Source organism: Cylas formicarius, unplaced genomic scaffold, assembly GCF_029955315.1.
Source record: "Cylas formicarius isolate icCylForm1 unplaced genomic scaffold, icCylForm1.1 PGA_scaffold_12__32_contigs__length_19106922, whole genome shotgun sequence".
Taxonomy (NCBI): Eukaryota; Metazoa; Arthropoda; class Insecta; order Coleoptera; family Brentidae; genus Cylas; species Cylas formicarius.
The window spans coordinates 17,615,409-18,755,713 of record NW_026844225.1 but is presented as its reverse complement, the minus strand read 5'-3'; the positions used below and the strand labels follow the sequence as shown (position 1 = coordinate 18,755,713).

General features: G+C 35.9%; 98 protein-coding genes and 3 long non-coding RNA genes across 201 annotated transcripts; 66 read left to right on the top strand and 35 right to left on the bottom strand.

The window, feature by feature from the left end:
* Positions 1-61,101: 61,101 nt before the first annotated feature.
* Positions 61,102-75,964, bottom strand: LOC132695549 (fibroblast growth factor receptor homolog 1-like). Of its 3 annotated transcripts, XM_060659860.1 has the most exons (13): positions 75,826-75,959; positions 72,010-72,176; positions 65,499-65,593; positions 64,993-65,132; positions 64,552-64,933; positions 64,049-64,236; positions 63,236-63,380; positions 63,060-63,180; positions 62,888-63,005; positions 62,605-62,830; positions 62,245-62,549; positions 61,957-62,194; positions 61,102-61,576 (listed from the first exon to the last, which is right to left on the bottom strand). In XM_060659860.1, the coding sequence occupies exons 3-13, from the start codon at positions 65,569-65,571 to the stop codon at positions 61,284-61,286; spliced, it is 2,229 nt and encodes a 742-aa protein (XP_060515843.1). In that variant the 5' UTR covers positions 65,572-65,593; positions 72,010-72,176; positions 75,826-75,959; the 3' UTR covers positions 61,102-61,283. The 3 variants fall into 3 exon arrangements, with proteins under 3 accessions (XP_060515843.1, XP_060515842.1, XP_060515844.1); XM_060659859.1 differs by lacking the exon at positions 72,010-72,176 and having other exon boundaries at positions 75,826-75,964; XM_060659861.1 differs by lacking the exons at positions 64,049-64,236; positions 72,010-72,176 and adding an exon at positions 63,655-63,821 and having other exon boundaries at positions 75,826-75,964.
* On the top strand, positions 75,394-76,181 carry LOC132695550 (uncharacterized). Its single transcript, XR_009617847.1, has 3 exons — positions 75,394-75,506; positions 75,565-75,644; positions 76,051-76,181. It is a non-coding gene; the product is annotated as an uncharacterized LOC132695550 (long non-coding RNA).
* A 10,754-nt stretch (positions 76,182-86,935) lies between these two features.
* Positions 86,936-95,019, bottom strand: LOC132695611 (synaptojanin-1). The gene is made up of 14 exons (XM_060659965.1): positions 94,754-95,019; positions 94,335-94,695; positions 94,119-94,283; positions 93,902-94,046; positions 93,425-93,847; positions 93,217-93,369; positions 93,006-93,162; positions 91,950-92,563; positions 91,752-91,889; positions 89,805-90,180; positions 89,566-89,747; positions 89,386-89,515; positions 87,715-87,981; positions 86,936-87,663 (listed from the first exon to the last, which is right to left on the bottom strand). The coding sequence occupies exons 1-14, from the start codon at positions 94,878-94,880 to the stop codon at positions 87,542-87,544; spliced, it is 3,360 nt and encodes a 1,119-aa protein (XP_060515948.1). The 5' UTR covers positions 94,881-95,019; the 3' UTR covers positions 86,936-87,541.
* A 462-nt stretch (positions 95,020-95,481) lies between these two features.
* LOC132708742 (protein cortex-like) lies at positions 95,482-98,223 on the bottom strand. Of its 3 annotated transcripts, XM_060681295.1 has the most exons (8): positions 98,148-98,223; positions 97,062-97,311; positions 96,820-97,010; positions 96,552-96,766; positions 96,157-96,498; positions 95,877-96,044; positions 95,670-95,817; positions 95,482-95,614 (listed from the first exon to the last, which is right to left on the bottom strand). In XM_060681295.1, exons 2-8 carry the CDS (start codon positions 97,277-97,279, stop codon positions 95,508-95,510), a joined length of 1,389 nt encoding a protein of 462 aa, XP_060537278.1. In that variant the 5' UTR covers positions 97,280-97,311; positions 98,148-98,223; the 3' UTR covers positions 95,482-95,507. The 3 variants fall into 3 exon arrangements, with proteins under 3 accessions (XP_060537278.1, XP_060537277.1, XP_060537279.1); XM_060681294.1 differs by lacking the exon at positions 98,148-98,223 and having other exon boundaries at positions 97,062-97,358; XM_060681296.1 differs by lacking the exons at positions 95,482-95,614; positions 98,148-98,223 and having other exon boundaries at positions 95,709-95,830; positions 97,062-97,358.
* LOC132708535 (uncharacterized) lies at positions 97,470-99,931 on the top strand. Its single transcript, XM_060680883.1, has 3 exons — positions 97,470-97,899; positions 97,955-99,104; positions 99,911-99,931. The coding sequence occupies exons 1-3, from the start codon at positions 97,727-97,729 to the stop codon at positions 99,929-99,931; spliced, it is 1,344 nt and encodes a 447-aa protein (XP_060536866.1). The 5' UTR covers positions 97,470-97,726.
* Positions 99,932-100,080: 149 nt separating this feature from the next.
* LOC132695670 (uncharacterized) lies at positions 100,081-101,317 on the top strand. Its single transcript, XM_060660076.1, has 3 exons — positions 100,081-100,300; positions 100,511-100,727; positions 100,786-101,317. Exons 1-3 carry the CDS (start codon positions 100,170-100,172, stop codon positions 100,990-100,992), a joined length of 555 nt encoding a protein of 184 aa, XP_060516059.1. The 5' UTR covers positions 100,081-100,169; the 3' UTR covers positions 100,993-101,317.
* A 1,134-nt stretch (positions 101,318-102,451) lies between these two features.
* On the top strand, positions 102,452-121,336 carry LOC132695852 (serine protease nudel-like). The gene is made up of 12 exons (XM_060660385.1): positions 102,452-102,730; positions 112,422-112,545; positions 112,612-112,755; positions 112,820-113,036; positions 114,792-116,518; positions 117,884-118,051; positions 118,103-118,238; positions 118,294-118,503; positions 120,189-120,323; positions 120,405-120,691; positions 120,748-120,945; positions 121,014-121,336. Exons 1-12 carry the CDS (start codon positions 102,623-102,625, stop codon positions 121,256-121,258), a joined length of 3,699 nt encoding a protein of 1,232 aa, XP_060516368.1. The 5' UTR covers positions 102,452-102,622; the 3' UTR covers positions 121,259-121,336.
* A 1,887-nt stretch (positions 121,337-123,223) lies between these two features.
* Positions 123,224-132,343, bottom strand: LOC132708565 (uncharacterized). The gene is made up of 7 exons (XM_060680937.1): positions 132,116-132,343; positions 129,866-129,993; positions 129,658-129,812; positions 125,151-126,229; positions 124,931-125,094; positions 124,504-124,875; positions 123,224-124,447 (listed from the first exon to the last, which is right to left on the bottom strand). Exons 2-7 carry the CDS (start codon positions 129,963-129,965, stop codon positions 124,104-124,106), a joined length of 2,214 nt encoding a protein of 737 aa, XP_060536920.1. The 5' UTR covers positions 129,966-129,993; positions 132,116-132,343; the 3' UTR covers positions 123,224-124,103.
* Positions 132,344-136,581: 4,238 nt separating this feature from the next.
* On the bottom strand, positions 136,582-162,009 carry LOC132708566 (aryl hydrocarbon receptor nuclear translocator homolog). 12 transcript variants are annotated; one of them, XM_060680945.1, is made up of 9 exons: positions 161,576-162,009; positions 161,218-161,266; positions 148,381-148,461; positions 142,715-142,872; positions 139,717-139,791; positions 138,682-139,002; positions 138,428-138,622; positions 138,037-138,339; positions 136,582-137,966 (listed from the first exon to the last, which is right to left on the bottom strand). In XM_060680945.1, the coding sequence occupies exons 1-9, from the start codon at positions 161,601-161,603 to the stop codon at positions 137,116-137,118; spliced, it is 2,061 nt and encodes a 686-aa protein (XP_060536928.1). In that variant the 5' UTR covers positions 161,604-162,009; the 3' UTR covers positions 136,582-137,115. The 12 variants fall into 12 exon arrangements, with proteins under 12 accessions (XP_060536928.1, XP_060536927.1, XP_060536932.1 ...); XM_060680944.1 differs by having other exon boundaries at positions 142,715-142,876; positions 148,382-148,461; positions 161,576-162,005; XM_060680949.1 differs by lacking the exon at positions 139,717-139,791 and having other exon boundaries at positions 142,715-142,876; positions 148,382-148,461; positions 161,576-161,967.
* A 736-nt stretch (positions 162,010-162,745) lies between these two features.
* Positions 162,746-166,637, bottom strand: LOC132708694 (uncharacterized). Of its 6 annotated transcripts, none has more exons than XM_060681197.1 (11): positions 166,499-166,637; positions 165,799-166,002; positions 165,334-165,744; positions 164,865-165,010; positions 164,484-164,805; positions 164,255-164,430; positions 163,914-164,200; positions 163,623-163,851; positions 163,337-163,564; positions 163,121-163,283; positions 162,746-163,070 (listed from the first exon to the last, which is right to left on the bottom strand). In XM_060681197.1, exons 2-11 carry the CDS (start codon positions 165,946-165,948, stop codon positions 162,918-162,920), a joined length of 2,265 nt encoding a protein of 754 aa, XP_060537180.1. In that variant the 5' UTR covers positions 165,949-166,002; positions 166,499-166,637; the 3' UTR covers positions 162,746-162,917. The 6 variants fall into 6 exon arrangements, 5 of the variants coding, with proteins under 5 accessions (XP_060537180.1, XP_060537181.1, XP_060537182.1 ...); XM_060681198.1 differs by having other exon boundaries at positions 166,161-166,623; XM_060681199.1 differs by having other exon boundaries at positions 166,463-166,623.
* Positions 166,638-167,000: 363 nt separating this feature from the next.
* LOC132708813 (3-hydroxy-3-methylglutaryl-coenzyme A reductase) lies at positions 167,001-173,177 on the top strand. Of its 3 annotated transcripts, XM_060681408.1 has the most exons (13): positions 167,004-167,435; positions 168,828-169,013; positions 169,163-169,277; positions 169,530-169,617; positions 169,669-169,859; positions 169,923-170,029; positions 170,411-170,550; positions 170,704-170,808; positions 171,205-171,392; positions 171,444-172,020; positions 172,085-172,369; positions 172,429-172,742; positions 172,887-173,177. In XM_060681408.1, the coding sequence occupies exons 2-13, from the start codon at positions 168,846-168,848 to the stop codon at positions 173,162-173,164; spliced, it is 2,556 nt and encodes an 851-aa protein (XP_060537391.1). In that variant the 5' UTR covers positions 167,004-167,435; positions 168,828-168,845; the 3' UTR covers positions 173,165-173,177. The 3 variants fall into 3 exon arrangements, with proteins under 3 accessions (XP_060537389.1, XP_060537391.1, XP_060537390.1); XM_060681406.1 differs by having other exon boundaries at positions 167,001-167,435; positions 171,205-172,020; XM_060681407.1 differs by lacking the exon at positions 167,004-167,435 and adding an exon at positions 168,495-168,767 and having other exon boundaries at positions 171,205-172,020.
* A 197-nt stretch (positions 173,178-173,374) lies between these two features.
* On the bottom strand, positions 173,375-174,358 carry LOC132708815 (DNA repair protein complementing XP-A cells homolog). The gene is made up of 4 exons (XM_060681409.1): positions 174,217-174,358; positions 174,054-174,162; positions 173,871-174,001; positions 173,375-173,813 (listed from the first exon to the last, which is right to left on the bottom strand). The coding sequence occupies exons 1-4, from the start codon at positions 174,330-174,332 to the stop codon at positions 173,378-173,380; spliced, it is 792 nt and encodes a 263-aa protein (XP_060537392.1). The 5' UTR covers positions 174,333-174,358; the 3' UTR covers positions 173,375-173,377.
* Positions 174,359-175,142: 784 nt separating this feature from the next.
* LOC132708738 (ras-related protein Rab-32) lies at positions 175,143-178,719 on the top strand. 3 transcript variants are annotated; one of them, XM_060681288.1, is made up of 5 exons: positions 175,143-175,490; positions 177,519-177,735; positions 177,793-177,974; positions 178,239-178,382; positions 178,442-178,717. In XM_060681288.1, the coding sequence occupies exons 1-5, from the start codon at positions 175,488-175,490 to the stop codon at positions 178,547-178,549; spliced, it is 654 nt and encodes a 217-aa protein (XP_060537271.1). In that variant the 5' UTR covers positions 175,143-175,487; the 3' UTR covers positions 178,550-178,717. The 3 variants fall into 3 exon arrangements, with proteins under 3 accessions (XP_060537271.1, XP_060537270.1, XP_060537269.1); XM_060681287.1 differs by lacking the exon at positions 175,143-175,490 and adding an exon at positions 175,695-175,916 and having other exon boundaries at positions 178,442-178,719; XM_060681286.1 differs by lacking the exon at positions 175,143-175,490 and adding an exon at positions 176,501-177,039 and having other exon boundaries at positions 178,442-178,719.
* Positions 178,720-178,877: 158 nt separating this feature from the next.
* On the top strand, positions 178,878-181,367 carry LOC132695527 (protein brown-like). Its single transcript, XM_060659826.1, has 12 exons — positions 178,878-178,941; positions 178,997-179,099; positions 179,204-179,252; positions 179,310-179,359; positions 179,412-179,689; positions 179,745-179,986; positions 180,040-180,219; positions 180,270-180,378; positions 180,433-180,654; positions 180,707-180,842; positions 180,897-181,103; positions 181,169-181,367. Exons 1-12 carry the CDS (start codon positions 178,939-178,941, stop codon positions 181,354-181,356), a joined length of 1,767 nt encoding a protein of 588 aa, XP_060515809.1. The 5' UTR covers positions 178,878-178,938; the 3' UTR covers positions 181,357-181,367.
* A 340-nt stretch (positions 181,368-181,707) lies between these two features.
* LOC132695643 (mitochondrial outer membrane protein SLC25A46) lies at positions 181,708-185,677 on the top strand. Of its 8 annotated transcripts, none has more exons than XM_060660022.1 (6): positions 181,708-181,824; positions 182,052-182,231; positions 182,300-182,403; positions 182,920-183,098; positions 183,154-183,210; positions 183,263-185,674. In XM_060660022.1, the coding sequence occupies exons 2-6, from the start codon at positions 182,069-182,071 to the stop codon at positions 184,023-184,025; spliced, it is 1,266 nt and encodes a 421-aa protein (XP_060516005.1). In that variant the 5' UTR covers positions 181,708-181,824; positions 182,052-182,068; the 3' UTR covers positions 184,026-185,674. The 8 variants fall into 8 exon arrangements, with proteins under 8 accessions (XP_060516005.1, XP_060516008.1, XP_060516011.1 ...); XM_060660025.1 differs by having other exon boundaries at positions 182,281-182,403; XM_060660028.1 differs by having other exon boundaries at positions 181,719-181,824; positions 182,062-182,231; positions 182,281-182,403; positions 183,263-185,675.
* Positions 185,678-186,091: 414 nt separating this feature from the next.
* LOC132708842 (histone demethylase UTY) lies at positions 186,092-213,338 on the top strand. 2 transcript variants are annotated; one of them, XM_060681462.1, is made up of 13 exons: positions 186,092-186,289; positions 186,382-186,448; positions 186,510-186,672; positions 186,729-186,840; positions 206,603-206,778; positions 208,157-208,835; positions 208,892-209,607; positions 209,663-209,900; positions 209,961-210,396; positions 210,456-210,598; positions 210,654-211,283; positions 211,347-211,473; positions 211,535-213,338. In XM_060681462.1, the coding sequence occupies exons 1-13, from the start codon at positions 186,204-186,206 to the stop codon at positions 211,736-211,738; spliced, it is 3,777 nt and encodes a 1,258-aa protein (XP_060537445.1). In that variant the 5' UTR covers positions 186,092-186,203; the 3' UTR covers positions 211,739-213,338. The 2 variants fall into 2 exon arrangements, with proteins under 2 accessions (XP_060537445.1, XP_060537446.1); XM_060681463.1 differs by lacking the exons at positions 186,092-186,289; positions 186,382-186,448; positions 186,510-186,672; positions 186,729-186,840 and adding an exon at positions 188,451-188,719.
* Positions 213,339-213,513: 175 nt separating this feature from the next.
* LOC132695580 (COP9 signalosome complex subunit 2) lies at positions 213,514-216,173 on the bottom strand. The gene is made up of 7 exons (XM_060659911.1): positions 215,988-216,173; positions 215,574-215,894; positions 214,827-215,169; positions 214,629-214,767; positions 214,386-214,576; positions 214,172-214,313; positions 213,514-214,107 (listed from the first exon to the last, which is right to left on the bottom strand). Exons 1-7 carry the CDS (start codon positions 216,033-216,035, stop codon positions 213,963-213,965), a joined length of 1,329 nt encoding a protein of 442 aa, XP_060515894.1. The 5' UTR covers positions 216,036-216,173; the 3' UTR covers positions 213,514-213,962.
* A 19-nt stretch (positions 216,174-216,192) lies between these two features.
* On the top strand, positions 216,193-218,941 carry LOC132695579 (protein ABHD8-like). 3 transcript variants are annotated; one of them, XM_060659908.1, is made up of 7 exons: positions 216,193-216,610; positions 216,713-217,161; positions 217,246-217,504; positions 217,755-218,005; positions 218,054-218,227; positions 218,281-218,491; positions 218,543-218,941. In XM_060659908.1, the coding sequence occupies exons 2-7, from the start codon at positions 216,785-216,787 to the stop codon at positions 218,654-218,656; spliced, it is 1,386 nt and encodes a 461-aa protein (XP_060515891.1). In that variant the 5' UTR covers positions 216,193-216,610; positions 216,713-216,784; the 3' UTR covers positions 218,657-218,941. The 3 variants fall into 3 exon arrangements, with proteins under 3 accessions (XP_060515891.1, XP_060515892.1, XP_060515890.1); XM_060659909.1 differs by having other exon boundaries at positions 216,193-217,161; positions 217,252-217,504; XM_060659907.1 differs by having other exon boundaries at positions 216,193-217,161.
* Positions 218,942-219,176: 235 nt separating this feature from the next.
* On the bottom strand, positions 219,177-220,506 carry LOC132708810 (electron transfer flavoprotein subunit alpha, mitochondrial). Its single transcript, XM_060681398.1, has 3 exons — positions 220,342-220,506; positions 219,652-220,285; positions 219,177-219,596 (listed from the first exon to the last, which is right to left on the bottom strand). Exons 1-3 carry the CDS (start codon positions 220,366-220,368, stop codon positions 219,265-219,267), a joined length of 993 nt encoding a protein of 330 aa, XP_060537381.1. The 5' UTR covers positions 220,369-220,506; the 3' UTR covers positions 219,177-219,264.
* Positions 220,507-221,296: 790 nt separating this feature from the next.
* On the top strand, positions 221,297-227,959 carry LOC132695548 (la-related protein 1B). Its single transcript, XM_060659858.1, has 13 exons — positions 221,297-222,238; positions 223,469-223,525; positions 223,581-223,982; positions 224,198-224,328; positions 224,414-224,603; positions 224,664-224,829; positions 224,881-225,169; positions 225,225-225,441; positions 225,500-225,625; positions 225,686-226,477; positions 226,531-226,664; positions 226,721-226,890; positions 226,959-227,959. Exons 1-13 carry the CDS (start codon positions 221,624-221,626, stop codon positions 226,970-226,972), a joined length of 3,303 nt encoding a protein of 1,100 aa, XP_060515841.1. The 5' UTR covers positions 221,297-221,623; the 3' UTR covers positions 226,973-227,959.
* Positions 227,960-229,095: 1,136 nt separating this feature from the next.
* Positions 229,096-230,909, top strand: LOC132708672 (UDP-N-acetylhexosamine pyrophosphorylase-like protein 1). Its single transcript, XM_060681151.1, has one exon. It carries the CDS (start codon positions 229,193-229,195, stop codon positions 230,666-230,668), a length of 1,476 nt encoding a protein of 491 aa, XP_060537134.1. The 5' UTR covers positions 229,096-229,192; the 3' UTR covers positions 230,669-230,909.
* A 1,742-nt stretch (positions 230,910-232,651) lies between these two features.
* LOC132695704 (cell adhesion molecule Dscam2) lies at positions 232,652-288,359 on the top strand. Its single transcript, XM_060660133.1, has 31 exons — positions 232,652-232,701; positions 234,934-235,012; positions 250,624-250,795; positions 258,728-258,870; positions 263,334-263,492; positions 264,250-264,399; positions 264,750-264,870; positions 264,924-265,134; positions 266,413-266,653; positions 268,021-268,174; positions 268,285-268,436; positions 269,201-269,356; positions 269,406-269,668; positions 269,737-269,872; positions 269,936-270,055; positions 270,186-270,356; positions 270,912-271,056; positions 271,529-271,715; positions 271,957-272,117; positions 274,018-274,766; positions 274,852-275,090; positions 275,978-276,227; positions 276,605-276,793; positions 278,143-278,322; positions 278,372-278,665; positions 280,936-281,092; positions 282,892-283,085; positions 283,621-283,824; positions 283,892-284,204; positions 287,703-287,846; positions 288,021-288,359. The coding sequence occupies exons 2-31, from the start codon at positions 234,982-234,984 to the stop codon at positions 288,070-288,072; spliced, it is 5,838 nt and encodes a 1,945-aa protein (XP_060516116.1). The 5' UTR covers positions 232,652-232,701; positions 234,934-234,981; the 3' UTR covers positions 288,073-288,359.
* Positions 288,360-290,068: 1,709 nt separating this feature from the next.
* LOC132708687 (uncharacterized) lies at positions 290,069-308,356 on the top strand. Its single transcript, XM_060681181.1, has 16 exons — positions 290,069-290,294; positions 298,344-298,533; positions 300,435-300,687; positions 300,745-300,894; positions 300,963-301,033; positions 303,203-303,354; positions 303,421-303,611; positions 303,674-303,717; positions 303,772-303,936; positions 304,176-305,285; positions 305,714-305,809; positions 305,864-306,057; positions 306,571-306,796; positions 306,980-307,417; positions 307,472-307,670; positions 307,757-308,356. The coding sequence occupies exons 1-16, from the start codon at positions 290,243-290,245 to the stop codon at positions 307,913-307,915; spliced, it is 3,690 nt and encodes a 1,229-aa protein (XP_060537164.1). The 5' UTR covers positions 290,069-290,242; the 3' UTR covers positions 307,916-308,356.
* A 140-nt stretch (positions 308,357-308,496) lies between these two features.
* On the top strand, positions 308,497-311,340 carry LOC132708639 (ionotropic receptor 21a). 2 transcript variants are annotated; one of them, XM_060681088.1, is made up of 8 exons: positions 308,497-309,042; positions 309,091-309,290; positions 309,429-309,548; positions 309,601-309,759; positions 309,814-310,055; positions 310,108-310,441; positions 310,492-310,690; positions 310,743-311,340. In XM_060681088.1, exons 1-8 carry the CDS (start codon positions 308,884-308,886, stop codon positions 311,136-311,138), a joined length of 1,809 nt encoding a protein of 602 aa, XP_060537071.1. In that variant the 5' UTR covers positions 308,497-308,883; the 3' UTR covers positions 311,139-311,340. The 2 variants fall into 2 exon arrangements, with proteins under 2 accessions (XP_060537071.1, XP_060537072.1); XM_060681089.1 differs by having other exon boundaries at positions 308,749-309,042; positions 310,766-310,795.
* Positions 311,341-311,932: 592 nt separating this feature from the next.
* LOC132708773 (uncharacterized) lies at positions 311,933-366,835 on the top strand. 2 transcript variants are annotated; one of them, XM_060681335.1, is made up of 19 exons: positions 311,933-312,303; positions 326,500-326,618; positions 330,783-331,030; positions 331,087-331,236; positions 332,950-333,148; positions 334,036-334,160; positions 348,397-348,597; positions 355,017-355,157; positions 356,176-356,849; positions 356,922-357,135; positions 357,202-357,416; positions 357,474-357,609; positions 357,676-357,972; positions 358,365-358,464; positions 359,482-359,669; positions 362,628-362,791; positions 363,420-363,630; positions 364,240-364,523; positions 365,082-366,835. In XM_060681335.1, the coding sequence occupies exons 2-19, from the start codon at positions 326,603-326,605 to the stop codon at positions 365,329-365,331; spliced, it is 3,813 nt and encodes a 1,270-aa protein (XP_060537318.1). In that variant the 5' UTR covers positions 311,933-312,303; positions 326,500-326,602; the 3' UTR covers positions 365,332-366,835. The 2 variants fall into 2 exon arrangements, with proteins under 2 accessions (XP_060537318.1, XP_060537319.1); XM_060681336.1 differs by lacking the exons at positions 311,933-312,303; positions 326,500-326,618; positions 330,783-331,030; positions 331,087-331,236; positions 332,950-333,148 and adding an exon at positions 333,303-333,399.
* Positions 366,836-368,970: 2,135 nt separating this feature from the next.
* Positions 368,971-478,997, top strand: LOC132708587 (protein trachealess). Of its 3 annotated transcripts, XM_060680983.1 has the most exons (13): positions 368,971-369,276; positions 392,711-392,743; positions 399,852-399,899; positions 458,697-458,935; positions 468,139-468,203; positions 471,657-471,746; positions 474,527-474,689; positions 475,557-475,678; positions 475,737-476,037; positions 476,094-476,241; positions 476,298-476,422; positions 476,638-477,309; positions 477,368-478,997. In XM_060680983.1, the coding sequence occupies exons 1-13, from the start codon at positions 369,050-369,052 to the stop codon at positions 477,769-477,771; spliced, it is 2,637 nt and encodes an 878-aa protein (XP_060536966.1). In that variant the 5' UTR covers positions 368,971-369,049; the 3' UTR covers positions 477,772-478,997. The 3 variants fall into 3 exon arrangements, with proteins under 3 accessions (XP_060536966.1, XP_060536969.1, XP_060536967.1); XM_060680986.1 differs by lacking the exons at positions 368,971-369,276; positions 392,711-392,743; positions 399,852-399,899 and adding an exon at positions 419,817-419,852; XM_060680984.1 differs by lacking the exons at positions 368,971-369,276; positions 392,711-392,743; positions 399,852-399,899 and adding an exon at positions 455,665-455,941.
* Positions 478,998-479,840: 843 nt separating this feature from the next.
* LOC132708586 (transportin-1) lies at positions 479,841-486,778 on the top strand. 2 transcript variants are annotated; one of them, XM_060680981.1, is made up of 13 exons: positions 479,841-479,890; positions 479,961-480,111; positions 480,220-480,768; positions 480,897-481,199; positions 481,252-481,579; positions 481,634-482,133; positions 482,197-482,304; positions 482,364-482,709; positions 482,761-482,856; positions 484,106-484,181; positions 484,771-484,945; positions 484,998-485,117; positions 485,166-486,778. In XM_060680981.1, the coding sequence occupies exons 2-12, from the start codon at positions 480,007-480,009 to the stop codon at positions 485,103-485,105; spliced, it is 2,694 nt and encodes an 897-aa protein (XP_060536964.1). In that variant the 5' UTR covers positions 479,841-479,890; positions 479,961-480,006; the 3' UTR covers positions 485,106-485,117; positions 485,166-486,778. The 2 variants fall into 2 exon arrangements, with proteins under 2 accessions (XP_060536964.1, XP_060536965.1); XM_060680982.1 differs by having other exon boundaries at positions 479,853-479,890; positions 479,988-480,111.
* A 378-nt stretch (positions 486,779-487,156) lies between these two features.
* On the bottom strand, positions 487,157-503,610 carry LOC132708706 (beta-arrestin-1). 4 transcript variants are annotated; one of them, XM_060681227.1, is made up of 11 exons: positions 503,146-503,610; positions 499,833-499,960; positions 498,570-498,600; positions 497,882-497,942; positions 492,111-492,501; positions 491,764-492,045; positions 491,347-491,490; positions 490,897-491,040; positions 490,284-490,370; positions 490,009-490,158; positions 487,157-489,944 (listed from the first exon to the last, which is right to left on the bottom strand). In XM_060681227.1, the coding sequence occupies exons 2-11, from the start codon at positions 499,865-499,867 to the stop codon at positions 489,854-489,856; spliced, it is 1,416 nt and encodes a 471-aa protein (XP_060537210.1). In that variant the 5' UTR covers positions 499,868-499,960; positions 503,146-503,610; the 3' UTR covers positions 487,157-489,853. The 4 variants fall into 4 exon arrangements, with proteins under 4 accessions (XP_060537210.1, XP_060537213.1, XP_060537211.1 ...); XM_060681230.1 differs by lacking the exon at positions 490,897-491,040; XM_060681228.1 differs by lacking the exon at positions 491,347-491,490.
* Positions 503,611-503,899: 289 nt separating this feature from the next.
* LOC132708686 (ras-related protein Rab6) lies at positions 503,900-506,610 on the top strand. Of its 2 annotated transcripts, none has more exons than XM_060681179.1 (6): positions 503,900-504,089; positions 504,401-504,459; positions 504,922-505,081; positions 505,142-505,347; positions 505,405-505,471; positions 506,283-506,610. In XM_060681179.1, exons 1-6 carry the CDS (start codon positions 504,020-504,022, stop codon positions 506,351-506,353), a joined length of 633 nt encoding a protein of 210 aa, XP_060537162.1. In that variant the 5' UTR covers positions 503,900-504,019; the 3' UTR covers positions 506,354-506,610. The 2 variants fall into 2 exon arrangements, with proteins under 2 accessions (XP_060537162.1, XP_060537163.1); XM_060681180.1 differs by having other exon boundaries at positions 505,573-506,610.
* A 1,533-nt stretch (positions 506,611-508,143) lies between these two features.
* Positions 508,144-509,897, top strand: LOC132695621 (ubiquitin-like modifier-activating enzyme 5). The gene is made up of 5 exons (XM_060659976.1): positions 508,144-508,523; positions 508,576-508,908; positions 508,973-509,159; positions 509,218-509,346; positions 509,405-509,897. The coding sequence occupies exons 1-5, from the start codon at positions 508,387-508,389 to the stop codon at positions 509,795-509,797; spliced, it is 1,179 nt and encodes a 392-aa protein (XP_060515959.1). The 5' UTR covers positions 508,144-508,386; the 3' UTR covers positions 509,798-509,897.
* A 37-nt stretch (positions 509,898-509,934) lies between these two features.
* On the bottom strand, positions 509,935-511,103 carry LOC132695622 (pleckstrin homology domain-containing family J member 1-like). Its single transcript, XM_060659977.1, has one exon. It carries the CDS (start codon positions 510,918-510,920, stop codon positions 510,282-510,284), a length of 639 nt encoding a protein of 212 aa, XP_060515960.1. The 5' UTR covers positions 510,921-511,103; the 3' UTR covers positions 509,935-510,281.
* A 54-nt stretch (positions 511,104-511,157) lies between these two features.
* On the top strand, positions 511,158-512,960 carry LOC132708755 (alpha-soluble NSF attachment protein). Its single transcript, XM_060681311.1, has 3 exons — positions 511,158-511,339; positions 511,397-511,593; positions 511,657-512,960. The coding sequence occupies exons 1-3, from the start codon at positions 511,251-511,253 to the stop codon at positions 512,244-512,246; spliced, it is 876 nt and encodes a 291-aa protein (XP_060537294.1). The 5' UTR covers positions 511,158-511,250; the 3' UTR covers positions 512,247-512,960.
* Positions 512,961-514,774: 1,814 nt separating this feature from the next.
* On the top strand, positions 514,775-517,459 carry LOC132695536 (serine protease inhibitor 77Ba). The gene is made up of 7 exons (XM_060659839.1): positions 514,775-515,458; positions 515,627-515,724; positions 516,065-516,467; positions 516,530-516,744; positions 516,798-517,004; positions 517,062-517,200; positions 517,254-517,459. The coding sequence occupies exons 1-7, from the start codon at positions 515,443-515,445 to the stop codon at positions 517,382-517,384; spliced, it is 1,209 nt and encodes a 402-aa protein (XP_060515822.1). The 5' UTR covers positions 514,775-515,442; the 3' UTR covers positions 517,385-517,459.
* Positions 517,460-517,484: 25 nt separating this feature from the next.
* On the bottom strand, positions 517,485-519,939 carry LOC132695535 (uncharacterized). Of its 2 annotated transcripts, none has more exons than XM_060659837.1 (5): positions 519,669-519,938; positions 518,946-519,594; positions 518,646-518,892; positions 518,185-518,329; positions 517,485-518,094 (listed from the first exon to the last, which is right to left on the bottom strand). In XM_060659837.1, the coding sequence occupies exons 1-5, from the start codon at positions 519,771-519,773 to the stop codon at positions 517,720-517,722; spliced, it is 1,521 nt and encodes a 506-aa protein (XP_060515820.1). In that variant the 5' UTR covers positions 519,774-519,938; the 3' UTR covers positions 517,485-517,719. The 2 variants fall into 2 exon arrangements, with proteins under 2 accessions (XP_060515820.1, XP_060515821.1); XM_060659838.1 differs by having other exon boundaries at positions 517,929-518,094; positions 518,181-518,329; positions 519,669-519,939.
* Positions 519,940-520,161: 222 nt separating this feature from the next.
* On the top strand, positions 520,162-521,922 carry LOC132708553 (WASH complex subunit 1). The gene is made up of 3 exons (XM_060680918.1): positions 520,162-521,049; positions 521,103-521,501; positions 521,564-521,922. The coding sequence occupies exons 1-3, from the start codon at positions 520,309-520,311 to the stop codon at positions 521,750-521,752; spliced, it is 1,329 nt and encodes a 442-aa protein (XP_060536901.1). The 5' UTR covers positions 520,162-520,308; the 3' UTR covers positions 521,753-521,922.
* Positions 521,923-522,177: 255 nt separating this feature from the next.
* On the top strand, positions 522,178-529,103 carry LOC132708551 (protein phosphatase 1 regulatory subunit 37-like). 5 transcript variants are annotated; one of them, XM_060680914.1, is made up of 11 exons: positions 522,178-522,523; positions 522,586-522,754; positions 522,885-522,992; positions 523,834-524,430; positions 524,492-524,589; positions 524,644-525,058; positions 525,120-525,394; positions 525,461-525,649; positions 525,702-525,821; positions 525,885-526,067; positions 526,133-529,103. In XM_060680914.1, exons 2-11 carry the CDS (start codon positions 522,619-522,621, stop codon positions 526,391-526,393), a joined length of 2,382 nt encoding a protein of 793 aa, XP_060536897.1. In that variant the 5' UTR covers positions 522,178-522,523; positions 522,586-522,618; the 3' UTR covers positions 526,394-529,103. The 5 variants fall into 5 exon arrangements, with proteins under 5 accessions (XP_060536897.1, XP_060536896.1, XP_060536899.1 ...); XM_060680913.1 differs by having other exon boundaries at positions 522,181-522,523; positions 522,579-522,754; XM_060680916.1 differs by having other exon boundaries at positions 522,182-522,523; positions 522,579-522,754; positions 524,038-524,430.
* Positions 529,104-530,092: 989 nt separating this feature from the next.
* Positions 530,093-551,252, top strand: LOC132708550 (SLIT-ROBO Rho GTPase-activating protein 1-like). 4 transcript variants are annotated; one of them, XM_060680910.1, is made up of 13 exons: positions 530,093-530,440; positions 539,592-539,775; positions 546,018-546,183; positions 546,237-546,458; positions 546,511-546,639; positions 546,699-547,196; positions 547,260-547,530; positions 547,589-547,801; positions 547,871-548,195; positions 548,252-548,322; positions 548,377-548,557; positions 548,599-548,773; positions 550,470-551,252. In XM_060680910.1, exons 1-13 carry the CDS (start codon positions 530,368-530,370, stop codon positions 551,154-551,156), a joined length of 3,195 nt encoding a protein of 1,064 aa, XP_060536893.1. In that variant the 5' UTR covers positions 530,093-530,367; the 3' UTR covers positions 551,157-551,252. The 4 variants fall into 4 exon arrangements, with proteins under 4 accessions (XP_060536893.1, XP_060536895.1, XP_060536892.1 ...); XM_060680912.1 differs by having other exon boundaries at positions 530,317-530,440; positions 548,617-548,773; XM_060680909.1 differs by lacking the exon at positions 530,093-530,440 and adding an exon at positions 537,718-538,007.
* Positions 551,253-553,462: 2,210 nt separating this feature from the next.
* LOC132695682 (lactoperoxidase) lies at positions 553,463-556,493 on the top strand. 2 transcript variants are annotated; one of them, XM_060660093.1, is made up of 8 exons: positions 553,463-553,711; positions 553,829-554,212; positions 554,265-554,809; positions 554,862-555,083; positions 555,140-555,337; positions 555,392-555,696; positions 555,751-555,971; positions 556,023-556,493. In XM_060660093.1, the coding sequence occupies exons 1-8, from the start codon at positions 553,575-553,577 to the stop codon at positions 556,411-556,413; spliced, it is 2,403 nt and encodes an 800-aa protein (XP_060516076.1). In that variant the 5' UTR covers positions 553,463-553,574; the 3' UTR covers positions 556,414-556,493. The 2 variants fall into 2 exon arrangements, with proteins under 2 accessions (XP_060516076.1, XP_060516075.1); XM_060660092.1 differs by having other exon boundaries at positions 555,140-555,696.
* A 490-nt stretch (positions 556,494-556,983) lies between these two features.
* On the top strand, positions 556,984-558,650 carry LOC132695700 (odorant receptor 45b-like). 2 transcript variants are annotated; one of them, XM_060660119.1, is made up of 6 exons: positions 556,984-557,078; positions 557,182-557,935; positions 557,990-558,089; positions 558,146-558,244; positions 558,296-558,451; positions 558,505-558,650. In XM_060660119.1, exons 1-6 carry the CDS (start codon positions 557,033-557,035, stop codon positions 558,553-558,555), a joined length of 1,206 nt encoding a protein of 401 aa, XP_060516102.1. In that variant the 5' UTR covers positions 556,984-557,032; the 3' UTR covers positions 558,556-558,650. The 2 variants fall into 2 exon arrangements, with proteins under 2 accessions (XP_060516102.1, XP_060516103.1); XM_060660120.1 differs by having other exon boundaries at positions 557,043-557,078; positions 557,142-557,935.
* A 197-nt stretch (positions 558,651-558,847) lies between these two features.
* LOC132695701 (palmitoyltransferase ZDHHC2) lies at positions 558,848-562,046 on the top strand. Of its 4 annotated transcripts, none has more exons than XM_060660121.1 (8): positions 558,848-559,045; positions 559,099-559,321; positions 559,378-559,499; positions 559,552-559,899; positions 559,956-560,085; positions 560,145-560,274; positions 560,759-560,839; positions 561,684-562,046. In XM_060660121.1, exons 2-8 carry the CDS (start codon positions 559,189-559,191, stop codon positions 561,793-561,795), a joined length of 1,056 nt encoding a protein of 351 aa, XP_060516104.1. In that variant the 5' UTR covers positions 558,848-559,045; positions 559,099-559,188; the 3' UTR covers positions 561,796-562,046. The 4 variants fall into 4 exon arrangements, with proteins under 4 accessions (XP_060516104.1, XP_060516105.1, XP_060516108.1 ...); XM_060660122.1 differs by lacking the exon at positions 561,684-562,046 and adding an exon at positions 561,380-561,490 and having other exon boundaries at positions 558,849-559,045; XM_060660125.1 differs by lacking the exon at positions 560,759-560,839 and having other exon boundaries at positions 558,849-559,045.
* An 808-nt stretch (positions 562,047-562,854) lies between these two features.
* On the top strand, positions 562,855-567,466 carry LOC132695636 (dual specificity protein phosphatase CDC14C-like). 4 transcript variants are annotated; one of them, XM_060660000.1, is made up of 8 exons: positions 562,855-563,109; positions 563,377-563,462; positions 563,522-563,787; positions 563,839-564,364; positions 564,436-564,574; positions 564,705-564,980; positions 565,035-565,163; positions 566,273-567,466. In XM_060660000.1, the coding sequence occupies exons 2-8, from the start codon at positions 563,384-563,386 to the stop codon at positions 566,613-566,615; spliced, it is 1,758 nt and encodes a 585-aa protein (XP_060515983.1). In that variant the 5' UTR covers positions 562,855-563,109; positions 563,377-563,383; the 3' UTR covers positions 566,616-567,466. The 4 variants fall into 4 exon arrangements, with proteins under 4 accessions (XP_060515983.1, XP_060515982.1, XP_060515985.1 ...); XM_060659999.1 differs by having other exon boundaries at positions 563,370-563,462; XM_060660002.1 differs by having other exon boundaries at positions 563,370-563,462; positions 566,115-566,415.
* A 285-nt stretch (positions 567,467-567,751) lies between these two features.
* Positions 567,752-572,080, top strand: LOC132695694 (BOS complex subunit NOMO3). Its single transcript, XM_060660112.1, has 13 exons — positions 567,752-567,947; positions 568,003-568,102; positions 568,151-568,434; positions 568,487-568,652; positions 568,707-568,940; positions 569,002-569,167; positions 569,244-569,502; positions 569,559-569,734; positions 569,789-569,967; positions 570,022-570,738; positions 570,795-570,988; positions 571,043-571,295; positions 571,350-572,080. The coding sequence occupies exons 1-13, from the start codon at positions 567,802-567,804 to the stop codon at positions 571,953-571,955; spliced, it is 3,480 nt and encodes a 1,159-aa protein (XP_060516095.1). The 5' UTR covers positions 567,752-567,801; the 3' UTR covers positions 571,956-572,080.
* Positions 572,081-572,149: 69 nt separating this feature from the next.
* On the bottom strand, positions 572,150-581,365 carry LOC132695830 (protein capicua homolog). Of its 4 annotated transcripts, none has more exons than XM_060660337.1 (12): positions 580,952-581,084; positions 579,872-580,745; positions 578,425-579,325; positions 577,992-578,366; positions 577,837-577,940; positions 577,432-577,782; positions 576,743-577,377; positions 576,190-576,689; positions 575,593-575,913; positions 575,226-575,532; positions 574,883-575,166; positions 572,150-574,824 (listed from the first exon to the last, which is right to left on the bottom strand). In XM_060660337.1, the coding sequence occupies exons 2-12, from the start codon at positions 580,175-580,177 to the stop codon at positions 574,469-574,471; spliced, it is 4,440 nt and encodes a 1,479-aa protein (XP_060516320.1). In that variant the 5' UTR covers positions 580,178-580,745; positions 580,952-581,084; the 3' UTR covers positions 572,150-574,468. The 4 variants fall into 4 exon arrangements, with proteins under 4 accessions (XP_060516320.1, XP_060516322.1, XP_060516319.1 ...); XM_060660339.1 differs by having other exon boundaries at positions 576,277-576,689; XM_060660336.1 differs by lacking the exon at positions 580,952-581,084 and adding an exon at positions 581,258-581,365 and having other exon boundaries at positions 575,593-576,689.
* Positions 581,366-581,435: 70 nt separating this feature from the next.
* On the top strand, positions 581,436-586,232 carry LOC132695833 (gelsolin-like). The gene is made up of 8 exons (XM_060660343.1): positions 581,436-581,577; positions 582,077-582,314; positions 584,111-584,185; positions 584,247-584,315; positions 584,676-584,912; positions 584,968-585,145; positions 585,208-585,872; positions 585,924-586,232. Exons 2-8 carry the CDS (start codon positions 582,099-582,101, stop codon positions 586,086-586,088), a joined length of 1,605 nt encoding a protein of 534 aa, XP_060516326.1. The 5' UTR covers positions 581,436-581,577; positions 582,077-582,098; the 3' UTR covers positions 586,089-586,232.
* LOC132695831 (cullin-4B) lies at positions 586,134-589,958 on the bottom strand. 2 transcript variants are annotated; one of them, XM_060660341.1, is made up of 6 exons: positions 589,912-589,958; positions 589,226-589,454; positions 588,020-589,099; positions 587,132-587,937; positions 586,925-587,077; positions 586,134-586,866 (listed from the first exon to the last, which is right to left on the bottom strand). In XM_060660341.1, the coding sequence occupies exons 2-6, from the start codon at positions 589,347-589,349 to the stop codon at positions 586,771-586,773; spliced, it is 2,259 nt and encodes a 752-aa protein (XP_060516324.1). In that variant the 5' UTR covers positions 589,350-589,454; positions 589,912-589,958; the 3' UTR covers positions 586,134-586,770. The 2 variants fall into 2 exon arrangements, with proteins under 2 accessions (XP_060516324.1, XP_060516323.1); XM_060660340.1 differs by lacking the exon at positions 589,912-589,958 and adding an exon at positions 589,510-589,887.
* Positions 589,959-589,961: 3 nt separating this feature from the next.
* Positions 589,962-592,488, top strand: LOC132695832 (protein hook). The gene is made up of 2 exons (XM_060660342.1): positions 589,962-590,448; positions 590,512-592,488. The coding sequence occupies exons 1-2, from the start codon at positions 590,100-590,102 to the stop codon at positions 592,047-592,049; spliced, it is 1,887 nt and encodes a 628-aa protein (XP_060516325.1). The 5' UTR covers positions 589,962-590,099; the 3' UTR covers positions 592,050-592,488.
* A 900-nt stretch (positions 592,489-593,388) lies between these two features.
* LOC132695615 (palmitoyltransferase ZDHHC16A) lies at positions 593,389-595,595 on the top strand. The gene is made up of 8 exons (XM_060659968.1): positions 593,389-593,673; positions 593,722-593,869; positions 593,924-594,115; positions 594,167-594,284; positions 594,454-594,659; positions 594,881-594,989; positions 595,048-595,240; positions 595,299-595,595. The coding sequence occupies exons 1-8, from the start codon at positions 593,606-593,608 to the stop codon at positions 595,393-595,395; spliced, it is 1,131 nt and encodes a 376-aa protein (XP_060515951.1). The 5' UTR covers positions 593,389-593,605; the 3' UTR covers positions 595,396-595,595.
* Positions 595,596-595,648: 53 nt separating this feature from the next.
* On the bottom strand, positions 595,649-598,544 carry LOC132695614 (serine protease snake-like). The gene is made up of 8 exons (XM_060659967.1): positions 598,242-598,544; positions 597,319-597,471; positions 596,906-597,049; positions 596,690-596,850; positions 596,489-596,601; positions 596,167-596,417; positions 595,944-596,107; positions 595,649-595,884 (listed from the first exon to the last, which is right to left on the bottom strand). Exons 1-8 carry the CDS (start codon positions 598,324-598,326, stop codon positions 595,720-595,722), a joined length of 1,236 nt encoding a protein of 411 aa, XP_060515950.1. The 5' UTR covers positions 598,327-598,544; the 3' UTR covers positions 595,649-595,719.
* A 5,145-nt stretch (positions 598,545-603,689) lies between these two features.
* Positions 603,690-607,346, top strand: LOC132708699 (sodium- and chloride-dependent GABA transporter 1). The gene is made up of 10 exons (XM_060681213.1): positions 603,690-603,865; positions 604,740-605,204; positions 605,258-605,359; positions 605,410-605,593; positions 605,650-606,021; positions 606,079-606,203; positions 606,259-606,503; positions 606,565-606,768; positions 606,820-606,987; positions 607,044-607,346. The coding sequence occupies exons 2-10, from the start codon at positions 604,814-604,816 to the stop codon at positions 607,128-607,130; spliced, it is 1,878 nt and encodes a 625-aa protein (XP_060537196.1). The 5' UTR covers positions 603,690-603,865; positions 604,740-604,813; the 3' UTR covers positions 607,131-607,346.
* Positions 607,347-608,221: 875 nt separating this feature from the next.
* On the top strand, positions 608,222-609,632 carry LOC132708534 (uncharacterized). Its single transcript, XM_060680882.1, has 5 exons — positions 608,222-608,645; positions 608,700-608,917; positions 609,010-609,101; positions 609,160-609,353; positions 609,429-609,632. The coding sequence occupies exons 1-5, from the start codon at positions 608,478-608,480 to the stop codon at positions 609,630-609,632; spliced, it is 876 nt and encodes a 291-aa protein (XP_060536865.1). The 5' UTR covers positions 608,222-608,477.
* Positions 609,633-610,448: 816 nt separating this feature from the next.
* On the top strand, positions 610,449-621,289 carry LOC132695506 (monocarboxylate transporter 13). Of its 2 annotated transcripts, none has more exons than XM_060659791.1 (4): positions 610,449-611,321; positions 614,336-614,575; positions 617,042-617,809; positions 619,916-621,289. In XM_060659791.1, exons 1-4 carry the CDS (start codon positions 611,183-611,185, stop codon positions 620,704-620,706), a joined length of 1,938 nt encoding a protein of 645 aa, XP_060515774.1. In that variant the 5' UTR covers positions 610,449-611,182; the 3' UTR covers positions 620,707-621,289. The 2 variants fall into 2 exon arrangements, with proteins under 2 accessions (XP_060515774.1, XP_060515775.1); XM_060659792.1 differs by lacking the exon at positions 610,449-611,321 and adding an exon at positions 614,186-614,224.
* Positions 621,290-621,379: 90 nt separating this feature from the next.
* Positions 621,380-622,494, bottom strand: LOC132695507 (UPF0547 protein C16orf87 homolog). The gene is made up of 3 exons (XM_060659793.1): positions 622,239-622,494; positions 622,019-622,186; positions 621,380-621,959 (listed from the first exon to the last, which is right to left on the bottom strand). Exons 1-3 carry the CDS (start codon positions 622,287-622,289, stop codon positions 621,738-621,740), a joined length of 441 nt encoding a protein of 146 aa, XP_060515776.1. The 5' UTR covers positions 622,290-622,494; the 3' UTR covers positions 621,380-621,737.
* A 421-nt stretch (positions 622,495-622,915) lies between these two features.
* LOC132695521 (THO complex subunit 7 homolog) lies at positions 622,916-623,751 on the top strand. Of its 2 annotated transcripts, none has more exons than XM_060659816.1 (2): positions 622,916-623,013; positions 623,075-623,751. In XM_060659816.1, exons 1-2 carry the CDS (start codon positions 623,004-623,006, stop codon positions 623,656-623,658), a joined length of 594 nt encoding a protein of 197 aa, XP_060515799.1. In that variant the 5' UTR covers positions 622,916-623,003; the 3' UTR covers positions 623,659-623,751. The 2 variants fall into 2 exon arrangements, 1 of the variants encoding a protein (XP_060515799.1); XR_009617843.1 differs by having other exon boundaries at positions 622,923-623,019; positions 623,075-623,215.
* A 243-nt stretch (positions 623,752-623,994) lies between these two features.
* On the top strand, positions 623,995-625,816 carry LOC132708851 (nischarin). 2 transcript variants are annotated; one of them, XM_060681484.1, is made up of 5 exons: positions 623,995-624,289; positions 624,446-624,523; positions 624,576-624,767; positions 624,821-624,988; positions 625,043-625,816. In XM_060681484.1, the coding sequence occupies exons 1-5, from the start codon at positions 624,083-624,085 to the stop codon at positions 625,619-625,621; spliced, it is 1,224 nt and encodes a 407-aa protein (XP_060537467.1). In that variant the 5' UTR covers positions 623,995-624,082; the 3' UTR covers positions 625,622-625,816. The 2 variants fall into 2 exon arrangements, with proteins under 2 accessions (XP_060537467.1, XP_060537466.1); XM_060681483.1 differs by having other exon boundaries at positions 623,995-624,523.
* Positions 625,817-626,073: 257 nt separating this feature from the next.
* Positions 626,074-653,989, top strand: LOC132695525 (phosphatidylinositol 3-kinase regulatory subunit alpha). Of its 2 annotated transcripts, XM_060659824.1 has the most exons (8): positions 626,074-626,471; positions 626,575-626,646; positions 626,789-626,860; positions 629,583-629,630; positions 634,474-634,577; positions 649,545-649,679; positions 649,924-650,780; positions 652,350-653,989. In XM_060659824.1, the coding sequence occupies exons 1-8, from the start codon at positions 626,285-626,287 to the stop codon at positions 653,740-653,742; spliced, it is 2,868 nt and encodes a 955-aa protein (XP_060515807.1). In that variant the 5' UTR covers positions 626,074-626,284; the 3' UTR covers positions 653,743-653,989. The 2 variants fall into 2 exon arrangements, with proteins under 2 accessions (XP_060515807.1, XP_060515805.1); XM_060659822.1 differs by lacking the exons at positions 626,074-626,471; positions 626,575-626,646; positions 626,789-626,860; positions 629,583-629,630 and having other exon boundaries at positions 633,853-634,577.
* A 4,268-nt stretch (positions 653,990-658,257) lies between these two features.
* On the bottom strand, positions 658,258-663,150 carry LOC132708750 (procathepsin L). Of its 3 annotated transcripts, none has more exons than XM_060681307.1 (6): positions 662,721-663,150; positions 660,888-661,037; positions 659,776-660,023; positions 659,065-659,200; positions 658,849-659,003; positions 658,258-658,785 (listed from the first exon to the last, which is right to left on the bottom strand). In XM_060681307.1, the coding sequence occupies exons 1-6, from the start codon at positions 662,832-662,834 to the stop codon at positions 658,593-658,595; spliced, it is 996 nt and encodes a 331-aa protein (XP_060537290.1). In that variant the 5' UTR covers positions 662,835-663,150; the 3' UTR covers positions 658,258-658,592. The 3 variants fall into 3 exon arrangements, with proteins under 3 accessions (XP_060537290.1, XP_060537289.1, XP_060537288.1); XM_060681306.1 differs by having other exon boundaries at positions 658,259-658,785; positions 658,843-659,003; positions 662,721-663,146; XM_060681305.1 differs by having other exon boundaries at positions 658,260-658,788; positions 658,843-659,003; positions 662,721-663,138.
* LOC132708751 (rhodanese domain-containing protein CG4456-like) lies at positions 660,155-660,961 on the top strand. 2 transcript variants are annotated; one of them, XM_060681309.1, is made up of 4 exons: positions 660,155-660,279; positions 660,386-660,525; positions 660,586-660,751; positions 660,824-660,961. In XM_060681309.1, exons 2-4 carry the CDS (start codon positions 660,396-660,398, stop codon positions 660,897-660,899), a joined length of 372 nt encoding a protein of 123 aa, XP_060537292.1. In that variant the 5' UTR covers positions 660,155-660,279; positions 660,386-660,395; the 3' UTR covers positions 660,900-660,961. The 2 variants fall into 2 exon arrangements, with proteins under 2 accessions (XP_060537292.1, XP_060537291.1); XM_060681308.1 differs by having other exon boundaries at positions 660,189-660,279; positions 660,362-660,525.
* A 1,805-nt stretch (positions 663,151-664,955) lies between the features above and the next one.
* LOC132708753 (uncharacterized) lies at positions 664,956-666,508 on the bottom strand. The gene is made up of 3 exons (XR_009620017.1): positions 665,983-666,508; positions 665,201-665,927; positions 664,956-665,026 (listed from the first exon to the last, which is right to left on the bottom strand). It is a non-coding gene; the product is annotated as an uncharacterized LOC132708753 (long non-coding RNA).
* On the top strand, positions 665,838-689,159 carry LOC132708749 (transcription factor EC). Its single transcript, XM_060681304.1, has 6 exons — positions 665,838-665,995; positions 669,616-670,132; positions 685,906-686,083; positions 686,568-686,809; positions 687,979-688,209; positions 688,264-689,159. The coding sequence occupies exons 1-6, from the start codon at positions 665,838-665,840 to the stop codon at positions 688,549-688,551; spliced, it is 1,614 nt and encodes a 537-aa protein (XP_060537287.1). The 3' UTR covers positions 688,552-689,159.
* Positions 689,160-690,332: 1,173 nt separating this feature from the next.
* Positions 690,333-692,382, top strand: LOC132695483 (uncharacterized). The gene is made up of 3 exons (XM_060659756.1): positions 690,333-690,399; positions 690,467-690,697; positions 690,753-692,382. The coding sequence occupies exon 3, from the start codon at positions 691,015-691,017 to the stop codon at positions 692,290-692,292; it is 1,278 nt and encodes a 425-aa protein (XP_060515739.1). The 5' UTR covers positions 690,333-690,399; positions 690,467-690,697; positions 690,753-691,014; the 3' UTR covers positions 692,293-692,382.
* A 184-nt stretch (positions 692,383-692,566) lies between these two features.
* On the bottom strand, positions 692,567-694,335 carry LOC132708796 (protein jagunal). Its single transcript, XM_060681371.1, has 4 exons — positions 694,043-694,335; positions 693,848-693,989; positions 693,550-693,789; positions 692,567-693,417 (listed from the first exon to the last, which is right to left on the bottom strand). The coding sequence occupies exons 1-4, from the start codon at positions 694,150-694,152 to the stop codon at positions 693,283-693,285; spliced, it is 627 nt and encodes a 208-aa protein (XP_060537354.1). The 5' UTR covers positions 694,153-694,335; the 3' UTR covers positions 692,567-693,282.
* A 143-nt stretch (positions 694,336-694,478) lies between these two features.
* On the top strand, positions 694,479-697,818 carry LOC132708691 (katanin p60 ATPase-containing subunit A-like 1). 4 transcript variants are annotated; one of them, XM_060681188.1, is made up of 6 exons: positions 694,479-694,960; positions 695,027-695,199; positions 695,253-695,458; positions 695,557-696,029; positions 696,089-696,267; positions 697,119-697,818. In XM_060681188.1, the coding sequence occupies exons 2-6, from the start codon at positions 695,032-695,034 to the stop codon at positions 697,698-697,700; spliced, it is 1,608 nt and encodes a 535-aa protein (XP_060537171.1). In that variant the 5' UTR covers positions 694,479-694,960; positions 695,027-695,031; the 3' UTR covers positions 697,701-697,818. The 4 variants fall into 4 exon arrangements, with proteins under 4 accessions (XP_060537171.1, XP_060537174.1, XP_060537173.1 ...); XM_060681191.1 differs by having other exon boundaries at positions 694,483-695,199; positions 695,557-695,724; positions 695,782-696,029; XM_060681190.1 differs by having other exon boundaries at positions 694,486-695,199; positions 695,554-695,724; positions 695,782-696,029.
* A 1,048-nt stretch (positions 697,819-698,866) lies between these two features.
* LOC132708533 (trithorax group protein osa-like) lies at positions 698,867-733,801 on the top strand (the record flags this gene model as incomplete). Its single annotated transcript, XM_060680881.1, is given in 14 exon segments — positions 698,867-698,900; positions 698,903-699,468; positions 701,185-701,589; positions 717,603-717,732; positions 718,672-719,012; positions 721,327-722,020; positions 723,268-723,455; positions 723,796-723,840; positions 724,429-724,617; positions 724,815-725,181; positions 727,352-727,642; positions 727,747-728,208; positions 729,379-730,925; positions 732,233-733,801. Coding segments are annotated over 14 exon segments (6,030 nt in total), but the record flags the coding sequence as incomplete, so codon positions are not given.
* A 665-nt stretch (positions 733,802-734,466) lies between these two features.
* LOC132708504 (elongation factor-like GTPase 1) lies at positions 734,467-759,276 on the top strand. 7 transcript variants are annotated; one of them, XM_060680829.1, is made up of 4 exons: positions 734,469-736,351; positions 736,418-737,371; positions 755,641-755,828; positions 759,075-759,276. In XM_060680829.1, the coding sequence occupies exons 1-4, from the start codon at positions 734,758-734,760 to the stop codon at positions 759,258-759,260; spliced, it is 2,922 nt and encodes a 973-aa protein (XP_060536812.1). In that variant the 5' UTR covers positions 734,469-734,757; the 3' UTR covers positions 759,261-759,276. The 7 variants fall into 7 exon arrangements, with proteins under 7 accessions (XP_060536816.1, XP_060536814.1, XP_060536815.1 ...); XM_060680834.1 differs by having other exon boundaries at positions 734,949-735,087; positions 735,143-737,371; XM_060680833.1 differs by lacking the exons at positions 755,641-755,828; positions 759,075-759,276 and adding exons at positions 754,955-754,993; positions 755,083-755,280 and having other exon boundaries at positions 734,467-737,371.
* Positions 737,391-749,908, bottom strand: LOC132708505 (uncharacterized). Its single transcript, XM_060680835.1, has 5 exons — positions 748,891-749,908; positions 740,312-740,425; positions 739,278-739,418; positions 738,465-738,618; positions 737,391-738,404 (listed from the first exon to the last, which is right to left on the bottom strand). The coding sequence occupies exons 1-5, from the start codon at positions 749,365-749,367 to the stop codon at positions 738,226-738,228; spliced, it is 1,065 nt and encodes a 354-aa protein (XP_060536818.1). The 5' UTR covers positions 749,368-749,908; the 3' UTR covers positions 737,391-738,225.
* Positions 750,417-755,083, bottom strand: LOC132708506 (protein giant-lens). The gene is made up of 4 exons (XM_060680836.1): positions 753,853-755,083; positions 752,694-752,902; positions 752,469-752,634; positions 750,417-752,406 (listed from the first exon to the last, which is right to left on the bottom strand). Exons 1-4 carry the CDS (start codon positions 754,045-754,047, stop codon positions 752,179-752,181), a joined length of 798 nt encoding a protein of 265 aa, XP_060536819.1. The 5' UTR covers positions 754,048-755,083; the 3' UTR covers positions 750,417-752,178.
* LOC132708507 (uncharacterized) lies at positions 755,882-758,726 on the bottom strand. The gene is made up of 5 exons (XM_060680837.1): positions 758,485-758,726; positions 758,275-758,423; positions 758,140-758,217; positions 757,989-758,087; positions 755,882-756,186 (listed from the first exon to the last, which is right to left on the bottom strand). Exons 2-5 carry the CDS (start codon positions 758,396-758,398, stop codon positions 756,020-756,022), a joined length of 468 nt encoding a protein of 155 aa, XP_060536820.1. The 5' UTR covers positions 758,399-758,423; positions 758,485-758,726; the 3' UTR covers positions 755,882-756,019.
* A 229-nt stretch (positions 759,277-759,505) lies between the features above and the next one.
* On the top strand, positions 759,506-761,783 carry LOC132708806 (sorting nexin-17). The gene is made up of 6 exons (XM_060681393.1): positions 759,506-759,717; positions 759,769-759,961; positions 760,018-760,369; positions 760,429-760,798; positions 760,852-761,160; positions 761,331-761,783. The coding sequence occupies exons 1-6, from the start codon at positions 759,658-759,660 to the stop codon at positions 761,475-761,477; spliced, it is 1,431 nt and encodes a 476-aa protein (XP_060537376.1). The 5' UTR covers positions 759,506-759,657; the 3' UTR covers positions 761,478-761,783.
* Positions 761,784-762,590: 807 nt separating this feature from the next.
* On the top strand, positions 762,591-763,371 carry LOC132695486 (translocon-associated protein subunit delta). Its single transcript, XM_060659762.1, has 2 exons — positions 762,591-762,976; positions 763,042-763,371. The coding sequence occupies exons 1-2, from the start codon at positions 762,731-762,733 to the stop codon at positions 763,300-763,302; spliced, it is 507 nt and encodes a 168-aa protein (XP_060515745.1). The 5' UTR covers positions 762,591-762,730; the 3' UTR covers positions 763,303-763,371.
* Positions 763,372-766,390: 3,019 nt separating this feature from the next.
* LOC132695504 (ATPase inhibitor mai-2, mitochondrial-like) lies at positions 766,391-767,256 on the top strand. Its single transcript, XM_060659789.1, has 3 exons — positions 766,391-766,547; positions 766,638-766,779; positions 767,006-767,256. Exons 1-3 carry the CDS (start codon positions 766,504-766,506, stop codon positions 767,141-767,143), a joined length of 324 nt encoding a protein of 107 aa, XP_060515772.1. The 5' UTR covers positions 766,391-766,503; the 3' UTR covers positions 767,144-767,256.
* A 533-nt stretch (positions 767,257-767,789) lies between these two features.
* Positions 767,790-779,296, top strand: LOC132695663 (syndecan). Its single transcript, XM_060660054.1, has 4 exons — positions 767,790-767,992; positions 775,448-775,607; positions 776,450-776,641; positions 777,862-779,296. The coding sequence occupies exons 1-4, from the start codon at positions 767,927-767,929 to the stop codon at positions 778,029-778,031; spliced, it is 588 nt and encodes a 195-aa protein (XP_060516037.1). The 5' UTR covers positions 767,790-767,926; the 3' UTR covers positions 778,032-779,296.
* A 283-nt stretch (positions 779,297-779,579) lies between these two features.
* On the top strand, positions 779,580-782,134 carry LOC132708655 (very long-chain specific acyl-CoA dehydrogenase, mitochondrial). The gene is made up of 7 exons (XM_060681121.1): positions 779,580-779,837; positions 779,902-780,115; positions 780,170-780,751; positions 780,817-781,146; positions 781,200-781,556; positions 781,611-781,823; positions 781,881-782,134. The coding sequence occupies exons 1-7, from the start codon at positions 779,776-779,778 to the stop codon at positions 782,016-782,018; spliced, it is 1,896 nt and encodes a 631-aa protein (XP_060537104.1). The 5' UTR covers positions 779,580-779,775; the 3' UTR covers positions 782,019-782,134.
* A 190-nt stretch (positions 782,135-782,324) lies between these two features.
* LOC132695598 (sodium/hydrogen exchanger 6) lies at positions 782,325-785,949 on the top strand. Its single transcript, XM_060659950.1, has 12 exons — positions 782,325-782,730; positions 782,781-783,073; positions 783,325-783,614; positions 783,668-783,814; positions 783,902-784,208; positions 784,279-784,390; positions 784,446-784,599; positions 784,662-784,713; positions 784,777-784,806; positions 784,922-785,140; positions 785,190-785,279; positions 785,351-785,949. Exons 1-12 carry the CDS (start codon positions 782,502-782,504, stop codon positions 785,381-785,383), a joined length of 1,956 nt encoding a protein of 651 aa, XP_060515933.1. The 5' UTR covers positions 782,325-782,501; the 3' UTR covers positions 785,384-785,949.
* Positions 785,950-786,096: 147 nt separating this feature from the next.
* Positions 786,097-787,351, top strand: LOC132695599 (uncharacterized). Its single transcript, XM_060659951.1, has 4 exons — positions 786,097-786,506; positions 786,582-786,778; positions 786,829-786,942; positions 787,156-787,351. The coding sequence occupies exons 1-4, from the start codon at positions 786,360-786,362 to the stop codon at positions 787,319-787,321; spliced, it is 624 nt and encodes a 207-aa protein (XP_060515934.1). The 5' UTR covers positions 786,097-786,359; the 3' UTR covers positions 787,322-787,351.
* Positions 787,352-855,326: 67,975 nt separating this feature from the next.
* Positions 855,327-856,190, top strand: LOC132708532 (forkhead box protein L3). The gene has a single exon (XM_060680880.1). The coding sequence runs from the start codon at positions 855,327-855,329 to the stop codon at positions 856,188-856,190; it is 864 nt and encodes a 287-aa protein (XP_060536863.1).
* Positions 856,191-872,538: 16,348 nt separating this feature from the next.
* LOC132695555 (neprilysin-4) lies at positions 872,539-879,976 on the top strand. The gene is made up of 13 exons (XM_060659869.1): positions 872,539-872,639; positions 874,256-874,392; positions 874,460-874,918; positions 874,968-875,149; positions 876,429-876,764; positions 876,818-876,997; positions 877,048-877,259; positions 877,338-877,421; positions 878,611-878,749; positions 878,809-879,148; positions 879,202-879,518; positions 879,570-879,745; positions 879,850-879,976. Exons 1-13 carry the CDS (start codon positions 872,572-872,574, stop codon positions 879,947-879,949), a joined length of 2,730 nt encoding a protein of 909 aa, XP_060515852.1. The 5' UTR covers positions 872,539-872,571; the 3' UTR covers positions 879,950-879,976.
* Positions 879,967-881,820, bottom strand: LOC132695556 (tRNA modification GTPase GTPBP3, mitochondrial). The gene is made up of 4 exons (XM_060659870.1): positions 881,561-881,820; positions 881,330-881,506; positions 880,284-881,277; positions 879,967-880,227 (listed from the first exon to the last, which is right to left on the bottom strand). Exons 1-4 carry the CDS (start codon positions 881,652-881,654, stop codon positions 879,981-879,983), a joined length of 1,512 nt encoding a protein of 503 aa, XP_060515853.1. The 5' UTR covers positions 881,655-881,820; the 3' UTR covers positions 879,967-879,980.
* A 179-nt stretch (positions 881,821-881,999) lies between these two features.
* LOC132708645 (tax1-binding protein 3 homolog) lies at positions 882,000-883,101 on the top strand. The gene is made up of 3 exons (XM_060681099.1): positions 882,000-882,182; positions 882,286-882,399; positions 882,454-883,101. Exons 1-3 carry the CDS (start codon positions 882,126-882,128, stop codon positions 882,640-882,642), a joined length of 360 nt encoding a protein of 119 aa, XP_060537082.1. The 5' UTR covers positions 882,000-882,125; the 3' UTR covers positions 882,643-883,101.
* Positions 883,102-883,405: 304 nt separating this feature from the next.
* On the top strand, positions 883,406-884,797 carry LOC132708644 (3-ketodihydrosphingosine reductase). The gene is made up of 2 exons (XM_060681098.1): positions 883,406-884,318; positions 884,401-884,797. Exons 1-2 carry the CDS (start codon positions 883,554-883,556, stop codon positions 884,593-884,595), a joined length of 960 nt encoding a protein of 319 aa, XP_060537081.1. The 5' UTR covers positions 883,406-883,553; the 3' UTR covers positions 884,596-884,797.
* Positions 884,798-884,861: 64 nt separating this feature from the next.
* On the top strand, positions 884,862-893,140 carry LOC132695530 (kinesin-like protein Klp10A). 3 transcript variants are annotated; one of them, XM_060659827.1, is made up of 12 exons: positions 884,862-885,069; positions 885,217-885,279; positions 886,940-887,121; positions 887,694-887,825; positions 888,898-888,937; positions 888,997-889,133; positions 889,187-889,341; positions 889,440-889,706; positions 890,273-890,832; positions 890,896-891,215; positions 891,271-891,445; positions 891,926-893,140. In XM_060659827.1, the coding sequence occupies exons 2-12, from the start codon at positions 885,219-885,221 to the stop codon at positions 892,060-892,062; spliced, it is 2,166 nt and encodes a 721-aa protein (XP_060515810.1). In that variant the 5' UTR covers positions 884,862-885,069; positions 885,217-885,218; the 3' UTR covers positions 892,063-893,140. The 3 variants fall into 3 exon arrangements, with proteins under 3 accessions (XP_060515810.1, XP_060515811.1, XP_060515812.1); XM_060659828.1 differs by lacking the exon at positions 887,694-887,825 and having other exon boundaries at positions 884,863-885,279; XM_060659829.1 differs by lacking the exons at positions 884,862-885,069; positions 885,217-885,279; positions 886,940-887,121; positions 887,694-887,825 and adding an exon at positions 887,855-888,242.
* A 464-nt stretch (positions 893,141-893,604) lies between these two features.
* Positions 893,605-896,316, top strand: LOC132708652 (BCL2/adenovirus E1B 19 kDa protein-interacting protein 3). 4 transcript variants are annotated; one of them, XM_060681115.1, is made up of 3 exons: positions 893,605-893,812; positions 894,819-895,108; positions 895,182-896,316. In XM_060681115.1, exons 1-3 carry the CDS (start codon positions 893,767-893,769, stop codon positions 895,443-895,445), a joined length of 600 nt encoding a protein of 199 aa, XP_060537098.1. In that variant the 5' UTR covers positions 893,605-893,766; the 3' UTR covers positions 895,446-896,316. The 4 variants fall into 4 exon arrangements, with proteins under 4 accessions (XP_060537098.1, XP_060537096.1, XP_060537095.1 ...); XM_060681113.1 differs by having other exon boundaries at positions 894,819-895,117; XM_060681112.1 differs by having other exon boundaries at positions 894,789-895,108.
* A 1,086-nt stretch (positions 896,317-897,402) lies between these two features.
* Positions 897,403-899,313, bottom strand: LOC132708797 (uncharacterized). Its single transcript, XM_060681372.1, has 4 exons — positions 898,313-899,313; positions 898,131-898,260; positions 897,744-898,078; positions 897,403-897,688 (listed from the first exon to the last, which is right to left on the bottom strand). Exons 1-4 carry the CDS (start codon positions 898,933-898,935, stop codon positions 897,511-897,513), a joined length of 1,266 nt encoding a protein of 421 aa, XP_060537355.1. The 5' UTR covers positions 898,936-899,313; the 3' UTR covers positions 897,403-897,510.
* A 740-nt stretch (positions 899,314-900,053) lies between these two features.
* On the top strand, positions 900,054-917,810 carry LOC132695839 (histone-lysine N-methyltransferase, H3 lysine-79 specific). Its single transcript, XM_060660356.1, has 8 exons — positions 900,054-900,321; positions 901,233-901,273; positions 909,260-909,398; positions 909,785-910,090; positions 910,520-910,957; positions 911,018-911,242; positions 911,298-913,851; positions 914,673-917,810. Exons 1-8 carry the CDS (start codon positions 900,244-900,246, stop codon positions 915,365-915,367), a joined length of 4,476 nt encoding a protein of 1,491 aa, XP_060516339.1. The 5' UTR covers positions 900,054-900,243; the 3' UTR covers positions 915,368-917,810.
* A 149-nt stretch (positions 917,811-917,959) lies between these two features.
* LOC132695840 (F-BAR domain only protein 2) lies at positions 917,960-924,248 on the bottom strand. 6 transcript variants are annotated; one of them, XM_060660358.1, is made up of 15 exons: positions 924,109-924,248; positions 923,945-924,025; positions 923,171-923,262; positions 922,900-923,116; positions 922,252-922,705; positions 921,797-921,970; positions 921,226-921,327; positions 920,462-920,567; positions 920,253-920,410; positions 919,570-919,929; positions 919,182-919,509; positions 918,971-919,126; positions 918,781-918,913; positions 918,528-918,730; positions 917,960-918,473 (listed from the first exon to the last, which is right to left on the bottom strand). In XM_060660358.1, the coding sequence occupies exons 2-15, from the start codon at positions 923,975-923,977 to the stop codon at positions 918,137-918,139; spliced, it is 2,853 nt and encodes a 950-aa protein (XP_060516341.1). In that variant the 5' UTR covers positions 923,978-924,025; positions 924,109-924,248; the 3' UTR covers positions 917,960-918,136. The 6 variants fall into 6 exon arrangements, with proteins under 6 accessions (XP_060516341.1, XP_060516340.1, XP_060516343.1 ...); XM_060660357.1 differs by having other exon boundaries at positions 923,945-924,246; XM_060660360.1 differs by having other exon boundaries at positions 921,890-921,970; positions 923,945-924,246.
* Positions 924,249-925,905: 1,657 nt separating this feature from the next.
* LOC132695511 (E3 ubiquitin-protein ligase SIAH1A-like) lies at positions 925,906-928,470 on the bottom strand. The gene is made up of 4 exons (XM_060659799.1): positions 928,368-928,470; positions 927,936-928,302; positions 927,155-927,859; positions 925,906-927,092 (listed from the first exon to the last, which is right to left on the bottom strand). Exons 3-4 carry the CDS (start codon positions 927,835-927,837, stop codon positions 926,912-926,914), a joined length of 864 nt encoding a protein of 287 aa, XP_060515782.1. The 5' UTR covers positions 927,838-927,859; positions 927,936-928,302; positions 928,368-928,470; the 3' UTR covers positions 925,906-926,911.
* Positions 928,471-928,583: 113 nt separating this feature from the next.
* LOC132695510 (adenosylhomocysteinase-like 1) lies at positions 928,584-932,474 on the top strand. Of its 2 annotated transcripts, XM_060659796.1 has the most exons (11): positions 928,584-928,724; positions 928,937-928,981; positions 930,149-930,233; positions 930,386-930,532; positions 930,587-930,759; positions 930,818-931,016; positions 931,070-931,373; positions 931,423-931,588; positions 931,641-931,887; positions 931,945-932,065; positions 932,121-932,474. In XM_060659796.1, the coding sequence occupies exons 1-11, from the start codon at positions 928,629-928,631 to the stop codon at positions 932,125-932,127; spliced, it is 1,590 nt and encodes a 529-aa protein (XP_060515779.1). In that variant the 5' UTR covers positions 928,584-928,628; the 3' UTR covers positions 932,128-932,474. The 2 variants fall into 2 exon arrangements, with proteins under 2 accessions (XP_060515779.1, XP_060515780.1); XM_060659797.1 differs by lacking the exon at positions 928,937-928,981 and having other exon boundaries at positions 928,585-928,724.
* Positions 932,475-932,955: 481 nt separating this feature from the next.
* LOC132695646 (solute carrier organic anion transporter family member 74D) lies at positions 932,956-944,244 on the bottom strand. 2 transcript variants are annotated; one of them, XM_060660032.1, is made up of 8 exons: positions 943,857-944,244; positions 936,868-937,568; positions 936,266-936,546; positions 935,418-935,699; positions 935,201-935,365; positions 934,857-935,049; positions 934,268-934,803; positions 932,956-934,073 (listed from the first exon to the last, which is right to left on the bottom strand). In XM_060660032.1, exons 2-8 carry the CDS (start codon positions 937,479-937,481, stop codon positions 933,973-933,975), a joined length of 2,172 nt encoding a protein of 723 aa, XP_060516015.1. In that variant the 5' UTR covers positions 937,482-937,568; positions 943,857-944,244; the 3' UTR covers positions 932,956-933,972. The 2 variants fall into 2 exon arrangements, with proteins under 2 accessions (XP_060516015.1, XP_060516016.1); XM_060660033.1 differs by lacking the exon at positions 943,857-944,244 and having other exon boundaries at positions 936,868-937,066; positions 937,122-937,254.
* A 2,221-nt stretch (positions 944,245-946,465) lies between these two features.
* Positions 946,466-956,211, bottom strand: LOC132695499 (phospholipase DDHD2). Its single transcript, XM_060659783.1, has 9 exons — positions 955,959-956,211; positions 951,409-951,810; positions 949,344-949,714; positions 948,833-948,956; positions 948,442-948,776; positions 948,204-948,351; positions 947,568-948,149; positions 947,321-947,515; positions 946,466-947,271 (listed from the first exon to the last, which is right to left on the bottom strand). The coding sequence occupies exons 1-9, from the start codon at positions 956,098-956,100 to the stop codon at positions 946,727-946,729; spliced, it is 2,844 nt and encodes a 947-aa protein (XP_060515766.1). The 5' UTR covers positions 956,101-956,211; the 3' UTR covers positions 946,466-946,726.
* LOC132695500 (uncharacterized) lies at positions 953,378-956,013 on the top strand. The gene is made up of 9 exons (XM_060659784.1): positions 953,378-953,500; positions 953,555-953,690; positions 953,747-953,980; positions 954,407-954,652; positions 954,706-954,925; positions 954,985-955,256; positions 955,312-955,485; positions 955,537-955,863; positions 955,940-956,013. The coding sequence occupies exons 1-8, from the start codon at positions 953,486-953,488 to the stop codon at positions 955,686-955,688; spliced, it is 1,449 nt and encodes a 482-aa protein (XP_060515767.1). The 5' UTR covers positions 953,378-953,485; the 3' UTR covers positions 955,689-955,863; positions 955,940-956,013.
* A 163-nt stretch (positions 956,212-956,374) lies between the features above and the next one.
* On the bottom strand, positions 956,375-962,489 carry LOC132695554 (uncharacterized). Of its 3 annotated transcripts, none has more exons than XM_060659868.1 (5): positions 962,414-962,489; positions 960,875-960,936; positions 960,630-960,819; positions 958,509-958,595; positions 956,375-956,844 (listed from the first exon to the last, which is right to left on the bottom strand). In XM_060659868.1, the coding sequence occupies exons 1-5, from the start codon at positions 962,426-962,428 to the stop codon at positions 956,497-956,499; spliced, it is 702 nt and encodes a 233-aa protein (XP_060515851.1). In that variant the 5' UTR covers positions 962,429-962,489; the 3' UTR covers positions 956,375-956,496. The 3 variants fall into 3 exon arrangements, with proteins under 3 accessions (XP_060515851.1, XP_060515848.1, XP_060515849.1); XM_060659865.1 differs by lacking the exon at positions 962,414-962,489 and adding an exon at positions 961,139-961,536; XM_060659866.1 differs by lacking the exons at positions 958,509-958,595; positions 962,414-962,489 and adding an exon at positions 961,139-961,536.
* Positions 962,490-962,927: 438 nt separating this feature from the next.
* Positions 962,928-976,353, bottom strand: LOC132695553 (uncharacterized). Of its 2 annotated transcripts, none has more exons than XM_060659863.1 (2): positions 975,601-976,353; positions 962,928-964,901 (listed from the first exon to the last, which is right to left on the bottom strand). In XM_060659863.1, the coding sequence occupies exons 1-2, from the start codon at positions 975,647-975,649 to the stop codon at positions 963,694-963,696; spliced, it is 1,257 nt and encodes a 418-aa protein (XP_060515846.1). In that variant the 5' UTR covers positions 975,650-976,353; the 3' UTR covers positions 962,928-963,693. The 2 variants fall into 2 exon arrangements, with proteins under 2 accessions (XP_060515846.1, XP_060515847.1); XM_060659864.1 differs by lacking the exon at positions 975,601-976,353 and adding an exon at positions 967,938-968,161.
* Positions 976,354-1,009,767: 33,414 nt separating this feature from the next.
* On the bottom strand, positions 1,009,768-1,052,827 carry LOC132695808 (E3 ubiquitin-protein ligase HUWE1). Of its 4 annotated transcripts, none has more exons than XM_060660297.1 (28): positions 1,052,732-1,052,827; positions 1,025,148-1,025,440; positions 1,024,522-1,024,761; positions 1,024,197-1,024,460; positions 1,023,876-1,024,147; positions 1,023,334-1,023,814; positions 1,022,780-1,022,881; positions 1,022,218-1,022,719; positions 1,021,082-1,022,151; positions 1,017,394-1,021,029; positions 1,017,164-1,017,341; positions 1,017,081-1,017,095; positions 1,016,822-1,016,998; positions 1,016,127-1,016,768; positions 1,015,933-1,016,070; positions 1,015,773-1,015,850; positions 1,015,617-1,015,715; positions 1,015,473-1,015,565; positions 1,014,470-1,015,416; positions 1,013,151-1,014,398; positions 1,012,757-1,013,090; positions 1,012,566-1,012,699; positions 1,011,919-1,012,504; positions 1,011,671-1,011,859; positions 1,011,290-1,011,611; positions 1,011,066-1,011,231; positions 1,010,813-1,011,003; positions 1,009,768-1,010,688 (listed from the first exon to the last, which is right to left on the bottom strand). In XM_060660297.1, the coding sequence occupies exons 2-28, from the start codon at positions 1,025,409-1,025,411 to the stop codon at positions 1,010,586-1,010,588; spliced, it is 12,471 nt and encodes a 4,156-aa protein (XP_060516280.1). In that variant the 5' UTR covers positions 1,025,412-1,025,440; positions 1,052,732-1,052,827; the 3' UTR covers positions 1,009,768-1,010,585. The 4 variants fall into 4 exon arrangements, with proteins under 4 accessions (XP_060516280.1, XP_060516278.1, XP_060516279.1 ...); XM_060660295.1 differs by lacking the exon at positions 1,052,732-1,052,827 and adding an exon at positions 1,025,829-1,026,117; XM_060660296.1 differs by lacking the exon at positions 1,052,732-1,052,827 and adding an exon at positions 1,025,621-1,025,748.
* LOC132695750 (uncharacterized) lies at positions 1,026,881-1,037,680 on the top strand. Its single transcript, XM_060660204.1, has 7 exons — positions 1,026,881-1,027,152; positions 1,032,877-1,033,126; positions 1,033,182-1,033,454; positions 1,034,768-1,036,461; positions 1,036,511-1,036,872; positions 1,037,178-1,037,310; positions 1,037,372-1,037,680. Exons 2-7 carry the CDS (start codon positions 1,032,914-1,032,916, stop codon positions 1,037,376-1,037,378), a joined length of 2,682 nt encoding a protein of 893 aa, XP_060516187.1. The 5' UTR covers positions 1,026,881-1,027,152; positions 1,032,877-1,032,913; the 3' UTR covers positions 1,037,379-1,037,680.
* LOC132695809 (voltage-dependent calcium channel subunit alpha-2/delta-3) lies at positions 1,038,091-1,051,409 on the top strand. Of its 2 annotated transcripts, none has more exons than XM_060660300.1 (23): positions 1,038,091-1,038,434; positions 1,040,211-1,040,292; positions 1,041,997-1,042,107; positions 1,042,658-1,042,880; positions 1,042,932-1,043,063; positions 1,043,226-1,043,515; positions 1,045,111-1,045,221; positions 1,045,276-1,045,468; positions 1,045,686-1,045,822; positions 1,045,880-1,045,960; positions 1,046,019-1,046,099; positions 1,046,199-1,046,273; positions 1,046,331-1,046,450; positions 1,046,508-1,046,579; positions 1,046,666-1,046,807; positions 1,046,861-1,046,906; positions 1,046,962-1,047,152; positions 1,047,214-1,047,295; positions 1,048,831-1,048,929; positions 1,048,980-1,049,599; positions 1,049,654-1,049,927; positions 1,049,982-1,050,180; positions 1,050,239-1,051,409. In XM_060660300.1, the coding sequence occupies exons 1-23, from the start codon at positions 1,038,313-1,038,315 to the stop codon at positions 1,050,338-1,050,340; spliced, it is 3,585 nt and encodes a 1,194-aa protein (XP_060516283.1). In that variant the 5' UTR covers positions 1,038,091-1,038,312; the 3' UTR covers positions 1,050,341-1,051,409. The 2 variants fall into 2 exon arrangements, with proteins under 2 accessions (XP_060516283.1, XP_060516282.1); XM_060660299.1 differs by having other exon boundaries at positions 1,049,651-1,049,927.
* Positions 1,052,828-1,062,214: 9,387 nt separating the features above from the next.
* Positions 1,062,215-1,063,637, bottom strand: LOC132708711 (ras-related protein Rap-2c). Its single transcript, XM_060681237.1, has one exon. The coding sequence runs from the start codon at positions 1,063,409-1,063,411 to the stop codon at positions 1,062,866-1,062,868; it is 546 nt and encodes a 181-aa protein (XP_060537220.1). The 5' UTR covers positions 1,063,412-1,063,637; the 3' UTR covers positions 1,062,215-1,062,865.
* Positions 1,063,638-1,068,298: 4,661 nt separating this feature from the next.
* LOC132695819 (uncharacterized) lies at positions 1,068,299-1,069,435 on the bottom strand. The gene is made up of 3 exons (XR_009617891.1): positions 1,069,234-1,069,435; positions 1,069,043-1,069,177; positions 1,068,299-1,068,416 (listed from the first exon to the last, which is right to left on the bottom strand). It is a non-coding gene; the product is annotated as an uncharacterized LOC132695819 (long non-coding RNA).
* Positions 1,069,436-1,080,082: 10,647 nt separating this feature from the next.
* Positions 1,080,083-1,086,775, top strand: LOC132695534 (gamma-1-syntrophin). The gene is made up of 9 exons (XM_060659836.1): positions 1,080,083-1,080,380; positions 1,080,448-1,080,658; positions 1,080,709-1,080,868; positions 1,080,926-1,081,051; positions 1,081,107-1,081,450; positions 1,081,509-1,081,667; positions 1,081,723-1,081,947; positions 1,082,004-1,082,207; positions 1,082,270-1,086,775. Exons 2-9 carry the CDS (start codon positions 1,080,461-1,080,463, stop codon positions 1,082,375-1,082,377), a joined length of 1,524 nt encoding a protein of 507 aa, XP_060515819.1. The 5' UTR covers positions 1,080,083-1,080,380; positions 1,080,448-1,080,460; the 3' UTR covers positions 1,082,378-1,086,775.
* A 500-nt stretch (positions 1,086,776-1,087,275) lies between these two features.
* On the top strand, positions 1,087,276-1,096,781 carry LOC132708824 (microtubule-associated serine/threonine-protein kinase 3). 2 transcript variants are annotated; one of them, XM_060681426.1, is made up of 13 exons: positions 1,087,276-1,087,658; positions 1,088,988-1,089,243; positions 1,089,294-1,089,393; positions 1,089,449-1,089,925; positions 1,089,982-1,090,715; positions 1,091,332-1,091,402; positions 1,091,454-1,091,909; positions 1,093,033-1,093,313; positions 1,093,372-1,093,908; positions 1,093,964-1,094,293; positions 1,094,351-1,094,807; positions 1,094,868-1,095,182; positions 1,095,236-1,096,781. In XM_060681426.1, the coding sequence occupies exons 1-13, from the start codon at positions 1,087,508-1,087,510 to the stop codon at positions 1,095,676-1,095,678; spliced, it is 4,608 nt and encodes a 1,535-aa protein (XP_060537409.1). In that variant the 5' UTR covers positions 1,087,276-1,087,507; the 3' UTR covers positions 1,095,679-1,096,781. The 2 variants fall into 2 exon arrangements, with proteins under 2 accessions (XP_060537409.1, XP_060537410.1); XM_060681427.1 differs by having other exon boundaries at positions 1,089,297-1,089,393; positions 1,095,236-1,096,780.
* A 433-nt stretch (positions 1,096,782-1,097,214) lies between these two features.
* LOC132695882 (CREB-H transcription factor homolog let-607-like) lies at positions 1,097,215-1,100,292 on the bottom strand. The gene is made up of 5 exons (XM_060660440.1): positions 1,099,859-1,100,292; positions 1,099,237-1,099,427; positions 1,098,976-1,099,178; positions 1,098,491-1,098,920; positions 1,097,215-1,098,432 (listed from the first exon to the last, which is right to left on the bottom strand). The coding sequence occupies exons 1-5, from the start codon at positions 1,099,955-1,099,957 to the stop codon at positions 1,097,712-1,097,714; spliced, it is 1,644 nt and encodes a 547-aa protein (XP_060516423.1). The 5' UTR covers positions 1,099,958-1,100,292; the 3' UTR covers positions 1,097,215-1,097,711.
* Positions 1,100,293-1,100,641: 349 nt separating this feature from the next.
* LOC132695881 (eukaryotic translation initiation factor 2-alpha kinase) lies at positions 1,100,642-1,104,491 on the top strand. Of its 2 annotated transcripts, none has more exons than XM_060660438.1 (12): positions 1,100,642-1,100,886; positions 1,100,945-1,101,065; positions 1,101,412-1,101,562; positions 1,101,618-1,102,093; positions 1,102,151-1,102,334; positions 1,102,393-1,102,528; positions 1,102,579-1,102,872; positions 1,102,932-1,103,072; positions 1,103,172-1,103,661; positions 1,103,713-1,103,851; positions 1,103,915-1,104,108; positions 1,104,306-1,104,491. In XM_060660438.1, the coding sequence occupies exons 1-12, from the start codon at positions 1,100,771-1,100,773 to the stop codon at positions 1,104,423-1,104,425; spliced, it is 2,562 nt and encodes an 853-aa protein (XP_060516421.1). In that variant the 5' UTR covers positions 1,100,642-1,100,770; the 3' UTR covers positions 1,104,426-1,104,491. The 2 variants fall into 2 exon arrangements, with proteins under 2 accessions (XP_060516421.1, XP_060516422.1); XM_060660439.1 differs by lacking the exon at positions 1,100,642-1,100,886 and adding an exon at positions 1,101,174-1,101,355 and having other exon boundaries at positions 1,100,978-1,101,065.
* Positions 1,104,488-1,113,641, bottom strand: LOC132695883 (chondroitin sulfate proteoglycan 4). Its single transcript, XM_060660442.1, has 10 exons — positions 1,113,363-1,113,641; positions 1,113,000-1,113,306; positions 1,112,795-1,112,924; positions 1,111,507-1,112,736; positions 1,109,896-1,110,450; positions 1,107,561-1,109,745; positions 1,107,351-1,107,506; positions 1,106,886-1,107,292; positions 1,105,322-1,106,831; positions 1,104,488-1,105,265 (listed from the first exon to the last, which is right to left on the bottom strand). Exons 1-10 carry the CDS (start codon positions 1,113,433-1,113,435, stop codon positions 1,104,919-1,104,921), a joined length of 6,900 nt encoding a protein of 2,299 aa, XP_060516425.1. The 5' UTR covers positions 1,113,436-1,113,641; the 3' UTR covers positions 1,104,488-1,104,918.
* Positions 1,113,642-1,140,305: the final 26,664 nt, after the last annotated feature.

Here is a 1,140,305-nt window from a genome sequence, read left to right as displayed (position 1 = left end):
GTTTATTGCTCTGCGTACACTGAAAAAAAATGTAAATAAAAACACAATTATTGTAGAGTCATTTTCTATAAAACGAAGTAGAAATAGGGACGATAACAATTTATTTATTTCGACAAAAATGTGAAAATAGATTTACATCAAGCACACTTATAATTGGTGTAAAATATTTTATTCGAACTTAAAGATTTTTTGGTTTCTATTCAGAGCGAATTTACAGGATTGCCAAATTCTCAGAGGTTTAATATACAGGATCGTTTTTAAAAAATTAGGATAGTGTATTTTAACTCACAGTTAATTATAAAATAAAACGTATAACAAGAATAATCTAAATTTTTTATTTTATATTTTTAAATATTTTGACAACAGAAAAATTTATCAAAAAGTATTGACCTTTTTTATCATTGTTTTTAAGTTCATTTCTGATTATTAATGCCACTAATTTGTTCCGTAAAAACTCTCTGCCTTCTCGGTAGCCAGTCTTTTTCAGTGTTCCCTCTTCCGTGGATTCTATTAAGTTCTTGACAATCTAAAAATCGATTTAATTTAAGGATTTATTTTACTGAAAAAAAGCAACTGAATCTACTTAGGCCAAATAAATTAAATCTTTCTAAACAAACCATTTAAACATTGGCAATAAAAAATAATTTCCTCTTTTTTGTTCCTAACCCATGCTCTGATATTACTTGAACTCAAAGTTAGTCACTTAGACAAGCCAATACGCCATAATTTTCAACCAGCATCTCCTGCATCTCCTGCATCTCTTCCATTATCAACAAATAAACGCACCATAACGATACATCCAATACAGAAGCCGCAGAAATAGTATTCACATGTGAATCGCATAGGGTTATGGAATTAACCGATCAATTTATTGTGTCAAAGAACGAAAAAATTTTAAAAACACCATGAAATTTATATTTATTTATTTATATCGCGTCTGTATAAGCTTTTCTACGTAATCAAGTAAATTTTAAAATAATAAGCGGAAACCACAAATTCAGGCAACAACGCCATAGAACCTAAAACATTGTCCAATAAAATGTTACAATTATGGGAATATTCTTAAACAAAAATAATTGTGGAACTGGGTTCAATAATAATCATGAACGGTCAGTTACAATTTGTGGAACCAATTTCTAACATAGTAGCAACAATTTTCACATCCACTGTAGGATTATCTTATACAGTTTGCAGTACATTTTTATATTGACAATAGGAATAATGCCAGGAATCTATTAGGAACGAATTTTACAATTACTATATATTAAATTACTAGTTTCCTGTTAAAAAATGTTCCATTACTTGCAACATTATTCCCTATTTTATGAATCTATGAATCTACATTTATGTGAAAGATGTTTTAAGGGTGACGTGGCATTTTTTCCTACAATTATTACAAAATGTTTAACAAATTGTGGAAGAAAAATTTACCCACAACATTATAGCGTCAATATTCAGACTAATTTTTGTATCTTTAAGTATTTATAAAACAGAAAATATAACTTGAATTTTTTAAATGCAATGTCCACACAGTTGAAATTCGTATTATAATATAAACACTTTCTCAATTAGCGATATTAAATTAATTCCTTCGAATTTACTATATTTCCATAAGCAATAAAAATAAGCAACGTTTCTTAAACAATAGAATAAAATTTTTGAGGAGGCTCGTTGCATTGGAGACATCGTGACCAAATATTATCCCAAGACTTTTTGTCAGTTAATAATTCATCAATACGTCCTTTTTGTCCTTCCCGAAATTTATAAAAACAAATTCGGGAACCGCCTTTTGAAATAAAAACAAGATTAATGGTGGAGTCTGGTGCTTCGGCATCGGTAAAAAAAAATTGCTTTTAAATTCTATCCGGCTTGCGGAAAATTTTCTACGTAACTCGGAGACGGTGGCATTTTTTTTCTCGGCTCATTAAAAACGCTTATTTCGCGTCCGGGCGGTAAGCCAAGGGATCTATTAAGAAAGTATCAACAAACTAACTGAAGAAGTAATTATGCAGATATGTACACAAAAGAATTCGCAGTGTTTCCAGCGAACAAATTGCAGGTCATTCACTTAACCGTCGTAGTTGTCTTATGCTGGATAAATTATTTAAATTTCGCGGTCAGTGATAATCGAAGGGCAACATTAATGACTGTCAGGCATTTATCTACCTTCTAATCTTAACAAATGGTGCCCGGATTCCTTTTCCCCGAAGCGATTACCGATCCCTTTATTCACATACCTACTGTGTCGCCTTTACTTCGCGTTTGTTAGTTTCAATTAATCGCACTCTACAAATAAAGACGAGTTAAGAAAACAAAAATTTAGTGCAAACTATTGCCAAAAAATTTCCTTTTCCTAATTGAATTTAAAGTGAAATTAAGCTTTAGCTGCGTTGTTAATCAAACCGGTAGGTGTTGCAATATGAGACGTTCGTTAAAGTTAAGCTTTTATAATTCGAGAGGAATTGGAAAAAATCTCAACCATATTATCTCCCGTCGTAATTCAATTTGCCGGTTAAAACCGCGTGTTGAATAATGGCTTTCTTTACAAAATTAAGGGGAGGTTTTGCCGCGGACGGGTAAAACGAGATGTTTTCAAACAAATTTCTTACGAATAATCACGAATCCGATTATCGGATGTCCCGTAAAATAACACTTCGCGATTCGTTTATTGGTTGGCCATTTTTTATTCCGAATCTATAAAAGATTCAGCTTTATGCGAGCGACACGGTATTTGAAAAAGCACACCGAGTATTTGGATATAGTGCCTTCACGGATAGATAGTTTTGATCTAATGACTTTATACAGAAATATTGTATATTGTGTTTTTTTATTTCAATTTTAGAAACAACGCTTTTTTTAAGTCGAACATTTCACCAATCATCCTGCTGGGATCAAGCGATAAATGCGTTTTCTTTAATTTTTCAAAGAAATTTCCAAAGTCTGTTGGCTTCGTCAGAATTTGACCGAAACTGTTTCGCATTTTACTCTGTACCCGCTTATATATTGTTTGAGGGGGGGCGGAGCTAAATGAAGGACATAAACACCATCTCGGATGATTGATTCCCATATTGGTGACAGGTAAAGACCTGAATCGCGGTTAAGATTGTTAGGTTATTTATATATTTCTATAGACTCCAAATTTTCGTTGGTAGAAGAACTGATTACATGCAAGAATTTTAGTTTTATCTAATAAAATTTGATGAGTGTGTTCGGCATCTTATCGCATTTATCGTTTGATGCCAAGCGAATTGTAGATATTGTTTATTATTCTTCACTATCTATTAACTTGATTATATGCTATTTTTGGGTTTACTTTCACCACCTTATATATTGTCTCAACTTTTCCAAAGACCCTGTGTATATCTGTCGGTTTTATTCTATTTCGAAACAGGTTAGCGTAACATCTGCTTAGGGGCTCCACGGAAAATTTTCGGTATAATATCTTTGTCCGGCGGCCTCGAATGATCGAGCACTAATGACCAGTAATCCTTAATTAAATTGACAATTAAGAACGGCGCGTGTTCGTTTAAACCAAGCCTAGAAATTTAATATATATTTGATTTGGATCGTTAAACGTTCGTCTTTTGTGTAAGATGCCGAAAAGAGATGGAGAATTAAGTACGAGTCTAAATTGAATTCCGAGTCGAAAATAAAGTAAAAGAGACACGGTAGCAGAATCTAGCATTAATCAAACTGATAGCGGCTGTCTCTTTGAAACGCATTATGGTTTAATCTGTTACTTATCATTTTGATGAAGTGTTTGGTTAGTTTTTGCAATGCGACTCTATACTTTGTATTTGTGAATTTTCATTAAATTACCATCCCTCCATTACCTAATATTCCCTTACTTTATGGCGGTATAACATCGATCGTTAATAATTGTTAACGAAACATTATCTGAGGGTCTAATATTATTTGAAACACAGGTTAAAATGGAAGGGTCCGACTTTGACGCGGTTTTGATGTATATGGATCCACAACAACCTAATTAATTTTAGAAATGCTACGTTGTTAACCCGATTTCTCGTTTGTATTCTGATATTGTCGATACTGAATTTGTTTGCTCAATTAGGAGCAAAATATATCATATCCCCTTACATGCATATCTTTTACCGACTGTCTAGCGGTAGATGGTATAAAATTATTTCATTCTTACTGGGGTTTCGTTTCAGTTCCCGCTTCTTTGTATCAAGCTATTTTTTGCATAGGCAGATTATTAATTGTACGATAATCTCAGCACAATTCTCTTTGTAATATTAGACCGTCGAATAGTCTCTGTCCGGGGCTGCTTGTAAACATGGCCGAGATAACTGGCTTTAGAAGTTGGTTAGTATCTTGTTATCGTCCCTATTAAGACTGAGCTTCCATATTCTGGGCCTTTCGCCGTTTAATTTGATATTGTTGCGGACCCGCTTTCCGTTCTATACGCCTGTCAAGATTGATTTACTTCGGAAGACAAACATATTACTTTCCGCTTTAGATATTTATCTTTTAAATTTTTAATAAACAAATACTTCTCGGAACACCAATACTTCCGAACATTATATTGTCGTTATCTTGTTTATTTCCCTTTTCGTATAAATTTTTTTGAGTTTTTTGCCCACTTTTTTCATAGTAAACAACAACTTTGTCAGAGTGCTCTAAATAGTCATGGAATGTTATACTTCGAAGCTGATGGAAGGTCTCTGAAGTTAATGTTCCTTCTAAATTTGTCGTTTTTGCTCTTTTGGGTGAAATCATAATTTTTCTAATTGCTGTTAACCCTATAAAACACCAAATTTTGTTGCGACTGGTGCCTATTTCTTTGATCGAATCGTACTACCGGTTAACGAAAACCTTCGGAGCAAAACAACAATAAATTTGGTAAATTATGTACAAAGACAATTTTCCGTATAAGATAAATATCTTCCATCTCCCATTAAACGTCAAAGATTTACGGGCATATTTGGAAATGCCACCGTTTTAGCCGGATTAAAATATTGCCCTCAATATCATCTTCCCTTATATACGAGGCCAACTTACGAAATAACAATAAAAGTGGGGTGTCGTCTATCAGGGACATGTAAAATGATCAATAAATATTTGTGAAATCATCAATTTATATTTGTTTTTTCGTCCATATTCCACCGATAGTTTTTTCTCGCAATGACTTCTTCATCTAAATCGTCAAATGCTTTATCAATTTTGATTATTTACCAAGCTCGCAGAGCAAAGTTTAATAATTTTGAGGCCGGCGGCATGTAAGTACAAATCTTTCGTTGTGTAGAAAATGGAGCCACGTAGGAAACAGTTATAAAAGACAACGAGAATAAAAGAAAAGTTTTCGTGCCCCGCACAGATATCAAAACTGTTGGATGGGGAGTTGAAAGATACATTCATAACTGACAGGCGTAAACAATAGCTATACATAAAATCGTCTTGTATTTTTCTTTAGTCGACGGAACAGTATTTTCGGGCTATAACAGGGAAATGGTTCGAAAAGTAAACTAGGAAATCAAAAGTGGTGGCGATAGTGCGACTTTGATTTATATCTTTGTTTTTGTTCGGTTTCGTAGAGCATTAAACAAAAAGTTCTGGAGTCGGAACGAAAAAAATCCCTCAAATGTTTCCTAACGCTAGAGAGCATGTCACTCCATATATCAATTTCGGCGTAATTTATTACGATTTAGTTTTTAAGTGAGTTTCCCGCAACTGAATTTCGCACTATAACTTTCACCAGAATTCGCATTATCGCCGGCAAAGTAAGAAAAATTACCCGCCGACGTGTTTGTGATATATGTTCCCTAATGTTGGTCGTAATATTTGAAAATTCGGCCACAATTTTAATGAAACTGTAACATCTCTTCATCAATTTCTTTCTTTTCTTTACTTGTTTGTTGACAAGTATAGTCCAACACACGATAAATATCAATGATTTGCTTGGTCTATTATAAACGGAAGGCCTCAATAAACCCAGAAATGAACCAAGCAAAAGCCGATTTACAAGTATTTATCAATACAGGGAGGTATTTTTATTTTAACAGTGTCGATATTTTAGAAATATAAATATCATTAGTGGTATCACAGTCATTATTTGTTATGTTTAGGCTGCGAATTGAAGAAAAGTATTCCGTTTTTTACACAAAATTTTATGCAAATTCTTTGTTCGATTTTTTTATAGCAGAAAATCGCCGAGCATACGAAACACGTCTAACGCACGTGCGCACCAGCATAACAAAAAAATATAGAAGATGGAATGTACGTAGCCCGCCCAATTACACCTTACTTTTTGAACGCACCACGTATAAAGTACGCTATACAACAGAATGCATTCATATATTTTGTGTTCCAATTGCCTTATTACTTTAGCTAGAGATATAGAGGTCTTGCTTAATGACCATTTATCGTGTGTCGGACTATACATGCGACTGCTTACCTGCAAAATGTCGCATTGCAAAATCCCGATGAGACATCAGATATCAACCTAGCAAACAGGGAGAAAAACAGGGAAAAAATTATTACCTATAGAAATAGAAATATCACCCGAAAATAAAAAATCTTTAGCTAGATATATAGAGGTCTTGCTTAATGCTGATAATATAGAAACATATGAATCAGTTGTGAACAAAAATTTAAGAAGCCACATTCACATGCGCATGCGCGAGATTTAATATCTTGCTTTTAACCAATGAAGCGATATTCAATAAGCAACATGGCCTTTGACAGGTCATCAATAAGTTTGGATGCGGCATTTTTGCGGCAGTACTTTTATTTTATCTAGTATATATTAATATTAGAAAGTTGTTACTTCAATTCAAACAAATTTTGTCTCTGAAATTTGTTGATATTTTTAACCGATTTTGACATATGGTATCATCCTATAATAAATATGTCGCCCTGTACGTAACATGACGAAATATTGCATTGCCGGCGTATGCGTTTCCGATGTATATTATCCGTAATATCCACATCGTCTAAAAAAAAAGAGTTATTCCGGATTACAACTGACATGTCAATTACGATTGATCCCTATCAGTTGCGTTGATGATTGATGGAATAGCCGCAACGCGTGTACGCGATTCGAGTTTTTTGAAGCGATTTATTTTTAGTGCCCCGCAATTTCAGTAACTCTTCCCTTTTTTTTAGTCTTTGTCGACGGGGACGAGGAGTTACCAGTTTGAGCACCGACTCCAGGTGTATTTCGACGTAGCGAAATGTGAAAATGGGAATTTATCCCTTACCGTTCAAATTAACGGCCAACATTTTGGCGCTGTTTACTTAAAAAACGAAGCTCCAGCTATAAAAGCCAAGGTATCATCACAATCGCGAGACAATTCCTTTTTACGATAGAGTCGGAAACAAGTTTTATATTTTTGTCTCCATTTCGGGGGGTAACGATCCGTTTAAATCAGCAAAAACTCAACCGGAATATATGACAAAGTTCCGCGGATTGGGGAGACCACTTAATACTCGAAGTTTGCATTTTTTTGAGGGGACGCTTTAACTGGGGAACGATTTTGTTCCCCTTTATTGGAGAGAGCTACCTCGGCTGGGTTTTGGTTTTTTAGTTAGCGCCTCTAAGCGACGGATTTTCAACCCTTTGAAATAGTAGCCCGGATTATTGTGACGCGTCGACGAAAAATTAGCCTGAAAGTTCCCTGGAAGTTTCACGATACCGGGCGACCGATTTTGAACGTCCTTTCGCTGTAATCGGGAAAGTTATAATCCGTTTTAAATACTTTTTTTAAAATCTAATTACGTCTCTTCGTTATTGTGAAATTTTCATTGGAAATTGCTAATTAATATAGACGACAAGACAATAAATATCCTTTTGGAATACGGTTTGCGCCTACTCATTTTAAATTAAAATTGCATACTCGTCCCCGCCTTATTCGAGCAGTAAAACAATGGTTTGCTCTATAGTTTTCTTTTCCGCGGCATTATTTCCTTTCCCTCACCCATGTTTTCTCACAACAACGTGACAGGTTCGTTAATTCAATCGCTTTTGGATTCGTCGGCGGGGTTGACGAAAGTTCCTCCGTTAAATTTATGTAATAATTCATTTTCTTTATCGGACACACCTCGGAACGGTCGGTAAGTGGTCATTTGTGACTTGAAAATTTTTCATCAGCCAAGTGGAGTGGTTTTTCTTTCCGCAGTACGGTCTTTTACCCATAAGATATTTTAGAAGAAAAATGCGTATTTTTCTCGCATCGATAACTCGTTTGATTGTGTCAAATCGTTTCATGGCCGGTGCCAACGGAATATTATTCGATAAGTCCCACACATTTCCTCCTATTTTCTTATCCATTTTGTTTTTGTTCTGTTCCTTTGTGATTTGTGATTGCAATTTTGGGATCTCTGTTGACAGACTTCGTAGATCTAAATCTTATTACAAATGAGACACCTCTAACGTTTATAGTAATCAGAACCTGAGCTCCCATTCCATCCGAATTTTCGGAATAAAATAAGTATAGTCCAACGCACGATAAATGATCATGATTGTAATGTTATTAACATTACAATTAACATTACAAGCATGGCCCAATAAATCAAACTGACCCAGGGTAGTAGTGAGAAAATTTATACACAAAATATACGAATACATTATGTTGTATATAATTGCAATGTTATAAGCAATAACTACATATTAAAAAGAATTTGTCGTCAGACTAGTTTAAATCTGTGCTATCTCCATCATCCAAGTTATAATTAAGGGTTTTAGGTTTTCTTAACCTTTTTTATAAATATTCTCCACTTCGAAGTGTTCGAAGTGTTTTCGGATCTTTAAAATTTTTTGCCCTTAGACGACACACCCTGTATATAGTTAATTTTCGAAAAAATACTTATTTTCTGGGCGAGAAAGGGTGATTTTCAGCCGGATTTTTCAAATATCTCGAACTGGGTATGTGATAGACGGAAATCGTAAATAAAAAAATTGTAGCTATCAATGGTCTACACTGCAAACAAAAAAATCAAAAATTTTAAAAAAATACTTTGCGTTATATGATTGCTCCAAAATTCAATAGTTTAAATGTGGGTGCGGACTTCTACTTCTTTGCCAAGTGTGAATTCGGTAGCTGCAGCTTGCTCTGGATCATGCTTTTGAACATATCCAGACCGATTTAGTTGGCCTGTTGGTATATTTCATAGACGAGTGCATTTATTTTCTTATTTTGAGAAGTTGTGCTTATTATTATCTATTGCAGATTTTCAAAGAACGTTCAAAGGCATCGATGTAGTTTTGCATGGTTTCCAAAAGTGTGTCAAGTTCGTTTAATTTAACTACTTATAACGTAATTATGAAAAAATTGATGTTGTTTTCTCTCACTTTGAGTTGTGACCATGGCAACCATTCATTTTTAAGTACTGTTCACCCCATTCGTCCGTATTTTGGCATCACAACAGCAATTTTAGGGTTAAATCTTTTAGTAGAACACTGTTATATTGAAGCCGTTAAAAGAGCTTTTTTAAAGTAAATTCAAGTATTATAGTTTTACATTTCGGTGTACCTTTCGATTTTGCATAAAACTACTATTGCAATTTAATGTTTTTAAGGTTTCTCAATAAATAAACTACTGTAATAAGATGAAATCCCGTATAGCAATCGAGAAAAGGCCTGACGCGAGTATAATAAATACTTCAGTTTGGTATTCCGGAAATGAGGGCGTTTAAAAAACGAAATTGGAGTATTTTACGTTTACATCGCGTTGTTAACTCGATGCGATCGTATATAATTAAATTAAAAACACTTGCTTAACGATGCCTTCGGGAGAATTCGCGGAATGTTGAATTTTAGGGACAAGCGTGTTCTTGAGCATGTACGTTGACGACGAATCTTTAAGGCGAATGCAAATGAGACACATCAGTTTATGTTAATTTGACGCTGCTGATGTTATTACGGGACGCGATGAAACGAACACGTTAAATTCGAAAACAAAACATTCGCAATGCGATTTTTATTGCCGTCCCGAAATGGGTTCCCGACTACATTTTATTTTTACCGACGTTGCGAACGGTTTTGTTTAAATTTTCATTCCTTGTCGCCACCGGATTGTAAAATTTCAACGTTTACTCCGAAGAGGAGGAGACCGTCAGACTTCCCACCCGAATCAATCATAAACTTTCAGGAAAAATTAAATGCACTTGCCCGCATCGGTAAAATATTATCGTCGTACTACCCATTTAAATTAAAAAAACTGTTTGAAAAGTAAACTTTTAGTATAACATTGCTGACCTACTTTCTCTACGTCTTCTTCGTTTTTATATTAGCCATTGGGTCTGTTCTTGTCCCATCTCGTTTTAGTAGTTTCAATGCGTCTTTTAATGTGACACAATCAAAGACTTTAGTCAACTTTAAAGCACATGTAAGCCGGATTGTTATATTCATTGTCTCACTATGAAAATAGCATCTATTGTTCATTCATTAACTTGCTCTTCTTAACTTCATTTGAGTGTTGATGGTAATTGCTAGGATTCTTCTTATTGCCTTTTTTATATATTGCTATTATATTACTCGGGTTTCATTGGTCTAGTACACGCTTGGAATGTTCAATTTGTTTTATGATTTATGATTATCGTTTCCCCTCCATATTTTAAGCGTTCTTTGGGTATGCCATCGGGTCCTAGAGCTTTTATGGGTTCTTGTTTTGTCGCTCTGTTTTTTTTCCTCTACACGTTTGTTATTCTCTCCATTATAAAGTTTTTCTACGTACGCTGTCCATTTTCTCCTTCTATTTTATTAAGGTTTTTATATTCATTTATTTCTTCTTTCTTCACGATGCGCTCCATAAAGGTCGCCGTCTTTTTTTCTAATCAGGTTGCGTAGCTTGAATTAAAATTAATTAAATTATAAGAAAATGGTCGATTAACTGGAAGTCGTAAAGCAAGATGGAGCCGATTTCTGCACAAAATCGAATTTAGAAATATTACAAATGTGGCCAAGTTGCACTAAAGAGACCCAACGATTGGTAAAATGGTGACAAAAATCTTTAAAACAAATCCACAATTTTAGCACAGAAAAACGAAATATTTGTACACTGTGGCTCGAGGAAAGGTTTTGTGCCAAACGCTTTGCTTCAGTAAAACATTAAAGGTTGTTCATTAGACTACCATCACGAGATAATTGAATTATTATTACGCCTCTCTGTCGTACATTCGATGACACCCATTATCGGATAATTATAGTAGTTTCCACTACACAACATCGTCGCGTTTTGGACAACTGCTACTGATACTCGAAAGGCCGTTATTAAAAGTTGTCAAAAATTACAAAAAAAACTTGCCGTATACTACAGACGAAATAATTGCCACATCAAGTTTAAAATTGTATATCAGTGCAAAATATGTTTTAATAAAAATATTGTATTTCAAGCCGGCACGATGATACTGCAGGTGTATCTGTTTGGAAGGCACTTCTCCAGACAGTTACCAAAGATAATTGGATCAGTTGAAAAGAAGAAGAAGAAAAGAATACTGGGAAAAAGGAAAGACATCGATTTTTGTTTGTAATGTTGTAAATTTTTGGACAGAGTTTATTTTGACAACAGTTTATTCAACAAATTGACATAATAGTCACCCTCATTTATTATTACATAGAAAATACATGAATCCATCTTTGAGTATGGGTGTACTAGTTAAATTAATAAATGCCAACTGTTTTGCATTGATCACATAGGCATTTAGGACGGAACAACATCTGTTGAAGTATAAGTGGAAGCAAGATGCACAATCTATTTTGTTCTGTCTGGCACTTTATTGCCATCACAAATCGTACCGACTCTATTTAGTAATATTCCTAATTCCTCCTCTGTCGGTTCTTGATGTGTCGAATGTGCTTACGTTTCGACAATCATTATGTCGTCTTCTTTAGATACTGAAGAAGGAGGAATTCAAATTTGTGACTTAAAATTGCTTATTATGATATGGCTAAAAGAATAGTTGAAAGGATTGACATAATTCGTGTAAACTTGCAAACTTTGCCATTAACAATCCAATCTGTAAACAACAAACACAATAAACAATTTAACTAGAAGATTCTAACTGAATTTTTCATCATTCTTTCTGTGCAACTAACGTTAGGGTAAGTTATTAAAGATTGGCGAATAATTAAAGTCGTCAGAGTAGTGCTTTTTTATGTTACATATTCTTGCGTTTTATAGTAATTTTTTAAAGCTCATGCGGGCAGCAAGCAAGCATTTATTAATTCGTATGAACGACAACCTCTGCAAAATACCATTATGGCAAAAAAAATTCCTATCAGTTTTTTTGCTGTACGGTAGATATTTATTTAAAATAATTTATTTAGACACTTCATACCCATAGTGTTTCGATCTTCCTATCCAACATTTAAAGTTGAAAACGGTAGGTGCCACAGGTTTTTAGTCCTACCGTTATACACATGCATACTGCATCTCTTAATGATACTTTTGTTATGATTTTTTGTGACCATTTTCATAGAATGGATATAAAGACAAGGAAAAGTTAATAGATTGTTGTGATTGTTAATTGATCGTTTTTTTTTTGTAAATTAAACATTGAGCTTCCCTGAATCACCAACCCATAAGAGATAGTAGATTGTATAAGACCACAATATATGAATTTTAAGATACCATTAGAGACTGTGTCGCATATTTTTCAATACAGAACAATTAATTTGCCTATATCTTTCATTAGTCTTTTATCAGAATGATACCGGAAGTCCTGTGGCCGTTAGAGGTCGCGAAAAACGATTCACATACACGTCAAAAGCAACCACATTTTCGATTGATGCGTTGATTTTTAAAAATCTCGAGAAGGAAACAACAAAGATTTTTAAATTACAAAACGGAGCTAATTAATAATGTATGCAGTGGCAAGTTTACATATACATATTATTCAAACGCTTTTGCCTGCAGCGAACGTCTTGTTGTTTATTTTACCTAAAACATTTCGTTTGGCGAACTTTGTGCAACTTTTTCTGGTATTAAATTATTAAGGGGCGTCGAGTATCTAGTAATAATGAAGAGATTTTCGCGTTTTGATTTAGTGGGGATTAGAACAAAACATTTCCGAGTGTTATTAGAAAAGTAAATCAATTTTATCCGTCAGATGCTCGGGGCGAAACTTAGCCATCGCCGGGGATTAGTTTTTCGCGATATTGAGTAAGTAAACTAATCAAATTAAAAACGTTTCCGTGTATACGCCAGTTTGGGCGGTCTTTCGGGGGGATTTAAAATATACACGGGGGCCAGAATAGGCGATTGAAACAAAGAACCGAAGTCTTAGTTCTAATTGTTTTCCGGGTGATGAGGTCCAGGTTTCATTTTAAATTTCCTTGCCTTCGCGTAGAAGAAAATTATGTGCCGTAGCATAAAGAAAGCCCGTCTCATGAAAAGCGTTTACTTTCGCACGGTAATCTGTGTAGCGTTTTTCCGGCAAAATTGACGGAGGACATTTCGTTTTTGGACGACGCCTGTCGGCTTCCCAATCATAAATTCAAAATTTACCTTGTAAATGTAAAAAGCGCAGCATACGCTCTGAGTCAATTTGTGTTTAAAATTAGTGTTGTCGTCCGTACTGTTTTACACAAATGGATTGAACAAAACATTTGCATACGCATACATATTGCGGTGGTGCGTTGTCACCATTACCGACGGATTTACGGTTATTTATACCCAGGAAGGCTTTTTTTTTTGTTTTGGTCGACAAAGAAACACGCGGCGCTGCGATAGAAAAAAATGATTAAGTTGTCCCGCGGCGGGCACATTTTTTAAACGGTATTGTTTTACTTGAAAACTCGGAGCGAAAGGTGTTCTAAGCGACTAAATAAATTAATTGTCAGGGTTTTGGTAACAATTGTAGTGCCAGTAACTGACGCGTTCATTATCATATCATCATATGCGTTCAGCTTTTATTTATTTATATTTTTATTTCCAAAAAAATACCATCTCAATCAGTCTCTCAAAAGTACTTAAAAAAAAAATACCGTGTCCAAGGGTCCACAAAGAAGATCATTTTTCGAAAACCGTTTACCAGACCGAACAAATTCTTGAACCGGAAGACGCAGAAGTTGCGGCTCCATAAACTTTTATTGTTGATAATTTTTCAAAAATATACAGGGTGCGCCGCAAATTTAGAAAAACTGATAATTGGGTCCCCCAATTATTGAAAATTGGCTATAACTGAAAGACTATGATTCAGATGTCATTTTTGTATTTAAGATTTTCGCCTATTGTGCAGGGTGGTCCCGATACTCCGTGCTATAAAACAAATGTGTTAAGTGTCCTAAATTTGCAGATATCTACTTCAAATTTAGCAGCGAAGTCCGTGTTTCGCATTTAAACAGTAGAAATTGGGTGCAATCAAATTTCATCGAGTATTTTAATTCCTCCTCCTGATTCCCAACCATAGTTCTTATTTTTCTCTTAATACATTTTGCCTCATCCAATCAATATTCTTTATCGTGTTTCATGCAGATCTATATTGGCCGGAAAAGCGTTGGTGATATTTACGTCGAACTTGTCGAATTTTCGTAGTTTGAATAAAAAAGGCAAATTATTTCATGTTTTTAATATTCCGAATAAGCCATATTTTATTTTAGGAATTGTAATTTATCGTGGTGACACTATTAGTGTCTGTTAGAGAACCGTCAAAACTTGCAATGTTCTGTTTTAAAGGTCAATGTTGAAAATTAAATTCTACTTTTGTATAATATACTCGAATAATTTCAAAAACGACTAAATCAAATACCGACGAACTATATATTTTTGAAAGGGAATTTGACCGAGTAAAAATATACAGGGTGTTCTATTAAAAACAGTAAAGTACATTCAAAAGATAGAGAAAAATCATACAACTTTTGCTTAAAACGTTTTTACCTATCCCTTTAATATGGGTGTCAAAATATAAATAACACCCTGTACATCCCAATCGTTAATATTTCAGTGGAGGAAAGCATCGAAAATTTAATAAGCTAAAAAGGTGAAAAAAAAAACGAAAGAAAAAAAAGTTATCGCGACTAATAAGACAAGGGGAGGATAATCAATATCCGCGATTACGGCCACTGTCCTTTAATTTGGGGATATCCGCTGTCGACACGTTGTTGAGACACATCGACCGTGTACAGGGCGACTCACGTTAAAAATTTTGTCTATCCGGTCATAATTAGGTAATATTTTCACAAACGCTGCTTGGTTAGACCTATACACGCAACCCCCAAGTTCTAAGGGAGCTTTGTTAATACAGGATTAGAAAAAATTACTAGATAAATAAAATCTCTATTCCCGCAAGTGATTCAGAAACAACTTTTGTTGTGAAAATTAATACCGGTGTACACTGTTTTTTTTTTGGTATCTGTCCCATTCGAAATTCTAAAATTATCATTGATTTAGGATTGAAAACAAAACCAATCAAACTTTTGGCGGAACGCTCAACGTGTAGCACCCCGTATAGGACCGTTAGTATGGCCAGGTGTTTTAATTAATTTAAAGAGTCGAAGGCGACTAATTTATCAAGATGTAGACGAAAGTAAATTTAGCGTAAAAAGGACAATGATAGATTGAACGTAAAATGACTTTTTCGCCCGTCGAAAGCGACGCAATGCTTTTAGTCGCCCCCACCCCCCACACCCCACGCGAACCCTTAGCCCGTGTCCTGTGCATAATTACGTACCGTTAACAATTCCTAATTATGCCATTCAGCTGCCGTGGGGCGGTTCGTTTTTTACCCCGCCAGCGGCGATTTCTGCACTCATCGGCTCCAGGGGCGTGCAAAATCTCATAATGAAAAACGATTACAACTTCTTCGGGTTTACTTACTTATCCGGTTCATCGCTAGTTACTAATGCCTTAAAAATACATCTAGAGTAAAGTAAAGTATAGGGAAAAACATAGAACTCCTAGGCAAATTCAAGTAACATTCCTGTAAATCATACACAAAATATTGAATTGATTCCATAATCTATTGTTTAACTTAATAAGTAAAGGTGTTTCTGGATCACTTACTGGAGTAGATAAATTACATCTTAATTATCCAGTAATCTTATTTTAAATTGTATCTTACTTACTTAGCATACTTAGAGTTTTATTTGTTTTGCAAAAATATTTATTTATATTTAATTAAAAAAATGTTGCTTTTGATTCCAGTCAAGTGACTAGGAAAGTCTTTTATATCTTGGCCACTGCTCACTCACTGCACCAATATTTTCGGGAATGTAGTACAGATGTAAGTGTAAAAGGTGTAGTTTTATACTCATATTGCATCTCATTTCCCTAAATTTCTCTAACATGTTTTCTACACCCTCTTTGTAATTTGGATATTTGTTGTTTCCAAAAAGACCTTTTATAACATCAGTAAATGAAGGCCATGCAACTTTTTCAGATTTAATTATAGTCACAAAGCCTTGATCTTCCATTAATCTCCTTATTCGAGGACCTACAAAAATTACTTCTTTTAATTTTGCATCTGAGCGAGCTGGAATTTTTCCACATAGTTATTTACAACATTAACATACTGCTTCATCAGTCCTAATTTAATATGCAACGGTGGTAAGAGAATTTTTCTTGGATCAACAAGACTATTGTTGTGCGGTATCGAAGGACCAGTAAAAATTTTGAGAATTTCACGTTTTTTAATGGATTTATTGCGAAGAACAATAAATGAGTACAATCGTACCTGTAAGTATCGCTGTTGTTATTGCACTGGCGGGAGCTTAACGACCCGTTATCCTGTTCGTTTTCGTTCGGGAAAGTTCGGTCAACACAGTTGTCGGTCTGGGCGCTTAGCGCGTGATTTAAAATTTGAATTTAGTCACATTTGCACTAACATAAGTCGCCCCCCTTGAAACACTCCAGTGTTTCAAAAGAAATAATGTCACTGTTACGAAATTAGTCTTGATTGGGTAAAACACAGCACTTTATCACTGGTCGTTTCAGAACACCTGAAGTTGTTTGAACAGCAACAGTCCGTGTGATTGAATGACTCTTCCCAGTCTCCATTTCAAGGGTGGAAGTCCATCCTCCTTTATGATCACTAGGGATCCAGCCTTTAGTAGTTGTGTTTTGTTCTCTCGCCATTTTACTCGCTGCTGAAGTTCTGATATATATTCTTTTGACCATCTCGACCAAAAATGTTGAGAAAGTTTTTGCATGCGTTGAAATCTTGAGAGAGTGTTCTCCTCCAACTTGGTGAAGTCGCAATATGGTATGGTGTTCATTGTTTCGCCAATTAGAAAGTGCGCAGGGGTTAAGGGGTTAACGTCGTTAGGATCTTGGGTCATAGGATAAAGTGGTCTGGAATTTAAACATGCCTCTATTTGATAGAGAACTGTGCAAAATTCTTCAAAATTTAACGACGCGTCGCCAATTACTCGCTTTAAGTGGTATTTCACCGATTTAACACCGGCTTCCCAAATGCCTCCGAAGTGGGGCGCGCGTGGTGGAATGGATTTCCAAAGAATGCCATCATTCGATAGAGAATCAGAAATCTGTTTATTGTTAGCGTTAAAAAATTGTCGAATTTCGCTGTTCGCGCCTACAAAAGTAGTGCCATTGTCAGATAATATTTGCGAACATTTACCACGTCTTGCCATGAATCTCCTAAGGGCTGCTAAAAAACATTCTGAAGTTAGGTCAGAAACAACCTCTAGGTGGGTTGCCTTTATAGCAAAGCAAACAAATAGTGCAATGTATGTTTTGGTTGTTTTGAAATTTCTTCCCTTTCTATCTCGAAGTAAAAAAGGTCCAGCAAAATCGACGCCAGAAATAGAAAAAGGACGAAAAGGAGTTGTTCGTGTAGCAGGCAAATTTCCCATGATGTATTGTTCGGGTTTGGCATTGAAACGAAAACATCGTATGCATTCATGAACAATGTTTCTCTTATTGAAGCTAAAAGAGCTTGGGGTCCAGCATGCAATAAGGCTAGATGTTCATGAAGTGCAACCAGAGTAGAAAAATGATGATTGGACGGTAATACGAAAGGGTGTCAAGTCAAATTGTGAAGAGTGAAGTCTTCTCGTATAGTTTGAGTGATTGAATCAAAAAACGGGTTTAAACTTAAAAGTTTACTTTTATTGTCAAGTTTGGAGTTCGAAAACAGTCTTTGGTAATCGTCAGGGAAGCTTTCAATCTGTACCAGTCGAATTAAATGGTTTAAAGAATTACATAATTCGGAAGGCGTTAAAGAACCAAAAGTACGTGTATTTTTTTCTTTACGAGTATTGTTTATGAATCTATGTACATAGACAAATACTCGTTTGAGTTTTAACAAAGACGAAAATCGAGAAATGGGAATGATTTTTTCATAAGTCGTGGAAATTAAAGTTTTTTGCCGCAGCTCTGGCAAAATAGTTGCCCTTTTACAAGGTATTTGTGTGGGCCAATGATTTTCTGATTGAATTAACCATTTTGGGCCATGAAACCAAATTTCTGATTCTGAAAGTTATGTCGGTTCGATGCCTCTGGAACAGAGGTCAGCGGGATTGTCAAATGTATTTACATATTTCCAAGAATCTGGAACTGTTAAAGCCTGGATTTGTGATATTCTGTTGGCCACAAAGGTTTTTAGTAGAGAAGGAGATGTGGATATCCATGAAATAACAATGGTCGAATCGCACCAATAAGTTACCCGTTGGAAAGTGATGTTGGTTGATGAAATTACCCTTGATGCTAGTTCAGCTAGCAACAACGCACCACAAAGTTCCAGTCTTGGAATGGTAGTTTGTTTTAATGGTGCAACGCGGGTTTTGACAGTGTAAAGTTTGGAAGTTACGTTTCCAAATGTATCTGTACAACGCAAGTAAATACAGGCTCCATAAGCCTTTTCAGATGAGTCCGAAAAGCCATGTAACTGGATAGAAATTGGATTGATGCAAAGTACATGTCTTGGAATTTTTACCTTATTCAGGTGAATCAACTGCGAATGGTATTTTGACCATGTGTAATAAAGATCAGTGGGTACTGATTCATCCCAGGAAATTTTTAGTTTCCAAAGTTGTTGTAGTATGATTTTTGCAGAAATCGTTACTGGCGACAGAAGACCAAGGGGATCAAAAATTTGTGAAATTATAGAAAGAATTTGTCGTTTAGTTACTTTGACATGGTGTCGTGAATTGATAACATATTGAAGATTGTCGTGTTTTGAATCCCACAATAATCCAAGTGTTTTGTTTTGCTCTTCTCCGATGTGAAGAATGTTGGATTCGAACTTTGACTGAACTGATGTGTCATTTGATGACCATTTTCGAAGTGGAAAACCATAATCATTCAAGAGTTTGGAAAGTTTATCCTTTATTTCTTGGACTTCTTCTTTGGTGTCGCCACCAGTTAGAAGATCATCTACATAAAAATCATGAAGGATGATGGAGCAAATTTTTGGTAAATCGTTTTTGTGCCGATGAGCAACCTCGTGTATGGCGAGAAATGGGGCAGAAGTAGTACCGTAGGTTACAGTGTTAAGATTGTAAACAAGACACTCGTCATCGGGGTTAAAACGCCAAATAATTCTTTGTAATTTGCGTTGATTGGGTGTTATGAGCACTTGTCTATACATCTTAGCAATGTCTGCGCTTAAAACAATGTTGTGTCGTCTAAATCGCAGAAGGATGTTAAATAAATTGTCTTGTATGGTTGGACCTACTAACATTAGATCGTTGAGTGATATACCTGATGAGGACTTGGCAGAACCATCAAATACAACTCGTAACTTGGTCGTTGTTGAACTCTCCTTGAACACACCATGATGAGGAAGAAAGAAACCTGAACTGTCTTGTTGGTTCTCATCAAGTAAATACCCATTGATGAATTCATGATATTGAGTTTTCAAAATGAGGTTTTTATTTAATTTACGTTCTAAATTGAGAAATCGATTGGTTGCTATTGCTCGAGAATCTCCAAGCTTTGAGATGGAGTCCTTCAATGGCAACGTGACTACGAAACGACCGTCATCATTTCGAGTGGTGTTTTGTTTGAAGTGATTTTCACAATAAATTTGTTCATTGGAAAAAAATGTTGTTTTTGGATATTCTTCTAACTCCCAGAATTTCGTTAGTTCAGTTTGTAGAGTTTGATCAGTTGAAAGGTGACAAAAATGTGTTTGAGAAGTGTTGAACATTTTAGCTGTAACTATTGGACCGGAAATTATTCAACCCAACTTAGTTTTCTGTAATATTGGAGCATTTGTACCTAGTTTGATTTGACCAATGCACAAGAGGTCCCAAAATGTGTCAGCACCAATCAGTATGTCTACTGGAGCAGGTTGGTGAAAATCAGGGTCAGTAAGTGTGAGATTATTTGGAATTGTTAATGTTTCCCGGTTGATTGGAAACGCGGGAATATCTCCGGTTATGCTGGGCAGCACCAAGCATGAAAGTGTTCTCCGAAAGTTGTTTGTTTTGGAATTAACTTCAACAGAGACCATGTAATTTACGGGATAATCCAAGATTCCAAAAATCGAAATTTCAACTTTAGTTTTGGGTAGATTTAAAATGTTACAGCAACGTTGTGAAATGAAATTAGATTGACTGCCGTTGTCAAGCAAAACTCGGCAATCGTGTGGAGTTCCAGATCTGTCAAAAATTGTCACGACTGCAGTGGAAAGTAAAACCTGAGTATTGATTGATGTGTTGACGGTCAGTGTAACAGAAGTGCTGCTGTTAGTAGAAGTAGCACTGTCGCTATCGTTGGCTGTGGTTGTGGCAACAGTGTTTTGTGTGGAATCCTTGTTTGGGAAATGCAAAAGCGTGTGATGAATATTACCACACTTTCTACAACCTGTAGACTTACAATCCTTTGTAGAGTGTGTTGTATTTAAACAGTTTATGCAAAGGCGTAAACGTTTCGCTGCGTTTAACCTTTCATTTGGACTAAGTTTTGTAAATTCAGAACAATAATAAATTGTGTGGTCTTTTTCACATAAAGCACATTTTCTTGTTGACACAGCTACCAAAGATTTTGAAGATTTGATAAATGCTTGTTTGTAAAATTGTTGTTGTTTTAAATCGTTTGATTCTATTGATTCTAGAATCCTGCATCGTTCCTTTAAAAAGCTAGTTAAACAATCTAAAGTTGGTAATTTATTAGTACTGTTTTGAAATTCCCAAGCGCGACGGGTAGAGTTGTCAAACTCAAATAATCAATAAATCAAATAAATTAATAAATCATCCCATTGATCGGTGGGGCGGTTAAGAACATTTAAAGCGCGTAGGTTTTTTTTGCATTCCATCTAAAAGTTGTTGAAGTAAGTGTTTTCGAAACTTTCTCGTTCAGGAGCGTGTAAATTGTCATAATTGGTGTCACAATTTTCATCGGCAGATTCGATCTGCAGTTGTACGTCATTAAAATCATCTAATAATTTTTCAGCTCTGTTCAAACGTGTTTGTAACTCATCTAAATTTGTTTCAGCGTCTTTTATAGAGTTAAAATGGTTTACAAATCGCGTAAGAGAGCTTTTAATTGCTTTTCGTTTGTTTTTGTTTGCATCAGCCATTTTTTCAAATGCAATGCGGTATTAAAACGATCTAAAATATCACTAACACGTGTAATTGCGTCAAATACAAACAAAGAGAACGAAATGTTGATAATAAAATGCAAAGCAGTTGTCAAATAAAGGCGTTAAATTGCTAGGAAGCGTGAAAATGGAACGCACTTACGTCGCAGGCTGTATTCAAACCTGGTGCAGTGGTTTCTGGCTCAAGCCGTTGAAGATGATGTCCAAATCGCCCAACGTAAAAACGTCGTAATTGCCGGGTCGGCGGTGCGTCGCTGAAACGTGAGCGGCGCCGTGAAGTCGGGAGACGGAACAGGGAGAAAGGCGACTCGGTGTAGCGGCAATCGCTTTTGCAGGAGCGCAGCAATCCACAGGTTTTTCACTTTTTTAACACTTGTTGGTGGTTCAAAATCCGGTTCGGAGGAACCAAATGTTGTGCGGTATCGAAGGACCAGTAAAAATTTTGAGAATTTCGCGTTTTTTAATGGATTTATTGCGAAGAACAATAAATGAGTACAATCGTAGCTCTAAGTATCGCTGTTGTTATTGCACTGGCGGGAGCTTAACGACCCGTTATCCTGTTCGTTTTCGTTCGGGAAAGTTCGGTCAACACAGTTGTCGGTCTGGGCGCTTAGCGCGTGATTTAAAATTTGAATTTAGTCACATTTGCACTAACAACTATCGTGAAGAATATTTTTTGATCTGAAAGTTAAATTAACTCTTTTCGGCCAGAGATACACTGAGATACACTGAGATACATATTTTGCATAATTCGCACACGATTCAACACACGCTGTATTACACACGAAATAAGAATGATTACTAATAAACTTAAACTAAGTAGTATACCAAACCAAAGAATATTAAACACAGGCAGGTATAAAATTATTTTACCTGAATTTAAATTCCGAAACTTTAGGTAATAATCTTGTTGCATTGTATGTTAATGGCCAGCCTTGGATAATACCATTCAAAAGCAATTGGTCATTTTCTTATATCTGTGAACAGACCATATCTTCTTGAGCATCGGATAAATGTTTTTAAAATTTTTAGTATGATATCCACGAATATTGCGTACATCATGGTGATTTGTTGACACTCTCCATATCATAGGTATTCCAAAAGGTAAGGATCGATTGGTTGCATTATTCCAACCTCTCAAACTTTCTTCACAGCACCCGACTAAATTATTTTTCTAAGATCTATTTTCTTTTTTTAAATTTTTATTATTTTATTTTTTGATTTGTAAACTAAGTTTCATGAAAAAATTGCATGAGACAAAAGAGTTTCTAATAAATTCGTCCCTTAAGAATCGAAATCGATAAATACAAGTTATAGTGTTAAATTTTTAGACAGTCTGCAGGAATTGGGAATTAGGAGACCCCACGTATAGCAAGAAGAAATGTTTTTCTAATTAACAGCCGACTGTGTACGAGCGGTCGGCCCTGATGGCATTTTAACGGTTTTCTTGTGCCTATAAGGGGGCACGCTTGAATGCGAATTTCCGAAAAAATATTACCGTCATTTTGCCGTAACGTCGATTTTTATCTCTCTTAAAGTATAGGAATGGAAAGGCGATATATATCGTTCATATAATACTCGTATGATGCAAATCTGGTTAAGTTTTTAACGCTTAAGTGCACAAAGGCGATTGCAAAAATAACAATAATTAGGGAGCCCTCCAAAATCAATCTAACAAAATTTATTTATTCCGGGTATTCGAAAAATGTTACCGAAATTCCCATTTTCCGGTTTTAAATAAAATTGAATGTAACCCAACTAAAACATCGACGAGGGCAATTTAATAATTGTCGGTTAACTTTATTACTTTGCGGCTAATAACGCGGGACACGCTGTATATCGCGCCAAATTTAATCTCGATGCCGGTTTCGGCCGTCGCCAATGGACGCTGTAAAGTTCCAACCCCCCCTTTTTTTTAGTTGTAGCCTGACTGTGTTCGATATTTTTGTTTAATCGCCGAAAGTTTCTTTATCCAACGTTTAAAGTTTGTAAAACCGGTTTGCATCCGACCGACCCTTATTTATTCATCTTTCTCCGAACCTCGGAAACTGAGAGCCAAATATTTGACAATGAAAATTATATATAGGGAAGTTTCGTAATCTCGCCCCGGCTATAGAACGTAATTGGGATATCTTTGAGCGCGAAAGAAATCGGAGTTTCCGCAATGGGGTTTTCTCCGCATTTGGATCGTCCTCATTTAGTCCGGATCGCGCCTTCGAAAAGCGATTAAACATTCTTGACGCCGTTGTGTCGTTGATTTTTTTTTATTTTTTGCCCCAAAAACCTATTCGCCTCGATACGACGTTGATATTTCAAAAACAAATCGAACGTATACATAAAGCGCGGCTTATATCCATAAATCCAGAAGTTTCGCAGTGCTTTAATCGGTGCCGCTCGCTCGTTATGACGAAATTGACATGGAAATATTGTTGCGACTAAAGTAAAATCCAAAATTTTTCATTGGCCATTTATTGTTGAATTAACCCAACTAGCACTGACGTCGTCATAGGCGACCCGACGTCGGCAAGCGACGCCTTGTGCAGTACTTGGTACTCAATCTGTAATAATTTCTGTATTTTATATAAGGCACCAAAATAACGGAAGCGAGGAAAGGCTTCAAAAAATAAAATATAGGTTTTAGTTTAGTTAAGAATAAGTCGGAATTTCTGAAAAACAAATTAGAATTTCTCACAGAAGTCTCATATTCATACATTCATTCTTTTATAAAGTATCAAATTTCCAGTATGCTTGACTCGACTCGAAAGATAAAAAAATGTTATTTGATTTACCTAAATATATTCGTGAAACTATATGATGCCCTCAGAGAACAAAATCATTTTCATAAGAAAAAACACAAAACTGACAATTTTTATTATTATACCATAAGGACTTCAATTAATGAAATAATCTAGAATAAAATGAAAACATTGAGCTCAATCATTTTGGTGTCTTGTATCTCCACTTTAGAGATCGCCCATTCTTTATGAATGCCCGTTATTTTTAATGTTTCGATTCTCAATGTCCCTTATAAATTCTGATATATTTTTTATAAATTTTGACAGGAGCGAATAAACGATCGAACGTCTGGACGACGATAACGTATTGGTCGGTTTATGACGTCCGTTCAACATTATCGCAAAATACATTTTAGGTATGGTTAAAGTGTAACTGACGTTAACACTTAACTCACATAAAATCCAAATTGTAATCAAATGCACCATCGGGTTGGGTAAAAGTGTGGTCGCAAGTCCCAAGAAAAATGTCAATAATAATAATACTTTTATTTGCCGTGCAGACAGACTTTTTAACAATTTGTGTAGGAATTATCAAATAAAGCCGATGATTATATATATATATATATATATATATATATATATATATATATATATATATATATATATATATATATATATATATATATATATATATATATATATATTGTTTATATTTTGTTTTTTCTTAGACCTTCTCTATATTTATGTTTAGCTTTTGGTTCTTGGGTTATAGGTCTTTGTATTAAAAGCGATTAAAATTTTTTTTGTCCATATATTGACGTTTCGGTCTTCTATGACCTTCTTCAGAAAGGGGTACAGTCTAAAATTATGTTATAGTACAGTTCTTTTTTTTTACATATACACAACGGAATTACAAAGAACCTTACCAAAAAGAGACAAACACAAATCTTAAAATTGAAGAGGTAGCATCATATGAAAGTTTATACTTTAAAAGCGTTTGGTTTTGTCATAGTGCCTAGAAATATTATTGTTTTGGTTTTTTCCAACTATGAGAATAAAAAAGTCATACCCTTGATAAAAGATAAAAGTCCAACAAAAAATGATTTGTATACGGCACTCACACACATAATACACACAAATTTAACGAAACAGTTAAAATATATATAAGAGTTTAAAATAATAATAATAATAATAATAATACCGATACGCGAGGTTTGCTCGCGTCGACGTTACTGTAAAAACATCGTACGATGCACGATTGTTTTGGTGCAAGGTTCAGAGGATATACAGAGTGTTTTTGTTAATTTATAATTTTTTTCTTTTATTTATTTTAAATTATTTTTATATATTATAATTTTATATTAATATATCCCTATGTTGTTACTTCCATTGTTGTTTTATTTCAGAATGTTGCAATATAACTTACTGAGACCAACAATCTCAGTAAGTTATATTGCAACATTCTGAAATAAAACAACAATGGAAGTAACAACATAGGGATATATTAATATAAAATTATAATATATAAAAATAATTTAAAATAAATCAAAGAAAAAAATTATAAATTAACAAAAACACTCTGTATATCCTCTGAACCTTGCACCAAAACAATCGTGCATCGTACGATGTTTTTACAGTAACGTCGACGCGAGCAAACCTCGCGTATCGGTATTATTATTATTATTATTATTATTTTAAACTCTTATATATATTTTAACTGTTTCGTTAAATTTGTGTGTATTATGTGTGTGAGTGCCGTATACAAATCATTTTTTGTTGGACTTTTATCTTTTATCAAGGGTATGACTTTTTTATTCTCATAGTTGGAAAAAACCAAAACAATAATATTTCTAGGCACTATGACAAAACCAAACGCTTTTAAAGTATAAACTTTCATATGATGCTACCTCTTCAATTTTAAGATTTGTGTTTGTCTCTTTTTGGTAAGGTTCTTTGTAATTCCGTTGTGTATATGTAAAAAAAAAGAACTGTACTATAACATAATTTTAGACTGTACCCCTTTCTGAAGAAGGTCATAGAAGACCGAAACGTCAATATATGGACAAAAAAAATTTTAATCGCTTTTAATACAAAGACCTATAACCCAAGAACCAAAAGCTAAACATATATATATATATATATATATATATATATATATATATATATATATATATATATATATATATATATATATATATATATATATATATATATATTCTCACGTATTGATTCACGGATGGAAAAATGTGATGACACTATATTCCGGGATATCATCCGTTCGCTCGTTGAACTCCGACTGGAATCCTGCATCCGACTGGAATCCTGCAAATCTTGCATCCGACTGGAATATATATATATATACATAAGGGTAAGTTAATGGAAAAAACAAAATTTTTGTTACGTGACCAACAATTTTGACAATTAGAATATAATATAATGCTCCCCAACTTTGACTGTAACTGCCTAGGTAAGATTAATCCTATATTGTATGACTGATCTGTTTATTAAATGTAATTATCAGATTATTTTATTTTGAGGAAGGTCATATTGGACCGAAACAAAAAAAAACTGTTTACAGTGTAAAAAGATTTTTGCAGTAGATACTGTGTTAATCTTATTTTAAAAGTTGATTAAAGACTTGCAGCTCCAGTATACAGGGTGATCTAGAGTAAATTTTATATTTGACAAATCTGGTGTTAAAAGAATGAATATCTTTATTAACAAACTTAGTAAGGTCAGGATACTGTATTTATTAAATAAATTTCTACAAGAATGAGAGCTCGGTACCCCAGCAGCACAACGAATTGCTCTTTTCTGAGCTAAAAACACTTCTGTCGATTGTGTAGACCAACCCCATAGTATTATTCCGCATCGTAGACGAGATTCAATGCGAGAGTAATATATTTCTAATAATTGTGACTCCGTCAGTACAGCGTGCAAATTGCTCAACACGTAAATATTCGAGTTCAAGCAAGAACTTTTTTTTTTTTATGGTTAAGATCTTTGTGGATCCTAATACTTAAAAATTTAACACTCTCAGACTGAGTTACTTCAAAATGAGACTAGAACATATGTTCTGCGATGGTGGGAATCTAAAACATGTTGCTTATTTGAATTTAAAAACAAACTATCAGTTATTCAAGTTGGTCAACATATAGTTGCATTTATTCTGCAATAAAAATTGTAGCCATCTGAAATGAAACTGGAAAAGTCATCAATATATAGCGTGAAAGATGAATTTGTAAAAATGGTTTCTACATCATTGATATAGAGTGTAAATAGGACAGAACCTAAAACCGATCCCTGTGGAACACTTATATCAATATCAAGTATAGACGAATTAATCTGACGACAGAGATTATCTTTATTATTAAAACTACTGACAAGCTGCTTGCGCTCCTGCAAAAAGGAGTCTATCCAGTCAAGAACAATATCTGCAAAAGAGTGCGGTCATCAATTCAGTCAAACGCTCTACTGAGATCACAAAAGATCTCAATAGGGCACTCTCCCGATTCCGCAAAACGATGTCACTGCCATTATAGACGACATTCCACTGTGAAATCGAAATTTCAAGAAAAAGCATCAATTCTCTCAAAAAATGCATATTCAAATACTCTAGAGAAACTTGTCGATAATTTTTAACACTACAGTTACTTTTTTGTGTGTATGGGATCTACTTTGCCCGTTTTTAACTGCTAGGGAAATTGAGCAGTACAAAATAATATGTTCACTATGTATGTCAGCGGTTTTATAATGTATTATAATGATTAAAAAATTTGGTGTGCTATCGCTACCGGAAGACCTCTTGTTTTTTATTTTTTTAGAAAGTATGCTGTATAATTCCTCCTCGAAGAGAGCGAGAGTTAACTTGTGTACTTTGTTTTATTTTACTTTAATGTTACTTGGGTAAACAGTGGTTTAGTCGATTGCGAGGTCCTTTCTCGGCCCGCTCCTTTCCTAGAGAGAAGGCGTTGTCGGGATGCAGATAGGGGAACGAGAAAGGCTTATATTATATAATCAAAATTTTGTCGTTAGCGCCTGCAGCAAGTAGCTGTAACGGCGGTGATTATTCCAATATCCCTGTATGTAAACATAAAATAATTAAATGCGCCTTTGGAACGGGATTAAGTCATCCCTTTGACCTTAATCCTGTCGGTAAGAATAGGGTAGGCGAGGGTGGTGGTGGTGGGGTGATATCGCCCACCCAGTCGACGATATTATGTTGCCGAAGTTAGATTTGGATTTGGATTCGGATTTGCAAATATTACAGTGGACTAGTTCGTTAATAATCTTAATTTAAAAAACAAATTCCTGTGGGCATCCTGGATAAGTACGCTTGGAAATTATGTAAGGGAATTCTCAAAAACCATATCCAATGTTGCTATACAGAAAATAATCCGTTTTCCGCTCGCATCGCCCCAAATAATAATTTAATTAATATTTTGCAACCTCGAAAAACTCTGACGTTGTCGGAGAGATTCAACCAGACCATTGAAGAGCCACGTAGGAGAGCTTCAAAATGATGTAGTACTCAACCACCTCGAAATGGCTGGGAAGATATAAAACCACCCTCAATAATGAAATTCCCATATGTTCGTTATTTCATTTCGCAATCTCAAAATCATCTGAGGTTGTCCCAGATATTGAATTAGATCATTAAAGACCCACTTAAGAGAGCTTCAAAGTGATTTATTTCTCAACCACCTTGAAACCAAATATTCGTATTATTTATTTCGGAACCTCCAAAAAATCTGACGTTGCCCCAGACCATTAAATAGCTACTGAGGAGAGCTTCAAAATGGTGCATTACTCAACCAACTTGGTTGTCATATTAAAAAAAAAAGTTGCACACCCTGTATATTTTTATCATGTTTTATTGCTATGATTAATTTTAAGTTAATTTTCAAGAGGTGTATATTCCTGTCTCATATTGTTTTTAAATGATTTGAAAAAAAATGTACAACCAGCTTGATAACTATTGCTCCTAATCCGGAAACGATTCTCTCAACGTCATCAAGTATAGAATTTAGTCCCCTGTCGAATGTTAGCCTTTCCTATACTGGAAATATTTTATAATGAATGGCATTAATAACAATTGCATAGCATAATTGTTATTAATCCCAAAAGCTCAAATTGGTGCACAAATGTCGTCCCAGAAAACTTTTAAAAAACGGCTAAATAAATATAAAAATGAAAAGTACAAATAAAATTAAGAAAGTCTCCGGAATATCGCGAGCATCCATGATCGATGGATGTGTCTTTGCGAGTAAATTTCGAGTCAAAAACCAAATCTCTTCTTTGATAATCGCGATTTTTAGGGTAACTCTTCATTAGGGGTAGTTTTATATCTTCCCGACCGTTTCGAGGTGGTTGAGTAATACATCATTTTGAAGCTCTCTTCAATAGTTTATATGAACATCAGGGACAACGTCACTTTTTTTGAGATTCTGAAATAAATGAAACGAATATTTGGTTATTTCATTATTGGGGGTAGTTTAATACCTTCCCGGCCGTTTCTAGGTGGTTGAATAGTACATCATTTTGAAGCTCTCCTAAGTGGCTTTTCAATGGTCGGGTTGAATCTCTAGGACTACGTCAGATTTTTTAGAGATTGCGAAATATTAAATAAATTTTTATTTAAGAAAAGGGGTTATTTCCAGTATTGCAACCGTGAATGTGGTTTTTGGGAGGTCCCTCACAAAATTTCCGTGCTTACTTTCCCGACATTTCGTAATAACGTACTGGTCCACTGTAATATTCGCAAATCCGGATCCAAATCTAAATCTAACTTCAGCCACATGCCGATATTCCTGCTGAAATCACATTCTAAACGCACATCTATTATTTACGCATCACCCTTCGGAACACGCAAACGCATTCGCTTCAGGTAGTAAACTCGAAGGTAATTTTACATTTGAGATTTTAAGCATTTCATGAAAGATTTGCCTGTTTTAGGAAAAATACGATCGAAGGCATTGAATCTGGGGTTTTGCTTCGTCGGCGTGTACGCATTTTCGGACTTAAATAGAATTTCAATTTCGCTTTAAACTGAACCGGGTGCATTGAAATCCGTTTTAAATAGTTAATATTTTATAAAACGGCAGACATTAAAATTGCTTTCGGCCGAAAGTCTATTCATCACGCCGCGAAGCTGGAAATATTCTTTTAAAATTTATTCCCTTTGCCGAGAAAAATTTACACAGATTTAATTTAAAGTTTTGAAACGATTTATGCGGAACAACCGTTGCCGGGGCAATGATTTTTTTCCTTGACAGAACGCGCTTGATAACAATTAAAACAATTTAAATAACTCTCGTAATGTTAAAAATAATGAGCATTAAAAGTTGGGAGGGACGTTTCGGAAAGAAATACTCGAAAGAATTTTTAAGTGATTTGCGTAGGAGTGAAAGCGAATTTGAGGATACTTTAAACTTTAAACGAGATGAGAGCGTTCTGTTTAAATTCGGTTTTTTTCATCGCCTCGCTAACATCTAACGTTACGGCCAAACGAATCGAATTGTTTAATTGAAAAAGCGGTTTTGAAAAAAAGGAAAATAATAATCAAGATCGAACATTTTTGAGGTCTTATACCATTTTTTTTTATTGCAAATCTATAATAAACATTCAGAAAGCATACATACATATACATACAAATTATTAAAATTGGAAATGGGAACACTCTATAACTTTTAAATTGGTAATGATAGAGGGCACGCTTTGTTCTATGCGCTTAGATATAGTACAAATTTAGGCAACAACTCATCAAAAAAATATAAAACTGTTACTTTTTGGATATTTAGATATTTTAACGTTGGCACTCAATTGGGAATTGTAAGAGTTTTTGGCTAAAACTTAATTTAATTTATTTTTACTTGCTTTCTTGTTCATTTTCTTTTGTTCTGAAATATTGTTATTTACTCATTTGAATTATGATAAATGCATTAATTGTTTGTGTACTAGAAGATTATTTTACGTAAAATAGGACGGTCTTTCTTTTTTTTGTTTTTTTTTTTAATTTTTTCAAATAGCACCCTAGTGAGAACAAAAACTTTTAAAAACCGGTACTCTTTTTGCAACATTTTGCCACCAAAGAGGAAAAAACCGGATAAGTAAACAGATTTTTATAAAAACCAAATATTACTTAGGTGGCTTTGCTTCTATTCATCAAGTCGGCATGATTGAAAATTATGACAGTTTGTACATTTTTATCTGATTATCTATTTTGTCGTGTTATCGATTTGGAATATCATGTAAAGCAATAGTCAATTTACAAATGAAGAAAAAGTTGATATGTTTCTGATATACGGGGAATGCAGAAAAAACTCTAGAGACGCCGGTGCGTTTTATGCAGCCCGCTATCCGGGAGGTCGCCTTCCTGCATTCTCTGTCTTTAGAAAGCTGGAATTGAAAATGAGAAATCCACAAAATAATCGACATGATAATTTTATTTTTTAAGTAGCATTAGAATTTGATATTTCAAGAGAATCTGTGTGGAAAAATTAAAAAAAAAAAACATGGTTACCATTTTTTTAAGTATAACCTTCATCAACATCTTTATGAAGCTGACTTTGTACGAAAAATTCGATATTGTAATTATCTGTTAGATAAACATGATGGGAATAATAATTTTGCTAACTTAATATTGTTCACTGATGAGTCACGATTCTCAAATAATGCTAAGTTTAACCGACAAAAGAACAGATACTGGTCTTTAAATAATCAAAGAATTATTCATACCGGACAGTTTCAAAACGGTCCGGAATCAATGTTTGGGCAGGAGTGACAGGAAGACGAATTATTGGACCAGTTTTTTGTCATGGTGCCTTAACTGGTGCACGATTTTACAATTCCTAAGAAATGAAATTGAATGTGATAATTTGTGTCAATGTGAAACTTGTCTTACAGTAACACACGTTGATATACCACTCTCAAATCGATTCTACCGGCATTGTTGAGGTTTTATTTTCAAACAGATTTTCAAAATATTGTGTTGAATTATTCCAAAAGGTGACAGATTTCAAAAGAAAAACCAATATTTCTATCTTCTTGTTATTTTGAGTTTCCGGTAAAAAGTACTTGTAGCTTATGACGTACTTATACATACAATACTTACGTTAGTTTTTGGCTGTATCCCCGTATTCCAAAAGCATATCAACTTTTCGCCATAATAAAACAGACCCAACCAAAAACTTTTATCGTTGAATCTCAGAAGAAATTCTTCCGTGATTTTTTTTTTTTAAATACTAATCTGTTTTTTTCTTAAAAGTGCATGTGCTTGTCCAGAGTTTTTTCTGCATTTTTAATCTTACCGACTTGACAATTAATAATGCCAAAGCCACCTAAGTAATATTTTGTTTTTATAAAAATGTATTTGCTTATCTGGTTTTTTCCTTCCTGTTAGGTTACTTTTTAACGCATTTTGAAAATTTTGGTTTGGGCGACCCGTTAAATCTAGCCAATCAGCGTTGATCGCCTCCGATCGCCGACTTCTATTAGTCTACATAATTTTGAACGGGATTAAGTAACATTTAGGCAATTCTTGGGTGTCCCATTTCATCTATCGTTAATATCATTTAATCCTCCTTTTAAAATGGCGGGACAACAGGATCAGGAAATATTTGACTTTGTCCATTGTCGCATCGGAATACATTATAGTGCGATGTTTATTAAAGAAGGTTGTTATGAAATTTGAACCGAAACGCCATTAATCATAATTTAATTTAGCGACCGCACCCAAAACCCACCACGAACTATATATTAGCACGACTTTTGTCCTTATAATCCTCATAATAGGTTTTTTAGCAGGGGGTGTGGCCGCCGCGTCGCGACAACAAAATTCTCTTGGTAACCGCACGTGAACAAGTGAAACTGTTTTATTTAAATACTGCGATTTCTCTCGACTTTGATGGATTAGGTCTTGCGGTGGCCGAGCTATTTTACGCACGCAATATCAGTAACTGGAGGTAAAGGCTCGCTGATAGTGTCACACTAAAAGCACTGACGCGAATTCCCTCGGGATATTTTTTTAAAGGGCAAAATTGACGATTAAATTATTTATTACGGACTGGCCCCGTTTTCGTAGATAGTTCAAGTGAAGGATTTATACTTAGACACGTTACGGACACTTTTTCGCGGGACATTTGATAATCTTTGAGAGGTGAAAATAGTCAAAAATAACATGAGAACTTTGTCATGAATATTGATCGTTCCTGCGTTACGAAGGGGTGCATTTGTTGTGGCGCTCTGCACGAAAAAATCGGTCGCATACTTCGAAAGTGTGTGGAGCTGTTGAGTTTTTTGAAAATTTATAATAAATCGTTCGCAAACGAATACGAAACGCAATGTAAGGCAGTATTTACGATTCGCCTTATAATTAAGAGCAAATAAGTTTAAAATTTCAAAACGGTCGGGCGATATATTAGCGGCTTAAAATTAAAATAAATAAATTTAGAAACAGGGCCGTTCTTTAATCTGAAATTGCCATAACGTAGAGGATAATTGCTATCATTTTGCCTTTAGGCGAGCTTTGTAAAATAAATGCCTCTCGGGGAAAAAGGCAAGATATTGTTATTTGCTACGAAAAAAAAGGGGCTGTTCGGAGTTTACATTTCAAATTTACGACTAAATTTATGTCGCGAGGATATAAAGGGTCGTATGCAAGTATTTAAATTAAACATTTTGTTGTCGCTTTCGAAATATAGAATAATCTTAATGGTCGTCATTGGAATGATCAACAACAATTTTAAGTTGTTTTTGAGCAAAGCTTATGAAGCATCAGTATAAAAAATCGCGGCACATTCCCATTTGAGTTTACAGGAAACGTATCGTTAATGTGCAAAACACAGAGAATTGTACCCAATGCAGTTCCTTGATAACTTGACATTAATTTTAAGATTACCCGCATAAATCCTATACCTTCTAAAATATTAATCAACTACTTGGAATTTTCGCTGTAGAAAGTTTTCTTAATATCTAAATAAATACAGAGTGATTTAAGATTTCGATCTGATTTATAGATTTTTTTTGTCAATGTAGTAATGGCACCTTGAGGGATTTGCCGTTCTGGAACCGAAATTGATGGTGGTGTGTGATTTAAATTTTTTAAGGTAATCCTGGTTTTTAATATTTTTTTGTGAGCAAGTGGTCGGACTACAGCTTTTTAAAAAAATTTTGGGAGTATCCCTTTATTTATAGAGTTATTTAGAATATGACTTAGAGGTTTGACGATAAAATCTGCCATCATTTTGAGTGTTTCCGCCAATAATGCCAACAAGTCCAGGACATGTTTTGGATTTTAGATTTAGTACTGTGCGTCTGATTTCGCTGTAGTCGGCCTAATAGAGCATGGAAGTATATAGAGTTTGACCGGTATTCTTTTGCAAAAGCTATTAGGTTCTTTTATTTCATTGGCCGGTTCTTGACCGATGCTGATAAAGTATTCGTGAAGTACATCAGTAATATCTTTTTTAGCGATAATTCCTGCTTTGTGTCATTTATCTCTCGTACATTTTTCCGCACCCCTCTATAACTCTTAATTGAATTAAAAAGAAAAACATTTTTTTACTTTATTAATGAGTTTGGGCAGTTTGTTTTTATTTGCTTTCTAACGGATTTTTAAGTCATGGTCATGGTATAATTTATTTTTAATATTAATCGCTTTTAAAAGTCCGTTTGTGGTTATTTTTTTTCTAATGATATCAAGTGGTTTAATTTTCCAGAAAAAATATTGTCCATTAAGTGGGAAATAAACAGGTCGTTAGATTTTAGTTGAGCTTTGTATTCGGATATCATAATTACTAGTATTTATTAATTATAAGTGTTTGATTCATTGTAGTTCCACATTTCTTATTGTTTTGTTCGCTCTGTATTGCAATAGAATAGGATAGATGTTTTCCTTTTTTAGAGATCGTATTTTTTTGGTGTAGTTCTTCTGGGCATTCTATAGCATTTCTCAATTCCCACTAGTAATTTCTTCTAGTGTTTTCGTTTCGTTTTTTTGTCCTTTCGTTCTGAGCCGGTAAACGATACATCAACGACCCAGATGGTCTTATTACTTTGAAAGCACTTTATTCCAAAGGTGTTTTTTACGAGAAACCCAATTTTCCTTGTATGTAATTGCTACAAATCTGTGAACTTCCACCGAACTACGTTCACACGACCTTTATACTTTTTAAAACCGTGATAATTCGTAACTCTGACGTATTCATCCGGTTTGCATATCGTATATTATGCATTCTGCCCACGAGGTGGTGGGATTATTCGACAAAACGTGCTTAATTCAATTCCACACGTCCCTTGATCCACTGGTTTATTACAAAAACTCATTGTTTGTAGTCAGACGAATATTTTTAGACTGCTTGTTTGACGCTATCAAGTATTTTCGGGACATTAAACAAAACGGCGAATTCAAAGTTGCAGAAGAAAATCAGAAAACGAATCGAGAAGGGATTTGAACAATTACCATGGTTTTCACTTTTTACCTACCCGTTTCTTCCCAGCTATTATCGTGGAAGCGACTTCAATAAAAGCTTTGTTGGCATAACTTTAAAACAAATTAACTTAATCTTGCATTAGCCGTAAGGAAAGTGGTTTCCATGCAGGCTTTTAAGATTAACGTGCATCCTCAGACGGGCAAAGTAACGCGCTTTATTGCACTAGACGCAGAATAAACTATTTCCTGTTAATATTGATTTAAACTTAAGCCGTTTGTTAAATTTTTGAATAATTCCGTCCGTGGCGGTAGGAAACGCTTGTGTTGCGTTTCTTTAATTAAAGGGGAACGGTTTTTCTACAATAACATCGCAGCGAATTGACGTTTTATTTCCTTCCGTCTTCTTATAGGACAGCACGAAAACAACTTGATAATCCGTGTTAAAAATTTAAACTTCGCACATCGCGATAATTGGATAGAGATTTTGAAAGGCGTATTTAACGCTAGCGTTTCTATTAAAAAAGTCGCTTGTGCGTTAAATTTGCTCGTTCGCTACCGTGTTGGAACATGAGTTAAAAAGTATTATAATTAAAATGATGAAGCTAAACTCAGGTTGTGACCTAATTTTATTTAATAAATTAGTACATTTATCACTAACTACGTAGTGTGAGCTTTCTAAAAATGAGAAAATTATTATTCCCAAAAATAATGAATAAAATAATTTGTACACTATATATCAATAAAATTTTATGTCCGGTTTAGTGATTGTGTTCGGCAACTGCTGATGAGTTTATTTTTCTTAGTCGTAAGGCTCTTTCATATTCTTTGAGAATAGTTGATATTTTTCGTCCGGTCTCTCCAATATATTCTTTGCCGCATATCGAAGATGTTGAAAGATTTTTGGACAACTGGTAAACTTGGTTTTGACTTAATATTTCTTTAGAACTTTTGATAGGTGGTCCGTGATGTTTTGAATGTAAGGAAGGACCACAGTGGCAAGTGTAGCATTGCTTTCAGCTTCATTGCTATTGGAAGGTTGTGGTGATGTGAAATTAAAACGAAATGGTCGATTTGCTAGAAGTCGTGAAGCAATATTGCTCCGGTTTCTGCACAAAATCGAATTTAGAAATATTAGAAATATGGACAAGCGTAGCTGCATTAGAGAGACCTAACGATTGGAAATTTATGTTCTTTTAGACCAGACGGTTCGAAATCCACGACCTAAACTAAACAAACTGTCAAATTTACACTGTGGCTCGAGAGAAGGTTGGGTGCCAAACGCTTTGCTAATTCCATCAGTAGATGACTAGTGAACTTTTTGAAAATTGAGTAAAAAAAATCTCTTCTTCCAAATATCCCACCAAGAAGCGTAATAGTTAATGATTGTGTTAGTTATCACAGCACTTTGGCTAAAAAAGTAAAGTCTGCTCACAGATATAAGAAAATGACTAACTGATACGAAATAAGGAAAGACCCGGGCAAGCTTAAGAACGAAATATGGCCGAGCAGGTCCGTACTTTGCTTAGAATTTAATTATTTGGGGTTTTGTTAGGGAAGATACTAAACAATATTTATTTATTTATGTATGTATTTATGTTTATATCTAAAATAAAATTACAAATTATTTTATATTACCTACTTAAATTACTTAAAATTATTCACATAATATATCAGTATCGCTATCGCTATCGCTATATTATTTGCAATATGGATATACGATTGTTTTGCTTTTTCTATATGTTTAACAGAATTTGCCCAACTTTGTGGAGGGATGTTGAAAACTTCGGTTTCTATAAGTTTGGGAAAAACATTGTTACGACGAATGGCAGATTTCAGTTGATATTCAATGGTATTAAATATACAGTGGTAAGGCCTTAAAACTGTATGCCGTACCACCTATCAGCAGCATGGAAAAAGAGTTGCAAAAGTTCCTTAGTCAGCATGAAGACGAAACATCCGAACATACCCCTTAGATAGCGATTTGAATACTATAGAAATGACATGGTCCGAATTAAAAAACAAAGTTAGACGCAATAATAACAAACAAAAATGTATGTCCATATAATGTATGTAATTAAAAGTTAGTGTGAAAAAATGTGACACTAATTTTGGAAAGATTCGAATTAAACATAAGCATTAAAGAAAATTGCCAACATTGTTACTATAACTAGTTTTCTCTGTGGCACACATTGTGTTATTTTTGGAATATCGGAATAATGATTTCTAAATGCTTCTTCCCGTGAATCGATAATTGAAAATGGAAGTGTCGTCGCTGTACCTACATAATATTACAATTTCCTCGGGGGTATGAATTCCAAAGTGAAGGGAAGTTTTGTGTGGTTTCGCGCGTGCGTGTGGAAATAGTCAGGCGAAGCCAAGAACAAATAAAATCGGGGACCGGAGTTCGCATCTGTCAACAGCAGTCCCGAGAAGCATTAATTGGCTCGTGGCTGTTTTTCCTCGCAAAAATCCCAATCGTTCTACCCGACTTTATAGGATTAACCGGCGAATGCCGCAAGTGTCACTACACGTATTCCTCAAACCTCGATATTGTACACCTGATGACTCGCTTTTCTCTAATGGTATTTAATCGATTTGCCCAAAATAGAAGTTTTCCAAGCTGCCGAATTTTTGCTTTTCAATGTTTGCGAATTTATTGCATTCCATAAAAAAAGTAAACTAGGCATAGCTAGTTGGATCAACCAACAATTTTACAATTACCCCTCTGATGAAGGCGTTTTAGGCAAGGAGATAGAGCTTATCTATTTTCCAAGACGGCCCTAACTGAAATATTTACATTCGAAACGTCCCGCAATTTGTGGGTAAGGAGCCCTCCTCTTTAAGATAAAGTAGATAATCAACCCTTTCTCTTAAGGTAACTACCACGAGGCTGGGCAAAAATTGTTCCGTTATTTTTCAGCGGTTTTATAATTAGTAGCGGCGAAGCCCCGGGATGCTTTAAATGATCGAAAATAGCCGGAAAACGAGTGTCTATCGAATTTATGAGATGGGTCCAAAATTTTTAAAAATAGCCCCGTCGCTTATTATGTAAACACGATTTTCATTATTTTCTCCACACTCATAAAAATGCTTTTATTGTTTGATACAATATTAATCACGTATTAATAAATATAAACACGCCAGCCTATAATTAAATTTACGCTAGCATATGGATATTTTCCCATTGCCGCTCTCTTGGTATTTTAAATTCGGTTCTCACCGAATAAAAAGAATATAATTATGCAAAACTGGGGAAAATCTAATATGATTTCCATATACAGTGCGTGCCAAGTGTCTATGGTTTGATTTTGATTTTTTTTTTGTTGAAAAGATCTTTTCAAAATGCACTAAAACATTGCTTGAACCTAGAGTCATGAAAAACGGGGACTATTTTTTCATGCCAAATATCGAGATGAGCTATTTGGGATTTGTTTATTTATGGTTCAATTTTGATAATTCTTGTTGCTTTCGAAAAATCGAATGGTATGAAAAATGTTATATCTGGGCAACGGTAGGCCCTAGGGGACCATTGAGAAATGATTACCGTTGAGAAAAAAATTTTTTTGTCTGTTTGTCCGTTCTCCGTTATCTGTTCTCTTTTTAACGGTCCAGGCGCTGAATACGATATGCCAATGTCAATGTCTATCGAATTGAAATTTTGCGTACATATTGAGCTTAGTTCCTTAACGGAACCTATTGAAATTGGCGGGGCTGAGGTGTCGGGAAGTATAGTAGTAGCGATCTAAAAAATTTTCGAACGAGGAAACTCGCCTATTTTAAATAATTTTGTAGTAGATAAAAAAAAGTAGATAAAATCTTCCCCTATATTCAGGTGCGAGAAAAATTTCCACTAAAATTCATCCGTTGCCATTTTCATCAAAATAATTAAGAATTATTTTGCGACGATATTCGCAACTGTACTGTGATCAATATTTCGGCCAGGATATCTTCTATTAAACTTTGCAGCAGCTTCAAATTATCAAACCATAAACCAAGATTTTACAACGGTGTATAGTTTTTAAGTGAGACACACCGTACACGAAAAAATAAAATTCTTGAATTTTTATTTTGTCAAATAGGTAACCTCTGATAAATAAACACCCGGGTATTAAATAGATTGACTTCCCAAATAATTTTCATCGAAAGCCCGTGTAGGTATGTTTATATATAATATATGTATATACCATATATATACACGTCATTTGCACGCGTTGAACCAAATTTGCGGCTCACCTCTCTCAATATTGACTACCCGGCTCTCATTTAAGTTTATGCATAAGGGGAACGTACGTTGGGAAAGTACATTTCATAAGCAAAATATTTACAATAATGTTAATTGCAGGCGAACTGAGAACTGGGTCAGCGGTCGTTAAGGATTCATGCCCGAATAACTAAGCTAAGCGATTTCCAAATCGTATAAGCAACCACCCGGCACTCCGTCACTGATAAAGCGATTAAAGCTCCTCCTTTCTTGTATGACGTTTTTCCCGTATAAACCAGTAATATTTTCGTTATTTCTTTGTCGAGTTGCGCGTCTACGCCGCTGGGTAATTGGCCGTCGGTTAATCCAGAAGGCGCGGGTAAACTCATAAATATTCGGATTTGTAACATTTTTGGAATTAAAACCGCGCTTTACAAATTGGAATTTTTCAAGTTTTTTTGCGAGATTTACATTACATATTTAAGCGTTTCCTCTATCATGTGTTTGCTCATTTACTATCCAAAAATTTTTAAAAATATTGTATGGTGGGAGTTCAGGTTCGCTAATATGGACCTTCATAGAATTCCTCAACTTCATGTTCCTCTTTATCCCACGTTGGAGCATAAACTTGAATGAAGTTAATGTCTTAGCGGATTAAGTAAATTAATGCTATAGTAACCCAGCTAGTACAGTCTCCGGAGCCCATTATGCTATACATAACCTTTTTATTTCCTTAATGGTGTCGTGGACTTTACCTTCTTCGAACAGGTTTCTGATGCTCCACGTGCCAGTTTTCCAAGCTTGGTTTTCCAAAGAGTTATGAAAAGGAACAAATAAGACTTCAGTGTCTTGGGTTCAACTTGAATCTGATGGAATGGAATAAGAAATAGGCCAGGAGGCCACCAAAAACTAACTAAAACTGTAATAAAAAGAAAATTGTTCGATTTTTCAAAGAAACTTCCTTAGGCTACTGTAATGCTATTTACAAAACTTCTGGATTGCTCAGAGCTTGACTGAAACTCACTAGCATTTTACTCTGTGCCTGCTTTCATATTGTTTGAGGAGGACAGAGCTAAATGAGGGACATAAACAACGTCTCGGATGACTGATTCCCATATGGGTGACAGGTACAGACCTGAGTCACAGTTAAGATTGTTAGGTTGCTTATAGATTTCTATAGACTCTCAGATTTTTCGTTGGAAGAAGAATTTTAGTTTTGGTTAGCTGATGAGTTTATTTGTCTTAGTCGTACGGCTCTTTCGTGTTCTTTGAGCCTAGTTGATATTTTTCGTCCGGTCTCTCCAATGTATTCTTTGACGCATATCGAAGATGTCGAGAGATTTTTGGACAAGTGGTAAACCTGGTTTTGACGTAATATTTCGTTAGAACTTTTGCTATGTGGTCAATGATGTTTTGAATGTATGGAAGGACCACAGTGGCAGGTGTAGCATTGCTTTCAGCTTCATTGCTATTGGAAGGTTGACAGGAACGAGGACCCGGAAGGAGAAGGAGAAGTCACAACTATTTCGCCGCGCTCTTAGCAAAGTTAGTATAACCGTAACGGTCGTTAATATCAGGAACACATATGGACCTTAAATTTTCTTATTGGAATAATTTACAGATGTTAAAACAGATGAAATTACTATAAAACTGTCACCATTACTCTATTTAAAATGCTAATTAGTGATTTTCAATGAAGCCGCAATTATATGTTCGCCTGAAAACTCTGGAAGAAAGCTCGGGTCAAGGGTTTGGGTATTATTGCGTTCCAACAAAGTAACAGAAGTGTAACGCGTGAAAAAATTTATGGAGGATAATAAATCAGGGTGCGCGGGCCTGACCCAAAATGTCCGGCGTAGCATTCTATTAGTCGCTCGCCTTATTGTCGCTTTTATTAAGCGAATATGCAGAATAGCACATTTTCCTCGGTCGAATTCGGGAAAAACTATAGAAGATTTTTCTGTTGTCGTCGTGGCACGGTTTCCAAATTCTGAGCTTGGAATTTTGAAACAACTATTTGCTGTTTTTCGTAATTTTTCTAAAAAGCTCTTTTTGTGATATTAAAACAGTATAAAATAAATAAATAAAATTAATAGAATATCATTATTGAGCGCATGGAGAAAGGTAAACATGGATTGCAACCCAAATCATTCTAGAACAATCACACAGCAACACCATAAAGGGTGAGATGAATGAATACTTTCGCAAAATGAATGTTATTTTATTATGCGCACACCCTGTGTGAAGTGAAAAATTTGTACCAGTAATAGAGATTTACAATAATATTTTTATTGACATATCTCGCGCACCCTGTATAATTAACATGAACTGTAAGCAAAAAATTTGTAGCTCTCGACACAGTTTACGATACTGCTTAAACCAAATACTCTTATCTTTTTACGTTTTTCATTTAAAGCCAATAATTTAAATAATTTAAATACTTTCCGATCACCTAGCTCCCCCCAATTTCAATAGGTGGAGTCACGGATCTAAGCTGCATATATTTGCAAAATTTGAAGTCAATTGCTTCAAATTTCGAACACTTACCGTGTTTCATAGCGATGTCCAAAAAATCAGTCGAAAATTGAAAAATAAAATTACCGCCCAGGTTTGACCGCGGCCATTTTTATACATCTTGTGTGGAATGTTGAAAAGGAGCAAAAGTTGGACTGTCTAGCTTCAACCCTGCGGAAGTTATGGTCGAAAATGTGTAACAGAGAAACGGAGAATGGAGAGGAAATAAAAAAAAATTTTTTTTTTCGACGCTGATCATTTCTGCACCAATCTCGAGTTCAGTGAGGAGAGCGTATGTTTTCGCAAAGAATCGATTTCATCTATTTTGCGACAGCAACAAGTCCCTTATTAAAGCACTTGGTAAGACAATTGGCATGTAGTAGAAGAATTAAGGACTCCAAAATGGATCTCTGAGGAATCCCACACTCTATCTCATGTATTTCATTGTGTTCTACCCTGCAGGGAGCAGTGAGACAGGTCTATGATTCTCTTAATATTGTTTATTGTCCCTTTTGTATGTAGGAACAACTTTTGAGAATTTAAGGGATGTTGGGAATACTTGTTCAGTTAAAGACCTCACAAAACTCTCCCACAGACTTTAATACATTTGTTGCAATGTCATCAAAACCCGATGAAAACTTATTGAGCAGGCCCATAATTAGTCTAAATATTTCCTGTCGACTGGGTTAAAGTAGATTGTGGGTGGGTCAGACATTTCTTTTCAAAATAAATTTAATTCTGATTAGCGGAAGGTAAGATGCTCACAGAAGAGTTTTGAGATTTTCTGGTAATCGTTTATAGTACTTTACCAAGCTCAAAAGAAAGCGCTACATAATTATGTTATTGTTAATACCTCTGCGATATTATTTTCTGTCTTTTTTGTCATTTATACCCGCTCGCTTTGTGACACGTACTGTATATATATATATATATATATATATATATATATATATATATATATATATATATATATATATATATATATATATATATATATATATATATATATATATATATATATTCCTTTTTGTCACTAAAATTTATCAAAAATTAGAACTTTATACGGATGATAGAACCTTGAGAAATTGACCACGAAAGTATCAATGTCCCCTATACAGGATTCAAAATGTTTTTTCTATACATTGGTGAGTCTGCAACTTGCAAGTAGGTATCTAGCACTCCAAAAAAGATTTTTTCAAAAATCTTTTTTTTTAATACGCTTGAAGTGTTTCGAAGCCGAAATAGCTTTCGACGGTGGCGTATTTTAAAATCGTTGCCTTCGTAATGTCGTCGGACAATAGAGACGATTCGATAGGGGTCGTTGACGGGGTTTGAAAGGGGGAAAGGGAGAGTCGGTTCTCTATCGGAAACGTCTTTCGCCTTAAGTCCTTTTACGCCGGTCAAAGTAATAAATATGTATATCCGTTCGGGTTCGCAATCGGCCAAGTCCTCTTGTTTTAATCAACTGCAATCCTCGCAACAATCTGCCCAATTACTGGTCCGAGTCCCTCGAAACTCTCCGGGTTCATCGTGAGGGACCATCAACTTGCAACTTCGCCGGGCTATTTCCTAAAAAATATTGCCCTCTCTCGCCTCCTTTCATCGTACGTATATCAGATTGATCTCGCGCTAAAATTGGTTTTTACGACTTCTGACAATACTTTCATTACTCATCCTTTTTTAGCGCAACCCCCAAAGGAATTCGGTTTGCTAAATAAGATTTTGGAGGGATCCGGGAAACCAATTAAGACCGGAAATTGTCTAAAATCTCTTGCGTTTTTCGCGCAAGTGTAATTTAGCAAAAAAATTCGCATATTAAAGTCAACAAAAAATAAACTTGTCTAGAAACAAATACAAAATGGACAAATAAAAACTTTTGAGACCTGCTTCGCTACACTGTATACATATGCAGAATTTGACTGTCAATAAATTTGCTCCAATAAAATAGGCCTTGTCTTAAAAAGATCTAATAGTTCATATTTTCGTATATTAACATTGAAATCTTCCTTAATAATTCAATTAACATACTACTTAAAACCATTAGGGTCATGCAGAAATGTTTTTAGAACTAAAAAAATAACTCTAACAGGTATTTATTTAATTAAACTGTTAATTTATATATGCATAAAAATAAACTTTCATTCTTAATCGACAAAAATGACTTGCAATTAAACAAAATTGTAACTACTAAATAAAAAAACCACCTTCTTTTTCCGAGAAAACATAAAATAATATACTTCCCGCCGTTTCTCTAAAGGCAGAGAAGGATTGATTCTGGGCAATGTTATCGTTTCGGACCTCCATTGTCTAAAAACAAGGCACTGAAACAACACAACAATATTAAGGTACTTCCAAGCTACCGTAATTCTAAATACCACTTATAACGATGACAAAATCGACAAAGTATTAACCACTATACCTGTACGGCTTACGGCCAATTACAAGTTCCAGAAATTCGCCAACAAGTGAAGAGAACGCCCTTAAATCAGGAAGATTATTTTGTAAGTTTCGACATAGGAAGTCTATACATCCCTAGCGATTATTAGGATCAAGCTTCAAGAAGATTCAACATTGTCAAAAAGAACCCCATCCATCCAATCCCAACTATTGGATTGCGGTCTGCGTAATTCGTATTTTCAATTGAAATACAATGGCTTGCCGATGAGATCACCACATTCTCCGGTAGTAGCAAATATTTACATGCAATGGTTCGATAAAAAAGCTATCAAATCAATAACTAAAAAACCTAAGCATTGGTTGAGATACGTTTGACGACATCTTCATAATATGGGACAAAGACAGGGAATAGCTACAACATTTCCTGGGTATATCATTTCGTCTATTAAATTCACCTCCGTATGTAGATAACCACACACAGGTCAATACTTAAACGCATCATCCAACCACTCACCAATAGAAAGTTCAACATCTTTAGTCACCCAAGCGTAGAAATCCCAACGCTGTAGCAACATTTGCTGTCACGCACACTTTGGCAACTTTGTGCTGATTTCCCTGCTGAAATCAGAGACGCAAACCAACAGAAATTCAAAAAATGTTTAACATTTTTACTTACAATAAATGTTTTTTTAACCTGTTTTAAAATGAAAATCACACGAATAATAAATTAAAATAAAAAAGTTTGTATTCTATGGCACTTCGGCAACTTTGTGCTGGTTTTCCTGTGGAAATCAGAGAAGCAAACCAGCAGAAATTCAAAAAATATTTTACATTTGTACTGACAATAGATGCTTTTTTGACAACCTGTTTTAATTTGATAATCACTTGAAGAATAGATTAAATTGAAATAAGTTTGTATTCTATTACACACTTTGCCAACTTTGTGCTGGTTTTCCTGCCGAAGTCAGATACGTAAACCAGCAGAAATTCAAAAAATATTCAACATTTTTACTGACAATAAATATTATAATCTGTGTTAATATGAAAATTATATAAATAATAGATAAAAATAAAAGTTTGGCAACTTTGTGCTGGCTTTGGATGGTTTATCTTTTCACACAGTATTTTCTTTCTTTATTTCATATAATATTTTTGTCTTTATAATGTTACAAAATATCTAGACACTGTTTTGCCTGATCAGACTTTCCTTTGTTATATTGATATTAGTGAATAAATGTCTACTCTGCTCTACTAGTACTAAATTCTGATTCGAAAGCGTCTGGAGTTAATCCTATATTATTGAAATAATCCTTCTTAAAATTGCATTTACTTTATAAAAAAGAACTATTAAAACTTTGAGGATTAAATTAAAATTATATATAAAAAACATAAATTTCCAGGGACTTTAATTTTCTCATCAAAACTGAAAGTTTTACGTCCCGAGAGTTATTTAGTAGTGCCCTCCTCCTATAAAAGATTTAGACGCAAGCGGTGGAATTTCCTCATTACGAAGTATTTAGAAATCCTCGTAAATGGATGTCCTCAATGACGTAGTGTAGAAATTCACTTTTTCCACTTATATATAATTTAATTTGTATTTATAATTATTCTTAAGACGAGAGAAGGAAACCGGCTAAATTAGACGCCAAAACCAGAACGTTTTTTTTTAACGAATAAATATGACATAGTGATTGACGTAGACATTTTAAGTTGTTTACAAAAAACGTTCGAAATTATCTTTTTCGCCGGAAAATTATTATTTAATGTCACGTTACGACGTTGGTAGGGCTCGAGAAAGCTGCGTACCTAATTCTAAAAGTTGATTAATTAATTTGCTCTCTGCAAGGACATTTTTCGCGAACGTTTTACGGTAGACATTTTTATGTTGTTCCCTACCAGTAAGGGCCTAAAGCCAATAAATTCGAAGCAGTTTTCGCATTAATTCTTGGGGTGGCGTAAAAACTACCTACGCCATTTATAAACATGCCGGGGTGCGTGGACTAATATTTGACACTTTCCATTTACAGGGATAAGCCATGTTCTCGCATAATCCTTAGACACTCGGTATGTTTATGCATGCCTTTCGCATCGCATCGGGGTATATGGTGAGGGTGGACAAGTGTCACATAAATGCGGCTTACAAATTGATAAACTATTCCCTCGGGAAAACGCGACCCCCCTGTGTGTATCACTACTGCATCCATTGAAATTTCTCTTGTCTCTAACGTTCAACCCCCATCTCAGTTATCTTACCCTCTTGCTAATAAAATTGCCTTTTTACAGTTTTTCGTTAATTCGTTTTGTTCTCTGATATCCGCTTCACTTCTGGATAAATATATGAAGAGCATATTCCTATCTCAGTCACTTTGGACAACTGAAAGTGTCATATTTATTACACTTTGCAGGAAATAGAATTTCTATATATCTTTAATAGACGATCCATTAAATTTTGGACAAAAGATAAAGCAACTTTTAACAAAAGTATTTCGAAAAAACAAAAAATATAACTAACTGCATAAAAAATGTTAAAAACGATGCAAGAATTTTAACCTCAATATAGTAGACAATACGTAGGATTAACAATAGACGTACAATTAAAATGGAATATACACTTACAAACAGTGGTAAACAACCTAAGGCTACTGGTTAGTGCAATCCCGTTTACAGTATCGTATTTAGGGATGGGGAATAGTACTGGAAATCCATATTAAAAAATTATGAATTATGCAAAAATATGTCCTAAAAATCATCTTTCAAAAAACTAGAAATGAAAAGAAAAATAGAGGAAAAAAAAAAGTATCAAATTCATCGTCCCCCCTATTGTTATTAATGTTCGGCAACTCGAAGACGGTCTATATAGGATTGGATATCGGGCTTGGATAGGTTATACGTAAATTAGGAGTACTTGGATCGTTCCTTCATTATATTCTTATTTTTAAATGTTAATGCAAGGGACTCAGATTGGAGTTGAACGACGAATTTATTATTGATCAAATAATATTCCGAATCTGAGCTACCATTTGGCATTTTTAGATCGTTTTTTCAAAACAAAATAGTCTTCTTATATTATATTATATTTATCATGAGAAGTTATTTAAATTAGTCTACAATTTTTTTAATCTATTTCTTTTAATTAGATCGCGCTCCAATTTTTAGTCAGTTAAATTTCTAAAAACTACCATCAATGGACTCGAAATCAATCGCCGAAAGGCGACGCGCAAACAAAACTACGCGAATAAATTTCATTCAGCGGCCCTAAAAAACAACCTTGCAAGGTTTAAATTGCGGCCTGGCATTCTGCAGCATTTTCAAATTTAAATTTAGTTCCGCGTTTCAGATTTCGAGTTGATATTTCCTCTTTCTGATTATGTGATTGATGATATTCAGACGCCAAAATGCATATCAGCCTCTATATTTATTCAAAAGCCGAGTCAACACGACGTCAGGATGATATGAGAAATTTACCCTCCTACATTATAAAATGAACGGTTCACTAATAGAAGCAAAAAACTGAAAATATTTCGGGGCAGGGGGCCCATTAGTAAATCCCCTTATTTTTCGAAACGAATTTCGTAATTGAGCGACAGACATAAATGAAGAGACTCTTTAATTATTTTCTTAGCTTGGAGAGCTCGAATTTGTAATTAATTAGTTAATTTGTAATTTGTAATAAATAAATTAACTTTCAGATGCCTAAATGTTAAATAACAATTTAGTTGGCACTAAAGCAGACGCGGTCACACCTTATTGGGATATTTATTTGAATTTTTAAAACAGTAATTTTGCTGTTATCAGCGGACCTTGACAGAAAGCAGGTAAAACGTTTCTTCCTCGGGCAATTTTTAGTTTGATTTAATATCTGTTATTAGGTGTAGCATCCCATTCAACGTCGAGTCTCTTCAAGTCGACTAAACCAATCTAAAAGCGACTTATTGCGAACACTGAGGCCAATTAGTCGAGTTGTGAGAGGATTCCTAACACAAAAAACAAAACCGTCCAATATGTCGTCTGAAGCTGGCCAGTAAATTGAAAACTTCCAATAATGCTTCCGTTCCAAAGACGAATCGCTTCTTTAAATATTGTCGCCGAACAAACAATTCAATAGATAGGAAAGTTCGGTGCCATACGAAATCGTAGCACCCGATCATCCTGTATAACACGTTTTTTTTGTTATAGCGGTTGACTGAAAGGCGTCAATATCGTTGAAAGAGGTCCACTGGATCATTAATATCACTTTATCACCCTGTGCCCGACCGGCATGGAATATTATATAGGTTTGCGCCAGGGGCTTCACTCAGTGTTATAAATGTCAAACGGAGTCATTATTGACTACCACAGAACGGATTTGTTGTATGAAACTATGGAAAGGCAGAGGATCATGCACGTTTTTCTATATACCGAGTTTTAATAAAATTTATTTTGCGCCACGCTGATGTCTTATAAATACTGGGTATTTTTTTACCACAAACCAAAAATACCTTTGATTGAGTCTCAAATATTTTCTACCGGGTATCCTATTTTGAGTACTTTTGATAAATGAAACTTTCACTTTCATACATAAAGTTTCCTGTAATATTAAATTCCGACTTCGGAATTAGTATACAGGACCAGGTCAAAAAGCTATCGGGCTCGTTTGTTTAAGGGAACACCTTGTATATTTATAGAACATAAAAGTATACAGTATAACAGTATGCACTTTTTCTCAAAAACAAGGAAATAAATGACAATTTTCGAAAATTAAATGCATAATTGGGCTATAGGCTCTAGCTTTTCTTTATGACCACAAACAACAACAAATGTTAAATATTCTCGGCGATTTTTGGATCGAGTTAAATTTATTTATTAATGCCTGCTTATGAAGATTATTATTACCTTATGATATGCGGTATGTTTCATATTGAGTATTATTATTATTATAAATTTGTGCTAATTAGATACTCAGAACAAAGACAACCTTTTTTGAGATATTTTTGCAAGTAATGGACTGAGTTTTCCATAATTAATCCTAGAATATTATCTCTTCTATTAATTACATCGATAGGTGGACGTCAGAGGAAACGAGAATAGCATTAGGGGAATTTTAATAACTTTAACCTTGTTAACTAGTTCCAAAGAATGTTGTTAATAATTCTCAGATTCAAAGCAGTGTGGGATGCTATAGTATTTATTAATCTTCTTGAAAGTTTAACCTATACTGCTGTCACAAAAGAAACTACGGGCCTAATTGGCATATCCTGGGTGTATAAATTAATTAATGTACATAATGTTGGAGCTTGGAGATTCATAATTGTCAGTATGACTATTTCATGTAAATGTTGAACTTTTATGTTGTCAGTTGTTACGTTTATTAAGGTATTTGTGGTCTCAGTTTCATTTGGGAAACTTCAGTTTCAGAAATAATTTAAAAAAAAACGTTTTTTTTTTTGCGGCCCCTATAGAAGCCGGATGCTTGTTCGGAACCATATTCGCTAATCAAACCGAAGTTACTTTTTAATAATCTATCTGCACTAAATATTATACTGTACAATATATACAAAGCGCAAACAAATAGCAGATTTATAAAATATGGCGCATTCTAAACATCAAAGTGCGAATTTCAACCTCATCATCTAGATTGACTTTTGTCGTCTGGGGAAAACACCGGGATGTATATCAAGCAGAACATAATCGTGGAGGTAAAATTTCGTTTGATGTAGACGAGAAGCAAAAAAAAAACCAAATAAACGTGCGTCCCGTCCGTGCCGATAGATCGAACATTCCAATTTGTCAGACGCAATAACTCTTTATGCTGGAACTTAAATTGACAGATCCCCGTTCGGTTAAAACCGTGGTCGAAGCGAAATGGGAACTTCAGGGCAAGTAAGGAGACGATTATCTTGTTTACTTAATTGCAGATGTTTAATGAACTTAGATTAATAGTAATCAAATACATTCACCGACAAAATAAGACCGATGCAATTTATCACGCGAGATTGAGGCTTTTTGTAACTTCGTGATAATTCCGAGACCAGTATACTTCCGGAATCATAGTGAGTCGAAAAATTTGGAACGGCTATTATCCATATATTTATATATAGGCCCGCTGGCACTTTCTTCGTCTGTTCGTTATGTGAACTTTCCGCGAATGTCTTTTGTACAAATTTACATTAGGCGAAATGCGACAGACACTGGGTTCGGCTTTTGTACGCTGCCTGATGAAAAATACCATTGTGTTTTAAAGTCTTTTATGCGGATGAAAATGCCTCAAATTACGCGCAGTTTTGACATGTTCTTTGCGAAGGATATCAGTTGGAACAAATGGCCGACTCATTTTCTTTTAATGGCTGCTTTTTGGTCGCGATAAAAATTGGAATTTTCCAGAGTTTCTCTCTGCTATACTACTTTTATGGTTTAGAAAGAGACTACCATTTTCATGTTGCTTAAATAATTTCCTCCAAATCCGTTTGGTTCGTTTCATCCGGCACCCGGAATAAATGAGTTAGATAAAATGATATTTTCTTCATTTAACATTCCAAGTTAACCAAATTCGGAATCCTAGGTAAACGGCTGCTGTGCTTTGCCTAATTCTGTTTAATCCTTCATTCAAGTGGTCACGCTATACCTCCAATTATATCTTTGCCGTATTTCTGTTTACGTTGTTTGAATTAAATGCGAACTTTGAATGGGAGAATATGGAAATTTCGAAGATTACAGAATTTGCGTAGAATTAATTCCGTTTCGGCGATGCGAAACAAAGCACATATTTCCGGTGTGGCGGTTTTAATGTACCAAACCGACAATTTCGGAAAATATTCGGATTTAATTGCACAAAAACTCGCAGCGCCGCACAGCGGGCCATAGCTACTTCGAAAGTTTGAAAAAAAAATTAATTTATAGAGAACATTAGTTACAGTTAAGTGGTTAGTTATAATGACACTATTTTATCACTCATCTCCACAAAAAAACGGCAACGATGCTGTGTCACTAACTGTTATTATTAATTTATTTGGGTATATACCAAGTGATACAATTTACTAACAAATATGTTTATTATCCCTATGGCATAATATTCAGTTTGAAATTAGCGGTAAAATATCTTTTACTTTAATTTATGCAAGCCAACGGTAATATTAATGTGAATGTGTTCATTTCTTCAATGACGATTGAAAAAGGGAGAAAAAACTAATAGTGAATTGCGTTTCAATTTAGTGAACTAATGCTAATCTGGGCGAAATTGATACCTACCGATGTAGATAAATATCGCGGAATCTGGGCGCATTTCGAGACTAATTGACGTCCATAAATATTCAGCACGATTGGTCATTTTTGCGATAAGGAAACGCGGAAATTAATCTTATTAATACGTCACCTCTGGGGGACAGGTGACAGATATAACAATAGCTTTTGGTGACAATATCTGCGACACTTCTCATTTAAATGGATACCTAATGCCTGCAATAAATTTCAACCGAACTCAGTCGCGTCGACCGAAAGGGTAAACCCACTTAAAATTCCGTTAATAAAAGGCATAAAATGTGCATTATAAAACTCTCTATTTACTTGACGAAAATATCATTTTCAAAATAACTTTTCGGAAATATTACGAACAAAATATAACAAATGTCGATGTTTTTTTTAGTGCGAATCTTGCCAACGAAGATACGGAAATGAAATTGGCAAATTTTAATATTCGAATGGAAAATCCGATTTAGAATTCATTGTTTGCCAATGCGATACTCGGAATATTTGGACTATTCAATAAAATATACCAAGCGAGTTGCCCCGAGTTTTACGTCGGATTTCCGAAAGACTTTCTTTTAATTAAAGTCTTGTTATTAGTTCCCTTTCTTCTTAACCTTCGTATCCGGACGTTAATGTATAATGATGTTTGCCATTACACAAAAAACCGCTCCTAAATCCACTCATTTATTTAAAATTGCAAGCCTAGAGTTGCCGCACAAACCCGCTTTAGTATCACAGTTTCAAGTGGAACACTCCGAAACTTCAAACGGAATTACCTCACTGTCGTTATCGACTCAACAGCGTGTCTTCCGAAGTTCTAAATAAAAAAAAAGGAGAGGAAAGGAATATTTGCGAAGAACCTACAAATAGAAAAAAAATATTTTTTCTCATTTTTTTTATTTGTCTCCTTGTAACTCTGTTCCTTTCTCCCAGCGCTTGAAGGTGTTGTTTTGGGGAGCAGGTGTGTTATGCCTTTGGTCATGAAGTCTGGTATTTTTGCTCGTCCTTGTGGAATTATTATTATTATTATTATTATTATTTAATAACTCTTCAGTGATTATTTACAACATAGGTGTCGTCCTCATCCTCTATCTGATTGCGCAGAGCCGGATATATTATAATATCTTGCAGGTGATGAGTCCGCAAAAAAACTCTTGGTGGCCGGCGTACTTGTGAACGGCACCCTATCGCCTATCCAATATTGTTGGTTGCGGCATTCGATTACGAAATTGGGGTTCACATCACTACACCAACGACAATTCTTGGAACATACAACACCATTAGAGGTAAAGGTTGCCTCGCCACTGAATTGAATTCTCCTCGAACCGTATTCTTTATTCCTTCCAGTGAAATATTTGGATTTTCTGCAACCGCTTGTAGCACTTGTAACTCAATTTTTTTACAGATCCAGTATCTTTAAATTTGGTGACGATATTGGCGACAGTAACGAAGCTAATATGTTTGTTTGGGTGTCTCATCAATAAGAACTATTTCTATTTCATTGTGTGTGTTTATTGTAACTAAGAAGCTGGGAAAACCTTTTTTTAACAGACAGTTCACATTTTCAAATAGAAAGTATAATTTCCAAACTCTCAGTCCACTACCAAAACGTCTGTTCTGCTAGCAACAACCATAAATTGTTTCAAAGCCGATATGTGTAAAATATCTTCCAAAATCTGGAATTTTTCTGGGCTTTAAGTTCTTTTTCTCATATTTTGGGTAAGGAAAGAGATATCTGTGTTTTGTTATTGAAAAGTCATATCGTTGCGTATTTTTTAATTGGAATTATGTAGTAAAACTTCATCTAGTGGCAAATGCAAGCAATAATTACAAAGTTTTCTTCAACAACCCCAAGTTTTTTAAACCCGTTGGGCCATTTTAAAGTTACCGATAATTATTTACAAAATTGTTCGTACACTCCCCACCACATTCCGTACAGAGATAGAACAAAGAGGTTTTTACAAAATTTACTCGAATTTACCTCCATTTTAAAATGACACGCATGTTAGCTCTCTTTAGTTCGTGAAAAATTCGTTAAAAAACGTTTTGCTTGGGAACATCATGAAAACTTGAAAATAACCCTGTATGTTCAACATGCAAGTAATTTTGTGCAACTATATTTTCTCACCCGGCAGGATTTTGTTTTTGTCAAGTTAATATACAGGGTGTCCCATAAGTTACATGACAAAATAGGAGATTCTTTATGGTACTTCCTGTACATTTGACACTTCTTAACTTTTTTAGGCATTAGTATATTCAGATTTTGAATAAATATCTCACTTCTTATACCTTTTTTACACCAAACCCTCTATTAATCGTGGATTTGTATGGTTCCTAGAATAGAACCTAATACGGAAGAGAGCAGTCCTGTGTATAAAATATACACGAAAGTGGCTCTTAAGCGGAGGCTAAATAATACAGGCATTGTAGTTGGCACAGAATTTATGTGTCAGACATTCGTCAGCTGCGTTTTACCCAAAACCTTTTAAAATTAATTTGAGACGGAACTCCGGGCCGATTGAGATTTTTATTTAACTCGCGTCATTGAGCATTATTTCTATTTTTTATAACATTTCGCGGTCGCGTTTTATTTTATAACACCCTTGAAGTTGTTCAAATCGTGTAATTATTGTAGCCATCGAACACAATTTCGAAATACCTTCGTCATTTGAACAAACACATTCGAGAGTTAGCTGATGTTTCAAAGCACACAACTCGCGGTTTATATTGATTAAAACTTAACCCGCAGTTCAGATCAAAACCAACTTCCAACAACCACGCCATATAAATTCTTCGAACGAGTCAGGCCTTTATACAACCGTCTAATAGTAATAATTAAATTCTGTGTTTCGTTGGCCCAAGACGCATATATGCATACAATACTCCAAAAACAATGTTATGTTTATCGTTCCGCTTTTATTATGGGGTTTATATAGCGGGTTATATATTACAACTTTGTAAGTTAAGAACATAACTATATTCGATATTGCGGCAGTTATGAATACGAGAATATAGGTAAGAACTCTTAGAAGAAGCAGTCGTAAAACAGAACGTTTCTGTATTCTGATACATGCGACCAAAATTTAACAAAACAACTTGCTTATTACAGTAAAATTCCCTTCTACGTAGAATATGGTATGTAGAAAGAATATTAACGCGGGTTCAAATCAAATTAAAAACAGGTTTAGTCCAACAGCTTTCAACTTCCGCGTAACAAATTGGTAATGCGCTTTAAGCAAAATAATTAACATGTAATTACTTAAATGAGTATATGAAGGCGGGGCGTTTTTGAGGAGAGAAGTTTAAAATTGAACGCGGAAGTTTCGAATGGGGTCGCCAGAAAATTGGAGTCGAACTTTCGCATTCAAATGCATCCCCTGTTTTGTTTTAACTTGGGCAACTTATTATAATATCGGACGAAAATCTCGTTCCCCTCTCCGGAATGGGGGACAGAACGGCGATTTTTAATTTTCGCAATTGCAGTATATTACCGCAGAGGTGGTAAGAAGAAAGCAGAGAGCTTTCAACTCAGGATTTATGCGGAGCGCGAACACACCCTCTTAGTCCGGCACTATTTTTAAATTATACCCATTTTTCACCGGCACCTTATTGACTTAAGTCCTGTTCGGATTTTTACTCTTTCGGGGTTTATTCAAATTGATAGTCGACTCCCAACTAACATTTTTTCTGGTATAGTGCTATCGTTTAGGTTTCGATGATCTATTTAAAAAAAAACCGAAAACATCAATTGTTAGTTACTCTTATAAAACTCCTCTAGCAATTTCATAAAGGTATGAAAGTAATAAAAACTTTTACTCTCCATTTGTTTGTAACTATGAGATTTATAACCGCAAGGAATACATTTTCATTGCCGGACCTAAAACTAACCAAAATTCAAAATGCCTTTTAAAATTGTGGAAATGAGTTTGGAACAAAACTGAGCTTGTGACTGCCTTAAGAAAATAGTTATTAAATATAACGTCCTAATATGAAAAAGTTTCTTACCGGGCTATTAGTTTTATAACATTCTGTATGTTTCAGGGTAGCTGTAGAATATCTATTTAGTGATTTACGATTCATAATTATTTTACAGAGTAAGGTATAAAACTTGAAGAGTAAAAGTTTTATAATAAGTTTTTCAAAAACGCTTTTTAAAAAACCTCAAGAAATCAACACCAAATGTTTAGAATAGAATACAATAGAATTTATTTCTCCACTTCAAACGATATAAATATGCTGATTCGTGACCACGTCAACAGAAAAAATAAAGTATAAATGTTAGGATCTACATATAAGCAGAAAACAGATAATATAAAAAAATATATGTTTAAGTAATAGCATTTTTAAATAAGAAACGTCTTGGATTTTGCTTTAAATAGCCAATGCATGAGGTTTAAATTTAACGTGTTGTCCAGGCTCACCATTTTTTAAAAATATTTAATGCCGTGGGTTTTGCTTAAATTTTGATAATGGTTGAACTAGGTTTGATTTACTCCATGCATCATAATTATAAATTTCGGTGAAGGAAAAGTATGTGTTTTATAGACGAAGTATCGGAAACTATAAAAACTCTTATAAAAGCTAAGATTCCTTACAAATACCTTATAAATATCCCTCGCTTAAATGTAAAACCTTCATAGATAAAGTAACGGAAACGTATTGGATCCGATATTATTCAACTTTTAAAATATTTTGAATATTATAAAACTTTCTTATAAAACTATAAAAATTTCTATAAATACCTTATAAATATGCGTTGCCTTATAATAAAACATTCAAAGTTACGGAAACGTGTTTGATCCAATATTATAAAACTTTTATTATATAATAAATATTATAAAAGTTTCTTATGAAACTATATCTAACAAATATCGTAGCCTTATAATAATAAGCTGAGCTGAAGCAAATTTTTTTAAATAAAATAAACCCTGTGCTAAAGAAACTGTTGAAAATTGTCACCACTAGATATCATTGCGAGTAAAAGTTTCCTCATTCATTACTAGAATGAATTTAGTAACACAACTGCATTGTTTGGGGTGGTCTTGTTGCATTAAGGGATGAACTTGCTGCACGTCATACAGCATATCAGTCCAACCCCAACCGAGAGAAATCCAGAGAAATGTGTTCCGTGCTTCATCGATAAATAATAAAAAGTAATAACTTCTATTTATGGCATGTTTTATGGCTTCTCTAAGTTTTTGATACAAATTTTCGCATAGGGACTTATTTGACTTCTTTGCTTCGCCACATCTCCTGTCTTTTTGAGTTTTCAAGAAAAGCGTTATTTCAGAAATTTGCTTCTTTAGTAGTTTCGGTTAGTTTTAGTTATTTAACGAAGTCTCATTTTTGAACATATTGTAGATTTTTCTCCAATTTGAAATCTAAAAACAAATTTTCAACCCCCGCCGCCCATGTTCTGCTTATCGCAGTCGAAATTATCCCTCCGAGTTGTCTAAACAGAGGTTGTTGCCGAATGGTCCCAGAGGGGATGTTTTCCTTAAAGATTCTAATGAAATTCTGTCCATTTTTCCAAGGTAAATTTCCCACCGACGCGACGTGGTGAGCCCGGATTTTCGTTCAAAGGAAATTTTATGGAAAATATCCCCTATAAGATATCGTTTTTTTTTTTCGTTCATATTTCAATCGCAATTTTCTACACGTTTCAAACACAATACGCCTTACATGTAAATAAGTATTTATTTTTTCATCTTAGTGAAATTTTAACAAAAAGGGAATCACGATTGCCAACGTACCATTTTCCGTTATTATCGACATTCACGCTCAAATAAATGATTTGGTATATGAGGAATTCAATTTCCGATAGTAGCATTCTTTTGATTGTCACCCCTAGAAAGCATAGTAGATGCCGGCGATTGTTTAATTTCAAGCTTTCTTTGCGTATAATGGCGGGTTTTATGGCGGTGAACAAGCTGAGAGTGTAAAAGAGGCTTTGTTTAGTTTTTTTATGACACTCCCGGGACACCTAGTAAAATAATTTATCATAAAAAAGATCGGCGATGTCGGTGCGCTATATATACATTCGGAACAATGCGCCGGGACTTTGAGTGCAAGACGAGGCGGCGTGCCACGTTGCCGTGTCCCAGAAAATAACTTTGAATAGCTGCGTCAGAAGGTTCCCGATTTTATTATCCTTGACAAAGGACTATAGCGGTCATAAATTCGGCGAGATAACAAGAAACTTCTTAACACTAAAAGTAGTTCCAGTTTCGCTGAGAAATAATTACAATAGCCACTTGGGAGGGAAATCTCAAATATTATGTAATTGAGATAATCAGTTATCAGCATTTGCGTTTTTCTTTTTGGAATACTTAATAGAGTTTGCAGTTTAGGAAAATAGGAAAATTCCATCCAGTTCCGTTCAATTTGAGCATAAACAATAAAATTATAAATCTGATACTAAGAAATAAGGTTCCGGCAAAACGAAGTGACTAAGAATAGTCCAAATTGGAGGCGAAGAGAGCTTTTTAAAAGAATGTTTGCTAACCTTAAAATCACTACAAAGCTATCAACCAGAATGCTGATAATAAAATCATATCTACGGTATTTTGGAGAGAAGAAAAAAAGGGGTGGAGAGAGAGAGAGAGAGATAGAGCGAAAAATTTACGCAAGCTAGCATTCATGGCGCATACAAAAGACTCCGATTTCATCTTCGAAAAATATTGAATTTGGAAATAATTTATAAAATTTATAAAATAATAGGAGATAACTGATGACATTATTTTGATGGCTGATTCTCTTTCATTTAATTTTCTCGTTATCATTACATTAGAATCAGCGAATAACGCTTTGACTCGTACGGCTTCTAGAGATCTCGGAAGACCATCAACAAACATGTTAAAATAATCAATTATTTAGTGGACTTGTTACGTAGGAGTTCCTGCAACGCCTTTGTTAAAAGGGATGTTTTCCGAAAGATTAAGATCAACTGCCGACATAGACTAACGAACTTAGTGAACCAATGCCATTTTGACATTACCATTTTTAAGCAACGTTATACATTTGTGAAAAAACGACAACATCGCATTTCAATAGCACTTATGTAGGACGTGATGTATCTTGTTTAGAATACACGGTTAATAAGGGTGTAACGAGTAGAGAAATGCAAGTGCTCGTTTTTTAAAAAGTAGAGTCGCGCAAGACGAGATGATATAACAAAAGCCACTTGCAATCGCGTAGGCATAATTAATTTTCCGTAAATATTGAAAGGTTTTAAAATTCACGTCACATCTTTTGATATTCGTTCGTTTTAAATCCGCAGAAGGATTCGGTATAGATTTTCCTTTTTGAATTGCACACGTCGCGATTGTGGCGCCTCAGTTCACATGATTCTACTCTAGAAAATTCAGCGTATTTCCATGTTTCTCTCGCTACGCCGAATCGCCTACACTATCCTCAAAGTGCGTCCAACTATAGATAATTCATAAAAATATTATGCCGAGAGAAATTTGTGAACTGAAATGTTTTTCCGAGATAGAATTTTCGCACTGAATTTTATGCTACGTTATAGAGAAAAAACCTTCTAGACGTCTGCCCGTCAGGAAACTGTATTATGGCGAAAGTTTCCATTTGACCGAGAAACTCCTTATTAAGCGGCAAATGTTGTCCGACCATAATTCATAAGGCAGCCTGCGAAGAATACGTGTTATATATATTACAGAACTGTATCGTTCTTGTCTTCAAAGCAAAGATATACGTGAGAAATTACGGCACGGGGCAAAACGTAAACATTCGCCTTGCTATTAAAAAAGGCATGTTGTTGTATACTCGCTTGTATTTTTACAGCTCTCTTCCAGCCGCTAAATTCCGCTTTTATTGTAAATAATTCTTTACCTGACAGAATAATCATCCGCGAGATTATCACGCTCCCAAATTCCATTTCCTGCTGCTATTGAGTTTTGCACGCCTAAACCGGGATTCGTTCCTAATTCACTTTTTTATTTATTTTATTACTAACACACCTGCTTTCGCAAATTAAAGAATTACTCTATCCTAGCGCATTCGCCCTATACTTGTCACGAAGAAAAACTATTTCATGAATTTCGATCAAACAATGTAAACTAACGTGTTCTTTTATATATTTTGAGGCAAGTATATAGCATTATCACGTAGTCATAAAATATTTTTATTACCTTCATACAATTTGAGGCGACTATACCCTGATTTGAGAAACTTAATGAACTTTTTTGTTCATATATAAGCGCGGTTTTGATGGGCGCCAGGTTTTTGTTAGGAAAAAAGACTGATCTTTGACTTTTTCCCACGTTTGAGATTTTTCGCTTATTCCTAGTTTTGGTCGGTACATTGTTTAACAATTTCCGTACCTATGTAAAGCATCATTTTATCGGTTCTATAGTAGTTGCCTTTTGTTTGCTATCGACGGAATTTGCTTTACCCGCCAGCTGACCCTTTAGCGGGTAAAATGAATATAAATTTCGTTCGTTTATGAAAATATCTGAGGCATTTTAATGTGATTATTTTACAGGAGAATTCGACTACGAGGGAAATTTATTTATTTACCACAAAATATGTTACAAAATAAAAGTTTTAGCGGTAGCTGTACAGTACAATTTTCAGGTCCTCGGCGATACGGCAAAAATATTCTCAAAAAAAAACTATATATCAAATAATTGACATATGGCGGGTGTGAGGTATTTTTCTGGTACATGAGTACGAGGTTTCTTTATACAGGGTATCTCTTTATGACGCGATTTTTAAAAATTCCCGTTATGGGTCATGCTTTTCCATAAAATGTTAACGAAAGGTATTTATTTTATTACTTTCTTAATACTGTTCACACATTATTTAAAGAGGGCACGCCAATTTTATTATGTACAAATAAAAAGATTATAATCAACCTTGATAAAAATAAGAAGCAACAACATTATATACATGTTACATACAATTAATCATTTTGCCATTAGTGGTCGGCGTCTAAATAGACAATTGGCTTAATCGTGATATATATGTATATATATATATATATATATATATATATATATATATATATATATATATATATATATATATATATATATATATATATATATATATATATATATATATATATATATATATATATATATATATATATATATATATATATATATATATATATATATATATATATATATATATATATATATATATATATATATATTCCTTTTGTTCATTGAACATACACGTTTCTACTTCCAACAATTCAATCTACGGTTTCGCAGCTGATACGTTCGAGTCTGATAAATATTAACATAAAACGCGGTAAATCACAAGAAGCTGCTGTAAAAATGACTAGTTTTTGACATTATTGTGGGAATGGAAAGTCTTCGTCGCAACTGGACTCTTGACTCGAAGGAGGCGTGTCGAGTTGCGGAAGACCCAAGTCCAGATATTCCTCATTCGCCGTGATCGTTAAAATCCTGTCCAAATCTTCTACCAATTCGGAAAACACCGGCCGTTCTCTGGGCTGATAGTTCCAACACTCGCGCATTAACATGTAGATTTCCAGCGAACAACAGGGTGGTTTTTCCATTCGATGACCGTTGCGCAATAGTTGGTAGAGCTTTTCCACGTTGGGAACTGACGGATACGGGGTGCCTGAAACGTAAAATGGCGAAGGTGTAAAATTAATTAATTTCGGTGGAAACCGAGAAACCCGTGGACAATGGACGTTTCGCACCAGATTCGCACTTAGCTAATAGAACTAATTTTACACGTGACGCTGTCGAAAATCTCGATAAAACCCATTTCGCTCGCTTTTGTGACGTGGAGAGTGGACATAAAGCATCGCGTTTCGTAATAAGACCTATTGTAAACAAAACTGGGCCGATATGTCACTGGTACATAATTAATTATCGAACCACGTCCATATTGTATTTAGTAAACACTGCGCCCTTGAATCGAAAAATTTGAAATTATTAGATTATAATACTGGGGCGACCATATCAGTGTATCTAAAGATTTTTTTTTCAGCATACCTCCGAGAGTCATTATTTCCCATAACAAAATGCCATAGGACCAAACGTCGGATTGAGTGGTGTATAGCCTGTGAAACAGCGCTTCCGGTGCCATCCACTTGACCGGCAGTCTGCCGTCTGTGGTTTTTCTGTAATAGTCGTGGCAATTGATGTCCCTTGCTAACCCAAAATCGGCAATCTTTAGAACGTAATCGTCGCTCACTAGGACGTTCCTGGCGGCTAGGTCCCTGTGGATACACTAAAACAGACCTAATAAAGCACCGAATGATTAAGTGCATTACATGGTACCCTTCTGGATGACAAGTAGTCCATGCCTCGAGCTACTTGGTAGGCGAAAGAAACCAAATCCTTTTGGGTTAAAGTTTTTTTTTCCTTCTGTTCGGCACCGACGGCCACTTCGTATCCAGACGAGGGTCTGTGTTGCCTCAAAAAGTCCCTGAGGTTTCCGTAGAGCGCGTACTCAACGACCACGTATAGTGGTCCGCCTTGAGTACAGCATCCGATCAAATTAATTATATTGATGTGCTTGCCGATCATTTTCATCATTTCCATTTCGGACACCAAGTCCATCATCTCGTTGTCGCTGTTCCCTTCTGTAAATAACACGTCGCATCAAATTCGAATCGAGAGTTTTTAGGAGCAAATTACCTTTTAGCATTTTAACTGCAACGACACACTTGTTATCGGGCTTTAACAGATTTAGGGCTTCTGCTTTGACAACTTTTCCGAATGCCCCTTCGCCTAGGGTTTTGCCCAAATGCAGCTTGTCTCTGGGTATTTCCCAATCGGAATCCATCGGAAGTTCGTATTCGGAGATCATCCCGTCGTTCGTCGCTTGGGCCTTTTGTTTTTCGATTTTTACCACCGGCATCAACTAGAATTTTCATATCGATAATATTTACGCGGTACCCGTCGGTATCCGGGAGGTTACCAGTGGTTCCGAAGCGTCAGACGTCGTGTTCATTTTTTCGATAATCACTTTTTTCGTCCAGTGCGTTATGATGGCAGCTCGAGCGGTTTCTACCGCTATCATTTTCTCCCTCTTTTCCCTAAAACAAATCCAGTAAGACAAAAATCGACGGATCGAGCCAATAATCACGCACCTTTTGATTTTTTGACGGTAGTATAGACAAATGAAGACGATTACGAACATGACGAATACTATTACGACGGTCACTATTACTGCGACCTTCATGGCGACATTTTTCAATTCTTTCGGATCGGCTGGAAAGATCGTTCCATGCGGGATATCGGTCAGTAATTTGCATAGTTTACTTACGAGGTTCTTCGTCTATTACGTGGAGATAGGCTGTAGATATAGTCCGGCCTAGGCTGTTGGCAGCTAGGCACGCGTACCAGCCCTCATCGTCGTGACTTACGTTCGTTATTTCGTAAATTTCCGGCGTCAGGGTATTGCCGCTTTTCTAAATAATCGGTTTTTGGAAAATTTAAAATCGAAACGTGCACGAGCTAAAACTTGTGACCAATCGGACTAATAGCGTTTGGTCGGCCGAAAATAATCATTTTAGTTATTCTTCTAGGAACGGGAACGTTAGTTAATGACTATATGGCGGCCGTTGTTTGTCATGCTGCATGCGGAACAAATGCCGAGGTTTAAGTGTAACCTTACTCTTAGTCGGGTTCAAAGTTTAACGTTAGTCGATTTATTAATAAAAACGTATATGAAAAATAATATACCTGCACCACCACGGTATTGTTTTCGAAATCGCTAGAATTAGTATGGGTCCAAGTAATAAATTGGTGTAAGTCAGACACGAACTCGCAAGCAAACGAAACGTTGGATCCAACTGTAACCGTCATGTTTTCTAATTTCTGTGTTATTATCGGCTTGTTGTGATACCTTTCTAGAAATGAAGAAAGTGACGAAATATTACCATCACCACGTTGAAACATCGACTACAACAAGAATTTATATAACATTAACCAATATTTTGTTAGTAGCGTGAATTGTTCAGATAGAGTCAATCATCAAAGGTTGGTATTTGACAAACCACCACCACCACCAAAACCACACGTCGGTTCGAATGAAAATTCCGCCACCCATACCCCCGAATGTTCAGTTTCGGTATACCTGTACTATTACACCATCGGGACTTTCGTCTTTCATATCGGTGGCGTTTATCGGTATTCGTATCCATTGAATGTAGGGTTCCAAATCGGCAATGACTTGGGGACACTCGAAAATGGCCGTGCTGTTGACCATTATGGTCAAATTTTGAGGATATCCGTCTTTTATATACGGTTTTGAGGGGAATCGTTCTGCTCATCGAAAAATTGTGTTGAAATAACCGACATGAATTTAAAACAACCGAATTGCCGAAGAAAGTTTGTAAACTAATGCGGTTAGTCCGTCGTATGGCGTTTATCAATAGGCTCCTCGTAGATTCGCCGTTTACTTCAATCATTTTTCGCAATTCGGTTGTTTTCGCATTTTTCGTTGATCTCGCCCACACGTGTGTCATTTGGATTATATGAAAGGATCCGAAACGTTTATTATCGTATAATTAAAGAACTGTTTATCCTCGTTTCCTCAAAATTTGGCATAGGCGTTCTAAAAATAAGAAAACCACTTACCCACGACGTCTACGTTATACGTAAAGTTGATACAGCCCAACACGTTGCAAACCACGCACGTGTAATTGCCTTTATCGTCGGTTACCAAATCTTCTAACGTTAAAGACCAATGGTTGATTTTAACTTCGCCAAGTTCACGTTTTGGCGGTTCGTCGTCTTTGTACCACGTTATATTGGGGGTGGGGTTGCCGTTGGCTTTACATTTCAAAGCCGCCATATTCCCAGCGGGTTTTATGACCAGTTTTTGCATCTTCTTTAAGAAATACGGGAATTCGTACACGTCTAGTTCGTAGGTTTTCACTTTTCGGCCCTTAGAATAGCACGCGTAGGTTCCTTTATCGGCGGCAGTTAAATTTCGAATTTCTAGTATCTCGTAAACCGACTGAAAAAATCGATATTAAGTTAATAAAACGTACGATCAAACGCGTCTAAGTGACCGACCAAAGTTTTGTTTTTGTTTTCCAGCAATTTCCATTCGATGTTTTCCGTTTCTGGACATTGGAACGTCACAGATCCGTTAATACGGCCCACCAAATTTTCAACCGCTTCCGATTGAGGCGGTTTCGGGTAATCCAAATACTCTGCAATCAGAACGAACAACAAGAGAAATGAAAAAGGTCTCTTCAACTTTGAATTTCGCCGGATGGAAAATATCCTTCCCTTTATTATAGGATCGTTTAGAATTCGCCATTAATATGCTGATTGTTAATCAACGAAATCTGGCTCGAAATCTGTTTAATTTAATTTAAGATTTATAATTTCCAAGTAAGCGTCAGGGGCGTGCAAACCGTCTGGGACGGCCGCGTGTTGTACGTTGAAGTTTTGAATTGAAGTTAATTTGCCAATTACGCATAATGGAGGCCCCATTCTTTTTATTTAGACGTCTCGTCTTGGCGCGTTATTTATTTTATTTCGTGTTGAATTCAAGCAGCGGCAGCGTGATTTACCTGTGGGTTCCACCGTTTCCGTTCTTATGACGTACGTCGTCATTACAAATATGAACCATAGCTTTTTCGTCATTTTTCCTGCAGCGCAAAAAAATCTGAAAGGAAAACACATATTTAAGGGGTTTTGCGCTTTTAACAGTTCGTGGTCGCTTGTTAATTTTAGCGTCACGCTGTCAATAATCACGTTCCCTTTTTTACGACACGGTTGCCATCAAATTAAAGCGGCGAATTTATGGGGTTTCGAAATTGAAAACGTGATAATCGACGCCAAAACAAAAACTATTTTTAGATTTTAAGACTTGTTTGAACATCGACATCGAACATTTACAATTACTGCGTCGAAATTAGAAATAAAATCGAAAAATAACAAATACCTAGTCGCCAAATTCAATAAACGTCCGGGCATTTTTAACGCGCAACCCCCAGCTAAAAATAGGGGGCGTGATGATTGCGAGTAGCGCACAATGCGTGGGCGTGGTTAAAAAAATATTTATAGCAATTAAACAAAATGTTTACCTTAACTAACTTCGATTTTCGATAAGCAAATGATTCAGATGCTTTAAAGGAAGCTGAATTTATTTATCTAAACAAATTTCAATTGTGAAAACATTCGATAGGTTTTGCAACAAAAGTCAAACACATAAACCTCGTCCTTTCCGCATTCAAAAATTCTTTAAAATAAATTAATAAATAAATAGATAGAGTCATTGGCTCAGGCACACTCTTATACCAATACCGAAGCCGTAAAAGGGATCTGTGTACCCTCTGACGCTACAGTGGCGGCGAGTAACAGTTTTGTGTGTTGGATGTACATACCTGAGGGCCCTAGGACATTCAAAAATTGATTCGTCATTGCTTTCGTCACGTTTTATTGTAAAAAAAACAAACAAAAAACAAAATATAATAAATTTAATAAATTGGTGAACGAAAAGTAGGTATCTAAACGTTTTGTTCGATATCAAAATATATAAGTATATCAAAAATCAATCAAACAAAAATATACACAAATAACTATTTTTTATCAAAAATTAAAAATTTGTCAATTATTGCAAAAAATAAAAAACTAACCAAAAAGTTTCTCGTCTAGGTTTGGATTAAGGGCTATGTAATGTAATGATTTAAAAATAAGGCATTCCTGTCCTATATAGTTTATCGTTAATATCATTCTTATACAATTTTATTAAAATGTTTACTTTCTGTTGTAAATCGTCCTTATGAAGTTCAATGAGTCGGGTTAAAATCGATCAATCCATAAAACTGTGCTTATCTAACCTTTTTTGCATTGCGTTATTACTTGTATCTATAATAAAATAAATAAAAGTTAAAATCAGAATTTTCATAAGGTGCTATGGAACTGTTGTCACCGAGATCAAATCAGAGCGTTATTATTTGTGAATGAGATGTGGATGAGCAATATACATTTATTTGTCTATCTGTTCTGGCCAGGGACGAATCTACATATACATCTTCATCTTGAATTTGAATATCTTTAGTTTGAACTTCAATATTGGTTTCATTTTTAGTTTAGTTCGATTCTTCTTTAATTCTTTAAATAAGCGAAGAAACTGATTATACTAGTACTTTGACTATGAAACTAACTCAATAAAATAATTCTAAATATAAAAAGCCTTTTTAAAGAAAATTCCCCAAGCTACTCTAATACTATTTTCAAAACTTCTGGATTCCTACGTCGTTTGTCGAACCCGAGTCACTGAACCTAGAATTGCAACACCTTACCTTTCTAATAATTTTCACATTAGAGATATTAAGCGTTTCATAACAAAATACACTTCACCACAACCTTCCAAACCAAAGACAAAAGTTCTTAAGAAATATAAAAAATCTCTTCGATCCGTCAAAGACAAAATCCCGTTTGAGATACCAGAAGTTTGCAGGATTCCATGCATATGCGACAAGGACGAAAGAGCCTTAAGACTTAGATACAATATTAACCACGACTCAGATCTCTACCTTTCCCCAATATAGGAATCAGTCGCCTAAAACAATGTTCATGCCCCTTCTTTATCTCCGCCCCCTCAAACATTATATAAGTATGTATTTATTATTTGGAAAATATCGCTGTATAAATTCATAAAAAGCGGTCCCAATTTTTTTCGCCTATTGTGGCTCTTTTTCATAGATTAAAAAAATAAATAAAAGGATTGCTGTGTCTATTATTTAGTAGTTAAAATTTTGAATAATGATTAGCTTTGATTTAGATTGGGTAGCACCTAGGCATACAATTTAAAAAGGAGCAACAAAAAAAAGTAATATAACACTTTTATTTTAATTTTTGTACGCCTTAAGGCAGTTGCCCCTTGGTGCCTTAGCGCAAATCAAAGCGTGAACGTTCGCCATTATGCATGGAATGCAAATTTATTTTCATTTTTCGAAATTTTAATGCAAGTATATGGAAAGCTATTAGCTTCAACGTCATTAATTAATTAAACTTTCGAATTTATCGTAAATTTCCTGTTCTTGTAACGACACTGAATGGTGTTTTAAAATTACACAGCACATGTGTTTCACACGTGCGATTGTTTCGTGTAGCTCCATAGCTTCGGGGCAACGGGACCCCCGCAGACCTCACTACCTGCGTTTATTTTTCCACCACCGGCGTGTAGTTGCCAAATATTACAAAAAAAAAAACACAGTGAAAGTGTCGAAATCTCGACACATCCGGCGATCATCTTCGCGCAGAAACAATGTTTTTATACGCAACAAATATACCCCTCTGTCGTATGTAGGATGTATCCAGCGAGCTGTCAAACTGTCATTCTTCCAAGTCACTAATTATTACACCGAAAAAGATACGCCCTGGAGTGGAAGCAATTTATCAGTTGAAAATTTCGAAAAAATGACGGTAATTAAAGGCGTCTTTTGGTATTTTTAACGTCGATGCGGCTATTAATACGGCGTTTTTCTCTTTTCTCCCTCTCTCTCTAGCGTTTCGTTTTATTTTCGAAAATGTTCTTTTTTGTCGAAATCTAACAGGCTCGTTGAAAAAAATTGATAACGCTTTTATAAAACGGACATTGGGCCGATTTTGTTTGATTCCCTAAATAGCTCTCTCATCGCGTAAGAGCCGGGATAAAAACATCCGGCTATATGTGGATCCGCCTCCAGAAACGTCTAGTTTATTAATATTATTTTTATTTATTTACTCTCAGAACTATCTTCCTGTACGGCGTTGCGTTTTCTGGTTTTATGATTCACTCCATGCCAGACGATATTTTAGATCAACGAACATACGTAGACGTATTTGTATTGTGCGATGCGACGGTTAGTAGTTTTAATTTCTGACCGTAGATAAATTAAAACAAAAATATTACTTTCAAAATTAAATCGGAACAGTGACCCGAAAGTAAATCGCCTCCAAAATCATGCGGCTGTTTACAAAATTCACAAAATTAGACCTTGTATCTTTGCCAACACTCAAAATTGCTAAGAAATACATCGATAAAGATACCAAAACGGCTCTAATTTTTTTATTATTGGTACGGGCACGGGTGTCATGTAAACAAACTTACAATCACGGGAGATTTACTATATGGTTCAGATAGAAACAGTTAAATAATTCCAAGTTTCCTAAAAGCCTTTTAAGACTTTAAAAGTTCCGCGTTAAAGTAACGACCCTGCTGGAGCGGGCGGTTCTGTTAACTCTTTCAAAAACCCTTTCGTAGTTTAAAAATAGTAAATTGAATGTTGAAGATGAAAGAATAAAAATCGTTTATTTTTAGTGTAAATTAAAACCTTCCAGGGATTTTTCCAAACATTTCTTAAATAACGAGTTGGTTCAATCATTTTTGGGAGGCCATAAAATGGCTGTTAAAATGAAAAACGTAATTTAATAATTCGAATATCTAACAGTTGGACACCCCTCTGATTTTGCTGTTTTTTCTTAGTGATCTGCCCGAATATATCTCGAATGGCAAAGTTTTCCATTATTGGCTCGATGGCATAATAATTATGCTTTCTGAATTAGCTGACGTCGTAAGAGTTTGCATTGGAAACCTTTAAAATCACATAATATTCACTGCAGTATTTGCTTCATATTTCTTTTACCCATGTTCATAAAAACAAAGCAGTATTTGACTAAAATTTTATATTAATCGACAAGAAAAGATAACTATTTGACCCAGAAAGTAAGACAAGTGGATTGAAATGAGGAAGAAACAGCCAATATTTGACCCAGAAACCGAAGTTTTAAGTTGATGATAATAAATATTTTATTGAATCGCAAATATTTGCTGATTTACTTCCCTATTATTATTATTATTATTATTATATTAAAAAGTTAAAAAAACAGCTTAAGACATTTTCATCTAACAAAAAAAATTAAAATATATTTAGATTAATTCCTATCTAAAAATACAAGAATTCAATAATTTGCCGCCTATTAGAACAAGATAGCGTATCATTTTATTTTGTAAATAAAATGTTTAAGTACAAATTTTTCGGGTGCATTAAAAATGACCGCGCATACAACTTTTATCTCCTAGTGGGTTTGAAAAATTTAATAGAGATTTTAACAGAACCCCGGCAGAAGTCAGTACTTCACTTTGAATTGATGACTGCAGGCAGCCAGTCCGAGATACTTGACGACTTATAAATTATTGCCGCCTGTTGGTTTTCAAATATTTTAACTTGAGATGCGTATAGAGCCGCTCCAGAATCATAAGAAAGTAACAAAAACGGATTAAAGAAAGGAAACACGGCATAACCACTTTAGAATGGAACGTAAAATATTTTTTCGGTAAAATGTTCTCACAGAAGTTTAAAATTCATTTTCATAATTTTCAAAAAGATCAAAACAACAAAAATTTATGTAATTTTTATTAATTTATCGTATTTTATACTATACCATTTCCAGAGGGCTTTAGAATAATTTACATAGGTTGACCAAAGTTTAAAAACATATTGTTATTCCCACATTATTAATCGGCATTTTCTTTCTTAAAATTTATGGATAAATCGTATATAATTAGCCCACCCCCTTTTGGGATGGTTTCTATTATTAAAAGGAGAAGCATTAAATAAATGAATTGCCTTTCAAATAAGCACGAACTTCAAGGTCATGTCAAACTTTGCTTAATATAACAATTTGTTAAATGTGTTATATATACCTTACACCCTGTTTGATATACATATATACATACATATCAACAACACTGGCATCTCTTCAAGCATTTTTTTGTTAATCCCTCCCTAAAATGCTAAAATTACTGGCTTAAACAAAAATCGTATGACAAGATTTGGTGTTCTTCTATCAGCTATAGCTTCAGGAAAAAAAAATTAATAAAAGTAATTTTGTTAGTTATTGCACTGAATATGAATATTGAATTAGATGGTTTGTCCTTTATGACGGAGATATTGATAATGCTATGGTACCCGCACGGCAACTAAGATAGGATGCTAATTACAAATTACTCAGTTCAAACCAAGCTAACAAAATGTTTTAATAGCTTTTACTGGCTTCCTGTAGTTACCAGGGGAAGATATATAATATCATCAAAAATAATATTATAATATTTGTGAAAAAATTAAAATAATATTTTCTAAGATTTTTTTCATTGAATTCAGGTTTTTGCTAAGTTTTTTTTTCTATAAAATATTAAATTTCTATTGTCCTTTGATTAATGTTTAAGTGATACAGAGAGGACACAAATTCAGTCGCCTCTAACTTTGGTACATAGCAATGAAATTAGGGATGGTATTATATGAGACAAAGTGTTACATGAACCACTATTCCATAAAAAAAATAAACCGAGCCTATGTAAAATGGAAATGTCATTTTCAGCAGAAAAAAAATGAGAATTGTCTCGTATTACAAATTCATGGCAATATGTCAAACGACTTTATATCCTCACTTTATATTACATGCCACCTGACAATACATAGCTTTTGCGTATTTTGAATGAGTTTATAGACAGCTGACAATTTCGCTTTTTTTCCTTAAAAATGGAAGAGTGTTAATTCCCACAAGACTAACATTTTTTAGAAAACTATTTTATTTTGCATTGGCCCGATATAAAGGTGATATAAGAAATATGCCCCGATGTCGAACGAAAGGTTGCTCTGTTTTAAATTGTCAATATTTCATTACTACTATGTCATTCTGGGGCGGCTATACCTGGAGATGATTGACGATTGAACATTTCAAAATGCGCAAAACTCAGCAAACCTGAACTGACTCATCGACGTCAAACGCATAACAATTTTGTGTTGCATTATGCCCGTGCCTTTTGTCGCTTCCTACGATAAGTAATTAACACGCCTTTTGTCGCGTTGCATATTCGTATTTTATTGTTAACCATCACAATCCCGTATTTACTAAAAGCTTTTTTGTAGTTCCGAGCTGGAACGTACAGTTCCTTTCACGAAAGACGACACGGGACATTTGAAAAACTTTCGACCCTATTAATAACGTTTAAGAGTTAAACTTTGTCATGTCCTCTAGACATGTGGGCTTTTTATTTTATTAAATGCGTAATTTTTATTCGTTACTTACAGCGCGCTTTACGTCGAAGAAACACTATTAACGATACGTTGTGACGGATCACCTTGTACATCAGCACCGAGCAAACAAGGGTTTTACGACGAGAAATCTGCTAGACAGATTTTACCGTTCATGCCATCTGTGTCGAAAATTTAGGGACCAAGATGGCTTTTTTACACCTAAAACGAGAAAGTTGCCAGAACTAGCCGAATGGTACATCGATAAAATAACAAAACCATATAAATTCCCATATCGAACTAAACGATCTTCGTAATTATCGAAAGATAGGCATAACATTTAATTTAATTTTCGCGTAATGGACCATTTATGAGAGATGTCTTCCAAGTTCGAATCAGTTCAACGCTTTTGCGATAATTATTTTATTGGTACTAATTAAATTAGATTTATTTATCGACTCATTTCTAATCGATGCCATTTAAAATATTTCGCGGAAAATTTCCACATTTAGCACGTTTTTTTTTTGGCAAAAATTATACTTGATTGATTCAAATTCTAAAGCGTTGCGTATTGTAATTTTGGTTCTCTTGGAAATAGCAGGATATAAGGGGAGAGCGCGCGACAATGATATTCAATTTAAATCGATTTACCCTGGACCCATTACTCAATCAAAGAAGCTAGTTAAGCTTAAGTTGCATTGTATTTCTGACCTGCACGTTTATTTCTTTATATACCATGTGGGTTCGAAATTAATGTAATTATATCATAAGTAGCTCTTAATACTAGCCTATGTCAATCGTTTGTGCAGTTTTGGCAGCAATTTCGAATCTCGAATAAGTCTGGTAGATATCAATCGTGTTTTAAATAACGGGTCAATGTCGCACTAATAATAGACCCCTATGTCGAACGCAAACATTAAAAACGCTTTACGGCTTTATAGAAACTAAAAGGTGTTAAAACAATCTTAACTAGTCAGAAGGCATTAATAGGATTTTTAAACTAACAAAAGATCCGTTTATATTTCTTTACTAGGAACTCTCGTAAACAGGACTTTGATATACTCCGTCTAGTTAGAAGTATCAGGTTGCTGTATGGCGTTGTCCAAAAGACTGTGGGAATTTTACGCGGAATTTGTATTAGAAGAAAACTGATTGCTTTTTTTAATGTAATATCGTAATTAGTTGTAATGTATTAAATCGCTTTAATTTCATGTATACAAACCATCAAATTTAATGGAACCGTTAATAACTTGTGGCAGACTAAACACAACAAATTTCCAACGTTTTTCGTCCGTTTCGTGACCATAAAAATATAAGAATCGCATCGATTTTTTCTGAATGCAATCTTCAATATCGACAACCCTTAGAATATCAGTCAACTATGCTGTCGGCAGATCACAACCTAATAGAATGCCGGATATCGTTTAACAAGCTATTCGAATCGAAGCTGCATAGTAACAAAGAACAACTTTGCAGTAGTAAAATTAAACGTGCTCTTAGTTCTATAACATCGAAGGTTTTAAGAAAGTGTAATAAATGTAAAACGTCCGTTATATATAAGTTTAACTCCGAAACATCTGAATCTTATTTTTCTTGTACTCTTGGCGAGTTGATATAAAATTAATTTGTAAAAAAAATCCAGCAATTAAAATGGTCTAGGGTTTTTATTTTTTTTTCTTTCTGTGAGATCAGATTAACGTTTTATATTTTCGAAAAATGGTCGCATGCTCTGGCATATATTATGCAGAACCAAGTATCGAAAATCTTTCACGAACAAATCGACGTGTAGCCGGTAAATTATAAGCGAAATCTTGGATCAAACACCGGATGTCACTTAACAACCAATTCGAATCTCAGCGCTTATTAAGATGCAACAGGGTTCGTACATGCTTAAGCTAACTCTACTTAATATGCCTTCGGTATATTGTTGTGTACCTTCGACGATGAATATTACAACAATGGCGGCTGAAAAATAACTAGCTTGTATTCCAGGCACGAAAACAACGGTGACGATTTATTGTGATGTCCGGTTTATATCAATTTTTAATTGCCTAGAGTAAGTCACTGTAACGTTTATTTCGCTTAGTTTTTGGAAAATATTTTTTTACCAATCACGGGCAAATGTTTTGTAAACAATTATTAGCGAAGTATCTTCTACCATATCCATTTCAAACGACTTTGTTCCAGGAAGGTGATTTACCACCCAACAGGGGTCGTTGACTATCTCCAAAGAACGTTTATGAAGTACCAGTACCTTGCAGCACTTACACGTCAAATGTTAGTGGTTTTATATCAATTTTAATATGAATCACTCCGTACGTTAGTCGAGATCCAATCAATGCAGTTAGTTCAAACAAACATGAATCACGATTCAATCGGCAAATTTGCATTCATCTCAATTGACCAGCAAAACTGTAAACAGATAAGGCTGCAGTAAATGAATAAGATTAATTGCGCGGTTTAGGGATTCAAACATTCGAAATGGAAACAAGTTTTATATCGGTGCTATTTACATAGTTATAAAATACTCTGAAGCATTTAATCTTGCGCCGATTAAAACTAGATCATTTAAAACACACGTAAAATCGGTTGTTAAGAACCAACGACAAACAATGTAGTCAAACAAAACAATGGACATATTTGTTTTAGTCTGTGATTTATAATTCATAATCAGTGCGCGTATTTTCGGCCGTACGTTTTATGCCGCATTAACAAAAATACATATTTCACTCTTTCAATGCCAATCAAAATTAAAAACGTGACTAATAGGCCTGAAATCGAGCTTTTTAAACAGTGGTTCTCAAAAATCGGTTGGGTTTGAATAACCGGAGCGTTAATTCATTTTTCTGCGTCGCGTCGCCTCAATTATTTTTATTTATATAATTTTTTGATTTGGACATAATGATAATAACAGCCTGGATCGGTTTTTATCAGTTCTTCAAATATTTGTATTGTCCCTCTGCAGATAATACGCCGTGTGCTTTGCCATCTCGCAAGGCCAACATTTTTTTCCAAAGCATGATTAATAAAAATATTAAGGCGTAAACTCTTGAATATACAAGGAAAGGGGAAATCTAGAAACTACCCTTTATAGCTGTCGTTAGGTTACGCGATTCAGGGTACTTGGGTTGGAGAAAAATGAAAAATTGTGCCTAAATATGTATCAATTTTAACAGAGACTTTGAAAATTTACTTCCCGTGTGTTTTTATCTGTTTTTCATCCTCATAATTGTCTAAGATTTGGCGCAAATATCTGTCCTGTAACTATATCGTCGTTAAACTATTGAAAGAGGAACTGAAATCGCGTTACTAATGAAAATATGATCTAAACGTCCGTGTTTTGTTTTCTGCAGCGATATAAGTCTGTTTGTGAATGAATGTTGTGGGCAATTCGATACACTCCCTTCTCATTTACGTGCCGTAAACCATATTGTTTGATCTTGAACTACATATTCTACATTGTATGCACGTACAATAACGTAGTGTTCAATTTTAGAAATACGTGGAACATATGGGTTCTTTCACTTTGTTTTGCGTACGACATAGTTGCAGGTAACTGGCATTGAATTTCTTATTTGTTCAATTATTCAATAAATCTTTCTTTTTTTAGATCAGTTGAAGGGAAGAAACTAAAGCTTAATCCATCAAATTTTGTTGTAATTTTGTAATTAATAACGTGAGATGTTCGAGGTAAAGTAAGCTTTTCATTAAGCCCGTTAGCAAAATAATCAGAGCGCGCTAAAAATATCGCGAAAAATTTTGCGAATAAAGAAATGCGCCAAAATAGACATCGCTAGGTGAACGTGTATACAAAACACAGCGATTCAGTCAGTCGCGTTTCGATAAATCGCGACGGTATCACTGAACTTACCTCCGAAAATCAGTAACGGGTTCAAATATACAGTCAGTTTTTTGGAAGCACCGAAATCACCGTAATTAAAAAATTCGTTCGCACTCGAAATGAATCGAAAACATCATTACGTAGAATATATACGGGTATATCTGTGAAGCGCGGCAGACGACTGGGTTTAGGGTGGGCACCCAATGTGACAGTCCCTTAGAGAACGGCCCTAATGGCTCAAGCTCATCTTTTTAGGTGGGAGTACTACCACGTTGCGACGCTGGCGACTGGCGGACTTCTGGCCGGCAAGCTCTACCGATCCGCGTCTATTTTCTACCGCGGCACTCGAATGTGTGGTGCACATTGCCGTTGCTTCTGCAAATAATTATCATCAACCGCGGCTCTTTCCAGATGCTGTTTATAGTGTGTGCTGTTTCAGTCTTGACCTTAGTTTTCAGATAATTTAACACTAACCGCGTGTATTGACCGTTTATACCATTGATTTTATAGCGAGACCTCTTAATTCATCGCTTTAGTGGCAATTCGAAACATTTGAGACGAAAAATATATAAATAACAATGACATTAGCATTTTTATTGTTAAGGCCAACCGCACCACTGGACTCCCTACTGCTTATAAGTTCTTCGGTTTGAATTGAATCAAATCTGCAAGAACCACAGGCTTACTGGGGGTTCGGAAATTATAATATTAAATATTATACCAAATTTCACATAAAACCGTTAATGCCTTGGCTGCCCACGGCCTTCAGAAAATGTTCTCAAACTTTTTTATTTTTAATTAAATTAAATTTATCATTAAAAAAAAAGTTTAAACATAAGCTAAAATTAATGGGCATCGGCAGTCAAGACTCACTGCGACTCAAAGGATCTCTCTATAGCTGCAGAGCCATCTCTCGATTGGCCCTCAAATTGGCCTAGCACCTGTGTGCATAACTGTGTTTTACCCTTGGCAGAATTTACGTTCAGTGTTTTGTTAAACTTCCATTAGAATTAGGTGCCTCTTAATCCGGCACTTGCTGGTCAAATTGGGAAAAACTTTCATATATTTAAATAAATTTCAACTCGTTTATTCTCTCTCTATTTACACAAGTTTTGACCGAAATATGTTTTAAGAGAAAGAAAACTAAATCGAATACAAGCTCCATTAGGCTACTCGGTTTGTTTTATTTTCTTAATTTTAGGCGTAAAAACGTTACTGATATCAAAAAACTACTTGCTCATTAGTACTATAATTATTTTGTTAAGTTTTACCATTTTACAATTCGCAAAATTTCATTTGAATGTTTTACACACCTCAACAAAAATTTTTCGATTATCCTTCTCGTTGACTTGAAGATTGTTCGTTTGATTATGTACTCCCTGACTCCCCCCTCCCCCACCTCGTGCCGAGTAATTTGTTCATTTGACATCTGGAACAAGTTGAGGCCGATGAGTATTTATTGTGGTGAGACAGTGTTTTTAATATTTCAGTACTGCCATATTCGTCTTGCGTGTGTGTTGATTTACTTTTTAATGCGGTTCGGGGCCACCCCTTGTAAGATTTATCAGACGCCCTTGCTGCGGATAGGTTATAAGAAAATGCATTTGAATTTTAAAATAGGACCAAAAATTGTGCGTTGCGTCGGCGTTGTCACATTAATTTTACACGTAAATTTAACGTCGACAGCGGCGTGACAAGATTAGATGCATTTAGAAGTGTAGCGAACAAACCACGAGCTAAAGATATAGTCCTATGGGCACCAGATAGACGTATATAGCAGGTAATGGCGGAGGCGTATATATACACGGTGTGTCGTTAACCGCTGATGACATCGGAAGTGGGATTGTTTCGTTAAACATTTTTTTTTTCAGAACAACAAAATTATAAACCTATAATTCTGTGGAAGACGGCTGCCATATTTTATTTGCAGACTATTAAAAAAGCTCGTTAACATAAAATTGAAGGAATTTATGTATTATCACGTTTTTACTTGATCCATACGCGGACGACATTTAATCCGGTCTCGTGGCAGCCGGATCTCCCTTAATTTTTTTACATTTTTGTCGTGCTACTAAATTTTCTACCCAGTGTGCGTGGGTTTGCTGACCAAAAATAATTTAATTGTAATTATACCGTATACATTTCGTATAGACTGGCTGGGGATATCCAAATAGACTAACCCGGTTCAAATAAATACTGACCCAAAGGTTTATTTAACCAAAGGCCATTTTTTTGCGAGTTATTTTTATTAACTGACTGACACGAACCAGGTGATTCTCGGGCTAAATAATACTGAAATTTTACATCAACAAACCACGTCCACCCACTCCACACGTAATGCCACCATATACAACTGGCCAATTTTTCAATGTAATAATAATAATAATGACCTGAAGCCACCGAAATTAAATTATTAGAGGTGGATTAAGAAATATTTTTGACAAATGAAATTATTTCATTTTTGTATTTCGTTCCTATTTCAAAATGAAATTCTTCGGTATTCTACCAACCTAATTTTATAATCAGTACTTCATGTGTATGTTACTAAATTAACTAGACAGGGCGAGCAAATAATAATAATCTTTTTGGTTCATCGCATTGAATTGTAAGGCACTTTTGAACAAATTAGGTTTCATTTATGGAGATTAAGGGGGAAACCTTACTTATTCAGAAAAAACATACCTGTAACAAACTGGTTTTCATCGCTCCCTCTAGAGGGCGCCGATTCAAACATTTATGGTTGGTTTAATGTTTCTCCGAATGTTACAATTATTTCAACATTAATTGGCAAGAAAAAACATTCAAAGCGCATATTACCAGAAGAGCATTTTTAACAAGATTGCTTTCGAAAAATCGACGGTTGGCAGGGCCAGTTCGCAGCGCGTAGCGCGAAGCAGCTTTGTATTTTGAAAAGAAATCGCTTCGCAATTTCTTGTCCTAGAGAGTATGATTTTTTCCAATAGAGTCAGTGGTTTTCAAGAAACTACTTGTTTTCTGACACCAAGCAGTATGTGGTAATAGATTGAGGGCGAGAAATGGTGATTTTCATTTGAATTTTTCTATCTGAATATCTCCATGATAGAGGAAAACCAATTGGCCATATTTCCCATGAATTTTGATTTACGGTTTTCAGGGTCTTTTAGATTTTTGTCTATAATTGAAAAACACCTGTATATAATGGAAAAAATGCCTGAAATAAAAGTTATGTAAAAAAAGAGCAACATTGGAGCCACTTAGTTTAAACGGCTCGAGAGTTATTGAATTAAAACCCGTGACACAGAGAACGGAGAACGCAGAAACAGAAAAGAAAAAAGTTTTTTTTCGACGCTGATTCGATCTATACCAATGGCGGTCCTGTAGGACCTAAAACATTTCCAAGTTCACCTCTGATAATTTGATTTTTGTAGCTTCATCCCATTTAACATACCTACTATATGTAATTGTTTAAGTTGACCATGCAATGGCAGTGTAAAAGTGGCCACCACGTATACGTATTCCTTTAAAATTTGGAGTTATTGGCTCAATAAAACGATTTGGTTTTTATTTTAACGCCGTCACGGGAATAAAGTTTTCCGCTTGGTGTGTCGAAGACCAAAAACCATTAAATCGCTTTACTGCCATGTTGAGATGGAGAAATGTTGTTTCTCCATCAGGACCAATACGAATTTATCGGTAATAAAAATTCAATTAGATAATTTTTTTAAGAAGCTGGGTTATATATATAATACTGAGTCCGCCCCATTTCTTCCCATTCGCGGTTCGCTATTGTGAAGCTAATATGTGTGTGCGTGCGCGTGAGTGGCTATAATGGTTAATTATCACAAATAACCCTGCACTTTGTCGTAAAATATACTCGCAATATCAAAGCAACATTTCCATGGGACTTTAAGCCGTATGTATATACGAAGACTCTCGGAAATATTAAAATGATCAAAGCGGTATGGGTGCACTTTTTAGTCGGTAAACCCATTTTGCTTTTATTCGTATATCGCACTCTATCACAAAACGCGAACTCTGTGGAGGCATCGTGCCAAAAGTTAATAAAAGTACAATCTACCGTGTCTCCAACTGTTGAGCATCAGTGTTAAGGTTAAAATGCCAGGTGGACATTATACTGTCGTCAGACCTCTTCGCTTTAATATGTAGGCCAGCCATACCTTTTGCTTGTTTTGTTATAACGAGAGAACACCTCTTTTTCTAGGACTGTCAATTATTTATTGGTTCATTCTTAAGTGTTTTCATTTCTGCTCGTGCTTAACTCGTACAACGTACTTTGTTGAGGAGCGCAGATCAATTTTTTAAAAAGAAAACTTTATTTTTTTATTTACTATTTAGTTTACTTTTTAGTTCCTTCCAATTTTAGATGGAAACTTAAATTTGTAGGAGTTTTTTCGAAAAAAATCTGAAGAAATTATTTAATTAAATGGGAAAACTTTTGGTCGTTTAAATATAATATGAATTATGTAGTCTTGTATGTGGATCAATATTATCAGAACCAAAGAAACTGAATATCGGAGCTGACATTGTATGGTCCTCTTGTTTGCCCATTAGGAATAAACAATATTTTTGACATTTTAAATATCAATTTGAAAGTTAAAATTTGTCTGTTTTGCCATTTTGTTAGTTTTATCTCCCTATTAATTATCGTTTTAATCTCCAACGTCGCCGGAGACTGATGTGATTGCAAAGGGTTCATAAACCTAACGCTTTCAAAAGTAATTTAAGAGCATGACACGACCTTGATCTCCATCTAGGCATAAGCGAAATCGATCTGAACATTATTACTAAATGAGTTGGTGACAGAATTCCTCTTGAAAGAGGCAATTGTGAGCTGTTGGTGAGTACTTATTTAATATTAATAATTTATTTCCAAAACAAAATAATACTCGCATTTAATGACATTTAACTTGTTGCATTAAAAATGTTAATATTTTACAGTTTTGGTTGGTTTTGGTTAATTGACAAACTGATTTTGAATTTTAGAACCATTCAAACAAGTTGAAAAATTTTGTTAATGTTCCAATTTATTAATAAAGAGTTATTTATTAAAAGCATTTATTAGTGTAATTTAAAACTGCGCTTTATCATTCTTCAAAGTTAAATTTAAAAAATTTAAATTTGAATACCAAATGAACATATTACTTATTCCAAAAGATATTACAAATTAATCTAATGTCCTTTTTATAAATGATATTCATCTATTTTACTTCTTAATTGACTAATGTTTTTTATTTAGGAGATTACTATGTATTGTGTGAAAGAAATAATCAGAAAAAAAGAGAAAAACAAATAAACGATTACGCACAAAATGTGCACCTTGTTAGTGGGCTAGTTACATTATAGTTGCTAGAAATTAATTATCACCAATATTACTCAGTTTGAAAACAAACTAACATACAAAAAAAAGACACAATTCAAACTCCCAACCCTGTTTTAGAAATTTATAAAATTAATGTATAACTTGTGTAGTATTCCGGATAGTCAAAATTTGCAATAAAATGGACAAACTTAGGATATTGAATATGGCGTACAATACTTTTATATCAATAACTGATTTATTTTTTCTCTCTTAGAGTGCCTAGCAACCATTGTTTCAATTTTACTTTAAGTGGTTTTAATTTAGTTATTGTTTTGATTTGGTTTGGCAATTCAGCGTGTATTTTGAAACTTACATAGACAAATGACCGTTTGGTTAGCGACGTTTTAACTGTCGGTAGGCAGCCTGTGTGACTTTTTATTCTCGTATGGTAGGGGAAAATAGTTACCTTTATCTAAAATAATTTTAAGTAGTCATTTCTGTGCAATTTCGAATTGTTATAGCTGAGATTCCAAAACTCCACCCCAGGCTATTATACCGTAGGTAAAATGTGGTTGTATGAGAGCTGAATATAGAATTTTTAAATATGTTACGGCAAAAAATTCCTTTAGTTTTTATTTTATTTATGACAGTGTACTGGAGCATTAAATTACAATCAAAATAAAATAATTATACAATTAGCTTAGTGTATTTTGTATGTTTTTTAAGATTTCGCGCAGTTTATTTTCAATTAGGGTCTATTATTACTCCGAGATATTTAATTTTGAATGTTGGATGTGTTAATATTAATAATGAGGGCAGCGAATCAGAATAACAACCAAAAGGCATGAAAAAAGTTTTATACATGTTATGGTTAGCCTTAAAATATTCTAGCCAGATCGGTTTCCGTTTTTTCTTTGAAAGCAGCCCAAGTGCCACTTTTGTAAACAATAACGGAGTCATCCGCAAAACATAATGAAATAAATTAAATAATACTCGTGAGATTTCAAACAATCATTAATTAATTAACACCGTTACATTTCCGTATAAATAATGCAAATAAACCTTTCCAAAATTTGGAGAAAACATTTGTTTGGTTATTATCAAACAAATATTTTTGTAAAATAACTCCAATTCTTTTTTTGTGATAAAATGCATCAGTCATTTAAAATTTTACGGTGAAAGTGCTTTTAAATGGACCATTCATTTCCTGAGTGGTTAGTGATTTGGTTTATTCGCCATTAATTTTTACTGACAATTACAGATTCGCATTTCCTTACGGAACTGTGATGAAGGCGGTTATTTACAAACCCAAAACAGGAAGAGTATAACGTATTTTTACGATGTGCCATTGTTGTATATAACCTTTAAGTACGTACGCGTGTGTGAACCAAGAAAGAATTATGTCTTCCTTTTAACTGTTGTGATAGGAATAACAATACGAAAACATATAACGCAGGTGCACAAATACTGCTCGGTTTAAATGGTTCGTCCATTTTTCGCGGTGGGTTAAAATATACTTATTATATACAAATATAGTACGATGTTTCCACTGGTTTTTATTGGATGCGACACGCAGAACATAGTGAAAATTTAGCTCGTGTATTTATTTACGCTCAAACTCATTCTGTTGTAGCGGCGGCATTTTAATAACATCTGTCGCTCTAGGGACCCTTCTCTTTGCATTTCTGGAAATTACCCCAGACTAGGAAGTTCGTATTAAAACTCAATGCCGTAAGTGCAATAAAATTTATTAATAATTTGACTTTAACGATCAAACCACGCGTATCGTGCGGTTGCTTTTGTTATGTATCCTTGAACTTCCAAATTTGTTTAAAGTATTCTAATAGAATCCAAGTTACAAGTGTCTGTAGTCTTTATTTATAATGGTACAGTATTTTTAACTTTAGTCAAAAAAATGTAAAAAATTATTCTAATATAAAACAAAAATTTAAATGGTTCTTTAAATGTCTATAAGGTTGACGGCACGACTGCAACAGATGCTAATAATAATCTTTATTTACAATAGGAGGTGATTTGTTTACGATTGTTGGCATATTTGCGGTTAACCGCAGCGTTAGATTGTTTTATATAAAACCGACGATCTCATTGAGATTGAAATGATTTTTATCGGGGGTTCATTCTGAGCGTATTGGAAGTACGCAAAGTTTGACGTTTGCGCTTCTGTAAGAATGTGCATAAAAATATTTGCACAATTACAAAGAACGTCTGTGCTGACGTATGCCTATGATAATTTGATTGATTCCTATCGATCGATGTTTTGCATATAAATTAATACGACTTTTATTAATATATAGCGCAAGCCGGTAAGCATTGTCTGCCATAATAGAAATACGCGTGTCTCGGATTCCTCATTACTATTTAAAATGGCCATGGAGTACGGAAATAAAAAAAACATACCGCAGCGAATTAAATTACAATTTCAATTTTAATTGATGAAAAGTCTTTACTCATGCGTATTTGCACTTGAGATTTATCTGTTTCTAAATTTAAAACTGAATGAAAATTGTTTTTAAACTTCCGCCCCACTAATTCGCGATAATCTCAAATTTGTTGGTATTTTGACCGGAAGTTTTCTAATTTAAAATCAATTTGAGTGCAATTGCTTCCAGCAAGTACAATGTTTATTTGATTTTTAAAATGTCTGCGACGTTTGCGGTACCTCCATAGTATTCGCCATTGTGGAGGGGTTAAGGGGTTTAACTTTATAGTCGAATTTGCCTTACTTTGGCCATTTTACGACTGGTAAACTTAATAAAGAACCGTTCTGTCGTTGTTTTACTTTGCTGCCGTATTTGATTGTTAAATGCTTAATTGCGGACTCGAATGTCTTTAATTTCATTATATTTAGTTAGTTGGTAACGGTTTAACAGGAATTTCAATGTACGTCACACTTTGAACACATTAAAAGTTTTCGTTTAGACCTAAATCGTCGAGAGACGCCAGAAAGCACATTATTCGGGCGTAGGAAATGGGTAGATGTGCGGCCTGATAATTAACCAAGTAAAAACGAAGCCGTTCTCTAAATTTAAACCCAAAATATTCCGTCCAATTTGCATCCAATCGAAACGAATTGATAGTTACAGACAATTAGATTATATTTATACATTTTTTAATTGACGCGTAGAAGAGAACAAAAATTGTGGAGAGGAAATTTTTTATATAAAACGTCATCATTTTATTAAATATTTTTAATATAATTTCTATCAGAATAGGAACAAGCAAATCAGGCTTGTATGAAATTTCAAGTGCAGTTAATCATCTGGGAGGAAAGAATTTGCGTTGTAGGAGAACAAAAAGATTTAGGAATAATCATTGTCGAATATTTTAATTGCAGAGCTATTTCTAAAGCCCTACTATGCCGAGGGCAATAAAACATTGGGAACGGTACAGAGAAGGGCGATTAAGCTACCTCCGTCATTAAAAGACGCCCTGCGAAACTATACTTCAAAACTAAACTTACCCACCCTGTACCGAAGGTGACTAAGTGGAGATTTAATTGAGGTATACAAAAATATTAGTGGCCATTACAAACGCAATCTTGCGTCAAGCGTATTACAGTCTTCTTCAGTTCCGACGCCATAACAGAAAGCTGTCTGAAGGGAAATGTGTCAAACCACTATCAAGGATTTTTTTCTCTAATAAAATGGTTTATAACATATTTGATCAGGAAATGAATGTTTGGAACAAATTATTTATCCACTATTTTTTGTAAATAAATAGAACTCATTGTGCTAAAAATTGTGACTGTGATAACATGCTTACACAACAAGAAATCTACTTTTATTTATTTTACTTTAATTACTCTGATAAAAAAATGAGGTGTCTGGTTAATTTAATTTAACGATAATAAGAGATAAGAGAAGAGATAATAAGAGACTTTGTGCAGTATTATTCGACTTAACTAAATTGTTTGACACCATTAACCCAAATAGGTAAGTGAAAAATTAAAAACATTAAATAAATAAATGCTTTAATTCTTTTCTTACCAATCGAGAATTTAAAATCACAATTGTAAATACTCTATCACAGTCTAGAGAGGTCCCCTGCATGAATGTTCAGAGTGATGCAGAAATAATAAACTTATAATCAACTTGACAAAAGCAGTCTTAATGGAATCCAAAACGAAGCTTCGTAAACCACTTCAAAGTTCCAGGGTATTTCAGTGGACATTCACTTTGAGTGGAATTTGTAAATTGATATGGTTATTACATAAAGAATTCGTTGTGTGGATCTAATCTTATTACTTTTAACTTTGACACCCTGTCTCACCCTGTTTCTCGGTCAACTTTTGGACTAAATCGTAACATTGTACTTAAAGAATCTCCTATTTTGCCATCTACCATTATTTACGAGACACCCTGCATATACAAAATTCTGGTTCATGTTCACGACCAGTATGTTCGCATTAAATAGTGATGATGAATTTATAAAAAAGAACACGTAATTATTCTAGCTGCAAATTTTTCATCATACTGCCTAAAACCATTAGTGAAATACTGCAATATTCAAAAAACAGTTTGCTGCTAAACAAGACATAGATGAATTCGAAAACTACTTGCTGGGTAATCCCTGAATGTTTATCTTTGTCTTTTATTTATACGTCTTTTGTTTCCTATATCTTAATTAATTAGTGTCTTATACATTTATTATATTTATGGTATATATATATATATATATATATATATATATATATATATATATATATATATATATATATATATATATATATATATATATATATATATATATATATATATATTGATATTTTTTAATTGTTTTTATTTTAACGTTTTTTTTAATTGTTACGTACTTAATATTATATTAACTACTCTGCAGTGTCGCTGGAAGGATGAATAAATTATTATCTGTTATCATAAACTAATGTAGTAATTTCCTCGGTTTATCTCTTATCTTATTATGGGTTTCAAAAATAATAATATTTCATTTGATTAAAAAAATAGTGTCTGGTAACATTTTTTCATGAATACGTCCCTGTCGCCATTCGGTGCTCACTTCCTTAGCTCGTACGTCATCGTGTGAATTAAGAGTAACATTTACAAATTATAAAACGGTTCAAAATTTAAAAATGGAAAAGACAAAAAATAACGCGTCCCCGAAATAGAAAATAATAGCGGAAACAGGAAACGCTCTTTTAACCTGTACATTCTCTGAACCCGAAATGTTCTAGCCTAGTCCGACGGTAGTGGAGATCCCTTATCAAGCTCAGATTAAATCGTTATACACGTCTTATGCATATGTAGGGGATCCGTCAGTCTCAAATTAAAACCCTTTTCCTGGGTGGTTTTTACTTGCGCCGAATTAATACTAACTTGGTTCTGTGACGCGTAATTTTAATAAACAGAATTTCACCGTAGGTACCCATTAAATTCTCGTAAATTGCGAAGGGGTCGACAATTCGGAATCTGCATGCGGTCACATTCAAATGCGTTCCAGTTTGGTCAAGTTGGATTATAAACATTTACATTCTAATTTCATTGACTGTAAATTTAAACCCAAACCAAACATATTCGAGTGCCGGAGTACAATAAATCGTTCGGTCACCGATGCGGTTTACAGAAATTTCCGGAAAACGTTCGATTTTTTAATAATTTAACTATTAGTGCGTAAGTTTATGCATTCTCGCAATAGACGATCCTGAATTCTTTTAAGCGTCACTTTATTTAATATTTTGATTATTATTTCATATTCATCTTTTTAAATTGTAGTTTCTAGTGTTTGGACGGAATTTTTTGGGCACCAAATTAAAACAAAACTCGTTTTTCTTAATGACTATAATAATTTATTAATAAATAGTCTACCAAAAAAATAAAACCGAATAAATGTGGAACAATAGCTTTTGATTTTCCATAAAATTTCTAACAGCCAACTTTTTCTAGAATTTAATTTACACTAATCATATTGCGAATTCCTACAAACAACTGGGTATATACAAAAAAAAATAAATGCTTTTGACACCGAAATTGGAATTTAGGTACAACATGTACATCACTATCATATAAAGCATATATTAAATTTTCTAAATGCTAGAGAATGAGTAGTCGCGGAAGTGCGTCTCAGTTATTTTTCGATGTTTTCTTTTTGTGATTCGAGTAGCGCATAAATCCAGATGATAAAACCTTCCGCGTTTCGGTCACTTGCCCCTAATGTCAGGTGACAATTGAGAATTATTTTTAATAATTGCATTGACACGCAAAAGGCAAGAAAACAAACCTGATAAATTACCCCTAATTGAATAAATAACCTATAATTTACTGTTATATACTGTTATCAATTTCGACCATTAATTTGGTAAGGGAGATCTTTGCTATTGAAAATTATTTGCGACCTTTTTTTTCCTAATTACACGATGCGATTGATTAAAAATAAACGGAACTAAGAATTAAAAAAAAATGTTGACTAGTACATTTAAGACCGCGGTCTCGCCGGCAATGGGGGCGGGGGAGCGGACCTGGCTGGAACTGGCGGTGGGCCTCTGGAAGCGGGTGCCGCTATGGCAGCTTCGGGCCTCGGGGGTGGCGGTGGCGGCCCTAATTGTACAAGTAATTGAAATCTGGTGAAAATGCGTGTCAATAAAATACCCTTCGGTTCAGGAATGCTGTCGATGTCGTCATTTATTTCTTCGTAAATGCCACCCTCTTGGTCCACAGAAGGCATAGATGGTAGCTCGGGCGGCGGCATACTTGGCGGCGGTGTTGATTTACACGGTAGCGTAATCACACCCGCTTTCGGCACCGTCTTCTTTGCGGTCGGGGGCGGAGTTGCTCTGACGGCCGGCGGAGGTGGTCTGGAAGGAGGGGCGGGTCTTGCCGGTACGACCCTTTGATTTACCTCCGGTATACCCAAGCCTATTCGCGATAGTATTAACACATTAACAAGCTTTGACGCTACGTATGGCATATAAACGTTCAAAATCGTAATTATCACCTGTCTACAATTTGGAAATTAAACGCATGTTGTAGTGGCAAACTAACACGTAATTTAAAAATAAATAAATTTAATTTTTTTTTTTTAATAGCTGTTTGAACTTGCTAATTCAGCACTTCATATCACTGACAATAAATATGTGTGACGCAACAATAATAAAATGTGTGCATATAATTAACACGTTTACTCTTATTATTCATTATTTTGATGTTGCATATGCTTACCTTAAAATAAGTATTGCCTTAATGTGAGCAAAATGTGAAAAATCTTTTTTCATAGGTATGGATCAATGACTCCGTGTACAAAACAGAAAGAATAGAAGGTTGGAATGTAGTAAATGGAAACATAACCAATTCAGCTTTAAAGAAAACTGGCTTAATCGAACTATTTTCATGCAAAAATCACACTAACCAAGAAAACATTTTATTGCTAGCAATAGAATAGCTAAGAAGTGAAAAATACGGAGCAATTAGATTTGCGGAGGAAATAGGCTACAAGGCAACTGGAAAATACAATATTGCTAAGGCCATCGCAAAGTTGCTTAAGCTTTAAAAAAGCATACAGTTGAAGAAGCGCTTGCACTGTTCGTCAAATTAAAATTGACGGAAAAAACAATACGTATTTTTAGGAAAGAATACTCCTTATTATTTAATGCTCAGGCGAAAACAAAGCGTCTTCCAGAGAACGAAGCTATAACATATAAAAGTATAAAGTCATATATAAAAGTGGAGCTGTGATGGAAACGGCAGTCATGCTCTATATAAACAAAAAATTGTTACCGAAAACTATTCAATAATGTAACGCTTCACAAGATACTAATTCATGGTGCTGATTTTAATAAAATTAATCATTTTGCCTGTGGGGCAATTATCTGAACTAGCAATTAAAGCTCGTCATAAAGATTATACAGGAAAAACTACACGGAGAGACACAAATAAAGATCTTTTAAATTTCTGATCCTGTGATTTCCTGTTTAAGATAACTTCCACTGGCAAACAGAAAAAAAATCACTAATGAAGTTCTTCCTGTGATCAAATTTCCCTACTGTAGATTCAGAAAATAGCGATAGTGATTCAGATTTTTTTAAGGTTTTTTTTTTAATTAATTATTTTCATTTCAATTAAAACATACATGAAAATTCTATTAATTAAAATTATTTTAATTTAATTCGTTAAATTATCTTAATCTTGGGTTTAAAGATTTACACAGATTTTCTCCAAAATTGTATTAGTTTGGTGTAGTAAAGCCATTAAAAAATTAATTAAGTTCTTGATTAGTTCAACCCGTGGGTTTTTCGGAAACCCCGTCCGAGTCAAGAAACTCACAATTATAGTCAGATTGATTCGTCGGTGTGAATAGGGGTACCGTGTTGCTGGAACACAATCCGATTTCTTGTTTGGCTTGTTCAACCCAGTCGGGAGTCTTTAAAAATAAACTGAGCTTGTAACCTAAAATCTGAATCAGCAAATTACATACGAGCTTCAAATTTGAAAGACCCTCTTTACTTCTAGGGTTCCATTAGTTTTCTTTAAGGCATCCAAAGCGGACTGTCCCTCTCTGAATGTAATCCACATCGTTTCCGAGACAAATCTAATTAAAATGGTCTCGCCAAATTCGCCAAACAGGTCAACCAAAAGTTTGACCATATCGTCGTCAAAAATACTGCCATCCTCTAGTTCGGCACTATCTACAACCAGGCGGCTCCATTGTTATGAACCGCTGTTGATCCCTTTATCAAACTCACCTTCATAGTGCACGATGATCGTCGCGTCCGGAGGTCCCATGTCTTTAATCACTTCGTAAAACACTTTATTTCGCCTCTCTTCGTTGAGGATTCTGCATTCGATATCAATAATGGCGATAACGGGTCTATGATCGCTCTGTTTCAATTCGGCCCTCCCGTAATGGACCAAACGACCGGGCGACCAATTATCTACAACTCCGTTGACTTCGTTCGAATGCTTTCGCCTTTTCCAAAGTACCCGGTCGGTCCAAGCTGGTGCGCGACATTTCTCACTGGTATCGTAATCGTCACTGAATAAGTCGTATTTGTAAGTCGGTGGAAACGTTATCGTACCTTCGATGAAATTCTTAAACACGTTACCATCTTGCTGTTGTTTCTGCAAAACCGTTTAATGAATATATTAAGTTTAAAATTGTACTTTAAACTAAACGTTATACCCAAAAGGCACAAAATATTTGAATACAGTTTGCTGCAAGGTACACATAAATAAATATAACACCAACTTTTATATAAAACGATGAAAATCAATTTGGTTCCATGAGTTTACAGAATTTTTAACAGAACTTGTCGACACATATCGCCCCAGACCATAATAGAGCCACCTGCACAATGAACAGTTTCTCTAACATTTTGGCTAAGTCTTCACCATATTCAAATTTATTGCGTCCTGTTTGTGTGGATATTCGATTTTTTGGGGAGTTCCGCGCCATTAGCGCTGTATCTTGAATAGCCTCACTACCATCACTACTTCCATTTGATTTAAATGTCTTCTTTACCAAGACCTATGCATATTGGATATTCCTGGTAATTTGGTAAAGGATAATCAAATTGTTTTGCAGCCGTCAAATATCAAGTTATTAGTGCGAAAAATTCTGGTGAATATATTTTTTTACTAAAAAGAATTTATCGGATAATCTTATCTTTAAAAATTTATTTGTGCATATTGTAAATGGCAACAAATATTATATTAGGATTACTCAAAAAGTAATAAAAATAAGTGTTTTTAAAAGTGGTCCTTATTCCGTTTTAACTAGTTTAATTAACATCATTTAGTGATTTACTACGTAGTCTTAAAGTCATATCATCCGCATATTAAAACCCAGCCTTGGGGATAGAGTAAACTTGAGTTCACATTAACAGATAGGAACCAATAATAATTAATAATTAAAATAGATCCAAGATTATAGGGTACATCAAATACCGAGAGATTGTCTTTATACAAGATGTTCGAAAAAAACGTGTTAGTACTAATATTTTGATACTAAGATTATAGTGACATTTTCAATTTCATTTTCATATTTTTTATTTTTTTGGTTTATTTGGACATCTCAAAAGTAAAAAAAAATCCACTCTTAGCGGCTTATTCAAATGAAAATTAAGAAAAATTGCAATACAGTCAGTGGCCTACATCTCTTTGACAAGACACATCCCATAACGGCAATGCCTTTATTCAGACACAAATGATATTTTAAATGATTTTTCCAAATATCAACAAATATGTTGAAAACTAAGCATATCCTCACTTATGTTCATGTAAACTTGTTTTTTTCTATGACGAATTTTTTTCTGAAACACCCCGCAGTCTTAGAATTAAGATTCTACACTTGTTAACGAGAGTGATACAACTGTGTGTACAAATACTAACTTAGTATTTTTGCTTAATGATAAACAATGTTAAATGGTATCTAACGGGCGACATTTTTCACTGGTGTCGTAATCGTCACTGAATAAGTGGTATTTTGTTCAAAATATTCCACATTTTTTGCTTCACTGCATGTTACTAATATATTTCAAAGCAGACCTTAAGTAATTACAGAGGCCGCCCCAACTTTTGTTCTAATTTTTTTTTTAGTAAATATTAAAAAAAATATCCCATAGTTAACACACCACATTCTGAATTTATTTACCTTTATGGAAAAGTTTTCTTGTAAACTACATGGAGCTCACCTTAAGTTGATCAAATTCGAGTATGGAGTCGAAATCTCCTTCTAAGACGAGTTGCTTGATTTCGTCTTTAGCCATATCGACTCGGTAATTAAAATCACCGCACCAAAACAAATATTCGTGCGAATTCAGAGAACGACTCTGAAAATCAATTTTTCAAACGTTAGGTATCACGAAATGTATCCAATATGGTTCAGTTACCATGGGAAAAGTGATTTTTCTAGTAATTTCATTGTAATCGGCGTTTCTTTCGGCCACTTGGGTTTGGCCGGCCGCAAAATGAGCGCAGACGAAACATAACGAAGTCGCGTGAAATACTAATCTTATCGCCGCCGCCCCTTTGTTGCCGGTATGGCCCCCCAAGCCCGTTTTCACACAATCCACCGCCACGTCCCTTATGTACGGTATATGCTCGGGCCTAACGAAAACGTACAAACATACTCCAACTAACTGCTGATATGTAATTAAAACGTAGGGCGAATCGCGTGATAAAACTTTCTCCAATTCCGCAGCCCATGCTTTTGCGTTTTCCGTACTGGAGTTCATAATGTTTGCGGCGTTGAGATCCACAATTTCTTCGAACCCTATCGCATAAATGTCGGCGGGTTTCGTGACGTTCGTGTCGGTACCGCTAGTGTCGATTAAACTGCGATTGTTATCCAAAAGCCAGTCCGACAATTGGATATTTTTAAATACCACACTGCGAAAATGCTTTCCGCCATTCACGTTGTAGGTTCCAACTGCTACCCTTACCTCCATTGGTTCCGTATATTCAGAATATCGTTTACATACTTCTCTTAAAACATGAGGAGGGGCTAAAACAAAATCAGTAAGTAGCCAAACTTAGTGACGTCATTTTTTAAATGATTTTTTAGGATACTTAAAGAAAAGACGTCATAAAAATGGTTTAATTAATCTGGTGGTTCCATTAAAATTCGACCATAGAGTCAGAAGCTAATTAGATTAAAATTATTAATAAACGTGACATCTTAACCAAATCAAAACTTATTATTTCATATCTCTGTTCCTTTTCGCGTTAAAAAACAAACTTCGCTAACGCTACACTTTGGATTAAAAAAATAAATCATTAAATAGCAAAACCATCCATTTTGAAGTTGCTTAAACCAAAGTGCCACAGATTTTAATATGTTTCATAAAAAAAATATTTAAAAAACGATGTTTTGCTTGTATCCTCTTGCCTTTAAATCACTCCCTGGCCACATCCTCTATATAGAAAAAAATTACTTATACACATACCATGGAGTGTGTTGTATGGGAGCAAATTCCTTGCTCTATCTGCTAATTCTGATGACAGGGTTGACCCAACTAATAAAATATCTATAGCTTCCTGCTTGGAATTGTCCAATAAGTTGTTCTGTATGGTTCTTGCTGCGGACCTCGCCCCGTCCATGATCTAAAAACAATAAGTAGTAACTTTTTCAATACGTTCAATTGTAGAAGGATTTACTTTGGATCCGCCTTGAATGGCGCCCGTTCCCGCGTAAATTTTGCTGATTTCGTTGCCATTATTCACCCACATCTGCTTGAAAACTTCTTCAAAGCGAGATATAGTTTGCTTTTTGTCCACCAATTGCATAGCCTGAAGTTGTTTGCCTAAAATCTAAATTGAAACGAATGATTTAAAGTAAGCACTATTTCCAAACTTACTGACTCACTTCTAATCCAAAAAATGTCTGTACACAGTTCGTCCTGTCCAAACAGTCCAAGCAATTGGTACGGATCGTCCCAGTTTGCAAACTAACTACTTTGGTCCCTTCTGCTTGATAAAATGAAAATTCTTCGAATTGTTGTTCAACTTTCGCTTTTAATTTGTGCAAATTAGATTGGTTACCACCCCTGCATTCTTGATGGTAATCAAATACTATGTGAGCCACATCAGTGTGGCTAGAATCTTTGTGATGTTTCTGAAATTCTTGACTTAGCATAGCTTCCCCCTCTTTACTCCCTATTAAACTGGTTCCTAACAAGTTCACTATAACTTGTTTGCCATACAATTGTTTAATCATAGACATGTGTTTATTGAAAGCAGCTTTTGCCGCCTCGTAGCCTCTCGATATCCGAACCTTGTGGGATCCAACCTGAAATTGATTAAATGCAATTTAATGTCGCTAAGGCTTATACAACTGGTCAACCTGGACGCCGGGTTGCTCCCAAAACAAGGGGACAGAACCTCTTGTTTGCAAATAGGACGTAACATCGTTTTCCAAGTAAATCACTTGTTCAGTTTCGACGAAATTTGCGACATGGCCCTCATCATTGGTGCCCCTAACGTTAAACCTGTAAAATAAAAAGAATACATTTTTGTGATTATGGCGAATGCGCTGGTTTTGAATTAAGAATGTAACTTGCCTAGTTCCTGCCCGTTCACAACTTAGTCTTGATATCACAGCAGCTAAAGCTTTTCTGTGAGCAACATACACAGTACGAATTTCTACAGAACCACACATTGCACGTACCAACCAACTATTGCAGTCCACCCCAAACCTTAATAGGTGTACATAAAGCATTCTATTCCTGAAACATTCCAGTTGATAACTTTTGCATGAACTGAACATTAACACATACCAGAAGAACCTGTGATCTGTTGTGGTCGTTTTTTGAGCGCGCTGAGCACAAAGAGTTAAATCTAAAGGGACATTTCCAGGTGGACCTGAGTACCATGAAAAATAAAATGTTCCCGAATTTAATAATTTTCTGACCTCTGCTATTCGGTCTTCATTTTGCGTGTAATGCAATGGTACAAGATGTGTTTGTGTTATTCGGAATATTTCAGAATCACCAATTTTCCCAATAGAAAAACAACCAGTTATCATAACTAGATACAGTAAAGTCGATTCTCCGGAATTAACTTGAAGCACCCCTAGACACCCATAGGCATCCAGAATTTTACTGTATTGCTTTTTTACTGCTTCTGTTTCTTGAGAAGCTAAAATTTGCAGTTGCCTTGCAAAAGCGAAAGTCTTTCCAGGAATTCTGATACTCACAAAGAACTGCCACGGCATGAGCTTCAAATAACAGAGTGGTTTCCTTAGCTTTGTGTTCTAATAGAACACTGTGGTGTGTTGAGGGTATACACTTTTCCAGAACACGAAACGCTTTTATCATTGCCATGACGAATTATGTGATTATTCGATTAGAATGTTATCTAGGGGTCTTACGAGCTACAGTTTAGGGTGACATGAATTGTTTCTATTTGTTACTTTTTCGAATATATTTGGGACAGGATTTAACACCCCCCTTCCGAAAATCAATTTTGACACTGACATACCGGTAGATCTTTAGTTGCTCGTTGGGAGCGCCTCGTTCGGTGTCAAACTCGGTCAATGTTGGTTGTATAAGCTTTGGGTATATCTAACTGTTTCAGTAGCAGTAATTGGAAATTTCTTAGGAAAACATCTAAATCGGTCACTGTTGGATACCTAGTAGTGAAATGAAATTTTGTACGATTTTAAAAAATGCGTTAAAAATTAATATTCAATAAATAAAACCAGCAATATATAAAACGAATACATCAGTCAAACACACACATTTTCTTTTCTGCTAAGGCATTATTTGAAAACTGGGTAAATCTAAAAGTGTTTATGCAGCTAATATAATTGAATAAGATTTCTTACGAAATTTTAATGGTGAAGGTAAAGTGAAACTTCTGTACGATTTTAAAAAATCTAATTCGTTAAACATTAATAAAAAATTAAATAAAACCAACAATATATAAAATAAAGTGAATAGCAACGCAATTTATCGAATACTGCAGTCAAGCGTACTGCTTTTTCTTTTGTGCGAAGACGATTTTCTTTTCTCCACGAAATCCGTTATGCACAGGTTCTCATCGAATCCCGCAGTTGCTGTAAAATTATAGAAATAGGAACGTTTTTTTCCGATTTGTCCTCTTAAGTTTACCCAGTCTAGAGCCAGTGCCATCCCAGAGCAGAACTGGAACCTTGTCGCTATGGTAGTAAACTTGATCTGTAACTGTTTTAAAGTTGCCGAAAACGGTGAGATAGTGAGCGTAGTCTTGCGTTTCGCGGTTTTCGTAATAATGGCTAACCTGAAAATTCGTACTAGGATTCGTAACTTAACATAAAAGTATATCAAAAATGCATTTACCACCAATTCCGCTGTCAGTGGACAAAATGAGATGGCATATATCATAGTGTAGGGTTGGACAACTTCGTAATAGTCGATACACTGTTGGGAATTCAAGTCCCACATCAATATTTTTCTCCTGTCTGCGACTCCTATTATATAATCCTTCCAAGGGTGCCAAGAAATCATCTTTAACGTTCATTTACGTTACGATACATTACTTTCGGTTGTTTTTATTAGATGAAAGAAGTGAATGAGAGCATTTAGGCGAAGGAACAATTTTTGGTTATGGTATACGTACTTGAACAATCGGTCGTTGTTCCGCCCTTAATATTTGCATTTTTTCAAATGTGTGATCGTCCGTGTCGAAACCATTTACTCGATAAATGATTGCGTAACCATTTATATTGCTCAGAGCCAAAAAGTTTTCCTTGCAGGAAAATTTCATGTGCACTATTGCGGATTTCGTTAGCGATGTTGTTACTTTTACCAGAACGTAGTGATAATCGTGAATTTTTCGAAAAATTGACATATGCCCGGAATTGCACCCGGCCGTCAAAATATCCTCATTTTTCCATTCCAACACCGTCAGCAGGCATTTGTTATTTCCATTACAACATTCGTCGCGAATCAGAAAACCGCCCTGAAAGTATCAAATTTTCCAACGCTCTTTTTCATAGCAAACCCGAATCTTACAATTTTTTCATTAGACGGATACATAATCTGAATCGACAAGGGTTCAACAATCACCGCCAAATATGTTCCCGACTTGTTCCATTTCGCGCAAAGTCCAACGTTTTCGTTTTGCGCCGATATTGCGATAGTGTTATCAATTTCGGACCACAAAAACACTTCCGTTTTGAAAATGGTCGCTATTTGACCTTGTTTGCCCCAATCGATACGATGGCCCACTTGGAAAAAATAAAAATGTAATAATTAATTTCGGAAAGGGGTTTTCTCTTACAAACGATCGTAGTTATATCCGGCAAGTCCAATAAAATGGTTGGCGGACCAATGCAAGGTCTTTTCCTCGGAATCACCGGCCAAGTTGCCTTAAAATTTGCACGCTCCGTGTTTTTAGACTTTTCCGATTGGTTATATTTGAAAACCGAGCCGTTTATGTTATTATCCCCGTTGAACATCACCGACCATAGTCTACAAACGCACAATATATATTTAACCGAAACCATTAAAACTTACACGTACGCATTTTGGTAGTTTTCCTTGCTTTTCATTTTTTTGGCGATGTTTAAAAATGTCGGGTTGCCGCTTCGGGCTTGATCTCTCGCGCTAAATTTTCCCAAATCTTCGAATTCGTTATCGTTATCAACTGCGTGGAGTACCTTCCAACTGGCTGCTTGGAAATTAATTTTGCTTCTCGTGGGGATGAATCTGTCGGGGCAGCTGGTTCTCTCAGCCCGCATTGTTTTGAATTGCTTGCGTATCGTGCATCGGCCTCAAACAAACAAACCGTCGGCATTTGTCAGTTTTTTTTGTGTCTGGTACCGCGGACCAAAAAAAATTAATAAATAAAAAATTCCGGTCACTTCTACCTTTTTACCGGCAAATTCCTAAATATAAGAAAAGTGAAATGTCGGGGTATTTTTCGAAACAAAAAAAATCTAGCGACATTTCCTATTCAGATCACATATTTGTCGTGTAAATAAAAAACGAACAGTAACCGATAATATAGGGCAGTGGAATCATTAATCAAAAAAATACATAGCTATAACTGTACCGTGGATTGTGAACCAATTAGCACCTGTACACGTTAGATACGTAAAGTAGGGAAGAGGCTGAGGTATCTTCTTATCCGGCTAAATGATAACAAAGCAGTACCGAGCCGCATTTCGCCTTGCAAATATCTTCAAATGGATTATGCAGTTTTTATATTAGCATTCGCTTCGCTCGATTTGATTGCGTGTAAAAATATTGCCCGAAATGAATCTGCGGGTGTTTTGCAATACGCAAAAGTGGCACGCTGGGGATCCAATGGTTCGGAGGAAATACGAAACAGCAGAAATACGCAGTACCAAAATCACAGGCAAGTATTGACAGGACGGCAAGTAGTTCGCATAAAATTAACTAGATTTCTTTAGGTTGAAATTAAAAAATTCCAAAAGGACTCCGGGGGTGGTTTACCAATACCCAGTCTATCCCGCTTCGGCTTCGAAGGTAGAAAAGAAAATCGAACACGTTCCTGGAATAGGCGAAGTGGTTATCCAGGATCGATTCGAGGCAAGACCGTTGTTTGTGTATAAGAATAAACAACAGGCCCTTTCGGATACTTACGGGGCACCCGCTTCCGGTTCCAACCAGCAGCCGGCGACGGCACCAACTCCAATTACGACTCCGAGGCCGGTTTCCAGTTTCGATACGTTTCCGGTCTACAAACCGCCTTCACCGCCCCCAATTTCCTCGTCTCAATCGTCCGAAAGCTCATACAATTCACCGTTTAGTTCGTATAACCCGCCGAATTTTATTCAAGAAGACGATTCAAATTTTCCCGACTCTTATCCACCGATCGAAGATAAAGCGCCATCCAGCGAGGCACCCAAAAGTAAAAAACCAGAATCGTCGATGACGTTAGGGCCACCACTAGCGATGAATAACGAATACGATCACCCTCCTGCGCCCGATTATCAGGATCACCAGCCACAAGATCCTATGGCGATTTACAAGTATCACGATGACGGGCCGCCACAATACCCGCCCCAAAGCGAGGACGACATTTTTTACCCGCCGGATATGCCTCACGATGTTAAAATGCCTGCTAACGCACCCCCTAAGCCTGCAATGTCGGCTATGGATGCTCCCAAAGGCAATAACGGACCTCCGGCGGATGATACGATGGATTTGGCACCTCCTCCTAACCAAGGCGACCATCAGGATTATTCATTTCCTCAGTACCTTTATGATCAACACCATTTCGACCATCACGTTTACGAGGAAGTACCTCATACCACTATGGCGCCCGTGAAAGAGGACAAACGAGTTAGCTCTACGCATTACAGCTATTACTACTTGGGCAGGAAATTGTGGTACATTCCGTTGTACTTTAGTATCTACTTTATCATTTACGTCACTGTCCTGATCGTCAAGTCTATCGCCAGGCATAAGGTCAGACTAAAGTACACGTGGGCAGAAGGGGGATCCGCTAGCAGAGAATCAAGAACTATGACTTTGGCAGAGGAAAGAGACGCCAGTATTCCAGTTGCGTATCAAAATGTTTCCGTCGGTATTCGCAATGCGACTCAAAAATATTTGAAAGATGTTATATTAATGAAATAAATTTGTTTATTTATATTGTTTCTGGTCATGGTCTGTCACCCAATGTTATTTGATGCGCCAAGATATACGAGAGCTCAAATGATAAGAGATTTCCGTTGATCTGCCTAAAATGTGTGAAAGTTTCCTCCCACACAAATTTTTGCGATCACTATTATTTAATTATAGTTCGATGATCTCAGTACAGCGGCCCTTCATTACTGTTTATCCCAAATCCCCACCGATGTTGTCTCATCATATGAATTTAGGTTCTTCCTGTCCCTGTCACTGTTTAATGGGAATTGGAAAATTAATTAATTTATTTGACAAAAAGAAAACAATGTCATACCCAATACCCAAGAAGGTCACCGAAATAACCCTTTATACTACTCTCCGTGGGAGTACTCAATAAGAGGTAGGGTTTTAGAATAGCTCGGAAGAATGGAATTATTGGAAAAAATGATAAACTGAAATAATTTTCTTCAATAAGAAACATGATATTAATATTATCTGAGTCCATTGAAATAACTAGTATGCAGATATTTTTCATTTAATAAAATTTTCTGATATACTTGTGAAGTAGAACGGTGAAAGATTTTTATTTTATTAGCTAAGGGTATATTTGAGTTTATTAAGAAAATTAGTATGTGATTGATTTTAAAGTGAAAACGTATATATTAAAAATTTTTCGTATAGAGGTGGACACCTTGGTAAATATGTCAATAATCGGTCGAAATGAAATTGGAACAGCTTACGATAAGTAAACATTACCGAATTTGTTGCTCTAGATTCCGGCAGACGTGCGTTAGCACAGAATGATCGCTCTAATATTTGTTTGTAAATTATTACAATAATGCACGTCGTCCGTTAAGTTAACATGTGCTAAATTATATTAATTATCACAGGATTTTCAATTGTGAGCTGCGCGTCCCGATAAGTGTCACCATCGATTTACAGTTGAAACATCCTCTGATAATATTGCTTGGCCGGAGGTGTGCATTTTTGTAAAAAAAAGTGCTGCTGTACCTAGTTTACATTTTTCAAAATATGTACAGGTTGGTGATTATTTGTTGTGTTCTGTACAAGTTTTGTTTTTGTGTAACGAATACGTCTTCGACCGTCGGGAATTTTCCGGTCGCTACCACCGAAAAATTTAGTGCAACCCCGGAAAAGACCAGGTAACATTGTAGCATTGTAACATGTGTAACATGTGTAATGTTTGTTATGTCGTTGGACAGCTTGTTTTGCATCCCAATTTTTTTTATTTTTCTGTGGATATTTAATATTTCTTTTAAATTTTTCTATTATTTAGCTTTAGCAATCAATCTTTCGCTGTTTCGGTGAATTCGCCAGAGGATTTTGCAGTACATTTGGGGGATTATTTTTAGGTACGAACAAGGTTTGGAGGATTATGATGAAGAGCAACAAAGTATGAGGCAAAGTCGAGGAATGATGATGGAAGATGATACCATAGACTATCACGATCACCACCACGAACACAAGGAAGAAAAAGAGAAACCAAAGGCTGTAGCAGAGGACCCCTGGCAGGGTTACTACGACTTCATCATTAACGAGGGATCGTTTAAGTTTTGGGCCGTATTTCAGGTTAGCGAAAATATTAGAACTTTCATCCGTCTTTTTCGTAAATTCAGATTGTTTTTAGTTGGTGACGGCGGCTTTGTTGATTTATTCGGCATTCGCAGCCGTTTACTACGCCAAATTCAACGTTATCACTACAGATTACGATTATTACGACGACTTTTACGGACGAGGGAGGTCCAACACGGATTCGTCCAGTATATGGTCCGGATTATCGTCGCAGACGTTTCAGCGAATAATGGATGCGTTGTCGTCGAAAAAATATTCGTAAAATTATCGAAGAAGAGTCAATTACTTTGGTTTCGAGTTCCTATAACGGGATGAAATACGTAGGTCGGTATAGTTTGCTGAAAAGTGTACCAAATAATTCGGTTTTCGTTTCGGCAACTGTACCGACTGCAGCGTTTAAAAAAGTCGTTTAAGTGAAATTAGAAATGTTTTAACTTCATTTGCGACTATTTCGCGTTTTATTTGATTTAAAAATAAATTAAATAAATCATTAGTAAGTAAAATAAAGTAGCTTGGCTCTTCTAAGGCAAACGATAGCAGTGAGTTGTGTTTTGTTTCTATACTCACGGTTCTTCCGATTCTAGTATAGCCCGATTGTACATATTTGAAGTCTTGTTCAAAATGGCTTCGGATAACTCAAGTAAAACGAAAGTAAATCGTAAAATATTTTCACAGTGTGTTTTTGTGTATTAAATGCGTAAACGATTTGTAGGGCAAACAATATCCACGCCCTAATTTAGCATAATATGAGCTGGTTATTCTAAGCGCGAGCCAAAGTGATGTGTTAAAAGCAGCGGAGGACAAAGTCGATTTTAAATGAACCTACTAGGGTACAGAGAGTTCAATGCCCAAGTAGACAAGTAACCCGACAGCGTATTACCGAATGAAATAAGTGGTTATTTTCTTTGGTGCTCTGGAGATGCCCGGTTAGAACTTGGATGCATTTAATGTAGTTTTGGGCATTAGAAATACTTAATTAGGCAATTTCAATAAAGCCGTACTGTATTCCTATATGTATATGAGGCTGTTGTTCATTTATATTCGATTAAGTGCCGCCAAAAATCTGGTTTTCTTCCGGCAGCGTTCTTGTCAATGTTTCGGCGAATACCGATATTCCTGTCTGATTGTGATATCGATTTCTATCGTTCGGGTTGCTCGATGTCATATTTTGCAACTTTTTTAGAACTGAATGATGTACCCAAAGATAAACTCATCATTATTACAATTAAATTAGAACAAAACATGTTCAGATTTTCACAATTTTTAATGATTTATCGGGCCTTTATCAAATAGTGTTTCCGAAAAATATCTGAAATTTTCTTCTTCTAATTGAATTTTATTAAATGTGTTAAATTGAAGTTACGAAAACCCTAAGATGTCACCAAATTTCTAGCCAGCTATTATACAAAATGTTGTTCAAGGAAGTTCTAACACAGATTTGTATATCTAAGCTCAAGTATGAACATTTTTAATTATTTAATCGACTTAAAATTGCGTAATTTATTGTAATTGACGAATAAGTTCGGATACTTATTTATACGTATAGGTATTTCGTCTAATTTAATCTAATTGCAAAATGGCCGCAATAATATTCGTCAAGTTATGACAGCGGTGTACGATTTACGCGGTTGGTGACTATGTGTGCCTTCGTTCGCTTAGGTGAGGAAAGAAGATCCCCGAGATTTACCATGCAATGAGACTCGGTAAACAGATAGCAACCGTCTTCGTTGGCGGAGTCATCCAACTCTCTGCGGCCGCGCTTCTTATATTATACACGCATCGGAGAATTCCGGTCGTTGTTATTTTTCAAACGCGGGAATATACGAAAATGTTCCCCGTTTTTCGCGTACGTTCTTAGTGCCGTTGTGTTTAATTCACGTGTATACTGGATCATGGAAAAAGTCGTCTACGGTACCACCGGGTTACCGTCCAAGTACCGCCAGAATTTTTCCAACAATTTCTATCAGAATGTTCCCAGAGGAACCCTCCGACCCGTCGCGGTAAATATTTTATATTTCGATTCGATTCTGCTGGTTTTTCGGTGTGCGCCGAACCAGCGCAAATATCTCTATATATAGACAACTTTTCTTTGTAACACTTTGCGTATATTTATTTGTTTTGCTCGGAATACTTCAACGTGTCGCCGTCTAAATTTGCTAAATTGCTAAGTTTATATCGTTTACCGGTATCTCATTCCGTTGGTTTTGCTGTTTTATATTAGTTCCGATTTTAAACTCACCTCCAGTAACTTACAACGATTATTCCGTCGGCCATAGTTCTCAAATTACTGAGACCTAATTAGTGTATGAAAAATCGATTTAAAAATCTGAAAAAAAATTGAAAATAGTACACTTTATTTACTACGATTAGGCAGGCTTGAAAATAGTTCATGCAGACGTTGAAATTGCTTCAGTTATAGGGAAATAATTAAACTAAATCGTCCAGATAATGGGTTGAAATACTGCGTTTTGCTGTACACTACATTTAGCTGACGGGTAACGATACATTACGGTATTTAAAATAGCAAAATGTTCCCATGCATGCATTAATATCTACTACAATCAGAATGTGAATGAATCCACGAGAATTTATTTCACGGTAGTTTTAAACTTTTAAGCACCTAAAGTGTTTTGCTAGTTTTGCCCTATAAAAATTTAGTACATGCAAATCCTCGGCCGCGTATCATTTTTCGTCGTAAACACAAAAAGATGCATCTTCACTGGTTACGGGACTTCACCGGTTCAATTTGCTCCTTTGCTAACCAAAATTGCGTTGGTCAATCAAATTTAATAATGTGAACAGTTAAAAATATTCGCAATTTTTACACTTCGTTCGTTCTCGGTCGTTTAATGCTTTAAATACCCTCATCGTTGGTGCGTTTATATACAAAAATTTAGATACCCCATCGCACGGAATTAAACGCGTTATGAATATAATAAATTATTACGCAATTACGCATTTATTTCGACTATAACCGAAACTGTTTCAAGATTTTAAACTTTTCGCTCGGCTTAACTCGGAAAGCTTTTTTTTCTTATTAACGGGATAGGTAAATCTGGAGAAGAATATTATCTCCAAGAGAGTTCTCGGAAAATGCGGAAAAATTAAAATTCAGAATGTGTGCTTGCGCAGGAAGCGCCTACCATTCGCTTTGGTAAAATTTCTTTGTACCAATTTTGTAGCCTGTTCAAAACTGTACACGTTATTTGTTCGGTGTCGGCCTATTCCAACGTCGGTATGCTTATACGTAGCTTCAAAAATTCATTAGTGACATAAAAGGCACTAAAACATTTGTTTTTAATTTATGACAGTATCCAGATTCTTTGTGTGAAAATATTGGGATATTTATTGCGGCATTTTTTTTTATTTAAAACATAATATTTTTATTTACAGATCTTACAGGTTTCACGTATTTTGTAAAAACTTGGTATGTACACTTGTCTTGTTACAGTACACTTTTCGTCTGAATTTGGTGAATAAAAACGGCGTACGATTAGAAAAAAAATAGTATTCTACACAAGATTACCACGTCAAATTTTATCAATGTATAAATTATATTACGTACGCACCTCTTGCTTTGTATAATATGTTCTATCTGGTTCATTTTTAATAACAATCTTAAATGTGAAATTTTGCACATTAACTAATACACTAAAAGTCCAAAAATCAGAGAAAACAATAGAGAAATCAGAAAAAACAATATATTGTAGATTAAATGCCAATTTCAAAATTAAAAATTACGATTATATTATATGTATTATATAACTGACAAAAAGCACATATTCTAGGGTACAAAAATTCGGGCTGTTTTCACCAAATTTTAAACCCAAAAAGAAGACAGTGTAAACTTTCTACCAAGAACATTGTTCTCTTTTTCCCCTTTTTAGTCAAAACACTATTTCAGTTCCACCCATAGGAAGGCCTCGAATATTGTATTAAAAAATAACGAGGAAGACAAGCATAACAATTTTTTTTGTGGGTCTAAAAAAAATTAATAACAATAACGCGGATTTTTGTGTTTCTTTATTATTTCATTTTTATAATAAGACTATCTCAAAACACTAAAATTGTTATCAAAAATTTAACAAGAAAAAAATGCAAAATATGTCTTAAACTCTAGAACATGTGGTACGAAATTGCATGAAAATGTCACCTAACAGGATAATTATACACAAACAAGTTGAAACAAAGTATGTGAGAAATTGTGTAAGAAAGTTTTATAAATAAAAATGTTATTACAAACTATATTGTGACTACGCAATAGAAGCCATCATATGGTTTTGGACTTTAGAAAACAGTATACATTTTTTTTTACCCATTTCGAGCGGACACCAGTTTGGTTTTACCAATTTACTGTCCGCAGTAACGAGCGTGGTCCAAAGACTAGAAATGGACAAAAGTAGTTCCTCGAACAATCGCATCGACCTTGCAAGGTTCTTACTCCCATCATCATCATCTTCTCCGGAGGATTTTTTTGCATTTGTCCGGTAAACGGCGACCGGTTTAATTGCGATATGGGTTTATTTTTCATATCGGTACACTTATTTAAATGTACGAACGCACTGCAAGCAAACGTCATATGGTCCAAAGTAGGATTTTAGACCAGTTATGCGCGGTATCAAATCCGTTTGGGGATAATCTTCAAAATGCAGGAAAGGAAGGCGTTAGAAATCGTTCTCTAGGCTTCAGATCGCTTTTCAACTCTTTTAATAACGAGGTACGATTGCTACCGGTACCGTTATTTTTCATTGCGAGGCAATACAAAGAGTTTTGCATGGCTCCACGGCGGCGATCATTTTAACGATATCCGCGACACTTTTCAATTCTCAACATGTTCCAAGATCGTTTATAAAATATACAGTGTGTTTCAAAACGAATGGGCCATCGAATAGCAGTATATTCGTTGTATCAAAAAATTTCCATTTTTTAAATAATTTTATTTTTTGTTTGTTACTTACGTTCATAATTTTAAAAATATTTTTCGGGAATGAGAAATCAGATAGTGTAATGAGTTTTGCAATCATTAATAGGTGTCGCGACCTGCATAAATGTTTTTCCTAAAAATACCATCATAATTTTCTATATATTCTCAAATTTAATTTCTGATAAGTCATTTTCTAGTATGTTCTAAGAAAAAAAGGTATCATTGTTAAATATCCGTATTTTACGTCGTTTATACGGCGAAAATATTATTTTCCACCAATGGTTGCCAGTGAATACTAAAAAAGAAGAAGAATTTTAAGATAAAAAAAATAACCTACTGGGTTTTCTATTACTAATTAAACTAATCAAAATAAGGAAAATTCTGTTAGACAGAATTGCAATGAATCAAATTTTATTTTGATATATTGAACAATAATACCTTTTTTACGTAAAAAATACCTAAAAATCACTTTGTCTACAAAGAATATACTGGTATTCGTTTTGAAACAGCGTTTTTATTATTAACAATCCGACGAAATTAATTATTTGTGTTATTTATTATTTCTTATTTTCCTGGCTGTGCTAGGAACGACTCTCGACATTCGGACTGATTGAGCGGAAGTTGTCAATCTAAATTATATAAAAAAATTAAAGCGAAATAAATTTTCTTTGTTCCCACGGTACTGTATTTAAACATAATAAGTATTATAAAAGTACTGTTCTGTTTCAACGGGCCTGTATACGTATTTGTTGGAAACTCACTGACAACAGGCTTAATAAAAAGCAACGAATAAACATTTCAACTGCCATCAAACTCCGTCGGTTCGCCCATATAATTTCTCAACCTTGTTAAACCTTTCTTTAATTGGGTCCTGCATAAAAACATTGCATTTATTTTTATTTTATGTTTATAAGGTCGTTATTACGTCCGTAAATTTTGAACCTTTCTATGGAGATTCAAAGTTTTCTTGGCATAAATATAATTATTAAAAAAAATTCAAATGCAACCTTCCATTTGACGTTTCAATGCATGCGATGCACACCCCAAATAGCAAAAACGCAAATGCAAAATTGATAAATTTTATATAATCTTCTAAAAGGTGTGTCCCCATGCAGGAATGCTATCATTAAAATGGGCCGCGTATCATTTGCTTTAATTGTGGTAAAAACGCCAAATTTGAACTGGCGAAAACATGGGCAGGCTCTTAAGGCTTTGCGACCACCCATTAAACTATACAGGGAATTACTAATTATTGTTCCCTACGTTCTTGACATACCTTCATTGGCCAGTCTTTAAAATACTCTTCAGGTATTTGCTTTTCATTAATACTGCGCCGATTTGTCAAGCATTTTCATAGAATTGCAGTCGAACGGATACTTGGCATTTGTTAAGATCGTTATAATTATCCTCCTCTTATTAATCATTCGTCGCATGGTAAAAACGTTTCAGTATTTTTCGAATTCTTTCCCGTTTTGGTATTCTTAAAGGGTTCGTCTAAATGTTGTTGCACTTCTGAGACGACACAGATCTTTCAACTTTTTCGACAGTATTTTATATTTCCGCTATTTATTTTTCGTTAATTTTCGTTTACTCGTTGGAGTATTTTTTTTTGCCTGACATTTGGACATTTAAATGTAACATTAAACAACTTGTTTTTTATTGCACAATTTCCTTGCTACGTGTATTTTTAACCCGGATTCTTTTGCTAACAGTATTTTTTCGTAACGAGCTGTCGTAGCCTAACGGTACGCAAGTTATAATAAGCAACGCATTTATGAACTATATCGGTTTACGATGTTTTTGCGGGATTACTATATACCAGTTTTGTATTTCAGTTGGCCTAACGGGGCACAAATGGTTCGTTTACCTGAAACAATCCGACTTTCGCCACGATTTTATTTCGCCTGATTCTAAGTTGAATTCCGCGCAAGTTTTATTAATTGCCGGTTGAAATCTGGCCGTTGCTTGTTTATATCAAAGGGTACATCCTCAAACCACGTAAAACACGGTTTCCCATATCATTACAATAATTTAAAACAACAAAACAAACAAAAAAGTCTATGGAATTAAATAATTATCGAGTTCCTTCAAACAAATGTGTGTTTACTATGGAACGACGACGCCTGCATTTAAGTTAATTTAAAAAATCATTTATTGGTTTTAAAAGAAATTATTTCACTGAAACAAATAGTTTTTATTGCAAATTTAAATTGAATTCCAAAATTTCATTTAAGGCGTCATTTCTATTTTATCATTCACGTATTTCGTATATTAAAAAGAGCTAATTACTTGTAAAAACGACGAATTCTATATACAAATAGGAAATATTTAGCTAATTATATATTTCCGATAAATGAGCTTGCAATTTACAGATTCACCTGACAAACAAGTAATAGTGGGAACGGGATCAGTTGGTACCGCCAGATATATATATTTATTGGACCAGACTGATCTAACATTACGTTCTAATTAATCTGCTTTTTTTGATTTATCTAGGATCTATACTTATTTGGGTAAATTATAATTAAAATCTTCAGTCTGTAAAAATAGTAAAATAACTACGCAAACATTATCAGTAGGTACATGCTTTTGATATTTGCACATGCAACCACCAATAACGAATAAATTTGAGACGAGATTATAATTATTATGTTAAAAATATATTACTTAAATGGATGTAAAAAAATATCATAGAAATACTTACACACAATAACGCGTTTTACCACAAACCGAAACTCAATTTTACGTTGTCGCGTCACCAAAACTACCCGTTTCAGCAACACGTCGATTCATATTTTTACACAAGACCTTTTGATTCAGTAAACTCACCAAATTAGCAAAAAAAAAGTAACGTAAAAAAGTATGTACAATAATAAAGATAGATAATTAGTGATAAGTCATAAATTCAACAAGCAAAGCCTCGAATTCGTAATTGACTTTCGATGCCTGCCGAATCCTTAACGATACTAAAGTCCTAAACTTCAGTTTTAAAAGTAAAACACATCTCTTTAGCTCAATACCTACTTCAAAAGCCACTTAAACCATGTCCTAAGAGGAACCCTTGTCTTCGGTCATAAATTAATAAAGTGTTCGTCAGGCCGATCGTTACCATCAGTAAAATCATAAACTTCGACTTTTGAATAGGATTGAGAAAAAACACTGAAATTCCCATTATTCTAAAAAATACCACAAAATTGTTCCCTATAAATATTTACTGGCTCTAACATACGTACTCGACGCGCGTTTCGCCAACCAAGTTGGCATCTTTAGGAGAAGATTAAAACTTTTTAATTTTAATTTAATCTACTCCTGAAGATGCCAACTTGGTTGGCGAAACGCGCGTCCAGTAGGTAAAATTGAGTTTCGGTTTGTGGTAAAACGCGTTATTGTGTGTTAGTACAGTGCCGAAGATTCAAGTCAAGAGTTTGATAGAAATACACTCACAGACACTCAGTACTTTAGAATCTTAACTGTGCTTATGCGAAATAAATCTATGACTTCAAAAGATTGCATTGTGCAATCATATTTAAATGTTTGAAATATTAGGATAATCTAATATACCGGGTGACACAAGAAAGTGATAACATAACTTTTAAACGGCTTGAGACAGCGACTTGAAATTTGGAAGGGTTAATATGGGCTGAATGTCCCATTTTTTTGACAATATGTAGTCAAAAATAAAATTCAAGGGAGAATTTCTTCTGAGATTCAGCGATTAGAATCAATTGGACGTAGACTACGTCCAACATCGGAGATGGAAGGACCTCTGAAGAAGCTCGCCACTCGTGCTAGCGAAACGTTAGGAAGTAATTCCAATCGACGACGGCCTTTAAACCCGAATCAAGATAATAGCTTTCATAGAATGTTTTCAAATGTCCTCCTTCTTGTATAGGACACTCCCTGTCTCTAGAAATTAAATTCGCTGTAACCCTTCCTAACAGTTCTGGAATTATACTATCAAATGCAGGCGATATTCTTCGCGGTAATTTTTGTAGGTCGAACACTGGTCTTTCACGTACCCCCAAACAAAAAAATCTAACTGTGTCGTGTTGAGATTATTCGATGCCTATAAACATCACGTAGGTGTTCAGTGACATCTCTAAAATTGTGGTGAGGCGCGCCGTCCTGCTGAAAATACGGCAAGACGTAGATCTAACGAGTCTTCAATTTCAGTTCTTAGGAATTGTAAATATCTTGCACCAGTTAAGGCACCATGAAAAAAAAACGGGTCCAATAATTCGCCTTAACATCACTCCTGCCCACACAATGATTCCAAAGCGTTCTTGAAACTGTCCGGGACGAATAATTCTTTAATAATTTAAAGACCAGCATCTGTTGTTCTGTCGGTTACAAACAAATTGAACAATATTAAGTTTACAAAATTATTGTTATGTTTATCTAACAGCAATTGCAGTATCGAAGTCTTCTTACGCAGGAAGAACCACAATCGTTTGATGAAAAAGAAAAACCAAAAGAACAATTCCAAACTTCGGGAAATCGAGATTTTCGTCGTGATTGCAGAACGCCAGATGTTTGGCAGTGTTTTTTTTTTAATTCTCCTCATAGATTTACGTTGACGTATCCTACAATATTTATTTCCATTTCTTCACTTATTATTATTATTATTAATTATCATATCGATTATTTATCATTTTCAATTCCTGCTTTCTAAAGAAAGAATGTCCAGGAAGGCGAGGTCCCGGATAGCAGGCTGCATACAATGCAGGGGCCTGTCGAAAGTTTTTCCTGCATTCCCCATATCTCAAAAACATATCAACTTTTTCTCCATTTGTAAATTGATTCCTGTTTTCCATGATAATCAGATCATCAGATAATCAGATAAAAATGTCCAAACTGTCAGAATTTTCAATAATGCCGACTTAATGAAAAGAAACAAAGGCACCTAAGTAATATTTTGTTTTTATATAAATGTATTTACTTATCTGGTTTTTCCTTTTCTGTGAGCTTATTTCTTAACGCATTTTGAAAATTTTAGTGTCAAAATGTTGCCGATTTGAAAAAGTTTTTGACCCCACTAGGGTGCTATTTGGAAAAAGTAGGTTATCGTAAAAAATTAATAGTTCATTACATTAAATGCTATTTGCCATTAGATTAGTGAAGAAAAGTTTCATTTACAATGTTTCCCATAATCAGGTGACCCGGTAAATAGTATTTATGATGGTCACAGCCTCCGAGACACAATATTCAAAAATCAAATAAAAATTTAAAAAACAAGAAAAATTAGAAAAACCGTCCTACCTCCTGAAACCAAAAATGCAAAGAAATATACTCTAGTAGTAAACTAGTCGTTTCCGCTCAAACGGGAAGTGCAACCATTGACTACATATTGTCAAAAAATTGGACATTCAGTCTACATTAACCTTTCCAAATTTCAAATCGATATCTCAAGCTGTTTAAAAGTTATATTGTGTTCCCACTTTCTTGTGTCATCCGGTATACCGAAGTGGGACACCCAAAAATTTCTCCAATTTTCTCCTTATTTTGACTCGTTTTTTTGTTTCTATTTTTCTGCATATATAAAATAAGATTAAAGGATCTGTTAGTATTTCTTTCAGAGTTTACACTTTATGTTTACAATTGTCCTTATTTGCATAAAGCATCCTTAAATTTGAAAACGCCTTTTGACGTCACCTATTCAGAAAAATTCAGTTTCCTGTCAATATACAATCCCAATGATTTCACACATTCTTTTACAAAACAGCTCTTCTTAACGGGCAGTGTATAAAAATAAGCCGTCCGTTTCACAATTTTAGTTAATTAATTTTATTAATAATCATGTGAAACCATGTAGGTACCTTCAATTTGTTTTAATTACCTTCATTTATTAACTTCGGTTAGGTCCAAATAGTACTGATACAACGTGCTACCGCAATTTTATTCCTCGCATTTCTGACTGAGAAAGTCTTTATTTCGATTAAAATAGTCCAATTATAATAAAAATTTCAACTTCCAAATTTCAGAAATCTGTCCTATTTCAAGTGAATTACCAAAAAACTTGAACTACAATGCAGGGAATGACGTCACGAATACGTCGATGCCTTGTAAGGCCTTACGATGTTTGAACTTAAATGACTTCAAAATGGCGAAAGCTAAAAGCCTGAAATTTTCATAGTATGTTTTAATGGTAAAATGGTTCCGAATTTGGTGAAAAAATAATCGCAAAAGCAAATGTTGAGAACAAGCATATTGCATGTAAGTTAAATACAGAGCTTTTACACTAAATTTGCACAATTTGTTGAGTTAATCTAAATGGATACTTAGTTCTTTCAATTATGAGTGTGTCAAATAAACAATTTATCTATGTGAGAATTTTTTCTGTAAATGGAACCCAGAAGCTTTAATTGCCTATGGATTTTAGGAGTGCCTGGTGACCAAGCGGCCGATTCCTACCGAATTTTTGAGTAACCCCGGCGGCGTTTTTATACCAATAACACACGAAATTACCGGGTTTCTCGGTAATTTCAACCAAATTATTGTGCTTAACCCTCTCATATATTAAAATGGCCTATAGTTAAGGCCGATTCGGCCAGTATATCCCAGAGCGTATCTCTCGCAAATCTTTATGTCCGTAACGGAGGAGAGGACCCGCACACATACGCAGGTACCACCGAAAAAATTGTCCACGCCGGGAACGAAAAGCAGAAATTGCTCAAGGTGTCTTATTAATTCGGAAAGAAATCTTTTACCGTGACACCGACGTATAAAGGTTCGCTTCGAATTTAAAGAAAAAATTTGCATAATTCCAGATCGACTATACCTTACCAAATTGCGGTGGTACTCGGAGATCTACATCGATCGCATCCATCTCACATACCCATCATACCCTCTGGCAGGAGCGATATCAGCACGGTACTCCTATGTCATGCGCGGGTTCGTCAATTTCTCTCGGTAGAGAAGGACAGCGTCAATTTTAACGACAATCGTGATATGTTGCAGGGGTGGAACGGAAACAATCGTCGAAGGGTAGAGTGTGTTCGATAGCCTTAGCCGTAGCATCGTTCGTAGTATTAATAATCGTATTAGCCATAGCCGGATTAGCATTGTACATGGGGATATCCCAGACAGATTCGCCATATAATGGTAATCGACGTTCTTTTATTGTTACACCATTTCTATTTTTTGGTTCATCTCTTTAATATTGCAGCAATAATATCGTTCAGCGGGAGCGCGAAAGTGCTGAGAGGGGACCGATTTCTAGGCGGTCTTGAAGAGAAGGCCAAAAAATACAGACGGCAAATAGATATGCTCTATCAAAATAGCGCCTTAGGGCCCGCTTTGGCGTCCAGTGCCGTCGATGGTTTCGGCAAAGATGGATTCACCATTTATTTTCGATTAAGTTTCAATCGAAAAAAATTATCTGAGTAAGTATGCCCTCTTTGCTTCCAATTTTAGCACCCGTCCTTTAGTTCAATTAAAAATAAACAAAAATAATAAAGTTCATAGAATAGAACCATAGAATTTGTCTTATATAAACAGATTCAGAAAAAATGTCAAAAGTAGAGAAGTGCTAGAAAGCCTGACTTCAGTAACTTCAAATATTTGTTGAAAATACATTTTTACTGACCACTCCGTGAATGGCAACATCTTTTTGTCTGACTCTATTTTGAATGAATTAATTCAAGATTACGTCCTGTAAAAAATCGAAAGGTTTTACGGCTTATTTCTCTGCTACAACAATAAAAATAAATTTTAGAAGCTATGTGGGCTACATTTAAAATAAAATCCCTTACAACCGCAGACAGTTTTGGCCACTTGTGTCAGTTAAAAGTTAATCCTCTGTTCCGTCCGTGATCATCAATAATCAGTCGGAGATATGTGACGTTTCTGAGATATGTCATTTGTTTGCGAAGTTCTTTGAAATCATATTTATTGCACCGCGGACTAACAGTGAATACCGTGCCTCAGCTCGTACGCCGATCAACTGTGACTGAAAGGCCCTTTCTCTAAACAAAAATTAATTACTCGAAGTCTTAACTCGCTTGATCCTAACTAGAGCGGTGCTATGGGATGTCATTTCGGTTCAACAAAATGGTTCACAAATTATCGTCCAATTAGTAAGCTTTGTGTATTCCTTCAAATTTTCGAGAAACTTTATAAATAGATTTTTAATTTGGTAAAGAGGCAAATTATTCCAGAAGATCATGGTTTTTACCCAAATCTACCAATTGCATATATCAAGTACCTAGGCGAATGCATGGACAATTATATTCAGGTTGACGCAGTCTACACCGATCTAGGGCTTTTGATAGATCGACCATAAGCTGCTGCTAGTTAATCTGGCTGAGGTCGGAGTGGGCGGGGTGTTGTTGGAAAGGGCTGAGTCATATCTGACGGATAGAACATTTTAAGTCCGTGTCAATGGTCAAAACACTTTGCCACCGCCCTCAAGGTTCCCATTTGGGGATTCTGCTGTTTATAATTTATAATAATATTTTCAGCATAGCAAATTTTAACAAAATAAATAAGAATTAAAAGTTCAGATTTTCACGAAATTATATATTTTCACATGACAATTGTTTCGACAACACCGTGCCTTTATCAAAAGTAATATTTTTAAATGTTCTCAAATCTCTTTCTTTAAAGTTTTCTATATATTTTAAAAGCTTAAAAACTAGAAATAGCTTAAAAACCGTTTTTGTTATAAAATAAGCCTTTTCAAATAAAATTCCCAATTTACATTTCCATACAATGAATTAATGGCGACTAATTTTTGTTTATGATTTATACTTTCACAACTTGTTTCAATGAAAAACGGCCATTTTATTGTGGTGCAAACAGAGAGTGATGTTTAAGAGCTTGTTTAATGATCCTCAATAATATGCTTTGGAAATTTGCAAAAAAGTTTGACGACATTTTCTAAAGATTAAAAATACAAAAGATTATTAGTCAGTGGACCAAATCTAAAGTTATTAGACAAACTAAAATGAAAGTTGGTAAGGAAAATTCATAAAAAAAATTGTTTACTCGCTTTAAATTTGTTGAGTTTTCTATAAAATTACTATATGAACTTTATTCGAGTAGCCCTTAATTTTCTGGCTTATCATTTATCATTACACTGAAAAACTCTGGCTGGGCCCAGATTAATAGTATCGACGAGTAATTTTTGTTGTTTTTAGCAACTTGACTAACATCGAGAAAGCTCTCAAAGATATACTGCTAAGCGACGCGCTATCAAAGAAACCGATTTTCAAAAACGTGAGGTTCGATCCAAGAAGTGTGGTGGTTAGATTGACACCGGACGGTTCCAATGCGTACTCGCCTCCATCGCACATTACGTCAGCGTCAAATTCAAAAAGTTCATCGAAATCGAAAGGGGTGGTGTTAAAATCGCCTAAAAATATCACCACCAGTCCCAAGCCCTTCTTGAAAGATGAACCGGATTTCAACGAAGAAGATTTGCCCGTGATTCAGGGTTCTTTTAAAATTAGCAAAACCGAAGCGGATATTACAGAGAAGAAGACCGATGCGGCTACCACAAAAGCGAAAACGTCTACTACTAGCACGACTACTATGAAAATAACTACGGTTAAGGAATCTTCTACGACGAGCGCTTTTTACAAAATTACCACCGATAAACCGAAACCGACCACAACTACGGCCGTAACATCACCGTTACCACGTAGTAGCGAAGTTCCTCAAACCACGTCGAAATTTATAGGCAGCCCTCAGTTGTTCGGTGACGCTCCCTGGGTGCCCATTTTGCCGAATACTCCTGGGTTTTTGAGCGAGGCGGCACCTGTCGTCGATCAACCTACTTACACGAGTTTCACAAATCCGGGATTATCGTTTAATTTCCAAGATGCCGAAAAATTGGGATCCCAAAACTTAAAAGGCCACCCAATTCCGATCAACAAAATTCCGTTTACCACCACCAACGCAGAGGACGACCATTTCGTGAAAGTCGATACTTTGAGGTACCCTACGACCGTAAAACCGAATACCGAACCAATGAAAAATATTTCCGCGATATTTCAAAATTTGGCGTCGACACTGGAAGAACCGTTTTACGACGACAAAGAGGAAACGAAAGAAATATCGGGTCAGGGACACGTCGAAGTTGTCGACGTCGACGTCGAAGAGTTGCTAAGCCACACTACCAAGATACCATTGGTGACGTTACTCCCGGTCAGATCGAATTCGGGTATCGGTCGACCCTTTCGAAAACGCTTAGGCGACGGCCATAACGTTTCGGTGGAAAATCGCAGTTTTCCGGGTGAAACGGCTCGAGTTGGACAACCGAAGGAAGCGACAAGCAATTACCAAATAATGGGAGTACTAAATTTTGCTACCGAAACGTACGGTTTGCCCGAAACGCGAGACCAGCACGACATCGTACGATTCCCCAAAATGGAACAGGAGAATTTCGATTCTGTTAACCACACGGCGGTTCCATCATTCTTCACTAGCGGCGTCTTGAAAGGCAACGCGTTATCAGTCGAAAAAATCAAACAGCTCGCCGAAATCAGTAAAATCAATACCAACGACACGGTTATCGTTAACGAAGCGAAAGCTATTTCTTCTAGCTATTCCATTAACCACGACGGACTTAAAGTGCTGACCAAAACGCTCAACAAGGCTCCTAATTCTTTTAGCAAAAACGATACCACCATTTTTTCCAAACTTGGATCGAATTCTTTGCATAGGGACGTCGATTGCGCGTTCAAATGCGGAGACGGGAAATGTCTAGCGGAAACCACCAAATGCAATCAATTGATGGACTGCGCGGACGGAAAAGACGAGGCGAATTGCACCTGCGCGGACTATTTAAAATCGCAATACTTGACGAGTAAAATTTGCGACGGAATAGTCGACTGTTGGGATTTTTCCGATGAGAATAGATGCGGTGCGTATAGGTATGCTTTGCGATCTCACAAATTATATTTCAAAAAGAAACTTGCTGACGTTTCGCCATTCATCCCGTTGGCCTCTTCGGAGGTTAACTGAAACTGGCTCCCATTCTGTTCTGTTCTATTACATACTGAGGGGCTGGAACTATAGATTCTCGATTTTTTTTTTTGATAGAAGAATTGATTTGAGTTGATTTTTCAAAGAAACATCCACAGAATACTGTAATGCTTTTTACAAAACTTTGTTTAGTCGAAATTGCTGACGTTTCGCCAATCTTCCTGTTGGCTTCTTCAGAGCTCGACTGAAACTGAAACATTTATAAACAACCGACGCCGCAGGAATCCAGAAGATTTGTAAATAATAACACTTTAATTATTTTTGAGATCCCAATGTATGTATACTAATACTAATATCGGCCAAAATATGCAACAAATTCATTTAAAAATGCTGGCACATGTCAACACCATCTTTTTAGATCCATTTTCGAATTCTGTGTCAAATTTCACGCATAATTCATGAGCAAAGGAATAAAAAACAAAACTTCATTTTGAAACGGCGCATCTAAATGAAAAATGAGAGAAAATATATACAAACGGGGCATGTAAAAGATCATCTAGAGCCAAATCGTACAAAAATTAAAGATAACACACGATTAAATATTTTATTAGAAGTCGAGGATAATGTTCATCATACATCTTCTCAAGTAGCTTCAATACTACGGGAGCTGAACGAAGATTATTCGTACCTTAGACTACAATTTTGTGAAAGTGTGATGGGAATGTGCAACTTAAATCCATTTTAAATAGTTAGATACTGTTTAGCGATGAAGTTACGTTTTTTGTTTCAATGGAATGATAAATAAAGTTGCAGCTGTGGGACTTATAAATAATCCCCGATCATACACAAAAAATAAATGTCTGGGTATGGATTTTGAATAACAAAACAATTCGACCATATTTCTTCGATCAAAATTTTACTGGAGCCCGATATTTACAATTTCTTCAATACGCCAGATAGACAGATTAGTTTCCTACAGGATCGTGTTCTGCGGTATTTAAGATGGTTGGATGATTTAATATTTAGAATTAGATACGAAATAAGGCAAATGTGGAAGGGTTTTTGAATCGATTGGTTTTCAACATTTTCAACACCTAATGAAATTATTTGTTTGATGACACAGAATTCCAAAATGTATTTTAAAAAATGATGTTTTAAACTTGGTATCGAACTCTACTTTTCGACTCAGCCTGTATATTTACTGTTATGATGTACGTCTGCCAGCATTTTTCTTGAAATCCAATACTCGATTTTAATAAATATTTTAGCCGTTCACTGTATGTATATGTATTATGTCGTTCAGATTGGTGCGAACCGAACCAATACGTGTGCAGCAACTCCAAGGTTTGCATCGAAAAAGAAAAAATCTGCGACGGTTTAAGAAATTGCCCGCAAGGCGACGACGAACGCCAATGCGTAACCGTCGCACCCGATCTTCGAAAAGCCGATGAGTTTCCATATTATTCTGACGGTAAGCGATCATTTGATTTTAAACCTTTAAAAAAATGTTTTTTTTTCTCAGGCTACTTGATGGTTCGAAAACTGGGTAGGTGGGGCAAATTGTGCATAGACAATTTCGAAAACGTGGTATCGAATTCTCGTATATCGTGGGAAATCGAAGATCTCGGAAAAGCGATCTGCAAGTCGATGACTTATCAGTAAGAGCGGATTGACTATGCTGACCGGTGGGTATATATGGGTGCTGATTTTTAGATACATGGAAAGCATCGTGGGCGCCGAAGAATCGGAAAACGAACGGGAACAGATGTATTTCGAGCTGGTATACACAACGCAAGACAAATCGAAGTCTAAGTCGAGTTTATCGTTTAAGGAGACTAGTTGTCCAGCAAAGAAAGTAGTAAAAGTTTCTTGCCAGTCCTTAGAGTGCGGCGCTCGGCCTCAAGCTATCAAGCATATTGCTAGGCGAGTTTTTATATTTGAAAAGTGTATTTAGGGTTGATTTTTGCCACAGGACGCTGCCCGTCAAATATTATTATAAGTTTGTTCAACCCCGCTTCGAATGGCTTAAATTCTCATTTTTTAATTTATTTATTTAAGAAGAAAGGCTAACCCATTACAGAAATGTCTTCACCTAAATAGTCTAACTGAAGACGTTAATAATTATACATAATTAAACTATAATAGACTTAGGGTAGACCTGATAAATAAAAATTATTGAAAAAGGTCATCACAAAATGCAACTAGTTTAGTAAAGAGTTCCCGCAGTGATTTGTGTTAACCTTTCGATGGAGAAAAGTTGACTCGGCCTTTTAGTATAGGTTTCGCGTTTATGAAAAAAAAAAGCTACGAGGAAAGCACATTTAAAATTATTGTTAAGACACTTATATATAAAAACTATATCCAGATATTTCCTAGGATCTTTTGGACCTTTTTTTTATAATCGTACTTTTTCAACTTGGTTACTATACAGTCAGTATACAGTCAGTCATATTAGTGTGCAACATATGAGATTTTTTGCTACTAACTGGACAACTAAAATACTATATCATAGAGGGTGGGACAAATATACAAAAATTGTCCAAAAGTAAAGTAGCTTTATTTCAAACAAAATGTTATTAATCAAAGTTGTTTACTATTAAATGGTATGCCTTAATATCAAAACAGAGATTAATCAATTAATATTTTTAAATACTTTCGCAAATTATTCAAAATCAAAATCAATCAATTCATAACAAAATTAGCAAATTTTTGTTCCAATTCCATCTTATTTGTCAAATTAACTAAGATTTTAATTGCTTTAGCAAAACACAAATTTTATCTTGCTTGCATTTTAAGAATTGAAATAGCATTTTTTTTATTTTTAATAGTTATTATAACAAAAATCTGCTAATGTAATCGCAAATAACCGTAAAACACTAAGTAAAATAAACAATAATACACAATTTAACAAAATAAAAAATAAAATAAATAAATAATAACAAAAAAGGGCTTTTTTGACATCCGTATAATCCGAAATTTCTTAGGTGGATCTTTTGGGGTTTTCATCAACAACTTGAAGTACTTTTAGTTTAGTTTCTTCATTACATACAGTTTGAAGACGTTTATTGCTAGCTTATTTATTCCCGTGAATTTAAAATGACTTAAAATCCTACCAACAGTTGAATAGTGAATTTGTTTATTCATTGAACATCTCTGCTGCTTCATGCGGTGATTTGTAATTATCTCCACGTATCAGAACTAACTCTGCTTTCTTAGATGATGTTACCTGGCTTGAAGGAGGCATTTGAAATAAAGTTCCATAATTATGCAATTATGATTTGACAATCAATGTCAATAGGCTATCATAATGTTTACTTTAGAGTCTCGTCTCTTAATATCATGAATATCGGCGATTATTTAAATTTCATATTAGCCATATCCTACGTGGAATGATCTCCTGAATCCAAAAATGCAAAAAAATATATATTGGGCCATTTAAAATTCGAAAGTTACCGTCGTTTAAGCTCAAACCGGAAGTGCAACCATTGACTACATAGACTACATAAACCCATTTTCAACCACTTTGTATAAATAAAGCAAAGCGGGGGCTGAGTGACCTTTCTCGTCTTGTTTTATGTCGGCGGTTGCATAAACAGTGTCACTTTTAGGGTTGTCGGCGGTGGAAACGCTGGTCTAGGGGCGTGGCCGTGGCAAGTAGCGCTTTATAAGGAGGGTGAGTTTCAATGCGGGGCAACGCTTTTGTCCGATCGCTGGCTCCTGTCCGCCGGCCATTGTTTTTATCGGTAGGTTCGTTGATTGCTTTCGAGTTTAACGATAGCATAAGTGGAGGGTGATGGAGAGGTTTAAATGTACATAATTGGTAGTTCGTCGGGGGAACATTGGGTCGCGCGTCTCGGCGCCTTGCGTCGCGGCACCAATCTGCCGTCGCCTTACGAGCAACTGCGAAACGTCATCCGTATAATCGTCCATTCCGGTTATCTAGATTTCGGGTTTATAAATGACATATCACTGTTGCAAATGGACCGTCCCGTTGTTTTCAGCGATTACGTCAGACCCGTTTGTTTACCCCAGCCCGATCACAATCTTGAAGACGGACGCCTCTGTACCGTGATCGGCTGGGGTCAACTGTTCGAAGTCGGACGTATCTTTCGTAAGTAGTTAAAAGTCATTTTCTAACTTTCATTTTTCTAAAACGCGATGTTTTAGCTGACACCCTCCAAGAAGTACAGATCCCGATCATATCAACCCTCGAATGTCGAAAGCGAACGTTATTTTTTCCGTTGTACAAAATCACCGACGACATGTTCTGCGCAGGGTACGAAAGGGGCGGACGGGACGCTTGCCTAGGCGATTCTGGCGGACCGCTGATGTGTCCCGAGCCTAACGGCCGTTGGACTTTGTACGGTGAGGATTATCCGGCGCAATAATCAATTTTTTATTCGAAATATAAATATTTTCAATATTATTCGCAGGTATAACCAGCAACGGATACGGTTGCGCGAGAGCTAACCGCCCGGGGGTTTATACGAAAGTGGCTAATTACGTCGAATGGATTTATGCGTACGTTAACGGGGACGCAAATACATTGAGGAATACGACAAAAATTGTGACGTCCTGCTCCGGGCATCGTTGCCCTTTAGGCGAGTGTTTACCGGAACGTAGATTGTGCAACGGTTTTATTGAATGTAGCGACGGGAGCGACGAAAAGGGTTGTTGAGGCCACCGGATAGCTTTTTTCTCAGACGGTGTGGTGTGGTGTTATAATATAACAAATTGTGTACATAAAGAAAAATGAATCCCGTTTTCAATGAGCTGTTTTTTTTATAATAATAATAATCTTTATTGTCTAACCGTTATAATATCCAATGACTAAACAATTAATTCGCCGTTACCAGGTCAACAAAAACAAATCATGAAAATACAGAATACCGAATATGTACTAACAAACAATAAAGAAAAGAACAACTCAAACAAAAGCAATCATATAAAGAACTTTATATGTATAAAAAAAAACAAAACTCGAAACCAAAAAGAAATGACACCTGAAACGTAACAACGCAGCTTTTAATGGCAAAGTAGGCAGGCAGGTTCGAAAAATCCTGAAAGCCTTCTAGAGCCGAAATTAATGTTCCCAAATCCCCTATTTACATAGTATTTACTATTTTTTATTTATTTATAATGCTTTTAAACTAATAGCTTAATAATTATCAACAGAATAATATTTTTTTATGCACAGTGAACGACTGAAATATGAAACAAACTAATTTAAGAATCGGGGATTGGATTGCAATGCAAATGCAATTGAAAATGTCCATTCATTGAAAAAGTGGACCAAAAAAATTGTAGAGGGTTTGTTGCCCAACTTCAGGTTAGATCTAACGTAACTGAAGTAGAGTGCCTTCAGTGCTTCTTTTTTTTCAAAGAAACTTCCACGGGCTACTGTAATACTTTTTACAAAACTTATGGATTCCTCCTGCGTCGGTTTTTGCTGACGTTTCGCCAATCATCCTGTTGGCTTCTTCAGAGCTTGACTGAATCTGTTTCAGAAAGAAACATTGAACTTCCCATGCTGAACTTCTGCTATTAAATTTTTAACCTGATACATTGACCTCTCGAAAGCCCTCGCAAAAGGTGCTAATATAGTTATTTCGCTTTTTAAAGAAGTAGCCTCCTTCTAACTATTAGGCGATTAGTGGGAAAAATTTACAGGTATTCTGCAATTCTTGCAAAAACGACTTACCTACCTTTCCCAAAAACGGAGAATTATTAATTTCCTCAATTATTTGTTCAAACATTTCTTTGCTAGTGTCCTTAAATATCGAAGAATTTTTTAGGTGCTCATTTAGAGTTGTATTTAACTCAATGTGAAAAATTAATAACTCCACGTCATGTCATTAAAAGGTAAGACAAGGGTTTGAGCAATAGAAACACACAATCCCTAATCAACAAGCAGGACGACAGTACAATTTATTCTTTGATATTTTCAATACTTGCCGTACTGTATCATCCGAAAGTGTGATTATAACAGTGCATGACTACTTTGCCCAGAGGCCACAGGATGACTTAGCCCAGATGGTGCAGCGAAAACACCACTAAAATAATCGGCAAAAGAGTTTGCTATTCCAGCAGGATCGCCATCTTCAAGCGTGGGGATTTTTCCAAATTAATAAAAGACCAAAACTCACTTGGGTCATTAGATATAGAATTCTCAACTTTAGCTAGATAATGATGCCTATAGAAGGGCAATGTTAATCGGTGTCTTAATATTGGAACGTAATTTGTTGTACTGGCTTTTATAAAATTCAAGTTACCGTATTTTGGTATCTATTTTGGTTTTTACTTGTGTTCATTGTCAGTAAGAGAAGATACTTATTAACGATCTGTCAGAGGCCATGTTGGTCGGACCTTTTCAAAAATTTTTTCGTAGTAGCTTCATAAGTTCCTGTTTATCGGCATAGAAGGGCCTGTATATCTCTAGTATGGTATGAACAGATGTTTCACTCAATGAAAATATGTATTTGTTGCTTTAACAGACATATGTATTAAACCCAAATGACGAAAGAAGAAAACGTCGATATCTCGTATATTATGTGATTATCTCTGACGTTTCGTTAAATACTTACCTTGTATTGGTTTGAATAAATTAAATAATTAGGTCTGAAATAACAGGCATACATTCGTTTAAGGTTGCTTTATTTTATCACAGATAAAATTTTTCGTGGAAAACAAAAATAACTTTCAACATTGCTTGAATTAAAAAAAAAGTTGTATATCTATATCTAGTGTATATCTAATGTAAATAATGTGTAAATTTCCGATGGATCCCCGTCAATAGTTTGCAAGCAAAATTACGACGAAAGAATAATATTAACAAACACGCAAAATCAATAACGAATATAAAATGGCTATCAACAATAAGCTACAAATAAAATAAACATTATCCCCAGCTATCGATTAGTTCAACTCGTTTCGTTTATTAAGGTAGACGCACTTTTTTGATGATCTTATTCGAACCGGTAAAAAAACATCATCAAACGTAATAGAGCTTTTCCGGGAAGTTTGTGTTTGAATTGTCGAATGATTATACGAAATTTTACCGTCGGTTAATCTATCACCGTCAAATTCGTACGCGTCTTTTTAATTGGGTCGGTTTTAAAATTGTCAAAAACATAATTTTTGGAACTGTACACTAAACTAGCAAACTCGAATTTAGGAACATGCACGCGCAAAAATAGAAGTCTCTCTAAATAATTTAAAAACTTGATATCGTTCAATACTGATTGAGAAAGGGAATGTGGCCCCTATACGGAGTGTTGTGCATTACGATCGCAGCAAATGGAACTTAAAAAAAAGTGTTGCCGATGCCAATTCAAATAGTTTTCAAGGAAGGACAATTAATTAAATTATTATAGCATAGAATAGAAGGCACTTCATAGAAATGTTAAACTCTAACCAAATGCGTTTAATGCAATTTGAGTGTATTTTTGAAAATTTCACCATTTTTTTCAAATCCCATTTGTTCCAAATATGACACCCCGCACAGTATATACCGAGTGTCGCCTTCACGCTTGCGGCTTGGGCGTCTGCATTTCTGTCTCTTCGTCTTCGGTCGTCTCGTAAGCTGGATTACACATGGAATCCTCGTATCCCACGGGAGGTATGTCGTGAACCGGCAACGTTTCCGGTGTGTTCCTCAAGTTGATATTGTCGAAACCGTCCGGCGGTTTGCTTTTGTCCTTTTTAGCGATGTCGGTGCCTTCGGAAGGACGGTGTTTCATGTACAGGTGGTAAAAGGCGAAATATATCAACCCGGTCACTAATGCTAGTAAGGCGAACAGCTGGAACGTATGTCGGATACCGATAGGTTTGATCAAATAACCGCCGATGAAACTGCCGACGCCCTTTCCTGAAATATTACCCAGTAGCACGCGTAAACCAGTGCGCAACACTTTTGTTACGTACCCACTCCGTAGTAGAGACCACCGAGCATTCCTTGGATACTCGTATCGGTCGTCACTGTTGATAATTTCGCTGCGTAAGTCACTGCGGCGGTAAAACTAAGACCGAATGTGATACTTTCCATTGCTTCGAACACGAGACAAAGCCAGGGGTTGTAGATCAGCGAGTAGCCGAGCAATCTTATCGCGAAAAATATGAATCCGACGAAGATAACGTTGGCGTGACCTAGTTTCTTCACTATAGGGCCGGAAAGAACCAACAGAGGAATACCCACTATTCCGCCAACTGTTATGGTGAGACCCATTAACGATTTCGAGCCGCCCAAGTCTTCCAGAAGCCAGAACAGGAAACTTTCGATGAAACCCCAGGCACTGCCTGGAACACACATTTTCCCTAAGAACAAAATGGAGTTTTCGGGGGGCGGATTTACCTAAAACCAGGCAAGAAATGAACAAAGCGATTAATTCTAATTTCTTCAGCACTTCGATGACGTCCGTTACGATGCTTTTGGCCGCCTTCTTGAATTCTAAGTTTATGAACAACATAAACACACCGCTCACGATTTTTAAGCCCGCGTATAGGAAGAAAATTGGTCTGAAACGACAAGTTTTTGCAGATTATGCAAACATAATCTAAGCGGTCAGTAATACCTGAAATCGGTGTATCCTTTCCCTCTGCTGGCGTAGTCAATCATATATCCCGAAATCGGTGAGCTAATCATGCCACCAAAATTGGCGTATATGCGTTGCAAGCCGTAATCTGCCTTGTGCTCCCTGAGAATTGCGATGACGGCCCCTTCGAACATGGCGAACGAGGTACCGCTGACGATGCCGACGAACACACGGATAACCAAGTAACTCCAAAACGTCAATTGCATATCCAATTCCATGACGGTTTTTCGATTGGAACAAACTTGATTCCGAGGACTGGTGACGAGACATTTCTTGGCGCAACTCCCCAAATCCAGGTGTCGTATTTTCGAATCGTTATTGCCCTTCAACGGCACTGTGACGATGACTTGTTTTCGCGACAGATTTTCGTTGGTCAAGCAGCTCACGTTCTGTCTGTTTTCCACTCGATTTATGAGGAAACTTCGTCTCCGTTCTTCGAAATCGTCGTGGGATATTTCTTCCACGGCCAGGGTCGCTTTGAAGGTCGCGTTAATTTTTTCGAAATTTTTGAAATGGTCACCGTAGCCCATCATGCAATCCGCGCGCCCTTCGTCCCCGATGTCGCAGGAAAAATTATACAACGATTGCGACGGAAAATATATCACGCGTTCCGTAAGCTTTCTGACGGACGTTAAGTATCTCTCGTTGTTTTTCAGCGTTTTGTGGTTTCTGGATTTCGAAAGGATCTCCGGCTCGTGAATATCGTCGTCCTCGGGCGTGTAAGCGTAGGACAAGGAAGATTGATCGGATAAGTCCGTTATCTTGATTTCGTATCGTTTTGTGTTTAAAATCGCGTTGGTGTAATTATCCTCTAGAATCACGCTGCAAGCAAATCCGCAGGATCGCAAAGTTAGTTCCGCTTCTATCGAATTGTTGTGGGGGTTTAAAGTTGTACACGAATGCGCCTCGTTTAGCGTCAACGAAGGAACCGAATTTGGAACGCAACTCAGGCCAAATATTACATCATTGGGGAATGTAAGTGTTACACGTCCAACAGGTACTAGAAGCAGCAACATCGCCGATGCTCCTCCGACTACTGAGAATGCAGACAGTAACAGCTAAAACGTCAGGGTAGATTTCCTCAGTTTTCAACTCCAATTTGATTAATTGATTATTGGGACGAAAGTTTGGTCCATTTCAAGGCAACCCACAAAAATTATGGCATTACTTAACATTTCGTACCTTTGCAAGGTTTTTATTTTTTATTTGGTTTCCAAAAAATACTTGTAAACAGTAAAAAAAAAATAAAAAAAATAAAAATCCGTCGAATGGTACCCGCAAATGGTCCGCGAATTACTAGGAACACTGTGTTGCTGATTACAGACGAGTAAAGATTTTGTTTATATACCTCAGACGTATATCTCTGCAGAGACTACCTGAAGAACGTCACAATAAGGAATTCATGGCGAAACATCAAAATATAATAAATGAAAAGTCCAATTTAACTTTTGTATTTGACTTTTTGTTCAATCTCTTCTAATTCCTGGGAGAAGGTAGCGATGCCTCATACATAGTACATACTTTGTATTTGATATTCTTTTAGAGAATTTACGGTGGTTCTTAATTAAAAAAATAATATCCTCTATACTGGCACAGATCCTGTACTTTGACTTAGTTTTGTAATACCCTTGCCCTAGATAAAATTCATAAAAAAATTAATCAGAAATATCAACATCAAACGCCTACGAGCGGACTCGTTTGTTACGTAAAAATCTTGGTATATTCCTGGAAGCGTCCTAAAGCAAAAATAAAACAAAAATATGAATAAAACATTTTTTTCTACTCCCGTCTAATTACACACCGACTTAGAGTGCGTGAAGCGTCGCTTTACCACGTCAGTTTTGTTTCCCACGAATGCGGATATTTCCGAGATTTTACCGCACGGGTTTGGGAGCAAACGGATGTTTTCGGAAATATTTCCCACGGTTTGAATTTTGACGTTTGTCAATTCTGTCAGTTCTGTCAGTCTGTCTGTTTGTCAGTGAATGAATTCGTATTGTTTGGCGAAAATGTACCCAAAAACTAACGGATGTAGAAAAAGTATAGTATGCACTCGTTTATTAAACACTCGCTCCGCTCGTGTCAAATAAACTCGTGAGTCAAATGCCGTTTACCGCACTTGTTGTATAATATACTAATCTGCACCTGTTTTATCTAAAAATGAACCAAATAATGGTTACCTAATAAAGTGACCGTGCATAATAAACACTTGACGTTTGTTTTGCGATGTTTTATAGTTCGCTGGTCGGTCGGTAAGCGTGATCGTGTGTTACCCGTTTTTCCGAGAAAAATTCGTTTAGTTTTAGTGCCGTGAAGTTGTCAATTATTGCCGGTGAGTAAAATGCCGTTATTTATATTTTATTATATTTATTTATGGTTATTTATAGTGTCGGTTTAATGGCAAACGCAAAATATTTTACGACGTTTTCGATAGGTATCGTGCCCCTGTTTTTTGTATCGACTATTGTGCTAGGCAACTTTTTTATGATCGTGTGTGCGAAGGCACGCACTACGGTTTTTCGCTCACGTTTCGTAGGACCATTTGGTAATATATGCGGCACAAAAACAATTATTTAGTGCTAGGCTCCGTTATCATGACTTCATTTTGCCGTTCGGAAACAATGCCTTTGTTTGAATAGGCAATAACGTTGCCAGGATATGGACGGAAACGCCCTAACCGTGTCGCCACATTTGGGCCTATATAAAAAAAAAATTCTTAATTTCGTGGTCGCTTCGTTTAGCCTACGGAGATTGTCTCAAAAAACATGGTTTATATAGGCTTTTATTGAAATTTCCTAACATCATTTATATATACGTATTCTAACGAATAATATTATTCAAGATATGTACGGCACTGACTTTTTTGCAATTGTTATTATTTACTTTGGTGCTCAATTTTTTTCAAGCAAAGAAACAAAAATCAGGGGCAATGATGGCCAAACGTTTTTCTTTTTGTAAACACTTTGGTTACAGAAACCAAAATGAAGACCAAAGAAAATGTTGAAAATGACTACCATCAGCTTAATTTCAGTTGTTTTTCTTTAATATTGAACACCCCGTATCTCGTAAACCTCGCATTTCCTGGCTTACGTTTATTTGAACTTTTTTTCTATTTTTTTCGATCGAGAAACGTTGACGCGCGCTTTTTGAATCACCCTGTACATAGATCCGCAAATTTTAATAATTAGCAATAATTGTCAACCATTTGGAGTTTTTTTTTTATATATTTTCAATTGAAATGTTACTAGTGCGGGAAGTTGGTTGGTTATATACAATCTACAGGGTGTCTCAGTAAATGCAAAAAGGGGCGTTATTAAGGAAACTGACGGTCTTAGGAAATTAAAAAAAAAAAGTAAATCGACCACGAGAAAATGCTGGAAATTATTTTTTACTTTCTGAAATGGCTACCAGGCTAAAAAAAAAAGCTGTTATTTGCTATTGTTAAAGTGAGTACTATTTTCAGAAAAATTGAAGGCTGTTTCTTCTATCTCAGGAAGTAAAATGATTGAGGGTGTTTTCTTTAATAAATTCCTATGCTATCAATCGTACTATGACAGCTCAACAACTCTCAAATAGTGAAACCGCATGTCAATTTCTTCATTCTAACGTAAAATAGGAATAAAATAATTTAACGCCCGACTTTCGGTAAAAATCTCCAGTTTGTTGGTTTGGTTGGTGTCTAACAATTCATTAGTAACCGAGTTAGTGATTAAACCCAATTTTTAATTAAAAATAATAAATGTTTCAAAACCGCTGGACATGTTAAAACGTAGATGTTAGTTTAATTACTTCAGTGCACTTCCAAAGGATTGTGAAAAAATAGTAAAAAAATAACATCTCATTTCAATTTTAAACATCACTTGGCATACTAAATAAAAAATTTGCATTTTATTTGGTAAATTCGGGACAATTGACATTAAGAAGAATCCGTAAAGATTAAATTATCCCCAAAATCCAATTTTCTTTCGAGCTTTCTTTTAAAATTATATTTGTTGTGTTGTTATCTAACAATCTAATGACAATGAAAAAGTCATACCCTTCCATTTAATCTTTTTTCAAATATTTTATTTTGCGATTGTGGCAGAAAACGACCTGGTGGCAGGGCAGGGTAAAAAATATTAAACTTCGTAAAAAATGTGGACACTTATTTAGTAAAATATTCACTCTCCTGTCAGAGATAGAGCCAATCAGAATTAAACAAAAAAAGATTTGAATTTTTCTGAGCGTAGTTTAACTATAACAAGATCACAATTAAGCACCCTGGTGGCCATTTCAGAAAGTCAAAAATAATTTCTAGCATTTTCTTTTGGCCCATTTACTTTTTTTTTTAATTTACAGGCCAAGTCGTTGCCAAAATAACGTACCTTTATTGTAATGGTACTTACTGTAAAAATATTTACTCACTCACTGACAATCTTTACACAATTTGTCGATTTAGTTTCGGTTTGGGATTTATTGTTAGTTACATATGGCGTTATATACTCACTCGGAAATTTCCAATTTTATCTGCTATCATGCCGGCTAATGGTGGCATGAGAATTGCCACAGCGGGTGTTACCCCTGACATTATGGCTGTTTCTTCCGCGTTAATTCCCAATTCTCTCATATGTATCGTCAAATACGGATACAATACCAATATTGCTAAAATGTTACGCCGGTTTTGTTTTGAGGTTAGTTTAATGATACTTACTTACTCGAAGAGTGCATGAAAAACAAAAGCTTCAAGGGCAAAAGCTCTTTTTGCTTGAAGTCTTTGGCGATTCGGTGAAAAAATAGTTTCACGTATTTGTTCATGTTGTTGTTTTCGTTTTGTCCATTAATTCTGCAACAAAACAAATACCGGTGGGCTTTTTTTGTAATACTGATTATTGTTGGGGATCATGGGAACCACCCGTTACCAATTGCTTACAAATTGTCCAAATTATAACCAACTATTATAGAAAAACGATCGTTAGTTATATAGTTAATTATGCAGATTGTAATATTTTGCAACCCGGAGTGCATAGTTTGCTTCTAATTGATTTAAGCAAAACCGGTAAGCTGCAGTACTTTCGTATTTGGCAGTAACAAAATACTATACGTTGCGCAAAATTCGAACACTATTAAACTTACTGCGATTGCGGCAAAACGCAATCAATGCCAAATATTTGTAACTTAATTACTCGTTTTAAGACAAACGTCATAGGATATGGCGGAAGGAACCTTGTCCGCTATTACAGGTATATTAACGGTTTGTATACACGAATTGGAAAAAATGTTCGCCGTCCGTATTGTATAATCTGTAAGTCAAATAAAAAATTGACGACTGTAGCTGTATACCGCTATCTCATTAAAATCAGTTTTTTCTTTCTTCGTCGAACAAGTTTTGCGAAGACGAACGTCGTTCGTATGAAACAATGTAGGTACCTAATTTTCTGCATATAACAATGAATCATCAGAAATAATTCCTTGTATTTATAAACAGGTAAATTTTGCCCGAATTGTCCTGTTTATTGACTTTGCATATCCATTTATTCAAGGCTCCATCATTTAGCGTTGAGTCGTCGACGAAATTTGTCTAGTCCCACTTCGTATGATTATCTCGTCTATTAGTCGATAATTTTTTGAATGCAATCAGCTTTCTCATGGGTTCAAGTATTTTTGCTTGTATTCCACATTAGAAGGAGACTGTTAAAAAACGAAAAAGACTGACGCACATCGAAAAAAATGCCATTGTTCAAGTGCAAAGTTAGGTATTTGATTCAGTTCTCTGTGAATTCTTACCTTACATAACAGCGATGTTGCAAACGAACCTATTCATTTCGTATAAACAATATTAGAATGTTTGCGATGTCAGCAAAATATTCGTACGATGACATTTTTTATTATTGGCTTGATAGTTTTTCCTAATGGATTTATCGCTATGCGTCCTCTCCTCTCTGTTCTTTTCCCAGCAGAATGGAAACGCTTTAAGCGAAATAAAATTGAAGACGATAATAGTTTCAAGGTAATGATGACCTTTCCTGCGATTGTGACGTTTTATCGGGATGAAAGTCGTTTTTCGCGTTCGCTTTGTAGATTAAATTTTTTAAACGCGTAACGCCAAAAAGTGTTTTGAGTTTGGATTTCGCTTCTCGTTGTTGGCACGGTAAATAAAGCAACTTTAGTTGATCAAGCCGGATGATTACCGGTTTGGCAATATTTTTTTACCTATCTCGTTTTGATTCTTCTCATTTTACTGCCGCTTATTCAAGGATTTGCCGCTTCTCCACCTTGAGTGCGTTATATGAAAAATGCTTTAATTATATTATTTTTACTGCTGTTTAAGGCTGCGTAATATTTACATTGTGCCTTTGCAAAAATTAGAGAAAGGCGGATCGTTTCTTAAAGCATTAGGAGTGCATTAAGGAAACGGGAAAATTCCACGTATTCTTTAATTCGGGTGAGAGGTCAATCATACTTTCTCATTTTCAAATACAACGAAAATAAATGTTGGATCTACCGATCGGTGATTTCACAACGTGTTAATTTCAAATGAAATATAAATATTTTCGTGGTGTCATGTAAGTATTCAGTGTTTCTTTGACATTTCAGATGTTTTTCTTTATATTTTAGAGATGCAATATTGCTTTCTAATTATTTATTTATCGGAATTGTTTCCGCATTGCGGCTTAGTATTTTCCGGGTAAAAATGTTAAATATGTTGCTGAAGTATAAATCAAGCTGTATTTGTTAATAAAGGTAAATAGGAAGAAATCTACGCTAAAGTTGTTGATTAACAGCGGTTTATTTACGTTGTTTTTAGCGCCATTTGCGTAAGCGGACTCGAGGAGTTTTTATTTTTCATCTTGTGGTCAACAATTTATTAATGAAAAAATTTTTCCTATAACCCTATAGTTACGTTTTTCGCCTAAAATCTCTAGTAATAATATTATCGACACCTTAGTAAATAAATATGTACTTACCAAAAAATTATTGGAAACAACTATTGGAAATAAATCCCACCGGGCACAAGAAAATCAACTGTTTTTCGCACGACACGCATGTAATTAAATCGATTGACAAAATTAAAAATATTCATAAAATTAAAGTCTGTCGACTTGAAAAGCCGGATCGGCGTAAAACTAACGTGTACGGTGGGTTCGTTCTATTCTGAATTTGTCGGGTGCTCGACCATACGACGATTCAACTGCGAGTAAGTAACTAACTCTCGGCTAAAAACTGGGGGGCAATTTCCAATTTGTTTATCGAGTAATTGCTCGACCGATCATCGTCCACTGACGATTTTACCTTGCTTGTTTTTTGAAAAACGATTTTCCATTTTTCTCGACTCGCATTTGAGCGTGTTCTGTGTTGGGAAATTATATAGACATCGCTGTAGTTGGATGAAGAAAAATTTTATATATTTCAGTATGTTTTTTTACCTTTACTACGTGGGTTGGCTGTAAGTTTCGGTTGTTTTTTTTTTAATAAATTTTTATGGTTTTTTAGTTTTTGATAATACTCGGAACAAACATAAATAAAATAATGTGTATGAAGCCAAACCAAAAAGCCCTTTTTGAAATTGAGATTCACATGGGCAGTATTATTATTTTATGAATTATATTTCGGCCTTCTGTTAATGCTTTATTAAATGTTAAAGTTCTCTGTCTGGCACGTCCACCAAGTTTTAAAATAATACTGAGAAATAGCGCAAACAGGATTTATAGCGATTTTCCACATATTTTTGCGCTCTACAATAAAGCAATTTGCGTTTATTCAAAAACTTTTTCAACAATTACGCTGGGTTTTGAGAGCACAAAATAGTGAATTGAGGTCCATTGTGACAGTTTTTCAAAGGCTGCATTTGTAATGCATGCAACGAAAGATTAATAATCCAACGGAAACTTATGATTTGTATTTTGGGGTAACGGAAAATCGACGACCGATGTGAGCCGACCGGTTTTAGTACCATCTGCTAATTATATATGGAAATACTAGATTTTTTTGAATTTCCACCAGAAATAATTAGATTCTCTTTAAACAAGTTGCTAGATTTACTAAACTTCGGTCTGTTTAATGAAATTTCTTTACATTTTTTGCTCACGGAATAAGAAAACTTCGTTAGCTAGTTAGTGGTAAAATTGTATGCAGGGATATACTTCGACCAGGAATATAGTGCTTTTACAACCGACGCCGTGATTAACTTTGCCTACTGTTTGTTACTCCAAAACCGCAAGTCCTTATAGAACACCCTACCGAGCAGACCCTTACCCGTAGCCATTCCAGGACCGTCCTAGGAATTTGTCTATTTACACTAACAAGCGGGTATAAGTATTTCACCGAGCACTTCTTGGAACATGTACATAAAAAATTAGTATAGAGTAACAATTCATAAATACGTACAGGTACATAAATACGTACTTACTGGAAGGATCACAGTCAAATACCTCCGTAATATATACGAACATATTGCAATTTAGAACGATTCATATCACCTGATGTTAAAATAAACGCTTCTACTTATTCGAAAATACCTCGCAGCATCAATGCTTAATCAAATTTAAACCAGTCCATTTACGTTTCCAATTAAAATTTCAAGTTTCTACAAATATTCGTTACGGTCCACCTCAGGCAAGATCTACTTAATGCAGAATAAACATCTGTTGGCATGGGTTTTACCACGATCCAGCGAAGGTCTGCACTTAAGGTACTGTAAAATACTTAAAACGTCAATGCAATAAATGCACTATATTTTTGGTCGCACAATATACCCCTCTTTAACCCAAGATAGCCAACCCGTTTAATCCATCAGTTTTTTTGTGGTTTCAGAACTCCAGGTTGGATTTTAGGATTGGTTAAAAAGAACTTATGTTCGTTCCACTTATAGTATCAATATATCTCGAAGCACGGACACTTGAACAGTATAGTTTTAATGTCAGGTTGCAGCACTGCAATATTCTTATTATTTGTACTGACGAATCTATATTCATTCACTCCTGCAGTTAAAATATTCAACCGAAAAACCACTCATTACTGGAGCTGGGAAAACAAGATTACTTTCGAAAAATCGTCGGTGGGGCAGGCGAGTTTGTCGCGCATAGCAGAAATATTTCGAAAAGAAGTCGCTTTCGTATAAAGTGACTTTCACGTCTCGCCGAACTTCAAAGGCAAATAACGATTTCCAATGATATTTTTTCAAATATCTCGCTCACCCGGTATGGTGGACCAAACCTGAAAAAATCCCTCCACACAATTTACGATACTATTCAAATCAAATTATCCCATCTTTAACAGTTTTTCAATTATAGCCAATAATTTACCCATAAAAACAGATGTTTTTGGGATCCTTTAGATTTTTTGTTCATAAACATATCTTGTATATAATCCGAACAATGTTGGAAATAGATGTTATAGCCCTGTAGCTCCCAACGTTTCCTGGTATATGAATTTTTCCAATAGATTAAATAGTTTTCGAGAAAATACTTAAAATGCTGAAAGCATGCAGTATAGTAATAATAACTGACGTCATGACGTCTAGATTGTGGGCGAGGAATGGTGATTTTCGTTTGAATTGTTGCAAATATTAAACGGAACAGTGTAAGTAATAGCTGAAAACCGTAAATACAAAAATTGTAGCTCTCTATGCGGCCTATAATACTGTTTGGAGAAATTAGAAATATTTTTTACGAATCTTTTAGATTTTTGTCCATAATTAAAAAACCCTGTATATAAGCGAAAAAATGTTTGATATAAAAGTTATAATACCGGATTTTCCGCGTCTCTTGGTTAAAGAATTTTGACGATAGGATTAATAGTTTTCGAGAAAATATTTTTTTCTGGACGCCAAAATAACCAAAAAATTTTTAAAAAATACTTGACGATATTTGACTTTTATACCTCTTGTAAATTTGAAGTCGATACAAACTGAAGACATTTGTTACATTTATTAATAGAGTACGAAATATCTTGAACACCCTATTTGAACCGATTGGCCATATTTTTTACGAATTATGATTTGCGGTTAATAATTTATTCCCAAAAAGTACAATTTTCACGGTCTTTTAGATTTTTTTCCACAATTGGAAATCCCTGTATATAATTGATAAAATGCCTAAAATAAAAGTCATAGCGCCAGATCTCCCGCATTTTTTGGCTCTAAAATTTTGCCGATCGATTGAACATTTTTTGAGAAAATCGTGTTTTTCTGAAAGACAAAATCAAAGAAAATTTTTCAAATTTTTAAAAAATATATTTGATAACATTTCATTATGCTCAATTTCTACTGTTTAGATATGCGTACTGACTTTTACTTCCTTGCCAAATTTGAAGTCAATGAGTAAATATTTGAAACATATATGATTTTTTAAACTATAGCACAAAATATTCCGAACACCCTGTTAAATACAAAAGTTTTAGCTGTCCGGACGGGCTATATAGAAATGTGAAAGAAACTGACAACTGAAGCACAGCCTTGAAATTATGGTCAATTAACATTATAAAGGGACCCCAATTTTCAGTTTTTTTGCGCATACCGGTCATATCCTGTACATTTTTTAAAATTATAAGGAATAAAGTTTTCTATAATTTAATTTCGCGAATATTCTCGTTCACAATCTTTTTACTTGGGCCCCTGCAAACGTGATTTTCAAATTTTTCAAAACACTTCCCGACTCGCCAGCCCCCCCAATCTCGACAGGTTCCATTAGAAATGCAAGCCCTATACGCAAAATTTCAATTTGATAGATTCAAATTTTCAACACTTATATACAGCCGAAAATTAAAAAAAAGAAAAACATGGTCGCTAAGGTTTCATTAGGGTCATTTTTAGAAATCCTGCGCACCCTGTTAAAAAACAGCAAAATTTTAACCGTCTCTCTCAAACCGTTCGGAAGTTATTGTCGGAAAAGTCCAGGAACAGACAAAAAAAAATTTTTTTTTTCGACGCTGTTTCATCGATTTTCCGAAAGTAACACGAAAAAGGCGATTGAAATTAACATGATTTCGAAAAACAAAATTGTACGCTCCGCATTTTTTGAAGGTAATTTAAATCCTCAGCGGTATCTTCAAGAAAACTTTTTTCGGGGGGTACTCTTAAAGGCCTAGTGCATCCAGACTGCATGCACTCCATGTACTGCCCAAAATGGAGGATATATAGAAAGAATCTTTTATTAATAAGAATTATTTTCATTTGTTTTAAGTTCACGTTAGTAGATTTCGTTTCTTATAAAAATGTTTGTAGGTTCCATTTCATTGTTCATTTGCTTTTCATGGTAATGCTAATAATATAGCCGTAGAAAATATGAGATCCTGACTGAGGTCTGTCTTCTTTCCTAGACTGTAGAAGTTTCAACTTATCTTCCGTTCTATTAATGAAGAAACACTTTTTCACTATACCGTAGACAATTTTGGAAATTGGTGTCAATAAGAATACGTAAGTTCTCAATGGTGATTTATTGACTTTAAGTTGTAGTTTTGATGTTCAAAAACTTATAATTGCCCAACGAAACGAAAAATCGAGGAAATTACAAAAATATCGATCGCGTACAACTTGTGGAAACCAAGGTGATTCATAAAAAAAAGGGAGAAGAACATTACTGTTATCTTACAAGATATATTAATGAGTATTTGCATCGCATTGCAAATCCCGAGGCGTTCATGTACAAAAACATTTCGAACACGTTCAAAACTTGGAACGAAACCGCGCCTTACAATTTTATACATCTTAACAATTTCTTATAAATAAATGGATATAGTTACTACTTGACAATTAATGTGAGTATAAGATATTATACATTCTGGACGCCACAACACTTACAGTCACTTTTGGAAAAAAATGTCCCGTTTCAAACTTATCCGTGCGAGTCTCGGCAAACACTTAAATAAACTAACACCATACGTGTCCTCGCAAGCGAATCGTGTTTATATTACACTGGGTTTTATACAAAAATATATATATATATATATATATAGGTTTATTTATAAGTTATTCAAAAGTGGGATCGAACATGTTCAAATCCCCGAACGTGGCGGCCCCGCCTCCATCCAACATTTGTAACATGTCCGATAACTCGTGTTGCGGCTGAGTGGGAGGTCCCGAACCGCTCGATCCTGGTCCGGCCTCAGACGTTTGAGCCGCTCCTTGCCAACTGGTCCATTGGTAGGATGCCGTCGGGGGAGGTCCGCCCGATGCGGATCGCGAACCTCCGCTTAGCTGAGTGTAAGTGGGTCCCGGCGATCTCGGGCTCGGCTGATTGTACTGATATCCGTCGGGCGCCGGTTGAGCCTGTCTTAGACTCCACGGCGCGGCCGCCGGTGTCGGACTAGTCGTACTTCCACCACCTTTGTTGAGACGTGCCAAAACGCCCGCGTTTCCCGTAGTAGCTGGGGTTTGCGATGGCGAGCCGTAGCCGATCGGGGATTGCGTCGTTTCGTAGTTGGTGTAAACGTTTTGGCCGCTAGCGGGACGTTGAGCGGCCGCTTGTTGGGGATCCGCTAGTAAACGCGGGAATCGTCCATCTTCTGTCCGATCGGTCGACATGGGAAGGTACTCGTTTTGTATGTGCTGTGACGGTAACATGTGGGTGTAGAGACCGGCGTCGCGCCTGTAATCCAGTCCCGGCTGTTGGTAGCCGACTTGTTCGCTCGTCGTTTCGGTGCCGCTCTCGCCACTCGAATGCAACGATTTCGCCGTCGTGTTGGTGCAGACTATGTATTCGACGTCGTCTGTATAAGGATTTAAAAAGGAAAACGCGCTCGTTCGCAGCCACACCCACTCTCGGTTTTTGGCCCTGAATCGATACATCACCGACAACACTTGTCCCTTGAGCTTCAAAACTGAAAGGACGATGACGACGGTCATTAAAAAGCGTGCGAGTTGGTTACGCGGTGGAATAACTATAGTTACCTTGTTCGAAACTGTCCTTCATATGTGTCTGATCTTCGGGATGGAAGAAATCGAAACAGCTTTTGCCCAACAGTTCGGGCGGCGAATAACCGAGTAATCCCATCACCCTCTGGTCGACGAAGGTAAATTTGCCACCCTCCGTCGAATGCCTCGATATGAATTCGGCGTTGCTGGTCGAGCCGGACATGTCGCTCGTATTTGGCGTCGATGTCACTTGCAGTCGCCCTATGGCCACCAAACTACAATGGGACGCGTGCATATCGTCTTCCGTTTGTCTGTCTATTTGAACCCCTGCGAACATATCTGATATTTCCAAATATTTATTATCGACTATTATTACAGAGCATTCGATATGAAAGTAATTTCATATGAAATTATCTGCAAAACTAACCTGTCGGGGGCCAGTTTTTAATATAACCGGTACAATGAACGACGGCATAGTTTTGACCATCGCGTCCTGGTCCTAAGCTATTTCTTTGTTTAAGGCGATTTAAATGCCCCACGGCCATGCTTTCGGGCGACATATTTCCTATTTTCATGCGACATATAAAACCTCGCCGCGTCCCCATGCACAACCTCATCGACGCTGAAATGAACAAATCCCGTTCGAGTCGTTTCATGAATAAATGTCATTTATCTACTTACATTGATGTCCCTCTTTTTTGACCGTGCCGCTCTTCAAATCCAGTATTCGACCCGTATTTTGCGGTTCCTGCGTCGACAATTGTTCCCTAACCTTTTCGACGTCTTCCGGGTGAATATTGTCGTAGATACACGAGCCGTACCAATCGGTCTGAGAATAGTTTAGAACTGGTGCCACGGAATCCGAAACGTATATAACTCGACCCGTATCGCAGCTGACAACGAATAAGAATCCATCCGCTGCTTCCAGTATCAGGTGTTTGAGTTCTTGGTCGGTGAGAAATGACGGTTTATATGTTCCGTCGGCGCTGGTGTTCCCGGTGCCTGGAAAAATCTATGTTTGAACACGTACGTGAACGCTATAATGATGATTGATTCAGTTGTAATTAGCATTTATTTACTCTCTCTAAAAATATATATTGGCAAGTACAAATACACCCTTTATTTTCGTTGAAATCACGGGATGTACGCCAAACTTACAAAACAAAACATATTATTTTCATTGTTTATTCTCCAGCGGCGTATTCCTCAACATCACAAAATGCCTTGACACGCTAATTACTCAACACAAATCGTCTTTAATATTTCAAGCAGGTATTTTATTTTAAATAAATTTTTTTACTTGCGTTCTTAGAAGAACGTATCGGATATGCAAAACGCATCGCGCATAAAAATGAAGCGAGAACAGTATTCTGATCTAAATGACATTCTTTGCGGGTTATTTTTGGCGCCGTAGACACTCTGTTGCTGTGAACTATCCGTTTGGGCTTTTAATTAATTAATTTACTGATATGGAAATAGCCAATAGGAATTTACTATCACGGGTTTTGTTATTGTACTCGCCAATAAAAGTCGAGGACGACGCCAATTTCCGTGGGGATTGGCTGGCCGTATTTAAAATGTTTGAAATATTTTCAACGCATTCTAAGTCGAAAAACATTAAATTTTACAAAATTGCAAACGACTTTTTACTTTTTTGAAATTGACTTATTAATTTCAGGTGAGGGAGCATGCAAGACTTCTTGTCCGGCACTTTACCGTTTGCGCGCAGGTAGGATTTTCCAACACTGACTGTTTCATCCGTGGGTATCTTCCCGCAGGATAATTCCTCCTCTGGAAGAGGACAAAGAAGATAGAAGGTAAGCTGCTTGAGTTATTTCTATATTATATAATATTCAAATTTCCTGGCATAATTCAAACCTCTACCTGCGCTTTTACGATATACTTTACAGAACTGATTTTAATACAGTGACCTAAATAGACAGCCAAATAGTTTTCAACAACAGCAAAACGCAACGTTCTGAACGCGAAGCAGACTATGTTTAGTTTTGGTTAGTTTCAAATACAAGAATTTGTAGAATGGAGACTTAAGGCATAGGTGAGAGACAGGAGCGCGTGCTTAAGCGATACAAGAGATAGACGGAGATTCAGACGTAGGTAAGAGACGGATTCAGGAAAGAGACAAACACCGGGAAGACTCAAACCTAGTTGAGAGAGAGGCGTAGGGTAAACCAACTCAGGAAAAAAGAGACAAAGGGGAGAGTGAGTAAGAGTGAGAGAATAAATTTGTTGTGAGAATGTGTTGCGAAAAGTCCTATGAGGATCTCTTGTGTGAGAGCACCTGTGAAGAACACCTGGGAGTATCTTGGGAAAATGATTTTGGAAAAAGCCTCGTGAGTGTATCTTGTTAGAATGAGGACGCATTGTTAGAATGTCTTGTGCGACCGCCTTGTGAGAGTGTTTGGCAACAATTTTATTTCGGTGTCTTGTGAGAGTCTCTTCTGAGAGTGTGCACTTGTGAGTGTGTTCTCTGAGAGTTTGTTCAGAGAGTGTCTTGTGAGGGTGTTCTGTGAGAGTCTTGTGAATGTGACTCATGAAGGTGTCTTGCGAGAGTTTCTTGGGAGCGTACTTCATGAGGCACAGACACCTCACAGACTTCGCAAAATATAAAATTTTCACCAGACAACTATTACTTAGCAGACACCTCACAGGCATCTTCGCAATATAAAATCCTCACCAGACACTTCACAGACATCGCCGTCAAATATAAAGTCATCACCAGACACCTCACAGACATCTTAGTAAAATATAAAGTCCTCACCAGACACCTCACAGAGATCTTCGTAAAATGTAAAGCACTCACCAGACATCTTCAGACATCACCAGACACCTCATGGGCATCGTCGCAAAATATAAAACCCTGACCAGACACCCCACAGGCATCGTCTCAAAATAAAAGCCTCACCAGACACCTTACACATTATATAAGCCTCAGCAGGCACCTCACAGGCATCTTCGCAAAATAAAACCCTCGCCAGACACATCACAGACATCTTCGTAAAATATAAAATCCTCACCAGACACCTCACAGAGATCTTCGTAAAATGTAAAACCCTCTACTGTCTACAAATGTATGATTGGTGATTTAGACATGACAAGTCGTTCTCACAAAACATTCTCATAATATGATATCCCCACGGCTATCTATCATAAAAAGACACTCTCGCAATACTCTCGCAGAATATCCTTACAAAAGACTCCGCAAGACGCAAAACTAGCACCTTTTCATTGCGGCCATTATTTAGACATTATGTAATTTACTTTCGCGTCTATTTAAGTGACTGTCGTGATTCGGCCAATTCTACAAATTGATGATTTCGAAAAGCTGATGATGTTGACATGAAAAGTCGTTCTCAGAAAATGATATACTCACAGACCATCACAAAGACATCTTTGCAATTTTGCTCTAAAAATTGATAATGTTGACCATGACAAGTCATTCTCACGAGAGGCTCTCACAAAACTATAAGACATTTTCATAACTTAATCTTACAAGATATTCTCACATGTGATTCTCACAAGTTAACCTCATAATACTGTCACAGAGATATACAGACAGATTAGACATGCAGCTACAGCACCTTTTCCATGCGGCCATTATTTAGAACCGACCTGGCGATGTTCAATTTTACTTTCAAAAATACTGATGTTTAAAAGGTTTTTGTTTTTTAGGGTTTTTGCAGTAGTTTTGCTGAAATTTTTGTTAGTGTTGTTAATGATCTTTGTTGATTTGCTTGACAAGACACAGAGCCAGGCAGACATTCACCGACAGACTCTCACAAGTCGTCTTAGAAGTCTTTCTCTCTCAAGACGGTCTTAAAATCCACCTCAAAAGAAGTTCTCGGACGTCATTCTCAAAAAATGTATGATGGTTTTGCAGTAATTTTGCTTAACGTTTTTGACATAGATTAACCGGGATATCGAAAGAGATTCACACACAGGTAGACACAAACAGAGGGAATGACGGACAAACATTAATATAAATAGACAGAGAAGTAGACACATATATTATAAAAAAAGTAAATAACTAGTTTTGATTAATTAAAGATTAATTCAAAAAGCAGCGCCCACACACACATACAAAACATTAAGCCACACACACGGTCAATTACCAAGATGATAATAAAGATTTGGATTGAAAAAAAAAAGATCACTCGGTTTGCCGTGCCTCGCAATAAATGAATATTATAAAAAATGCATTTCTAGCACTACCACATATGTTTTTAAGCGAGGTTTAAAAAAAATTAATGTAAATTCTTTCAAAAACTGCAGAAACGGTATCCAACGTCACGCGCAATAATTCACTTGGTACAGGCGTTCCGGATCCCAAATCGGGTGTAACGGTTACGAATATATAACTCAAATCGTTCATATACGGCAAAGAAATCTTTCCAATAAAGAACGCACGCAAAAGTTACCAAGCCACCTCTGGTACCACCGACGACGAGCTTTGTAACGGAGGTCTGGTCTCAACAGCCGTCTTTTGGTTTTGCTTGCTGCGATGCTATCGATCGTTAGTTATAGCCTACAGAATGCCTACTCTTCGCTAACCAGAATTAATGTTCTTATTATTTAATCCGATTCAGAGGTTCTCTATCAAATTAAACGGCGATCCGCGTTATCTAGACCGCGTTTTTATTCGCGCAACAATACGTACAACCTTTGACCAAACCAAATGAACCGAAAAACAACGTACCTCTGAGATTTTTCATGTGGGCTACGGCCATTCGCAAAATGGTCAACTTGTCCGGTTTTCTGGCCAACGCGCTGCATGTTGGTACCATATCCGACAACTCTGTAATATACGCCGTCATCTTATTCCGTCTCCGCCGTTCGATTTCGCAATGATTCTCCCTACAGTAAGTCGCAAAGAAAAGCCAACGGTCATTACAACATTTGTCACACCGCGTTCGTTCATCGACGCAAATGCGTTCTATATATAACGTTCGTTTTACACAAAACTCTCCCGTGAAAGACGAATATTCCGCTAAATCCGTTTGAAACAGAAAAGAAAACGGAACCAAATTGAATTGCGAGGTTGTGACGAGTCAACAAATCGCTGCTAGTGAACTACATGACATAAATGGCGGTGGTTCTCAGGGGCTCATTGCGGTTATCTTTTTAAGATTCAGTAATAATGGCTAACGTCCGCTGAAAACGACCCAACAAATTACGCGAGCCACGCCGTTACTTTATGACTTTGACCCATGAAAAATAAAGACCGATAATATCATCATCATTATCGTCATAGTGTCTAGGAATGGAAAATTGATATCCTGCAAAACTGGCGCAAACATTCGCGCAACTAAGAAATAATAATAATAATAATAATAATAATAAAGGCCTTTATTCAAAAAAGAAGGGCGAGATAACTGCAAGTCTGTTCTTACATCTAACCCAATCAAGAGGATGAACGCAAGAGCAAAATTACCATATAAGTTTTAACAAATTCAAAAAAGAAATTATAATAACACGAAAGACAAAAGCTAATAACTCGAATAATAATAAAGTGACACGTACGAACGACAAAGTTTTTGGTTACATAATCTGGAGGCGGTAGACAATTATTCAACAATTATATAAACATAAGGAAAATAAGGAATTTGACAACAACAAAAAAATTATACGTGTTAATATGGTTATAAAATGTTCGTTTTTTTTTTCATAGAATTTAACTGCCTCACCTTGTATTAAAATATCGAGTTTGAGCGTATTTTCAAAATCTTTTATTTCAATCTTCCTGCCAAATATCATTTATTTGGATTGAATTGCAAGGAGTGTTTTTTGGAGAATTCGTTTAAATTTTCAATATCATAATTAAGGGAATCAAGAGTTTGAATGCTTTCATCGGGACTAAACGACAGGTAAAGCTGCGTGTCATCAGCGTAAAAATGTTGGGTACATGACTGAAAAATAGAAGGGAAGTCCGACACATAGTTTGAAGAAAAGGAGGGGGCCTAGAATAGAACCTTGAGGTACACCGGCTGTAATATTTAATGAAATAGAAGTTTTTCCTGCATAAGTCACAACCTGTGATCTATGATCGAGATAATTTGCTATCAAAATGCGTCAGTCCTACATAGTTCAATATTGAATTCAAGATACTATGATTGAGAGTGTCAAATGCCTTACTATAATCTAACATAATAAGAGTTTTTAGTTTATTTTTATCTGTAGCCGATAGTAAATCATCAGTAATTGTTGCCAGAGCTGTGGAGCAGTTATGACCATTTTTCCACTCTGTTGGGAAAACAGAGTTTTTTAAACAAAAATGTATGACATGAGTAACATAAAGCAAGAGAAAAGGTACACACAATTTGATTGTTAAAATTTTAATATTATCTAATCCAATGGAAGTACTTTTGACACTTGAAATTATGGTAGGAACGTCATTTTCTGAGATTTCCGAGAAAGGAAGAGTAGAACGTACCGTATCCTTTAAATAATTATTATAGAAGCTTACTAGAAGTGTTTGAACACAAAAAAAAGAAAAAAGAAAAAAAAGCAAATAGCTTTCTACTGATACAAACACAAAATGAAATGAATAATAATAATAATAATAATAATAATAATAATAATAATAATAATAAAATAAGCGAAGAAAACTAAGCAATACACCTAACTCATCGTTTAAATTTAATTAACGCGATAATAACGAAAAAAAGAAAACGCAACCCCGTGGCGTTATTTGTAACAAATATTTTGCCTAGTACGTTCATAACAAAACAGAGGTGATTTGATTAATGTAGTTACTGCGAAATCATCGGCGTGTGAAATCATAAACTTACCGTTAGAATTAACGTTTAACGCTGAAACTCATGAATTTATTTTTTTTTTTAACGCGGCCATGACTTGTAAAAAACAACACACTCGTACACCTCCGCCGCGCATATGTAATTTCAAGAACTTCTTAAAGCCTTAAAAGCTCATTATGTTATTTGAAAATAAAACACACGAAAAACTACATGTATATGGAAATTGTTTTCGGGGGTCGACATATAAGTAGATGATAACGTCCCCCACAAATGTCGAGATACAAAAATCCTCTTGTCAGTTTTAATAAATTAACCATAGTCGTTTACGCGAGATACTTTACCTGATTGAATTTCGCAAAAAAAATGATCCATAAACTTATGCAAAAACGCGGCGATAGCGTGGGCCGTCTCTATATATACCCAAATCCCTGTCTAAATATATATTTTTTTATTATTGAAGCACTTTAAAATTCTACCAGCTTCTAGTGTAATCATAAATAATGACGTATTACGTAAATTTTCCAAATCTATCCACAACTAAAAAGTCCCATTCCGTTCAGTACGAAACCATGGGTCTGATACATAATTGCGATACGGTAATGAGGGGGTGCTTAGTACAAAATAATAGGAATTTGGCCGGGGGTGATTATGTGTCTCTCTGTAATCTCCGCTGCGGCGACTGAAGATCTATTAACTGATCTCTGGCCTTACTTTGAACATCCCGATGCGATGCCAGTGTCGTGCGCGGGTAACAATATTTATATAATCAATGATACGATAGAAATACTAAAATGATGTCGAACTTCCATTGTCTTTATTTTTAACTTACACAACGTTTCGCTACCCGTTATCAAGTGTAAACAATAATAAGATGCCGCTAAACAGTGGAAATGTAACGTAAGAATTGAAACCGAATTGTTATTATTGAAACTCAAATGACAAAAATTGGTCAAGCAACAAATTGTACGTGTTGACTATTAACAACATAATAAATAGGAAATTAGCATCAGGCATTACACTTAAAGATAGACTGCAATACCCTTCCAACTCAACCAAAAGAGTAAAAAAAATATTGCAGTCCAAAGTTTTTTTTTTGCTGTAATCCTTCGATGATGTTGATTTAGAAATGTTTAATCTTCAACGACAATTAAAAATCATATATATTGTTTTACGAATTACACTTTTATTGCTTTAAATCCGCCACTGATATCCGAGGTTCTCCAGTCTCACGTCTGTTGTCCCCCACATAATCATTGCGATTTAACCTTACCTCAATTCGACTCAATTATTGATTATTCACTTCAATTGTGTTATTTCCTAAGAGAATCGCACAATTATTACCGGCCCGGTGGACCCGCCGTGAAAACATGGTTTTAGTCTCGCAATAAATGTATGTGTGGGTGTGTGTGTGCATCAAATCGATTCCAAAATGTTTTTTTTTATCGCATCCCGTTATTAAAAAAAAAAGAAATAGGCCTCAATCCTTGAATTTATTGACCCGTTACGTTACGAATCGACCGCAAAAGAATTCGCCATGGATTTTGCCGTACTCCAATTCAGCGGAGTTTTTTTTTTTTAAATTAATTTCATAGAAACGTACAAGTTCATAACGTTTACGGTTCCGTAGCGCGATTTTCTACAGAATGTATACCGAAAGACCGCGTTAAATTGTGTACTTTACCGGCTGTTTTTACTCTCTCTCGCTCATCGAAACTCACCCGTTCACATTCGCAACAATCGAATCGACGAACGGTTATTGAATAAATCGCATTTGTACTTTACTGTTTAACGATAAAAAAAACCGAATCGGATTATTGACGATTAAAGGGAATAAAGGAGGTGTTATAATACGACCAAAAATATAGTGCACTTATTTTGCAGTACCTTAACCCCAGACCTTCACAGGACCGTCTTAAAACCCATCCCAACAGATGTTTATTCCGCATTAAGTAGATCTTGCCTGAGATGGACCGTAACGAATATTTGTGGAAATTTGAAATTTGAAAAAAATGTGCATATTTGCGCTTCCTTGGCCCGTGGCCGATATTAAAAGGGAGCATCCATCGAAAAGCGGACCGGCGGCGGCGTCCGAGCCGCCGGTCGTGTTCCCGAGCAGTCGTGACCGCCCGAGGGGGGCGCAGTGCTGGGACATAGAACGCGACCGTTCCCACGCTGCCGCCGAGCCGGAGGCCCCGCCCGCGCCCGCGCCCTCGCGGATCGACGGACACCTTTCGCTTCTCTTCTTCTTTCTTCGTTCGTAACGGCCCGCGAAACCGAAGCATCGCGCCCCGCAATCAGGGGGGAAAACCCATCTCGAATACGATAACTAAGTTCCCGATGCGCCAAGAAGAGAGCCGAGATGCAATAAAAACAGAGGAGAGGAAGGGTAATTGAAAGAGACCTGTCGAATGGAAATGATGATAATGAATGAATAAAGGAGAGGTGTAAAAGGTGATGACAAAAAGTACGATGAATAGAGAGAGTGACACAGGAGAGAGGGGGGAGAAACAGTGAGAGGAAGAGATGGAATGAAAGGGAAAAACGGAGGGTGGAGAGAGAAAAGGAGTAGAAACAGGAAAATATACGAAGAGAGGTGGGAGAAATATTGTGAGTAAAGCTGTGGAGAGAAAGAGAAGCCCTTAATACCCATTATTAGGGGAAAAGGTAACAAATTGTCCAATGCCACTTTTTATAATAATATATTTAGGAGGCGAAAGTTTCATCTGCAATTATTAGACTTACGATGAAGGAATGGAGGTCCTTGCCCATAGAAGGTTCTAGAAGTTGCTTCCTGCTACTATCTCATAAAGTTATATTTAAAATTTTAAAACAGTCATCTGTCGGCTTTATTTACATTTTTCATTGCGGTTAAACTTATAAGTTTATGAAAACAAACGCTTTGCGCCGATTTACACTTTAATTTTATCTGCCAAATATTGATTGATTTATTTCCTTAAAACCACTTGGCCACCGAAATGTCAACGAAATTTTTGCCGCAAAACGCGCGAACAGTTTAAAACTGTCAAAACGGGTTCGTGTGCCACTTCACCGTCGACATCTCTAAATTCGTGTCGAAATTCTTTCCGCAATTACGAACTATAACGTCGTAGAATTAGCATAACAGCTCATTATGATTCACGTAGGACGGTCGGAAAGCTTACATGACACGTTGATATAGATACTACGTACGGCCGCATTAAGTCGAAATAACAGAAAAAGAAAAAAAAGAAAACGAAATTTGAATATATCGGCCGAACATCGTGGGCTATTAATTTCAATGTTTTAACAAAATGAACCCGCAATTACGTAATTTTTAAAACTAGGGAGCCCGAAGAGCCAACATATTATTATGCACCGCGAATACGTTCCGTACATATTATCGGGAAGATCTTTTAAATCACTGTGGGAAAAAACTAAAAGTCCACCATATACAGGCAGCAATTTAAATCTTGTAGCTACATCGAATGGAGTACTTTCAGATCGTGGGAAATTGAAAAAAAAAAAACAAATTTGTATTTGATAAGTACGTCGCAATATTCGCGAAAATTGCGCGGCGGAGAGGCTTTTGTGCAAAACGAAAATTTTATTTGAAAGAATTGATAGATACCTTGCAAAACGTTCTTTGTCCTGAATACTATCGTCTTCCATTCTTGGATACTTGCTACCACTCGGGTCGTCTTCATCTGACCTGTAACAATATACACAATTTATTCCATTTTGCTTTAATAATCTGTTGAGCTAGAGAAAATGGGAAACAAGCGAGGCGCACATCTTATTTTTTATACGAATGACTCAAAATCTAGCATACCAAACTACGGAATTATGCAAATTTCCCGGAACTGTAAGAGAGAGATAAACACAAAGCGATGTACACCACCGCAAATTATTCATTAAATAAATTACACAACGACTAATACATTTTTCCAATCAACGAGCAGAAGTAATACATTTTTAGAACTCTTTTTCCACAACTATGATTTTATATTGTAGATCTGAACAAGAACCACAAAAATTGTTGAAAAATTCACAATCGATAGTCACTTCCGAACACAACGTGGTCTACTTTTAAAAAAGGTCATTCGTTAACCTTTTCAAAAATGAACAAAAAATGATCCTTTTTGCAGTCTCCATCCTTTTATAATTATTTTTAGTCGCACTATCCAATTTCCGTTCCCTGTTCGAGTACGTTTTACGACAAACCTTGCTACTTAATAAATGAGCGGGTCAACAATGAACCCCGATCATTTAAACAACAAAAAAGGAAAATCAGCGTGTTATATTGCCCGACTGTTTATTGGTTTTGTAACGGAGCAACAATAGACCGAGGCTATATGGATTTTCTAACCTACATAGTTCCGTAGAAAGTACAACTCCATCTACGAATTATGCGCTATTGAATAGTCGTAAAGTTTAAAATCTACACCTATTTTAAATACATCTTGATCTAGTTTGTGGCTGTATTCTCACGCCTACGTCGCATATAATTTCTGCAACTTATGCCCCTCACGAGGGAACGGCGGTTGTTTTTAAATTTCGAGCGATTTACGGTAACTTAAAAAATAACCGACTATCCGAAGGACAACAGTTACAGTTACGCGTAATGCAAACAATTATCAACAACGTATACTGTGACAGCTCGTGAAATTGAAGAAAATTCAATCTTTACCTTTTTCTAAACATAAAACACCCAACTTGTGGATAGTTTTTCTTCGAAACCCGAGCTTAATTGCGGTTTGGACATTTATTTAAAAAAAAAAAACAAAACCAAACCGTTTAACAAACAATTCGTTCCACGGTTGGTGCATTTACGATAGCCGTCCGTTTATTATTTTACATGCCAACGCAAACGAAAACCTATTTTTTTTTCTTAACCCACCAGAAATAATGGCAAAAAAAATATGATCACTTGTCCGAAATATATGCATACAGTTAGTTCTATCTCAACTCGAACTTATTCGCTATATATTTTGAGTTTGATAAATTACAATCTTATAACCATTAAAACAAATCATACCGAAATATAGCCAAAGTTGATCTTAATTGCCTCGGGTGCGAATTTTATTGTCGAAAAAGTAAATGAATTGCAGACTCAATGACGTATATTACTGGCATTTTGCATCTCCTTCACTATAAATACCAGACCTTCGTATATTTCGAAAGATAATAAGCTTGTTAATTTATTACCATTGTGTGGCATTTGCGTGTTCGTTTAACATTCGATTGAAAAAAAAAAAGAAAATTTCACTTTCCGATCATAAGGCTCTTTGCCGCCTGTAACTTAAAAAGGAAACATCTAAAATTTAAATTTGAAGTCTGGCCATGGCGACATTGTTTTCAAATATGCAACTACTCTTAAAGGGCCAAAAACTGCCATAAATTCGACTGTTTAATATGAACGTTCCCTGTAATAATATCAAAACCAGTGTGTAACAAATTACCCGCCAATAAATTTTTGAAATTTTACGCCGCCAAGCTGACCTGTTAAAGTGACCGTGTAAATATTAGTATCAAGTTACAACGTTTTCGATATCGAGTACAGGTTGTAATTTATATGACTAGCCATATATGCCACACTTTGTTTCTTCTTATTGACGCGGAAGCCATTGCACCGTTACAATGTTAAGGACTCGACTAAGAACGAAAAATAGACGGCGGATCTTTATTTATATTTAGTATTTTTTATGCAATATTTTTAGCCACGTTCTTTTGCACGAAGAGACTATAGTATGGTGAAACGTTTTTTAATTATTTTCAAGCTTTATGTATTTTAAAAAAAGATTTTTTTACCTATTTTTTCTTTAAATTACATCTAAATTACTTACAAAAAGTTAATTCAAAAATAATAACACAAAATATTCATTTATAAGTAACAAATTAAGTTACTGTTATAACATACATGTAGAATGAGACCCAAAATATATTTCGCTGCATCAAAACATTTTCTTCTGTCTTTGTACAATTCCAATTATTTTCTATTATTTTATTAACACTTCTAAAAAAGAAATAAATTTACCTAATCCGACCGTGTCTTTCGAAGTTTTCGGTAAATGGGGGAACATTATTAATTATTAACTTTAACTTAAAAGTCCCGCTTAGTGAGAAAATAAATTTGGTTGGAAATACAGGGTGGCTTCAAAAAGCACCGGGTTTACAATTAACAAAAGACGTTGGCCATATCTCCAAAACCGAGAGAAAATAGTAGTAAAATATTCGCTAGCAAAACGTTTTTAACAAAGTTTTCACGAACCAAACAGCTAAAATGCAAGTAATTTTAAAACAGCGGTAAGTTCGACGCTCTTTGCTTTATCTCTTTACGGAAACTGGCGGGGAGTGTACTAACGAGTTCGCAAATAATTATCAGCAACAATATACCTTAACGGATTTAAACAACACGGCACAAGAGGGCGTTTTCGTACATAGCTACAAATGAGTAATACAGCAATATGATTTATTTTTATAACACAGTGAGGGCCTAACACGAAAGTGAAAGCCGTATCTCGATATATCTTTTCTAATTTAAAACATGAGAGGACAAGAATTTAAAACTTTTGGACAAACAAATATAAATACCTTGTAAATTGTAATAAATACTGTTTTTGTCCATCATAAAAGTAAATATCTTTAGAAGTATTTTTATTGAGTTTTTGTTAATCGTTCTTATTCCTCACGTCTTTACGAGCTATAGTCATCGCCTCTTGTTAATTTTAAGCCAGATACATTTTGAAGACACCCTGTATGTTTAATATACAAATATTCTTGTAAATTGCAAATTTATTTTGGCATGAAGCGGGACTTGTTAAGAACAGGCGCGCATTAGGTTTGTAGATTGATATGGACATGGATCATAAAATAATTAATTTTATTTTTTTCCAACTTTAGGCAAGAATTTAAAGTTTAAAAGTCAATATTTGACTTTTGTTTTGCAAGAGTCTTTCTATGTTGATAATAAGAATTAAAAGATTTTTCTTACTCTATACTCTAAAATATTCGTGGGCTCGTATTAGAATCCAATATTATTCTCAGGGATTTCCGCTTTATTTCCTAAATATTGCCGTGTATTTCCTAATATTTCTCCGTATTTCCCCATATTTGCTCGTAAGTTCCCATAACAATGTAAGTATTTCATATTTGATTTCAATTGAAATTTTTGGTTTAAAAATAATTTCTTTTCTGTCAGCACCGATTAGGCAGGTCGTTAAACTCTCTCGACGAGATGACGTTGACATAATTTTATCGCGGGCTAGTTTTATAAGTGTTAAATAATCGATCGAATACTTTGGACCCGGTTCTCGAAATATCTGGCGATAGTAGTTGAGTAATCGAATGAAATTTTCGTTCGAATCTCAGCTCAACATTAGTACAGGCAGCGACCAGTCGAGAGAGCCGAAGGCATACGGCGGTCAGGTCAAATCGGATTCGTATCTCGCACAAGTTTGAGAAGCGCTGGTAACGTGAACGAGAACCCCCTTAACGCGGGCGGCCGCATACATTTTTTTCAAAATGGATAACCAAAGCCGAGGAGTCTTTGACCTGGCTTGAGGCCGTTACTTCATTGTTTTTCGGTGTCTAATAAATCAAACGAATATCCGCGGCCGTTCGAAACGCACACAACGCGAGCGTTGTCGTTTTTAACCTAATAGCGGCCAGCTCCGTCAAATCAAAATTTAATTATTACGAAGAATGTAGACTAATTTGGTCACTGATAAAGTTATTTTGGGTTAACTATCAAACAATTCCCCTATACAGTTCGGACGACGAAAACGAATACGATCCGGAACAATTAACGGGCAATAAAAACCGAACGGGTCCGGTACAGACAGACGAATGGTTTAACGCAAATGAACATTACGTTTCCGAACAAACGATAAACTGTTTTACGACGTAAATAAAATCTAGTTATTCGCGTTTTCTTATGGAACCGTAAGGTAATCAATTAAGTGATTACGATATGGCACGATGCCAAAATATAATATTACCATTGAAATTTTACAAAATCTAAGCGTTAGATACATACTTGTTATTTGAGATTAATTTTAATATTCGGAATAATAAATAACCGAGAGAGTCGAATTGATGTTTCGGTTTTTACATAACGCAACCTAACCATGAATGAAAATATGAATCAAATAATTGGCACAATTAATTTTTATTATACCACTCTTAATTTTCGTATTCAGTTTACAGGGCGTTGAACTTTATTTAAAAATTAACGTTTTTATAAATAAACCTGTCAATTTTTCACATATTTTGTTGAATCTTGGTGTGGTGTTAAAAATAAAAACTTCATACTAGAAAAAAAAGGGGCGTCTTGTACACCAAAATAGTCCTGTTTCTTTGGAGACGCTGGCCGTAAATACAGATTTTTGAAGTCCAAAGAGACTCAATATTATTTGGAGAAAGGCGTCAAGAAAGAAGACAGACAGAAGATCATAGAGCAGTAACGGATTCTTAAAAATAACCCGACGCTGCCTCCCCCAAAGATTAATGATGAAGTTGTGGATTGTTTGAATGACTCGACCAACAAAATAGATTTTTGGTTGGAGTTTGGTGAAAAGTTTGGGAAAAGTGTCGAGAACAAAAAAAATTAAAGAAGTCTGGTAATGAGTTGAAGAATAGGTTTTCCATCTATCTACACCTGTCCTTCAGGACCGTCTTCAGCCGGACCATCATCAACGACACCATCAACCTCTACTAGCATCTCACAGGGCCCTTCTTCAAATAATTCACCATTTAGAAATTTTATTATTATCACGACTAAAGGACATAAAACCGTAAAAATCGCTAATTTATGTGTATCTTCAAAAGTTAACAAAAGCGGTACATAAATGTGTATCACATTTTCCAGTAAATCCAAAATAATAAAAAAAATATTTTGGATTTGTATTGCCATTTTTGTTAAGTCTATAGCATGTAGATTACATCGCAGAAAACATACATTGGAAATACTACATTGATTATGCTTTATTTTTTTTTAATATTTACTGGTTTTATCTGTGAAACAAAACTTTTGTTATTGCAAGTCTAGACAAGTCAGCGCATGTAGAATAAACATCAAACAATTAGCGTGTTCTTTAGTTTTAGTTTGTGCCTTGTGCAGTGTACGTTACAGTTCGTAAAATATGCCATTTCCACAGTATTTGACTCAAAAGGAATTAGGGGCGGCAAAAACAATGAAAGTCGTAAATATTATTTGCATTTTGGTATTCTTATGTATTATAGCATTCCATTCCTTGTAAATTTATGCTAAAAATAACTGGAAAAAATATTTACAGAGCATATTGACGCGGTCTATATTCCACCCGATGTGGACACCTTGACTGGCGAAGAAGATATGAACGATAACATAAATCTACAAGAGTTTAGGGAACCAAGCGATATAGTTGGAACTTTCGAGTTACATCACCGAATGATACAGTTGTCCTTCAACAGTCCTGTAATTCATCAACTACTGAACCTGAATGGGACTAGATGATGATGATGATGTTTTTTTGTATCAAATCAGGTGCTATTTGGAAAACAATCTACTTTTAATTGTTTTCTGTCGAATTTGAACTTTCTTTTGTATATTTACGTATAAATTATATGTTACATCTTATGTGCCCCAAAACATTATTTAACGTTTTTTCCCAGTTGATTACGCACCAGTATTTTTTTGTATGTTTCGAGTTTTTTTTTGAATGTATTCTTAAATGCAACAAAATAAATAATTTCAGAGCAAAAAAGCATTTTTTTATTTTTTTTTATGCTTGGGATAATATGGGTTAAAGGTAACAAATGAAAATTCTCGCAAAAGCCTAGTCACATTGTTATTCAAAAGCATTTTCGGGTGTTGATTTAAATTTATTGAAAAAATCTGTAGCCGAGAGAGCTTTTGGACATTGGTGCAATTTTTAAATGTTTGTATGATACCGGTTAATTCTTATCGTCATTTTTTCGCGCCCCCAAACCGAATGGGAAAAAGAGGGAAAGCATTGAATCAATATATATATAGTAGTTTTTTATAAAATCTTTGAGAAAAAATAATAATATACATGGTGCGCCACTTAATAAAATCGAGATTTTTCAATTTAAAATGATCCAATTATATTGGTTTATTTTGAACACTCTATAGTAATTTCAAAAATAAGTGTGAAAACTATATTTTTTTTGACAAAAATTGAAATATTGAAAAAACTATTAATTTTAAATTGTGCATCCTAAAGATTTTTGATACCAATGAGTTAATGATGTAATGTATTTTTCAAAAATAATCTTCAAGGCCATGTATTTTACAAACCGGGATGACCAATAAACAATATGTAGCAAACCGTATAAGCATTGGATTAGGGACCAGTTAAGGGTGAAATTGTTTGACATTTTTTACCAAAAATGTTTACTTACGCAATTTTAAAGAGTCGGGGATGATGCATTTACAAAAAAATCGGGGGTTCAACGAGGAGTACCGGAAAAGAGGGAACCGTCGCGTCGAGGGCTTTTCCCACGGTCCCGTATCGGGGGACGGGTAATTTAGGAACGTACTTCCCCCGTAGGGGGTGGATGGAGGACACTATCATCCGATTTACGGTTTACTAATGACACCTTTATCAGGCGATCGCGGCACGTAATACAGATTTAGAACTGCAACATCGAGTAAACGCCCGACCACCGCAAACAACCGCAAACAGAAGCGGCAAATGTCATAATTAGATTTAGGTGCCGTTTAAAAGTTGAGAACCGAACACTCGTATACTTTTTATTTAAACTAATCGGCAAATAAACAACTAAACGCTGTAGAATCGAGAGGTGCGGCAAATCGTCAAAGCTAAAAAAAAATTACAATTGTTTATTATCATTGTACTGTGAAACAAAAACATATGAAACGGAAATAATATAAATTAATATTTCGTTTACGTTAGTGCCAATATACTCCAAGGGGATATTTCACAATTTATTTACATAAGCTAGAATAAAAACCGATTGTTTTACATAACACGATGACTAAGCGTCGACATGCTGCATCGACAATATACTGTCGTAACATCAAATGTTTCGAAAATATGACATTCGATACGTCAACCCGGCACCGAGCCGTTATGGACGAAAACATTGTTATTAGTAGTATTGCCGGGACTTAGATTAAAAAGTTAAAAATATCAATGATAGCTGTAAGGAAAAACGGCACCTTTTGACCCGGGAAACAGTTACTCGGCAGACACGGCTTAGGAATATGTTAATTAGACGAAATTTTGCAACTTTAAGAAGACGCTTTTTTTTAATAAATAATGTGGACAAAATGTATCAAAATATTTGACTAAAAAGCTACGGAAAATGAATACCTCATAAAGTTATCGCGGCACGGTCGTCGCATTTGCAAACTCTCATTAATTTATGCAGTTTATTTTTCATTGTTCGTTCAATGTTATTTGAATAACTTAAAATTTTACGTATCACGCTAAATGATACCGTATGATGCAAATCGATGTCGTATCATAAACGAAAACGCCGCGGGGATTCGATATCCGCAAATTACATATTTTCACTATAACTCGAAGACATAAAATAATGTGTTCCGCTCACTATGTAATAATAATGGACGCCCCAGCTCGATCGGATCGGGGGGGGTGAGTACTGCGTCTCCCTCCCCCATCTCCGAACCGAAAAAAATTATCAGAAATAAATCAACGTTAGAACCCGCTTAGATCCTCACCTAAGATAAATACCTCCACTGTATATTTTTGTCACCCTTACAATTCCCGGTAACAACCCTATAAAGTGATCGGCTGACAGCTAACACAACACGTGCTGGGCTAAAATTTGTTGATCGTCTGTCCCCTAAATAGAAACCCTCGTGCCGCGTCGGCCTAAAAATCTTGCAGATAATGTAAGAATCTGCCGATTCTATACAGATAACTGCCTCCAATGGAACTTCAAATCACACCATTCGGTGCACTATATTAAAATTAAAATTATAAATATTAATTTTATTTTAAATAAAGCCAGAACTATTTATTTATAGTTAAATATATTCTTCAGAAATCCCATAATAATTTTTCTGTTTGAAAAAATATAAATCAACCAAAAGAAATCGTAAGAAAAGTATTTTTTGTTCATATATACACAATTAACAGTTACATAATGTTATTTGCGATTATAAAAACAAACTTGCACAACATGCAATTGATGATACGATTGATAACTAAATATTTTTCAAAATTTCCGAAGAGAAAACTGTATACTGTAAATATGTTTAAAAATGGAAAAACTTCGCTTTCGATTTAAGCGTTATTTCCAATATACACATTCGAAATTATTGAAATTGCCTAATTACTGATACAATTTTTTTTTATAACCGCAGCACTAACAGTACCTGAAACTTGCTTGCAATCCATCCCAAACTAATTTATTAAATTAAATTAAAGAAATAGAGGTAGCCACAATTTCGTGAGTGCTGTACTACTGTACTATTTTTTTTTTCACTTTTAGGTGAGAAAAAATAATTGTTGCATTTTTTAGAGCGACTGAAGATGACTTTTTCAACTAATTAGCGAGTTATTACTGGTTGCGGTGGTAATTGAGTATTTGGACACGTAAGGGTGCCTTTTTAATTGGTCCCTTATTCCCATTCCGCCACTCTATTGATACTATGAGCCAAACAAGTAACGTAAATTAAGTTAGAATAAAATAGTTTTAAAATTTGGACTGCCTTAACCATATAGGATGCCGCATCCCATAAAAGGAGTACGAACTTTTCTGTTGGAACACTCTTCGGCAAAAAAAGCTGATTTATGTTTTTTGAACAACAAATCTGGTTGCCCTTAAATTGTTGTTTTTTACCATAATCAATAGATTCATTGGTTTCCCCTAAAACTAAACTCGATCTCACATGAATCGGTTGTTTCGTCAACCACACGATAAAAATAATTTTCACCCACTTTTTTTTTAATGTCATTTAGAGTTTGCTCGTAAATGACGTCAACATTACCTTTACGTACAGTCGACTCGTCCGGGATGTTAAATTTACAATATTATGTCAAACATGATCGTAAATTGGGGTTGCCCAGTTTTTTATGTGGTATTTTCGGCAATAAAATGCAATAAATTTCCTATTATTGCAATAAACGTATATTTTGCACACAACAGACAAAAAAATGCCTTTTGCATGTTCCCCGCTTCTTGTAGCGGTCCAGAATTACACCAAATTTGTCAGTGCTGTGGATCTCTCAAAAATTAAAAGAAATTAGTTAAGAATAACTAAAAAAATTAGTGTGTAGATTGCAAAACTGGGCGATTTCGGCGTTTACGTTCTTAAGCTTTGTTAAATTATATGTTTTTCCTACACCATAATTTTTGTGAAAACCGTGCAATTTTACGACGAAATGGTAATTGTTTGTTTTTGATCGTGAAGCGTAAAGCAATATCGCGACATTTTTTCGTATTAAGCATTTAACGTGGACGAAGATGAAAATCGAAAACGGAAACTAAACGGAATACCAAGCGACGAACGTATTTTATATTCCGTCGAGATTCCCATACAAATTTACCTTCGTTTCTTGGAATAGTGTGGCATGGGGCTCGTTTCTTGGCCCATCGCAACAGGTGCCACTTGCACGTGGTGGGTTGGCGGCGGTGGAGGCGGATGGGGTTGCAAATAAGTCGGCGGGGGGGCGTAGTGAGGAGGCGGTCCGCCTCCGGCGTACGCGTACATATCCAGTCTCTATTTTTTATATTTTTATTTTTTTAACAAACACGAACTTATTGAATCATCGTCGTCACGAGCGATCCACCGCACTTTCAAAAATGTGTTTCTGACACTTTTCCCGAAATTCCCCCCACATTTACGCGGAACATCAAACCGCGAACAATGTAAAAAAAAAGAAACTAATGATGGTAATAATGAAAAAATAAAACTGAACGGACGCCGGCGTCGACGTATTTAACGGTGAGCGAATAACGGGAGACACAGAATATGAATCCAAGCACGAATAAGACCGCAATGCCGGGCCCACAGCTCCTAGACCCGTACTCTGGGATCGCTGCCGTCGATGCCTGGTGGTGGGGCTGTTGTTACACCTACCATTATGGTTATTGATGGTGGATGATACTATTTATTCATTTTTTCTACTAAGTACTACACTTTACGATCATTGGTTATTTTCGCTGAACTGATACCGGCATAAGAGATCTCGTGTGCTCGCTATGTTGCGTCTTTACAGAAATTTGTTTAAGGCGCGTACTTGTTACAATATTTTTAATATTCCACAACTAAAATCGATATCGTAATATATTTTTTAAAACATCGCCTATAACTAACTTCCCTTCGGAACATGAAACCGACAGCCACTTCTGTGCAGGTGAAAATTGACATAAATTTTTGGTGTATACCCACAAATTCTCAATTCAATAGCCATTAAAAAAAACAAAAGGACTTCGTGACCCGGGCGTTAACGTTGAATAATTCAAACTGAACCAAACACGTGTGCAGAGAGTAAAAAATAATTTCGAATTGGACTGAGGCGACTTTTACTTCATAAAAATCCATTTAACGCGATTAAATTAGAAAAAAAAAAATATTCAGATTTTCAAATATATTTTTTTGTATTTGATGAAAACTGTGAAAATCTGAACATTTTTTGTTCTAAATAATTTCGCGTCGTTTCCAATTCCGGGGGTCACCAAGAAAAACCACCAATTCGAATAACAATAATCTTTCAACTGTTAACGCTTATATTTATATAACTGGATATACCGTATCTAGCATTAAATTAGTTTTCGGAAAATAAAAACAGGCGTTTATGACATCGTAAATCTAAAATTGCGAACCCAAAAAAATGTCGTCCTAACAGTTTTTAATTCTTAGAAGGAGTGATTGATGACGTATTTGTTAAGAGCGGTTTTATGGCCGCCTTTCCAGGAATATCCTCGCAAAACGGCACCATTTAATGCGTGTATGCCGACGTAAATTTCTATATATAAAAACGACACAAAGTGAAAAAAAAAAGAAAGATTTTCAATTTATTAAACGGAAATGAGGAGATTAAGTCCAAAGACGTCGTTCTCCACGACCAAAATACAAAGCGGCATCCGGTTTCTTTTGTTAAATTAATATTATTATCAACGCTCTTTATAGTGAACATATTCATAGAGTCGGCGGACAATAAAATACATTTATCAGCAAATTAACGTGACCGCCAATAGAAAGCGAAAAGAACACTTTTCGTCTTTTCGCGTTATCCCAAAAACATTTTTTAAAAAAGCGACGAACGTATGTGCAAGGAATCGCTTGAAAAATTGACCCCATTAAAACGCGTCGGTTAAAGTTGTTGTCATTTATAAGGCTTTAACTTATCCCCCAATATTTTAAAATCCCGCAACTACATCGTCAATCTTCATACACGCCACTGAATGTCTAATGCCTTAAAGAAGGTGAGCATCCGGGATAGTAATTTTTATAATTTTCCAAGTCTCTAGGGTTCTGATTTTAACAGTAATTCGCTATAGTATCATTTAAAACAGAAGCCATATAAAAGAAAAAAAAATGCTCAATTGTGGTCGATTGGTCATTTCAAAGAGTTAGCCTGTGCACGCCTCACGTGCCCGTTTCAAGTTTCGCGATAAAAAATAATTTGTTACACATTTTATGGGACGGTAAACATTATACTTATCAACGTTGCCTCAATTACTCACGTTCGCAGATAGGATTTCTTTTAAGGAAATTTGTATTGTCCAGATATCAACAAACAAAACTCCATACGAATTCCTCAAAGTCAATAGATAAAGTTTACATTTATTCTATATTTATACCGACACAAAAAATTAAATTATTATTATTGCCTAAAAATTTTTAAACAAATGATTTATGTCATAATCCTCAACCTCAGAAGAAAATCCTAAAACGATAAAAGATAATGTATTAACTTGCATCAATGACCTGCATTTTATGCGTACGTTTTCGAGTAAAACAATGGTTCATTCGCTGTAGCAATGACTTTGAATGACTGAGCTAGAAATCAACCGTTAGGGTTATAAACACACAACCAACATAAAGAGTATTAATTATGCATATTAATACCTGCAGCCTATCTCGTTTTATTTGTCAGCAATTTGGAACATATCTTGCTAAAGCCGCAATTCAATGTTAATACATTATATCGATGCCACGGTATCCTAACACTCCCACCCAAGTTTGTATGTCTATAGAAATTTAGAGAAAGTATGCAACCCCTTAGTAAATTGCAAATGCGAAAACAACTAGTAAAATAAAAGGTGTATGGAAGAGGGAAAAAACATTAGGAAGCTACTCATTAACTGATAAGAAGCCATATTTTCAGTTTATCCTAATTGAATCTGTGAAACGGGAGCACATTTTCTCATTTGCATAAATATTAATAGCTGATATACAAAACTTTGTGGCTTTTAGAAAATATTTAAGTATATCGGGAGGTGATTGAGATAAATATACACTTACCCTATGCTAACAGCCCTCCGTTTTGGGATGCCCTTTGTGGGATCAGCACCTAGAAAACACGAAACAAATGCTTTAATGAATTAAACTCTGTACAATACAAATAAGACGCAACAGACCATGGTTAGGTAATAAGAATATAACGACGGAATTGCACACAATATTCTTTTTTCTTGCCAACAAAAAAATAAAAAACAAACAAGATAATTACGAGTTCCTAAAAGAGACAGAAAAGCGCGGAAATATGTAAGATCTCTTTTAATATTGACAAAAACATGCTCTTCGTTTCAAGAACTCGCTAAATTTTGCATTGACACAAGGAATTAAAAAGCAAAAACTATCCCCATAGCCTACTACTAACCTGACACAGGATGTGTAACAGCTGACATTTGAATTGAAAACCATGCGGTCTGAAAAGGCTTTCCGATAGCAAAATCACAAAACACCAAAACCGAAACACATTACGGATAGTCTTATTATATAAATGCCATTTAAGCAATCCACAAACTATGTTTACAACAATACGGCAGCCATGTTATGAAAAGCAAGGGGGAGGTGGGTCACAGATGACAGATACGAAAACATGATTATAAATAAAAAGTAATGTCTTTTTGAAATTGATAATTCAACAAATAGCGACATGAGAATATTGAGTTAATACTGTATTTGTACGGGTTTTAGAAAATTTCCCCTAGGTCATTTAAAAGAACGAGAATAATATCCGGCAACCTATACTGATACTTCCATCTGCAGGTCAAAGCTCGCACTACCCAATGCGCCAAACAAGCCACATGCGCCACAAGTAAGAGTTGCGGAACCGCTGTATGAATTTTTTGTTCTTGGCATTTAAAGTGCTATTAAAATAGCCCTGGGAATTGAAAAAGTTACTTAACTTATGACTGACGTTTTAAAACTTTTTAGAACTATTGAACACTAAACACACTCGACTGCGCCATCTCAATTGCAGAGAACGAAGTTTGTCAAAAATCAGCGGTTCTTGTGAATTCCTTATATTATAATCACAGATTACCAAACTATGTAGTCTATGAGATAATTAATAAAACCAGTTAATTAGCAGTATACCTGTAGTTTACGTATTTAAAAAACTCCAAACCTTCTTCTATTTACCATTTGCGAATAAAAGATACAAATTATTTTTGTAATGACTTAAAATAAAGTTCAGCGCTCAACGCAGTGGCGCATCCGCCGGGCAACATAAATTTTCATGTTGCTAACTGTTAAATCTAGAATGTGCACATTAAAGGCAAATAAAAATAAAATTCTTTTCTAAATGTTTCTATAAAGATATTAAAATAAATCGCGGATAATAAAAACCTTTTCAACTTTGTTTATATAGTGCCTAGAAAATTATAAAATGTCAATTAAGTTTCCGCTCTTTTAAACCAGTGTTTATAAAAGTATGAAATGAAATAACCAAATAAATAACAAGTCGTATAATTAAAAACACCCTCAACTATAATAAAGTGGTGTTTAATTATAAAGAAAATAAATTAATAATACTGATAAAGAAACAATGTCAGCTTTGATAAAATGTGTTAATAAAGGTAGAAAACCAAACAAATAAATATCAACTGAGAAAAGAGAAGCCTTAACACTAAGGAAACAGTATTTCTATTCTATGAAAATGATAAAAAAAAGTTTCATAAAAAAATGTAAACACTAATAAAACAAAAAAAAGGATTCTAAAGGTGAAATTTAAGACAATGGAAAATTCTATAATTATTATACCCTATTTTTTTACACAAAACGTTCACCTCTGGATATAATTTAAAATTAAATTGTGTGCGGATATATACATTTAGTTCACGGTCAAAGTCTGTCAATACTGCTAACGACTAAAAAGAAGAAAATACAAGATTTTCATTAGGAAACGTGTCCACCTTACTTGTTCAGTAGTTTTTTTTATATCAAAATGGAAACCGCGTTGCAGTAGCGCAGTTTCCAAGTCGGTAAGAGTTTTTGGATCACAAGACTTTAAGAGGTGATGTAGGAACTTTATATCCTTAACCTGGATCTTAAACCTTGAATTGTTGTCTTGTGCTTGTACACTGAAATGTTGTTACGTAAATGAGAGCTCCATAAATATTTCAAAAGTATTTACCACAAAATAATGTCAACTTCCACCTTTTCACCTTCACAATATTCACATATGATCGCTAAAAGCAATTGTTTACATGACGCGCACACGCGGGTTGCAGTTATTTCAAATATTGCATCAATATGCACTTGTCCCATAACCAAGGCCCCCATTGGCAACTCTTCGTGGGATCCAAGGGGAGTTAACCGATTCTTATCCCACCAGTCCCATGTTCTAAGGTCTGTAAAATGCCTAAAAATGATTAACAGATAATCCTGTCATATAGAACACTGCAATATCAGTAACTTACAGATTAGGACTTTGAAATTTTACTGGGGGTTCATATTCTAAAACTTCTACATGGGTAAACGGAGTCGATTTTAGATATTTACCAGATTGAACTTTGACGTTTTTAACTTTAACTTTTACCGAGTCAACGAGACATATGCCATAAAGAAAATTATTGAAGTCAGAAAAATATAGGTCAATATACAAATTGTCGACGCCTTTAAATGTCAATGTCACCTGGTACCCATTGACTATGAGATAATATTAAAATATTAAACATTTGAAAAATGAAATAGATTGAAGAATAACCTACCGGGGCAACCGAACCACTTAAGGTTATGTCTTTTTGTACTATAGCGACCTACATATTTGTTTTCTTTAAGAATTTTTCGAGAGATTGTGCCTATAAATGAACACACGCTATTATTCTGTGTTGCAACAAATTCTTGTACCTCGATTAATGTTTTTAAAATGGGGGTAGCCAGATATTGTGGTTCCTCGCAATATTCTTGAAAGATAGTACCATCGGGTACAGAGTAGCTATGCCTACCAGTCCTCATACCATAAAGCTCTGGCATTGAATACGTTTTTATTTTCCGTCTACAAAGATTATTTTTAAGAAAACCATATTTGATAATATGTTTAAAAACGTACAGCGGTGTATCGTGATAAATCTTATACAAAAAATGTTCAGATAGAAATGGGGCTACCTTTAGATAGTTGCCTTCTAAAATCAAAAATGCCCAGTGCTGTCTGGTTTCACTAATGGAAGAATTCAAAACTACTATTTCCAGAAAGACCTGTAAATGGTCTCCAGTTTTTATAACAGGCTACAATAAAACCATATTTTAGTATTAAATTAGCATGTGCTTGAAAGGGATACCAAGCTTTTTTTACATATTTGTATTACAGTCCTATGAGTTTTTGCACCACTTATTGGACTCTCAGGCGATAGGTACAAATTGTCGACGCAATCGCCATCAAGTTTTGCCAGGGGCGTTACATTGTTGAAATGCAGTAACAGGTATTGCATATTTCGTGGCTCTTCAGTCATAAAAATCTCTGAGAAAACAGTCCACTTCTTGATATGTACTAATTGATTGTAGAATTTTGGCAAAAACATGTCATCATGAAAAGCAACTGGTATATTGACTTGCCCATCTTTCAACACCACCATTCCATGTTCTTCGCTCACGGATAATACACTAATCGTGTAACACCAAACGTGTCTAGATTAATACAACTGGTAAAAAGGAATACTCACCCCATCAGTACTTCTACCACAGAGCCATTCACCAAACTATGATATGGGCAAAATAAATATTGATCCATAAAACCTTTATATAAGTTTGAACTTTCATTAATGTAATTTAAATCAACTGGTGTTTTAAGAACATTAGGAACTAACATCTGTAAAAGGGAGAGGAACAATACGACAGGGTAGTCCACTACCATGTATCTCCACAAAAGTTTGTTTTTGAAAAATTTCAAACACAAAAGTTATTTGTATGGAAGCATTACATGCAATGAAAATAGTTACCATTATACAGTCTCTCACAGCTCCTAACTTCCCTATTACAACTGGATCAGATTTAGAATGTAATGGGATGCACTATCATACAGTACAATACAATACCTTCTGTATCTTAAATTTTTCAATAAAACAAACTCTTATAGAGATATAAAAGAATTCGGCAGTAATGAACCCCTCCTATATAATAATACATATTTACCTGAGTAGCAGACGCTTCGCTAGCTGGTAATTCAATACTAGACTTCAAAACACTTATCAGCCCTTTGGCGGCGATGAGGTCATCAATTTGGAACCTAGATTTCATTATGCGGTAAACCTTATCAAGCACAATAAAATCTTTGGCACCAAGACTCTTGGATCTGAGAGCCTTCAAATAAATATCATTCTCATCTACAATAACCGAAAAAGCAGCAGATGGTTCTATGGAAGTTTCTGAACACGTTATAATAGTATCATCGCGAAAAATAAGTCCTTCAGTATTGTCAATTATAAGGGTCGATCCTTTAGCCGGTAATTTGACAGGTTGGCTGCCAATTATTTGAGGATACACTCTGTACCGTTGCTCAATTTCATAAAATAAAATATTTTTGTTCACCAACGTCACACAACCCTAAAAATGGCAGTTTTAACAAAAATAAAAACTTGAAACACACAACAAGTAAACCTTAACAGATTGCAAGCTAGGTAATCCACATAAATTCATGTTGACAGTGTTACTGAAAGCAAATGTTCTAAAACAGATCACCACAAAATACCAAAAGAGAAAACTGATTATGGTTTGGTTTGAATTGGGACAAATGGGACTATTGTACATAAACTCCCTGGACCTTCACCTTCCTTCTCTTCCCTATTGCTCAGGAGGCATGACCTACAAACATTTTGTTTTTGTTAAATATTGCAAAAAGGAGATTAATGATAATGAAAAACTAAAATCCTTAAAAATTCCTGTTACATGTTTAAATCTCAACTTATACAATTTGGCTGATGTAGAACAAAATCATGCAATACTTATACCAAACTGGACACCTTAGCATAAAATTCCAATGAATTAGTTCTAGCCCACATTGGAATCATTCTGTTTCTGTACTTATCCAATAAAAAAAAAAACAAAAATTCAATAAAATTACGGACAGCCTGTACATATAGAACCCGTTAAATGTTTGACTTGAGTCCATTGTTGCTAAGTTATGTGCTGCTTCGATGTATATATTTGGACCACGGTCAGGCATTTAACACCTTCTTAATGTTTGCCCAAATCCCATATTGGAGGAATTTAAACAAATTTGCTTCACTTCGCTTTAAGCTTAGTCAACATATGATTTAAGTACCTAACCCTAAAAATATCCCAAAAATTAATATGGTACCTGCAATAAATCGACCCAAAAATATCCATAACACAGAGGAATATAATTATTTATCTAAATAACTAGCGGCTACCGCCAAAAACATCTTAGGTTAGGTGCGATTGATGTGGTGGGCTAGTGGTGCCATCTTTAAAGCTGTGTTACATTAACCTCGCTGAGCTAAGAGTTTCCTATATGAATGACCGGACCAGAACGGTTTGATCATGGTTGCAGTTCTTTACGCAAGCTTAGCGCGATTTTTAAAAACAAAATGCAGAGTTTGATTTACTAATTTATCTCTTAAAAACTGCGAAAATGTGGTGACAGAAATCTTTGTTCCAATAACTTTTCTCCTCGAATTTTGACCGACCTCCCAGGGTATACGATACAATACATGGAGAAATAAAAAAAATTTAAATGGGAAACTGTCGGTGCCGCATGGCACCTATTTGTAAAATTGTTATTTAAAACTTGACAACCTTCTTTGACAAAGTTCTCCCCTATAACTGCGAAAGGCAAAGTTAAATATAAAGAACAAGTCGTCGATCATTTTCCTTCAAATAAATTCCCCCTATCTACTGGTGGTAATAATATCAGCGCTAACGGACTAACCAAAACTAACGTACGTTAATATCAAAGTCGTCGTAGAGACTTCAAAATTTGATGCGTTACCTTGAAACCCAGAGCAAAAACAGCGTAGTATTACTTGAGTGTTTTATTTAAAATGAGCGCTATTAAAGCACTATTTCAGGAATGTATTTTAACAGACAAACGCTCCGCACGCGTACATGCCTTAACCCAGTCCAACTTATCGAAACCAATCGAAATACATCCATCCATCGATCGTACCATCGCACTCTTTCGTTTATTTCAGTCGGTTATAGTGATCGCGGTTTGATGTTCTAGCTTTGAGAATTGCAGTTTTTGCTTTTCGTGTGAAACCTCTACCGTTACAAAGGTAAGTCATATTGGTTGTATTTTAATTCTATGGTTCAAATTATAAAAGTTTAGATTTCTAAAGTGTGCTTTATTCTAAAAATCCGCGGCTATTTAAATAAAATATTTTGATTTCCAGAATAAATGAGAGTTTGAGATAAGGGCAAATTTGTATGCGATATATGATTTCTGGAAATAATTTTCTTCGTATAAATAGTCGATTATAAATAGCATAAACACGTGTATTTAAATTTTCGTCGAATCAATGGGTTTCTGCAGTGAAGGTTTATTTACTCTTTAGGAATTCCCCAGTTTTAATAGTGTTCAATAGGAGGATAATATAATTAAATGACGATTTCTAAATTATAATTTTGGCTTAATGTATTCCCCAAGCATTGAAATAGATTTCGTCGTTTGGTAAGATTGCGTCATATATATATATATATATATATATATATATATATATATATATATATATATATATATATATATATATATATATATATATATATATATATATATATATATATATATATATATATGCGTAACTTTTTTATTGTTTTTCATGACCTTACATACACTTTCATTTCCAATTGGAAAATACAACGAAATTCAATTCAGCATTATTCCGTGTGGCAACGAGTTTTAAACCAATCGGTGAGCTTTGATCGACCTCTATATCCATTAGAAGGACACATTAACAAATGAATTAGGGCCATAAATAAAAAAAAAAGATATAAAATGTTTTGGTAAAAGGCAATTAAGTAATCACATTCGTTGAATGTGGAAACGGTATGCTGCAATTGTATTTTTAATTGTTCCCAATGCAGTGAAAGCCTAACAACCTTGACAGATATACCTAGTCTTACATCTATATAATTATCTTCTTCGCTGTTAAGTCCCTGACATATCTGTAATACTAGCGCGCAAATTTTCGTGAATTAAATGCGCGTATAGTAGAATATGAAAGTTACTATAAAAAAAAAGACCACAAAAGTTCATGAACCAGGATTTTCTAATGATTAGGAATTTAAAATGTCATTCTGGGTGAAGTGTGTCAGTCGGTTGAGGCTTAATTTTTGGAAAATTTTAAGTACTAATAATGGAGTAACTTTTCCTGGAATCAATATTTTGATGAATTTACTCCGTCCGTTTGTAAAAGATAACTAACGCGTTTAGTTCACTTAATCGTTGTAATTAATTGTTGATAACTATTAATGTGTAGAAAAAAAAGATTTCTCTTAAAAATCCTAGATTAATGGCGACAATTATGATAGGGTAAATTAATTATTAAGACTTATATGAGCTCGTTAATGTTGTCAGCCAAATTTCTGGAGCTGGACTTCAATCATAAGTAACTATCTAATATATTTCAAGAAATAAAGAGGAGAATATGGCTTTTTTTTTCTTCCAGGTTCACTTAAGTGTAAGTATGGCGAATTTGTTTCGAGCACATGGTGAATTCTGTGCCACGCATCCCTGGGAAGTAATAGTAGCTACTGTTACATTGACGGTGTGCATGTTAACCCTCGATCAACAAAACCCCGTTCCCCTTTCAAAGCCTTCTGGTTTCAAATTATGTACGGGATGCATACATGAGGTGAGTCAAGTAACCCTAGCTTAACAGAGGCATATTGTACATATTTTGTTCTCGAGTTGTGCATATTATTTTTGATGATGGAATGAGCCAAATTTGATAGCAATGTTTGGCAGCAATTATGTCATAAGAATCGCTTTCTATGGTTTTAGGCAGAATATAACGCCGTCGATTTGATAGCAATGACTTTAGTGCGTTGCGTTGCGGTCTTGTATTGCTACTATCAGTTTCGAAAATTACATAAACTTGGATCGAAATATGTACTCGGTAAGATGATTGGAATTGTTTAATTTTTATTTAGCTACACGATCCATCAAACTTTTTAAATACGTAACAACAACAAGAGTAATATTATATAGATGCAAGCCCTTACTGATATGGATTACAACTTTCTCCGCAGTCAGAGATCGTACGGGAATTCATACGCATATTACATATATCGAGACAATGACCTTGATTGACTTTCACTTGCTTTCCTATGAGTTAATTAAAAACCACAATACAGGCGATTTTTTTCAGGTATTGCTGGTTTGTTTACTGTATTCTCGAGCTTTATATTCACATCGACCTCTCTCAATTTACTAAGGATACACGTAAGCGATCTTAAGTAAGCAATTTTACGCGACGAAATGAAAATGTTGATTGGTACCAATTTTAGGGACGCGCTTTTTTTCTTTTTGTTGCTGATAGATCTAAGCAAAGCCGCCACACTGGCTCAAACCGCTTTAAACGCTTCGAACCAAAAAGAAGCTAGGACTAATATAGCCAAGGGCCTTGCGGTCTTGGGACCTGCCATAACTCTCGACACCGTTGTCGAAACACTAGTAATAGGTGTTGGGACACTCTCAGGTAATATCGGGTCTCTCATACCTTTCATTCATTCGTCATTCAAAAATGATTTCGTTGTTGTAGGAGTCCAGAGGTTAGAGATGTTAGCATGGTTTGCTTGTTTGTCAGTAGTGGTTAATTATGTGGTATTTATGACGTTTTATCCGGCTTGCCTTTCGCTGATATTAGAGGTAATTTGGGTTGAAAGGGCGATTCCGGTGAAACTCGCTGGCTTTCGTTATCGTACCAATAAGTAACCAATTGAACAATATAAATTTCTAATAAAAATTTCATATACATATTAAGCAACTTTTTCTAATATGGGAACTACATTCGTTCAAGAAATGTTTGTCTGTGCGTACGGAGGACTTTCACCTCTGGTACTCGCAATTTTTCATCACCCCGTGAGGCAACCAAAAACAAATTTAGACTTTAATTTAAGCCATCAAGTATGGAACAATAAACACATCAACGCGGAAATCGCGGAGAATATTTGTTTATGCGTTAGCACTTGTTTTTTCAATTTAACAGAAATCTTAAATATTATAACTCGGCGGCTCAAACGTTTTCAGTTGTCTCACTCAACGCGCGAGCAAACTAAAGAGTCTCTCATCGTTCTATTCAAAGAAGAAGAAAACGCGAAGGCGAATCCAGTAGTTCAACGCGTAAAACTGATTATGTCTGCTGGATTGATGTTAGTTCACGTCCATAGGTAAGAAGGAAAATTTAAATATCATTCAAACTTAAAATAACGTCTTTAAATATTTCCAAGGTCTTTCCTTTATTTAAGTTATTTTTGTTGGTGGCTTCCAAAGATTGTTTGAAATCCGTACATACATAAAATGATGTCTAAAACACTTTTCAGTCGGTGGCCGTTGGGTGAGGGCGCAGTGAACAAAATCGCGTCTATAGTGGAACGAACACAAAACGGTACAGAACATGCCAGTTTCATTCATGGATATTTATTAAGGTGAATATATTTACAATAATGCGTTTAGGAAAGGGAATCTCGTTTTCTTTAATTATTATGTTAAAGTCGACAATTCTTAAGGTCGGACACTAACACAAAAACTGTTAATAGCGTACTTCTCAACATCGTCCGTTTATGTTCGTCGACGAAGACGAAATACAAATTTAAATTATCCTATTGACGTCAGTATTACGTGGTTTGTGAAATATTTACGCGTCCGACCTGCACAAATCGGCTCACCCTTACCGAGATTAGATTTCAAAAATCCAGCTTAATTACATATACATATATAATTAAATATACATTTCAATTTTCTAATCAAAAAAGACATAAAGATGAAGCTATTACTTTTGCCTTTGGTTCCTTACTACATCTCATAGGTTTGGAATGTTTGAGGTGGATGACGCTCGGCGCTGACCACATCGTAATACTAATCCTTTTGACGGCGCTGATAATAAAGTTCATACTGTTCGAAACCGAAGAAGACGCTCCGGATCATTTGCACGCTCGTTATATGTCTGAGAAGTCGGCAAATGTCAGGAAATCGTCCCAAATGGCGCCGTTGGACTTTATTATATCCGAAGGTAAACGCATTACTTCCGAATGGCGCAAAGGTAAAACATTTCCCAATTCAGAGACAACACTTCAAGACAAAGAGGTGCAAACGATTTCCGCCGTAGAAGTGGCCAGCGATCGCTCCTCCGACTCGGTTTTGATTTCAAAAGTCTGCAGAAGCCTTGAGGATTGTTTAAAGATATATAATGATCTCGATTTAGGAGCCACGGAACTGTCAGATGAGGAAATAATTTTGCTGATTAAAAACAAATACATTGCTTCCTATCAGATTGAAAAGGCGGTGGACGATCCTGTAAGAGGGGTCGGAATCCGAAGGACTATATTAGGAGGGGATCTCATTAAATTGCCGCAAATCTTGGAAGATTTACCATACAAAAATTATGACTATTCAAAAGTAATGGGCGCTTGTTGCGAAAATGTGATCGGTTACATACCGATGCCTGTCGGATATGCGGGACCGCTTATTCTAGATGGGAAAGAACTTTATGTTCCCCTAGCTACAACCGAGGGATGCCTCGTGGCGAGTACCAACAGGGGTTGTAGGGCTCTTAAGGAGTGTGGCGTAACGAGCACCGTGGTCGGGGATGGAATGACCAGAGGTCCGGTAGTGCGATTTCCATCTATACTTCGAGCAAGGTAACCATTTCGGTTTTACAGTAAGTGCATCGCTGTTATATTGATGTGTGTGTCTGTGTCGCAGTAAAGCCCTGAAATGGATGGAACAGGCGGAGAATTTTGAAAAACTTAAAACCACTTTCGATTCCAGTAGTCGATTCGCTAGGCTCACTAGAATAACGACAAGGATAGCGGGAAGATTTTTATTCATAAGATTCGTCGCCAAAACGGGTGACGCGATGGGAATGAACATGCTCTCAAAAGGTACCGAATATTCTCTAAAACGTGTTCAGAAGGAGTTTCCGGATATGGAAATTTTAAGCCTTAGTGGAAACTTTTGCACCGATAAAAAACCAGCCGCGATAAACTGGTAGGTAATCATTTTTACCCATGGGCGCATCGCATTAATTGGTTGTTATCTGTTGCTAGGATTGAAGGTCGAGGTAAATCGGTAGTTTGCGAAGCCGTTGTCCCATCTCGAGTCGTATCCTCAGTATTAAAAACCAACGTTGCTGCCTTGGTCGATGTGAACAATTCCAAAAACATGGTGGGATCGGCGATGGCGGGCAGTATAGGAGGATTTAACGCCCACGCCGCGAACATTGTTACCGCCATTTTCATAGCGACCGGGCAAGATCCTGCCCAAAACGTCGGAAGCAGTAACTGCATGACTCTCATGGAACATTGGGGACCAGCTGGAGACGATTTGTATATCTCTTGTACCATGCCCTCAATAGAAATAGGTTTGTTCTCTTACTTATTATTTCGTATATTGTGTTACCTATTGATTGGATTATAAAGATCATCCGTACTCGTCTATGATGTAAGCTTAACTTACTTATATATTCTTTTTCATTTATAAATTTTGCAATATATTTCTTGGACAGGTACTTTAGGAGGGGGTACCATGTTACCGGCTCAAAGCGCTTGCCTAGAAATGCTCGGAGTGAAAGGTTCCAACTTATCAGAACCTGGCGCCAACGCTTGTCAACTGGCGAAAATTGTATGCGCGACGGTTTTGGCAGGAGAGCTTTCTTTGATGTCGGCGTTAACTGCAGGCCACTTGGTAAAAAGCCATTTGAGGCACAACAGGTCCACTACGGTGTTGCCGCAAATTGACCGCAACCAAAATGTGTTGCTACCACCTTGTCAGGACAACATGTAGAATTAAAATTGTATTAGTTCATTGCAAAACTCAGGTTATTATGAATTGTTAAAAGTTGGTGAGCAAATTTGTGTTGTCAAATTAGGAAATTCCAACATCATGCAGCAATTCTACTGTGATGTATAATTGGTGTAAGATTTAGATATTTTTATAATAGAACTTGTAAATAAAAATCAATTTATTAATTAACGTAAACCTTATTTGGAAAACAATTCAAATTTTTTCAAAGGTTTCCTCATAGGGACAAGTGGTACAGCATCTGGTGTAAGTATCTTCCTGCTCATTGTAGCTCTCGGGTCCAAATTCATGAGAGTGAGATCTTCCAGAGGATTTATCATACAAACTACTTCTCATATTCATCCGTAATTCCTTCAACTGTTTATTATGCTTCTTCATTTTTGCTTGGACCTTCTTTTCTTCCCTTCGTTCCTTTTCTTCTTCGATTTTCTCTTCGGTTCCCCAAATTTCGATAGCCCTTGCTTCCACTTGAATTTCAAGATAGAGTTTCATCTCTCCCCAACGAACATTGTGTGGATTTTTACGTTTGATGCACTTTAATGGAGGCTCTCTTTTATCAAAATCACAGTCTTGCAAGAGATACTTTGTTTTTGCTTCTGTTTTTGTTATAAACTTGTACTTTTCCTGTTCTCTAGTTTTATGAAGCACAATATAATAAGATCAAAACGCAAAAATACTCAGTACCTACTTGCATTCATCGCAGCATCTACAATCAAATTGTTCAAAAAGCCATGATGTAGCAAATGGTTTTGCGCATTCTACACATTCTGGACGATCCGGTTCAATTATTGGCGCTTCTGCTTGTACCAAAGGATACTCCTAAATAAATTAATTAAATATAATATAAATTTTGCCACATTAAGTTATTTACCGATTCTTCAGGTTCATTTTCATGTTCTTCCAACAAAAATCCTCCCCCTGTATCTTTGAATTTCGTATTTCCCACGGTTATTGTTGTTTTATTGACACTGGACACATCTCTAAAACATTTTATAATTCTGTATCTATTCAGATCGGATTCTCGAAAACCTTACCCTTTAAAGTACGGATGGCATACTAGCTTGGTGTTTTTCAGAGCAACTGCTTTTAGTCGATTTTTTTCTATTCGTTTACGCAAATAATGCGGTAGATCTTCGTCTCCAGCAGACATGTTTAAACTTTAAATTCCACAGATAAATTTACATGGCCCCCAGTTATAAATGTCAATGGCATACCATAGATGATGAAGTTTGGTAAGTTACCGATGCAATTTTGCGGGACCTTGAGCGATAGTTTGAGAGAAAATTTGAAAATTGATTTTTTAACAGAAATTGCGAGAAAATATGGAAAAACTCAAAATATTTATAAACGTTGTTCAGGAGGCATATTTTTCATTTCACCCAGGTTTACACCAAAGTCATAGAGACATCTCACATTATTGATTGCTAACGTTCGTTCGTTCGTTCGTTTATCCATCCAGGAGAATGAACTTAAAACACATTTAATGTTGCATACTTAGTGGCGTGAACCATAAATAAAATTGGTTGATTAATGTTCAGCCCGCACAATTCTCCTATCAGGTCTAAACAGCAGTGTAATTGTCAAACTATGAAGAACTTAAAAGATATTTTCAATTTATGAAATAAAAATAACTTCCTTATTTTACTTATTCAAATTTATATTTCTGTTGGAAGTGCTGCTTTCCTGCTACTATCAGATATAAGCGAGGGTTAAAAACCCAAATAAGAATTACAATCAAAATTGTATTATCTAAGGTTGTAATTAACTTTTAGCTTAAATTAATAATTTCCCAAACATAAAAGTAAAATAAAGATTTTTTACGATTATAATACATATGTATGTATGTATATATAGAGGTAATGTTTATAATATAGAACGAGACCTTTCACGTTGATTCACAGTTAGATTGGCAAAATCGGCAACCGAATTTGTTACTATTCCAAGCGATCAGTGAAAGTTATAGACAAAAAGTGAACCGAAGTCCGCTTGTAAGGGTTCCCATATTAAAAAATTCTCAGTGCCGTGAATAATGCATATACTTCGATGATAGTAGAAAAATAAACGTAAATCGTTGTTAATACTTTATCACAAACACAGCGTTATCAGTCAGAAGCGTTTAAGAGTGAGTTGTAGATAAACTTTACGAAACTGAAACGAAGAAATGTATATTTTTCTTTGATTTCGATGAAATCTTTCGAGTATAAGAGAAACCCCTGTATCATAAAAACAAACCGAATGTTTCCGTGATACTTTTGTCAACAAATGTTTTTAATAACATCCAGAGCACGAGTCGTATTGCTTGGAAATGGTAAGTACTTAATGTTCACTAGTTATATATTTTACGGGTTTAAAAACTACAATCGTTTTAATGAAAGAAAACCATAATTAATTTCGCCAATAGATTTCGAGCCGATTTATCCATACACAAAATTTTATGGACGAGATAAATAAAGGTTAAGCAGATTCGGGATTTATCTTTTTTTTGGCCCGGCAACGTGAGTAAATACGCAGCGTTAGTTTTAAAATAATGTTAGACGACGTCAGAAGATTAAGCCGAAGAACACGCAGAGAAAGAAATAGGCGAAGGGACAGATATTTGTCGTTGAATGGTGTTAATTTAAAAACGTCCGAAAGTCCTTGGTCGGTATTACGCACGTCTTCTGTCGAATCGCTGTCCCAAAAAGAACTGAAAAACCCCACCAACGGTCGCAGGGATATGGGAAATAAAACGACGGTAGATATATTTCTAATTATATTTTTTTTAACCTTGCTCGTATTTGGATGAAATTAAGGTGGCACCAGATACCGTTTGTTTGGCTATGTAAATATTTATTCGTGTTTAAATATCATTCACATAATGAAATTTATGGAAGTTCCGTGCGGTGGGTACGGCTACCTGAAAGCATGGCGGCAGAATAAAAAATGATGGAATTTTTTCCAAACTTTAATTTGAATAACTATTTCCCTTAGCGTTGAATAAATAGGATTTTTATTGCCTCTACGACAACCAGGCGGTTAGATTTAGCGTGGGTAACGTTTTGAAATCATCCCTGGGTTGACTTGTCGTTAATGTTAATAAGAAACCCCCGTAAACGGAACAGAGTAGTAAAAAGCTACGGGGAATTGATGAAACCGCCAATATTCGTTCCTACCGTATACCTTTAAGAATATAATCTTGTTACAAAATAATAATATGAGTAACTTTCAATACTAGCCCTCTTTGGACGATCCCCGTCCCCACTATTAGAGTTAATTAAATTAATATTGTATTGTCATGTGAAACCAAAGCGATTCAGTTTACGGTGAACACGGTACTCGTTCGCGATGCAGTAAGAGGCCGGCTTTATAACTATAAAATGAAAAACGAACAAGAAGATGTGAGCAGCAAACGCGTCAAGAAAGTCGTATTGCCGCCGAAATCGCCGAAAAGTGTAAAACTTAAGCGTGCCGCGTCGTTGATTAAAAAACTGAAATTAAAATCGAAAAATCCGTCGGGAAATAATCATCCGGATACTGCGTCGGATATACCGCAGTTTCCGCTGCCCGCTACTTCGTCCGTCGAAGATTCGGATCCTACGGAACGGCAGACGCCCGAAGGGGTTGAAAATTTCGTCCTGACTAAGTCGGCTTCCGAAGCCAATTTAAAAGAAACCTGGAAAAGTTCAGAGAGGCTCGACCAGGACGGTTTAAGGTTGCCGTCTACGCAAAGTGCGATCGCCGTTGAAAACACCGACTTTTTTTCGAATCCTGATAAGAAAGTTTTACCGGAACGTACAAAATCGTTGGATAATTTGAAAACTATGCCCGCATACGGGGAACTCATCCTCGATCCCGCTTCCGCTAATGCTGCTGTTATGGTAACGAATCTTTTATTTAAATCTGTTGTGTATATTTTGCACTACGCGTGCAAATCAATCCGCACCGACACGCACTGGAAATATAGTAATTACAACGAAACTCCACTTATCGTTAAAAAAAAAAGCCATTTATATTACAGCCGAACTATTGACATGAACAATCGCATTTATTTATTTCGTTGCAGACGTTGACCCCACTTAAATAGCCAGGGTAATTTTTGATAAATATTCGGAAAATGTATTTTCATCGCCATTTTTATCGGCGTTTATATCCAATCCAAAAAGTGTTCAATAATACCTGTGTGAAACGAAATATGCCTTGCAAGGTTCCGTAAATCGATATCTGAATTTAATACTTTTTCCCCTGAGGTGTAGGTATTACTAACTTGATCTAGAATATCTTTATAGTCTCTTTAACATTGGAATTAAATCGAAAAAAAAACATACGACTGGGTATCAATTAATTGAAATTGTTTCAGTCAAATGCAAATCAGTCGTCGAGCAAACCAAAGGATCATTTATACAAAATTCTGGTTATCGGCGATCTGGGCACCGGGAAAACGTCCATTATCAAACGTTACGTTCACCGATTTTTCACGCAACACTACAGGGCCACAATCGGTGTTGATTTCGCTTTAAAAGTTCTTCACTGGGATGAAAACACACTTATACGGCTTCAGCTTTGGGATATAGCCGGTAAATTGTCGTGTCCACGTACGTACTTGACCATATACTTAATTATGTCTTAATTAGGTCAAGAAAGATACGGCAATATGACTCGTGTCTACTACAAAGAAGCGGTAGGAGCATTTATAGTATTCGACGTGACGCGAAGGAACACTTTCGAATCTGTCACTAATTGGAAATCCGATTTAGACTCCAAAGTTCAGCTGCCCAACGGAGCTCCAATACCATGCGTCCTTCTGGCTAATAAGGTACTCAATGACATTTTTTTTGTGTCAATTTTGTACTATTGTGGTCAAAGGGTCCAAAAACCTCACGAGTCAAAAAGTTGTACTGTTCTTGGCTTATTGAAAGTAAATAACAAAAATTGCAAAAAATTAGTGGTCATCTCTTTGACAATACTAATAAATTTGAAAAAATATTTAACATGTCACTGTTGGAAAGTTAATATTTCCGAAACTACCTAGCCGGATGTTTTTTGAAACATCCTATATATAAACGCTATCGTGTTCCAGTGTGATCAACAGGAGGAGGGTATCATCACCAACCCGGGTAAAATGGACGATTATTGCGCAGAAAATGGATTTACGGCATGGTTCGAAACATCGGCCAGAGATAACATTAATATTGATGAGGCAGCGAAGTCACTCGTAGAAAAAGTATAAGCATAATGCGAAATTGTCGAAACGATCTTCAAATATTGACTATTACGTTTTAGATTTTGGAATTCGACAATGTTATAAACAACGACGTGAGAAAGGGCGACCAGTTTTCCCTAACCAAGGATTCCACGCAAGCGAACGGGAGAAAATTTTGTTCATGTTGATGAATCGAATAATTTTGGCGGCTTCTTTTTCGTTATAACGAATAAGTACTATTATTTTTAATTTCTATAAGATAATATATAGGTGGTATTATTTGATTTGTTGTTCGTGAATATCTGGAAATTTTTAATGAGCCCAGCAAAAATCCGATATATTATGTATTGTTTATCACTTTGAGAAAAAATAAACATTTTCAATTATTTAAATACGTATTTTAATGGCCGGTGTTTGCTTACTTTTATTTCGCGCCACTCGCCGTTTTCTGTGTTAACTTTATTTAACGAATGCGATAAGATAATAATCTTGGAAAGAAATTTGTCGAATTTAAAAAATAAAACGCGTTTGGTCGCTAGCTACTCCTTCTATAATGGTGTTTAGAGAATAAGTCAAGATGGTAAGTTGAAGGGTGGTTCAAATCATCAACACTCTATTCTTTTACACATTATTAGACACAGTTCGTATTCAGTTGGGAAAATATCAGTTACACGGTGGTGGAGAAAACTAAGACGTTTTGGAACACGATCAACAAACGAAAAACAATTTTAGATGGGGGTAAGTCAAGTTAGAGTTAGAGGGGTTAAAATTCGAATTCAATTATCAATCACCAGCAGTGGCAACAAGTTAATTTGCTAAAGAAAATTACCAAATTGTTGCAGTGTCTGGCGTGGCGACTTCGAATAATCTCATAGCCATAATGGGTTCGAGGTATTAATTCGTACATTGCCTTATAATTTTCAATAAGATTTTGTTTTCGTATTTCAGCGGATGCGGAAAGACAACCCTACTCAGTATTCTCTCTGGACAAAAAATAGGTAGGTAAAACAAACACGTACATGACAGTTTGGTACAGGCAACAAAACTTAGGAAAAACTGGTTTACTTAAACTGAACGACAAGATTATAACTGAAAAAACGATGCGAACCAATTCGGAATATATGCAGCAAAACGATTTATTTCTGGAAACCTTCACGGTCTACGAGCACCTCAAATTCGTAGCGGCCATGTCCCTCAAAGCGACAAAAAACGAGCGAGTGTTAGCTATAAATCGACTTTTACGAACTTTAGGCTTGGAAGGCCAAAAATACATGAGGATAGAGCACCTATCGGGAGGTGAAAAAAGGAAACTATCTCTAGCGGCGAAAGTAAGTTTAACACGAGAATAAGAAGAGGATAAGCATACGAAAATTGCAATTTCAGTTATTGCCAGATCCGTACTTTTTATTTTGCGACGAACCCATATCAGGCCTAGATAGCTTCAACGCAATCTCAATAGTACGACTTTTGGAAACTATAGCTAGCAGCGGAAAAATTGTTTTTATGACTGTTCATCAACCGTCGTCGCAATTATTCGATCTGTTTGACAATATCATTTTGCTTTCCGCCAACGGCGGACTGGTATTTCAGGGTACGAAAGATAACGCCAAATTATTTTTTGAATCGTAAGTTTCGCAAAATTTATACATAAGGCGGATAAATGTTAATGCTCCTTTAGGCAAGGCCTGGTTTGCCCCGGTTCCTTTAATCCCGCTGACTTTTACATTAAGTCTTTGGCCATTAGAGTGCCTGGTGACGAAAGAAGAATTGAGTTATTGAGAGAGGCGTACAGGACTGAATACGCCGTCAAATACGACTTTGCCGGAAAAGGATATAACGGTTTGCTGCTTAAACACAAGTATTTAAAATCAATAAAGAAATTTCTGAATTCATTGAATATCTTTGCAGGCAGCATAAGCAAAATTTTTTCTTGGAATTGGGATGGTTGATATGGCGCACTCTGATCGATATGAAAGGAAATATCGGCATTCATATGAACACATTTCTCCTAATTATGGTGCCGGCCAGTTTTATATTTTAACTATAAAACAATTGTAATGACTAATTTTAGCTAACTGCTTGCATTATAGGAATGTCTTATACATATGTGAGTATTGGCAAAACGGGCAGTATTCAGAGCATTCAGGGTGCGTTGTTGCTGATCGTTTCCGAACTGGTTTTCGATCAAATGTATTACGTCATATATACATTTCCAAAGGAAGTTCAAATTTTTACTCAAGAAAAGAATTTATATTCGCCTTTCCCATATTTCTTGTCGAAATTACTTTCACTCGTAAGTAACGTGTAGACTGGAATATGCGCGTTTTTGAAAACAAGTGTTCTAGGTCCCCTTTTGCCTTTTAAACACGTTGGGATTTTTAGGCATATACTTCATATTTTTACCGTTTTTAAATGGCTTTCAGTTATTCCTGGACATTTTTTTAATATTGGTAATTACGTCTATAGGAGGTAGTGCTTTGGGTTAGTATAGTGCTTACCTACTTAAATATTATCTAGTGTAAATTTCTTTTTTAGGTTTGTGTTTATCGGCGCTGTTTCCATCGATCGATACCATTAATCTAATAAGTGTTCCATTTGAACTTTTATGTCTCACTCTGTCAGGGATGTGGATCCGACTCGACACATTGCCAAAGTTCTTTTCGATAGTTAAATATTTTTCGCCGTTTTATATGAGCTACGAATCAGTGTGTATTGCGTTTTGGGGTAAAATTACAAAAATAGGTAATGCCTAAGCTGTTTCCTTGGATTGGGAAACCAGAATTGTTATTTTTATTTTACCGCTTCAGAAAACTGTACCGCTGCGGAAGAATTGCCTTGTTTCGAAAACGGAGCACAAATTTTGGAAAACTATGACTTCGCATCCAGCAGTGAAGAAATACAAACAAATTTAATATACTTGCTCATATTAATAGCGGTGTATTGTTATATAGGATACATTGGAATTATCAGAAAAAGAGCATTGTACACCGTGTGATATGTGTGATAGCAACGATTGTGTAATTAAATTTCCTTTTAATTTTCACTGAATTTTAATTCCATTTCAACTTCCCAAGTATTGTAGAAGTGCTATGCAAGGGGTGACAGCGAAAGAAATTTCTGATCAAAAAGTATCTACAACTTTATTGATTCTTTAAGAGTTTTTAATTTTATCTGAAAATGGGAGGTGTTCATTGTTTAGGGTCCTGTCTTGCTAACCAAAACTAACCAGCTACAGCAATTTTGTCGGCGTGAAAGAAAATCGCAAGATATCATTTGCTACCTATCACTCTCATACCCACTATTTCACAGATTATTCCAAATAAAATGTTGATAGTTCAGTGGGTTGCCTACCTTCGGAAACTGTGAATTTGTGGTTAGTGTTGGGGAAAAGGCGAAAAAACTGGGTTGGTTTTATTGGAGGAGTTATTACTTTGTTAAAGGAAAAAGGTTCCATTTTTTGGAGGTAGGATTTCACTGCTAAATCGTAAATAACACTCATGTACACTCACACCTATAGGCATTAAACCACCGGTATAGTGTTTTCGGCGGTGACACATTTTAACCAAAAAGTTATCCTTGGGTCTTAAAATTGTGGCAGATAAATATTTATGAAAAATTTTGCGTAGTTATTTAAAGGAAACAAAGCCTTTAACTATATGTCCTAGTTATAATAAACAATTTCTTATGAAGCTTCCTACAGACGAGCGATGGCAGAACAATGTATAGAGGGATCCGGGCATCTTCCATTACACAACAACTACTTTGATATTCCGGATATAACGAGCAGACTTTCAGCACACGATGATCACCCAACGAATCGTGAACGTTTGGTACAGTATCCCGACCTTAGAAGGTATCATAGCCATGAAGGTAATTTCAAATTTGCGCCACAGTAACACATAGGTATATACACCTACAGGTTCAACCTTTGGTTGCAGAAGCTAATGTTAAGGAGTATGTGTGGTCTGGAGTGAGCTTGATAAGTCTTGTAGCTGAAAATATGCTTAGTCACCCGTTCTTAGTATTAAGGAGACAATGTCAAGTAAATATATTTATTCATTCTTCAGAGTTCTCAACAGCATGTAAAAGTTAGGATACTCCTAAAAGGTATCCCTGAAAGTCATGGGGTTTTCGTTATTGGCACTAAAAGTCTGGTATTTCTAATAACTTGAGGCAGAAATACAGAAATTTTATTTATTTTCTTTAATTTCTCACTTTTTTTTGTATAATTTCGTTACTCGCGGTGTCACTTAATTTTGGTGGAAAATCATTTTTTATTTTATCATGGTGAGAAATTTAAGAAAAATATGAAACTCACGTCATCCTTGAGAGAATTTATTTTTAACTACTTTTTACATCAGAACTTAAAATTATGTTGTTAGATGGGGGAAAGCTTATAATAAAAGAATGTTCTTTTCTATTTTACTTATGGGCGAGTGTCTGAACAATGTCACCTGCAAATCAGGGAACATGAATAAAACTCGGGGAATCTTAATTTCTCAAATTGATGGGAACTCTGTTTTTGCCTATAATCCAATTAAGGTAATTGTGTTTAAAGGTGCATAACAATTCTGCGAGGTATCATTTGCTACCTATCACTCTCATACCCACTATTTATCACTTACATCAACATCAAGGACTAACAACTCTTTGGAAAGGATTAGGTTCAGTCCTTTTAGTTCGTGGAATGCAACTAGGAGTTGAAGATATAATTTTGAAGTTGACTTATTGGCCAAAGTAATATGCAAGCAATTCTCAGATGTTCATCTCTAATGTTAATGTTCCTTTTCAGGGAAATAAATGTGCATAGTTCGTTAAAACAATTTTTTAACCATATTCTGTTGAAATGGTAATGTGTGTTAACAATTTCTCATCATAGAGCCTATAAATTTATATTTTAGCCTTACTTTCGTCATAGTAACTCCTTTTTACTCAGCTTCACTAGTGGAAACTGTACAAAGTGAAATAGCAAGTGAAAAACCAGCTATATTAGATGTATTTCGAGAGGGATTTGCCAGATTACTAAATTGGGGAGCTCCAACAAAAGCAAGAATGCTACCAATTTGGGCTCTGATAGTCCCTACGGCAACACTTGGTGTAACTAAATATTTATTCTCTAAAATAGCGAAAGCCACTGCAGTTCGCTTCCTCCAGTTAACTAATAATAACAAACAGAAAGAGTCCCATGGTGGCGATGTGGGGAATGTGAACTTGTTTGCTTATTTATTAGCTAATTTTGCAAGTGATGCGATATTTTATCCATGTGAAACAATTGTTCATAGGCTACATTTACAGGTAAATCTCATATTTTCAGTTAATAGGGTTATTATTAAATTTGTTATATCAAAGGGCACTAGAACTATAGTCGACAATTTGGATAATGGAAGGTCAGTGCTGCCTATCTTGACAAACTATTCTGGACCTGTAGACTGCTATCGAAAATGTTTAGCTCAGGAAGGTAGAGCCGGATTATACAAAGGATTTGGCGCCCTGGTGCTGCAGTACACTGCTCACATTGCCTTAATTAGAGTTTCTCATTTTATTTTGAATGAAATTTTAAAGCTGTTTAAGAAATCTGATCCAAAAATAGAAACCACTGTAGATACTTCGCCTCCCGCCCTTTGCAACATTACCATGTCACCTAGATCCTATTTACTGCCTTAATATGTAATTGTCTTATATATATGTATACTTTATTATATAGAATTTATTATTTAATGTAATAAAATTTACATTCTCTGAAAGTTGTTTTTTACTATAAAAATCCAATTAGAAAAATTGCAGTGTTCAACCATATCAGGGAAGGTTTTCCGATTGACTTTCCAGCCCTAACAAGGTATAACTTCCTTGATAGAATGTTTTAACACTGCAGTCTTATTTATCAGATTTGTCATGGATATCTTAGGCATTACATTTGAAAAGTTCTATACAATACTGTGGTTTATAACCGTTTATTGCAAGTGACTCCATAGCTTGTTCAGTTGGCCTCTTCTGGGTATCTGTAGAAAGGGCAGTTCCCGTAGGGTTTCAATAGCTGCAGTAAGCGTCGGGGAGTCGGTGAGCTCTCGAATCCTGGGTGAGAGAACTGGCAGTGGTCGGCTTGCTCCGGGAATGAGGCAAGCGAGGCTTATGATGGATGGGTCCGCCATCCCTCGGACTAGGGAGCTGCTTGGACTGACCAGAAGGGAGTAATAGAGCACTAACAGGGGCTTACACAGGACATTGCAGGGTTAGGAGGCATCTTTGCTTGCTAAGCATTGAAGACGACCCAGAGTGCAGGTGGTGCATGGAAGGGGAGGAGAGCCCGTATCATCTGCTCGCCGAGTGCCCTGCTTTGACAGGGGCAAGATTTGGAGTCTTCGAAAAGGCCCTGATGGATCCGGATTCAGTGCACGGTATTGGGCTAAAAGAGTTGCTGGCCTTCTATAGGAGGGGCGGCATTCTGGACGCCCTCTAGCCCGGTCTGAGGGCACAACGGGCCTATCTGGCGGCCTAAATGCTTGGACGCCTGCGGGGGCGCCCCCCTTTAATACCAATACCCTAATAATTCTGTCGTGAGCATGTCCCAGTCTTATGATCGTGGTCCACATTTGCTTAGGGCTCAGCTAGGTCTTACTGGTTGTCTGGATCCTTCATTCTATATAAGGATTGCTGTATTTGGATTTACCTTGCATTAATCTCAAATATTTCCAATATTTCCTGTTTATTCTCCATCCGGAATTATTTGTCTATAGGGTTGCTTGAAAGATCTCAGACAGACCTAAGGCTATAGCGACAGGATGACCAGTAGGTGATGGACTAATTTCGTCCACAGGCACTTCCCCAGGATTCCGGTTTTAACTTTCTAATTTTAACTAATATCTAGCTAAGTGGGCACATTAGAGCTGTGTATTAATTTAAACTTTCAGACCTCTGCTGATCCCTTCTCGCGCTTTTATCACTGGGATGTTGCTCCATGCCCCAGGCGGTTTTAAATTTCTTCCCGGTCATGACTAGGTAGTTTGCTCTGAGTCATCTTTCCTTTGACTCGGATAATTTATGCCCATGAGCTCCATCGATGAGGTTTTTGCATCTCAAAAAGCTCACTTATAGGCAATAATTGTTCAACCACGGCACGTATACTCCATGCTGCGACAAGGGTGTCAGCCGATGTAAAGCTCAAATTCCCTGCTAGAGCAATATCTCGTTATCGATCAGTCATGCGTTGAATTTGTCTACTATCACGGAGAAAAAGGGGCCAATTGAAAGGTGAATAGACATGAGCGACCGCGCTTTAATGGGAAATGAAGAAGACTGTTTCCTGTTAATGCCGAGTCTGTAGAACTCTCTTGACTTTGGCTCCCTTGTAAAGAAAGGAAAACAAGTTGTACTTATTAGTCCAGTTTTTGATCTATCAGCGGAAACACCGTTACTTTCCAATTGTATTTAAAGTATAAATATCATGCAGAATGTACTTAAGCAATTTCGTTTATCTTTACTTACGCTTAGGAGTTTAAATGGCTACTCTATATGTCACAGAACCTCCGCAATTTCAGGAACTGATTTGCATTTTGTTTTAAATCTTCCATTAAAAACAACCAACCGCCGACATTCGGTGGCGACATCTGTCATAATCGTATGTAACATCAGAACTGGACGGGTAAACAGGAGTGGGGAATATTTAAGAGTTCTGTGTGGGTATTGCTACTACTTTATATCCAGGCTATAGTTAGTCGCTCGTAGATTACGTACTTGTGTTACGTGCTAGTTTCTATTGTTGAAGTGGGTTGCTATAAATTTATTTGTACGGATTTAACTCGGTTGTCCTATCTCTTTGCAAGTCGTACTAAATCTCGCAATAAAATGAGCAAAACAGTCGATGACAGTGAGGATTTAGATGATATCACTATGACGGCTCAAGAATTACACATTTTATCAGAACTTGATAGGTAGGTTAAAGTTTTGTTTAAATAAATTAGGAAGTGTTTCTCTCTTTGATTACTTTGTTTAATCGTAATTGTAAACGTTGTTTGCATTTTAGCCGACAGTATGGGTATCTGCTATTAAATCAGCCACAAAATGCTAAAAAAAAGGCGCTTGTGCAAAAGGTACAAAATTAACCTAAAAATAAATGTTTCATGGATATACACAAATTGTGATTAATTTCAGGCGGTAAAATATTTACAATTGATGGTAGTGCAAGCTAGAAGACAACAAAAAGTTCAAAATGAAAATGAAGCAAATAACTGTCAAACTAAACAGATTTGTATAGATCCAAAAACATGGGTTAAACTAGGACATTTTCATCTTCTTCTGGAAGAACATAGAAAAGGTAACATTAAGTTTTAGAAAAAATATATTGCGTTTGCAATATTTATATCATTTTAGCGCTGTCGGCTTATCAAACATTTTACAAAACACAAGCAGAAAATCATTGGCAAGATACAACATTTTTATATGGATTGGGATTAGTTTATTTCCACTTTAAATCATATCAATGGTAAGTTCGTTTTCCTTTTTTTTGTGGATAGTGTCATCATATTGAAATGTATTTTATTGTAAACATGTAATAATAAAAAATGCATTTAATTTCGCTTGCGAACCGTCAGATGGCGCTGTTAAGTCTATATTTTGGTTTCAAGTTTATGGGAGACCCAAAAACTCCTAATAATTATGCAGCCAACACTGACTAATACACTATTAGAACAAACGCCTTGTTACCAAAAGGTGGGAACACATGAAGATTTTTTTTAGTATCTACCTAATTCCGAAATCAAGGTCCCTTTCGTTATAAACTTAAAAGCGTTTATATTCTATACGTGTCATCGGGATTGTCTCCGCTCGAAAATTATTTAAAAATCTCTTATCGAACAGAAAACGGAAAAGGGGCTTAAAAAACTTACTACCATCCGCGAAGGATACTTCCGATTTCGTTACGTGACTTATAAAGGCATAATGGGTATTGTTTCAGTTACCCCACTGTGAATGACACACTCACGCAATAAAGTCATTAAAATTCTAACCCATATTTTTTTAAGTATATATAGGTTTAAATTCTTGACCGCCACATCTGGGTCAATCTGATAAACGGGGCGCATTATTTTTCGCGTTAGCGTTTTCTGATTATGAAAAAACTGCTGTCTGTCTGTTGAAACACATGATGCTTGATGTGGTGGATACAGTACTTCCGCGAGGAGGGGATGAAAGTGGTTCTATTAGAAAATATTGTTTCATTTCCGTTATGCAGTACGACGATAATGTAAACTAGGTCCTGCTGCTCCTGGGAAAATATACTCGCCCAAAGGTTGATAAAAAAAAATCTGTTTTATTAGTTGATAACGAATATCAAGGAAATGGTGTCCAAGGTAGCCGTTAATCAAGGGAAAACAGAAAAGAGAGGAAAACAAACAAATTTTAACATGTGACCAACCAAGTTAGTCACACGGAATGCAGTTTATTTATTAACGTATAGCATTACGTTGCAGTCGTTGCGTAATACCCAATACAAGTGCAATATGACGTTGTTGCCAAACTTATCAAAATGTATCAATGTCTTCAATCAATAGAAGGGCCCGTTAATGCAACAAGCCCCCGGATGTATTTGCTCCATTTAATGGAGTAGCGGTTGATCGCTACAAAAATGGTTCTACTGTATATACAGCAGTGAAATTCTAAAAAAAGAAAATATTTGCCTTGTATAGTTCCCGTAGGGGACAGAAACAAACGGTTTCATGAAATTGAAATTGAGTACGAAACAAGAAATCGAACGAATGTGAAATTAGAAACATTGGCAAGCCAAGCGCATCTCTAGCTTGTGACGTAATAGATGCACTTATTGCGATTGCCTAGGCTGTTAGACGTGACAACATTGAATCTGTAGAGTTCGGTTTCTAGTACAGTGTAAAATCAAGAATGGACGAGTCTACTACATCGTTCCCCCTTGAGCCACAATATCGAAAGCGTCCGAGTTTGTCCGAACGCTGTCGCTTATCGAGCTTTGCGAAAAGCGACTCAAAGAGAAGGACCGTTTAGGGACAAAGATGCATGCCAGTCCCCCGCACTTCGCCGTATTATATGCCCCTTGAATCAACCGTAGTTTTCGGGCTTGGGGTGATTCCTTTTCAGTCGGAAAGAGGTGTGTGTGTGGATCGGGAGCGGAAGTGCTGAGGAGGCGCGTGAAGCGGACTTTTTATTTGTTTGTTTATTTTCCACATATAGTGTTCACTAGAATTTTAGTGTTAGGAAATACCAACAAGTGCTCTTGTACGTCTCATGGCAGGACTCAAGTGCTTATCTCGAATGTCACGTCAATTTCACTATGTTGTTATATTATAACAATAATATTTACTGCCTCGCAGCAGTTAAGTACATCGCAAACGGTAAGTTCTTAGCTTAATCATCGCTACACCTAATTGCTATTAAAGTAACGTCATCGAGGATACGCGACCTGTCCGTTGACGCGATTAAACGAAAATCTCGAACTGTTTTACAATTGAGGATTCCGCCATATTGCCGATGACATATATCACGTCAACCCTGTTGTTGCTTCCGGAACTTCTGATGTCACAACATTATTAAATACCCAGTGCTCGCAGCACAATCGAATATTGCATCGCTCCGAGTCGTGACGTAATTGTCGAGTTTTTTCACCTACGCGGACACACCTTCTCTATAGTAAAGTAGGTATAGCTGCAAAACTAACATAAAGTCATCGCTTGTTACGTCGTCCAAGGCTAACTTATTTGTTTACTGGAACTTTGCGCTCGTTATCCATAAATCAATTTTTCCTAAAATATCTACGGACGATGCTTGAATTCAATTAGATTTCTAATTTTGCACTAGTTCCCCAAATGAATTAGGGAGGCGGGTCGTCTGCACTGTACCGTTTCTTTGTGCCGTTTTGCAATTATTTCTCGTCGAGTTGAATAACCCCCTATTGAATTTAACTTGCCGATATTCATTAGCGTTAATAACGGAAATACTTGAACTGCCAGTCATTTTCAATTTGTCAATTTTAATCCGCATTTTCGGTATGGGTAGAATATATATTTTTTTAAATTTAATGTCCGAGTTCGTATTTTTTTTTTCGTTGTTTTTCTCCTTTTTTAATGGCAGTCTGCATAAGGAGACGCTACGATAATGTTATACCACCGCTCTGCGATATGCAAGCGTCGAGTCTACAAACGCACTAGGATAACTGTGCAATTTGCGGAAGGTCAAGTAAAAAAATGTAAATGTATTGTGCCGATACCGATGGCGCATATATAGAGGGGCACTGGCCTGAGGTGTGGTTGTGTCCGCCGAATCCAAAACGCAGCAAGAGATGGCATCGGCCCGACTTCGTGTAACCTTGGTTTGCAGTCAATGACCGCCTGGCTACCTGCTGTCCAAACTGCATGCCTAGCTGACGATCTATAAGCATTTTTTCTCAACGAAACACCGCCAATTTAGTTCAAAATCGTTAGCCATATTTTTTTTTGAAAAAGAATTATGCACCCTTTCGATTTCCTACCCAATGTTCATATACCTGGATGACCTACAGCTTGGCAGGTAATACGATATATGAAACGTGAACAATTTAAGATTATTTAGGGAAAAAATTTAGGTACCTAGCTACCTGGTTTTATTGCAGTTTTGTGCCTCAACATTTCACGGGTCCTAGTAGGATATTGACTTTGTATTTGTGTTCGTAGTCAGGCTCAAAATTTGATAAAGTTATTTTGCTGTTAAATGGTTCTACATTTGCGTATTATCCTAAACAATTTGTGTTGCACCTTTATGCACCGCACGAAAGCGTGGGCGAATAACAATTCTAGATGAGAGAACTAGGTTAATTTTAATCATATTTATATGGCGTGCCTTTGGTCGATAACACGGTCGTGCCGTTGAACGCGAAAGAAGTGCAACACAGTAGCGATTTCAACATTTCAGTCTAAAGTATTTTTATCATTGCGTGCTGTAATGTGGTCATTGGCCGGAAACAACGGACTGCATTAGTAGTTGACGGAGTGTAATTATAGGTACGAGCATTCAAAAATACTCGAAACGAGATTGATAAAAACTGCAAACTTTCTAACATGATGATGACAGTTTTTTTTTTTTCATTTGTATATCGGCAATAGGGTTCGAAAAAATCGACAGGTAGTATTAAGCTTTTGTAAGAAAAGAGGATCCTAGCAGATGTTAAAACAGCTGGCCCAATATTACATCTGCTTCCGCACATGCCTCCCGATATTATTGGGACCTGACCACAGAATTACCTACTGTACTTCGTATTACTAGTGTATACAGGGTGTTCCGAAATTAATGCACCAATTTTTTTGGAATATTCAACGTTCTAGTTTCCTATATGAACTTATTTCAGGAAACGCTTCCTTTCCGAGATACTAGATATCTCATTGACACTTTGTACACTGCTTTCAAGCATCAAGTCATTTTTGGATTCGAAATATTAAAAAAAAACATATTTTTGTTAGTGTACAAAAAAGAGGTTTGATGGTTTTAAAAGTTAATTGGCTAAAGCTTATTTCGCAATTTCGTAACACCCTGTATATTATCAAAAAGAAAACGTGCTTCCAAAAGCTCTAAATATCGAAATTGTGCAATGTAATAATCAACTCGATCGACGAATCTTCACACAGTGTTAAGCCGGCGACGCACTGCCGAGCGATAATATAATTTCCGTCATAGCATCGGTCGCAGTGCGTGGTGAGTTTCCGATTTTCTATGCGCATATTACCGATACGTCAGAGTACCGGCAGACTAGAGATTAGAGCTTATCATTTTGCGCTCTTAACTTCGCCACTACATACAAGGTCTAACCGATACAATCAGGTGTTTATTTTGTAAAACAAATTCGAAAAAAAGGACTAACAAAGTAAATATGTCCATTGTCGTTGCGTTACCGCTAAGAAGTGTATAATCGCATTTTTCTTCTACTAGCTTTATGCGAGTGAGTGAAAAAATTCTTTTACTTCCCTGCCGCTGCCCGTTGCTGAGTAAGGCCACGCATCGTTATGAGGAAGAAATTTTATGAATTATATATTAAATGTAAAATATTACTGCTGGCCAAGTACCATGAACCAAGTTATACCCATCCCATACTTATTACATATTTATTTCTATACCAATAATCTAGTTTTATGTGCAAAATGTTTTGAAATTTTCAAAAAGCATGTTTATTATTTTTTATCAAGTATTTCAAAATATGTAAGTGGGAATAATTCGTGTATGAATCTAGAAATAATACAACTAAAATATAAAATTATAAATCTTTTTTTTAAATAATTTTAAAAACCAATTGAATTTCGTACAAGCTCAACAAAAAGGAAGCAGCTTTGAAAAAACGTGGCGTGTACAGAAATTTCTCTTTCTCATCTGACTGTCGTTCGTAATTTTGGGTTCTTTAAGAACACAGCTGACATTGAAAGCCAGTATGCTCCGTCAGACTCGAAAACGAACAATTACCAAAGAAAAATTTTATTACCTGATGTACTTTACGCGTTGCCTGTGCTACGCTCACTGCACATCACTAATTCGCTAGTAGGCAACCGTGGATAGATAAATCAGTACCGTAGTGACTGCTTCGTAAAATATTTTCTATCGCTAAATTATCATCTCATGTTGTTTGGAATCTGAAAAAAAAAACTAAATAAAATTTTAGAAGTTTAAAAACAGTAACATAAAAATCCGTGCTAAGTTAGTAAATGTAGGCAGCACCTTTTGAGAGCGGAGTCTCTACAAGAACTTCCCTTTCTTGACTTACTTTTGGGTTCTTTAAAAACACAGCTGACATGAGAAGCCAGTATGCGCAAAGTCAGACCCAATAGCGAACAGTTACCAAAAAAATTACCTGATATACTTTTCGCGTTGGCTTTCACTGGACATCACTAATTCGCTATTGGGCAACCGTGGATGAACCGGTACCGTAGTGACTGCTCCGTAAAATATTTTCTGTCGCTAAATTATCAGTTCGTACAGTTTCAAATCTGGAAATATAAAATTATTTTAAAAAAAGTTTTAGAATATTAAAATTCGTGCTAGGTCAATAAATGTAGTCAGCACCTTTTGAAAGCGGAGTCTCTAGAACTCCCCGTTCTCACCCTAATGCCGTCCTTGATTTTGGGTTCTTTAAAAACATAAATGACATTGAAAGCCAGTATGCCACGTCAAACCCGCAAAACGAACATTTACCAAAGAAAACAATTAATTACCTGATGTGCTTTTTGCGTCGACTTTGTTAAGACGTCTCACCGGAAATGTAGTGACTGCTCCGCAAATTATTTTCTATTTCTAAATTATCATCTCGTAATTGTTTGGAACCTGGAAAAAACAAAATAAAATTTTGGAAGTTTAAAAACAGTAACATAAAAATCCGTGCTAGGTCAATAAATGTAGTCAGCACCTTTTGAAAGCGGAGTCTCTAGAACTCCCCGTTCTCACCCTAATGCCGTCCTTGATTTTGGGTTCTTTAAAAACATAAATGACATTCAAAGCCAGTATGCCACTTCAAACCCGCAAAACGAACATTTACCAAAGAAAACAATTAATTACCTGATGTGCTTTGCGCGTCGACTTTGTTAAGACGTCTCACCGGAAATGTAGTGACTGCTCCGCAAATTATTTTCTATCCCTAAATTATCATCTCGTGTTGTTTGGAATCTGAAAAAATAAAAAAAATTTTAGAAGTTTAAAAATAGAAACATAAAAATCCGTGCTAGGTCTGTAAATGTAGCCAGCAGCAGTTGAAAACGGAGTCTTTAGAACTTCCTTTCTCACCATAATGCTGTCCTTAATTTTGGGTTCTTTAAAAACATATCTGACATTGAAAGGCAGGCAGTATGTCACGTCAAACCCGCAAACGAACATTTAGCAAAGAAAAAAATTAATTACCTGATGTGCTTTTCGCGTTGACTTTGTTAAAACTTCTCACCGGAAATCAATAATTTTCTAGTAGGTAACCAAAAATGAATGTAGTGACTGCCCCGCAAATTATTTTAAGTATTGTTCCAAATCTGAAAATATAAAATAATATTAAAATAAGTTTCAAAACATTAAAAAAGTTGGTAAATGTAGGCAGTACCTTTTGAAAGCGGAGTCTCTATAAGAACTTCCCTTTCTGGACCGACTGCCGTTCTTAATTTTGGGTTCTTTAAAAACACAGCTGACATGAAAAGCCAGTATGCGCAAAGTCAGACCCAATAGCGAACAAATACCAAAAAAATTACCTGATATACATTTTGCGTTGGCTTTGTTAAGCTCATTGCACATCACTAATCCGTTAGGCAATCGTGGATAAATCAGTATCGCAGTGACTGCTCCGTAAAATATTTTCTATAGCTAAATTATCGGTTCGTACTGTTTCAAATCTGGAAATATAAAATTAGATTAAAAAAAGTTTGAAAATATTAAAATTCGTGCTAGGTCAGCAGTGGTTGAAAACGGAGTCTTTAGAACTTCCTGTTCTCACCCTAATGCTCTCCTTAATTTTGGGTTCTTTAAAAACATAGCCGACATTGAAAGCCAGTATGTCACGTCAGACCCGGAAACAAACAATTAGCAAAGGAAAAAATAATTACTCCGCTATGCCAGTCCCAAGCCTGGGGTCCCATTGTACTTCTGGAAAGGAGGAGGGGGAGGAGTAACAACCTCGTTAAAAAACCAGAGTTCATCTGGCCCGGATGATAGCACGCTGTAAGGGCTCCTGCTAGGATAGGGCCAAGAAACTACTGCCTTTTAGTGGGATGATGGTTCATCAAAGGCTAGAGGAAGACAACCTTGAGCACAAATCACCTGGTTCTCCTGGTAGGGGGTTGAGACATTGGGCCAATTCCCCGTTATTCGTAAAAACTTAAATCTGTTAAAAAACCCAATCGACAACCTCGAAAAGGACGGAAATCTTACCTTACGACGATCAAAGCTACAGAAAAATTTTGGTACCTGAAATGTCCAAGGAATCTCCAACAAAACAAACGAAGTAATTTATGAACTCCAGAGGCTAGAAATACAGGTGGCAGTGGTAACGGAAACTAAGAAGAAAGGACAAGGCTCTGAAAATCTGGGACACTAAGATCATTTCTATAGTGGCGTGGCCAAAGACAAGAGAGAGCGAAAAAGTTGCGAAGATTTATAACATTATGGGAAGTCATTCTTCGTGAATGCATTATCAAAATGAACTTGACACTGTTTGGACTTAGGCTAGCGATGGTCGGGGTGTACGCAGTCAACGACGATGCCCCAGTGAACAAAAATGACGGGTTCTTCGAACAGCTGCATCAAGAAATATCAAACATTGGGACCTTAAGAGAGGTCATAATCCTTGGCGACCTAAACGGAAGAACCGGATCCAAACTAGTCGACAAAGTGGTGGGTAGATTCGGCGAGAATGTAATAAACGACAACGGCCGCGAACAAAACGAACTTAGCATGGCGAATGGATTCTTCCAGCACCCAATGATCCATAAGTATACATGGGAACAAAAGTCAAGAAATCTACGATCAATCATAGATTATACGATTGTCCGACAAACTACATCGATGAGGACGTATGACGTTAGAGTGCTTAGAAGTGCAACATGTGGCAGCGACCATAATTTACTCAAGGCCAAAATCATCTCACTACCAAAATCAAATAGAAAACAAAGACAAGAGACCCAACTAAAAGAAGACCAGGATACTCAAATGAGACAACCCCGATATAATCTTGAGAGCTTTGAGCAGGAAAGTACGAAAGACCTATACAAAAAAAGACTTGACCAGAAACTCCAGCCACAACACTTTAATAACAATACAGAGCATTACGAATATATTAAACAGTGCCTGAAAGAAGCAGCCCAAGAAGCGATAGGATACTGCGAAGACCGGAAATCTAAAAAACCCCATTGGTGGGACGAGGAAATTAAACAAGATATTGAAGATAAAAGACAAAAGTACCAACACTATCTATCCAGCAAATCAAGCTACCATAGCTACCAGAAGAAAAACGGGAAAAAAATGCAACAAAATAAATACCTACCTGGGAGGAACAAAAAGTAATGAAAGCTGGAAGCTTCTGAAATCTCTACGCCAAAACACAAAGAGAGAGATAGAACTCCCGCCACAACGAATAAATGGGATGAATATTTCCGTAAGCTTTTAACAGAGGACCGAGAACAGTTCCTTGAAGACGACAGCCCTAGCATAATACAGGTTTCGGCTTCACCGACCAGAATCAGCATTAATGAGGTAGAAAATATTTACAAACTTAAAAAATAAAAAATCACCAGGGCCAGGTAATGTTCCCGCAGAATTAATCAAACATGGATTACACAAACTGTATGAACATCTAGGAAAGCTCTTTCGAAACCGTATTAACGGCCGAGATATCCCAGAAGAATGGAAATTATCCTTCCTTACCCCTATCCACAAAAAGGGCAACAAGGAAAACTACGACAACTATCGAGGTGTCGCAGTGACGAGCTCAATCGGTCGGGTTTACGGTAAGATATTAAAGGCCAAAATAGAACGCGAATACACAAACAGTGAAGCAGAAGAACAAGCGGGATTTCGCGCGGGAGGATCCGTCGTTGACCATCTGTTTTGCGTCACCCAGCTTATCGAGAAAATGTCAGCCTTCAATAAGGGGATACATCTCCTGTTCGTGGATCTGAAGAAGGCATGCGATAGCATACCGCTAACAAAACTTTGGGAGGCATTAGACAAGACAAACCTAAGCGTCCACATAATAAGATCATTGACAAGGGTTTTCTGTATCCCCCACCCTGTTCAAAATATATCTTGAACAAGCGTTAAGGATATGGAAGCAAAAATGCAGAAATATGGGCATTCCCTAAGCTTCGCAGATGAATAAGTCATAAGGCGCAAGACTACGACGATGTAGACTACATGATGCGAAAACTGATCGAAGAATACAAGAAATGGGGGTTGGAAGTAAACTTACCAAAGACAAAGTATATGTGTATCGGTGGAGCATAACGCGACCTCCTCTTAGAGGATGGTCAGCCTGTCCAAAGCTGCGAAACCTACAAATACCTGGGAATGTACATATCCAGCAGTGGGACGTTAGACTACGCCATCAAAGAACGAAAAAATCAAGGAAAAAAGGCCATTACTATGCTGAACACCTTCTTGTGGGACCAAAAATTCACGAGACGAAACAAACATCTAATATACAATACGATCATTAAAAGCATAGTCACATACAGCGGTGAAGTCTGGCCGCTAAAAGAAAGAACCATGAGAACGCTGGAGGCAACAGAGATGGACTTTTGGAGAAGAGCGGCAGGAAGGTCACACGATTTCAGACGAAATAAGAACAAAACAGTTAAAGTGGTACAGGACGCGTCCAAAGAATGGAAGAACAGCGACTGCCTAAACAAATACTCACCTGGACACCCACAGGAAGAAGGAAGAGGAGAAGGCCGAGAAAGAGCTGGAGAGAGGGCATCGATAGTGAAATACAATGCAGATGACTGGACGAGGACCTATGGAAGGACAGAAATCGATGGACATTGGAAATCGGACGACGTCGGAGGACGTTTTAAAAATCGATAGATATATAATATAAAAATAATTACCTAATGTACTTTTCGCGTTGGCTTTGTTGAAAAGCTCTCTGGATAACATTAATTTTCTAGTTGGTAACCGTAGATGAATGTAGTGACTACTTCGTAAAATATTTTCTATGGCTAAAATTGTCAATTGGTATTGTATCAAATCTGAAAATATGAAATAATATTAAAAAAGGTTAAAAACGCTAAAATCTAGGCCAGTAAATGTAGTCAGCACCTTTTGAAAGCGGAGTCTCTAGAACTTCCCCTTCTCACCCTAATGCCGTCCTTAATGTCGGGTTCTTTAAAAACATAACTGACATCGAGAGCCAGTATGCAACGTCAGACCCGAAAACGAACATTTTCCAAAGAAAAAAATTAATTACCTGATGTGCTTTTCGCGTCGACTTTGTTAAGACGTCTCACCGGAAATCAATAATTTTCTAGTAAGTAACTAAAAATGAATGTAGTGACTGCTCCGCAAATTATTTTCTATTTCTAAATTATCATCTCGTATTGTTTGGAATCTGAAAAAAACTAAATAAAATTTTAGAAGTTTAAAAACAGTAACATAAAAATCCTTGCTAGGTCAGTAAATGTAGTCAGCAGCAGTTGAAAACGGAGTCTTTAGAACTGCTCGTTCTCACCCTAGTGTTGTCCTTAATTTTGGGTTCCATAAAAACATAACTGACATTGAAAGCCAGTATGCCTTGTCAAACCCGCAAACGAACATTTACCAAAGAAAAAAATTAATTACCTGATGAACGTTTCGCGTTGACTTTGTTAAGACATCTCACTCTAAATGAATAATTTTCTAGTAGGTGACCAAAAATGAATGTAGTGACTGCCCCGCAAATTATTTTCTATCCGTAAGTTATCAATTCGTATTGTTCCAAATCTGAAAATATAAAATAATATTAAAACAAGTTTCAAAACATTAAAATTAAAATCCGTGTGAAGTTGGTAAATGTAGGCAGCACCTTTTGAAAGCGGAGTCACTATAAAAACTTCCCTTTCTTGACCGACTGCCGTTCTTAATTTTGGGTTCTTTAGAAACACAGCTGACATGAGAAGCCAGTATGCTCAAAGTCAGACCCAATAGCGAACAACTACCAAAAAAATTACCTGATATACTTTTCGCGTTGGCTTTCACTGGACATCACTAATTCGCTATTAGGCAACCGTGGATGAACCGGTACCGTAGTGACTGCTCCGTAAAATATTTTCTATCGCCAAATTATCAGTTCGTATTGTAATTTAACTAGTCGCGGGACGTTTTGCCTTCTGACATGGCCTGCCCATCTCAGTTTTTCTGACTTTATTATTTTGACGATGTCTGGGTGATTGTATATTTCTTCCAATTCCCTGTTCGTTCTAATGCGATACTGTTGAGTGACATCGTCTTTGGTTGTTCCGTTCATGCCCCTTAAAATTCTTCTCTCTGCAATTCTTAGTCGGTTCTCATTTTGTTTTGTCAATCGCACGCGTATGTCATAATCGGTCTTATAATTGCGCGGTACAGCTATTTTTTCGTGTTTCGAGATATATTTTTCGATTTCATTACACTTCGCAATGCAAAACAACGATTGGCACTCTGTATTCTATTATTAATTTCCTTCGTAATGTTGTTGTCTGAGGTGATGGTCGCTCCCAAATATGTAAATTCCTGGACCCTCTCAAAGTTGTATTGGTCTAAGGAGACATTTTGGCCTATTCTGTCTCTGCGCTCTGTTCTTGTGGTTACCATGTACTTTGTTTTGTCTTCGTTAATTCATTCTTAGACCTAGTCGCTTGGCAGCATTTTCCAATTTGACGAAGTCCTCTTTAACATTGATAGCTGAGTTACCTACTTAGACGGCGCCCCTGGTTTGTAAGTAGCAGTGTTTTTCTGTATTGCCTTTTCGTACTATGCTTTCTAGAGCGATGTTGAACAGTAATGGTGATAGTGCATCTCCCTGCTTTAACCCGTTGTTGACTGCGAAGAAGTCTAAGATTTTTTCCTCCTACTCTGACGGTACTTCTCGATCCCTCCTCTCTCTCCTCTTTGTGAGATCGATTAATTTTTTTGGTATTCCCAATTCTGCCACAGCACCCCACAATTCTACTCTCATATGCCTGTTTGAAATCAATAAAGAGTTGGTGTAGTATTTCATTATATTGTTGAACGATTTTTCCGAAACCCCGAACTGTTAGTCGCCTATTTGGTATTCGACGTAGTGAGTTTTTCTATCATAATGAGGGAGAGAACTTTATAGCCTGTATTGATAAGAGATATACCTCTGTAGTTTGAGCACCACATTTTTTTCCTTCCAGCTTGATGGGGTGTTTGTTCTTTTGTCCATATTTCACTGGTTAATTTGTGCAAGGCTAGTAGCAAAGCCCTACTCCCATTTTTTAGACATTCTGACAGGTGCTTTGTTGTTTTTTTTACTTAAGGGTTGCTTTTTCAACTTCTTCTATTGTTGGTGCTTCCACTAAGAGTCCTGCAGCGTAGTAGGCAAGTTCTTCCGTTGTATGATTTAGCTGAATATTCAACAGATTGTCAAATTATTTATTCACAGTTACAAGTTTTCCGTGATCATTCTGAATAAGTGTTCCCTCTCGGGGTCTGTAACCCTTCTTTATTTTATTAATTTCCTGGAAAAAATTTCTCGTGCTTATGTATCTCAATTTCCTCAATAAGGCTCTGTTCGTGTGCCCGCTTCTTATTCCTGATGGTTGTTCTTGCTTTAGTTCTTAGATTCTCGGTACTGCCGTGCATGTTGTCCTGTTGGATTTTCTAGTATCCTTTGTCGGGACACGTTCCTTAGTATCAGTTCTCGTTCACAGTCCTCGTAAATGTCTTTGCATTCATTTTACTCCAATTATTGATTTTATCATTGTTTCTCATATTTTGTCAACGTTTTCCTCATTTTCTATTGAGCTAAATGACGCCATTAGCGCCTTTTGGTATTCTGTTTTCTTAGGCGTCAGTATCCCATTTAGGGGTTCTTTCCGACCTCATATCCAACTGGCAAGAGATTCTTGTGCGTACTTTTGCCGTTACCAGGAAATGGTCACTGTCTGCATCCAACCGTCGAAGACTTCTCACGTCTATAACATTACTACCATGTCTTGCATCAATCAGGATATGATCGATCCGGAGTCCATTGTCATTGCATTGTTCACGCAGGCTAAATTTACCAATGGTGGGTCTAAAAACCTCCTCTCTTCCTATTTTGGCATTAATTTCTCCGAGCACAAATACCATATCTTGGTTTGGTAGAGTAGCAAAAACTCTTTCTAGTTGGTGATAGAATGAATCTCTAGTTGGGTCATCTTTGTCTTCTGTAGAACTTTCCCTTGAGTCTTATATAGCAGATACGTTCACTTATTGGCTTCAATTCAATAACAGATTTTTGTTATGCTGTTGGTTAGGGTTTCCACTATGGATTCACTAATTTTGTGGCTCCCGTTATCTGTCCATCGTATTTCCTGTATCGCTGTAATATCCATGTCGGCTTTTTCAAGGTTTTCCATAGTTTTAGCAGCTACTGCGGCTCGATAACAACTTAAGACATTGAGGGTTCCTATTTTCACTACCTTTTTCTTTAGCCGGGGTCGTCGTTTTATATCAGTCCTGATCCGAGGCATTTCGTTTGTTTTCATAACAAGGGTGCTTTTTACGAGATAGGGTTGTTAGCATTATGCTCAACCATCCTCCTTTATCCGGGCCACTCATTCCATCCAACCAGTACCACAGACGGTGTTAATGTAGGAATGTAGCGACTGCTCCGTAAAATATTTTTTATCGCCAAATTATCAATTCGTATTGTTTGAAATCTGAAAATTAAGAATAATATTAAAACGAGTTTGAAAACATTAAAATTAAAATCTGTGCTAGGTCAGTAAATGTAGGCAGCAACAGTTGAAAACGGATTCTTTAGAACTTCTCGTTCTCACCCTAGTGTTGTCCTTAATTTTGGGTTCTTTGAAAACATAAATGACATCGAGAGCCAGTATGCAAAGTCAGACCCGAAAACGAACATTTACCAAAGAAAAAAAAATTACCTGATGAACGTTGTTAAGACATCTTACTGGAAATCAATAATCTTCTAGTAGGTAACCAAAAATGAATGTAGTGACTGCCCCGCAAATTATTTTAAGTATTGTTCCAAATCTGAAAATATAAAATAATATTAAAACAAGTTTCAAAACATTAAAATTAAAATCCGTGTTAAGTTGGTAAATGTAGGCAGTACCTTTTGAAAGCGGAGTCTCTATAAGAACTTCCCTTTCTGGACCGACTGCCGTTCTTAATTTTGGGTTCTTTAAAAACACAGCTGACATGAAAAGCCAGTATGCGCAAAGTCAGACCCAATAGCGAACAATTACCAAAAAAATTACCTGATATATTTTTCGCGTTGGCTTTGCTAAGCTCACTGCGCATCACTAATTCGCTAGGCAATCGTGGATAAATCAGTATCGCAGTGACTGCTCCGTAAAATATTTTCTATAGCTAAATTATCGGTTCGTACTGTTTCAAATCTGGAAATATAAAATTATATTAAAAAAAGTTTGGGAATATTAAAATTCGTCCTAGGTCAGCAGTTGAAAACGGAGTCTTTAGAACTTCACGCTGTCCTTAATTTTGGGTTCTTTAAAAACATAACTGACATTGAGAGCCAGTATGCACCGTCCGACCCGAAAATGAACAATTACAAAAAAAAAAAATTAATTACCTAATGTACTTTTCGCGTTGGCTTTGTTGAAAAGCTCTCTGGATAACATTAATTAGTAGTAGGTAACTGTAGATGAATGTAGCGACTGCTTCTTAAATTATTTTCTATGGCTAAATTGTAAATTCGAATTGTTTCAAATCTGAAAATATGAAATAATATTTAAAAAAGTTTAAAAATGCTAAAATCTAGGCCAGTAAATGTAGTCAGCACCTTTTGAAAGCGGAGTCTCTAGAATTCCCCGTTCTCACCCCAATGCCGTCCTTGATTTTGGGTTCTTTAAAAACATAAATGACATTGAAAGCCAGTATGCCACGTCAAACCCGCAAAACGAACATTTTCCAAAGAAAAAAATTAATTACCTGATGTGCTTTTCGCGTCGACTTTGTTAAGACGTCTCACCGGAAGTCAATAATTTTCTAGTAAGTAACTAAAAATGAATGTAGTGACTGCTCCGCAAATTATTTTCTATTTCTAAATTATCATCTCGTATTGTTTGGAATCTGAAAAAAAACTAAATAAAATTTTAGAAGTTTAAAAACAGTAACATAAAAATCCTTGCTAGGTCAGTAAATGTAGTCAGCAGCAGTTGAAAACGGAGTCTTTAGAACTGCTCGTTCTCACCCTAGTGTTGTCCTTAATTTTGGGTTCCATAAAAACATAATTGACATTGAAAGCCAGTATGCCTTGTCAAACCCGCAAACGAACATTTACCAAAGAAAAAAATTAATTACCTGATGAACGTTTCGCGTTGACTTTGTTAAGACATCTCACTGGAAATGAATAATTTTCTAGTAGGTAACCAAAAATGAATGTAGTGACTGCCCCGCAAATTATTTTCTATCCGTAAATTATCAATTCGAATTGTTCCAAATCTGAAAATATAAAATAATATTAAAACAAGTTTCAAAACATTAAAATTAAAATCCGTGTTAAGTTGGTAAATGTAGGCAGCACGTTTTAAAAGCGGAGTCACTATAAGAACTTCCCTTTCTGGACCGACTGCCGTTCTTAATTTTGGGTTCTTTAAAAACACAGCTGACATGAAAAGCCAGTATGCGCAAAGTCAGACCCAATAGTGAACAATTACCAAAAAAATTACCTGATATACTTTTCGCGTTGGCTTTCACTGGACATCACTAATTCGCTATTAGGCAACCGTGGATGAACCGGTACCGTAGTGACTGCTCCGTAAAATATTTTCTGTCGCTAAATTATCAGTTCGTACAGTTTCAAATCTGGAAATATAAAATTATTTTAAAAAAAGTTTGAGAATATTAAAATTCGTGCTAGGTCAATAAATGTAGTCAGCACCTTTTGAAAGCGGAGTCTCTAGAACTCCCCGTTCTCACCCTAATGCCGTCCTTGATTTTGGGTTCTTTAAAAACATAAATGACATTCAAAGCCAGTATGCCACTTCAAACCCGCAAAACGAACATTTACCAAAGAAAACAATTAATTACCTGATGTGCTTTGCGCGTCGACTTTGTTAAGACGTCTCACCGGAAATGTAGTGACTGCTCCGCAAATTATTTTCTATCCCTAAATTATCATCTCGTGTTGTTTGGAATCTGAAAAAATAAAAAAAATTTTAGAAGTTTAAAAATAGAAACATAAAAATCCATGCTAGGTCTGTAAATGTAGCCAGCAGCAGTTGAAAACGGAGTCTTTAGAACTTCCTTTCTCACCCTAATGCTGTCCTTAATTTTGGGTTCTTTAAAAACATATCTGACATTGAAAGGCAGGCAGTATGTCACGTCAAACCCGCAAACGAACATTTAGCAAAGAAAAAAATTAATTACCTGATGTGCTTTTCGCGTTGACTTTGTTAAGACGTCTCACCGGAAATCAATAATTTTCTAGTAGGTAACCAAAAATGAATGTAGTGACTGCCCCGCAAATTATTTTCTATCCGTAAGTTATCAATTCGTATTGTTCCAAATCTGAAAATATAAAATAATATTAAAATAAGTTTCAAAACATTAAAAAAGTTGGTAAATGTAGGCAGTACCTTTTGAAAGCGGAGTCTCTATAAGAACTTCCCTTTCTGGACCGACTGCCGTTCTTAATTTTGGGTTCTTTAAAAACACAGCTGACATGAAAAGCCAGTATGCGCAAAGTCAGACCCAATAGCGAACAAATACCAAAAAAATTACCTGATATACATTTTGCGTTGGCTTTGTTAAGCTCATTGCACATCACTAATCCGTTAGGCAATCGTGGATAAATCAGTATCGCAGTGACTGCTCCGTAAAATATTTTCTATAGCTAAATTATCGGTTCGTACTGTTTCAAATCTGGAAATATAAAATTATATTAAAAAAAGTTTGGGAATATTAAAATTCGTGCTAGGTCAGCAGTTGAAAACGGAGTCTTTAGAACTTCCCGCTGCCTTTAATTTTGGGTTCTTTAAAAACATAACTGACATTGAGAGTCAGTATGCACCGTCCGACCCGAAAACGAACATTTTCCAAAGAAAAAAATTAATTACCTGATGTGCTTTTCGCGTCGACTTTGTTAAGATGTCTCACCGGAAATCAATAATTTTCTAGTAAGTAACTAAAAATGAATGTAGTAACTGCTCCTCAAATTATTTTCTATTTCTAAGTTATCATCTCGTTTTGTTTGGAATCTGAAAAAAAACTAAATAAAATTTTGGAAGTTTAAAAACAGTAACATAAAAATCCTTGCTAGGTCAGTAAATGTAGTCAGCAGCAGTTGAAAACGGATTCCTTAGAACTTCTCGTTCTCACCCTAGTGTTGTCCTTAATTTTGGGTTCCTTAAAAACATAACTGACATTGAAAGCCAGTATGCCACGTCAAACCCGCGAACGAACATTTACCAAAGAAAAAAATTAATTAACTGATGAACTTTTCGCGTTGACTTTGTTGAAAAGCTCTCTGGATAACATTAATTTTCTAGTAGGTAACCAAAAATGAATGTAGTGACTGCTCCGCAAATTATTTTCTATCCGTAAATTATCATCTCGTGTTTTTTGGAATCTGAAAAAAACCCAATTAAATTTTAACAAGTTTAAGTTTTAAGTTAAGTTATTAAATGTAGGCAGTACCTTTTGAAAGCGGAGTCTCTATAAGAACTTCCGTTTCTGGACCGACTGCCGTTCTTAATTTTGGGTTCTTTAAAAACACAGCTGACATGAGAAGCCAGTATGCGCAAAGTCAGACCCAATAGCGAACAATTACCAAAAAAATTACCTGATATACTTTTCGCGTTGGCTTTCACTGGACATCACTAATTCGTTATTGGGCAACCGTGGATCAACCGGTACCGTAGTGACTGCTCCGTAAAATATTTTCTATCGCGAAATTATCAATTCGTATTGTTTCAAATCTGAAAATTAAAAATTATATTAAAACAAGTTTGAAAACATTAAAACAAAAATCCATGCTAAGTTAGTAAATGTAGTCAGCACCTTTTGAAAACGGAGTCTCTAGAACTTCCCCTTCTCCCCCAATGCCGTCCTTATTTTTGGGTTCTTTAAAAACATAACTGATATTGAAAGCCAGTATGCAACGTCAGACCCGAGAACGAACAATTATCAAACGTATCAAAAAAAAACGTATTACCTGATGTGATGTAGGTAAACCGTAGATGCATGTAGTGATTGTTCCGTAAAATATTTTCTATTGTTAAATTATTTTTTCGTATTTTTTGAAATCTGAGAATATAACATAATATTAAATAATTTTAAAAATATTAAAACAAAAATTCGTGCTAAGTTAGTAAACGCAGGCAGCACCTTTTGAAAGCTGAGTCTCTCCCCTTTTTCAGCCGACTGTCTCTCGTAATTTTCGATTCTTTAAAAACATAGCCGACATTGAGAGCAAGTATGCGAGATCACATCCGAAAATGAATAAATTGATGTACTTTTCCCGTTGGTGTTGTAGAAAATCACCCTGAACTTTACTAATTGGTTGGTATTAGGGATAATTCCTTGGCGTTGTTTTTGACGCACTCTCGACCTTATAGACGATACGCTGAAAATTAATTTTAAATGGCCGGTAAGTTTCAGTGAAATGATAATTTTGGGTGATGGCATGTGTAGGCAAGTTATTCAGAAAGTAAAATATATATATTTACTTCCACGTGCTTTGCTTCGTTTATTTTGGGCTGATAATTAACACTACTGATATCAAAAAACAGCGTGTCAAAATAAAGCCCTGTTATTTGGGTGTAAGAAAAATCACTGGATGCCTACTGCCAGTATGCACTACTAGACCCGAAAACGAAGTTTCCAAAAAAAATTATTACCTTATCTATTTTTTGCGTTGCCATCGTTAAAAAGCTCACTGAAAACAAATAGTTGGCTAGTAGGTAACTATATAAATCAGTATTGTAGTGACTGCTCTGGAAAATATTTCATATCAATAAATTATCTTTTCGTGCTGTTTCCAATCTGAAACTATAAAAATATTATAACAAGTTTAAAAATATTAACATCCATGCTAGTGTATTAAATGTGTGCAGCATTTTGTGAAAGGGCAGTTTTTATAAGAACTACCGTTTCTCAGCCCAGTGCCGCGCTTAATTTTGGGTTCTTCAAAAACATAGCCGACATTAGAAAATCGGTATGCAGTACCAGACCCGAAAACAAACATTTATCAAAAAATTGCCTGATGTACTTTTTGTGTTGACTTTGTTAAAAAACTCACTATCGATTAATCAGTATGGTAGTGACTGTTTGGAAAAATATTTACAATCCCTAAATTGTTGTTTTCAATCTTAAATTATAAAATAATATAACAGATTGAAAAATGTTGAATTTCGTGCTAGTCGAATAAATTTACGCAGCATATCAGTCGACTGCCTCTCTTAATTTTGGGTTTTTTAAAAACATAGCCAACGTTGAGGGCAATTATGCGAGATGAGATCCGAAAACGAATAATTACATATATATAATATATGAACAGTGTATAGATCTAAATTAGTGTATTCTTGCGGGCACACGACAGCAGAATATGATTTTTGTTCTAGGTCCGTAAAAGCATTCCAACAGTTACTATACGTCTCGCCGGGATTCCAAAGGGCAAACGAAGTTCACTTGCGTTTGGGATTGATGTTCAAAGTGACACAGGAATATGAATTAGCCCACAAGCATTTTCTGTTAGCTCTCGTGGATGCAAGTCCCTGCTCAACGCCCAAAAACATTAGTAAGTACCCTCGTACAACCATTTGCCAAAATAAACTCGGAATATTTAAATTGCGAAAAAACAAATTTATCTTAGCCGCCGAATGAGATTAATAGAAACCAGTTCTGGGGATATCATTAAGGTTTTGCAATAGGCGTAATGCAATTCGTTCGCTTTTCAAAGAAACCCGACCTACGCCAACAAAATTTACGTCGACTAGTAGTAACCTTCAAATAATGTCTTTGTCCAGTAACGAATTTGAGCAAAAAGTTTATTTTTTAAACAGGTTGTCGACCTCATCCACTCTCCAAATTAAATAGATAGCTGTGGGGTCCGCAAAGCGTCCTTGAGCGTTACGCTGGGTATCTCCCATTTGGGAATTACTATTATCTTAACAGATTTGGTTGTTTGCGATCGAGTGCTAATAATGCCAGATTGGCTAACCAACGCGTATCCAAAACCTTTGTACTTATTGTAGTGCATTCTTGGTTGTAAATTCCGTATTATCGTTGAAATCATATAAGCATAAAATCACAGCGCTAAACTTACCTTTGAACCGACAATTGCAGATTTGTATTAACGATTTACTTAAAAACTCAAAATTCATCTACTAGTTGGAAAGAATTTCTTGAAAATAGAACGCAAGATTGAGAACTTTCTAGAAAGCAACTTACTTTCGGGATTGTTTTATCGTCTAGGCAAGTTTTACTACAATTAAGATGCGTATCAAACCATATCTAGAGACAAAAAGAACATTCGAGAACAAAACCAATGTTACCACTTCCCGGAAATGTCAATTTGTCTGTCAAATTGTCTATTTGATGTCAATCGGACAACGGCAATGGCAAAATCGCTTTTTTCCTATCTTGAAACGACACTCGTACACATATAGATATAGATATAGATATAGGTGCCCTGCTTATCCTACTAAAACAGTAATTTTTGAAGCCACATATTTTATTTATTTATCGGCCATTTAACATGCGCGTGCGCGGGCATTTGGAGTGTCGCTTTCAACCAATAAGACCTAGCGGCGTTCGACAACAAACATGGCCGCTGACATTCATTAATTTGACAGTTGTCAGTTTGAATTTAGCATTTTTACCGCAGTATTTTCTCAAAATATGCACAGATTTCGTTAAATGTTCTGGGAACGCTAATTAAACACGCTCTTTAGAAAGAAAGTCTAAGTCAAGTATACGTAGGTTATGGATGAAATTTTAGAGGAGGCATGCTCATTCCCATCTCTACGAAAATATCATAGCCGCCCGAAGCTGTTCTATTTTTACGGTACTAGGACCACTATATTTCTAATAGCTAGATGCTTGCACAACATCCAATAATTGTCTTGTATGCTGTGACACTGGTCCGTATTGAAATTGATTGAAATTTTTTTCAGTCAAATTTCACATTGCTCACTTATACGAGATTCAAGGCAAAGTGAAAATTGCCAGAGAAAGATATGAAGCGCTTCTGAAAGAAAAATCAATAACAGTCTCGTTAAAAGCAGAAGTTTTTAGACAACTCGGTTGGCTCTATCACAGTCACGAATCTCTAGGTGAGAAAAACCAACGGATACCATTAGCCATTCAGTACCTTCAAAGAGCTAATGAAGCTGATCAATATTCCAACGGCCAAACACTTTACCTCTTGGGCAGATGCTACGCCAGTATAGGCAAAGTCCATGATGCTTTTATCGCATATAGGAACTCCGTGGAGAAATCTGAGGGAAATGCAGATACTTGGTGTAGCATAGGAGTTCTTTATCAGCAGCAGAACCAGCCGATGGATGCACTTCAGGCCTACATTTGCGCGGTACAGTTGGATAAATGCCATTCAGCTGCCTGGGCCAATCTAGGAATACTTTATGAAAACTCTTTGCAAGCTAGGGATGCTTACGCTTGTTATTTGAATTCTCAACAAGGTTTGAATAGCAAAGGCAATAGTGAAGACGCCATCACCAACAAACTGCCCAAAATTAGCATTACTACCGTGGGAATGAACCCACATTTAACACAGAGGATTAATTTTCTTCAGGCACATCTAGCAAATGCCCCAATGCCTAGTATTACGTCGCAGTGAGTTTATTGATTGACTAATCTATATTCCTACATGTAATAATTATTTTTTTTAGGAGAAGACAGCTGCTTTCTATTGAAGAAGCCTGGAATCTACCAATTTCTGCTGAAATGTCCTCGAGACAGCAGCAACAACAAACGCAACCCTCTCGTACAGGTTCACAGAGTTTTCAAAAGAATTACAGTGCCTCGACACCACAAGGACCTCCTCCGCCTTATCCGTCCCCAAGCGGGGCCCTTAATAAGCAATTTAAAGCAGAACCAGATGCAAAGCTTTCCCCTAATACTTTGCCTCAGCCCAGTTACGCTTTAAATCCGCAACAGATACAGCTACTTAATCATTTTCAACAGAATGTCAATACGCTGACTCAGCAGCAGCAGAATATGATGAAGCAACTACAGCATCAGTATAATATTATGCAACAACAACTGAGGAGTAATCAGAATAGACCTATACCTTCCGCCAATGCAACATCAAGGGGTGGTTTGACACCACCTTACACTTTAGGACAAAATGGATCTCCCATAAATACCACCAAAGGCTGTTCTCCAAGTAGTGGTGAAAAACTACTGCACAGTCAACCAAATATAGTACCATCATTCGTACCAGGACAACAGACCCATGATTTGGACGTGGAAGCAGAGTTGAAAGACTTACTTTCACAAAAAGATCTTGCCACTACGTTAGCTGAAAATTTATTGAAACAATTTGGATCAGACGATATTGATGTTAAAGAAGAAGCTGATTCCACAACACCAATTCCTCATGCAGGTTGGTCCTTCAGCGTTTAGGTATTTATTTGAGAATTATGATCTTACATTTTCAGAAAATGTTAACGCAAATGCAAACACTCTTTCATCCGGTCCATTTTCGCCTTCCATTATTGCACCTAAATTGGAAACTGAAGCAAAGAAACGTCGAATTAAATCACCGGTGCAGGAGAGCATCTTAACTGTCAAATCTGAGCCTCCTTGGGACTTTGAATCTCTCAGATGTTCAGAAAAAAGGCCAAACATTGATTACAACATAGACATGAATGCGGAAACAATAATTCAGCTGTGCAAGTGAGTTATTATGCTTTAATTTCCTTTTACTATAGAAATTCGCAATGACGTTTTACGCAGAAGTGAAGTAGTCAACGGTGACATAAATGGCTCTATAATATCGGACACCGCCCCACCTCCAGCACCACCTGATCCACCCACAGTAAAGCTAACTCACCAACAGCTCATACCAGCGACACCATCTGTCTACTTAGATAATAAAAAGCACGCGTTTAGTCCACAGCTCCAGGAGTTTTGTTTGAAGCATCCAATCGCTGTTGTTAGGGGACTGGCATCTGCTTTAAAGCTTGACCTTGGGTTATTCTCCACAAAAACTCTGGTGGAAGCTAACCCAGATCACAGTGTTGAAGTTAGGACTCAAATTCAACAGCCATCTGATGAGAACTGGGATCCCCAGTCTGGAAAGAAAGTTTGGGCCTGCATTTCCCACAGGTCTCACACAACAATTGCGAGATATGCTCAGTATCAAGCATCAAGCTTTAAAGAAAGTTTGAGGGTATTATATTGCAAAAATCACCCGTTTCGTCAAGGGTGGTGACTTGAACTTTATTTCAGGAGGAGCGGGATAAAACAGCTGCCGGTCTCTCAGATTCTGATTCCAAAGACTCAATGCAATGTGGCGCAAAGCGAAGAAAAATGAATTTTTCTGTCACTCCATCTTCTATCATTAAAAACTGCAAAGAACAGAAAACACTCAAGTAAGTTGCGAAGTAGGTGCGTGGGAAAAATTTTTTACCATCTATGGGTTTCCAGATTTGGTACAAACGTTGATTTATCAGACGAACGCAAATGGAGGCCACAATTACAAGAATTGATGAAACTTCCGGCATTTGCTAGAGTAGTGTCGGCGGCTAATATGCTGTCACATGTCGGTCATGTAATTTTAGGCATGAACACAGTTCAGCTGTACATGAAAGTACCGGGTAGTCGAACACCAGGTCACCAAGAAAACAACAATTTTTGTTCTATTAACATCAACATTGGTCCAGGAGATTGTGAATGGTTTGCTGTTCCTGACGCTTATTGGGGAGCAATTTGCAAGCTTTGCGAGCAGAACCAAATCAATTATCTTCACGGATCATGGTGGCCCGTGTTGGAAGATTTATATAAAGCAAATATTCCCGTCTATAGGTTCCTGCAAAGGCCTGGAGATTTGGTGTGGGTCAATGCCGGATGTGTGCACTGGGTTCAGGCTGTTGGATGGTGCAATAACATTGCTTGGAATGTTGGTCCTCTTACTGCACGACAGTATCAATTGGCCATAGAGAGATATGAATGGAACAAGCTTCAGAGTTTCAAGTCCATTGTGCCAATGCTTCACCTATCATGGAATCTTGCCAGAAATATTAAAGTCTCTGATCGGAAGCTCTTTGACTTAATAAAGTAAGTTTAGATTTCCCGTGGAGCATCGGTTACCACTCCTCATTTGTGTATGCTTTTTTGTAGGAACTGCCTTCTGAGGACTTTAACGAAGTATTGCAGAACTCTAGAATTTGTCAAAACCAGAGGCGTAGAAGTCAAGTTCCATGGAAGGGGAAAAAATGAAGCTTCCCATTATTGTGGGCAATGTGAGGTAGGATTAAGGGCAAAAGTTTTTATTGATTCGGTTTCCAAATGGATAAATCTATTTTCAGATTGAAGTATTCAACATATTGTTTATTCGCGAGCAGGAAAAAAGGCACGTGGTTCATTGCATGGACTGCGCGCGTAAACAATCACCTAATTTGGAAGGTTTTGTATGTTTAGAAGAATACAAGATGCAGGAACTGTGCGACGTTTACAACAATTTCGTGTTGCACAGCAATGTGTCCTCCGCGGATCAGTATAGACTGATGTAGGTACCGGATCTATGGTAAATAGCCGCCACTGCCACTTGTAACTGATGTACAACATTATAAAATAGGTTTTGATTGTTATATATGTGTAAAAAGAAATGAAAAGTGATATTTGTGTAAAGAAATTTAATGTAAATAAAATCCTGTCCATATTCTATTTGAAGGATCGTGTGGTTTTTGATGCCGTTTAGTACATGGTAAGCAGTGATCTCAAATATTTAGTTGACCCAACCTGTATATATATTACAAGAAATTATTTATTTTACCATTGACGTTATACAATTAATTTCTCAGCATTTTATTTTTTCCTTGTTCATAATATTTTCGGTAAATTGGTTTCCCCAAATAATCTGAGAAGGATTTAATGTCCATCATTCATTTTTTTAACGGTAGAAAGGAGGAAATTTACTGTGGATCTCAAAATCCTTGTCATGTTTTTAGGAACTTTTGTGCTGCTTTTAGCTCGCTTGCGAAGACAAACTTCTCAATAGGGATAAAAAAATGTCCACTTAATTGGAGAAATGTACAAGTCGAGTTTATTATAAACTTGTCATTCTTCACATTAGTCTTCACGAAGGGATTTACCAAATCTGCTATACATGATTATATTACAAGGTGCACCATCACTCATGATTTTTAGTTAAAAGTTGGTAAAAAAGAGGTGTAGCTCAAAGCAAATAAATAATTACCACAATGAACAATAAAGGCTCGTTAAGCTTGTAAATTAATATTAGTCAAAAAACTGAAAGCAATTGGAATATTACATAAAAATTTTTTTAGTTCAATACTGCATGGACAGGCAGAATACGAATTAATAACGAAGCAAAAAAAAAATGGAGTGCTTGCCTGAACTATTGAACTATTTCATAAATATTAATATGGAGTTATGGCTTTCCCTTCATTTTTTTACGTAAAACAAAAAATATGACAAGGTCGCACGGAATATGTCACTTCTTAGTTTAACACAAGACTTATTTTGCAATTAAGTCCTCTAATTCCTTTTGAACTGAAAACTTTTCAGTTTAATATATTTTTATATGAAACCGAAAAAACTGCCTTCACATAAATCAAGCAATCAATAATTGTCATCATAGAGGTAGAATACCTATCAAACCGATTTCTCTTTTGTATTAGAGTAAGGTTTGACTTTTGTGGGAGTTTTATCGTAATGCATTTAAAAAGATATATTTTTCCGAAGCGTTTGCGAAAATCTTCAAAAGTGAAAAAATAAGTTGAAGTGTTTATATATAGAATTACACACTGCCATTTTGTGATAATACTGCCGGATAACCAAAATTATGTTACTAGATGGAGCCTGGATTTAACAGTGCCTTCTCCTGTAATCTTCAAAAAGCTCATAATTGACAAAAACCAAAATATATTTCGCATCGGTAACCAAATTAACTTAAACATCATGTAAATATAACCGATTAGATAATCCAGGAAATCTAGCTCAATTTTTCTATGTAATTTGTAATAGGATCTAATGAATTCTATTAAAAAGTGAAACATGTTTTTATCATTATGAAGTCTGATTTTGAATTGTCTTACATAACATTTAATCCCTAATTGTAGGTTGTATTTATATATGCATTAATAAAAGAGTAAGATTGATGGATTGTTTTTATTGTCCCAACCTTTGTGGATCCTTTATTTTTGTTCTAAAATATGAATTTTTCTTACAAAATTGAACCAGGGAGTAATAGGAATGTGGATAACACTGGACCGATTTATTAGATCAAGGTTAGAATGATAAAAATTTCTTAAATAAATTTCTATTTATTAGAAAATTGGTTAACAATATCAAACACAGTTATGATGAAGGTAATTTATATAGCAACCATTTCAGGCAAGTAAATTCATGAAAACTTAAATAGACAAAAGTTATCAAAGTAGCCAATTGATTGTCTGACTATTAATTTAACAGAAATCTTGTATTCCATATAAATAAAGCCTAATTTATAAACCACTCATACAAGAAAATATAGTCGCAAAAAAGTAAATAAAACAAAAGTAATTATTTCAAGTTCAACTTCAGTGTTGACAAGAGAGTTATGTTTCATGGAAAATATGTTTGTTGTGGGATTCATACTAATGAGAAACGCATCAGTCAATATTAATTGATGATAACTGTGTTGTTACACAAAAATGTATAACAATAAACCTAACAAAAGGCGCTAAGCGCTATCACTTCTTCCACGTCTTCTGTTTCTTCATCGAGCTCATATCAGGCCATTTTATTTACAATAGAAGAATGCAATGTACTCAACTGGGTCGCCCATCTCTCCAAGGCATTGTATCTGGCCGTGTTTATGGTGGTCCTCTCCAGAAACAAAACTTGGTTAACCTGGTCTATACGACCTTGAATTGTGCTACAATAACAAAATATATACAGTATTTTTAGGATCTCACTATATTGTATACTTAGATGCTTACTTATCTAATATACAAGCTACTAGAAGACTTTCCACTTCCTGGACATCAATGTTCAGCTCATTTGAAATAAAGGGTATTTGAATTCTAGTGTAGGGTTTAATAAGTTTGATCAGTACTTGAGTCCTAATATTCCTTAACAGATCTAAAATAGACGTTGAGCAACTATTAGAATTCCTAGTTCAGCATGGACTGTAAACAAAGAGCTTTTCTGTACCTTCAATATGTTCTCTAATAAAGGGATCATCCATTATGTTTTGCCTATTTTCTTTCAAAATAATTTCAAATTCATTAATATCATTATTTTGGTATGCATTAACTAAATTTGTCATTGCCAATATTTCTGGATCATTTTTATATGGTTTTGCTTCTTGGGAGTCAAACGGATTTATTCCAGATTTCATCAACCTAAAAAAAAGCTTTTCTCAATGGGAAAAACTTCAATCGACATTAAACTTACATATTGGCTAACACCAAATATTTCAAACATGTTGTTCGCCTTGGACTACCAGACTCATCGTAATTTTTAAAAGCTTCAAAAAAATCCGTATGGGCTTTCTCAAATTCACCCTCCCGCAGATGCATCTTACCACCACACTCTAAAAATTATTTTATATATATATATATTAATTGAGATTGACGACTAAGTACATTTTACCTCTAATAACACCCATTATTAATGGATGGGGAATAGCCGATTTAATGTGCAAGGATTGTTCATACAAGGTCTTAAGTTTTTTGTTATTTTTTTGAGCGGTGTACATTTGTATTTCTAATGCATATATTTCCAGCAATTGGGTTCCTTTCTTCAGGTCATCTTCTCCATCATCAGTCTGGCAGGACTGGTGCAATTGTTTTAATATCTTTGCTAATTTATTGAAGTCCCCTCGGTCATAATATAATTTTCCTAATTTTGTGTTTGTCTTAAACCATAATCTATCATTTTTGGCATCTTTTAATGCTTCTAAAGTAGTTTCATAAAAATTTTGTAACAGTTCCATCTGAAGTAAACAATTCCAATAACATTAAAAAATATATATGTTTGTACAGCGTGTCCAAAATTAAGGTGCACAAAATAAGGATTTTGGCATTTCTTTGTCCCTGCCATAAAATTATGATGAAAAAGAAAATAAAACAAACCCTTACGAATATATTCACTGAGTGACGAGTGATGTGATCATTAGAACTGACAAATATCAAAACACCAAGGGTGGCTAAAATCTACCAAAAAAAAAACTATCTTTCCCAAAACCTGTGACTAAAGTTCCAGAAATGTCTGAAGTAGCTCTCGAACGTGGGTAAAGAGGCTGATGTCTAAAAGAGATATTCTTGACACACGATAATTTGCTTTGTTTTTCAAAGATGCATTTTGGACACACTGTATATTATCCCAATAATAACTTACATTACGAGATGTTGAAATATAATCCAAAATAGAATTAATAGACTTTTCGCTATGGTTTCTAGTGACTGCACTTTTAATATATGTTAACAGTTGTTTGTAACGAACCATCATTTCATCATAATTGGCGAGTTTAAAGTTAATTTTTATCATCTGCTTTAAAGCCTTGAATCCCCATTCTCCCTTCTCACCACCTTCTAGGTCCAGAACCTTTTGAAATGATACTAGAGCAGCTCTTGGCTCTTCCTCTTTAAGGGCTTTACTGTTGTAGTACTGATTTTCTAAATCAACGTCTGGCTCCGAATTACTATCTTCCGAATATTCCTAATAAAATAAATAGGTAATATATAAATCAGTATATCTTAGGTTAGCTCAAGCTATTTGAAAATATTTAAAAACAAATATTATTATACGTACTAAGCCATAATCTTCTTCATCATCACACATAAAATCATCATCAGACATTTTATACAAAAAATTAGAACCCCCCCGTTCTGAACTTTTGCCTTTTAAAAGCACCGAAAGATATACAATAAAAAACTAAACCAAGCCTGACCGAAATGTCACAAACGTCAAACCGTACAATCCATGCTTTAGGAGCCGTTGTCAATGTCAACGGGCTTGCACATGGCGACGCGTGCATCTTAGCCATAAAATTTAAGTAAACATCGAACATTAGAAAACTTCGTAGTTAATCGTTAGATGATTTTTTGTTAACAGTTCAAAGCCCGTGCCTAAGCCCTAGTTTAGTGTTATCAGAAAACACCAGTTTGGCTCATACGTCACATTAGTTTAATATCGTGACGGCCAGTCGCATTAGTTTTTGCAAATTGAGTAAAAATTTTTAGAGGGGCTAATGAATGAAAGTCGAAATTATGTGAGGTTACTGATCAGCATTGTATTTTTACTCCGAAAACAAGTTATTTTTGGATGCCAGCATTGACACCCCCCACCCTCGACCTTCATTTATTACTATGCTATAATGTGCACTCTACCCCCATATTTTAATGTAATGTGACAATAAGGTTTAATAAGACAATGTAAGTTTTAATGATAAATTTTAATTATGAAATACACCTTACAATCATTACTGCCAAAGAACTTGTCAACATATTTGTATTTAAGAAAGTGTTCTTGTGTAGGCAGTGGTTAATAGAACGCTTATGAAACAATTAGCTAAAAGACTTGCAATGGGTGTGACATAATAAACAAAAATGACGGAAGAGACTCCTATACAAATTAATGGTTGCATTCCTAAAGTTGTGAATTCTTGGAGGTCACGATTAACTACATTAAACACTGGACACCGAATTCACCCTTTGGAACCAGTACCAGCGAATAACTGCGAATATATTGTTATTGATTCAAAAATTAGAATTAGGGTTATTCACGTCAGTCCTGAGAATCAGAGGAAATGTTTTACAATCCCTAAAGAATTTTTATCCAAAAGAAGCTCACTTTCTGAAGAATATTGGTTTACTCACAACAAACCATTGCGATCTGCAAATTGCAATTGCTCTTTTAGAAGGTCTCTTAGATATTCGGTCATATCCAATGAACCTGTTCCTTTAAATGAGGCTTTCAAACAAAGGTAAGATTTTATTAATAAAATCAATGAATTAATTTTCATTTAAAAATAATTTCTTGATAAGGAATATTTAATTTAATACCAAAGTTACAGTTTAAGAAATCCTCAATGGCCACCAACAAAAATTAAAGATGTAGAAACGTTTGTGCAACACTTAATTCAAGAGACTTTTTATGAAGCCTTTCAAGAATATTACGCAAGACATAAAGAGAGTGGAGAAGTAAATGCAGCTTATGAGACAACCGAAGCTGACGGAATTGTTACTTTGTTGAAAAAAAAGACACCAGTTACAGAAAAGCCTCAAGGCAATGCAAAGAAGCAATGTGTTCATAAAAGAAAAACCCAGGTGTGTCTTATTTCATTTTAATACCTTCTGCAAATATAGTTACTACCCCCCACCCCCCTTATGATCTCTTAATGTTAATTGCTGTCAGTGCAGCATATTTTCTTATCTTGGTAAAATCAAAGACGTTGTTGAGATATTTATCAGTCATTCTTAACTATTACTCGTCTCAAATATGGACAACTTAGTTCAATGTGTCTAAAAATCTAGAGAAGCTAAATTTACAAAAAATTTATAATTTTTTTTCTTGTAGAAACAGTTAATTTTTATGTTGCATGGGATTGGAGCGTCTGCGGAAATTTGGAGTGCGTTGATTTCAAATTTATCTTCTAAAGGCTTTGAAGTGGCAGCACCAGATATGCTGGGTCATGGTTACAGTTCAGCTCCGAAAAAGTCCAGTTATTATACATTCAAGAATTTGCTTTTGCAATTAATAGAAATTTTTGATTACTATATGGGAAACGACAAGAAACGAAAATGTATTTTAATAGGCCACTCTTATGGGTAATTGTGCTACAGGCTTTCTGGCAAGTAAATGTATGCGTTTTGTAGATGCAGCTTAATAACAGCGCTATATCCTCATCGAGCCTTACAAATATCGCAACTTATCCTCCTCAGTAGTGGAGGACCGACACCATTGGCCCCACCAGCCGGTGTTAATCAAATTTCTCCCTACGGATGCGTACATAATGTCTTTTATCCCTTACTTTATTGTGGATTGAAACGGTGTGTTAACCAACTCTACATTTTGATTATAATTTATCGTTCCTCAATTTCAGGAGTTTTTTTTACTCATCCAGAGGAAAACACTTCACTAATTGTACAAAAGAGTCCGCGGTGCCAAATTATATATTAGATTTTTTTATTAACGGACAAAATTGGCCCGAAGGAGATGCCGCTTTTCATAGGAGAATCATGGCTCCCACTTTGTTGGTGCACGGATTGCAAGATACAAAGATAAACCTAGTGCAAGAGTGCGAAATGGAGAGGGTAAGAGCCGCGTGAGGATAATATTTTCAAAATACAAAGCATGTTTTTTAGACTATTCCTCGAGCTTTTCTGGAGTTGATCCCAAATGCAGGACATTTGTCGATGTTAGAGACACCAGAACAATTAACCCACATGATACTCTGTTTTCTGGATATGTTTAGCTGACAGCTTTGCACCAATTTTTTACAATTATTTTACCAAATATAACCCATATTCATTCTTACTATTTGATTGATTTCAAAATAATAAAATTATTCTAAATGAAATTAGTTGTAAAATAGTACTGGACTGTGATGTAATGTCAAAATTTCCTTACTATTACATTTTTAGACTGAATTGTCGTAAGTTTATATTAGATTTAAGAGTGTTGCGTCATTGTTTTTATTTGCTTCCTCCTCCGTCCATTTTTTTAAATTTTAGCAACACATTTGTTAGTTCTATTTTTAAATACACCTGTTTTATATTAAATTGTATTATTTATTTTTTAATATTTGGGATTTGGATTAGGGAGCGCGTTTATTAGAAACAAAAAAGAATGTTTTCGGCACAATAACAAAATATCAAATTAATATTGTTTTCCTATGGGCAGATTGCGCTCTGTATATATTCGGTTTTGCCGCGTGTGAAGGCGGTTTTTGGTATTTTGATATTTTCATAATAATGGACCATTTGAATATCTTTTACTTTTATTTTATACAAGAATTTTATTATATAAACCTTCTGATATATACGGAACAATAATTGAAAATCAATAGGAATCAGATTCACTCTTGCTACTTCAGTTTTTCGGTTAGTTCTGGTACAGCTTTAAACAAGTCCGCCACCAACCCGAAATCGGCTACTTGGAAAATAGGTGCTTCAGGGTCCTTGTTGATAGCAACAATAGTTTTACTATCCTTCATTCCCGCCAAATGTTGAATGGCCCCGGAAATTCCAACTGCAATGTACAAATCAGGAGCTACAATCTTGCCTGTCTGACCAACTTGCAAGTCATTTGGTACATAGCCGGCATCTACTGCAGCACGAGAAGCTCCAACCGCGGCATTCAGCTTATCGGCAAGATCATACAAAAGCTTGAAGTTATCCCCAGACTTCAAACCTCGACCTATAAATGATATTAATTTGCACCATCTTTCAATTAACAATAAACGAAGTTTTACCTCCACTAACTACAGTTTTGGCACTAGTCAAGTCAGGTCTATCTGATTTGCTCAGTTCCTGGCTAATGAATGTTGTTAATCCTGTATCGCATCCTTCAGCAGATAATTTTTCAATTGCTGCCGATCCTGACCCTAATTTTGAAGCTTCAAAACTTGTTCCCCTTACACTTAAAATTTTAACAGGATCTTTGGCAACCAGCGTTTGTATTGCATTGCCTGCATAAATGCTTCTAACAAATGTATCTGGAGATTTTATTTGAATCACATCTGAAACTGGTGATACATCTAATTTAGCTGCTACTCTTGGTAGAAGTGATTTTCCAAAAGATGAAGCAGCTGCCAATATATGTGTGTATTTAAATTGAGTATGGGTGGTGAGGATTAATTGTGTAAGGTTTTCAGCTGTAAACCCCTTAAATATATCACTTTCAGCCACCAAAATTTTTGAGAGACCCTCAGCCTTTAATAAACCTTCTACAGCAGGTTGACATTTGGTCCCTGCAACCAGTATTGATATGTCGCCTCCTAACTGTTTTGCAGCGGTTAAAGCATTTTGGGTAATGGGTAGAAGTCCCTCATTGTTGTGCTCCGCAATAACGAGCGTACTCTGGCATCTTTTTAAATGATTTGAAAACTGAAAATTGATAAAAAATAAGCCAAGAGAATATCATAAATGAAATTTTGCCATACTTGGGAGGTGATTTGACGAAAAAACATAATAGAAACTATTCAAACGATTAACTCAGCAACACTTTCAAACTTAACTGATTAGAACTTAAAAATTGTGAGATATATGCTAAAAACAAAGAGTTCAAAGTGCAAAATACAGGACCAAAACACAGTGACTTAAAGCAGAGTATATCTTCTTCTTTTCATTAGTTTTTACAAACAGTAAGGCAATAATACTATGGCCATCCGCCCATTAACAGAGGTGATAATTTTGATTTTCAGAGTATAAGATAGAAGGGATGGTCGCGTATACCGTTACGAATGCCATATAATATTTGCGACCGAGTACTAAAGTACTGTCATGGCGATTTGCGATTGCGTCACAGTACTATACTATAGTAGCTTGTAATGGATAACAGCACTTTATTTATATTTTAATTAAAAAAAAAATAAAATTATTTTTTTAAACATTTTACCTTTCAAACGTTAAATTAAATTTAATTCATTGAATTGATTGAATTCATGGCTGAACACAATCACTAGAGGCGTTGAAACTCGTGTACGCTTTTTAACTTTGCCACTAACGGGAGCCTTCCCTTCTATCTTATACTCTTTGGTTTCAATTGCATTCAACATTCAGCAAATACATTGTGATTTATCATGGTCACAAAATCCATACGCGCAGCGTGTACATGTTATTCAGCGCAGTTTCGCAGAGTCTCCACTATATTTTCGATGCAGTGTTGCGTTACGTATACGTACAAAGGTGTCAACCCGGCTAAAAATGTTGGGTAATGGAAAGAAAATAAGATAACAACTCTCGATTAGAATTTTTTAAGCAAACGTGCTGTAAGGAGAAAAAAATTAGGTGGTTGGTTCCCACAGGGTTGCTACTGTCTACGCTTTAAGATAGCGCACCAGAATCTCACGTACGTTATGCATACAAGTTTAGCACACTGACACTTAATTGTCAACTTCGTGAATGTCATCGGAAAAAACAGAAAAAACGCATGTCCCTAGGGAAAAGTATGCGAAATAGTTATTAGAGTGACAAAAATTTGTGGCAGTGAATGAAAATACTATAAAGTGTTTCGCGTTTAATGTGTAGTGGTTTCGCGAAAAACAGTGGTACAATTTTATTTTATTATATAACGCATTTTGACAGTTTGTCACAACATGTTGGTTCTGTTATTTTAAGTATAGTGTGTGGTGCCATGCTTTATTGAAAACAACATGGTTACACTCCATATTGTGCATTTTATTAAATATTGTTAGCATTTATTTTACTATATAACAGACTACTATGGAGACGCAGGTACCGGCCGGGTTAAATAACCCAGATTATGCAGATGACAAGTCAGAACCTGGCACGTCTTACGCATTAGCGGTTCTAAAATCCAACCAAGTAGCAACTAACAATAAAGAAAATATTAACGATCCCAATACCGGAAATTCACCGCCACTACCACAGACTGAAAAAAATAAACAAATAGGACCTGAATTAATTGATGATGACTCTACATTTACACCGGTAGTCAGTCATAGTAGAAAAGACAGAAAAAATGAGAAAAAAAAACAAAAACATTCAAATGGTCTTATTGACAAGCTTGATAAGCATCATGAAAAATCCCATGACAAAAAAGAAACATCCTCTATAAAGGTTGAAAAGGAGAAGGATCTTTCAAGTTCCAGAGATAATCAAGAAGAAAATGATTCCAAAACCACCAGGAAGGTTTTCGTAGCAGCCCCTTTGCCCAAAATAAATCCGTGGCAGGTCAAGAATTCCGTTAATCAAGATATCGAAACACATGCGCCTTTTATATCAGATAAAAGAGTATTGCAACCCAAACAAGAAGTTATTGTTAATGGACAAAATGCAGCAGCTACCAAACCACTGAAGGAAAAAACTCGTCAACGGGTTAGAGCCTTTTTTTTCTGTAATTAGTTTTTCAATCCAATAATTTTTTTCATTGTAAGAAAAAACTCTAAAATTATTAGAGCCTTTTTTTTGCAATTATTTTTTTAATCTAATAATTTTTTGTGATTGTAAGAAAGGTTTGAAAAAATATTAGCCTACTTAATATTCATGAATGCAATTAACATTTTTCAATTTCAGTTACAACTCGATAATGTCCATTAAAAAAAAGATTAAAAAAATTAAGATGTTGTAAAACGGTTCTCTGTTATCTATATCCTTTTCTCATTCAATTTCATTTAGATACAAGAGAAGTTATTTTTAAATTATTTACATTTTTTTGTCACCTACAATGTTATCTGAAATACCGAGATAACAGTCTCTGGCCCTAACATTACTACAATATCGTTTTGATTTTTTAGCCTTTAGAATCGTTAATGCTACTTGACGAAGTTGAGAGGTTTAGTTATATGTTAATCATTTAGCAATATACAGGATGTTTCAAAACAAATGCGAAAAATTTAAGGTGGTGATTTCTTGGTTAAATTAAAGAGTAGTTTGTTACATAAACGTTTGTTCAAAAGCCAACTATTAGGGAGATATCGCGCTGCGAATATGGCGGAAAAAATGATTTTTTTGTTTTAAAAACGAACATAAAACAATAAAATATGAAAAAATTATTACTTAAATTTAGTAAAAAAAAAGATAGGGTTAGTCTAATTCAATGTCCTCTACTCAGATAATGTATTTCTATAATACTTTCGTAATATTTTGTTGATCTATTTTCGTTTTTAAGAAATAAAAAACATTATTTTCCGCCATATTTCTAGGGCAATATCTTCCGAATTAGTTTAGTTTTAGCTTTTAACTCGACGTTTATATAACAAACTACCCTTTATTTTAAACAGGGAAATTACTCAAAACAAAATTTAGTTTTAGTATTGCAAAAGTACTTGGCAAATATAAAAAAATAATGGTACATAAGTTTCTCTGTTTATCTAGGATTGCGAAAATTCTACTCAATTTCTTAGACACTTTGGCGCCTTATTATATATATAATAACAAAATATCACACCGCTGAGCAAAGACTGGATTTTTTGTTTATTTAGATTTAGAATCTGGATTATTTTTAACTAGTTTTAATAATAGACTCATCAGGTTTTGATAAAATGTGCCAAGTAAACAACGATAATGTTAAGTTAGCTGTTGGTGCGACATTTTTGTTTGTTTCAGGCTAGCGATTTTTCCGATATTTGCGACTGGCCTACATTAGGCAATCATCCGCAAGAGGTTAGTTGGTTTCTTAAGTTATTTTAGGCCTTTAAAGATGTTCAATATTCTCTAGCCACAAAGAAGGTCGTCTAGCCCCTCAGCCACATCCGTGCCTTCTCCTAGAGAGAAATCCTTAACGCGCGAGGAACCGATGCAACAAGATGACAAAAGAAAACCTTCCAAGCACAAATGGGTACCTTTAGAAATAGATTTAACCAAGGCAAATAAAAACGACCGAAGAAGAAATAATCATGGCGGTAATGATCATTCAGGCGATGCTCAATCGACGGTCAGCGATGGTGACAGGGATTGGCGGGCTGAAAGTTTAAATACTTACGGCGCAAGACAATTAAGGCCAGCCTCTGCCGCACCACGTGGTCGTTGGCGGCAAAGGGGTGGTAGACGCGTACCTTTCAATAGGCCGGCAAACAGAATTCCCAGTGATCCGGAATATCCTGATATTGCCAATTCCAAGGTGCGATATTTTTGCTACAAGTGGTGTCCAGCGACCTAGAATATAGTCGTTCAAATTAAATTCCATAAGTAGAATTTTATTTTGTGAATCGCTGGACACCACGGTTACTTCTTAAGGGAAACTAAGATGCTACTAATTAATTGAGGTTCCATTTAATTTTCTTATGAAGTATTGCTGGTCGCGGAATGTAAATGTGGAATCCTGTTCCCTTTTAGTTATCAAAATTCGGGGGATCGTTGGACGGCCAAAATTTTGTGGTCCCTTATATGGGTACCTATTATTTTAACAGCAACAATTATTTGAATTTAGAGGGTCCTATGTTGAAGGAATACATTCGCAATCAGATGTAAGTAGGAGTTTTCCTTATACACTCATTATTTTCATGTGTGGATTGGCAACATTAAATATGTATTAATTTTATTTGCTTTTAGCGAGTACTACTTTAGTGAAGATAATTTAAACAGAGACTTCTTCTTGCGAAGAAAAATGGACGCGGAAGGATACTTGCCGGTGACTCTTATAGCGTCGTTTCACAGAGTTCAAGCGCTAACAAATAATGTAGCACTGATAGTGGATGCTATAAGCTCATCTGATAAAATTGAAATGTGTGAGGGGTTTAAAGTAAATACTAAAAAACATTGGTCAGTTTTGTTTTTATTACAACCGCAATCATTGTTTTAGGTAAGACCCAAAAATGATCCGAAAAAATGGCCAATTTTAGACAAAAATGGCGAAAAGGAGGAAGACGTGATATCAAAACTAGTACCTCCCCCTCCCGTTCTTAGAAATTTACATCAGGCCGAAAATCTCAATCCGGATGTTGCTGAGTTTATTCCAGTTGAGAAAGGTATTTGAACATTTCTGTTTTTTTTTTTTATATTTGCAAGAAATATTGTAGATAATAATATCGTTGTTAACGGGCAAGTAAAAACTACGAACCAGTTTTTGGATAAAGAAAATGAAAAATTGAGGAATTCCATAAACGAGGGTGCGAAGAGCGCGAAAACAAAAGCGGAGGACGAAGAGGAAAACTGGCTGGAAGTCAAGAGAAAAAACAAAGAAAACAAGGTAAAGAAAGAAAACAAAGCAAAGAGTTTTGACTACGAGCGGGAAGAACTGGAATTTCACTTTGATGAAGAGCTGGAGAATGTTCCAATTGGACGCCAGAATACCTTTTCAGATCAATGGTACTTGTTCTCGCTCGCGAAATAGTTTTAAGACTGCGCTACCAATAATTTGCAGGGTTTATGAGGAAGAAGATTCAGATGAGCTTAGCGATAGAGATGTTAATAAGCTTCTTATTGTTACCCAAGCGCCTTCATCCCGTGTGCCGAAACATGAAGGTTATGACCGCACTGGAGACTGGACTACTCGTGTAAAAATGTCTCAAGACTTGGAACAGGCAATTAATGATGGTCTCTATTACTATGAAGAAGACCTTTGGAACGACATAGATTTTGTAAAACGCAACTAGGAGGAAGAGGTCGTGTTTCATTGTAATGCTTTCTCCGTTTCAGGATCGTGGTTCTACCGGAAGTTACAAAACTGTTACAATAATCAGCCAAGAAGATTTCCAAAAACTAGCTCCCCCGGCTCGCAAAGTACAAAACCCGGAAGTGCCACCGCCACCGCCCCCGCCGAAGGTGTTTTCCTTCCCACGTCCACCGAAAAAGTACCCGCGGCATAATTGTGTAATTTTTCAGATCGAAACCGCGTCGAAGCCTTCCGGAAGCAAACAGACTAGCCAAAATTCCCGCAGCAGAAGTCGTCCGAAACCCCTTCACCATAGAAATGTGCCGAGATTCTACGCGGTTGTTAAAGACGATAGACCCGACCCGACCACTCCCAGGAAACGGAAAACGAGACACTCGAACAATCCGCCGATGGAACAACACGTCGGCTGGATTATGGATGTTCGAGAGCATCGGACTCGCACGACATCAAGTGGCAGCTACGGAACGAGTCCGAACGATAACCAGTTGGCCACAAGCTATGGGAGTGTGCCTCAATCGCTGCCGAATTTCCAGCATCCGTCGCACGCGCTGTTGAAGGAGAATAATTTCACCCAACAGGCCTATTCCAAATACCGTCAAAGATGCCTTAAAGAACGCAAACGGTACGGGATTGGTCACTCGAACGAAATGAATACCCTCTTTCGTTTCTGGTCGTTTTTCCTAAGAGAAAATTTCAACCGCACCATGTACAATGAGTTTAAGATGTACGCGTTAGAAGACGCGCAGGCAGGATACCGTTACGGTCTCGAATGTCTATTTCGGTTTTATTCATATGGGCTCGAGGTAAGGTTCAGACCGCAACTGTATCAAGATTTTCAAGAAGAGACCATTAGAGACTACGAAAGTGGCCAGTTGTACGGTTTGGAAAAATTTTGGGCGTTTTTGAAATATTACAAGCACGGCAACTATCTTACCGTTACGCCATTGCTAAAGAAATACTTGTCCAAATTCAAGACGATCGAAGATTTTCGCGTAGTCGAGGTAAGTTAGAGGAAGCGGCGGCTTACGGACACCGTATCAACTTCACTTTGCAGCCGAGAATTAACGAAATATTCAAAAGCCAGGGCAAGTACCATCAGAAAGGACGTAATAGGACATTATCTGAAAGCCAAATTACGTCAGGACCAAGTACTTCGCGCGATGACGGCAGACGCCCTTCCGCTTGCAGGTAAACGTTGCGCCTGGTGGTTATGCGACGATGATTTGCGAGATTTTTCTTTTTAGACCCGAAACTTTCTCGGCCAACCATTATCCACAGCCTGGAACAAGTGCCCCAGCTGGAACTGGCTTCAAGTATCCCAGATCTCGTACGCATTCCTTCGGTTCGGGTCGTAATAAGAATATCCATAACGTCCAACGAGGCGATTCGTGGAAATCCAAAGAGAACCTTGCAGGTAAGATTGCCGATGTTCCTGCTTTCTTCAACTTCCCACTGATTAATTAATGTGCCCTCTTTTTACAGGTAAATCGGAGTAAAGCACATCCGACATCTAAATGTCCTATATATAATAGTGTAGTATATAAGGTAATACGTCATATTTCGCGAAACATAAGTAGCCTTTGTAAAAATGTAATTAAAAAGTAAAAAAATATTTGGGTGCCATCGCGTTGCATTGAAAGAAATCTAATTAAAAAAAAAAATCACAAAACGTTTAATATTTTTCTAGCGTGTGTGAGGGCATGTTTTCAACGTCAATTTTTCTTACGAAAATCGCAAAATGGATACGGTTTATGTAAATATTTAGGTGCGCTATCCTAACATCAAAAATACTCGCATGTTGTGAGGCTGTTCATTTTGCTTTCGCATCGTTAGTCAATGGTATATATATATTGTTAAGTGTGCTATTGTCATCAGTTTCTTCTATTGTAGGGTTAGCTGTTTGTTTTACTTATTATTCAGTTTCTGTTTTTTTACAAGGGGGGCACATATTGTAATTTTAATGGATCGATCGGTGATAGTTCTGACAATTTATTATTTTATTGCAATCGAGTTTTAATAAAAATTTGGGAGCTACACGCGAAAAAATATATCTTCCGATAACGTATTAAACTTGGGATTATCATGTTATTTAGGGTTGTTTTTATTTTGTACAGTTAGTAGTCTGTTTGAAAACAAGTGGCAAGGAGTTTTTTAATCCTGTACCGGTTTTGTTATGTATTTGTTTTGCGCTGGCGGAGAGCATTTAATATATATTTACCTAGAAATTTATATAGTATTTTGTTTATTGTTTTGGTGAAATTTAATGCAGTAGACAAAAACGAATATAAAAAATTGTGATATTTAACGGTTCATAATAGTTTGCTCAACTCCTTGCATTTAAGAGTACCTAGTTGTATGATATAGTGATAAGTTAGCTATAGCGTCATGTGGAAGTGTGAACTGAGTTGTCTTCCTATGAGCCTAAAAAATTAAAAAAAAAAAAGAATAAAAGCCGCTAAAACCAATTAAATGTGTTTTGCTACCATTCCCGTTAACCTATTTAAAAGTCATCTAATCTCATCTCAGATATTTCGTTTAACGTTTAATGCTTCTTATTAATTATGAAATTGCATAGGGTATTCGCCAAAATCGAAAAAAAATTGAGGCAAGGAAGTGAAGTTTGACCTTGCGCTTTCGAATTAATGGAAGCTTTCTTTCGCGGCTAAACGGCGTTGAACATTCATTGGCATTTGTTTAAGACAATTTCGAGGTCGCTGGGTGGAGGAATGCGTTGAAAGGCGAAAACGAGTTTTTTTTTATGAATATTGAATGTCAGTGGGAGACCTTAATACGTAATTTCTAATAACAGACTTTCACTTATTATTGCTGGGAGTGATAATTTAGCGATTTTCTACGAAATTTGTTAAGTCCCTTAAAACGGAAAACGACGTCAGCTGTTTGCCACTTCCAGATAAGATTCCGCTATCTTTCGAATTTTGTTAATTTTCGCAAAATATTTACAAAAGTTATACGACGGTTTTAAACCCTCTTTTGTCCCTGAAAATCGGAAATATTATTTATGGGACTGCCTATGATTGAGCGACCCGTTTGCGCAAATGATGAATATGAGAAACAACGAGAAAGATGTTCTTTTTGCACATAATCACTCCTGCAAAATGAAAGCAGGAAGTTAAATTTTTTATTGATTAGAACCTTCATGTAAACGTGCTATGCGCCGCTACAGTTTCTCTCGGTGTTGACACGATTTATGAAGAATCCTGATATGTGAAACATTTAGTAAGCTCTCCAAATGACACAAGAGTTAATTTCTGATTAAAACCGTACAGTTTTAAATCATTTTTTTAAACACTGAATTAAAAAAAAAATTGTTCCAGATTATTTATTGCTCATAGTTCTGCGGTGAAGTATTACTATGTCAAAAAAGAAAGATTATATACAATAAAAACTAGAAATAAAAAATGCTTTCAATTAAATATCAACCGAAATTTATTGTTGGAATTGTTGGTTTGGAATGTACGTAAATATAGGTATTTTTGCCCCGTCGTCTGCTGACTAAACTGAAATACTCCCACTACAGTAAAAAATGACCGGCAACGCTGTACGTTCATTTGTGTTATGTACTCAAGATTAGCGACTAAAACACCAGCTGATTGGTGAACGGTCTCAGTAAGCGTGGCATTTACGAGGCAATAAACGTGGATCCTGTCACATTGTTAACAGTCCTCGCGTGCGTGCCCAACTAAAAGAACCGTACGATGATTTCGCTCGATGCGGTCAAGGAATTGCTCGAGAAAACTCAACAGACTCAGCTCTTAAGATTCTGGGATCAACTCGGCGACGAAGAAAGGTCGTCGTTTTTGGCTCAACTTTCGACGATCAATTTGAAAAATGTCAACGAACTGTTCGGAAAGGCGCGAGACACTTTGCGCGAAAACGTCGTCAAGTTGGACAGCCGCATGAAGCCGGTACCCCAAGAACTGTTCGGGGCGGAACAAAAAACCGACGACGAAGAATTGGACTTGTTCAGGGGTGCGGGTTTAGAGGAGATCTCTAAAGGGAGCGTCGCCGTGTTGTTGTTGGCCGGCGGAGAGGGCACGAGACTCGGGGTAAGTTACCCCAAAGGGATGTACTCCGTCGACCTGCCGTCTGGAAAAACTTTATTTCAAATGCAAGCGGAAAGGATTCGACGAATTTTAACTCTGGCCAAAGAGCGCACGGGGAAAAAAGGCCGCGTTTGCTGGTATATAATGACCAGTGGCCGAACGAACCGGATCACTCGGAAATACCTCGAAGCAAACGATTACTTCGGATTAGATGAGAACGACGTGGTCCTATTCCAGCAGGGTTTGCTGCCCTGCTTTGATTTCGAGGGGAAAATTCTGTTGGCGGAAAGAAATTCGGTAGCCCTGGCACCGGACGGGAACGGCGGCATATATCGCGCCCTGGACGATAATAGAATTCTAGAAGACATGGAAAGGAGAGGGATTAAATACGTCCACATCCACAGCGTGGACAACATCCTCGTCAAAGTTGCGGATCCGGTATTTATCGGTTATTGTATAAAAAAGCAGGCCGATTGCGGCGCCAAAGTCGTTAGCAAAAACGGCCCCAACGAAGCCGTGGGGGTCGTTTGCAAAGTGGACGACAGATTCCAAGTGGTGGAGTACAGCGAGATCACGGAAGAAACGGCGAAACTGCGCGACTCCGCCGGAAATTTAACGTTCAGGGCGGGCAACATTTGCAATCACTTTTTCACCACCGAATTTCTTCGACGCATCGTTAAACAATACGAGCCGGAACTCAAATTGCACGTCGCCAAGAAGAAAATTCCATACGTTGACGAAAGCGGCGACACGATCGTGCCGTCCGCGCCGAACGGTATTAAAATCGAAAAGTTCGTCTTCGACGTTTTCCAATTTACCAATAAATTCGTTATTTGGGAAGTGCCCAGGTTCACCGAATTCAGTCCATTGAAAAATATCGACAGCGTCGGAAAAGATTGTCCCAGTACCGCCCGCCGTGATTTGTTACATTTGCACAAATATTACGTGGAAAAAGCTGGAGGAAGTGTCGGAGAGGATGTCGAGGTTGAAATTTCACCGCTTTTGTCTTATGCTGGCGAAAATCTTCAGACGATAGTAAAAGGCAAATCGTTTAACTCTAGCACGGTTATCAAATCCGATGACGAATGCAATAACACTGCGAACGGACACTTTAAACACTCGCTATAAACACAACCAAACCAAATAAATTTCGTTTATTTGGCGACTGGCAGGTTGCAATAATTATAACAAAATAAATTCAAACCGTACGCTTTCAATGAGTATTCCGTAAATTACGACCGTAGATATTTAAGAAGTATCTGAAAAATGTGATATTTGTACTTAAAAGTTTAAAATTGTTTCGTAGTAAAATATATTTTTGGAAAACATTTTTATATATTATATGTATATATTTAAACCATGGTGAAAGGTTATAAATAAAGTTTCTTATAAAGTAAAAATGACTCGTTATTTTGGTGTAAAAGGGCGGTAAGCGAATAACATATCATAGGATTTGCAATTAAGTTTTGATTTTTGTCGAATGCGCCGCGCCAATTTTGCCAATTTTAAAAAATCGAAACTTTGGGTACTTTAAACGTTCTGTATGACGAGATATTAGAAAAATTCCTCATTTAAATTATGATCACACTAATTTGCATACAGAAGAAAGACGAGATTATTATAATAATAGAGATGGGCAGACAATTGAGATATTAATTATTCTAAGATCAAGTAAATGGAAACGTAAATCGAAGTAAAAATAATATGAAAATAGAAAAAATGTAAATTTTTAAATTTCAGTCATCATGTTTCGAGTAGTCTGATGAACTGTTGTCGTTGGAGTCCAGAGCAATAATAAGGGCCTCTAAAGTGTTTTCTAGCATGTTACCACCTTCCCAAAAACGTTTTTCACATTCCACTGTCTTCCACCGTGATTAATTGTTAATCTTTTACCGTCGATGCTTTGCCTTACGCTTTTTAAATTTTTATCCTTCCATATTTTACTAACGGTATACCAACGTAGTATTTTTTCCCTCCGATACTCTCTAACTGTCCTCAAATATCGTCGTTACTATCAAATAATTTCGTCTTTCTCAATTAAAAGTGATTTACTGTTGTGAGTTTTTTCGTAACTACGAAGTTCTTCTTATCCATAGGTGGAATGAAATCTTCCTGTTGCATTTCATATATTATTTTGCCAAAGGTATATTAAATTAACAGATTTTCTAGTGTTAAGTTATTTTGACTATTGTAGCATTTTGTGTGGCTTATGCTTACATAAAATTGACACAAATGTAATTGAGAGAGTACAAAAAAACTGTTTATGGTTTATTTATGGTATAATAAGAATATATGCACAATAGACGTTGTTATTTTTTAATAGTATTTTTAATAACAGTGCAATTCATTTAACAAAGAAAATAACATATAAGCTGGAATCTTAGATTTAGGGGTCTTGTCCCTCCACCACCGCACAAGACGTCTTTTTTTCAAAGAAAAAAACTTTGTAATACCGCTGCTCCTTCTTTAAAAGCCTTATCACCATTAATTACAAAGATTATGAAGAGAAATGTTTAGCCAACATGCAAAATGCAAGTGATTCTCGAGCAAGTTCAGTTTCAAGCGTTTTCCAAATAGCTGTTATGTATTATTTCATAGTGAGTCAAATTTGAACAATTTTTACAATCGCTCTCACGTCCATTTTTGCAATTTATGGTATTTATCGTATCGTTAATTGAACATCGCAGAATAACTGTAAACAAAGTTTAAAAACATCTTGAGCTGCTATTGATTTCTGGCTCTATTATTACCTTTTAGATCGCATGGAGATTAGCTGAAACAAATTCACCGCCAAGTCGATTAGTAACGAGAGGTAATAAAGTCAGTTTTCCCTTTTTTCCAGAGGGCGAAATAAAAATGTTAACCCACGTTAAACACCGAGTTCGCGTATTCGGTCGATCATGTGTCGCCAATAAAACAAATCACAAAAATGCAATGGTGGAAAGTCGAAACAACTTTCCACGGGATGTCGATTAAGTCGATCACGATTTGCAAAGGAAAATATTTTAGGGTGTATTTATTTGATCGGGGAATAGACAAGCGCGATCGGGGCGCTTTTCGGGTGAAAGGGATGCGTTGGGATGCTGCCCTGACGGTTTAGTCGCGTCGGAAGTTCGGTGCGAGAAAGATCGTGAATTTTCGATTCCGAAGAATTACACGTGGTGAGTTAGGCGTCAAACTCTCCACCAAAAAACTTTCTTCCCCCGCCGGTATTTACTTTAGATTGGCTACCGCCTAGGTTGGGTTTCTTTGTTTCGACTCGTTTTTCGAAAAGCCGTTAAAACTTTCCGCCGCTTGAAGTTAGATATTCCCGTCGAAAGTTTTGTTCTGCACTAGTTTTTTTTTTCAGTGTAATCGGATATGCTTTCGTTGCCGTATATAAGACAATATACGACCGAGATTTTGATTTATCTTGTATTTTTCGCTTTTTATTTACCTCGTTTTCCACGTCATTTGATTTTAACATTTTTGATCAAATAACGTCGTGAATGTAAACTTCCATGTTTTAAAATCGTAGAGATATAATCTTCACCCGATACGCGCAAAATTGAAGGTATTTTTCTATTGGAATTATTTCGGACGGATTAGCGAATTAATCAATCAAACTCATTTCTGAAATTAAATAAACTTAGATGAGTGTTTCGTCGAATCCGCTTGTCAAACGTCGAAAGCTTCCTGTTATCAATTTTCGATAATAAAAGTGGCATTTTAAATTTTAAATACATTTCAGATTCGTTTCCTGTCGATACGCCGACAGTTTCTTAAGCATTTCGGGTTTTCGCAGGTAGATGAATTCTATTTTTGGTTTGTCGCCTGCTTATTTTGCATATGGCTCATTGCTTTATTTAAATCGGGAGACGCCGTTCGCGTTCGACTTAATACAAACTTTGTTTGGGTTAGATGAATTTAAATCTATGATAACCGAAAGTTAGATTCCGCATGACGATCGGGATTAAATGGAGAGAGGTATTTTCGATTGCACTCAGTGAGATGAACGTATCGATTGGTTTCCTGTGGTAATCTGTCTGAGTTACGGTCAGAATAAACTCCATGAAATTTAAACCTTTCCGATTCTTATTTTTATCACGTCGATTCGCAGTTCCTAGTTTTTCGGTGCACTTAATTTCGTTACGAAACTTTTTTATTTACTTATTTGCTTTTGCGAAATACCCTCCGCGTCTTCCACCACTAGCGTGTTTCGCTTTAATCTAAAATGATATTTTACTTTTAAAAAAACAAGTGTTTGGTTCGCGATTCAAGTGCACGTTAAATATCTGAAGCGGTTCAGGAAACTACTCCGATCTTTCCTACGCATCGCGGCAACCACAAAAAAAATAAAATTATGATTATTTCGCTATATTAAAGGGTTTGCTGCTTTATGTACACCGTCAATTAAGATATTTTTCGTTATCGGCTTCAGATTCGGTTTCCGGATGTCTGCTATGGTTTCCATTTTCAAACGACGCAAGATTTATTGCATATAATCTTGTTCCTGAACCGGCATATCCGAGGGAAAAATTAATTTTGCAATATTGCGGAAGCCTAGATACTTGGGCCTTTTTATCTTTCATTTTCTTGAACCAAATATATGGTTCTGCAATGCAGCTACAATTTCGAAAGTATTTTGTGATGTTTCGACGTTTTATTATTACTTTGCCTTCAGGCATTAAACTTTGAGAAGTAAAGTGGCATTTTCTAGCAATCAATCAATGTCAGTGGGATATGACCCTTTTTGTTTTACTCCAAGTGCGCTTCTTCTTATTTTATGATTTTCCAATGTATCGACTAATACAAATATTTCAGCAGGAAGGAGCGCATTTCTTGACCGTCGGTGGATGCGCTCTGATATGAGATTCTTGTAACGAAACAAACGTCATTTCATTAAAATGTGTAAACGAGTGACATTTGATAGGAACTTTTTAAACTTTAAACGTTTCCGTAGAGAGGAATCTAAACATTTTTGAGTGCTTTTAGTGGTGGCATAAAAGGGAACGGAAAACCGGGGGAAAGTGTATAAGTCGGTAACTCAATTAGAACTGATTTGCTCCACTACATTCATTTCCATATAACAATAAGACGACACCTGTTGCGTTTAACCCTGGGGTGGTTGACGGGATCGCGGTGGTGTTATGGTGGAATATTATTCCCGCTCTTCTCGTTGTTCCGTTGCTTTGTCCGCCGGCTAAATTCAGATTTTATGTTTGCCCCATTAAAATGACCGCCAATGTGATTTATTATAACGCGAATTTTTTGAAGTTGTTGCTTCTTAATCCGACCCTGCGCTTAGTTTTAGAAAATTCCTCGTCGATTTCCTTTTTCTCTTTGATTTCACGAATTAATTATTTTCTATGTTGTGGACAATATCATCAAACAATATATGTATTATGTTTCAGATTCCGCCGCAGGGATATGATGGATAGGGGTTAAAATTCGTCAATCCGATGCGTGCCATTTTATTTTTCTTCATTATCGGTGAGTGTCAAGTGCAATCCCGTTCGGTAGCAGAGACCACGCGAAATTATTATGTGCACTCGCATGTGTTATCGTCGCTGATGTGTATTATACGACGGTAGACAGTTTTCCGACCAACAATAGCTCATCAGCGCAAAAATATTTGATAACGATAGCACTATCTATTACGAACGGCTTCAAAAATGATAAGAGACTAACAAAAGTGCGTGATCGAACGCGGTCGACGCTGATTGGCTAGATTTAGGGGCTCGTCCGAGGAGGCCAGCGCCCAATTTAAACGATAAATCCATCTTGCATTTTTCTCCGCGTTACACTGTTGTCATGTCATTCTAGTAGAGCTGTTATAAGCAAACAGCATTTTTCTTTATTCTCTTGTGTTTATGCAAAGTATTTAAAGCATTTTTTCCAATTATGGCGGAATCACTTAGAAAGGGTTCATCAATCAAATCAAATCAGTCTAGGTAAACACAAAATATATGAACACATTCTGTTGTATTGCGTAGTATATAATTGTAATTATATAAATAATAAATACCGATTAAATAAAATTAGTAGTCAGAATAATTTAAACCTGTGCTGTCACTATCTTTATAGCTATTTTTATAATTATTTTCCACTTCACACACATTCTCTCCAATTGCTCTGTGATATTCGGACAATATCATTTCTATAGGATTCAAATCGCAGTGTCTACGATATAATTTTTATCGTACCATTTGGTTCTTAAAACTACAACTAGTTGTTTTTTGAGAAAGTGTCTTCAAAATAAAGGTCATGCTAAGTAAGGAACTCTTGCAACACCTATTTTTCGCTTCTAACCGTCTCTCGGGTCACAGTGTAAATCTGATATCCTTTTTCCACTACATGCAGATACATTAAAAATGCAGTTCGATGAAGAATTTTGCTACTCTTTCTTTATAGTGTGCTGGGTGTCGAAGCCAGCCTCCTCTCCATATATATATTTCGTTTTTCTACGAGAAATTGATGAATGTGACTTAAATATTTTTGTCTCCATCAATCGCTGGACCTCATTAGTACAACTACGCTTGTCAATATTTTAAAATCAAAAATCCATTTTGTGCAGTAAATTGGCCATTTCCTTTTAATTTCTGTTGCAATAATTCAAGTGAGGGAATCTGATTAGTCTGATACATCGCATACACTAAGTACTTATTAACTATTGAGGAAGGCAGTATTCATTTTGCCTTGAATGTTATGTAATTTATTGTTAATGTATTTTAAAAACCTAATGTTTAAAAGAAAATCTGGCAATGGCGCCAACTTTTAACGCAAACTTTTGAATTGCCAAGTGTAAATAGGCTTCGAATTAAACGAACATACTATATATAGCTCATAAAGAATAAACTTTCATTCTCGTCATCAAGCTCGGCCAGCCCAGCGTTGCCATCACATGCAGATTTTCCATTAACCAAAGTATTTTATATACTTGCAATAAAAAAAAATGTTTCGAAGCTTGCTTTTATAGATATTTATTAACAATTTAGTCATAATAAAAAAACACAACAGTAACGTTCAGTACCTTTATGAACCTGAATGAACTATTAGGTGATACGGAGCATTGTCGACAACAATGGTAGATGGTTCACTCAAGTTCTCCAACAGCTGATTTTCAAACCATCCAAGAAAGTTTTCCTGGTTCATTTTCACTTCATTTATTTTTGGCATAAACTTTGGTTAGTTTTAGCACGTCCCCGGTTGTTGTCTTGCCAATAGTACCATTTTGAAAATTCAAACAATAATTTTGGATTAAAGAGTCGGTAAGTATACTAGCTGAAAATAACAAAAAAACTTATTTGGTATGACCTATGCAATGTATCCCAGAATCGCTTCTCAATACGGGGATTTCCGCTTCTTATTATACCTACAGCAATGGTCAAATGGTAAAAAAATTGGGAAAATTCTAGAGGATAGTCTACAGATTTACGATCGGTCAATTGGTTTGGGGAATATCGGCGAAAAACCATAAATGGCGGACTTCAGTTTTTGGCAGTAAATGCAAAACGATTAAACTGACAGCTGTCACAATCTGACATTATTGAGACATTTTTTAAGACGAGTGTGACGTGTTCCATCGTCTTTTGTTATCTGAATTTATCGATTTTTGAAAAGAGCGTAAAATTAGGTCGTAAATATTTTGTAAGTAGGTCATGATTTTATTTGTCACCTTCTTTCCATCTAAAGAGTGTTATGACTTTGACATTAAATAATTCAAAGTATGAAAGTTGTGTTTTAATAGTTAGCACGTTTTCTCTCATTTAAATCAGAAATGTAACAAACAAATTGTCTAAACGTGTTCCAAATCTATTCAAATGAAGAAAAATTTGACATAGTAGCGTTGTACTTGCACTTGCACTCTAACCGAAGACGAGTTTAGAAGAACTCGATTTCAACATGATGCATGCCCAACTGCTCAAATTAGGAACAGTTTGATGACAAAACTATTTCAGTAAATGGTCCAATATCTTGGCGTCTTAGATCCCTGACTTTTGGAGTTACTCATACACACACACATACACACAAAAAATGATGCCTTTATTTGACTTTAGACCAAGCGTTTCACCAAAACAGTCACCAATCATTCAGTAAATATGTATATTAATAACCAGTTATTAACATAATTAGATTCTACATTACATTACTTGTAAATTGTTTGTGTCTCGATTTTATTTTTCAATTCCTATTGAACTTATAGGTTGTTCAAGTTTTAATTGAATTATCGACTTTTTTGTGACTGTTTATCTTTAAAAAACATACAGTTAGTAATTTCCTCAAAACATTCAATGCTTTTATGCGTTTTTTTCTGTGTTTCTTATTAATAAATAAATAAATAAATAAATACTCGTAAACTTTACGAAGTGTATCCTTTGTATCCTTGACAGACATCACTAAAATGGAAATTTAACGCTGGTTGCGAGAGAACAAAACATAATTGAGACATGTCATGGTGCCTGAATAACGTCACATTTTGACAGCTGTCAATATAACCGTTTCGGATTTACTGGCAAAAAATGAAATCCGCCATTTTCGGGTTTTTGCCGGTATTTCCTAAACAATTTGAGCGATCGAAAATATGAACTTTGCTATCGAATGCACCAGTTTTAATACAAAACTTTCCCCCACTTAACCTTTGCTGTACGTATTAGAGGTTTTAAAAGTTTCCAAAATTGTTTAAATAAAGTATAAAATAAATAAATTAAATGAAACAAAGGAAAGGTGTATTATTTTATCTTTAGGTCGATCAAATGTTCCTAAAGAATATCCGTCTCTAAACACGAAAATATTACTAAAATGAAAAACGGAACGAAAAAGGTCTGAAAGCACGTCTAATATTGATAGTGGGGCCACTGTAGAATACCATGAATAAAATATCGTCTGTCGACTGTTTGCGTTGGCGCAATGTTCTTTCAGATAAAGGAAAAGACTTTTCTAACGATAGATAATATATCAATATGCGTTTTATTATTCTCACGGAAATACGGCGTTTTGCTTGGTTTTTATATACGTTGTATTATTGACTGGTTCATGCACACCGATATTTTTGGTTTTCTCATTTTCCCACCCTTCGTTTCAGTTGCTATCAAAATATGCTTATTTAATAATTATTATCTATATTTAATATATATAGAGTCAAAAAAGGAGTGCGAATGACATTAGAATTAACCGTTGAGCAATCGAACGAATTTATAGTCCAAATTTAAATTGTTTGTTTGTTTCAATAAGCATTACAATCTGAAAAATAGATAATTTATGCGCGACAGTGATTTATATTTTAGTATTTCATTGTTATAAAGGATTATTTACTGCTTTGAATAAATGAAAAAACAATTATTAGCGAAAAAAGTGAACATAAAATTGTTGAAACGTACAAGAGGCGCAATACAATTCGAAAATGTTTCGGGTACTTTTATGACATTCTTGTTTCAATTCGCAATAAATTAGCGGCTGCAATATAATGCAGTGGCCGCTGCTAAAATGAATTGCCCACGCTCAATTCAAAATGAACAAGTGTACGGCCTCAGTTTGAAAAACGTAAAGTTCATTAATCTGACCGCGAAAATTAATTAGTTCGACTGTCCCTGTCGCATGACCGGTTTCGCATAATAAATACTTTTTAAAAAGAAATTGAAAAAAAAGCGAAAAATCAGTTTGTCCACGAGATGGTGGAGTCGCGTTTTTAAATGTTTTGTTTAAACGAATGTTGCTTTTCAGGTCAAAGTTTGCTTTAATTTCGTTTTGACAAATTTGCTGGCAGCAGCCGCAAATAACGTTACGAGATTCTACATGAACGAATAAGAAAATGTTTTCATATGAAGATATAGAGTGTCAAACTTAAAAAATCTTGTTTTGCTTTCCAGAAAAAGAAAAAAGAAAACCACTTTATTGCATTTTTTGTTAATATCTTTGACAACCGTTATCCAGATTCCTTAAAATTTGCCAGCTTTATGTGAGTGTGATAGGATGCTAACTTAGCCAATTAAGGACGTGCAATAAATTGTTTTTTTTTTCTCGAAAACTAAGCCAGATGCGAAAAAAATTTAAATGACAAAAAAGTCAGTGGCGCACATTTTTTTGGCAAAAACATTCGGTAGGGTGTCTCGCAAGTTTCGAAATTTATTATACTCAAAAAATACTCGATACAATTTTAAACGGAGTTTGTAAAGTTGCCCAAGAAAGGTATAAGCTCAAAGAGACGAATATAAAGAATTTGGGTGATCAACAATACCTTGTACAGAGTTTTCCATTTCCCGAGGTAACTTACTCGGTTGATATGGTTGTATGCATGTATGCAAACAATGTTTTTGCCACTTTTATCAGCGAAAGTCTTCCCTAGTAATAACGATGGGGATGATATTCTCAAAATAGTTGATGAGGATACCACTGAGTCTGTAGATTTTAACTGATGTTTCTATTAATTCTGCTTCGCACACCTCTTTCATGTATTAAGGATAATTATCGAACCATTGTAAGGAAACCAGTAATTAAAAGAAGGGATCCTAAAAGTGGCAAAGAAGATTATTAGGAAGACCTTCGAAAGGCGAAAGAAGAAACAAATGAAGAATTCTACTCTTACCTATTATTATGGTATTACTGTGGTATCACTACCATCTATGGATATAATTATTATTTTTATAATTATGTTCCACTTCAAGTACACGATTATATGGGCGGATATTTTTGCGCATATCATATCTATAGGATTCAAATCGCAGTAAATAGTCTAAGAGATTTTTTTATTATCTCGTCTATGAACGATTTGTTTTTTAAAACTTCAGCTAGTTGTTTTTTTTTAATAAGCATCTTCAAAATAAAAATCATAAATAAATATTTTAAATCTTTATAAATAAGACACTCTTGTAGATCGCGTACACTTTCTTGCTATTCCAGTCTGCATCACTATTCCTAAACACTTTCATGATGCTCTTGCCACATCGTTCCCTCCCTTCTAGTAAATAATTATTAAAGAATCGACGCAATGCTGACCTTGAAATGCCAATTAACGCTACTACCCTCGCAATGGCAGCTTTCACGTCCTCTTACGTTTTTAGAAGGCTTTCAGATAAATGTTGCATTAAAAAATATAAATTATTACCAGATTTTTTTTATTTGCCTTGTTAAAGTTTCGGGAATCTTATAGTAAACGTCGACTGCCTTTTCAAACAGTTTTTTAAAAGGTAAATAAGTTAAAAAGTATTTTCAGTTGTACAATAATAAATTTATAATAAATTATACTTTCTTTTTGGTTCGTTACTCTCCTTCATGGAAATTTTCTTCAACCCATGGCCTAAACATAACAAATAATAACTGTAAAAATGATTTCCCTTTATGATACATATTAATTATATACCAAATATTAGAATAATTGATCCATACAACAAACTAGCTGGTGATACTAACGTAAAATGGCAAAAATTGTTGATACTGATATACAATTGCGTTTTAATGCTAAAGTCATTCTCATTCTCATCAACATTCTCATGTTTATAACGAATCGTGCCAATACAAGATCGAAGCAAGATCTTTTACGGCAAATAATAATAACAAATTTTTTAAGAGTTATTATTATAGCGATCTACCACTTTAATTTCGAGTATTAGATCAAATATGATATTATCTTGTAGAAGAAGAAGCATGGAAAAGATACTTATATGTCATTAATTACTAAAAATATTTAAAAAAATTCTAACCAAACTAAACTAAACTAGAGATGCATTTAAATTGTCGTTAAAAATTAAATATGAATTGAATTGTGATTGTAAGGTGTTGCCACTACTAAAATACAAATACGTCGACTTTTTATTGGTTTATTGCTCGATTTTTTGAGGTTAAAGGACCCTTCCATTTATGATATACCCGACAAATTAACCTTCTCTCGATTAACTTCCTGCAGGCAATGCCACTGCACTTCATAATTTTAATTTAATTAACAATAAATGAGCCTCTCATCACGAGAAAGAACACTTCCAAATTTCTACAATGTTCATGAAAAAACTACAATAATAATTTCAAACTTTATTTATTATCCAACAATTTTTCATGATTCCTTTTTAGTTTTTATATCTAGATGTATTGTGAGCTTACTAGGTTGAAATCGGTGTTAATAATATCTAAGAATTATTATTTATTTATTAGAGACAAAATTCATAACTATCAATATGTTTTCATTTATTGTTCCAGTATTTCTTTTTTGGGTTCTACCGAAATTGTAAAATTTTCTTGATGGCTACAATTTGGTAGTTTTAAGTGATACTGCAGGTAATAGTATCCTGGAGAAGTATTTTGTATGTATAGTCTATTTTAATACTGTATTTATGGTCTTTGTGGATGTATTGGATTGGGATTATAACATTGACAATAAATGCTATAAAATAATTATAATAAAAAATCAACTCTTATATTTTTTTCAATTTGCAATGGGCTGGGATACGTCGACTGCCGTCGGCGAATGAAAACGACACTATCGATACCACATACGCATGGTACAATTACATTCGCCACCAAAACCACCAAAATTAAATCAGAAATATCTGAAAATGGCGTAGACGAATGGTTTAAATTTTGATATTTGAGTGGTGATCAACTTGAATTCGGGTTATATATAGGACCAGAATGGACACAGGAAATTAAACAATTCAATTAATATATATTATGGATGAAGCTCCCTTAAGTGAAATTCCTTGTTACTGCGGTCTATACTCCCCCGTCCGCTACCAGCACCGAGCCCTCGCATGGTTTTTATTTATGGCGAACGATCGACTTAATCAAATGCGTGCAAGCATCGCATGTATTAATTTGCGCCCGCAATCATTTAATGTCTCTAGAATTTCATTGCATCTCTGCTTCCCCGCGTTATCGACGCTCGTGATTCGGCCCGACATAGTGGGAATGCCACAGGTTTAAATATCACCCAAATGATTTCTCGGGCTAACCGTTCCACGGCCAGACTCACCTTCGACCCATCTAAACGTCGTTCGGAATTTCCTTTATAGAAAATTCTTCTTCCATTATCGTTTATAATGTTTTTATTTCGGTATCGCGTGATCGATTAGAAATTTGCCATACAGTAGAGTAAATAAGTACATAATTATTGTGTAGAATATAATTTTAATATAGGAAATCGGTAAGACCTTATTATAACCCAAATCCCGATATCAAATTGGAATTTGTGGTAATTAATCGACCTACAAGCACTATACGGACACGCATTGGAATTCGTATTACGCCAAATTTTGGATCTCTCTGCTTACATGCGGATTAATTATTTCAATTAATCAGTAGATAAAACAAATTTTTAAATAAATACTTATCCTGATTTGAGGCCGTTTATGTATACAGGATGAATCCAACCGTTAATAACAAGTTTTTTGTGTGAAAATATTGGGACTTTAATTTTGCCATTTTACATTTAAAAAACTTATATAAAGCTGCCATATTTGGAGATTATTTTTAAGTTTCTTAAATCTAATTTTTTGGGAAATAACCTTATATTACACATCTTATATTACAATTCGATTCTTTTTAATTAATTAATTTAATTATTTTTGAATCATCTCTTGAGGGAAACTGATGTGGGACATTTTCGGAAATAAAAATTAAATAAATAATTTCAGAAAAACTGAAGGCATTTGTCAAACTTGGAGTTGTCGAACAAGGCACGTTTTAGGAAATTAACACTTTCCTAAGCAGATTGATTTAGATTATCCGTATCGCAGCCAGAGGGCGTTTTGCAACATCACTGAATAAAATCACTTTTATTTCGACAAAAGATAGCCAAATAAAAGTCCAACATGCCAGCCTAACCTAGAGTATCAGTAAGAGAAATAAAAACTCGAACTAGTATTCCTGCAATTATTAAATCTTATTAATAATTGTAGCTCAAATAATTCATTTTTAAAAAATTTAATTGACAATAATAAAAATTAAGTATTTTAATACTGAAATAGTAATTTTAAATGTTCCATGTATCACCCTCTACAAGTTCTTTTTTGTTTTATTTATTAATTATTATTATATCATATTTATTAATTATAAATTATTATTTATACTAATACCAAATTAAAATAAATTATTTAAATAATTAAAATAAATAATTAACTATTAAATTAAATTAAAATAAATTAAATTAAAATAAATGAACGATGTTGTTTAATAATGGCAATTTTTTACCTAAAATTTATACCTCAGAAACTACAATTATCAAAATTTCACAAGAGAGAAAAAAATTCAAAATTTGAGGTTTGTTAAACCAAATAAATCTTCAGACCATAGACGTACATCGAGAAAATTTGAGCGGTAATAGGGTACAAGAACCACTGCTATTGTATCGCTTATATTTACAAAATAAAAAGACAATCATATAAGTCTCAATAAAATATGTGAAACACTGGGAGATTTATAAATAAAAATGAATAACAAAGGATCTGCCACCTGTCATTAATTCGACTCACTTTGTCTAAGCTTAGAATTTGATTTGGTAATAATCCATGTCATTTGGACCGTGCCTTTATTAAAACGTAACCGGATACAATCTGCTTAACCAAGAAATTCGTTCGCTGACTTCTGCATTCCATCAACTTTTTGCTCCATCGATCTTAATAACAGAGGACGAGGCACGACAGACATATCGAAAAGTAATCAATCATTTTCGATGTAACATTTTCATAGAATTGACGAATATTTTGTTGAACTAATTTGAAATTTTTATTCTGGAGCGAAGACGTACAAAAATACGCGAATCGATATTAAAGTTTTTCGTATCTCCTACTTTTTTGGTATTTTCGAAAAGAAGCTATGGCCCTCTTAAAGTTAAAGCAGTAAATAATGGGTGTTTTTTTTCGATGTATAGAACTTTAAGTTCAAGATGGCGACCGATTTAACAGCTGCCAAGTGATTTGTTCTCAGTTTGGTTTGGTAATTCATCATGAATAGACTCACACCTGAACAACGCTTGCAAATAGTGCAATTTTATTTCGAAAATAATGGTTTTATGCGGAATACGCATCGCGCACTACGTCCATTTTATCGTCGACAAAATCGTCCATCAGAGCAATTATTTCGATTAACCATGGAACGTTTTCGCACCACCTTTGCTCTTATTGATAACTCGCGTCCCCAGAGACGCCGTACGGTGCATACAGAAGAAGCTTTTGCTGCTGTAGAGCGTAGCATTGAGGAAGACCCGAATGAGTCCATCCGCCATCGAGCACAGGAATTGGATCTGTGTCCATCCACTTTATGGAAGATTTTGCGGAAGGATCTTGGTTTACGTGCTTACAAAATCCAACTCGTGCAAGAATTGAAGCCAAACGATCATCAAGTAAGGCGTAGATTCGTCGAATGGGCCCAAAACGAGATTGCCGTTGTTCCCGATTTTCATAAGCGAATTTTGTTTAGCGATGAAGCGCACTTCTGGTTGAATGGCTACGTCAACAAACAAAACTGCCGCATTTGTATGTCGAAACTGTCGACTGTTTGGTGCGCTTTATGGGCTGGTGGAATCATTGGTCCGTACTTCTTCAAAAACGATGATGGCCAGAACGTTACAGTCAATGATGATCGGTATAGAATTATGATTACTAACTCTTTCATTCCTGAATTGAATAACCATAATGTCCAGGAGATGTGGTTTCAACAAGACGGCGCAATATGTCACACAGCTCGTGCCACAATCGATTTATTGAAAGACACGTTTGGTGACCGCCTAATTTCACGTTTTGGACCTGTGAACTGGCCTCCAAGATCTAGTGATTTAGCACCGCTAGACTACTTTCTGTGGGGCTACGTAAAGTCATTGGTCTATGCGGATAAGCCACAAACGCTTGACCATTTGGAAGACAACATTCGCCGTGTTATTGCCGATATACGGCCACAAATGTTGGAAAAAGCCATCGAAAATTGGACGTCCAGATTGGACTACATGCGCGCCAGCCGTGGCGGTCATATGCCAGAAATCATATTTAAAATGTAATGCCACAAGATTATCTTTCGGATAAATAAAATTCATGTCAATCGAATAATCCATCGTTGTTTTATTGCAACTTAAAGTTCTATACATCGAAAAAAAACACCCTATGGGGTGTTCAAAAAATATGCCGTATAAATGTAGATTCGGAAATGCATTGTTTCCAAAATAAAGGGCGTGAAAGTTTTTTAAATAATGTTTTATAATTTAATTCATGTCGCGTTGTGATAAGGTTCTGATTTCGCCCTAACTAGATAGAAATTAAACAGGACCGGGGAAACTTTATACAATTTATTGATAAAAATGTACGCCAATGACTTTTTAATTTAGATACTTCCCAGTGGTGGAGAGACTGGAACTACTACTTTTGCGTCTCTTGAATTTTCTCATAAGTTTACGGGATAAAAAATTAAATATTTTTTTGTCCATGTCCATTTATCATAAAAATATTGCAGCCGCCATATTAATTTCATAAGACCTCTACCTTTTCCAAAGTAGTAATCTAAATCAAGGACTTTAGGTGCAGCGTAATTAAATCCGGAGTTTGTGCAGACTACAATCCAGTAATTTCCGTATCATACTGTCCAAACTCAACCTTACTCAAAACGCGTCATCGTACATAAACAACATTGCATATCTTTTTGTCATTCATAGGTCCTCCAGAAATCCAGGAAGCGTGTGTTCCCAAAAGTTGCTATACACCTCTCCGAGAAGGCTTCCCGGTAGAAATACCACAATCATTCAGCGAGAACTGATTGTAAAAGTGATTTCTTATTGCATTTCTTCTTCAATCATCAAATTACCCTTGAGAATTTCCATTACTTGAATTTCAAACCCGAATTTTCTTCATTAATGTTCAACACATCATCTTCCAGTTTTACCGTTCTTGCTGTTCTTGGCTTTGCTTTGTTTTAATGTTCCCGTTTCATGAAGGCGTAGATGAATGATTTCGGGGCTATACTACTAAGAAGATTTTCATTTAATTTAATTTAATTTAATATTTATTTAGTTAGTTAGTTAGTAGTTTAGGTCAAATCAGCTCCTTCTGACAAGAAACAACGCCGTCAAATTTCAAACAAACTTTAACACCCTGTATCCTGGAAACAATGCATTTCCGGACCTAATATTATAGGAACTTATTTCATAAATTGATCTGAGAAATCACCCCCGAATATTTTATAAACACCATATATATATATATATATATATATATATATATATATATATATATATATATATATATATATATATATATATATATATATTTACCACCGTAACTTTAAGAGGGCAATAGCTTCTCATCGAAAACACCCTGTATATTTTTTACTATTTAACGAACGCATTTGCGTAAATTATGAAGGAAAGAAGCCTAATCCAGCTTATCTAATGGAAATGGCAAATGTATATCGCCAGTCCATTACAGTCTACGACTGGTACAATACATTCGACGTGTAAATTTCATATTAACATGTTTAATCTAGCATGGACGGTCCAACGACACAGGCATGGGCTAACTGGATTACCGCATGCAAATTAGTGACTGATGAGATGAAGGTCTATGTATAGCAAGTTTGCCAACATAGGATACCCCTCTTGCACCTACCCACAAACAAGCAATTATAATTCTAATACCTACCTGTTATTTGACGATATTGATAACTGCCAACTGGCTAACGTCATTAATGTTTTACCTACTTCAAATTTCCTAACGCAAAACTTTAAAATAAATGGTTACTTTCGTCCTACAGTGTAGGTTTTTTGATCAACGAAAGTACATTCCGGAAAAATATCACCTGTAACCCACGTCTTACGGTATAATATTCAAAACAAATGTAACGTCTCGCCTCTGGTTGTAAAATTTATTATCCCGACAAAACCGGCATATTGGAAGAGGCAAGAGTTGCGAATAGGTGAAATGCGGATCAGTAAATTTTTCATACGTCGAATGCTTTCAGTGACACGCGGGATCCGCGGAAAATACAAGAATTTTAAATGTGACGCGATATCAAAGTTTCGCAGTCGAGATGTCGCGTATAACAATGGTCGAACGAAAATAAATAAATGACAAAAAAACAAAAAAGGTATAATTCCGCCCCGACCCATCTAGGTCAAAAAAGGTGAACGCAAATTTAGGGTTCGAATCGAATTTGCTCGTTTTAAAACATTTAATTGCTTGATTGCAAATCCTGATACTCTGTCATTTAACTTGAACTCCAACTGGGGAACGGAGCTCATATTCCATGCAGATACCTTCGTATTCCGCATGGTTGCCGAGGTAGATAATAAAAATCCAACAATATTATTTACCCGACGCAATGTCTGATATACTCCCAGCGTTATTATTGTTATTATTGGTATTGACAATTTCTATTGATATTTGAAGACATTTGTCGTTCCTGAATAAGCCCTCGGCGATGCTTAAAAGGACGAAATAAAATTCTTCATAGAAATTGGAGATTCGCTCGTCCGTCGAGTGTTCAGTCACTACGGGTTTTTATTGATGCTAGAATTCGATTACATTTACAATAGTTTGGTAGTAAACCGTCTCGATTAAATTTAAAAAAAAGCCCAGGCCTGGAGAAAGGTAATTCAATTTTATAGCAGTGTGGAATATATCGTTTTCCATCCTTCTTTCGCTGTTTTTAATATCGGACCATGCCACGAGCGGAACCGAAAATCGAACTTCAAAATCTTTTTCATGTCGCGCGTTTGTTGTTTCCGTTTTGATCGGCAAAACGTTTGTCACTTTTTACGGATTCAATATACAACATTGTCTATCGATTAGGAAGAAATAATAATAAACCTGATTGCGATGAAAGTTTCGAATGAAATATGGCAGAACAGGTCCGTACTTTGCTTAGAATTTAAATATTTGGGTTTTTGTTAGGAAAGATACTAAACAATATTTATTTATTTATGTATGCATTTATTTTTAAATCTAAAATAAAATTACAAATTATTTTTATTACCTACTTAAATTACTTAAAATTATTCACATAATATATCAGTATCACTATCGCCATCATCATTTGCAATATGGATATACGATTGTTCTGCTTTTTCTATATGTTTAACAGAATTTGTCCAACTTTGTTTAGGGATGTTAAAAACTTCGGTTCCTATAAGTTTGAGGACATTGGAGTTAACACGGGGAAAAACATTGTTACGATGAATGGCAGATTTCAGTTGGTGCCAAACATGTTTAAGTGGAAGCCTTAAAACTGTATGCCCTTTTGTAGGTTCAAGTTTTGTAGAATCTCAATTAATTGCTTTTTGGTATAATCTTCGTCAAAATAAATGTCGTTATTATACATGTAGTTTTGGATTGTTGCTTTTGTGTCACATGAGGAAAGGGTTTTGGTCAACTGTATACTGTGAGAACTTGCATTGTCCATTATAATGACGCCATTATGAGGAATGTTTGGAACTAGTTTGTTTTTAAACCAACTTTCAAATAAATCAGTGATGGTGTCTTCATGCTAATCCAGAGAAGAATCTTTAATATTTTTCGCAGACAGAGAAAGTCCATTTGTAATCCAACCATCTTTAGAGCCAGCATGCAAAATAGTTACTCTTTTACCTCTTTTTGATGACGCGTTTGTTTTACACTTATCAGTTGAGTCAACCCAACCTTTTTTCCGGGGTATCATAAGTGTCGAACCTTGTTTCATCCAAGTAAATAATTGGCCTTTGTTGTTCTCTGTCCTAATTTTTTCTAGATATTCCAGTCGCCATTTCCGAATTCTAAAAGATTCCATTAAAACTTGCCTTTTGTCAATTTTTTTAAATCTAAAACCCATGTATTGAATACACTTCCATAAGGTAGTTCTGCGACATTTAACACCGGTTTCTTCTTTTTCAAGCCTCCTAGTTAAGATGTCTAATGTAGGCACGCTTTGTTCCTCGTGTAACTGGTAAATTTTATGCCGTATTATGTCTTGATCACTTTCATCTACACTCGAGGAAATGTCAGCTTCGCTTCTTTTTTTCCTTACTGAAATGGGATTATTCGCGATTTTCCATACAGTTGATGTTGGAATTTTCGTCAATGTGGCCGTTTCTTCTAAAGATGCTTGCTTGCTGGCACCACGTTCAATGAGAGTCAAATAAACATTGTTTTTAACTTCCTTAGTCTCAATAGAATAGTGTTTTCTACATTTGGGCTGGAGCATCTCCTGAGATACACTAGACTCGCACATATTTTGCATAACACACGCTGCATTACACACGAAATAAGAATGATTACTAATAAACTTAAACTCTAGTAGTATACTAAACCAAAGAATATGAAACACAGGTAGGTATAAAATTATTTTCTATGAATACAATTTTACCTCAATTTAAATTCCGTATCGTATCTGTCTTATTTCCTGTCGGTCGTATTGCTGCAATATTGTGGTATTACCACTGTTTACACACCTCTTATCGGCTACAGAAAGTTCAGAAAATTTTATATCGCTTTAGTTCCAACTCACGGAAATTTGACCATATATCCGAAGCATTTAATAAATTAAATTGGTTAAAAATAACCAATGTTTTCAAGCACAACTTGCTGTGTTGTTTGAAATGTGTGGTAAATTCAAGCACTCCTAAATATTTGAAAGACAAATCAGTATTTAGGAAATCAATTCATGACCCGAATCTTAGACAGCGAGCAACACTCACTATGCCGTTACATAGAATTGGAAAATGTCGATGTTCTTATATCACGATCTTATATAAAAGTTGTTGTTAATTAATTAATGTTATAATAAGCTTCTTCCCCGATATGTACATAATTTGTTGTTATATTTTCATGCTTACTTTTACTCGTAATTTGAAATGCGTAGATTGTATTTAGATATGTTTTAAGCCAGACTTTTCTCATGTAATCTTAATAGGGACTAAATAAATAAATAAATAAATATACAACACTCTCTATCGATTAGGTAAAATAATAATAAACCTAACGGCGATGAAATACGTTCAAGCTTCGATATTAACTTCCGTGTGAAACTTTCCGTTTTGTTTAAGTTTGTGTAAAGTTTCTTATGCAATAGTGCCAAGTTTTAGTTTCCGTAAATTGAGGCGTCTCATAACTTTGTTACATATACTTAGGAATAAATAATATATTAAGTTCATGTTTTTTTAGGGGTCGAATCCCACACTCACGGGCCAGTGTATTTGCTGGAGCCGCCACCTCGACTTACATTTTCAAACACCACCGGGTCCCAAGTAAGTTGTTCAGCCCATGGTTCTCCGAACCCTCAGGTCGAGTGGTTGCTTCACGATGGAAAAAGGGTCACCGCCGTTCCTGGCCTCAGGTAATTGAAACGCGCCTGTTACATCTTGTTTGTCGACTTGCTGTAACGAGAACTTTCCTATTTGTCGAAAAATAATAATACCCAATACAAGTGTTATGAGAAAAATTGAACAAGTTGGCAAAAGAAACCCTGCAGTCGATTGATCCTACGTTAGTTCCAAATTTCACCTTTCCTCGTACGTTTTTACTCTTGCAAAATAATCAGTAAATCGTAAAACTGCAAATTACTTAACGTAATGTGCCGGATTTTGCAAAATATGGAAGTGCGTTTTAAATTGAGTGTCAAATTGAGTTCAATTTTAATTGCTCCCTCGACTTGCTTTTTATAAAACGAGCTAGACAAAGCGACAATTTTAATAAATGGAAACTAGAAAATGTAAATCGCCCCTACGCAGTTAATTTAGCTCCAACAATGGATGATAACATGATGCCATCTGCAAACAACGACCGATATACTGGCAGAACGATAATTTATGTAGAATGGGTTGATTTGTTGATTCAAAAATGTACGCGATTATTATACGTATACTATATACGGCGCGTTCGTAGATGTTAATATTTTTAACTTTAAACATATTAATATTGGCATAAGTAATTCTAATAAAAATGATGTTCGAGTTGTTTAAACAAATATAGATTATTTACAGAGTATTAAATATCTAGTGAACTAATTTATTGTATCCAGGGCACCGATAATATAATATACAATGTAAGTTTCTTATAAAAAGTATTGAAGGCAGTATAAAAATTAAAGACAAAAATCATTTCGTGAATGCATTATTAATTCGACGACTGGAGATACTTGATTAGTTGCAACGTTGTGGAAGTAAATAATAAAGATAACAAATGTCCAAAATATCTCATTTGGGAATACTGTATTCACCTGAGAACGACTAGAGATATTTGATCAGTTGAACCACAGCGGAAGCAAATAATAAAGATATTATAAGTTGAAAATATCTCATTTTATGAATAATGTGTTCACCTCACGACGACTGGGGATACTTGATCGGTTGAAACGTTGTGGAAGTAAATAATAAAGATAACAAATGTCCAAAATATCTCATTTGGGAATACTGTATTCACCTGAGAAAGACTAGAGATATTTGATCAGTTGAACCACAGCGGAAGTAAATAATAAATATATTATAAGTTCAAAATATCTCATTTTATGAATAATGTGTTCACCTCACGACGACTGGGGATACTTGATCGGTTGAAACGTTGTGGAAGTAAATAATAAAGATAACAAATGTCCAAAATATCTCATTTGGGAATACTGTATTCACCTGAGGTCGGCTGATCAGTTGAAACGGTGTAGAAATAAATAATAAGTACAATACAAGTTCAAAAACAATCCATATCTGATATCTTATATCAGTATTACGAAAAGCAAAATATTTTTTTTTCATGAAATTGATTACAAAACATACTTCTATTCGCCCCCATCCTCTATCCGTACACATATTGGGTGCCAATAAAATACGAATCCGTGTCAATATTATTCATCAATTAATATGCTAAAGAGCTTGTTTAATTCCCAACCTGAAAAAAAAAACTATCAAAATTATTTCCTCAAAAAAGACACGTTTGACTTTGTAATACACTCGAATGTAATTAACGCTGAATTGATCCAGAATCCAGACTACCATCTGCGTTTTATTAGGTCAGGGGCTAGTAGCTTAACAAACATATCAGTTGCTAAACGCGATTTCCAATTGGGTTTCGGTTGGGAATGCAAACGGAGTTTTTGTTGACACCACCACATCCAAGTCGTTTGTGCTTACTTAAACAGAGAAATTTAGATTCATTTGAGAGGCCAACGCCGACGCAGTGGATAAATAGACGAATTAGTCGGGATTGCTATTTGCGTTTCGATTTGTAGGGGGCTTAAGGGTAAACTTCAGTTATGTCGGAGGGTAAGGAAAGCTTTGTTACAAGAGCTTCATATCGTGATTTCCTCCCATTTGTTTTTTTTAAATCTCATAAATAATGATCCAAACTCCAAAAGGTTTCCCGTTCTTTGCGGTCTTCGGGTAATTTGTATTTTTCTGTAATTGTTACCTTTATTTCCTGTTTCGAACATGACGTCTGCAAACAGTTGACGTTAAGAATATATACCGGGAAAATATAAGAAGCAATAGCAAAATATTTACAACTGGAACTCGGATCCATCCTTACAGGAGTTTCTTATTTCCACAAATAACGGATAATCGTAAATTCTTGAAAAAAGGAAAAACAACATCGGCGAAAGAAACCGAGAAACTCAAGATGCGGCGATGAATTATCCCGAGTGGTATTTTAGGAGGTGGATTGTTGGTCGGGCGTAAGTGATGCGGTAGGCAGCAACGGCAACAGTTTAAGTAGAAGTTATAGGCGGCGGTGGTGCGGTAGGAAGAGAGGAAGAGACCCCTAGAGAATTAAGAGCCTCAAGTATCGAACTCCAGAGTCGACGACGCCATCCTATTTATCGTAAGTTGGCGTTTGCCGCCAACTTCAATTAACTTCTTACGTTAATTGACCATTAATCGTTTCGTTCCCTTTATAGGGTCGTACCTACGTACGTTAAATAAATAGAGGTGCGGTTTTAATATTATTATTATTGTGATCGTCCCGAAAAGTTTCAAATATGCATTACAAAAGTGTAAATAAATTGGACAACGAAAAAATGCCATTTAGCGACTGTAAATACCTAATATGAAAAGCAAACTGTGAAAGTTATGTTCTAAAACAATTAAAATCAGTGTTAAAAATCGAACGCCTGATTCGGCTTTATTTTGCGAGGCTATTTGTGTCTCATAGTCGTAGAGGTTATTTAAAAATATATATTTTAATTGTACATAGTTTAAATACTTGTAGTTCAACCTCCGCACAAATACTTGAAAATCAAAATTCACTGTGCGGTGTCCTCGATGTGTAGGTCCATTACTTTTTAATAACTCCCCAAATAACAAAAGTACTTTGCGAATCTTCAAAGTTATTTCAAAAAAAAATTTATATCACAAAAAAAAACTTTCCATGGTATAGAAGATTATTACAAATTGTAGCATAGGGCCTGTTTTGGTTTTTTCTTTTAGGTTAATTTATAACACACCTGTTGTATATTGTGCTCAACTAATACTAAATTTCTACGTCCTGCGTTATCACTTCTCACTGCTACAAAGCGCTTTTTAAAAGTTATTTTTAATTTTGCCACCTTCCCCAATTTCATAGCAAAAGTCGTAAATTTAGCAATGAAGTAACAACGCGTTAATTATATTTTTGTTTAATTATTTTTAGCCTGAAGTACTTTTTTCGAGTCAATTTTAATTTAAATAATAATAAACATACGACTAAGGTTATGAATAATATCAAATCGTGTTAATTAAATTAAGTCAAGTTAATAAATTTGAATGGAAAATCATATGGAGAATCAAACAATGTCAGTTCACTTTAACACCATGTTTTGACGGTTTTGTGAAATCAACTCTAACGATAACAAGACTTAAAGATAAAAAAATCGCTTTTTAATTGATAGGGTTATAACGTGACTTGTTTCTACCCAACAGGCCCTCGCTTTTGAGCATCCGGATTCCCGTATTACAGTGTAAACAATGCAAGAGAGAAAGGCAAACATCATTAAAATCAAGACATAAAAGACGCTAAAAGAGTCTCGTAAATTACTACGGTTACTCTCTGTAGCACGTTAACATCCGCGTTCCCATTATATACGGTCTCCGGTCATGTCGTTGATCACATTTCTATAGCTGGCTCAGGGTTTTGTTTTAAAAACTTTTATATAAAAGGGAATAATGGATAAAAATGGAGAACACACCGGAGTAACGTGACCGAAAAGACGAAACAATAGACTGTCGGAATAACAGGACCAACTTTAACGGACTAGATATTAACGCACAACCGCGTGTGCAGGCAATATTGATGATGCTTAGCAGGAAGGACGTAAATACGTTCTAATTAATCGGCACGTGGATCAAAAGAAATAGTACGTCGAATTGTTTAACCGGAAACATATATAATAATATAATATAAAATATATATATATATATATATATATATATATATATATATATATATATATATATATATATATATATATATATATATATATATATATATATATATATATATATATCGATCAAGCTAAACCAAATAGACCGGGCATGCAATAGCTTGGACCGATTGCAATAATATTTTGGCATCAAGTTCGCAAAAGTAGGAAAGATTATATGCCAAAATCAAGTAAATGATTTTATGGAAGAGTTAATCCAACCCAATCTAGTGACCTGTGCAAATATCTCTCGGCGCTGCATTATTGCCAGTTAATTCTATTTATTTATGTATGTGTTTACAATTACCAGGTTCCGGTAGCAATTACGATTAGTCGATAAACGTTGGAAATTGGATGAATATGAAAGGCACATCCGTTGCGCCGACTTAAATTAAAAAATAAAACGGGTCTAATTTATAATTGGAAATTAATCGAAAACTTTGCCTTATGAAAACCACACCTTTGCAAAATAATACATTCGTATATGGGTTAAATTTAAATTCGACACAATTTATCGTATCTTAATTGATTACACGTGCTAACTTTAGTTTAACCTTCAACATGCAGTTAAAAATAAAAAGAAATGTGTTTTGAAATTATGATCTATTTAATTAATTCGTCCAGGTTAATTATACAAGAAAACACCAGTGTTTTATGTTTTATCGGCATTCATAGAGCACAATTTCACAATGCTGGGGTTAGAACAGAAACAACTGGGAAAACGTTTTGAACCGCCCTATGTTCTGTTTCTTAATGCGAGATACTTATAAAGTGTAAATTAGCATCGACAGGGAAAAGTTAAAAGTTATATTTCAAAGTACAGATAAATTGAAATTATACTTTCGTATTTCAGATTTTAAGACCCACACACCCCGAATCGTTCCTAAATTAGGTTAGGAAAATAATGTGAATGCTATCAATTTATCCTACGTTGCACCAAAAACTTAAATAATACAGAATACAGATAAAAATATTATAAAACGTCAGTTCTGTGCTAGTTTGGTCTCCTGGGTACAGTTGTCATATTGTAAGTTTTTCAAGTATGTGTGGTATAAGTATAATGCTTTGTACTATAGCCTACCTGTTAGTTGGACTTCATGCCTGTTAGGTAGACTTTTTCAAATAAACAAATAAATAAATAATAAATGTATATATATTAGGGAGTGATCTACAACTGTCGTCGTTTCTCGATTCCCACTTTCCATAAATCGCGATTTCACCAGTCTCCTTCCTTAAGACCTCTTTGCTCCATGGCCTGCGCTACATCGTCTCTCAAATCTATTGGCGGATGGATGGATGTTCCATTGCTTCTTCTCCAGTAGTCCATCTCCACCGCCGGCACTTTATTCTTGCCTCTTTTGTTTAATCGATAGATAGAATAATACGTAGTTAATGTTACTACGAGGATGTAGTATTTTTTTTTTTTGCTCAACTTTGGAGCATTAAGCTTAAGCTGAAATGTCTAGAGCGCATTGACCAATTGTGGAAGATATGTGTTGATAGCTAGTGACCGTTGTTTGCATTTTTAGTATCTTCAAGTATTTGTGAACCGATTTTCTTGTTGGATTAAGGGGTAGGGTTTATTTTTTAAAGTATATAGTGAGTATATATATAGTATATATATATAGTGTATATATATATATATATATATATATATATATATATATATACATATACATATATACTATATATATATATATATATATATATATATATATATATATATATATATATATATATATATATATATATATATATATATATATATATATATTATATATATATATATATATATATATATATATATATACTATATATATATATATATATATATATATATATATATATTGCAGGATTCCAGTCGGATGCAGGATTCCAGTCGGAGTTCAACGAGCGAACGGATGATATCCCGGAATATAGTGTCATCACATTTTTCCATCCGTGAATCAATACGTGAGAATATATATATATATATATATATATATATATATATATATATATATATATATATATATATATATATACTATATATATATATATATATATATATATATATATATATATAATATATATATATATATATATATCATATATGGACCGTATAAAGTTTAAGCATTTTTTTTTTCATTCGTACGTCCTCCAGAAATCTCAAAAGTTGCTATACACCTCTCCGAGAAGGCTTCCCGGTAGAAATACCACAATCATTCAGCGAGAACTGATTGTAAAAGTGATTTCTTATTGCATTTCTTCTTCAATCATCAAATTACCCTTGAGAATTTCCATTACTTGAATTTCAAACCCGAATTTTCTTCATTAATGTTCAGCACATCATCTTCCAGTTTTACCGTTCTTGCTGTTCTTGGCTTTGCTTTGTTTTAATGTTCCCGTTTCATGAAGGCGTAGATGAATGATTTCGGGGCTATACTTTTATATATATATTTATATATTATATACTATAGAGCAGCAAGGAGATCAACATTGTTGGGAAGCTTTCGGAAATTTTTTGGCCTTGACAGAACTATATGGTATGATGACAGCGCTTACTGATTACTCTAAGATCAAGAAAATAAAAATTTAATATAGAAGTAAGAATAATATGGAAATAGGTAAATTGCCATATTTTACCAAGGGTATATTCTTCGTCTACCCAAATTTCGTCCTGATAGTAGATATTCCCGTTTTCTACTAGGTATTGTCTAACTGCTCTCAAATATTGATGTCGAAGTTTTCCACAATTTTTTCTTACCGATGGGTATTTCAAGTAGATATTTCTTTTTTTTTAGTAAAACGAGTATATTATTGTTCTGATAACGGTTCGTTAATTCTCATTTATTACAGTTTCTTTTCTTTCGGTACTTGTCTTGCACGAGTCGGTGTCTTTTTCACTGTCCAACTCCAATTATATTCGAACACATTTCAACCATTTCTGCAATTCCGAATATAGAGTTTTGGTGGCGGAGTGCTTCGAATACATTGAAAAGAACAATTTTCTTATTTTTAAAAGCGCAGTCTTACTAATCTGTTTCTCAATAATAAATAAATTCAGAAACATAAGCCTACAATAAAGTCCAGTCAGAGGCATTGTGCAGGTGCGCTATGGCAGTATAGCTAAGACATACGGATCATTTTTGCTTACGTAACTGCACAACTGCAGTGACTGGAGTATACTACGCCTATGGATTATGGCTAAGATCACTAAATTTTACAGTTAATGATTTATAATTCTCTTGCATTACGGAGCAGCGCATAATTCCGTACCCAAGTTCTATTAGTCAATAACCATATCTGAATATATGTTTCATTCCCAAGCCCCGGCGTAATATTGGTTTTATTGGGGCGTTTTTAATTTTCACGCTAGCCAACACGAGAAAAGTATAAGTAGAATTTTACTACAATAAAGAAGCCCGAGATAAAAATTTAATAAAACGACAGAAGGGCCGTGATTGATGATCGAGAAATTCCCTATCGTTCTTAAAGCGAGAAATTTAATCATAATTTTGCGGTTGAACCGTCCTATTTAATCCGCAAGTACATGTTATATATCGTAATTTGGCAACCGTTGCCATCGAGCAGGGCAAACTCTAGTTTTTCATCAGCGCCGCGGCTCTAGAGCAATCCAAACATAATCGAGAGTAGATTATATGCAATTCGATCACTTTTAAAATGTAGGGACAAAATTTATACGGATCCCGATTTTTTAATTTCGACGCTAGTTGAAAGTAAATATTTAAACGTATAATTTGGAACGCCGCACGAGGGTTTGAATGACTTAAGCTCGTTTCGGGACGACGTCCTCTGTAGACATCAGAAACCTATAGAATGAATTAAATGCGCACGAGGAAGAGCGGGAAATGGAAATTCAATCAGCAAATTTCTTGATTGCAGACAATCATTGGGCAACGGTACGTTGTATTTTCCGCCGTTTAGGGCGGAAGACTACAGGGCGGATGTCCATTCGACAATGTATAGATGCAGGGCGTCCAACATAGTCGGAACGATATTGAGCCGAGAAGTGCACGTACAAGCGGGTAAGTTTTTAACGTTCCCCCAATGCTCTTATCTAGTCTAGAGTTGAGGTATATCAATGAAACAAAAATTCTTATAATAAAACACTTAACATTTAAGGATTTAAAACTAAATGAAAACACACAATGGTTTTCTTAGAACACAAAATGTTTATTAGCAGATTGACGTGCTTTCTGTCTCTCCAGTCCTCTTCTTGTAGATTTCTTTGGGTCATTGCGTTTCTTATACCGTCTACCCATGTGTCCCAATTCAATATTTTTTTTTGGCCATCTATCATCCTGCATTCGACATACGTGGCCGTACCATTTTAAACTTTTGGCTTCGATAGTGTCAACAATGGTGGTGTCTATCTTCATTCTTTGTTTTATCTCATTGTTACTTATTTTGTCTAGCAGTGTTAGTCCACAACAGCGTCTCCAGTAGTCCATTTCCATTGCCAATAATCTTTTACGTAAATAATCAGTCATTTCCTATACTTCGGCCCCATAGGTTGTAATACTACCTACAATGGTCTTATAAATCCTGATTTTCTGGTCGAATTTGGGTACTCCACAGTATTACATTTAACTGCTTTGTCGCATGTTTATTTTTACTGTTTACAAACTTCTGGTAACTGCCGATATATTGTTTGAGGGGGGCGGAGCTAAATTAGGAGCATAAACATCATCTCGGATGACTGATTCCCGTATTGGTGACAGGGGAAAGACCTGAGTCGCGGTTAATGATTGTTCGGTTGCTTAATATTTCGATAGATTCTCGGGTCGCTAGAAGAATTCATTACATGCAAGAATTTTAGTTTCATCGAATAAAATTTTATGTCCGCTTTTGTGATTGTGTCTGGCAACTGCGGATGAGTTTATTTGTCTTATATTCTTAAGGCTCTTTCATGTTTTTTGAGCCTAGTTGATATTTTTCGTCCGGTCTCTCAAATGTGTTCTTTGCCGCAAATGCATGGAATGCCGTAAACTCCTGGCTTCTCAAACGAAATTTTGTCTTCGACGGATCGAAGATGTTGAGAGATTTTTGAATAAGTGGTAAATCTGGTTTTGACGTTATATTTCTTAAAAACTTTTGATATGTGGTCAGTGATGTTTTGAACGTAAGGAAGGACAACAGTGGCAAGTGTAGGGTTGCTTCTGAACCCATTGCTTTTGGAAAGTTGCGGTGAAGTATATTTTGTGATGGAGCGCTTAATATCTTTAATGTGGAAATTATTGGAGAGAAAAGAAGAGGTAATTAATTTTAGGTCTGATGAGAAAATCAGATAGAAATTGATAAGAATATATGGGAATGGGAGGTTATCATTTTATTGATAGAGTGTATAGAGCTTAAATGTCTAAGAAAATCTAGTAGGGAATCTTGACCATGAGACCATAATTTTGGTTTTAGATGGAAGGTATTGAAAGCCTTCTCCTCAAACGGTGATAACGGAGAACTCATAGCTGTTCCCTAAGTCTGTTCAAAAATTTGACCGTTATGAGGAAAGTATCTTCCAGACAAGCATTTTTCAATTAAAATTAAAATAAAATAGTACCAGATTCGTGGAATTTAATTTACCTGAAATAATAATAAGAGTTACAGAAATAGGGACTACCTGGAAACTAACCAGAATAACCTGTGATCTAATGTAATGCATTTTAATTGTGCAATGAAATTTTAGTATAGAAACTAGAAATTTTTGCTAGAGAATATGTTGGAGACAATAGGTGGAAGGAGTAATGCTGGTTTGTGAATCTTAAGGAGTCACGGGGATGATTTTTTCAAGGAGTCCGAATCTTTTTTAAGTTGACCATCTGTAAGAATATCTTGAATCTTTTCCGGATATTCATTTGTGTTCATGACCAGCGTAGCATTTCCTGCTTGCTTTTGCGATGTCGTGATTAGATTTTAGCGATTTGTGTTTTGTCAATGAAACATGTCACTGCTTGTAAATTTATGCGAATGATCTAGTAGACATTTTGTTTACAAAAAGACATTATGGAGTATTGGCTAAAAAAGGATACAATGATGCTCCCAAAAGTCCATATGCTGTATATAATTTTGCTTCCGTAAGAAGAAAAGAAAATTGTTTTTTTAGTAACATCGATATGGTCGAAAATATCAAAACATACCGTTCCGGCCGATAGCGGGTAAAAGCTTTAATTGCAAAAACTCGCGGGAAAAGGAGAACGGACCTGCAAAGTTAAAAGTAGAACTTAGAATCATCGAATGTGTTAATTACACTAAAAGCTTAGCCCGTGAAACATTAAATTAATTGGCTAAATCCAAACTCGATTAGCGTTTTCAAGTTTACGCACACACCGAGAGAATAAAAATTGAAAAAAAAAAGATATTTTCCAAATTACCAACGTACGAATAACGTCATCGCCGGCAAAAATAACCTGGATCCCAGCTGTTTCGTATTTTATATCTAAATAGATGTGACCAAGCAGTGTGTATACGGAGGCACCAAGGGAAATCAAAACCGCCAAACTTCTATTATTCAGTCGAAATTGAGCCCGATCGCACTGCCTAAAATGGTTTTACTTCGTTGTTGGTATTATATGTGACATTTTCATGTTGCAAATACATACGAAAGCAGCGAGATTTCGCCACCCGGTTGGGAGACTAGGAGCACTACCAATGGCTACGACATTTATATATCGACAGACCAATAAACATGTCATCTATTTATTTAGCATTACTTACTCAAACTAAAGAAAACTCACAGAACACGTTGAAGTATCCGGGACAAATATGTAAATGAGTACGCCTTTGCTCAGCACTATTTTCTAGGTTATAAGATTTTCGAATCGTGTGGAATCTGTATCAAAGAGAAATCAAATTCGCGCCCTCAAAGAAACCAACGCGTTGAAATTTGTATTTGATGATGTAGCGTCGGTTTAGATTCTGCTTGCTTAACGGATTAAATCTAATTTTAAAGGACCGAGCGGGAAATCCGTTTATCTGCCATAATATCTGTCAAACGTTTCTAAATATAATATAGGCATAATTACATGTATATATAATTGTGGTTTTATTTCCTTCGATTCATTAAAAATTTGTTCAATCGCGATAATAGGGAATATCTGACGTTTCAAAAGCCGAAACGTCAGTGTGCGTCCTACCAGCTTCGTCATAACTTTTTTAATTAAATTAGCAAACTTAGCGATTTTCAGCGAAGTTGTTATCACATTAATTACTTAATTAGCACCAGTTGCCGCATGTTGAACAAATTCGCTATATCGTTATATTTACTTTATAGTTTACTTCATCCCTTTCAACCGCAACACAATGTGGTATTGATAGAGGCGTATTAAAGGAAAACATATGCGCAGTGTTAAATATGAAATATTAGCTGAACAAGGAAAATTGATTTTTCTAGACGCGTTAGTATTGAAGCGTCTAAATGATATTTTTCATGATAATTTCAAGGATTTGTTGATTTTATTGTTTTGTGTGGATTCGCATCGACATTTTGCTTTTTTTTTTAAATCTGTCGGGCTGAAAAGAAGGGAGATGCATAAAACATTTTTCACACTTACTGTTACGATACGAAAGTCGAATCTCCGACGGTTTTCGAGGGCGACCGATATACAATACCGAGTAAACATAAGGGTGATGTCGTTCAATAAAAAACTGATGAATGCGGAATATGAAAAGAGTGCAAATGCAACGTTTTTAAAAGGGTCGGTATAAATATGCAAGGGTGATGCCGCATCGGATAGGTTACGGTCCGCTACACACCCTTTCTTTCACGCCAACTGATCAACTAACTCATTATCTATAGACGACGCGAAGCACAAAACATCCAGATTTTGCACACCACCGCCGTTTCAAACTAAAATTACAAACATTGTCGCACTTGCCCCTGAATTAACTTTCATGCGTCCCTGTCTGCTATATAAGCACATTATTATTCATAGCTTCTTTAGCGCTCGTTATTCCAACCTCGTTAATTATATAAAAAATACTTTGTATTTTCATATCGACCTTCTTAACCATATTGCATTAATGGCGTTGGATTGTACTTCGTGTCCCTGAGTATTACTTAACTATTCCCACTTCGGAATGTAGCTTGGTTAAAGTTGCCCCTCTCTCAGTGCTTCGATTCATTAAGATTAAGTGATGTTATCCAGATTACTAATATTTGACAACATTCTCAAGCAATTAAATAAATTTAACAAGGGCGTGTCTCGCATAAATATGCACTCCTAATGAAGAGTTTAATTAAGTTGAAAACATCAAACAATCCGGGTTTGTTTTGGTCCTACATACCGACGAAATGGGAATAGTCATATATTCCTTGCTAATAATTTTGTGTGTGTTCGAATTTCCAAAGACCCACCCGACACCAAAAATCATCGCTTTAAACTATTCTATCGACTTTCGTTGATTTTAATCATATAAATTAATTAATCGATATTCTCTTCGCCCGTTCAAGAAGCACATTTAGAGGGGTCTCCTTTTTTTAAAACTGTTCCAGTGGTAAACGAGCACTACGAAGTAAACGTGTATCACAGCCACGTCATAGCAGGAAATACTGCTGTTTTAAAGTGCGTGATACCATCGGTGGTGAAAGAACACGTAACGGTTACATCCTGGTCGAGGGACGAGAGTATTTTACTTCCTGGTCCCAATATGGGTGAGTAAAAAATTGTCGTTGTTCAGATAGACGTGCATATCAAAAGAATGACAATAATGTTTGTCCGAGATTGTTTACTGCGATTGTGAAAAAATAAACATTTAACCTATTATTCAAAGCAAACTTGTTGGAGGCAATCGATTATACTTTAGAGAGTGTAAAACTTAAAGTTGCGTTTCCATCGAACGAGAGGGATACAGTTCTAACTAGCAACTTTGGCGTAAGTGTAATTAACGATATTTGATATTGTTCTCGGGTATCGTATTACTAACGTCATTTCTGGGAAGTGAAGCGGCGGAAAGCACTTTGAAATGTATCGTTTACAGCCCTTAACGATAACATTCCACCAAAAATATTTGTTAAACCCTCTGAGGTCTTAATCGACGTTAAATAATAAAAGTATAAAAATATTTGACGACGTCATCGGGACTGGTTGACGCGGTAATTAATATCAACCCACAATTATAATTTCGCATCGATGTACGGGATGTAATTAAATCGTTAATAATATAATTAATATTGGACGTTATATATCCCAATTTTATGTAAAAACAACTCTGAATAACACGTTTCCTGATGGAAGGGATGGTGAAAAAGATACATTTATGTTTAATATCGGCATAGAGTGTGACATCAATTATTATTTCGATTTAGGGCACATCGAAATTATGTTCAAACATTTCCGGTTGATATTAGGAATATTAATACGTTCATTGTGTATGCGCGGTTGTCACGTTGACGTGTTTTTATACTCCAGGTGGTCGAATCGTTGTGACGTATGGATCAGGGGATCTTCTGATACGTTCTGCAAGGGCCGATGACAGCTTGCCGACTTACTCTTGCCTAACAATTCATTCACTTACTCAAGAAAGGAAGAGGAGCGTCACAGCCAAGTTATCTGTGATAGGTTATATGTTCTTCTCTTTCGTCCAACGTAGATGTTTAGTTTTATGAGTCTCGAATTAATTGTACCAATGGCGCCACCTTTAATTCGAGATAAATGAACTGGATAACCGCTGACAAATAATAATAATTAGGAGCCTTTATATATTCAAGTTTCTCACAAAATATGATTCGCCTACCGCATGCAAAATAACAAGACGAAATATCAAACGGCTTCCGTAGACATATAGATTGTGTGGAATCTTTTGCTTTATAATATATATTTGAAGGATGGTGTTTGCGTATTTCTGGATAAGTACGGACGAATCCGATATTTTCTCATCGTCCTTTCATAAGGAAGTTTTGCGATTACAGAATCAACGAGAAGTGTAGCGCCTAGATTAACCCCGACCGTCCTAACGGCACTTACTACATATCGAGAGACTGATATTCATTTAACTTGTACTGCTCAAGGAAATCCGCCTCCTAATTTTGGGTAAGATCGCCCCTCCCTTATTTTGCAAACTAGTTGCGATTGGTTTGGCCTAGGTGGTTTCGCGATACCAACGGTCATTTGCAACCGGTTCAATCATCGTCGCGATTCGAGCCATCTCAAGACATTATGCTCATAAAAAGACTGAAACCTGAAGACTCCGGAAGGTGGACTTGCAAGGTGCACAACAGTTTCGGAGAGCAGAGACTGGACATACATCTAACGGTAGTTGCGCATCTGAGCGTTCACGTGCTGCCCCAGCTTCAGGTGAGGTCAAAATTAATACGCATCAAAAAAGGACGCAGACGAGAAATGGAATTTCATTTTCGGATTATCCTCTCCGGGGACTAAACGTTTGCGTCAGCATTACGCTTGACTTCTTTGAGATATGCCGTGGCGTTGTATTTTTATTTATACTCCAACCCTATTACCTATTTCTGTTTTGTGTATTTCGCTAAGCGTGGTAAAAATGACTTCGAATTTTCATAATCAACATGATATATAACATCCGCGAACGAAAGTATTAATATAACGTAAATTGAATTAAACCAGTTTGCAACTGAAAATGATCAGGTATCAATGTGCGTTCGCAATACTGCGATATTAATGATTTATAAATATTTATATTTATTTATATATTTTGGCAGTATCTGAGTCTTGGCTTACAAGAGTGTGTATCTAATAATGAAATTCAAATTTTTTTTTTGTTTTAATTTTTGTAAGCGAGGAGAAGGTTGTCTGGGCTATAATGGGATTGAAGTAAAATTACGCTAGAAACGGTAAAACTTCTATGTCGAACAGTACTGTCTATTTTAATTCAACTGTTTAATCTATGTAAAAAAAAAATGTATATTTCCTGCGATGTGGTTATACCGTTACTAAGGTTGAGTAAGCCTAATACTGTTGCCGATCTTTGACCTATTAACCTGTTGCCAGTGCTTTCTAAAGTATTTGAAAAACTGATAGGTAAAAGGAGCAGATAAGGAGGAAATATCTTCTTTGTTGTTATTAGATTATAGTAAAGCTTTCCATACCCTCAATCCTGCTGTGCTCGCTCTGTTCCAAGTTAAAATTCTACGGATTTAAATTTAAGACGAATCATCTATGAGCCCTGCTTGGATGTTTTGACAAAATCAAAATTACAAAGTTCCTGTATTCGATTTATTTAAAACCTTAAACGACGAGATCATGAAAGTCATAAACTTTAGAAATCGCATTCATTTCCATAGAACTCGTTTTAATTGTCAGCATGAAATACCTCACATTAATTAAGAGGCCCATGATTGAAAGCTGGTCCTCATACACATCTATGTGCTGCTTAACAAATATCCTCAGATTAGCTAATCGCAGAATATCTCTCTTTTACGAAGATATGCCTATACAATTAAGCAATTTCCCTTGATTTAATATGTCTTTTTTTATTGTCCCAAGTCTTCAGTTCAGCTGACTTTCACCGAGCTTAAAGTAAAGGCGGTTTTATTTATTTATTTTATTTGAATTTTTGGAAAACAAAATCCGCGCTAGGAAAGAAAATTTCGCTCCTAGGTTATCAATTCCGGAGATACCGCAATTTTCAACTGCACCGTTTCCGGAAGCCCCGTGGGACGCGTACAGTGGTTGAAGAACAGCGAAATGATTCATCCAGATGAAAATGGAAAAGTTAAATTGTTAAGCCCTTTGGTGCTCCAAGTGAGTGAAGTGACCCGACACGATAAAGGGATGTATCAATGTGTCGTCCAGAATGAGAAAGAGAATGCCCAAGGCAGCGCCGAACTTCGATTAGGCGGTGAGTTTTCCCCATTTCCTTTCGAATAGATTTTCTGGATAGAATTCGGATTTCCTATATTAGAAATTTATTTTTTCAATTCCGTCATCGTCAGCCCTTAACCCGTTTTGAACGGAACTCGCTTTCATCGCGCAGGGAAGGGGTGGAAGGGAGGTTTTTTATGACGAATTTCTAGAAGGCAGGGTGAAAAAAGCGTTGCATAAATAAATAAATAAGAAGTAAGCGGTCTCAGATCGCGACAATCAATTACTTAGGGATGACAGATTATCGAATGTTTACGGCAATAAACGACTATTTTTTATTACCAATTTGCTCGGTTTCTACAATAATGTCCTCCGTACAAGTTCGTTTATTGCCGGCAATAAGAAGCAAGCTCATTAGCTGAGTGTGGTTTTATGTGACTCCAAAAAATTCCTCTCCAACTCGAGTAAACAATATTAAATAAAAGTACATTCTAGGGGTTCAGTTTGACCGATGATACATTTACAAAACCGCTTAAGGCAGAGAAACATTTACATTAACATTAAGGAGCCCACATCTTTTGTAGAATTAATAACCCAAACGAGGCCGTATTCAACACTTACGATGAAACGGGACCCAGACAGCAAGAGGGAAAAACCACCCCGGAAATGAGTTCCAACTTCCGTCAACAGTAAATCACGCGAAGGAACGTTTCTCTCTTTTCTCATAAAATAATTTAATACTCGATTTCGGGGCGGCCAGTTTATTCCCAACCTCGCTGGTCGGTGGCGAAAGAAAAGAAAATAGCATTAAAAGTTTTCGATGGGTAATTAATTAAGTCGTCCATCTCCAATTCTGACATTTTGCTACCACCAAATCCCGACATTAACTAATAATTAACGTTATGAAAATCGAAACGCGGCTGCGTTTTATTTTGAATTCATTTCACTCAACCATTTCCACCATTTCGATCGATAACCAATCTAGTATCGAAACCGAAAGTTTTCCTTCAGAGATTATAGGAAACTTTTTATAGGATTTGCTTCGCACACTCACGCCAAATATCCACTTGTAGGATTTATTCTGATGAAGTAATGCGATGAAGCTTCGGAGTATATAAATATTTATCAATTTGGAACAGTTTCTTTATTTACGCCTGAGAATGATGACGATTTCTTACTTCAAGTTTCGATTCATTGTTGACGTTTCATCTCCGGGGATCCTCTTGGAGGGTTTCGATTTAATAAAACGAGGATTTCACTACAGACGTCGAAAACAACACTTTCATTAGTTTATTCGAAGGTCTGTTTAACCGAATTCCGATACAAACTACTAATACTTGGTCGGAGCTTTTTCACAAACCCCCGAACTCACTTTAATCTATTGTTCGTTGTTTTTTGTTCCAGACACGATTCCGGAACTGCAGTATAATTTTATCGATCAGGCTTTACAGCCTGGACCCCACGTGTCACTGCGGTGTTCTGCTACCGGATCACCACCACCTCAGTTCAGATGGTTACTCGACGGTCAACCCCTTTCCGGTATTACTCACGACAATAGGTGAGAATTTTGCCATCGACGGTCCCAATTTTCACGATCCTTTATAAACCGAGAACATTGGTTTTTGTTAGGCAGATTATGTTATTTTAGGGGGGTTCTTATCGTTTCAGATATGCCATAAGTCAATATCTCGACTACGTGGGGGATGTTGTTAGCCACCTAAACATAACGAACGTCAGGGTTGAAGACGGTGGCTTATATAGTTGCGTTGCTTCCAATTCGTTGGGAAGCGTCGAACACTCGGCAAGGATCAATGTGTACGGTATGTTTTATTCATTGCCGTCAGAAGAGAAAGCCCATTTTATGTATTATACGGGGAGGTTCTTCAGAGGGACCGAAACGACAGCCTAAAAGGCACTATAAAACCTTTTTAATAAACGTATATGACCGGGAATACTCTTCTTACAAAGGCTGGTATGGTTCACGAGACGGTTGCCACGTTTGCGGCGGCTTTTATTTAAATCAGGCAGAAAGATCTGCGCCAAATCCACATACTTAACTTTATTACTTTTTGCGAGGCGTTTGTTTAGCAGAAACTTCGTTTAACCGTTAACCGTTAACCGGTCGCGTAATTACGATCTTGGGACTTTTTTTTAAAACTTCAAGTTTCTCGATTGAAATTAAATTCAATTTTGAAATTTTGCGCGGGGGAAACCGGAGACAAAAGCTTCGCAAATACGAAACAATGGAGTTTTCTCCGGCTCTTCTGCCGGATTTAATTCTTCCAATTTGTACATAATTTGGCGAAATTCGCGGTTTTTAGTCCGCCACTTAATTAATTAATTTATTTATTTATTTATTATTTATTTAATTAATTAATTTCGCAGGAGGTCATTTAGTTTCGGGACGGCCGTTTAGTGATTTAAATTCCGGGAATCGATTTATTCATTTATAACGAAAGCTTTTTCCTTTCGTCTTTTACGGCGGAACATACATGTGGCGGTGCCGTTTTATATATATTCGAATTGCCTACCATATAAGAGGGCATTCGTCGAACGGGCCATGAATAAAACATGTCGGTTGTAGGGCCCCCCTTCATCCGATCGGTGGGCCCTGCGAAAGCGGTAGCAGGAACAGACGCGGTCCTGCATTGCCCTTATGCCGGTTACCCGATCAAGTCCGTAAGATGGGAGAGACACGGCCAGGAGCTACCGCAGGACATGAGACATCACTTGGACGAAGGTCCGTCGATACGTCGCGCCATTAGTTTTATCACGCGGTGCCGTTGCAGGAGGAGCTTTGACCATTCTAAGGGTCGATCAGAATACGGACAAGGGTTTCTACACCTGCTACGTAACCAGCCGCGAGGGACACGTGGCGCGAAAAGAAATAAGGCTTATCGTTAACGCTCCGCCTGTGATGGAACCGTTTGCGTTTCCTGCGAGTATGCAGGAGGGCGGCAGGGCTCAGGTAACGTGTACGGTAACCTCGGGCGACTTGCCTATCCACTTTTTTTGGTATAAAGACGGAGAACCGATTTCCGCCGCATTAGAGGTAAGCGAATAGTTTTTCCATTTTACTTCGAAACAGCTGAGGGGCACCGGCATACTTTTCCCTTCTAGGTGGAGGAAAGGGCGGCCGAATTTTACAGCATGCTGGTCTTCAAAGAGGTCTACTCTAGACATAGCGGTGCGTATACGTGTGTAGCTAGTAACGCTGCCGCAAGGGTAAATTATACGGCTCAGCTGATGGTGAAAGGTATCAAACCGTAGCGTTATCTATTATGCGCATCCCGTATTTATTTATTTATTTCATTTCTAGTGGCGCCTCAGTGGATTATCGAACCGCAAAACGTTTCAGCCCTTTTGGGAAATTCGATACTTATTCAATGTTTGGCGAAAGGTTTTCCGGAACCCACCATATCCTGGCTAAAAGGCCAAGGTAAATTTACTTTTCGCCCCACTCGGACGTATCGGATATGCGGCGAAAATTTTACTTTTCTTTCTTTTCACTTATCTCGATTATCGTATCCACGTAGAACGGAAACTATCTGTATCTTTAACGTTTCCAGGAAAAGGACCAACTGATTACCGGCCGATCAACTTGCATCGGGTCAACCCGATGGCGAACGGTTCGTTATGGTTCGACTCCGTAGTTTCCCAAGCCGAAGGTCATTACTTGTGCAGGGCTACGAACGGCATAGGGTCCGGGCTGGGGAAAGTGATATACGTAGCAGTGAACGGTAATGTATTCAGTCAATTTTATATGTGCATGGTATTATCCCCGGGGCCCGAGTCCTTTTGACTTCACCGTCTTAGCTTGGGTCGTTAAAAGGTACGGTTCGCCATTTTAGTATCCGTCGTTCCTCACTTCGGAAAATTTACGCAGGATGTTTCGAAAAACTTCCTAAGGTTAAGATAAAGATATGCTGTTTTTACTGACTCGTTGGGTCGTTATTGAAAAGAAAATGATTTGTTTATGATTTTCAGAAAGCGCTGCCTTCTGGCAAAGTAAACAACAATCGCAATTGCCTCGCTCATAGCGCAAGTGCTCCTAGTGCGTAGGAGAAGCCCTTTTTAACGACTTCATGTTTATTAAAATGCGTTGAATCCCCTTTCTACATTCCATTTTTAGTTATTTTAATCGCAGAGCTTAGTCCCGAAAGCAGGGTATAATTAAATGCATTTAATTACGCTTCAACCCGTGGATCTGGATTGAACGTTGCTATTCGTAACCAAAACGCTTAGCGTCATTTCTAAACATCTAAATTAGAAAATTGCAAATGAATTGTTTTCAGAGCCGGCTAGATTCGAAGTGCCGAACAAAAACGTATCGGTAAAACGAGGCGCAGAAGTCACTTTATTATGCCACGTTCATGGCGACGTGCCCATCGAAGTGATATGGATCTTCAACAGCAAACCTCTGGATCTTCATAAAATAAGGTAACGACGTATGCATCGCATTCGTTAGTCGTAGTCGTTGCCGTTGCGATTTTTCAGAGGAATATTGAATAATATAACTGAAAATCGGATTTTCAGACAAACCAATCGAATTTCGTTGGTGAAAAAATTTTCGTACGCCGCTAAAATTTTGCACAAACGCCCTTTTGTACTCGTTTTATTCAGCACCGATATTATGCGACGAATTAGTTGCGTTGGAAATAAATTACGGCAAAAATTAAAATTTCCAATTCGATTACATCGTGATAACAAAGCCCCGCGTACGGCCGACCGTCATAATAGGGATATGAAAACAATTTCAATCGAATTTTGCGTGCATTCACAGGGTGTCGTCTTTATAACGACTAGCGCGGAGAACGCTGTCGTTTGACAGTTTAAAGTGAGAGGCTTTATCGACGATTTTTCATCCCGCTAAACGTTTTCCGCCGTCCCTATTTTCGAAAACCAATTACAGATATTCGCACGTCAGTTCGAAAGACGAAAAGGAGGTGAAGTCGCAAGTAACAATCGCCCGCACGGATAGAGAAGACTCCGGAGTCTACAAATGCTTAGCCGAAAACGATTTTGGCAGAAGCGAACACACTATTAATCTTGCCGTACAAGAGAAACCCGACCCTCCTTCTCATTTAGAAGCCGTCGAGGTAAATCTCGTTGCAAATTTTCGATTGAGGTCGCGCGAAAACTCCGCGAGCACTTTTTTTTCGTTACCGTAACCCGAAACGCTGTTGAAACCTTTGTACATTTTTTTTTGTAACAGAAAACAAAGCGAAACGACAATCATCATTAACAGTTTCAAATCAAAGTTGTAGACGAGTTGCGTCTGCCGTTTTTTTTTTCTTTTTTTTCTCATTCGAAACCGCGGATTACTGTTGTTGATAACAGGTGTCGAGCAGATCTGTCAAACTATCATGGCGTAGATCCTTCGATGGAAACAGTCCCATTATAGGCTACATCGCTCAGTACAAAATTCTAGACAGCATCCGCCCCAATTGGGATCAGAGCAACGTCCTAAACTTGACGCTGCCGTCTGGTACGACCTCTGGGTACGTATACCGACGTCATTTTTCCTATAGGCTATTTCAGAAGAGTGCAGAGTAATAACATCTGAAATTAGGTAAACTTTCGTAAATCAGATACTAATAAATAGTCTTTGTAGTCAACCTTCTTAAATTGTTGGGAGAGAGAAAGATAGGAGGTCTTAGAAGTCCCGGCTAACCAATAAGTTTTTGATAAAGACAGCAATTAGAAAAAAATTCACTCGTTTTGTTAGGACCACTTTAAAACTTATGGATTTTACCTGGGAAAAGCGTAACCGAAAAGCAATTTTATTGGAAAGCGATGAAATTGTTTGCTGGCGACGAAAAACGCGCAAAGTATAAAGCAGTACCGAAAATAGTGGAAGAGACATTTTTATTTGATAAGACGTGGATTAGTGAAGGTTACATAGTACCAAAAGTGAAGGGAAGTTATTTATTATTATTATAAAAGCAGTACAAAATGTGAGATCTTAACTATTTGATCGCGTTAATTATAACATAAAAATATTATGATTTTTTATATATTCCCTATTTCACAAAATATATTGGAAGGACGTTATATGTTCTGGCGCTGCAACCAGAATGCTTCTCTACACTGAAGTAAATTTTACAATCAATACTGGCATAGCCTGACTGATGCAAATCTGGTTTTGACTGAATGGCTGATTGTTTATTTACAAATTTGTTTAAGACTTAATAGTCTGATTTTGTTGATACTTGGTACTTTCGCTTCAGTGAATAATATTATTCAAAACACTTTACTGGCTAATTCCTAGCCGTTGAAGAGCCCTATCCGTTGCACCACCCCAAACATATACCATAGGAGAATAAAATGGATACTACCAAATATTTATATATCCTAATAAGGGAACTTTTTGACAAACTTTGTCGTAATATGTAAAAATTATGGAATAACTTGCCAATTTGACGATGAATTGACGTGCTCGTTCCATTTTAGGTTCTCATCAAAAACTACCCCTAAATATTTTAACTTTTTGGTGAAATTTATGCAAACATCGCACTGACAATTCCTGTCATAGCTTCAAAATTAAAATTATGAATTTTTATTCATTGGAAATGAATTGGGTTTTCTCTAAATTAAGTGACAGCGAGCTATAATCTAGCCATTTTTTTAACAGACTTAGTAATTCTTCAGCCTTTGCAAAGGTTTCTTTGCAAGTGTTTTTAACAATAATCAATGCCGCAACATCCGCATAGCAGACAATACCTTCCTTTAGTAAAATAGAAAATATTCCATTCATATATAATGTTGGCCCCAGAACCGTGCCCTGTGGCACACCATGCTCTATCGGAAGAGAGCAGCCCGAGGTGTCACCTAGTTGAACCTTTTGCAGTCTATCTTGTAGGTATGATTTAATCAGTTGATCAGAGTGATTACTGTTGAATAAGGTTCCTTTTTAAATCGTTTTAATCTAATTTATTTCAATGCACCTTTTAACGACTTTACCTACACTGTATACTAGTGAAATTGGCCTGTAATTCGACATTTGGTTAGTTGTCTATATAATGTTTACCCCAGAACCGTGCCCTGCGGCACACCATGCCCTATCGGAAGAGAGCAGCCCGAGGTGTCACCTAGTTGAACCTTTTGCAGTCTATCTTGTAGGTATGATTTAATCAGTTGATCAGAGTGATTACTGTTGAATAAGGTTCCTTTTTAAATCGTTTTAATCTAATTTATTTCAATGCACCTTTTAACGACTTTACCTACACTGTATACTAGTGAAATTGGCCTGTAATTCGACATTTGGTTAGTTGTCTATTTAAATAAAGCGTAATTTTTATTCTGCTAAAACAAAGAGTATCCTACAGCGACGCCTTTGAGATTTTATTACTCTACACATTACTGAAATAGACTTTATTTAAATAGAAATTTTCTCGAAAGATCGACCGAGAACGCGATAATCGGCGCGCTTCAGCCGGCCACGGTTTACACGATAAGAATGCTGGCAGTGAACGGCATCGACCACAGCGATTTTACCGAATCCATTGCGGTCAAGACCCAAGAAGAACGCCCTTCGGAAGCACCGAAAGACATTAGGGTCGAAGCGATCAGTTCGACGGATTTGTTTATCCAGTGGTCGCCACCGCCAAGGCACGGCTGGAACGGGGAACTGCTGGGGTATAGTATATCTTGGCGAGAACACAGGGGTTCGAAAAATCAAACCGGCACCCAGACAATCAAAGGGTGGGCTACGAACAAATTCCAGCTAAGCGGGCTGAAAAAATACACCACTTATGATATCACGGTGAGCGCATTTAACGGTGTCGATGCCGGTCCCGCTTCGCCTACCATTATTGGGACTACCAAGGAAGGCATCCCAGAGGCCCCGCCTCAAGACATTATCTGTTCGGAAGTGTCGTCGCAAATCATCAAAATATCGTGGAAAGTGCCGCCTCACCACCTCCACGGGGGTCTAATACAGGGCTACAAGATTTTCTATCGTCCCGTTTCGGGACTTTTGTCGGAAGACGTCGCTAGCACCACCGGCGAAGTGAAACGTACGCAGAGTACGGAAACGTATCTTCACGGACTTCAAAAATTTACCAATTACTCGATCAGGGTTTTGGCTTATACGAGCGCGGGCGACGGGATCGTCAGTGACACTCTATATTGCTGTACGGAGGAAGATCGTAAGTTGTTAGGGTTAAGATTTTTTTAATTTCGGTACACGGACGAATGATTTATCAACAAACGAACTACGGTCGGTGATTAAAGTTCCAGGGGCGCCCGCCAACATAAAGGCTGCCGCTTTGACGGGCGAATCGATTTTGGTTTCGTGGTTGCCTCCCACGAAGCGAAATGGTCACATTATCGTCTATACAGTTTACTGTCGAGAAGCTGGACGCGTCGGTCAACACAAAAGTTACAACATTCGACTGGAGGATATTCCCGAAGAGCACAGTCTCAATTACGAGGTCAGGATATTGCAGGAGCATCAGCTTTATGAATTTTGGGTGAGAATAAGCATTCGCTTATTGGAACGAACCTGAATTGAAATTTTAAAATGACACCGCTTCTACAGGGTCAGTCGAGAAGATTTGTCAACTGGATAATAAGAAATTGTTTGCGCGAAAGCGATATTATGCCATTAACCATTTTCGAGATTTCGAAATAACAATGAGCGTTTTTCACGATGAGTGCCTATGGTCTAATAAATTATTTCATTTAATAAATTTCTTACTCTCTTTTGTTAAGAACTGCAGCTCTTGAAACATTTTTTGTTACAAAGATGACAATAAAGAAACACAGAATTGCAAATTACAAGTATAGGCTTTCGAAATATTCTTCTTAATTTTTTCTTTAAAAAAACAATATAAGAAACCTTGTCAGGGGTAGAACTTTCATAAAAATCCAGCATTCATATTCTATGCCAGACTAAAAAAATTAAAGAAGCTTCTTTGAAGATATTTGTTGTTGTGGGTTTAAAACTTAATGAGACTTATACTTACCTATACTTAAGAATTTTTTGTTATTGTCAGTTATTACTGTTAGTTATTTACTAATGTACAAAATATCAAAAATTGTTATTGTTGATTGTCCATAGTCATAAAAAATAGATAGTAGATAATTAAGTATACCAAGAAAGTTTTTACGAAATATGTGAAAAACTGCGCGATTTGTAAATAATAAATTTAATTTTTTAAATAAATGATAAACAGCGTAGTAAAAGTTCCAATTTAGATCATTTAGATCTTTTTGACTCACCTTGTAGATCTTTACGTCAAAAATGACATTCGGGAATATTGAAACATCAACCGCCCGCTGATTAATATTCCGTTTTGTCTGTAGCTGGCGCCCTCTGCTCGAATCACCGCGTAATCGCAATTTTCACCCGTTACAGGTTTCTGCGACTACGAAAATCGGAGAAGGTGAAGCGACTTCGATAGTAGCGCAGGCGACGAACTCCCGCGCACCATCTAGGATCGTTTCTTTCAGTCAAATTTTACACCAGCCCAACAAGTCTAGAGTCCTGCTACCGTGTCTGGCCGTGGGCAATCCGAAACCTCGAACGAGATGGATCCACCAAAATAAACCGATCACTTTTAGCACGTTCTTCGCCGTTACTTTGAAAGGAGATTTGAATATACACAGTGAGTGTTTAATGTTTGGAAAAAGTTGCGTCGTAAAAGAAAAATTACTTTTTAAATCTAGGGCGGTATTATTTTTGAAACCGTTTTGTTTTTATTAATAAGTTACCGCCTACGCAACTGAGTGACCTACTAAACCAATTTTTCCGACTTAATTGCATTTAAATTAAATTAATTTGTGGTTTTAATTGCAACAGAGGATGCTAATAATTCATTCGATTTCACAAAACGTAATAGAGTTGCAAGTAATACGGCATAATTAGATTGTTTCAAAACGTACATTTTGTGTTATGGCGTTAAATATTTGACGAACGCCAATGCGTCAAAAGAACATCTTTTGTTCTCTCAATAAAATAAAGCATTCGTCTTGGTTCCCACAGATGTGGACATATCGCTATCTGGGAACTATACATGTTCGGCTATAAATTTATTCGGCGAAGATGAAATCACGTACATGCTGGTGGTTTTGATGCCACCGAATGCACCCCAAGTCGAGGTACAATTCGTGACATCGAACAGCATACGACTAAAATGGACTCAACCCGAGAACGGCGGAGCGATTATTCAAGGTATTTTACATAACGTCGTTTGGAGTTTTCCGCTTTTAACGTAAAACGCGACTTCCTCTTCTAATCGTTTAAAAATTCCGAGTAAAACATTCCGTCAAAAATCGACGCGAAATTTGCAACGCGCATTTGTTAATCGGTCACCCTTTTTTTTTACATCGTCACTTTTACTTTTGTTTGACGTTATTGTTGTCGATGAATGTAAAAGAAAGTCATCAATTTTTATTCACAAAAAGCGATCGTTATTTATTTGATTGCACGGTTGTACAGAATAGTCCCTAAGCGGCCAAAATAAATGGATGGAAATTATTGTTAAATTTCTAAAATGATCCTCAGGGGGCGTAAGCGCTTTCTTGAATTTTAAATACTGTTGTATTATATGTTGGGAGAGAGATATCTTTTTTTGCATAAGAAATGATAGCGTTTCAAAGCGTCCTCTAGCGGCGATAGAAGGAATCGATATCAGTCCGCTCAGGACAGTACTAAGAAGGGTCCTTTTCAAGTTTCTGAAGTTATTGACATTTATTTCCGAAAATAACCGAACAAGTGGAACAAAACAATTCTAAAAAAATAAGCGAACTGATCCCAAGTTTAAAACGGTGCTCAGTTTAGTTATCTGTTATATAAGATTATTTCTCAAAAAACGCGATATGCCCCTGGCGGCCATTCTAGAAACTTATAGCCTTTTCTCTTGTCTTACAATCTTACAAGTTGCAGAAAAAACTGCATCGTGACGAGATCTTCTCTTGTTAAATAAGTTGCTGGTTATGTGGCGATTTCCTAAAAAACGAGCTAAAAACACTTGGCGAGTTGCAATTGACTTACGTATTGAAAACTTTAAACTCTTTGGCTGTTTGCTATAAACTATATTGCAAAGGATTATTTGAATCGACTTCATTCATCCTAGGTTTCTCAAAACGCTGCAAAATGAGTTTTACAAAAAGCGCCTACCCAATTCTATACAAAAACGAAATTAATAGTATCATCGTAAAACGAATGGATTATGTCACGGATTTGAAACTGAGCTTCAAGCAGGATTAGAGAAAGCATTTTTGAAATATCAAATTTTAAAAGCTTTTTTTTGTAATTTATTGTAAAACAAATTTGATTGCCCGAACTATTGGAACAACTTGTGTTGCTCATTTTATTTGCTAAAATTGTATCAACCCACAGAATAGACTGGATATTTTCCTTTCGCTATCATTTTGAGTTATGTACTTTTTGTCCTTTAATATTAATATATTTCCTTCTTCTATAAGGTGCATGTATTTCCCCCATCGCCAAGTGGTTTCGGCTGTTTCATGGGTGTTTTATAGATAACTCGCATAGCAAATTTCCCTGTAACGTTTCAGGTTATATATTGAATATTAAAGACGAATCGCAGGATTGGTCTTCGATGGAACTATCTCCCGAATATTTGCAATACACCGTGGAAAATTTAAGGTGCGGCTCCCTTTATCACATTTACTTGATGGCGCAAAACAAGGTCGGACGAGGCAGTCCCAGCAAGATAATCAGCGTCAGCACCAAGGGTATCGTACCCATATGTTAATCGTCGAATGAAAACGACAATAATTTCAGGCGGCAGCCCTCAACTACCGAAAGAGGACAAAATAATAACCACGAATTATTCAGTGATCACGCTAAATTTAAAAAATTGGCCCAACGGCGGCTGTCCCATATCCCAATTTTCGGTCCAATATAAACCGTACTCGTCGTCGGAATGGTTGCTGATAGCCAACAGCGTGTCTGAGGAGGAAATAACCATTCAAAACTTGGTACCGGCCACTTGGTACCAAGTCAAAATCAGTGCGCAAAACGACGCGGGACTTATATACGGTTTATTCAACACCGCAACGGCCACAGTCGATGGAAGTATGTCCGATTTTGAATCGAATAAAATTCCGCTTCCGCATCGAATCGATTGCTCCGGAACAAATGCGCTTTGGGAAACGTGTTATACTTATGTAAACCCCGATAACGGTTTATTAATTTACGTAAAAATGCAAAAATACCACCCGAAGTTCTTGTTGGTTTCTGTTGTACCGCGTGCCCAATCGATTTCGAATAAATAATTAATTTGCATTAAAATTCGTCCGCGTTTCGTAACTTTCGAATTAAAATCGAATTCTACACTTGAACGTTTCGCCTTCCGCTTTTCGCGTCCAAGAATGTTGACATTTCGCCTCTGAATAATCGATAACATTGTCAAAATTGAAATCTATTTCGGGATTCAAAGGCTTGCGCGTTTGGCATTTTGGCACTGGATTATTGATTTTTAACAAATGTTGTGGTTTTATCTGTCATTTAGGGTGCTTTTTGCCTATTCGCCATAATTACCTCTAAAGCAAGGGGTTTAATGATCTGTGTTGACGAATTTGTCTGAATTTGCCAGAAACATAGACAGTACTGAAGGTTAAAATTCAAATTTGGAGAGTTAGCAATTGGCTTCGCTATAGCTATACAGGTTTATTTAGGTTCGTCTCCCTAGTTACACTCCAGCTTCAATAATAGCTCGCTGCCTCTGATTGGTTAAGCCCAGCAAATCGAAAAGCACTATAGGCCTTCGCATTGGCATAGCACCTATAGTCGTCGTTAGACTTAGATGTCCATGGCCTTTCTTTTGTGTCTTAGCAGGTCTGCTATAAACTTGGCTAATGGACTTATGAGGAATTCCTTGGCCTGCTGTAATAACGCTGGATGCGCCGTTCTAACCACCTTCTAACAAACTGTACGCAACTGACCCGGTCTATGTCTTAGTCTTTCTGTTTTCATCACATTATTAATAATACAGCTTAACACTTTGCCCTGGCGCGTGTACCGTTGCCATTTTTTGATGGCCGACTTTGCAACGGGTGTAGCCATCCCACCAAAGGGTTCTTGTCGGCCTTGGTACCCTGCTACTATTACTATTCTGTGGCTGTGACGTGTAAATTGTGTTCGGTCCACCATGATTTCCTGTACCACATTCAACCTTCCAAGGTATTTGGCAATGTTATCCCTCCATCAGAGTCGGGGACAACCCAGTGATCTCTTACCTATTGGGGCTTCCCCGAAGAAGACCCACTGTAGTCTTCTCGACTTAAATCGGCATTTATGGTAACGCTTCCGTGCAGTTCTTCCAATTCTCTGTTGGTGAGTTTATAGATTTTCCTTCCATACATTACCAGTAGGTTTTACACAAAGACATTTTTGTCGTCTGGTAAGTAAAGAAAAAAGAACACCTGTTCTCTGCTTGTATTCTGCAGTTTATATCTTCTGTATTTTCGGCACTTTCCATCACTGTTGAAGCCAGATATTTAAGTTGTTTGATTATTTCGAAGTTGTATTGATTCCTAGACTTGGTGCCCACTTTATTCTGACTTGCTATTAAATGCTTTATTAGCTTTTATTGCCACGCCTCTGTATCTAGATGGCAATTGTTTATTTACTCTTGCACATTGTTCCGAGAACACTATTACTTGCTTGGCGATTTTGACTCACACAAATACATTGGAGAATTTCAAAATAATTTCAATTTCATTCATATTCCATGTATTACGTATATTCATAGCGATTACCAATTAATACTACAGAATTGTGTGAAATATTAAATGGATGACTTGCCTTTTTGACAGTCACGAAACGAATGATACGTGTTTTTTTTAAAGCGATTTTTTTTCCGTTTTCAAACGCGTAAACTAGCCTTATAGCGGGCAGTTAAATTCGGATCGCTCGGCTCGATGCTGTACTTTCCAAAGCGTTCCACATTTTTCTCCTTCCTGTTGCAACGCGGCACGTAGTCGCCGGGTACTGCAAAACTGGCGCGTATCGTGTAATCATGCCTCGTACAGAGTGTTATGTAATCGCGGACTAGAAACGGACAAGGTCGCTATGTGGAGTAAAAGACTGCCTTGGACCGTCGTCAAATTGGCTCAACACCCGCCTCTTATATTTCTATAAAATCGACGCCCGCGGTGTAATGTATTTTCGGTCTCGTTTTGCAGTTCCGGGTTGCGGTCGAAAAACTAATGAGGAATATAAAGAATAAAGAAAAGCCTCTTCGATATTTGAAGAGCATTATCTTCGTCCGCAAAATGTCAGGGATAATTTAACAGGGAGCAATGCGAATAATACAACATATAACACTTTTATTGAATTTTTAGGTAGGGTACCCAAGCCCCCTAAGCTTCACGACGAGAATGTCACTTCCGACAACAGTATGTTATTTAGAGAATCGTTCTTCTTAATACCCGCGTCGATTTTGGCGTCCTTAATCATTTTCTTACTGATTTTTTGGTTTGCCATTTACAAAAGGAAAAGGTAAGGAAAACGCGTGTCTCCACCTACCTTTCTCCAGCGCTTTAAATCCAATTTCTTGATATATTTACATTGTTGTTACGATATTCGAAATCTGCGTGAAAATCTGGTTTAAATGATGTACAGGATGTCTCACATATACTTTTTTCTCAACCTGTAACACTTGTCAAGAAATGTTAAATCTTAAAAATTAGTCGAAAACGCATTTTTTGCTCGTTCTCTTTATAGAAACACAAATTAAATTCAATTATCTAAGATAGAAAAATACAACAATATCGTAAACTTAAACAAATACTTTAAAGAATAGCATTTTATAATTTGCTTCGGATTACATCTCCTGCAGCACCAGTTTGCTTTAGATAACTAATTTCCTCTCGAATAAAAAATGATAACCAATATAATTCTAGACTAGAAAATCGCGAGAATTAATTAAATTTTTCTTAATATGTTCAAAATTATACTAGTTAGCTTAATATCTATTTTGTGGGCTTTTCTTATTAGGTGGATTTTTCAATAACAACTCACATAACTTTATTTCCTATATTTTATTTCTATATTTCCTAAAAATAGGACTGTCTGATGAAAGTTACCTTTGTTTTTTTTTAAACACCAAAGTCGATACCGGAGAATTCGGGCACCCTGTAGAATCCAAACGTGAATAATCTAAATTTTACTTTTGCTTGTTTGTGAAAAGTATATGGGTCACCTTGCGTGAGACACACATGTTTCCAAATGGCAAACTTTAATTGGCTACTGGGCGTTCCGTTTTGTCATAAAAAAGATAATTTGATACCGAATAATTTTTAATAAAAATTAGAGATTGAGGTTTGAGAGAAACTGGAAAAAAACGTAATTTACTCGACGAAGAGCACCTATGCTAATCCTAGCACTAGCCCACAAAGAAACTAAAACCAAGCACTTTTGTAAGTAAAATATATCAAATAGAGGATCCCTCCAGGAGTGTCCTGCGCTTTATTGCTATTGATGCGTTTTTAATATTTTTCTCTTTATCTTACGTTTTTAATATATTTTTCGCTATTTTGCATTTTTTAAACTTTTATTTATGTTTTTTCCCTGTTTATTTTTTTAGGCGAATCAAAAAACAACTCGAAAGGTGTTGTAACCTGAGCTCACTGCCCCTCTTCTTTATATTTTCAATCGTAACCTCTCTTTAAGTTCTCGGTTGCTTCTCTCATAGCATAATCTTAGTTTCCTCTATTTGACTTCTTTAAATACAGAGTAGTAGTTCACAGTACTTTTCTCTGTCCTACGGTATATTATTATCACAATAATTCTAAGTTGAAGTTCGAGGTTGTCTCAATAAGAAGTTGCTGTAGTCGACCATTGTGCTGACGCACAAAATACAGTTTCAACAAAAAACCAAGTTTTAAATTATAGCAAAATAGGCTAGATTTACAGACAACTTCATTTTAACGAGACTTTCATGTATTATTCAGCAAAAAAATATGTCAATAAGATTATATCAAAAAAAATCAAATCGGCATATTTAAAGTTGTAGAAAAAAGTAGGGGGGTGCAGATTTTGGAATTTCGCGAGAAAGATCGTGCAAGTTTGATAAGAAAAAAAAATGCGTTGGCCACATCACTTCCCGGTTGCCTTGAACAACCTTCTCGTTAAAAACTTGAACTCTTTACGTAGCAACCGGGCCAGTCGAGGATTTTGCACTAAATGTCAATGAAGGTTCGCCGCGGGTCCCCAATAAATGATGTTATTTATAATCGAATTGACTGAAATTTTGTTAAATTCCGAAATAAATCCCTATCCTGGTCGAACGTTTGTAGGCAACACGACGAAAATCAAATAAATCGCAACGAGGAAGTAGCTGAAGACGCGCAGAACACGCATCGTCACCATAGACGCCACCCCCGGCAGAGGGAGGAAAAATTGGCGGAAAGGCAAAATAACAGTAACACGCAACAGGTTTACACTTCATCCCCCGTCAAAGCGGGGGAGAAAGTAACCGAAGAGATCTCTGGTAAGATAATTTCATTATCTCGTTAAAATGCCGTTACTGTAGATTACATAAGTGTGGGAATTGCAGTAACGTACGAGTCGCATGATATTTTATTATCTTTTACGGCCAGTTTAAAAATGATTGTAATATCGCAAAACTTTTATTATTCAAATATCAAATCGACTTGCGGTTTTTAATTTCGAGGTCGTTCGATTATTTATTTTTTGTCGAGGACAGAGGAAAACCGGAATTTTGAAAACCAAAAAAAAATTACACAAAATTAAGTATATCGGGGAGTAACAATTCAATAATTATACGATGTTTTAAGTTTACTTACTAAAAGTAATTGTTTTTTCTTGGCGCTCCTTATTTATGAGATTAGTTGTGCTCTTGCTTATCTTATTTTTTCGATATTTTTTCTTTTTTTTTTTCTTGTTTTTACGTACTAATTTATTAATGGCGGGGTTTATCATGTTTCTGTCCCAAAGAGCAAATAAACACATTCATAAATAAATAAATGTATGGTTTTAAATAATTCCCAAGTTTGATTTTTAAGGAACCTATGAAATAACACCGTATGCGACATTTGTAGTGCCAGCGTCTAATAACAGCGATTCTATTGATAATCTAACTCTAGATTACACCTTACAATTTAAAACGTTCGGCCATATCGAAGACGGAGAACATAGCAACATTATATTGTCGAAAAACGCTTCGAACAAAAGCGCCTGGCACAAGAACCATTTCTACCACAACGACGGTAAGGGTTTCCGCGTTTCCCCGTCTCTAGACCCGGACTATCATTCAGTGTCGGTAACAATTTACAGCGTCGTTACATCCACAAACTACCCAATTTTTATACCGGCCCCAAACGCAGAACCGAGGTGATTCGGAATCGGAAGATACCAGCGGTAGCGGCAGATGCTCGAATATATCGCCCAACTCGGCATCCACCAGTTATAGGACGGAACGGCAACCCAGAAAAATCGGTTACACAGGTTACGAAACGTTACTAGTGACAGATTTATATCGACGAGATTCTAGCACGGAATCTAACGAGGTGTCACCATTGGCGGAAAGGAAACAAACGCCCAGGCACGTGGCAGGCCGAAGACACTACAGGACGGCTAGTAGCAGCAGGTAGCCAAGGTACCTTAATTTATATATTTGGTTTCTTAATACCAGAGAGTAATAAAATGTTAATTACCGTAACGTTCAGATAAATTCCGTATTTCAGTTTTTAAGACTTACACACCTAGAATCGTTCTGAAATTAGGGTACAACAGAAAGACGAGTTTAGTGAATGAAAGTGAGGTGGGAAAGTAATTGGGATATTGATTATTGTAAGATCAAGTAAATAAGAACTTATATAGACGATAAGAAAATAGAAAAAGTGTAACAAGCACTATTTAAAAAAAATCTAATCGCAATACAATTTCATTTGTAAATTTGAATTATCATATTCCGAGAAGTGAGCCGTTGGAGTCCCGATAAATAATAAGGGCCTCTACAGTTTTTACGAGCATATTATGAAATTCCCACATTCTTTCTTCTATTTTAATTACATGTTGAACGAATTTACTCCATTTTCCACAATCTACTGTCTTCGTTCTCTCTTGCACGAGATTTAAGTTCCAAAGTAAGCCAATGAATGGTGGCATTTTCTTTCCAAGAAGACGTGGTTATTTTTTTTTTTTAATTTTCTTCGGTGGTAACTGGGATTATCCATAACTATAACAACCGCAGGAGGAAAAAGATCTAGCATATGCTGGAAGTACTCTTCAAAAGCATCAGCATAATAAATAAATTTTTGCTACCCGTGTGGGTAATTATTAATCTTTTACCTTATCCCAAGGATGCTTTTATTGTAGTGAAAACTTGCCTCGCGCTTTTTAAATGGTTATCCTACCACTTTTATCTTTCATTTATCCATATTCCTGTATTCTCTTGGAAACTGTCTAAGTGTTTCTCTATTAACAGTGATTTCCTGTTTTGAATTTGTTCGTAACGAAAATTCATTTTCTTCAAAGCTTTTCACAATTTCTTCTCATCCATGGGTGGAATGAAATCCTCTTTTTTCATTGCAGATATAATTTTCTCCAAGGTAGGTACAGTGAATGCTCCATATAAGTAACTCATTTGAATCAATTTCAATAAAAAAATATTTCTTATTAGGAGAAGTTGCTAGGAAAAAGAGGAAATTAAAAATACTTACCGTCTAAAAAATATTTTTAACTTATTTTTACAAACTAAACTGTGTGGAATAAAAAAATTCAGCTTTATTTTGCGAGAGAAACCATTTTATTATTATTATGATATAGGCGTAGTTATTAATTATATTAAAAAAAATTAAACAATCAACTTTTAATAAATCTTTGGTTTAGTGCTGCACGAATTTCCAAAACAAACAAAAACAATTTCATGATTGCTTTTTCTCTTATTATTTGTAACAAAAGAACCTCATTGCAGGGTAAGTCATTTTCTTTTGCCCATTCTATCACCAAATTCTTCAAACATCATTGATCTACTAAATTACAATAATTAAATATCGAATTCTACAATCTTGCCAACGGAATATCATCTTCTTCTGAAAAGTGATCACAAGGAATGTTGTATTGAATTTCATCACTTGACGAAAGAACATGTTTAAATGAATTTTGTATAACTGACACGGAAATTCCATTCCATGCCAGCACCACTAAATAAATAATATTTTTCAAATTTTTTTTTTCAGTGCTGAAACTGTGCCATCTTTTGTAGATGTTGTTTTAGTGATTTTATCACATTTTGATCTAGTGGTTCTAATTATCCATAAATTTGAAGCAACGAGGAGATTTCGATTTCCCTATCATGGTGCATGGCGCAATTGTTACTCTTTCTTTCATTGCTTTTCTTCCTAAAGTTAACTCATATATTTAGCTTTAAAAAAATAAGTTGCTTATACTGAACAGTTGAATTAAAAAAAGTTGCTGGCATAAATGTTGCTTATAAAGAATGTTGCTTATATAGAGCGTTCACTGTATTTCCTTTTTAAATGTAAAATGAATGTATTATTCTTCTGATTTTAGTCTTTTCGTCCTCATTTGTTCTTTTTCTTCCTGTATTTCTCTCCGCGTTTATTTTCGGACACCAGTCAGTATATTGTTTACTGTCCCACGCCAGTCATATTCGAACACATTGAGGAAAATAATTTTTGGAAAACGCAGTTTTACTAATCCGTTTCTCGGCAACAAATTCACACAACACAAGAACCAACTTTGCCAATAAATGCCGGAAAGCAACTATAATTCTAATTTCAAACTCTAAGTCAACCACCTGTCACTCTCGGGACCCTTGACAATAATCATAGATTCAATGCTACGTCTATGGAATACGGTGAAATTTTACATTTCAATATGATCTATAACTCTCTCGCATTAAGAAACAGATGATAGGTATATACAATTTTGCGTTTTTCAAACTTATTTCTAAACGGTCATTTTTATCGACGCGGTTTTAATATCGGTGGCCGATTTACGAGACAGTCTACGCCATGTATCGATAGGAACTTTAAACGGCTCGGCGACCGGTGAAAGGATTGGAAATGTGTTGTATATTAGTATAACGCGTCAGGTCCGGACTGGCGTCCGCCCCAATCGCGTTTCTCTCTCTTAGTCAATATCGTCATCGGAATATGTCACGCGACACCCCTGGCCTCGATAAAGGCGCGCCCTTTGAAATATCAGAAAAAAATCGATAAGAAATGCGCGTCAATGTGTAATTAAAAGCGGGAAACTGTATCGATCCAAGTACCCAAGATGGAAAAAAATTATCAAACCATTCCGATGTGGCTTAGAAAAATCATCGTCTGAATGTCATAAATCAATGCGACGTTATTGCCTCCGTACCGATGCCCGCGAGGGGGTATTAAATTATCCGCGTTATCAAGATATCTTGAAACAAATCCATAAAGGAGTTTGCGTAATAAAATAAGAGAACCTGGTCCCGTAAAATAGCCACGTCCATAGAATGCTGCCCAAGTTCAATTATCTGCCGCCTACAATGACAGCCGCAATGTTCGCCGATCATTTACCTATATGTACAGGGTGGGTCACCTTCTTATTAATCTGCCGTCTCTGATCGTCCAATATGATTTTGGAAACTGCTGCTCTAAGAATACCAATTGATGAGCACGCAAACTTAGGTCTTTGAGCCATGAATTGTGTCTTGTGTATTTCATACTTTCCACGTTGTATTATATGACCTACAGCACATCAATTCTTTTGTTTTATGCATGCCCCATGATTGGATAAAGTGTCCAACTTTCGCAATAATAAAGTAAAATGGAAAGTATATAACCCCTTATCAGTTTTATACCAAGTCCATGAGATCCGACCTTATAAAAACTGGTTTCATACTATTAAATTTTCGTTCTTCGGTCATTTTGTTCGTTAATAATGACATCTGATTATTTAAACGAACCTGCTCACAACTTTAACTGCAAGCAGCAATTTTGTTGGACCAAAACTGATGTTGGTATCTGAGGCCCAATTTTCATTAAACCCGTAATGGATATCAGGGGTACGGGGTGAAAATATATATAAAAAATACTAATTAGTTGGGTAAGGCTTATCTGAGAGCTTTTCTATTAAATTTCAGTTCGGAAGAGGACACCCCACAAAATATGAAAATCCAACCGCCGATTAGATTTTCCGACAGCAAAGAACTCAGCGAGGCCGAATGCGACAGAGATTTAAAACTTGCCGAACTATTCAACTCTGAGCTCGCTGACATAGTAGTTAGGTACTGTATCTTATCTTATCCGTTTTTGTTGTTTTTCCAGTACGCGACGACAAAGAAAAAGCGTAAACGATTAAAGAAGCGGTAAAATTTGGTCGATTCTCCTTTGTATATACTCCACCTTTAATCTGCATATAATGGTACGATTTCAATACCGACTTTTTGATTTTCTAACAGATACCAGCAGCGCAAAGAACAAGAACGGAAAGAATTCACCATTCACGTTTAAAGGAAAACAAAGAGAAACCAGCGGATGTATCGATCACATCTTCCCTCAAATTTATTACGTTCTTCGTTTCCCTTACACATATTTCCGGGGCCCTTCATATTCCAATGGTGCGCTGAATCGACCTAGATATGACGTACCTACTTTGCAACGATCTTCTGTGTGCTAATTTGGTAGGCAGCACAGAGAACTTTGTCCGCGTATCATCCAATGCGCTTTAAACGTTTCTTCAATATTGGATGTGCCGAATTATTGTCTCCCCACCCTCTAAAGTCGGATATTTACGATCGCCTTCGATATTTAATGTATATGTAAATAAAAAATTGTGTAATTTACCTTCTAGAGCGTTTTATTTGTCGACACCCACACGGTACATGTTTTCGCTAGTATGTATGGATAAGGGCGGTCTTGGTTTATTGCATAGTTGACCCAACTTAAACATAGCCATTATCATCTCATTCTGGGTATGTTTTTAATACACCTGGTAAACCCAATAATTTTATATGTTTAAAATTTCCTACTACTCGATTTTATCGTCGCCGCTCGCGCCAGAAAAATGTTACGCCCACCGACACGACTGTGGTCTAGGGTACAACACAATCCTTGATCTTAGTAAAAAATCCTTCTCCTCCCAAGCGCCGTTTTTATCAAAAACCTTGCTTACAACATCGTCCAACAATTATAAATTACTTTGTGTCCGGTTTTTCAAAATAAATCATGAATATGCCACTATGGGTGATTGTGATCGCGATTTCGAGGGATACTGCACGCTTGCCAACGTTGCCGCCCCCCTAAAATCTCTTTAACTATTAGGAATTACTTAATTACCCAAATCGAAATAGAAACTAGTGTTAAATCAAGAACTATTCTAAAGAGCTCTAAGGGGCACTATCGGTTATTCCATTTTTAACGATCGAGCTCCATTTTCAATCGGCGAAACGTGGCAACGCTGTAACACGCGGCTGACAACGAGATACGGGCGACTTATACTTTTCCTTCCTATCGGGCCTTACCTAATGTTACCCCGCAACACGAAGAAATATTTTTTCAAAAAAAATGAACCCTCGCTAAGTAAAAATAGCGAATTAATTGCCTTCGTTTTTCATTAAAAAGGAAACCGAGAAATTTCGCAATTTCTCGTGTTGCGCATAAGCCGAGACCTCGATGGTAGCATCTTGATATAAAATTTTCTCAAACACCGCAACGTTAGATAATCGACCGTGTCCTTTTTTTGAATTAAAAAGGAAACGGATCTTGGGAGTTGTAAGGCCAATTAGCCTTGAAAATTAACAATACCTACGAGTGTAAGCGAGGTATAAACATGAACATGAAATGTGGGCGATTCCTATATGTACGAGTGTTAATCCGGTTCCGTTGAAAGGACTAAATAAATTTTCCATCACCATTCTCATAATTGTACGAAATATTGTAAAATACAAATAACTTTCGCTTAAACGAAAACCGCAACAACAACGTCAAAATGATGTAAAAAGTCTTCTATTGTCCGCGCATTAAAAATAAATGAATTTACTACGGTTCGCTGAGTTAAATTGTTTCGCTTATATCGACGGTATTCGCGAAATATCTGGAATAGGTCAACCTCATTTTGTATATTATTGCTAAATATATTCACGTTTCGCCTTCGGCGGTATGCTGAGATTCAAATCGCAGGTTAAATTCGCAACGTTTAAATAAATAACTCAACCAGATCGAAAATTAAATCGATCCGTTTCGCACAATCTCAAATCGATACAATACAAAATGCATAATCTTTTTATTTTTTTATTTCGTTACTTATTGTCGCGTCAGGTAATTCCGGTAGAAGATTTAAAGCCAAATTTGACTGTCGACGATACGAAATAACAAGGCGAAGGAGGTAGACCACGAAGTGAATGCTTCTGTCATGTTAACTCCGACGCCGCTGTACAATTTCCAAGTGGGGGTTCACTCGGGTTTTCATGCACGTTCCCCACTTTATCAATTTCACTTAAAGATTAAAGTACCACTTTTATTCCTTTGGCAACCCAGTCAGTGCATAACCGCGTTCTGTGCTGTCACATTTGGGGAGAATTTTTCGTATTCTACATGGGTGAAGTGTATTAGCTCCTGCGTGTGATCAGTGTTCCTGGGATAATTTCGGTGGATAGTGGAGAGAAAAAAATCGACGAAAAACATGGTGCCGTACGTTGTTATGGCCGTCCTGTTTGCGGTTGCTGCGCAGCTGGGTAAGTCCGCGATCATCGACCCTCTATCTAGGACGACGGAGACGCCTGAAGACGCCTAAACCCTTTGTAACCGTTAAGATGTATGTGTAAGAGGATTTATAGCTGTGCACGCATACATTTGTCAGTGCCATGCTATTGTAATATTCGTAAAACCATTAAAACTATCGGGGTCAGACATGAAAATAACAAACTTCAGTTGAAATCTGTACAAAAGCAGTTCTTTAACTGAGAATGTCAGACTCATTGAATTATGTAACTAAATTATGCTCATATTTGGTTTATGAGAGTTGATTGTACCCCGCCATACGTTAAGTTTCTGAATTGAATGATTATTATGATATACATTGGAAATGTCAAATAAACGACCTTTTACAAACATATATTTGTCGTATTTAATCAACACCGAATATCAAATTTTTGTTTTTATCTTTGACCATTTTTTTTTTCAAAATTTTCAAAAAGTGACATCGGGTTGAAAAATTATACAATTTAACGCAGAAATCCATTTGTAAATATCATTTAAAATCATCAATTGTCCATAATTTTTGACTGTCCTGTTTATTTTCGTCTTAGTCTTCAACTAGTGTTATTAGTTCAATGTTAATGCCCATAAAATTATTTACTAATTCAAATCTCTCCTGTAATATTATTTTTGGCACTTGATGGTGAAACGTTTTATTCGAAATTAATTTTTCTGGCACATCGTAATTCCCTGTTTCGAATAAGCGCGCTCTCAAGGTTTTCATCTCTCGTCTAATCGCTTTGACGCAATAATGAGACCTTTAAACTCTCGAAGCGTCAATTCCGAACGAAAACCTGAAAAAAAAAATCACACGACATTACGCCATTCCATACACAAATAAGGCATAGAAACTTAACTGAATTAATCACTCGTCGCTCTCCTTATCCGTCCAAGCTTTTCCGCTGTCCATATTTAAAACGGCTTGTAAAAATAAATAAAATATACTGTTTTCGGTCAAATTCGAATATGTCAGTCGGAGGTACGTGTAAAGTCAGGTCCGAGAATTGCAAAACACGAAAATAATTGGACCATTGATAGAAGGCTAGACCATAAGGTGAGAGGAGTGTGGGGGTGCTCAGCGACGCATTAAATTTCGCAACATAGAAAATTTAATACCCACTACTGTCGTTCGTTGAAAAGAATCTGGTATCTCGGTTGCCTCATTTGGGATTAAAATTGAGCCGAATATTATAGGCCCCTACATGATATCCATTAATATAATTACACAGCGATTGGTTTCGCTCCCCTTTAAATTAACCGAATGCTAACTATATACAGGGCGTTTCCTAATCTCTCTGACAAAAGGATTTTTTTTTTTTGAGTATCACTTCGACGGGCTGGTGAAAAAATAAAATTTGCGTGGGTTTTCTTCTCATTATTAATTAGCGTTAAGCGATATTCTAGTGATATTTGGTTTAGCTAATAAGTAGTACTTTATTTTGGGCCCATTTTAAGATCCTGGGAGCTTCTTACAATTACTGCTGTACTTACCTTCGTAAAAACCGACAAGAGCGATTAAAACGATTTCCTACTATCGTAATTTTTACATTAAATAAATTATAAAAATATTCAAAAATTTAAAATGTATATGGCACCAAATGTCACTGGAATATCGTTTACTATTAATTAATTATAAATATAAATCACATTCCGAGAAATTTATATCACATTTTCGTCTTGAAATTAAGTGAGAATATTCTCCTCCTTATTTTTGTCAGAGAGGTTAGGTAATACCCTGTATAATAAACAGGAGTTGGCCCATTGCAATATTTACGGTGCTGTTGCGTCTATCAGCATAAGGAAGCGGACAAAAACGAAACAAACGAGTTAAAATGGTTCGCTTTCACTGTATACGCTTTGCGGTCGGATATTATACGCGTTGCCAATATAAATAGGCGTATAAGCATGTCAATTATTAATAGCGCCCTGAAATAGTGAAACAATTCATTTCTACTGATACTATTAATAAAATTCAAATCGCTGAAAAAGGTGAGGAACCAAAGAATTCTTTTAATGTCGACATCCGGTTTTAGCGCCGTCAGGAAATCTAAGACACATCCCGTATCTATTAAGATATAATTTGTACGGTCTACTTTCCTTTTTAATAATGTCGTTCTCAATTACAGATCATCATCACAGTCTATTAGACTGATGGATCTGCTCGTCCTTACCGATTTCACAAGGAATTGGGAACAAATTGTTACCGGTCATGATGGTTTAGTTTGTAATAGAGTTCTGTTAGGCACTCAACATCTGTCGTACGATCACGAAAGTTATCGATGCAGGTCGAAAATCGGGATCGTAATGAAAGCAAGAGCAATTAAAGCCGTTTAGGTATCCCTCGCAACAAACCGTAATATAGAAAGCAAGGCCACGGTCTAGAAACTGTTGATTAATTCTTTTTGCCATAATATGTCAAGGACTTCACTATTGTGTGCCAGATACTAAACGGTTTTTACATCGGTTTTATGCTTAATTAGAACGAAATCAATCATACCATACATACACCATAGCCGAGCGAAATAAATAAAATCGGGCGATAGTTTTACTCTTAAAATGTTATTTTTGGTCGATTTGATGTAAAACGGGGTTATTTTTTATTGGTGCAGCGTCGAAGGTTCCAGCGTCCAGTTTCATAAAATGCCAGGGTCGAATACGACGAAAAAAAGAGTCACCTGAAAGAGGGAAACCCATCCGGTTCATTAACGTACCAATGCCAAATTTCGTAATGAACTCGACCTGTACATATCGACGGTGAAGTTATAATAATTTTAACAATTTGAAATATTCGGAAAAAGTCGGAAGATATTCGAATAAACGTGAAAATATTGAAACTATAAACGAGGCAGCGACAGTAAACACTTTCTCACTTTCATTTATTTAAAAATGTTTGTGCGGTCGTAAAATAGTGGACCGCCGCAGACCTCGCGAGTATAAAATTTTCGAGAATTTGGTTCAAGGAACTGCCATCACAGTTCACTTCACTTTTGTTCTGCTACCACCACGCGCGCTTTCGTTGTTTTTTGTTACTGTTACCGTTAAGATCATTGGCGTGTCGAATAAAATCGAAGTCGAATAAACGTTCCAAGTTTCGATCGAAACTATAGCCAATTAAAACCCGATTAATAGTCTTTAAACGACGCCGATGTTCATCTGCGTTATACAATACCGCTTCGAGCTTTTTTGATTTTTGATCTCATTCCCTCCAACGTGGCCTCAATTACTGAGAATTTTCTACAAGGTTGACAGCGTGAACGAAAATCGGATCATAATTTCGTTATTAGTAAAAATAATTTTTGCATTTACAGAAAACGACGTTAAACATTATGTAACTTAGGTATGCATACATATACGTAAAAATTTAAAGGTCAAATGACGTATCATCATCTCCAGTACAAGACGATGTTATTCATGTTTGGTCGTTGATTAAAACCGTACACTTATGAAAGTGGCGAATCATTTTATTACTTAACATCTAAAGGTCGAGAATTTCGTATTTCTCGCGTTTTATCCCAGACAGGTGACAACGGACATTAAACGAACAGCACTTTAGAAATAAATTGGCGATTAATATCCCCAAGGCTGCAGCCACTCCTATGATTGCTGATATTTGACAAATATACACCGCGTATCTCGTGCGTGCATGAGAAAAATCGAATGCAATGAAATGAATACAATAATTTATGGCCTTGAAATTGGACGGTCAGTGGCTTGTAACGAAAGGCTTTTACATTGCCCCGAACTGCGTGTTTTCTATTGTCTCAACAACTGGACCGCTTAACCGTTGTATAGCGCACGATTGTAGTCTCCAAATTATGTTACGCAATCAAACAATCACGGCAGTGAAAATTGCATACTGCGGTGTCCTTCGAAAGCTTAAATTGAAAGTATTACGAGGCAATGACCCAACTTGCGTCCTGATTTACCTATTTCGCCGCATGCACGCGTAGGTTACCCAATTATTTTGCGTAATGACTATTTTTCTATAGTTCTCTACAGATGACATAATATAACTCTGCGTTCTATAGGAGGTATATAGGTTACCGTAACACATTAAAATTCCATGCAAATCGCGCAATACACCTCGTCCGAGACTAAAGGTGGCTTTAAAAAAAGCGAAAGTCGTTGCAGTGAAAGTGATAGATTCGTGTTTAGTTGGATAAATCAATTATTTAAAATTGCCACCCGCACGCAAACACACGCACAGAGATACACCATTTATTAACCATATAGGAGCTCCTATGTTAAACACAATAGATTGAATACCATCGTGTGCGAGAACCACGGAAATGGCCGTCGATAGGACATATATCTATCAAAGGTTTCCATTAATTATAATGAATAACCGTTATTTAGTTTTGCAACGTTTTCCATATATCGCGTTATATAACGCAAAATGGTGGTAACCGACAGTCGAATACCCAACCATTGTTGTTATTAAACTTTTCACACAGCCTAGTGGAAATTGTTGTGAAATAAAGTGCATCACTAAGAAAAATGAAATCTACATAAATGACTTAAGAATATATCGTAAATGGAGTTTTCAAATATGGAAACAGAAATGCGGCTAGAAGTGTTCCCTTTAATTTCCACTTAAATCTAAAACATTTCCTGTGTACGTACTATTCGCAAAACATGAATGGATTTTGTCAAAAATAACAAAATTCTCTGAGTTTCATCCATAAATAAAAAATTGAAAGATATTACCGAAATATTAATCGAAGGCCCGAAATCATAAGCAGAGCTTAAAAGGAAATCTTAAATTCCAGAAAATTCCAGAGACTGTCTAACCTTGCAAAAACAAATATTTCACCAGAAGCCCATTAACTATAAGAAAGTTATACAATTCCGCAAATTAAATTTAGAAATTTTAAAAATTGTTGCCATTTTTTCCTAATGGTTTCCACATACCTCGCGATAAGTGGTTTCGCTGATTTTACGGAATTTTCATTGTCAACTTGTCGCCATTAGCATTTAATTAAGTCCAGAACATATTAGTGCAAAGTGCGTTGGGCACTTCCATTATTCAGACTCGTGAATTCGCGGAAAAGGGTTTTTTAATGCCAAAAAAATAACGCTTTATACGTAAGCCACGCATTTCTGAAACACGTGAAACAAGCCTTTCCCATTCTCTGGACTCTGTAGAATTAAATTCCATATTTATGTTTATGAATAGTGACTGCTTTTAACAAGGCAATTAAATAAACATGTGTGACTTTAAGGTTCTATTAGATATTTGAACATAGCTATAGTGCATTTTTAACTATACTTTTATTTAGGTTAATTATATCGTAATTACTATGGGTAACAATTAAATACTGAAATGAACAATTTGTAACAAGAGTTCCCATAAAAATGATAAGAGATTTCATAAAGCTTACAGAAGTGTCGGCATTAATTGCAGTAGGAAAAAATGTCGACATTTAAGAATTTTACGTGAGAATTGGTTTTGTAATACGTAACCAAAATTGGCGGTTATTTAACAGCATGTCCAAACAGGCAGTTAAATTATTATTGAAAATTTTAGAAAAAATATATTTGTTGGCGATGGAGCGGAAGTATCGTGCGCACAAAGTAGAAAACGTTCGGATTGTATTAAGTAATCCACGAGGCGTGGCATATCACGAAAATCCTTGGCTCATACAAATTTTTGAGCCAATAGATGAGAAAGTACATATTCCGAGCGACCTATTCGAACTCTTAGCAAATGTTAGATATAACCGTATACCCACCAGTAAGAAAAAGGGATTGTGATCGGAGCTAAGGTTTTTCCCGATAAAAATAACATTAGATTTTTTTAATAGCAAAAACGATATGAAATGTGTATACGGATATGCTTGGCGAATGGAAGGCCGTCGGAGAACCACACCTAATCAAGCGACCTTGATCACAACATGCAAAAATATTGTGTTTATTTGCAGGCTCAAAAATATTTTTTCCGGTTTTTGAAATGCCAGGGGGACTCTGCTAGAAGTTTAGAACTAGAAAATCTCGATGTTTGGGAGTACCGGCTCCGATTTCATAACGAAGGCTATCTAAAATTATTCAAACTATTTGCACAAGATAATTTCTGTTTTATGCAAGAGTTGTTATTATTTTTCTTGCTAATGATATATTTTGTCAGCAGCAATTTAACAACAATAAACGGCCACGGTATTATATAAAACGAACGTGTAATGTCAATTTAATATAAAATATCGGTTAACACATTTCCTAAGCAGGACCGGACCGACAACTTTCAGTTATACCCATTTATAGTATGGAATATGAGACATTGTACTTTTTGGCGTGTCTTTCTCAATTGGCACACTATTCCCAAGAAAATCGAACTTCGGGGTCACATTCTGAAAGTGGACGGCAATGAAATAAACATTCTTAAATTTCTCTCAAGTACGCCCGTTATTAATTACTTGATTAAATACCAAACGAGAAAAATTAAATAAAACTGAACATGAGATGTAAATGGAAATATCCGTTAATTAAATATATTTTAACCATATGTTTTTTTAGACACTCGCTCCGCTCGTGACTAAACTGTTGAATATAATGTTTTTATATATAATTAATTTGTTTTGGTAAAAGAAAATTAAAATTGAAATAAAATTTTTTTGGTACTAATGAAGTTTTAAATACATATTTTTGAGTTTATTATTATTATATATTATTAATTTATATTTAATTATATTTAAAAAAATAAATAAAATGAAATGTGGCAAATATTATTTTGTATTAAAAATGTAAGTAAAAAGATTTCTTTATTCGTAAGATGTTTGGTATGTTTTTTTAGACACTCGCTCCGCTGCGCTCCGCTCGTGACTAAACTGTTGAATACAATGTTTTTATATATAATTAATTTGTTTTGGTAAAAGAAAATTAAAATTAAAATAAAAATTTTTTGGTAATAATGAAGTTTTAAATACATATTTTTGAGTTTATTATTATTATATATTATAAATTTATATCTAATTATATTTAAAAAAATAAATAAAATGAAATGTGGCAAAAATTATTTTGTATTAAAAATGTAAGAAAAAAGATTTCCTTAGTCGTAAGATGTTTAGCATTTGCTGATAACGAACGAAATTTTTGCATCTAAATCTGAAATAATTGTAAATTTTAATTTTGATAATCCAGACCACACGAAAGAAAAAAACTAAAATCATCGGGCATCCACCATTGCGTGAACAAAATTGACCTTTTCTAGAATTTGAAATGTTTTGCATTAATTATAAATAAACTCTGATGAAATTAGTTATTTAAATAACTGCAATCGAAATCTGAAATTTTTCTCATTCTTTTCGTTACTTAGACACAAATTACATCGAAAATTTATTAAGGACAGTCCTCGTGAAATAATTTTGCCACCACAATGTGTAAAAAACGTTTTCGATAATTAAAAGTGTATAAATATAACCGAGAAATCGAATTTTCTAAATCCACCGCAATGATGGTGTTAAATTTGTTTTGGATTCGTTATGGCGGTTAACTTGGTTTTGGAGTTTTCGTCTGAAAGGGTCTCCATTCTAGCCAAATAAAAACTCCACCGAAAATGTTTTTTATCTCATTATTCTGCACCGAATGTAATTGATTACAGAAATTTCAGTCTCACCTAATTTTCGTAACGTAACGAATACGAGAGAAATTCCCACGATACGGTTACGTGGCGCATCCTTTGATTAATTAGTTTAATTAGGTCGAATTTAATGTTGGAAATGTTATGTCGAGGTCGAATTTTGACGTTTACCGTTTCAGTACGGGACGATAAGATCGCAAGTAAGCGGGACGCGACGTTGGGCAATATAATTCCAAACCATTAAACTGAAAAAAAAAACTGAGCTGTAATCGCTCTCATTATATTTTAATTTCCATCGATTAATTGACTCCTTTTGTTTTTTCGTCCGCCTTTCGTTGCCAAACCAAAACGCAATTCATTCTGATTCGGCGCCGAAAAGTGTGTCAGTTGCAATTCTCATTAAACACTTGTGAAAATATAAATCATTATTGCATCGACTTGTTTTCACTTTCAGATTCGACGGAAGGTCAAAGGAAAATCCCTAAAGCAAGCGCCGCCATTTCGGAACCCCCCAAAGAACGGGTGAACTTTGACTGTCCCGAAGAATTTGGGTATTACCCTCACCCTAGCGACTGTACTCAATATTACGTCTGCGTGTTTGGAGGAGCCTTGTTGGAGTCGTGTACCGGAGGTTTGATGTACAGGTAAGTACGGTTAATTCTTTCAAAAACGTTTGTTCATAATTGTCTTTCCTTTATTGCCATGCAAAAATGAATACGGTTTATATCATCATTGGGTTGCCGATGTTGTAACGTAGCAAACCTGATTTCTAACGAGTCGTCAACTATAGATTATGCTACCTCCAGATCTCTATCGGAATGCCTTAAAGAATTGTCACTCCTACCTTCTTATCTTTCTTTGGGAATATTTTGTCTGATTTTTTCTTATGGTTAAAGCGATACTTTTGTTGTCACTATAACAATTATTTAGATGCAATCTTTTATTTTCTGAATACAGAGATGACAGAGCACTCGTGTCAAACTGACATGTAAATAGAACGTGTTTTGAAAAGTTTCTGTGCCCGCTATCAAGGCTAAAAAATAACAAACTTTAACAGACATATTACAATAGAAAAACGTTCGTATTTCGGAAGCAGTATATAAAGTCGCCTTAATTTTTAATGTCAAATCGGATAAAATTATAAAAAGAGAGGGTTTCTATTTGACAAAATTGTGTTGTTAAGCTTTATGCAATTTAATTTTTGCTCACCCTGTATTGATTTATATCAAAAATATCCAGAAATATCCAAGGAGTCCATTCAAAATTAAATGATTAAGGCTGCCTTAAAGGACAAATTGTTAATTACAGACGTCATTTTTGACATAAAATTTGAGATTTGTTGAAGATGGTTACACTTAGGTGTAGGACATTTTGAAATATTTCTAACAGGGTTCTAACTTAGGAGCATTACTATTTCTAATTTTTATTAATGACGTCGTTTCAAATGTCAATGATACGCAGAACCTGTTATTTGCGGATGACTTAAAAATTTATACTTCCAGTTCCAGTATTGCTGATTGTGTTACATGGCAGGAATCAATAGATACACTCTTTGACTGGTGTATCTCAAATGAATTGAGTCTTAACGTAGGTCTATCTATTTTCAATATAGAATCTCAAATATTGTTCTCCGACGTGTTACAGTTACTAAAGATCTGCATAACGAGCATTGTATCTGAGGATAACTCTAATTAAGATTTTACCGACATTGCTGCTTTGAAGGCCCTGTATTTTACCTACGTTCGATCTAAGCTTGAATCCGATTTACTCTTGTCATAGTTGGGCGGTCGATGGTGTACAAAAAAAGTTCCTGTTCAAAACAGAAGGTGCGTATCCACCGAAAGGCATAAACTACGAATTTTACTTGGAAAAATTTAATATGATTAAATAGCCTGGAATGTAGGTGGAAGTGTCTGTCAGTTTTCTTTGTTTATAAATTGCTACACAACATTATAGATAGTCCGAATCTACTAGAGTATTCAGATATTTGTGTACCACGGCTCAATTCGCCCACCAAAGTCACCTTTCACTGTGTTCTTGCAAGAACAAACCTATTAAAAAATTCGCCTATAAATATAGCATGTTCCAGTTATAATTGTGTTCCGGACGTGTGTAACATATTTAACTGGGGACTGAGGGAATATATGTTTGATGTTTAGTCGTCGGTAGCTCGAATCAAGATCTATAGTTATTCTAATTTCTTTGGAGCTCACTTTGTCAACCTGGTCGAACTACTAGCCAGAATAGGTTAGGTTACATTATATTACATACTGTTTTTTTTTTTTTTGTTACTATACATTGCTCTGTAAATCGATTGTTTTCTGTTGAGCAATAAAGCTAATATTATTATTATTATTAAAACAAGGAAGCTGATATTTAGCCCAGATGAACGGAACACCCCATATGTATTAAAATTAAAAAACCTAGATGAAATTATTTAACTTCTATTAATTTTTTTTTCTAACGTTCGTGGTTTCTGAGTAATGGGGATAGGAAAAATTATTTCGGACACGCTGTACGTTGAAAAATAAATTTACATCGACAGTCACGAACTTCAAACGTGCGATTGGCCACGGAACGTTGGATGTGACGGACTGGAACTGCCAGTACCGCTTCCGTCGGGATCGAGTAGTAGCAGCAGTTCGTCTTCTCTGAGAAGCAGAGAACGCGAACGGTCTCGCGACGACACTAGAACCAAATACTCCCCGCAACCCCCACCGCCACCCGCACAACCCAAAGCAGTGGTCACATCTAGAGGACAACCTAGACAGTTGCATCAGAACCAAGAAATTATTAAGGTAAATACATGCTCACGTTTAGAGGAAATATAACGGACGGTTTTACTTTTCCAATAGCAACAACTCTACGCGGACGTCGAGGAGTCGTTGCCTCCAGCGGAAGAAGTTGAAAATGATAGACAACAGCGGGTTTATCGCGGTCAGCCTTCCACGGTTGGTCAAGTTCAGCGCGACAGAGACGGTTATCGACACACAAACGCCCTGCCGGTAAGTGACATTTTATTTACGAAATCATGCGATCTGCGTCTTTATTTTTTCTTTTTTTTTTATTATAGTCATACAAGGACCGTGGAGAAAAAATCGGAGTCATCTCGTTCGGAACGCAATCACAGCTCCAACATTACAGGTAAATATAGCGCTTAGACTCCATTAAAGTTACTTAAAGTGACGTAATCTACAGTAACGCAACTGACTTGGACGAAATAACTAGTAATGACTTGACTACGAAGAAAAGACGAAAAAGACAAGCACGCCGAAGGTAACCAACCATTGACCGTACACGTCGACTGTTATACTAATACTTATGAATACTTTCTAGTAGATTGCGAAAAGAAGCGCGAGCTTGGCAAAGAGATAATCGTAATAGATATCCGCCCTATGCGGACGACCCCATAGAAAAAACGCGGCTCGCTTTACAGGAAAGCGAAGACGAGTTTAAACCCTTCGTTCCTCATTATAAAACGGTTCGCGTGGCGGCTGCGGCTTCGAACGAAGTGCCCACGTTTAATCCCAACTATAACAATCTTTATGCAAACCCGTTGTCGTTTCACCTGCCGAGGGGGGATAAGCAACAGTCGGGTGCATATTACACCAACTTTCAACCGATTCGTCTGGCGACCGCTAATTCGGACGTGGTGGCGAATCGCGTGAAACACAAGCGTACAAAACCGACAAACAAGCCGCGGGGCTTTACGCAAGCGATAACTAAGGGGTATCAAGACGATACTCTGAGAGAGGAGAACAAATCCCAGCCACTTTACGAAGTGAATGAAAAGCACGAGGATCAAAAGCCTAAGCCCACGCACGGTCGCGAAGAGGAACGAGAGGGTGACGAAAACGAACGAGATATTGAGCGTGAAAAAGATTCCTCGAAAGAGGAAGAGGTCGAAGCTCCTCAGAATAACAACAGTAACGACACGAATACTACGTCTTATGAATACAATTACTATACGCCTGAGGACGACGGTTTGGGTCCTCCGCCCTCATTTTATAGCAACAAAAACAAATACGAGGACATCTACAATCCATTTGAGGATCCTCACTTTGATTTCGATCAATTTTTAGAGAAACTAGGCTCTACCACTACTACAACTACGACTACTACCACGACCACTACGACGACGACTACGACACCCAGACCACCTCCTATACGAATACCGCAGGTTAGGGAACATAGGGAAGAATCTAGGCCGGTTAACACGAATTATTTAAAAAACGTTAACAACTACCAGCTACATACAGTTAGGCCGATAATCACAACGAACCCAAATCCGGTGGCAATTAGTAAAAATATTTATTCCGCAACCCCTAAACCCGTCAAAGTCGTAGAGGACGATTACGAATACAGTGAGGACGAGGAGGAGGGTGAAGGTGATGAGAAAACAATTGCACAAGAACCCAAAAAAATATACTCCAGTCAAATTAAATCCGATACCATAAAAAACGTCGTAAAAAAACCTCCTCCTCCTCCGGTGGAATACGAATACTACTACGAAGAGTACGACGATGTCGCGGAACCAGCCGTAAATAAAACTGATTCGCCCGAGAAAAGCGAGACTAAATATTCCGCGAGATACCAGGAAAAATTAACCACGCCGAAACAGGTAATCCCAACGAATGAACCTGCTGGTTTCAGTACCACCCACGGCTCGATCCCGTTAAATTATTCTACCCCTTACATAAGGCCACAGCCCACGGTGGCACCGAAACGGGAAAGAACCACACAAAGGACGACTGTACTTCCAAAACTTAAACCTTTAACTGCCAAATACGAACGTGATTCCAAACAAGAGCAAACGAAATTTGTAACCAGGTAAAAGTAAATTTAACTCAAGTCACAAGTCCGAATATGCGTTTCAGATTTTCGAATTCGTTTGGGTTGTTTGATTTTACCTAAGCGCGGAAACGGTTTGGGTTTGTTATTAATTTTATTCAATCATATGTATAAATCATTTTAGTCTCTTTAATTATGGGCATGTTTTATTGACTGCATGTAACTAATAGTGTAATAAAACTAGTTAATACAAATACTCCTGTTTCCTTTCAGTTAGCAATTGACAACCTACCTAGTAATCGTCCTGTATATAACTCACTAATGTTGCGACAATGTAATATACTCCGTGTACAACTAATAATATTTTGCCTAACCTTGTGTCCACGACATCGTCGATACCTTTGGACCGTTCCGGAGCAAAATGCGATTAACAAGTGTCAATTCTCTTCTTAAGAGTAGACTAGTTGCTCTTTCAAGCAAACAAGCGAAGTTTTCTTTGTCTTTACGCAAATTAAATTGTAGCCAGGAAAAAAGCAGCGCGCAAACTCCGAGTGCTTCCACGGCTACTGCGACAGCACGCACACTGTACAATAGTAGCCAATACAACAATAACGATAATCGTTACGATCCTTATTATGCCCTCTACGATGATGTCGAATTGTATCGAGATGTCGGTGAGTAAATCGGAGTCCAGAATGTACTGCAGTACCGGTACATTGCATTTCAAATTCGTTTTCTAGATTACACACAGCAAAACGGTTACAATACAAATGGCGGTAGCACTAGGTCCGCTTCGTCTGGATATAGGGGTTCCCAAGCTGCCGTGCGCGAAGAAACGCCTAAAAGGGGTACCACCGTTTATAACGTAGTCAACCAGGATATTTACCAACAACCGTCTACCGTTACAGAGTACAACGATAACGCATATCAGGTAAACGCCTGTTGCACCACACTACACTACTTACAATGTGGTACATGGCGCGATTGTTGCAGGAAGATGACAACGCCTACAGACAGTCCAACAGACAATCGTCTAGGTGAGTATAAAACCATTCTAAACCGCGAGGGAATTATATGTTGTAAAAATAAAGCCTTAGGGGAGACAGGAATGAAATATACGATGTAGAAGACGTACCTACCACTAAAAGAACTAGTTCAACCTCCATAAGAAAACTCACCACTTCAACCCCCAGAATTACTACTACCACGACGCAAGCGCGAACTTTCCCCCCTAAAAAGAGCACAATCACGCCAAGGTACTACAAAATAAAAGCATAAGCTTGCCAGACACGTCATACGCGAATAGCTTCGCTAGCATTTTTGTGGTATCTTTTTGACATCTCGCGCGTCCATCCTCGAAATTAACACTCGTACCGCCAAAATGGCGCACATCATCGCATTATCATTTAGCACGTAATATAAATTTACGCTAACACTTACATAACATTTATATATTTATAGTTCGAGATTTAAAAAGAAATATCGTTTATTTTAGCGCAGATCCTGTCAAAGCGAATGAAACCCACACACAAGCACTGCCAATAAATAATACAAACCCGGGACACATATTCGCTGATCCTGATCCCGGATTCGATCCTACGCCGTCGACCGTGCCTATTTTAACGCCCATTCCCGACACAACCATAGACTCTACTTTGCATGAATCTTACGCTGTAGTTAAGGAACCAACCCCGTTTGTCCCTCCCGAGCACATAATTAGCGATAAATCTGCTTTTCACTTTGATATAAAGGCGCCCAAGTCAACTCACCAGATCTCTAGCACTGTCAGAACTTTAAACGACATCCGCCTTAATAAAACGATTTTGACGAATGTAAAACTTAGTACCCCAAAGTTTGAAAATATTTTGCCGACGACTTACTCGCCCCCGAAGTACCTACTTCAGTCGATTTTGCCTAAAACACCTCTATTTTCATCTCCAGCATTAAGTTTTAGACCGATCAACAGAAATCATTCTAGAACCGTTAGACCTACACCCAACTTACAGAATTCTTACAAAACAGTAAAGCCAATAGTAGTACGAAAACTTATCAATCCTGTAATTGTTAATCACGAATTGTCCGCTCCGGGCGGTGCTACTCTCGAATCCGCTGAAAAATTTGCTGACGATTATGAGGAGAATGACGATGAGGATTATTTCGACGGCGATGAAATGACATCTTTGAATGCCGCAAACATTTCTAGTGAACAAATGTCCACAACAACGGCGGAACTCACCGTTACTACCAGCAAAACCACTATCAATCTCAGGGTACCAGCTGGTTCTACACTGAAACCGGACACTAATGAGAATTTGAAAAATCGTTTATATTCCCTGTTATCTAGAGAAAAATCGAATCGATTGCCAAATTCCGCGCAAAAGAGCAACAAAACTTTGAATTTGAAAAAGAAAAAGTTAGTCGACGACGAACGTAAACCAAATTTGACAACAGACGTTAAAACTGACGTTCCTGTGAATACCTCATTCCCTACTAGAGTCTCCCGGGTGAACATGGCCATAAAATCCCTTATCGCTAGTGGTGGGACAAAAGGAAGCTCGAAATGTTACGAAAACAGCCCTAAGTGCAAGGTCAATGCGAGACAGAGGTACATCTCAGCTGTCCTGATTTGCATGGTCATTGCACTGAAATTATTTTCTCTGGTTGCACATTTCTTTTTAACCGTATTATAAAAACACGCTTGAAGTAAAGAGTAGCCGGTACAGTAACTAAATTTAGCGAGACTGGAAGTTGACTGCGGACCTTTCATCCCGACATTTAACACACCCTCCATTTAACACCCACATGCCGTCACACATTCACAAAATATCGTGGGGGTAGTTACACGTTAATTAGCAAGTAATCACGTAATTATTAGAATTATTAAAGCTTGGCGAATATATTTGATTTTAACTAGAGGCTGAAAGCAAACTAAAAACTGCGAAGTTCCCCACAATGCATGAGAATATATGGTGGGATTTTTTTGCCGTTGTACCGACCACTCGTGGTAAGTAAAAATGATTCGCTTCGTTCTAGAACGAATTCTCGAGGGCGCGGAACATCTCATTACTCCGCCGGTTCGGTTGCCAACAACGAAGTGACAGTGAACACTAATAGAGGAACTCCGGCGCCGTAAGTCGTCTTTATGTTCGTTGGCGCGATATTTCTGACCCACGAGTATTTCAGTCGATCTAGACCGACTCTCAAGCCATCTACGTCGATTGTATCGAAGGCTACGGAATTCATCGATATCTACAGATATCCGCCCAGACGTCCGGATCCGATCTATCCTCAACCACAACCCGACAAAACTGCGGCTAAATGCAGAAAAGACGTGTGCTTATTGCCCGATTGTTACTGCGGCGGCAAAGATATTCCCGGTAAGAACTTGAGACCGTTCGATACAAATTGACATGGTTGGTATAGTTTCTTTGTCGAGAATCGTTTCCTTATTTCAACTATAGGGGAGCTGCCGGTCGAGGAAACGCCGCAAATGGTTTTACTGACATTTGACGACGCAGTTAACGATTTAAATAAACAGTATTATATAGATCTATTTGAGAACGGACGCAAAAACCCCAACGGTTGCCCAATATCAGCTACATTTTACGTGTCTCACGAGTGGACCGATTACAGCCAAGTACAAAATCTCTACGCAGATGGCCACGAGCTGGCCTCGCATACAGTGTCGTAAGTGGCCTTTGATTGGCCATTTGGGGGATGGTACTCGTTTCCTCTACACCTTTTTGTCACTTGTTTTAATGTTTATTTCTTGTTGCGTTCGTTATTGTCGCGTTACGACATTACGGTGACGATAACGTAACGTGTCTAGTTCTGTATAAAACGTCAACTCATAATTCTTTCTGTTTCCTGCTGCGCCTACTAACCAATAGGAGATATCCCGGTCGAACAAGTACCACAGATCGTACTGCTTACGTTCGACGATTCCGTAAATGACCTCAACAAAGGTTTATATCAAGATTTGTTCGAAAGGGGTCGAACGAATCCGAACGGGTGTCCAATAGCCGCAACATTTTACGTATCTCACGAATGGACTGATTATAGTCAAGTGCAAAATTTGTACGCCGACGGTCACGAGCTAGCATCCCATACAGTTTCGTAAGTCAACAGTCGATTGCACCCAAACAATATCATCAGTTGCACTCACCACCGCCCTTAACTTTTTCCATTAGATACTCGCTTGATTCTAATCATAACCGCTTCATTTCAAACCTTTTTAATGATTGCACGTGCGGCATCTATTCTCTAGGGTTCGCGATTAATTAATTTCGTTCGCTGTAGGCACAGTTTTGGGGAACAATTTTCCCAAAAGAAATGGACTCGCGAAGTTGCCGGCCAAAGGGAAATCTTATCCGCCTACGGGGGCGTCAAATTAGAGGACGTCAGGGGTATGCGAGCTCCTTTCTTGTCAGTGGGCGGTAACAAAATGTTCAAAATGTTGTACGATTCAAACTTCACGTACGATTCGTCGTTGCCGATTTACGAAAACAAACCTCCGAGTTGGCCGTACACGCTCGACTACAAGCTCTTCCACGACTGTATGATTCCACCGTGTCCCACCAGGTCATATCCCGGAGTCTGGGAAGTGCCTATGGTGATGTGGCAAGATCTGAACGGTGGTAGGTGTTCCATGGGAGACGCTTGCAGCAATCCTCCAGACGCCGAAGGAGTTGTGAAAATGTTGCTGAAGAATTTTGAAAGACATTACACCACCAACAGGTTATTATGCACAGTCTGGTAAACTTCTTCGTCATGTAATTGCTTTGTTTGTAGAGCTCCATTTGGCCTGTTCTACCACGCAGCTTGGTTTACGCAACCCCACCACAAAGATGGCTTTATTCAATTTGTCGACACCATTCTAGCTATGAAAGACGTCTGGTTCCTCACCAACTGGCAAGCAATTCAGTGGGTTAGGGATCCTACGCCGAGTTCGAGATTAAAATCTTTCCAACCATTCCAATGCGATTTTTCGGTAAGCAATCAAACTAAAGTTGACGTTCGTATAAGGTATATTGCTTCTGCCCCGATGCAAACAATAAAACATTTTTATTTTTGCAGGATCGTCCGAAGAGGTGTAATAATCCGAAAGTATGTAACCTTTGGCACAAATCCGGGGTGAGATACATGAGAACTTGCCAGCCTTGCCCCGACATCTATCCCTGGACCGGTAACACTGGTATCCGCAGCAGTAGAATCGACAACGATATCGAAGATTAAAGAAAAGCACGCCGAAAGGTGATCATCGTAAATTTAAATTATTTTTAGGCCATTCGACATTAATTTTAATGTTGGTATTGTTTAGGGGAGATACCCAAATTATTTATACGGAAAATTGCTGATGTTAATTTGGTGTCAAGTTTACGTCGAGTAACTTCATGCCTGTTTAACATCCAGACTGTGGCCTTAGTTAAATTGTAAATATTTTCAGCTACAGTTACCTAATAATAAAATGATTTAGTACTGCCGGAAATAATTTTCTTATCTGATAGGGGTTGAGTGTTGAGTAATCGCAGATGTTCTGCCATTACGACGACAACAATTTGCAAAGGGACATTCAAAAACGTATTTAATTTATTGTAAAACGGATTTCAATTCTGTTGTGTGTATCGATTCAAACGTGTGACCCAGCGAGTGACGAATTGCGCAATAAATTCTTTTCCTACCTCACGTTTTATTACCTGACCTCAAACACCTGCGGCTGATTATTTATTAAATTCAATCAAGACTGGATCCCCCATAAAGATCCAAATAATAATTTCCGTTTGAGCATTTCGAATATGAGAGCTTTGCGGGTAATGTGTCTCTACTTTCTAATCCTACACACAAGAACGACAGAGTATCGCAAAGGCGAAAATGAATTAGTCAAAAGGGCCCTACAGAGGTCTCACGAGAAGTCGCAAATCGAGAAACTCAAAGAAGCATTCCTCGGTAAAGAGAAGTTCGACCAAGATGCGTCTTTGATCGAGTTACTCAAGACGATTGCCAACGAATACTTTCTCGGATGCACGGCGATCATTCTGTACGATAATTATACTCAAAAAGACGATAGCTTGTTTTTGAAGACCCTTTTCATAGAGTATCCGCTATTATATGCGCATGCGCTGGTTGCCAGCGAGCAACACACCCGCAATTTTGTAGGGAATAGGGAGACATGCGTAAACTTTCTGGTATTTATCAAAGATGTGATGAGATGTCAGAATTATATCGGCAAAAGAAAGGAAAAAGTTGTTGTTGTAGCCAAATCTTCGCAATGGAGGGTAAAGGAGTTTTTGGCCAGCGAAAATTCTCAAGATATCCCCAATTTGGTAATAATTGCCAAGTCGGATCAGATTATTCGTGACACGGTAATATATCGGTTGCCGATATCCCAATTGTTCGGAAAGTCATTTTAGGGAGAATCGCCGTACATACTATACACGCATAATCTATTCGTGGACGGTTTAGGTTCAAGCAAGCCAATGGTGCTGACTTCGTGGTATGGTGGAAATTTTACTCGGCCAATGAACCTTTTTCGGCCGAAAATGAGGCACGGAGTATCAGGCCACAGATTCGTTATATCGGTGGCCCACCAACCACCGTTCGTTATCAAACAGTAATATTTTCGACTACGCACATCGAACAGCCGACAAACGAGAGTTCTCAGAAAGTCAGCAATAACAAAAAATAGAAAGCGCGTTTTTCGGTTGTTTGAAATTGCTTTTTTGAAAATAACCCTTGTTTCGACGAATAGGCAAACAAACAATGACGAACAAGAATACGAGGGCATCGAAATTAGGTTAATAGAGCTGCTTGCCGAGATGTACAATTTTACGATAGATTACAGGGAAGCACCAAACGCGAAGCTCTTAGGGTAACCGAACTGGGATTGTATCGTTTTCTGGAGTCATTCGGGCGAATTTTAGAGCTGCAGAAGCGGTCTTAAAAACGATCGAAACAAACACCGTTAATTTAGGACTTGCTGGGTTGTACATTACAGATGACCGCTATAATTCGGGAACATTTGAGTGGCATTCTGAAGACTGCGCCGCGTTCGTATCCCTTACATCCACGGCACTGCCGAGGTTGCTTTCGCAAAATTTAATAACCAACACAAATTCGAGACCATAACATTTTAGGTACCGTGCTATAATGGGACCATTTAGATGGACCGTATGGTTGACTCTAACTTTGGTCTACATGTTCTCCATTCTTTTGTTCTCGTTTTCCGATAAACTGACGTTGAGGCATCTGATAACAAACCCCGAAGAATTAGAAAACTTATTTTGGTATATGTTCGGCACGTTCACCAATTGTTTTACCTTTACCGGGAAAAATTCGTGGACAAAGGCAGACAAATTAACCACAAAACTACTAATAGGTAGGAGAAACGTTGCCTGCTAAAACCAAAATGCAGTCCGGCCATGTTGCAGGAATATATTGGATGTTCACGATAATAATAACCGCGTGTTATACAGGGTCGATCATAGCTTTCGTGACCTTGCCGGTATTTCCAACGGTCGTGGATACTATTGACCAGCTTATAGCCGGTCGATTTGATATAGGGATGTTAGACAAAGGAGGCTGGCAGAACTGGTTTCACAACTTAACAGACGCGAGAAGTAAAAAACTTTTACAGCAGCCTGATTATGTACCGAACGTCGAAAGTGGATTCAAGAACGTGACTAAAGCGTTTTTTTGGCCTTACGCCTTTTTGGGCTCTAGGGAACAGTTAAAATACATCGCCAAGACCAATTTTACTATAGAGTGAGCGAATGGATTAAATCGGCTCCTGCTCTAACATTGTTGCTTTTTAGGGGCAAACGAAATTTGCTTCACATCAGTTCGCAGTGTTTCGCAACTTACAAAGTCGGTATTTTAATTCCGACGGATTCAGTATACAAGAACCTCGTCAAGCGAGGAATACGATTGGCTTTTGAGTTTGGACTTGTAGACAAAATGAAATCCGATGTTGAATGGAAAATGATGCGCAGTTCAACCGGAAAACTGCTGGCGGTAATAATGACTAAATTTTGTTATAACATAAATTAAATTTAACGGTATTTAGGCCAACTCAAAAACGGGCCTTAGATTTCTTAGCACTGAAGATAGAGCTTTGACACTAGACGATACTCAGGGAATGTTTTTGCTACTCGGAATGGGATTTTTAATAGGAGGTGGAATTCTGATGTCTGAGTGGTTTGGTGGTTGTTTGAAGCTATGTAAGAAGAATAGCGACGGAAGCTCATCAGGTAACAGCTCCATTCCCAGCAATCCCAGATTCCATGAACGACAAACTCCGAGAGCACATAATTTAAAGTCTGAATCAATTGAACATCTAATAAATGGAGACTCGTTAGTTGAATCGACGGACAGCCATTCTGAGTCTAATTACAGTGAAGAAATAAGTAAAATTTTCGGCGAAGCATTACAAAATCACGTGTCCGAAGACGATACAGAGTAAATTGTTACAAAACTTTGCGGAATAGCAAACGAGTCATAATGTCTCACTTTTCTCATTTATTTTGTGTTTAAAACCACCTAATCAATAAATAAAAAATGGTACTTCAATAAAAATACGAAACAATTTATTTCGAATATAAACAACGAGAAAGGATTATTTAAAATTTTGTAGTAAACATTTTTTAGGCCTTTATATAGGCAAATGTATAGAGTTAAAAGAGATTTCAGTGATATTAGCCGTCGTGACTAGTTGGGTATCCGAGACAAAGATGTCTCTTGCTGTAGATTATTGAATTCATGTAAACTAACTATAAAACTGTCACTAGAATAAATATTTTGTGTTTAATAACTGGGATTTATTCATCAAGTTTTACGTTTTGTTTTAGCAACATAAAGCTTTCTTATATGCATATCAAAATAAAGTTTTTAATTAAATGCTTAACAAAGATTTGTTTAAAGAATAATTTTTTTCTACAAAAAAATAACATTCAAGAATTTGCAACCACCTTAATTTCCAGGCCTTATAAATTATTTGAGGTTGCAAAGTAGTAAGTGTAATGCCCTGGTTTGAACACCGATTTATGTTTAAAGCACACCAACAATAATAATTTTGGCAAATAATACTGAAACATTTAACAGTCATAGTGTGGGTAAATCAACGAAGACCTGTTTTTTTCGCTTCCGAGTATTTCACCTCTTGCTCATAGATGGCAGTCAAACGAGAAGCGGAAAACTTCCATAAGCGGTGCCATGCTTAAGTATATTTTAGTCTCTGCTTGTTCCTAATCGGCTCATTCATATTTTACAGCAAATCGTTGCGTCAAACAGTGTTGTGTAGTTACAAAGTTTATGTCTCTGAAGACGGACTCGGTCTAACGTTTATTTACAAAACTACAAAACAGTTTAACGACCTGTTATTAACTCTAAATTAGGTCTACCTAGTTTATTCGCGGTATATTGATGAACGAAAAATACAGATTATTATTTTTTAAAAACGATCCAATCTTAACCTAACCTAACATTGGTCATTCGGTGCCTGCTTGGATTATGAATGCAATTTTTGTTCCAGTGCAGGTTTTGTTTATATTGTTTGGTGTTTTTCAGCTAGTGGAAGAAAATCGACTAACATGCCTTCGTGAACCGTTGTTGGCCTTCAATATTTGTTGGTAAGTTATGATACATTTGTTTTCACCTCAATCTTAATAACTTCATTTTTCTGAGTACATAAATAAGTACGTCAAAATTGATATTTTTTGAAATAATTAGTGAATTCTGATAAATTGTACAGTAGATGATTCCACAGGTCCTTTTTTAAATTTATTTTTAAGCAAGTGAGGCGGGTATTAAGATATTAAATCAGATAATGTAAATCTATTCCGTCACTCAATCTGAATAAATGGATTAAACAATTTTATGAGACGATTGCTAATACAGGTAGCATTGATTTTCCTCAGGCCATATTAAGTGTGCACTGCATTTGAGAATAAACGATAAAAACTGTTGCTAGCAAAGCAAAGAAATAGAAAAAAATCATTCTTACACACACTAGCTGGGCGTTTTTGCATATCTAATTCGAAAGAAACGAGTTTTGTAGAATAGTCCATCGTTGGAGTGACTTATGAATAAACAATTTAGATGGTTTTCCTGTTTAGGAATGTGCTATGATGCTTGTGTTATGTAAGATAATCCATATTGTCGCGGCCGTGAAAAAATATTTTCTAGGACAAATTTGTGCGAATTTATAACGGACGCCGGTCCCTTGTAGACAAAGCAATATCTTATAGGTATCGTAAAATGATTGTTGTAAGATACCGCCCACCCAACGTCCGTCAACTTAAATTCAACAAATAAACTAAGTGAGAGAACGAAAGCAAACGTTGTTAATTTGTCACTTCTCGTCTCCGATTGACCATTACATATTCGTAAAAACCAAAATTAATTGATATGCTAAAGAAACGACAGTTCTACGAGAAAACACGTTCTCAACGGGAAAAAGAAGACTTGAAGCAGACAAGTAAAGTACCAGTACAGTTACCCCATCGTGTATACGACTTTAATTGACTGCTATACGTTCACTGCAATTCCCATTAAAAATTATAATCTTATCGGAATAAGAAGATCATACGCGATTTTCGATGGGTGGTGCAATAGAAATGAAATTAATCGAAAATATATATATCCTTAGGGACAAAATTCGACACAGACTGCAAACATATGGTATGACTAATATAAGTAAGGGGAAACCAAATATTGACTGCTAGACACTTGACACGTCTTTGCTATAAGGGGCAACGCCCTCAATATTGGCGTGTTTAGTCTAAATTAAGGCCGGCCTGACTATATTGTAATTATTTTTATTCATAAAGAGAGCGAATTAAAGAACTTTTGTCATGCTCACCAACCCTTCACATACTGAGTTACGCGAAATATTTGTATTTTGGGAGACGAATATTTAGATTGGACTCAGTGCAACTTGAAATTCTTCTCTCGTTTGCTACCTGACCCCGGTTTGAAGTTTCTCTCATGCCGATATCTCTTTTGCGACTGTCAAAATCATACATAAACGTCTTGTTTCAAGTCCAAACATTCCCGTGCAAGAACATTTTCATTAAATAAGGCTTCTTGATGCCGATATAACTAGCCTCATCCCGACTATTTGTCAAAGTGGTCTTGTCTGATGACTAAACTTGTTTTAAACAGGACCTCGAGGAGGATGGTCGAATTTGGTAAAACAAGATGGCGGAAATTATGCTTTCAAGTTTAATCCGTCAGAGTGATTTACAATTCGATTGTGGGATGATCTTTGGTTTGTATTTTTCATCGGTTTTCTTTGGACAACATATGACTGATTGTTCTTCCTTTATCATGTCGATATTCCGTTGCGAAATTTCGTTCATTGAAATGTTCATTTAAATTCGAGTCACCTAACGTGCGAATGCTAAATTCGTCGAATCATACGCTGGTCTTGATGATTCACATACGTACATGTAGACTATCGTGCCAAGAAAAGACCACAACGTACAGCAGCAGTAATTAGTTACGTATACAGTTGGACAGTGTCGACTAGTTTTTCTACACAACTTATTAAGCTTGAAGATGCTTTAATGTGTATTAATAATTCTAACTTTCTCGTTATAAATTATCGTCATGTTTTTTTTCTTCTGAAACTGTGTGAATTATGAAGAGGAAGGCTGAGTGAAAAAATCATCTTGAGGAGAGAAAGGACGGTGATGGGACGCAAATGATTGCCACTAAAAATTGTAACCTCTTGCTCGGGGTGCCGTGATGTCTGCACGCGTTTAATTGAATGGGCAATTAGATTTTACTTACGTTGTCACGAAGATTCATATACGTACTCTTAGGGTATCGAATTTGCAGAGCGATCGCGATTGAAAGTGAAATAATACTTCTAATTTAACTTATTTCCAAGATTCTTGTGTGCTGTGGTTCTTTTGTTGGTTGGTGTGGTAGTCTAAAGCAAAACAGGTAAATAAGTGAGTGAACTCAATATATTTAGTCTTTATTGGAAGTAAGGTAAGATCTAAAACTTGCTTGTTATAGCTTTCCATTGTTTTCTCTGATATATCCCAAGAGGAAGTGTAATACTGCAAACTACTATTTTTTCAAACAGCTTATCGAGCTTATTGTTCAGACTAGATTATAGCTTTGACTGTTGCGAGAAAAAATATATCTACTTACATATTGTTGGTTTGATTATTTGGTGGCATTTTAGAACTTAGGCAACTATTGTCGCACTTTTGTTTAAAAAAATTCAATTGATTTCAATTATTTCGATGGTTTAATATTTGTTAATTTATTTTCTTCTCAAAATATATATTTTTTGCGTAATTTTATTTATAATACGATGTTAGAATATTAATGTTTTTTTTGTTGTTATAATTTAAAATAATATATCAAAGATTTAAATGTATTTGTTTAAAAAAAAGTTATTTCAACTAAAAACTAGTGACACACTAATGATTTTAAGCAAGGTTCCCGTTTACCTACTGCTAGTTTTTCATATTATATCGTACACACTTTCGTCTTGTGATTGTAGAGAACCGAAACGAAACCTGAGCTAGCAGTTAATGCAAAGTGTTTATCAAGTTTTTCTATTAGACCTGAGGTTAAATTGCTAAGCGTCGAATCTATTTCAGCGAAGCTGCCCTCAGCGACACTGCCGCTGGCACAACGCGAATGAATTGCAAAAACCATTATTTGTCGGTCCCGTGAGCAGAATTTCTGTTGGGAAAAATGCTGCAGCCTTACTTCAGACGGTTAACGTTCAAATGGCGGGGCAGTAAATCTGTAAAACGATCCCTCTGTATTATAACCGATGTTAATAAAAGGCCGGGTTTCGCAATATTCGCATAATACCTAATCAAAATTTTAGCACTTGTTAGTTCCTTCGAACGTGACTCGCCATAAGAATGAGTATTTAAATGGCCGGTTTTTAAATTATCAATAAGCTCCAGTATCTGCGCGTTTTTCCGCGACCACAATTTATATAAAGTATTCGCCCCAGTTATTCCTTTACGGTTTGTATATATAAAAATAATCTCACCCATCGGTCTTTATTGTTTATGGTGCTTGTGCGTTATACATTGACCTATACGTCGCAATATATCTTGAAAATGTTAACATAAACAAACATTTGATGGTTTCAGAGCGATTAGCTTTTTCATTTGCGTGTACTACGATCGAGATTTGTAGAAAACGCGAGAAATCGGAACTACTGAATTAGATTAGGGAAACCGAGTCTTTCAAAACATTTGTTAAACGCGTGCCAAATAGATAAAACTAAAAGAACTGGGTGGTCAAGGATTATCGGCCTTAGTGTTTAATCTGAGCGGCCTACATTTTTGTTGTAGGTAATCGTTAATAATAGCACGTTATTTATTAAAAAAAAAAACAAGAATTTACTCCTTTCACTGTTTGACAAATTTTATGTTGGTAATAAAAGCTACTCAGGAGATATGGGGTGTTTTTCTAAGTCTCGGTATGTAATTACGGTGCCTGAGAAAAACGAATACTGTCCACGTCCTTTAAAACATAACGACTTCCTCCGTTGCTTCTTGGCAACGGATAATGTGACATCCTCTATTAACGCAATATTTTTGAAGCGATTTTGGTATCGCGGGTAAGTAAATACGGGGAGCGGCTTTCATTTTAAACGAAAAACGTGAGCTGGAAATTTATTAATGATGTGAAAAATCCGATTTGCGTTTTATTGACATCTCAGATCATACCTGGTAACGGTTCATTTAACAAATACGTTGAAATCCGGCCCAACGGTTATTATTGTTGTTGATTCGATTTCACATAATAAATTATGTCAAACTTCTCGAAATGGCTTTGATAATTTGAACGCGAGTTTTTGCATAACTTGTTTATTAATCAATTGCTTAATAGTTGATACATATTATAGTTTGTTTACACTTTTTGCTTGGTTAGAAGTTTGTTTACTTGTTCTTGTACAAAATTGACATTCAAAATTCATTACTAATGCAAATTATATCTTGTAGAAATCTATAGAATTGACATAAACAGAGTTCTTGTTTGTTTTTCTGTCGGTACGATGACCACGCGTAATTAACTTCGACGAGGTAATTCATCGAATCCTTACCAACAAATAATACATAGTAGGTATATGTTATATTCTTACAGATGTGATGTTACTATTACCTCTTATGTTTCGTTTCTCGAAAATGCCATTAATGTCGATTTAATAGAAATCTTAAACGGTGAAGAAAGTTGCGGTAACGATTCTTACTTCTGGGTATAGATTCTTCTCAAGTAAATAATTACGATTTTAATCAAACAAAAACCCAAATGCAAATAGCGTGCCGTGCGTGGGTAAATAAACGTTGAACTTAAATTTATTTTTGCCGATTATGCCGAGTACACTTGGCCTTCACATTTGACCAATATTTTATCGCGCTACGAACGATCTTTAAGGCGTCCGTGTAAACGAGTTTATTTTATGCAAGTAGATTTCGTTTTTAGCCATAAGAAGAAAGCCGCTACTAGCTGTTATCGAAAATTTATCAGGGAAATGTCTTTACCGCCATAGACCTACATACGCAAGAAAACAAAAACAATAGAATGCTATGTATTTTTGTCAACCAAACGCGGTAACGCACTCACACTACTCTCGAATGGTGGACAATATAATATTTTAAGTTTTTTTGATATCTTTTACAGATTCTGGAATGAAGTATCATCCTAAAATCAACACTCCACCGTGTACATAAAATACCAATATGGTAACAGAGAAAATATACTAGCACGTCATTATTTACAATGTTACTTTTAAAACCCAACATCGTTTACAGTTAGCATCGTCGGTCTAAACTAAACAATAAAAAACTAATCCAGTAGGAGTCTTTAATTGATTATGTTTGTTGTTCACGTCAATATTACGAAATACGTAGTTCAAATTGACCGAAAATGAAAGCATTCGATCCTCGTATCGTCGTTATTACCGAAGCCTCCATCCAGTCGAGGCGACGCGACTGCTTGACTTTAAATAATAGATTTTCTTTAAATAATAAATTGAATTTTAAACGTTGATGGACGGGCCGTAATATTTTATTATGTTTATAAATGACCTTTTCTGTGTGATTTCATTTTATGCTCTTGTCTTAGCTTTTGACGTTTGCTTCACGCGCTCACCGTGTAACAGAAAAATTCGACATGGGCACGATTATATACAGGGTGGTCAAAACAAAAAACTCAAAGGGGTTATTCCTTGTTTAAAGTAAACGGTAGTTTGTTATAGAAAAGTTGGGTCAAAAGATAGCCATTAGGGAGATATCACACTACAAATATGGAGGAAAAATAATGTATTTACTATTTATCTTAAAAACAATAAAATACCACGGAGGTATTACTATTATAAAAACACACTTTAGAAAGAGCGGGGAGATCGAATTAGAGTACCTCTATCTAAATATAAGGAAAACCCCATGCAGTGACTTAAAAACATATATATTTAGAAAAAAATTTCCTAATATTTACCGATTCAAAATAAAAACATACAACACACACAAAAAAATGTATTAGATACAAAACATCTGGCGGGCTGCCGTCATTGTTTAAGGCCTTGGTGATTGCTCTATTTGAAACTGCTCAGTTGGTTTGAATACAAAATAAGATTAATAAGACTAACTTCATTAAAAAATGATCACCTAATCATTTTATTGTACGATAATAAGAGTTCAAATTTAATAATGGTGAATTACACCAATGCAGATTTTTTTTAAATATATTTTGTTCGACATTTAGTGCTTTACATTTCATTTTTTTATTTCGAAACCGCAAGTTCTATGAAAAAATTGCAGGAGACTAAAAAGCTTCTAGTAAGCCCGCCTATTGACTACTTTTTCTTTTAAAAAGGTATAACCGCTTGAATTTTTTGCATTTGTCTCGATATTTTTTATTGTTAATAATTCATTTAGGCTGTTTCAAAAATAAATAGCCAGTGCTCTTTTTTTAGTTTAAAGGAAGAATATCTTTTTCAGTTAAAAAAAGTTAAATCCTCTACAACATTTTATTGGCAATAATTTTATGATCCAGCAAAAGTATTTGTTGGCTAAATATCGCGTGAATGATGAAATATTGTTGCTTTCTTCAAATAAGGCAACAAAAAGTACTGCCAAGTTTGCCTCGTGTGCCGTAAGCCAAGTCTTTTCCGTATAGCGTGACTATAGACACTACTGTCACCGAATACCGCCGAAATGTATGCTATAAATTGTTAATCTGGGAATTTTGTAACAGTATTCTAATGCCGTAAAGCTTTACCACGGAAACTGCTATTCGAATTCGCACGCAATCGTCCCCGATTATTTTTCATACGGCGTCAAACTCCTATATACGGCAAAAAGGAAATAGTCCGCGGTGTTTTTGACTTAACTGCACTAACAAAAAATTCGAGACGAAATTGCACAGTAGTGCAGTAAAGGTTGAGTTGAGAATTCCCTGGCCAAGGTTAACCACCGGTGTCTTGCTCTTGAGCTTACTGATTTGGATGCGCCTCGAAATGCAATCGCTAGCTCGTAAGTATCGAAAACTATATATCAATCCTTATCGATTGTTACGATCTATAATAGAATGAGATTTTTAAATAAACGCGCGCGGTGGTATAACCTCGTCTCTTTGCTTATTTTTATGCGTAATGTAATGTCTCAAAATTGTTCTATCGGTGCGATTACACATTTTCTGTATTTTTCAACGTTTATACATTCAAATGACTTAAGATCGAAACTTGAGCTCCCGGGGAATTGTTCTATACGGTACGATTTTTTAATTTTAAGATATATTACATCGTCATTGTTCGTGATTGTTTACCGGAAATGCATATTGCGTTGGATTTTATATTTTAACTTCATTGTTAGCAACTGTCTAACAATATTCCGGTAAACTCGCTACGTGCTGAACGTCATATTATTATGTCTAAAGCTTAAAGGTTTGGCCAAACGAAAGCATGAGACATAATTCCGGGTATTAAATGCGATGTCTTAACATTCAAAACAAAAAAATCCTAATCCAACCGAATTTTTATCTTATCGGGCTTTAAGTGTGCTTAAAAAACATTTGATGGTGTTGACAAACTGGTTGCTGAACTTTCTTCACCGTTGAACTGTTTCGTAATATGTTACAACTAAGGGCATGTCGAGAGTTGAATATTATTTTTATTTTAATTTAATGGGGAAGTACGCTGACATTGGCATTATTTATTATACATATGTTAGATGGGTTTATGGTCAATTTATATACTAATAGATACACGATAAGGGGGATATTATCCGTTCGTTTATTTAATTCCGATTAAGTTGAAGTTAAATTAAAGTACCGTGTTACACTTAATATAGATCGAAGAATGAAGATTCAATAGAAGCTGGAGTTAATTTAAGTAAATCAAACAAATTAATCTTAATTTGTTTCTTTTGGTAACGCAGCGCCACAGCTTCGCAATAATACCAATTAATCTTTGGGCATTATTGTTGAGCCACTTCTATTTAAACTTATTTATTAAATTAATAACGTTTAATGTGAGCCAACCCACTGATATACGTTTAAATCGCCTCGAGACTATTTAAATGGTTCGTTTCATAGGATATCAGAAATTCGATCTCGAGCTACAGAAATTTAGCTAAAAAATCATTTCACGTTTATAATAATGCGCGCCATTGCAACATGTCGTTGCAATGGCGCGAAAACTATACCCCGTAAAATGAAAAATCATCATTTGATATAAAAACCAAATTTTATTTCACGACTCAAGAAATATGTTTTGCTAAGTTTTGGGGGCGTTGTCAACTAACTATATTAACTTACCAAAACTAACCAAATTTTATTTCACCACTCAAAAAATACCTTTTGGTATGGGGACGTTGTTAACTAACTATATTAACTAACCAAAACTAACCAAATTTTATTTCACGACTCAAAAAATACCTTTTGGTATGGGGACGTTGTTAACTAACTATATTAACTAACCAAAACTAACCAAATTTTATTTCACGACTCAAAAAATACCTTTTGCTATGGGGACGTTGTTAACTAACTATATTAACTAACCAAAACTAACCAAATTTTATTTCACGACTCAAAAAATACCTTTTGGTATGGGGACGTTGTTAACTAACTATATTAACTAACCAAAATTAACCAAATTTTATTTCACGACTCAAAAAATACCTTTTGGTATGGGGACGTTGTTAACTAACTATATTAACTAACCAAAACTAACCAAATTTTATTTCACGACTCAAAAAATACCTTTTGCTATGGGGACGTTGTTAACTAACTATATTAACTAACCAAAACTAACCAAATTTTATTTCACGACTCAAAAAATACCTTTTGGTATGGGGACGTTGTTAACTAACTATATTAACTAACCAAAACTAACCAAATTTTATTTCACGACTCAAAAAATACCTTTTGCTATGGGGACGTTGTTAACTAACTATATTAACTAACCAAAACTAACCAAATTTTATTTCACGACTCAAAAAATACCTTTTGGTATGGGGACGTTGTTAACTAACTATATTAACTAACCAAAACTAACCAAATTTTATTTCACGACTCAAAAAATACCTTTTGCTATGGGGACGTTGTTAACTAACTATATTAACTAACCAAAATTAACCAAATTTTATTTCACGACTCAAAAAATACCTTTTGGTATGGGGACGTTGTTAACTAACTATATTAACTAACCAAAACTAACCAAATTTTATTTCACGACTCAAAAAATACCTTTTGCTATGGGGACGTTGTTAACTAACTATATTAACTAACCAAAACTAACCAAATTTTATTTCACGACTCAAAAAATACCTTTTGGTATGGGGACGTTGTTAACTAACTATATTAACTAACCAAAACTAACCAAATTTTATTTCACGACTCAAAAAATACCTTTTGCTATGGGGACGTTGTTAACTAACTATATTAACTAACCAAAACTAACCAAATTTTATTTCACGACTCAAAAAATACCTTTTGCTATGGGGACGTTGTTAACTAACTATATTAACTAACCAAAACTAACCAAATTTTATTTCACGACTCAAAAAATACCTTTTGGTATGGGGACGTTGTTAACTAACTATATTAACTAACCAAAACTAACCAAAACTAACTATATTAACTAACAAAAACTAACCAAATTTTATTTCACGACTCAAAAAATACCTTTTGATATGGGGACGTTGTTAACTAACTATATTAACTAACCAAAATTAACCAAATTTTATTTCACGACTCAAAAAATACCTTTTGGTATAAGGACGTTGTTAACTAACTATATTAACTAACCAAAACTAACCAAATTTTATTTCACGACTCAAAAAATACCTTTTGGTAAGTTTTGGGGGCGTTGTTAACTAATATAAATTTCAAGATTGCCGTTTACGACCGATAAATAAATATTGAACATCTAACGGTTTTACGTCGCTTTTGATTAAATAAAATCAAATATTTCTCTCTGGCCTGCCAAGTTTATTAAATCGTCGCGAGGTTATTTTCACGTAAAATTAACACAGTTTGCAGCCTCGCTATTTGTTATTTTCACCTTAAACGTCAATGTTGAAACGTATTATACAAAACAACCCGCGTTAACATATAAATGGACGATGAATCAGCAATGTTGTTCTCCTAATTTAGGAGTGCATTACACAGGGTAACCCATTATTTACTCCAAACATTTTATCCGTAAAAAAACCGTTTTAATGTTATTGATGGAAATATGAATGTCTCTTAAAATACTAATTTGGGTTAATTTCTGGTTCGATATTTGGGTTTATTTTTTTTTTTAATTACCGACTTGTGGTTGACCGATTTTTGAATAAGGTACTGCGCCGGCGCAACTATTTTCGACATTCTCCTCATCGACGGGCGCAGCACATCAGCAGGAGACGCTGTAGCACCACCATCGGAGAATTTTTACGGTCAAGCGATTTCATTGAATTTTACAGATGAGAAATCAGTGACTTTGGATCTGTTTTATCGTCCACCTGTCTAATGGATCATTGATATTTTACGTTTTTCTTAGGCTTTGGAAATAATAACGGGCTATAAAATTTGCCCCTTCCAAATTTAATCAAAAGTGAAAATCGCAATTGTAAGGAGAAGAACTTATCTAGCTATTTTTAAATGAATAAGCTAATATAACCTTGTAACGCGAATTACATCAGACTTTAACGTTATTTGCATTAATGTTATTACGTATATTTGTTTACTTTTCATACGCGAACAGTGACATACGTACGTATACCTACCGTTAAAAGCGATGTCCTTAATTAAAAGACGATTGCTGAAAAATTCCTAACTACGTTAAAACTAACCGAATGGAATATTGTGGATCAATAACTCGTTTGAATTGTTTCAATCGAAGGCTGATGTTAAATGCCCTGTCTGGTTCCTCCTAAATGCGTATATAAGACCATAACACGCAGTGTGACAACTTTCAGAATAACTTTACAATTACTTGCACCTAGATTGTCGTTAATTAAACGATTTTAACGGTTGAGCAAATCGATAGAATTATATAAATTCTTGATAACAATTGAATTGTTGCAGATTGTTATCGTGGGTTAAAGACTTTTCAATTTGGCTTGAAGAAGGGTCGAATAAGCTTGCATTTATTGCAGATAGGAAAGATTTCGCATCTCGCTTGCCGATGGTTACGCAATTTGAAGAATTGAATATTGAGACACTTTCATTGTTTATCCGCCGCATCTCCGTCTTTAATATAAAACACTTTGGCGAAAGTGCACTTCTCTTCAGTGCCTGCGCCCTGTGATTTTACAAACCGAATTACTGCATTGTGCATCGGTTTCTTTTTCTATTTCGTATATCTCAGAAGTTTTTGAGAACGATTGTTCGCGATTAAAACACTGAATTGTAGCACGAAACACCCATCGTAAATTAAAGCATTATAACCACTCATTACTGATAAAGTGATTGATTAATTACGTTCCGACGTTGAGAAATTATATTTACCTAAACATTGCCGCCAGTTAAAACGTCAAATTATAATTAGCCAGGCCTAATCGATTTTTCAATTTTATTCGAAGACTCCGCTGGTACGTGACAAAATTGCCATTTGCATATCAACAAATGGCAACACGAATTTGGATGCTATTGTGTGCTCGGTTTAACAGTAAGCTAATCGGGTCGATGATGGCCGGCCATATCTGGGATATTGGTATGGTCTGTTCATAGATATAAGAAAGTGACCAATTGCTTTTGAATGAGATTATCCAAGGGTGGTCATTAAAATACAATGCAACAAGATTATTACCTAAAGTTTCGGAATTTAAATTCAGGTAAAATTGTGGTCCGTAATAAAAAATAATTTTATACCTATCTGTGTTTAATATTCTTTGGTTTGGTATACTACTTAGTTTAAGTTTATTAGAATCATTCTTATTTGGTGTGTAATACAGCGTGTGTTGAATCGTGTGCGAATTATGCAAAATATGTGCGAGTCTAGTATATCTCAGGAGATGCTCCAGCCCAAATGTAGAAAACACTATTATATTGAGACTAAGGAAGTTATAAACAATGTTTATTTGACTCTTATTGAACGTGGTGCCAGCAAGCAAGCATCTTTAGAAGAAACGGCCACATTGACGAAAATTCCAACATCAACCGTATGGAAAATTGTGAATAATCCCATTTCAGCGAGGGAAAAAAGAAGCGATCCTGACATTTTCTCGAGTGTGGATGAAAGTGATCAAGATATAATACGGCGTAAAATTTACCAGTTATACGAGGAAAAAAGCGATACATTAGATATCGTAATTAGGAGGCTTGAAAAAGATGAAACCGGTGTTAAATGTGGCAGAACTACCTTATGGAAGTGTATTCAACACATGGATGGGCCCGCCCTTCCTCGGACCAGGGAGCTGCTTAGACTGACCGGAAGGGAGTGTAGAGCACTAACAGGGGCCTACACAGGGCATTGCAGGCTTAGGAGGCATCTTTGCTTGCTAGGCATTGGAGACGACCCGGAGTGTAGGTGGTGCATGGAAGGGGAGGAGACCCCGTATCATCTGCTCACCGAGTGCCCTGCCTTGACATGGGCAAGATTGGGAGTCTTTGGAACGGCCCTGATCGATCCGGACTCAGTGCACGGTATTGGGCTAAAGGAGTTGCTGACCTTCTACAGGAGGGGCGGCATTCTGGACGCCCTCTAGAGCGGCCTGGGGGCACAACGGGCCCATCTGGTGGCCTAAGTGCTTGGACATGAGTTTTGGATTAAAAAAAAATGATAAAAGACAAATTTTAATGGAATCTTTTAGAATTCGGAAATGGCGACTGGAATATCTAGAAAAAATTAGGATTTACAAAGAACAACAAAGGCCAATTATTTACTTGGATGAAACCTGGTTGGACGCTTACGATACCCCGGAAAAGGGTTGGGTTGACTCAACTGATAAGTGTAAAACAAACGCGCCATCAAAAAGAGGTAAAAGAATAACTATTTTGCATGCTGGCTCTAAAGATGGTTGAATTTGAAATGGACTTTGAGTTTCAGTCAAGCTCTGAAGAAGCCGACAGGATGACTGGCGAAACGTCAGCAATTTCGACTAAGCAAAAACCGACGCAGGAGGAATCCAGAAGTTTTGTAAAAAGTTCTACACTTGTATTTTCTTGTATCTTATATGTTGTTTCCTTTATAGTGTACATTGACGTTTTTGTGAGCAGGCAGGTTAAAAACTTCTTATTTATTGAATCCCCTAATCTGACACGCTATTTCGACGCCACATAATTGAACAATTGGTGAAAAGCTTTTTCGAATTTTTATATCCAAAATATCTTATAAAATGTGTATTTACTTAATTAAAGACCTCTATTATTATTATTCATCGTACAATGATCGTCCTGCTATCGGCTGGATAGAACGATCAATATATTTGTATTTATTAATCTTCTCGTTTCTTTTACACTTGAATCATCAGGAATGGATATATCAACTAGGAGTAACATTTTCTGATGGTACTGCCAGTTGTGATTGGGCAATCTCACGTGTAGTACTTTTCCGTCACCTGAATCCCAACATCTCGGTATATTCAAATACACCCACTTCTGCGAGTATACTCGTTTAGCACAAGTGTTGAACACCTAGCAATTATGTGACTTATATGTTCTTTTGGCCACGTTACACGTTCTACATCTTTTAACGAAATTTTCCTTAAGGACGTACTTCTGGTAGTATCTATTCTTCAGGACTTGATCTTGAGGTGCTATTATTAGATTTTCAGTTTCTCCCTTAAGGCCTGCACTACGCCACCAGCCCATACTTTTACCGATGTTACTTTTTAGGGGTACTTGGTAACTCAATAATGCCAAAACTATATGTTATGATGGGTACAACCAAGGTGTTTATTGCTGTTATCTTTTTTTTTACACTTTACTTTGTTTCAAATCTAGCGTATGCGTCGGTATTATTATGTATAATACATATTACATTGTTAATATATTTGTATGGCTCAGTCAGGTCTAAATTTCTTCTTTTTATTAATGTTATCATTATTTTTATTATTATTATTATTATTATTATTATTATTATTATTATTATTATTATTATTATTATTATTATTATTATTATTATTATATTTACTTATATATACTTATATATACTTTGAAACACACTGTACAATAGAAATTAATTCATCAGTTTTCATGATATAAAATTAAAAAAAGTCATTATGCTTTTTCGCTATAAAAATGCCCTATATAAATTGTTCATATGTATTTCCTAATCAATTTCCTAATCAAACAACAAGTATTGACGCCATTCTCACATTGTATAAGCGCCTCATTTTAATATTTTGTTACAGAAATTCAAAAATATTGGAATGGAACGCATCGTAAAAGTACTGAGGCTATAAATAAACGCAGCTTCGGAAGGAAGACGGTACTGCAGAGACTGCACCGATAATAATGCCAGTTGGGATAAGTACGTATTATATTAGTCCGTTACTAGTTAAAGTTTGACCCGCGTCGTTCTCGTCGTGTATGGGTACGATTCGCATATTTGCCGACGTCTGATATTATTTTTACATTTGAAAGCAGTTATTCCACAAAAGAAAATCTAAACTTAAATCCAATAGGTCGCATTTTTACGCAGCCATTTGCTTTAACCTTTAGTGGTAAAGTTGACGCTAAAAATATTACAAAAATGTGCACAACAAGAGTCCCCGGTTTGCGTTTAAACGGGAAAGCGTCACTGTCATAAAGGTCGCATCCAAAGTTCACGATCTTTATTGAGTAGGTACCTATCGGTCTTTTCAACTAACAATCGCTCGGGTATTGAATTTCAAGATCGGTTTAAGTTCCGACGTTGGGAAATAATCCAAAATTTACCGCCACTTTTATGGGCGTGGCATCGCTATCTTGCAAATTATATTAGCTATGTGTATGCAAGTTAATTGCGGTGTGCGTAGCCGTAGATTATCCGCAGATAATTAATTCGCATTCCATATGCGGCGTAATTTTAATTCAAAAGTAAGCCCGATGATAACAGCAGAAAGATTACGGAAGGCTGGTAACCGATCAGGGAAGCTGCGCTTAATATAGGGGAAGTGTCGGTGAGTCATACTATACACTGGTCTGGCATTCACCCTGAGCTTACATAAAATCTACTGGAATCAAAAATAAACGTAAATTTTGATAAACTATTATAGTGGTTCTGCCAAAATTCTCTAGACTTAATTATAACCGATTCCATAACCTCCAACGCATAAACGAACTGTCTTTTAATAGAAAATTTCCTGCAGAATGACTGCTAAGGGTGGACTGGACAAAGTTCATTGAAATTAGAGTAGATCGAAATCTAAATTGAGAAAACCATTCTGACACTTTATCAACAAAGCAACTTATTAACATATCTCAAGCCAAAATAGCATGTGCCTTGAAACCTTATTAGCTATGTTTTATATACGATTATACTTATGTTTTTGTTTTTTGAATTAGAAAGTAATTCTAATTCTAAACGTATCCAATATTTTCTCTTCATGGTTTCCAAGAAATTTAAACCTTAGACTTCCGCAAATATAAAAAGGTTGAAGATCAGCATTCCGGGCTCTCGACCGTTTCTGAGTATACGCGTGCACATAATGCATAAATCGTATGATCATTTACGAAATTAACCAGTTATTTGAACTCATGAGTACGCGCCAAAGGATAGTTGCAGCGCCGGGGTAAGTATCTGCCCAGAAATGAATCAGAACTCGCGAGATTTCAACGAACCATAACACAAAATATTACCATAACCTGAATGTGTGCGCGCGCGCCTTTTTAAAAATTCAGAAATAGATTTCGCAACATGAAATTATGTGACCTAAAAGTTCATTATATCTGAGTAATTCAAAATGGGTACTCTATAAATAATCCATTCCGGATAGAACGCGGCGATCCGGTTTTAAATTTAACTCGAACTGGCCGTTAAATTTTAAAATGTCCATTACAAACGGAACGCGCGGCGCATGAACAGGATAGGCGAAAATAATAATTGAATGGAAATAAACGGTGAAAACTTTGCGACCCGCCCCGCGACTTATAATAGATAATTAATAAATGGCTTATTAGGGTTATTAAACATCATCTGCCGTACACGTATGTAACACCATTGCTAATTTGTTTCACGACGATGTCGAGGCCTCGAAGTTAATCTATCCTGTAGTCATTTATTGACGCTTTTATTGACTTATTGATGAAGCTTTTTAATAATTCGATAACTTTTACTTTGAAAGTAATAACCATCGGGCATAAATTGTTACTACAAAAATGACCGGTTTTTTACCTCGTCGGCAGGATCCTTTGCAATCCTAAAAAAAATACTGGATCGACAAAGGGTGGAACAGAGGATAAATTCTTTAAAAAAATTAATAAAGTTTCTTAATTAATTACTGTGAACATGTGTGACCAATGATAGCATTAACGAGAGCGAATGGAAATTGTAAGGGTGAAAAATATTAGCTAGAATATTTGTAGTTTTATTTGGCAATAAAACGGGTGTCCCAGTAACGGCCGGTTATTATTTTATTATTATTATAGTTATTAACTGGTTATTCTTGGACAATTGATTAGTTTTGATTAGTGTACTATGCGTAATTATTAATGGAAGAATAAATGATAATAATAAATATTTGAAAACGGCATGTCAAAAAAAATTCCAAAAATGCAGCATTTAGTTTTCTTTGTTCATTTTTAGGTTAGGTGTTCACTGGGTGGTTGTGCCTTATTTGACTATCTAACAACATAAAAAAATATACGGTTGCATTTATTCTTTTTTCGGAAAATATTTTTTTCCGATTGTATCAGAAAAGCATACCTGGTGGTAAGGCACTCATAGCTTCAAATTTCTAGGACCAACAGTTTTCCTAACACAATGGACATTATTTTGTTAATTTTTTTCCCAATTATTTTCTTGATAAGATAATAAAATTTTATGCATTGTGGGTTTGCGTAATGTAATATAATATTAAACAGTAAATAATGTTATATGTGGTGGTAGTGGTTAGTTTTTTGCGATTTTTGCTTACTCCTTATAAATATTTAGTGAAGAACAATAACGTATTGCCTTAATCGGGAATCGCTAAACCTTGCTAAAGCGCGCGACTATTTCTTTCTGTCGTTCTCATTGGAATTCCTCGACAAACTATTTACCAGAAACCAAATATTTTTGTTTGTTTTGTAGTTATTAATAAAGTGCGCCAGGATGCGCTTGGAACTGAGATTAGACGCTTAACATTCTCGTTTCCACTAAAGTAAATTTAGGAACGTATTTCTTTTCGCTCTGGAGACATATTTATAGAATTTTTAATTTTAGTCCTCTAGCCTTTAGACGTTCACGAAATGTAAAAGTAAAGTAAAAAAAGTAAAAAAAAAGTGAAACATGTGGTGGTACTGGCTGTCCAGAAAAAAATCGTTTTTCTTTTGTTCTCTCTTTGAGACGCCACTGTACGATCCGTGATGTTTTGAAATTCCTTATACAATTTTCCTTACGTTCACTGTCACTCTTAGAAGCGTTCTGCCTATTTTCCGTAAATGGAATTATTTGTAGCAGCTTTCAAGAGTCCGCCATTTTGTTTTAATAGTATCTGGGTCAGATATTTTTTTTAACATACGAATTGTATACTGAAATGGTTAACAGCCTCCTTGATCTTACACGGTCACTCGTATAATCTTGATTGATTTGTCTCCTTTCTAGGATTTGACTTTATTTCTTCTAGTTATATGGAAAGAATCTTGTTTTCGTCCGAATTCGTTTCCTAGTTTATCGCTTTGCAACCTATTAAGACGACGCCATAAATGCAATCATTGTAGATCGATATAGTTAGCGTTTTCGCTCCAATGTAACCATCATCTTTAAGTATCCCTCCGATTTATTGAAAAATTACAATAGCTCATACAAATGCGATGCCTGCTTAGAGTAAAATAAAATGACTTCCTGTATACGTTGTGCGAATAAATCGTTAAATCATTACTTTCCATTTTAAATACACCCGAAAACTAAGCGAATTTTTAAACAATTAACTGAGAACGAACGTTTAACCCGAAGCTGGAGGCTGTGTCGTGCCTAAAATACTTTCTTTAATAAAAGTAAATCATTTTTAAGTGGCAAATTCATAATCAAATGGGAGAATTAAATTATCTTTAAGGCAATTTCACTCGAGCCGACGTGATAATGCAAAGTAATCAAGAAAAAAAATCCTAAACTGAATTTAATAACAATGTAACGTAATTCTTTGAAATGGCACAAATTAAGAATAGTTTTTGTTGACCTTTGCGGGACTCCAGAACAATTTCTCGACAGTTAAAAGCACTGCTTCGAAAAACATTGATGTTTTATAAGCCTCATTCTGAATACATGGCATATTACTACGTATATGGGTTTATAATTAACTGTCTCCATTTTTGGCCGTACCTAATAACGAGGGAATATTACCATTAGAACAGTTATCACAGTATCAAGGTTATTAATAAAGCTGCATAAAATTATTACAGCATTTATAAATTGAGGCGGATGATTTAAGCAAACCTAATTATTTCCTAGGGAATCGTAGTAATATGAAAAAATTAATTCTTACTAGTGAAAGTAAGAATGAAATTTTTTTAGGTTTCGAAAATTCGTGTCTCAAGAACAGTTTTTCTCTGTCGTCACTGCAAGGGCCAAACGAAACCACCCCCGAAAAACAGGCAGTAAAACCGAGGCCATACAATAGTTTGACGAAAAACAGAGTCAAAGCGACAGCTGTTAGAAGATCATGGGGCAGTACCGCAAGCGACCACCGAGAAGAATTTTGGTCCGTGTTACAGGCCAATTACAACTATATAATGGATAATCAGCTTATCGATAAGTGTCAGGTGAGTGGTTTTCGGTCTTTGCGTAAATCAACAAAACGTTCACACGCTTGTTTCAGGAAGTAAACGGTGATCTCTCGTTACACACTGATACTTGGACGCTGAAAGAATTCTATGCCCAGTTCTCTGAACTCTATTCTTGGTTAAATAGCGTTCAAGAGACGATTTATGGAAAAGAGGAAAATATTACCGATAAAGCTCTAAGAGCTGTAAGTAGCTGAATTATATTTGTGTGTGATTGAGTATATATTCCCATATTTGTGGTTATGTGCATAATCAAAAAACAAAACAAAGCAAAAGTGTTTTCTATGCTTTAAGAATAGTTTAAGACCAGCAAATTTTCCTTTGTACGAGACAAAACTAAAAATTTCATTAAATAATTAATTTTTAATGATAATATGATATGCCAATGACTTACGGCAGTTACCTTGACCAGTTTTGCCCACTGCGGTATAAATTTGTTTGAATTATTAGTAAATATAATAAAAATAATAAAGGAACCCGTAAGTTGGAAGTTTTTGCAAGTCTGAATAACTAATATCTTGCTGTGCTTCTATCCCCGACAATCGTAGCCACGAAACATCCCCCTTACGAAAGAAATTGCAATGTTGGCCAAGAACACTGAAAAAAGCGCCATCTATTAGCTGACCGCTTAAGTTTGACAAAGAATCCAGCCGCTAGCAGCAGAGCGGGATCTTCATATTAATTCTGTAATAGAGGGCTCCAGGCGGCAATACCTTGAATCACTTATTTTACCTTTAGTTTTATACGGAATTGGCGAACTTTTGGTAACAAGTATGATTAATATCTATTAACTTGCATACAAAAAAAAGAAATCGGACATTTAACGGAGATTATCAGAATTAAAACACTTTAACACAAAAATACTTTTATGAAAAAGAGCTATTTGTTTAATCAATATAGTTTTACTCTATTACTTTTATTTCAAAACAAGCATAATTACAAAAACTATCCCGATATCTGCCATTTACGTGAATATCGTAACGGGAAGTAATTAGCTGTGCTGATAACGGAATGACGCATCTTGGACCACGGACTACACACTTTTACAGATTTAAAGCCGCTTCGCATATACGCTCTCGTATACTTAAAGTCTTCGTGTTTTATTACGTAGCAGTTCTTATTTGCGCGGCGCATCACTTTACTTCAAGCGACTTGACGCGTCCAATTTCCCATAGGCGTTTCCACGCAACAAAATAAGGGTATAGAGGGCAATGATATTTAAAATTTTTAGTTTATACTAGACTAGATACTTGCGGAAGTAGCCACAAAAGCAACGCTCTAGGTGGAAGACAGGAAAGTTGAACAGATAATATTATTAGTTTGGGAATATGACACAGCAAGAACTGTTGGAACTGTTCGTACTAAGCATTTCTGGTTTCGCATGAACTGTCCTGCCCTGACGATCCGAGTTGAAGCTTATATGTGAATTCGTCTCGCTAAATTAATGGTTTGTCGCGAAGCCAAGTGAGGCGTAGCCATCATCTAAAGACATTCAATTATAAAACCAAAGTTTCCATAAGAACCAACAAGGAAGAAGAATCACTGAAGAAACTAGAAAATAGTCACTGATCTGCACTAGGAGCCTATTAAACAAACCCCAATATTCTTTGCTTGCGAAGGTCTTTTTATCATCACAATTATTTCTCTTCCGGATTTCCCATTATCATACGACCTATAAATTTAAAAATATTTTTTTATATATATATTGTTTTCTTCATTTTTTCATTACCCTCAAATGAAACCATCAAATTGAACATGATTGAAATTGGTAAAGATTGGTTTCTTCCTAGATTGCTGGAATAATCTTGAAAGTGTGAAATAGAATAAACTTTGCATCTCTTGTTATGGAAAAAGATCCGTGTTTAACAATGTTTAGATTAGTGCAAGTTGTTTTTCAGCATTGTGTGAATAAAGTCCTCGAGAAAAGTTCTTCGTTGAAGCTGTTTAACGATCAAGCTAGTCAACTCGTGCAATTATATCCGGAGGTACAAGAGGAAGTGGGTTGGAGGACTACTCACTTAAACTCCAAATGGGACTCCATTTTGAGTATTCTAGGGCCCTCGGATTGCGATATATGCGATCAGGCCACGTGTCTAGGTTAGTAATGCCGTTTTAATGATGTTGTTAATGATGGTTGCCTATCCATTGTGTCTGCTCGTAATCGACACTGTTGGGTTGCCTAAGCAACGGTACCAAAAGTTCGTTGTCTCTTTAGTGAGAATCAAATCCTCGAAGGTTTTGCAGATTCGGTTTTGCGGAATACTAACTGCTGATTGTATTAATCGAATTAAATTTTGCCTTGAAGTGTTATTAGTACTAGAGGATGTTGTTTCTTTAAGAGGGAAAAGGTACACTAGTTTTTCAATAATATGGTAAGGCCGTTCCTGGCCTTGAAATAGTGATTACATGAAAACAGATAGCACAAATAAATAAGTAGAATTATTAATTTGATATTAGAAGCCGTTATCGGATACAGTGTATTAATGAAACGCGGAATTTCCTGTAATTTGTTCCGTCCTTCTGGTTGTTGTATATTTTGTTTTGAAATAATTTAAAACATTTTACTACTTCGCGAAAGTACGTTTTTCAAATAAAATTAAAAAAAAATTATTGAATGAACGTCCGATAGCGATATCGACCGTTTTTGCTTGTATTCCCGAAACAAAATACAGTTATTTTTGTTATAGGAATTTTGTTCTTATTTAACGCATCGCTGACTCAATTTCAAATTGAAATTTAGTGTGCTAAAAATTGTTTCGTGGTATTTATCGATAATATTTGTGAACTGCGAGGGAAGTCCATCCCTTTATTCTGTTTTTGAATGTTATCCGATAAACTGTCTTAAGCCGATAATATTTCATTGGATTCCATTGGCTTCTTTTTGTATGTGCAACCGGCTACAACTGCTAGAGTGAACTGGTTTCGTCAGCGTTATTCCCTTTTATTGGTTCGGGTTTAATTATGGTTTGTCCTGTTTTTTCCAGATATCGATCACGAACTGAAATGTTTGCGGAACTGGTTCAAGATCATGGAGTCCTGCCTCCAGCCCTTGGATTTTAGAGCCAAATATACCAAGACTGAAATCGAAACGAAAGCTTTAGAATTAAATGTAAGTACATTTTAATTTTTGTTAATTTAAAATAATAAATGGGTGGTCATTTGGTCGTGAATTCAAGCGGCGTAGTTTAAGCCTAGATTTAATTGTTTGGATCTTACATGCCTCAAAAAATTATTCACGTAAAACACATGCCAGATGGGATTGAAGCGGATTTTATGAGACTGTTGCCCCGAAAATGCAGTATCAGTTTACGAAATTTATTCGAAGAATTACAATACAGTGTATAATATATACAGGTTGGTTCAAACAACATGTGCCATCGCTAGAGGGAAGATTCCTCACGTAAAATTAATACTTTTTTTATATCAACGTGCGTCCGATTCTGCTTCGTTTTGTAGCTACAGGGTGTTAAAAAATTGTTTTTTTTTATTTATTTATTCCAAATTTATCCAAAATGACTGTAGGAATGCCAATAAAATTTGGAGGGTAAAAGTTATTTAAACTACAAACTGCAAAAAGAGTTGGGACAACTTGATCACTGCCGTGCGCATGGGCAATCATACCAATCCTTTTTGAAAAAAAAAAACTGCGCGCCACTGACTTTTTCTTTCTTTAATAGCAGAATTGAGAAGGCTTTTTAGAGCCTGTTGAAAGTTACTCTTGATCGTTCGTCGATTTTGATCTCTCTAATGAGATAAATGCAATGCAGCGATAGGCCTCGTCAAGTTGTCGAAACTCTTTTTGTAGTAAAATAGTTTAAATAACTTTTGCCCGTCAAATTTTATTGGAATTGCTACATATTGTAGTTACGAATGTTGATATAAAAAAGTCTAATTTTTACGTGTTCCCGCTAGCCATTGCACTTTTATATATACCGGGTGTCTCAAATCAGTCCCCACTGGCATCTCGAAGACGATGGTATTAAAGTTGTCTGCAAAAGTGAACTCAAATCAATCAAAATCAAAATCAATGAGACTCCCATCTCTGTTTCGACAGTGTGAGTGGAAAAGGTGACTCGTACCGTTAATGACAGATTTTTTGTGTGAAAATGTTGGGATATCTTCTAACTATGCCATTTTTCATTTTCTTGGTTTCATTGTCTTTAATGCAAGGCGTTAAACTTTATTTAAAAACTAACTTTCACATATTATATTGTTATAATATATATTATATTATATTAAATTTTGTAAATAGAAACGGCATACTAGCAAAAAAACGAGGGTTCTGTACACTATCACCTCCCCGAATTTTAACAGTGCACGCCTATGGTCTTGAAATTAGGCTAACTTTCATTAAATTTTAAACCATGAACAAAGGACAGCTTAAAATGTCTTATTTCGTTTTTTTTTTCCTTATTAATATTTTGCATTTTTATGTTCTACCAATAAAATGTCTGTCTTGTAATATCTAATTTTATACTTACGGTTTGCATTTGTTAAAAATTAATAATACCAATAACAATAATATGCATTTTTGCGTGTGTTTCTTTATTATTTCATTTTTACATTGAAAATATGTCGAAAACTGCACAAAATGAACAAGAGGGAAAAATTACATTAAGAAACGGCTTCGCTAAAGGAAAGAAGCACAATTATACGTAAAAAATTGGGAGTCTCAATATTTTCACACGAATATCTTCTCGACTCACCCTGTATGTTCATTCAGGATTAAATAATTTGTTGGTAATTCATTTTCGAACTGTTAAATTATTGACCACACAACGCGATTTCCATCCACCGTTAATGATATAAATTCGTTACGCCTTACTGAAGCCTTGATTGATAGCGGCCCGTGCGCGTATGATGCTAAATGACAATAATAATTATACCCGACACATTTTCAAATAAGGAAATTAAAGTGAATTTACCAGAACTGATAACGTCGTATTATGTCGCCAGACGTTTTCAAAAAAATGCCAAAACATTGTTATTAATTTGTAGGAATCGTTTTATCGGATTTATTTTCCCGACCTGTAAAAGGATTGATCAGCCGTTTGAAATTTATTTAATATTCTGTTTCGAATGCGTGCGTGATCCTCGCTTGAATAATAATTTATTCCCGCGTACAGAAACTGGTTTTCGCTGTTTCGAGATGTGTTAATGATGTCATTATATGCAAATCGTTGTTTATATGGAGCAGTACGCGAATTTGGCCATATCGCGATTAGATAACCTTGTTGCAATGAGGATTTGGTAGGAAGTTAAGTTATTTATTGATTTATTACGTTTTGGACTGAACGGAAAATGTCATCCGAAACGGGAAATGTGTCACCGGCGGATTAAATTAAGCACATTGTGTTCGAGATGGACGATAATAATTGTATCTACGCGCAGCATGGCCATTTTAATGTTTTATTTAAACTGGATCGTTATATTTTTAGGATCGCATTAGTAATGTCATTCTTTCTCGCTGTGTTGCCAAGTCGAGTATTTTATACCCATTAGCTGTTAATGGGTAGAAAATAAGAATGCCAATGCTTGTAAAAAATGTATATTATTGGTGGTTTAAAAACTGCGTTTCAATAGTATTTCACAACTGACTATTTAATCTGAATTTAACTCACTCACTCGTTTACAAGAAATACCAAAGAGTATCTCTCTCTCTCTCTCTCTCCCCCCACACTCACCCACTCTCTCTTTATTTAAGAAACAACAGTTTCATTTATTCATTCATTTCAACATTTCATGTAATTTTTGTAAATAAAAATGGTATCCTGGTGGTCTCTCGTATTAAATAATAAATAATTCCCACCAATAACTAACATTTACAAATGATTCTTAAGGATAAAAAATAAGGTCCACTTTCAACCCAGACAAAGACGGCTGGGTGATGACAGTGACGACAATCAAGATCCATTTAGAGTGTTGGTAAGGTTTGATTTTTAACGGATGTCATCTTGTATCTTATTTAATTCCTAGTATCTATTTGTTCTGTGACAGAACACACGAGTAAATTTGTCTACACTTGTCTCATAAATGAAGCATGAAAAATGTGGAGACATAAATACAAACATAAAAACAAAAAAAAACCTGATAACTATATATGGTCTTTTGGTTGGACTGACTGACCTCCTCAATTATCTCCGTGACTTACGAGCCGCCCTGCATAACAAAGAAAAGCTCGCGATCTGTCGCGTGAGACGATCAACCAGCAAATGGGGTGTCGAAATTTGCAAAGACCTTTAGACATGTAGAAAAATGAGGTATAATTTGAAGGGTTTAATGCTCAATAAAAAATACTCAGATGTTTATCTTCGTCTTACTTGACAACCCCGCTTTTGTATTCTCGAGTAAATCGCATGAGCTGAAGCGGTCTAGTTTAACAAGCTCGGAAACGGTCGGGTGTAGTCGTCGAGTCGCTTAACTCCCAACTTAACCGTCCCGGGGTACCATCTGTATAGTCACGGTCGGCGTGCTCTTGCCCACAATGAAACAAATCTAAGCAATATCAGTCGGTTTTCTGAACAAGCCGCGCTTTGTTGTGTCTATATTGCTCGTAATTCCATTTAATATTCAACAACGAAGGTGCTATACGACGAAAATGTTGGAGTGAAGGTGCAGTGTCCACCACCCTTAGCCATCTAAGTACTTAAGCGGCAACCAAACGCAAGTTAGTACTTGTTTCTTTCTTTGTTTCCCTCCCTTTTCAATTATGTTTACCGAAGACTAACACTATCGTCGTGAGTTTTTGCCTAAATTTAACGATTTCCATATTAACGAAATATAAACATAACATCGTCTTCGAATAATATGAGGTTATGTGCGGTACGTTTATTTTTTGCACTTGACATTTACGCCGGCTACCGTGGGTTCTTCTTGAAATACTTCGAATGTTTTTTCTTTCAGAGCGATCTTTTTGTTTAATTGTATTTTAGAACTCTAGCCCCAGCGAAAAAGTAGTTGAATATCGTTCCTAAAATTGTAGGAATCTGTCAGTATGGCATGGATTCGTGACTAATGAACGATAGAATTTCCACTTGTAAAATGTTTTTCTGATTGTCGATACCTACGTTATCAAACTGTTTGTGTTAAGATAAAATACATACAACACAACAACGTTACCTAATTGAAATTATTGCTATCAAAAATCGATAAAACTGTTATCTCTAATTCGAATATAATTTTTAAGTTTATGAGGATGATGTCGCTAACTTTAAACTTATTTCGGTATACAAAAAAAAACTAAGGACAAAGTATGTATACAAAACGGCAATAATGAAACTGACGGATCACAAATTGTACATCTATTAATAATAATATTCTTTTGTTCGTCTTGTAGAACAAACGTCATCCATGTGCGTTAGTCCTTTCGTAGGCCGATGCCGAAGTCGTAACAGACTTTCTAATAGAAAATTTTTTAATTTCCTATTATCGCATACAGTAGAATCAAATTTAGCTATATAATAAGTTTTTCAATTCGCTTGTAATTTATAAGAGAATTTTTGATTAGCAAGTGGTCGTAACTAAGGCGTGGCCCTCGATAACCACCGCTGAAGAAATGGCTGGTATTAAGGCTAATAAACATATCCAACTACATATGAATATGGAGAATCGTTCTCATTGCTACCTAAAATGGAGTCGTATTATTAATCGTAAAACTTACAATGTTGCGGTCGTGCATGTAGTAGTAGTAAACTATTTTCATTAGTTCGCATTTTCTCTTTTCTTGAAATGTTACGCTTTGTTCCTCTTCTTTTTTTTTTTTTCACTCCAGAATTCGTTTCCTTACGCGAACACGTGGACGAGTGTAAAAACTGGAACTTCCGGGAGTTTAATGGTTTTATATTCCATGCCTTAACCGAGGCACGTTGTCTCTAGCGAGTAAAATATCTTGCTTAAATATCGTGGTAGATGTAATAAATCATTATGATGAATTATACAGCGAATTACCTCATACGGTACATTATCTAGTCAGAAATCTCATATCGCTACCACACAACGATCTATTCTTTAGCTTTTCCTCATTGTTTACGGTTTGAACATTGTCCAGATTTAAACCTTTTACGTCATTTTTTTCACGTAAAAGTCTACATTACTAATAAAAAAAATTAGCGCTCAACAAAGGCAGGTGTTAATTTCTTATCCCAAGTCCGTAATATCGATCGTTTCAACACTCTCAAGCAAATGTCGGATTTATCGGACGCACGGTGTATCTCATTCCACGACTTGGATGATGACTTGAAAATTTAACGCCATCTTCCCGCGAGAAAAAATTCACGACAATCATTTTGTCTATAAGTTTAGTTATTGATATTGCCGCGTTTCGATCGCCGTGACGGGCAAATTGTCAGTTATCGGTAAAATTTCTATTAATAAAGTGATTGACAATCGATTAAGTCGAGTCAATTTTGACATATTTTGTGCCTTTTGTGACTTCGAGCATCGAGGTAATTATAGAACCAGCTTAACTATGGGTTGTTAGAACACGCGAGAGTATTTATAAACGCCAATATTCTCAACTCATAAGAGAATGTGTCGAATTAGTTTGAAGTTTCCTAAATTTATCGCCGTTATTAACAATTTTTTCGTTGGAAACTTTCGACGGAGACGCACATACGTACATATCATCCTACATAAAACTGTCTTATCGGAAAAGAAATGCAATAAAACGTCCAAGTTCGTCTCGGTAACCGTAAATAGTAATCAATTAGTATATCTGACCATTTCTATCGGCTCGTATTTGGTCATTTGTTTTCTAGGGTAACACAGAAAACCTTACCCGTGGCTGTCAATTTTAACGGCATCTTGTAATATCTATAATATCGATGACCTTCTGCTAATATCGCTGAGATAGTATTATTACTTCGCTATATAAATTCATATACAGGGTGGTAGTTCCGTACTTGTACAAACTTTACAGGGTGACTCGTTCGCAAAAGCTTGGTTGTTGAAATACCAAGCTCGTAAGACTACTGTTTTATATGTTTTTTTGATTTCATTTTTGTTCAGTAACAGGGCAATTAGACGAAATTCGAGATACTGGGTATATTGATGAGGAAAATTAGAAATGTTAATTTAATTTTTTGTTTTATTGTCGTTACGGTGTTGTTCCTCAATTTATCAAGGCCGAGATCGATGCACACCAAGCTCCCCCACACTTATTACTCCTCTAACGGTTGGATAGAAACAGTAGGACAAAAATCCAGATTTCAATACTTTAGAATATTTTCCGTGGAGTCACTTTAAGTTAAGTCCAAAATGAACGCGATCTAAGAAATAGGATATTAGAACCGTGTGTTGTTATTAGTCGGACGTCCGGTATATTCGAAAAGGATCGTAGTGTATGTTAGTAAGTAGTGTATTATTTTTCAAAAACTCGAAAATGATCCAACCTGAAAAATTTCAACGCGGGTTTAACCTAAAACCGCCTTTTCCACAAAATGGCAGCCGTCAGCCACAATTAGAAAACCTGCATTAAAAATAGAGTAGGTTTGTCCAATCAAAAATGAGATACCGTGCTACAAAAAGTTTCATTTAAACACTCTATCAAGATTTGAAAATGGAATCTGATGTTCCAGCTATACCACCTCTCTAGCTCAGTCTGAGTCTTGCTTTTTGTTACCCCTTGAGTACTTACTTGCCTTGGTAACCTGCTTTCCTCCGTTCTTTGAACGTGACATCTAAGATGATTTATTTGAATGTCTTCCCTTAATTCTAATTCATTCGTTCCTTCAAAGGTCACAATGCTCGTAAATATACTACCATAAATTCTATTTACAAATCTTCTGGATTCCTCGTCGGTCAGAAGATTTGTGCAGTAGTATTAAAGTAGCCTGTCAAAGTTTCTTGGAAAAATGAAAATATAATAAGAGATAATCAAAAAATAAAAGAAAAAAGTTTTTTGCAGGCCCTGTATCTCGCGGAATTTTTTATCGTAAAATTATTCCAAGATTCACCCTTTTTTCTCAATGAGGGATATACTTTTTCTAGTCCAATTAACAAGTCGTCCATAAGACCATAGCTTCATCATTAAATTATTGTAGGTCTCAAAAATAACAAAACAAGCCCGAATTGCGGCGAAATCTTTTTATGTCAGGTAATGTGTAATTATTTATTTATTAATTTTGCACGAGGCGCGGTACATCAATATTAAGGAGGGCGAAGAAAGAAATCGAACGAGAAATTTACTTAAAACTTGGCAAGCTTTTTTTCGCTTTCTTTATGTAAATTCGAACGCGTTCGCTGTATATGAATCTGGATTTATACTTCGACCTGGGCAAACGTGTTGTTGGGTCTCGTAAAAATTTGGAAAATTTACGAAATTTACGAAAAAACACCAATTAAATTTTTACTTCGTATTGTGTTATCATAAGAAATACAGTGAACTCCGGTTATAAAGTACCCTCTAGGGACCAGAAAATGAGTACTCTATAAGCGGTAGTGCATTATAAAAAAAAAACAAAAACAATTATGTAGGTACGCATATACTTTTATTGTACATAAAAATAGAAATCTATATAAACTTTACAACATACAAGTGAAAATATATACTTTATTCTTGTAACAATTTTCGTGGCACAAAGCGCTTCAAAATAACTTGGTACTTCGTCGTGTTGAACATCATTGTCGCTTTCGTTGTCAGCGCTTTGAGGATCATTTGGCTGTAAAACTCCAGTGATAATATCATTATGCATTACTAACTCCGTCGTTATTAAATTATCACCATCATTTGGGAAACTATCTAGCTCAGGAAGATACATTTCAATGTTAGTTAGATCTTGGCCGCTGTTGGGCAACCAATTACCTCCCAGTCATATTTTTGTACTTCTCGAACCACTGAACCAGAGGTAAGTCATCGCCTGTATCAAACTCATCTTCCGATTTTATCAAACCTGCATGTCAAAAGCAGTTTGAAGTAACATCATACCAACATTGTGCAAGTAATTTTGTGGAGTCTAGGATAGTGATTTTGAAATTATTTGCAAATGACTGGATCAAGCACTACAAAAATATATCTGCGGTAATATGCCTTAAGGCCCTGATCCATTGGTTGTACGACTGAGGTGCTGTTTGGAGGCAAAAACTATAATCTGATATTTGAAAGGATTAGATTTTTTGGATGGACTGCACAATTGCCAACCAGAAGCAATATTTTTCTATTCTGGCGTTTTTAGTTTTCATCGCAATCCTCTAAATAATTATAAAAAATTACTGTTTTGACATATACACGACAGGTAAATTTGTCATTTTTCATGCATCTCGGTCGTTCATATTTACCAATAACAAGAAGTTTGCATTTTTCGCTTCGTATCATATTTGCACAAACCCAAACGGCGTAAATCAACTTCGACTGTTTCCCATCCAAAGACTCCTTTAAATTTAAGGGTACGATCTGGAATCGTCTTGTAAAATAGCCCAGTCTCGTCGCCATTGAAAATGACCTCAGAGCTGTAATTTTGTGCAATACTGGGCCACTTATCCTCCAACCAGTTCAGCACAGCTTGTTTGTTAATGTCTCCTGCTTCACCAGAAATTTTTCCGACTAATTCTTCGGCTTTCGACTTCAGAAGTGGACCAGTTATTGCAATATTTTCAGATCTTAGAACTTGAAATCATCGTATCTACATCTGAACGTACAGGATTTCTAGTTTTTTAAATCTTGCTTTCTTGTCCTTTTTGAGATTTCCAAATTGTAGATATTGTTTTTGCCAATTTCTTTTGTCTAGCAATTTCCGCTTTACCGATGCCACTCTCAATACTTCTGATAATCGCTATCATTTCTTTTACGGTTAAAGACTTGCACCGATCCGCCATTTTAACCACAAACTCAAAAAATCGTGCTAGCGCACCTTTCCATAAAACAATAAAGTAAAACTGTCGGCCGGACATGCACGTTTCAGACAAAACCTCGCAAATTATTACTGAAAAATCCTCGATAATCCGGTTTTAGCGTACACTCGTACTTTATAACCAGAACAATAGTGAAAATATGATACTTTATAACCGTAGTAGAAGTTATATATGGTACGTAATATCCAAGAGTATTTTGGTCGGACCAGTAAAATATGTGGGTAATACCAATAAGTACGTTGTATCCCACGTACGTGATAATCGGAATTCACTGTAGCGACTAGCGGATCTTTTAACAATAACCTTAACTGCTACGTGATTGATTAACTAGTTTTTTTGTGTTCTAGATTTTTATATTGGTCGTCTTAGATTGACGGAGATAAAAATGATGCGCTTATTAGGCTAGATATAAATGCGATAGGAAATTTAACACGGTACGTAATATAGAGATGGAGAGAAATCTACTTTGACGTACAATATAATGTTACGCCTTATACTAAAATAAGATCGATTCGATGCACCAATAAAACTATCGTTCAAAACATCCCAGTATCAGATAGCAATAAGTCGATACACCTATATTTCTTTTATTGTAAAAGGCAAGTTGTCTTTCTAGCGTCTTGCATCGTAAAACTTGTTTTTCATTTTCTACTTAAAGGAATCAACATTTTATGTTAATTATTAAGTTCATAGCGGGTGACCGTTACAGTCAGCACACAATTAAGTATAACCGAAGGGTAAACTGCTAACCCAATACGGTAAACAAACTCCGGCCAATCCAATATAAAGAACAATTCGACCAACCGATTCAATCGAGATGAATTAACCAATTAAGCCGATAGTTAATAACTTTTGACGGAGAATTCAAAAGATGAATGGACCAATGCAAAAGTTAGTGAACGTCCGAGATGTTGTTGGGGTGTTTAAATTTTGCTCCATCTGCCTCTAATATGATGTTTGTCGTACAATTTACCACTCTCCTCGAATTAGTCATTCCAGGTGCCTCTTCCGTTTCTTCTAAGCGTCATCCACCTTATTTAATTACTGTTCTCCAACATAGCATGGTGCTCATTTTATGTACTCCTGTTAGCAGTTTCACTTGCGTGCTACTCGTATATCAACTCAACTTAAATTTTATTTTTAATCAGTTATCTACAGATACGCAAGCGGCCACCTTGGCTGGAAGCTGTTTTTAGCAGCATCGTCATTCGTTTCGTTTGTCGGGTAATAAATTAACAGTTGCAAAGATTGCGCAATTGGCAAACACAATAAAATTACCAAATTGTTAAAATATTTTCATTCAAGGTAACTCAGCGCCGAAGGCAATGGCCGGCCAACACATTACATTACGTCATTTGGGCGGAACTAATCTAAAACTCAAGATACGCTCATATCTTCATACGATTGCAATTTCGTGTCGGTTCGCTAATAGATAGTTGAGAGTGTGTGTCTAAAACGAACAAGGGTCACAAAGCAACTATACTAAGTTGTGTCGTTTCTCCTTCGGCATTCTTTCCACGCGTTTTTGACCAATTAATTTCAAAATCCGCTCACCTATATAACGGCGTGAAATTTTGATGTTTTTCCCTAGCGAGCACCGCAGGTTTCTAAATCGCAATTTTACACTTTCTTTTTGCTTTTTACCGTTCCAGCGTTGTGTTTCCGACGCTTTTTCGATAATCATAATTTTGTTTGTCGGCCACTTCATTTTCGCCGCTATGTTTTGCCACGTTTCATCACGTTATTTTCAGGTGGCTCACTACATATACCGCAATCAGTGCTCTGCAAATTATTTTCGTCGGAAATTCACTATTTTAGTTTCTATTTCCGAACGCTTTCCTCACGTAAATATTTAGTTCGTAAATTTTATTAGAGGGAGGAGTTTAGTAAAACACGCGGCACGAACTGACTGGAACCATAACATTAAAATTTATTGCTGGAAGATGTGGTAGTGCATTACTCGAGACACACCGAACACTATTTACCTTTCAAGAATTCAATAACCAACTCTTAAGAGTCTCGAAGAAAAAAGCAAAAATATGAACGTCCCCAAAAAACGAAAGTTTTCACAAACAAATATCCAAACAGCGGCATTGTGAATTTCTCAATTTAATTATATTATTTATGTTGAGTACATCATTAAATTTCCAACGTTTCTTTTTCATTGTCGGTACATATCATTCCGTGAATAATCAAATGTTAATCTGCCGTAATAAACGAGATGTTTTACTGCGTGTATAAACAGCTGCGGAAGGTAATGAAGTAAATAATCGACTAGTTGATTAGATGATCCAGTTTCAAATAAAATTAACACGAACGTCTGACGCAGTCTTTTCAACGTTCACACCACCAATTTCTATCTTTTGTTTTTGTTGAAAATGACTGTGTCGTTAGTACAGTACGAAACGATCATTAGACCCAATGCACTATCCACTATCTGGCATTTAGAGTAAAAACTACGTATAGCAGAACATAATTATTCTATTTTACGGATGTTCAAATTTGTAATCATATCTGTTTCAGTTCAATTACGTTATTTGCTAATGCTAAATCGTAAAAACGCTATTAAGTATTGAATTAATACACACTTAAAATTAATTTAGTGGCAAATCACTTCGATAAGTTCCATGTTTTACAGCCACTTCTATTTTTAACTAAAGAAAGAAACCTCGCGATCTACACTTAATTATGCAATACTTATAAATAATCTCGTAATTGTTTTAATTTCGTTTCAAACTCGCGTGTCCATTATACCTCGCTTTTTAATTTCCCAGCAACTTTCATTTGTTTCGAATTAAATTGAATGTAAAATTCGCTTGCACCATTATAAGTCGAAAAATTAGACATTCTTGCACTTTACTGTGGCGTATTATTTATTGCTATTGAAGTTTCCGTAATACAACAACAAAAAAGGGAAAATATTTACTCTCTTCATGGACGACGTTTTCATTTTTTTTTTTTGGGATCAGGCTTCCTGAAAAATTATTTTGCAATTATAAAGCAAATTGTCCTCTCTTAAATAAGTAGGTATCTTCAAATATCACGGATTTGCACGCAATGCAATATCATTTAAATACCGTTCGATTATCAATTGGCTGCCATGTTGCTGTCATCGAAGTCCGACTTCAACATACAAATGTCAGAACAACGCCTAGGTTGAAACAATAGAATATTGGCTAATAATAAATTTAATTATCGGCATAGTCAATGCTTAGGTTGCTTTATACATAAATAAGTCAGGCGCAGCCGATATTTCTAAATTCGAAAAAAGCCGAATCCAAGCGCCGTTTTGATTAGCGTACGTGCTTTTTTTGTCATTAAATTAACCTACGACCACGTAGAAATTCCCAAAAAATGTCACATTTCGAAGCTAGTGGGAGGCACCAATCGTGAGCTACTGCTTTCAGATCGATCCAACCCACGCATAGAAACTTCATAATTAGCAGGCCAATCAATAAAGCCCTAATTAATAAGGCATTGTAATCGATTTTTTTAGAACAGCAGACATATTACACGTTCAAAATCAATATTAATTCGTCTTAATGATCGAAAATTAGCATGCACTTTGCATGCGGTCATCTAATTTCCAAGTGTTAAAAAGTATTGTGCCGCCATAGGCGTGCTAATGGGAAATCGTGTTAAAATAATAATATTTTGTCAATATCAATTGCTCTAGCGGGAAATAAAATTTACTTTCTTGAGGCCAGTACAGAACATAGAAACGTTTAAAAAAAAATCTAAAACTGTTGAGATGTACTGTACTTTCACAATGGGAACGACAAAGTTACAGGTCGAAAATGAGGAAGCGATTACGCCCACATGTTACTCACATTTTAAACGAGTGCAGCGTTTTCTTCCCAGCAAACGTCACACGTCATCGAGACGAGCGGTCTGCCTTTTTATTATATTAAATCATTTAGTTAATAATAAACAGTAATCGTTCGATTGTTGTCGAACTTTGTAAAATTCTTAACGTACATAAATAGTCGTAAAAGTGTGATTGCATCATGGCGTACTTTCAGGTAGCCCGTTCAATTTTCTACAATACCGCGCCGTAGGTGTTCCTCCAATCAAATGCTATATGGGTAGGTGCGTTAATTGTGGTATAACATCATCCGTTCGGTGTTATTAAGTGCATATTGTATGCAGCTAATTATTCGCTTATTGTTGGAGAATTCCCTTTCTCTCGATGTTCATAATTTACAGCTATTTTGCGATAAATCAGAACATTCGAACGTTTTTTTACGGTTTGTTCCAAATGAACCGGAGAATTCATTAAATTATTTTCAATATCGATACGTTGATTTATCGTTATTTACGTTCGTTGTTATTTCTACAGCAGTTGGCACAAAAATAACTGGCCTAAATTCTAGACTCTCCTATTTGCAAGCGTACCGCGCAGAAATTATAAATCGCTCCTCCGAACGCATTATAAATATTCCAAGATTTATATAATAACCCAAAAGTTTTGAACTAACCGCAAAACTGGGGCACATCTTTTAACACTACACGCCAAATAATATTTACGCTGCGATAGTTGGTCCCGCATCTTTTGAACGTATCTGCCATGGCAGATTAAATTTGTTTGTGTGTTTAACAAATATAAACAAACAGTTTGCGAACGAAGATATGTTCAATTAAATGCTATTTTGGTTGCCATTCTATGCTGCGTGTATTTACGTTTCCGCATAGTTTACTAAATTGTTAATTAACTTAGGGAAAGCTCGTGTTTTGAAAATTCTCGTTGTTTGTTGAATTATTTGCATTGAGATTGTCATTGTAAAGTGCAATTCTTTCAAAATTTCAATCATCCGACTTTTTGATTGCAGTCGATAAATCTTTGTTACACTGGTCATTTAACCCCAGTCCGGAATAAGATCTCATGTCAACCAAGAACCGCTTCTCAATTATAGTGACCCGATCGCCAAAGCTCAGCATTATTCTTATTAACTCGTTTGGTTTTAAGCACCATTGTGGTAAGTGCTTATTGCACTGAAAAAAAGTCCCTCTCAATTTTCATTATACGCTGAGCAGGAATTGTTTGTGACGAAACCGGGTACCTAATTGATGTGCCTGTCGTTCTCTATACCAGAGCTGCAGGCCCGTTTATATATGAATGCCCCGATGTTTTAAACAAAGAAGCAGCTGTTACGTTAATTTCTTTCCTAGTAAATACAAGCCTCGCACAAAATGTCACGGTTCGTTCACACAAAATTTTAACGCGTTATAGCCAGCGCAATGTTATTAAGTTTCAGTATTAAAGTTCACGGCGATATAAGGAGAAATATGTTTAATAAGTACTCTATCAAAATACAGTTACGCATCCGTCAAAAGACTTTTAGCGTCCCAATCTGAATTCTAAGGATAGCGCGTGCCTTAAATTTAAACAAAGTCAGCGCTTCTCAGATTTCTGACTCAGCATCATCGTTCGATCTCCTCTGTCGGCGAGTAAATTGCACGGGTATTAAATATTGTGATCGTTCTTATTTTGGTTTCAGGTGCTGCATCGTGATATAGAAAATCACGGGAAAATAGTTGGTTCGGTGGTGAAACTATGCAAAAGGCCTGATGCGAAATGCAACACGGCAAACGCGAGACGCATTGCGAACGGTCTTGAGCGACGCTGGCACCTTTTGTTTCTACGATCTTTGGAGTGGCAGTGTTATCTAGAATCGTTATCCAAACGGCAACACACTAGGGTGAGTATTTTGCAGGGCAGTAATATTGAACCGATGAAAATGAGACCCTGTCGCTATCGTAACTCGCAACTGAAATATCCCGAGATTGCAACGATATTCGATCAAGCTGCGCACAGCCAATCACGTCGACAACTGAACGACGTGTAATTATCCATCGGGAAAACAAATATTAATAACGTCAAATATAGCGTTTCATTTCGATTTGATTATAGACGAAGGTGATAAAGCTATATATTGGAATAAATCACATCATTGGTCGTAGCCATTAAAATTGAAAGCTTCCTAATATCGGACAATAAGGAAGTCGTTTGCGCTAGAGTCGATCGGATCGTTGCATAGTTTACTTGGAAGTTAATAATTTTTAGCGCCGAAAGTAAATTCACCGTTAGATTTAGATAGATACTACTAATTGTTATGATTTATAATAGTTTTTAACCCGAGGTTCAAAGAAAAGGAAATTGAATTACCGCCATTATCTGCCATCGATATAAATGTCGTATAGTCTACGCCGCGGCACTTTTAAAAACATTTCGAGAACTTTTCAAATGCTGATGGGGCACGCATAATTTTTTCGAAGGTTTCGCGTTCATGCTTTCTAATAACAGGATTTAATGTCGTATTATTTAGATACGCACTTTCGGTTTCCAGCTATCCACTAATGCATTTATTCGCGCATAATTTATTGCAAATTCTGTTGCAACGAGGCAAATCAAATCTTAGAAATTTCTTTGGGCCGATTATCCAGTTGACTGTATACTTATATTAAATATATAACTGTCGTAAAAAATGTACAATTAATTGTCAATCAATAAAAATAAATTTTAACACCAAAAAACAAAATCAATTTTGTAAACTTCAAAAACGATTAATAGCATCTTAAATAATAATTATAATAATAATAATACATTTATTGTTATAACCATCAAAGTTTCATAGAAATAATTACATAACCAAAGTTAAATAAGTGAAATAATGATCAACAAAAAGCCTTGTTAGGGCAGCCATCTAGAAATTCTAGATACTGTTCAGGCCTCAATTTAACAGCGAAAATATAATAATAAAAAATTTCATAGAATTTATTTGAAAGCGCCAAGCGTAGGTACACATAATTCTAAAGAAAAGAAAAGTGAAGAAACGGAGGGGGAAGGAAAGGAAAGGGAAGGGGCACATGTTTTGTAGAAGAGCTTAATATTAGTACGTAGGTAACAACTGCTTTTTGAAATTATTCCTAAACGTTGAATATTAAAATTAGTAATAGAGTTAATGCAAATGGCTATATTATAGCCATTGCGGTGACGGGGTATAACTAGTCGGTGTCTTCCACGCAGATTCAAATTGTGTATTGATATGTTAAGAGTAATTTTTCTGTAAAGATAAAAAGGTAATTTTGTTTTAAGGATGTTGAAATAAAGGGAACTCATTCGTAATTTGCATCGAAGGTACGAGGAGATATGATCTCTCCTCCTTACCCAATAAATTAGCCTTCGACAGGCGTTTCGAACCTTCTGGACACGGTAACGATCGGACGCATCCAGGCACGGTCCGTACACAGCACTGCAGTGATTAAATTGTGACAGAACACAGCAACTTACGATTTCCCTGACAATTGGCATAGGCAACCCTTAGTTTATTAGTAATATGTTCTCTGAACCGCAACTGCGAATCAAGAGTGAGACCCAAGCTTTTGCATGACTTAGAGAGTGGCAATTCTAACTTAACACATATCCGCCACTTATATAGAGTAAAAAAAATAATCCATAATAATTGTTCTCCGATTTTTTAAATATTTTGTGAACAAGCCATGCAGACGGCGAATGAAATGGCAACTATTTTAAAACGCTTCGAAATGATCATTGATAAAACCCTGTACATGTCGCCGGCAAAACGGCCGCGGTGTCATTGAAAACTGAAAATAGTTCGAACTTAGCGGAAGCCGGTCGAACTTAAAACCGCCTTTAAATGTAAATATAGAATTGGTAAACACCAGCATTTTTTAGACCTATAAATAAATGAAACCCGCGGATAGGTCGAATATGACTTTTTTCGTATTCCTGTTTCATTATTGAGGCGGGAAAAACGTGTCAAATTGACTAAAAATAACCAGACTTCCAGTAAGGTCGTTGGACAATCCTCGCGATACTATCCGAAAACTATTTATTTGATTTTTTATCTGCTCATTTTGGTGAATATTGCTTTATTTCGCTTTTTGCTTGGTTTTCCGAAATTGTTACGATACTCGAGTCACTCTCCTTATCCTGAATTTCAGGGCTTAACAATTTTTATTTAATCAACTAAATCCAAGTATCAAAGGACCGATTGGCCCAGAACTCCGTTAGTTATACTACTTGCAGACGTCAGGGTCAAACAGCGATTTCGACCGATAAGTTAATTTCAGTCAGTTTTAATTATAGATTCATTGAATTTCGAGATGGTCCGAAGATTATTTATAAAAAAATATATTAATAAAAAACAAACCGTGGTGACACGATGTGTACTTTTTCGACTGTCGGTAAATTAGAATCATATTCAATCAATTTCTTTGCCCGTTCTACGGTTAAAAACGGATACTTTCGTGTGGCGATGACAACAAAAATGGCGTCAAAATGTCTAGAGACCGGAAAACAAAACTAAATGATGCGAATATCGAAAAATGATAATAGTGAAAGTGTTCGGCTTAGATAATTTAAGATAAACGCGATTTAACTGAATTATAACCCAAGGCTTTTGCATTTTTTCAGTTTATTCGTAAATAGAACGCGTTGCCCGATTGCGTTTTTATTCGAGAATCAGCTTAGGCCTTTGGAAATGTTTTGTACCGTAACGCAGACCGTAAACCGTTCGCGTTAACGCAAGCTTTAGGCAAACGTTTCGTCTTTTACTTGTTTTTTTTTTTTTATTAAATATGGCGAAACGATAATGTGTAGCGGTCGGAGAAATTTAACCTGGAGTCGCGTTGCGACCGAAAGTTAAGTTATAAAGACGTGTACGAGTTGCCTTATGAAACCGCCAAGTCAAAGGTTAATTGCACGTAAACATGAAGAAAATGCTTTAATTGTTTTACCGCTTCAAACGTTGACTTTAGGCAAATATGAGATATAAGCAATTTATATTCAATTTATATTCATTTATACAATCCCAATGAATAATTATGTTTGTAGGAACGAGCTAAATCAATCGATCCGGCGATTTTTATAAAAAGAAGTAACGAAAAGTTATTCGTTTGTTTTAATTTGCCAACAAGCGGGACGGACAAGTTCAATTAGTCCGTACAGTTATACGCAATGACACTAGAGCAGCTTTACGAGGTACATCCATTAAGTGGTTGACCGCGAAACGGTGGCACATTTTTTTGCTCGTTTTACAAGCACCTCTAACACATCGAATCGAATTTATCATTATTTTAATGTCTTTTATTGTCGGAATCGAATGCTTAACGCGGAAGACCGACCAACAATAGATCTTAGATTGTTGATTACAGTTAAAAGCAATCCCGGAATCTCTTGGTAGGCGAACATAAAAAAAAACCAAGGAGCGTATCATAAGAATCGTGAAGATCATAATGGAAGACTGCTTGCGTAATAACGGCTAAAAGAAATTGGAAGGTGTGCTACAAATAAATGAGTACGCTGTAAAAAAAATGGGCAGTGGCGCATCTTTATGGAAATACCTATTCTTCGAGGAAGTTCGGTACCATGTTTTTATTTCGATCGATACGCCTCTGTCAAAAATCTTAGCAGTCTTCGGGTGTTGTATAAAATTATACGATTCAACTAACCAACCGGTGAGAGCCAACATTTTTTAATTATAGGCTGTCAAAGTAAAACTTGAAAAGCGTTACGTGTTGTTGGTATTGCTTTATGAACTAAATTTCCGTCGAAATTTTAGAAAAATTGGTTTAACAACAATCTATATCTTCTTTCCTCGATAAATAGAATAAGACCAGACACCATACTGTTGCTTTGCCAAAATTAATCATAGTCAAGTAGATATGCATGTATAATATACGCAGGTTCCTGTCGAGAGACGAGAATTATACACCGTTACAATGAGATCATCACTATTAAAAATCACTGACCGGATTTTTCTAACTGTGCAACCATTTTTGCTGGAGGGTAATCTATATCGCAAAACCAACCGCGGAATTATCGGTAGACAATTACATATCGAAATATTAGTGAAAGTAGTGTCTTTTTATTATTTATGTTCGTACCTCCCAGTCAATAAATAAATACGTACGTATCTCTCGCAACAAATTGCAGCGAATTCAGTACCCATTTTCTCATTTTGTACATCTATAATTGGCCATTGTGACGGGGCTTTTTGATTGATATTTGATCTTTGGCACCGGAAAAATTATTTAGCACATTTTTAAAGTTTAAAAAAAAAAGATAGGATGACATACTTTTAAATGTTCTATACGCCATTTGGCTACAGCCCATGGGCGACGTGAATAAGAGCAATTCAGTTTATAGAGCGAACTTTTTTGTTTTTCACTCTTTGGGCGATTTAACGTTGTAGAGCAAAACTAAACAAACCACTTGACATATGGCCGGTTACTTCTCGCCTTTTCAGCGCTTTCTAAACTACTAGAAGCCATTTTGAGTTTGAAATTGGTATAATTTTGAAGAAAAAATCTGGCAGCCTGCAACACTGGTATGATAATAATAGGCAGTTATTATCTACATGTTTATCTCTAGCAATAAACTAACCAACGAGCGTTAAAGTTATTTTAATGGGAGAGTATATTGTTACAACTTTTTGTAGAAACGTGGGGCATGTTCCGTTATGCATTTAAATATGATTTAGATAGATATATCGGCTAAAGGAGAAAACTCAATTAAATGGCCGCATCATTAATTGCAGATACTTATATAAGTGCTCTGTTGATATTTTAAAAAGCGAACGCCGCTCAAATTGCTCCTTAAAGGCAAATTTTCTAACGCGTCTGGTAGGAAAATGGAATCGCTCACATCCGGCGGTATCGATACGGAAAAAAAATTGCGGAAGCGCAATCGATCGACCGTTAGTTCAAAATTAAAATATAAAGTCGCTTTTAATTCGTAAACGCTGAAAAATTTATCGCTTCCCGTATTATATCGGAACGTTTCGTGTTTATAGAGCAACGGATTGTACCAAATGCACACCGGATATCCTTTAAAAATATACCAACGTGTTAACGCGACCCCTTCGCTTTCGTAATTTTTCTATTGAACAACGTAAAAACACTATGGTTTCTATGTTTAATGTTGGTAACTCAAACGATACAACGATAGATTTGCATGTACAGTCAGAGTAATGAACTTTTAATGACACCCCGTGTGTCGTTCGGCTATCAAAATATAGGGGCTGGGGGAATAAGGTACTCTGTTTTCCGTGCGGTTCGATGCGAGTAAGTTCGTTTGGTGAGCACGCGTATATTTATTTATCAGTATTAAGTATTGATTAACATATTGAAGAAATGCCAATAATGCGCTCGTTTTGCCTATTACGGCACTTAATCCGCAATCGCGAGTCATGCATCTATTTATCTTCCTTATTAAATGTTAAACATAAGCCGCCACATTTCACTTTTGCCCGAAAGACATTCAATTAACTCTTGCGCTTTATTCAGATGTGAGGTATTCGTTTTCTCTTTGTTGTGTATTATTAGATTTAATTTTCCGTTTCTACGTTCTACGGTACATCTATATTTATGTCGCGTTTAGTTGCTATTAATTTGACACTAATTCGTGTTTGTTGTGCGCTTCGGCGAATGATCTGCTATTAAATGGTTCGGTTACTTTGGCGCTATGGACTAAGTTAGGTTAGGGTTAGAAGGTTATGGGCGCGGAAAAAGTTGATACCTACGTGGGACCGGTGGGTTAGGTTCATCGAGAATGTGAATCTGCATTAACAGGCGAGACCCACACGTAGCGACGACCGATTTTAGTGCATTTATTAGCAACTAATCTCCAACAGAGATAGATAGCACTCCGCGTGGGCAACTTTCTTATGGTTGTGCCTAAAAACGTGATGTGTATGTACATTTATGGTCGCGATGATGCAAATTATGCATCCCGTGGATAATGAGAATGGGTGCCTATATCATAAATCTTATCGATTTCACGCCAGAATTGGCCAGTTCTATAGCTTACTTTCAGATTCTGATGAAAAACTTACATTTCGTCGAATTTCCGAAACAATAAAAATAATGAACTGCAAACCCTTATCGCACCGCAACGATAAATATTCGAAAAACGGATAAACTCAGATGACGTCGATTAAAATGCGGATCGATAGATAATTTTGACGAATATACGCCGGAAACCGGTCGGTTTCGATTCCTGATTAGCTTAGAAGCGACTTTGTTGATAAAATGGAAGCAAGGCTGTTCGGTATTTCGTATTTGTTCTTTAGTAACTCTCCGTGAACTTTTACAGAATTCTGCTACTTCATCGGATGAATCAGACAGCGATTGCTACAGAGAGCCAGTTTCCAAATACCCTCGACTGAGCGGCAAAGGTCACCTAAGCAAATGCGATCGCAGCCCCGATCAGTTCGAAGATTCTTATTCCAGTGAGGTAAACAAATAACATCTCTAAAACACGAAAATCCTTAAATCCATACATTTACCCGTCGGGTTGCGTTGTTTGGGCGTTTTCTTAACAACTGTCATATCCGTTTGAATTAATTATCTATCATGATCACGTGAGGTTTACCTTATGGTAATGGTATGGTATTTTTTTGATGCAATGAATGCGCCGTTACATGGATGATAGACCTTTCTTGGACATCCTAGTATATTTTGGTTTCATGGGTGGTAGTAGTAGTAAGCAAATAAGAACGATTTTTTAGAAAAGTTATTTGCCAAGTCGGAAGAAGAACAATTAGATTGAAGGGAATTAATTCTATTTAGCAGCCGAATTAGTATAATTAAGCTAATGGTAGATGGTCAGATTAAACCGTTTTTTGTTGTCTACAGCTGAAATCATTTACTACTTATTACAGATAACTACGACATACGGTTCGAACTGATCGGGCATATCTGAAAAGTGTCACGTACCTGGCCCGAAGCAGATCGTTAGATTAAACCGTTTTTTGTCTAAAGTTGAAATCACTTACTTACAACCGGTTGCACGTATCTACGAGATACGGTTTGAATTGATTTGGCATATTAGAAAAGATGAGTGATTAACCTGTTGTGTGTTTTCCTAGATGAGGATTTCAAATCTCGGTCCGACCGACCCAAGTTTAAGACACCTCTTACTGTTTATTGGAGTATTATGCGGGAAGACGGCTTTCCTGTGTCGATGTTACATCTGCGGTTCTGATTTATAGGGACAGATATAGGGGTCGGGTGATTTCTTATTAATTGTACTAACCAAACAAAAATCTTTCCTATGGTTATAGGAAAGATTTAGCCCAACTTGAATTCGACAATAGCAACAGTTCTTGTAGATTTGAAAAAATTATTTAACTTAATTCGTTTTAACTGCGCAGTTTCTATTAATAAGTAAGAACAAAAACAAGTAGAGCGTCCCATTTGCTTCCCAGTATTTTTCCAGAAACTCACTTGTCTGTCATTCCTTTTTGTTGCAGGACGACGACGTCGATGCCATAATAAATGAAGGCGTGATGAACGAGAACATTTTAGCCGAAACGAGAAGCGGAATCGAAGACGTAATAGATGGCGCCGGTTCACTAAGCGCCGATTCGTCCCAATTTACCCAATCGAACAAAACCGCTCCCAATTTGGCGACGTATTATTTTAAACACGAGGACACAGATTCTGACATGGACAAAGTCGAAAAATTTAACGCCGGGATGGAATGTCAGACGAGTACGCTGGACGAAACGTCGGAGGAAGAATGGACCTTTACGAAAACGACCGATTACAACGACCGTCGAATCGAATGCGCAGAAGAAGATATCGCGCCGAAACCGAAAGCGATACCGGAAGACACGATCAGAATGTTGGTCCAAAGGGCGGAAGAGCTAGTTAGTCCAGACAAGTGTAGGAAGGAACGAAGCAATTCGTTGAAGATGTCGAGGGTAAACAGGTGGTTGTGTTTGGAGAAGCGGCCGGATGATAGTTGCGACGCCAGCGGCGAAGACGACGAACGAGAGTCGCAGACGTCGGAAGACGTCGATACGAGCACCATGACGTTGAGAGACGGAATCGGTTCGGGTTCTCACAACGCGTCGAATTTGGAATTAACCGCGAATAGGGCGTGGTGTAGATCCTGTACGACGCAACTGAATCAAACCGCGGGGTAAGCAAATGATCCGCTACCTGTCGTCGGGATTATTCGTTTGGTTTGTATGCGGCGTTCCTTCCTTTGCAGGATCAGCGGTTTCTCGATATCCGAATCGGCGTTGCACGAAATGAATCTCTCGCCTAAATTGTTCGATCGATTCGCCACGACGAGCTGCGCCAACGGATTCGGCGTCAACGGGAACAATTCCACCTCGTCGACCGTCGAGGAAATTCCGACGATGGTCCTAGACAAGACGTCACCAATGCGAAGGAAGAAGTCGAGGGCGAAGAAAAGGCCATCGGTAAGCATACGGTCGTTCGCGTTTCTCTGATTTTCAATAATTTTTTATTGGACCTGTCGCTTTCAGTTCGGCAAATCGGACAGCTATCTAGCGGCGAGCTCCGGTGTTATTAGAGGTCCGTTGATCAAGTCCGGTTCGTTTTCCGGATACAGTTTGAAAGCCGTAGCGGCGCACGAGAGGCATTCGACCAGCGATCCGTCAGCCGTCCATCATTGTCCCCACATCTGGTGCGAAACTTCTACAACCAGCGGAGCTGAAAGCGACGAGGACGCTCGGAAAAGGTAAAAAGAAATACTGACCCCCGTTCTGGACGGATTTTGATCCCTTTCCGCATACAGAGTGTCAAATTCAAAGTCGAGCTTCAAGTATCGTTATGTGGCGCCCCCTACGGATATGCGGGACGAGAGTCCCGGCAAGTGTAGTCTAAACGCAACGGAGTCGAGTTCGTTATCCGAAGCGTGGGACAACTACCAGGTGGGTTACTGCGTTTAGTTTCGGTTAATCGAAAGTCCAAGTCATCTCGTTCGTTTCAATTTTCAGGAAAATTATTTGTCGGAACCGTACAGTGAGTCTCACGATTCGGATGCGGCAAGGAGACTGCTCAACTTTGGCGAAGACTATCGGAATTTCATAGACAGCCAATCGGATTGGTCGGCGTTTTCCGATATGTCGCCCAAGTTTAAAAGGAAATTTTTGGCGCCCGTCCAACCGACCGCGGAATCGAATAGCGACGAAGAAAGTTTAAAGCAACTGATTAACGAGTCACGGAGTGGTTTCAAGTACGCTCAAACGGTTTTCGACAATGTCAAGGAGGGACTAATGGTCGCTAGCGAGTTGGTAAGTTTCTAGCACTATCGTCCCGCTGTTAATCAATTTATGGTAGGAACGTAGATAAGATGGCAGAGGCGGCTAAGATAGAGCTCTTTCTAAGCTCTACGAATATAATCACTATGGCTATCTAGCTAGGGAACAAAGATGTCGGGTACTTCAGATAAATTAATCCAGATTATATGCTAGGGACTAAGGCAGCTAGTTAAAAATGAGATCGATTACATACTCGGAATATAAAACAAAAATTTTTATTCTCTACTGCTTACACCGATATTTCCGCCAAGAACCATTTCCCTTCTTGTGTGCTGCTCGTGCTGCCTAATGTCCACCCTTTTGAGATCAGATTTATATATCGGGGATAATGTGAAGTACCACTTATTGTCTACAATTATTTCCAGGACGCACTCCTGCCAAACTGTGATCGGCACCTTCTGAACCATATCACCGAATCTTCAGAAGAATATAAGATGTGCGCGGGGGACCAAGCTATCACCACAGGTAGGACATGGTTTCCAATATTATTCTCCTGCACTTGGACTTCTCTGGTGTCTTTTTTTGTTAAGAAAGTCGTAGAGATTATTGTACACGTAATGCGCAAATTTAAACGTATTCGCAAGTTAAAAATAACATAGACAAATTTTTCCATTCTGTATTTTAATTCAAACATTGTGATAACGATATTAGTAGTTATGTATAGTTAACTGGCATGAATTTATTTGTTTCCGTTGATTTTATATGCCACTTTTTTTTGCTTATAATAGCATGGTTTTGCATTAAATGTTTTCTGCTTAAACCGCTTTTTATAGTTTTCCGACCTTTCTCCTATTGATTAAACCGCCCGGAAGATGATATTTTAGAAAATATTCTAGACCCGATTATAATAAAGTAAATCTCAAGATTGCTTGCTTAGTTATCCAAAATATACGATCGGTAAGTATTGTAATATTGCAATAGTTTTATAAAAAATCAAATTTTTGAAGTTAGAGCATTTAGTTTGTACTCTGCCTTTGTTTTTATTTTCTTTATTTTATATATAGAAACAAGATAAACATAGTTCGAAAATTAGTGCGTCCCGGTGAGTACCAAACATAATCTTGTGCAACTTGCAAGCGTAAACTTACAGTAACTGACTCTAACAGCCATAAAACACATTAAAAAATAACGTGGGATTAGTTGTGACGTCATCAGTGACCGGCTGCTACGAAAATAATTTACCAAAATTGAGAACTCCTAACATAATTTGGCTCATAATCTGAAATACATATCCTCTTCATAATTTTTTATGTAAAATCAGCCACCAAAGTTTAACAAAATGATTTCTTCACGCCCGGTATAAAAATTACGATTCAGTTATTAATTTATTCTCGCTTGTGTGGGTTTGGAGCTGGGAGAAACGCTTAATAATTTTGCTGAAAGTCTGTTGGCTTAAATGTAAATTAATGTTATTAATATTCGTTGGAATCGAAACGTTAGCAGTCCACGTTGTCATCTTGGACCGTTGTCTATTTATTACAGGATTATCCGGCCAATGGAGAAGTGCAAATATGACAAGTGCAAAAACGCAAGAGTATAAGAAACTGCAAAAAGAAATATCTGAGTTAAAAGCGTTCATCGTGTCGTTGGGTCTGTCAGATACTACCGAAAGAGAAAGTAATACAGATGGCCCGTCTGAAGACTTTGATAACGAAATCGAAGTTTGGAAGGTAAGTGAAACTTTTTCTACAAGGTTTTATTTATCCAAAACGAACGGTCCTAGAAATTTGAAAAAAAAAATGATATAATGAAATTTAAAATTCGGTTTCTACAAAAATTTATAATATTCAAATTAATATATTCAAATCTTTTTTTTTAATGCTGCCTTCTCTACCTGGTGGGAGCAACTTTCTTAAATAAATCATATTTCTAATAAACTTAACCAAATTTAATAAACTTGAAGTCGTTAAAAAAAGCTTTTTCTGGGCTATCCTTCTCGCTATGTGTGACGCGATTACTTTGCCATAATAGCAAAAAAAATAATTTTCTTTAGTTCTATTTTTTTAAGTCATTAGATAGAAAAAATAAAGGCGCAATAACCCAGCGAGAACCGCACCTCACTATCTCGATCCTAACTTAACTTTCAAAAAAAAGGTTGATACGTTACAGGTTATTATTAATGTCCAATTATCCCTAATTTATCAAATGAAACGTCAATTTATTGTTTAGGATGCCAAATGATATTTAAAGTAAAAATAACCAAATTACCCCGTAAAGAGAACATTTTTGTCCAAAATCCAGCTTTTTTTTTTGAGAGTTCTTTTATTCATATTTTACGGTTTTCATTGGGTTGTTGGGTCCATATTTAACTATCTAATTACATGAAAAAAGTCATATGTCAAAAAATGCTTTCTGGTGGCAAGGTAAGCTCTTTTTTTTTAGAATAACGAAAAACTGGAAAATATTTTCCAGAATATTCTCTTACTTATCTTTTTTTAATTTCTAGGATCGCACGGTTCCCTAATACCGTACTTCGTTGTCCTTACTTGGACACCTAGTACAGTTAAAAAGAATTTTCCCGGTACTGTGGCAATAACTCTAATATATGTCGACAAGCGACATTTTTTTCTTGCAAATTTAAAATTTCAAAAATAATTAAAGATGTCTTAAGTCACGCCCCTAGGAAGCAAATGGAAAACCAATAGGAAAATGAGTATGTCTTAAATTAATAAGTAAACCTTTGCTTCTTCAACGAACGCGATTTTTAAAAAATCCACAACAAAAAGTGTGATAAACACGCTTTTTGAAATCTGCTAAGTTTATTACAGCATGGTGATTACTTTATGTCTTTTATAAAACGATTTTCGATTATGCCATTTTTTTTATCAAACTCCTACTACTATTTGTTCCTTATCGTATTGAATCGCGCTGGTACGTAAACGACACTATATACAATCTTCCGAACAAAAAAAAAGAAAAATCGAATTAAAAGTTTGTCGGTACCCGTTACCGTTTGAAAATGATCGTAACTTCCGTAATCTCGCAAAGTCCTTAAACTTGTAAGAAGTGATACGGCCCTGTCCCAAAAACCGGGATATGCGGACAGCATTTGTACTCCGTATCCGCGGTGCAAGATTAAGACCCGGACGTGTCCGCCATTCCAAGTCCTGTCACGTACACCCTGCCCCGGCAGCGCCCGACACGAGTCTGCTTTTACCACCCCACAGAAACGCAACATTTCTGGGAGTACAATATACGTAAAAAAATAATCGTACTTTTCCTTGAATTTCCAAACGTACTTGAATCACGTCAACATTTTTTTTAAGGAGATTCCGAACCAAATTCTAACTTTTCTACATAAGATAAAACCGAAATTTGCTTTCTTCGAGAAAACAAAGAAATAGGCAAAATGGCGGATTGAACTGAGGTGGCTTTTACCTGATGAAAATCCATTTATCAAAATAAATAAGAACTGAAATCAGGTGTCTACAGGTTGAAATGCGGATCTTGTCCTAAAATTTATATTGGACAAACGGGTAGATCGTTTAAGAAACGCATTAATGAACATAAAACAGCGTTTAACACACTTAAACACAGAAAAACACATTTTTGAGGACAATTTTGATATTTATTTTACATACAGCCACAAAAAGTAGAAAATTAAATTTATTGGAAGCCATGGAGATTAACAAAATGAGACATTCAAATGTATTGCTTAACGATCAATTAGATTTAAATACCTCTCCTTTATTGAAATTAAATTCTCACAACAACATTAATTAAGGTTTTATGGTCATTTTTTTTTTTGTAAATATTACATTTGATAAAGACACGGTGTTGTCGAAACAATTGTCGTGTAAAAATACATAATTTCGTGAAAATCTGCTTTTAATTCTTATTTATTTTGAAAATGGCGGATACGAATTTTTGTTCATTTCAAAGTAGACTGCAAGATTATTTTTACGACAAAATCATCGAACAAAAGTGATTCTGTCGTTTTTTTCTTTTTTTAAATCACAGCAAATCGAGCGGTTCCATCTCATCAGTGAACCGCACGCCACTGTGCGGATCACAGATTTAGTTTTCTAAATTCCTGTAACGTACGTTTGTATGCGTATGCCGGGTATTGCGACGTAATCCTATTTGCAATCAACGGACAATCAATTGATCCGAATTCGGCACAGTCGCGTACAAAAGCATATATATACTTTCCAAATCGTCTAAATAGCACGATGAACTTCGAAAGTAACATTTCTGCTGGACCAAGTCGTAAACCTTGGTAATTTATATACATACATGCGGACGGTAATATAATTCGGACGAAATGACCGGCAGTTCAGTTGGCCTATAAGATACTCTTGAACTTGGAAACTCTCCCGGGGGATCGTCGGGTAGTTTGCCGACAGCCGGAAATGCAACTTGGCTCGTCAGCCGTCTAAGAATAAATTTACGCCCGGCCTGCATATTTTATAAACGTATACGCTGGACTGATACATACAGGGTCTTCGTATATTTTTGCAATCAGCTATAAGTGATAAAGAAAAAGGCGGTAACTACGACCGTTAAAGCAAAACCCTTTTCAATGATAGAAATAAACGCGTTCTATTACTGTTGCATGAATTTTTTAAGAACTTTTCTAACGTTTGCTATCTTCCGAGTAATAACGCCCGGGTTGGGTTGTTTTACAGAAAACGTTAGAATTGATCAAAAACCAGTCGGCAAAACTGGCGTCTCTCAACGCGGTGGTTCACCGATTTCAATTGGAAAATCAAAATTACGACGATTTAACCAAGTCCACCTTAAAGTCGGACATATCGGAACTGTACGAATTGTTCGATAGTGCGAAGACGAGGTGAGCGAACAAAATGCTGTTAATGTGCATAGCTACGTCGGACATTTGGAATAAACATTATATAAAAAACAGATTTAACGCGATTTTAAAATCCCAAACACGTCAGTTTTGGGTGCAGCTGCCGTCATACAGTCGGAAAGATATCCCTTTAGAATACTAATTGAGGAATTGTTTTATTCTACCTATCGGATTTACATATTTTATAACAAAAACATTTTCGTTTCGGAAATGTCTAAACGCGGCAGCTTCCAAGATCGTCAGTTTGGATACATACGCTTTCGGAATTATGAGTTCACGCGAAAATTAACCGAGGTAGTAATTACATTTGAACGCCGTTCAACGTGTGCAAAAAACCATACTCGAATACATGAATGAATATAACGGGACATCGAAATCATTTTCCGACGGTTGTACGATTAAGTTTCCTCACGATTTCGGACGGCGACGTGTTTAGTAAATTTAAGACGTCCAAAGTACGTTGGCCAAATAGAAAAAGCACGGTAATATGTATGTACCGTGCGTGAGAGTCGATTGGTATTCCAAATGTCCGCCGTTCTATTGGATGTTGAAATTCCTCGATTGGGTGTCGGATAATGACTTAACGCGCAACGTTCGATTTTGTTTTTAGGGCGTCGAACAAACTCAGCGAAATCGAGAACCTCTTGCCGGCGTGGAAAATGCTCGAAGACCGTTTGGAGCAGTTGCAAAAGGATCTGACGGAAGACGGAAAAACGATACGTTTGTTGGATGCGGTACTGACGAACGGTCAATTTACGGATCAGACGGCGACGTGCGTGCGGGACGTCGCCAAACTCTTGTCCGAATCCAACTCTTACCAGGTAATTATTTTTAGCGAAGACGAAAGAATCGACTGCCACGGGGTTATACGTTTCCGGATCGTTAATCGCGACTCCCGGAATTTTTCACTTTCCGATCACGTCCGCGGCAATGTTCTACGGAATCAGCGTAAAAATACAAATTTAATATCGGATCCTCGCTCCGTATCCCGAGGGTTCGGCTACCGTACTCGGAAGGAGATAGTCAGATTATTACCGGTCATTTTTGTCCCGGTTCCCCCGGGGACTTATAACGCATCACCCTGTCTGCGTATGTAGGGCAAACCTATAGAATAACATTGGCTATTCGCGACTTAACGGTATAACTACAACTGCGGATTCGACGAAATTAACGATTTTTCTTTGCTTTCTGTTCCGTGTTTGCTTTTTTTTTTTATTGCGGCCACGGAAAATGCGAAACCTGGCAACGCGGACCCGAAAACGGGATTCACGGAATCAAAAGTGCCCGACGCCGTTGCTACGTTAATGAAAAGCGTCGCGACGCATACCAAGTAGTCGACGGTCCTTATTTGTCGGCGACGCTTCCGACTTAGACGCGTTTAGTGCAAAAATGTTATATAAAAAAGGCACACCGGTCGATCTTGGTTGCAGGGTTATCCGTTGCCCGAATTGCTTACGGAAGGTTCGTTCTCTGACAGCGGCATATCGGATGAAGGTTCGGAACACGAGATCGGTGAAAGACAAGGTCGTTTGGCGGCTATCCGTAGACTGGTACGGCAATTGGAAGTGGGACTGTCTCCCGACTCCAAAGCCCGACTGGTTATGAGAGAAAAACTTAACGCCACGGAAGAAGAACTGAAAGCGTTGCAACTGCGTTGTAGAAGTTTGATCGTCCGGACCGCCGCTTGTTCGCATCCGGTTTTAGAAAGGCTCGGGTAAGTTTATAGGAATGCAAATCACATTTCGAATTGCTATAAAAATCTCGAAAACTAATCGGCTGATAGATTTTTTACGAGGAGAGATTGTGTGCGTTACAATGTTGCGCGAGTAGGAAAATTTCGAGGGAACGTAAAAAGACACGTTTTGATGGTAGTCCTTTACTACATCCGGTGAAAAATAAAAAGCGTCTACTCTCGCGGAATAATAATCAATCTACAACTCGACGGCCTTTATTGGACTACACCGTTGCGTTCACTTTGTTGCAACCTAAGGAAAAGACTAATTTTTGAGAATACAATTTAAATGTTATCAAAACATTCTCTAGACTGGAATCGAAGGCTTATGATAATGATATGCAAACACATGGATTCCGCCGCAACTATCGAACGCGGTTTATGAACATAAAGTTGATGGGTCTAGAAAACTAAATTTATATCGTCTCTACGTGTCTTGAATGTAGACCCTGAAATTTAAATGACGGGGTGATTCTAAACAACCTCCGCGGTTTGGAAACAATAATGAATAATGAATTGTATGCATGATTTTTTTTTCAGACAACATCATAAAGAGAAACAGGTGGAAAAGCTGGAGAAGCCAGACGGAGATGGTGATGATCCAGGCGAAGATCCGGACAAATCGACTTGGTTCAAGCGTCTTTTCAAAGCGTCTTTGGCATTTCAAATCGTTATATTGACATTCGTTTGTCTGAGTTGTCTATACGAACCGCAGTGTTGCGATTATATGAATAATTATTCGTGGTCCATTAGCCCGAAATTGCACTATGAAGGCCGACCACCCATATAATCGGAAACTAAATTATAATAGTATTTTATTTACAGTACTTAAAACAGTGGAATGTTTTTACACCACTGGATTATTTTCACGGTTAATATTTTTCTGTAGAGTGGGATTTATTTTTAAATTAAATAGGACAAATCAATGATAAAAGAATCTGTGCAAAGCATATTCCGCAATAACCGCCACACTTAAAATTACTGCCATTGTTTTTCGCGATCTCTCAATCGTTCCGGATTCTTTTGTTTGACCTTTGACATAATTTCGTTTCGCCTTAAGGTAAAGCATTTTAGATGAATTTTGGGTCATTGTTATATTTTTAAAACTCTGTACCAAAATAGCAATTTAATCGGACGCTTAAAAATAGTATTTTTAAAAAATAGAAACATATGATGTAGCATATTGCTACTTGGTGTATATAAAGTAATGTTTTTGTTTACAAAATAAGTTCCTGAATAATTAAGTAACAGGTATGGTTTAATAACCAGATTGAAAGAAAATGTCCAGCAGTATTTTTTTTAAAGAAATGGACTCAACCTAACATAATTTATTGTTTATTGTTTTCTTTTTATAGATTTTAATGCATTTTTATTATATCTTTTGCGTTTGTGTTAAACTACGAACACAATGTAAAAACATAACGCTACATTCGGTCAAACTATCCGTGGCCACGAAAATCAAACGATGAGTTCGGCTCATCGAGACTGACACTTAGAAGAGGTTTTGACACCCGCAGTTCCAATTAAGTTGTTAAACATGGAACTTAGAACAACAAGATGACTTAACGTTTAACGCGGTTTTTACTGGTTAAACTTTCGCGTATTTTATAATTTTGCGATTATTTTATAATATATTTACAAGCATGCGATAGCAGAAATAAGTTAAGTTATGTTAACCCCCATTTTTAGTAGTCAGTCGATCATTAACATGTTTTATGATTATTTATCCAGCTTTTGCATGTTCATGTATTTAACTAGGATTTATTTTTTGTTATTTTGAATTGCGTCGGCGATTAAAAAACAATCAACTAGAGATATATTTATGACAATTATTCTGCGCCGACTTATTTTTATTTCAATCGAGAAGCGAGTTAAAGTAATGAACAGATTGAAATTAAATTAATAAAATTAAAATCCCCAAAATTACTTTAACCTGCATTTTGTTTTGTTTTTTTTTTTTTAGTTGTACCTTGTTTTTATTCCTTTAATAGTTTGATTTACTATACACAAATGCATAGTGCCTTGAGCTCTGCGGCCAAAATTTTTTTAAGTTTTGTACATACGGCAGAGTATTATTGTAGACACCAGTTTATTTTTCTAAATGCATGCATTTTTATTTCTATCGACTTAATTTTAACATTAGTACTTTATACTTTTATAGTATAGATTTTTAAGAAACTATTTTTTAAAAAAGAGACAGAAGGAGAGCAACGGACATTCTTCGTTCGCCAAATAACAACTCGTTTGTAATCCGCCAAATTTATGTGGAGTAAATAAATTAATAAAGGATTTTGGTTTTATTGTCGAGTTTCATTGTTAACGCCCCGTCCGAAATAAAAAAACCTCGTGACGCGTCATATTTAAAAACAATCGTTGTCCGCGACCGCTCTGAAGATGCTACAGCCCGGCTATTTTATCAGCAACGGTCGCCATTGCGTTCGACGTCGGGGGGAGCGAGAGGAGAGAGGCGGCACGACCAACGTTCGGGACAGAAGTCGACCCTTGCATACTAAACACCACGGTGGACGTGCGATATACGTAGACACCACCGGGTTTGCCTGTTCTCGGTATTGTCGTACATCGTCCTTTTGAATTGTTGTGTCACTGCCACCGGATGTTGCATCTAATGGCCAGCGATCAAATTTACATATATGAGCGGTCAAATGTTTTATTCAAAATGTACATACGTATATTATAAATTTCAAAAATTGATAGCCGCAGTGTATTTATTTTTATTTTTGACGGTAAAGTAAATCAAAAAAAAAAAAGTCGACGTCTAGGGCTCGACATCTGCGAGTCTCTCCGGGGAAATTACTATTCACGCTTATCTCACGTTAACCCACCCCACGCACTAATCTAGTGACCTACATACTTGGGGGATGCTGGCTGCATGATAATGGTCGATTCATTTGCCGATCGTGCCACGGCATTTCCGATGGACCAACGACGAATCGTAGAAAAGAAACGGCATTTTGCGCACCACGGAAAAATTATACGATTATGCGAAAACCAATTTTGAGGACCGGAAAATACGTATGCAAATTTCTGTTCGAACGATCTAACAAAAACAAAAAGTAATAAAAAAAAAGATAAACCGCAACTCATGCCTATAAATAATTCGGGAGAGACATCAAAGAAAGGTGAGGGTTGAGGCGACTCAACAAAGACGTAAGTACAGGCGGACGAATTTCAGTATGCCGATGGTGTATGAGTGGAAAATACGCCCGTAAAATTTTTAAGTAAGCAAAATGAATTTATTATTTACGTTCGCTACGACGATGGCGGCCGTGGCTTCGTTTGCCAGTCATTGACGTCGAATGCGGGTAGATAAGCGACTGAAGAATTACGACATTATTCAACGAACGACAAATATCGTGGGTGTGGAAATGTTATAGGTATATTAATGCCACCGAAACGTCTATGACAGGCAACGAGCTGCGCTTATAAGCTGAGAAGATGATATTGTACGGTCCGGACTAGGGAACACGAGCTGCATTATCTTGATAAAAGGAAACGAGACAGTCGTAAAACAAAAATAATTTAGACGGGAGACCTTTTTATATCGCGCGGGAATATTTTCATAACGAGCTAGACAGCGGCATTGTGCACGACGTTAAATTCATTCATGAAGAACCAGCGGAAGGTGAATGGAAAGCGGCAGAACAAGCGTAGACTAAAAAAAAATTGAGGAGTGGGCGTCAACACGATTGTCGAATTTGAAACGACTTAAAACGAATGATAAAACTCTTTTTTGATATAGGTTTTATTAATACTCCCAGAATCTCCCAAATAGTAGACTTGCCCAATTGCATAACTCACGATTCCATTTTTTGAGTATGGGGAAAATATCAAAAATCTCCCAATGATACATAGGCATTTTCTCACGTCTTCGTATATTGAGCGATGTGTCTCCATCACACTTGAGATTGTTGTTTTCGTCATATACGCTAACGTCTGCGTTCACTGAAACACCTAGACGAAAATTCCAGATCCAAGAACTTTACGCAAGCTTTTGGTCTGCTCGAAGGCGTTTAAATCTGTATCCGAACGGTCCGGACACCTCGGAATACCATTTTAAGAGAGATCCCAGCCGTGATACGGACACCGGAAATCGCAAACACAAGAACGCGCTGTCAAATGATCCGGGGGGACCGCAGTGTAAGAACGACGTGCACGCCGCGCTTGGGGTCGACGTCGGGCGTCGTTGCCGTCACGACGCGCGCGCCTCGCCATCCGAAGAGGCGGCCCCCGGCGGGCGGAGCACTTACGGTCACGTGATCGGCGATATACCTGCGGCTCCGCCCCGCGGATTTCGTGCTCATTGAGTTCCTTCGTCGGCCGCTGCCCATCAATGGCCGTGAGTCCGCGTTCGTCGTAACACGGCAAAACGTCCCCACGTCCGATAGTTCTATATCAGTGTGAACGCAACTTGTCTTCGACCGCCTCACCGGTGTCGCCGCTCTGCTAATGACAATCGTCGAGAGTGCACGTGAGTGTCCTAGTGGCCTATGCACCCTAGTGCGTCTGTGAGTTCCCGGTGCGGCTTCGAGCTGGATCATCCGGGAGGTTTCGGCTCATCGCCCTGGGCCGCCGTCCTCGGGCACCACCACACGGCGGCGGCTGCAGCGGCAGCGGCTTCGATCATGCAAACCGGGGAACACCACGCGTACGGTGCACCGCACCACCCCGCCACGCCGATGGATTTGCACATGCCCCAAGCTTTCCCCTATTACCGGTAAGTAAACGCGCACCACCTTCTCCTGCATCAGTCGCGGCGGTGCCCGCGATATCATTATGAGGATTGATGATCGGTACGTCGAATTCGCGACGACCACTTGTTGCGCATTTGTATTTAATAGGCCGCCACGTGATAAATATGTCGTTATGGGCACGTGCGAACGGTCAAACCATTGCCATAACGTTCCTATACTATACGCCGTTTCGAAAGCTCGTTCTTGCTTTTTGAAACTATCGGCAGATCTAATGCACCGTAAAATCATACATATTTCCTCCTCTTTCTCCTCTGCTTTGGTCACTTTTACAATACCCCAAATGTAACACTAAGAAACTAGTCCAGAGGAATTGCTGGTTAACTAACTAATGACGGCGTTTCGTATTAAATTTCCTTACTGATCTTCTATTAATTGTATTTCTGCAAAAAAAAATCTATAAGAAATTCAAATCGGTTATTCACCGTAACACCGTTGAGATTTATGCACCTGCTTATCTTACTTCTTAGAAAACTTAAACTTAGAGTGGTGTTAATTATTTACAATGCACAAACAATACAAAAACAACAAAAACAAGGTGGTGGCCTAATCTGGCGGAAACATAGATAACAAGACCGTATTGATAATATTTTATTTCCTATTTTTAATACGAAACGCGGAACAACCGACTTCGCATCCGTGAAATTCTATCTATTAAATAAAATCGTCCGACCTTATCCTATTTCAAATTTAATTAAGGCAAATTTTAGCGCCAGCGAACTCTTAGACCACAGACGTTTACCGAATGAATTTTATGCGCGAGCAGTTGGCGTAAACAACCGATCTCCATTAATATAAAGCGCGCTATTATATAATTATTCTCCGACTAAACCGATCGGATACGCGTGCGTACGATACGTGGAAATTTTTAAAACGGCTAAACTACGTTCCAAACACCATAATTTAAAAACGAATCATACTCCCGCGGGAACCTGCTTCGTAATAACGAAGAAATCCGCAGAAGATATTATGATTTATGCATAGCGAAATTCCCATTTGACACTCACCGCGGTGCATTATAAAAAATCGGAGGATATTCATGAGTTGAGCGGGGAAGCACTTACTTACCCGCGGCGTCGATGTCTTTATAAACACAACAGCAAGATAATCGATACACATAAAAAAAAATAAGAACTAAAAGTTCAGATTTTCACGACACCGTGTATTTATCAAATGTAATATTTACAAACTACCTGTTACTACATATACCGGAAAATGAGAATTGAGAATGTGAGAATTTAAGTTCAATAAAGGAGAGAAATTTAGTTGATCGTTAAGCAATGCATTTTGTTAATCTCCGTGGCTTCAAATAAATAGAATTTTCTACCTTTTGTGGCTCTATGCAAAATATCAAAATTGTGATCAAAAATGTGTCATAAACCTTCACACGCGGACATAGTCATACATAACAGCTCAAATCACCCTTATACGCACTTTTTACACAGACTTCTTAATACGCCACTCTCAACAGAAAATTACAACAAAGAACTTAATACAGACAACAGTAAACTCTATTTGTCTGAAACCTAATCGGTTTAAAACAATTACCTACAAAGGAGAACCTAGTGAAAAAGTTTCAAAACATTTGTCAAAATGTGGTTTAAAAATAGCTTTCAGAACTAACAACACAATAGGAAAATATTTAAAAAACAATAAAACGAAATATCCAAAATCCCAAAAATCAGGTGTCTACAGGTTGACATGCGGATCTTGTCCTAAAATGTATATTGGACAAACAGGTAGATCCTTCAAAAAATAGTCTAGATTCTAATTATGCTACACACTTAAACACAGAAAAACAAATTTTTGACGACAATTTGATATTTTACATACAGCGACAAAGGGTAGAAAATTCAATTTATTGGAAGCCACGGCGATTAACAAAATGATACATTCAAATGTATTGTTCAACGTTCAATTAGATTTAAATACCTCCTCTCCTTTATCGAACTTAAATTCTCACAATAACATTAATTAAGGTTTTATGGTCATTTTTCGGTATATATAGTAGCAGGTGATAAATGGATTTTTATCAAGCACAAGCCACCTCAGTTCTAAAATATTTTTCTTTGTTTCTTATTGTATCACCACAAATTTCAGGATATACTAAGATATAATAACAGCAGGTAGTTTCAAACAATTTTTAATTTCAGTTAGTGCATGATTCACTTCAATATCTTCATTTTTTAACAGATCTAATTAAAAAAATATATTACAATTCCATAAGTTTCCATTGTAAGAAACGTTAAGCTGCAACTTACAACTGGTACTTGGATATTTTAACTACAACTAATGAGTTCCTCAAAGTTTTCATTAAATTCCTGCAATATTTTAAAAATTAATAATAAATTTATTTATTATTAATTTTTATTTGATTTGGTTTGTTTTTTTTTGTACCAAAAATGGAAAGCGTGAAAAGAAATGGCATATTCGTGGTAAACTGAACTTTTCTAAAATAACCTAATTTTTTATTAAAACGTCCATTTTGATTTATTTATTATTTTAATTTAATTTGCCAAAACTCATCAATTTGGTGTTACTGTCGATATATGAGAGCGAAGTGGCAATAAAAGTACAATAAAAATAAAGTTTTTTATCATATTGGGTCCAAAATTAATTCACACCCTTATGATGTGCAAAAGGGTTACAGATCGACTCATCAAATATTTAAGCAAATTTCAATGTTTGCAGATAGTACCACCAGGGTATAAATCAATTTATGGGTTTTGACTGACACTGAAAATGCTCCACTACTTTCATGACACGCTGCACTGCTTCGCGCCAGTTCCCAGATATCATTTCCTCAATGGATTGCTCATACAGTAACCTAAAGTTTTTCATTTTGAATGTTGCTATCAATCCTTTCACTTTCGTAGAGTTTAATTCGCAATGATATGGTGGTGACACTATGTTTTTCTGCTATATCTTCCACGATATTTAATAAAACCATATTTGTGCTATATGTAATCTTTCAATTCAATATTTTTGGTTGTTAACCAGTCGATATTTTCTTGTTTTCCCACGATAGGGTTGGAGTCTTCTCTATTCGTTGTGATTCATACTAGATCAGCCGGGAGATTTTTATCACATCAGCAAAATAGTTCTCATGTTTACCTCCCGTATGTTGGCTTAAACTAGCAGTTTCTTCCCATTTCCAGAAGACCCCTTAATACCCGTTGACAGGTCTTACTAGTTACGTTTGTTTTTGCCACATTCTCTTCGGCACTTCTTTATTTACTACGCCAGTAAAAAATTGAGCAGAGAGAACTGGATGGAACGTGCCGCTTTATTTCTGAAATAACTCATAATATATCAAATTCCAATTTCAAAAAAGTATTTACGATAGATATTCATCACGATATCGATTAGTTATTTCGCCGGCGATTGTCGATTTCGGAGGGGGGCTCTAATTTTTTTTTAATCGCGTAAAATTTAAATTAAAAAGGGACCAGGGTCGCCGTTATTTTTCAAATGACATTCGCTTAAAACCATTATTCCCCGGCGTTCCATAAACCCGAACCGATTGTCGGGTATTTAAAATTTATCGCTCATCGAACGCCGAGAAAAGTCACGGAATCGAACGGCGCGGAGGGGGTGGGGTGGGGGGAAACGAGAGAAGAAGAAAAAAAAAGCGGCGAAAACTAAAGGCTTACAAAACGGTCGCGCCCTGTAATTTGCCCTTAAAATAATTCCGTGCGACGCATTTTTATTTGCGCCGGGGCGGGGGTCCGGTCGAGTTTTTTAAGTTCAAGGGGTGTAAATGTAAGAGGCTAATGTCTTTACGGGCTGCGAAGGGCGCAATCGAAAATTTGCAAGTATGATTTTTTTTCGGCAGCATGTCGTAAAGCAACGATGGGGGCGCTACCGTTCGCCTGATTATATTTTAAAACACTGGATTCTCCATTCCCCTCGTGCCCGCCGACACTTTGTTAAAGTCATCGAGTCAAAAGTATCGGAGTTAATTTGTCGGGGCAACAGTTTGTCGCCCCACCGCCCCGCTATGCGCAGGCGCGCCACACATTGAGACAAAAGCGGAAAAAATATCAATTTACGCATTTTGTTTTAACTGTAAAACTGTAAAACTGTATCAACCATTTATACATTTTTTTTTAATTAAGTTGTGTTAAATGCCGACTTTTACTTTACGAGCCCAACAATTGCATATCGGCTCATCTCAGGATTCTGGTCTGAAGATTTTTTACCAAAGCCATGATTGCAAAATAAAACTTTTAATATCCTTGCCTTAGAGTATTATAAAATCAACTTCTAAGTACTTCATTATGGTAAAGTGTAAAAACAAATAATTTAAAAATTGGTTTGTGAAAAATGGCTCCAGATGAGGCAACTTTAAAGAAAGAGATGTAATCCTTCAATTTATAGGAGGGAACTCATAGAGACGTGACATCCGAATGGAATGAATATTGCAGAGAAATTTGCATACAGTGGGTTCATAAGAGTGGTATTGAATTTTATAAAGTAAAACTTTAAAGGTCAATTGATTTTAAGGGTTTTAGGCGAAAAAAAAGCGATAATTTTGGTGTAAAGAACACTGGAATTACACAAATGGAACAGTTAAAGCAGAGAAGTATCAAAAATTACTAAACACAATTCAAGAATGTTGTCAGCAGAGAGATTTATTATTCAGCAAAGTGGCGCACCATCCATACGGCCAAAACTACCCAAAATTGCTCAAGGTTTAAGGTCCAAAATTAAGAAAGCCTGGGACTTAGTAAAACCTCATCATATCATATTACCTCATATTAAATTGTTAAATTGGTCTAAATTACATAAAACATTTATTTTATTTTGTCTTTATTCATTATTATTTGTTTATTTACTACATATTTCTAATTTATTTTTATTTATAATAATATACTCAGAAGTTGTTTCTATAATAATCTAAGACGGGGGTATTAAAACTTTTAATATTTTGCAATAACGGCTTTAGTAAAAATTATTTACACAGAAATCCTGAATTTCCCGAATATAGAGGGGCAGTATATCTATAATTGTACTGTAAATGTACCCGATCGGATTTTGTGTTTAGCTCCGAACCTGTACTCATTTTATCAATATCTGTTATTACGCATGAGGAAATCAAATGTTAATTTTTTTATGCCAAACAGTTAATGATTAGAACGTCTTCGACTAATTTTAAAGTAAAACTATATGTTAAAGCAACCAACCGTTTTGTCTTCTTGTTTCTTTTCTGTTTGTTTTCTTGAGAATACGAAATATTTTTATTTTTAAAATTACAACATCTCACAATTTATTGGTCTGAAGAAAACGGAATCAAAAATACATGAGCCTATTTAAAAAAAAATGTTAACACCTTACGAGATTTTTAAGCCCCCCCCAAATATTTATACCTTCGCTAAATATAAAGAAAAACACACAACCTTTTGCATGGAGCGTTTTTTTCTGCAATATTCTGTGCTAAACAAATGCCTGACTAACAATTCTCTTGCGGAAAATATTGGGTTGTCTAGGCCTTCTGAGATGCTCTATCGATCTAGATGGTTTTGGTGGTTAAGCCAATGGTGTTTTCTCATTTTAATTCAAGATATCAAGTAGATTTAATTGACTTCCAATCACAGCCAGCTTATAAATTTAAATTTATATTGGTACACCAGGACCACTTAACAAAGTTTGTCATTCTTAGAGCTCTTAAGAATAAGACAGACTAACCTAAATTTTATTTTGAAATTCATCAATTAACGCTTTGACTGCAGTTGGTTAGTAACTGCAGTTACTAGTTACAAGTGTTCATTCCGATAAAATGGGAAGTGAATGTATGCATTGGCTAGTAAATGTATACATTGACTGGAATGTACACTTTGACTGCAACCTATATATAAAATTACAACGAAGTTGTGGCTTTTAGATAAAACTAGCAATACTGCTTCGTTGAAAACATTTTTGCTCTACTGGCCAAGTCGGAAAACCTTGGCAACCAAATTTGCATGTCCTGTTTTATATAAATGACAAATTATTCCAATACATCAAATGTATTAAATATATGCGCTAACTTGCACGTTGCACAAGGATAATTTAAGATGTTTTTGTAAAAATATACCATACCAGCCCTTTCTGGCCCATTGTGCGCCGATGAAGTTTCTTAATTGTCCGTGACACTTTTAATTTTTAACATTTGGTCAAAAACGTTCTGATAACGTTATCTAAACATTTTCGTTTTCCCGAAAAGGATCCCGCAAGTATACTGCAAACAACGTTGACCCAAAGAGTCGTAAAGGAAAAAACTGTACAGTTGAAACAGGTGCCGTATACGCAAGTTCGATTTTATTAGTCGCGGCTATTGTACTATTTGATTTGGGCAAACAGTAAGTTTGCTCATGTCTATACAGAGTGATTAGAAAAGATGCGCGTTGCACTCCTTACATTGCATAATGTTTTCTGTCTTGATTATTTTTGATAACGAATTGTAGTTTTTGAAATATTTTTGTTATAAAAATGAAATAATAAAGACAAGCTTGTTTGTATTGTATATATTTTAACTGTCTTTGCTCTGATTTTAAAATTAACTTAAAGTAGATCTAATCATTATACTTTAGAATCTTTTGTTACTTTCAGTTATATAAATAATGTACAATACCTCAAAAACTAGAATTGTTTCCAACAGGGGAGAAAAAATTATCCCTAGTATTTAATATCCATGAATAAATATTGGGGTGGTAATAAAGTACGCAACACTTCTATTTTCTGCTGGTGGTTGCAAAACTTACATGAAAACTGCAATGTAACAATGTAAAATGTAATGCCATGTAAACAACGCCTCTATAATAATGTCGTCCCTGCCTTTTTCATCATCATCATTTTAATGAGTTCACTAATTAGACATGTCCTAGCTATTTAATTCTCCCTCTTCTGATTAGAAAATCTATGTTTAAGTCAAACCTTTGCAGAACTTAATAACATGTGAATTTGGCTATTTAACCCAGTTTTCTTGTATTTTCAGAAAAAGAATCTATCATTAGTGGATCGACGCATTTTTTCGCGTCACCCTGTATATACCGATCCCGGCAGGCGACGTCGACAAACGCGCAACTAACGAACAAGCACCAAATCGATCGTTTTTTTTTTGTTTTGCTCCAAACAGCCTCTCGGCTCAAAGCCGAAGGCCGAAAAGGTACCATCCGGCAAGAAATCTCATCGTTTGCGCATCTACACACGCCGAAGTCAAAGGTGACGCGCCGCGGCCTCAACATAGCGGGTTCTCATGACATTTTTTCGTAAGCAAATGACCTCTTAGCAGACATGTTTGCTACGTTGTAATTAGAGTTGTTCTTTTTGACTAATTCCATTTAATTAGTTGTATACGAAATGTATTTTCTTTGAGGGACGGACGCGTACGAACCGATTCTCAGGGTAATCGTTGCCTCTAGGTCTTTTTCAATAGTTTTATCAAGTTACCAACACCACCAAATAATTATTAAATAACGCAAAATTTACGATGATAACAAATTAATTGAAAACGGTCCAGGATATCCCACGTAGTAATATCAGATACTTGTGCGAAATATATTATGGAAAAAGTGAAAGATGAAAACAAAGCTTTATTTTGCATATGGATCGTTCTAGGGCAGTTAAATGTCAAATAATCATTCAATCAATCAATAATCTATACAAGGGTCTATTAGACAACTTTCGTCCCACTGGGAATGATTTTCCGGTTTGAGATTTTTCGTAAGGAAGTTTCTTTTCCTTCAAACTTTTCCTCAATTTCTTCTTACCCGTGGGTGGAATGAAATCGTGATTGTTCATTTATTGCAGTTTCTTTTCTTCCTGTACCCGTGCCCCGTTTATCCTCGTGCACAAGCGGTATATTGTTAACTGTCCCACCCCAGTGCTATTCAAACACATTTCAACTATGTTGCTTAGGAGCAGTAAAAACTAATACTTTAACCAATAAATCGGTAAGGGTATGGGAAATGAGTTAAATGAACCCTAATTGACACATGAGACCATAAATCGCTGTTCTAGTGAAGGTACTGTATATTGTATTTCTTAAAAAAATAACCTAAAAGTAAATCTAAATCTACAGTTAAACTGTTCAAATTGTTGTTCTGCTTAACGTATTAAGTAATATCATTCAGTGGCGTTTCATACATCTTCCATTGTGTGATGCTGATTTTTGGAAATTTGATGTTGAAAGAAGTTATCATGTACTGATAAGACGGGATAAAATCTGTTCATAGACATAAGAAAGTGACTAACTGATACGAATTAAGGAAAGACCCGGGCAAGCCGTAAGAATGAAATATGGCCGAACAGGGTTTTGTTAGGAAAGATACTAAACAATATTTATATATTTATGTTTAAATCTAAAATAAAATTACAAATTATTTTTATTACCTACTAAAATTACTTAAAATTATTCACATAATATATCAGTATCACTATCGCTATAATCGCCTGTTCTAATGATTATTTGTTCTATATGATTTGCAATATGGATATACGATTGTTCTGCTTTTTCAATATGTTCAACAGAATTTGCCCAACTTTGTGGAAGGATGTTAAAAACTTCGGTTCCTATAAGTTTGAGGACATTGGAGTCAACACGGGGAAAAACAATGTTACGACAAATGGCAGATTTCATTTGGTGCCAAACATGTTCAATGGGATTAAATATATAGTGGTAAGGTGGAAGGAAGCCTTAGAACTGTATGCCCTCAACCTCAATTCATGGCTTTTTGGCATAATCTTCGTGAAAATAAATGTCGTTATTACAAATGTAGTTTTGGATTGTTGCTTTTGTGTCACATGGGGAAAGGATTTTAGTCAACTGTCTACTGTGACAACCTGCATTGTCCATTACAATGATGCTATTAGGAGGAATGTTTGGAACTAGTTTGTTTTTAAACCAACTTTCAAATAAATCAGCGGTGGCCATGGTCATCCAGACAAGAATCTTTAATATTTTTCGCAGACAGAGAAAGTCCATTTGGAATCCAATCATTCTTAGAGTCAGCATGCAAAATAGTTATTCTTTTACCTCTTTTTGATGGCGCGTTTTCCGGGGTATCATAAGTGTCGAACCACGTTTCATCCAAATTTTTTCTAGATATTCCAGTCCCCATTTCCGAATTCTAAAAGATTCCATTAAAACTTGCCTTTTGTCAATTTTTTTAAATCTAAAATCCATGTGTTGAATACACTTCCATAAGGTAGTTCTGCCACATTTAACACCGGTTTCTTCTTTTTCAAGCCTCCTAATTAAGATATCTAATGTAGGCACGCTTTGTTCCTCCTATAGCTGCTAAATTTTAAGCCGTATTATCTTGATCACTTTCATCTACACTCGAGAAAATGTCAGCGTGAAATGGGATTATTCACAATTTTCCATACAGTTGATGTTGGAATTTTCGTCAATGTGGCCGTTTCTTCAAAAGACGCTTGCTTGCTGGCACCACGTTTAATGAGAGTCAAATAAACATTGTTTATAACTTCCTTAGTCTCAATATAATAGTGTTTTCTACATTTGGGCGGGAGCATCTCCTGTGATACACTAGACTCGCATATTTTGAATAATTCGCACACGATTCAACACACGCTGTGTTACACACGAAATAAGAATGATTACTAATAAACTTAACCTAAGTAGTATACCAAACCAAAGAATATTAAACACAGGTATGTATAAAATTATTTTCTATTACGGACCACAATTTTACCTGAATTTAAATTCCGAAACTTTGTTGCATTGTATGTTAATGGCCACCCTCGGATAATCCCATTCAAAACAAATTGGTCACTTTCTTATATCTATGAACAGACCATACCCAAATGGTCATATCTAGGTCGGCACGCTTTTTCGGTGGCGTTTTTGGAGTTCACAACGTTACGAGGGGTCATTCGGTCTCAGCAATAATTATATATAATCCCCGTGCACTCGGTAGTGTTGGAACGTAAATTTCTAGCCGACCGTGAAATTAAAGTTGAATTAATTATTACAATGAGTAAAGTAATTTTTTTAAACAGAGGTTACTGCATTTGTTTACGTGGCGTCCGGTATAATAAAAAAAAAAAAACGATTTTCAAGACGTTACAATGAAATTCAAATTACGTAGCGATGTTTAGCCTTGGGCGGCTCTTAAAAGGACTAAGGGCGCAACACCTTCAAGTTTGCATCTTGGCTCCCTTTAAATTCTTTAATCAATTTCTGTTTACATTTCATTAGGTTCTCCTTAATAAAACAAACAAACGCAACTTTAAATCTGGTTCCCAATCAACCTTCCCTAGATATACCTAAACTACGTAGTCAAACGTAATAATAATCGGGAGACTTTTTCATAAACTGCGTGCATTGTTCTCGGTATTATATATTTGTAGTATACAAATTGGATATTACGTTTAGATTTGCCGTGTACGTGCCATAAATCATGTTGAACTGTCTCCTAAGTTGACAGTGATGGACCGTACCCCGACGCTGCACCATTTAAAATTTCGTATTCAGCGTTTGTTCTACGCTCTGCGCCCATTCTGTGTGTTTTGGGGTGCTTTAAAAGCCCATACAATTTTTCATCTCAAACAATTAGATTAAAAGTAACTCTCTCCCGCGTATCCGACATCGTGCCATTTTTCGTATCATACCGCGGCTAATGTTTTATTTATAAACACATTGAAACAATAGTTAATAAATCGTACCGAAACTTACGGGTTATAATGCGAGTTTCAAAAAATTTCAACAATTTAAAATCCGTGAGTCTTTTATACAGAGCGTCTTCTTTTTAATATGGAAAAAGAAATCAAATAACAACCTGAGGGAAAGCTGATAAAAATCAACATCTAAACTAGTTAGTTAACACAAACTGTCGACTATCCCATTGCGAGTAAAAGTTAATAGAATTAATTTACTAAAATTTTCATTGTGGAAGTTCTGCTGTAAAAGCCTCGTACAAAACTGCACTCTTTGGGTACCGTCTTGAGGCATTAAGTCCTGAACTCGCTATATGTGATACGGATGAAGTTGATTTTCACGTAAAATACTCCACAGTAATTAATACACATCGAGAAATGTGTGCCTCATTGGTAAATCTAAAAAACGCAAAACCCTGTTTATGAAACTTCTTTTGTTACGGATTTATACGATTTACAGGGTTCTCGAGGTTCCAGCTTCTTTTTCGTATTAAAAAGAGTTTTGATTTTGATTTTATTTTATTTCTTTATTGCTCCCTTCTTTCTGAATGTTCCAGAAAATGTTATTTGAGAAATTTGCTTCATTTATTAACTCCTGCCTCGTGTTGAAAGAAAAGCCCAACTTAATATTTACATATTGATTTGATATGATACTTTAATTTCCTGTTTTTTGTTTCTCTTTTCTTGTTTCTTATTAAATGTTCATGTAATTCTTTTTCTAATTATATGTACTATGTAAATTGTAAAGTTATAAATAAATATCGGGACAGTAATAACAACTTGCACTGCAAAAAAGGAGCCGAAATATGTTAACTGATCACGGTTCAGCCACTAAAATGAATTAAAAATTAAGCATCATATTTACAAACCTCAACAATTAATCAAAAACGAAAATACATGCACAAATACAATATTCCGGGCATATTAGTATCAAAAATTTTTTTATTTTATTTACCTAATTTTTTTTGATGCATTGTTTTAGATGTTGTTTGTTTTATTCGGAAAAAAAATTGCAGGAGACAAAAGTGTCTAAATTAACCATAAAATTGTTAAAAGGAATGCCACACCTATACCTCAGAGGGTTCGTCCAAGCTCTTCTACAAAGAGATATCAAATGCTTTACGTTTGATTTTTTTATTTGAAAAGTGTAAGTTTTATAAAAAAAAATGTTAAGCGACAAAAAGTTTCTAGAAAAACAGAAATTTAATTTTTTCAATGTCAATGCGTAAGTTAGTAAAACTAATACTAATAGTAATGGTAATATTTTATTGTTCTATCTAATACTTGGCTTTGCGTTTTTCGCATTTGTTTTGAAACACTTTGTATATGTATATACTTTACTTAGAATAGAAGATGAGATATGAAAGCAACAAATGTCACGGTCACAACCGTTTTATTTAAACAAGAAATCCTTAATTTTGCTAGAAAAAAAGACGACCCGATGCGATTGATAAAAAAATCGACGACCTAATATTAACCACCATTACTACTAAGAAGCAGTAGCCGTGTAGCGAGATACTAGCTAGATAAAGTCCATTAGTACTAATTGGTGTCAGACGATATTTTCTCCGGAATCACTTCGCGTGATCGTTCTCGCTTCTGCGATGGACGGTCATACATTTTTAACAGGTGAACCTCATCGTCATCGCGTGTGTCGATCCGCGTTGATTTATGATCTCTATATATTCAAGCGTCTAGTAATAGTTAAATCTTTTTTCAGACGTAATAACTCTTTACGGAAAGTGTTTACCGTGGAAAATATTCGATAAATTTCCGGGCTGTCAATTTCCCTTACACTTATTTTTATATTATAAGTTTACTACTTATAATACTACTGTACCACTAAAACCGTTTAAATAGCAACATATCATTTCGGCTCGGAATAAACAACCGGCCGGTGTTGCATGGCTATTTAAAAATACGACCGAATAATGTCCATTTTCATCGGGCAACCGATTCGATTATATTTTATAGCCGCTCCATTATTTAATTAATTAAAAAAAGAGGCTTACAAGGGCCACAGAGGCGGCGCGGGTCGATGGAACATGAGATTTCAATTAAAGGACGTTTAAATAATGTTTGCTGCTCCACATTAATAACGGGTGCTGATTATTGTTGTCAAAGGTGGTATGGTTAGCGCACGCAAGCTCCCAGAAGCTACATTAATAGCGTTTGTGTCTTTTCTCGCTTTTCTCTATACCAAGCGAGAAAAGATTCGATGTCACTGTAATAATTAACGTCGACGTCGACTTCGCAACCATTTCAAATTCCGACCCGACATACATACACCCGCAAACCACTCAAAGAAAACCTGTTAAACTGCTTATCATGAAAAAAAAAAAGCGAAATGCACTGGGGATTGCAAAAGAAGTGAAAAAAAAATATAAATTTGAAAGCTACTACTAATTGGCGATGAATTTACAATACATTTACAGTTGACGTTATTGAGGAGAGTGAAAATTTGAATGGTAAAGTAAGTTCCTTTTCAATTATATCACCGACCATCGCACAGTGGCACAGAAAGCTCAGAAATGACGCAAAACATGGCATAAACTGTTATCAGTTTATATCATTAAGATGGTGGATGTTCAGAGAGGCCCCATCCCCTTACGCGGTGAACGAGGATTATTCAGAGTAATGTTTTGTCTTTCCTATATTTTTATGCAAAGAGGGTATTTATTTGGCTTTGACCACGATCAGCTTTTTATTTTAATCAAATATACCCTGCGTATTAGTGATTCTCACTAAAATCCAAAGCTTTAGATTTTATAGGTTGACAAAGTTGGAAACTTACAACCTTTCCACTGTCTAAACAAAAAAAATTAGATTTATACGACTTGAAGGACAATTTTCAGGTTGTTTTATTTAAGAAAAATTGATAGTGTTCAAAGCCATACATAAAAATGTGATTAATTAGAAATATAAATAGGACTAGGCAACCTTGGTTCAATATTTCTGATGATAGAGTGCCGCTTATTTCAGACACCCTGTACATAATTCATGGAAATATTTTCAACGGCTAATTTCAAATAATAATTTACACACTCATACAGCGTGCAGCGTATTTGAGAACTTATCTACTAGTCAACTATAATTATAATAAAAGTAAAAAAATAAAATTAAAAATATTATTTTACATAGAATCTTCATATTCATTATCGTCATTGTATCTTCTGAACATCCTGGATGTTATTCTGGCAGATCTGACTCGCTCTCGTTACTGTTTGGTTCAGAACTTTTAGACTAAAATTTTTATTACTTGCTGACTGTTATCCTTATTTGTCTTTTCTTCTCGAATTTTCAAGGAAAGTTATTATATTTGACAATATAACAAAGCTATTAAATATATTTTGCAAAGTATTTTTGGGAGATGAATTTCTTCAAAAATCTCTACGATATAATTCAAACGTTTATTCTGAAACCCTTGTGCCTCTGCGCTCAGGGCTCCTAAAAACAATATTTTTAAGTAATGAAGTTGCGACAGCATAGAAAAAAATACAAGAAATGATGATCACGATATTATATCTATGAACAGACTTTACTTGTTCCGTACCCCTATATACCGCTATTATACTTCCATATGTCCCTTCTGTATCACCATATATTTATTTAATTATACAAGCAAAATTACTCATCGGATCAATTAATCAATCAAGAGAAGATAGAACAACATGAATTAGAAGCATTAAAAATTATTACGGTAGACGGACGAAAACAAAAAACGCTAAAGGCAAATAACAAAGCCGATGAATACCCCAAGAGCAGTCTTCGTGAAATATATATTTTTTTATAGGCTCGTAAATTAGCACTAAGGAAGTCAATACTACTATCGTCTTTGACAATATTATTAGTTTTTCTACTCCGGTCCGTAAAATACTTAACTACACAACGATCTAGCGTGCGGGACGCGTAACTTCAACACGTCAGTTTCGTTACCCACGAATCCGAGCCGCTTCGGACGTTTCCGGGATTTTACCGCACGGGTTGGGGAGTAATCGGATATTTTCGGAGATATTTTGATGTCGGGAATTTGTGACAAAATTGGACATCTCGGTGTCAGACATTACCTTCACATTTAACATTTAACAACATTTAATTTATAAAAATTTCAAAAATTCCGACGAAACGACCACCAAGCCGATTGAACAATTTGCGAAACAATTGAAGAGCATAGCTTTACCGCGTGGCATCTCGGGAATCGGGCTCATTACATTGTGATTAGAAGATCGGGAGGTCGCTCATCAGCAATTCGGCTTGTGTAGGGACCGTTACCGACATATGCCCCGCCGACAACTTTACGGCGAGCACCACTTCGGGACACATGTTACACTTTCGGGACGCTGCTTTATGTCCGTTACATGACAACACGCCTTTCACGAATCGTTCACCCCCTTTGCATGCTTTGCGGGACCGCCGCTATTGTGAATCGGTTCGCGCGTCTCTCCACCCCCTCGGGCGACACCTTTTAGCCCGCAAAACCCAAAAACTATCCCGCAAACCGTAATGTAATTAATCCGCTTAAAACGATTCGAACGCGAACCAGAAGAAAGAGCCGGTTTTTACATTAGCCGAGACTTTGTAATTTTTGTGACAATTTAAATACAATTTGACGCTTGGGTTAACCAAAAAGGTAAAACTCGCTTTATGGATGAATAACGGCCGGTGAATTATTTTAACCACATTACAATAACAAAGTGCGGGAAATTACGCGATCGCGCCAAATAAAAACGAAATTGCTATTTTTCACTATACGAAGAAAATTCTCCTCATAGATCCTGACGATTCTTACTTTTGATGATGCTGCTCGAAATAATTCTGTTGATGTACTCTCTTATGCTGTTCGGCGTCTTCTTGAATGGCTCGTATTATTAATTGTAGCACGTGGTACTGCTTTTTACTTTTTACGAAACTTCCGGATTCCTCCTGCGTCGGTTTTTGTTAAATCGAACTTGCTGACGTTTCGCCAATCATCCTCTTGGCTTCTTCGGAGCTTGACTGAAATTGGAGAAGCCAACAGGATGATTGACGAAACGTCAGCAAGTTCGACTCGGCAGAAACCGACGCAGGAGGAATCCAGAAGTTTCGTAAAAAAATTGCATGTGGTACTGGTTTGCAGATAACATGACCCAGGCAAGCAAGCTTCCTTGTTTTTACAGTGTCCACTATCTCTGTTTCTTTTTGAAAGCCTTTTTAAGTTATCTTTGTTGTCTACGACTAAATTCCGTATAGACGGTTTTACCACGTCCGAGCCACTTCGGACATTTCCGGGATTCTACCGCACGGAATTGGGAGCGATCGGCTGTTTTCGGAGATATTTCCCACGCTATGAATTTTGACGTTTGTCAATTCTGACGGTCATGTCAGTGAATGTATTCGTGTTTTGCGAAAATTTACGCAAAAACTAAGGGCCGTAGAAAAAGTATAGTATGCAACACGTTCGGTAATTTTTTTATCTCACTCGTTTATTAAATTTAAAAAATATACTATTTTATTAATTAATTCCCTAGTTGTTTTTCATATTTGAAACTTCACAGGCATAATTAGGTAAATTTCGTAAATTAAAACGGTATATTGGCAGAAAAAAAGGTTGTTCTATACCTTACAACCACCTAAATTTTCCCGATGTAGTAGATTGTAGTTTTTGAAGTAATGTACATCATTCATGACCATTATTAAATAACATGTACAATAAATTTTGTCTTGCGCAGTTTTTGTAGTAAACATAGAATATACAGGATGGGTCAAAAAGTAGATGTCGATACCAAGTTCCTTTTTTAAATTGAACATAATTTTACACATAATGTATACAGTATAAACAGAAATTTAATTTTGAAATCAACTCACATTGTCATTATGTAAATGAAACTCAGAGATTTTAAATTTAAATTTTTATTGGATATAGGCACAGAACGAGCACTCAAGAAAAAGGTTGTTTAACGCGAAATATCCAGAAACACCTATTAAAAGATCCACAAAGAGAGAGAAAAAATTTATAGACACAATGATAATAAAAGCTTAACGGAGATGGTCCCTACTGCAGACTACAGTTTTGTAAAACTATGACGGAAATGTGCAACTTAAATCCATTTTTTGATCGTCGGAGACTGTTTGGACCCACGCTGTATATTTTCTATTTATGAAAATGCATTTTTATTTTAATTAAAAATTACAAAACAGTTTTTGATAAAAATTAGGTAGTTTGAGGATAAATTCACAACTTTAAAAGAATTCCAAGTATTAGAAAGTGAAAAATATTGAGTTGTTCTTAACTAAGGAAAGAAGTTAACAAACTGCATAACAGACCCAAAATTTTCACGCAAAATCATTGACCGGCCGATTCGTATTTTCTGCTCACCCTGTATAATAGAAGCGCGCGCTTTAAAATAAAAAAAAAACGAATTAACTTTTTTTATTGGGTGGTAAATGACCGGAACGCAAAGGGATTTGTAATAAGGGTGTTTCCCGCTCCCCCCAGGTTGGGCCGACTTTTTCTTCTCCCGCGATCCCATTGTGAAACGCGCCGTTTCGCGCCTTAAAATATAATACTTTCCGAAGGGAAAAATAGGGCCTTTTCAGCGTCGCCTACCCTCGGAACGAGCATGTAAAGTAGGCTTTATTATAAGAAAATTCCCATTTAGGGCCAAATGACGGAAAATTTAAAGCGTGACACCGCCTGTTACACGCCAAATATTTCGATTGACAAATTCCCTCACTCTATATACATATATATATCACGCTTCGGAATTAAGAAAAGTCTAGCCGCCACCGTCGCTGAAGAATATATCAGGGGGCGACTTTTATATTAACTGACACATAAATTACACTTATCGCCTACAGTGCCGAGTTATTTTTAAAACTCCTGCCCCCAAAGCTCGCTAAATGGGCTACTCGATTTGTTAGCTAATGTCCCATCGCAAAAAATATGTAATCATCGAAACAGTTTGGGTTATTAGATTTCAATACCGCCACCGGCACAGGTTCACTGATGTCTAAGGCAATGGAACGAAAACAAATATAATTAAGTTTTCGAATAGTTTAAGTTTTTCAAACTCCTCTTCTCATGACGCTCTCCCTTCTGGCCCTAAATGGCTATGGTCGAGAGATCGCAGCTCTGAAAGTTTGGATCCTTGTCTGCATGTCACCCGGAGTGCGAGTAATCTCAAAACTACAAAAACTCTCCCCACGTAAAAGTTTATAACGAAACTTTTAAACGAGATATATGTTCAACAAAAAAAATTAGAAGTTTTGAGGCTATTATAGAGTAAGAGATCATGACTTGGTGTGGGGCTTTGTTAATATTGTTCTGTGCTATATACTGAATATATATGAATCTATTTTTTGTTCATTGTCCTGTTAAGTTATGTAATGTTATTTATGTGGCTGCATTCACACAAAAGAACTGGGACGATGTAGCAGCGAAATATTCTGCTCCTCAGCTCCTGAATTATTGATCTGATCTCGAGTTTCGAGTCGGATTGTTGATTCGATGATCTCTTCTGTTGTTGTTGTGTGATGCCTCTTTGTACGTATTCCGCATCAAGTACTACTACGAGACGAAAATTACTACGAAAAGAAATGAGAGAAAAGGTAGTAGTAACAGTAAATGGTGTACTTTGAATAACTTTAAGTCATGGGCAGTTTACGCTATCTAAAACTTGAGAGAAAAACCCACCTAGCCTAGACAGCCGCCAGGGGACGTTCCCGGTCGTTTTAAAACAATCGACGCGGGTAACCCGACTCGAATTTCTCCCCAGCACGCGAGGGTACGTGATAAAGTGCAAAAATAATGTTTGGACCACTTCGAGTGGCCCTTGAGAAACCAAAAAAGAGAAAACCTAACCAACCGACGATGAAAGTGAATATGGTCGTTCGACCGGATATAATGGGCTCTCCCGGAACATTTTCTACGCGGCGTTACCACGTTTCCGAATCGTGAAATATTTTCATGGAATTGACGCGTTAAATATCAACGAGGAATTACGCATTTTTGAACCGATGTGTTTCGGCTGGTTCGGGTTTACAACGCGCCGAAAAAAACTTTGTAAATTAGGACTTGACTTGTCGCTTAATAATTTCGTTTTCGGTCAGTACGGCAACGTGGCCCCGGAAAAGCTTTCTCCGTAGCTGACGATCGGGAAATAATAAATAGGAAAAGCGACTGAGAAGGGCGCAACAGGACCGATGATCGTCAAGCCTCTGCCAAAAGAATTCCGACTCTAGTCTATGCATATCAATGGAGTGGAATGTGGAAACCAGATACGTACCGACCCCCGCCAGATTGTTTTTTTTGCCTCATCTTGAAACGATTGGAAATAAAAATTGTGATGCCAAATTGCCAAATAAGAAAAAAAAAATAGAAGTATTCTTGAGAATCTTCTATTAACAAACAGGGAAATTTTTTGCTTGTATATATGGGAGTTGGTATACGACGATTCCACCATTCTCCTTCGTTTAAACTTCTTGCTAACGTCTACCTGTCATCATCTTGTCAGGGTTTCGGTGGTTTTCTTCCTCTTCTCTTTCTTTCTGGAGGAACCTAATTACATAATTTTTTTAGCCATCTATTCTGTTCCAAGTGGACATTCTACTTTCGATGGTATCCAGAATGAAGGCAGTTATACCCTTTCGCTCTTTTATTTCGTCGTTTCTAACGTGCATCGCCTTTGAAATTCCATTACCTATTCCGTAAAAGTAGTAGTGGATTTGTAGAGCCGACAATGGTTCGTTACTTTTTTTTGGCTTAAGATTAATATTTAATCCAGAAACGCTATAATAATGGAGTACCTTAACCAATTTTACACCAAACAACTTGTGGGTGTGGCCACTAATAGGCTTTTAGTTATATACGAAGTCGTAATCTTCTTGTTTATATTTTACTTGAGTTGATAGCAAATACTAGAACAGGTACAGGTTGGATCATAAAATAAGGCTCTCCGTTGTAATCCAATTAACAAGGATAGTTTGCTTTGGTCATTTGACTATCAATATCATACAATAACACATTGTGGCAATTGGCACAAAATTATCGGCATCCATTGAACATTCTGTCGCTAAAACCCAAATCCTTTCTTTCATTTCTATTCCCACATTCCAAAAATACGGGTTATTGGTTTCCAGATTTTTTTCGGGTATCTATTCTGTTCCGTTCTCTGGAAATGCCAATACCAAGTGGACAATTTACTTTCGACGGTATCCAAAATTGGAGGCAGTTATACCCATTTGCTCTTTTATTTCGTCATTTCTAACGGGCATCACTTTTGAAATTCTATTACGTAATAGTAGTAGTCGATTTCTAGAGCCTGGTTTCTTGTTTTTTTTTTTGTTTAATATTAATATTTAATTCAAAAACGCTGTACTAATGAAAGACCTTAACCAACTTTCACAACAACCATATTTCGAACACATAACAACTTGTGGAGATGGTCACTAATAGGTTTTCTGTTAAATACGAAATCATAACCTTCTTCGATGTATTTTATTTCAGTTGATAGCAAATACTAGAAGAGGTGGAGGTTGACATCCAATTAACATGGATAGTTTGCTTTGTCCAGTTGACTATCAACATCATACAATAATATATTACAAGTCATTGAAATTTGGCAACATTCTGTGGCAAAAATCCAAATCCTTTCTTTCATTTCTATTTCCACATTGCAAAAATACAGGTTTTTCATTTCCAGATTTTTTTTCAATGAACACTAATTGCAAGTTGATAGGGCATTTTTAGTTTTCCAAATATGATGGCCGATTTCTTATTTATTAAGATACGGTTCTGTACAAAGTCGACAAATAAAAAGGTATCGAGGCCGGATCGAGTAATACACGTATCGGACAATCGCAGAGGCACCTACTTTATTAAATCTGCCTGGAACTCCTTTTGTGTGATATCTAATCGCGCATCGAGCCCCGTGCCCTATACGGCCCGCTTCCCCCGGGATTGGCAGCAATTTCCGCATACACGTCACCCGATGGGAAATTGCGCAGCGCAAACAATCGACACTTCGATCGGCAAATTTTTCCCTTATCGACGCTTAAGAAATTATCATTACTCCCCGAAATTAGAACTTCGTCGACGCCATCGAACCGTGTATGCCGGCGTAGACAAAATGCCAGTGATAGACGGACGTTTGTCGTTATGGCGACAGCAAAAACCAACTTAAACGGCCCATTTCCAGTGCCTTTATTACGTTTTCCTTTTAGGGCGCGAAATTTTTGTGCCGTCGCGCTGCGCGGATTGAACGCGAAATAGAGACGGGACGGTTTGGAAATCAAAGGAGAAGAAAGAAATACGTCGGTCTCCGCAAAGTCTCATTGTGAACTAAAATTTATTTATCGCATGCTTTGAATAAACGAGACGGCCGGTATAAAAATTACATTGTGCCCGTGACCAGCCGCATATATACTGAACGTTGTCCGTCAATACAATCAACAAGTTAAAAGTTTTTAAGCCGATCCGTTTAAAGTAAACGGCGAACCGCTATACAGGACGGCCTATCCGAAATCCTTAGATTCTTCTCCTTGAAATCAGCTTCTCCTCGGGAACTTGCTGATCCGCATGGCTATTCAAACTTTCCAAAGCCAAAGCATTCCTGTCTGCAATTTTTTAATAAAAACTCGATATCCATATTTCTTCTCCAGTGCCTTACTCAAATTAATATCTTCCAAATCATACAGGAGACCGGAACCAGTCCAAATCTTGGTTTTACGGGTAAGTCTTGAGCTGGTAAGATTTCCTATCTGTGTTGGTTGCTCCCGTGTGCCAAAATATTAAATATTTGTCGAACTTCAACTGCATTTCCGTTTTTGACTAGTGGTGTCCTTCTACTGCGTTGTTCGCCGGTAATCCATAGAAATGGACTAGCGTTGAAGCCAAGTAATTTATACAAAAAGAAGAATCTACAAGATTATTTACAACTTTGCAAAGAAAAGCAACATCGCAACAGTTTCATCGAGTTTCAAGCTAACATCAATAGAATCATTTTTCCTGTCAACAGAATATATTGACATTTATCACCAAGATAGCTCCAAGACATTCAAATGTAAACGAATCTCTTTTTTTACTTTTTGTATGTGTGTTTCTTGACTAATAAATTAATTTAATGGGACCTTAACCAACCTGGGCACTGGCATGATATTATCGATGCTGATTTTGAGGAGGCCCGTGAAGAGATTGAGATAATAATAATCTTAGTTTTAAGGATAAATAGCGAGTTGTTAACTTTATTCTAGTAATCTTGTAGTTGCTCTGTTGGTTCTTCAAATTGATTGTCTATATTTCCATTTCTATATTCAAGCGAATGTTTATACTTTGCATGTTATATCCGGAACTGACCCAGAATAGTCCGAGAAAGGTGTTTAGAACTGCTATCTATAGTGCACACAGTTCTGCGTGTCATTTTAAAAATATATTCCCAAAAATGTTCACGACACAGTCTGGAGGAAAGTTTAATCATTACCGACTACGCTTAAACAGTTTCAGTCAAGCTCTGAAGAAGCCAACAGGATGATTGGCGAAACGTCAGCAATTTCGACTCAGCAAAAACCGACGCAGCAGGAATCCAAAAGTTTTATAAAAAGTATAACTAAAATCGATAGTTGCCGATCAAAAAGAGAATAGAGTATACTTGGGATCTCTGTTTTGAAGCATGTTTAAAAAGGAAGAAGATATAGAAGTGTTGAACTGTTGGAAAAAGTTTAATTGGTCTAAAGTATGTCTGAAAACTAGGGATAACTATAACGACGTTGTGGACCATAAGTTAATAGCAGCAAACCATGATGATGGTTTAATTAATATCAAGTCTTACAAAAAAATAAAGTGAACTTATACCAACAACGAGAGATACCGCCTGAAATTTCAAATTTCAAAAAACCAACGTTTTTAACGAATTCGCGACAAAACGAGACATCTATTGAGAACTTTTTTCCATGCTCGTGTCCAAGCAAACTGCCGTAAATCGAAATCGTCTATCGAAAAACAAAACGAAAAAAAAAGAAAAGAACAACCGACTGCACACACTGGGAGAGTCTTAATCACGTTGCGCTAAAATGGTCATGTCTGGTCAGAACCATTGGCCGGGCTTCTATGAACTAACCCCTGATTGTCGGCACTACTCGAAAACTTTTTCCGCAATAACCAGCTGCAACTACGTATTTCGTGTAAAAAGCAGTTTATTCCATGTTGGAAAAGTTAAGTTGTTTTGCTGCCGTTGCTCACTGCCACTGTTATTGTTCGCCGTACGGATAAAATATACAGGTGGTTGCATCCTCGACAGTGTCGTAAAGACAAAAATAAACGCGCCTTTTTTTTTTTTTTCAAAAAAAAAAATCAACAATTTATTTTTGCATAATCGTATACGCCATAAAAACACCGCGTGCTGAGACGAGTTATTGGTAGTTTATTAAATAAAATGTCGGAAAATTACACGGGAATGAGGTAGGGATTGGTCCGAACTGGCTTTCTTCATTATCTATCGGAGCTACTTTAAACGGGGAACAAGCTTCAGCTGGACGATTATGTATGATTATATATTATTTAAAAATTGTACGTATAGGCCTCTGTAACCGAACATACTTCGCATTATAAGCAGATTCATTAAAAAAATTGTATGACACCAAACTGTTACCTTATTTTCTGCTAGACTAGAGTACTATATAAATAAAGTTAGTACCTTCACATATTATTCCAATCTAAATTAGACGTTTTTGATAAACAATCATTAATAATTAAAATTTTGGTTGCAGATACCGGGACGACACGCTATGCTGGACTGACAGGTAAGTTTTCGATTTAAAAAAAAAATGACGGCTGAAAATACGCCAACAGTTAAAGATTTATCTGCAAACGTAAGAAATGGGTCTACTGGTGATAGTGTAAGTTCTTCTCGAGGCCAAGTTTTAAATCAATTCGAGACACTGGTCGATCGAGTTTTTATTTTGTCACACACAAGACGGAGCGGGATCGCTCGACGTCCGATGCTTTTTCGGATTGCGGCGGCTAATTCTTATTTTTCGGACCGCGCATTCCGCGTGTTTTTCAAAATCGCTGCTCGCGACGAAATTTATACCGCCACCCAAACTTCCCGTTACGAAAATTTCCGCATTTATTTTCCACTTGGAAATTTCATGGAAACGTAACGCGCGCAACTCGAGTTGAGAGGCTCGCAGATGGTCGACTGACAAAAGAGGAGTTTTTGTTGAGAAAAAACCGACTATTGTTTCGGAGTTATATATACAGTTCCATTTTAGGAAGCGACATAAATTAACCAGATTCGACACGAACTTCGCCGGAGTGATACAAAAATACTGCCCAAAGAAATCAAAAATGTATTTTATCCGTTCGAGTGCCAATTTTGAAATTACCGATGCTGATTGGAAGAAGTTAGGATTTAGCAGACCATCGAAATCAAACATGAAGGATTTTGTCGAATTTAAATTGAAGATTAAAAAGAACAATAAATACAACCATGAAATAGTGACTGGTAGTCTGAAAACAAATACACATGACTAGTGTACAAGAAATAATTTGTAATATAAACTTATACAACATGACAAAGTCATGTAAAAAAACGATTTCACGTGTGTCTTGTGCTTTTGCTTATTATTTGTAAGAAAGTCGACTTTTCGAAAGTGAAATGGTGATAGCAAAATGCCGCAGTACTGTGAAGTTCGCAAAAAACTCCTACTTCAACTACGAACACTTCCGCTGAGGTCTCTCCTACTTTAGATTTCGCCTTTGAAAGAGGATCACTTGTTCAGCGAGGTTACAATTGCATTACACAACCACTACTAAAATCCACAGTGATCGATGTAGCTATCGTCTCCATATTACGTAAGGAAGACGACATAGAGAGAAGGAACTTCGGCAAAAATAAGCTCTTAATATAGCACTTGACAGAACATATTGAAGATTTCCAACTTCACAAACTAACCAACAATGATCCTTAGTCCATAGCTTTGTTGGGAGTTTCTCATAGACAATTGAAAATAATTTATTTTTCATAACGTTTTTAACGTATCAACATCCGTGGAAACTTTTTAACAAAAAAATTTTATCACCTACGTATTCCGACACACAATATTATGCTTTTCTTTCAAGTAGGTATCTCCTTAGTTTTGTTTTTAAACAGTTTCACCATTTTTATTCGTTTCACTTCATTTGAAAGATCATACAAGGTGATGCCCGAGTATAAAGGAGACAAAAAGAACTGTGGTGCGGTGCCCGGGTGGTGGCAATAAAAAATGACGTACGTCAATGGTTTATTTCTGTTTTAGAGCCGATGCGCGGCAACTAATGAGGGTGGCAAAATAAAACAAGGCGGTTATAAATTATCCGAAGAGTCGATTAGCTAGCGCTCCGAAAGGAGAGTCTATCAACGTTAAATCCAAACCTGTTATGAAATTACTGAACATGATTGCCGGTCGCGGCTACGATGAGAGTTTTGTCGGGTAATTTGGCTGAAAATAGAAGGGGCCATCCGGGATTCGATTGAGGCAATCGATGCCAACGTCGGCTCCCTTCCTTTTTTTTCTCTATCGCTAGTTTTCCATATTAAAAAAATATATATCGCAAAATGCCGGAATCCGAAGTTAGTCCGGTCGTCGGTTGAGTTTTATCTCGCCCGTTGAAACAAAAAGCTGAAAAATGTCGAACGCGGCCGCCGAGCATACGCGGACTTAGTATTAGGATCTCGAATCATTAAAACCACGTATGTCGAGAATGTGGAAACGCAAGTCGGCCTGTGGCGGACACCCGTCACATTCTGCCCGCCCGTTGACCATCGATAAATATTGCTCTCGTCTATCTCTGGTTGACAATACCGCGAAAATACGGACAATGATCGTCGTACTCTCTCTTCTTTCTCGCGATTTTCGGGGTATACGCTTTCGGTTTTCGATATACGGCGTGATCAAATACGAGCCGGCACTATTGCTAACTTCTTACCGCTATATAAAAATTTCATACCTAGTGCACAGAAAACACCCTTAAAAAAACTGTAGTAGTTGAATTCACAGGCCAATTCATAAGTGTCAAAATGGACCAAAATGATATAACTAAAAAATCGCATACAAAATTTTTAGGTACAGAAATTGACTATCAATTAAGGTGGTCCAATCAAATAGGCTATGGATTAAAAGAAACTATTGCTATATTATGCCTTTTCTCTTAAATGTATACTACTAATCAGTATACTCGGACGGAATTCTTGTTCAACAAAAACGAATAATTCGATTTATTTTCACTCTGCCAGGTATTTTTGTTTACTTAAACTATTAACTTATGTAATACATAAAAATAAACATAACTGTCAAAAATGTCAGACCATTCATTCTATGAAAAATCACCTTCTCATTCCAAATATACCATTACATGGTTTCTGTAGAAATTTTTACTCACAACAAATGTTTTTTATAACCCGCATGAATAAATACCAAAAATTATATATTTTCTAAAATTTTTTAAAATATTTAGACACATTGCTATTTTTCCTGACCAAAGTTTCTTTGGCAACGTTGGTATCACTGAATAAATGTCTAATACTTCTACCACTATAACCAAGTAACAAACAAACAATGTTTATTGTCAATTTTTGCTTTTTTGAGCGATTTAGATTTACTAGGATTTTCACATATGAAGCGTAACATTTGCGATGATAGATTTTGAATATATAGATACATTTTTTGTTAAGATATCACGATACCACGTTAAGTAAGGTACCTAGTTAGTGAGTCATCTATTTTTCATTTATAACAACTCAACTATAAATTAAATTGAAGTATATTTATATTTATTTATATTAGCCGCAATCACACAATATTCAAACACACACAATATTACACACATAATCACCCATCATTATTCCATTCCATCTGGACCTTTGGAATCTTTCCCCATGTTCCTCGCTCGCGTGACGAAAGTTTACTCGAAAAAAAATTAGATAGGAATGCGACAAATGCATTTTTATTGACTAACCAACCCAGATTTTGAAAGCTGTTAATACATTTTCAACAACCGTCACATATCGTTGTCGCTCAGAAAACATCATTTTGGGTTTCGTTTTGCACTATTTTACGCGTGATAATCTTAACCGCATTGACACTGTCGCTGATTATTAATCCCTACAAAACAGCATTGGTGACGTCAGTCAGCGATATCTGGCTAATATACTCATTACGCTATTTCTAAAATCCACTTCATTTCAACTACTTCATAAACAGCTTCACCTTGAACAAACTTACTACAGTAAGTGAGCCCACATTTTGATCAGTTGGTGGTCAGCGCCTCTAGACCCTTTTTAATATTTAAACTGTTGTAATACTCCTATGTGGGATCTAAGTTGGATTTTGGTTTAATCATATGGTCCCCTATTTATCACTGCCACAGTCATTCTATTGAGGCCGTTTTTTAAGTATGTTATGTTTAGAGAGGATGATATTTAGCCTCAAAAGAGCCTTATTGTTTATTTCCATCCTTTTATTTAGCATTTTGCTGTAAATTAAGACATCCCAGACAGGATTTGTAAAATAACTACCACTTACAGAGCTCCTAGTCATAAGACATTGCAAAATGTGCAAAAATGGTATCGAAAGTTACTATAAATTTTTAAACTCATTAATTTCCTGATTTTTTTTTTTTCGTATTAATTTAACTACGCCGCACAACTTAAAAAAAAATCGAAATTATCGAAATAACGTACCATGCGAACAAACGGGTAAAAAATAAAGGACGCGATATAGAGTATGGCCGCGGGCAAGGAAAGAGTTTAATTTCTCGATCGACTTCGCAGGTAGTATGTTATTGATATCGACGTCGTCTACTACTACTGTATTCTCTGGGTGTGTGTTACGTCTATCGCGTATTAGCCTCGGGTTGTCGGGCAAGAAAAATTAACTCAACAACCTGTTTTAAAAATAACTTCCACCTTATGAATGAACAACAATAATTTATTCGCGTGTAAACTACTGGATACTTAAAACTGGTAAATTAATATAATTATTGCGGACTTATTTAAGAACTGCCAAATTAAAAAAAAAAGTACATAAAAGCTCATTTTATTTATAAATTAATTTAAATTTAAAAAAGTATATATTGTTTCCTCGATAATTTAATTCTATTGGTAAATTTTGCTAACAAATCATGACAATTTTTGCTATCATTAGCACTTTTGTAATTTTACCTCATCGTGAGCACTGTGGTCAATTATTCAAATTCATGATGTACAGGACCTCTAAAAATTAACTCTTTTCAAATAGGGCGCGATTTTGTTTACCGTTTTCCCTCCCATGCCCAGCTGTTTATGTACAGCTGAATAATTTAAGTATTTATTTGGTGTTTGATTTATTAATCGGGTACATTGGCGTCTGCGGAAAATGACATCTATTTATGTCGTCCCGCGGCACGGGGGTTGTCTTAACGATCACGTAACTTAATCCCTTCATACATATCCCCATAAAAGTTAGACCACACATAATCCGACATTTAGGCGTTTAATTAGCCACGAAGAACATCCGAGAGAGCTTCCTCGTCGGATTCCGATGCACGGGGGTTGTGTCGTCTTCCTTTCGCGTTTTCGGACGTACAGAAACGTGACGGGGCCTTTTTCGCTCGCCTTGCGGTGCTAAATTGACTGCGCCCTTAATTACACGCGTTTTCGGTAGGGTGTTGATTTATAGGGCAGTTAAATATCTCATAAACAGCACGCGAGCGGTTTGGAATGTCCGATGTCATATTTGATGACATTCCGTCGCAATCCTCTATTAAAAGTTTTTTTCGCGTCCCGAGAAAACAATATACGGGGCGTGCCACAATAGTTATAGTTTGCATATTAACCTTGCTTACCTTCAAACTAGAAGAAATCTTATACATTATTACTACTTTTTCCAAAGAACACGAGATACGGGGTGTCCTAAAATAGCTATCGTTTCTAGGTTAACGTTGCTTATATCAAAACGCGAAGAAATGATCTTATAAATATATGTCTGCAAGTTAGTCGAATTTAAAAATATGATATTCGATTTGATAGAAAATGGTGAAATTAATTAAAAAAAACTGTGTCTTGGTTAGAATTATTTAGCAAGATCAACTTAAAAATAAATTTATAACAAAAAAGAACTTTATTTGTAAATATCGAGAAAATACTTCCTTACTTGAAGTATAGGGAAACTTATATTTGAATAATACTAAGATCAAAATAACGTCCTTAGATTTTGTTTGATTTTTAATTTACAAATTTTCGAAGTCACCTTAAACGTAAACATTTCTGAACAATTTTACATACATGCAAATAATAAATAAATTAAATATTTTATATAAAAATATTTACAAACCCTAGTGATATTTTCAATGGATCAACAAAGAATAAATATGAAACAATTGACATTAATATTTTGACTTTGAAGTTTATATTTATTTTTAAATTATTTTAAATTTATATTTAATTGTTGGCTTGTTTTCAACACTATTATTATAAAAAGGTTAATTTGATTTTTAATTTAGATTAGGTTATTAAATTGTGGTATAATTGACGTTAATTACTAATATTTTTTTCGATCATTTTCAGCATTTATTTTATTATTTTAATATGAATTTTATGTTATGCAATTTTTATGTTTGTCAAGCAGCTGATGCGTTTTTAACTTTAAGCAGAACTGATAAGTAACAATTTCAAAATGAACATTTAAATCTGAGGCCCTTTGTATTATACCTCGTTTAGACACCCAGTACATTATTTTCCTAGACACTGAGGGTTCTAAGTAGAAAATGGCGGTCCCTTTTCCCGCCTCCGGCCAATTAAAGGTTCGTTTATTAAATGCAATAAATAACAGTTCGGAAAATCAATGTTGATTCTCAAAACCAATTAGGCCATAATAGGCAGTTGCAGATTGCTGAAGGTTAGTGACGTATATGGAGTTGTATTTGTTTCGAGAATCGATTGAATGGTGGTCCATATGATATTATCGTCCGTTGGCAGCCGAAGACCGTCGGCCCTTTCGGCCTCCGAACCGTTCAAATCCGCGAGAAAAAACTTTAACTGCTCCGCCGGCCATTTTTCCGTTTACTCATTTGCATAATAATTAGCGGACCGCGAACTAAAAACAAACATGGTCGAAAGGGCGAACCTTTAAAGTTTTGTTGTGTTTGTAGCAGCTTGGTACTTGATATAATTTCCAAAAACAGAAAAAATATCGATATGCGAATTAAAAGCTACACCTCGAGGGTTTTATTCCTAAAAAAAAAGCCCCACACTGTTACGCGTTTTACCCTCAGCAAATTGATATTCGCCTTAATTAAATCGAAGATGAGATCGATGCTACCTGTTTAAGGCATAATAGTATTTATTCAGCACGTGCTGCCGTATGGTTATCTCGTGAAATAACTCAACTGGGCTAGTTCAATCTTGCAGTCCTACGGTATTGGTATAGTGACATGCATTATTCAGATGGTAGATTAATGGATGCTTTGGGCTTGCTTGTATTGCCTTGTTATTGATGCCCGGTCTCGCTTAATCAACGTTTAAAAATATGATTGTTTTTTCACTCAACCATTTATTTATTTTTCTCAAAACTAAAAAAAAAGTATTCATTCTAAAAATAAGGGCAAATCCAAGTCAAACGCATAAAAAAAAATAAAATTGCTTTGCTAAGTAATCGGTAATTGTTGTCCTGAATGGAGTTTCGGTGCCAATGGGAAGACCTATTTAGGGGCGACACCGCCGCATAGAAGGGGACTTTCTCGTCGCAGTTTTTGGTTTTAGTTGCACTCCAACTGTCCTTCGCTTAGTAAGGGCCTTTGACTCCCGTCGAAACGGGACGTGGATTACGCGCGGAAACAAAAAATGCTGTGCGGCTTCGAAGTGGCATATCCTGATTTTTGTTTTTATTCCAGGAAACCCTCGGTTGAGGATGTCGGGAATCCTTCGTCGGTCAACGCGCGGTAAGTTTCTTTTTTCCTAAATCGCATCCGCAATACCGTCCGTACCGCGAGATAGAACTAGCGCTACGTTGTTTATGTAAAATTTGCTCGACACTTGCACGTAAACAGTATAAGTGCCATCGTTCCAAAAAAAAAACATTTTCCATCTTCAATCGGAATCGAAACATCCCACCGGCTAACCAAAAACAATGGCGAATTTCACTCGGTATGGGCTTATAGTTAAAAAGAACTATTTATTTTCGATCGTCGGCATTAAAATGTATCGACCGACATTGATTGGGTCAGTAATCTTACCGCCGTGAGTGATGCCCTGGTGTAACGCGAGCCAACCGCTTCGGCGACATCAAGTAATACCGTACCCACTACCAAGTCGCGCGTTCTCCGTAAATTTGATAAGTTCGTTTCTCCTGGATGCTACTAAACCGTATCCCCGGGAAATATTAAAGAAAATATTATATTTCAGATAATGTAAGTGATAAGTATAGTACACCGTTTTGCTACAATACTGCTTTTCCCCAATTTTCCAATCGGTTTTTATATCGTTCACATTCATCGCGGTTACTATTTCTTCTGAGACAATTTACGCCATCTCCCTGTTCTAAGCCTTCCTCTAACCGCTACGTTTGTCCTAATAATTGTCCGTTAGACAATGTCCAACATTAGAATGTCCTGTTAGTGAACGGCCACCCAATTCATATAGTAAAATCAATTATTTTATATTTTTTTAAAAATTGTTTTTTGTGCTTAGGTAGAGTTAACGATGGATATTTATGTTATGAAGATCTATCCGTCCGATTTGTTAGTTTTTCATGAAGATAGTTTTTTCTTTCTTGGTTAATTGCAGGTGGTTAATTGCGACGTATACCACAGAAATACTTGATCTTTAATTTTAATACTACCCTAGAAGGTGATTCCAATAGAACCGCTTTGACTGCAACTGGCAATTAGTATGTTTTGTCTTTTTCCAAAATGGCAAAGTTCAGATGTCTCATATATTTCCGATTACGTTAAAATTGAAGACTGTTGAAGACAGGGCTCCCAATTTAGTCCAGAATGGGTGTATGCTTTGGCAACATTTTTCTTAAATACTTACAAAATATAGTTTTTTTTCTTGGTGGTGCGTCCAGCAGCCAGGAAGTTAATTGCGATTTAACTAAAGAAATAATTGAATTTTAATTTTAATACTTTGTCATAGATGTTGATTGAATAAGCTAGGATTATTTACAATTAGAATATCCTGTTGTAACTAGAGTTTCCGATTTACCCCAGACGTTGGTTCAAATCGAACTAATTTGGCTTCAATTGACAATTAGCATTTTCGTTTTCCGAAACTGCAAAGTTTTAATGTCCCATGGTTTACCGATTAAGTTGTAAAATATACAAAAGTTTTCGAAAGCAACGAGGGCCTGTCCGCAACATGTTGCACGTCCACTGTCCAAGACAAATCATTTTTATATATACGATCGTCGCATATGGTCGCACGCGCCACGTCTGTAATTATGGATACGTTATACCGAGGGTTAGACCGTCGTCGAGTCATCCGAAACTTCACCGGTATCGACTAACCGTATTTTTTTAATTCCACAAGTTATCGCCGTTCGCGTGTTCATAATCCTGTAGATGTTTTCAAAAAATAGCAAAGTCATGGTACTTGTTGTCGGGAAAAAGTGCCGACCGGTTCGTTGTTAAGAGAAAAACCGAAAGTAACAACTTTTCACAATTGATTAAGAAAGTTTTTTTTTTCCCGGCTACGGTCCGATAAACCTATTATTATCCATTTTTCAGAATTTCTAGTTTGGTCGTTTTGTTTTGTGAATGACTTGTAGTTTCTGCCTCCTTTTAAGCCGATTTTATAATAAACAACGACGGAAAAAAATCGCTTTTGTCGTTGTTGGCTGGCGATTGACTGTCGTCGACTAATGACACTAAAAATGCCATGTGGCCGGACGATCCCGCGTCTGTGTCGCCCTGTATATACCGAATCGACGCCGGTATCGAGACAATGGACCGGGTCCTCCATAAACTGATACGAAACTCGTGGCCAATGTCAACTTTCGATCGCGATCGAAAGAAGCGGCACAAAACGGGCCTCAAGCCCGGGCGAAATAACCAGACAACCATTATCTGGAATTTTTTCATCGCAAATTACTTTTTATATGTCTGACAGAGTTTCGCCGCCCGAACGAACCGATCTGAGATCGACGGAATGTTAACAGTTTTCAGATACCTATGCCAATAATAGAAACTGATAAATTACGCATTATAAATTCCGCTTGAGACATATAAGAATATATAACCGGGATATTATTTTGTTTTATATTATATTGTGCCACATTTCATACCTTAAATAAGGCCTGTTTATATTTATGGACATCGTGATAGGCCGTTCTGCCTTATGCGGTACCGTATGGTATGTCGAAGACGAATTTGATAACCTGGAACACTTCACCACTCTTCAATCGGACACGCACGGATTGTGTTTTTTATTACTCTTAAATGCGCTCAAAAATAAATAAATAAATAGTACCCGGTAGAGTTTATATATCTACGGTATGGTCCTTCTTTAAAGCGTTCCTGGTACATTTCGCGATAGATTTGTCTCTAGCGTTTCGCAGGGGTTGAACTTTTTTCCGTCAAAGGTACCGAATTCCGAAAGGGACGCGTCGCATTTAAATTAGACGTTTTCCGTAAAATTTATCAATGGCCGCTGTTCGTCAGGTACGGCAGCCGAAGGCCAAGTGCCTAATATGAGACCAGTAGAACCCCAAACACGTATGTAGACGTGACCCAGCTGTGTACCGCAATATCTGATGACCTATAGACTGCGACGGTGGTGGAGACGAGGAACCCGCTCCGTGACCGGTTTACCCGGACGAGGGCTCACGTAGGGGACGCTCCCGGCGTCGTGCACACGACGCCGACCGTCGGCGACGGCAGCCACCGTCACATCGTACACGTACGCTCAACCGTGATCGGTCTGGAATATTGCCGATTGTACTACGGGGCATCCGAGAATGAAGGCGGGCACGTTTTTGCTTCGTCCATTCATGCGACCAACATTCCGACAATACTAATATAATAGTTAATCTTTCATTAAAACTAATCTCCCCTTTATGCCACAGCAGAAATGCAAAAATAACACCCCATCTCTTCCATCGATTTCTCCGTTCTTTGTAGCTCGAGCCGTCTCAATTTTTTGACTTTTTCTTGGCTTCATATGTCTGCACTATGTATGAACAGCAAAAATTCGATAAGATTAGCGATACGAAACCTTCTCTTCTCTCGAAACCTCGATATCCAAACCTATCCCCATCCTATTTAACACGAGATGTTTCTCAGTTTTCTCATAGCTGAGACACTACAAATAAAGCAAAAAGGAACAAGTGATAAAAAAAATATCCCAGAGAGGTAAACAAACAATTATCACAAATGTATACTTAGATAAAAATCTCTTAAGTTGTTTTTTGAACTTCTCTCTTCTTTTAACTTCCTGGAAAGAGGTTTGTACACAAGTAAACCGATAAAAATTTAAATACTTATTATTAAAATTAAAATATTTATGATTACGTTGCTGAATACGGAAATAGTTTCTAATTTTTGTGTAATATTTATTAAAAACTCCATTAACTTCACCTAACCTATCACCGATACACTTCACACCATGTTCAAAACCCTCCAAAATGATTTTTATTAACTGTGGTAAATGTGGCAGCACAGCAGAACAGCACGGATATATTCACTGACATGACCGTCAGAATTGGCGGTTAGGTATTTTACAGAAGGGAGTAGAAAAAATATTAAGTAAATTGATAGTTGTGACAGCCAACATTTTAGGGCAGCACAAAAAAAATCGGAGGGCGACAATGTTAAAGTTAACAAAAAGGAGTTTTTATTGAATTTTAAACAAAGTCAATAAGCTAACGCCAAGAAATTAGGCTGTCAATTAACACGCCTGTCATATAAGGGTGGATAACTATTCACTCCGCAACATCGACCACAGATCAAACACGTACGGATGACAAGTTAAGGTTGAAAAAAGAAAAAAAAAACAACCGCCGATATCTCCGGAAATGCTCGAAATAGCGTGCTATATCGACGAAAAGGGCAAAAACAAAATACATATTTCCACGTGCGATGCACGGAACAATCCTCGACGGAGAAGAGATCTCGTGCATAATTGATAAACATTGTGATTCGATATTCCCGCATAATGCTCCAATTCGCCGTCTAGAGAAATAGGGAAACCGCCGTTCCTTATTCTGCCACATTCAATGTTGCTCAGATTTGATTTATGCCAACTATCAATTTTGCTTTTACGTCCCGTGCGAATTTTAAAACAGCCGTCGCATATAAACCGTACACTATACAATTCAATTCTTCGATTTTCTATCGTGCGACGATTTGCTCTGCTCGCGAGTCCCACGCCGCCCCGCCCAGAGGGGTTATGTATTTCTTTCGTGCAATTAACGGTGCGAAAATATTTCCGTCCACGAAATTAGCCATATCGACTTCGATTGGCGAAACAAATGCGAAGAAATGCTAAACAAACAGTACCGTCTTGTTTTCCTGGAAACTCGAACGGTCCGGCGTTCATTGTTTACGACAAAAAAGGCAACGAAAAATTATTTGTATTTGAGTTGCACCGACCGCTGTGGAGAAATGTGCATGGCGGCGAATCAAAAATTTCTACACCTTTTAGTTTATATTGACTTTAATTCCGAGAATTTCACGTTAAAAGTTAATGCGTAAAAATCTCTCTCTCCGAGATCCTCAATACGTCGAACGCAGACGAATAATACGAAAACAACCACAAAAAATCCCAGGCAGTCAGACCTTGATTATAAAATAAAAATAAAGGGGGGTTAAAATTAATTTGAAAAAGTTTTAAAAAGAACTCGGTTGGTTTAAATAGGTTTTGAGGGAATTAAAAGAAAGTTTTCTTTTTCATGAATAATCTTCTTGCATTTCTTGGACAAATATTTGATGAGAAAGTGATACCGTACGAAATTTGTGATCCAACTTCAAAAATTAATTCATTGTCAGTGTTCAAGTGTCATATAATATATATAACGTCCCTTAGTGTACCATTTACGGTCCGGCTTGGGTTCGGAACCCCCGCAACATAAGCCCGGCTTGATTGGAAACGACCGTAGAACATTAAAAACTAAATCTGGTAAGTCCCCGTGACCAATGCCCGGATTAATTTGAAATAATGTGGACACATTTCGGCACGAAGGAAGGGACAAATATTCGTTATATCGGAATTATTTGCTTACGACGACTTATGATTCACCGTGTATGAATTAATCTTTTAAAGACGAACCCTAATATTGTTTGACCCATACGAAAAGGAATTTCTTTAAACAAACTATTGAAGCGACCGAGAAAGGTCAAAAAGTGAGGCGACTTTGGCCCTCCATGTAAAAAAAATAAACCTGACAAATGGTTATGTTTATGAGGGAAGATCAATCTTTATAAATGGACGTGTATTGGTTGATCCGTGGGGTCGAGTGATCCGGGGGCGTATACACGAATTTAGAATGCATGGAAATGTCATCGATACAAAAACTAGTAATATTTTATGATTGACTTTGGCACGTCGCGTCGTAGAAACCCCCGCCAATATTATTTCCTGACCCGAACAGGAAAATAGTGAAGCTGGCCCTTGCCCAGTGGCGCTTAAATTGGATTTTAAAAAGGGCGATCCCTTTTTTAATTCCCCCGATTCTTCGGCACGCGACCGTGCCACGTGGTCTGTTAAATTCCTTTTATCGTTTTAATCTCGTGTTCCCTTTTTTGCGTGTTAGGTGAAGCACGCGATTTTAAAAAAATGCATTCCGCAACCTGTTCCGAGGATGTGCTATTCATTCAAATTCAGATACGTATCATTTTTATCACTCTATAGATTTCTGCTTTTGCGGTGCGATAACGCTCGAAACGAGTTCGAAAATCTAAAACATCATCGACACGAAGATCAAAAAGGAATCAAAAGACGCGTGCCCTTTAATTGGCACCGATTCTAATTTCCAATAAATATTCATAAACCTCTTAAAACGCGTACAAGTTTAAAGAAGTGTAAAAGTCAATTAATAAATGACGCCTTCGGTGTCACTGTCTTAAAGTTGCCGGAATTAATTTATAAACACGCCAGGACCGGAGTCAACACATTTCCCAAAAAAATTTAATTTAGTTTAAATTTAAGAAAGCTCGGTTGGACTTCTCCGCTCTCCTTTCTACTTCATCAACATCTTCAATTTTTGCTACATTTTCGACGTCACTTTCATTTACTGCCAATCATTCTTAGCGACATTGAATTAAAAGTTAAAAATTAAATTGAATCTCCCTTCCTTGTCTTTATAATCGTTATTTTTTCTTTTCTTTTCTTTGGTCGACGTTTTTCAAGATACAGTTTTTGCTACATTTTCGGGGTCATTATTATTAACTGAATTCGTTCTTAGCCACATTGAATTGAAACCTAAAAATGACTGAATTTCTCTTCCTTTTCTTCACGATCATTATTGTCTTGAGAAGATCCTCCCTCATTTTTTTCACAAACCACATTTTTCGGGATAATCTTGGCTACATTTTCGTCATGTATTGCCGATGGGTCTTAGCGACATCCATTAAAACTGAAGTTATATTCTTTCTCGTTTTCTTCATATGTTAGGCGCCATTGTCATTTACTGTGGTTCTTACTCCTTCCTTTTCTTCAAGAGCGATATTTCCTTGAGAAGATGATCACTCGTTTTCTTAACAAAAGGAAGAAGTTCCTGATGAGTACGTTTATACATTAAGTTCCTCCCATCCATTTCTTTACAAGAAGCTCTACCTTTTTCTCCACGAATAACAAGTTCTTAAGACAAGAGTCTAAATTCTACGAAGGTTTTAATAAAAACGTCAAATTTCAAAGTCCGAGCCTGTGTAAGGTAGGGAAGGCTGGCGGCTGAACCATCTGAAGTGAGGATATATCCCACGAGTGTTTGTCTTAATTATTAGCGCCGAGCAAGACAAGTCAGTCATTAAAAGCAAGTCCCGCAGGGACACGGACTACTCTGCATCTCATCAAATATCTAATCCCGAACTTTCCTATAGAAAAACGTCATTTGTCTTGCTGCAGTTTCTTTCCTGCCCTTTGGCATCGATTTTAATATATTTGACATGCACAAAAGGTAGGAGAAGCGCGGCAACGTCGGGGCTGTACCTCATTTTGTATCCGTGAGTGCCAATAAGTTTCCCCGTCTTGACAGAACATTTGTCTTAATGCGACTTAATATGTCAATAGTTTCAATAAACTCTAGTCATTGATTTATAGTTTTTCTCGTAAACAACTTGCTAGTAGCCGCCGTTTCGTTTTTTTTTTGCGAACGCGATACACCGAATTTCGCAAGACATATATCATTGGGTAATTGCGCAATTTGTATTTTACATTATTTGAATAATATTTGGGTCATGCTTCTTTAATAATTCATAGACTTTTAACGAGTAGTTGAGATTTTTCTGTGCCAAAATTTTAACGATTGATGTCGATATTCCAGTCACTGTCACTGAATGACGTCAGTGCGCGATCTTATTCATCCTTTAATTTATTTCTTTTTATGGCATTTGGATTATAGCAAAGCCGAAAGTGAATTTAGATTAAAACGTCCGATAGACGCGCCCCTTGAGTTTTCTTCAAAAGATTCCTATCTCTATTATTTGATACGGTTTATATGTGGATTTCACCCTGGCATAGGGGTTAATATAGTTATTTCCTTACAGTACGACGATTCTTGACAATTGCTAACGTTAAACCTGAGCGAGTCTCATTTTTTATAAACACACTGATTGAGACTTAGTTGTTGATGATGATTATTAATTAATATTCAAGCATAACCTCATTTGAACGTTCCTACCTTATCCATGCATCGAGTCAAAAATATCAAATGTTGACGCAATCCCCTCGTACAGGTATTTATGGATTTTCACAACTAACCCGGGAATAAAAAGGACCATAAAAAATCTCGATCTCCGTTTTAAGAGGAAAAGTTTTATTCGACAATAAAACTTGCTTCAGAAACTGTAGGAATAATCAGAAGCCCAAAACATTCAGTGCTTTACCTTTTGTAACCAATTAAACTTTTAATGCATTGACGTTTTTGCTGTCAAATCCATTAACCAATATTCGGACTAAAATTTGCTAAATAAAAACACTTCATCAGTGTGAGAGGAATTATATTAAAAAAATATATATTAAACTATAAAAATATATTTTTGTAATTTAACTTTGAGATTTGCGTAAATATTTATTTTTTTACAATTTTTTAATAATTGATTTGAATGTATCTTCAACTGTCGGTCCATACTTGGCAACTCTCAGACTTCCCCACTCTTCTTTGAAGATAATCTGTCGTCTTTTTCTATCAGTTTTATACCGAACAATTGTCTTTCCATTGTGCTGTCGCTACTTTGTCCATGTTGAGGATCCGTAAATGAGTACAGGGATTAAGTACTGATTATTAATTGTGTTTTCAGATATTGTGGATATATTTTACTTTTTAAGACGAAGCATAATTTGCCAAACGCGGTTTCTGCTCTTTGGATTTCTTTGTTAAGTTCAACAATTTATCCCAGATATGTCTATTTTTACTTGTACTATTCTGATTTTGAATATTTTTAGCCGGTGTGTCCAGTTATTTCAGCATTTCTTTTTCATGCGTTATCAACGGTATCTTAGGTTATTCAAGTACTGTCGACATATGTTTATACCTTTCTCCTTCCATTCTATTTTTTAAAAAATACTCTAGAGAATGGAGAAAAAGTTTAAGTGATATTGTGTCTGCATGCCTGACACCTCTTCTTATGTGCATAGGTTTTGTTTCCTGTTAACTGTTGTTGTGGTTTCTCTGTAGATGATGCTTCAGAGGTCTCTCTACCTGGAGACGATTCAGCTCTTAATTAAACACTTTTGGTTAGTTTTGGTTAGTCAGTCTCTTTTTTATAACCACTACGGTACCTACATAAAAATCAACAAACTGCGTGTGTTTGTTAAAATACCTGGGAGACAGACAGCAGATGGTGTGCATTATTAAAAATGGTTCACAATATTTTTTCCAAAACAATAGGGAACAAACAGGGAATACCTCGGGGCTCATTATTGGGTAACCTCCTCTTTGTCTGTAACCTGCAAATGTTATTATGCTAGGCTTGTCGCTTAATACGATTTTGTTAGAAATAAAAGATAATATTATTATTAATAGTATCATTAGTAAGCATTATTGTATTTTGATAACCGATTATTACAATATGCGTATAACAAAATAGAAGAATATGAATGAAATATATATCTTAGAATTCCTAACTAAAGGCAATTGAAAATTATACAGATTTTTCTACTCCCGTCTGTAAAATACCTAATTACACACCGATCTAGCGTTACTTTAACACGTCAGTTTCGTTACCCACGGATCCGAGCCACTTCGGACGTTTCCGGGATATTACCGCACGGGTTTGGGAGGCATCGGATGTTTTCGGAGATATTTCCCGCGCCTTGAATTTTGACGTATGTCACTTCTGACGTTCACGTCAGTGAATGTATTCGTGTTGTTTTTGCAAAAACGTACCTAAAAACTAATAGACAGAAAATACATCAGACAATTTAAATACTACGTGCTATAAGCTACAATTAAAATCTAGTGGACTGGTCGGTAAGTGAAGTGACATTTATAATTTAAGTTTCCCACAGAAATTTTACATACCGTTCGCGTGAACTTCAGTGGTTTTTACAGTTTTTATATTAATATGTTGCCAAACAAAATTGAGGGTTACGACTTGCCTTTTCTTGCCTATCTTATTTTAAAAATTTAATCCTCTTAAACGCTCTATCCTTGGATGGTTTTTCTTCCGATTACAGTCTCTTTCTTTAAATGATCAATTGTAAAAGTTAAATAAGCAACATAACGTTTTAAAATTGTTTATTCCGTTGTTTATATGACATATCCATTAATACACCTCTCTCTGTCTAACGTACACAGTTAAAAAGAGATATCCAACAAGTTTGGTAAACTCTTTATCTCGTTCGTTTATTAAGCATTCGCTCCGCTCGTGTCAAATAAACTTGTGACTCATATGCCGTTTGCCGCACTCGGTACTACTATACTATATTTCCTCCAGCAAACTTTGACAAAAATTTAATTTAATCGATATCGTAGATATCGCGTACGGCCGATTCCTAGGAGCATTTTTTTAATTAATCTCCCTCCGTAAATCCTATTAATGGAACCGTTTATTTTTTTCGCTCGCTCGCGTTGACTTCTATTAAAACAGTATGTAAATTTGCGGAAGAAATTTCTTCGCCCCCACCCCCATCGACGACTGTCTCGGCGCACTAATTAAAAGAACTTATGGTTTCTTTTACTGCCGAAGGGTATTTGCAATTTGTTTAGCCGGCGCCCTTTTTTTTATTTTATTTTCCACGGCAAACGTTCCCGGAATTTTTCCTTTGTTACGACCAAATACAGGGCGAATTTAAGGCGACGCTATTTAACCTCGCACTCGCTCCCTTCCAACACCTAGGAGGAATAAGCGAAGGGCCGGGCGGGGATGAATAATTGGCAACATATTACTAATTGCGAAAGCTTCATTGCCCAATTTAATAGGGGGCAATATTCCGGCGAGCAGTATATGACAAAAGGAAGGGGGCGTGACGTTAAATGGCACCGAATGACGTGAAGTGACGAAACAACCGTATAGCCCCCCGCGTTAAATGTAAATCAGGCTAACTAAATATTTTCATATGCATCAATTCTAGACGAGAGGCTTCAAACGTAATGTAATTTTGAACGGTGACTCGGTGTAATAAATGGTTCCATTGTGAATTTAATGATATGTGACACATTTAGGCAGAATTTTGGGCCATTTAGCTTGTTTAAATCGTTTGTTTAGGGGAGACGAGATGAATCGTCCGCGTCCGCTTTAATTTTCATTCCGTTTCGCGTGTTTTACGACTCATATTTTGTTTTTTTTTTTAATTAACGGAAAGACAAGGCAGCTGTACGTCAGACCATATAAACTTTTAACCGCGCCATCGATGACGCCATGAAAATATTCCGCGACGAACGGAATCGGCATTACTCAACAAAACAAATCGATTTCTTGACTCTCTTGACTGCGTTTGAGAGGTTATAGTTGTATTATGAGTCTATGGTCTATGGCATAAGGGGAGTTTCCTTCTAAAAATATCGAAGTTGTCCCACCCTGTCCAGCTCAGTATCGTCAATGAATATAGTTGTAGAAACTGATGTTGACGTTGGTTTCTTATTAATTTTAAAATAAAAGCGTAATTTTGAATTAAATACTGTTTTCTCAAATTCGTAATAACCTATAAGAATAAACCATATATAGTCGATACGACAGTGTCCTTTCTACCTTTGCACGATATCATTCTAGATTTAGTGATTTAGTATACCAAATACATTGGTTGGTTAGCTAATTAATTAACATATAAAATAGTCTATAATGTGAATTGTTAAAAATTGTCAAAAATTAGAAAACAAACTTGCCGTATGCTACAAACGAAATAATTGCTGTCAAGTTTTAAGATTGCCTCCTTACCATTGTATATTTTATCCCATATAATTGGTGTGGGCTCAGGGAAAAATATGTTTTAATAAAAAGGTTGTAAGTGAGGCAAGGCACGATGATACTGCAGCAGTATCAACGTCGAAGAGGGTTAATAGTATCGAATCATAGAGTGCGTGTGCTTCTGTTTTTGTGTATTTATATTCACTGTGAATTATAGAAAAAAAATAAACGGATTTGTGGATGTAACAAAAACAATGGCTCTATATTGTTTTCGTTGCTTACTTATGGTGGAGATAAAGCTTGGACGGAAACAGGAGTCGTGGATATGGAGCATTTAAGTTTGCAAATGAAAAAATTTTAAAAATCTAAAAGCCACATACAGCCAATATACAGAAAACGCGTATTTCATCAAAATTTTTAATTGTGTTAAATTTTGCGAAGCTGTGGAATAGTCTGTTATAGTCTATCATGAACAAATAATTGATGAAATTAATAATTCCGCGGGTTTGCAATAATTGCAGAACACCTCAAATTTGTTCCTACGAGCCGCCACTGGTACGGACGTAGAATTTTAGGATTACCCCCATGTCACTGCACTTTTAACCCGATTGAAGTTCTTTGGGGAATTACAGAAACTGTTATAACCGACATATTGGCAGAGATGGTCTGGAAGAGGCACTGGAAACTGTCGAAATGTGGAAACATTTGATTCCACATACAGAAGGAACAATTACCAGGAATAGACAAGAGAGGCACAGAACGTTACTAACTTAATAACGATCCTTTATATTGTGTGCAATATAAAATATTTTGCTTAATGGAAATTATGTAAATGACGGCAACGTTGTGCCGGTAAGTGTAAGCCGGACATCTCGCGTCCTCCTTCATAAAGTGGCCTCCTTTTTGTAACTTGCGAATCTTAAAGGGAGTTTCTCTATGCGAACGGGGGTTTAATGCTATAAATCAGCGCGGCCGTATGCAAAATCAACAGCTGCTCGGTAAACTGGCGATATGGAAACAAAAACGAATTATTGCCGAGGGTTTGTTTGCGTTGATAACGGAGCTATGGGGTCGTTCGCATTCCCTAAAAATATACGAATCGAGAAAAGTGCCTACGAGCGCAGACAGTTTTCGGTCAATTTTCTTCCGAAAATTTTAATTCGCACTTTACATGCAAAATTATGCAAATCACCGCCAAAACCAATATATAGACATCGCTATGATTATATCGATAGGAGGCCCAGTGACACTGGCAATTTACCAATTTAATAATGTCCCGGCAAGGAGCAGGGGTATATCCAGCAACGTCTCCGAATTATTATCGTCCAGTGACGTAAAGGGATTGCCCCGGAAAGGGAATACGGTGCAAAAAAACGAATCCGCAACCCGCGCTATTGCCTTACTACTCTCATCTGATCGCCATGACGATATTCGAATTTGACAAGCAAAATAAATGCCCCGTTCCGAACAAAAACGTATCGTAATACGGTTGCTTTATGTTAATACGCCACTGCTTGAGATAGCTCTAAGCAATGAGCGACCCGCAGCCGCCTGTTGTATTAAAATTTGCATGTTAACTAGACACCACCATCTTGAAATATCGACAGATACGTGTGTACGCGCGGATGGTGAGATCAGGGACCCATCAATGTCTCGTCTTGTCAAATCTGGCCCGCAACGAGAGCTTAATCATTGTCGAATATTCATCATCTTGCTGGATTTTTTTACGCCTGACAGCCGATGACGTCTTATTTGCTCATCACCTTTGACTGCTATTCCTCCGGATTATTTTATTCGCGTAAATATTTCAAGTTGCAGGATATACGCTCTTATCTCTTTACTTCTGGCACCGTGACAATGATAGACCGGAGAACTGGATTTTTATGACAGCAGATATTTAATTAAAACTTCCTCCTCCTTTCCTTCACGAGCTGTATTTCTTTCAAATCTTCAAAAGAAAGTTTAGATCATATATATTCAACAACACTGATTGCCAGCTGTTCCTTCCTGAACTTAGTGTAAAGCGTAAACTGCGGATTGATTATATATATATTCAACATTTGTGGTAAGATACGTTTAACAAAAATGGTCACTAGGGATCAAACGAAGTTCAATCTCTTTAATCTGGGCACTGTCAACATCTCGCTAATCCGGACAAGAGTAATATGTATAGTTTATAGTATTGGGTTGTTCGGAAAGTCATTTCGTTTTTTTTGGGGAACATGAAAGACAGTTTTCGTATAATGAATAAATATTTTATTAAATTATATATTGGCCATTCTCGTCCAACACCTTTTGCCATCTTTCTGGCAGTAACATAATTCCCCTCTCATAAAAGTTTTGGTCCTTGCTGGCAAAAAACTGGTTCAGGTGGTTTTTGACATCTTCATTTGAGGTAAAGGTTTTGCCATCCAAAAAATTTTGCAGGGACCGGAACAAATAGTAGTCGGAAGGCGCCAGATCTGGAGAATATGGTGGATATTGCAGTACGTCCCATTCAAGCTGTAAAAGTTTTTGGCGAGTGACCAAACTTGTGTGAGGTCTCGCATTATCCTGGTGGAACACTACACCCTTCCTGTTGATTAATTCGGGCCTCTTCTCTTTAAGTGAATCATTCAATTTGTCCAGTTGATGACAATAGACTTCTGAATTAATCGTTGTATTGTTCGGCAAAAGCTAAAAAAAAACGATTCCTTTGACATCCCACCAAACGGAGAGCATCACCTTTTTTTGGTGAATGTTGGCTTTTGACACCCTTTGAGCCGGTTCATCTTTTCTGCTCCATGACCTCTTGCGTTTAACATTGTTGTATACAACCCATTGTTCGTTCCCAGTAATAATCCACTTCAAAAATGGATCATTTTCTTGACGTTTGAGGAGCGAATCACCAACGTCAACGCGACGACACAAATTTCGCTCCGTAAGGACATGGGGCACCCACACATCGAGCTTCGAGGTTAAGCCCATGCCTTTCAAATGGCCATAAACAGTCGAATTCGACAAATTTAATCTCTCACCGATCTCTCGTGTGGTTATTCGCCGATTTGCATCAACTAATGCCTTTATCGCATCTTTGTCAGCTTCGACCGGCCCTCCAGACCGTGGTGCATCTTCGACATCAAAATTGCCGGAAATTTTGCAAACCAGTTCTGGCACTGGCGTACTGTTAACACGCCTTCTCCATACACATCCGTCAATTTTTTTCTCGCTTGGACAGCATTTTTACCTTTTCTGAAGTAAAAATGTAAAATATCACGAAAATGCTGCTTATTGCTCTCCATATTTAAAAGGGCACCAACCAAAAACTACTGCGTAGAATTAATAGAACTTTTTCAAACACAAGCCTTGCAATATCAGCTCTCAAGACATATAATGGTTATGCGGCTTAAGTGTGAAGTTGATTTCGAAAAAACGTAATTAAGTCCTCTGACGGGAAAAAACGAAATGACTTTCCGAACAACCTTATAGTTTTGGTTTTAAAAAATCCCAGAACAGAAGACATTTTCGATTTACAGAATAGTATGAAATCGAATTTCAAAACAAAGTTAGTTAGTTAGTTAATAATAAATACTTAACGTTACAATGTTGGGTGTAGATAACTATACACCACATACATGGTTTATTGGTCAGCATATACAAGATGTTTCAGAAGACATTCGGCAAAAAACGAATTTTTTACAATTTACAATTTGCAATTTTTACAATCCAGGGCCGTTCCAGAGGTAACCAAACGAATAATATCCTCAAAAAAATGTACGCCACTGACTTATCTGTAATTTTTGTTATTTACTTGGAATAAGGGCCTAAAGGTACAAGGAATATTTTTTTGGAGCCTTTGATCACAATAGAATATGAACAAAAATAAATAACAATATAAAAAGAGCTATTTTTGACACTAAGCATTTCCGCACCTGCTATTATACGAAAATTGTTTCTTTTTTTAAGCATGTATGAACAGGACATTTCTGTAATTCAAACACGCCTTTTGCATTTAATTGTCCGGCCTAAAGATATTGTACTGTAATAACATGTCGGCAAGTGTCCGATATGTTATATAAAAAAAGCGCCTGTCCACCCCTAACTAAATTACAGAAAAAGAGGGCCCTAAAGAGAATTTTTAAGCTAAAAGGCGGGGAGTTACCGAAAGGCTATCACGCCTAGACGTGGACGCTCGAACCCGGCAATATGTTAGTGTCCATAAATCATGGTTTAGGATGACTAACAGCCTCCGAAGACGTCTACTAAACCCCCTTTGGCTTCCGCGCCCTCCTTTTCAGAAATATGATGTAATTTATATGAAAATGCATCGGAATCTTTGTCATTTGGAGATACGAATGAAAAATTTGCAAGAGAAAATCTCCTATGTGTATATAGGGAGTAGCTTTAATCATTGCAAGATTCCTTCGAATCTCGCATCGCTCGGGGATGATTTTGCGAACGGGTACGCAAAATGCGGTAAGTACCAGATGCCCGAAATGGCATTTTCTTTTTCGGGCGCGTCGTCGCTTGTCTTCTATGGACAATTCTCGATGCCATAGTGCCGTATAATCAACTCCCAAACCGCAACTTAGGTTCCCCGTCGACCAATTACATTCAGCTCGCGCCGTATAATTTTGAATCATAAATTAAATTGAAGTCTCGAGTCAATATTTTCGCGACCAACAATAATACAATTGAATATATGACAATTATTTTTTTCGGAGTTGTAGTATTACGAGCGTAACGATTTCGTTATACGGCCGAATTGTAATCAAAGCGGCGTTCAATTAGTGAGCGAATAAACCGATACGCAGATATTAAGAAACCATTTAACCTGCTACGGGTACTGTGTTTGTCGGAGGGCGGCAGCAACAGGGCGGAGGGATGGATGCATCGGGCACCACCGCTGTCTATTCCTCAACTCCTTCGTTTCTCATGCACGTTCACGACCACCGAGGGACCCTATCTGACACTATTTCCGATTTATTGCGGCATCCTCGGTATTTATGAATACTCGCGCGGAATGGCAAAGATGTTCACATATGTTCAACAGACGTACAGTTAAAAGTTGTGGAGAATTTTTCGTGCTCTCCTTTGGTTAGTTTGGGGTTCGCGATAGCTCGAAGTATTTCGTAAAAACGACTATATCGTCGAATTTTGTTCGAGTTTACCCACCAAATTCAAATGCTGCGCTAGAATTCTATAAAATTGAATTAAAAATTTTAAAAATATATATGGTTATATGGTTTATTTTGTAGGGAATATTTTAATAGATATTTCGGTAAGGCGGTCATCAAATATTGTGAAATTGATAAGCGTCCCTGTGGTTTTGCAATACAACTATTCAAAATAAGTAGGTGCCTTACGGGTAATTAAAGAAGAAACCTAATAAAGGTTTTCAAAAAAATCTTCTTCTTCTTTGATGTTAAATTGAAAAAATTATTTACTTAATTTAAGATATAGGGAAAGAATAACGGCGAAGCTATATCAAGACGCAATTTGCGACGGTTTCCTCGTAAAACTTATTTTTGGCGTTAGACATTTCCTTAAGTGTCCGATAAGTGAGGCATTTATTTTACGTTTATCTTGGGTCAAAGTGAGAATGAAAACCACATAAACATAGTTTCCAAATTACTCTGATTTTAAAGATATGGGAAAAAAAAATTGTCGCCGAAAGCCTTCAAAACAAACAGCACCTGTGACACGGAAGTAACGGCAACGTCCAAGAAATATCTACAACTCGTACGTGTTTCGAACAGGCCAAAGGCAGAGTGAAAATAAAAAATGGAGCGGACTTTTCGGCAAGTCACGGGCTAAATAATCGAAAAATTCGATTTTCGACGGAAGCACACACAAAAAAAGTGAAGATGTAATATTCATGAAGGGACGGGAATAAAAGATTTCATTTCATGGGTATTTAAAATATAAAGGGAACCCTAAAAACAAGACCACTTTCGTTCTTACCTGGCTTTCAATTACAAACGCACCGAAATATCGTCGGTTTTGTTTAACGGCGAACCAGTTAAGGGAAATAGTGCTAAACAAAATGACAAAATGCACAAGTGAGCGTAAGCCTTCGAGGAGCGTCATAAAAGAAAACACCTCTTAGGCGTCCCGCGGCAGTCGTTTGCCATCTTTACTTTGTACAAGTTGTAAACCCGTAATGCTCCCATTAAGCCGTTAATGTCGTTAAAACGTTGTTAAAACTACATAATTACCCGCCAAGGTGCTACCATCCGGATGTATAATGTACGTCTTCTTAGATTTGAGATTAGCCGAAATGTTGTTTGGACGTTGGAGTCGTTCCCGCAGAGAATAAAACTTTCATCATCAGTTTTCTAAAATTAACAATACGATAATTCAAAACTAAGTATGAGGAGACTCCGCGGTAAGAGATCCATCACGTCCACTACCGTGCACCCCTCAGCTACGGATTAGTAGCCTGCAAAAGTGTATATAACTCTGGTAGTTAACAAGAAATTCCACTCAGCGTTCCTTTCTAAGCGGTGCCAAGCACTCGAGAAATAGTGCGTTGTCTACGGATTACGTTATTATATACCGACCCCTATCGCAAATCCTTTAAATTATTGTTATGAAATTTACAAGAGGACAGAAATAAAAACTTCTTGTAGATCAGTAGCATACCTTAGGCGTCGATCATTTTTTCTTGTCAAATTATAATAATAATATTATGTTTTTGCTTTTTTATAATATTTTAATCGAATTTTCTGTCAATTTTTTTTATTTTTAGTTGGATCGCAGAAAATGGGTCAGAGTAATAGTAAATATATTCGAGCAAAAGTATTGTTCCTTATATAGTAACCAACAGTTCATAGTTTGTCAATGATCACTTGAGGCACTTATTTGATTTAATACTGTTGAAATTCACGCTTTTAATAATTTTCTTTTAAAAATTATCTTATCGACCGTGAGCAGGAAAATTCTTTTCGACGCCTCTATTATCATCTTGTCTGCATCACTTTTATGCAGGTAATACTCAGATGTATCTTTCATTTCGATAAGGCGAGTCAGGCAGTTTCTACGTTAAACTACGACCTTTATAACCTCTCGGTGCTTTCTGAAAACCATTAAGCTCAATGCTGACAAAACTACGGCAATAGATGTCGGATACTAGCATTCCTGGAAAGTTGAACTCAACTACGCCTGTATCTATAAATTTCTTATAAAATGTGTATTTATTTAATTGTTATTCTTACTTTCGTTATTATTATCTATCCCATCTCTTTAACCACTTTCCGAAACTCTTAGGTTATTAGTGTGGATTCCGTTTACAATCATGACCTAATATGTGAGAATCTACGCTTCAAATAATATGATCAAAAAACGGAACCCCAAACGATTTCGCACGAACTCGCCCTCAAGTCGTTCAAATACCAAAAAGGGTGTGTATGTATGCGCATCTCAGGCATTTACGGTAGCGATGCGAGTTAAATAAAAAAAATAAAAACAATAGATAGCCCGAAGATCTCTTTATCTGAAAGATGCCCATCTGGAACTGACCATCAACGTGTAAATGCCTCCATTATCGGGGGCGTAAGCTCTCGACTTACGATGTCATTTCAATTTCCAATCGTAATACCCTTCAGACCTTTGGCCGCGATGCCAAAGAAAATCGGGTTTTATGGTTAACTTTAAACCAGTCGTTAGATCTTTGATATTTTTTTTTTTCGGGATATTTTATTATTTTTTTATCGCAGATCGCCGTAATTCCGTCGGGCCGTTAAATTATTTGGTTCGTTGCGTATAAAAAAATAATACGAATTATACCAACGGCGCAATAAACGGTCGGAGAGAATCCTTTTCCGAGTCGTAAAGCGGTTCGTATATAATAAAAACCATATTCCTTAAAGTGTAATAACACGACACCTACATGTAAATGTAACAACGCAATAATAAAACAAAACGTTAACGAGCCCTCTTCATTTAAATAATATTGTGCATACTTATCCGGTGAGTTCACTTATTTTACATTAGCATTATTCCGGCTGGACAATAATTCGCGACCGATTCTTATAATAAGTGTGGGGAAGGGTGGGGAACGAAAAAGACGTGCGACAGGGTGGTGCTGCTAATAAATGATAATTCCCAATGGTCCGGATGACGCGGCTGGATGGATTATCATGTAGACTCCAGTTGATAGAGATAGTTAAGAAAATAATGGGTACTAAGACAGTACTAATCCAAGAAGAAACAAGAAGATGTCCGAGACCCGATCGTGATTGTGTGGATCTTGCAGCCTAATTTGTTGCCGAGAAACGAAAACAAAAAAGAGATCGGGCGTACTTTACATCGTAATATTTTCATCTGCGGAAACCGAAAAATATAGAGTTCCCGTCCGTCGGCGATGTGGGAAGATAACTTTGATTAGTTTGCTCCGTCCCGAGATGTGATCAGGTGGGTTTCAGAATGCTATAATAAGGAAGGAGTTTGTTAACACGCAACAGCGACGACTCGTGAAATTTAAAAAGTTTACGCGGCCGGAATCCGAATTTTTGGTCATAGATAAAGAGCAGTGTAATAGTCGTGTTACACCCTAACGGGATTAATTACGGGTCAGAGTAAAATCGAAATCCTTCAAAAATTTTGTATTCAACTGAGATCAGCAAAACACTCCACAATGTTCGGACATTATCAATTCGAACATTATAGTCCACAATTATGCAGGGCTCTCGTGCAATAAAACCTACACTTTTCTAACAGCACCTAAACATCATTCACTTTCAATGTGGTATAGGATTAATTAAGGATCAGAGTACAATGTAGATCTTTCTAAATATTGTATTCAACTGAACTTCTGGGATAATTAATAAGTATACGGTGTCCTCCAGTTCGCACTTTATGAATTTGAACGTTATAGCCAACATCTTCGTTATCAGATATTCATGGTTTCCATACAACATTTGTTTTCCAATTTTTACTACATTTACAATGCATTTCGGTGACTATTCGCCATCTTAAGGTCTTTTCTAACATCATTATATGTATTGCATGCTTCTTTTCAATATATTCATACCATGCGCTACGCTGATAATCTCAAAATATTTAACCGCATTGACTCTGCCGCTAATTGTGGATCCCTCCAAGACAGTAGGTTCAGTGGCTAATAGACTGAGTCTCAACACTACTAAATGTAATGCTGTTTCTTACTCTCGGTCAAAAGATCCGCTTCATTTTAATTACTCTAACGTATCCACCTGGAACAGAGTTAAGACGTCTTGGAGTTGTGATGCCACGTTTATCCCTTATATTGGCCAACACCTCTAGAACTTTGGGTTTTGTGTTACGAAACTGTAAACATTTCCGTAATTTATTGGATTTTGCTTCAATGACATAAATGATATAACTGCCACTATCAATCTATTACCCTCGACGGCGTCTTCAGCATGACCACTAGGTTTGGAGAGTTGCCTTTCACTGTACGTCCTGACTTACCAGCCACTATGGTTTGTCCATAAACTCGTCAACTCCAATACTGATTGCTCATTTCTCCTAGAACAGCTATCGTTCAGAGTCCCATACACACAATTTGCTCCAATTGCAATCGTATCTGGCATCTTTTCGACATTTTTGGTGACAGTATTCCATCTCTGTTATTACATATTATCCATCTAGTTTCTCGCTCATTTTTTTTAGCAGTATCAAAGGCCTAATCCCGATTCCAACGAGAAATCAAAAGAATTTAGCCGAGCACTTTCTTTAAGAAATGTGCGGTGTTTGCTAACTCAATCTTATAAACTTCACACATAATGGGCACTTTTCTAGGTTCACCTCAATACCATCCATCCATCTAGTGGGCCCCTTTAGCTTTAGTTTGTGTTTTTGGTTTATTATTATTAGTTCTTTTCTTCCGTATACTTTTCATTTTTTAAGCATTCCATATATAAAATTTATTCTAGTTTAGTTTTATATTTGCTTATTTAACTTGATTTCTTTTATTTTTCTTATTTAACTTGAGGTAAACAAATATTTATCGTACGCCTCTGAATGCAGCCGTCAAAAAGTGTTTATTACTCTCTCGGTGTTTCGAACCGAGTATAACCTTGTACAAATTTTCGTAAACAACGACGAAATTCAGGCGTAGAGCACGGCAATGGTAATGACGATTTGCTTAAAAACGTTAAAAAATAACAAACCGTAATTGTTGCCTTTAAACTCGAATGTCGCAAATGTTGTTGCGGTATATGGTCCATTTCTCTCTCGGCTTCTGTAAAATAATCGTTTTCTTCCCACAATAAATAATCTCTGCTATGCTCATTCAGCATGACCTCGAAGAGTCATTGCGGTTGTCAACGACTTGTGACTTCAGTACAGTACTTTCGCTCGCACTCTCTCACTCTCTCGTCCTCTCTGTCTTTCCTATTAGACCTTTTTATTTCATAATAAATGGAAAATTACAGAAAAACCCTTGATCGACTTCGGTGCCATAATGGCACGTATACGCGAAACGATCGCAATGTTTAAGTTAATCTGCAACGGTTGTGAGATTAGGGTCAATTCGAGTTGATTCAATAAATTCACCTCTGGTGCGGCGGGGACGACCTTTTGGTCCCTCGGTCATCTTCTTGTTTACATAATGACATCGTTTAGACGGGCAGTGCAGTGGCCGGCGTCCCTTTTATTTCTCAATATAAGGAGTCCCGCCGCTCTAATACCGATCGATTCTTTCTTTAAAAGCGCGCCTTCTGGTGTAGGCACGATCTTTCCGGTTTCGAAATTATTTACGACATTGAATTAAGAGGATTATTTAAAATTGTACCGTCCGTTGCCGCACGCAGTGGTTGCGAATTATTTCCAAAACATCGGACCACAAAGACGAATTCACTTTTAACGAATGACGGTGGTACTATTCAAATAGCAATCAAGCACCGTGATATCGTCGTAGGAAGAGCATGAAAAACTTAAGTACGCCTGTGGGCCCGATATAAACACGCAAGGGATAATAATAAAGTTAGAGGCAATAAGTCGTTTCATATGGTGTCGGCTTAAGGTTTTAATGTTTGGTGCCAGATTGTACACGAAACTAATATAAATCGAACCTGACCTACCAAAACGTGAGCACGTATTTCATAATTCCCAATTTTTGTTAAACGACACTCGCAAAAGTAAAAAAAAAAAGTGAGTACAATTTAGCTGATCTAACATACTCTTTATAGGAGTATATCTATCACAGTTCAGGACGATTCTCATAACCCTATTTTGTTGTAACTGTAATTTATTTAAATCTTCTTTTGTACAAGATATGAGCAATGAACAAACATATGAAAAATGAGGCAAAATTATACTACCGCGATACACGGTTAAAAAACCCTATTTTCTTACCAATAGATATTCAACATAATTACCAAAGCATAATTGTGGATCCAAGATCACCCCTAAATATTTAATTTCGGAAACAACCTCAATTTTATTACCCTGTATATCCACAGAATACCCCGACTTATAAAATTTTTGACAATTAACCTTAGAACCGATAACCGTGCACTTGGTTTTGGAGCTATTTAATTTCAGTTTATTTTGACACAGCCATTCGTAGAAATACTGCATTTCGGTGTTCAGTTTGGAAGCTATTTCTTTGCAATCGTTTCGAGAGACTGAAATAAGCGTGTCATCAGCAAATAAGTTAACAAAGGAGTTTTTTAAAACCTGATACATATCATTTATATAAATAATAAATAATCTGAGGTTCATCTTTTTCGCTTTTTGCCAAAGCCGCACGGTATGCTGCAAACACCTGGAGAGTAATTTGATCCTTCACCAATCGTAGTTGTTGCGAGATTTTGTGACAACCTAATTTTTTAAATAAACTAAAATTAAAACACGGCAATACTAGTTTTAAGTCTTCCTCCTGCCTCAGTTATTTATAAATCAAACTTGCTTAAGAGTTTCCAATTGAGAAAGTGATATAAGAATAATTATAACAATATTAATTTTGCAACAAAGTAATACAGAAAGGATCACAAAATTTAGCCTTTTGGTTGCAAAAAATAAATTGAAAACAATTACAAAAAGTCCAAGTTCAAGAAACAAAAAATGAAAAATTTCTATGGAGCTAAGGAAAAACAAAAAAAAAACTAATAAAAACCATGCGGTGGAGGCGAAATATGGCCACGAAATCTCAAGTTCAGCGTATACATATCAGTATCAAAGCTACTTTTATTATAAAGGTACTGCGGACACTTGTTGAATATGAAAAGGAGTAACTGAACGTAATTTACGCCTAGTGCCTAGTGAATTAAAAGCTAGGAATCAATCAACCTTGTCTGTTTGGATATAACATTTGCCATATGCACTCGTTCGAAGTGTTTTCGGAGCGCGAGCATTGAAGATGCCAAGTGAGATTTTGGCGAAACGTCTGCAGGATTCCAGTCGGATGCAAGATTTGCAGGATTCCAGTCGGATGCAGGATTCCAGTCGGAGTTCAACGAGCGAACGGATGATATCCCGGAATATAGTGTCATCACATTTTTCCATCCGTGAATCAATACGTGAGAATATATATATATATATATATATATATATATATATATATATATATATATATATATATATATATATATATATATATATAAACTGTTTTTTCTTCATTCATTCATTCACCGCAACTCAAGTATTTAGTATCTTCGTAAAGGAAAACTTGGTCGTCCGCAAAACCAAGAATGGTCCCTGACGTGTTTACATGGTCCAAATTATTTACGTAATGAATGAATATTATTCGTCCTTAAACAAATCCCTGGGGGACACCATAGGATTTTTTTAACTAATTGTTATTGTTAATTGTTGCTTTCTGTATTATTTCTGTAAGATAACTTTTGAAACTGTGTCAAGGGCCTTGGAAAGATCGGGAAACGCTGCAAGAACTTTTTTATTGTTTTCCAGTGAGCTGTAAATTTGTGAAGTTAGTGTTGTAAGTTAATATATTCCAATATATTATACATTATAATATATTGCGCTGTATGGAGGGTGATATGATAATACCTTTTTGTATGAACGGTTTTCTATAGAAGAAATGTTTTAAAATTAAAAACAAGGATAAATTAAGAAGTGTACCTACAAGCAGCTTCACAGCCTGCGAAAATTTCTTGGAAAATTTGAAAAGTGTTGCTATTATACAAATTAAGTGTGTAGTATGTGAATATACATTATTTCCACCTAATTTTTTATAAACTGTTATGGGTAATGCGAGTGCCAGAGTTGGGATGTGGCAAAACGACGCGACGGTGGCATAAAATGGTCAGTTTCAGCCCCAACATTATTATATTTAAATCGGGCCTACTCATCGCGCTGGGCTCAATTTCGCGTGGACGAATTAAGAAAATTACTACGTGGATATCAGATTCTCGATTAGCGTTCCTTTTTTTGTTGTTATTATTATTGTTGTTGGGCCCATTAAAATAATCCACTTAATTATACACTCGCGGACGAAATTATCGATTATTTTTTGTTATCACTATTACTTGAAAATAATTTTAAATTCCGCCAGTTGAATTTTTGAAAATTTTGGAAAACAAAACATTTTTTTTTGTGTTTGTATTGATGAAACACGAACACGAAAATGTAACGAAAAGTGTCGGCGTTAAAAATTTTGAATAAACCCATTCAATATCTGGAGACATTGAATTCGATAAGGGCGATAACCAAATTGCACTGCACACTCACGATATTTTGGGGGATGCCAGGCTAACGCACCCATGTTTCCCGATTAGTGTTATGCGTCCAATTATGTCCAATTACGAAGGTAAATTGCATCTTCAACTGGCACTCCACTAATCCCCAAGAAGTTATAAAAGAACACCAACGACCGACCTGAATACGACGGGGAAACTTATACACGGAAGTGTCTTTTTGCCATAGGCGCACCTCAAAACCAACGCCAATGAAACCGCCGAAGAGAACGACATTCGGTGTGTTTCCACGTAACGTAGGGCAAGGAGGCCCACTTCAAAAATTATCATTTAACATATTTTGGTTATTTGTACATTTTCAGTCTTTCGCGTAATACCAAGGGTAAAATGGACCGCTTAAAAGTTCTAAAAAAACAATTTTTTTAATCGACAGAAAAATACTTACTAATCAGTTAAAAAATTGGGTAAATTTAGTTAAAGTGAGTCAAAAATAAATCGACTTGATGGTTATAAGCCACAAAAAATAATAAAAAGCTATAAGCCTAAAGCAATAAACGACGAACATGGCGTAATAATTATTCCAAACAAATTCACCATTTTCAAACCCATATTTTTGTTATATAGCGTTTTATTGATTTTTCACGGCATAAATCGAATCATAAACAAATTGTAAACTAGTTGGTGCCGCGTACGTTTCGCTCAATGCACCGCACTGGAGTGATTATGACGTCTCCAGGCCCAAGGGGTCCAGAAAGGTCGTTTTCTTAGGTTATATGGGCCAGTAATGGTTCCCGAGATGTGCCGTAAACGTAGCAGACTTTTAGATACTGACCCGCGAATGCAATCAAATGTTGAATCATTTATCAGCATCAGCCCGAGACCGTTTCGGTGCATCCTTGCTGATCACAAGTCGTCCTAAAATTAAACTACTCGCCCATACATATTTAACCTATAGAAAAAAATGTCATTAAATATATAGGGTGTTTGGCGAAGAGTTGGCCAATCTTGGTGGGCTTATAGATAGGTTCATTTTGTGCCCCAAACAGATTTTCAAGATTTCCAAAAACACACAACTTCTAGAGGTCAGTTTTGTGTGTGGTTCTGGTCAGTGATTTATCTTGTATCAATAATAAAGCCGTAATTATATATATATATATATATATATATATATATATATATATATATATATATATATATATATATATATATATATATATATATAGAAACTAGAAGACGCAGACTATAAATTAAAAAAAAAAAAACTGAATAGATTTGAATTTTTTTAGTGAAGTCAAAAATTTTGATTTAAAGAAAAATATATTCTCAGATTCCTGATCATTGTTAAAGCGTATCTCAATTTTGAATTTAATTGTGCATCTTTTGAAGAAATCCGATTAGAAAATATTGGTGCCAAGAATTTGTATTTGTTTTATTACATAAAAAACCTTAACTAGCTACCAACCAAAACGGAATGACACTTCTAATCCGGAACAATTTTGTTTTGTTTTGTTTTAAAAATTTAAAACGGCTCTGTGTTGGTCGGCAAGGCGGTGAAGCGGTGAACTTGTCTTTATTAAGAACTTAAAGAGCCAAAATTATTCACGAATAGTCCTCGAACCTCTGCAAAACGGCTCTGGCGTTTAATGTTGCTGTTGAAGCGCGCTGAAACCGTTCATCAAATTTTCCTCGTTTATGGTTTTTATTTTTAGGTTACCAACCTATAACGAACAGTTGCGCTATTTATTAGAAATCAATTACTTTTTTGCGTATCGATATGCGGAACCGCTATCTATTGTGACGTCAAAACAACAATATTTCGATTAATATAACATTAAGACAAAACAAAAATGGCGGCACTAGTGATCGGGCACTTTCAGCGCGGAAGCGCAAAACGCGTTCGATATTAAAGACGATGCGCGAGTGCCGATTTTTTATTTCAAAATTACCATGAAAAATCCTATTATTATTTTCAAAGTAATAATTCCGAATACATCAACTGAGGCGATGCGGTTCCTCTACCTTATGGATAATAAGAAGGAAGAATCGCACAAAGAAGATAATGAAAGAGTGGCTACAAGTCTGAACAATCGCGTTCTTTCTTATTTCAATGGTTAAACATTCCGAGGCAGCGGACCCAACAGACTCTATCGAATTCCGACAAATTTCTGCTACATTAAGCGTAATATTAGAGACATTAGAGACGATGCCCCTTGTAGTAATTTATGCCAATCCTCGTCGTTGCGCCGCGACGATCGAATCAAAATGCCGATGATGAGAATTACTCGAATCGACATCGACAAAGAACGCCCCACGTTGACCGTGGTTTTTCTTTTTTTAATTTACCTTTCAACGACATAAGCTGACAACAGATCGGCAGAAACTATCGTGAATTATATATGAGACTGAGCTACCAAGGAATTAAAACCCATTAGGTATTAAAAGCAAGTTTTAAAAAAAGTTTCACCTACTCAATGTATCGCCCTCTTCGGTATAAGACGTTCAAAATCAGAAGATTAAAGAAATATTTATTGTTCGTTGGATTCGATTTGTTTGACTAACGTTTATATTTTTTTATAATGTATAATTTAATTATAGTGAAGTTATTAAGTAGTTAACAAATTAAATAAATCAAAATGTCCTAGTCCAAGGGGCTGGACATTGGTCTTAGTTGCCTCTAATTACCCTGTTTTTTGCATATTACATATTATTCGATAGTATAATTTTGGCTTAATATTGCACTAATATTGTTTATAAATGAAAAAATAAATATTATTATTATTGTTATCGTTGTCCTATCTTTTTAACTGCCGAAATACGTCGGTATGTTTTAGAGTGATAGATTGACCCTCACGGCAAGATACATGGCCTGCGGTTACGTGTCCAGAGACCTAAGTATACCCTTGGTATCTATTTCTGCATTGATTGGTATGTTTTCTCGAAGATACCCAGTTTTGATAAATTCCGTTTCTTAGGTACCAGTCCCATGGCAGAAATAACAAGCGCTATAACTTCAATGGCAATGTAGTCCTTTGATTTCTCTACAGAGCAGCAAATATTTATCTATTTGTGCACATGCACTATGAAAGCTGTTTTGTCCTTCTTGTTCACTTGTTATGTCCAGCAAGTTATACTCCACAGTTCGGTATGTAAGTCATGATTTATCCCAGTATATTTTGACACCAACATTCTTTACCAATGGTGGGGGGTTCAATTTATAGTAGGGAGCTTGGCGATCGTTATCGACATTATGCACTTTAAGGAGTTCTTGGTACACTATGACGGGTACTTTATTATTTTTTTCTAAGTAATTTTGTCCACTGTCTCATTTTGAAGATCGTTTCGGAACTTTCCGTGAAGTTCCATAACTAGAAGCTCTGTTCGTTATTGCTGTATTTATAAAAATACTTTATAAGCGTCATTATTTTTTGCACACACACAACTGCCTCCTGTCGTAGGAGTGTTACTCGGTATTTAGAAGATTGGAGGTGGTGCGTTCTGTGGGTCGTCATTTTCTTTTCACATCTGTCTAATTATAACCTCCAGTTCCGTATGGGACCACCTAGCAACTAGCAACGAGTATAACAGAGTTCGAGTTATTAGTAAAATTAGTCGGAGCACTAGGAGCACTATTCATTACAGTTTCTTTTGTAAATTTTCAAAATAAAAACGGCATACCAGCAGAAAAAGGAATGCCTTATATAATATTACTACTTCAAATTTTATCTATGGTCTTGAAATATATTTCGATGAATACACCTATTACTTTGTGTAATTGTAATTTTTGAGATATTTTACATTAATTACTAAGTCAAAAGTTAAAAGTGACAATTAATAAATAATTGAACTTAATAACAAAAATTAGGTATACTCCATTAAATTGAAATGCAGAATAAAGGCAACTTAAATATCTAGAAATAATCTTGTTATCTGTTTTATTTTTTCCTTTTTAGTCAAAATATATAAAACATAGTATAATTTAATACACTCAAAAAAACTCATGTGATATTGTGATACAAATGTTATCAAAAATTAAACAACTGAACAAAAATTAATTATTACGTTGTTGGTATCATTCGACAATATATCGAGGGAGAACCGTGAAATTGGACGAAAAACTGGATGGCGCGGCAACACCGCCTAACAGGGATCTGCGGGCTCGCCCACGCGTCTCCCTGAGAAACTAGAAGCTTTCGCGAACTTCGTACAGGTGGCGTCCGCGGCCACCCGCCTAAGAAATCGAGACCTTCGGCGCGACATCATTATAACGTCCTGGAAAAGTTTATTCCAAAAATCAAAGTAGCAACGAATCATTCCGAAAGGGAGAAGACGAATAAAATACTCGTAAAGGTTATGCTTTTAAAGCCCGCAAGTGTATTCAAGAGGAGAACTCCAAACCCAGTTGAAGCGGGAGGGTGCCTAATTTCGAATTTATGATTGAGTGTCAGCATTCTTTCCGTATTGCGCGATCCGCAAATCCTATAAAATGTAAATAGGATAATAAAGGTAAATCCCCGACACTCCGTGTCTGCGTCTGGCTTTGATCTCGGAAATTGTCGAAACATAAGCAAAGGAAGTTTCCGGATTGACGTAAATTTAAATGCACTGCCGGGGTTACATGAATATTTCCCCCTTAAAGGGGGGAACTTTTTTTACCACCGTCGTTGGACAGAAAAAATATAAGCACCAGATTCCTTAAGTTCTGAATTAACGAGTTTGAACTCTATATTCATATATATAGCAGTCCATGTGTCACCCTTATATACAAAGTTTCAGTCTTTTCTATTTAGTGCTTGAGTTTTAGCTTCTGCCCAGGTTCTTTCCCTCTTATGCAAGATCTTTCCCAGAGTGCTGTCCCATGTTTCTCTAGGTTTTCCTTTTTTTTCCTGCAAAGTTAGAAATGTTCTCATTCAGGTTATTGAGGGAATTGAAAGTATATTGTCAGAACAGCTGCGAACCGCAAACGAAACAAATACCTTCTTTTTGACTACTGCATGCCTGAAAGAGAAACCCTATACGTTTATAAACACCAAAGGAAAGAAGGAGTGCGTGGGAAAAGAGGAAGCTTTGTATTCCATTAAGCCTGATGCGATATTACTCAGACGATTGTCCATATTATACACTCCTATATTGACCCCTGAATATTTTCAAATTGTTGGAAAACAGCTCAAATCTTGTCGATGTAGCCAATGCGAGTCAGAAACTGACATTCGATTTAAATATTACAATATCTGAGGACCATTGTCTTTTTATAAAGTCGTTAAAGTCTTAGATATTACTATTCGGTCGTCCTCACATTAGATCACAACTCCAGAGTCTGTTGAGAGGAAGTGTCGAGGAAGAGTTATTGTAAATGCGCTCCAGTGAGTACTAAATGAAGGAAAATTAAATGGCTCACCATGTATTCTTCGTAGCCTGGTCCTATTCAATAAAGTGATTAATAGTAAATGTCCTGAATATTTGTATGACAAGATTAAGTTTAGGTATGATGAACATAACCTAGATTATTTCTTATTATTTATTTTTGGCGCAGTTCAAAACTTTCTAAATTGTATAATAAAGTTCCTCCAAACACGAAAAATGTGTCCAGCTTTAGGTTTAAAACTTGTATCAGGAGATCAATCCAAAAATATATGGAACTCCCCTGATACCAACCTTATTGCTTATTGCTCCATTGATTATCTTTGTGTTTAGGCCTTCTTTTATCTAAAACAGTACAATTGTTGGTTTCTCTTTAAAAAAAAAAGTGATGAATTTTTACTTTGCATGCTTTGTATGTCCACAGCACTTTATTTTGATGGTGGTAGTTATTATTATTATAATTATTATTAAGGGAACCTTGCCTATATTGGACCAGTTTTTTCTTTTTCGATTCTAGAGTCTAAACAGGACAATATTCTAGAACTTTATATGCACATTGATATGTTACACAACTACTGTAATATATATACTTTTCTCTAGGGAATCGGTATCATAAATTGAACCAATGTACTAGAAAATATTTTATCGTTGATGTTTCTGTTTCTGAAACTGCTTCTTGGAGTGAATGACCACCTAACCAATATTTTGGCAAAGGTATTTTTCTACGTCTGCGCCTGCCTTTGAGGATGACCGGAGTCCAAATCGAGAATTCGGCGTCGATGTTGATGATTCTGATTCTAATTTCATGTTTTCTTTTGAAGTCCTGGTTTTAAGAAATGCTCGCAATATTCCGCTTTTTCGCAATCCATTGATAACAGTGGCCATCACTGCCGCTAGTGGATATGCTTCTTCAAGCAATTTAGCTACTTGATATTGAAACACGGTAAGACCAGGATAAGTTCTAAGCCATTTCTCATTTACTTCGTTGTAGTAAAGCTCTAGTGGCTTAAAAACCGCCACATCTAGAGGTTGTAGTCTGTAGGTTATATGCCCTGAAAGTTGTAACATCATTATTACGTGCCAGTTCGATCGCCTCAATATTTTTTGAATGTGTGGCGTGGCCAAAACTTTGTTTTCTTTGATAGGTTTCACAGCTTGAATGAATGTTTCCAACCAGCACTCGCACAAACAACCATAGTCATATTGACCCCCACACTTGACGTTTCTCCTTCAAGTCTATGATCTTCTGACATTTTTTGGAAAAGCCCGATTCGTCCACGTTAAATATTTTTGTTGAGTCGAAATTATTGGGGACCTCTTATTAACCAATTCGAAATATTAGATAACGCGACACAAATTAACTAACTATAATTTCCACACGCAACCTTGACTTCTCTCATACTGGCGGCTATAAGCTAGATCTACAATAGAGTGTTGCCAAATCGTCGCTTGCTTCAGCATTTTGGGAAATTTAGGGGGCGGTTCAATATAGGCAAACTTCTCCTACTATAAAAAAAGCTAATATTATATCTTACGGATAAGAGAAAGAAAACTTGGCGAAATGTAAAAAAAATTACTTACGATTCCAAAGGAATGTTTAAAACTCGGAATGGGTGGAGAACGTCCAAATTATTTATTGTAGTTGGGTGCCGGCCGAAACTTCCAAGCAGTACAACAAACATAAAAACGCCAGTCATTCGAACTGTTTTTATGGTTTATAGTTAACTGCCGCGAACATTAATAGTAAATTAAGTCGATTTTCCACCCCAATGAGCAGTTAACAAATAAGAAACTCGTAAAACGATAACGCGATGCTTTTGTTTAGTTTTTCGAGACGGAAATTGGTTACTTTCTCATTAAGTAAAAGTGTAAAATACTTGTATGCGCGCGGCGTGCGGTTAAGATCGCCATTTTTGAAACCGAAACGCAACGCGTGTTTTTAAATGAAGACATTAACCGCAACCCGGGGACGGGAGTGACATAAATATATCACCGATAAAGTTGCCCTTTTCTTCAAACCTTTACCTGACCGTTGATTCATACACACATTATAACTGTCAAAAAACGTCCCTATCTGATCAGCGCGATAAAAAAGCGCTTTACACCACTCAAAATATAATATTTCTGAGCCATTTGTCAGAACCTTCCGTGAAATACAGACGAAAAAGGAACAAGCCTTTACCGTCCACGATAATTAGAAACGATGCTTCTGAATTACACGAAACAAGTCGAAAATAACGGTACATTCTCGTCCCGAGTTATTTATCGCCAGATAATAAGAAATGGTAGTTTCATTTTTTTACCCCGATAAAAAGATGAAAAGAAAATTCCACCCCGACGGCGCAAAATTATAAACCAGTCAAGAACGAGAAAGAAAAAACGAACGAAACACGAAATAAATGTGGGGAACATTTAGTAAATTAAATCTCTGTCCGTTTTATCGTCGGTAAACGAACTGCGCCGGGTGCTCTGCTGCGTTTCCTTTTTATTTGTATCGTTTTACATCTTAAACATTTTTCATTTGTTCGTTATCAAGTAGGCTTAATTAAAAAATCATTATGAATTATTATCTGAAATATAGTGTCGGGGAATTTTTTGATAAATTGCGGCGAAACGGAGCGGGCTTGTTTATTACCTTCGCTTACATTTAAGTACAGGGTGAGCGACGCGAAAACGACAAGATTTTATGCAGTCCGATTTCAATGCTTATAGTTTTTATATCGGTTTTCAAAATGAAGTTATAAAAAAAATCTTGCGTTAAAACATGAGTGGCGCCAAAGGAAAGTGATTCAAAATTGAATGCACTGAAATTTTTACCGAAAAGGGCGAAGAAAGAAAAAGCAAGGAATTATAAAGGATGTTTTTTTTTCGATGTATAGAACTTTAAGTTGCAATAAAACAACGATGGATTATTCGATTGACATGAATTTTATTCATCCGAAAGATAATCTTTTGGCATTACATTTTAAATATGATTTCTGGCATATGACCGCCACGGCTGGCGCGGATGTCGTCCAATCTGGACGTCCAATCTTCGATGGTTTTTCCAACATTTGTGGCCGTATATCGGCAATAACACGGCGAATGTTGTCTTCCAAACGGTCAAGCGTTTGTGGCTTATCCGCATAGACCAATGACTTTACATCAGAAGGTAGTCTAACGGTGTTAAATCACAAGATCTTGGAGGCCAATTCACAGGTCCAAAACGTCAAATTAGGCGGTCACCAAACGTGTCTTTCAATAAATCGATTGTGGCACGAGCTGTGTGACATGTTGCGCCGTCTTGTTGAAACCACATCTCCTGGACATCATGGTTATTCAATTCAGGAGTGAAAGAGTTAGTAATCATAGCTCTATACCGATCACCATTGACTGTAACGTTCTGGCCATCATCGTTTTTGAAGAAGTACGGACCAATGATTCCACCAGCCCATAAAGCGCACCAAACAGACAGTTTTTCTGGATGTAGCGGTGTTTCGACATACACTTGAAGATTAGCATCGCTCCAAATGCGGCAGTTTTGTTTGTTGACGTAGCCATTTAACCAAAAGTGCGCTTCATCGCTAAACAAAATTCGTTTATGAAAATCGGGAACAACGGCAATCTCGTTTTCGGCCCATTCGACGAATCTACGCCTTACTTGATGATCGTTTGGCTTCAATTCTTGCACGAGTTGGATTTTGTAACCAAGATGCTTCCGCAAAATCTTACATAAAGTGGATGGACACAGATCCAATTCCTGTGCTCGATGGCGGATGGACTCATTCGGGTCTTCCTCAATGCTACGCTCTACAGCAGCAAAAGCTTCTTCTGTATGCACCGTACGGCTTCTCTGGAGATGCGAGTTATCAATAAGAGTAAACGTGGTGCGAAAACGTTCCATGGTTAATCGAATTAACTGCTCTGATGGACGATTTTGTCGACGATAAAATGGACGCAGTGTGCGATACGTATTCCGCATAAAACCATTATTTTCGAAATAAACTTGCACTATTTGCAAGCGTTGTTCAGGTGTGAGTCTATTCATGATGAATTACCAAACCAAACTGAGAATAAATCACTTGACAGCTGTTAAATCGGTCGCCATCTTGAACAGTAATGCCAACTTAAAGTTCTGCACATCGAAAAAAAACACCCATTATTAAGAGTTTTGAAAATTTGGGATATATGTGGACCGTACAGAATAGAAATACTCTAATTATTTTGTTCCTAGCTGAAAAGTTTATTGCTGAAATGTCACAGAAATGTGGACCAGGACTCGAACACGTTGGAAGTCACATTTTTGACGAGAGACATAAAAAGATAAGTGAAAATTCTAGATGTAATTAAATTTGGCGGTTCATGTTTTTCAAATATTGATACACGTCAAAATTAAATTCAGGAGTCTCTTGTTATACGCGGTAATTACCTTCCTTGAAAACTCAGTTTTATTGTATCATATGTAAAGTAATATTTAACTTCCTTTTCACACTTATTCTATTAGTTCCTTCTCAAAGGATTCCACAATATGCGCTCCTAAATTCTTCTCCAGTATTTTACTTCCGCAATGTTTCAACTGGCCAAGTATCTCCAGTCTTCAGGTGAATACTTCTCGTTACAACATTTAAAGTTGCTAATAATAATAATAATAAACGCCAATAAAGGTCTAATCACCAAATCCCAAAATACAATTAACCAAAACCGAAGTGCGAGACGAACATTTCCTACTCCCGTACAGTCTTCTCCACATTTGATAAAAATCAATCCCACCCCACGATATTTCTTTGCTGGGTTAATGTTTATTGAATCACCATTAATTAATTAATTAAGTATTAATATTTGGTACAAGTTTTTATTTTAATGAATATATATTTTGTTTAGTTTCAGGTTTGAAGAATAAGGTGTTGTATTTGTTTATTTTTTTTTAATACTTATTGGAAAAATATGATAAGTTTTATACATATATTCCTAATTTTTATGAAAACACCTTTATAAATAAGCACTAACTTTACCTCCCGCTTTTCAAGCTGTAAAATCTGGCAACCCTACGGACAGCTGATACTAGATTACACCCCAACAGCCCAATAGTATTTTTTTCAACTGTACTACAACCATCAAAAACTAGGGGTTTTTAGACGCCATTGGTCGACATTTTCAGTAGACAGTGATTTAAGTAAAGATCTCAACCACTGGCGTAGACGCGAAACAATAACCGTTAAAAATCCGAAACCCCATTTTTTAATGAGTGATGACCGTAAAAGCCTAATACAATTTGTGGGAGGAAGAATATTTAGTTACCCGTTCTCTGCAGAGGCGTCACCTCTTAACCCGAATTTTTCTGGATGTTTTCTTACTGCAGCTAATCCAATCTTATCCCACAAAGAATCTACGCCAACCCAAAATTTGCGTGAAAAGAAATATGCCACAAGGTAATTGATGTTGGTATCTTCGTCTGCCACCCCAAATACCATACACGATCGTGATTTATTTAATTTTTACTTAGTTGCACTGCACTTTATATCAAGACAAGGGTATCACATTGTCGGCGGTGAATCTAATCGCCAAGGGGTTGAAATAAAAATAAAACAAACGCCACTGCCCTTAGAGAGTACCTCAACAAACACACGCACTGGATTGGGAATGAAATATTTTACTCGGAAAATACTCGGACAGTTTAATATTTTTAAATGTCCTCGTTTTGAGCGGCTAGGTTGGAAATGAAAATCCAGTATATTGAAGCCAAAATAATGTAAAATAGTTAGTACAGATTAAATAAATTTTTCGAAAAACAATGTTTCATTTTCCTGTCGAACTTGGTGACCACAATTCTTAGTAATTTTCTTCTGCAAAACCCTTCCGCTGAGTTTTCAAATGTCTTTTCATTATAATATTTTCCCGAGAATCAATTGCACAGTTAGATCTAGAACTGTTGTCGGGAGTTGTAAATGTTAACTCAAGTAAGTTCAGCGTTTTTATTCACTTTCACACTTATCCTTGGTTACTTCTTTAAGTTCTTTTTTAATGTGTCAAATGGCTCGTTTACATCTTGACATATATAAGCAGGTCCGATTTTTTTCAGAAAGTTGAACTACCAGATTTTTTACCTTCAAATGATGTTTAATTTCTAGTAGCACCAAAACCAGTCTCACGTTACCCAAGGCTGTTTACCGATACAATCTATTTAGTTTTACTGAATGTGCAATTTAGCTACTAATTGCAAGAGTCGCTGGTGATAACCTGGAAGATCTTCCAATTTTCTTTATGGGAAATATTAGGTCCCTCGGGATATTTAAGGTCAGTTTCCTTCCAATATGTCTACAGCCTAGGATTTTAACTTCGAAGAATTTTGCGTTCTCTAAGGGTGCGCACCAAGTACGATATTTGTGTTCTGTAACAACTTAAGACTGCTTCCTTGGTCTCGAGCAGTCAACAGACAGATCGAATCTGCTTCTAGTTGTTCTGTTTATTCTTCTTCTTCTTCTCTCTCTTCCAGAGACTGGAAGTCCAACGACAATCTTTGCTTCCCTTCATAGCTTCCATAATATCGACCAATATTCTCTCCATTTTTTGGGTTAGGTACTTGCTGATCGCTTAAAACCTGCCTGAAACTGGAGGCCCTAAGAGTTTGTTGTTCGAACATGATAAGAGTAAGGGACGGATGTTCTGAAAAAATTAACGAGATGGTTTCCATCTTACTTAAATATGAATCGCATTAATGTCTCAATACTATGTGGGGGACTGAATACCATCAATTTGGATACATTTCGAGTCCCGTCGTGTTTACGCAATCCAACAACTCTTGAAGTATTAATGAATTCGCCGTTAATGTTGTTGTTATCTTGCAAAGCCTCTTTAAAAATTACATACGAGTAAATGTTGAATAATGGAGACGCTTGTCAAGCGCCATCTAACCACTTGCAGCCCACATTATTACACTGCCAGAGAATGGAAAAAGTAATATACCGAAAGCAAGAAATGTCACGCACAACCCTCATTTTGCGGCGAGTTGAATTTAGACCAAACCCGGATGTTTTTATTTCCAACGCACTCATCAAGAGCAACCAATGTTGCAAAAGAGGAACGCACCCCGTCCTGTGTGTAGTGTATCGGAAAGATACACTACACACTAAGAGGGCCCTGATTCGCTATTGAATCGTCTTTTCTTGCGAGAATATGACTGAAATCCAAAAATCACAGTCAGAAAAATGTCGGAGATAAATGATAGTTCTGCCTATATAAAGAAATCGAGGTCCACAGGAAAAATCATTTCTTCTGACTCACGTTAGGATAAATTAAATATTATTGGACCAGGGTGTACGAATCATCCTAAACATTTCTTCTTTCTTCTTTATCTGGTCGCTTCTGCTATATTCGCATGATCTTCTCCCGTAACCCTGGGTAACCAGAGTCAATTTATTTCTCTGAATAGGACTACCCCGAGTGGGTGTTCCTACTAGCTCCCTACAACCACAACAAAAATACGTACATCAAACTACGAATTAAACTTACGCACACACACACACACACACACACACCAATCAATCTTAAAATAAAACCTCTTTTAAAAACATACAGCGCACTGATACACTTCCGTATTCGTTTTGGAGAGATTTAACGGTCCCCGAGGGGCTGTTAGTCACAATAATTTATCCCACGAATATTTTGGATATAATAAAATTTTACAGTACATATTTCCCGTCGCATGTTCCGTACATTTTAGTGTTACAGATTGACTATTTGCTTATGCAAATTAAAATTCAGGAGATTTCCTCTTCTAGCAGGAGCACTCTTATTTCAGTGTCCCCGACAGGACATGCAGCAAATGCGTTGATACAGAGATAATCGCTTAATCACAAATTGCAAAACGTATCCAAGGCAAATCAGATAACATTTCTTCGCTTGGCTAGTCGCGAATATTAGCATGTTAAACAGTAATTAATTCAAACTTTGCAATTAACGTTTAAAACATCTAATGTGAGATAAGTGGTCATAAAATAGTAACGCATGTGTGTTATAAGCCCTATCTTCCGCATTATTACACTTATGGCCCTTAGGATATAATTTAAATCCGCACAAAACACACCCGTTATCTCTGCGGTAGTTTTGCCTGTATATGTACCCTAAATGCAAATGTATTTCGTAAAATTTGCTGTACTAGTCCGTTTCCTACTGTTTTGCTCCATGAACATTTCGCAGAAAGTGCGACAGGCACCCGCAAACATCACACTCTACTTTGCCCGTAAATCGAAAAATTAATTTTTAACTGCTATACCAACATCCAACCGGGTTTATTCTAATTTACATTCAGCAGTGGTTCCTTTTTCGGCATATCATTCTGAAATTTTTCCTTATTTAAACTAAACCAATGAATGGGTATTTTTTCGATTATTTTTTAGTCGTACCTGGCATTATTCATGACTACAATAGAACCAAGAGGAATAAGATCTAGCATTTGCTGGAAGTAGTCTTCAAAAACATGAGCATTCATGAAAGCCGCTAAATGTAGAGCCAAAAACCCTGAAGAAATAAAAATATGCAAGACGTCTGTGACTGCTGTCGCTTAAGTAACAATAAAATGTTTAGAAGCGCGACGTCGGCAAGACTTGAGCAATAAAATATGCATTTCAAACCCATTCCTTTGCGTGCTCTTTGCCGCTGTACCGCGAACCGAATATAAAAGGGCAATCCCGAAAACGGAACAAGAAGCGCTTCCTCGTCTCCCGTGGCCAATACGCCTACATATTTTAAATGACGTCGGGGCGTTTTAAAACCGCCCGGTAATTCGAAATTACCTTAAAAAATCGCACTACCGAGGCAAATAAAATCCGTTACAACCCTTTTCCCGGCGTTATTGCGTGTGAAATTAAAACCCTTAATTTTCTCTTTAAAATAATGTCGTTTCTTACCCCTAATTGTCGACGTTACAGTTGACGTTTCGTCTAACGCCTGCTATCTGAAAAAGAAATGAATAAATTAAATCTACGCCTGAAAAAATAAGTTGCGTAATCTCTTTGATCTTTCCTCATCCCAACACGTGTTTACATTTAACATTCGAGATGAAAGAAGTGATCTGGTGTGATGAACGCGAGGCAGGGTAAACCCAAGGGTTTCACGGAAGCGACTCACTATTACAGGTGGCACCGACATGCACAATATGTACTCGCATTAACGCTATTATCTCGCTCTTTTATCGACAAGTCTGTTTTACCTGCACCTCCTTACATTAGATTAAAGAAAATTCGCCTACTAGATAAATAATAACGTAATAACGTTGTACACCTTCAATCATACAACACTGCATAATCCCGCAGCTTACGTAATAAATAGACGGCATAACCTAACATCGGATGTCATAATTGTCGCTGCCTGTTCTAATAAACATTTGATCAAATTGATTTTCTGGGCCGTTCTGTCTTAACTTTCAGGCTTTTGTTTTTCCATTCAGGAATCCGAAACCAGAAATAATACATTTTTACTATCCTACAACTTCCGAATACGCCTTTTCGTCGTGGTCAGGCTAAAAAAATTCCCGGGCTTATAGCGGCACCTTAGAAGAATTTGTATGATGCTAAAAACTACTACATAAGCAGCCAAAAATAATGAATATATGAAAGCAACTTGAATTAAAACAACCGACCATCGTTACCGCATTTATAAAACACCAAAAGCCTGAAAGCGTTCCCACAGGCTTTGTCCCGGTGTCGACGCTTTAACACCAGTTTGCAACGTACCCGATTATCAAATCGATCGCGTCGAAATTGCAAAAACCTCCTTAAACTGCACTACAAGATCACCGCCACCCATAATTTCAAATGTTTTCCACACTGTCATTTTTCACTTTACGCCACCATCGCAATATATTTAAGTAAAAATAGTCGTTCCACTTTTTTAGCTTGTGAGCCGCGAGTTACCGGTACCACGCAATAACAAACCCCAATTGTGTTAAATCACGAGACGCGACGCATGCGTACGAGGCAAGCGTGAATACGTCTGCCGCTCGCGAAATCGACGTTGGCCAAGATGACGAATTTTTTTATTAAGGCGGTGTGTATTATCGCCCCGGAATATCAGAATATACAGACATTGTGTTTGGACGTTAAAATACATTTCATAATTATCCTTCGAAGCGCGTGGCCTCTGACGACGACCGAAAGTACCCCTCCTAGACCGGGAACGCTTCTATGTCTTCGCTAGTTTTCCTAAACCAAAATTAGAAACGTCACACAATGGATGATACATTGCTCAGGCTCAATAAGCTTTTTTTCATGTTTTATAACTTGCGTTATGTAATATTAAATATTTTTTTCTATGAAAAAAAATCTAATACCTTATACAAATATAGAAAACTCAAAAAAAAGTCAGTTTATTTATAACGGGACGTAAGATCATTCTGAAAAATTGGTCGTCTAGCACGAGCAACGGCGATCTATGTACTTCAATTCCTGTGATGCGGCGTTGCCGCTTCTGCGAGAAAGTAGCATCATCTTTGATATTTTAAGTGGGAAAACGGATATTTCTCTATAATCATTCCCTTGAGTGATTTTCGAGAAATTAATTGTTTACTTTATTTTTATTAAAGTGCTGAAATTTCGGTTGTGCTTTACCAAAAACACATGTATCTGTTATAGAGAGGCGTACAGGAAAACTATATATCATTTTGAAGGGTTCGTAATTGACACCCAAATATTGGCATCAATCGGACAAACGACAAAATAGTATTGGGTACCAAATTTTTCATAAACATTTAAACCTGACATCCGACATGAATCTTGCTTTAAAAGTCGATTCATTGTTCAAGAACATGAAAAAAGTTTTTATAAACATGGGTCCAGAAACGCACAGTTAAATTGAAAAGAAAATGTTATTAATATATAAAGAAATATTCACTCGAAGCTGTGGAAATTTGGCAACCTTATTCGGTCCAACATCGTCCCGAATATGTTACGGACGCCACTGGACTTGATAATTTTAATTTTTCTATTAGCCAATATTTCCAAATTTTAACAAAACAGAGTAAACATTTGTTTAGATTTTAATTAACTTTTTTTTTCAATTTGACTTATTTCTGGACCCATGTTTATGAAAAGTTTTTTTTTTCGTCAGGGAATCGCTATTTAAAATTTCTCCGTCCATTTTTTAAACACCCTGTACGTTTTATCCGATAATATTATTATGTCAAATTTCTTACCTGCTTTGAAATTGAAATCCTGAAATCAGTACAGGTCTCCTATACATACATATATGCGGTTTAACCACACAATCTGCTGTTTATATGATGCAAAACTGGTGTAAAAATTAATTATCTAAAGGCATTAGACCAGCGACTAACGAATGAACTCCGTATTGGCTACATCTTACCCATCTAACCCTTCACGGTCATGGTTTATCACCCCTTTTCTTAATCATAAGATTCTAAGGCTGGGACTTTGAGCGGAAATTGGAAGGAAGCATTATCATCTGAATTAAGACGGTATATACACTGGCTGGCAGAATATACACTTCAACCCCTTTTGTTCGGTGTTATTAAATTATTTGCAATTCACCAATCCTTCAGGGGATATATCGCCTTAATTGACAACAACTTCAGTTAACGAAAACAAAAATGCTTTCCAATAAAGGCAGAGGTAAAAATACCCTCTCGATGTTAGTATGGTAGATAAATTGTGAATGTGTAACAAATATATAGGTACCATTTGCGGTGAAGAATTTTGCTGTGCAAAAATGCAGGCGCAACATTCTGGTATGTGCCTCGTTTATTTCACAGATCATTGCGTTTTATTGAATTTACTATGCCGAATCAACGAATTTCGAGAAACAATATCGGGTATCAATTTTCTGGGATTGACGTCGAATTACATGCTTGACACGGTTAGATCCGATTAACTTTTTGGGCTTCGTATTTGTTGTTACGATAGGGAGGCCGGTATCGATTGTATTTTCGTATGTCGGTAATAATAACAATAAAAATGATAATTATCAACGGTTTTACTTGTCAAAAAATTTTTTGGAAGATCACTGAGTCTTACGTGATAATCGGGCAGATTTTAAGTTGCCCCGTGATGTTATAAAGAATGGACGTGTAGTACAAAATAAATATTGTTTATTTATTGTGAAAAAATAACCTTCCATTTAAAACCAAAATCATGGAAATACTTTTGTTATTTGGCCTCATGGTCAAGAATCCCTAGTAGATTTTTTTAGACATTTAAACTCTATACATACCATTCTTAGATATTCTTATCAATAGAAAATCCGACCGAACATTGGGTCATTGTGTTTACAGAAAACCTACGCACACAGACCGATTCCTTCATACATACCAAAACTAACCAAACAATCTTAACTGTGACTCAGTCAGAAAACTCATAGTTTCGTACTTAATACCTTTCACTTCATTGAACAGTTAAAAAGCATTGCATTAGATACACAAGATATTCTAGTTAGTTTCCTGAAACTCTCAACATCATCCGGCAAAAAATCATCGGTTATCAACGCTCTCGTTTACAGCCCGAGTCACTGAACCCTGAATTAAAACACCTTACCTCTGCTCTTCTCTCTAATAATTTCCGCATTAAAGATATTAAGCGTTTCATCACAAAATACACTTCACCATAACCTACCAATAGCAATGACCCAGAAAGCAATCCCACACTCGCCATTGCTGTCCTTTCCTACATTCAAAACATCACTGACCCCATTTCAAAAAAGGTCTAAAGAAATATAACGTCAAAACCAGATTTACCACTTGTCCCAAAATCTCTCAACAAATACTGTCAAGGAATTCTAAAATCAAAATATGCAGAACAGTAATAAGACTGGTAATAACTTGCGGCTCGGAAACCTGGACCTTCACAAAGCAGAATGAAGCACTGCTAAGTCGCTTTGAGCGAAAAATCCTCAGGAGGATATATGGAACTTCAGTGGATGAGGAAACAGGGCAATACCGAATTAGAACCAACGAAGAACTGGAAAACTTGTACAGCGAGCCATCCATCTGAAATGTTATTAAAGCACACAGACTAAGATGGTTAGGACATGTCCACAGGTCCCGAAACGAACGTCTTATTAGACGTATTTGGGAGGAAAATCCTTCCGGAAAAAGACCTCTAGGGAGACCTAGACTAAGATGGAAAGACAATATTACCAAAGACCTGCACACCCTGGGAGTAGAGAATTGGAGAGAGGAGGTCACGGACAGAGACCAGATAAATAAAAAAGATAAATTTTGTTGAGGTTTGAAAAAGTTAGTGTCAACGAAACATGTGAAATTATCCAGGTGTCCTTGCCAAATTTATAAGGCGAAGGAATAAGCCAATGATGAATAGCGAAAAAGTAACGTTCCTTCATTTTTATCAGAAACATATGCCGGGGCATCTTTTAAAATGCAATTTTGCGAGATAATGCGAATAAGCGCGGCAGGGTCGGAAGAAAATTGGGGGGCGACAAAAACAAATGTGAATTGCATTACGTATTCATTCGGGCGTACCGAACGGGAAACGAGGAATATACAGTTTTCTTGTTCCTGGGCTATGATTTGGGTCGCTCGATTGCGCAAAATGCTAATCAACCCATTTGTTTAGGATTTGTTCGAATGTTGTCAATTTAAAAGGAAGCGCGCGAGACGGGTGAATAATGGACCGTTCAGAAGATTTTTTCGATTGTCTGCAAAACCCAATAAAGTGTCGTGTCATCGTTTTAAGCAGACGTAGGTATACGGGATTTTAATCCGTCGAATTTGTTCGCGAAAATGATACGACGGGAGTGTACTTAACAAAAAAAAAAGCACCAGCTCCATCCGAGTAGGTAGTAGCTTACAATCATATAATAAATTAATAAAACAAGCAACAAATATTCCTTATCTCGCATATTCATCGTTGGCTTCTTCCTTTTGCCGTGGTCGAGTCTCATAAAGATGTAACGAAAGCTGATAGGTATCTCGCTTTAGCAACGTAGATCTTTATTTTGCTAAAAAGTACAAATGGAAAACTTATTTATTACGAGATTTTTTGTCCCCACCCGCATTCCCTGATAAACTGCATTCTGTTTTCGAGCTTTCAAATCATCTACGAGAGTTGGGCCTGCCGGAGTTTCCGTAATACAGGGCGTTTCAAAAAACATGTGCCAACACCCAACTGGAGACTTGTTATTAAAAAGAAGTTCATATAAACGTAGCTCTCCAATTGGTTTACAATGTCAAATATTTTTTGAAAGAGTTTGTTGATATTTGGCAACGTCATTTGTGATGACAAAGGGCTAATTCTGATTTTATTTCAACAGGATAGAGTAGTATTATAAAAAAATATATACTATATATATATAGAATGCAGAAAATCGTTAGTGCTCTACTGACGGCCCCTCCCCCCTCTCTACTCAAGCGCGAACATTAGAAATACAAAATATAATAATATTATTAGCATAACATGCATAAATTCTCTCAGTTTTTAATTTATAACAGGTAAGTACTGTTACCTATAACGAGAAATATTGTTCCTATTTGCCTATTTTTTTCCCCGTGGCCGTATCACCATCCAGGTAACATTTGAGAGGTATGCGCCGCTCAGCTACAGCCGGAGCGGGAGTGGGTAAATTCACGATTTAAGTACCAACTTATAAAGAGTATTTTTTTTTATAGGGCGCCAGGTGATTTCTTTACTTATATACCCCTAAAAACACTGACATCACCAAACCTAATTCGCACTGGTGACATTAGCTACGGTTATTACAAAAAAAAAAGGAACAAAAACACTCCATGACATTCAGTTATTCGATTTAATGTCGAAATGGGGGGAAGAGTTATCCGCCACACTGGGATCGGTATACAAGATCGCAATATGTCATTACATTAAACAACTTTACACGTTTTATTTTCCTACAGCGTAAATAATCTCTCGAGAGTATAGACGAGTATAAAAAGAGGGTAACCCCTTAACGACAAAAAAAAGGAACCGTCAATAACCTCTTTTCAACTCATCGTTCAGGTAATATCTTAGATGTACAAACAAAATTATAGAATTCGCAATAAAACTTAAGTTGGGCACTACACCAGTCCTTTTTGTCGAATCGTTTTATTTCCTTTTACGTGTATGCGAAAATAAAAAAACAAATTCCACTACGTGGTACTTATCTGGAGTACGGACGTCGGTGTAGAACTCTCAGGTTAATTCCGAAGATTCCCGAAACTAAGGCGTTTGCTCTTCCCAATTTTCCGGATGTTCTAGGCGTACTATTATAATATCAACCAATACATGGCCTTTTCCGGATAAATAGCAACCTTCTGTTTCTCGTATCCGTCCGGGACCACAAAAAGCAAATTGCCAAAAAAAAAGAAAAAGCCTAAGAATGGAAAAGAAAAAAAAATCAAGAAGTGATACGAATTGATAAAGATTCTACAACTACAATTTTATTTTTTATTGGTTTTTGATTTCAAGTAATTTATCTTATTTATCTCAAGAGTTTAAATTTTGAAAGTAAATCATTATGCTTTTACTGTAAAGGAAATTGACCTTTTTTTTTTCCTTTATAAATGAGTTAAAATAAATTGTCCAAAAAAAAAAACGATCAGAACAACTACCGAGAACTACGCACACAATAAAAAGAGAACTTACCTCGTATCAGCACAAAAAACAAACCCAAAACACGAGACGTTTCTCTACAAAACCCAATATCTATTCAAGATAAGCTTTGGAACTTCTTAAAACAACCAGAGTACCACAAAAGTCACCAAAGCGGGATGCAAAGTGAAAAATCCGTAAAACGCCAGAATAACTTTCTGTTCACTAAGCAACCTAGTTATGACTCGTGCAAAATTTAAGAGCGATCACCGCGGTCACGCCTTATCGCGCTGCCTTTTTTTCTCTCGGTGCGTCGTTCCTTTTTTTCCACGCTTTCGTATTTTGCCATCAACATGAGTTTACCGGGTGTCTCAAATTTCAAACGTAACAGTACTTCTCCGCACTATTGATATCAATAGTTATTCCACTGTCTGCTAAAATAATACTGAAAAATGTGACGTTTATTATTATTTATTATTGTGCAAGTATGTTAGGGTTTTATAAAACAATATTCGATGATTAAAACAAACTATAACCAATTGCGCATCTCTAAGCTTTAAACTCTATTTTGTTCTTTTGTGTTGTCGTTAAACAAATACCGTAGAAAATAAGCTTAGTTGATATGAACTTTTTTTATATTGTTATTTATATATTATTTTTATATCTCTAGCCGAGCGTTGCAACAAACACCCTGTACAGCCAATATTCTAAAAGGAACAACCTAACTATAAATTTTTAAAAATATGTAATTAACTTGCTGTTCGAATTGAATAAAACTTTCTTCCAGAGCCAACTTATATTTATTTAATGATGATTTTATTTTAAATTATTATGTGTTGGTGTTTTGAAATCTTCCTTTTTTTTGTAATTAAGTAGCTGTTGCCTCTAGAACAGTGATTCTGATGCATCAGTCTATGTTATTTTTAAAAGATTAAAGTATGACATGGAGGAATCATTAGAAATACTCAATCGTGGGACATAAATGCTAAATATGTAATTTTCGATTAACCCTCTAAAAAGTCAAAGGATTTTTAATAATTATTGTTTTGTTGCAAATAAAGCCATGTCATAGGTTTTTTGTTATGGAATTAATATTCTGTTTTCTGTGTGTACCAGGCTGTTCAAAATAATTAATTTTTCACGGAAAACTAGTAATTTGAAATGAAAAATTTACCTGAAGTTTAATTGGTACAGGTACCTAAATTATTAGACCGTTGTCGTATTAAAGTTCGGGAATGCAACGGTCCCGTTTAAACAAAGCTGCGCCGGTAGTTTGTTTCAGTCCATTTACATGGGAAATATCTCCTAGTCTGTATTTAACCAACAAATATCGTAACGCGGTCTGATTTGCCTCTGTTTTGGAGAGCCTTATCTCACGTATCGGTTTAACGATCGTTATACTAATCAGAACAAACAGTAAAAGTACACGAAAACCGCATCAGTCCTCGCTGCATACCAACTAGCAGACGAATTCGTCCGTCGCTGGGAAAACATTCTTCGGTTTAAATAGGTTCAGCTAATAAAAAAATAATACCGCCTTCTAAGTCGCTAAATAGACTTTTGCCATGATTGCGCTCGCAACCCCAACATATCGAACCCTAACTAAATTCCTAGGAAGGTAAATACACAGTAATCATAAAGTTCATTAGACACAACCCTGTTTTCGTGTTCTATGAAGATTCTCCCCCTCCGATATTCCGACGTTATTTCCTTTATATACCTACGAGAAAACTTTTTCGTCTAGGGATTTTTCTCCCGAAAAACTTTATGTGCGATAAAAAGTATCAAACCGTCGTACGGTATCAAATTCCTTTCGCCGCAGTTTTCACCCTCTTTGTAATTAAACCGATTAGATTTTGACTTCGCAATTATGGGCCCGTGTCATCGCGGGTCGTATAACAAGGGCGAAAAAAATATTAGCCGCGTCCCCCTCCGATGTCGGGTATTCATTTTCAACAGCATATAGTCGATCTTCCAATTTTCTTTATCATTAAACTGTTCACTCTAAGGATTTGTCTTCTCAACTTCGTTAAGTTCGCCATTTGCCCCGAAGATGGATTTATGTTAATTTTTTTGCGCCGATCAGCTTCGGCTCAGCTTAATTTAGTGAATCAACTTGTTGGCTAGTTTTAATTAAGCTATTCTATTAAGAAATGGAAATGGAACTCAAAGGCTTTCCTCCATCCGGTCCTATCCATAAGTTCCAAATGAACCCGTGGAATATATTAAGCTGGGGGGGTCAAGCCGATAGCGCCGAGATACAAATTAAGATATTCTAATTGCGCGCCTAACAAGAACCCCCCTTCCTCAATGGCTGTTCTTCATTTGTTTCGTGGTCCGTGAAGCGGTTTGGTTGTCTATCTGATTGTCCTCGCTTTGTTGCCAAGTCTTGTTCAAGCACAGCAAAAAAATGACGTTCAAAAATATTTTTTTCGCAAGAATGAGCGAATCAAATTACTTTGCTATACTAACAAAGTACGTGCATATCCAGCATAAAACAAAAAGAAAAAGGTGATAACACATATTAGATAAAGGAAAATTCTTATTTATCTGGATGTTTTGAGATATTCTGTGACTGGCAAATCTAAGGAATCTAACAGGACATTTTAGACACGGTCTTCTTAATTTAGGGTGTTTCATACTGACAGTTAAAACGTGTTCATTTATTTTTTCCAATAAGTATGCGAGTAGTAGTTTTTGAAGAAAACAAACAAAATGTAATTATTCGCAATTCGATATATTTAACCACTTTAAATCGTGATCTTTTCGTTAAACAAATCAAATACAAAGAGTTCTGTACTTCCTGTACTTTCTATTTAGTCAAAACATCCAAGAAGGGCCCATAACCAAAACTACAATGACTCAGTACACTTAAAATTCAGAACGCCTTTAATATTATGGATTTCGAGGAAATTAATATAAGCATTTTGGATAACTTTTTTTATTCTTCAACAATTGGAATTTTAATGCTACATCACATCAAAGTTTTGAGCAGCCCAATACCTGACTGACACAAAGGATATTAACGCAGACTTCCAAACATTTATTTAATTTTATAAATTTGAATTTTGGTGTCATCAGCATACCTATAATTGGTGAACTCACCAAAGTAACTTGACACATTTGCAGTATAAATAATGAAAAAAGAGATCCTAATAGCAACTCCTGAGGGACCCCTGTCAACTTCAGAGAAATTCGACATAATATTGTCAACCGACACTGCGGATATCTGTGACCCTGATGGTTACGACTACGTTGAATGGCGGTAAATGTAAATCCGTAATGTTTTAACTTGGCACAGAGCAAAGCATGATTGAGGATATCTCAAGAAAGATTTGTTGGTTTATCACTAATTTCAACTGAAATCGGAACATGTGACGTATTGATACAGCGAGAAGAATTGCATTGTAATACTGGAAATGCAGTTAATAGGAATAGATATCAGTAAAAATAAGTATGATAAAAATAAAAATTAATTTCATTTTGTTGTTTGCATTACTAATGTTTGTAAAGTAAATCAATAAAAATTATCACATCTTTTTGTTTTATAATGTTTATTTGAAGGAAGTCAATTACTATTCTACATCAGGGCCCCAAAATCCAAAAGGAAAAGGGATCAATATTTGAAAATAATATCTCCATTTAATGTTCTTTCTCTGATCTTGTATCTATACTATTCGTGATTTTCTTGTTCCTTGAGGGGTCCTTTTAAGTACTTGTTTTGGTAACCTGCTATCGTCCATTCCCTGGACATATCCAGACCATCTAGGTTGATTTATTTGAATGTCTTCCTTTAATTTCTGTTTCACTCCCAAAATAGTCCATTTTTGTGGCTTCAATTGCCTTTATTCGTTCTTTCGCCCGTCCTGTCGGCTTCTTCAGAACTTAACTGAAAAATTTACAATACATTTTTTATATATTTTCTTTATATTCATTTCCAAGGATGCCAAACACTTAGATAACACAATTGCTGACTATCGAACAGAACAATATCCAAAGAAAATAAATAAAAAAATACACATATATTTCGTTTTGTTTATATTTACTTCCAGACCTTTTTGTCGTATTCTTCATTAAACTTGCTGGTTACATAGCCCAAGGCATCATATCATACTCTTGGCCTAGGGCAATGTGATCATCAGTAAAGCATCTTTAAGGCTTGCTCTAAGTTTATTTTGAGATAAGTCGGTGACAGGCCACAACCTTTTTTAGCCATTTGTTAATACTTTTTGATACAGCCTTTGATGCTTTGTAAAAAAATTTAAAAGGACGACAACAATGCAAAATGTCTACGCAAGACATTACCGTAATCTGAGAGATATGCACCTATGACGCTCGCAGAGGGGACAAATTAAGCAGAGATTCCTCGAAAGGGGTAACATTCCATTAAATTATTAAAATACAGACGTATCAGATCGACCGATCTTAACGATGCGCAAGGGTAAGAGAGAGTCTAAACTCCGTGCATATTATTTTGCTACTTTTAATTCTCGCCCAAAAACCTTTTTAAATGGAAATTAAACGACTTTTATTGTTCGACGACACAATAAGCTTTTAAGAAACATACGCTACTTTCTCGTTGCAAAATGGCTGTAGAATATTATAGGAAACTGAGACTCAATATTAATTGCTTTGTTTATAATTAGATTTCCCAATGTTTATTAGTTAAAAAAAAAGGGGGGGACGATCGTAAGCGTTCCAAGTCGTAGCTCGAGGTGCAGGATCTATTAGCGCCATGAAAAATAAATATTTAAAGGTTAGGAGGCGAGTCGGAGGCCAGGGCTGATTAGATCGACTCGCGGCGCAATGTACAGAAGAGATAACACTATCGGGATGTCTCGCTAATTGAAAGCTAATCGAGGAACTACGGCAGTTAAGGCCCAGGCGCACGATGAGCCACCGGCGTAATGCAGATTTAGGGGGCCCCGCGGCATTCAAAGGGCCCGTGATAAAGGACCCACTTGCAGCGCCAGTAACTTACTAACTGCTTTCGCAAATTACTTGTTTTTGTCGGTTAATTTCACTTCGACCGTTTTACTACACCCTCGGCAACACTTTTCCTGGTTGCGGCCAATTCGCCAATGAAACGTGACCCATTATTAACGGAATTAACTCAACAGCGCTATCTCCTTCATAACATTTATATTAATTGCTTGTAACTACACCTTTAATTGCTTCTACGCCCCTATCTATTAGACTTATCTGGTAATTATCGATTATTAAGATGATCGCTCAGATTAGCCTTTATACACTAGCAAAAACGTTTACTTGCTAAAAAATGCAGCGCCAGCCCTTAAATCAATCAAATAGCGATTTTACGCTAACCAAAGGCAACAAAAAAAGTCTTGTGCTTCTTATGTCTTTCTTTAATTCGCCATCTCTACTGAAAGACTGCCATACCAAATGAGGGTAAAAAGCTAACAAAGAAATGTGCTTTTATTGAACGTAGATAACAAAAAGGCTTCCTTTTCAACTTGAATTGGTATCATGTGTACTGAAAGGCTGTCATAAGAAATAAGGACAAAAATCTAACAAAAAAAAAAGGGTTTTGCTTCTTGCACCTTCCTTTAATTCTATTTAACATAGATAGCAAAAAGCCTTGCTTTTTACAAAACTTCTGGATTTCTCCTGCGTCGGTTTCTGCTTAGTCGAAATTGCTGACGTTTCGCCAATCATCCTGTTGGCTTCTTCAGAGCTTGACTGAGGGGTATCAACACCGTCTCGAATGACTGATTCCCAAATTGGTGACAGGTAGAGACCTGAGTCGCGATTAAGGTTGTTTATAGATTTCTATAGACTCTGGGATTTCTCGTTGATACATGCAAGAATTTTAGTTTTATCAAATAAAATTTTATGCCCGGTTTCATGAGTGTGTTCGGCAATAGCTGATGAGTTCATTTGTCTTAGTCGTAAGGCTCTTTTGTGTTCTTTGAGGCTAGTTGATATTTTTCGTCCGGTCTCTCTGTAAACTTCTGGTGTCTCAAATGGAGTGTTGTCTTTGACGGACCGCACTTATACTTCTTTAGAACTTTTGATATATGGTCAGTGATGTTTTGAATGTAAGGAAGGACCACAGTGGCAAGTGTAGAATTGCTTTCGGCTAAACTAGGCTCAAAGAACACGAAAGAGCCTTACGACTAAGACATAAGGCGTAAAATTTTATTTTATAATATATAGCAATATATAAGCAGGTACAGAGTAAAATACGAGCCAGTTTCAGTCAAGGTCTGAAGAAGCCAACAGGATGATTGGCGAAACGTCAGCAATTTCGACTAAGCAGGTGGCATCCACAAGCTTTGTAAAAAGCTTTACAGTAGTCTGTGGAAATTTCTCTTAAAAAATTAGCAAAAAGCCTTCTTTTAACTTTAATTGTATACCATTTGTATTGAAAGGCTGATACATAAAATGAAGGTTATTATTATTTATTATTATTATTATTATTATTATTATATTATTATTTATTATTTATTTATTTATTATATTATTATTATTATATTATTATATATTATATATAATATATTATATTATTATTATTATTATTATTATTATTATTATTATTATTATTATTATTATTATTATTATTATTATTATTATCGCCTATTAGTTTAGTTAGTTAGACTGATTAGTTTTGCTTGGTGATTAGTGATACGCTGCATAGAAAACGTTAATAAATAGTAACTCAATGACAAAGAACAACGCTATTGACACCCGAATGACTAATCTTTTTACCGACCTTTGTTTATGATAATTAACCAAATCCTATTACTTTTATTAACAAATATCCCGCGATAGATTATTCAAATCGCAAATTCTAAAAAAGACATGGCGCACGGGCACAAATAATAGCCAAGCGTCTATAAAATATTTGACGTTCGTTGGTTATCTTTTTCCCTCATAAGTTTACTCGATCGCTCCCCAATTTAGTGACCCCGTTGCCGTATTATATTTACCCTGGGCAAAGAAAATAATCGGGCAGCCCTAAATTGCTCTTAACGAATTTCATTGAACGCATTTCGCTTGCGATATATTCTGTTCCATACATGAATTGCAATTCCGAGAAACAGAATTTCAGCTCCTTGCTCTTGGAAGAATAATAACGCATGTAAGGGTAAGATTACGAAGCATCGAAATTTTTAGGACCGATGATGTAGAACATTGATAAAACGTTCTTTAAACACAAGCGATAACTGAACATTATATAGGAAATTAACTAATTAGTTACAACGGTGGCACAAATTCCAGGGCACGATCTGAGCTACAGAAGTAATGAGAATCTTGAATCTACTGGTATATGATAAATCGGCTTGTCTGGTTTCTGTTAAATATAATGACTTTCCTGAGAAATTTTCATATTTGTTCTCCCGGACATGTCGTATGCCACAGAGAAGTCACTGACCAGAAAATGAAAAATGTACAAGTTGTTTCATATAAGCCATGGCGCAAATATGATTTGGACAAAATGGAGTTTGCAATTTCGCCGCAGAATAGCGGAATAATCAAGAAGCGCAAGAAACGGACCGAGTTTACATCGCAGCAGCTACTAACGTTTGAAAACTACTACAAAAAGGAACGCTTCCTTGCAGCTAGCAACCGTAAACTGCTAGCCGTACAATTCGGCATAGAAGAAAGAACAATAAAAATTTGGTTTCAAAATCGACGAATGAAGGAGAAGAGAAAACAGCTGAGAGGCACTTGCGAGTCTGATGTACAGAAGCATTCGGCGGCTCACATTGCAAATTATTTCTCAAACTTTGTCCCTTCATCGGATGAAGAAACTGATTCCGTTGATATCCCCAGACGAATTTTGTTTATAATTGGATTTTTAGAATTGTACATTTTATAATTGTAGTTTAGTAGACAATGGCGCGAGTTATTGAGCGTCTTAATGATGGCATGAATTATTTTATTTACGAAATATAAACATAATTGTAATTATTAATTTTATTATTTACCCATGACCAAATGATGGTTTTCAAATAAGAAAACCGGCTCAAAAACACAGACAACACTTTCGCACCAGAAATGACATTCTGTATCAACTTTTTCAGATCGGACCCTTACTGTACAGGGTGAGCTAAATTAGATACTTTTAAAGTGAAACTTCCCTTGCTAAAGGAGACGAAAACTAACGTAGGTGTCTGGAGCTCGATTTTCATAAAAACATAATTTTAATTAAAATGGTTTCTGTTCCAAAACTATAGCGTGTTTTTCGAAAATGTGCAATTAAAAAAAATAGAATTAAAAAAACGGGTTTTTATAGGGGACACATTGTTTATTTTTTGGATTATTGAAAATAACATTAACTTATTAAATTACCGGTACTAATTAGATTGTGTCGCAATTTTTGGAAAATGTCTTTAAGAAGCTCTTTTCTTTCAAGATATCGTTCGCAATACCAATTGCTTGCTGTTTCTGCATTTATTTTCTTCTTTCAAAAGCAAACTATAATATCCCATTTATTTGACAACTATCCACAACCACCAACACGCAGTTGTTCAAAAATCCCGAGAAAAACATCAAGGATGCTATATTTTTGGAAAGGTACGTACGGTAGGTATTTTTTCATTGATTTATGGAAGGAATTGGTAATTAGGTGATAGATTCTAATGTCTCATTTTGTTAATCTCTAGCTTGCAACAAATTTAGTTTTTTGTTTTTTTGATTCAATATCAAAATTATCATCAAACTTGTGGATTTCTGAATTTAAATGAATTTTAGAATCCGAACTTTTATTTTCATACGCTCTTTTGTTTTCGTTAATGCGTATCTTAAATGTTCGGGACTTGATCCACATTTCATCTTGTAGACTTCGGATTTTTAAGTTTTTCGTGATTTAGTTTTATTGTTTTTCAAAAATTTTCCTATGGTGCTTTCAGTTCGGAACCCACTAAGGGTTCCGAAAACATCGCTACACGAAATCAGTTCACAATGAAACCACCAAAGCACAAAACAGCACTTTTCAAAAGGTTTTATACTCTGGTATCATTACTTAAGAGACATTGCTGTAAGTGAGCACTGTTTATGACGAATTCAATCTTTTAAAAACATTTTTCGGTGGATAACTAATTAATTATTAGAATTATAATTATTACATTTCAGTCATTTAAGCTCAAAAAATGCCGCAAATATTTTCATATAAACAAAAAACTTTCCATGACAAAAAGTGTATTAAAAATGCACATTGTTGAAAAACACCAGCTCAGGAATAACAACGAATGTCCATTCGTTTCGAGCCATCACCTTTAAAAATGTCCAATTTGACCCTGTACAAAGAAAATTAGTAAAAATAAATCCTGGTTCAGCAAATAACAAAGAAAATAAAAGGAATATTCAGGAGCTTAGCGAGGTATCCCAAACGCACAACCTTTTAAAACCATTTAGGTATAATAAATTTGGCGATGCATGGGTCAGGTCCGGGAGATCCGATACGAAGGACCAAAAATGTAAGCGATAAACGTGTAAAGCGCCGCCGGTGCATATTGGCTACTTGTTGATAACCGAACGATTTTCTACGTGGGCGTACACGACAGACGAATAGCCGCGCGTGTTGGCTCGGCGCTAGAAAGCTGCGTGGCTGTGAACCAACCGGAGTATCGGAATGCCAAACGAAAACGCCCGCCTACACCCAAGCCGGCTTTTAGGCACTCCGCGGTTTCTTCTTGCCTATTAGTCACTGGTTTTGTCTGACGAAAGCGGGAACATTACCCCTAGGACGTTTCGAACGTTTCTTGGTGCAACTCGAGAGTGTATTTTGGTGTGACATTTCAATTACTATGACCTGAACCACCGTACGATAAGAAACAACCAATATTTTCGCTTCGATTCTATAAAGTTAAGTGTGTTGTTTGGTTGGCATGCTGCCTTACCAAGCAGTGGCTATGGACTACGCTGTGACGTCGGGATTCCAGAGGCACCACCACCAAACCCCCATCGGATTAGGGGTGAACATCAACCCAGCCTTCACACACTCTTGGTTTGTACCGGCGGATCTGTGTGTTCCCTACAAACAGACTCCTCTCCTCGAACCAGGGCATGTCGAATTATTTATAATTATATACTAGTCTTTGTTTCGATTTCGTGATATTTTAACAACTAATCGTTGGTTAAGCGTCGCCAGGCTAACGACTTTTCAATTTTAGCTGAGAAAGTATGGCTCCTTGGCCAGCTAATATTGATCAACTGCCACTGCAGATCTAATTTGTTTTTCACTTTTTTTGAAGAACGCCATCTTTATTAAAAATTGTTTATTTTGAAGAAGAGTGGCAGTACTACCTTTCAATTTGTGATTGATCTTTTATATTAACTATTTAAGATTATTAGGAAGAGCTGTAATTGCAAAATGTAAAGAAAGAAATATGTTGTATAATTTAAATATAAATAAAAATGAAATTCAAAAATACTGTGGACAACAAATGGTCACCTTGCGGCGGGGCGATAATCAATCGATGTAGTTTTTTCCCCGTTCTTATAATACTTATCCTCAGAGGAGGGTCGTGGAAAATAATACGATTATAGGGGAAAATCTCGAATACGGAGGGCAATAAAATAAAATGAAAAAACAAGCACAATTGTCGCGCCTACGGTAAATATATTTTTAGTGGTTGCGAATTGGTTATGGCGGTCAGTGGCGTCGAGGGTAGATTTTTACGCTATTTCAAAGACGGTCAAAATCTACCCATTAAATATAAAATAAATTACAAATTTTAATTCATATTTCATTCCCACAACTTTTATCAAAACAGACTATGGTATAAATAGTAAGAATAAATTAGAGAATGTTGTAGAAATTCCAAACAACAAAAAATTCAAGCAACACCAGCATACCCCACAAGAGTCTGAACGTATGGAGATTTTAGCTTATTAATGTTGGAGGAAAACAAAATTATAAAACACTAACTATATGCCTTCAAAAAATATATATACACGTAGAAACGAAAAACATATACTTTAAAAAGTTGTAATAATAAGTTAACAGCTTTAACCCAATATTAATAAATTAATTAATGGTTAATAACAATTACAAAAACAAGAGAGAAAGTATGGAGTATTTTACCAGATATGTGGACGGAACTAACTAATCGCTGTTGTAACAGCCGTTGGTCATTTTCGATAATAATTTCGATAAGAATTGAGTATCTTATTTTTATTACACTAAACCTAAAATAAAATAATCAATAGGGTATTAATTAATTAAAAACAATTAATTTATTCTTTTTGACTTGTTATGGTATCTCACTGAACTAATTTGCCCGGATAACTTAGGCGAACTTGCGGAGAATTTATTTTAGATCTCCCCAACGAACGCCTCTGGTGCGATTGAACTGGACAAACACAAGAGTGAGAGCCAATATGTTTTGCTTGGCCCCCAGCGTCTCTTTCAATCAGACATCCTAGTTGGTCTGCCAGGATATTTATACGATTCACTATTTCGATTTTGTCACGTACTTTTATAGCCGTCATATTCCCTTTTCGACTTAATTCCGTTTCTGTGTGTTGCGGTCGAAATTGGAAAAAAAAATCAAACAATGAACGCGTCGACGTCTAAAAAGTGACGGTTTCGTTTCCAGGAGTGCTGAACTAGCTCTACCGCGAATAGGAAAGGTTTTATAGCTTCTGGACGTGTCATTCCACGTCCGATTAATGAGGCAGAGGTCCCGAGGGACGTACGGGAGACATCGAAAAGCTTCCGGAGACGGTCCAGGTCTAACGAAAAAACGGTCTTTTTGCACAACAAGATGCACCATCGGGGACGTTTTATATGACCTCCCCGTCATAAAACGTGTTTTTTTCTTACGTGGCTTTTTAGCAAATTATGAAGGGGGCTCCTAGGGGAGTTTGTTTTTTATTTGCGGGTTTTTACGATTATTAACCTCTGACTTAAATCAAGTAGCGGATTCATCAGTTATGAATGACGATGTTCCAAAATACTTTATGCAGAAAAATGTGGGGGTTGATTTGGAGATGGAATCGAAGTTTTGTCACGCGCATCGTCCTTATGAGAACAAAATATTGACAGTTCGATCGCGCCAAAAGGCATTCCAGAACATCATCCACCGACAGATATCACAAAAGACGCTTTCCGAGCTTTCTGCTGGCAAGGATAACCTAATAACAGCCGGCAGAGGGGCTCGGACGGTCTCAGGGGGCTCGAATAACGGTTCAAGTAGCATAGACCAATTTCTGCCAATTTTAGCAAAAGTTCCCCGTAATTTTGTTTTCACACGCTGGCCCCCATAGTCCGACAACCGGACTAAATTGGGCGGACACCCTGTCTGGAGAGAAACAATAATTTCTTTTAGTTATGGTGCCGGAATTAAGGGAACGAACTCCCCAGTGGCATTTTAGATTCTTTCGTCGCGTAATTGAAATCAGTTATTTTCCGAATAGGCTGTCTACAATTGGAGCCAAAAAGTTTAAAGGCAATAGAATTAAATAGCAATTTAAAAGCGCGTGTAGATTATATTGAACACGGGTCCCCTTTTTTCGGGACGAAGGCGGAAATTAGAATTCGACATATGGGACGAAGGCCCCGGAGGATGCATAAAATCACAAGTAACGAGCTGAGATCGCGAAAGTTAGCCGACTCCGGTGGGAAGCTTAAAATTTACCTTCGTTTCCCGATAAAATCACAACGAAAATACTCTTATTCATTGTTTCGCTTATATTATTTAGTCAAATCAAACGGCGAAGAGGTCGTTTCCTAACCGTACTCCTTTTCTATGTTGCAGCATTCTAGAATTGAGGAAGGAAAAAAGCAGAGATGCCGCCCGGTCTAGAAGGGGGAAAGAAAACTTTGAGTTCTATGAACTCGCGAAAATGCTTCCGTTGCCTGCCGCAATCACCTCTCAATTAGATAAAGCTAGTATTATTAGACTGACGATCTCGTATCTTAAATTAAGAGACTTCTCTGGACACGGAGAACCGCCATGGAGTAGGGACGGGCCACCTCCGAACAAAACCTTAAAAGGTAAGAAAAATTGAACACATATCTACATAGAGTTCACAGAAGTCTATTTCAGAAATAAGTAGAATAATAAAACTGAATCCTTAAGCCACAACGATATAGAATTAGGAACCATTATTTTTCATTTAACATTATACAAAAATTAAATTATAAAAAATTATCATAGATAGATGAATAGTTTTATTCACAAAGCCCAGTGGATGTTTCGTCAGGAAACGAGTACATTATAGACTAGAATAAAGGTACATGGAATTATGTATATAAACGATACGATAACACACATTTAACAGTACAGTATAGAACAGTTACAAACGGATATACAAACAGTGCAAACATATTGACAAAATGTCGAGAAAATATCACTAAACTCATCAGGGCACTCCTGTAATATATGTTTCAAATTCTTTCTGGTCGTAGAAAGCATTGGTTAACAGAAGCTTTCTGATGCAAATTGTCTTGTAGATAATTCTTGAATGCTTGTAGGAAGCAAATTATAGTAATTTAGCGACTTTTTGTAACACATGTGGTTCAGTTTTGACTTTAGAAGGTGTTCTCTGTTTCGGGTGTTATAACCGTGGACATCAGCCTTTATTTTTATGAATAATTTAAATGAATATATGCAAGGCACTGTTAGTATTTTTTACTTTATTAATATATCTCTAATAAAACGTCATCTGACGTTATAATTAAGTACACAAAATTTGTCGAATGGTAAAAAATGCATCTCACAGTTCAGCAATATCACTTTCTGGAAATCTGAGACTACGACGTATGTAAATTACTCATTCAGGCATTGCGAGCTATCATATTCTATTTTATATTTTTCCCAAACAATGTTTAGCCCAATGTACCATGACTTGATGATCCGATTGACCAAGTTCTTTAATGGTCCGGTTTTCACCAGTTATCTGGTGTTACATCCTCAATGACTTGATCAAGCAGAAGCTTAATTTTATATTTTGAATGTCGTGTTGTGTCTTGTTACAAACCATTCCACTTGCGCCCATATAACTCCTATAGAATTTATTTCGAAATGGTAACATGCCCAGGGCAGTTACACTCTGTATTCCTGCTACATCTTTCACAGTATTAACCGTGTATAATTCCTTGTTTTTTTCCCAGATGTAGTCGGAGTGTTCTTTATGATAGCTTGGCTTATCTATAACTCCTGGAATTGCCTCAAGATATTTTTTCGTTTCAGCAAAATAGTCGTCAAAATCATCCGAATCCATGTCCTTCTTCATGACACGACTGCAAAAATTAGCAAACTTTATTTCAAAAGTCTATCTTCAATATGGACAAAACTTTGCGAACACTAATTATAATTATTATCGGATTTATATTATGGATCAAAAATATTTTTTTTACATGAAGTTTTGGTTAAGTCCCTATATCCATTTTTTTACGTTAATCACAATCTCACAATCACAATTCTTGCGGTCCATAATATTATTAGAAAAATTCCTATCTTCCCAAATAAATTACTAGGAATTTGGAAAAAAATGGGCCCTCACCTGAATATAACAGTACAGTTTTTTTTTAATTTTTTCATGGGGAAACGAAAAATTTGGAGAATCAAAATCGCTAGAAAATTGCATGGAATAAGAATAGAAGTTATACAGACATTTTGATTGCAAATTACCTCGGCATCACCGTACATATTTCAGTACCCAATATTTTTTACTATTCCTACTAACTATTCCTAGATAACAATTAGAAAAAAAAATAAGTAAAAATTTAATAAACTAACTAACCAAACAACAATTATTATGACTATGCTGGTAGAGAGAACATTCTTCTAGCAGAATTAAGCATTATAGGTGAAATATGTGACTAAAGTAGTGATTGTGGGGAGTTTCCCGCGTAGTTGGTATAAAAAAAAAGCCACAATAAAATAAATTTCAGTTTCTGAAAAATCTTGGATTTGAAAATTTATTTATACAAATTTGAAGCCGCAAACAAAAAACGATTAACAAGACATAAATAATAGTGCAAAATATAAAATAAATATTCTCTTCTCTTGGACTTGGACGGAAATGAAATTTGCTACAATTTTGCACTTAATCTTTCGTATTTGTTATCAGTAATTTTAAAGAAATTTTGAACGATTTAAGGATAATAATACAGTGTTATACAGTGTGTCCGATATAAGGATCAGATAGCATTGGGATATCGGAAGGAGATATAGGGTCGATTAAATTAATTAAAATTAAATTAAATTAAAAATTCTTTTAAATTATGAATGGCATGATGCATTTATCATCATTCTTAGGATCCCATGATGTACCCCAAAAAAAAAATCGAGAAGACAACAATAAATTCAATACTTGTTCAGTTTTTGCGACTAAGACTTTTGTTTTTCAGAATGCATGTTGAGACCAATAAGGATCCACTTTTAAAAATAATTGTGACTCTAAGAAGGATGATAAATACATCATTTCAAAGCATTTTTGAGGTCAATTTAATAATGAAAATATTCAATATGGCGCCCACAAGAAAATTAAAAACGTAAGGTCCCTTTATGTTACCATTGCTTCTAAAAAATAATAATGTACTGATAATGTTTCTCGTATTTTTGGCTAAACTAACCAAACCTAACCGATCCTTGATCTGCTATGGTTTCCGATATCTCCATGCTATCCCATCCTTATATTAGACGCACTGTATAAAATATAAATTATATACGAAAAAAAAACTATTTTTACACATGATCAGGTGAAAGACGGGTCAGGAAAAGCAAATCCCGGAGCATCTGCGTCTGTGATGAGCTCGTCGAAAGGTTCCGGTAATCGAATTACCCCCGGAACAAAAGAAATACTGACCGCGCTGACCGGCAATTGTTTCTGGGCTCGCGGCTACGATTCTTGGGGCCCTTCCTGTCGGGTCGACGTGTGGTCTTTACGGGAACCGACAGGAAGAGATCCGTTGCAGGAATTGGCTTAACAAAGCGCCGAGAGGTAGTCATCGGTCTCTGGGGGTTCCGTTTGTTTTGCCACTTAATTTGGTGAACGAATAAATATGGCGTTTAAGACAAAATTATCGTCCATAGGAGAATGTAAAACAATAGAAAGTATCAAATAACCTAGTTAAAAATCAATCGAAGAAATTTTTAACAAGCCACGTACGACACGACTGAATTTTACTGACAATTGTTGCGGAATACCAAATCGTCGAATGCCGAAGCGTTTTTGTGTGCAACCGGGTTAGGAAATTGTCCTTTACTTGATTAAAGTCACAAACTGAATACTAATAAAATTTCCTGCGCTCTATTACTAAATTAAATAAACCCCGCCTCCGTTCGCGAAAAATCCCTTAATTACCGACTCGGAAAATATTCAACGTTCCTCAAACAAAATTTGAATAAATGAAACGAATCTGGGTTAGAGGAATAACCTGTGTAAATCTCTCCCTCTTGGAAATTATTTCGTCGACTAAAGAGTTTTAAATTAGCGTCAATCAAACATTCCCGGGTTTTAAACAGGATTAAACAATCCGCAGTCCCGGATTCCATTTAAATATTGAAACAAAACCGAATCTAACCCCCTAGATCAATGTCAATTCATTAGGACCACAGCGGGTCTTAAGATTCAACAGGGGCGTATTTAAAAAAGGGAACAGGAAAGGATGAGACAGTTTTCTTCCCATATGAATTAGTATTTTTTAACAAAAACTCTGCGTGGTCAGATACTTTGTGATTCCCTCGTTTAGAACAATTGAATAATTGGATAATAATAATAATAAGACTTGTTTTTCTTTTATCCATTTTGTGACTTTGAAAGACCTTTGAATTTTTGTTCAAATAATAATATAATTAGCATCTATAACGCATAGCGTTACTTAATTTTTTAACCAAATGTTACCAAAAACACCAGATAAGTAAATACATTTTTATAAAAACAAAATATTACTTAGGTGGCTTTGCTTTTATTCATTATTAATTGTCAAGTCGATAAGATTAAAAATCCAGAAGAAACTCTCAACAAGCTCATGATGTGGAAAGTATTTAAAAAAAAAATCAACGGAGAGTTTCTTCTGAAATTCAATGAAAGTATTTTATTATGGTAAAAAGTTGAAAGTATTGTATGTATACTTACGTCATAAGTTACAAGCATTTTTTACCGGAAACTCAGGAGAACAAGAGAATAGAAAAAAAATTTTTTTTTCAAATCTGTCACATTTTGGATAATTCGACACAATATTTTGAAAAGCTGTTAATACTTATTTAATGTCACGGCAAGAGGTAAATCATCTAACAAGTCTTCAATTTCATTTCTTAACTATTGTACATCTCGTACATATTCGCCTTCCTATCACTCCTGCCCAAACATTGATTCCGAACCGTTCTTACCATTATTTGAGATTCGTGACTCATCAGTGAACAAAAATAAATTAACGGAATTATTATTCTCGTCATGTTTATCTAACAGCCAATTACAATATCTAAGTCTTCATACAAAATCAGCTTCATAAAGTTGTTGATGAAGGTTATACCTTGTTTTTTTTTTTAATTCTCCTCACAGATTCTCTTGAGATGTCTAATTCTATTGCCACTTCTCTTAGCGACGCAGCTGGATTTACGTTGGTTGACGTATCCCACAACATTCATTTCCATTTCTTCGGTTATAATAACATTATTATATCGATTTTTTTGTGGATTTCTCATTTTTAATTCCAGCTTTCTAAAGAAAGAATATGCAGGAAGGCGGACTGCATACAATGCACGGACCTGTCGAGAGTTTTTTCTGCATTCCCCGTATATCAGAAACCACTTTTTCTCCATTTGTACATTGATTATTGTTTTCCATGATAATCCAAATCGATAACACGACAAAATCGATAATCAGCTAAGTAATATTTTGTTTTTATACAAAGGTATTTACTTATCTGGTTTTTTCCTTCCTTGTAGCTTATTTTTTAAAGGATTTTGAAAATGTTGGTTTCAAAATGTTGCAAAAAAAGTATAGGTTTTAAAAAGTGTTTGATTACATTAAATGTTATTTGCCATTAGACCAGTAAAGAAAAGTTTCAGTTGCAATTTTTCACATGAGCAGGTGACCCGGTAAATTTATGATGGCCACTGCCTCCTAGACACAATTTTCAAAAATTAAATAAAAATTAAAAAAAAACAAAAAAAGTGAAAAACCGTCCTATCCTACGTATGATTTTTTGAATCCAAAAATGCAAAAAAATATAGGTAGTGCCATTTAAAATTCGAAAATTACTCTCGCATCCACTCAAACCGGAAATTCAACCAGTGACTGCATATTGTCAAAAAATTGGACATTCAGCCTATATTAACCCTTCCAAATTTGCAAACCGCTATCTCAAACCGTTAAGAAGTCATAGAGTGTTCCCACATTCTTGTGTCACCCGGTATAGGCGGGACCAACAACAAAACTAACCAAGACTCAACTATAATGTTCACTCCGTAAATATGACTTATTTTATAGAAATTTTAAATTATGAATTAAAATGACCTTTTTTCACCCTTCATTTTTAAAATGGTAGCTTAAACTTCTAGCAACCACTCTATCTATAATCCGCATTGTTATTTTTTTTTAACTAGAATATTGTAAAAATGTAAATAAATAAACTGAATTATCCATTTCTCGTCTATATATGGGTGAGACAAAAAAAAGCTGAGTTAGCTATTTTAAGTTGTAAATTAAAAAGACCTTTGGTTTTCTGTCCGAATAATTAATATAATTCGAATATATAAAATAATGATTTAAATTTCTAGCAACCACTTCATCTAAAATATGGAGCGTTATTTGAAATTTGAAAATATGAATAATATTAACTATTCCGTTTCCGACTACATACGTGTGACAAAGAAAAAGGTAAACTAGAATTTTTGCACCGTAAATGTTATTTATTTTGTAGCAATTTTAATTTGTGAATTAAAAAGACCTTTAATATTCTGTTGAAATAATAATGTAATTAGAATAACCTATTTTCACCATTCAATATCCAAAATAGTGATTTTTTTAATAATTATTATTATTTTTATTGTCGTAAGAATTTGAATAATATTAATTATTTCATTTTTTTTCTATGTATATATGTCAGACAGAAAAAGTTAAACTAGAATTTTCACTCCGTGGATGTTACTTATTTTGATGGTTCCTTTAAATTTGTGAATTAAAAAGACCTTTAATTTTTTGGTCAAATAATATATTTAGAAGGACCTTCCAATATCTAAAATAATAATTTAAATTTCTAGCAACAACGCCATCTAAAATACGGAGCGTTATTTAATTTTTTTAACTAAACATTGCTCTATCTCTGAAAAATATTTTCAAGTATGCAGTGTTGCCGATTCTATCTAAACGTGGCAAAATCTTGGTTAGTTTAAAAAAGATAAATATACGCCAGAAACAAAGTAGATTGTTCAGATTTCTCTATACCTGTGTCTTACCGTAATCGAAATAAAAAAAAATTCTAGATTTTTAAGCAATTTGGACCTTTGAAGAAATCTTAATGGCTCTGCACTTTAATTGAATAGAAAGTCATTCCTGACATACTGTTCAGATGCAACATACCGGGTGTTTTAAAATAAGATTTTGTGTGGAATTCACCCAGTATAATTTTAAGTAGAGTTGATCAGTTCGCCAGATACTTTTAGTACTCTGGGCTACCCGATATAAGCGAGATTAAAGGTTAACTATAATTTTCACTCAGTAGAAATTGTTTATCTAGATACATTAAAAAATTAGTTATGGTCTGTTCATATATATAAGAAAGTGACCAATTGCTTTTGAATGGGATTATCCAATTGTGGTCGTTAACATACAATGCAACAAGATTATTACCTAAAGTTTCGGAATTTAAATTCAGGTATCATTGTGGTCCGTAATAGAAAATAATTTTATACTTACCTGTGTTTAATATTCTTTGGTTTGGTATACTACTTAGCTTAAGTTTATTAGTAATGTGTTGAATCGTGTGCGAATTATGCAAAATATGTGCGAGTCTAGTGTATCTCAGGGGATGCTCCCGCCCAAATGTAGAAAACACTATTCTATTGAGACTAGGGAAGTTATAAACAATGTTTATTTGACTCTCATTAAACGTGGTGCCAGCAAGCAAGCGTCTTTTGAAGAAACGGCCACATTGACGAAAATTCCAACATTAACTGTATGGGAAATTGTGAATAATCCCATTTCAGCGAGGAAGAGTGTAGATGAAAGTGATCAAGATATAATACGGCGTAAAATTTACCAGTTATACGAGGAACAAAGCGTGCCTACATTAGATATCTTAATTAGGAGGCTCGAAAAAGATGAAACCGGTGTTAAATGTGGCAGAACTACTTTATGGAAGTGTATTCAACACATGGGTTTTAGATTTAAAAAAATTGTCAAAAGACAAGTTTTAATTTAATCTTTTAGAATTCGGAAATGGCGACTGGAATATCTAGAAAAAATTAGGATTTACAGAGAACAACAAAGGCCGATTATCTACTTGGATGAAACCTGGTTCGACAATTATGATACCCCGGAAAAGGGTTGGGTTGACTCAACTGATAAGTGTAAAACAAACGCGCCATCAAAAAGAGGTAAAAGAATAACTATTTTGCATGCTGGCTCTAAAGATGGTTTGATTCCAAATGGACTTTCTCTGTCTGCGGAAAATATTAAAGATTCTTCTCTGGATTACCATGAAGACACCACCGCTGATTTATTTGAAAGTTGGTTTAAAAACAAACTAGTTCCAAACATTCCTCCTAATAGCGACATTGTAATGGACAATGCAAGTTATCACAGTAGAAAAAAATAAGATTACTGTTAACTCCAATGTCCTCAAACTTATAGAAACCGAAGTTTTTAACATCCTTCCACACAGTTGGGCAAATTCTGTTAAACATATAGAAAAGGCAGACCAATCGTATATCTATATTGCAAATGATATAGAACAAATAATAATTAGAACAGGCGATGATAGCGATAGTGATACTGATATATTATGTGAATAATTTGAAGTAATTTAAGTAGGTAATAAAAATAATGTGTAATTTTATTTTAGATTTAAACATAAATACATACATAAATAAATAAATATTCTAAGCATAGTCGGGCCTGTTCGGCCATATTTCATTCTTACAGCTTGCCCTGGATTCGTATCAGTTAGTCACTTTCTATAAACAGACTTTATAAGATTCTATTTCAAAATTAAATACATACTGCACGTGATGCATCGAAATATTACTTGACGAAACCCTTGAAACGTTCCCACAAAAGGCTCTTATGAAGCAACCCCAACGTCGAATAATACGTTACGCCTATGAATTGGATTTGGGTTAATTTATTGAAAATTACTTCGCTTAAAAACCACCCTCTTTTGGCGGTGCGGCCACAAGTACGCGAATTACAGCTCCGAATTTTCCAAGTTTGGTTTACAATAAGCAACTGCTAATTTTATCATTCGACGCTGGGGTCGTCGGAATTGGATTTGCGAATTTAACATCGAGGGTTCATGATTAGATTTACATGTTGTAGTTTCTCTGGGATGCCCGTGTCGGGGCAAAACGCCGCCCCCCGATAACACATTTTCAATCAGCCCACATACTCGTGTGGGTTGTTTAGTTAGTACAAATCCGCAAAATCACGCCGGGGTGGTTTTTTTTATCAGTTCACGAAAGGGGCCATTTTTTTTGTATTTACCGTTGTAGTTAGTCATCAAAATGGCGCGAATCTGTGAACTTCCGATGTAGCATTTAGCTTTATAAATCACGATTTAACTAAGAGATGATAATATATAAAGGAAATTACCTAGGGTGGCGCACACCGCGGTTGATGAATAGGATACGAGAGTGACAAAATTTTTGAGGGCGTGTAATACAGCCTTATAAAGTTCGATATCAAATAGCAATATTTATTTACGTTTCACATGGTAGAGAGACATTCTCCTTCCTTCCTCATTCACTTTGTGAAAACTCCAATATAGAAGCGATATATATCACACCGGAATTAATACATCGGGGAAACGTTTTTCAAACCGGTATCAAAACAATCATAATTTTCCTCGGAAGGTCTCCCATTTGTTTTCGTCTTTAATAGGTGCCATGTGAGATTCGTGTGTGATTTACTGCCTTTAGCTCGATTACATTTATCAAGTAAATCCCTCGGAATTCGGAAGGAAGAGGGAAAATATGTATGTAGCTCTAACTTTTTATTTTCTAAACGGTTTTTTAAAATTTGTTGCAGCCAGTAGGCGATCTTCTTCTATATCCGAAATTTTCGAACAACATCAGGGAACGCACATACTGCAGGTAAGTCGATTTTATTAACTATTCAAAAACCTCTAAATATTCGCAAACTAATGGAAATCCCAACGTCTAAAATGATGAATAATAAATACACAAGCTACCGCGAACTCGGGTATTTTTCGAATAATAAAAAACTTTTAAAATGACGTCGATTTTCTTCAGGCTTCGACTCCAAAGTTGGGCTAGTTATTTATTCTTCACGCGTCGTGACGGTCGTTTCATATACACCGATGAGATCGGCAATCATTGAACGAAAATTTGGTAGAAAGGTACACAGAACGTTTGTTCAACACCCGAAACATTTCAAATAGAGACATATTTTTCAATTTTTTAAATTTATTTTTAAAGCTGACAAGGCAACAGGAAAAAGTAAATAAAAAAATAAACCATGCAAGAGAATCCCTACTAATTTCAGAGAAATTCCAAGTAATAAGCATGTAGCACCTTTCCCTTACCGGTTTACCCATTGTTCAATGATTTTCGATAACTCAAGTCAATTTATTTTTCGAATTGAAATAATAAAATCAATCTACTCACTATTGCGAAATTCGTACACCAGGTGCTCCCATTGATAATGGACAAACTTTAACAGCACATTCAGCAGATAAAAATGAGTAATAATGTTTATATAAAGTTATGTATTTTTTTCCTACTTTTAACAAATCTCTTCTACATTTTGCTCTCAAATTTGTTAATTTTTTTTTCAAGTTGGAAACTAATAATAACCTTCCATTCTAAAATATTCTTATCAATAGAAAATCAGATCAAACATTGGGTCATTGTGTTAACGCATAATGCATGGTCACATCACCATCCTTCCCAAAATTCATCGGTTATCAACTCTCTTGTTTACGTAGCTTGTGTCGTAAAACTATCGAAGATATTATGCGTTCCATCAAAAAATACACTTCACCAGAACCTTCCAATAGCAATGAGACCGAAAGCAATCCTACACTTGTCACTGTGATCCTTCCTTACATTCAAAACAAAGGTTCTAAAGAAGTATAACGTCAAAACCAAATTTACCACTTGTCCAAAGATCTCTTAACATCTTCGGTCCGTCAAAGACAAAATTCCATGTGAGATGAAAGGAGTTCCAAAATATCAACTAGGCTCAAAGAACACGAAAGAGCCTTACGACTAAAACAAATAAACTCATCAGCTGTTGCCGAACACAATCACGACACCGGACATGTAATCCATTCTTCTACTAACGAAGAATCAGAGAGTCTATAGAAATCTATAAACAACCTAACAATCTTAACCGCGACTCAGGTCTCTACCTGTTACCAAAATGGAAATCAGTCATCCGAGACGGTGTTTATGTCCCTCATTTAGCTCCGCCCCTCAAACAATATATAAGCAGGTACAGAGTAAAATGCGAGCCAGTTTCAGTCATGCTCTGAAGAAGCCAACAAGATGATTGGCGAGACGTCAGCAAAAACCACCACAGGAGGAATCCAGAAGTTTTGTTTAACCAGTTGCGTTCGTTAGGTCGTTATAATTTATTTGAATGGTTTATCGTAATTTTGGTATCTTCAGTTTTTCACAAAAACAAATCATTTTCTAGATTTTCCATGTCTGACTAATTGGCGAATCAATTTTTTTATTATTTAAATTAACCGAAACACCTCCGGTTAAACTCCCGATTCTAAGAAAAGCAAAAAATCGCGGCTTAATGCTTGAGAATGACTCACGCTTCCTAGCCCATGTTTCATCGCTATTGCAAAAGGCATATTTTGCTCTAGGATCCCTATATAAAAACATAAGCATTTTAAATTTCAAATTTCGCGTAAAATTATGTGACTTCTCAGTCCTATCAAATGCAAAATACTTTGTTTTAGGTTTAGAACTAATTATTTGTAATTTCTATATATAATTACCAAAGTTATGTGCTTTAGTAAATCCCTTTCGGCAACCTAGCCAAAGCTCTTCATGGGTGATCAAGGCTGGATGTGGTGAAAAGGTTTAATTACCTTGGTGCGACATTCTCTTCTTCCTTTTTGTTTAGCTTTCCTCTTGGGATGCAATTCAAAAAATATATCAAAAAACCATACTAAATATTTTTCCAGTTCCAGTTTGGGGCATTACAACATATTTGATCGAGTACAGGCCACCTTTTCAAAAAGATTATTGTTACTTCCTAAATTAACTTCAAGTGCTTTGCTTCACTTTGACACAGGTTCCACAAACTGAATTTACCAAGCCTTTAAGTCTTACCTCGCCTTTCTTATGAAAGTATGGAACTGTGACTGTGTTTTGATCGCCAGCTATCTTTGATCAATAACACAAAGCGCACCAAATTCAACTGGGCATGTCCGATTAGAGATCTTAGGATGTTTTAAAACAAAACTTTTTGAAGCAGATATCAAAATTGCAGCCGGTTCACACTACACGAATTTTTACTCAAGCTTTGCACCGGCTGATCTACCACCCAGCCATTTAAATTGCCAATTACGAGCGAGTAATAACATTTTTCTGAAATTCTCCTATAAAGGCTGCGCTTACTTCATTAAGGCTGATCAGATTTGATCCGCATGTAACACTAATCAGTTTGAAATAATTTTTCACCACTTGCCCGATGTATAATGCCATCCGTACAGTGGAGTTTTCCAATAGTAGATATATAGTGCCGAAATAAGCAACAGAAACCGTACATAACCTCAATTTCCTAACCCCCCCGCAGCGGGGGCCCCCCGCGCGTGGCGTCCTAGTGTCCCCCCTGTCTACCAGAGTCTACAATACCTTTATTACCGCTTTAAATAATTTGTACTCGCGTGGGTCAAACGTCTTGCTTATCTTATTATAAATCTATTAAAGACCTTTCTAAGAAATGAGTAATGAGTAGCTTACTATTTTGTTTTTTTGACTAGTGCGGATTTCTTGTTGTCGAAATGTACTTTCTGATAAACAATAAATAATAATAATAATATATGTAGTAAGATATTATATACTGTTAAGTATGAGGAAATTTTCAAGAAAGACTTTAAATACATAAATAAATAAATTTGTTTCAAGTGTCATTAACACCTACCTAGTTTGAAAGCAAAATTTAGAGGAGATTTTGGTTACAATATTTCAACACCCTGTAGCTCCAAAATAAAGCATTCTTCTTTTTATTTATTTTTAACTTTTGCAAAATAGTTGCTATTATACATTATATCTCGTCATATTATTTGAATTCTGAACAGTTCTTTCAGGTTCCCCTATACTTGATCCCAATAGTTAGAAACTATTGCCGTGAAATTTCCTTAGGAATCCAGAAATGAAATAATATACCGAGTGGATTAATCTGTCAAATAGTTATCAAACACCCTGTAGAATAGCAACTACATAGTTTTAATTATATGCAGCGTATTATTGTTCCGGTATAATCAACTGTTAATCCCGCAGAGTTACCCTGTATATTATACTTATTTATACTAATATAAACTTATACATTCTACTTTGTTACAGTCTTTAGATGGATTCGCCTTAGCTATAGCGGCGGACGGTAGATTTTTGTACATTTCGGAAACTGTTTCAATATACTTAGGACTTTCGCAGGTAAGCGGACAATATATTTTATAAGTACATTACATTTAAAAAGAGAGCTAATGCGATCGATATACACAGAAAAAATCGTTCGTATTGCCATAGGTTCGCGTGGGGTTCATTGTATTATGCACCTGACTCATTGGCTCCCAAGTCGCCCACGATAGGTGATAACACGTCCTATCCGTGTCCCTCCAAGTCCGTACGCTAGCATTTTCCCGCAGTTGCAAATACCCTATTGATTATGGCCCCGGCAGTGCTATTATAAATGACAAGCACGCTGCTGCAGAGGACTACGTGAGGAGCATTCGGCATCGTGGGGCTGGGGGCCGCTTGCCCTGGGAGGCCGGCATAGCGGACACGTATACGGGGATGCTGCTGGTGCTTCAGGCGACGACGCCGGCGCCGACGCCGACGCTCTTACGTATTGCACCCGAATATATTTATTTTCTCCGGAGGCATAATTGACCTTTCAAAACCGTATTGGGTTGTGCGTATTGGTGCAAAACGTTTATAATAATAAATAGCTTTATTGCTTTTACCATTAAAAACAAAAAATTTACAAAACTATATCTCGAATTAAATTTGGTACCAAAGGGCTAAGGAAATCAGACATTTGGCACACTGTTACAGCCCAAGAGTCAGCATAAAATTAACAGACCAACAAGTATCTAAGTAAAGGTTTGATTAAGTAGGAGGGAAAGTAAAATTTTGGTATGAGAAGGACCTTTTCAAATACTCTTTTCGATGCTGTAGCACTGTAAGGGCACACCGTCTGCGAAGATTAAAATTGTGGACATCGTCCGAAATTTAATTATGTTGTAGATCATGTGTGTCGAGCATTGAATATATTTTGCAATAGAATAATAGGACGTCAAGTTTATATCGATTGAACATGTTTAACCAGCCTGACCTTACCAGATATGGCGAGATGGATGAATGACAAGAACTAGAAGAACTACAGGAGAAGCACGATTAGTTTAATATATATAAAAATGTTAAAGAAATCACAGGACCAAGAAAGAAAGTGCTGCAGAAAGAGAAACCTCTTTAATAAAGGGTTCATACCAATTCCCGAAAAAATGCATCAAGAAGCTGTTCCAATTTCAGATTAATTAGCTTAATGAGCCATTATCTGAAAATTATGTAAAAAATATTACATCGACATCTACCTGAAATGCGAAGAAAATATAAGTCTCGAACAATTTGGATTTAGATTAGGGCATGGTACTAGGAGGAAAGGACTTTTAAGCTACTGATAGATAACATTGTGGAATGAGGTGACCAACATGGCCTGAAAATAAACACTGCTCAAAACTCACCTCACCTCACAACCTTCATCCGTAGATCAAAATCCGAGCACGGATAGAAAACGCAATAGCCACGTTTGTGAGAACGTACGTCTGAATCCATTCTCTTTTTTTTGCAACCGCTGCAGAAATGCGATTTGATTGTCGTTTTCCAATATGCTGAATTATTTGGGTTAAATACGAGTTTATGTTGAGTGACAGAATCGTAAAATCCAGTCATATCAGAATTAATTAATTAATAAAAAAGAGTTGAGTGTCATCAGCATAATGACGTTGCAAACCTGGATGTAAAAATAGCAAACAGAAGTGGACCTAAAATACTATCCTAAGGTACTTCATTGTTATCACCCAAAGGCCTAGGGGTTGGTTCGTTTTTATGTTCTCTCATTTAAAAACGATGACATGAATTTACAAGACAGAGATTAAAAGAATTAATGAAAAATTTAAATGAGGATTTCATGATTTATTAAGCCAAAAGTTTTACTAAAACGAAGTATAACCAAGGCAGTAATTTCACATTACATCTGCAAGAGCGCTCCCACAACTACAACCACATCTAAAAGCCGATTGTTTTTATTGCTTGTCCATTATTTTCTCTAGAATTTTAGAGAGGCAGGGGCAGAATACTAATAGAACGCTAATTATCACACTCTAGAGCTTTTTTTTATTACTTCAGCCAGGAGTATGACTTGTGCCTATTTCCACAGTACGGGAAAATATATGTAAATACCTATTATAAGCACAAAAACAACAGGGTACAAATATATGAAAAATTAATACTTATTCTAGAAGAGAAAAAAAAATACCTGGAGATATGCTTCAATATTTCTTTTTTTTTCTTTTCTTTTTAAAATTACAATACCTCAGGAACTTGTTCAGAACCTTCTCAATCGCATGAATGGTGTGTTGCATATTCAAGTTCAGATCGAACAACGGAGCAGTGAAACCTAAAAGATTGTGACCTTTTTATATTATGTGTGATAATTATCAATTTCATCAATTCCATCAATAAAGTTGTCTTTATAAAGGTTAAGAAATTCTATTAATAGCATCTGCGTTATTAAGACAATTGGAGAGAGTTTTTTGTTTGCTTTTCTTAAATATTTTTATTTATTTATTTATAAGCTTTTTTAGTTCACGTCACTTCATTCTACAATTAGAATTTTGAAATTTTGTTTGCAAATATATTTTTTTCTTCCCTAAATGCCAAATTTCTAGTAATTATACCCGTCTCAGGTATTATAAATCATAGTTGTCGGGTTTTGTTTAAAGCCCCACCCGAACAAGAATAAAACGCATTGTTTGCATATTCACGAGGCGGCGTTAACCATTTCGCGTTAAATTAAAGCAAGATTATATTTATTTTATTCAAAATGGCAAATTATCGAGAAACGTTTTTACATAATAATCTAAACTTCCTTAATTAATATACCCATTTGCCTTTAGGAACAATACAAAGTGTCTAAAATGTATTTATTTTAGGTCGAAATGACGGGCAGTAGTATATTCGATTACATACATCACCAAGATCATTCGGAAATAGCTGAGCAACTAGGTTTAGGTTTATCACAGGGGCAGAATCTGGCGTCGCCTGGAAGTGGTTCCGAGGAAAGCGGTTCCACCGCCGGCACGAACAACCCCGATGGTAAGGGTAAGGGTAAAGCAAATATTTTGGTAATATTTGTTTTGTTGCCCGATATTACTTATTATAATTATCATTTTTATAATATAGTTTATTTATAGTTTATAAATAGATTAGAAATAACACGGATAAATCTTTAAAAATTAAACTTTTCCTTTGAATTAAAAATAAAGTTTAAAATACCGTTAACGTCTGGGAAAATGGGAGTAAGGTAAAGGTAAAAATAAATTAGATAAATCACAAATCAATCTTTAAAAATTAAACTTATCCAATGGATAAAAGAACGCCTAAAATTTAACAAACTAATTTAGACATGCCCTTTTAGCGTTTGAATTAAAACTAGAGTTAAAAATACCGTCGACATCTTGGTAAATGATAATAAGGTAAAGGTAAAAATAAATTAGAAATAACAAGGAACAATATTGACAAATTAAATTTATCCAATGGATAAAAAAATGCCTAAAAATTAGCGGACCATTTTACACGTGCCCTTTTGACGTTTGCATTAAAAATAGAGTTTAAAATACCATCGAATTAAACTTATCCACTCGGTAAGAAAAAAATGCTTAAAATTTAGTGAGCCGTCTTACCCATGCAGTTGTAACGTTTAAGTTAAAAATAGAGTTTAAACTACCGTCGACATCTTGGAAAATGGAATCTAACAACGTGACAGTTGCAATACCGCAGCAGAATATCAATGTGTTCGCACAAGATTCGCATAGCGAATGCTTTTTACAGGATTTCCTGTCGGACCATGTCTGAGAACGACTCGGGCTTTTTTCGAACATTTTTCAAAAATTGCAAAGACTACAGAGAATTATGAAAAATTAACAGGGTGCTTATGGGATAATATATTTAATTTCCTTGCAGTTTCCACTGTAATGTCATTAGGAACGAATCCACCTTATAAGGGACTAGATAGGGCGTTTTGTATTAGGATGAAATCAACTTTAACGAAACGAGGCTGTCATTTTAAATCATCAGGTTACAGGGTAAATCGCTTGTTGAATATTGCCTCTTACGCATTCGTCTGATATCAAATTTTTCTAGGTGGTATTAATGCTATGTAGATTAAGGCCCCAATACACGTTTTCCCACTCCCGAAAATCGCAGCCGCCATTGCTAGGGATGGTCGCGCTAGCAATAGCACTCCCTCCACCGAGCGTCCACGAAATACGATTAGAGTCCGACATGTTCGTCACTAGAATTAATTTCGATTTTAAAATAGCCCATTGCGAACCGAAAGTAATGGAACTTTTGGATTACTCGCCCGAGGAGTTGACGGGAAGGAACCTTTATTCCTTATGCCACGGCGAGGACGCTAATAAGTTAAGAAAATGTCATATAGATCGTAAGTGACGCGTTTTTTGATCGAGCATGCATTCACTCACTGTCGCTCGATTTTAGTAATAAATAAGGGCCAAGTGTTGACGCACTACTACAGGATAATGAACAAGAACGGGGGGTACACGTGGGTGCAGACGTGCGCCACTGTCGTGTGCAACACCAAAAATGCCGACGAACAAAATATCATTTGCGTGAACTACGTGATCAGGTACCATAAACAACGTTCTCCGAGGAAGGATAAGTGATAATAAGAAATTATTTCAGCGGCCGCGAATATGAGAATCTAATAATGGACTGCTGCCAACTCGAAGACAATTCGCACATGGTGAAGCGGGAAGAGGCTAACAGCAACGACCCGGAGAACGGCTCTCCAGACGCGGACCCTGGAGGTACGTTGACGTACCGCCACTGTTCGTAGAAGGTGCTATTTTACAAAGCATTTCGGTGTTACACTATCGCCCCATTATTTTACAAAATTATGACATACTGATCCCGTTTTCTCCATGAAACTCCCCTTACTTGATTGAATTAGGCGCTTAGCGTGGCAAAACCGAAAAATAAAAACACAAATAATGCGTTACACCCACTTCTCTCTTGCACGCAGACGACCGCAACAGCGGAGGTCCGCCCAATCCGCCTCAAGACTCGACTCAAGACATCGAAGACGCACCATGTGCAGGCACAGGCCACAACACGGATTCCGGAACTACTAACAAAAGCGATTCGAACGATTTGCGGACGCGACGTTTAGACCAGACATCCCAATTACAATCGACGACCACCCAAAGCGAACAAAGGAAAATTAACACCCCCATGAGACGCGCGTTGAAACGAAAGAACACGTCATCGGATGAAAACGAAGAAGAGGCCCAACCGAATGTGGTCATGAGTCCCGCGTCATCTTGTCATTCGTCAACGGCTACACATGCTGTAGTATCGACTGCCGAGTCCACCGGGAACAGTCCGAAGAAGCTGGACGACGGGTCGGTAGCTGGGGGAGCTTCCGTCAAAGACTTGGAGAACGCCATGTCGAAACACTTGCCGTCGTGCAAGTCGCCTCCTCATCAACCTACGGATTTCAGTACCGATGCGCTACTGAAGCAGCAACAAAGAACGACGATTCAATGGATAGGAGCTCATCACCAGCAGCTTCAGCAGCAAGGGCCACTTCCGGCTTCCGCGCTGCTCAGGCAATTGTACGCCAACAGGGAGAGCGTTATCAGGGCGAACGTACACGGCATTACCAGCGCTAGTGGGCGATCTAGTAGCTCTTCCGGTACGTTTCCGACTTCTGGAAAAGGGGTATCTAACCAACAAGCGTCTTCATTTTTCAGGATATTACCCGAATGACAGCCAAGTCGGAGTCGGTCCCCTGCCCACACCTCCCGGTAGCGAGGGTTCGTCTTCGTACGGCGAACATCAATTTCTGCTCTCACAACACCAAAATTACCCCACGGGATATTCGATGGATTATCATTCAGCGATGACGCCTCCGTCCAGTGTGTCTCCCCGTGACAAACATCAACAAATTCACGGAGGCGTGGCCTTCGAGTCCGCGGTACCCTATCAGGATGTGCTAAGGCAGTACCCAGATAGTCCGCTGCCATTAAAACCCCAAGTATATTCCTACGTGGATCAACCTCAGTTCTATCATCACGGCGCCACCGGAGCCGGATTTCATCTCTATCACCCCAGCAAAGGCACGGGAGCACCCACGAACTGGTACTCATCGTCATAGTTAAATGTTCACGTCATTGGCAATAGGTTTGTTCCCATCAATTTGTTGGCCGTTTTAAAAATACAATTTTCATCGCTCGTCTCTTCTGGCAGTTCGAAGACAATACTCAATTAACAAAAACCATTATTTGGAACCGGTATACGAAGATTCATTATTTATCGATAACGCGTGCGCAACTTTGTTGGAACAAACCTATTCCGTGCTATTTAATTACTGACTCTTTGTTATTTAATTTTTACATTGTTGCGAGGCATTTAATTTCATAGAGGTAGTTAGTTTTTCCGGAATCTTTTTTTTTATTTCAATGCGGACGATATTTTTTGTTTTACCGTTTCGCATTCAACTATTTTTAAACCAAAGAAAATAATACGAAATAACAAATTATTTTCGGACACCCACTTAATGGAACAAAGCTTTTGTAGTACACCAAGTGACTTAGTCGATGTTATTTTGTATTATTGAGCTTATTCACAGTCACTTATTTTTTAAGTATGTCGGAAATTACTGCAATACGCAAAATAAGCGATATAATGTTAAATCCGATTGATAGCTGTATTATACGGTGTGAATCAAAAGTGACGCAAGCTAAAGTTGATACGAATACAGTACAACCGCGCTTATCCAGAAATGGTAGACTTCGGCGTATGTGCTTATACTTTCATTTTAATTTTGCATCGGTGTCATTCTTAAATATCTGAATAGGCGCGCCGTTACTGTGTTTGCATTTGTAAATAGTATATCAGTATATATTAGCCAGATACTTGTATGTATGTTATTTTCTGTTGAGCATTGGATAAAAAACTTAGAAAGTTTAATAGTTATGAGGAAGGACTACCAAAATCAGTGTTTCGCAGAGTGTACCGATTACCGAAATCAGACAATGCTCGACTATATCACGATAAAAAAAAGGTGCTGACAATGTAAGAATGTGATATTCTTTTATAATTTTGTTACTTTACTTGTTCCAATACGTTAACATTTTGAACTATGTTGTCGCATGATGTTCAGTACAAAAACTTTCGTAGCTTTACTATAAGTAGAATACATATTATTTATGTGCAATATATACTTAAATTGTCTTATATGTTTCGACTATATTTTGGTATTAGCAATGTAACTTTGAATGTGGTTAATTTTCGCAAAATCAACATTTTTTTATAACTATGAAATTACCGGTCCCATCGAAAAATGTAAATTTGGCATCACATCTGAATCTGCTGAAATTTAGGTAGTCACAGTTTATTTATATTTGTTCAATAAATTATTTAAAGAAAATATACTGTTGTTTTTTTCCCCAATGTCCAAGAGAGTCAACGTCCTACAGAACCTTAAGGCGACCAACTATATCAATAAGACCTCTTTATACTAATTTTTGGCTTTATTTCACCTCTTTAATTTTTATATTAGATTTTTCCAAACACCCCGTGTACTCCAATTTCTGGGCCGCCATATATTGTCTATTGCATTTTTAAGCACGTCATCTGTTGACTAAACACCTACCGAGTGTCTGATATTAATCAATAGCTACGCCATTTTGGGGTTTACACTTAGTTAACAATTACTCTGTATGAATCTGGAGGTCCTTCTCCGTAGACAACCATAAATACTTTACGGTACATGACCATAGAATATGGATTCGTCCAGTCCGAAGATTTGGTAACCTGACCACGTGGTTTGCAATACTTATTAATATTCTTACTTGTTTACCTCTCCTTGACCTATTTTTTTGCCACTTACTGGTTTGTACTTGGAATATTTTAACTCGTTGGTTAGGCATGTTTAAAAAAATACCAATAGCACATCTTTCAATTTTAAATCAAAGAAAGCAAAAATACGATTATATTAGATTTAAAAAAACCTATAAGGTTATTTTTGAAATCTCCCGCCTAAATTATTTACCCCATACTGTTACCAAAAAGAGCATTCTCATTCCCATACAATCAGTGGTACGTATACAATATTCTGATTACAGAAAATATATTAAAGTTAAATATTAATTAGTTCAAGTAAAAAAATGCAGGTTTAGGTTGTTAGTGCTTGGTAACTTTGACATTTGACATTCACTTCCTGTCCCCATCCCTTCCATAACCCGACACAGAAAACAGAAAGCGTTTCTAAGGTATGTTCTTCCGTAAATTCGAGTTAGTTTTAGTGTAAATAGTGTAATTTACGGAACATATTGTAAATAGGTGCTTAAAAACTGAAACAAAACATAGTTATTTAGAAACCAACGATATGAAAATGGAGTGGAATCCCCAGGACGAAGGGCTACTAGAAATTCTTACTCTGTTAAGGGAATCGCAATCACCGGACACTGCTACCCAAAGGGCTGTTCAGCAAGTATCCTTTCTCACAATCTACTTTATTTACTATTTAAAGGGCCTGGATGTTTGCCGGGTAATTTAGAACAAGTAAGTGTCCAATTATTATTCCTTAATTGCAAATCAGAAATTGGAAGAACTAAACAAATATCCAGATTTTAACAACTATCTTATGTTTGTGTTAACCAAATTAATCACAGAAGATGAACCAACGAGATCTTTAAGCGGACTGATTTTGAAAAATAATGTCAAGACACACTACAGTAATTTGTTGCCCAGCGTGACAAATTTTATAAAGACTGAATGTTTACAAGCAGTTGGAGACCCCTCTCCTCTTATAAGAGCAACAGTTGGCATTTTAATAACTACGATAGCTAGTAAAGGAGGCCTGTCCTGTTGGCCTGAATTATTACCAGCTCTATGCAACATGTTGGATTCGCAAGACTATAATGTCTGTGAAGGTGCTTTTGGAGCATTGCAGAAAATTTGTGAAGATTCTGCTGAAGCATTGGACGGTGATACTACTAATAGACCTTTAGAAATTTTAATTCCCAAGTTTCTTCAATTTTTTACCCATTCAAGCTCAAAAATTCGATCATATGCTATAGGCTGTGTCAACCAATTTATAATTCAGCGCTCCCAAGCACTTATGTATCATATTGATTCATTTCTTCAGGTAAGCATAAAGAATGTTTTATTCTCTGAAGTCCATGTTTTTTCTTGTTGTATAAGTATATATGGCAACATTCAGAAATTATGGTATATTTTTTGTTAGTAATAAAGATACTCATTTGTCTTTTTAAGAATTTATTTCATGTTGCCACTGATGATGATCCAGAAGTACGTAAGAATGTATGTCGAGCATTAGTAATGCTTCTGGAAGTAAGAATGGATAGGTTGATCAATCAAATTGACAATATCATTGAATACATGTTAATCAGAACTCAAGATCCCGATGAAGGTGTGGCATTGGAAGCTTGTGAATTTTGGCTATCTCTTGCTGAACAGCCAGTGTGCAAAACAGTTTTACATAGTCACTTAGACAGGCTCATTCCTATTCTTGTGAGAGGGATGAAATATTCAGAGATTGACATAATTCTGCTAAAGGTAGGGTGTGAACTTCTCTAAGAGAATAAAAATCATTATAATGCATGTGCAGGGTGATGTTGAAGAAGATGACAATGTGCCAGATAAAGAAGAGGATATCAAACCAAGATTCCATAAGTCTAAGACCCATACCATTAAAACAGCTATTGCTACAATGGGCACTGAAAATGGACTGGACAAAGAAGATGATGAGGACTTTGATGATGGAGATGATGATGGATCATTATCTGATTGGAATTTAAGAAAATGTAGTGCTGCAGCTTTAGATGTACTAGCAAATGTTTTCAGAGATGAACTACTGCCTATTCTAATTCCGATTCTAAAAGAGACCTTATTCCATCAGGATTGGGATATTAAAGAATCTGGAATACTAGCATTGGGTGTGTAAAATTGATATGAAAGGTTGATATTTTATCATCAAATATTTATTTCAGGGGCTATAGCTGAAGGATGTATGTCAGGAATGATAAGCCATTTACCAGAATTAATACCTTACTTAATAAACTGTCTGAATGATAAGAAAGCACTGGTAAGAGCTATAACATGTTGGACTTTAAGTCGATACTCTCACTGGGTTGTCTCCCAACCTCATGATTCATACTTAAAACCCTTGATGACTGAATTACTAAAAAGGATTTTGGATGGTAATAAAAGGGTTCAGGAAGCTGCATGTTCAGCATTTGCCACATTGGAAGAGGAGGCCTGTACAGAACTCGTACCCTATTTGGGATTCATTCTTGAAACCCTAGTATTTGCTTTTTCTAAGTATCAACACAAAAACTTGCTTATATTGTATGACGCGATAGGAACACTAGCAGATTCTGTAGGAAGCCATTTGAACAAACCTGAATACATAAATTTACTCATGCCTCCTCTGATCCACAAATGGAATGTTCTAAAAGATGAAGATAAAGATTTATTTCCATTATTAGAGGTTAGTTTAGATTTTGCGGTCAAAGCTGAGAGCAAATAATTTATTTGGTTTTTTATTTTGTAGTGTTTATCAAGTGTAGCCACAGCACTACAATCTGGTTTTTTACCATATTGTGAGCCGGTTTACTGCCGTTGTGTTTCACTGGTACAGCACACTCTTTGCCTACACATGGTATTTTGATTAATTTTCTCTAAACTTTTTACTAATAATGATAATTGTTGCTTTTCTAGGCGAATATGCAAAATCCAGACCAGTATGAAGCTCCAGATAAAGATTTCATGATAGTGGCACTGGATTTACTTTCAGGATTAGCGGAAGGTTTAAATGGGCATATAGAGAAATTGGTAGAAAACAGTACTATAATGCAATTACTGCATCTGTGTATGCAGGATTCTATGCCTGAAGTGAGACAATCATCATTTGCTTTGCTTGGTGACCTAACTAAAGCCTGCTTTCAACACGTTAAGCCACACATATCTAGCTTTTTGCCAATTCTGGGGCAAAATTTGAATCCGGAATACATTTCCGTTTGTAATAATGCCACTTGGGCCATTGGCGAAATTAGTATAAAACTTGGTAGGCTTGGTGAGGTAGAATTTTTATTTATTATGTAATAATTTCTTGTAGGTGCTGAAACGAGACCATTCATACCATTAGTCTTAAATCAACTAATAGACATTATAAATCGACCAGATACACCCAAGACTCTCCTTGAAAATACAGGTTAGATTTTTTTAAAATTCTTTAGCATGATGATGAGTTAGGCATGTTTTTCAAGCTGTTAAAAAGCGGTTTCTGAAATCAACGGGCGATTTTATAAGAACCTAATTTGCGCGACAGATATAAATATAACCATTTTATACTTGTTTCTTTACAATGCACTCTTGGAGAATGCCTGTATGTCAAAAACATATTAAGTTCCCTGAGAGTGCATTTTTAGGTGAAAGGTAAGGTTTCTAAGAGTTCCGTAGTTGCTACATATTTTTTGCAATTCCCAATGTAATTCTGCTTTTTGAAAAATGGCAATGTTGAATTTTTGAAGAAACTCCTATGTTACGGCGTTTCTAGGAAAATTAAACAGTGTGGATAAAATCAAGAACTTTTTGTTGGCAGTGTATCCTTTTTGTTTCAGACGTTTGACATTCAAGTTTAAGGTTCGGGACACAGGAAAGTAGAATCAACGTACCTCATAATGTACGTTAATTTAACATGTGTCCCGATCGTACAATGTGTTTTCTGTTGCAGCAATGTTTTTGTTTCTTCAATGTACATTTTAATGAATACCAAAGTTAATATTTGTTTAACACGGTATTCAAAACAAAACCAATCAAGCAACTTCCTCATTTTCAAAAGCCTAATATCAATCCATCTGATCTATAATTAAATTAAATTATAATTAGACCACAAATTTTTAAGAAAGGGTATTATTACAAGGGCTAACTATGGATCCACTGCATACCACGACCGCAAATTTCAAATTATTTATATTAATTTCATTATGTTTATTATTGTAATTGTCAGTATTTTTCTTTCTGAATAAACATAATTATTCAAGATTGTGGACCCTGGGAACTAGACATTTTTACATATGGTGTACTTATCGGACAGTTGGTGGATGGGTGTATGGAAGAACGATTGAATGATTTGATCATGACCAGAGAGACCATGGTTCACAAGACCCGATAATTTGTATATTCAGTCTGGCCGTGAAATCGTTGGCTCAGTATTTTTCTTTATTAAATTCATTGTTGATTTAATTTCTTTAAATAAGAGTTCTTTTTTATCAAGCACTGATTTTTAAACTGTAAAAGTTTGAAGGGAAACATATGATAAAAATTTGACATTACATTATATGCTTCCCTAGGTAAATTAATTATGTTTTTAATTCATAAATAGTACTTATTTATTATGTAATTTGTATAATTTATTTGTAATTGAGTTGGTTTTTGTTCTGTTTTTGTTCTCGGTATAGCCATAACAATTGGTCGACTAGGTTATGTCTGCCCTCATGATGTCGCCCCAATGTTACAACAGTTTGTACGGCAGTGGTCTGTAATCCTTTTTTATTATTTTTTCTTACATTTTACGATTTTCAAATTAAGTTAATACAATATGATTTTGTTTTGGTTCATTTAAGTGACGGAAGCTAAAAGTGCAATCAATACCCCAAGTGCTTCCAAATGAGTATTTAATATTAAAATGCCTCTCAATTTTATGATACGAGCCTTTTCTTTAGTATTATTAAATCAATTCTGGCAAATTTTGCATATTTAACAAAAAGAATCTTTGAAAAAAAGAACAAATCTTAATATATAGATTTTGGTAAGTACATTTGTATCCCAGTTTTTGCATGTACTGTGTTCCAGGTATACGTGATGGAGGCATCCTATTTTCTGCCATATAAAAAAAAGGCTGAGATTTTATTACCCATATCCAGAATTGATGGAATAATGCTTTTCTAACAAAATGTTTTTTGGCAATCGTTAAATTGAGGGTTTTGCTTAAATCTAAAAAAAAAATTAGCAATTCAAAATATTTTTAATTTACCACTAAGATAACAATGAAAAGGAAACTTACCTTGAATTGCTAATTGGGCTGCGCGCACTACAATTTTTGTCAAGGAAAAAAATGTTTTAGGTGTATATCATTAAGAAATATTCGTGATAATGAAGAAAAAGATAGTGCTTTTCGCGGAATGTGCCAGATGATCCAAGTTAATCCAGCTGGAGTAGTTGGAGATTTTATTTTTTTCTGCGACGCTGTTGCTTCATGGATTACCCCCAAAGAGGATTTAAAAGAAGTCTTCGTCAAGGTAGGAATAGCATTTGTTGAAATCATATTTGCAATGTTTTGCTGTTATGCAGATACTACACAGTTTCAAAGCACAAGTAGGGGAAGAAAACTGGAAACGATTTAGCGATCAGTTTCCGCCACAACTTAGGGAGAGATTAACACAATTGTATGGAATATGAACCTCCTTAAAGGTAACTAACCAACTACCCATTGTACAGAGCTAAACCGATATTTCTTAGGGTTTCATAGGGGTAAATAACTAGAACCGGGGTGGGAAAAACCGGGAATCAGAACCAGCTGCAAGTCAAGAAGAAATTTGTTTCAGACAAAGCAGAGGGTGGGACTTTATACTCGACAAATAATAAGTTGTTCCAAGATATATTTTTTTTGTTTTGTGTTGAGTAACCAGTACACATGATAAATTCAGTTGGTATCTTATAGGTGCGGGAATTTAGGACATGGGTAAAATTCTGAAGTTTAACGAGTTTTACCTATGTTGATACATAACTACTGTTGACAAAGTTATGGTTTGGGATATTAGTAAATTTGAATTAATGATTGCGCCATTTTTTTTTTTTTTAATATTTTCAAAAGGGAGTATTGGTTTTCTAATATCTCAAATGCAATTCAACTATTTATATGGACAGACAGTGCAAGTTTTATCTTATTGTAATTGCAAAATAATATTCAATTCCTTTTGAAAATATTGTTGTAAATACTATGAAAAAATCAGCGTATCCTTTATCCCTACGAGGACTTCTGGATCCTTATTTGATCCTGCTCCCACCCATCCCAAAGTCCTTTAAATTGTTCTTTTTGTGTGGCCGAGATGACTTTTGAGCATCTAAAAAATTCAGTGACTAGCTTTTATACCATATGTAATTTTGAATCATGATGCCAGCAAAAATTTGATTGAAGGACTTTAGTAAACCTTAGCATAGATCCTGCACGCTATTGTGCAAAAACATTTTTCCTGTGAAGACGAAACTCATTTGTTAAATTAAGGGTAGAAATCAATAAACTTGACCTCCATAATGTGATAATAATTTAGTGAGCATAAACTTTTTTGTGATACATTTTTATTACTTCATAAGACTTAAATCTATCTCAAGACTTTATTTTGTTGCTTTATAAATTGAAAAATATCAATTGTTTTATTTTTTTAAGCAATTTTTGATTTTTTGTTGCCTGTTGGTAATGTTAACTGCTTATTCAGTTCATTATTTTGCGTGCGTTTTTTATAATGATTATATTACTTCTTGAAAATGAATGAATGGGTCCTTTGTTACAGAAGTCTTCATTCCTTCTACACTCCGATATCCATTCCTTTTTTGCGTTCATGCGCAATTCCTTTGTATAAGTATTTTAACAAAAATGGTATAGCCGAACCCCATGTATTCTCATTCAAAAGTTTTATTTGAGTTGGTTTGAAAATGTCTAGTCAGTTTATAAAAAAGAAGCATATTTGACGAATTTAGTTTCAAATTTTGTAAATTTAATAACTACATGGAGTTTGGCACTATCGCCGTTGTAGCTCAATATTTCTTAACAATTAGTATAGGATATTTTACTGTATTCAGTTGAAATAAACGATAATTTATTTCAATAAACCAAGGGCTGAAGTTGTACTCGACTATTAGTTGTATAAGTTTTAACTATGCGGCTGCATTTTCTGATTGTTTTTAAAAAAAGAAATTTTGGATACAGTAAAAAATACCAGCTTAATATGTTGTAATTTTTTTGTGAACGTCCGTGCCATTGCCAAAAATAAGCATGCTGAATCGTTAAAAGTAGGACAAAATGGTGTATTGTATTTTGTTGAGTTGGTAATACTTAATTTGCCCATGTCGGAATAGCAAATAAATTACATTAATAAAAACTATTGCTCTTTTTATCGTCTTGGGATTCCTTACCTTTAAATAGAGAATGGTCCTTTGTCCTGCTAAAAAGAGTAAAACCAACTCTGAAAATAGGCAACGAAATCCAAGGAGAATATGAATGAATGACTGTTTAGTGGCGGGGCAGACGTTGGCATGATGTATAGGTTGGAAATGAGGGAATGGAACAAGAGTGTAATTAACGTAAACGAAACTGTACCCTAGGTATAGCAAACGAAATCCAAGAGGAAAATGAATCTGAGCTTTCTGAGTGTTTAGTGAAAGGGGTGTGATGTATAGGTTGGAAATGATGGATTAGAACAAGGAAGTAAAAATAAAATAAATGTCACAGGATAATTACACATTTTATTATTAAAAATAATAAATAAGATATTTCTATATATACGAACAATATACTATAACTTCTAAAAATAAAAATGGCTAACTTAGTAATATAGACATCATCAATTGACAATTTTTGCGATAAAGATATATCCTTTACGAACAGAGACTAGTAATCAGCGAATTTTAAGGATACATGCAAATAATGATTACTTTCCCACTTTCAAAGCAACGCTATGAGATCTGCAGTGTTCAGAAAATATTTTTTCCGTTCGCCTCTCGAAAGTTAACGTTACTTTATGAGAATTTCGGCAATGAACTTGCAAACTTTAGTAACGTAAAACCAAGCGCGAAATCATATTGCAGATACAAAACGAAAATTTGAAGAAAATTTATTTATCACAAGGCACCATGTGCTAAAAATATATTTATAGAGAAATGTTCGGTGATTTAATTCGGCTTAAGTAATTAGTTAAAAATATATCACATTAGTAATAAAAAAGGGGCGATATTCATTAATGAATTTCTATTTTCTATAACCAATGGCTAAATTTTTTGAAACCATTGCGTATATCCCAATTAAAAACTTGCTGATTTGACACCGCGCAAAATCAATAAAACTTTTCTTTTTCAACTTATGGGTTGCACGATATCGCGAGTAATAATTAAATAAATGAGGCGAATTAAGCGTAAAATTGCATAGTGATAAATATTTTCCCCTGGTTTCAAAATAAATCTCGATGCCCCAAGGGGCAAATGCGATAATTTATAAAAATTAACCAGACAAGCTTTAGCCACGATAATTCTGATTTTTTTTTTAAAATACACTGACACTAAAATTATATGCTAGTTACTCACTACAGGTAACAGCAATTTTATTACCCAAACACTAGGTACGCTTTTTAAATTAGTATTTGGTAGTTTTAATATATAACCATTTTCTTCCAGCAGCATAGCAAATGTGTCAGTCAATGTAGAGAGCTACACGAACTGGCGATAGGGTAAACTCTCTGGCATCACAAAAAATGGAACCGACATTCCTGCATTTATAGAATAGGTGCCACTCTATTGAAAATTTGCAATTTATGCTTACTGTAAAAAACTTACGTTGCTGACAAAACCGTACACACACGGTACCTACCACTTCAAACGATGTGTGCTAAGAGCTTTGGTAGATAAGGATAAAGATCAATCTTTTATTCTCACTCTATTTAGTAACATTTATAAAGTACTGCAGTAATATTAATACATTTTCAATTACGTGACAAATACATGTTAAGCTGTTTCTCAGCCGAGTATAAAAGTGCTTCTTAAAAAAGTAATATAAAATGTTTCAATAAAGTCAGTACAATTTTTTCAAAATCCACCTAGACAAGCGCTTGCTGTAAGCTGTAAACGCTCAGATTCGGACAATTTCTGCTTCTGCTTTAGTAAATAGGCGTAAATGCAGCAGAATTACCGCGTGAATCTGAGAAAAGTGGACAAATTACACAATATTTTTCAATTTAACCCTTACAAGATATTTTTAAAACCACAATAGTTAAAAGTGTCAATATTAAGCCTTTAAATTAAAATCAAAGCACCTTATTCAATGACAATAAGCGTTTTTAAATAACTTTGGCTAAACTTGTTCAAGACAAGAATAAAATCTTCTGTACCACGATATTCGCATTTCTTTCCAACATATTTATATATCATACTTATCAACACGACAATATAATTTTAAAATCATAAGAACCTATTTGTACTTTTGACCTACATAAGTTTTTGGACGATTAAAATGTAAGTATCTGTACTATAGTAGAAAATAAATTATAAACATCAAGCTTTTTATAATGTTTCTCAAAATTAATAAAAATAAATAAACATTTGTATACCAATTAAGTCATTTAAGAAATTCGTTGCCTTAGATTAGGACAATTGGCACAGGTTATACCACCCCTATCAGTTATTCAATAAGAAGCGTTGTAACAAAATGAACTGTTTTAAAGTTGCATTTAGGTGGCCTAACTTGTACCCTGAACCATTCTTCAATAGCCATTTCACATTGCACTGTCGTTTCAGAAACCCAAATTTTGGCAAACAAATCATACCGGTGTGCTTAAAAAACAATCCGAACCGTACGAAACCAGGTTTGCATGTTTAAACACGTAAAACAAATCCGATACAATAAAACGCGAAAATAAAAATTATTTTTATTTGATAATTGAAAGATCATAACCAAAAAATCGATATCTAGAAACCACAGTGTACTGTTAAACATGTTTATCAGTCTTTTTAGTTTACAAAAACTGAAGCAGGTGCTTTGAAGTTAAGTCGAGCTCCTAGAAAAATCTTTAAATATGTATAAAAAATCTTGAAAGGTAACTTTTACTTGAAAACATCTCTCTACCAAGTCCAAAATATACGATTTCCCTCTGTTATACACCCTAATACATTTTACCACCACACAAAGGTCCCAAATTCAAAAATTCGTAAAACGAGAAAGCATTTTTTTTTGTAATACATTAAATGTGGGACATTTATACACATGAAGAACAACAAAACAGTTGTTTCCAACACACAATATGATTCTTTTGGTTGCAACCGTTAACAGTTGATGACTAGGGTACACACTGTGCCGACAAAATTTTAAAAATTCATTGCCCATTTTGAGACAACAAAAATGTCGGTACGCACGGATCGGCGACCTTGGCACGGATCAATTTTCATGCATCAGTTTCTCCACCCTTTAACCGAAGCCTGGCAAAATCCTCAAAAATTATGTCGTCGTCGTGATCTTGCAAATTATTCTCGTCCCTTAAATAACCCACCCGTAAGTCAAACACGGTCGAATAAAAGCATTAAAGAAAAAAGTACTCACGCATCTAATTGAATCAAATTCGTATCGACGGGGACATCACATTCGCCATCTTTGCTAACTCTGCGGGATGGTGTTACGCTCAAAGGAGCGACTGGCTCTTCCTCAGGCTTCGGATGCATCAATATAAATGGAAGTTCGGCTACCAAATCTCTGAAGCGGAAAATATAACGTTACCACGTTGTGATTGGTGTCCAGAAATAACGGTGCCAAAAAGCAACCGCGGATTCTTTACGGCGCCTTTATTTCCGGTTATGCGTCGGTGTTTTGGAACTCACCCTCCAAGGGCTCCGAGGCATAGCTTAACTTTAACTTTATATTGGACAATGATACCCAAATTTTCTCGTTGCGAAGCGTCGGCTACTCTGGAAGAATACGCCACATGTGTGCGGATGCACAAAAATCAAATATATAAACCATAAAGCATGCCTGTGACGACTAGTACCAAAAACTAAACCAAATCATAAATCGAAATAAGGATAAGGTCAGCCAATTTCTAACAACTTCCTAGAAATTTTTGCGCACGGGGCGCCGTTGTTTTGGTTTATTTTTCGGGATTTTTTATGAGAAGCTAAATCTTTCAAAGCGATGTTTTTTTTTTTCCTCAGTTGCTGAAATAAATATTTCGCGAAGACGATCTACCCACTTGTGGGTGGTCGAGAATTAGAAAAAAATATACATGGTACAATTTACACGTCTTATGGGCTAATCCTTCTTCTGATGATTGGCGAAACGTCAGCATCCGCAATAGAAGCAGGAGGAATCCAAAAGATGTGTAAATAGTATTACGTGGAAGTTTCTTTTCTACAGTTTTGGTAAGGACGCAATGATTTTTTTGAGCAAATCTTAAATTATAATCCACAGCGAAATGAATGAAAAACGTGGACTTACAAAGTGCTCGAAGCAAGATTTGTATCTTCATGCTTTAACTGACCATCCAGAGCTAGGCCCCACTTATCCTTATTATTCGCCAGTAGGGGTGTCAAGGTGAACACTTTGCTGAGCGTGAAACCGGGACCTATGGGACACCCCTCTCTACGCAAAGGAGGAAAAACACACAACACGCTTTAAAATACGAAACAAAACTAGCTAACAACTAAGAAAATAAACAATATTAGGGAATTTCTCTACAAATTTGCCGTCCGGTCGAATAAAAAATTTGTGATTTAGGGTGCTCCCGACGGTTTGACAAAAACATACTGTATCTGATCATGCAGGTCGTGATGAAATTTGGTTCAAAAATTCCAGTATGTAGTTTTTCAAACTGCATTAAGCCATAAGTAAGACACCCACACGCACACACAGAAATAAAAATCTCTTGGAAAAACTCAGCAAACTCACATAGTGGAGGAGGCCAAATTGGTATCCTCGTGCTTTAGTTGGCCATCTAAAGCCAGACCCCTTTTGTCCTTATTATTGGCCAGTAACGGCCTTAAGGTGAATATTTTATTCAAGGTGTATCCCTGGGGTATCGGACAACCGGTCCTATAATTTTTTCGTCCGTACAAAAGGAATTTCAGCAAACAAACAAAAAATAAATAAATTTTACTATTCTTTTTAGTCCGACGTGCCTACTCTCAAAATTAAACGTTAAGATCTGAAGATCCAAAAATGGCGAGAATTTCATTTTGAACGGAATATCTACAAATCCGCGAATAAGGAGCCAATTATATGTGGATTTCAATGGTATGTTTGGAATATCTAGTTATTCGCATTTTCCTACTACCAACCAGAACGGAAAAAAAAATGTTTACTCACTCGCTTTCAGTTTCGGCCACTGTGCATTTGTATTGCGCGGTCGAAAATAAACAAATATCGGCGAATTGCCTAACTGACACTTTGATCTTTTTAACGGTGCGATTCGAATTGTTCGCTATGTGAACGTTAACCGCAATATTTTCGCCGTGGTGATACAACTCCTTGTCTAAAGACGCCTCCAAATACAATTTGTTCGGACTCATCATGAATTCTTTACTTACTTCCACCGACGGCTGTTCGCCTTGTTTACTCGGTGCGTACATTATTTTTCTAATTGCTAATCTGGAAATGGGAAACGGCCGCAAATTACAACGCACGTTGCTTACAGGCAACCTAAACATCTGTACCTGACAGAATTTCTTTTGTGAGGTTTATCATCCTGGGACTCGCCGACGAACGCCTTTAGCTCGTAATCAACTCCGCACGGTTTTCCGGTATCACCCGGAGCGGGTTGCAAAGTTACGGAGGCGGGGCAATGTGGTGGTAATTCGAAATAAAACGGATAGGCGTTCGAGCCGAGTTTCTTTATCAGCCGTTCTTGCAATCGTGTCAAAGGTCTAGCGTTTTGCGCGGAATTCTCTTGAACCGGAAATATTTGTTCCGACGCTAGGTACAAGTCTTTACGAAATGTGAGACCCAACACGTCCAAATCTTCACGGCCATATCTAAAAGCGGCCAGAACATGACCGAACACCTTTCGATCTTTCACATAATCGGGGTCGATAAGAACGACACCGTCTGGAACAACAAAATAATCACTACTTTCTCAGCAGTTCCGACTTCCTCATCATTTTCGACCGCGATAGAATAGAACGTTCTATTGCTGTTATAAGTCGCGGTTCCTATTCACGAATGTCATTCTATTGAGCAAAATTTTTATTCCCGAAGTTCTCTTAAGTTTTATCGTAAAGGAACCAAAAACAATTTATTCTGACATCTTACAAAAAAAAAGTATAATTTATTATTAAAGGGAGAAAAAATCCATTGATGGTGGTAATGGAGACCCACAACTATTCCACCACTACTAACTTCGTGTTAAATTTAAAAGTAATTTTATCCATTATTGATGGTAATGGACGCCCAACATCTGTTCCGTGTCCAAAAAAGACAAATAATCTGAACAACTTAATGTTAACAGCAGCTGGTGATATAATATTTATAATTGTATCCTTTATTAATGGTAATGGAAGCCCACCACCTGTTCCGTGTGGAACGCTCTTGTTTTCTATTTTATATTTATTTTCAAATCACCCAAATCCACAATCAATCAGAGTCCAAAAAAAGCCAAATTATCTGGAAATTTTATTCCTATTGGTAAAACAAATATACTGTCCAAAATGTTGGCGTAGGTTCTCTTAAATTCTTGTGAAGGAAAGAACCAAGTGAATGGCACTTTCTTCTCAAAGTTTCAGAATGGATAATTATAATTTGTTCTTATGCGAGGGTATCTTGGACGAACGCTGAATAATTATTTAGCGTCCACAGAAATATGTTATATCAAAAATCACCCGCAACGTCGGGTGCTATTCTATTTATAAATTTATTGGTGATAATGGAGGCCAACCGTCTGTGGGACTACCTTGTTTTCTACCAGCTGAATCTTCATATTTACCGAAGACCGAAAAAGACAAATTGTCTGAAAATCTTAATCTTATTGGTAAAACAATTCAACATATCCAAAAAGTTCCAGAACTTTACATTTTTAACGGCATTCTGAAATACTGTCCAAAATATTATATATTATATATTGTTCCGACCGTTTTTGTTTATCAAATTAAAGTTTTGGAATGGATAATTAAAATTTGTTCTTATGGGAGGATACCTTGGGTCATATTGAAGACGCTGAAGAATTATTTAATGTCCATAGATATATGTAATATCGAAAATATTTTTTTATCACCAATAACAACAAGAGCAGCTGATGATATTCATAATTTTATCCATTATTGGTGGTAATCGACGCCCACCATCTGCGGAACATTCTTGTTTTCTACTAGCTTGACGCTTATATTTATTTCCAAATCAATCCAAGTCCAAAAAAGACAAATAATCTGGACATCTACCTAAGTTACCCACCTAAATTATCTAGGTCCTTACTTTTTACAAAACTTCTGGATTCCTCCTGCGTCGGTTTTTGCTGACTCGAACTTGCTAACGTTTCGCCAATCATCTTGTTGGCTTCTTCCGAGCTTGACTGAAACTACTGCGTCAAGCTCTGAAGAAGACAACAGGAAGACTGGTGAAACGTTAGCAAGTTCGACTAAGCAAAAACCGGGTGAATCCAGAAGAACTTCTTTGAAAAATTATCTAAGTCCTTGACTATTTTATGATAAGCACAAAGTATCGACAAACTTAAGCAACCCACCCACTTATTCATGTAGGTGAACGAAATGAGACGCTTTTCGTGAGTGATTCGCGAAATTAATCTCTGGTGGCTGCGATGAAAAACCGGTAGTATTTTGTATTTATATGACGAATTATTTATTTCGTTTTTCTTTTTGGTTTCAAATCTTTAGAAATTAAATTTAACCGCACCAAAACACAAGGCAAATTTGAAAAAACTGTCACAGGGAGCATCTCCAAAGGAAGATTTCTGGCCCTTATGTAATGTGCATAGATTTTTTGAGTCAGCTAAGACACTGATACACTATTTAGTTTTGAAGATTACAGAATCGAATTATCTGTAGATGATTAATAAAGGGCACAAAAAAACTCAAGCGGGCAAAAGCCACTTCTAACTTTAAAAGCGACGAAGGTGGATGAGGAAAAATAATTCGTTTTGTTGATAGTGGAAGTGATAGTGCAGGCCTCCTAGTATTCCTTCGAGATATAATAATAAAAATATCTCTCGTTTTTAGGCCGGTATGAAAATATAAAACATTTCTTAAGAATCAAGTAAACTATTTTATTTATTTTAGGCCGGAATGTAGAACAGGACTCGCCATATAGTTCAGCAAGGTTAACTCCATCAACTTCATCTGTTCAGTCCATTATCAATCATGTATCATCTTTTATGCAAGCAGCAGTAAACAAACAAATAAAAGCTTCAGGTGATAATATCTACTGAATTATAGGTCTATAAATCAGTCTTCTAAGATCACTAAATCACATTAAAAAGCAAAATAAAGACATATTGGGAATTTTCTACTTCTGAAATGTGCGGTTATAATACTTATCTCTTCTATTCATATAGCCAAATTTGGTACAGAATTGGCTCACAATTTATTAAAGAATTTTGTAAAACATTGTCATCACTTATATGGGCCAGAGTTTCTAATATACAACATCTTCTTCTTCTTCTGATTCACCTTAAAGGAGATGTTCCCTTGGGCCATTTTTCAGCGTTTCCATTTGAGAATTTTTCAGGCCTATTAAAGTCACTGGTTAAATCATCAAAATCTGCCTTGCAACCAATAAATAGACGATTATTAGAACATGGTAACAGATTTGCGAGTACACGTTACCTTAATTTGAAAACCTTAAATTTCGATTTTGAGATTTTGAGAAGAGATTGCTCTATTTTTATTGCAGGGAAAACGTTTTCTGAATTACCTATCCATTAAATTCAGTTGATTTGCACATAGGTGTTCATATCTTAACAATTTTGTTGTTGGGATGCCTACAAATTTCAATATAAATGTATTATCCTTCCTTTGCAAGACGAGAGAGTTGTTGCGCATTTGAACAACTTATGTTGAATTTCACAGCTCTTTTAATGTGTCTAAAATCTTTTTTTTTTTAGGAAAGTCATTTCGTTTTTTCCGTCAGAGGACTTAATTACGGTTTTTCGAAACCAACTTCACACTTAAGCCGCATAACCATTATATGTCTTGAGAGCTGATATTGCAAGGCTTGTGTGTGAAAAAGTTCTATTAATTCTACGCAGTAGTTTTTGGTTGGTGCCCTTTTAAATATGGAGAGCAATAAGCAGCATTTTCGTCATATTTTACTTTTTTACTTCAGAAAAGGTAAAAATGCTGTCCAAGCGAGAAAAAAATTGACGGATGTGTATGGAGAATGCGTGTTAACAGTACGCCAGTGCCAGAACTGGTTTGCAAAATTTCGATCCGGCAATTTTGATGTCGAAGATGCACCACGATCTGGAAGGCCGGTCGAAGCTGACAAAGATGCGATAAAGGCATTAGTTGATGCAAATCGGCGAATAACCACATGAGAGATCGGTGAGAGATTAAATTTGTCGAATTCGACTGTTTATAGCCATTTGAAAGGCATGGGCTTAACCTCGAAGCTCGATGTGTGGGTGCCCCATGTCCTTACGGAGCGAAATTTGTGTCGTCGCGTTGACGTGCGTGATTCGCTCCTCAAACGTCAAGAAAATGATCCATTTTTGAAGCGGATTATTACTGGGGACGGAAAATGGGTTGTATACAATAATGTTAAACGCAAGAGGTCATGGAGCAGAAAAGATGAACCGGCTCAAAGCGTGTCAAAAGCCAACATTCACCAAAAAAAGGTGATGCTCTCCGTTTGGTGGGATGTCAAAGGAATCGTTTTTTTTTGAGCTTTTGCCGGACAATACAACGATTAATTCAGAAGTCTATTGTCATCAACTGGACAAATTGAATGATTCACTTAAAGAGAAGAGGCCCGAATTAATCAACAGGAAGGGTGTAGTGTTCCACCAGGATAATGCGAGACCTCACACAAGTTTGGTCACTCGCCAAAAACTTTTACAGCTTGAATGGGACGTACTGCAACATCCACCATATTCTCCAGATCTGGCGCCTTCCGACTACTATTTGTTCCGGTCCCTGCAAAATTTTTTGGATGGCAAAACCTTTACCTCAAATGAAGATGTCAGAAACCACGTGAACCAGTTTTTTGCCAGCAAGGACCAAAACTTTTATGAGAGGGGAATTATGTTACTGCCAGAAATATGGCAAAAGGTGTTGGACGAGAATGGCCAATATATAATTTAATAAAATATTTATTCATTATACGAAAACTGTCTTTCATGTTCATGTTTAACGAATAACATTTTCACATCCAAAACCATTTTTTGAATTTGAAACCGGTAAGCTTTTCGTTTAATGTCGAATCCACAAAGGCTCTAAATTATTTTTTTTAAAAACATGAACCTCATATGAAAACAATGCAACCATTCCCAATTTTACTTCCGCACTATAGTAATATTTTTTCCCGCCGGAAGCCTCATTGAATTGTAAAATCGACAAAAATATCGCGGTAAAAAATAAGGGCCCGAGGCCAATTCTTTATGTGTCGCGTTTTATCCAATCCACCGTAGTATTAAACAAAAGGGAATGGATGAAAAAACGGAAAACACGCACCACCGTTGTCGATTATTCCAGGCCAATCAGCGCACTAGAAATTCTGTCTGAATTGTGATTTTCAACATTTTTGTGTGGAAATTTCAATTTTGTAACTTAATATTTAAAAATTTATTAAATTCATTCATCCGAAGACGGTTTTCTCCCTGGCTCCACAACAAAAGCAAAAAGAGAGCCGTTTGGACAGTGTTTCTTTTGAAGTTAAATAATACTTCGACGTCATCGACATTGAGCAAAATATGCGCCCATAATAACAAATTATAATTATCCAGACGTGTCAAAAAGAAAGTCATTCCCTTGGTTCCCGTACTGATTTTCAACAGAAAGACGTTCAAGAACAGAAATGGCGCACTCCCGACAGAGCCACGCCCACTTTCTCTTGTATTTTCTATTCTATCGCGGGAAAAAGGACCCAGTTCGCTTTTGAATTATAAAAACGCGTCAAGATATAATGAACATACACGTGCCTAAAGCAAGGCCTTGTCGGAACCCGGGCGAATTGGAATCGGTTATCGAAAGCGAAGACCGTGCATTTCCTTCTTTTTAATTTAATTAAATCTCGTCGACTACCGCTGAAAAAAAAGCACTTCCGATTTAATCGTAAAGAGAATTTCTGATTAAGGCCGGGGTGTCGTTTTCCAACTCAAACACAAACGCAAATGAAAATGGGATATTGACTTCGACGTCTAACAATGAAATCCTTTCCCACTAATCTGGAAAATTTAGAACCCGACTTAAATAGACCAAAAATAGGATAATTTAATTAGTCGATCTGTAATTTTGTTATCAGATGTCTTAGATCCACTTACCTATTGGATCCACGTGGGATATATGATCCACGAAGTCTCTCTTCCCCAAGTAAACCGTTATCTGAAATAAAACAAAAAACTTGAAAACGACCCTACAAATTTAAAGAATACATCAAAAACGCTTCTTAAATGACTAGGGAATAGCTATCCAGTGGCATCCGAAAAAGGGCTGAAGAGAGGTGGATTGAGATTGGCATTTACTTATCAGGATTCTCCTTGAAAATGATATGATGTGTTACAGAAGAATAAAAAATAAATGTTTACAAACAAATCGGGGTGAAACTATGCCAGTTCAACCGAATGGTATTGATTTGAACTTCGAAAAGCGATTTGGCACAGTACCAACGCAGTTTGTTTTGTCCAACTGGATTAGCTGAATAATGTATCGTCTGGCTTCGCAAAATGTTTAAATTATTTAATAGACGAGTGTGCCTTTTGTATTAAAACCACACGCGCCGCCGCATTGGCGAACCAGTGGAATTTCCTAAAAAAAAACTCTACCGCGCAATTTACGATAGATTGGCAGCCCCAAAGTGAAGTAGTATTTTTTATGCAGATTTTAAATATTCTAAATGCGTCAAAAACACTCGCCTTAAGTCACGTCAAACTGAAAATAACATCAAAGAAAGATTATAAGGAAAAAAAAAAGATCCCTTAACGACGTTCTAAGATAAAAATATCAACTTACCTTGCCATTGGGCGAGCTTTTCTTGAAAACCCTGAAAGCACAAGTTTAATCATTAATTCGACATTTTCCCGAAGCGGACTTTTAATTAATTGGGGTGACTCGATAAATACAAAACAAGAATTGTTTAAATAGAAAATACTCTGCCTCACTGGGTTAGAAAAAAACGTTCGCGATCCATTCCGGTAAAAACAAGCAAAACGGGCAAATCCTGTGCACGTACACAGATTTTTGCGAGATTGGCAGCATATGAATTTTCACAATGGCGAAACACATTGATACTTCCCTCGTATCGAATTTTTTGTATCTCTAAAGAACAATTATTGGGAATGTTTTTCACGCAATGCGATGCTAAATCGGAGCCGAATTAAAAAGCACGTGGAACCGGTAATTTACTCGCTCTGATAAAGTGACCGGAACTAATAAATCGAAATAAACAACCTTAAAAATAGATTCGCTTCCGTTTGCTACCTCTCTACGTTATTGTCCATTGAAGTTAAGTTTAATATGATTCCAATTGAGAATTGTAAACAAATAAATCGATTTTATGACAACAGAGAACGTAAATTTTCATCATCGGAAATTTTACTTCCAACTTTATTAAAACCAGCCATCCGAAAGGCAACCGAAGGAGTAAATTTGCTATAAAGGAAAACATAAAAATGGTTTTAAAGCGGTATATAAATCACTGTAGATAATTTATACCACCCTAAAACTGAAATCGATATTTATAGAGCTCTAAATTTTCTGTTATAGTAATACCCCGTTAGGTTATAGTCTAATTTCAGCCAAGCACTCAATATTCTCGCTATATAATTTAACAATAAAGCTTTATCCATAATGAAATTCTGCGAAGGCTTCAACCAAAATTTAGGAGTTCTTTGATAACTCCAACTAAGAGAGAAGTCAGTACCTGGAAATCGAGACGCGGCAAATATTTGTTAAGAGTTGCGTAGTCTATATAGCCCAGTTGGATATTACATTCCGTGGCGAATAAAATCCGACCGCAAGAATTGGATAAACAATAAAATACGTAAGATGTTAAAGCTCGTATGCGAAATATCACAGAATGCAAATTGATTTCGGATGTATTTCTCGAAATATGTGAGGTCAACGGGTTTCACTACGAGCATTGTGTTTTATGTATTTTTAATTTAAACAATTCCAAAACAGTGCGCAGTTACAGCGTTCAACTTACAATAAATCATTATTTTTTTTCCATTCATCATTTTCCGGTATATATTCTGAATTACAAGACCTCCTTACCTTGTAGCCTGGCGTTTACTACTGACATCATCCATATCTAAGCTAGAACTAGAAGGAGCCAGCGTAGCGGATCCAGGTTCTGACGGCGAGACAGCTGAAGGCACTTGATGTCCCTCCAGTCTGAGGGACTGTAAAAAAAAACATTTACGGATAAACGCGCATGTTAATATTTTTTCTGTGGGCAGGAGAAACGATGGTGAGAGTAAGCGCAATAGTGAAGAAGATTAAAACGGTATAAATTAAATTAAGAATACTACTACCTCAAATAACGCGAAAAATCCCCATTAACAACTGATTTATAGTAACATAAAATTCAGAAGCTATGAAAAATTTCCTATAACTGTTGCGTCTACTTATACTAAAAACGACCCTGCTCCGACAGCAGTAGTTCTTTAAATCGCACTGCAAATTAAACAAATTGTAAAGCAAATGATATATGAAATACATTCTTTTTAAATGCGATATTTAACTTGAGGTCAGTGACTACGTCAAAACACTAAAAATAGGCACTATTGATAAACCAACATTTCTGAAAAAATAAAGAACAATATACGAGTAAAGGGAAACTACTATTAGTTGAAATAGGATCTGTAAACCATCCTTTATGGTCCTTAGTATCGCTTCATTTACGTTATTGTTTAGAGAATATCTATTTAAACGTAAATAATTTCTACCCGTTTATAAACACACACACCTACACACTCCACAGAACTAGTAAATGCGTATTTTTCTAAATTGCTACATTAACGAAAATAAATACGAAACAATTTTTCAGACCAAAAACGACTTAAAAATATGGGTCAACTTGCGGTTACTTTGAATATGAATATAAACTTTGGGAATCTTTTAAAAGTTCAACGGCAGCGTCGCAAATGCATCACAATGAAAAACCAACGAGAAAATAATGGAAAATATTTACCAACAAATTCCTTCTGAAGCGTGCTTTTTGTGGGAAAAATCGCAATTTTCTGAACACTGACTTCATGAGTGATATGACGCGACCCAAGGAAACCGAAACCTTCCGTTTTAAAGACGGAAGGAAAGCATGTTTCGCGATGCGATGCGCTAGCGACAGCGTTTCCACATCTAATAAGATGCAACAAGTTGCTATGGCATCGGCATTGGCTTATGCAATAAACAGCTATGCAAAAGCGAATCGCGGAAATTCGGAAAATGGCTTGGCATGGCGCAAGTCTGCTGTTAGAGTCGTATCAGAGGTCCTCTGCGAGTATGGTTACATTTGACGCAGTATTTCGAGAGAGCGCTTGATTTTTTTCTGAAGACACATCTCGACCTTCACCACGAGACCCTATTGATCGATTCCATTTCCTGTCTTGTCAAATGCTCAACTCGCACGGGAATAAAATAAGAATGTTGACGGTTACTGCATCACATTTAGACCGATATTATAAATCTGTTGTTGAACCATCAGCTGACTTTTCTATTACCTACCCCAACACTAGATCAACAGAGCTAAGAGCAATATCTGGAAATCCTAGTGCTGCTCGAATGTGATTAGGTTCTTGCTTTATTGGGACAGTTCCAAATGTAAATTGGTCACGTCTCGTCGAGAAGTTAGAAACCTATACTCGGAATAACAACGTAATTAACTTTGGGAAGCCCAACTTTAGCAGATGATTAAACACAACCGACCGGAGCAGAGAAAATGGAAGACATAAAAAAAGCTAAACAAAAAAATCTGTCCAATTGCATTTTACAGATTGCATTACATTACAAATCCCCCGGATATTGGTCTTTGCGTCTTTTACATTCTAGGTCCACATCTCAAAGACTTGGATTCACTTTGTTTGGGATAAACGCTTTTGTCTGGGATTGCAGATGTGGATTTTGCATTTATTCTGGGTTGTAACCAAGTATATCAATCCGATATCAGATTCAGCCCTCGATTTAAATCAGTGATTTCATCCATAGGTTTGTTCTTCAGAGATTCAGGTCTCAGTGTTTCTCAATTTTCTTGCACTGTTTTCGGATTTATCCTGCACATCGCAAAGCGCCCATCATATTTTTCTTCAATGGACATTCTATCACTTTTTCTACTCCCTTCTTGTTAGTTTTGGTTAGTTAATTGTTTGTTAATAATACATAACTTAATACACCATAATACACCAACTTTGTTTCCTCGTTACGTTTATTAAGGTTTCAACACCTTGTTTAACACCCTTCTCCATTCAACTTACACCTATGTATTCTATGTATTGTATCCAAAAAGAAGAAACAAGGGCGCCAGAGTATTTACTCTCCAAAATCTGGCAAAAAGAAACACAAGAGGATTAACGTTCATCTTTGTTGACTTCCAGGAGTTTGATATAAAATAATTTATGGAGGAGGATAGGAAGGGATGCAATATCAACCACCTCTATACCAACGTTTAGTTTCCTCAAACAAGACAGTCAAAATTTCAATGTCGATGGAGCTGAGGCTGCGAACTTAATAAAAAACCAAAAAACAGACTCAGAAATGATACGATCACCATAGCAATTGTTCTAGTATGGCTAGCAGGAAAGGGTAAATAAAAATCGAAGACCTAAACGAATATGGTAATTGATAGATGATAATGCTGTAGATAACGTTCGCATGTTCCGAGAAAGCGACTCGAATAAACGCAAAAGATGGAAACCCAAAGGCGAAAGCGATCGAAAAAAACTGGCGAACATATTATGAATACATGAAACCTTCACGATATAAATAAACACAGAGGTTTAACCAAATATCGGTTATTTGTTGGACCCATTTGCATCCAACATCCTATGAGAAAACAAAACAGAAAGGAAAAAAACGAAGGGTAGACAAGACCAATAACAAACAAAACCTACCTGCCTATCCTATAAACAGAGATGCAATTATTCGTATAACGATACCCTCAAATTGTCTAATAGAACTAATGTTGCGTAGGCGGAAACAAATCAAACGCCTTAAGGACCCGGAACAAATAAAATTTTGGGGTTATGTTTCACGATGGTGATAGGCCGATCAATGGGAATTGTAAAACGATAAAAAAAAAATTGAGTTCGATTCAATTCAAAAATCACAAATGAAAATAGCACAAACCTTGAGCAGAGATCTCGACAAAAACTTATTTATAAGCAAAAAATCATATTTTGCACTTTTCATTTTTTGCACCCGGTGGAACTTATACTTATCATGTAGGTATATCGATAGTACTAATCTTGGTTTTGCAATTTATGAGTATACGGCGAATTGTACTAAACAAATTTTTTTAAAGGATTTTGTGAATAAAAATTATAAATACGTAATGATAAATCAACAATAAATATTAATTTTATAAACTTACATATTAGGTATTCTCCACTAGACGGCGAAACTGCATAAATTTGATATAATTATTTTGAAAAAAAAACTGTCTTCCAGTCCCAATATGTTCAGGTTAGAGTTGCTACACTTCCCCTTCCTCCAAGTTGAACCATTAATTTTTATAAAAAAGCTACAGCAAGCTCAAAACGTTTTTCAAGGGAGAATATGTAACTGTTCGATTCAACTCTCAACGCTAGTCTAGTTTTACACCACGGAAAGTTCACCGCTATTGCACAGGAAATAAGTTTAGGGCGGTATAATTATATTTGAACAACGAAACTAAATCTTGAGTTTAAAATTAGACAAACTCATTCTACTAATAACAAACACATTCCAGCATATGTCACTTTTTGATGGTATGCGAAAACAAAAATTTACATTTAACAAATAATATAACCACTTCTAAACACGGGACTCTTCTGGATCGGGATTATTTTACCAACAAAATGGCGACTAGGGAAATTTTGTTTTGCCCGCGCTGCGTATCTAGTAGCTAAGTATACTCCTTAGATATTTTTCTGTGGTATAACAAAACAAAATATTTAAGAATTAAAATATTGAGTAATTTAATACCTCTTTTTATTTACAGCCATTTATATAAAAAAAATCTCCATGAATCAATATCTATGACGCAGCGGCATCTGTATGTCACGGGGAGAATCAAAAGTCAAAGGAGACACTTGTACACAGTTTCCTGATAACTTTTTTTTTCATTCAGTTCTGTCAATTTACGGATGACTGTGACACGAATCAACTTTTGCATGTAGTAGTCAAGGCAGTATTCATGTGTTGATTTATTGTGAAAAATCGTCAATTGCTGAGTGGAAACGAGTCAGGTAAAAATTTAGGCAACAATGTCGACATCTGGAGACTTCGGAAACCCTTTAAGAAAATTTAAATTAGTTTTCTTAGGCGAACAAAGCGGTAAGTTTTGACATTTTCTGGTGAGTTGTATACTTTCATAGCCAGGCGTAGTCAAAATGATCAATAAGTAATTCTTTATGTATTTATTTCAATTCTAATATCTTAGCATGACACCAAATTAAACTTTCTACGTTGCGTTCGTCCCGTCCGTTTAGATTATTCGTTTGTAACTGTGAAGAACTTGTTTTAAGAAATAAATGTTTATAGACCTTTTTTAGTATTGTTTTAAATCGAAAATTTATAAAATAAGTTTCAAATTTATTACCAAGCGATTATTACATTTGTCCTTAAAGACAATTTTCTTTTTCTAGTCGGGAAAACATCCCTAATTACAAGATTTATGTATGACAGCTTTGACAACACGTATCAGGTAAATACTCCCTTTTTTTTTTAAATAGGTATTAACAAAATGTTCCCACATAAATTTCATCATATAAAAATGCTTTGTCTCTAACAATGTTGCATCCGCACACAGCGGTTACAAACTAAACCTCGAGGTGTTTATTTAAGTGAATTATAAAACTTTAAATAATGTAGCGTAAACAAATTTATGTCTACACTGCATTCTCTACACTTAACGCGAAATATTTTAATTCTTTTACCCACACTATATCCGCTTCTAATTATATAAATCCCAAATTATAAAATTATTTTAAAATCAACTAAGTTGTTAAATATTAACGAACATTTTTTCCTAGAAATTTCAAAAATGTGGAAAAGTTAATTCATGACTGCTGTTAGCAACATTTTACCATTCGCTAATAATTTTCATACATAGTTTTTCAAAAATGAAAAATCTTGGATAACAGACCCAGGGTTTTTATTTTTAAAGGCAACTATAGGAATTGACTTTTTGTCCAAAACGATGTATCTGGAAGATAGGACAGTTAGATTACAGTTGTGGGATACTGCTGGACAAGAACGATTTAGGTCACTAATTCCGTCATATATTCGGGATTCTACTGTCGCTGTTGTAGTTTATGATATTACAAGTAAGGGTTATCATTAACATTACTTATAGAACCTATTAATTCGTATATTGCTGTGTTTAGATGCCAATTCTTTTCATCAAACTTCAAAATGGATTGATGATGTAAGAACTGAGAGAGGTAGTGATGTTATAATAATGCTTGTTGGCAATAAAACTGACTTATCAGATAAACGACAAGTCAACACAGAGGAGGGTGAACGTAAAGCAAAGGAATTAAATGTGATGTTCATAGAAACCAGTGCTAAAGCTGGCTACAATGTAAAACAGGTATCAGCCGTAATTTTTTCTTTTTAAAATCACAGTTTTATGAAAAAATATTTTCAGTTGTTCAGACGCGTTGCCGCGGCCTTGCCTGGGATGGATTCTACAGAGAACAAGCCCCCAGAAGACAGTATCCTTTTTAATACAGTGCATGCACCTGTTTTTGCATCTCGAATATTTTTTGCATTGTATTCATTTTGTTTATTTTATTTTCCTTAATGTGACATTTAGTGCAAGAGGTGGTCCTAAAGGACACTCCAAACGAAGTCAAAGATCCAGATGGAGGCTGTGCATGTTGATCTCTTTAGGTTATACTTCTCTGACCTACATTGCTTTGATTTGTATATGTTTGTAGAAACCTTTCCCACCTTAATATTTTTGTAAAATGTTTGCCTTTTATGTTTTAAGTAATTTATTATAGGTATTTAACTCCCAGTAAGAATTTACAAACCTGCTTACCCTTTAATTTTTATTTAACTGCTGATAAAAGCAATAACACTGATTTTGTGCAATAATTTAGAGATTGACAGGCAAATTTTGTCATTTCTGTACCAAATGTGCTATGAAGCTACATGGACATTATTGCTCAACTCTTACATTTTTTCATTGTTAATTATATTATGTTGTTTACTTTGCATTTACCTATAAACTGTTTTTAGAATTTAATTAATTATTTTGTTGTAAACCATTTACACCAATTTTTATATATTATATATTGTGCTATTCAAAAGTATATTGTATGGAAGTAATTTAGTTTCTATCAGGTTTTTTTTTAACCTTTTATCTGCTACAAAGTGCTCTTATAAAATAAACAATTACCAGCTTTTTTAAACATAATCCACAAGCCAAAAAAATGGTTCCAATAATTGAATAAAAACTCGACAACACTAATTCATATTTATCTTGTAAGGAACAGATTATTTTCCTTAGAACTTTTTCAGCTGTCGATTTGCAAACTCAGCCGCAACTGCAAAGCGACCAGCAAGACTCAGAAGGTGGTTGCATGTGTTAAAACCATTATGGACCCATCGAATTTTAGATTAAACGCGCTAAAACATGTTTTAGTTCACAAAACAAAAGTAGACTATGCCTAAGTTATGTATAAATTAAATCGCTATAGGTGTGACATTTTCTGAGCGCAATGTGCACTTTTTATGAGGCAAGCGACACCTTCTAAAATACTTCGCGTGATCATGATTTAATTTTTATACGTCTCTATCATTTGTACACCACTTGCTTGTTAAATTTATAGAAATAAACAAATTTGGTTCTTGGTTGTAATAGCTATTAATATTCATTCCCTCACAGGAAAGAAAATTACTATAAATTGGGTTATTCATGACCAAAAGCACTAATTCAAGTAGCAGGTACTCGACTTTTAAAATATGGATTAATCAAGATTGCGGCTGGTTACCATATACCATCTCGGCGATTTATTTTCGCCAATTTAGCCTAAACAGTGTTGTCACCTGTTTCTCGCATTTAATACTATGAAGGGAAATTTATATCACTGATAAACTATCGCAAATTCATGAATAGACCGATTACGAAAAATCATATATGCAAATGAAAATAGAGGATGCGGCGCGTTTTTCCGTTTAGATAATTACGACAGAAATTAAGATGAGTGGAAAACAGCCTTATCCAGAGCATTTCCCAGATGTGTTGATTATATTTTATTACAACAGTTACTACATTACTAGAAAAATAATGCTACAATATCCTGCATAATACGGGGACTTCGCACCTGCATTTTAATGTACAGGGTGATTAGTGGATAGTTTATATTTTAAAGAGAACGCCTTGAATATTATTCCATTTTTGAACATTCTTTCTAGAAATATTTTATATATAATATCCTATACCTGTCTCATCGTTTTTCACATATACTGAATTTCATGTGCAGGGCTAAATATCTATCTTATATTTATACCTATTTATATCTTATACCACTTCTTCAGATAAGCAATGTAATACAAAGTCACCCTTTTTTCCAATTTTCTAAGTTCAAGTAACAATAGATATATAGAGCTGCAAACGCCACTTTTCACATATTTAAAGTTATTAGTTCTCCACCAAAATACAAGTTCAATTCAATTCAATTATGCGTTTCACAAAAAAAGTTGGGCTAGACTGCTAGGATCATTCGCCCATTGCCGACTTCCGTCGAGGATTTTCGTTTCTGGTCTATGACCACCATGTACAAAGAAGAAAAATAACCAATAATTTGCTCAGCTAGCAAAAAACGATTCTGACCGATACCAAAAAAAATCGGCTTCCCCCCGCTTCCACCGCGGACCATCCTGGCCCATCCGGCCTCCATACCGGCGTGAACAGGGAAAAACGACGGGGCCGACGATGATTATCACTTTAAAACATGCACTGAACACTAAAAACACTAAGTCCACACAGTGGAAACCGATATCAAACTTTTGAGGACGAATGCAAGGGATTCTGTCGGGAGCGAACGGAGGTTAACCGCCGCGTGCAATGCTCCACCACAGACCCCAAAATACAAGTATAAGTGAATCCAAATAACTAGTCTTTTTTTTTGAGATAAGGTGTCATCATGATAACCGAACCACCTGGTATTTTGTCACATTATTGAGCGACCCGGTATATATATATATATATATATATATATATATATATATATATATATATATATATATATATATATATATATATATATATATATATATATATATATATATATATATATATATATATATATATATGCATAAGCATTCTGAGTTTAGAACTTTGTCTCTGGCTTTCTATGGTTTCTGGAAAGTGTATGTCAGATGCAGATCACTGACAGCTAACACAGCTGATGCTGTAAATTGACTAACCGTTGTTGCTTCTGTGTTAAGTGTGGCAATTGCAAATGTTCAAAATATCTTTATAATCGGACCATTTTCTCAATTGAAGAAGCAAATTTATAAGTTTACCAAAACAAATAAATATTTAATCAAAGAAAACGGCCAAAGGACGCTCACCTGAATTATTTTGCCACATTGCAATTCTGTCAACATATGCTTGAAAATGAGTTCTACTGTTGAGTTGGAAGGAAAAATTAAGCAATTAGAGACTGAACTTTCGGCCGCATTGGAAAAAAATGTCGGAAAAAGAGAAAAAATCGAGAAAATGTCATCGGAAGTGGTGGACACTAATCCATATAGGTATATTTCATATTATGTATAACGATAATTAAGGTTACTGTTATTTTTGTAGCCGATTAATGGCATTAAAACGAATGGGTATAGTGAATAACTACGAAAAAATTAGAGATTTCACAATAGCAGTCATTGGTGTAGGAGGTGTCGGTAGTGTTACCGCAGAAATGTTAACGAGATGTGGAATTGGAAGACTAATTCTATTTGATTATGACAAAGTGGAATTAGCAAACATGAACAGACTGTTTTTCCAACCTCATCAATCAGGCTTGAGTAAGGTTGAAGCTGCGGCAGAGACTTTAAGGAATATAAATCCTGATGTAGACATTCTGACATTTAACTACAATATAACTACAGTAGAAAATTTTGACAATTTTACAAAAATCCTGACGTAAGACTTTGTAACTCAGTAATATCTTGTAAATGCTGTTTTAATAATGTAAAATTAATTTTAGTACTAGCAACCTACAAAATGGGCCTGTTGATTTAGTGCTGAGTTGTGTAGATAACTTTGAGGCACGATTTGCTATTAATACTGCATGCAATGAGTTTAATTTGACATGGTTTGAATCTGGTGTATCAGAAAATGCTGTTTCTGGTCATATTCAATTTATCAGTCCTGGGGAAACAGCATGTTTTGCTGTAAGTTATATAACAAAATATTTTTACCAAAATGATCAACAAACCTTAAATTTTCTAGTGTGCACCACCATTAATTGTAGCTTCGAATATTGATGAAAAAACTCTAAAACGTGATGGTGTTTGTGCTGCTAGTCTGCCTACCACAATGGGCATCATAGCTGGGTTTTTGGTTCAAAATTCCTTAAAGGTACTTTTTTCAAAAAAATCTGGTATAATATATAAAATATTTAAACTTTTATTTTCAGTACTTGCTTCAATTTGGTCAAGTAACAAATTACTTAGGGTACAGTGCTTTGACAGATTTTTTCCCAATCATGAACCTTAGGCCCAATCCAAATTGTGAAGACCGAAACTGCCGTTTACATCAAAAAGAGGTAGCAATGAGACCAAAAAAACCTGAAGTGGCTATAGAAGCAACAGAAGATGAAGGACCAATACATGAGAGTAATGAATGGGGTATAAGCTTAATAGATGAAAGCACAGATATTAAAGAAGCTGTGAAAGTTGCTGAAGGTCTGTCACTTGCTTATACAGTACCTGGCCAACTCCTCGAGGATAGTATAGAAGAAGGGGAAGAAGCGGCATCCAAAAATAATATAAGTCTGGAAGATCTTATGGAGCAAATGAAATCCATTTAAAAATATAAATTGTCTTAACTAGACTACATCAGTTGAAGGCATACATGTTGATGGTAAAACTTTTGCCCTTTATGATAAAGCTTATGTAGTATTAAGTTAATAATAAATTTTTTTATAAAAATACGCAATCTTTATTAATTTTCAATTTGGACATCATTATAACAAATGGTTAAATATTTATTTTCAAGAGCTTGGTACAAGACATAAGACTAGCATGAAACATACTGTTTATCTTTAATCTTGCATTAAATAATATTTTTCAGTCATGTTTTATAGGAGAAACCATTAGCCACTTAAGTATTATACTACCTACTGTTACACTGAAAGCTCTTAATTATAAATGGTATGATATACCACAATCACAACTAACATATAAATAATGACTAGAAATGCTTGTGAACTGTTGGTAATACAAAGAACAGTCACAATTTATATTTCATAAGGACGCTGTCAGGGTAGTCTTAAAGCATTACTGATTATGTTCTTATAATGTTATTAAATTTTCAACATTGTTTGAGGATGAAACGGTGGTAGTTCTTTCACAAAAACTAGTTTCCATATATCCAGTTGAGATGTGCTTATAAAAAATGGATTGTGATTCCTTTACTTTATTTTTCTTAACATCTATTTGAGAGGCTGTTTTATTAGTTTCTCTTTTACTCTTCATGTACTGCAAAACGGGATCTTGTCCGGTCTTCATGCCAATCTTGGTTTTCAAAATTATATACTGTGATCGCCAATATTCATATGAGGCAGTTTTTAAAACTGATACCCACTTATTAACATCTGCTTCACATCTACAGGAAAACACATGTTTTGCATCATTGTCTCTAAACTTATCATTGACTTTAAATGTAATAGAGAATGCAAAAGGGATCCCTTTGTGGGGCCGTTCATATGCTACTTGTGCATTTTCCAACACTAATATTCCCAAGGGTTCTTGTTCATTCACACGATAGTAATATAATAAATTTGCTATTAATTTGAAATAACGTTCTTTAAAGCAAGGCTGCTGATACCAGTCCGACCAATCTTTTCCTTGTGGCTTCATGTGCTGAAGAACGCCCTCAAAATCAGCATTGCTTTCGCCAATTTTTACGAGTTCTCTATCATTGTACCTCATTTTGTTTTAGCATTGCTTACCCTTATGCGACCGAATTAACGACTGTTTCTTTAGAGCACTTAATATATATTGAGCGTTTTCCTTTTATTTAAATTAGACGCTTGTTCAATTTATTTTTGGAAACACGCATTCATCCTCCAACCACAACACAAACGTCACGACTCTCAGAACACAGACAGAATTTTTTTTAGGTTGTCCAATTTCTCCATGACATACTCCGTCACCGATCAGCTGTCATTTATAGTGAAGCAGCGCCAACCATCTATTCGTCGTGTAACTATTTTGTCAATAAGCTTTGTTGAACATTTTTTGTAAATAAAATTTGTTAGGATGTCTTCAAATGAACAAAAAGCCCAGCAATTAATTGCTGAAGCTGAGAAGAAACTTGGGCCGAGAGGGTTTTTCGGCTCACTTTTTGGGTAAGGGTCAAAAAGCGATAGATTTTATTATACAGTATTCAAATCCCATGTTTATAGCGGATCTAGCCGTGTTGAAGATGCAATCGAGTGTTACCAGAGAGCGGCCAATTTATATAAAATGTCCAAAAGTTGGATTCAAGCCGGCAGTGCATTTTGTGAAGCAGCAAATCTGCATTTAAGAAGTGGGGCCCGTCATGATGCCGCCACCAACTATGTTGATGCATCTAACTGCTATAAGAAAGCTGATGTCAACGGTAAACATTCACCGCTATTTTATAGCTTTATTGAATTCAGTTAAACTGGTTTTTACATTTTAGAGGCAGTAAACTGCCTGCTAAAAGCCATTGAAATATACACAGACATGGGGAGATTTACAATGGCTGCTAAGCATCATCAGAGTATTGCAGAAATGTATGAAAGTGACGCAATTGATCTTGAAAAAGCTGTCCAACATTATGAGCAAGCAGCTGATTACTTTAGAGGTGAGGAAAGCAATTCATCAGCAAATAAATGTTTGCTGAAAGTAGCTCAGTATGCGGCCCAATTAGGAAATTACGAGAAAGCAATAGATATCTACCAAGAGGTTGCCACTTCTGCTCTGGAAAGTTCATTATTAAAATACAGTGCTAAGGAATATCTGTTTCGTGCGGCCCTGTGCCACATGTGCGTTGACATTCTAAATGCCCAACATGCATTGGAACGTTATATACAAATGTATCCTGCATTCCAAGATTCAAGAGAATACAAACTAATTAAAACATTAATAGAACACTTGGAAGAGCAAAATGTAGATGCTTTTACTGACGCAGTTAAAGAGTATGACTCAATTTCGCGATTGGATCAGTGGTACACCACTATACTGCTGAGGATTAAAAAGCATCTTATTGAAAATCCTGACTTACGCTGAGAATTGATCATTAACATTCTTCGGTTATTATTGTAATAAAAGAATTTATATTTTATTTATTGTTAATTTAGTTTTAGGTTTTTTTTAACTCGCACCTGGAGGCCTGTAGTTTTTTTTTTTTTAATTTGATTTCATTTAAAAGTTGGAAGGCTCACTTTGGTTTTGTTTGTGCTTGTAATCGAAGGTGATTAAAGACCACCTTTATTAGTTTTTTTTTTTATGTAATGTGTGTTGACACTCTTTGTCCTACTGCCAGATAAGGAGTTGGGAGGTGTTATTATTCCCAAATGAAAAAATATTTTTACCTCTAGAAGTTTAAATACCACATTTTGTTCCCAATGAATTCATTGTTTATTTAGTGCAAAGTCTACTCTCTTAAGACCGTTTTCTTCGATATTCGGTAAGCTAGGTTTTCCATTTATTGCTCTTGTAGCTGAATAATAATATCGCATAGATCATCACGCATGTAAAATTTTTAATCTTAATCTCGAAGGAAGCGCTAGACTTTTGTAATTGTCTACAAAAAAAAAATAGCATTCACATACTTACGAAAATTTGTATTGTTTTTGTATGCAGTGTGTAAGAAACGCAATTGTTATGGAAATGTAGATGTAACCTTATCAGTAACAGTGCGACATTACATTTAAATAATTAATTCTACGACGATATCTTTTAATATGCTGTATACTGGGGCATAATAAATAATAAAATGCTGTTTAGGAAGAGTTGTTTGACTTACACCAACTGACTCTTCAGTTGGAAAATCTCTAACTAAAAGGATATTGATGTGTCTTCCGCTTCAAGCGATAAAGAAATTGGAAATGTATTTATTATTTTAGTAGTGTATTTCAGAAATCGTTTAATCTAGCTGATTCAATCGGCTCTTTTATAGTGAACTATGTTTTGAACTATGTTTGAAAATAGCCTACGGCTTATCGACGCGAAAAAGAGACATGGCCCCTATGGGATCCCTTCTATATTTTTCAGTTTAAGTAAACCATTCTACATTTCATTTAATAGGAGTCTGTGTCTAGTAATTTTTCTGAAAAAATTGAAGTTTGCTCAGATCGTTCCGATCTACAAAACCGGCAACAGAAACAAAAGTAAGGTTGTGAATGACTGTCGCTTTGGCAAAGTTTTTGAATCCCTTTTGTTGAAGCATTTGTTCTTCCAAATTCTGACTAATCTTGTCCCTTTCGTTCAGAAAACTTATTAGGCCATGGAGAATGGTCGTGAGTTGTTTATACCGACTTTTCCAAAACCTTTGACAAGGTTCATCATTCATTCATTCAAACTTAGCAATTTCGGTCGGTAGGGGTAGCTTCTAGACCTTTAAAAAATATATTTGCTGATTATAGAATAAGATCGGCTTGCTTGGATGCGACTTCTGGGGTTCCGCAGGGTTCACACTGGGCTCCCTTGCTCTTTGGTAGTTTGATTGTACAATGATGACCTGAAGATTTTTACTGTCGAAAACTCGCCTGTAGTATGAGTATGAGTATTGAGCTCAGAATTGACTCCATTTAAATGTTGGTAAATGTCATTGCATAGTTATTTAAACAATATACTTTTAAAACGTGTTAACATTGTTAAAGATTTAGGTTCGAGTCCCATATAGAAGCTATCTTTGGGAAAGCACTACGTAATTTAGGATTTATTCTGCGAACTACTAACGAATTTAAGAACCCAGCTTCTTTATTTACATTATTGCAATATGGTAAGAAGTTTTCAACCGTAGTATTCGTCAACAGTTTGAAGTCCGATGTACCACAATTACGTGGATCGAATCGAGATTACTAACTTTCACTTTTGCTCTTATAAGGCAGTGTTTTGATATTTTTTTTGTTTATAAGGTAGTAAATAACCTTCTCGATGCGGACTTTTTTGTGAACTATATTCTTTTTAAAACTTATACCCTTCCACACAGATTTACTTTCAGTGTCCCGGCTTTCGCAACTAATTATCTTTCTAACTCTCCTCTTATACATACGTTACATAATATTATATAATAATAATAATATAGTGATAATAGTATTGACTTACTTAATACTAATTTAAGAGTTTTTACAAACAGAATTTCTATTACATTTCATTGCGATTGCTCTTCCCGCATTCGTTGATTTTATTTCCTTTTAGCGTTATTTTCTATATGTAATTATTCTAATTGTCTCTAATTCGTATTGGCCTATAATTGGTCTGCTAAGTAACATTGGTTGTATAAATAACCGACAACGAAACGCTACCGAAATTAACATCAATTACCGTTCCTAGCTTGTCAGTGAATTTGGGAGTTTACTGCAAATTCTTAAAAAGTAAAGTGGCTGTCGGCGGATGAATAAAATAATATAAACCCCACCGAAATTAACAAAAATAAAACCGCCACTGAGATTCTTCCACATTTAACAAAAAGGTCAGTTCGACGATGAATGGAAATAATTTAAAAAGATTTTTCTTTTCTTTAAAAAAAAAAAATTATATCAGCCAACCATTTAAGTTCAGCATGAATAACGCCATTCATTCTCGTATTTTACCTCCGAGTTAAGTCGGAAAGCAAAAAGGTTGACGTCAAAATTATTAGTACCTGCCATAAAATATGCAATTAAATTGTTTAAACAGTGGGGATAATTTCCGTGAGTCAATAGGATCGAAAGATTGACGAAATTTGGGATTCTATTTTTGAGGAAGGAAATATTTCCGATTACATTATTAATCACTGGGTTTAATCCGGAACGGCGATAGTAACAGGAAAATCGATACGTCAATAAGTTTGTAAACAAAACTCCGTTTTATTAACGACGGCCACGTTATAAACAATTTTAACGGCAGTGCGAACATCGTCTCGTTTATTTTAACAGCCACTTTCTTGAATCAGGTTTTTCCAGCTCGGGGTCTAACATCGTTCAACAAAAAAAAAACGATTTTGTTCTGATCAATTTTATTGTATTGTTCCGGGCTCTAGTCACGATCTCAGATGTTTTAAAATACAGTCATTTCGCGCTGCAGTCTACCCATCTCTCAAATACGGATCTTAAATAAAATTCTAATGAAAAACAAGTGTTTTGTGAGAAGCTTATAAAGGTTGCGGACGATTATTACGAATTTAAAATCATATGCGTGTGAAAAATAGGAAGAAAAAAACAAATCCCGTCATTATTGAAGAGTGAAAAGTGAGATTCTGCTAAGTAGATTTTGAAAAATGAAGCTCTATACAAGTAAGTACGTCCTCAAATGACTGGTTAATGACCTTCGAATTGCAACAATTGGGAACTATGCATTTAATTGCAGTTATTAACCAAATACACTTTTTCATTAGGGTCATTCTGCCATTATTAATCTCGTTCAAGTGTTTATTAAAAAATTAAAAATATTTTTTTTTTTAGTTTTGACAATAACGTTCTATTTTACAACCCCAGTATTATTGCAACAGAGATTTAGTATTTCTGACTCCATAAATGCTTTTGCTGTAGATCTACTTGCGGTAAGTAGCAGTCAATAGAGTCGTATATTGAATTAATGTATGAGTATTTTTTTATTTAATTTCATAAATTATTTAGACATATTTCGGGAAAAATATTTTTTCTGGGAAAAGTCAAGTTTCAGTTTCTGCATTAGCGAGAAAATTGTCAGGCAATGTAATTGTGGAAATAAATAAAACAATTATATAATTATCGATTATTGGCCATTTTTAAAATAATTTCGCCTCTTCCTCATCGGCCAAGTTCGTAACATAAAATAAAAAGACAACATTATTAAGGTTTAAAAATTGTTAAAAAATGTTGTTAACGCATGTTTTGGTAATTAAATAGGTCCATTTTCAGGCCACTAGCAACGAAGCTGGCGATGATTTAAACATTGCTTTATCCCCTTATACAGTGTGGACACTTTTAACGATAGTGTCGGAAGGGGCGCTTGAGAATACGGCCAGGCAATTAGACGCTGTATTACGGCTGCCGTCAAATAAAAACGCCATTAGAAGTTCCTTCCAAAATCTATCGAGATTATTGGAGACCAAATCGAACGGAGCAATTTTACAGCTGTCAAACGCGATATTTACCAATCAACATTTCCCCGTTAAAGAGCAATTCACTCGAACATCAAAGCAGTTTTACAATGTAGGAATCAATCCGGTCGACTTTAAAAATACTAAAGAAGCGGCAGATGCAATTAACAAACATGTGGCGAAATCCACCGGGAACAGAATCACTGAATTAATTAATGAGGGTATATATACATATATCCAAAAAAGAAACGATTTCAGCTGTGAAACGCGAAACTTCTTTTAGGAGACATCAGAAACGCACAACTTTTTTTAACTAGCACGATGTTCTTCAAAGGTGAATGGAAGAGTCCATTCAATAAATCGGCGACACACATTGACACGTTTTATGACGAAAAGAAAAATAAAATAAAGGTAGATATGATGTACCAATTAGGAGTATACCCGTATTCGAGATTTGACGATCTTAAAGCAGAAGTTCTACAATTGCCTTACGGATTCGTAAGTAAAATCCTACTGGTGCTCCCTAAAACGTTTATATCAATTTTTTGAAGGATGGCAAATTCTCAATGCTAATAATATTACCCAGAGGCGGCCAGAATGTGGCGAATTTGCTAGGCGCGCTATCAAGAACATCATTCTCCAGCATTCTAGATGCATTAGACCAAGCTGCATATGAATATTCAGAAGAAGACATTCATGTTTACTTACCAAAATTCAAGGTGACTTCCGATTTTAATTTGGATAGAGTTTTAGATAAGGTAAACCTTTTCATCCTTCAAACTATCAACTCGATTTTCTAACAAATCTTTACATAGATGGGAGCAAAAGACGTGTTTGATCCTCTGAGAGCGAATCTACTTGGAATATTTCCGCATTATTTGTATCTATCGAGACTGGTCCAGAAGGCAGAAATTGAAGTGGACGAAGAAGGAACAGTAGCCGCTGCTGCATCAGGTTGCTAAGTTATTAGTATTAATTGTTACAAAAAATAATTTCTACCCATTTAGGTGCTGCTTTTCCAAACAGATCTCCCCCTCCAAAATTCAGGGCAAACAAACCATTCCTGTACGTCATTGTTGACAATCCGACCAGGAGTATAGTGTTTATTGGCAAAATAAGCAACCCAAAATATAACTAAAATTATTAATTTATTTTTTATTTAAAATAAAACAATAAAAAAAATCGCTTTAAGGAAATAAAACATCTTGAACTACTTGCTTTTTAATTATTTTTATATTATAAAAAATAATCACAGTGTTGGTTTTTATATATGATACCTTACAAAATTAAATCTCAAAATATTGCACTAGCAAGAGAGATATGTAAATATGGACTCCTGCACTTCACTTGTGTTAGGGTCGAATTTAAATACTAATCATACTTTCCCAATTTCAATGCAAGCTGCCTTCATTAAATTTAACCAATTAATAAATCCCCCCAAAAAATGCAATTTATTCAGTAAGAATGTCATCATCATTGTAAAATATAATCTTTATAATTTTTTAGTGATTTCATCTGTTTCTTAATTTGCTTAATAAGATCTAGAGGTTGCACTAGTATTGATATGTCTCGACCAACTGAATTAAGTCTATCTCTCACTTGATTTTTCTTGAAAAATAAATTTAATGGCCGACCGTTGATTTCGGTGAGAACCCAGTTAGTAAAGTAGGTTCCATCGCACGATTTCGTCTTAGCTGTCAAACCATATCTAGCTGCCAAACTATTCGTTTCCACTGTCTCAATTACTGCAGTATTATTTTCTTGAACAATTCCTAAGGACTGACCTTCAGACTCTCTATGGATAACAAAAACTTGACCGTAGGGCATTCTTTTAACTATTATATTGACCTACAAAGAAATAAGGATTAATATACACCACACTAAGGTGTATAATTGCTACATAACAATCAACGGAAGAAATAAATATGATATACTTGCATAAAGTCCACAGTAATGTGATTGCAATATCCTATATGCGTCACTTGCCGATTTAATGTTAATGCCCTCTATATTAAGGAGTCGATCTCCAATATGGAGAGCATTATACAACATGGGGTTTTCTTTTTGTTTCCATCCACAAACCCTACAAAATTAATTCAATGTTAAAATGATACTAAGGGAATTGAGATCAAATTGGAAGTTCTTGTGATTTTAGTTGAGTTAGAAAAATGAAATGTTTCAAAAAATTTTCAAATTCAAATGAAAAAATATCCATAATCATGAAAAAGGTACAAGACTTGAAAAAAATTGGTTCCATAATGCTCTAATGGGGCAATAATGAATTTAGACATTTTGAAAACAAATGCATGATGCAATTTAAAATAAATAAGTTGCTGGGTTTTTTATAAATAAGACCTCAGAAAGTTTTCATAATGGCGAGTTCAGTATTTGGAACTCACCAAACAGCATCAAATGCATCCACAAAACCAATTGAATTAATACAGTCTTTTCTTCTCAACTGCAACCTTACTCCAGTTGGATGTTTCATTTCTTTCTCCAAAAGTATGACTTGTTGTTCCCTTAAGGTTTTATAGGGTTGGGGAGGAGGTTGCAAAATTCTTGGTGAGCAACTAGCAGATCTTTCCAACATTCTACTGGTTGTGTCTGTTTCCAGTCTCATGATATGATTGTTTCTGGTAGATGGACCTACAAACGGCCATTAAATAGGTAAAGAATAAACTTTATATTACTGGAAAAACCTGGCTGCATCTGAAATAAATGCTCATAATGTACAGAATTCATGGAATTGCTAGTTGTTTCAATGGCAGCATTAAAATGGTCAAAATTAAATACTTGACTACTAATGTTGACCCCAGCACTGGCAGATTCATTAATATTGTTGGTTCTTTGTGATGTTCCACTGCTTTGGGATTCTGATCTTCTCCTCTCATATGTTATTATATGATTGCTATTTATAATAGGATCATTGTTGGAAGGCTCTATTCCAGGTAAATTTTCAGGAGGCACTTCTGGAGGTGGAGGCAATGGTGATGTTGGATCTCGCGTGGAAAGCAATTGTAAATTTGTCTTTTCTGGTAGTTTGGTATATACATTTTCTTTAGGACTTAAAATTCTTAGCTCAAAAAGCTTTGACTTTAGGCTTTCAACCCAATCCAACATTTCTTCCCATGTTGGAGCTGCTAATCTGATTACTTCATTTGACAATGTTAATACAAACTCATATTCCTGCTCATGAGCACATATGGTGGGTGAAATATGTTGCACGTTATTAAGAGAGACATGCCATTCTGGTTTATGGAAAACAGCGACTTTGTTATCATTGTATGTTTCTAAAAATGCATCGGTATCGTCGTGTACACAAAAAACTACCCATAACCTTTCACGTCTCTAAAATTAAAAGTATATTTCTTTAAAGTTTTATTTCATTATTATAAATGCACCAAAAGTATTAGAAAAACTACCTTCTTAGTATTATTAGGAGACACTTTTTTGAGCCAAGTATTTTTGTGGATTTCGCGAAACATAGGATTTTCGAAAGACTGTTGCGAACGGTTTGCTTCAGACATTTTTCTTTATAAATTGTGATTTCTTCTATATTCCTTTATATTGTTAAATGATGTACATCATAATTAATAATGTGTTGACCGTGCCATATTTTTTTATATTTTTTTAAATAAAACAATTATATGTGACAAATACATTGACATATAACGACGTATGTTGCCATATCCTGACACATTTCCCTGCATATCTTAGTTTCTTAAATGTTATTTGCAACAAAACAAAAATACTTAATTTTTGCTTCCCATATACTGGCCGAAATTATTTGTTCTAGTTGCCTTACAGCGCCTATCATATCATCCTTATCTCTAAGAGTTGGCCATGACACCTATGTAAAAGAATATAATCTCAGCCGGCAACATTGCTTTATTTGAAAAGGGTAAACAAATAGTTTTTTGTATGCCTCTCTGGTATAGGTTGGAATTTATTTTGTGATTTTTGTGTGACACATTTTAGTTAAAAAAAAAAGAATGTTGACATTTACGTCTGAGATTTAGACATATACATAAAACGTACTTCGTAAGACTTCCACTTATAGATATGTCTAGCCCCTATAAAGTCCCAATCATTCCTCAAAACTTAAGCAGCGAAGAGACGATCATACAAATGGCAGAGGTTTTAAGCTATGTATCGGAAATTACTGACAACGTTTTTAAAACAGTTAATCACCGAATCAAAACTAATAACGAGAAACTTGCAAGTATATCCAAAAGACTGGATGATGCATCTGAAAAAATAAACAGTTTGAAAGGTGCCAAAAAAGCCACGCATGTATTCTCAAGTAGCAAATATCCTGCTAGCGATATCAATGTGGATTACATATCTATATTTAAAGAGACCCCTACCTGCGAATTAAAAAGGCATAAGGTGGAGAATCAGAGTTGTTCTTCCACATATGAGCCATTAAATAAATTACAGTTTTACCATGTAAAACAACCAGAAAATAGAAACAAATTGAATATAGATGGATTAGGTGCAATCCCTTTAAATATTAATAATGTGAATGACTTGATCTTATACAATTCAGGAAAAAATTTATATAAACATTTTGTTATCTCTGATTCTTTAAAAGTTTCTGAAAGTATCAGAAAAACTGACATTCAGAAAGCTTCAGAATTAGGAGCAGCCCCTCTATCTATAAGTGAAAGATCAAGATTAGCTAAACAATCAAAGGAGAACTATTTTTATAATCCTAAAATTGAAGAACTACCAGCCCTAGATGTTCCACTTGACCTGCCCGATTTGCCTGGTATTGCTGACGACTTACGTTACGAAAGCGATGTAACTAAAGAAAACAGTTTAAATGTATATGCTCACATAAAATTCTTTTTCAGATTGGCCCAGGTATTGCGCCATCTTCAGTAACCATGGCCTTAATAGAGAATATAGATGATTTGCCTACAGTTATTGAAACAGAAGCTGTGCAGAAACCAACAGACATTCCAGATATGCTTCCCCCACCTCCTCCTCCAGAGACCATACCTCAACCTCCTCCAATTAATCTGTGCCCACCTCCACCTATAGCTCCACCACTACCTACCTATGACATAAAACCCGATCCAGTTCCACCTAATCAAAAAGGAAGTAAACCTGCAAGTGAAAGCGTTTCGGCACCACAGTCAGATTTGAGAGCAAATTTAATGGAAGCTATAAGACAAGCTGGAGGTACTCAAAAAGCCAACCTCAGATCAGCTAAACCCAACTCTAATGTAACTGCTACCTCCAAAGTACCGGTAGGAGCAGAAGATGAATAAGCTTTAGTAAGGGTTATATCAATTAAATCTGTTTTTTTCAGACTGGTGATTTGATGGCTGATTTACACTCAAAATTATTAATGAGAAGAAAAGGTATTTCAGGGACAAGAAAAGTTGATCCAGATAACTCAATAAACGCGGAATCGACCATGGCAAAAATTTCCGCCATGATTCCAGCACCTTTAAAAACAGAATCTGATGCGACATCTACCGATGAAGACTGGAATTAATTATGACAATAAAGGTTATGGAAACTTTACCAATTCTTAATTCTTTACGTGCACCAATGTTTACGCTGTTTAAATAAAATATTCCACGTGTAATACACAACGAGGAAATGCGACTTTGAGTAAAAAAAATATTTTATAATTTTGCAAACCAGAAATGCTCAGTTTTGCACATGCTGTTATTAAGTATATATAGATTCACGGTTGGCGTAGTAAGTGAACATATTCGCACCGATTTCTAAATCCCCATATTTAAACCTTCATTCATTTTGTTGTGTAGGTTTTGGAAATGTCTAATATCAATTTTTCTCAATTGTCGTTTAATAATTGCAAACAAACAAAATAGTTTTTTCACCATAAATTTAATATCAACAATTATAGACAACGGCAAAGTTTGAATAATTTTGACTTTTTCACAGAGTAGGAAAGAGGTCTGCCATTTACAGTTATCTGTAATGGTTAAATATTAGATAGAATAAATCTATTTTTATTTATATAATTCCTTATAACCTTTAATAATACAATATTTCAAAAGAGGAGTTTAGCATAAAATTATTAGTGATTTATGGTGAGGAAACAATAATAACTTTCAATCAAAACAATACATACATAATTTGTCACTGCGAGGTCCATATTGGCGATTTTTGACACACATCCCATTTCTGAAATTTGTAATAGTGTGAAGACAGCAGGCCTGCGATGGCCAATAATGTAAAACAAAAACTTTTTCTATAAAATCTGCAAAAAGTTCAAGGAGGATGGTCCGAATAAGATGTAAGTATTTTCTATTGTTTCCCTAAAAAAAAGTTATTTTTTTGTAATATTTTAGGTCATAGTAGAAAGAAAGTAAGACGCTAAATATTAAAGTAATGGATTTGGGCCCATGTAAAGACGATTATGACACTCCTATTTTAATTGATAGTGGCACTGAAAGCATATCTGAAAGCCCTTTAACTGAAGATCCTGAACATTCCAAAGAGTCAACTCAGAGTAACATGAAAAATGGTAAGCATAATTTAGAAATTAATACCATGGTAGATATCGTTTTATTTTATTGAATTGGATTTGTATTTGGGTAGTATGGTATAATTACAGACCTATCTTTGCTAATTAAAATCAAGCTTATTGTTAATAGATTCCTCACTATCAAAAGTCAAATTATCTGATTCTTTGATTGACTTCGACGATGACTTTTGTTACCCAATAGAAGCGGTCCAAGTTGGAATTTTCCTTTCAGCTTCAGGTATAGGGAATGATTTCATAACACAGCTTACACACCAAGAGAGTTAGGTTGTTTTATTAGAGTAGTTACTTGCTGCATATTTCTGCACAGATTACAGAGTTATTAACGCTATACGAAACAAAATATTGCGGTTTTCAAGAAGTTTCTCTTTAGAAAAGAAAATATATATATTTTCATATTTGTGCGATTTGTCTCAATAAACCAATTTTGGAGACAATAGTAACGACCGTATATCGTAAATAACTACCTATAAAGGATTCCCTGAAAGGTAGCAACTAATAGGAATACAGAACCTACAATTTAATAAATTTAATAAATAACAAATAACAATTGTAGGCTGGTTGCAAGGATTTTCTGTAAAACAATATGTTTACGGAATTGTTTGTTTATGTTGGCTGCAGATTTATAATCATTTGATCGAAATTCAAGCATTAATGTGTTGTCGTGTCATTTAAAAAAATTGGTTTCCAAATCATAATTTTGATTTTTATAACTGTTTGTCAGTGATGGGCTAAGAAAAAGATTAGAATAATGATAAAATCTCGTCAAACTCGTCGCTTAAAAGTTACTAGACTTGCCAATTTTATATTTGATCTGATTCAAATAAAAGTCTAAAAAGCCAAAAGGTTTATTAATCTTATTAAAACGAAAGGCAAAACAAGTTTTCATATCCACCACCTTTCAGGGCGTCCTGTATTACGTTTGATTTTCACTTAATTATATTAACTAAAATTTCGCTTGGTTTTGTCACGCAAACAATAGGGTATTGCGTGAAAGTGGTATATGACCTCCCATCATATTGAATATTTTTTGTATTTGAAGTTTTTGCTCCCATGAATAGATACATTTAACTCAAAAGCGTCACTGGCTGCTTCTTTGATTGACAAGTCGTTTTCAATTGATGAAGAGGAGCTTTGCACTCCGTTAGAACCAACCCCTGTGGGAGTTTTCCCATTATCTCCCTCTGTTTCCCCATCAATTTCAACAAATAGTGAAACAACATCAGAGGAAGATGATGGAATTGAGGATATCACTCATATTGAAGATGTGCGGAATGAGCTGGAGCCGTGTAACGAAAAAGAGGTTATCCTCATGGAAAAGCCCTTTGACAAAGTTCTAAAAAGGCAGGAGTCTCCAATTGAAGATGTTGAAGTAATTGAGGATGAAAATGATGATCCAGACAGATCGCCATTGATTACGGTTCTCGGCGCGACGAACATTGAAGCCGGCGAAAAATATTCTTTTAATTCCTTCGACGGGAGTGATGATAGTGTATTGCTGGACACCCCTCGTACTTCTATCCTCCGGAAGTCTTCTTATTTCGATTCCTCAATTGAGGGAGATGTTTCCCCATCCCAACGGCGTGTGTTTTTTCCCATGGATCAGTCTCAATTGGTCACTTATAAGGAACCAGAAAAGTGCCATCCGTGGGTTATAAGTAAGCTTTGATTGCGTCTTGGGTAAACAATCTTTAGATAAATGGTGTTTTCAACATATAGGTCAGTTTCTACCATCAGAAAACATTCTCCAGACTTACCAGAATTCGTGCAAGAAACATAAAACAATCGAAATTGACGCGATTAAATCGCAAATACAGGTAATTTTGAAAATTTGTTTCGTAGTGATTTTTCGCATTAAATAAAATTTTTAGGAAATCAAAAATAACACGAACCATTCAGCTATTTTGAAATTGAGCTCAATTAAAATCACGTCTGAAGTAAATGAAACTCTAGAGGATATTTTAAAGATTACAAATTTTCATACTCTTGTGCTACAAGATTGCCAGTTTACTCCAGAAACTATAACTGAATTTCTTAATATTTTGGAATACTACAAATCGGTTAGCCACTTTGAAGTTGCCATGAATTTTGAAGAAGATGACACATGGAAATGTTTCTGTAGCGCTTGCAGCAATATCATGGTACTAGAGTCACTATCTTTTAAAGGAATGGTGATTAGCGAGCTCTACATGAGACACTTGATAAATGCTATCAAGAACAATTCCAATATCACTACGCTTAAATTTGATGGATGTATGCTAGTCAAACTTCCCAGTTTTTATTTAGGTAATTGGGCTGGGTCAACTTTTTTATATAATTTGAGGCTGTATTTTTTGTCTTTTTATAGTTGAATCCCTTATGACCAATAAAACCATAAGGGAGTTGTACCTTCCTTCTACGGGTTTATATACTAAAGAAGCTGACGCTTTACAAAGGTTTCTCGTTAATAATACACACCTGAAGGTGTTGGATATAAGTAACAATAATTTAGGGGATCGTGGCTTGGAGGTATTGGCAAAAGGATTATGCGTACAGACTGAACCTGGTGTCGGATTATCAGTATTGGTGATATTCAACAATCAAATTACAGAAAAGAGTGGTCCAGTTATTAAAAACATAATTGTGAGTAGAGCAATATTATATGATGGCAAAATGTTGCAATTTTTGGTGCAATTTTGCAATTTTTAGACGGACGCCAAAAATCTGCACACCTTAAATATAGGTTACAATCATTTAACAGACGAAGTACTAAATTATATAGCTGAAGGATTACCCCATACTCAGTCGCTAGAGGGGCTGGGTCTTCAATGCACTTTATTGACTTGCAAGGGAATGTTAATTCTGGCGAACGCCATTCCAAACAACTCTTCGCTGCAGGTGCAATCATTATACTTTTAAACAAACTGTTGCCATTTCATTGACTTTCCAGAAAATCAATCTAAAAGGAAACAAAGCGATCCAATTGCTCGGAGTCGAGACCCTATGCAACGCGTTGACGAATTCGAAAATAACAAAAATCGAGATCGACGAAAACAATCGTTCTTGCAGTGTTAGTTATTTTCAATGTTTAATAGCTTCCTAAGCGTATTTTCGCGTAAAATATTTTTTTTAGGACCCCGAAGCCTATTCTCAGCTGGTTAAAAAACTTAACGCGATATGTACTGTAAATAAAAATTACTCCAACGACAGTGACGAGGATGATGAAGTCCTTAACATTTCCCAAAAGATCTCAAGAAAGGTTTCGCTGAGCTGTGAACCTAGATATGGAGTACCTGACCCAACTAGGACATTCCAAGTATTGCTTTTCTAGAAATCTTAAGTTTTAGACATCCTATTTAAGCTTATATATTTGCATTGTAGGTGGGCTCTCCCTTACCTTCACCTGCGTCTAGCCCAGCCCCAAAAAGTCGTTTCCAAATTGTCAAAGTGCCAGAAAATGGTACAATGAGACCGCCCTCAACCGTCCCTGCTAAAAAGTCCAGATTTCGGGTAACTCGAGTGCCGACATCGCCAGATGATGACGTGGTACTCGGTCGTTTTGCCAATATTCGCGGCAGTGTGTCTTCGAATGATAGTGTCGATTCATTGACAACCATACCAATGGAAACCGATAGTGGGTAGGTTATTTTCGACGCAATTTTTCCCGACTGTTCGAGAAATTTGAGGTTTTTGTGAACACTCGTCACACTGCCGTTGTTTAATTCTTTTTCTGTACGCCACATTAGCGGCAACTTTGACACGAGGGTTTGCGTATTGCGCATAAAAGCTTTGCGATACCGGTTGGAGTTGTCTAATTTTTGGTATTTCGTTTGTTCTGTGATAGACTGTTAATTTCTTAAAGTTAATTTTTCCGGAGTACAACAGTAAATGTGATGTTGTTTAAGACCATACATTAGCGTATGTTTCTGTAAAAACCGATGATTTTTTTGTTACGTTTTTTTTTTTTTTTTTCAAATAGGCCTAAGTAGTTACGAGTCCAGTGACTTACGACCTTATTTTTTTATATTAATTATTTAAAGCGAATACCATTCTTACAAATAAGGCGACTAGACAATAAGGCGTTGTAAAGTAAAGGTTTTTTAATAATTGTTGTATTGTTTACATAGATTATTATCATATTAATACACTGTACATCTTTTAGGGATATACGAATCTTATGCTATTGATGCGGTAAGAAGTTCGAAAGTTTTATTAAAAATGCCAATCATTGACTCAGGGGATAGTGTTTTTTTGTTTTTTCATTTTTTAAGTTAGTTATTGTTAACGCCAATTCTACAATACACATCGGACAGGCCAGTTAAAAAAACACACTAAATAATATACATTTTCATGTGCTGTTGGCAAAGTTAATTTTATTTGGAAAGTTGTTAATAACAGGGTATTAAATTAAAAAATATTATATAATGCTAAACATATTTTGATCTGATTTATATAGTTGGGTTTATAAAATGGGTACTTAAAACTTTAACATGGAGAATATATTTGAGGAAAGTTGAAACCAGTGGCATTTTAACCAAACCAATAGTTATTTAATGAACAGAGGGTTAAGATTTAGTGGTTATATTGCGAGTATGAGTATTGGAATGTTTGATCCAAAAAATGCAAAAAAAATTATTAAAATGTAACAAATTTAATCAAACTACTTCTTATAGGATTGTCTTCTCATTTAATATCCTGACGAATGAACGATAAAAAGAAGTTTCGAATAGATTTTTAATCCGTCTTCCAGTTTTTCCTAATAGGCAACAGTACTTTCGTAATTGGAAACCATTTTATCTTAAACAAAACTGAAAAATATTTTTCTAAAACAAATTATAATTAAATAAAACAATAAAAAAATGTGATATCTTTTGGTCACCAAAATTTCGATATTTTTTAGTTGATAACTTCCGGAGTTCATAGGGGTGAAAAATGTGGGGCAAAATTGTTAACACTTCAACAGTTTTTCTGCGATCTTATTTATCTTTTACCATAACACTCTTTGTAGAACCATGAACCCCCTACCACTTATTGCTATGTTGATCCTACTCACGACATCGCATTTTTTTCATATTTCGCAATACAAGAAAGAAGGTTGAACAGTAGGTACAAATTGGCAAACCCACTTCTATTTTATAACCGCATATCATCGCACAAACACACTTTCTTGGACTATCCTGCAAGAATGACTAATTATTAAGATTAAGCTACTGAGATACATATAACCGTCGCTTATATTCAGAAATCAGAAAAGAGTAACCATACAAATTTTTTGAAGCTATTTTTAATTGAACAGATGCTTCCGCTGATTTTCATTTTGCCGTTGTTTTAGTTATTTTTTTATTACTAGCTGCTTTTAACAATTAGCCAAAATTGTTGCTGGTTTAGATTTGCATACTGCTTTTGAAAGTCCTCTTAGAGTCAATTACGGCACTTTTCAGAAGAGAGAATCGTTTAAATTTTTTAATTAGAACGGGCCTTACAATATTTTAAGTTTTAGACTTAGTACGTCTTAACTGTATCAGTAGCTTTTCCCAGATAAATAAAAGGATACTGTTATTGATATAGTTAGGGCAATTGTTTTAAGTAATCTAATCTACCAAAATTTGTAACTGCTTACAAAGTAGTACCAGTGATAATCTATAATGTTGAAATGTTCAACTAAAAGTTTAATGTATATAGACGTTAACCAATTTAAAGAGGTATATTTGTTTTCAACCAACAATGCTCATGAAAATTAATTTTTCCCAAAAGACATATATGTACCTATAAATATGTACAGTGCGTCCCAGGGCATGGGGGTCTTGGAAAGTCTGTGAGCTAGGAGGATAGAACAAATTTTTCATTCATTTTTCCCAATTTTGAAATAAATTGCATATATTTTTGGAATCCGACCGTCATCGTAACTCTTACGTTTCCGAATCCCCAAACAGGCAATATTATTTCTTAGACGCACTATATATACAGCATGTCCATCATTTAAGGGTTCCGTTTTACATTACATATTTGTATAACAGCAAATATTGGATAGTGTTAATAATTAAATATATTTTTATATTAATGTTGTTAGGTTAATACTGGGGTTATTGTTAGCTTAGAGAGTTAGCGTATATATAGTGATTTTTGGTACAAACTTATTTGTATAGCCCGTAATATACTTAACAGCGATATTTTGTTGAAACTTCGCATGCACTCACTTGCATTTTTGTTACTTAGTTTAATGTTTATATTTCTTGTGTATGTGATAAAATGGATGTGATACTGTATGATACCGTTTAAGAGTATTTTAATATGTAGATAACCACTGCAGTAGATTACCTGTCTTTATAATTAAAATGTATGTTTCTTCTAATACGTGTTTTTTATTTTGTATGCCACTTGCCTAAAGGTTAGTTACAACTTATATCCGAAAATTTGAACAAAAAAGTGAAATCCTTTACCATAGGCGGTAAGAACGTTAAATTCGACAAAACTGTGACCCACGCCACCTGCTGAATAACTAGGGTAAGCACCCGCCTCTGGTTGTTCGTCATATATGTTTGCACAGACTATGTAAACTGGCCCTCCAATATTCATCTAAAAAAATATGTATTTCCCCAACTTAAATTTTATATCTTCGTAATTCATTGAATTATTTACCCTTATGTTGGCTGATACATGACTTTTTCCGTCGTTTTTCACTATCACGTTCTCCTGATGAAGAAGTGGATATTTTTTCAGGCATCTACCGATGAAAAGATGATGTGGTCGGTTTAATACCGTGACAGTAACTAAAAATATTGATTTCCTAAAAATAATTCACTTAATAACAACGAGAATGTACTTTTAGGTAGAGACGTAACGTTGTCCGCTTTTATCACCGTATAAGTGCCGTTTGTGCTCTTCGAATTGCACATAAAAAAATTTACTGTAACCGCGGTTAACAATAATACTCTACGCATTTTTCGTTTTAGCTTGCTAGACGTGTTTACGGGATGTGAATTAAATCGTGGGTCAATAAGTTATCGGCCTTTTCATTTAATGTCATTTAGATACATAGGCTCCAAATCGGCGGTTATAATAAAAGAAATGAAAAATCCGAACGCAGTGGATAATCCGAACGCAGCGTACTTATGTAACTGCGGCTGCGCATTACGTTTGTTCGGAATTAAATTGTAGATCGTACCAAAAAAAATTAAATCAATTTCATATTACAAAACTAACTAAGTATTTTTCCAATAGAATACACCATTTTTACCCAAAGCATTTCTTACACTTCCCACAACGGTAAATACTGAACGCGCTGTTGATTCCGTTGTCATGTTGCTAAGCTTGGTATTCTGTGTTACCAGCGTGCTGTTGTTTATACCGACTCCAGCGAATCATAACAGTAGCGAATAACGAAAAGGATTCAAGTAGTTCTATTTTGAGATGCGGTCAAATTAATACTGCAAGACGCTTGTTGTGTGTAGTTTGTGCGGATTCTTTCAAAACTCGCCGTACGATACTTTCGCCAGTGCCTTCTGAATCCAATAATTAGAAATTCATGTGAAAGGAGTGTGCCTAGCTTATTTTTATAATCTGCCATTTGGATAGTTTACCGAAAAATATTCGCTTATAATATATATTTTTTAAATATGGACGAAAACGACGAGACGAAATCACCTATTAAAAGGCTCGGGTCGACGAGAAAGCTATTGGTATTTAACAGTAAGTCTTTTATTTCAAATAATATTTTACATTTCTCTTTCCTTCAAACACTTTCCAACGAGATAGTTCTTTGTTACTCTATGCATTGGTCATTTTCTTCCACTTTCATTTTACTGTAAAGTTAATATCAGAAGCTCTGATGGAACTATAAACAGACGTATATAATTGAATCTGTAAGATCAAGAATGGTAGAATAGCAGTGAATTGGTACTATAGTAGTTACTGTCAAATTTACACATTCCGAGCGATTACCCGATTCATTTAAAATTCGTATATCAATTTTTGCGATCACTTCTTTTATATCATTAAATCGTATATTTTGAAGTTAAAAATCATCTTATTAATTTTAAATTTGGCTTTTTGGTGTCGGATGAGGGACACAGAAATTACAAATCAACGAGGGAAAAATCTCATACAACAAAAGCGAACTCGCTGACAATTAACTATTAAGAACAATTAATAAAGTATTTCCATGAACTGCTTTTAAATCCTCAACCTTGAACGTAATTGTCAATCAACTTATACCTCGAAGTCAATGCGAAAGGAACAAACTTCTTGATGGTTTTACCTAGTCAAGGGATTAAAATTTTGAGAAAAGCAATAAAGGCTAGCGGCAGATATGCGAGGTCATGTGATTATCTTAATGACTTGCCATAATTTTAACCATTTTCATGGAACGCAAACAACTAGCCCTCGCAACGGACCTAAAAACCTGTTTCATACGCCTGAAATGATAATTTACACATTGTCACTATCCCAGATATAAATGAAATATTTCGAAGTAATAGTAAAAAAAAAGGCGATATAGGTAAATACCCATTGCGTTTTCGACATTTTTGGAGTGGTATTCACGAGCATATACATAGTGTGACATCAATCATGTTACCAACGAAATCCTTTTTTATATTTGCGGAGTTCTGGAGGCATAAACATTATCAATGCCCGATAAGCAGGAATTCACTCTTTCGCGCGGAACGTAAACATTAAGTTATCTAGACAAGTTGGTAGGCACACATATTTTTTACGGAATTTTTATGCTAGAATTGTTATTGGCTTATAATAACCACCCTAATCTTTCGCTATCATGGTTTCGCTAGAATAATACATCGAAATATTTCTGGATGTGGTATTTCTAAATCGTTAATTATAAATAAATTATTATAAAGTAATTATTAATCTTTACAGCTCCATTTGTAAATATACAGGAGAGGGCTAAAATGTGGACCAAATTCATTTAAAAATCAGTTATTGGATTTTAAAAAAATACTCGCACACGTCCATCATAATTTTTTCTTGCGCTTTTTTGCAGTAAGCAGAAAATATACAATATTGGTCAAAAATTAGATTCAGTCAAATTTCACGCATAATTCATGTGACATTTAATTTTTATTGAATAACGAGAACTCAAGAAGAAGTATGTAATTTTTTTAATGCAAAATATCCAAAATGACCCATTACGTTAGTAAAATTTAGAGAAAATTTGTAGTAACTAGAAAGATTTCACACATTTCTAAATTTAAAATAATATATAAAGAACACTACTTTACAATACTATAAAAAAAGGGACAGAGGAGTATTGTCCAATTTTTAAAAAAATTTATCAAAATTTTGTTCCTTTTTCTTCAGGCTTAATTAAGTTTTTTTTTTCATTGAAAAAAAAAAGAAATGAAATGTCTATGACCATTCTTAATTTTCTGTCGGTAACAAAATTAGAATTAAAGCCAAATAGAAAAAAAAGCAGGGAAAATATTTATCGTATATCTAATAACCTTATTTATGCCACGTGAGTTTGTCGAATTCAACGAACGGAGGATAATATCCTGGAAAAAATTCCCATCCGTGAATCATTAGTTTAGTGAACACTGGGGATATTTGAAATCAAAGGTGTGTAAGGAAAAACTACAAAATTTAGATGATTTAAAATTTAAAAGGAGTATAGGGTATGCATCCATTTGACACAGAATTCGAAAATGTATTGGAAACCTTTCAACATGAGCGGCAGCCCGAATATTTCGGACCAGATTCGTCAATTTTAAGCTGCTGAATAAAACAAAAGCCAAAAACTATGCTATGCTTCACTGCTTTGCAAATAATTGGAATACTTATATGTTGATCATGTCCTGTCGGATTATATTTCGAGGTGACATCTGTTTCTAAAATAATCATTATAAAGATTCCTTCAACGCCAGGCCATATGTGGAATCTTCGTATCAAATGTTATTAGAGGCTCGTTTTTTTTTTCTATAAAAAAAGTGTTCTCTTAGTCGCAGTATATAGTTTCACGTGGCGGACAGATCTGCTTACCATTTTCAGATTTAAGTGGTTGGAGCGCTGACTAATTTTTTTATGACAAAATAATATTAAGTTGGTGTACATGAGTTTACTAATCGATTTTGAGAGATGGACTGTTTTTGGCAATAAAAAAAAAATAAAACTAACCGATTTTAATTTATTTTCTCGATAATCTTTTCCTCATCACTTTTGTATCCAAACAAACACATGAACAAACCTCTGAGGACCGCATTTACAGTCAAAACGAATTGCATTTATGTGTATTAGGTGTTTGTTGCTTTAACTACGGGTATGTGTATTTGTGGAAAGCATTGAATGTCGGTATTAATAATACTTTTCGTGCGCATATTTTATGCACATATTGTGGAGTATTTTTGGATGCTCATAAAAAATAACTAGTTTATTTTTTTTCCAAATTTATGGATCTTTCTTTTATAAGATAATCCGACCGTGATTGCTTTACATTTTTTTTTTACTGAATAGTATATCCACAAGATCGGAGATTCACGGACTTCATGCATTTGGTATGATTTTCTGAACATGTTTTTTAATGTTCGAGCCATGGTCGTTAGCCACGTATGTGGCGTCAATATTTTAAAAATGCGTGTAGTGAGTCAACTTGTATTAGATGAGCTCTTGACACGTATTAGGGTGTGTTGGATGGGGGAGAAAATATGTCTGGCGATTACGTTGCACGACAGGTTTAGGCAGTTCTATGGCGTGCTTCAGTGCTTTAATTTTGCTAGAATTTATGCGTGATTTTGAAAAAAATTAACGTGCGATTTCTCGGTCTAGGAGCTCCAATAAAAAAAAAGATTTTTGAAACCGAGGCAGGTGGGGAGCCGGAGAGTATCTTTTTAAAAACAATTATTGAAATAGCCCTTTTGATTTTTGAGGCACGGGATGACACATCGTACCTCGGTTTTTCTAAAGCTTATTAGAAATGAAAAAAGTGACTTTGTTGCTGCTTTCAAGGGGAATTTAATGGTGTACTAAGATTTTTTCTATCTTCAATTATTTTCGAGAAATAAACCAAACCTATATTTCGCTCTATATATTGTTATATATAAATATAAAATTAATTAATTAAGCCTAATAATTTAGGTTTTGAAAAAACATACTCGTTTTTGTTAGTTGGTCATAAAAACAGAATAACACCTTCCTGGTAATTTGCGTTACATTTTTAATTAAAAGGCCAAAAGCAACTAATATTAAATTTGAAAACTTTAAAGAATATTCAATGTATTTTAACAAGTTTGCATTATTCTACTTTCTTCCAGTAAAAAATGTTTATAATCATCTGTTACTAAAGAAGACAGCCGGATAAAAGATTTTTTTAAGATTAATATCAAATTTAATCCGATATTTATTATTTTGTAAACCCCAGTCCAACAAAGAAAACAAGGATATTGATAAAATTAATATTTAATAAGATAAATAATAAATAAAAATATGTATAGAACCATGTGTGAAACATGTTTAAGATATAATGGAGAACAAGTTGGGCATCACTTGTGATCCAGTTCTATAAGCCATCATTTTATGACTTTTCATTGTTGTTGCAATTCATTGTTCTTTTTTATTTGTCTTAAGCAATATTGACTAGTTTTAATATATTAATTAGAAGTCTAAAAATGTGTATTCCTTTTAGGTCAAATAAAAATAAAATTGTTCTGTTTTAAATTAGAGGTTATTTTTTTAAACTTAAATATTAAAAACTATCGCATTATGCAAAAATACGCAGGATTTAATTCTCGAAAATAATTGAAGATAGAAAAAATCTGAGTATGACACTGAATTTTGCCTAAAATCCCACTTTTACTTTTCTGATAAACTTTAAAATAAAACATCTCGTATTTCTATGAAAATTCCGTTTGCCACATTTTTTTTCTCACCCGGCTCTGGATATGCCAGCTATCGGCAAAAAAACGAAAATTTTTGTTTTTATAGTAAAAACACCCGGTATCGTAAATACTGTCCGTACAACAAAATTTACAGCGCGAAGAACACTTTAATGGACCATGGTCCCTTCCATAAGATTTATCAAATTACAATTTCATAAAGGAGTTGTAAAACGTCTTAATGTTGGGTTGTTTATTGCACATTGTGTTTCTAATTGTATTTTAAATGTCTCAATAAATTTAATCACTTTTAATAACAATTTTATTACATTTAATTTGTTCATATCGAGGTTAATATCACATCGGATATCCTAAGTAGTGGACATATGACTAAAAACAACTTCTTTAAAGCTGGCGTGCGTTCTTTAAAATTGTATACCTATTTACATTGCACTACAGGAAAGAATTTTCAAAACTTTTCCGTTAACAAAACAATAAATGTTTAAGGTATTAATATTATATCTTAAACTGACTTTGTTTATGTGTTTACATTTGGGTATTTTTAAATTCAATTAATTGTATTATTTTTAGAAATATTCAAAAATATTTTTGTTCCTGGATGCAGCGACCTTTCAAGCGTAATATATGAGACCGAAGACAAGTTAATCGGTAAAATACGTCCCATGTATACAATTTAAAAAGTTACCGTTAATTTTTTTTTGTATAAATGTATTTTTAATTTTTTTAAACTACGAATGGTTAACATTATCTCGATCAATACGAATGAAAATAAAATAAACAAGTACTTAAAGCCTCGCTGAATTGTAAACAAAACCTCGTTATTAAACAGGTGCGGGCCCTATATTAATAAATAATGAAAAATTAATATTTCGTCTTCTATATATTTTTTACTGTTTTGTTTAAACATTTTTATTCCACTTTGCGATCGAATAAATTTAAAAAAATGAATGAAATGAAAGTATTCATCGATAGCAGTTTTCACGGAACCAAATGCTCATTGTTCGCGATTCTTGTGAAAACCTGTGAATTATCTCGCAGTAATTTTATTAACCGCACTGATACTCTTGATTTGCATACTTTAATTGGTATACATAATTTATTGTTTACATTATTGGGGAAATTTATGGTAATAATTCCACAAGTACAAGTGCCTATGGGGTCAAGTCACCACATATATTGCCTCCCTCTGGCGAATTGAGGCAACCCAACAATGCAAGGCAACAGTTTTTGAAAAAATAATCTTCTGGTGAAGTTGATTTGCTCCTTCCTTGTACTTCACTAACTTGTCAACTTTTTTCGGTTCTTTAATGGATTTCAGATGTCGCGGATTTCGCAGACATTCTTTAGATTTTCAAACAATTTTACAAATACAAATAATACAAACAAAATAATTAAATTAATTATTAAATAGGAAAATAAACTAATAAGTAAATAAATAAATTTTCACAACGGGCATAAAAATTTAATTTGATTTTTGAAAAATTTTGTCCTTTAAATTTTTTTTCTTTTCAGATTTAGTAAACTTATTTACTGTAGAAGTTAAATAAATAAAAGAAAACTTTTATGAGTGCATTATATATGTTTCCATGCATCACACAAAAATTATCGCGTAACATACAGGGTGTCTCATCGAACTCAAACTAACATAAATTGGAAAATTTGAGGGTATACTGTAATCGATGCATTATATTTTTAGGTTATGGACACTTGTAGTAATACCAGAAGTGTCTACTTGCTTATTTATTTATTTTGATAATTATTAATACATGTTGATGAAAAAATTACATTTTAAAACGGAAAATAATTTTGAATCCTTGGGTTGAGTGAACATTCTAAAAAATGCAAATTGGAGATCCCAATTTAAATAATAATTTAACAATAGCATTTGTCAAAATTGGTTAAAATTCCAAAATATTTTTTATTTCTTTAAATTTAATTTGTTTATAGCTTGTTATGTCCTCAAATTCCAACGAAACATATATATCTATCATACATCAGGTTTCATGCGTGATTTACCCGTGAACATTGAGGAAACCTGACAATAAAGCGAATGTTTTTGAAAAAAAATCTTCTACAGCTCTCCCCTTTTTCGGTTACTATAAAATATCTCCACTAACTTGTCACAGCTTCTTTCAGTTTTTTCCTTCCTTGAAATTTGAAGAAACCGGCAACAAATGTTACTAATTTTGCAGACAGTTATTAGTAAGTCAAGTGTTTTTGAAAAAAAAAAATTGCGGGCGAGATCGATTTCCAGCTCCCTCCCCCCTGTTATGGTTCCTATGAAATATCTCTACTAACTTGTCAGGTTCGTTCATTTCTTTCCCTCAGGCATGCTCTTAACGGCGTTGTCAGATTGCCTCGTTTTCGTAAGATATTTATTCCAACTTTGCGCACTCGCTTCTAGGAGATTATAGGCTTAAACCGACACACAGTGTATATTTTATTTAATGAAGAAAACGTACGCATTAACGGGTACCGGAAAGAAGAAATGATTAAGAATCACCATCAGTAGAAATATAAAACCTGTAACGCGATAAGTGCATCGCCTGACTGTAACAAAAACACATGTCGAGATTAAAAATGTGTTGGAGTAGAGGAAGTAGACGTTTTAACCGTTTAAACCTTACGGGACGTTAAAAACAAAGTAGCGGGAGTTAATTTGAATTTAATATGTGACAAGCCATATTTTTTAAAAACCCTCCAAATGTTTCTTCGGCATATATGGATTTTGCGTTCATTTTGCAAAGAGAAATTGTTGTAAATTACCGATAACGTCGGCCTACTTTACTAAGTCATTATAATTATATAAAAGTATGACGTTATGGGCACTAATTAAGTGTCAACGAAGAGGCAAATTTTTCCAGTGCAGTACAGTTGCTGGTTTTCTGGATTTAATTAATTTACAATGTGTCCTGTTTGGCATATTTTATCATCTGCAACTTATAACACTTTCCCAAAAAGTCCACCAAAATCAGAAAATGACTTGAAGAGATTACGGATACGGTTGTGCATAGATATCCCCCGTCCGCACTGTATACGGGGAAGATATTTTTAAGGAAAAGCATTTGAGTCGGTGCGGCAACATCGCATCGAACCGCTACGGGTTACAAATCCATTGCACCGTACAGCTTCCAACCTTGGCCGCTGTGTTTCGGAATAATGGCTTCTCCACTATTTTGGTTATATTTTTAGACTAATCTCGTGGCGGGTTGACTTTTATTTATGTAGCGACTTCCGTTTTTCGAACAGTGCCCGTTTTTAAAAAAGAAACCGTGTCGCGGACAAATGTGAGAGTTGTTTTTCTCGTCGGAATTGTGCCGCTTAAAAAAAAAACACAATGTTTCAGTGTATAATCCAACAAAAGAACGGCTGGATTCATCCACACAATACGGAAAACAAAGACGTTTTCCCAGGTGCGTATCCGGAAATGTCCCGGGTGTATCCGCGTTGTCGAATTTGCCTATCAACTTCATTCTTGCACATCCCGAAACCGTTTTCCTATTTATCGATTCTGTTTTATGTTACTGCCCTTAAGGAGAGCGCGCTTTATTATCGGAACATTATGTTTTTGCGGTATTTCGCGCTTCCTGTTTTGTTTGATCGAATTAGGTTGCCCGGTTTGTGAATTTCCCGGCGTTATCGTTTGTTTTCTTTCTTTCCGATTGTAAATTTTATTTGTCTGCATTCATTCCACGAATATCGGTATATATCTAATCATAAATTGCCCGTAGAAAACTAATTTGCAACACTTCCAACTTTCCATTCGCGGACCATATTATTTCGTTAACTTAATTAAAATGGTTTCGACTCTTACAATGATGCCGTTTTAACGTAATCATAGTGTTAATTTCATTTTAAAAATTCGAAAAAAATAAATGAAGTGCTTCATTAGTAATAACATCTTTATGAATGGGTTACTCGGCATAAATAAATACATAACGTAACGTTTGCCGTATTAGTAAATAACATGTTGGTAAATATATATCGTAGCAGTGTTTGATATAAAACAAAACATATTTCGTAATGTATTGTGTGAATTTCTAAAAAAATCCCATGTTTAAGGATTATATTTCTTCAATGAGATTTTGCTTTTATATTCAATCCGCGGAAAAAGAAAAAATAATGGCGGCGATCTAATTAATTGCTTTCCTTTACCACACGTGCTACGCTTGTGAGTATGAATATGTCTGATTGAATTGCAAATTTGTTAACAGCGTTTTAAATATGCCAGAAATAAACTGTTCCCACCCACAAATTGACGAGATCTAAACAATAGTCAGGAATCCACCTGCCGTTCTATCATTGAGAATTTGAAAACGAAGGTAAAAACGTAGGAGGTGAAACTAAAACCACGATAATTGAACCGAGGTGGCTTTTACTTGATGAAAATCCATTTATCAAAATAAATAAGAACTAAACATTTTTTTTGATAAAGACACGGTGTTGTCGAAGCAATTGTCATGTCAATATATGTAATTTCGTGAAAATCTGAACTTTTAGTTGTTATTTATTTTGAAAACCAGGATAGTATAAACAGTAAAACGATGGAGCCACAAAAACTCAAAATACGCAAATGGATTTTGTTAATTAATAATCAAGAGTGGTCTGACGTTTATTTTAGAAATTTACAGCCAGCCTGGTGCTGCTTTTTTGGGTTAATTGTTTTATTTCGATACTTTCGTTTTTCAGTAAAACCCGATTATATCACCGGTAACCCGAAACCGCTACTGCTTGGTATATACTTTAGTAAACCCACTGTTTTATTTTTATCACACTTCGCGGGCTCAAAAATTGAAATACCTACGCTTAAAAACCACACCACGTACGTTCCGTCAATTGCTTTAAACGAGATTGAACATTAGTATGTGCTTCGAAACATAGGGTCTTATTGAGCTAATCGAGCATCGCTACCGCGCTTCCGTTTTAAATAAAATTGATAACACTAATAAGTAAAATTATAACTTTTCTTGTATTTTCTACGATTTCCCGTTTTCTAGATATAAGACTTCAGTTAAACGAACAACTGAGATGTCTGGATGTCCGTATGGAGGCTCAAGTAGCCCTGCTAACGGAACTGCAGGATTTTTTTCGACGCAGGGGGGAGTTAGAATTGGACTATTCTAAGAATTTAGACAAACTAGCAAAGAGCTTGCAACTTAGACATAAAGAACAAAAACAAAAGTAAGATCGGTTTCGGAATTATGTAACATATTTAATTTTGTAATGCTCTACCGAGGGCTAAACCGCGAGTTAACATTGTGTACACTCCATTGACCACTGACTTTTGTATTGTCCCATTCATCCCTAGAATGGGGTTCATTGACTTAATAAATTGGCCCATTGGCCTCTAGCACTAGCTTCATTGACCTAATAAATTCGCTCTATTCGTGCTATAGTTGTCAGTATTATCACCATTGTCGCCCACTGGTCTCTAGAATTGGCTTTATTGACCTAATAAATTGACTCTATCGGTTCCATAGTTGTCAATGCTGTCACTATTGACCCTTGTGTTGTCCTATTGGTTCCATATTTTTCATGGTCCCAATGTACCACTAATCTCTAGAATTGCCGTTATTGACCTAATAAATTGGCTTTGTTTTTTTTTTTTTTTGTATGAGAGGTTATAAGGCGAATCTTCCTCAGCCCGTTCTGGGCGTCTCGAGACACCCTGGGGATGGATGGTGTGTCCCCTTGGCGACGACGGGTTGGCATCAGCCGACCGTGTAAACCCAGTGTGAGCGTACTCACACTTCCTCTCTTGACGACAAAACAGTGTGCCCTCCATCTGGAACTGCGTCAGCATTACTTCAGATGGAGTGTCGTCCGGACGCGCGTGATGTTCTCTTGCGCCCTATGATCTTCCCCATGATCTTTCGGTCTCCTATTGACTAAGGTTCAGCGAGCTTGTATAAGATTTGGCCGTTCTATCCTCTTGGCAGAAAGTATTTGCTTTGCCATTTAGCAGACGTGGTCCCAATTTGTCGGTGACTCTAACATCTTTTCTACTAGGTTGTCTGGGCTTATGTGACCGAGTATTTGCTCTGCTATATTCCGCTGCATGTTCCATCTTGGGCAGAAAAATAGAGTGTGTTCAACCGTATCCACGTTTATGCAATAAAGGCACTCCTCGGTTTCGGCCAGATTGAAACGTTCGAAGTAGGCTTCAAAGCACCCGCGCCCGGTGAGTATTTGTGTAAGAAAGAAGTCTACTTCACCGTGTCGTCTCTCAAACCAGGGTCTTATATTTGGAATTAGCTTTTTACTCCATTCCGCTGTACCATCATCTATGTCCCATTCCTCTTGCCAGCACAACATCACCGCGTTTTGTGCTTCCGTTTTAGCGTCTGGTCCATCTTTCTCTATACGGGCTCTGCACTTAACTAGGAGATTAATAGGTGGGATCCTAGCTATCACCATAAGTGCCTTATTGGAAGTTGTTCTGTATGCTTCGGAGACTCTTATGGCTACCTCGCTTTGAACACTACTCAGAATCCTTTTATAGACTTTCTTCTCAACTGCTTGCTCCCATATTGAGGCGCCATATAGTAGTATTGAAGTCACTACTGAGCATAATATCCTCCTGGTGCTTTCACGAGGCCCATTCACTTTTGGTAGAAGGCGACTGATGTTGTTCAAGGCCTTGTTGGCCTTTTCTGTTACGGCTCTGATGTGGACATGTTTCTATCTAGTTTTATACCTAAATATCTGACTACTTCCTGACTCTGAACTGTTGTGTTTTCCACTGTGACTGAAATGTTTTTAACTTTCCTTCCAGCAACAAGTAGGACTGCCTCTGTTTTTTGGGGGGCTAATTTCAGGTTTTTAGATTTCATCCATTCCGTGACATTGTAAAGGGCATGGTTGGCTACTGTTTCCATCATCTCGACTTCTTTTACTTCTGCTAAGATAGCCAGATCGTCAGCATATCCGACAAGGGTAATACCATTTGGAACAGGAATTCGGAATACACCGTTGTAATACACATTCCATAGGGTTGGACCTATTACTGATCCCTGCGGGACCCCGCATGTGACGTCCATTTGCGCTGCCTCACCTATGCTTAAACGCCTATCTTCGAAGTAGCTTGCTATGATGTTATACAGATAAGGGGCTATGTTACGATTTCGAAGCTCTTCCGTGACAAGAGCACATAACTTCCTCCTTCCCCACGGTGTCTGTTTTACTTCGTCTATCTTTTCTCGTATCCTTCTCAAAGCGCTGATAGTTGATCTCTTTTCCCGAAACCCATGCTGTTCTTCTGCCAGTCCGCCAGTCCTTTCAATTTCTTCCTTGAGACGTTTTACCAGCAAATGTTCCAGTAGCTTACCAGCTACATTGATTAAGCATATGGGTCTATACTTCTTATCCTGACCTGGTTTCTCTATAAGGATAAGTCGCGCCAATTTCCATATTCTAGGAAATTCTCCCTTCAGCAATATTTTGTTCATGAGGTCTGTGCACTCCTCAATATAATCCTTCGCAATTGTCTTTATAATTTCAGGAGGGAGATTGTCCGGTCCAGGGGCTTTGCTATCCTTTATTTTTCCAACTGCAGTTCTTAGTTCTTCGACAGTAAACAGAGGTATGTCCCTAGGTTGAACTGTTACCTTGTTCCACTTTTGCAGTGGTCGAGTCGGAAAAAGTGACTTAGCAATTTGTAATTGCTTTTCATCTGACATATTTAATGGTGGATATTTTATTTTGTTGGTAACAATCTTGTACCCTCGTCCCCATATGTCTTTGTCTACTTCCTCGATCACTTTCTTCCATGCAGCTTTTTTTGCCTCAGAAATTGCTCTTTTGAGTTGGGCTCTATCTGTTTTATATTTATCATGGCATAATCTCTTGACTGATTCATCGCTACGTTTGTTCGCTCGGACCATCTTTCTCTTACTTTCAATGCATTTTTTCCTCGCTTCTGCCACTTCTGCTGTCCACCAGTACACCGGTCTTCTTGCGCTGCTGCGTTTCCTTACAAAGGTCTTATCGCACGCATTTGTTGCTAAGTCCGTAAAATGCTCTGCTGATCTCAGATTGTTATGGTCATTCCCGAGTTGTCTGCCTACTTCCAGAGACAGATCGGTAAGCCTTTCTTTATTTATTACCCAGCGCTGTGCTGTATTGGGTTTCTGGAGCTCGGTCCAATTGCTTCCAGTGATTGTATACAGAATATGCTGATGGAGACTCAGGTTTTCTTCTTCAAGGACTTTCCAATTTATGACTTGTCTGGCTATCTTTTGGGTGCTAAATGTTATGTCAATATATGACTCACTGCCTCCCCTGATAAAGGTTGGTACACTGCCTCTATTGTGTACAATGAGGTTCTCTTCAGCCAACTATTCTGATAGTAATTCCCCTCTCCTATCTTCTGGTTTAGGGCTCCACAGAAAGGATTTAGCGTTGAAGTCTCCTCCAATGACCATCTCTTTCTTTTGTTTTTTCATATCTTCCCTGAGGTTATGCAGAAAGTTCTCAAACGTGACAATGTCTACGTTTTGTGATATGTAGCAGCTATAGATTATAACATGTGGTGTCTCCACCCATACGAAACCAACCCCTGCACCATGTTGCAGGATCTTGATCTGGCCTCCTGGGACATAAATCGCTGCGTCCATATTTTGGTCGTGAATCCATTTCCTACCTTTCACTTTCTTCCGGTTTGGCTCTGCTACCAGGACAATATCCGCCCCATGTTCTTCGGCCATCTTATATAACATATCCACCGCCTTTGAGCCTCTATCAACATTTCCTTGCATAATCTTGATGTCCTGGTGTTGGTCCTGGTAATGCTCCCTCCTACTCCTGTTTGTTGTCACTGGTTGTGTTAGATGTTGCATCATTTTTGTTAGTTTTATCTTTTCTGCTTCAAAAGGTTGCCGTAGACAGGGCATTTTATGTTCCCTGTTCGGTGTCCCTTTCCTCCACAGTCATAGCATGTTGGCTCGTTTTTGCATCCTGCGGCTTTGTGTCCTTCATCTCCACATCTGTAGCACAATTTCGCACGATTTGGCCCTTTGCACGTTCTGATAGTATGCCCATGTTGAAGGCATTTGTAACACTGTAGGACTGGTATGCGCTCCTTAATACTACAAGAGCTCCATCCAATCTTGATCCTATCCGCTTTTCGTAGGATTTCTGAAACTTTAGGGTTCACTGCTACTGTTGCAGCCTGAGAGCCTCTAGAGTATGGTCTCATAGACTTCACCTCTATATCCCCTTCAACTCCATCGGTGTAGATCTGCAGTGCCACTTTTAGTTCCTCAGTACTAGTTGCGGCGTCTATGCCGTACACATGAAGTATCGTCTTCTGTTCCCTTGCAGTTCGAGCTTCGGCGTTTGATATTTTACCTTCTATTTGCGCACGTAATAACTCGGTATTCGCCTTGTTGCTTTTCATGATTAATAGAACTTCACCATCTTTAGTCTCTTTTACTTGCTTTATATCTATATTTAGTTCCTTAGGGCTAATTTTGGTCTTCATTTCCCTCAGTAGCTCAGCATAAGTTTTATTCCCTGCCTTAACAATTAGAACATCTGTGTCATTGTCTTGGTCAATTTTTTTTGTAGTGTTAATCGTGTTCCTGTTGATTTCTTGTTTCGGCACGTGCAGGCTTATCCCTATCTTTGTGTCGATGAATGCCACTTCGAGCAGCTTTCTGACCATTTCAGTTTCATACCTGTCGGGTATTGGCATCCGTATATTATTCGTTCCCAATTTGATTGCCGTCTCTCTAAGGCCTACCAGAATCTTGTACAATTCCTCATTTTTTCTTTCATCGCTCACAGGTCCCAGTGGACAGAGCCTGAATACGGTACGTTCGCTTGTTGCCATTCTCCCAATTTTTACTGAGGTAGTGAGGTATGCTACTTCAGTAGTCTCTTTTGGATCTCCCAACAACGTGAGTTCGGGATATCTCTCCTTAAAAATCCTACTGATACCTTTAGTCATTTCAGGGTCTTCGGAGTATATCGCCGGGTCACCTCCAGAACTTTTTGATAGGGGGTTTCCCACTTCGATTTTTACATTTTTGTATGCCGCCTCGGGCCAGGTCTTCTTTACTGCTCTCAAAAGATCATCTAAGGATTCTATTGCCCTCAGAGACTCCCTTATGAGTTCTGCTTCTTTCTCCTCTGTCAATACTTTCATGTATACAGTTTGCGTTTCTGTGTCTGCCATATTATGTTCATTGCTTGTTTGTGTTGCTGCCGAGTTCTTCTCTGTTTCACTACTCTTACTACTTCCGCCTTTTCCCAGCCACATCTGTATTTCTCTGCCTTTTAACCTGCTAGCTATGCTGCTTAACCTTACTACCGAATCTTTGATCTCCTTTTTAGTATTTATATTTGTCTGGATGACACTCATCAACTTTGTAACCTGTACATCCATATCTTCGATAAGTTTTTTGATTGCGAGTCCCTCCTTATTTTCTGTCTCTTCCTGTTTTGGCGAGGTTTCCTCTCTAGGCCTTTTGGCTGGATTTTCCGTGTTCTTGGTATTGGCCCGCGTTGGGGATCTTCCTATCAGACTTCTTTTTGCAAAAGGATCCTTCACACCGGACCAGCGATAGCTTCTCTCCCGTGTCTTTAACCCAGTAGCATCAAAACTCCAGAGACCCTGAGTTCCACCCTCGGAGTCGCGGTCGCATTCTGTCACACGAGACTGGCCCGCTTTACAACCAACCTGGGCGCGCACTGGGGTTTCCGAGTCCCCCTGCACCGTAATCGAATTTATATTATGTTGTTCCGTCATGAATTTTATTCAAGGTTTTCCATGTCCATCGCCAGGTCGTCATAAGGTTTTTTAATTTAGCGTGAAAAGAAAGACCCCTAGCCCTCGTTGTCTAATAGTGTCGGGGACGGAAAAAAAAACAAGAGTTGGTCAAGAGAGACCGATAGGAAAGGCAAAAGAGGAAGGGACCCCACCCAAGAATAGTAGAAGGAAGTGAAGCAAAGTGGGATCCAGCTAGGGCACCTCGGGATTGCCACACCCTTACTCACAAATTGTGAGCCCCTGACCTAATAAATTGACTCTATCGGTTCCATAGTTGTCAATGCTGTCACTATTGACCCTTGTGTTGTCCCATTGGTCTCTAGAATTGAAGTAATAAATTGGCTCTATTGGTCCCATATTTTTCATGGTCCCAATGTACCACTAATAAATTGGCTTTGTTAGTCCCATAGTTGTCAATATTGGTCTCTACTCTATTATTAGCCTCAATTGGTCCCATTGGCACTGTTTTTTTTTTAATTTCGCCATTGGTCTGCTATTGTCTCTACTATCGGCTCCATTGGGAGGACAGTTGGTCTATATTGGTCCCGGGTTGTACACCGCGTTGGTCCAGCGTTTGCTCCTCGGGCTCTGTCAAAATTTTCCAATTGCCTTACCGATGAATGCTATTAATGGCAATTAATTTATATTGTAGACGCGAACAGTGGCCTTTATTCTCAAGTTATGCCTGTTGGCAACAGTTAGTTACCCAGACGAAAAATCTAAGCCGAGATCACGTAGCTTTATCGGAAGTTTATTCCACCCATCTAGTTTCTAGGCTAGCACAAGTGATGGAAGACGTTCAACGAATATACAAAAGAGTTAGTAAAACCGGAAACATTCATTTTATTTTCACGACAAAAAACAATTCTAGTGCCGGGAAATTGGTTACGAAACGCATGAAGAGATTTTAAGGGTCTTGCACGAACTTCACACAACAATGAAGACATATCATAGTTATCAAGCTGAATTGCGGCAGGCTGAAGCCAAACTGCGTGCCGCTGAGATACAGAGAAACAAGTTAGAAGCCACGTTATCACAAGACAAGTTAGAGCGCTCGAAAAAATATAAACTGATGGAAAAAGAGGTGGCGAAAGTAGGTTTCGTTAAGAAACGTTACAAAATTATTAATATCGTTGCCGTTTTAGCGGAGAAACAAATATACCGATGCAAAACTCAAAGCTCTAAAGTCCAGGAATGAATATATTTTGTGTTTGGAGGCGTCCAACACGACCATTCACAAATATTTCGTGGATGATTTGTCGGATCTCATAGACGTACGTTAGTCGACTAAACTTTTGGGTTTATTCGTAATTTTGCGCGTTTGACGTTTCAGTGTATGGATTTTGGTTTCCATAACTGTATATCCCGAGCTTTGTTGATGCACGTCACCGCCGAGGAAGGCCGGCAAAAATCCGTGCAGAACGGTTTGGATACGCTCTCGGCCTGTATAAATTCTCTCGATTCCAGATTAGACAAGCAAAGGTTTTTAGAGTACAATCATAGCGCGTTTATGATTCCGAAGAAGTTAGAATTTCAAGGCCATAAAACCGAAGATACCGCCGAACCGGAGATCCAGAACATTTTGCAGAGGGAGATGGAGAGCAGGTTGACTCAGCTTCACCAGAGGGTCATGTCGTTGAGGACCGAGTCCGAGGAGGTTTGGAAAACGCTCGAGACTGCCGAAAGTACTCTGTTGGAAATGTTAAGTGCTAAGGATTACGATTGCAGTGGATATTTTGGAGATAACGCTCAGTCTTTGAATAAACCTCCGGAAACGGTATCTATTAAAGCTCGAGCGGATCGACAAGAAACAGAGGAGTTTTATCTGCAGGTAGCATTGCAAAAGAATATGTTTCCGATTCACCGTACGCTGATGTGGCTGTGGTTTTTGTAGAAATTTAGGGAGTACCTTTTGGGTTCTTCACGAATTGCCCGGTTAGACGCGAAACAGGAGTATTTGCGTCAGTCTTTGGCATCGGAAGCCCCAGAATTGTGTGCGACCGCTCGTCCTGTGGTAAAAACGCCGAAGAGGAAACGAATCGGGAGACTTCAAATGAGCGGGCAGCCAAAATTATTCGGCGGGTCCCTTGAGGAATACCAAGAAGCTACCAATCAAGAAATACCACTCATTTTGAGGTCTTGCATTCGGGTAATCAACCTCTATGGTAAGAATACGGCACCAATTTGATCGCGCCCACTACTATTATAATATCCGCGTTCCAGGATTACATCATCAGGGAATTTTTCGCGTTTCCGGTTCTCAAGTAGAAATAAACAATTTCCGTGAGTGGTTCGAGCGGGGGGAGGATCCTTTGGCGGATATGACCGACGCTTCCGATATAAACAGCGTAGCGGGGGTGCTGAAGTTGTATTTGAGGGAATTACGGGAGCCATTGTTTCCCATTATTTATTTCGAGCAATTCATGGAGCTGGCACGTAAGTTGACATAAAACTAGTGTTGTTTTAATAAACCAAGATGATTTTCGAAACCGATTTAAATTTTAGAACTAGAAAATAAAAGGGAGTTCATAAATAAAATGCGTGAGGTTGTCAAAAGTCTTCCTAGACCGGTAATGATCGTTTTAAGATATCTGTTTGCATTTCTGAACCACTTGTCTGAGTTTTCTGATGAGAATATGATGGATCCGTACAATTTGGCTATTTGCTTTGGTCCGACTCTCGTACCGGTGCCCGACGATAAGGACCAGGTTCAATTTCAAAACCAAGTCAACGAACTCATTAAAAATATTATTATATTCCACGATGAAATTTTCCCCAACGATGAAGGCACCGTATATGAGAAATATATTTCTCCAAACACCGACGACCAGTGAGTGGAAACTGTTTAAGATTTTGAACCCGTTATGTGACTTTATAAATTTGTAGGGATGTTGGCGATTCCCCATCCGATCAAACTCAAGACGATGCTGACTCAGAGGTGTATCCTTCTGAGGACGGTAATGAACTTTCTCACCTACGAATTCGAATTGATTTAATTAGTTTGTTGGTAGATTCCGAAAACTTGGAAGCCACTGCCCAATTTGACTTTATTGCCCGATCAAATCGGGAGCTCTCACTCAAAAGGGGCGATACCGTAACCTTGTACTCGCAAGTCTCAAACGATTGGTGGAGGGGTGCGATTAACGGTCAGGAGGGTCTCGTTCCAGATAAATACATTTCCCTAAAAATTAAGTGAGTACAAACCCCGAGCGATCCTTTTGAGTAAGGTGAAGGACGTTTCTTCAATTTAGGGATGATGAAAGGGATCGCGACAAAATGGGCGTCATTAAATGCAGCTCCTCAGAAGAATCAGTGCGCAGACGTACCTCCAGCTCAAACGAATCTGAAATCATTGATGCCGGTAGCGCGATCACGACCAGTGGCGCGGCCATATGGTCAGCGACCGAGGTACTGGAAACAACTGTTTAGTTGATTACTGTCGCCTATGTCCAATACGTTGAGTTGCTTCAGCAGCTTTTTTTTTTCGAGTCAATGTCGTCGGGTTATATTGTGGCCCTTAGGGTGTTCTAATTCGCATGCCGCAGCCCTTTGTATCGTCGATACCGTTGGATTTACGCGCATGTGCATGTTTTTGTTGTGTGTGTATCCACCTTATTTTTGTAAATGAGATAATGTTAAGCAGATTAGTAGTACTCCGATGGCGTTTCCACAAGTGGTAAATAGAAGCATGTTGTATTAAAAAAAAACTTTTGCGAATGTATAGGGCCCGTATAAAACCGGAAATGTGAGCAATAAGAATCCGCCTTACTGTGATCTTCGGCTTACTCGATAACGAGGGGTAAGGAAGACGAGCGAAAAATGTTATTAAAAAAAAAACTGATAACAATCGATATTTAACGAATTTGGTTTTTAAATATTTGGGAAAAGTATAGCTTGTGGAAGGTTGTTTATATTGTATACATAACTCTGTTACACAAATATTTGATAAGAAATAAAATAAATATCATTATTTAAGGTTTTATGCAACTTTGTGATAAGACAATTTTATATATTGTTTTGTTCTCTGCTATGAAATAACTTTTTTTATTTTACTGTTTAGTTTTTTATTGTGTATAATGTAACCAAACGAACCCCGGTGTGGAATATTAAAAAAAAATCTTGTGGTGGCCGAGTCCAAATTAGGTCATTTGTTAAAAAGACAACAATTCACTTTGAGAAATAAAATTGATAATCTGAAGTAAAGGAGGAAATAATATTAATGATACCAAATAAGTTGAACGCTGCTGTAAAGTAAAATCTGTTACTTTTATGATTGTATGCGATTTGCGTAATTCTTTGTTTAGATAGGTCTATTTATTTCAAATTACAATCACGACTAAAACCAACAAAGAACAAGAAAGATATTCACCAGCTGTGTGGTACCCGGGGTTGTATGGTCACGGAGCCGTACTTTGAAAAATTGTTTCAGTTTATACAAAGATAATTAATTTAGGTTTTATTTTATAATTTTTGAAATGTTGCCGATATTTTTTTAATAAAAACAATCAGTTAATAGAACCCGGTTTTTGAATTTAAAATTATTGCATGTTTTCGTGCTTAAAAGCAAATTGTAACCGAGTGCCGCTTTTATTTTTAGCGTAAGAGTGTAGCAGTATTTTAAATTATTTTTTGTTGATTTCATAGAAGTAACTAAGTAAACTGCTTGAGGTCATCATACATAGAAGGTGAGCATATTATATAAATCCCAATTTTCACTTGCACCTACTGTCTCTTAAAGTTATCTTCCCATCATTATTCAGTGATTAACAGGTTACTAACATTAGGTTGCCTATAGGGGTCCTTTATTTATTAAAATATTTTTTATGTTAGTTGGTAACACTAAAGTAAATTAAGTATCTACACTAATATTTTCAAAGGTAAGGGGGATTACACACAACTTAGCATGTAAAATTACATAAGTAGTAAATTCTATATTTCAACATTTAATTTGGTGCAAATATTTAGCTTCAATCAGTATTGATCAACCAAGCTTTCATTTATCACCCTCTAATAACTATAAACATTTTTTCAAAGCTTTAGAAAATTCAATTTCCTTCGACAGGTTCACTTTACAATATAAATAATCATAATTGTTGTTTTTTAGCATCCAACTGTTGCCGAAGACATCCCTATATACCCTCCAAATTCAGATGATCTTGATTCTCAGTCGCTATTAGTTCAGAAAGAAGATCCAACCCCTAGTGGAGTAACAGAAACAGTAACCACTAAAGAAGACACTCTTTCGAGCTCCGAGAAATCAGAAATTGACGAATCCAACGTGAATTTTTCCCAGAGTCGGGATTTGTGGCAGCGCAGAGCTGATACCGAGGCTTCTTCGACGCCCCTTTTAAAATCACAGAGATTATCTGAGCCGTTTGCTCAAAGGCAAAGTCACACCCCTGACTTGGTTATGGATTTACCGTTAGCCAGCTCGGTATCGGTTTTTTCGGGGTTGTGTTTAAATAATTCTCCGGAAAGTCTAACGACGAACGAGAAACAGCAAGATGTCGAAAGTCCCGAAATGCAAACGGCCGCGGAAACTTTTGCTAAGCAAAATCAATGTACGCTAAAGAAAAACACAAAAATACATCTGGAAGGGTCTGAATTTGTGACTATATCTAGTCCTGTACCTAATAGAAAGTACGCCACGTTAGGCCCAGCGACGTCAACCACAACCTTTAAACCACCGACTAAGGCAAAACCCATGGTGCTCAAAAAGCCTATGTTCTCAGTTCCGATCAGATCCGTATCGATAGAAATGGTTTGCAAAGATTCAGAACTTCCACCGTAAGACTTAAACTTGCTCATGTTTATTTAAAAAATGAGATTAATATTTTTTTATATTGAAATTTACTTGAACTTGTTGCCCAAGTATACATTTATAGCTGTTTAGAGTGTGTATTTATATTTATACACACACACACATATATATATATATATATATATATATATATATATATATATATATATATATATATATATATATATGATAACACTATATTCCGGGATATCATCCGTTCGCTCGTTGAACTCCGACTGGAATCCTGCATCCGACTGGAATCCTGCAAATCTTGCATCCGACTGGAATCCTGCAGACGTTTCGCCAAAATCTCACTTGGCATCTTCAATGCTCGCGCTCCGAAAACACTTCGAAGTGTTTTCGGAGCGCGAGCATTGAAGATGCCAAGTGAGATTTTGGCGAAACGTCTGCAGGATTCCAGTCGGATGCAAGATTTGCAGGATTCCAGTCGGATGCAGGATTCCAGTCGGAGTTCAACGAGCGAACGGATGATATCCCGGAATATAGTGTTATCACATTTTTCCATCCGTGAATCAATACGTGAGAATATATATATATATATATATATATATATATATATATATATATATATATATATATATATATATATATATATAAAGTGGTTTGTGTATGTCGGCGGCACTCGGTGCAGTGTTGCTTAATCAGTTTCTATTTAGAGCACAACAATTTAAAAAAAAAACACCAGCGTGGATGGGCAAGTTAAGGTGAACCATATTTGAAGCTAATTTAAAACGATACGCCTTCATATGAATAGTTTTCCATTGTAATCATTTTACCTATAAAGATAACGAAAAATATTATCCGTCCATGGCGAAGTCTCGAGTTTGACAAAAATACACCAAAAGGAATCATAACAAAATGAAAGGTGTGTCAAATGTATGTGTATTGTCAAATGTCTCTTCAAATACACCTGGGACTATCTTTATTACACTTAAGGCCTCCTGTATGGACGAATGTTTTTTCGTTAGCTGCATTTATTATATATAGCACTAGCTCTGCTTCATGCTCTAGTTCTGCACCTTTTCATTCATCTTGTCTTTAGTCTACCTGATTTCCTTTTTTGCCTGTGCTACACCCTATATGCGCCAACCATCTTTAAGCAGGTATATTTAATAATTGTGTCTTTTCTGTTATCCTAAACTGACATCTGAAACAGGCCTGTTTCAAAGCTGATCCGATTCATGCAAATCCTGACTTTAATGACAGCGATAGTGGATACAAATGACACACCTTATGACACATGCTGGAATTGTTTTATTGAAATCAACAAAAACCTCCATATATAGATTGAGTTTGTGTGTGTATATATACGAATTTTATACTGTAAGCAGAACACCAAATTGATGTAATATATAGTCGATGTACCTCAAAATTATGCATAATTTTCCAATCCAAACATTTCACAAAGTTAACAAATGAACTGGGAAAATTAAACAAATTTTTAAATGTGTGTATGCAATGTTTTATTAGACTTGATAATTATATGCCTCGTTACTTTAATTTTTTTAAGAGGAAAATACGTTTCAATCAAAACAACCCGGTGGGCCTTAAGGTTAATTTGGTAAGTTTTAGTTTCTCCTCGAACCACGTAGGGTCCTAGGGAGTCCTGTAGTGATGAAGGCGGAAAAGGTTTTGATTAGCCCTTAACTATCATGCCGTGATCGATTTTACTATTAATTAATAGACAAGCTTTGGTGTGCGATTATATTTTTGTATGTATCATTAAACAAAGAAAAACGCCAAAATCTGCTGGAGTAAATAAGACTGGAGTAGCTAGTAGAAAATCTAATATTTTATGTATTCTTAATTTTGCTTTTCTAGCTGTTCGATCTACTGATCCTAATTTAATTTTGTCCCACATTGTTTTATTCGTCTACTGTTATAGAAACTGTAGGTCTTTTTTTATGTAGTAACCTTTCGAATATTTAATAATTGTTTACGTGGATTTGGAGGAATTTGAAGGTACCTTTTTGGTTAGCATAGTAAGAAAACTGGACCAATTGTTTTGTAAGGTCTAGAACACGTCACACGTTTAAAATATTCCATATGTAATTTGTATACGCCAGCATCCGATTTTTCATTAAAATAATTTTATCATTTGTTTTCGCTTGATATATAACCACCTACGCCTTATCCCAGCACAAAATTTTTACTCGGGCAAATATTCGGTGCTAAATATATAATAATAAAACACCTAAATATATTAATTTAATTCCTATGTTAATATAACCGTTCCAAGCCAAACGAAAGATAACATTTCCAGGTGACTGAAGCGGTCTCGTATAAGGTTTCAAACATGCTTGATTGGCTTCAGTATCAATTACAATTTTCTAATAACGTCGAACACGTCTTTCGGCGTTCGTATTTAAACCTCGTAATTTACTCGAAATGGCAGAAACGCAAGTACAGGAAACTACAAGCCTTTTAAGACCATCGCAACCGCAATACGTTTTTGAATCCAGCATCGCCCGTGCGCGGAAACGAAGAGTGAAACAATTCCAGTGTTGCGTGTGTACGATTTTTCTGTAAGTGTTTTTATTTTAAATATAAAATATTACATCGATTGGGTAAGTAAAATGCTAGACATTCACTTGATTTTGTTTTAATAATAATAATTAATTAATTAATAAATAATATTTTAGAGTAGGCGTTACAGCGGCTGTAGTAATTACTGTAGCTTACAGTATTAACGATAACGATAACCCTATATCAAACGATAATTCGACGGCAATCGAAAGCGATGTGGTCCCTTTAGAAAGCTTTCTAGTATTGCTTAATAGTCGAAACTGGCCTTTGAACGATGAAATTTCAAACGGACTTGATAATATCACTACGGACATTCAAGACGCGTTGATTGCAGGGAAAAAAGCTCTTTCCGAAAAAGACAGAATGGAAACGTATAATCCTTCTCTATCTATCGATAGCCCCAGCTACAGACATCAAAAAGCATTTAGTTTTTCTGAAAAAGCTCGGAATTTGTCCAGAAAAGGATACGCAGAAGAATATGCGACCCGATATTTATACGGGTACGTAATTATGGATTTTTTGTTACATTTAATGGGATTGTTTTTTTTGTAGTATTCAGAATGACTTATACGAATTAACCAAGATCTGTTTTAACGATGGGACCGATGAAAGCGGTCCGGATTATTGTTCCCCCACCCCCAGCGAAAGCTGCAATGTCTATCAAAAATATCGCTCTTACGATGGTAGCTGTAACAATTTGCGACACTCTGCTTTATTCGGCGTTGCAAATACGCCATTCCGAAGAGGATTGCCTGCCGATTATGCTGATGGTATTAGTCAACCGCGGGCATCTCGTAGCGGCACGCCGTTACCATCGGCCAGAGTGGTCAGCATCGAAGTGCATAGGCCGTATTACAGAGAGGATCTCAAATTTTCAGTAATGCTAGCCGTGTGGGGTCAATTTTTAGATCACGATATAACAGCGACCGCTCCGAGTCGCAAAAACAACGGAGATACTATATCTTGTTGCGGTAATCAGGCGTACTCTTCGCCAGAATGTTTTCCCGTCCTTGTAGAACCTTCAGACCCTTTGGCAAAATACAATATAAGCTGCATGGAATTTGTGAGATCCGCACCGAGTCCCACTTGCTGTTTGGGTATTTAAAATGATAACGTAATTCCCTCTCCGCTTCACTTTGACCCTTTTAGGACCTAGAGAACAAATGAACCAAGTAACCTCGTTTATAGACGGTTCGGTGGTTTACGGCGCTGATGAGAGCAAAGCTCAATCTCTCAGAACGTTCGAGGGTGGTTTTTTGAAAACGTACGTTACAAAAGATAACCGGACGCTGTTACCGATATCGCATGATATGGCCGATGGATGCAATAGAGACGACGAAAGAGAAAGGGGCAGATATTGCTTTTTGGCGGGTAATACTTCCTGCGTATCTCTTTCCGAATGATAACTCTCGATTGTCTTTCGGCAGGCGACGACAGAGCTAACGAAAATCTGCATCTGGTCACTATGCACTTGATATGGGTGCGGCAGCACAATCGGTTAGCGACCCAGTTATCTACGATGAACCCCCATTGGAACGACGAAATTTTGTTTCAAGAAGCGCGAAGACTAGTGGGTGCGCAAATGCAGCATATAACGTATAACGAATTTTTGCCGATACTCTTGGGTATGAGTTGGTTACTTCGAAAATTCAATCGTGACTCGGTTGCTTGCGTTCCAGGAGATCGAATCATGAAGCAGTTTCAATTGAGCCCACAGCAATACGGTTATTTCAACAAATACAGCGACCATATCGACCCCAACATAGCAAACGAGTTTGCAACCGCGGCGTTCAGATTTGCCCACACGATTATACCGGGATTGATCAAGTTGCTTGCGAATGACTCGACGAGTCCGGAATACGTGCAAATGCATAAAATGCTTTTCGATCCTTTCGCATTGTACGACGAAGGAGAACTCGACAGGATCCTAAGAGGTGCCATGAATACGAGTATAGAAGCATCGGATAGTTATTTCTCGAACGAAGTAAACACCACGTATACCAGGTCCGGTGAACAAACGTTTTGAATTTGATTGCAGCTAAAGTCACACATGTTCGAACGTGACACGAAGCAAACCAACGAATCGAAAAAATGCGGCTTGGATTTGGTTTCGTTGAACATTCAAAGGGGTAGGGACCACGGTCTACCCGGTTACGTGTTTTGGAGGAAAAAATGTGGACTTGCAGTGCCTCATACGTTCGACAATTTAAGGGAAGTTATGGACCGAGACCCATTGGAAAATATAAAATCTGTCTATCGGTAAGTTAGTTGAAGTTTACATTTTCAAAATGTATGTAAATGTTTTTTCAGGACTGTTGAAGATATAGATTTGTACAGCGGAGCAGTGAGTGAGAAACCCCTAGAAGGAAGTATTCTAGGACCCACGTTTACGTGCCTTATCCTCGATCAATTTATGAGGATTAAATACGGCGACCGATTTTGGTATGAAAATTCTTGCAACTGGCAATCTTTTACGGGCGAGCAATTAAATGAAATTCGTAAAACTACTCTATCGGGTGTTATATGTGACAATGCGGACGATTTGTCGTATATACAACCTAGAGTGATGGAAAGATCTGGAAACAAAAATGAATACACCAACTGTGCGTCGATCCCAAAACCAAATTTAAAATTGTGGCAGGACAAACTTAATCGCCTCAGAGTACCAACTACGAAGCTTAATGTAATTACCTTTAAATAAAATTATCTTCCAAATATTGTTTTGTATGATTGACATTTTATTTTATAATGAATTGTGCGAAGTTTGCAATAAAATGTGTTCTTCAGATGGCAGGCTATTTATTTTCCGCTAAAAAAAAATTGAAGATGTTACCTTCTTGTATATGAAAAATATGCGCTGTGTTCAAAACAGTGTCAAATCAGTGGCAGTTGAATAACAACCTCTTTCATATATCGCGACTTGCGATTTATGCATTTCATACATAAATTAGCACATACACAATGTAGCATTTGTTCCTAAAACCATTGGCGTACGGGTTCCATAACTTTTATTAAATTATCTGGTTCAAAAAGAGCCTATCGCGTTCATTTTGTTTTCAGTTAGTTTATTGAATCGCCGGTAAGTTCAAAAACCGCATAATCAATTCCCACGCCCTTATAAAACGATAATAACCAGTGTATCTCACATAAAATTCCCAAACAGACGCCCCTGATCGGGTTGAAATGATTTCTTATTCAAAACAAAACGTGAGGGATGAAAAAGTTCAATCGCGGCGGTAACCCTTTTATTTTCGTAATTATAGAGAAGGGATATAAACACATACTATGAGAAATCATAGAAAAATAAATAAACGATATTGATGATAGAGACTTCTCACTCACAGTCCTGTCAGACACCGCTTTGTTGTAAGTAGATATTATTTCTACAAAAAATTTATGATTTTAGTTTTTACTTGAAATTTTCTGCAGAGGTCTTATTATAAAATGACGAGCATTGAACACATTCTAGATATGCCGAAATTATGTATGATTAGCGCGGGAATATGGAGATTACCACTGCCCGTGGAAAATGTTATTTTAAAAAAGACATACACTGTTTATCGGAAATTTGTCCGCGTATGTTTCCCGATATTCCTAGCATCTCTGTGTATCCAGTGTACGTTAACACTCCTAGATAAGAATTCTAGCAAAACCACCGAAGAGTTATTCAAGCAGCTTTCCTATTTCATAACGCTTCTAATAGTTGAAGTTGCGACCATTCTCTGGCAAAGAGACGAGGTTCTTCGTCTCATCTCATTCGTTTATGAAGAGGAAGAAAAAATATTTCGCTCCGGCGAGAAAATAATTATCCAAGCACACTTAAAACAAGTACACTTTTGCAAAAATTCGAATTGGATTGTACTTGTTTTCACGCTGTTCGCCGGATCGACGATGATTTTGGAAACGTATTGGCGAAGATTCGAAGTGGAAAAATACAACAGGGAGCATAATGCTACTTTGCCAGTGCCGTTCCTATTCGAACTGTATTGTTACAAATTTGATGCAGAAAAACACGCCGCGGTTTTGCACTATGTCAATGATTTTGCCGCTATCATTAACGGTTTTCGTATAGTTTCCACCAAAACCATTTTCTTCTCCTGCATTATGTTTGTACCATCGGTTTTAAAGCAGTTGTGCATCAGGTTTAGAAAAATGGGCACCTACGAAGACGATATATTTGTCATTTTACGACATCTAATCTTAGAGCACCAGGAAGTTAATAGGTAATCGCATAATTCGAACGTATTTCAATGCATTTCATTCGTGTCTATATACAGGTTCGTTAAAAAATTAAACGATTGCGTCAAATACTTGATTTTGATGGAATATCTTCTAGACTCTTTAAATGTAGCCGCAACATCCATCCAATTTATAACGGTACCGAATTGTTATTACGTTTTTAATTTCAAGGCTTTAGTTTTTCGCTTTTTTAGTACGATCGCAAGATGCTAGCGTCGCCTATTTTTTACATCAGTCACTTATTTGTTCAAACTTTTATTTTGGCGTGGAATGCGAATGAAGTAAAAATACAGGTGGTTAAAGTTTTTATGAAGGATTCAATTAATACGATTAAATTTTCGCAGAGTTTGGCACTAGCGGATGCCATCTACGACAGCCCGTGGTACAAACAAACCATGGGTGTTAAGAAATCCCTTTTGACTGTAATACTTAGAGCTCAGAGGCCATTACTTCTAACGATAGGCCCTTTCGATGCCATGACAACTCAATCGGGTTTAGCGGTTAGCAGATACTGAATTCAATTAGCTTATCGTTATGCATATTTATTTTTTAGATAATGAAGGCTTCTTATTCGTATGTAACCCTAATGATGAACAACTATTAATTCTCGCACCGAAAATTTAGCCACCCGCGATGAGTTTGGAAAAAATGCACAGTTATCTTCTTTAATTTAGAATGTTGTATATAATGTGTAAAGAATGTGTAATAAATATATTGGTTAGGACTCGGTTTGTTGGAATTCAACCAAAAATCAACACTCGTGCAGTAACGCTCGTCTCTAGCAAGGCATTTCATATTTATCTACGTCAGAAGATACGATTGTTATGTATGGTTGTTGATAAGAGGGCGCCACAATTCAAAAATTACCTTAGTGTCATATAGTATTTTTGCAGGTACAGTATTAATTTAACTGTGCGAAAAGTCAAAAAACCTAAACTTATTCTGAACCTGCTATTATTGATAAGGATCTCCGAACAATTTAAGTATTTTAATAATATTTCTTGATGGGCTATTATAATTTCTCTTAATAAAATAAGCAACTATATCACTTTTAAAGATGTAGCCTAATGTCGTCAATAACTTTTCTAGTTCAGGTAAGTAAAGGGCTGCACGAATTTTAGGTTATTAGAGCATTATCAAATTTCAGTACAATTGTAAAACCCCACCCTTGCGTGTAATGCGGATTTCATCTGAAATGAATTCCTTAAGCAGGTTGAAACAGGGATAAAGCATTGTCATGGCAGTCTCAGGGACTGATAGCAATGGGGCATGTTATTGGTGTTTAAAAGCTGTTAAATGGATACCTGTATTATTTATAGTTACTATTGTTGCCTGGTCTTACTATGCATACGTTATTCAGTTATGTTTAAGTAAGTTCGTTGTGTAAGACTGTGAAGAATGTTGTATGAGTTGATGATTTTTATAGGTAACATGGAAAACACACTAGCCCAAATACTTTTCCTAATATTTTATCACATGCTTTTTGTCATGTTCTGCTGGTCCTATATACAAACAATATTTACAGATATTGGCAGGGTGCCTAGCAATGTGAGTGCAATATTATTGAAAATATATATATATATTTTTTTTGAATTTTTAGTTTAGGATATCAGACGCAGATTTTGACGCCTACATGCATAATAATGATTCACTGGAAACACAAAATAGAATACTAGAAAATTGCGCAAAAAGTTTGCCTATAACCAATGTTACCATAGGCGGAAGCATTAGATTTTGCGAGAAATGTAAAAATGTCAAGCCTGATAGAACCCATCATTGCTCTGTGTGTGGGGTGTGTGTTTTAAAAATGGATCACCACTGTCCGTGGATTAATAATTGTGTTTGTTTCACAAATTATAAATATTTTGTGCTCTTTTTAGGATACGCACTTTTATACTGTATTTATATATGTCTAACTTCCCTTCCATACTTTATTGCATTTTGGAAGGTATTTGATTTCCACACCTTTTAATTGTTCTATAAGTAATTTTGAATGTGTTTAAGGGTGACCTTCAAGGTATGGGGAGATTCCATATTTTTTTTCTATTTTTTGTTGCTATTATGTTCGGTGTGAGCTTGATGTCCTTGTTTGGGTATCATTGTTATCTGGTACTGAAGAATAGAACAACGCTTGGTAAATAGACATGGTAGTTCTGTTTACAATATAATGACAATATTTTTAAATTTTTGCAGAGGCGTTTAGACCACCCAGTTTTCGGGGACTCGGTGCTGATAAATATGGCTTCCACCTGGGGCGGTATAGAAATTTTAAAGAGGTATTTGGTGATAATCCAAAACTCTGGTTCTTACCTTTACATACAAGGTATAGTATTATAGCTTTTTAATTCTGACTTTTTAGTTTATTAAATACTTTCTTCCTACATCATTTTTCTTTCAGAGAAATTTGGCTCTATACAAATAAATTCACACCAAATTTGTCTGAAAACATGTTTAAAAGTATATCCCACGATGTACTTTGTAAACACTAACTCATATTTAAGTACTAATTGGGTTTGATGACAATATTTTGAAATGTTTAATTTAGGTGGGGCACCTTGTTATTTAAATCTGAATACAATGCCTGTAAGATACTTTATCTCCAAGCTTTTCTGTTACATCTGAAAAATAAAAAACAAAATTGCCTAACTATAACGAAATTATATTTTTTTAATAAGACATAAGGGTAAAAATCTCTTTAGGTATTTACAATATAATAATATTACTTTCAAATAAAAAAAAATGGTGCCGATTACTTCAAGCGGAATATTTTGTAACAGAGCTTTAACAATTAAAAATTACTTTTGTAGTTTGGGTGATGGTATTGAATACCCTGTGCATTCAAGGCACCTCCAGAGTTCTTATCATTCAATGGACAACATACAAAACAGGTTAGAAGACGACTTTGCCTAATGCTGTATAAAGCTATACCACATAAATTACATTGTGGCTAGACACTGAACACCTTCCTTTTCACTCTTTTTGCATATTACTAATTTTTTTAACCAGTTTAACGATACTAGTAAATGATGTCAGGTGTTTTCCTAGCTGGACTTCTATTTCCTAATGTCGGTTTTTAGATTCGCTGGTTTAGATTAATAAGCTTGATATTAATAATTTAATGTTGCATTTTGTCTATGATTTTAATTAAATTTAAATGATTTTTAATGCGTATGTTAGGTTCATCTCGAAATATATAATTTACCAAGCATTTATATGCGCTGATTCTGAATGTTGTTTGCTTGGAGGAACGTTTCATCTGGGTCTAACATATCTCTCGCCAGTGTATTTTTAACATTGCACATTGCACACCAAACAATTTGCATTGTTTGTGCAATGGTTTGACGTTGTTAACTTGTAGTGCATGTTAAAGCTTTATTACAATAAATGTGCTATTTTAAAATAATTATTGAAAGGTGTCATTTTTCAAGCAGACGGCGTGACGTTGAAACCGAGACAAGTAAACTGAACCCAGGCCAAACAGAAATATCCATATTATAGATTTAACTTAGTACTTAATTCTGATTGTTATTTTTTTAATAAACGATTTTTTTACTTTGAGTTAATTTTTGTTTTGAGTTAACCTTGGTGTTTAAATTAACATCTAAATAACATTTTTAAGAAAATAAATAAGTGTGTGCTGTCGAGTATGTAGATTAGACTTACAAAGTACATTGAAAATAAATTTAAGTCGATAATAAATTAATTGATGGAAAAAAAAATTTCTTTGTCTAGTTTGGGAGACGGAGTTATATTTCCTCAAAGGCATATGGACGAGGATCAAGAGGGCCTCCTCCGGGAACACCCTTTTGAAGAAGAAGAAAGTTGTAATTATCGCTATCCCTAAAATTTGTGATCAAAGAGATTTATCAACCCTATTAGGTAGATATATACATATATTATATATTTAGATGTAAATAAAAAATTAACACAAATTATGTTAATTTTCTGAAAAATTGTCAAATATCACATTTTAAATACTGTTATTTTAAGATTGACTTAGTGTTGCGATAAATCTTTTATGCAGGTCCATGTTTCGCTGCGATTTATGTATTTTAAATATTGCATTCCTTATTTTTTTATGAAAATAAAAATGTTAAATCCTATAAATTGTGTCACTCTCGAAAATTACTTTTATACAAACGAATCCTATGTAATTCAATCCGTATGTAATGAATTTTAATTCATTTCGCAGTAATCGCCAGCCTTGGTACTCTAACTTAAGGGTTTATTTTGTAGAAAATATGGTATAGAAAATGCTAACCAGTACTCAATGACGTCAGAACTTTCTACTTACCACTGCAAGTTGAAAATTGCAGTCTGTGCTTCGAAATGTCAGTCTTCCCATTCGAAACAAAATTCCCTAAATTTAAACTTCCAGAGCGCATTCACCGGAGCTAACACTTACGGAACCGTTCTCGGTAGCGGTTGTCTCGGAATGTGTTTTTGCATTTAAAGTGGCACGAAAATTGACAAGAGCTTCGAAATATACCATAAAAGTAGTACAACGGGAGCACTCTGGGGGTACCGATTATGACACACCAAACACATCCATCTGACTAGATAAAGAAATTCGAGTAAGCTTTACAAGGGCTATTTGGTGTTTTGCTCTTTACTGTCAAGCGCTTTCTGGCTTTGAAGCACTTTTGTTTTCCACAACCCGTTTGCTTAATCTAGTTCCAATATATGCGCGGCTGATTAATTTTCTTTATCACTGTTTATTACGGAAAAACTGATGCGTCGCATCAGTAAGTTTTATCGGCATGCTATATTGGGTGTACATATATTCCTTGTCAACCTTTTGCCTATCTACAGGCAAGAAACGCATAGTGTCAAAACTCCGGAACTGTTAGATCCGTTGAACGCGCTGGTTGAATTTTAGTTAGTAGTTGGTCAGATGGGGAAACGTCAATTTTCTTTTATTTATGGGAACTATATTCTCAAGTTAAACACCAGTAAAATCAAAATAAATCGAAAATCTAAGGCAAATGTGGTTAAAACGTCTGTTCTGGTATTCGTTTAGTTAAAATCACAATCTTATGCTAATAAAAATAGTTGTGGACTTCTCTACAATGGAGAAATATTTCCATTATTTATAAACAAACTGTCAATTATGGTGCAACTACGAATATTTAGATGAGTCGGATTTTAGATTGAATGGGTAAATAATTGTTGATGTTGATCAAAGTTTAATTTTCGACAGTTGGAATATTACGATTGAAAAAAGAGCATTTATTTGACTATTTGCCTAACGATTTTTTTAAATGTAGAATTTAGTGTTCGTTTAAAAAAATCACTTACAAATGTATCATAATAATAATTCCCGCCCACATTTTCACCTACATATTTTTTAAATATGTGGGTTTTAATACACCTAGCAAGTAACCATTCAATTTATGGTAATATTTATTTATAACGCAGTTTTTAGCTGACCTATGAGAGCGAAAAACAAAAGCGTATTAAACATGGACGTTTTTGATAATGTTTTGCTGAATGCATCACAATTTATTAAAGGTAAATCCATAGTTAGCAGTTTATTAAATTTTATTTTAATTAATTTCTTACATTTTCAGGTCACTTGTTTTTTGTGTCTTTAAATACCGATATCAAACCGAAATCCATCCCATCTGTACATTATTTTTCAATTGATAATGAACTTACATATGACAGCTTTTACCTCGATTTTGGACCTTTAAATTTGGCTATGCTGTATCATTATTGTGTGAAGCTGAGACGAAAACTTAATAATCCAGCTTTCGCAAATAAGAAAATTGTGCATTACACAGGCTCCAATGTGCAAAAAAGAGTTAACGCAGCTTTCCTAATTGGGTCATATTCGGTGAGAAATATCAACTGCAGTTGTCTTTATATAATATAATTTTCTTCACAGATAATATACCTCGGTTTTGAACCTGAAGAAGCGTATGAGATTCTGAATCATGACTCCACCAAGGATTATATGCAGTTTCGAGATGCATCAATAGGTGAACCTTACACTCTTTCATTGTTGGATTGCCTAAGAGCAATTAAGAAAGCTCTGGAGTTTGGATTTTTTAATTTTGACAACTTTGATTTTCTGGAGTATGAACATTATGAACGAGTGGAAAATGGAGATTTTAACTGGATTGTTCCAAATAAATTTATTGCATTCTGTGGTCCGCACAATCATTCCAAGCTGGAAATGGGTTATCCGATTCATTCACCAGAAACATATTTTGCTTATTTCAGGAGGCATAAAATCAGCACTATTATTAGATTAAATAAAAAGGCATATGATTCTTATAAATTTATCCAAGCTGGTTTTGACCACAAAGACCTTTACTTCGCGGATGGTGGGACACCTACTAGGCGAATTATGTATCATTTTATCAATATCTGCGAAACAGCTAAAGGTGCCATCGCAGTGCATTGCAAAGGTACGAAAACCACAAATAAAATAAAATTATTTTTCTAATATATAAAAATTAACATAAAATACGGCTTCCAGCTGGGTTGGGTAGGACTGGTTCCTTAATCGCTTGTTATATAATGAAGCACTGGAAATTTACTGCAGAAGAAGCAATTGCTTGGATCCGTATATGTCGGCCTGGTTCTATTATAGGCCATCAACAAAGCTGGCTACGAGCGTGGGTTAATTTCTGTTTATTATATGCAGTATGTCCAAGATGAGAATGCTCAAACAATTTTCCGAGACCTCCTTGCTCTTATCTTGGACATATTGTGTATGCAAATAATGCAAACTCAATTTATTTCCAGGAGGCAGGCTCAGCTGTGGGAAGCTGGTGAATTATATCGTGAACAGAATGGTCTGTCCTCTCCTATAAAATTTTCTGTAGGGATCTACAGTATGTCTGAGCTAAAGCAAAAGAAGGGTCAGGATAATGTGACAGGTATTATGAGAAAAGTAGACTGCATGGAAATAAATGACCCGCCTGAGCCCGAATATGAAGAAAGTAAAATTCCCACTCAAGGTGATAAACTAAACGAAATTAAAGCGCAAAGAAGCAGGCTTAAGCCTCTCGGAAGCATGAAGTAATTGCGCAACTGTGGTAATTATCTGCACAACTGACATTGCATTCATTTCAGCACTGATCGCTTGAGAAGGATTCATTTAACCAACGCTACTTCCAATCAAACCACGCTAAGGGGCGGTAAGATTATTAGCAATGGATCACGCGTTTCTGGCTGCTCAAGCAACCGAATCGTGACCAAAAGGTTTGTTTAATCACAGACATGTTTGGGCTTGAACTTTGAACTGTGGAATGGCTTTCATCTGGGGGTTAACCACTTTGCACTGTATTACTTAACCTTTTTACCCCATTTTAATTTTTATTTAGCAACGTGTTTCACTGTTTTAGTTTTTTTTTTTATAAATTAAGTAAGCATATTTTGCAAAGACGGCGCCTAGTGACCTAGCATTTGGCGTAGGTGGACTTTTACTCGCTCCATTCTGATATTCCGCTTCTCGGGAAAGATTACGAAAAACGACGATTTGAATCTATTTGTCGTTGTATTTGTTATCATTAGCTCTTTTCCTAAGTGTCGCTGGGGTTTCCCTTTATTCCATTGTGGAAATTTTAGCAGCCATAATTTTCACCAAATGTACCAATATCACAATACAACGATTCGATCTTTTTTCCTTGTTCACAGAGTACTGCGGAAGTCTCCCACTCCATAAACGGAAAAATAACGGCGGACTGGAATCTTAAATGTCAACTTAGCTATTGAGTATAAACAATCCACAGAAAACTAAAACATGTGCGCATAAAATAAATAAGTTGTTAATACCAAGACAATAGAGGGATTATTAACTAAAAACAGCCCATTGGGTCGAAAAGACCCCAGTCCGCCAATTTGCGATTTTAATTAATTAGGTAGTTTCCCTTTTTATAAATGGTTGTTTAAATTTTCGTATTAGTGAGACAAAAACCCTACAATGAGTGAATAGCAAAAACGGCTAAAAAATTGGCTACATTTGATAGTTCAGTGGTTAACCCCTAGGCTTTCAAATGTCTATATTTGTGTTCGTTGCATGTAATCAATTTGTCTTATACTCCTGCTTTTAGTTAATGGTTGGCCAAATTTTCCTTGATTTGATTTGGTTTTTTCATTTTCTGTTATATTTTGTATAATTTTTTATGTTACTAATTAATTGTTGGTTTGTAGTTTTATCCATAGTTGTGCTTAAATTTGTTAGAAACCTACATAAACGAGATGTACACGTAAACTGCAGAAGTTGAGAGCAATGCATGTTGCGCTGGTTAGCTTATCTAAATCGATGATTGACAATGGCGGTCTCCATGCGTTGCGTTTATTGTTGACAGAATTGAAACAAAAGAAACTGCTCCCAAGAAAATAACTGCGAGGAAAGTGGTAACCCCCATCTCCGCTTTGTCAAATGACAAAGCCCAATTAAGCAATAATAAGCTACCGGTTAAGTTGGGTTTGGTGCGATTAGTGAAAAATGGGCAGACCTATCAAAACTGTCAAGCTTCAGAAGACCAAGTAATCAAGCGCACTAAGCGGGCCTTACCATTGGAGAAAGACAAATGTAGCCCGAGGTCTGTAAAAGTTTTACGTCGTTCCCTGATTAACTTTAGATCTGAAACGTGCGAGAAAACTGACAAAATGTATTTACCGTCAGTGAAACTCAATAAAAGTATATAATTTTTATCAGCACAAGACGTGTGCTCTTTGGAATGATGTTACTTTGTGTCGCAGGAGGAAAGTATTAGTTTTCTATTTGTGTAACTTCTGCCGTTTTCTGTTGTATTGTGTTTTTAATTCGAATTCGAAAAGAATAAGTATTGTTAGATATAGCCTAATTGGTGCTTTAAAGGCATTTTCTTTTTTGGAAAGGCCTTCCCAATGCTTTTTTAATTTTTATGAGTATCTCTTTTTTTAATGTACTTTTTTTGCTACAGCTACTGGAACCATATTGTATATAATTTTTTTCTAAATAACCAGTTGCTGTAAGCTGAACTTTTTTTAGTACCTTCATCCTTGGGTTCTTTTTTGTTACATAAAGTGATTATACATTATTAAATGTAAATATTTTAGAGTAAAGGAGTGTGTTATTACCCACATATTTTTTTTAAAGATGTATTTTTCCGTACCTAGTTAAAGAGATTTTATAACTTTTGTTATCCTATATGAATTATTAAGTAACAGTTTATGCCTTAAATGTATGTAGATCATATCTTAGGAAAGCAATGTTGGTAAATATCAAAGTGTAAAGGCAGTTACAAAAATGCAACTGCCTTAACTTTATGTGGGATGTCCCTCAATGTCTTTTTGAAAATATCCCGGGGTTTGTTAAATCTCGGCATATATTTCTGTTACACATGTGAAGCTTTTTAGACTTAGTAAATGGCTCGTTAAAGGCAATGTAGCGATTTTATTGACTCATGCAATATTAATCTCGATCATTTAAATTTGTCTCCCAACTTTATTTATAGATCAATATTTCATCTTATGTTGTCACCAAATAGTTGTGTGGATCTTTTAATAAATGTTTTTTTTTTAATTCTAATGCCTTATATTTAATAACTTAATTACCCTCAGAAATAACGTTGACTTCAAATAAACGTGTGAAATTTACGGAAATATCATTTCGGTTAAGTGTAATATGTATATACTTATTTTTTTTACTATCAAAATCATAAAAAAACTAAAACACAAGCATAATGACCATAGCTGGCACAGAACAGCGTTTTGACGTCATAATTCATAAATAAATAATTCATAAAACTTAATCCTAGCAATTTAGGCCAATAAAAATGCGATGAAGAAGAAGTTATAGTTAACCTAACTTTTCTAATATAACCTTAAATAAAATTTAACTTGGAAAGTAATGTTTTTGGTGATGAATAAGTTTTGGCTCATATTTCCGACTTTTCTGCATTACTTTTCGTTGGCGTTTGCCAGCGACGTGCTAGGTTGCGGCGGATTTATAAAAAGTCACGTTCCTATAGATTTCTCGAAAATTGAAGTGAAATTGTAGGCGGAATCGGATAAAGATTGCTAATAAAACAAATAATAATTATTATTGCAGAATTACAAGACAGGGTATTGTCAAAGACAGAACGAATTGTGCACCCAATAATGGTTACTATTTTCTGCCTATATATGACAAAGGCGAATTCATATTACAGGTAAGGTATGTCTACAGATGTAAAGATAATTTAATTAATATCCCTTAGCTTTCTCCACCTCCTGGCTGGACTTTGACGCCAAAAGAAGTCCAATTAAACATTGATGGTCGCGATGACTGTTCTCTGGGAAAGGACATTAATTTTGTATTTAAAGGATTTGGTATTACTGGTAAGGTAGAAAGCTTAGGTGGTAACAAAGGTGGGCCTAAAGGAGTATTGGTTGAGTTACAATCAACTGATGATAGAAGGATCACTCAGACAGATGATCATGGCAATTTTTTCTTTTCCCCAGTTTTTCCTGGTGTTTACACTGTTTCAATATCACACCCTAAGTAAGTTTAGATTATTTATGATTTTTTTTTTTGTGAAAAACTTTCCTGACAGGTGGCAAATCTACAAAAAGTCGTTTGATGTGGCAGTTAAAGAAGGTAATACTGAATTACCTTCCCAGAGTTTCCTTGTTCATGGTTATGATGTAACAGGAAAAATTCTTACTGCTCAAGGTAACCCAGTTAAAGACACCATAGTCGCATTAGTGTTTAAAGATGGGGTTTGTTTGTTATTGTTCAAAGTAGTCTTTTTATTAACATATTATTTTCTTAAGGGTAAAACTGCTGTTGACAAATGTAACAAAAATGAATTGGTTGAATTTCAATTGCAAAACAGATTGTTGTGTCATGTTACTTCCAACGATAAGGGAGAATTTGAGTTTCCTGTGGTGCCTTATGGCAGATATTCTGTTGTGCCGTATTATAGAAAAAACAATATTTACTATCAACCAGAGAAAATTGATTTTGAAGTAGGACATGATAGTGTTGAACTACCTCAACACTTTTTGGTAAGATAAATTAGATATCCCAACAACCAATTGGATGGCGCTCAATTACTTAATTTGGAAGGTTATTGGATTTAGTGTATCTGGTAAAGTAACAAATGGTAAAGAGAAGGGAATTTCGAATGCAAAAATATACCTGAATGGCCAAGAAGTTGCTAAGACTGATGAATTTGGCAATTATCTGCTTGAAAAGTTGAAAGTTGCTAAATATAAGTTGAAAGCTGAAGCAGGTAGATTGCACATATTATATCCTTATGTAATAATAGTTATATTTGCATTATGAAAAATTTGTTACTTTCTTTGTAGAGGATTTATTATTCGATGAAATAACATTATATATAGACACAAATATTAAGATGTTGCCAGATTTAGTGCCCTCAGCTTTTAAGGTATGTGGTGAGGTAATAAGTGACAAACCTCAAGCTGTTGCATTTAGTAAAATAGGATCCACCGACTTTGTCACCACTAAAACCAATTTCGATAACCAATTTTGTCAGTACCTTGCACCGGGAAACTATAAAGTTCAAGTCTTAATTAGCGAAGAAGACAAGAAAAACAGAGTCCAGTAATTTGAGAAGTTTAAATAAAAATGTCCAATGGTTCAAAAATTTTAATTTTCAGATTTTTTCCATTAAGCCAATTAATTGAAGTCACTTCAGAACATTTATTTGATGTAGTATTCTCCCAGTTGAAATCTAATATAACCGGTAAACTTGATTGCATCCAAATAAATGACTGTGAGGATTTGGATGTTATACTGAAATCGGGGTTTGATGAAATTACCGTTTTTGTAAAAGGTATTGCAACGTTGCTAATTGATTGCTAATTTTCAGTTATCAAATATATTTTAGATTCTAAATATTATGCTACAAATATGTCCCCAGGATTTTATGAAATAATATTGAAACCTAATAAATATTGCTGGAAAACTAATAAACACACTTTAAATGTAAACAGTCTTTCAGTAGAAGCGCCGCATTTTATACAGACTGGTTATCTTGTAAACGTTGTGTCATCTCACGATGTTAAGGTGGGACTTTGTAAGTTTTTTCACTTTTCTGTTCATGATCCTTCAATGCTTTAGATCTTGTATAACACAATTGGAGACGGAAAACTATCTGAAGTTAAAATTTCAAGAGGAACCACTTCATTTTGCGTAAATGCACCGGGAGAATATAAGTTCTTGATTAGGAGTTGCCACAGTTACGACTCTGATACATTTACGTATAATACAAATTCAAAGAACAACGAAATCACTTTGAATGCGATAAAACACACGGTCACGTTGGCAATTGAAAGCGACGCCAATTACGGACCTATAGAAGTAAATCTAGAAATTGACGGCGAAAAAACGGTAGAAACTGTTTCATATGCGAATGGAAACTATGATCTCAGACTCATCTTAAAGCCTGAAGCGGTCGCGATTGTAACACCTCAGTCTGATTTGTTAGTTTTCAAGCCGGAAGTGCTGAACGTTGTAGGGGTCAATGATTGTGAAAACATCGGGAGAAAAATTAACGCCCGCAAGGGGAAAATATTTCAAGGAAAACTCATTCCCCCATTGCCAGGAGTAGTTGTCACTGTTGATAGATTAGATAATGATCAATTATTGACTGTGGAAACTGACTCAAAAGGATTGTATAAGTTTCCACCCTTAGATGCCACAGCTGAATATCACATTAGTGCGCAAAAAGACTCGTATATAATTACAGGTCCTGATGATGATGGCAATTTCAGGGCTCAAAAGTTGGCAGAAATAATTATAGAAGTTGTGGATCATAAGGATAAGTCTCCTCTTTCAGTTAGTTTTACCTAATTAAAATAAAGCTGTTACAAAGTTAATATGCTTACTTCCAGGGGGTGTTGGTATCATTATCAGGTGGGGAAAGTTACAGGAGGAATTTGCAAACTGATCAAATTGGAATAATCGCCTTTTATTCCTTAAGTGCGGGGGACTACTTTTTGAAACCAATGTTGAAGGAATATCAGTTTGAACCAGCATCAAAACTAGTTACCATAAGAGAAGGAGAAACTGTAAAAGTACAGTTAGGGTGTGTTATTAGCAATTAGAAATTAATCAAAATTAATATGTTGTGATTATTTAGTGGAAAACGAGTAGCTTTCAGTGCGTATGGCAAAATTACATCTTTGAACAAAGATCCCATTGAAAATGTTAATGTTATCGCATCTGGTATGGACAACTGCACATCTTATTCAGAAGAAACTACTAGCGATCAAATGGGCAAATTTAGAATCCGGGGGTTGCAACCATATTGCTCATTTAAGGTTTACGTGGAAGTCGGAAAAAAATATGGAAATAATTTGGAAAGAACATCGCCAGAATTCATAGAAGTTAAGGTAAATGTTAAATTAATTCCTGTTCAAGATAAACTGAGTCGTCCGAAATTTCAGAATATAAATGAGGACGTGAAAAACTTATCCATAATTGTATTTTACCCCATACCGAAGTTGACTGTATTGGTAAAAGTCTATGCGGAAAATGCGGACCACTACAAAGCTTTGAAGTTAAAATTATACTGTGATAGTGATGGTCCCACCCTTCTCCATTCAATATCCCTAGAAAATCAGGCCAAAGGGATAGAAGGGAACTACGGACTATTGATAGCTTTTCCGGCACTAACAGTTAATGGAAAATTATATTCCGTTCATCTAGAATCTTCTCAGATCAAATCCAAGGCTCGAGCGAGATATTTTAACGCGAATTCTACTTTTAAATATATTGAATTAGATTTTAAAATAAAGTCTACAATTATCGAACAGCCGATTAAGCAGACATCGTTATGGACCGTTGTATTTATTATTTTAGTTCTGGCGGGCTTGTATAACATTCAATTCCTTTCTACTATAGTGAAGGAAAATGTTAATTTCAATTTTAATCATTTGGTCAATTTATTACCCCTCCAAAATTCAAGAAAGGTAGCTAGTTATAACGAAACTGATATCGATCAAATTGTACAAGATATCAACAATATCAGATCGAAAAAGAAAAATAACTAATTGTCTGCTCCTTGTTTTTTGTAAATGTAAAATTATATTTATTTGGCAGAAATTGTTCTTTTCCTTTATTGTACCTTATAATATCAAATATATGTTCCACTGTAAATAAAATATTTATACATTTATTTTTGGAATTTGTTTAATCTACCATTTTCCAAGTCCGGCCAGCTGAATAACCAAAAGCACTTCAGTTTTCAATACATTTATTGTGACTTTGTGAAATATCGTTTCATTTTAAATAAAATATGTAGTACAAATACTACTTAAGAGTAATTATATACATAATGATGTGCTTAATGAAAGAGTGCACATTTTTTCTATCAATAAGTGAACGAGATCATTGACTATATAAAATGCTAACACACTACTATATTGTGCTTGTTAGCGACGAGTTGCTACGTTCGCTGAAAAATAAATTTGGATCTTTTTTTATTAATATCTCATAACAATTGACCAAAAAAGAAAATCTCCGATTTTTTTAATTGACACAGATTATTGATCGATGATATCAATTCGTCCTCAACACGCGCACAATAGTAGTTAACATTTTTTAACAATCTTTTACAACACCAATTAACAGTTTATTTATACTGAACCTAAGACGAGAAACCAAGGCATTTCCATTTTCGACTACTGCTTTAGTTTTCAACAAATTTAAATAAAATTTAAAGGAAAAACGATGTATATGAATGTCTTGGCTTTTTCGATCACATATATTAGTAATAATGCCTTAAAACTAACAGTAAAAAGCGTATTAAATAAACGTTAAAATAAAACACAACCGTTACATGTACATAACATAAACTAAATTAAAGTTACTGCTTATTATGGATATTGTTTAGACAAAGAGCAAAACAAAAATATCCCCATCCTGTTTAGAGATTCATAAATCACTTATATAATCACATAAGACTGACTCCCTCGTACACTGCAGGACTCCAAAAAGAATGGGTAAAAACTTAAAATTTATTTTTTTAAAGAAAACTAAGTTCTAAGTAAAAAAAATAATTAACTAAAATTATCGCAGATAATGTCATACAATATGTGAATACTTATATATATATCCCTTGATACTCTTCTATTTTCTCGGATAAACAATACAATTTTATTGCACATAATATGTTATACAAAAATAATATTAAGAAAAAATCACCATCAGGTATCCCTAAATGTCAACAACTTCACAATAAAACTACCATTTCGGGGGTAGGCGGTCTCAAGAAGCGAAAACGAAATGTCATTAATAACTTGCCTATGAAAAAAAATCTATGTTAAGAACGTAGTTGTTTCAAAGCAGCTTTCCTCTGCACGGTTCTTCATGGATTGTCGTCACTCTCATAGATGCCTGCGTTCCTTGTTTAACGCAAATTAAAAAAAAAAAAAATCGGGTGTGTACTCCGTTTCGATCATTCTTATATTTTAGAATTATTTTCCGCGCAGTTATATAAACACGTGCACGTCTGTATAAAAATATTGAATTATTTTTTTAAGCACTTGAATTTAGAACTGTTTCTGGAAGCAACAACTACAAAAATATTAGTAATGTACACGATCGCTTTGAACACTACATTCAATCATTTTATACAGATCTTGGTGTTGACACCAGCCGTTTGTTTAAACATTTCGATATGTTTAAACAAGAAATTAATTTGAAGAATGTCTATGGACTACAAATCTCTAACAGATTATACTTACGGGAACCCGCTAAAGATACATCTCTATACATGGTGGTCCTAAATATAATGGAGAAACTTTAACAGCGTATTCAGCAGATAAAAATAAGTAAAAAAGTTCATATAAACTTTCGCAATTTAAGTTAATACCCTAATAATAATTAATTTTATTAATTTAACTAGAATTATTATAATAGTTTGAAAGCAAAATCTAGAAGAGATGTATTAAAAAATTAAAAGAAAAACTATTTTTTGCGCAATATTCCCTGTATCTCCTAAACGACGCATTTTAGGATACAAATGTATATGAACTTTTTTACTTACTTTTATCTGCTGAATACGCTCCATCATAATGAGGACCACTCTGTATATTCAGTAGCTTCACTAAAATATTTAACTTTTTAACATTTCCCTTTTTTAGTTTTACAAAACGAAATTTAAATTAATAAGGATATATTTTTTTACGGCAAATTAGGAGAATTCAAAGTTTAAACGAATCTGACTTTCTACGACTACAAATCGCAAATCGCAAAAATATTTGGATCAATGCCGTTAACGAAGAGTAATTGCGAACTCGAATGGGAACTTTAAAATCACGGACATTTGTATAACATAGAAACTAAAATTTAATATTGCGGACAAAAACTAAAAAAAACTCTTTATAACTTAAAAGAAATCTTTTTCAATTTTTTCGGCGGGTTTAATTTTAATCCTGAAGGAAATAATCGTTTCCCTTGCAATCATTAAAAAAAACAATACCCCAAAAACGGTTACTGAGAAACGCTTCAGTTAAACAAGGTAAGTGGTAAAGGAAGACAAAATTCTATTGCACATTACTAGCTAACTACTTGAGGAAACCTTCACGGGTTCCTGCGGTGTTAATTGCGGACTATTTACAGATTGATTTGCGCTGGGGGTAAGGGGCGTCAATGGCGGATTGTTTTGCGCCATCAGCTTTTGTCTGACCTCTCTGATTTTTAACTGCAAGCTCGATTTCGTAGGAAATATATCGGCGTGTTCCGCTTGAAACTTAGAAGTGGCTTGAGAGGTAGGGAAGTACGATTGCTCGTTAAATAATTGCATCACTAAAAGCCTGCGCTGCTCCAAAGTCCGTCTATGGCCTTTCTCTGAATCTCTCGAGGTACCAGGTGTGCGCGGAGTCCTTGGAGAGTTGCCCTCACCCATTTCCGTCAGTTCTATTTCATTGTGAAAAGAATGGGAACATTTTCAACCATTTCATAAAGTTTTACTTACCGCGAGCGTTTTCTATTGAAAAGTCTGGCCCGAAAAATTGGTTTCCAATTATAGGCTTCCCAGAAGAAGCAGACTTGGGTAAAGACAGCGGTGTTGGGACTTCAGTCTCCGACTCCTCGTCCATGGACATTCGATGAGACGAAGCCGTCAAAGGCGTTCGCTTCTTGTTATAATTAAACAAGCTGGGACTAGGCACGGAAATGGCACTCGGTGATTGACCTTCGTTAGGTTTGAATTGTGGCAAAGAGGAGAACTTTTTTTCAAAGTTGACGGCGTCCAACACTCTGGAATAATATAGTCACGCTAGACCTGAATTTTTATTCACCACATGCTTTCCCCTTACTTATCCATGCCATCTTCAATGTTCCTCTTAAAAAAACTTTTCTTGGTGCAAGGTGACGAGAGAGCCAAATTATCACTATCTTCACAAGCTGGCGAATGGGGCATCTGATTCTCAGAACCGTGGGAACCCTGAAGGCTGGACATAACTGCCATAGATTGTCTTCTCTGTAGGGGAGCACGACCCAATTGGGCTGGGGTTGGGGCCAATTTGAACTCCTGGTTTACATCAATATTAGATGGATCACTAGAATTCATGGATGCGTCCACGGCGGCTAGCTGTTCTAATGCCTGAGGTTGATGTATTAGGCCTAAAGTGAAAAATAAGTCATGATGAATGATATAAAAACAGTTTTGTGGTATCGCCTTACCACAGTGGTTAACAGCTGTTTTGGGAGTTGATGGATTCGGTGCTTCCAATGAGGAATGGATAGACGACTGATTCTGACTGGACATAAGCTTACTTTGGGATTGACTTACAATCACTGACTGTGTCACTGAAGGCTTAGATACCAAATGTAAACCCTGCAGTGATACACCCTTTCCTCCTTGATTGCTATCGGTTACTTTGAAAGATTGTGGCTGCATATAAAGGCATTGAACTGGTACATCAGATGTGGCGGTCGAAGCTACGACCACAAAAGGTTGGGATCTCTCAATTTCATTTGAAAGACAAATTGTAGGCTGGCCACCTATAAGAACCGTTAAAGGTGATTGGTAATTATTATGGTTACTGCCTTCACTCATGATTATGTGATTGGCTTTAATTTGCGGTTTTAGTATGGCTAATGTGTGGTTAGTTTTGCTTTGAATAGTCGAATTGACCCACTGCAATGTATCTGTTGGCTTTGGCGGATTTGTTCCCCAATTTTCATGGCCCCCTTCCTCCAGCCCCCCAGGTTTGGTGAATTTCGGTGAAGCAGGCATGGTTTTAAAAGCGCCACCTGTCGGCTGAAAGCCAGTAATACCTGAAGGGTTTATTGGGGAATGATAGTGAAAACTGAAAGTGCCGCTTGGAGCTGGACTATATTTAGGCGTTTCTTGAGATGGCATACTTGCTTTAATAGGCTTGGGCCTACAAGTAACATCTGAACCAGCTGTCGGACAATTACTGCCAACAGGACTAAACTGCTGATGTGGAAATATTCTATGGCCGTTGTCAGCGGAAGAATCCATGTCACTATGAGACTCTGAATCAGAATCGGTTACTTTTTCCTTGCACTTTAAATCAATCTCATGAACCATGGAATCCACTATAACTAGGTGATCGTCGTCGTCATCATCGGCTTGCAATGGATCTGTGTCTGACTGGTGGGGAAGAGTTCTCTCTATTTGATCCAAATTATGCACGGGAGACGTTTGTACCCTCGGACTAGTAACTGGGTCCCCAATTTCGCCGCTATCACCAGTAGAACTCAATTTGCTTCTTCCAGAACCAGTGGAAGATTTTCTTCTGTCCTTGTTACACCTAAAAAAATGACTTATTTAATCAATTACGGCGTCATAAAAAACCCTGCCGACCATTTCCATTCAGGATGTGCTTTGAAGTGCGCTTCCTTAACTTCTGTCGCTAGTTCGTGATATTTTTTCTTTTCCACCGGACCCAAGGCATACCACCACTCCCCTAAAATTTTGGACACCGTTCTATTATCTTGGTTCGGATGGCGTTGGTGCACAAGTCCTCTATGCCGTTTTGAAAAAATCATAAACGCGTTCATTGGTCGCCTTATACGCTCTTTGTTATTCTTTGGCTCTTTGTTATTACTTTGAAGGGAACTAAGCGACTGACTCCGACGCTGATGGTTATTTCTGCTATGTTCTATCCCATCACTACCTTCTGTTTCAAAAACATCATCGTCCTCCTCAGTGGGTGCGGGCAAATTTTCACCATCAACATCTTCATCTCCGCGTGAATCTAGTGGTGGCAGTCTACTTACCGGCGGTGCGGAAAGGGGAGGGGATAGTTGCGACGATTGAGGAGAATTTGGCCCACCGGGACTGGCAGTAAGAATGGGAACAATGGAATGCCACGGGATTATAAAAGCTGACTGCGTTTGTTGTGGGTTGGGGCCTACTTTTATTTGCGAAATTAAAGGTCTGGAAGGATTAGGAGAAACGGGAGCAGGCTGGGATATTTGGTGGGGAGAATGCTGCGCCTAGAATGAATGAATCATGAGACCATGGTATTTATTTCAGAATTTGATAATGACCTTGGTTTGCAAGGCACTTATCCTTTGGTGTGATCCTTGTAATGTTAAGGGATTGTGTCGAATTACGGGTTCTTTATGATTGAGATTTGGGGAAACTTGTTCAGACTTAACAATTACTGCTGCGGCGGTTTGATGAGTGCTTGGAGCCGACGTCACTTTTTTCACAACTGATTGTGTGGCAGCTGCTGGAAGTACTGGTACAAGTTGTGTTGGATTCACGATCACTGGTAAGCCGGGATTTATGTTGTTTGATGATAGATGACCCGGCCCAATTGTGGGATGTGTGTTGCCTAAATTACTTATGATATTTGAAGAAACCCGTGGTTGTATCAAGTGATCACTCTGTATAACCTTAAACATAAAATTACAAATCCAAGAAAATTTTGTTACAGGTACTATTTTTACCTGGCGCTGAAATGATTTTGGTTCTTCCATTTTGTTTTCAATTTCATGTTTTATCATCATTACATTTTTTTCATGGGTCTGAGATGGCACAACATATAAGGAACCTACAACCGCCATACTAGAGAAATCTTAGTAATCATACTTCTTAAAAGTACCTGTTGAGAGCAGAGAAGGTTCAGACTCCACAGATTGGTTTGAAGGACTTGTTAGTGCATGCTGTAAAATAACACTGGGTTGTTCCACAGCATTGATTCCCCACGGCCTTGGATTGGGAGAAACCCTTATCACACTTCCTTGAACAGGTCTTACCAATTCTGGTCTAATCACGGGTTGATGGTAAGGCGGATTGTATCCCTGAGGACCAGGCGAATTTATTTTTGGTAAACCATGTGAATGACTACTAGGGATTGGCATAAAAACGTTCTGGCGCAATCCTACTGTGATCGGAGATTGCATTGTGCGTGGTGACGATCCTGTTGGACCATTAGGTGAAAAAGCGGGAGTAGCAGACCGAGAACTCCCTAATGATACTAAAATACGACGTGTTTAGTGGAAATTGGAATTGTTCCAAGGAGAAAACGGACAAACCCAACATGTTAGCAGCATCAGTTTCTTCCTGATCAAATCTTCCTGTAATTCTTCTGTCAGTACAATTTGGAGATGTTTCCGAATCTCTGGAAGTGTCTTCACCATCACCCTTGCTGTTTGATCTTGGAAATGGTCCGCTTCTTAAACTATTTCCTTTCAGACTTAAATGCCTTGAACAATAACCCCTTCTTTGACTTTCTTTTGTGCAACCGTCTTTTGAACACAGCCTTCTCCATTGTTTACCATTAAACTTCTTTCTTATCCCGTTGGGGTTTGAGACAACATCGCCTTTCTTATATTTATGGGGGGTAGCAGCTTGACTGCGAGGAGTGGTCGGCTGGGAGCGGGTTACACTACTTGACGAACTACCGCGACTATGCATACTACTCCTTTTAGAACTACCCGAAAGTTTGGCATCCACTTCTGAATGAAATGTTTCTTGTCTAAGTTCGTCTTCACTTTCACAAAACTCATCATAATGTCTACCATTTGAAAGAGGAGTACAAGCGCTAACAGGAGTATGAAGTGTCGGAGATATTTGATTATTACGGCAATAATCTATTGCTTGGGAATTAATGATTTCCAGACTGGGTTCTAAGTTTTCTAATTCGTCCCACCAAGGTGGTCTCAGCAATCTTAAATCCGCCCGTTTTACGGTAACTTCGCAGGATTTTTCCCCTATTACAGCTACGACAAACCGCACAGGTTGCCCCTCAAGTATAGTACAGACAACACCTTCGACAAACATACTCTGGTTATGCCGAACACAAACCCGTGTACCCAAACTTATTTGGTTTACAGATGGACTCGCATCACCTATCACATTATAACACTCATTGTCAAAGACATTTTCGTAAGTTAATTTCTCCTTGTCCGATTTCCCATCCAACACGACCGTTATCTAATTTAAAGAAAATAAGGTACTGTTAAGTATTAAGTTTTGTAGACCAAAGGACTATAAGAAAAAGGGAAAGCGAATGAGTACCGCAAAAAAAAAACATATATTGATAGAGAAGACAAATCTGGGATCCACAAGATTCACTATGAGAAAAGGAAGCAGGAACAAAATGCACTACAATTGTTAAAAAAAATTACAATGGCGCCAGTAGTCTGTATTAATTACGACCAATGGGGGGGGGGGGGGGGGGGTTACAGAGAAAAGGTCGGATGTTGCAATAGTGTCATAGGGGTGCCGATTCTTGCTCACCACGACTATTACTACACATAATTGAGAAAATTTTCCTTAAACGGTTTGTATTTAATAAATAGAAAATAAAAATGCCCAGGTTAAAAATATAGACAGTTCGGGGATCATTTGAGATCAAAGGATTTTCGTGTGCAAAGATCAGAGTGGATATAGTTGCGTTGAGAATTATTACTTGGTATAAAAATAACGCAGATGTAAAAACTAATTTTTAATTTAATTATTTTAATTATTAGTACTCACAGTTGAACCAGTGGCCTCCCGAATAACGCCGGGGTAGTAGAAGTCACCCTGTTTTGCCAAAACTCTATGCTCACACCATTCACTTAGATCAACATTAATTTGCTTATTTATTTGCTTAAGAATTGTTGGTTCTTCACAGAGATTAATTCTTGCTGGACACGAGTAATCCACAGCGGTCGCTTGAGGTGGTATAGATGCAACACTTTGGACGACCGACACTGGTATACATGCTTGGGCCTGATTTTCATCAAGTTCAGAGGGGTCGAATTTACGTTTTTTTGGCAATTTACGTACTCCCATTTCCATGTTTAACACACGAATTGACGCTTCCAATTAAACTTAAAAACAATTACGAATATGTTCTAAACGGTTTTTCCACATCTTCTCTTGGTATATATATTATCCCGTTCATTATGATGAACATTTGAAAAATTCCACTGATTTTTCAATACGTAGATGTAACCAAAGATTCTGGCATTTCAAACCGCCTTGGATCGACGAAAATTTTTTAAACAATTGGAAACGCATTCAGATTACTAGTTATGAGTAATAAATAAATACTACTTTATGAATGGAATGTTATTATAGTAGAGGATAGTAAATAAACACGTCCAATATATGGCCCATCAAGTGTTGGCTAATATGCCTTACGTTCACCTACCGACATAATACACTTGTTTATTCTTGTAAATTTTATCGCACAATTCACATATTTATAAACTATCATTATATTAAAAGCAATATAATCACAACATTATTTTCTGAACACCCACAGAACGCACAGAACCATTGGAATAGTAACATTTTTTTTCCCCCACCAACCGAATCAGCCGTGCTTTGTGCATGCGTCTGGCTCGTTGCGTTGATTGCCCACCTAGAATATTCAACAAGATAAAGATAACAATAATAATTGCACCGATTTTGATTTTGCCACAGTCAGTAATAATTATTCTCCTTTCTTTGACTACAGACTCTTTATTACAATGAGGTGAAAGATAACAAATAACGTTCCACTACAAAATTAACCTATAGAATAAATTGAATGAATATATTTATCACTTAAATTTTAGGCGTACTAACATTGGTTTATCATGGAAACTCTTGCTGCGCGGCCTATGCATTGGTGATCAAAAACTATTGACAAGTAATTAAAAAAAATGTTAGGCCGACAAAGGCGTCATGAAACCGTTTTATCTAATCACAAGAAAGAGCAGACGAAGAGAGAGTTCAGTTCAAAAAGCATAAAAGTTGAAAAGCAATATCTGTGACGTAACAGTCAATCGTAATTGTCCATATTGACTTAAATTGACAGATGTTCATTCTACTCAGCATGGCGCGGTTGTTTCGACTTTATTAAACAAAACAATTTAAAAATAACCAACTTACGTTGGATCATTGTTTAAAAACAAAATCAGGTCCAAGAACTACAAAATATCTATAAACAGTTCCAGTAAAAATTTTGACCTATACATCACCCTAGCTATACAAGCTCTACTTGAAGACTCGCATAAACAATTTAATGAGATGCTTAAATAATTTCCAAGATTTACGATATTAGCGCGACCTTAGCAAGGTACGGGTCATTGCTATAAGAATAACGAATAGTTTCGCTTGCTTAATATTTCCGTTAGTTGTTTGACAAGAAGTGTTGCAAAAAGGAGTGTTTTGTTTATCTGCAGTGTTCACTTTCGTAATATTTTTTTAAGGTAAGAAGATAAAAATAGATAAGAAATTGTAAATTCATTTCATATCACCCTAGACCCATTAACATTCAGATTATGATTATGATATGATATCTAGATACAAATTTATCTTCATAAGCACTTTTAAACAGTGTATCAATTATTAAATAATAAAAATATTTATTTTGATTATAATTATTTATCTCCCACTAGTTACTACTAGTTACTTGTTCCCAAGCGCATTCACCAAAAACTTGGTTCCAGTGAATTAGATCAATTGCATCTCAGTGGGTCTGTTAATTATCGCTGCTAAAGGTTTTCCTACCCGATATGACCAGTCCAAAAAAAATTACAACAAAGACTATTTTTGAAATTACGATGAACCTATGCTCGCTTTAGATCCCCAGGAACATTCTAACGATGTCACTATGTTCTTTAGGAACTCGTAAACAATAGTTGCTATTTGGTTTGCTTTGTAATCAATTGCGGTTGTGGTAAATTTAAAATAATTACCATATTTCAGGGCGCGTGCGTAAAGAATCAAAATGGGAATAGGTGTTCTACTGAAAGCGGGTTTTGCCGTCGGTGTAACGCTGATTTTAATCGCGTCTGTTGGTGAGTCCGCACCTGCCAATTCTTGGTCAGGATCCACACGTTCGCAGTCACCCTCAGCGAAAAGACAAAAGACGGGACATAAAGTAATGGAACCAGCATTCGAAAATGCCGGTCAAACTGCAGGAATAGAAGTCTGGAGGATCGAGGTACTATTACATATGCTATTTAAAAAGAATATCGTTTCAACAGGTTGCTTTGAAATTGAAATTCTTTCTCGTCGTCGACGAATCGTTTAGAAATATTTAAGTAGGAAAGACGTAAGAAGAAAGACGTAATACCACCAGATTATTTTAGAATATTTTAAATCAGTGCCGAGAAATTTCAATAATGTGTCAGACAATAAAAAATAGGCATAATGAGGTGATAATTGTTCAATTTATTTTATTGATTGTTAATTGCAGCTAAATCATAAAGATTCAAACGAAACTCATAGAACTTTTCGTAGCAATAAAACGAAATGGCTTCATAAAAGTTTTTAACACTTGTTTACATATCTTATCAGGACGCGTCGATTAATTTTTACGATATGCGGAACATCGCAAATCCTGATTGATGGTGGATGCGCTACGCTAAAACCAAATATCTGTTGAATCTTTTTATTGGTTAGTTAATAAATAATAATATTAATAATAAATTAATCAGTGTGAGTAAAATGACGATTTCAAAATTAAAAATGCTCAATATTTAAAAAAAAAAGTTATTCGAAAATAAAGTTTAGAGTCAAAAGACGAGTGATTCGCGAGGAAGAAGTGCAAAATAAAAAAAAACAGATAATAGTAAATATTAAAATATAATAAATAAACGTTATTTTCCAGGTAACGCAATTTGTTGTTGTTTAAACGGGAGAGATTTTTGCAATGGAACTTTCAACCCATTTTTTAAATATGTAATTTTAAAATATATATACGTCACAAGATAAGTGTTTCAGGAGGCCTTAATTAAAACGTAATTCTCTAGGTAATTCAATTTGTTGTTATTTTAGCGGGAGAGATTATTGACATATAACAATCAAGGGTAAAATAACGATTTCAAAATTAAAAATGGCTATAAAAATATTTTTTTAAATATGAAATTTAAAAAATTAATATATTTCACAAGATAAATGTTTCAGGGGGCTTAAATACTGATGAAGAAGAGTGCAAAATTAAAAAAAACAAAAGCAAATTTTAGAATATAATAAACGTCTCGACTTTGTTGTTAGTTAAATGGGATTAACCTTGAATATCACGGCCAGTACTACAATAGGTACAAGCCATTAGTCACAAAGGATTTTAGTAAAATCCACCGTAAGAAATTTCCTGTTTTATAAACAAATATTCAAGGATAAACAATGGCGGATGAATACATTCCCGAAATCGTTAAATGGACCTGATTCAACAAAAATATCGCTGACTAAGCCTGCAAGTTTAGATACATTTTCACTTAGAAAATAGTCAGAAAAAAAAACTATATATAAAATCGCGCGTATTGTCGATTTTTGGATAGTTTCCAAAGCGTCGGCCTTTTCATTAAAGCAACGTTAATTAGGGCAATAATTAATTTTTCCGGGACACCACGAATTATCTATAAATCGATTTTGAAGCAAAACTTATGTTATCGAATTTTTATATTTATTTTAAATTTTTTTAGGAATTCGAAATAAATGGTCCAAGAACCACAATAGTGAATGGGTTAAAGCTCAAAAAATGTAATAGCTTTATCAGTGCCATATGTTGAAGACGATTAGATCGTAATAAAACACTAAGTAAAAAATCTAATATTAGATTTTCCGATAATTTAGAAAAGCTGACCTTTTTCAAGCAGCTTTCTCATTGTCTTGAGAACGTAAATCACTGCGAAATATAATAGGGTTGCCTTGAACGGGGGCGCAAACGAAGCGTACGACATTTAAGGCGTCATAAAACGGCAAATAACATTTAGGTATTTAGAATTTTCATTTTAGGACTTCAAACCGGTGGCGTATCCAAAAAATCAATATGGAAAATTCTACTCTGGGGATTCGTACATTGTGCTAAGCGTGCGTATATTAATGACTAGTAATTTCCATTATTAGGTGTGTAATCGATATTTTTTTTTAGACGAAAATCAACAAAAAAGGTGAAAAATCGTGGGATATTCATTTCTGGCTTGGGTCACAAACTAGTCAGGTGCGTAGACGGCCAGAGTTTTTGTTGTTTACAAAGCACTAAAATTAACTGAAATATTTGGTGACAAGATTTATATAAACCACTAAATCAACTTGCGAAACGGAAGATCAGTAAATAACTAACAGACCCGATGTTTTTCCAGATGCGCTGGCCGAAAATAATTTTTATCGCGTCGTAAAATCCGTTTGCTTTGCGGATTATACATCCCATCCAAGACGTAAAATTTAATAACTGTTTAAGAAAGATCACTGATTTGCAAAAACACGGAGAAATTAACCAAGTGCTACTTAAATTTGTATTTAAGTTCCACCTTTTTAATTGAACTTTTATTCGAGAATCATCTTAACCCTAACATGTCAGGATGAAGCTGGCGCTGCAGCCATATTATCAGTTCAACTGGACGAGCAACTTGGTGGTGGACCAGTCGAACACCGCGAACTTGAAAATCACGAATCCCAACTGTTCCTGTCTTATTTCAAAAGCGGGGTGCGATACCTGCAGGGTGGTGTCAGTTCAGGGTTTCACCACGTCGATAGGAACGCATTCGAAACCAGATTGTTCCAAGTTAAGGGAGCGAGAAACATAAGAGTAAAACAGGTAACACGTTACTGTTTACGCCCCTAAAAAACCATCCAACAAACAACCACCCTAGGTTGTTCCAAACATTTCCTCCATGAACAAAGGGGACTGCTTTATTTTGGATACTGGCAACAATATCTACATATATGTCGGCACCAAAGCAAAAAGGGTAGAAAAACTCAAAGCCACTGCAGCTGCTAATCAAATAAGAGACCAAGATCATTCCGGCAAGTCCAAAGTCGTAATCGTTGGTGAGGAGATTAGTTTTTTTCTTTATTCATGCGCTAGTTTCTATACGGGGCAATTTTTGTAGATGAGTTTAGTCCCCAGTCCGATTTCGACGACTACTTTAACGCCTTAGGAGGGGGGTCAAGAGAGGAAGTACCAGAAGAGAGCGCTGGCGGCGACGACCAACAGTTCGAAACCAATGAAGAACGCATTGTGACCCTCTACCGAGTGTCGGATGCTTCGGGAAAATTGCAAGTTACCCCAGTAGGGCAGCGGCCGCTTGAAGCTTCCTTGTTGGACGAAAACGATTGCTTCATACTAGATACCGGAGATTCTAACATTTTCGTTTGGATCGGTAAGAAAGGGACCAACCAGGAGAAACAACAAGCGATGGGTAAAGCCGACGCGTTTTTGGTGGAACATAAACATCCGAAATGGACAAACGTGCAGAGGATCGTGCAAGGAGCAGAGCCTGTTGCGTTTACCCAATATTTCAGAACTTGGCAAGGTACTGGCGAATTACGTCATCGCCTCGTACGTTCTGCAAGCAGCGATTGGGAACCCAGGCTGTACCATATGTATAAAAAAACACCAGGCAGCAAGTTCATAATCGAAGAGGTGCACAACTTTAATCAGGAGGATTTGAATGTCGATGATGTGCTATTTATGGATGTGGGAAGACAAATCTTTATATGGATCGGCAATAACGCCGATGAAGAAGAGAAAGGCGAGAGTGGCGAAGTCGTCCAGGTAATAGAGGTTCCTTCTAATAACCCGTTACTTTAACGTTTCACGTTTCAGAGTTATCTGCAAAAACATGGCCGAGAAGATGTCGCTATCGTTACAATTCACCAAGGCGAAGAAAATGAGGAATTCCAGAGCTATTTCGCCGAGTGGAATCCGAACTTTTGGGACGATCATTCGCCCAATGTCAGACACCTCATCAAAAATTTCGAAGAAGACTGAACGATTCGCTAATATTACTGCACCTGCTTGTCGCTTGCTTTTATATACAAAAAAAAAAACGTTCTACTGAAATATTAATATATTTAAAGTTTAAGTTACAAAACTGTTCAAACTGCAAAAATATGTGACCGAAAATTAAACCTGATTATTGGAAAGTACGTACTTGTCATTCAACACAAGTTTTATGATTTATATCGCACAAATTTCCAAAACGGGTGATGCTATAAAATTTACAATCCAGGAAACTGTCAATTTTATCTAGAGCGGTTACAGTTATATACAATCAACATGAAAAGGAAATGATGTATGTACAACATTACGAATATACAAACAATGCGTTTAAACAGCTTTCGCGATATAACCATCGCTTAAATTAAATTGATTTAAAACCATTCAATGAAACTTGTAGAGCAAGATCTACAGAGGCCCCGTGTGAATTCTTACGAAAGGAATAATTTAAATATGCTTGTCCAAAGCTAGTCCAAAAACAAAAATAATCCCAATGGCTTATTAAAAAAAATTTTTGGACGCTTTATAAATTGGATAGAAACGAACAATTTTGCTGGCTAGGTAGACTGCGTGAAAAGAGGCCGGGTTTTTACTGGACTAGAAATTATTGAATATTACTTAACTCGAACAAACTTATGAATACACACCAAGGCTCGAAATCACTAAGTTTGTTTTAAGCGACGTAATTATACTGATTGGGGTTGTCTTTGTCCCTTTCCATGTAATCTCGATCTATCAGAGACTCGATACGCTTTTTTAGATCTGCGGGCTGCAAATTAATGAATCAATTAGTGTTAATCAGTATGTTCGCAGCTAAAACCTCTTACCTTCACAGGGAATTTGAGTTGCAAGTACAGTTCGCTTATGAGGAGATTGTGGCTTAGTGTTTTACGCATTTTCATTATTCTCACTATAGCTGCATCAATTTGATATTGACGATCCTGAAAGACTCTCTCCTCAGTAGCTTTCTGCTCTTCGGTCTGAAAGAAACAAAATCACACTTTTTGGCTAAACCATTTAACATAATCACTCACTGTCTCCTTCATTTGAATTTGATTAATCTTAATTCGAAACAGTTTATTTGTAAACTCGTTATTAAATCTAAACCTATCATTGTCATAAATATCTCTTCCTTTGGGAATTTTATTCAGTACTCTAGCTTTACCGCATGCCAAGGATTGTAAAGTTCTTCGTAGTTCCCCATCTTCTATATTGGTCACTTCTTTGATATAATCAAACGATAGTTCATCGTAGTTGTTAAATAATAAAATCACAAGTGTCTGAAATAATGAAACAACCAATTCCTTAGGCCCAGTTTTAAATCTTGACTTTAAAACACAGTGTCCTAAAGTCGGTTGCCATTGCAGTTTTCTACCACTGTGTTTGCTTAGATAGAAATCCCTAAATATATCCTGAAACTTCACCATCTCATCGGGCAGAGTCACTTCCATAGGATGATAGGTGGGCCAATAACCCATGGTTAAAATATTAACAGTCATATCTATAGGAGGCAAATCGCGAGTATTAATATTTAGGTATTGTTTAAAAGCAACATTGATATCCTTGCTAAGTTCCATATCTTTAAACATTCCCTCAAGCTTGGATGTAAAACCACCTCCACACTCTTGCTTGAGCTTACTCAACATGCTCTTTTCAGCATCAACACTAGCAGATTTACCAACCAACAGTCTTTTGGCAAGATCCTTTTTGTAGAATGCTTCAAATACATCTTTCCCATGAATAAAACGAAAAAGTACCATAATTTTGTCTAAAAGTCGCTCCAGCTCTTCTTCTGTGGCTTCCTTGTTACCTGCACGAAGTTTTGAATCCACAAATTTTGCTGAAACAAGTTAGCTAATGACTTAAATACTTTTAAGCAAAATTGATCAACACATGCGTTAAAGTAAATTATTGACACCTACCAATGAGCTCGGCTGGCTTGTTGGTCCTTTGATTGATAAAATGTTCAAAGGCCTCTTTTAAAGAATTGCCAAACTTCTCATTTTTGTGAAAGCAAGTAACCACAATATTGTCCATAGCATCTTTAAAATCCAACAACTCTTGAACCATTGTTTTGTCTTTCTCAGGGTCAATTACAATGGTTCGTCCTCGCTTTTTGATGTAGGCATTAAAAGTTGTGCACAGTTCAACAAGGCCATTTTTAACACGACTCAACAAATTATACAACAATGATAAATCAGTTAATCGAAATTCACTTAACAGTAGATCCAGACCTTTTTGAAGAATGTTGGTTACATGCTCACTGAGTAATTGCTTTTCAACTGTGTGAATCAACTGGCACTTGGTGCTTATATCGAGATAATGCAATACTCTTTCATTTTCCTCATTTATTCTCTTATCAACATGAGCTAAATAATCAGGAACATCCAATTCCTGCATAAGTCTCTGACCTTCTGCAGCATATAACCGTTCAGTGGATTGAAGAAATTTCTGTTCAAAAGCTTTGTCATATATTTGCAGGTCTGTGAGCATACGCAAAAGTGACTTAAGAAGAGTACGATCAATTTTATCACCTTGTCTTTCTTTCTCAATGAGCATTAAAAGTCCTTCAACAACCCGTGTCTGAACTAAAGTATTGCGCAAGATACATTTACTAAATAATTCCAAACCCATCTCCCAAATCGATAAAATGTTTGAATTTTGCAAAACATATGTTCGGTCCAAATATAAAAATATGCTTCGAACCATTATCATTTGATTGCAATGAGCTAACCATGTTTCATTCATTTTCTTAAGAAACAAAAATCTATCCATGGATTCTGCTAAAAACTGTTCTATGTTGTGGGCTACATGTTGCTCCGTTAAATTGTAGAGTCTTTTGTACAATGTAGGAGCCATTTTGTGGTTGCACATATTTTCTACTGCCTGATACAATTCTTCCAGGGAGTATTGGTTTGGTTTTGACTGCTGAATAGCTAGAACGGCACTGCATAGCTTTTCCCATGTTTGTTCGGTGTAATCTTCAGGTAATTTAGGAGCACCTATAACAACTATCAGTTAAACTCACCAATACAATTAAATTAAAACTCCACTTGAACATAAAATTTACTACACTCAGTAGGAAACCAAAATTATTATTATTAATTGAATCTATAACTTCAACATACTTTTTAAATTTTTGATGATGAGTTTCTTAGCAGCAGTCGGTTTGATCAACAAATTCAAGTTCCTGTTCACCCCATTTTGAGGAATATTAGAAAAATTCGCCCTGCGATTTGTAGTGTCACTCATTCTATTTGAAATTTTTCCGGCTTCGAATTTCTTGAATTGGTACAGTTTGCTAAATAGCAACTTTAAACAACTTTAAAGGCAATATGAAGAAAACCATGTTATTTTCTAAAACAATAGACTGAAAACTTTACGAAAATTAACTATCACTCTACTAAAATACCACAGAATAAAACGACATAACAGCATAGGTAACGGACAGAGATCTAGGTTAGGTAGGTACACAGAATTAGTGGCTGAAAACTTCGCGCATTCGCAGTTTATAATACAACTAGTAAAACCTCTCAAAAGTACCAATTATGCTATTCTCTATGTGTCTCTTGATCTACCGAGAGGCGGCCGGTCCGTCTATTCTAGCTTTTCACTGACTCAAGATTTTGTTGACATTATATCAACCTATATCCATCAGGAAAGGTGTTGTTAGTTCTAGGCCCGCATTTTCCCCTTTTTTTACATTATGCACAAGCTCCTAATTAATTTTCTTCACCAGTCTGTATGTGTAACTCCAAATGCAAAAACTGCTCCTGTGCAAAGCTGTCCAGAATATTACTAGCTAGATACTTACTTGTATTTATAGACAAACCCTTGAAAACTTCCGCTGAAATACTGGTTAGTTTGCTCATCCATTTCGTGATATATAATGAATATGCCTGAAACCTAACCTTAGTGACAAACGCAAACTAATAGGTAAAGGTGTTATTGGTAACATCCATATTCACGAAATCACAATCTTTTCAAAACAAGTCTTATACAATGAACGAAGACGAGGAAATTTGTAGGAGCCTAGTAAAATGGTTTCAAAAAATAGTACCGAATAGAACCCGTAATACAGCGGAAATATGTGATGGTGTTGCTATGTTGGAAGCGCTTTTGCAGTTTGTTCCTGAGCATTTTACTAAACTCGAACCAAAAATTAAAAAAGACGTGGGAGCGAACTGGCGTTTGAGGGTCAGCAATTTAAAAAAAATAGTAGAGGCTGTTATTGAGTATTATCAAGATGTGTTAAACCTACATATTCTTGAAGAAGGTCGCCCAGATGTCAACCGAATTGGAGAAAACTGCGATTCTATACAGCTATCCAAATTGCTACGTTTAATACTTGGTGAGAATTTTAACCCTTATGCAAATTTAATATGTATTAACAACTTACCTTTTAAATTTCCAGGATGTGCAATATATTGTGATAGAAAACAAGATTACATAACTCTAATCATGGAAATGGAGGAGTCAGTTCAACAAAATATTATGCAAGCCATTCAGCATTTAGAAAAAGTTACTGGATGCGAAGGAAGATCAGGAATAAGTCTTCTTGTCTTAGATAGTGATGCGCGGGTAGTGAAGTTAGTTTCTGATCTGGAAGCAGCAAATGAAGCCAGAGAAACACTTAATCAGCAGTACCAGCAGCTGGATCAACACTATCAACTTTTAATGGAGGAGAAGCACAATTTGGAAATTCAAATTAGGGCATTGTTAGATAAGGAAACTAAAATTCCAGATACGCGCAAACAAATAGAACTTCTTAAAGAGGAACTATTTAAGGCGGAAGTGATGAGAGATGACTTTAAAGCTAAGTTGCTGGAACAAGAAAAACAAATGCTTACTTATCAGGAAAAAATTGCAGAGCTTCAGGTAGCGGTAAGTGATTCATCTAGATTAAAGGATGAGATTGATGCTTTATCAGAATCAGCGGGTAAGGTAAATGACCTAGAACAAGCTCTTGCATCATACAAAAAGAGACTTGAGAATTACCAGGATCTTAAGAAGCATGTTCACAAATTGGAGCAAAATAATACAGATTATATTCAAAAAAACATGGAACTAGAAGAGGAGTTATCAAAAAGTAACACCTGGAGGAGTCAGTGCGAAACCTATAAGAGTAGGATAATAGAATTAGAGCAGAAATTAGATGAAGAGACTCAAAAAGCAGACAAAGCACAATTTAATTTAGAAAAGGCAGAACTGAAATTGGCTACCCTTAATGGGGAAAAAAATCGTCTAATTGCTGAACGGGATTCCTTAAGAGAGGAAAATGAGGAACTTAAGCTTGGTCATGTCAAGAATGAAACAGGTGCAGCCGTGTCTCAAGAATTAACACCGGCAGATTTGAAAGAAAGATTGCGATTCTTAGAAAAAGAAAATAAAACATTAAGGTTAACAAATCAAGAAGTAGAAACTAAACAATCAAATCTGGATAGTGCCTTGAGTAGAATTGATAAACTCCAACAGCAAAATCGCAATTTAAATCAGACATTATTAAAATTAGAGGCACAATTGGAGGAATTGAAGTTACAGAACCAAGGCGACGTTCAGAATATACCAAACAGTTCTAGAATACTGGCAGAGAATAGAGAATACAAACAGAAAATCACTACCTTACAAGAGGCACTTGCTGGAAAGGACGCCGAACTTCAACATTCTCAAGCTAAATATAATAGAAACGTAGAAAGAGCCAAAGAAATTGTTCAGAATTTAGAAAATAAATCAAATGGAAACGGAAATTCTGGTTCCTTAAAAAGGCATCAATTAAAGGAATTTGAGGAAAACTTATTGGTCTCTGCATATTACAACTTGAGTTTAAGTTGTCATCGTGAAGCAATGGACGAACGTTTGGCCGCTTTGACTGCTGGTCAAGGTCAATCTTTTTTAGCTCGCCAGAGACAGCCTACCCCAAGGAAGCAGATTCAAAGATTCAAATCTAAATAATATCTAACTATGCTTAAATGATATATCATATTTAAGGTTTTATTGAAGTTAGTCTAAATTATTTATGTATCTATGTACGTTTATTTTATCACATGTATGTCAAAAGAAAATATATACTATTTATACACCCAAGCAGATGTATTTATTTACAGTTTCAAAAGAAGTAATTTAGAACTTTGTAATAACCAACTCCGGTTTTATTTTTTAAATAAACAATATTATGATGCCCAGGAATTTGTGAAACTCAAGCCTCTACACCTAAACGGGCGATATTACGATATACTCGCTGTATTTATTTTCGAGCCATGTTAGTAACCTGATTCCACAATATTATCTATCAGCTCTTGTAAGCCTTTTGGAGTGTTTGTAAATATCCCTGTCATCTGCATAGCGTATATTGTTAATTATTTGACCAATGTCACTGTTCTCTAGTGCTTGCTGAAATATATACTCCAAGTAGATGTTAAATAACAGAAGTGAGAGAATACCAAAATAAGACCTAGCGCCTTTCTCACATCGAATCATAGCTGATAGAATTTTAAAATAAGGGGTGTTAGAGTTAAAAAAAAAGGATTTTGATAATATTTTGCGTCGCATAATCGCATCTTTAATGACGGACCATTAAAATGCATATCTTGTTGCAGGACTTCTAAGTTGAATTGGATTGTCCTCTCACACCATCTTCCGGCAATCGGGTTATCCTCTACCGCTGATAACAATTGCTCAAGGTATTGCGATCATCTGTCTTAAAAATGACAATTATTAAATTGTTGTTGAGAACATTGGCACTTTTTTTATAATAAATGTCACGTCAGCATTTTTGTCGTGTTATTTCCTAAGTGTTTTGCTTTTTAACTGAATCCACAGCTGAATGCTGACACAGCGCCATCTTAACGTGAATTACCGTGTTAAGTACATCGCATAAGCATGAGTTCTTTCTCTTTGTGTTCCCACTAGGCAACTCAAGAGTTGTGAGAAGGTGAGTCTACACCCCCCACACCCCTCACACAACATATCGAGACATCTGCTCGAAATGTTTTTCTTCATTGATTTATACAGAGTTCTTGAAGGGCTTAAAATAGTTGTTTTAAAAGCGCCCTCTATATCAAGAACCATAATAAAACTTACCTTATCCATTGTGGGAACTTGCCAAAGAATAGAGTGCTAAAGACCATTGGTTATGTTCAATTCAACTTGGTGGATACCTACCGGCATTACGTATTAAGGGCATCTAGGGGTGGTTTAGTGCTTACTGTCAAAGATGGTTCGGGGTTACTCTTTTTTATAATATATTTTTTTAGTGTTTTTTTTCAAGCCTTGCATTATATCCTGGTTTATTTATTTTGGAAACATATTCTGCATGTTTTCTTCGAACCAAAACTGTAACTGGGTAAGGCCAAGAATCGTAAACCTAGGTTTACGATTCTTGGGGTAAGTGAATGTCAACTGTCAAAAATGTTTACCAAACCCGAAGAGGGTTAAAACTTTTGATTGCAAATTTTAAATGTAATTATCAGACGATCACCAACCCATAATTCAACCATGAAATATCTTTCATGACACCAAAGACACAAAAGATGATAACTATCTATTGGCAATTCAGTAACATACCAAAATACGTTTTGTGAGTTAAATAATTCTCCTGCGAATTTGAATAACGATAGAATTTTAGCTCTTCGGTACACTCATTCTTCCAAAAATGTCGAATTACATTCCGTTCTCTAACATACAATCATTTTATGGATCAGAGTTATATGGCAGATATTTGCATGGGTCCGATGTTCTGGTTTGTGGACAACTTTACGAATACCATAGGCACTGTGAGTGAACTTGCGTGGATAATAGCTAGATGTGTTAATGGTTATTGCTTCCAGTTACTGGTGATAGCGGTAGTGGCACTTACAGCCTCAGTCGTTATTATAGCCTATTGGATTGGAATTCCATACTGGTGGAATAGGAATTACCTAATTTGTATATTTTTGGTCAGTTTTGGTCATTGGCTCCTTTTAAATATATGTTTTCATTATTACATGGCAGTTTTTACACATCCAGGATTCCCACCTGAGGTATGTTGATCTTGTATGGGGTAATATATTTTATGTATTTACTTTCCGTAGGGTGAATTAATAGCAGAGGCTGTTAGTATATGTAAAAAATGCATTGCTCCAAAACCTCCTCGCACACATCATTGCTCAGTATGTAATAGGTGTATTTTGAAAATGGACCATCATTGTCGTATCCTTTTGTGTCTAGTTCATTTTATTATTGGATTGGTACAAGACTGCAAAACCTGGCAATGTCTCGAACTTTTTTGTTGAATTGTACCAAGCTTGTTTTACTCTAGCATTGTATTATACAGGCCGTCAAATATAATTAATTGTTGAACCTTAAATTGGGTGTACAGCATGGCTAAACAATTGTGTTGGCTATAGAAACCACAGATACTTTTTCCTGTATATGGTATACATGGTGGCTGGAGTGTTGTTTATTATTTTAGCGGGATTTGATGTTGCATATACTAATTTAGCACTGAGCGTTAGTGAACTAGATTATCCAGAACTTGAAGGCCACTCAGTTAAAATTAATCGTACAGGAGCTCTCATACCAGTTGTAAGTTTTGTTGTAGGTTATTATTTATACGTAACACAATATCTGATTACAATTTAAAATTGGTTTTGCTTAGAGAGTTACAAACCCTGAAGGCGCGCACAAAAAAGTAAAACACAGTTTTTAAAATAATAATATGCAGAGGGGTAGTATAGCGATATAGATATGTGCAATTGATCTTATATAAGGGTACATATGTTAATTCAAATAGAAAGATTTTGTAGACCGATGCAATATTGTTAGACTCATCATTGTTGGGTGAGGATCTGGATTATGAGCCCCCTAATCCTTGGAAAAGAAAAGCTATAATTTATATGGCTCTCATCAATTGTGGTATTTATTATCTTTCATTTTCTGTAATTGAAGTTTAAGTTAATTGGAAATATTTTAGGTGTGCTTATAGCGCTTGGTGCTCTGTCTACGTGGCATGCCCAACTCATAAGTCGAGGAGAAACCAGCATCGAAGCAAATATAAATAAGGCTGAAACACTTAGACTTTCTGAATTGGGAAAAGTTTATCGAAATCCATACAACTTTGGGCCTAGAAAAAACTGGCAACTATTTTTAGGTCTGGTGCAAGGAAGGTATAATGTAGGGATAGGATAGTGGCTCTGCTTATTTAGTAAATAAATTTAAATGTAGGTCCTTCTTCCGGAATGTGCTCTTACCGTCGCCACACTGGCCAGATGGAGATGGTTTAACATGGCATACGATCCATGATAGTTACGATTGCACGTGATTGTTGAACTTGTTCTAGTCAATAGTGTTCCAATTTCAGAAGCAGCTGGGGCAAACTATTTTTTCAGTGATTAATTATTATTACCTATTGTGAATTAATTAAAAAAAAAACATCTTAATTTTTTACTGGATAAATTTTTCGCTCTGGATAAAGTTTCTGAATATACATTCCATAAAGGCTTTTATATTATAATTTTTTTTGTAAATGTTTTGCGTTACAAATTGAAAAACTTTTTTAAATAAATTATTTCAAATTTCAAAATAGATTGGCGCATATAATTAAAACCAAACCTTTTACATCATAAATACACATTAAAATTATATTCTACCATATTTGATCTTCAATCCATTGAACATATTCTGACACTTTGGTGTATACAGCTGGTGTTTGGACTTGCCCGCAAGATTTCCCGAACGATGTCACTCCAATTACGTAAAATTTGCATTGGTTCTCTTTTTGTGTAATGAGGAGAGGACCACCAGAATCGCCCTGTAGGATCGTTTAAATTTACCGCCGTTGTTTTAAAATCGGATGAATTTAAATAATACCTGGCAGGTATCCCTTCCACCTCTGAGATCGCCAGCGCATAACATGTTAGATTGGATCCCGAGGGGTATATATTTGTTGGTTCTGTAAGTTCTTATGCATTCGTCGTTGCTATACAACCTTAAGGTCACTTTCAAAAGTTTATCGCTGTTATCTGCGGCAAAATCTGTAATCAATGTTATTTTTACACCTTTAAAGCCATATTCTGACTTTTTGCGCTCTCACCTGTCTTACCCCATCCGGTAGCGATTAAACTATTTTGACCTACATCGATTTTGGTGTAAAGACATGCGGGTCGAATGTATTTGGTAAATTTAATGGTTCTGGTGGACTGAACTAATGCGATGTCGTGATATTTTTGTGGGTACCGATAATTAGGATGCACTATAATTTGCTGAATGTCGTAATCAACATGTTCCGAATCGTCTGATCTTGAGAAATCCAACTCTCCAAGTCTTATAATTTTGGGGGCGTCTCTAGAATTAAAAAAATATTTTATCACCGGGTTGGTAATTATTATAAAGATAATAAAAATGTACTAACGTACGCATCTCTAGAAAATGAACAATGTGCGGCCGTCAAAAGAAATCTTTCACTTATTAAGGTCGCCCCGCATTTCCATTCGATGTTTGACGCATCAGACAGGAAACCCAATGCAGCCTGAAATTTTTAATATATTTAAATGACATCCGCTTCATTTCCAGAAGTCCAAGCAAATTTAACTCTAGTGCAATGACTTGGCCCTTACCATGAAAGGAAATTCCGCAGCAGAAGCAGGGGTTCCTCCAACGATGAGGGCTACACTATTATATTCGCATTTTTCCACGTTGATGGTGATTGGTTCAATATGCGTTACCAAGGGAATTGCGTGGACGACATCAGTCACTGGTTTTGTGTATTCGATGCATTCTAAAAAAATTAATCAGTAGTACATAGGAAGTTACGGCTAAGATGATCTACCAACTTTGCTCGCTTTTTCGTAACGATTCTGCAGGTGACGAATTTTGCTGCAGATTCGGCGTATCTTCCGGGAATGCGATTGTATCTTGATCTGGGTTGTAAATCACGTGATCGTTCACCACATGTGGTGGACTGTTGTAGTTCTTATCTGAAAAATTCGAAACGACTCTTATTTAATTTACACAAGTCGTTCTTATGCAGCAGTAACAATTTTTGCAGTATTCGTCCTGCATACTGTACAGCGTGTTTAAATAGATAGACAGTAAATCTATAGTTTGAGTATCATTTCAAAGTCATGAATTTCATAATATGAACATAAACATGATAGTTTGATCTTGAGATCAAAACCTTACTTGCTAGCAGAACAAAGTGGTGTTAGTCTTGCCTGTACAATATACATCAAATATTTATATTTACTTTCACAACACACGATGGGTACTGTTAACTGGTAAAATCCACAAATTGATGGTTGAATCCCCCTTTTGGCTAGTTCTTCGACCTCTGGGCAATCGTGAGATATTTTGCATATTCCGCGTTCATTGGTGGCGTCAAAAACGCATTCTTCGTCGACTGAAAAACAATTATAAAATAATTTTTTTAAAATGTAAAGATTGTGTGTGTAGTTTTTGGGATTATTTTTCTGTCATTATGTTTTGCGAAATATCCACAAGCGACCCAGGAATAATCCAGAAAATTTGTAAGCGTTGTAAATAGTGTCACAGTAGTTTATTTGAAATAATACAAATATCTTGGAAAAATTGGAATAGTATACAGGGTGTTTCGTTTAATTAAGAAATTATTTCTTTGCAACTTTCTGAGAATGAATAATGAAGCTATACTTGTTTCCTATTTGTTAATTTTAATTATTCATTATACTTTTGGTGCACAAGTAGATACATAAACTTATTGTTGCGTCATAATGCATTTTTTTTCGAGCGGTTATTACTTCACGAAAAAAATTTTTCAAAATGTCAGCATGCCAGACGTCTACATTAATCATTGGGGAAATTATCGACGAGGTTAAAGATGTGGTAAAACCCAAGAATTTCAATCAATATTAGATGGGCGGGGGGGTTATTTCGTTAAACCTATTGCCATTTTGGGCTTATTGCCGTTTATCAGTCCTATAAGAATAGAAAAATCCAAATCCTTTATTTCGCAAAAAAAAGAAGTATTACGCTAAATGTAAACAAAAATATCTGCCATATGTATGTATGAGACAAAAACAACAATAATAGCCAACGCAGACAGGTTTAGACCTGGGATTCCAATCCCACGATAGTGGTTTAAGTCTTGAAAGTTAAATAATGAAAATGCATAAAATTAAAATGAATAACTACCTTCTAAACATAAACCCATTTTATCGATAAACGTAACCACTAACAACGCAAAGAAGACAACGTAACTCGAACAGCTAATTGCCATTTTCGGATATTAATTTCAAAACACTGTCATCGCTGTTCAAACGCTACTGAAAGAATTTTAACAGTACTGAAATCCCAGAACATTGGACCTTTTTAACTCGTTTTTCACACACTTCGAATTGCAAACTAAAACTGAAAAATACCGTAGCGGATCTGAACCACTTCATTTGAATCTCAATGAAACCAAATTGCAGACAACGCCGTCGGCAGTAAACATGAAATGTTTTACTATAATTCGATCCTAATTACTTTAATAATTACTAAACTTCCAGTTTTTCAACTTGGCCGGGTCTGGTTTGCCATGATACGCTGTTGTTAATTTGTTTATTAATGCGGTCGCGCCTTGCGTAGGATTCATTCGTTTCATTTTTATTTATTCAATTATGTAGAATGGCCTACCGAATGATTTTTTTGCTCACACATTGTTTATTAAAAAAAAACTGTTCGGATTTCGTTAAATAAAAGTCACTTTTGTTTGGCCTTGATCTGGAAAATATTTCCATATTTTAATTAAGTTGCCCCGAGATTGGACACAATAGTTCTGCGTTTGTCGTACAATAATTTATTTTTTTTATTATTCAATTTGGAAAATTTATTACATTGCTGTATACTAGCGACACCTTATCGAAACGTTACAAACTATCCTCGCCACAGTTCCAGAAATTGTTGATAGGCGGCGCGCGCGAAAATGGCAATTCAAATTCAATTTGCAAGTTCTATCGCAAACGGTTAAACATAAAAAACGTCGCAATATTCACATCCACTAATTAAATCAGTCAACCGTTGGCAGTGTTAGTTTCATTATAAAAAAATGCGGCAAACATTTATGCATGGGTCACTGAAAATTCGGAATGAATATTTTAATTATATTTTATTTAAATTTATGTAACTTTTTCAGAATTAGGTTGCTAAATAATACTAAATAATTGTTGTTATTACGCATTAAATTATTCTATTCCGTTACTCCAAATGGTACTGACGCATAGTAAATTATGTTAAAATGTCCCAGTTTGAAGTTCCTAACTTCCACGTGTTTTTTTGATGAATCGTATTTTAAAACTCTGGATGACAATTAAACGTTCATGAGCACAACGTCCTAGAAATCACTTCCTAATTAGACACATCCTTTTTCATAGGGACACCCAAAGGAAGTAAAGCGATGACTGAACAACGTACACCAGTCGAACTCCTTTTGATTTTAGAATAAGCACGTATGAACAATAATAATAATATAGTCTTATTAAGATTACCTAGAGATGTGCAAGAGGCACATAATAATTATTTAGTTCCAATCGAAAATCAAATAAAAAATGATCCGGATGTAAGCATACGTTAAAGCGAAAAAAGTTCGGACAAGAATTTCAAACGCACTCAAATACATCAATAACATGCTTGAAAGTCCCCAGGATATTGTTAATGGGTGTGCGATGCCTGTTGAAGGGGTTAGGAACTCCTTTATTTGAATGAAATATATGGCTGAAACTGAAGTAATTAATAGTATGAGCGCATGACGGCATTCCAAACTTCCTTGTTAGGAATAGTGCTCCTGTTCTCGGGTGAGGTTCTCCGACCATAAAGCCGTTAATTTCAACACCTCAGCACAGTTTCATTGACTATAGGTTAACAGTGACTAATTTTGCTACTAAGGTTGTTAAGGTTGCTAGAGGTCTTTTATGCCACGTCAGGGCTGCCACAAGAATCGAATCTTGGCCGTTTACTATTCTCGATGTTCTTAATTGATGTTGCAGACCCGTTTACTCGGCTGGTCTTGCATTAGGTGTAGTTAAATTTCACAGATGGCTCTCATTTGTTGCACATATTTCCAGCACGGTAAATTTCGTTGTGAAGATGTTGGGATTTATTAATAGAAATTGTAGTACTTTCGAATTTACAAACTTCACTTTTCTAGTCAACTCAATGGTTAGGTCTAGACTGGAGTATGGAGTATCTAGTCTATAGTATGGTATCCAGTTTTTAAAGTTGATGTGTTAGAAAAAGTACAGCGCAGGTTTTTAAAGTTTTTGCATCTTGGAATGGAGGGTAGTTATCCAGTCATGAGCCACTGCGAAGATTTACATCGGGATCTTCCCAGTTCTAAGTAACAGCACCGTAAGTGTCGCTGGGAGTCTCAGAAATGCTAATTTGTCATTCAAATATTTAGGAAGGTTAGACAAACAGCGTTGAAAGTTGTGCTTCATCACATTTCTTATTTTTAACCAACTTAATTTTATAAAACAACAAGTATTGTGAATTTTCTGTAGCTAATAAGAGATCATCGTGTCTAAATGGAGGTTATAGACAATATCTCAGCGAGACAAGCGAGCGAGGGCAAGACTCGTACATCACTGTATTTTCATATCGTACGATAATACATCTTTATTTGAAAACAACGTTTCAAACTTACTCACGCACTCTGATTTTCTTACAGTACTTTTGACGATGTGATTGACGTTCTTTCATCAAATCCACTTGGCAATCAACAATCCTTGATCAATCAAACGTGATCAATAAAAAAACAGCGGTTTCCTTGATTGCCGAAATGAGGCTATTTTCTTCAAGCATTTTGTGCGTTTTATATCAATTTAAAAAAAAAGTAAAAAAGAAAAGCGCGCGCGACAGGGAAGGAGAAAAAGAGAAATTAGTCAGCAATTAGACAAAAGCGTTTTCCCTTTGATCTTACCCCCCTATTCGTACGTTTGGTGAAACGAAAAATGCGGAAGTAAATAATCGGTTGGGCGCCACATTATAAACGGTGTTATATATCGTCGAGAAGGGAGCCGGGTTTCCGATCACCAGCCTTATTTATCTGGGAAATGCTCTACGAGGGCCGGTCGATACGTTAGCGAGCGTCCGCTCGCTTTATCAATAAGTCCATTTCAGTCGATAAACTACGTGGGTACTCATCAGGTAATATATAGTCACAAGCTTGTCTGAAAGTTAGGTCGTTAATAGATATTTTAAAAAATATTGGAGTCGATTGTCGAATTGTGTTATCAATGTAATATAAAAAACGTATAACGTCGCAGTTGAAATTTGACTAGACAAAGTAAATCGATTTTAAGAAATCAGGAAAATGCACATTAAGAAAAATATAATTTGAGTTTTTTAGACTTTTCTAAAACTGATATTAGCTAGAACCGTTTTTTTATTTCACTAATTTCAGACTTATTTTTTATTATCCAATCCTCCGAAAATATTGTAATTTATTTAAATACCGGGTGTTAGAAAAATATACGGAGATATTTGAGAGGACGATTCCTCGTTAAAAAATATAAAGCAAAGTTTTTATAACATGGGCCTGGAAATGCACAGTAAGAGTAATTATTAAGTCCAGTGGCACAAATAAAATACAGGGTCCCCAATTTTGGGTACTTTTGCGAGGTATTTCCGTTATTTTTATAGATAAAAAGTTGCGCTTTCCTAGACAGTGTACTATTTTTCGTGAAACTGTCTTACATAACTTTTCCGCCTTCGGAAATAGTATAAATATAATATATAATATAGTATAAAGATATTGCTAACGAAGAATTATATATCGTTTGAAGTTTTATAATAACAGTTAGTTATATAATAAGTTTGCAACAACATTTGTGTAGCATAAGGTGACAACTATATAACAAAGAAACAAATTCTTAAAGGCAATGTTCAAATTGACGACCATTTTCTCTAATCCAAAATTGGCACAATTAAAAAGAATCATTGGTCTTATTCGCAGATTTCAAAAGGCTAAATGAACTGATTGCTTCTCGAAGTTCTGCTATGCTGTCGTATAGTGTTTTATGTACTTTGTCTATAGACCCATAAAAAAAATCTAAAATGGAGAGTTAGGGAGATCGAGGATGCCATCTTACTGGTTCGTTGGTACCTATTCCGTGAGGACACCGATTCCTCATATTGCGACGAATGAAAATGCCCTGACAAGCCTGCCAAATAAATCATCAGCATCGATTTGTTGCAAATGCCACAAATGCATCGATAATACTTAAATTTCTTCAAGATCCTCTGACCGTATGTTCTAAGACGCGAGTGAACAAATATTCCGTGCTCAACTAGTTTTTTCTTAAACGACCAAATATCTGAAAAACGGTTGCCTTAGTTCTGGATATCCAACAAGATTGCTTTCGAAAAATCGTCACTGGGCGGGGCAAGATGTAATTTAATTGTGCATGCACCCTGTATAAAATGTCCTTCACATCTCGCGGAACTTCAAAGTTACAGCAAACTTCGGTAAATATCAAAATTTGCGCAAATAATAGCGTGGTCGAATGATATTTTTTCAAATATCTCGCGCCCTGTATAATTGACGAAACCTGAAACTCTCACGATACGGTTTACGATACTGTTCAAATAAAATTATCACATCTTTAACGGTTTTTCATTTATCGCCAATAATTTAGCCACAAAAACGGAAATTTTTAGGATATTTTACAAAGGACACACCCTGTATATGATAAAATCATTGTTCGAAGTAGAGGTGGTGGTGGATTTTCCACACGTCCTGGTTCAAGAATTTTTTGAAAATAGTGAATAGTGCGCCGTAATAATCAATGACGTCATGGCGTCTTGACAGCCCCCGAAATAGCGATTTCAATATGGATTTTTTCAAATATCCCGAGCAGCATCTGTGATAGACGAAAATCGCAAATAAAAAAATTGTAGCTCTTGATGCGGTCTATGACACCGTTTGAACCAATTATTTTTGATGTGCGGCTAATAATTTACTCTGTGAAAAAACAATTTTTAGGTCTTTTAGATTTTTGCCTGTAATTTGAAAACCCTGTATATAATCGAAAAAATGCCTGAAATAGATGTTATTTGTTATTTGTTATTTGCACCTTGTAAATTTTTGAAAAATTGGCAGGAATAAAAGTTTATAGAGCCGTATCTTCTGCGTCTCTTCTGGTTCAAGAATTTTGTTGGTCTCGGAAACGGTTTTTGAAAAATTATCTTTTTTTATAGACCCTTACACACGCGATTTTTATTAAAACATTTGCCCTCTAAAATATTTACGTCTATTTTTTGAACACCCTGTATATAAAACGATCGTGAACCCAAATTGACGTGTTGGTATGTCTATAGAACCTCCCTTTACTTCTAGTCAATTTCTTTTTTAAATGTAGCTAAGAATCTTATTATTTATATTCCATAAGGATTGATCTGTTCAAATTTCCTGTTGATTTGTTTGAGCCTTCGTGAAATTCCGCGTACTCTAATTTCTTGCAACAGTATTAATAATCGTTTGCTACACGTCATACGATTCACGAAAATACAATCAAAATTAACAATAATGCGCTCCCCTTCCAATTGAAATTTTGAATAGCCTGCACGTATAACCAAAGGCACTACGTAGTTTGCAGTATCATCAAGTGGGTTTGGTTTGTCCCTTCGCAGGAATAGAATTTGAGACAGATTCCGCGCGCTCCACGGCAGGATTTCATCAGTTGTCTGCTGTTCTTGGGAGTTCGCTTGTAAAACTCCCGTTTCGTTTCAATTCATAGTCGCGAGTGTTAACGGCAGTGTTGAAGCAACAGGGCGAATACGTAAGTTTTTTTAATATATTTTAGTGGTAGTGGGGTCTGTTTTATATATATGGAGGAAGAAGTTGACTTGACTTGCTGGTATTTCGAGAAATCTCACCCATCTACCTTTTTTCTTTTTCAATTTTTTTTGTGTCCTGCCATAAAAAAAACAGGCAGGGTAATTCGTGGAATAGAAATTTTACGTAATTGTGGCCACGCTTCTGCGATATTGTTTATCAGTTCAGTTATTTTTGGTCTTTTAAAATAAAAGTGGTTTTTGAATAAATGCTAAAATGTAAGAAAAAATCGTGTTAGTTTGTAGAGAGAGTTACTTACTTTAGAGACGAGGAGTTACATTTTTTCCTGAAGGGTTTTGCAGTGAATAAAAGCTCAGAGAGAGAGAGAGAGAAAAAGCTTCGTAAAAACTCGACGTGTTTATTCTATTTCGCGTCTATCGTAACAGTCGACAAACATTAATTGTCGTGATTACTCCATAGTGTCTGATTTGAGGCTCTAAAAAAGGGACTTTGCTAAATGACTAAACCAAACAGACAATGTTTTAACGGATATAGCCATTTATGCTATATTAATGCCCCAGATAATATGTATATAGGATTGTTAAAGCCCACACAATTTGAATATTTATGCTCCTTAGTTCTGGACTAAGAGAAGTGATTGGTTCGGAAATGGAATTTCAGAGACCGAACTGTTTTTACTTTTATTATTAGATTTACCGCAACCACTAAAAAAATCAACAAAAGTCAATAAGAGTGGTAGATAAGTGAAAAAAATCGGGATCCGGAACACAAATTATTGGCAAAATAAATGTTGAATTTTTGTGGCATCTTTCGAGAGCAACGCCAGCAAATGTATGAAGTCTTTTTATTAATTTCAGGATTGTAATGAGCTGACTATAAACACCTTCGATCGTTGGTAAAGACAAGAAGTTTTTACGAGAAAAAAAAAACCATGGCGAATCGAAAGGGATCCGAGGCTCACGAATGCATGAAAAACACGTTCCATCTAAATAGGCACGAGGAGATTGAATTGCCACCTCTTACGAGCATCGTGAATTCTGTAAACCAGATACAGTATATCAAACATAGAGACTTGCCCGAAAGAGGTACTTGGGACACTAAACTAGATTTTATTTTATCGGTGGTAGGGTTAGCCATAGGTTTAGGCAATGTGTGGCGATTTCCCTACTTATGTTACAAAAACGGTGGCGGTGCGTTTTTGGTACCCTATTTTATCACGCTTATTTTGGCTGGTATTCCCATGTTTTTCATGGAATTGGCTTTGGGACAAATGATGACCATCGGCGGATTAGGAGTGTTCAAGATCGCACCCATCTTTAAAGGTAAATGGGTACCACCTGGTCGATGTTATTTTGAGAGATCCAATTCGTTTCAGGCATTGGATACGCAGCTGCCGTAATGTCATGTTGGATGAATATTTACTACATCGTCATCCTCGCTTGGGCGATATTCTACTTCTTCATGTCTCTAAGAACTGGTACGAACGTCTACAGACTTTGCTTAAACGATGTAACGACTATATTTCAGATGTTCCCTGGAGAACTTGCAACAACTATTGGAATACAAAATTTTGCGTGAATCCGTACGACAGAGGTCAGCTTAGCTGTTGGGAACAATATTCTATCAACAACACTCTAACCAAGATGTGTTCGATAAATAGAAGCAACGTATCCATAAGCGAGTTAACGGACCCGGTCAAAGAATTTTGGGAGTAACTATTTCGGACGACCGTAACATGTCGGGCGGTTTACATGTTTCATTTTGCAGACGCAGAGCGCTCCAAATATCAGAAGGTATCGAACATGTCGGTTCTATAAGATGGGAATTGGCGGGAACACTTCTGCTGGTTTGGATAATATGCTACTTTTGCATTTGGAAAGGTGTTAAGTGGACCGGAAAAGTCGTATATTTCACCGCTTTGTTTCCTTATGTACTTCTAACCATATTACTTATCCGCGGGGTTACTTTGCCGGGCGCGTTCGAGGGCATCAAGTACTACGTCATGCCCGACATATCCAAATTATCGGAATCGGGCGTGTGGATCGATGCGGTCACTCAAATCTTTTTTTCATACGGCTTAGGTCTGGGCACTCTGGTCGCGCTTGGGAGTTACAACAAGTTCACCAATAACGTTTACAAGTATTGATACGCCTCCGGTTTTAGCAAATCGCTAATTTATCCATCGTTTTCTTTTAGGGATGCGCTGATTGTCTGTTTGGTCAACTCCAGCACTAGCATGTTCGCAGGCTTCGTCATATTTTCGGTGGTCGGCTTCATGGCGCACGAGCAACAAAGGCCAGTTAGCGAAGTCGCTCAATCGGGTAAAGCGCTTGTTGAAAGTCATACCTTTTGATCCACAAAATACATCCATTTCAGGACCCGGGTTAGCGTTCCTAGCTTACCCGTCAGCAGTCTTGCAATTGCCCGGTTCTCCTCTATGGGCTTGTCTCTTTTTCTTCATGATCCTCCTGATCGGACTGGATTCGCAATTTTGCACGATGGAGGGTTTCGTAACGGCGATCATCGACGAATGGCCAAAACTGTTAAGGAAAAGGAAGGAAACATTTATCGCTGTGGTGTGCGCCATATCGTATTTAGTCGGTTTGTCCTGCATATCGCAAGTAATAAATGGTTAACAGGAAGTAGGTTAGCACGTTTGCTGCTAACTGATTATGCTTTTAGGGTGGAATGTACGTCTTTCAAATACTGGACTCCTACGCAGTTAGCGGGTTCAGTTTGCTCTTTTTGATATTCTTCGAATGCATCGCCGTTTCCTGGGCGTTTGGCGTCAACCGATTTTACGACGGCATCAACGAAATGATCGGGTATTACCCGATCTCGTGGTGGAAGTTTTGCTGGACCGTCGCGACACCGGTGATTTGCATCGTAAGTCCATAGCACGAAGCGTTACGCGAGAATTACTCGGTTCCTTTTAAGGGCGTTTTCATTTTCAACCTGATCCAGTGGAAGCCAATCAAGTATTTGAGTTACGAGTTTCCGTTGTGGGCTCATCTGTTCGGCTGGTTCACCGCGCTTTCGTCCATGTTATGCATACCCGGATACATGATATATCTTTGGGTGACCACGCCCGGGGATAGAAAAACGGTAGGGGAAATTTGCCGGTCACCTCGTTATCGTTAATTTTTGGAAAATCTTTGCAGAAATTCCGTCTGCTGATAAGGATAGATGACGACGTCAAAACGCTTCGGACAAGAATGCAGTCGCACGCCGTCTCATCAACGGTATAGCTAAGTTATAGCCGTGGTGAGGTATAAATGTAATTCCCGGTATTTATAGTTAGTATTGGTTGTTAAGATGTAGAAGTAAATTTTAAACTTTTTTTTTTACATATAGAGGTACATGTTAGAGAAAAATTTTTACGACCACTTGTCGCTTTGTTACATAAAGCGTCAGACAGTACTTGTTCGCATTCATCACTTTATACGGTGCGCATCGCAATTTGTTGTCATAAACTATATATATATATATATATATATATATATATATATATATATATATATATATATATATATATATATATATATATATATATATATATATATATATGTAAGACATATCGATAATTTATCTTCATTCAGTATTTTATAAAAACTCAGTTTTGCGTCATTAAAATGTGACTTTTCGTAATTTCGGTAGTTTTTATTTATTACGATTACAACTTGATCAGCCCTCGTAGCTAACTCTAACAGGCCCACGGACATATCGACATCGATTATAATCGTTTACAAGGGGGATGCTCAACTGACGGTTCACTAATACATCCTGTATCCTGTTTTAAGTACTTCCGAGATCATCATAGTGCCTCACATCGTTTAATTGACTGTAATGCGACTTTAATTAATTGATTCATTCAAATTTAAACATCACCAAATTAAATAGAATTGCAATTATATATAAAAATTTAGGTTTTACAGGGTTTTCTTAAAGTTGCTTCACCAATGTCCCTAAAGATAACGAATATGTTTGATGAACCCCCAACATATTGTGTAATGTTCTATATACTAAACATATTACAAACCAGTAAAACTACATGAGGTGATTGTGAGTGTATTGTGACGTTTCCGCAGCAGCAGAAACAACCCTTATGATGCATTATATGCATCAAAAGATGCACATGTCCAAAATTAAAATTTAGTGGTCTATGTACTAATATTTCCCTTTACTTGAATACGTAAAACGTTATAGATTTTGATCCCGCATTTGAGGGGTTGTTTTAGAAAGTTTGTGTTATTCCCGCCATCCAGAGAAGTGCTGCTTATTTTAAGTTATTACATAAAAGTAAACAGTCGTTTTAACACTGTTGACTATACAAGTTGAACTATTACGATCATCCTAACCGCAAATTGTCAAAGGTTTTTTTTTCTTCTCCCTTACATCTAGTGACCCCATTTGCTAGAATTATTCGCCCGGTGTTAAAATTCATTTTTCTTGCTAGAATGTTCTTGATTAAGACTGTCAGTTCGTAAAAAAAAGAAGAAGAGTATCAAAACAATTGCTTGAAAGAGGTTACTTCATTTTGTTTACATTCCGGAATAAGATGTAAATAAGCCGCTTACAAATTAGTTAACTGAATCATGAGCGAAATTCAAACTTGCATCGTAGCGGGTTGTACCAATACAAGCGAAAGCTCAGATAAAATATTTATCCCTCTTCCTCCTTTGGAGTGTAAGAGTTTGTGTGATTTAACTGGCGTTACTGATATAGAAAACGCCGGGTTGTATTATTGCGAAGACCATTATAACGTGAGTTCGCCTTTTATCGGATAGTTAATGAGAGAATAAGCGCTGCGATTTTAGCTACTGTACAGTTGCGAAACCTTCACGGATACAAGTTTGCCTCAGGATATATTCGACACTCAGATGGATGTGAAACCTCCGGAAACACTTGAATCTTTGTTGGAGCCCGAACAGCCAGAAAATTGCAGTAACAACAAGCCAGAAGTTATTGATGATCCAATTCAAGAGACTATTGCCGCTGTTGCTTCAAACAATCCCCAAATCGAAGAGTTATTTAGGTAGGATTTTAGATTTTGATACTGTTTATGGTATTAAACTTAGTTCAAAGCTGAAGAATGAACAAAATGATAACACACATATATATTTTTAGTACCCCAGAGGATGAAGAAATAATTATAATTCAGATGGAGGAGACAGATATAAATCCTGATGGCACAGGAGTTCCTACATTTAAGCTAGAAGGCAATATTCAAAACATTCTTTTATGTAGATCCTGATTAAAATTATATTGAAATTTTAGTTCCGCTTCCAAATAGGGGTTGCGCATTTGCAACTACCGAGGCAAGTACAATATTCCAGCAGCTGGAGCAAAACAAAGTCCTTCGCTACGAGTGCAGCCAGTGCAATTTTAAGTCGCTCAGACCTACCGTGATCCATCAGCACATGATGGTCCACGTGGAAGAAGACAAGGCCAAGTTACAAAGTACCAGCAAAGTATACAAATGCAATGAGTGCTCATTTGAGACGAAGTTACTTAAGAACATGTATAAACATTATTTTGTTCACCAGGTGCGCGAATATAAGAACGCCTTCAAGTGCAAATTGTGCGATTTCAGCGTAGCGGAAAAAAGGGAGCTGGAAAGCCACGAGAAGCAGGTGCATTATCTAAATAGGCGACTCATGCGTTGCGATTTTTGTAGTTTTACCACTATGTCCGAATCGCAATATGACAATCACATTTGTCATGACAATATCTTTGGCAATTCAGGATAATTATGAAATAAGTATGAAATAATTATGAAAGAGTTATGAAATAAATTCATTATTATAAATGGAGTTTTTTTAATCGTATATACTAATGGACATTGCTAATTTTAACAGGTATCAGCGGGCAAAAAATATATTACAAATCAATCCTTTTCTAGCATAGACTGCTTGGTCCTTAGTTTGTAAATAAAATTATCTCTTGGTCATAGCCAATCCTTAAATATTTCATTTGTAAAATCTTTATTTTATTTATCATGCAAAACTCGGGAAGATCATTTTTAAACCACTCATCTCTAAAACCTAATCGTAAACATTGTTATTAGAACCTTGCGTTAATGAATATGAATAATTTTGATTGAGATGGGTTCATAAAACAAAAGTCTGAGTCTAAAGGAAAAACTATGAAGTTGAGTTAAAACAAACGATGTTCAGATTTTCAGCTGTTTCGGCCTTTATCAAATATAACTGCCATACACCAATAATTTGTGAAAATCTGACCATCTTATGTTTTAATTTACCTTGTTAAATGGATTTTCTTTAAGTAAAAGCTACCTCAGTTCAATTTTTTAAAAGTATGACTCGTTTGTACTGATTATATTGGCAATCTTGATTAAATATCAGGACTTTTGATGAAAGGTAAATCGAATATCGAATCGAATAAAAGGAAGAAAATTCATATAGTCTAAGTTATAAAAATGAGCCATGCTTCTTCAATAATCCACCCCACAAAGATCATAGCGATATGGCGGACAAATGATCTATGGTTGCATACTTTGTTTTGTTGTGCGGCACACAACAACACGAATTAATTTTAATTTACATTGTAGTTCGAATTTCGTCAAATGTTAATTTGTTATAGTTTCGACATATTGTAATATGCCACGGACGGAAGGTTTTACACCGAATGTTCGTGCGAAAGTTTTATGATTCGAAGGGGATTATGGACCAACATAACCGACAGAACGGAATTCTGTAAAAGATAAGATATTGGATTTAATTTCATTTTAAACAAACAGTGTTAATAAGACTGTTGTGGCGGGAGTCAACAATGATTGCAAACGAACTAACGTTAAAAGCGAGGCGTTTTTCTAATTTGCGGTACTTTATCGACGATAGTTAACATACTTAAACGTTAAAATGGTATTTAAAGTTTATTTGTGAATAACACAGCTGACCAGCCTGCTCGAATAGAATATTATTTGACCTTCGTTAGTATATTGTTTCATTTTAATCCGTAAATTGGTTATCTCTTTGGAAAAAAGATAGACGCCAAGCTGTTTTTATGGTGGACAACCCTGTGGGCTTCGGTTTGCTCGTTAGTAAATACTCAGAATCGTTTTCACAGAGCTTTGCGATGCCCGTCTCTGTTAACGCGTGTTGACGGTGAAATGAAAAAATGTAACGTTTTCGCAAGATACAATCGGAATCAGCTGTTCGGGTATACCGCAAAATTTCAGCGCGCCTGGTATATACACGTGCACGAGTTTTTGTGATTTTATGTAGTGTTGTGTGTTGTTGACTTCACCGTCCGCCCTCTTGTCGCTATTCCGAAAACAATGAATAAAGAAGCAAAAGTTGACCAAACCGGGGCCGTAGAGCCGTTACTAGCGAAACCTACCAGAAGTGTTAACTTACAAAACGGCGAGGATGGGACTCAAAAACAGCGAAATCCAGCAGAAATTATTCGAAACAAAAGTAAGTTCCGACCCTTGACGGATCATTTAACGTTTACCGACTTTCGTTTGAAAATCTTGGATTTAAACCTTCTGTTTTAACATCTGCTCGCTCGCGTTATTAAGAACATTCATTTAGTTTTACCAGAAATTTCGTCCTAGTTCCTCACCTTGACCTCAAAGTTGTTTGCGAACAGTGCAGCGTTCCGTTCGACTAAACAGCGTAAAAAGTACCGTTTCATTTGAAGAAAAAAAAAAACGAAATTCGTCTTGTTAGAAAAATAGAATACTTGCCTACCTGAGGTACATAAGCAAATAAAGTACGATAACATCGACGGATAAGGTTTACATGAGTCTGGGTCAGTGATCTTATTTGATCAGATAACTATTGATTGTCGCATATTGCATTAAACAGACCACTATAGATTGTCTTTGGGATAAAAGTAGATTAAAAACAAGTCATCGCCTGGTTGCATAGACGTTTCTATTTTTTAATATCAAAATCACTCTGTTAGTGTGGATGCTGAATTTCTATGCTCATAATCGCGAAGATACGTCCCTGGTCAATATTTAGATATTTTGAGGTATACCTTATTTTTTGCATATAAAAATTGACATCGTTTTTTCGCTATCTTTCTATCGATCGATGTATTTTTACGTATGAACTGTCGGGAACACCATATATGTTTAATATCGTTTAAAATAAATATTTTGTCTTAAACCTTGAAGAAACTACTTTGATTCGGTTAAAAAATATCGATAACAACTTCGACGTGACGCGCATAAAAGTGAGAACTTGCGTTTGTGGTTATTAAATTCGTATTTAAATATTATTATCAATTGCGAATCCGAAGTGGATAGCGAACATCTAACAACGAAACAAACAATCCATAATAATTTTTGTAGATAAATTATACGTTGTTTAGGCAATTATTAATAAAGCAAATGTTTACGTTTTCAATTTGGGGTTTTCAGTTTCCATAAGCAATAACATAATATTAGTTATACAACTTAATAGAATTTCCGTGGTTGTTGATTATTACTACATCAGTCAGTATAGCTGGCAGTAGGAAACGCCCGTCGGAAGATGAATTAAAAAATAGTCCAGAGATGATCGAGAACTTAAATTAATGTTTAGTCGACAAACCCATCAGTTAAATTGATGCCAATTAGTCGAACGGCGAAATTATTCATACTAACTTGCGTCATTTGTTTCTAAAACGGATACCAAACTCACCAACATCCTATAGTTGTTTTGCCAAACTGGTACTTAAAAAGATAACAAGAAAATAATTTTTTATTACATTTAGGAGTTAACGCGGAACATGTCTTTAGGCCTTTGGGTTTTAATATTTTTTGCGTAAGTCGACTATTTCTAAATTTTACTACAGGGGTTGACGAATGCATTTGAACGTCCAATTCCCACGTGGTAAATCATCAGAGTGTCCCATAGTTGCTGGCAAAGTTCATTCTTGGAAATGGCTTCCGAGTTTGTTAGAAAAAATAAATAAATAAAAATAAATAATACACGATTTCAGAAAGATATGCTGTAGATTATAAATTTAAATAAACCTCTGTGCACGATATTTTGTTATTTTGAATTAAACTCTATAGAATTGTTATGGGCGGAAGCAAGAGGGTTTGTAGTAAGCACTTTAAAATGATTGAAGTTGAAACCCTCATACGAGAGGCAATAAAGAAAGTGGATTGCAGTAGCTGGAGTAATAGAAGAAGCTGATAACATTATAAAAAAACACTGTAGACTAGCTTATTCTGGACTCTATTTACTATAGTTCAGCTGCCGACTGGGAAAAAATTGACAAATGCAAAATGTTTTTTTTTAAATGATATTTATTACAATTTATGTATTTTTATAATATTCTTCTATATACGTTTTAATTTCCTTGATGTTGGAATAATTAATATCTCAATTATCTGCTTATCTCTATAATTCTATAATTATAATCATGTATAATAACTATTAATGTTTTTATTATAATAAACTGCCTGTACTAATGTCGCTGTCGCATTACTTTCATTCTATTATTCTATTCACTCCGATAATAATAAAAATAACAATAATCACCTTTAGATAATAAACAAATTAATCTAAAAAAAATCCAATATGTGAATAAATAACTATTTTTACGTTATTGGGTCTGAGTATTCACTCCACTATTCATTCACCGATGGATATCATCCTTGAATTCAACAAACCCACTTGACGTTTTTAAGCTAAAAGATACAAGGCATCAGATAAAAAAATATTTGGTTGCTTTTTTCTATTTGGCTTTAATTGCGTTAAACTTGCTCTTTTCTATGAAGAAAATTAATTAATTCAAGTTGTCCGTTTTGAAAATTTATGGAATTTTTATTTATTAACTGACACTGACAACACTCTTTCCCATTTTTAGGAAAAATGTTTTAAATGTGTTTTTTAGATATTGTTTTTGCTTAATACATTTTTAATTACTACGGAATACAAAAATTTGCCACACACCAAAAAAAATATTTTTCAAAATCAGTGAAACAAATGTATTAAGTAAACCAAATACATAAAAAAGTTACTCAGAATTTTGCGCAAAACCAGAAAGATACCACTATACATGGAGTTCCATTTAAATTTCCAATGTTATCGAGTTGAAATGGCAACGCTGCAGGTGCTTCTAAATTTCAAAGAGAATCATGGGGCACTAGAGCCATATACCAAATTTGAAACAAAAAACCTATTTAATTCTACAGAATTTCGAATATTTCCAATAGAACGTGAATCAATCTTTATATGGCGTGCAAAATATAATTCTAATAAACACGGCAAACATGTATTATGTGCTAAAAAAAAGGACCTAGAGTATCAATCATCAATAAGTCAATATACTCGGTCAACATTTTAGTAGCGATTTGATTTCGCCACACGATGAGAGGGTAATTAAGTTGCTTTAATTCCGTTTTTTTTTTTTAAAGAATGTTCTTAAAACGCGTGCTTAGAATTAAAGAAATATGGAAATCCGCTTTACTGGCTCTTGGTTTTTCTAGGTGTGGTTTTCGTGGAGACTAGTAAGAATGAAAAAGCGATGGAAAAAGTGAAGCTGGTACCGCCTGACGGAGGATGGGGGTGGCTGGTATTGTTCGGGGCCACGCTGGTCAACATTCTGGTGCCCGGTACCGTGAAATCTTTCGGCGTTCTTTTCGTCGAATTCTTAGAAGCGTTCGAAGCCACCCCGTCCCAGGGAATGTGGATCCCGGCCCTCTGCTACTTTTTATATAGTTCCCTAGGTGAGTGTGCTTATTTACGCGATTAACGAGAGCTCGATGTTTTGACGTTTTGAGCATGTTCCGTAACTACCCCACCGGGGATGGCATTATCTACGGCAGGGGTATATCGATTGATAAGAGCGCTGATTTTTCAGTCATTCATAATAGAGTAAGCGGAGCGGCAATGTATTTCTCTTTAAGCAGTCAGTTAAAGTGTTTTAATGCGCACCGTGTTCGTAACGATCGTCCGTCGAATTTCGAAAAAGGAAGTCTGAAAATGTTGTTTCGCGACGAAGTTTGGTTCAAAACCAACGATAACAAAAAGCGCAGGGCGTCGGAGGCCGGTTTTAATACCACAATCGGCGAAGAGAGCGTCGGAAATAAAATTTTCGTCATCGATGCAGCAGCCAAATTTTCCGTTTATGTTCCCGATTGATCGTTTTCGAACGACGTAATCGAAAAGGGCGTTATTATGGGAAGTCGCGTCGATAAAACCTTACCGACATATTTGTTCGTTCCTAGCAACGCCACTGTCACGACGGAGATAACTTGACATATTTAAATGTCAATCCGAGTTTGACTTCGTCCGCCAACATGACCAAAATCGAAAATGCCGCAGGCGTGTACCTAATGTATGTCAATTGTTTTAACATTTTTGACGATTTTTTGTTGTATTATTATATCGCAGTGGAGTCGACAATATTTAAAATATTTATAGTAGTTGTAACTACATTATTCCATTAAGTGTTTGACTATACAATTAAAAGTGGTGCATGTACCGTAACATTATATGATAACTATGTATGCCAAGCACTGTTTATCCGAAGCTTTAATTTGTCTAAAACCGCATTTCAACGTTTACGTTTTCCAATCGCTTGACTGTACTTGTGCTGTTACTACATGTACTTGAAGAGACGTGCCTACGTAAGCAACAAAGGTGCACTATTATAAATCGATATGATATACCTTTATGTACAACAGTCTAGTTTTTGTGTCAATAAATATTACAAAAATTGTACCCTAGCTTTAATTCGTCCCCAACATCCAGAAATTATTTTGTTTAGTCGGTCCACCAATGTTTGAGATTAAGTAACCTTTAAATTTAATATTTTAAAATTTGTTGTACCGTATCTTTACGCCATCTTGGTTGGCTGCAAATGTTTTATTCTTAAGGATATCAAGGTAAATTAAAAAAAAAACAAAATGCAGGGTTAGCAGCCAGGAGATATGTAAAAGAAAATACTAATAATGTGGTAATAATATCTTTTTTTTAATGTTTGTTGTATGTTTTGTCGATATTCAATAGAGTTTTTCTAATTACAAGTGTTTAAACATACTTGATATTTTATTTCATGTTTTCGAGAGTTCTATTTTATTCCAACCATTTACAAATTAAAGATAATAAGAGTGATTTTCATACTTGCAACAATAAACATGAAACAATTATCTATCGGTTTCTGCCATAAATGTCATAAATTTGAAACAGCTGTCGTAAACCAATAAATAACTGTAAAAATCTGAACATTTTTTTGTTCTAATTTAATTGTGTTAAATGTAAAAGCCACCTCAGTTTAATAAACATAAATTTAATTCTTTTGCTGTTCTAAATGCTGTGACCACCATTTCGTTGAACACGTATTTCGTAAACTTAAATTGTATGATTTTTGGCATTTGATAATAGGGTCATATTGTTTTCTTAACTGATGGATTGTTAATTTAATTTATGTGCCTCCGAAAGAAGAAATCCATCAATGCCGATGCTGTTGGTTGGCCAACAAATAGTTCCTCCATTCCCTGTCCAATCTCTGGGGTATTTCATATTTATGAAATTTTTCCCCGTATGACATTACCATCTTGTTGTCATATTATTTGTGTTGATATTATTTAGAGGTTGAACTTCTATATATATTGCGCTATATTGTGTTCGGAGGGATGCAAATAATGATATGCAGGTAATTTTTGATCTACAAATATCGAACTCAAAATGTGTGTCTCTATTCACACCACACATTAATCGACTGGTATCCTATTTCACGTACTTGTCTAGGATTATTTATAGACCAGTATTGCCTGTTATCTATTAAAACTCTTCCTTGTAGTGAACGAACTTTTAAAATATAAAATATATATTTTTTAAATTATTATATTGTTTATATTATTATCTATTTAAAAATTGCAAAACTGCATCCTTTATATTGTTCTTCACTAAGCTTAGGGGTTTTACGGAATTTAAATACAGTGGAATTATATGCGGTAACAGAAGAAATATGCATGAAAGAACCCAGATATATTTCATTTATTTTCTTCATTCAACAAATGGGATAAAATATGAAATCGAACATTTTGTATAGAATTTTTTTCGGTAAAACTTGGCTGCTAAGTCTACATTTCATTTTATATTAAACGTGATATCTCTAAAAACAAAAAGGCCACTGCCGATTTTTCTCTCTCAAGCGGCAATCCTAAGAATATTTTTCTCAATTTTAGGTCCCGTATCGAGTATTTTGTCAGTGGCATGGTCCTACCGTATCGTAACATTTATCGGGGGTGCCTGTGCAGCTGGAGGGATGATTTTAAGCTTTTGGGCAACATCCTTGCCAATTCTGTACTTCACCTACGGAGTACTGGTCGGATGTGGGGCGGGCCTGTCATTTCCGCCAACTGTTTATATAGTTACAAGCTACTTTGTCAAACTAAGAGGTGTCGCGAATGGAATCTGCATATCGGGATCCGCATTCGGATCCATTTTGCTCCCGCCGCTGCTCCGGATAATCCTCGAAACTTACGGTTACAGAGGAGCGGTTCTGTTAATGGGAGGAATAACTTTGAACGTATTCGTCGCCGCCCTTTTCTACGACCCAGTGGAAAACCATTACAAAAAAATCAAAGAAGAGGACAAACCCAGCGAACTTTTGGACCCGGCGAAATTCATGATTAGCGAAGATAGCATGGCTTCGCTTCCTCAGCTGCCTCATACCGATTCGTTTTTAGAACACAGCGATCTTTCCGACGCGGGATTCAACCGTAGCGCTTCTAGCGCTGCCGTCCAACACATGAAAAGTCCCCACAGAGAAAGAAAGATCAGCATGCCAACGGGAAGGCACGAAGTAATGAGAGCTAAAGGCTACTCTAATTCTAGAACCAATATGAATAGTTCGACGGCCCTTCATTCTGTTCCGGAAAAACAAAATGCCAACGGCACGATGGACATGTTTGTCCAGGGAAAGTTGCCCAGCTCTAGGAAACTAAGGACAGGTAAATTATTACCATGTTTTAATAATAGTAATAATAATAATAATTTATTAGCGGACTGGCCATTTTTAGTTGCAGATAACTCGTAATAGATACATATATCGAACCTGAACATGATAAAACAATAAAATATAAATTAAATAACAATAATTTTCAGTATACGCAAAATTAATGCATTAAAGAACTAAGAATGAAGTTAATAGGTAAATAAAATAATTTGTTTTATTTTAAAGAAGCTAATGGTGTTACTTTTGCTATTATTAAGGGTTAGGTCATTTAAATCACTATGGAACTCCCGAAAGTACAGTTATATTTGTGGTAATAATTTTTTTTACCATATTTATTACTACTTACTCTATTCCTTTGATTTCCTTTTTGGGAGCACTGTGCAGAACCAAAAATAATTGAATATATGTTACATTTTACAGTAGGGTTGCTTAAGTGAGCTCAAAGTTTCGACAACACCGTTTCTTTATCAAATGTAATATTTACAAACTAGCTGCTACTATATATAATTTGTTGTCAATTTGTTAATCTCCATGGCTTCCAATAAATTTACTTTTCTACCCTGAAATAATCGGGCTTTTTCCACAAAATTTCGAAACTTGGGATTTTTTGACATGAGAAATCCATTTTCGTGAATAATTTTTCAGCGACGTTTTCAATCCTGTGCCATAATTCATCTCGAGTATACACTACACTAGCGACTTCATATGACACAAAATCAATAGGATTGAAATCTGGACTCCTAGACGGCCAAGGTGTTTGACTCCCACGACTAATCCAACGATAACGAAATTGATTATTTGGATAGTCTTGGACAAAAATTTTCTCTTTCAACTCTGATGTAATCATTTTTGGTCACCCCACAGAATCCCACTTGGCGCGGAAGGAATCAGTTTCGCCGAGTCGAGTAAATATTAAAAAACAATAATCTGGGCGTAATCGACCAATAGCAAAGAAATTTACCAGAATCATTTGTCGCATTTGTTTCAGTCAAAGCCTACTTTGAAACATTTTACAAACACTTTATCGTGTCTGTTTTTGTCAGAGCCTACTTCGCACTATTTCACTGTCTTTTATCATGATTGTGTTGGTCAAAGCCTACTTTAAACTATTTTGCATATTCACATGAAACTGTTCAATTAGGTGCAACGAAAATCCAAAATGCGAATTTCTCGAAAACGGCGTCTCACGGCGAAATTAAAAAATTTGTTTAAAAAAGGTATAAGAAGTGATATCTTAGCATACACAGGCGCAAAAGAGTTAGACAGAATCCAATCAAATCAAATTATTCACGAAAATGGATTTCTCATGTAAAAAAAAACGATTTGGCAAATTTTGTGCAACAAGCTCGAGTATTTATAACAAATTTTGTATTTAACGTTATATCTCGGTTGATATCAACTTTTGGACTAAGGAGTTTCGTTAAATCAAAATATTTTACCTAAAGAATTTACTGGTTTGCCATGCACCATTAGTTATGGGACATCCTGTATAGTAAAAAAAAATACTATATTTTTTCCATCAAACGCTCTTAAAAAATCGGAATACCGAACTTTTTATTGTATTGCTGGAGCTTCTTTTTAATAATTGTCTTTCTATTATTGAACTTAATTGTTTAGGGGAAATATTTTAATAGGGACGAACTCTATTTTAAAACAACCGTTTGCAATGAAATTTATTTCAAAATAAACGATTCTCTCCAAGTACAGATCAAAAATGACACATTTTCGAGATTTCAGGACTTGATTTGCCCAGATTGCAATTTTTTTTAATAATGATGATGAAAGAAGCCGGGTAAGATTATAATTAATAAAGAACGAACTTTTAAAGGAACGGGGTAAGCCTAAACTGAATAAAAAAAAGAATTTTTAATAAATACCAGTTTTTGTTCAGCAAAAAGAATTTGTAATGGAAAGCCCGAAAGAAAATATAACTTTAAAATATAAATACATATTTATGTAACGAGTTTTATTTCTATCCATGTTATTGAGATGTGTTGTATTTTTTGCCAATGTACTATATTATTTTCACCCATATTTAAACTGGAAAATAGTTGGCAACTTCACCCTACAGCGAGTTTCAGTGAAATTGAAATTGTTGCAGGTCCCCCTAGAAGAAGCACATCGACGAGTTCGTTCCAATACGTGAGCACAGCCTACCACGGCAGTACTCTGACGTTACAGCCTGAAATTTTCGCGAGCTCTTTTAGCCTCAAGTCGAATTCAAATAAGATGATCGGTGCGTCGCCGAAGATAGATCGCGACGCGCCCAAAAAGATTAAGCTATTCGACGTTACGCTCCTCAAAGATCCGCTTTATTTAATCATTTTAATATCCAACGCCACCAACGCGATCAGCTACACCAACTTTATCATTCTTCTGCCTGCATACGCTCAGAATTTGGGGTTCGATAAAAACAGCGGCGCTCTTTTATTATCGATCGTTAGTGCCTTGGATTTGGTGGGTCGTATTGGTGGTTCCGCTCTTTCGGACTTGACGAAATTCCCAAAGTCTTACTATTTCGTAGGCGGCCTTTTTATGTCCGGCGTATCTTTAGCGATGTTGCCATTTTTTTTAAATTACTGGGTAATAGCTTTGTTTTGTTCCGTGTTTGGTTTGGCTTCCGGGACTTACGTTGGAATAACGGCGATCGTTATGGCGGACATGTTGGGAGAGGAACGACTCCAGTCGACGTACGGTATTTCGTTGTTCGTTAATGGAATTTTGCAGTTGATTGGCCCTCCAATTTGCGGTGTTTGGTTTGAAGCTACTCAATCCTTCGTATCTTTGTTCTGTAGTTTGGGAGTTATTTTGGCCGCTGGTTCTTTGCTTTGGAGTTTCGTGCCGTTCATTAAAAAAAAAGGCGAAGACGACGATGACGAGGATGAAGCTTAAATGCTTTTAAGCCTATTGTAAATTTAAGAAAAAAGAGAATTTCACATAAACATTATGGTCACTGTCTTTAAATGGAAGTGTACTTAAACTGCTGATACCATTATACGAGTTCAAAAAAAAAATATATAATTATACCTAATAAGTTTCTTATTAACAAATGGTGCATTCTCAATGTGCCTTATGCATTACCAAATATTTAAGAGCTGTTGTTAAGCTCACACAAAGTGAACTATCTGAAGAAGTCGGACCAACCCCCAGGTGCTTTCTGTAAATTATTTTTGATTTGAAGTTTAATTGATGGCATCCTTGAAGCTTTGTATTTTTACTTTCCCTTGAATTAATGTAACCCGACCAAGTGAACCGCCAAAAAACTTTGGAATTGTCAAATTTTGTAAATTTCTAATATACAGTTTAGTTATAGGAATTTTGATATTACGAAACCCTTTTTGATGTAACGAAAATTAGATTTAAAGTTGAAAAGAACTTTTTTTGCTTACGAGTGTAGTATGTTCATTTAGTTTTTGCCAGTGTGATACAAACTTATTTAGATTTATAGGTTAATAAATGTGGGTATTTTTATTAATTTTACCGATTTTTTGCTTATTTAAAAAGAACAACTTCAAATTTAACGGATAAAATTTATTTAACAGGAATTCCTATACAAACTTAAGTGTACCACAAAACAATTTATTTTAAAGTAAAATATATCATATTAAATGGAAACCTAATTTTTGGATTTCCACATTACAATTTGCTGCTTGCTATTGATGAGATTGAACATCATATTCAGTGAATTTCATCAATGTCATCTTGCTCCTCCTCTTTTTTCTGCATTTTTTTATCAACTTCATCTTGCTCATAACCATCATCATTTAACTTCCTGGATTTTGCATTTATTAAAAAAACAATTTTCGCGTTAACAGATGAGGTTTATTTCTCAGGTAATTTAAAAGCTTCACTCCTACATAGTCAGAGCCAAGTGTATTACAAAACAATTTATTTTGAAATCATAAATAATATAAAACAGAAACCTAGTCTTTGGGTTTCCACATTACAACTTGCATTTTGCTGTTAATATGATCTAAAATCATGTTGCAGTGCATTTGCATCTCGGGTGTAAATCTAGTCACAATATCATCTTCCTCCTCTTCTTCTTTTTTGACCTTCTTTCTTTTCATTCTGCCTTCTTTTTTATCAACTTCATCATCCTCATCATCATCATCATTCCGAGATTCACTCAGCCGCTTTTTAAGCTGCAAAAGTTCACTTTAAATCAACCTATTATTAAATCATTCTCAAGCAAAAATCTAACTTTTTTGATATGCTTGTCGTATTCTAGGGCGTCGTAATAATTCGGTTTTTCGCGACGAACCCTTGCAGTTCTTCGTAAATAGTCTGCTTCAATTGCAAACTCTCGAGCAATCCTTCTCGCATTGTAGAAAAAATGACCGCATGGACAAGACTTGCAAGCAACTGGGACCTGCATGAGTTTGAAAAATTACAATACTTAAACAAAAAACTGTATATCAGACCTGAGCTTTGCACGCTGGGCATATTTTCGCTATCATTTTATTTTTGGGCATTACGCTACTTTCGTTCCAGAAACATTTTTTTAATTTTAGATTGCTTTTCTTATATACTTTTAATAGTGCATTTGAATTTCTCCTTAGGACCACCGTTTATTAAGGTATTATTATCCCTCTTCAAAAACGACCAAAAAGTATTCAAAATCCCTAATCGTTCATCAAAACACCTCGCAGTAAATTTCACAACACAATCATAAACAAATCAAGGTACATGTATGTCACCTGATGCAGCGATAGGCATATTGATAAAGGCCGTTCGTCCACGATCCGATATATAAATTTTTAGTTGATGCGACTGATGGATTCGAAGGATACTAATACAACAACTAATAACAAAATTTGTGGATTTTAACTTTAGAGAGGAAACACCTGAACATAGAAGTATCATTCGGCTGGATCGACTTGATAATCAATACACCTACCTACGATGAAACACTTCGATTATTGGCACCTGAGGTATTTAATTTAACACAAACAGCTAGTCAGTTAACTAAAATCCTTCTTTAAACAATTGACTTTTTCTTATACCATCGAATTGCTGGTTCGCTTTTATAGCTCATTGACTTGCTTGTCCTAACGGCTAAGGCTCGAAATAGATACGCCAAGTCTTTTTCTGTGGTAGTGACTTATCTAGGGCATATTCCTTTATTTTTCTGTAAAGGTGTTTGTTATGTCCACAATTTGACTGTCATAATACCACCATAATTGATAATGTCTGAAGGTCTATGTATGATTTTCTTTTGGATAGACAATTTTAATATTAAATTGTTTTGGAATTTCAGAAGATGTTATTAAAAGACGCCTAATATTTGATGGTGATGGTACAGGAGAAGATCGCCGGTTAAATGTTTTACTTAGAATGATTTCCAAATGGATAAATTCAAATGACGATGCGGAAGAAGAATCATCCCAAATTTATGACAAAATCTTGGCACATCTAGCATTAGTGAAACATTCCAGAAAACGTTCAGAATATGTTTCCAAATCAAATGCTGAGCAGCTTAAGAAATATAAATCATTATATGCACAATATGAAGCAAATATAAATGAAACAAAGGGAAAAATTATTAGACAAAAACGCAAATTGGAAAACGCAAAAATTATTAAGCATAATCGCATACAATATGATCTCTTGGCTAAAGCAATTGCTAAAGAACCTCGGCGGATTGATATGATCAAAAAGTTAGAGGTTTTGCAAAAAGACCTGACAGATCTAGCGGGAGAAAAGGGACAACTGGACAAAAAATTGGAAACCAGAAGAAAACAATTCCACGTGTTGGTGACATCATCAAATGAGTTAGAAAACATGCTATTTGAAGATCATCTCTATGCATCCAAATTTGAAACCCATTCAACAAAGTTGTAATTTCTGTAACTTATTATGTTGCTTACTTCATGTTTAATTTATCGTTTTGCATTTATACTAAAAGTAAAGTATAAAATAAATTAATAAAACTGGTTTTTACCTGTGTTTTATGACATGCATGAAAAGAAAATAGAAAAGAGGTAAAGAAACGGTGAAGAAATTTAATCCGCCGCGTGCGTTTAAAACCAAGAAAAATGGGGAGCTAGAAGTAAACAAAATTTTCCTGCTCTTATTAATATTTTTGTTTTTTATTTTGCTGTTCCACTCGATTTGAAATAAACGTTAATCTAAATATTTAATCCGCATGCGCGTGCTCATGGTTGGCAGTGGCTAAAAGTTTGAAACAAAATTTGTAGGTTATGTTTGTTGATTCCGTAATTTATATTTTATTTATTCCTCCTTATGCCTTCCGGAGTATATAAAAATGGCTTGTCTGTTGCTGCGCCATAATGAAACTGATGTTCAAATACCAACAACCGAGGAAGTAGAATCTATTACATTTTACAAAATAATTGTAAGAGTAGGTGAAGTTAGCTGGAAAGTAGATCGTCGGTACAATGAATTTCATATTTTACATAACCAACTAGTAGCCGACCACGGAATTTCAAAAGACATTTTGCCTTCTAAGAAGGTAATTCGGAATAAATGTCCTCCATTTATAGAGGCAAGACGTAAGGGTCTAGAAGAGTATCTACAAAAAACATTTATATTTCTTAAAAGGACAATGCCTAGAGTATTTGTTGAATTTCTACATTTTCACCTGTATGATATATATTTTTTGCTACAGGATTTATCTGTAAGGTGTTTTGAGAAAGCTGAAAGCATCTTGCCATTGGATAATTCCTATACTTTCACACCTTTAGAAGTAAGACAATTCCTATGGCTAAAAATGTTATATTACATGTTATGACTTTTAGTTGTACTCCATTAGTGAATTTCTATCCAAACCGTTTCCCATAATAGATAATATAGACAATAAATTAGACCTCAGTTCTGTATTAGAATTATGTGCGCAATTAGATAAATTGACAATCCAAGGAAGCTGTCATGAATATTTACAGAGTAATATAGTTTTTAATGCTTTGTCATTTGAACTGTCCTCATTTAAAGTAAGAAGTCGTACATTTGTTAATATAATTTAAATACTTTATCTAAATTTTAGGTGATTAAGTCCTTATGTTTAAAAAATGTTGATGTCAATATGATTTATTCCCTGGGAAATTTGCGAAGTACCGTTTTAGAATTGCAAGTTCATGATACCCAAATAATTAGTATTTCACAAATCTTACAATGTGATGTCTTACACAAAGACACCATAATAGGTAGTGAAGTAAGATTATTATGAAACTTTGCATTGTTATTTACTTATTTCAGTTTGTTTTAGAAATGGAGTGTGTTAAAGACATTAGACCTCAGCAACAATAAATTGGAAGTCATCGATGGAACTATATCACTAGCAAAAAATTTAACATCACTAAATCTAAGCAATAATAAAATCCCTAATATTCTGAACTTGGTGCATTTACCAAATCTTCAAATGTTAAACTTAACAAATAATTTAATAACTGTATGTGAAGATTTGCACACCAAATTAGGAAACATATTAACATTAAATCTATCTCAAAACGGAATTGTTACCACCAAGGGTTTCAGAAAGCTATATTCTTTGGAAACACTTGACTTAAGTTGCAATAGAGTTACCCAAATTGAAGAAATTAAATATATAGCTAAATTGCCTTGTTTAGAAAATTTAATTTTGACAGGTAATGGGGTTTCCACCAGCGTGGATTATCGCGTTACAGTTCTAGAGTACTTTGGTAATCGGGCGAAATATATATGCCTGGATAATGAGAGGCCCACTCAAGCAGAATTGGACAAAGTTTCTGTTATGCATGCATTAAGAATTCTTAAAGAGGGTAAAACTCCGAATTTACTAACAGAGAAATTTTCTGGGGAACATTAAACCAAATATAATATTTTTAAACCCTTACTATGCTGTGATAAATATAAATGTGTCTGTATTTAATATTATTATTGTTTTATATATTATAATTCTATAAAAGATCAAGATTTAAGTAATTTTTACATTTAAATTCATATTTTCTAAATTATTTTAATAATTTGTTTTATTTATGTGAATGAATATAATGTGATTAGGAGGAAGTATTAGAATAGTGATGTCATAAATTAACTACTTACACTTATGAATTAAAATATCTAATAAATTTATAGTTTTATACAAGTATTTTTAATGGTGTCCTTTGTTCCTCGAAATATAAGCTTCTAAGTATTCCAAAATTTTTCCATATTTAAAAATTTTGAAATAATAACAGTTACACGTCAAAATACGCATGCTCAGACTTGGATGTTTTGGCAGCCCTGAAATGGTTGATTGCTGTTTGACGTTGATATTATGACGCCATATTTGATTTGGCTGGTGTTTTTGTTTTGTTTAGATAAATGAGATGTGGGCCATTTAGACATTTAATTATGTTTCCCAAAATTTCTCCAATTTATTGGCCGATTTAGGCTTTCAAGGGAATAGATTCTTCTCATTGTATCTAGATTTAGTGTGTTTAGTTATGTATGAGGGATGTACATTTAAATTATATGCCAGTGGATTGACATGGAGGACTATGCATTATACCAGGCTATGCAATCGTTTAAACCTATACAAAACGATGGGTTCTATTTGGACTTTCAAAAAGGCGACATATTTCAAATATCAATTCCATCTCCTTATGGAAAACTAAGGGAGCCCTCTTTACTTTATGCTTATAATAGAAGAACTGGGATTTCTGGGTACATACCAAGTAGGTATTTTAATGATTTAAGTTGATTTACTGATCTCAATAATATAAATAAATTATAAAAAATATATATTTGTATTTATGTGTGGTTTTTGATTTATTTTAGTTGAGTATGTCAAATTGTTGGGTTCAGAAGTTAACAAGAAAATTCACCATCCATCTGAATGTGGAGTGCCAGGTAAAAATTTCAATTTAAGAACCATTTTTTTATATATATGCAGGTTATTTTTATGTAGTGGGTGGTAGAGAGTTCTTATAAACATAGTTATATTTGTTGTGGAAAAGACATTCATGATGTTTTTACTGTTCATGTATTTCAGATGCAGTTACTAAAATAGCAGAACACAAATTAGAAGACATTTACGTCCTGACACCAATACTCTGCAGGCATTGTAAGTATAAGTTATTTACTGCATTACTGCTACTGCAACCCTGTCAACATTGTTGCCATTTTGTTTAAAATCACTACTGTTATTTGGTGATTCTGAAAGGGGCAAAATACTCATGAATAAATGGATTCTTCAATTGATCATTCATTAAAAGTAAAATTGAAATCACACTATGATAAGTAAGTAAGTAAGTAATAATAGCTGCATCTGGTCCAAGGGATGCCAGTACACATTCTCAACAGCAAAGTACCCAAAAGGGAATAACACTTGCACTATTCATTCTATATCATCAATTCCCCTCGTCCATTTTGAGACAGCTTAGGTTACGAAGGTGTTCAGAAAACTGAATTTCACATAACTACTATAAGGTGCACATTATCCTTTGCTAATTGGGTCCCTGCCCCTTATCCTGGGCCAACAACAAATTCTTTTATGAAGTCAATTAAGTACAGCTTGATTGATAATTAAATTGTGTGCCATTTGTGCCTTTGATATTTGGTATTGGTGTGTAACCTGGTAGATGGTATTTATTGACTCAAGCACCTCATAGAGATGCTCACTCTATGTTCATGCATATAGCTCGTGGATATATGGGAACGTCGTGATATGTTTAAGCACCATTTATTTATCTAGATCTTGCAGAAAATTCCTCTAATTGAATTGAATTGACTTGGACCAAGTAATGTCGACGGTTTCATTCTGAGTGTCAAGTTGCAAAAATAGTCATCTTCTTTCAATTTTGTGACCAGTACTTTTGCTATAATTTCAGTTAATTGATGGAGTTAAATTAGCTAATAAATTCTGAAATTATGCGGGTGACTGATGTAACCTGTAGACACATAAACTGTAAATAAATTGTGTGGTCTGATTACTCCAACTAATTTATTCGTTTTATTATACTCTTTAATTCTGCTGTATCCTTAGAATGAAATATTACGGCGTTTCAGGATTGTGGTTTCTGATTTTTGATAATTAACACAATTTTTCGTCTTTTTTGCAGTTCCGCTTTAACAACATAGGCTTATTTTCATTTTATTATTTTTCAAAAACTTGGGGAGAATGTGTAAATTATTGGATTTTTTATACGCTTCTTGTAGATAAGAAATGTTGCCATATAGTTTTGGTTTTTTAGACATTCTGGTACCTACCAAGTATTAATTTAATTAAGTCACCGTATCACCTTGGGAAATATCCCAGAAACAAATCGTAATATAGATAAGAGCTATCTCCATGTGTATAGATATTGCTTTTTTTTTTCGCGCAAAGCTTTATCGCCATTTGTAAGTAATTCGAATAAAAACTACTAAGAGTAATTTATTGCAAAGATATAACAAAACACATTACCTACTTTGTTGTATTGTTTATGTGTTGACGTTGGAATTGCAGTATAAACAAAGTGAAGTTATTTGTCTCTAGACTGGTTTGTTTCAGGATTTAGAAAAGTGAAATGCCAATTTCGTAATATCGATGGGGCAATTTTATTGCTTTTTTCACTATACTACAATAATCGTCTTTTCTGATAAATAAAAATAAACTGACTGTAGCTAGGGAACTCCATGTTAAATTAATTACTAAAATATTCGGCCATTTACTAGACGTTGCATTCAGAAAATATCCGAGTTTACGCAAAAATCGCGTTGCCAATTTGTATCTTCTTCGGATTTAGCGGGCGATATATCTTATCTCAGCGTTAGGCAAGTTTACAGTTTCAGATTGTTTTATCGACAAAGATAAACTTTCCGCAATACCTGCGAAATTTTATACCTAGTCTAGAAGATGACACGAGATTTCGGTCTGAACGGAAGTGACGCAATGCTCTGTAAGAAAATCTCCAGAGGAAATTAGTTTTGGTTATTTTTTATGAGAAGTAATTAAATGGTTTTCTGGAGCAAAAATTAGACATTAAATTATTTGGACAGCATACCAAGATTTTGGTCGCAAAAAATAAAACACAGCCTGCAGCCATCAAGATTTCGTAGTACAGAAAACATGTATATAGACAGTTTTGGTTAGTCAAAATAATTTAGAACAACCCAGTATGACATTAATTGTGGACCATACGTTACTAACCAACTAGCCATTTTGGCTGATCGAATACATTTTTCCGTTTGAAAAATAATACCTGCCTAACGGGTTAAATGACATCCATTTTTATATTTCTTCGTAGAAAATTTGTTTCGAATAAAAAAATCCTCATTGAACGTCCAAAAATAAAAAAATATGTAAAATGGTTCTTCTGCTTTAAGATGCAGAAGGGCATTTGGCATGAATCACAATTACAACCTTATAAGAAATATTATTTTGAGGATCCTTTTAATTTAGAAATAATGTGGGACCTAATATCTTCCCCACGCATTAGGTTGGCCTGTCCAATATTTCGGATTTTCCAAAAATCGAAAAATAAATTATAAACGTCTCTGCTACAATAATTTACTTTCAAACGACTGATATGTAGCGACCAATGAAGAAACGACTGCTTTGGTATGATGAGTTTAGGTGTTTTCAATGCATTATGTGCTTTTTAGTCAAATAAGCATATTTAAAACATGATTCCAAAATAGGAGCTGCAAAAAGTGCCTAATATAAAACTTGCAAAAAAGTGGACTAGTTGAGATTTCACGGACACAGGCCGGGAATATGTTAAATCAGTCAGGAAATTTTTGTTGTTGTTGAAAAAGAATTCGTCCGCGAATTGAGCCCAAATTACGTTGATTTTTTATTTCAGGCAAGGACTATATATGGGGTCAGGGACTGATAGGATTTAAATGTAAAGGTAAGTCCTACAATGTCGAATTTAATTGATATGGTGGAACGGGATATAAAAGAGTTTTAAATTCAACCCGGCCAGTGGTGGGTGGTGTGTTTTTTTGTCCCAATCAATCGCTCGCGTACAACAGTTCCGAGAGATTAACACGAAAGATGTTGCCGTACCTAATTAATCGTTACCAAAGCGAGTCGGATATGAATTTTGATCAGCGACCCCGATCACCTTGACGTTCAACCATGGTATTTTTCGCGCCAGACGCGGCAACAGCGAACGGAACGTTTTATCAAGGCCACTTCTCATGCTTTCAAACATTTATAGCTTCTTAAAACTAGATAATGGAAACCGGTAATTCGGAAGTGCTTATTTGGGAATTTTTAGGCTACCATTTTTTTTTGTTACTTTTGAAATAATCATGGCTGAGGGGACGACAAACAAACTATAATTAAACGGTACAACGATAAGGGAACGTATTAGTTTTTTTTCGTATACAAATATTTAAAAATGAATTGAACATTTCTCCCACTCCGACAAAAACTTTGTGATTGATTGCAAACCGATTGCGAACAGGTACAAAGTTGTATTATTTTCAACCTAACCTAACTTTATCGTCATTACAATGTATATTCTTGCCTCTTTTTTTTTAATTTACCGTAGTACATAGTTTGTTAGACAATAATTATTATGCGGAATCATTTGGAACTATTAATTGCAGATCATTTTCATTTTTCTACCTAGATGTTCCATGAAAATAAATTCAGATTTCAATGAATTCCACCTCTAGGTACAAATGATTTTTAAATCACCAGTTGTGTAATTGACACGCGCTGTGACATTCTTTGTAATAGAAAATTTTTGAGCGCATGACCTAACTTCAGACATATTTTTTGGGCACTTTTACAAATTTATAAGCAGTACATACCACCTGAACTTTTAGTTCTTATTTATTTTGATTTTTACTAAAATACTATTTCCAAAACTGAAACGTCAGCAAGTTCGATTTATAAACAACCAACGCAGGAGAAATCCATAAGTTTTGTAGATAGTACAAACTAAATATCCATATTTTGAGGTTTGTTGGTTCTCTTCTTCGCAGCGACGATTAAATTAAAGCCTGACGTTTTAATTGATTAATTTTTAGATTCGATCCCATTTCCCGTTTCAGTAGTAATTAAATAGACTATTCTTCGATGTATTTTTCATTTAGCTCCTGCAGGACATCCTGTATAGTGATGTTGTCGTCTTCGTTTCCCGCTTTAATAAGTGGCGGAGATGGAAGCTTTTATCTGCCCGAGTGTTTTCGTTTTAAAATTGACATCGGGCCAGTAAAGTCTTAACCACCCCTCCAGGGTTGCCTTCATGCATATTAAAATTTCTCCCTCTTTGGAAACCGTCCAAACCTTTCGCTCTCGTCGTTACCTTCGTCTTGCGACAACGTGTCAGTATTTTTACCCAGGTGGGTTTATCCTGCACGAGCGATTATTTGACCCACGTTTTTTTTTGTAGGGTATATCGAATTTCAAGTATAGCCACGCGTCTCCAAACTTTCTCCCAGGTTATCGGCTTGCCGGTGTCTTGGAATCTGCCATTACGAGATAGATATGCCTATCTATTCGACATTTTTGGCGGCGTATAATTTAGATCGGTAGCTAGTCGCACGGAAGGAGTGTTTTAACGCTGTTGTCGTTTCTCATTTTCTCTAAAACGGTTCCCTTATAATTTCCTCGATGTTCTTCGATATTCGCGACGGATCGATACGGTTTCGTCGATGTTTGCATAAATCGTCTTCGAATTTCGCGTTTACATCGACGTCAGCGCATTTTATGCTCCAACCCAGAAAGTACTGTTTAGGTTCGCGTATAATTGTGTCGCCAAAGTCCCGTTTATGAGTGTTTAGCAAAAATAATCGGTTTGGCAACGCCGACGCAGCGTACAAAAGGTTGGTTTTTCGATCCGTTCGACGCTGCCCGACGTTATGAAAAACGGTTGATAAATAAGCTTCGTCAGCTGTTCATTTGTTTTTATTTTTACACTTTGTTTAATCGCCCCCCCCCCCCCCCTGCCCGTTCGCTAATATCCGCGGCAATTTTTTCGTTTCTTCCACCGTTATTTTCCAATAAATTGAAGTTCCGAAGTACACGCTATGAACGTCGGTATTAATATTCAACGAGCACTTAAAAGTGTTAGACAATGATTCATTTTGAATTATTCAGATTTGGATTTACTTCGCGATTAACGCTGTCATAAAAACGAAAATGTTTATTTTTCGTTAATGAATCTGAGGACCAAGAGCCTTACAATAAAGACGTCCGTCCGACTAAAAGAGACCGCATATCCACTGATAAAATTGGTTGTTCTGATTGCCAATACGGGCATTACGGGAACGGACGAGTGGGGTGAAAAGTGTTGCCCAAATATGCATGGTTGCTATGGTAACCACGTAAGGTGGAGAAAATAATTTCAGAGAGGGACAATAAATCATTGCCGTGTGATTATGTAACAATATTAACATTTTAAAAATTCATTATAAATAGTTGAATTAAACAGATTTGACACACTTTTCGAGGTAATACAAACCACGTCCGATGCCTTTGAACGTACAATAGGTAATACTAAGCACAAATACACAAAACAAGAAACAATCACACCCGCCTATGAAACCCGCCTTCAATTTGTTTAAATACACATGAAATGACACTTCGGAATTCAAACCGCCAGGTTCTTTGCAAACTTCACAGTGTTGCGCCATTTTTGCTATGAGTCTTTGTAATACAATATCCAAAAACACTTTCAAAAAGTCACTCTCTTACAATCCATATCACTACTGTTAGAAAAAGGACTATTTGTTATTTTACGTTTCTCACTTGAAATGGAAGCTTGCTTATTTACTATTTTCAAAATCTTGGTTTTCATTGTAAATAAAATCCCTGTATATTTTTGGTCTCTCTAAACCATCCATCTATTATAAGATATACTAGGGTTATATACTGATGCGCCGCAGGCGGGATTGATATTTTCGTAAAGAAGGTAATGATTTATACACACACTCAACTCGTTTTCCCTAAAGATTTAGCTAGATTTAGGCATATTTTGAGAAAATACTGCCGTTAAAATGCCGCATCCCGAACTGGCGATCTGTCAGCAGCCATGTTGGTTTTTTTCCATAGTTGTTTTTAAGTCTCTGTATTATTGACTAAAATGTAAGGTTTTGGCTTCAAATCTACTATATAACATTTGATGGGGGACTCAAATATCTCTGAATAGATAATTCCATTCGGAATTTGAAAATGTAACTAACTATCTGACTGTTATATTTTTAAACCTTTCATTGTGAAATTCTGAACAAACTGTTCAACCTTTAAGTTTTTTTGTGTTCTTTAATAATTTATAATAATAATAATGATACTTGATTGTTAATATCTTGGGTATTATGGAGTCACCAAAATTCCAAGTAAACAAATGACGTAGATTGCCAAGGGTCGTGAGAGTGGCAGGTTACTTTCCGGCAGGCAAAGTTGGTTGTGCAGAAGAAGAAGAATAATAATACATTCGTTTTACTTACCTGGGACAAAGTACTATCTAAAATGAAAAAGGATTTTATTCCACCCAGAAACTCAAAACGGAAAACCACAATTATTTGCTACCAATAATGATATTTGACAGCAATTAGACTATGTGGAAGGGAAAAGAGGCAATCTATTATCTGGCCGAAACTGGCGGGATAAAAATTTGAAAAGCGCGATGTGTTATCTCGGAACTGTAGGAACGCCGCTGTCGTATTACTTTCATTCACCAAACTCGTCTTTCTATTGTATGCAAATTAGTGTGTGCCTAATTTAGGAACGGTTCGTGGTGTGTAGGTCTCCAAAACTGAAATGTGGCATTAATCGGAAACCATCATTGCAATTTATCTGAACTTTACGTAGTTTGTCCGCCCTGTTGAAAGATCCGTGTCATTTTTTATTACTCTCTCGCATTAAGAAAAGGAAATGGATAATTCGCTACAGATTTTCGCCCGTTCCATTCTGTCGAATCGTTTAGATTTTCGAGAGTCGGTTAAGATTAGAACAAGTTAACCTTTACCGCTGTTCGAATAAACGACCTCACCGACCGCGATCGGCCTGAATCGTGAGAGTAAAGCAGCAACACTGTCGCGAAGCCGATATGAAGCCGGCTCGAGCATGCGCTTTGGGTAGTTGATCGTACACGATGTGGTGTGGAGCCAGCCGTGATGGGTCAGTTCCGAGTTCCGCTGTCAGGTGGTGAGAAGCGCGTAGTTGCGGTCTGGGCGAGCGAGTTGATTTGTCTGTGCACACAAGTCAGACCCAGGAACCAGATAAAATAGACGACGATGACAAGATGAGTGTCGACAAGATCGAGGGCCAGCAGCAAGAGCCTGGAGCGAATCACAAAATGTACACGCGTATGACTGCAGGAGCAGATTCGAAAATTTCTTCGCTGCTGCCTTTGATTAACATTGATGCCGACAACTATATGCTGCGAGGAATCGGCCGACCGGCCTCAATAAATCTTTTGCCAACGACGGACCAACCAGTCCCTCTGGACAACGCAGCGGCTGATGTTGCCGGTGCCGGTACCTTGGCCGTCATCGTCAACGGTTATGCCGAAATGGATCATCTCAATGGCGAAACGGTCTCTAATGCGAGAACTAGCGGCACCCCGCCGTCTACCGCGAAGAGGGACCTCACCGAACTGTTTTGGAGTTCCGACAAGGACGTCATCCCTACGGTTCCGGGTGTTGATAGTTGCGCTCGTATATTTTCGTTCCACCAAATCCTTTGCACTTGTGAGATGTCTTGTTGCTGTAATTGCGGACCTCTTTGTTCCTCAGATTGCCACGCTTGTTTCCACAACTATTGTGTTCGCTTTTTTTCCAACCACGTTTGCCAGAAGGACAACGAAGCGTTACCCCCCGTTACACTAGACTACGACAAGGTAAGAGACCACCGGTATACCTATTTACTTGTCGCGTTATCGTTTTTTTTTTAACGAGTTTCTAATTGGACGGCGATACGGCATAGCCGACCGAACGTTTTATTTATTAAATTCTCATTTAACGTGTGTTCTTAATGTTCATTCATTTAATACACATTTCGCCTCTCGACACTTGATTTTTATTTTATTTGGGAAAAATACAGCCACGGATCATCGTTCACAAAAACGCGGGTGGCAGAATTCCGCCTGGGTGAAACGAGTTTCCCTTAAAACACGCCGTGAAATAAAACTAACTCTCTTTGGTTTTTGTCGTCCGTTACATTCGAATGGACTTCTCGAGTGTAAAAGGCTCAGCGAAATCTCGCCCGTTCGGTTTGGACGCAAAACCAGTTCGAGTTTCTCGATTATATTTGCATTTTCGGTTATTTGGTAATTTTGTTTTTTTCTGGCCTTTAATTTGAACCCTCCGCGGTGGAAGGAAGTTTTCCGCCAATGCCCATTGAAATCGTCGGCGTTTCCGTCCGTTATCGAATCGTTCATCAACGCGCCGCGCCGACGATTGTCGTGTACGCCGGATTTTGTATTCTGTGATTTATTTTGGAACGTAGGTAATTCGCATGGAATTTAAATTTCGACGCCCGTAAATTAAATAGAGTCGAATTTTGATTGCAATTCATTTAGCAATTAGCAATTCAAAACCACCGACGGCCGAAAGAAAACTAAAAAACGTTAACATAATTCAACTTCCATTATTAAAAAAAAAACAACGCCTGGTTTTTAAGATGTTCGGTTTATTTTATTTTAGGCACGTACGTTTATAATAAAAGGGGGTGTGTCTAGCTGCCTATACCGAACGTAATTATCCGATGTGGTAAAAAAAAACGCGTAGGTGGGTAAATTTTTGATGCTCGAAATATGGCTTCGACTTGGACGTCCGCCATGTATCTACGAAATATAATTTTTAAATGCATTTTAAAAGTAATTATTTCGGCCCTTTTGGACACCTTACCCCCATCAGAGAGGTCGTTTTGAATTTGAATATAGGTTGGTGGTCCACAGTTTTCAATTTTTGGACGTTGATTAATTTTATCTCGCGATTTATTGACAGAAATAGCTTTCGCTTCGCACCTTAGCGGATTATTTATTTAGCCGAAATTTATTCGCTCCCGAAAAAAAAAATATATAACACAGAAACGAAAATCTGTAGGAATAAATTTTTTTGAACGCATCTTGTGCCAAAATCTTATTAAATAATTTTAGATGTGACCATTTTTTCACTTTGAACTTATTTCTGGCCCGCTTCAGTCTTATTTTAGACTTTTTGATGATCGAGTTTTTTGCCAACTTTCGAAACATGACAATCTAGTTGGAGAATAAAAAAATCGGGCGTTATGCGAAAAAAAAATGGAGGGATAAGTTGGAAACCTTAAACTTCACAAGGCACGTTTGTCATTTCTTTTAGTTGCCGTTAGTAGTATATGCAGCAAGTTTGATAAAATTTTATCGAAACAAAAACAAACCAACAAAATGCCCTCCGAAAAGCTATTTAGCCTTATAGAATAGCAAAGAATATTACATCTTAAAAGTGACACTTTCCGCGCACTTGATCCGTGCACAATTAAGAGTTTTAAAGTTGGACGTAGAAAAAGGCTATTTAGGAGATGGGATAGCGTTATGGAGTAGCGAAGAATCTTTAAGAAAGTTTAAAGATTTGATTAGAATTTGACATATTAGTGACACTTTCCGCACGCTTGATCCGTGCACAATTGAATATTTTAGAGTAGGGCTAGAAAAAGGCCATTTAGGAGGTGCTATGGCGTTATAGAAGAAATTTTTAAAGAAGTTAAGAGATTTGGTTGGTTTTGATTAAAGTTTGACGTCTTATAGAGTCACTGCGTACGCTTAATCTGCTCACAATTGAGTATTTTAGAGTGGCTAGGAGAAAAAAGCTGTTTGAAAGTTTAGAGCTTTGGGCTTTTAAATACTTTCCACACGCTTGCTCCGTGCATAAGTGGTGAGTAGGAAAAAGCTATTGAGTAACGAAGAAGCTTTTAAAAAAGTTTAGAGATTTAAACTGACATTTGGTGCTGCTTCATATTTAAAAAAATAATTCTCTACACGGTTAACCATTGTTGTTGTCTAATGGCGCCCGTCTTATTTAGTTGCGAAGGTAGAAATCATCGGCGTCTTGAAAACGGATCCGCAGGTTTCGAATTTCTCAAATATAGCGGCGGCTCGCGCGAGTGTTAACAAGCGTAAATGTATTTGATATTTTTTTGATTGCCACGAATGAAGGCAGCCGCTGGAAAAGTTGCAGAGCATTTATTGGAGGCGTAAACATTAAACTAACGATGGCGTCCAGAGTCTGTTACTAAAATAAATTACAGCTAATTAAATATTTTTGCGCGTGTAACGCGATGTGGAAGAACTTTTGCGAGCAGAGAGGCAGCGACAATCGAATTAACACTTTGTTAACAAATCGAGATAGTTTTCTTTTTCATTTTTCATTATGGAATTTCGGGGTGTACGTTTAAGGTACCGGGAAGCTGATGTTATTCGCTTTGTTCGACTTGTTATTTGTGAACCGTTCTCGAATTGTTTTCTGGGACTCCTTACATTGCGCAGAACTGTCCGCACTTTAACATACAAAAAGTAATAAGCTTCGTTTTGGTTTCATGTTCATTTTCCGAATATCTTCCGTGGCTTTTCTGGGCGTTTCGTTTTGTGCAGGGGTTATTTTTCAATCAAATCTCGTGCTAATTGGTTAGTAGTTAAGCAATCTAAGAATAAATAAATACATAAATCAAGCAGTGAAAAATGCATTTTTTTTAATTAAATTAGTTTATTAATTTGTTTTAATGCAACAAAATATAGAAAGGGCTCATCTGTTAATTACCTACACACAGTATTTTTTGTTTTTTTATGTTGTTGCATTAAACCAATACGCCAATTATCCTGTTGGCTTCCTCAGAGCTTCACTGAAACGCATTTTACTCGGTACCTGCTTTTATATTGTCTGAGGGGGGGCGGAGCTAAATGAAGGGCATAAACACCATCTCGGACGATTGATTCCCATATTGGTGACAGGTAAAGACCTGAGTCTCGGTTAAGATTGTTAGATTGCTTACAGATTTCTATAGACTCTCGGATTTTTTATTGCTAGAAGAATTGATTACATACACGAAACGTCAGCAATTTCGACTCAGCAAAAACCGACGCAAGAGGGATCCAGAAATTTTACAAAAGATAAAAATGTTTTCAGTAGTAAAAATAAACCAGAATGGTTTTGTATACGTTTCGTTTTTTGCAAGGTTATTTTAAAATTATATCTCGTTAAAATTAGCATAATTATTGTACATTAAGTACACGAAATACCTAAAGTAAAAAGTGAAAAGATACATTTATTTAAATTTTTTATTAAATTAGTTTATTAATTTGTTTAAGTGGAACAAAACATAGAACTGACTGGACCGTATTATTAATCTGCACTTAATCAATAAATATATATATATAATACATAATCAATTCAATCAAATCATTTTATTATTAAAAGCATTATAATAAACTAATTTAATGAAAACATTAAATAAAACTTTTTCACTTCTTAGTTGAAGTATTCCATGTATTTGTTTATTTCTTAGTTTGTTTAACTGCTTCCGAATACAAACATAAAAACATAGCAACATAAAGTAATTTTCATTATATCTACTGTTCAGATTAATTTCATTTTTTTTTTTGGCTTCTCCGGACGTTCTTTTTCTGTAGGGTTTATTTTTAAACGAAATCTTGTTAGAGTTAGTATAATTATTGTTCCACTCAATTGTCTAGGAATAAACAAATCCATAAAATAACTAAAATAAAAAGTGAAAAATATATTTTAAAAAATAATAATAATGATTTTATTAATTTGTTGTAATGCGGCAAAATATAAAAAAACACTCAGACACAAATTCGTTAGTCCAGAAACGGTTCTAAAATAACTGTTGATTTCGTATCGGCAAGTCGAACGATGCCAGAAGAATCAAAGTAATACAACGTCGTAGATTCACATTAGATCTTCAATTAAAAAAAGTCCCCTTTAGTGTGTTACTTTCCCGATTCGGTATTATTTGTTTAAGTCACGGGAGAATTTCATAGCGCTGATTATCTATAGTAATTATACTTCGCTTAAACTTTTAGTAAATTGCAGTGGGCAATAATAGGTGCACATGCGCGATTCGGCGGAGGGACTCTGGGTTTTTGTGTCTGATGAAGTTGAGGATCGCCAGCAAGGCCGGCAATGGGCGAATGACCCCAACAATCTTGCTCGGCGTAAAGCGAAAGGTTTTATATCGATTGGTTCAGGTGAAATCACAAAATCAGTTATCGAGTAATATTAATTTTTAATACCCAAGTTTTATAACTAAATCAAGTGAAATTTGTTACTTAGGGGATTTTAATTTTTTTTTTGTGATATCTATTTAATTATTTATTTATTTATTTATTATTTTATATATGTATGTTTTATATTGTAAAATTTAATTACGCAATTATGGTAGCAATATTTAAAGGCTGGCGGGCCAAGCACCAATTATTAAGCAATTCTTTTAAAAATTATTGCAGAACAACTTCCCATCATATTTGAACAATATGCAGTATTTTTCGGCTCAACAATACGGCCTCCTCAAAAGCAAGACAGAATTAGCGCTAAATAAATAAATAAAATTGATGGACATAATAATAACAAAACAGTAAGTCGACTTTTAGTGTTTTTATTAAAAAAAAATAACGCTGGGGTAAATGGCAAGCCTGAGTGCTTATTTTTATCCTGTTTATCAGGAAGATCACAATCGGTGAGATTTGTTGAGTATCTCAATAAAGAATAAAGTGTGCGGTCCTAGGACCGATCCTATTAAATATTTCCATGAATAATTTATGCAACTGTAAATTAAAGGGGTTAATTTTTGCATTTGCTAATGACGCAACACTTCCATATGTGTGTGACTTGATGAAGTATTATGGAAAATTGTAATTTGAGAAATGCATATCATTTCACTTAACTTATAATAATTTACAAACTTAAGTATAATCCTTCTTACTGCGACTGTCAAATTATAGAGCAAACAGTATAGTATAGAAGTATACTTCGGCCAAAACGGATTGCAAAAATCGGGTTGCTGTAGTTGACAAAAAACTCTCGTTTATTTTATCAACAATTAAATATGCTGCAAAATTGTTAGACCCTTGTACTTTACGTTGGCTCACTCGGTATATATGATTGGTGTGTGGGGGATTGTGGATAAACAACTTTAAATGTCTTAAAAACTATCCAGAACGCTTTTGTTAGAGTAATTAAATTCGAACCCAGGTTTAATCACACTCGCGCACTCTTTTGTTCTCATAACATTATAAAAAATTCAGGGATATGTTCTTCGATGCATTAGTTCGTAAGCATTTTGAAGATTTGGTTGATCAATGTATGAAAAACTTACGGTTTCCTATATCAAAGCTAGAACTACTAGTACAAATAGTTTTTACTGCACTAGGTCATATTGAAAACCCAAATTTTATAACTAAAACTAGGTAAGCCAAAAGAAAACTCCACCACAGTCTTCCCCGCCAACTCGTATTCCGAAACCTTTTTTAATGGAGATTTATTTCGAAATTACGGAATTTTATCTTCAGTCACTGGTGGTGTGTAAGCAGAAAAATACAAAATGGTTCACTATTACATTTAAACTGCTTGCACAACATTTTTAGTGACTGAAGATGAAATTCGTTCATTTCGAAACATGTCTGGAATAAAAGCGGTTTCGTAATATATCCTTTTACTAGTTGGCGAAGAAGCCTGAGGATCTTCTTTTGGTTTATCCTTGCGCTTCGTACATGTAAATGTAAATTCTTATATTGATTATATATCCTTATGTTTGCACACAAGCCCACAGATTTTGCAGACATGGGGACCACGGGGTACTCATGTACTGACATATTAATTTTTTTTGATACAATAAATTAAATTAATAAATATTTTAAGTTTTTTGTTTAAACAAAAACGCAACGTCGGCCATGCGCGATGCTTCTTCAGTGTTCAGTGTTCTAATTGCAAATGGTTAATGTTCCATAGGCTCTCGCTGTAGGCGATAAACAAACTTTGACCCTGGACGTACTATGCCAATAAACGGTGTAATTGTTCTAATATAATACGACGCGAGCCGGCGCCGCCCAAATACTATAAAAATTAAAAATACAAGCTGTTTTTAGCGAATAATGATCACGTGACGTCTAAAATAAACCCCACAGTTTCCTTTATAAACGCGCGATCCAGATATGCTTCCCTATCGATACCAAGTTGTAAGAAAAACGAAGTTTTCACTGAAGATTTCTTTTTATATGATAAAATTGACTAGCTATTATGACATCTCCACTGAATTTAAAATTTTTAGTTTCTGCCTGCCTGATTTGAAAAATCCTTCGTAGAATTTTCAATTGCATTGATCGAACAGTTAATATCACAAGCGAGACGTAATTTGTATAGGGAAAAAAATCCGTATTATATCCGACATTATCTTTTGCCCCCATGGATACAATATAAACAGTATTCTATTTATCGTTTGCATAATTATAATGCTGATAACAATGATTTTGAAACGCCATCCTCACTTTTATCGAAATGAGGACAATCTTTTTAAATAATATAACAAAATTTTTAACATACAGGAAGAGTTTAAATATCCGAGTTTATTGCCGTTTAAACGATTCGGAAAAAAAGAACCATCTTAATATTCACATCCCAAGGCTGCGGCCGCTGAATCTTGGCGCCGACGTGAAAGGGACATTTTTCAACATTAAAATACCCACGAAAAAATGCTAATAAGAATACGCGGTCTTAACGTATTTTAATCCGAAGCATTTGGAACTGAACTTGGTGATGTGTCGACATGAAAACTAAAAATTCTGCGTTGTTTGAAAAATACATTATTTTAATAAATATGACAGAAACGCTATAGAAAAAAAGTACAGGAATATACAGTAAACTGAAAAATTATATCAATATCAGTAGCAAAATTATATATATATATATATATATATATATATATATATATATATATATATATATATATATATATATATATATATATATATATATATATATATATATATATATATATATATATATATAAACGATTTTTCTACTTGGTGCCTATCTTAATTGGGCATTTTCGGTGTTTTTTTCCCACAGAATCTTTTAATTTCAGGAAAATTGTTTCGATTTGTACATTTTTTAAATTAAAGTACATGCGAAAAAATGCACAAAAGGTGTTACGCTCATGTACGTAAACACAGAAAGGCTACCAAGAATAAAATATAGGTTCTAGTTAACTTGGGCGGATTTTTTAAGAATTACTCAGAATTTCTCAAAAATTTAGTCCAAATTTCTGACATATTTTATGTTTGGTGGCCTTTCAGCGCTTTCGTACTTGTGGAGTTTTTTTTTTATGTCAAGATCTCAGACAGTATTTATAAATGAAAAAAATACTGCTTCAATTTTTGGGACAGTCTGTTAGTTCCTCTTACACTTACTAACATTTATAAGACTTTGAGATATCAATTCTTGATTTGCTAATGCTCAAGAAATTTGTTTTTGAAGCTTTCTTTGTAAATTTATTTGCAGTTTTTGACTTTTTTTATAAATATTAACATATCAAAAAAGTGATATATTCGTTTTTCTACATACATTGGGCTCGATTTATTATTATTTTGGTTTCAAAATCTTTGGCAAAACTGCCTTTGTCAACCTAGTTTGGTACAATGTAGTAGTCCTAAAAATAGTCCGTTATTACCGGAACAGAAAATTCGAAATATTATTAAAACACTTTTCGTTTGAGTTAATTTTATTGTAACGAGACCAGTAAAAACAAATTATTTAGGGTGTCAAAACCCGTAGCACGTGGACTGGTAATAAAGTGTCGCGCGCGACCTCTAGTAAAATAATTAACCGATGAATCAATGCGATTTTTTTTTTATGCGTGGAATACCGATGCAACATTTTAGGCACCGCGTCGTTTCGAAAACAAACCTTGAGCCTTTTTTCATACCAAGACTTCCTTTGATCAAAATGTAATTTTGGACGCGTTCGTAAACAATCAGCAGCCTCACCAGCGTCGATTGAATTCGAAATTATGGGACGAGTTTCGTGCGTTTAGCTAGCAAGCAACCCCTCAAAACTAAAGCTCAAACTGGTCTGCAAGCTGTTATATAAGCCGTCGTGAATTACGCAGCAAAACGCCCAATTTGACCTTGACCATGATCGTTTCACGCGGACTCAGGATACGAGAACTCCCAACTCCGTTACGTCATCGTTTTTTTAAGACTCGAGGAAAATGTAATTTGGACGAATTTGTTTATAGTCGGCGGTTTTTAGGTTTTCGCGGGCGCTAGGGAATTAATGTAGTTCACTTCTCGGTTGGGAACGTTTTCGAAAAGAATACTTACCGTACGAAATCATATAAATATCAATTTGTTTGATGTATTACGCCGGGAACGGGTTTCCGAGGTATCGCTTAATTAAGAAAATGTATTCAAATCCATACTGGCGCCGAAGAAGAAAACTGAGCCCCGAGTTTAAAATAAAAATTGTGCATTTGCAATTATTAATGTAAATAATTGCTTTAATATACCGTTTACTTAACAGTACGTTTTGTTATTAGTAAATAACGAAGTACCTTTATTTAATTTAGATTAATTAACCAATATCGTTCTTTAGCAGCTTAATTTTTGGAAAATCATGAATAAAATTTAAAATTTTGGGGTATGGTCTGTTCATAGATATAAGAAAGTGACCAATTGCTTTTGAATGGGATTATCCAAGGATGGTCATTAACATACAATGCAACAAGATTATTACCTAAAGTTTCGGAATTTAAATTCAATTAATAGAAAATAATTTTATACCTACTTGTGTTTAATATTCTTTGGTTTGGTATACTACTTAGTTTTAAGCTTATTACTAATCATTCCTATTTCGTGTGTAATACAGCGTGTGCGAATTATTCAAAATATGCGAGTCTAGTGTATCTCAGGAGATGCTCCCGCCCAAATGTAGAAAACACTATTCTATTGAGACTAAGGAAGTTATAAACAACGTTTATTTGACTCTCATTGAACGGAAACGGCCACATTGACGAAAATTCCAACATCAACTGAATGGAAAATTGTGAATAATCCCATTGCCCAATGCCATCCCAATGCCATCAATAAGAGATAAAAGTATAACTATTTTGCATGCAGGCTCTAAAGATGGTTGGATTCCAAATGGACTTTCTCTGCCTGCGAAAAATATTAAAGATTCTTCCCTGGATTACCATGAAGACACCACCGCTGATTTATTTGAAAGTTGGTTTAAAAACAAACTAGTTCCAAACATTCCTCCTAATAGCATCATTGTAATGGACAATGCAAGTTATCACAGTAGACAGTTGACTAAAACCCCTTCCTCATGTGATACAAAAGCAAAAATCCAAAACTACGTGTATAATAACGACATTTATTTTCACGAATATTATACCAAAAAGCAATTAATTGAGGTTCTACAAAGCCTACCTACCTACAAAAGGAAAACGTCTATAATAATTATGCAAAAAATCTAGGGCCAACAGTTTTAAGGCTTCCACCTTACCACTGTATATTTAATCCCATTGAACATGTTTGGCACCAACTGAAGTCTGCCATTCGTCGTAACAATGTTTTTGCCCGTGTTGTTTGCCCAATGTCCTCAAACTTATAGAAACCGACGTTTTTAACATCCCTCCACAAAGTTGAGCAAATTCTGTTAAACATATAGAGAAGGCAGAACAATCGTATATCCACATTGCAAATAATATAGAACAAATAATAATTAGAACAGGCGATGACAGCGATAGTGATACTGATATATTATGCGAATAATTTTAAGTAATTTAAGTAGGTAATAAAAATAGTTTGTAATTTTATTTTAGATTTAAACATAAATACATATATAAATAAATAAATATTGTTTAGTATCTTTCCTAACAAAACCCCAAATAATTAAATTCCAAGCAAAGCTCGAACCTGTTCGGCCATATTTCATTCTTACAGTTTGCCCGGGTCTTTCCTCAATTCGTATCAGTTAGTCACTTTCTTATATCTATGAACAGACTTTACCTAGAGTTGCATTTTTTTTTAGCAAAAATGTGTTGCGAACGAAGTTCTACGCCGTTGAGTGGCTGTAAGTTAGGACAAGACCGATGTTGTCATCCAATAAAACATCCTAACCTGTCCAACATCGTGGATAATTTAAATATTTATTAGATATTGTTGATGGCCTTGGAGAAGTAAGGACAATCGGCTTCTGCGGCGGTTTTAGGCAACCCTTCGCCGAATAAAATCTGCCACTGGCGTACCGTTTTTGAATATCGGGAATCATGGAAAAATACTTGATTTAATATAGTAATTGAGGCCCCGCTTAATCTATGAACTACACTAAATCAATCAAGTTTTAATACTCCGATGCGCGATAGATGGCTACTTTTTTAAAACTGCCTTTAAGTAGATTATGTTATCTAAGTATTTCGTTAGAAAATGTGGAAAGTAAGCACGTTACATAAGAATTTCTAATCGGACTTCGGGAAAAAATACGGGGACGGGTCAATCTCGTAATTTCGATAATATGAAATTTTTAAGCCTAATATCGAAAACGCAGAAAATTTGCTCGGACGAAAGTCGGAAACAATTTCGGGACGTTGTTCGAAAATATATATTGATTAATAATTTTCTTGGAGTTTAGCAAACAATATCGCTATCGCGTTGCGAACGTTATACAAAGACCAGTATTAAAATTACAAATTTTGTAAATAAATCCCATTTTCATTCCAACGCGTTGGGAACGGTATTACTGTATACTACGTAGATGTTGCAGTTTCAATGCTACACGTGGAGAATGTTTATTGCACGTACCTACACGTTTTCAAACTGGAAGTTTAATTTAACCATAAACTCGATGTATAGTAATTACTTTTTTAACGATTTAACGTTGCATTAACTAGGGGGGCGTTTATATCATTTGACAAATATTTGTAAAATGTTGATAAAATATTAACGGTTAAGTTTTTAAAACTTCCGAACGGTGCATTGAAAAAATCAAAATTAATTGCTCCCCAATATCGCAGCTTACGATTACTCAGTTTTTTCTTTCGTGTCAAACGCGTCAAATAATCACTTTAAATTACATTTTTATTTCGTTCAAGATAAGAAGCGTTCGATTATTGTTCGCGTTTTTTTTTATGTATGTCTGATGTACGTGCAATTGAGATTAGCGTTTTTTTGTGAATGATTCAGGGTCTCAGAAAATAAATAAAAATATTATCTGAAATATAAATCGTAAACTCTCAACGGAAAATATGTTAGATAAACGATTTTTAATAATAAAGTAAAAATCAACGTATATGGTTTTTAAAAATAATATACTGTACTTTACAATTTACACCGTACCTTAATCAAAGAATATACTTTATCGAAACGGGTGTCATACACAGTTTAAATGGATTCTCGTCGAGTAAAAAAAAAGTCACCCTAGTTCAATTGTGATTTTTGTGAAAAATACATTTGACGTGTTACAGAAATTCGCAAAAGGGATGAAATGTTGTAATACGCAGCGCTAGGCGTCGGGTAACAGCGACATAGTCGCGTTTAATTGCGCCAGTCTTATAAATAGTAGGAAAATTATTTTAAATGCTTTTTTTTCGGTTAACCTAGATTCGAGAATTTATATCCGCGCGAAACGAATAAATCCTTCTTTGTTTCGGAGCCGGCAAACTACATTTAACATCAAATTAAATTAAAAACCTTGACGAATTATTGCTTTCATTTGCATTCTTCGAATAGAAAAAGAAGTTAAAATATATATATTTTTAATTGCCGTTTTGCAGGTCCATAAACTCTAATTGCTCTTATAATCTGCTACAGTATCTTCTAAGTGACGCTTAATAGCTCGGTTGACAATTCCAGTGATTTTAATTTTAACTTACTGCTCGAAGTCGATTCCTTGAAATGACAAAAAGACGAATTACGATAATACATAATATTCGCTATCTCGATTTGACCTTTTTATCAGATCGGTCGAACTCAACGTCCCGCCGAATCTCTACTGCATTTATTATTCGATCAGTCGGCGTTCATTAAAGAAATTCGCAAATAAATTTGAATATTTTTCTCAAATCGTTTTTTTTTTATACATTTCGCGATTAACGATCCGTCAAAATTGTCCGTTTTGTCTACATCGCAAGATTTAAGATAATGCTTTATAAATAGATAGCGATAATTAAAAGGTTATATTGCGATATACAATTTAAGTGTCGAAATCAGTCTCAGAATTATCGCCAGCAAGTCTGCAGTATTCACGCCGATCGAAAAGATGGAAGTGATATTTCGTGTCAAAGCGAATAGGTGATAAAATTTAATGGGTTCCGGGAAAGTAATGTGTTTTTTCTGGAACCATCGCTCTATGTAAAGAATAATGAAGAGCCTTGGAAATTTTGAATGCCTCCTTGTGTCCGACGTATTCGGAGTAAGTGAGTAGTATATCATTGTTAAACACGTGGCTTATAGGTAAATTTAAATATTTGATATTGTAAATTAGATTCGTCTTATCGTCGCAAAATTAAAATGGCGCTGAATAAACAGCTCGTTCCAATTTTTACCTCGATATTTCAACTTCGCTTGATTAGTTAATTATCAGTCGCATTCAGTATTACTTTTTTATCTCGGGAAAATAATGCTTTTGTGATAATTTATAATCGAGCTGAATTGTGGGACGATCTCAGCCGTACGCTGTGGTCAATTTTTTCTCGTGATAGGTGCCGACGTGACCTGGAACACACACACAAAATTTAATTGCCAAATTTCCGAATTAAACTTTGCTAGAGCAATATCACTTTTTGCGAATCAGTTGCCCCTTTTCGTTACTCGTCAGTTTCGTGTTCTTATTGGAAAAATACCGTAACACGTGAAACGTTTGGCATTTTTAATTGGCACCTGTAAAGATAGGTAAAACAGTGGTCCGACAATCGTACACGAAGATTGTACATATAATAGCACTATTTACTATTACATAGTCGAACGTATAAATTAGTGCCGATATATTTAATTGGGCGAAATTAATTAAACGCACGCTGGCTATTAAAAAAAGAATCGCAGGGTTCCGAAGGGGAAAATAATTTTTTTTTAATATATTTCGACATTAAAAAACAAAAAAACAAAATTCAATTTCAATTTTCACTTTCATTGAACTTTAGCTTTGGGCGTGCTGCGTTTCGAGATTTTTTTTATCAAACGACTGGTACCTGGTTTTTGTCTATTTGGACATATATCGATTTTTTCCGTATTTTAAATTGTCGGACCTTTCGAATTGGTTTAATTAATTTGTCGCTTAAGTGGTGGCGGAATCGAAAGAGACTCATTTAGTTTGGTTGAAACCTGCCTCCCATTAGCTCACTTAATGTGGCACTGCGAGCGCGTTGCTATGCGGGACTATGTGCGATGCTTCCTTCTCTCTTGCTTGGGAATTGCCTCACATATTATAACGAAACCAGCGAAAGCGTGCGCTGTTGCCAACTGCTCGATTTCTGTACATAACCCAGCCGTATAGAGCTACGCGCATACGTATTCGAATTAATAATAAATGGATCTGTCCGTTCAGCGTCCTCTCTATTGAGTTGAGTTTCTTTTTTTCAGATTTTGGAAAGTCCAATTTGACGAGGAAAGTGATTGCAGAGTGACCCGCACTTTAAACTAAACCATATAAGGTGTTTTTTATGATTTTGCGCCTCATTTGACTTAAAATTATTAATTTCACTTTAAAAGGGGTCAGCGGTCCTCAAAAGCGGGTAAAATTTGGCATAATATTATTTTTCTCAATTATTTTTTTAAAAATCCAAGTTGCTCCGGGAAAGTTTAAGTTAAATTTACTTTTATTTGATATTTTTCACCCTCTCACAAAAATCGTTCCTGACGGTACAACCTATAATCGATTTTTCGGTGCCATTCATAACATAAATTCAAAACATAAATTTCGACCTCTCACGCTAATAAGCAAGATATAAAATACCAAAATTAACCGTCAAATTTTGGGCCTGTTTTTCATTCCAAAATGTCAAAAACGGCGTTTAAAATGCTGCGTAGGGAGGTTTTTGATAGTCATCAATTCAAATCTTATGTTTTTTTTTAACATCGATAATTTATTTATAAACTGCTTCATAAAACCCGTTTTTTTCTTTTAATTCTATTTTTAAATTCTTAAAAATACTTTCTTGCTTCGGGAAGGTTACATTTTTTACTAAAAGTAAAGGTCGACGAGATCTATCTAGAGGTGTCTCTGTTTAGCCCCAATTAAGTTTTTTCAAAATTGTTGACCGTCTCGCAAAAATCGTTTTTAACGGTTAGCGGTACTGACTATAATCGACTTTTCGGTACCACGCGATAGAATAAATTTCAACGTCTCACCATTGTAAATAAGCGAGACATAAAAATTAATGTATTTAAAAATATTTGTATTGTTTGAAGTTTGAAGTCGCATTTTATAAACACTTTGTAGTTCCGGGTTATTTAAAAAGAAAATTAACTAAAACTCTAATTATCTAAGTTGAAATGCTTTTTGTGTATATATTTGCGACAATTATACTTTTTAATGAATTATCGTTTAGCAACTCGATAATAGGTAATGCCTCCTACGTTATACGCCCGAACCATTATCCTTTGTTAAAATTCGTACTAAAGTGGTTCCAGCCAAGAGCTAGGGTCGATTGGTTTTAGATATTGTTTAATTGCATTTTTTTTTTGAATGAACACACAATACTTAAAAAGCGAGTTGTAATTATTTTTTAATTAAGAGTTTCGACGGCTCCGCTATCGTCTCCAATGTTTTGTAAAGTTCGAAATATAAGGAGTGGTGATTCGAATTTTGATATTTTCCAGCCCGTTTCTGAATGGTCGTCATCGAACGTTGTAGAATGGATAGCCGCCGTCAATCTGTATCCCTATTCGGATGTCTTCAGATGCAAAGACATAAAAGGCTCGGATCTCATCCATTTGGATCGCGAAAAATTAATTGTAAGTCGAAGTTAGTAAGGGCATAATAAAGTAGTTGGAAAAATCGTTCCTATACGTTTGCTTGGCGTCGAAACGAAATAAATGATCCAATCGTATATATATTCGTGCCGTATCGTGTTTATAATTGTGTTTTGTTACACCGGATTGTTTTACCTTTCGCTGAGCAGGTTAGAAATTATACCGTTTTGCACTACTCGGATTAAAATCGCATAAACCGCCTGACCGTCGTATTTTCTCGTTCCAGGGAATGGGCATAAAAGATGAGTTCCACCAAAAAGCCATATTGTCGTGTATCGACGAATTGTTGAACAAACCGGAGGACAATAAATCTCTAGGACCCGAATCGGGGGAATGTAGCACGTCGAACGGCTACCCCCACAATTTAACTCAGCATAGTTTTAGTTCTCTCGAGAGATGTGATAAATGCAACAAATACCTTCGTGGCCTTTTACATCAAGGTTTCATATGTCAAGACTGTGGCTTGGTCGCTCATCGGACTTGTGCCGCGACCGGCCTCCCCTCTTGCACCCATCGTCCCATGGACGACGGCAGAACCCATTTCCTCCAGTTTAAATCGTATTTCGGCCAGGGGCTTTGTATGCAGTTCAATATTGCAGAATCACCCGCTCCCAGTCTTCTCATAAAGTGCGCGTCGGAACTCGAGGAGAGGGCTAAGCGAGACGAAACGTTGGAGCTCTACAACTTGTATTGCGCGACACCGCCTTCGGACCAGGTACAAAAACTTTGCAAACAAATCGACGCCGATTTTAAGAGCGTAGACTTGTCTCAATACGGTCCTGTAACGATCGCTGGCGTTTTCAAAAAGTATTTGCGAGAATTGCCGGACCCCTTGATACCAGTCCAGTGGTACGATAAATTTCTGGAAGCGTCGAAAAAACGAAACGACGAAGAATGCACGTCCGTTTTGAGGCAACTGATTTTGGAATTGCCGGAGCACCACAAATACACCTTGAAGTTTATCATGAGCCATTTGTGTCGGATATGTCAGATGGAGTATATGAGGGGCAACAAAAGTCCGCCGACGGTTCTTATTCAAGTTATGTGCCACATTTTTCTGAGACCTCCTTGGGAACGTATCATGTAAGTTTCCATTTCTTCAGTCTTTAAGGGATTTTCGTTTCGAACCTGTTGCGTAACAATTCGGAAAATGTTTTTGTTCGGGAACATTAAAATGCTTTGAAGTATTTTTGATATAGCGCTTTCGCAGGTAAATGGTTTTGACTTGTCGAATGCGGTAGAAATTCTGTGCCGGTCCCATTGGGTAGAGAAGAACTATTCAAAAAAAAAGTTTATATTTATTTTAGTGAAATGCCAAAGTTTTAAAATATTGTTTATGTCTACTTTGCATCTGCCTACACTTTTTTCACACATGTTTTCGTTAAATCTGCAACGCGAGCACATAAGGTGCAGTCTTTGGGTCGAAACCAAGAAAATTATTTGTGGGTCCCAGCTACATAGCCGTAAACCAAACAATGTTCGGACTATCCTTAAGCGTTGAATGGATCTTTTTAAATAAGTTTTCCTAATGTGTTGTATGGAATTTAAACAAACTTAATGATATAGACTCTCCAGCATCCTGCGTGTAACATTTTATACTTTTACCTTATTCATATGCCAGCATACAACCTGTCAATAACTCCCGCATAACCGCGGACTCGTTACTGGAGGGGCCTAATTATTATTATTATTATTATTATTTATTTGTGAAAGCAGAATTTTCGTATTCTAACACCAAACGTATTATTGCAAAGTCTAGTAAAATTTCGCTTTATTTTTAATCAAATGGATCGTGTTTCAAAAAACTTCTTTCCTAAATGTATACTACTCATCGGTATACTTGGCAAAACCTTACACTGTCATAAGTTGGGAAAGAGCAGCGGTTTTGAAACGAATTTTTCTCCAACAAAAAAGGTTAGAGTCATGTTTTTATGACTACGGAAGTGGCAAGTTTTTTTGATCTTATGGTCCTCTTTTGTATAATAAAAAATATAATAAAAAATATAATAAAAAATAAAAAAAAATATATTCGTTTTACTGCTACTTACTATAGTTATTTTGCCTACACCACAAATTTATTTTTTTTAGATGCATTTGTTTGTCAATGACATGTTTTCTTCAGATACTAGGATGGTACATTGGTAGGTCTTTCAAATAAGCAATAATAAAATTTGCCATCCGTATTTCTAAAAGTTTCGATTTTATAGCATTTCTTTCATTTTGAACAGTGGCATACTGCTTTCTATCGAAAAATGGCGGTGCCAGTTGATCCATTTAATTAATTCAACTAATTTGGAACTAATTGGCCGGTAGTTGCGATTTGCTTATATAAGTACCGGCTTAATTAAAGCTAAGTTTAGGAGTTTTGGAATGACAGCACGCTTCATGGAATTATTTACTAAACAGCACGAAACTTGGAATTTGGCTGCTATGTTGTTTAATTTTATTGATGTTTCTAATAACCCATTAGGTGTCACAGGGATTAGACGCATTGTCTGATTATTTCCTTTGATATTGTTTTGATGGAGTGGGATTACAGTTATCAGAACTTCTGGGAAATCTGGGGCACATTTCTATTAAATTGCTTGTCTATGTGTATTAGTCGCGCGGCGCTTTGAGCGCGAAAGGCAATAATTTTTTCTTTAATTCCAGTCAAGTAGTGTACAACACGCAGGCGCATAATCGAATCGTCGAGATCCTTCTGTTGCACTGCGATTGGGGTGAACGTTTGCCCGAATTCGCTTCGGCACCGGCGATTCCTCCTAGAAAGGTGTCAGGTCGTATGGGTCGTCTTCCGGAATCCAGTTCCTCGATGGCGGAAAAAGATCGAACGAACAGCGTGTCTCTACACGACGCGGAATGGTATTGGGGCGACATAAAGCGCGAAGAAGTGAACGAAATGTTAAACGACACGGTAGATGGAACTTTTCTCGTAAGAGACGCGTCTAGTAAAGGTGGCGAATACACTTTGACCCTTAGGAAAGGTGGTGCCAACAAACTAATAAAAATATGCCATCGGGACGGGAAGTACGGTTTCACGGAGCCGTTTATTTTCAACTCCGTGGTGGAGCTGATCAACCACTTCAGGACCGTTTCCTTGTCGCAGTACAACACCTCGTTAAATATTAAACTTTTATATCCGGTCACGAGAAGCAGCCAGGAGGAGGAGATGGCGAAAACGGAGAAAATCGAAAACCTCGCGGATCGGCTGGCGAAAGTGAACACGAGTCTGTTGGAGAAGCAAAGGGATTCGGAAAGGGTGTCGAAGGATTTCAACGAAACGTCGCAAGAAGTGCAAACCAAACGGCACGCGTTGTGCGCTTTGAAGGAACTCGTCAAGGTGTTCCAAGAGCAAACGCTCATCCATCAGAAATACCAAATCGAAGCGCAGCCGCACGAGATCAAAAGTTTGGAAATAAATTACGATTTGCTCAAAGAACGGCTCTCTATGATGAACGAAAGTTGCGAACAGCTGGAAGAGATCTTGCAACGCAAGGAGGCTTACAATAGGACGCTGGAGAGGGAATTGACCTCGTTGAAACCGGAGATACACAGTTTACGCAGAGAACGGGAGAAATGCATTAGGTGGCTGCAACAACGTGGATACTCGTCGGCCAAATTAAATCAAATCCTGAATCGGAATATCGAGGAAACGTCCGGGGAGGTGGAAATCGACACCGACACTTTGCCCCACAACGACCCCAACACGTGGTTGATGTTGCACTGTTCGCGTTTGGACGCCGAAAAATTGTTGGAAGGCAAACGAGACGGTACATTTTTGATTCGAAAGTCGAGGAATCTATTCAAATACGCACTGTCGGTGGTGTGCAACGGTAGCGTCAACCACTGCATCATCAACGAGACGAATAAAGGGTTGGGGTTTACCGAACCGTACAACATATACCCGACGTTGAAAGACTTGGTTTTGCATTACGCCACCAATTCGTTAGAAATACACAACGACCTTTTGAATACGGTTTTGAAGTATCCGATCGGTGCCACGCAAGCCGGCTACGCGGCCCGCGATAATGTCTACGTGTATTAAATTAGCAAAGTCATGTGATAAGAAATGCTGTGGTGACTGTCGATTCCGATTTTGTGATGAATTTAAATTAAAGCAGAGTTCTAAAAAACAAGTTTCACTTACATTTCGAAAGTTATTTACGCTCGGGATCGATTTATGACGTCGATAGGTATAAATCGTTTGCCAGGATTTAAATTGACTGTGATAGTGTACTAAAGAGTTTAAACATTGAAACTACATATATATATATATATATATATATATATATATATATATATATATATATATATATATATATATATATATATATATATATATATATATATATATATATATATATATATATATATATATATATATATATATATATATATATATAAATACTTTTTGACTCTTCTGTAAAAATGTTGCGAATGTCGTGCGTCGTTTAAGTGTGTAGTGATAAAATCTCGGTGAGACTTCGCGAACGGACGCGTCTCGCGGTATCCCCGCTTCCGATTGAAACTAATGTAGGTGGCGCTCCGCGCCCCATTTCGAGTCATCAACGTGTGCAATGTGATTAGGCCTTTACACTCGCCCGATAATTTCGTAAAAACGACCAGCGAGATATTTTATTTACTGTTTTATTGTGAAATTTTATTTTATTTTCAAAGTCCGTCACGCCGTTGCTGAAACATGTAAGTGCCGGGTTATCGGTTCCACTTCCAACATGGGGCGCTGTAAGCGCAGATAACTTCTGAGCGGGTCTCGACAAAAATTAAGTCGCTTGTGTCCGGCTGGCTGACGGCATCTTTCTTTATACTTAAATATTTTTTTATTATATTATGAAAGCATTTTATTTTTATAATGTATGTTCTTTTCACCTGCCGGTGATTGAAAATAATATTTGTGTAGTAAACCAAAATATTGTTTTTCTAAAATTCAGTATTACGTGCTTCGATTTAACGGAGTTTTCGATCGCATTGTTGTTTTTGAAGCGCCGATTCATCACAGCAACCGCATATTTTATCCTATTGCGGTCTGTTTGATTCTAAAATGAAGTTTTTCGGGATAATTCTGCCGTGCAGAAAGTCATATCTACATTTTACAATTTGTTATCGCTTCCGTTAATTTCGTACGTAGTAAATGGGTTTTAATGTTCAGTGATGCTACTAGTTTTATTTTTAAGTGTAAAAATTAACGCCGCATTTGATTTCACATCTCTTTTTTTTATTAAAAAAGCTATTTTGGTTTTTATGCAAAAACGCGAACCCCAATTATTATATCTATTATTAAGTTAAGTCGTTCATCTCATGTCGATTTTCCATAATACGAAGTGACTGATGCTCAAATGTATGTAAATGTTATTTTTGCATAAACGCCATTACCTAGATTTCTTAACGCAGTGTGTTAGAATTTGCATGTTTGCAAACAGATACAGTAGATTGTCAATATATTTAAATGTTTACGGCTCCGATATTTTTTAAATTTGTAATTGTTTTTATTTCACTTGAAAACAAAAAAAAAACGCAATGAAATCGTTTTTTGGCCTTTTTGTTTCCTACTCGTCCAATCCCGACAAGTAAAAAATCAAACAAACGCAACCAAATTGTTTGTCGACTGTTTATTTCGTACTCTTGGCATCTCATCAAGACAAAACTCAAAAAAAACGGAACCAAATTGTTTTTGGCGTTTTTGTTCCCAACTCTTCGCATTCGATCAAAAAAAAAAAAAAATCGAAGAAACGCAACCAACTTGTTGTTTGGCGTTTTTATTCGCTTGACATTTTTAATTGTATTTGTAGTGATATAGACGTCAATGATCTAATACCGTCTCAGTCTAAGTTCTTTATATGGTTTTTCTATATTTTCGAAATTTTCATTTAACCTGGTGACTATATTTAGCGAATTAATTTTCTTGTCACTGGATATTGTATCTGTTGGACAATAAATCTTATTATTATTAATTAAAATTAATGAAACACAACCAAATTCTTTTTGGCATTTGTTCGCCACTCTTCATATCCGATCAAAATAACGCAACCAAAAAGTTTTTTGGAAACATGACGGATATTCTAGATAAATTGGGACGTGCACAGTATTTTTCTACACTGGACCTTGCTAGCGGCTTTCATCAGATTGAAATGAAAGACGACTCGATCGAAAGGACAGCTTTTAGCGTAGAAAACGGACATTTTGAATACTCAGGAATGCCATTCGGACCTTCCAACGTGTCATGGATGTACAGGACTAACAGAACATATTCAAAATCTGAGATTAATATTCCAAAAAATACGAGAAGCTAATTTGAAGATACAAGCGGACAAGTGCGAATTTTTTCGACGAGAAGTGGAATTCCTTGGACATGTAGTTACCCCAAATGGTATAAAACGAAACCAAAAGAAGACTGAAGCGATTAAAAAATATCCTTTTCCGAAAACACAACGAGACAATAAATCATTCTTAGGTTTAACCGGGTATTATCGCAAATTTATAAAAAATTACGCCAAGATAACTAAACCCAATGCTTGAAAAGGGAAAGCAAAGTCGAACACACAAAAGAATTCATTGATTCTTTTAACACGTGCAAAAATTTGCTAACTTCGGAGCCAGTATTATCTTATCCGGACTTTACAAAGAGGTTTGAATTAACAACCGACGCATAAAAATATGCCATCTCAGGATTTTTATCCCAAGACGGACACCCAATATGCTACGCAATAAGAACGCTGAACCCGGCAGAGATAAACTACTCGACAATTGAAAAGGAACTCTTAGCTATTGTTTGGAGCTGTTAATATTATAGACTTTATTTATTCGGACAAAAATTTATTATTTACACGGATCATAAACTCCCACAGTGGCTAATTTCATTAAAAGCGCCAAATTCACGAGATGGAGATTTAAACTCGAGGAGTATGAGTACGAAATTAAAAACAAAAAATGTAAAAACAACCGAGCAGCGGACGCTTTATCACGATATCCAATAGGATATCGTGATATAGGATAGGATAACTTAGGAGACGCGGGTGACATTATAATTCATTTAAATCCTCAAATCCCATTTGATCCAAATGATAACGCGATCATTTCTTCTTATGTTCAATCGCACAAAGAAAACTCAAGTAAATTGTACGAACAAATAAAAGAATTAAATGAAAAATCGAAAGAAGTCATTATTTCAAAAATAAACGAAAATCGTAAAGAACTGCCAGATTTTAGTGATCAAAAATGTGCTTTCATTAAAACAAAATTTAGAAGCAAAGAACTTCCTAAATTTAAAAAGATACCGTTAATAAACCAAACGGAAAATAAATTAATAACACCAAAGACAAGCTATCACAAAAGCAGTGCAAGGAAGGCCAAGGCTAATGAAAATCTATTCTTTCAGGAAACCAATGAAGATCAAAATGTTGACTCTTCTACTCGTAGCAGTTCTAACCGAACAAATAGTAACAACGTACTTCCTATCCAGACAGGTAACGCAAAGTTAATTTATAAGAAACACACATTTATCCATTATGTAGATTTAAGCCAAATAATTCATCACATAGAAAGCATAGAGAATGCATTCAAAATAATTAAAGATATGTTTAATGTTAAAAGCATAACTAATAATATTTCTGATTACGGACTTGCCGAATTTTACTTTAAAGAACTGAATATTTAATACAAATTACGGTGGAAAAACTTGAAAATTTACATCCACATGTTCGTAATGAACGAGGCCTAATGAATGGCTATTTGAAACTCTCGACGCTGACGACGGAAATTATTATAAAGCAGCAATAAATACACTTGAGAAAAACCAAAACAATTTAGCTAAAGAATTGGAACTACAAGTATTTACATTAAATGGAAATCAACGAAAACTACAAACTGGTTTAAAAACATTCCAAAATGACGATAAATTCTTCTTTTTTTCATTACGCAATTAAACTTAGATTACCAGAATATTATCATATACAATGCTTAAATATCTAGCATCAATCTATAAAGAAAATCAAATTCCACAATAATACAAAATCAATCAATTGTTATACCCCCAATACCCTTATATGGCGCAAGCGGAGAGAAATAATTTGACGACATCGGAATGGAAAACTGCCCCATTACGAAAATGAACCCTTCAGAAGCAATTATAGAACAAATCACTTAAGATTTAGTTCTTGTTCTGAAAACAGAAGCCTGAAAAACTGCTAATCAAGTGTAACACGGATCGATATATGCAAATCGAAGTACCAGTACTGATTAAAATACCAGTAAACTAGCAAATGAAGAAAAATTCTTCAACGATGTAAAAATCCAGTTCGGAAAAACAATATTTTTACCAAAAATCCAGTTAACGGAAATGAACGCAATGAAAGTCCTGGATACTCCCAGTCTTTCAAAAATAAATGTTGACGAAATATACCAGCCAAGAGACTTAGCAGAAAAAATAACTCCCACGGAACCAGCGAAAGAAGAAACAAATACGTTCCAAATAATTGTTATTGTTTTTGGAAGAAGAAAATTTTGAGGCTTTTCCGAAAAAACTCTCAGTTATTTTCCAAAGGTAAGGAGGGAGGAGTTATATGCCCAAACTGCAGACTAAGCCCAAATCTCAGCGAAGATAACGCATCACTGACACCGCATCGAAAGCCGTATTTATTCGATTGTAATATTGTACAATACGCTCTTAATTATTCCAACCTTTGTAACGGACAGTTCGAATAAAACTTTATTTTACTTTCTGTATAAATAAATGTTTTTAAAAACGCTCTCCCGAATTTTGAACCTCATCGTTTTTTGGCGTTTTTGTTCTCTAGTCTTTGTATGCCATCATGAAAAAAAATGTTCCGCATCCGTCTAAGAAAAACCAAAATTATTGTTGTTTTGATTATTATTTAACAGTTAGACCATGGCGTATGCCGCATAATTGGCAACGCCGCATCTGTTTTTGTGCCGTTTCAGCCTCATATAGCCCTGTTCTCCCCAATGCTTCCCCCACCAGTTCTTCAAAATCCAAGCATCTTTTGTATACCCCACTATCAACATGGCGTGGTTGACTGTGTTCGAAGTGCATACAGGGTCGTCGTAGATACCTCTACTGAAACGGTCAGCGTATATAAGATTTTCGCAAAATCCACGTCAAACCACTCACTGGTACAATTGAAAAGTATGGGGCGCGGCGTTTATGGACACAGCGATGGGACCGATTTTCGCCACAGCCGCTTCTAAGGCTTTTTCATCTCTGGCCGGCAAGACGGCCCATGATGTTATATTCGCTATAGCCATATGCTTGTCAAATTGACACCTTCTTTGCTAAAAACAAGTCAACTATATTTTCAAAAAAAAAATCATAAATTCCCTTTCATTGACTTACTTTTGCTACATAAGGGTAGTCACTATAAGCCATCAAGCCCCCGGTATTCTCCAAGTATCTCAAAGTGTTACGTAAAGAGCCGCCTCCGCAGCCAAAGTTTCCAGATGCTGCGCTGCAGTCCACTATTTGTTGAGAACTGAAAGGAATACATAATTACTGCTGCGTGTTTCAACTGCATATTAAAAAAATTCGAAAATATGGTTGTCTCAGTGGTATGGTAAAAGTGCAAATTTGTGTGCCATCAGTGCAGTTTTTAAGAGTTAACAAATAACATAACAAACGCAGGACAATGATCAAACACGCATCTACATTACTGGAAGAATGACTTAGGAAGAAAAACTGTCGAAACTGTCAGATCTGAACCCTATTGAATATCTTTGGGATATCTTGAATGCATTACAATGTTAAAAGTCAACGCGAACTCGTTAGGAGTGGTCGCAAATTAATACAGAAACTCTACAAAAAGTAGTTGATTCTAGTCATTATAATTAACGGTGCCATAACTTGCAGGTGCTCATGATACTAACAACTTTCCATACTTTTTTCCGCCACAGTGCACACCAAATTTAAACAAAATTCAACGCCCTGTATCGCGAAAATGAAAAATGACTTGACCTATCTTTTCTACTTACCCTATATATTATTTAGCTGAATGTGAGCACTGCACTGCTTTTAAATTGAATCGTTGTAATTTTTAATATTAGATATTACCTCAAAGGCACCAATTTATTCGTCTGTTTAAATATTTGTCCCTGTAGAACTCCAGCGATGCTAAATGCGTAACAAGATCCGCAGTCCTTTTGGTTGTATGTAGGGGTGACGAATCCCTTGTCGATCCAGTTCACTTCTTCTGGGACGTGGTTGTATTTATGGTAGAAATCTCCTACAGTTTCCGCTTCGACTTTCCGGTGTCTACTTTTTGTTAATTTAACCATTTTCTGTAGATACGACTGAGGCGTCTTGAAATAAAAATAATGTGTTTACTTGTTATCGTATGTATGAGCGCGTGGCTTTGAACCCGATCATCCCCTTTATGGTCAGTAAAAACGGTAGCGACCATTACTGCTTTAATTATTAATGAGATTAAATGTATTCTGTCTGCGCATCCCGATCGATAATCGTATAAATAATATAATTGCTAGCTGATAATAGTAACATCCAAATCAATAAGAAATGAAACGTTCAAAGTTTCACCAACCTCGTCGATAACCACCGGTAAGTGCCCGTTTACTCGTAGATTTTGAAGTGCTGAAAGATAAGCACGCATTTATTCCGAATACTGACGGAATTTTCGCAGGTTTTTAACACATATGTTAACTAGGGTCGCAAACATGTCTCTGAACTGTAACTTTGACGAGATTATTGAAGCCTCGAAAGATCCCAGCGTCTTAATAATCGACGTAAGAGAACCTCAGGAAATTGAAGAAACGGGCAAAATACCGGGGGCGATAAATATACCCAGTAACAGTAGATTTGATTTTATTTACCGACTGGAGCTAAAGGGATATGTTTAATTTTCAGTGGATTCGGTAAGCACCGCATTGAGCGACGAAACTCCGTCCGAGAGCTTTCTGGCAACTTACGGTGCAGCGAAGCCAAATAAAAATTCGCTATTAATATTTTCCTGCAGAAGCGGAAGACGTAGCGCTATATCTCAACGGGAGGCAATTAATTTTGGATATACGAAGTAAGAGCGCACATTTGCGTATAAATGACCTAATATCAGGTAGCCGCTTGATATCTGGGCTTCTTTTTTTAGCGTAAGGAATTATCAAGGCGGATGGTTGGATTGGTCAGCACGCGTGCAAGCCGCAAATACGCACCAGGTCGGCTAAATTGTGATCCAATAGAAAATAAGTATGTAATCCCTTGGCAGCTTCTTCGTTGTGTTTTTTAATTTTTTTTAAATTCGCCAACCACGCTTCCTTTTTATATACGTCGTGGTAGTCGGTGTAGGTTTTGTTGAATCTTTCCTGCAATAATAAAAATGTTGTGTTGGTTCCGATATATTTTGACAAAGTGTTAATTTCCTTAAACCTCGCGCCTACAATGTTTCACATTTAAGCGGATTAGACGACAAAAGGAAAACCTTTCATCGCTCATCAAATTGGATTATAGCGTCCACAGATTAAGTTGAAATCCCCGTATTGGGAATGCTGCTCGAGCAGAAAATCTCTCCCCCTTATTACTTAGTTTATTGGTTCCCAAACATAAACCTTAAAGTCGAAGTTATCACCTCAAAATCCTATCGAGTGTATTTTATGATTTAGTTCCCGCAACTGGATTGAAAAATCGATTCGGGCAATAGATTTTCTATAGGTAGAACTTCGACGGGGAATCAAGTTCGAAGAAAAGGTGGATTCGTCGGTTTAAGATATATATTTCCGTTATTGCTTAATAGATGGCGCTGACATCGAAACGACTTTTATTAACTAAATCAAAACCAGTTCGACCCGGTCAGTTTAATCATATCAAATTTGTAGGTCGACTATAAATTTTGATCACACAGAAGCAATTTATATCCTTAGGGCTTTTTGCATCAATTTCGATTTATTAGGTCCACTCTAAGTGTATCAAATTCTGTCCAGTTAATAATGTTAATTATGAACGTAAATCGTTTTTGAAAAATTCGAGAAAATATAAACAATCCAATTATGTTTTTTTCTGTATATCTCAAAATACGCCAAACATGATTTTCGGTTTAGTGCTTCACCAAAAAACTTTTCAGACGCCTACATAAAAAAAAAGATTTTTCTGTTTTCTTGGGGGAAGTTTGAAATGAAAAATGTTTGCTACAGGTTGTTTCCTAATAATATACGAGAAGCTGCGCAGATGTATTTAAATACATACATTACAGCCAAATAAGATCTTTGGAGGACTAATTGACAATTAAACAAACACATTCGCTGGTTTCCTGGCTTGCACGATCGCCAGATCTACCCCCTCCGGATTTTTATCTTTGGAGGTTCATCAAAAGCTATGTGAACCAACAGAGAAAGAATTATGGCGCCTAATTTAACAATGTGCTGAGACCCACAGTTAAACAATGTATTACTATGAACAATAATAATTGTGGAATGACTTTTTATAAATTTCAATTATTACGTGTTATTTATTCCAATGTAATTAGTAAATAAAGAGATTTTTTACGTTATAGACTTTTCAGTTTTGAGTAAACAATAAATTTAATACTAGTTCAGCGCATGTGATCATTGGAACGTTTGTTTTTCTATAAAAATCAAGTTTTGCTTTTGTGACCATAAGAATGATAATTTCATGTATCACATTCATCATTTAAAATATTTTTTTATGCTCCACCTATTAATGAAAATATTCACTATGGCGAACAAAAGAAAACAAATGAAAAAACTGTATTTCCCTTTATGTTATCATAATCTTCTTTAAAAATTTTCACTACCGAATTTTCGGGCCCCTAAACTGAATATTAACAATTAATAAGCCATCCTGTCGGTAAACAAAAACCACTAAATAGCATAAAAGAGCAAATGGTATATCGAGATTTTTGTTCATATGATAAAACGGAGATAGTAAATTTAGAAACTAAAGACAAACGAAAACGTAAAAAATTTATTTCTCTCGGGCATCCTTATTTACAAAACGTTTAATTATTAATTTTCTAACAATCGTATACGTGCCTTAAATTCATTCCACTGTCTCTCGACGTCCTTGTTTTCATTCGGGAGATAAAAGTATTGACACAGGCAACATTGCACGGCCGCTGAGAAAATCCACAACGGAACGCATCTCATTTTTTTTACACTCCTTCTAATTATGAGGCTCGCAAGCAGCGCCCATATCAAATGTTATGTTTTTGTTTGTTTGTCCACTCGGCAAATTATTTAGATCGACTTTTCATTTTACTATCGTTGCGGCAGTATGTTTTTTTACGTCGCTTGTTTTGTTAGTAATTACAAAACAATATAATGAGTTTTCGTATTAAACAATCCGAGCCAGCTGCTCGGTAATAAATATGGCGAGAATATTGTAGGTAAGAAAATATCCTACACGTGGCATTTCTTTTTAATTTTTTTTTTAATAAAACGATATTAATTAACTTTGTCGTGTAGATAGTACCCATCCGCGGTTTGGTTACATATCGATTAACACTAAGTCTCTAAAATTTACATTATGTCGTAGTAGTGACGGTCCAGGGACAGAATTTGAATCGCTTCGAATGTTTACAGTTTTAATCAAATTGCACGGGCATACGAAGCATTACTTTCACCTTAAAAGACTTAAAAAAAAATTAAATATACTCGTCATTATGCTTTTAGAGTTGGCTACAAAATATATAAAAAACACTTGGGAAATCATCATGATCATGATCTTGTAAGTCTAAGTCTTAAAGTACTGTTTTGCCCACACTGAACTGACGCCTTTTAATTTTTGTACATTTTTTTCTATAGTGTTGAAGTTCACCCTTCAGAGCTTAACTTTTTTCAATTAAGTTCTGAAGAGACCCACATTTGCGTTCACCCTCTCAAAATTGACATTTTTTATAAAAAAATTTAAAAATTTGGTTATTACTGGAAATATGGAAAAATTTTATTAGGAATAGTTGTTTCTTTTTCTGTTTTCTACCTAACTTTGGTTTGGTAAAGTCTGTTCATAGATATAAGAAAATGACTGACTGATACGAATTAAGGAAAGACCCGGGCCAGCTGTAAGAATGAAATATGGTCGAACAGGTAAGACTTTGCTTAGAATGTAATTATTTGGGGTTTTGTTAGGAAAAATACTAAACAATATTTATTTATTTATGTATGTATTTATGTTTAAATCTAAAATAAAATTACAAATTTTTTTTATTACATAATATATCAGTATCGCTATCGCTATCATCCCCCGACCTTGTGGAGGGATGTTAAAAACTTCGGTTTCTATAAGTTTTTGGGACATTGGAGTTAACACGGGGAAAAACATTGTTACGACGAATGGCAGATTTCAGTTGGTGCCAAACATGTTCAGAACTAGTTTGTTTTTAAACCAACTTTCAAATAAATCAGCGGTAATCCAGAGAAGAATCTTTAATATTTTTCGCAGACAGAGAAAGTCCATTTGGAAGTTGGATCTTTAGATCCAACATGCAAAATAGTTATTCTTTTACCTCTTTTTGATGGCGTGTTTGTTTTACACATATCAGTTGAGTCAACCCAACCCTTTTCCGGGGTATCACAAGTGTCGAACCAGGTTTCATCCAAGAAAAATAATTGGCCTTAGTTATTCTCTGTAAATCCTATTTTTTTCTAGATATTCTAGTCGCCATGTCCGAATTTTAAACATTCCATTAAAACTTGTGTTGAATACACTTTCATAAGGTAGTTCTGCCATATTTAACACCGGTTTCATCTTTTTCAAGCCTCCTAATTAAGGTATCTGATGTAGGCACGCTTTGTTCCTCGTATAACCGGTAAATTTTACGCCGTATTATATCTTCATCACTTTTTTTCCTCGCTGAAATGGGATTATTCACAATTTTCCATACAGTTGATGTTGGAATTTTCGTCAATGTGGCCGTTTCTTCTAAAGATGCTTGTTTGCTGGCACCACGTTCAATGAGAGTCAAGTAAAAATTGTTTATGACTTCCGTAGTCTCAATAGAATAGTGTTTTCCACATTTGATCGGGAGCATCTCGTGAGATACACTAGACTTCCACATATTTTGCATAATTCGCACACGATTCAACACACGTTGCATTACACACAGTGATAATACTTCACATCAAGAACTACACTAAATTCATTTTATATTTTGTGCTTATAATTTTCTTACCTTTTGCTTTTGTACTATTTAAATAATAAGTGTATTTAATAATATATGTATATATTTATAAAACACGTAATTTTTTTAACGATTAAACATTATTCTTTGGCCCGCTACGATCGTCTAGTTATTACAAATGGCCCGTCTTAAAGTTACTCCACCGATGACTTAAATGGACTAGAATGAAAATTTTAATAAAGTGTTTTTCTTTAAATTTATTTTAAGCGCTTGATTTCGAAGAAAATCTTTTAACATGTGAAAGAGATAACTACTAACTAACAATTAAAACAATTATAAATTAACTAATCAATTACTTAATTCTAAAAAATCTTTCAGTCAATATTCACTTACGAATCATAAATATGGGGGTTAACAGGAACACGGAACAAAGAACGATCATCAATAGTGCTTCATCTTAAGAAACGAGTAGATAAAAGAGCAAACGGGTATCAGTGGCTCCATTCTCACTTGGTACGGACATCTCCAGAGAATGGAACAAAAGAAATCTGGAACTGGGTTACTCCAGAAAAAACTAAAAGAGGAAGTTATGTTAGCAAGAAAGCACCCTCAAGCACCCTCAGACGCAGGTTTGGAACGTAGCTCAGACCCAGTTCGATTATGGTGTAGAAGTCTTTGCAGTCGCATCTGTTTGCTCAAAACGGACGTTGGTCGTCGTTGATACCAGCTTCGTCTTGATAAGCAAATGACGCCAAACGAAATTGAACGTTTCCCACCAAAGTGAACCGTAGTGGTTGTTAAATTGAGCTCGAGCAACGCGCTCGCCTAAACCGACTTTGTCCGTGACATTGTTGTTGGCAAAAAATCAGTTGGTTTCGTGCTGTTGAGTCGGCTTAGTTAAGCCGGCGCAAGTCCGTCCCGTTATCGGGCTCTCGACGTGCGGTTTTTCGAAATAAAACGATGGCACTACGATAGAAGCAAAGCTGGGTACTAATTCACGATCGATTTGTGCGCCACACGCGTATAAATAATGGCCGAATCCGGTATCGATCTGGGTTACGATTTATCGGCCCTGCTTACCGACGACTTTGATATCGAAAGTGCTATTGATTTCGACGACCTGTTGGGAACGCCGAAAAATCAAGAATTTTACCAGCTTACTTCTAAAACTTTACCCGTATCCGAAAGGTGAGCACTGTCAAACATCATTGTCAGCTGATGCGATAGTCACTTTCACGAGATTATCGAAGAATGTTGTCCATCCTTGTAGGGCGAAATATTCGCCTTTCTTATCAGCTTAATTGACCAGGCATGACATCGTTAAAACAAACAAGGCATTAAATGTCTATATATTACAATAAAACATCAAAGTTCCCCGATCGTTGGTACGAAAAATGCCTAAAGACTTAGGCGGGGGAATCTACTTATGTTGCCAACATGGCAATGGTGTAAGGAATACAGAAATTTATCCTCGAAACAAAGCCAGCTTTTGCCAACTAATCGACGAAGTTGCAACGTATCAAAACCACATAAGCGTCGAAACTTGTTCCTCAGATTTTTATCTCGATAAATATTAATAAATACGTAAATAGCCGTTCATTATCAATGCGCTTCGGATTCCAACGACTCTTCTTTGTTTTTCCCATTAGCATAAATACGTTATTGTTATCAACAATACATTACAAGTTCTGTAACAAGTAAATTTCAACTCCTTGTTTATTTTTATAATACGTAAACGGAAAGGAATGACATCACCATCTTGCGCGTGCGTATATGCGAGATAGTAACCACCAGTGGCGTAACGCAGTGAAAATAGTGACGCTTTTGGTGCGCCACCCCGTTGGAATTGAGAAGAATTTTCGCTAGACTTTCGTTTAATTTAAGGGTTATCGCTTTCGTCTGCTACGTACTGGGTTTTCTTTAGTGTTGTACTAATTAATGAAAACAGTCTTCAAAAAATATTTTCGTCGCCGCTGTACACGCGTCGGTTTGTATTTTATCTGCATTCACAGCAATTAAACTTGGAGAGTTTTTAAATATTAAATAGAAAACGTAAAAATGTTGAAGAAATTTTTAAAGCTGAGTTAAAAATTAATCGTGGTGTGGATTTTTATTCTTTTTCGAATTGGTGCAGATTACAGATAGCCAATTATTATTTCGCATAGCGAAAATTAAAATTTTGGCACGGATCGCCAACAGAAATTGCTAATCATTTAGTCGTCAGTTAAGAAAAATAATATTAGAACCAAGGATTTGTGGGAAAATTCGCTGTTAAAAACAGTTTAAGAAACTGCAAAACGCCGAAATACTTGTCCAAAAATAACTTCTCGGAAATGTTTCCAGATATTTTTGGACTTGGCGTTTGTTTATAAACCTTTTTCTAACTAAGTATGAATTTGGCCCTAGCCGGATGCAAGATAAAGGCTATAAATATATTTTGCTTTGATTTGGCAGCTTATCAAGGCGGTAGACTTGATTTGCGTGTACTTATTACAGGTTTTAAAAATGTTTTTCGTATACTTTCGCACTAAACGTAGCTAGACATTATAATCTGTAGTCGTAAAAGTTTTCGATTAAGCATTTAAAGACTCGGACAACAATGTGACCGACGAAAACAAGCTTATAAATTCATCCCGGATCATCCGCCCAAGTTAGAAAGTTTATTGGCATTTAAATGGAATTATGCAGGGTGTACGAATAGTTGTTTTTAACATTTCTGGTGTGGATTGGTGGAAAATATGAAATTACGGCGTCTTCTTCCATAGAAAACTTCGTAATTGCCGAACTCTGTCGATAAAATAACTTTCGCTTCACCCATCGACTCGACTTCGAATTTCCTTCTCGTTATGTTGTATTTCTACGGATTGTGTGTCCAGTAATAAGGCTGAAGAAAATATATTAATGTTTATTTTACACTTAATTTAATTAGCTTCAAATTAATAATGGTTTTTAGAAAAAAAATATGTTTATTCGGACTTTCACTTATATTTATAAGCAGAGTGATATGTTTCGTTAACACTGTAACTTTTTCAGACTAACTAGCAAAATTCAGATATTATCAAATACTTACGTAACTAAGTCTCGCGATTTTTTTCAAAAATTTACGTTTTTATTTTTTAAAAATATTTTCGATTGTCGGAGGAACTTATAATTTTTATACAAGATAGGGGCCAGTGAAGTCTGTGTTTGGATACTTCCTTTTTCCCTTTAGTTGCAATTAATTTTTTTGATTTCTTCATGCCTTCACAAAAATCATTACTGATGACGTATGGTACTACGTATATTCGATTTTTTGGTACCGTTTGACAAAGGAAGGATTATAGTATATACCATTAATTAAATGGGATTTTGGGGAAATTTCTCGAACGAAGATTGAATTTTCTACAAGGGGGTTTTCGAGGGCCAGCAATTTTAATTCGATATTATTTTTTTAAAGTATCGATAAACTATGTATTATTTATCTATATATTATCTACAATTTATCGATATATTTCGTTTTTTACCTATATTTTGTTCACTGTATTGGCTATAAAATTCCCAATTAAGGAACAGACCATATTTTTTGTCTGTAATTTTTGAAAAAATCACGTTTTTATTTTTTTAAAATATTTTTGATTGTTGGAGGAACTTATAATTTTTATACAAGATAGGGGTCAGTGACGTCTGTATTTGGTTTCCAAAAACTCCCCGCTGCCCACCTTTTTCCGTTTAGATGAAATTAATTTTTTTCTTAATATTTTTATCGCCACTGACGGCGAACGGTACGACTTTTATCCGATTCTTCGTGATTCGATTTTCTGTGATTATAAATTAGCGAAATATAAAAACTCAAAAATCTTAAAATGACGAATGTACAATATCTCAGTGCATTTATACATATCGTTAAGTCTAGGTAATTTATAAAAGAGCCTAAATTCTCGTAACATTATTAAAAAAAAAAATTAGGTGCCATTTTTACAACGCTAATTAATTATTCTGTAAAAAAGTTTAATAGGCGTGAGTTATTAAGATTTAATTGATCATCTAGAACAGTGCTTGCCAAAGTAATCTTTGGCGTGACAAAAAATACATTTACATAGAATATGGTGGCTATGAGAAAAAAAAGTTTGGGAACCACTGATTTAAAAGGAAATTTGACTTTTTTAATTTATCGATTTTCAAAATTTCATATGAATTTAATAAGTTTATAAGTTTACTGAATTATTTTCCTGTTCGGCCAATATACGTTTTGGGACAATTATTACAAGAAAGTTAGATTATGTTTACTTAAGAAGTTTGAGGCTTTGTCACTAGAGTTTCTGAAATTTGTTAAAAGCTTCAAAAAATTAGATAATAACTCACCTCTATTAAACTTATTTTAAGATTAATAACCTACCGTTCTACAACTAGTTAATATTGATTATGATTATGATTAGATGAATATATGTGAAAGTCCATCATTTAGTTTTCTAAAAACCATTGTGGATTTTAATTTTCACCAAGTATCGGCTGAAAACATTCAATCGTTGGTATTAAATTAAATCTAAAAAAATTTAATTTGTGACCCCGACATATCTCGTTCGATGGGCAAATTCTATTTGCATGCTGTGGGTCGCACAATTTTCTCTTCAATTTCGAAATACCACCGACGCTAATGAAACCGCATCCCAGAGTTTATTTCCAGCGTATCGGGGTTAATACCGTAATTTGGTCAGTCAGTTGAACCACCGAGAGCGTCATCGTTTTGGAAAAAACTTTAGATATAGGAAAATAAACTAACAATATTTACGACCCTAGGGGATATTACAGTTTCCAATTTTTCCTTTCAGCAGGCCGAACCTGAAAACAACCACACTCCAAACACGAACCCAGCTGAAACTTCAGCTAATGAGAGATCATGCTATCTTAGAGCAACAAAAACAGGCGGCCAGAAGGCAAAGGGCGCAACAAGAATTGCAACAAACGCAGAGTCAGCGGCCGCCCCCGGTACCGGTAAAAGTACCCCTGCACAGTATAGCCCGGGACGTACCACCCCAGGTGCTAGAAGTCGAAACCAAGCTTGAAAATCCCACTAGATACCATGTAATTCAGAAACAGAAAAGTCAAGTGAAGCAATACTTGAGCGAATCTTTTCAAGGTTCTTATCATGCCGCATTTATGCCGGATTATTTGAAGAAACCAACTCAGACTCACAGTGCACCGGGTGCCACCAATAATCTGCAATCTCCCTCAACTACAAATTTTACCGCTCAATCGCAACAGTACAGGACGCATCAAGTTTCGCCTAACTATGACGTGCCCGCCATGTCGCCCGCTCTCAGTTCCGGTGCTACTAGTACTTCCGAGGTTAGTACCGTGTTTCATATCCCGGAAAATGTGACGGGAACCCATATCCCTAATCCGGCGCATTCGCCATATTTTAAAAATTATCGTGGCCGCGGCAATTAATTATTGACTAACTCTCCGTCCCGATATGAACTAATCGATGCAGTCTATCGAACGGGACTGCATAATTTAGTCTACGGTTCCAAAATTTCCGCGTCCCATCAAATGAGGTTACAAGTCTAATGTAAAATTCAAGCTTTTCTCGATAAGGAAACATTTTACGCGATCGAGTGTCGTTACTAAACGGTTTATTTAAATTCTTTTGCTTTGAAGCAAACTCATGAATAAAAGATATTCGAGGATCGCCAAAAACTTCCCCTACGTAGCGAATTCGGGAATAAGACGTAATGAAATGGATGCACTGACGGATTTACAGGAAGCGAAGGATCCGTTGGGTCTCTGCCCGAAATGCCGCAGTGTCCTTCGGAAAAACAATAGGGCATAAATTCGCAGGCTCAAATCAGAGGGGAGCTTGCAAGGGTGGGGATCTGAAATTGTGTCGCCCTTCAGCTATTAAAGGGTTAGTCGCTACTCGAGAAATGCGCTATATTTTTTGTTGTTTTAGCGTGGAAGGGCGGCGGGGGCTTATAAAAATAAAAAAGTAGCGAAAACGTAATGGTTTTTGGCACAACGACGATCATTCTTGTTAATTGCGTTAAGCTCTTCCGGTGGCGGAAATATATTGAATTGTTACTGCAGCGCGCAGTAAAACGCGTTGCAAAAACGGATTTCTGAAAATTCGCTCCCGCAATCGTGACCAAACACTAAATAAGCATCGGAAACAAAGGCGGAAAATAAAACTAGCCTCACGGTGGCAACCAACAATACACATTAGTCGCCTTGTCAACGGTTTTCTCGGAACACTTGGGAATTTTTCATCGACTCAAATACGTAACTTTATGGGCTGCCGTGCGAAGCTTTAAGCGTTAAAACTAATGTTTAAAATATAAAATTATATTTTATACGAAAACGGACATGTTCGAACGAGCCTGCCGCCTGTGCTCCTCGACAATAAGCAGTTAATAAAAATAATGATCGTTTAATTTTAACCGATCAGTATTTTATTGCTCTAATAAGAGTAAATCTTTTATTGCATTGTAAACAGATTTTGAATCTGTACGTCTGAGATCTTAATATGAAGATAAACTCTTATTTTTGTTTGAAATGCGCAAGCTCGTAAATTATGAGTGGAATTATCGGTACGAGGTTTGCAATATTTAATTTCAAATTTCACTCGCCCATTCACGACCTTGGATGATCTCCCGTTTTAAAAAATAGTATCATACTTGAAGCAAATCTGGGACACAGTGCAGAACTATCAATTAGTATAAAAGCTAAGACTGTTTAATTACGTTTTTGAACTTTAAAGGAGCAGGTTCTTGAAGATAGTAGATAGAAATATAAGTGCATTTGTCTTTGCTATCTAACCAGGTCGTTTTGTTATCGCGCTCGTAGCATCGTAAACTTTTTAGTTGTTATTAAAAATCTGGTATTAACGACAATTATTGCAAAATTTCCCAAAGCGAATTAATTATTATTGCAAGAAGGCGCTTCGACAAGAGGCGATTATGTGGAAACAAACCTGATTCGAATATGTAATATCTCAATGACAATGTACTTCTAACCTAATTGTGTTTTGCAAAAATTAAACAACAATAAACTTGTGTTATACGTTCATGGTTGATTGGGATTTTACGTAGTGTTTTTTTTTTTACTCGTTTCCTAACATTTGTGTAGGTACCGGAAATTTTTAAAATGGCGGACAACAAATACCTTGAAGAAGTATGAACGATGTTTTTCCGCGAAAAATGTGAAATTCTGCTGTGCGGCAATGGGGGGGTGTGGAAAATTTAAATAAAATTTTACGTGCGTATGGGATATCCCAGAATATAAAAACTGTTTTCTTAATAGCCGTTTCATAAATAATTAAATCATATAGAAATAACCTGGGACTGACTTACGCTTGGGATATTTTCAAAAAGTTCAGTTTCCACCCTTACGATTTGAACGATTGACGCATAATTTGTATAATCGTAAATCAAAAACGCAAAATTTCAATTTTTCGTTCAGAGGTCTCGGTGAAATGAATTGTGCTAATAAGATTTGCACTGCATCCAGCGCATATTCAGATTTTATGAAAATACGCGTTATAATTAGACTTTAACGGAAATAATTCATTTAAATGAAAACAATTTAATTGATTTTTCATGGCCGTAAATTTCATGCACACTGGCAATGCTAGTAGGTAATGGTTTCGCGTTAAAAAACAATTCGGCTAAGCTAAACGCTTATGTAACACGTTATTCATTTTGATAGACGTCTGGACACCCCTTAAGGCAAATTTAGGCCACACTCGCACACTTGCGTATTATCTAACGAAATGACCATATGTAAATTGTAATATTTTTTTAAAACCAAATTGAAAGTGGTAGTCTAAACAATTTGGGATGAGAAGTTTTCCCAGAAATGCAAACACAAATTTAACAACCTTTCTTTCGATAAATCAAACTTTTATAGGGTCGACGTTTCGGCAATTTAATTAAATTAATAGGAACAATTTTGCGATATGTTACCTTTGGTTACTTAGGCAGTTTTCAAACTCATCAGCTAATTTGTGGACTAACTAAAGACTCTGGAATTTTGTAGGAATCAGCCAAGTCCCACAAAATAGCAATCATCAGTGGATGGATAATATAACAATTTGCTGGTTATTAAACTGATCTTTTCAAATCACTTCCGTTATTTTAGCAATTTTACGTTAGAACTAACGTGTCTGGATCTGATTGTCTGCGAGTACAGTAGTTTTGATACTTTTTTTGCTTTTTCATAAAACATTTTTAGCAAAACGTTATAATAAATATCACATGAATAGAACTAATTATTACTAATTCTACATACTGAAATTTCCTAAAAATTTTAGAATTATTCGCTGGTTGAAGTAAATTTTTAAATATTTTCCAACAGAACCGGCGTAAACTTATATCTCAGTCTGACTAAGGGCGCCTTAAAAGTGCCATGATCAGATTTTGTACAGCTACAGTCGAAAAACATAAAATCACTAACAATTAATTATTTCAAAACAATTAATGTGCCTGTCCCACAATACGGTAGATACGGTAAAGTGCCCATGTACGGTAGTGGTAGTGTTCAAATTAGTCAGTAGCTAGCTATTTTAGGTAACTAGGACCTTTTTAGTAATCATATTAACTAAAATTAAAATATAAAAGCACATTATTCATACCAACCAGTTAGTTTCTAAACCATGCTATTTGGTGCAAAGATTGCAAATTGGCTGTTTAGTTTGAAAAGTGGCGGAGAGACCGAAATATATATAACAACACGGAAAGTGATCTTTATTAATCCCGAAGAAGGCAACGAAACGTCGACCACATAAAAATTTGATTTTTCCTGAATCCAGGCCAAAACCTATCATTACATAATCGTATAAAATTCACTATCGAGATTGAACAGGATAACTCTATTAATTTTTTAGACTTAACTATTACAAAAGCGCAAAACAAATTAGATTTTTCAATATATCATAAACCTTCACACACGGACACAGTCATACATAACAGCTCAAATCACCCTTATACGCACAAAATGGCTGCATTTAACTCTTTTATACACAGACTTCTTAATACGCCACCCTCAACAGAAAATTACATCAAAGAACTTAATATCGTTAAACAAATTGCACTGAACAACGGCTACAATCCGTCCATTATAGATAAAATTATAAATAAAAAACAAATACAGACAACAGTAAACTCTATTTATCCGAAACCTAATACAGAACACGAACAATTTAAAACAATACATAGGAGAAGCTAGTGAAAAGGTTTCAAAACATTTGTCAAAATGTGGTTTAAAAATAGCTTTCAGAACTAACAACACAATATTTAAAAAACAATAAAACGAAATGTCCAAAATCCCAAAAATCAGGTGTCTACAGGTTGAAATTAGATTCTAATTATGCCACACACTTAAACATAGAAAAACACATTTTTTACGACAATTTTGATATTTGACATACAGCCACAAAAAGTAGAAAATTAAATTTATTGGAAGCCATGGAGATTAACAAAATACCTCTCCTTTATTGAACTTAAATTCTCACAACAACATTAATTAAGGTTTTTTAGTCATTTTTCGGTATATATAGTAGCAGGTAGTTTGTAAATATTATATTTGATAAAGACACGGTGTTGTCGAAACAAATGTCATGTCATAATATATAATTTCGTGAAAATCTGAACTTTTTCAAAACCTATCAATTCGTTATTTTCAAAAAATATTAAAGTGTAGCCTTGTGAGAAAGAAACAATGGACCGATCAGTGATCTTGCGAGTCCGCTGGCAGTTTTCAGTCACTGGCGAAGATCAGCTCTTAAAGCACGTGGTGCGCGCGCACCCAAAATAAGCTTTCACGATTTTAAACATTGTAGATTCGCGCACTTGATTCGAACAAGTGTCTCAGTAACTGGGCATCCGTATCAGTATTATCTGTACGTCGGTTAATTTAGTCGTGGTAAATTTTCGAATAGTAATTTTTTTATTCATTTCTACTGCAAGTGAATTTCAATTCGATTGGTTTTTTTTGAGTGATACCCCCGAGGATAATGTGTCGAATAGAATTCGGTTGTTGAGGCCGCTATTGTTTGTTCGAGTGTCAACAGATATTTCAACTGAATGACATCCAGAACTAAAAGGAGGAAAATGCCTGTTTACACTATTATTACAGAGAAATGCAAGGTACTTTTTCTCTTACTAGCACTCCGAGGACGTTTTAATTTTTTAATACGATAATGTCCCCCAATTTCGTCCAGCGTGAACGGAAAATTGCACCATTTTCAACATTTTTAAGGAGAAGTATTTCGATGTACTTCATATACTATAAGACGTATATTTAAGTTATCTTCTGTGGCATGTTTAGGTAAATTAAAAGCAAGTGATATTTAATGGATAGGTATCTACATACCTATCCGGATTAATTGGGTAAAAAATAGTAAAATTGTATGATGTGCGGTGTTAAATTGCACACACGATATCCCAAGTTGCAATTGTTATACACAATGTCTCCGATTTGATTTATTTCAATTCTAAACTCTTAAAGATGTCCACTTTTTAGTTACAGGACTCGCGGCGCCATCGCACATTAGTTTAACGCAAGTCAGGAAAATACTTGGGGGAAACAATGTTATCTTCCATTTAGTATAAATTAATGAAACCGCATATTATTTCATTTCATTATTGGGTTGTCAATTAAAAATGTAAAAACGCAAAATTTAATCTCGGTCCAAAGTAAACGTGCCATTAAAAAAATTCTCAAAACATTAAGTGCGTGCCATGTGGCGCGAATAATTAAGACATGTTTCGCCGACTTTGATTAAAAGTGCGATTAAAATCTTAGGTTGTTATCGTTGATTTCTATTCCATAAAACTTTATCTATGACGTATTTCAAAATAACCTTAAACGCCGAAATGTGTACGCTACAGCGCGCGACTTTTATTTACCCATATCAAAGAAGTTAATTCATTTAATTATTGCCGAAACGTTTTTAAAGCCCGAATAGCACTATGTAATTTGTTTATTGCAGACCTAGTTAGAAATTCCGATTTTAAATGATCGAAATCAGTAAACTACTTCTGCGATGGCAGCCTTGTAAAACAATATTGCAGATTAGCTTTGGTTAGTTGCATTTAGTAGAATTTGATTGGATATTTATCCATCTCATCTTCGATAACTTGACAACCTTTGTAACACATATCATATTGATTTAAATTTTCCTTGACCAAGTTAACAAAAGCCTCAACCTCATAGTTTCATAGTTTCTTTATATATATTGAATGAGTTAAAAAGCTCACCTCTAAACCAGAAATTGAGCATTTCGTTGACCCAAATGGTAACCGATAAAATAGACATTTTAAGGTTGTAGAAGTATTCAGAAGCTAAATTAAACAACAAACTGTAATTGCGCAACCATTAGATAAAATCACTGTCTGATAACAGGTTTATCCCCATTAACATCCAACTGGCGCTATACAACAATCCCTTTTTTAATCTCTGGTGTTTGAATGTCGTTTGTCGGATTTGATTTTTGTCATCTCGACTGCCAACCAGATCCAGTTTTATTGATTTTAATAATTATCAACTCCGATTCGTTGTGTATTAAATTCTGCCGTCCAGAATAATTTGAATTTAATTAAAAAGGGAAGTTCTAAGCGGAGTCGCTTCTAAATTCCTCGTCGGATCTTTCGAGTACTGTAAACGATAAACTTATCGTCAAAATAAATACAATTATTTCGAAATTATACGTGATTTATTGCGTAGATTAGTAAAGATGTCGTCTCCATCTTTAAGCATAAAATTTGGCAATTTCAGTTAATTAATTGATTTTTTATTCAAAAAATGAGGCATTTAAAATATGCGAGTCGGTGCTCCAGTTGTACTGTTATTATTCAGCTAACGAAATTATTAAATACGATCGATAGAGAAAAAATTTTTAATATCGAGTACAAACAGAAGTTGTGATTTATTACTGCTTCATTAAAAAGCTAAGAATCGGTGTTGGCCCGAGATTAATTATACCTACGTAAAAGTCAGCAACAGTGTGCAGCGTGAGTATATATGCTTTATGGACCGCTATACACTGCCACAAGGAAAACGACAAACAATTTTAAATTGGTGAATAGATGACTTATCAACTAAATGACTTAACAGCGATTTTCTGCGATGTGATCTTTTACAAACAAAGATACTGACGTAGACATCCAGTTACGTAGAAAATTGGAAACAATTACTCGACTAATTTACTTAAAAATTTCTATCGAGTTGCTCATTGGATTAGAAGGGACTTAAGTTTTTGCGGAACTCTAGATAGAGGGAAATTGACACAATTCTAACAATAAGAAACATAAAATAGGTCTTTTAAATGAATCAGTTTTATTAGGGTATATAGACAAATCGACCTTACAATATAATCATTTAAACTTGAATTTTCCATTTGCAATGTAGATTACGCGTGGATGAAATCTGGGGCGAGACAAAATGGCAAACGTTGCTAATTATCCAAGCCCGAAAGGATGTCGTTTTAACGTCCTCTCGGATCGGGTAATCATATTAAAAATCAATCAAAGAAAATTGCGTTTTAAATAAACGTTAAAAAAACGATCGTTATATAAGCGCGGAGTGACAAAGAAAACGGCATGTAGTATTACGTTTCCATGCTTGTTAGGCGAACGGAAAAAATCGAATAAAAAGTATAAAAAATGATTTGACACAAAATGAAGAAACGCCAAATTGCAAAGTCCTTCAATTAACAAAAGACCTTGGCGGTATAATTTTCTAATTTTTTAATAAGACAAAACGGTACGTATTATTTACCGAATGATTATTAGAGTTGTATCAATCATGGCGTACTCTAAATAATAACACGCATTTAACTGTTGTTAACACATTTGGAGGACTGTCATTGTGCTAACCACGCTTTTCTGTTGATACTTCGCGTAAGTCAGCTAATCCGTTTTAACGAATTCGACACAACTTACGAAATTTCGTGACGTCACCTTCTTTTGTTATCCTATTGATTATGTTACGCATAAAATTTGCAATGCAACATATCGTTTTTGACGTTTCTTAAGACGTATGTCAAACAAATTTAGCGTTATTAGTACGGCCGTTTACTCAATACTGTTTAGCAAACATTCGTCCATCTATCGTTACCAGAGTTAGGCTTATTTCTTGAAAAAAAAAAGAAAAATTATACTCCCCAGGGAGATTTTCAAATTTTTGCTCCCTAAGAATTTAACTGGAAATCAACCAACCATTCTTGAAATCGGAAGAAAGGAGTCTATGTTGCCAAATTTCTCAATGGCATTTCCTTCAATCAACAACGCCGTAGAGGATAACACAAATAGTTTCCTATATGTCTGGTATTTCCTTTTATGCAATATTTTTAGCCCCGGTTTTCCCTGGTTTTTTAAATAATTTCAATACTTTAAGTAACGAAGTAAAAAAAAACTTGCTTTAGCTATGGTTTATATCTAAATTGCTTACAAAAATTTAATTTAAACATCAACTAAGCATACCACTTGGATAAATGACGTAACACTGAGACAAGGCATATATTTCATTTATTAACAAAATAAATTACTGTTATAAAAACGCATGTTATCTTTTTTGCCCATAATTGGTAAATCCTATGAGAGTTTCTTCTGGATGAAGGCGTCGATGTGGTTTACATCTCGCTCCATTATTATTGATAACATAGCTGGAGAATCAGATCTGCCTCAAAATATTTCATTTTTTAGAGACTTTTAAAGGTGCGTTATATTAAGATTAATAAGTTCAGACTTTTCTTCGCTCCACGATGTTGTAGCTTTACCTTTTGAAGTAAGAACAGAAAAACGGGAAAACGGAAAAAAATGGACGTCAAGAACACGTCATTGTTGTTCAAGTTCTATATTTTTACTCTAAATATTTCCACAATATTTCTAATGAACTTCACAATGATTCTGGTACGTGTAAAACTGCTCCTATAGAGTAGATTTTCCTGGGGAGTAAAAATTTCGCTATTTTTTTAATAGAATAATGTATTTTTGGCTATTTATATTCGCTAAAAGGGCGACCCATTCTTAGAGTAAGCACCAACGACAAAATAAATTTGTAGGTTATAATGTTGCCATTTTTCCCACTTTCATGATAGAGTAGATTTCCCTGGGGCGTAAAAATTTCTCCATGTTTTAAGTATGACATTTCTATTTCCTAAAATTGTAAAATAAAGGCCGCGAATGGAATATAAAAAGGGCGATCGATTCATCTGCTAACGCAACCGAAAGTGCGGTACAAACAAGCAGTTCCCGCATTTGGAATCGAAACAAACCCAGTGCTTATTAAAATGTTAAAGAAGCGGTTCAATGGAAAATTATTTGAACCTTGATCTTCTCGATAAATTCGAGTGTGATTGTTTTATAAGGGATACGCAACGAATCGCCACATGCACGAATAGTTTTGCTTTCAAACATGGTCAAATAAACGGTTAGCAAATCAGATTTGTTGTCGGTCGATCAAATTTAACCGACGGTCTTCTATATAAGTCATGAACAAAATTCATTAACTCAAAAAATTTTACGTAAGCGGCAATTAATGCACACTTGTCGGGAAATAAATTAAAACCGAAGCAATTGCGTGTAGCCTACATTGAATAGTATCAACCGACGCGACTATACGATCCCACGATGTATTTTTCGTAGCTATTATTCTTTGGATTTAATTTTGTACGAATAGTTTCACACATACGCGTAATACTGTATGATATGCATCGATCGTACTTGTAATCTAAATCGAAACACTTTCATTTGATAATAGCACTTAATAGTAAAAACGTAAGAAAATCGCCTTCCCGCCACCAATCCATTATTTTATTATTTCCCACTTTAGCATTTATCTTATCACGTCGTTATCGCTAATTTATTAATGTAATTAAGTAAATACTAAGACATCCCGCAAGATGTGGAATATATATTACTTATTTTAAAGTTAAATGCGTTAAATTGACCGAATTCATGTGGAACATCTTCGACAAGATGAAGTTTTTTTCACTTCTCGCAGTTCCTGTTGATAAATTGCCGATGACTCAATTTATTACTTATTTGTATTCTTGCGAGGTACAATAAAAGTAGGCCAACGACTTGTTTTTTCAGCGTGCCACCCCGAGATGTTTGATTTCATTTCATTTTTTTTATATAGCGTTATTTGACGCGAAATATGAAAATAATTGGTTTTTTATTAAAATTACATAAAATGATAAACAGTTTTCCGCTGCTATATTAAAATCGTGCGAATATGTAGAATTTTTTCCTATTGTACCTCAGCGTTTGTTAGAAAAAGCCCACAGTGAAATAAGAAATATCAAAATCAAATCAAAAAGCTCTAAAGAAAGCATATTCAATGAACGGCTAAATTATAAACGTGGTTGAAAACAATTACAAAAAGTTCAAGTTCAACTCCTAGATCCCCCCAAAAGTAATATTCAATTAGATAATATATAGGAAAAACAAATTCATTTAAAAATGAGATATTGGATTTTAAGAAAAATGCATGTCCATCATAAGTTTTTCTTATACAGTAAACAGAAAATATACAGGGTGCGTTATGAAGTAGCACTAGAATAAAAAAGCAGAAATTTAATTTTAAAATGAACGGATAAGTAGCTAGAACCAGTAAAAAAGAAAAAGTTTATAGTCTATTTGATGCAAAATATCCAGAAAGACCCATTACGAGATCCACAGTGAAAATAATTGAGAGAAAATGCATTAGAAGTTGACCGCAGACTACAGTTTTCTAAATATATATAACATATAAAGAAATATATGAAATAAAATATAATAAAATATTATAATATAATATAATAAAAAATAAATATATAAACAAATTTTCCCTCGATCCTGTTAAAATTGGGAAATGTTATTTGGTGTAATAAGTAGTCCAGTAGCATCCCAAGGGTCCCGAATATTTTTTACTTTAATATTTTTTGATTGCTTAAAAGAAATAAAAACCGCTTTATTGCATGTCGCTGGACAAAGTTCGCTTATCAATTTTATGTTTACAAAAACTTCTTTTCGTATTTTTTTAACAAAACATGTCCGTCACCCTGTATTATAACACACGAGTCTTCACTTTAATGGTTACATATCTGACTGTGGAGATGATTGATGGTGAAGAAGGGCACAAGTGCTTAAATATTCAAATGGTTTAAAAAATGTATAGCAATAGGCAATGAGTATAAAAGTTATTTTCTCAAAGCCCATGTTAGGAAGTATAAACATTTCCAAGAATAAAAAAAATCAGAAAAGGTCAAAACGTATTGCCATAAGATACCATTTTTTCCGTGGAACGAGTAGAAAATATTTTGCCGCAGATAAATAAGTTAGCAAGCCGCTACCTGCATCTGGATTTGATCCATTGAAACAGGAATTAGTTCTATTAGTCTAGAGAATAAGTAAGTTTTTCTGGGGTTTCCCTAATCCTGAGTAATGCAGATAAGGCAACCAAGGAAGTCTGGTCTATAAACCCGCACGTTTGATTGATCAATTTTTAAGATCGCGTGTTGAGTAAACTGATACACATATCAATGGAAGCTACGTCATTAATATAAAAAAGAAATAAAATGTTATCTTACTCCAAAGTAGATATAAAACCAAAAGCTATAAAATAGCCGGTCAAAAATTAAAAAAGATACTCATTCCCTTAAAAAGTAACATCGCAAGCTTAGCCTATACCCAGAACCCCATAAAATCTTAAAAGATGAAAGCGAAGCGGCTTCAGCTTCGAAATATTAATACGTTCGCGTCAAGAGTTATTCGTAAAATCAACACCGAAAGTTACAATTAAGTTTAATGAAAAATTCACAGCGTAGTCATGGTGACGTTATTAAATGGAAATTTCCAGCGCCCTTTCCGATGCATAAACAGTTGGTTTGAGCACAATACTTTTGTAGAAACGTGGTATTTAGTTTTTAGTCGGTATAAACTTACGCGGAATTTCCTTACAAAACGGTTTTCGATATCATAGCAGCAGGCATTTAATTGTAAAGCGGGTTGGTATTTGTTTACCGCCCCTGCATGGCAAATTATGATTATATTACTTTCGACAAATTGTTAATGGTGGCAATATGCGACGCATATTAATCGACGAATTACGCAATCTACGGCAGAAATCAAAATTTCGCCTCGATGGCATTGAAAACAGCTTATTTACCACGTGTGAGAATAAGTTGCCATTAAAATGATGCACGCTTACCTATTTCTAATAACCATTATAATGTAAGGATAAACAGATTTCATTGATGGTTGTTTGCGTTACACCTGCTTAGCATAGTTTTCAGCGCGTCAGTACACATGTCATTAAAAAATTACTGATGCTCACCTACCGTGATCAATTCTTATACCGGAAGTTCAAAAATTTAGTCACATTCGAGTGGTTACTTTTCGATTGGTCTCGGTGTCATATCTTCGCTCGGATGCAAAATGAATGAATTATAAAAAAAAATAACCGAAATTTACCACAGACATGAAAGTGCGGGACGTAATCTTTAGATATTAAGACGATCCGCATCCTATAAACAAGCTTGTTACTACATCAGAACTGTTAACATGACTTCAAGGTTAAAAAATATTGCATCTTGCGGTACATACTCGTTATCGCCAAGGGCTTCATTTTAAACCCCCCCATTAGCAGGCAACCACATAAACTAGCACGTAATAGTTTTAAATTTTATAAATATGGATTTTTTTTACATCTATAATTTTAAGAACATCCAATAAAAAATATATTGATCGATTAACGCCGTACGCCAATGGCGTTTGGTGATTTGGTATTCGGCAGCTTCATGGAAAACTCTCGATTTTATGCATTCTGCATGCTTCACCTTTTGCTTTCGAGTTGACGTGTTCATATGTTTTTTTTTTCGTTACGTAGTGAATATGCTTTATGGGGAAATTACAGGTCGAAAATTGGGTTAACAAAACTGGTTGTTGATATTTACATGGCGACCAAACGCGTCCGATTTTTATAATTTAAATATTATGGGCCTTTTTTATGACATGCCATATATCTAATATGTAATTGTCGTACGTTTTATCTTGATCGTGTGCTATCTTTATAAGGTCAATATATTTTTTGTAATTTTTCAAATTATGTAGGTGGTTGATGTAATATGGAAAAATCGATATGAAGAATAATGGAAGCATAAGAATTTGGTTCATGATTTTTGATAGTGTAGGTTAACAATCCCTATGTTAATAGTAGATAAAATATTTTATCTGAAATATTTATGGCCAGCTGCGTAATAAAAAGGAAATAAAATTAAATCCATTTTAGCCGTGTAAATAGAAAAATAGCATTCATTATACACGATTCCCATTTATTTGCCTCAAACAATAGTCTGTTAAAAAACGTTTTGAGGCAAGGAATATAGGAAAATGAACCTAATAATCTCGTCGAAGGTCAGCGTAACTAAACAAATTTTTGTCAAAGCCACAAGCACTTTTCGCTACAACCAAACGAATAAAATACATATTTTTAGATATACGTATAACAGCAATTTAGATTAATAGCTCAAATTGCATGCAAGAATCATTAGCTTTATGGGTTCATTCTGTTACGTTTAATTCGTATCCGGTAAAATTTTTAGAGGTGGACTTGCTTTTGCCTTTGGCGATGAAGATTTCGGAAATCCACCGATTTATAAATTTTTTGAATAGGAAGCGTGACGCAATATCGTGTGAATTCGATATAGTAACTACAACAATTTGTAAACTATCCATCAAACAGCCTTCGCGAGTCCGAAATTTTATTCTAACGCAAACATAATTGCCAGTGACGTAACATATTTAGATTTTATTAGGGTATAAATTTTTTGTCTTTAGGTATACGTCTGTTTGTATCTTATGCTACCATAAATTAATCTTTTTTCAGAGGATTATCATTAAATACATAAACGAAGGTAATTTACGGCTGTTAGGAAATATTTTCATTAAAATAAGCGCCTCAAAATAACATAGTTTGGCATTTTGATCTACTTTGTAGTACCTTTTCCGGAATTATAAGCCTGATAACGTTTTTTAACCCTACAGTAAATAGTCCATTGGAGGAATTATATTGATACCATCTACTAACTGCAATTCGCATAGGATACTGATTATCGAGATCTATCGATGTTTTCATCATAGATTCATGAAATCTCTATTTTAAATTGGTTATTAAATAACAAATAAGTAATAAAATTTTGAAACAAAAGACAATAATAATAATGATAATGATATATTAAAAAGAATATATTTCTTTTCTTGAAAAGACAGTTTTTTACAAACAGAATCAAAGCCAGGAAAATTTTAATGTTTTTATATTCTGAAAAACATTTAGAATTAAGAGCAAACATCAGTTTTAATGCAACTTCTATTCTAAAGCCCTGAAAATAAGAAATGTTCATGAAGACTTCTAAACGATAAAAGTACCACTAAAGTTGAGCCAAAATTTCTTTTATTTTTGAGAATTGCTGCGGTGTAGGGTTGCTGCATTCCTCGCGGTTAGCCTTTATGGGTGGGCATATTATTCTAATCGATAATAAACGTGTCACTGACGAAGGCGGCTTTTTTCGGTATATATACCTCCACAGGATGTTGTTTAAAACCCAAACTCATATCGTTCGCCTTACAGTTTCAAATGAAATTTGAGCTGCATAATAGTAACAATCGCTTCATATAAATATTTACTCCCAAAATCGAAAATAAGTTAGTGTCAACCAAAGAACAATGAACAATTTGCGACCAAAATTTGAGTGTCAAACAAGATTCTGCGTGCTTTTTTTTTGCTGCAAAAGTTCGTTACGGAAGTCGTTAAATAAGAGAAATTAAGAGGTGGTTTTGAATTTTGGACTATAATTATCCCCATGTTTATTCCCTTGGATAAAACGACTAATTAATTCTAATTCTAATTTCCATGCTGATACAATATTGATAGAGCATAAACATTAACCCGTATATCTGTCTTAAGTTTTGTAAAAAACATGTTTCCTAATATGGTTTATTTGGAAATTGCAAGCCCAAGGCCGACCATTGCCGATCGATATAATAAAAATAAAAATTAGCAATAGAATTTTTATTGCGATTTTTTTCACTTATATTTGATCGAAAGTGCTCTACTTCGATTAAGGTTTTTCACTAGGTTCTTTCGTGGACGTTTTGCGTATTTAATGATCCACTTATCGATAGAAATGTTTCGTTATCAGTATACACGTACTAATCAGCATCGCTCTTAATTTAATTACGAAAGTTGAATTTTTCTTAAGACGTTGAATTTTTCTTGTCTTTCAAACGCGGTGCGTTTTCAGAATTAGGCTATCGTGACGTTTTTTTTTTTGACTCGCAGGAAACGAGGTTATCATCACGCAGGTGTAATGTTGATAGTACTATTTATTGAGTTGAAAACAACAAAACCTTTGCAATTTCCATCGCTTCAGGCTAAAGTTTAAATATCAGTCGTCCTACCAGCTATCTCTTGAGCAATAATTACCGATACTGAAATTTTTCGGAAAATAAATTGTCTGTCCGACGATGCATAAAATCATCGAGGAAGAGTGAACGACAAAAGAGATCCACATAATGCCGAACCCGGAAGAATAATTCATACGTATCTCATATAGACCTACCATTATTATGCGTGCGCTGTATGTATGTCATTAATCCAATAAACGCTAATCCATGTTAACAAACAGTTGAATAATTACATAAACAGAATATTGCAGAACCTTGAATATCAAAAAAAGACCTTTAGATGAGGTCGTCGCGTTTTTGCTGCTGACAACAAAAGGGTACTGGTATCTTATATAAATTGTATCAAATTGCAAAAATTTTGAGCATCCTTCTTTGAAAGCAAAATGCTGCGGCTTCGATCCCCTTCGAACTGAGCCATTCAAAAGGCCACGACATAGGCCAATTTGGCATGCGAATATCGCAACCACATCGTTCTTTTTTCCGCCTGGGACAAAATTGATTAGACGACCAACAATTCATCCGTTCCAAGTTACGAGCAACATATTTCCTATATACGTTGTAAAAACCCTTTTGTTGGCAACCGAACGCGCTTTAACGCGCCATTTTTATTTAACATATCCTCGTATTCTGCGGAGTGTCTATTATTTGCTTATTTACCGTGCCTGTTATATTTTTTAGGCTGAAGAACTATTAGACGATCTACTGTCGCTGGAATCCAGTTCGTTGGCATCCGACAGTTTTAAGACCTCTGACGGTTCGTTAACAAACGATGTGATTAAAAACGAACTTATACTTAGTGAAGCGGAGCTCCACGCAATTGCCAAAGATAGACAAAAGAAAGACAATCACAACATGAGTAAGTGTACCGATAGTATGTTGTGGCTCAACTTTCGTTTAGTCATTTAAATGAACAAGGATTGTACTTCCCTCTTTTAGAAGAATTTTTGATAGGAAAAATACTAACATTTTTTGCGGAAATTTATCATTTCCGGCCTTTAGAATAGTCGATGTCAGTTGTCTGAACGTAAAAACACAAAAAAAGACATTTGGGGTGTTGTGCGAGTAATTAGATTAGAAATTGTGATATAAGTAATCTTTTTTTAAGCATTTCTATAGTTAAAAATTAGAAGACGAAACACTTTTTTTATATAAAAAAAAAAGACAGAAGAGATGCAGAGAATTAAAACAATAATAATTTGGTTACTTTAAGTTTTAACTGATTTCGGTTATTCTAAGGTCCGAGAAATGAAGGAAAATTTTAGTTCTTATATAACAAATGTCGCCTAAACGAAATGTTTCCAGTATGCATTTCCAAGGTTAAAAAAAATATTTTTTTCTAGTTGAGCGCCGAAGGAGGTTTAACATAAACGATCGAATTAAAGAACTGGGAACCCTGTTACCGAAAAACAACGATCCTTACTACGAAATCGTGAGGGACGTGCGTCCGAACAAAGGGACGATATTAAAATCATCGGTCGAATACATTAAGTGCCTTAAAAACGAAATACAACGATTAAAACAACAGGAGGCGCGCCAAAAACAAATGGAAGATATCAATCGTCGATTACAATTACGAGTTCAGGTAAAATTTTATTAAACGCGGATACGCGGGTCTAAAATTAGCGCAAGTAATAAATATATTAAATAACTCGATTTATAACGTCGGAAATTAAAAACCTATAATTAAAGTCACCATTGAAGGTGGGCACGGGCAGTCTATATAAAACGTAAATATGTGACTCCTTGTTTGGAAAAATTTACGTCTCGACATCCGGAATCAGATGTCCGCATGCTCCATTGTTTTGACGGAACGTCATTTCAACGTTTGGAACAATGAAAAATGAAAATTGTTCATGTCTTAGTTATTATAATAATTGATATTTCGAGGCGACGCTTGCCCATCGTCTAGAATTTCTAGGTACTCTTTTCAAACGAGATTGAACGATTCCAACAATTTCCTGCCCGTAACGATACTTTGTCGACGGTCGACTTAATTTTTTTTTATAAAGAATGTAGCGAATTTTTTTCTGTATTTAAACAAATACCGGAATAAACGATATTTGAAAATACCATAAACATTTTGGCAATTTTGAGTTAATCTAACCGACTTAATGATATTTCTTCTAAGGACGGATAACAAATGTGATTTTGTTTCTATGTATAGTAAAACCAACGATCTATCGAACTCACTTTTCATTGTCGTTAGAACCCACCAAATGAAGGCAGGGACGGACTTATTGCTGACAGAATTGCGCGGCTAGGTATCTTCAAAGTGTTTTTCAGTGTTGTGTTAACAGCCATAGTGTTTCTTGCGAGTTGTTATGACATATTTTTATCACTGTTGTTGTGAACAATAACTCGAGTGAGTTCGATAGATCGGTGGTGATACGATACGTACATAACTTCTGTCTTGCTCTTTTGACTTTGTTTCTAAAAGGACTCGCCGCATTTTTAGTTGTTTACTGGCTCTATATTCAATTTATTTAGTATCTGGGAATCAGGAATATGGCGCAAATATTGAAGCCAAAACTTTACTTTTTTTTGTACGCCTGTGATCCGGTCCAGTTATAAAGTCGGACGTAAGATTTTTCATTAAAATTTGCGGATTTTAATGGCATTGGTGCGTGACTTTACTAATATTTAAACAAAACGATAATAATGAATAGCCTACAAAATGTTCAAGGTTGGGCCAAGCGCTCGAATAAATTATGAAATCGAAATCGACAACTGAGGCGACATTTTTTTTTTCAGGAACTCGAACGTCAAGCGAAATCTCACGGATTGCCGGTGTCTGACTTCAATTGGCAAGGGTTGTCCGTTAGCAACCACTCCCCCTACAACTCGTACGGCAGTCGGAACATCGAACCCAATATCGATTCAAACATCGAGCACAATTTAGACCACAATATCGATCAGATCGATCACAACCATTCGGTGAATACTATTTTGCCTTCATCGGTATTTGCCGACGCCAGCCGGAAGGTACTAAGAAACCCATACCTGACGAGAATGCGCATATTGAACCATTTATATTAGTTGCAGATGCCAGATGTTATTACGGACGCAACCCTGGGTTTGCCAGTGGCAATGGAAGAAGGCATGGACGATGACGATCTCGTATACGGTGGCGTGAATAGTGATCCCATGCTTTCTTCTCAACACCCCTTACCTGGAGAGAATTTTTTGGTAAGGACCTCATCTCCAGTGCATCCTGGGTCCGGAGACCCTTTACTATGTGAGGATCGTATTCCCACGCCCGTACCAACAAGTCATATTGATCAAGTTGACGGTAGTGACACGCTTGACATAGACATGATAGCATGATTTCAATAGCACAGCCACAATGGAATCTAAAAATTGTGATACGTAGCTGCGTTAACACCTCGTATCACTATAGTGCCCGTACTTTTCGTAGAAGTCTGCTTGTCCTGATTCAACTTAACGTTTTAGTTTTGTAATTCAGTTTGATCCAATCAATGTAACAAAAATGTCAATTTTTTTTGTTTTGATCGTTTTATTTTCAAGAGCTGGGCTAATGTTTTATTCATGATTAGTTACTTAATCGTTAGATTCATGACATAATATATTATAGGTGCTGTCATCGGCAGAATACAGTTTTCGGCCATTCGAAGTTACCAACGATTGTTAACTTTATATCAAAGAATACTACTTAATTGATTGGACCCTCTTCCAGCTCTGTTTGTTATTTATTCTCATTTTAAATATTATCTTGTAGTCGTTTGTATCACGTCCTCGAAGGCGAACTTTCGGAATCATTTTAAATAATGTAAATTTAAATTGTCGCAGAAAACCAAATAGTGCTTGTGATAGGTTGGAAAAAATGACCGTATATCGCAATTGTTATTGTCGTGAATATTTAATAAAAATGTTGATATTGATCATTATAGTTTCATTAAATGTTTGACGTTTTCGTTAACCGTTGTTTGTATTTTTTTTAACACATCCATTGTATATGCCCATCCAGTTCCCCAGTTAAAGTCGATTTCTAAACTGAAATATAAATTATCATCATAAATTTGTTTTTTTACCCATTTTTGGAAAAGAAAATTAGTTTCTAATTAAATAATTGAACTACTGTAGGAATCTATCTAATTAGCAAAAAATATAAGTGCCGATTTTTTATAACTACCCGAGTCGATAAAAAAATTCAAAACAAAAACCTTAATTTTCTATTAAATTAGGCTTTTTACCATATTCATTGGTTGAGTGAAACATTTAATTATATATTTAATAAACTAATGGTTTGCCTATCTAGTGAGACCCTTTGATTGTTTGTTTTTTTTTCGTGATCTAATAGTATTAAATAACAACACTTATCAAACAATGTGTGTCTGTATTATTAAAGTTGAAAAAAGGGTAAATAATGCACAAAAAAATGTTTTGACCAAGCCATAATTATTAACTTGCTTAATCATAATATACGATTTCAGGTATTTCGAAGCTGTATACATCTATAAGCAAATATGCGTGTTTCTGTTGTCTTAAGATGCTTTAGCTGCTTCAAATCATACATGCATATAGATACATATATAGTATGTATGTGAGCGTCCGTTATTCCACATAGGCGGCGGACCATAAATAATGAACCCAAATTGCAATTAAAACAGGCATTCGGCGTGCAAAGATTTTGAAATCAGTTCGTTTGTGGATTAGTTTTCGTGAGCATCTCGTTATAGAAAGAAAAATAGTGGTAAGTACAAGTTAAGTTCAATTTAGAGTACCACGGAAAAAACCAACGATTTTATTTTAATTTATTTATTAATTTTTGCGAGGTTGTGAGTTATGGTTTACGAAAATTATAGGATTTCCACAATTTTATGTAATTAAAAAAAAATACCTACCGTCATCTTCGTAACCGTAGTTTAGAGATTTGGATTCTCTCCAAAAGATGGCGACGCGAGAAGGATTTTTTTTAAATTACTTTTCGCGCGTATTTTTGAATATTTTTAACCACTCATTTTTCGTGCTGATTTTTCTTTTCTTTGCAGCAAAAGAGGGCGCTTCGTTATTAAAAATAGGCGTTTAAATTTAAAAAATAGGATCTACACAAAGTTGCCATTATGGGTCCAACAAAATATCCCCTGCAGTGCAAGAACAGATCTACACAACTCAAAGTGCAATTTCTAACGGCGAGAGTCAAAGAAAAGGCAGGTAATGTGTAATCAACACCACATTCTTGCAGAATTTCCATTTTGTCTAACTATGTTTTAAGGAATAGTCTTACCAATAACAGCGTCGTGCTGTACATAAATCCCCAAAATGCATCACGGTACAAGAATCAGCATCACCTATCACAACCCGCACTTAGGAGAAGTCACAGTTTAGCTACCTCAAAAGAAAATCTTTTGAGTAACGCGAAATGCACGAAGAAGCCAACAAATGATGAGAAACGGACACTTTTGATTCCTAGGGCTCGACTTATTGAAGAAACCACAATCAGGGATCAAAGGCAAAATACTTTAAGTACTCTGCATTTAATTTTCTCCTAAATGTTGTAGTTTTAGACCGAACCAGCTAAGTTCCTTGGCAAGGTATACCACTGGGTCCTTAAACGACATAGATTTGTCGTCAACATTAAACTGGCCATCCACTTCGTCAGTGGTACAATCGAACCACTCCTCGTTGGATTGCGTTAGCTGGAGAAGCACCGATTTCGATCGCAGCATTTATTACGATCGCAACATTACTTTATCTAAAAGGAAGCAGCCCGACTTGAAACCTCGTAGCATACGAACACCCATTGCTCATTGTAGCTTCGACGATTTTATGCACAAGGAAATGGAAGTGACAATAAGAGACGAGCAATATTCGAGCTCAGATTTCGATGCTAATAACAATCTCGACGAGGTCAATTTGCGCAATGAGAACATCTTTCCCTCCCATGAAGTGTCCCATCCGGATGGAAGTAACTCAAGTGGGCTGGACGCAGAAGACAAAACATTTCGAAACAAATCACACAGTCACAAGTATATAAAGGAGTTTTTGGAATCACAAAGAGGATCAAGAACACCCCTACAAAATTTCATTAAGAAAAAACTGTCCAGGAAGTGTTGTGAGAAAACCAATCTGACCCTTAATCAATTTCACTCGTTGCCGGATATGCACAACAGCGTGAAGCCAAATAAATCGGAGGTGGTAGAAAAGCGGTTTATTATTAACATTGGAAAATATTTTGATATAAAGACTGACACTTCCGTAGAAACTGGACAGAAGGGCGAGAAAACCATAGCTGAAATAATGCCAGTTGCCGATTATGGTAAATTTTTAGAGACTAAAACACAGTCATCGCTTACGGATATCAAAGGAAAACTCTACGACGAAGGCAAGCCCATGAATAAGGTGCAGCTGGCAAAGCTTCTCTTTGAACCGAAACTCAATAATAAAAGTAAAAGGATATCGCCGCTAATTAAAAAAACTTGTAGTTATTTTGAGAAACCCGAGACTGCCACACGCGCTTATTCAAATACAAAATTGAAGAAGCTGCCTGTAAAATCCAGGAGTTTCGGTACAGCCGATTTTAGCAGCTGCAAACGATCAAACGTGCACGTGCGCCAGAAGAAACCGGGAAGAGACTCAAAGACATTCAATGACGCCGAGCTACCAAATCCAGATAAAGTGAGACGCACCAGGCAGTTCTTCGAACAAAGCTGCAAAAAGGGTCGTAGTTTCCCTTCCTTATGTAGTGCTGGTGAGCAAATCTATGAAACGTCGGAAGCTGAGGAACATCCTCAATATGTATCCGAAGATATACTAAGTAAAATTAGGGAGTACGGTACTACAACCACTTACTATGGAGGATGTATCGTCGACCAGTACTTGGGCCAACCAGTACTCACCAAAGCGATCATGGATGAGATTGAGGAGGAGAAAAAACGATTTCCCGATCGTCCAGTAAAATGCAACCCTGAAAAAGGCCAGAGGAAAAAGAAACTCGGTCGTAAATTTCGATTGATCAAATACAACAGCTGCGACAGTAGGATCGAGTTGTTGAGCATGAATTGCCCATCGTTTGAGTTAGAGAGAGTTCGAATACATCCGAAGTAGTTTTTATAAAATTTGCTTTATATTTTTAATACTCACGTATTTTTTTATACATATAATGGAGCTTCCTTTTTTCCTTGTTTGTAAATAAACAAAATGTGAAGATGGTTACTTTGTGAAATTACTTTTTTTTTTATCTTATTCGCTGGGCTAAAAACTATAATATCAATTTTTTGTTTTTTTTGGTTTGTAAGACGATAATTTTTGAAATTATTTCGTTTTTTTTTTATATTTATTGGATGGGGTAAAAACTAAATAAATACGTTATTAAGAAATTTACTGTATTGGTAACTAAAATACAATTTATGACATTTTCTCATATAAGGCCACTCCACAAATGTGGAAAACACTTAAAACTATAAGTCTTGGACGTCGAACGACTACTCGCCAAAGTCAAATATTTAATATTACATTTTTAATCAATTTGGTCACATATATTTGACTAGAAAGAAAACTTTGTAATTTCTAATTGTCTTAAAATATTTTCTCTAAGGCTTGCCATTTGACTTTGTGAGTATTATTAAGCACTAAGCTCCTGTTCTGGGAAACTTAAAGATATTCAAAAATAAATAAATAAAACTCTACATAACGTTGCCAGGCAACGAGGAACAAACAAACAAGTACACTCCCTCTGCATCTTCTGGATTATTATTTTTTATTTATTAGAATCTGTCCCCACTCGGAAAAAATAAATTTAAAAAAATGCTCTTTTTGGTAAGCTGGTTCAAAAAAATAAGCCCTAATTTGGTCCCAATAAACAATATCCCAGAGTGAACCATAGGTAACATGAATTACTAGGATTTTTTTTACATAAGCTGTGGCCCTTATGTATACAAAGATGAATTAACACCAAAACGTAGGGTGGGGGCTCCAGCATTAAAAAAATTAATAAATAATTTGTCAAATGGAAGAGCAGAAGAAGCACATAAAACAAAAAATCAATTCTAATCAGTAATGTAATGTAATGTAAAGTAATGAGCAAACGAACCACTTTTAATCGACCCGTATTCTTGGAGATCCTCGAGACTTCCATGCCACCATCAGCTTGTAGCTGAAGTACATGGAAAAGGAATGGACTTGCAAGGCAAGCAAAATGAACCCATACCAGAGCAACCCGTATGGATAATCCTGAAAAGAAAAGGCAAATTAAGTACATGTTTCTGTAGACAAATAATTGTCTCACAACATTTTGGACTCAGGCCATGAATGTGAACATTTTTCTGGGTCCAACTTCTAGGGTTAGATAACTCAAATACTTACTTTCCAAAAGACCACTTTTCCTAGATCAAAGTAGCCTTGAGTTGACCAGGGGTCGGCAGTCAAAAATGTCCAGACATCCCACATCCAGTAGAATGTACCATATACCAATGGCAAATAACCGAGAACTATAATTCCAATCATATAGTTCCTTAACGAAGATACTTTATTGCGTTTGCCAGCATCCAGTGCAAAAAATGATGTCGGAAGGCTGAAGAGCCAAACAAACTCCCACATAATCGGCTGTAAAATAAAGGTACTAACAATACTGATCCAAGTAAGGTTGGGAACATTTACTTACCTTGGGCACATCCAGCTCTTCTATTTCCAATATGAAAATGTCTAACGAATCCAAGAAAAATGGAATCAGTTTTGCCAGCATGCCAAATGAGAGTAAGTAGTGGAAAAAAATGCTCCACTTAAGCCGGCGTTTGTTGGCAGCACTAAAAATAACGTATGCATCAGATCTTATTGAAAATATTGGGGTAAATATTACCTTGTCGCGTAATGCCCCGCGACTGTCTCGCGGAAAGAATGGTCTTCTGCAGTCGCGTCGCCCGTTGCCGCTACCGCTCTCTGTCTCTTACGGCCCGACCTTGTTTCCATATTAAAGATTTGTTGTGACTTCAAATCCCTCTAAAATAGGGAACTAAAAATAATCTTACTTGTATCGAACGATTTTTTAAAAAGAAAATTAAATATTATGTCACTTAGATATAAGCTGCACAATATTTTAGGGTATGGATGTTTAAACAACGCTAACACGCGTTTTCTGTGACCACTGTTTCCGCCGACTAGTTACTTTCAGTATAGTGGGGGTATGGATTGTTCTAGAATTATCGATATGATTCCATTCCATTGGTGCGATCAAGTCATGACGTCATCGAGAGTTTACAGCGTGTTAGCGAATTTCTCAGTCTCAGCCGAAAATCCACATCTTGACCTGATCTTTGCTGATTGTTGGCGTCATAACTTACCAAGTTTCTTTGGTCATTCTAAATAATAAGAAAATCATGTTGCAGCTATTGCGATTGGCCATTACGTCATCAGACAAGACTGCATTAAGCCAGTTTGTCTATAGAATCAAGTAATACGCCAGAATCGTGAAAATAAGGTTTGGGTCCAAGTCTGGGTCCTCGGATTTTCTTCATCTTTCGATCCACCGCGTACTACCATTGTAATTTTTATTTTACACACGCAACAATTTACTCCAAACTGCGCTTGCGCAAATTTTCCTGCCGATCTTCCTGGGGTGTACATAAATCTTTGTGTCACTTAGCTGACCACATTTTCAGTTAATTCAAGATTTTAACCTTTTGATGTAAATAAAAACTTTGGATCTTATCGTATTCTGTTCAAACTATGGAATAGTTTTAATTATCCTTGACTTATAGTTATTAAAAAAAGAGAAGAGGTGTACCATTCTTTTTTCTACTTAAACAAACCAGCTTGCAATTAATTGCAATATATTTATTTACAGAAAACATGGAAGTATCTATCAAAGAAATATGTGACAATGTTAGTCTAGCAAGGGAAATGGCGGTGCTCGGAAATTATGAAAATGCAGAAGTTTACTATCAAGGATCCCTTCAACTAATCTCCAGGCATATAGCTATGATCGCAGAACCCATTCGTAAGAATAAATGGCAGGAGGTAGTTAACTCAGCTACTAAACTATAGTCTGATGTTGATAAATATTATTTTAGATGCAAAACATAATTAATCTTGAGTATGCAGATATTAAAAAGTACAAAGTATTGCTAGAAACCTTGAGAATTGAAATAAGTGGAGATGTACCAATCGGTGCGAGAAAGCGTGATGACACTTTTTTGTTAGCAAATGATGTGTCCAGTATTACTGATCCTGATGTGTGGCCTCCTCCGACTCCAGCTGATCATGGAATTTTATCAAGGTGGAAAATATTTATAATTAAAAGTACCCTATTTGGTTGTATAAAACATCTGAAAATCATTAATAATGGAACTATTAGTACAATGCCTCTTTTAGTAGGCATAATGGTCCTAAGACAAAATCAACCAACTCCAGAAGATCTGAAATAAGAAAAGCACCCAGTGGAGCCAGGGCTACTTCTTCAAATACTTCAAGAAAGACTGATATTACAAAACCCACTAGAACCAGTAAAAGGGAAGATAGGCCTTCAACATCAAAATCAGAAAGGTTACTCAATTATTACATGATACTTTTTTACAAATATAATAAAATGATGTATTGCAGGAATGTTGAAGCTATGAAAGATCGACAAGACTCTGAATCTACAGATAAAAATGAAAAAGCTGAGGAACAAGAGGAAAAAAAATTTGAATGTAATGGTATGGAGAGAGAATTGGCAGATATTTTAGAAAGGGATATTGTACAGAAGAACCCAAATATAAGATGGGATGATATAGCAGACTTACATGAAGCCAAAAGATTACTGGAAGAGGCCGTTGTGCTGCCCATGTGGATGCCGGAATTTTTTACAGGTTTCTAAGATTTCAAAGATACTTTCGTAATGAGAAAATTCTTTCTTATCTTAATTTAGGCATTAGGCGACCCTGGAAAGGGGTCTTAATGGTAGGACCACCTGGAACTGGGAAAACCATGCTAGCTAAAGCAGTTGCCACCGAATGTGGAACCACTTTCTTCAATGTTTCTTCATCCACACTCAGCTCAAAATATCGAGGTGAATCTGAAAAGATGGTTCGGCTTCTTTTTGAAATGGTAATTTGTGTAGTAAAATATAAATATATAATATATATATATATATATATATATATATATATATATATATATATATATATATATATATATATATATATATATAAATTAATTATAAGTTTATTTTAATCAGTCTAGTGTTGCCAAGGGTAGTGTTTTTGGAATATTCCGCGTCCTGTTTAGTGTGTTTTTAATTAAAAAGGGTTTATATCTATTATGATATAACCTTTTTTTACATTCATTAAAATAGAGTAAAAAAAAGTTTTTTCTTATTTAAAAAAAAGGCATTTAGGTTTTGCTTTAAAGACTTGCTAGATATTATTGTCGCTAACCAAAGCAAATAATAAAGTTGTTTTCGCTTTGCCAGTGGCGTTTGTGAGACCGTTTTAATTATTTTAAATTATAAAAAAGTGGTAGGCCAGTGGTTTATTGAAATCTTGTTAATAAATTTAGGTGGCCTGTTCAATTCTAAACAAAAATAGTCTGTTCAGTTTTTTCGTAAAAAGTTAACGTTTTCGAGATTTTTTTTGCACCTAAGATTTGCAAATGAATTTTAGATAATTAGAGTTATTTATATTCGCTTTTATTTACATAACAACAATTCGAGAAATTATAATAGTAACGGAATAATAATTAATTTTGTTAATTTAAGTATTATAATACCTACCAAGAAAGGAAGAAATCTAAAAGAAATTTTTTTAAATAGAAAATTGCGTAATTGCGATTTTTTTCGCAATTACGCATATTAGGACATAAGTTTATGTGATTCTTTTTTTATTTATTTTTATCTGATCACTGCACCATGTATTTAACTCATATTTCAACATCAAGTACACCCTTTTTTGTTTGTTTAGGCACGATTTTACGCGCCCAGCACAATTTTCATCGATGAAATAGATTCATTATGTTCAAGAAGGGGGTCTGAGTCGGAACATGAAGCTTCTCGCAGAGTTAAATCCGAACTTCTTATTCAGATGGATGGTATAACTGCCAACAATGAGGAACCAGGGAAGATTGTGATGGTATTGGCTGCAACAAATTTCCCCTGGGATATTGATGAAGCTCTTAAGAGGCGCCTGGAAAAACGCATTTATATTCCCTTGCCAACATTGGAAGGAAGGGAGGGATTGTTAAAAATTAATCTTCGGGAAGTTAAACTTGATCCAAACGTCGATTTAAAAAGCATAGCACGAAAGCTGGATGGTTATTCAGGAGCTGACATAACAAATGTGTGCAGAGATGCATCAATGATGTCGATGAGAAGGAAAATTCTTGGCTTAAAGCCCGATCAAATAAGGCAACTCCCTAAAGAAGAATTAGATCTTCCCGTTACAACTCAGGACTTTGAAGAAGCTATTCTGAAGAACAACAAAAGTGTCTCAAAGGAAGATTTGGACAAGTTTGAAAAATGGATGAATGAGTTCGGCTCCTCCTGATAGTATTACTAACTTTTGTTAACTTTTGGTTGCTTTGTATTGATTGTTTGGTAAGTTTGTTAACACTTGTTGTATTTATCTACGTTTTTTAAATAAAATTAATTAATAAAAATAAACTTTTTACAACCAATTTGTTTACATTTTACTACCCATCATCATCAATAAATCTTTGTGATAAGAATCCTCGTCTGAATATTGGAATGTCCTATTAAATGAAATAATTTTATTAAGATTAGGTTTGTCTAATCAATATAACTTAGATAAAAGCACTTGTAAAGTAGATTCCTAAATATTTAATTTAAAATCAGCCCTTTTGCAGAGGTGACCTTAATCTGGTGGTTATTTAAGATGAGAATGGGAAAAACCAATCGTTTTTACCAAATTCCCGATGAAATTTAATTACTCGTGAATGTAAGATGTAATTTAGTTACATAAAATGTAATAAAACATTTTTATAACCATTTATCTGCTTGAGCGGTTTTTGTTTTTCCTCTAGAAACGTGAACTTGAAAATTCCAATTAATATTTAACATAAAGCATAATTTAGTGGAGGCGTGCATTGTACGCAGAAAATTCAGAGCAGATGTTGGAAATATGTTGCAAAATAAATAAAAGGGGAACGCGGTCCATTGGTTAAATTTAGGTTTAAACGTAGTGAAATTCGCGCGAACTTCGTCAGATGTCAAAAATACCCACCTTTGCTTGTCTCCGCTGCTTGAATTCCAGCGCCCTTGTCTGCGAGAGCAAGCCGAGGGAAAAGTAGTTTCGCGTTTCATACGCGTTCTTAGTGGAAAATAATTAAAAATATTAGAATAATATCGCACCAAAGTAGGTTGTAGTGTCCGTACGAGTGATTAATGTTACAAAGGACCGCACATAGGTAACTATTGCGAAGCAATTCCACCTTGAAACCATGGCGTAGGAAACGGACTTTTACCCATAAGCGCCATAACCTCCATTCGTGTTATTGGAGTAGATACGGAATTAAGTTGTATGTCAGATGTGTCCATCATTTTGGATTATACGAAAAGTTCGGTGGTGTTATTTATTTTCAGAATATTTAAAGTGAATCAGTGACTAATCTAGTATGTGTTTGCAAGGACCGGGATTTAAATCGTCGAACGAAAATGAAGGAAAGCATCCGTTGTTGATTATAACGGCGGGGTGTTGGCAACGTCTATACAAAGGCTAAAAACACCGGCAGCAAAACCTCGCCGTAGAAATGAGTCAATATCGACAGGATGGAGGTGGCGGTTCGGCGACAGTTCCAAACGCTGCCGGCTCGGGCCCCTCGCCCGGTCCGGGTTCAAACAGTGTCTCCGACTCGAGTCTCGGCGGTGAATCGGAATCCTCGGCCGGACCCGGGGCCACCGCCGCGTCGACAGACTCAAATATGTATGCGTCAGAAGGTCCTCCGGCTCCTGCGCCCCAGCCGGACGGCCACGGTTACGGTTATCCGTACGGGAGCGGGCCGGAAAGTGGCGTGCACGGCTTCGGACCGCGACAACCGTTCGGTGGTGGGCCCGGGCCCAAGCAGCTTCAGGCGCACCGTTTCGTGCCTAATCCCGCGATCTCACAACCCTCCGGCCCGACGCCGACGCTCAATCAGTTGCTACAAAGTAACAGCCCCATGCCTCACAGATACCAAAACAACTACTCGCTTCCGGATCAGCAGCATTATAACCAGTGGCCCCCGCAAAAACCTCACCAACAAGGCTATGGCCCGGGGCCCGCGCCACCTCCCGTACCATACAGGACGCAACAATCAGTAAGTGAAATAATCGTCCTTGAGTTGGTTTTTGTTTTACCCTTTCCCTCAGTGCATAAAATTCCTCGTCGCTTAATCAACGCATCCCCTACACGTGTGTCGCCTCCTAAATATTTTATGTTTGGCAGGAGGAGGCCACGTGTTCCCATTTGTTATTAATATCGTATTTGTACTCCTGGACGAAAAAAACCGCGAAGCGTGCGCTCGTAAAGGGCCCGCGTTATTAATTCGTTGGTCATGCAACTAATGACCTTGAACTTGCTTTAAAATGCGATTACATACCTCCCACTTTGTTATTATGCAATCAGCTGACGTGTCGCAATCGGCGATCCCTATATGTACTTTCCTTCGCCCACGCTTTTGCGGTGACAATTTCACACACTTCGATTTTTACCCTTTTACAATAAGGGGTCGTTCCATCCGATAACCGCACATTATCGGTCAAATTGATATAGTCAAAACACGCGGAATTATATTCGTAACGACATTTCGTTTTGCCTTTCCAATAACACTTTTAAATCTGAGAAAAGGTCTTTCAGTAAACTTTCCATTTTTAAGTACTAGTATGTCCCCGCTTTTGTCCTATAAAAAATTGTAAATAACAATTTTGTAATTTGTGCTCTGTTAGTTCCATGATCTACCTCAGTAGGGCTAGTGCTCGACCCTTATCATAGTATATCAGTATATGGATATATTTTTCACCAACCACTTCCACATCCACATCCTTTCGTGGGCCCCTGTGCTTTATAGACAGGACGCTGCATTTTGACCTATCGATCCATTGTGGATCTTCCTTCCCGTCCTAGGAAAAGCAGTACCAGAACCACATTGTACTCTCGAAAAAGAATAATGAATTCAGCTCTTAATACTCTTAATCGTCTGACCCTCAATGGTGCGTAGCCTAATCACATCCCCTGAATCCTCTGAAATAACATCAGGGTCCACCAAATAGCACCCTCGGCTATTTCAATCCCGGTACACTCGTAAAATGCGGACAGAACTCTGTTTGTTGGCGAGATAATATCAGATCCATGAGATGACAACGATCTATGCTCTCTTTCATAGACCGGCATCTGCTTATGAACTATGCCCGAGTAGTAGAAGGCAATAAGGCTGTTAAATATGACGATGTACCGTTTAAAGCCTTAATAAAATCTAAGTTAAAGAATAAGTTCTACGAGATAAAATATAAACTGTAGGACAACTGCCACAATCTTACATAGCATGTACATTTTACGCAATGCACATGAGATAATTAGTCATTCGACATTCTTTATGGCGGCTTTGAAAGCTCTAGAGAAAGACGAGATTCAGATACTGTCGATGGTGCTGAGTGCTTGGAGAGACAGCAGAACCAATCCGCGTTCCATGAAACTGCAACCATCACCTTAGACCATCTTAATCACAGCACAGCTTTAGCACGAGCACTAGTTTTTCGGCCTTCTTCACTACTCAAACTAGATTGCTGGAATTACACGATTAATCGGCAGTCCTTAGGTCGCTTGCCCGAGTCCCTTCCGTGCTCGTGCACGAGCACGACCCCATATTACTCCAAATCTGCTTTTTTTTACCCGTCTTCGAGGCACCAAGATGTTTTCTCCCCTCCTTTGGTTTTACCCTTTTTAATTTGATAACCCGTGCATCGAAGGTTTGCCAGCTGTGGTTCCGTACAGAATTCTGCTGGCTACATTTAATCGTCGCGCTCCGTTGTTGCAGTTGTCGCCAGCATACGGTGGCGGTCCTGGCTCTGCGCCAAGTCCGGGTGGTTACGATTCTAGGACGGGCTGGCCGGGCGGTCCTCCATCATCTGGAGGATCGCAACACGGACCCGGAAGTCCGGGCCAGCCGCAACCTCCACACCAACAATCCCAACAAGGCCAACCTCCCCCATCCCAACCCCAACAGAATTCGTCGAGTGGTAATCAACCGTCGCCTCAGCCTTCGCAACCGCCTATTAGTCACTCGCCCGGACCCGGGCCTGGTGGACAAATGCCGCCTAGTCCTCAGCAACATCAACAGCACCAAGGCGGGGCCGGTGGTGCTCATCAACAGTCGCAGCAGGGCTTTCCAAACAGGCCACCACCACCGACCACGCCTAACGCTCACGCTCCCGACGCTGCGGTAAGTTTTCCTCGATAAAAGCGAATTTTAGATCCAGCGCGACAAAGTCGTAAAGGCGTGCCATTTTGTTTCTAAAAGGCGAAATAGTAGCGATTGTTACTTGCAAGCCGCGTGCTGCGGAATGCGTTCGTGATACGTTGTTGTTCATTTCGCATACCTCGGCAGCGGTACAGTTAAGTTCTCGAGTTGGAAATGCCGAAGCGAAAAGTTTGTTATGCGTAATCATTTACGAAAGCGCCGATCGAATAGTAATTAGTTATAATCGCGTTCTAATCAATGAAACGCCAATTTCAGCGATTGCATTTAGGTGACGTCACGAGTGTCTGGCCGACGACAAATCGAAGACAATACTTAACGTTGTTTTAATTGTGGTATATCATAATTAATCCTTTTTAAATATAAACACATTTAGCGTTTAATGGCAAACAAATAACTAGTCTGGCGTTCTAGAGTTCGTGTCTACGTTTGTTTCTATTTTTAGAATTTTGTATGATATACGTCCGCGTACAATAGGTTATTTAATTCCGATTTATTTATAAATTGACTAAATATTTATTTTGTTTATTTTTTGGTTCCGTTGCGTCGTCGTAGGTCAGTATTATCGGCAACGGTTTCCTGGAGCTTCGTTTTCCAGTCGATCGGTTTTTGTCCGTCTTGTTTTCGCTGAAAATTTTCTGACGATCTCCTAACTGTTCGTATTATAATACGATAATGCAATTCCACGGGACGACGACAAAAAGCTAACCGAGGTGAATTTCAACTTGGGAACGAAAGGATTCCGACGGCGAAAAAGCGTTTGATTACAAAATCACTTCAGAACATAATACTCCGGATTAGAAAAACCGTTCGGGAGAAACATTACATTGCAAAAGTCGAAGTCATTTATTTTAAAAGGTTTAATTAGTTTTTGCAGTCTTATTTGTTGTTCACCGTTAGCTACGAGATTTTCGCCGTATTAGTTACGATTTTGGTGGAATGAAAACGTATTTCGTTAAAGGAAAGTCCAATTTATTACGTTACGTAGTTAGTTGTCTTTAAGTTCACTACGACGTTTTACAGGTGTCTTTAGGTTGGCGAACATGCGAAACTATGTCAGAACTTCCTATTATGTTACAATACAGTTTGTCCACAACGCGCTACATCTTCGTGGTTTCCTAAAACCCTAGTTACCATTTCGACGCAATTGGTAAAACTATGTCAAGTGCATGTGTGATTAGTTTGGAGAACTTTCGAAACTATTTCAGAACTTGACATCGAACGCTTCGTACACCTTCGTATCCCGTCGCAGACATCAGAATTAATGATCTACTTTGAGTAAAATTGGATAAAATATGACGAGTTACGTAACCCGATATAAGCTCGGCGTACAATTAAGCTAAACGATCTTGACCTTTGTTAACACACCGACAGATTCGTTAGTAGACAACACGTGTTTTTATCGTGTGGGAGGGAATTGTGAGGTGCGTCGGCAAGAGAGGGGTCAGTTTGCAGTGAGGAGAGTTTAAATAAAGTCGTAATGGGTTTCATATGCCAATTTTACAATTTGGTATTTGCGTTGGTCATGGCTATGTTGTGGTAATTCTCTGTTTCCTTTAACTGCGTCCTTATCGTGGATGCAAATCATGGCGACATGCCCTTGGGGTTAAATTCGAATATGTAACGGCGCCTAACACCTGTTCAAACGTAGGCTTCGGAGATTTATGATCTTTTACGTCGGGAACGTTAATTGTGGATTGATTAACGGTAGCATTGCCATTTACCCCCTTATCAGCTGGGAGTCAATATTTCGTCTCTGTTAAACATATCGCAATAAATCGTGTGTTTAACTATACAGAATTGATGCCGTTTGTTGCAAATTCGAGCGTTTGTTTGATTCCGACGGGAATGTTTTCTGGTGGAAGTGATCGCTAATTGAAACGAGGAAAAGTTGACGTTAAAACTCTATACCGTGTCTAGTTTATTTGCTCCGAGCGGAGTTCTTTGAGTGGTATTGTTTCCAAAGCCGTGCCGTTGCTATGGAGAAGACCTTCGTCTCTTGATTAAGTTTGGAGTATAAAAATGTTATTTGAGCGTTGTATGATGCGTCACAGTCTTAACAATATTTAAGAGCTTTTGTCTCCTAATATGAATCTCAGTCATAATCAAAAAAGGTTTTCGTTTGCTAGATGGTTAAGTTTTGATTGATTTCATCATTTTGCTTTAATACTGTAAAGGATTCGTCACCTCGTTCACTCCCTTGACGACAGTTACATAGAATACTAGTCTTTATTGTGCGGACTCTTAATTGGGATAGGTCTGGATCTACAAATTCACTGTCAGAATCGAGCAACCTTTCGCTATCTCATTTCCGACACACTCTTCCACAGAACCATTCAGCCATAGGAGATCTGGATCTGAACGATATATGAGTAAAACGTTTACCTTAGACTTGAGACGGTTGAAATCTGATTCGGAATCAGAGTCGGATGTTTTTTTTTAATTTAAACCAAGGTCCTTAATAAATGCAACTTGAATGTGGGAAATCTTTTGTTGTAGTTGTAGATTAAAAAAGTAGTCAGTTACATCCGCGATGTACATGTAATAAAGTGCCGACAGTGAAGTTCAACTACTTACATCCTTTATTCAGAAAATAAATGAAAATGAAATATCGAAGTACAGGTGGAGTCTTTGATATGCCAGTCATGGCGCAATTTTAAAGTATCAGATAAATTCCAACAGAGACAGCTTCATCATGTAATTAAGGTTCTTCAAAAGTCCAACTCTTATTGGGTATTCGTTGGAGTTTGCAGTGTTTATTGATATTGGATTCGGAGCAGGAACAGTTAGAGATATTTGTTGGAAGTTCTCCAAGAAATTCTAACGTGGACTTGCCGGTGATCTGATATTCAGGTCAAATAGCATGCAATGGGAGAGGAGTCACTTTTTCGGTTAGAGAACAGCAATTATTTACGAGCGAGTACCATTTTATTTTATCTTCGCTCTCGGACCACGTGAATACATGGTCGCTATATGTTTTGCGTAAAAAACACTGTTGTCGGCTATTGCACGTACATTTTGGTGTCCTATGGCGTTATTAATATTATATCCACAGGTTGGGGAAATAGAAACAATTATAGATGTCCCAAGCTAGTTTTCGATTTGCTTAATTTCGTCTCAAATTCTGAGCACTTTCTAAAGCACCGTTGCAAAAGAGTGATAGCGAGTCCGTGTGGTCGCATCGGTTTTTACAGCGCCAGCCAAACGAGTGGTACGCAATAGTAAATAGCCTAAGTTCTAGGAACAATGTTAAATGTAAGTCATGGCTATTTGAGCGCAGTAGACGCGGCAACGCTGCGGATAATATTCCATCGGTTTCGAAGTTCCCTCATGGCAATACGAGAACCGTGAACGATGCGATGTTGCCGTTTTAGGTGTAAGTCGACCGGCTCGGCTCCAGTCCGTTATTGATTGGAAGTATGCGGGATGACAACGCCGTTCGTTACAAAGTACGCTGCACTGAATTTGGCCCGCTCACAGCTTTATGTGGTGATCAAGCCGAGAAGCTCGATTTTAGTTTTCATTTTCTAGACTTACGGAAAATGTTCTTAGTTCGGATTTTTGAATCTCGTCGGTCCGAAATTAAATAATTCAACTTGTACGTTTCATAGACATGCTGTACTATACCTGGTTATTTCGTTTTGTAACAGTTCAGCGATCGTAGCCCCCCCTATTTCCTGATTTTTTATATCTGCGTCGATTCTTTTTCGACGCTATCCTTCACTTCGATATTTGTTGGGAAACGAATCAGTCAAAAACGCTATCGGCAATTTCCTTTTCCCGGATTTTCGTTATATTATCATGCATAGGGTGTTTCTTTCTTCTTCCGACGTTTTGAATTGTAAGACTCCATTTTTTCGAGGTTCACCAAAGTTACTAACTAAATCTACGTGACGAAAACTTTAGTTGAGTTAGCCCGTCAACAACGCGTTAAGAAGATCCCAAAGGCCGACTTGAAATATTAATTGAATGAAAACAAAGCGCGTCATAATTCCCTTAAAAGCTTCCAACTTGGTTAAATATTTTTTCAGACTTTTAACTCGATAACAGGTGGCAACGTCGGAATTCAGCCAAGCTGAAACTACGTCGAATAACGCGGCGGACACGCGGTTGCCACGACAGTAAATTTCCGATGATCGATGTTTTGTGCTATATTATTTAGAAAATGTACGTTGGCAATACTTAACGCGACGTCTACGTCATTGACGTGGAATTTTACACCGAATTCACTTTTGGCTGAGGTTTGAGTTAGTCTATGGGCGTATTTTAATCGTTATTTTTTTGTAAGGAGGCACCCTGCCACTGCCACATATTTTGGGATGGAAAAAATTTGCCGCCGCCCGTCTTATCGACTACTGTCGATGTGTTTGGCAATGTCATCGAAATTTTTTCGATCTACCAATTGGCAACGTTGTTGCAAGTTTGCCGCATTCGAACCGTTCTCTTCTTTACTATACTGCCGCTCGGTTCGGAGCGAGGCGATCAAGGTTTGGCCAACTGAAATACCTCTAACGATGTCTGACATTACAACGTTGCCGCTCGTAAAACCGTTGCCAGCTCGCAAGAAACACGATTCGGTCCTTCGTGCCGTTTGCCTATATGCGGAACGACTGTTACTGCTAAACCTAAGTGCAATAGGTCGATAATAGTATTCTTATGGCAACAATTTATCATTATCTAACGAACCTACAAAGACAAGGCAATTTTCCTTCCCACGCGCAGAACAAGCCAAAAAAACATTAGCCTAGGGTGGATCGCGGAGAGGTGCAGGCGGGGCGTGTGTCTTCACGTCCGCCTCCTTTCTAATCAACTTTGCCCCCTTTTTAGAGGAGGTGGGCTTGTTAAAACGATTGCAATAAATTGTGATATTCTTTGTAGTTTTTTAAACAAAAATACGAGCCAGATGTTCTTTACTGTCGATTGTTCGAAAAAAAAAAAGAACGTACGATATAGCGATTTATTAACCCCGATCGCGTGACAAACTCTTCGGCTGCAACGAGGGTCGCGGCTTTTTAAATATTCAGGCAGAAAAGGGAACCTAACCATGCGAGAAAGGGGAATTTAAAGCGCTGTGGGTTAGCCAGTTAAATACGATCATGAACTTTTCTGGTTTTTGCGGCATTTAGTTCAATCGATTTAGGGCACTTGTCGATTTTTTACGCGACCGTCACGTATGGATCGGAATATTTTGCTTAACGACTCATCAACCATCATCGCTCGTCGTTAGTTTTTAGATTGGCCGAATAATTATCATGGAAAAAAAGATCGATAATGTCAGCTCTTATTGGAGGACGTTGCCTATAAGGTATACATAATTTTGCGTCGTAATTTAACAACAAGAAGTGATTTGCATAAAAATGCGCGCTTACGTAATACGGTCTTCCTGGTGTTAACTGCCTTGGGCGGTCCAAGTCGTTGGACGCTTTTGATCGCGGGCCCAATATTTTGCGAAAGGCTCGTGCGGTTACGGTAGGAATCGGTTGATTTTATTTCGTTTGTTCCTTAAATCTTGCAAACCAATTGAGTCGGGACTCAAACATTCGGCGACCGAAGAGGTCATCTAAATTGTCTGGAATGGTATATTCCATATTAATGTTACCGAGTTATTTATATGTATTTATTATTATCATTGGGTATCGGACTTTATGATCTCTTGCGAGCTAAAAATAGAAAAAAAAGCATTGTGACCTTGAAATTAAGTGGATTGAATCAGTCGGTAATTTTGTTCGATTTCCTCTGTTTTTATCGTATTCGACGACGTCATTTATTGCCTTGTTGCGTTAAGTGGCGGACCGTTATTTATTTTATTTCTTCTCTTTTCCTTTAGGGTATCGCTTGTTTTTCTTCATCTTCTAAATCAGTTTTAACATTTCCGATTGTTTCTGGTTTACGTTCCTGCTAATATTATTCCGATTCTATGTTCGACTCTAGCCGAAGGAAAACAAGTTTCATTCCGTGGAAATCGCTCACCGAATTGAACTGAATCCGTCTTAACTTCGAAAAAGGAAGTTTTCCGAGATTCATCGTTATTATCTCAATTATTAGTGATTTATTGCGTGCAAGCTGATTAAAAATCGCGGGAACGTGTTTAATGACTTTCCATATGCCGGCAATTTAAACCTTCCGTATCTTTAAGTAGTCAGAGAAACCATCTCGTGGTTCGATTAACACTTTTGCGGAAGCGGGACTTCCGTCGCTGCGTAATTATTATTATTATTGATCGCGAAACTGTTTAAAGCCAGTTTTTGAGTTTGTACGACGTCGAACGTCTATTTGCTTGACGTGGGATGCTTTATCTAAGAAGGTGCTACACTATGCGTTCACACCAGAGGCGAATATAATTTATTTCAATAAAGTGATTTCCTTTCCTAGATGCTCTGTCGAGCCTATGAATATGATGAATTGCCGTATACATTTATGAAAAATGAAAGTCACTTGCATGAAAATCCTTTCTCTTAATTTGAAAACCATAGTGAATGTCCAGATATGTATTTTGAGTATCACCTTTTTTATTGCGTAAAGATGAACCTCCGTTGCCCTAGACGTCTATATCTCAGAATTACGAAATTTGGTCAGCTCTCTCACACATTTTATAGCCTTCTACGCCTTCCGATTCCAAGTTTCCAAAATCTTCGGTCTTCCCATTTCCCTCGTCGTAGATTACGTTCACACATTGTTGTTTTCGCGTTTGTTTTGGTCTACATCTTTTTTCCTTTCCGTTGGTATATTCTCTATGGTCTCTTGATTGTCAAATTCAAGAGCATCGTTTTTGTCTCTATCAAGTTAAATTTATTGAATTTTTGTTTTATTTACTGAACTCCAGTTTGCGCAGTGTTTGAACGGCTTTCGAGTAAAAAAATTCCAGATCGTCGTTATCCTGCACAATTACCACCTGATCATCTGCGAAATGAAGGGTGTATAAAACTGCATTTTCTTTCAGTTGTATACCCGTCTCACTGCATGATGTCCATTTCTTCAGCACCTTGTTCGATTATATTTTAAAAGTGTGGGGATAAAGGTAACGTCGCTGTCTCAAGTCTTTTGTAGCTTTGAAGCTATCCGACAGAGAATTTCCCATTTTAACTCTTGGTGTTTAGTGTTCATCAAGTTGCTGGATAGTGGACTTACTGCTTACCTTTTGAAGCGAACACGTTCGAAGGTATTATTCGCCACATCTTGTGACACCAGTTTTAGAAATCGAGTCATTGCGCAGATACAACCGCCTAGTAGAGTAATTAATGGCCGCCGATGGAGTATTCTGTTTGATTTAATATAATGCATCGGGTTCTTGACCTTGCCTCCCCCTTCCCAACCCCGGCCAATTATAATGTCCGATTTTGGCTTATTGTGCATGTTCGGCGAGGTCTTCGCGTTCGACATTCTGTTCGCGTCCCGATCGCCGTATACCCCTAATTACATCGCCCATTCGGCGGTCAAATTTACATAATCTATATCTATCTTTGTTTCTACCGCATTCGCCGGCCCATTCTCGAAAGGCAACATGTCAGAAATTCGATCAATACCGCATTCATCTGGCTTCCTTTCTTTGACCGATGCCATTGACTTTTCTGGGTTATTGCCTTCCTAATCTAGACAAACACAGCTGATCGGATTTTCACACTCCATTTCGTCAGCTTGCAGATACAAATGACATTTATTTTTATTTATTTTGTGTCGTTGCGGTGAGCCTTTATTTAAGATATGATACATGGAATAAGTTTCTGTAAGATGGATTAAGGGCCTCGTATCAGAGACTAAGCTGCGGAGAGAAATTGGCCCTCAACGTCAACTAGTGTTTCGAAAGTGGTTAACGGGTTAACGATCTAACGCCAAAACAAACAAATATTAAAAACCGCCGGCAACTAATTTTAGAATGCATAATGTGTTATCAAAAGTCAATTACTTAGATGTCATCTTGCCAATCTAAATATAATATCGTGAAGTAGGTGCGCACGTACACGTGTTATAATTTTTAAATGTAAATTTGCGCACTTTATCAATGGTCGCGTTTTCGTCCGCTATTTTCGGACGGATTTTGTTTCGTTACAAACGACCTTGGCACACGATTATTTACTCCGTTTGCCGGAACAGAATCCCGATCCCCGTGCAAAATGTTGAATGGAAACTCGATATTTCCTAGGAAGACTAAAATTGTTTAGATTGTCTTCGCTCAAACTATTTACTATACACTTGTTTACCGGCAGCGATGTTTAGACTTTTCAAAGTCTATAAATAGATAGGTAAGTCGCTTTGTAGAATTGTTTCCGGGTCAAGGTCTTTCGGTATGTTTACAAAACTCGGAAGATGCCCAAAATAGTTGCCAGCGTTTTAACCTAATTTGTAAGATTCCGTCCCGAAACGAGTTGCTTTTGACCCTGAAACGACACGCAAATCACATGGAAATAATCCCGGGGATCAAGGTCAGTGACATTACGCATCTGACAATTTGATATTTAAACGTGTCATACGATACTATTTAAGTATTAGTAAATACGTCCTTCGCCTCGTTTTATACTCCTCGACCAAGTGGTCTAGCGTAAACGATATTGCGTGCCCAAATTGAGGCAGGTTCGGGTCAGACACATACCGAATTATTTCTTGACAAGAGAGCAAACGTTCCCTCCAAAGGACGAGCCGGTGTCGTGGAGTAACATCACATTAAGATTTACGGTGTGCAGGGGTTTACTCCGCTGGGAGCTATTGTTCATCAGACTGGGCTCCGGTGTAAATGTTTTTTAAATCTTCAAGTCTCATGGTTTGATCATCACTGCATTTGGTCACATATTTTTTGGTTAGTTTTTTGGGCGTCGATTCTTTGGTTTTTAAGGCTGTCGTGCCCATCTTCAGTCGGATGGAACTGCGCTAGTAAGAAAATAGTTTTCCCTGTTCCTACATTTGTTAATTTATTTACTCTTTGGGCCACAAACAGGTTAAACTCACAAGAATTACAATAGAATTACATAATTTTAAGTTAGGGATTTGTTATAGGACGTCATCATCAATCAACGGTACAATTAATTGGTCTCTGTATTGTATGTTTGTTATCCTATTATCCTAAAAAAAAGTCGTTTATTATTATTATTTTATGCAAAGCTTGACAACAATACAAAAAGAAAAGGAAAAAAATAAATCTATGAATTGAGTCCAGCGTAGAAAAAATAGGAAAGTAAGCAATAAAATGATCATCATGTGAGATTGTGCGCAAGTCCAGGTCTAAGCAGTGAAGGTTTTTAGCTTTCATTATACGAAGCAGGGGAGAATTTTGAGAGTTACTCGTGTTTCTAACGGGGCTACTTAAAATAAGATTATTTACTAACGGTTATCGAATTAGAATTAGGTCATTTTCTCTGAAGTGCACGAATTTTACAGTGTTTCAGTAGTTACAGCTACGAGTAGATGTTTTGCAAATTTTCAAGTCTGATGGCTCGATTATTTGTTCATTAAGATTATCGTTCTACCAGAAAGTAGGTGTGACTATCTTGAGTCGAATGAAACTGTGCTGTTCCTGTTCCTACTTAAAATATATGGAATACACTAAAAAAAGTTTCTTTACGAAGGTAATAAAGGGCCACGAATTGGGAAATCCTTTTTTCTCTAATGTGCACTGATTTAAAGTACCTGTAGCTACGAGTAGATATTTTGCAAATTAAGTCTCATGGCTCGATTTTCACTGTGTGTGATCCTTCGGGTCTATCTCCTCAGTTCTTTGGTTGTTAAGGCTATCATTCGAACGGGATATAGGTGTGACCCATCTATTCCTGTTTCTTCTTAAAATATATATGACTACGTAAAACAAGTTTCTTTACCAGGGGTATAAACGTATTCAATCGGCTGTTTTCCTGTGAACAGTTTGCGTATTGATCCGTTTAAAGCGGATGTGACCATCGCAACGGGGGCAGACTTTTTAGTCCCATCCTGTTGAAAAGTGATTTTTATAGGCCGCATTTAATAGATTTAATAGACGGATCTCAATAAACATTTTGATTAAATTCCGGACGACGCCGTAAATGCCATTTTATTTTCTTTTTAAAACCCCAAATGCTACTAAAAATTGGTTTCCGATTATAAAAAAAAAGTCATCACAGTCGAATGGATCAATTTTATTGCGGCCTCCACATATTATTAACTGTTTATAGTTCAAATTAAAAATATAAAATTATGAGTATATAAAATTTTTTTCCAATACGCAAAATTACTGAAAGTATGTTGAACACAAGCTAGGGAAAGAGGGCGTATATTCGTTTTATTGCGATTTTCACGTTAATGTCTGATATTAATGATCGTATTCAGGTAATTAAAAAAAATGATGTTCCTTTTTATTATTAATATTCCACAAAGCGTATATAAACAATTGTCAAACTTCCCAAATGCTATTCGGCTAAACTTCGTGTCGCTAAACACATTCGCACTAGTCGACATCCATTATAACTGACACGTCGAATTTGCGTAAAGGTAAGAGCTCGTTGGTTGTGTCAAGTAATCGATTAATATTTGTAACTATTGGCAAAAAGCAAATTCCGCTTGGTAAAAAGGAACGAACACAAGTGCAACGACCTCCGATTCTGCTACGAACCTTATTTATGTACCTGACAGCTTTACCACTTGTCGGCGATGAATGGGACGTGTCATTACAAACTGCAATTGTATAAAAATTCGTTGTTGTGTTCGTGCCTTTGTATAATGGGTCACGAGCGGCCCATTATAATTGATTCCAAAACAGGTTCGTCGCATTCTTAAAGATGCCCTAAACTGTGTCACGGTCATCATATCCTTTTTCAGAGGTGGTAATAAATTTTATTTGTTTCCTAAGTGTTACATTTTTATCGAGCCGCTTCCGTGCAATCTGTTCAGTTGGTCACGGCAACCTTCTCTGTCCACTAAACATTCTAAAAACACATATTAAATATCAGCAGGACTCTGCAGATTGCATTTGGTATTTTCCCTTTAGCGCTTTTTGATTGTAATTTTATATCTTGCCAAAAAATCTTCTTCATAAGGTACTGCCTGCTATGTTTGTTTAATAATGCTGATATTTTTATGTCTCATCGTTTTCATTGTATTTTTCTGCGCCCTTTTCTTCAGCTCACATCACTATCAAAACCAACGTATGCAGTTTTGTCGTCACTCTCACAATATACACTTAAGAACCGTACGCCCTTGTAAAGTCTTTGTTTATGGTTCGATTTTGATTTTTTTTCACTGAAAGACAGTTACGATTTTCTTAAAGTTAAATATGATTAGAGATAAATAGATAAGTGAACATTCGACAGTCAAATTCACTCCCTAATTCATATTTTAATTTTGTTTACATTATGTCTTTCGAATACTAAGATTTATTAATGCTGTTGTTTTAAGATGATACTAAAAAAATTAATGTCTCTTAAAAAGTCTTTTTTATCATTATTTTGGAATTTTGTATAATTAAAATTTGTAAGATCTTAAAATCACACACAAAATAATCGTTATTTACAAGGTTTAAAACATTTATTTTTTTAAAACATCAAAAAACTTTGGTCATTGGTCTAGTTACTTTTAGGCAGTCCTCAACACGAATCTGTTGTCATTTTCAATTTGAAAAAAATCTCTAATAGCACTTCTCGATTTTCCGCTTCAAAAAACCGTGTCAGTTAGCCGATGCTATACGAAAAGACTGCTTCATTTCTCTTTAGATCTATCCAGCAAAAAAGAGTTATCAAAATTGAGCCGTAAACAAACATTCTACGTCGAGCCGCCCGTGATATTTCGAGCAACCTGTATTCGAACTTCATGAAAATTACTATAGTTAGGTTTTATGTAGCCCTGGATAAGAATTTGTTGACATTTTATTCTGAATTCCCTACCATGACTTTAGGTTGATGTAAAAAGAAACATACGGTTTTAGAGCGTTTTTGAGAGATCCATCCAAGTAATCAAAGATTTTACAAATTTTTAAGCGGGGCGTAAACGATATTTCAAATAGCCTGTATTGAAATATTATAAAAATTGGTATTGTTGGGTTCTAAGTTTTCTTAAATATGAATTTGTTGCATTTTTTTTTTTAATCCGCTCTATCTTTTGCTCAATAGTCCCATAAACAAAGTTTGCACAAGGGTGTACAGTTCTTGAGTGGGACACACTGTATATATAAATTTTTAAATTCACATTTGATAAAAACACGGTGTTGTCGGAACAATTGTCATGTCAAAATAGATAATTTCGTGAAAATCTGAACTTTTAGTTCTTATTTATTTTGATTTTTAAATTCCGTAAGTTCTATGGCTCCTTCATTCACTTTTAGCAATATCATCAGGACTCGGCGGATTTCATTTGGTATTTTTTATCTTTTCTGTTTTTTTTTCTTAATTTTATGTCGTGCTAAGAAGTCATCCTTGTAGATAGCAACAGCTTGCTATATTTTGTCATCATATTAATTACATTTTTATTAGTGTCATCGTCTCATTTTTCTTCTTCCGTTTCCTCAGCCTTTGTTGTAGTCTTTTTTTTAAATTTAACAATTCTATTTGTCATCCAGTTCAGCAATATCATCAGGATTCGGCCATATAAACCACAAATTTAATTTAGTATTTTTCTCTTTTTTTTTTTTTGAAATTTTTCTCGGAAACCTGACTTCTATTCTATTTCTATTTTTTGCATCACCCTTTTCGGCTGTCGTACTGGTTTATTGGAACCACTACCTTTTCTCAAATGAATTTGTGGAGGGAAAATACATCTATTATAAACATTTTTAGGTAAATTTAAAAATTCTAAAACATTGCAAAAAAAAATGCACGTTAGAATTCTAGGCGGCTCTCTCCTCGAAGTGGACTGTCCAAAACTTAGCGAAGTGCAGATTTATCGATCGAAATCCGTTGGGCTATATTTTAAGCGAGGATGGTGAGCGAGATATTTTATTTCCACGGTTCCTGCGATTCACCAAGCGTCTGCAATAATAGAACGGAGATGAAAATCAGCTGTTCTCGTTTCTCTTTCAAACGTCGACAGCTGCTACCGAAAGTTGGCGAATTTAAATAAAATGCGAACTTTGTACGTACCGAGTGAAACAAGATGTAGTTTCCCCCATACCTTTCTTCACGGCTTTAAATATGTTGATTTGATTTTATAATATAATTTGTTACGATATTCACCGTGAATTGGCAGTTCTTTGCTAAGTCTTAGCCAGCCATGAATTTGTTACTAAGCAAATTTTAATGGCTAAAAGGCTATTTATTTATTTATATGTCACAGGCCATTCAACAAAATCGGGAAAATGAGCAGTAAATTTCTTATCTCTACAATGAAAACAAAAGTTGAATTTAAATATATTATAAGGCTTAAGCTTATATGTTTCTATAGCTATTCCGTTTAGAAATTATTACATTTACAATTATTACAAGTCCGTGGACATCATATTGTAGGAGAGTTAGAAAAGTAATTCGACCTAAATCGCTCAATGATCGCTTAACTTCCCCTAAATCCAGTGTATTTTTGTATTGAAAAATTTGACGGTCATGTTGGAACGGAACGTTCAAATATGGCATATTCTATTTCGGGATTTCTATTTAAAATTATTAAGGTTGACATCACTTTTGGTTATACGAGGTGTGTTCAAAAAGTATCGCGAATTTTGAATTTTCGCGGGTTACGTATATTCGAATTTCGAATTTTTTGTGGCGTCATGTTGGTACTCATGTCTCTCATTTATGCCGACAAGCTCGGCCATTTTGAATGTTCATTTAATTGTTGACAGCTGTTTTGCTTGCACGTGTTTTGGATCGTCTTCGATTTTTGCCTATTCAAAAAAATGGATCAAAGAACCTGTATCAAATTTTGTGTGAAAAACGAAATTAAGTGCGCGGATGCATTCCGAATGTCGACTGTGGCATACGGAGAGGCTACCTTGGACCGAAGCAACGTTTATCGGTGGTACAAAATGTTCTCAGAAGGCCGAGAAGATGTGAACGACAAAGAGCGTGCCGGACGCCCGAGCACTTCAACAACAGACGAAAAAATTAACGAAGTGGAGAAAATGGTATTGGCCAATCGTCGAATCACCGTTAGAGAAGTTGCTGAGGACCTAAACATATCGATTGGCTCGTGCCATTCGATTTTTATCAATGATTTGGGCATGAGACGGGTCGCCGCGAAATTCGTACCAAAATTGCTCAATTGTGACCAAAAACAGCATCGCATGAACGCGACGGCCCAAATTTGCTCCAGAGGGTCATAACTGGTGACGAATCGTGGGTTTATGGTTATGACGTGGAAACCAAAGCTCAATCATCTCAATGGAAGCTGCCGCACGAACCAAGACCGAAAAAAGCGCGATAAGTTCGGTCGAATGTGAAAGTTTTGCTGAGAGTTTTCTTCGATTGCAGGGGCGTGGTGCATCATGAGTTCTTGCCACAGGGAAGAACGGTCAATAAGGAATATTACCTGCAAGTTATGCGCAATTTGCGCGAAGCAATCCGCCAGAAACGCCCGGATTTGTGGAAGAACAAAAATTGGCTTTTGCACCACGATAACGCCCCTGCTCACACATCGTTGCTTGTGCGCGACTTTTTGGCCAAAAACAACACACTAATGATACCGCAGCCACCGTATTCCCCAGATCTGACCCCCTGTGACTTTTCTTGTTCCCTAAACTGAAGAGGCCCATGAAAGGACGACGTTACGCTTCTCTTGACGAGATAAAGACGGCATCGAAGGAGGAGCTGAAGAAGATAAAAAAAGAATGATTTTTTGAAGTGCTTCGAAGATTGGAAAACCCGTTGGCACAAGTGTATAATATCTCATCGGGACTACTTTGAAGGGGACAAAATAGATATTCATGAATAAATAAATAATTTTTGAAAAAACCCAAAATTCGCGACACTTTTTGAACACACCTCGTATGCCCTCCTTACCCTAATAAAAGTTGAAATGAACATGTTAAAAGCTGTAGAATGTCTTGTGTCATCCGGTACTGTGGTTTTTGTCTATACCTGACAAACAGACAAATACGAAAGATTCACGCTTTTAAACTTAACACCTCGAATCGTTGGTTTATTATAATAATGAATACAATAATTATTATACATGATTATAATTGTATAGATATTCAGATAATTATGATATTAATAACTCTAAGATCAAGTCAATAAAAATTTATACTGTAATAAATATTATCATTTAAATAATCTACAATTACAATGCAGCTGGAAGTAGACAGCAACATCAGCAATGTCTTCATGATAGGCAGGCCCCAGTCTGCTTTGCTTCAAATGCTAATAAATTACAAGTCCAACAAAACCATTTTTGCTGTCAGCGTGAGAAGTTACTTTTACTTAAGTTATTTTTTACCTTATCTCGCGGGTGATTTTATTCCAATGAAAGCTTGCTTCATTCTGCTTAAATTTTTATCCTGACGTGTTTTACCAACGGTATATCCTTCATGTAACTCCTCTCAAATATTTATTTTGATAAATGGATTTTCATCAAGTAAAAGCCACCTCAGTTCAAGAAAATTCTTTTCCTTCTGGTTAGTAGGTTCATGAAACTTGCTGTAAAATGTACGTAATGGTGAAGATGCGGGTATTTTGTGTTGACGTGGCCCTTAATTTTCAAAATTGGCGTTTGCTTAAGCTCTCGAGGGCGGTATAAATTGCGAGAGACGTGCGGAATACAAATTATCCGACGATACGTAACAGTTTATAACATAAAGTTTAAGGTACGACGTGAATGATCTCTGGCGTCGTAAAAGTTGCGATGTAAAGGTTTATTGCAGTCTGGTTTTATTGAATCTGTATTCGGAGGCTGCCATCCAGTGGTTCCCGGACCGCGACGTCATAAACGATCTATCTAATTTCGTTTTTATTCGATTTTAAGCATACTCCTGCGGGACCGTTCAAACCCGACTCTGACTCGAGTTTTTTTCAGTTTCGATCGGCATTTTTTAAGTTTTCTTGATACTGCTTACTGGCAACGGGGGGGACTTTTAAAACACCCCATTTCCATTGCAGGATCTTAGCGGCGGCAACAGCAACGATAGTTCGGGGGGTCCCGCACCTGGTACTCCCAATTCTCAGGGTATGCGGCCGACGCCATCGCCTACCGGCTCCACCGGCTCCAGGTCCATGTCGCCCGCCGTCGGTACGTATAGAATTTGACAATTATAATAAAAAAATGTCACAGTGTAAATTGGACCGATTGAAATTACAAAAAACAAAGAATTGACATTTTCAACAATCATATTCACCAAACATTTTAATTCGTGAGTTTAATACGAGTATAATCGTCAGAATTCCAAGTTTCTTATTGTTCTTAGGGACGAATTAAAATTATCAACAAACATTTATTTTATTTGTGATGTTACTATACTACAACTAGAACTCCTCTTTTTTTGCCTTAGATCTGATATTCCAATGTAAACAATACTTTGGTGCTTCAGCTGAATATCCCGATTTAATGTTGACAATCTAATGATTTCAGCAAAACTTACAAAAAATTAAAGTATTTGATCCTAATTTAAATTGCAACATTTTAATTCGTCAATGGTGGAAATAGCAATTATTTCAATTCAGTTAATATCAAAAATATTCGTTTTTTATTTGACAAATAAAATTAATGTAAAAACACGGAATTCTGATATTTAAGACATTACAAATGTTTAGGACGGTCATTAAATGAACGTGATTGCAAATTTTGCCCAACTAACCAAAAATTGCAGAGTTAACTTTAATAAAATATTGTTTTACATTAATTGTGGCATAAAAATTGTTGTATTAAGTAGTAAAACGGCATCTATGAAGAAACATATTACATGTTCAATTTTATTCGACGTTTAGGTATAAATTTAAACAACCAGATTATATAAAATATGCTATTTAAACATAAACTAAAGACAGTTAAATTAAAATCATTCGGTTAGAAAAAATTTATGGAAATTGCTGGCGCTTTATCGATGGATCCAATTGACAACTATAAAAAATTTGTTGGAAAACTTCATGTTAGAAGTAAATCATGTGTTATTGCTAACTGATGTTCTGATTTGATGTCGAGTAAAACGTTTTTCCGTCGATTTGATTTCAGGCCAAAACATTCCTATGCCTCCACGACCGTCCAGCGGTCAGTCGGACGGCGGCGGCGGCGGCGGCGGCGGCGGCGGAGGCGGGGGAGGCGGCAACGGCGGTAGCGGCATTCCGACGCGCATGAGTCATTCGCCGATGCCGACGGCGGGCGGCTACGGCCAGCCCGGCTCCCAATCTCCCCATCCGACGTCCGCCTCCCCCCACGCTGCCTCCGCCTATAAAGTCATGGTTCCGGGGGCGGGTGGGCCCCCCGCGACGGGACAACAGATGCCTCTCTACCAACATCAGCCGGGACAGTACCCGCAGGCGGGGGGAGGTTATCCACCCAGACCGTCGGGAAATGTAAGTTCCCTTCGTATTAAATTTACGACGCGATGTCGACGCTTAGACTTTCCCTTCCCCCCCCCCCCCCCCTGCGCCCCTTAACGGAGAAAAATGACACAAATCGGAAAACGTAATTCCAAGTCGGATAATTGGTATTAATTAAAACCGGCCGTTAAGGAAAGGTGGAAAATATGCCGGTAGCGGTCGAGATCGAAATTGTTTAATAAACGGTTGGATGTTATCTAACCGTTTCTTTAAAATGATTAAAAGAACAACCAACATCGTGACGTTGCCAAGAAAGTGCCTTTTGAAATTTAAAATAACATATATAATATAACAGGTTTCTACAGCTATTGCCGTCTTTCCGTCTCCAATTTCCATGGTTTCCTATCGAAAACCACATCTTCACTTGGTCGTACCCTTTATCTTCTTTCCAGTGCCGTCGATTCTGGCGCATTTCTGGGCCATCTGTCAGCATTCATTCGCGTTTCATGTCCAAACCCCGTTAGCTGCCCTCTTTTCAATGTCTCATATTTGCGACTAGGCTACTATATATGCGCTTCTTTGAGCCCCGTTGTGTTTTTCTTATTAAATATTATTCCAATATATTTACTACATTTTACTCCTCTTACGGTATCAATATCTAGATATTGATTGAATAAAGAAAGATCACACTCATCGACCCATTAGACAAGTACTTCTTATTTATGATTAAAAAAAAAAAAAAACGTTAACTATTTTAAGAAAGATATGAGTGAAATAAGAAGAGAAACGTTGCTTATCATTTTGGTTCACAAAATCATGGGAAAAAATTCTGGGCATTTAACTAATGCTTTTAAAGGCCAAATGATCATGCCAAACCTAAAAATGTCTATGGCCAACCTCCTGTTTCGCCTTGGGGTTATAAATAGGGTACGGTCCGTTTCGAGTATTACAGGTTTAATGTAAAACCCATAGTCGGGGTGAAAAGGCGACCTGTTCGCCATTCACTACTGGTTTGTTTATGTCGGCTGCAGGTTTCTCTGCATTTTGTCAATGATCAGACGGGACGACTCCATTTAAACGACAACGCACCGAGACAGAACAACAATCGAACGAAATTTGGAAAAAAAAATCGATAACGACGCCATTAGGAATTCCGGTGACTGTAAATGAAGCAGTAGTCGGACTGACAAGTGTCAGAGTAACGAAATTGCGGTTGCAATAAAATCTAATTTATGGCGTTTTATTGTTCCCGTTCCACTGACCTACCTTTCGTGTCGAACGTCGCGCGTATTCAGAAAGGGGACGATTTTTAAAACGAGACGGGTTTTTATAAAATCATCAACCAACCGGTCCAATTTTTTTGCTACGAGTAAATAATATATAGGTAGGATTAGTGTTGTGGACTTGACCAGTTAGACTTTTTGGTGTCAGTCAATTGACCGAAATAATTTAAAAAAAATTTATATGTTTATATTGTACGCTATGTGCTGTCGCGTCGTTCTGGAAACTAAATGGAGTCGATATTTTATTGGGACTCCCCGGATAGCTAACTATGGTATTCGGATATTCCTTGAATAGGGTTATGGTTAAATTGAACATCATAATGGCATAATAATTTATTAGAAAATACATATTATTTTTATTAAATAATGATAGATAACACTCTACAATTGGAAGATGTTATTTAAAACATTTTGATCGAATTTGACTAGTCAATTAAGAAGTGGTCAATCGACCAGCCTCAATGCTAGGTCAGCTGTTCAAAATTTTTATTTCTTATTTTTACTCTTCTTTGTCCTTCGGAAACACTACACAGAAATCTCCAAAAGGTCTTTATAGATTTTTAATCTACTTTCCTTACATGATATGACCTTTGAAAAAGCTAGTGTAACTAGAAGAAATAGACGGAAATTTATTTACTCAAAAAATGAATGGATTTGCGGATGTAACAGAAACAATGCCCTATATTGTTTTCTTTGCTTTTGGGTGGACATTAAACTTGGATAGGAATCGCCGATCTGTCATCTAAGTTTGAAAATAAAAAGACATGGAATTTCTGAAAGCCACATTCATAATTGTACGGATTTTCTTTATTAGGATCAACCAATATTAGGCTTCAATTAGGTTTTGCTTATTGCGTAAATATACAGAAACATAATAAAAATGTCGAGAAAGAGATACATTTCATCAACCTCCCCCCCCCACCCCAACCTTTGCGGCAAGAATTTTTTCACTATAACCCAAAATTAATAAAATGTTTATAATTAGCCTTAGCACTTAAAATTAAAAAAAAATATATGTGTGCTTTTTTTTGTTTTTTCATTTAATCGAAATGTTGTCGTTTCAGTTTGGTCCGGGACAGGCTTACGGTCCATCGGGCCCTCAACCCCCGTTATCGAACAACATGCCCCCTCAGCAATTTCCCGGCCGGTCGGGTCCACCGAACCACATGCAAAACTCCCAATTTCCCCCCTACCAGCAGACGTGGCCGACGTCGGTGTCTTCGCAGAATCAAAAGGGTACCGCTAGCGGGGGTTCCAACGGCCAAAATCCCCCCTCGCAAGGGGGCCCCGGTTGTCAATCGCCCGGACCCAACATGCGACCGCCTCACTACCTCAAACATCACCTCCAACACAAAATGGGCTTCGCGGGTGTGGGACCTGGTTCCGCTCCTCCCAGTCCCGGGCCACCTCAGAGTTTCCACATGGGCCCGCCCGCGGGTCACCACCATTCCGGCATGGGACCTCCTCCGTCGATGGGGCCCCCGAATATACCGCCTTCTAGTAGTCCCCTGTTACCTAACAACCACCCCCACGACAGTCCCATGCCGCCGCCCAGTTCCACGCCCAATTCGCACACACAGATGGTGCCCGAAATGTTGGATAACGGGATCACCACCACCTCGCAGGGCTCGATGGGCACCCACGTGACAGCGGCAGCGGCCTCTGCCGGATCGGTTACGTCGGTGGTCACCACCGGCCCGGACGGAACGCTCATCGACGAGGGATCCCAGCAGTCCACGTTATCCAACGCGTCAGCGGGTAAGTTCGCTACCTCGTCGCCAGGGGGCGACACTGTGATGATTGGTTGGTTCGTAATAAATGCTCCAAAAAAAAAAACGGCTAAAGTGCGTTAGCAAAAATGTCGCTCGTTCGCGGGATACAGTTGAGGCTAGGTCTTGACATTGTTGATTATAGCTTGAGGCAGTTTTTGAAATATCGATATATGAAAACTGAGATGAGATGGCGAATACGATTCTATTTTTTCACATAACAAGTAGAGGGCGCTATTTCGTGGCATAGTTTTCTCATTAGTACCATTCCGTTACTTTGTTTTTAAAGGTAAAGGTAGGAAAGGTAGTATATTTATTTCGATGAAACATACTTATTTTTTTAAATATACTCACATCCACTAAACACTGGTCCCTATTTGAAACTTGATTTGCACCCTATTTCACTGGGCTTAGTCATATCCACTTGAAGTTATTTTTTATAAGCGTTGGCATTATTAGGATATAGAGTAATCGAAATCAAACAGAGTTTTTAGTGGTCATGACTGTAGTAAAATGCCAATAAATTTAGTATACCCTTTTTACTATCATAGTCTTCAAAGAAAACAAAAGTTGTGGTTTGAAATCGCGAGGTTATAGAGCATATATAGCATCTTGATTAAATTACTTTTTACCGTTTTCATTACTGGACCTCTTTCGCCCGGATTATCTGCGGTTTCGTTAACAATTTCGCCGTTTTCCGAATCGTTTTCGGCGCAGATATTACGCAACCCGACCGGGCTATACGGTTAATAATGAACAATTAATGATGCTCGCGCGATTAGCTAATTTATTTGTCGCAAATGTTGCGTCGGCAGACGTTTAGGCGCCGCGACGCGCGACCTTGTTGTAACAACGACTAATTTGTATCACCGATCATTTATTGATTGAAACTTTTCGACTCGCGTCATAATTTTTTTGTATTTATAAAAAAAAAAAGATTTAATGACGTTATTGAAATGTAAACGAAAATAAAATTTGGCAACGGGAAACGAGCGTTTCGATGTAATCCGCAAAAAAAAATAAATTTTACACGCCCAATAATTTATTACACTTTTTCATACGGGAACTTGACCTACTCAACACGAAGCGTATTGCATCCCAAACATGAGGCGTCGTCCACGTGTATATTTTAAACGATAGAGGCGGAGGCGATGCTTTTGATTTCAATAAATAATTCATTTCGCTCGCGTCTCTCGATTTACGTTTGACGAGGTCCTAATAAAAACAATTCCCCAGCGTCGGGCGAGGACCCCGGCTGTCCCCAGACACCGAAAGCGTCGAGGAAACACGAAATGGTGCATTACGGGCACCCGAGTACCCCGCAGAACACGGTACCGTCGCCCGGTGCCGCCAGTATGAACTCCATGCACGAGGATTACGGCGACTTGAGCAGTCCGAGCTGGCCCCGCACCCCCGCCAGTCCGGTATTATTATTATTATTATTGTTGTTGTTGTTATTCGTTTAACGCGTGTTGCGTCTACTGCGCCAACACTCGGGCCTTAAGTTCACCGGCCGGTGTTTTTTTTTTTTTTTTAACTTGGCAACGTCGCGGAGAGGTAACCAAAAGCGAGTCGAACCTGCCGGTGAGTTTAGGCTTTGATCGAGTAAAGGAGGGTAATACACGTGTGTCGTCGTGCGCCGCGTTTCACGTTGAAAATACAAGATGGTAAGACGGTTATATCGCGCAGTATTGTTCTCCAGTTTTTCTATTTATTATTTTGATGATTATATTGAAATTTTGAGCTAATTAGGGGTATTTGCAGGTGTTTAACAGTCATGTGCCTCCCCAGGATACATATCGCTCAAAGGTTGATATAAAATCTTTTTTTGTTTTTATTTCGTGCTAAAATGAGCTTGTCCAGTATGAAAACAGCATGCCGTCATATTTAGGTGCTTGTCACTGACGTTAACTGACCAACACGCAGTAAATTCGTTAATTAGCAAATTCCATTTAACGTTCATTTTTGGCTTTAGTTTTCGTTAATTTCGTATAGATACGCAATGCTTACGCTCACCTACTAAAAAAGGCATGCACTGTTTATTTTTTGATAAATGCTATCTAGTCAGTCCATGTCACGGCAAGTGGCGATATAAGCAAGCATTTATATTTCCATTATCGTAACGATAAAACGGGTATGAAACATTTTTAGTGCCGCTAGTAATACGACCTATCGCTTTTCATCCTCGGTGAATGGTGTTCGGTATACCGGCTGATAAGATTTGACGCTTTTCATTCACGTTGGTCAGTTAATGTTACGCCAGATGAATAATCTTCTCGCCGATTTTTGATAAATCGATTCACACACGAGAAGACGGATTCGCTTGGCGATTTTACTAACCGAGAACAACGTCCCTTTGTCGTCTACCGTCACATTATGTGTGTGGTGTATTTACAGAAAACTGACAGCCTCAGCAAGTTATACGAAATGGACGAGAGCCCCGAACGTAGGGCTTGGTTAGATAAGCTTTTGGCTTTCATGGATGATAGGAGGACACCTATCACGACGTGTCCCACCATTTCCAAGAATCCCCTTGATTTGTTTCGCTTGTATATGTATGTTAAGGATCGTGGTGGTTTCATGGAGGTTTGTACCCCTGTCACGTTCGTCTTTGGATCATTGAATTGAGTTAATTTGAATGAAATTAAACCAAAATTTTTGTGTCTTGAATTTTTATATAATATAAAAAACAATTAAGCTTGCATGTTGCTCGTTTTTATATTCGACTCCATGTTTTGGGCGGTTTCGACCGGCTGTTCGTAAAAGGCACTTTCCGCCTCCAGGTGACTAACAACAAGACTTGGAAGGACATCGCCGGGATGTTGGGAATCGGAGCGTCGTCAAGCGCCGCGTACACCCTTAGGAAGCATTACACGAAAAATCTTCTGGCTTACGAGTGTCAGTTCGACAGGGGCGGCATCGATCCGCAGCCGATCATCAACAAAGTGGAGGCCAGCAGTAAAAAGAAGAGCAACAAGGCCAGTTCGGTGCCATCGCCGGGCTCGTCGAATTCGCAGGACTCGTTCCCTCCGGGCGGGGCCGGAGGCGCCATGGATGGCTACGGCGGATACAACGGGTACTCGACTTCGAATAATCCTGAATATCAACCGCCCAGGCCTTCGTCGCAGTCCGCACCGTCTCCCCACAGCGGTGAGATCGATTTTCTTCTTCTTTTTTACGTTTCAAAACGTAATTTATTGCGATACCACATGGAAAAAATGAGCTACCCCGTTGTACATTATTTTCATTCGTTTTGTCGTCGTTCACTTGTTTCACACTGGTCCCACTTCTGATGTGTGAGCCTTTATTGATGTAAAACAGCAATAAATCCGGCTACAAATTGCATGTGTGGTTTGACGCAATGGCACGGAGGGTGACATCTACATTACATCCGTATTTTTATGTAATTATCGAATCGAATTTGTTTCCAAATTATCACGAACCGAAACACCGTCAACGTTTATCAAATTTTATCAAATTGAATCCCCAATAGATAAACAAATGTCGGGCGAACAGCGGTAGAAGCCGAGCGCCACGGAATCGTCCTTATCGTCTACTATTACCTCCAATTAATTTTATCAGTTGGCAAATAAGTTAAAATTTATCCCCGTCTTAATGCGACTGGAAATACGAAATTAATTTGCGCGTGTAGTGCGGGCGAATAAAAAAAAAACGCGCTTTGGGCCACCGCGTAGTAAATCGCGCGTTCGCGATCGAAACGTTTTTGCAACGGTAAACATTTTTTTTTTAAAACATCAATCGGGCGCGTTGTCGTTTTTCGATACTTATCGGATGCCACCGCGTTTCGCTTATTCGATACCATGGTTCGTGCGTTTGACAATTTAAAATGTATTGGGGAAACAATTTCAACGTTTACCATTATTACGAAGGTAGGTTGTTCGTAAACTAAGTGCAAATATTAAATATCGGACCCGTTAGTTTTTACGAAACGTGACTAGGTAGTATATTTAGCCTTTAAATTTGTTATTGTTGTTAATTTTGATGTTTTGTACGCGTTGCCGCTTGTTTATCGCCGCTGTTCGAATTTATTCCTATTTTAAGTTGTATTATTTGCCAATTTCCCGAAGGTATTTGCGAGAATAAGTAATTTGTCGCCATTTTATGATTTTAGCTTGTTCTCATTGATTTAACCTTTTGTTAGTCTGATAATTTTAATACTAATCGTAGACGTTCACTAATCCCAAAGAAAAACCAGTTTAACAAATGAAAAACAGTGAATGTATTTTATAACCATATTGGGTCATAAGTGCAGCCTTCTAAAACTGCAGCAAACGTATCAAATACTGGTTATAATTAATCTATAACCTGTAAGGTGTGAATTATACGAGCAGCCTCCTCAAAAATGGTAACCACCCTGTAGTTATAATTCGACGTTCCTAATCCCCGACGTTCAAAGAACAAACTTTTCATTTTTCGACCTCCTTGAAAGGCAAAGAACAGTAGTGTCTATTCTACATTCATTCATTCATTCATACATATCTTGGGTTTCTTATTCAACCCTGACATCTTTAACTAAGTCTTTTCTAAGGTCTTTTCCGTCGTACGTTTTGGCATGGTTAAGAATTATTTGTCTTTCAGACGCACTTTCTGAATGCGACACAAATCCGATATGCTGACTCATTCAGAAATAAAAAAAGTTTTTTTAACGATGTAGATTAGGAACGTCCCAACTGGAACTACAGGATTTTTATTATCTGAGACGAGGCTTCGAAAAAAGAAAATTATGAAAATGAACAGCATGGTTTGTTTATTAATCTTCGAATGTTTTATTTTATTAATAATTTGATGAGACCAAGAAAAAATAAATATTTTAATTTTTTTATTAAGTGAAGCAATTATTTAAGAAATTTAAATGTGTGACACATTCAGGTTGTTTGTATTTTATTATTTTATAGAAAAAAAAGCGAAACTTGTGTCTAACCACCATGCTTCGTTTAGATTATCCAATATGTAAATCTCAAACCTGCATCCTGAAATTTTCGTGTACGCCTAGAATTACAAAAATCAATTCTACGGAAATCGAAACGTGAAAGATAGTGACTGTGTGACTGGAACGATTTTAGGGTGGAATATGCTAATTGTAATTTCATTGTGACAAATTTGTTGTTGTTAAGACAATTACATTTTTAAATTCCATTTTGTCACTGCCAATTTCGATGTAAACATTTTCCAAAAGATTAGATCCGCATGGTCTTATTAAGATATATCCTTGTCGAAACGAGAGACAATGTGTAATAGTGAACTTATTGAAGCATTAGGTGTGACTCGTGTAAGAGAACCATTTGTTTGGTTTCAGCAGGGTCAACCGGGGCCAATCATCTGAACAGTGCAGCTCCCGGTGGTCCTAGTCCCGCAGGCGGGACCGGGGATAACGTAAGCGTTTCGAATCCGTTCGATGACGTGTCTCCGAGCCCATCTCCGCGAGGAGGACCGTTTCCGGGCGGTCCTCACCCGCCCTATCCGACCGGAACACCCCCAAGAGCGCCCGCAGGTCAGAATTATTCCGGTCAGCCCGGCTATCAGTACCCCGGTCCGGGGCCTGGCCAAAACGCCCCACCAGATCAGTATTCCCCCTATTCCAACACCCAAGGTATTGTTCTTAGCAATTCGACTTAAAGTTTGCACATTTATCGTTTTATTTATATATTTATTTTGTTTTTATGCATGTTATTGAGACCTTAACGATATAAACAGGTTATCCGCCCGCTGTAAGACCGGTCTATGCTCCATATTCAGGTGATTCGTCGGCCGCCGCGCCAGGTCAGCCGAACAGCGGTCAACCGGCGCCCTCTGGCGGCGGTCAGGATCCTTACAATCGCTATAACGCCAATCCTGCGGGCGCGTACGGCCCCAGGCCGCCCTATGCGGGAAGCCAGGGCGGTAGCGGGCCGCCATCTTCGCAAGCGAACGCACCGCCGGGTTCTTATCCGCATCAGGATTATTACAGACCCGATCAGGTAACCTAAAACTGCTTCAAACCCCTACCCCGTACGTTAAAACGATGATTTCAGAACGCTAATAGCGGTTACGCTGCGGTACCATCGACTTCGAACAAGAATATGCCTCCTCCAGGGCCGCAACCTCCGCGAAGGCATCCTGATTTCGCCAAAGATCAACCGTATCCTCCGTACGGGCAACCGAGGCAACCCATGTATGGTACGTTTTTTTTTCTCAGATACGCGGAGTCTCTGACGCAGTTATCTTAATTTACCACTCACATAAGCTAGACAACAACACTGTAACTGGAATTAAAGAGAGTTGTTTGTGTCTTGCAAATTAATTTCTAGTGATTATATCTTTATTGCATAAGAAATAAAACTATTACAACAAAGTATTACATGCTCAATAACATCAAATCACAACCATTATTATTATTATTATTATTATTATTATTGGTGAAGTTATTAACAGTCTAGTCAAGTCTGTTAATTTTGGGGGTCTATGAGAGTCCCCGCAATAAGAAATAATAATTATTATGGAACTTTAATTTCTGAAATTATGTTAGAATGTCAAGAGGGGCTTTTGAGGTAGATAATATATTCTTTGCTTATAATGAAGAATAAAAATAAACCAAGTTGCTAAAAAATCTTATTGCATTAGTCCCCAACTTTGTAATTTGCTTAGAATTAATTTTCATGTATTACATAAATAATCTTACAGATATTTGAGGTATTTACACTGATGTTTATGTTAAATAAGGTTTCGAGCCACTTAACCTGAGCGATCGTAACTTTTTTCCGCTCAATCAAACAGTGAGCCGTTCCAACAGAGCAAATCGATTTTTGATACTTGGAACAGTGTGCTCATTCATCAGTGTCAACAGTTGTGAAAGTTAAAAGACATCCAATGGTATCTATAGTACACAAGATTTGTTAACTCGATTTTTTAAGCTTATCTATCGTTAATACCGATGTTCACTTGGTGTGCACCACTGCTTTGAAATATTAGTTATGCTAAGTAACTAGGTATACATCCTATTGCTTACCGCATATGAAAATATGAATGAAAAATTTCTGTAACATGATCACATATCAAACACAAACATTCTACCTTCTGTATTCTATCCCTAAAATTTGTATGAAAAGAACATATACAATATTAACATAAGCAGGTATATACAATACCAAACTTCCTCAAAGCAGTGTTTTAACATTAGTTGGAAGAGCATTTTTAAATTCATAGATTAACATGTGGGTTAAAAGAAATCAATCAATATCAATTTTTGAAAACAAAATTTTCGGTAGGACTTACCACTTTATATAACCAATGCGAATTTTATAGTGATTATACTTCCTTAACACGCGTAAGTGTATATGTGGTCTCTAGGTGGCTGGCCGAACAATAATCAATACCGTGCTCCCCAATACGGCGCCCCCGGGAGCAATCAGGGCGCTCCTCCGCAGCAGTGGAACCAAGGCAATAGAAGTGGGGGACCGTGGCCCAACAACCAGGGTTATCAAGGCACACAGCCCGGTCAACAGCAGTGGCAGCCCATCGCAAGTCAGGGAGGTCAGTCTTCGCCGATGAGGCCGGTGCACAGGCCCGGGAAGCCGTTCCCGCCCATTATGCCACCGGCCGGAGCCAGCAAAGGGCCGCAGCAGCAAGTCAGCAATTCGTACGGACATAACCAACTTCCGAAACGAGAGATAACGTTCCCGCCGGACAGTGTTGAAAACGTCACCCCCGTGTTGTACAGGAGAAAGAGGATGTGCAAAGCGGACGTAGCTCCGGTGGATGCTTGGAGATTGATAATGTCTTTACGTTCCGGTTTGCTGACGGAGAGTACATACGCTCTGGATATGCTTACCATTCTTCTGTTTGACGACTCGTCCGTGGGATATTTTGGACTGAGCCAGTGGCCGAGTCTTTTGGATCTTTTGCTGGAACATTTCAAAAGGAACTTGTCGGACATGTTCGACCACGCTTACCCCAAGGAGGATAAGCCGGAAACGATCGACGTGGACTTGGGAGGGGTCGCGAAACCTATCGACCCAAACGCCAAGACTCTGGTACTATCCAAAACCACAAATTATACGTTGATGTCGCGCAGAGGCGATCCAGTCAAGTTCGTCGACCGCAGTGATGATATCTTTGTGCAAGATAATTTGAGGGATTGGGATCTTCACGGTGAAACGAACGCCGCGACTATAGTCGCGGAAATACCAGAAGATCCATGGCATACAGATGCCGAACGCATTCTCCCGAATTTTCAAGCAGAATTTGGTCGTATACCATTCCAAATGAAGTTGGAGGACAAGCGGGAGGTGTCCGGTTCGTCAAAGGAGGATGTGGTGGTGGTGACGGTGGAGAAGCTGTCGACTCCGTGTACCGACGAGGTGCCGCCTCCTAAACTTAGTGACAAAAAACATAGGACAAAGACATTAAGTGATGTGATATCTCGAATTAAAAAGGACTCGCCAGAGGACGATGTGCTCACATTAGAGTCGCCTACGAAGATGGACAGAGTAAAGACTGAGGTAGTGAGTGAGATGAACTGTGAAGAGTTAGCCTCGAGTGTAGATCTGAACGTTAGTGTAAACGGGGAGTGCAGTAGCAGTAGTGAAATGAAGAAGGCGAGGGAAGAGCCTGTTCACGATCCGGCCGGCTCATTGAAACGCAGGCGCCTCTCCGATTATGAGGATGAGTGTTATTCAAGGGACGAGGCCAGCTTGGTTCTTCTTACCGAGAGTCAGGATAATCTCGGCAAGCGATGTGTTTGTATATCAAACATTCTTAGGAGTTTGACGTTCATTCCTGGAAACGAAGTAGAGTTTGCCAAGAATTACAGCTTCCTGGCGCTCATCGGTAAACTGCTATTGCTCCACCATGAACACCCTCCACGTACCCAGAAGACTAGGAATTACGATCGCGAGGTAAGGGTTTAACAAGTTTCATAACAATAAAGGTGTTAATTAGTTGATAGATCTATTAATAAATAAAATATATTTATTGCGACAAAAGATGCATAAAAAATAGGAAATAAACGGCTGTCTTTTGAAGTGGTTGTTGCGAGTTGATATAATGACAAAATGTCATAATTTACTTGTAAATTTTTCGACGCAATTTGGGTATATAGAGTCACAGTCAAGATGGTTTTTATAGACACGGGGGGTAGGCATAAAACAAATGTTTGCATTGTTACAATCAAATTCAGCATTAAAAAAAACTTTATTTCAAAAACTAAAACTTAAAATTTAAACCTCAATCAAAAAGATTGTCCAGCTCCTGGATTTAGAAATTCATTGTTTTAAGAGTTTTTTATATTTTATTTTCCTATTTTTTCGATTTATATAGTCTTACATTTTGTTATATAATTTAGCAATTACACCAATTTCCAATTTGTTTATATAACCTAAGTATTTTACATTTTTTGTTAGTTACGCTCCACGTCTTATCTGCATGTTGGGTGCATCAATTTCTTGTTTTCTTAAAATGTCTACAAGTAATTTTTTTAAAGGATGTCGTAAATTTTTATTGTGAATTATTTTATGACCTAATTTAGAATAGTAATTAACTTCAAAAAATTAAAATTGTTTGCTCACACCCATCCGCAGTACATAATATAGTGTTTTGAATTTGAGATAGTCCATAAGGCAGAATGTTTACCATATTTTAATGGATTATGTGGAATGAAGATAGTAACCGTCTGGACAAATGGCAACCAATACATATATTCCATAAATGAATGTGTTAGAAGTAACTAAATTTCTTTGGATAGGAGATTCGACAAATAAACTGTGATGAACATTATTTAATAGCACCATCACTATAGGCAACAACAATTCTATTTTGGATTTCACAGGTTTCTTATTATACATAATTTCTTAAAGCGGAAAATTAGTAGAATGTAAATTTGCAATTAAGCAGATCATTAAACACAAAAGGTTATATCGTAACGTTCGGACAAATTGCACTGCTAGTTCTCCACATGGTTTTAGAAAGAAAAGAAAACACTTATATAGTAGTTAAGAATAATATGAAAATAGACAAATCATAAATATATATTCATCATGTTCGGAGTAGTCATATGGAACTATAGTAGTTGGAGTCCAGTTTTCTAGCACGTTATATATATCATTTCGTTTTCGTTTCGTCCAGATAATAAGAATTTTAAACAATTAGGGCACAAATTTTTTGTTTTCGCATTCTTCTCCATTATCAGAGCTAGTTGTCGTTACAGGAGGACGCCGATTTTGCGGACTCGTGCAGCAGTTTGCAGGGTGAGAGCGAATGGTGGTGGGATTTCCTAGCGCAGATCCGCGAAAACATACTGGTATGTATTGCCAACGTGGCGGGTCAAATAGACGTGTCACTGTACGAGGAACAAGTGGCGAGGCCGTTGCTCGACGGATTACTGCATTGGGCCATTTGTCCGTCTGCGACCGCTCAAGACCCGTTCGCTTCGGTGGGGCCGTCGTCTCTATTGTCTCCCCAACGCCTGGCACTGGAGGCACTCTGCAAACTTTGCGTTACCAACAGCAACGTCGATTTAGTCATAGCGACGCCGCCATTTTCCCGATTGGAAAGACTGTGTACAGTGTTGACGAAACACCTATGCCGATCTGAGGACCAAGTGCTGCGAGAGTTTTCCATAAACCTGCTCCATTATTTGGCAGCGGCTGACAGCAGTATGGCGCGCGTGGTCGCCGCGCAGACGCCGTGCGTCTCTTTACTGGTTGCGTTCATAGAACAAGCGGAACAGAGCGCTTTGGACGTGGCGAACCAGCGCGGTATAGGCGCGCTTAGGGACAACCCCGATTCGATGGGCACAAGCCTGGACATGCTGCGGAGGGCGGCAGCTACGTTGGTATTCCTCTCCCGGCACCCCGACAACAAGGCCCTGCTGGTGCAGCAGGAGTCTCGACTGTTGGCCCTCGTCATGAGTCAGATATTGGACCAGCAAGTGGCGTTACTTATTTCCAAAGTGCTGTTTCAAATATCACGCAGCTAATCCGGCCCGCCTCTGTGTAGATAAGATTACCGAACGAACGAGACGTAAGTCACCCTAAGCGGCCTTTGTTCTGGTGTACAGTTTCGAACGGTGGACCGTGGGTGTGTGAATGCGTGTGGTGTGCGACGCGAATGTATCGACCGACCGATGGATGTGACTAACCGAGACCAAGACTATAGGTACGAGACACCGATCTCCATGATAGCTAATGAATTCACATAGTGTAATCCACTAATTGTACCATTTTGTAAATTAAGCGACATATGTCTTTCTGGAAAATGTTAAACATACATCCATGTTACTTATTTTATGTTATTTATTAATTTGATATACGAACCGATTAATGGTACTACTGCTGCTGTAGCCGTTCAGCTCTCGAGTGGTCGCGTACCTCCCACCATCCCCCCACTCCTCCTCTCCCCCCCCATACCGGTGCAGGTACAGACAACAGCCGCGATTCACTTTCTATTATTTCATGTTTGGTATTACTGTGCGAATGCTTTATACATGTCTGATAATGAATTTGATTAAATAAATGTACAAAAGAAGTACCGAAAGTGGTGTTTTTTATACAAGTTTTGATTTTCTATGTATAGTTAGAAATGTTTTATACATCCCATTTTAGCTGTTACATTTAAATCTGTTATTCGATTTCGAACAAGGACGGACTGTAACATTAGAGAGGACAGTCTCGCAACTAGAACTCAAATGTAGTTTAAAATATGTGGTGATATTTTTCTGGCTGTAGGTATATTCATCTTATGTACGATTGCATATTGTAAAATAAGTAAATGCTAAATACACTATTTTCTCTTTAATTTATCATATCGTGGTTCCCGGTTGAGTAAAGGTAACAATGAGAGGTAGGTACTATTTCATTTATGATTCCCCGTCCCGAAAAAACGTGGAATTTGAATTAAAAATATTTTACGATTTTAGTCGCACCAAATTTTTACCCAAATACTTAAAAATTTATATATTTGGTGCCAATATATTTCCGTATTCTGCCCTTACCCCTGACGAAAGCTTTTTGATCTCATTAATTTTTTTTCCAATTATTAACTATTGGAAGCTGTATTATGTGGAAAAGGACAGCCACTCATTGTCCTCTAGAAGTAAAATCTTGCAATTGGTGTACCCTATTTGCACTTAAATAAGGCTCCGGGAATTAAGAGCACCCGTGAGATAAAATAGAGTCGAGAAACATCTAAATGATTCGTTAACCGACTAGAGCCAGGCTTCGTCTTTATGAAAAACGTGAGTCTTACTGGGCCATCTACAAATGGAAATTCGAAGATAAGAAAAACAGGTTTCTTTTTTATACATGCTGGCGACATCTCTGCGTTTGTGTCAAAAACTACTGCCTACCTTGGGAGTGTTAATTTTATACTTCCTTTAGGCTGGGTTGCAAATTTTTATAGTTGGAAGTAGTAGATCAGCGAACTAGAGGCAGGGAACCGTTGGTAGCTTTTGAGACCAACCCAAATCCTGCATTATTACTGTTGTTATTATTTAAAAACCAAACTTGATCATTATTGAACCCACATTCCTAATTGGCGATGACAGCGTTACTTGTCGTTTTGTAGTAGATCTATGCTTTAGTTATAACCTCAAAAAATTCAAAAATATTTTTACAAGTTTTAAACATTCGGCAATATTTTGCTTATGTGAATGTGTTTAGGGTGTAAAGAAAAAATTGTGCAACTTTATATTATATTTATTATATATATATTTGTGTATATTATATTATAGAGATGGAAGCTTTGAGGCCAAATTTGCAAGAACTTCAATTCTGCATGAAAGATCCTAGATGTATCAGAAACGTGTGTATTTTGGCACATGTAGATCATGGAAAAACAACGGTGGCAGATTTATTGTTAGCTACCAATCGTTTGATTGGTAAGCGTTTAGCTGGATTTCTTAGGTATTTAGATGATCGACCAGATGAACAGCAGCGAGGAATTACAATGAAGAGTAGTACAGTGTCCTTGCTAAATGTGATTTATGACGACGATACTCACAAAAATCGCACAGTACTCCTGAATTTAATTGATACCCCTGGGCATATCGATTTTTCTTCTGAAGTTGGTGCTGCGTTAAGGGTTTGTGATGGAGCAATTATTTTGGTCGATGTTGTAGAGGGAGTTTGTGTACAAACGCGGGAATCTATCAGCAAAGCATTTGAAGAGCAAGCTAAAATGATTTTGGTCATCAATAAGTTGGACAAGCTTATTACTGAATTAGAAAAAAATTCTAATGAAATTTTTCAATGCATTTTAAGAGTTATTGAAGATTGTAATGCATTTATAGCTGAACTGTATCAATATGCCTACTTGGATAACGATATTGATATTGAAGATACAGGTCTGTTATTTAGTCCTCACTCAGGAAATATTATATTTGCCAGCGCCGTAGATGGGTGGGGGTTCACTACTAAGCAAATTGCCAAAATGTTTATAAACCTTGTCAGAAATGAAACAGTGGACACTCTTAATGAAAAATTGTGGAACTTTGACTTGTATATCGATTCCAAGGGAGACATTAGATCTGGGGCAATTGATAAAAAGAAAAGTAGTCTCTTTGAACAATTTTGTATAAAACCAATTGAACATTTATATCAGACTATTGTTATTCGTTCAGAGAAGGATAAAATACCTAAGTTTCTTGAGAAGTTAGGTATAAGCAATCCATCTAGAGACATGCTACACAATAATGATAGTAAAACACAAATTCGCGAAATTTTATCCCATTGGAAGCCTTTAGCAGTGACTCTATTGCTTCAGTGCATTAGAATTATCCCATCGCCACATCAAATAGATAAAAATAAGGCCATATACTTGTTAAATCTGAACCGGTATATTGAAGATCCTTATATAAGTAACTGTATTCAATCAATTTTCCCATATTTTGAGAATTTGCCAACTGAAGCAAACGTGCCAGTAGTAGCTTATGTCTCAAAAATGTTTTGTGTAAATAAAAAAAACTTGTCTCAACATGCTCCAAAACAATTTCTTCCCAAACCCCGAAATGCTTTGCAACCAACAGCTGAAATAATGAAAACAACAACTTCAGCTACTGAAATATTAGACGAGGAAGGTGCTTTTACTGATGATATTGCGGTCATTGGATTGACTCGCGTTTTCACGGGAACACTTACCATAGGTCAACAAATATTTTGTTTAACTGCTGGTTATCTTCCCAAAGAGGAGTTATTATACAATGTTGACGAATTAATTTCAAAAAATAAATGTATCAGTTTAACAACAATTAAGGAATTGTATATGCTGATTGGCCGGGACTTGGTGTTTGTCGAATCTGTTCCTGCAGGGAATATTTGTGGAATAGGAGGTATTGAAGGCCATGTGGTACGAACGGCAACTCTATCTACTAAAGCTGACATTGTTCCATTAATAGAGCATCCTTCTCCGCCTCCTGTTGTAACTCACGCAGTCGAACCAGTTAATCCTAAGGATTTACCAATTTTGCGCAACGGTTTAAAGTATTTGATGCAAAGTGACTCTTGCGTGCAAGTTATGGTACAGGAATCTGGCCAAATGGTCATTCAAACAGCGGGGGACGTTCACTTAGATAAATGCATCGAAGATTTGACTTCTAAGTTTGCTAAAATTAAAATTCAAGTGTCAAGTCCGATGGTGTCCCTCAGAGAAACTGTTATCGGTCAATTAAACGAAAATATGGAAGAAATAAGTGTAATCACATCAAACGCACGGATGTCAATGTATATTGTTAGTTTGCCTCCAATAATTGTAGAGACCCTAAAAAACAACCATGAATTTTTGACAATGATCGAAGAGCACCAGTCAGGAAGCTTAATTGACATCATACGAAAATTCAATGCCAGTTCCAACGAAAAGACAGTCAAGCAAAAGACATTTAAAAATGACGTAACGAATCGTTCCTTGAAATTCGTTCAAGATCAGTTAAAATCAGCATTTTCATCTTGCGAGATTCCGTGGCGCCAATTAACAGAAAAAATTTGGAGTGTCGGCAAAGATAAAGACTGCGTGAACCTACTTATAAATGATATTGACGATTACACTCAGAATATATTCTTAGAAGCAAATATCTGCGATAAAAGGACCTTATTGGCAAATTGTATTATTAATCAATTTCATAGTTTTTGTAAGGCAGGACCTTTATGCGAAGAATCTTTAACAAATTGCGCTTTTATAACAAAAAGCTTCGAATTATTGAAAGATATTTTGCCTGAAGAGATCACACCCCAGCTCGTGTCTTCCGAAGAATCGGCGCTTCGTGGCTTGATGAAAAACTGTTTTGACAAGCAAGAGCAACGTTTAATGGAACCAATTTATACCACAAGCATACAGGTCACCACAGCTGTTTTAGGTAAGTGAAACATCTTTTATTGATTTCGGGATATTTGAAATGAACTCCACGCCAGGAAAATTATTTTATTTAAAGCAGGTATATACAAAAATTAAATTAAAATTAGTGACATATTTTTAGCTTCGCTATTAAATATACGTAGCTTTTTATGAGTACCATTTGATTTCGACGATTTAAAGCACCTTCTACCCAGAATAAGAATATAAAAATGTTACCTTTTATAGTTCCCACAGTTACAGACGATCCCCGTGTTATATACATTTTTAATCCAAAAATGTGATGTGTGTGTGTGTAATATGCCATAGATTGGTATATTTCCGGCTATGGACATATCAACACATTGGCAAACTTGTAAAAAGCCTTGCTAAAAATCCTACCACCTTAATGAAAAGTTGATGTTCCGAGATTTGCGAAATAAAAAAAAACCGGAGCATCCACCAATTTGTCACCAAATAAAAAAAAGTTTTATATTTTTTATTCGCACATCTACGTGCGGGGCGAACTATTATTTCTGTAATAAGCTAAAAGAATATTTTTTCAGTTTTCATATTTAATTTATTGAATCAATAGAACGCCCCACACTTATGATTATTGCACATAGCTATCAATAAATTAATGTTTACATATTTAAGCCGATCCCTTTTTCACATACGGATATCCACCGTTTTTCTAATGGTAGTCTTGGTTTTAATAATTAGTTCTTATTCGTGACATTGAGATCAAGTTAAGGCATGTTTTGCAATGTATCGTAACATAAAAAAGTACCTACTAAACAATATGGGTGGATTAAATAGTGTAAATGTAAAAATTGCCTAATATTTGTAATAAGTAATCACACGCATTTTTCAAATCGATTATTGCCAAATTGCACTCTTGGCAAGTTGCTGGGCTTGTTTCCAAAGAAACTGAGGCATTTTTTGCGATCCGGACGTCCTGTAGGAGCGTCCTCTACGTTTGTCGACGCACATCATGCCATATACACGAATTCCCGGTACACTGGCGTATGTCGGTTGGTCGTGAGACATTGGACCTTCTAGATGAAAAAAACAGCCAGCATAAGTCTTACATTCATTGCAAAGCATAATTTTTATACCTAATATACTATTGTCCGGGCACCTACATATAACTAGGTAGTGAGATTTCCCGGTCCTTATATTTTGAAGGGCCAAAAGAGACCAATCTCTGGGAGGTCTACATATACGCATTTCCGTCGTGAGTTCGCAGGTCTTTACCAAAGTTAACGCCTTCTAAAACGCAAATCGCCACGAGTTATAATTTAATGACAATTTGCTGCTGGAGATTTTAATGAGAAAATTAAGTGAAATGTGTTAAACCGATCTACGTTCGGTAATAAATAACAATTCTCGTTCTCCTTTTACGTGCCCTTAGCATAAGTTGGTACAAACCTACACGGTGATTTATTTATAACCTTCAACTCTTACCATTATCCTTTTAACACAATTATTGACATTTATGTTGGTCGTGAAAAGTGGTAGTTTGCAGTTCATTAAAACTTTGTGCGTGTGGAACATAATAAATCATGGTTTATCCAAAGGTTGATAATAATTATGCGTCGCCTATAACGACAATCAGAATTAAGTAAAATTTTGTGCAGTTGGTTTTCGTGATTTGATAGATGGAACCTACACACTTTTGCAATAATATTTTTGAAGAAATCAGCAGTGAAACTTTTCGTTCTGCCACGATCTACGTAGCAAATTGAAAAATGTCTTTATCTAATTAGCACTGGAAATTTTTAAACCTCTTTCTGTCGGGCAGTGAAAACAGAGAAATGTCGTACAAGACCATCTGTTGCATAAAAACGTTGACAAATTGCCTTAACTAGGAAATTGCACGGAAAGGAAAATTGGTTCATAAAATGTTGGTTCCAATGGCAAAAAATTACCTTGGACTTCTTATTGACCATTAATTCAGTGGTATGGTGATCGTCGGAGTTTAATGATGCCGAACATGGATCTCTGTATCTTGATGGACAAGCACATAGGGGTTGAGTCCAGTTCAATCTTACGTACACTGCGTTGCACACCTAAAAGTGTTTAAAATAATTATTGTAGTTCTGTACATAGATTTATAACATACTGTAGTTATGTTCCGTTTTGTATGTAAAAGTTCTCAGAAAGCTCGGGAACTACGTTGAATAAATAAATTAGTTTAGTAATTAAATAATTAGTAAATTTTATTGCCATGGGAAACAGTTCCATCTATCCCATTTTTTTTCTCTGTTCAAAATGGTGAAAAAAAAAACAATATTGAATTGAAATCGGTTAAAATTTATTCATAAATTCATTAATTTGAGTTTTATTGTAATGCAAAATTCATCTGTCTAGCCCCATATTTTTCTTTCTCCATTCCAAAATTTTGGTTTGCTTTCTGATTATTAATTTTTGCGATTTTTTTTCAGTTAAATTCAATACAGTAACGAATTTAGTAATAATAATAATTCATTTAGTTTTTTTTATTGAAGACATTACATAAAACAAACAAATTTTTCAAAACAAAAAAATGTATATCCATAACATTGGCAAAAAAAATAAAAATAAAATATGAGAAAATGTTGGAAGAAAGATCAACAGAGAAATAAATATTTTGCAAAACCTCGCTTAATTCATTCAAAAATGTGCAAAAAAAACATACAGGTGTAACAATTTTATAAAGCAGATTTAAAGCGATCCTTTAACATTTTGATGAATATACCAATGCTGCGGTGAATTGGGTTGAAATATTTTACTGCATTGTAACTAACTGATCTCTGAAACCGTTCTGATGGCCATTCTGTGCCGTGGAACACTCAGAAAATCCTATGATTTTTATCCGGGGCCCAAAATGTAACAAAAAAAAAACAAAATTCAAATCCTTTTTTTTTTCTTTCGCTGTCCAAAACGATGGTTTGTTTTCTGACTGCAATATTTCGTGATTTACCTGTTGAATAGCACATTCAGGCAGCAAATAGATATGTTGGTTGTGAGGGTAATAGTGATACTTTGTCGGCTTGACGAGGGCCGCACCCGCTCCAGCTGGTAGAGGTAGCAAGTTCTGGAACAGTAAACGACACACTCGGTATAATAAGTAGATTCCTCAGCGATGCATCGCCCATTCTCCATTAACAAGTCTATTATTATGCTCGCATACTTTAGCAAAAAAATGGTCGCACAGAGGCCGCATAAAGTAGTACATTTATCAGATGTTAAACATAATTAGATATTTCTTCGAATCTCGAAAGACGCTGCGCTTTTTCGACGATGTTATTATTGAAGATCCTTTTTCAATCGATTATCTTCCATTTCACGCCAATGGAATACCAACAAACAACCAAATTTTTATAAAACATTAAAAAATTTCGCCGTGGGACCATACCTATTAGGAATTTAGGGCAAATTACGCATTTCGTAAGAACAACCACAGATTTTTTTTTGTTTTATTAGATGTTATTAACATTGAAATAATTTCACGGTAAATCAAATAACTAGCAAAAACTAAGTGAATAATAGCCAAGCGGTAGCGGTCTATATTAAAATTGCGGCATTTGTTAACTAGGTGTGCAATACCAAACAGCTTCAAATTGAAAAAAAAATTGAAATGATGCCCGTTATATTTTAATGGTCAAACTTCTCAGGACAGAAATGACAATATTAACTACTCGATCCCATTACAGCGGAATAATTACAAGATGCCGATAGGAACAAATTCATATAATCACGTAGAAAAAGAAGTGGAAAGTATATAATTATCTGCTAAAAATGTGAACAAATTAATGGTACTGAGTGAATGTCAATTGAAGGAATTCCAATTTAACTCACAATCGGACATGTTAAATTATTATTGCAGAAGAAAACACGTTATCAAGCAAATTGCTTTAATAAGATCTGTACTATGTTGACTTTCGGCCGTCAAATCTTTATAAAATGTTTACTGTACGATATGCTAAATTTTAAGTGGATCAACATTAAACTTTTTTTTTATTAATTAACTAGAGAATATATGGATAGATAGGTCACCACCTGTAGTAGAAAAATATTAATTTGAAGTGTAAATTAAAAATAGAAATTTTTGAACGTGGTTTAGAGTGGAATTTTCGTGTTCGCCCTGAGCACATCAGTATTGGTTCACGTTTGAAATGGCGATGGCGTGTTAGCAGCCGTATACCGCAACCCGTTAGATTTTCCGTTTTCGCTGCATCTGCTAATGGCGATATTCTTCTTTTTTGTCGTCCCAATTTAACGGATTGCCAACCGAAACTTTGTGGTTACAGACAATTGTTCGAAACATATTGCAGATATACCGAGCGGTTAAGAGCTGCACTCGAGTCGAGTGATAAAACAAACAATGCCTCTCTAAAAGTAGCAGAACTATGAAAATAAATACTTTAACGTTATTAACGGGGTGTTCGCTAGCGTTGCAACGCGATTGTTCCTTTATCATAGTAATTATTAATTTGCGTTTTTATTTATAAATGGTGCATTTTCATTTTGTCTGTCAATAAAAAGTAAAAGCTGAAATTAATGTCGGAGACGTATACTTTACGGTTGCGTGTTTCATACGCCATTACCGGCCTTGTTTTAATGCTGAAAGGGCAGGGAGATTATAGTAATGATATTGCACTTTACATATTTCTCATGCAGGCGTTCGGTAATAATTTTATTAACAGAAACATAAATTTTACGTTTGACACTCGGCTAAATGTCTCGCTGTTCAAAATCAATTTTATTAAACGCTTGTAGGCTCATTCGACCCTGATGGTTCACACGAAACGATTAATTTAATTGGGCATAATGGTGGACGCAGATATCGAGTCAACGTTAAAATCTCAATCTCGTTACTTTGAAGGTAGACATTTTCTAAGAAATTTCCATTAATACACCATACAGGGTGTTAATTTAGTACTTGTACAAACTTTAAAGACTAATTTTACCAGCTTGGTTCTTGGGATACAGGGCGTCAAAAAAAAAACTATTTTATTTGGTTTTGATTATAATGTTTATTCAGTAACATGGAAATTAGACGATATTTATTGTTAGAGGGCGCCACATGCGGTATTGCTGCTCTATATTTTCCATTCTCGTCGCTAAAAGCAGCCTTTTTACTAAACAGATCACCAGATTTGAAAACTTTGGACTGTTCTCTCTGCCACGTATATTCGAAACACTTCGTCAGTAAATGTAAATGTAACAGGTAGTCATTTTCACCAATTATTGCAAGTGCTATCTATTACTTTGCTCTTAGTGTTGTAAATCATCTAAATTTGTTACTCAATAATATAATCAATAAAAAATATAGTTTTTCGCTTATTTTTCAAAAACTCAGCTTTTCAAATTCAGCTCAATTTTTCAAAATTCGAACCCTGGTTTAACTTCAAACCCACAAACAACAAAAAACGCTAAATTATTTTTGGTATATAAAATTTAAGGTAATTTAAGTCTGACTACTCAAAAATAACGCACAGTGCGCCACAACAAAGTAATGATTGCCTCACTACAGGAACAACACGGTATGTCGCGCCCTCTAACGTTAAACAGACAGCTAAGTTAATATTTCGGTTTCTCGTCATCAATATACCCAGTATTTCGAATTTCGAATTACCATGTTACTGAACGAAAATATAATCAAAAAACCAAATCAAATAATTCTTTGGACATTATGTATCTCAAGAACCAAGTCATTACAATTGGTACTATTTAACACGGGACTCCCTTAAATACGCAAACTTTGAATTAAATACGTAATTTAAATTATGCTAAATTTTCGAAAGGGTTCAAGAAAAATGCATTTGTACTTTCCTGTTGCCAAGGAATGAGGGTTATGTTTTTTTTCTTGTCCGTCTTTCGTATGACTTATCAAACAAGTGGTTGAGAATGCATGATTCCGTATGTAGCGTGGCCATTTTAGCAAGTCAAACTAGGTTGATTTAAAATCGGAATTCCCTTAGCGTCTTCCTCGTGCAACGATTTTGAATAAATTATTCGGGATAAGTAGTTTTAACGTCACAGCGCGACTTATTTGCGAATGAATTATTGCCCCGATATAACCGTCCGATACAGTAACTTAATTTGTTTTATACAGTCGGTAAACCTGTTTGTTTATAATAAATCATTAGGTTGTAAGAAAAAAAGCGCATAAACCTAGATGCCACGTAAAATACTTCGATGTTATTGATATGGGTATCAGATCGTGACTGTTACGGTTGATTTCATTTAAGGTCGTTAAGGCGGCCAAGTGGTTTCAATTTTCATGCTCGGCTGACCCTTTTGAAGTAACCTCTTTAACTTTACATCGTTCTCGATCGGACCACGTCCTAATTTAATTAGTAGGCCGTCGGCGCATCCACCATGGTGTCTCCAACCTCCCACTGTTCTACCGGGTAAAGCAAAAGTAACGGTGACGGTGATCGGTCGAATATTCAATAAACAAAATTACCAATTTAATGATGATATAACGGAAACCGAGCAACTGAACGTTTATTAATATCGAACGAAGTCGTTTTACACAGGAAGGCAGATTCCGTAAATAAAGGATGCTACGTCGTATTAACGGGGAATGCGGACGCAATGTTTAAATTACAAAATCATCAAATCTACTATATCACGCCTGGCCATTGTGGTGAATCGCCATTGATAATAATCTCCGATGAGTTCCAACTATAATTTTATAAATTAAACCTAAAGAACAATCTCTCGGTTCTTCTATATATTTTTTTGAGGCTATAATTATTAAAGCCCCAATTCATGATCTTAATCTTAATGAAAAAAAAATTTAATTATAAGAAAAAATTTAAGAATAAATATTTAAGTTGTACTATTCAAAATATATTTAAATAATTTAAAGGTGTCAATAGTAATAGTATAAAAATATGTTTTATCATAATAATACCGTAGAATTCAAATAATCATTACCGAACTCCGAATTAGTAATACATTATAACAAATTCTCAAATCATCATCACCTTTCCTCAATTTTAACTATCCAGTCCAGAAATTTTTCAATATGTTGCATATTTAGAGACAAGGAATTGTATACTCTTGGCGTAAAGGTTTTTGTTACGAAGCTAAATTCTTGTTGGATATTTTTTATTCTCTGTTTCTGCTTAATTTTTCTTTCATAAATTTTTTCCTTTTTTTATAACCTCTTTTGCGTATTACTCAGAGCCTTTAAGCTAGCTAAGCGAGTAAGCTACTCCACCCCATCCTAAAATGGTAACTCCTAAGTATTTCATTGATTCTCTTCTTCTGTATTGTTTACTTTGTTTTTTAATTAAAATTTTCAGCTGTAGTTGTTAATTATTTTCAAGTATTTGCCGTTAAGAAGATTTTGGTGTCATCAACGAAACTGCGGCTACGAAATCTTGGCAATGTCGTTATAATCATTTTTCTCAATTCATTTAGGAACATTTCAAGCACCAAAGGAGCGATGAGCGGATGGTTTTGTAACACTGTAATCTTTTGTCTTTGTCTTGGCTGCTATTTTTCTGGTCGTTTGGTATGGTCACAAATCCCTTAATAATTTGGTCCTGAAAGCATCACTTTTCTTCTTTTTTCTCGTCACATGGCAAACCTGCTGTCGCGCCATTTTGCGGCAAATAAAAATATTAAATGACATGCGATGTTAATTATATATATGGTTGTATTTCGCGTTTGAGTTCACGTTATAGGATGGAAATTTATTTCAATTCTGTTCAATGTTTTTAACGGCGAAACCATATTGTTTGTCGCAGAAATACAATTTTCTGTCTACGCGCCCCACATTTGTAGTAGAGTTCTGTGTGAACGTACCTTACATCTCATTAAAAGAAAAATCTTCGAAAATTGACATATTTTTTTTTTTGCTTTGTTGTTATTGCCAGGATTATTAACTACGCTATTTAGGGAACTTTCTTGTCCTTTTTTTGGACTAACGAAAACCGCAGTGTAACCAAGAAGTACCGTTGTTTTATGTCATGTTTATTGTGGCAATAAAGGAGAATGAATTTTTTTAATTGCCTTACAGCAATTTAAAGCAAAGTCAGTAAGCATTGGGCGATTATAACAAATGCGGCTGAAAAATTGCCTCATTTGGATGTTACCGTTGGAATTCCGAATAAAAAAAAGTTAATCCGTTGTCATGGGAAGTTCACAATTCTATTAAGGCCCGCGATTAATTACTATTCAATGCGCGTAAAAGAAATTCGACTTTTTTTCCTGAGGGTTATGAAATTGTCATTATTCTTCGAAGAAAGAAAAAATGCGGAACAGCGCAAAATTGAGGCGAATTCGCCATCGTCGTAGACGAGTGGAACAATACGGCACTGATTTGTTAGCATCAGATGGGAGAAAGGTTTAACTCTCAAACTGGCACATCATTTAGTTAATTCAAAACCTTTCAAAATAGCTTTAACGGTGCTTCGCTTGTAACCAATCTGTTGTGGTTTTGAAAATCTGTCAGCATAATTATTAGGAAATGGCTTTTATAAGCATTAACTCACATTTATTTTGTAGTGCGCGAGCACGACTCGGGTCAAGTCCAAAATACGGAACCTGCACCTATGCAGTTGCTAGAGATGACGAAATTTAATCTTCAGAGAGACTTCGTATATCGTCGTGCAATTTTTTTATAAAAAGGTCCGTTGTTTTTGAATTATAAATATTCATTTATTAATACGAGCCCGCTTCCTAGGCTTCTTTTGCGTGTGTTGTACCTCGGCAATCACGTTGCTTCCTAGAAAAATTATAGGTTGCTTCCTCCTCGATTTGCTTGGAAAGGTCAAGCACGGTGGGTTGAAGGAAAAGGCGTGAAAGCAAGTTCGAAGAAACGTAAGCGTCTGAAATGTTCAGCTATTCAAAAAATGCAAATAATGGAACAAAAATTTAAAAAAAAAATGTTTCAGTTTTAATTATGTCAAAATATATAATTTCGTGAAAATCTGAACTTTTAGTTCTTATTTATTTTGAATTATTTTAATTCCTAAACGAAACATAGTTGGACGAGCAGATTCTTCTTCTTGCCCGTGTAAATTCGCAACGATATGGTTTTCAGGAGAGCTCCAGACTATATTCGAGATCTGTTAATTGAAGTGTATAATTAGAATTTGCATAGGCTAGCGTGATGCATATCAAAGTATAATGCCCAGGAGTGCACTCGAGCTTGTCGTGGTTGATCTTCTTGTTGCTTCTTCGGTTCTCGTTCTAACTTGGCTCAGGTCATTGAGCTAAAGATACGAATTAATAGAAGGGTACCATCGATTGCAACTGTACGAAACACCAACGCGGCCCGATAAATCGTAAATAAAACGATTTTCTCATTTTCTTCTCGGTTTCTATTTCAATTTTCGTTTTGGTTCATCCTTAAATCCTATTTTTGTCGTTAATTTCCATCGATTGTTACTGTATCGAGACAGTGACGATCAATGTCAAAAAAAAATAATTTTAAGTGGCATATATATGTTCGATTGTTAATTATTACGATAAAATCTCTATGCGGAGTAGTAATGTAAACTGAGAAAATAAAGGCAAATGAAATAACACATCGTGTTCGTTTTCCGGGTTTCGCGTGTCTATCATAATACGTCTTGCGAATATTGGATGACTGTCATTATAAATTATTCTTGCACAAGTCAAATCGAAGGTTTAGTTCGGACATCGAATACACACTGCGTTGCGCTCGTATAATGACTTCGTACTCTTCAAAAAAAAAGTTTACATAGTCAATCATGCGAAGAAATTGAAGTCGTATCTGAAAAATACACGAGCAGGGCGGATGTGCGTATACAGGGTGATTCCTAAGGAATATTTACGGAGGAGCTTAGATGGGTCGAGATAAGAATTAAATTGTTTAAAAAGGGAGGTCCGAAATTGGGTTATTGTACCACGGAAGTTTAAAACCGCCCTTATTCTTCCCTTGTTCTTCTGGGATTGGGCATACGTTCGTCAGTAAGGTCTAAACCAATAACGGCGAAAAAAAAACTTCCAAAAGCCATTAAGGAGGCGTCATCGGTCAAAGTTCAAAGTAGTGGTTTATGAAGGGATATTGGATATCTATTTTTAGTATTATGCATCGAGGTCATAGATAAATAAGGAAAAGATTTGAACATCACGGAGTTTTGATAAATTAAACAACCATACTTTCAAATAAATTATCTGTATAGGTACCGCGGTGCACGCATAAGCCAAGCGTCCTTAATTTCTTGTGCTAAATTGTCAGTCGTCACGATTTTGATTGTATCGCGAGTCGTTTGATAAGGGCAATTTTCATGGAAACATGATATAAGACTCTTCTTTTTGTTTCCGTTAATTATCGCTTTCTAGTATGCGAGTTGTGAGAATAATATTTAAAAGATGTTGAACTTTAACTAAAACATAAAGCAATTGAGATTTCTCTCGCATGCGGTCACAGTAACATAATAACTCAAATCACCTCACACACAACATAACTGCCTTTTTTCATTCTTTTATCCACAGATTAAATAGTATTAAGGAAATTGCATTTCACGATGATTACGATTCCTCTTTGATAGATAAAATTTTAACTGAAAAACAGTTTCATATAATTCGAAACTCTATTTACCCCGTATTAAATACCGATCCCAAATTTCGAAACATCTCTCTGAATGTGGTCTCAAGATTTCTTTTAAAACTGAAAACACTGTAGGAAAATATTTAAAAAATCATAAAACTAAATCACAATTTCTCAAAAATCCAGAGTTTATAGGTTAAATCGTGGATGAGGTAATTAACATTTATATGGAACAAGAAAAGTTCGGATTCTAACTATGTCATTCATTTCAATTCAGAAATGCACAAGTTCGATAATAATTTTGATATTTTACATGGTCCATCAAAATGTCATAAATTAAGCTTGGAAACTACGTAGGTTAACAAAACGAGACACTCTAATGTATTACTTAATGATTTCGATGGATCTCCGTTGCTAAATCTAAATTTACATTTAAAAACCCTACAATAACTGTAATTATGAATTCATTATCACCCCTTTTATAATTACAGACCGTCATAGCTGTCATATAGCAATTAATAATATTTAAAAATCTGAATACCGTTTGTTGTCAATAATTTGAACATAAAATACACGTTCTATTGTCATATACGCGCTTTAGCCAAAAATAAGAGTGTTTAAAAAAAATCAAGTGCAAATGAAAAAAATTACTTGATTTTTTTCTGAGGTGTTAGTAAATGGGCGTGCGGGTCGGAATTTTTAATTGAAAAATGTCATATTTGTTTAAACCACGTACCTCAGTAGGTACAAATTAACAAAGGCCGCAATCAAATCTGCCCAAGAAAGATTCTAATCTGGTTCACGTTCAAATCAAAATGAAAATCTTAACCGTAATACAGGCTTTGCTCTCAAACGCGCTTGTTTTGAAATTGCAGAGCGTAATGTTAAGGAAGTCGTTAAGGCGTTTAATCAACCCATTAATATAAAACACGCAGACGTTCGGGCTTTTTGGTTTACCGTGAGAATGTCGTTTCCCAAAACACACCGAAGCTAGCTGAAAAATTAAGCGAGCAACTCACCTGGCTTATGTTGGAGGAAATTTTTATTTCCGGCTTGTCTCTTTTGCTTAAATAAAATTCATGCGAATTTGGACTTTCGCGCGGCTCCCCGGTCGTGGCGGTATAATCGGGGGTTGTTGAATCGTACGTAGTACTGCCGTCGGTGACTGTGGTACCGATAAAAGTCGTACTCGCTAGGGTATTGTTGTTCGTAGGAATAATCGTTGTCAACGGGGTACTACTTGTGACGGGGGTAGTTTTAATCGCCGTCGAAGTCGTACTGATTTCTTTAGTACTTTTAACTTGCTCATTGACGTTGGTTTGTTGCAAATTCGTCGAGTCTGCTGCCAGGACGGGGTTTAACGTCGTCGAAATGAATTCACTATCGGCACTTTTTCCGCGTCTCGTGAGTGCCGATAAAATATTGCGAGGGTAGTTCCATAACTGGGCATCTCCTTGCACCGCACACAACAAGCTGACGATGTAGACGATGCGCATGTTTTTTTTTTTTAAAACACCGAACCGACCAAAAAGCTTTAACAGAGGGACGGTTGACTACTGAATAGTGAAGCCGACGGTACTCGCGAGCACTGAAGAAGTTCTGCCGTTGCCGGATGGGCAGAGACAAGCAAAAGCTTTTGCGATTCCCGCACTTCACGTCGTTACGCCGGCCTCTAAACTAACCTACTTCTTATTTACATAGCACTAGTACCGTACTACCTTTTGCGCTTTTTCGCCGATTTACTATAATTTCGGAAACGACCATTTTTAGGGGTAACTTTTGACTTGTTTTTTTTTGCGACTTAAAAAATTTCGCTCCATTCTATAGTTGTTTCTCATTCTCAGGGTATGTAAGCAAGGTGGCCAAGATTAAAATGCACCTTTCATAGCATTTTCAAAATTCAAATGAGAAAAAAATACTTGACGGCTATTTTTGCGTAAAACATAAAAAACATAAAACATAAAAAAATCACAACAAAATAAAGAACTTTAGATAACTATTTCTTTTTTTTCATTTTGACTATAATTATTAATTAACTTCTGCCCAATTCCTATGTTGTTTGAAAAAATGCTATAGCTATAAAGGATTTTTTTTATTAGTGATTTGACTTTAATTATTAATTAATTTACCTTAAGTATTTAACTTAGTCAGGAAATGTTTTGTTTTCGATACATTTAAAAATTATGATAATGTCGAATAATGCTTCAAAAATTTAAGTTCAAAAAATTAAAATTTCATCTCCTTGCTCTTCAGAGATCTCCATAATAAAAATGTTATGTTTTTCTCAATTTGTCTTTGCTATTTTATTTGAAAAAAATTACAACAAACAGACAAAAAAAAAGCAAAATAAAAAGCTATAAAGAAGACTTTTTTATTTGCGATTTAAGTTTAATTATTAATTAATTGATCCTAATTATTTAACTTAGTTTTCGATGAAACTAAAAATTATAATTATATCTAAGATTGCTTTAGTAATTTAAGTCTAAATAAGCTTAAAAAAGTAAAATTCCATATCATGTTTTTCTCAATTTGTATTTAGCTTTAGCTATAAAAAAGGCTTTTTTATTTGTGATTGGCCTTAATCATTAATTATTTAACAGCAAAAGTTTTGTTTTCGATGAAATTAAAAACTATAATAATATCGCTTCAGAAATTTAGATATAAACAAGTTCAAACGATTAAGATTTCAACTGCTTGTTCTTTAGGGATCAACATTATGAAAATGTTGTTTTTCCCAATTTTTATTAGCTATTTTGTTTTTATTTCTCCCTTTTTCTCTTTTCGTTCTTTCATTGATTGATTGTATTTTTTTTAATTCTCGGGTTATATTTTATTATGTTTTATGTATTAACTGGTTAGTTAAGTTTAAGTAGTCGTAAATCTTTATCTTCTAAATATTTTATATGCAAAAAACTTTTACGTAATATATCAAATTTTGAAAATAAGTCAATTTTTCCATTTCCTTATATTATTTTAAAGTTTTTTCTACATTTTGCGTCTGTATTTTAATCGTCTTGCTTTTATTTGAAAGCAAGGTTCTACTTGATCGAACTTTTATTTCGAATCTTCTCGAAGCGCCGTTATTGTAGTTCGTTATTAATTAAAAATCGTTTTTCCTCGCTTGTTTTCTGCACAAATTCGAAATCAGGTTTAGTTAATCCATCGGCAAATCAATAACTGTACACGGATTTAAAGTATTCTGTGGGTAACCATAATATAACTGATTCCAAAGTGCCGGTTGACATCGCTACATAAACTTAGAAACCGTCACAATGTAATTTTTTTCTCATCGGCGAACTTAATTCGCCATCGCCCGCTCCATTGGTATGAGTTATCTGATTTTACAAACAGTTTAAGACCATATGGCGCTTGACACATGCGCTCTAAACTATTTTAGTTATTTACATGCGTGCATACAGATCGTCGTAATATTTTTTTTTACGTAGGAAGTTAATTTACGCGTTTGGCCGACTTCAAATCTTAATCAACCTCGAATTAGCGGAAAATAAGACGCGATAGCGCGTTGATTAGCATTCGGCGTATAAATTATGACACGGCGAGTGCATAAATATATGCAGGCCTAATAATTCCTTATTGATATTTAATTTGCGGATTTTGTACGCGACACTCATATTTTAATCCGCAAGAAATCGAATGTTTATGTAGCTCAGTAAAGTGGCACAAGTGCAAAATATTTTGTTCATTTTGCGTTTGACCACAAAATGTAAATAATGACATGATAAAAGGTGCAACTACGATTTTCCGTAAGCGAAATGGTTTACATTTGGTCATTAACCTACAATCGCATTTTTAATCCCGAATTATAAAGCGCGCAAACAACCGGGTGTATTTATTTTAAGTTATAATTTTATCATTTAATGTTAAGGCGCTACAATATGCGCGGGGCGGGGGTTCTAAGGGTCAATAAAAAAAAGGGGGCATAATTGAAACCAGCGCGAAATTTCTAGATTTATTTTAAAAATAGTATAATAAAATATAGCTTAAATATTATTTGTACATTGATATATCAACAACTTAAAAGCTACCAACGCGGAAATCGCAAAATAAATATATACAACTGAAGGTTCGCTATGAGTAATTTGTACAGATCTTTACATTAAAAAATTCGTTTATTAACTTGGCCGCACTGACCAAATTCGACGTAGAGTTAAATGAAACGTTGGATAGGGCATTTCTGCACCAATATTTTCCAAAAATAATTACTCGTTTAACACCTCAAATGGCCGCCCACGGTCTCGATCGATATAAATTGAGAACCCTCAACTGAAGCGTCATCTATCGCGGTACTAAGAAGGTAAGCAGTACCCGCTGTACGTGTCTAAGAAGTCGTCGTCGAAGTACTTCTTCTCTCCATAACTTTTCACTAATATTACTCCTTCGTCCGTATGATGGCGCGGACATCGATGACCGTGAGGGCATTGGCACAGTGTGTCCACATTAGCTTCGTCCAACGATTCTTGGCGCCTGCGCACAGTAAACAATCTGCAGGGTTCCTTTCTCTGACACCGAAGCCTCTAAAAACAAAAACCAGTGGCGTTACGGGCGGGGTCGTCGATTCAAGAACAGTAGCGCTTACCGTTTCGGGGGAGCAAGAAAACAAATATTGAAAGGCTATTTGGCTTTTGGACTGGAGTACTTTGTTCAAATAGGTGACGGAGTTCTTAGGGCAGTGACAGTGCAAGACCTGCTCCGTCACGTTATTGGCGTACAATGTTATCGACCACGTGGTATCTCGGAAAAATCTAAAATCGCAATTCATATCATGCAAACCTATTATCGCGATGTTTCATTGATCATATACCTGCACTTGGGTAGTTTTTTAATCGATTCGCACAGCTTGTACTGTCTGGTTTTCTCCACGAACGTATGTCCATCGTCGGTATCGAGTCCCATTGGACAAATACGACCTTCCGGACATCTGCATTGCCGTTCAACCCACGGCGTGTGGTACAGATCAACTTTGTTGCATATCGATCTCGGATTGCATTCGGGCAAATCTTCCTCGCTAGACTGGAACATAAAAAAACAGCAAATTAAATACCTGCGGACGCCTCTGTGAAAAATAATTTGATATTATACGACCCTGTCCATACACGGATGTCGTTAATTTTATCTTGGTATGGGTTTATCGATGCCCCGGGGTATATTTTCAAGCCCGGTAGTTAAATATTTAATCTTTTAAATGATCTAAAAGTCCAGGTAGGCCGAAGCATCCGCTCTAGTCGCCCGGCCGAAAACTAGAAGAATTCACCCAGAAATAAATTTCGTCCCTTAAAATTACCCGCATAAATTCGAAACACCCGGTGTAGGTGGTTTAAAGTATTGCTACATTCTAATGTGACGTCGTTACAAAACAAAGGACAATGCCGAACTGACAAAAGGCTTAAAAAATGTACCGGAAGTGCAAACTGTATGGCGAATACGCTTCTTTCATGCCCTATTGTGTGTGGCTTAAAAGGGAGGAAGTGGACTTGTGATAAGTTGAAGAAAAGATTTTATTAAGGGATTTGCCGAAAGCTTAAAAGCCTTCCTCGAACGTTGCCTTTAACACAAGCAAATGAAACCAAATGGGTGCAATTTCTCCAAGAATATTTTGATCGGAGCATGTATGGTATTTAATGGCATTCCTATAGCTTTTACGAAGTCCTGCTTGGGTTCGCATAATAAGAAAAAAGTGTAATAATTCTCTTAACAACTTCCTTTCAGCGAAGGTTCCATGTCTCTTTTTTTGTTTGGATATCCTGTGCCCGCAGGTATGTTAGAACGCATCTAAGAACGTGTCAGTGAGATAATGTTTCTATATAACAAATTACGCTTAATTTACTTCATCCAACGGACTTGTCGCTTTTACTTTAAGGCAGGCTAAGCGTTTATTTGTTATCTGCCTCTGCAAAAACTCGACAACTTGTTCCCCATCTTCTCTAACGTTACCAAAATAAAATTACAAAATCGTTACTTACGCCGATTTGGTACAACACTTTTTTAATTACTGCGTGTTCCTGTAGTTTTTTCCTTTCGATGCTACTTTCGACGAAAGGACTTATGCGATGATGATGCCGATGTTCCGAAGGATGTCTTTGAAAAACTTCCAATGGTATTCGCGTACTGGCACAAATATTTAAAAAAACCAACGCGGCCAAGCCTTCCAAATACATTTCGCACTTTAATTTAATTCTGATAAATAACGCTCGTATAGTATTTCGCTTCGTACTATGATTGCGTAAGTTCACAAACAATTCTTATAATGCTACTTGGACCTTACCACGGAGCGTACTACTATGTTCCTTCCAAGGCATGAATGAAAGCGGATTGGGCACCCGAAGTAGCCACCGAACGCTACCTCCATTCATTTTCTCTCTTCGCTTTGTCTGCCGGCCGTATCGGTTTTACTGAGAACGCAATTATTTATTTTTCGGGTGTATTTTCTGCGAAAGTTAATCGTAAAATTTAAACGATAATTAACCAAGATAATATTATAAATTGTTAATATTTTATTGGAGTCTCTCTGTTCTTCTAATAAAAATTGCCAACTCATCAAAAATATTTTCGAAATTTCAAATTAAAGGTCAGAAATGCTCGGGCATGATAAAATTTTTGGTACTTTTTACAAATTTATGCATTTTAGTCCATCTGCTTGTTTTGTCAATAGTAAAAAAGGCAAATAGCTGTTTGACTTCTCCGGCAAACTGATGAGACCCAGAAAGGTCGAAAGCTGCCGTTACGCAATGGAAAATCACATTTTTTTTGAATCCTTAGTTTCACTAGCGCAAAGCCAGATGCAAAAGGCAATTCACAAAGTATAAATGAACTTTTGAAACAAAGTGTGGAATTATTTAATTATCCTAAAAGAGAAATATTTAAATTTTTGAATGCATCAATACTAATCAGATAAGGGACTTCTTGGATCGTGAACACCTGTTGATCAGGTAGCTTGTCGTCCACGCAGGGTGCCTAACGTAAAGATTTATGAATGGTACGGAATAAAGACTTCATTCATATTTAGCTTGATTTTACTATGCTCGCTGTACGACATCTGATAAGTAAATTTGCATTACTTTATAGATTTAACTGGTTTTTCTTCGACGCAGCGTCGCCCGTAAGGTGCGTAGTAAAATTGACCGTAACAAATTGAACAAAGTGCGGGTAAACAAAGAATCGTTTATTTTTAGTAATATCTGGTTAATTTTTAGTTTACCACTCGTCGAATAAGCCGAGCAGCTCGAGATTGTTTGTGGTTGAGTACGCCAATGGGTAGATTAGTCAGGTGTCGCCGGAAACGGATTGCTCTTAGATTTTTAAACACTCGGGGCGTTCTATAACACGTGGGTGAATGCTGGTACTCGGACCAGACCGTTACCAAAGCCGCAGTACGTCAAAAACCGACGATGGTATTGAGTTCGATTGTTCAATGAATTCAATCTATTAATAATTTTTCACGGACGTTTTTTAGAGAAAAAGAAACCTACTTTAGAAGATTAAATTATTATGAATACGTGTCAAGGCAAGAATGTTATAGGCTGGGCATGTTTTTTTCCGAATTGTCCAACATTTCTCAACCGCCGGGCGGGTCCGTGCTTTAAGAGCACTTCCGTACATTTGAAAATATTCTGCCCAAACCGCAGTTTACAGTCAGTCTTAAACTCAACGATCCTGTTGTCGAAAATAAACTATTATTTTGCACCTACATAGCCATAAGCTTTAAAAATTTGATAAAAGAAATTAATTTTTGTTGTTGTATTTACACGCAGGGAAGGTATACTCGGTTATTAGTAGACGCCACGGCAAAGTGTTAGAAGCTGTGGGCATGGACGAGAAGGAAAAATCTTTCACGGTACAAGCTCAAATTCCAGTAATCGAAAGTGAAGGTTTCGCTAATGAAATCAGAAGCACGACATCCGGCCAAGCGAACCCCAGCTTGCGTTTCAGCCATTACGAGGTAGGACTTCGCTTTTATACCTTCGAATTCGTCACGTACACGAAAGTTGTTAGTAAACAATAACAGGGCGCCAATGAACCATGACGGTAGCACGGGTACTTCGTCCCAACAAAAATGCGGTCGTTTATTTACTGAGTTTTATTTCCCACACGAAAATTGGCGGTCGCATTTTCAACACTCTAAAAATTTTATTATCGTCTGCCTGGGTTAAATCCAGCACTTAACCAGTCGCTGTCAGCACCAGCACCGGGAATCGCACCGTTCGCACAGGCTTCATCCCCCAGCATTGCACATCTTTTTCCAGGGTTAAAACCTTGACTTAGCCATTCGTTATCTGATCCTGCTCCGGGAATGCCCCCTGAAATATAAAAGTGTCGTTTTGAGGTATGGTCTGCAGTAGTGTCGGAGCTCGGCAATTATCCATCATTATTTATTACTAATAATTTTTTTTGTTATGGCGAATGTATGGTCTGTTCATAGATATAAGAAATTGACCAATTGCTTTTGTATGGGATTATCCAAGGGTGGTCATTAACATACAATGCAAAGAGATTATTACCTAAAGTTTCGGAATTTAAGTTCAGGTAAAATTGTGGTCCGTAATAGAAAATATTCTTTGGTTTGGTATACTACTTAGTTTTAAGCTTATTACTAATCATTCTTATTTCGTGTGTAACACAGCGTGTGTTGAATCGTGTGCGAATTATTCAAAATATGCGAGTCTAGTGTATCTCAGGAGATGCTCCCGCCCAAATGTAGAAAACACTTTTCTATTGACACTAAGAAAGTTATAAACAATGTTTATTTGACTCGCATTGAACGTGGTGCCAGCAAGCAAGCATCTTTAGAAGAAACGGTCACATTGATGAAAATTCCAACATCAACTGTATGGAAAATAGTGAATAGTCCCATTTCAGCGAGGAAAAAAAAGAAGCGATGCTGACATTTGCTCGAGTGTAGATGAAAGTCATCAAGATATAATGCGGCGTAAAATTTACCAGTTATACGAAGAACAAAGCGTGCCTACATTAGATATCTTAATTAGGAGGCTTGAAAAAGATGAAACCGGTGTTAAATGTGACAGAACTACCTTATGGAAGTGTATACAATACATGGGTCTTAGATCTGATAAGTGTAAAACAAACGCGTCATCAAAAAGAGGTAAAAGGATAACTATTTTGCATGTTGGCTCTAAAGATGGTTGGATTCCAAATGGACTTTCTCTGTTTGCGAAAAATATTAAAGATTCTTCTCTGGATTACCATGAAGACACCACCGCTGATTTATTTGAAAGTTTTTTTAAAAACAAACTAGTTCCAAACATTCCTCCTAATAGCGTCATTGTAATGCAAAATGCAAGTTATCACAGTAGACAGTTGACTAAAACCCCTTCCTCGTGTGACACAAAAGCAACAATCCAAAACTACATGTATAATAACGACATTTATTTTCACGAAGATTATACCAAAAAGCAATTAATTGAGGTTCTACAAAGCTTGAACCTACACAAGTAATACGTCTGTGATAATTATGCAAAAAATGTAGGGCATACAGTTTTAAGGCTTCCACCTTACCACTGTATGTTTGAACATGAACATTGAACATGTTTGGCATCAACTGAAATCTGCCATTCATCGTAACAATGTTTTTCCCGGTCTTAACTCCAATGTCCTCAAACTTATAGAAACCGAAGTTTTTAACAGCCCTCCCTTAAGTTGGGCAAATTCTGTTAAACATATAGAAAAAGCAGAACAATCGTATGTTCATATTGCAAATAATATAGAACAAATAATAATTAGAACCGGCGATGATAGCGATAGTGATACTGATATATTATGTGAATAATTTTAAATAATTTAAATAGGTATTAAAAACAATTTGTAATTTTATTTTAGATTTTAACATAAATACAGACATAAATCAATAAATATTGTTTAGTATCTTTCCTAACAAAACCCCAAATAATTAAATTCTAAGTAAAGTACGGACTTGTTCGGCCATATTTCATTCATACAGCTTGCCCGGGTCTTTCCTTAATTCGTATCAGTTAGTCACTTTCTTATATCTATGAACAGACTTTACCTATAACCCTTTTCAAGGTATACCCGAATCTGCAGTGTGGTACTTTTTTTGAGTAGTGTTTTATAAATTTAAACTTACCATTAGCGCAGGATTCATCCCCTAACATGGCGCATCGTTTTCCGGGTGTAAATCCGCCATTTAACCAATCATTGTCCGACCCGGCCCCAGGGATTCCACCTTCAAAAACATAATTAATAACAACGAGCACAATTTTCATCCATAATATTACCGTTTGCACAAGATTCCTCCCCCAGCATTGCACATCGCTTAGCGTAACTCAGTCCGTTTAATAGTCTTTCGTTATTCACTGCAAAATACCAAATGAAATTAACACCAGCCCTGTCGTGACTATTCGCTCACTTACTGTATAGTTTTGGCAAAATTTGGCTGTAAAGTAAAGCCAATCTTTCGTCGCTTACGGTGTTGGGTACGGACCTAGCGTGAGCAAGCGCGATAAACACGGAGAAAAGTGCTAAATAGATTTTCATTGTAGGAGTTTGCAAAGACTGAAAACTATTAATAGTTATAACTAATGCTGCGACTTCAATTCTAATGAATTGCTTCAACGACTTACTTCGTCTATTGCAGTTTGATTGGGTACCGATTACTGGCTAAAGTTCTATTAGGAAATGCTTTATATACGAGGCCTTATCGTCAGATTAATTTGTTTTTAGTATCGTTAATTAAAATATGGACATATGGACCACTTATCCCTCATGCGAAAAATATACTTATTTTATTGCTACTGCCGATTGAGTTCTGATTATTTATTAATATTTAGAATTTTTGGAGCGCATATGGGAGTTTGAATGCATGATATATTTGGTTTTATTGTACGCGTTGATAAAATTCTGGAAATAATTGATTAATGCGTTTTGTTTGTTCTGTGGTTCCGTCGATAAAGGGATTATGAGACAGCGTTAATGCAATTCAAATTATATTCCTATAAGCAAATATCCCGCACTGCTACCAGAAAATCCTATAGCATATGTATATTTGCGTACTCGGTATTTCCTTTGGACTTTTTCACTTCTTGGTGATCAACGCTGCAAAAATTTTTATTACTTAATTTATTCAATTCTTTTTTATTTTAATCCGTCAACCAATAAAAATTGTATTAATTCAGCGTCACTGTGATTTTTCAAAAATGCCGTGTTCTTATAGATAATTGACGGAGATCCTTTCTACGAAGCAACAGATGAATTGGACGACGAGGATGAAATCAACGTCGAATCGGCGCTCCGAGCAAGCAGACTGCGTAAGGAGGTGCGTCGACGTAAGGGCTTGCAGGTGGAAGACGAAGTTGTGGTGCATGCTGAAAAACAAAGAACTCTAAATAAGAAGAAATAAAAATTTGTGACAAATATTTATTAAGTTTTATTGAGTCTGTAATAAAATTGTTGACTTTATTGTTCCATGGTATTATATATTGAAGAGAGTTTTTGTTTTATTAATTTTCTAATTGCGTAAGTAATAAATTCGCCAGTGCAGGCAATTACGTAAGCGTTTTTCTCATCTAATGACGTAGCACTCTTCTCTGGGTCGAGGGAAAAGGAGAAGAATAACTTTTTACATTCTGTGGTTGAATTGTGAAATGTAGATGACAATCTTGACATATAAACAATTTTCTTGTTACTTTTACGAATTCATTAATGCTTCAAATGCGATGCTGAGTTAATTTTGCGTTTACTTATTTTATCGTTGTTATGTTCTTTAGAGCGTTGTTTCGTGTAATTTTTGGTTGAACATGCATTTTTCCATTCCATATACACAGGAATTAAACGAAGGAAATGGGTCTACTTTTATTGTATTTGCTTATTTATATTTTGTTTTTTTTTTTAATTTATTGTTCTTTTAGGGTTATAATGTTTACATTAACGGCGTCTTCCATTGCACAGTTCGTTATAAGCAATTACACAATCTGAATGAACAACTCAAAAAGGAGTTTGGCAGTGACAGTATCCCTCCATTTCCGCCCAAAAAGTTGCTTCCTCTAACTGCTGGACAATTAGAAGAGAGAAGGGTGTTATTAGAAAAATATATTCAAATTGGTAAGATCAGTTATATTGACTGTGGTCACCGTTGTAAGATGTGTTGCTTCTAACAGTTGGCCAAGATGGTAAACTTGTATCATCTGAAATATTGACTGGATTTCTATTATCTGCTCAACAAGAAACAATATGCCAAAAAAAGGAAGATGTTAATCTAGATATTTATGTCACCAACAATTATCAGATGAGTATTAGGGTCTCTACCATACATAGAACTGAACAAGTACTGTCAAAGACCCTTAAGCAAATTAGCTTGTCGCTGGATTTTATACAGTATTTCTCCCTCTACCTCATAAAATTGGAAAATACGGGTGATATGGTAGTGTTAAGAAAACTTTCAGATTTTGAATCACCTTATATGACCCAGCAAGCAGTTCAGGGTGCCAACAGAATAATGTTAAGGAAAAGGTATGCTTTTTTCCAAAAATTAATATATGTAAGTCTTTGATAGTATTTCTGATTTTTAGCTATTGGGACAAAGCTTTTGATAAGGAACTTATGAAGGATCCCATAGCATTAAACCTGTTATATCTCCAAACATTAGCGGACATAGAAAGGGGCTGGATAATAACAACTAAAGAAAACAGGTCCCATTTAGAACAATTACAAGACAAATTTGCAAAACGGGAATACATAGAATATGCACAAAGACTAAAATACTATGGCTTCCTACAATTTGGTTTGTGTTACTGTGATTACCCGTATGCACGGACTGGAGTGCAGATTTCCATAGGCAATGAAGAGCTCAATATGAGAATCTTGGGTCCTTCGAAATTGGTTAAGGAAGGTGTATTTAAAGTAACTAGAATGAGATGTTGGAGAATAACTGCTCCTAATGTAAGTAAATTGTTTTAGCTGATTTAGATAATGACCATTTTCCTATTTTTCAGGATAAATTGCCCTCCAATATAGAAGATGATTCCCATAGCAATAGCATTTACTCTAATACAAAATCTCGTATGGAACTCTCTTTTGAATATTTAATGTCAAAAGATAAGTTGCACTTGATTACAATATCCAGTGATCAAGCCATATTGATGTCTGTGTGTCTACAATCTTTAGTAGACGAGTTGTTGATGAAGAAAAATGGCTTCAAGAAGAAATCTGTAGAGAGTAACAAAGGAAAGCGGCCGTATATGAAAAGGGATGGATCTTATCAGTTTGTTTCTATTGACAGTATATATATGGATAGTGCAGAAGTAAGTTTCTCTTTGATGGAATATTGAAAAAAATAAATTTCTTATATTATTTCAGAAACATTTTTTTCAAAAACATAAAAATTGTATTGTTTAAATTTTAATCATTTTAACTGTCTTATTTATCAAAACTGTTACACAGACACTGACCTTACTAAATAACATTTTTCCAGGAATCTGATGGTGAGAGTATAAATGATTTCCAAGAACCCTTCTCAATTAAAAAGTTACAAGAGAAGTTTTCCAGCGTCTCATTTAAAAGTGGAAGGGAAATTATTGAAAACCACGTGTTTGAAGGCATTGGTGATGATGACTTATAGATATTTGACTGACTTATCACTTTTGCTCAGTTTGTATACTATATTTTTGATTATTTAAAATATGGTGCTAGTTATCATTCTTTTTTTAAAAAAATGGTACTTGCGAGAAGTGAATTTAATGTTCACAGTCCATTATTTTGACAGCAGTTCTTTTGTGTATGTCTAATTGGTGTAACCCGTCTAGAGAATTATATAATGTTCTCCCTATCGTTTTTTAACATACGTTTTTAAAGTCAATTTTAAGGAAGTGTAAATAAGTCTATGTATATTTCACATTTTAATAATAAAAACTATTAACTAAAAAAATTGTTTCTTTTAAACTAACCACACCCTACCCTACTATCATCGCTTGCTGACTTTTTTTTGTACCTTTGATAAACTGCAGGGCACAATAAAAAAAGCGCATTTTTTTGCAAGAAAAATGTGCTTCTTGAATTCGCTAAGACGATTATGATGGCCCTCTTCTGGTCCGTTTATTTGGGTTAATTTAAACACCTTCGCGATGGTTTTATTAGCTTTTTATTTCTTTTTTCATCACATTCGGGCGAAACCAAAAGACCCAGTCGCGGTCCGCTCCCCTCTAAATAACGTGAAAAGTATGTTCGGAAAATCTCTAAGGGCCATTCGAGCAAACATGGGTCAAAAGTAAGTAGCGTCCACGGCAATGGGCTGCATATCGGCCCGATTTTTTTTTTCAATCAGATGAATTCGAACTGATGAAAAAATTAATTATAAGTGAGTTGATGACATTTTTAACAAAGTATCGCTAATTCAATTCAATTCAATGATGCGTTTAACTGATAGCTGTTGGGCATGACTACCAGGATCATTCGCCCAAGTATCGCTAATTATTATTCATCAGCTTTTCGGTCACGAGACTGTTGACATGCTAAAGCAGGCTTCAATTCAATTCAATGATGCGTTTCACAGATAGCTGTTGGGCACGACTACCAGGAAGCAGGCTTCACAAATTCCGTAACACAGAAAATTTCCTGCTTTTTGCGATAGGCCAATTTACTGTGGACACTCGCCCAATGGAGAGAGACTTAATATAACACACACTATAATCATATCACAGTATATTTGTATATCATGTTGTTGTGTCATACGACGTGTTGACTATGTGTTACATCTGTTGAAGTGTTGGCAATCTTTGAAAGTGTGGAGTGGAGGTTGGAAGGGTTTTGACCTGTTTGATAATTTCTGGTTTTGTGTATCAACATTAATATAAAACCAGCCATACATTGTTCATCATGAAACAACAAATAGTACTAGCCTCATTTTTCTTTGTGTCCTTTACTGGATTTTGTGGCGCTTGCACAAACCCACAAGTAACCTCAAAGTCATTTACAACACAAGATGCGACAATCGTGTCCCATATTGCATATGTATCGGATTTTAGCGTGAAATGTTCTTCCGGAGAAGCTGGTAGTCTGTACGCTGAGTTGGAAGATGGTAGCATTACTCCAGTTGCAATTGTTGGCCCCCAATCCTACCAGGTAAGATAAGATCCAAACTGTACTTTTAATAAGTATTTATAATTTTGTTATTTGTTTTAAAATAGGTCAGCTGGACTGAGGAATCTAAGGCAGCCAAATCTGGTGACAGAATAGTTCGTATCTTCAATGAAGATGGTTACACAGCTATCCGGAAACTGTTAAGGGCTGGAGAATCTTCTTACAGTGTGGAGCCATTTTTTACTGCTGCGGTAAGACATCCCGGTTCATACAACGGGCCATGGGTGAAGAGTGAATTTATTGCGGCCATTGCCGCTTTAGTGGTGTCATATTTTGCAATAGCTACAAGAGCGAAAATCGTATCATAATTGATTATTTGTTTTTGTTGTAAATTATTAGTGGATTTTGAAGTATATGAAATAAAGTTCTAATTTTTATGTAGTTTTTTATTAGTCTATTTTCAGCAATTTACATTTCAGCTCTGGGTGCTTACTAAGTATGTTACAAATTTCCTGAATGCGGTTTCTATGCATTCTTTTCGTCAAACAATTATCAACCATAGAGCAAAAAGTCGAGAAAGTTTGGGATTCATCTCAAATCGTTTAGGGTGTACAGGATGTCCCAAATTTGACGTGAACTACTAGAATCTCGCAAAAAAAATTTTAGTGCTTAATTTAAAACCTGTTTCAAAATCTGGAAAATTCGGAGATATCGGGGAAAACCGAAAATCAGGGATTCCTTTTGATTTTTTTTCTGGCTTTTATTAAAAAAAAATTATAAAACAAGTGAAATTATTGCAATTTTTTAAGTGTGGTTTTCGTGTGCTCATCATCAATTTCAAAAAAATACGTGCACCACACTTAATGATTTACTACACAATTCCGCACTCAAATTGACGGTTAATCAAAATTTACACTAAAAATAAGTGAATATGAAACATTTATGTAAAACAGTTTTGAAATAATTGTTAATTATAAGTAATAATTAAAATTTTTACTATTATAGATTTAAATTATAGACTTGGTAGTCTTGTTGTCAAATATGTTCATTGCAATCCGACGAGAAATTCCATACTTGCTAGTGAACGGCAACGACAAATTTGTTTGCTAAATTTTATAGACATTTAATGGTGTTCCAACTTTTAGCAAGACAAGAAATGAGTTGGACATCCTGTACACTGTTCCTTTTGAATATTACCTATAACCTCAAATTTCACTATTTGTGGTGGATATTGAGTATTTATTTGAACTTATAATACACCCTTAAACTTACACTGTTCTCATAAAAATTGACTACTTGACAACTTGAATGACCAAATTTCCTTCTTAATTGTGCAGATGTTCATATAATTATAAATATTCACAACACGATAACTTTGTGGCAAAATGCTAACCAAACTATAATTAGCTATCTACGTATTACCGGGTGGTATATAGGGTGCTTCTTGAAAGTGTTGAATTTTAATGTTGACTATAACGCACCGACCATTTAAAAATAGTTTTTTTATAAATTGACTACTTTTTATTTAAACGAAGGGATTTTGAAATTCAAAAATCAATTTGAATGACTATTAAATATATTGTTTTAGTGCGATTATTTATAATGAAATTATTAAACCCGAATCTCGATTTGATGGCGTCGATGTGATGGGCGGTGTTCATCATGCTCTTTCTCTAAGTGGCCATCCCTCTCATGATCTGGGCCAACCCCCATTATAAAGAATATACTTAAATGGAAATAAATGACCTACATACAGGAGGTATGTCTATACCTTGCTTATTGGAAACTAAATATCTGCCCATAAAACACCATTTATAATTTTATATCAACAATATTTAAGTATGACAACAAATAAAAATCCCATTAGGTTTGAGTTTTCCAAACAGATTATACCACATAGTGATCAATCTATACCCAATTGCCTATTGTTTGGGATAGTATACAATATCATAAAACATTTCACATACCCACAATGCATCTCGCGCGAAACCGCGCAATCCCATTGGTCGTAGGCGACCAGACGCAGTTCAAATTCAAAAATAGGTCATCTCTCTGCGAAGCAGTTTAGTTCTTCAGTAAATGTTTGTGGTGATATTTTGTTTCGGAAAAATTAATGGAAATATTGCTTAGTTGCATTCGTTCGTGTCATGTGTGAACTGGAAGTTGATTGTTGTTTGTGCGAAGTGATGTTAACAGTGCCTAGAAAACCCTCTGGAATGGCGTGTGAAAATAAAGGTAAATATTCTAGTTTTTGGGATGAAAGATGTTCGTTCAGTTATAGTTTGGTTTTTATGAGGTTTAAGTTATTTGCAGGCATCAAAAATTTGTTAGCGATTTTCTCCTTGCATTATATTTCGAGCTTTTATTTATTAAATGTCATTTTTTAAAAAGTTTGATTCCCTGCGGTTCGATCGTCATTTGCTTTTTATTTGTAAATTTGAAGTGGACACTTGATTACTGTCTTTGTAGCTTCCTTTTGTGTGTAATCTAGCCATATGCATTTTTTGAAAGAATAAAACAAAGCAAACAGAAAGAAAACTATTCCTAAACTAAAACTATGACTTTTTCCCCTTCGCTTTTGTTTATCTCGCAAAGAGAAAGTAAGCCAGCTAAATTGTTGATAAGAGTTCTATAATGTGCGAAAATTAAACCGTTTTTAGCCAGATAATTTTTCAAAATTTTGAAAATCGTTGTTTATTACTTTGCCCTTTGAATTAATGTTTAACGTAGTTTAATATTACATTTGGATTTATGTTATTTGTCGCAGGATCGGTATCAGGGATGGGTTCTCCACAATTTCCGCCCAATATTAAGTTATTGTAATGGGTACCCGGTAGGAACACTCAGTTTGGGTATTCCTATTCAGGGAAGTAAGACGAGTGAAGCAATGATGGGAGCGCTGATCGTTGATTCAATCAACGGAGGTTCAGCATTGACATTTGGAGCAATGTCAAAAACTAACCCCAAGAATGGAGGTTTTTCTTTAGACATAGATTTATCTATGTTGGAATAATATTATCTCCGACATTTTTTGATTGTGCTTGATTTTTTTATGCGGTAACTTTTAGCGGTGTTACTTACACATGCTTGCGCAATTGACGTCACTAATTTATGTTAAGCGGTACGCAGTTTTTCCAAATTTTTTTGTCTTTGTTGTCAGTATTGGGGAGCTTGGTTCAAAATCGTCGATGTAGATTCCTATAAGTCTATTCGATCGATCAGTGTTGTGTACGAAGCACAGATGCCGCTATCAGTCGCAAAGTGAATTTCTGGAATTTTTCTATTTGAATCAGGTTTTCGGACAACAACGGATACGATTTTCCTTTGTTCTTTCTTCTTCACTAGCCTTTTTTTTTTGTTGGGTAAGTAAAAAGTTAAGTCACCTAGTTTTTTCACATTTTAGAATTGACTAGTCACTGATCCTTTAAACAGCATAGTACAACTGAGCATAGTAAAATTTACTTCATTGCGGTTGGTATTTCTGACAGTCAAAATAAACTGTCAAATTTCTCTGGTGTTTGTGCCATAAGACAAAAAAATATTAAGCAGTTCACCGATTCCTCATAAGTATGAATTCAGTGTGTCGCAAGATAGTATCAACTAATTCAATTAGGCAAGTGCTAATTATTAGGGCATCGAGACTGAATTAATTGTTGTTCAACAGTAACAATCAATAAATTAACATTATGTAATATTTTTTCAGGCATCTTCGCTTTATGTCCCAACTGGGAGACTTGGGAAGCGGTGCTGGTAAAGGAGGCGGCGGAGGCGGTTCAATCCGCGAAGCGGGTGGTGCTTTTGGCAAAACGGAAGCTGCAAGAGAGGAAGAATTTTTTTATAAAAAGGTTAGGATTTGATTTTAATTCAAATCCAACTTGCTATTAAATGGTGGTTAGAATCCACCGGTATGAAACACCGAGTCCCGCATTTGTTGTTTGGTTTGTTCTGTGCTATTTGGGTTGAGTTTACCCCTTTACGTCTAGTTATAATATCAATTATTCAGACCCTTGAAAATCAATGAGTTTAATTTCCCTGAATTCTTGCGTTGAAAAGTTTTTTTTGGTTGTTTAGCAAAAAGAACAACTGAAACAGCTGAAGTCTCACCTTCACGATGAAATATCTTTCCACGAAGAGCAGATCAAGAGACATCAAGAAGCTATAGCACGCCATAAGGAGGGAGTGAAGAAAATCCAGGAAACTGAGAAATAGAAAACTTATTATTAAATATACTTAGTACTTTTAACTTTGCATATGTCAATATGGATTTGGTAGATTTTTGTTCAATTTGCTAAAACGTTGTAAGAGAATAAACGTTTGTTTCAAAACTCGACTCCTTTTAGTGACATTTTAAACCCGTTTCGAAGCTTATACTCCCTTTCTAAAAAAAATTGTCCAAATAATTGATAAAGTGCGCAATAGTGTTCCGTTTAAATTAAGCGGGTAATTTTGACTTGCGCACCGGTTTCCCGAGACGACGTGAAGTATTGTACAGCGTTGCCATATGTGGTAAATTTCACATTTATTCGTAATTTTTGTTTTTCATAATTAAAAAGGCGACTTGTCTACTACTAAACGAAAACATATCAACTAATTGGAGTGCTATATTTTAATTAGTTTATTCATACGTAAATTGCAAATAAGGCAGTAATTAATTGTCAAGAGAGTTCAGGTAGCTAAATTTGTTCTAAAACCCAATCTCTGTCTACATCCGTTAATAAGGCAATCGTGGTTGTTAAGCAAATTATTTAACTTCTACTCACTTTTCTTACTAATGTCCAGATTTGTTCAACTTGGCTACGTCGCAAATGGTTTTTAAGGATCGGCAACTATTTTAAGGCAAAATCAACTAAAATCCGGCAACGGTGCGATTGGGGCGATTGATCAGTGCACTGAATGCTTTAGTTGGTTGAGTGTTGTGTCGTGCCATATCAGCTTTTTTTTACAAAAATAAAGACATTTTAGCAAGTAGATTTATCTTTAATCGGTTTAGTGATGGATTTTAGGATATCTACTCTTTTATGTTGGGCACTCTTGGCTGTCCTGGCATCAGCAGCACAGGTAAAACGCGAAAACGAACGTTTCTTCCTGGCATGTATTCATCCTTCTTTGGGATAACCTTTCTGACATAAACGATTTTAATTTACATAAATATTCCCGTAAACGAACTGGTAAGCGATTTAGTCGGAGATAATCGCGCAAATCTATTTGCGCATGATGATTTTTATTGAGCATAATAATGTTTGTGTTTTAAATAACATACTCCTCTTTGTCGTAAACAAACGTTCACCTCCGGGCTATCAAAGTCCCTTGAGACCAACAACATCTTCGAAAAATAATATCACGCTATTCATTTCGATCGAGACAGTAATAAGTCGTTTCTTTTTCGTTAAAATCGGCTTATAAAACACCTCTATTGTCCTCATATTTCTGCAGATGTTCAGTTTCTATTTGACACGCATGTTGACGCTGGAATATCTATTTACCGTTTATTTTTCACGTTCAAATCATTGATGATGTATTCCTTTCAATGTTCTTACGATTGGCACTTTACCTAACAATAACGACATTTGCTGTATAAACAGGTACAACAAAAACGCTGCGCAGCAGAAGTATAGAATTTTTATGATCCTCTAATTACGCATTGCACACCGGAAACAAGGGAAATTTAGAATTTATTTTAATAAATAGTCCGTGTAGGTGGTTTTAAAAAATATGGTTTGCAAATGCTTTAGCCCACAAACAAAAATTTCAGGGGGTTTGTTCAGGATGACTTGAGCCTCTGCACCGCAGGTATAAAGATTTTTCAAGTGTATGTTTTCCTATTCAACGTGGCTTAAGATGTCTCGTTTGCCCCGTAAGCGTTTATCATTCTCAAAATATCTATGCTGTACTGTTTATTTCTTCGAGTGGCTTAAACCCTCCTGCTTCCAAAAAGATTGGCGTTTTTGTCTGAAAAAGTATTAATGTGCAAAATTAAGATTATACAATTATACTTCAAACATTCTATGATATCGCTCTTCATACCTGACTTTAAGAACAACAAAATAAAAGCAAGTTAGTCGACTATACAAATTGCATTTAAAAATAGATCTAATTTCTTCCTACGTTTTGCTTAGGTCGTAGGTATTTTAGGATATTGTCCGCCATTGAAATTGGTTTTTGCTATTTTCATTCACCGTCTCCAGATGTAAAATTTAGTTGAATTCCAGTGTTGCGCTATTATTGATGCAGTTGAAACAACTGTCTGTCACATTATAACGGTTCGTGCCGCCTTTTGTATATAGAAGGCTCGATAAAAGGCGTTCTTAGAAAGTCACTTTAAAGGACCAAGATCCACGTGGGTGGAATTTGTGTCGAAGAGCTTGGTAATGGCATAAAACATAAAAATTCAGGAGTTTTAGGTATTTCCCGACGCGCCGTTTAATTAAATCCTTAGTTATTTCACTCGTCGGCGTAAATAAACTTTGATATAAGTAAAATTATCTGACAGTTGACGCGTGAAACAACGGGTATCTACGACAACGTTAAGTATTCCTAGAAAGCAATTGTTTGTGGTTATCTTTTTGTTCTAAAATCGCTAATATATAATTCCTCACGTTTCCGCTACACTCGAAATCGTAATAGCTAAATCATTATTGGTTGTTTCAATAGAAATTGTAAACAACGCCGCCACATGTTGGCGCGATAGAAATTGGCATTTTTAGTTGAACGTGGCTAAATAAAAATATTTTAAAATATGCCGTTCCTATTCCAGTTTTCGCTACTGTTTTATCATTGTTCGTTTCCCAGCGCTCGCGGAAAATTTTCGGAAACTAATTCAATTAATCAAATAGCGATAAATCGGATTTTTCTTTTATCTTCCGCTTAAATTTGTTTGCTGTAGTTAATCCGTTTTCGATTTTTCTCTCTCGTTTATTCACGTGGACACGGACCGGTCGATATGTGGGATTTTCGTTTAAAATTCCCGGAGCGTTAGTTTGATTTTTATTTTCGGAAGCCCAGGTCACTTTTCGCATCATTTTTAGCGATACATTTCTATTCTTTTTCTATTTCTATCGCTGTGTTGTTTTTTCCACTATGCGCCCTATTGTTTTTCGAGACACTGTAAAATATTAGTTTATTCATCAATAATGCTCGGTTTTAAAGTCCCGTAGCCTCAAATATCGTCGAAATTCAATTTAGTCTCAGAAGCCCGATGAAAGATTAAAAATCCGTTAAACTGTCCCTGTGTTTCAATGACAATTCGCAATCGAAATCGAATATAACAAAATCGGTTGATATGTTCGCTTTAAAAATGTAATTCGAACGTTAGTCCTATCAGAGGTCAGTCAAAAGGCATTTGTTTTTAGCGCCAATATCAGGCGCGCGAAGGATTTCAATGGAGGATCAGTCAATAACAAACAATGGACTGCCAGATTTTTTTAAAAATGCCCGGTTTTATTCGGAAACAAAACGACCTGAGAATACATATATTCTAATCGATTAGCATTTTCTGCCGTCAATTTTCTTCGAGTTCGCAACACAAGACTTAAAAATTATCATAAAATTTAGCATACTTGATATTTTTGAACTTTCAGAAAGTAGCCCTTGAATCTTCAACCATAATACAGAAACAAATGCTTTAATTTTTCAAATGTTGGCGTTGTAAAATTATTTTTAACAGTTCTTAAAATCACCATTTCTTATAATTTATAACTACTATTAATTAAGTTCTATCGTTAGCTTCGGAAAACTTCTTTAAGACGCTGTTTGCTTTTGTAATATTGGTTGTGCAAATTGCTTTCAGTCTTCCTGTATACTTAGCTTTCATAAAACACAATATGTCTCATTTACTTGAAAAACTAAATCAAAACTCGACGTACTAACAATTAAATACACAATTTGACAACTGTCAACTTCCTGAAGTTTCGCTAATCATCTTGTTGGCTTCTTCAGAGTTTAAATGAAACTGGTTTGCATGTTACTTTGTACCTACTTATATACTGAACTGAAGGAAGGATATGGAGATATTTAATTAAATTTAAAAAAGTATTATCAACCTAACGTCTCAATAGTTTTGGTTTTAGGAACAAGGAATTTTAGAATCGTGAGGGTTAACAGATTTTTTCACTTTAATGGCTTTAATGGCGGAATTAAATATATAGGATGTCCCATATAAAAGATCAAAACTATTCATTTTTAAAATATTATCGCGAAAGCAGTAAATTATTCGTAAAAGGTTTCTTTCGAAATGTTTTCACAGATAACATAAGAGTTACAGCGATTTTTTTTGAATGCACGTTTTCCAAAAACACTCCGTAACTCTGAAACGGTATTAGATACGCATGCGGGGAGTCCCTTCTAAAAGCGTGCAATTTCGCTGTACATCTTTGAAACTACTATAAAGCTACAGAATCGATAAACAAAGTCTACACCGAGAGCTCAGGTTGCTCAAAACTTTCCAGAAACCACCCGCATTTAATGTTAAAAATAACTCGGATGTTATTTAGACAATGCCCACGTAAACTTAAACCTGAAAACGGAAATCAAAATCTCGCCGTGAAAAACCGCCGTCGTACGTCGGCAACATGTAAGTTTTCTCATGCCATACAAAATACCGAGTGATTCACAGTTATTATGTTCGCTTACCAGTTTATCATAACTTTAATTAATCGACTGAATGGTATTTTAATTTTAGCATGTAAATGTGCTTGTGTACATTCTGGTTTGCGATAACCCTCTTTGATTTCTGCGATGCCGTTTTTCTTTTTATTTTTCCGTGATACTGACCGGGCCGATAACTCGTGTGTCTATCGCCAATTTGTTTGCGCCGCGCTCCTTTTTACTAACCCATGTATAATGGATTCGAATTAAATTCGATGAATTTCCTTGAATTTGTTAAATTTCCTTAAAAGGAAAATACTTCATTTCAATGTATGTCCTAAGCGTCTTAACTTTTGAGATTGTTTTTTTCTAATATTTTCTAAAAAATGATTCTAGATGTCTTTCTGACATTTATTAAATGCATTTTCTACACAAAGAGGGGCTTTTTTCGTCTGGTGAATATGTCCCTTGATTAAAATAATTGTGTGTGTTTTTTTAATATTTTTAGAGTGGACGAGATGTTAATAGGAAATTGAAGGGAAAGGAAATTATTTTATTTACGTACCGTTTCCAAATAAAAATATAAAATCTGAAGTAATGCATAACGAGACAAAAAAATAATTTAATATTTTAATTATTTTAATATATATATAATATTTTAAAAATATTAGTTAATGCATCGTCATCTGATTACTAAAGTCTGGGGTTTTCCTAATTCTTTTCGGAAATCCCCAGTTTGTCTTTTTTTTTCTTTGCTTTTCTGTGCATTTTTGAGCATTCCCAAAAGACCTCGTGAGATATCTATGAATAGATCTTGGACAGATATTATGTAATACCGGAGACGTCGAACCTGGAGATTTCACGTGAATTATAAACAAATTACTATCTGTACAAATATTTTTATGTTTGCCGTAAAAACCGAGTTGACATTGAATTTTACAGCGAATGACGTTTAATTGTTTTTGTGATTTAAAATATTAAAACATTTTAAAATGAAGCTTCTTTTATAACACAATCGGATGTAGGGAAAAAAAAAGTTTTATCCATATTCGTATTTGCAACTTCCAAATATGTGGTTTTCGGTAATACTAATTTCGTTGTATTTAATTGTTCTGCGTTAAAACTTCTAAATAGGCGGGCAGGCTAAATACGTAATTTAAAAGGCCATCTATTTTATCAAGCACTATGCTTAGTTCACTGATTTTCGCGGCACGAGTTTGCATGGAAACAGATAAACCTGAACTGGCATTTTAAATAGCGGTTTAACAAATTTAAAATTGTTTTTCTTGTTTTTTGCAGTTTTTGCAGTTCTATCGCGGCTAGGTTGTGTATCGAATTCCCAATAATTTGCTAAGCCTCGTTTGATGGAAAACCAACGTCGAAAATGACATGACCTCCCCAGAAAAGCGCTTAAAAATCATTGGTTGGAATTAATTTTAATTTTTAAAGTGGACTGCGTTCAAAGTCAACGTAGCGTTCAGAATACGTTATTAAAATAACAATCATCGATCGGTATTTCAGCGTTAATAACGCCGGCATCGCAGTTTATTTTAATAAACCTCACCAATTTCTTACAACGTTCCACCGCATGTTCATTAATAATTTTGTCCGTGGGCTACGAGATGCAATGGTCTAGTAGAATTTTTCTTATTAAACTTTCTTAATCTTTTAGGCGTTGGGATATCGGCTTATTTCAAAAGCGCCCGAAACTGTCCTTGGAATGCGGCGTATTTAATTTTACCTGAAGGCGGTAAACACAGTTGCACCTCTGCTCAATGGAGACCGAGCGTGTTCGTTTCACTCGATGTAAACAAAAGAAAGGAAAAAGAGTGTTTACACTAGTCTCTCTCTTCAACATTGCCACCAAATGCTTTTATCTTTTAACGTATCATCATAATTTTACGAGCGTAATGTTCACCAATTTTTCGGGCCGTTCGGTGATGAAAAAAATATAGGCCCGTGGCAACTTTGATCGTGCATTGAACGAATTCGAAAGCGCCATTACACTCGAGAGGAACTTGATTTTCTATGGCGTACCTGGCGGGCTAGAAAATGACATTGGTGACCTACTATACAACTGTGTTGTGTTGCTTTTAGATAATAAAACGAGCAAATAATGGAACTATCAAGATTATCTGTACTGTCGCTTTGTTATTTTTCTTTTTCTCCCTAGACTTGAAGATGTCGCAATAAGCGTGCTTTAAATAAATATAATTCAGCTTCTACTCTTGTCGAAAATAATCCAATTTAATTTACTCTTTTTTGCCTCTTTCATTGTAGTTTTAATTAATAATTATTAACTAGTAACTAATTATCGTTGCACCAAAAAGCAATTCCGTATGGAAGTTGATCCCAAGAAAACATTTTCGGTTAATTTGTTCTATTAGCAACATTTTTTTAACCTTTATTTTTGACAATGCGTATTTTGAATAAAAGAAACATTAATTCAGACTTCAGCTAAGCGATATGGCACCGAAAAGTATTTAAAACCTGTAGTTAACATCTTAAAACGCGTATTTGAATTGTAGAAAGATTAACTCACGTTCCAACTAATCGATATTGCATCCAGAAGCTACTTTTGTTCAGAAAGAACAAAGTGAGGTTTTAAATCGTTACAATAAGTAGCGGAAACACAGATTTTGACTGAAATCTTATCCCAAATAAAATTAAAAGTTCAGCAGCTTGCGCGATAAAAATAACCGGATTTGTTTGTTGATCTAAGGGCTAATTATTCACCCTTTCCCAGAGGTTAAAATTAGCTTTATGGGTTGTTTACGGTAACGGCAGCGACCGGAAGGAAGACGCCCTATAGTCTCTTGATTGCAACGAATGTCCCTTTTTTTATATCCCGCTGTGTTAAAATTGCAAAAGTTGCTGATAAATTTAACACACGGCAACGTTGATTTTGCGAAGTGAAGACAGAAGAGCAAAGCAGCCTGGTATGCGCACAAATATATTGATTACTGTTTCCAGTTAGACACCGTCTTGGTCCAGTTTCATTTTAGCCACCTTTGAGCGGAGTTACTACCAATTTTGCAAAAAAAGGGCACGATTAAATTTATCAGTACATTCGATTTTGTTAACCCAATCAATTTTCCTACCCCTCTTTAATAAATATTCACGTCTACGTAAGTAGCAGGTAATATTGAATGCATCCTTTGAACATTCTTATAGTTGATGTTGTAAGAATAGAATTTAATTTTTTTCGTAAATGTGTCTGTTTGGGAACACTCGGCTTTCTTTTAGGATCGCTTTTGCACATTTTGGATTTTGTTTTGGGGTTTCGCTTTATTGGAAATTCGACTTAGATATAAAATTGTTTATTGGTGAACAGCCTGAAATTATTTTTACAAACCGATCGATAATGTCACTTTACTAGAACAACATATAAGTATTTCGGCAAAAGCCATGTGGTTAACTGCAGATAGAAAAATAAACTTTTATCGAACGTAATTTCTGCGAATTTGTTTCTGTTTTGGCGACCAAGCTTGTTTAAACGGTTTTCCATGTGTCATATGATGACGACACTAGTAAAGTATAAACAACATGGCGAAATAATGCGAATACCGAATTAGTAATAGCGTTATCTATTGGATGTTAAGGCAATACCGCGATTGCACATTTCCGACAGGGATCGTTCGAGATGGTTTTCATTCTTTTCTCAGGTTAATCCAAGTGTAGTTTATTAACTGGAAAAGGAAACGATTCTGAAATTGTAAGCAAAGAGAAAAAGACGGAGGCAGGAAGGCGGCGGCGTGACTGCATATGCAGGCAGAATGCGGTATTATCGTCGGTCAACTTGCCGCAGTATCTAGGAAATAATATTTTCCGTCTCGGACAAATAATTTTGTACGGTTAGCTCCGTCTGGACGGTGCATTAAACTGAACTCTCGTCGCCTTTTCGAAAGTTCAGGGATTTATTTTTTACAGAACAACCAAAAAAACAACGGGGGTTTCACTTTTAAAGATGCCGACGCGGAAATCGAGGGCAGTGGTTTCGAGGGGGAGGTAAATCGGGACTTGGAGTCGAGCGGATCCGGTGCAGGTCCCGACGATGAAGACAATGAAGATTATTCTCCTCCGGATAGTCGTAAGTGACCGCAGCAAAGTTTTGACGTGGAAAAACGTATTTTCATGATTTGTTGCCTCTGGTATCCGAAAACCGTTAGTATGCATAATAACTGGTGATATTAGCACATTAAAAATTATGCATAAATACTACTAACATTATTAAGTAGCATTGATAATATCTAAGACGTTTCGTTAATATTGATCATAACTAATAAAAAATGCAGGAATTACGCGTACTTTCTAAAACATTTAGTCATTTTTGAATATTTCCTAGTTGAGAGACAATTTCAATTTCTATGTAGCTATGAAGCGTCTGGTCAGGGTGAACTTGATTAATGATTTTACTTCAGGAGCCAAGTTCACCGACTGACTAGTGATGAACAGGTGTTAATGACACAAACTTCTTGTGCAAAGAAATAAATAGTTTTGCAATATCTTGTGGTTAAGTGTGATAAGTATACTTGTACTTTCTATCCTTAATAGCTAGTGATTCGAAGATATGTGTAACTACTAAATGTTCAGGTATTACGCATAATTCTTGTGATTTTTTTCTTTATTACCAATATTAATAATTTAATATTTTGTATTTATGCATAATTCCTAATGTGCTCAATTATTATGCAAAATCAGTTGCCGTAATTACGCATGGTTCCTAAAATAATGACTTGTTATGCATACTAACGGTTGTCTGTCTGTCCTTTTCGACTTTTAAAATATACTGCGTGGCCCTAATTTTAACCTGTTGTTCAAAACTTCCACCCTGATTGGACATCAAAATGTGGTGGAAATCTGACTTGCCCCCTGTTAGGCCTAACGTTTTGTTCACAATGAATTACAAATTGATTCTAATAACAATTTCAGATCCGGGACCACCCGTAGTCGAGGAGGTCCCGAGAAAGATAGTACCAGAAGTAACCCAAGTGGATACCACTAGACGAATCGATAAGGAAACCTTCGCGATTTCACCAACTGAAGGCGGCTCAGACGTCATAATGAATCCGAAATCTGAAGACCGCGCCACTTCGTTCTTTGCTCAACCCGGAATATTAGCAGGTATTGTACTAGTGACAAAGTTAATGGTTCTTTTATTTACCTTAACACTATAAGTGATATCAGTAGACAAATCCTCTTTGCTGGCGTGGCAGCTTTCCTGACCCAAATTAAATTAAAGCTATCACAAACGGAATAGCTTTCGATACAGGTGAACAGGTTGAAAGGTGAAAGGTAAAAACTGATACTTTTCAGTTTTTCTTGTGCAATTTGCGGTGTACGACTTTTAATAATTTATAAGCATATATATTTAATTTTATTTTCTTATAGTAGTTCTTGGAAAATACGGTTTTTAAATATATTCTATTATTTTGTTATATTTTGGGTTAATGTGAGTCATATCAGAAGGAAGGGGAAGCAGAAATTGATATAATAATGACTGTTAAATTAGGAAAACTTACTTTTCCATGGCCTACTCATAAAGAAAAAAAAAATTAAGGAGATAAATGCTTTGTAGTTGAACAAGACTAATAAATTTATTAAAATACATGTGGGAAACGCTAATAAAAAAAACAAATTTAGTTTGTAAATCAAAATTTGTCAAATTCGCAAGAAAACTGACTACACCACTGAATCCTACACAAAATACCATATTATTTACAAATCTTCTAGATTCCTGCGTCGGGTGTTGAATGGAGCAGACGTTTCCCAATCATCCTGTTGCTCTGAAGAAGCCAACAGGGTGATTGGCGAAACGAAGTAGAAGATTTGTAAATAGTATTACAGTACCTTGTGGAAGTTTCTTCGAAAAATTAACCAATCTACACCAGCCTGGATAAGTTGAAGTCACAAACATCACCCTGTATAACAATAAATATGACATTTCAATCATCTTTCATTTCATGATAAAGTAGCCTTGGTAATATAATTTTTGTGTGCTCGTTTTCCAATACATACATACCATGATTTTTCAATATACTCAGCTAAAAAGAAGTAATTGATAGACATAACTATATCTGCTATAAGTAATAAATGACACTTCAACCATCGTCGTAATTAAACACAATTATGGGCTTCTAGTGTAGAATGTACTAATGATGGACCATCAATCAATTTTTCATTTAATTTTATTGGTAATACAGTCGATAATGCGTTTTGCCCTTCCATAATGGTAAAAAGTACCTGAAACTTGCATATTGCAGCCATTTAAATATGTAATAATAATAATAATAATAATAATAATAATAATAAATGTGTGCATCTTAACTGTTTTTTTGTTTCAGCTGTCATCGGTGGAGCAGTGGTCGGGTTATTATTTGCGATTCTAGTAGTGATGTTCATCGTTTACCGAATGCGTAAAAAAGATGAAGGTTCCTACGCGCTAGGCGAGCCGAAACAATCACCGAATTCGAATTCATATAGTAGAGGTACAACTAAGGAGTTCTATGCCTGAAACTAGTGTTAATAATGGACAGTAACTTTGATAAATGACAGGTGGCGCATGGCGAATTTAGGACTGAATCTTCTACTTGGCTTGTAGTCAGATGCTTATTAATGTTTTCGGGGAAAACCTATAAAACTCATTTAACACAAAACGCACATTAAATGTTGCATAGTCAATTCGAATACCCTAATAATTTATATGCAATACCCTCCTTAACTAATTTAGGACGGTTATTATTTATTATTTTAGATTGGAGGAAATTTACGCGAAATCAAAAGATTCGGTCTAATAACTATTGCCAAAAAACTGCCAACAGTGTGAGTGAACAAATAACGTGTACTAAGTACAAACAAAAATTGGTTTTCAAATTTGTCTTAAAATGGATTTAGCTTCATTCATCATATATATCATGAATGTATGTATATATAAATAAATGTAACAGAGAAAAACCTACGTGTTTAACGTCCAATTGTATTTTGGGTATATAGTACAGAGTTTGACTTACAATGTTTTCCGTTTACTTTCGTTTCTATGGGTAACAATAGTTTATTTCTTGACTGGTATACCCCGATATTAATCAGCTTGTACTATATACTTGACACTACCTAATTTAAATTTACTAATTAACGATTAAAGTTAACGTAAGTATAACATATAGTATAGAAGTTACATGAATTTTGCGTCACTACGTGGGATTTTGCCTTTGCTCATTTATGCAGCTATACATTCCTTTATATAATTTTTTTTTGTATTTGTATTTTTTTATACAACATCCCGTTTTCTGCTCTGTTTCCTGGTGATTTTTCGCTTTCTTGATGGATTTGTGAAGGTTGTCTCAACCTTCCACTTATGCCAATATAAAATTTCAAAAGGTCGTTGATTCTCCTCCCTGGTGCTTTTTTAATGCACCATTGGGTTATATTTACTTGAGCAGCTTATGCAAAAAACTCCAGTACAAGGCCAGTGGTATGCTGGCGTCGATTTTTTCTTGTAAATTGCACAAAAGATGCTCTACGAAGTGTATTGGCATAAATTTGAACTTTTGTTTTGTGGTACATACATTATTTTATCTAATGTGTTGACAGATTGTTTATTTATTTAACCTATACATTATCTTATTATCGTTATTATTAAAAACAAATGTATCAACATAATAATACTACTTACAATAACCTTTTTTTAATAAACTGCGTAGCTATTCGGAATCGAAGTGTATAGTATTAGAATAATGTTGTACAATCTGGTTGTAAATAAAATGAAACTTTAAAATTAAAGGTCTTTTATTTTCCCTATCTTTGTCGTTTCATTGTACCAACGTGTCTTGAAGGTAATACCCCTTTTTTTTTTTTTTACTATCGGGTTTCATGAAGTCAAGACGGTAACGTTATATAAATTGTCTGAGCAATAAGGATTTATTGGGATACTGAGTTTTGTAAATAAGGCACATCATTGAAGTAAATCTAATTTTTAGTTCCTATAATGGTTTGTAGTTAGATGGCTGCAGTTGCCTGGCAACACATCTTACACTCTCGCCAATTAATTGAATCGTGCGTACCACGTGGGACTGTTTTGTATGTCAAAGTATTATGGTTTCCAATATTTTTTGTTGTTTATTTGGGATAGGGTTCAAAGTCCACCGTTCCGTTCCAAAGTGTATTTTGTTTTAACTAACATAATTCTATCGATTATTCGGATAACGTTACCTGCTGGCTTTTGAGAGTTCTGTCGAAAAATTACCTTCAATTTCGGAAAAATGTTTCGTGTGGCACGTTTGATTTTAGAAAATCCGCTCAAGACGCAAAAGTGCATTGTGAGGTGGTTACTAATAACTTATTGAACCCTGATAATAAATTTTTATATTTATAAAATATGGTTGTAGATGTGTATGCTTGAGTAGTAACCCTAGAGCAGTGGCAAAACCAGCAGAAGTCCCTAAAGCGAAAGCAGCTCCTGAGGAAAATTCGTCTTTTGTAATGAACATCTTCCGTGGCCAGGTAGATGGACGAGAAGTATTTCCATTTCCAGATGTTCTCACGGAGGAGCAGAGAGATACATTACAGATGTTGGTTGACCCTGTTACCAAATTCTTTACAGTAAGTGAAAATTATTCCATATAATGCAATTTTACAGAAAAGCTTAATTAAAAGGAAATCAACAACCCTAGCAAAAACGATGAGTTGGAGAAAATTGAAGATAAATCTTTGGCCGCTCTTTGGGAATTGGGCGCTTTTTCGATACAAGTGCCGCCAGAGTATGGTGGCCTAGGTCTTACCAATACACAGTATGCTAGACTTGTTGAAATTGTTGGGGCTAATGACCTAGGGGTTGGCATTACATTGGGAGCCCACCAATCTATCGGATTTAAAGGAATTTTGTTGTATGGCACACCAGAGCAGAAGGCGAAATATTTGCCTCGGGTGTCAAATGGAGAATATGCATCATTTTGTTTAACTGAGCCTTCTTCTGGGTCAGATGCAGGCTCCATTCAATCTCGAGCTGTATTGTCACCTGACGGCACACATTACATTTTAAATGGTTCTAAAATATGGATAAGCAATGGTGGATTTGCAGAAGTGATGACAGTCTTTGCCCAAACACCAGTTCAAGATCCAAAGACGGGCAAAACTGTAGATAAAGTGACCGCCTTCATTGTGGAAAGAGGTTTTGGTGGTATTACCAGCGGACCACCAGAAAAGAAAATGGGCATTAAATGCTCAAACACAACTGCAGTAAGTTAACATTTGTACTATTGCGATTTATGTTAAACAGCTAATATATTTTATGTTTTTACCAGATTTACTATGATAATGTGAAAATACCAGCTGAAAATGTCTTGGGAGGAGTAGGCAACGGATTCAAAGTTGCAATGAATATTTTAAATAATGGTAGATTTGGAATGGCCGCGGCCCTATCTGGCACAATGAAATCATGCATTCAGAAGGCTGTGGAATTCGCTACCCAACGTAAACAGTTTGGTCAAAGGATTGATAGTTTTGGAAGTATTCAAGAAAAAATTGCTCGAATGGCAATGCTGCAATACATTACTGAGTCAATGGCTTATATGATATCTGGAAACATGGACAGGGGATCCGACCATTACCACTTGGAAGCAGCAATATCAAAGGTGATTTATTCATCTCATGAGAAGACCTAGTTTTTCTTTTTATATAATTTTAGTGTTTTGCTTCTGAATCGGCGTGGTATGTATGCGACGAAGCTATTCAAATTATGGGTGGTATGGGATTTATGAGAGAAACAGGTTTGGAAAGAGTAATGAGAGACTTGCGAATATTTAGGATATTTGAGGGTGCCAACGATATTCTTAGGTTGTTCATAGCTTTAACGGGAATACAGTATGCCGGAGCACATCTTAAAGAATTGCAAAATGCATTTAAAAATCCCACCGCTAACTTGGGTTTAATATTTGAAGAAGCTTCTAAGCGGGTTGTGAGAAAAGTTGGATTAAGCGCACCTCCTGCTATGGAACATTTAGTCCATAAAGATTTGAGCCATTCAGCAGGAAACATTGCTAAAGTATAGATTTTAATTGTTTAACAAATTTAAATTTGATTAATCACCAATTTTTAGAGTATTGATTCATTTGGACAATCAATTGAAATGGTGCTTATAAAATATGGTAAAAGCATAGTCAATGAGCAATTTATTTTAAACAGGCTCACAAATTGTACTTTTGATATTTACACAAGCGTCGTGGCACTCTCTAGAGCCAGTACAGCGCTAAATTCAAATTTAGAAACTGCTCAACATGAAAAATTGATGGCTGAAGCGTGGACCTTGGAAGTTAGTTTCAAAAATTTGAAACAAGTTTCCGTATTGATTATTATTTTTTTTTTTTAGGCCGCCCAGAGAGTAGCTGCAAATCTGAAGATCGTTTCGGCTGGTAAAAACTTGGATAACTTTACAAAAATGAGCGCCATATCTAAAAATGTATGTTCAGCTGAGGGTGTTGTCCAACTTAATCCTTTAAAATTGTAAATAGCAAAAGAGAATTGTGGTTTATTTATTATTAATAACTAAATTTTTTATAATTGTAAGTAGGTTTTGTGTGTACTTGAATTGAAAAAATAATATACCTACTTTTTTATTTTTTATATTGGTGGTTTTCTTTTCTGGGACATACTATTTATTCTATAAAAATTTGTAAATGTTAAAAGGTGCCATTTTATAGTAAACAAAACCAAATAATTTCGTGAGAAGACAATTAAGTAATTCTTAAATTAGTTTGGTTCATTTGGATCGGTGACAGATCACCGTCAGGTGTTTCAGGTTCTAACCTCAATGGTGTGTAGCAGTTGTTTTGTTTGTGACGGACTTGAAACGTCAAAAGAGTTGAAAATCATCTGATATAGACATACAAATATTGGTGGTTTTACCATTTAATAACAATTATTGCGGTTTTAGAAATTTTAGAAAACTATTGAACACAAAGCATTTCAGCTTTGTTGTATAATATTGAAAATGAAGAACAAATTGTTATTTGTGTATTTTCTTAAATGTTTTGCAAATTTTGTTGATGCTGCTGCTTCCGACATCCAATTAGACGCAAAAGCACAATCTACTCATCGGATAGACAGTTTAAATTTGCTATCCTACACTCTTTTGTTGATATTGACTGTGCTGACAATTTGGCTGTTCAAACATCGCAGGGTTAGTTTCCTGCATGAAACAGGTCTGGCTGTTATATATGGTAAATAAGTATAGTTTAAAATAAATGTACCATAACAATATTATTTTAAGGTTTAATTGTGGGTGCAATCATTCGCTATTGTGGCAGTTCATCTCAGTTGCTCAATTTGGATGTATATACAAATCAAACTCAATATAACTCCAGTCTACCACCTGATACGCTGTCCCTACATCTTCCAAAACCAAATTCTAAAACCAATACAACATATCAATATGTATTTCGCAATGAAATTGATAATGTTCAAGAAAATCTTATTGATCTAAAAGCAACGTTCGATCCAGAAATATTTTTTAATATTATTCTACCTCCTATTATATTTCATGCTGGATATTCTCTAAAAAGGGTGAGTTCATTCGAGGTCCAACCTACTGGTTTAAATATGCCAACAGTGACGACTATAAGTTAATCTATTTTTTATGTAGTTACACTTTAACAATTTGGAATCTTGTATCTTCTGCATGATTAAACTTAAATTTTATAGCAGCATGCATATTCCTACCTGACTAACTCTTTTTTGTAAGTTGTAGAACGTTTCTCAAAGAAATATGCTATTCAGGTAATATTGTGCACATTAATGCCTTGGTGCTTTTTCAGAAATACTTTTTTCGTAACCTTGGTGCCATACTAACTTTTGCAATAATCGGCACCACAGTCTCCTCTTTCATTGTCGGTGGACTGATGTATGGTTGTGTTCAACTTATGCCTGCAAGACTGGCGGCAAGCTTTACATTTTTAGACACACTGTATTTTGGAGCTCTAATATCCTCTACTGACCCACTGACAATCCTAGCAATCTTTAACGACCTGAATGTAGATGTTAATCTGTACGCTTTAGTATTTGGTGAAAGCGTTTTAAACGATGCTGTTGCTATTGTGCTTAGCGGGTAAGAATTTTTAATGTTGCCAGAACTATTGCTAACGCAATATTCATTTACAGATCTATTCAGCATTATGGCAAGAGATACCAACTTGGAACAGGAGGATTTGAAATTAAAGCATTTTTTCAAGCTGTGGGAGATTTTTGTGGAATATTTATGCTTTCTTTATTAATTGGAGCATCAATGGGTTGTATTACAGCATTAATATCCTTTCTATGGTTTGAAAAAATCTTGGAACAGATGTAAAGTCTGCCCCAGTTTTGTTAAGTAATTTCCCTTAATAAAGATTACATGACTAAGTATACGAGAGTGAGAGACTTTCCGCTGCTGGAGTCCGCATTGTTTGTGTTGATGTCCTACAGCACATTTTTGATTGCCGAGGCCTCCGATCTGACAGGCGTAGTGGCTGTACTGTTTTGTGGAATTTGCCAAGCCCATTATACATACAACAATCTCTCGGACGACTCGAGACTTAGGACGAAGCAGATATTTGAATTGCTCAATTTTTTGGCGGAGAATTTTATATTTTCCTACATAGGAGTGTCCATGTTTACATTCCCAAAACATCACTTTGACCCGCTTTTTATATTAACGGGTTTTGTATCCTTTTTATAAACGAATTACCACAACTGAAACACTTTGCGGAAACTTTTCTTAACATCTGGTGTAGATTTGCGCTGCTCTAGGCAGAGCGGCTAACGTCTATCCTCTCTCATTCCTATTAAACTTGGGAAGGCATCCGAAAATTCCCTCAAATTTTCAGCACATGCTTTTTTTTGCGGGTAAGGGATTATCAGATAAGGATAGATTCATGAAAATTTTCCCAAAATATTGCAGGTTTAAGGGGTGCCATGTCGTTTGCTTTAGCTATTAGAAATACCAGATCTGAGGCAAGACAAGCGATGCTAACAACAACTTCTTTAATTGTAATAGTAACAGTGATAATACAAGGAGGCGCTACGATGAATCTGCTGCGATGGTTGCAAATTCCGTAAGTTTTTTTTTTTTTTTTTGATTGTTGTACCTGCGATGAAGTTGTTCTTCAATGTCTAGGTTAGGGATAGATGAAGAAACAGAAGCTTTGTCCGTGAATGACCATCATAGTGTAAGTTTCCTTTGTATTATCAATTTAAGGGTGTAGAAGGTTTAAATTGTCCTTACCGAATAGGTATACAATTCTATGGAGAGGGGCTCTGGGGTATGTAGTTTCTTTATTCGAATGTGCATATGCTACAAACTAAATATTCTGCATGGTTATTGTGTTAAAAAAAATCAAGTCCTAAAAGTATAATAATGATGATGAATTTGCTTAGGGTATCACCCCAAGGGGAGAATGGACGGATTTAAACAGATCCGGCCAGCCAAAATCTAACGGCAACGACAAAGCTGTTTTAGCAAGAGTTTGGGGATCTTTTGATACGAAATACATGAAACCCTTGCTCACCCATTCCCGACCTACTCTCTTGGAAACTTTGCCAGTATGCTGTAACCCTTTGGCGAGGCTCCTAACAACTACGGAGCAGATGACTCAGGTAATCTTTTCTTTTCCGAACGTACTATCAGGTAATAATTATGTTCTAGGAAAATCAAAACAGAGTGAATTGCGATTCTGACTCTGAGATTTGCATAGAAGAGAGTGATTTTTCTAGCTCAATGAGACTTAATACCAAAGTAAGGGTAGGGTATATGGTGGAACATGTTAACTAAGATTTGCAAGCAATTTGTGTGTCTTGTGATTTCAGCCAATTAATGCCATCAGCGGACATCAAGTTTAGGGAAACCGAATGGCCGGCGGAATACTTATTTTTATCTAGTCACTGCAAATATATTCCAGCATCTTAATTTTTATCTCATTGGAATGTTTAAATATCGTTTAAAATGTTTGTTGTTTATGATGTTTTGTTGTTAAGGTAAATTAGGGTGAAAAAAATATTGATCTTGGTCAGCAGTATTATAAATCGGTAATAAACTTAATAAGAAGACTTCGCTATAATGTACTTGTTTTTAAAGTGATGCGTCATGTTTACAATAATTTTAAATATGTTTATACTCTTCAACGTTTTTAAACGAGTACTTACTGCTTTCTGGCTGTTTTATTAAGTAAAGTAATGTAAAAATGGTTAACAATTAATGGATAAGTAATTTTTCAATTTGAACCAAAAATGTGGAATCAGGGCATCTCGGTATCTGTGATAAATTAGTTCGGATTTATTTCAATTTTATCCATTCAGTCTTAATAAGATTCTCTTACATCCTAATAAAAAATATATTTTGTTGATTACGCGACTTAACTGTATTACTGTTTGGGATTACCGTTCCTTATTTTTCCTTAAAATTGTATTTTTTGAATTTCTTCAGTAAAGGTGTTATTGAAACTGTTGAAAGAGTTTTTTATTACAGGAAAATAAAATTTTCCCGAATTGCGTTTGAGAACAACAAAGTACTCACCCAGAGTACATTGACCTATTTTAACTGACATACGAATATTGGAGACCGCGTCACACGTGTAATTAACGGGAAGGTGTTATGAATTATTCTGCACAGTGATATCCCGGATGAAAACGTCTGCCACATTAAGTGATGTCACCTTTAAACACATTTTTTTAATCCATGTGAACTGCATAATATAAACAAAAGGTGCGATTATTAATCTAGTGGTAATTATTTGGGTAAACAGTTAACGGGGAATTTTAACGTGACTCGGAGTTGTTCCACGCATTGGTAAGAAGTGTTTTACTGATCAAAAATGTGATGAATAAAATGCGGGTAATAGTTTTTATCTGTAATTTGTTGTTGCATCGGGTATCCGCCCAAATAATCGCGGAAGACGAAAATGGATATACTTTTATCAATAAAGTAAGATTTCCATATTCTGCCTACTATGATCCGTTTGTAGGGGTGAGTATCGAGTTTTTTTATTTGAAATTAGTAAAAACTTTTGCTTTAACTACTTCGTTTATCCTGTTTCTTTAGTTAATAATGGCATTTGCTCTGGAGCTAACGGATTCGCCGTACGACGGAGAATTTGCTTGGAGTTTTGAATTTAACTACTACCTACCGCAAAACGAAAGTAAATATACTTTTCCGCCAATAGCTGGCGAATCGACTGCGGAAAGAGGATTTTTAGATAGAACTACTCTGTACGAAATGGTTGAAAGAAAAATAGATGTGTAAGGACGTCACTTACGTTGTTCAGCCAATAATTTACCTGCCCATGTAGTTTTAGCGAAAACTTTGGTGGCGAACTTTGCTTTTTGAGGATGATCTGCGAGATGACTTGTAACAGTACCAAAGATACGGATGTTCTGGGAGATATAATGCACATATTACTAAGGTGGAGTATTTAACATTAATTTGTTCAGGTTCTGATAGCCGTGGCAATGTAGTGTGAAGATTTCATTTAGAAGGGATTTTTTCCAAAATTGTTTTAGTGCGTTTTTCTAAAATCTGACAACGAGGTAGTTTTTACTCTCGAAAGCGCTTAGATCTAAGTCTTTTTTCGGGTTTCCATTTTACAATTACAAAATTTTTATAGTTATTATTTTAGCCCATCGTCCTCAGTGAATAAAAATTTACCAAAGAAATATTACAATGCAGAGTTGTACGGCAAAAAGCACGGATACTGTACCAAATATATAAAAAAATGCCCCATAAATCTGCTAGCTATCTTTACTAGATTTGGGAAATATCTGGAAAATAAATTAACTAATTGAAGGCTACGACTTTTCTTTAATACCCCATTATACATTCAATTCATCCTACTACAATTTTCATCAAATATAAACGTAAATATACCACTTGTATTGCAACTTATGATACTTAATATAATGTATTCATTAAACTTGTATTTTATTTTATAAGTTTACGACATGCATCGCAACAATGGGCGGAGCACTGCGAACGCAGCAAAAATATCAATAAATTCAAAACCCTTAGCTTCTAAATAGGTTCACTCATCGGATTGGTATTTTGAGAGCGTACACGCGCTTGGCACAGGGAGTAAAAGAGCCAATCCTCTTCCTTTAAAGATCAGCCAACTAATTCCTGGAATAAAAACATATTTCATTCTAATTTCGTCTAAGCCAAAAAGCAAACGCACTAATAATGACGAAAAGCAAAGTTAAAATTATCAAATTTGGAACATCGGTTTGTAATTGGCATTTAGGTAAGAATTGGTAAGCTTTTAATAGAACGTAAAGAAATTCTGTACTGACCGTAGAGATACCCTTCGTTGAGTTTTTTTCTGCTATGAAAATATTGGCGAATTTTACGATCATTAGTGATAGGCAATTATTTTGAATATGCGCGAACTAGTTCCTGCAACAAAAAAAATCTAGACCAAAATTCTACCTCGTGACAAAAAAATAAATAAATAAAAAATATAGATGCTCCGTGGGTCGACTGTCTGCGATGAATTTTGTCTAAGCGATTTTTACCATATAAATGACAGACAACAAAAAAAGTCTTGTCTATCAAAAATATAGGTATAAATCACCAAACGTAATTAAGTCGCTCCCTTCGAGCACGCGCGAACTTATTCCTGCAACAAAAAAAACAATCGAAACAAAAATTCCACTAAATTCTTCAGGCTTCTTTGCTAGCATGAATAAGAAACTACGAAAATGCTAAAATTGCAGAAGTAAAAATTAAATTGGGTATATTTCCAGCGTTGAATATATTAACAATTTCTTCCGAATTAGTGACTTAGAAGAATCTGTTCCCTAGGTCAAAAATACGGTAAAAATCATTAACACGGAATTATTTTGAATATGCGCGAAGTAGTCCTGCAACAAAAAAAATCAAGAATAAATAAATAAAAATTATAGATGCTCCATGGGTTGACTATCTGCGATGAATTTTGTGTAAGCGATTTTTAACCTATAAATGACAGACAACAAAAAAAATCTTGTCAATCAAAAATAGGGGTATAAATCACCAAACGTAATTAAGTCGCTCCCTTCGAGCACGCGCGAACTTATTCCTGCAACAAAAAAACAATCGAAACAAAAATTCCACTAAATTCTTCAGGCTTCTTTGCTAGCATGAATAAGAAACTACGAAAATGCTAAAATTGCAGAAGTAAAAACTAAATTGGGTATATTTCCAGCGTTGAATATATTAACAATTTCTTCCGAATCAGTGACCTAGAAGAATCTGTTCCCTAGGTCAAAAATACGGTAAAAATCATTAACACGGAATTATTTTGAGTATGCGCGAAGTAGTCCTGCAACAAAAAAAATCAAGAATAAATAAATAAAAATTATAGATGATCCATGGGTTGACTATCTGCGATGAATTTTGTCTAAGCGATTTTTACCATATAAATGACAGACAACAAAAAAAAGTCTTGTCAATCAAAAATAGGGGTATAAATCACCAAACGTAATTAAACCGCTCCCTTCGAACTTATTCCTGCAACAAAAAAACAATCGAAACAAAAATTCCACTAAATTCTTCAAGCTTCTTTGCTAGCATGAATAAGAAACTACGAAAATGCTAAAATTGCAGAAGTAAAAATTAAATTGGGTATATTTCCAGCGTTGAATATATTAACAATTTCTTCCGAATCAGTGACCTAGAAGAATCTGTTCCCTAGGTCAAAAATACGGTAAAAATCACTAACACGGAATTATTTTGAATACGCGCGAAGTAGTCCTGCAACAAAAAAAATCAAGAATAAATAAAAAAAATTATAGATGCTCCATGGGTTGACTATCTGCGATGAATTTTGTCTAAGCGATTTTTACCATATAAATGACAGACAACAAAAAAAAATCTTGTCAATCAAAAATAGGGGTATAAATCACCAAACGTAATTAAATCGCTCCCTTCGAGCACGCGCGAACTTATTCCTGCAACAAAAAACAATCGAAACAAAAATTCTACTAAATTCTTCAGGCTTCTTTGCTAGCATAAATTAGAAAAAATAAATCAAGAATAAATAAATAAAAATTATAGATGCTCCATGGGTTGACTATCTGCGATGAATTTTGTCTAAGCGATTTTTACCATATAAATGACAGACAACAAAAAAAAGTCTTGTCAATCAAAAATAGGGGTATAAATCACCGAACGTAATTAAATCGCTCCCTTCGAGCACGCGCGAACTTATTCCTGCAACAAAAAACAATCGAAACAAAAATTCCACTAAATTCTTCAGGCTTCTTTGCTAGCATGAATAAGAAATTACGAAAATGGTAAAATTGCTGACGTAAAAATTAAGTTGGGTATATTTCCAGCGTTGAATATATTAACAATTTCTTCCGAATCAGTGACCTAGAAGAATCTGTTCCCTAGGTCAAAAATACGGTAAAAATCATTAACACGGAATTATTTTGAATATGCGCGAAGTAGTCCTGCAACAAAAAAAATCAAGAATAAATAAATAAAAATTATAGATGATCCATGGGTTGACTATCTGCGATGAATTTTGTCTAAGCGATTTTTACCATATAAATGACAGACAACAAAAAAGTCTTGTCTATCAAAAATAAGGCATAAATCACCAAACGTAATTAAGTCGCTCCCTTCGAGCACGCGCGAACTTATTCCTGCAACAAAAAAACAATGGAAACAAAAATTCCACTAAATTCTTCAGGCTTCTTTGCTAGCATGAATAAAAAAATTACGAAAATGCTAAAATTGCAGACGTAAAAATAAAATTGGGTATATTTCCAGGGTTGAATACATTAACAATTTCTTCCAAATTAGTGACCTAGAAGAATCTGTTCCCTAGGTCAAAAATACGGTAAAAATCACTAACATGGGATTGTTTTGAATATGCGTGAAGTAGTCCTGCAAAAAAAAATTAAGAATAAATAAATAAAAATTAAAAAAAAAAAACCAAAAATAGGGGTATGATTCACCAAACATAATGAAATCGCTCCCTTCGAGCACGCGCGAACTTATTCCTGCAACAAAAAAACAATCGAAACAAAAATTCCACTAAATTCTTCAGGCTTCTTTGCTAGCATGAATAAGAAATTACGAAAATGGTAAAATTGCTGACGTAAAAATTAAGTTGGGTATATTTCCAGCGTTGAATATATTAACAATTTCTTCCGAATCAGTGACCTAGAAGAATCTGTTCCCTAGGTCAAAAATACGGTAAAAATCACTAACACGGAATTATTTTGAATATGCGCGAAGTAGTCCTGCAACACAAAAAAAATCAAGAATAAATAAAAAAAATTATAGATGCTCCATGGGTTGACTATCTGCGATGAATTTTGTCTAAGCGATTTTTACCATATAAATGACAGACAACAAAAAAAGTCTTGTCTATCAAAAATATAGGTATAAATCACCAAACGTAATTAAGTCGCTCCCTTCGAGCAAGCGCGAACTTATTCCTGCAACAAAAAAACAATCGAAACAAAAATTCCACTAAATTCGTCAGGCTTCTTTGCTAGCATGAATAAGAAACTACGAAAATGGTAAAATTGCTCACGTAAAAATTAAATTTTGTATATTTCCAGCGTTGAATACATTAACAATTTCTTCCGAATTAGTGACTTAGAAGAATCTGTTCCCTAGGTCAAAAATACGGTAAAAATCACTAACACGGAATTGTTTTGAATATGCGCGAAGTAGCCCTGCAACAAATAAATCAAGAATAAATAAATAAAAATTATAGATGCTCCATGGGTTGACTATCTGCGATGAATTTTGTGTAAGCGATTTTTACCCTATAAATGACAGACAACAAAAAAAAGTCTTGTCAATCAAAAATAAGGCATAAATCACCAAACGTAATTAAACCGCTCCCTTCGAGCAAGCGCGAACTTATTCCTGCAACAAAAAAACAATCGAAACAAAAATTCCACTAAATTCTTCAGGCTTCTTTGCTAGCATGAATAAGAAACTACGAAAATGCTAAAATTGCAGAAGTAAAAATTAAATTGGGTATATTTCCAGCGTTGAATATATTAACAATTTCTTCCGAATCAGTGACCTAGAAGAATCTGTTCCCTAGGTCAAAAATACGGTAAAAATCACTAACACGGAATTATTTTGAATATGCGCGAAGTAGTCCTGCAACACAAAAAAAATCAAGAATAAATAAAAAAAATTATAGATGCTCCATGGGTTGACTATCTGCGATGAATTTTGTCTAAGCGATTTTTACCATATAAATGACAGACAACAAAAAAAAATCTTGTCAATCAAAAATAGGGGTATAAATCACCAAACGTAATTAAATCGCTCCCTTCGAGCAAGCGCGAACTTATTCCTGGAACAAAAAAACAATGGAAACAAAAATTCCACTAAATTCTTCAGGCTTCTTTGCTAGCATGAATAAAAAAATTACGAAAATGCTAAAATTGCAGACGTAAAAATAAAATTGGGTATATTTCCAGGGTTGAATACATTAACAATTTCTTCCGAATTAGTGACCTAGAAGAATCTGTTCCCTAGGTCAAAAATACGGTAAAAATCACTAACATGGGATTGTTTTGAATATGCGTGAAGTAGTCCTGCAAAAAAAAAATAAGAATAAATAAATAAAAATTTAAAAAAAATAACCAAAAATAGGGGTATGATTCACCAAACATAATTAAATCGCTCCCTTCGAGCACGCGCGAACTTATTCCTGCAACAAAAAAACAATCGAAACAAAAATTCCACTAAATTCTTCAGGCTTCTTTGCTAGCATGAATAAGAAACTACGAAAATGCTAAAATTGCAGAAGTAAAAATTAAATTGGGTATATTTCCAGCGTTGAATATATTAACAATTTCTTCCGAATCAGTGACCTAGAAGAATCTGTTCCCTAGGTCAAAAATACAAAAATTCCACTAAATTCTTCAGGCTTCTTTGCTAGCATGAATAAGAAACTACGAAAATGCTAAAATTGCAGAAGTAAAAATTAAATTGGGTATATTTCCAGCGTTGAATATATTAACAATTTCTTCCGAATCAGTGACCTAGAAGAATCTGTTCCCTAGGTCAAAAATACGGTAAAAATCACTAACACGGAATTATTTTGAATATGCGCGAAGTAGTCCTGCAAAAAAAAAAATCAAGAATAAATAAATAAAAATTATAGATGCTCCATGGGTTGACTATCTGCGATGAATTTTGTCTAAGCGATTTTTACCCTATAAATGACAGACAACAAAAAAAAGTCTTGTCTATCAAAAATATAGGTATAAATCACCAAACGTAATTAAGTCGCTCCCTTCGAGCAAGCGCGAACTTATTCCTGCAACAAAAAAACAATCGAAACAAAAATTCCACTAAATTCTTCAGGCTTCTTTGCTAGCATGAATAAGAAACTACGAAAATGGTAAAATTGCTCACGTAAAAATTAAATTTTGTATATTTCCAGCGTTGAATACATTAACAATTTCTTCCGAATTAGTGACCTAGAAGAATCTGTTCCCTAGGTCAAAAATACGGTAAAAATCACTAACATGGGATTGTTTTGAATATGCGTGAAGTAGTCCTGCAAAAAAAAATTAAGAATAAATAAATAAAAATTAAAAAAAAATAACCAAAAATAGGGGTATGATTCACCAAACATAATTAAATCGCTCCCTTCGAGCACGCGCGAACTTATTCCTGCAACAAAAAAACAATCGAAACAAAAATTCCACTAAATTCTTCAGGCTTCTTTGCTAGCATGAATAAGAAATTACGAAAATGGTAAAATTGCTGACGTAAAAATTAAGTTGGGTATATTTCCAGCGTTGAATATATTAACAATTTCTTCCGAATCAGTGACCTAGAAGAATCTGTTCCCTAGGTCAAAAATACGGTAAAAATCATTAACACGGAATTATTTTGAATATGCGCGAAGTAGTCCTGCAACAAATAAATCAAGAATAAATAAATAAAAATTATAGATGCTCCATGGGTTGACTATCTGCGATGAATTTTGTGTAAGCGATTTTTACCCTATAAATGACAGACAACAAAAAAAAATCTTGTCTATCAAAAATAGGGGTATAAATCACCAAACGTAATTAAGTCGCTCCCTTCGAGCACGCGCGAACTTATTCCTGCAACAAAAAAACAATCGAAACAAAAATTCCACTAAATTCTTCAGGCTTCTTTGCTAGCATGAATAAGAAACTACGAAAACGCTAAAATTGCAGAAGTAAAAATTAAATTGGGTATATTTCCAGCGTTGAATATATTAACAATTTCTTCCGAATCAGTGACCTAGAAGAATCTGTTCCCTAGGTCAAAAATACGGTAAAAATCACTAACACGGAATTATTTTGAATATGCGCGAAGTAGTCCTGCAACAAAAAAAATCAAGAATAAATAAATAAAAATTATAGATGCTCCATGGGTTGACTATCTGCGATGAATTTTGTCTAAGCGATTTTTACCATATAAATGACAGACAACAAAAAAAGTCTTGTCTATCAAAAATATAGGTATAAATCACCAAACGTAATTAAGTCGCTCCCTTCGAGCAAGCGCGAACTTATTCCTGCAACAAAAAAACAATCGAAACAAAAATTCCACTAAATTCGTCAGGCTTCTTTGCTAGCATGAATAAGAAACTACGAAAATGGTAAAATTGCTCACGTAAAAATTAAATTTTGTATATTTCCAGCGTTGAATACATTAACAATTTCTTCCGAATTAGTGACTTAGAAGAATCTGTTCCCTAGGTCAAAAATACGGTAAAAATCACTAACACGGAATTGTTTTGAATATGCGCGAAGTAGTCCTGCAACAAATAAATCAAGAATAAATAAATAAAAATTATAGATGCTCCATGGGTTGACTATCTGCGATGAATTTTGTGTAAGCGATTTTTACCCTATAAATGACAGACAACAAAAAAAAGTCTTGTCAATCAAAAATAAGGCATAAATCACCAAACGTAATTAAACCGCTCCCTTCGAGCAAGCGCGAACTTATTCCTGCAACAAAAAAACAATCGAAACAAAAATTCCACTAAATTCTTCAGGCTTCTTTGCTAGCATGAATAAGAAACTACGAAAATGCTAAAATTGCAGAAGTAAAAATTAAATTGGGTATATTTCCAGCGTTGAATATATTAACAATTTCTTCCGAATCAGTGACCTAGAAGAATCTGTTCCCTAGGTCAAAAATACGGTAAAAATCATTAACACGGAATTATTTTGAATATGCGCGAAGTAGTCCTGCAACAAAAAAAATCAAGTATAAATAAATAAAAATTATAGATGCTCCATGGGTTGACTATCTGCGATGAATTTTGTGTAAGCGATTTTTACCCTATAAATGACAGACAACAAAAAAAAGTCTTGTCTATCAAAAATATAGGTATAAATCACCAAACGTAATTAAGTCGCTCCCTTCGAGCACGCGCGAACTTATTCCTGCAACAAAAAAACAATGGAAACAAAAATTCCACTAAATTCTTCAGGCTTCTTTGCTAGCATGAATAAAAAAATTACGAAAATGCTAAAATTGCAGACGTAAAAATAAAATTGGGTATATTTCCAGGGTTGAATACATTAACAATTTCTTCCGAATTAGTGACCTAGAAGAATCTGTTCCCTAGGTCAAAAATACGGTAAAAATCACTAACATGGGATTTTTTTCAATATGCGTGAAGTAGTCCTGCAAAAAAAAAAAAGAATAAATAAATAAAAATTAAAAAAAAATAACCAAAAATAGGGGTATGATTCACCAAACATAATTAAATCGCTCCCTTCGAGCACGCGCGAACTTATTCCTGCAACAAAAAAACAATCGAAACAAAAATTCCACTAAATTCTTCAGGCTTCTTTGCTAGCATGAATAAGAAATTACAAAAATGGTAAAATTGCTGACGTAAAAATTAAGTTGGGTATATTTCCAGCGTTGAATATATTAACAATTTCTTCCGAATCAGTGACCTAGAAGAATCTGTTCCCTAGGTCAAAAATACGGTAAAAATCATTAACACGGAATTATTTTGAGTATGCGCGAAGTAGTCCTGCAACAAAAAAAATCAAGAATAAATAAATAAAAATTATAGATGATCCATGGGTTGACTATCTGCGATGAATTTTGTCTAAGCGATTTTTACCATATAAATGACAGACAACAAAAAAAAGTCTTGTCAATCAAAAATAGGGGTATAAATCACCAAACGTAATTAAACCGCTCCCTTCGAGCAAGCGCGAACTTATTCCTGCAACAAAAAAACAATCGAAACAAAAATTCCACTAAATTCTTCAGGCTTCTTTGCTAGCATAAATTAGAAAAAATAAATCAAGAATAAATAAATAAAAATTATAGATGCTCCATGGGTTGACTATCTGCGATGAATTTTGTCTAAGCGATTTTTACCATATAAATGACAGACAACAAAAAAAAATCTTGTCAATCAAAAATAGGGGTATAAATCACCGAACGTAATTAAATCGCTCCCTTCGAGCACGCGCGAACTTATTCCTGCAACAAAAAAACAATCGAAACAAAAATTCCACTAAATTCTTCAGGCTTCTTTGCTAGCATGAATAAGAAACTACGAAAATGCTAAAATTGCAGAAGTAAAAATTAAATTGGGTATATTTCCAGCGTTGAATATATTAACAATTTCTTCCGAATCAGTGACCTAGAAGAATCTGTTCCCTAGGTCAAAAATACGGTAAAAATCACTAACACGGAATTATTTTGAATATGCGCGAAGTAGTCCTGCAACAAAAAAAATCAAGAATAAATAAATAAAAATTATAGATGCTCCATGGGTTGACTATCTGCGATGAATTTTGTCTAAGCGATTTTTACCATATAAATGACAGACAACAAAAAAAGTCTTGTCTATCAAAAATATAGGTATAAATCACCAAACGTAATTAAGTCGCTCCCTTCGAGCAAGCGCGAACTTATTCCTGCAACAAAAAAACAATCGAAACAAAAATTCCACTAAATTCGTCAGGCTTCTTTGCTAGCATGAATAAGAAACTACGAAAATGGTAAAATTGCTCACGTAAAAATTAAATTTTGTATATTTCCAGCGTTGAATACATTAACAATTTCTTCCGAATTAGTGACTTAGAAGAATCTGTTCCCTAGGTCAAAAATACGGTAAAAATCACTAACACGGAATTGTTTTGAATATGCGCGAAGTAGTCCTGCAACAAATAAATCAAGAATAAATAAATAAAAATTATAGATGCTCCATGGGTTGACTATCTGCGATGAATTTTGTGTAAGCGATTTTTACCCTATAAATGACAGACAACAAAAAAAAGTCTTGTCAATCAAAAATAAGGCATAAATCACCAAACGTAATTAAACCGCTCCCTTCGAGCAAGCGCGAACTTATTCCTGCAACAAAAAAACAATCGAAACAAAAATTCCACTAAATTCTTCAGGCTTCTTTGCTAGCATGAATAAGAAACTACGAAAATGCTAAAATTGCAGAAGTAAAAATTAAATTGGGTATATTTCCAGCGTTGAATATATTAACAATTTCTTCCGAATCAGTGACCTAGAAGAATCTGTTCCCTAGGTCAAAAATACGGTAAAAATCACTAACACGGAATTATTTTGAATATGCGCGAAGTAGTCCTGCAACACAAAAAAAATCAAGAATAAATAAAAAAAATTATAGATGCTCCATGGGTTGACTATCTGCGATGAATTTTGTCTAAGCGATTTTTACCATATAAATGACAGACAACAAAAAAAAATCTTGTCAATCAAAAATAGGGGTATAAATCACCAAACGTAATTAAATCGCTCCCTTCGAGCACGCGCGAACTTATTCCTGCAACAAAAAAACAATCGAAACAAAAATTCCACGAAATTCTTCAGGCTTCTTTGCTAGCATGAATAAGAAACTACGAAAATGGTAAAATTGCTGACGTAAAAATTAAATTTTGTATATTTCCAGCGTTGAATACATTAACAATTTCTTCCGAATTAGTGACTTAGAAGAATCTGTTCCCTAGGTCAAAAATACGATAAAAATCATTAACACGGAATTATTTTGAATATGCGCGAAGTAGTCCTGCAACAAATAAATCAAGAATAAATAAATAAAAAATATAGATGCTCCATGGGTTGACTATCTGCGATGAATTTTGTGTAAGCGATTTTTACCCTATAAATGACAGACAACAAAAAAAAGTCTTGTCAATCAAAAATAAGGCATAAATCACCAAACGTAATTAAACCGGTCCCTTCGAGCAAGCGCGAACTTATTCCTGGAACAAAAAAACAATGGAAACAAAAATTCCACTAAATTCTTCAGGCTTCTTTGCTAGCATGAATAAAAAAATTACGAAAATGCTAAAATTGCAGACGTAAAAATAAAATTGGGTATATTTCCAGGGTTGAATACATTAACAATTTCTTCCGAATTAGTGACCTAGAAGAATCTGTTCCCTAGGTCAAAAATACGGTAAAAATCACTAACATGGGATTGTTTTGAATATGCGTGAAGTAGTCCTGCAAAAAAAAAATAAGAATAAATAAATAAAAATTTAAAAAAAATAACCAAAAATAGGGGTATGATTCACCAAACATAATTAAATCGCTCCCTTCGAGCACGCGCGAACTTATTCCTGCAACAAAAAAACAATCGAAACAAAAATTCCACTAAATTCTTCAGGCTTCTTTGCTAGCATGAATAAGAAACTACGAAAATGCTAAAATTGCTGACGTAAAAATTAAGTTGGGTATATTTCCAGCGTTGAATATATTAACAATTTCTTCCGAATCAGTGACCTAGAAGAATCTGTTCCCTAGGTCAAAAATACGGTAAAAATCATTAACACGGAATTATTTTGAATATGCGCGAAGTAGTCCTGCAACAAAAAAAATCAAGAATAAATAAATAAAAATTATAGATGCTCCATGGGTTGACTATCTGCGATGAATTTTGTGTAAGCGATTTTTACCCTATAAATGACAGACAACAAAAAAAGTCTTGTCTATCAAAAATAAGGCATAAATCACCAAACGTAATTAAGTCGCTCCCTTCGAGCACGCGCGAACTTATTCCTGCAACAAAAAAACAATGGAAACAAAAATTCCACTAAATTCTTCAGGCTTCTTTGCTAGCATGAATAAAAAAATTACGAAAATGCTAAAATTGCAGACGTAAAAATAAAATTGGGTATATTTCCAGGGTTGAATACATTAACAATTTCTTCCGAATTAGTGACCTAGAAGAATCTGTTCCCTAGGTCAAAAATACGGTAAAAATCACTAACATGGGATTTTTTTCAATATGCGTGAAGTAGTCCTGCAAAAAAAAAAGAATAAATAAATAAAAATTAAAAAAAAATAACCAAAAATAGGGGTATGATTCACCAAACATAATTAAATCGCTCCCTTCGAGCACGCGCGAACTTATTCCTGCAACAAAAAAACAATCGAAACAAAAATTCCACTAAATTCTTCAGGCTTCTTTGCTAGCATGAATAAGAAATTACAAAAATGGTAAAATTGCTGACGTAAAAATTAAGTTGGGTATATTTCCAGCGTTGAATATATTAACAATTTCTTCCGAATCAGTGACCTAGAAGAATCTGTTCCCTAGGTCAAAAATACGGTAAAAATCACTAACACGGAATTATTTTGAATACGCGCGAAGTAGTCCTGCAACAAAAAAAATCAAGAATAAATAAAAAAAATTATAGATGCTCCATGGGTTGACTATCTGCGATGAATTTTGTGTAAGCGATTTTTACCATATAAATGACAGACAACAAAAAAAAATCTTGTCAATCAAAAATAGGGGTATAAATCACCAAACGTAATTAAATCGCTCCCTTCGAGCACGCGCGAACTTATTCCTGCAACAAAAAACAATCGAAACAAAAATTCCACTAAATTCTTCAGGCTTCTTTGCTAGCATAAATTAGAAAAAATAAATCAAGAATAAATAAATAAAAATTATAGATGCTCCATGGGTTGACTATCTGCGATGAATTTTGTCTAAGCGATTTTTACCATATAAATGACAGACAACAAAAAAAAATCTTGTCAATCAAAAATAGGGGTATAAATCACCGAACGTAATTAAATCGCTCCCTTCGAGCACGCGCGAACTTATTCCTGCAACAAAAAACAATCGAAACAAAAATTCCACTAAATTCTTCAGGCTTCTTTGCTAGCATGAATAAGAAACTACGAAAATGGTAAAATTGCTCACGTAAAAATTAAATTTTGTATATTTCCAGCGTTGAATACATTAACAATTTCTTCCGAATTAGTGACCTAGAAGAATCTGTTCCCTAGGTCAAAAATACGGTAAAAATCACTAACATGGGATTGTTTTGAATATGCGTGAAGTAGTCCTGCAAAAAAAAATTAAGAATAAATAAATAAAAATTAAAAAAAAATAACCAAAAATAGGGGTATGATTCACCAAACATAATTAAATCGCTCCCTTCGAGCACGCGCGAACTTATTCCTGCAACAAAAAAACAATCGAAACAAAAATTCCACTAAATTCTTCAGGCTTCTTTGCTAGCATGAATAAGAAATTACGAAAATGGTAAAATTGCTGACGTAAAAATTAAGTTGGGTATATTTCCAGCGTTGAATATATTAACAATTTCTTCCGAATCAGTGACCTAGAAGAATCTGTTCCCTAGGTCAAAAATACGGTAAAAATCATTAACACGGAATTATTTTGAATATGCGCGAAGTAGTCCTGCAACAAATAAATCAAGAATAAATAAATAAAAATTATAGATGCTCCATGGGTTGACTATCTGCGATGAATTTTGTGTAAGCGATTTTTACCCTATAAATGACAGACAACAAAAAAAAGTCTTGTCTATCAAAAATATAGGTATAAATCACCAAACGTAATTAAGTCGCTCCCTTCGAGCAAGCGCGAACTTATTCCTGCAACAAAAAAACAATCGAAACAAAAATTCCACTAAATTCTTCAGGCTTCTTTGCTAGCATGAATAAGAAACTACGAAAATGGTAAAATTGCTCACGTAAAAATTAAATTTTGTATATTTCCAGCGTTGAATATATTAACAATTTCTTCCGAATCAGTGACCTAGAAGAATCTGTTCCCTAGGTCAAAAATACGGTAAAAATCACTAACATGGGATTGTTTTGAATATGCGTGAAGTAGTCCTGCAAAAAAAAAAAATAAGAATAAATAAATAAAAATTAAAAAAAAATAACCAAAAATAGGGGTATGATTCACCAAACATAATTAAATCGCTCCCTTCGAGCACGCGCGAACTTATTCCTGCAACAAAAAACAATCGAAACAAAAATTCCACTAAATTCTTCAGGCTTCTTTGCTAGCATGAATAAGAAATTACGAAAATGGTAAAATTGCTGACGTAAAAATTAAGTTGGGTATATTTCCAGCGTTGAATATATTAACAATTTCTTCCGAATCAGTGACCTAGAAGAATCTGTTCCCTAGGTCAAAAATCCGGTAAAAATCATTAACACGGAATTATTTTGAATATGCGCGAAGTAGTCCTGCAACAAAAAAAATCAAGAATAAATAAATAAAAATTATAGATGATCCATGGGTTGACTATCTGCGATGAATTTTGTGTAAGCGATTTTTACCCTATAAATGACAGACAACAAAAAAGTCTTGTCAATCAAAAATAGGGGTATAAATCACCAAACGTAATTAAATCGCTCCCTTCGAGCACGCGCGAAATTATTCCTGCAACAAAAAAACAATCGAAAAAAAAGTTTCACTAAATTCTTCAGGCTTCTTTGCTAGCATGAATAAGAAACTACGAAAATGGTAAAATTGCTCACGTAAAAATTAAATTTTGTATATTTCCAGCGTTGAATACATTAACAATTTCTTCCGAATTAGTGACCTAGAAGAATCTGTTCCCTAGGTCAAAAATACGGTAAAAATCACTAACATGGGATTGTTTTGAATATGCGTGAAGTAGTCCTGCAAAAAAAAAATTAAGAATAAATAAATAAAAATTAAAAAAAAATAACCAAAAATAGGGGTATGATTCACCAAACATAATTAAATCGCTCCCTTCGAGCACGCGCGAACTTATTCCTGCAACAAAAAAACAATCGAAACAAAAATTCCACTAAATTCTTCAGGCTTCTTTGCTAGCATGAATAAGAAATTACGAAAATGGTAAAATTGCTGACGTAAAAATTAAGTTGGGTATATTTCCAGCGTTGAATATATTAACAATTTCTTCCGAATCAGTGACCTAGAAGAATCTGTTCCCTAGGTCAAAAATACGGTAAAAATCATTAACACGGAATTATTTTGAATATGCGCGAAGTAGTCCTGCAACAAATAAATCAAGAATAAATAAATAAAAATTATAGATGCTCCATGGGTTGACTATCTGCGATGAATTTTGTGTAAGCGATTTTTACCCTATAAATGACAGACAACAAAAAAAAGTCTTGTCTATCAAAAATATAGGTATAAATCACCAAACGTAATTAAGTCGCTCCCTTCGAGCAAGCGCGAACTTATTCCTGCAACAAAAAAACAATCGAAACAAAAATTCCACTAAATTCTTCAGGCTTCTTTGCTAGCATGAATAAGAAACTACGAAAATGGTAAAATTGCTCACGTAAAAATTAAATTTTGTATATTTCCAGCGTTGAATATATTAACAATTTCTTCCGAATCAGTGACCTAGAAGAATCTGTTCCCTAGGTCAAAAATACGGTAAAAATCATTAACACGGAATTATTTTGAATATGCGCGAAGTAGTCCTGCAACAAAAAAAATCAAGAATAAATAAATAAAAATTATAGATGATCCATGGGTTGACTATCTGCGATAAATTTTGTCTAAGCGATTTTTACCATATAAATGACAGACAACAAAAAAGTCTTGTCTATCAAAAATAAGGCATAAATCACCAAACGTAATTAAGTCGCTCCCTTCGAGCACGCGCGAACTTATTCCTGCAACAAAAAAACAATGGAAACAAAAATTCCACTAAATTCTTCAGGCTTCTTTGCTAGCATGAATAAAAAAATTACGAAAATGCTAAAATTGCAGACGTAAAAATAAAATTGGGTATATTTCCAGGGTTGAATACATTAACAATTTCTTCCAAATTAGTGACCTAGAAGAATCTGTTCCCTAGGTCAAAAATACGGTAAAAATCACTAACATGGGATTGTTTTGAATATGCGTGAAGTAGTCCTGCAAAAAAAAATTAAGAATAAATAAATAAAAATTAAAAAAAAAATAACCAAAAATAGGGGTATGATTCACCAAACATAATGAAATCGCTCCCTTCGAGCACGCGCGAACTTATTCCTGCAACAAAAAAACAATCGAAACAAAAATTCCACTAAATTCTTCAGGCTTCTTTGCTAGCATGAATAAGAAACTACGAAAATGCTAAAATTGCAGAAGTAAAAATTAAATTGGGTATATTTCCAGCGTTGAATATATTAACAATTTCTTCCGAATCAGTGACCTAGAAGAATCTGTTCCCTAGGTCAAAAATACGGTAAAAATCATTAACACGGAATTATTTTGAATATGCGCGAAGTAGTCCTGCAACAAAAAAAATCAAGAATAAATAAATAAAAATTATAGATGATCCATGGGTTGACTATCTGCGATGAATTTTGTCTAAGCGATTTTTACCATATAAATGACAGACAACAAAAAAGTCTTGTCTATCAAAAATAAGGCATAAATCACCAAACGTAATTAAGTCGCTCCCTTCGAGCACGCGCGAACTTATTCCTGCAACAAAAAAACAATGGAAACAAAAATTCCACTAAATTCTTCAGGCTTCTTTGCTAGCATGAATAAAAAAATTACGAAAATGCTAAAATTGCAGACGTAAAAATAAAATTGGGTATATTTCCAGGGTTGAATACATTAACAATTTCTTCCAAATTAGTGACCTAGAAGAATCTGTTCCCTAGGTCAAAAATACGGTAAAAATCACTAACATGGGATTGTTTTGAATATGCGTGAAGTAGTCCTGCAAAAAAAAATTAAGAATAAATAAATAAAAATTAAAAAAAAATAACCAAAAATAGGGGTATGATTCACCAAACATAATGAAATCGCTCCCTTCGAGCACGCGCGAACTTATTCCTGCAACAAAAAAACAATCGAAACAAAAATTCCACTAAATTCTTCAGGCTTCTTTGCTAGCATGAATAAGAAACTACGAAAACGCTAAAATTGCAGAAGTAAAAATTAAATTGGGTATATTTCCAGCGTTGAATATATTAACAATTTCTTCCGAATCAGTGACCTAGAAGAATCTGTTCCCTAGGTCAAAAATACGGTAAAAATCACTAACACGGAGTTATTTTGAATATGCGCGAAGTAGTCCTGCAACAAAAAAAATCAAGAATAAATAAATAAAAATTATAGATGCTCCATGGGTTGACTATCTGCGATGAATTTTGTCTAAGCGATTTTTACCATATAAATGACAGACAACAAAAAAAGTCTTGTCTATCAAAAATATAGGTATAAATCACCAAACGTAATTAAGTCGCTCCCTTCGAGCAAGCGCGAACTTATTCCTGCAACAAAAAAACAATCGAAACAAAAATTCCACTAAATTCGTCAGGCTTCTTTGCTAGCATGAATAAGAAACTACGAAAATGGTAAAATTGCTCACGTAAAAATTAAATTTTGTATATTTCCAGCGTTGAATACATTAACAATTTCTTCCGAATTAGTGATTTAGAAGAATCTGTTCCCTAGGTCAAAAATACGGTAAAAATCACTAACACGGAATTGTTTTGAATATGCGCGAAGTAGTCCTGCAACAAATAAATCAAGAATAAATAAATAAAAATTATAGATGCTCCATGGGTTGACTATCTGCGATGAATTTTGTGTAAGCGATTTTTACCCTATAAATGACAGACAACAAAAAAAAGTCTTGTCAATCAAAAATAAGGCATAAATCACCAAACGTAATTAAACCGCTCCCTTCGAGCAAGCGCGAACTTATTCCTGCAACAAAAAAACAATCGAAACAAAAATTCCACTAAATTCTTCAGGCTTCTTTGCTAGCATGAATAAGAAACTACGAAAATGCTAAAATTGCAGAAGTAAAAATTAAATTGGGTATATTTCCAGCGTTGAATATATTAACAATTTCTTCCGAATCAGTGACCTAGAAGAATCTGTTCCCTAGGTCAAAAATACGGTAAAAATCACTAACACGGAATTATTTTGAATATGCGCGAAGTAGTCCTGCAACACAAAAAAAATCAAGAATAAATAAAAAAAATTATAGATGCTCCATGGGTTGACTATCTGCGATGAATTTTGTCTAAGCGATTTTTACCATATAAATGACAGACAACAAAAAAAAATCTTGTCAATCAAAAATAGGGGTATAAATCACCAAACGTAATTAAATCGCTCCCTTCGAGCACGCGCGAACTTATTCCTGCAACAAAAAAACAATCGAAACAAAAATTCCACGAAATTCTTCAGGCTTCTTTGCTAGCATGAATAAGAAACTACGAAAATGGTAAAATTGCTGACGTAAAAATTAAATTTTGTATATTTCCAGCGTTGAATACATTAACAATTTCTTCCGAATTAGTGACTTAGAAGAATCTGTTCCCTAGGTCAAAAATACGATAAAAATCATTAACACGGAATTATTTTGAATATGCGCGAAGTAGTCCTGCAACAAATAAATCAAGAATAAATAAATAAAAAATATAGATGCTCCATGGGTTGACTATCTGCGATGAATTTTGTGTAAGCGATTTTTACCCTATAAATGACAGACAACAAAAAAAAGTCTTGTCAATCAAAAATAAGGCATAAATCACCAAACGTAATTAAACCGGTCCCTTCGAGCAAGCGCGAACTTATTCCTGGAACAAAAAAACAATGGAAACAAAAATTCCACTAAATTCTTCAGGCTTCTTTGCTAGCATGAATAAAAAAATTACGAAAATGCTAAAATTGCAGACGTAAAAATAAAATTGGGTATATTTCCAGGGTTGAATACATTAACAATTTCTTCCGAATTAGTGACCTAGAAGAATCTGTTCCCTAGGTCAAAAATACGGTAAAAATCACTAACATGGGATTGTTTTGAATATGCGTGAAGTAGTCCTGCAAAAAAAAAATAAGAATAAATAAATAAAAATTTAAAAAAAATAACCAAAAATAGGGGTATGATTCACCAAACATAATTAAATCGCTCCCTTCGAGCACGCGCGAACTTATTCCTGCAACAAAAAAACAATCGAAACAAAAATTCCACTAAATTCTTCAGGCTTCTTTGCTAGCATGAATAAGAAACTACGAAAATGCTAAAATTGCAGAAGTAAAAATTAAATTGGGTATATTTCCAGCGTTGAATATATTAACAATTTCTTCCGAATCAGTGACCTAGAAGAATCTGTTCCCTAGGTCAAAAATACGGTAAAAATCACTAACACGGAATTATTTTGAATATGCGCGAAGTAGTCCTGCAACACAAAAAAAATCAAGAATAAATAAAAAAAATTATAGATGCTCCATGGGTTGACTATCTGCGATGAATTTTGTCTAAGCGATTTTTACCATATAAATGACAGACAACAAAAAAAAGTCTTGTCAATCAAAAATAAGGCATAAATCACCAAACGTAATTAAACCGCTCCCTTCGAGCAAGCGCGAACTTATTCCTGCAACAAAAAAACAATCGAAACAAAAATTCCACTAAATTCTTCAAGCTTCTTTGCTAGCATGAATAAGAAACTACGAAAATGCTAAAATTGCAGAAGTAAAAATTAAATTGGGTATATTTCCAGCGTTGAATATATTAACAATTTCTTCCGAATCAGTGACCTAGAAGAATCTGTTCCCTAGGTCAAAAATACGGTAAAAATCATTAACACGGAATTATTTTGAGTATGCGCGAAGTAGTCCTGCAACACAAAAAAAATCAAGAATAAATAAAAAAAATTATAGATGCTCCATGGGTTGACTATCTGCGATGAATTTTGTCTAAGCGATTTTTACCATATAAATGACAGACAACAAAAAAAAGTCTTGTCAATCAAAAATAAGGCATAAATCACCAAACGTAATTAAACCGCTCCCTTCGAGCAAGCGCGAACTTATTCCTGCAACAAAAAAACAATCGAAACAAAAATTCCACTAAATTCTTCAAGCTTCTTTGCTAGCATGAATAAGAAACTACGAAAATGCTAAAATTGCAGAAGTAAAAATTAAATTGGGTATATTTCCAGCGTTGAATATATTAACAATTTCTTCCGAATCAGTGACCTAGAAGAATCTGTTCCCTAGGTCAAAAATACGGTAAAAATCACTAACACGGAATTATTTTGAATATGCGCGAAGTAGTCCTGCAACACAAAAAAAATCAAGAATAAATAAAAAAAATTATAGATGCTCCATGGGTTGACTATCTGCGATGAATTTTGTCTAAGCGATTTTTACCATATAAATGACAGACAACAAAAAAAAGTCTTGTCAATCAAAAATAAGGCATAAATCACCAAACGTAATTAAACCGCTCCCTTCGAGCAAGCGCGAACTTATTCCTGCAACAAAAAAACAATCGAAACAAAAATTCCACTAAATTCTTCAGGCTTCTTTGCTAGCATGAATAAGAAACTACGAAAATGCTAAAATTGCAGAAGTAAAAATTAAATTGGGTATATTTCCAGCGTTGAATATATTAACAATTTCTTCCGAATCAGTGACCTAGAAGAATCTGTTCCCTAGGTCAAAAATACGGTAAAAATCACTAACACGGAATTATTTTGAATATGCGCGAAGTAGTCCTGCAACACAAAAAAAATCAAGAATAAATAAAAAAAATTATAGATGCTCCATGGGTTGACTATCTGCGATGAATTTTGTCTAAGCGATTTTTACCATATAAATGACAGACAACAAAAAAAAATCTTGTCAATCAAAAATAGGGGTATAAATCACCAAACGTAATTAAATCGCTCCCTTCGAGCACGCGCGAACTTATTCCTGCAACAAAAAACAATCGAAACAAAAATTCCACTAAATTCTTCAGGCTTCTTTGCTAGCATAAATTAGAAACTACGAAAATGGTAAAATTGCTCACGTAAAAATTAAATTTTGTATATTTCCAGCGTTGAATACATTAACAATTTCTTCCGAATTAGTGACCTAGAAGAATCTGTTCCCTAGGTCAAAAATACGGTAAAAATCACTAACATGGGATTGTTTTGAATATGCGTGAAGTAGTCCTGCAAAAAAAAAATTAAGAATAAATAAATAAAAATTAAAAAAAAATAACCAAAAATAGGGGTATGATTCACCAAACATAATTAAATCGCTCCCTTCGAGCACGCGCGAACTTATTCCTGCAACAAAAAAACAATCGAAACAAAAATTCCACTAAATTCTTCAGGCTTCTTTGCTAGCATGAATAAGAAATTACGAAAATGGTAAAATTGCAGACGTAAAAATAAAATTGGGTATATTTCCAGGGTTGAATACATTAACAATTTCTTCCAAATTAGTGACCTAGAAGAATCTGTTCCCTAGGTCAAAAATACGGTAAAAATCACTAACATGGGATTGTTTTGAATATGCGTGAAGTAGTCCTGCAAAAAAAAATTAAGAATAAATAAATAAAAATTAAAAAAAAAAAAACCAAAAATAGGGGTATGATTCACCAAACATAATGAAATCGCTCCCTTCGAGCACGCGCGAACTTATTCCTGCAACAAAAAAACAATCGAAACAAAAATTCCACTAAATTCTTCAGGCTTCTTTGCTAGCATGAATAAGAAATTACGAAAATGGTAAAATTGCTGACGTAAAAATTAAGTTGGGTATATTTCCAGCGTTGAATATATTAACAATTTCTTCCGAATCAGTGACCTAGAAGAATCTGTTCCCTAGGTCAAAAATACGGTAAAAATCACTAACACGGAATTATTTTGAATATGCGCGAAGTAGTCCTGCAACACAAAAAAAATCAAGAATAAATAAAAAAAATTATAGATGCTCCATGGGTTGACTATCTGCGATGAATTTTGTGTAAGCGATTTTTACCCTATAAATGACAGACAACAAAAAAGTCTTGTCAATCAAAAATAGGGGTATAAATCACCAAACGTAATTAAATCGCTCCCTTCGAGCACGCGCGAAATTATTCCTGCAACAAAAAAACAATCGAAAAAAAAGTTTCACTAAATTCTTCAGGCTTCTTTGCTAGCATGAATAAGAAACTACGAAAATGGTAAAATTGCTCACGTAAAAATTAAATTTTGTATATTTCCAGCGTTGAATACATTAACAATTTCTTCCGAATTAGTGACCTAGAAGAATCTGTTCCCTAGGTCAAAAATACGGTAAAAATCACTAACATGGGATTGTTTTGAATATGCGTGAAGTAGTCCTGCAAAAAAAAAAATTAAGAATAAATAAATAAAAATTAAAAAAAAATAACCAAAAATAGGGGTATGATTCACCAAACATAATTAAATCGCTCCCTTCGAGCACGCGCGAACTTATTCCTGCAACAAAAAAACAATCGAAACAAAAATTCCACTAAATTCTTCAGGCTTCTTTGCTAGCATGAATAAGAAATTACGAAAATGGTAAAATTGCTGACGTAAAAATTAAGTTGGGTATATTTCCAGCGTTGAATATATTAACAATTTCTTCCGAATCAGTGACCTAGAAGAATCTGTTCCCTAGGTCAAAAATACGGTAAAAATCATTAACACGGAATTATTTTGAATATGCGCGAAGTAGTCCTGCAACAAATAAATCAAGAATAAATAAATAAAAATTATAGATGCTCCATGGGTTGACTATCTGCGATGAATTTTGTGTAAGCGATTTTTACCCTATAAATGACAGACAACAAAAAAAAATCTTGTCTATCAAAAATAGGGGTATAAATCACCAAACGTAATTAAGTCGCTCCCTTCGAGCACGCGCGAACTTATTCCTGCAACAAAAAAACAATCGAAACAAAAATTCCACTAAATTCTTCAGGCTTCTTTGCTAGCATGAATAAGAAACTACGAAAACGCTAAAATTGCAGAAGTAAAAATTAAATTGGGTATATTTCCAGCGTTGAATATATTAACAATTTCTTCCGAATCAGTGACCTAGAAGAATCTGTTCCCTAGGTCAAAAATACGGTAAAAATCACTAACACGGAATTATTTTGAATATGCGCGAAGTAGTCCTGCAACAAAAAAAATCAAGAATAAATAAATAAAAATTATAGATGCTCCATGGGTTGACTATCTGCGATGAATTTTGTCTAAGCGATTTTTACCATATAAATGACAGACAACAAAAAAAGTCTTGTCTATCAAAAATATAGGTATAAATCACCAAACGTAATTAAGTCGCTCCCTTCGAGCAAGCGCGAACTTATTCCTGCAACAAAAAAACAATCGAAACAAAAATTCCACTAAATTCTTCAGGCTTCTTTGCTAGCATGAATAAGAAACTACGAAAATGGTAAAATTGCTCACGTAAAAATTAAATTTTGTATATTTCCAGCGTTGAATACATTAACAATTTCTTCCGAATTAGTGACTTAGAAGAATCTGTTCCCTAGGTCAAAAATACGGTAAAAATCACTAACACGGAATTGTTTTGAATATGCGCTAAGTAGTTCCTGCAAGAAAAAAAAAACAAGACCAAAATTCTACCTCGTGACAAAAAAAATAAATAAATAAAAATTGTAGATGCTCCGTGGGTCGACTATCCGTGATGAATTTTGTGTAAGCGATTTTTACCCTATAAATGACAGGCAACAAAAAAAAATCTTGTCAATCAAAAATAGGGGTATAAATCACCAAACGTAATTAAATCGCTCCCTTCGAGCACGCGCGAACTTATTCCTGCAACAAAAAAACAATCGAAACAAAAATTCCACGAAATTCTTCAGGCTTCTTTGCTAGCATGAATAAGAAACTACGAAAATGGTAAAATTGCTGACGTAAAAATTAAGTTGGGTATATTTCCAGCGTTGAATATATTAACAATTTCTTCCGAATCAGTGACCTAGAAGAATCTGTTCCCTAGGTCAAAAATACGATAAAAATCATTAACACGGAATTATTTTGAATATGCGCGAAGTAGTCCTGCAACAAATAAATCAAGAATAAATAAATAAAAAATATAGATGCTCCATGGGTTGACTATCTGCGATGAATTTTGTGTAAGCGATTTTTACCCTATAAATGACAGACAACAAAAAAAAGTCTTGTCAATCAAAAATAAGGCATAAATCACCAAACGTAATTAAACCGGTCCCTTCGAGCAAGCGCGAACTTATTCCTGGAACAAAAAAACAATGGAAACAAAAATTCCACTAAATTCTTCAGGCTTCTTTGCTAGCATGAATAAAAAAATTACGAAAATGCTAAAATTGCAGACGTAAAAATAAAATTGGGTATATTTCCAGGGTTGAATACATTAACAATTTCTTCCGAATTAGTGACCTAGAAGAATCTGTTCCCTAGGTCAAAAATACGGTAAAAATCACTAACATGGGATTGTTTTGAATATGCGTGAAGTAGTCCTGCAAAAAAAAATAAGAATAAATAAATAAAAATTTAAAAAAAATAACCAAAAATAGGGGTATGATTCACCAAACATAATTAAATCGCTCCCTTCGAGCACGCGCGAACTTATTCCCGCAACAAAAAAACAAACGAAACAAAAATTCCACTAAATTCTTCAGGCTTCTTTGCTAGCATGAATAAGAAACTACGAAAACGCTAAAATTGCAGACGTAAAAATTAAATTGGGTATATTTCCAGCGTTGAATATATTAACAATTTCTTCCGAATTAGTGACCTAGAAGAATCTATTCCCTAGGTCAAAAATACGGTAAAAATCACTAACACGGGATTATTTTGAATATGCGCGAAGTAGTTCCTGCAACAAAAAAAAATCGAGACCAAAATTTAGTTAAATTCTTGTTCAAAATGGTTTACAAATTCTAAAAAGACGTAAAGAGAAGCTCTTCTTGTAAGAAATGTAAAGAAAGCCTGTAAGCGAAGAACGTCAGCCATTTAGCTTAAATTTTACCTATATAAGTTCACACGACTTGGGGCCAGTAGAACTGTCTTCTAAGATGGCTTTTAATTCCACCTTTTCAACGAGGATAGTTGAGTGTTAAGGGAAACTGTACGTATTAACCATCGTAGACGTCCTAAAAATCACCACCCCATTATGGCGGTTCCAGTTTCTTTCTGCGATGAATATCCTAGTGATTTTCATATACATGCATAAGTGGAGCACTAAAAAATCTTCTGGTTGTCCAAAAATAGGGCAAAATACACTAACAATTAAATAATTTATTTTATGCAATAAAAAAGAAAAACATAATTCAAAATTCTAATATTTGACACTCACGGTGGGTCGATTGTCTGCGACCAAATTTGTTTATTAGCTAATTTTAACCTAGAAGTGACACTTAACAAAAACATGCCAGCTCCTCAAAAAAAAAAAAAAAAACAACCCGTCAATGGTCAACTTTTTTTCTGAAAGGAAACATTTAGATCAAAACGAATTTCAATTTGGTTTGCCGTGCTTGAGGGGCTGGAGTTAAATTGTTTCATCCTGTAAGTATGAGAGCATCAAAAGCACATAGGATTGATGTGTTTCCAGAAGAAATGAAAATTACACGCAGAACTTCCCACCACTTCTTGTGAACTACCGGGCATCGGCACCTTCGACGTCTTCCTTGGATAATTAATACGGTAGTATAAATTGGGAAATGTCTAGATTAAAACCGCAAATATTCAGATAGGGGCTATAATAATTGCCAGAAGACATTTAGCATCGATGCGACAATTTCATAAAACTTTCCACCGTTCCAGTAGTAGTGCGAACAACAAGTTGCTAGCTAGAAGAAACTCACTTGCTCTCAACACAAAATGCAATTGGCTCCGCTTGAGACGAAGCAAACAAGCTACTGGTAATTATACATTCGAATAAACCTATTTGTACGCAATTCGTTGTCGGCGAAATCGCTTCAATACGAAATATCAATATCTCTGTGAATTAAACGACATAGAATTGATATGTGCTTAAGTAAAAGGGTTTTCGGAAAGGCATAACACTGCAAAATGAGGTACTGAAATAGAAGAAAAAATGTATAAAACTGTCAACATCCTAGAAAACACTGTAGAACCCCTTATATATATCTCAAATTTATTTTATCTTTTTATTTATTTCATATGGTAATTATATTGTAATATTATAATTGGGTATAATTATTATTATATTTATTATTCTAATAAACTACTTGTAATAACGCCTCAATTTAGGGACGAGTCCAGGTATGTCTTGAAACCTGAAAAAAGTCCACTCTGTCTCACTTTTTTCTCACATTAAAAGAAAGCTATATTGGGTTGTTCGGAAAGTCATTTCGTTTTTTTAGGGGAACATGAAAGACAGTTTTCATATAATGAATAAATATTTTATTAAATTATATATTGGCCATTCTGGTCCAACACCTTTTGCCATCTTTCTGGCAGTAACATAATTCCCCTCTCATAAAAGTTTTGGTCCTTGCTGGCAAAAAACTGGTTCAGGTGGTTTTTGACATCTTCATTTGAGGTAAAGGTTTTGCCATCCAAAAAATTTTGCAGGGACCGGAACAAATAGTAGTCGGAAGGCGCCAGATCTGGAGAATATGGTGGATGTTGCAGTACGTCCCATTCAAGCTGTAAAAGTTTTTGGCGAGTGACCAAACTTGTGTGAGGTCTCGCATTATCCCGGTGGAACACTACACCCTTCCTGTTGATTAATTCGGGCCTCTTCTCTTTAAGTGAATCATTGTCCAGTTGATGACAATAGACTTCTGAATTAATCGTTGTATTGTCCGGCAAAAGCTCAAAAAAAAACGATTCCTTTGACATCCCACCAAACGGAGAGCATCATCTTTTTTTGGTGAATGTTGGCTTTTGACACGCTTTGAGCCGGTTCATCTTTTCTGCTCCATGACCTCTTGCGTTTAACATTGTTGTATACAACCCATTTTTCGTCCCCAGTAATAATCCGCTTCAAAAATGGATCATTTTCTTGACGTTTGAGGAGCGAATCACACACGTCAACGCGACGACACAAATTTCGCTCCGTAAGGACATGGGGCACCCACACATCGAGCTTCGAGGTTAAGCCCATGCCTTTCAAATGGCCATAAACAGTCGAATTCGACAAATTAAATCTCTCACCGATCTCTCGTGTGGTTATTCGCCGATTTGCATCAACTAATGCCTTTATCGCATCTTTGTCAGCTTCGACCGGCCTTCCAGACTGTGGTGCATCTTCGACATCAAAATTGCCGGATCGAAATTTTGCAAACCAGTTCTGGCACTGGCGTACTGTTAACACGCCTTCTCCATACACATCCGTCAATTTTTTTCTCGCTTGGACAGCATTTTTACCTTTTCTGAAGTAAAAAAGTAAAATATGACGAAAATGCTGATTATTGCTCTCCATATTTAAAAGGGCACCAACCAAAAACTACTGCGTAGAATTAATAGAACTTTTTCACACACAAGCCTTGCAATATCAGCTCTCAAGACATATAATGGTTATGCGGCTTAAGTGTGAAGTTGGTTTCGAAAAAACGTAATTAAGTCCTCTGACGGGAAAAAACGAAATGACTTTCCGAACAACCTTATATAATTGGAAATTGTGAAAATGAATTTTGCTACAGGTCTCTGTTAATAAACCGAATTATTAATTATAATTATTGTCATTGAAGCATTTATTAAACTGGTGTAAACTGTGAGTTTAGCAAGTGGTGGGTGAACATTTGGTAACAAGACTGAAGGGAAGTACTTAAGAGCTAATCCGATTTCAGGGGTAATTCGACAATAACTTCTAGACGCCCTTCCTTTGTATACCTGAGCACCTCATGCTGTCCACGACTAAACGTATTTTGCAAACACTTCCCTAACGGCATTCAAGTCAAATTTCATTTAATTCTTTTGTGAACCGAACCACTGAAGTAGATCCGGTTTAATCGAACTGTTCCAGCCCCACGACTTAGTAACACCAAGTATGGTACGAAAAAAAAAATCGACCGGCTTTTTCGTTGAATAAAATGCTGGATGTGCAATAAATAAAGATCGACGAAATCGTTAAAATGCAACAAACGTTGACTCCAAACAATAATTCGGTTTCGGGGTAACCACGATTGGAGCTACCAAAACGCCGTAATTCGATTAACGTGTCACAACTGTCGCCGAGGTGTTTATTTAATTTTGCGAATTATTTTACCGCAGTTTTAGGCTTCGGTTGTGTTCATCAGTATTTTGAAGCCGACTATTCGCATTCGCATCGCGAATTACGATAAAACGGCGGCTATAAAAAAAAAGGAATGCCATACAATGAATCAAAATGAATGGATCTTTTACAGGTTTCAATTGAAATAAAAATAGCTCGAAGTTATTATTTTCTGAAAGACTACCCCAAACTGGACGGGCTATTAGAAGCATACGGGGAATGGAAAAAGATGGTCTTTAAAAAATTGAACTTATGATCTACATTTTTAAAATATTTGAGACGTTGCAGTTGTCGTTACGGCCCTGGGCGGCCATTCTAAAAATTGAAAACTAATTTTGAGCATTTTCTCTTGGACCGAGTGTAATTAATGGGCCACTGGGTACATAGAAAGTATAATTTTTCATTGAATCCGAAAATGTAATAATATATAGGAAAAAAAATAAAAAATAAAGCTGGTGTATAGTTCGCGTAAATGTGGCAACGCTGCGATATCCCAAATATTTTAAAACTAGAGATCATAGCCTCGTATGATCGCAACAAATATGCCTAATAGATTTAATGTAAGCAAATAAAAATTTAAGAAGGTATGTTCTCCAGCCTTTTGTGAAAATTTCAAAGCGAGGCGATAATTTCGCCCAAAATTCTTTTGTGGTTTTGTCAATCGACTTCCGGTCCCTCCCCTATGCCTAAATGGTTTAAATATTATTCAAACGAATTTAATACATTGCGCGTTTCAATCGGCAATAGTTATTGAAAAAGTAAAACAAAACCCGGGCGATTAAATTAAATCCGGTGGGAGTATGAATTAATTATCCTCGATAATGTTGTAGTCAAATGTCTGGACTTAAAAGTATCTTAATACCCAAGCAAAATGTGGTCGGCGGTTTAATATAATTTGAAGAGCTTTTGTTGTCGACAAATTCGGTCCTGTGTGTTATTACAAATGACTCTGAAGTATTTGGATGAACCAATCGGTGAAAATCCCCACATATTCTCCATTATTCCATTGTTGCCTGTACAAAAACATACTCAGGGACATAATAGGGCTTCGCTATTATCTACGTGCTTCGCATGCGGTTATAATTCCTTAGTTGTTGTATGTTTGATTTTCTAGTGCGGAATTGGGACCTCGTTTCCGGGGATATAATGCGTTTAGTGTTACAGATAAATGAAATTCGTGAATCAACACGCTGATACTTCCAGTAAATTAAATATAAAATTTAAAAATAAACAAAGTCACTGCGGCCATACAGAATGGTTTTAACTGTTGTACAAATATTCCCGTTATAACTTCATACCTGTCCTCGTCAATTATTATCTCAACAACTTATTCTGAAAATCTAAATAATAACTGACCACCAGTTAACACTTAAGAGTATTATCTTTCTTCTCTCTCGTTTATCTGTAGATGGTAGGTAGATTAGTAAAATGTTCGCAGTAATCCTTTTTCCGCAGTTAGTGTTCAATTGAGCGTGCGTCAATATTTTTGACACATGTCAGCGTTTTAACCCCGAAATAATGTGTCCGGTGCTCAATTAACGCTTATTCGAAAATATTTATACAAATGGAGTTTGGTCGAGATAGATAATGTACACAGTTCGGGAACTTGGGCTAAGTTGTCAAAATCGAGAATGTGGAAAATTATTGAGAAATCAAGGAATTGAAGAATTTTTGAATTTTTAGTAGAGGCGGAGCTTGCTTGAAAAGAATTTCTGAATAGTTATTTTATTTTTATTACATTTTGGGGAATGTTTGCTATGAACGCGGACCTGAACAGCACTAAAATTTATACCCTCATTTTAGAACCCTATGGAGAATTTTCCGTTGTTTAACTGTATAAAAACGCAAACAAGAGTAAAGCTAAACTTACCTGCAGTGACAAGTACCCCCACAGGCTGTTTTTGCTGCATCTTGTCTTCTCGTCATCGCGAAAGAGCAAGTCCGCCACCATTTTCCAGACAGCACTGAATTATTAAAATGTTTTTCGTCTCCGATCTTTTTTATTTTCAAAAATCCACCAGAATCTTCCCCCCCCCCCCCCCCTCTTGCCATAGAGGACATTTCAACCGCATTTTCAGTATTTTTTAGGCATTACAAAAGGAAATAACTTCCTGGTGCTAGCTGATAAGTACCTCTTCTCGAAAAATCGCCTTTTGCACGAAATTAGTTACACATTTTTATAGAAAACGCTAAAGCATCATGCCAAATTCCAAATTTTCAAGATGGCGTCCATGGCCACCCCAGCGAAATTCACTTAATCCCGTTGATTTCTTGATTAAAAAAATAACCACCTTGAAATACAGGCGCTTAGTATCGTTAAAAACAGCATCACAAGCTTTTAAACATTTTGAATTTAACTTTTTCTCTTGGCTTCGGAACTGCGCAAACGCGAACCACGCACTCTATCAAGCAGCAGCTAGAAACTAACGGAAAAAGCTTCTAGAACAAGTTATCGGTGAAATATATAAAAAAAAGTGCATGACGTAAAATCTGACCAATAGGGTTGCCTAGATGCCACATCGTTGCCAGATTGGAAGTTGGGATGAAATCTTTATCATCGATTTTTGTGGTTTTTTTGCAATACGCTTGGGAAATTGCCTCTTAAGCTTTAAAACGTGGACAATGAACAAAATTAAGCGACAAGTAATATTTACCACTTAAAACTTTTGAATTTTTTTCACGAGAATACTGAATTCAGGGTTTAGACTCGAAAAACCGGCAATATTGTTCGTTAGTGACATGGTGGTTGTTAAAGCAGAGACCTGCAGTTTATAACCGGGAAAACGTTTAGCAGTTTTTAGTCCCAGTTATATTCGTGCAGTCCATTAAAAAAGTATGAATTTCATTTGTCGCAGATCTTGCACGTTCGGTGGCGTTGAAAAGTCATTTAAATATGGGACTGCATCGGTACAATTAAAAGTAAACAGTACTACTCTGCTAACGAACGAAGGTATTAATACTTCGCAGTTTGCGCAAAATTAAGCAGAGGGCGGCACAAGTATCACAATAATGCAAACAGCAGCTTTCAGATTTTCCCTGTGTGTTTATCACGTGATCAGGCTCACTAGAAAACCTTTGCACGTGGGTGTTTGATCGTAGTCTGGTTTGTGCAGTCAGATTTGGCGAAAAAAATTGGGTCCCAGACTGCGACGTTGGGTGAGAGTAAACTCACATACTTATGTTGAATTACTGACGACAAAATTATTTTTGTTGTTTTCAATTTAAGTTTAAATTCTTTTGCAGTTGTAGTTTGAAAAGGCCAGTTTTTTTTTACTGAATTTTGCGTTGTTTGAAATAATTTGGAATATTAGTAGTAATTGTAATTTCATGAAAATTACTGGATATATTTGTGTAGCGGGCAACAATGAGGGCTACTACATTTTTAAAATACTATTTACAAATCGTATGGATTCCTTCTGCGTCCGTCTTTTATAAATCAAAATTGCTGATGTTTCGCCAATCCAGATTTCAGATATTTTGCAAATATTTTTTTAAATCACGTAATGCTTCTGTAAATTAGGTCCTGGATTAATCCGCTTGGTACATTTTTTCAACTTAAAAAATTTGAAAATATGAATTGCGTCCTCCGGATTTGACGATTTTTTAATCCCCGGGTATATTTGCTCACGTTCCACCGCCATTCCAAAAATTAAAAAATAATTTTGAGCATTTTCTCTTGGACCGAGTATAATATAAATAAAATAAAAAATAAAGCTAGCGTATAGTTTGAGTAAATGTGGCAACGCAAATATTTTAAAACTAGAGATCATAGCCTCGTATGACCGCAACAAATATGCCTAATAGATTTAATGTAAGCAAATAAAAATTTAAGAAGGTATGTTCTCCAGCCTTTTGTGAAAATTTCAAAGCTAGGCGATAATTTCGACCAAAATTCTTTTGTGCTTTTGTCAATCGGCTTCCGGTCGCTGAACTATGCCTAAATGGCTTAAAATATTATCCCAACGAATTGATTAAAATGCACGTTTCAGTCGGCAATAGTTATTTAAAAAGTAAAACAAAACCCGGGCGATTAAATTAAATCCGGTGGGAGTAAGAATTAATTATCCTCGATAATGTTGGAATCAAATGTCTGGAAAAGTATCTTATATTTTTTTAAATCACGTAAATGACAACAACATTAGTTGTGACGTTTCTTGCTACGTGGATCGGCGCTTCTGTAAATCAGGTTGTGGATTAGTTCGCTTTGTACATTTTTTCAACTTAAAAAAATGAACGATATGTCTTTAACATTCTCAAAAGATTTGTTTCTAGCTTAGCAAATTCTCAAAATACAAACAAAAACAACGGATGTAGGTATTACGGAGAAGTCGTTATTTTGTTATGTCTGCACCGCCGACTCTGACCTAGAAGTTTCTTTCAGTTTACCGATAATATTTTGTTTGTTTATTTATTTGAAGTGTCGCTGGTTCGGTTTAGGTCATTCATTCTAAGGTCGCTTTGCGAGTCAACCAAAGAATATAAGATAGAGGGGAACGTTGTGTATACTGTTTGTATACACGAATGCCATCTAGTATTTGTGTCGAAGTACTAAAGTACTGTCATGGCGGTTTAAAGTAATGCGTCACAATGAAAATACTACAGTAGCTTGTAACGGATAACAGCACTTTATTTATATATTAATTAAAAAAAAAAAATTAAAACTATTTCGGTATTTTTTTTCTTCATATTTTACCTTTCAAACTTTAATATGAATTGAACGGTATGTCCGGCGCGTTTTCCGTTTTCGTGACTGGACACAATCACTAAAGGCGTTAAAACTCGTATACCCTTTTTAACATTGCCACTAATGGGAGCCTTCCCCTCTATCTTATACTCTTTGGAGTAAATATTTTAAATAAGACTCTCTCTTTCTGTGTCTAGATAAGACCGTATTCCCATTCTAAATCACTATGTATATTACAACGTTAGCATATAAGCAAAGCAGAACCCGTGTGGTTTGGTGTTTGTCCCATAAAGGGTTGAATAATTGGTTTATCGAAACAACACACCACTGTGACATATTCGGCGCTGTAACGATGTTACAATGGGGTCGTAACGTATTTATTATAGTTAACAACAGTCAAAGTACTTTGGGGTATGCGCATCGATTTTGCCTGTTTCCTCGTCTAATTAGTAGATACATCAAACTCAAATTCATTTGCCGATGTTAATCACATTTTAGTCCAGTTTGATACATACTTCAAAGGCCAATTGAGTTTTAGCATTTATTCAACAGGCGCGTAAAGCGTAACATTTTGGCTATACGGCAAAACATTTTTCAAAAGTTAAAAGACAACGGATAAAATGCGAAACTTGAAAAGAGCGAATTTTCTAAAAGGAAACAAAACGTCGACGGCTAAAAATTAACCTTTTGCCGGCAATAACAATTGAGTTTGTGAAGCTTTTTAGTTCCTATACTTTATCAAATTATGAATTCCTTTTATGTTTTAACAGTTCCTATCTACATACAACGCGTAAATTGTGTTACAAAATTTCGTATCACTTTAAAGGGTGTCGATAATGATACTTTTAACGCAGCAGCTAACCTTGTTATTATACTAACTGTATTTTTGTATTTTGTGTTTCGCTCTTTAAGTGGCGTTCTCCGACGCCTGCGGGTCTAAAAACGTTTTTTGATTAAATTTCACGGCCGATTTTACCGACTTGACGAAATTTCTTGAAATTCCACAAGTAATTTGCGGACCTGCCGTATTAACAACAATGCTATTTTTATAGCGTCCGAGTTGGTTCCATTGGTTAATCGATCATTGTTTAAACAAAACATAAAGTCAGAATTGTTGTTTTCGCGTATTGCGTCAGAATGTCGTAACTTCGATTTTGTAAATTCGTTCTACTTAAAAAGGATTCGGGGACAAATTTGATATTTGGATTTAGAACAAAAAATGATGAGCCTGCGAAACCGGAAAGGAGAGAACTCAACTTCGATTCTGATATAATAGCTGATATGCAGGCTATCCCACGCAATTATTTTCATTCTAACTTCGTTTTAATTTTTTTAGACAAACATTTTGGTGACCATGCAAATTTCATGTATGGTTATAAGCTGTGGCCGTAGAAGCTAACTTAGCTATACATTAATGCAATGCAAAGTTCAGCTTGCTAAACACAATAACTAAAAAAACAATATTCCAGAAATGATTGAATGGTATATCTTCTTTAATTGAAATTGGAGAAATATTTATATATATATATATATATATATATATATATATATATATATATATATATATATATATATATATATATATATATATATATATATATATATATATATATATTCTCACGTATTGATTCACGGATGGAAAAATGTGATGACACTATATTCCGGGATATCATCCGTTCGCTCGTTGAACTCCGACTGGAATCCTGCATCCGACTGGAATCCTGCAAATCTTGCATCCGACTGGAATCCTGCAGAGGTTTCGCCAAAATCTCACTTGGCATCTTCAATGCTCGCGCTCCGAAAACACTTCGAACACTGTTCGAACAAATTTGGATATTTCTTGTGACAAAATGTGACAATTTTTTGATACAGCAATAACAACTTACGTTTGTAATTGCACTTAAAACAACTGCGATAACAATGGTTGCCATAGTAACTAACATTCATGGCATACTTGTAAAAATAAGCGTTAATCACATTTTTTATTAATCAAGAAATGTTTACTTTAAATCGGTATAACTTAGAAACGGGTAAAGTAAATAAGTTTGAGTAAATAACAAAAAAGTTTTTAAATAATATGTACTTTTGTATGCGCGTATTTCCAAAGTCTCTGCAACCGAATAATTTTTCGACGCGTCGCGACGCCCAGCTCTTTGCAGGCGTCGAATTTTTTAAACTTTGACTTTGACCCCACACTTTGACTACTTTTTACATAAATTAAATATTTCTTTTCGTTTTGGACTTATTGGCGTGCGGAGTTTTAAGTGAAAAACCCTGTATATATATATATATATATATATATATATATATATATATATATATATATATATATATATATATATATATATATATATATATATATATATATATATATATATATATATATATATATATATATATATATATATATATATATATATATATATATATATATCCAAGCTCAGGTTTTGCCTGTGTGTAGGTGTTGTAGGATTTGCTTCATTGGAATCTGAAAAATTATCCAGAATCTCTTTAAAATTAGCGATATTTCCGGTTAAATCTGACATTCATTTTTTGTAATTCGATGCAACTGCTTAGTATGTAACTTCAGAAGTTCGTTGAATGGAATCAACACGTCCTACACCACAAGGCCGTGAAATCCTAAAGTATATGAATTGCATTGAATACACCCTATCCTCTTCTTTTTCTGTTGTTATATACTTTTTTTATGTAAGTAAATTAATGTAAAGTATTTACATAATCAGCATCTATATCCAATGACCAATTTTACAAACAAAAAGGAGGCCCAAATTCAATTTAAAAAAGATTCTAGCTCAGCCTCCAAGGTAAACTATATATAATGTCTATTAATGTTGACAATGCCAATTACACTAAAGTTCTAAATTCTCTACAAAAAGCACTGTGTACGAAAAGGAAGACAAAAGACAGAAAACGCCCGCCTAAAAAAAACTGTATATATATAAAAAAAAACAAACAAAAAAGGCACTTATATAACATTAAGTTAAAAGAAACTTGAACTGAGGTGGCTTTTACTTGATGAAAATTCATTTAGCAAATTAAATAAGACATAAAAGTTCAGATTTTCACAAAATTATATACATTATATTCACGTGACAATTGTTTCGACAACACCGTGTCTTTATCAAATGCAATATTTACAAACTACTTGTATGTACCGAAAAATGACCATAAAACCTTAATTAATGTTGTTGTGAGAATTTAAGTTCAATAAAGGCGAGGTATTTAAATTTAATTGATCGTTAAGCAATACATTTGAATGTCTCAATTTGTAAATCTCCATGGCTTCCAATAAATTTAATTTTCTACTTTTTGTGGCTGTGTGTAATATATCAAAATTGTCGTCAAAAATGTGTTTTTCTGTGTTTAGGTGTGTAGCATAATTATAATCTAGACTATTGTTTTTAAACGCTCTTACATGTTCGTTAATGCGTTTCTTGAAGGATCTACCTGTTTGTCCGATATAAATTTTAGGACAAGATCCGCATTTCAACCTGTAGACACCTGATTTTTGAGGTTTTGGACATTTCCTTTTATTGTTTTTTAAAAATTTTCCTATGACAAAAACAAGTACTTTTTAACAATTATAAATCCACAACCTCCGAGACTATATTCTTTAAAGTTCCACACTTAAACCAAAATTTGCAATAAAAAATTCTTATGAATTAATCAACAAAATTAAAGATATGAAAACCTCTTCTAACGCAACACTATTGTCTTTTGATGTACAAAACTTATTTCCCAGTATTCCAACTATGCATGTGATAGATTTAATAGATATCACCCTCACTCGGAAACAGGTTAACCCATTGGTGAAACAAGATTTATTAGATTGCCTAATAGTATCTTTAGACCAATATTATTATGCATTTAATGTACAGATTTACATCTCTAAGGGAGGTTTGATTATGGGAAACTATTTTAGTCCTTTTTTGGGATAATTTGGAGAATATCATACAAGAACATCCTTTAAGTGAAAGTTTTCTATGGTGGTATAGATACGTGGATGATGTCTTTGCTTGCTTTGTAGGAACGGACAGACAATTGAATTCTTTTTTAAATTACATTAACTAATTACATAATCGTATAAAATTCACTATCGAGATTGAACAGGATAACCCTATTAATTTTTTAGAATTAACTATTACGAAAACGCAAAACAAATTAGATTTTTCCATTTTCCATAAACCTTCACACACGGACACAGTCATATATAACAACTCAAATCACCCTTATACACACAAAATGAATGCATTTCACACTTTTTACACAGACTTCTTAATACGCCACTCTCAACAGAAAATTACAACAAAGAACCTAATATCGTTAAACAAATTGCACTGAACAACGGCTACAATCCGTCTATTATCGATAAAATTATAAATAAAAAACAAATCCAGACAACAGTAAACTCCATTTATCCGAAACAAATACAGAACACGAACAATTTAAAACAACATAGGAGAACCTAGCGAAAAAGTTTCAAAACATTTGTCAAAATGTAGTTTAAAAATAGCTTTCAGAACTAACAACACAATAAGAAATTTTTTAAAAAACAATAAAACGACACGCCCAAAATCTGAAAAATCAGGTGTCTACAGGTTGAAATCCGGATCTTGCCCTAAAATTCATATTCGACAAACAGGTAGATTCTTCAAAGAGCGTTTAAAAACAATAGTCTAGATTCTAATTATGCTACACACTTAAACACAGAAATACACATTTTATACAGCCACAAAAAGTAGAAAATTAAATTTATTTGAAGCGATGGAGATTGACAAAATGAATCATTAAATGTATTGCTTAACGATCAATTAGATTTAAATATCTCTCCTTTAATTGGACTTAAATTCTCACAATAACATTATTTAAGGTTTTATGGTTATTTTTCGGTATATATAGTAGCATGTAGTTTGTAAATATTAACTAACTAAATATTAAATAACTTTTAGTTCTTATTTATTTTGTTAAATGGATTTTCATCAAGTAAAAGCCACCTCAGTTCAATTCAAGGTATTTTTATAGCGTCTGCGTTGGTCCCATTGGTTAATCGATCATTGTTTAAACAAAACATAAAGATAGAATTGTTGTTTTCGCGTATTGCATCAGAATGTTTTAACTTCGATTTGTAAATTCTTTCAGCTTAAAAAGGATTTGTCATAAATTCGCAGACAAATTTGATATTTGCATTTAGAACAAAAAATGATGGGCCTGCGAAACCGGAAAGGAGAGAATTCAACTTCGATTTTGACATAAAATAGCTGATATGCAGGCTATCCCACCCAATTATTTTCGTTCTACCTTCGTTTTAATTTTTTTAAACAAACATTTTGGTGACCAAAGTTCATTACGTCGCAACATCTATGCTGTGGGCGCCGAAGGAACACCAGATATATTTTCCTGTTAACGTTTTAACGTCCCTCATTTTAAAAATAGTGCTACAAACTCTTTTGCTAGCGCCCAACCAAAACTAACTTAACTATACATTAATGCAAAGTTTGGCTTTCTAAACACAATAACTAGAAAAACAATATTCCAGAAATGAATGAATGTTAGATCTTCTTAGATATATCCAAGCTCATGTCATGTTATCCAGAGTCTCTTTAAAATTAACGGTATCTCCGGTTAAATCTGATATTCATTTTTTTTAATTCAATGCACATGTAGAAAATAATAGGTACGTGTTTGGCATGGGCTCCTTGTCTCTCTTTAATTTTTTTTCTTTTCTTTGGTTAGTTTGCGTCTTAGTTATATAATAATAATAATAATTAACAATACAAATTTTACAAGCAGGAAGCCGAAATTAAATTTAAAAAAGATTCTAGTTCAGACCTCAAGGTAAACTATATATAAAGTCTTTTAATATTGATAATGCCAGTCACGCTAAAGTTCTAAATTCTCTGCAAAAAGCACACTGTACGAAAATGAAGAAAAAAAAAGAGTCACTCGTCACTTAAAAAAACTGTATATAAAAAACAAAAAACAAAACAAACAAAAAAAGGCACTTATATAATATTAACTTAAAAGAAACTCTTTATATTGATATTTAAATGCACCCACTGATAATGTTTTTAAATTGTGTAGATTGTTATTAAACAAAATATAAATATTATAAGTGAAACACATTTCATAGCTGTGCTATGGGGTGGGGTGGATATGTAGCAGCGAAATATTATATTAAGAGTGTGCACATCTGTACGATATCGAATTTTATTTGTTAGATACGATGGCCGATCTGTTTTAATAATTTTATGAAACAACACGGCTGCGTGTAAAGTTCTGCGCTTCTCGAATCGAAGTTGCGTTCTCTCCTTGCCGGTTTCGCAGGCTCATCATTTTTTGTGCTAAATATTGGAATATGGAACATCATCATCACCGATTTTGATTTTAATGTTTTGATACAAACTATCATTATGTAACATATATAAGAAAAAAATTCGATTTCGTTGCATTTATTAACAGGTTATGTCTTTCAGCAAAACGCACCAGGTTTTTAAGTCCTCGATAATATAAAGTTGAGCGATATATTGTACGGGCTTTAGCTTCCCCTTTTGGAATTTGTAATTTGTAATTTTGTAGTAAATAAAATCATATTATTATCATATAAGTCATCAAATTGTATGGCATTCATAATATCAAATCATATCAGGTGAAAAATGACAAAAAATACGTTTTAATTGCTTTATATTATATTAATCTTTGTAATATACTACTAATATGGTAGAATAGATAAAAAAGGTCTAGAAATGACGCATAGACATTTTAAAAATTTTATATAATTTCTTTTTAAATGTAGAACATATTTTTGCACCTATTTTTAATATCAACATTATTATTACATTATTATAGAGTCTTTTTCAATATATTTTTTAGTTAATTGTTATTCTTTAGCAGAATAATTTAAAAAGTTGGCTTTAAAAAAAACTTTATTAAATAATCCTCCTCGTGATGGGGACTGCAAAGCAGAAAAAACGAGATATTCTGAACTTCTATTAGATCAACAGTGAAGTGCAGTGCAATTTCTTGGGGTTAAAGCTCACACACCTTAAAATGGATAAGATTAGAAAATGTTTAACTTGCTAGCTTGGGCTAGTTAGATTTTAAAGGTCCCTAGACTTATCGAAGATTATTTTAGTGTGTTTTTTGTTGGAACGAACGAATCTTCTCTTTGTGTTGTGAGAATGAGAAAATTTTCATTTTTGGTCTATTCCTCTTAGAGTTCGAAACACAGCAAGTGTTTGCCATAATTTGACAAAAAAAAATAGTAACACACGAAACACAAGATTTAATAATTATTATATGAAATTAGATATTTAAGTATTGTCTATCACACATAATAAACGAATATCATAAATATTTTAATCTCACACACTAATTAAATAAGGATATTTGTTTCAATTTATATATTTTTATACTATTCTTACTGCTATATAAGTTCTTGTTTACTTGATTTTAGAATAATTATTGTCACAATCAACTGCACATCTTCATAATTATTATATTTATTATTCTAATTAATTTAATTAATTAATCGATAACATACATCGCCAGGCAACGATTTTATCGATGACTGTAAATTCATTACCCAAGTATACAGTGAAAGCATTAAAAATATTCGACTCTTGCTTTAAAATTGCCTGTTTCTTTTCATTTGTCGCTTTTATAGTATGAAATACCTTAATCAAACGCCCGTTGCGACCGGCATTTGTTCTCATTTTCTTGATGACTCACCTGTTGTTTACAGCCTGTCGTTTAGGCGGCTTATTGTAGAGGTGGTGTTGATTGAATCGGTTAATAAATTCTCCTGACGTGTTTTTAATAAGCAAAGTGATAAATCGTAATAGAAAATATTGATGGATAAAAAAAAATAAAGGAAGCCAAGAATATGTCAAATAAATCCAAAGACCAATACGCACACCCCTGCAAGAGGGAAAAATTAAAGTCAAAATCTAATCACAGTTAGTCTTTTCATCTCACGGGATAAAAGATTACAAATCTGTCCGTAATACAACATAAACAGGCTATAGATAACGTTTTGGGGTTTCAGATACTCCACGCTCTATGTTATGGGATTGCAAAGTAAAGAGGGTGGTTAAGCTTTTCACTGATGACTTCAAGTCCCAAATCCGCTTACCGTTACAAATTAATAATTGGGAATTCATTTTGCGTCCGTCTCTTTCCTCCGGCACGTCATCGTAAATCGATCGTACCAAAAACCCCGAACCAAACCGATTTTTCCGCTAATATCGGAAAATCTGCATTCGTCTCGTTGAATGAGATTTTTACGAAACGAACGAGCGTTATTTTTGAATCGGCGATGGGCTTTTTTAAGAACAACGAAATCAAATTATTAGTTATAGCCGCGACGTTTAATCGGTCACGTACGGTGGAAACAGGGCATTCGTAAATAGGATCATAAATGTGAATTATCGATAATACGCTTTCCATTGTTTTGCCAACGAATTATTTTCAGGCCGGTGCCGCGAGCTCGGCTTCTTTAAATCCTCGCCGTTGGCTATTAAATTTCTCGACGTTTGTGTTTGTTTTTATTTTCGGCGTCCGGCGGGCCATTATTTGGTTTCCGCCGGACACGAAAAACCGTTGCTCCTTGTAAACGTTTGTTTATAATTCCAAATGGTGTTTGCATGAATGGTCGCGAAGATCTGATAAAATAACGCGTTAACAAAAAGAGGTGGTAACGAAATAGGGGTGGATCTGGGCAAATTTAAGGGGATAATACGGCATTTAATGCCACAATAGAATAGGAATTGGATAAACTCGAATTGCGGTAGAGGCTGTAACAGTTGTTACATCTTGTAAAATGACACTTTCGACTGAAACGCGATACGTCATTTCTGCCAATTTTATCGCGCTACCATCTGTGATACACGCGGTTATTCCTAAATACTGTTTTGCTATCTCGCAAAAATACTTTCCTCGTTTCGAGAACACTAACATTTTTTGACACGTTGACATAACTATCCTTGTCAATGTACCGGGTGTCCGATTAATAAGGCCAGTCGGCTCTATCTCGAAAAGTAATTGTAGTAGAAAATGCTGGAAAATCGCTTTCACGAATTCGAAATGCCGTTGTTTGAGAAGTAAAATAGGAATTTCTGAAACATATGTCAATAACTTGAATCTATTTTGTCAAACATTTCTTTTTCCAAAGCTATAATATCCATGCCATTATTAAATCGTAATTTTCGTTCTTTGAACAAAATATACATTTCATGTTACAATACAAAAGTTATAGCAAAAATGTCAATAATAATTAATACTAATAATTTTTATTTAATTTTTGAAAATTGTGTCTAGGAGACAGTGACCATCATAAATACTATTGACGAGGCCACCTGTAAATGAAATTTTTCTTGTCTACTGGCAATAGCATTAATTTTTTAAGATAACCTAGTTTTTTCAAATAGCATCCTAGTGGGAACCAAACACTTTTTAAAAGCGACACTTTTTTGCAACATTTTGGCATTAAAATTTACAAAAGTCCGTTAAAAAATAAGCTCACAGGAAGGAAAAAAACAGATAAGTAAATACATTTTCATAAAAACAAAATATTACTTGTGTGTCTTTGCTTCTATTCTTATATTAATTGTAATAATTTTCCCCATCACTTTCCGTTAAGAGGTACAGTAAAACTAGATAAACAAAAATTACATAATTTATTATAAACAGTTATATTAAATGCGCATTAATAAGCTATAGCAAAAAGGAGAGAAGACAAATTGCAATAAGAAATACCAAAAGAAACACGGCCACATTTTTTCCTTTACCGATCCACAATAAAAATTAAATTAAATATTTTTCAAAAATGTCATAATAAGTCTAGTAAAATTATTAAAATACAGTTTGTGTATCAAAATTTATGGGTTTCAGGCAAAAACTAACTGCACCACTGGAACCTGCGTAAAAAAAGAGCATCGAAACCAGTTATCGCCTTTTCGATAAGTTAACTCATAACCGAACCAGAAAGGGTCCCTAAATGCAACATTCCAAAATTCACTCTGTATATAAAAAACGGCATTTCTGTTTGTGTTACCATTCATTAAATAAAAAAGCAACTTCTGCTCACGAAAGCTTTATTAATAAGGTCGTAAAACTTTAAAAAATAGGACACCCTCTTCAAATATGTATTCTTTTGTATTTTATATTTCGCATATAATAAAATGATATCTAAAATTAAAATAGTTGTGGAACTGCAAGTTTGAAACGAAAATAACAGGACATTCATAAAGAAAATAATTTAGCTACATGTCTATACGTTGGTTTCACAAAATTTGCAAAACTTGCTGAAGACTGAAAAAACAAAAAGAAAAGAACATGTGAACCTGTAAATAGTAAGAGAAACAGTGCTATACGTCAAAAAAACTGTGAATAGAATACCATTAGCAACTATACTCTTTTACATTGTTCCATATAATTAAAACATTTTGCGCATCCCAAACATTGCTTAGTTATACCTGGGTTTCGTACATACCGTGTGAATTGACACTGCGGCGATGTTATCTCGCCTCAAAATTATGAATAGGTAATAAAAATCTCGCCCTATTGTCAGATTTTTAACAAAGCGCTTTTAAGTGCCAATTTGTACCGAAACGGCAGAAGCTTGTCAAAACATGAACCACCTAATAAAATATAGCCAAAATAGACCGAATATTTACACAATTGGACAATTCTATTCAAAAATTTGAAGTTATTTTATCGAACTTCTACAGAAAACTTTCCCAAATATCTCTTTACGCGGTGGCAAAACTATTGATGGTTGAATTTTTTTTAATTTACAATGGAACATGGTTATATATAACTATTACTTTTATTATAGCTTGATGCTTAACGACATCAAAATGGAAAAGAATAGATTAAAAAAATAGATTAAAATGTTGTTTAATTTTTAATTCTGTACTTACTGGGAAAAAAAATTAATCTATTATTTCTGTGAATCAATATGTGAAAATATTATTTTTTTAAAATCAAGATAGGAAATAAAAAATTACACTACCTTTATTAAGTAAGTAAGTAACTTCACTTTTTTAAATAGTATATTTTTACTTCGGTCTTTGCATCCCGATTTCAAGAATATAGGTAGTCTTTATTTGGTTCAGCCATTTTTGAAGTTACCACGCTTTATTATTGAACAGTAGAATTTAATAATCATGCATTCTCCTTTAAGCGAATCTCAAAATAATAATTTATTTACAATATTTCTATTTTCGTTAATTGTTCTACAGATGAACAGGTTTTTTCCCTCTGAAATATATAATATTTTTTAATTCTCTATTTATCTATACCCAGAAAATTATAAACTATTTGAACCGTTTCCGGGTTATAGGGTGTTTTTGGAAAATGTGCGTTTAAAGAGTTTGGTCGTGCCCATTTCATTATTTATTCGAATATATCGCAATTATATAATCAGTATGTATTCGATTTGTTAACTCACAAAACTTACTTTTTCTGTATTTGCTAAGAGTTCCAATAATTGCTGTGCAGTATCGTCGAGATGGTGGGTGATCGAATGAGAAAGTTTAAATGTCCCTCCGGAGTACTGAAAGTCTTGACTATATATTTTTGTCTGCAGAGTGGGTTGAATTAAACATTTTTAAAGAGATCAAGAAGAAGAATATAAACGAAGACTATTATATGCGTCTGAACTTCAATTTTCAGCAAACAGTTAACAATAAAAACCGCACTTGAATATCTTGTACCGTTTCAGGGTTATAAGGTGTTTTTAGAAAATATGCGTTTAAAGAGTTTGCTCGTGCCCATTACATTATTTTAACGTATAGCAATTACTTAATTGATAAGTTCTGTGGAATAGTGAGTATTTGATTCATTATATCACATAACCTATTCTTTCTGTTTTTGCTAACAGTCCCAATAATTGCTGTGCAGTATCGTCGAGATTATGTGTGGCCGATTGAGAAAGATTAAGTGACTTCCGGGAGTTCTGGAAGTCTTGACTATACTTTTTTTCTACCCGCTGGTTCGAATTGGAGACTTTTAAAGGGAAGATCAAGAAGAACGTAGACTAAAACTATTCAGTTCAGTTTTCAGCAAACACTTAACAGTAAAAACCGCACTTGAGTATCTAGTACCGTTTCAGGGTTATAGAGTGTGTTTGCAAAATGAGCGTTTAAAGAGTTTGTTCGTGCAAATTTCATTGTTTTAGCGTATCGCAACTACATAATTTATAAGTTCTGTGGATTAGTGACTATTTGATTCATTATTCCACCAAACTTATTCTTTCTGTATTTGCTAAGAGTTCCAATAATTGCTTTGCAGTATGGTAGAGATGGTATCGCAATTACATAATTGATAAGTTCTGTGGAATAGTGTGTATTTGATTCATTAATTCACAAAACCTATTATTTATGTATTTGCTATTGAGAAAGATTAAATGTCTCTCCGGAGTTTTGGAAGTCTTGATTATACTTTTTTCTGCAGGGTGGGTCGAATTAGGTCTGCTCGTGCCCATTGCACTACTTATTTTAATATATCACAATTACGTAATCAGTAAGTTCTGTGGAATAGCATGTATTTGATTCGTTAAACCACAAAACTTACTCTTTTTGTATTTGCTAAGAGTTTCAATAATTGCTGTGCAGTATCGTCGAGATGGTGGGTGATCGAATGAGAAAGATTAAATATCTCTCCGGAGTTCTGGAAATCTTGACTATACCTTTTTTCTGCAGGGTGGGTCGAATTAGACATTTTTAAAAAGAACAAGAAGAAGAAGATAAACGAAGACTATTATAAGAGTCTGAAATTCAATTTTCAGCAAACGCTTAACAGTAAAAACTGCACTTGAGTATCTAGTACCGTTTTAGGGTTATAGAGTGTTTTTGCAAAATGTGCGTTTAAAGAGTTTGCTTGTGACCATTTCATTGTTTTAGCGTATCGCAATTACATAATTCATAAGTTCTGTGGTATAGTGTGTATTTGATTCATTACACCACAAAACTTATTCTTTTTGTATTTGCTAAGAGTTCCAATAATTGTGCAGTATCGTCGAGATGGTGTGTGATCGATTGAGAAAAAATAAATGACTTACCGGAGTTGTGGAAGTCTTGACTATACTTCTTTCTTCCGGGTGGGTCGAATTGGACACTTTTAAAGGGGATTCTGAAGTTCAATTTTTAGCAAACAGCTAACAGTAAACACTGCACTTCATTATCTAGTACCGTTTAGGAATTATATAGTGTTTTTGGAGAATGTGCGTTTAAAGAGTTTGCTCGCACCCATTTCATTATTTATTTTAGTATGTCGCAATTACGTAATTAGTAAGTTCTGTGAAATAGTATGTATTTGATTCATTAATTCACAAAACCTATTATTTATGTATTTGCTATTGAGAAAGATTAAATGTCTCTCCGGAGTTCTCGAAGTCTTGACTCTACGTTTTTCGCCCGGGTGGGTCGAATTGGACACCTTTAAGAAGGTGCACTAAAACTATTATAGGAGTCTAAAGTTCAATTTTCAGCAAACAGCTAACAGTAAAAACTGCACTTCATTATCTAGTACCGTTTAGGAATTATATAGTGTTTTTGGAGAATGTGCGTTTAAAGAGTTTGCTCGTACCCATTTCAATATTTATTTTTAGTATATCGCAATTACGTAATTAGTAAGTTCTGTGGAATAGTGTGTATTTGATTCGTTAACTTACAAAACTCACAAAATGTCTCTCCGGAGTTCTGAAAGTCTTGACTAGACGCTTTTAAAGTGAACAAGAAAGAGAAGATAAACGAAAACTATTATACTAGCCTGAACTTAAATTTTCAGCAAACACTTGACTATAAAAGCTACACTTGAGTATCTAGTATCGTTCCAAGGTTATAGGGTGTTTTTAAAAAACGTACGTTTAAAGAGTTTGTTCGTGTCCATTTCATTATTTAAGCAAATCGCAACTACATAATTGATAAGTTCTGTGTATTAGTGAGTATTTGATTCATTATTTCACAGAACCTATTCGTTCTGTATTTGCTAAGAGTCCTACTAATTGCTGTGCAGTATCGTCGACCTGGTGTGTGTCCGATTGAGAGAGATTAAGTGACTTCCGGGAGTTCTAGAAGTCTTGACTATTCTTTTTTTCTACCGAGTGGGTCGAATTGGACACTTTTAAAAGGAAGATGCAGAAGAAGATAGACTAAAACTGTTATAGGAGTCTGAAGTTCAAATTTTAGCAAACACTTAACAGTAAAAACTGCACTTGAGTATCTAGTACCGTTTCAAGGTTATAGAGTGTTTTTGCTAAATGTGCGTTTAAAGAGTTTGCTTGTGACCATTTCAATGTTTTAGCTTATCGCAATTACATAATTCATAAGTTCTGTGGAATAGTGTGTACTTGATTCATTACACCACAAAACTTATTCTTTTTGTATTAGCTAAGAGTTCCAATAATTGTTGTGCAGTATCGTCGAGATGGTGTGTGATCGATTGAGAAAAAATAAATGACTTACCGGAGTTGTGGAAGTCTTGACTATACTTCTTTTCTTCCGGGTGGGTCGAATTGGACACTTTTAAAGGGAGTTTGAAGTTCAATTTTCAGCAAACAGCTAACAGTAAAAACTGCACTTCATTATCTAGTACCGTTTAGGAATTATATAGTGTTTTTGGAGAATGTGCGTTTAAAAAGTTTGCTCGTACCCATTTCATTATTTATTTTAGTATGTCGCAATTACGTAATTAGTAAGTTCTGTGAAATAGTGTGTATTTGATTCATTAATTCACAAAACCTATTATTTATGTATTTGCTATTGAGAAAGATTAAATGTCTCTCCGGAGTTTTGGAAGTCTTGACTAGAAGCTTTTAAAGTGAACAGGAAAGAGAAGATAAACGAAAACTATTATACTAGCCTGAACTTAAATTTTCAGCAAACACTTGACTATAAAAGCTACACTTGAGTATCTAGTATCGTTCCAAGGTTATAGGGTGTTTTTGGAAAACGTACGTTTAAAGAGTTTGTTCGTGTCCATTTCATTATTTAAGCATATCGCAACTACATAATTGATAAGTTCTGTGTATTAGTGAGTATTTGATTCATTATTTCACAGAACCTATTCGTTCTGTATTTGCTAAGAGTCACACTAATTGCTGTGCAGTATCGTCGACCTGGTGTGTGACCGATTGAGAGAGATTAAGTGACTTCCGGGAGTTCTAGAAGTCTTGACTATCCTTTTTTCCTACCGAGTGGGTCGAATTGGACACTTTTAAAAGGAAGATGAAGAAGAAGATAGACTAAAACTGTTATAGGAGTCTGAAGTTCAATTTTTAGCAAACACTTAACAGTAAAAACCGCACTTGAGTATCTAGTACCGTTTTAGGGTTATAGAGTGTTTTTGCAAAATGTGCGTTTAAAGAGTTTGCTTGTGACCATTTCATTGTTTTAGCTTATCGCAATTACATAATTCATAAGTTCTGTGGTATAGTGTGTATTTGATTCATTACACCACAAAACTTATTCTTTTTGTATTTGCTAAGAGTTCCAATAATTGTGCAGTATCGTCGAGATGGTGTGTGATCGATTGAGAAAAAATAAATGACTTACCGGAGTTGTGGAAGTCTTGACTATACTTCTTTCTTCCGGGTGGGTCGAATTGGACACTTTTAAAGGGGATTCTGAAGTTCAATTTTTAGCAAACAGCTAACAGTAAACACTGCACTTCATTATCTAGTACCGTTTAGGAATTATATAGTGTTTTTGGAGAATGTGCGTTTAAAGAGTTTGCTCGCACCCATTTCATTATTTATTTTAGTATGTCGCAATTACGTAATTAGTAAGTTCTGTGAAATAGTGTGTATTTGATTCATTAATTCACAAAACCTATTATTTATGTATTTGCTATTGAGAAAGATTAAATGTCTCTCCGGAGTTTTGGAAGTCTTGACTAGACGCTTTTAAAGTGAACAGGAAAGAGAAGATAAACGAAAACTATTATACTAGCCTGAACTTAAATTTTCAGCAAACACTTGACTATAAAAGCTACACTTGAGTATCTAGTATCGTTCCAAGGTTATAGGGTGTTTTTAAAAAACGTACGTTTAAAGAGTTTGTTCGTGTCCATTTCATTATTTAAGCAAATCGCAACTACATAATTGATAAGTTCTGTGTATTAGTGAGTATTTGATTCATTATTTCACAGAACCTATTCGTTCTGTATTTGCTAAGAGTCATACTAATTGCTGTGCAGTATCGTCGACCTGGTGTGTGTCCGATTGAGAAAGATTAAGTGACTTCCGGGAGTTCTGGAAGTCTTGACTATTCTTTTTTTCTACCGAGAGAATTGGACACTTTTAAAAGGAAGATGCAGAAAAAGATAGACTAAAACTGTTATAGGAGTCTGAAGTTCAATTTTTAGCAAACACTTAACAGTAAAAACCGCACTTGAGTATCTAGTACCGTTTTAGGGTTATAGAGTGTTTTTGCAAAATGTGCGTTTAAAAAGTTTGCTTGTGACCATTTCATTGTTTTAGCGTATCGCAATTACATAATTCATAAGTTCTGTGGAATAGTGTGTATTTGATTCATTACACCACAAAACTTATTCTTTTTGTATTTGCTAAGAGTTCCAATAATTGTTGTGCAGTATCGTCGAGATGGTGTGTGATCGATTGAGAAAAAATAAATGACTTACCGGAGTTGTGGAAGTCTTGACTATACTTCTTTTCTTCCGGGTGGGTCGAATTGGACACTTTTAAAGGGAGTTTGAAGTTCAATTTTCAGCAAACAGCTAATAGTAAAAACTGCACTTCATTATCTAGTACCGTTTAGGAATTATATAGTGTTTTTGGAGAATGTGCGTTTAAAAAGTTTGCTCGTACGCAGTTCGTTATTTATTTTAGTACATCGCAATTACGTAATTAGTAAGTTCTGTGAAATAGTGTGTATTTGATTCGCTAACTTACAAAACTTACTCTTTCTGTATTTGCTAAGAGTTTCAATAATTGCTGTACAGTATGGTCGAGATGGTGGGTGTTGGAATGAGAATGAAAATGCCTCTCCCGAGTTCTGGAAGTCTTGACTATACTTTTTTTCTATAAGTGTGGCCAAATTAAACACTTTTAAAGTGAACAAGAAAGGGAAGATAAACTATAAAAAAGCTATAAAAGCTACACTTGAGTATCTAGGCTCGTTCCAAGGTTATAGGGCGTTTTGAGAAAATTTGCGTTTAAAGAGTTTGCTCGTGTCCATTTTTTTATTTAACTTACCGCAATTACATAATTGATAAGTTCTGTGGAATAGTGAGTATTTGATTCATTATTTTACATAACCTATTCTTTCTGTATTTGCTAAGAGTTCCAATAATTGCTGTGCAGTATCGTCGAGATGGTGGGTGATCGAATGAGAAAGTTTAAATGTCCCTCCGGGGTACTGAAACTCTTGACTATATTTTTGTCTGCAGAGTGTGTCGAATTAGACATTTTTAAAGAGATCAAGAAGAATAAGATAAACGAAGACTATTATAGGCGTCTGAACTTCAATTTTCAGCAAACAGTTAACAGTAAAAACCACACTTGAGTATCTTGTTTCAGGGTTATAAGGTGTTTTTGGAAAATATGCGTTTAAAGAGTTTGCTCGTGACTATTTCATTGTTTTAACGTATAGCAATTACATAATTGATAAGTTCTGTGGAATAGTGAGTATTTGATTCATTATATCACATAATCTATTCTTTCTGTTTTTGCTAACAGTCCCAATAATTGCTCTGCAGTATCGTCGAGATTATGTGTGGCCGATTGAGAAAGATTAAGTGACTTCCGGGAGTTCTGGAAGTCTTGACTATACTTTTTTTCTACCGCGTGGGTCGAATTGGAGACTTTTAAAGGGAAGATCAAGAAGAAGGTAGATTAAAACTATTATATTAGTCTGAAGTTCAATTTTCAGCAAACGCTTAACAGAAAAAACTGCACCTCAGTATCTAGAATCGTTTCGGTGTTATATGCTGTTTTTTGAAAATGTGTGTTTGCTCGTGCCCATTTCATTATTTTAGAGTATCGCAATTACGTGACTCATAAGTTCTGTGGAATAGTGCGTATTTGATTCATTAATCCACAAGACCTATTCTTTCTGTATTTGCTATTGAGAAAGATTAAATCTCTCTCCGGAGTTCTTTAAGTCTTGACTCTACGTTTTTCGTCCGGGTGGGCCGAATTGGACACCTTTAAAGGGAAGCTGAAGAAGAAGGTAGACTAAAACTATTATGGGAGTCTGAAGTTCAATTTTCAGCAAACATTTAACATAAAAAACTGCACTTAAGTATCTAGTACCATTTCAGAGTTTACTCGTACTCAATTCATTCATTTATGGCATCGCTATTACATAATTCGTAAGTTCTGTGGAATAGTGTGTATTTGATTCATTATACCACAAAATTTACAGTTTCTGTAGTTGTTAAGAGTTCCAATAATTGCTGTGCAGTATCACCGAAATGGTGTGTGATCGATTGAGAGAAATTTCTTCTACATTCGGTTTGGAGAGGGATACTTTTAAAGGGAAGATGAAGAAGAAGGTAGAGGAAAACTATTAGAGGAGTCCTGAAAAGCTCAATTTTCAGTCAGTACTTAACAGTAAAAACTGCACTTGAGTATCTAGAACTGTTTCAGGGTTATAGGGTGTTTTTGAAAAATGTGCATTTAAAGAGTTTGCTCGCGCTCAATTCATTATTTTGGAGCATAAGTTTTGTTGAGTATTGAGTATTTGATTTATTAATCCCCAAAAGCTATTCTCTATTCGTCTGGGTGGGTCGAATTGGACACCTTTAAAGGGAAGATGAAGAATAAGGTATACTAAAACTGTTATAATAGTCTGAAGTTCAATTTTCAGCAAACCTTTAACATTAAAAGCTGCACTTAAGTATCTAGTACCGTTTTAGGGTTATAGGGTTTTTTTGGAAAATGTGGGTTTAAAGAGTTTGCTCGTGCCCATTTCATTATTTTAGAGTATCGCAATTACATAATTAATAAGTTCTGTGGAATAGTGTGTATTTGATTCGTTTACCCAAAAAACGTATTCTTTCTGTATTTGCTGTATATAGTTCCAATAACTGCGGTACGCTGTCGTCGGGATGATGTGTGAGTGAGTATGACTAAATAACTTTCCGGAATTTTGGAAGTCTTCACTATACTTTTTTTCTACCGGGTGGGTCGAATTGGACACTTTTAAAGGGAAAATGAAGAAGATGATAGACGAAAACTATTATAGTGGTCTAATGCTCAATATTCAAGAAACAATTAACAGTAAAAACTGTGTTTGGATTTGGGTGGCATGACCATATAAATGACATTAAAGGACCAATTTCGAGTGACATAAATAATAACTCTGTGCATTTGCATTAGATAAATTAAAAATATCAACTATTTATTCAGCAAAATGGAGGACGTTTTCAATATTTAACGCAATATTCCTAATGAATAAATTACTGGTTATATATTTTTGTTTAATATATTCATTATCGCTATTTGCATAGTTATCATTTTTCTACATATAACGATATTTAGATTTTTTGTCATTTTCATTTTGGAATAATAATAATTTTCAAGATATCCCACAACTGTCATAATAAAGCCAACTAAATAGTGATTTTATGTTTGACTGTTTCAGTCAGATAAAATATGATATACTTTTTTAGCACATTTGATATGGAAATAAGTATGTAATATTAAATCTACACATTAAAAAAGTTTTGCATAAACCTTTTTTTTTCTAAAATGTGAAATAAGAAAATTAGATGAGGTTACATTTATAGAGGATCAGTTACATATAAGTATCAATGCTGAAAAAGGCATTTTGGGAGGAAAAGTTTCTCAAGATTTCCTGATTCCTATTGCTGTAAGACATTTCGAATCTCCTAAACTAAACATACATATATCGCTGGTCTAGTCTTGTCTCTTTACTCATATAAGCCGTTGCGTGAACTAAATGAGATGAATTATATGAGGTAGCATACAGGAAACCCGAAGAATAACTCCTTTTATGTTTTAGCCTGTTAGTGCCGAGACCAAAGACATAATATTATGTCGGCGACAACAAAATGCAACAAAGCGTATTTCCTATTAAATATGAAGCGACGGCGAATACGAGAAATAATCGCAACAAAACGATATTTTCTGCAAGATTTGGTCCGAATGGCGTCGCCTGTGTGCGAGGCTAAACCGACCATTGTTGATTTAATTGTTTCCGTTTTTGAGCATCGCGTGCTCTACCCGAAATAGGGGCGGGCAAATGTTTCCTAACTTCAGTGTTTCTCAATATGTTTCGTTAATTCCACGGGCTTTCATTAGTCTCTCTCTCTTCCATGCGAAATCAATAAAATACGTCATCCTAACTAACCAGAAAGGGAAATATAAAATCAACGCTCGTTAAATATTTCTTCGTTAAAACTGCGCGTTTTCCACCTGGCGTGGGCAATAAAAGGGTCGTTGTTGTTAAGAAACAATTGAGTCTCGACTCAAGAAATTCGACACCTCGTGCTTTTGCGGTGACCGTGACCATGTGGGTGGCGTCACCGTCACGGCTTATTATCGACTGCCGCGTATTTTCAGCGTTTTTAAGTTGGGAACTTCTGTCACATACATTCCCGACTTTTTTCAGCGATTCAGATTGCCGTGCCCTTTCAGCCGCTAAAAGCGTTGCGCCGAAACTCCCTCACTTGCGGATATTGCAAGTTAGGGTTCGATCTACGTATATAAACAAATATTTTTAACACTGATGGGTTTTGGGCTATGAAAAGTCAAATTTTATTTTCTTTTTTTATGACCCTTAGACGTAGACTTCAAATCGTGTTCTAAAATGAATCAATGCGCAACAGGGCAATTATATAAAATTAAAATACAAAATTATATATAATTATTATTATATATAATTAATAAATTTTATAATTTTTAATTTTAAAATTAATAAAATTAATTAATTAATAAAAATAAATAATTAATTAATAATAAAGTAGTAGAGGTTAATAAAAATGCAGAATTTAATAAATTTGCTAGTATAACAAAGACACAAATTTGATAACTGGCACTATTGTTAACCGGGAGCAGTAATTTGTTCATTAGGGCAAAAAACTGGTTTAATCGAAATAAACTCATTCTTAACACAAATAAAACTTAAGTAATACTTTTTAAAACAAAACACTCCGAATTGGAAAATTTTACTGAGTCGGAATTCGCGGAAGATGTGTTGAAAGAAAGAAAATGTTTTCGGGTATGTTCATAATAATTAAAATTTGAACTGGGCATGTCATATAAATCAGTTGCGATATAAATTACACTCGATCTATTACGAAATTGTTAATTTGTAAATATTTAGATAATAGAATACAAGATATTTTTGTATTGCAAAAAAGAATCTATAGAATAGTCTATTGTTTGTATGGCATCGTTTCACTTCGTTATATTATGTAACGAATTTCAATTGAATAATAATAATAATAATAAAAATAATATTATTATTATTATTATTAAACAATCCAGATTACTATTGCTATTATTTTGCGATTTGGGTTAATTATAAAGCGAACTAGTAAAAATAGATACAAGTGACTAACAAATATTAAAACAAACAGCTAAAATAATAAGACACCGACAGTGAAAATGATTTTTCGTACTAATATATACAGTATACTTGTGGACCATCGATTTGATCAGGCAGAAGGTAACAAACATTTTTATTTTATTTACTATTCTAAAATGTATCGTATGTATGTATGTATATTATTGGAAGGAAAAGAGGCAAAAGTAAAAACGATTATTTATTAAGTTTATTTATCTCTCTTTATTTGTACTTGATTTTTCATAAAAAATTTTCATATACCGTTCTCGTTTTGCTGGTTTATCCTTATCATTAATTCTAACGGAAACGATAGTGTCACTAATTCTACCATGGAAAAAGACTACAAGCCTAGGCATATAAGTACTTATTTTTTCATAGTTATTATGTTATCGTCAGTTTGTTAAATTTCAGTTGGTTGGAAAAATCGCGCTTTTCTCTATTTATTTTAACAAAACCCGCCTCCCAATCGCGATTACAGAATGCGCAAGTTATGCGGATTGGTGTGCATTTAACATTACTCACTCGTCTAACTCGCTCGTTCTGTTTTTGCCGAAATGTGGTTTTATATTGACGTGAAAGAGAAAAATTACCTTTATTTTTCTAAAAAAATGAAAAACTCACATTTTAAGTGCATTTCTGCATTTAAATTTGAGTGAGTAAAGATTACTTTTTGTTTTAAATATTCACTCGAAATAAATTTCTCTCATCAATTATTTACCTGTGCTAAAATATCACAACAAGCAGATACATTTTAAGTTACATAATGTAATAATATACATTTAAAAGTTTTTTCTATCAACAAGTGACAAATCTTGATATAATTATTTAAAGATTCTACAGGTTGTAGAAGATAACTGAAGAAGGAAGAAGAAGAAAGAAGATAACTTTGTGGCCTCGCCGTGAATGTAAAGCCGATTTAACTTCGACTTAAAACATAAGCGAACCGACGAGGAACAGTCTTTATTATTATCAATGTTGGCGTCTGTCTCGAGTAGAATTGGCAACGCTGCAGGTGCGTAAATATTTTCTTATATAGGTTCGCAATGATGTGATCGGTACATCTTGTAAAATCTTATTGCGATTTCGCCTATTTTACACCTTAGGACACCATATTTCTTTAAGTAACTAAACGTAAACACATTCTAATTCACATTTAAAAAATATTTATATACAGTGTGGCTCCCTTAAAAACTATACACCCTTGCAATATCTTTGTTTGTGGCTCGATTTTAATTTTTTTTTTGTTGGATAGATCTCTCAAAAATGCACTTAAACCTTGTTTTGCTTATTGCTTCAACCTAAAGTCATGGCCAGCTGGGACTACTTAACAAAAGAGAGAAGAGAGAACTACTAAAGAATAAATTGGTAACTAATTTTTATTCATGGTTACAAGATGTGGTAAACTCTTGGTCATGGGCAACTGATACAGTTTTTTGAAGCGGAAAATCTAGAAGTACTTTTTTCAAATTGAAAGATTCGTATTCAGGACCACCTAAAAGTAACTAGGTCAATTAAAAAAGGTATTAATGTTTTGAGAAAATTAATAATTACCTTTGTAAATAACATCTATTTTATATGTGATTTTAAAATCTTACAAAAAAAATTTAATCATACAAAAAAGTCTCTTTTAAGGGACATTTATTTTTTAATATCATCTTAAAACAAAACCATTAATTAGTCTATAGTGTTCGAAAGCTATAATGTAGATAGTAACTAATTCTCTTAAACCACAAACGAATGAATGATGTAATTCAGAAAAGAGTTAAAAAATTGGTTTGATTATTCGTTGAAACCGATAAAAAAAAGAATAAGAAAAAAGGAAAGAAAAGACCAAAAAAATCGATCAGGACTTTTTGGCATTCCTTTTAACATAATTTATTTCTTCAATTGAATAAAAATAAAAATATAAAAATAAACCACAGACAAAACTCCATTCCTCTTTCGCTAAAAGCAAATTTAAGAGTATGCAGAAATTTTGGTTTAAAGACTTTGTTGCCACTTTTTTGCCTCTATCTCCAAATCCAGTTTTTGGAAATATTTAATTTTACGCTTGTATTCCTAATACTGTATCGGCGGTTTTCATTAAAATTATTAAGAATTATTTGACGATATTGGTTCGCGAATCTATCGACATTCACAACTGTACAGGCTCAGTCAAAAAACAAATTAATTATTTTATATATATTAATAAATATATATTTATATATATTAATTAATTAATTATATATATATATATATATATATATATATATATATATATATATATATATATATATATATATATATATATATATATATATATATATATATATATATATATATATATATATATATATATATATATATATATATATATATATATATATATATATGTATATATAAAATAATAAAATAAATAAATAATTAATTAATTAATCAAAAAAAAAATCAAAATTTAAAAAGAGTTTTTTCTATTTTTTTAAAATGTATGTTTTATTCGCCACAGTTTTGAGCGCCCTGTACACTTATTGTGCATCCTCTGCAACACTCTTCACAACTTTGGATTAACCATTTTCTCATAACTTTTAAAACCAACGAGATAATGAAATTTACTCTTTCGTTGACTCACCCTGCACTGGATATCTTCTCTTAGACTCTGCAGCAGCTTCAAGAAAAGTTCGCATATAGTACAATTTCTACCTTTTCTCCCAAAGATAAAGTAATCATAGTTACTTTCTAAACAAAATTAAAATATAAATTAGCTAGTGAATTTGACGTCCATCGATTTTGATATTTGTTATTTTCATTATTAGATCAGAATTAAATATCCGTTTTAATTAAAAAAATCCAGCGCTGAAAAGTCCGCTTAGTTCACCAGGAATAACGATACCTAATTTAAATTAAATTAATTAAAAAACGTATAAAAATAATGATCAAAATTGAGCTACTGGAGTGGTGCTTATGTGTTTTTATTTTTTCGACGGTAAGACGAGGGGTGCCGTAAATCGCGAAATTTTCAAAATTACCCCGTAGCTCAGAAACGCAATGGGATAAGAAAATTCTGTTGACGGGATTCTTCGTTTCACAAAAAAGTTACATCATGACCGTGATATCCCCTAATGACAACGAATTTCGGACATACTGTACAGTTGTTAAGTGGGACACACTGTAGATGACCTGTCACATCATTGCGAAGAATTTATATGACAGATTGAAAAATGGACGATATTTTTAAATTAATCATACTTTTCGTGAATTATTCTCTGGAAATTGTGAACCCCGTAGTCTATTTAGCTAACTAGGTGTTATTCGCAAGGATTTTTATTGATATTCAGGGATGATCCTAATCCGGCTTGTTAGGCAGTTCACGTCAAACACGGGCGTGTCCGAATGATTATGGACAGTGTTCCGAATCAATTATATTTGATAAGCGATAGTTTACCATCCCCGTCGTTCGTTTTGGTACCCTTGTCTGTCACCCCTCCATTATTATTGATACATAATCAACTTCCCTTTTTATTTGGTTTAATTGGCCCGAAAATAGTGCTGTGTTTTTTTTTGGCTATATGAAACTAACGTTTCGCAAGCTGAAGCAAATGGCACGTACTTCACATGTATAAATTAATGACTTCTGGCTTGCATTGCTCCATTTACTCGAACGCGGTTGTGCGGTTAAGGTGTTGGTTTCCATAAACAAAAGGTGCATTTGTACGCGCTCGAAGAGCTGAGCGATTTAATAGGTAAGCGTTATCGGGCGGAAAAAAATTGTTGGTAAAAACCAGGTCGGTTTTTCGCGGACAAGAATATCAAATTACATGTTCTAATATGTAAATAAGTCGTCTATTCGGCGTCGGGGAACATCAGAAATACAGAAGACTTACATCCATCCCCGACGGGGTGGACTCCCGCGGGACTTGCACCCTCATATTAACTAATAGCGGTAAATACCGTGTGATGAATGTAATCATAAGCTAATTTCGCGAGCCCCCATTCAACTTGTAATAAAACAATCAACATATGTAATGCCGTAGAACTGGCTCGAACCGTACTTGTTTAAAATTATCCCCTGGCACCCGGTAGTTTATGTTATTGAATTAGGACGACAAAGATGGGTGGTTGGTTGGGGGGGGCCGCGAGGGGGGGCTACTTGCCCGGCAACCATGTTTCCATCGAATTTATGCATAATGTTTACGAGTCGCCGTACAAACATGCTCTCGGGGTTGCAAATATTGAAAGTTTGCTTTGCATAGTTTTGCTCGTTCACCGAACAACCCCCGCAGCGCGTTGCAAGGGATGCGTTTAAACGTGTATTTATTATGAAAAAATCGTTTTCAATTTGATTTTCTTTTTTCACTAAAAGTTTTCAAATCCTCAATTCAAACATCCGTTACGAAGTATTAATTACAAATTGGATTTCGAGTGTCTGCATGCGCATTAATTTTATTTTCGGTGTGCTTATCGTGATTCGCCATTTCCTTATGTAGGTAGGATACAGATAAAAAAACTGAAAAGATTAAAAGAGTCCTATCGTTTTGTACAAAGTTAAGAATAAATTATATTGCAAATTAAATTAGATGGGAACCCAATCCCATATAAACCTCCCATGAAAACCTAAGTGGATATTAAAAAAATATTGTCAAACTATGATGTCAATTAAAATTTGTTATGAAAAACGGTTGCGAATTCAGTGGTGATTTTTTTTTGTAGTAAAATTTTGGATACATATTTAGTGGTTGGTTTTACCCTTTGGCTTCCTGACTTCTACTAAACTGTGGATACTAGACAGCAAATTAATGCCTCAAATAAATATAGCTGGTTTCGGAGATACCGACTTTCAATGTTCGATATTAGTTTTTTCGAGCATATTTGGACGTTGGCCGTTAGCACGATAAATATCGTTAAAACATGATGAAAATCTGATAGAATTTGTCATAGAAAACGTGTTCCTGTTTAGGCTTTCTAACTCTGTCTGCGATTTATCTGCTTTTATAAAGTTTTTTTTTTATTTTTTTTTTTCAAACAGACTTCCTTAGGCTACTGTAATACTTCTGTATTCCTCCTGCGTCGGTTTTTGCTGAGTCGAAATTGCTGAAGTTTTGTAAAAATTATTATTTTGTTTTAATAAATATTTAATAGACGAAAACCACGTGGAGCAATAGAAAACCAATATTTAACATTAACAATTTTGGCAATCGTAATAAAAAAAGTCAATTGAAATATTGGAATTGTCAACCATCTACCTCAATGTATTTTGCAATACACCACCTTAAATGTGCTTGAATGTTTAACAAAATTTCAACAGAATTAGACTGCCTAAACAAGAGTTGTTTTTAAACATAACAGCTAAAAAATATCATTCGATTTACTTGTATTCAAAGAATTCAAGGTGTTTTTTTTTCTAATTTTTCAAATAAATACTTAAAAGATGAAAATGCACCGGGGGCAATACGAAACTAATATTTAACAATGACAATTGTGACAATAATAATGTTTAAAATGTCAAATCAAATATTGGAATTGTCAACCATCTACCTGAAAGCATTTTGCAAATGTGATTGAATGTTTAACCAAACTTCTCTATGAAAAATAAGTAAAGCCAAAATCCGACAGAATCTGACAGTCAAAACACGAGATGTTTCCATTTACAACGCAACAGATAAAAAATATCATTCTATTTACTTGTATTTAAAAAGTTCAAGGTATGTTTTTTTTAATAAATACTTAGAAGATGAAAAGATACGGGGAGCAATACAAAACCAGTATTTAACGATAACAATTTTGGCAATCATAATAAAAAAAGGCAATTTAAATATTGGAATTGTCAACCATCTACGTCAATGCATTTTGCAATACACCCTCTTAAGTGTGCTTGAATGTTTAACCAAAAGTAAAATCAAACTCCGACAGAATTAGACAGCAGTTTTGGCAATAATTAAAAAAATGTCGAATCATAACTCAACAGGTAAAAAATATCATTCGATTTATTTGTATTTAAAAAGTTGAAGATATTTTTTTAATAAATACTTAAAAGCTGAAGTCAAAATCCGACAGAATTAGACGACCTAAATAAGAGATGTTTCCAATCATTGATTTTTTACGATTTACTTAAATGACATGCAGAAACGGGCTCCCTCTAGGAGCGACGTTCAAATTAGTTCCAAATTAATAATTATCATGTCAAAAAACCTAATATTGTCAATTTTTATTATTGTACTAAAATTAATTAATTATAAAATTCAGAATAAGATTTCAACTTTGAACCAGGGACATTTGTATGAGGTATCAAAATATTTTGGTGTCTAATATCTAACCTCTTTAGAGATAGTCCATTCTTTTTGAATCACTCTGTATAATTTTACATGAAATTTAATAAAGTGTTTGTACTAATATCATACCTGAAAAAAATGTGTAACACAGGTCGAGACTGTGTTACAGCATGGATTCCGTTAAAATCTACGTGGTGGTTTTCATCGGTCCACCGAAGTGCGGCAAAACGCTGTTTGCTCAGCAAGTCGCCAAATGGTTCGGCGAGAACGTTCGAGATTTTCACGTCGACATCATAAGCAGAGATATCACCCTTTTGGGGGCGTACCTTCACAATATCGTCCACGGAAACACACCGCAAAAGAGGCTGCTTATTTTCGACAAAAATTATTACCAACTTGCAGACCGAGTGCACGTCGCGCAGTGCTGTGCTCGATATGGAGCTGTTTATGTACAGGTAAAAATATTGGAAATTAATGTTCGGTAATGTTATCACATAATTATTTTTATGTAGGCTTTTATAGAGTTTGACCTGGACGAGATCTTCCTTAAGAATAAACAACACATCATCAACAATTCGTTCTCTATCAGTAAGTTCCTGTCAATGCTTCGCAAATGTCTAACCCCACAAGTGAAGCAGCGATGGGAGATTAATACCACCACAATAAGCAGATCCTTCTTGGAAGACCAGAACTACGAACAGGCAAGGTGCCTTTATCGATTCCTCTTGTCCTGCTATGTGGAAGTGCAACAAGTCGAATATAGAGTTGCTGGATCGAAATTTCCTCATGCGAAGTTCGGTGGAGAATCTGCACAGGTTAAACGCGCTCCATTTGTTTATGTTGCAGCGCCATCAACATCTAGATCTACAACTGTGCCTTCTACAATTTCGAACCCACTGATTCTATAGGTTCGATATAACACTATATATAACATTAACTTTGCTTTTTCTGTACCCATAGTTTAACTTAGTATTTCGTTTACTAATGTTGTTTGTTCTAGTTCTAGTTCTAGTTCTAGTAGTGTAAGAATATGATTGTCGTTATGTACTCTTTTGTTAATTCAATTCGTCTTTTAGTAGATTAGTTTGTATTGTCAACGATAATTATACCTTCGTGTTTAAATCACTAAGCACTTAAACCTAAAAAGCACTGAACAATTTAGTAATTGCTCTGTATCTGTTGTGCGCAACATATTAGACAATGATAAGGCTTCCAGATTGTCGTGTCTATTTTGTCTAATAAATGTTTGAGATGTTTATGTTTTTTTTGTTTGGCGTTCAACGTGTAGAGTATTACCCAAAGAGTGGCATTTGCGAAGTGTGTCGCAATTTCTTCGTATTCGTATATACGTATATACAAAATTTTGCGTTGTTTTTTTCTCGTAACGTCAGGGGTAAAAAGAACTTTGGTTTTGCGCGTCCAAAAACAATCGCTATCACGATAAGTCGATAAGTAAGTCGTATCAACTTCCATGCCACATAGCCGTAATTGCCGATTCGGCGATTCAAACTGAGTCATCTAGACCTTACCGCCACACACTATTTTATAAACAATATCGGTAAGGCTTCAGTTTGTCGTCAGCATTGAAAGCATAAACACCTTATTCGTTGTATTGTTGTGAATTTCTTTCGCACGTTGTTGTCACTTCGAAGTAAGATTGGTTTTAAAATTGTTATAGTAGAATTTTATTTACCGAACTGGTTCTCACCAACGAAACATGTTTGGCGGACGAAGATGGTATTGTTAGTTTTGTTTTGCCGTTGCAGGATGTCTAGAACGTACGTGTTGGTTTTGATCGGCCCCCCAAAGTGCGGAAAGTCCCATTTTATACAAATGGTGAAGGAATATTTTAAGAACCAGGCCCACGATTTTAACCACGTCGAAACGCATTATTTTGACCAATACGGTTATTCCCCATCAACAATCAACGTGCTGTTGAGTCACTTGAATTTTCAACTGGCGCAACCACCTGCGAACCCGACGCTCAAGAGACTCATCATCATCGACAGAAACATGTCCAATTTCGCTGAAAGATACGAAGTGTTCAAGTTGTGCAAATCCAAAAACGCAATTTACTGCCAGGTTAGTTTTTGCAGGCAAGAAATGACACCGCAATAACTGACGTGAATTTTAAGGTATTTATTGACTTCGACGTTATGGAGGTAACCAGCAAGAACCATGCCACATTCTCCATGATGTCCGCAGGAACAGTGTTGGACTTTCTTCGTCTGTGCTCCCCACCAAAGGTACTCCATTACTTCGAAGCCAACAGCATTCATATAAGCAAATATTTTCACGTCAATTTCGACGAAATTCGTCGCCTTCATGGCTTTCTGTCCATCTGTCACTTAGCGACGATCGAAGAACCAGCGGCCAATATGACTGACTAAGCACTACTTCTTTTAATATATTTATTTTTTTACTCAGTATTATACATAAATAATTATATAATTATTGATATGCTATAGTTCTACTTATTCTAATTTTTATACTTATTTAAGGCATTAAATAGGTGCTGCTATTTATATAGAGCTTTTTAGCCAGCAATATATAGATTTTTTGCAAATCTGGTTTCATTTAAGTAGTCAATTTTCAAAAGCAACTTAAATTATATTGATAAATTGTAAAATTAAACTCAAAAGATTCATAATTTTACAACATGGCAAAGGGGTGTAATTATGTCGATAAAAAATATAAATAAGCCTAATTAGGCCGCTATCGAGCGCATTTAAGTGAGCCGCATATTCAAGATGACAAAAACCGAGTCTCGTTAAAGGGCCGAGTATTCAGTGTAAATCGGTCTTTCCACTTTTCCGTTACTTGGGCGATGGGGGGAGACGAAAGGGTGACTGTGTAGAAGCCCTGTCGGTCCCTAAGGGACGGCTCCAGCCTGTAATTAAGCTTCCACAGGCAGAAATGTATAGCGTGCAGTACTGTTCGATTCCCCTGTTTTAAGAACGCCGCTGCTTGCCGCTTCGATTTTCATAAGAAATTGCTTATTATCATCGCTAAAAATTAAAATAAGTTTGTAGAGGATCCATGATTAAACGAGGCTAGCAGTAGATTTGCTTAATGCTAAAACTTGGTGTGCAAATAACTACGGACGAAAAAGGGAAAAAATCTCATCCGCATTCACCACTCTTAATCGGCTTAAGGTTTAAAAAATTTTTTCAACTTTGGGGGATTTAAAATTTGGGAATAAACCCTCTGCTTTGGTCATAACGCTGCCGGGAATATTAATATCTTTCAAGAATCGATTTTGTACTCAAATAACCGCCAAGTTATTCTGAAGTTATTGCAAAACAGGCAAAAAATAATCCCTTAATGGTTTTCCCCGGCAAAGCTAAATTAATGTAACCTCGATGTAGCGTCTTTGACGTCGTAAGGCTTTGTTTTGTGCAAAACAGTCTTTGAGCCGCTTTGCCATCGTAAACAAGAATATGCTTTATGAATATTAAAATTATGTTTGAGATATCCATTAAATGAACTCACTCTGTTTATTTTTAGTTGGTTCGGTTCCAATCTCGACGATATTTTAAATACGATCGGGTTTAGTATAGAAGGTACGAGTCGCAGGAAAAATACTTCTTTAAAGAAAAAGTCCATAGAAAAATTATGAGGACGTTGGAATGTAAAGAAAGGGGTATAGTGTAACCAAGGGTACTATAGGTACCAAATTACAATACGCCCATTTTGATAATAGGTAAGTTTCGTGGGTTTACGTAACTACTTCTTCAACATTCATTTTTTTAGATTGGAATGGCCACATGTTCACGACGGAAGTATTTACTGCTTGGTCCTAATTTGTAATGTTTATCAAGAGCTAAGGAAAGGTCACCAGCTAAGAAGTATATGGTTCTAATTGGTTCTTGGGTTTAGGTTGTTTATTAATATCAAAATTCTTTAAATTTTTATGTTTTATTCAACGTTCCTGTCACAATATGAATCTAAAATGCATACAATATTAGTATTAAATTATATACGTCATCATTATACAATATAAAAATATTTACATACCTTAGTTATTTACAAAACTTCTGGATTCCTCCTGCGAAGTTTCTTTAAAAAATTACATACCTTATATATATATGTGTGTATATATATATATATATATATATATATATATATATATATATATATATATATATATATATGTATATATATATATATATATATATATATATATATATATATATATATATATATATATATATATATATATATATATATATATATATATATATATATTGACTTCGATGAATAATTGGAGTTTTGCTTTTTAAGGTTAGGTATTTTTGAATATTTTGATTAAAATTTAATTAATTCACATAATTGAATATTGTGTACTCAATACCTTGCTTGAATTGCCCAAAAATTATATTACAACGACATTTCAAATTTTACAAACACATATAAATGGAGATAAATACAAAAATAATACACACATTTAAATAAACCCTTTGTTTCGACAACACCGTGTCTTTATCAAATGTAATATTTACAAACTACCTGGTATTATATATACCGAAAAATGACCATAAAACCTTCATAATGTTATTGCGAAAATTTAAGTTCAATAAAGCAGAGGTATTTAAATCTAATTGATCGTTAACCAATAGATTTAAATGTGTCATTTTGTTAATCTCCATGGCTTCCAATAAATTTAATTTTCTACTTTTTCTGGCTGTATGTAAAATATCAAAATTGTCGTCAAGTGCTTTTCCGTGTTTAAGTGTGTAGCATAATTAGAATCTAGACTATTGTTTTTAAACGCTCTTTTATGTTCTTTAATACGTTTTTTGAAGGATCTACACACACTTAAACACAGAAAAACACATTTTTAACTACAATTTTCATATATTACATACAGCCACAAAAAGTAGAAAATTAAATTTATTGGAAGCCAAACGTATTCATTAACGATCAATTAGATTTAAATACCTTTCCATTATTAAACTTAAATTCTCACAACAACATTAATTAAGGTTTTTTTTTGCATTTTTCGGTAAATATAGTAGCAGGTAATTTGTACATATTACATTTGATAAAGACGCGGTGTTGTCGAAACAATTGTCATGTCAAAATATATAATTTTGTGAAAATCTGAACTTTTGGTCGTTATTTATTTTGATATTATTTATTTAATACATACATACATGGATTATTTTTTTATAAATTATACAGTACCTTGAAAATAACACTAAGGCAACAAACTAATTAGGGTTCACTCTAGATATACTATGTGTAGTTCCTTACTATAATGTAATATGTCAATATATCATCACGCTTTGTTTTCCTCACTAGATTTTTTTTAGGTAATATAGTTGTAGTTTACCTTGAAATAATTATTACCCTTGATGATGAGTGCTTGGTAAATTTTTCCTTTATTTCTATTTTTTTCTTCTGGTATTATTTTTTCATTTTTATTTCTGCGTTTTTCTATTTCATTGTATATTTATTTATTTTTTTGGCTTATAAAAACCATTTATTATTATTATTACTGTTAAACTATATAAATAAATGTATACGAAAATTATATTTTTGAAAGCAATTTAGTGCACACTTTGGGTATTTTGCAATACAAAGCAACTTAGACATCGTGTATCATATTAACGGAAAATGGAAGAAAGAAGCGGATTATTTCTATGAATAAATTCACCATTTATTACGATGCTAAGAGAATGATTTTGAGAATTTCTTGATTGGATCCTCCGTCTACCAATATATCGCCGAATGTGTACAAAGCCATAGGGAAGTAATATTCCGGTCACGGATTTAGCCGAATATCAATGGCAAGAATTGTGTTCCAAAACATATTGTCAGTCCGTGATACTACGCACGAACGATTGCCCGAAAACACGTCAAAACTGATCGTCATCGGCCGGGGGGGTATTATTTCACCCCAAAAACGGACCGACAGGAAAGTACTAACCAGAAATTACCGACCAAAAATGCAATGCTCTTCTTTTTTCGTAAATTTCAGGACACGATTGGTTTGAAGAATGAAGAAGCAATATTTTTCGCAAGATGCGGCATCGAATACCCCGCAGAAGGGCGAATAGAAAAAGTTAAAAAAGGGACGAAAACAAGAGCACAAATGGTCAAGTCCATTAAATCAAATAATGCAAATTCAAGTGACAATGGAACGGGCTAGGTCTGTGTGGTTGAAAGAGCAGCATTCAGAGCGAACAACTGAACAGAGTTATACGTTTACATCGATCTATAGAGCGTTCGTACGGAAACCGCGATTGAAAATGTTGTAATGCGCCTAAATTAACTGGAGTGGATGGCCGGTTTTTCCCTGGAATACGGCGAAAATGGCTAATTTTATTTCATTCCACTTTTATAGTTTTCAATGAGACTGCTAATTTGTCTTCATTGCTGACGAAATTGTTTTTGATTCGTTCATTTAACATTGAAGTGGTTTTCCATTTTCGTATTACCAATAATATATTTTTCACTTATATTATCGTGGGGCGGATTATTGCGTACTTTTAAGTAATTTAAATGAAAATAAAAAAAAAATACAAAAATAAAAAACGAAAGAGCGACAAGGACAAAGAAAAAATTCTGACACATCCTCCTAATAAACAAGGAGAGCAACCAAAAAAAAATATCGGTTATCTGGAATGCAAAATCTTTGGTCGTAAATGAAAATCAATTGAATGTTGAAATTCATTATCCATATTTATTGGACTTACGAGTTGTGGCCGCTTGCTTTTTATATAAAAAACTTCAACAAAAGCAAAAACATCGCAAGCTGATTTTCGTATTTTTATGCCAAATTGGATGATCTACAAGTAAGCGACATAGAGGATAGACCGGATGAAATAGGATACTGGTCTGCAATTGAAGACAGAACAAAATGAAAATTGTCATAAATAAATATAAAATAAAAAATCATGCATCTGAGGGTTATGGAAATTCCCTCACTTTTTATTGTATCATTTTGTGAGATATCAAATGAGTTTATCGGTGATCGGAGCTCACCTATTCGCATTGGCACAATAAAATCGGTCTATCAAAACCCGACAAAAGCAAACGGCGCACAAATAGGATACGGGAGGGTTAAAAATTTATTTAACCCTTTGTGCCCGCCTATATACAGTGTTTAATGGCAGACATCGCGTTTTTATACAACTGCCGAACCCTATAATATTAATAACAATAAACTGGGTGACGTTCGGGATTTGAAAAACTTCGACCCTGTGCACACAGAAAGCGAACCAACAACATGCAAAGGGGCGGTAGGAAACAGCTTGATGAATTAGGTGAATACAACCAGAAAAACTGGAAGCCGTGTTTTAGAAGGGGCGGTTTTTACTTATTTCGTCATGTTTCGAATAACTTTGTCAACAGTGATCTCGATATTTTTCGCCCTGAAATGTTTATGGAAATTTTTAGATTTATTGGATTCGTCCAAAAAAATCTGGCTGCAAATTAAACAGGAAGGTGAGTGGCAAAAGAGAGCAGTATCTTTTTTGAAGTCGAAAAATTATCTCAAACGCTTCCCATCCATGCGCGAAAAACCTCCACATATAATTTAATCACTATAAATTCTTCACGGTCCTTCGAGCAGCATAAAATAAATATAAAATAAATACGACATACATACGACAATAGAAATGCAAATTCGGATTTACAGATGCACACCTACAAATAGTAAAGATTTTGTGAGAAGCAGTTATCCTTCCTTTTTTAAGGGACTAGAAAGGAGGCAGTTGTGGAGACGAGCCAAGTTTAACAACATGGCGAGGCGTGGTTTGCGACGGTGCCGGAAGGGAGAGCGAAATTTCCATTGGCGGCGACAATTCCCGCCTCTAGACTGTTATCAAATATTGGTCGACAAATAGTCCCTGTTTGTTATATGTTTAGATACCCAGATGGGTTCTTAGTAGTACAGTATAGCTTACCTTCACTGAGAGATGATTAATGATACGGCGTCTGTTTTAAATTCACAAACAAACTGATAAATAACCCATAGCCAGTTTGTTCTGAATTAAAGTTCAAGGTGACAGTGACAGTGTGTAGTTGTGTAGTTGTTCCAATAAAATGTGCAGCAACGAAAGCCCATCGAATCCATCACCAAGGCTGCCGATACCATTTCCTTTAGAAACCAATGCTCCAAGAGCTTTGCTACCTATAGATCAGTACAGGTTGCAATTATATCAGTATGCCGTCGCTGAGCGGTTGCGTTATCCATTGCTGAATCCATTCCCGTCGCCTTTAACGTGCTACCCTCTATTTCCAAGAGCTCTGCAGCCCGAGGAGCCGAAACCACAGCACAGCTACATTGGGCTAATCGCCATGGCGATTCTGAGCTCACCGGAAGGGAAATTAGTTTTATCGGATATATATCAGCATATTTTGGACCACTATCCGTACTTCAGAACTAGAGGACCAGGGTGGAGGAACTCCATACGACACAACTTATCTCTGAACGATTGTTTTATAAAAGCTGGGCGTAGCGCCAACGGGAAAGGCCATTACTGGGCCATTCATCCCGCGAACGTAGAAGATTTTAGAAAAGGTGACTTCAGACGGCGCAAAGCTCAGAGGAAAGTGAGAAAACACATGGGGTTGGCTGTAGATGAAGACGGAGTTGACTCTCCAAGTCCACCACCTCTTTCCGTAAGTCCACCGGTGGTTCCCGGTCCGTCGACGGCTGTTTATCCGACGGTTCCGAACGTGAGAGGGTCCAGAAAACGTCAGTTTGACGTGGCGTCGCTTCTAGCACCGGATTCTGGTGACGAAACCACCGAAGAAGACATAGACGTTGTAAATAGTGACCAACAAGACCAAAATGAGCGAAAACAGTGGCCTATTTTTCCTATTGTAAATTATTATCAAGCGTTGCTGCAAGCTAGACCGGCCGGACCGAGTTCGGGTCCGACGAAAGACAGTGCTGACTCGTAAGTGGAGAACTTTAATATGTCACGCGTAATTTTATGCTCGCATATAGAGGTATATAATTTTTTTAAATGTGTTTGCTGCAGAGCAAACGAAAGTTGTTCGACGATATTTGACACGGAACGTTCGATTTGTTAAACAGGGTATTATGGTATTTCCGAATAGAATATTTTTAATTGCTTTTCATTCTGTACGGTATTGTCAAGCTGGTTAAAATGTAAATATAATTGGAAATCACAGTGTAAATGTGAATATTGTAACAAATATATCTGTAAATATTAAAAAAAAAAATAATATATGCGATATAGTAAGTCATTATTTCGATTTATTTCATTCATACCGATCTTAAATTTCTAATCCTTCTCTTTACGCCGTCAAGTGAAGTTTACAGAATGCGTAATATAAGGTAAGTAGGAATTTAAATTAAATATATTTAATCTCACTTTGGATGGCGTAGTTTCACATAAAAGTTTGGGTAAGATGACCGTAATGAAAGCGACGGCGAATATTACAACACAAAATCGTTACAAGCTTTCTCTTAAATTCGCAATTGACGTATATTTTTGGTGTGAACCCCAAACTTGATAGATGCGATTTTTAAGCTTCGACGTTTTTGTTTTTAGTACTTTTCCCGTTTGAAAATGAAAATATGTGACATTTTTATCAATGAAAGCCTATTAGCATATAACGGAAGCAATTTATAAATAACAATTCAAATCGTCTGCTGGGAATGTAGAGCGAGTGCTGTTCAACCACGCGGGTGGTACAAATATTGTGGGTTTAAACTCCTAAGTACGTATTGTCGTGTAGTTAATCCAGTCAAAGCTTGAAGCTTAGGGTGACAATTTTGTGTTCGACAGATTTCACATTCATTAACCTTTCGAGATTTTTTTCGAAACATGTAAAATATGTTCTACAACTTAGGCGTAGGAAAAGCCAAAGAACTATTATTCTTTGTCTTGTCTTGTCGATTACGTGGTGATCTGGCAAATAACCTTTTAAGAAATAATATAAGCTATCGATTGATAAAAATATAATAATATTATAATATAATAATAATATATATAATATATAACAATAATAATTCAAAAGTTTGAATATAGAGACGAAACGCACCAAAGAAGATCTTTAATTGGAGAGGATCAAATTTTTAATGTAATAATTACAGCTCATGGACTTATTATATATTTTTTTATAGTTATACCTATTACAATTGGAGGATTTGGTAATTCATTTGTTTTAATTATACTAGGAGTTCCTGACACAGCTTTTCCTCGAATAAATAATATAAGTTTCTGACTTCTTCCTCCAGCCTTAACCTCCTCCTATATTGCTCATAGAGGTAGATCAGCTGACTTAGCAATTTTCAGTCTTCACTAATTCTATTTCCACAATTATTAATATACGACCTCATAATATACTTACAGATCAAATCTTTCTTTTTACTTGAACTGTCGGTATTACTGCTCTATTATTACTTCTTTCCTTACCTATCCTAGCAGGAGCTATTACTATACTATTAACTGATCGAGATATTAATACTTTTAATACAATACAATTTTATACCAACACCTATTTTGATTCTTTGGTCATCCAGAAGTTTACGTTTTAATTCTTCCAGGATTTGGAACAATTTCTCATATTGTTTCTTAAGAAGGTAATAAAAAGGAAACTTTTGGAACTTTTGGGATAATCTATGTCATACTAGCCACTGGACTGTGAAAATTTTTAGTTTGAGCACATCATATATTACTCGAGCTTAGTTTACTTTTGCCACTAGAATAATTGCTATTCCAACTGGAATTAAAAATTTCGGATGATTAGCGGGGTGTTCCGTAATTGATGCATCCAATTTTGACCTGGTTTCCTTAGTTCCTGAGAATAAACCCCATTTGTTCAAATTAAACAATTTAATTCGTATCGAGCAATTAAATATCGAATTCGGAGATTTTTTTTTATTTGTATCTCGCCTAAAATATATTTGTTGCAGTTGCAAGAAAATTCTATTTGCCAGGATAAGTCTTACACTATTACAAGAAATATATTTGTATTATTACAATTCTACTTTATTTATCGCACGAAAACGAGTATACTAGGTACAAAGGTGCGAGAGAAAAGTGAAATATTTAATAAATTAATTTACATTATAAGGAAGAAACAACTTGCCAACAATGATATTCAATTCAAAGAAATGTAGCGAAAGCCGACGTTTTGGCAAACTCAACGTTGCTATTTCCAGGTTCGGTACTCGACTCATTTGGATCGTGGATGGTCACCGACGAATTGCGAAGCAGTAATTTTGCAATTTCGGCAAAACATGGACAACTTTTGTATTGCTTATAAAAAATTTCTATATTAAAAGTTGTGGTGGATGATGGTCTAAGACCCACAATATTCGGAGATATTAATTTGCAAGAGCAGGAGCAATGTACGTGTAACCTTAGTGACTGTGGGAACTTCTACAATGCTTCTTCAATAGAAAAGATGTACCTTTACTTTAAGAATAATAGATTCAGCAGACAATATTAGGATATTTTTATTATATTTGTAGAAAATTTCAGGAAAAAACTTGGTGCAAGAAGAATATAATAAAATATATATAAAATAAATAAAAAATATAAAAAATAAGATAAGGTACATACATTTAAAAGCAGTCTCTAAATTTCATCATCCTGTATTCCGAAAAGGAAACACCCTATATAAATATGTGATGATTACGATTCTCCTTTTATCGAATTTCGTATGTTCAATGGTTCTTTAGTGAATATTCGGCAGGACGCATGCGAACGGACCACGATAAAAAAAAATGTCGCTCAGGGCGTATCAAACAGAAAACAAAGAACAAAATGCTCATAGGTGTCGATTGGAACATGTTTCCTAACAGGAACGTTACAAAACGCCGTCGACGAGGGCTGGAGTAATACTCCAAGTGTAAGTAACTCCCAGTAGGAGTCCGCAGAGCGTTTGACATTCATCTAAGTTCGTATTGAAGCGCGAACTGTAGCCTGTAGTTAGGTCTACAATTATTTACTAATTTACACACAGTCCAATAAATACAATTACAATTGCCATTGCGATCCGGCGATGCGTTAAACATCACGTTATTTGTCACAATAGAGCATTCAAGTTGCCCAAGAATTTATTATATCTTGGGGCGTCATTTTAATGATTTTTGTTCGGTTTATTTGGTGGCGTTTCTCAAGAATCGACACTACTTCAGTTTAATCCGTGGAGTTACAAGATGTTTTTGTGTTGTGAGCAAATATCACGAGGGTTCTCGCCCGACGGGGAGGGCGAAAGGGTTGAAATCAAGGCCTTTCCATCGATACTATAGTCAATTCATCGGGCTTTCGCTTTTTCACGGTATAATCTTATACCAGAAATACTTTTCTTTTTGTTTTCCTCTTGATAGATTTTTTTTTTCCAAAAAACATATTTATTGATCTCGCCGACATCCAGGACGAAACAATTTTGAAACGTGGGGTGTCATCGAATAACATTCAAAGGATAAAAATTGTTTTTGATCTTATTTTTCCGAGCATGTAAAAATTCCGAACACACGTTACAAACAGAAGTAACGATAGGAATACTAATATTCGTATGAAGTGAAATGTCAGCCTCGGTTGTATATGTGTATGTACCTATAAGGGGAACTAGATCTTAGGTAGGTAGATGTAAAAATATAAGAGAGTATATAACTAATTTTTTTTTCATTAAGTTGAATATTTTACAGGCTTCTTAATTCATCAAATTTGTAAAGTATTGGTTTCGTATTTTAAAAAATATGGTTTAGGAAGCGTTTTATTGTAATGTGTAGATTGTGTCGTGTGTGAATAACATTATCGGTTGAAGCAAATGCTTGTTAAAAATTAATTGTACACGGTAAAGAAAAAATGCAAGAATGTATTAATTATTAATTTAAATTTCCTCCCATTCTATCTCAGACTTGTAGTGAATATCTTAATATAGAATGTAATGGTGAATAATGCTATTTTAACACTTATTTGGTCCAATTATTTTGCAATAACTACACACTTTTTTTTATTCGATAAAACAGTGTGCCATGGAAAGTAATGATTTGACACTTGTGAAATGGGTAATGTCAGTTTATTACATTGAATTCTATTCAGTGGTCTGCGAACTAAAATGCCATTCACTTAAAATCCGATTGTTTGGTGATTTTTCTTGTAGTAGCAGATAATTTTCTGGGGAGTTTAACGCAATTACACATTACACATTTAAAAGGTGTACGAAGTTAGAATAACTTATTCAAAAAATTTTTTCCGATATCTCTAACTCCCAGCAAAATATATACAGTGCGACACACTATATATATTGTCAAATTGTCAATGGCATTTTTTGCATGTTTCGATTCAAAAGTTTATATGAAGCATGGGATCATTTTTCAAAATCTTTCTGTTTTGATTAGTGATGGGAGAAGTTCTTACTTACCTATAGCATTTTCAGCCTATGTGGAACATATACTTATAAAACCGGCACTTTTTTGCAACATTTTGAACTCGACATTTTAGAAAATCGTTTAAAAATAAGCTCACATAGCAAAAAAGCAAATCGGTAAATGGGTTTTTGTCGAAATAAAATATTACAAAGGCTTTGCTTCTGTGCATCCGCACGATTATAAATTCAGTTTGTATATTTTATCTAGTTACCTTTGTTTGTGGTGTTATTGATTTGGATAATGGTGCAAAACGATCAATTTCCAAATGGAAAAGAAGTTTTTTTTAATTGAATTATGAAGTGTTGAAAGTGTTTTATTATCATAAAATTTTTTCCATAAAACTCTCAACTAACATGACTTTTTTACTTTGCTTTTACAGAAAACTCGGCCTTAATTATCTAGAAAAAAAATAATCCTGTGCAAGGGCAGTGTTTAAAAAATAGACAAAGATTTCTATAATAATGTATTAAAAACGCATATATGGTGTTCTCATACTTATATACGTAGGTATCTTTTTTCGATAAGTGGTTCCTTGAAATCCAAAACCGCATTTCCAACGACCGTCGTTGTTATTTCAATAAACAAGAAATTTTACAAAACACAATGGGTTGGAGCAATATTTGATATTTTGAAATAGAAATGTATATTTTCCGTAGGGGTTTTTAAAAACACTCATGCTTTCTACCTAACTAACCCACCTGCCAGCGAGGCAACAGAATGCCAATAATAACATAGTGACAAATAATTTTGACCCAACATTTGGCAAATATAGGCAAGATTGAGTAAAGATAAGATTCAATCATAGCCTCATACGCATTTCGTATGGTACACGTGGGAACACTTTCCTCTATAAAAATTCAAAAAACGAGTCACGGGTTCGATTCGACGTAGCGGACTTGTTTTTTAGTTTTCATGAAATTGTCGCATTATTTTGAAAGCGTTTATATGGCATATCGTTGTCGTTGCAAAACGTGGCGTGAAATTTAATATGAATTTTACTCCCGCTCCATTAAAACGGAGATAACGTTGACACAATAGATTCATTACCATTGAAATTTAAATATACACACACACAATACGACGGACAAACGTGTAATATATGCAAATATTTTTTAAGCTTGCATATTTGATTTTCCACCATTTGCTTCCGTGTCAATAGCTACATTATATCTACTTGAAATTATACCTCTAAATAATTTCATGGTACTCCGTCCTTTTTAAGTAATACTTAAATACGTCCAAACCAAACAAAACTATTTGTTTTTAACAAAAACATCTAATAGTTTTTTATATAATTTAGAAAAACGAATCAAAAAATATGTCCGCATTATGTTGCCTATATACGGAGGCAATAGAGAAACAATACATCATTTTGACCGTATCAAACTAGTAAGAATTTTTGGGTTTATTGATACTATTGGTTTTATGAAATATTTCTCTCTATCTGAACAGTTGCTGATGAACAATGATAGTGTATAATCATTGTGACTTGACTTTACGGAACAAAAAGAAAGACTTAAAACTTCATTATCGTACTAGTCTTTCTACGAAATTGTCTGAACTGTTTTTATAATATAATAAACATTTACTTGACATCAGTGTGTGCAATTTTACATTTTTTTTCGAAAGACATCCTGTACATATTCGCCTCGATAGAAGCACACCGGCTATCGGGTACGATTTTAATAAAATCGCAAGTCATTCTTGAGCCGTCGATATTGAGAAGTATATTATTGACTAGCGCGTTTCGTTGTAATAAAACCAAAAGCCGACAAAAGGCTTTTTGAAAATAAAAGCGGTTATACTCGCGCGTGTTTCTTTCGAACGTCAGTGTTTTTTAAATAGTATCCATTGTTTATTTGGACGTAAACGTCCATAAATTCAAGCGGATAATAAATAAATATTGCCTAAAATAAATTCGACTCACTCCGGTTACATGCTTTTCATTTGTTTTTGTGCCCTGCTGGACATTTTGGACAAATACGAGATTCTCGTACGTTCAAACCCTCGTTATTCTCGAAATATCTTCGCCTCTGTATCCAAAAACTTAAGCTTAAATATGCCTGCTCTATACTCAATTTGCGCTATTTGCAACATTTTTTCGGACACGTCTTGTTTAAAATGCTGTCAATAAAAAACTATTTGACGCAAGACTTCATTTTTTTTTGCAGCCTACTAAGATATATATATATATATATATATATATATATATATATATATATATATATATATATATATATATATATATATATATATATATATATATATATATATATATATATATATATATATATATATATATATATATATATCCGTACATGTACCAAAGCAACAAATAGATTCCTCATGTTTAATTTTTAGATAAATTCCTCGTCACCCTCTTCACTGCCACTCTCACTGTACGAGATTAGAAAGTAAGATATATATATATATATATATATATATATATATATATATATATATATATATATATATATATATATATATATATATATATATATATACAGGGTTTTTCACTTAAAACTTCGCACGCCAATAAGTCCAAAACGAAAAGAAATATTTAATTTATGTAAAAAGTAGTCAAAGTGTGGGGTCAATAAGATATTTCCTAAAGTTTAAAAAATTCGACGCCCGCAAAGAGCTGGGCGTCGCGACGCGTCGAAAAATTATTCGATTGGAGAGACTTTGGAAATACGCGCATACAAAAGTACATATTATTTAAAAACTTTTTTGTTATTTACTCAAACTTATTTACTTTACCCGTTTCTAAGTTATACCGATTTAAAGTAAACATTTCTTGATTAATAAAAAATGTGATTAACGCTTATTTTTACCCATGAATGTTAGTTACTATGTCAACCATTGTCATCGCAGTTGTTTTAAGTGCAATTACAAATGTAATTTGTTATTGCTGTATCAAAAAATTGTTACATTTTGTCACAAGAAATATCCAAATTAGTTCGATTTAAAAAAAAACTAAGAATTATTATGTGAAAATGGTGCAATTCAGCAATGAGGAAAAAGTAGACATGTTACTGGTGTTTGGAGAATGCAGATGCAATTGTAGAGAAGCAAAAAGAGTTTACGCACGGCGTTATCCGCAAAGAAGAGTCCCCGATGCAAAAACCTTTTCAAGTTTATGTAAAAACTTAAGAGAATATGGCAGCTTCATAAAACCTAAAAGAGATAGGAACAGGACGGCCCCAAGATATCCCTATCAGAGATGAAAGAAAATACCGGTGTTACCATAAGTTCTTCGTGGAGAATTCTACATAGAAACTCTTTTCACCCGTACAAAAGTAAACTAGTTCATAAACTAGAACCAGGCGATTATGCTAGAAGAATGAAAATTTTATGGAGCGACGAAAGTCGATTTCAAAATAATGGAATCATTAATAGACACAACTGTCGTTTGTGGTCCGAAAACCATCCTCGTTCGATTACAGAAAGAGGTAACCAACGAATTATTAGTATCAATGTTTGGTGCGGCATATTAAATGGATTCCTTATTGGACCTTACTTTTACGAAGGAACTTTAAATGCAGATCGCTATTTAAGATTTCTTCAAACTACACTTCCGGAACTATTAGAAGAAGTGCCTCTTGACACTAGAATGAATATGTGGCTACAGCAGGATGGAGCGCCTGCACATAATGCCCAAATAGTAACGAGGTATTTGAACCGAGAATATCTCAATAGATGGTTTGGTACTAATGGACCGGTAAGGTGGCCGGCGAGGTCCCCGGGGACATTACACCACCAGATTATTTTCTTTGGGGTTACCTAAAAAACGTTATCTATGAAGAACCTATCGAAGATATGGCTGATCTCATTAACAAAATTAGTGCAGCGTGTGCCGCTATCACAAGAAGGACTCTCCTACAAGTGACCCAAGCTCATCTGTTAAAAGTTTTTGATAGTTGTGTTCGAGCAGATGGACATAATTTTGAACAAAATTTTTGAAATGTCTTATTATGTAGTTATTGCAATAATAATTTTGGTTATTAACTTGTAGGTATTTTACTGTTTTTTCATTTATTTATCATGTTATCAGAACTAAATCGATAAAAAATAATAAATAAAATCATACTAAAATAGTTGAAATCTATTGTTTGTAATTGCACTTAAAACAACTGCGATAACAATGGTTGCCATAGTAACTAACATTCATGGCATACTTGTAAAAATAAGCGTTAATCGCATTTTTTATTAATCAAGAAATGTTTACTTTAAATCGGTATAACTTAGAAACGGGTAAAGTAAATAAGTTTGAGTAAATAACAAAAAAGTTTTTAAATAATATGTACTTTGTATGCGCGTATTTCCAAAGTCTCTGCAATCGAATAATTTTTCGACGCGTCGCGACGCCCAGCTCTTTGCAGGCGTCGAATTTTTTAAACTTTAGGAAATATCTACTTGACCCCACACTTTGACTACTTTTTACATAAATTAAATATTTCTTTTCGTTTTGGACTTATTGGCGTGCGGAGTTTTAAGTGAAAAACCCTGTATATCTTAGTAGGCTGTGAAAAAAAAATTGATGTCTTGCGTCAAATAGTTTTTTATTGACAGCATTTTAAACAAGATGTGTTCGAAAAAATGTCGCAAATAACGCAAAATGAGTATAGAGCAGTCATAAAGTTTTTGACAAAAGAAGGCTTAGCACCTAAAATTATTAAAGAAAGGCTGGATGGAGTGTACGGATAAAAGTTCTCCTTCGTAAGGACAGCCCCTTTTAATTCAACTTTGTTGTTAAACCGCCGTCCACGTAAGTCTTTTTTTAAATATCCAAACAAATAATAGTTGAGTTATTAACAAAGAGATGTAATAAGTGTATTAAATTTAAGGGGGATTATATTGAAAAATAATAAAAAAATGTTACTCTACTTCGTTTCTTTCATATTCAGGCCGGGAAATTTTGGCGCTGCCCTCGTACAGTGGTACATAGCTACGATATTTCCATCATCACTGACCAATTGATCTTCTGTTAAATGACTTCGAGCATTATCAATCAGGAAAAGTGCTTTGCCGCTCATATTATTATCTTCGTTTTTACTTGTTGAACAAAAGATTCGTGAAACCATTTGACAAATAAAGCTAGTCATCCGCGGTTTATTGGCATTGGCATTCAACTGGAATGATACAATTCTTAAATGACCTCGGATTTTTTGATTTGCCAATAACCATCATCTTTAGCTTATGCGATCCATCGCCATTTGCACGAGGAAGGAAAGTTATTCTTACCTTAGACACTTTACGCCCAGGTGCCGAATTCTCTTTATGATGTACCTGGCAACATTTTCCAGAACAGTGCTGATTCGTAAAGCTGATTCGGTTCCACCCGCATCTCCCTAATTTTGTTGGTTAATTTCTAAAGAAAAGACTTAACAACACTAGGGTCACTAGATAATTTTTCCCCACTAACTTTGCGTTAAAGTTGTTATCACCATAACATTTTGCATAAAGTTGTATTGCTACTTAATAAATCACCCGTATAACTCAGTTTCCGTTTGAGGGTATTCTCCTTTTCGCAGTTTTCTTACGGCCCGGTGCAGAAATACAATTTTCTATGTAGCTGAAACAAGACGATAACATTAGTATCGAGGAATTCACTCACCCAAGATGTCGAAAACTAAAACAAAAAAATATTTATTTTCTGATTTTCAGTCATTTCAAAATTCTCAAAACAAAATTTACAATACATACTTAAGAATTCATGCTAGCTATACACATACACATACACAGCTCTTTATTTGCCGAGATTTCTGATTTATATCCGAAATAGTCGACGTACCAACTCCAAATTTTGCCACTATCACCATTTTATAATTTTTCTAAAATATCATATTTTTCTTTTAGTGTTAAAGTTTCCTGTGCTCTCTTTGGCGCCATGATGCTTTTTAACCTCTAAGAAAATCTCGACTCGTCTTTTGCGGTTTTGCGGTAGACAACACCATAAAAGTTACATGAAATTGTCGAAGAACACATGATTGGGACTATGGAATACATAAGAAATAAGTAATATTTAAATTTTGTTCGGATTACTAAGTCGTACATTTTAAAATATAAATTAACCTCAATGAAAGGGCAAAGTTCACCTCAATATTCACTTGTGTGAAGTGTTCTTTCACCTTATTCAAGACTATAACTCCTACTGATGAAAATTTAATACAATTAATTAAATTTAATTAAAATTTCAAAAAATTTTCGTAAAAAATGTTTTATTTTCGTCATTTTTATTGGACGCGCCAGGTACAAATGAATCTCGTACGTTTAAATGCCGCACTATCAGTTTGAAGAACAAAATAAGAACTAACTAACAAAGGTGCCTCTTCATTGACATTATGCGTTAAATATCTTGACTGACTCGTGATATAAAATGATTGTATGTATACGTTACAATAAGAATGTTAGTGGTATTTTCTTTGTGCGTGAACATGAAGTGGTCCAAACACTTGGACATTTCGCCGATGACGGCCTTTGTTGAAGTCCGATTCAAATATCATTTGATGAAGGATTTCTACAATGATGACAGCGATCGTTTTAGCTAACAGGCAGTTTATATGTTTATTAAATGTTACGCGAAGATGACTTTTATTTTCATTTTGTTTATTCTATTGTGCTCGAGTACACCACCTGCTGAATGGTCCGAGTTATTCTTAATTAAATTTATATACACGCCCGTGTTTATTTATTTTGTTTTCTTGATTGTGGCTTTTCGCTCGTTTATGTTCGTTAACTAAATCGCAAATCAGACCCCGTGCGGATGCCTATCACCTAACACATTTTTGCGCTTGATGTCACAATAATCTGTTCGGAAAAAATCGAGCAAAGGAATCGAAACACTTTCGCGAATTTTAGCTAAAGTACATCAAATATCGGGATACTTTTGGAGAGAAAACGAAATCAAAAGAAAGAAATTGTTTCTGGAAGCTCGAAAACTAACAACACTGCGTGGTACAGCGCGACAAAGGAAAGAGGGTAACAAAACACAGTTCGCTGTTCGTCTTCTTGCTTAGCAAAACTGCACGACGACCCCTAACTTTTCTCCGGAGAAGTGGTTACGTTTGATAAACATATCACAGGCCAGTAATCATTTTGGTGCCTGCGGTTTTTCAACTGTTCCTGGGTAATTTTTGGGTGGAGAATCCGAAAGAGCCCTCAGATTGATCCTGATTTTCAGTCATTTCAAAATTCTCAAAACAAAATTTACATTACATACTGAAGAATTCATGCTAGCTATACACATACACATACACAGCTCTTTATTTGCCGAGATTTCTGATTTATATCCGAAATAGTCGACGTACCAACTCCAAATTTTAGCCAAAACCTTGCCACTATCACCATTTTATAATTTTTCTAAAATATCGTATTTTTCTTTTAGTGTTAAAGTTTCCTGTGCTCTCTTTGGCGCCATGATGCTTTTTAACCTCTAAGAAAATCTCGACTCGTCTTTTGCGGTTTTGCGGCAGACAACACCATAAAAGTTACATGAAATTGTCAAAGAACACAAGATTGGGACTATGGAATACATAAGAAATAAGTAATATTTAAATTTTGTTCGGATCGGTGGGGAAAATAACACACCATTCCACACAAAAAAAACTCAACTTTGATAAACATATCACAGGCCAGTAATCATTTTGGTGCCTGCGGTTTTTCAACTGTTCCTGGGTAATTTTTGGGTGGAGAATCCGAAAGAGCCCTCAGATTGTGTCTATCAGACAAAAAAAAAAAGAAGCGATCTAGGGAGTTGTGGAGGCAGTGAACTTTTATACTCTTGTTGTTCCTAAATTCAGCGTCTCCTTGGGAGTCTGCTTGAAAGCCCAAACCATTCCAATTTGGATTTCCAATGCATTATTACTTGTAAAATGCTATATTTGTTAGTGCGAGAAACGTGGCCAAGAAATTCCAATTTTCTTTTCTTAATTGTGTCAGTAATTTCAAACTTTGCAGAACTTTCTCGTTCCTGATCTTGTCCACCGACGAAATCCGAAGAATCCGTGTCTTTGCACCCACATTTCGAAGGATTGAATTCGGTTGCTTATGTCTCTATTAACAGTCTAGCCTTCCATATTCATCCGTATTCTTAGTTCAAGAGATAGATAGCAGTTAGTAACCCCTTCATTTTGAGGAAATCCCTCTCGCTTGTTTTGCGGTGGTGTCTAAATCTAAAATCTAAAACCATCAAATAAAGCTTTCAGTTTTTCCATCTCAACTTAAAGCCTTGAGATGATGTGCAATGACGAAACCTTGGCTTATTGAAATTCAATTTTAAGTAGGAAATTTTGATACATTTATTTTTTGTTTTTGTTTATTTTTTCATCAGAACTAACATCAATTAACCTTCAATTTTGGGCATTTTTGGAATCAGCACATTAAAAACGTCTGAAATCGGTTGTTGGATATCCGGCAACATTTTTTTTAACATTTTGTTATCCTATTTAATCTATTTGATTTCTTCTGTTCTGTGTCCAACACTACAACCGGCTGTTTCAGGTTATTTGAAAAATTAAAAGGAATAGCTACCAAATAACCCATTACAGACAGCAATAAAAAATGTTAATTTGGGACGTTTCGAACAGAATCTCTGGAAAATGGTACGCCGGTGCAGTTTGTCCTTCCCGAGCGGGTTTTAGGAGTGAGGTTTACATTATTACGCGTTTATTCGCTGTTTCACACCACGGTACAGATCTGAATAATTCAATAACATCCTAAATAGGCAGCACTAACATCAAAAAGACGCGTTCCGCCAAAGCTGAATTTAAATTTTTGAAATACCAGCTTTTAAAAAAAAGTCTGCCAGTGGTAGGGGCATTCGGATTTGCATCTTTTTTTTCTTGCTTGAAAATGGATCCTGGATATCAAAATTCTTGATTTGGTTTATACTGCTCACCAAAATATCAATTGTATTTTTTTTTTGGTTTGCCGTCGATATTCTCATCCTTGATAAAAAAAATGCGAGGCTTGAAAAAGCTAGCAATTTGGTCGAGTTTTTCCAAATTCATTTTATTTTTCACTTTAAATTTGAAGATTCTACTCTTTGGTCACTAATGGGATTTTTCGAAATTTCTCAAAATTCTAATAAATAATTGAATAAAAACTCCAAATGTACTTCTAGGAACATTCCCCTACTATAAAGGAGTTGATTTAGGCTCCAGCAAAATCTATAAAATTAATTAATATCAACCTAAAATATAAACGTTGGAGCAAAGCGTGCGCCTATGAAGCGAGCGAAAGAGAAGTTAAAACGTACAAATAATATTTTTGTAAATTATTCATTTCGATTCTGTTGTCATTTTGTATTACAGAGATAATTTCGTTTGTTCGGTCGTTTGTTTTATTTCCATGAAACAAATTGGCCATTTTGTTCAAACACAATGTGAATAAAAATGGGATTTTTCTCTATACTTTCTAATCCAATTAAGGCACATTTATCCGACGAATGGCGGTTTAGTGTGGGAAATGCGCGGCCGGCGTAATACTACGTCTCCAGAGAAATAATATCGAAGATCTCGTAGGTGGTTAAAAGGGGAATAAAAGCCCATAATAAGCTTTTTAAATTGTCAACGTAATCCTGTTCACTTGTACCTATCCTAATAGTAGTTTACATCATTGTTGTACACACCGAACTTGATATAATAAATTTTAAAAGAATTCAAACATTTAGCTGTAAAAAAAATCTGAACTTCACAAATATCGATGTTCACAAATGGAGCTAAATTTTGATGATTTTAAATGTATTGCTAGTTATCTCCTATTTAACTGAGTTAACGTAGTTTGGGTAGTTTAATCAGTTAACAGCTAAACAGGCCCAGCTTTAAAAAGGCGAGAAAATCATGGAAATAATAGAGGGAAGAAAAATCCTTTAAAATGCTGAACCGGCTCATTTCGGTACAAACTAAAATCCATTGAAATACGCCTGTAAATTTAGCGTAGCTCTATGAGAGCAATGTAATTTTTAATTTTTTTTGAATAACGCGAGAAACTTTTTAGAATTTTTGCTTTTAAGAAATTACCCTAAAAACAAATCAATTTCAACCGTAGAAATAGTAAAATACATATTTGCTTCTAGGGGAAAAAGTGTTATGTGCTGAAGAGGTCGCACTCATAGTTAAAATGATCCATGCGATATTTATAAAAATAAACATCTTCGTCACGTACATAACTCCAAGGAATTTAAGTATAAATTAACAAAAGGAAAGGAGGCGGAATGGTTATTTGCATACACGGCACACAACACCTAAAGGTGTATGGAATACAACGTCTAGCGGCAAAAGTCAATATTAGCTAAAATATCTCCGTATATATAGTGACACTCCCCGTGCTTGGATATCCACTTCAGATAACTTCCTCTCTATGCTGGGAGGTCACTTACAACAAACATTTTCAAGAGAGCTTGCTACCAAGCAATTGCCTAGCGCTACGATCTTAAGTTACCCGTTGTTTGCTTTGCATCACCTATGCTTTAGACCAAAATGCACGTTCAGTTTCAACGTTCAGAGGCGTCGACCCTTAAAATTTTAAAATGCTACGTTTTACCCTCTAAATTAAATTAGTTTTTGTTGAAAATTATTATTATAGGAATCATTTTGAGTTATTTGTTTAGGTTTCTTCCTGCGCGACCAACAAAATGGGCAAATCTTCAGTTGTTTATTTATGGTATTTAAAAAACTGTATAGCACTTAGAAAAGATGTAGCAAAATTAATTTTCGCCAGATAAAGTGCCACTAAAATGTGCCTCTCGGTAGATAGTGTAAACCTATTCGAAACAGAAATATTATATATTGTCCTACAGAGTGTTTCAAAACAAATGCGAACAACACAAAGAGGTCATTTGTTGTTTAAAATAAAGGGCACGTTCTTATACATATGTTGAGTCAAAAGCCACCATTAGGGAGACATCGTGTCACAAATATGGCGGAAAAACAATGTTTTTATCTTTATCTTACAAACGAAAATAGATATAACAATAAAATATTATTACTAATAAATTGTTTTTTAAATGTAATTGTTTAGAAGATAATTTGAAAAATGTTGGCTGACTGTTGTCTTTAAATTTGGTTAAAGGGTAGATAGGGGTAATCTAATTCAATCATTTAACAAAAAATTAAAAAAATATTGTTTTGGCCTTATTTTATTCGTTTCAAAGCTAAAAAGTAACAACTTTATTTTCCCGCTCTGTTTGCACCGCGATATGTTCCTAATGGTTGGTACTTTACCCAACTTTTAAGTAACAAACTACCCTTTGATGCAGCCAGTAAGATATACTTAAATTTGTATACATAATGTGCGAATATATATGGGCATATGTCCATGTCGTGGTGTCTTACATTTTATTTCCTAGATTTGGTGGAAAAAAAGAAAATTTGTTTTTGTTCATAAACCGCCACCGATGTTCTTTAATGTTTACCAAACCCATTGCGATGAAAGCGCAATCTAACATCCGATCCATCACCGATGGTTATCTCGCAGGTATATTTAGCACTTAGGCCGATTGGCCTGTCCCTATATGGGGTATAAAATCGGCTTTTTCGGCTCACCTCCGTATTTCGGTGCTGGGTAATTTGTAGGCCCACCTAATTGGTTGTCATATGTTGTTTTTACCGAGCCTATGCTTTTATTTTAAACTAACGCCTCATCTCTTATTGAGTGCCTTTATGGACGCATAACGCGAGCTTTAATTTCAGAAGCCGCTACTTTTTAAACCCAACTTTGTTTTTTTTCTTAATATACGGTGAGCCACAAAATTTATTTCGTCAAACTTGCGATTCTAAACATTTAAGTTCACGGTATGTGGCTTAAGCACCTATGCTAAAAGGCGAAAATAAGCCTTAGTTAAATCAAAATGACCCAATTACAAATTGTCTAAAGGTCGAATTCATTTAATGGAGTGGATTTTGTTGTGAGAGAGCTTCGGTGTCAATGGAGGAAAAAGCATCGAAAAAATTTTGTTCTTGCCGATTGACTCAGCAAGAAAATGGAAGAATTCGGTAAGTAATGTGAATTTATTTACACGCACTCTCGTTCCTATTGCTACAGTGTTATTTATTACTTACGTTTTTATTTATTTGCGTTGGTCGGATGGGCAATCGAAAGAGGTCAAGTGTCTGCTCGTGCAACCCTGAACGTATCATTTAAATTGATTAATTAATTATTGTTGCAAGCGTAGTTTAATAAAACATGATACGATTTGTTATATTCCGTTTCTTAACGCGTGAAGTTCAGAAAAATTGAAATATTTTTGCGTATTTCAGTTTTTAAGACCTAAACACGTCGAATCGTTCGTGAATTAGGGTCACACAAATTTGCATACAATGGAAAAACGAATGAATAAAAGTAATATGATGGCCGCGTTACTTTATATAGTTTTGGTTAGTTTATATAGTTTTATATACAGCTTGATTATTTTATGAAAAAAGTTTCCATAAATGTAAATGTATAAAAATAATGTTTTTAAAATAATTCAAATATCTTATTAAGGATTTGTGTTTGTTTGTTGATAAGAGCCTGATTTGGCTCTATGAATAAAAATTAAACAGTGGCGGTTATTGATAAAAACGTGCGCCACTGACTTTCATTTCATTTCGACGCTTCCCTGAGACTAAAACTGCCTTTTTTCGCTCGAAATACGAAAACTTAACAAAAACTGTTGAAAGTGGTCACTCACTTCACACCTTCAGCTCGGATGCAAGAATCCGATCACCTGAGGTCACATATTTTACACAGGACTTTAGGTGACCCCACAGGAAAAAATTGAAAGAGTCCTTTAAAAAAACCTGTATCTTGGAAACAATGCATTTCAGGACCTACGGTTATGGGAAATCTTTTTCCTTCCTCCTTATTTAAGGAATCAGCTCGTTAAATATTGCTGACGGTTTTTTAAATACCCTGTATGTTGCAATTTTTTTCAACACTGCTGTGGTTTCTCGCATCCCAATGCGGCTTCTTTCCCCCTTCATACGGCACACATGTCCTTACTGTTTTAAACATTTTGCATCGACTATGTCAATGATGCTTATAATATAATAATAATTATTATTATACTTGAGTATAATTTTAGAGATGGGCAGCTAATATATTAATTATTCTATAATCAAGTAAATAAAAACTTACATAAAAGTAAGAATAATATGTAAATAGATAAATTGTAATAAATATTATTATTTAAAAAAATCTACTATTTACAATACAACTTCACTTGCGAATGTTAGTCAACATGTTCCGAGTAGACTATTGAACTATATTCATTGGAGTGCAGAGATAATAATATATAATAATAATAATAGAAAGCGAAGTTTGACTAAACCGTTTCTCAGAAATAAATTTAGGACAGTAGCTATTTTCAAGGACGAACGTGGCCAACAACTGAGGGAAAGTAACTATAATTCTAATTTTAAACACTAAGGCACAGGCCATCTACCTACCACTCTCGAGGCCATTAACAATCATCATACTACGCTTTTGATTTATAACTCTTTCGCAATAAGAAACGGAGCATAGGCAGTTTTCAAAAATAAATTTTATTACCAACATTATTGACGCATCAATAATAATTAATAATAACAATATATTTTTGTTTCTCTCTATTTGAATTTTTATTTTTTAGGTGGTCGGTTGGGCAGGAAAAGGAATGGCAATCAAAACTAAAGAAATTAGTTTTTTTACCGGTGGTACTGCTACCGTTGGTTATTATTATAATTTTGGTCACACGACAAACACTGCAAAATGGCAATTTTTCAGACGGTAAGGGTTGTTGCTAACTTTTTAAACAATTCATACACTTCTTATCATCTAAAATTTATATTTGCAGTTGATACTAACCAAAGCACCGCTCACGATTTAGTCGCATCCGGTACTAAAACGCAAAAATCAAATTTGCAAATAAATAGGTTGACGAAGAGGCACATACCGGGACGCGAAAGATTTTCCTACCTTCCGAAACGTTGTTACAAACTTTATATGCGTCTTCTATACACCCCTGAGGGTGAAGAATCATTTGCAGAGACTCGAGTCGTAACTGAGAACAACATAAAGTATAAATCTGATTACGGGAACGAGTATCCAACGTACTTTGATAGAATCCTAAAGTTCGGCGTCAATGAAGAAACGCGGATAAAAAGAAATGAAATATTGAGCAAGAAGTGTGGGAAGAACATAGTCAGCAGAAATAAGAGAGGAATAGCGGCTAAACAACGAAAAGAATTTCACGAAAACCTTCACCGTTTTTGGACGGAGAAGAAGGGCTACGGCGAAATCCGCGAATATCAAAGTAATTGTTACCAGATGCAAATATTTTAATTAATATTTCGCAATTTTAGGTAAAATAATGCAAAAGTACATGAATTCTGACGTGGATCCTTGCGACAATTTTTATGAATACGCTTGCGGCAATTGGAAAAAATTTTACGACGTCCCTGCCGATAAAACGGTCTACGATACTTTCGAAATGGTCAGGGATAGTTTGGATCACATCCTCAAAAAGTTGTTGGAAGATAGCGAGGTGATTACATCACAGTTCTGAATGGACTCTGCAAAAATTTTGCATTTTTAGACACCATTTGTAATTTAATTATGCCTTGAATCATCTGAAAAGGTGAAATCTGGATAGGGTTTTTTACATTGGATCCAGTGACGTAGTCAGTTTTCTTCTGATACTCACAAATTATGGTGCGAATGAACGAATGAATGAAACCATCGTAACATTAAAAATCAATATCATACGCTAGTCATAACTGATAGAACATCTAGTTGATTGAAACAGAATAGTGAAACAAATATGCAATTAAAATTCTAATATTTTGGTTTAACACCATAATTATGATATTATATATGATAATTACAAAATGTCACCACTATTTTACTAAAGTGTATTAGGAAAACGAGTACCTATTGTCCTGTTAGTGTCATAAAAATATAAAATAATATATCGCGTGTATTTGAGCTCTCATATGTTACATATTTTTGAAAAGTTGATAACGTAACTATTATTATTAATATACAAGGTGTTCCATAAAAAAAGGCAAGCTAAGTTTATATATCATATTTTGGTTTAATATCTGTATTTTCGTTCTATGCTATGGCCCATATTAACTCATAATATAACAATTATGAAAGAATGGTCAACAAATAATATCTTGACGGGAAACTTTTTTTTATTAGGTTGTATAATTATTATTTTAAAAATACTCATAAAAAAATATTTAAATTAAATTAAAAAATTAAAAAGCGTTAATAATTGTTAAAAGTCTAATAATAAACATTATAAAATGATTAAACAACATACAGAGTGTCCATTAAAAACAATTATTAAATAATGGGCACGTTTATTTTGACACGTTAGTATTTTTTTAATTGTGGAATTTATTTAAAAAAAATCTGTATTTTCCATTAAATGTTCAAATAAATTAAAAATTAAACAGTTTTCATACGTCATATATATTTGAAAAACTCATAGTACAAATTAAAAAATGTATTCAAAAAAAACATACAGGGTGTTAGGTTAAAATTTTTTTTCTAATGAATTATATAATTTATGTAAAAAAAATATTTTCTATGGCCTACTTACAAAAAAAAAACATACAACATACAATACTAAAATACATACATATATAAAGGACATACTGGATGTCCCATTTTAAGAAGAAAACAAACTACTCCGCTGGATCCTACGTAAAAAGCTCTGTATAACCCATTTCTCCATAAATTAACTCATAACCAAACTACATTGATTGTTTAAAAATGCAAAAATGGGCCATACTGTGCGTTTTGTCAAATTTTAGGAAAATCAAACCAAATACGACCACCATCATAACCATCCTATTAAATATTTTCTACATGAGAATTACTCGGCTAACGCCCTGGACGATGTCACGATAAAAGTGAAAAATTTTTACAAGTCTTGCATGCACGAAGAAAAGATTAATGTAAGAGGAGACCGACCATTGAGGGATATTTTAACTGCATTGGGCGGCTGGCCCGTAATCACACCCAACTGGAAAAAATCAGACTTCGATTTAATGGGTTTATTATCCAGATTAAGATTGCTTAACAACGATATTTTAATTACACAGTGGATAGCTCCCGATATAAAAAATTCCGACAAATACATCATTCACGTAATTAATTTTGGCTATATCTGTATTCCGGTCAAGCAAAATGACGATTTTAGATTGACCAAACAACATTGGGACTACCATCCAGAGAGTATTATTTGGATAGGACCAATATAAAATATCTTAAAGCATACAGAAGCTTTATTTTCTCAGTTGCAAAGTTAATGGGAGCCCATCCGAAGGTCGCGTCGCAAGACGTCGACGATATAATCGCATTCGAAACCAAACTTGCGGCAGTAAGTTAAATGTAAGAGCAAAACTCGAACTATCCGCAGAACTTTTTTAGATAATGGCGCCCGCAGAAGAAAGACGCAACATAACGGAGATATATTTGCGGACTGACATCGAATATTTCGCTAAACATTTCCCAAAATTTGCGTGGAAGCTCTATTTTGGCGTAGTTTTAGGTAAAGACATTGATTTGAAAACGCCAGTTGCATGCTATTGCGCAAGATATATAGAACAACTTTTTATTCTGTTAAATAAGACCAACCCCAGGTAATTTTGTTTCCTAAGATATTAAGCTTTCAGCGCTTTTGGTAGATTGATAAGTACGCAATCTCTAATGGTTTTTAGAATCATTCAAAATTATGTTATGTGGAGATTTGTGAGGCACAGAATAAACAACTTAGACCACAGATTCCTCGAGCTCAAACAAAAGTAAGTGCGTTATAAAAATTACGCAGCCAGACTTTCAAAGGGGCTATTACTTGCGTAAAGGGCTTCAAACAATCACTTTCTGAAGTTTGGTTACGTACCACCTTGGTACACTACCGGGAACTTCGTCAATTTGTTCTGGAAAACCTATGAGTAGCAAACATTAGAAAATTTGGATTTAAAATAGCTTTAAGGTTGCGGCACATCCGGATATACCGGATGTGGGTGTAAATGTTCTTAGTTTAAATGGATCACCTTATAGAATATTGTTTTTTTTTTAGATTCCCTGAAAATTCTAGTCATATTTCATGTGTAATAATAATAAGAATAATAATAAGTTCGATTATTAAAAATACACGATGTTGAAAAAATAACAATCTTTTCTTAGAATTACTTTGGATTATATTGTGTATATGTGCGCTAATCTGAACATTTATTGTTTTTTTTTTAATTTTGATATTTTTTTGAGACTTCATGGTCTTTATAAGTATTTTTAATTTGCAATGCTTTTTTTTTCGTTTCCGCTTTAACCGGATTCAAAGTCTTCCGGCCCCCACATGAAAAAACCGGTAATTTTTTTTCCTTGGGGGGCAAGGTGAGGAAGTCGGGGGGGCTATCTCGGAAACGGTAAGAGTTGGGGGGTCGGGGTTCGCTTCGTCGGATTCAGAAAAAAATCTTGATGAGGGGGCGACCTCAAAAAATCACTTTTGAGGAGGTCGTCATTTTGAGGTTTTTGGAGTTTTTCCGAGTTATTTGAGGTCGGACCGGGGCGCGGAGGGCATACGCGTGTAGAGGGGCCCGAGGCGCACCGGAACCCTCAAAAAGGGCCCCCCTCAAAATTGAGGAGGTCTTGAGGTTCGAGAGGATCTCGTCTCCTATGGGACGGATCGAAAAACTGGGTACCTACGTCGACGCGCCTATACTCGGGCATCATTCTGAAGGCCCATATCCTATACCCCGTCTATGCTTTTTTTTTGAGGGCGCCTCCTCAAAGTTGAAAAAGTTTGCTATCTCGGAGGTTTGCCGGCCGAATCGGCTCGAAATCGGCGTAGGGGGGTTTTTCGGGCCGGAAACGTCGAATCCACCCTCAAAAATCGCCTACCTCAAAAACTCAAAGTTTTCCATAACAGATAGACAATGGGACACCGTGTTTATCGAGAAATTTGTCCGTCTAAGTTAAATGCATTTTTAGATTTTATTTTATTCTTTTTGGAAGAGAAAGTCAACCACCCAGATGGGTATTTTGCGTGGCACAGACCAATTCAAATATGGGTATGGCGCTGGGTGCTTTATTCGTCAAACATTATTTTGATGAAACCAGTAGAACAGACGTATGTGATTTGTATTGCCACCACAATAATTGTCTACCTTCATCGATGTTTGATTCTAGACGACAGAAATGACTAAGACTCTAATTGGAACCTTCAGAGATATGATTCTGCGAAAATCTTGGCTCGACCGTTATACGAAAAATTTCGCAAAGTTAAAAATCAACACGATGAACCTTAAAATTGGGTATCCGGATTTTATAACCAACGACAGTCAACTTGCTTGTAAGTACGGAGATATCGAAATTCATCCCGACTACTTTTTTGAAAACATGCTGAGTATTTTGCGGCACGCCAACAACAGAGACAGACTGAGGGTGAACTCCGTAGTAGATAAGGCTGCTTGGAATGCCGCTCCCGCAGTAGTTAATGCCTATTATAGCAGGACCGAAAATGAAATTAGTAAATCGAAAGTGAGAGTATTAATCAATCCGCTACATCCATGAATTTCGTAGTGTTTCCCGCCGGCATTCTGCAGCCACCATTCTATCACAAATTTTTCCCCAAGGCTTTAAATTTTGGAGGTATTGGGGTCGTCATTGGGCACGAAATAGCTCACGGGTTCGATGACAAAGGACGTTTATTCGATCACGAGGGCAATCTTTACTTGTGGTGGAAAAAACCGACTATAGAAAAATTCAACGAAAAATCTCAATGCATGATCGATCAGTATAGTAAATACAGTTTACCCGACCTTGGGTTACCAATAGATGGACTTTTGACGCAAGGAGAAAACATTGCCGACAACGGCGGACTAAGGCAATCATTTGAGGTTTTTTTGGAAATTTTTAAAAATATACGGCGTTTAAATTCTTTGTTTTAGGCTTATAACACGTGGCTGATGCAAAATTCAGATGCAGATGAAACGTTACCCGGCTTAAATTTAACAGGAAAACAGTTGCTGTTCTTAAATTTTGCCCAGGTTTGGTGTGGCAAACTTAGAAAAGAGGCAGCTAGAAACCGTATTAAAACATCTGTTCACTCGCCGGGGTTGTTTAGGCAAGTACATACCTGCCATCTGTCGTCGATGACAGTATATATTGAACTTAACGGAAACTGCATAAGAAAACCGAAGATGGCAGCACTAATCAAATTTGTTGCAGGGTGATCGGAGCACTGAGCAATTCTGAGGAATTTTCGCAAACCTACAACTGTCCAAAAAATAGCACAATGAATCCAGAACTAAAATGCATAGTGTGGTAATAATGAATACACGCGCAAAATTTTAAATGTTTTATTTACCAATACAAAACTGTGAAAAAACAACATCAAGTATCTCCTCTGAAGACACTGTACCCACCAGTTTGCCCAAACTTCTTAGCGATTTTCTTAAATATTCTGCCATAATGACCACGTCGTGTGAATGGGTATCAGATTGCATTTCTTGTAAAAATAACTTCAAATTTCTGAGACATTCAGTTACCTGTTGTCTATGCCTCCTTTGGTTCATGCTGGGGTGTTCCTGAGATGGGTCGCCACACCTACAATAAATTTGCGTCTTCTTTTTGTTATGTAGTAAATGTTAAATTTGGCTTACAAAAGTTTTAATTTATCAGCTAGGCAGTCAACTAAAGTACTAAGGCCGTTTTTATTTATGCAAGAAACTTTGACAATGCCATCTTGCAAGTTATCACAAATATTGTTTTCATCCAAGTCACACTTGTTCAACACAACTATGCAATGTTTTGTGAACATGTCTGATATTTTATCACTGTTACTAGTTAAATCGTCCACATTTAATTTCCTTACATAATACATCAAGTAATTCATAAATATTGCGTTGTTATTGATTATAGCCCATTGGTGATATTTTTCAAAATCTACCACCAGTATAACTAAATCTGATTCCTTATAACTTTTTAAAGTCCTCTTAATACCTTCATTCTCCACTATATCATCACTGATTGTCCTTATACCAGCAGTATCTGATAAAACCAAAGGGTAGCCTTTCACATTTAGAGTAACTGCTACAACATCTCTAGTGGTTCCTGAAATAGGGGTGACAATAGATGCGGGTCTCTCAACCAATGAATTCAGCAAACTGCTCTTTCCCACATTTGGTTCCCCGATTATTACAGTGTTTACACCATTTCTTAAAATTTCTCCTTTCCGTCCATCATTTAAATGCTGCTCAATTTCTTCAATAAGCAACTTAGCCTCAGAAGTGACTTTATCTATCAATCCATGTTCTAGAGTCTCAGTTTCTTCAAAATCTATATGGGCTTCAATATGTGCTACATTTTTCAGCAAAACAGCCTTCCATTTTTGATACAGTTTACTTAATGATCCATTGGTTTGTAAGAAAGCCTGTTTTCTTTGGGCCTCGGTTTCTGCTTGCAACAAATCTGCTAATCCTTCAACTTCAGTAAGATTCAACTTTCCATTTTGGAATGCTCTTTTAGTAAACTCCCCTGGTTCCGCCAACCTAAAGCTTGGTATGCAGCTTAGTGCATCTAACATTCCATTTACAACTGCTAATCCCCCATGGACATGAAATTCACAACTATCCTCCCCAGTAAAGCTCCTTGGACCTGTACAGTTTAAAAATAAGAAACTGTCATGGGGCTAAATACACTGGAGTACCTGGGAACCATATAACAAGACCTCTATCAAGAATCTCTTTTGACTTAGGATGTCGCAGACTACGCAGTAGAGTGGTTCTTGGTGGTGGTAATGATTTTAAAGAGGCAAGTTCTTTCAAAGCTGTCTCAGAGAGGTGACCGGATACTCGTATTACTGCAACCCCGCATTTTCCTTGGCCTAAAAGCCATATGATAGTTAAATTTGAAATAAAATACGATTATTAAAAAATACCTGACGATAATGCAAATATTGTGTGCGAATAATACCGATATAATCTAGCAAAACGATGGCAAGTTATGTTTTTAAAGTTTGAAAAAATACACATGACAGGGTTATGTTTATGTAAATAAATTTACGGAGTCTCCTTATCAATGCATTGGGATAGTATAAAAGGATAGAAAAGCAAGTTCTATCGTCGTACGCTAGCCATCACCACGGGAGCAGCATATTTAGTTATCATTTTCGTACATGTAGCGGGTGTGACGGCTAGACTTTGGTCACACAACATGACTGGTTGGTGCTGCCCTCTAGGAAGTTTTGGTAATCAATAAAGCCATTCGCTGTTGCCAGACTTGGGAATTAAGCCCAGAATCGTAAGATTTTTATTGCTAGGGATTTTCTCTGGTATTATACGCCTGTGCTATTTTTTGTATACTAACACATGGCATCAATGAGGTTCACAGCTGACAACTGTTGACTTGCTCGAAGTTTCTATAAAGCTTGGGCTCGAATTGTGCCAAATATTTAAAATTGATTAGCATTGAATTTTTCTTTAGTGTTTTTTTAACACTTCAAAATGTGTGCGAAAATGGCATTCCAACACCAAGCCGGTACGGCTATGGAGTGTTTGAGCGTAAGTATAGGTTGTGGGGCGTGTAGTTTCATTCATAAATTTATGGTTTATGATTCACTTGATTTTAATTAACAATTCATTCATAACATTGTATATTTCGTAGATTCCAATAACACTTCACAAGGAGGTATCTGGAGATACGATGAGATGCGGATTTAAAATTGGTGGCGGAATAGACCAAGATTATCACAAAAGTCCACAAGGTTATACGGACAATGTATGTTATTGAGAGTAGTAATATGTTGAGGTAAATTAGTTGTTTCTTTTAAAGGGCATATATGTGACAGAAGTACACGAGTCAAGTCCCGCATCTAGAGCTGGGTTACGTGTCCACGATAAAATCTTACAATGCAATGGATATGACTTTACAATGGTAACACATAAAAAGGCAGTGAGCTACATCAAGAAGAATCCAACCTTAAGTTTACTGGTGGCGAGAAAAGGTGTTACATCAACCTAAAATATATTTAAGTAGTTTTCTAGTCATCAACAGAGTGGAAAAGCTAACATCAAATTTAAGAAAAGCAAGAATTTCTTAAAGCTTTTCCAAATGGGCTAGACTAAGTTATCCTGTCATACTTTCATCATTCCATGTTAGTTACCATGAGTTTAAAAGATTTTAAGTCTGTTCTTGTTATTATGCAGCTTAGATTATCTTTAACACCATGAGCATCACTGTTAAATGGACCCTGTGTATGTGGAAATATGAGAATTTCTTTGATTCTAATAAGCTTTTAGTCGATATAATTGTTATGTATTGAGATAAAAATCAAAATTTTTAATGATAGTTTTAACTAGTTTAAGTGTTTTAGCTGAATAAAATTTTAGATGTTCAAGTATGCCATTGAATTATAAGTCAGTATTTCAATAATTTTTAATTAGAATTTAAAATGCAATTGTTTTATTGTCTATTACATGTTTGCAGTTTTGTGGCGTTTTATTACATTACCCCAAAGTTATACTAATCTCCGCTTTCAATTCAAAGTGTTAATTAGTCTTAATTTTTGAGATAAAAGAAGACAGAACAAGGGAAATGGTAGATTATTTATTTTGAAATTCCATTTTAGCTGCGCGTGCATAGAACTGTTGCCGGTGCGCATTATGTAGTCCCTAGAAAAATATATTTTAGTTGGTAACTCTGAAACAAATCAACTTTTTTTAACTGTGATCAGAGTTTCATTTGGTATCTAGCAGTTATTGGTGTTTTGCAACCCCCACTCTATGTTGCACGTCACGTGCGCACGTGAGAGAAACAATATATCTAATTGCAATCAAATCTTGATTTATTAGGTTAATGATTGTTAGGCCGGTGAGATGCGTTTTTAAGACTTTACATATTTTAGGTGCCGTAGTCTTAGATATTCGGTAACGATGTATTATTCAATTATTTTATGTTTAATTGTCAGTTTCATATTTGTTTTATTGTTAAAAAAGAATCCAAAGAGGTCTATCAAGGGTAAACATGTTGTTATTACTGGAGGGTCTAGCGGGATCGGCAAAGCTATGGCAATTCTGGCTGCCCAACAAGGTGCTCATGTGTCTCTTCTTGCTAGGAATTTGGAAAAACTTGAAGAAGCTCGGACAGAAGTTAAAAAGCATATCATTAGTGAGGAACAAATAATATCACGTGTTTCCGTGGATGTTTCTCATCGCGAAGCGGTGGAGAATAATATACTGGAATTAGAGACAACAGTAGGACCTATATACATGTTAGTGAACTGTGCTGGTTTTGCAGTATGCGGGAAATTGGAAGATATTTCTGACAGTAACATAAAGCGACTTATAGATGTTAACTATCTTGGCACATTATACCCTACTAAGGCGGTTCTGCCTAGATTCAAAGAAAGGCACGAAGGAATTATTGTACTAACATCTTCTCAAGTAGGGTTGATGGGAATGTTTGGCTATTCTGTTTACTCAAGTTGCAAGTTTGCCCTTAGAGGATTAGCAGAGTCTCTAAATATGGAAGTTAAGCCATTTAATATTTCAATAACATTGGCTCTTCCTCCAGATACTGATACCCCAGGATTTGACAATGAAAATCAAACCAAACCAGTGGAAACTAAGCTCATTTCAGAAGTGGCTGGACTCTACCAACCAGAAACTGTGGCAAAGAAAATTATGGAAAATGCTCTGGTAGAGGAAAAACTCATATTTTATTATAAAAATAGTAATGGTGGTGTTATTAGCAGCTTTTAAAGTGCGTTTTTCGTTTCAGGAGGGTCAATTCTTCAGCTATTTAGGGTTTGAGAGCTTTCTTTTGACCACCCTGTGTGTTGGAATGAGTCCTTACAAATCTATCTTAGGAGTACTTCTACAGGCTGTGATTTTAGGCCCATTTAGACTGATTGCTGCTTTTTACTTAAAATATTTTGATTGTATAATATTGAAAGTTTCAAAAAATAACCAATAACTGTTGAAAAGATTTCTAATCATGCGCGTTTGTTATGTGCTGTTGATTGGGAGTATCTTGTCAGACAATAAAGTGTAATTTTTTATTCTATTGAAATATCAACTGTGTTAACAAAAATTATGTTCTAACAAGGTGTAATATTATTTATCATTCTCTAAATGAATTGTAAATGTGAGTTATAATATAAAATTTAACATATAGCAGTTTTTATTTCTGTTGCCATGACAATTGAAGTAAATTAAAATTGACAAATCAATAAAATGCAGCGTTTCATTGCGTTAATCATTTCTGCGGTTAATAATAATCGGACATGAACACATGTAGTTTGGATATGTTATTGTGCGTTATGAATTTGTCATAATGAATGAAAATCAGCTGTGGTTTGTGACGGTTGCAAAATTCGAATTTAAACCCAGCGCCTTGGTCTGAGTTTGTAAGCATGCGCGATTCAAAATGTCTACAGTGTAGCGTACGGTACGTTTGTTGAAATCTGTCTTGTGTCAGTTGAATAGTGCAAGTTGTTAAACAATTTAAATAGTGCTGTAAATATAATAAAATATCTATTTATTTATTATTCCGTATTTACAAATATATAGTTCACATATCTTCCTCGTGATTTAGTTATGGAAATGCCATCTGGATATCTTCAAATTGGTTTAAGTATTAACATAAAAAGAACCGATGGTAAGTGTGTGCCTGCCTAGAAATTTATTGTAATATTAAGAATTTGTATTGTTCTGCAAAGTGAATTACAAGCCGTTGAAGCATGTTACAACAGAAAATTGTTTAAAGAAAGGTTATGTCCTGATGTCAATGCAGAAAGATCTCTTTTGCTTAAGAGACGCAGCCTCTAAATAGTAAATTAAAACGTTAACGTAAAACAAAGTTTTAAGAAATTAAAACTCCGCTTCTTTCTGTTGTATGTTTTATTTTTGGTTTTCTGTGACAACGGCATTTTTTGTATGATTATATTTGAAAAAAAAACATTTCTTTGGAAGCCTTTTATCATATAAAGAAAATTGTCTCGGTATGTAATATCAGATTCCTAATATTCTCCGAAACCGTATAACAAATTTAACATAAAAATTAATTATGTCTCATTCTGCATATAATTTTGACCATGTGTTTTCATATTTATGTGGGTTTTGATGAATAGTGATTCACTTTACGATATCTACCTACTTCACCAAGATTGTAAACACCAAGGTATTCTTGTTTATTAGTATAGAGTGTGGCAAAAATAGTATGGACTGCCATTATGCAAAAAAAAGTTAAAAAACATAAAAAATTAATCAGGCGTGAAGCAGAGAGTTTGAACGGGGGTTTCAACGCATTTTGACCCAGCAATAGCAAAAAATCGCGTTCACCAACTGACTATGTCGACCGGCAAATGTAGAATGAGACAAAATGGTTTGAACTTGTGTGAGTCATGCACCTGGGGCTGCCGCGCTTGAAGAAAGTGATTATTTATTTTCATTATCATAAAATTTACACGCTGTGTGTGCTGGACATTGCTTATTATTTCTTGGTTTATTAATATTATTTCGGAGTTGCGAATTGCTTTTCATTTTTGTGCGTTAATTATAATTGTTGCACTCGCGGTACTTCCAATGGTACCCAACGCTCCGCGAGGTCGAAATGACGTAAACACCAATCCGATGGTTCCCTTATATGGGTTGAACTCTGTAATGACAAGGCCATAACGCCTGCTTTTAGACTAATGCAGTGACCGTTTTACAAATTTACTCTAAATTTAAAATGGATATAGTAAAAAAGTCTTTTTTGTGGATAAAAATGTTAACGTTATTTTAATTGGTAATTATTTTAAATGAAATTAGAGTCAAATTACAATTTAGTTAAGAATCTTCCCATAAATGTACCGGTTTTTGTTCTCTTGCAAGGGATGTAAAAATAACATAATGCGAGCTTAAAATACGATTAACCTTTTGGAATATTTTGGCATTAATCCGGTGCAAATTTAGCCTTCATTTTATTTACTGCCCATGGGCGTAGGAGTGGGGGTGGTCGCACTTGCAAACACACCCGATACGAGAAGCAGAGGGCTAATGACGGCAAAAAAAGTACGGGCCACAGAAAGCTTTTTAAAGTTTAATTTAAATTAGTAAATTAAAATTGACTCAACGTTTTTAATTTTTTATTAAAAAATAATATCAAAGACCAATAAAATATAATTGTTGATTTGCAAGATTCCTTTTATTGAATTGGTGTTTCAGCACTTTGATGTCTTATATATATTTCTATATGCGTAAAGGAATTTCGTAAAAAAAGTTATCCATCCATGTATATTGTTTATGTTATTGCTAAATTCGCAACTTTCTACTAGGTCGAATACATTCGGCTATGGTAGCGGCCATCAACAATGATCAGCGTTGTGCCACAGTGGAATGGTTTGAGCAGGGTGAAACGAAAGGAAAAGAAATCGACATGGACGCCATAGAATCTCTGAACCCGGATATTATTATATTAAAACCCGGTGAAGAATTGAAATTCAATAAATTACAGAGGGTGAGTGGTATACTTCCTATCCATGCGTAAGTTTTTACGATTGTGATTTATCGCTATATACGTGTTTTTTGACGCAATGGTTTTTGATATACTGACATTACAAATAGAGAAAAATTATTTAAAATCGAAAGTTATTATTGGGGAATTTTGAGTGTGTCATTCCTAACTATTTATTTATTTATCAAAAATTCCAATGTTCTCAAGTCGTTAACCTTTTTCATCGTTCAGACTGCAGACCATATGTGTTGATGAATCGTGCCTGGCACAGAATGCTAAGGCTTTTGAAAATACCCCGATCGATTTTATTTATCATTTTTCGATACAGCAAATTAATTTGAAATAAAGCTTCGCACTGCCCAGTTGAAGGGCAACGTTTCACCTAGTTGCACAGTTTCGGGTTGATTGTTGTTGCGTACTTATAATCCAATATATCCTTGTTGTTTTTCTTTTGTTGTTGTTAAAATTTTACTGTTTATTTATATAAATAATTTCATATAGATGAAAGTTTTTTTAAAAAGGTTGTGTCATACTAATTTGTATACTTTTGAACATTTTTTGCGCTGCTCTAAAAGGATTCTTCTGGGTCTTCGGAGGAGGAAATTAGCTCTGCTATGGCTCAATCGGGCAGGTACACCCACAAAATCGACGAGAGTGATGACGACCTCAACAGTAACCAATTCTCATCAGACACAACTACTGTCTCGGTATCTAGATCCTTTTACGTTGGTGTTGTGGTACAAAATTATAAATTTATGTATACAGGGTGTTTCTTAAGTACTGATAGTACATGGGAAAGCTTGTCAGTAGGAGATTCCTTGAGCGATTTTAAGCAAACCAAAACGTACATTTCAACGTAGGTCCGGGAATGCAGTTCTCCTAGATTCAAGGTGTTCAAATTAAAAAATATGTGTTTTGTTCGCAACAGGGATTTTTACGATTTCAAATTCATTTGACGATAGTCGATGTGATACTACGCCAGTGACGTTTATTAAGATAAAATTCAAAATCATGATTGACGATCGGGTTTAAAACGATAACAATTGAAAATCTATCAAAGTGTAGTTTACTTTGTAACTCTCGGAGCTTCATTGATTTATCGACCGAACTGGCTTCCTGCTATGGTAATTGCATTTGTTGTTGTTTATAATTGTATGGGTTACGTTATCCGACCATTTTCAAAAAATCGTTTCAAACGGTTTAAACATTAACATTATTGCTGTCGTATTGGATTGTTATCTAATTCGACATGCGATAGAAATTCGAGGAATTTTAGCCCCAAGTGTGGTTTTGAGTCAACACACATACACGAGGGATAGAAATATGGGCATTTAGTTTTATAATAGCACAAACAATTGATTAGACTTGCCGTGATGCATGGTAATAAAATTATTTTTTATGGTCCCCGCTGAAGCAAGAACGACGAAGATTGATTTTCATTAAACGTTTTACAGTGCAGTCCTGTGGTCGATTGCAGATACTAAAATATTCACCGACCCATTGCCTTAAAATAGTAAAAAATTCGACGTATCGGTTTTATTGTCAAACGTCTCCACTCACTTAAATAACCCCGGCTTATTTTTTAATATAAACCCATTCAGTAAGTATAAATGTTGCTATTGTCGTTGTTCCCTTGCACGTTGATTTACTATTATGCAGGTAGCGGATAAATTATCTGCGTGTTTTATGGGGGACCGCCATTCTATAAAACGATAACATATTTAATTTTAGTTATTTATTAGGGCGTTGATATTTTAAGAAATATCTTGTGTTTTACAGAATCCCACACACAGGCAAATAGCGGGAAAACCAAACAACGGTATGACGACCATTATCCTATAATGCTAAATTTGTCCACATTTTTATTTTAATTTTAAGGCGTCTTAAGATCCGCCAATCAACCTAGATTAACCACGCTACCCAATAACGGCCATGCTCTGTCAACAACTGCATCCGAAAACTCTATACTTTCAAAAGAATCGAGTATACCAACTAGTAGAAACACAAACTTACAAGTACACCCTTTTTTTTTAAACTTAGATACTAGTGGTTTACAATGTTATTTTAGAATACACGACGAAGTAATGTAGTAAAAGAAGTAGAAAAATTAAAGAAAAACAGAGAGGAACGACGACAACGACAAGCGGAAGAAAAGGAGGCGAAGGAAGCGTTTTTGAAAATGGATCCGGGAAACCCTCATTGGGAATTATTAAATATGATCGCGTAAGACAATCTTTCTGAAAAATATCCGTCCTTGCATGTTGTAAAATATTTATATGTCCGAATTATCTACTTGTGTAAAATTACCCAAAATTTTACAGAGATTGTCGACGCGGTTTGGAGATCAAACCCCTGTCAGAAAACGATCCCGTAGAAGATCATCAGATTACAGTTTGCGTCCGGAAAAGGCCGTTGAATAAAAAGGAAGTGGCGAGGAAAGAAGTCGACGTCATCACAATACCAAGCAAAAATCAACTCATCGTTCACGAGCCCAAGAACAAAGTAGATTTAACAAGATACCTGGAAAACCAGCTGTTTCGATTCGATTACGCTTTTGACGAAACATGCTCGAACGAATTAGTTTATCGGTAAGCCCATATTACCATTATAGATAATGCTTGATCGACTTAATTGTCTACTGCTTCTCTAATTGGATGTTAATAAATCAGACATCAATCATTCGTTGTTATCTTAGAGCCAGAGTTCGTTGTACGGGGCCTACCGTTTATTATTATACATATTATATATGTAATAATATAATATTTTAAAAGTAGCAGTGAAAAGTGAATCAAAACAACTTTTAGTTGCCATAATAAACGGGCCATCCTGTACGCAATTTTGTTCAACCTACTAGAAGACCCTTAGGTCGAATCTCATCCCTTGACATTTGCACTGCCATAAAACATTAATTACCCGCTTTGGCACAAGATTCCTTAAATTTATCGTGTTTTTGCCCAGAGCCGGAGTACATTTTACATTTTTATGCGGATCTCTCATTTCTATTATTTTTTGTACTGTGGTGTCCAAATATTTTGAAACTGTAATAGTCGCTTGGGGATATTGATTAGTTAATAACGGCGCATGGTAAATCTTACAACATGGTACTCGTTTATAAAATAACGAATGGTTTCGAGTATTTGTTTTTCTGTTTTAGTTACACCGCCCAGCCACTGATAAAAACAATTTTCGAAGGTGGTTTTGCCACGTGTTTCGCTTATGGGCAAACAGGTTCCGGCAAAACCCACACGATGGGTGGAGACTTTAACGGCAAGAACCAGGATTGTCACAAAGGCATATATGCGATGGTCGCTTCGGATGTGTTCCGATTGGCGAAGTCGTCGAAATATCGACATTTAAATTTAGTCGTTTCGTCTAGTTTCTTTGAAATATATTCGGGCAAAGTATTCGACTTGCTGAACAAGAAAGCCAAACTCCGAATATTAGAGGACGGAAAGCAGCAGGTCCAAGTGGTAGGGTTAACTGAGAAAGTGGTCACCGCGACGGACGAAGTGCTGAAACTCATTCAGCAAGGCAACCAAGCGCGTACATCAGGACAAACCTTCGCTAATCAAAATTCGTCACGATCTCACGCGGTATTTCAGATTTATTTGAGGTCCAACAATACAATGTCTAAAATACATGGGAAATTCTCACTTATAGATTTAGCTGGGAACGAAAGAGGGGCCGATACATCATCGGCAAACCGACAAACGAGTAATATTAATTGAAAAATTCTGTAGCTTGTTTCGAATTTCTGCAGCAATCGCATTGTTTCAGGAATGGAAGGTGCTGAAATCAACAAATCCCTCTTAGCGTTAAAGGAGTGTATCAGGGCTTTGGGCCGCAAAGGAGCCCACTTGCCATTTAGAGTGAGCAAATTGACGCAAGTCCTTAGGGACTCTTTCGTCGGATCTAATTCGAGAACGTGTATGATTGCAATGATATCACCCGGTGTCAGCTCCTGTGAGTACAGTCTTAACACTTTACGGTATGCAGATAGAGTGAAAGAATTAGGAGGCGGGGATCTTCAAACCAACACGGGATCCGAACCGGAACAGGAAGACGACGGCAATCTCCTACAATTACAGTCCCTTAATGTGAGATTTCAATTTTATTTTAGCTGTACCAGAATGATTCTTACTTGTTTATCAGGAAGCCGACATGACGCCCGAGATGATAAACTTCCATCAGGTTATATCCGAACTTGAGTTAGCTGAGGATAACATGTTGGATGTTCACAAACAAACGACAGAAATTATGTTAAATTCATACGAAAAGGCTATTCAGTTGTTGCAAACAACCGAAGCGGTAACATACGATCAAGAAGGTGCGACTCTTACATAAGAAAGCTACTTTTGTGGATGTTACACATTCTCAAAAATGAAGGTCACACAGGAGAAACGATCTAAGTCCCTTTGGGCAAGTTTTAAGATAAAAGAGTTCTACAGTTGGTAACAAAAATAACCGCTGTCATAATGACAGAGGTTTCTCCTTTTTGAAGAGTGTTGTTGCTTTGTTTTGTCCTTGTTGTGAACTTAACATCAAATTCATTATCACTCTGATAGTTATCAATGATGGGCAACTTAGAGTAGTAATTTTCGTGTTCATCGGAGATGCTCTAGTGTTGGCTATTGGATTTAGACTGTAAATTTGGAGGCTATTTTATTATACTCTGGTCTTTGAAGGTTCGAGGGACTTAGATCGGTCTTTGAACGGTTTTACCATAGATGAAGTAAAATTTGCATACTGAACCACCGTTTGGCGTAGTAAACCTGATTTTTTTATATTATAATGTACTTAATTTCAGCTTACTGCAGAAAATGGGAGGAAATCATCAACAACACAGTTCCAGCACTTGAAAAGGCCAGGGAAACCGTAGATGATTATAAAGCAAAAATGGCTGCCGAGGAACAACTTAGTCGTCAGACGACGAAAAGAAAGTAAAATAAAATTATATTATAGCGATCTACCATGATAATATTAAATCGAACCATGTATACTAATTTTTTTATTTACGTTTGTTATTTATTACTTTTTGTACTTGCAGTTGTTAATTTATTTTATTTTCATTGCAGCCTCTAAAAATAGGTTATGTTGCGCTAACTTTAACGCTTTTTTTTTTAATAAGACTAATTAATATCGACATTCCTGTGAATGTAACACAAAATTATTTTCCGCATAACCCGCATTTATATTATTAAGGTGTGATTTGATCTTATCATAAATCCCTCAAAATTATTTTTGTTTTATCTGTTTTAAGATTTTTATTTGTTGCCCGTTTTCGGGTGATAGGTTATTCGAGAATTTGAGCTCACTGTGTGTACCTACAACCGATGGAAATGTTTTTTTTTTTTCAAAACGCAAGATACACACATTGCTCACCAGAGTCATGTTTCTATATTTTAATTTAACTACCGTACCAAGCGTGGACGCCGTGCTTTTTATTTTTCTTTAGTATGAGCGAATATGGAAACGTGTGTGGTCCAGCAGATGGTACTGCAAGATTAAAAGTTTTTTGTAAATATTTTTGTACTTGTAAATTAGACCCGCGAACATCAGTTTGGTAAATATTTCTTTCAAGAATTTTTTGAAGTTCCCCGTTTTCAACCCCGAGGACTTCCTTGGTAGATATATTTTTGTTTTCTGATATTAGGCTGTGCTATTCATAATTTACTATCAAAAAATGCGGGTTCCATTTTTTTAATGTTGTTTTGATACAAGACTTGAGATCTGCCTGCGTAGAATTAATTTTTTTACTAGTTAAAATATATATATTTTAATCAGGTGCACATCTCCGAAGGTACCCCTCTTTTTATAATATTATGTTCCTTAAAGTGTTTGTTTTTGAATAAAATGTTTCATTATGTTATTTACTATTGATTAATGTTGTATTTCTAAGAATTTTAAAGAATGTAGCCAACATTATCTTGTGTATTTGCGTCGAATGCGAACCTTTGTATAATTAAAAAAAAGGCTTACTTGAAATTTTCAATATAATTACTGCAATAAAAAACTGCGATTGCGTCGGTGTTTTATTTGCCCGTCGTGGCCAACCACTCGTGTTAATTCTTTGTTCTTTGTACTACACAAATAAATGAAATTTAATTAAAGAAAACTGGCATTTTCATTATGAAGCTATTGCACCAACCCAAAGAGCGCAGTATATAAAAACTGAGGGCCTCTTTTTTTTTACTGGCAAAAAGTAAACAAAGTGTATCTATCACCTTTTGTTTGCTGGTTTCATTGACTTTTCAGTTGTGCTATTTATAGTTCCTTCCTGATAAATATTTTGTAGACTTTTTTAACAGACGATTTTGCAAGTATTATATTTATAATTTTTTAATTAATTAGTTGAGAACGGCTTTAACAGTCGCGGACGCTGGGTGAACAAACTTTTTGATATTAGCGCTCTTTGCAGGACCATCTTTGTTATGATCTGTGTGAACGGAGATTGGCAAACAGAGTCACGTGATCTCTGACGTTGGCAAGACAAAAACAAACGATAGGAGTCGTAGCAAGCAACGCTTGTTGTGTGTTGTCACGTACGCAGTTTTGTGAAAAATCATCTTTGTACATTGTTGAATTGACTTTCGATAATTAATTCGATATATTTCAATTCATTAGTGCGAAATTTAAAACTATTACAAGATGTCATCTTCCAAATTAAGCACCGGAACAGATGATCTCTTAGGAGGTAAGTACCAAATTTGTTTACGTCCATACTTCGCATATGCTAGTTTTATTTATTTTTACCCCAAACGTCAACAATAATCTTACTCGGCATTATTTTTGGGGCGTAATTTGCGTGCAGAATAAAAATATGCGACAGTGGAAATGTCGTCAGGACCCGATTTGCGTATTATGATTTGTTGTTTTGTTTACATTTGCTTCCCAATCAATTTTATTTTTTACCAGGGTTGTATTTACTGGGTTCTTTGAATTTCTACGTGGGCGTAAAGTTTCGTACTATTCGTATTTGGTTTGTATTCCAAGTAGTATAGAATATAATATATAACGCAATCATGTCTATTTTTTTTAATCTAACCAGATTATTTTTTCTATTTATTTTTCATTCTTTATTCGTGACAGTTCATTGGCACTGCAAAGTTCAGTGTTTTTTTATAAGTAGGCACAACTGCACGAGATTTTGTATTTTTCTTTTTCATTTTGCATATCCTCATTTCTCGAGATACTCTTGCAAAATTTGCAATCTATTTAAATTTAAATAGTAGCTGGTTAGGTCGACCTTTGATATGATCTTAAAATTTGTATATTGTTAGTAATTTGTTAAGCTTATTGATTTGCAAATTTCCAAAGCTTTGCTATCGCAGAATATTTTAAATTACAGCAAACGGATGTGTTGATAAGAATAGGCATCGTTTCGGTTTTATACAACCAACAGGAAACTAACTACCTGCAAATCATTAACGATAATTATTTCGCCAAGCGTTTTCATATGTGTTTTATAAATAACGGGAAAAAATTGGCTCTGACGACATCGAGACATTGTGTTTAAGAGACAAAATATTTGGTTGCTTGCCCCAAAATGCCGAGTGCTATTATTAGAATTTCTTCATTAACGAGTCAAATTCTATGAATTGACCTTCCGTAACTTAAATTTGCACGTAGATTATCACGACGTATTAATAATTTTCATTAATCACTTTTAGTTTCATGCGAAAATCTCCCGCATTTTGTAGAATCCTGGGTTGAGGTCGGCACTGGCTCATCCTCCCGAGATGGAGGCACTCCGGTATCGATTACTCAACATTTAATCGTGGAAGACTATTTACGCTTACTACGTGAAGCTCAAGAATCGACTCAGTCGTCCGCTAGAGATTCGCTAGCCGGATCGCGACGCACTTCCCCCCGCAGCAGCCCTAAATCCCCCCCAAATAGTCCGGTAGTTCAGGGATCTTCCCTTAATTTGGAATGGCAAACTTACTACATGAATTCTGAGATGACTTCCGAATCCAGAGAGACTAGCGAGGTACAGAATGTAATTAGCAATTCGGTCTGGTTTAGTTGGACGTAGGAGTTTTAAAAAAATGTTTTTTTTTAAGGATTTTGACTTGATGACTGATTGGAGCAGTCGTCCAGATCAGCTGCCTCCTAAAAGCTGGAGCTTTAGATCTGGCCGCACACGTGACATGCTCAGCATTCGTCACGCAAGAGTTGGTAAGAATAGCATTTTTTCGAAAAAGGGGCTGTGCACCCTGTTTTTGACCAACATCATTTCGGTCATCTTGGGAACTGGTATTGGTTTATGGTTGAGCAGGCACGGTTTCAGCTCCGTCCCCAGATTGATTGAACTCAAGCTACGTTAATTCAGCAATGGCAGCGTTCAAAGCTACAGATTAAAATGCTTGGTGTGATTAAATGTACTGAAATTGTATTGGTCATTCTAATGTTAACTTAGTCTACGAGGTGTATAGTTTTTGATAAAAATAACGATTACTTCTTTTCCTATACATAGGCACACCAGGTATTTATTTCTGACACATATTTTCCTTGTTGTTCTAAACATTGTTTTCTTTAATACTTTGACACGCTGCCGTTTAAATGAGACTGGCAATTTTTTCTATTACTCTAGTTTTAGTGGCAAATCCACTTGTATTTGTTTATTGCCCATGTGCAAAATGGATTGCTGTTACGAATTCGTTCGTTTGATGGTAGCGGAAACGCCAATCTTTAATAATATCAATTTTTGAAACTATAATGGAATTGAAGATTGGCTGAATGCTATTTTTTCAAAAACGACTTAATTTTTATCCCGTTGTTAAAAAAAAATACATTTCGGCTAGTGATTATTTATTTGTATACTCGGTTTTGCGCATGGGCATCACTACATTTGTATTTTTAATATAAAAAATAATTAACAATTATTTATATTTTTGTTATGTATCATATTAACAAATTGATACAAGCGGCCGTTTTTATCTTTTTTATTCCGCCGAATTAAGTTATTCTTCAAATGAACTTAGTAATTTTAAAATGTGCCATGATAAGTGAGCCAGTAAAAATAAAACAGGTAAAAACGGTTGCCCTATTTATATATACGTCACAGATTCGGTTGTTTGTTAAATTTTTCCACGTTTAACGTGGATCTGAATGTGTTAGATTTTCCAGGAGTCGGTATATCTGTAAAACATCGCAGTGTTTTTCACATAATCGCAAATAAATTTTATAAAACAAACATTTTTTTTCTTTCCACGTGCGAACCTCGTGACGCCATTGTTGTAAATCCACAATTACCATAGGCTCTCAAGCTGATCGCGGTTTTCCCATTATTGCAGTTTTAATGCGTTTTAATCGAACAATGAAAAAAATGTGTTATTTTTGTCAATGAAAAAGACTCGAATATGTAACTTCTCCTGCAATTTCCGTAGCAGTAAAATGATTCTACTATTCTTGAGTTAACTTATGGAATCTTTGAAAATTTACCGTAGATCTTCAAACTTCTTGGGATCAATTAAAATCGAATAATCATTAAAAAATATTAACATTAGTTCGGAAGTTCAGAATTTTGAAGATACACTGTATTAAACGGATTTTTTTATTAATATGTAAATAAATATTACTCCATTCTGTTGAAATTTTGCAAAATTATTTGGTGCATTAAGAGGCTAATTTAACCCTAAGAGAAAATTATTCAGTGTGTTGTTACTCCAGTGACATCCCGGGAGCGCCTGAGCGAATATTATTGACAAAGAGTGTACGCCACTGCCTTTTTTCTAACTTAATATTTGGATGGCGATTAAAGTGTAAACGGCGAATCGTACTTGGAATTTCTTCAACAAAAATTACTGTACCGTTAGAAAACTTCCTCTAAATGCACGATGGAGCTCCTCATTTTAGTATACCTGTCAGTATTCCTCTGAATAAGACCTTTGTTAAAAATTGAATTGACAGAAGTGGACAAGTTCACTGGCCACCTTGCTCTCCTGACTTAAATCCAATAGGTTTTTATTTATGGCATCTCCTTAAGACGATTGTTTACGCTCCTACCAATTTGTTTAGATATTTATTTAAAGAAAAAATGACAACTGCATTTCGGGACTGATGTTTATAAAAACATTTGTCATACTTTTAACAACTAAAATATCTCCGTATAGGAAACCCTATGTGATCAACTTTTTTAAAAGCGTCATATGTCCTACAGGGTGATCTCGTCTATGACCATCTTTTGTGTGGAAATATTTGTTGATGTTTGGGATATAATAAAGTTTTATTTTTTAAACATTTGATAATCAGCCTCCCCCAAATAAAAAAAAACGACAAAACTTTTGCAAGGGTTATATTAATGAGCTATCAAAACTTCTAACTTCCTCTTGTTTTACAACCAATGAACAAAATTTATATGAACCAAGGAAGCATTTAGCACAAAGTTTCTTAATCCCATAAATGTTTGAAATTTTCTGGAACTTGCAGCTCATAAAGGGAGGTGTCTGATGTGTTAAGAAGTAGGTCCAGCACTAATTGATTTCGCGACAACTTTTTGGTAATCGTGATCCGCCTCTCCAACCCGTGACCTTCGCTTTTTGACTTTAAATTAATTTTTCGCGCCATTCTAAAAAACAATATTCATTTGACGGCAAATGTTGTGGACTTTCAATTATATTTACTTATGAATGTGAGCCCTTTCGTCTACTGAAAAATCTGGTTCAAATCTTAGAACTGCGACTTTTGGTGATTTGACGAATCCCTCCAAAACTGTATTAATTTTACTTAAAACAAGTGCCCTCGACTTGGCTTCCAAGCCGTGCTTGGAAATGTTTATTTGCTCCAAAGACTCTGCGACGGTTTTTGAAGATCCTTGTTCATTTACTCCCAAGCCTTTGCCACCCCAACCCATTTTTAACATCATTTGATGAGCTTTACTGCCTGTTAAATTGTGTTGATTTTCCTGACTCTGCGATGAACTTTGTTGAGGTGTTGCAACATCTTGATACACTTTTTTCTGAAACCAAAAAAAATAAATTTTCATAAATGGCAATATTATGAACATATACTTTAATGATGTAAAAGCAGTCTTTTCTTAACTTATCCAAAGCTTCCGCGCATAAGGAGTTTTTGGCTGTTTGTTTATTTGGAAATGTTCCTGTAGCAACTTCTTCTCTGTCAATTTTTAATATGTACTGGCTACAAATCGACATCATTAAACATCGCTGTAACTGATACAAATATAACTGACCCATTTTGGTTTACATCAACATCGAGCGGAATACCAAAATGATCCAAAGTGGAAGATAATGTCACTACTGGATTTTTATCTGCTTCAACAAAAATCAATTTTGACCTTACACCTTTCTGATTGAAAATTGCATTCATTAATAAATCAGCTTTCTCTTTTAGGGGATCTATGTGTTTTTCTTCATATTGGAGATTATCTGGAACATTACTTGAACTACATTGATCATAATTGCTGGATGAGTGTTCGATATCTGTTCCTTTAGGCTTAGAAGGCCTTCGTTCACTGCGCACATGTGAGTAACTTCTCGAATAAAGTGTTCTGGTTGGATTGTATCTCCTTTGGAACTTAGCATTTGCTACGCTGCCAGTCGTTACCTCGTTTCCAATCTCAGGAAATATTCTTGGAGGTTTGCCATAGCCCTCAGTTGTATTGCCCAATGTCGGTGGAACATTTTGGAAATTCCGTGTTGGGTAGTTAGAATGCCGTGTTACATTATTATCGTAATGCGGCGACCTTTCAAAACTGGAGTTTGACGCGGTATGAAATTGATTGGTCAATATCTCATTTCCTCTCTTATCAAATGTCCTTTCAATATTAGAGGAGATATTTTGAATACCCTTCATAGCTTATTTTGGCCGCTATTTTTCTTTTGCTGTTTAAAGAATGCTTTTAGAAGCTACTCTTTATGCAAGTGTTTGTTTCAATTTATTCCATCGGCATCCTGTCATATCCTTTGATGTTTTGATGTGACAAAGATAAAAAAAATGATGTAAACTAAGCTCGATAAATTCACTGAGTATTTTCAATACACATTTAAAATAACATTCAAAATGTTTTATTTTCTAGTTACATTAAGCAGCTCCTCCGTTAACAACTTGAATATTACGTTCACAACTACATTTAGGAAAGACGTCACATTGCATATTGAATAAAATACAACGAAAACTCATTTTCAAGGCCATACATACAATTGGGTACATCGCATTCGTGTTCTAGGGTTAAATTGGTAAACCGAAACTTCAGTTAAGGGATAAATTGGTAATCCGTGGAATATGGGGAAATTGGTTATCTTTGTTTAATTCTGGTTAGTTGCGATGGTTTTTAAATAAACCCCATGATTAAATTCGAATTTTTTTTTGTTAAGGAGTTAATAAAATACAGCTTGAACACAAAGTCTGTTTTTGCGTGTAATTTATTTTAAAGGGAAGTTAAATTATTAATTAAGTTGTAAAAAAAATATTAAGCATTGCAAAACGCCGAAATAAAGTTTAGAGCAGATCTTCCAAAAATGTGTTTTACAGGGTGCTAGAAATGTCAATTATGATAAAAATAGTGTGAAGATAGCTAGTGGTTTTAACATCACTTTTGAAAAAAGTTAGAAAAAAATTTAAATATATAATTTTTTGTTTTCTCTAGGAAAAATTTAGTTTTTGATTGGATTTTTTAGCACGAATGTTGAAGTATTTAAGGCAAAGAAGCGTTGCTAAAAGATAAATTTAACAGAAAACTTTTATATAGCTGGAAGGCCTTGGCCTAAAGGCGATTTAAAAAAAGATCATCAATAATTACGTCCTAGAAAATTGCATCTTGCATTGTACTATGATTACGGAGCATAGGAAATGCACCTAAGCGAGGCCTACGTGGAGAAATTAATATTGATGTTTCAAAGCGTGCAGGATCGTTAGAAAATGACAATAGGCGTAAGGCTTTCAAGTTGTTAGGACTGATCGGCCTCAAGTTAACTTTATGGTGGCAGTTCTGTGGAGACCATTGCGCGCGCAACGTGTACGCTCCAGTGATGGCGTGTTTTGCTGCGTGAAATCCCCAATTGGGACAAAATGTTCATATAAAATTGTCGGAATAATATTTCAAATGGTGGAAGTTTATAGTGACGATTTGTGGTATAGTTAACACATCCTCGGTTCCTCAAAATGGAGTTAAAACTACATTCACCAGCGGGCGCTGAGCCTGTGTTATATACTTGGCCGTTAACCTCGGGTCGAGGAAATGTAAGAAAGATAACAAAAACAGTATTTTATTAATATATTTTTTCTTGTCAGCGTGTAGATTCATTTCGCCAGTCATTCGTTCATTACTTTGGAGGTAATATCTGTTAAATTCACGATGTAAAACGACTCGTCTAACAAGCATTGGTTTATTCTTAAAATTTACAACCCATTCACAGAAAAACTCGTAATTTCTCCTGGTATTTCGGTTTAGTCATACTGGAAATCGTTCCTAGGTTTAGCGCTCATTTTTCGTCATAGCAGAAAAACCTATGCAAGCGAAGTATTTTTAAATTTACGATACCCATTTCTCGATAAGAATAACTGTCACAAACACTTATTGGATTTTATATATTATTCCTAAATTAACTATATAACCTCACTGTTTGTTTTGTGTTATGTTTGGGTTGTTTATTTTCTAAGTTTGATAAGCGCAGATTCTGTGTGTCTCTATTTTTATTAACTGCGTTGGTACCGGAGATCTATTTTTAAATTCGAGAACAAACTATTTGATCAAACCTAAGGCACGTGCAGTATTTGTTGGAATTTCTAGGTCAATTGTAGTGAATAGTTAAGTACTCAGCTGACGAGAAAAAATGTTTTTATTAAATATATGATTTTCTGTATTATTTTCATTCGGTTTAAAAAATATTTTTATGCACCTTTTGCTTTTAATGCATTGCTTTGCTGTTCTTTTTTTTTTAATATTAAGTATGTGTACTTTGTTTTTGATATTTTCAAAAGCAGCAATTCAGTGGAGAAAGGGTATTCGTAAAAAAATATTTTGGTTGTTAGATGTGAATGATATGGTTAAACATTAATGTAGTGCTGTGCAAAATCATTTTTTAATCAGTCAGTTTTTTGTTATTTGTTTGGGTCCCACTCTTTTGGGTAATTTAGTTCTTTGACTTCAGGATAAACATGATGGAGCCCTTGAAATTGTAGAAACCATTAGGTGAGTTCCGTCGCTGGTATGAGTTACCATTTTAACTATAATCGTTATTATCGAAGCAGCAAGAAAATACACATTCCTAACCGATACACAAAATAGTTTCTCTCCTATTGGTTGTTACAACCGCAAATGCAATTGCCGGTGCAGAAACGATGAAAGCTCGAAATTTAAGGTCAAGTTCATTAATTATATAACAGCCATTCATGTTTTCGTTTGTTCTTTGATCATACAGACACCTCTCAGCTTCCTGCAGCAAAAAAAAAAACTAATTTGCACCGATTCCGTGAATCATTTATTGGAATTTCAAGGTTAATTTATAAGCAAATGCTATGCTTGTTAATTTTTACTTGATTGAATTTTTAATTAAATTGTGCTTTTTGTATGCGAACATTTTGGATTGCATATTATTTGTATTGCCATCATTTGAAGGTATAATTCAGATTTCAGGCAAAACTAATAAAGAATGACCCAATTACTAAATGATTTTCTGATAAGATAATTTTGTTTTCCAATCAGTACCTACAAGGTTCCATGTGTATAGTAATTTTGAAATCGAAGAAAGATTATTGAATTTTATCATTGATTGCATGGTGTGGTGCCCCCTGGCAACAGTTTTTAAACTAAATTTCTATAATCAAATAGCCAGTTGTTTTTTTTCCACCAGTGTAGGTCGCGGTGCTCGAATAAAATATTCGTGAGGTGGTTTTTAATTTTTCTCGATACATTAGAATCCTTATAGCTTGTGGTGGTAAAATAAATTTTATATTTGAAAAGAAAATGCTGGGTTCGTGGCAACACCGCAGCCCGAAATAGGGATGGCGACAGGAGGCAAGAGAAAGCGGTGGAGAAACAGGCTGTATCGATTTTCCATGTCGTTCTGACCCGAGTTCTGACCATGACCCCAGATCTCGGTGATGGTTGCTGATTCCAAAGGGGCGAGACGGGGTGGCGCTTAGATATCGGGGTTGCATCTAACTTGCGCTGCCTATATGCTCTCGTCCTAAAAAGGCCAATGACATTGGCTTGAATAACCTGATTGTTGGCACGTAGACAGCGAAGCTCTTTTTGTTTTTCATTTTTTATATTGGGTTATGGGTTGTTTGTTGTATTTTGGTCGGTGTATATTACCAATGAGAGGTCAATAAATTCTGCTAAGGCTCCCAGGCGTTCCGTTTCAAATGTCTTGAAGGAAATTTACTCTACCACTCGGCCAAGGTCTCGCGCTTTAGTAATGCAAGCTTAAGGTGGCGATTCTCAAGTGTCTAAACTGTGTTATATGATGACGTTAATACTTTTACTTCAAATAACAAATAAGCTAAAGTAAGCCCATCAGTATTTTGTTAGCGGAGCATTCCATGACGTCACAGTTAAAAATGTTACCGAAAGTAACCTGCTTGTCTGCTGTTTATTTTGTATTTCAACCAGCTGGTCGGTCGTTTGTGTCTTGTTGTGTCTTGTGTCAACGAATGGACCTAAATAAAAAAAGTCACACAATGAACATAGCGGAAAAAAATCGAGGTTCATTTAATAATTTCTAGGTGGTTGTGTGTTACGTTTTTATTTCTTTTTTTATGGTAGGTTTATAATATTTCCGCAAATTACAGAAAATCAATACGAAAATCAGAGAATCGTATACATATTCATAGGATGTTTACCGGATTTTACTTGTCGATTTCTGAAGTTTATTTGTTGGGTTTGTCACGTCTGCCGTAACTTTAACTCCTAATAACTCAGTCTGAGAATGCCACTAAAACGACTTGACCTGGTCGCATGGCTTAAGCGTCACGTTTTTAAAGACTTTCTTAACGGCGTCTTGTATGATGATGACGTCATTAATTTTTGATTTATCGCAAAAATACTTAGCCTAAAAAGCCTTGCCACAATTGTGTATATAACCATTTAAAAGTTCAATAAAATTTGTTATGGCTTTTTAATAAACGTGGGAAAAAAATATCTTATTTTAAATAACGTAGTCTGAGAATAATTTTATTACGTATTGTACGGTTGATATACCTTAAAGCAAATTGACACCATTTAGGACTTGGCTCTAATAGGACTAGCATCTAGGGATCAGATTTCAGTTGTAGTTGCAAGAGTTAACATCTAGTCTCTTCGTGGTATAGTATAGTTTCCATCTTTGATCCGAACATAACAGTTGAAGATCCTAACCCTAACCTAACATTTGGTTTAATAAAAATGATTTATTTCATCAACTCCTACCAAAATTAACGGATATCTCAGAGAAATCGTCAAAAACTAGCAAAATTGATCATACCATTTTTCGATAGTATCTACACTCTTATAAAAATATTATATCTCGGTGACGGTAGGTCCTAGGGGACCGTCGTTGGTACAGACATGATCAGCGCCGAAAAAAAAATTGTTTTGTCTGTTTGGACGTTCTCCGTTCTCGTCTTTTGACTTTTGCGGAATAACTTTGTAACCGGTTGGGCTACGAAATTGAGATTCACCTCCTTTTTAACCCTCCACGAGATACATAAGCTTATAAGAAATGGCCTCGATCTAACGCCGGATCCGTCTTTTTTTTTTTCGCGATTTTCGACTGTTTTTTGGACATTGCTGCTATGAAACACGACAAGTGTCCGAAATTGTGGGGGCTGGAGGGTTGGGAAGTATTTAAAAAAATAAAATAAAATCGCGTGTGCACGAGTCTACGAAAGAGATCATTTTTCAAAAACCGTCTACATATCGGAAAAAATTCTTTAACAAAGGACGCAGACGATTCGGCTCCATAAACTTTTATTCTTGACAATTTTGGCTATTATTGAAAATTGGCTTTAACTGAAAGATACCACATCACGGTATAGCCCGTATAGAAGCTAAATCTTTTGTATTTAAGATTTTCACCCATTGTACAGGGTGTTTCCGATATTCCGCGCTACATAAGAAATGTGTTGTGTCCTAAATTTGCAGATATCAACTTCAAATTTAGCAGAGAAATAAATGTCCGTGTCCACATTTAAACAATAGGAATTGGGTGCAATCAAATTTCAAGTATGTTTTAAAAACATTTGGAATTTTTTTTTTTTGGTTGTTTTGGCTTTCGGAAAAATGTTTTCCTCCATAACCATTCTCCCGATGGGCAAAATTTTGGAACCGTGAGACGCTGGAGATCCGTGGCTATAAACTTTCGTTTTATGCATTTTTCGATTATATACAGGGTGTTTTAGTTTTGTACAAAAATTTAAAAGATTTTGAAAGTTGTTCTTTTCGGGAATAAATTATTGGTCGTCAATCAAAATTCGTAAAAAATATGCCTAATCAGTTTAAATAGTGTGATAGGGCCGCATGGAGAGCTACAATTTCTGTATTTACGGTTTTCGTCTATCGCAGACGCTGCTCGAGATATTTAAAAAAAAATCATATGAAAATCACTATTCCTCGGGCTCAGTCTATATGCGATGACGTGATTTAGTATTACGGTGTACTGTTTCAGAAAAAAAATATTTTCACCAAAACCGTTTGCCCAATTGGGATTATTTATTTATTTAGCGTATGACACAAATATACACAGTACATAATTAAGTCACAATTTAATATCTAAATTATAGATGTATTCAATCGTTGCTGGAGTAGCGTACAGGAAGTCCTCTGGATCACCGTCGTATCTTCTTATAGGACATTCGGTTGTAATGTGCTGCATTGTTTGCCTCTCTGCACCACAGTCACATTCGGGACTTTGGATTTGGTCCCATTTATACCGGAAGTCTGCACAGTCTCCATGCCCAGTTCTTATTCTGTTTAGAGTGGACCAGACCTTCCGTGGTAGGCCAAATCCCGGAGGGGTAGTACTTATACCGGGCATGTCTCTGATAGCTGGGATGGCTTCGTTCTGTATGTTGCTCCACTGATTGTTTAACTGGAAGTCGTTTGCCCTCAGTTCTTCGGCTGTTCTCGTTGGCGGGTTTCTCGAACGCAAGCGATTGCGGTTGGCATCAGCAATTTCATTCTGGATTGGCAGGTTAGGGTTGTTCTGTATCTTCTTGAAGGTTTTCAGTAAGGCATTTTGCCGTCGTAATTCTGGAGGTGGTATAAAACTTAGTAGCGGAAGCCATTGGGTCGGAGTGGATTTTATTGTACCAGATATTAACCGCATTGTTGTGTTTAATTGTGTGTCAACAAGTCTTGTGTGAGCACCATTCAGCCACACTGGCGCACAGTATTCAGCAGTTGAGTAGACAAGCCCCAGGGCCGAGCATCGCAGTGTGGAAGCATTTGAACCCCATGTTGTTCCGCATAATTTGTGGATTATGTTGTTCCTAGTTCTTAATTTGGCTGCTGTATTTTGGAGGTGTTGTTTAAAAGACAGTGTTCTGTCTAGAGTCACTCCCAGATATTTTGGGGTGGTGTTGTGCGTTAGCAGGTGGTTGTCAGCATAGACTTGGAGCTGCCTGTGAGCCATTTTGGTGTTTAGGTGGAAACAGTATACCTCTGTCTTGTTCGGATTCGGCTTAAGTCGCCACGATCTAAAGAAGTCCCCTAGTGTCGCAAGGTCCTCTGTGAGTACGCGCTCGGTAGTTTTCATTGACTTGTCCCTGGTTGCGATTGCCCAATCATCCGCATACCCGAATTTTTGACTTTGGGTAGGTGGCATATCTGATATGTACAGGTTAAATAAAGTTGGGGCGAGTACAGATCCTTGTGGAAGTTCGTTGATTAGGGTCCTATTAGAGCTTTTTGCATTTCCCATGGAGACCGCGAAGCATCTACTACTAAGCATGTTGTTCATTAGTCGATATATTGTTTTGCATGGGATTACCTTTAGCAATTTGAAGAGCAGACCATCCTTCCAGACCGTGTCGTATGCTGTCGTCAAGTCTATAAATGCCACTGAGGTCTTCAGTTTCCTTTGGTAGCCACCTTCTATGTAAGTTGTAAGAGCTAAAACTTGGTCTGTTGTGCTGCGCCCTGGTCGAAATCCTGCCTGCTCTATTGGGATGTGGCAGGACAGTACCGAACAAGTCGTTCAAGAAGTTTATATATTGCATTCAGCAGTGCAATGGGGCGGTAGCTTTCTGGCTTGTCGGCAGTTTTTCCAGGCTTTAGGATTGCAATTATGTTGGTTTGTTTCAGCTTTTTTGGAATTTGTCCTGATTGTAATATACTGGTGTAAAAATTCGACAACCATGTTCTTGCTGACTTTCCACAGTGTATCAAGAACTCTGGGTGGACGCCATCCAGTCCAGGTGCTTTGCCGCTCTTTGTGTCTTTGATTGCTGTGTTCACTTCCTCTATAGTAAAGGGGCAGGAGAATGTTGATTCTTCCGGGCTGGTCAGTTTTAGGTGCTTCAGCTGCTTCTTAATGTTAGTCGTGAATTGCTTGATGCTTTTCCCCCTTGAAGTATTGACTATGTGGGAGGCGACTTTATTTGGGTGGATATCAGTGTTAGGGCGGGCAGTTGGGCCGTCATCTCCTAGTTTTCTTAAAAGAGACCACGCTTTGCGGCTCGATTTTTTGAAGTCCAGTGACTCGACTGTGCTTGTCCATTTATCCCTTCTAGCTTTGTCCAGGCTGTGGAGGAGTTCATCTGCTATCTCACCGTCGCCGCTGTCCAACCAGGAACGTACTCTTTGCGATAGCCCCTTGGAACATGTTTCTTAGCAGAAGAGATGACGGCACCAATGAACCTATCGTAATTTTTGAGCGTCGGCGGAATCCAGCGGAGGCACTTGTCAAGCTCAATGGCAAAGGAGGTCCAGTTAGCTCTGCCAAAATTCCAGCGTGGTCGAGGGACAGATGTGATTAGTGGAACTTGGATACCTATTTCGTAAATAATGGGTCTGTGCTGGCTATGAGGGAAGTTGTCGAGCACTTTTCTTCTAGTTGGTACAGGTTTATAGTACTGGTCTCTTGTCACAAAGCACAAATCAGGGTTGTATTCCTGCTTCCACGCAGCGGACCTGTAGGTGCCCTTGGCTTTAGCATCAAAAACGTGAAAAAGTTGGTTTCTCTCTGCCCAACCCACCAGAGTATCTCCATTTTCGTTGCCCAATTGGGAAAATTCTTGGAGCAGGAAACGTGGGAGATCCAGGGTTATAACCTCTATTTCCGAATTTTTTTCAATTATATGTCAATTATTGGCAAAAAATGAAAAAGTCCCTGAAAATTGCCGTTTTTGTGGGTAAATTATTAGCCGTTAATGAAAAACCATAAAATATTGGCCAATTTGGTTTAAGCAGTATAGTTGTAGCAAGAGAGTTTCAGTTTTTGTCTATCACGAAATATTTGAAGTCGCTATTATTCGTAAAAATTAATTTTAATGTTTAGCAACGTTTTCCGTAACTTTCAAGTGCGGCAAGACATGAAAGTCACTAAATACAGGGAGCAGATTTCATCGATTTTGCGAAAGTTCCATAGTGGTCCGCAGGAACACGATGGAAAAACAAAGCGTCCTTTTTTTGACAAGAAACCGGAAACCGGCTCCTTTTTGAAATACAATGCCACGCCCACTGACGATTTTTCGAAAGTAATCTTGTTTAATAGGCGCTAGATGGTTGTTTTTAAATCTTCTTTACTAGTAAAACCACTAAAACAAGAAAAAGAAGGCAAAATCTACAGCAAAGCCAAGGTAGTGAACTAATTTATTGGTTATGTTATGCAAGCGTCATAATATGAAGCACCCCGAAGTGTTTTCATATTTGGAGTTTTGTTTTTTAAATATTTTTTGCTAGCGGAACCACCGAAACAAAACAAAAAAAATCAAGTTATCGAACTAATGTATTGGTTATGTTAAGTCGGCAAGTGTCATATGAAGCAACATTAAACTAAACTAAAATGTCTCCTTCAAATTGGGGTCGCAAAAATCCAAAGTTAACCCGAATTTTGCCAGTTTTGGGGGTACATTTCCTTACTTTCAAATTATCAACGATGTGTAAGTAGCTTTAAACTGAATTTACATGAAGCGCATCTAATGGATGACATTACTTTTTATTATCAATCCCCGGTTAACGCCCTTGAAGCCGTAAATAAATAGAAGTGTTTAAATTTAAAAAAATTGAGTTAAGGAAAACAAAAAAAAAAATCTTCTATTGAATGTCAAATGGAATAATACAGGTTTTTCTTAATTGTTCTTCTTTGCTCTAAAATTGTTTAAGTGTCCATTTTTTTCTGTTAACAGATAAAAATTATAATTTAATCTTATTCCTCTGTTATTTAGGTCGGTGGTCGTTTTAAGGCGACACCCTTTCTGGTTCCGGGATTAAATCGAATAAAAAACGGAACATATCGCCGAACATCGATATCAGAAGTAGTTGGCTGTGCTTAACTGCCACAAGAGAAAGCTAAAATCGATATTTCATATGAGCCACCGTAGGCTATTCATTTTTAAGCGGCGCACGCCTTTATTTAATCGAAAGTTTCCTCATCGGGTATCATAAAATATTTATGGAGCCGGCTGCAATGTCGTCGATGTACCCTCTATCGCGCTTGTTTTTTTTTTTTTTTTTCATCAATTCGGTGGCTCTTTGCGTGACGTCATTGTTAAAACCACCAACTGATGACTTAGTCACGATTGATTTCTGAAACATTGAACTCCAGAAGGACGACCAGTGGACTAATAATGGACACTGTCGCTGACCTCTCTAAAAATATTAATAAACTTCATTGTTGTCGAATTGCGTCGATGTCCAATAATTTTTCCATGGGTTTAATACAATGTTTATACCTGCTGCCCTATGGTGTGACGTGTTTTTATTGCCGTCCACGACATGTGTTTTGATACTCCATATCAATTTGCACTGGGAAAAAAAAGAGAAACCAACATACACATATATTGGTGTGCTTTAAGCAGCTGTCCATATTTTTATGCAATTAAACCCCTATGGTTTTTATTACGCGTAATAAATTCCTGTAATGTGAGCACATACAGGGTGGTCAATTATCGTAAATACGGAATGTGTATTTTTGTTGTTGTACGGAATGGCCGAAAATATATCGGGTAATAAAAAACGGGAATACGTTTGCCATAGGTGGGTATGCGAAGATTTGCCTCAACTAAAACTGCCTTTGGAAAACAACATTCTCTGTGATTACGATACAAGGAGCTACGAAAGTATGAAATCTCTGTGCGATCGATTTAACAGAGCCATTGATAGCGTCGTAGCCCTGGTAAGATTATTTTTAGGGTAATGGTTGAATACGATTAATAGTCACTGATTGTATAATATGTACGTATAATTTTAGCTATAAAAGTTTTGTGTATATAATAAATGTGTGGTGGGTTAGTTAATAGTTTCCGGTGAATTTTGACATTTTTGATGCAGTGGTTTTAATATAATGTAATATTTTCGACCTGTTGATTCGAACTTTGTCACTGATTCGTTAAATTTTGGCTGTAAGTATGGTATTTAGTGTGTAGGACCGTTCTGTTAAATTGGGTAAGTAGTTTTTACCAGTTCACTTTTTGTTCAAAAGTTAAAGAATCAGTCGATATTGTTTGTTGCAACAAATACATCGTCGCCTGTTTGTTGAATTTCGGGTAATTTCCTTTCAAGGAAAAGGGAACGTCACTGCCAGCTCAAAGATTAAGCAAGTATCCATCTAGAGGTCTACTTCGCCACATACTTCAACAAACATATAACGCAGCTGTAACAGATCCCGAGAAATTAAATCAGTATGAGCCGTTTTCACCCGAAGTCTACGGAGAAACGTCTTACGATTTGGTCTGCCAAATGATCGACCAAATTGACATCACAAAAGAAGATGTGTTTATTGATTTGGGTTCCGGAGTGGGACAGGTCGTACTGCAAATGGCTGCAGCTACGCCCTGCAAAATTTGCCTTGGCATAGAAAGAGCAGAGGTGAGTTTTGTCATGGTTTTCTCCAAACAACGCTTTCGACCACAGAGAAGTATCCAGGGTTTGAGTAAGACCATATGATCTAATCTTGCAATAATTATTGAATTTAGGAGATCTTCGTTCTTTGATGAGTTGTCATAATTTGTACGAAACAAATATAAACGTCCTTAAAAAGTAATTTTACTGCCTTTCGCCCTAATAAAATAAGAAAATTAGCTAACATTTATAATTATAATTTTTTTGAGGAGGAAACTCATGTAAGTTTTGGACCGAATTATTCCCGTCCATACGTTCTTCAATTACTTCAAACATGTAGCCATTTTTAAACGAAAAAAGTTAGTCAGTGGCTTGCAAAAAAAGTAATGAAGAGCATATGAATAGTCATGGGGCTTATTAGTTTATAGAGTCCAATATATGATTCGTGCTTTATAGGTTCCAAGTCGCTATGCTGAGGCGATGAACAGACACTTTCGTACTTGGATGCAATGGTATGGTAAAAAGTATGGTGATTACAAGCTCATCAAGGGGGATTTTCTGACTGAGGAACATCGCGAGAAAATTAACCAGGCAACTATAGTATTTGTGAACAACTTTGCGTTTGGGCCGTCTGTGGATCATCAGTTGAAAGAGCGATTTGCGGATTTGAAAGATGGAGCAAGGATAGTGTCTTCCAAAAGCTTTTGCCCATTGAATTTTAGAATAACTGACAGGAACTTGAGCGATATTGGCACCATCATGCATGTCTCAGAAATGTCTCCCATGAGAGGTTCCGTTTCCTGGACTGGCAAGCCTGTATCTTATTATCTGCATATAATAGATCGTACAAAGCTAGAACGCTACTTCCAGAGGTTGAAAAAACCACAGCTTAAGGTAAAATAAATTTATTTTTATTTAATTAAATTTTATTAATTTCAAGTGTTGTTTTGTTAGAATGGAGAAGATGAGAACTCCAACTCTAATAGCAACAATGGCAGAGGTGCTCGGGAAAAAGCAAAACGGGATTTATCAAAACAGCTGGTGGCAGATTCAACATCTGATTCGGATTTTGATGATCAGGATAGCAACTATGGTCCCACCACTAGGAAAGCTTGGTCCGATTATTGCTCCAATAAAGGCAAAAGTAGTCAGTCTGAGGAAGAAAGTTCCAACTCCAAGGTAATGATTTTGCATTTTCTAAGTACTGTGGTTGATAACTGAGTTTTTTAAACAGTTCAAACGTCAACCGAAGAAATTGCGTCGAAAGATTATTAGGGGCAAGCAAGGTCCAAACCAGCAAGATAAACAGAATCTGAAGGCAACCGCTAAACCCAGGCGTGGCAGAGTAAAGAAAGCCAAACCAAAGAAGGCAATCAAGATCAATGGCTTGGATCTTCTCCACAGTGAAACTCTATTGAGCACTTCACCTCAAGCTATAGGCAAGAAGCTGCCTCCAGCTCCAGGTTGTGTAGACCAGCAGTTAACAACATTGAGCTCTGATGTTATTACACATAATGAGTTGGATATTCCTGCCGACCCATCAGAGACACCATATGGGCTCCAAGTGCTTCTGGATATGTTCCGAGCTCAGTATATGCAAATGTTAGGGCAAATGAAAAATTCAAATTACAAGAATACAGTAGAGGTTCATATCGAAGAAGAGAGAGATAGGAACAAAAAACTTAGAAGCAGAGCTGCGCAGCTTGAAAAGCAAATTAAAGTGCTCATTGACGATAGCGTTGCCCTCTTGAAGGCTCGTATGAGTGAACTGGGAATTAACGCAACTTCTCCGGTTGATTTGCTTGCTAAAGCAAAGGAAATTGTCTGTAGACACAAAGAACTGCAAGCAAAGGCGAGCAAGCTACAGGGGCAGGTTGCCAAATTGGAAAATGAAAAGGATAATCTTGCAATGCAAAGATCTTCGGAAATTTATGAAAAATATGTGGGCTTAGATAGTTCAAATGAGTTGTCACCTAGTCTGGCCCAGGAATACATTTTAAGGGAGATTTCATCAACTTTATCTCATAGGAAGAAGTTGCAAAGTGAAGTACAAAAATTGGAGGCTGATCTTGTATCTCTGCAAAAGACCAGCGAGGAAAGAAAACAATCCCAAGTGCTAATGACCCCTAGGCAGCAACAAACGCCAGCTAAGGTTTCCCGAAAATCTAGGGAATACAGAGCACGCTCTCAAGATTGGCCAGATGTTCCAGACATTGCAAAAATTGAAGAGCAAAATCCGGAGATTTTGGCGCAAAAGATACTTGAGACTGGTAGGAAAATTGAAGCAAGCAAACTTTCAGGCGTTTCTAGTAAGATTTCTTCCCTTCCTTCCAACAAAAATGCCTCAACTGGTCAGAAACAATTGGTTAGGAACAATATGCCAGCACCATTGCCAGTCAAGAGGCAAAAGACGGGGCACAATTATTCACTACCTGTTGGTAACAGTAATCCAGTTAACAACATGTCTAATGGTAGTGGCAATCCTCAGAAACCCCAAGAAGCGCCTAGGATTGCTAATTTCGAAGATCGTTTGAAGAGTATAATCACATCTGTTCTTAATGAAGACCAACAAAATAGAACAAAACAAGGTCAAGCTCAGGTAAATCAGATGCAGTACAACATGAACGTACACATGACAAACACATCGGCCCAACAAATGCAGCCAACTGTTAATTATGGATCTCAATCCTCCTATGTATATCCCAATAATTTTCCAACAAAGCAAGAAGATAAGAGAAAGTATCCAGCAAAATATGCAAGGAGTGAAACTGTGGTAAGACAACTGGAAGAGAGACATTATCCCCCTCCCCATCAAGAAGGCTTAGCTGGTGTTATGGAATGTTATCGCGAAGACTTATCCGCAACTCCAAAAGTTTCTCCGCATGTACCCCCCACTAAGCAGATAGGTCCAGATCAACCTGATTACACCCAAGTCTCCCCTGCAAAATTGGCTTTAAGGCGGCATTTGTCTCAAGAAAAGTTGACAAATCAGCATTCAACTTTTAATGCTCCAGATGGAATGGTGGCTACAAGAACCATTGGTGACTTGGTTTCTGGAGAAATAGAGAGAACGCTAGAAATTTCAAATCAGTCAATTATTAACGCTGCTGTAGATATGAGTGACATTCAGAGTACAACTGTCACACCAAGGTCTGTTGTTAACAATAATATTCCTCCCAGACCTGAGAGAGTAAACGTGAAAGTACCAAATACTCCTGAGATCAGTAATCCACCTACTTCCAAGGAACCTAATACTGAACCGCCTAGGCAAGTTTATAGCCCCATTTCAAGGCCTTCATCGGCTGAAGGAGGTCTAGAAGGATTGGCTTATATGCATAATCACATCAAGCCAAGCTCGCATCAATACATCCCCCCTCCCCAGCCGTCTCCAAGACAACAATATTCTCCAAGAACTACGGTACTATTCGCTCCACAGCAGCGTTCTATAAATCCAGTATATCCATCAAACGAGATGTACACACCCTTGCCTAGGGCCGACATAAAACCATACCACGAGTCATACTTTAGTGACATCAAGCCGCCAATTACATCGTCTGTGATCGAAACGGAGCACCGAACCGGTTTTGTTGCTGAAGGATTAGCCGCAAGTTTGCAAGCGCGGGTATTAGCTCCGCCCATAAAAGAAGAAGTAGATGCGTATGACCGTAGGTCGACGCCTTATGTTCCCGCCGGTACTCACCACGCGGATCAATCAGTTTCAAATCGCACGGGGCCTAATTCCGGAGAGATCCAGGAAAGCATTAAACTGCGAAAGTGCAACGAAGATGGTGAGCCGAATTTTATTTATTATAAGTGTGTGGTGGTTTTGGGTAAAAATTTGATATAGCTAGTTTTATAATCACGTCAACATTGTAGTATTGCTGCAGCATTTTGTTGATTAAGCAATAGTCAAATAGTCCAACGAATTTGATTAATTTATTAGTTACCCCTTGATAGGCCCTTCATTACTTCAACCCACTGTTTATTCCCAAATAAGCAGTTGATTTACTTAATACCAGTTTTTGTTTCTTTTTTTTAATTACTTTATGCATGTTGTTTTTTCCGTTAAGCGTGTTTTTCATATTTAATTGCATTTAGCGTGATGCACTTTTTTTTTTTAATTTAATTTGCTGCGAGCTTACCTTTACTCCGGCAAAACTGGTAGTAAATTATGATTTACGAAATTTTTCTTTTATTTTTCGAGTTGTGTAATTTATAAAGCAAAAGTGGACCTAATCTAAACCCCTTTATGTCTACCTTTCTATAGTATTTGTTTTATTATTTACGTAGTTTGTTTAAATTAAATAGGGGACAGCGTGTTCAGGTATGCACAAACACACATTACTCACAATGTAGTGCATGCATAATATCCCTTCCGTACTAGATTTAAATAGGTGGTAAGTAGCTTTGCGCTCTTTTCTATATATATATATATTTTTTAATTTGCTGGGCGGTTTTCTTTTTCTTTTTGGGTGATGGTTTTTATTTTACCTATTCATTTCCGTGTTCGATCATTTTAAATTGACGGATGTGTTTGTGGGGTTATTAACATAAAATAAAGCTACCCATTTTTTTTGTTGTATTGATTAATTTCCCTCCGTTTTTGTAGATGTAGATGCGGTCGAAGAAGAAGGTGAAGAAGCAAAGTGGCAAGATAAAATTAGTTCAGGATTTGATCGTTTGGTCGCCTTTGCCTCCACGGAGTTAGATAAAAGAAGAAGATCAACCGAGGGTAGTGATAGCTGTAACACTTCTCCAGATTCCGGCATTGGCCATGGACATAGTGATATACCACATTCTGTAGTGGTGCCTCCTAAACATGCTATCAAGTTAAATCCCAATTCCAAACCTACACTGTTTAAAATGCCCATCAGCAAAACATATCTTGATTCACCACCCATTCTTGATCAAACCGCCGACGATTTGGGACCTCCTAGGACACCGTCACCCACTTCACCCAATCCCTACAATATTCATTTCAGTCCCGAGCCAATTCCCGTAGAAAAAAGCCCTACCAGGCTAAACCCAGCGTTGCTAAAGTACCAAAGGTACCCAGAGGACAAGAAAAAACCTGACACCCATTTTAAGAAAAAGTTTTATTACCGGGAACATTGGAGGGATGACGAATGGGCGAAGGTCGCCGAAGAAAGAACCGAACCTATTAAAGACAGGTTTAGGCCTAAGGGTAAGGACTGGGATTGGAACCGGGATCACATCAACCACAACAGTGACGTCCACAGCAACTCCCAATTGTTAGGCAATGAATGGAGTAGGTCACATGATCCGTACAACTGGAAAAATTGACCCTTTTTGATGGATTATTATTATGGACAGTTGTGCGCCGATTTCACACAGCAAATGTCAGGATGGTATTATCCATACCCATATTACTTTTAGACTTGTATATTTATCAAACGAACGAGTGGTGATGTGTGTTGTTTTTATTTGCTAGTTATTTTGGCCCTATTGCCACCAAAAATTTTATAACCTTGTCTTGTCTAAGAGTTGTAGCGATAAGATGTTTGGTAAAAACAGGTAGTTTTTCATATCCACCTGTATGAGTAAAGATTTTCTCGCAATATGTATCATATAATTATATACGTACAGATTTTTAAAAGATATTTTGCATCATATCTAACAAGTTGCGGCGGAAAATTAACAATTTTTTATTTCTTGTTTTACATTTTAATGACTGTTATTTAATTGACTATTATTTAATATTAAGCGTATTTTTTTATAATTGCAACACTTACTAAGGTTTTCTACCATTTTTTCAATCGTTTTTATTTCTTGCTTAGATAAAAATCATACGTAATATTTTTGTATTTTCCTATGCAATTTCTCGATATAGTGCAAAATATAGAAACGACTGTTCATATTGAATTTGCAAAAATTCGCTAACTTTGCTAACAATTTAGCAAGTGGTTTTAGGTATTTGCGGTTGCATTTGCATCAGCTGCAAGTATACCGATCGACTGTAAGTTTTGTGTTCAATATATTTAATTGGCGTTTTAGGTTTTTTATCACTCGTGTTGTATAGGTAGGGAGGGATGCTTAGACAATTTTTTTTATTGATATAAGTTTTTTTTTATGAAAGCAAAATAGTACAAAGTGTTTGTCTCTCTCTACCTGTATAAAGTCATTTTGGAGATAATATTGTAAAACGGTAAAATCTTTGTGGACGATAATAGTTCCTCTGCGGATTTTAGAGTTTTTATGAAAACTTAACCAAATAGAATTATTTACCTGGTTTAGTTTACGATGTGGTATAAATTTCATTAATTTTTTTTTGGGACTAGGGGAGGAGGTATTTTTTTTCACATTTTCGTAAATTTAAAACCAGCTGGGACACCTTGTGCATAACTTTTCAATTAACGATTTATATTTATATCACATGCGCGTAAGTGTAAACAAAGTGGGAATAATAATTTTATTCGAAACGAACACTGCCTGAAAATCATCTCATCACGCTTCTAAATTATTGGAATAGCATTTAATTTATTTATTTTATAATTTAAAATTGTTTCTTTAAAAAACATTTGTAAATACATCTTCAATTGATTCGGAATTAGTACAACTGTATATAGAGTAGCAAATTATGAAAATTAGGTAAATTAATTATACTATTCCAGTTTTTGATATAAAAAGGCGCAAATTAATAAGTGAAGTTTTTCGATAAGGGAACAATTGGGTCCTTTAACTTATTTTCTTCGTTAGTGAACAAAATTGTCCAATTAATACCTTATCTAACTTTAGTTATACGGAAATATTAAAAAAACGAATTTCTAAATCTGCTAGATTTTACTCTATGCTTCTAACTTTAAGTTTCTATGTTATTTGAAGCACAATTGGCAATCTTTGAAATTAGTTTCTTAAAAAAAAGTTAAGTGTCTTATTACCGGAAAGGACAATTTCAGAATACCCAAAGTAATTTGGAAAACACTTAATTAAATATGCTATGGTTTCGAAATTAAGCGGAGCCTTCCCTGTATAGTCGCATGCACTGTTCTTGAACATACAGTACGGTTTTTGATGTTTTTAATTGCATTTTTTAATTCTAGACTCGTGCTTTCGACTATACATTGAAAGTGGCAAAGTATTTTTTTTCTTTTATTGGTGATACATTCTCTTTACTTATATTGTTATAGGTTTTAACTTAATAATTGCTATTAATTACGTTGTTATCTTTTATTATATTTATGTTATAGTCTATTTTTTTAGCGCTAATATGTTACAATTATTTTTCCTGAGTTTTGTTTGTCAAATTTTATTTGACTTTTGCTTCACCCGTGAAAAAAAACTGGGCTATTCTATTAACGATCGTCCTTATTTTTTGCAAAACTGACTGCATACACGCACCGAGAAATTTTAAGATTCATGAATGCTCCTGCACTTCGACACGGCATTGGGATTAGATGGTTGATTTGATATTTCATCGATCGATGCGTCTATTGCATGAGAGTGTTCTCTCGCGACTGTTTCATTATTTCCCTAAACAGTAACACCAAAGCTTTTATACGTGTTTACCCCCAAATTAAAATAAACTTCTACTTGACTGATAATGTATATTTCAATGTTGTCATTTTTTTTCGTCAAGTTTGATACGGAAAACGTAGTATTCTTGGATTATTATTCCAGAGTACTTAAATGTGAATAAGACTAGGAATAGATTGTATGTTTCTTTTAGTTAAGTCTGTAAATAATGGTATCACTACTGCCAGTTATTTAATAAACACATTGTACCATTTTATTGTTTTTTTTTTTTTTTTTTTTTTTTTTTAAAGCGGGACTCAAAATAAATACCTTACATTTTTTTTATGATTTCTTATTCTTCTACCATCCCCGTATCGATTAAATATTTCACTTGACTTCGGGTATAACGTTTTCGTGATCATGAAATAAAATGAGGAATTTTGGAGTACTTTTTTTATTGTTATTTATAAAATAGCAATCATAAACTATATATCATATCATAGGCTATGTAACATGGAATTGTCATAAATAAAAGTGTTGACATACAAACATATAAGAGACAATTAATATGAATATTGCACATATGATATGTGAGGAATGCTAGCAATTAGGTTCCCCAGTCGAAGAAACCGTACTGGTGGCAGCAGACGATGGATGGCTGCCAATACTAGACCCATATTTCTGCTCACCGTCGCAGATGTATTTACCCGAAATAAATCGCCGTTTGATAAGAGACAATCTGTACCCAGGCCCCACTAACTGAAAATCTATTCCCGAAAGGGTGGTTCCCTCACAATTGAATTGGGCCGATATTGTAGATGGAACGCACGGTCCAGATTCTAAATCATATCTAGCCAGCATCGAACCAACGCCGTTGTTTTCCGTATGCTGAGAGAGTTCTGTGAACTTCCAGATAAGACGCTTGTTTTCGCTAGGCCTACGACACAGGTTGATAACAAACCAAGTTAAATATTAAATGAAAGGAACGCACCATTGAGCTTGCGGTTTTGTTTGCATGTTCTTGACGGTACTTTCGATGGGAACTGCTACTGCGACATTTAGCAAAGGACTCGAGGAGCTCATAGCATGCATATTGTATTTGTAGTCGATTTTTAAATCTGTATGGGTATGGGTGCATTTCCAATAGGCTACTAATTGCAAGGGACACGAAGTGGCACCGTGATTTGGCTTGATCTTCAATAAAATTTACTGGAGGACCGACGGAGTAATTTTGCGAAGCTTACCTGATACTTTAAAATTTCTACATTGAAATATGAAGCACTGGGATTTTGTTCAGACTGTTTCTTTAGCAAGGAACTCAAGGCGTTCATATTAAATTCGACGCCGATGAAATCTGGAGATGATTGTTTCGAATCCCTGTAAAAATATTTTGCAGATTAAGCGACACTTTAAAAATGCTTATTCCGGACTTACAGTAAAACTAGTTGCTTATTTGGCATAACACTTATTAATCTTTGAGTATTCTTTACTTTAAATATCAACTTTGCAGGGTTGGGATTGTTAGCTAGGATTGTAACTATGCCCGCGGGAAATGAGAGCATCATTTCTCCAGACATTTTCACTTGACATCTGAAAGTTATTCCAATTTACATCAGTTGCAAACCTCCATTGTTTTACTTCTCACCTGGATTCGTCGGAACCTCTAAAGTAGGAGTGTACAATTTCGTGGAAGGCAACCGCCAGGGGTATAGTATCAGCCATTCCTATGGTCAGCGGGGACGGTCCTCGAGATACTCCTATCGGGACACTGGCCGTTCTGAATTCTAAACTGTTAATACTGTCTGCTCTGGAAATATTGGTAGCCTGTTGCATAAGGATTCTATTCGGATCCGATCTTCTGGAAGGTGGTCTTGGAATTGACATGTACCCAGACGTGGGTGTCGGGGTCTGTCTCACTTGTTTGGAAGGTGGTTGAGGCAGTTCTCCATCTTCAGAAAAAAAGTCTCCCAATTCTTTCGCGGAAAGCAAAAAATTACTATTCCCGATCTAAATTTTTGCGATGTATTTTGTACCTGCATATTTTGATCCAGCAGATAATGTGGGTGAATTCAAAGCCAATTGCGACGGGCTCTGTAAGGGCGCGTAAGGATGGGAGCTTGTAGGTGTGGAAGCGTTGGAAGCTGTAGGGCTTTGCACTAGATTTAGGCCTAGCAAATCGCTACTAGGTTTTCCGATTTGTTGCGACACTGACTGTGATCGTTTCATTGATACATCTCCTTCCAAATTGGAACCTCGTCTTCCAAATCCGCCGGTAGGTGACAGATAAATATTTTCCACGGTTGCTCTTAGTTCATCTACAGAAGCGGACATGGGCGCAGATCCATTGTTCAGAGGTTTTATTTCCACGTGAATTTTTCTTTCGCGTTCGTCATCTACAAACAGAGTATAGAGTTTCCTCACGTGATAATGTTGGATGAAAAACGGCTTTAAACCCCACATCTCGATAACGACGCGCATAAACTGTTAAAGAATTACGGCTATTATATTAAGAAGGCTCAATTCACAAACACATTACATTGTTAATTTTTTTTCCTACTTCAATAAATTGTATAATAGGACCAAACAATCTTGTGTGGATACACCTATATTTAACATCCATTTTAATGGTTCTTAACGCAAACCAAAATCTTAACATTTAAAAACCTTGGAGTTTTAATCTTTAATCGTAAAAAAAAAGTTGCCAGCAAACTGTTACCCGAGTCAGAGTCGGAAGAAGAATAAAAACTGCTTTTTTCGTTCCATGTATGTGGTACTGTAGGTCTAATAACGTAGCCGTCTTCGTCTAATTCAGGTCCAGTAGGATTCGAGGATACAACAGGTTTATCGCTTTTTTGAGAATCGTCTTTTTCCTCCCTAGAAAAATATCTGATTTCACAAATAAAGGGGAGGCAAATCGTTTCTCACATGTCAGATTTTTCTTCCTTGTTGCTTTGGTTATCGATACTGTCTTTAGCTTGTTTCTTTTTGGATTTCTTTTGCTTTGCTTTGTCCCTTCGACTGCGCAAAAACCCTAAAAGATATTTTCATATATTCTTTTCCGTAATGGAAAAATACACAGGACACTGTGTTCAATGTGTGAAAAGCGTAAATTTACATTACATTGTGCTAAAATAAGGGAGACACTTGCCAACACAACGCCGAATAAAAAATGAAATTGAATTCCATAGTTACGGCACGTAAATCAGAAAATGTAGAAGCAAATGATACTACATCTGTAAGATTTTAAGGGGTAATCAACATAACAGCAAACACCATTAAAGATAGGGACGCAGCAAAATGGTTTGTAAGACCTGAGTCACATTTCGCCGGGTCTTACACATAGATCATGGTTATTAGGTACACATTCATAAATAAATTATTTAACTTAACAATTGTTTTTGGGAATTTATTAGTAAACAGTTTTTACGTTGTTTTCGAGAAACACAAAAATTGTTTGCTACGTCCCTGATTAAACGAAACACAACCAGCCCAGATTTAAGAAATTTTGTACACATGCACTCTATATATTTACTAAATAAATAACTTTTCAAGTGTTATTCGTGTGCAGAAGGAATCTAAACAAAACAGTTTTTTAGATTCCCGAACACACACACAAGACAATAAAGAAACAAAAATAACCAGTGACAGAGTAGAGAACAAAGTGTGAGATAGATATTTAGATGATTTACACTTGGATCCGCGCTGTGAATGTCTTGTCAATTGTTCATCACCTTCTGGACTGGTGGGGCTCGATGGGGCACTGCACGGGCCAGCGCGGCCCTCGCGAGAACCTAAAAAAATAGCCCAAGCCCAAATGTCTCAAGACGGTGCCTACAATCACTTCAGGGATAATTACTGGAACCTTATTATTATCTCCTTTCTTGAGCCATTTGCTTACCGAATATCGAGGAACACTTACTGGGTCTCCATTTTGATTTTTGATGATCTAGTGTAGCTAAAATACATTGGACGCCCGATATTGCGAAAATGACTGTCCTCGGAATATATTTGCGCCTCGAATTTTATTTTAAATTGAAGAATTTGCGTTACCGGGTGGGTATAGTAGTTTTGTTTTTGGGGTATGGTTCGCGTAAATTTAAGACGAACATTTCTTGTTGTTGCCAGAACGATAAAAAATCAAAAAGGGCCGCCTAATTATAGGATGAATGGCTCGATGATATTTATATATATATATATATATATATATATATATATATATATATATATTTTTACCGGGTAAATGGTGTACTTTAAACGTACCCTGTGAATTAGACATGAAGAGATTTAATAGGGAAGTTGTTCGACGGGAAGGTTTGGCATGTGTTGGCACTGTCTGCTCGCTAGAACTGTTACCTTCTCTCTTTGTTTTCGCACCCGTCGAAAGTTCCGTTTCCTGACTAGGAGACATTACTGGCTCTTCAACGTCTAACACGCCTAAAATTGTTTCCTTTTTATTTAGAGTTTCATTAGCAATAAGAGCTCTACTGACAATTTCTTTACAAATAAAAGATGGTAAAGTAACAGTGCATAAACCAAACTCAAACATTCTATTTTCTGACCATAAAACGATTTAGTCGAAATACTAAAATAAAATCGGGAAACAAATGGATCAAGAGATGACGACCTTCAATAAAAACGATTAAAAACAAAAATGCACGGACCAAGAAATTTGTCAGTATTTCGATATAAAAAGGAAAAAAATGTTTGCGGCCAACCTGGTTTTTCAAGTCCAGTGGACTTGTTCCTAACGAATTGCTCGAGAAGTTGGTCAATGGTCAATTCCAGACACTGTTCTCTGAACTCTTTGTGTACTTTTCCCATTTCACCGTGCGTCCACTCAACTACATCGGCAAACGAATTTAAGAATTCTTTCATATGTTGCAAGTGAACAACTTCCAGTTCTTGAAAGTTTTTTACGCTGAGAGACATTTTTTTTTGGAATTCCTCTTTTACTAAACTGTATTTTTCCACATAATTTTTGTAGTCTTCCTGGGCCTTTTTGAGTTTTTGTTCTGCTTTCTCTATGTCTTTCGCGGACGTACTTTCCTTGCGCAAGCGATCCAACTCTAAGAATCGTTGATTATATACATCTTTTGATTTTTGTACATTTACAGTAACATTTTGCATTACTTGGACTATTTCCAATGTTCCGGACTCTTCTTCCTTAACCTTGACGCATTAAGAAAAAAAAATACGTTAAATATTTTTAGAAACCTTGGCATAATCTCAGTTTTATTTGTTTGTATATACGCGAATTAATGAGGCAATAATTACATTGTGATAAAACTCGATGTACATTTATTTCCATCTTTGCAAGCAAAAATGAAAGTTTCAATTTAAATAAAACGTTTTTTCACACTTACAGATTTATGTTTTTTGTGTAGTTCTTCGGCATATTTACTGATTTCCTTTACTAATTCCGATAGCTTTTGCATCATTTGGAAGTGTAATGAGGAGAGTTTTTCTGAAGAGGCTTTGAGCACTTGCCATAACGGTGAAAATGTACCCTGCGAGCAGCAATTACCAGCTTTGACAGCTAATTTACCAAGAGATTTCGACGTATTCTCTTCTATGTTTGATCTAAGAAAATCATTGCTTGCATTTTTTTCAAATTTAAAATCAAATTGGAAGTACCTCTCCTTGAGAAATTCTGCAAAGTCCTTGCTAGCGGCTAAGCCGAACTTCATATTATGGTACAGTACGTCGAACCCATTGTTTTTCTCACCCTAATAGAAAAAATGTTCCAATATTGACATAAATTCCATAATAAAAATCATAAAATTCGGCGCAGCACCATTTAAATGCGTCCAACTTTAAATATTTAAATAGCAAATGATAACAAATCGAGGAATATGAAACACAGACGCCTTAAAATTAAACGGAGATGCCAGATAAAATTTAAAAAAATTATGTATTAATCCAATACTCAGTATCCAGTGTAATGACCTGATGGTCCTAGGTCCGACAATCAAAATATACGATAAATGTCTTCCTGTAAGGAAGTGAAGTATTTATCTATGAGATCCATAAGCACATTAGTGTAATAAAATTCTTAGAATTTAGTTTCTGGCACTCCCACGCACCCAGCATAAATTAAAATACTCAAATTGTTAGCCGCATATCGGCAAACGATTTGATCTAAGCGGAAGAAAGCATAGACGGAAAGTGACCCTTCTTGTCGTGGAGGGTTGATTGTACTTCCCAGCAAGTTGAGATTGCAAATTCACGACCTGCCATCATTATTTGATAATGAAGAGTGGCGATTCGCAGGTTTCACTGAAACCGCATGGGTTGCTAGTTTTTGACGACACCAAATTACGAGTGCCGCAACCACATTAAGTCTTGGACTTTGAAACGGTCTAGCAAGAAATGTTGAACATAAAGGAAAACGTTAGTTTAACTACTTACCCAAAAATAATCGTTAAAGTCAACTCTCATCATGATAAATTAATCATGCCAATTTAAAATTAATATTATTTACAGCGGGAGCTGAAAGGCACATAGCACGATTAACAAAAAACGTAAACAAGTGTTATTGGTTAAAAACACACAGGAAAGTAACATTTACCGACCCGCTTTAACATATCGACGTTCTCGTAATATGCTCCCTCGATCACTAACAAAACTAAACTGACGATTTAGAACCCTCGAACATTTAAAAATTGAGCGTAAAATTAATTCAACAAATTGACAGGCCACAAAATGATCTAACTAAACGCTTTTTTTATGAAAAAAGGGGGCGGATCCGTCCACAATAATTTTGGAATTTCTGCCCGTACAGTTTTCGTTTTTTCTACTTTAATCTTTTGGGATGTAAGTTGCAAGTTCCATCACTAGATGGCGCGGTGTCATTATTTTCTTCGAAAATTTACCTTAGCATTTTAGGAGCGGTTTTTGCTAATGAAAAACAAAATTAACATCTCCGCAGACCAAGTCGAAAAAATTAAAATGCTCTATCAAAGGTTGTTGTACACATTGGCGTAACTTGGGCGTTACCGGCAAACCAAATGGTGTCGGTTTTTGGTATTAGTTGGATCAATGTGTTGACAAAAAACGCCAACGTCTAAACCTTAGACAAAGAAAACCTAATCACAGGTGTGGCAATTTGATTTCTGTACGACAAAATTACGGCTCGTTGGCCAACGACCAAATTATACCAAGTGGTATTCTACACTTTGGTCCAAATAGCTGACCAAACGCTTTGACAGCTGATGATTAGGATGCAACAGCAACATTTAACGCTCTAATGAAGACCGTTACTTTGAATCCAATGTATCTGAAAAATTATTGTGGACCGATGAAGCTATTTTTAATACGACCGGCATTTAGCGAATATAATTGACTTTAAACGCTGTCATAGCAAACTGAGGATAGACATAACAAAGCTTGAAACTCATATAAGAATATTAATTGGTCAATCTTTCGAAAATTAAATATTTTCAGCATACACAACGTTATACTAACTTACCTTTATTTTTAATGGCAAATAAGATAAAACTATTAAATTTGGGGGTTTCCAATTAAAAAATAATGATTTTTGGACCTTTTCTCAGTTTAGTATTTACTATTACTTTTTGAAAACCCTGTATTATTAGTTATCAAAATATAAAAATTCTATTAAAGTAGATTCTTGTCAACAAGGTATTAAACTCAAATTAAAAAATAAAGATTTTCTTTTAGGAAAAAACGGTATTTTTCTTGGGGCCTGCAAATGACATATTTGAGATAAAAACTTGTCAAAAACCATTAGACACAGGTATAGAACATTATATATGAAATTTTGCTAGAAACTTGAGTAGAATCCAAAAATATAATAATATATAGGATAATACCAGATAACTTTTGTATTTAATATTTTTGTACACCCTGTATATTCTAATATAAGGTATAAAGTTACATTATATTGGCCATCCTGTACAAGAGCATTTCAGTGGGGAGTGAAACAGAAACCAGCTCTAAAAGTTGGTATGTACCATTACGGGAAAATTATTTAAATTTTTTGTTAAACATTTTTCTCAACAAAATTAAATATCAAAAGTCCTGTAACAGTTTTGACCAGGTGTTCTCTGTAACATAAAAAATGGTAAATATTATTTCACATCTCAATTTCAAATAACGACGCTCGTAAATCATCATTTTTTTAGTCTACCACTAAAAGTGTTGACAGGTAATAAATTTTTTAGGCTTTCATAAAAAGGGACGACTGATACGCGAGCACAAAAAATGATCGTCGATGCCTAGCTGCCTAGATTTCGCTAACGTCACTGAAGCACTTTTTTTTATTTACCCATTTTTTTCACAATAACTAGGTTTAAATGGGGGGGGGGGGTAGGTACGGAAAATAAACAAGTTTTTTTTAAATTGTCTTTAATTTTAATTTATCGCAATTACATAAATTCCTTAAGCTAAAAAATAGACCTAGTGCAGTGTAGTTCATAAAATTTTATTTGGTTTTTAAGTGGAAGCAACGCTTAAGGCTTATTTCTATGAATTAAACTGCACTTTTTGATTAGCCTTTAATTCGATAAAGACAAACCAGCGGCAATCTAGATTCACCAGCTAGGCTAAAGCGATTTTTGTACACCAGTTTTCTCGTAAGCCCAGACTTCGTAGGAAAATGGGAAAATTGAATACTTAAAAACAATAGACAGCTAATCTCAGTTGATATAAGGAGAAACCTTTTTTGTTACAAACACCTCCATTCATACTTACAATAATTACATATCCATACACATGAAACATCAATATAATTATAAATAATAAAATCAGTCTATTTGTAATTTTTTGGGACGTCATCCCTGAAAGATTCTGCTAGATTGCCACCAACAAAACACACTTAATAGTGGACAGTTGAGTCATTCCAAGAACCAATCGACATAACAGCGCTTTAAACGATATAGCTCAAATAATAATAAAAATTATCCTTTTTGATAGTGTAGGTACTATGTTACATGGAACCAGTTAACTGTACTTTTATATCACAATTGTTAGTTAATACCTAATTGAGATATTATATTATCTTCAAGTTTGCAAAAGCAACTTTTCTTTTTAAACAATCCGTCACTCAAAGCATTTCTAAGTGTATTTACAATAGGGAATTTAAAGAAACATACGCAGAAATTGTAAATAGTCGCTTCACTTTCGTAGTGCTTTGCGTGGAGGATGTTTTTCCTCAGACAGTAAAAACCTAGATCAGTTTATATTCATGGACACAGTGTAAATTTTTAAAAATCAAATTTCAAAATACATATAACACAATAAAGGAAATATAATCAGTATCATAGGTATTGAAATAAGTAGAAATATATGTATATATACAACCGAACTAGAACTAACTAATAAGTCTTATAAATAACCAATTTTTGACAAAACTATTTAGCACACTAATGAAATGGTAACGTTTATACCCAAATTTCCATTATCCGCAAAATGTTGGGCAATTGAGTTGTCAAAGACCAGGCAATCAGATCCCATTATCGCCGACGCGACCCCCTCGTGGCTGGACCGCGGCATGGCTTCCCAAATTAAACGACGTCGATTGCCGTTTAATTCCAATCTGCAACAAGCCATCTGATGCAGTAATTCGTTTTCATATTGCAAATTGGATATAAAAATTACCTATACGCAAACCTTTCTGCTTGCTTTCGAGACCCAATAAGTTGAACAATAGCGAAAAACTGTGTGTGTCCATCGCTCTTCTCTTGTTTCTCCAATACTAACATAAAATGATGACCAAAGCAACTCTGCATCATCACCCAATCAACCGCTCCGGCTAAATTAATTTCAGTCGCTAAAAAAACTATGTCTTCACCATTAAGTGTGGTTATATTCTTATGGGAATGTTGTAAATGAACCATCACTTTATCTAATTGCCCTTGCCAGGAGCAGGAGGCACCCGGACAAGGGCAACTATAAGGACGAAATTCACAAACTTCTTCGTGTTCTGCCTTTTCATTTAAACCTAATGACATTCTGCATCCAGTTGACTTATGTTTGCAGGGAAACATCAAATTATTGGCTACTTTTTCCATTGCTAGATTTCTTATATTTCCTAATGTACCACGACATGTTGGGCAACAGGATAATTTAGGTCGGCAACTGGCGCAGACCAAATGCCCAACCTGACATTGCATTATTGGTGGTAAAACTATTTCAAAACATACTGGACATTCAAATAATGCAGCAAGTTCATCTGTAAGGGTACCAGGCGCCGAGCCCAGGGCTGACAATTGGGTAGGCCCACTGGAGGATGTTTCGTTACAACTAATGCCCCGTCTTTTCTGCCCCACAACTTGAGCCATTCTTTCGGCTTTTTATTGGGTCCTGCAGAAAAAACAAGATTAATCAGTGGTGTGCGAGTTTCAAAATCCGTTTTTATTTATAACTTACAGACACCTACCTTGTTATTGAAAGGGGATATTGGACACCTTTAGACAAATGTGTTTGACAATAATAATGGTTATAAATGTACGTCTTCCAGGCGGTATTTCATTTTTCGTCTACTATGCATAATGTTAATAAATGAATAATTTGGCTGCGGATAAGTATTCGACAAAAAAAAACTATCGTTTCTAAATGCGCTCTTTCGACACCAAAACTCTCAACACACGTCAGTTTTCCCCCAAATAAAATTGTGACATGAGGCATGAGCAGTAGAATACAAATTACGAAATACTCCGGACATAAATAAAATATTCCGGTTTGCTGGCCGACGGTCCACCATTTCCCGTTAGCGAGTTTTAATGGTCATTAATTTCCATTTGAAACTAAGAAAATAAATAAAGAAAATATATTTAAGATGTCGTTATTTCTGAACGCTCCCGAACCCTACCTAAACATCATTTTGTCTCTTTTTCGTGGTACTACACGCACCCTCTCCTTAACCACGTGAGAATAAAATTGTCCGTAAAGGTCTGAGGAGCTGTCGGCTGTCGTCTTGTGTCAAATAATAAATTGTGGTTTGGTTTAATGGCTCTTGTTCCCATTAAATTTCCAAGTTTGGTTGGTGGAGTGGGAAATTTTGCTTAGTGATTTTTACGCGGCCAAAGGCTGCAGATTATTGGCCGAATTTCAATTGACTTAAATAAAAAAAATGTCCGAAAATATAGAAATTAGGACGATTATTGGGAATAGGAATATAAACTCTGTATCCGATAGTCCTATTACGGATCCTGCTGCAGGTGCCAAGGTGTGTGACTTTATGATGCCCTTTGCTTCAAATTAATTAGATTCTTAATATTTAGTTGTGTATTAATAAATTATTTTGTGGTAAGCATACATGTGGCCGCAATTAAAATTAAAAACTTATTAACGTCCAACAGCGTAAAGTAGGAAAGGATTTTGCGAAAAATGTGTGCACTATTCTAATTTTAAATTCAATTTTCTAAAATTTATTTCTAGGGATTGGAGGGAAGTAATGCCTTCGTCTGCCAAAGATCTAAGTTGGTAAGATATACATGTGTTCTAATGTATGCTTTACCTCCTTAAGGTCCTTAAAAACACTTTGTTTTCACAATTTTGTGCTATGCTTCTAAACACGATTACGAGGTTGATTTAAAAAGTTAAGGTACATTCATAGTCAATTAGATTTTGGACTCTACCGTAATATCAAGTTAATTTATTTTAATATCGGTTTTGTATCTTTTCTTTGAAAATCATAATCGTTTGATTGAGCTTTTTCATAATGTATTTTGTTTGCGGTAAGATTTGTGCAATACAGTCCGTTTTAGTTGTTAAACACTTAGACATTTTAGGGGTCGTCCATGTACCAACGTACTACGTCACGCAACATAAACAAGGCGCGAAGGGCCACCACGGTCCTAACGTTACCTTTCTCTTTCACTAAGCACTTCGCGGCACTCGTATACAGTACGTCCAAAATAAGGATGTCTATCATCGGGATATGGGAAACCGTAAGACATACGGAAATGGTTAAATTATAAAAAAGTTGCAAAATTTACGTGTTTTTGAGAAAACAAAAAATTTCATCACTTTATTTTTATTTTTTTTCGTTATTTAAGGAGATTTAAACAATGTTTAGTTTTACCAGATAGCGTTGAGAAATTTTAAGTATAATAACATAAGAAAAAACTAAGAACGAAATGTGTAAATATCGTTCTTTTTTTGGCTTATCTTCGGAAGTGCGGGGAATTTTTTAGTTTTCTCAACAGCACGATATTTACCTTTAAATTCGCAACTTTTTTCTAATTTAACCATCTTCGTATTTTTTATGGTTTCCAATATCCCAACGAAAAAGATCCTTATCTTGGACAGCCTGTATATTGTTATTTTCTTCTAATATATAAAGTGACAATTAAGTAACTAGAAAATAAAACTATATCCATAATCCATATAATCAAATTAAAGTGCGTGGTGTAGTTTAGGGATGACCCCTAGCTTACATTTGATAACGGAATTAAGTAGTTTAAAAGCATTTTTGTTCTTGTTCTTCTCTTATATTTCCAGCGATATGGGTTTTCTTTTAAAAACATTTGTTTATTTATTTAAATAACATTTTAAAGTTATTCTTTAAAGATGCAGACTGCCGTTAGTTTGCGTTGCATTTTTTCTTGCATTTTCGATTTTTCTTTTGCTTGAACTTGTACTTTTCAGGAGAATAAAGCAGGTGCCCTGAAAAAGTCCAGCCGCTATCGAAGCAGATCACTTTCGGCTTCTTCCACAGATTCATACAGCTCAGGTAATATATATTACATACGGGAATATTTGTCTATACAATTTTTGTTACCAAAAATTTCAAACACGATAAGAGAGGTATTACGCGGATTAAATTACGCCGACCTAAAAATGATAGGCTTATCTTGTCCTAATGGACTATCGAATGTTTTGTAGCGTCTTGTACTGGCAGCAGCTCCGATGACGACGACGTATCTCCACGTGAAAAGGTGCAGAAGAATTCCGCGGGCAGTTCAGATTTTTGCGTGAGGAATATTAGCCAACACGCATTTGGAAGGCGTGAGATAGAAATTGCCGAACAAGGTCCTTAGGCTCCTATTTTTTGCCATCGTCTTTAATTTCAAATTGTTCCTATAGAAATGCCGGGAATAATGGCGCTAAGAAAACGAGCAGCGGATGACAAGCCCTTAAAAAACGCAAAAATCGTCGGCTGCACTCATATAAATGCTCAAACGGCAGTATTAATTGAAACTTTAGCAGCTTTAGGTGCCAGTCTTCGATGGGCTGCTTGCAACATATATTCTACTCAGGTACAACTTGGTCGTTTTCTTCTTCACTCTCGCGAGTTTTTCTGAATTTTTCTAACAGAACGAAGTTGCGGCAGCTTTGGCCGAGGCAGGTTTTTCCGTATTTGCTTGGCGCGGCGAAACAGAGGAAGATTTTTGGTGGTGCATAGATAAATGCGTCAGCGCAGAAAATTGGCAGCCGAACATGATCTTGGACGACGGAGGAGATGCGACTCATCTTATGCTGAAAAAGTATCCCGCTATGTTTAAAATGATTAAAGGTACAATAGTCAATTAGAAAGGGCTTGCGTTGATGGGTATATTGTATACGTAGGCATTGTGGAAGAAAGTGTAACCGGTGTTCATCGTTTATACCAACTCTCCAAAGGTGGAAAGTTAACCGTTCCCGCGATGAATGTTAACGATTCGGTAACCAAGACCAAATATGATAATCTTTATAGTTGCCGAGAGTCAATTATAGATAGCTTGAAAAGATCTACGGACGTTATGTTCGGTGGGAAACAGGTGGTCATCTGTGGGTACGGCGAGGTCGGGAAAGGTTGTTCTCAAGCTTTGAAAGGATTCGGTTGCGTTGTTTATATCACTGAAATTGACCCTATCTGCGCTTTACAGGCAAGGTGTGTTATAAATGTATTTTTATTCCTAAAATAAAAACCTCTTCTGTAGCATGGATGGATTTCGCGTGGTCAAATTAAACGAAGTGATACGTAATGTCGACATAGTCATCACCGCTACCGGCAATAAAAACGTTGTTATGAGAGAACATATGGATAAAATGAAAAACGGATGTATTGTGTGCAACATGGGTCATTCGAATACCGAGATAGACATTGTACGAAATCGTATTGCGTTACTTTGCCAATTTTTCACGTTTACCTTTCCAGAATAGTTTGCGAACCCCCGATCTGACATGGGAAAAAGTTAGATCCCAGGTGGACCATGTTATTTGGCCCGACGGCAAGCGGATCATTCTGTTAGCTGAGGGAAGACTAGTTAATTTAAGCTGTTCAAGCTTGCCATCGTTTGTGGTATCCATTACCTCGGCAACGCAGGCGTTAGCATTAATAGAACTTTTCAATGCTCCACCTGGGAGATACAAATCAGATGTCTATCTTTTGCCTAAAAAGATGGGTACGTGCCTTGTTTAAATGCGCTTTACTCGATTGCCGACATAATCTTATGTTTTAGACGAGTACGTTGCCAGTTTGCATCTGCCTACATTCGATGCCCATTTGACAGAGTTAACAGATGAACAGGCTAAGTATATGGGCTTGAACAAAGCCGGTCCTTTTAAACCAAATTACTACAGGTAATTCATTAATTAATATTTTTTTAAATCTCGAAGCAACCATTTTTATTTCCAGGTACTGAACAGTTTCCCCTGTGGATTTTTGAAGGGAAATCCATCTGAAGATGAGTTTCTTTTACTTTTTGAAGCATTCTCTCTCTTTCTCTCTCTATAATCTCGTTAAATAATAGTTATTCTCGCTTGTAGATTTTTTTCTCCTTTATTGCCAGCTCGATGGCAACGAAAAGTAAAAGAATCGTGTCTGCCGTTACGAGTTGTTGAATTAGTATTACAAAAATGTATTATTTTTTGACTGATAATTGAACGCGTGGCCGTCGTTACTAAAGGTTAGTTTATTATTATTATATTTTATTGAAACTAAATATAGATAGAAACGTGGCAAAGGACATCTTGAGTCTGGGTCTACAAAGCAATAGGCCTACACTTACGGATTTTCTTGCCTTCGAATTTACTTTAAATTTGATATTGACCTCCGACTTCTTTTCATTATGTAAATGTAAACATGTCAATTATTAAAGTCCACCATATTGTTTCAATTACATCCACCGAAAGCTTTCCATAATTTAGAAATTTAAATAAATGCCTTGCAACGCTTTTGCAAAACATTTTTCCAAATTACCAACAAATGTTATTAGTCTAATAGTTGCATTGAGTTTTCCCAATTAATTTGTTATTTTATCCCCCTAGGGGGCAAGTTGTAATTGTGTAGATAAACAAACGTTTGTTAGATTGAAATACATCTTTGATCAATAATTATTGGGTTTGATAATGTCCTCCGAGTCAATTAAAACCAGCTGCAGGCGCATGGTAATATATTTCTTTACCGAAGGCTTTAAGGATAAGAGCAATAATAACGCGGCGATTTTTAATTTGTTTATACTAAACCAGGATAAAAAAGGGTGACGAAAAGTTATAAATGTTAATATAAAAGTATAAACTGTTGAGCACCATAATATGGAAAATGAGGTATATTCATTTATATCGTATCTACAAACTCAATACATGGCACAACGTTATTTTTCGAAAAATGAATCTGCTGTATATTACGGTATATCTAAATGGTAACTAATTGTGTTAATGTTTAAATCAATAACCATTTATGTAACATGTCTAACAGAGAGTCTATAAAAAAAACCCTAAATATGTACAGAGGGATCTAATTCTCTACATACAATCGATTAACTACACACATTTGCTTAGAGATAATTACAAGAGAAATTTGATAATATTCATCAGTTAGGATAAATTTTTTCCCTTACTTCATTAATATGGCAATTAAAATTCACTCATTTTTTATCGTTTTGATTATACGAGACAATAATTGATCCTAACCTTGTACAACAATACCTTGGAATTATTGTTTACAAACATTTTCGAAAGGTGCGTAACAAATATATTTAAATATCACAGTTCATATAGTGTTTTCAAAATGTTCAATTTTTGTCATCCACACTGTAGTGGTGTTAAATTCTTTCATTAACAATTACGTCATTAAAAATTAGAATTAAAAGAATTATCTAAATAAGGCAGCCGAAATCGGACTTTCCCTGAAATGACCTACTACAAGGAATTTAATGATACAGTAAAATCCCGATAATTACATTTACCGCTTAATTTCTAAAATAAAGGACCTACAAATAAATTACATTAGAGAAAAATGATAATTTTTCGTTACTTCAATAATTCGAGATTTGTGAATTATCGGAGTTCTACGGTAAAAACATCGATTGGATCGTCTAGTCCCAAAAAACATCGATTAATTTCAGTCAAAGAAAGAATTGAGCGTCCTACGACTCAATTATATAACCTCAGCTAAAATGCAGAATATTCGTAACACCTAAAGTAAAACTCAGTTAGGTACTGTTTAATAAAGAAAAGCAGAAGCGGGCTCGTTTAGTAAACGGCTCTCATCCAGGTGTTTGGTCGTCCACAAATCTAATCTCGGTAGCTTTATACCACACTATCAGATCCACCAGGAACGCGCACAAAAGCAGAGCTCCCGTTGTACCTGAAATATCATACCATTCCACTTTCGGATTACGCAAGAAAATGTTATTCGGGTAGAGATAGTTGTGGGACGCAACAGGTGCACATTTGCTGCCTACACGGCACAGGTGGAATGCATCTCGATAGTGAAAAATCACTGGTCGTGTTTTTCAATTTCGCAAGTGTTCTTACAATTTAAACGTGAGTTTTACTTACCGTGGTAGAACATCCTAAAAGTGTAGGCATCGTATAGCCCACAAGCTCCTTTCTCTCCGCAAGCCATTTTCCATATTAGGCATGCGGAATCCACCACAGCCCCATAAATTATGGGACAAGGAACGTTCCCAAATAATCCGATCGCGAACTGAATTAGCCCTAAAGCCATCGCTTTGTCTACAGGATCGACGCATCGTAAAATCAGCAGCATAGATCCCACTTCCGATGTCGAATGAATAAAAACAAATACGGAAAATAACACGATGTATAAAATAAAATTGGAACATTCCAGGTCGCAGTATCCGATTGTCGCTTTGCCCCACTCCTCGTCGTCTTCGAACGTCACATTTAACTTCTCCAAGCACATACATTCGGAATATTCGATGATTTTGCCGTCTCTTTTCGTATAATTCTGGCAACCAGCATGACACGGAGATAAATACGTTTTGCCGTCTTGCCCGCATATCGGTTGAAATTTGTCTTTGTTGCAATTGCAGCTGGTTTTGTTGCAGCTATTTAGCAGCACGGGATCGAACCTTTGAACATCGTCGTTGCGAGTAATGTCGCCGCTTTTCATCTAAATTCTTACCCTTCCGTTTGTTGTAATCCGGCTACGTCATTCGTAGGACAACCGATAAACATTAAGAGACCCATCCCCAACGAATAAACGATGGCGGTAAATGCAATCCAGCCCGCGACAAAGCGTGCGTTTGGTTTGACTCTTAAAATGAAAATTCCACTTAGAATGATGCCTACACCCATGACCAGAATCCCGCCAACACCTAAAAAAGAATGAGCCATAGTCATTGTCCGTTCTCGTAAATTTGAAGGAAATATTTTGGAGGCTACAGTGAGTAAGCCGAAGTGTAGACATATCACACTATTTTGTTAGGTTAAAATTTTAGTTTATAAATTTTTCGAATATTTTTGCACCTGAAATCATGTTAGCTGTCGGCGTGGGCAGTCTGAATTGAGATTCCAAGTATTTAGGTAAAAATGTATACAAGCCCGCTATTGGAAGTATATGTAAAACGCTACTTGCGGTTCTAAACATCAGAATATCGTTTTTCAAAAGTCTTTTGACAGTCTTAGGAAAATCTGAAAAAAAAATTATATTCCAGCAGATATTAAATCTAATTGTATAATTTACCTCTTATACTAGGATGTTGTTTCTTGTCCGCGCTTTCTATCTTTCTAATTCGGTGTATTGGCTTAGCTTTCGGAAGTCTTTTTGGGAAAGCGAACATCGCTATCGAAGCTAGTATAAGCAACCCTGAGATGATAACTAAACCTAACCACCACGCGCCCACCCATCTTGGGTCTGAAGAATCGATTTTGGGATCGACAGATAGATCGGCATAGACGCTAGTACAAAGAGATCCCACTATGAATCCGAACGCTGGACCCAATATTCGAACTCCGATTGTGATTGCTGAAACAATCACAGCATTTTATCCTGTTGGGTTCTTCAAATCTTAACTGAAGTCAATAGGATGACCGGCGAAACGTCAGCAAGGTCTAGGCAGGAAAAATCGTTTTTTTTTTTCGCCAGGCCATCCTGTAGAGAAACGTATATAAGGAATGCATTTTGAAAATTATCAATGACATCGAGAATTTTGTTTTCGTAACTAACCTAAAGTAACAAAATGCAAGTGGGTATTATATCTGGTCGAGATAAGGTTTTATCTGGCATCATGGATTCCGACGCAATTAAATTGTCTCGCCATTTTAATATTTTAAAACCTGACGTAGTCTCAACACAATCCTCCTTCATTAAAATAAGCAAAAAAAAAAACGTATAAAAATATGCTAAAGCTTAAAATCAAAAGTGCAGAACCGTTAGAAATCGCTATTCGTATTCGATTTATCGCCTTTTCAATTTGCTTATGTAAATGGGCGTGTTTGTATAGACATCACCTGTGGCTTTTCAAATGTTTAAATGGCCCTTGCTGTACACATACTTAATTAAGTGTGACGGATAAGTACAATTAAAATTACCGAAATACAACGGAGATTCTTTACTGGCGACGTTGTCATCGATGTAGGGAATTCCCAATGTGTAAACAGAAGTTTGCCCGAGCCCGACTCCCAATAAACTTATGAAAAATATCGCAAGGACGATGTTGGTCACACTCGGATGAATTTGGTGACTGGGCACCACATCTTCGTAACACGTTTGTATTATATCCGGCATCTGCTCCGAGTATTCCGTGGCATTGAAAATATTTCGAAAATAATCCGTCGAATTCCCATTCGGTGCTTTGCAAATGTTCGGCTCCCTGATAATAAAAATATCACCTAGTCGAAAAGTTTGATTTAATGACTAAATGGGCATTAATTTCTGATATTGGTCCCTGTGAGTGAAAAATATTATCCAATTATCAGAATAACCGATATGAGGAGAGTTGCCCTTGTTTCACAGTTTTGACCAATCACGATCGATTAATGTAGGTCAGCGGATCGGGGGCGGAGTCAACGATTTCGAGGCGCCTGTAAGAAGCGGTCCCCACGCGTACAAAATCCGGCGACTCCTCCTTAAATCTGTTGACCTACATTAATCCGCCGCGATTGGACAAAATTACATATGAAGGACGACTTACCGAATAATCCCAGTCAGATCGTTCGCCGTAATTAGTTGTTTACCGTATATAAAATGAGGTAGGGAACAGGTGAAAGACGATACAGCGAAAAGGACCATACCCCAAGCGATCCACTTAGGCCTATGTCCTTGCCCTCCGTAATAGGTGAGGAGCAAACAGGACCCAATCTCCCCTATTTCGGTCGCGCTCATTATAATCCCTGTGATTTTCGATTGTATTTGAAAGAGTTTTTCTATAGTGGTGATCGCACTCACGAGGTACGTGTGATACATCCCTTGCAATACCCACCCCACGCAAAATACCGCGAGAAACGCTTGCTTCGACGCGAACATATTGGACCATTTTGGTGAACAGACGCCCCACCCGCATTCGGTATCGCTATCACCGTCTTCTATATCAATGGATTCGTTCGTTAGATCACCGTTAAGTTGGTGCGTCTGTTTCTGGTGGTTGTTGTGGTCGTCGTATGTTGTCAGGGCGGTTTGTTCGTCCGCGGAATCGCTGGTTTCCTTGACGCCATTTTGCAAGGGGTTGAGCTCTTCCGGGGCTTCGATGTGAGGCTTGTTATTGTTACTGACTTTGTCAGACATCATATAGCTATCCCTTTCGGTCATTTTTTGAGGTATTCGGTGGGCAGTTGATAGGTTATCAGTCGATTGTGTGATGCTTCGTTCACTCACATGTGATGTCTTACTTTCTTTCTGGAATGAAAGAAAAAACATATTTCGCTGCTATACCTTAAAAAGCTATCATTATTAATAATCAAATATAATAATTAACATCAATTCGACGATGCGGGATTGCGCAACATATATACAGCGCGCATATAAAATAGATTTTTTTAAATGATGGTGGTCGTAAAGCTTATTATTTTATTACGGGCCGTAATCGAATACGTCAACGGCTTAAAATTAATGTAAATGGGTTAAATCGACCAAGAGAGAAATACCGAATATTTTGCAGCGAACGATGTTTTTTTTCTACGGAGCAGACATTTTATTTGATGCCAGTTTAGGGTGAACCTACGTAACTACACGTGAATTGACGCATTTTTTACATAAATTAAAGTAGGAATATTAAGTCTAACGACCCAGTTCTATTGACCGTCCAAACACGTGGCTATCAGATAACGCTCGATCGGTTCCTTCTACTCATCCGATTATTGCGACGTTGCCTCATCCGCATCGATTACAAAACTGAAAAATATATTTTATGAAAAAATCAAAGGTTATTGACATGTGTTAAATAAAAATAACGACCTACATATTCGCTTTTGTTTAAAGTACAATTATATACTTAACCACGCAACGCTTTTGTAGAACATTTTTTTTCCTCTGTCTATAGATGGGATCGTTCAATAAATTCATAAATAACGTTAAATAAAGTGCAATGTACTTACGCGTGTCGAGATTGATTCGCACCTTTAATAAGAAGTTGGCCAAATTCTCGGTTCTCCGAGGTTCAAATTGCAAAGATAAAACGGTTATTTCGACGGAGATTTTGGTATATACCGGGTGTTCCAAGAATTACGTAAATTGCCCAAGAGAAAATGAGTAATTGTTCTAAAACTGCTGTTTGCGAATTATTCGTTAGTTGACATTACTACATTTTGACATGCTAAGCTGTTTTCAAATATTTAGCACTATTTTTAATTTAATAAATAAATAAAATGTGTAAAGCCATCTACAAAATTAATCAAACTTCATTTTTGTCATCAAGAGTGCTATGAAAACAAATTTGGTTTTTATCTGACCAATCGCTACGCACCTTTCATGTCGTTGTATCTTTATCATTACTTTAAGTTTGTGAAATATTTCCTGTATTAAAAATGTCTTATTGAAACTCATCGTAATGGGACAAAGAAAAATATTGACTATTTGATCAATTGGTTAGTCTTCAACAATTTATTAGTTTTGGTTAGTTCACTAAATCTAATGCGATTATAATACATTAATTGAAAATAGTCAAGGATATCAAAACCAAATGGTGCCAGCTCTCTGGGCAATTTTGTCGGAACCAAAGGTGTTGTAGAAAAAGTAAAAGATAAAAACGAAATAATAACAATTCGCAATGTGGAAATTTTCCCCAAAATCCAACTTTTTTTTAACGTTGAGTTCATTGTAGGCCTCCATAAAAATATTGAGATGCGGTTTTCACTGAGTTGCCGAGTCCTTATTTGATCATATTTATATTAACTATTCTGAGATTATGTAAGAAAACGCCACCTGGAAAGCAATGTAAGCAATCGCAATCGCGTCGTACATAGCAAGAATGATAGCAATTCATTTTGGTAAACTTGGAGTCCTTTTGGTCCAATTTTATCCGTTATGACCCTGTAGTTTCTAGGAAGCCCGGTATAAAAAAATTAAATTCCAACGCCAGCGATCCTTGGAAGTTTAGAAATGTGCAGACCTCGTCTTCGCGTACCTATTATTTTTAACTGTATTTATATAGGAATAATGGCAATAGTATAAAGTGTGGAGACGACGTGCCGTCAATACTCAAATAGCCTTTTCTTATACTGTTACAACACTTCTACGCATAAAATATTTTGAAAACGTCGAAACCAGGAACACGGCGTTCTGAACAATACGCGTTAGAAATACATACGTATATATCGTTCACTCACGTATCGGTTTTGCGGTGCTATTTATTCATTAATCCTTTTTAAGTGAAAACTAATAATAGACTTTGCAGTGTATCTCATTTTGATTCGCCTACACAAATATTAATTGATTAAAAATATTAATATAAAATAATTATATTACATTACATTATTTAATAAGACCTTTTAACTCCGCCTGGAATGACGATTGCCTACACTCAGTGTGGCCCAAAAGTCATTCTCGCCGGTCTAACAACCTCACCCTGTAAAAAAAGGCTGGTACTCCAAAAAAATAATGTATAAATAAATAATGTACGAACAAATTGTTAAACTTCGGTAAAACTATTTTTGAACAACTCTTTAAAAAGTACTGCCCTGGGCGTAATTTGTCTTTCAAAGCCGTCAGGACCTCTAAAGTAAATTAGATGTTTGTTGCGTATATGAACGGTTTTATTAATTCATATTATATTAATAATGTTTATTATTATTATATTAGTGCACTGAATGCAGAACGCAGAGTGCATTTTGATTTTTATATATCAGTTAGGAGCGAATTTGAGTGTCAGTGGTTTTCTGCTCCCACAATGTAACTATCGCTTTAAATTTAAATTAATTCATACGGTTAATTATGCAAAAGCAGGAGTTTTTTTTGTTTATTTCGTTAATGCATATCGTAACCCTGCTCTTGGATTAGAAACTTTGCGTTTCCTAGAATCGTTTTATCTACTTAAGCCCTATTAAATTCTTTATGCTGCGGCTTAATTGACGAAGACAATTGATAAATGCTCCAGATAGCCAAACGGAGAAGAAAACAATCGTCTGTTTTAAATACTTTTTTTTTAAATAGGTAATAAGTAACGTCGCATCCGGTTATCCGTGCCTGCTATGACGTACCCTTAGATTGGAAAACCTTCCGCTTTAAATACTTTAAAGAAAAAAGGCGGCCTTGATTTGTCAAAATAAAAACACGTATCGCATCCGGTTATCCGTGCCTGCTATGACGTACCCTTCGCCTTTGACAGTTTGCAGAGACCTACGTATGTTTCGCTGAGTTATTTCGCAAATTTGATTTTAAATATCGCACGTAAATCTTTATTTCGTGTATACGATGGGTGGTAATGTGCTAAGTGACTTCGGATATCGGCCCAAGTCATTGACCTTCCAACGGAACGTGGATTTTCTCAGATTTTGGCTGGTAAAGAAAAATTCATAAGCGCTTGTATATTGTATATTTATTATTATATTAGGTGTTATTAAGTTTTTATGTTCGTTCGAAACGAAAACGCGTTGCTTTGGGTTACGGAGGCGAAAAAAAAATGTCGCGTAACATTTGAGACGTTGTAGAGATGTTTTCGGAAAGTTACGTGTAATGAATGACAGCTAAGAAGCTATTCGTTGTCTTGTAGCAGAGTGTTGAGGTTATTTTATAACCGTTGTTTCCAAGGCATATTATAATTTATTACTCAAGTTATTCGTTTTCTGCAAAGTTGGTCAAGTTTATACAGGTTCTTCAGGCTATTTTATTAAGTTATACGTGATCTTTAAAAAAAACGCCCATGATCGACTAGAGATTCGTTATAGAAAAAAATATATAAACGTACGTCCGGAAATGCTTGGTTTCCAAGATCAATATGTTTTTAAAAGCGGCTTATACCTTACATGCCTGTAGTTAAGTTAATAGTCATCGGCAACGTTTTCTTCAGTGATAATTTTGTAGAACTTTGTAGAAGTTCATAAAATTAAATTTTCAATTTCCACGTTAGGGTTTTCGGTTTATCTAGTTTATCATTGACTCGACTACAGCTTTAAGGGCGGGAGGTTGTTCTTTCTACGTTGGTGCAGCAATCGCAGATAATTTCAGTAGAAATAGTGCTACTGAACACGTCAAAATTAGCAGACCATTCGCTGGTGGCAAATTGGTATTTTTTGCGGGCGTCCGAAAATAGCAATAAACCAGATTTGTTTGGTATCTCGATTTTCTATTGTATCGCTTGTTAAAAAATGCAAGCGTTACTAGGGAACGTGTTTCTAATAATTTAAGTCTCTCTCCGTCTCCGTCTAATATAACCAGCTTTTTTAACCTTGAATACGATATTTGGTTACCAAATTTAAATAAAGTTTATAAAGAAAACGCAAAAGAATAAATTTGGGAGCTCTATTTTGGGTCATATAAATATTTTATTAGATTTTAAAAACTTTATTATAAAACGACTTAGTGGAGAAACGAGAAGACGAGGCGGAATGTATGACGACAGAGGACGGCGTATCGGTTGACCTTTTTTTATCAACTTTCATGTAGCACACAATAAAATTAAGTTCGGAATAATAAATGTACCAGATACTAACACGACTAACAAAAAATAATCGAAGAATATGTCGACCGATATGAGTGCCCCTCGAAGAAAGTGAAATAAATAATATATTAACATTTCAATTGTGCTTGAAACAATTGCCGATTCGCGCCTTTTAGTATCGAACAATTAGAATTAATAATCCGTAATATACGAGATAATCCACGTGAAAGTGAACCAAAAACTTCACTTTTCACCGTTTCGCCAGTAGTTCACGGTAGGTAACGACTTGCTTAGTTCGTCCAACTGTCGATTACTGTGGAATAGGCGTCCTAAACTTGTTTTTGGTTTTACTATATCTTAATGGAGTATTTCTAAAGTTTTCACGTTTCACGATTTTAAAGCGACTTAATTGTGTGGCCTACGTTTTTGATTTACGATTGATATCGAATTCTTTACGTGAAAACAGAATATAACAACGGACAAATCAGCACAATTGCGCTGTCGTTTTGACCCTTTCAAGTTGTATCGAAGCAATTTGTAGATTGCCTTCGAAACGTCCAACTTCAAAAATACTGTACGCAATACATAGAATAAAAATAAAAACATGTTTTGCACGACTATTAATTAATCGATTCGATAAGAATACGGACAAAACGGTTAAAAGTGAAGTTTTTGCTTAAACTTTCACGTGGGTTCGTTAATTTAGCATACGTATATGGGTTATTAATCCTAATTGTTGCTTAATAAAAACTGCCAATTAACTATTGTTTCGAACTCGTAATATGTAATTTATTGCACTTTCTTCGTGGTATATCTGTGTATAATACGCATCGAACTGTTCCTCGACCAGTTCAGTTAGTGCTTACAACAAAACAAAATGGCAAGTATCATCGGATGACCACCACCTAAAACTAAGTTCATTACCTCCTTTTGAGCCCATCGCTATCTGTCTGCGATTATGGCCGCCATTATTGCGAATATAAAACCAGTTCCTTGTAAATACGGGATTTCCAAAAATCTATAAACGTAGCGTAACACTTTCTCATTGATACACGAAAATGAACACGCAATTTTTACGCTACCTTTACGAGTATCGCGTCATTCTAAACCGACGACGAGAGTACTTTTTGTTTGCTTATTGATAACAAACTTATTATTTGTATTTACAAAAACAATGGGTTATTTTCATTATTAAATATTTACCGGTGCCGAAGATAACTGCACTCGTATCTAATACCTTTGCCGGCGTAGACATTAGGTTTCATTGCACCGAGAAATCAAGGTTTTCGAGGGTTCCGACGGGGTTGATAGTTTGCGTGCGTCGGTAATTCCAAATATCCTCGTAATATTTTTTCCAAATATCCTCGTAATATTTTAAATGCGTGTCCCCAAGAGTTAGCGTTTGTTTTCGTAACGCCGCTAAACGAGAGCGTGTTTATTTTTGTTTTTCGTCGGAAACGATTTACTAACCGTTCCGAACGTGTTTATAAATAAAAACAACAACATGGCCGTAAATAGACAAATCGCGGGACGCGCGCAAACGATTCGACTTTCGGAATCGATAATTTTCCTCGAAAAATCCAATCGAGACGCAACATTTTCGGTCTCGAATTATGTGGGCCGAAAAAAATTGGTCGGCGATCGCGTGTGCGCGCGCACGACGCACACGTGGCCGCGTTGCCACGTCGCCCGATCGGTTTGTAAACAAATAAGCAACGAAAACGCCATCCATTAACCCGAATCGCGTTTTGAAACGACGTCATCTCGAATGTCAATTAACGAAATCGAGTTTAAATCGATCCAATCTGGGTTAGCGGTGATGCAATGATTGCCCTTAATTGTTTAGTCTATTTGACGGCGCGGCAAGGGGGAGAGGCGGGTTGGATTCGTGGCAAAAATAGGAATTTCGCGATGACGCGGCAACATCGCGGGACGCATCATGCCCTGTGCTCCCGCCGCGATTATCCTTAAGACCGCGAGACATGGAAGGCGAAAGTGCAAAAAATAAAACTTGACGAGGTCAATCTTCCGCCGTTCGGACGACCCGGTGTATATTTTCGATATCGCACACGTCGAATAGAATCTCTCACCTGACGTCACGCACCAGCTCCGTATAGATGTCGTGTTTTCCCGGTCGAAGATGAAAATAAAACGGGATTAATCGATTGTTTTGACGTTTGACGAACGGGGTAGAACCGGAGCACTGTAAAGCCGGTTTCCCTCTTCGGTTCAAGGAGCGACCGACGTCCGAAAAATAAAAGGAAAAGTGGTGTAATCGAGACGGCGCGGATGATCGGTGAAGGTGACAGTGTTCGGATGAAAACAAAACGCGGTGACGACACCGACACCGATGCTACACCACCGTCAAACGCAGACGATACGACGGTATTGCCGAAGCCAGAATTGAAAGCGACTAAATGCGGCTGTGATACTATGGCAGCGGCGCGACCGACTACAACCGCGACTGCCGTTCGAGGACGTCAGTTTACCGACTGCTCGATTGGTGGGAACATCCGAAGGGGGCCTCCTGCCTTAAAATTTTCAAACACCCGACGGAGCCGCAGAACAATGCAAATTTAATTGACCGTTCCGAGAATCGATTTGACAACTTATTCGAAAAATTAGCCCCCGGTCGTTGGTCAACTCGTTTTCGTACGCAAATCTGGCGGGAAGGGGGGTTGCTTTTCGCGCATCCACTCCCTCTTACCTAAATATTAAGACGTTTATCTAAAACGCCATCGGTGTCCTTGACTTCTCTAAGTCTCTACACGAAATCGATCGAACGATCTCTTAAATCGGTATCTTATGTAAAAAGAAACGGTGTGGGATTTTGTTTAACCTAGTCGACCAGTTAGAAAAAGCTCGTAGGAAGACTTTCTCTTAACGAACGTCCGCTAGAACGTGGAAAAATTTATATTCCCCAAACGAATTCGCGATACACGAAAAGATCGTCGTCAAAACTTCGTCGCATTCACGCACGCTGAATTAATTATGAAGATCTGCCAAATTTGATCGGCGAAACCGTTTGTTTATACTCGCATTTGCCAACGCCGACAATGGCGCGCGAAAGAATATAAAATAATAAAAAAAAAAATTATCGACGCCTTTCAAATTTTTCGGTGACTACGCTTGTGATCTATGACGAGCACAAAAAGCGACTCGTATTCGAGCAAACATCTGCTCGAAAAGGGAACAGGTACACTTTTTCTGTCCCTTCCATGTTGTGCGTTTGTGTTTTAATTTCCTATTATTATTCTATTGTCGGGACTAGTTTAGATATTGTCTATTAGCTTGAGGCGGGTTCTTAATTTTTTTGACCTTTGAATTTTGGCACAACTTGATCTTCACTGCGACGATATTAATATACTGACTGTCTCAAAATATTATTGCGAAGCGGTGGATTGAATACCTGTGTGGTACACACTCATTCGATGGGATTTCACCTCCAAACATTAATTATCGTTTCTTTATTCATTATTCAAAATTTCTTAGCGAATCAACCGCCATATCGCAGTCCCTGCATGAAAGTGAGGTGAAATTAAGAGCGCACATTAGGTTATTATAAATAAATCTTGTTTTTAATAATCGAGAGAAAGTTTTTTTCGACGTCTAAGAAACTAGGACGTTTAACGATTGCCATTTCCGATGTGTTTTTGACTTTTATTTTTGAAGATACTTTTTTTTTACCGATATGGTAACCGAATTATCAGTTCCGAAACAAATATTTGACCTGTCACATCACGAAGACGAGTTTTATCTCGTTTCGCCCCGAATGTTGCCTCGAGGGGTCGATAAAAGGCTCCTTTATCGCTTTTATTTTTGTTTGTTTGGCCAAAATTTCCCTCTCTCTCACTCTCGATGCTCTTTTAAGCCGACATCACTAACGGTCAATCGAAACCGCGTCCTTTAATTATTGCTCTTTCCTCGATTTATATACTAGCTGCGCTTGTTGTTTCCATTTACTCAGGTCAAATTGCTTGAACCGTAAAAAGGGAGTGAAAACAAACATCTTAATCAATTCCCAAAACGCCAAAATTGGAATAATGTGACGATTGTATTTTTATCCAGACGTATTATCAATTGGCAACTCTTTTTATTCCTGAGATCTATTGTAATAAAAAGTGCAAAGTTGAATAGACATCCAATCTGCGGCGATTATTTTTTGAGCGACCAGACGGTCAAATACACTTAATTAACCTTTCGACTAGACGAAGATGTTCTTCTGTGAGAATTGTTCCTCGACTCAATATTTGAAGCAAATAGTTTCGGCCGGTTTTCGTATGAGCTTCACTTGAATCGATCGATACGCCATCTACAATTTGGTACTTTAAAAGCGTTTCGTCCTACGATTCGAATTTCATAGAATTTTACTGTGTTGCCATCTGTGGTTTAATATTCGAACGATAGCCTGCGTTAATTTCTGGAATATTTGACAGTTTTCTAAATTCGAGGATTCGTTTCAAGTTTTAATATGCATATTAACGCCGTAACTCGTCGGATCTGGCTGAACTTGGAAAAAATACACTCTTCCAAAATTTTTATTCTTATATAGATTTAATTTTTTTGAATGATATTCGCAACTATAGAAATAAATGATAAGAAATGTTCCATTTAGTTCCATTAGTTTCCCTATCAATCAATTGAATTTCTAAATATTTACAATATATTACGCATTTAATTTCTTAAAATTAAATTTGATTATTGTTAATAATAACGTTTATTTATTGGTAACGACTACATAAAAATTTTACATTTGTTTAACATATATAGTGAATAAATTCAACAAAAATGTATCAAAAATATTCTTTGCAAGCTCTAGCAATTGCAAGAGAATAATCACAGTGTTTTGAGGCTCAGTGATTCACATAGACACCTTTTTCTTATAAACACAATGTTGGTGTAATAAATAGGGAGCGTATCTGGCAGCTATGGGGCGAAACACCCGCTCATAGAGCATATACTATGTTCTCTTCACGAAACCACTTTTGGGCGGAGCTTGTAAATTTAAATTCACTTGTATGCTACTTGCGGAGTCTGCAGCTGCAGCACTGCTTAGATTTAAAGACGCGGGTTGTCTTTCAATAGTCATAGTCTGTTGCGGAATCTTATCATCTGTTGATATATTCATGGAACTGTATATTTCTTTAAGCACCATTAAGATGGTGTCTTCGGAATCCCAGTAACACACGTGACTGGTTAATGCGAAAATGTATTCATTAAAAAACTCGAGAGGGGCTTCTTGAAGTACAAAATCGATTCTGCGACCTCCATTAAGATTTCCCAATGGAATGTCGGTATGCTCTTCAACTGGTTCCTGATCGTCGTCCTCTTCGGTGGTCGTTTCCAATCGTTTCTGAATCGTCTTGTTTACTTCAGCTTCTAAAGCGGGTTGATCTTGTCTGTGAAACATCGCAAGTTGATAGAAGGAATTCCAAGTACTTTTCATCGACTCGAAAACTTTTTGTTTTAGATCCGCACCCACCCTTGCCATTGTTTCCTTCAATTCTGTAAAATATACATTTATTTTCGCTCCAATATCTTTGTAAAATTGTACCTAAATGCATTCTTTTGCGCCCTTTATGATGAGGAATCAAGACTGGTTTAATCTTAGCCAGTTCGGGGTTGATTAGCGCTTCCAGTCGATAGGCCACAGGGTCATACGGATGAAATATATTATAGAAAGCCGGACATGTCGGAAGAGAGAATTTTTCTCCTAATTTATCCAGCCCTCTGACAGTAATGAACATTCCTAAAAAAACAAAAATAGATCGCGCGCAGTGATGTAAAAACAAATTAGATACCAATGGGCGAGCCGAGAGCAAAAAGAGCTTTAGGATTGAATGTCAGTTTTGGGTACGATATTCTAGGTTGGGCGCCGCCTACAGTTCCCATCAAGTAACTTATCCTTCGTGTTATTTTCCGATCGTCGGGGTCGGATTTATTTTCGCCGTTAGCATTCGCAGCTTCACCTGTTTGATTAGATTCGGATTCGGTAGGTTGGTGAGCCAGCAAGTCAAACAATATCACGGAACCCAAACTGTGGCCGCTAAGGGAAACTTGACCCTTAAACGTGGGGTTCCTTCGTTTAAACAAGTCAAACATGGAGTTCAGTTCATCTCCGACCGAAGACATAATCGTCTGGCAGTACATGGGGCTGGTATAAAATAACACATCTAGCAAAGTGCCATTTGTGAAGTCTCGAAGTCGCGGTATGCTCTCCAATGTAATGCTTTTCAACTGTTTATCGACCCCGGTCTCTTCAGAGTGCAATTTTTCATACCAGCCTATAGGGAGAACTTCTATCCTGTTGACGATACCCTTTTCGCATGACGAACGATAATGCGATTGAATTAGCTGAAGAGAAATGCTGCGAAATTCGTCAACTGAAAATAAAAACCGTGCAGACAACTATTTAACCTTGAACCAACCCAGCTTACCAACTTCCTCGATAGTTCGAAATTTGAGGTCACATACTGCACCGATTCCATGCACCATGAACAGTAAATGGTCTACTTCGGCTGGCTCACCGTCGTCGATGTCAAATTCATCCATGCCTCGTTTAACTACTCTCGGTTTTGGCTGATTCTGTAAATTGTAAACTGTGAGCGATTTGCGTGCTTTTTGCGTTTTGTGGGAGTGTTATAGTGGGATAAGTGGTTTATTGGGATCACTTACTGGAGTATTTCCCCAAGCGTCCGGCACTTGAGTAGTGGGAAACAATACAAGCACATCGGGCCCGTGGAAAACGATAGTCTCCCCACTAGCTAATTCCACTTTCCTATGCCATTGATTTGATTCAAAAGCTATCCTGAATTCTTCTTCTAATTTGTTGGCAATATTTTCTTCGTACGGAACGTAGCGGCCGTCGCTACTGTTTTTATAAAACCAGGAACAACGTCTGACTTCGGAGATCTTTCCTTTCCAATAAACGGGCATTCTCTGACGCCTTAAAATGTTCACGTCGAATCTGCCGCCGTCGGTTGATATTACTTTATCGGGATCCAACTCGTCTGTAAAGGATATTATTAAGAACATGATAAACGATGGGAAATATTTTTATATATACTAGAGGTAAAAGCATGTTCCAGCGCGAGCGAGTCAATCATTGAAAATGGTTGCCATATTACTTTGCTTTCGATTTCTTTTTTGAAAAACCAGTGTCGATATACCGGGCGATAAGCCTGATTCGTCTGAAATTAAAATAAGCGGCATAACTTGATCGGATTATTGCGCTTAACTACAGAGTGTCCGTGAACATCATCGATATTTAATGAGAAAACTATAAGTAATAAGAATTTGAATTAAAATATTAATTTTAAATGGAATGCTCTATGTTATTGCTTTTTTGAATTCCCCTGAAAATTCTAGACATATTTATGTCATAAATTTCGTTTGTACTGTACTGTACCTCTTTCCCATACAGAATCCTTTGAAATTTTGTTTCAATTATCTGTTGAAAATGGCAAAAAAGCAATAATATATAGGGTGTTCAATTTAAAATAAGTAGACTACCCGGATTTTCCAATTTTTGCTACGAGATGAACGAAGTACGACACCCTGTATAGCTTTCTACTCACCGTATTTGCCGCAAAATCGTTAGAGGCCGAGTAATTTAATAATACAGAATCGGGTTGTTCTTCTAAAGCCTCGCTTGCAGGTATGGCGTCCATGACGGGTCCTTGGTAATGCTGGGGGTGGGGAATTTGGGGAGGGAAGTTCGGGAAACTCACGGGTGTCGGCGAAATAGGTTTAAACTGATTTGGTAAATTAAACGTGGCTTCCTGTATTGAAGATGTAGAACTAGCCGGTGAAGCAGACGTCGGTGGTTGCAAAAAGGTTACCTGAGTCGGGGGCTGTTGAGGGTTAAATATAGGTGCACTAGTGAGTCCGGGTACCGGCGCGTAAACCGGACGTTTTAGACCGGGTCTCCTGAATGAATTTTGGGGCCCTAAAATTGTTTATTGCTAATAGGATGGGTATGGTTTGTTCATAGATATAAGAAAGTGACCAATTGCTTTTGAATGGGATTATCCAAGGGTGGTAATACAATGCAACAAGATTATTAAATTAAATAATTTTACTTCCTGTGTTTAATATTCTTTGCTTTGGTATACTACTTAGTTTAAGTTTATTAGTAATCATTCTTATTTCGTCCGTAATACACCGTGTGTTGAATCGTGTGCGAATTATGCAAAATGTGTGCGAGTCTAGTGTATCTCAGGAGATGCTCCCGTCCAAATGTAGAAAACACTATTCTATTGAGACTAAGGAAGTTATAAACAATGTTTATGTGACTCTCATTGAACGTGGTGCCAGCAAGCAAGCTTCTTTAGAATAAACGGCCACATTGACGAAAAATTGTGAATAATCCCATTTCAGCGAGGAAAAAAAGAAGCGATGCTGACATTTGCTCGAGTGTAGATGAAAGTGATCAAGATATAACACGGTGTAACATTTACCAGTTATACGAGGAACAAAGCGTGCCTACATTTGATATCTTAATTAGGAGGCTTGAAAAAGATGAAACCGGTGTTGAATGTGGCAGAACTACCTTATGGAAGTGTATTCAACACATGGGTTTTAGATTTAAAAAAATTGACAAAAGGCAAGTTTTAGTGGTATCTTTTAGAATTCGGAAATGGCGACTGGAATATCTAGCAAAATTAGGATTTACAACAAAGGCCAATTATTTACTTGGATGAAACCTGGTTCGACATTTATGATACCCCGGAAAAGGGTTTGGTTGACTCAACTGATAAGTGTAAAACAAAAAGAGGTAAAAGAAGAACTATTTTGCATGCTGGCTCTAAACATGGTTGGATTCCAAATGGACTTTCTCTGTCTGCGAAAAATATTAAAGATCCTTCTCTAGATTACCATGAAGACACCAAGGCTGATTTATTTGAAAGTTGGTTTAAAAACAAACTAGATCCAAACATTCCTCCTAATAGCGTCATTGTAATGGACAATGCAAGTTATCACAGTCGACAGTTGACTAAAACCCCTTCCTCGTGTGACACAAAAGCAAGAATCCAAAACTACATGTATAATAACGACATTTATTTTCACGAAGATTATACTAAAAAGCAATTAATTGAAGTTCTACAAAGCTTGAACCTACAAAAGGAATACGTCTGTGACAATTATGCAAAAAATCTAGGGCATATAGATTTAAGGCACCAACTGAAATCTGTCATTCTTCGTAACAATGTTTTTCCCCGTGTTAACTTCAATGTCCTCAAAACTTATAGAAACCGAAGTTTTTAACATCCCTCCACAAAGTTGGGCAAATTCTGTTAAACAGAATATAGAAAAGGCAGAACAATCGTATATCCATATTGCAAATAATATAGAACAAATAATAATTAGAACAGGCGATGATAGCAATAGCGATACTGATATATTATGTAATATTTTATTAATAATTTGTAATTTTATTTTAGATTTTAACATAAATACAGACATAAATCAATAAATATTTAGTATCTTTCCTAAAAAAACCCCAAATAATTAAATTCTAAGCAAAGTACGGACCTGTTCGGCCATATTTCATTCTTACAGCTTGCCCGAGTCTTTCCTTAATTCGTATCATTTAGTCACTTCTTATATCTATGAGTAGCCTTTAATATTACAAATTGATACCTGTTGGTGGTGGTTTTACAACGTCAGGTTGCTCTGGCAAACCGCTTGGTGGAAACAAGGGTACCGGCGGAGCATCGGGATTGCTCTGGCCGATAACGCTATCCAACCCCGCCGGGGCCGCCACTGAAGAATCGAAATCTTGTTTTTGATTACCGCCCGAATTTAGTTTTAAATAATTTGAAAACGAAGATAAGATCGAAGTAATATTAGAAGTTTCTTGTTCGGTGTCGGCTGGTTTGGTACCGTAAACGTTGAAATTGATATTCGTTGACTGTTGTAATGGCGGTTGTTGAAAATAATTGCTCGCAACCTGCGGAGGTACAGCGGATTCAATCGGATTCAAGAAAGCTGACGTTTCTTGAGTGTTCTGTGGAGGTGCGGTACTGCCTTGAAGCAATGTTTCTAGAAGAGAAAATTCATTTGATAAATTAAATTGAGAAGTTCGATGGGCTTAAAATGGACTTTTACGTTTAAGGAGATTGGATTGGATTGGAAGGATTATATATACTCAGCACAACTTTTTGGTCACATGCACAATTAGGAATCTTTTAAGAATATATAAAATATATTCATTTTTTAATATAATTGACAATAAAGCTGATTGTAGTTGATATATTTTAAAGGATCTTGGTTCATGGAAACTATATTAAAGAATATTCATTATTGTAATTGCTTTATTATTAATTGTATTCTATTGACTTATCACTTTGAAAAGTTTTATAAACAGTCTCATCTTTAAATCACATAAAAGGAATCAACTGACATAATCTTCCATCAATACTCTCAAATGTTTTTCACTGATGTATCACAAAAGCAAAATTTGACTTTTGCGATCGCTATCGAGGAACGTTCGGCAAAATAAAAAGTTTTGGCGGTCCATATATAGACCGCATACACCGAACTAGTATTAAATTTATTATTTATTCAAAACTGAAAAGACTTTAAATGTTTCAAACAAAATTTTCAGTATTTAATAATTACTTGAATACTGTCACTGTCATTGCATTTGTCAGCAAGGACAATCATTGCTACGAAGTTCACGTTGTAGCCATAAATGGACTGTCAAAACATATGTTATTTTTATAACCCTAGGACTGATGAACAGTGTGATGTGATACATCATTTCAAACTATTTCTATAAGGTGGGAACTACATATTGGTGCCGTTGGTTTCAACGAACTTGGCACATACAAGTGTTATCAGTAGAAATTTCGAATAGTTAAGTATAATCTCGTGCAGAAATGTTAAACGACTTCCGACCTAGCCCAAATTTGTCATATTTGACTACAAAAGGCTTATAAACCGTAAATATTATCAGTTCACCTGCGTATTTTCCAATCGAATTGGCAAAATGCGTGCGTGTGTATTTTGGGTCATTTTTTTGGGATGCGTTTTAACGCACTCTTTGAATATTGTAATCAACACCCCAAGTTTGTCTGAAAGCTATAAACTGTTTTCAAATCTTTTAAAAAATAAGCATGCAGTAATGCTAGTAGAAGATACCCCCGAGTGTATTCAAACCGCGTTCGATTTTGCCAGTGAAGTGTCGGACATAGACGTACAGTTTTCCCTCATGAAGTTCAATTCGTCTGGTAAGTTGATGTAAAAACACCGCACGGGACTTTTAATTATACGATGGATTTGAAGGTGTGACCACTATTTTGGAAACCAGCCTCAATGACACGCGAAACGTTCAAAAGGCACTGAAATTTCGGGGCGTCGAGAAATCAACGTCAAATACTAATTCTCTACCGTTTTTCGCCATACTTCACGCTGCTCAGATTTTGCCGACAAATAGTTCGATAATACTTTTTACGGACGCAGAAAACCAGGTCGATGAGCGTTTGGCTGGATTGGCTCGGGATTTTGTTTTAAAAAAACACATATCTGTAAGCACCTGTTTGCCAAATTTTCTTTCCATGTGGCGGTGTATATTTTTTGGTTCTAGGTAAATATCGTTTGGGATAAAAGCCCAAATACGCTGAATGGTTTATTAAAAGAGCTTAGTATAAAGTCCGATGGCGGTATATTTGCTTTGCCAGAATCGAAGTTTCGAAATCCTGAAACTCCCGTAGAAATGAATTTTCAAATGGTAGAGCGCGACGTCGTTATTTTATAAGTCTATTTTACCGTTAACCTATTTTAGAGCACTATTTTTCTGAAGAAAAACCTCCAAGGCAAGGAAGAGGATGTTTCATTTGCGGTGGACTCGGACGTTACGGGGCTAAATATCATCGTTGATCCCATTAATACTGCGAGTGTCGTTCTTTCGTCTGCCGGAGGTAATTTTTATAAAAAACCCACTATCCGGTGTTATTAAATTAATCGTACGTTTTAGGGCTTAAAATGTATTTTTCCAAAAATGCGATCGGAGATGACGCCAAGAAATTTTCGACCCAATCGTTTTCCGAATACCAAGAAGACGTTTTGGAAGTACACTTGAATTTCTCCGGGAAACTAAGCACCACGGGTGTTTGGAAAATCGCAGTGGAGGGTGCCGATTGGTTATATAACGTTGCCGTATTTGGTTTCACTAGTATCGTAGCCCAAGCATTTATCGATAAAAAGATAGGTATGAAAAATAAATGTGTATTATAAGGTTTTTTTTTAAATAAAACTCTGAGGTGTGCCTACTTACATATTATGGGGTAAAATCCTTAAAATCACTAAGCACAAAAGTCTCGTACAAACAGCAAGAGAGTTTGGTATGAAATTAAGGAATTTGGACTTTGGACAAGCTCATGATTTAACGCTCTAGTCAACAAAATATGAAAGTATCGTGACCTCGGGTGCGTGTTTACTGATTTGTTATTATTCCAGAATTGAGGAACTATGTTATTTATGACGTAACGTTTTTTTTTAATTCCCGCGTTTTCTCCCGTGCAAATATGGCGGCATCTAATAATATTGACAAGTACCACGAACTTTGTAAACACTAACAATTCGCATTCGCAATTAAATATACAATTTAGCAACGTATAGATAATTTCCAAAAAAGTTTCAGATTATAAATTTCCGAAGGATATTGTGAAATTGGGCGTATCAGGGAATGTGCGTGAGATCACCGACATCTTTTTTGTTGATAATATCGGACATTCAGCAAGTAACTTTACTTACAAGTTTAACGAAAGTGAAAAGTATGTCGCCGGAGATAACAAAACCCAACACGTCAATATTGAAATCGACAAAAATCCGAACATCCAACTTCCTTTGTATGCGCTTATTAAGGGGAAAGATGCTCAAGGTAGGGTCGTAGATGTTTGCGTGGGGCCGAATTTAAATTTCAGAAACTTGTAGGACATACTTTCGAGCGTCTAGGTTACGTCGGCAATCACAGAGGTCTCTTTCCGTCTGATCCCTTAACTGTTGATGTTGGAGTGGGATCGGAATTAATAACGAAAGGGCAGAGTCGCCCTCAGGTGTTTTTTGAAGTGACAAACCAAGGCAACGATGTCGTTACAGTAACGTTTACGTGTAGCGATCAGAAGTATATATTGCAATCGTTGTCAACTTATAGGTCAGCCTTGTTGGTCGCTACAACATACCGCTATTTAGCTTTGGTTTTTTATTTCATAGGAAGGTATTAAGCCCTTTAGAAAGTACGATAGTGACGCTCACGCTCAACACGAAAGGTGGAGTTTATCAGGACGAAATAACGTTCTCAGCCAAAGCGGGATCTGTTTTTGTGCAGAAAAAAATTTTGGTCGACGTTGATTCTTTCAATTATTTTGACGATACCGAACCACGAATTGATTACTCATATACCAGCGATTGTACGGACGTAATTTTTTCTAAATGCGAAAAAGGAACTTGGACGATTGAAATAACGGCCCAGGATCTGGATTCGGGTACAAAAACGCTTTTTTAATTTCGAAAAAAATTATGTTTTTGCTTTTTTTCTAGGCCTTTTGCAATTAAATACGATACCGAAAGGTTTATACGTCCCGAATTCTTATACAGCGGGCACCACAGAAGCTGTAAAAGGGTTCTACAGCGATAGCTGTTGCAACCCAAACTTGAAAATAATTGCCATAGACCGTTTAAATAACAGACGTATTTACACAGTCAACGCATATCGTACGTATAAAAATGTGAAGGAATATGTAATAATTAATGCTATCTTTTTAGACGCAAGATGGAGCCCCGGTGCCATAGCCGCCTTGGTACTTGGCATTATTTTGTTTATACTGCTGATTGTCCTAATAGTGTGGCTGGTGGTGAGGTGGAAGAAACAAAAAGAGAGCTACGATTTACCCACGTATCGAGGGGGAGGAATATGACAATTACTGAATTTAATCATTAACGAACAAAATCGTTTAGATTTGTGGAGCAATTTGGCGATTGAATCTGATGTTTCAGGCTCCGATTCTAGTAGATCTTAATGCGGATTTTCCTTTATATTATTTTTTTCAATAAATATGCGTTATTTACTTACAATTCACGCAAAATTGGCAGGTATTTCGACGACTATCAATACTATTTGACGTTTAACATAACCTCAATATTTAAATCGTTTTGAGTGATGATTCAGTTACGTAAAAATTACACACCTGAATTGACAGTTACCACGGGTAACGCTGGTTTTTCCATTGCGGGGTGTAAAACGGCATTTTGAGAAAAATCTTCAAAGGTTCCCCCCGTAACCGATGCACTGAATAACGTATTTTTAACTTTTTTTGACTGGTCGCTCATATTTGAATCGAGATCGCGTGTTTTTCTACACACTCGTTAACTTTTAAACTTATTTTGCAACAGCTGCTCCTTCGATCACAAAACATTTACAATATGTGGTAAAAAGGTGTATGTGTGAAATGCGAGTTGGTCAAATAGGTTCCTGTTTACTTATAAATGTTCGTGTGGAAGAGCGCCTTCCCTTTGAACTCCGCTATTCTTCGATAGAGGGCGCGACGGTGCAGATTTTAAGTTTAACAGACGCGTCGTTCAAACTTTTAGGAACCCAGAAACGCTCATTCGCTGACTTCGTGGAAAACACCATTAGCAAATTTTCCATTCTTGGTGCAATATTTACTAATTAGTATAAATGCGTCATAGAATAATATCGATAATAATACGTATATTTCGGTAGTCTTAACAATTATAAGTCAGCCAGGATGACTGTCTCAAATTAAATTCGTATGGGCAAAAATATCTTTGGATCGCGATTGTCCCAGGAAATGCTATGACTCGCAAATCGCCCGCTTGGTTTATTTGTAGAGCGTTGTACAACGGAACTGTAGTAGTAACAGGTTTTCCCAATGGATTATTGAACGTCGTCGTGGAAAACGTATTTTCCTGTCTTTGTCCTGTTATCGGGTTGATAGCCGAACATCTACTCATCGCCAATATGCAGGATGTGATGTTCTTGAACAGAATTACTTGTTCTTCTTCTAACTGGGCCGGGTTGTCTTCGCTCGCTTGGTTAAAACAGTCCGCTATCTGGAAAATTAGTTTTTCTTAATTTTTCTAATTGTCGAATTTCGTCTTTTATCAAACTTATCATTATGTAATTAAATAGTTTAGCAATTCAAGCGAATTTCTAGCTTATCTATTACGCGGTTCATTAGACGGCTCTGTATTTGAACTTTGCCTGTAATTATCTGAATAGTTTGATTAGACCGTAAATAATTTTGAAAAATAATCATTTAGACGCGTGAATTGCTAACACGTGGTTGTGCAACCCCCCGGGGTGGCCGCAATCCAATGCAGCTTTTATTTTCTGTAGAAAGATCTGCTGATATTGTAAACGTGTGGTTTACCTTCTAAAATTTAATGGTGACCTGATAAACTATAAAGTTGAAGTTCAAGGGCTATCGTCCTTTCATAGGTGTTTTTCAACGATCTGTATATTCCTGATATCTGTTATTAGTTTCTTTCAAAATCGCCAACTTTTCAGCTAATTTTCTAGCACAGCACACTATTTCCAAACCTTTTGGATTCTTCCTGCTGGCCCCTTCAGAGCTTAACTTATTGGTAATAGTTAAGAGGCCAGCAGGATGATTGGCGAAACTTCACCAAATTCGATTCGACAGCAACCGATGCAGCTCTCCTTGATTTGGATGCTCTATTTCTCAGCTTGATAGAATTGTAAATCATTATGGTGATTGTTATGGGTCCCGAGAGTGGCAGGTAGTTGACCTACTTGTGGCTTGGGGTGTTGGTTAGAATTATAGTTACATTTCGTCAGTTGTTCGCAAGTTAGACAGTCAATAATATTGTTCGCGAGGATAATCGCGCCCCGTCGTTTTACCAAAGAGAAGTCGAGGAAGAAATGAAACTGCAATAAATGAGGATGAAAAGACTGCAATTAGAAGAATAATACCCTCGTTTCATGAAAAAATACCTACCTCGGACAAAATAATGTGCAAAATGAAAAAGCAAGATTTCATTGCACCCACGTGGAATGAAAACAGGAATATTTATTATTTGGATGGAACTGGATTAAATGAAGCTTTCATAGAAGGTTCGCAGGAATAAAAGCATACTCAGGAAAAGGTAAAAGATAAATAATTGCTCACAATGGTAGCAAAAATGTATTTATCGGTGGAATCTTACTGTTATTACAACCAAACCGGACTGGAGACTATTATGAAGACATTCCAGCAAATGACGATATTTCCTTCTGTGAATTAAACCCCATAGACTTGGTATGGGCGTAAGTAAAAGTTGTGGCAAGGCATAACAGCACTTTTAAAATAAAGGACGTTGAAACCCACTTGCAAGAGGGAATAAAGACAGTGGATTGTGAAAAATGGAGTAAGTGCGTCGAACATGTGATTGAAATAGAAGCAAGAATGCGGGAAGCTGATAACTTGCTAGGAAACAGTATAGAGTCCCTTATTATTTCCCTGGACTGCAACAACTATCGTTTATCTGACTACTCGGAACATAATGATTAAAATTTACAAATGTTGTAAACAGTAGATATTTTTTATTACAATTTATTTATTGTTACTTTATTGCTTCTTACTTGATTAATATTTAAATTATTTGCGCATATATTATAATATAATTATAATAATCCAAAATTGTTGTGGAAGATTCTTGAATTCTTTTGTTAATTGTTTTTGTCACTTTGTGTATATGTGCAATTTACCAATTACCAATTTATCTGAATTAATACGTCTTATGCAGCGCACAAATCCACAATATCCCGAAACGCATTGTCCGTTTAACGTCTCCGTCGCACCCTAAAACCACCCACGTCATTTAATTTGGTGGTAAAGTCTGTTCATAGATATAAGAAAGTAACTAACTGATACGAATTAAGGAAAGACCCGGGCAAGCTGTAAGAATGAAATATGGCCGAACAGGTCCGTACCTTGCTTAAAATTTAATTATTTGGGGTTTTGTTAGGAAAGATACTGAACAATATTTATTTATTTATGTATGTATTTATGTTTAAATCTAAAATAAAATTACAAATTATTTTTATTACCTACTTAAATGACTTAAAATTATTCACATAATATATCAGTGTCAATATCGCTATCATCGCCTGTTTTAATTGTTATTTGTTCTATATTATTTGCAAAATGGAAATACCGTTGTTCTAGTTTTTCAATATGTTTAACAGAATTTGACCAACTTTGTGGAGGGATGTTAAAAACTTCGGTTTCTGTAAGTTTGATTACATTCGGGTTATCACGGGGAAAAACATTGTTACGACGAATGGCAGATTTCAGTTGGTGCCAAGCATGTTCAATGGGATTAAATATACAGTGGTAAGGTGGAAGCCTTAAAACTGTATGCCCTAGATTTTTTGCATAATTATCCTTTTGTAGGTTCAAGCTTTGTAGCTTTTTGGTATAATCTTCGTGAAAATAAATGTCGTTATTATACATGTAGTTTTGGATTGTTACTTTTGTGTCACATGAGGAAGGGGTTTTAGTCAACTGTCTACTCTGATAATTTGCATTGTCCATTACAATGACGCTATTAGGGGGAATGTTGGGAACTAATTTGTTTTTAAACCAACTTTCAAATAAATCGGCGGTGGTGTCTTCATGGTAATCCAGAGAAGAATCTTTAATATTTTTCGCAGACAGAGAAAGTCCATTTGGAATCCAACCATCTTTAGAGCCAGCATGCAAAATAGTTCTTCTTTTACCTCTTTTTGATGGCGCGTTTGTTTTACACTGATCAGTTGAGTCAACCAAACCCTTTTCCGGGGTATCATAAGTGGCTATTAGGGGGAATGTTGAGAACTAGTTTGTTTTTAAACCAACTTTCAAATAAATCTGCGGTGGTGTCTTCATGGTAATCCGGAGAAGAATCTTTAATATTTTTCGCAGACAGAGAAAGTCCATTTGGAATCGAACCATCTTTAGAGCCAGCATGCAAAATAGTTATTCTTTTACCTCTTTTTGATGGCGCGTTTGTTTTACACTTATCAGTTGAGTCAACCCAACCCTTCTCCGGGGTATCATAAGTGTCGAACCAGGTTTCATGCGAGTAAATAATTGGCCTTTGTTGTTCTCTGTAAATCCTAATTTTTCTAGATATTCCAGTCGCCATTTCCGAATTCTAAAAGATACCACTAAAACTTGCCTTTTGTCAATTTTTTTAAATCTAAAACCCATGTGTTGAATACACTTCCATAAGGTAGTTCTGCCACATTTAAAACCGGTTTCATCTTTTTCAAGCCTCCTAATTAAGATATCTAATGTAGGCACGCTTTGTTCCCCGTAAATTATACGCCGTATTATATCTAGATCACTTTCATCTACACTCGATAAAATGTCATCATCGCTTCTTTTTTTCCTCGCTGAAATGGGATTATTCACAATTTTCCATACAGTTGATGTTGTAATTTTCGCCAATGTGGCCGTTCCTTCTAAAGATGCTTGCTAGCTGGCACTACGTTCGATGAGAGTCAAATAAACATTGTTTATAACTTCTTTGGTCTCAATAGAATAGTGTTTTCTACATTTGGGAGGGAGCATCTCCTGAGATACACTAGACTCGCACATATTTTGCACACGCTGTATTACACACGAAATAAGAATGATTACTAATAAACTTAAACTAAGTAGTATACCAAAGCAAAGAATATTAAACACATGAAGTAAGATTATTTTACCTGAATTTAAATTCCGAAACTTTCGGTAATAATCTTGTTGCGTTGTATGTTAATGACCACCCATCCCATTCAAAAGCAATTGGTCACTTTCTTATATCTACGAACAGACCATAAGTGCATAACTGTCTCGTTTCAGACTTACCGCGATGATATCGGCGCATTCGTCATACCGCGTGTTTCTAAAAAATTGCTCAGCTACGAGTGACAGGGCACTTATCGAAGGTTGATTGTTATTAGCCCTTACGGCGAAACTAAGCCGGTCCACGCACGCCCTTACGGCCGCGCCGCCGGCATTTAAACACGCGAGGGTGAGTAAGCTTAATAATTGACGCCTTAAAAAATGCATTTATTTGAGTTCGTTTCACAATATCTCCCTTAGATACTTACGTATTTTCTTCGCATATGTGTAGGGCTTGATTTTGCGTAATGGGCCCCTTTAAGTCGGTTATCTAAAAAAAACAATAAGGCGCTCGTTTGGAAAAAACCATTACCGTGTTTTTCTATTAAATAAATAACAGGTATTACGTAAAGTTTATCTAAACGACCGGAGATTATTGCAGTTGTTTTTGACTTGAAATTTGCGCATTTTATTTATGAAGCGACGACGCTGTATACGCGACACAGCAAAAGCGATCAAAACACATTATTTACCTGAATAGTCAGTAACAAACCGAATACGCGATACCCCGTGCTCGAAAACATATTTGTCCGTTTGTTTAACGAAAACAAAACGGACGCAAAATTCTGGCTTTCAATAAAATATTGCGGCATTTAACAATTGACCCTCTCCCACCCTGCCTCGTAGCAGAAACAATCTATTGCTTAATATTTTACAAAGCAATTTCATAAACTCGATTTCAAAACATCCGCTATTCGGTCAGTATAGACATTACACGCTACCGAATCATCTTTTATTAATATAATTGAAACACATCGATGAAAAAATGTTCGCCAATAATTCCCGGGGCGTCGATTCCGATTAAATTTAGGCTTAGGTTTTGTTTGTAACATTTTCTAGGATCGATCCATCGTAATAAGAACGATAAAATTTGTCGCTTGTTTATTGTTTTTTTTTTGTATTGCGTTCTAACGTTACGCAAAATTTGAAAATTATGAAAAGATTGCGTCAATTTAATCGGCCCACAATCCCAATGGCGGTGACGTCGGAATTATTTCATTGCAAGTGTAAACAAAGGCGGTCAACGAACTCGCGAAATTTGTTCAAATTACTGCGCAATGACTTCGGAAAATGAGAAGGTACACGTCGTCGGTAGATTTTGAAAATTTCGCATATTTCAATTAAAAAAAAAGCGCGGCAAATTATTAAATGTCTTGCGCGTGTAACAACAAAAACGCTTTTAACTGGGGCGATTAAAATACGTACACGTTGTGTTTACAAACGATTCACGTGGTTTTATTTCCGCTTCGCCTACCTATATTTTAAAAATATTTTTTTCGATACTATCGACACGTGCAGGAAATCAACCCGATTTGTTTCAATTGTGACGCTATGGGTGCATTTGAAGATTTTATTGGAAAACGATTGTTTAAGGGAAATTTAAGGCAAACATTTTATTGAGGCATTCGGGATAGTCCATTTAAATTGATTTCTATTTCTTTGAATTAGGATGTAGCAAAAAAGTTCAGTTGGAAAAACGTGAAAAAAAAAAACAGGTTTTTCCAATAGAATATTTCGATTTTTTTTTAAATAACTTATTAATGTTCTATTATAAAAACTAAAAAGTTTTCGTAAATTGATGTGTCTTATTTTTGATGCTACCTATCCTCAGGCTCGAAATTCGTTAATAAAAAATGTTCCCAAATGAGGCCAACTTTAGGGATGACATTGTATGTGCATCGTCAACTAGATCATCTATATTTTTTGTTACCATTTCGTCGCACTTTCTAAAATAACTGCCTATATACCTTATTAATGCGCATTACGGAGTGTTTACAAATATCTGCGTTGTCGGTTCGTCGCGAAATCTAAATTTATCCACGTCGAGAGGAGAACTTCGCAAGTGTGTTTTCCCCCCCGCCGCGAGGGAAATACGGCGTAGCGGCAACGTCAGATTTTTGACGCGAAACGGCCGCTTACACGGCAGAAACCACGCGACGCGACCATGGCCACTCTCAACGTTATGTAACGCTTCTAGATTTGAGAGAAACAACATGGCTCGCCTGCGGGAAGCGCATGGCATTTTTCGATCGAATTTCGATCCGATTTATAAAAAAAAACAATTTCAAGAAGCAGTAAAACCCATACATATTTGTTTTCTTATTCGTAAATATGTTATTGAGAATAGATTCCATCTAAAATATTCGGTTATCGTTTTCAATGAATTATTTCCTGGTATCGTAATATAACGTGTTTACGAATTTCGCGTGAATAATAATCTGGTTTCCAGCGTAAATAAAACAACGTGCTGAAAAACGATGCAAATATTTATTTATATATAATTAGGATACATGAAACGGTAATACGAAAATATACCATATTTTCATTCTCATAGTTGTCGCCGAATCTATCTGCCGGAGAGACCACGTAGCCCGGGAAAAAATCATTCGAAATGAGGTAAACGTCCATCGGCATCAATCTTAATCATAAATATTTATAATTTTAAATATACAAGTGAATGGAGATAACTAATAGCCAGATTTAGCTGGCAAGTAACAAAATTACATACAATTTATACATAAATGATAGCCTGTAATATAGTTTACAAAAATCACACGTAATTGTATCAGCTAGAAAATATAAAGGTACGTTAATTTTTTTTCCTATGATGGTAATAACGAAATGACGGAGGGGTGAAAACAACCGTGATGATAATTATACAATAACACATATGCGGCATACGATAGATAACGCATTATTAAGTCATAGCTATTAAAAGCGCCAATAATACACGATACGATAATATTACTGTTAAAAAATAAACGAGACAACAACAAAAAGGAAAAGAGGATACACTGGCAAAAGAAAGCGTCCTTTATGATACTTGTGCGATCCGTAGAAAAATTCATGCACGTCTTCCGGACGACGTCGGACGTTCAAATTAACCTCGTATAAACTAACAAATAAATTACTAACACTAGAATAAATATGCCCCGCTCGGAGCATGATATGTCCATCTCCAATACGAGAAATCACAAAAACCGCGACAGGATGCTGCCGCCGCCACTCTTATCTTTCGACAAATCCACTAATGGCGATGCCCGGACTCTTTCTCCTTCATCCTCGATTTCAGTTGTTCCACCTCCGTTGTAAGTCTGACGATTTGCGAGTGCAGTTTGTGGTTGCTGGCAACGGTGCCGCCTCCGTCGACCGCCTCCTGTATAGCTTGGAGCTGGGACTGTTTCTGAAGGGTTTGAAGGGTGGCGGCGGCCTGCGAAGCCGACCATTCGGCGCCCAGCGAAATACCAGAGTCGCGCTCGTCGCTGGACCCTTCGCCGTCCCACGGCGGGCTGGCACGCGGACCGGGCTCCTGTTTAATGTTTTGGAGGGCCAGGAGGGCGGTAGCGGCATCTTTGTCGCCCAGATGGGACTTGTGACGCAACTTCAGCGGAAGACTGTTGTTGGTTTCGCACGTGGTGAGCGCCACGGGAGCGCTGCTTTCATCGCCGGAGTTGCTGGATATCTCGAACGGCGAATGGGGGGACTGCGCTCCTCTAGATCGGGACCTGTTCGACAAGTTCAGCACGTTGTTGGAGTCGTAATGGACCGGGGCGTGGTAAGACAGGGGATAAGGATGATGGTATTCCGGGTGTTCTCTGTACGCGGGCTCGATATGCGCCGGCGGATGCAAGATGTTGTGCGCGTGCTGCATGGGCTGCGGCGAAGGAGAACCCAACACCGGTTGGTGAATCACCGGCGTGGGAATCGGACTTTGCGGCCCGAAAAGAATCGGCGGCGGGTGCGTCAACTTTTGCCTTTTGGTTAAGCTGAGAACTTGCTCGCTGGTCGGTAAATTGGCCAAAACTTTCTCGACGCAAACCACGTTCTCGCCGCAAATCCCGTATTCTTCCCTGATCGCTTCCAGCTGTGCCTTCAGTATAGCGTTCTCTTTGGTCAATTCGACGACCCTCTGTTCGAGCACCATGTCGTTGAATCGGCGCTTTTCGCGCGACCTCTTCGCCGCCTCGTTGTTTCTTCGCCTCCTGTCCCAATAGTTGTCGTCTTTCTTGTTCTCGGGCGTGAATTCCCGTTGTTTCCTTTGGGAGAAGAGCTCTTTGTGTTTCACCGCCGACATCGCGTAATGGTCCGATCCGGGAGTGGTCGACGTCGGTAACATTTCGCGTCCGTGACTGGCCGGCATGTTCGAATTGAGCTGAGGAACTTCACCGTTTACGGGGGATCCACTTTGTCCGCGTCCAACGAATTCCGCAACCATTATATGTTGTTTTAATACATCTGAAACAAGAGAGAAGGAAGGACGTTAACGCCGGTGTCGGAACGGGCTAAAAACGTGACCGTAATTTGTTTACGTAACATTGTGGCTAAATGTGATTGTCTACGGTGCGCGTCTATTATTGTATTAAGGCAACGTGTTCGACCACGTGTTCGTTCGGTCGACGCCGAGGGACGCCGGAACGTTATAAGCGTACAGCGTGTCCTCGAATCATTTTTGCACATTTTATTACATAAATATAAATTACGAACAAACCCAAAGAATTGGATGTATTGATCTAGCAGGCGCAAGTGTCAACCACGTAGGAGTGTTCACTGTTCAACGTACAAAATGTTAAACTAAAATCAGAGAGGTAATTAAAAAGTACTATTTACAAGTCTTCCCTTGACGACGTTTCGCCAACTACCCTATTGAAACACTTTTTCGTGATAAAATCGTTGCAATGAATAAGTAAAATATAAGTAAGTAATAAATAAGTAAGGGTTAAAACAATTACAAAAATGGATAAAATGAAAAACACGAAAATCGGGAAAGCATACGTACACACACACTACAACAAGATTGGCAAGTGCAAGACAGGCAAAACATGTATGGGAAGCAAAAAGACAGAAAAGAGAGAAACGTGGAAAACCAAGTAAAACCAATTGCTAAAATCCTGCTAAAAAACAGGGACACCATGGAGCGAACCAAAGACTGTGTCAGTAAATAAATAAGAATGGACAAATTTGCATTAATAATGGTTATAATCCCACACCATATGTAATGGTAATTTATAAAAAAATAAAATACATGATATTTTTGTTTTGAGGTAAACGGAGAACCGTTGATTTTTACTACGTTAAGACTCAACAATATATATTTATAAGTTGTGTAAACGTGTTAAACTTTAAGGTTAGGAAATGACTGTGCGAATCATACGTCCTATGTATATTTAACATATTGCCTTGTCTTCAAGAAATAAATTCAACAATCGTTGTCGCTTTGTATATGGCTTAAGGAAAAAGGAAAAAAATCAACGAATTAAGCATTCGTATTTGGAGTTTATTTATAAATTCTTACAAAGGTCCACTACGCCGAATCTCAAAGAAAAAATATTTTTTCGCAGTGAAACTAGGGTTTACGGGTTAACTGTATCTTAGTCAATAAACTATAAAATCAATATAGAGATTATTTCGTGTTATCATGACAGGATATGTTTCGTAGAAGTATAAAAATATGCTCTAATATTGATAAAAATGACTTGGATTCGGTTTTTCTGTCATTTTTCCATTTTTATTGTTAATTTTATATAATATTTTTTAGCGTACTTTCTTATATTCTTTTTTTTCCTGTTTTGTTCATTATATAATAGGTTATTAATGAGCAGTGAGGCCGCTCGAAAGAAAGCAATAACTTCGTTAGAATGTGAAATCTGTTTGATAGTGTATATCTTCATTACCAAACCGAACAAAACGAACAAGAGCGGTTTAAAAGTGCTTGAAAAAGAGACCACGACAATGGACATTATTTAAAAACGCAAATTAGAATATTTGGGACACATAGTGGGGTCTGCTTCAGAGAGGTCTTAGGCAGACGCCCGCAGAATGTACTGGTTGAAAAACCGCATCTACACAAGGATTATATAGAAAAGCAGCCTGTCAAGTTCAAATCGCTTTGCTTATCGCCAATATCCGAAACGGATAGGCGATTTTAGAAGAAGACGGAACATCCGATTAAAGTTTTTCCAATAATGGCCATTATTATAATTTCTATTGCATTTTTCTTAATTTTTTCGTTTCGTTGACCATTAATGTCTAACAAATTTAATACACGTTGAAGGAAACAGTCACACTTACCACGCCACCGATTCTAATAAAAATAGATTTCGCGGAATGTGAACCACCTTGAGAAATTGGCTCACGTGTACCCATCACGATTTTTCTATGGAAAAAGTGTAACGAGATTTCCGCATCGTTTGACGCGGAAATCAGTCATTGCCTCGAGGGGATTCGGATTTTTCGCTGGATATTTCCGATAAAATCGCGTATATAAACTTTAGCGAGCCACGGTGTATCGCAACACGCAACCACGGGTCACATAATATTAAGCAAATAATGAAAAGCAACGGTGTCAAATTCTTATAGTCGGTATAATAATAACGGACAAGCGGCATTAAAAATGCGCCCGTTTGAGAACGATAGCGGTAACGAATTTGTTTATAAATTGCAAAACCGAATACGTTTAAGCGACCTGGACGGTTTTTACCGTTAACGGACGCCTACGTCGCGGCGACGTCGTCTCGTCTTTTTTCAATTTCTTTTTTTTTATTACCCAGACACGTGCACGCGCCGCAACGTACTTGTTGCGTTCCTCGACTTTATTGTTGTTCCGCAACAGCGGATCCGTTACACTTATAAAATGTTGCCCCGATAATTATTGCATTATCTGTTATAAATATCGTCGACGTGGAAAAATGGGCCGCCACGACAACGCGAGAGAGCCCGGCATTTCCTATGATTCATTCGGTAAACGAAGTGTCGAAGCGCAAAGCGGAAATACGCGGACATGTTTCAGGAGTGAGGAGGCGGGACAAGATCTCTGGCGAGAGCATCGCAGCGAATCTAGGCTAGTGGAACTCAGTGACCTACAACACTCGAATCACGGCTAGAACCGTTCCAGTTTCGTTGCATAATGTCGTAGGCAATTGCGCAATGAATCGGGCGAACTCTTTTGTTTACATGCGCGACAGTGCGCTATCGAGGCTTAAGCGGCGAAATATATATCTCGAAAACGCAGAAAACAAAAGCCGATCGCGATGATTTAACCGTATAATGCCGCATTACTCATTAACGGTACGACGCGATGTATCATAGATACAATGAAGCAATCGCTATTAAATTATACAACGGATTTACTATTGTTGCGTCGCTGTTCAACGCGCGAAAACCGAATTAAGTGGAAATAACTGTAGACGGGCAGCGACGAATATTTATGGAGCGGAACCGTCGTCGTTCGATTTAATAACAAATAAATAACAAATAATAGTTATTCGAACTCACCCGACGAACTATATCGATTTTGAATGGGGGCGAATTCGAATTTGTCGCACGCCGTGGAATTGAGGTCACTGTCTCTCTTCTTTTGTCGGGGAAAACAAATAATCGCCGATCCAAACAATAAACGTGTAATAACGTATATCTCTATATATATGTATGTACGACCGTCAGCAAATAAAGTTCGCCGAGAACTGAATCGACTTGCTCCAACCGCGACCGCGAATCGTTTGAGATTATTCGCGACGCGTATCGGGAGTAGTAGTGGTAGGATTCACCGCGTTGCCAGTTTCCACGATTTGTCGCCGCGTTCGGCGAGTTAGACGAAATTGCGCGCCACCTCCGAATTCATTTTTAGGTGAGGTCGTTTCGAAAAAAACGACGTGGGACACACAGGTTCGACGTTGCCGAATTACATTAAAATCTCTCGTCAGGGTCCTAAATGTCGTACGGTCTGGTTTCTTTTTCTCATCGACAAGGTGACACAGCCACATCATTTTCAGGTTATTCTTCTTATTTATTATTATTATTATTATGATATCGCTTTATTGCAATACATCACAAGAGGCGAAATTCAAGTTACACTTCCTCACTTAAACTACAACTGCCGTATACTATTTATTTGTTAATTCTTAATTAGTAAAGTCAAATATTTGCATTAATTTATTTATATAAAAATAATTATATAACAAAAGAAGAAAAAGGGCGGCATGCACTCAAGGCAATGCATATGCAGGGATTTCGAATGACGTTTTTAAATATTAAAAAAAGGTAAAATCTCAAGAGTAGGAGGAGATATCTAAAATCAAATTGGTTTTTTAGATGCTGTAAGATGATAATATCGCTTTTTCTTCTTAGTTTGTTCAATAAAAATAAGGGCGTTTCTTGTAGCTGATTAAGGGCATGATTCCGTAGATGATATTAAGAAAAAAAAACCGTATATATCATGTACGTTATCTACAGGGTTTTGAAATTTAAATAAAAATGGGGTTTCCTGACTTTGCTTTTTTATGGAAATTATTTTTCTACTTTCTGGAGTCCGGATAAGCACGAAAAAAAAAAAAGATACGCCCCTGCATTGTTCAATTTTTTTTATCGCCATTCAGTTCTTAGTAAAAACGATCTTTCGGGTTTGTGTCACGAGATTTGCAGCGAAAAAATTAAAAGGCAATAAATATTTTATTTAATCGTTAGAGTTACATAATAAATAATCGTAATTTACTATTGAATATGAAACACTAACATTAAACGACGTGAATGTTGTTCATCATCATATGGGGAAGATAAACAATTCATCTCAAGAAATACCTGCAGCAACTCGGCATCCAACTGCTCAAAACAAAATTCTAGTAAAATAAATAACTTGGATATAAGGATTAATAATATACCAATAATCCAACAAACTTGTGTTAACAATTTGGGAGTGAAGCTATTTAAAAATTGAAGATTCGCAAGCCGAAGTTTTCTTAATAAAAATATTTAAAACATGGTATACGAATCTTTAGTTCTTTTACATTTTCTTTGTCGTGACATCGTATAGACAACCTTTTTAATGCATTGGATTGCTCAAATATGACTATGAATATATGTAGGATCGTCGTAAGCATCATTTTCTCAAAATTATCACGTTAAATGCACCCACATATTTATCTAACGAACTAATTAGGCTTTCCACTGTCCACTTTCGAATTCCTAAACACAAATTTTAGAAATGCTTTTCCCACTGTTAAAGCTGACACTTTACAGGCTCCTTCTTGTATTATGGAAACCTTTCCAGGCCACAGTTTTTCACATTAAATTATCAAGTTTTCCTTCCTTCTACTATATATTTTTTTAATTCTGCGTTTTGCTATTTCATTTTGCAATTACTTGACCAATAAAGATCATTTATTATTATCGTTATGAAACACCGTGGATATTTGAAATCTGGCAGTTTTTATGTTTAAACAGTAACGTCACACGAAGGAATATTTTTCCAAAATATTAAAAAATATATATAACAATTTCGGACAATCATCGTACTTCTAGCTATTTTTGGGTTCGTTGAGGTGTGGAATTTGAACCGCGACTTTTGATAAATCCATTCTCATTATGCGTGCAAAATTGCGAAACGTTGCGTAAATGTGGCAACGCCGTTGGACGACCCGCGAATCGAGCCGTCGCGTCGGTAACGACTGCGTGTCCCGAACGCCATCAAAATATATGATAAAAGCGAGACGGGGAAAACTGCATAAAGTGAGGACAACACCCTCACTGAGTCACCAATCAGAGCGGTGACAGGTCACCTTTCCGACCGCTTTGTTACGTAAGAAACGGCGGCACCCCGGGACCTGTCTAGCCGTCTGGATTGGAACTGGAAGAAAGGAATCTTCCAGTTCGGCTCGTTTTTTTCGTTTATCCGCTGTCTCTATACCGGGCGGTTCACGCACAATACACAAAATTCTAATCAACTTTAACGATTTTTTTTAAAAATAATTAATTTAATTTTCACCACCAAAAATCGCCACGTAGGAAGTAAACCAGCAAAAAAGCATTCAAGTTCATACTTAAAATATGTGTTTTTAGTGTACAAAGACAGTTAAGGTATTAGATGAGATATTAAGTAAAGTGGTGGAAAAAAGTATGTAAACTTTTAATGTTTTTAATCTTCATCCGTTAAGAGATGCCGTTGATATACATTTTGACGACGTTTAACAAATATCAAGGAAGGTTTGTTTTTTTTCCGATAAGGAATTTCTGGTTGGAAATCATAAATTTTGTTTTCAAACTTATTCAGAATAGTTATTTGTCTTGCCCAGTCACCGCTACATTTCATCTGATGTCGGACAAAAAATTGCAGATTCATTTAAAATGGGAAAAAAAAAATAAAATAAATTAGCCTTGTTTGGATTTGATGGAAGATAATATATAAGAAGACCGATTGGTGTGAAGCAAAATACCAAATTCTTACTCTGAAACACGGCGTAGGAAACATGATAGTCTGGGGATGGTTTTCGAGATTTAGAACAGGGCCAATAATTCACGTATTTGTTTCTCTAGAGCAGGGGTCTCCAAACTACGGCCCGCGGGCCACATCCGGCCCGCGGAGAGCTTGTATACTTGAAAGAAAAATCTACTAGAGATTAGATGTTGTTTATAGCAAATAAATTTAGTTTACTGAAGTAATCTATTTTTACGTTGAATATTAATTAATATGACATCTACATTGATATGGTCATGTGCTAACTACTCATAACATTGTTGTAGGTTATTATATACTAACCAACAAATTATTGAAATGAATTCAACCATGGCCCTTAGAATTTCTTGGCGTGATCAATATGGCCCTAAGGCTGAAAAGTTTGGAGACCCCTGCTCTAGATGTAGGTACGGATTGATTTTTCATTGTCATCGACTAGTGTGTTTAGTTGTCAAGTGGAACTTATCGCTTGATAACGGCTAGTGATACTTTCTGGAAGAAACGTCGTGTTAAATACATTTTTATTTGATTTTTTTTTAAATATGAATAATTGTTGAGCAAATATAGGGGAAATTCCAAAATCGAGCAAGGTCGCATTTGTCAAAATCTAGCATTTATTATTACGGTCGTAAACCAAACTTAAAGATGTCTGGTTTTTTCGGGTTAGTTGTGTAATGGGCTGCTCAATGACGTGTCGTCTGAAAAACAAAAAAAATGGGATTCACATGCGCTTTGTTTCGCAATAATGTAACGCATTAAACGCGATAGGATTTTTTCGAAATACACGCTTTATCGCGTACCGGGCTTCGAATTACTTGTCAACTCGCTTTGTTAGGTAATTTCGAGATAACGAATAATATCGCATTATCGCGAAAAGGAAAATACCCTCCGTTTTGACGTAGTCGCTAGGGTGTAAAATCGCACGGACCGTAAGTAAAGTCGAACACGTGTCGTAAAAAATACGCCGTTTATTTCGCGGCGTCCGCTACGCGCTAATTCTTAGATCAAAAACAATAATACGATAGATAAATAATAAAGATTTTGCCAAAACATTGCGTCGCATATCGCGCGTGTGTAGAACCTGCGCCGCGATTAATGCTTTTCCGGAAATTACGTAGACGCGGGATTTGTATATTTTACGTATTACGTGCACAGCAATATTGCCACGAACTCGATAAACCGAACGCTTAACGCTTATTATTTAAGTTATAAATACGTACTAGACAAGGAATTGCGCAAATTCGCCACTCTTCTACACGAAAACAAAATAATTCTATTGCGTAATAATATTAGTCAGCGCGTTCCGCGAATTTTGACCTCTCCTATTAGTTCGTTCGAAGTTCTCTATTTAGTTTCGTTTTGTTTCGGCGTAGTTGTTATAATCCGACAAAGCGACTTTCCTTCCTAGTTTTCGGGCGAAATTTGTTTTTGAAAAATGCATCATTACGTTGACCTCTGCGCGCTATTTTTATATGCTTACGTCTATAGAAATTGAGATACTCGACATAAAACTGTATCCATGCGACTTGTTTTTCAATATTTTATCACTGGAATAATAAAAAAACGCATTCAATGTCATTCATTCGTCGTCGTGGCCTGTAACAATTATAATGTCGAGATGGTGTTGACATAGGTTAGGGACCAAGCATCATGCGAAGCAGCAAAACATATTTTTACAGATATTAACGTTCGTCTTCATTGTGTCAAAGTGGAAGCGGGCCAGGGGTGGACTCGCGTCCTCGATTTTCCGCCCAGGGTCGTTATTCTTGAATTTTACGGAATAGAAATGAATGAAAATGAAAACCGAAAATGTGCTTATTTAAATTAACAAAAATTCTTGTTTAACCACGTGTTGGTGTGGTCAATAATATTTTTCTGTTACATACGAAATCATCAGATGTAGATTGTTATTGTATGGTATATTTGTTGTATTTATTTTATTAGAGTTGGTGTAGATACTAATTATTTCGGAACAGGTGCAATAATGAAATAAAATAGGGGTCCTGAAGCTATTAGATAATAAATACCGCTATAAAAATGCCGCATCCGGCCACTTTGGTAGTAGGATGGCGCAAAGTGTTTGGCAGGGCCTCTATTTCTCTTGCCGTTTGACTATAAAAACCACAGAATAAAATATTATGGGGGATGAAATACCAACGTTCAGTGGTGAAAAATTGGCATCATATAATTCTTGTTTCATTTCAAAGAATACAGAAATTTTTGGGGAATATAAATCCTAAAATACTGATAGTGTTATATATTTCTTTGCCTTTGCGAGATATCTATATAGCACTAACCGCACTGTTTAGGGGGTCATGTAAAATTTTTCTTTTTATCAAAAATATGGCCACTTATGATGAGTGTCGAATAAAAAATCGTCTTTTTAAAAATACGAGTTTCACATTTTGAAATAAAATTGTACCGCGAGTTTATTTAGTTTTTCTTCCGTCGCATTCAATTTTCCGGTTTTGAAAAACACTGCGTAATTGGTTTCGCGTCTCCGCCGCAGTATTTTAGTTTATTGTTTTCGTAGCCTACATACTTTTGCAGATAGCATGCCTAACAGAATTTCTAGAGGCCAATAAAACGTTCGGAGATAGTGCGCATACTTTCGCATTGCTTTCTCTGAACTCGATACGCCGTAACATGCGGATTTTGAGCGTAGAAAACTAGATTCGTTTTTCCGATAATTGTGCATCTGTTACGTCGATAATTGCCGTTCGATTTGGTGGTTCGGTTGGGACGCGTTTGCATTCAAAAGCCCCATTACGTACTTAAATAATATCTATTATATCACAATACGTACACCGCATCAGAGCACATAAATAAATTGCCTAAATATGCAAAAGATATTCGTACAAGGTGTCCCAGTTCAAAATAAGAAAGTTAGTGTCAATGTTCGGGAAACGGAAGTGGCAGCCGGGTCGACGGTTTTTATTCGGGTTTGGGACTCGAAATCGTTTTTCTTGCTTACCTACTGCGTTCGCGATCGCGACTTTAAATAGTGATTCATTGAATTAAAAGGAAAAACTTATTTCGACGTTGCCGTGAAAACAACTGACTCAACCCGATTGCATAATGTCTCGTAAAAATATTATCGTCCCGTGAAATGGAAAATTTAAAAACTCGTTCTTATTTTTTTTTTCTGGCAAGTAACCGTATTTATTATAAATTAAATATGGTCAGGACCAAACGTTCGGGACGGATTTAGTTGCGAGGATATTACCTCGGAACGCGTACCGTATGAGGTTACAAATACGGCGTGTGACATAATAAAAATGTATCTTTATACGACATTACAGAAGGCCACATCCGACCCGTTCGAAAAAAATATTTCCTAATATAATTTAATCACGGTTGATACATTCGGCTTCAAGGCTGCGGATTTTGAGAAATCCATTTGCGGCAATACCTGCTACGTTAGCGGAAACAACTCGGATCACGCTGAGGCCATTACTTGGAAACCTTGTCGGCTGAGGTCGCCTTGTTTGCACGGTACTTTTTTTAATAAAATAAAATCGGCTCCGCTTCTATTTTTGCGACACGCCAGACGTTCCGCTGGGAGGGTCGCCGTTTCACACCCAACGGCATATCCCGATTGTTATTGTTGTTCCTTAAACGCGCTTGCCAAAATGCCATCCCGATTGCGTCATAACAAAGACGATATTATATTTTACTAGCATCTTTAGATTTATTTCTCTTAAACTCTCCGTTAGAAGTGGTAAATGCGGGAGCTGTTTTTAGATCAGAAGCGAAACGTTTTCTAGAAACTTCTGGGAGAATGTCGGGCACATCCTTATACTTTCTCCGCACTAGGCGTTTCAAATCGCATCAAAATACAATGGATTCAAATCGGGTGAATTCGACGGCTGCACGAATTTGCGTCAATATAAACGGTTGACGTCAGCGTCTCGGGATTATATGGTAGTTTGTTGCATTTTTTGCATTGTTAATTCATGCGATGCACGCATAGAGTCGGGTAAAGAAATTCCCTAACACGCGTAAATTTAATACCGGAGACACCCGGACAAACAAAAATAAAATATGGCGCGATTACCTTTTATTTTATGAAAATATTTGGAGGCATTGTTAATGCGTCGCAAGATCGTCGCACTTCAAAAAAAAAAATGGCCGGCCTGTTAAATTCGTTCTGCAAATTTGGTTTGCAACCGGGTTCAACGCACCTTCGGTTTACTCGTTTTAACTGGCCCGAAATTAAAATCGAAATTATAAATTATAATTCGCTCCATTATTTTCGGAATAAATTTCCCGCCGATATTTAAAAACGTTGAGTTTTCTTTTGACATTGTTTTATAAATTCCCGATACATCGAGCAAATGTTTTCTGTAATTAATTTAATATAATTAATAATAATTTACTTGTGTCTGTTTATGAGCTTGGGAGTAGTAGATTTTTTTAAAACCCACTTAATTCATTAATTACGTTTTTATTTAAAATGTGGGTGATACTTAGCCCATTGTCCTTTTTTTTTTTTGATAATAAATACGAGATTCGTCCCGGATCGTCATTTACATTTTTTTTGGTGATCAAACTCGTTTTGTAGATAGACTTAAAGGTCTCCTTTGTTCTTTTGATAAGGAGAACTTTCCATGGAAATATATAAGTTCTCATCGATCGGTTAGTGGCGTTTTTTTGATGTCTTGTACAGGGGAAAAAACGGTGGAGAAGTCGCGGGTGTTCGAAACTTACCAGGATTTTGTGGGAACATTAATCCGTTGTCGGAATGGATGGTCGGCATGATAAAAGGTCCGGGACCGGAGGGCCGGAGATGGTGGTGCAGCGAAGCAATGGTTACGCCTTAAATCGTCACTACTCACATTCACAAACGCACCACAGTTTTGCGTTGGGGACGCGTGCAGGGGCGGGCAGCCGTACGCATTTAGATAAACAACGGGCACGAGCAGCAACAACCGCGTTCGTCGTCGTCGAGATGAAGAAATAAAATACCGAGTAGGTTTGCGAACCAAGCGATTGCGTTAATGAAACGATGTTAAGTGGAGTGCAACACAAGCGTGCCACCGAGAAACGGAGAGAAGCGGATCGCTCGCTTGCTTCGCTGCCAGCAAGTTCGCCAACGTCTGCTGTCAAGAGTCAAGTTGACGGTCGCGGACTATACACTAGCTACCAGCCAGCGAATAAAGGATGTAAAAGTATGAGATAGTGACCTACATGCTCGCGAAGTAGTGGCAGAAACGAAGAAAGCAAGTCGAACAGTACACGGGCCCGGAGAAAGGGATACCAGGAGGAAACGCGGCCATATAAGTAATACGTAGTAGTTACGTTAGATTACCACGACACATAATATGTTTGCGTCCTCAATTTCATATTATGTACCGGCCCGCCGTTGCTATATACTTTCTGCGGACCTACTTCTGCCCGTTTGCCGATTGCATTCTTGGATAAAAATGAAACCGGTCACTATCACGGTCTCTTTCGCTGTCAATGTCAACGTCGTTTCGCATCTGTTCCTTTCGGTACCGTTAAAACGATACATTTTCGAAATCGAACGATTAACAACGCGTCGTGAAGGGTTGCGACATACCTGCGTCGTTAACAATAACGAAAAAGCTTCCCAAAAAAATTTTTCAACGGTTTGCTTTTTCATTTTTCATATTTCTCAAAAATCGAAACGTTGTTAATTTTTTTTTCGGCTTTTATTTATTAATCGAAAGTTAGGCGATATGCAAAAATTAATACTAGCGGATCTACGCTGGTAAATTAAAAAGAAAAAAGAAAATTTTGTATTAGATATTAAGTGAATTTGTTATTATTAAATGTTTCGAGAACAAATAAAGCGACCATAATTTCAATAAAAAAAAACCGTGCACATTCTTTAATTGAAACACAGGGTTTTATTAATTTAATGCCGTTCCCCAAAAAGTTGTTTTTTTGCACCTTCTGTTAAATTTTCTTACGCTTCTTTCGAGGCCGTGATATTTCGCAATATATGCATATTGATGGAAAACGCTGAAATTGTTAGCATTTAAATTCATCGACATGCTGTGTAATATGTATTAAGTATGTAATAATAATTGATAAAAGGTATGAAAAGTGTTTAATTTTAAGTGTTAAATTATGACATCGTCGACATAATAATAATATAAGTTTTATTTTTTCACTTCGTATTTACATTTATCTATTCGCAGTAAACCAAAAGCACAGCGCAAAAAAAAGAACTGGGACACAATTTTAAAAAAGATCACAGCCCAGCCCAGCAGGCACAGTAACGGAAGGAAACATAATTATAATCTTTTTTTTAAACGGTTTTATCATTTTTATATATATATTTTTTCAGATTCGTATTTACTTCTATTATTGTATGCAAAAATGTTTTACAAAAATATGACTTATTGTTTTTAATATTTTGTAGCATTTAAGATGGCCTGACATCTTCTAGACATTGAATGAGAGTTTCTGTTTCAATGGTACTAAATGGTTTATGTTGATTTTTAACTTTGGAATGCAATCGGATACGGCGATTCAAGATATCCCAAAGATATTCAGCGGTGTTCAGATCTAGCGATTGGGATGACCATTCAAGTACAGTTATGTTTTTATCCTAAACCATTCTTTCACTAACTTGGTATTGAAATCGGTACATTTTACGATGTACTTGAATGATTGGCCCTCTTCCAGATCGAGAAAACATCCTCAGACAATTATGTTTCCTATACCATGGTTCAGAGAAGGAATTTGGTATTTTGCCTTGAATCTTGCATCCACCGGTCTTATATTGGCTGCCATCAGATTCAAGCAGATCGAGTTTCGATGTTCTTAAAATGATTTTATCGATTCTGGAAATAGTTTTGCGTCTTCCAGACTGGGACGCATTTCTCACATCACAACGACTTTCATATTTTTGTAAAATTTGGATTACAGCACTTTTAGAAATATTTAATGACCCATTACCAACTTTTTCCCCATTTAAAAAAAACACAATTATTTTGTCTAAAATCAGATGAAAAGCAACAGCGACTATTTTTGCATTGTAGAATCAAGACGGAATAATTTAGAACACAAATTTTAAAAAGTTTCCATACGTATTTGCAACCACAAATCTCTTATCGCAAAAAACAATAACAAACATTCCTTGACATTTGTTATACGTGATAAAAAAGTATATCATTGTGTCTCTTAATGTATGAAAATTAAAAAAAAAACTCTAGTTTACTTGTAGCATTAATAATGCGAACATTATTAAAAATTTCCATATTTTTTTCCACCACTGTAATTTTGATTTAACTGACTGTCCGTTAAATCGTTAAATCGGGATATTTGTTTGTTTCCTCTCTGGAATCGAATCCTTATTCTAAGGATTGAAAACGGCAAACGCTTAGATTATGTCTTTATAGAAAGATGCCTAAGGCACCTAAGGCAAGAGCCATTAAGACACCCTGTATACTTTATTATGGATGTATGCTTGAAACCGCGCAGCCCGAGCAAGAAAAAAAAAAGAAGTAGTATAGCCAATTCGAAACTTCATCCGACCGTGTGGCCTAGAAAAGCAGCGCTCGAATGGGGTTAACAGTTAACGGCGAGAGTCATCTTTCTTTCGTTACCAACGCGGAGTTTCTCTTATCCGTCATTTTTACGTTACCGAGATTATGGCACGACATGGCTTTGCGGACGCGCTTTGGTAACAGTTATTTGGCACTTTCCTTCTGATGCCGGATTATTACATTGTTTTTTATTGAATAACAATTGAATAATTCCAGATTCGTTATTTCTGCGAAATATTTCAATTTATCATAAACCCCGTAATAGATAAACAAAATTTTCGTGCCATTATGTGGATTATTTTGTGACTACGCGTAATTTCGGAACGTTAAAAATAACCCTTAAATTTACTTAAGAACGAGATTTGTATTCATCATATTCTAATATGTTAATTAGCAGCAAATCTGCGGGTTAATTCGAACACATTTTTTTATTTAACGCCACAAACAAAAGCGACGATAAAAATGCATCCTCATGCACGACAGACAATCCTTGGCATTTGGTTACCGGGAACCGCAGCTATTTATAAAAAATGTATTTATATCAATTTTTTGCAGTCCAGAGAGAAAACAAGTTTTAACATATTTCAATAGTTTGGGTTCAAACGACGAGCAAAATGCCTGTTTGGTTGAACTAATGACTCTTGTACCAGTTCGAAGAAGAAGACCTCGCCAAGCCGAGGAAGAAGCAAAATTTCACGATGCTTATTTTGCTTATAAAATAAAACCTAAATGTCAATTCACGGTTAAGTAAAAGCAAAATGGAATACCTACAGAAAAACTTAAAAGCTACAGTATAGTTTCACTATATGTCCAGAATCTTTAAAAGCTGTATGCAACCACATAAGTTCGTTTAAAACTCGACTATCTCATTATAGCTCGCGCAAATCTAAGAAAACATATTTGGCAGCAAGTTTGAGCATTAACAAAATTTTCAACTTGTGACGAATTCCAGGCAAAATTGAGAACACTAAATCCTGAAAGAGATGCTTCAGAAATTCGTAAATTAACAATTCAAAATGCTTCAAAATGCTGCTCGTAAAAATCCTTTGGACGACCAAAAAAAATATTTCATTGTAAAGGGTGACAACGAATGAGTATTATCTGAGACAATTTTCCATGCACAGGTTCAACATTCACGTGTTGCCTACAGGCTAATCCATTCTATGGACAACAAAGTACAAAACGTATTTTGCGATTCAGGTCAGGTCAAAATAAGAATTATGTAGTACATAAAACCAAATTTTTGGAATCAATCAGAATAACATTTCAGAATGCGACAAATATATGGAGAGAATTTAAAAACCCATTTGGTTAAATTTTTTTTATGACAAAAAGGGTCCCTTTCCTATACAGAACATTAAACAAATAGAATCTATTATCCAAGGCTTATCAAAACTTACTGCACCTGAGCAGTCAGAAATGTATTACCAGAAGAAAGTTTGCGTTTATAAGAAAAAAGTAATTATTGCTTATCCCACTTTTCCTAGATCTATTACCGACACCTGCGGAAAAATACAAAAAAAGGTCGTGCAACCAACAGTGGTGACTTTGGGACATTCCCTGTTTTTTTCGTTTTTTTTTCTGCACTTAAGAATATTTTTAATTTTTTTGAAGATTTTACTAAAATAAGTTTACGTACTTGGTAGAATGTACTTTGATTTCAGTAAATAAACATATATACTGTTTCACTGATGCCTAAACTAATGAGCCATAAATATTTTCTCAAATCAAACAAAACATGACATTATTTTTTTCCTTCACCCCTCAAATATTGTTTTCTTTTATGTTTGTAATTTTTATATTATATTTAAGAATTTCACTGCTTAGTAAAGCTTAAATAACTATAGGCGTGAGTTTATTGCTGCCAAGTTAGCATATTGCAACTTATTGATATCTTTGTATGGGGTCAACACGTGTAGAATAATCGCCGGGAAAAAAATCGCAAAGCAGATAATTTGTTTCTACATACCCGCATGGTCGCGAATTTGTGTATAACATCGCGCAACTCTCCGATATATCTTCTAATCCGTTTGTCTTGTGTTATACAATCTCGAAAAGGATGTTACGGACGAAAATGCGCTATGGCGGACACGGTCAAAACAAAAACAATAAACAAAGTCGTTAGTCCGGTTCTGCGATCCATGCCCAACACCAACATATTAACATTCCGTTTGACCTTGCGTTTCAGACAATGTTTCATATTATTTGTTAGCATTTTCGGTCGCCCATCATAAATAATAAGAGGTGCATCGACTTTTTTATCGACGTCGTCAAAATTAACCTTGATTCTGGTTACTGCATCGTCTAGGGTTCACGGCTGTTTTTTTTTTCAATGGACGTGGTGCTTTTTTTACCCTCCCGTTTCCGATCTCTACTACGGCGATCGTAATTTCCTTTCCTAAAAAGACTGCCCTCAGAAGAATAATACACTCATTTTACTTATCTTGGGATGGGATGGGTTACAAGAAATTGCGGAAAATTTTAAAAGGCAATGAATTTTGGACTAATTTTTTACATGATGAAAATCCATTTAAAACAAATTAAATTAGAACAAAAAATGTTCAGATTTTCACAGTTTTTAATGCTTTATGATAGCTGTTTAGGCAACACCGTACCTTTATCGAATACTGTTGGTATCGATGCGTAGATTATGTTGTTTTTGCTTGTTTCACTGGAACCGAAAGACAACTGCAGCCCTTTTTGAATCATATTAACTCTAACAATAATACATAATAACTCAAATCACCCTTACACACACAAAATGTCTGCCTTTTATGCTTTGATCAACAGACTACTTAATATACCACTTTGTACAGAAAGTTTTGAAAAAGAATTAAACATTATAAAACAAGTTGCTTTTAAAAATGGTTACGACCCCTCTTTGATAGATAAGATTATAACCAAAAAGCGAGCAAGGAAATTTCGAAACGTCTTTCCAAATTTGGTATTAATATTGCTTTTAAAACTGAAAACACCATTGGACATTTTCTAAAAAACAAAACTAAATTACGGAAAACTCAAAAATCCGGACTCTAGAAGTTGAAATGTGGATCTTGTCCTAAATTTATATCCTACAAACAGCGAGGACATTTAAGAAACGTTTTAGCGAACATAAAAGGGCGTGTAAATATAAAAGTTCGGCCATATTAATTAAAAATTTATTAATAAATAATAAAATAATTAAATCGTCTTAAGAATAGATGATGCAAAAACTAACTTTTTACAATGGGCGTAGTTTAAGCATGCATTTTTATTTACTCAGAATGATAGGGTTAGATTATTCCGATATTTATGTTTTTTTTTTAAATCGCTTCGAATAGCCGTCGGCCAGATTTCTTATTATACTTCAGCCTGCTTGCGCAATTTATGTCGTTAATTCTATTTCTTTTTTCGCCTGGGTTCTCCTCGCTCATTATATAGGTTCTTTGCTTCAGCCTCTGTCGCAGACTTTATTTAACTGGTTATTTTGCGGGGGGTAATGGAACGTCCAAGGGTAACGTAACTATTGACCACACTTCGGATTGTTTTATAACTTCGGCCTTGGCGAGGCGGCGCAGACGGCACGTTCAACTGTTTATCCGATTGCCGCGATTAATATTTAAATGCATCCTCGTAAAAAAAGCCTACTCTTTGTTCGCGCGGCGGGATTCTTTGACGCCATATAGCGTATAAGACGCCCTTCGATCGCCATACGTTTTACACCGGCAGTAGAAGCGATTTGAAAAAAAAAATATTCTAATATTTGGAAATAACGTGAAAATAGATCCAAACATAAGTAGATTATAACATTTATATAGATTATAGCTGTATAATTATTGGACCATTAAGTAGAACTTAAGTTATGTGTATTTTCAAAGTTCTATGGGGTAATTTTACATAATTTATATGTCTTTTTTGCCAAGAAGCAAAACGCTGATGTTTTGAAAGATTACTTCTTCTCCTTCTTGGAAAAAAATTACATTAATCATTGGAAGAGGAAGAAGAAATTTCAAAAACACATGCTGAAAAAGGAGCTACTGCGGATTGTAAATTTGAAGAGGCCTCTTTGTGCAAAATACTTCCTTTAGCCATATTACTGAGAATTGAACGCCATAGAAGGGTTCGTAGCAAGGAATAACGACATTTTTCAAATGAGGACATTAAATTGAATGTGAAAAGTTGATCACATGCTAAAAAACATTGGAGAGCCTCTTATTATGTCTCCGGACTCCAACCGGCACAGCCAATCTGACTATTCGCAATCTAGAGCATACAGTGGTAAACTGCATACCTTACCACTGTATATTTAATCCCATTGAACATATTTGGCACCACCTGAAATCTGCCATTCGTCGTAATAATGTTTTTCACCGTGTTAACTCCAATTCTGTTATACATATAGAAAAAGCAGACCAATCGTATGTCCATATTGCAAATAATATAGAAAAAGTAATAATTAGAACAGGCGATGATAGCCAATTTTAAGTAACTTAAGTATAATATATATTGTTTAGTATATTTCCTAACGAAACTCCAAATAATTAAATTCTAAGCAAAGTACGGACCTGTTGGGCCCTATTTCATTCTTACAGCTTGCCCGGGTCTTTCCTTCATCGGTATCAGTTAGTAACTTTCTTATATCTATGAACAGACTTTACCTTTATTTTTATGAGTGATACAATAAATGCGCGCCGACGTCGAAGTTGTTGCGGGGGAGGGGTGCAAAAAAAAGGGTCGCAGACGGACAATGCCGCCCCCATCCCTCGAACGGTTTCGTCGGGACGCCGACGCCCTTGTAAGCGCTGCCGCGTCGCTTCGAGCGGTTAACGTCCGAAAGTTTTTGGGTGCAAGGTCAGACATATACCGGGCGTAAGGTTATTCAATCGGTGCCGAGTCTCGCGAAACAGTACCGAGAAAATTTGAATCGAAGGTGAATTCTTCGAACCCGAGCCTATCGATCCCCCCCAGCCCCGTCGCCAAGTTTCTTATTAAATCGAAATATAAATTTTCCACGTATTGCGACGTAATAAACGTTTCCCTTAAAAAGGGAACGAGTAGGAGGGTATTTCTGAAATGTGTGACGCGGATTGTGCGGTGAGTCAACGTTGAGGGTTGAGAGGGAAGAATTTCAAATGTAATAAAGTCAACATAGAATCGCACCGACGTGCCGACGCGTTTATGTCAACAAATTGAATAAAACGCGCACCGTATTATAGAAAAAGCGCGTCTCGTTCGAAGTAAATGTGCGATAAACAAAGGAATTATAAATAAAATTTTAAGGTCGCGAGAACACGATAGGCTATACCAAGCTAAACCGTACCGGATGTGATGTGTTGTCTGCACATTGCATTTTGTTATTCGCGGGATCCACCCACATTTAAAATTCTTTAGTTTAGTAACCCCAAAAATGACCCGAACGAATGAAATATCCGCGCATATTCGAAGTGTTGTACAGCGTGTCCTTATTAAAAAGAAAACGGCACTTTGACTTTGCCGAACCGTTCCAACCTAAAAACCACAACAGCTGAATAAATTCATTGTAATTTTGGAATCGTTGTTTTTAGCCTTACTAATGTTCAAAAAAGTGCTAATATTCCTTCATTGATAATGTCTTTTGTTGGGCAGTGTACGTTTTTTTAATAATTATTTTTTAGGAATTTTATATCAAAGCGCATTAGCTGAATCAACTCGTCGTAGTTTTTGAAATTTAATTTTGAATATTTCTCCTAGCCTTACCAATCAAAATGATGGTAATATTCCATCGCTAAAAATATATTTTGTTAGACATTAGCATAATTTTGAATTTTTTCCTTAGTCTTGGAGAAAAAAATTGAGGATATTATTTCATCGTCGATAATGCCTTTTTGTTGGATCTGAGCCGGCCTGTATATATGGCGATCTTGAGTTCGCGGACCAAGGTCAATCGTCTTGATTAATCGGGCATTTTTAACAAAATTGCCCGCTTATAGGACGATGCACGGTGTTTTTCGGAGAAGCGATAAAAATATGTTTTTCGCTGCGCATTTTTAAATAGAACGCGACGTTCACATAATAAAGTTTATGTTATCCGAGGTTTTTGCTTTTGCGTTTTTATATACCTGCTCTTGGGGAATTTTGTTCCATATTCCATAAGCAAATAAGTCTCGTGTCAACGTATTTTTATTCTTTAAGATTTATATTTGAAATTTCTGCATACTTTGGCAATTAATTAGGAACGAGAGCATTATTTTTGTATGTCATTCGGTTACTTGAATTCAATTTATTTGAATTTCGGATAATTTGAAGTGGGCATCACGATAGACAGAAGGAAAATTTTTAAACTCAAAAAAACGAAAACCTACATCGCCAAAATTCCGATCGTATTTTATCGACAAACAAGGGTCCGGAGAACCGTCTACTTCAAATTTAATTCACGAAACCGCCGGGCCCAACGGCATCGGATAGACAGACGCAAAAGCAAACCTAGTCGAATTTTTTTAACGTTGACCTATCATCCTGCAAACTGGCATATAATAACGTGGCAACGTCGCGCCGCCAGACACTACATGTTTGTTCATTTCTCCCGACGACCTTCGCGAAAGTGCATCGTTCGGTTTCAGGGTCTCTTTCTATTTGATTTTGATTTTCATTCGGAACGTCTTTGTTTGGATAGGTCGTCGCTTCCACTAAATAGTTCGCAATTATTTTTTTCGCGATTGCAAAAATAAACCGAATTACAAAGCCTTTTTAAATTCTAAACGCGAAGTTATTCGTTTCAATCTCTTGTTTGCTTTTGAATTTGTTTGTTTACAAATCGAAATCATGTTTTTCGCTTCGGCCGCGATGCAAAAGTGCATTGTCCGGACCTTTTTGTTTTTCAACGTCTGTATACTCGCCTCTGAGATTATGTCTCAAAAGGTGCCTATCTGATCGCTCGTTAATTAATTTGTTGACAAAACGATATTTTTTTATTACATATTTTGGATTGCGCTCGATTACTTTGAATAAAATAAAGTATTGCGTCGGATGTTTTCGCTTGCACCGTCTGATTATCATTATTGCTTGGGTTATACAGGGTGTTGGGTAGTTGGGGCTCGTATTATGGTCTGCCCCGGTTAGCCTTGGGTGTAGGTACCCATTATATCGCTTTATTTTCCAAGATGCGTACCATTATTTTTCTCTATTTGCGATTTAACCTGTCCCGCGCGTTATTTATAGTTACGAACGTTACGTCATGTTTGGGTACTATTAAAAATACCCAACGCGTTGGCCATTTTGTTTCGGTTAAACGTTGCGATTTAGAACCGCCCCGAATTGTTGTCGTTTATCGTTAATTTAATATTTCAAATCTGCAACTTGGCATTGGCGCAAAAGCAATAACGTTTTATCGAAAGGAAATTGAAATTCGTCATAATGTTGGAAACTTTAATTTTTCGATTTGTGCACGGCCATTCAATCTATTTCGAGAGTTTGCAACTGCATATTGACGACCGTGCCAAAACCAAATTAATCGGTGTGGGAAAAGAAAAAAGACGCGGTTAACCGATTTGCGGCGTGATAGTTCGTAAATCGCACTCCCGTTTATCGAAAGGTCGGACATAACCTATTACGAATCGATTTTCGGAAAATATGTAATATGTGTGTCTCGTTATCGATTAGTGAGTTGACATTAAGTCAATTATGGTAGTAATGTTTAGTTAGATAATGAAAATGACTGCGTTACGACGGCACACGCACGTATTTTCTATTTGTTGACAAATTTTGGAAAAATACTAACGAAATCTGTAATAATGCTCTGCCGAGGTTGATTTCTTGTGCGTGATTAATAAGCAAACGAGATGTCTTGGTTTATGATACCGGTGCAAAGGGGACATTGTACTGTTTGTATAAAACAGCTTGTAAAACAACCGAGTTGACTTCTGTGAGTCAGCGTAATATTCTGTTTCTTTATTCTTCAAACGGGCACCCGTAGTGAATAACAACCAATTATAGCAACGCGTCCGTGTTTTATCGCGACTTTTAACATTTATTGTTATATAGTTTGATTTCTTTTCAATTGCACGGAGTGCCAGAGTGAAAACCTGTGCTCGTAATTTTTAGCTACAAAAGAACCCTTAAATGTTCTTATCAGATCTAGTTTTTTAATTTTAATGTGCTAAGGGCACAAAATAATCAAGGATATTTTCATTTCGTATAGTCGCTCTGATGGCCAAGGAGGAAGTAACCATTATGAAATCAACAAAATTGCCTGATGTTTGTCGTGTTTCATCCAGACATACAGGGAGCGTACGATATTTGAAGCAAAATTCCATGAAATTTTTACATAATGTTAATTAACTCTTAGACCATATAACGGACTCATTCCGAGATCGGAAACGACTGCAGGCCGGAATCAAATGCTCTTTCTTCATGTTGATCATTGTGGGCGATGAAATAGTGTTATGGGGATGTTTTATGGTCTCTCGCTAAACTGCGCCCCATACATATTAATCAAGATCCGGGGAGCTAGGTGGCCATAAGTTTGAGGTAATGTGATCATTAAAATTTTCGGCCATCCAATCTTGTGTCTTCTCTCTGATTTTAAAGTGTCATCTGCGCCATAACCTAGTACTTATAGCGGAGGTTTTCGTGGACAACTCGACAGATTAGGCCATTAGCAATGGCCCTCATGCACTTTGAAGGGATTTTGTGAACGATCTCTTGCACTTGTTGGACAAATCGCGTATTTCTAGTAGTGTACGAAGGTTCCTCGCGTCTTATGCTTTTTTCAACAGTTTCTCGGAAGGTGATGCTTCCAATTTACGACGAACCTTATGTACGGATGATTGGGAGCAGTTGCAGCATGTCTCTTCATTTCTTGCGTTACTTTATAGTCCTCCATTGATGGTATAAGTAAAAAAATGTTCTCCATAAATTACAGCCACATATATGGATGTCCTCAAATACCGTACGCACCCTGTATATTTGGCTAATTACGATGGAATATTAAGTAGGAAATTTTTATTTCGACCATTAAGTGTGGTGGAAAAATCTGGTGGCATTCTTGGAATAAGCGCATTTTTAATTTCGTCACCCTCGCAGTTGGCGACAGACGCAAGTTTGGTAAATTGGTTTTTAAAGTTAACGTTAATCAAAAAAAACGACATACGACGAAAATGGCGTTTACGTATTTGGCGCAGGTATTTAAAATTCTCGGTATTTTAAAAATCGACCAAGTTTCTTTGGAAACGTCGTAATTCGCGGATTTTTAGAAAACAGGTGGTAACGACCTCGACCGCTTGTAAAAATAACACGTGCATATTTCAGGATGTAGAGCCAATATAATAACAAAGAGCTAAAAACTTGGGTTTTTAAAGTGCGTACGTGCTCTCATACCGAATCGTTAACTGGCACGGCCATTAAGTAACGCGACTAAAAATACGAAAAAAAAAGTGCACCGTGAATTTTTTTTGCCCGCCGTTCTCCTCGAGTATATCGGGGAAATTTATTTTTGGCCGGAACGGTGTATTTTTATTCTTTTCGTTTATTATTGTTTTTTTTTTCTCTCTCTCGGGACGCCGGGAGTTTGGAACAAGTGCATCGGCCTAGACTATGCAGATACACAAGGGGCCCCCGACGGGGTTCGCAACGCGTTCGATATTAACGTCTGCTAACGCAACTCGCATTGTAGAAGATGCTCCGGTGAAACTCGACGCGTAATTATAGTTGTCTCTTTGTCTAATCTTTCGGCATTTCTATATCTCCTTCACCTCACTCGTATTGTGCCCGATTCCTTTTTTGTGATTTGAAGAAATTTCTACGATTTTTTTAAATCGTCTTGTTATTGGCGTGTGTCGATGGGACATGGGGTTATACCAAACGGATTGTTGGAAATTTTGAGTCCATCACTTGGCAAAGTTAATCTTTGTAGACGGAAAGTCACTGGAAAATGACAAGTTTATTCGGTCCAGACTATAGGAGATTCTGAACCAGGCTTTCCATAACCTCCAAGAAAAGTTTTTAATAAATAATTAATTACCTTTTTTCTTTAAAAAAATGTAAATCTATCAACTAACCAAAATTTGAATCACCGATTCTTGGTACTGTTAATTTTACAGATATCCGGAACTCTCGTGTGGTTAAAAGTCTTCGAGCGAGACAAACGCGTTCAACACGTGACTAGAGTTGCACGTTGCGCCAGCCATTACTCGGGAAATAGAAAATATCTTGTCGCACAAGGTTTAACATTCCATTCGAAAAATGAGTCGGCCAAAATACTTTCGTGAAAAACAAACGAATATGCTGCCCATAATAAAAAGGTCAATTCGATCGAAATTATTGTTTCTGACCTAGTTCTTTGAAATACCTATCCGATATTATAACACAAAGGATGGAACCGAGTAGGTTGCCAAATATCCTATTGTTTTCGTTTTTGAGTAATATTTTTCGTCACGGCAATACCCAGCGAATGCATTTGAATTTTAAAGGTACGTCCAGACCAACGCGAATTGTTCGCAGCGGCAGCGATAGCGAAAATTCCGCGTCGATTTTAGAAAAAAAAAGACATTGGGTTCATGGTATTAACGAACCGAGTATGGAGAATTTCATTTATATATATTTCAGAATGACCAGTGAGTGTTTTGATGAAATTTGAAGAACGACTTGCCATTACATTGAGGTAAAAAAAATAACTTAAGAAAAATTAGGTGTCAAGTAGGAATTATTATTAATACATGTTATTGCCACTGAGTGGATTAAAAGAAGTGCCGAGGTTGGCGATTCCTTAAGACTGCTGAGACACATTTGTCAATGAAGTATGAATGTTATCATCCTGTGAAAATCCAGATGAAGAACTGGAATCTCCACTTGCAGGTCTCAGCACTGGTGCAACATTGGAGTTACCATCATGTAAATATCGAGATAAAGTGCTGTAAAGAGAACTTTCACGCTTTCAGGTCTAGGCATCACATTTGTGTTGAGTTCCTCATGTTGCAAAAGTTCCTGCTCCATTATGACTTGAGCAATTTTCTTTTCTTTGTTATCGCCTGTCTCCTTCCGGAAAATGTTTTTATGGTCTTTGAGTGAGCCAAGAGAAGACAGTCAGGGGCTTCGTATTTATGTTTTTTCATTTTCAAAATACCATCTCTCCTACAGAAGACGCTGGTGTAGAGTTATTACGCTTTCTGCTGGTTTTATTATTTGCAGTTGAAGAATTAGTTGGGAGTGGTATTTGTTACCGATATTAATTTCGATGGCTGAGCGACATTTAAAACTTGTTTGTTTGTTTCTTGAAGTTCCGTATCTTCTTCAGTCGCACATAGGTAGCTGACGGGTAGTTTTGATAATTAATTTGACAGGGTCTTTATTATTACGTCCGGTGAATTATGCCATTTCACAAGTAACATAAATGCGCCCGAGGAAAGGTCGACGACATTTTTTGTTTCGAACATTAAACAACGTCATCCGCACTGACACGTTAAAAAATAATCGGAAATATGCGCCTTATTTTTCGCGAGAGCCTCCCAGACCGAGTTGTTTCGACAGATTTTGTTTTTTTTGTTTTAGGTGAACGTACTTTAAATAAATAGAATTGAAACCTGTTTCGCACAAACATGTTGATCCTGGAATCGTAACCACACAGCCTTATTGCGAAATATTAGGTAACTCGCTGCGTAATTACTAGGCAATAGTTTTTATAATTCTTACTAAAACTATTGGGTTGTTCGGAAAGTTATTTTGTTTTTTTTGGGGAACATGAAAGACAGTTTTCGTATAATGAATAAATATTTTATTAAATTATACATTGGCCATTCTGGTTCAACACCTTTTGCCATCTTTCTGGCAGTAACATAATTCCCCTCTCATAAAAGTTTTGGTCCTTGCTGGCAAAAAACTGGTTCAGGTGGTTTTTGACATCTTCGTTTGAGGTAAAGGTTTTGCCATCCAAAAAATTTTGCAGGGACCGGAACAAATAGTAGTCGGAAGGCGCCAGATCTGGAGAATATGGTGGATGTTGCAGTACGTCCCATTCAAGCTGTAAAAGTTTTTGGCGAGTGACCAAACTTGTGTGAGGTCTCGCATTATCCTGGTGGAACACTACACCCTTCCTGTTGATTAATTCGGGCCTCTTCTCTTTAAGTGAATCATTCAATTTGTCCAGTTGATGACAATAGACTTCTGAATTAATCGTTGTATTGTCCGGCAAAAGCTCAAAAAAAACGATTCCTTTGACATCCCACCAAACGGAGAGCATCACCTTTTTTTGGTGAATGTTGGCTTTTGACACGCTTTGAGCCGGTTCATCTTTTCTGCTCCATGACCTCTTGCGTTTAACATTGTTGTATACAACCCATTTTTCGTCCCCAGTAATAATCCGCTTCAAAAATGGATCATTTTCTTGACGTTTGAGGAGCGAATCACACACGTCAACGCGACGACACAAATTTCGCTCCGTAAGGACATGGGGCACCCACACATCTAGCTTCGAGGTTAAGCCCATGCCTTTCAAATGGCCATAAACAGTCGAATTCGACAAATTTAATCTCTCACCGATCTCTCGTGTGGTTATTCGCCGATTTGCATCAACTAATGCCTTTATCGCTTCTTTGTCAGCTTCGACCGGCCTTCCAGACCGTGGTGCATCTTCGACATCAAAATTGCCGGATCGAAACTTTGCAAACCAGTTCTGGCACTGGCGTACTGTTAACACGCCTTCTCCATACACATCCGTCAATTTTTTTCTCGCTTGGACAGCATTTTTACCTTTTCTGAAATAAAAAAGTAAAATATGACGAAAATGCTGCTTATTGCTCTCCATATTTAAAAGGGCACCAACCAAAAACTACTGCGTAGAATTAATAGGACTTTTTCACACACAAGCCTTGCAATATCAGCTCTTAAGACATATAATGGTTATGCAGCTTAAGTGTGAAGTTGGTTTCGAAAAAACGTAACTAAGTCCTCTGACGGGAAAAAACGAAATGACTTTCCGAACAACCTTATACTATAGGTCCGCGTATAGGTGTGGTCTGTTCATAGATACAAGAAAGCGACCAATTGCTTTTGAATGGGATTATCCAAGGGTGGTCATTAACATACAATGCAACAAGATTATTACCTAAAGTTTCGGAATTTAAATTCAGGTAAAATTGTGGTCCTACTTAGTTTAAGTTTATTAGTAATCATTCTTATTTCGTGTGTAATACAGCGTGTGTTGAATCGTGTGCGAATTATGCAAAATATGTGCGAGTCTAGTGTATCTCAGGATATGCTCCCTCCCAGATGTAGAAAACACTATTCTATTGAGACTAAGGAAGTTATAAACAATGTTTATTTGACTCTCATTGAACGTGGTGCCAGCAAGCAAGCATCTTTAGAAGAAACGGGCAGATTGACGAAAATTCCAACATCAACTGTATGGAAAATTGTGAATTCAGCACTTGGGTTGACTCAACTGATAAGTGTAAAACAAAAAGAGGTAAAAGAAGAACTATTTTGCATGCTGGCTCTAAAGATGGTTGGATTCCAAATGGACTTTCTCTGTCTGTGAAAAATATTAAAGATTCTTCTCTGGATAACCATGAAGACACCACCGCTAATGTATTTGAAAGTTGGTTTAAAAACAAACTAGTTCCAAACATTCCTCCTAATAGCATCATTGTAATGGACAATGCAAGTTATCACAGTAGACAGTTGACTAAAACCCCTTCCTCATGTGACACAAAAGCAGCAGTCCAAAACTACATGTATAATAACGACATTTAATTGAGGTCCTACAAAGCTTGAACCTACAAAAGGATAATTATGCAAAAAATCTAGGACATACAGTTTTAAGGTTTCCACCTTACCACTGTATATTTAATCTCATTGAACATGTTTGGCACCAGCTGAAATCTGCCATTCGTCGTAACAATGTTGTTCCCCGTGTTAACTCCAATGTCCTCAAACTTACAGAAACCGAATTATGTTAAACATATAGAAAAAGCAGAACAATCGTATATCCATATTGGAAATAATATAGAACAAATAATAATTAGAACAGGCGATGATAGCGATAGCGACACTGATATATTATGTGAATAATTTTAAGTAATTTAAGTAGGTAATAAAAATAATTTGTAATTTTATTTTAGATTTAATTTAATTAAATTTAAAAATAAATATTGTTTAGTATCTTTCCTAACAAAACCCCAAATAATTAAATTCTAAGCAAAGTTGGACCTGTTCGGCCATATTTCATTCTCACAGCTTGTCCGGGTCTTTCCTTAATTCGTATCAGTTAGTCACTTTCTTATATCTATGAACAGACTTTAACAGACATTGTTCGGCTTGGATAGCTCCTACGCTCCTACGCATACACAAGCGCGTGAATGAATCGTGTATCGTCATTCCATTTGTTCCTGTTATGCGAAATGCGATTATTGATATACAATTTCCAAGTAACAGTATAGTATAGTTAGGTTATGGTTGTCCTTGGTGTTAGACAATTAACCGTGACCCTGGTGATCGTCGGTCAAAAACCGATCGTTCGTGTACAAAAACGGACCTTTTCGAGTCGGGGTTCGGGGCCGGTGTGCAGGTGTAGAGCGCGTTGCCCGCTTTTAGAAGGCCAAATACCCGAATTCGGGGTCATAGACATTAGATGGTGCAGACGGCGGACATTCGACGCCGAAAACTGCATATGCGAATGTGTGCATATATATCTCTACCTTTATAGTCCGGAAGACAGAGGGGCCAATCTTGTCTTGTCAAAGATTGTCTTTCTTTCGGCTTTCCCTCCCGCATCTCACCTCAGCGCCGCTCATTGGGACAAAAGCGGAAAAAATATCAAGTTACACATTTCCTGTTAGAAAATTTTGCCAAACCGCCCAAAAATTAATAAATATTGCTTTTTAGTTCTTAACAGCAAATTATTTATTTTTAAAGACCTTTTTTGTATTTTCTAGACCGCGTATATTCAAATGCAGATATAAATTTGTGTCGCCTATTAGATATGTTTGGAATCGCTAGAATAATTCAAAAAGGCGATAATATAATAGTTTGCCCTATATAAATTTTCAATGACACTGTTGCTTTTCGATAAAATTTTAGATTGGCTGAACAAATCCAAAGACGTAAGCAAGATTTTTTTTTATAAATGTTTATGCTGTTATAATGTTTTTGCAAAAATGTTTATGTTCTGGAAGCTACCGAATATTTTCCGCATAACAGCCATTTTACCCCAATGTGTAATAGATTGTTGATTGACTTTTGGGGAAAAATTGTGTTCAAACGGCCTTTACTGGTCCAACGTACAGGATGTTTCCATTAAAAAAAAAAGAAAAAAATCATATAAATGGAGGTTAAGAAATACTTAGTTTCCAAAGCACTAGAATGTTAATATTATATTACGCAACATGATTGCTTTCGAAAAATCGTCGTGTTCGTGGCGCGTAGCGCGAAGTAGCTGGGTATTTAAAAAAAAAATGTTTCTCGTTTTTATATTGGGTACACACCCTGTATAAAGCGTCACTTATTTATCGCCGAATTTCAAAGTCACGAAAATCTTTGAAAAATATCAAAAATTGTACAAGTAATAACGATTTCCAATGAATTCCAATATTCGTATGATAGACGAAACCTGAAACTCTGTCTCTCTCTCTCTTTCGACTCAATATTCGAGACCGTTTAAACCAAATGATCCCATGTTTTATAGTTTTGGTTAGTTTCATTTTTGACACACCCTATACATAATAGAAAAAAAGTCGCAAATAATAAATAATGAATTATAACCCTGGATCTTCCATGATTACCAGAATTTTTCCAAAATAGTAAATGGTTTTCGAAGCAATAAGTTTTTCTGACTCTAAATTAATAAATTAAATTAATAAACGAACGACTTAAAAACTTTTCTACGACTGTTAATTTTTGGGTACAAACTAACCAAACCGACACGAATATATTCGCGGACATGACCGTCAGAATTGATAAAACTCAAAATTGACGTGGTTTTTGGCTATTTTAGAAGTTTTTCTACTCCCGTCTGTAAAATACCTAATTACCCACCCATCAAGCTTGCGAGAAGCGTCACTTTACCACGTCGGTTTCTTTTCCCATGAATACGAGCCAGTTCGGACATTTCCGGGATTTGGGAGCAATCGGATGTTTTCGGAGATATTTCCCACGCTTTGAACTTTGACGTTACGTCGCAGGTTACGTATGCTTACAATGACGCTGCTGGTGATCATTTGCATCATTTTCTTTACCCTTAGTTTTTTTTAAAACTAAGTTATTGTCGTCAGTTTTCATAATTTTTATTTTTCACTCGAGCGCTTTTTTTGTATTAATCAGATTCTTCCTTTTATGATCACCATTTCATTAGTTCGACCAAACGCACATGTTAATAACTCAATTTTTCACAAAGAGCGGAAAATGTGACCCTACAATATTATATAACACCATGTTGTAGCTTACACGTGTTTCGCTACAGATTAGCATCATCAGACCTTAGAGTCACGTTAGATAAGATAACTTTATAGGACACTCCTACATAATAGTGAGTTTTTTTTCTTTTTATCTATGCCACGTAACACGTGATGGCTTTAGGAAGAATGCGCTTCGAATTGCATTTCGACTGGACTATATGTGTGAGTGTGTGTGTGTGTGTAGAAAATCGTCTGCGGTGGCGGACGAACCAGCGACGGGCCAATGGACTGTTCAAGGCAGTCACTCGGGCAGTCGGACGGGCTCGAAGGGGCCGTTGAATGTGCGATTGCACCGGAGATCTCGCAGAAATCGACACCTAAAACTTAACCTACCATTTTGCGGGTCCAAATTTCTAACGCCGCATGATGGGGACTCTTGTTTTTCCTTTCTCGTTCTTTTTTGGCATCGCCGGGAAGATCATAATTATCTCCGAAGCGCAATAAATAATTAACCGTCTAGACTACCAATAACATTTTCGTCGGAACTGTGGAAAGAAACAACCGTTCCCGAGATTGTTATTTATTATACATGTTGGGCATTAATATTCAAGCGACTCAAAAAATTTACGAATAAAAAATAATGTAATGTTTCATTTAATTTAATTCGGTGGCTTATCAGCGATCGGTGATGAGTTTGTCCCTCAAAATTTTTTTCAATTTGCTTTTGAAATTTTTATTTATCGAAAAAATGATTGACGCGGGGTCATCTATTATTGCGATAAAGTTTACTGATGATGTTAACGTTTCGAATGAAATTATTTTCTGGCAACGAAGGTGGAACACTGAAATGAAGTCGCTTTTCACAATATCCATGTAAATTCTAAACTGTCTCCTTTTGCAATGATCTTAATATCATTGGAACGGATAAATTGTGTTATTTAAACCACGTTGCAATCAACGTGTTTAGAGAGTTTTCAATGTGAACGGATAACTCGCCTCGCATGGCGACCATGTACTTGGTGTTACATAAAAATATTTTCATCCACACGGTCTAGTTGTGCAATTAGATTTTTTTTTCAACGGGTCGTACCTACTAACCTATAGCACACGATCTGCTTTTATGCTTTTATTGTTATATATATATATATATATATATATATATATATATATATATATATATATATATATATATATATATATATATATATATATATATATATATATACAGTGTGTCCAAGATAAGGATGCACAGCATGGGGATCTCGGAAACTATAAGAGATACAGTGTCGGTTAAATTAGACAAAAGTTGCGCATTTTGATACCGAACAAGATCCCGTTTTACAAATTTGAAAATTCCAAGCCGTTCCGGAAATATCCGAGAAAAACCGAAATATTGCGATTTCGTTTTTATTATTTTTTAAAGCTATTTGAAAAGATATGAAAAAACGGAAAACACTTTTCCATTGGCACTTTTTAATCTCTCCAAATTGACGTTAACAAATTTTCATTACAGCGTTTCGATTCCATGGAACCACCATCAACTTTGATTTTTCTTATGGGACGGAAAAAAAGTACACACAGTATTAGGTTGTGCTTTTCATTGCGAATTCAACGATGTACGATACAATATGGTTACTTATGTTTTTATCCAGAAAAATGGATTTTTAATACATTTCAGCATTTAAATGGAGTAGGCCATGACAAAATGACATCCAGTCAATTTCAATGACACATTAATGTTATTTGTCTTTGTTATCAGTCGATCATAAGTTTATTCCTTTAGTTATTGTTTTTGTATTTTTATTGTTGTTGTCTTTTTCTAATTTATTTTGTTCTACAATGGAGGGAGGTAATTTTACAAACGAAGAAAAATGTGATATGCTGTCTTGCTACATCTGATGCCAAAGAAATTGTGTGGAAGCCGAGCGTATGTATTCTAACAAATACCCAGAGCGGAGACAACCTGACAAGAGTATTTTTCGGCGTTTGTTATTTAATCTGAAAAAATATGGATCATTTAAGGCCTGCATTATCCCGACAAAAACCTTCCAATGAAGAAAACCAATACATTGTTCTACAATCTGTTATCGAAAATCCACAAACTTCTACCAGAGAAATTGAAGACCAGAATGGGGTAGCTAAATCTACAGCTCAGTTTATTTTAAGGAAAAATGAATTTAAGCCTTACAAATTCAGTATATGTCAAAGACGTAGACATTTTTGTGAGTGGTATACCAGGATGTGTGATGAGAGTTTTAATTTTCCATATAAAGTGATTTGGTTGATGAAAGTATGGTGACCAATAACGGTATTTATAACAGGCGCAATACACACTATTGGTCGCAACAAAATCCACGTGTTAATAGACTATCCAGACATCAAGTTCGCTTTGGGTTTAATATTTGGTGTGGGATTTTTGGTAGCAAGATTATAGGCCCTATTTTCTATAATAATTCCTTAACTTCCGAGCGGTACCTTGACATCTTGAGGCACGATTTAGAAGATGCCTTAGATGATTTACCGCTAGGCGCTGTGCAAGGCTGCTGGTTCCAACAAGATGGTGCCCCAGCCCATAACTCCAGAGAAGTTCGCCAATATTTAACTGAACGGTTTGATGGAAAATACATTGGGACTTACAGTGAAACACCTTGGCCTCCAAGGTCCCCGGACTTAACTCCCTTGGACTTTTTCTTATGGGGCTACATAAAAAATGAGGTATTCAAAGAATGTTTTGACAACGAGGAACAATTACGTCAATCAGTACGAGCAGCGTTTAATAAAATTACTCCTGAAATGTTAAGTCGTGTTTTGGAGTCTACCGTGAGACGGGCGTACTTATGCCTAGAAAATGGAGGTCATTTATTCGAACATTTGTTATAGAATTTGTTTTTCATTAACTTGTTGGATTTAGTTGTTATGTTAAATGAACAGTTAGAGTTAGTAAATAAATAAACACATTAACTCGAACTTGTCAACCATTTTCTTTTGCCTTTCATCGTTCGGATCTCATGGCCTACTACAATAAAATACTAGAAATGTATTAAAAAGCCATTTTTCTGGATAAAAACATAAGTAACCGTATTGTATCGTACATCGTTGAACTCGCAATGAAAAGCACAACCTAATACTGTGTGTACTTTTTTTCCGTCCCATAAGAAAAATCAAAGTTGATGGTGGTTCCATGGAATCGAAACGCTGTAATGAAAATTTGTTAACGTCAATTTGGAGAGATTAAAAAGTGCCAATGGAAAAGTGTTTTCCGTTTTTTCATATCTTTTCAAATAGCTTTAAAAAATAATAAAAACGAAATCGCAATATTTCGGTTTTTCTCGGATATTTCCGGAACGGCTTGGAATTTTCAAATTTGTAAAACGGGATCTTGTTCGGTATCAAAATGCGCAACTTTTGTCTAATTTAACCGACACTGTATCTCTTATAGTTTCCGAGATCCCCATGCTGTGCATCCTTATCTTGGACACACTGTATATATATATATATATATATATATATATATATATATATATATATATATATATATATATATATATATATATATATATATATATATATATATATATATATATATATATATATATATATATATATATATTATTTATTATTTGGTATGTATTATTGCAGTTTTATTAAAAACCTTTTGATGAGAAAGAAACCTCCGTTTGTTTGATTTAAATGACGAACCAAAACCAACCGTGTAATATGCGCAACACTTTCTCCGACCGACGGTACGTCGCTGGCATAGGATTTCAGAGAACATAAATGCGATGGCGAAGCTATGAACAACATTAACAGGGTCAGTGCCTGATTGACAAATAGTCATTTCGTCAAGGTCGGTTATGATGTCATTCGTACTGCACTTCTCGAACTGTCCGCCGTTTATTTGAAACCTCTTTGTTTGATAATATCCTTGCGAAGTTTCGGCGTGTTAAACGACAGGATCGAGTTTGAGGAAAAGCGAAAAAAACGGACGCAAATAAAAAATTGTTTTGTTGGGATGCGACCGCGTCGAAATAATTACGGCGAGATGAAATTTTTATTTGCAGGTATTTTTCGAACAAAAGGCAGGAGTTATCTCGGTGGAAGATAACGAGACCTCTTAAAAACATATTGCGCTGGTTAGTAACAATTAGGAAAATTCCTGGAACGATATTGAAAAGTGTTTTGGCAGTCTATTTTTTTTTCAATATCACTTACTGACGTATTTAGGTGGGTTCTTTGATCCTGAACGATGTTTTTAACCTCGGCGAAATTCTCAAAAAAACATTTATTTCAACGGATTTGCGTCAAGCGCTTTATGTTTATCGGTATTTAGTCTGATCGGTTTTTAATATTGTCGTCGATTTTAGGCGATGAGTGTTTCAAAAATTCGGCGGGGGAGATCGGTCCCAAAAGCCTCGAAGATTTATTCTTAAAACGCGGCCTTCGCACATGTCGTGTAATATCTCGGTGCTTTGTGTAATCCAAACTGCGAATGTGTGTGTTATTTTTAGAGATGCATTTTCGCGAAATGAAGGTCGCACTTTGTTGTCACACAACCGCATGTATGACCTGCGACGTTTCTTTGAGTGCCTGTTTTTTTTTTTTTTATAATAAGACCCTGTATATAGTGAACAAAGAGCGGTCTTTTAAAATTGTTTTTAAATAAAGTTTTGTAATAAATGTATTATGTCATTGAAGAAGGTTAAATAAATTCGGCCCGCGAATTTTGTTGATAATGTCAAAGAACAATAAACACGCATCGCCGCAACAATTAAAGTCGAACGTAACGCACAATTTGACCGACTTCGGGTTGTTGATAAAAACGGAAATCGGGCCTCTAATTCATGCAAACTTTTAGGTTTCGTGTTTAAAATAATTCCGAGATAAAAAAAAACGATTAGTCGTAATTTTTCTGGTCAAAACAAAATTCAAGTTGGGCCTGGTTAGGGTTCAGCTTGATTGTTGTCATTTGTTTATAAAAATGTGCATTTCAAAAGTGCCACCGTACTGGCAAATAAAATTAAGTTGTTTACTTTATTTGAGGTTGTTGTGCAAAACTGGTAATTTTAGAACTCTTTTTTTCCTGCGTAACTATGCACAAATTTTTGCTAATGTCACCCTGTAGGTGACGCGTATTGTGCAAATCGTTAGCGGGTAAACAAACTGCGACGTGTTAGTTTGTCGGGGCAATAAATGTTGCACAAAATGTTTCGAAAACAAGATAAAAAAAAGTACTCAAAAGTGATTTAAAACGCATATAATGAATTCACGTAAATACCATAATATTTTGTTTGCTTAGCGTCTGCATTTTGTTAATATACCGAGGGTCGACGTACGTATGCGAAAAATAATGTTTACGTGTTTCATTATTTAATATTCAGACCATTGGCGTACATCGTATTATACGAAAATCGATCTGGATAGGAATTTTTACGGGAATAAGGAATTATATATATATTTCCACGGACGTGGGTGAATTAAATAATCGACACCGGTTACATTATAATACAATTCGTTATGGGCAATCAACATTTTGGTTCTTTGAATTTATCATCGAATAGTTATCTCCGCACGTCCATGTCACCTTCATCCTTTGCGCCGTCAAATCGATAATGTTGATGGAATTGATAAAATATGGTATCCGTTCTGCTATTGGCTACTTGTCTATGCATACGAAATAATTGCATTTGTTTCGTCTCTCTGTTTTCGATTAAAGCAAGACTTGACGTCGGAATAAAATACCTTTCGGATAATATATCCGCGTTTCGCTGTTTTTTAATTAACCCGATGGGAGCCGTTGGCGTTAGTCTGAAACTATTTCATCGTAAAGTAATGAATGCAATTGTAACTGTAAATCCGAATTTGAGTTACCTTTTCTCGCGTAGGAGGATAGGTTAGCGTAGGAGTTGAATATATCACTCCTCTTCGATTGTCTCCGATATGGGCAATAAATCATTTACATACACGTACATGTATATTCATTATTCCCGATTAACATATAGTGTCTCAATAACAATAATTATTTTCCCTGTGCCAAATTGAAGGTACCAAATTTTATATTTGGCCCGTTATTGTAATTTTAATATTTTGACACAGTCTTGCATAGAGTATACAATGTTATGTGGCCGTTTCGCATTTCTTTTATATCGCTGTGACGCAGGTTGCCGATTTGCTGATATAGAGCTTTCATATCAATGACATTTGACGAAGTATCGTCATGCAGTTACTTGTAATCCTGGTTGTGTTCTATAAATTTTTGTCTTTTTTTTCACATATTATATTAAATATATTAAAGAAGAACTGCTACAACGTCGCTCAGACGGAGAAAACAGTCTGATTCTAAAATCTATCCGTGGTGTTCCCACTATCGCTTCCAAAAACCCAGCCTCGCCGCCACCCCAGCCAAAGAATTGGCCTGTACGTACCAGAACGTTCGGGGTTTCAGAAATAGCACCCATGTCTTTTACAGTGGCGTAAGTTTCTCATCGTATGATATCGTACCGAATCCTGGCTTCCTCCGGATTTTCTGGACTCTGACATCTTCCCGGATTCGCAATAGTGCTCCAAGCATAGACTTCTTAGGCTATAAGATCTCTTAAGATTATTTTGTATTTTATGTATTTATGGTTTATATTCCTCCCACTGCTGCCAGCTTCGAAGATGAGAACTTTTTTGAATCCTTTTCGTCGCTGGACTCGTTGTTTGGCGTATCTGTCTCGTCGTTAGGTGACTTCGATATTCCTTCTTGTCTCAGCTCCTATTAATGCCAGATACGCCGCAATTTCAAGCAACACAAATCTTCTTAATATTTGGATAGATATTCCGCACTGCGCAGGTTGGCGCAGCTTTTGCAAAGTATTTTGGTAGCGTTTACACGATATCTCAGCCAGATCCGTGTTCATCTTCAAACCGTGTATATATTATATCTCATTGCTTAAATTCGAAATAAATTCACTACTTAAGAACATGGTTTTTATGCGAAAAGTATTAACAACTTATGTTCCATTTCTTCTTATGCCTGTGAACTCCCTGAACAAGCAAGGTCAAGTTGAAGTTATATACACTAACTTCAACAAAGCGTTTGTATCTAATGTTTAGGGAGGAGGGTTCTTAGCTTGAGAGGGGAGTTGATCATGATCTTCTACTTAGAAGTTCGCTGTACTGCCTCTGAGGATACGCGGAGACTTGCAATTTGTATCATTTCTGCAGAAGTTAGTACATTACGGAATCGATTGTCTATTTCTTTTGGAACAATTACGTTTTTTGATGATCAGTCAAGTTTCTCATCCATTTTCAAAACCGTATTCACGATATGTGTGTTACCTTCAACAAACTGTCATCGTACTGTGATTTATATTATAATGGTCTCCAGGCATTACTTGGGTATCTTCGATTGACGTCGGGTTATCCTTTTCTTTCTTCTACTTTCTTTTTTTTTAGTTATAATGTTGGTGGATTTAAGATTAGTTTTTACGTTCTCTGTAAATATTTCATGTGATTTAAATTTAATATTTCCTGTAATTGGCTCATGTTATTTGTTGTTAATTAACCACTAAGAACACAGGGGGCATAATATTCCTTGCAACGACTAGAAAACCACGTGTTAGCCATTGGTAAAGGCTTTACAGAAATAATTAAAATTAAAAGAAAACAATAACGCCGTGACGACTAGTCATTAATTATGTAAAGTTACGTTAAATACACATTAAAGAATTAAACAAAATGCCGGGATCGACATGGGCGCATTAGAAATGCATATAGCAATCAATCAAAAGATACATGCACAGAATATTGTAATAAGACGTAACGGTGGAGTTTTTCGATGATATAATTTCGTTAACACTTGCACCTTTGTATGACTAAAGAGGGTACACAATATTTTCACTTAATGACGGTAAAAAAAAACGCAAACAACTAATATCGTTTAATTTCTCTCGAAACTAGGTCAAAGAAAGAATCAAAGACAGAGAGCGAGCTATTTGAAAGAAGTCTAACGATAAAGATAAAATGGTGAAAAGTGTGTCAAAAATCGAGGCCGTACTTTCTCGATCTCGAGTAATTTTTTCCCGTGTCGCCACCGTGCATTTTCTTTTATTTAGTTTGCTACTTTACTAACGGTGTTTGCGTTATTTAATAATAGCGTATATAATAGTAATGATTAATTTTTTAAAATATTTCTTTGGTTTGATAAGGTAGAAAAATTGTCCGCTCCACGTTGTAAGGTAAAGGATTTTCATGAAAAAAAATTACGTAACCAGCAAATTTTGATATCACGTTCGCGTGCCGTTGCAGATAACGACCAAATTAGGTCAAAAAAACCACCAAACTTGTCGAAAATTAAACGAACGTGTAGATTAGATAGTTGCGGGATTAAGAACAATGTTTAATTTTTGCGTCGAGTATAAATCATATAAAAAAAAAGTCGATGCCATCGCACATTCGAAGGTTGTTGAACTGTTATTTACATATTGTACATTCGTAAGTTCTCTGATCATCGTCGTGGCGATTGCCACACAATTTTTTAAAGGTATAGCCGAGAAGTTCATTAACATATGTTTGGAATTTTCGGATATTGTGGAACATTTACTACCGCGGTAGTGGTGCCACGTGTCGATCTTATAATTAATAGGCATTTATTGATGCTGTTAGTTCGCCCCGTTGAGTATGAAAAGTTGAGTGGACATCGTTTTATCTGAGTATATTGAAAATTCATCAAGGTTTTTTTTTTAATGTTTTTGCACGTGTGTGTTCAAAGATTTGGTTAGATTTTGATCTAGTCTAAATATGGAAAAGCAAAAAAAAATCATTAAAAAATTTCTATTGAAAATTGAATCATAAAAAAGATACTGCTTTGTAAATTATTTCTGAAACGGATTAAAATAGCTAAATGAATTTTATTATGGGACACAAATGACAAATTTTTAATGTTTTGTACAAGATGGATACTTATTTGAAACTTTTCATAGCTAAATTTAAAACGTGTTTGAATGTTTTTTCATAATCTTTTCCAAAAAAATTTGACCATCAAAATTACGTGACCGCGAATTTAGCAGTAAACTTTCATAATTTTATACAGAGTGTATATATAAATTATTTATATTTTGACCCAAATTACGGCGAATATGCTCGGTTTCTAATCTGATCTCGTGCATATGCGTATCTGTATACCCGGTGTTTTATAGATGTAGTTTATAAAACACTGTAGATTCCTATTGGTAATAAATCCGCTGACACAATTATTCGTTATACAGTAAGTTCGAAAACCGTATAATAATATACCGTAAATTAAAGTGAAAATAAACTTGTTACCGTTAATAAGTCAAGATCGTTTGATGGTGTTTTTTCAACTTCGATATGTTAATATCGCAATTTATTTTATAATTGTTACGCTAACTTTTCCGTTAAGCGTCGAGGGAGAAAGAGAAAACGGCGAAAGACAGTTTCGTCGTATATGTATATGTGTGTGTATGTGCATGCGTCGCTGGAAGTGGTAATCTTGTTACAATTAGTTTATTAATTCTCACACTTTTTATTTTATAATTGCCCACAAATTATACGTCGTTATTCCGCACACACTCTAACGGATAATTTATTATTCTAAATATTGCGATTGACACGCTTAACTAGTTCGCGTTTATGGGTCATAATATATTTCGTCCGTCGGGGCGTATTATCATAAAAAAAAATTAGGGAAACAGCGAAAAAAAAATGCGTCGTGCGTGGGCCGTCATATATAATAAAACAGATCTTGACCTAGACCTTCAGTCAATAAATATTATTTAAGGAGGAGAGCAGCAACTGGAAACTGTGCTGCCCGCGTTAAAAATATTAGATAGTAAAATGTGCCGGCAGCGGCAGCCAAGTGAAATCTGTTTTGTTGCTAAACTGTCCTATTGGCCTAGAAAAGCGCGCGGGTCAGGCATAGCACGTTTTTATACGGCCAACGGTATACTAGATCCGGCGCATTATCACAACAAATCATTAAACTTGCTTCAAGACCAGAGCGAACTGCATTTGTTTCTTCCCTTATCCAAGCGGTAATTTATAAATAAAACTAAGCGGTAGAAAAGTTGAAATCGTGAACCGGGGTAATCGGTTTTTTAAAATCAAAACCAATTGCGTCACAGAACGAGATCAGTCGTACTAAGAATAATACACTAAGCGAAATTTCTCGATATTTAGGTCACCAGTTATGTGCACCAGTTGCGCGTCCGCAAGAAAAAAAATCGAACACGCCGATAACCCAATTTTCGAAAATCTGTGTCAGAAAGAAAGTCGTAAGACGGTTTGAATGTGACTTATCGGATTTTTATGCATCGTATAGGATACGAATGTCGTGCAAATTTGTTTCATGTTGATTTCTTCTAAATGCGATAATGCCTACTGTGCATACGCGATTTTCATCAATATCGGGCGTGACAACGGTGCAGTTCCTTATTACTATGCGTAATACAACCTTGTCGATCGAGGTCTCTTATTTCGCGCCGCAGTATTTAATATATTTTATTATTATGTCCTCGATTTACATCTGACTGCTTTTTTCCTCTAAAAGAGAAAAAAAAACGAATCACCATAAACACCAGAAGTGAACATTTTTCAAGATTTCCTTCAGAAAGTCGGAATACTCTGGGTATCTCATGGAGAAAAAAATGGCAATCGGTTTGTTTTCTTCCTGCAACGTTAAATCAAACGTTGCAAGAAGACGAGGTCGTTCCGTTACTGTAAAGGTTACGAGTTTAATTTCGAAAATTATTTGCGCTTAAATGTTAATCTTGAGGAAATAATTTATTTTTTGTTGTTGTTGTGATCAGTTACTATAGAAATCCGTAAAAAGCAGGTTAACCGTTATTGTATAATTAGGCCAGTAATAAAATAGTAGCGATTCAATTATCGAAACATTAGATAAAATTGAAATCGGAGCAGGTGAGGAATTAGTAATTGGCGCTTTTTTTATGCATTTATTGTCTTTGTGCTGGCTAAACGGTTTGTACATGTGGAATCTCCCTATACGTACCTACTATATAGATAGATGCGTAATATGTCAATCAACCTTGTCGGCCATGTATGTATCCTCCAGAAAATAAAATGCTGAAATGACCTCGTCGAGCTATCGCGTTGGAACAGATCACCTTGATTGGGCTTTCTTCGTCTTCACGTGTTCGCAAATGCACAGAAATAAGTTAAGCTTATTCATTGCATTTTATTTCCGAATTGCGTCATCTCGTTACGATTCTTATAAACGTGTCCGATTGTTGTCTGCTCGTTGGGAAAAATCAATGCCCTTTAGTGTTCGAGGATGGTAATTGATAAATTCATTTTAAACCGCATATTTCTTCGATCTTCAATAATCTTCACTTGTTGTTGATCCGGAGGCTGTTATTTTCCCGTCGTTTGTTGACGCATTTGGAAAAATATGGTCTGGGTACTTTCAAAGAATCTCGGAGTGATTGTGTTTACCATTTAGTCTTGTTAATTTTGTAACATTGTGAAGTAAAGGGAAATGATTTTTAGAAATCATTGTAAACGCACGTCATCCTGTTCCTGCTTAAACACCACGGAAAAACAAAAAGAAATAATCGATAGTTTACAGTGCGTTAAATGCGACTATGCCCAGTTACATAAAAACGTTAGATTATTCGTAGGTGTAATAAATGATGAAAATAATTATTCCTCACGTTGACTTGTTGTTATGAAATCAAGTTAAACGTATGCTTCGGACATGTGAACCACGGCTACAAACGTGACCTGCGCGAGACCGCGAGTTTATGACAATACCTTCCCCAAAAATGTCTTGTACGAGTCTTTGGTTATTCTGTTGCGGTTGCGGGGTTATTTTGGTTTTAAACGCAGATTTTAGGATTTACCTGATCATTATATTAATTTGCATACGTAATAACCTCGAGTGGAACCAAAATACTTCAACGCTCGCAGGGAGAAACGAGATTTGTTTTATCGTCAAGTTTTTGCACGCGCTGCTGTTGGCCATTGTCGTCGGCACGGGTAAAAGCAGCGTTAATTTTAGCACAACTGTGGCAATGACAATAATATCCATACATTTTTCATCTCAATCTCAATTCAACGGGCATACAGGCGAGAGAGATAGAGAGAGACGAGAGAGAGCCAACGAGTGCCATATTTCCTCTTGATTCGTGGGATCAAGAACAGTACAACCTAGTCTGTCGAGTTTTCAGGATACCACTGACACACCAACTGAGTTTGAGATGGAGACCGATGGTGACAGCGAATCCGTTGCTCATTTTGAACGCACGACCAGGGAGACAAAAAGGACGAATCGATCTTCGGAAATGGCAGATTAACAAACAAATAAGCAGGGCGAACCTAAAGAGCCTCTAAGGAGAGCCAGAAGTCAGCCTGGAAGGTTTGCTAATCATGAAAGGGCAAGAGGAAAGAGCGACCAAAGCAGCCCCAAGATCAATCTCCGCCTAAGCCTTCGAAAAAGACGGCAGTGCCAAGCGAACAGGTCTGCGATACTGTTGAGAAGATCCGTAAAACGGGGACCGGAGACACGTTGGCAAGAGAGAGTGCTGAGAAAGCGAAGCCGTTAAAAACACTATTGCAGAAATACTCCTAGTAATTCGAGACCTCGACGAAACTACAGGGAAGGCTGATATCCTAGCGGCTTTTGCAAAAAGGGAATGACTGTGGTATGGCAGAAGATCTACAAAAAAGTACATGCAGCTTTCATAGGTACCCAGACTACAAAGGTGATCGATCCTAGCAGCTTCAATAGCGCAGAAGGTCGTCGGAGAACATTGAAAAATAAGGATTGGCTGGGCCAACTATAGCATTAGGTGTGAAAGCCGAACATCGGCGGTCCGCAACAGATCAAAACAGTACTTCTGAACCGATATCACGACGAGGTCAACTATTATCTAACGCAGATGTTGTCAGAACACGGCTGCTTTCGAGCTTATCTTCACCGCTTCAAGCACAAAGATTCTCCGGTGTGCCCGTCTTACCCATTAGTTATCGAGGATGCAAAGTACGTTTTCTTCGAGTGCCCACGGTTTACTCCACAGCGAGATGAACTGGAGACAATCACCACGGAAAATTCGACCAGAGACACTAGTAGAAGAAATGTTGACATCAGAAGCTGCTTGGAATGCCATCAGCGGGTACGTAACTGAAGTCCTCGCCGATTTGCGTTCTATACAAAGAAGAACTAAAACGCCAATTAGAAGAAAGAATAACACCCTAGCTACCAAAAGGAAGAGCAGTAGCTATATCCTCCCCACGAACTAATGTCTAACGGCGGATACCGTGGGGATCAAAGGTCGGAGAACAACGGAAGTTTCAGTGGGTATTAATATCTTGGAGTCTTACGTACGCATTCACAACAGCTAAGCCTGATCATACGTAAATAAAATTCTTTCGCTGTACAAAAAAAAACACGAGACAGACAGATAGACACAAGACAGACAGACAGTCATGGGGCAGACAGATACGAGACAAACAGACACAAGAGACACATAGACAAACACGAGACAGACAGACGGACAGACAGACAGGCAAACAGACAGATAGAGAGACACGAGATAGACAGACAGACTCGAGACAGACACGAGACATGCAGACAGATAGAAGATAGACAGATAGACAGACACGAGATGCATAGACAGCGAGACACGAGGCAGACAAACGCGAGAGAGACGGACAGGCAGATACGAGACAGACAGACAAACAGATAGACTCGAGACAGACATAAGACATACAGACAGACGTGGAATAGACAGACAGAGACGAGACACATAGACGGCGAGACAGACAAACAGACAGATTCGAGACATACAGACATGGTATAGACAGACAGACACGAGATACATAGAAAGTTAGACTGACAGACAGATATACAGACACAAGATAGACAGACAGACCGTCAGACACGAGGCAGGCAGACAGACACGATACCGACAGACACACAGGTGGGGTCGATAGGACGGACAACTTAATTTACACCCCAACACACGTGCAGACACATCGACCGCACTGTTTCCTTACTATTTCCTTCCACACTACATGCTTGACATAATATTTGCTGTTCTTTGTTTCCAGTTGCTCGTTTGGGGTACCAACAACCATCGGCAGACACACATCACGAATTTATTAATTGAAATGTTACATTTAATATTTTAATTATTCCATTCAATAAATCTTAAGTGCATGCGTGTGTATTTGTTCGAGTGCCCAAATAATAACTAGCGAAGACGTACCAAAAGTATCATGAAAATTCAGAACATTGGTTGAATTTTCGAAATTATTTTATTTTTTTTTCACTTGTGCTGTTCTGATACAATTGACAAATTGTCGTAATAACTGGCAAAAGTATGCCCAAAATGGTCTAGAATATCGTAGAATTTTTCGCAATTTTCAGTGTTGCAAGGTTGTGTAAAGTTTTCTCAATTTCGGGTATTTTTCTTAGAAATTTCATAGTCGATTTTTTCACATCGGAAATATTGCCCACTCTGGCAACACTGTCAAAAATCTACAAAATTCCATGTTGTTCTAGAATATTTTTAAAATTCTGGCGGATGCGCTAATGGATATAATAGGACGTTTTGTGTAAATTTCTTCAAAAAATGATCAACGATTGAAATGTGCACCTCCACCGTAAATTAACAAATGTTCTAGAACGTCATAGAATTTGTTACATTTTGGCGTGATGTCAAACAGTGCAAAATTTCCGTAATTCCAGGATTTTGTTTGTCCGTTTCCCCCGCATTTTAGGAAATCTCGAGCAATCTGGCAACACCGCTCAAAATTATGGTCTAGAATATTTTTAAATTTATAGTGGCTGCGGTAGTGTAAATATGCGATCGTTTTGTGAGAAATTTGATGTTTTTGACAAAATTCGAGGTAGGAGGTAGGAAAAGTATCAGGATCAACCAATTGTAAATTATTCTGCATCCACCAATGTGTTATAAAAATTGAAAAAATTTTAAGATGTCATGCGGAAAATAAAAGTGGATTGAATGAGAATAAGGCACGGCTTATTTGAAATATGTATTTATTGAATCTCAATGAGTTCTTACATTTATAAACTGTACTTACACTGAATTCTTAACAATTTATAAAAATAAGGTTCCTAATAAAATCCATTGGGTATTAAAAACAAAAATTGTGTTTTACTGTTGATAGTGGAGAAATTTTGGCCTACAAGTTTTGGCTGCACTGTAGGAATTAGCTCTAAGGAATCCGATAAGCGAACGAAAATTCCAAAATATAATTACAACTTCATGACTCCACTCCTGCATTTAAATATTGATGCGTCAAAAGGTAGATCGAAGCAATCAAAGGTAAAATTAGTTGGTAATAAAAAAATGAGAAATAGTAATAAAATTATTCATCACTCCGGTGCAGTCAAAACCAATAACAAAAGAATTTTGAATGACCAAAAATCCTCAACCACACTAATTCGTACAAAAACATATTAAATACAGTGTTAAAAGACTAACTTTCATAATTCGTTTTTATCACACTCTCATGCCTTGGGGCCCTTTACAAAAATACAACACCTCGTCTTTAAGCAAGTTTACAAAGAACTGTAACCAACCTAGTAAGGTCTCTGAACAAACAAATTATAAAAAAAAAAAAAATTAAATAGAATCCAATTTTTACAGTTTTATGGGTTTCTGTACACTTAACATTTAAATTGTTTTTTGCAGCCTCCACGACAAGTGGCCACAAAAGCGGCCCATCAAAGGGAACATCTATCTGCGTTCGCTTTGATCACAGAGACAATTTATATACACTAGTACGACTATCAGCAACTGATATAATTATAAACAAAATTAACACATCAGTCTTAAACATTAAAGGATTAAGCAAAGCCAAAACCTTCTGAACATTCATGAATAGCTTTTAATAGATGGGCCCTCAACTTGTCGTAAGTCTCGTAAACGGGTAGATCCAGTTGGTTGAAACTAAAATGCAAAACCAAAACAACATATGAGTCGTTAACGTTCTAGTTCTCCTTCTCTCTCTCTCCTCACTCCCTCACTCTCTCTCTCTTTCTCATATATATGGAACACACAAAAAAAAAATTACCAAGTGTGGGCGGATGGTAAACGATCTGTGGAACGATCATCTCTATGGATCTGGAATTTCTGAACACCATTCATGCCTTCAAGTGCTGCAAAACCTTGCAGTGGCACTTTGGAAGTCCCGGTAACAAACTGAAGAAATTTGGCACGATCCGCTTGATCAAACGACCTCAGGGCACGCCAAAACCATTGTATCTGTCAACGAAAATGCGAAATATTATTCATTACAATCTAAGCCAAAGTCCCATCAAATTTACCTGTAGCGAGTTTGATTGGTATTTGTGATATTCAGTGTTTGCTTTCAAATCGTCGATATCAACATTGGGCAGTCCAGAAATTAAAAGCTCCAATTCTTGCTCGTTAAAAATTGAAATCAACCTCATCGGGATGATGTCGTAGAAGCCTTCGAGGAATGCGGTTAATCTGAAACATCCAAAGTTAAATATCTCACTTCGTTTTTCTCGTATTTCCTCAAGTTTACTGTTGTTTTATCGCTCCCGTCATCTTCATTTGACAAACGAGCCTCACATACTCCATCTTGTTCTCTTCTGTAACTGGAATATGTCGCCCGTTAGGAATTAAATCTCTTGTTTCGGTCACACCAAACTCGCTGATTTCTGTACTGAACGTCAGATCTAGGCCGAGGTTGTTAATGTTGTTTTCCATTAAATAGACCAATCCGCGGTAAAAACTGTAATCTTCGCTCTCCATATCTGTGTATTTAACGGGAATTCCCAAAATATGTTTATAGAAGGATCTGGTGAAGTAGCACTCCAGCAACTTGTTATCGTAAATTGCCTTGGCTGAAAACCAAGAGGAAACATTAAACACCTATCGAGGAAAAACAAAGAACCTTCCAAACCTATAACTCTTCCAACAAATTTGTAGTAACACAGATGGTTCGAATTATAATGACTAGCGGAATTAATCATGTATGTTACTCTGTCCCCGGGAGATACGGTAAATAATGCGTACATAGGGTTGAAAATATCACGCGATATGATCACGTACCACTCCCTTAACAGACCACCAGCGTCCTGACCTTCTTCCTCTAAAAATGAAACAAAATAGTTGAGAGCCAGAACGACACTCGCGAAAATTACAGCCTACCTTCAAACACGATATAAAATCTATTCTTCCATTCCTCCGGAGTTCTTCTGAATAGTTCTCTGAAAGAATCTTCGAATACATTGCTCCGTCTGACGTGCACGGCCGTTTCTTCTCTTCGAGTACCATGATCGATTCTTTCGAGTTCGGTTCTGAAGTACCGCCGTTTAATGTCGAAGTCCAATATTCTGGTGTGATCAACAAGTACTGCAAACGGTCCGTCGGCTAAATGGGCGGTACTCTGTCTCAGTATTTGGTTCAGCACCGTTCTATGTTTCTCCGCAAATCCTAGGAACTTTTGCTGTTCAGGTGTGACCACCCGATTGGCGGCTATCTCCACCTGTCTGTGTTCAAAATCGAAACTAATCCTATTTGCTTCTTCTGCCGGTTCAATCGAGTTTGCGGAACGTTCCGAGGGCGGATCCGTCGAAGCCTCCCCACGATTATCACTGATCTCATCCGCAGGCGCTACTTGCTCGCGCACAAGTACTTGTGTATCACCAACTGCACCAACATCTACCGATTTATCTTTGGAAGTAATAGCCCCCTGTTGCGGCGAGTGAACAAGGAAGAAAGCCTCTACGGCCGGCTGGAAACAAATCGAAAGACTTAGACCATCGAAAATAGAAAAACGCTTCTTCGATACATACCTGAAGCACTAACACCGCGTGATGATCTGGGGCATGTTCCAGTTCTAAGAGGCATTCACTTAGAGTGTCCCAGAGAGTGCCAAGACTAGTCAGCTGTTCACTTAAGGCCGGCAACTTGCAATTTTCCGTGCTATCTGTAAAGGATATGGAGCCACATGTAACAATTACGTCAAATTAATATAAGAACATACTTCTTTTCATGTTTTGCTTTATAGAGTTCCTTATCTGGACGATAACCCGAAGTATCCGCAAGAAAAAGATCTGGCTCGAAGATTTTGATGTCAAAGGGATCATTGAGGGTAACTGCAGCTCACAGACGGTTTTCACTTTTGCAGAAGCGGTTATCACCACCTGCTCGTTGGTAAACCTATTGTAAATCACCCCCTTAGATGTTGACGGTCCGCCCTCCTCCAATTTTCTTTTCTGCGTATTGATCAGCTCCTTAAGATCATTCAACATATATTTGATTTGTTTCTCAACTATGTTCCCTATTTCCACCGCTCCATTCAGAAGCAAATTCAATATCTAAAAAGTAAATACGCTAATAGTGAAACTAGTAACTAAACAACCATACTGATCGATTACCATAAAACTCATATCTACCGAAGAACTAGCCAGATTCAGTAGCAAGTTGGTGATAAATTCGAGTCCTTCCTCGGAGCAATTTTTGTAAGTGATCACGTTGACGGCCAAGTTGAGAGCTTGTGTAGGTGGATTACTCGCGAAATCTAGTCCCTGATTGGTTGTAGAGCCTTTTTTGTTTCTATGGGGCTTAACGAGTTCGGGCATGCCGGAAGTGGTGACCGAGAGGAGTTTCAATAAATTATCTGTCAACTGGGTGTTCCTGTTTACGACCGGCGACGATAACATATTGAGTAGACGACCAAAAACTGTATTATCGAAAGCCGCAGCTTCAGTTTCAGCCGTACTAGAAGTCGGCGTCTTGGCAATGCTCTTGCCTTTTTTAGTCCCAGCCGAGTCCAGTTTCACTAACACGTCCCAAAAATCGGGTTGATTATTGGAATTGAGTTTCACCGGCGTAATTGGATTCTTGTCGCCGTCATCTTTAACGCATTTAATTGGAAGCAAACAGGAAGGAAAAGCTTTCGCGAGGGCCGTAAACAAATCCAATGCATTTTTACAAACAATAGGGGCGGCTTGCGGATGAATGCTTATAATGGCGGAACCGCTAATTCTGTCGGCCTTTTTACCAGAAACTTTACTTACAAGAAACACGTTGGCGGCGCAACCGAGTGCCGCCTCCATGCGAATGGTCAACCAATTTCCTCCCGTTTGCAGATGTTTCGCGTCAGTTAACAATTTGCTAATAAGAGGTCCCGGTCTCGGTACTTTTCTGCTAGGCTTGTTCAGGTTCTCATCTTGTTTAACGTGAACGCTTTTATCGATAATGGCAAGAAGAGCATTTATAATCCATTCCCGCGTGGGATTGTGGTAACACAAGTTCCTAATCACGCGATGGAGCCTTAGTTTATTTAGGTGCGGATCGTCGGTAAACAACAATATTAAGAGACAAGCGATACCTTCATGATCTAGCAATTGTCTTCCTCTAATTTTGATTTGGGAACTGTTCTGAACCGGATTGTTCATAAATTCTCGACTCCATTGGCTCCAGGCTGCGCCGCGAGGGAAGCTTATGGGCCTGTGGGTTTGCCTTCCGCCCCGCGTGTGCCGTATGATCAAATTACTTTGAAGGAACCGTTGCTGCGCCATCTGGCGGTTTCGTGCGTACCAATCGCGGCGCAAATTTTGCGCCTCGGCCGCCAAATCGGGAGGCAACGCCGACATTTGCGAGTCCTCCATATCCGACAAAATCTGCAATGGAAAAAAAAATTTCTCTCAATGGTAATATCGAAAAACACTTAACTAACGTCTAATAGCATTACCATCGTCCTTAGCGAGGGTTGTAACGTCTGGAAAAATGCCTGCGCGTCGACAGGTTCATTGGGGGGCGCTCTGGCGGCAGCCTGTCTTTGTTGCTCCAATCTTTGTTGCGTAAGAACCTCCTCCTGCAATGCCGGTGGAAGGGCGGCTAAAAATTCGGGACTGACTTCGTTAGAAGTAGTCGTTTCCTCCTGCTGTTCGGTCGCTACGGAATGTTCTGCAGCGCGTTGGGCAATCCTCTGTTGCAAACAGAGAATTCTGTGCTGCTCCAGTACTTCTCGTCTCATTTCGGGTGGCAATGCTTCTAAAAATGACGGATCTACGCCTTCTGGAATTTCTTCGTCGTCCAACGCCGAGCTAGGTCCTGCGGCGGTCTGACTGCTACCGCCGTTTGATACAGCGTCGCCACTTGTTCCGGCAGAGGTGGAAGCGTCGTTGTTGGCGCCTTCTGTTTGCCTTTCGTCTTGGTCCTCCGCTGGAAGTGCTTCGATGCGCTGATTACGCTGGTTGATGGCTTCCTCGAAAATCGCTTGCAACGAATGGGGCCGGTTAGTGTCATTCTCATCCCGCAGAAATTGCCTTGATATTAATCTCTGGCGGCCAATGTCTTCAGTCAAAAGATGACGAGGAACAAGCCTCACGCTTCCCCTTGGAGGTCTAGGTCTCCCAAACGGATTTGAAGACTCATTTTCCGACCTTACGTCTGAATCGGCTCTACTATTACTATCGTCATTTCTGTCAATACTTTCCACGTTTCTGGTTTGGACTGACGCGTTTTGCGTTTGCTCATCTGGCAAACTTTGCTGAGAGTCCGAGTTGGAGTTCTCACTTCTCAATAAGCTCAGTTGCAATGGAGACAAAACCATCTCGTTTTGAATGTTGCTCTCGGAAGGATCATTGGAATCATTTAGTGAATTATCTGATGTTTCTAAAGGTACCCCATCAATATCTTAATAAAAGAGAGAAGAGAAAACCAATGTAAATTAAAAACAAGTAAGAGGTTACCTTCTCTCGAACCAGCATGACCCAGAGGGTTAGAGAAGTTCGAAGCTAGTGCATCAATAGCATCAATATCGATATCAATGTCCTCGTGCAAATCTAATTTAATGAACAATGAGTAACATAAAACAATAATTGCAAATCACATACCGTCCCTGGTGTTTAAGTCTCCCAAGATGTTACAAGGCATTCTGAAGCCGGAAGTTAAGGTTACAGGATCAATATCGATATCAATATCTTCATCCGAATCTAGTTTTCAATAACATTATGTTAATAAAAGATAAGAAGAAATATTACCCAAGTTACCATCCTGATTACTCGAACCGATGTAAACTCCATTAATCGTCAGAATGTCGGGTCCATCTTCGTTTCCATTACCACGGCCTGAAATAAAATGCAGATAAAAATGATCAAGAGAGTTCGTCATAAATTAATATGAAGTCAGAAAATCGCAAATAAAAAATACCTCGAGAACTGGCATCCACAGAGACATTACTCCCGGAGAAAATTAAAGGTATACTGCTGGCAACATTGTGAATTTCTGATTCTTCCCGAACTGGCTGTGGTTCTTGAGACTCGGGAGGAGTATTCCCAGATTGTTCACCTAATGGAATACAATTCACATACAATGATATCTTTACTAGTCTCCCACAACAATACCTTCGCCATTAGTCAATAAACTGGAATCTAAATCGATGGTTGAAGAATAGACTGCCTCCCTGTCCTCATCATTATGCGCTCTAACTTTGTCTATCTTTATTAGCGATGTCTCTTTATTGACCCTTAATTGTTTCGCAAAAATTTTCTTCTTTGTGGCATTCAATTCTTCATATCTGTGTTTTATCAAGTTTGGAATTAGCCTATTACAAATCCACGAAGTACAATCAAAGATGGATTCTAAATCCAGTAACTTTGATTCCATATTCCACCAGTGGACTACAGGTGGCACGTGACTTAGCGTTGCCGCTAAACTCGGACCAAATAAATAACCCGACTGATCCACAAAATCGATTTGTTCCTCATTGGGCGGGATTATACCCAAATTGTCCATTATAACAACTCTGGCCTGTTCTCTACTAAGTTCAGTTGGGGCACTTAAAATATTGTTGGCAGTCATCATATTTGCCATTGTGTGTGGATCATGAGTGCCCAACAATCTTTGCAAAATTACAGGTGGATTTGGATTTCTTGGATTAAATAAATATTGGTATCTTCGAGCTCTGTTGGCCCGCTGGTTCCTTGTAGCCGTATTTTGACTTGACTCAATATTACTTCTTGATAACAAAAGTGGGTGTATGATTACTGTAAAGGAAAACAATCGGTAAAGTGCGAAACAATTACCACTTAACAACTACCGTGATCTCCAGAATTATCGTCCAACATGGGTATGGCAAAACCACTGTCATTCCACCTTATCATCCTGGGTAAAGTCGTGTCGTTATCCCCCTCATAGTGAATCATCAGCACGTCTTCCTCTCTGTCGTTGCTTGCTAAACGGAATAAATTGGAGGTTCCCTCGAGCAGATCTGACTCTGTAATATAACGTCGAAGAATTAATACAAACTGTAACTAATTGTTACAATTATTAAAAAAATTAAACATTTATACCTGTACCTCTGATTCTTCTCCCTTGTTGTCGCAAAAATGCAAAAAAAAATCGGTATAAACAAACATAAAAACCCGAATGTTCCACATACCTCGACCAGGTCGCCTTTCCGTTTCGTTGTTGTCATCATCTTCATAATTCGTGTCATCGTTATCATCATTGTCTTCCATGTTATCATCATCCGCCTCATTATCGTCGTTACCTTCATCCTCGGCCTGATCAGAAGGATTGGAGTCCGACTCGCCAGAATCTGTGCTCATTAATTCTTCCTACAACATCAAATAAGTAAAAACTGGCGACGATAAGGTTAACCAAAATTACAGTGGCGTCACGTTCAGGATCATAAGCAATTGGTCCTTCATCATCTATCTCCATCGTATGACGAGTTCGGGAAGTATCGGTGTAACTCGGATTATCTTCGCTGCCCCTTTCTAAAATATGTTCCATCATTTCTTCCAGACGATCGCTATCTGTCGCGACAGCATTCTCTAAACTAGAGGCGACGGCAGAAATGTCATGGTCCGTGTTTTCTGCGTCCTCAATTTCATCACCTTGGGCATTTGTACCTTCTGTAGATGTTCCGCTGTGAGCTCCAGAAGTATCTTCATTATTCTGCTGACTCTTGCGATTTTTATTCGGAGAGCTGTGAGGGCAGGGTTGATTTATCGCTCGCGATAGTGATTCTAGAGGCTTTAACGCAGCATTCGCAGTAAATGATGTATTGGGGGAAGACAAGTCTAAACAGTGGGTTATTTTGGCTAAATCATTGAACAATCCTCTGCGAAACATTAGCTTCACGATGTTATTAATGCCAGTGGTATTCCATCTGGCAGAATGGTGTAACGGGCAGCTGTCAATCATGGTAGAAATGATGCTGCAAATGTACTGAATTTGACTATGCTTTTCAGAAGACTCTGGCAAGTTTAGAGCCCTTGCCAATGCTGTTTTAACCTCCGTAACTAATGACAATTGAGCATCTGGGGAATGATTGGCAGAGGCAAGAGATGCCAGTAACATTCTGCACATAGCTGGACAATCTGGATCACATAAATTTTCAGTTTCAGGTAAAATTTTGTCCAAAATAAATGCAAGTGCGGAGGTATCTTCTTTGATAACATCTGCACAGTTTGCTTTATAAACATATTCAGTGATAAGTCTGGCAATCGGGCCATATGAAACAACAGCATCAGCAAGAACTTTCAGAATCACCGACTTTGGGAACATAGGCTTCTTGCCCATTTCGTCGTCTTTTTTCTCACTACTGGAAGGTCCTTTGGCAGATTCTTTTTTCTTATCGGTATTAACAGAAGTGCTTGGTCCAGCGTCTGGATTCATGGTGGAAGCAGAGGAAGCATCGGCGTTTGAATTTTTAGATTTATTTTTATATTCCTCATCTACTGGTTTTAACAAAGCATCCAGTAAGTCCGACACAACTTGAATAGACACAGGATCTTCCAAAGGCGGTGCTTTAACTCTAACTGAAGGCTCAAGACGAAGAGGGCATAGTGACTCAATGCCATCACCTTTTGTAATACTGACAGAAATATCAATCCTCAAAATATTATTAGCCACTTCAAAGAACGTGTCTGGATCTCTTGTAACCGCTGCTCCTAGTTGTCTGGTCAAATACACCAGATCTCTATAAGGTGGGGGTATTGTAGATAGAGTTCTACCTCTAATAACTTTTTCCATAGCGTAAGTCAAAGTGGTAGGTTCCTCCAAAGCATGCCGAATCAATATTGTAGCTAAGACACCGAATCCACCAAAATCATTAATGTACCTCATCTTCAAAAGGCATTTGATTCCGCCAGTGTTGACAAATACTTTGGCCATTTCAAAGTCCCTCGTAAATCTCACACAAATCTGAAGAATGGAATGCAGCAAATCCCTCTCCAGAGGTAGGTGCAGCAAGCTTACGCAAGCTTTAACGATTTCTTTGATTTGTTTTTTAGACAAGGGAGGTATAGGAGTGCACCTAGCCCGTTCTTTAGCCGTTAAATCGGCAAATAAAGGATCTTGAAGTGGAATTTTGTTAACATTTGTGCAACTTGGGTGGGAGAGGGAAAGAAGCGTCATCGCGATCGGTCTGTTATTACCGGTCTCGTCGTTCATCTGCAGCATGTTAGGGAAGGTGACTGTGTACCTCTTTCTACCACAAGTCACCCTGACGCTTTGTTCTCCGGACCAATAGGCTTCATTAATGAGCTTATTATTCGTTGAAGAATATTGAGTCCAATTGCCAGTGAGCAAATCATACCATCTCCACACCCTGTTTGTGCTCATGTGCATTTTGAATTTCCGTTCCGTTCGAGTAGCAACTTTTGAATATGTATCAATTAACAACAAACACGGTGCCAGCCAGTTGGGTTCGGGAACAGTCACTAACGTTCTTTTATACAATTTGTTCATCATAGTATTTGCAACGCGTACCAACTTTATAATTAATTCCAACAGATTAGTACCAAACATAGCCATAAATGGTACTTTCATTTCGTAATATGAGGATACTTCATAGAATAGTATAAATAAGTGAGTGTAATTAGCTAATCGCTTGGCATTTTCAGAATCGGCCATCGATTTGTATTCGGTAGCAGTCAAGCTTTGTAATTCGCAGGATAATGCAATAGGTTCTGCATTTTGAATAATATTCTCCACTACGGAATCTAGTAGTGAATTCCTGTACGCCTTCCCATTCCTTTTCATTATCGTTACCAACAACTCACAAACTTTGTGAACCAATTCCGGCATTTTGTTGAGCAACTTCAGACACGTAGCCAAAGCAATATCGGTAAAATCGTTCAATAGTTTATTTAGTTCTTCTAATGACTGCTTCAAATTATCACCAGTATTTCCACACCCCAGAGACATTGCAATAGCTTGCATCATTTGGTCGTCTTCACCTTCGATTTCCATTGATCCCCTACTGTGGCTTGGGTTGGATAAAAGGTAATCAGTCGCTTGCTCCAGAGTAGTCGAATATCCCAAAGCGTCGATCGCGTTTTCTCTCGAAAAGCCCATGTCCATCAATTGACGCAGATTGGTGTCGTTGTCACGAATAGATAAACCGCCATTGCTCGAAGACGACAGTTCTGTTTTGGATTCTTCATGTTTAAGCTTCTCTTTTATTATCTTCTCACCCCAATAAATATGTCTAAGTATAGTTAGAACCGTTTCTGTGATCCGTACTCCATAAGCCGTGATAGGCGTGTTTTCCCACAGCCTTAAAATACTGTCAAATGCAAGACGATGGATTTGGATTAAATATTTTAACGGACCGAAGTGATAATTGTTTAAGGGACGACTTGATATGACATGAGGACTCTCCAGAATGGCCTTTGGATTGACCATTTTTTCCAAAAGGGTGAGCCATGCGTCTAAAAACCCTAGAGTGCCTTCCGGCAAACTAGCGACATCGGTAACTTCATCCCCGTTTAGTGCCCACCTGAATGTCTTGAAAAATATCGCCTGTCCACCCATACCCACAAATTTTTTCAACATCAGATAATAAGGATAACGACGTTCGTCAAACAACATGGGACTAGTAAACCCGACGCTACATATCAAAAACGTCAAGCGACATTTAGGGGTGGGACATGGGGGAAGGCTATCACAATCCAATCCTTTAGCTAATAATATATTTAACGCTCGGGCGACTTTTTTTGCGTGAATGGAAGGCATAGGAGGTGCGGCAACGATGTTTTGACCTCTCCTTTGCCTGATTGGTGAACCGACGCACAATTTTACTAATAAACCAAACAATTCCGCTAACGCTCGACCCAATCTTGACGAAGCACCCAACAACGGCTTGATATATTTAAGATTTCTATTGTCAGGTTTAGTTACCGTAGATTCTGACACATCTACGTCCATTGGTATTACTGGGTGGCTAGCGGAGAGCACATCCATAGAGGGCGCCATATGGGTGCTGGCGCTTTCTGTGGCCTGAGTGGTTTCGCACTGCAAAATAAGTTTTGAATAGAAATATAGAAAATGCTTACTTACAATTTACCTTATCAAAAAATTGGTTCAATTTCTCGATATCTTCCTTAGTAAAGTCGCATTGGGATGGTATGAGATCCTCACTGCAATACGCCAACAAAAGGGTGCTCTCCCATACCAGAGAGGTATAGAGATCAGCCAACCCTTTCAGCACTTTGATGCCCTCATCTGTCCCCCAACTCTGAAGAGATAAACTTCTGATTTCCGTCTGACCCGTCCTGCATATGTGAACGAACATGATCACATATCCATGGGCTGCCCCCATAGCGTGTAAGATTGGTGTCGCTGAAGCCGTACTAAAGGCCGTCTCTATATCAGGGGCGTTCGCGAGTTCCAGCAAAAGCTTTGAACCACCAGGGACATCTTGCCTTGTATATAGCGGCTTAAGGTTCTCCAAAACTTTTTTGAGTTGGTACAATCCTTCATGGAACAAGAATGGTTCATGGGCCAGATTCAGTATACTCTTACAAACTGTGGCTACCGCTTGGGCCGGGTTTGTAACAGGACAATCAACTGGCAAATTTGGTAGACCCAAAATACTCATAAGCGGCTTCAATCCACCTTTCACGACGAATTCTCTGCAATGGTCGTCGGTTGAATTGTTGCTAAGAATGGCGTCAATAAACTTCATTGCGTTTAAGATGTAATCTATCAAGGCGATCGGCTGTCTCTCACTGTTGCCTTCTGTTTGATTGGTCTCGTTCTGAGCGTTTTGTGAGGAAGTGGATGTCTCCTCTTCATCATCGTCCTCTTCATCAGACGAACCTTCGGCCGTACTCTGTGCCCTTGAACTATTCGACGGCGACACTTCCGTCTTACTGTGGGGCCGCCAGCAAATATACTTTGGATCTGTTCCCATATGCACCAATTCCTCCAATAGATTTATAATTGCCAAAGTGGCATCCTCCCTGAGACTTGGCTGATGACGCATTAATTCGTCCATTGCGTTGCCCAAGTTACAGGCTGTGTCCGCGGTAGGTTCAGAACTCCTACGTCTTCTCATCGCCGGTAAGTACGTGGGCGATAGTAAAATATGGAAGAGCTTTTCAAATGGATTATGCTTTGCAAAAGACTCGAGTCCTGCAAAGAAATTAAGTAAATATTATTTTTTATTTTTTTTTACTTTAGATGTTATTAGATTATTACCTCTATTATTTAAACATAATGCGCTGAAAACATTGGGCAACGAACCGAGCACTTCCCTAGTTGCGGGAACTTCTTTAACCAGCAAGGAGTGGAGAACTACGTTAGTAAGTCCATTATCCTGAAGAGCAGAGAGCAAGGCCGGTTCTTGATACACGTAAACGGTGACCACATCTGTGGCGAGCAAAAATAGGGAGGGACCGTAATACTCAGCATTGGCTATTATGTTTTTCAAAGATGAAGGCAAGGTTCCTTCCATTAAATGCCTTATACTTTCGGCAAATGTCGAGTCTTGGAATGCTTTTTTGAGGAAATTAAGCATCGATTTTAACAAGGCTGCGCGCTGAGGCAGACACGTTTTTCCGACATTGTCAGGAGCGTATTCCAACTCCACTGTCGACATCTCCTCTGTGGACGTTCCCGGACTAGTTTCATCTATATGATGATCCGATGTGACAGATTTAATTTGGTAAAGTTGGTCTTTCTTACAAAAGTTTACTTCCACCTAGAAAAGATAATTTAAAAACAGACTAACGAAAAAAGAAAAAGAAACGAAACAGCTTACATCCAAGCGACTAATAAAACTTTGAAGGCCTCCGTGAACTTGGAATGCTTGCATATCGATGTTTGTGATGAGGTCGATAACGCGGACGGCCCTTGTCACAAACTAAAAAAGCACAAAGGGATCTAGTGTTTTGCTTGAATTAATTAAATTATATTATTATAAAAATACAATGTTACATAAATAATTGAAGAAAGCAACAAACTGCTTGAAATATATTGTTATTTTAGTCTATAGCCCCACAAAAAAGATATATGGATTAAACAAAGAACCAGACCATCCATATTAAGTTCCCCGAACAGCTGTTTTTTAACTTAACCACCTTGTTTATCACATGTTTAGGATACTTATGATGCATTGACATCCTACACAAAACCATTTAAGTGTAAAACAAGAACGAATGTTAAATTGATATGAGCAAATATAACAAGCACTTTGGCTATTATCAAGGACCATTTTAATTGCTAAATACTCGTTTTTTTATTTTATTTTATTTGAATTTGAACATCTGAGTTCCAAAAAAAAACAAATCAAACCTAAATAAAATGACTACTTACCGTTATATGATCCAATTCATAGCCTTGCCAATTAATAACTTGCAACAGGGATTCCATCATTCCGCAAGAAACCAGAGCTTCTCCACCGGAATCATAGCTGGCCAAATGATAAAGGAATGAAAACAAAGCCGTGGTCAAACTGACAGGAAATCTTGACTCAACCAACACGGGCTGCGGCTGAGGCTGAGCGACCTTTTTTTCAACATCAAATTCCATATTAAAAACTGTCGACTGTGAGCTATTGCTGTCGGTTTCCAGAAGTGAACTTGATTCATTAGTCATCACAGAATCGTTGCTAGACTCCTCGAAAGTGGGAAAACTTTCATCATGAAGTTTCATCTTCTTAAAGGCTTGTTGCCCATAATCCGCTTGACTTGTTAGTGATGAAATACAATTCCTCACTAACACCGGTAAAAATCCATGGTACTGACTAGCACCCGTAACATCTATTATGCTATTTAACCTAGACACCGACCTTCGGCTGCAATGAGTGTTAAAAATCAAAATTCACAGAAACAAAGTCCAACATTCCTTCAACTTACTTTGGGAACTGCGGATTTCTGTCCAAGTGAATAATTGCCGTCAAGGTTCTTAGGGCTGCACAACGAATATCTGTTAATTGGATATCTTGTAGCTCCACCACTTCCACCAATTCTTCTAATATACCGTTATATAAAAGATTTGAGGGCGAGTCTTGAATAGCATTTGAGTATACAAGAACAGAAAGAGCTTGAAGCCTGGCTTGGACACACTTCAGCCTTTTCTCATAATTAGCAAAATGTGTGGCCAATCGAACATGAGTAAAAAGCCACATCTATAAACCAGAAACTTAAATAAAAATCAAAAAAATTGTCGCAACTTACTTCTTTCTCGGGAGGCACATAATACATACTAACAAGTGACTTCATGATTTCGGCAGGTGTTTTGTTTAGTTTGTCAATGTGTTCAATATGGATAATATGCAGGTTTGGTTTGGATTGTTTCAGATCTGGAGCTTCTTTGTTGGGAGACTTGACGTCATCCTCTTTGTGAAATTCAACATGTAAAGTTGTAGCAGAGGCGGGTATGTCCCTATTAGGTTCACAACATTCCGCTAATCCAAATCCATTTTCCTTGCCACCCCAATTCTTAATAATAAGCGGGAACCACATAAATTTTAAGAAACGAAAATTGTAAACCACAACTTACCTCAGCCAAATGTTGCAATCGCGAGAGAAGACATTCTTTTTCATCAGTCTTAAGCCTAGTAATAAAATTGCTGCGCTTTGAGAACATGTAAAGTAAATTCAGAACCTCTAGCACAACGTTCATGTCGTTGGACGTTAAGAGGACCAAAAGATGCTCCATCGAGTTGTATAAGTGACGAGAAAATGAGTGTTCTATTAGTAAACTTGTGAATCTCAAAATGAAAACCAGCAATAATTTATCCTAAAATAAAAAATGCATAACAATGTGAGTATCGAAAACTACAATCTATTAAAGAATGTTAAAAAATCATTTAGAAATTCTGTATTACACTGAATTTAAATTTCTTGTCACCACAGACACACCAAACTTGCCACACAATGTGGCACATTGTTGATGACCTGCACCTCCATGCTCCCCAATGATGTAATTTATGGATGACCCCTTCAATTTGGTGCAATTTTTTGAAACATTGCCAAAACAATAAAATAAACACAATGGAATTTAACTTATTATGAATTTTGAATTTTCAAAATAACTATGCAATAATAAAGTAGGAACCAAGCCAAAAGTTCCACTGAACATGAACATATAACCCACAGCAAATAAATCAATCTTAGCAATCTTACCTTTTCATCTGTCGTACTATCGCATTTCAAAGCCCATTGGTTATCCTCACTCTTTTCTGCAGCCATTCCGAGAATCCTATCAAACACATCCAGGACTTGAGCCCAGTGCAATAATTCGCACTTGCCAAAAGTCCACGAGTTGATTTTGGATAATTCATCCAGGAGTTCCGTCCGAGAGCATTGCTGGAGTTTATCGATGAGCTGCTGGCACTCTGTAGGAACCTCAGAGGTGCTCTTACGTACTCTTGATCGGTCTATCTTCATTTTGGTAGATTATTTACGCATTTTAATCACTAAAAACAAAATTGACCTCAATAATACCGCATCATTTATTATCGAAGTGTCTTTGTCTCTTTTTTTTAACACATTAATAGAACACACGTGAAGGGACGAATACAGACTGCACTGGTGCAATATTTTGCCTAGTCACCGTTTCATTAACAAACGTTTTTTTGCCGAACCTAACTACGTACCAGATATATTTCAAAACATCTAGTCTAACGTAGTTAGCTGAGGAAGAGACAATTTGTAAGGAATATTTAACAATACAAAATTGCACAATTTCATGCGTCCGCTCATTCGGCCATATTGAAATGAATGACAAAAATATCACAGACAAAAACATTGACGCAGAAAACTGTCACTTTCCAATAAATTGTTAACAATAGTTTCCACAGTTACCTTACGTGAACTTCTAGAAAACCGCAATATCAAAATCATTTGAAATTGGGGACGTTCTTCTTATAAACAAAACCAAACAAAACGAGGACACTGACAGAATTTTATGTAACTAGCAAGAAACGGTTCTAGAACACTGTTCCGAGTCCTTCTCGGTCTTAATTAAATATTCCCGTCTTTCACCAATATATTGGAAATTTCTATCGAAGCCTGGTGGTTTGTGATTTTTATTTTTTTTTATTCTAAATTTCGTCGATAACAACACAAATATCCTTGTCTTGCTTCGTACAGTTTTTGGCGCACATGACTGCCAATATTCATTATGAAAATCACTAGCCCACTGTCATTTTTACACTTTTACCAACCTTTAAGGTTGTTGTATTTTGAGCTCCAAGGTAAAGTAAACGCCCCGCCACCTATCGAGCGAAAGACGAACCACGAGGGTAGCGCAGACCACATTGCAATTTTCAGATTTCTTTAATTTTGGATGAAAACGAAGCGGGATTTTAATAATTGCTTCCTTTATCGCCAAAAATTGTAGAAAATTTTATTAGCACCAGCAGAAAAATATAAAAAAAATCGCTATTTGATTTCATTGGGCTGATATTTAATTCTTAAAATGGAAATGGAGCTTATTAAATACTTGGCCGCAATAATCTGGTAGACCTTGGAAGATATCTACGTACATTGATGCTGTGTGGCGAAAATCGAAGGTTTAAATGATGCAATAATCGCTAACCATTTACGGACTTGAGTAATGTGAGCGCGATAGCAAATAAGATGAACGCGATTTTCCAAACAGAAGATTAAATTAAATCGCACCGATTTGAACAAAGTAAAAACTTTCTACTACGTATCGATAAAAATTACAAAGCATTGAATTACAATCCAATAATCAAGCAGTCGCAAAACAAATAACATAAACGTGCGATGGAAGTGTGCGAGTTACATACAAATGAAGGAACAAAAATACGAAAAACAATTGAATAATTCGCGCGTATTCGAATCCGCATTCCACGTATTTATGAAAATATACACGCTGGTACTACTTTTAATCCCCCCTAGAGTCGGTTGAATACCGCTAGCTCTCCGTACTTTTTAACTGTAGACTCGGGCAGTACCAAAGCGAACTGCATAGTGAAAGTCGTACGTAACATCAGAGACGATCGCGTTCGGTGGTACCTGCCTGGCTCTTCGGTGGTATTATGTGAAGACAGTGTAGAACCCGTCACAGAGGTCACAAAAGCCGCTCTTGCTTTAGACAAATAACGGTTGATAAGAGCTTTGCCGTCAGTGGGGAAACAAGATTTTATGTGATCCGATACATGTAAGACTTTTTCCGCAACATTTATTCCTAATATTTTTTTAACGCGAACAATGCACTTTGTTTTCGATTTGCAACGTTAACTACGTTTTTACACCAAGAACCGTGCGACGATTATCGCGTATTGTTGATGCCGTACCCTTTAACTATAACCCAACCCGAATTTTTAAGATCGTTATAGAAAAATTATCTCACGTCTTTGCAATCTACTCGACAAGACGTTTCTACTTTTCGAATCAACGGCTTTAAACTGGTACCCATCTAGGCAAAGCGTAGGATACTGGTAAAATTGTACCACGGCAGAACGAATCAAAAAATATATACATATATAACAGTTTTGTTTGTGTTCAATCACCGGTGCCTTAAATTTTTTGAAGGTTGTACATACATAAATCTGATTCCATTTTGCTTTACTGCTTGTATATAAAATCGTACTGATTATAAGTAACTGCCCGAAATTAATTAATCGGTTTATTTTCTCCGCTCTTTGGTTAACTGGATAATCAGAATCGCACCGCATATCAAATCGATCGAAGATAATTTATTTTCGATTCTCGAAAGCAAAACATCCCGATTAGGACTACAGATTAAAATCTACTCGAAAATTATGCAACATCTTTAGATGCATCGTTTCGTCCTGGCGAGCTCTTTATCTACATTCATTCGTACAGCTAGTATCCCTCAGCCTGTATTCGGTTCAAGACAAAACAATGGACTTTGTTTTGAAATTTATGGGCTTTCAGAGCGAAACTCTTTCCATTACTGACATGTGAAATGTATGCACCTCGACATATGCTCGCACATTACGAAAAATTGTAACATTGTTTCTTTAACAACATGTACAGCAGATTATTTTCACAATAATGATTTTATATATATCTGAATCGCTCACCGTATATCAGCCACATGTCAAACGAGCGTGAAAACAACCTACATTTCTGTGATCGAAAAGCAATAATTAAGGCTTTCGATTATTATCCATTATCCATACCTCGGGTGTTCCATTTCTCGTGTAACGAACAAATACCCCTGTTAATATTTAGTAGTCACCAAAAAAATGAATCGATCGAGCATCAAACGTAAAAAGGTTAATAAATTTCGATTTTGCACTAGGTCGTTAAGCGAGTTATAAAATGTAAATTCAAATACACATTAATTGCATCTTTTTAATCCACTTTGTTGGTCGACATCCTTGGCGAATTTGTATTTCACAACCTGTAAATTCCAATTACTCGGTAAATCAAAGACAAGGTTTTAAAATCAATAATTATAAACGGTATCTCTCTACTAATTGGATATTGGATTAAAAAGCTAATTCATCAATAATTAAATAAAAAATACAGCAAAATGTGCATGACTAAAAGGCTCGGAAAACATCTAGAATGGATAGTTTTTATTGAAATAAATGGGACAATTTAGGATTACACAGCGAAGTATAAGGTTGTTCGGAAAGTCATTTCGTTTTTTCCCGTCAGAGGACTTAATTACGTTTTTTCGAAACCAACTTCACACTTAAGCCGCATAACCATTACATGTCTTGAGAGCTGATATTGCAAGGCTTGTGTGTGAAAAAGTTCTATTAATTCTACGCAGTAGTTTTTGGTTGGTGCCCTTTTAAATATGGAGAGCAATAAGCAGCATTTTCGTCATATTTTACTTTTTTACTTCAGAAAAGGTAAAAATGCTGTTCAAGCGAGAAAAAAATTGACGGATGTGTATGGAGAAGGCGTGTTAACAGTACGCCAGTGCCAGAACTGGTTTGCAAAATTTCGATCCGGCAATTTTGATGTCGAAGATGCACCACGGTCTGGAAGGCCGGTCGAAGCTGACAAAGAAGCGATAAAGGCATTAGTTGATGCAAATCGATGAATAACCACACGAGAGATCGGTGAGAGATTAAATTTGTCGAATTCGACTGTTTCGCTCCTCAAACGTCAAGAAAATGATCCATTTTTGAAGCGGATTATTACTGGGGACGAAAAATGGGTTGTATACAACAATGTTAAACGCAAGAGGTCATGGAGCGGAAAAGATGAACCGGCTCAAAGCGTGTCAAAAGCCAACATTCACCAAAAAAAGGTAATGCTCTCCGTTTGGTGGGATGTCAAAGGAATCGTTTTTTTTTGAGCTTTCGCCGGACAATACAACGATTAATTCAGAAGTCTATTGTCATCAACTGGACAAATTGAATGATTCACTTAAAGAGAAGAGCCCGCATTAATCAACAGGAAGGGTTTAGTGTTCCACCAGGATAATGCGAGACCTCACACAAGTTTGGTCACTCGCCAAAAACTTTTACAGCTTGAATGGGACGTACTGCAACATCCACCATATTCTCCAGATCTGGCGCCTTCCGATTACTATTTGTTCCGGTCCCTGCAAAATTTTTTGAATGGCAAAACCTTTACCTCAAACGAAGATGTCAAAAACCACCTGAACCAGTTTTTTGCCAGCAAGGACCAAAACTTTTATGAGAGGGGAATTATGTTACTGCCAGAAAGATGGCAAAAGGTGTTGGACCAGAATGGCCATTATATAATTTAATAAAATATTTATTCATTATACGAAAACTGTCTTTCATGTTCCCCAAAAAAAACGAAATGACTTTTCGAACAACCCAATACGTAGGTATGGTCTGTTCATAGATATAAGTGACCAATTGCTTTTGAATGGGATTATTATATATTAGTATTATATAATTTAAATTCAGGTAAAATTGTGGTCCGTAATAGAAAATAATAAATAATAATCTTGTTGCATTGTATGTTAATGACCACCCTTGGATAATCCCATTCAAAAGCAATTGGTCACTTTCTTATATCTATGAACAGACCATAAATGAGGAAAATGGACCGAAATAGATTGAAATAATAATCCAAGGTTTTGAAGTTATTTTGCACAATGCGGAAAAATAATAAGTACTCGCTAGGTCACCAAAATTAAGTGAAAAAAAAATTAAAATTGTTTTTGTATAAGGTTCAAGAAACTTTTTTATTGTAAGTCTTCTAAGTAGGGTTCGAAAAGTTTTAAAAAATTTTTCTTTTATAATTAATCAAATTTTGCAATTTATATTTTCTGAGATATTTTAAAGATAAAAGGTACTGCTGAACTCGAGCAAATTGAGTGAGGCGTATCCTGTTTTAAGTTGATAAGCCGCTTGTTTATTTGCTTTGTTTATAGGAAGAAGACAAATATTTTCTGTAGCAACGTATTATTTTTAAATTCACGGAAACTAAAAGTTTTTTTTTAGAAGATACGTTTTGGAAAATAATACTTTCGATCTAGTCTATAGGAAGATGCTATTACTTCTTTTTTGTTAATAAACTCATGTCATTTAAATTACCAGCCTGTCCCTTTCGCTTGTTTAACGACCGAAGATAGCATCCAGTTCACACAGTTCACGTCTCACGTTAATAACAGAAAAAAATTATGTAACCAACTTCCGATTTCGCAATTATGCATTCCGAATAGCAGCGATAATTAATAAGAAATGCATAAATTAGCCAGAAATTGTTGCGTCACTTTGCGAACTTGCCGATCGTTGCAATTGGCAAATTTAATTGTGCTTAGGGCCGCAAACATTGCGTATAACGATCCGAGTAGCTCGGAAATTATTTTTGAAACAATTAAACCCGTTTCGAGTTACTGGTGAGTTTTATACAGGTCTCGTATTCGCGGTGTTCAGACGAACGAATTGTCCCATAAAACAGTAGTTCTCTCTCATTTCTTCTACTATTGGAACGGACCTTATTTTACGATTGACAATGTTTAACATTATCCGATAGCCACGGGAAACTGTAAATAGAAACTATATGAATTTTTATTTGCTTTATTAATTTGAAACTTTGTAAATCAGCCTTTAAATTTCCCTTTAAATATTTGGCATGCTATTAAAAGATCCCGACAAATATTTACTATTCGCATTAAAATGTGAGGCAAGATTTTTGATTTATTTATGTACGGGGGCGCAAAAACTACTTTGGTCGTACAACGTTACTTTCAAATTTGATCAATGAGCTTGATCATCAAACGACCCATTTTATTAGAAACTCGTACAAAACGTCTTTTGTAAAACGAATGAGAAACGTTCGTCGATGGAATATAAAACATCTTCAGCGTGTTAAATGCAAATCTTTTGTAGAAAATTAATTTTGTCACACTTTGCTGTTGATGGTGCTGTTCAATTATTAACTGATGTTGAAAATATGCATTTCGTTTAACCCTAATTTACGTAAGGATGCTATAACGGTATTCGTCGAGACATAAAAAAAAGTGAAAACGATACGCCGCGGGCGAGATTTTGCAGGTGAGTTCGATATCACTGGAGATGGGCATGACAAAAAAAGAAGATTTACGTTTTTGGACGGACGGTTACTTTCATTCTTCATCCCGAAAGCGTTCGAACCACACCTAATGTGAAAGTTCGCTTTGTATTATTGCCGGCAAATAATTACCTATCGATGATTTTAAATCTCTCCAAAATATTTAAACGCTTTTAACATTTCACATTTAAGAGAATATTCAGCAAATACGACCTGTTGCGGTGCTATAACTTCGATACTTCCTTGTGGATATCGGATTTTTAGTCGGTGGTCTTTGGTCTGTGCGTCAGTGGTGTCTTTATACACTATGTGAATGGAAGGTAGCGCAAAATTTCCGTTTTTTGGTGAAGAATTTGGAAAAGACGGAGAGTCTTGGGAAGTTCTTTATGATGTTGCTTGAATCACTAGATACACAATGTTGCTGTGGTCTTTTTTTCTAAACACTTTCTATACAGTAATGCCGAACAAAACTGTGATAATATTTTTCTGAACGTTGGCTTCGATCATATCCTTTCCAAAGGAAAATTTTTCGCACACCAATGAGGCATAGACAAAGAATGACTGAAAATCCATTAACGACAAATTAATGTCAAAGCTATAGCTATACCGTATATAAAAACTAACAAGTGTAACTATGTGTAAGAAATGAACGGGATGAGAACAGAGAAATCGACATTCCATTTACGTATTTTTATGTTTCGAACGTGATTAACAATTATTATTATGTTCATTGTATGAGATAAATAGATACGAGTCTTTACGCAATTACAAAAGTAACAATTATTACTGTCTTCATGTGAAGGAAGTAATGGTAAACTTCGAGATTAGGTACCTACTTCTATTCGGTATGAGTCGAAACCGTCTACCGTAATAAGAGAGTCAACAACCTTTTGCAGCCATCGAAATCGATTTTGTACGTCAACTTTACAATAATGTGGATGTTCATATTTCTCGCGAAGCAAAAATAGGATAAGTTTTATTGAAGGAAAACTTTTAGTTTCAAATAATAAGAAAAAAAAACAATTAAAAAGAACCGAACCGAAAAATAAAAAATGAACAGTTAAGTTTCGCTTTTGAATTACAAATCGGGTAGATAGGAATTTGCACACGTTTAAATTTAAACGCTTGCTTAATCAACATACGTTATTTTTGTTCCCAATTTATATTTAACATTTTTATAGGCGGTCGCATTAATTTGCAACTAAAGGTGTCCGAAGTAGTATTTGTATCGACCAATTTAGAAAATTGCTTTTGTTAAATAATAGTCGATAAAGAGAGGTTTCCCACGGCCATTGAAATGCTGAAGTTCCACAGAGAAATGTTCGCTGAACGACAAGCCGTTCTAAACAAATACTTTCACCGCGTCAGATTTAACAACGATAGTCAGTTAAATTTTTCGTTTCAGAATATGTCTCTAGAACTATACGGAGGTGGAACTAGTAATGGGAAACATAGGGAGTCACACAGGACAGATTAGCACTCGATTAACTACAGAAGAGCAATGGACTCATTCTTTTCCGAAATCTCAGCACACAAGATTACAACATAAGGTTTTGCCCGAACGTGATGTATTCCAAAAGCTCAGGCATACGGATAACGGTGAAATCCTCCAATCTGGGGGTACTTTGAGCGGAAGGCATCAACTACCACCGACTGTAAGCTAGAACGAACCCAAGAAACAAACCGAAACTCGAAATATTCTTGTTCCAGATCGAATCCCAGTCGCACGTAGACCTTCTCAATGGCAGATCCTATTTGCCCGCCCAAAGATACTCGTTTCACAAAACCGGATATAGGTCTAACCATTACATACAAAGCAAACAAAATGCAGCTAGTCAAAAAGCGCTCAAAAGCCAAATGAAATTGTTTGGTTCGGAGCCCGATCTTAGGTTTTCCACCCAAGTGGTCCCCCCCGAACAAGAAATGAAAGAGCGCAAGACAAAAAAAAAGTACAAAGCACCACCTCCCCCGATATCACGAGCGGTAAGAATACGGGAATCAATAATTTTTTTCGAATTTTTTATTCCAACGAAATAAACATCACTTCTATACATCTACGATCTAGTGGATAACAAATTACTTTTGGAATTAAAGCATTGATAATTTATGAAACGGTATCCAGAGATAATAATAAAATCGATTTTCGGCAATTTCAAGTCTAGTTTTAACATCGTTTAAGTCGCTATGGTGACAATGAAGACCAAGTGGTTAAAGTTATTGAATCGAAATCGCAGGAATTACTTGAATAACCTTTGTGTTCGTTCGAATTTTCATTAGTAAACCTGGTTGAAAACCTACAAATGAGTATAAAATTTTAATTTAAAATAAAAATTAAAAATACTTTTCGAAGGGGCATTACATGTTCCACTCCCACTTATTTAAAAATGTTGGGCTTATATCCAATTTTTGACATTGGGTTAGTTGGACGTAAATAGATAATAATAAAATCGATTTTCGGAAATTTCAAGTCTAGTTTTAATTAACACCGTTTAAGTCGCTATGGTGACAATGAAGACCAAGTGGTTAAAGTTATTGAATCGAAATCGCAGGAATTACTTGAATAACCTTTGTGTTCGTTCGAATTTTCATTAGTAAACCTGGTTGAAAACCTACAAATGAGTTATTATCTTCATTCGGGTTTAAAGGCCGTCGTCGATTGGAACTACTTCCTAACGTTTCGCTAGCACGAGTGGCGAGCTTCTTCAGAGGTCCTTCCATCTCCGATGTTGGACGTAGACTGACATCGGAGATGGAAGGACCTCTGAAGAAGCTCGCCACTCGTGCTAGCGAAACGTTAGGAAGTAGTTCCAATCGACGACGGCCTTTAAATCCGAATGAAGATAATAGCTTATCAACGGGCCGCGAAAGCCTTAACCAATTTATCGAAAGCCTTAACCAATTTACTACAAATGAGTATAAAATTTTAATTTAAAATAAAAATTAAAAATACTTTTCGAAGGGGCATTACATGTTCCACTCCCACTTATTTAAAAATGTTGGGCTTATATCCAATTTTTGACATTGGGTTAGTTGGACATAAATGTCGCTTATATCCTCACAAAAAATAGAAAATTCCTCCAGAACTTGAAATCGCCTTTCGTTCAAAAGTTAGTATACATGTTGTAAAATACGTTACGGTTCAAAAAAACAAAAAAAAATGAGTTTTAGGAACGTTTAGGGAAAGTTACATAAGTGAAAACGTCTATTTTTGAAAATATTAAAATTGTTGTGGAGGATGTTTAGAGTGCGAAATATCTTGGAAATGGATCGATCCATAAGCCCTTTCGTATTTCCAGTTCGAGCAGCAGTCCCGCGAATGGGACGAAAATTCCAGCGATGAATTTCCGATTCGAAGGGCTCGTCTCTTCAAGACCCGCGCAGAAACGAAAAAAGAAACTAGTCATGTAAATAAACTCGAACAAGTAGATAAGTACGAGGACGCGGTCCGAGTGGGTACCGCGGAATTTGCTTGCGGAACGAACCGGCTGTCGCTTCCGGAAATGAAATTCGTCGAATGCGCAGAGTTTCAGAAAGAGCTCAAAGAAGCCACCGAGCGGTTCAGAAATGCGAAACTCGAAGCGTCGACCACCGACCGCGACAGAACGACGGCGGACGGAAAGGAAAAGCTCAAAACCCTCGACCCCAAAAACGAATATTTAAAAAACAAATTCAAACAAATCGTAGAAATCGAAGAGAACAATAACAACGTAACGGCGAGCTCTTTGGGTTCGCCGCGAGGGGAGCCGTCGGGGAAGGAATCGTCTACGCCCGAACCGTCACCGAATATGAAAATGAAAGATCGTTTGGGCGGCAAACCGAAATCCTTTTATTTCGGAATGGACGAAACGAACGTGACCAACTATAGAATCGACACCGTCGTTCCGCAATCGTCGGAATCCGATATATCGACCGATATCGAAGGCGACGACGTTAACGACGAGACCGGCACCGGGATTGACCTTCGATTGCGGCCGATTCTGCCGAAAAAACAATTGGAAATTCCGAGATTTTCACCGGCGGCCGCGTGGAAGCTGCTTTCGTCGGTGGAACTCAACGACGACAACAACGGGACGTTGGCGAGCGACGACGTCCCCGTCATGATCGAAGAAACGATCGAGAAATATTCTCGTCCGCCCCCGCCCGATATCCAGCTCGGTCCGCGATCCAACGACAAGTCCGGCGATTCCGGAATATCCGGTGACGCCGGACCGGTCGGTTGCGACGAAACGTTGGACTCGACCAAAAAGGGCCCGTCGTTTTTCGAACGGAAAATAAGCCCGTCTTGGACGCCGCAACAAGACCTCGAAGAAGATTCGAGCTTGGAGGAACTAAATTTGGAAACGCCGTTAAAAAGTAGACGTCTTCAGCTAAATAGACCTCACGTATTTAGCCTGTCGTTGCCCAGAGATAACCAACTGGCGGTCTACATGGCCGATAAAACGTCTTACCACCAATACACCGGCTTGCAAAAAATCAAACGCTCCGTGTCGGGTGTTTTGAACAATTTAAGTCACAAAAAAGACTTGACCCAATCGAACGCCAACCCCGAGGAAGGCAACAATTGGTTTTTCAGCAAATCCGCGCCAAATTCGTTGGAAATTCGTCACAACGAGAACGAACAGTCGAATTTTACATCGACCACAGCCGGGCACAAATCGTCTACTTCGCGCGTAATGTACTTACCGGAAATGGGTAGGAAGTCGCCGGAACTGTACAAACTGTCGGCGTATTCGAAATCTTGCGAAGACTTGACGCAATCAATGGTACCTGAACCTCTGCAAGACCCTCCTCCGAAGACTTATGACTGCGAATGGAAACCGCCGATTAAGAAACCGAAAAAGTTTACGTTTCAAAGTACGGTCAGGCAAATCGAAAGGAGGCGAATGGCGGAGAAGCTCTCCAAAGAAGCGGAACGGAAAGAGAAACAACGCCTCAGGGAATTGGAAGCTATGCAACGGGTGGAGGAGGAATTCCAGAAGAAACGAGCCAAGTAAGTAACAAACCCGACATTGTTTTGTACGACATTCGTTTTCTTATAGGGAAAAGGCATCCATAAGGCAACAATTGAGACTGTTTTACATGGAAGACAACCACCAAATGTCCAGTTTGCCGTTAAGTTTAGAGTCAAAGTCGAGGGAACGGCCAGAACCGGACGGTGCGTTGTCATCGACATCGTCTTCGCCCACGCCGGCTATTTTAAACTCTCAGGAACTACTTTCGAAAACTGACAAAAACGAAATCAAAGTTCTGCCGCTGATTACTCAGGAACTGTCGGAATACAGACAAGTGCAAAGGGATTATAAAGAATACAGAGGAAATATGAAATATACGAACGAGAATAGATATACCAAGCAGACTACCGTACATCCGAAAGTGACGTGCAACATGCCTAAAGCAAAAGGTGAGTGCTAACGAATGTATTTATTAATCAGAAAAAGTGAAGATCAATTTATCAATTTATTCAAAACAAATGTGAAACCGTCAAGAAAAAAAAATGCTTTTAAACTTTTTATTTTTTTGTGATCTTCATATTCATCCTCAGTATTTAATACTAAGAAATAAGGCAGGCTTTTCTAATAAAATAGAAATAAATAATGAAAATTCTTTCGATAAATTAAGGGCGAAAGTAAAAAAGTAAATAAGTGTGAAAACCAACTAGTACACTTTGGCGGATGCGCGGGGAAATTTGGATATCGTTAATTACAGGGTCGAACCTGGGCAAAGGAAACTATAGGAAGGACTTCGCTTACGGGGTAAAATCTATCGGGAGTACCTATTCCGAGGAATCGCAGAATAATTCGCCAAAAACTTACCACAACAAACTCGCCCCGATAACAAGGTTGGTGTAAATCCCCAGCTGTTTTAAACGCACGACGACTTAACGCAGTCATTTGTTTTAGGTTTTGAACGCGTCCCCGCGTTCGTATTCACCCTGCAGTATTTTTGTATTAATACATTTACATATATAAAATAACTTTCATTATTTTATGTTGTTGTAAATACCAAATTTTTATCGTTAGCTGTATATCTTCAATTATTAATAAATCGATTGTTATAAAGATTGAAAAAACTTTGCGGCCATCTTTTTTATATAGATGGAATATCATTGAACGGAGAAAAGTGATATTGCTTTAATATCGGTGAGGTTTTACGGTGTCCCTGATTTTTTCGAAATTTTCGGTACTTGAGGTTCTCTAGGCAAATACCCCTAAAATTGCACTATCAAATAAATAGTTAAAAAATAAAGTGAAACAAACAGTTAAAAATAGAATCTTAATGTGAGAAATGTATACGGATGCATATAAAATAATTGGAATAGAAAACTCCACAGCTTTCTCTGTCCCTCTACTTGTCATTCCAGGTTTCCAAGAACCCCGTAGAACCCCGTCAGGAGGGAGAATTTTTCGGCTGATTTTCCCTCCAGACAAATCAAGAAAAGAATATTAGATTTCTGAAGGACGCGAATATCCCGAGAACTATTAGTTGCATTAGCTACACGTACGCACCCCGTATAAGGGTCATAGTTTTCAATATCGACTTTGGGGATACGCGTGTGCGCACAGTTACGTATTCCCCCCCACCTTTACCCGTAACACCAAATAGATTCGGCATACTCGGGGTGTGTACTACAGCAGAAAAAGCCACCCGGTCTGAATCTAACCCTTCATCGTTGCAATTATCAATTAGAATGTGAAATCTGATACAGCGCCGGATTAACCAATCGAATTGCAAGGGAAACTGTAACTTAAAGCCGAAATGGGCATGTCGCAAATTCGATTTTTCTTTTTCTAAATAAGATTGACCTACAGAGAAAAGACTGTGAGTAGAAGTGCTAGTGAACATGATGTGTAGAAACGATAACGTGATTTTGCGAGCCAGCAAATTGGGTCTGTTGCTACTTTTATTGGCCCACAAAATTTTACCGGTATATTTAGAACAGGACGAGGAGATTCCACATAATGAGTAAGTTTTACGGGTTTTGTTGTCAAAGGTCGGGCACACTAGATTGATCACGTCTACCTCCTAGAAGTAAACTTTATCGGAAGACGTTATGTAAGCATTTTCGATGAATATTTATCGATTTTTCAAGTGAGGTTAAATTGAAAATTAGGCGACGAATAGGAAATTGGGATCCTCTGTATCGTTTAAGACTAACTTGTCGTAACCGTCAATTTCTCTTATTATTTAGAAATTTAAGCTTTAACAATCTTACCTAACTGTTTCAAAATTTCTCTACGTACAAATAGGCTTATCCCATATCCATATTATATAAGTATATATCAACAATAAACTTGTAAAAGAAAACATATGCATACAAGATGTTTTTAAGCAGTTAAAAAATTTCAGGGGGCGATTCTTTGAGTCATTAAAGAAATAAATTTATAGAAACGTAAAATCGGAAGAGCCTTGTTTTCAAACCAAAAAAATGTTTTTGTTTAAAAATGACGCGTTTAGCAGGTTTTTCAGATTAAGCCACTAAAAATATAAGATTCTTGGTCCGCTGGGTTTCTTTATAGTAAGAATAGTTCAATTCAGATTAAATTTCTCCTCTTGTTACAGCCAATTCCGATATTTAACTTATTCACGATATCTATGGAAAGCTTTCTTTTTGTTAAACATTCGACAGCTGGAGTTGCTATATTTTGCCCACGTACCCCGCATATAAAGGGCGTTTCAAAACCAATACGAAAAACTAAAGGGCAGCTTGCGATATAAACGAAAATAGACGGACCAATAAAATATTACGGAAGCATTACTATCATGAAAACACACCTTCTGCAAATATTTTTAGTTTAATAAAATTTGTGGAGGGGATTCAATTATCCTACCCCCTTCATTCCTCTTAACTAAAAATATAATTTTTTATTTGGTGGACTGTTGTTATTTGTTAATGTATTTCTTACTCTTGCCTTATTTAGCGTCGCATTTAATTCAATAATCATCGTTAAAATAACCATCCTTAAAAAAAAAATATGTTGTTGTAATTTTATTGCTTTGTTTTTAAGAAACAAAAATAAAAAGAATATTTTTCTAATGGTTGGACTTCTGACCCAACACAAACACAAACTAACCTTTATTTTAAATAAGGAATCACCTCCTTAAGTTTTCCGTATTTAATTTAATTTTCAATTTTTCCAATAGAAAATTGGTGGACAGCCTGTATTATCGTCACTTCAATAGGAAAAGTCGTTACCGTCTATAGCGTCGCGACGGCTGAATTAAAAACAAAGTGCACATTAGGTGGTAATCCGTTTTTAATAAGATCGATCCGTCCAAAATTATATATTCATAACACACACATCACGCAATCACAATAAACGCGATCTTACGATCGATAGCCCTTAATTTTCTAGTTTCTGCAACAAAGCGTATTTTTGGTGGACCGGAATTTCCAAAAAAAAAAGTTCCGTTACCAATCGAAACAAGCTAGAACTAGAATTAGAAATTGCACGCGCTGCTGCCTGCCTGTCCCCGATACACCACCCCTAGGGCGACATCCTCCTTACCCGGATCATGGAACTTAATCAGAAAACGATGTAATAGTTGAAATGAATTAGATTAGTTCGCCGGCAAGCTGAACTCAATGCATTGAAAAAATTTCGACGCTTCGGTCGAATCTATGTCCCAAAATTGAAATGCAATTCGCAGAACGTCTTCCGTTTTCACCTAAAATTAAAAACCACCTGCAGTTTTAAACTCATACTGCGCCCCCTCCTCTATCCTACCATCTTTTTGCAGAGTTAGAAATTGGGCGTTGCAATTCGGGGTTGACTTATGGCAGTACGGACGAGTTACGACGAAAATGGACGACCTCCAAAAAGTAAGTTATTATATCAAACTAATAAGGTCAGTTTTAATTAGTCCGGATGTAAAACGTTTCGGTAGCGTTTTCCCTCGTTGTCCCGGCTCTAGATCCCTAATTAAACATGTTCAGATGAATTGTCCCTTTCGCAAACCGTCCAACCCCGGTCCAACCATGATGCCCGTGGACGTCCGGGTTTTTTTTTTCTCTCCATAAGCCGGCGAAGAAAATTTATTTATCGCTGCGATACCTCGCAAGGAGGAGGCAGAAAAGTACTTTTAAGCGTCCACGTGGTATTATTACACATGCGCTTTATGGCCACGATGAAAAAACGTCAATATACGGGCACCCGCTTTCTCGCGCCTGCTTGTCTCGATAGCATAGAAGACGATCACATGCTGCTCTTTCTACGTCAACGACGCGTTCATTATTTTCTGTTTAAATATCAATCGTGGTTATCGAGTTACACACGAAACCATACAGGAACCACTTTATGGTATTATTCGAATCGATCCTTGCAAGCACCTGGCACCTCAAATTATGCAGATTCAGTGTAAATTCCAACACCATTTAGGTTTTATTTAAACAATAAAAAAAAAGTGCTATTTTAGTATTTTGATTACGAGAAGAAAACAACACCCGAAAGAGCTCGAATATATCTTATTATCAATTGCGGCAAAGCTAGTTAAAAAACGTAGCTAAAAAGTAAAGCTTAAGGAGTAGGTATAATTTCTTCAAAATTTCTTCAATTAAAATGAAATTTAAAAAATGGAAAGTAAAACCCACCGCCAAACAACCAACAAATATTCTCCTCGGAAAACGTCACTTTCTATTTTTTTGCAAATACAGTAAATGGTGTTTCAGGCACTGTGTTTTGCCCAGGTAGGGGAGGAAATTGTCGCAATTTTGTTTAGGCTTTTTGTTAGCGATAACATTACTCACACCTATGAAATCTAAAATGAAATTTACATGTTTGACACAACAATAAATGTAAATTGCCTGAGATGTTATAATGTCAAATAAATACCAAATATCGTAAAAGTATTTTTTCTACTTTCAAATTGCAGAAATTATTCGACGATTCAGGTAAAACTATTTTTCAAAAAACTTCCCAATTCCTTTCCTTCTTAAATCTCCAAATCGTAAGATCGTTGTCGTGGGAACAATTTTTGATAGATTCGGCAACAAACGAGCTATATCTGCAAATTTACGAAGAGCCCCTTGCATTCGACAATATTAAATTGATGAATCCCGGCCATTTGCTCCATCTGTAATAGCAATTACAGGGCGTAACGCGGCGCTTGAAATAAGTCTTTCAATTACGAGGGAAATTTCGGTACTGATTTATTTTTATAACCGCTTCAAAACGTGAGCCCTATCCGGCCCGAAACGAGCAAAATTATATCGAACGCAACAAGAAGGTGGGAGCAGAGAGCCACAAATAAAAAAAAAAACAATGCGCGGTTCAAGTTATTCGACAAACTTTTGCTATAGGGAACGCGTACCTACCACATATTTTCGTAGTATAAATTTCACCAAGAGTAATAAACCCGGGAATCGGGAATTTCAGGTATTTAACAAATTTGGATATCGAATGCGTTCCGCTATTCTTTCGAATCAGGAAAGGAGTTTAATTAAAAATGTTATTACTTCGATTCCATCTCACAATTGAAGCGTAAAATTTAATCTGTTTGAGATCTCGTTATCCTAAAATTGTTTCAGAAATATCAAGATGTAAACATAAACGTAGTGCGGAAAGACGGATTGATCCTGATTAGGGAAATGGCTACGGAAGTGAAAAACATGATGGATTTTAAAATGAGTGCCGTTATGGTAAGTACCCAAATAGATACCTTGGTTGATCTATTTCGCATCGGTTGGGTAGTACTTCCTAAATACGTATCGGGGTTTATTTTGGTTGGTCATTCACGTCCATCCTTTTGTCTTTAAAACTCACAACCATCGCCACTGGACCTCAATAGATGCCCCGTTCGGCTTTGCAGATCATTAGATTTTTTTTGAATGACTAACGCGCGTATGTGGGAGCAAGCGAAATAATACCTTTTGAAATTTTGCATCCGGAAGTTCTTAGGTATTCGACATTCTCCTATTTACAAAGTTTCGTCCGAAGCTCTATTTGATTATTTTTAGCATCCCTAAATCGAATAAACCGAGCTTTAAATTAAGAACTTTCCGTCGCGTTTTGTTTTCGCCCGAATTAAATCAACTTAGTTTTCCGCTTTAAGTTCGAAGCGAATTTGAATTTTTAAACGATCCGTTCCCGCTTTTGGACGGTTCTATAAATTACGTACCGTTCGTCCGCATCGAAACTTCAAATGATAAATCGGCCGTAAGACCTAATAAGGATGTTGTAATTTTTTAGCGAATATTGGATTCAGCCGAACAGGCGGCCTTAACGCCAAGAACCGACAATGGCCAACCATTTCGATACTATAACGCCAAAAAGTTGAATGTCTTCGGACCGGATGGCAAACCCGCAGAAGGAACGCGAGAAATGATTTTAACGCCCAATCCTCACTTCGACCACTTGCCCGTAAATATTAGCCTCAGCACGGTGCTTATGCCCAACCACGTCTTCGAATATGGTAAGAAAAATGTAAAACAAAAAGAGACCTATTCGAGTGATGCTATTTTAGAACCAGAAGTGCTAAATGCTATACAGTGGTCCGAACATTTAGACCCCTTGTTTATAAATAATTACGAAGGCGACCCCACCCTTTCCTGGCAATTCTTCGGCAGCTCTACTGGCTTTTTAAGACGTTACCCAGGTATGCATATACAGTGCGTCCATGATAAGTATCTCATTTTTTTGCCATTTTACAAGTAAAAGGTATAACTCAATCTAATAGCTTCTCTCTAATTTAACCGACCACCTTAGACATTATATACTTAAAAAATTGTCATTTACGAATGTTAAAACCTCTTTAAAGGAATCGCATGGCCGCCGGAAGACATGTCTACGATGCAAGAGATTCGAAATAACAGAAATATCTACGATTTCCGTTCCTCTGCGTGGTACGTGAACGCTGCTACATCTCCGAAAGACCTAATAATTCTAGTGGATAGTTCCGGTTCTATGGCCGGACACAGAGCGAATCTAGCTAGAGCGACTGTAGAAGTTATCCTAGACACTCTATCCGACAACGATTTCGTTAACGTGTACAGGTTTTCTGACACCACGCGCGAAAGCTTGCCCTGCTTTAAGGACATGTTGGTCCAGGTAAGTGATAATATTGAAAATTGAAAATAATTAATTATTCTATATAAATTTGCAACCCTATGCAAAAACCGTTCCTGACGACAAACGGAATAACTTGTGGGAATCATTTTAGTATCTTTTTATAGAGGAAGGACCAAAGTATTTACCGCATAAATTTCAAATTCTCAAAATTATAAACAAATAAGATATAAAACATTCAAAATTGATTATTGATTTTTAAGCCGATTTTTCCATTTAAAATGAGATTTTAAAGTTATTTCTCAACCCATATGAATCCAAGAAAATTGAAAATTTTACGAAAGATACACACCAATGAGGTCTATTCGCAGATACTATAACATCCCCCCCCCCAATCCCCCATTTTCGGTTAATATTTGCATTTTATTATTTTCGTATTTATCATGTTTTTCTTCAAAAATTTTGGATTTTTAATATTTTAAAATATCTACGTTTCTCCCAGAAGGTTGAAATTTTTATCAAAGTTAGAGGTCAATGAGGTCTATCATTAATTAATATTCTCAAATTATAATTTTCATGGATATCATGATACTCCTCAAAAATTCCCATTTTATTTTTTTTAAATACCTGCATTACTTCGAAAAAATTGATCTTTTTTTTTAAATGATGGAGGTTAATGAGGTCTATAAATAAAAATTATAAAGTCTTCCTCAGCTCTCACCATTTAATTATAAATAATAATTAATACAATTTTTTTAAAAAATGCAGTCTCCGACAAAAAGCATTCCCGACAAAAAACTATAGAACTTGTGTAAGATCTTTTGGTATCATTAAATAGAGAAAAGACCAAAGTTTATAATGTATAGGTTTTTAAACTAATAGAGTAATAAATAACGGAAATATTAAACATTTTATGAAAAAAATCGTTTTTTTTTGTTAATGTTATGTCCCCCGGAAGGACTAATACCCCCCCGACCCCCTATCTTCGTGCCAAATTTGAGCCGGATCGGTTACTATCGACCTCGATCCAAATTTTCATGAATGTTTGGTCGTGATTTTGTCCAAAAATTTACATTTTTAGTTTTTTAAAATACCTACGTCGCTCCGAGAAGATTGAAATTTTTACGAAAGATGGAGGTCGATGAGATCTATCCGTAGATACCATAAAATTCCCCCCAGCCCCTTCCATTTAAATATAATTGATTATTGTCTCTAACATTCATCCTATCGTCTTATTCAGAAAGAATTAACCAATATTTAGATAATGATACTCATTTAAGGGGCTTAGTAAGAACTTTTTAGCCCAAAATTGTAATGGGTTACTAATATAAAACTTATAGTTTTGAATCAACGAAAACGACGTGACATTCTTTCTCTCAGCAATTTAATATCAGCCGCCGACAAAATTTTAGATATCGATCTGCGACGAGTGGCGTTTGCCCAGACAACAGCGTTTTATTGAAGGTTTTATTACAAATTATTTCGGAACAATGAAAACGTTTAAACTGGAAAACACCTTCGCCTCTCTGACTATAAAAATTAACTTTAAGAATCGCGCTCATTTTACCCATCCGGGAGAAACGGTGGAAGAACTTTTACGACAAACTGGAAATTAAAAAAGCAATCGACGTTTTCAGGCTACCGACGAAAATCTCAGATGGCTAAAGGAGTCGCTAGCGACTTTTAAGCAAGAAAACATAGCGAATTTTTCGTCAGCTCTCATCACGGGTTTCGAAATTTTACACAAGGTAACTTCATCCTTCGAATCAAGAGCATTTACATATAAATATGCATGTTTTTAGTACAATCGCACCGGTCACGGGTGTCAATGTAACCAAGCGATAATGTTGATAACGGACGGACCTCCCTCTAATTACAAAGATATATTCAAAATGTACAATTTTCCTCATCGTCCTGTTCGAATATTTACGTACCTCGTGGGAAAAGATTCCAACAGCGCAGCCGACATGCACTGGATGGCTTGCGAAAATAAAGGTGAGAATTAAAAATGACAATGATAATTCAACGCCTGGAGCAAACATCGACAGACCTTCACTTTTTGGAATAATATAATTTTTTATTGGATATCAAGATACTATGTTAAAGTAGGATTGAGCTTCTGATTTTTTACCTCTGACTATAAGCTGATCACTAACATATAAAAGTCCTAACAGACTCTGGATGGCTTAAATGTATCTTATGTCGCTTATAGGCTACTATTCCCGAATACAAAATTACGACGAAATAAAACAAAAAGTACTTCATTACATAGAGGTTATGGCTAGACCCATGGTCATGTATCAAAATGACCACCCCATCCAATGGACTCCGGCTTATGTCGGAGGAAGAGTAAGCGGACATTAAATTCAGTCGTCGTCTTTCTGTTATTAAATGATAATATTTCAGGCTGACAGTTTTTCAGACGACAAAGTGGGTCAACTAATGACAACCGTCACGACGCCAGTTTTTGATCGCAGAAACCACACGGTAGCTCCTAGATCGATAAAATCTATTTTGACGTAATAATACATTAATTTGTTTATAGGTACGAGTAGCGAATGTTTTGGGAGTTGTCGGTACCGATGTGTCTTTAGATCAAATTAAAAAGCTAGTTCCGCCATACAAGGTAACTTGCAATTTTATTTGGTGACGATTTATATAATAAATATTATAATAAACGTGTCCATTATTTAATTTCCTAACCAATTGCATCAATATCTTCCAGCTCGGAGTAAACGGATATTCCTTTATCGTTAACAATAACGGTCACGTTTTGTATCACCCGGCACTAAAACCTCCGGTAAGTTTGCAAATAGTACTTAATACCAACGTGGCATTTATATCATAACTTTTCTAGAAAATAAGTGAGCAATACGAAGACACTTTAGAACCACAATACATTTCCATAGATTTATCCGAGGTGGAGCTCACGGAAAATGAAAATGGGCCGCGTGAAAACCACAGTGCTCTCCTTGACGTAAGTGCAGCACTCTCAGTATTGGTTATTAGTATGCTAACGATCACCAACTTCTAGCTACGACAAGACATGATCAATCAAAAAGAGGGAGAGACTGAACTTAACGTAAAAGTGCACTACGACGATATGGTAAGCAACTACACCTCAAATTATTAAATTAAGGAAATAAGCTAAGTTTTTGAATGATCAAAAAACTATTAACAAAACAATTTCAGAGGCGGGTGACAACAAGGCGATATAAATACTTCTACAACCCGATCGAGGGTACGCCATTCTCGTTGGGACTCGCGATACCCGAAGGTTATGGCATGTATGAGTTACTCGCCGAACAGGAAATAAAACACAGCCAAAAAAACGGTACATCCTCTTGACCGTATAAAAATCTATCCACTAAAAACCTTTCATTTCAGTCACCGACTATTTTAAAGGCACCAACTGGAGGGTGCATCCTGACTGGTAAGTCATAGACGCAAAACTGACACCAACACCTCAGCTTTAACGTTTCCTAAAGGGTGTACTGCGAGTATACAAGTGGTACATCTGGAGAACAATGGTTTAAAACAGCAGAGGAAAGAGTACTTCACTTTTTATCCAGAAGTAGGAGACCGGGATGGAGGTGGATGTCACTGCGACCTCGATCACCGTCGCAGAGAGAACAACATCATCATTTTTCGTCAAAACAAGACAAGGACGCATATTATTGTAAGACGCTACTTTCAAACGACACTTAACGCTCAATGACAATTATTTGTTACGTTCGTAGGCGATAAAACTCTAATTCAATCTCTAGTTCTGGACGCAATGGTCACTGAAGGTCTGGAAAAATACAGATCGACAGAGAAACAGTAAGTTCCATTGTCACTGCACAGCATGAAAACGTGAAATATAAAATACATATTTTTTTATTTTAATGCACCAATTGTGTTAAATAATGCTGCAACAATTTTACTAATTAATTCTTTGCACATTAGCCCTATTGGCACACTTATGCAACAATTAAAAAGGTAAACGTTCAATTGAAAATAATGATTTTTTTTATAAACTAGTGTAATTTAGTGTTCTACGTTTGTTGTTTTGTTTTGATCACGAAGCGCGTATCAAGTACAGCCATCAACCTTGATATGCGTTCCTCTGTATAAAAATTGTACTGTTGTCTTTATGTGAACAATCATATGAATTATAATATTTGTAAAAGCTTTATTCAGGATTCGGTAAGTATGAATGAATGTTTTTCAAAGAAACTTCCACAGGCTACTGTAATACTTTTTATAAAACTTCTGGATTCCTCCTGCGTCGGTTGTTGTCGAGTCGAACTTTTATATTGTTTAATATTTTTTGAGTGGGGCGGAGCTAAATGAGGGGCATAAACACCGTCTCGGATGACTGATTCCCATATTGATGGTAGAAACCTGAGTCGCGGTTAAGATTGTTAGGTTGCTTACCATTGAAATAGAAACTAATAACATTCTTAGATATTCTTATCAATAGGAAATCAGATCTAACATTGGGTCATTGTGTTTACAGAAAACCTACGCACACAGACTGATGCCTTAATGCATTGTCACATTGAACCCACAATTAACGCACCTCACCTCTGCTCTTCTCTCTAATAATTTCCATATTAAAGATATTAAGCGTTCCATCACGAAATACACTTCACCAGAACCTTCCAATAGCGATGAAACTGAAAGCAATCCCACACTTGCCACTGTTGTCCTCCCTTATATTCAAAACATCACGGACCACATATCAAAAGTTCAAAACCAGATTTACCACTTGTCCAAAAATCTCTGAACATCTTGGATCCCTCAGAGACAAAATTCCATTTGAGATGCCAGGAGTTTACGGCATTCCGTGCATATGCGGCAAAGAATACATTGGAGAGACCGGAAAATATCAACTAGGCTCGAAGAACATGAAAGAGCCTTAAGGCTAAGACAGTTGCCGCACACAATCACGAAGCCGGACATACACTTTTATTCAATAAAACTATGATGTGACAAAAATGTAAACACAATGACCCAATGTTAAGTCTGATTTCTTACTGATAACAATATGTAACCAACCTAAAAATCTTGACCACGACTCAGGTCTCTTCCTGTCACCAATATGGGAATCAGTCATCCGAGATGGTGTTTATGTCCCTCATTTAGCTCCGCCCCCCTCAAACAACATAAAAGCAAGTACAGAGTAAACTGCTAGCCAGTTTCAGTCAAGCTCTGAAGAAGCCAACAGGATGATTGGCGAACTGTTAGCTACTTCGACCTAAATAAACAAGAAATAACAAATGGAATACTTAAAATAAATGTCTTTATCCGATGTAATTAGCAAAAAAAAAATACAGCAACTAACGGATTCCAATAGATTCAATATTTTGCAGCCAAGGATATGACATATTTAATGGGACGCTGTCATTCGTTGCCACAAGGAGTGGACTGTTGAGATGGACTAATTTAACGAACATGGAGTCGGATGGACCGTAAGTATCTGCTCTAACGTTCGACAGCAATTAGAAAAAAATATCTACAGGCACTTCAGTGATAACAATTCGAGAGCCATGGACGAGACCTGGTACAGAAGAGCTGTAGATCAGCATTCTATTGAACCGGAAAGTTTTGTTTTCTCTGTCCCGTTTGACGTGGGAGCAACGGGCAAACCATTAATTACTGCAACCCATGCGGTGTTTGTAGAAAACAAGGGTCATTGGGCACCGGCTGCGGTGGTCGGATTGCAGTTTCAACACTCTGCTATAGCGGAACACTTTCTTAACATCACCTCAAAGTGTACGGGATCCACTTCTTGCAAGAAATCGTGCGCCAGCGAAAAGCTGGAATGTTACGTGCTAGATAATAATGGTTTCGTAATAATTTCGGAAAAAAGCGAGCACACCGGAAGATTTTTCGGGCAGATCGATGGGACGATAATGGACTCCTTGGTTCAAGACCGGATTTACAGGAAAATCGCAGTTTACGATTACCAAGGTTCTTGCTCGAACAACAAATACCACTTCAGCGGAAAAGCGAACAAAATCGAGATGTTTTCTCCCACGAAGCATATTACAAACTTTCTCTTGCAAACGTTAGTGCTTTTGGTCGGCAAGTTTAAATCAACATACGCCACAGCGTTGTCTTATTACTCACACGAAGATGGTAAGTAGTGCGGCCGAAAATGGAATTTTAACGAACAACCGTCGCTTTCAGAAGAATTCTACACTGATTACGACTACGCAAATGGAGAAGACACTATAGACGAACAAAATCCAATTATCCCACCACCTGTGAATATATACACGCCTCCGTTTGTGCCTCCGTTCGAATCAGACCCGCTAGAAGGGGTGGACCTCGGACAGTTTGGCACTAGACCGTGCGATAGGAAAGTTGACTTATACATTCTGCAACCTGAAAGACTGAACACAAGCGGTCAAAATAATCCCCTAAAAGGGAAACTCACCAACTGTCACGTGACAGGCTGTGAAAGGTCGTTTCACATCTACATTATGCTGTGTTTAAAACTCATTCAAAAATGTTGTAGACCATTCAGTGTTCAGAAGATACCATTTAGTAATTTAATTCTTCTGGTAGTGGACAACACTTGTCCATGTGGTAGTAAGCAGTTAAGTATTAATCCGCAAGAACTGGTTTACGAAGCGAAGGACACCGGATGTTTACACAAACCCAAATCAAATCTCTACAGGAGGCGCCCGCCAAAATGCATCAACTACCACCCCGAGGTAATACTTGGTCTAATTTATCGCCTGTTGCACGAAAATCACAAAACCGTTATTTTAGGAAATTGAAATCCACATTTGTGGAAAGTCGACCACGATATCATTAAGCATTTTGACATTATTGGTAGCATGCGCGCATTGTCTACTTGTCCTTACGTCGTGATCATCCGTATTTCAATAGAATATAAAACTTATTTAAATGTGACATTTGAATGAAATGCTCATATCACTTTATGACTAGACGAATGTAATGTAAATTTATTTGCATATATTACTGATAGATTAGCTGTTTTTATCAATGACAATACGTCAAACTAAGAAAGTTATGTTGTTGAATACAATTTATGAAAGAAACTTAAAAAAAAAATTGTTCGTGAATTTGTACATAATTGCGCAATGCAGAAACCTGATCATCTTTCGGAAAGGTAATATTTTTAAAACATTCAATGATAATATTATTAAAGTTTGAAATAAACTAATATTTAACCTTTGATGATAGACAATAATCTTTGGTTTTAGGAAAACCACGCTTATGAGTGACTATTATCTATTAAGTTTTGTAATATATCTATCCATTGCTAGTTACGTAGGCTCTGCCAAATAACACATAACTATAGTTTGCGTAGCATCAATGTAGGATTTATATGTAATAGAAAAAATTTTGTAATCAAAAATTAATAATGAATTAGAATATTAAATTTAAAAACCATTATATGTACGAAAAATGACCACCCATGCTTTTGTGTGAGAGTTGCCGATGTGTTATATGTCTTAGCCTCGAGGGGATGTTTGATTGAAATGCGACCCTAACTAACTAAAACGGTGCGTCGTCAACTAAAATTTGTTCAGAAAACTTTTGTATGTAATCAAATCTATGCAAAGGTGATGCTTTTAATATTTTCAGTAGTTTTGCAGGACTGAACATTATACCCCAGTACGTTTTTAATCACCAATACAATGCAATAATTAACGAAGGCATATCAATAATTTATTATCTATGCTTTTTTTTCATGCGGCATCGCTCTTTGATTATAGATATGCAACTATACACCAAGTGCTGCACGTTTAACATCTCCGTACGTTAGTAGATCAACTAAAATTCCAGAAAATAAATATATATATGTGATATTTATAACTAAAGTTGGGTATATTTTTTAAAAGTTTAGACAGTTCATAACTTAGAACTTTTTAATTTATCTATAACAACGGGCGTTTTTTTAGTAAAGGATCATCGACCGTTTTTTATACTTATATATATATATATATATATATATATATATATATATATATTTGTAATTATGACAATACTCTTAAAAATAAATCTGTGAATATTATTATACAGGTTATTTTAGAATAGTCAAATGATCTGCTATTGTAAATAACTATTTGAAAATGTCATACATTTTTGTTAAGTTGAAAGTATAAAATATAAACGTAGACTTTAAATGGTTTTATAAAAACTGATTTAAACTAGATAAAATTTCGTTGTACTAGGCCTAGCAAAAATCGAGTTTAATATGTCTCATATAAAACTCGTTACAAATATCTAATTCAGACTTTTAAAAATATTTAATAGTTAAGTAGCATAGAATATATATGAAGTTGCAAAACATACTCAGTGTTGTAATTTAAGAATTACAGTTTAAAAAATTATATGCCAATTGTATGGGGAGTTTTAAATGAGACAAACAATTCGCGTATAGCAATTGTGATTTTCTTAAATGACGTAAGGAATAGGCAAGGGAATATTAAATCAAACTCGATTCCATATCGAATCTATCTTGGGTAATATTGATATTCTAACTCTGTTAAAATCAAAAAAATCGTTATTTAAGAAAATCGTAATCCAAGTCTATGTCTATTCCGGTAATGTGGAATTTAATTACTGAACTGGAATAGATATATCTTATGAAGGTTTTATTTGTAGCTTTAAGCTAGGTGCAGTTTTTTATCAAATTATTTTTGTCGAGAGGAATCGTGTGTGTGGTAAAAGGAGGTAATATGGAAATCGCTTGTCTTTTAACAAAATTGTAACTCTATAAAGTGTAAAAAGCCATTTTAAGTTCGTATGTATAATAACGATTTGTTGTATGAAAGCTGGCGTGGCGGTGTTGTCAATTTTCTGACAACTAAGGACAGTTTCAAATTTTTTAAACTTAACCTAGGAGACTATTCTAACAAGCTTACGAGGCCCGTCTCCCATTTCCAGATGTCCAGCGGCACTTTATAATTTAGGTTACGCTATACTAAAACTGAGTCTTCCAATGAAACAAATAATAAATGTAAGTTACTGACTAAATAGGTATTCGATCCGAGCATCATGTACGGTTATCGGTTATGAAATTATTATTTCTCGAAATGTTGTTTGTCTGTTGAGTGTCACATTCATACTAGCATATACCTTGAATAAATGATATACGTAGGTTTAATTAAAGCTAATATATTTATCGAATATCTGAGTTTTATTATTTCGACAATCCCTCATCCCGAATAATAAATTAATTTTTCAAAAATACCTCACAGGTCAAAAAAATTACTCAAGTTTTCTACTTGCCTTTCGGTTTCTGTTTCTTAACTTTCTCTAGGTGTACACCAACTAAGTTAACAATATTTGCAAACAAAATTCAAAAGCACGTAAGGTTATAACGAGGATTCTTCTTCGGCAGGTAAGATGCGATCAATATTAATCTATTTATAAAAATGGCCCCTGGCGTCAGCTGTGTTCGAGAGGTCCAAGTATTTTATACGCGCTGAAGGGAAATGTATTAAGCAGCTCGTATAGCTAATTTAAACGACGCGGATTGTGATATTTTACGCCGCTAGGCCCAAGATGGAGCGACTTTTGATTTTAAAACGTATTTTTTTTAGATTAGGCCATGCACTGACTCATGTCAGTATCAGCTGGTTGACTGGAAAACTTCCTGTTAACGGGTCGATTAAAATATCACGGTATCAAAAATATTCCTTGTGTTTTTAACCATTCTGGTCGATTTCTAATAAAATAGAGATCTTAATCCAGGCGACGAAAGAATGCCCCGCCCTTACTTACTTACTTATCAAGCGACATTATATGGTAATATTTTTTGCACAGCCAGAAACAGTTTTTTTAAATGACTGGCGTCATCAACAATATCGCATTCCTTAAAGTAGATTAAATAGAGTCATTCAATTCTGCTGATGATGCGTTGGAATTGAAATAGATCCATTAGTGTGTTTGTGAGATTTGTCAATTAACGGAGACAAAGGCCCAATAACAAAAATGGGACAATTAAAAAGAAATTTGATATCGGGCTAGAAGTAGGCCTTTCGTTATTGTCGGAATTAACCTAATGTGGCAGTGTAAATTGTCAACGTTTAAAATTTACCTAATTAATAATGTGCAATGAAAGGCTAATAGATGAATCAGACTATCTAAAAAGAGATAGTGTCGATACTTTTATAATGCCGCCTTGTTGGCTCCACTAAAATTAATTTCAACGGGATTAATTTTGAACCAAAAGGATAAATTCGGTGTGGTATTTATTAAAAATCGCGATCGAGTAGATTTAAACAAGTAGGTAGACCGGATACTCGATGCGAGAGTTAAATCGATAGTTCGCCTCATGCAATGATAACTGAAGCACTTGATGCGTGCGTCATAAAGTGTTTTGACCTTTTCCTCATTTTAGTATATTAAACGTGGCTTGGCTTATAAATCGCAATATATTGGTTTGGTAAAATCATTTAAGGCTGCAGTCTGTTTAACAATATCAATTATTTATTATCACATATCATTTTTCTATATTACGTAGACGCAATCCTCTTTTAAAATAAATGGGTATCAATTTAAGTTGTAGTCAAGCGGAGGGTATTGCTTTACCTTGGGAAACGAATGAGATATAACGTGGCGTATCGCGTTTCTAAGTAGGTATATAGGAATCCGGGAATAATTAAATTTTCCCGTATGCGGACAAAATCTGAATAACAGGTAGTGCACGAACTTGCTAACAGCGATATAGTCGAAGCGAAACTTTGTACTTAACTATAGTTACGAGCAAGTTCAAAGTGCGGGCAAAACTTCGACAATCTCATTCTCTTGCAACTAAAAACTTTCATTTACTTGGCGAGGCGGACACGCTTATTACGTTTCATTCATACGCGACACACTTATATAAAATTATTGAAATCTTGTTTAGTTATCGAAATTTGCAAAAGCGATAAAAGCTGAAATCATATTGGTGTCAGGGCAAGTGAGATTATTCGAACGGCACAGACACCCCCAAAAAAACGTTATATCGGCTTTCGATTTACGTGTTATGATTCAGAGTTTTACCGGATTTAATTATTTATTGCGTACTCAGCATTTATTCACGTTTTAGGAATTTCTTTTTTATTATACCTGTTTTATTATTATTATTATTATTAGATGGTCATGAAATCTGCGAAACACTCCTGAAAACCCCCTGCACCCAGATACCGACGTGTAGACGTGTAGTAGTATAGAGGATGATTCATTAGTGTTTTAAGTGTTTTCCATCCCATGTTTCTATGAACCTTCTTATTTGAAGATGAGCAACATGCCTCTAGTATTAATGAATCACCCTGTATATGTCGCATTCAACAGCTTTGACGGCCTTCGGAGTAATGCCACGGGCTGGTCGAATTAAAAAGACTCGAGAAAACATTTCTTTTTATCCTTTTATTTACTTCAGCGTTTAAGTAAAAATAAGGTATTATCTATTTCTACAATATCACAAATAATAAATTTATCTGAATACCTGAAGCTGCGATATTTTTGAAAATCTTTATGAAATTGTGTGCCAAATTAAACGAACCGTATCTATGTACTTATGCGTTCTACATATATGAGACAAAATAACCTGTAGATTTTATACGGTTAGGTAGGTAAATGTAAATTGTTTCTGCTTCCCACACTCTCATTACACCTAGCGTAGTAGGGCTTGACAATGTAGTGGTTTTAGTGGAATGTGCCATTGTTACATTCGCATCGACGTAATTCTTTTTTACGAAAAGCTTTAGCAACCGCGCTTCTTTAAAAGGCACGAAGAACTCTACCGTGGATTACGTTTTTATTTACAAAATATTTACGAGATGGAACAAAATATTTTTTTTATATGATTCTTAAGAAATATGACCATATTCATTAAAATTTTGACAAATTTAATTGCATAACAATTACACTTAACCATACTTTAGACGGACGTATGTTTGGATATTTATTTCGCTGTTCAAATCGTAGTAGTTTGCGGGGACCATTGTTTTAGGATATCGTCTAGATATAAGTTTTTTGTTTTTGTTATTTCGATAAGAAACAACGATGACAGAGGAAACACGATCGTTCGCGAAGCAACAAATACCGCGCAACGACGAAATACGAGAGATAAATTTGCACTAAAAATATGGGATTATTTCTGCCGTACTGCGAAAATATATTAATAATAAAAGTTTCCGAGCATAAGCCTGCGAGATATACAATAACTGATAAGCGGCAGGGTTATTTTAAGTCAAAATGCAAAAAAAAAAAATCGGAATTTTCGTACCTATCCATCTACAGCCCGACTTATTTTAAAATGAAGTCTCTTTTTAAATTATTACTCACTTTATTTGATTCAGATAAAGAGCTGGCTGGCTGCGACCAGTTTCTATTATTCCGACTAATTTCATTTTTGCCAAAGTTTAGGGGGACTATTTGAAACCAATAGTAAAACGCCATTGTGCTTATATCGTAAATGTTTCGAAATGTAATTAAGGTAATAAAATTTATGGCGGAGCTAAATATGCCCATAAATTACCGGGAATCGCATTTCTCCACAGCTGTGCCGGTACAACATTTTATGCAGCGCCTTGTTTTATTTACATCAAATGGAATCCAAACCGGACCAAGGAATTAAAAAAAAAATTTGGTAGTTATTGGCGGATATTTCGGAACAAACAGCAGTAAACCGGCGATATATTATCCTTTTAAATTCCAAATAAATCAATATAAGACGTTTGACCATGTGCACGACAATGCAACGGGTGTCTCATATAAGGTGACCCATATACTTTTCTGAAAACCTATAGTAGTTATCAAGGAATTTTAAATAAAAAAGTTCTTTGTATTTAAAAGGGAATTTTTAGATTATTCACTTTTGGATTATATAGGGTGTCCCAATTGTTTTTTAAACAGAATGCGCAAGAAATGGTAAAGCGCAATCACTGTAAATAGGTACGGAAGATGTTTTATGCGTGTTCTGCTAAAAGTTATAAATACAGGGTGCGCCAGATCTTGGTATCAACAAATTTCGAACCTAATACAGTATAAAAGGACACCCGGTATAATTTTAGACTCAAAAATCGCAAAAAATCATTAAACATATTCCTTTTGCAAAGATTACTAGTTAGCCAAAAATGTACTTTGGGGGCTGTTCTTAATATGCTGATTTGTCAATAACAACTAAATATTTATTAAACCGTGGGGTCTGATGAAGGGTACCTTTGTGTTCACCATTAAATCCAAAAACGCATTTAAAATTCCAAAGTTGATGTCGATACCGAAGAATTGAGGCATTCACCCTGTACATTCCAAAAATCAACAATCTAAAAATTTTCTTAAATATCACGGTAACTATTACGGGATTTGAGAAAAGCGTATGGGTCGCTTTATGTGAGACACCCCGTACACAAAATGTGAAGCCTTCCCCGAAAATGCAGCATTTTCGCACAAATTATTTACCCTTAAAAAAACATACACACTTGGGTTGAACAGTAGGTAGTAGACCGGTTGGCAGATTACTTTCCAATGGCGTAACATACGTCTATATTTGTTAGGAGTGACAACAGTAGTTTCACCTGATTGTCAACTTTGGTAGGTGAAAATTTAAGTGGGAATATTTGCAGACATTACGTACATATACGAAATATTTTTCTAATGCTAATAATAATAATAATTTTATGAAACCAAACCCAAGCATTAGTACACGACACTGACAGTCACAATGATTATTTGTATGACCCCTCCCAGTTTCAGATCTTCACTGACCTCCAGCCGTTAATGGTGAAATGTTTGCGTTTCTAATATTAAAAATTCCCAGTTCTCCCAAATAAAATTTGTTCAATTTTATGTAATTCATTGTATTTATTTTGCAATGTGCCCTTAAAATCCCAGTGCGTGCTTTGCAAACGAAATATATTTTTAGATAAGAAAAACTCTGCATTTAAGCATATAGGTATTTTTGACAGCGGGTTGGTTAGTTCGCGAGTTAAAAGTAATGGAGAGCAGCCATAATATTAATCAATACGTTTTAAGGTATTAACTATATACTGGAATAGAAAGAAAATCCATAAAGCCGTTGTAGGGTGGAAGTTATTGGATAAAACAGTAAAGACTGAGTAGGTCTGTCGCATTCTTTAAATTATGTTTAGCATTTAGCATTAAATTATATTTATATATTTAAATTATATTTAATGAATAGAAAAAGATATCAGATAATTGGGGCTGTACGAATATCCGCATCTTCTCTGACGGCATCGTAAAGGAAATTTATCGGATAGAGCCATTCGATCCATGTAAACACCCCAAACGGCTAATTTTCTGCCGATTTTACACACGGTTCGTGACAAATCTGCCTCCCATGGCTTTTACGCCTTCAAATCGTTGCAATGGAACATACATTTCATTAAAGATATTTTCGAACAATGCGACACACTTTAGACGGCCGCTAATAGCCATAAAACTCGTTCAGCTGAAAAGTCGTCAAAATCAGTGAAATTACTTAAAACTGAAATTTGATTGAAAATCTCACGGGTTGAAGAAAACATTTTACCAGAACAAGCTGGTCGTTTTTGTCAAATGTTATTTAGAGATCCAGTTCTTATCTATTGCCACAAGAAATAATTATTTTTACATCAATTTGCTTTTACGGTTTCACTGTTATTGATGCGCTATCGAAATTAATATGCCTACAAATTACGTTGACATTTTTCATAAGTAAACAAAATTAGCTCTCGTTTTCTCGATTTATCTAGACGAATTTCAATAGTAAATAATAATACAATATACAATAGCAAAAATCTATATGCAAAAAAAAACAAATCCCATGGATCGTGTGATATAACCAAAACCAACTGCTAATAATCCACAAATGCAAAACTTTTTTCTGTCGTCCCAGGGCAACTGGGTCACATCTGTGTTGGCTAGTTTACAATAAAAAATCTGCCTAACACCCAACACAGAAGACAAAATCCTTCCGGTGTATGCAGAAAACTTCTGTGTCGTGTCGTACGTATAGAAAAGGCAGAACAATCGTATATCCATATTGCAAATAATATAGAACAAATAATAATTAGAACAGGCGATGATAGCGATAGTGATACTGATATATTATGTGAATAATTTTAAGTAATTTAAGTAGATAATAAAAATAATTTGTAATTTTATTTTAGATATAAATATAAATAAATAAATGTTGTTTAGTATCTTTCCTAACAAAACCCCAAATAATTAAATTCTCGGCCATATTTCATTCTTACAGATTGCCCGGGTCTTTCCTTAATTTGGACTCTTATATCTATGAACAAACTTTACCTAACAACGAAAGATTGACCTAATAACAATGACCTTACTCTACTAAAGCTAATGCTTACAAATTAGAGGAGGTTTATATTATGTTTTAATATCATTAAATCATTATAACCACTACTGAATAATTGATATTTAATTTATTTATAGTCCCGACATCACCGATATATCGATATTTAAACACTGCAATGCAGATTTTCGTCTTTCAAATTCACCGGATGTGGCGTGTAACGGATCTCAAATAACTTCTACTTCAACGAACGAGAATTTAGTGTTCTGAGAACGAATTATAATCTATAGCTGGCTGGAATAATAAATTCAAATCATCATTGTTTCCGATTAGTTGTATATAATAACGGTAATGCATAGAGGAAAACCCAAAAGGCTTAGCAACAATTTTTTATTTGGTATAATTCCAATTTTGTAATTGCGAAAAACTCCTGCCCTGTTCAACCAGTTTTCTATTATATGGTTATTTCGCATTTAGTAGGATCAATCGCAAACACTTGCGATGAGATGCATGAATCATTAATAAATAGCAGACTCATTATCAAGCAAGATGCTTTCAAGGAAACTTACTTATTTACAAAAACGCAAAAATCTATTAAAGATGACGGTGATTTTTAACATCGACTCCTGAAATATTGGCAACGAGAGGGAAGCATGGCTTCAAATACCGCAGAATAAAAATTTTTTGTTTAAAGTAATAAAACACAGGGAAGTAACTACAGAAAAAAAATATTTTCATCTTAAAGTCAACTGGAAGTTTTGCAAACCAAAACATTTCGCAATGGACCGATGATCATCATTTTTATCTAGCGGTTTTTATAGATCGTGACTCCGCTTAGCCCGCAGTTAAAATCGTTACTAATTTCGCTATTTGTAAACCTGTCTTTAGTTAATTGGGATAATTACTTAGCTCCGAGACCGTCTTTCTTATATTGAACATGACGGCTACAAGAATTTGCTTATAACCATAAATGTGTAGTGTAGGTAGGTGGTACACCAGAAGAAGTATGATGCAGTACTAACCTACAGGTACCGACATTTTCCCGTTCAGTTTTCGCAAAGTTATGCCGATAAATTCATTGTAACATCGAGCAATATGTTTTTATCAATATGGGTAACAAGTTTACATGTTATAAACCCGAAATCTCAATACGGCGTGAATTTAAACGGCATTTTCGTCAGCGAACCGGTGTTAGTTTTATTCCCAGTAAAAGTGGAAATGTAAATGCATAACTGAATAATTAAAATAAATTCCTTCTAAGTTTGTCACCAGAATGGACTGTGTGTAATCAAATTTAAGTTTGTTACACAATTTTAGGGAAATACCGGGTTGTAGAATTCGTATTGATTTTGACCAGCCCAATCAGTGAATTTTTTTATCGGCCGAAAAGTCGCACCTTATTTTCAACAATGGCGTGTTGAAATTTTCGAACAAAGGTGGTTCTCAGGCGAACTCTAATTGTAAACAATTAACAATATTGCGTGTATAAAACACAAGTACTCTCCAGTTGGCAAAAAATTTCGATACCTACGCATCGACAAAAATATTTATTTATAATTAGGCATGAAATAGGAGACGGATTGTAAATGTAAATTTAAAATTAGAAAATAATAAATAACAATTTAATTTTAATGTTGAAAATATTCTTCTTTTAAATGAAACAAGACGGAGAGGGCTTGAAAGGATTAACAAACCAATAACGAACAATTTGTATATAAAACGAGGGTATCTAAAAAGAAAACTCAACACCTCAAAAAATATAACAGCTGTTTTACATGATTTTTTATGTTCGTATAACCTTAAAGTTCGTTGCACTTAGTTGTATGGTTATTCATAAATGAAGGCATATTGATTCATTTCAACCATTTTGAGATAAGAAAAAATACGATTATTAGCAAATGAGTCAATATGTTAGCAAGTTTAATATAATTTATTGTGTTGTATGCCTGATACGATATCTTCTGCTTTATTTTTAGAACTTTCTTCTGTGTATTGAGGTCGGGCATCCGATCGCATCCTTGCATTCCAGTAAAATCCTTATTAAAATTAAATACAATCCGTCGACACAATAAATCCTAACAAACTGTGAAGAAAAGAGAAGCTAATTATTCTCTAAAACGTTAAAACACGGCACGTAAAAACAAATAGACGTTTTAAAAACCTCCTCAGACTAACATGAATATTTTGAGGTTGGTGTGTGTCGTGCAATGCGATAATTGATGTACCCATGGTGTAAAATTAGTATTTTTTGATTTAATATGCACAACAGATTATATCCGGTCGGTTTTTATTTCCTAGGCGTGCATACTACTGCTTTGTTTAATAATGCTGAGAATAAAAAGATTTAAAAGCAACTAACGGTATTCAAAATAAATATGCATAGCTTCAGATATTAATTCTAGTAACATCAAATGTGTTGTGTTATTACCAATATAGGGGACATCATTTTATACCACTCAGAAATTATCAGTTAACAGCTCCCACAGAAAGCGAAATATTTTATATATATTTATATATAATGTGAAAATGCAGCTCTCTATCAAAGTAGGAATACCTTCGTGCTTAATTCGTCTATGTAACGGTCATTTGATTAGCTGCACTTCAAAGTAATCTGCACGCTTTATACTTCATGTAAATTCACACCATGCCCGGGATGCTGCTCTGCCCCGGCAGCGTCATAGGGAAAATTGGAGAAAATTTAAATGAAGGCGGATACAATGCTTTGAACGCGAGCTTATCGATCTGTATAGAGTTGAATAATGCTTTTTTTTTAATTTGCTTTAACCGTGCCACTCCTATGACCTTTACCATTTTAACCAAAATCGAGATTAGATATTGTAACTTTATATTTAAATCTGTATCTTTCCATAAACTCTATTTAAAAACGAATATTAATGAGTACAACTGTTGAAATTGTATGGGCATGACTCATTCCGGATAAAATATTCAGGTAAAAACGTTTTTCGGGTAACAATTTTAAACTGGGTTTTGAAGAGAACGTATAGACTCGCAGCAAATAAAAACTCGGGGACAATGGGCATTGCTTTACCCACTACAAAGCAAATTACGTGCAAATTAAACGGCATCTCGTTAATTTAAATGGCAAATAACACGCTCAATGAAAATTGCGTTCTAAAACTATTTTGTATTCGGATGAATATACAATGGCCTCGAATAGGCTTGTTCCTATTGTCATTTAGAAATCGATCATCGCGTCGCATTCATACTTTTGGGTAGATAATTTCATTAACTTTGTTTGCTTTCCAATCAGCTCTCTGGAATTGTTCAACTTGCAAAAATATGTATTTTTAGTAGCATTTGGCAAAGCGTAATCTAATAAAAGTGATGACAACAGGAAAATGAGTTCATGATGTCACTTTCCGCTTTTGCCGGTCGAAAACGTCAAATGAAATTTATTTTGTGTGTGCAACAGTGGAGGTTCTAAATGAAACAAAAAAACATCCACTTATTTTTTTTTATTATAATACGTATATATCACAAATCCTTTTTGGCTCTCAGAACACACATTCTATCGGCAACATTTTGATTACTTACAAAACATGTATTAGTCCTACAAGCACACATTCCCGAGCACGCATCACTTTTTGATTGAAAACTTTTTATGATACAAACACAGATCTCTGATAAAATTATGTTATATACAGGTGAGCTCACATGATTTATGGAACCGTTGATGATGGTATGTAACTGCATATCAGTTGGTTTGGCAAAGTTGGGACCCCTGGTTGAATTTGGAAAGGGCTAGTCGTGGCATGGGACGATTTAGGCCGTGTGTAGAATCCCATGCATCAGTTCCCGGTTGATTCATTTGGTTTCAGGCACTATCATTATTCTAGTTCTTACAGTAAATATGATCAGTTTAAAAAAACTAGTAAGTAATATTGTATGCATCATTTGTTTACGAAAAAGGTTTCCTTTTGTTCAATGTATAAAAATATAGATATTGTGCAGATCTAAGCCATTGAAGAATACTTGAGATGAGCATTTACAACAAAAATCCATAATCAAAGTCCATAACAGTTGACAGTCAGCACAGTTAACGCAAATCGCTTGTTGCAACACGTTCATTGTTCCCATAAAAAATAATTGAGGCCACCTTAGAGCACAGTACAACAGCAGTAACTTTTCTTTTCCTTTTCGGGACTAAAGTTCATTTCTCTGACTATTTCGGCAAATACCTCGTTCACGTTGGTCCTATTTTTTGCACTAGCTTCGATAAATGGGCACCCCCATTGTTGGGACAGTGCTTTTCCTTCTTCAAAGTCGACTTCACGTTGATGTTCGAGATCAACTTTGTTGGCGACTAGCAGGATCGGCACTCGCTCGGTACCTTTAACTCTCGTAATGAGCTCCTTCATAGGACGGATATCCTGGAAGGTTTGGTGATTTGTGAGACTATAAACTACCACAAACCCTTGACCATTTTTAATGTAGAGGTCGCGCATACTGGCAAATTGCTCTGTACCTGCCGTATCTAAGATTTCCAATACGCAAGGTGAGTTATCGACTTCGATCTCTTTACGATAAAAATCCTCAATAGTAGGATCATACTTTTCCATAAAACAGCCGGATACGAACTGTACAGTCAGTGCACTTTTCCCAACCCCACCCGATCCGAGGACGACTACTTTAAACTCACGCATTGTTTTGTTCGAAATTTCCTACGACTTAACCGAACTGTTTTTTAATTTGGCTATTGCACAACACCGATTTCGCTTGACTAAAATTCTCACTTTTCGATCGGTCCTTTATCACATTTCTGCAATCCATTTCAATAAACAATTAAACGCAACATATCGCCATCTTAGACGAACAACTCATCTCACCACAGTGTTTTCTAAGCGTAGAGCCACGAGGAACCAACGGCTTGCAAAGGAGGCCTTGGTGTGGGACAATCTTAAGCTTGCGCACAAAAGCCGCAAAATTTCTCAATAATCGACCATGTCGCGCGATCTATCGCTTATATGCGGAACAACCACAGTTAGGTGCCGCACTGTCCACTAGGTGTGTACGAATTCTAATTTATCGGTACACCGGGCTTAAACACGTTACAGAGTTCTACAATTTTTGTTTTTGAAGATTTTACATTTACAAGTTTTCGTGATAGGTGGCGAGCGTCACTCTTTTGGAAGTAATTCAACGCGCGAAATTCCCGATATTTATTGAGTTTTTTTTTCAAATATATAATTGTAATATTCACCATGTGAGAAAAAAAGACCACTCCCATCATATTTCTCTATTCTCGGAGTTTCAGTCAATGGTATCTTAAACTGTTTAAATTTGTTTAGTAAGATCGAGTGACTGCTCCATCATACGGTTACGTTTCACTTAGGGTCGGTCATTGACTGGAAAATAGACATTTTTAATTCTAAACCTATTTTCATTACCGCTAGCTTTAGTTTTCATTATCCATTGTCATTAACCCATTTACTGGAAAGTCAATATTTTTCAATGCTAGTTTTAATTGTATTACCTATTATTTAATTTTCATTATCTATTGTCGTTAACCCATTAACTGGAAAATGGATATTTTTTGAAGCTGGTTTGGATAACGGATGGAGGTTTCACTGAACCGGTTATATAAACAAACAATAAACAAATATATAAACATTTTATCCAGTTGGATAAAGCGTAGGTAAACTGATCCTGACCCCACAATTTTTTAATCGAAAATATCGACTATTGACAACAATTTTGACAATTCGACATAATAAAACCCCAAGTTGGTATCTCCCTCCGCCACTGGAATACCGGACCCGACCGCGATTTATTTAATTATTTAATTAAAAAAAGAAAGCCACTGCCCCTTACGAAAAATATTTATACCAGAACAATAAAAAAAACGCCCGGCGCGTCTGGATTTAGAATGAAATGTTTCACCTTTACTAGAAAGACGTCCTCGTTCTATGCGCTCGTTACGTTTCTTGGAAATGTGAATTAAACTGATATATAATGAAGCAAAAACATTTTATTAGATAAACTCCATATATGTTAAGGTAATATTTGAATTGTATTATTTTATACTTATCCTATCAAGTTCAGCCCTCGTATGAAATGCGTTATTTCGTGGGCCCATATGTCCTTAAAATTCTTAAGCTCCGGGATGGATATCGGCCTCTAGTTTTGATCATCCGCCCCGCAGGACAATATATCCTGCGCTCACGTACTGAATTTGTGCATGTTGTGTTTCAGGGTGCTGTGTCCGGTATATATTCCTATCGAGGCTTTCGAGTTTCTCAGTTGTGCGTTTCTTCGTGGGATGTTCTATTAATGTCTTTTAATGGACCAATCCTGGACCAAAAATAGTCAATATCGGTGACCTTCCTCCCTCCTTCCGCGGTAGTGTCCGCGTATTCATGTCAGGGAAGCATTCTTCCGCATAGCTAGATGATATATATTTCCGTTTGGAATATGCTGAGATAAGAACGAACGCCCATCTTTATTTCCGTCTTTGGATTTTCCCCATCAATGCCGACCCCAACACCCCTTCATTATTCATCAGTTTTGGAACGGTCTGTCAACCAACAGTGTCCTCTCCTCGGCAAGTCAGTCTTGGTCTGAAGCCACTCTTCCCTGTTTGAAAAGAAAAGTGTTTCAAAATTACGCGATTTCACTGATTGCGTTTCTAAACATTTGCGATCTTTACAACAACTAAAAAAAACTTGTTTATTTTGATATTTGGTAAATTGTCCGTAATTTCAGGTAAAACCAAGCACAAACGATTTGAACTGAAGTTTCCGTACGTAAAGCAAATAAAAACATCACATTTGTGTAGAATGATTAGACCTGAGACGGTGACAGTAGTCTTAGATTTGTCTAGCTACAGACAGTCCACAAGATCAGCTGAAATAAAACTCGATTGGCAACCACAATCTAGTGAATATTTTGAAATTAATCAAAAATTTCTACGCTGGCTGTAGAAAGCAAAATTTCACTTGTTTCTAACAAAGAAGAAGATAATACAACTTTATTTGCTTCGCTAGAACGACTTCCTCCTTCGAGGAATCGTTATTTTGATTTGCCGAGACGCCACTGGAATTTTTAGAATTTTCAAACGCGCTGGTAACATGCAGCAGTGTTGTGCCGCCTATTACAACGTCTGCAAGAACCGAATTTGCAAACTTTCTTGAGACAATTAGAACATAAATGAGCTTTTTCCACAAAATCATTTCTCTGGTTGACCGAAAGTTTGAGGAAATTTTCAAATTTGTAAATTAAATGATCACCTTTACAGTAGACGCATTTGAGATTTGCAGCATAAGAACTGCCAGTATTGCCTTGAATATCTTTGAATTTGGATTTTTTTTTTTAAATTTTCCCAAGTAACCTTGTTACTAATTTTGTTTTGCTAACACTCTCTAGTTTTGTCTAATTTTGTAGTGATTAGATAAATAATTATTGTGTCCCAATGCTCGGTGGGCTCTTTTACTTGTTGTAAAGATCGCAAATGTTAAGAAACGCAATCAGTGAAATCGCGTAATTTTGAAGCACTTTTCTTTCGAATAGTGTCGATAGAAAACAAAGCCTTCACGTGAATGTGTGTTAAAAGTTGATTGTTATTGTAACGCTCGCATAGCGTATGCCACGCAATTCTCGGAAGAGAGTTCAATTGAACGAATAACTTCCGCGGTGTTCAATGCTCAGTCGAGTGCTATTCTCCTAGATGTTAAACATAGGCTGAAAGTCCTGGCTCAGAAAGGTTTCCGAATCTCTCAATAATAATAATAATTAAATTGTGGATAGGGTGGCCAACCAAGTTAGAGAGAATGTTCTATTGGAATTAAAACCTTATTTTACTGAGTTTTTTTAGAGTTGTTAAAAATAATCTATGGATTTCCTGGTCTTTAAGATGGAGAAGAATGGGTTTTCATGGATTGAATCTCATCAGAAAAGAAATTACTACTATGTGGAGATTAAGAAGTAACCACTGCTGTTATCCGGTCCACCTATGCAGGATAAACGTAAAGGCAAATAACTTATGTGAATGCGGAGAAGTAGGAGATCTTAATCACATATTTATTGATTGTGCGAAGCATCGGAACTACTCTCAATCCCTTTATAGAGACCTGATTAATTCTCATGTTCCCTCTCCTATTTCCTTGGTACTTGCTATATTTTCTGTGAATAATTCGGAACGCGTTGCTAAGGCATGTGATATCCGCTTGTAAATAGACTTGTGTGCATAAATTTTAGACTGCTTAGTGACACTTGAAAATAGACTTCATTGTGCAGGAGCTTCCCTCGACGGTAGTCGGCAATGGGCGAATGTCCTTGGTTGACGTGCCCACTTTAAGGAAAAGCAAAGAAGAACTTCCGCGGTACCGCCTTCCATATTTTTGAATGTCACTCATGGCCACGTTCAAATGTATTAGCGACTCAAAGGTGTCCCTGAACTCAAGCCATTGACCGTCAAATTTTGGCAAATTTATTGTCGGATATTTTACACCCTTCAATTGAACGTTTGTAGCATGAGTCGGGCTTTCGCTAGAACTTCCGTCGGACAGGATTTGACATTTACTTAAAATCAAAAATTTTGCTTTCGAAATTGTTGAATAAAACGCATTTTCGAAATCCTCGCGTTCTTTGTATAAGATATCCAACCCATTTTCATCTGTAACTAACTCGAGAGCTGTTTGATGCGCGTCAAAATCGGCCAAAATTTGCTCTGCGCTCCGCGACATTTAAAGCATCTGTTCCCTCGAACGATTTTACAAATTTGTCAAATGCGGTTAATTTTGCCTTCACCGAACCCCTTTGCCTATTTAGCGATCGCTTTCGCTCATCTGCCATTTTTTAAATGAATAAAATCTTTTTGTTTTGTTTTTACAATGAAATATAAAGTTTTACTTCTATTGTTGGTGCAAATAAAACTTTCGTCGCAAGCAATAAGCAAAGGAACGTGTGGATAGTGAATTGGAACCGACTCACAGTATTTCTCGTCGAACTGCCGATGCCGCCTTTTTGATCCTAGCCGACTGCTCGCCCAGACGGCGCGGTCGGTGCTTGATGTCCTGCTAGTCTTTTTTTTTTAATTTGCCTGTTGATTTGGCCACTGTTTTCACTTTGAATTGCAAACTGCATCGGGTCGATGGACCAAACTTTCTGTTATAATGTTAGTGGACCACTAAAACCACTTGTTACATTTTATTTGGACTTTCGCACGGGCGATACATTCGCTACTGCGTGTCAAATAGTACTGAAGGGGTTGTGGCTTGCTAGCCGCTTTAAGACATAGGCAGCGGTATCAGCTTTACAATATATAGGTTATACATTATTGCCACAGCGATAATAAGAAAAACTATTTGTTTTCTAAGTCCTTAACAAACTCGTTTACTGTAAAATGGATATTCTTTAACGCTAGCTATAATTTTGGTCATTAACCCCTATTCGAAATGATCTTGCTGGATTTTCTTTTTACTACCTACCTATTTGCATGAAAATTGATATTTATATCGCTAGGTTTCTCAATTACTATCCAATATAATCAGCCCAATTCTGGAAAAATGCTAATTCCGCTAAAATTCTACGGTGGGCAGGATCGATTTACACATATATATTAAGTATTACTTACTTGAGAAAATCTCACTCCTGATTTGACCATACGACACCACTCGGTTCATTTAGGATCACCTTGTGGGAAGCCTCCTTCTAGCAGAAAGATTTTATGATAATACCCACGGAAAATAAACATGGAAAATTAATATATAATAATATATTTACAATTTATTATAAAATTAATATATATTATAATATCCTTATTTTGTATTACCCAGTCCAATTACCCTTCGCTTTAAACCCAACCACTACACATTTACTGGAAAATGGATATTTTATAACTTTGTTTTTATTTTTATTAAATTTACATTGAATCAAAAAATTTTAATTTTCATCAAATCAAATCCATTTACTGGAAAATGGATATCTTTTTGCGTAAAAAATATAATTAAAAATGAGGATCTCACTTAAGTAAGTTCATTTTATACGTAAAAAAGTCTTAAATTTTGACACTTATCTTTAATTTTTATAACCTATCCATTTACTAGAAAATGAATATTTTTTGCGTAAAAAATATAATCAAAAACCTGAAATGTGGGCATTTAGCTTTAATTTTTATAACCTACCCAATTACTGGAAAAAAAATCTTTCGAATATAGCCTAACTTGAAAGCCTCACCTAAGTAGCAAAGTTTTAAAACCAAAGATACAAAATTTTAATTTTCGTGACCTAGCATTAGCATAATTTACGTGAAAATGAATATTGTGGATTTTTCTCACCTCTTTTCGCTATTGACTACACCCTGAACGTGTGATCGCTTTTCAGAAAGAAAACTCCCAAAACCTACAGTGGGTTGAGTGTTGCTACCCGCTAAACTGCTGTTACAAGTGCTCTGCAGATCGAGTTGTCTATCCCTATCACAAAAATAAATAAAAATATATTTGAAGTTCACTTTATCTCAGCGAAATACCTTTTAAATTTAAAGAAGCTCCTTCTAATACGGACTTGCATGCTTATTCTTGCGGCTCTTGTTGAATTAGAACAAAATAAGACGGCTGCGACCGATACTGCAACAAAGAAAACAAATTACAAATAAGTTATAACGGCATTAAAAGCAAATACAAAAGACTAAATAACAAGCCAACTTTTCAAAACTTGTAAAAATCCCTTGTTTCTATACGAGGCAATTATTTTTTTTATAGAGACTAAATTTATAAACGAAATATAATAATTAGAATGTTTCCTCCACAAACGTTTTAAAACAATAAATAGACGAGGGCGACGCGCTTCCACTTCTAGAAACATATAGAAACAGTAAAGCAGATTAACAGGAGGAAATAATCACGTATATCAAACGTCGATTTGAAACTAGCAAGTAAAAATCCGAAGAGGGACGCATCCAAAATTACAAATCCTCGGGAGCCTACTTTCACCAACCAAACCTTTTGAAACTCAACACACAAACACGCAAGTTTAAAAAAAAAACAGCACTAGAAAAATGCGAACATGAGACTCACCCGAAAAGAGAAAATTTCCTTATGAAATATAAATCCAGAATCCAACGCTTCTCAGAAACACTCTTATTTTCTATTTTCACAATACGACAATATAAATCCATCAATTGCACCAACTCTTAGTAACATATAGTTAACAATAACATTATGAAATAAAATAATATAAATGAAAAATTTTCATGAGGTAATTTCTTAGAGCCCGCACTTCGTTTCAGCAAACATGAAGACGAACAAAATGTACTAATTTGGAATTTCATTGTCGTTTACCACTAGTCAACCAATAGGATTGCACGATTGTCGCGCATGGCTACTTGGAATTCGGGAGCAAAACTGAAATTGTCTACCTATCCCAAAGGTATTTGCCACCTGCTGTAACCACATTGTGTTGTTTAGATAGATAAAGTAAGTAAAATGAGAGTAAAGCGAAAACTGGATACCTACTTAAATTTTAAAGCAATGCATTGCCAAATATGAATCAGCTATAGCAATATGTAAGGACCTATTGACCCTCCCGGGTGTACGTATTAACACAAAAGAAGGAATTCCTACTGGTTATATTAAATCGCACCCCTGCATCCTGAACGGTATTGGATGAACTTCCAAGGGGCGGTCGCTAAGGGTAGGTAAATAACATGGACCACGGCACAAGGGGTTGATAAAGCGCACCGCCCAATCTCGGTGCCACCAATTCGGAATTCGCTTTGTAGTTTAATTCTTATTTATTATTGCTATCTCGAAAATCCTGTAGAACTTTCACACAACTTTTTCGGCACACCGGGAAGCCATCAAATGGGCCCTTCATTAATAGTTTTCAAGATTAAAAGAAAGAGTTGCCTTTATTAGAAACACAACAAAAAAAATGACTAACCAATGCGACAGCAAAAATAACGTTCGAAGATTTTAAACAGCTTCACTGAAAATTATACTAAACGAAAACACTTACCAGGGCATTCAAGGTGGGTGAATGACTTTATTGACAACTCTGGGTAATTTTCTTCACAAATTAACGATTTTTTTTAAAGGAAAGCACAAAAAACGACAAACAACTCGAACCACTTTCCCTAATGTCGGTAAAGACGCGCACGCGCATATCAACCACAAATAAATACCAACCGATTAAATAGGGATTTTGCTGCAAATTACCCGCTGTCCCCTTTTCGCATTTGTTAAAAATTGCTGGATTCATCTAAGAAGAAGAAAAAAAAGAAATGGAAACCTGTAAATTTTAACTTTATATCGAAATAGGACACTTAAATTGGCGAGAACGGGATCATCTACCTCAGTTTTTTTTATGAGTTATAAAACATGAATTTTTAATTATTATATTAATCAAATTAAACGCACCGACAAAATTGTGTTATTAAACGGAAAATCGAGTAATTCGCATTCTCAATATAAGAGCGTCTTGGACAGGTAACATGCATTGAGCGTCACCTTCGTATATCCATCCCAAAGCCCGCCATATAGCGCCAGTACACTTGATAAACATTAGGGCGTCACTGGTATACGTTTTTCCATATACTTGTTCACTTTTAAAGCGTCACCAGCGTTGCCGCGTTTGTTCTTTCAAAAAGTGCCTAATTTTTTTAGACATTCTCGACGTTAACTTGTAACGTATTTATATGAGCTCCAATTAAAAAATACCCCCACATGACATTTTCATTTTTTGGTTAGTCTGGCGTGGAAGCATTTCAATTGTTTTTTACGAATTTTTCTAATCTATCTGTCAACAGGAAAGAGTTGAATTTTAAGATGAAAAACGGTCTAAAATTTTTTAGAATGTTTGAATGTTTTAGAACCACAGAGTGTTGAAAATAAAATTTAGCAAAAATAAAAAATTTTTCAAAGAAAATTCCGCAAACTACAACATCCTCTTGATTCTTCCGAGTTTAACTGAAACTGGCTAGCATTTTATTTAATCTATACCTGCTTATATATTGTTTGAGGGGCGGAGGAATTGAAGGAAGGGTATGAACAAACGTAATTTGGTCTTTGACGGATAGAAGAGGTTTTTGGACATGTGGTAAATCAGACTCGCGGGCGTCCAAGCACTTAGGCCACCAGATGGGCCCGTTGTGCCCCCAGGCCGCTCTAGAGGGCGTCCAGAATGCCGCCCCTCCTGTAGAAGGTCAGCAACTCCTTTAGCCCAATACCGTGCACTGAGTCTGGATCGATCAGGGCCGGGACTACCAATCTTGCCCATGTCAAGGCAGGGCACTCGGTGAGCAGATGATACGGGGTCTCCTCCCCTTCCATGCACCACCTACACTCCGGGTCGTCTCCAATGCCTAGCAAGCAAAGATGCCTCCTAAGCCTGCAATGTCCTGTGTAGGCCCCTGTTAGTGCTCTACACTCCCTTCTGGTCAGTCTAAGCAGCTCCCTGGTCCGAGGAAGGGCGGGCCCATCCATCATAAGCCTCGCCTGCCTCATTCCCGGAGCAACTCTCCAGCCCCCCGCGGCCCGGTCTCTCGCCCAGGCTTCGAGAGTTCCCCGCCTCACACACGGGGCGATCCCCAAGCGGGGCTCTGGCCCTATATGCCTATGCGAGGAGCCCTCCCTGGCTAAGGCGTCCGCTGCCTCATTGCCCCGGATACCGGTGTGACCCGGGACCCAGACCAACGTGACCTTTTTCTCCTCAGCCACCCTCCTCAGTACCCCTTTGCACTCCTTTATCAAAAAGGAGCGCGTACGCACTGACTTCAGCGCCATGAGTGCAGCCCTACTATCCGAGCAGAAGAAGACTCTCCTGCTTCCGTAGATGAGCCGAAGCACCTCTCTGGCCGCCATCAATAAAGCGAAAATTTCCGCCTGAAACACAGTGCAGTACTGACCCAGAGGGACCGACAAGCTTGATCCCGTTGTCTCGCAGTACGCTCCGGCCAGATCTCCCATTCTGGACCCGTCCGTGTACCATCCCAGGAGCCGACTCTGCCCTCTCTCCAATCTTCCCTTAATGGAAAGAGAAAGGTCAATTTATCAAAGAAGGTCATCTCGGGGATCTTGACGTCACTCGGCATGCCCATGACCCCGCGATCCACGCGACAGCCCTCTAAAATGTCGTACGGACCCCGATTGAAGGTTCCCTCCCTTCAGAGCCCGCAGCTCGCCAGCCTCACAGCTGTCCTGGCCGCCTCCATCTGCACCCGATCCGCCAGAGAAGGCAGCCCCACCAGAGCCTCCAGGGCCCTCGTGGGCGCCGTTCTCATGGCGCCCGTTATGCAGAGGCAAGCCAATCTCTTCAGTCTGTCAAGAACTAGCCTTGCTCCCGCTGTTTTGGTCCCCGGCCACCATGCCACTGCCCCATGCGTAAGCATAGGCACTACCATGGTACCGTAGATCCACTGCATGATCTTCGGCCCCAGGCCCCAAGTGCCCCCTACCGCTCTCCGGCACGCCCACAGAGCTCCAAAGGCCGACCTGGTCCTTGATCTTATATGTTCCTGGAATGTCAACTTAGAGTCCAACCATACGCCCAAGTACTTGACACTTCCGCTTGCAGAAAGAGGCACCCCATCCATCGAAATGTTGAGGTTGCACTCCATCTTCCTTTTCCTAGTGAAGATGACCATCTCCACCTTGCCAGGATTGACAGCCAGCTGGCTGTCCAGGCACCATTGTGAGAATCTTGCCAATGCCCCGTTCAGGAGCCCCTGCATTGTCCTCACGTCCGTCCCCTGCGTCATTATCACAAGGTCGTCTGCATATGCCTGAGCATACACCCCGTGTTCTTCCCTCAGAATATGCAATATCTCGTTCACCACTAGGCACCACAGGAACGGGGACAAGACCCCGCCCTGTGGACAACCCCGTGATGAACCGATGGAGACCTGCTCCCCACCCAGTCTTGCCTCGACCCTCCTGTCGGTTAGCATGGAGCGGATCCACCTTACAATGGCCGTCCCCACTCCAGTACTTTCCACCGCCCTGCAGATCGAGTACAGGGCCGTGTTATTGAAAGCCCCTTCGATGTCAGCGAACACGCACACCGACAGCCGTCCCGAGCCCATACCCAACCTGGAAGTCAAGATGGTGAAGAGCTGAGCCCACAGACCCGCCACTTCGGTACGCATGCTGAGCTGGCTCTAAAGGGGCCTCCAGCTCCACCCAGTCCCTCAGATACCGGTCCACCAGTCTCTCCAGAGTCTTCATAATGAAGCTGGTGAGGCAAACAGGCCGGTACGACTTCGGGTCCGTGTAGTCACTCTTCCCTACCTTGGGAATGAACACTACCCTGCTGTGTCTCCACAGCTCGGGCACGTACCCCCTTGCAATGGAGGCTCTGAACAGGTCCATCAGCGGGCTGGTCAGGAGACCTCCGTCCCTTTGAAGGGGCCAAAGCTGTTAATAGCCCACCTCAGCCTACTATGGGTAACCACCCTCCTTGCCGTGGCGTAGTCGCATCCAAGACGACCCCCGGCTTCAATATTCCCCCCCTGTGTCCGGATCAGCGGACCCTGGGAAGTGCGTGTTCAGCAACTGTTGTAGTGTGTCCGCTGGTCTCGCTGTGTAGCCACCGCCGGTCCTGCGGACCACCCCCAGTCTTCCCGCAGGGTCACTTCTGAGCACCCTAAGGAGCCTAGCCGCGTCCGGGGTATTCATTACTCCGTCGCAGTAGCCCCTCCAGGCCCTCCTCTGTGATGCCCGTAGTTCTTTTTTGTACTGTCTGCGGACCTCCCTATAGAGATCCCAGTCCGCACCTTGGCTGCTGCTCCTCGCTGTATTGAACAGCCTCCGCACTTTCCTCCTGAGACGCTCCAGGGAAGAGCTCCACCAAGGAGTCCTTCCCGCCCTATGCTCCTCTGTCTCAGGCCAACTATTCTCGAACGCCCGCATCATAGCGGAGCTGACTCGGTCGGCGGCCTCGTCAATCTCTTCCATTGTGCGGTGTTTCCTTGGTAAGCCCCCTAGGCGCCAAGCGAGTTCCTCTCTATAGAGTTCCCAGTTTGTTGCCCGGAGGTTCCTAAATCTAACGGGTTCCCGAACACCCATCTCCAACCCAAAGGTGATGTATCTATGGTCCGACATAGAGTCTTCCCCACAGACACACCACCCAGTTATTTCCGGGAGCAGAGCCCTGGTACAAAGTGTTAAATCTATGACCGAGCTCTGACCCGTCGTGAAAAACGTGGGTTCTACCCCTCTGTTGGCCACCTGCAACCCTGCAGAGGCCATGAACTCCACGAGGTCTCCCCCCTTCTATTCGCTGCCGCGCTACCCCACAAAACGTGGTGGGCATTGCTGTCACAGCCAATCAAAAGAGGAAGATTCGCCTCCTCGCAGTAGGAGACCAAGTCACTGATCTCCTGCGGAGGACAGCTGCGGTCGCCTGGAAAGTACGCAGAGGCGACCACTACCTCCCTCACGCCGTCCCGAGTGGGGGATCTGACCAGAATTGGAACCAGGTCCCTGGACGCCTTGTCCCTTAGGAAAAAGGCCTCCAGCCCCATGGTTAAAATACAGGCCCTGGGACCACCCTCTAAGGAGTCGACACTATGCAGCATCGATCCTCCCAGAGATAAACCCCTAACCCTTGATTTTACAATCCAGGGCTCTTGGATCAGTACAATAGATGTACCGCCCTCCGAAATTTTCCTGCATAAGTGGGCCGTTGCAGCCCTGCTGTGTTGCAGGTTAATCTGTAATATCCCCGTGAAGATGTTATTGCGGGAATACCACCTGCGGGTCACGATGCTAGCCTCAGCCCGAATCGGAGCCCGAGGTAGAACCTCCCTCCGCTTCGGCTTCCTGACTGGTGGACCCTCATGGGATTCCCCTGTCAACTTCCATCCGAGATACCTCCTCGGTTCTCGCATCCTCGGAGGGCCCTCCGGAGGTCTCCTCCACAGAAGCCATGGGCGCCGCCATTCCGACAGGCCCGCCAACCTCCATGGACGAGCCCTCCTCGTGTGAGCCCCCCGCGACCACCTTATCTCCCTGCGGCATCGGCGCCGCCAGGTTCACTTTTACCTGTGTCGCCAGGCAGAAGAGAAGTGAGCCCTTAGCCGTGATGGCGCTTGCCGATTTCTCGTCCACGCCCACCACCAACCTTGTGCCCCTTGCATCCTCCGTCCTCTGCCAGACCCTCCAGGCACGGCAATCTAGGCCATTCTGAGCTGCAGCAGGTCCTCGGAAGACAGGTCAGTTTCCTGTCCTCTGAGGCCCACCACCAGTTCAGGCCCCCCCGCCACCGCTTGTGCATAGGACCGAGCCCCCCTCTCAGAGCCCCCCCCGGGACGGCCCGCCTTTCCCGGGCCTAGCTTTCGCCGGGCCGCGTGTCGGCCGCCGACCCCCGGCAGGTGCCCCAACCTGGGTGGTCTCTCCCATTTTTCTTTTCCGCTTCCCGCCTGCCGTTTCCGGTGTGCCCCCTATGGAGCCCTCCGTTGACGGCGTGGCAGGATTCCTGGGCGCCGGAAGAGAGCCCGTCTGCGGTTCCGAAACCGTCACCGCGAGTCTCTTCTTCTTCGCCCTCCTTTTTTCCGCCCCACTCCTATGTCTGGGGCGGTGTGTCATCGAGGTGGTGTTCCCGGTTTGTACCGAGCCCTCCACCCCGCTGGCGACCTGTTCGGATCGCCCTTGGAGGGGGCCTTCCTGAGGACGCTCCTGCTTGCTGGAGCCCCCTGGGGCCCCTCCTCCTTCTTCATTTCTTCGCATTTCATTTTTGGTTCCATAAAGGTCCCACGAGTAGCTAGGGAAACATAACGCTCCACCTCTGCAGAGCCCCGCATGCAGAGGTAAGGCTTCCTTCCCCGAGGTGCGCCCGGTGCCTAGGGGTTGGGATCGGTAGAGACTGATCTTCTATTCAGCCATGCACCCCCTAGGCCCGACCCCCCACCGTAGGATTTAGGATTTTTATTGAGGTTTACTCCTCTTGGTCCAAGTGGTGAAGCTCAGACCCCCCGCGTCGCGTGCCCACTCGTCGAGCCGGCCCCAACGCCTGGTTTATCAACCGACTAAAAGCCAGTTGGCACCGTTATACCCTGTGCAGGCCCTTAGCCACGACACGACAGCTGGGCAGGGTGAGCTGGTCCACGACTGGTGGCCCGTGAGGGCCTGGGCTCCCCCATCCGCCACCCGGGAGACGCGCCTCATGGATTGCTCAACCACAGAGGGCCTTTAGAGTGCAGAAGTTTGCGGTTCGGGTTCTTGGGGGCGTTTCGCCGTCCAGTCACTGCCGCCCAATATTGAAAGAATTAAATATACTTACGTTACCATGTATGTTTATTCTTCAAACTTAGGTGAAATCCACTCAAATTTGTCTGTTTTCCGACTCATGGTGGATATCACAGCTACATGACGCGAACAGATAGATTTGTATAATATTTTTGCAAACACTCTTTTTCGGTAAAAAAATATTGATGTTAACCGACTTTCCATTAAAAAATTCAAACAATTATCAAAAATGTTTTTTGAAGAGCATTGTTTCTATTCCATAAACGAATTTGTTACTCATCAGGCACAGTACATCTAAGTTATTTTATAAATTAATTATTCTTAGAGTGTACCTATATATATATACAAAGTTTTACTTTCTGGTTACACTGGTTTAGCTGTTTATATGTAATATATTTATCTTGTTTGTATTCTTGCTGACTTCAATAATAAGTTTTTGTATTTATAAGTGGTCAATAAACGATTATTTATTTATTTATTATTTTTATTTATTACTTTATCTGCATTTTTAGATACCACTACCTATTATTATTGAAAACAAAACCAGATCTATTGAAAAAATTCAATTCTATTATAAAGAAATGTTCTTATTTCTTACTTAAATTTTATTCAAACCCTTTATCTAAAAAATTCCTTTTGAAAGATTTGATATTGCCGAGAGGTGAAAGAATCATACTACTCAACAATATCTAAATGAGATCGAAATCTCATACCCTAAACAGAATCGTAAATGATTTTATTCCTTTATGAATTAAAAACTAAGATTTTTAGGGGCATTTTGGGTTCAGATGTAATTAAATGAACACTTTAGGTCAAACAGATTCCAGAGAGTCTAGAAATTTTTAAGTAGAAGCAAATATTTTTGTAAAATTTGTATATCCATCACAGATGAATACATGAAATAAACATTCGACTTTGTATAACATATACATGGAAAAATGTATATATATATATATATATATATATATATATATATATATATATATATATATATATATATATATATATATATATATATATATATATATATATATATATATATATATATATATTACTTTACTTTACCTAATTATAATTAACATATTAATATTCTTGCAAAAATGAAAATATTTTGAAAAATATGAATATTTGTTAGATCTCATTGGGTGGAGTAGCGTTTCCGAATACATCCTTATTATTGTAACAAGTGTTTAGAAACGCTCCTGGAATTAATAATGTCCATCTAATCAGAACTAAATTTGCCTCATACTACAATAAAAGAATCTCACAATTTAGCTAAATCGACAAAAATTGTATGGGTAAAAAGTGATGTTCTTAAAAAAATTAACAGCTTGTATCTTTGAAACAAATCAATTTAAGACCCTGTTTATATATGTTTTAGTCACAAAGTGGGTCAAGGAATTACCTGCTTCAATATTAATTAAGATGATGTTTAGAAATACCCAACAATGTCTATACATGGTATACGAAAATGTCAAAATATGATCCACGAAAACATCATCAATGTGTCATGTAGATTGTTTTCTATATTCTACAGTACTACCAACACACATACATTGAATGTTATTTTTAACTGCAATGTAATATCTACTACATATCTATTCAACAGACATGTATTTCCATTTCCAGAATATTCATATGATGCACATATAATTTTGCTGTGTTTAAAATTACTTATTTATCATAGCATTTATTGAATTGATTAGTGTTCATTAAAAAATGTTGTGAAAGGCCACAATATGTTAATAAAATTAAAATGCAAGACGGCAAAACGGAATTTTCCAACAAAAAATGTTATATAGCATAATTTCTGGTGGTAAAATTCAAATAATCTTACGTTGGTGACATGTCTTCGTTCGAGAACATCTCTTGAGTACCACTAAATAACAAAAAAATATATGCAATTAGAAAAAATATATGTTTGGATTTTTTTATAAGTTAATCTTCCTACAATAAATTAAAAAGTTAGTGCCAAAGTAAGCATTGTACAGGGTGTCAAAAATTCGAAGCATCTAATGACATGAAACGTTTAAAATTACAGGTATGTCATATGATATCATATCAACACCGAATCTAATTCGTTAAAACATTTTTCAGATGTTTTTTTAGATAGAGTAGTTTTTTTCCAATTTGGTCGTACTCCAGCGCCTCTCGCCATATTTGTGACTGATATTAGGGAATAATGGCGTCTTTAACCAGTCAAAAGCGTATGTTCCTAATCGCCAAGAGGAATCGCTGTCCAATACAAAATGCATAGTAGATAGTACCTCGTAAAGTGGGCATCCGATCACGCCTGCTCTTTAGTAGGGGACAGAGGTTGCTTTTCTGATTCTATTAAATATTTCTCTATTAAACGAATACAAATTGTTTTCTTCCGTTTTAAATTTGATCTGTGTAATAATTTAATTAACATCAAAATGTATTAAAACAAAGGCATCAAATAGGCAAATAAAAAAAAAAGGATTTGTTTGCGACGAGAATTATTTTACCAGCTTAATATTTATATAAACATATAAATATATAAATAATATTAATTACAGTTTTATGTTCATTTTTCGGTATATATAGTAGCACGTAGTTTGTAAATATTACATTTGATAAAGACACTTAATTATTTATTTTAATAAATGTTGGTACCGGTCGACATACTTCAAGCAGTGACGAAATTATTAAGCAAAATATAACAATTTTGCTCCTTGTATTCTGAAAACGAAAGCCCACAGACAATTTTACATACTGATAATACAGGAATTTTCACATTCGGATGTTTTTAACCAATAAGAAAATGGCACAAATTGCAAGGCTGACATTTTTTAGAGGGATTAGCGGAAGGTCAATTGCATCATTGCTAGGAAAATATCGTATTATATCATCAAATCATATTGATTATAAGAGTTGATAGTTGTCTTCCAGAATAAGATAAGAAAAAATGTATTGTGTTCCATTTGAAAAAATATAATTTTAATTATTTTTCTTTCCTCCGGTATAATGTCAATCGGAGATACCAAAAATCAAGCTATATAACATCATATCTATGTGTGGTTAGTTAATCAGAAAAAAATAAAAGAAAAATATATTTTTTCGTATCTTTTATTTCCACACTAGAACTGCTCCGAAAATCACACAGTTTGGGGCATACTCGTTTCATATCCAGATGTTGCGCTATGGATGAGATAGGCAACCAACATTGACACCAAGAAAGTTTTCGCACTGATGAGAAGTTGTACATCTGTGATTGAAGCGTGGAGACTACAGAACCAATCTCTGTGATCTATGAATGGCAGTCCCTTTAAAAATGGCTTTACATTGGAGGTTTGAGTCAAAAAACTTGTTTTTAAAGTAATTTTAAAATGTTTGTAAGTTATTTGAAATGACAAACGATATATTTTCCATGCCAGTGTAGTTCCTTAAATAGTAGTGCCATTGCAAAAGGGTATGTTGGCTTTTTACGTCGGAATATTCAGAAATCAATTAATTTATTTGGTAATTTTACGTTATAGGCATAATTACAAAATGAAGATAAACGCTACAAGAATGACTACTCCAATTGAAGAAAAAGTACATCAAAAGTTAAAAGTGAGGACTGGTATGGTCGCTGTTAGTGATGGTAAAAGCAGACCAACTGCGGTTCAATTGCATCTTTCAATGGAAGTTTTACGTCTTCAGAAGGAAGAACCTCTACCTATAGAACCAAAGCCTTTAAACGCAAAGGTAAAGCATAATCTGTCTGCAATTCATTAAAACTTATATTATTTTTTTAGGAGAGGATGGTTCAGATAAGGCGACAAAAAATTGGTGGCCTAGGACTAAGCATAAAAGGTGGTGCCGAGCATAAGCTTCCTATACTTATATCTAGGATTTATAAGAATCAAGCTGCTGACCAAACTGGGGAGCTTTTTGTGGGAGATGCAATTATAAAAGGTAAGTTTTATAATATCACTAACATAGAATAAAGCAACACATATGATTGTGGTACAGTAAATGGAGAATACATTACTGCTTGTCCTCATGATGATGCTGTAAATATTTTGAGAAATGCGGGAGATTTGGTTGTGTTAACAGTAAAGCATTACAAAGCTGCTACACCCTTTCTTCAAAAGCAAGGTTAGTGCATACTATTAGTTTTACGTATTTTTTGAACATTTATTACCTACTTTAGATGACAAGGAATCGCAGAACACAGACAGTAATAGTGAAAGAGAAGCTTCAGATGAAAGTTTTAGAGTCCCCTCAAATAGTACAAGCAGTAGACCTAGTTCGATATGCTCTGAAACGGACCAAGAACCAACCCAGACCCACTGGGTGGATTTAATAGCTGTGCCTTTAATGATGGCATATGTTACAAGATACATTTTTGGCACTGACAAATTAAGACCCAATGCGTTCGAAGTAAGGGGTTTAAATGGGGTTAGTACTGGTATTATACAATGTGATGATTCAGCAATTCTATCGCAGTGGTTAAAGTATATTACAGATAATATAATAGGGTTAACAAATTTACAGGTAATTTCAAATGTTACTAATTATCATTGTAGAGTTAGAATAGAATTTTGTTTTCTAGATGAAATTGTACAATCGCAATTTTGGAGTTTCTGATAGAATAGAGTACATGGGTTGGGTAAACGAGTGTGTACTGAACAACAATCAGCCTTGGCAAAATTACAAAGCAAGATTTTTAGCTTTAAAAGGGACCGATCTTATTTTGTTTGATTCTCCCCCTGTTAGTAGAATCTTTGTTCCTCCAATTGAAATTTGTTTAAACAGAAAATTTTTAGCTGAATATTGGCGACTGGAGTAAATCCTCCTTGACATTTAAAGTGTATCAGACCATGTTTCGAATTGTTAAAGAGTCTGAAAATGTAGACGAACGTCAGCATTGTTTTTTAGTTCAGACCTCAGGACAAGACTCTCGATATTTCTCAGTGGAAACACGACAGGAACTGTTAAGGATCGAAAATGCGTGGCATTGTTCCGTTTGCACAGCTGTAATGAAGCTTGGCGTGAGTTTTTAATTATTTATTATTAATTATTTAATTGCTTAAAATTGTTGTTTTAGTCAAAAACATTTACTGTGAGCAGCAACGGCAAGACAGCGGGCTTAACTTTAGACTGGAATATAGGATTTTCATTATATGAAGGCGAGTCGAAAGCTCCATTATGGCAATACAAATTTTCTCAGTTGCGAGGCTCTTCTGATGACGGGAAATCAAAACTCAAGTTACATTTCCAGGATATGGAAACCAAAGTCATTGAAACGAAGGTATATTTTTTAAGTTTTTAATATTAAAGTGGCGGGGGGTGTACCTTGTTATATTTCCACAGGAACTGGAGTGTTCGATTTTGCAAAGTCTTCTCTACTGTATGCATGCCTTTTTAACTGCTAAAGTAGCATCAGTGGATCCAGGATTTCTCTGTTCAATGCTCCCTTAAGATAAATTAAGTAAATTGTACTGATTTTCCTAGTGATTGTATTAAACCTAGTTAAAGTGGGGTTGTAGGGGGTCAAACAAATAGACAAATAGACAACCCCCTTGAAAGGTTTTAGGCCACAGTAATTTCGTTCAAATTGCAGTGTTACAAAGTTAAGGAGTAAAAGCTATGACTAGTATTGAAAATGTGCACAACAGTTACTAAGCACCAAAAATCTTATTTTATTCATCCAAAAACTGTGGTGGAAGATTCATACAATACTAACATTGGAATCTTTGCCCAAAATGATTATCGGAGTGACTTTTACAAGGATTCTCAATGCTGATCTTTTGTGCAACAATTTCCAGCGATAATAGACAAACTACCAAACAAAAGAAAAAATATCTTTAATATAGGATGGATCTTTTAATATAGGATTGTGCTTTTTTCGCGGTAATATCATTCAAACTACGACGTAACTGTTAACGTTAACTTATATTTTCAGTGCTATACAAAGTATCTCAGAGAAGTGAGAAATAAAAAATATTAGCTCTGATATTTTTTAAACGGTGATTATTTCATGTCATTCGTAGCATAAATTTTTTTGTTTATTTATATCTGTCATAATTTCTAAAACATTTACATTTTTGTATTAAAGTTCGCAGTTTCATATTTCCGCCAAAAATCACAATCCTACATCAAAAACTTGTATTTAAAAAACAAGGGATTTCCCGTAATATTTATCACGCAAAATATCTCTATAATTCGTCCCACAATTCAAATATGGAGAAACATATAGGGAGCAACCATAGAAAACATAACCTCACTTCTCTAGAAATTTATATTCTTGTTTATATGAAAATAATTATAGGTGTTATACAATTTACAAAACTTCTGGATTCCTCCTACATCGGTTGTTGTTGAGTCGAACTTACCAAAGTGTCGCCAATCATCCGATTGGCTTCTTCAGAGCTTAATTGAAAGTGAAACAGTTTGATGATTATTAGATGTTTCAGTCTCAGTTAAGCTCTGAAGACGCCAACAGGATGATTAGCGAAACGTTAGCAAGTTCGACTCAACAAAAACCGACGTACGAGAAATGGTAAATTATTTTTTCTTTAATAAGGGGTTCAAATCTAAGGAACGCACTATTGAGACATCCTCTATACCGCTTGTTTTGAATTGCAAAAAATAACAGTTCCCAATAGAAATGAGACATCCTAGCAACTTTCCAGTATACTAAAAGCCAATGCTCACGGCGATGTTTTCTAGTACAATTTTATATATGCGTAGGTTAATTGATGTTGTTTTACGTTTATATTATCAATTTTTAGCCCTTCTTTCATTTTTGTTTTCTGAAAATGGCAGTCAACTGGTTGCAAAAAAACATCGCCATTTATTTATCATTTATTAGTAAAATTGTCTAGACATTTGCATTTCCAGCAAACAATTATTAAATAGAAGCAAAATATTGGGTTGCCCTTAGTTTTTAATTAGTTTTATAAACCAAGCCATGCGTTCAAATTACTTTAAAATTATTGCCTGTTTTGTTTAATTTTTATTGGTAAGCTTAAACGGACGGCTTTCGTTTATAAAACTCCCAGTTACGAATATCCAGAAGTGACCCATGCGGTTAAATTTAGAGATCGACTTATTTATTATGATGTGGCAATGGCACTCTTTCAGCAGTCAGCTGATGCAAATATCCAGAAAAACACCAAACAAAAGCTAAAGCGATAATTATATTTTATGCATATGTGGAAATATCATTACACCAAATTTCTGTATTTATTTTTTTAAATTGGTAATAATAATAATTCTTATACATTTTTTTTCAAACCACCACGTAGACAAAAAAACTTGGAAGACAAAACTAGATGTAAATTCGGTTTTAAAACGGGTTAGCGAAAAATGTCGATACCGCGGATTACTGTCGTGCGTTGTTAATGTTAAGTCGAGTTATGTATCTCGGCAATGGCAAAAACATCGGAAAATGTTAAATTTTATAAAATATATTAAACAGAACAGAAGGACTAGCAACTAGGAAAATACTTGCCCATATCAATCCTTAGTTTGTTAGTATCACATTTATGAGACTGTGTGCAAATGTTCGTCTTTTTTCTCTTTTCTTTCATTATCATATCTATATTTTGGAAGGTCTCACACCTATAACTAGACACGTACTGAACAGCGCCTGATAACCGAATCCCACTGCGTATTTCACCCCACACCAATTTGTACACGTACCACCTCAAATCACCGCTTTTTTTTATTACCCAAGTTGTAAATCATTGGAGAAAAAATATTTTCAAGAAACATAATTCCCGATCTGGCGGCATCTTTTGACGAGCTGCAAATTTATGCGAAACACAGAGCTCGATACTTTGTCCGATCGTCTCGTCTACGGTACTTCATTGGTCCATTGTATTAGAAAAGTGCACATGTCCTCAAGTTTATTTTTTTTATTATTGACGCCGTAGATTTGCCACACTTAACAAGAGACTTCTTATAGTTTACTCGTAGACAATCGCTGATCCCCAGTAGCCGCCCTAGTAATTAAAATAAAATAAAATAAACCTTATTCCATTTTAATTATTTTTTTAAGCGGTCCACAGAAATGGAAGCAGACGGGTTTTCAGTTTTTCCTCATAAATAAATCGAGATTGCTTAAGCTAAAATAAAATACAAAAATTCAAAAAACAGTACCGTTTGAAGATCTATCTTATCGACAACCGCAAATGAAGGTGTCAGATTTGATCAAAATCGTTGCGTTTTGAGTAATGGCGTCCATAAGAAAAATTGACGTTTCAAGAGAAACGAAACGCCGTAACCGAGTTCTCTATGCAACCACCGACACAGTTTTTGATGATACCAGAAATACCAGACTACCCAGTATTCAAAATGTTCAATTCTACCTTGTATGATAAAACCCAAATGGGCTTATAATTTTTTTGCTGTGAAAAGCTAGACATTTTTTTCTTACGTAATGTTTTTTTTAATGTAATTAAACGTGTAAAAAAACTAATATTTACATTTATATTAAAGTTGATGAAAGATAGGAGGTTTCGATTGTCTCTTGTCCCGTGAAGAATTTTCTATTGGGAACTAATATTTTCATTTTGCGATAAGCGATTGCAATCAGCTAATGTAGGAGTAGAAAATCTCAACGAAAATTAAGTACGCTAATTGCAAATTTTCCTGTATTTTCATTGAGATCTTAAGAACTCACCGGAGAAATTTTAGAATGAAAAAAAGACACTTCGTCGTTCACTTAAATGTACTAAGCTATCAACTGCAATAAAGCTTTAAAAAAAAATTTAATTCAATGTAAAAAACGAAATTATCGTTAGATAATTATATATTATTTTAGATGTATTAATTGAACGGACCTCCACTTTTGTCTTTGCTCCCTGCGTCCGATCCCCACTCTTACGAAAGTGAATTAGGGGTGATTAGTTAACATGAAGTTACATAGTTAGATGTTTCAAGATTAAAAACTTCGAAAAACGCTGCATAAAAGTAGATTTTATAGGTACGTGTAGACACGAGCACAATTATGAGATCATAAGAGTGATATATAAAGTAGTTAAACTTAGGAGTTACCTGAATCGCCCTCGTACGGATTAGGTACATTATGTAGTATACTTATTAAGTATACCTGGCCAGCGGCGTCAAGCTGTGTTCAAAGTAACGGAAGTTGCATCGGGTTGGTTAAAAATACACTTATTTTTATGTACATTGGAAATTGTTACATTCGTGTTACTTAGAGTCGTTTTCGTGACTATCGATTGAGTCATAGATTTAGCTATTTGTTATACCTTCATAGTTAAAATAAAAATTATTTTCTCTAATATACGGTGGGCTTGTGTGTGTTATATTACACTTAGTGTGACGTTATCGAAAATACTATCAAAATGTGAATTTTACACATTTATTTAAATTTGTGTAATTTAAATTGGACGAAATTTTGAACATATAAGTAAAGTTTTATCGCCCTTCATCAACATATCATCTTAATGTAATGAATAGTCAATCTTTTCAATTAAATAAGTCTAATTAGCAATAAGGTTGCCTGTAATTTACCGTTTTCAGAATCGAAAGTTTATCATAGTCATCATTTACTCGAATACTAGCATTTTGTGATTTAAAAGATCTTTGTTGTTTTATTCATAAGCTGTTGTTAATAAACCAAATACAAATTGTTTAAAACGACTTTAATTGTAGCTTTTGCTTTCGTACGCCCGATGTATGGGTTTGAAGCATTTACTATAATGGTTGTGATTAAAAAACTTACGTAGTCATTATTTGCGAATTACTTTAGATATATCCTTGCGAAGACTTATTTAGATCGATTCTTCTTTGTAATTAATTAATGTAAAACATTAATAACCGTTGACAATATAAATAAATTTATTTAGTGCTGTAATGGTGGTACTTTTATTCATATCCCTTCCAATACTTATCCATCTAGGTCCATACAAAAATCCTCAAACGGATGACAAATTTATCGTTGCAATTGAAATGAAAATATGTTCTAATAAAATTATCTACGTATTAATATTTCATCAAAGACCTGATTTACGACATTGTGCCGCCGTGATTTTAACCTTTATTTAATAATAAAAATACAAATGTTGATACTTATTATATTTATATTATTGGATGGTAATGTTGCAATGCAAGAGGACTGAATAAAACGACTGTTTCTGATATCTGATATTCAAAATGCAACAATAATTCTCGAAAGGTTGTGAGGGCGCGGACAAATCACGGCTATTTTCTACTTTATTGTCGAGTTAAATTGCAAACTCATTAACATTGCGTGATTGTAATGAATACTGTATATCATATTATTATTATCTTATTTTTATTAATAATAAAATACTGAATTCCGGACCTGCAGTTCGATTGGAAAGGCATCCGTGCGCACGCAACTCCCAGCTGTTTTCAACTCTATTGTCGGGTTACGTTGCAGAATGTTAATTTTCCGAGGGACCATAAAAAGCTTAAAAATAATTTAAATATGGCCCCATACAGTACTTGTTGCGGAACTAAAAAATGTCACAATTGTTGCGACATTGTGTTTTGGTGTGGGCTATCGTAAATGTGCTAACAATTGGCTTGTTTAATATTGGTCTTGGGTGGTGATAGATGGAGGACAACATCGACAACTGTATTAATTCGCGGTCTCGTTCAAATTCTGCCAGAGTATTGGTATTTGATGAACCGAAAGGTTATTTAGAACAAAGGCAAAGATGCAGTACTGCCCCAGGTCAAGAATCTGCCAGTATACAGCAGTCAGGTACTTCGCTACTTTTGTTTGTTTACGCTGAATTTATATAAATCTTTATATTGTTTATGAACATTTGTATTAAAATCTCGGTGTATTCTTAATTAGAATCAAATAATTGCTATTTCAGTTCTATTTTCAGAAATCGCTGCTTTCACACCTCTCCCACAATGTTTTGTTGATTCAAGCGTACTTATGATTCATAGAAAAATTAACCTCAGGCTTAAATGCAATTTTTTTCCCTTTGAAGTTTCCTAGTCTATTTTCACTGGTTTTATAAAATAGCAACTATTGAGCTTGACGTTAACAATATCGCCTTAGTGTTGTTTCTATTTGTCCTCATTTTCAACCAAAATATTATTCAGGTTTATTTTCAACACATCTCATTGAACTTGTTTGACACATTGACTCATTCGTAAAAAAAGGGTACGTAAATCAAAAGTAGAGCAGGGCTTATGGAAACTTTCTAATTTATTTGTATTATCTAGTTAATCCTAATAACAATAAAAATTAACAAATTTAATGTTGTGTTGTATAGTGTTTTATAATAAAAAAAAAATAATTAATTATTACATTAAGAAAAGACTAATACTACACACACACATACACACACACACACTTCTGTTGTGTCAAAAATTGGAATGCCATTGCCATGCACAATTTTAGTTTCTGGTTACCACTCTGATGTATGTGATGTATGATTAACTATATATTCAAAGTACACTTAACTTATTTACAGAACGCTAATTTTATGCGTTATTGCAATCCGGATTTGTTTTAAGATGATATTCTATCATCGTCGGCATGTCATTCGATTGCTGATGCATTCATGTATGCATATTATATTTTAGCTACAAGGGTGTCGTTTGATATCAAATAACAAAAGAGTCACTCTTAAACGCCGCTGTCCACATTGTCTTTCTCTTTCCCTCTTCTTCCTAAGCTGTTCTGGGCAGTACAAAACTGAAATCCTTCTACCGGTAAAGGGGCCTGATAACTGCATTAACTGCACTAATGTCTGCAAAATGTCATGAAATGTACTAAAACAAATCACTTATTCATGAGTCATGTCAGTGGTCACTTTTCCACCACAGTGTTGATAACCAAATTTATCAACCAATACCAAACCATTGTTTACTGGTAATGGCCCTTCTTGAAATTTTATAAACATTCGTGAAAAATATTTTGTCTAGTATTAATGGTTTTGACATTTTGGGGTAATATAGCTAGGCTTAGGTATTCATTGCAATAGTATTCGCTCACATACCATTACAATTGTATTTGATGCTGGTAAGAACTAAAAATTATTTCATTGATTTTATGTTGACTACTCGCTTGCAGGTCTGCCAAATCCGATTTCAAACTTGGTTAAAATGCGAAATACTACCCTTGGTAAATCCGCTCCCTCACTCTCCACCAACATGAAAGATTCTAACATTGCCAGGCGAAATAGTCGTCCAACCATTAACCGCTTGAGTCTCATTGCCAACACATCCCCAATATTGCCTAGGTCGCATTCTCCTATATGTGGAAGCCCCATCGATAGCCCCAGGACCCATCAGAGTTTTATAAATTTCTCGTTTGCCCCAATAAAAAGGTAACAACAATGGGTACAATTTAACTTTTAATAATTGGTTTCCTCTTAAGTAGAATTGTGGCAGGCTATCGTGGCGATGGCAGAAGATGGTCGGTTGCGTCTTTACCATCATCAGGATATGGAACAACTCCAGGCAGTTCGAATATGTCGGTAAATAGGACCCAAGTTCTAGAAATTTAGTATTTGCTAACGCCACTTGTTTTAGTCGAAATGTTCTAGTCAGGAAAGGCTCCATCAGTTACCACATATACCGACTTCGGACGATATACAAATGCTAACCCACCATTTTTCCAGTAATGATAGCAATACTTCCCTACCAGGAAGTAGTTATGATGATAATGTGGTCCCCCATAGGTCCCCTTTACATAGACCTAGGTCAAGAAGTCTTAGTAGCCCCAGTAGATCGCCAGTAATAGACAACGAAATTTGCATGATGAATGTTTTATACAAGGAGAGATTTCCAAAGGCCACACAACAAATGGAAGAAAGACTTGGGAATTACATTGAAGAAAACAAAACATTGGATTTTGGAGAAGATTGCGATTACTTGCCTATAGTTCGATTTGTTCATCACCAAGTATTGGAGATGGCAAGGGATTGCTTGCATAAGTCTCAGAACAAATTGATAACTAGTCGCTATTTCTACGAAATGTCGGAAAGTTTGGAGAGATTGCTTACTGAGGTGAGTATATTGCTTTCGGACTAATTTTCTGATATTGAAGTTATTTGTCTGAGCAGACAAAAGACAAATCTGAAGAAGCAGCAACTATGGTCACAGGATTCATTAAAAAACTGTTGTTGATAATATCCCGTCCGGCTAGACTGTTGGAATGCTTGGAGTTTGATCCCGAGGAATTTTACCATTTTCTGGAAGCTGCTGAGGGTCAGGTTAAGGGTGTGCAAGGCATAAAAGCGGATATCCCCCAATACATTATTCAGAAATTAGGTTTGAATCGGGACCCGATAGCTGAACTACAACAGGAATTAAAAAACTGTAATTGGTCGAACAATTCATCTAGATTATCTCTCTGCCTAACGTCGACCCCCCCGAACAAGAAGTCGCTCAATAACCCCAGCGAACAAGATTTTGAGGTGGTAAAGCTGATATCTAATGGTGCATATGGCGCTGTGTACTTGGTCAAACACAAACAGACAAGGCAAAGATTTGCCATGAAAAAAATCAATAAGAATAACTTAATATTGAGAAATCAAGTGGAGCAAGTTTTCGCTGAGCGGGATATACTAAGTTTCGCTGATAATCCATTCGTTGTTAGCATGTATTGCAGTTTTGAGACTAAAAAACATTTGTGTTTGGTTATGGAATATGTAGAAGGTGGTGACTGCGCAAGCTTGTTGAAGAATATTGGCCCTCTGCCCCCAGATATGGCTAGATTTTATTTTGCTGAAACTGTATTGGCAGTTGAGTATCTGCATTCATATGGAATCGTTCACAGGGATATGAAGCCCGACAAGTAAGTATGTCAAGAATTTTAAGTTAAAAATGTGTGTGTAAAGATTGTTTCAAAATAAATGCGAAAAGTGATTCCTAGTTTAAAGTAAAGCGTAGTTTGTTATATAAACATTGGGTCACAAGCCTACCATTAAGGAGATATCGCGGTACAAATACGGCGGAAAATAATGGTTTTATTTTTTATCTTAAAAACGAAAATAGAAAAATAAATTATTGCGGAAGAATTACTATTATAAAAAAAAACTTCTGCTTATTTTTCTCTTTATAAAATTAAAAAAAAACTTATGCAATGACGTAATATATATATATATATATATATATATATATATATATATATATATATATATATATATATATATATTTTATGTTTTATTTAGAAACTTTTTTGTCTCCTGTCATGCATAAGAACTAAAATAAAATTTATTAGAAAAAAAATCTTATTATTGTTTCATTTGACATTTCTCTGCGAGTTTAAAATGGAATTGTTTTCAAGATAATGCTTTGAGGCGCCCCAGTGATTTTTGTTATTTATTTATATATTTATTTATTGCTTGGCAAAAAAAAAGTATTAAAATTTATGAAAAAGTCAATCTACCACTACTTTTTATACATTTCAGTCTTTTAATCACTGCCCTGGGACATATCAAACTCACCGATTTTGGATTGAGCAAGATGGGTCTTATGTCACGTAAATAATTTAATTGGGTGCTAAATGAAAGGTTTAAAGTATTACTTTTAGTTGCAACTAATCTCTACGAGGGTTACATAGATACTGAAGCGCATCAGTTTTCCGATAAACAAGTGTTCGGAACACCCGAATATATTGCTCCAGAAGTGATTTTAAGGCAAGGTTATGGGAAGCCGGTGGATTGGTGGTCCATGGGTATAATACTTTACGAATTTCTAATTGGTTGCGTCCCATTTTTTGGTGATACACCGGAAGAATTGTTTGCGCATACCGTACAAGACGATATAGAATGGCCTGAAAATGACGATTGGTCTATTCAAGAAGAGGCGAAAGATCTAATTTCACAGTTATTGCAGCATTCTCCTAGAGATCGGTTGGGTACCGGCGGAGCCCATGAAGTTAAAGATCATATTTACTTTCAAGGTTTAGACTGGAATTCTTTGCTTAGGCAAAAAGCAGAATTTTTGCCACAGCTCGAGCACGACGAAGATACAAGTTATTTTGACAGTAAGTTGCAAGCTTAATGATTTTCTTTTTTTTTTAAGAAAATAAGCTCGTTTTGTTACAACCAAAGCTTTGGCCTGTCTTTTCTTATTATCGATCCCATTTGCCATCCCAGATGTTGTGTTGCTATGCGGCCACACGATGGCGGAAGCTCTTGGCCGCCCTTTTATGCACTTTGCAAAACAGATGTGGTAAAGCAATAAAACCCCATTGTATTGACAAAGCACGTGATTCGTCATAGTTTAAGAAATGCGTAGTTTGTGCCCACCTTTTTTTTTGTAAACATTTTTGCCAGTGGGGTGGAAAATTTCTTTGATGAGTCATGGCGTTCGCGATTTAGTGCGCTGTGTTCCAAATTTTGCACCCAAAAACAATAAACAGTTTTCGAGATATAGGCCAAACATAGTATTTCTTTAAATACTCTATTTTTTGGTCTAAAAAAATTCGCCTTTTTTTTTTTTTTTAAATTACATAATTAAATTAATGTAAACAATATTAACCAACATGGTTTGTTTTTTAAGAAAGACCAAACGAAGAAATCTGATGTTCTGAGGTCTGACGACCTAGCAGGCCACCTTACTAGCCCATTTGTACCAATCCAGCGTTAAAATGGCCTTATAGCTTGTAGGGTTAGTTGACTTCAAAATTGTATAATGTAATACATGATTTTAAAGAGAAAATAATCCGAATTTTTTGGGTGGTGTTCCATTTTAAAAAATATATATGGGCTATATCACGAAAACTTTGTCTAAAAAATTTGTTGACTACACCACTGCACTTTTTATTTGACGATACCACCCCAAAAACTGCAAAATTGCTATTTCACCCAATATCTCGAGAATATTTATTATTAATTATTATAACATAATATCTCAAACATTCACAAAAAACTGACACAGGGTCGCGAAAACGTCTATCTCTGATGCTTACCGAGAAACTCTGTGATTACAAGAAATTTGGGACACTGTAATTTTGGATCTGCACAAAAATATTCCGTTGCCGAGAATAGATTCAGATAGATTGGAATTTTTTTTTATCACTTTGTTTTTTTGCTTTTAAAATAACATTGTTCAGTAAAATCATGTTAAATTATTTATAAATCATGTATAAATAATTATACCAACAGGTCGAATGGACCGTTACAGCCACGAACTGGAGGATGACACGGATGACACTGACGATTCTCCAGTGTTTGGGCTATTCTCATCATGCTCTCCACAATACAGAAAAACCCATGGTTCTAAATTGAGCTTGGGATCTGATTCCGCAAGTTTGAAGTTGAATTTAGCGGCAATGGAAGGCTCTAATTCTGAAAGCAGCGATTCCGCTTCCAAACTTAAGTCTTCAAATGCCTTAGCTCTTCAAATTGCGGAGAAAGTTAATCCAAAACCTCTTGAACCTAGAAAGGTATTTTGTGCAATCTTAACATTTACTGAGAGGTTTCATGGTATGTTGTTACTTTTAGATATCCTTAGACCTTTCTCTGTGTGCAATAACTACCCCGGAATCATCGCAAACCGACAGCGACGATGTGTCGCCACAAATCCACAGGCGAAGAAAGGCAGCCCATGGGCGTGATATTCTACCCAAATTTTCAATTTCTGTGGAAGATGAACACAGTAGTTTAGAAACTGGGACATCTTCTTCAGAAACCAGAGAATTGTCTCCGTTGGGCAAGACCCAGATTCATACTCCCCATTCGATGAAACACAAATCCCGATCAGTGGTCAAAAGTGCGTCTGCTTCTGGGTTGTCGTTAATGATCCCATCAGATGATTTCCAAGCACCACCATGTAGTATTCATTCTCCCAGCGGAGGTGGAGGATCTAGCACAGCTAGCTCACGGGACACGTCGCCTTGTAGGGAATTGTCACCGTTGGTTACGAGTCTGAAGCCACCAATAATAATAAGAAGGGGTCCCAAAGGATTTGGATTTACTGTTCATACAATCAGAGTGTATTATGGCGACAGCGATGTTTATACTATGCACCACTTAGTAATGGTGCGTTATTTTCTATGCTCCTTTTTTTTTTCTTTTTCAAAGTTATGGTCTTTAGGCTGTGGACGAAGGCAGTCCAGCTTTCGAAGCAGGTTTAAGACCAGCTGATTTGATCACTCACATTAACGGAGAAGCCGTTCAAGGCTTATACCACACACAAGTGCTGCAATTGTTACTTGGTGGTGCAGAACACGTCAGTCTACGCGCCACACCATTGGAACAAACTTCTATTAAAACAGGTGGGAGAAAGAGGGAGCCAGGCCAAAGTAAGTTGGCCAAGCGCAGCCTGAACAGACAGAAAAAACAAAAAAGGGACAGTGACAAACGCCGGAAAGCATCATTGTTTCGAAAAATTAGCACCAAAAGAGCCAACGTTGAAATGCAGCAAGTTAGCATCAGTATGGCACCTTAATTGGTGAGATACTCACCGATTTGCGTTTTGCAGATGGCAGCAGGTATCCAGTCTCCAGTTAGCGTGACCCCCAGCAGGAGCTTTCAGTCATTCCCAAGAAGCGACAGTAGTTTCTCGCCTTCTTTGGTTAGAAGTTGTCCTGCAAACAGATCAAGTTTATCTCCTTCAGATTCCCTTAGCAGTTCTTCAGGAACGTCGAACCCATCAGCAACTCCATCTCCGACCAACGCTCCAAATGGACGGAACAATAAACAGCATTATCAAAGACCATCTACATTACACGGTCTAAAACATAAACTTCACTCAACTGGGTGTCCGAAAGCTCTACACGCTTCGGGTCCATCTTGCCCTACGTCTGTTCCTAACCGAAGAAAATCTGTCGGTCATATTCCTCTCTCACCTCTAGCGAGGACCCCATCGCCGTCTCCTTTACCAGCTTCACCTACAAGATCTCCTAGTCCGTTGGCGTTTCCAGTGTGTCATCAACCGGGTACATGAAACTGTTTACTTTCGAATCGACGAATTCCAGTTCTTCAATCGTTAATTTCAGGTAGTTCAAATACCACCCAGTCGTACAGCCCAAGCGCTGGTTCTACTCCAATAGCGGTAGCATCTCAATCCAAAAAAGGATTCGCACGACCGAAAGGTGCTGAACCTGGATCTCCGCTTTTAAGGAGGGCGTTATCTCCAGATCGCCTTCATCCCCGAAGTGCAGAAAATAAATGTTCCATATCACCATTGTGCTCATCTGGCACAGCGTCGCCGGCAGTTAAAGCCCAAACTCGCACAGGAAATTCGACAGTATGGCGGCCAAATGCTCAACAAGAAAAGGAAACGGAAATCTTGCCACAACCATGCGATCCAGGTATTTTTTTTTATATCTTTTATTCGGTTTTGTTATTTGAATGCTTTATTTAGCACATCCTCCTTCGTCAGCGGAAAATAGGTTGTCTTTGAATTTATCTGGACCGAGTGAACTTTTACCAAGGATAGCGGAAGAAAAAGATTCCCCCACAAATTGCCCAGAAACGAAACAGGAGAAAATTGCTAAAACGAGTGATACTAGTGGCAAGAACAATCCTCAAGCTGAGAAAATATTTTTGGATAGTTCCGAAACGAAATTGGTTGTTAGCAGCAAAAAGGACTTTGAGGTCAAAGCCAATAAAGCAGATAAGGCGACTAAAGAGAGCGACCAAAAAGAGAAAGGTGCTTTTAAAGAGACTGAAATCAAAGACAAAAAAGAGGTGAAAGGGTCGCTGAAAGATAAGCAGGAAAAGAATCAACAGAGCCAAATGAAGCAGGTCGAAAGGTCACCTCCAAAAATAGAAGACAAAGATAGCAAACCTAATAAAAAGAAATAGGTTTTTAAATGTAAAATGGTTGTGGTAAGATTTAATGTTTCTTCTGCACGTCATTAAGTAGAAGGTGTGTTAAAATAAGTGTCCATTTGTCTGTGAATGTATTTGTCTAAGAATGCTAAGAGAACTAAGAAGTATTTTAATCGGCTTTTTGTTTCGCTTTCATCAAAGACTGAATGTATTTGTCACTATATATTATTTGTTGAGGCTTGGCTTCGGTTAGCTTTAGGTCTCGACTCTGTTGAATTATTTTTCGCACACTAGGTCATTATGGCATTGATAAAACTCTTTGTGCAAGAATCAACAAATATGTAATCCAGTCCATGTAAATAAGTACTTCTGTTGCAAGCATTATGGTAAGCACTGCTTCACATGTGCAACATTGTACTTTTACGACGTTCAAATCGGGAACTATAAATTTAGAATTTTCCAAAATAGCTTAGTGTGCAATGTTTTAATAAATTTTATTCGATTGTTACGGTTTGGTTGTCATTGCTCAACAAAAAGTAAAACTACAGTTTTTTCATTACACTTTTAAATACTCCACTTAAAAAAAAAATCAACTTTATGAGATGTGATGTTAGGTGTAATACTTATTCTAGTTCGGAAGACAATTATGATTATGGAGATAGATGTTTCGTTTTATTTTTATTGTGTCTTATAATTACTAAATCGTTTTAAAGACTGTCTCCATCGTTTTTGAACTTTCGAGAATTTATTTTTATTTACTTCTGCTGAATTTTAAGTTTCCGCTTTTTTAAAACTCCATTTCACGAGTTATGAGTTATGTGGAACTTCTGCATATACCAATTATGCCGCTGTATTTTGAAATAGATATTTTGCTTTATTATACATATTTCGATCTCAACTTTTTAAAAAATGCTGTATGTTTGTTTTTCTTCCTTTTTTTATACATTATAAACGGTTCGTTTTTTTTATTATTATAGTACTTAATAACAAGTTTTGAACTAGTTTCATTTTGAATTGTGAAGAATGTGATTTTAATATTTTTAATTCGAAATATACCATGTGTTACAAAAAATAAATAAATATATAAGAGTATTTATTTCTTCTGTCATGATTTCTTCATGTGGAAAATAAAAACAAATTCAGTAAACCCGTACTCGTTTCATTGCAAATTGCTTTTCCCCAACTATCCTATCCACGTTCAATAAAACTTATTCGTTAAGGATAAGAAAATAAATTCCCACATATTTAAACCCCCAAATAAAACTATAATTACATGTATATTTAGTAGAGACGTTACCGGAACATTTTGAACGACTTGTTATTAATCAATGCCTACGAGGAGTGTCTAAAAATCGTGTTAACATGTTTATGTATTTTTTGATTAGGAAAAAAATGGGGCGGAATAAAATCAACTTTTTTTTATTTAGAAACTAGGTTTTATGAAAAAATTACACGAGATAAAAAAGTTTCTAATAAACCCGTCTATCAAAATTTGTTTCCGTGTCACTAAATTTTTTAAAAATTAAAAAATATAGTGTTTTCATTATAAAAAAAATAAAAACATTATCTTCCGCCATATTTGTAGCGCGATATCTCCCTAATAGTTAGCGCTTTTGACCCGATATTTATATAATAAATTACCCTCTATATTATACAAGAAAGCACCCCCTTAAATTTTTGGCATTTGTTTTGAAACACCCTGAAGAACAAGATTACAGTTAAAATTTTGTTGATTCTTGGGTTTGATAAATAAATAAATATACGTCTTTAAAAGTAACTAATACAATTTTATTAAAAACTTTTCCTACAATCTATAAAATTTGCTGAATATATTCTTAAATCTCGAGCTCACACAAGATAAGAGAAACAAGAAACAAATACTAATATAAATCTCATCTCAAATTTAAAACAGTCTGGAATAAGGGAGAAATTAGCCTAACATAAAAACACGGATAAAGCCTTTTGTTTGGAATGCGACAAATATATGAAATAGAAAATATAACAGGAACAATTTATATAGCAAACCAAAATTAACAAAAAAATATAAATTAGAAATATATAATTTTTTACTGTTTAACTTGATCATTCCCACAGTTTTTAACCAGGGTTGAAACTACATGTTCACCTTTGAACCCTTCTGTCACATATCTCACTCTTTTTAATGGAGGACTCTCCTCTTTTGCTGAACAATCATCAACATCTGGTTCAATAAAACCTCTCTTATTTATATATGTCCCCCCATAATCAGGTGGCTTTTTTTCAAAAAATTCCGGCTTCTTCCTATCTAGAAAATTCTTAACAGTTTGAAACATACTTCCAAAAATGTTCTCCGATTGATTCTTCTCAGCCAAGAAGTCATTGTATTTTTTCCCCATTTCTTCCAGTATCTTTGAAAACTCCTTATCTGTAGAGTTCTCAATATCAAGGACATCTTCCCCGAATTTAGCATCGACCTCTGACTCGTCATCTTTAAAAATTAAGAACTCCTCCATGTTCAAATCATCTTCTGTGGCCTGTTGGCTGCTCAAAAGCGATCTTCTTATACTGACTTGCTCGCTATCTGTAGACATCTGTTTATTTTCAAATAAACGCATATTAGGAAGGGAAACCAATAAAGCAGATAACAAAACCACCATTAGACAAGTCGAGGGCGTAGCTTTCGATGTTGTCGAATTGCAAATAAGTGCTTGCAACCTGTTGACATGGGCAATAAGATTTCTGTTCTGCCGTTGCAGTTCTTTAACCCTTTGCAGTAGGTTTTTATTTTCTTCTGAGCCACGTTTCACCCTGAAACACAGACAAAAAACATTACTTATTTACGCATCAGGCTTATTACTACTCTCACCTCTCTTCCAGTCCATCAACATATTCCTTTTTTCTCTTCCTTGAATCTTGAGCTGAGATCTTGTTGCGGATTTTTCTCCTTATCCTTTTTAATTCCCTTTCTTCATTCTTTGTCAACGGATGATGCGTGGGCAATTGAATCCCCTCTTTGGCCAACAGACGCTTTTCTTCATTAGTTAAATTCAACAATGGATACTGGTTATTGGTCGAAGATACTACGTGAGTGTCGTCTTCATCAGCAGATGATGTTGCTTGTACTGACTCTACTTTTCTTCTGTTGATTGTCCCCAAAGAAGCAATATCCGATGCAGAATTCAATATCTTAATACTTTTAACGCTTAAAGGCAACAAAACAGGTCTGCCATTGTTAGAAAACTGCTGTACTTTTAAGATTTGGGCCTTGGAATTTGGAGGCTGCTTTTTGAGATGCGCTGGAATATTTGTTAACAGTAATACGCTTTTTAAATAGGAAATAGTTTAGATTACCTGCACTTAAAATTGGTTTGGCGATAAACTTTTTATTCGAAGGATTTTGAATTAAAATTTTAGTAGGCTTCTGCAGAGTTGTTATAGGTGATGATTTAATGACAGGAATATTTTTTGACTCCATTTGTTGACTAGAAGCAGGATCCAGCAATGACAAAAATATTGGATCGTCAAATCCATCGATGCTGTTTATAGTTGAAGTTCTGGAAAAAATGTGTATTTCAACAGAGTGTGACCGCTTAAAGTCAAATAAATCCTTACGATTCGTCTATGTTTTCTGTACTGTAAGTACTGTTTTTATCACTCTCTGAACAATAACTTTGTGGAGATAAAACTCCATCGCTCTGACTATTGTCATTTAAAATATTTACGTCTTCATCTAAATTTGTGAAGAAAGTATCTTCTTCCAAGTTATTTTCCAGTGACAAAACAGAATCAAAGAAATCCGAGGTCTACAAAAACAAGATGTGTATAGGTATATAAAGATAAAACACTTTTATTCCCGTAGACAGTCATCATAATCGGAGATTTTTGAAGAGAAATATTACAAAACAATTGCACCATATTTATTTCACTATTTTTTTTTCCGATGTCACATAGCAATAACAGATAGCAATCGGAAATAAATGACTGTTATTTTAATTCAATTTTATTTTGTTATTATCAATATGAAAATTTAAATAATAACCTGCCTGGTATTGAGTAAATTACTTAAGTGAGCTTAAAAAGATTACTAAGTTTGTTAAAGTTCAAAAATTTAAATGAAATTGTAATTATATTTCGCGTTTCGTCCCGAATAGGAAAACTTGTTTCTTAAACAAAATTATATTAAACTGTAACTCAGGAATCTTGTTTATGAGTGTTTCGTCAAAAACGTACTAACCATAAGTTCCGTTTCGTCACAATTCAGCAAGATATCCATATTATCCATATTGCTAGTTCCTTCTTCACCGCTTGAGTATAACGTATCTTCTATATCCATTTTTTTTGGTTCACTTTAGCAATAGGCACCCCATTTTATAAAACTATTGTTTGAAAAATTGCACTTTTCACCCAGTTTTCCGAGAATTACATGTAAGTATGTTAGAAGGAACTACGCCGATGAAATGAGCTCCGCCAGCGTGGAAGCTACGTCATCGAAAAGATCGCACCTGATATAAAAATTAGTGAACGTAAGAAATTTGGAGTACCAAAAGTAAAACGGGTGACATGATTGGCGATACCGACTAGAGAAAGTCCGCAAATGAGCGGCTTAATGAGAAATATACCCCATAGATAATCTTAATTTCAACAATTATAAAATCGTTATATTTATTATTCTCTTTTATTTCTGGAGCCGCATAGTCATGGGGATTAACAAATGCCTGCGTTGCACGATTTGGGATATAACCGTATCTCGTACCTGATTTTAAAGGAACAATCCAATAACGATGATCCAATTAACACTGATCTAACACTTAACTTTATAAATACGACGCACGTAAATTAGGATTGTATACTTCTTGCAGCTGATACAAGTGGTCGGTAGATTTTAAAAAAATTTTTGTACATGAAATTATTTTATATTAGAAAAAAAGAATTATCGCAATTTGACAACATCGCGTTTTGATTTTCTACTTTCTGTACTCCTCTCCTTCCAAAATATTCGTAATCTATGCCTGACAGCTTCTGATGTTTACAAGCGCGGAAGAATGTTCATTATTTACAAGTTTTTTTAGAAAATAGTTGTGTTTAAAGTTATAGTCCTAGTACTTTTTCATTTTATAATTTTAAAATGTAGGATTCCTATCGAAATATGGTTCGGGAAATTGTAGCAATAATTATACTTTTTGCTGTATTAGGCGTTTCCAGCAACATTGAAGTAAAAACGTCTGATACTCCCAGTTTGCCTTTTTGTTCAAATATTTCTGGGTAAATTTTTGTTAAATTTAAAATAGTGGTACTGTATCCATAAATAATTGATTTTTAGCATAGTTTTAGTCAGTACCCTGGATGGAAAGTTGTCTGCTATAAACGCTACTGGTCATTTATTTTGGGAAATCGAGACTGGTCCTGGTCCTTTATTAACTTCTAATATCCACAATTTGGAGGTAAAGATATTTATTGAGCTTTCTTTCAAAATATTCAAATTTGGCATCAGTGTAAAGTTTTTCACTTAAAAAAAAATGTCACAATATAGTTTAAAAACATTTTTTTAGCCACCTTAAATATAAACTCAAATCTGTTTAATTTTTCAAAAATAATAAAGTCTAGCAAATGGGGATTGTTGAAGCAAAAAAGAGTGAACTATAAATATTTCTATTCATGTATAAGTAGACACTATATGATAGCACAAAATCAAATTTTGGGTTTCTTTTTATTAACTTTTTTGGGAAAAAAGGTAACTCACAAAATAAATTTTAATTTCGATGTGATCATTTTGTTGTTCTTCCATAGTTAACTAATAACGGAGAATGGGTGAGGATAATTCCATCCCTAACGGGGATGCTTTATCGTTTTGATGGTGTAACTATCGATCCCATACCAGTCACAGCTGAAAATTTACTAAAATCTTCATTTAAATACTCCGATAATGTGGTGGTTGCAGGTAGTTTTTCATTTCTTTTTACCCAAACTTTTCTATTTAGAGATGTGTGTTGCAGGGGGTATCGAAGTAAGAACTTACGGGGTAGGATTCAGAACTGGTACCTTATTCTACGAGTGCACTCAAAAAAGTTGTACTAATAAAGATAGGCAAGATGTTGACGATGTGCTAGTTATAGAACGAAGTAGCCAAATAGTGAGGGCAGTAGAACCCATAACTGGATTAGAAAGGTGGAACTTTAGTGTTGGTCTTCATAATATAAAACTTCCACAGATCTCGTGCATAAATACCAAACCACTAACATGGAATGTTAGTGCCGTTGTCCCAAAAGGTCTTTTATTCGTATCTACATTTGCAACTCAAAAAACTAACTCGTGGCAGATACAACTTAATGCACCAATTGTACGCGTGTGGGTATGGAATGGAGTTACATTATCCGAAGTAGATTTGTTTGTACCAAAAAACATTCCCACTTTAATGACTGGGTCTGCGGGAAATTTACCATCCTTGTACATTGGAATGCATAATAGACAGGTGTATATCAAACGTGGTGAGGTTCAACTACTCACTATTAATATCTAATATTTGTAGCTATATATTCATGAGTCATCGGCCATGCAGAATATTCTTCAACGACAACAGCATTCAGACTTAATGGTGGCCGAGACTTCAAGTCTAGCTAAAATACCTTGGAAACCAATTTCCGCGTCTGCAGAAAAGACGGAAGAAGATTCTACTGCTTTATCAGTATTAAACAATTCCGAATATGTAAATGGCAGGTTTTTAGTAAAATGTTTCCTATTTGGTAAAGTCTATATATTTTTTATTTTTAGGAAATGGCTATTATCTCCAGCCAGATACTGACAATGGGTCCTTTTATTGCAAGAAGGATGGGGTAGAAGAATTGTTTGTTGATACTGAAACATATGATTCAGATTATCCCATCCTCTATTCATACGCGCATTACTAGTAAGTTTGCCTATAAATGAAAAACATAGACACAGATATTCTCATTTTAGTAGGGATATTTTTCTCTTGCTCATCACAGCCATACTTAGTTCATTCCTGCTAAGAGTTTTGCATAGAAACCAATCAACTAAGGGCGAAATTATTATAATTGAAAAACCAGTGGAAGCAAATATAACACGAGTAGATGAGAAGGAGTTGAAAAAAGAGACTTTCCGGTCTCGATATGCTGACGATTTTGAAACCATTCGTTGTTTAGGTCAAGGGGGTTTTGGTGTTGTTTTTGAAGTTAAACAGAATATTGATGAGTGTCATTACGCGATTAAAAGAATCACCTTGCCAAATGAGTCAGTTCATGCGATATACGATTCATGTTTATATTTTTAAATAATCGTAATAATTTTAGGTCAAACTCCCGTGATAGAGTTATGAGGGAAGTAAAAGCTCTTGCCAAACTGGAGCATAAAAACATAGTACGGTACTTTTGTTCATGGGTCGAACATCCCCCTGTTGGATGGCAAGAAGAACATGATAAACTATGGCTTAAGTACGTAAGAATCAATTTTTCTACTATGAGTTTTTTAAGAAGGCTTTTTCTTTAAAATTTGGTCAGAACGTCTCAGTATGTCTTTGATATACATTTTAGACCTGAAACGGATGGCTTAACTGAAGACAGTATGTCCCGAGTAAACCGACCCAAATCTTATTCAATCAGTATAGACATTCACTTAAGTCAGGCGTTTACTGGCGATGATAGTAGTGAAAACCCGGCAAAGTTACCTGGGTGCGATGATGAGGATGACGATTCGTTTATAATTTTTGCGAATAGTGAAGATGAAGTTTCAAACAAGCAGCAGTCACTATCTGAACACGCAAAGAAAAAAATTAACTGGAAAAGACCAGGCAGAAAGCATCTGTCTTGGGATTCATCGCAGAATGGTAGAGATCTTATCCTGAATCATGAACCTCGAATGTACTTATACATCCAAATGCAGCTTTGTCAAAAAGAGAGCCTTAAGGAGTGGCTTAGTTTACATCGAGAGAGGAATTATGAAGAAGTCTCCGCAATTTTCTTGCAAATCTTGGATGCGGTCCAGTATGTACACTCGAGCGGTTTGATTCATAGAGACTTGAAAGTATGTAAAGATCCATTTTGATTTATCCATATATGGTGATTAATTTTTCAGCCCAGTAATATATTTTTCTCATTGGAAGGCCAAATAAAAGTTGGAGATTTTGGCTTAGTCAAAGACATGGAAAGTTCATTTGATTTGGAGCACAACAGAAATTGTTTGCCATATTACAAAGGTCATACCAAAGAAGTCGGTATGCTAGTGTAGTAGACTACTTTTATGTCGCATAAAAGCGACTTTCACTATAATTTTTCAGGTACACAGCTTTATATGTGTCCCGAACAGTTTCGCACAAGAACCTACGATTTTAAAGTGGATATATATGCTTTGGGGGTGATTTTATTCGAGCTGCTTGTTCCATTTGCTACAGAAATGGAAAGAATTAAAACGTTGACGAATATTAAAAATCAAAAATATCCACTTGGGTTTCGGGAAAAATATCCCAATGAGGTAAATGGCATTATGGCTTTAATTAGCCGAGTCCTTAATGTTTGAAACAAATTCCCCACCTATTAAGCTTGTGTTGCCGGTTTCCTCGGTTTAAAAAAAAAACAGTTTAAAAAAAAGTGAGGGTAGTAGGTGATTTGGAAAATTGTTTTTCCAGACTGGCAATATACTGTTGATGGTAATTTAATAATTATTTTTAGTTTGTGTTGCTGCAAAATATGCTCGATGTGGATCCGAAAAAAAGGTTGACCACCATGGAAATTAAAACCAAGAAGCCATTTAATCAGATTACTTCGCATTTACCTACGAAAATATTGTGATATTGAATATATGTTAGATCGACTGATTATAGGTTGTTATTTAATAAACAACTCGATTGCTTTACTTAACAAGATTTTTAATTAATTTAAAAACATATCTTAAACAAAGAATCTTATAGTCTTAAAGGATTCATAATTTATTATAATTAAGATTACACCTGTTTTATTTGATTTATTTAATTTTCTATAGTATTAGTCTTATTAAACTTTTAATTTGTTAAAAATTAGACCAGCAGTTACGCGGTAAACAATTTTAGCAACAATTGAACTAGATGCGGCCCGATAGATTTCGATATTTAAGTACAAAAATACCTGATTCAAATCCCGCTTTCATCTAGTTTAATCCAAGCCACGACCCTGTCTGATAGAAAAATATTCTATAAATTAATTTTTATTACAGCTAGTTTAAATATTTTAGCGCTAAATCAGTCAAACCTCTTAAAAAACTTAATAAAAAAGTAGAGAAACAACGGAACTAACATATAGCATAATGCTAAACCCAATATTGATTCCTGCGTAGCATAATACTCTTCGAAGCTTGGTCTGACGCATTATCAATACTACTCCAATCGTCCACTAGCTCGTCGCCTACTCCATAGGGATAACCCGCATGAGGTGATGGTGTATCAAACTCATTTATACCTAGCGGAGTTACTTTACATTGCGGTGGCGCCGCAGGGGGTTGCATTTTCACAGGGGAGGCTAATAAGCGATCGGGGGGTCTGGGTAAGGGACCCAGAGGAACTTCCTCCTTAGAAGAAGTCCTACGTTCCATTGCCTTGCATTTTAATATGATGACGACCACGATCGCTGTTATAACAACTGCCAGAATAATTGTGACTAATAAATATATAAACATATAAATTAAAATGTCTAAAAACATGTTAAAACCATACCTATTAGTACATAATCTCTCATCATGTTTGGGGTTGTCAGTAAGACATCACCTTCGTGTCCTTCTGGGTCGCTCGGATCTGGTAAGTTGGAATAGTCATTCTTACGTGGACTTATGTAGATTGTCAGATCTCCAACGGCCGGTTGGAAAATACTAGCGGAAAGTAAGAAAACAATTTTTTCTCTTACACCTGGTTCAGGTACATTGAAATCCTTCGCGTGGAGATATATCAGACCTCCTTGAATTTCTTCATGTGTGAAAGTAACCACCGACGTATCCAGAACGTGTTTACGTTCGCCTGAACTCCGAATGATTTTTCTAATCTCACAGCAATTGGGTATATTGATTAGAGAATATTTCGGATTGCTACTAGTCAGTTTGGCTAACGGAGTAGCATCCAATATACTTGAACCAATTCGCACCATTTCGCCCGAACTAACGGTACAGTCACTGATGTGCATGAAGGGTTTAACTTCCATATCCAAAGCAAATTCTTGTTTAAATGTTATATTGCCTACAGAGACTTGACCAACAAGCTGAAATGTATCGTTTGAAGCAGTAGTATCAAGCTGGAGGTACATAACGTTATTCCTATAAAGATCTACTTGAGAAAACGATACAGTTTGGTTGTTTTCTTTAAATAAAACTCCATGTTTAGGCGGTTTAGATATCAAATACGTGATTTTAGTGTTATCTACATTTGTTTGGATGAATATATTCTGCTCGCTCAGAAATCCTATGTTATTACCTTGGCGCACCTGTATCGGGATACCAGATTTGATGGTTAAATTCACAGGTACGACAACTATGTTGAAAAACGTAAAATCTGGCTTAAATTTTTCGTCCCAAATGCGCAAGTGGAATGAGTCTTTAAGGGTCGCACTTTCATGGACATAAATCAGTCGTCTATTATCTACATCCTCTTGAGTAAAATGAGCAATTTGCTCTAAATGAGGTAAAAGTAGAAGACGCCCGCTCGAAGGTCCATTTACTAAGTCATATTTTATATCTGATGGCGGAGTATCTACGTCCTCTGTGCAAAGCTCTTGTCTTGTGATAGTGTGGTTCTCTCCTTGAACCACTGTAAAGCTGGGTGCGGGGGTAACTAGGTGGAATGGTTGATCATTAATGGGATTAATTGTAATGTTTGCAGTTAAATTGCACAACAAAATATACCCAGGTACCAAGTACAACGAGAATTTTAAGGTGTCGTTAAGTGTATCGGAATTGTCGTGCTCGTAAAATACTGAGCCAGACTCAAATTGTAGACGCGTGAACGTCATCAATCCACTATCTTTGTCGTTCTGAAGAAACAACCGGCCGTGGTGTGGATTATCCGCAGCAACGTGAATAACAGGTGAATGAAGCCCGGCATGCATTTCCAAGAATGAAATTACTTCCGATAAATTCAAATGAATGTTTGTCATTCCGCCTTCATCAACTGCAATGCGAGGTATTTGGACGTAAGAATCAAGACCACCAGAGGATACAGATATGTCGACCCTAAATACCTGCAACATTTAAATCGCAACCCCTGTCGTCTATATAACATTTGAACTATTTACCTCATTCTGTATAGTTGGTGCCAGGAGAGAGATCACGTCAAACGTAAATGAGTCGTTTGCATATAAATCAGAGAAGGGATGAAGATGCTCATAATATATCGTTCCGTTATTAACATCACCTTGGGTGAAATTAGACACCACTATATTGTGTTCCGTTTTTTTTGACTTCATCATCAGTCTTCCCAAAGAAGGCGGTTTCTTCAGCTGATACAAAATAGGGCGACCATCGGAATTTTTTGAGAATAAGTTATCAGAAGAAAGAATTTTTTTCTGCAGAGGAAATATATGCAAAGCGTTATTCTTTAACAATTTCAAGTAAGGCCGTTTTGTTTTTATCTCAAACAGGAAATCTTTGGTGGTATGTAATCCGTCACTAATATTAAATGCAAACCTAGCTCTCGACCCATCTGCAATTAAACAATAAGTATTTGGGTAACATATTTGAAATTTACATTTTATACGTACTGATATGATTAAATACAACTAATCCTTTATTAATATCTTCTTGCGTAAAATAATTTAAAGGAGTTTTGGAATCGCTTATTAAGGAAATGTTGCCCCACCAACAGCTTTGAACGCGATATTTCAATATTTCCTTAGGCCTATCTTCATCGACAGCAGCTGTAAATACCTGTTAAATTAGTTGGTTTGTTTAGAAAAAGTCGTATTACTGACCTAGCATAGAGTTGGTAATCACAGCCTGACCTCCCTCCCACATTTCCATACCCGTATTATTGATTAACTTAGGTATATGGTCGTTGATCGGGATCACTGTCACTTTAAGTTCAACTTTTTCGCTCTGCTTGCCATCATCGATTTTGGCAATAAATTTAGCACAATCTTTTAAATGTTCTGATCCGTCATGGGAATATTCAACTATTCCTTTTACTAAGTCATTCTGAGTAAATGAATTGGTCTTGCTGCACTGTTGGTAAATTAATATGCATCCATATTTAAAATTGTCTACAATCTGGAAGGTTTTTAACTTAGGCCGATAGTATTCAGTTTCCACAAAAAGATGCACGGCAGACAATGGCACAGAGCCACCTTCAGGCACAATTACTTCATTGCTCCCAAGATACCATTTGTCAGGTATAATTATAACTTCTAACTGCAAATTAGTCAACCAAACTAAACCATTTGTTACATTAAATGTTATTGTATCCCCGGAATGGTTCATCCCCGCCTGTATATATAGTACCCTCTTTTCATTTATTAAATCCTGAGAAAAGCATGCTACATTAATTATTTCGCTACCATTCTTTGTTTCTGACAATATCGTCAAGTAGCCGTATTGAGGCCTTTGACGTAAATGGTACATAATTATGGAAGACGGGACATTTACTTGGGTAACTTCAAGGTTGTCTTTGGTAATAAGCATACTAGTTGATTCCTCAACAGTCAGCTTCTTCAACCGTTTCAACTGAAGCGGTTCCCAGTAAGAAGATGGCAAGATCAAAATACCTACTTGAGCCAAATTTACAGCATCCTTACATCGTATTTTCAGTCCGATTTCGTCCGCATTGCCTGTTGCTAAGTCATTTCTATATAAGATTTGTCCTTTATTAATACTTTCTTGGGTGAAGTTTTTTAAAATGTTAGACCCGTCATAACTGACAATTTTACCCAAGGATGGACCGCTGATAATGTGAAATAAAACTTCGCTATCTTTCGCGTAAAGATTTGTAGAATAAAATAAATTTTCTGTGGTGATTGGAACAGATTTTCCTGATTCTACCAGAATTTTTTTGTTTATCTTGGCATGAATAAAAGGACCCGATGCTTGGATCTCCAATATTCCATTTACATGAAACTGACCGTCAGTTACCCACAGTCTGACTTTTCCGTATTCCGGACCTTTATGCTTGAAAAGTATTAAACTGTTATCTAAATCGTCCTGAGTAAATTCGGTTATGTTTTCATTTAAGTTTTTCAGGTGGAAAAATTGACCATTGGGAATTTCCCGACACGTGTATATTATGCCGGATGTTGGAGTCCCCACGTCCAAATCTATATATTTGAGGTCGTTGCTTGTTAGCAATTTTTCACCCCCCACAACTACTTGAAAAACTTTGTCCACAATTCTTATGGGACTGTGGTCGTTTTTTAGGTGAATGTTTATAATAAACTGTCCGACATATTGAAATGTTTCATCTGAACTTGACAATGCCATAAATTTGAAACTGTCTTCCGTAGTTTCCGATCCATCATGTACGTAGAATACTCTGTTGTCATTAAGCTCTTGGGCACTAAATGACTTAGAATAGTTTTGTAATATGCCATATTCTTTTTCAATTTGTAGTATCCCATACTTGGGGCCGTTTGTTACATTAAAGATCAAATCCGTAACAAAGCTGGCATTAATATGGAGGTGAGCTCTATCTATAACGGCTGACATGCCTTCTTCGACATCAAGCTGCTTTATATTCACTTGAACTTTAAATTTATCTTCATTTGAAGGATAGTACTTTATGGTAATTGTCGATGTGGTATTGCCACATCCTATAGATTTCACATTTAAAACAATTTGATCGGTAACATCCGAAAAGGCTTTCTGGTAAAGTCTATATCTAATATTCTCCGAATTTATATCTTCCTGAGTAAAGTTATCAAAGCATTTTAATTGATACTTCGATACAGATGAAAATAAGTAGCCGTACTCTGGGTATTGTACAATCTGGTACATAATCGATGCTAAAGATTTTGTTGGTTGACTTTCAAATAATAGCGCCTTTGCCGTAATAGGAGCTTCCCATGCACTGTTAAGTTCTAAGACTTTTGAAGCAACTTGGTACAATTTGCATTCAACAAATGTGAGTCGAAATGTGTACAGCATAGATTTGTTGAATGCTGTACGAAACTGCAAAGTTAATAGAAAGGGTTACTACGTTCGTACAGTAAATAAAATTTAGAAGTTCCAAAAGCCAATAATAAATTCAATTTATTTTGATAAAAAAAAAGGTTTTAAAATATTTAATTTTTCAACCCCTATTAAAAATACGAAACATACCTGAAACTCATCAAACTGGGGTTCGCCCATGGAATGTCGGTATCTAACACGATGCTGTTTTAAATCGGTATTGGAAAATACATCAGTAGCTTCCCACGTGTTTAGACTTTCTACTTCGATATCTCCGAATTTGGGTTTTTTTATTATTTTGAACAAAACCTTGTTATCTGCATTTGGCACATTCGAGCTATAACTTAAATTCTGTGGCGTTATCACGACCCAAGTCTGATGCAAAAGTTGTAATCCGGTGTTCTTATCCAACCTCCATATCTGCGGAGTTACCGACACTCTTATTTTGTGAACTTGGGTCGCTTCATTTCCATCAGATACTTGCAGGGAAAGGTACGAATCTTTAGGTTCAGTTCCCGTGTGCACAAATATTATTTTCTTTTTGTCTATATCTTCTTGTGTAAATGAATCCACTTTGGCTCCTAATTTTCGCAAATGCTCAAAATAACCACAATCAGATTTTATTATTGTGTAAACTAATTCGAAAGGGCTGTTGTCTGGATCTTCAGTTTTTAAAAGATCTGATGTGATTAATTTTTTTGAACCCTAAAAATGAAAATTTTTGGGCCGATAGTTTACGGTGGTGGCGTAAATTTAAAAAAAAATCATAAAAATTTAGCTCTAACAGGCCACATAAAGCAATTTAAAGTTTGTCGCCAAAATACAGTGTTATTCACGCAAATTCTTGAATAATTTTACTGTAAATTCGAAAACTTCATTTTCGCAGTTATTTAAAATTATATATTTATACAGTGTCCACCATAATATTCGCTGCATATGGGAAATGCTCTTAGGGATTGAATTTTTTTATGTTATTTCCGTTCCAAATTTCGTATACAGCTTTGAAATGTCATTCTAGACACTTTTTTTGATTTTTTATCATCTAACTCAACTTTTCAGGTTTTTAGTTCGAATTTGTCGCTATGACATTGATCCCGTACTACTTTTACTTTAGGTTATCGCGAATACAAAATTTTTCCATCCCCTAGAAGACAAAACCGTTTCCCTGGGTAGCGAACGTTATAGGACACTGCATCATCTAGTTTATATAATAATATATGCTTATCTAATATATAGGAAACGCAATGATGATGATATTTAACACAGGACCTCCACTTTTTAGATATCAAAATTGATACCGTTTTTTGACACCCCATGGTATAGACTTAACAATGACAGCTATGTAATCTTATGGAAAATAAATGTCGGCAACGTTATTCAAAATTAAAATAGAAATAGAATAGTGTTTTAAAAGGACTTTGGAAATCTAAGAACCACATATGAATAATATTTCCAATTTGCGCATGACTACCTTTCTTATAGGCTGTTTTATTAAAGAACTGAGCGAATAACCCTGTACATCCTGAATAATTCACTTTAATGTAGCGAAATTAATACACTTACCTTAGGAGTAATATCTAGTCATGCCTAATTAAGAGCACATTTATTTGGAATAAATATTTAAGGAAAAGTGCAGCAGCCACCATTCACTAAAACGCTAAATAAAATAATTAACAAGTTATTTAGACTCTTCACAAACTGCATATTAATAATTAGGGGTCATTCAAAAAAAGCATGCTGCAAGATGCGCCGCACAATTACCTGCACTATACGAAGGACCCTCGATTCTGACGTGTCAAGTATGGGTGCATCGTTTTTGGGTTCTATATTTACTGCCAAAATAAACTTAAATCGGCCTTGCAAATATACAGGAAGGGTGAATGTGTCGGCGGTCGAAAATTTGACCGAAAGTGAAATACTATCACGACTTGCTTCTGAACCGTCATTAACATAATGAACTCTATCCCGTAGGACATCTAATAATGAAAATGTTCTACGCTGAGGCCACCCATCTACTGTAACCGCCCCACGTTCGGGGGCAACGTCGACAGAAAACACTACTCCCACATCTTGGATGCCAAATTTGTGGTAATCAAGTACCAAATGCAGATTGGTTGTGGTGATAATTTCACTTCCACCCTCCAACACCTCCAATGGCTCTACCGATAACAATTCTAGTTCTGTTGCAAGACTAGATGCATGTGAAAATATAGAATAGCCTTCTGAATAATTTTGTTGCATGCAGTTGGCAAAAGGATCATGGTCGCATTGACATTGGAAGGAGTCGAGACCACGCGGTAAACAAGTGGCGCCCTCTAAACATGGACCTCGTAAGCAAGGGAATTCCCACACGCAACCTGGGAGAAGACCTTCTGATGACAGCACATCCGGCAAACCTCGAACTTGATCGTTAATTGATAACCCACGTAGACAACCCTTAAAACTAACGTCGCATGCAGGACCGCATCCTTTTTGAGTGGCCCTAAATTTTCTACTGCTCTCTAACCCGCCTACATAAGACACGTCGCCTAATTGCAAAACAGCAGCATGAATGTTTTTTGAAAATTCAAGCTGATCATTCAATAACAATTCTAAAGAAGTAGTTGTTAAGTGAAACGCAATTTTATTCCATGAACCATCAGAGACTTTCTGTTCAGGTATTTGAAGCTTTGAAAGTTTGTCACTCATTTTAACTACAGCACTTAAGGTATGATTGGTAACCTCAATAAGTAAAAAATCCTGTTTAGAAACTGCTGAACTGTAAAAGATCAATCCATTATTTACAGTAGTTTTCACTTCCATTCGAATCTGAATTTCTTTGTTGCGACTCTTTTGGGGTATGACTAAAAATGCGTCATCCTCTACAAAACTTATACTCTGGTCAGATGTTGCTTCAAATTCAGCAGCGCAATTCCAAGTAATACCTTCTACTGTAGCATGCAGTTGACGTTGTCTTGCCACTTCCAATACAGAAACAGCATTGTATTTTAACTACAACAAATTCATTGATCCCCTATCTAAGTTTTTGCAACAAGTGTATATCTCTTACTCCGGAAAGGCAACCCCTAAACGTTTTAATGTGTCCAAAAAATAAATCAGAATTGTTCTTGTTTCTATGATCTCCAACAAACAGACCATAATGTATATCCATTTGATAGTTTTTACCAGGGATATGTACCCTAAAGTAGTTATTGTATAATTTTTTTCTCATACATACATCTTATATGATTAAATAATTCCGGCAAAATACTTACTGCAATCTTCTGGCTTTATCAATCACCATTGATAAATTTGCATCCCTTCTACTTAATGTAACTTCATGCCATTTAAAGTCATTGAATTTGGTTACAGAGTGGGACACAAGTTCTGCTTCTCCAAATCCAAGATTAACAACAACCCTAAGTTTTCCATTTTCTATATCTACTTTACAATAATGTGTTGTCCCAGCTACTAACAATATTAACGCATTTGCTAAGCGGGTCCTGAACTTAAAATATATATCGGTATTTGATTTGGATTCTTTAAAAGGTATAGCAATGTAACTGTTTCCATAAAATGATGCTGGAATAAATCACATTAAGCGACATACCTTCCAATCGTTTAAAAGCATATATTACCCCGTTCAGCACTAAATACTATTAAAGAAGAAGCACATAGGAACAAAAACTTTAATAACACTTTGTAATCCATTGTCAACTAATTTCAGCATTTACATGACTCAAAAGCCATACTAAACCACGCACTTGATATAATTAATTCGTATTTTTTTCGCCATATCTATAGATTCGTAGAAAATTCCAATATTCTAAAACAAAACAATCCAAAATTCGTCTACCACAGTACATCAAGTTTATTAAAGGGTTATTTTTTTTTTGGCTGCTCTTTAAAGAAGCAGATACCTATTCCATCCAACGAGAAACTCTAAATTACAGAGCTAATTTTGCTGTAATACAATTTGTGAAACAGAGATGACGCAGGCCAAAGCGCATCCAATAAACGTATTCAGCTGGCGGCATCTATACGGATAAAAAACAAATCCCAGAGATACTTTGGGTATCTATTGTTTTTCATAGGATCATCCTTTTCTGATCACATGTGATAAACATATGGGTATTCAAAAATCCCTTGTTCGCAAAATTCCGAGACTTTTACAATAGAAATAATTAAATCTAAAACCTATTCGTCTATCTTTAGTCTGCATTAAGAAAACTATTATTTAAAATATATCTTAAAACAATCTTCAAGTCACATTTGACAAAAAAGTATATACAATTTTAACTTTTAACTATCTGTATTTATAAAGCTATCAAAATTTCGCATATGATATATATTTGGGTCAATAATCATTTCTTTATCTGTAATGTTGACTTATGCCCCACCGTTGAATTTATAACTCTTTAATTGTCAGAAATCGCTGACGTTTGAAAACCTTTAAAAACCAAACGATTATCGATTTTTAGATAATCTAGTAAGGTTCGCACCCAAAAGAGCTTAAATGTAGAGGTACCTAAGTTTACCTAATTCGGAGTTGCAATTCGCCATTGGTAGATGGCACTCTATTAGTTCGGCTGGTCCTCAATTCTAGAAATAAAAAGCTAATAAAAAACGCCAGTCAGTAATCAGTAAGTAATATATACATATGTTATTATCCTTTTCTATTAGAGGCTGAATACCCTTTTCCTCATAAACATATTACCTACGTATTCCAAAAAGAATATGATCCAATCGAAACTTGCCTGACAAATAAATATTTTGTTTTATTATTTTCTTAATACATTTATCAGAAATGGCAAAGATAATTAAGTCAAGTTTTAATAAAATATTTTATTATTGATTATGATTTGTCAGGTTTCAATAATATACTTTCGATTTATATTTTTCTTGTTATATGTAGATGCTGAATACAAACTTCATATTAATAATTTCTCTGTGCACACAGACTAAATAACAATTTTTATCAAAAAAGTTTTATAAAATATGTAATATGTTTATCATTATTCTTAGATTATGTCACTTATTATTATCATATTTTTTGAAAATATAATATAATAAAATATAACAATTAAATAGATTATATTTTATTATTATTTTATATTATGTGGGCACAGACCAAATAACAATTTTGGATGTCTTGAAAAATTTGCGAAAAATTTCTAATAAAAATTTAATGCATTTATTATAAATCTGGATAATTAAGTCGTTTTTTTTTAATAAAATATTTTATTATTGAGTGAACATTGTTTCAAAAATATATAAAACAATTGTTAATAATAATGAAATATATTTATATATTATATATATGTAGAGGCTAAATAAAAATTTCCTGGTTATGCAAAAATAGTAATTTAATATAATAAAAAAAATAATACGGTCTAACCGAAATTTGCATAAAAATTAAATGCATTGTATATTATTATTATTTTCTGTTATTTGGGTAAAGCCTAAATAACGAATTTGGCCCTGTGTGGGTGACGGGGCAGCAACAGGAATACCCCCACGGTGATCCCTGCCTGTCGTAAAAGGCGACTAAAAGGGTTGGGCGCAGGACTGACAACCCTACCCCGCATAAAAAAATGTCGCGAAAATATTAATTTATCGTGAAGATGGCTGCTGCCATTCTATACCGTCAATCTAAGGAATTTGTGGTCTATTTCGAAATAGTGATTTTTCAATTTCATCTCTTATATTACCGTTACGCGGTTATTTTAACGCACTTTACGTTGGTTAAAAGCAGATGTGAGACTTCTTGGCAGCTGTGATTTGGCTATTTGCCGTTTTCTTGCCCACAGAGCGCGTACTAAAATTAAGACAAACCCCCTAAACGTAGTCGGTTTTCCCTTAAGAAACCAGGGGGAGAAATGCAAGCGTATTATAGAAGGCATATGCGTGCATATACATAAAAGCAACGTTAATCAACCCCTTTGTTAAATTTGGCACGAGCCCCGTTATTTACCCCCACTTTCTAATCGTCGAATTGTTTTTCAAAATATTGATAAAGATAAACGCAGTTGCAAAATAATGGGATATTTGGAAAATAAATTATTTAATATAACTTAGGTAATAATTATTTATAAATAAGTTGGTCAAGTATCAATGCTATCCAACTTCTACTTCTGAGATTTTAATCGTTAGAAAAAAACAATAATGGTTTTTTTTATAAGTTTGTGAAACTTATAATGGCGATGTCCATTTCGGAACGATAATAACGAAAAAAAAAAAAACTGAAACACCAGTTTTAATAAGCTAAATCGGTCGGTTAATTTTAACAGAGGCCAACCGTCGTATGTGGGTCTATAACGACGCACTGATATGAAACGGGGGCATATGGCGTCCTCCGGACCCTGAAACTCAAACATATACGGGAATACAACAATACAAACCACCAAACGATATCCCATGCGCCCATATTTTACTCGTAGGAAATTTTGCACATGTCGTTATCTAATCGGCAGCCACGATTACGATCGATAAAAGCCTATGTGAGTACGTCATTCGAATGTTTCCTTAGTTTGCATAGGGCATATTTTTAATTTATTTATATTGTATAACATTCACACTACTTATTCCTAATTCAACCAACCTATTAAACAAAAACCAATAGCGTAAACTAAATATCTAAAGATCATCAGGAAGGTTTTCTACAGAGTGGACAAGCTTGCGTAAAATTAGTTCTTCTAAAAGGAACATGAAAATACATTACACATACTTCTAATAGATAACGGGATAATATTAAACGTTTCAAGAGCAGAGATCTAATCACGGTTCTGGAATATAGAATTTTCATTAAACGAGATAAATTTTAGTGGCTTATTTTCAACCCTTTCCAAGTATTCTCTATAGACCCTGGACGCGAAGAACAAATGCGTTAAATAAGCAGGTTTTCCATGATGTCAAAGTGTACAATGTCAAGTATTTAGCAAATGTCTCGGATTGAAAATGCTTAAAGAACATTTTTATTTGATAATTTTATTTATAATTTAATGATAAATAGTAAGGGTGCCAGATGGGCACTCGAAGGGTTTAAATTGTGAAATATTTAAAATAGTAAAAGTATTTTCAAGGATCTGAATATAACATCGTGAGGTGAGCAGACGAAAGTCAATTGTTGCACAAATTTTAACACAATGTGACATCGTCGAAAATGAAAATGACACGGGCGTGTGTTATATATCGGGTCCCGAAAAGGAAGTCCAAAAGACTGTCTCGTCTTGCTTTGATTCACATAAACACGTGCATAATTACATGTGTTGGTTCTATTCTACCTTACATCCTTCCTTTCCGCTCTTTACAACATCACGCGTGCACTGGGTTGTGCACTTTCGAACCCTTTCTATACAGGGTGGTCCGTAAAATAATACTATCGAGCCGAATACGCCTTATCTCTCATTAATTCTATCTCAGTGTTAAAATTTGCTTCTGGAAGTAACTGTTATATAAAAAATAGAGGCTGAAAATGGTAAATGCAACTCTATGTCATTTCCATGCGTATTGTTATTGGGCCGAAGGGTGTAAGTTAAATTATTAATAAATACATAAATAAGATGTGTATAGCTCGAGGTATAAATAATTTCTCAATGGATTTGTTATAAAGATGTAAATATTGCAAACATCTGCTGTTGAAGTTTTTTAATTTAACGCCAAAAAAAACTAATCTTCAACGAACTTTTCAGGACCGGTTTTGGATATTCGATTAGGCACACGGTGCTGTTGACAAATATTGGACTCGAAATATATTTACTACAATTCCTAATGTATCTAACATTTTCATTGATTTTTTCAAAAATTGGCAGTAGATTAATCGCCACTGTTTTACTGTATCAAAGAAAACCAGCCATATGATTCCACAACGAAAGTAAAATGATTATATAGATAAATAGGTTGCTACAAACACTAAGGTATTCATAGAGTACCGACAAGGTCAAATCCTGTGTGCCGATATTAATGCGCCCGGTTATAGTAAGATAAAGTTTGCAATAAACGTTTCATTCATTCATACGCGCAGCAAAATAATATAAATAGTTTTCGCATATATTTCATTTTCTCGCGGCACGTACTCGTTTTGAAAATAATTGAAACGCTATACGTTGATATATCGCACAATCTGAAAGTGGGTGACTAAAATCTTCCGAACGAAGTTACCGATTTAGAAAAAAAAAACAATTAAACTACAGATAATATAAATAGTATGACACACGTGCATGTTATATAGCGAACCCACATAAGGTTGAAATGTTTATACCATTCCAATCGTCTAAAGTAAAGCGTGTGATGCACACACACACACACATGCATACCAACACTCAATCAGGGTATGGGGTAAACGTAGCGGGTGGTACCCACCGTGTTACATAGACAGAGTCGGAGTCGCTTTATTTTCTGTCTGATGATTAACGTCATATCCAATCAGCATTATATTTAAATTTTCACAAAATTTATCCACATGAACATAATTTTAAAAAATCGTAATTAAGTAAATGAACATATGCAAGCGTCGAACGAAGAAAGACTAAATTTCTTTACGAATTTTCGACCATTATTCACTCAGCTGGACAGCTGGACATCGTTCACCACCATGTGAGACTGATCGGCTGCGATATTCTCAGCCATTTTTTTTTGCGTATGTCGCTCGTAAAAGCTGCATTATTCCGCATTACCACCCTTTCCACCCTTCTGTGTGCAAAATTGTTCGAGTATTTTTCCCATAGTCGCAAAAAAAAACTCGCTAAACGTTGTTAGATATAGACTAGATATATTAGGGTGTAAAAATACATTCGTCGCCATCCGTAACCGGATATCAATACATATTGGATATTTTTTTAATCGTGTAAGTGCAAATTGGGCCAGTACGTTCATTTCCTATTATATAAAACTCACATATGGCAGAATAGGGGAGAACAACTAAACTAAGGGGTAATGCACTCTGAAATAACAGACTGAATATTGATTAAAACGAGTATTGAGGGGGTGAAAATGCACCGACGCGACGGCCCCCAGTTTGGCTTTTGTTGGGCAGCGATAACATTAAAGTACAGCACGTGCAAGGTATATATTGTTTGTTTGCTTTAGCCGATGGTGGTTTTAATATACCGCGAAAATTTATCACTTTTTCTCTCCCACTTGTCTTAGAGACGAAAAACGGTCGTTACGAAGTCCGTGGAAAACTCAATATTTATTTCGCTATTATTTTAACGACGAATAGTTCACTAGGTCGGGGCGAAAATATGTTCCGAATATAGCATCGGAGTGGCATAAAATTTGACATTCGAACTATGTCTCGAGATAAATCGAAATTCATAATAAACGATTCCCGATTGCAAATTTTTATTTGTTTATTTAGTTGGCTGGCTGATTAAAGTTGCGGAGGTTAAAAGGCGCCTTGTAAACTAGCGTACACTATCGTAGCCGGAAATGCTATAAAGTGGCTCACGTTGCCATAAAGAGGGAAAAACCTTAACATAGGATTTTTTTAAAACAAAGTTGAACTCATTTTTTATTGAGAATATCTATTTACAAATGTTCTAGGTGATGAAGAAGTATCTTATAAGATACTCCTTATTATTTCAGTCATAAAAAAAGACGCTGCAAAACGCATGTAGAATAAAAACCTCATTTTTGTTGACTTACCTGTTGCAAATTCATCCAATTAAGGGAAAATAGAACAAGAAGGAGATAGGCCAGAAGATTTGAAGAAACACAGATGTCTATGGATAGCCTAGTTGTATTAGTTAGTCTGCCATAATTATATAATACTTTTACTACTTTGTTTTGTGACACTTGTATCCTTTGAACATTTGTTTTGCTACACGTTAGCATTGTAGTTCACGTCCTTAGTTCTTTTTTTTTATAAATAACATACGATTCAACTTTACAGTGATCTTCCAAGTTAATTAGTCATCAACAGTTAACCCTAAATTTTAATTAAAATAATTAAATTAAATTAAATTTGCAATTTTTTTGTAAAAAAAGTTACCTATTTTTGAAATTCCTCGTAATATGGTATATTGATGTTTTAACCGTCATTATCCAAACATAGTAGGCACAGTAAGCAGCGAAAAAAATTTTTTTTTATTTTTCGGTAAATGTAATACATTGTTTGGATGATACCAACATTCTTAATTAGCACGAATGTTTAAACTTAGTTGATTATACGTTCTACTAAAATCTGGATCAACAGCTTGCGTTTTAGACCGATCAGGTTAAGCCATAGTATAGTAAACTAGTTAAGCCAGGATTTTAAGGGAAAACCACAAATGCTATAACGTGCATTTGTCCAAATCACCCGAGGCACCGGCGACGAACACCCGAAAGCGGCCGAAACATTTATCCAAATAAAGACGGAGGTCAAACACGGCTGAGATAGCAAATTAATTTATAAAATGCGGTTAAATTATTTTACTTTGGTTAATTATCTGTATACATCGTTTCGACTATACAGTGTACTTACAAACAAAATAAAATTAACAGTTTACCAAATAAAGTACAGATTATTGGGCATGATATAAAGAACAACTTACAATAAAGGTGTAGGTAGGTATTTCATTGGCACCTAAGGGATTTATATTTTACCATTTGACCTTTTAAAATAGGTATCTTCAAGTAATGGGCGGCGTTTTCTAAAATTTTAAAGCAATTTCATTTTTTTCATACTTTTTATCCTGATAACTACTTAAGTAACTTTTACTTTTTGATTCTTGGGTATGCAGCTTGATTTTGCACTAATGTCCAACGGTTAACGTCCTTTAATAATTTAAATATTAAAATCTACGTATTACGTAACGACGGTTTTAAATAATAAGCCGTCCTTGATCGGGAATCGTACAAGAGCCAACAAAGCTTGGCAAATTAAGTTTATGTCATTTTGGTTTCGGCCAACGGCCGTATTGATTTAATGTGCATTTAATGTTAAGAAAATAGCGCCATTTAGACGGACCGTTTTATTTTTACTGTCTGCGCGTGACTTTAGGGTTTATTTCGTCTACGTATGTAAAAGACCACAACATTCATATCGTCAATATTGGATACCAATTTATCGAGTAAATTCACTTCACCAGATACCGGATTGTATAGTATCGTAGCAGCTAGTTTACGTTGATTCATAAAATGTCTATAATGAAACTCTTCTTTCCGGTTATTTACCGTCAACAGGAAACTTGGAACTCGTTTAATTTATTCAGGTATACCATTTATCTATCAAGAATACTCGCAGAGTGGTTTTTTCATTATTTACGCAAATTAAAAGGAAATCGCGGGATATTGAATATCCAGGAATATATAATTTCAAAAAAATCTGTCTGATACGAGTTAAAATATTATATCATCCAGTCAAAGTGCAAAGTCCAGGTGGCAATTTAATTTTAGAAGACTTTTGCTTCCGTCGCAGACATTTCTCCCCTAAAATGCAGTTGCACCGAAACAGGGACTTTCAAGATGTGGGGGATAAACCTCGTAAAAGGGGAACTATTTTTAGAGTTCCGTCAGAAATCGCTGGAACAAAGTCGTTAAGGATTTCGCTAATTAAAAATCTCAACAGTGTGATAAATCAGCGTGATTCCTTGTTTAAAATAAAGTGTAGTTAGGGAAATATCCTGCTACAAATATGGCGGGAAAATGTTTAAAAATGAAAAGTATTACAATTATAAAAACACACTTCCTGCAGGTCTAATTCAATCCCCTCAGCTCATTAAAAAAAAAAAATGCAGAAAGTGTGTTTTTACAATAGTAATTCTTCCACGTTCCTTGATGTTACTTTGCTCCCTATAATATAATATAATAATAATAAATTCGTATGTGGAATTATTAAATTTGAGTTGTCATAAAAATTGTTGTTTTTTTTTCGATGTAAAATTAATTTTTTTAATGCTCTTTTATATACGTTTATCTTTTTCTTCAAAGAACTACCTATCCGACCAATATGCATTTGTCTAGACTTATTATTTCCTTTAAGGTGATTTTAAAAAATAAAACCACATTTAAAGTCTATAATACATTTGGTATTTAATATAACCCACAACAAGATATAGCTATATTAAAATTTCACCCTAAAGTATCAGTCTTTCCACAGAGCCATGCAGACGTTGAAAATTCGCTAAGAACTTTTTTTGTAATTTAATTAATTTTAGCAATCAAATGCTACAAGAAGACATTTAAGCGGACCACACGCGAGTTAGTAGAAAGCCGTTGACAATTTGCTGTTAGGTAGGAGATCGCTTAGGTATGGTCTGTTCATAGATATAAGAAAGTGACCAATTGCTTTTGAATGGGATTATCCTAGGGTTGTCATTAATATACAATTCAACAAGATTATTACCTAAAGTTTCGGAATTTAAATTCAGGTAAAATTGTGGTCCGTAATAGAAAATAATTTTATACCTACCTGTGGTTAATATTCTTTGGTATGGTATACTACTTAGTTTAAGTTTATTAGTAATCGTGTGCGAATTATGCAAAATATTTGCGAGTCTAGTGTATCTCAGGAGATGCTCCCGCCCAAGTGTAGAAAACATTATTCTATTGAGACTAAGAAAGTTATAAACAATGTCTATTTGACTCTCATTGAACGTGGAACGTAGAAAAAGCAGAACAATCGTATATCCATATTGGAAATAACATAGAACAAATAATAATTAGAACTGGTGATGACAGCGATAGTGATACTGATATATTATGTGAATAATTTTAAGGAATTTCAGTAGGTAATAAAAATGATTTGTAATTTTATTTTAGATTTAAACATAAATACATACATAAATAAATATTGTTTAATATGTTTCCTAACAAAACCAAATAATTAAATTCTAAGCAAAGTACGGACCTGTTCGGTCATATTTCATTCTTACAGCTTGCCCGGGTCTTTCATTAACTCGCATCAGTTAGTCACTTTCTTATATCTATGAACAGACTTTACAGCAATGTGGATATGCATTTAACTGAAAACAGGATATCACATTATTGTGACGAACTCTGACTCAATTACTCGTATCGAGAGTAACGCAAAAACTGCGAGGATGCAGCAATGGTTTGAACTTTCAAACCTGTTTAAATTAGTATACAAGATAATTGAAACAGGTATATATTTGCTGCTGTACCTAATACCTATAATCAGGGGTAGATGGGTATTCTTTTAAAATTCGCCTACAGTTACAATGATGTGTAATGAGAGGACGACTTTTAACAATTACACTTTTTAACGTTGCCAAATAAAAAGCGAGACGTCGAATTTACATTCAACAAAATATTCGAGAGAATTTTGGGGTGCTTGAAGTTCAATTAGGAAAGAAGAATAACCCTAGTTAAGCAAAAATTTATTTCATTCATTATTCTAAATATGTAAATTATATATTGGCAAGTCCTAAACTAAAATTTTTGTTTGTTAAAAGCATTTCGTTGATGTAAAGCCAAGGACAACTTGTTTGTTGTGAGTTTAAAGCCATAGGGTTACATAACACAAAGCGAATTCCAATATAATGCTTTCATCTTCGCTTAAAGATTTGCCAAAAAAAAAAAAGTTAAAAGTTAACCTCATTTATAAAATTAATATTGCGTAAATCATATAGGGTATGTATAATGCGTAGCTCGTTGTAAGCGAAACAGTCATTCTCATTTAGCAAATAAATTAAACGAACCTCACAAAGTCAAAAGTCAATAAAGGAATTGACGCTCACATGCGTGTTTGGGTCATTAGACTCTTTATGTAGACTTTACTCTGCTTGCAGCAGCTGTCATCCAATGTATTAAGTAGAAGTGCGTCTGGAGTGCAATATATTTTGTTTCTTTAAAATTACCACTTTCTTGGATTCTCCTGGTTTTATCTATTTTATGTGTGATTTGCGCCGTTTTTTGGCTCCACGATCTGATCAATTAACATAAACGGTTGAGCGAAATTTTCGTATTTATATTCGAAGCTGATAACTGTGTTTCAACGGTCGGTCGAGTAATTCAATCATCGGTTTCCACTTTCGTCGTTCCAATCTCTAGCTCGTAAATCTTTCGATTTGTTTATGGAACAATAAGTTTCTAGAACATAGTGCGATAATGCACTCCAACTGGCGCTATTTTCTGTTCCTGTTTCGCAGAACATTTTAAAAGAAACAAGTCGCTATTATTGCTTCGAGTCATAAGAACTAGGAATAATAATGATTGGCTCTTATATAAAAATCAAAGGAATTTTACATTGTCTACAATAAGAAGAGAAAAGTTGATATACCTAGATTCACTGTGGAATATTAATAACTCCAAATAACTTGAGTGACCGTGAAGAAATTAATACGTTTTTTCCGCAGTTACTTCAAAACAAATCAAACTGTATTGATAATATACAATATTATCAAGACAATTGTTTTAATAATGATATACACTTTTCTTTTGAATTAACAAATCTTGCTTATGTTCATAAATATATTCATGAAATTATTCATTATTCATTGATAGTATGTCACTCACATTATGAACTCTTCCATAGAAGTAAACTATTTTCCAAAAAGCTGGAAAATGTCACTTGGAAAACCATTAGCTAAAAATAATGCCCCGACAAGTTTCAATGACTTAAGAATAATAAGTATATTACCGGCACTATCACAAATATACTAAATATATATATAATATTAAACTTTCCGTTGCCGATTTTGCAAAAAATTGTGATCATAGATTGTGATCTAAGATCTCGATATTTAAGAAATATTTTTCAAAAAGCACTCACTAAAAATCTTACATGGTAACAGGCGTATTTTAAAGTTTAGACTAAGGAAACAACAATGTGAGTCACTTGTTCCCTCACATTTTAACTACTGTGTATGGTTTTCTTGTGTTTTATTATGAATCTTCGAAAATATGACCATGTATCTGCTGCATATCGTCAACTTAATTGGCTTAAAATGGAACAAAGATGAGCTCTTCATTTCAACATATTCACCCAGTTTGCTGAGAGAGCGGCTTACTCCTACGAGTACTATCCATTTCACATTCAATGCAATTCGTGTTTATAATTCTTTGTCACAGGAATTCAGTAAATTTATATTCATTTAAAAAAAGGTACAAAGATCATTTGTTACAAATACAGTTTTCCTCATAATGTGTTGCTAATTATATTATTAGCGAGGAATTATATTAAGTTATCAAATTCTTTATATTCAATTGCATTTTCTATAGCGTGTAGTAGAGTTTAGAGTTGTTCTTCCGATTTTGCAGTTATTTTTCATATTTTATTTGTCGTTCATCCATTTTTTATTTCAAAAAATAGTGCGCAATTTACTAATTATATAGATAGTTCTTTAGCGCTTCAGTAGCTATTTAAAGCTAGACTGCGCCGCTTTTCAGCTATCTGTTTACTTTTCGTTGAAAATATTAATATTGTATACTATTTTTTTCTAATAAAGGCTGTTTATTATTATTATTATTATTATTATTATTATTATTATAAGTTGAAAACTTAATAATCGCACGGATGGGGGTTTTTACATATTGCAGCAGCTAGTATCAGAACACATTGATTGAATATTATCTCTATTCATCAATATACAGTAAAAAAATAAGGCGAAATAGAAGTAGAAGTAGAAGCATTTCTTCTGCGGTCCTCCACCACAAGTCAAAAAAACAAATCCAGTGTATAACGCTATTGATCAGAAGTTGACTGAAGTTGGAGCAATGTATACAACTGCAAAACACATGAGTTTGGTTTTCAATCCCCACATTTTTTTCTACAGCTTTCGCTGATGGTCACTTAATTTTCTAAAATGCTAGCAAAATTTTGAAAACAGGATATATTTTCCTTATTTCTTATCGAAGATTTAAGAAACAAAAATCATCGCAGATTACCTAAGGATGGTTATTATTTTAAAATGATATTTCAGGTTTCAACTTTATATTACAATAATATTTATTTATTCAAATTTAGAAGCACAGAGCACGAACTACAAATGACTACAAGTCGAAAAGTAATTTTATGCTACCTTCACTCATCGTGTTGGTCCAAATCGACAGCGTTATTTTTTTTAAATATTTTATCTAAATTTTGAATGTAGGAAACCATTTTTTTTCTTGTCGAATATATTATTACTATTGTTTTCAAATTCTATTTCGGATTTTGATTTTATAATAATAATAATAAAATACAAATCAATCAAGGCCTTAATTGTAACAAATTCTCTATCTTTTTTTAATTGAATTTTATTAGTTCATGACACTTTTGTACTACTTTCCATGATCGTGTTGGTGAAAATCGAAAGCCTCATTTTATCTTTTTCAAATATTGCTAGTTAAATTTTAAACGTAGAAAACCGGATATACTTCGTTTTTTTCTTGTCGGATGTATAAGAAACAAAAATTGACGCAATTTTATTAAAAATGACTATTTTTTTAAATTTTATTTCGAGTTTTGACTATAATAATAATACGGTTATTGAAATTTAAAAGCAGAAACTACAAATGACTACAAATCGAAAAGTAAATGGTAAATAAATATAGAAAAAGTCAAAAGTATTATTATGATTATAATAAAACAGTAATAATGCATAATTTAAAATAATTAGTTCATCATTACTTTATTCGGCCTTCTATTTGTTTTTGAAAAAGGCAAAATATTTGTATATATTGTATTGCTGCGAAATATTCTTTAATCTATAACATTTTTTTCATTTTTTTCTTCTGCGTATTCTCAAACTCAATTAAAATTTCCGACACCAATATGGGTTCATATTTTGAAAAAAGCTTTTAAATACAAAACCTATTGATAGATTTTAATACGATTGTAACTCAAAACGGACAAACTTTATAAATCCAAAATAAACTATTTTGCGAATAAGCGGAAACTTGCAATATAACTTTTTCGTATTTAAGGACAACCCCGGTCAGCTGATTTCTCAGAACTAACCTAAAGAGCCCACTCTAAATGTAAAAGTGACTAGAGAAAAACGTGACAGAGCTGGAACCATTAGATTTACTTGAACAAAACTTCTTTTTTACAAGACAAATCCGTCTGACGCTTGTGCGCACCATCTGGCATCCTTCTGGTTAAGGTATTTCAAGTGAAGCAGGAATTTTTAACGACAGTATCTATTTTATAGAAGCCAACAGCATGCAATCGCGTTATTTAATGGAAACGAACATATTTCCTGATGCAATTTATGTAAATGGTATATATTTTTAGTATGCAATTTTATTCTTATGGAAAGCAAAAAAATGCAAAGGTACTTTATGTTCAGTTAAGAAAATTGATTTTTAAGAAAATAAGGAAACAACCTCAACCCCAAAAATTTAATTCCAATTTACAGAAAGCTTCGGGCAACAATTTTGAATAAACATTTATAAGATAAAGTTGTATGAAACCTGACTTAGTGGAAGTCTGAGTCGGAATGAATAAACTTTAACTAAAATTCGAATTTGGATTTCTATGTCCCCTAGATGCGGATCTGTAAAAATAAAATCCATCTTAAGGTTTTGGTAACCTGTTCCTTGGGTTTCTTTGGCTTTCTCATAATAGCTGTACAATAGACGACCTGTTCGCTTTATGTAGGAGAACCTTTTTTCGGTTAGTCGAACTCAGTGCGCTGAATAATAGACGACACACTGTAAAGTCCCATTTTCTACTAATTTGATGTCTTTTTGAACGTTTCTTGGTAGGTATAGTAACTAGGAAATGTGGAACAATGTCGTGGTAAATTCGATTGTTTTCACTAGCGCCGCAGAACTACGTTTGTCGTGCGCCACTGCATTTGCGAGATAATGTTGTGGTTGCTCGGCGTTTATTTTCTGCTTCCTCAACTACAGATGGTCGGTCTTCAACGTCAAATATTTTAAAGCTAATGGTCTAGTCAACTAGTAAAATAGGTACTACGCAAATTGTAGACTTCTTGAGTTAAGTTGAGTTGGACAACAAAATTGATGAACTAAGTTTCGGGAAGGTTAAAAAAAAGTTTGGCGATTTCTATTTACGACAGGTTGTATGAATAGCAATTCTGAAATTTGCAAGGAGAAGTCTGACCACAAATATGCCGTGTCTGTTTATTTATAACAAATCCGGTTTTTCTCGTCGAACAAGTGCACTACCGCGGTTATTTACAGTTTCCGAAAATCAGCTGGGATTTTGTCCTGTCCCTTTAAATCCGACCTTTAAATGGTCCCTTTAAATTTTTTCCTATTTGCCAGGTAGAAATTCCGTCACAAGATCTCAGATCGCATGGGATGCCGATTTGTAAACATCGTTTTGGCGGGAATCTTCAGAGCTTTCGGAATGTCAATCAGTTTTGGATAATAGTCCCAACGTTAGATTAACATCAAGTATAATGTCCTAGAATTAAATATCTACGGAATTTTCAAAAATTCCTTTTCTCCAAGTACCTAAAAGACTGGAATTTTTGTTCTTGATTTGGATTCTACTATATCTCAGCAACTGTGTGAGTTTTCACTTGCAAGAAAGTGCACACGGGCCGCAGCCTTGAACCTAAAATAAACCTAATTGGATATTTTAGTACCGGCCGTCATAATGATAATTACAGGTTCTTGGTTCATGTTCAATCATATTTCAAATCAGATGTAATTATAGCCTTCACCGACACTCCCTCTACATTGCACTCTAGCATGTAGGTGCACACAGATTTTATTTATTATAATTATATTTTATTTGATAATATTGATTGTAAATTAGAATTTTGTTTTGAAGTCGATTTTAGACTAACCGTGCAAGTTTGAAAGAAAAACGGGCGTTATTGTAAAAATAAGAGATTTGGTGGTCGGTATATAAGAATGAGTGAAGCGCGGTCTCGGATAAGCATCAAAACAAACCTTTCGGTTCCAAGAACGTTTTACGATGAGAACGAGAACGTCTTGCTTGAAGTGTGCAAGAGAGAGGACCGGCTCGAGACTAAACAGATTCCCGCCTCGTTGGTCTTTTGTGGGCAGTCAGCTGAGCGAGGTTCCCAGGCATTTAAAAATGTTTAGCAATGCGGGTGGCTGTCGGGACAAGTGAATCTGAAACCTAAAAGCCCTAAGGAATGTCTATTTTTATTTATGTTTTCTTATTTCTGCAGGTATACCTTTTCAAGAATCAAAACAATTTGTATGACTTATTTACTTCGTCAATATATCAAAGTCTCTACCTAAACCTACCTAAAACATGTGGATTTATTAGATTTTTCAAAATCGTAAAATAACTTTGGGGCTATACCCACTATAAATCATATTTAATACGCATTGCCCTTCAATAATGGCGGCACAGCTTTGTGTAACGACATTACAGCCCAGTAATTATCGCTTCCTTTGCGTTGGGTTGCGGTTTTCCGTATGTTATGTTTCCGCATTTGATTATAAAATATTAATAGAAGCTTTATGAATGTGGAGAAAAATATCACTATAGCATAGTTCAAAAAATGTCTACTTAAATCGGCCCGATCATTAGCTATTCTAGTACTGTTTATTGATTTTTTTTTGTGGTTTTTCGGGTATAAACGCAATACAATTTTCATCCCTAAAAACTAAATCTATTTCAATTATTTTGAGGCTAAAAGCGTGCGTCTACATAATATTAAAATCGAAAAAAAAAACGATTTTGGTGAAAGATATTCTAATAATTGTTATTAGAATTTAATAATTCACTCCTCTGATTAAATTATTCCAAAAAAATTACGTATTGGTAGGTTTAAAATGATAAAAAACGGTTATTCCCAAAAATATTATCCATTTGGAAGGTTGTAAATTGCAGGATAGAGTTTGTGCGAAATATACAGAGGGTTAATTAAGTACTTGTACAAAGTTTAACAGGTGAATCTTGGAGTATTTTTAAGATAAAAAGTTCGCCTGAACAGGGGTCCGCAATGGCTTTGTTCTTGATATACAGGGCGTCAAAAAAAAACTAGACTAGATACGAGGTATATTGATGACGACAAACTGAAGTATTAACTTGGATTTTTATTTAATGTTAGATGGTGCCACAGACCCAGTTCCTGAATTTAATTAACCATAACTTTTTCGAGTCGCACTGCATGTAATTCTCAACTAGAAAACCGATTCTAGATTCAATTTAACATACAAAAGGTACTCTTACTATTAGTGACTAAAATCGTTTTGGATAAAAACGCCTGAATTATGATTTCGAAGTTAAACATACTTTGAAATATTGGTTGGATTGAGTTGTATTTTTCCGAGGTTTTGAAAATTAAGCGAAAAAATGAATCTTTTATTAACTGTATTATTGTTGATTTTTTTTTCTCCAGTTTTCGTTAGTTTGATTAAAGTGATATGTACAGGGTAGGAGCTGTACCTTTTCTCAGGAACTACTGATTTTAGAAAAAAAAGTTTATACAAAAGTTTTATGATTTAAATTACATTTTAAAATTGTTTATGTCTTATATATACAGAGTCTCCGATAAGTGTTGAACCGGCATTAATTTTAAAATTTTAAATGGTACACCCTATATATTTTGATATTGATTTTAGAATCGATGCCAAAAATAAAGGTAATTTTTATAAAAAATACTTATTCGAAATTGAGATTATATATTTTTTTATGTAAAATTATGTTCCTATGAGTATGTTCTTCCACGACTAGGTATTTTAAAATTATATAGAGTGTCTTCATTAAAGGACATTTTTTTGAAAATTTTGACTAGCACTATTCATTTTTTCTTAAATGAGACGTCCATGTTTTATATATTTTTCTCAAAGCGGGTCAAAATACTGACACCTAATTATTTTAATGAATTATAAAAAATCATGCCATTCTTATTTTTTAATTAATTTTAACGAGTTTTGCAATAGGTGATGGGCCTTTTTTGTAGGGAATGTATGTAAAATTATGATAGAAGTTTAAAAATTTAAAACAAGTAACAGTAACAAGCAAAGTAACAAACAACGGTAACTGTAACAATTAAAGTAAAAACTAAGGTAAAACAAAATAGAAAATCTACAGTACGTTTTCAACATGTCCACCATATTGAATAATGCACGTTGTATAAAATACCTCTATATGGTTTATCGCATTAGAAACAAAATCGGTTTTATTTAGTTGGACTACAGCTTCTCTAATACACGTTTATAGTTCATTAACCGTAGTACATATTTCTTAATATAATATATATTTAATTGTCCCCCATAAAAAAGGCATTCAAGCATATCTGTTCTTTCTTGCAATATTGGTTGATTAAAATCACATCTGTCAACTTCGGACTCTTAGAGAGTATCAAAGAAAATTTACTGTAAGACGGATTTCAGAAAATAAGCTATTTCAAAAAATTTGTGGAAAGTTTAGGTAAGATGCCAACGTCCAAGAAAATAATAAATAAATACATTATATTTTTAAATCAAAATTGCAATCTTTGGATAGGACAAAATGGAAACATCTGGTGGCCACCTCGAAGTCCAAATTTTACTCCACTGGACTTTTTTATGAGGGTGATTTTATATATGGTGCATAAAGAGATATGCACTACGGTAAATGAACTACAACGGTGTATTAGAGAAGCTGTAGTGCAACTAAGTAACACCGATTTTGTTTCTAATGCTATAAACCATATAGCAATTGATTTCTGCTCTTGATTTCGAGCAGATTATAGTTAAAACCTGCATTTTCATAACTTACGGGACTCAAATCTTCATTAAATCCGGCAGATAACTATTTAAAAACCTACTTTCTCAAAATCGTCTTCTCCGACACATATCTAACCTAAAACCGCATCAAAACTGCAGATATAAGCCCAAACTATCATTTTTTCATCCAAACAGTTACTTTTTGTTGTCAATATGTTGCAAATCCTAGTTGGCGTCTTCGGGCATAAAAGTAAAGCAAACCTTTATAAACCATTAGATGTCGATGTAAAACCCCGTTTCTGAGTCAAATAGTTGCCGATTTCGATAAGATCTTAGTCAGAATATGCTTTTTCGCCTCTTATTGTACCCAAATCTACCTTAGAAATGCAGGTATGTACTGAAAAAGAAAATTTACTGTAAGACGGATTCCAGAAAAGAAGCTATTTCAAAAAATTTGTGGGAAGTTTAGGTAAGATGCCAACGTCCAAGAAAATAATAAATAAATACATTATATTTTTAAATCAAAATTGCAATCTTTGGATAGAACAAAATGGAAACATCTGGTGGCCACCTCGAAGTCCAAATCTTACTCCACTGTATGAAAATGAATGAACTACAACGGTGTATTAGAGAAGCTGTAGTGCAACTAAGTAACACCGATTTTGTTTCTAATGCTATAAACCATATAGAGATTCATTATAAAACGTGGACTATTCAAAATGGTGGATCTGTTGAAAACCTACTGTAGCGTTTCAATTTTGATTTACCTTAGTTTTTACTGTAATTGTTACAGTTACTGTAGTTTGTTGCCTTCACTTGTTACAGTAACTTGTTTTAAATTTTTAAACTTCTATCATAATCATAAATATTTTTTTACACCTGTAAAGCTCCGTATTACCTTACCTACAAAAAAGACCCATCGCCCATTGCAAAAATCCTTAAAATTAATTAAAAAATAAGAATGATATGCTTTTTTAAAGTTCTTTAAAATAATTAGGTGTCAGTATTTCTAAAAAAAATTATAGGTACTTTGACCAGCTATGAGAAAAAATATCAAAAACATGGGCGTCTTACTTAAAAAAAAGAACACTGCAAGTTGAACTTTAATAAAATGTCCTTTAATTTAAGACACTCTGTATAATTTTAAAATACCTAGTCGTCTCAGATCGTTAGAAGGAAGTCTTCTAAAAATGAGTTTAAAATTTGATCAGGTAGTAATTAAATCAAAAATATATATAATCTCAATTTCTGTCTGAACTACACAAGATTCCAATAAGTAGTCTCGATAAATTTTACCTTTATTTTTGGCAACGATTCTAAAAATATATAGGGTGTTTCATTTAAAATTTTAAAATTAATGTCGGTCCAGAACTTATCGGCCACCCTGTATATATAAAAAATAAATAATTTTTAAATTTAATTCAAACCATAAAACTTTTGTATAAACTTTTTTTTTTCTAAAATCAATAGTTTCTGGTACAGGCCCCTAATGAAGTGCCCCCCCTACACATAATGTGATAGTGTAACATATAGTATATGACGAAAAAAGAAATAAAGAAGTGTTTTTTAGCTAACCAAAACTAAGAGTTTTTACGAAAAAAATTAAATAACCCCGCCAATCGAAATTTATGTATTTTTATGTTTTCGCATAAGATTTTAAAATTTAAATAAGAAGAAATGCAAAAAGTGGGTTTGTATCTATTTTCGTTTTAATGATAAAATATAAAATCTTAGTTTCTCCCTAATGGTAGCTTTGGGCCGGACTTTTATATAACAAACTACATTTTATTTTAAACAAGGAATCGTCCCCTGAAAATGAAACATCCAGTATATAGAATTGCATGAAGCGCCTATAGGTGAAGTTTCGAATTCATCTAATTTAAGTAGTCGGGTCTAGTAAAATTCCAGATTCAAAATTACTTCCATTGAAAATAAAAAACAATATAATTTGAAATATCTTAGAAAGAGAGAAGCGACAGGAAATGGTTCGGCGAAATGTTTTGAACTCAATATGCCACGATTGCCGCCACTGCCCACCACCTCACAAGATTCCCAGAAGTAAAATATCTGAATGCGTGTTTTCTGCACAAGTGGTTTCATAAATGCCCCAGCCCTCTCGAGAATGTTGCGTTGCTTTGAAATGCTTCGAACTTATTTTTGTTGCCATAGAAATTTTACACCACGTTTGCCCCCATAAGTAAAATTTATTGTTAATTATTTTAGCGGAAAAATGAAAAAACGCACGCGGGTACACCGGGAAACGCGTTATATTCGTCAATTAAATATGATCACGAAGAGGCCATGTTTAATTTTCCTTTTAACCACCACAATACGAAGGAGAACGATGAACTTCCTTCCCACCGACGAGAGATGTTTCTCGTTGTTCTTTATTGTGCATGACCGGCCACCACGTCTATTACCAGTTTCTTCTTCTTCCTTTTCTTCTTCGGTATCAAACCGTCAAAGGATGTAATACCGCTGCAATCGCGAGGATTCTTTTACGAGAAACGATCGACTTTAACGCAAAAAAAAAGTTCGGCCCTCCGACTTTGGTATTGGTAATATTGAATACGCGAGAAAGCACTCTGTATATTCACCATGGGCAGCACACAAAATGTTTTATCTCAAACCGGCTCCATACCCTGACGTTTCCCGGGCTTTCTAAACATATGGCTATGTTAATTTGCTAAGTTACTTTCATCTTTATTTTTTATTATCGCAACTAATTACTTTCATCCCGAAGGGTCTAAGGGATAGGCCAGGTAAGTGAAGAATGGCGCGAAATCTTACAACACGTTACGGCCGTACGTGGGAAGGTCGATTTTATTTTCGAAACAACAAAGTGTTGGCAAAATATATAAGTTTACTAAAAAATATATTAAATTTCGCACAAGAGACGACAGGTTGTAAATACAAGAGATACGTAACAAGAGACAAACCAATCGATGTGAAATGAAAACCTAATCGATTAATTACAAGCAACAGCGTTTTAAAGGATACCAGTTCGCAGTGCAGATGACACCGGAGCAGTTCTTTTATTAAAAGAAGAAACCCTTCAAAGCGACTAGGCTGCCGCTTAACAGTAGACAAACTTGTCTAGCGATCGAGAAATAGATCGTTAAATTACTGGTTGCTTTACCGACAGACAAAAGACAAGGTCCCGTATAAGAATATTAAAAATCGACCGGTTGAAAGTTTAGTATGCTAACGAACTCGGCAACGTTTGGGGTTCTATACATACATATAAACGACAGCGTAATTTTGCTAAATAAATTTTAAGCAAGGGCTCGGCATAATTATTAAATCTAACGCTGTCGTAGTTTCTATCGCTGAAGGCAAGAGCCCTTAATGCGTTGTGGTGTGGTACACAGCCGACTATTCTGGTAAAACCGCATTCCAAACTCGGAGACGAGACTAAATATAATAAAAGATTCGATGAGGACAAGCCTTTTGGACCACCTCAATCTCACGGTACTACCTTCAGTTCTCAGATCAGACAGGAAGTTAAGAATCTCGAACCTATGCTGCGTTAACGTTGCTCCCTATTGTTGTTTTTCCTTCAAGTAGGGCCGATAAATTTGGCCCATTTTTTTAAATAAATTATTAACAGAAAAGCATAGGCGAAAATTTTCGTGAAAAATTTGTAAATCAAAACATAAAAATAAAATTAATTTTGTCAGAAAAAGAAGAAAGAAACGATTAAGCGGTTTAAAGAAAAATGACAGAAGTGTGTCATTCTGGGGGCGTAATCAGTTTGCAGAAACGTATAAAATATTCAACAAATTATCATATGACATCATGAATATCGAACCTCATTTACCACTAGAGTCCGACTGAGCGTGCGGCGCCTCAGGTGTGGAGATAATAATATATAAATGAAAACATATCATTCACTTCCTCACTAAAATATGCGTCGTAATAAGTACATAAGATTATCACCATTTTACTTTATTATGCCTCAACTTACTGATTTAACGGACTTGCATTCTCGGGAGAAGAAAGAAGAAAATATCATCGAACGAAGAATGGAGAGAGAAGATGATAGGACGAGTTGCTCTTGCGGTGCCCACCAAGCAACCATGTTGCCACAATTTAATTTCGGTGGGAGATTCTCAGATATAAATACGCTCTGGTTGAACCATTTCAGCTGCGCGTTTTATACAGCGTACGTTATTTGAAAATTCTTATTCATCTTTGACTGTTTTCCAATAAGAAACAACCTAATTCATAAAAAATCTAGTCAGCATGCGTGGAGAAACATTTTTCCAAACCAACATGTTCAATGTAAATCATATTTTTGTAGCAGTAAATTCCGTTACAACCATTAAAAAAAAATAATGGTCTAAAGTTGTGTTTCCCATCGTTTTCCTTATTTTGCTAGGGAGAATCGGTGGCAACACTGAATACCGGCACCGATTTAGTTAGAAAGAAGTTTAGATAGGCTTAAACGGGTATGTTTATGTTTTTACTGGCCTTTTAAATTTATAGTAAACCTGTTTCTTTTGATGTGAATGGCTTTTTCCAAAAAAGGTACAAAAAGGTCATTACCTACAGTAATAACTTTACCTTATCTGTTCCTTGTTCTAAGAGGCCGAAAAGTTGACGTGGATTTTTTCAAAATGTAAATTACGTAATATTCGGCTAGTCATTAACATATGAACTTAAAAAAATCACCATTTGTTATGGTACTAATCCCCCGCGGGGTAAATAAACCAGGTCTAAAATCATAAACTCGTTCCATTTTAGAAATCTTTATTGAAAGAAAATACTGATACTAAGTTTTTTGTCGGCAATGGTATTGTGTAAACCGTAGAGCAAACTAGCAATAAGTTAAATGCAGTAGGTGAATAATTATCTTCCAAGAACTAATTCTTTCTTCAAACATCAACCGGTTAACATCAAAACGATGTGTTCTGACAAAGTGCATTTTATCTTGAGCTAATATCTACAAGCTTAGTATGCAGTTTTATTGCACAACTCTTACCATATTTGCTACTACTAATATTCTTCTACGTTTAAACTTCTTAATTAAAGATCACATCCTTATTTTAAATATCTACGTTCTAATTTTGATTAATAATCACTAAAATAAATAAATATACTTATTTAAAAATAAATAAAATAAATGAGTATATATATATTTAAATAAGTATACTTAGTTCTTTCGGTGCTAATTAATGACCAAGTCAAAATCAGTATAAACTTCAGCTTTCGGTCATTTCTTAAATAAACGTCGTAGACTATAGTCGTTGACTTTCTGAACAAATGTCCAGTTTTTGAGATATTGGCGCTGACAATTAGAAGAAGAGAAATTTTAATAATTTTCCTTTTTCGCAAAAAATGGTATGGCAGAATTTTGCTTATTGGCTGATTGGTCTGGTAAATGTGAAATTATTTTTTTATAAATGGCGCAACAAAGTATTTTTATTATATATTGCCGCACCTCATTTTTTGTTTTACTATGAACAAAGTTATATTTTAGTAAATTATAAGGTAGAAGCAATAATTACGGTGGTTAATAATACTTGTTCTATTTTATTTAGGTAATAACAGGTGTAACAATATCATTAGCTTGTTGTCAAGGTACGGCCCAAAATGAGTAGCGATAATTTTGCGTACTTTTTAATTGTAACAAAATAAACATATAAATATTTTGGTTTACGCTTTATAAAAAAATTAATTTCACAGTTAAAAGACCATGCAATAATCAAAATTCTCACATTAAAATTTTGTCAAAAAAGCAAGGTTTTCATTTATTGTTAAAATTATAGAAAATTATAAAATGCTAAAAATTATAACATTTCGTAAAGTGGACATATTATCGAATCGGGCCCATGAAGATTTTTACTCAGAACGCCGAGGACTACAACATACCATTTTTTTTTCCCCGATCATTTTATTTTAATTTTATTATTTACACAACATTCGCTAAAATTAACCGCTTAATTAATTCTTTTGGGATTGATGGAATTGGTGTAGGGGATTAATAAATAGCCGAGCTGCGGAAAAAAGCAGGTTATCGACTTTATACAAAATCGCTGTAGAATTATTCAAATTCGATGCCAATTCGAAAATGTAGGAGATGCGGATCAAGTTTTGTTGATATTTTCAAGGGGGTAGGCCGTTTGCCGGCAGCACGTGCTGCGAAATGAGGGTTGGTTACGCACACACACTGGGGTTGATTCGGTTTGTGATTTTCCTTGGCGGCAAAAGTAACGTCTTGGCACAAGCGGTGTTGGTGTTGAATTAACGGCGCGGAATTCGGTTTAATAAGAGATGATGTATTATATAAAATTGCACGCGAGTGTTGCAAGTATAACAAAACGACCCGATACTTCATACGGACTATCCCTTAGCTTGATTTAAACCGAGCTTATTATATAGTAATGACTTTTCGATGAGTAGGTTTTACGTTTACATTGTACGCGGCATCTCGTGGGTCGGCAAGAGACGGAAAGTAGGCAGACATTATCTGAAAGTCAATTCCGACATTCTTTTTTTTCATTTACGTTTCGTATCATTATAAATCATTGTGCCGCGTCATCATAATTATTCTCGGGGTAAATGCAGCACGGTCTATCTCGGCATAACCGTTTGCCTTCAAGGTAAATTTTGGTTTAAAGGTTGAGAGATTTCAAGGTGCACCATCTCGACTGATGATGCGTTTCTGATGTTCCGCTTGGCTAGCCAATGCAATAAAAGTGATTTTCGCTGGATGAACTTCGAAAATTTAATTACGATTAAAAAACTTGTAAAAATTCGAATGATACAAGTATAAGAAGTACAAGCAATTTTTTTTTGAAAATTCATTTGTTCCTCGCCAAATATATATTGCAATCATTTTCGGTATAAATGTTGTTTTTATGCACGGAATCAAAGGCGTCCATTTTCTTCAGGCTTGCGTGGTATACAGGGTGGTCAGTTTTTAAATAGGATTGTGATTTTGGTTAATTTTTAGACCACAAGGTCTGTGAAATTGGATAAAAGTTGCATATTTAGGTGCGCAAAGTCCTTAAAATACCAAAATGAAATTAGCACAGGTGGAATGAAAAATATTATAGAAAAATTAAATTTTAGAATTTCCTTCCGAACACATTTATTTCCAGTTTTTCAAAGAAAAAGTTATACGGAGTATTTTATAATTTTTTTTTTCGAAACTTCGTTTGTTCCTCGCAAAATATCTGCTTCAATTCATAGCATATTCGGTATAAATGTTGTCCCTGTGGATGGCATCAAAGACGTCCATATTTTACAGGCTTCCATTGTATACAGGGACCACTTTTTTAGTAGGATTGTAATTTTGGGTAATTTTCAGACCAGTAAAAATACAAGGTCTCTTAAGTCGGTTAAAAGTTGTATATTTTGCAATGTACTTAAGCTACCAAAATCAAATTAGCACAGAATTAATAGCAAATAATATAGAAGAATAATAAAAGAAGAAGAAAGAATTAATGATTTTACAATTTCCAATTTTACAATAATTAAATTTTCAAAGATCATAGTAACATTGATTCTTAATACTAATTTACGAGTTCTTAAAAATATTATTATACGCAGAGATTTGCTATTTGGGTATTCCTCGGCTTATTTATTTACCCTTATCGTTTTTTTATTCGTAATTTTTTACGTACCCCTACCGATTTTTGTAATTATTCTTATTGTTTCTGTTTCGTGTTACATAAGTAGTCTGCTCCAAGCAGTTTAAATAAGCAACCCGTTTTGAACACTACAACTCTTGTAAAACCTTTTTGTTTGTAAAATTTGATAGGTCGGAAATTCTAAAATCAAAGAAATTGGATTTTCTATAACATTTGTTAATCCACCTTTGGGAATTTAATTTCGGTAGTTTATGGTTCTCAATATACAACCTTCATCCTATTTATCTGAATCTCATTGAAAAAGTGGCTACCCAGTACACGCGACATAAAATTTACTTGATTAACTTGATTAACAACGTAGGCATTAATTGAAAAATAAATTCATGTGTCTTTGTGTTCAATATTTTGGATTTTGTACGATTTTTTAAAATAGAAAATCACACAAGGTTCTGTAAAAAATATGTCGAAAAATGGTTCCCGCAGGATGAGAAACGTGTGAAGGACCAACACAGTTTGTATTATAATACACAAGACAAAAAGGCGAGAATAAATTTGGTCCAACCAAATATTATAAATCAGGGTCGCACACGTAGAGTATTGTTTAAAAGCAATCTCCCTGAAATGATCATTATCCCTGCATGTTCGTTCGTTCTCCCATGCATCTCGCCCACGAAAAAGGGCATTATAAAAATGAAACAAAGCAAACGTGATAGTGCACTGGTACATTCACCCGCATGTTGTTCGCTTGTTTTCCTACTCATGTCATCTCGGTCTTTTTAATAAGATTCGTTGGTCGAGGAAGTTTTTTATGGCCTTACGCAACGGAAAGGTTTACATGATGCCTATTTGTTGAACGTCGGAATGTTGTAGTTTCCTGTATTGACCATCTAAGGCGCCCGCCTTGCCTTTGCGGTTTTTTTTTTATTGGAAACAAATTATTTCGGTTTTTTTCAAGCTACAACCTCCCAACGGATCGCTTAGAAACGTATAAAAGATTTTATGCTCGTCAAATAGTGTTTCAACTTCACGATGTATCAGATTTACGCTGAAGAAAAATATTCTTGTTCCATTTCAGCATTTTTAATATCCCCAGCTGAAGGGAAACGATACCAGGAATTGTTTTAACGAACATAAAAAAAATGTAGACCGAATCCCGTTTAAATCTGGCCGACAAGTGCCTCAATTCGAATATCCGGTGGTTTAGAGCTTTTTAAGGCTTCTTTCTCCCTTGACTTAAAGTTTCCGACAACGGCGCGCCGAGTTCTAATTTATTTATTAATGAAACTCTACGCGAAAACATGTGTTGCAATTATGGTGCGGTTCCGTAATATAAACGACCTTAATAATTATTTATATGTATATGTAGTGTGGTGCGTATTCATGAAAATCCGTTAAAACAACCTTGAATTCACATTATGGGTCAACAGGCTTCACTGTTTTCTTTTTTTG

What these genes read in the sequence shown, in the direction of transcription:
- LOC132708815 (XM_060681409.1), bottom strand. Translation starts at nt 174,332, where the DNA reads ATGTCTGCTGGAGACGAAGATCTACCGCATTATTTGCGTAAACGAATA. An exon ending in AAAATGAACCTGAAGAATCG is followed by an intron (nt 174,002 to 174,053) that starts GTAAATAACTTA and finishes TAATTTATTTAG; the next exon opens with GAGTATCCTTTGGTACAAGC. An exon ending in AGATGCTGCGATGAATGCAA is followed by an intron (nt 173,814 to 173,870) that starts GTAGGTACTGAG and finishes TCATAAAACTAG; the next exon opens with AGAACAGGAAAAGTACAAGT.
- LOC132708686 (XM_060681179.1), top strand. Translation starts at nt 504,020, where the DNA reads ATGTCGACATCTGGAGACTTCGGAAACCCTTTAAGAAAATTTAAATTA. An exon ending in CTGGCTACAATGTAAAACAG is followed by an intron (nt 505,348 to 505,404) that starts GTATCAGCCGTA and finishes AAATATTTTCAG; the next exon opens with TTGTTCAGACGCGTTGCCGC. An exon ending in GAACAAGCCCCCAGAAGACA is followed by an intron (nt 505,472 to 506,282) that starts GTATCCTTTTTA and finishes GAACTTTTTCAG; the next exon opens with CTGTCGATTTGCAAACTCAG.
- LOC132695554 (XM_060659865.1), bottom strand. Translation starts at nt 961,258, where the DNA reads ATGCCGCAATATTTTATTGAAAGCCAGAATTTTGCGTCCGTTTTGTTT. An exon ending in CACATATGCGAAGAAAATAC is followed by an intron (nt 960,820 to 960,874) that starts GTAAGTATCTAA and finishes GCATTTTTTAAG; the next exon opens with GCGTCAATTATTAAGCTTAC. An exon ending in AATGCGCCGATATCATCGCG is followed by an intron (nt 958,596 to 960,629) that starts GTAAGTCTGAAA and finishes GGGTGGTTTTAG; the next exon opens with GGTGCGACGGAGACGTTAAA.
- LOC132695694 (XM_060660112.1), top strand. Translation starts at nt 567,802, where the DNA reads ATGTTTTTGGTGATGAATAAGTTTTGGCTCATATTTCCGACTTTTCTG. An exon ending in GTTTCAATATCACACCCTAA is followed by an intron (nt 568,435 to 568,486) that starts GTAAGTTTAGAT and finishes CTTTCCTGACAG; the next exon opens with GTGGCAAATCTACAAAAAGT. An exon ending in TGTCATCTCACGATGTTAAG is followed by an intron (nt 569,968 to 570,021) that starts GTGGGACTTTGT and finishes TCAATGCTTTAG; the next exon opens with ATCTTGTATAACACAATTGG.
- LOC132695701 (XM_060660121.1), top strand. Translation starts at nt 559,189, where the DNA reads ATGGCAGTCTCAGGGACTGATAGCAATGGGGCATGTTATTGGTGTTTA. An exon ending in ACTTTATTGCATTTTGGAAG is followed by an intron (nt 559,900 to 559,955) that starts GTATTTGATTTC and finishes AATGTGTTTAAG; the next exon opens with GGTGACCTTCAAGGTATGGG. An exon ending in ATGGACAACATACAAAACAG is followed by an intron (nt 560,840 to 561,683) that starts GTTAGAAGACGA and finishes TTCTTTGTCTAG; the next exon opens with TTTGGGAGACGGAGTTATAT.
- LOC132695830 (XM_060660336.1), bottom strand. Translation starts at nt 580,177, where the DNA reads ATGGAAATGGGAGTACGTAAATTGCCAAAAAAACGTAAATTCGACCCC. An exon ending in TAAGTGCCTTGCAAACCAAG is followed by an intron (nt 577,378 to 577,431) that starts GTCATTATCAAA and finishes CATTCATTCTAG; the next exon opens with GCGCAGCATTCTCCCCACCA. An exon ending in TTCAATAGAAAACGCTCGCG is followed by an intron (nt 574,825 to 574,882) that starts GTAAGTAAAACT and finishes ACAATGAAATAG; the next exon opens with AACTGACGGAAATGGGTGAG.
- LOC132695614 (XM_060659967.1), bottom strand. Translation starts at nt 598,326, where the DNA reads ATGGCAATTAGCTGTTCGAGTTACGTTGTCTTCTTTGCGTTGTTAGTG. An exon ending in AATGGGTTTATGTTTAGAAG is followed by an intron (nt 597,472 to 598,241) that starts GTAGTTATTCAT and finishes ATTGTTTTTCAG; the next exon opens with TCGACGAAGAATGCGTTTTT. An exon ending in TACCGGATGGGGTAAGACAG is followed by an intron (nt 596,108 to 596,166) that starts GTGAGAGCGCAA and finishes CATTGATTACAG; the next exon opens with ATTTTGCCGCAGATAACAGC.
- LOC132708565 (XM_060680937.1), bottom strand. Translation starts at nt 129,965, where the DNA reads ATGAACAAATACGTGAAACTATTTTTTCACCGAATCGCCAAAGACTTC. An exon ending in GTTTTTCATGCACTCTTCGA is followed by an intron (nt 129,813 to 129,865) that starts GTAAGTAAGTAT and finishes GTAACATTTTAG; the next exon opens with CAATATTGGTATTGTATCCG. An exon ending in CATTTCTTGCCTGGTTTTAG is followed by an intron (nt 124,876 to 124,930) that starts GTAAATCCGCCC and finishes TGTGTGTTCCAG; the next exon opens with GCAGTGCCTGGGGTTTCATC.
- LOC132695883 (XM_060660442.1), bottom strand. Translation starts at nt 1,113,435, where the DNA reads ATGGATTACAAAGTGTTATTAAAGTTTTTGTTCCTATGTGCTTCTTCT. An exon ending in GGGTCCTTCGTATAGTGCAG is followed by an intron (nt 1,110,451 to 1,111,506) that starts GTAATTGTGCGG and finishes TTTCATTTTTAG; the next exon opens with GGTTCAAAAAAATTAATCAC. An exon ending in AGTTGTATTTAATCATATCA is followed by an intron (nt 1,107,293 to 1,107,350) that starts GTACGTATAAAA and finishes GTTTAATTGCAG; the next exon opens with ATGGGTCGAGAGCTAGGTTT.
- LOC132695636 (XM_060660000.1), top strand. Translation starts at nt 563,384, where the DNA reads ATGAGAGCGAAAAACAAAAGCGTATTAAACATGGACGTTTTTGATAAT. An exon ending in TCCTAATTGGGTCATATTCG is followed by an intron (nt 563,788 to 563,838) that starts GTGAGAAATATC and finishes TTTTCTTCACAG; the next exon opens with ATAATATACCTCGGTTTTGA. An exon ending in CAACAAAGCTGGCTACGAGC is followed by an intron (nt 564,575 to 564,704) that starts GTGGGTTAATTT and finishes ATTTATTTCCAG; the next exon opens with GAGGCAGGCTCAGCTGTGGG.
- LOC132695621 (XM_060659976.1), top strand. Translation starts at nt 508,387, where the DNA reads ATGAGTTCTACTGTTGAGTTGGAAGGAAAAATTAAGCAATTAGAGACT. An exon ending in AATTTTACAAAAATCCTGAC is followed by an intron (nt 508,909 to 508,972) that starts GTAAGACTTTGT and finishes AATTAATTTTAG; the next exon opens with TACTAGCAACCTACAAAATG. An exon ending in GGGAAACAGCATGTTTTGCT is followed by an intron (nt 509,160 to 509,217) that starts GTAAGTTATATA and finishes TAAATTTTCTAG; the next exon opens with TGTGCACCACCATTAATTGT.
- LOC132708842 (XM_060681462.1), top strand. Translation starts at nt 186,204, where the DNA reads ATGAGCAAAACAGTCGATGACAGTGAGGATTTAGATGATATCACTATG. An exon ending in CACTTTAAATCATATCAATG is followed by an intron (nt 186,841 to 206,602) that starts GTAAGTTCGTTT and finishes TTTTTGTTCTAG; the next exon opens with GTCCGTAAAAGCATTCCAAC. An exon ending in ATTATTGTGGGCAATGTGAG is followed by an intron (nt 211,474 to 211,534) that starts GTAGGATTAAGG and finishes ATCTATTTTCAG; the next exon opens with ATTGAAGTATTCAACATATT.
- LOC132708507 (XM_060680837.1), bottom strand. Translation starts at nt 758,398, where the DNA reads ATGAAAATCTATTTAGCACTTTTCTCCGTGTTTATCGCGCTTGCTCAC. An exon ending in GGAGGAATCTTGTGCAAACG is followed by an intron (nt 758,088 to 758,139) that starts GTAATATTATGG and finishes ATGTTTTTGAAG; the next exon opens with GTGGAATCCCTGGGGCCGGG. An exon ending in GGATGAATCCTGCGCTAATG is followed by an intron (nt 756,187 to 757,988) that starts GTAAGTTTAAAT and finishes TTTATATTTCAG; the next exon opens with GGGGCATTCCCGGAGCAGGA.
- LOC132708755 (XM_060681311.1), top strand. Translation starts at nt 511,251, where the DNA reads ATGTCTTCAAATGAACAAAAAGCCCAGCAATTAATTGCTGAAGCTGAG. An exon ending in TTTTTCGGCTCACTTTTTGG is followed by an intron (nt 511,340 to 511,396) that starts GTAAGGGTCAAA and finishes CCATGTTTATAG; the next exon opens with CGGATCTAGCCGTGTTGAAG. An exon ending in TAAGAAAGCTGATGTCAACG is followed by an intron (nt 511,594 to 511,656) that starts GTAAACATTCAC and finishes TTTACATTTTAG; the next exon opens with AGGCAGTAAACTGCCTGCTA.
- LOC132695663 (XM_060660054.1), top strand. Translation starts at nt 767,927, where the DNA reads ATGGATTTTAGGATATCTACTCTTTTATGTTGGGCACTCTTGGCTGTC. An exon ending in TCCTGGCATCAGCAGCACAG is followed by an intron (nt 767,993 to 775,447) that starts GTAAAACGCGAA and finishes TATTTTTTACAG; the next exon opens with AACAACCAAAAAAACAACGG. An exon ending in TCAACCCGGAATATTAGCAG is followed by an intron (nt 776,642 to 777,861) that starts GTATTGTACTAG and finishes TTTTTGTTTCAG; the next exon opens with CTGTCATCGGTGGAGCAGTG.
- LOC132708699 (XM_060681213.1), top strand. Translation starts at nt 604,814, where the DNA reads ATGGCGAATCGAAAGGGATCCGAGGCTCACGAATGCATGAAAAACACG. An exon ending in CTTCATGTCTCTAAGAACTG is followed by an intron (nt 605,360 to 605,409) that starts GTACGAACGTCT and finishes ACTATATTTCAG; the next exon opens with ATGTTCCCTGGAGAACTTGC. An exon ending in TAGCGAAGTCGCTCAATCGG is followed by an intron (nt 606,204 to 606,258) that starts GTAAAGCGCTTG and finishes CATCCATTTCAG; the next exon opens with GACCCGGGTTAGCGTTCCTA.
- LOC132695525 (XM_060659822.1), top strand. Translation starts at nt 633,981, where the DNA reads ATGAGTGTCGACAAGATCGAGGGCCAGCAGCAAGAGCCTGGAGCGAAT. An exon ending in TGGATCGCGAAAAATTAATT is followed by an intron (nt 649,680 to 649,923) that starts GTAAGTCGAAGT and finishes TTCTCGTTCCAG; the next exon opens with GGAATGGGCATAAAAGATGA. An exon ending in CCTCCTTGGGAACGTATCAT is followed by an intron (nt 650,781 to 652,349) that starts GTAAGTTTCCAT and finishes CTTTAATTCCAG; the next exon opens with TCAAGTAGTGTACAACACGC.
- LOC132695882 (XM_060660440.1), bottom strand. Translation starts at nt 1,099,957, where the DNA reads ATGGATATAGAAGATACGTTATACTCAAGCGGTGAAGAAGGAACTAGC. An exon ending in CAAACCAATTTTAAGTGCAG is followed by an intron (nt 1,098,921 to 1,098,975) that starts GTAATCTAAACT and finishes CAAATATTCCAG; the next exon opens with CGCATCTCAAAAAGCAGCCT. An exon ending in GTTGATGGACTGGAAGAGAG is followed by an intron (nt 1,098,433 to 1,098,490) that starts GTGAGAGTAGTA and finishes TCTGTGTTTCAG; the next exon opens with GGTGAAACGTGGCTCAGAAG.
- LOC132695580 (XM_060659911.1), bottom strand. Translation starts at nt 216,035, where the DNA reads ATGTCTGATGATGATTTTATGTGTGATGATGAAGAAGATTATGGCTTA. An exon ending in ATATTTCAACATCTCGTAAT is followed by an intron (nt 215,170 to 215,573) that starts GTAAGTTATTAT and finishes TGTTTACTTCAG; the next exon opens with ATGGAACTGTTACAAAATTT. An exon ending in GTAGCTTGTATATTAGATAA is followed by an intron (nt 214,108 to 214,171) that starts GTAAGCATCTAA and finishes TTGTTATTGTAG; the next exon opens with CACAATTCAAGGTCGTATAG.
- LOC132708551 (XM_060680914.1), top strand. Translation starts at nt 522,619, where the DNA reads ATGGATTTGGGCCCATGTAAAGACGATTATGACACTCCTATTTTAATT. An exon ending in TCAGAGTAACATGAAAAATG is followed by an intron (nt 522,755 to 522,884) that starts GTAAGCATAATT and finishes TATTGTTAATAG; the next exon opens with ATTCCTCACTATCAAAAGTC. An exon ending in CAGTTATTAAAAACATAATT is followed by an intron (nt 525,395 to 525,460) that starts GTGAGTAGAGCA and finishes TGCAATTTTTAG; the next exon opens with ACGGACGCCAAAAATCTGCA.
- LOC132708652 (XM_060681111.1), top strand. Translation starts at nt 893,767, where the DNA reads ATGTCATCTTCCAAATTAAGCACCGGAACAGATGATCTCTTAGGAG. An exon ending in AACAGATGATCTCTTAGGAG is followed by an intron (nt 893,813 to 894,788) that starts GTAAGTACCAAA and finishes AATCACTTTTAG; the next exon opens with TTTCATGCGAAAATCTCCCG. An exon ending in AGACTAGCGAGGTACAGAAT is followed by an intron (nt 895,118 to 895,181) that starts GTAATTAGCAAT and finishes TTTTTTTTTAAG; the next exon opens with GATTTTGACTTGATGACTGA.
- LOC132695500 (XM_060659784.1), top strand. An exon ending in GGCCCAGGATCTGGATTCGG is followed by an intron (nt 955,257 to 955,311) that starts GTACAAAAACGC and finishes CTTTTTTTCTAG; the next exon opens with GCCTTTTGCAATTAAATACG. An exon ending in TTACACAGTCAACGCATATC is followed by an intron (nt 955,486 to 955,536) that starts GTACGTATAAAA and finishes CTATCTTTTTAG; the next exon opens with ACGCAAGATGGAGCCCCGGT.
- LOC132695536 (XM_060659839.1), top strand. An exon ending in TACAATTGCCTTACGGATTC is followed by an intron (nt 516,745 to 516,797) that starts GTAAGTAAAATC and finishes AATTTTTTGAAG; the next exon opens with GATGGCAAATTCTCAATGCT. An exon ending in TGGATAGAGTTTTAGATAAG is followed by an intron (nt 517,005 to 517,061) that starts GTAAACCTTTTC and finishes ATCTTTACATAG; the next exon opens with ATGGGAGCAAAAGACGTGTT.
- LOC132708749 (XM_060681304.1), top strand. Translation starts at nt 665,838, where the DNA reads ATGGCCGAATCCGGTATCGATCTGGGTTACGATTTATCGGCCCTGCTT. An exon ending in ACTTTACCCGTATCCGAAAG is followed by an intron (nt 665,996 to 669,615) that starts GTGAGCACTGTC and finishes TTTTCCTTTCAG; the next exon opens with CAGGCCGAACCTGAAAACAA. An exon ending in TTGCCGACGCCAGCCGGAAG is followed by an intron (nt 688,210 to 688,263) that starts GTACTAAGAAAC and finishes CATTTATATTAG; the next exon opens with TTGCAGATGCCAGATGTTAT.
- LOC132708535 (XM_060680883.1), top strand. Translation starts at nt 97,727, where the DNA reads ATGGATTATGCAGTTTTTATATTAGCATTCGCTTCGCTCGATTTGATT. An exon ending in ACGCAGTACCAAAATCACAG is followed by an intron (nt 97,900 to 97,954) that starts GCAAGTATTGAC and finishes AGATTTCTTTAG; the next exon opens with GTTGAAATTAAAAAATTCCA. An exon ending in TTTCCGTCGGTATTCGCAAT is followed by an intron (nt 99,105 to 99,910) that starts GCGACTCAAAAA and finishes TTGTTGCTCTAG; the next exon opens with ATTCCGGCAGACGTGCGTTA.
- LOC132695555 (XM_060659869.1), top strand. Translation starts at nt 872,572, where the DNA reads ATGGAGGAAAAAGCATCGAAAAAATTTTGTTCTTGCCGATTGACTCAG. An exon ending in CAAGAAAATGGAAGAATTCG is followed by an intron (nt 872,640 to 874,255) that starts GTAAGTAATGTG and finishes TTTATTTTTTAG; the next exon opens with GTGGTCGGTTGGGCAGGAAA. An exon ending in TTCCTCGAGCTCAAACAAAA is followed by an intron (nt 877,422 to 878,610) that starts GTAAGTGCGTTA and finishes ATGCATTTTTAG; the next exon opens with ATTTTATTTTATTCTTTTTG.
- LOC132695840 (XM_060660358.1), bottom strand. Translation starts at nt 923,977, where the DNA reads ATGATGAGAGTTGACTTTAACGATTATTTTTGG. An exon ending in CTTCATGTCTAATTCACAGG is followed by an intron (nt 921,328 to 921,796) that starts GTACGTTTAAAG and finishes CTATTTTTTTAG; the next exon opens with GTTCTCGCGAGGGCCGCGCT. An exon ending in AGAGGTTCCGACGAATCCAG is followed by an intron (nt 919,127 to 919,181) that starts GTGAGAAGTAAA and finishes AATAACTTTCAG; the next exon opens with ATGTCAAGTGAAAATGTCTG.
- LOC132708691 (XM_060681188.1), top strand. Translation starts at nt 695,032, where the DNA reads ATGGAAGTATCTATCAAAGAAATATGTGACAATGTTAGTCTAGCAAGG. An exon ending in GATGCCGGAATTTTTTACAG is followed by an intron (nt 696,030 to 696,088) that starts GTTTCTAAGATT and finishes ATCTTAATTTAG; the next exon opens with GCATTAGGCGACCCTGGAAA. An exon ending in TTCGGCTTCTTTTTGAAATG is followed by an intron (nt 696,268 to 697,118) that starts GTAATTTGTGTA and finishes TTGTTTGTTTAG; the next exon opens with GCACGATTTTACGCGCCCAG.
- LOC132695622 (XM_060659977.1), bottom strand. Translation starts at nt 510,920, where the DNA reads ATGAGGTACAATGATAGAGAACTCGTAAAAATTGGCGAAAGCAATGCT.
- LOC132708851 (XM_060681483.1), top strand. Translation starts at nt 624,083, where the DNA reads ATGGCTTGTCTGTTGCTGCGCCATAATGAAACTGATGTTCAAATACCA. An exon ending in TTGAACTGTCCTCATTTAAA is followed by an intron (nt 624,768 to 624,820) that starts GTAAGAAGTCGT and finishes TCTAAATTTTAG; the next exon opens with GTGATTAAGTCCTTATGTTT. An exon ending in ACACCATAATAGGTAGTGAA is followed by an intron (nt 624,989 to 625,042) that starts GTAAGATTATTA and finishes AGTTTGTTTTAG; the next exon opens with AAATGGAGTGTGTTAAAGAC.
- LOC132708750 (XM_060681305.1), bottom strand. Translation starts at nt 662,834, where the DNA reads ATGAGATGCGTTCCGTTGTGGATTTTCTCAGCGGCCGTGCAATGTTGC. An exon ending in ACTACCCTTATGTAGCAAAA is followed by an intron (nt 659,004 to 659,064) that starts GTAAGTCAATGA and finishes ACTTGTTTTTAG; the next exon opens with CAAAGAAGGTGTCAATTTGA. An exon ending in CATACTTTTCAATTGTACCA is followed by an intron (nt 658,789 to 658,842) that starts GTGAGTGGTTTG and finishes TGACCGTTTCAG; the next exon opens with TAGAGGTATCTACGACGACC.
- LOC132695808 (XM_060660297.1), bottom strand. Translation starts at nt 1,025,411, where the DNA reads ATGAAGATAGACCGATCAAGAGTACGTAAGAGCACCTCTGAGGTTCCT. An exon ending in AGAAATCCGCAGTTCCCAAA is followed by an intron (nt 1,023,815 to 1,023,875) that starts GTAAGTTGAAGG and finishes CACTCATTGCAG; the next exon opens with CCGAAGGTCGGTGTCTAGGT. An exon ending in AAAGCAAAACATGAAAAGAA is followed by an intron (nt 1,012,700 to 1,012,756) that starts GTATGTTCTTAT and finishes TATCCTTTACAG; the next exon opens with ATAGCACGGAAAATTGCAAG.
- LOC132708706 (XM_060681227.1), bottom strand. Translation starts at nt 499,867, where the DNA reads ATGGATGATGTCAGTAGTAAACGCCAGGCTACAAG. An exon ending in ATCCCACGTGGATCCAATAG is followed by an intron (nt 492,502 to 497,881) that starts GTAAGTGGATCT and finishes TTGTTGTTCCAG; the next exon opens with ACGGTGTCGTTCTTATCGAC. An exon ending in TGCCTCGGAGCCCTTGGAGG is followed by an intron (nt 490,159 to 490,283) that starts GTGAGTTCCAAA and finishes TTTCCGCTTCAG; the next exon opens with AGATTTGGTAGCCGAACTTC.
- LOC132708504 (XM_060680828.1), top strand. Translation starts at nt 734,758, where the DNA reads ATGGAAGCTTTGAGGCCAAATTTGCAAGAACTTCAATTCTGCATGAAA. An exon ending in GGTCACCACAGCTGTTTTAG is followed by an intron (nt 737,372 to 755,640) that starts GTAAGTGAAACA and finishes ATTTACACGCAG; the next exon opens with GGAAGGTATACTCGGTTATT. An exon ending in TGCGTTTCAGCCATTACGAG is followed by an intron (nt 755,829 to 759,074) that starts GTAGGACTTCGC and finishes GTGTTCTTATAG; the next exon opens with ATAATTGACGGAGATCCTTT.
- LOC132695643 (XM_060660022.1), top strand. Translation starts at nt 182,069, where the DNA reads ATGGCAGAACAATGTATAGAGGGATCCGGGCATCTTCCATTACACAAC. An exon ending in AAGGTATCATAGCCATGAAG is followed by an intron (nt 182,232 to 182,299) that starts GTAATTTCAAAT and finishes CTTTGGTTGCAG; the next exon opens with AAGCTAATGTTAAGGAGTAT. An exon ending in TATTAAGGAGACAATGTCAA is followed by an intron (nt 182,404 to 182,919) that starts GTAAATATATTT and finishes TTGTGTTTAAAG; the next exon opens with GTGCATAACAATTCTGCGAG.
- LOC132695553 (XM_060659863.1), bottom strand. Translation starts at nt 975,649, where the DNA reads ATGCCGACCATCCATTCCGACAACGGATTAATGTTCCCACAAAATCCT. An exon ending in AATGTTCCCACAAAATCCTG is followed by an intron (nt 964,902 to 975,600) that starts GTAAGTTTCGAA and finishes CTCTTGTTTCAG; the next exon opens with ATGTATTAAAACAACATATA.
- LOC132695611 (XM_060659965.1), bottom strand. Translation starts at nt 94,880, where the DNA reads ATGGCAATGATAAAAGCGTTTCGTGTTCTGGAAAAGTGTATACCCTCA. An exon ending in ACAGATCACAGGTTCTTCTG is followed by an intron (nt 94,284 to 94,334) that starts GTATGTGTTAAT and finishes GGAATGTTTCAG; the next exon opens with GAATAGAATGCTTTATGTAC. An exon ending in GATCATCGTGCACTATGAAG is followed by an intron (nt 89,748 to 89,804) that starts GTGAGTTTGATA and finishes GCCTGGTTGTAG; the next exon opens with ATAGTGCCGAACTAGAGGAT.
- LOC132695510 (XM_060659796.1), top strand. Translation starts at nt 928,629, where the DNA reads ATGTCCGAAAATATAGAAATTAGGACGATTATTGGGAATAGGAATATA. An exon ending in CACAGATTCATACAGCTCAG is followed by an intron (nt 930,234 to 930,385) that starts GTAATATATATT and finishes AATGTTTTGTAG; the next exon opens with CGTCTTGTACTGGCAGCAGC. An exon ending in GCAACATATATTCTACTCAG is followed by an intron (nt 930,760 to 930,817) that starts GTACAACTTGGT and finishes TTTTTCTAACAG; the next exon opens with AACGAAGTTGCGGCAGCTTT.
- LOC132695483 (XM_060659756.1), top strand. Translation starts at nt 691,015, where the DNA reads ATGCACAAGGAAATGGAAGTGACAATAAGAGACGAGCAATATTCGAGC.
- LOC132695599 (XM_060659951.1), top strand. Translation starts at nt 786,360, where the DNA reads ATGAATAAAATGCGGGTAATAGTTTTTATCTGTAATTTGTTGTTGCAT. An exon ending in ACTATGATCCGTTTGTAGGG is followed by an intron (nt 786,507 to 786,581) that starts GTGAGTATCGAG and finishes CTGTTTCTTTAG; the next exon opens with TTAATAATGGCATTTGCTCT. An exon ending in ATAATGCACATATTACTAAG is followed by an intron (nt 786,943 to 787,155) that starts GTGGAGTATTTA and finishes TTATTATTTTAG; the next exon opens with CCCATCGTCCTCAGTGAATA.
- LOC132708553 (XM_060680918.1), top strand. Translation starts at nt 520,309, where the DNA reads ATGTCTAGCCCCTATAAAGTCCCAATCATTCCTCAAAACTTAAGCAGC. An exon ending in ACTTACGTTACGAAAGCGAT is followed by an intron (nt 521,050 to 521,102) that starts GTAACTAAAGAA and finishes ATTCTTTTTCAG; the next exon opens with ATTGGCCCAGGTATTGCGCC. An exon ending in CTGCTACCTCCAAAGTACCG is followed by an intron (nt 521,502 to 521,563) that starts GTAGGAGCAGAA and finishes TGTTTTTTTCAG; the next exon opens with ACTGGTGATTTGATGGCTGA.
- LOC132695832 (XM_060660342.1), top strand. Translation starts at nt 590,100, where the DNA reads ATGAACGAAGACGAGGAAATTTGTAGGAGCCTAGTAAAATGGTTTCAA. An exon ending in ATTGCTACGTTTAATACTTG is followed by an intron (nt 590,449 to 590,511) that starts GTGAGAATTTTA and finishes TTAAATTTCCAG; the next exon opens with GATGTGCAATATATTGTGAT.
- LOC132695579 (XM_060659908.1), top strand. Translation starts at nt 216,785, where the DNA reads ATGACGGAAGAGACTCCTATACAAATTAATGGTTGCATTCCTAAAGTT. An exon ending in AATGAGGCTTTCAAACAAAG is followed by an intron (nt 217,162 to 217,245) that starts GTAAGATTTTAT and finishes TTAATACCAAAG; the next exon opens with TTACAGTTTAAGAAATCCTC. An exon ending in TTCATAAAAGAAAAACCCAG is followed by an intron (nt 217,505 to 217,754) that starts GTGTGTCTTATT and finishes TTTTTCTTGTAG; the next exon opens with AAACAGTTAATTTTTATGTT.
- LOC132708645 (XM_060681099.1), top strand. Translation starts at nt 882,126, where the DNA reads ATGTGTGCGAAAATGGCATTCCAACACCAAGCCGGTACGGCTATGGAG. An exon ending in CGGCTATGGAGTGTTTGAGC is followed by an intron (nt 882,183 to 882,285) that starts GTAAGTATAGGT and finishes TATATTTCGTAG; the next exon opens with ATTCCAATAACACTTCACAA. An exon ending in CACAAGGTTATACGGACAAT is followed by an intron (nt 882,400 to 882,453) that starts GTATGTTATTGA and finishes TTTCTTTTAAAG; the next exon opens with GGCATATATGTGACAGAAGT.
- LOC132708824 (XM_060681426.1), top strand. Translation starts at nt 1,087,508, where the DNA reads ATGGAGGACAACATCGACAACTGTATTAATTCGCGGTCTCGTTCAAAT. An exon ending in AGATACAAGTTATTTTGACA is followed by an intron (nt 1,091,910 to 1,093,032) that starts GTAAGTTGCAAG and finishes TTATACCAACAG; the next exon opens with GTCGAATGGACCGTTACAGC. An exon ending in TCCAGTGTGTCATCAACCGG is followed by an intron (nt 1,094,808 to 1,094,867) that starts GTACATGAAACT and finishes CGTTAATTTCAG; the next exon opens with GTAGTTCAAATACCACCCAG.
- LOC132708639 (XM_060681088.1), top strand. Translation starts at nt 308,884, where the DNA reads ATGAGATGTCAGAATTATATCGGCAAAAGAAAGGAAAAAGTTGTTGTT. An exon ending in CCACCGTTCGTTATCAAACA is followed by an intron (nt 309,291 to 309,428) that starts GTAATATTTTCG and finishes TTCGACGAATAG; the next exon opens with GCAAACAAACAATGACGAAC. An exon ending in CAACCGGAAAACTGCTGGCG is followed by an intron (nt 310,691 to 310,742) that starts GTAATAATGACT and finishes AACGGTATTTAG; the next exon opens with GCCAACTCAAAAACGGGCCT.
- LOC132708505 (XM_060680835.1), bottom strand. Translation starts at nt 749,367, where the DNA reads ATGCGCATCGTCTACATCGTCAGCTTGTTGTGTGCGGTGCAAGGAGAT. An exon ending in TTTCCTCCAACATAAGCCAG is followed by an intron (nt 740,426 to 748,890) that starts GTGAGTTGCTCG and finishes TTACTGTTCCAG; the next exon opens with AACTTGCTACCTCTACCAGC. An exon ending in TGGTCAATAAGAAGTCCAAG is followed by an intron (nt 738,619 to 739,277) that starts GTAATTTTTTGC and finishes TTTGCGTTTTAG; the next exon opens with AAGGCGTTAACTTTGGTAAA.
- LOC132708586 (XM_060680981.1), top strand. Translation starts at nt 480,007, where the DNA reads ATGAAAATGGAGTGGAATCCCCAGGACGAAGGGCTACTAGAAATTCTT. An exon ending in ATTTATTTCCATTATTAGAG is followed by an intron (nt 482,134 to 482,196) that starts GTTAGTTTAGAT and finishes TTTATTTTGTAG; the next exon opens with TGTTTATCAAGTGTAGCCAC. An exon ending in CAACAGTTTGTACGGCAGTG is followed by an intron (nt 484,182 to 484,770) that starts GTCTGTAATCCT and finishes AAAATGTTTTAG; the next exon opens with GTGTATATCATTAAGAAATA.
- LOC132708655 (XM_060681121.1), top strand. Translation starts at nt 779,776, where the DNA reads ATGTTTCGTGTGGCACGTTTGATTTTAGAAAATCCGCTCAAGACGCAA. An exon ending in ACGCAAAAGTGCATTGTGAG is followed by an intron (nt 779,838 to 779,901) that starts GTGGTTACTAAT and finishes ATATGGTTGTAG; the next exon opens with ATGTGTATGCTTGAGTAGTA. An exon ending in CAGCAGGAAACATTGCTAAA is followed by an intron (nt 781,557 to 781,610) that starts GTATAGATTTTA and finishes ACCAATTTTTAG; the next exon opens with AGTATTGATTCATTTGGACA.
- LOC132708797 (XM_060681372.1), bottom strand. Translation starts at nt 898,935, where the DNA reads ATGAAGGGTATTCAAAATATCTCCTCTAATATTGAAAGGACATTTGAT. An exon ending in GTTGATGTAAACCAAAATGG is followed by an intron (nt 898,261 to 898,312) that starts GTCAGTTATATT and finishes GTCGATTTGTAG; the next exon opens with CCAGTACATATTAAAAATTG. An exon ending in ACTGCTTTTACATCATTAAA is followed by an intron (nt 898,079 to 898,130) that starts GTATATGTTCAT and finishes TTTTGGTTTCAG; the next exon opens with AAAAAAGTGTATCAAGATGT.
- LOC132708534 (XM_060680882.1), top strand. Translation starts at nt 608,478, where the DNA reads ATGAGCGAAATTCAAACTTGCATCGTAGCGGGTTGTACCAATACAAGC. An exon ending in ATTGCGAAGACCATTATAAC is followed by an intron (nt 608,646 to 608,699) that starts GTGAGTTCGCCT and finishes CTGCGATTTTAG; the next exon opens with CTACTGTACAGTTGCGAAAC. An exon ending in CAAATCGAAGAGTTATTTAG is followed by an intron (nt 608,918 to 609,009) that starts GTAGGATTTTAG and finishes ATATATTTTTAG; the next exon opens with TACCCCAGAGGATGAAGAAA.
- LOC132695486 (XM_060659762.1), top strand. Translation starts at nt 762,731, where the DNA reads ATGAAACAACAAATAGTACTAGCCTCATTTTTCTTTGTGTCCTTTACT. An exon ending in TTGGCCCCCAATCCTACCAG is followed by an intron (nt 762,977 to 763,041) that starts GTAAGATAAGAT and finishes GTTTTAAAATAG; the next exon opens with GTCAGCTGGACTGAGGAATC.
- LOC132695549 (XM_060659859.1), bottom strand. Translation starts at nt 65,571, where the DNA reads ATGACGAAAAAGCTATGGTTCATATTTGTAATGACGACGTACGTCATA. An exon ending in CTGACGCTTCGGAACCACTG is followed by an intron (nt 62,831 to 62,887) that starts GTAACCTCCCGG and finishes TGAAAATTCTAG; the next exon opens with TTGATGCCGGTGGTAAAAAT. An exon ending in TGCAGTTAAAATGCTAAAAG is followed by an intron (nt 62,550 to 62,604) that starts GTAATTTGCTCC and finishes TGTTATTTACAG; the next exon opens with AAGGGAACAGCGACAACGAG.
- LOC132708644 (XM_060681098.1), top strand. Translation starts at nt 883,554, where the DNA reads ATGTATTATTCAATTATTTTATGTTTAATTGTCAGTTTCATATTTGTT. An exon ending in AAATTATGGAAAATGCTCTG is followed by an intron (nt 884,319 to 884,400) that starts GTAGAGGAAAAA and finishes TTTTCGTTTCAG; the next exon opens with GAGGGTCAATTCTTCAGCTA.
- LOC132695881 (XM_060660438.1), top strand. Translation starts at nt 1,100,771, where the DNA reads ATGGTTCGGGAAATTGTAGCAATAATTATACTTTTTGCTGTATTAGGC. An exon ending in CTAATATCCACAATTTGGAG is followed by an intron (nt 1,101,066 to 1,101,411) that starts GTAAAGATATTT and finishes GTTCTTCCATAG; the next exon opens with TTAACTAATAACGGAGAATG. An exon ending in TGATTCATAGAGACTTGAAA is followed by an intron (nt 1,103,662 to 1,103,712) that starts GTATGTAAAGAT and finishes TTAATTTTTCAG; the next exon opens with CCCAGTAATATATTTTTCTC.
- LOC132708711 (XM_060681237.1), bottom strand. Translation starts at nt 1,063,411, where the DNA reads ATGCGTGAGTTTAAAGTAGTCGTCCTCGGATCGGGTGGGGTTGGGAAA.
- LOC132695839 (XM_060660356.1), top strand. Translation starts at nt 900,244, where the DNA reads ATGGAGTTAAAACTACATTCACCAGCGGGCGCTGAGCCTGTGTTATAT. An exon ending in TAACCTCGGGTCGAGGAAAT is followed by an intron (nt 900,322 to 901,232) that starts GTAAGAAAGATA and finishes CTTTGACTTCAG; the next exon opens with GATAAACATGATGGAGCCCT. An exon ending in TGAAAAAACCACAGCTTAAG is followed by an intron (nt 910,958 to 911,017) that starts GTAAAATAAATT and finishes TTGTTTTGTTAG; the next exon opens with AATGGAGAAGATGAGAACTC.
- LOC132695527 (XM_060659826.1), top strand. An exon ending in TGTCGAAATTACTTTCACTC is followed by an intron (nt 180,655 to 180,706) that starts GTAAGTAACGTG and finishes CAAGTGTTCTAG; the next exon opens with GTCCCCTTTTGCCTTTTAAA. An exon ending in GGGTAAAATTACAAAAATAG is followed by an intron (nt 181,104 to 181,168) that starts GTAATGCCTAAG and finishes TTACCGCTTCAG; the next exon opens with AAAACTGTACCGCTGCGGAA.
- LOC132708587 (XM_060680983.1), top strand. Translation starts at nt 369,050, where the DNA reads ATGCACCCTAGTGCGTCTGTGAGTTCCCGGTGCGGCTTCGAGCTGGAT. An exon ending in AGGGAACGCACATACTGCAG is followed by an intron (nt 468,204 to 471,656) that starts GTAAGTCGATTT and finishes ACTTTGTTACAG; the next exon opens with TCTTTAGATGGATTCGCCTT. An exon ending in CGGCACGAACAACCCCGATG is followed by an intron (nt 474,690 to 475,556) that starts GTAAGGGTAAGG and finishes ATTTCCTTGCAG; the next exon opens with TTTCCACTGTAATGTCATTA.
- LOC132708773 (XM_060681335.1), top strand. An exon ending in AAGATTCTTATTCCAGTGAG is followed by an intron (nt 355,158 to 356,175) that starts GTAAACAAATAA and finishes TTTTTGTTGCAG; the next exon opens with GACGACGACGTCGATGCCAT. An exon ending in ACGAAATCGAAGTTTGGAAG is followed by an intron (nt 359,670 to 362,627) that starts GTAAGTGAAACT and finishes GTTGTTTTACAG; the next exon opens with AAAACGTTAGAATTGATCAA.
- LOC132695833 (XM_060660343.1), top strand. Translation starts at nt 582,099, where the DNA reads ATGGGAATAGGTGTTCTACTGAAAGCGGGTTTTGCCGTCGGTGTAACG. An exon ending in GAAACATAAGAGTAAAACAG is followed by an intron (nt 584,913 to 584,967) that starts GTAACACGTTAC and finishes CAACCACCCTAG; the next exon opens with GTTGTTCCAAACATTTCCTC. An exon ending in GTCCAAAGTCGTAATCGTTG is followed by an intron (nt 585,146 to 585,207) that starts GTGAGGAGATTA and finishes CAATTTTTGTAG; the next exon opens with ATGAGTTTAGTCCCCAGTCC.
- LOC132695507 (XM_060659793.1), bottom strand. Translation starts at nt 622,289, where the DNA reads ATGCCCAAAAATAAAATGATAGCGAAAATATGCCCAGCGTGCAAAGCT. An exon ending in GCCCAGCGTGCAAAGCTCAG is followed by an intron (nt 622,187 to 622,238) that starts GTCTGATATACA and finishes AAACTCATGCAG; the next exon opens with GTCCCAGTTGCTTGCAAGTC. An exon ending in ACGACAAGCATATCAAAAAA is followed by an intron (nt 621,960 to 622,018) that starts GTTAGATTTTTG and finishes GAACTTTTGCAG; the next exon opens with CTTAAAAAGCGGCTGAGTGA.
- LOC132695831 (XM_060660341.1), bottom strand. Translation starts at nt 589,349, where the DNA reads ATGAGTGACACTACAAATCGCAGGGCGAATTTTTCTAATATTCCTCAA. An exon ending in CATCATCAAAAATTTAAAAA is followed by an intron (nt 589,100 to 589,225) that starts GTATGTTGAAGT and finishes TAGTTGTTATAG; the next exon opens with GTGCTCCTAAATTACCTGAA. An exon ending in CAAGCCAGCCGAGCTCATTG is followed by an intron (nt 587,938 to 588,019) that starts GTAGGTGTCAAT and finishes AACTTGTTTCAG; the next exon opens with CAAAATTTGTGGATTCAAAA.
- LOC132708751 (XM_060681308.1), top strand. Translation starts at nt 660,375, where the DNA reads ATGTTAACTAGGGTCGCAAACATGTCTCTGAACTGTAACTTTGACGAG. An exon ending in GGGGGCGATAAATATACCCA is followed by an intron (nt 660,526 to 660,585) that starts GTAACAGTAGAT and finishes TTTAATTTTCAG; the next exon opens with TGGATTCGGTAAGCACCGCA. An exon ending in ATTAATTTTGGATATACGAA is followed by an intron (nt 660,752 to 660,823) that starts GTAAGAGCGCAC and finishes TTCTTTTTTTAG; the next exon opens with CGTAAGGAATTATCAAGGCG.
- LOC132695809 (XM_060660299.1), top strand. Translation starts at nt 1,038,313, where the DNA reads ATGATGTGTAGAAACGATAACGTGATTTTGCGAGCCAGCAAATTGGGT. An exon ending in TGGAGGGTGCATCCTGACTG is followed by an intron (nt 1,046,907 to 1,046,961) that starts GTAAGTCATAGA and finishes CGTTTCCTAAAG; the next exon opens with GGTGTACTGCGAGTATACAA. An exon ending in GCATCAACTACCACCCCGAG is followed by an intron (nt 1,050,181 to 1,050,238) that starts GTAATACTTGGT and finishes CCGTTATTTTAG; the next exon opens with GAAATTGAAATCCACATTTG.
- LOC132708742 (XM_060681295.1), bottom strand. Translation starts at nt 97,279, where the DNA reads ATGCGGGCTGAGAGAACCAGCTGCCCCGACAGATTCATCCCCACGAGA. An exon ending in AAGGAAAACTACCAAAATGC is followed by an intron (nt 97,011 to 97,061) that starts GTACGTGTAAGT and finishes GTGCGTTTGTAG; the next exon opens with ACTATGGTCGGTGATGTTCA. An exon ending in AACAACGACCGATTGTTCAA is followed by an intron (nt 96,045 to 96,156) that starts GTACGTATACCA and finishes TGAACGTTAAAG; the next exon opens with ATGATTTCTTGGCACCCTTG.
- LOC132695534 (XM_060659836.1), top strand. Translation starts at nt 1,080,461, where the DNA reads ATGAAGATAAACGCTACAAGAATGACTACTCCAATTGAAGAAAAAGTA. An exon ending in ACCCTTTCTTCAAAAGCAAG is followed by an intron (nt 1,081,052 to 1,081,106) that starts GTTAGTGCATAC and finishes TACCTACTTTAG; the next exon opens with ATGACAAGGAATCGCAGAAC. An exon ending in CAGCTGTAATGAAGCTTGGC is followed by an intron (nt 1,081,948 to 1,082,003) that starts GTGAGTTTTTAA and finishes TTGTTGTTTTAG; the next exon opens with TCAAAAACATTTACTGTGAG.
- LOC132708532 (XM_060680880.1), top strand. Translation starts at nt 855,327, where the DNA reads ATGTGCAGCAACGAAAGCCCATCGAATCCATCACCAAGGCTGCCGATA.
- LOC132695598 (XM_060659950.1), top strand. Translation starts at nt 782,502, where the DNA reads ATGAAGAACAAATTGTTATTTGTGTATTTTCTTAAATGTTTTGCAAAT. An exon ending in GTTGCTATTGTGCTTAGCGG is followed by an intron (nt 783,615 to 783,667) that starts GTAAGAATTTTT and finishes ATTCATTTACAG; the next exon opens with ATCTATTCAGCATTATGGCA. An exon ending in CCGTGAATGACCATCATAGT is followed by an intron (nt 784,714 to 784,776) that starts GTAAGTTTCCTT and finishes CTTACCGAATAG; the next exon opens with GTATACAATTCTATGGAGAG.
- LOC132695615 (XM_060659968.1), top strand. Translation starts at nt 593,606, where the DNA reads ATGACACCAAAGACACAAAAGATGATAACTATCTATTGGCAATTCAGT. An exon ending in TTACGAATACCATAGGCACT is followed by an intron (nt 593,870 to 593,923) that starts GTGAGTGAACTT and finishes TATTGCTTCCAG; the next exon opens with TTACTGGTGATAGCGGTAGT. An exon ending in GAAAATGGACCATCATTGTC is followed by an intron (nt 594,285 to 594,453) that starts GTATCCTTTTGT and finishes TTGGGTGTACAG; the next exon opens with CATGGCTAAACAATTGTGTT.
- LOC132695506 (XM_060659791.1), top strand. Translation starts at nt 611,183, where the DNA reads ATGAATAAAGAAGCAAAAGTTGACCAAACCGGGGCCGTAGAGCCGTTA. An exon ending in AGAAATTATTCGAAACAAAA is followed by an intron (nt 611,322 to 614,335) that starts GTAAGTTCCGAC and finishes TGGTTTTTCTAG; the next exon opens with GTGTGGTTTTCGTGGAGACT. An exon ending in CTCTAGGAAACTAAGGACAG is followed by an intron (nt 617,810 to 619,915) that starts GTAAATTATTAC and finishes AAATTGTTGCAG; the next exon opens with GTCCCCCTAGAAGAAGCACA.
- LOC132695682 (XM_060660092.1), top strand. Translation starts at nt 553,575, where the DNA reads ATGGCAGAAACGCAAGTACAGGAAACTACAAGCCTTTTAAGACCATCG. An exon ending in TGCGTGTGTACGATTTTTCT is followed by an intron (nt 553,712 to 553,828) that starts GTAAGTGTTTTT and finishes ATAATATTTTAG; the next exon opens with AGTAGGCGTTACAGCGGCTG. An exon ending in AATATAAAATCTGTCTATCG is followed by an intron (nt 555,972 to 556,022) that starts GTAAGTTAGTTG and finishes ATGTTTTTTCAG; the next exon opens with GACTGTTGAAGATATAGATT.
- LOC132708813 (XM_060681406.1), top strand. Translation starts at nt 168,846, where the DNA reads ATGGCGAATTTGTTTCGAGCACATGGTGAATTCTGTGCCACGCATCCC. An exon ending in AGGTGTTGGGACACTCTCAG is followed by an intron (nt 169,860 to 169,922) that starts GTAATATCGGGT and finishes TCGTTGTTGTAG; the next exon opens with GAGTCCAGAGGTTAGAGATG. An exon ending in AAACCAGCCGCGATAAACTG is followed by an intron (nt 172,370 to 172,428) that starts GTAGGTAATCAT and finishes ATCTGTTGCTAG; the next exon opens with GATTGAAGGTCGAGGTAAAT.
- LOC132708672 (XM_060681151.1), top strand. Translation starts at nt 229,193, where the DNA reads ATGATTTCGCTCGATGCGGTCAAGGAATTGCTCGAGAAAACTCAACAG.
- LOC132708566 (XM_060680938.1), bottom strand. Translation starts at nt 158,457, where the DNA reads ATGTACGCGTACGCCGGAGGCGGACCGCCTCCTCACTACGCCCCCCCG. An exon ending in GGACAAAGAACGTTTTGCAA is followed by an intron (nt 142,877 to 148,381) that starts GGTATCTATCAA and finishes TTGCGACTTACT; the next exon opens with GTAGGGAGAATCATTGCGAA. An exon ending in CCACATGAAAAATCTCAGAG is followed by an intron (nt 139,792 to 142,714) that starts GTACGTTGTTTT and finishes GTCCTCTTCCAG; the next exon opens with AGGAGGAATTATCCTGCGGG.
- LOC132695700 (XM_060660119.1), top strand. Translation starts at nt 557,033, where the DNA reads ATGATAGAGACTTCTCACTCACAGTCCTGTCAGACACCGCTTTGTT. An exon ending in CTGTCAGACACCGCTTTGTT is followed by an intron (nt 557,079 to 557,181) that starts GTAAGTAGATAT and finishes AACACATTCTAG; the next exon opens with ATATGCCGAAATTATGTATG. An exon ending in CGAATGAAGTAAAAATACAG is followed by an intron (nt 558,245 to 558,295) that starts GTGGTTAAAGTT and finishes AAATTTTCGCAG; the next exon opens with AGTTTGGCACTAGCGGATGC.
- LOC132695530 (XM_060659827.1), top strand. Translation starts at nt 885,219, where the DNA reads ATGGAAATGCCATCTGGATATCTTCAAATTGGTTTAAGTATTAACATA. An exon ending in TAACATAAAAAGAACCGATG is followed by an intron (nt 885,280 to 886,939) that starts GTAAGTGTGTGC and finishes ACTTTCTACTAG; the next exon opens with GTCGAATACATTCGGCTATG. An exon ending in GAATTATTAAATATGATCGC is followed by an intron (nt 889,342 to 889,439) that starts GTAAGACAATCT and finishes AAAATTTTACAG; the next exon opens with AGATTGTCGACGCGGTTTGG.
- LOC132695852 (XM_060660385.1), top strand. Translation starts at nt 102,623, where the DNA reads ATGGAAAAAGTCGTCTACGGTACCACCGGGTTACCGTCCAAGTACCGC. An exon ending in GAACCCTCCGACCCGTCGCG is followed by an intron (nt 102,731 to 112,421) that starts GTAAATATTTTA and finishes GCATAATTCCAG; the next exon opens with ATCGACTATACCTTACCAAA. An exon ending in TACTCCTATGTCATGCGCGG is followed by an intron (nt 112,546 to 112,611) that starts GTTCGTCAATTT and finishes GATATGTTGCAG; the next exon opens with GGGTGGAACGGAAACAATCG.
- LOC132708687 (XM_060681181.1), top strand. Translation starts at nt 290,243, where the DNA reads ATGGTGCCGTACGTTGTTATGGCCGTCCTGTTTGCGGTTGCTGCGCAG. An exon ending in CGAATTGTATCGAGATGTCG is followed by an intron (nt 303,355 to 303,420) that starts GTGAGTAAATCG and finishes TTCGTTTTCTAG; the next exon opens with ATTACACACAGCAAAACGGT. An exon ending in ACAACGATAACGCATATCAG is followed by an intron (nt 303,612 to 303,673) that starts GTAAACGCCTGT and finishes CGATTGTTGCAG; the next exon opens with GAAGATGACAACGCCTACAG.
- LOC132708806 (XM_060681393.1), top strand. Translation starts at nt 759,658, where the DNA reads ATGCATTTTTCCATTCCATATACACAGGAATTAAACGAAGGAAATGGG. An exon ending in AGAAAAATATATTCAAATTG is followed by an intron (nt 759,962 to 760,017) that starts GTAAGATCAGTT and finishes TGCTTCTAACAG; the next exon opens with TTGGCCAAGATGGTAAACTT. An exon ending in TATATATGGATAGTGCAGAA is followed by an intron (nt 761,161 to 761,330) that starts GTAAGTTTCTCT and finishes ACATTTTTCCAG; the next exon opens with GAATCTGATGGTGAGAGTAT.
- LOC132708738 (XM_060681286.1), top strand. Translation starts at nt 176,539, where the DNA reads ATGAAAAACGAACAAGAAGATGTGAGCAGCAAACGCGTCAAGAAAGTC. An exon ending in CCGCTAATGCTGCTGTTATG is followed by an intron (nt 177,040 to 177,518) that starts GTAACGAATCTT and finishes AAATTGTTTCAG; the next exon opens with TCAAATGCAAATCAGTCGTC. An exon ending in CGAAGTCACTCGTAGAAAAA is followed by an intron (nt 178,383 to 178,441) that starts GTATAAGCATAA and finishes ATTACGTTTTAG; the next exon opens with ATTTTGGAATTCGACAATGT.
- LOC132695750 (XM_060660204.1), top strand. Translation starts at nt 1,032,914, where the DNA reads ATGGGAAACATAGGGAGTCACACAGGACAGATTAGCACTCGATTAACT. An exon ending in TTCCAGAAGAAACGAGCCAA is followed by an intron (nt 1,036,462 to 1,036,510) that starts GTAAGTAACAAA and finishes GTTTTCTTATAG; the next exon opens with GGAAAAGGCATCCATAAGGC. An exon ending in CAACATGCCTAAAGCAAAAG is followed by an intron (nt 1,036,873 to 1,037,177) that starts GTGAGTGCTAAC and finishes CGTTAATTACAG; the next exon opens with GGTCGAACCTGGGCAAAGGA.
- LOC132695511 (XM_060659799.1), bottom strand. Translation starts at nt 927,837, where the DNA reads ATGGCTCAAGTTGTGGGGCAGAAAAGACGGGGCATTAGTTGTAACGAA. An exon ending in GCAGAAAGGTTTGCGTATAG is followed by an intron (nt 927,093 to 927,154) that starts GTAATTTTTATA and finishes GGCTTGTTGCAG; the next exon opens with ATTGGAATTAAACGGCAATC.
- LOC132708694 (XM_060681197.1), bottom strand. Translation starts at nt 165,948, where the DNA reads ATGTACAATAGTCCCATTTGTCCCAATTCAAACCAAACCATAATCAGT. An exon ending in GTGGTAGAAGTACTGATGGG is followed by an intron (nt 164,806 to 164,864) that starts GTGAGTATTCCT and finishes TTACACGATTAG; the next exon opens with TGTATTATCCGTGAGCGAAG. An exon ending in TAAAAAAAACTACTGAACAA is followed by an intron (nt 163,071 to 163,120) that starts GTAAGGTGGACA and finishes TCTTCTTTTTAG; the next exon opens with TCGTTAGCAGTATTGACAGA.
- LOC132695548 (XM_060659858.1), top strand. Translation starts at nt 221,624, where the DNA reads ATGGAGACGCAGGTACCGGCCGGGTTAAATAACCCAGATTATGCAGAT. An exon ending in CTGATATTGCCAATTCCAAG is followed by an intron (nt 223,983 to 224,197) that starts GTGCGATATTTT and finishes GTTCCCTTTTAG; the next exon opens with TTATCAAAATTCGGGGGATC. An exon ending in GAATACATTCGCAATCAGAT is followed by an intron (nt 224,329 to 224,413) that starts GTAAGTAGGAGT and finishes ATTTGCTTTTAG; the next exon opens with CGAGTACTACTTTAGTGAAG.
- LOC132708810 (XM_060681398.1), bottom strand. Translation starts at nt 220,368, where the DNA reads ATGTTTTTTCGTCAAATCACCTCCCAA. An exon ending in TTCGTCAAATCACCTCCCAA is followed by an intron (nt 220,286 to 220,341) that starts GTATGGCAAAAT and finishes ATCAATTTTCAG; the next exon opens with TTTTCAAATCATTTAAAAAG. An exon ending in CAAAACTGTAGTTAGTGGAG is followed by an intron (nt 219,597 to 219,651) that starts GTAAAACTTCGT and finishes TATCATTTATAG; the next exon opens with GTCGAGGTTTGAAGTCTGGG.
- LOC132695499 (XM_060659783.1), bottom strand. Translation starts at nt 956,100, where the DNA reads ATGAGCGACCAGTCAAAAAAAGTTAAAAATACGTTATTCAGTGCATCG. An exon ending in GGAACATGCTTTTACCTCTA is followed by an intron (nt 948,777 to 948,832) that starts GTATATATAAAA and finishes TATCCTTTACAG; the next exon opens with ACGAGTTGGATCCCGATAAA. An exon ending in ACGCTTGGGGAAATACTCCA is followed by an intron (nt 948,352 to 948,441) that starts GTAAGTGATCCC and finishes TACAATTTACAG; the next exon opens with AATCAGCCAAAACCGAGAGT.
- LOC132695670 (XM_060660076.1), top strand. Translation starts at nt 100,170, where the DNA reads ATGTACAGGTTGGTGATTATTTGTTGTGTTCTGTACAAGTTTTGTTTT. An exon ending in GCAACCCCGGAAAAGACCAG is followed by an intron (nt 100,301 to 100,510) that starts GTAACATTGTAG and finishes GATTATTTTTAG; the next exon opens with GTACGAACAAGGTTTGGAGG. An exon ending in AGTTTTGGGCCGTATTTCAG is followed by an intron (nt 100,728 to 100,785) that starts GTTAGCGAAAAT and finishes GATTGTTTTTAG; the next exon opens with TTGGTGACGGCGGCTTTGTT.
- LOC132708796 (XM_060681371.1), bottom strand. Translation starts at nt 694,152, where the DNA reads ATGGAAACAAGGTCGGGCCGTAAGAGACAGAGAGCGGTAGCGGCAACG. An exon ending in GCGGGGCATTACGCGACAAG is followed by an intron (nt 693,990 to 694,042) that starts GTAATATTTACC and finishes CGTTATTTTTAG; the next exon opens with TGCTGCCAACAAACGCCGGC. An exon ending in GAAAAGTGGTCTTTTGGAAA is followed by an intron (nt 693,418 to 693,549) that starts GTAAGTATTTGA and finishes TTTTCTTTTCAG; the next exon opens with GATTATCCATACGGGTTGCT.
- LOC132695646 (XM_060660032.1), bottom strand. Translation starts at nt 937,481, where the DNA reads ATGACCGAAAGGGATAGCTATATGATGTCTGACAAAGTCAGTAACAAT. An exon ending in GACAGCTAACATGATTTCAG is followed by an intron (nt 935,050 to 935,200) that starts GTGCAAAAATAT and finishes ATTCTTTTTTAG; the next exon opens with GTGTTGGCGGGATTCTGGTC. An exon ending in TTTTAGGATGTTCTACCACG is followed by an intron (nt 934,074 to 934,267) that starts GTAAGTAAAACT and finishes ATGATATTTCAG; the next exon opens with GTACAACGGGAGCTCTGCTT.
- LOC132695504 (XM_060659789.1), top strand. Translation starts at nt 766,504, where the DNA reads ATGAATTCAGTGTGTCGCAAGATAGTATCAACTAATTCAATTAG. An exon ending in GTATCAACTAATTCAATTAG is followed by an intron (nt 766,548 to 766,637) that starts GCAAGTGCTAAT and finishes ATATTTTTTCAG; the next exon opens with GCATCTTCGCTTTATGTCCC. An exon ending in AAGAATTTTTTTATAAAAAG is followed by an intron (nt 766,780 to 767,005) that starts GTTAGGATTTGA and finishes TTGGTTGTTTAG; the next exon opens with CAAAAAGAACAACTGAAACA.
- LOC132695535 (XM_060659837.1), bottom strand. Translation starts at nt 519,773, where the DNA reads ATGTCTGAAGCAAACCGTTCGCAACAGTCTTTCGAAAATCCTATGTTT. An exon ending in CTCCTAATAATACTAAGAAG is followed by an intron (nt 519,595 to 519,668) that starts GTAGTTTTTCTA and finishes TTTTAATTTTAG; the next exon opens with AGACGTGAAAGGTTATGGGT. An exon ending in CACATTACTGTGGACTTTAT is followed by an intron (nt 518,095 to 518,184) that starts GCAAGTATATCA and finishes ATTTCTTTGTAG; the next exon opens with GTCAATATAATAGTTAAAAG.
- LOC132695556 (XM_060659870.1), bottom strand. Translation starts at nt 881,654, where the DNA reads ATGTGTATTTTTTCAAACTTTAAAAACATAACTTGCCATCGTTTTGCT. An exon ending in AATATTTGCATTATCGTCAG is followed by an intron (nt 881,507 to 881,560) that starts GTATTTTTTAAT and finishes TATGGCTTTTAG; the next exon opens with GCCAAGGAAAATGCGGGGTT. An exon ending in GCTGATAAATTAAAACTTTT is followed by an intron (nt 880,228 to 880,283) that starts GTAAGCCAAATT and finishes AATTTATTGTAG; the next exon opens with GTGTGGCGACCCATCTCAGG.
- LOC132695704 (XM_060660133.1), top strand. Translation starts at nt 234,982, where the DNA reads ATGCGTGCCATTTTATTTTTCTTCATTATCG. An exon ending in ATCCTGGCTAAAAGGCCAAG is followed by an intron (nt 270,056 to 270,185) that starts GTAAATTTACTT and finishes TAACGTTTCCAG; the next exon opens with GAAAAGGACCAACTGATTAC. An exon ending in GATATACGTAGCAGTGAACG is followed by an intron (nt 270,357 to 270,911) that starts GTAATGTATTCA and finishes AATTGTTTTCAG; the next exon opens with AGCCGGCTAGATTCGAAGTG.
- LOC132708506 (XM_060680836.1), bottom strand. Translation starts at nt 754,047, where the DNA reads ATGTATTTGGAAGGCTTGGCCGCGTTGGTTTTTTTAAATATTTGTGCC. An exon ending in AAGTGTTGTACCAAATCGGC is followed by an intron (nt 752,903 to 753,852) that starts GTAAGTAACGAT and finishes TTTATGTTCCAG; the next exon opens with TCTAGCGAGGAAGATTTGCC. An exon ending in AAAAAACTACCCAAGTGCAG is followed by an intron (nt 752,635 to 752,693) that starts GTATATGATCAA and finishes TTGCGATTTTAG; the next exon opens with ATTTTTCCGAGATACCACGT.
- LOC132708550 (XM_060680909.1), top strand. Translation starts at nt 537,932, where the DNA reads ATGTTTCAGTGTATAATCCAACAAAAGAACGGCTGGATTCATCCACAC. An exon ending in TGGAAAAAGAGGTGGCGAAA is followed by an intron (nt 546,459 to 546,510) that starts GTAGGTTTCGTT and finishes TTGCCGTTTTAG; the next exon opens with CGGAGAAACAAATATACCGA. An exon ending in GCAATTCATGGAGCTGGCAC is followed by an intron (nt 547,802 to 547,870) that starts GTAAGTTGACAT and finishes TTTAAATTTTAG; the next exon opens with AACTAGAAAATAAAAGGGAG.